This window comes from Mesoplodon bidens, assembly GCF_964165515.1.
Source record: "Mesoplodon bidens genome assembly, chromosome: 6".
Taxonomy (NCBI): Eukaryota; Metazoa; Chordata; class Mammalia; order Artiodactyla; family Ziphiidae; genus Mesoplodon; species Mesoplodon bidens.
Window position 1 is genome coordinate 79,854,332 of NC_138162.1, and position 1,153,433 is coordinate 81,007,764.

Genomic DNA, 1,153,433 nt, shown 5'->3' on the forward strand with positions numbered 1-1,153,433 from the left:
AAATGATGAATTCACCCCAGGTTTACACAACACGTCTCATAGCACACGTAAAAACTAGAGTGCACCATAACTCCCTGTTTTAGATATCAGATAAAATTGTCAGAAAACGTTGTTTCTGATGAAAAAGAAGAATATGTAAACATTTCCCCCACGATCACTGCTGACTCCCCTATTTGAGGTTTCTTCTCAACGATGAAAACTCGGTTCATTTTTCTGACCACGTAAAGGCCAAAATTAAGTTTTCAGGTAAATGGCATATTATGCATATAGTGGTTGAGGCCATTTTAGACCCCTGGATACGCGATCTTATAGTGGTGAGGCTACTGATATAAAAGATACAGTGTTGTGTTTTCATCCCTATACGTTCCATGTGCCTTCCTTCTCCAAAAGGGATGATTTTGCGCAGTCTCCTCTGAAATCATCGTGGTATCTTCCCTTAGCGCTCACTACTTATAGGGGTATGTTATTTTTCTTTTCACATTTCCGCTCCCTTTTCCTTTTACGTAGCTCTTGCACCTGTTAGTGGGGGTTCTGTAGGAACATGGGAAGGTAACCGACAGACCTTTTCCCCAAAGAATAAACGTTTCCAGAGCTAGTTACTGTTATGCACCCATTCAAATAAAACCCAACAGAGTCAAAGCCCTCGCCCTTCGTGGCATTATGGTACAGTAAGAAGAGGTTAATTAAAAGGATCGGAAATTTTGGAAAAGTTAATAGAGTTAAAATTGTTTGTTCTTTTTTAAATTAAAAAATATATATACTACCCTCCTTCTCCTTCAGCATCTGTTGTATATATTCTGCCCTCACATCTCTGCCATGATTTCATAGGGAAACGTGTATACTGTAAAATAAGCAGATTATAACGTGGTTCCAAACAGAATGTCTGCTTCTATCCTTAAAGCATGTATTTAACTTATTCATCCTCTGCGTTAGAAAATAAAAGTGCAGCTTATGTTCAAAAAGTACAATTCATACAAAGCAAGGTTTGAAAGTTCTGTACTTACAGTAACCTTTCAAAGGTGTGTCTTGATTAGTATAAATTCATACTGCTTACCCATTGGCTATAAGTAACTTTTTTGTTTTCAAGTCTTTAGATGACAGATCATGCTGGAGTCGATGTGCTCTTGCTTGCATAAAGACAGCTGTGCTATGGCGTTTCGTATCTCAAAAGGTAACGTGATTCAAGAGAGTGGTTTTGCTAAAGAAACTGAAGCACACTCGTCATTACATTGAAAGGTAAGAAAACAATTCTGAGAGACAGCAAGCAGAAAGGGCCCAGAATCACTGCGTGATGCTACAAGTCAACTCACCCAGTCAGACATATGTACACCAGTGTTGAATCTTTAAAATTCTACCCGAGTCTTGGCTTTAACCCCCTCCCCACACCTGCCACCCCTCCACCCACCCCCCCAAAAGAAAATTAAGGAGAGAGAGAAAAAAAAAAAAGCATTTGTCTTCCCTCCAACAGTCAGAGACGGTTCAGAGTTGCCTCTGCAAGGGGGACCAAGTGTTGACTTTGATCTTAGGCTACAATGTGCTTTTTAAAAACAACGCAGGGAGAGGAAAATTAGACTAGTGACCAAAGAACAGTGACTTCCTGTGCTGGCAGCGCACCTCTTCTGGGCCGTGGTTCCCACCTGTCTGTCTGTTCGCTGGGAGTAGTTTGTCCTTCCGGGTCCGTCCCTCCCTGGCTCGGGTGGGCAGCACCTCACAAAGGGTTGGCCAGCGCCTTTTTGGATCGCTTGATCATGCTGGGGTGGAACTCCGTGTGCCGCCGGGCGTGCTTGGTCAGGTGGTCGCTCCTCATGAAGCGCTTCTCACACAGCGGACAGCGGAACTGCTTCTCCCCAGTGTGGGTCCGGTAGTGGCGGGTCAGCTCATCGGAGCGAGAGAACTTTTTAAGGCAGTCTGGCCACGTGCAGGGAAAGGGCCGTTCACCTAAGAGAAGAGAATCAGGGATACAGGTTAAAGAACGTGTAACCGAAATTCTCCAGGCTGGTCCTGGTCAACCATCCCCATGACTCAGAAAATAACTCCTTTGTGTTCTGGGCTGAATTGTGTGTCCCCCCCATTCATAGGCTGAAGTCCTAACCCCCAGTACCTCAGAATGTGGCTGTATTTGGAGACAGGGTCTTTAAAGAGGTGACTAAGGTTACATGAGGTCATGTAATCTAATGACTGGTGTCTTTATAAGAGGAGGAGATTAGGTCACAGACTCGCAGAGGAAAGGCTGCGTGAAGATGCTGGGAGAAGATGGCCAGCTACAAGCCAGGGAGATGGGCCTCAGAAGAAACTGACTCTGCCAACATCTTAATCTTGGACTCCCAGTTTCCAGAACGGTGAGAAATTAATTTCTGTTGTTTAAGCCACCCAGTCTGTGGTACTTTGTCATGGCAGCCCTAACAAAGTAATACCATGAAGAAATTGCTGAGAATCATCTTCTCTAGGTAAATGAGCTTGCTATTTGTACCCAATGGATCCCCAACGGCCTTGGAAACTATATTTTCCAGTTTTTGTCTACGTGGTTGCTGGTTTCACGAGTTCTCTCCGAGGACTCAAAAACCTTAGCCCTTTGCTAAATGTCCTGGCATCGTACAGATGGAAGAGAACTGGGGCATCTAATCCAACCAACCTCCCACCAGAGGCAGGCATCTCCCCTTAAGCTCCTGACTGTTTGGCCACCCAACCTCTGCCTGAGCAATTCCGGTGGCAGAGCCCCTTACCTGCCAAGGAAGCCTGCTTGTTTCTGAGCATCCCTGTAATAAACACTCTTATTGATGTGAAACCTGCCTTCCTGCGAAGGCCATATTTTAAGTTATATTGTCTTAACACTAAAAATTAGTTTTTTCCCCTCTGCCACATAATAATCCCTTAACTATGTGAAGACTGCTATCATGCCATTCCCTAATCTTTTCTGGTCTAGTTGAAACAATCCCAGTTTCTTCCATATTTCTCATAAAAGAAGAACTCACATTATTCTAAAATAATAACAGAAGCGCAGGCACAGCACTAAGGGCTTCCCATGCATTATCTCACTGACTTCTTACAGGACGCCCCACGGAGGTGGCCCATTTCACAGATGAGGCTTAACACTTGTCAGGGTTTCCACATCCCTCCCAGTACGGTTGCTCTCCTCAGATTCATGCTATTGTCTCCCTGTCCCACTTAAAATGCAGCTAAGCCCTGCCCTCCAGACATGATCAGGCCAGCAATGGGGGCCTCCCAACCCCTGGATTGGCAGGGGTGAGTCTGTGTCCGTGTTTGTTGGGCAGGACACACACAAGCAGAAAGGCAGGAAGAGCTGCTTAAGATCAGAGCCTTGCTTGCTCTTCTTGTGAGTGACTGTCACCACCCCCCAGCTCTGAGCACCTGCCTGCCTACTCCTCACACCTTTCCAAGCACAGCCCAAAGCAGCTGCTTCACAGACTCAGGGCACAGACTCTGGTTTCCACAGAACTCTCCAGACACTCCTTAGGTAGGTGTGAGGAGTGAATTTTTTCTCACTCCCGTCCCCATCTTCCTGGAACCCAGAGAGAGGCTCAAAGGGCTGGGAGCTGCCCAGCGTGGTGCATCTGAGTCATCCAAAAATGATTCTTTTTCCCCAGCTTCTCCTAACCTGTGCCAGAGATGTGAAAATAAAGATAAGAACAACAAAATACCTCTATCACCTTCGTGACTAAGGTTTTATTTGCTGTTCTCTAAGCAGAGATATGGCCATCACGCCATGTACAACCTACCTGTTCTTATGGGAAACCTGATGTGGGCAAAACAAATTTGTATAAACAGATTCACTATACACAGGTCTAAGTATAAATATTTCCTCACTGAGCTCTAAGCTGAAAAGCTACAGCAGCAAAAGGCAATAGCAAGCCAGTGAATCCTGAGCCCTACCCAAGGTGGATGATGCACGAGGATACTCAAAGAGGGCCAAAAAGAGAGAGAGAGAGAGGGAAAAAAGAGCTTCAGACTGAACCCTCTGAAAAATCCAATGACACTGAGTTGAAAACTACACTTTTGCAACTTCTGTTGGATTAAAAACCATTTTTAACCAGTTCAGCAGAACTTTTGAGCAAAAGGCGAAATGCAGGTTATCATAACCCAACAAGGTTGAGCTTCCCTGGGCAAGGACCACGTCCCGTCTGACCTCCGTGCTACTTGTGGTGTCAAGCATTTAGTAAAGGCCTCAGCTCTGTGCGTGTGTGCGCGCTGAGTCTGCTCACACTCCGGGTCGCGCAGGTGAGCAAATCCTGCTCAGAAGTTCCCAGATCACAGGAATATTTCCTGGCTATTTCTGAATCAGACTGCAGCCAAGTCCTCACTAACCCAAATGAAGAATCTATGGGAGAAGTGTTCTTTAAACATGTTATGTTAAAAAACATAATGAATAGTTAGAATTCATAGCGTGATAAGTTGTTAAAAAAAAAAAACAGACCCAAAACCCGTGTCTGTTGTCCCTTTCCTGAAGCCCTCTCTCCACTGCTTGATGATTTGGTGGGGAGGAAAGCGATGACAAGAAGTTCCGTGTTTTCTCAACACTTGTTAGGACAGACACCCATCAGAGGTGGTTTCTTTGAAGGAGTGGTAATGTGGTTTAGTTATTCACTGGCACATGTTTCTTTCAAGCGAGTCATGAGGCGAGATTAATTTATGTGAACGAATCTGTGTCCACTGTGGGAAAAATGGGTCAGAAGACCACTCTACTGTGTGCTAAGACTGGAAAAGAAATAAGGCACCCCTTGTTTTAACAAGATGGAAGTGACACTGGAAAATCGTCATGAAACCGGAATCAGCTGCATGTACTGGAGATCTAGTAAGCATTTATGCTCATGACTTGCAAAGATGTCAAGTGTAATCAGGGTCCATTCCCATTGGATTCCCTTTCGGTCTAGCTTATGGCTACACTCTCTTCACTGCCCCTCATAGTTGTCATGTGATTGTTCTCATTGCTTCTAATCCAGGTGCTGTCATTGACCTAGCATCCTTTTCCCTGAGTGCTTCAGAGACGACAGGGCCACCCACAGAGCCCAGAGCAAATAAGAGCTAACAGTAGCCTTTGTTAGATTCATATAATGTGTATAATTCAAGCTTACAGTTTCCAAGCGTTTAAAAATAGATCTACTTGGAAGTGAGTTGCTGGTCTAAAAGCTCTAGGATCATTTTGATTTTTCTCAGATCCTTTGGAAAAGCATTAGGGGCTTTTGGTCAATGATCTAAATCAGGGGTTAGTAAACTATGGGTCATAGGTCAAATCTGCCCTGCTGGAATAAACACCATTCCTATACTTAGTTTTTACCAAATGGTTGGAAAAAACCGAACAGTAATATTTTGTGGCAGGAGAAAGTTATATGAAATTCAGGTTTTCATGTCCGCCTACAGAGTTGTATTGGAACACAATCATACTCATCATTGTTTATGTATTACCTATGGCTGCTTTTTCACTACGACAGCAGTGTTGAGTAGTGATAAGAGATAGTACGGACCACAAAAGTTAGAATATTTACTATCTGGTCCTTTATAGAAAGTTGGCTGACCCCTGATCTCAATCTGCAGGCCTGAATTTCTATCTAGTGTACACCAGAATTTGTAAATCCAAATGTCTTCAGGAGCCAGACACATAATAAAAGTGGGTGAAATGCCAAGTATATTAGACCATGGATCGTAGAGGAATCTGGGGCCAACTGGGGAGTGCTTTCCACAAATAAAGGCATTCAAATTCAACACTTGATGAAACACTGTGCCAGCCAAGCAGTGTGTATTCAGGGGACCTGGATTCTTCTTGGGGATGTGCAATTTGCAGCCCTTTGAAATCATCCACCTCTTTAACCCAGTGGAGAGTTTGCATACAACCTATACTATAGGATGCATTTCCACATGTTAGTTAATGATAGACACATATTAAGGTATCTAGAAAAACATACGTGTTTTGAACCTAAGAAAGTATGGAATGGGGAAATCATATGTAGAGAGGGAAGGGATTTTAAGGCTGAATGGGACCAGAGATGATGTGCAGAGTGGAAAAGAGAGGGTTTAGAAGGGCTGGGATTTGCCCTTCATCCTGCAGCTGGGGGGGAAATCAAGTCAGGCCCTTACTTTAGCTCAAGGCTAAGGCCCCCAAAAGGATGGTTAACCTTCTTTATACAGAACAAATCATATGGTAAAGCAACTATCCATTAAAGAATATTTAAACTTGTCTTTCATATTAATGAGAGAGTTACCATCCTCCTGGGGGAAAAAATAAATAAAAAAGAACAGACATGTACTCCTGCTTTATTTCTGGCCTTCACAGGAAAACACACCCAGAGGCAGTGACACAATAAAGTCTGCTTTACTGGAGCAGAGTTGGTAACAGCACAAGTTTCTGTGCATTCTCATTATTTATATACCACTTCCCTTCCCCTTCAGCAACAAGCTCAGCGCCTCTCACTGACAGACTCAGCTCTGAGTATAAAACATACTGGATCAAAACGGCTACTGAACACTGCATCAAACGTGTAAAAGGCTTTCTTTGCAGAGACAGGTCAGGCCTCCAGAACTCTCCTGGGTCTCCAGTGGGCTCAAGAGAAGTGGAGGGGGGCCTTCTGGCTATGCACTCCCTAACTTGATGGCTCATTGCTTTTAAGGAGCCTCCACCCTACCCGGTGATTAGTTGATGATGTCAAGTGAAGCTTATTCTTTTCGGTAAAGTCGCGAAATGAACAGTGGTGAGTTTTCCATATAGAGGGGGAATGAGGACAAGTATGGGGATTGCTAACTGGATATATCCAGCCCTGTCCAAGCTCCCCAGAGCTCAGTTGGACAGCCATTGCAGTCCTGGACTAGAGTCTCGACCCTTCCCCTCCCCGCTCTGATTCTCTCTCTTCCGCTCCCACAATTCCACAGAAGAGCCCCAAATGGGCTAAACTTAATTGGGTTTAAGAGGGTTAAAAATACCAACTCTGGGGCCTCCCTGGTGGCGCAGTGGTTGAGAGTCCGCCTGCCGATGCAGGGGATACGGGTTCGTGCCCCGGTCTGGGAGGATCCCATATGCCGCGGAGCGGCTGGGCCCGTGAGCCATGGCCGCTGGGCCTGCGCATCCGGAGCCTGTGCTCCGCAACGGGAGAGGCCACAACAGTGAGAGGCCCGCATACCGCAAAAAGAAAAAAAAAAAAAAAAAAAAAAAAAAATACCAACTCTGAAGCTTCCACTGCTTTGAGCAAAAGTAACACAATCTAGTAAAACAAATCTAAGGGAATTGGGCCTCCTTTTCAAAATAGAACTCTAAAAATGTCAATTAATAATCATAGCTTCACACAGATGTACAAAATCAAGGCTGTTTCTCGAGGAAAAATAGTGTTTTTCTTAATTACAAAAAAGCAACTAGGATTCCAGAGATAAAAGGATAATTTGATATTGGAAAATCATAATGATATTACACGTCATTTAATAGGTTAAATTCACCCCCACCCACACTCATATCTTGCCTTCATAAATGCAGAACAATATCTGATAAAATTCAACATCCATCCCTAATAAAAGCTTTTAGGAAAACAAAATAGTTCCTTAACAAGATAGAAAATATAGATTCAAACCTTTCCCCAGCAGGGTCAATAGTAAAATGAAGGCAGCATTCCCACAGAAGTCAAGCTCAAGGCAGGAATGGACTCCTGCCCCAATCATTATAGCTATTTAATGTTGTTCAGGAAATGCTAGTGAGTGCAATTAGATAACAAATTAAGAAGTAAATTGTGGGAAGGAGGAGGCAAAATAAGAATTACTTGCAACTGATACAAATTCCTATTTGGAAAGTCTAAGATAACAAAAATTAAAAATGCAGAGCAGAGATTGGCACAGCACTGTAAATCACCTATACTTCAATAAAAAATTGAAGAAAAAAATGCATTCATAGGTGTAAATATACAAAAGAGCAATGGTTTTCTTATATGCTAACCACAGTCAGTCAGGATAAGCCTACCAATAAAGTTCAGGACCTGCATGAAGAAAATGATACAACTACAATATGAAAGGAAATGAATAAATGGGACATTTCCCATGTCCCATTGATGGTAAGACCCAATGTTCTGAATATGGCAATTCTATACAAATTCATCTATGAAATTAACACACACCATAGAAATCCTTTTTTCTTGAACTTGACAAAATTATTTTAAAGTTCATTGGGAAGAATAAATACACTCAACTTGCCAAGAAAATTTTGGAATAGAACAATAATAAATGAGCACTTGCAATACCAGTTATTAAAATGTATGATTAAAGCTGCAAAAATTAAGACAGTCTGATACCAGCATAGGAAAAGACAAATCAGTGGAGCTGAGTCAAGTCTGAAGATAAACCCAAGACTACAGGGATGGGCATTTCCAATCAGTGAAGAAAAGAATGTTTAATTCAATAAATGGCATAGATATCTGGTAAAAAAAAAAAAAAAGTTAAATCTGGATCCCTACCCTTATACCTTACACTTAAATTCCAAATGGAATTTTTTACATTTACTGTACACGTAAATGTTAAAAATAAAACCATAAAGGTAAAAGAAAATATAGGTGAATATTTTTAGAATCCTGGAATAGGGAGAGACTTCCTAAACATGAAATCAAAGGCAGTATCCTATTTGAAGGATAGCTTTAAAATACTTAAAAATGTTAAAGTTCTGCATGGTAAGATACATATACATACACACACACACACACACACACACACACACACACACACATAAGTAAAAAAATTTAAGAACTAAAACAGTGAAGGAAATTGCAGCCTATGACAAAAGGTTAAAATCTGTGGTACAGAAAGGACACTAGCAAATCAAAATGAATAGCCCAACTTAATAAAATTGGGCAAGGATGCAAACAAGTAATCTATAAAATAAGAAATACTAACATCCAATTAATAAATATATGAAAATATAGTCAATGTCATAAGTAATCAAAACATGCCAATCAAGACACCAATGAAATACACATCAGGCTGGTAAAAGTGTTAAAAAGTATGCACATATGCCTATCATTGATGGTGGCATGAGGGAATAGGCATGGGTGGAAATTATAATTGTTCCAGGACCACCTGGCAATACATTTGTCCAGGAATTATTTGTGATAACAATTAGGGAGGAAAACAAAAACATACAAGGATACCAGCATTGTTTATAAAAGGTAAAGCTTGGTAACAACCTAAATGTCTAACAATAAAGAACTGGTTCAATACTTTAGTGTTCCATACAGTGGAATAATATGTGCCTGTTAAAAAGGTACTAGATTATTCTATACAGAAGATGTTAGCAATACACGGCCAAGTGAAAAGAGCAGTGCATGATCTGCTGTGTATGTGTGTGAACATCGAAGGAGAGGAAAAATCCTGGAAGAATATACGCAAAATATGAACAATAGTTATCTACAGGTGAGGGGATAACCTCTACTTCTTTTTGTAATTTTCCCCTACGTTTTCTGATTTTTTTAAGCAAGTACAAATTTCTTTTACAATGAGAAGTCAGAAAAGTCTAACATAAAACAAAGGTAACAATTGTTTTGATGCAATGAGTTCAAATTTTTCCACCAATGGGTTGATGAAGATCCTATGCCATTCGAGGGGTGGGTGGTTTACACTCTATTGAGAAATAGACTCCAGTGTCCAAGACCAAAGAAAGGCAAAGAACCCTTCTGCTTCCTTCTCAAATTGTTAGAAAGTGAGAAACTTTCAGAGTAAACGACATGTGTTTTCTCACTCCTCCCCCACCTCCTCCTCTCCTTTTTCCATATGTGAAAGGAAAATGGCCCGTGAGAAGAGACAGGAATCTCCCTTCAGATACCAAGTGACACAGGCAGTGATGGCAGGGCTGCCCCACCAAGGAGCAGGCTCCTTAGGAAGCAGGGGGAGAAAGAGGCACAGACACACAAAGCCCAGAGCCCAGTGCAGTGTTCCTGGTGGAGCACCAGCCCACACAGTGGCCGCAACCCAAAGCCATAGACACCCCACTGTCCATTATCATCGGTCTTCATTCCCCATGGGAAAGCAATGCTAACTTGCAGGTACAAAATGTGAGCTTTGCTTTACTGTTTTTCATTTCCACACCCAAGTGCAGAAGCACCCATACACTTGCATCGTCTGGGTACAGCCAATTCTACATTTCCCTGCATAAATCATTCCAAGTAATATCAAACTCAAAAATCAAGAAATTAAAAGCTTCCTGTTTGCCAGAAATATTGCTACTACCTACACAGGTAGATGTCCTAAAAAGATAAAAATTCTTGATAGCTTTAGAAGAATCCTGCCTGAATGCCATCCCTTCACATTACATTATGGTTTGCTCCTGGCCTCTCTCTCTAAATCCTTCTTGTGATTTGGTTTCCTTTTACAATTCATTTGTTGATACAACAGAGTCACTATAGCGTTTGGATGTGAGATTTTACTTCCTGGTCCCTGTGTTTATCTGTGGAAAGCAGCCTGTCTCCATACTTGAGGTTCTGAACTGGGAAGTGGGTGTCTGTAACGTCTGCCATGCAGTACTTCCTCACTGGAAGCTGGTGCCTAGCTATCTGGAAGCAAGCCTGTCCGAATATTGCTTGCACATTCCCAACCTCAACTGATCTGTGAGATGGCACGTGTGCCAGGACCTCAGAAATGAAGATGACAGACAATAGAGTCTTCACTCTTTAGGTTCTCAACCCAGCAAGAGATATATCATTATGCCTTGATGTCTCCATTACCTGGCCCCCAGCTCAGCAACTCTGAAATGGCAGAGAGGTGAGGTGACCTCCCCACGTCCACACAGCTAGGTCCAGGCCCAGATTAGCCAATTCCCATGACTGCATTCTTCCTCCCACCCCAACGTGTACTGCCTCTGCCCAGTTCTTTGTGGAAAAGAGAAGTAGTAAATAAATAACCTACTAGGCACTAAACATTGAACAGGGTATGTAAGCTTGATGGCAAAGCTATGCTGAGAACGTAGATTCTTTGAATCTTTGCATTCTGGGTTATTTTTATGACCACCTAATTCAAACCCGTCCTGTTTCAGATGAAGCTGACTCAGAGAGCCAATGACTCGCCCAAGGACATCCTTAGAACCAGTTTTCAAATTCTAGCTTCAGTTCTGAGCACAGAACAAGATTAGAGGTGAAAGCAGAACACAGGCCTTAACTAAATGTAGAGACAGCCTTTTTCTGTGTTTTTCTAATCCTTTTACTCCCAGGCCCTCCCTTCCAGATGCATTGCCTTGGGGAAGGAAGAGACAGTTTAAAACAAGTTGCTGCTAAGCTTGGGGTTTCAAAATAGAGTTTTAAAAATGTAAAGCAGACCCTGAAATCCTCAAATTCTCTTAATTTGCCAGAGCTTCATAGCAAGACCTGAGCTATAGGGAGAGAAATTGGAGGAGCTGTGTTTAGGGAACAGATGCAGAGGTCTGAGAAGTGCAAGCGTTCTGGACTCTCCTATTAGAAACAGTCTTGGGCAGTCCCAGAGGCGTGACCACTGCTGCCTGGCCCACTGCATGCCTGGAGCCTGTCTGAGCCTCTCTAGGGAAGTCGCCACACACACCAGGGCACCTGAGGAGTTGGGTAGCCACGCTGAGAAAAGGGTCTCAAGTGTTTGCCTAAGTTTCCACTCCTCCTTATGTCGCATGTGAGGACCAGGACCCAAGCTGGTCTATGGCACCTTGGGGGAGACCAGCAAGGTCAAAGGATGGCATGCAACATGGATAGCCCTTCCATGATGCCAGAAGAGATGAGGCTCTTGGCCACCATGCAGATCACTCCCAGGAGAAAGAAAGGCAAAAGGAGAGACAGAGAGAACTCTGATTTTGTGACTATGTACCCAAAAGAGAATAAAACTTAACACAAAAGAGACTGAGAGACCCCAAATTGCCAAGACAAAGTTTGTCCACCAACAGCAGAAATGGTGGGGAGGGCAGGGGGGGCTCAAGAGAACTCAGTTCTCTTTGGCTCGGAAAAGACAATGAGCAAACCAGGAAAACATGGGAGGCTGTTGTCTGGTTAGTGAATGCCTCCTCCACCTGCCACCCAGGTCACGGCACTCACAGTGACCCAGAGTGACTAGTGATGCTGCTCCAGCGTCAGGTTTCCAGCTGTTTCCCTCTGGGCTCAACCTCTGTACACTGCTGGCATGAGAGGAAGGCTTCTACTCACACATGACACACGCGCCATCATCACATCATTTTTCCAGCTTTTACAGAGTGAGCCACTAATTCATACAGTCTGGTGTTTGTCACCAAAGACCACGAAGAACGGCAGGGTTGAGCTGTCCAGCTCTTTCCAAACAGCCCCTGCCTGACTCCCTCAGCCCTCCTGGGGCAGGCGTTCCTGGACAGCGCTTTGAAGTTTGGGAGCAAGCAGGGCACTGAGAAAAAATGACTCAGGTCAGAGGTGCAGACTGTATCTCTTTCACACTGGGAACCCCCGCTTCGGTGGGTAATGCTCAAGCATCTTGTGGCTGGCCATGGGTATGAACTGCAACACCCAAGGGGGAAAGCAGCTGTTTGGATGTCATTCTGCTTATTTTCATTAAAACAGCAATGGTACAAAACTACTGTAGAATTATGACAGCATAGGGATTTAAGTCATTTTTATATGTTTTTTAAAGTTATTTTTAAGATCTAATTTTTGCCTCTTACGATTTATTGCGGTGTTTTTGTTGGGCATTACATACACCGAATAGATTTCTGAATCCCATTGGGAACCACCATATAAACAGCTCATCTCTGTAAAGACAAGGCCTCTCTCTATTAGCGCACAGGGTGACAAACGTTCATGTAAACACAATTCATTTCTCTGGGCATTAAAATAGTCAGATGACTGGAATTAAGACCAAGTGAACAGTGCCGCTGATCACATTGTTGCCGCTATACGTGTTCCATGTGAGGTTTTGGGTACTGGCTTCTAGAACATCCGCTGAGCAGGGCCTATGGGGCTGATCCTGACCATAAGAAATATGTGTTGAAATAATCTATCTTTTACAAAGACTATTTAGTATACAGCTATCTTATAGGTTGAGTTCAGAGCTCTTTCTCTTCAAAGGGGAGAAAAATGAGAGAAATTGTTGTCATACTAATCTGTCTCTCATTTTGTCAAACTCTGCCTTTGGTAATATCCTGTCTGTAGTTCTAAATGGGTGGATCGAATGAACAGCTGTTGGTTTTGCCTGTCTGGCACCTATTGCCTCTTTGGGGTAATAAACAGCACACCTTGAATTTCCTTTTGGAAACCATTCCTTCCTCACTCTGAGTTTACGTAATTCCAGGCAGGCGACCCCACACTCCAGGCCCAGAGGTTGGATGTGACCCAGCTGTGCCACAGTGACTGAGTTCAGGGACAGGCACAAAATTCTGTGTTCTGAAGCTTGAAGCCTGGGACTTTTGCTGGAATCACTAGGAAAGGGGAACTGTCTTTCCACAGGGCTTGCTGAATTGGCAGGATGGGAGTCCGAACTGCTGGCACCTATCTTACCACCGTTCGGAGACAGCCTGCCGGTGAATGAAGCCAAAGCAGAGGAGAGCAAGGCTGGGCCAGGGAGAGAGGAAGGCACTGACCACCTGTATCCAGAGATCCCTAACACCAGAGCTACCCCAAAGGTGGTGGAAACGGCAACCTATAACGTTCTCATTTTTTACTAAGCCAGTCCAAGTTTGGGTTCTGTTCCTTACAACCAAGAGGCTTGATTAAAACAGCTGTGGACCCACAACTGGGATCTTTTTCAGTTGGAAGGATGAAGGTTCTGGATAGCTACTGGAAAATACAGGATAGGTTTCGCCAGGTCCATGATTTCTGAAGGTATTCCTCACCAAGCTTCATAAAAACAAACCAGAAGCCAGAGCTAGAACCCAAGAGTAGAGACAATGGTGGCTCTGGGGCCAAATCCAAGAGAGGCATGCAAAACACAGGGTCTCTTACTACTGGCAAAAACCCAAGGAGTCCTCGTCAACAACCATTCATGGTGCAACTCCAAGCACCTAGAAACATACTAGGAAAACTTCAGAGTAACCTTGGACTAAGTTAACTAACTCCAATTCCTCCTACAAAATGAGAATAAGAGTACCCTCCTATCGCATAGGACTTCTGGGAGTTTAAATGTAACAATGCGTGTAAAGCATTTGGCTTGGAACTTGGAGTGTAATACATGCTGGATGCTTCATTATTATCACTATTAATAGCATTATTACTAGTATTAATAATTTATAATTATTATTACTATCAACACTATTATTATCCACAGCATTCACAGTACCTGCTGTCAACATCTAGCACACCTCTTTGCATGTAACAGTTACTCAATAACAAGTATTATTTAAATTAATGAGCTGCTGCTGGATTAATGTAGAACTGTAAACACAAATTCTAAGCACCTCAAGGGCTTCTGGCCAACACATGTAGATTATTTTTAATTGTAATACTTAGTATATGGAAACACTGTGCTAAATGCATTAAATACCTCATCTGAATTAAGTTTCATAAAAACTCTATGAATATATAATTACTGAACTCCATTTTACAGATGGGAAAACTGAGGCTCAGAGAGTTCTCATAATTAGAAAGTGGCAGAGGCAGGATTCAAACACAGGTCTGAGGGACCCCGAAGCCGGTGTTCTACTGGCTCTACCTACTGCCTCCCTGCTGAAGGTAGAGACCTCTCTGGAGACCCCTCATATTCAAGTTCCTTAGGGTGGGCTGGTTTCCTTCTCACAGGCCTTACTCTGCTTTTCTGACTGCCTCCATCTCATCAAAGCTGGCTCCCTGGAAGGGAGAGATGGTGAAATCTCCATCTCTTTGATGATAGAGGATCTGTAAGATTCCTTCCAGTTCTTAAGTGTCCATAATTCTCAGGCAGAATTTTTGCGCTTTTGTCTATTGCCTGCCTCACTGCCCCACTTCGGTTCAAGTCAGGTCCTCTGGGAGGCACTTTTGTAAAACAACGGAGACTCGCCATGGAAAAACGTTCATACTTTGTTTAATACAAAATACAGCTGCCTGCTTTTCAAATCCTTGTCATTAGTTTTGTATGACTTAAGCTCCCGTCTCTTTATTTCAATCTATTTAAATAAAGTCCTCACTTAAAAAAAAAAGGGGGGGGGGCTCAATCAGGGCTGAATTCCATTCTGCTGTTCAAATTTGCGATCATTTTCAATTTTGGTTAAAAAAAAAAATTCAAATGCCCAGTGGTCCTGGGCTTAGATGGTGAGCTTACTGGTTCTTGCAGCTCTAGAGCCTTTAGATTTCAGATCCAGATGTTCAATTCTCATCTCAAGCCTCGAAAGGCTGATAAACTGAGATTACAAGGGAAGCCTGCGGGTGCACCATTGTAAACATGGGCTTTAAGCACAAATAGAAAGGATGCCTTGGAAAATCCCACGCATGGAAAATCCCACGCATGAAAAATGGATGCCTCTCACTCCCTTAGTGGGAAAGGCATTCTCTATGAATAATAACGTTAGTCCTATTATTTGCTGAGGGGACTGTTTGAGGCTGGGATAAGACAAATGTCTACTCCTGGCCTTAATGCACCAAAAAGGTATTAAAGTTTCGGGAGGCCTCCAGGAAGGGAGGAGTAGGAAATCTCACAAGCAATGGCCTTGGACTGTTTCAGAGTGCTGCTCCCATAATAAAAGGGCAGAGGGCCCCCGGACTGACTCCACCTCTGCCCTTTCACTCCGTTAATTTGGTTAATGCAAAGCAGCTCTTTAAACCAAGGTTAAAACAAAACAAAAAAAATGTTAACCAGATTGAAAAATCCTCAGGAGACCATGGGGGAAAGGAATCCAAACCTAAGAACTGCAAAGAATTCACAGTGAAGGAACATCTCCATTTGGCTAAGCTGCGGCCTGGAGGACTTCAACTTCCAAGGACCCCATGTCCTCACTGTGCTGCTGAGGAAACTTCGCTCTGCCCAACAACGTTACGTGCCTGCCAAGGCAGAGAGCCAGACTTTGAACCCTGGCGGTGTGCTTCCAAACCCTCCAGAGCACCCCCAATGCTTCAATGGAACAATCCTCATCTATCTGAGAAGGTTAAAAAAAAAAAAAAAGCATTCACTTTTTTACGGACAAAATGATGGATGTGATGACCTCTCAAGGTCACTTCCAACCTCCAAATTCTATTCTTTTGATACTAACAACTGCTTACACCAAATGCTCTGAGTTGGGCTTAGGCCTGTGACTAACTTCCCAACAAAAAGTGGGGCAGAGCGAGACAGGACTGCTCGAAGACCACGGCAGAGGATCCCATGTCTTTCCCTTTTTAACTGTCTGTGGGCTTTCCTCCTTCCTTTGCCCCTCCTTTTTGCATGTGTTGCATAGAAACAGAAAGTGCCTTTGTACCAATTACTAGGCACTAATTTACACTCTTCAGTGGGCGCCGGGCTTGCTGGAGAAACATTAGGAAAAGGTGGGAGGGTCAGACGTGGGGGAGGATTCTAGCAGCAGAGGCCTGGAATGCTGCAAGCTCTTTCTCCAAGCCTGAGAACAGACAAGAGGAGGAAAGAAAATTTAAAAAGAAACTGGAAAAAATTTTTGGAAGTCAAGACTAACAAAATTGACAAAGCTGGTTTTTCTTTTTTTTTTTTTAATCAAGTATGCTCACGATCATAAAGCATTCAGAAATCAAAATAATGGTCAAGAAATCCGACTCTAACCAGGGCACGACATCAGGTTGTTTTAGGGGCTCCTGAACGCGTGAATACTGGGAAATCACCCACCCACTTTTCTTCTCAAGGAGCTTATTAAGGAAGACCATTGTCAGCCGCTTTCCCAATATGTCATATGATGTTTCTCCCTGGGAAGTTCAATCGGGGAATTTCCCACAGACGTTGCAGAATGACTAGTTCCTAGGATAAGCGTCAACAATTGAGCCAGGAATGTATATCTGACCCTTATGTTCAGTGTCTCAAGAACTGAGTTCCCTCAGGTTACATCTTTGCGTCTGAAGGTAATGGGGTGTTACCATCAAAACAGTACGCTATGGACTCTGGTACCTCCCTCCCTGACCCAGGTCCCGCTTGCATTCCTCCCCTCTCTCTTCTCACCACTCACAGATTTGAGAGGAAAATCACGGGAAACAATGGTTTCACTCTGTAATTCTACTCCACTTGTATTTTCTGTTGTGAGACAGTAATCCTGCCAGCAGCAGCAGTTCTTCTAAGGCAAGCCCGCTTTGTCTTGCTGGGGCAGCTAGGTGCAGGATGATGAAGACGGTGGGGGGGCAGCAGAGTGAGGAGGGAGCAACTGGTCCTTCCTACCTCCAGGACCAGAAATATGAGCTGTTAGGCCCCCTCACAGGCCTCAGTCCCCAGGGTGAGATTACAGCAGTGAGCTGGGGCTCAAGCAGCTGTGGGCCATCTTTCCTTGGAAGCAAGGGAGTCTCTAGCCTCTTGTCTGAAACCCAGAAGCAAACCCTGCAGGACGTCCTTGCAATTCTTAGACTTGTATCATCCTCCACAGCTAGAGCCCGTTTGCAGTCCTTTGCTCTCATTTTTCCCCCGACAGGATACATGAGCCTGGGTCTAGACAGTCTCACTGGGGATGGGGATGGGGGTGAAATCGCCCCCACAGGGCAAAGTTTGGCTCTTTGGCAGTTTATAAAAGTCTTAGCTATTACAATGGTTTGTGGCCTTATAATGGGGCACAGTACATAAGCAGCTCTACGGTATATCTGTGGTACTAAAATGTCACGGGAAGGACAATTATAGGGGAAAAAATGGCTGATCTCCTTAGGGGAGAGAAAGTGGAAGAAAAGGTGGCGAAACGAGGATCTATGCAGGCCCCACTCAGACCTAATTGTAATTACATCTTGGATGAAGCATGTCAGGCTATGAAATACCACTCTACATCACTTTGGGGAGCATTATGGAAAGAAGAATGGGGCAGGTGAGGTGGTTTCCTTAAGGATCAAGGCACAGGGCCTCCCTTCTACTCATGAAGAGAAGAGCAAGTGGGAAAGACTGGGCAGGGGCTAATTAATGGGCTGCCCAGAGGCCATTTCAACACCCTGCCCTGTCCCTCAACCGCTGCCTCCTGGGTAACGGAAGTGGGTCCTTCTCATACCTCTGATGGTACTAGACTCTCCTGAACCAAAAAGTTGACTCCAAAGCTTTTTGTAGCAATTAAGGAAGGAAGAGTTCATGAGGCACAGAGCAGGCCTGGCTCCTGTATAAGCAAACTTTTAAAACTTTAGTCTCAGGGAAGGAAATCCGCCTGAGTTAGAGCTAGCCAGTGATGGATGTGGCTAGAGAGGCCAGAAAATCTATTTCCTGTTTGGAGGATAACTTCCATGGTGGGAGCTACCCAGGTCCCCTCCACCAGATATTCTAGGTAGCCCAGAGAAATGTTCAAACAGGATAAAGAGAAACAGAAGCAGCCACTGTTGGCTGCTTTTGCAGCTCTTGTCTCTCCTTGTTTTTCATGAACTTCCTTCTGCCCTATTAAAAAAATACATTGTTTTAAAATTTTTCCCACAAAACTGGGGTGTGCTGATTGGGATTTAGGGCTTTCTGGTTTTCAGAATCCTGTAAGCAGTGCCCTAAGCTCAACCCACTGTCACCATTTGGGGACAGCTGATTTAAGTCCCTCCAAAAAGATAAAAAATTGCACCTGGCATGGAAGTTAAGGCCTAAGGTTTCTATCACTGCGATGGCAACCTAGCATGACTCTACATCAGCTGGTTCTGATGACTTTTGAGTTGGAATTTGGATGCAGTTGTTTACCTCTCCAAAAGCTACCCCCATGTGTGTATGTGTGTGTAGGTGTGCCTGTGTGCATGTGCAGCGTGACCACAAAGTTAGGAAACTTGGGATAATCCTTTTTTCTTTTTTCTTTTCGCCATCCTAGAGAGGCTGAGGGGACGTGGGAGAGGGTCTGGGGAGTCAGTGGGTTTGGGTGTGGGTTTGTGGAGGCCAATTTGGGGTGTGTGCTCAGAGGTGGGGGGCGGCGTGTGGATGTGGGGTGTGCCAAGATAAACTTAAAGTGGGTTGCATTTTCAAATAATAAGCTCAATATGTTTTCAGGCAAAGTACTCCAATGGGTCTAATACTTAATCAGAAACAATAAATACACTCTAAAGTGTCCAAAAGATCTGGAGACAGAAAAGCTCATATTCCTTGTACTTTTTTTCAGATTAACCATGGATCCACTGCTTAAATTTTAGAGGTACATCACCTGAGAAGATATCTTATCTAGAGGGTGAAGAAAAACAAACTGAACATAGTATTAGAAAATGTAAAGTACTGTACTACTTAAAAATAAGTTTCTTCTATGTTTCCTGATTTTAAGCTCTGCCCATTACACACAAACTATTATCTTTGCACAAGAATCCAAGTTCAGAGATAGTACCCTATCTTGTGGATTAAGAAACTGAGGCTCAAATAGAGAAGAGACTGCAAACTTAAATGCCAACAGAGACCATGTAAATGATTAAAATAAGGGACACTGCCTCATATAAAGAACGGTCAGTTCAAGCCAATTGTTGCTGGGCAGGAATTCAGACCCAGTATTGCCAGTTCATTAGATTTTTCCAGAGAAGCCAGAAATCTGGATTTGTGTGGAAATCCTGATTTTTCCATGTTAGTAACAAAATCTTTACAAACCCTGTGCTAGTCAAGCCAAACAAATTTGCAAAGCAAATTCAGCAGCAGACCTCCAGTTTACAAACTCTGACTTCAAGGAACTAGGTAAATATCTCACAACTGGGAAACGGTAGGACAAATCAGAACCCACCTCAGTCCACCTGAAAGGGGTCTTTTCTCTTAGGATACTCTAGAAATAACTGCACTGAACTAAACACAATTTTAAGTGGCTCAACTTCTAAAGCCACTGGTTCTGGGACTTCCCAGGTGGTCCAGCGGTTAAGACTCTGCGCTTCGATCCCTGGTCAGGAAAGTAAGATTCCCGCATGCCATGCAGCGTGGCCAAAACAAATAAATAAAGCCACTGGTTCTATAAAAGTGGCACCTGTATGAGGCTCTAGGAGGGGAGGGGCAAGCAGCAGGAGGGATTCTGGTTGGGCCACATTGTGCAGGGGGGGGTGTGGCTGGGATTTTAGTTCTTAAAGGCTTCACAAAATACAGACATTCCAATTGCTATCTCCTGGCCATCTTCTGGGTTTAATACCAGCAAAAAATAGAAAAATTAAAAAAAAATTTTAAATCAAGATGCTACCCCACCCTAAAGACAATCTAACTGGAAGCTGAATGGAAACTTCCAAGTGCATGAGGCCTCCTACAAGTCTCTTACTTAGAGTATCCCTTGCACACACCTTCTCTAGCAGGAGTACACTTCTGACAGTCTTTACAGAGGCTGAGGTTTTTGTCCAACCATGTCCTAGCATTACAGAGCCCCCAAACATAAATAAGACACCTGCAATTACCACATCACTAGTTTCAAAAGACTGACTGTAGCATATAAAATGGGATTAACACTTCACTTCGTTTCCCACTCTGGACTGCGTAAAAGGTTCTCCTGAAACAACTGAGCTGACTTGCCTCACGGAGAATTAAAGAGCAGCATGCATGCACGCACACATAAGCAGCCATTTCTATAAATGCCTGAGAAAATCACTCAGCAGAATGGTCCAGAATGCTTTTTGGAGTTGGACAGACTCAGGGAGCTCACAGAGGAGCTCCGCAGGCCTCTCCAACTGCACAACTGGGCAGCTCCCTGAAGGAGAAAGTGCCTTTGCTCAAGGTGGCAGTGGGTGTCCCTGTGAGCTGAACTCCCGGAAACATGGCTGACACAGCCAGGCCCGCCCAACAGCTGTTGGTGACTAACACCCTCTGGTTAATATACCCCTACTTCACCCTGGGAGCCACGCTAAAGGTCACATCCCCCAAGCCAGGCACATCAACCTTACAGACACAAACTTTAAAATGTGCTGTTTTATGGCAACCTAGATGACAACCGCAAACAGAACCTGATTTCGCATCAACCGTGAGGAGGAAATTCAGCTTTACTCCTGTGCCAGCAGCCACCTCCACGAGAAGCACTTTCCAAAGGAAATAAAATATGAGATGCAGTTACGTGGCCTCTTTTAAAAAAAAGCAAAACCTAACCAAACCAGCCAATGATCATTTTGAAACCACAGGCCCAGGGCCTCATCTTAAAAGTACCAACAATTACACCAAAAAACGACAATACTTTCCAAGTAACTCCAACAACCTCCTCTTAAACATGGTGTTATAGGACAGAGGGAAAGGAGTTCATGAGAGGACTAAGCACTGTGCTTCCTTATCAGAACAGCAGCTGTAAAGGAACCTTACTAAAGATGGGGAGACAGCATGGTCAAGTGTGAATGCTTTCCAACTTTTTCTGAATATGTTAAACAGAACCAACAAAATTGGCTGACCAAGGTTCCTGTAAGTCTCCAAAGCCCATTTTATACTGCAGATGTCTTACCAGCCACATGCATCTGATCAGCCCTGCCTTTGGCTCTCCCTGGGAGAGACCCTTCCACAGGGCCTCCAGAACATCCCAACGTTCATTATCAGCCTTGACCTCCGGCAAGAACCACACCCCCTCACTAACTGCTCTATTCAGGGTGGCGGGTGCGACCTAAATCACGTGGGAAAAAATCCACTCTGAAATCTCATTAAAAAGGCTAACTAGTTGTGAAGTTAACCAACCATCACTTGATCAAACTTCTCTGCTGCCTGAAGCAGTGTTATTTTAAACCTCTCTGGGGACTCTTGGCCAAATTTAAAATCACCTTGGCAAGCCCTGAAAAGTAGCAAGCATACAGCTAACCGAGCCCTTAGTCATCCCTAAAAGGTTCCATATAATGTGCGCCGCTTCTCTCCAGGTTTCGGCCACTTCGCGGCAATCCCACAAGAGAGTAAAATAAAAGATACGCCATTTGACTGTGCCCCCCAACCCCCGCCAGCGTCTGTCCAAGTGGGGTGGCCCCAGAGTCGCCGGGTGCGGGAGTCCTGGCGGGGGGGGGGGAAGGGGTGGCGGGGCGGGACAGGGGAGGGGCGGCACCACTCCCCATGAAGCCACGCATCGGCTGGCACTCGGCACTCACTCTGCCCGCCAGGTTAAGGCTCTCCGTGGCTTCTAGAGGCTGGGGACGATTAAGGAGTGAGCTTTCTGTCTCTAACCGGTTCAATCATTTTAAAGAGTTAAACAGCATCTCATCCTAAGTATTTGCACCCTTTCGGCCAAGCGTGGTGTCCTTTAACTCCCAGAAAGGCTGCCCGGCCAAAGGTTAACTAACCCGAGAGTTGGGTGGGAGAGAGAGACGCCGCTAACCTGTATGCACTCTGTAATGGGCTTTGAGATGGGAGGATTTTCCATAGACTTTCCCACAGCCACTGTAGGGGCACTTGTGCCTCTTTTCGGAGGCGTGTTTCCCCTTCGCAGCCACTCCAGGGTGGAGGAGGGAGAGCGGGCTGGGCGCGCTGCCAGGATCCTGTCTCTCCTCCGGGCTGTGGGAAGGACTCGACCCAGATTCGGTGGTCACGTCGCTGTCGGATCCCATATCCTCATCTGGACTCTCCAGGCTGTCGCTGCACACCGAGGGGGTCTGGATGGGTCGGTACTTGTTCAGGTCCAACAAGCTCTTGGCGATGGTGACCAGCGTGCAGTAATCCTTCCAGGTGTCCCCCGGGTCACCATGCTCCTTGGTCACCTCGCGCTCAGGTAGTCGCAGCCGCTCGGCGTCCGGAGCACCCCCATGCTCCGGCACCGCAGCGCGGTTCGAAATGGAAACCAGACACTGGGCAGCCACGAAGTCCATGTAGGCGGCCGCGGACATGGTGCGGGCGACAGCAGCCCCGGAGGCGCGGCCAAACTTGGCGGTGGCTGCGGAGGTTCGGCTCGCCGTGCCCTGGCCTCGGACGACGAGCGCGGCGCGGCGCGGCGCGGCGCAGCGGCCAAGGGGGCGGGGGCGCGGGGCGCTTCCGACTCGCAGGAGCGCCGAGGCGACCTCAGCCCCTCATCTTTACGTAACCGGCAGCGCCTCCGCACGCAGCATCCACGGCCCCGGGCTCCGCCGCGCTGCCGCCTCTCGCCGCCTCCGGTGCCCAGAGCCGGGCGCAATCCGCCCGACGGGCGCGCAGTCTGCTCCGAGCCGGCTCCCCTGGAAAGATGCCACACGTGGCGGTCGCAAGTTTATTCGACCGAAAACGCCCCGAGGCGCTGGGAAAGGAAACTGCAAGAGAGGTACACGCCCTCGGCTGCCTTTTCAGTCGAGCCAAAGCCCCAGGACATTCACCCAACCACCCGGACGTGGGTGGCAAGGGCCGGACCAAGCGCCAGGTCTAAGAGACACTTTTCCCCCAGTCCACTGACGGCTTCTGAGCCCCTGCTCTTGCCGGTCCGCACCGTTCCGGCATTCTCTCGCTCAGTAACAATTTCGCAGAATCCCATCACGTCACAATCCAAACCCCCTCCAATTGGCCAGTGGGGAGGGTGATTCAACTCTGTTTACTTTCTTCCCCTGCCAGTCAGAACAGCCTTTCGGTGGAGAGGTGCGTCTAGAACTGAGGCGTGCGGCCAATCCGACAGTCCTGTTTCGATGCCTCGTGCTACCTCTACAGCCTCGAACGCTGACATTTAAAAGGGTAACAGCCGGGGGGCTGGAAAGGAGCAGCCGCGCATCTTTGGGAGTGTCTCTCAATCCCTTGGCCGGTCCAGGCCTCTTGGGCACGTTCCAGCTTGCGGAGCTGTGGGATACACCTTCCCTACTCGGTTGCGTTCCTTCTTACGACAAAAGAGAACTTCAGTTTCATTTTCCAGCTCGCAAACAGTTAAGTGACTTCCTGCAAACGCTACAGTCCCAGCAACCAGCCTTCCAATCAAAAGTAAGTTGGTTGATGTCACTGACATTGGCTCAGCCAATCAGAAGGGCATTCCGAAGGCCAGCGCTGCACACTTGTAAACGCGAAGAGCTGTAGTGAAACTGAACACATCTTTGTACTTTGTGTTGCTGATGGTAAAATCGAGATATGTATGGGAGGGCAGTGGTGATAAATAAATGCAAAGTGAGTCAATAATTAAAACAACAACAACAACAACTAAATATGTCAGGCCAAGTTGCTCAAGAATAAACACAAATGAGAAAGCATCAATTCGTTTTTCCGTTTCGGGATGCAGCATACTTTGGGGCAGATTTTTAATAATTCTTCCACCCAATACATTAACTATGACTAATTCATCTCAAAAATGCAGAGCTGACAAAAGTTCTGTTTTAAAGCATAGTCCTTCTTCTGTCTGGCTAGTCTTACTTTGAAACGCTTCATCTTTTCTTTTGTGATACCTCAATTCCTCTCCTTCCCTCGTGCAATTTATTCTAAGGAAGCTGTTTTCGTTTTGTTTTGACGCTATTGTAACCTCCCTAAAATAAATGGAGACAAAAATCCCTGCATAACTTTTAAAACTTTAAAAACAACAACATTCTTAGCTCATTTTCTTTCCACAGACTCCCGTGGGATGTTAGGCGTGTATCCCTTCCCTCACTTAACAGATATGAAGACTGAGATGCAAGAAAGTGACTTGTGACAGAACTCCATTGAAAACATAAATCTGATTCCTGGCTCTTCGGGCTTCACAACTGAACTCTTTGGTTTTGTGAAATATTAACTCTGCTTAACAGATTCTTAAGAACTGGAACCAGCCAGAGATCCTTAGCCATTGAATATTGTGGTATTACTTGATCAACAATTAGTATGACTCTTAGGGTCTGATTAACTATGTTTGCCTCTCCCTCTGTAGGAATGATGGGGTTGTTTTCCATCTTGATAGCTGAGAAAATAATCTAGGGCCAATGTGTCTTCCAGGAGGTGTACTATCTGCAGAATTGATTAAAAATACATTTATTTTCCTAAGTGGGTGTGAGGGATACCTGTTTCTATGTGATGCAGATCCAGTGAGGTCTAACCATACCCCCACTGACTATTAGCCTTTGTTAAGGTTTGGGAAAGTTACATCAGGTTCCTGGTCTCTAAAGGAAGGGTCTCAAATTTACCCTTCTAGTTTGAAGTCTACTGTAGTTTATTTCGACTTTGCTTTTAAAGTGGTACAGAAAGATACTGCAGTAGGTGACTACACGGGAAAGGGAAGCTTAGAAAGGGGGTGCTGGTCAACTAAGAATATCATTGTCACCATCCTACTAAGGTAGGTGGTAGGTACATGTAAAGTGAAGCCATCTTAGAGTTCTTGTATTCCAATCCCCTTAATTTTAGAAAAGAATTCACTGAAGCCCAAGGGAGTCTGCCTACTTCATGATTTTTCTGGGACAAACTCTGTCCCCAAGGATACAAGACCAGTTAGAAATTTCACATTTGCTTGCCTCTTTAAGGTCCACCACAGATACCAGCAGGATCTCTCCAGGACTCCCATGAGCACAGCCTATACAGTCTCTCAGATTTGCATTGTGACTGGCCTTGCAGTGGGCAGCTTCAGATAGCAGAAAGCCCTAGAGTTAACATCGGGGTTATTCCAGAAAAGAGGAAAGTTTGTATCTTTCCTTGACGATTGTAATCCAGGAAGTTGAATAAGTCAATCATCATAGGTTTTTGTGTTTTTTGTTTTTTTTTCTATATAGACTTACTTCTTGCCCTCTTCTCTTTAACTCCCTTTAATTTAATTTTGTTTGGACTGGACATAAACCCTGAACTCTTCCAACTCATTCATTTCAGAGCTATACAAGAAAGTAATAAAATACAACTCAGATTTCATTTACATGAATTTCTCTCACACACTTAAAAACATAACTACTACTTGATTTAGAATATCTTTTTAAACCCAACAATTCTAGAACTGTAGACTGCTTTCTCCTTTTTCTCCTCTTCCATGTATTCACTCTCCAGATATTTATGTTTCTGTCAGTGAGTTAGCCATGGGGGAATACAGAAATGAAAAGACAGTCTGTCCTCAGTAAGGCTTATATTTTAAAAACAACTACAGATATACATAGATATAGATACCTCACAAGTAATAATTCCTACATCAGGATTTTTTCTTGTGTTTTCAACAATAGGATTTCCTTTCTGTACTAGAGTGCATATTATAATTAAAACCAATTAATGCTGTTTTGCCAGCATGTGGTTGTCCCAATTAAAATTCTGGCAAAACAAATTATCCCAGATCAATGTGAATCATTCCAAATTGCAATGAATAATTTATAGTAAAGTATATATTATGCCACATAAATATAAGAAGTCTGTTTTCCCCCAAGTTAATCTTTGTAAATACACATTTCAAATCCACACAAACCAACTGGGAGGAGCACGAGCATTCGAAGACTAGAACTGTGCTTACAAGTTTGTAAGTATGCATTTTCCTCCCTAATTTCTGCCTAAACCTTGGCTTTATTTTCCCAGTTCTCAAGAACAATGGCCTGTAGCAAGAACATCTAAGTCTGATTTTCTGTGCCTCCTAAAGTTTTTATTATCATTATCACCCCTCCTAAGAGGCAGTGCCTACAGTGAGCTGATTTTCAGTTTAGGCCAGCGAGGGGCAGGGAACTGGCCTCCTGGGCCTGAGAGTGGATGTGTGACCTTAGGCAACCTCTTAGAGCTATTTCCTTATCTGTGAATTAATGGGATTAGATTAATACATCTCTGTAGTCCCTTCCAAACTCCAAATACTCCAGGGGTCCTCCCTCCAACCAAAAAATTCTAGGCAAGATTTGGGTTCTTTAAACACCACCTCATCTGCTGTGCATTTACAAATGCAGCTCTTTAGGACAGTGAAGGTGAGAATACCTTAAATCAGTACTTAATTGGCTAGCAGGCACAAATATAAATTCGTCCCAAATCCCTTAAATCCTTTATTCCTTAATTTCTTGTTATAGTGACGCTTCTTTCTTTAAACTAGTTTGTGAGAAGCGCGTGGGGCGGGGGAGAGGTCACAGAATCCCACCCTTTTTCCTAGGCCAGTTTTCCACCCCAGCTCGTAGTGAGGTATTTCCAGGCACACGCAGACCATTCCCAGGCCCCTTCCCTGGAGGTTTTAATTCAAATGGAGCCAGCCCACGGCAACTCCCGGGGGGGTGGGGGGGAGCTAATAACCTGGAGCTTAATCTAAAATACACATTGCCCAGTCTCACCCTTGCCCAAGGCTCAGGGACTTTTAGGTTAAAATCGCACTCTGTAGGTAGTGGGTTCCAACGCTGGCTTTTCTCCCTCTTTCCTGCTGGGAGGCGTGGACGGTGCTGGGCAGAGCTGCCAGCCTCCCGGTTGGAAGGAAGGCGAACAGATGGCCCGCTGGGGGTAGGGGATCACGTGTCGGACCTCACTCTGGGCTGGATCCAGACTTCTTTCAGGACCCAGGTCCTTCGGCTTCATTGATTCCACCAAGGCATACAGGGCATATTGGGGGGCGGGGGTGCAGGAGGAGAAGCAGTGTTTATTTTAGTGAAAGCTGGGTAATTAGGGGAAGGTGGCAAGTTTGGGGAGGAGGCAAGAGGGGCTGAAGGGATCGGGGTTCCAACAATGGCGGTGTGCCTGGATTTGAAATGCAATCAGGTAAAGCCCTCCCTATCTGTTGAAATGCCCGTGGCCATAACGACAGTTAACACGCAGGTGCTGGAGAGGGAGGGGCGCCTCCGGCCCCGCGCGAAAACTTGCACGACGCCCTACTTTGCTCTCGCTCCACTTAGCAGCCTTGCGCAAAACTCCAGGCCTCTCCTTTGCCGAGCCGAAAGGCCACCCGTTCATGCATATGTAGGAGGATAAGTTTAGCTCTCAGCCCCGCGCGCTCAGAGGAGCCCCACGCCGCGCGCACGGTGAATCACCCGAGCTCGGGGGCGGGCGCTCGGCTGGGGCCGCAGACTGGCGGGCGGCGCAGCCACTCGGCGGCCGCGCGCCCCGGCCTGGCGTCGCCCTTTTAAAAAGTCTTCCGCGGGCGGCCGCCGCAGCAGCAGCCGGAGGAGGCGAGTTCATCTGAGGACAGTCCCAGTTCTCAGAAATCCCTTCCCTGCTGGAACATCAAGCTCCCTTTACTGCAGTTGAACAAACTGCCCTAGATTAGGGGATGAGGAACCCGCCCCAAACTCGTGCAAGAAGCTCCGGGCGCCCGCGCCCGCGTGAGCTAACCTTGAAATTAGCCCCTGCACCCGGTCGGGAAGGGGTGGGGGTGGGCGGAGGCTGCTCGTTGGCCCCTCGCGGCCCAAGCCCTAGGGTTTGCGCTCTTTGTGCGTACGGCCCCCGTTTCATAACTCTGGCGGGGTTGCATTAAAAAAAAATTCTCTGGGGGAAGACAGGTGTGTGGGGGGGACTGGGGGGAGGAGGCACCTTTTCCATCACCCACGCCCGCGAGGAAGAGGAAAACATGCCCTACGGTCCCCTTGGGAACACTGCGGAGTAGGGTGTCGGATGACATCAGCTTCTAAACATAGCCCGCACCGCACCCCAACTCTTGAGCGCCGCGAGCTGGGCTAGCGCGGGGGAGGGGGGAGAGCGGGGGAGGCGTGTGCTGCCGGCCGCCGGCGGGGTGGGGCGGGCCGGCTAGCCAGGCTGTGCGGGAGGAGATGACTTTGCAGGAATCGTGCTCACGGAGTTTGCAAGCAAGCCTTTCCCGCGGTGGTCGGGCCACTGGATGCTGGGGCCAGGGGGTTAGGAAACATTCGTGCCATTCTGCGCTCTCCCCTGCCCCACAAAAGCCACACGCACGCACACACGTAGCCCTTGGATCTAAGCTGCCTTTGTTTATATAAATCAACCCATCCCCCAGCTGTAGCCGTAGCGCCGGGCTGGGTCGGTCCGGGGACCCTCCGCGCCCTCCAGCCCCGCGCCGGCCTCCAGGCTAAGCCTGAGAGGGGGTCGGCGGGCCCTCCCGGTGAGTCAGATGGGCTGTGTTTCCTGTAGTTGTTGTGGAACAGTTTGTCCTTTTTAACCCCCCGCCCTCCTCCCCCCACCCCACCCCCGCTCGGTCTCCACCCCCTTGGTAAATATAGCGCTCACGTTTCATCATCTCTTTGTCCAACGAGCGCGAGACACCCCGGCCCGCGGCCCCCGCCGCCTCCCTCCTCCTCCCGGCTCGCGGTTACCTCACATAACCCCACGCGGGCAGGCGGCGGCAGCAGCCTGCCCCGCGGCCCCCGCCAGCCCTGCACCCCAGCGCTTCCCGCCGCAGTACACTCCAACCTCCCTCCCAGCCCCTCCCTTGCTTCCAATTCCCACTTAAGTTGTGTCCCCAGGCCCTCGTCCCACCCCCGACCCCCGATACCCCCGTGTCGTGGGGACCGGGTTGAGAAATGTGCATGTGTTGGAAGGGAGACCCCTTTTCCCAGCCCCAGGCGGCACCCCACGCCCAGGCCAGTACTGGATCTTCCACTCACCCATCCTCCCCCTTCCCAAGGCCGCCCCCTGTTCCCCTCCTGAGCGCAGGTGACAGCTGCTTAGACAGTGTCTGATTCACCGACAGCTGAACCAGCTACGAGTACTTGGGGGTGGGCGCTTCGTGAACCGTCTCCCTCCCACCCGGTCACCCCAGAGGGGGAGTGGGCTGGTGGGTCAGGAAAGGCGAGGTGGGTGGGTAACAACCGAGGAGCGCTTGCTTACTGTTCCCTCTCTCCCTTCCCCTCCCAGTTTCATTTCCACACATACAGCCACCCACCGGGGACCGGAGGCGGCTGGTGTTCTCTGAACGCAGGGAACTGGCTCTCTCTGTGGTCTTCTGTTTACTTCCCTCCTCCTCTCCCCCTCCCTCCTCCTCGCCCCCACCACCCCACGCCGCCTCCCGCCCCGAGCAGCTGGGAAACCTGCAGCAAAACACTGCAGTCATGAGACTTCCCTGGACTCGAGCTGCGGCCTGGGTTTGCCCTGCGTCCACTTGGGGCACTTTTTTTGTCGTGGAAAGGCTCTTGGGGCTCCCCATCCAGGAATGTGGCAGAGGCCTCCCTCCCTCTTCCTCTCCCCGCTTGGCACCAGGTATCGTCCTGTGGGGGCCCTGCCGGGCTGCCTTTTGGGCCAGGGCTCTGGGCCACTGCCATGAGTGGCCACCTGTTCAGGGACAGGTAGTGAGAGAGCTGACGGTGTGTAGGAATTCGGCATCCAGGATGCCGCAGAGCTGGCTTACTTGTTATCACAGGCTCTCCCGTTCATGACAGGGTGCCCAAAGTTCCTTGCTGACCAAGGTTTCAGGCAGATCCCTGAAACCTGCTCCCAGGGACACACCCTCCCCATAGGGAATCTGCCAAAACCTTCCCTTTCAAAGCTTGCTTCCCAGCGGGGAAGAATTCAAGCTCTCTCCCTAAGGAAGCTGAATGAACAAAGAGCTCTGAGGAGGCCATGAGGGCTGAGCTCTGGGTGCCGCCTGCCTGAAGTTCACCCCATTTAAAAACCGCCGCTTCACCACCGCTCTGCTCCACTACCATGGTTACCAGTTCCCTGGCCTTCCGCAGCACAAATGTTGCACAGAGGCAGAAACAAACGATGGCATTTTAAATGTTCTTTTAAATATCCAAAACACTGCCTTGGTATTTTGGTAGAAGAGAGAGTGAAAATCCTGACAGTTCCCTGGTTTCCTTCTGACCCTGTAACCCTGAATAAATCCCTCACCCTGGATGGCCTCTCAGAGCCAAAGGAGGGAAGGGAGCGTATTGAGATACTAGAGAGTAGAATTCAGAAGAGCAGGTCCACCTACACCCAGAGACTTAATACCCAAGTGAGACTAGTTCTCCCCTCTGCCCTCCAGCTGAAAACCCCCAGCTGCTCTGAAGTACCTGCCATAAGACCATACCAAGCCCTGCTTGTTGCTATGTTCTGCCACATCTCTCTCTTGTGCACCCCCCCACCCGCCATTCCCGGAGAGTCTAGCATCTGACAGCAGAGTTCCGCACCTCCACCTCATTCCTGCTGACATTTTCGGTGAATTTAGCATCCTTGTAGAATAATGACCCAACTGAAACCCTGGTATCTAAACTGCAACCATATCCCCTTCCACCCTACTGTCATGTGGGTACCCTGGACCTTTGCATCACCAAATAACAGCACCACCGCTGAACTTTTCATTTCAAGCATCCTGTTCCCTGATCAGCACGTCTTTCCCTTCCAGCTTATTTACTCTAATAACCCCATTTGAACGATTCTTTGCCCCCATTTTGACCTCTAATCTACTTTCCCACTGTTCTTCATTGCCCTATATTCTCATCTCTCTCCTACGCACATTAGATTTCATAGTCATCACTGTATCATCCCTTTGCATACACTCCTCACTTCCTTGTTCCTGGGACTACCTGCCAGGCAAAACCCTGATTCTGTCCAGCTTAACACGCTGGAAAAAAATAACAGTGTTAACTGTTGTCACTAAGTTTATGATCATAAATCTCAAGTGGGCTCTCAACACTGCCCTTCTGCATTTCCCTAGTCAGCTTACTTTCCCACACTCTGAAACGACTGCATTGCACCTCCTGTCCTCAAATATCAACACCTCTCCCCTTCCCCACTCTGAGCTGAAAACTTTACTTCTCATTTCACTGAGAAAAATAAAAGCAGTTTTACAAGAACTACCTCATCTTCCCACCCCATGGCTTCCATCCTACCTGCCTCTCTGCTCAACTCTGCCTTCCCTCCTGTCTCATGTATGTAGTGTCCCTGCTCTTACCTAAGGCAAGCCCTTCCATTTGGCACCATGGTCCCTTCCCCTCTTGACTATTTAATGACTGCTCCTGAAATTATCTCCTCATCTCCTGCTCATCAATTGTCCTCTCCTAAATAATTCACTTCAGCACAAAAACATGGTGTACCCCCTCCTGTCTTTGTATGTACACATATGTCCCTTTAGTCCCATATTCCCCTCTAATATTACTCTAATTTGCCATTTTTCCTTGGCTGCAAACACCTCAAAGTTGCCTGTATGCCCACACCTCCTATTGTCTCTTGATCTCATGGCAATCAGACTTTCACCCCCATCAGTTCACCAAGACCACTCTTGTCAAGGTCACAAATGACCTCCATCCTATGAAATCTATTGGACAGTTATTTCACTTCATCCACCTCGAAGCAAGGAAGACTAAGAAGAGTGGGCTGCAAAGTAAGAGGAAAACAGGAAAATATGGTATCCTAGAAGCCAAGAGAAATTGTTTCAAGGAAAAGAGTTTAATTAATTCCTTCTTAGTCTCCTTAGCTGGACTCTTTTTCAGCTCTTCTCCTGGCTCTCTAAGAATTGGGGTGCCCCAGGGCCCTATCCTTTGCCCTTTTCTACATCTATATTCACTCTCTTGGTGACTTAATCCACCCTGAAGGCATTAATACCTTCTATAGGCCAGTGGCTGCCAAATTTTTATCTTCAGTCCAGACCTCTCTCAAACATCACACTTGACTAACCATCTATTCCTCATCTCCACTTGAAGTTCTAACAGGCATCTCAAACTTAACATTTTAAAACTGAACTACTGAGTATAGCACAGGGAACTATATACTGAATATCTTATAATAAGCTATAATGGAAAATAATCTGAAAAAGTATAAATATATGTATAACTGAATCACTTTGCTGTACACTTGAAACTAACACAACATTGTAAGTTAACTATACTTCAATAAAAAGAAATAAAATTGAACCACTGATTATTTCCTCCCCAAAAGGCTCAATTCAAAGACCCCCCCCATCTTAGATAAAGGTACTCCTGTGATTCTGATTGCTCAGGCCAAAAACTAAGGAGTTATTCAGATTCCTCTCTTTAATCTATACCCCACAGCAGATCCATCAGGAACTCCTGTTAGCTGTATTTTCCAAATACAGCCAGAATCTAGCACTTCTGGTCACCTTCACTGCTATCACCTTCATCTCTTGTATAGATAACTTCAGTGATCTTCGGCTGGTCTTCCTGCTTCCACCCCTGCCCTGGTTCCTTTTCTCAACACAACTGCTAGAGAGCTCTTTTAAAAACACACAACAGGTCACATCTCTCCTCTGCTCAAAACTCCGCAGTGATTCCTGTCTTAGGGTGACTGCTGAAGTCCTCACCATGGGGACAGGGCCCATACCAGCCACCTGAAAGGTGGCTGTCTGACCTCCTCTCCCTCTTGCACCCCCTGCCTCATTCCGCTCCAGCCACCCTGCCCACCTTGCTCAGCTGGGAACTTTCCAGCCATATTCCTACCTTAAAACATTCGCAATGGCTCTCCCATCCACCTGGACCCTCTTCTCCAAGATCTCTGCCTGCCTCACTCCCTCACCTCCTCCAAGCCTTGGCACCAATGTCCCCTTCTAAGCAAGGTCTTCCCTGGCTGTCCTATTTGTAGTTGCAACTCCTGCAGTTGGCCTTTTTTACATTGTCTTCCCATGGCACTTATCATTCCCACATGCTACATACTTTGCTTATTTGTTGTTTATTATCTGTCTCCTACTAAATACAAGCTGTTTGTTCACTGATGTATTCTTAATGTCTAGAACAGGGACTGGCAGATAATAAGCTCTCAGTAAATTCTGCTGAATGTAAACAGGGGATAAACAGCTGTAATTTTGTTTGAACCTTGCTATATACCAGGCACTCCAAAAAACACTCTGTGTGGTCTTAGTACTCCTGGTTTATAGATGAGGAAATTAAGGTTAAGAGAGAATCAACGACAAATCCAGGCTCACACGGTGGCGAAGCTAGGATTTTAACTCAGTATTCTGAATCCAGAGCGCATGTTCTTTAGCACTCTATTATCATGCCCCTGTATATGTAGAAGCTGTAAGGCAACAGTGAGTTCTTTCAGCTGTGGTGAAGCACATTGTGACGTATACAGATGTCACCTGAGTGTGTGGCAGCAAGGTGGGTCACACAGGCTCCTTCCCTTACTCTAGATGCTCGTGCTGAAGAAAGGGTGAGGGTGATGGGCAAGGACATGGCCGTGTATTTAGCTTGCACTACAATATTTTGGCTACTTACGAAGATGCTGAGCATATTTGTAGAACAGAGGCAGCATGGTGCAATAGATTTGTTTCTTGTTCACCATATATTTTGAACAAAGACTGGCTGGAGTCTCTTAATTCAGGACCCAGGTTGCTGGAACAGCCACTATTTGGAACATTCAAGTCATAGTTTCTAATTACATCTCATTTGTCGCCATCTCATCCATAAAGGGAACAAGAAGCACAATCCTTCCATGTGCCCAGATGGCAGAGAGCTAGAAATAGTTGTTGGGCCTATGTCCAGTATTACTGACTATGCTTTTGTTGGACCAACCCTCTTAATAGATACCAACTATAACTCTGGATAAAATATAACTCCGGATAAAATTACCTGAGGCTCCTGAAGAGTGAACAAAAGCAGGCAGATAGTGGAAGGGAGTTACATTTGGAAGAAGGGAATGACATGAGGAGAATTTCCTGTTTATTATGGCTTTTAGCTTGCATGTAGGTCCTAATTTGTACCATGTACAATGGCTAAAATACTGACAGAAAGGCAATATCTTACTGGCTTAAAGAGCCAGGGGATAAGTTTTGGGGCACCCACAAATGCTGGTAAGTAAGGGAAGAAACTCCAGAAAAGAGAGCGCTAGAGAGGAGGAGCCCCAAATTCTAGCTATAAACTCTGCCCAAATCTCTAGCTGATCACTGAATCATACATGCATGCGACAGACTCCAAGCACCCCAGGTAAGAAGACACAAGTGACCTGAAATCTGAGCAGCCACTCACTGTAGGGGAAATGGAATTTTGCCGTTTGAGTTCAGCCAAGTTAACTGTTCACTTAAATGAAAAAAATCAACACTCTTTAGAGGAATATAACAGAATCCACAGTCTTTACAACCTGTTATCCACAGTATCCAGGGCATATTCCAAAGTTACTTGACATATCAAGAAACAGAAAAATATGACCCACTCACATCATAAAAGACAGTCAATGGACAACAACCCCTGGATAACTCAGATGTCGCATATTGCAGATATGGATTTTAAAGCAGCCATTATACTCATGCTCATAGGTGGAAAGAAAAATATGCTTGTAATAAATGGATAGGAGGTCTCAGTAGAGAAAATGAAACAAACAAAAAGAATCAAGTGGAAATTTAGAGAATTTAAAACAGCAGGTGGAAATGACAAGAGCCAGTGAACTTGATGATATCAATAGAAATTACCCAATCAGAAGACAGAGAGAAAAAAATGGGAAAAAAAGAGCCTCAGGGACCTGTGGGTCAATATCAGTATATCTAATACATGTGTAATTAGAGTCCCAGGAGAAGAGAGAGAGAGAATGGGACAGGCAATATATTGGAAGAAATAATAGTGAGATGTAAATTGACATTTTCAAAAAGGTCAGTGAACACTAAGCAGCATTAATACAAAGAAAACCGCACCTAAGCACATCATAGTCAAGCTCCTGAAACATAAACACAAAGAGGAAGTCATAAAAGCTGCCAGAAAAAAGTCATATTGTATATAGAGGAATAATGATTTGAATGCCACTGACTTCTCAACAGAAGCAATAAAGACTGGAATACAATGAATGACATCTTTGAGGTACTTAAAGAAAAAACTCCAGTCAAACCAGATTTCTATATCTAGTGAAAATATCCTTCAAGAATGAAGGCAAAATAAAGATAATTTCAGATGAAAGAAAACCAAGAGAATTTGCCACCAGCAGGTCAGCACTATAAGAAATGCTAAAGGAAGTTCTTTGGGATGAAGGAAAATGAACTCTGATAGACACTCAGCTCTTTAGGAAGGAATAAAGAGAATCAGAAATGGCAAATACGTGGGTAAATATGAAAGATTTAAAACATTTCTTTAAAATACATATTAACTATTTAAGGCAAAAATTATAACATTGTCTTGTGAAGTTCACCATAATGTATGTGTACTACATATAATAATTATAACACAAAAGATGGGGGAGGGTAAGTGAGGCTCTATGTTACAAGATTTTTAAATTTTATGTGAAGTGGTATAATATTAACTCTAAGTAGATATACTGATGTACAGGAAATTAATGACTACTATGGTATACCTTCCCAAAGAGTTCACAGTATGGTGGAAGAAGACATATGTCCAAAAAATGACAACATAGTGTGGTATGTGCAAACAAAACAGGCTGTACAAAGACAAAGACCTCTGGGATTCCAAGGAATCAGTAATTAGCCCTCCTTGGGGGGTAGATAAGTAAAGGCTTCATGGTAGAAGTTATATTTGAGCTGGGTTGTGAAGGATGATTAAAAGACGAGAGGAAGAAAGACATCCCACACCTGGCATAGATGTGAGGGCAAGATGGTGTAGAATGTGTTTGGGGCACCAAGAGTCATCTAATTCTTCCTCTGGGAGTGGTAGGAACTATGAACCTGTCAAGAAGGGCCTCAAAGAGAAAGATAACTGTAGGGTAAATATGGAGTATCAACTGAGGCAGAGAGAACCTGGAGGCAGGAAACTGAGAGGTGATTACTCAGAGAGATGGTCAGAAAATAGCATCAGCCAAGCTTAGTAGCCAACTGAAGGAGGAGTCCACAGTAAGCCCCAGGCTTATGAATGTGGGGACTGGTGCCATTAACTGAGATAGAAAAAAAAACACTGGAGGAGTGAACTTGAACATGGGGGCAGAGACTGGAGTAATTAACTTAGTTTTGACACTTTGAGTGTGATGAGCCTGAGGGCCATTGGGTGTCCACCCAATACCAATTCTTCCATTTCTTGGGAGATGGCAGAGTCTGGAAGATCTTCATGCATTCTCTGACCATGAGGGAAGCCAGCCACAGGGTGAGTTGGACAGGCAGAAGTCAGATCAGAGAGTTGGAAAGGAACTGGGGTCTTTGATCCAGTGAGTTAATGACTCAAATTGACCCTAAAGCTTATACAACATGCGAATTTTCACGGTACGTGAACAAATAAGTAGTCTATTTTATAAAGCCAGTTTTGTTATGGTGTTTGCAAAACAAAGAGCCTGACTGATCCGTTTAGACAGAGACGGCCAGTAGGCATTTGGAAAGATAGGACTGGATCTCAGAAGAGTCTTAGGGTTTAGAGAAGTCAATTATCCGTCTAGGTTGAGACTGGGTTATGGTAGTGGATGAGATTGTCCAGGGAGCAAATGTCAAGGGAAAAGAGAAAATGATGGTGTACATGCTGAAGTGGAGAACAGGAGAAAAGGTGTGTCTCAAGAGCCAGAGGGGGACTTCCCTGGTGGTGCAGTGGTTGAGAATCCACCTGCCGGTGCAGGGGACGTGGGTCCGATCCCTGGTCCAGGAAGACCCCACATGCCACGGAGCAACTAAGCCCGTGCGCCACAACTACTGAGCCTGCACTCTAGAGCCCACGAGCCACAACTACTGAAGCCCGCGCACCTGGAGCCCATGCTCCGCAACAAGAGAAGCTACTGCAATGAGAGGCCCGCACAAGGCAACGAAGAGTAGACCCTGCTCGCCTCAACTAGAGAGAAAGTCCGTGCACAGCAACGAAGACCCAATGCAGCCAAAAATAAAAATAAATTAAATAAAATAAAAATAAAAGAGCCAGAGGAAGAGAAGGTCCAGAGGAAGGGAGTTGTTGACCATGGTCAAATAGGATGAGGACTGGATTTAAAAATTAAGAGGTGATGGGGCAGTTTGGTGAGTCAGACACTTCACTTCCTAAACAAAACTACCCCTCCCCTCTCCTTTCTGGCAGAGATCCCTTGATCTCAGAAAAAGTAGGCCTATCTCTGCTCTGGAGGTGGGCATGCGACTCGGTTCTGACAACTGGGTGTAAGGAGGAGAAATTCTGTTCATTGAGCCATTCAGATCCCCTCACACAGTTGTGTGAGGGTAGGATGTTTAGATCTGTTATGATCACGAGAAGAAGGCCAAGAGGATATCTGAGACCAACCCAGAGCCCTGTCATTGGTTAAGTGCTGAACTGCTAGCAGTGACCTACTTCTGGGCCTGTTTATGAGGAGAAATCATAGTGTTTGTGTTTAAGCCACTGCCAGTTGGACGTTCTGTTATTTGCGGCCTAACAGACACATTTAGCAAGAAATGTTTCAATAGATTAGGGGCACATTAGTCAAACTCAAATGAGCTGAGGTGTGAACTATAGGTAAACACATATCATCAGAGCCTGTGGTGTGGTTTTGCAAGAAGTTGGAAGGTTAAGGGGAAAAGCAGATGTAGGGGTATATGGAGGGCAGGCAAGATGATCGGAACATTTTTTCTAGATTGCAAATACTTGAATACGTTTCATCGAGGAGGAGGAGGGAGTGGTTAGGCACAAATTTAAAATATATGAAGGAGGAGATCACCGATAAAACAGGGTACAGAGGGAAAAGTGTCTCAAGAGCCCAGAAGGAAAAAGTAAAGCTCTGTCTTCCTTTGATGCAGGAAGAAGACTGTGAGCCTGGTTGAAATGCGAAGTTTGGAGGTGGAGAGAGGAAAGCCCTGGGGAGTTCATGCCTGTTTTCTTTGTGAAGTAGAAACAAGGTAATCTGTGCAAGGGAGATGATGGGGAATGTGACAGAGGCCACGGGGAAAGGGGCAAGGGTTTGGAACACCTGTCATCAGAATAAGCCCCCTTATTGGTATCTCCTTGCACCGTACCTGGCAGGTTCCGTCTGCTGGAGGAATGGATTGACTCAATATGAGTAACAGGACCGTTAAACAGCAACAGCTGCCCAGCTGAGATGGTAAACCATGCGTTTGTGGGCCTTTCTTAATAACTTTTATTTCTTGTTACAAAACGAATAAATTTTCATTGTAAAAGAGTTTAAAAAAATACAGATAAACTCAAAGAAAAGAAATAAAAATTCATCATACCCCACAAACCCAGAGGTAACCGTGGTTAATATTTCAGTATATATTGGTTTTGTCCTCTTTATGCACAGCTATACATTAAAAAAATAAATAAAAGCGAGATCAGGCCGTACATATTTTTGTATAACCTGTTCTTCAGCTAACAAGTCAGCTGAACAATTTCAGCTAACAATTCTATGAATGTTTTCCACATTGTTTTACATTCTTCTACCTTATTATTTAAAAGAATTATCTTTTGAATAAGTAAGCATTCACATGGTTCAATTTAAAAAGTTTAAAGGGATATGTAATGAAAAATCTCTTCCCCAACCCTGTCCTTCAGCTACCTAGTTACCCTTTCCAGAAGCAACTAAGTTTTTTTTTTTCTTTTTAATCCCTCCGGAGATATTTTATATATATCCAAGAAATACACATATCTTGCCCACATTTTTACACAAATGGTTATATCATAGCAGTGTTCTGCATCTTGCTTTACAAACTTATTAATATATCTTGACGATCACTACAGATCAACACATACAGTTTCCTCACATCTAAGGACTGCCATAGAATTCTAATACAAATGTACCTTAACGAGTCCCCTGCTGCTCAGCATTTAGGTTACTTTGGGTCTTTTGGAATTTCAAAAAAGACTACTTTAAATAACCTTCTTCCACTTTGGAGCAATACACTTGAAGGATAAATTTCTTAGAGTGTAATTCTGGGTTAAAAGCTACGTGCATTTGTAATTTTGATAGATGTTAAACTGCTCTCCCTAGAGTTTGTACCATGTACATGTACAAACTCCATACCGCAATGTATAAAAGTATAAACTAGCAATGTATAAAAGTGCCTGTTTCTCCACATCTTCATCAATGAGTTTGTTAAAAAGCTGTTTGACCTTTGCCATTCTGATTGATAAAAATGATATTTCAGCCTTTAAATTTTCATTCTCTCTTTAGAGGTGAGGTTGAGAACTTTTTCATATGTTTGAGAGCTTTGGATGTTTCCTTTTTTAACCCATAGCTATTGTCCATTTTCTTTTGGACTGTAGGCTTTTTCCCTCTAGAGTCTTTTTATATTAGGATATTAGCCCTTTGTCTTTGGTATGAATCACAAATATTTTTGGCCAATTTGTCATTTGCCTTTTATCTTTGCTTATTGTGTTTTTGCTATGCAGAAGTGTTTTTTTGTTATTGTTGTTATATTTATCAGTTTCTTATACTTCTAGATGTTATTTCATAATTTGAAAGTCCTTCCCCATTCATATAGTAAAATAATTGTCCCAGGGCTTCCTCTAGAGCCCTTAGGATTTCATTGATCTATTTTAAATGTTGCTGTTTTTTTTTTTTCCGGTGTACTTTGTGAAGTATGTACCCAATTAAATTTTTTCCAAATGATATCTAGCTATTTCAATCCTATGTCTTGATTTTATTTTTTTAAAGATATAAAGTTTTTCTTCCTCTTTTTTGAGCTTCATACCTTTTATTTCTTTCTCTTACCTCACTGTACTTACTAAAACCTCTAGTAAAATGTTGGCTGAAGTAGGGGGAGTGAGCATCTCTGCCTTGTTCTTGATCTTACCTGAGAGCAAACAGGTAAAGGACCAGCTGGCTCTGTGTTGCCAAACTGCTCTCCACAAAGTTTATGACAATTTGAACTACTTTGCAGTATATGGAGTTGCCTAGGAAACCATAACCATTAAGTATGATGTTAGCTGTAGGTTGTAGATACACTTTATCAGATGGAGAAAGTACCCTTCTATTCCTAGTTTGTTGAGTTTTTATCATGAATTTTGAAAAGTGCTTTTTCTATATCTATGGTGATCGTGTGCTTTTTTTTTTGGCCTTTATTCTGTTAATGTGGTGAATTATATTAACTTATTTTTGAATGTTAAGTCAACAGCATTTCTGGAATAAACCACACTTGGTTATAATTTATTATCTTTTCATATATTGCTTGGTTCTATTTGCTAACACTTTGTTAAGGATTTTCATATTATTTTCATGAGGGATATTGATCAGTATCCCTCCTACTGATCTTTCCCTGTAATGTCCTTGCTATGTATTCATCTGAGATACCACTTTAGTCATATACTAAATTTCCATAAATGTTTGAGTCCATTTCTGGATTTTATGTTACATTTTGTTTCATTAATATTTGTCTTTCCTACCTCATTATCATTAATGGATGCATTGTTGGATATTTGGGAATTAGCTTTTTCCAGGGTTCTACTACTACAGACAATGCTGTAATAAAGAGTATTTTGGCTAGATCTTTTCCCACTCCATGATTATATACTTAGTATAAGTCCTTAGAGGTTGAATAGCTGGGTCAAGGGGTAGGTATAATTTTAAGAATTTAGCTACTTTTCAACCAGTGTCCCATCAGGAAAATAAAAATCATGGTAATTGTTTCAATCAGGGTACCTAATTTAAGGAATAATTATTATTGTTGGAAGGACTGAAGAAGCAAAAAAGGGAAGGTGAGATAACCCCTACATTAGTAACTGCAAGAAGCCACCACCAACACTAGGATTATAGGAGCAAACAGGAGGAAGTAGTGTTGCCAGAACCCAGGACACGCTCACTACGGACACTGATGAAGACTTGTACTTAACTGTTGAAACCACTCACGCTACTGCTAGAGTCACTGCAGGATGCGGGAACCACAGTCACCAACCACCACTGCAGCTGCTGGAACCAAGGGATGCTCCACTGCTTCTGGAGATGGAGCCAGAAGCAGAGGGGGATACAAATGCCTTCTTCCTTCCTGCCTTTCAGGTGCCCCTCCCACCCCACCAATGCCTCCCACTGACTGAACCTAATCAGAAGCAAGATGGCAAAGAAGTCTGGAAAAATAGTTTACAGAGTCCAGCTCCATGTGATACAGAGACACAAGGCCAAGCAAGGTCAGCTTCATGGCCATTCCAGATGCGCAGTTGCACAGGGCTTCATCCTCCGAAGAGCCCCATGCTGTCACTCTTTTGAAATTTGTTTTGAACAAACAGTCTAGCATTTTTGTTTTGCACTGACCCTGCAAATTATGGATTTGGTTCTGCAGAGCACAGCACTGATGGGCAAAAATGGAGCTGACAGCAAAGAGGAAAATGCCAGGATTGCTATGTGTTGCCAAACTGCTCTCCACAAGTTTATATCAATTTGAACCTAGTACTGTAAAGAGGTGTCTGGGAAACCAACCATGAATTAGTTACAGCGCTGATAGGCAAGTTCCTAAGGTTTCCCCTAAGCAGTTCCTAACAGTTCCAAAAGCAGAAAAGTTGTCGAACTAGTTCTCGGGCCTCTCAACTCAGAGAGTCAGATTAGTAACCCTCTTTGAGATTTGGTATGTAATTTCCCTACCTCACCCCTTTAAGGAGGAAACAGTTCTGACTGGGGAATGTGTTGACTGTGATAAAATTTATTATGTAATTGCTTTTGTATTTGCATATCTGGTCTATCATTACATTTACCTTTTATTGCTCTTCTTTCTATGTCTTGTTGGAGCAGAGAAAAGGGTGGGTCAGATACTCAGCAGCAGTTGGGGTTTTGTGAGGCTCAGCAGGCCGATCTCCAGATGCAGAGCCTCTGGACATGCTCCTGGACGCAGACAGCACTCTGCACATTGGCCCTGAATAACCCAGCAACAGTATGGGAATGGGGGAGGTGGTCAGAGAAGGGCCTTGAGATTTTGGTAGGGTGGTTACATTACAGCAATGACCAGAGCATGCCATGTCACTGAAGGTGACACTGAAGGTGGGCAGGTGATGTGGGGAGGAAGTAGAGGGACCTCACAAGGAGCTCAGAACCAATGCTCCAGCCCTTTAGGGACCAAGAAGAGGCCACTTTGGGATAAGACACTTTCAGATATACCCCCACTATAGTCTCCCCTCATCTGTAGGGGATACATTCCAAGATCCCAGTGGATGCCTGGAACTATGGATACTACTAGACACTATATATACTGTATTTTCCTGTGCATACATACCTATGATAAAGTTTAATTTATAAATTAGGCACAGTAAGAGATTAACAATAACTAACAAATCAAGAGAAAAATGATAACAATATACTCTAATAAAACGTATGTGAATGTGGCCTCTCTCTCTCTCAACCTATCTTACTATACAAATTTAATGCATTTTCCATCTGAACTAAGCACGTATCATGCACTGTGGCCGTAACTTTTGCAGTTTGAGGTGCAACAGCAAAACTAGTACAAATTTCTTTTTCCTTCTTCACAATTTCACGAATACAAGATTCATAGACCTTAGCAACCTCAGCAAATGATTTTTAAAAATCGTTTATTTAACTATTAAATCACAAACTTCCACCTTTTCACTTAAAGGAAGCACTTATGGCTTCTCTTTGGCATATCTGAATGGCCAGCATCACTACTCTTGTGTTTTGAGGCCATTATTAAGTAAAATAAGGGTGACTTGAACACATGCACTGAGATAACCACGTATGATAACCAAGATGGCAGGATACTCTGGACAAAGGCATGATTCATGAATCAGGTGGGATGGAACAGGACAGCACAAGATTTCATCATGCTACTCAGAATGGCACACAACTTAAAACTTATGAATTGTTTATTTCTGGAATTTTCCATTTAATATTTTTGGACCCCAGTTTACTGTGGGTAACTGAAACCATGAAAAGTGAAACCTTGGATAAGGGGGGACTACCGTACCTGCTACAGTTGTCTGAAATGTCCTCCTTAACAATCCATTTCCTGAGCTAGAGCATGGAGCCCATAAGTAAGTTTTTACAGTTACTCATAAAGGAAGCAAGTCATTCACTCATCATTCATTCATTTTTCAATAGATTGGGCCTCCATATATGCCAGCATGGGCACAAGGGATATAATGGTGAACAGAACACACATTACTACTGTCTTCCCAATCCTATGTTCTAGAAGTGTGTGGGGGGGGAGAGGGGGATAATCAACTGCAATACAGTGTAATTAATGCTATGACAAGAGGATTAAAGGGTGCTACAAAGAAAACATAATAGGGGTCCTTCACCTTGTCAGAGCATCAGAGAAGGACTGAGAGCTAAGTTGAGTAGGATTTAGGCAAGCAAGGAGGGGAACCGGGTGGAAGAACGTTTAGGAAGAAGGAATAGCAAGTATGAAGGTCCTGAAGTGAGAGATCAGGCTACATATAAGGAACTTAAAGTAGTGTAGCCTGAGAAGGCAGGGGTGAAGAGAGGTGAGGCTGGGAAGGAAGGCATAGGTCAGATCTTAAATGGCTGTGAATACCCATATGGCTTTTATCCTAAGGGCAATGGCAAGCCATTCAGGTCTCTATCCAGGAAAGAGACATAGACTTGTATTTTAGAAATACCACTCTGCCTGCAGTCTAAAGAATGAATCAAAAGGAACCAAGATTAGAGGAACGGAAATGAGAGTCCAGGGAACAGATGGAAGTAGCGTGGAATAGGACTGCGGCAAAGGAATGGAGAGAAGTAGGCGGATTCTGGATGCAGTTAGGATGAAAAATTGACAAGGCTTGGGAATCAGGTTTGGTGGAGAAGGGCAAAGGAGAGGGTAAGGATGTCTCCTAGGTTAACGGATTCAACAACTGTGGAAAGCAGATTTGTAGGTGAGGATAAAGAATTAGGTTTTGGGGGAGCTGACTCTGCAGTGTCTATGGGACAGTCCAGTGGACAAGCCTAGTAGACAGCTGGCTAATTATTAGCCACTAACTCCTTACCTTAAATTACTTTATTACAGATTAACAACCTAGTTAACTTAAAGTTCTAAAGGAATAGGATACAAGTACTTTTGTTCTGCTGAAGGAGAGAGGACTAAGTAAAAGCCCTGAACTATCTCCTACCTCAAATTCATAGGCCCTCCTAGAGTTCATCCTCCTACCTCTGGTTGACCTAAACTTTCTCCCTGAATCTTTAGAATAGCACTCTCTCATTGCTTTCCAAGTTGTCTGTTGACTCACCAGTGTCTTTTATCAGATTATGAGTTTGAGGCAGGATCTCTGTTCAATTCATCTTTGGATTTCCAATGGCTTATAGGGTGCCCTGAACAGGGTATACCCATCTCTCACTCAATGACTTTAATTTGGACTGAAAATTCTGCTACTATGTGAAAAGCTATTACATGAAAAAAAATCTCTATTCATTTTAATGGGAAAAATTGTGTTGTATCCCATCCCAAGATACCAAACAACTTTACAGATAAAGAAAAATGTATCACTTGAACAATGAAAATAAATTTAGTTAAGTAATAAACAGCTATTTGAAAGTTAAATCAATACAGTTTATACATAAAACAGTGTACTAAAGGCTTACTGTACTTCTTTTTCTTCTTTCTTGTTCAATTTTTCAACACTTTGGAGATTTTTGCACTTACACAGGGTTAAAAATAAAATTATAGCATAGAAAAATACCTCTAAGGCAAAATAAAAGTTAAACATGAGAGTGCTTCGAAATATATGGAAATAGTGCATGCACTCAACAGGTCAAAGAGTCATAGATGCTGCGACCTCTTCAGTCCTCTCATTGGGCCCATGTACACAAAACAAAATGTTTGCGGTTTATATAAACATGGCTCACAATTTAAATTAGTTCCAAATAATATTCCCTACAATAAACCTGTGTCAAGAAAATTGGTGAGTGGGTTTTTTGCTTGAAACCCCAGTGAAGAAATATTACTTCTTGTTCATTATTTATTTAGTTAGGTTTTGAGTGAAAACGTTGTTATATCAAAATAAAGTGGTATGACCCAGCAATCCGACGGCTGGGCATACACCCAGAGAAAACCATAATTCAAAAAGACACATGCGGGCTTCCCTGGTGGCGCAGTGGTTGAGAGTCCGCCTGCTGATACAGGGGACACGGGTTCATGCCCCGGTCCGGGAAGACCCCACATGCTGTGGAGCGGCTGGACCCGTGAGCCATGGCCGCTGAGCCTGCGCATCCGGAGCCTGTGCTCCTCAACGGGAGAGGCCACAACAGTGAGAGGCCCACGTACCGCAAAAAAAAAAAAAAAAAAGATACATGCACCCCAGTGTTCACTGCAGCACTATTTACAATAGTCAAGTCATGGAAGCAAACTAAATGCCCACTGACAGCCGAATGGATAAAGAAGATATGGTACATATATACAATGGAATATTACGTAGCCATAAAAAGGAACGAAACTGGGCCATTTGTAGAGACGTGGATGGACCTCAAGACTGTCATACAGAGTGAAGTAAGTCAGAAAGAGAAAAACAAATATCATATATTAATGCATATATGTGGAATCTAGAAAAATGGTACCGATGAACTGGTTTGCAAGGCAGAAATAGAGACACAGATGTAGAGAACAAACGTATGGACACCAAGGGGGAAAGTGGCGGGGAGTGGTGGTGGGATGAATTGGGAGACTGGGATTGACATATATACACTAATATGTATAAAATATATAACTAATGAGAACCTGCTGTATAAAAAATAAATTTAAAAAAGGAAAAAAAAAGTGGTATAACTTTTCAAAGGCTGGGATGGTGAAAAGTTGTTAATATGTAAAAGAAAACATGGAAGTTGAATGAATAAACGAATAACTGTAAGGCTCTCTGTCAGTAGGGACCCTTGTTGTATGAGAGAAACCTGAGAACACTGGGGAGCAGACGATGGTGGAGGAGGTGAAGGAATGCCCAGAGGAACATGCAGAATTCCAGCCACCATTTATTGACCATTTAGTACATGTTAGGTGTAGTGACAAGATGATCTCATTTGAGACTTCATTCTTCCATCTTGTCATTTTGTGGAAAGCTGTATACTGTTCAATCATCGGCCTTTTTCAGTAGTATAATTCCAATGAATCAAATATTTTCTAGGATAGTACGAATTTCAAATATTTTGTTCTATTGTCAGATCATGTGTTTCATACTTTGGAAAATATGTTGCTCACAGGGAGACTATAAAGACCTGGGACAGGGCAAAATAATTTTTTGGTGTGAATGAAAGAAAGGAAGGAAACAACTGTTGGCTGGTATACTTTGAGGTAGCATATTTAACTATGGGGTGTCCTTACTGCTATGCACACAGGTTTTTGTGTCTGTTTTAGAATTAACTAGAAATATTTGAAGTAAAGAAGACTAAACTCTCAGGCTTTAAACAATATCCTAACCACTGACTCTTAAGTCCTGGCCTCCTTGGTTACAAAGTTGGGAAAACAGGAATCTGAGGTGAATGAATAAGGAATGGAGGGTTCATTCCACCTTATATTTTACTTCATTCATTTATGATGATTCTTCTCCAGCTTTTCTACCAAAATATCCTAATAGGCCAGAAGAGTGAACCGCTGAGATTCTAAGGGCTTGCCACAAAGAAAAACAGCAATTTCTTTTCATTTCTTTGAAGACTGGTGTTTTATTATAACGACTCAGGAACTTTGTATTGATGCTACATATCTATATGTATTTTAATATAAAAATATAAAAGTTTTTTTTTTTCTTACCCAAACGTAATGGTAAAATTGTTCCCCCAGAGAGACTGGTTGTATAGTACTTATTCAGTGGCTTTATGTGTAGTTCCCACCGCCATCACTGCCACATGACCACATACTCCTAATTAGGGTGCATATCCTTATGAGTTCAAGGGTAAATTGATCTTTGGAGTTTTGTTTTAATAATTTAAACATGTGTTTACTTACCAACAGTATGTAAACTCTTTCTTTGACTGGAAACCTCAGGGAGGATCTCTCCACCAAACAAAGGGATCGTTAAGCAGTGGGGCACCTGGGGTAAACCCTGTGATGGCCACTATCACTTCTGATGTTGATCAGGAACACAATTACTGGCAAGTCTAAACAAATGCACCCACACACACACACACAAATTTAGGGAGAATATGTGGGACAACACCGAAAGTTGTGAGCCTCCAATCATTAAAAATTCTACAAATAAAAAATGTTGGAGAGGATGTGGAGAAAAGGGAACCCTCCTACACTGTTGGTGGGAATGTAAACTGGTACAGCCACTATGGTAAACAGTATAAGGTTCCTCAGAAAACTAAAAATAGGACTACCATATAACGCAGCAATCCCACTCCTGGGCATATATCCAGACAAAACTCTAATTCAAAAAGATACATGTACTTCTATGTTCATGGCAGCACTATTCACAATAGCCAAGACATGGAAACATCCTAAATGTCCATCGACAGATGAATGGATAAAGAATATGCGGTATATATATATATATACAATGGAATACTACTCAGACATAAAAAGGAATGAAATAATGCCATTTGCAGCAACATGGATGCAACTAGAGATTATCATACTAAGTGAAATAAGTCAGAAAGAGAAAGACAAATACCATATGATATCACTCATATGCAGAATCTAAAATATGACACGAACCTATCTACAAAACAGAAACAGACTCACAGACATAGAGAACAGACTTGTGGTTGCCAAGGGGGAGGGATGCAATGGGAGACTGGGGTTAGCTGATGCAAACCATTATATATAGGATGGATAAACAAGGTCCTACCATATAGCACAGAGAACTATATTCAATATCCTATGATAAACCACAATGAAAAAGAATATTGAAAAAAAGAATGTATGTAAATGTAGAACCGAATCACTTTGCTGTACAGCAGAAATTAGCACAACATTGTAAATCAACTATATTTTGATTACAAAAAATTTTTTTAAAAGAGCATATGGGATGGGGAAAAATAAAATAAAATTCACAAAAAGAAAGCTTCAGGCCTCCAAACACAGATTTTGAATCAACATTTGGAACAACATCCCTGTCCCTTCCATAAGGGTTAATTTTTTCCATGTAGACAAAGGCTTTTGTGTTTTGAGGCTTGGTATAAGAATTAGCTGGAGACTTCTGTAAAGACTGTATTGTAAGTTCATCCTCCAATCAGCATCTTTGCTCCAATGATACCGATGATAGATAAAAAATAAAATGAGAAAATAAAACTACATAGCCATGCTCAAAGGCAAGATAAACGTTTGTTGATCAGAAATGGAGCAGAAAGACAAATAGTGAGTAGGCCTGAAGCAGCAGGCCCTGGGTCCAAATCAGGCAGAAGCAGTGAAGAAAGTTTTTGCCTGAAGTGGGGCATTCAACACACTTAATTAGATATGAAGAAAGGCTCAAAATAAATATTGTACTTGAGAAAGTAAAGAGAAAATAACAGTAAATCCAAAGAAAGTAGAATCAAGAAAATAGTAATTATAAAACTGAAATTAAGTAAAATAGAAAACTAAGAAACAATAGAGTCTCAACAAAGCCCAAAACGGATTTTTTTTTTTTTTTTTGCCACACTGTGTGGCATGTAGGATCTTAGTTCCCTGACCAGGGATTGAACCCACGTCCCCTGCATTGGAAGGTGGAGTCTTAACCACTGGACTGCCAGGGAAGTAACCCAAAACTGACTTTTTGAAGAGTTTAATAAAATAGTCAAATTACTGGCAAGATTAATCAAGGGATAAAAGAGAAATGTATAAATAAACAGTATTGTGATGATAGCTATAGACACTTATAGATTTAAAAATTTACAGGTGATGAATATGAGCTAGGTTATGACACTGTATTTTAAAACTTAAATGGAATGGACAATATGCTGGAAAAATATAATGCACCAAAAAGTGAATCAGGAAGAATTATCAGTAACTATTTAAGATATTGGCTTAGTAATTTTAAAAATCTTCACTTAAATGACACTAAACCCAGAAAATTTTACAAACAAGTTTTACTAAATCTTTAAGAAACAGATAATTCCTCCTTGTACAAATGTTTTACAGAACATCAAAAGACAGAAAACTGACTACTTCATTTCTTAAAACCAGAAAAAATATCTTTAAACCTAATTTCAGAAATGACATACCATCCCATCTGCCACATTACCATTAGAAGTACATCACTAGGTCCAGCCCACACTAACGGAAGGCATTACACAAAGGTGTGAATACCAGGAGGTGAGGATTACTGGGGGCATCTTGGAGGCTGGCTACCACAATCAGAATATAGGAGAAAATGTACATAATTATTCTAATAAATGAAATGAAAACATTAGTTAAAATTTAAAGTATGTTCATGATAAAAGACTTAAATTAGGAATAGAAGGAAAAGTTTTTACATTAATATAAAGTACATTCCAAAAATCTGTAAGAAACATGATACTTAGTGGTGAAATTCTATAAGTAGCAGGTATACTTTCAACAGACTTACAGAAATCAAATCCTATAAATCATTAGTAATCAGCTAAGATATGTAACACTAAAAGATTCCATTCAAAATATCAAACAAAATTGTAAGGTACTTAAGGTTCAATATATGCACAAGACTGTTCTGGAGAAATATATAAAATGTTTCAAGAGACATAAAGGAAGATCTGAATAAAAGGAGAGATAAACTGGTTTCATGGATGGAATGACTAAATATTTTAAGGATACCAATTAGTCTAAATTATTCTATAACTTTAAGCTATTCCAAATAAAATCCCTGAGGTAGCTTTGAACAGTGTCAATTTAGCTAGGCAGGAACTTTTGTTACCCAGACTTATCTTCACTGAATGGTCCTAGGTTAGGATGAGCCATAGGAAAAGTTTGCGTGAAGATTGGAAGGTGGAGGTAAAGCAGTAGTAATTTTTTATGCTCTGAAGTTCTGTCTAGGGCCAGGCCCCATTGCAACTCATGAGGTAGCAGCTGCACCAAGTCTGTTGACAATTCTATGGTGAAGGGTGCCAGCTTATCCTGAAAATCATCTGTATCATGGAGGTTGGGGGCAATGAGAGAAAGACACAGGTTTGCCCTTGTGGTTTCCTAATTGTCTCTGCTCCGCCCTATTTTTCTTGTTTCCCTACTACTGGCCTTGCTGACTTCAGGTCCAACACCAGACACAGCCCTAAAAAAAATCCCTATTCTGTATCATTCATAGTGGTTGTGTGTTTCTGATCAATTCCTAATTAATGCAACTCTTAACTAATGCAGTCCCAAAGAGGCATTTCACAGAAATTGACAGGCTGATCTGAAAATTAATTTGGAAGATGAAGAGGCCAAGAACAAGCTAAGAGAATTTTGAAAACTTAAAGAAGGTGGGTGGGGGGAGACTTGCTCTAGCAGATATCAAGACTTACTATACAGCTATTTAATCAAAACAGTATGATACTGGTGGAGTAATAACGCAAAAAGACTAATAGAACAGAACCAAGAGACCATAAAGACACACAAACACACATGAAAACATAATATATGATAAAGGGGCATTACAAATCAATAGGGAAAATGAACTATTCAACATTGCTGCTGTGGCATTTGGATATCTTATATGAGAAAGAATTAAAATATATCTCTACATTCCATCATACTAAAAAAATACATTCTAGAATATCTAAAGCTCTAAATATAAAAAGCAAAACTTTAAAAAGAATTATAGCAGACTATCATTTAGGATAAGGAAGAACTTCTTAAAACAAAAATTACAGCCATAAATGAAAAATTAATAAACTTAACTATACTAAGAAAAAGAAGAAACTTAGTCTAAGTGATAAAAGACACCAAAAAAAACAGAGTTAAAATACAATTATATTTTGGGAGAAGACTTTGCATTATACACAACATACAAAAGATTAGCAAAAAAAAAAAAAAAAAAAAAAACCCCAAACCAAACAAAAAAAAACCCCAAAGGATTAGCATCCAGAATACACAAAGAACTCCCCTAAATACCTGAGAAAAAAACCTACTAACCAAAGAAAATGGAAAACAAGAAAAGAATAGACAGGAAATTCATAGAAGATGATGACTTGAAGAGGAAGATGCTCAGTCTCACCAGTCATCATAGAAATACAAAGTAAAATTAAAATGAGATATTATCTCATACCCATCAACGAAAATTAGAAGTCAACAATTATAGTGAGGGTGTGGAGAAAAAGGCAACCTCACACACTGTTGGTGAACATATATTGGGAGGACTGTTACAGGAATGATTTGGTTATATCTATGAAAGTTGGAGATATATATACTCTACCACCAAGCATATATCCTAGAGAAACTCTCACGAGGATTTTATTGCAGTGTTGCAGCAGCAAAAAATGAAAACCAAAAGTCTATTAAAAGAAAAATGAATTTAAAAATTGAGGGTTATTCAGATAAGGGAATAACATATAACAACTAACTGAATAAATTAGACCTGTAAGTAGCAATATAAATGAATCTCAAAAGCATAATGTTTAAATTTTAAAAAGCAAGTTTCAGGATCCTATGTACTGTCTTTTATGCAAATTTTTAAAACACCCTCAAACAATGCCAGCTACTGTTTATGGACGCATATATATGTAGTAAAAAAATAAATAAAAAGATAGATTTAAAGGGTAAACACGATTTTCCTGATTGTGGTTACTTCTCAGGAAACAGGATCAGAGAAGGGTCCAGATAAGTTTCCAAGTGTAGATGTAACATTTAGAATAAAGATTTAAAGCTAATACAGTAAAGTATTAATATTTATTAAGTCTGGGTGGTGGGTACTATGGCTTATATTATACTTTCCTGTGGTTTGAAATTTTTCATAATTAGAGAAAAACAAATACTAGTGGTGCTATGGACTGAATGTTTGTGTCCCCCCAGAATTCATATGTTGAAGCCTTACACTCACGTGTGATGGTATCTGGAGTTAGGAGTCTTGGGGGGTAATTAGGTCATGAGAGTGGAGCCCTCATGAATGTGATTAGTGCCCTTACAAGAAGAGAAACAACAGAGATGATCTATTTCTCTGTCAGGTAAGGATACAGAGAGAAGGCAGCCATCTGTGAACCAGCAAGAGGGCTCTCACCAGGAATCAAATTGGCCAGCAGGGCAACTTGATCTTGGACTTGCCAGCCTCTAGAACTGTGAGGAAAAAAAATGTCTGTTCTTTTCTTTAAACAGACTTTATTTTTATTTCTCAATTTTTTAAATTTTATTTATTTTTGGCTGCGTTGGGTCTTTGCTGCTGCACGCAGGCTTTCTCTAGTTGCAGTGAGCAGGGGCTACTCTTTGTTGCGGTGCGCGTGCTTCTCATTGCGGTGGCTTCTCTTGCTGCGAAGCATGGGCTCTAGGTGCGCGGGCTTCAGTAGCTGTGGTTCTCAAGTTCTAGAGTGCAGGCTCAGTAGTTGTGGCGCACAGGCTCAGTTGCTCCGCAGCACGTGGGATTTTCCCAGCCCAGGGATCGAACCTGTGTCCTCTGCACTGGCAGGCGGATTCTTAACCACTGCGCACCAGGGAAGTCCAAAATGTCTGTTCTTTAAGCCACCCAGTCAGTGGTATTTTGTTATGGCAGCCCGAGCTGACTCAGACAAATGGACACCTGTGATTCCCCTAGACCTGACTTCTCCCAGAGATGTAGGCTCTGCAGAGAACCTTGGCAGGTGGTCTGATTTTACATCCTGAGGACTTGCTCTGCACACCAGTCCAGAAGGCCTTCATGGGATCTCCCTGTAGCTTCCTTGGCCCAGGGCTGTGTTGCTATGGTCAGCACACAGGCTGACATGACTTTCCTCTCCTTGCAGCCAACAAAACCGCTATCACCTCCCATCTCTATTCCTACTGCCTCAGCTCAAAACAATCTGGAACAGAGAACTGTCTCCTTCTCCATCTACCATCTACCTGGCATGTGGATTCCTTGAAAGGTAGATATCTTATTCTCCCCTCTTTGCCTTTTCTTCTTCTCCCTTCTCTGTTTTTGCATTTGCTTCTCTAGTTTCCACACATGACCTTATTGTTTCACTGTGCGTCCACTTTGCTCTCTCTGGTCTGTCCCGGTGCTCCATTTTTTTTTGATCTGCTTCCTCTGTATTTCTGCCCATTTGTTCCCTCTGCAGTTTCCCAATACATGTATGTGAAGACTGGTGAGAGTTTCCCATCCACAAACCAATGGGAAAACCATAGGAATCTCTGAGAATGAGCATTACATGGACAGAAGCAGAAGATCACAATAAACTGCAAAACAACTTCAGCACTGTAGCATCTTAAAACCCCCAAGACAGTAGCCATTGAAATTCCATATATCTAAGTGACATTTTATTCAAGGCTTTCTTCCTTTTCTCTCTTTTTTTTTTTTCCTTTGGCCACACCGAGTGACATGTGGGACCTTAGTTCCCTGACCAGGGATTGAACTCATGCCCCGTGCAACGGAAGCACAGAGTCTTAACCCCTGGACCGCCAGGGAAGTCCCTCAAGGCTTTCTTAAGCTTTCAGTTCTATCCAAGGCATTCTACTGATCAGGCCTAAGTCCTTCCCTTCAGTTCATTAGATTAGTGGGAGTTGGGACAAAGATGGAGTAGAAGGCTAATACAGAGGTTCTCCCAGGGATCTACAATGATTATAGGAATCTTCTTTGGATCAGTAAGCAATGGTCTTCAGCCAGCTCTTAGTTTCTAGCTCCGTGAGTCCAGTGTTTGCAGTTGAAAGGTTTATGACTTTTGCCTTGGAGGTACCTTCCATACTGCAAGATCTATAATGGGGTTTTGGATTTGACTAGAGACTAAAAGAATCAACTGACCAGATAAAATTTTATCTTGGTGTAAGGCTGATTTCAATAAATTATAAATTGAAGTAGCCACAAGTAGGCCAACCATGCAGTCCAAGTTATATGAACAGTGGTTTAAGATGTCAGTATTCTCACAGTCATATTTCCATGCTGGATCTAATGGAAATTTTACTCAACACAGCCACTTAAGAGGGAATAGCATGTGGGTTATTTTAAAAAGACAGTCTGTCCTCCCTTAACACTTTTATCCTTTTGGTGTTTTATAAGCATCTCTGTCACCTGAAAAAGAGGCAAGCATTATCACTCTCATGTCGTGGATGAAGAAATGGTGCACAGACATTAATTGACTTTCACCTTGCAGGGCAATGGCTGAGTCATTCAGGGTCACAGGTCTCCTTTTTGCTGCTTATTCTATAGGACAGCATCACCTCGTGGTCAGTGAGTTAAAACTGCTGGGCTCTCCTACGGAGGCAGGCAGTCTGTTGGTGACCTTGAGCGACTTTCATTCTCTCTGGATGCTCATTTTCTTTCTAGAAGTCTGGACAACGAACCCATACTTCTGATTGTATCTTTCTTTTTCAAAATTAGGAGTGATGGATTGCCAGTAAATCAGAGGTAAGGGATTCCATATGACATTTAAGCACAGAACCTCCAGGTTGGAAAGGACCTAGAAAGGGCAGCTGTCAGGGTGGTCCTGAAATTTTGCCTTACAGGGGAATTAGTGAAGGAGTTTAAAAACAAACAAACAAAACAGATTCTTGAGCCCATCCTACTGAAATGGAAAATACCAATATGAGGACCAGAATTCTATATTTAAAAAATCACTCCAGGTAGTCTGGTGCAGGTTTAGAAACCATGGCTTAAGTGGAAGCCCTCCAAGTGCACAGGAGAGGGGACATGGTCTGCAGCTGCTGGGGGTCAATGTGCACTGTAAATAAATAAGCAGGGGATCAGAAATTCAACCCACTTAAAAGCAACTGAGCAGATGAAAAGATGGACTGGGCAGAGGTGTGGAAAACCCTGGAGTCTGTTTTTGCCAGTAAGTCCTCCAACTTAAGTACGGAAGGATGCTGAAAAGAGCCCCAAATGGAGTGAGGCTCAGCGTTGACTGGCTGTGTGATATGGGCAAGCCATTCCCCCTCTCTGTGCCTCAGTTTCCTATATGTAAAATGGGACCATGGACTTGTTGATCTCTAAGTTGCTCCTACGACATTTTGAGATTTACCTAATGTCCTTTTCGACGTGAACACGCTACAATTCTAAGTGTTGTCCAGTATCCTAATCTTTTAATATAATGCTTTGTGGACCCAGTGCTTGTCCCACTGTTTTCAAGTCCTGGGTGTCCCCGAGCAGCTGAATGAAAGCTGTGCTCAGCCTCTGAGTCAGTGCAATTGCCCATAGAACTCAAAGCATTCTAAGGCGGCTTTCTGCCACCTTAGGCTGGAAAATCAACCTCCAAGAAGGCAAGTTCCAGGGAAGGGAGGCAGAAGCCTAGACTGCAAAGGCATTTGGAAGAAAAGGTGGTTTGGTTTGTAGGAAGGTAAGTATCCTGCCACACACCTCTGCCTCAGGTGAGGGTAATTCTATCTGCTACTTGCTGATTCAGAAGGTGACCAGAGAAGGTTCCATCAACTGGCAAAGACTGAATGCTTTCCAGTGACCATGCTCATCTTACCCCTGGGTCATGGCTGCTCTTGGCAGGAAAAGTGTGTAATGGTTATAGTTGCTGGCACCAGTGTTAGCTGCTCAGGCCCAAGCTTGGCCAATGAGAGGCTTAGTAGAGAGAGACTTGCATTAGGAGAAGCATCTTGGTACGCCAGAAATGATCAAGTGTTCACCCTGACTGGAAAGGAACCAAAAGAGAACAGTTTAGGTAAGAGAGCCCAAGGCTGAGGAGGAGGCAAGTGCTAGGTTTTATAGGGTTTTTGTTAGAGTCAATTAAATTCAATGGAGAAAACATCTGTTGAGCACCTACTATGTGTCTCAAACTGTGCCAGGTTTCAGGAATTCAAAGAGAAACAAGGCAAGGTCCCTTTCTTTAGGTGTTTATAACCTTGTAGAGAAGTTCTCCAAAAGAACAGACACAACATATCATTCTAGTCGTGAAGCCATGGCAAGGGAGGAGCTTATAGGGTCTCAGGCAGCAGGAAACGAAGGCAGATAAGGTGACATCTGAGTAGGACTTTGCTTGGAGAAGGGAATGGACAGCCTTCTAGGCAGAGGAGACACAATTAGCAAAGGCAAGAAGGTACAGTGAGCAGGTTGGAGCTGCGGGAGCCCTAGGTACACTCAGGAAACAGGAGGGTGGAGAGGTACAGCTGTAGACCCAGCTAAGGAGCTGGGCTGTGTGTGAGGAGGGGGGCTTTAGCAGAGGGGGTCTCTTATCATAGTCATGTTTGTGTTTCAGAAATATTGTTCTGGAAGCAGTACAGAGGATGAGGGGGTGGAGGGCATGAACAGAACCTGAATACATATTAGGAGGTCAGGGAAGAAAGGCAGCAGTAGAGAGGCTGGGTCAATTTTGTACTGGGTCACAGAATGGATCTGGTAGCTGTCTGGATGTGGGCAGTGCATGAGAGGGATGCACAAAGGCTCGTTCTTGGTTTTCTGGCTTGGATAATGGGTTCTGGAGAAACCACTTCTCTCCCTCCTTCCTTCCCTCCCCTAAGTCTGTACCAGTTGGGTTGGGTGGGATCCCACTTTCTGCTTTTGTAACAATCATCTCATACAACTCAGAAGCAGGCAGTCGAGGGACACAGTTTAAGGTACAGAGAGTTCTTAGAGGCGCCCATAAGAAGAAAGTACTGGGCTTCCCTGGTGGCGCAGTGGTTGAGAGTCCGCCTGCCGATGCAGGAGACGCGGGTTCGTGCCCCGGTCCAGGAAGATCCCACATGCTGCGGAGCGGCTGGGCCAGTGAGCCATGGCCGCTGAGCCCGTGCGTCCGGAGCCTGTCCTCCGCAATGGGAGAGGCCCACGTACCGCAAAAAAAAAAAAAAAAGAAGAAGAAAGTACTTAAAAGTAAACTTTTGTAAACTGTTTTTAGGGACTGTGCATTATTTGGACTGTCTATTAATCTTGAAAACAAAATACATATATAATTGTGAAGCACTCTCACATACTAAGAAGCATACAAAATAGGAATGAAAACTCTGTGACTGATCACAAAGCAAATTTTGATGTGGCCATCATGCTGGGCAACACTGCCAGCACCCCAGCAGCCCCTTTCATGTCCTCTTATCCTGCCACCTACCACCCTTCCCCGCAAAAAGAAACACTCTCCTCATGAAGTACTTTAAAAAAAACCACACATTTGCAAATTAATATGACATAAAAGCAAATCTTATTTTCCCTTTTCCAATATAGGTTAATTTTTCTTCACCTTAGTCTGACTGACTTTAGGGGTCCTGAAACAGTTATTTGGTTCAATACCTACAGTAGTTGCAAAATTGTGATCTGGGCTGCCTGTTGCCCTGTGTCTATATAAGCTAAGCTGTGGTCTTGATCAATTAATCACCTCTGTAACTTTTTGTAGCTGATAACAGCTGTGAGTTTACAGAAAGTCCATTTATCTTGAGAGAGGCATTTGCTTCTGTGTAAACAGTGGTGAGCAGCAAACCATTTAAAGGGAGGAAGGAGAAAAGAAAAGAAGTCTGGAGTCCTAACATTTACTTATTTAGGTTCTGAATGTCTTTATAGGCTTGAGGAGCTGCTGTTTTGTTTTGTTTTTTAACAGGCTCTTAGAATTACCGGCTCCAGCCACCTCTGATACATACGACACTTTTGTTCATCGCAGAGGGAGTTTTGTATGGAGAGAGGGTCTACCTAGAGGGAAAGAGCAGACGGCACAGATCTTTGGTCCACTGGAGCAAGCCAGATCAGGAGAGGGTCAGGCAGCGGAGCAAGGCATTAGGAAGATTTGGAAAGACCCCAGAATTGGCAAGAAGGCAGCAGCCCCTACCCCCTCTGCCATCCTGAAGGCAGGCTGGGCCACCCTCTCCAAGTTCATGTCAAGGTTTACGAGGGTCAGTGTGTTTGTGCTGGCCTTGACATTTTCACAAATTGCTCTGTAGTTGTTTTTATTAGTTTTATTCCAGCTGTTGCTCCAGGGCCCTTCTGGCAACCAGGCCTTCCAGGCTGGCTTGGAATCACTTGTTAATTGACTAAAGTCATGAAAAGGTGCCATCTGCTTTGAACTCTTGCCTGTTCCAAGGCTGGACAAATCCCAGGCATGCACCATAGGAAAAGCCATGAGGCTCACACCTCCAAGTTTGCAGTGCCCAGCTCTGTCTGGTCAGGTGTTAAGTGCAGGGGTGAAGTGCGAGCCCAGGGTGACGGGTTTGAAGAGTAAACAGGCCCTGAGAATGTGTTTCCTCCTGGGTCCTAAGCGACACCAGGCTTGGGAGGAGATTTCACAGCATTCCTGTCAAAACCCTGCAGTTAATAGCATCATGATGTCCCAAATAAGCTCACAGATATCAGTTACTCCCTCTGTTTTCACTTCACGCCAACTCTCCACAGATGCGTCTCCACTTGGGAAAAACTTGGGAAGAGGCCTCAGTGAGATTTTTCCTGTGAAGCTATTAGTTTTATCCCACTTCAGAGAAAATAAGAAAAAGCTTAAGGAGGTTTAGAAGAAAGGCCACCTGATGTAAGTGATGTGTACTGCTGTTGAAATACTTTCTCATTTCATATTTATTATTTAAAAGTTATGGCAAGGGCAGCGTCAATGCACCAAAATATTTATTGGCTTTCGTGAAACATCCCCCAATAGCAGCATTTTTAAAAAGTGTTATATCAACTGTAGTATGAAATTGACTTCTATCTATCTCCTCCAGTACGATGTGTAACCAGACTATCTCTCCTTGATAAATTTTGATACTTTAAAATGGACCCAAGTTCAAGCGTACCTCTTAAAGTTATACCTTAAAGAAGGGGGTCCAGTGTGCTGTTATTTGTTGATTAGGAGAGATGAGTCACTAGTGGAAATCAGAAAATAGAATGTTCACTAAGGTTAGAAAGATTGCCTCAAAATGCACCATTAGTGCAGGGTGTGGCAGGTGGGGAGTAGTGACAGACGGAGGAAGAATGAACAGAGTTAGGACACATATCAACCAAATGCCATGTGTAGACCGTGTGTGGATCCTCATTTGGACAAACCAAGTGTAGACCCTGTGTGGATCCTCATTTGGACAAACCAAGTGTAAAACAAAACATGAGACAATTGGAGGAAATAAGACAGTGACTGGATATTTGATGACATTAAGGAATTCTTTAAAAAAAATTTTAGGCATGAGAATGGTATCATGATTATGTTAAATAAAAAGAGTTCTCAACTTCTCATCTTTTGGAGATATGTACTGAAGTGTATACAAATGAAATGATATGATGTCTGCAATTTGTTTTAAAAATAACCCAAAGGGTCAGGGTGAGGGTTAAGTGTATGGTGAAGTAAGGGAGGCAAGAGATGAAATGCAGTTGGCCTTGAGTTGATAATTGTTGAAGATGAGAGATGGATGCAAGAGTTATGGGTTTACTGTATTATTCTCTCTACTTCTTTATGTTGAACATTTCTAATATGCAAAGTTAAAAGTGAAAGAACTCAGTGGGCTCTTGGCCCTGTTAGCTTTCTTTGGTAGGGGAGGGAAAAGGTATTAAGGATTTCTTCTCTAATTGGGCATACAATTTTTACCTTTATTAAATTTAGAGTAAAGAAATCTCATTGGGGCTCTTCCTAATCTTATGATTCTTTGATGATATGATTCTGTGAGACTGTGATCAGCTGCTACACCGGTCATAGCCATCATCAGTGGTTGCTCCACACTAGGGCTGGTGGAGGCAGAAAAGGAAGGGATTACTTCCCACTGGGAAGCTGCTGGTTTTTTACTTACACAGAGTCAGGGACCTGGTCTGAATATTCATGATGGGGTGGGGAGATGTGAAACAACAGAATGTTATGCTTTGGGGCACTTATATAAACGTGGGTCAGGAGAGAAATTGCAGCTTGTGTAATAAAGTTCATTTTAAAGAAACACAATATCTTAGGCTCAAAAATAGTTTGTACCTTGTAGTGGATTTCCAATGCTATCACAACTGTATCAGTTACCCATGTCATGTAACAAATTCCACCAAAGTTTAGTGGATGAAAGCCACAAATGTTTATTATCTCACAGTTTCTGAGGAATCAGGAATCTGGGCCCCAGAAGACATGCTCTTGTCCCCTAACAGAGCTCAAGCAATGGCTGTTAAGATTGGGTCTATAAATCCCCCAGTCCTCTCATCTCTCAAGTGTTCTAGTTCTCTATTTTTTGGGTTCAGCAGTCTTTCTGAATGAGTCCACCCTATTTCTCTACTTCCTGTTTTCCTTTCAGGGGTCAGCGTGTAAGAACTTCTCTGCTTCTAGTCCCTGGTGGGGTATAAACATGGTAGTTACCGCTGGCCAGTCCCAAAGTCACTCTGTGCTTGTGGAGAGCTGGACAGACTGTGGCTTGATCTCTGGACATTCATTCATTCAATAAGCCCTCACTGGACACCTACTATGTGCCTATCTTCATGTTAGGTTTTGTAATAACAAAATGAATGAATGAGTAAATGGCCTCAAAAGTTTTGCTTATTGGAAAGCTATAAATAGCACCTGAGTTTCTGGACATGAACTTTTTGGCTCTCTGCCCTTCATACACAGTTAAACTGAGACTAAAGGAGAGAAAGGCCTTTATTCTTTTACCTGCTGTGTTGTTTTAAAATTTTACCAAATGTACAATGCTCAGAAGAAACCCAGATAGAAGGAAATCTATGGTGTCTAAAAATGTACAAATCCATCTCTCTAAGAACCATGGTCAGGTCAGCAGTCACACCTCCATCAAGGGTGGGATGCAGACTCTCAACCCTTTAACGTTTTTAAAGCCACCACATATTATTTTTTAGAATGGTTTTACCTACCCAGGAGTCATGCTCACGAGCCCTTCTTCAGAAGTTGTGCAGTCTTCCATGAGAGACATTTAATTTTAATTAACTGAATCAGCCGTTTACTTTGTTTTTCTAAACCCTCCACCACTCTCAGGCAATCTGAAGAAATCTCTTCCCAAAGGAAACCGTACTTTTGGACACTTCATGTAAGCGTTTTCCACTGCTGCATTCAGCAGGTCGGCGGGGGCAAATCTCAGGGGTTTGCTGAATGTCTGGCACAATGGGGTGCATCATAAATGCTCATAAATTCTTATTTGATACAAATCTCATTAGGGCTTGGACTGTGCCTGTGTCCCCCGTACCTAGCGCCTCATACCTTTTAGGCGCTCAACAAAAATGCTGAATGAACACATGAGTACATCTTACTGGGAACTAATGAGCTTTGTAAATCCAGAAGTCTGCTCTTAGGTCGACTCATTTGATTCCTCTCTAGCTCTGGACAATAAAATAAAGCAAGGCTATGTCTCTAGAGTCATTTTGCTTATGTTCTGCATCCTTTTTGGGAAGAGGGGGAAAAGGTGATCAGGCAGAGGCACTGCTTACCAACCACCAATCTGACCTGCTCCTCGCGCCCATCCTCTATCCTCGCAAAGTGCCTCTCCAGCCAAGTCACTGAAGTGAAAAACAAAAACAAAAAAGACCCCCTAGGTTTCATTGTTACTCCTTTCCCTCATGCAAGAGTGCCATGACTCAAAAGCCAGAGGAGTGGCCCAAGGGGCTGTAAACAAAGTGAAACTAGAAAGTTAGGAAAGAAGACGACTCTGGAAGAAAAGCACCGTTTCTGAGCCATTCTTGGGGACCTCCACTGTCACCTGAAGCCCGGCTCGTGTCTTGGCTCCTGCTGGGGACTGCTTACTCCCTGCTCATGATGCTCCTTCCATGTGGAGGGCCTTTGATTATGGCAACATCCCTGGCCTTTCCATACCCTTTTACTCATCCCTCTCAGGAGAGGCTAGGCGACGTAAGGGAATGATGAGTTGGAGGCAGCGAATTGGGTCCTGTGGCTCAGTTTCTCCCTATCCTTGGGACTGGCTGGCCGGCAGACAGCCCCCATTCTGCTCTGCTCCTGCGTCGTCTACATAGAGCGGCCTTCGCCTCGGCTGGGGTTTGTAATCACTCAGTGCTGCCTATGACTGGGTGAGTTAAGTCTGCCTAATTCTGGGATCCAGCATTAGAAAGCTCATTGTTACTGCACAGCCCAGACACATCTTCCCACCCAGCCTTTCTGAGTAATGTCTTAGTTTCGGCTGCTATAACCAATTATCATAGACATAAATATCAACATTTACTTCTCACAGTTCTGGCGGCTGGGAAGGTCCAAGATCATGGTCAGGTTCTGATGAGGGCCCTCTTCCTGGTTTGCAGGTGGCTGTCCTTTCTCTGTGTCCTCACATGGCATAGGACAGAGAGACGAAGCAAGCTCTACCATGTACCTTCTTATAAGGACACTAATCCTATCTTATATCCCACCCTCATAACCTAATTATCTCCCAAAGGCCCCGTCCCCAAATACCATCACATTGGGGATTAGGGTTTCAACATGTGAATTTTGGGGGCACATAGTCGGCCTATAGCAAGCAATAAAGATGGTATTTTCATCTCCATCTGCCTAACTCCTCTTTTTCTTGATTGGTTCCAAACTTGGGTGAGGAAGGGATTCCCTCAAATAACAACAGCTGAGGTCTAGTATTTGGGTGTAGGGGTGTTGATGTGGTTGAAAGGACCAGGGACAAGCAGACAGTGTTTCTTTGGTTCAGTCCTTAACCAGTTTGCATGGAACAAATCCCATATTCTTTCTTTGCGTGCCTGCATCCAAGACTGCTATAGCACATTCCTACAGTTGTCACTCCCTCCCCTACATGAGCTGTAACACTCCACTGCTGCTGTTTTGATGCAGCTGCTGCAGACATTTTTTCCCCAGCATCCACCATATGATAACATCATCAAAGAGAGGGGGGAACTGTAGGAACACAGAGCAGGAAGAATGGGCAGAAGCACTCCAAGGATAGCCCCCTAGGCATCCTTCTTTAAGGCAAACTGACTCTTCTTCAACAAAGCAGATACTTTGAGACTCATGTCTCATTAGGTTAAATTTTTCCAATAAAGCATCTTGGTTCTACATGCAAATAAAAATCTTCTGGAGCCAATCTCAATAGCTGAACGGGCCATGTCTGAATCTGACATATATATGCAATAATGCTATATAATATATATATAATAATATACAATAATGCTATATATACACATATATCTTAGGATTTAACACTACAGATGAATATACATATGCACAAAGAAATATGTGTGTACACATGCATTTGCCACATATAACAGAACAACTCTTCCCCAAGAGCCATTAAAATTCAAAGTCAGCAAAGGTAAGGAAGGGACTGTTTCCATATTTCTGCTGCCCTCCAGGTTAGCTCTTTGAATCAAGCCTCTCTCCCAAATTGGGATTTAATTTCCTTGGAAAGGGAGTATATGGAAGACAAGAAGTTAAGGAGCCAGGTCCTTTTCCTGACCACATCACTGGCTGTATGACCTGGAGCATCACCCTCCTGCTTCACTACCTGAATTTCACTGTGTAGTAAGTATGGTGGAGGCTGTGCTGTATTGGTTCCTTGAGCTCCAAATAGCCAATGATTTATAGGTAGCCAGAGGAAGACATGATTGGAGGGAGAAGGTGGTGAGGTTTAAAGAAATAGGAAATATGATAGTCCTCATTCACTGGAGAGCTATGTGTTATGCAATTGGCAAAGAACAGGGGTTCAGACATTCCAACTGAATGCACTGCCCATCTCATCAATCAGTGCAAGAATGATATAAGAAACTATGGTCAGTTTTGCACCCTTCAAAAGAAAGGCCTTTATAGGTGTGACAGCTGTAAACAGAATTAGTACTGGGTGGGGCGGGAGGGAGGGAGAGAGCGAGGAAAGGAGGGAGGGAGCGGGGTGTAGAGACAGTGTTGGGGAGGGAGAGAAAGGAGAAAATATGCTGTGTGTGTGTGTTTGGCAGTCTTTTGCATACTGTGAGGGACATAGTGGTGGACCAGCCATGGATCCATCCCAACTGCTTGCCCTCTCTGGCAAAGGAGGTCAGCTACAGGCTCAGGAGAAACTGCTCCCTAAGAGTGGGACAGGTAAGGTGCTATGGAATTTGATAAACGAGAACTGAAATAGAAAACTTTCTTTTTCAGTCAACAAGCAGCTACCAGTCAGATTCCTTCAGGGGAGGGCCCCATGTAATTCATGTTTGGTTCTCTCACTTTGCTTATGCCACAGAAGCATGATGAATATTTACTGCATGTACTGGCAGCACACATTACTTACAAAACATTGCACTTGAATTGTGGTTAGGCAGGGACATACTTAGAGAAGCTTTTGTGCTCATCACAACTCTGTGCTAGAAAGATCTGATTTGAGATGCTTAAACTGCGTTTCTTATGTATTTACCTTGATCCTTTGTGCTTTCTGTTTTCCAGTTCCTACTCATCCAAGCTTTCTCTTTCTCCAAAAACATTCAGATGGCTTAGTCTGATGGAACTGTGACTGTCTTACTGGAAACACAGCACTTTGCAGAGCTTGCTTTGTATAAGATTTCCTTTACTGTCTACCAGTGGCACGTGAGCATGAGGGCAATGACACCCACTTAAGGCCTTAAGGCTGGAAAGAACATTCTTAAAGTGGGAGAAGCAAAATGGCTCTAGGTTCCTGGTGCACATATTATGCTCCGAGCCATAGCTATTGCTGCTATTATTACTAATTAAAACTACTCATTTAATGTTCATGGCAAATCTCCAAGGTAGGAATTGTGACCTGTAATCTACAAAGGAAGGGACACCCAATTTGATGAAGGTTATATCACTAATAAAAGGCAGAGCCAGTATTCAGACCAGACTCAAAGATCTTTTCCTTTGCTGAATGAATGATTCAATGAATGGATGACTGGTGATATCACGACATGCACCAGCTGGACTTTCACTAGGAGTTGACCTGATTGTTGATGTTCTGCAATTCTTTTGGTTTCCCCCAAATGTTGGCATGATTCATTATCTAAATTCAAGGTAAGTTATCTGATGGGTCTAAGTCACGGTACTCTGGTAAGTTCACATGAAGTCGCTTTCTAACTAAGCATTTTAGTGCAAGAAGCACCATCAATCAACGAACAAATTTAACTCTTTGTATGTTGAGACCTAGGCGCCCACCAAGGTGAATTTATGGAAAGTTGGCATTCAGATACTCTCAAATGCTCATTTTCACTGTTCCTTTCCCCATTCTAACGTGGATAATATGTAGCAGCATTGAGTAAATTTAAGCTCTCCAGGCTCTCTCCTCACTCATGTGGAACGAATGAGCCCAAGGTGAGCACCCAGGAGGCCATGGGGAAGAAAGAAAGGACTGGGGTGGTTTATATCTTGGAAGTCAGTGTTTGAAAAATGAGCAGTAACTTATGACTTTTATTTAGAATTTCCTCATTCCTCCTCTTCTTGTTCTGTCGATTTTAAAGTCCTAGGTGTATTTTGTTGTTTTTCCTGCTAATACAGGCAGCTAAAATGTGTATCATCCAGGACTTACAGATGAAGCTCTGTGGGAGGTGTCATTACTGTCACTTACAGAGGTTCTAAGAGTCTCGGTGCCCAGTCTGGTCCACTGGCTCCAAGTTCAGGGCTTCTCTAGAGTCGCAGGGTGACCTCCTGGGAGCCTCTCCTCTCTTCCCTCCACCCCCACTTAGGGACTGTCACTGCTTTGGAGGAGAATTCTTTTTTTTTTAATTAATTAATTTATTTATTTTTGGCTGTGCTGGGTCTTCGTTTCTGTGCGAGGGCTTTCTCTAGTTGTGGCAAGCGGGGGCCACTCTTCATCGCGATGCACGGGCCTCTCACTGTCGCGGCCTCTCTTGTTGCGGAGCGCAGGCTCAGTAGTTGTGGCTCACGGGCCCAGGTGCTCCGCGGCATGTGGGATCTTCCCAGACCAGGGCTTGAACCCGTGTCCCCTGCATTGGCAGGCAGATTCTCAACCACTGCGCCACCAGGGAAGCCCTGGAGGAGAATTCTTATGTAGAGTTCCTAAAGCTTTGGATTTTCCAGACTATTCCACAGCCTCTCAGAGATCAGATCACAAGAGTTTGCCCTGAAACACACACAGTGATTTCTGTGCTAGATACTGACTTTTTGTATTTCCTGCTGGAGCTCTGTCTGGGTGGAGTTCTTTTTGGAAGCACCAGAGTTTTCCTGTCGGTGCAGTTGATTTTGAAAGCCTTAAATAAATTCTGTTGTGATGTGTTCAGAATCAGAACAACTCATCAACTATTTATTAAGCACCTACAATGAGCCTGCCACTGTTGTAGCAGCTGGGGATACACTGGTGACCTCAGCAGACCCTGCTTTCAAAGAGCTTTCAGTCGGGTCCAGGACACAGATTAGTAAACAGGCATTTGCCCTCCACGTGGTGAGTGCCATGAAGGACAAAGTCCAGGGTGCTGGAGGTAGGAGGTGCGGTGCAAATAGCAGGGGCTGCGAACCCAGCCTTGGGGGTGGCAGGGATGGGAGGGGCGGGGGACAGGGGGGTGCCAGAGGTTTCGCAGAGCCAGAGCTGGCTAAACTGTATCCTAAATATAAGAAATCAATTTTTATAGAATCTGTTCTCAATTATCTGCATGCAAATAGATGATTCCACGTGGTTGGCAAGAAAACTTTTTTCAAGCCTGCTTTTCAGTGGCTTGAGTATCTCAGCTCCCTCTAGGTACACCGCATGTTAACACAGAGGCACCAAACCTCACAAGGTAGAGGCACCCACTGAGAGAGAACCTGTCTGAAGGAAGGTTTGGGCCCAGGTGAAACACTGCATTTCCTGCTTGGAATGAGGAGAAGGGAGAAGGGAGGTCAGGCAGGGAAAGTGAAGTGCTTCCCAAGCTTCCAACAATTCAGGTCTTTATAGGGAACTTCATTATTTCATCTGAATTGTACTTTCAGGAGGTCAAGCAGGCACATCTCTATTCAAATACCAGATAGGCAACAAAACACATTCTAGAGCCACCAGATGTCAATGATTCGTGGATTATTCCCTTTTTAGATTCTCTGGGCCGTTGTTCCCCTCCATTGGTGCAAATAATAATGACCAACTTCTTGCCAAAAGAAAAAAATAGGGGGTGGGGATGGAGAACAGTACAAAGGCATCTGCATGTCTGGCCACATGGAGGTCCCTGAGACTGGTCTTGGATCTACTTCTGATCTCCTGGTCAGGCAATAAAACGCCTATTTGATTTTGAATAAACTTTACTAAGGTATAATTTACAAGCAGTAAAACACACCCATTTAAAGTATACCACTCTGTGCGTTTTGACAAATGTATACACTGGTGTAATCAAGACGTGGGACATTTTCAACTCCCAAAAGTTTCCTCACGCCTTTCTGCAGCTGCCCCAGCCCCTGCCCCAGGCAATCGCTGACCGGCTTTCTGTCACCACAGATTAATTTTGCCTGTTCTAGAATTTCCAACATATGAAATCATACCATATACATTCTTTTGCATCCGCTTTTTTTACCCAGGATAATGGTTCTGAGACTCATTCTTGTTAGTGTATCCACAGTTCATTCCTTTTTATTTAAAATGCTGCTTTTTGAAGTAGCAAACAATTGTTCAGTGTACCACTTAGGAAGATGAGCATAGCTAGGAAGTCCCTCTGGTATAAAAATTCTATCAACTTGCCCGGGAAACGCAGCCCTGAGAATTGCATCAGGCTGGTACAGATTACATTTAAGAAGGAGCCAGACACGTGAATTTCTGCGCACCAGGAGTCCAGAAGGACAGGGAGAGATGCAGCCTCAGTGAGTGATGGGACGTATTACAGAGGATGACAGGGCTATTTGTTCAGTTCTATTATGAGCTCAGCGAAATGTGACAATCCTGGGAAATATAAATATATACTGCTATATTTATACATGTGTTTGTCTCGGGAGACCTGGCGGGGAGTGGTGGGTGGTAGTGCTTCCTTCAGGATTGGAGTAGGCAGAGATAACTGGGCAGAGGAAGCCTGTTCCAGGCCACATCAACACCTAGTCAATAAACAAGACTTACAAGGAGAGTATTTACTGAGCACTTACTACGTGTCAGGCACTGCGCTCTGTTCCTTATATGCGTTGCTTCCTTTAACCTGTCCCTGTATCCTGTGTGGCAAAGGCTGCCGGTGCTCTGCCCGCATCCCTTCACATCCTTTCCCCGTATTCCTACACACTTAACACCACGTGCTATGCTCCCAGCAGCCAGCACACTGGCTCTGTGTTGGGGGACAGTCCTTGAGCTACTGGAGCCACTCTTGCTTCCCAGCCCGGAGAGAGAAGTGCCTAGGATTTTACTGGTAACGAAACAGTGCAGGGGGACAAGTGCCCCAGCTCCCAGTGGCACCTATCTTGTCTCCAGTTCTCCCCTCCGTGGCATTTTGCTTCCTTCTCAACCTTGCTTGGCCTCCTTCCCTTCATGTTCCCGTTCTTCAGCTTCTCTAGCAGTTTCCCCTGGGGACACTTCCCAATAAACCATGTTCACATGAGTCCTTATCTCAGGATCTGCTTTTGGGGACCCCAAACTTAGACTGTAAAACTTACTACCACTGTTTTACGAATGAAGAAACTGAGGCCGTCACATCCACACACACCATCCACACTCCTTTCCTTCTCTCCCTCCTTCCCCTCCCTCCCCTCCTCTCTTCCCCTTCTCTCTCTTTTCTCTCTTTCTTCTCTCTTCTCTCTTTTCTCTCTCTCTCTCTCTCTCTCTCTCTCTCTCTCTCTCTCTCGTAGCTATCTCCTACTTATCGTTGAGCTGAAGCCTTGAACTTCACTTTCTCAGGCAGCCTTCCTGACTCCCCAGTTTCGGTGAAGTTCCCTGCTTATGCTCTCAGAACCATCCTTTGTAGCACTTATCTTGATTCTCAGTTTACAATGATCTGTGTGATTATTTCACTAATGATCACCTCCCCTGCCAAACTGCTGGCTCCAGGTCAGGGGCCCTGTCTCTGGTGCTCTTAGTTTTATCTCCAGCACCCTAGCAGAGTTTCTAGAACATAATAATGGTCCAATAAATATTTACTGAATGAATGAATGAGTTGAAGTTCCTTTCTGCTCATCCTCCTAATGGGCCAGAAAAGCATAACGTATAACGTTAAGAGTGACGAAGGTCTCCTGCCCAATTCCGTTCTTCTGGGTACTGAGGAAAGAGCCATATCCAGAGCAAGGTGAGAGTACTTTGCTCTAGGCGACCAAAATTTAGCATCAACTGTAGAGCTAAATCTAGAGGTGGGCCTGGAAGGCTAGGTAGAATTTGAATGGATTATTCAGAGGAAATTTGAATACTATTTCAAAGAAATACAATGTCATTTAAAAACACACACATTCTTGGATCTCTGTACTTAACAAAAGTACAGTGAGTCCCGAGTTCTCATTAGGAAGCCGATAAGCATCTACTTCCTTCTACTCCAGCAGTGATGATTCCCCTGCTACATAAAATTTACAAACTGCTTTGGAAGCATTTATGGAGAAAGGTGCCATATGAATGTATGAGATTATTGAAATAATTGCTGATTTAGAGATTTCCCATGTGGATACTTAAAATATACCCAGGCACACACATACACTCACACCCCATACTCAGGGTGCTTTCTGCTCTGCTCAGCAGGGATAAATTCTTCTACCTGACAGGTGACTGTAAATCAAGACGTGTGTTCTAACAGTCACCAGCTCTCTGCTTCTGTGTGCTGCTGTCTCGGGCGATCCTTCACCTCCTGGGACATAGGACCTGAGGGATCTTGGCACTTCTCTGCACTGCACATGGGAAGGGGGTGCTTAGCGGCCAGGTAAATACTGGCATGCTGTACATGAGCAGAGAATATAAACAACTCAGGATATCCTTAGAAAAGTTCATCTCTGGATCCACCTTTTGTCTCACCAACAGGTAAGAAAATAGAAGGTCATGAGTTCCCCAGTTTTTTTTGCCAAATTAAAGCAAAATAGTTTTGCAACAATATAAAAGCTGGAAAGTATCTGAGAGTCAACAAATGCTGAAGAAATGGTTTTGACGGTAAACACATGTCCTTATTTCCACAGACACTGACAACTGGATTAGATAACTGGACTTGCTCCCTCTCCCCTTATCCCTCAAAATCCTACCCATCAACGTTTGCTCAGAGTACTGCCAATAAACCAGGCTGTTCTACACCTCAGTACCTTTGCACCTGCTGCTCTCTGTGACTGGAATGCTTTTCATTAATCCAGGTGGGCCGGGGACACTTTCTGATATTTCAACACCTGGCCCCAGATTAAAGGATCACCTTTAATCTCCTTTATGAAGCTCTTCTTGACAAACTCTCCCACAGCTAGGATTGGCACTTCATCCTGTACAAATGTGATTGCACATATCTATTTAACACAAACACGACTGGGCTCGCTTCAGTTCTGGCTCACACTCTGCACAGTTTGAGGCCACAATCAACATTTCATTGCTACTCAATTGCCCCCTTGTGGCCTCTCAAGTCACCTCCCAAAGTATTCTGAGTAATGTATATTTTACAGAAATGCTCACAAGGGAGAAAAGTGGAGGGCTTACACTGAACACCATACGATGAAACTTCATAAAAATCCCCACTAAAAATCTCCATCAGGGCTTCCCTGGTGGCGCAGTGGTTGAGAGTCCACCTGCCGATGCAGGGGACGCAGGCTCGTGCCCAGGTCTGGGAAGATCCCACATGCCACGGAGCGGCTGGGCCCGTGAGCCATGGCCGCTGAGCCTGCGCTCCGCAACGGGAGAGGCCACAGCAGTGAGAAGCCCGCGTACCACAAAAAAAAAAAAAAAAAAAAAAAGGCAATGGTAAAAAACCAAACACATTTCTTCTTCCACTAAAGACCTACAGGTGGGAATCAAGCCTTAACTACCTTTGCAATTCCTATGCAAAATATTTAAAATATTTGTGAGATGAAAGAATATAGCCATAGATTAAAATCCAGAAAGTTCCACGTAATCATGGTATTTCTCCTGTTTAAAGATTTTTTCATGGCTTCTCAAAGCAATGCTTTGGCCAACTGCCATTTCTCCCTGACTTGAGCACTCTGCCCCCAGCTGTGATGGGCCCTTTCCCCTCAAGCCCACCGCGCATATTTTCGCCTTCAGGCACTCACTCGGTGGTCTCTCCAGGCCTGGAATTACCTATGCAGTTCATGAGCGTGACTAGTGGTGCATTACCCTCACCCTATTGAAGGCCAAGGTGGATGCAACTGGTCTGCTCCTGTGGGTCCACCCAAGGCCTTCACTCTTCAAGGTTCAATGCAGGTCTTCACTTCCTAAGGATACTTCACTGAGGTCTCTGGTCCAGGCATAATTCTCTCTTGAGTCCTTAGGACATGTCTTGAATGCATCCGTGCCAATGGCACTTAATCTTTCAGGCTTTCATTGTTTGGAATTTGGGGCATGAAGCATTAAGGCCATTCCTCTTCCTAGAATGTGGTCATTAATAGGTCTATATACCAGATTTTTCAGGTTTTTCTCCATTTCCAGAATCGTGGTAGGTTTGTACTTATCTAACCTCTGAAGTTATGTGTGGCTGTTTAATTTGCTTTGGCCAAAGAAATATGAGCAGAACTGACATGAGCCCCTTTAGGGAAGAAGCTCTCAGAGGAAGCAGAAGTAAGAGCTGGTGACTGGTCTTCCCCCCGACACTGGTGGCTGGCAATGACTGAGATATCTAGTGGACTGTCCTGGAAATCTGATAGAGGACCCAGCTGATTCACAATGGGTATGTGGTGTAAGAACTATACTTTGACTGTGTTATGCCATTTCGATTCAGAGGTTGTTTGAATAATAACATAAATAAATATTAAATAATTGTGTCTTACTGCAGCACAATCTATCCTATCCAGACTATAAGTTCCCTGAAGGCAGCACTCATGCATAACTCACCTTTCTATCCCCCAGAGAGCACAGCACAATGCCCGATGCATGTTCAATAATTATTGCTGACTGATTATATACACTGAGATAAAGTACAATATCAGAGGTTGAAGAGTAGGACTTGGTGTCAGAACTTTGAGACTTCCGTCTCTGAAAAACCAAAATCAATGTACATGATGCTTCCAACAGTGTTCTTAAAAGATCCTTGCATACAGGGAGGCAGACTAGTATAATGAAAGGAACCTGGGCTTTCAAGCTGGACAAACCTGGGTTCAAGTGCGAGCTCTACCATATACTTGGCTGCATGACCTTGGGCCAATTATTTAAGCTCTTTGACTCTGGGATAATATCACTAACTACCACACAGGGTTATTATGGGGATTAAATGAGAGAACGTGTGTAAAGCACCTGGCATATAATAAATGGTCAACTAATGTCACTCTCTTAGGCTCTCCTCCCATCAAGTGTGTGTGGATGGGTATGAACTTGGAACCACTTCCCTTCATTTATTCTGAGATCTTGGTTACTTGCCTAAGTCCCTGGATTGATTTAGCTTGGTCTATCTCAGATCCTCAGGGTTTTGCTTTTGCTGTCCCATGCACACTCTGTCCTTTTCAGAAAGTCCATCTGCAACTGGCTGGAGTTGGCAGGAGCCCTTGGCAAAGGAGGTCCAATGGGGGGGAAGTGTTTTTGTGACAGGCTGCCTGCTGCGAAAATGTTAAACAGGACCCTTGGTGAGGTGGGTATAGTCAGGGAGGTGATCTCTGTGGGGGAGAGAGAATTCAAGACGTCATGGTACGCAGTTCCGGGGAAGCCCCACCTGGACCTGGGCCTGGCTCTAATGTCTGATGATTCTTCTACTGAGCCCTGGGATTGTTTCAGTGATGGCAGCAGGGAAGTCTGTGAAATGATCTGCAATGACTGACTCCTTCCCCACGCCGGGGCTTGCTGTGGTGCCCAAGGGCTTGTGTTTTCTTGAACTCCTGGCTCAGTGAGCCTTGTGTTTTCAGGTTTATGCACTGTACCTGACTGAGTCCTTGAGGCCACCCCCCTCCCCCGCATCCCCAAGTAGAAGCCGTGATGTGGCATGACCAACCACCCCACAGGTGCTTGTGTAACTTGTTGTTCAGAGTCTTGGCAGGAGCTCTGGTCCTGAAGGGAGAAAGGGTGTTTACATTCTGGAAGAGCAGTCTCGAGAAATGTCTTGCATCAAGGCTATTCCCGACCAATCCCCGCCCCCCAGCAGCTTTCTCTGTGGGATGGCTGTGACAGCCACAGAGGTGGTCTCAGACATGGAAGAAATGAGCCTGAACATGAAGGAAGGTCGGCTGTGAGGAAGCATCCATCAAGCCCCAGGGCGGCCACTGCCCTGTGTAAACTCCCTCCCTGGTCAGGGGAGGAAGCTTCCTGAGGACAAGTCTTCTGTTGGCCCAGTGCCCGCTGCAGTGCCTAAAACACAGAGCACAGTGCTGGGTACAGGTGCTCAACAGACACCCAGTAAGTTAATAAATTGTGAACTACGTGGGCAAGAAAACATTTGAGAGGAGACACTGGTGGAAGTTCTCAACTGACACCCCAGTGAACAGCTTTCTCTGAACAGTACTTAAATTAATAATAACAATGGTTACTATTTATTAAATACCTAGTCTATGCCAAGCAAAGGCATATACTGTTTCCTTAAATTCTAGAATAGTCAATAGTTCTACGGAACAGGGATTTCTCTCCCGGTTAACAGCTGAGGGAGGGCACAGCGGAGCCGACTCACAGGCACGAAGTCTGAGAATCTCGTCTGAGACCACGGAGACAGTAAGCCAGGATTCCAACCCCCTCACATGCACGGAAGCCCCCGCATTCCCACTTGCCCTTTCTCTACGCTTCTCCCCGCTACCCCTGCCCAGTTCCCCATCTCTGGGTCCTGCAGCATCTGCAGGAAAGGGTGACTTTAAATGAGGCATGGGGCAGCGATTCCACTCCCCTGCTGCGGGCAGTTGTGCATTCTCTTTGCTTCTTCCTCTAGCAAATAGGATTGACTCCAGCATGGAAGGAGCACTGGGTTAGCAGCCCCATTCCAGATGTCTGCTTTGTCATCCTGAAGAACACCCACCCATGTTCAGGGCCTTCTAGTACCTCAGTCCCTCAGCCCTCCTGGAGAACCCCCTCTCCTCCCCTCCCACCTTCCACTGCTGACACATACAGCTTCTCTTTTCTTCCTCCGCTGACTGGCTTCAAGGCCAGGTTTTCACTTCACGAGAAAAACCTTGCTACAGGTATTATTCTGTAGACAGTCCCTGGCACCAAATATGCACTCAATAAATATTTACTGACTTGCATGCTAAATTCTAGACAAAAGAAGAAAAGGCTTCGGATCCAGAAAGAAAACTGAAAAGCTGAGGGGGTGGAGGAGGAGGGGTGCAAACACCAACTTGACTCTTTCCTTTCCTCGCCTCCCTCCCCCTTAGTAGGGAAGCAGCCACGTTATTTAGTGTTAATGCTGTCATTTGATTACAGTAACATCCAAACAGATTGAAAAGCTCCAATCAATGCCAGAGCAGAAGTGCACACGCAGGGGGCTGTTTCCTTGGAAATGTTTCAGCTATAATAACTCTCCAAAGAGAAACATCCAAACAACTTTCCTGACCCTCTGGAGAGAAGAAATAACAATTGGACAGAAAGTCGTGTGTGTGTGTTTGGGGGGTGGGGGGCGCATGCGCGTGTGGCTGCACCTTCTGCGTGTCCTGTCCATGGGGTGCCTTTGACAGCCTGTCTATTCAAACGCTGGGGCCATAGGCTGGCGGCGCAGTGCCTGCCGCCGCGGTGGCTGAGATCACACTGTTGATTTTGTTTTACAGAGAGCAGCCCAGCCTGTTGTGAAGAGTACAGAATGTTCTCTTCTGTGAACTGAGCTTGAACTTTTCCAACCCACTTGTTTGAGGAATCATACAGACACAGAGGGGAAAAAACAGGGAAGACAACCCCCAAATTGTTGAAATCATTGTGTTCTCTCTGATTTTGGCCCTGATCATTTGCTTTTCACTGCTCGAAATTAAAAATCCCAAGCATTACAGTTCTCGGAAGAACAAAATGCCTGTGATGTCCTTTCTCTGAGTCTCCAGCTTCCACTTTGGAAAGGAACAAGTCTGTCACCATCTCTCCTAGATTTCTTTCTTTCTTTTTTTCCTCTTAGCCATTCAAGGGACAACAACAATAAAAGATATTTTCCTGTAGGGAAAGGAAAGGCCTCCTATGCCTGTGACTTCTTTCAGGTGTTCAGGCTATCAGGATGTTACAAACAGTGGTCCCGAATTTACTGTATGGCCTGAGAGAACTGATAGTAAGGGTTCGGAGTCATTTGCCTCCACACAAATCACCAACTTGAGACACAACCAATGCTAGGTAAGGGGGTCTGAAATTTCTCTTTGAAAACAATCTTTGCCTAGTCTTAGGGCCGAGCCTCAAATTTGGGGGCACATTGATAAATGGTTTAGGGGGTCTGCTTGGAGGATCTGAATGTGAGACCTCTATAGGATAGGCAGCAGTAGTTTTCCAACTTAATTTTTTTTTTTTTTTTTTTTTTTTTTGCGGTACGCCGCCCTCTCACTGTTGTGGCCTCTCCCCTTGCGGAGCACAGGCTCCGGACACGCAGGCTCAGCGGCCATGGCCCACGGGCCCAGCCGCTCCGCAGCATGTGGGATCTTCCCGGACCGGGGCACAAACCTGTGTCCCCTGCATCGGCAGGCGGACTCTCAACCACTGCGCCACCAGGGAAGCCCTCCAGCTTACTGTTTTTTAATAGCAGTAGATTCCTTTCTTTAATTAACCAAAACTCACTGGTAAAGCAGAAGAGTACAATTTTGTGAGAGCTGTGTGTTTGAGTCTTCTACTTATGTGTGCACATGTGATATTGGTCAAGTCATGCCATGTAAAACTCAGCTGGTGAAAGGGGCTTGTCTTGTGTACTTACAGAGTCATTCATAAGTGTCCAGTGCTACACTGCTATGCCAATGAAAGACGTTCTCTTGCACTCACAGCTCCACCACCTACCTCGTAGTTGAGGGGCTGCTGTCTTGTAGATCTTGCTCACTGCTCACTGCTGGCAACTGGGAGATTCCTACAAGAGTGTCTTTACTTCTGAAATGATTCTAGTTCCTGGAAGGTCCCTGTGATCTTTTTTTTTTTAAGTCAACATGCCATCAGAATTTTGGTTGATTAGTTCATACGTTCTATAAACTCCCATTGAATACTTGGTATGTTTAAGTTATTAGATGGGACTTAGGGGTTGGGAGATGGGTAAGATATGTTCACTGCCTTCAGAGAGTTTGTTGTCCACTGGGAGAGGCAGAAATACACACACACACACACACACACACGCGCACATAATACTGTATACATATGCAATACAAAGGAGGTTGATGTATATCCAACGGAAGGACAAGGCTATAAACTGTGAATGCAGAGTATCATGGGAACAAGATGAGGATTCTAATAGGTGGAAGTTGGGTCATGTGCAGTCTAGACAGCAAAAGAAAGAAATCATGGATCATCAAATAAGAAATGACGATAGGATACGGTTCACGATGGTGGAGTAGAAGGATGTGTGCTCACTCCCTCTTGCGAGAGCACCAGAATCACAACCAACTGCTGAACAATCATCGACAGGAACACAATGGAACTCACCAAAAAAGATACCCCACATCCAAAGACAAAGGAGAAGCTGCAATAAGAGGGTACGAGGGGCACAATCACAATAAAATCAAATCCCATAACCGGTGGGCGGGTGACGCAAAAATTGGAGAACAATTATACCACAGAAATCCACCCACTGGAGTGAAGGTTCTGAGCGCCATGCCAGGCTTCCTAACCTGGGGATCCGGCAACAGGAGGAGGAATTCCCAGAGAATCAGACTGTGAAGGCTAGTGGGATTTGACTGCAGGACTTCAACAGGACTGGGGGAAACAGAGACTCCACTCTTGGAGGGCACACACAAAGTAGTGTGTGAATCAGGACCCAAGAGGAAGGAGCAGTGACCCCACAGGAGACTGAACCAGACCTACCTGCTAGTGTTGGAGGCTCTCCTGCAGAGGCGGTGGGGGGGGGGTGGCTGTGGTCACCATGGGGACAAGGACACTGGCAGCAGAAGTTCTGGGAAGTACTCCTTGGTGTGAGCCCTCCAGGAGTCCGCCATTAGCCCCACCAAAGAGCCTGTAGGCTTCCAGTGCTGGGTCACCTCAGGCCAAACAGCCAACAGAGAGGGAACCCAGCCCCACCCATCAGCAGACAAGCGGATTAAAGTTTTACTGGGCTCTGACCACCAGAGCAACACCCAGCTCTACCCACTACCAGTCCCTCCCATCAGGAAGCTTGCACAAGCCTCTTAGATAGCCTCAACCACCAGAGGGCAGAAAGCAGAAGCAAGAAGAACTACAATTCTGCAGCCTGTGGAACGAAAACCACATTCACAGAAAAATAGACAAAATGAAAAAACAGAGGACTATGTACCAGATGAAGGAACAAGATAAAACCCCAGAAAAACAACTAAATGAAGTGAAGATACGCAACCTTCCAGAAAAAGAATTCAGAATAATGATAGTGAAGATGATCCAGGACCTTGGAAAAAGAATGGAGGCAAAGATCAAGAAGATGCAAGAAATGTTTAACAAAGACCTAGAAGAATTACAGAACAAACACCAAGAAGAATTTAAGAACAAACAAACAGAGATGAACAATACAATAACTGAAATGAAAAATACACAAGAAGTAATCAATAGCAAAATAACTGAGGCAGAAGAACGGATAAATGACCTGGAAGACAGAATGGTGGAAATCACTGCCACAGAACAGAATAAAGAAAAAAGAATGAAAAGAAATGAAGACAGCCTAAGAGACCTCTGGGACAACATTAAACGCAACAACATCCACATTACAGGGGTCCCAGAAGAAGAAGAAAGAAAGGACCCATGAAAATATTTGAAGAAATTATAGTTGAAAACTTCCCTAACATGGGAAAGGAAATAGCCACCCAAGTCCAGGAAGCACAGAGTCCCAGGCAGGATAAACCTAAGGATAAATATGCCAAGACACACAGTAATCAAATTGACAAAAATTAAAGGCAAAGAACAATTATTAAAAGCAACAAGGGAAAAATAGCAAATAACATACAAGGGAACTCCCATAAGGTTAACAGCTGATTTCTCAGTAGAAACTCTACAAGCCAGAAAGGAGTGGCATGATATATTTAAAGTGATGAAAGGGAAGAACTTAGAACCAAGATTACTCTACCTGGCAAGGATCTCATTCAGATTCAGAGGAGAAATCAAAAGCTTTACAGGGCCTCCCTGGTGGCGCAGTGGTTGAGAGTCCACCTGCCAATGCAGGGGACACGGGTTCGTGCCCCGGTCCGGGAGGATCCCACATGCCGCGGAGCAGCTGGGCCCGTGAGCCATGGCTGCTGAGCCTGTGCATCCGGAGCCTGTGCTCCGCAGTGGGAGAGGCCACAACAGTGAGCGGGCCACATACCGCAAAAAAAAAAAAAAAAAAAAAGCTTTACAGACAAGCAAAAGCTAAGAGAATTCAGCACCACCAAACCAGCTCTACAGCAAATGCTAAAGGAACTTCTCTAAGTGGGATACACAAGAGAAGAATAGGACCTACAAGAACAACCCAAAACAATTAAGAAAATGGTAATAGGAACATACCTATTGATAATTACCTTAAATGTGAATGGATTAAATGCTCCAACCAAAAGACACAGGCTGGCTGAATGGATACAAAAACAAGACCCATATATATGCTGTCTACAAGAGACCCACTTCAGACCTAGGGACCCATACAGACTGAAAATGAGGGGATGGAAAAAATATTCCGTGCAAATGGAAATCAAAAGAAAGCTGGAGTAGCAATACCCTTATCAGATAAAATGGACTTTAAAATAAAGAATGTCACAAGAGACTAGGAAGGTCACTACATAATGATCAAGGGATCAATCCAAGAAAAAGATATAACAATTATAAATATATATGCACCCAACACAGGAGCACCTCATTACATAGGCAAATGCTAACAGCTATAAAAGAGGAAATCGACAGTAACACAATAATAGTTGGGGACTTTAACACCTCACTTACACCAATGGACAGATCACCCAGACAGAAAATTAATAAGGAAACACAAGCTTTAAATGACACAATAGACCAGATAGATTTAATTGATATTTATAGGACATTCCATCTGAAAACAGATAACACTTTCTTCTCAAGTGCACACAGAACATTCTCCAGTATAGATCACACCTTGGGTCACAAATCAAGCTGTGGTAAATTTAAGAAAACTGAAATCATATCAACCATCTTTTTTTTTTGACCACAACATTATGAGATTAGAAATCAGTTACAGGGAAAAAAACATAAAAGCAACTCTGTGCCAAAAAAATAGACAACCTGGAAGAAATGGACAAGTTCTTAGAGAGGTATAACCTTCCAAGACTGAACCAGGAAGAAATAGAAAATATGAACAGAGCAATCACAAGTAATGAAATTGAAACTGTGATTAAAAATCTTCCAACAAACAGAAGTCCAGGACCAGACGGCTTCACAGGTGAATTATATCAAACATTTAGGGAAGAGCTAACACCCATCCTTCTCAAACTCTTCCAAAAAATTGCAGAGGAAGGAACACTCCCAAACTCATTCTACGAGGCCACCATCGCCCTGATACCGAAACCAGACAAAGGTACTACAAAAAAAGAAAATACAGACCGATATCACTGACAAAAACAGATGCAAAAATCCTCAACAAAATACTAGCAAAAAGAATTCAACAACACATTAAAAGTATCATACACCATGATCAAGTGGGATTTATCCCAGGGATGCAAAGATTCTTCACAATATGCAAATCAATCAATGTGATACACCATATTAACAAACTGAAGAAGAAAAACCATATGATCATCTCAATAGATGCAGAAAAAGCTTTTGACAAAATTCAACACCCATTTATGATAAAAACTCTCCAGAAAGTGGGCATAGAGGGAACCTACCTCAACATAAGAAAGGCCATATACGACAAACCCAAAGCAAACATCATTCTCAATGGTGAAAAAGAGAAAGCATTTCCTCTAAGATCAGGAACAAGATAAGGATGTCCACTCTCACCACTATTATTCAACATAGTTTTGGAAGTCCTAGCCATGGCAATCAGAGAAGAAAAAGAAATAAAAGGAAAACAAATTGGGAAAGAAAAAGTAAAACTGTCACTGTTTGCAGATGACATGATACTATATATAGAGAATCCTAAAGATGCCACCAGAAAACTACTAGAGCTAATCAGTGAATGTGGTAAAGTTGCAGGATACAAAATTAATGTACAGAAATCTCTTGCATTCCTCTACACTAATAACCAAAGATCAGAAAGAGAAATTAAGGAAACAATCCCATTCACCACTGCAACAAAAAGAATAAAATACCTAGGAATAAACCTACCTAAGGAGGTAAAAGACCTGTACTCAGAAAACTATAAGACACTGATGAAAGAAGTCAAAGAAGACACAAACAGATGGAGAGATATACCATGTTCTTGGATTGAAAGAATCAATATTGTGAAAATGACTATACTACCTGAAGCAATCTACAGATTCAATGCAATCCCTATCAACTTACCAATGGCATTTTTTACAGAACTAGAACAATGAATCTTTTTTTTTTTTCTTTGCGGTACACGGGCCTCTCACTGTTGTGGCCTCTCCTGTTGTGGAGCACAGGCTCCAGACGCGCAGGCTCAGTGGCCATGGCTCATGGGCCCAGCCACTCCGCGGCATGTGGGATCTTCCCAGACCAGGACACGAACCTGTGTCCCCTGCATTGGCAGGCAGACTCTCAACCACTGCGCCACTAGGGAAGCGCAGAACAAAGAATCTTAAAATTTGTATGGAGACACAAAAGACCCCAAATAGCCAAAGCAGTCTTGAGGGAAAAAAACGGAGCTGGAGGAATCAGACTCCCTGACTTCAGACTATACTACAAAGCTACAGTAATCAAGACAATATGGTACTGGCACAAAAACAGAAATATAGATCAATGGAACAGGATCGAAAGCCCAGAGATAAACCCACGCACCTATGGTCAAGTAATCTATGACAAAGGAGGCAAGAATATACAATGGAGAAAAGACAGTCTCTTAAGTAAGTGGTGCTGGGAAAACTGGACAGCTACACGTAAAAGAATGAAATTAGAACACTCCCTAACACCATACACAAAAATTAACTCCAAATGGATTAAGACCTAAATGTAAGACCGGACACTATAAAACTCTTAGAGGAAAACATAGGAAGAACACTCTTTGACATAAATCACAGCAAGATCTTTTTGACCCACCTCCTAGAGTAATGGAAATAAAAACAAAAATAAACAAATGGGACCTAATCAAACTTAAAAGCTTTTGCACAGCAAAGGAAACTATAAACAAGATAAAAAGACAACCCTCAGAATGGGAGAAAATATTTGCAAACGAATCAATGGACAAAGGATTAATCTCCAAAATATATAAACAGCTCATGCAGCTCAATATTAAAAAAAACAAACAACCCAATCAAAAAATGGGCAAAAGACCTAAATAGACATTTCTTCAAAGAAGACATACAGATGGCCAAGAGGCACAGGAAAAGCTGCTCAACATCACTAATTATTAGAGAAATGCAGAGCAAAACTACAATGAGGTATCACCTCACACCAGTTAGAATGGGCACCATCAGAAAATCTAACAATAAATGCTGGAGAGGGTGTGGAGAAAAGGGAACCCTCTTGCACTGTTGGTGGGGATGTAAACTGATACGGCCACTATGGAGCACAGAATATAGTTTCCTTAAAAAACTAAAAACAGAATTACCATATGACTCAGCAATTCCACTACCGGCATATACCCAGAGAAAACCATAATTCAAAAAGACACATGCACCCCAATGTTCACTGCAGCACTATTTACAATAGCCAGGTCATGGAAGCAACCTAAATGCTCATCGACAGATGAATGGATAAAGAAGATGTGGTACATATATACAATGGAATATTACTCAGCCATAAAAAGGAACGAAACTGGGTCATTTGTAGAGACGTGGATGGACCTAGAGACTGTCATACAGAGTGAAGTAATTCAGAAAGAGAAAAACAAATATCGTATACAATGCAAATATGTGGAATCTAGAAAAGTGGTACAGATGAACTGGTTTGCAAGGCAGAAATAGAGACACAGATGTAGAGAACAAACATATGGACACCAAAGGGGGAAAGTTGGGTGGGGGGTGGTGGTGGTGGTAGGATGAACTGGGAGATTCGGATTGACATATACATAATAATATGTATAAAATAGATAACTAATAAGATTCTGCTGTATAAAAAATTAATTAATTTTAAAAAAGAAACAAATCATGAAGAGAGATGGTCTTTGCGGTTAATAGAATTGTGTACGCTATTTGGGTAGTAATGAGTAGTTCTTACGGCTTGAGCAGTTATTGCTAGAGTATGTAGGAAGAAGCAAAAAAAAAAAAAAAAAAAAAAAGATTGAGCCTAGATTGGGGATGTCTACTTTTTCATCTCATGCCCACAGCTAGTCTTTCTTGCTGAATTTGTATGAAGCCTCAGAATCTTTCTCAATGCAATTCTCCAAAAAACCACCACTAATCAGCTGGGACTGGCACTTGAGATAAAACCATCTGTCATTCTTTGCCTGGGCCTTAAATCCTATCCTTACACATTTGCATTTTATTTTGTTGTTCTTGGGGAGTTATTGCATGTTTCTAAGAATCAACATGATATGAGTGAATGACATGATTCAACCTGAGTTTTTGTAAGGTAGCTGATGGCCATGGGAAGGATCCATGGGAAAGATGAGACTAGAAACCACGGGAGACCAGTAAGAAGACTACACAAATCATCTAGAATGGTGTGAGTGGGAGGGAAAAGTGGGTTGGACAGATGAGACACTGGGGAGGTAGAAGTGATAGGACTTGGTGATGATAGAGGAGGGAAAGAAGACTTGACAATACTGAGTTTTCTCATTTGGGTTACTGAGAGGCAAGAGGCTGCTACGGTCTGAATGTGTCCCCCCAGATCCATATGTTGAAATACTAGCTTTCAAAAATGATGGTGTTAGGAGATGGGGTCTTAAGTCATGAGGGTGGAGCCCTCATGAATGAGATTAGTGCCTTAGAAAAGTGACCACCACCAAGAGGGCTCCCTAGCCCTTTCCATCATGTGAGGATACAAGAAGTCTGAGACTTGCAAGAGGAGCCTCACCCAATCATGCTGGCACCATGACCTTGGACTTCCAGCCTCCAGAGCTGTGAGAAATATATTTCTGTTATTTATAAACTATCCAACCTGTGATATTTTGTTATAGCAGCCTGAACAGACTAAGACTAAGACAGGGTCCAAGAGAAGGAATACAGGAAGAGCTTTTTACTTTTTTTTTTTTTTAATAAAGGGAAGATGATACGCTATGCTTCAGATAGGTTGAATTTGAGGGATATGGGACATCTTATGGAGAGAACTCGAGCCATCATTTGGAAATACATGTCTGGAGTTAAGAGCTAAAGGAGTAATTCAGGATTCAGCCACATTAAAGGAACCACTGAAAGCCTTGGGAGTCGATGTTATCACCTAGAAAAAGAGCTATGCAGGTCATTTACAGACCTGTGGAAAAGAGGGCCTGATTATACCTTGAGAGATGCTTACGCCAGAGGAAAAGCATCCAAGAAATAACACAAGTTTTTTTTTTTTAATTCCATTAGTCTTTTTTTTTAAAAAACATCTTTATTGGAGTATAATTGCTTTACAATGGTGTGTTTAGTTTCTGCTGTATAACACAAGTTTTTCACAATATGGGGCACTATTCGTTTAATCTTCTACTCTTGTAACTGATTCTTCTTTAATACAGAAAAGTGACTTACCTGAATGTTACTTGTTTGGTGTCTGTCTGAGAATTAAAGAAAAAAGGTAGTTTTCTCTTGCATATCCTTTAAGGCAGTGTTTCTTACGCTACCGTTGGCTGATCATGTCCCACAATAAGAAATACATGTTACACATACATACTTAATTATGTAACTAAAACAAAGGGCTTTACGGAACAATATCTGCCTGAATCTTCTGCAATTAACACCATTTTCAATTTTATTCTATTCCATTAAAAAAAAAAAAAAAAAAGGCTGGTTGGGTCCCAGTAAGTTGATATCACAGCTGCTAATATGTGGCTAACTGCAGTGTGAAAGACATGGGGATTAAGGGGCTGTGGTTTCTAGAAATCCACTCTCCCTCTAGTGGTTGGCATCTTTCAGGAAAGAACAGAGCTTACTAGTCTCAGCTCAGCCTGAAGACCCCTGGAGAAAAGCTTAACTCCATCTCCAAAGGCCTCCCTTTCCTGTAGGGATTTTTAGCTTTGGGAGGAAGCCTAGGTGAGTTCTACCAGCAGTGTTGCTTGTTTTGTTCCCAGCTGCAAATACTACTATTACTACTGCTGCTGCTGCTGTTGCTAATAATAATAATGACATTTAAAAAATTAATTTATTTTATTTATTTATTTTTGGCTGTGTTGGGTCTTCGTTGCTGCATGCAGGCTTTCTCTAGTTGTGGCGAGCGGAGGCTACTCTTCCTTGTGGTGAGAGGGCTTCTCATTGCAGTGGCTTCTCTTGTTGCAGAGCATGGGCTCTAGGCACGTGAGCTTCCGTAGTTGTGGTAGGTGGGCTCAGTAGTTGTGGCTCGCGGGCTCTAGAGCGCGGGCTCAGTAGTTGTGGCACACAGGCTTAGTTGCTCTGTGGCATGTGGAATCCTCCCAGACCAGGGCTCGGACCCATGTCCCTTGCGTTGGCAGGCGGATTCTTAACCACTGTGCCACCAGGGAAGCCCAATAATGACATTCATTCATTCATTCATTCATTCATTTATTTGCAGTACGCGGGCCTCTCACTGCTGTGGCCTCTCCTGTTGCGGAGCACAGGCTCTGGACGCGCAGGCTCAGCGGCTATGGCTCACGGGCCCAGCCGCTCCGTGGCATGTGGGATCTTCCCAGACCGGGGCACGAACCCGCGTCACCTGCATCGGCAGGCGGACTCTCAACCACTGCGCCACCAGGGAAGCCCAATGACATTTATTGAGTCAGGCACTTTACATAACATTGTTAACACAATTCTCATAATAAGCCTCTGAGGAAACTACAATTATTACCTCCATTTTACAGATGAGAAATACTGAGGCTAAGGGAGATATGCCCCAGATATGCCCCTGATCATCCAGCCAGTGAATGGTGAAGCTGAGATCCAAACTCAGCTTGCAGAATAGCGAGTGACAGTAAGCTATATCTTCTTTGGTCTACCTGGGCCTCCAAGTCATTGCCATCAGTCCCTTGTGTGGCAGGTCTTGGTCTTTTCTCATGGCACTTGCTACTCCTTCTCTCAGTGGAGCCTCCATGCGTTTAAAAATTTCTTGAATATAATCAAATATCTGACATGCATTCAGGAAGTGGAGGAAGGAAAGGTAGCAAGAGAGAAAGAGGAAGGGTGGAGCAGGTTGATGAATGGACTTTTGAGGCTGGGTTGCAAACAGCTATCTGAAAGGGTAGAGGCCAGACCTTCATCACCTTTACCTGGTGACAGTGTCTGGACTAATTCTCCGCTTCCATCTTCACCTCTGACAATCCCTCCACCCTCCCCATCTCCACCAGGCTTATCTTTCCAAAGCAGCACTGTCATCCTGCTTCATGCTTCCTGCTGACACTGCCAACTCATCCTGTCCCAAACTGAATGCTTCCTCCCTCCCTTCAGTACTACCCTTCAATGCTAACCCTTCTCACCCCACCCTGTGTCTACTCTGCAGATGGTCATTCCAGACTTGCACCTGGCCCCACCCACTATTTCCCCACACAAAGCTCAGTCTGGCAAGTTGTCTCTCTGTCCCTGGATGCACGGGGCTTGTCTGATCTCAGTGGCTGTGCCCCCATTGTGCCCCTGCCTGGAATGCACCTCTACCCCTCCCCCTCTCTATACCTATCCATCCTTCAAAACCCAGTTCAGATCTTGCCTCTACCCCTGATCTCTTCTTTTATCTTTGCATCTTTGCTTTTGTATCATCCATTTAGGAACATCACTAAATACTGCAGACTATTTAAATGATTCATGTTTATACTGTTATCCAGATTCATTCATTTACTCATTTTAAAACTATTTATTATTGAATTGCCTATTAAGTTTCAGACACAGGAAATTCAATGACAATGAAGGTCAGAAGAGGTGTCATAACTCCAGCATCCACAAACAGGGCTAGCAGAGTATAAGTCCAGAGTTGCTGTTTTTGATACTCAGCTTCCATTCACCTTCTAGGAAAATACTCCAATTATCTTTTGGGCACCTGCTGAAGTATTGGTCCATGTTGGATGAACAGGGCTGACCTCTCCACCTTGAATGAGGAGTGGGCATATGACAGAGGCCAGTCCAGGCCAGTGAGAGAACTGCATTTCCCTGGTCATAGTTATTGATTCAGAGATGGTATGTAACTCTGGCTAGGCCAATGGAAATTAGCCCCAGGTTTTTGCTAGAACTATCCGAGGATGCTAAGCTGGTTGAACCTGAGACAGGAACTTCAGGCAATTATTACTGTCGCCACTTGTAGAGGGCCTGTCTGAAGATGAAGCCTACATGGAGGAAATCAGTGGAGGGATGGAAAGCGACGGATTCTGGATAACATCTCTGAGGTGTTTAGATCCAGCCATTACTGTACCTTAACATAATAAATTATCTCGTTTAGGTCGGTTTCTGTTAAGATTCTGTAATCTACAACTAAAAAGGTCTCCCTAATTAGCCTAGACTGATTCCCATTCCAGTTTAGGTTGGGTTGAGGGTCAGATCAAAGTGAATCTACTGATTTAGCAAGACTCTGGGTATAGAGGAGCACTGCCTTTTTCCTGTATAAATCCTTCCCTCATCCCAAGGCAAAAGAAATAAAAGCAATAATAAGCAAATGGGACCTAATCAAATGTAGAAGCTTTTTCACAGCAAAGGAAACCATCAACAAAATGAAAAAACAACCTACGGAATGGGAGAAAATATTTGCAAATGACATGACCAACAAGTGGTTAATATGCAAACTATACAAATGTCTCATACATACACACATACATACACAGGAATATTACTGAGCCATAAAAAAGAATGAAATACTGCCATTTGCAACAATGTGGATGGACCTAGAAGGTATATGCTTAGTAAAATAAGTCAGATAAAGACAAATACTCTATGTTATCACTTACATGTGGAATCTGAAAAATAAAACAAACGAATGTATATAACAAAACAGAAACAGCCTTACAGGTAAAGAGAACAAACTAGCAGTTACCAGCGGGGAGAGGGAAGGGGGGAGGGACAAGATTGGGGTATGGGATTAAGAGATACAAACTACTGTGTATAAAATAAATAAGCAACAAGGATATATTGTAGAGCACAGAGAAATATAGCCATTATTTTGTAATAACTTTAAATGGAGTATAATCTTAAAAAATTAAACACTATGCTGTATACCTGAAACTAATACAATACTGTAAATCAACTATACTTCAATTTTTAAAAAGCGAAAAAAAAAAAAAACCAAACAACTTTCCAAGTACTTATAATGTGCTGTAGTTTGTATGATCTGACCAGGTCCAGGAAAAACAAACAAACAAAAAAACCCGCTAAATCCAGTCTGTTTAAACAGGTTATCATTGCTTAGAATTTACTTTCTATATGCCATGGAATATGATTTTATAATAAAGAAATTTGGAAAAACTTTTTGTTTTTTTGAATTGTCATGGAGGGGGGACATCTTCACCTTGCCCGTTCCACAGGACTGCTGTGTAGCCTAAATGAGATTATGAAGCAGTGGCGGTGCGGGGAGCAGCGCTCTGTAAACCGGGATTTGCAACCTCACACACCTGTCTGGGGCTGGGGAAAGGCAGGTAAGTGCCGGCGAAGCGCAGGATACCAGGCAGCCAGGAGCACAGGCCTGGGCTGAGGCAGGAGTCCTTTCTCAAGGGAAACACTGACCCCACTCTGGCTGATTAATGACAAGTGAATCTGGTCTTAATGTTGCCACAACTTTGGAGGAGAATATACACATTAATATTTGTATGCAGAATCTCTCAGTGTTAAGAACAGAGTGCCAAAAAGCACACTTGAGGACCACATCATCATTTTATGAACTCTGAAACTGTACAGAAGTGGGAACCTGTTTAAAATCAGGTTTCTTGTTTTTTAGTAAATCACTCCATTTCTACAACTTACTTTTATTCCCATCATTTTATGGATTGACTCCTCTATAGGCTGCTTTGCCTATAGGGGAAGAAGCATTCTCTATTCTCACAGGCACTAGAAAACATATTAGTTTGTTCTTTGGGAGTTTCCTAAGCTTTAAGGAGTTGACATGCGAGGTGGGGAAGATGGCCTGGGAAAGAGTTCTGAGCTGGAAGGAATCGTACCCGCTGTATTAAGTGGTTTTCAGTAGTCTGGCAAACCTCTGAACCAAGCTGGCTGGGCCAGGGTCAGGGTCCCTGGGATGGGTCTTGAGGCAAAAGGGAGGAGGGGAGTGTCATGGAGGAACACGGGTCCTGCTCACAATGGCCCTGCTTGTGTCCGGTAAACAGTATCAAGAGAGGCACGAGGGGACTTCCCTGGTGGCGCAGTGGTTGAGAATCCGCCTGTCAATGCAGGGGACACGGGTTCAATCCCTGGTCAGGGAAGATCCCACATGCTGCCGAGCAACTAAGCCCGTGCGCCACAACTACTGAGCCTGCGCTCTAGAACCTGCGAACCACAACTACTGAAGCCCACGCTCCTAGAGCCCGTGCTCCGCAACAGGAGAAGCCACCGCAATGAGAAGGCCGCACACCGCAACAAAGATTAGCTCCTGCTCGCCACAACTAGAGAAAGCCTGCACACAGCAATGAAGACCCAATGCAACCAAAAATTAATTAATTAATTAATTTTAAAAAGAAAAGAGAGGCACCAGGTAGAGAGTATTTAAGGTCAAAGGTAGGAGGTCACTGAGAGGAGACTGGAGTTTTGTCACGGGAAAAGGAGGTGCTGAGAGTTAGATGTGAGTGAGACTCATTTGTCTTCATGCTTTTAGAAGCTGCTAGATTTTGAGATGAAATTTTGCCTGTGGAACCAGTTGGTATACCTATGGCTCCCTCATTCTTATGACTTTGGAGCATGCAGAGGGAAAGAAGAAAACCACTGTCTGGACATAAATGTCCTTAATAGAGCTCAGGAGTGATATGAGAAGCTATTAAAACATACAAATGTTAAGCTGATTTATACTGAACTGAATCACACCTTCTGAAGCTTGTTTTCCCACACTTTCTTTGAAAGTCTCCTTAGTTCCTTCCCATACTCATCACACAAGAATGCTTGTAAGCCCTCTCAAGTGTGGAGAAACAGCAGAACTCCTCAAACAAAAACCAAAGAAATATCAAAAGGTTATAAAAGCAATTTCTTCAAGCTTAAGACATCATATCATCATAATATCTAGAAATAAACAGAAATCAGGAAAGAGGATTTACTGTGGTTTAATCCCTTTGTAAAGCAAATGTATCAATAGCATGTGCAGTCTCACCTAAGTTTTTGTGTTTTGTGGATCTGATTTTGGGTTTGCTTAAGGTAGGACACACCTGTGTCCTATCAACACCTCTCCCCCAAAGTGAAGCGACTTTGCAATGAATGAACACGAGTAATTAGTTACCACCATCATCAAATTTCCTTTCCACACCATACTATGTGGGTTTTCTATTTTGTGTTTGGAGTCAAATAGAGGCATAGCACATTAGAGTAGAAAGGGACTGCTGATATCCTTCATTCTGTCCTCTTCAATTTGCAGACAAGGACACTGAGGCCCAAAGAGTTAGAGAGACATCCCAGGGTCACATGATCAAGTAGTGGCTATAATGACACTCTTGGTCTTACCCAACATCTAGTCCCTACTTCTTTTCAACAGAATTCCAGTTTGGCTACCTATCCTTCCCCAGTGTGACTCAGGGATCACCAATGTGACACCATTTCCAGATCCAGGGTAGATCCTGTTTAGTCTAAACCAGTCAATGCATGGCATGCTCCTGGCAACCACTACTGATCCGAGGGGAGTACATGACCTATGGTGGACCAGTAAGACTGAAGGAGAGAAATTATGTCCTTTGCTTGGGGGAGAAGACTCCTTCTCCTGCATGGAGCCTCCATTACCATTGAGAGGCAACTTTGCACCATCAGGGATCAATCTGATGCAGGTGTCCAAGCACAATTAGAGCACTGGCTCATTATACCACACAATTGCCTCACAATTACTACTAGTAGCTTAGGCTACTCTGTGGCATCTGGGCAAAAGGAATTCTTCCAACTTTTCCAGGCTGCTGAGTAGAGGTGGTGAGTAACCAAAGAATGGCACTGAGGGAATTTCTGTAGTTCAGTCTTTGGCCACTGCTGGTCCCCAGTGCTGTGAATGGCACTGCCTGCATTTGCATATGGCTAAAGGACAAAAGAGGAAGAAACTACCTGAACTAGCCAAGATATTTTAGTTGCAAGTGACAGATAATGCAATTCAAGCTGTCTAAATAATAAAAGAAATACATGGGCTTAAGTAAATAAAAAGGACCTTGGGCGTGTGACTCACCTACAGGTTCAAATGCTGCCACTAGGACCCTGCCTCTAGTCACTTTTTGGCTGTCCTATCACTCACATTGTCTTTATTTATTCCCACATTCCACACGGGAGTAAGACTGCAGCCAAAACCCCCAGGCACACCTTCTCGCCTGCTCAGGACCAACAGAAAAGAGGTGGGTCTCTCTCCAGTCTCTGGTGAGGCAAATGTCTTAAAAGCTGGAGTGCCCAGTGCGAGGTAGGAACCCTTCGCTCCTCAAGGAGAAGCTCCGGGTTTTGAGTTCCGTCCTGCGGCGGGTGCTAGGGGGTGGGGGGTGGGATTTATGGCGAGATTGTGTTTCAGCGTTTCCTACCTGCTTCCAGGCGAGTTTCCTCTCATTTGCCCGATGTGAAGGGGTCGCTCCGCCAGTGTTTAAGTTTTTCTCAGAGGAAATCCTTCCAAACTTCGAATTTGGTGGGTCCGCGACGAGTACACGTCCGCCCGCTTCACCATCTTAAACCCAACCCCTACGCAAATATATTCTTGACTCTCATTGGCTCTGGTTGGATCACATGTCCTTCCTGAACCAATCACTAGGGCGGTGCCCTGAAGAGCCGGACCTGAGCTAAAAGTCTCTCTCTGGATTGAAGAAAGTGGACTGAGAATGGCCGCAGATATCCCGGGGGGAAATTACTGTTCTGTTTACCCAGAAGACGTGCGAAAAGGTGCTCGCTGTCCAACTCAATACCTAGAAGCTTTTCTAAATGTGTAGATTTTTTGGGTTTATATTGTGCAAAGAGCGGAGAATTTCAAATCAGAAAACCGGAGATTTCAGTCCCGGCTCTCTGAGTCTTTCTGGTCTCCACAATTGTTAAATGGGAGAGAATACCTTTACCCAATTTGATCCCTGTGTTGTCCTGAGGCTTGAATGAGATCCTGTATCGGAAAGTACTTTTTTTTTTTTTTTTTGCGGTACGCGGGCCTCCCACTGTCGTGACCTCTCCCGTTGCGGAGCACAGGCTCCGGACGCGCAGGCTCAGCGGCCATGGCTCACGGGCCCAGCCACTCCACGGCATGTGGGATTTTCCCGAACCGGGGCACGAACCCGTGTCTCCTGCATCGGCAGGCGGACTCTCAACCACTGCGCCACCAGGGAAGCCCGAAAGTACTTTTAATAAATGTTAAGGGCTAAATCCAAATGAGGGGTTGTCGTTGTTATTACTATCATCATCTTTTCTGAATTTCTCCCACTCATGCTCTGATTATGATGCAATGCTCTTTCAGGCAAGGCGTGGAAAGGAAATGCATCATCAGCAACTAGAAAGAATTTGGCCAGGGTTGTTATAAGCATATATACAATCTCTGTGAGAATCAGAAATAGACCCTTCCCTCCAACTCTGAGTGGTGCAGTTTCCAGGGAACATGGCTTGGCAGGGGAATAGGATCTTCATGCAGAGAAAAAGCCACCCCTTCCTCTAGGTAGACACCTGTATGCTAGGTTGCACGGCTTGGTGAGGGGAAAGCACACTGGATTTTAACTGTCCCTGCCCCGTTGACAGAAGGGCAGGCAGGCAAGGGTGGAGGGTTGTTCTGTGCAGTGCACAACCTGCACAGCTGTACCCTGTGGACCTGACTTTGGTGATGAACCATTGAGGAGGTTGAACTCTGAAAGCCTAACTCCTCATTTTCCTGGCAAAGTTCACCTAACCTTCTAAGACCATTTATCAATTTCCCCTTTTCTGCACATTTTCACTTCATGCTGAATGCAGCAGTCTGTACTGTCTCTTAGTTAACTACCCACTAGCAATCCAGATTCTGCTGGTTTTGCAGATGCTCACCGCATCCCACTCCCAACTGCAAGGAAGAGAATCCTTCCTTTTAAACCGTCCTGATGAGTGATGTTGCAGAGGATAGCTAAGCCTTTAAAATGAGCACAGCACATTCTTTGCCCACAGTTGTCTGTTGCTGGAAAGTCAGATGCTGATTTCTCCGAATTGCTCAGGAAGATGGGATGCAAACACAGGCAGCTTCACCTAGATTGACCACCCCTGTTTGCTATTCTAAATTCTCCTGGTAACAGCAACTCCGGAAAGAAATTATTTGAACTAGATCCAGCCAGCCTCCAGGGAGCCAGGGAATGCAATATAGTAGCCTTTGTGTTACTATGAGTGAAGGTCTTCCTATTCTAAAAGATTATCTTTCTCTTGTATGAAAGATGAATAGTTAGAGCCAGCACGAGCTTGCAATGTTGTTGTGACCGTGTTGCCCCTTTCACTTCATCCTTGGTATCTTTTGGGGCACCTGAAATTACAGAAACTTTCCAACGCGATGTGAGCCAGGAGTAACCGGTCACCATGACATTGGTGGTGTGGTTTAGGTAAATTGGGTCTCAGTTTAAAGCATGCTCAGGTGTCTTTTGCCTAGAAATCACCTTTGCTTGACACTGCTGTTCTTCCCTCATCCCTCTTCTTCTTTACCCAGAAAATAGCCTGGTGCGCTATCTGCCATTTTCTCACTGTTTCCTTGCCTCTTTTACTTCCTCCTTCCTCCAAGTAGATGGTTTTTCCATTTGTCTCCCTCTCTCCACAGATCCATTCCCTGCTCCTCTTGGGCTCCTCTGCTCTGGGGGTTCTGGTTGGTTCACCCAATGGGAGGCATGGCAGGAAACTGGAGGGTGTGAGGGCTGTGGGATGAGGTGTGGGCTGCCTCTGACCCTCCATGGCAGCCTCATGAAGGCTCTGGTAGAGGCTGTGTTCCTCTGCAGCCCCAGTTCCTGGTGGGAGGGGTTCCTCCATGGCTCCAGTGTTACCACCCCCTCTCCTGCTCCTTCAGGCACAAGGATGGAAACAGCTTCCAGCAATCATGAGTCTCTGGGTGACTCATCTCTTTCTGGCTCCTTTAATCCTGCCTACACCTTGTAAAGTCCCTTCGTGAAATCCTTTAGAGTCCAACTTTTTTGAGTGTCCATCTGTTTCCTGCCAGGACACTAACTATACAGCCTTCATCCTCGCCACTCTTCCAGAAGAGCTCCCTGGCTGGTCACCAGGGACACGCAAAACAGGTACCCAAGAAAACCTCCCTGCTCTTCTTTTTAACCCCTCGTGCTCAGGTTATTTCTTCCTCTTTATCCTCTCCTCTCCTAGATGCTACGCTATCCTCCTTTCCTTCTACCTTTCCACTCATTCTCTGACAAGAATTACTCCAATTGTTTCTTAAGTGGTCCTCTAATTTCCATTCCATCCTGCCCTATCTGGAACACCACCCATTAAAAAATAATATTCCCAAAACCCCTGGAAACAATTTATGGAGCAGTCTCACTCAGGACGGAGAGGTTCTGGAGAGCTTCCATTTGCCCCTCTTTTTTTTTTTTTTATGGTACGCGGGCCTCTCCCTGTTGTGGCCTCTCCCTGTTGTGGCCTCTCCCGTTACGGAGCACAGGCTCCGGACGCGCAGGCTCAGCGGCCGTGGCTCACGGGCCCAGCCGCTCTGCGGCATGTGGGATCTTCCCGGACCGGGGCACGAACCCGCGTCCCCTGCATCAGCAGGCGGACTCCCAACCACTGCGCCACCAGGGAAGCCCCCATTTGCCCCTCTTGATCAATTCCTCCTTCTCCATCATGCTCTGAGTCCTGGGAGACAGACCTTTAGGGAGGTATCAAAGGGCTCCCTTGTCCTCTAGCCTTCCACTGGGCTCAGCCAGTTAAGAAGCACTGGCAAGGACTCTAAGGGCAGGAGGAAGATAAGGCTGGGGTATTCATCTCCTAGGCTGCCTCCCAGATGGCCGGAGGGTCGGCAGTGGCTACGTTTCTCTCACATAGACCACAGCCCCCTGCTGGGTAGCCCTTCCTACAGCCACACCTACTTTCTCACCTTTGGACCTCGGGATGCTAGCTAGCATCTCCCTACTACGGCTAGGCATAACTTGCCCACCACTGGGCAAGTGGTCCTGTCCTGTTAAACTCTCTGAAATTACCTCCATTTGAAGGTACCATGTGCTTCCTGCTGGGACCCTGACTGGTCCTGAGGTCCCAATCACTGGTGTCAGTCAAGTTCTGCAGACTTTCCCTCTCCTATCACTTAGGGAGCTCTTATTGTATCCTGGTCATTTCAATTTATCACCACTTAGGTCCAGTCTGGTTAGAAATTTAATCTCATCTCTGACTTAATTCTCATCTCTTCTCTTCCCCTCAGGAATAGGGACCTGAGGAGGAAGGCATGCCGCCTCTACCAGGCATCTCCTGTATGCAGGTGCTGGAGGAAGGATGAGGAAAAGGTACGGGTCTCTCTTTTCATAACCAGCTGCTGAGATAGTTTGGTCTTTCTGCTAGTGTCTCTGGCTAATGGAGGCTGTCTGTGGAGCAAGAGTTCACAGGCTGATTCTTGCAGGTTGGGCTAGGTTATGCTGTGGTAACACATCATTCCCAAATTTAGTAACTTAGATCATTAAAGGCTTACTTCTCTTTCATGCTACATGTCCACTGCAGGCCACGAGAAGCTCTGCTCACCGGATCACTTGGACTGAGGCTCATGGGACAGCCCTCATCTCCAACACTGTCAGAGCCTACGGAGGGAACAAGAGCTTGCAGAAGATCTTACACCAGGACTGAATCCGGAGGCCTGGAATGACTTCTAATTGCATCTCATTGGCCAGGACTGGTCATGTGGCCCCACCCAACCAGAATGGGAACAGGAAGTACAATCTTACCATGTGCCCCAAAGGAGTGCTCTGAACATTTGAACATTTGGGAGTAGCACTGATGATTACAACAGGGCACACATGTGAGTTCTTTAGAAGATTCAGCATGGCCTCCTTCTCTGGCCAGGAAGGTCAAACTCCTGGCTGAAGACCACTGTCCCTCCCCTCACATTACTGGAAGTATTACGTTCCATGACATCTTCCTTCTGGATCTCCTCTCCTCACAGGCAGCCCTGGGTGACTGACAAGATGGCTGAAGCCCAGCTACAGTTTTTTAAAGAAAAGTATTGTGGTTAAATATACAACATGAAATATGCCAATTTATTTTAAAGTATACAAATGAGTGATATTTAGTACATTCATAGTGTCGTGCAACCATCACCACTATCTAGTTCCCGAACCTTTTTTTTAAAGCATTTTTATTGGAGTATAATTGTTTTACAATGTTGTGTTAGTTTCTGTTGTGTAACAAAGTGAATCAGCTATATGTGTATATATATATCCCCATATCCCCTCCCTCTTGCATCTCCCTCCCTCCCACCCTCTCTATCCCACCCCTCTAAGTGGTCACAAAGCACCGAGCTGATCTCCCTGTGCTATGCGGCTGCTTCCCACTAGCTATCTATTTTACATTTGGTAGCGTATATATGTCCATGCCACTCTCTCACTTCGTCCCAGCTTCCCCTTCCCTCCTCCCCTGTGTCCTCAAGTCCATTCTCTACCTCTGCGTCTTTATTCCTGTCCTGCCCCTAGGTTCTTCAGAACCATTTTTTTTAGATTCCATATATATGTGTTAGCATACGGTATTTGTTTTTCTCTGACTTACTCTGTATGACAGACTCTAGGTCCATCCACCTCACTACAAATAACTCAATTTCATTTCTTTTTATGGCTGAGTAATATTCCATTGTATATATGTGCCACATCTTCTTTATCCATTCATCTGTTCATGGACACTTAGGTTGCTTCCATGTCCTGGCTATTGTAAATAGAGCTGCAATGAACATTGTGGTACATGACTCTTTTTGAATTATGGTTTTCTCAGGCTATATGCCCAGTAGTGGGATTGCTGGGTCATATGGTAGTTCTATTTGTAGTTTTTTAAGGAACCTCCATACTGTTCTCCATAGTGGCTGTATCAATTTACATTCCCACCAACAGTGCAAGAGGGTTCCCTTTTCTCCACACCCTCTCCAGCATTTATTGTTTGTAGATTTTTTGATGATGGTCATTCTGACTGGTGTGAGGTGATACCTCATTGTAGTTTTGATTTGCATTTCTCTAATTAGTGATGTTGAGCATCCTTTCGTGTGTTTGTTGGCAGTCTGTATATCTTCTTTGAAGAAATGTCTATTTTGGTCTTCTGCCCATTTTGGGGGTTGTTTTTTTCATATTGAGCTACATGAGCTGCCTGTATATTTTGGAGATGAATCCTTTGTCAGTTGCCTCGTTTACAAATATTTCCTCCCATTCTGAGGGTTGTCTTTTCGTCTTGTTTATGATTTCTTTTGCTGTGGTTCCCGAACCTTTCAATCACCCCAAAAGTAGACCCTGTACCCACTAAGCAGTTACTCCCTATTTCTCATATCCTCTAGTTCTTGGTAACCACTAATCTGCTTTCTATGAATTTGCCTATTCTGGGTATTTCACATACATGGAACCATACACTACGTGACCTTCTGTGTCTTAAGCACAGCTACTTTTCGAGGTGTCCTGGTGATCACGGGCAGCCCAGGCAGAACTGTGGTACCAAGTGGTGGCTGTGCAGGTGCCCCACAGCTGCCTTCTCTCTCCACCTGCTGTCACTCAGATTTCCTTCTCCCTGGCTCAGAGGGAGAGCAGCACCCTGCTGCCTAAGCAGGCAAAGGATGGCTGCCTCCCTGTCTTTCAAGTGCCTCAGTCTCTACGGAAATCCCTCCCAGACACCGGTGGGAGGTGGGGCGGGGAAGAAGGCGTGTCCCTGCAACATGGAGGAGGCAAAGCCACTGTGTCCCCACCCCTCCTGACCCCCACCCCCTCCCCAGTGGAAGTGCTTATACAGCTCTTCAAAGTGGGGGGGATTCGAGTGAAGCCACAGTTAATCAGCTGCAGAAGAGTGTGGTATCTGGCCCATTTTTTTCCTTTATTTTTCACAATATGTATTACTTAACTGCTGTTGTTTTCAGCTGTGGTCCGAGCTCCAATCCTGCTGCAACAAGAAAGGCCCTAGTTTGATATCTTCTTATACATCATTTTGATAATGTTCCTCTCGCTCTGAGAACTTCCATATCTCACTATTATGAATGGAGAAATTCCAAAGGCTTGTCTTGGCATTCGAGGATCTCTTTACCCCCCAACCCCTGCCCCTCTGCCCCAGTTATCCTCAATAGGATAAGTCAAAAAGCAGCCCCAGCCCAGAGTGTATTCCTCCTTGGCAATCTCCTCTGTGTGCTGTGCCCAGCTTTGTCTTTGTGTTTCTGGTTTAGTTTGTTTCAGTGGGAGGGACTGACTTGTGCCTTGGAGGAATTATTCCCAGCCCTGGAGAAATGCCTAGCCCACAGTTATGGCCACATCCCAGTGCAGTCTGACCTTTCTCAGGATGGCCTAGAGCCACCCTAGACCAGAAATTGCCCTTGGTCATGCAGGCACTTGGAAGTGGGCATGCCCGGTGCCTGCTGCCCCACAGCCTGCAGGGGCCGGGTGCACTCTGTCTCCTTTTAGGGTTCCAACTAGCCAACTAGGTCTCCCCACATCAGACCAGGCTGGCAGCATTCTGCGTTGAGGCACTCTGACTTTTGCAAATCCCTTGCTCCTCTAAAAGTGAAGGCAGAGGCTAGAGGCACAAGGTGTTTCAGGAAAGTTCGCCACACTCCAGGTTTCCGTAAGGCCTATGACTTGGCTTGCATCCAGGGGAGGGTGGCCCACTGCTCTCTGTTGTCTAAACATTATCTCTTCACTTCACTTCAATAATGCTAAACATTATTCCCCTTCACAAAGACTTCTCACCTAGACCTCTATGGCAGCTCTCCAAGAAGCGCTCTTCCTCTAAGTTCTCCCCTCCAATCCATTCTCTCTGCGGCTGCTAGATTCATTTTGCTAAAGCCTTGTCATATCTTGTTATTCCTCCACTCAAAAAGAATCGGTGGGGGCTTCCCTGGTGGCACAGTGGTTGGGAGTCCGCCTGCCGATGCAGGGGACGTGGGTTCGGGCCCTGGTCCGGGAAGATCCCACATGCCCATTAATGGACTAATGGACTAATTAGTCCATTAATGGACTAATGGAGCGGCTGGGCCCGTGAGCCGTGGCCGCTGGGCCTGCGCGTCTGGAGCCTGTGCTCCGCAACGGGAGAGGCCACAACAGTGAGAGGCCCGCGTACCGCAAAAAAAAAAAAAAAAAAAAAAAAAACCATCAGTGGTTCTTATTGCCTGTGGTATAAATAATTAGTTTGTGTAATCAAGGTATCCCATGCTTAACTCCAGAGGGTACAAACCCCATAAATTCTGCCACCCCTCCCTGAGTGCAGGCCTGGGAGCTGAGGAGAAGGAGGGACAGACAATATATCATATCCCAAACACCCTTTATATTTGGGACCCCCTCTTATCCTAGACTTTCCACCAGGCCCTCTAACAACAGTACTTACATGAACCGAAAAGGGGAAGTTCTAGATGAGATAAGAGTAAGCCGTTGATGGCTAGTTCTTGGCACACGTGCTATCACATTTCTCCTCCCCTACCCATAGCAGATGTGACTAATCCACATTTGCCCAGTGAGCCCAACGGAGGCCTCAAAAAACCTTTTCAACACTACTGTAGGCAGCGCCTACCAATCAACTGAACTTAGCAAGAGAGATGAAATCTGTTACCCCTACACCCAGCTCTTCCAGGGAGTGAAACTTTAAACCTTGTCAAGATGGATACAAAAGACATGGACAGGCCGCTAAAGTGGACCCACAAGGGGCCAGGGGCTCACTATTGTGGAATAATTGTATTATTTTGAGGTTTAACCATAGTTTTCCCCCTCGTTTCATTATGGCCCTAGTCCTTCCCTGAATTCAGGCTAATGACATTCTGCTTCCAGTCTCTTGGTGAATGAATGTCCCTGAAAGGCAGAGAGAGAGCTAAGAGTCTAAACAGACTTTTGAAACTCCTGGCAGAGATGGTACTTTGAGAAAAAAAAAAGAGAAAAGCTTAAGTTTTGGAGTTTCAAAAGCATGTGTCGTAAGGGACTCAGAGCACAGAGAATATATGATGAGTAGAAAAAAAGAATGAAAACAGGCAAAAAGGGAAAAGCTCTTCAAGAGTGGAAGTCAGAGTGGGGAGAAGAAATATGGGGAGAGGTGGGCCTTTGGGAAGGATTTCTGTGCCCTGCATGGCCTTGGGCCAAGTTTGGGGGAGAAATGATGGCACCCCAGGTAGTTTTGAGAAACTGAGGCACAGGGCATGAAGGTTGAGCCCAAGGAAGTGCCCAGCAGAGTATGGAATATGAAGGTCCTCAGACAAACCCTCTGAGTTTCTTGAAGCCCAGGATAGTGTGAGAACTGCAGCCTGGACCCTGTGCTTCTGAGAGTAGCATAGACGAGGTTCAGGGAGCCAGTGAGCAGGGGGGATCAGAACAATATGGCAGAAGACGGTGGGGGTGGGGACCCCTCTGTGATGCCAGCATGGTGGGTGATGACACGGAGGACCTGGCAACACCTTCCCCTGAAATCCTGGCAGCCCTAAAGGAATGGGGATCTCCAGGAATCCTGAACTTACTGAGATGAAAGTTCTGCCATTGAGCAGAGTGGGAGCTGAAAAGGGGAACTTAATCACAGAAAGGAGAGTTATTATACACTGTGGGCACAGTTTAGCTGCTATTTGTATGTGTTACACATAGAAAGCCTTTCCTCAAACAATGAGGAGGAGGTGACATCTTCTGGCTCTTGACTGTGGCCTGGGAAACATACCGGTGGTCTCTGGTAGGAAGCGACCAGCTCACGGCAAGGCTCACCCTGTATCCGTAGTACTGGCTGTGGATCTGGTCCTGCACTCCAGGAAGGAACGGCTGTACAGCCTTGGAGAAGATGCAGGGATGGGCAGCGGTGAGAGAAGCAGGAAAGTTGGCGGGGACAGTGCTGACTCCCAATACAGCTGTGTCGTTATGACCGTGGCCTGGAATGCACGGCGCTGATAGGAGATTTAATCAGAGTCGGCAAGGTGAGGATTTAATCCATGAGGGCCCCATGGATTGTTTGTGAACTCCTGGAGCACTGTAGATATATAAACCAGGCCGACTAAATAAGATCGGAGGGAAGGAAAGATTTTATGGCTCACAGAAGGTAGTATATTTCTGGGCCTGTTAGCCCTGTAAGAATAGGCAGGTTGGAAATATAAATATTTTAAAGAAGGGGTTAATTTAGGGCTTCTCAACCTTGGCATTATCGGCATTCTGAGTCAGGGAATTCTTTGTTGGGGGTGGGGATTCTTGTCCTGAGCACTGGAAGATGTTCAGCGGCATATCTGGCCTCTGCCCATCAGAGGACAGGAGCTCCTCCCTCCCCACCCCTGTTCTGAAAACCAGGAATGTGCTCAGATAGTGCCATATGTCTCCTAAGGTGCAAAACTTCCCCCAGTGGATTAGTGTAATGTTCTCCTCAAATGCAACATGGACTAGGGGGTCACACCAAAAAAGAGTGGGGTCTGTAGTCCAGTAAGTCTGGAAATGCTGAATGAAAACAAGCTAAACAGAGCATTTTATTGGTAGGGCTTCTCAGGCCTGCAATATGCTGTCAGATACATCAAATCTCCAAGAGGGAAGATGTGGCATTAGCGTGCATTCAATACATGCTGGGCATTGCTTTTAGGTACGTTCATGGGCTGTAAACACAGGGTTAATAACAACAAATGTGTCATTAGTGCTTTACAAGTGTTTGCTAAATAGATTTTGCATTTTCCTTATCACAATTTTCCAAGGTAGGTATAATTATCCTTTCTCAGAGGAGAGAGAATAGGGACTCTCTCGATTAAAGTATTTGCCCATGGCCACCCAGCCAAGAGATGGGGAGACTGGGGCTGGAACAGATTTAGATTCTCAGTTCCATATTCTTAACAGGGCTCTGTGCGGCCTCAGGGGCACGGCCCGGCGCTCCTGAAATGAATGTTTTGCCAGGGTCAAAGCACATCCTCACTCTTGGGGACACGGATTCCTTTATATTTACAGTTCTCCTGAGAGACATTGTTAGCTGCATCCACATTTACGTGGGCAAACGGGAGCTTGATGGAAAAATACTGGCTTATCTGTACGGTGAAGAAAGTTTCTTTTCATTACAATTCCTATGTAAAACTTTTTTCTCCTTTCTGAAAATGAGAATTATATAACTGTGTTGTTTTATTTTTCCTTGGTTGCCAGGAAGCTCAGATTCAAACTTTCCATCTTGTCTGGCAGTCTTGTGCCCTTTGCCTTTGCTTCTATTAATCATGTATTGTATGTACTTTTTTTTTTTTTTTTTGGCTGTGTTCGGTCTTCATTTCTGTGCGTGGGCTTTCTCTAGTTGCGGCGAGCGGGGGCCACTCTTCATCGCGGTGCGCAGGCCTCGCACTGTCATGGCTTCTCTTGTTGCGGAGCACAAGCTCCAGACGCACAGGCTCAGTAGTTGTGGCTCACAGGCCCAGTCGCTCCGTGGCATGTGGGATCCTCCCAGACCAGGGCTCGAACACGCGTCCCCTGCATTGGCAGGCAAACTCTCAACCGCTGCACCACCAGGGAAGCCCCTGTATGTACTTTTATATGGTATGTACACTGACTCAAAGGCTTTGTGGATAAGAAGGGATCTAATAATACATATAATTAATAAATGGAAACTTTTCAAAATATTCACCCCTTTAAAAAAAACCCACATTCTTTAAAAATGGTTCCATCTGATTTTATTTCCCAATTATATTGGAATGCCCATGTGTGGATTGCAGCTAGGAGTAGTTACACTTGAGTGAAAGATCAGTAGCCATCTATATGGGATGATTATAGTTTTAAAAAAAAAATCAAACTGATATTTGCATAGTGTTCTGGGTTTACAAAGCCTTTGCACAGACATTCTCTTATTTGATCTCATCGCCTGGCTTCTCCGAGAGCTGCAGCAGTACCATTAATGACTATCCTCATTTGACTGCTGATGAATAAACCCTGGCTCAAATATTTTAGGTGACTTATTTTTGCTTTCTAATGTTACTGGCCCGGACCAGCTAGTGGAAGAGTTTAGGAGTAGATCTGGGCCTTTTGCCTCCAAATGGGCTGTTGGTCTTGAGCAGGGGTGGCAAATCTGTGTTATGTGTAATCCACACATCCCTCCCTTCCCTCTGTCCCCCCACCCCAGACACACTCCAGGGGCCGAAAGGTGGCAGTTGCAGCCCCAGTTGATCTCAGCTCTCTTTTCCCATTGAGCTCAACCCTAACCAGAGTCCTCAGCACAGTGCCTCAAACATACCACCAGTGACATGATACAATACATCCCAGGACTAGACATTTTTTTAGAATTTTGTTAAACTCAAAAAATTCTCCAATTGTATGATTGTATACTAGATTAGAAACCTGAGATCATCAAACATGATGGATTTATCTGTAGCATCTGCATGGCAACTTTAAAAGTAGCAGTGTGTTAGTTGGCTTGGGCTGCCATAACAAAATACCATAGACTGGGTGGTTTAAACAACAGAAATTTACCTCTCACAGTTCTGGAGACTAGAAGGCCAAACTCTGGGTATTGGCCAACTTGGTTTCTGGTAAGGGCCCTCTTCCTGACTGGCTGACGGCCCAGATTCTCGCTGTTCTCACATGGTGTTTCCTTAGTGTGTGGGCATGGAGAGACAGAGAGATAGAGATTTCCCTTTTCCTTTTCTTATAACTCCACAGTCCTATTGGATTAGGACCCTAACTTTATCACCTCTTTTAAACTTATCACCTCCTAAAAGCCCTATCTCCAAGCACAGTCACATTGGGGGTTACGGCTTCAACATACGAACATAGGCAGACACAGTTTAGTCCATAGCAAGCAGATATGTCATTTAGGAGTAATTTTTATTCCCGAGGTTCATTCCAGTCTGGATGTGCTAACTTTTAAATCAGCCATTACTAATGGACTAAAAATAGCATAGCCAAACACCTAGAGCAAGTATTATACCTTAAAAAAAATCTGGTTGCTTCAGCTACATGGCACTGAATTCCCTTCTTAGCTGAGACTTGGAATCCTACACTCACAGTAACTGCAAGTCTTGCTCCGGGTCCAAGATCTTGACATAGGCCAACATTACAGGATAGTAGCTATAGAAGCTGTTTGGGAAGAAGGAAAAATGTCTTCTTAAAGGATGAGTCAGAACCCAGTTCTCTGTCCTCATGCGCTCCACAATGTCAGGGTTTTGGTTTAAAAACAAACCATTCATTTCTCCAAAGCCTTGCCTTGTGTCTGACTTGCAGAATAAATTAAGAGCAATTAAAATCAACATCCTCCTCATTGCATTGTATTGTTCATCATAAATTTGCTTCCTTTACTCTGTGGTCATAGATGATATAAGATCTCTATTATCATTGATGAAATCACAGCCTAGTGTTCTTCATCTAAGGATTGTTTGTTATTTAAGGCCACGTTTTTGTTCTTTTTGATCCCATTTTCTTAATTTCATATACATGTGCTAGAAAATGACCAAATGAAAAAGGAATTTTTGGACCATTGATTGGCAATCATGGATCATCCTGTTTCCAACCTTTCTCTCTCTCTCTCTCTCTCTCTCTCTCTCTCTCTCTCTCTCCCTCTAAGTGTAAGGGATCCTGAGCCTTGCACGATAAAGTCACAAATGGAACTAAATTATGCTGAGCAAAAATAACTTCTTTTACTGAGAATTTCCCAGGAGTTTTGATATTTTTGACTCTTACTCACTAAATATGGAAAACATTGAGACACCATGAGAAGCAGGGGAGCTGTTCTGCTTTTTTTAGTCCTTCTTTTAAGAAATCATTTCATCCCTTTAATGCTGTGGTCACAATATATCAGAAATCCCATCCCTGTAGAAAAGTCACAGCCCTTGGCATGGTCACAGTTTCTGGAGATGCTCTCTGAGCTTCCATTTTTATATAAAGAGTATATATTTTTATATATATTTTATACAAAGGATTTATATATTTTTATATAAAGAATATATATGAATTACAATTTATATTTTCTAATAGTCTGGGTGTTGTCCAACACATGGAAATGATAGAAATGGACATTTCACAGCAACTTTCATCTTTAAGGAATCAGGTCCCTTTAGACATAATCTCCTTTGTCTCCCATTCAACACAGGTTCAAAGTATTATCCAAATTCAGGGGGTGCATCAGTGGAAATATGGTAGCAAGTATATATATACTTGTGTATAAGGGCTAGGGAGGGAATTTTGTCCTTCCTTATGCTTGTGTAAGATGCTTCCTTATGAAAGAAAGACATGATCAGAAACTTCAGGGTTTATTTTGAGGATATGATTGTGGAAGTCAAGAAGAGGTGGAGCAATGTGAGCAGTTAGGTGGCTCAGCTTCACTGAAAATGGACACATTGTCAATAATCCTTAGGATTCATTAAGAGTTTCAGCAGTTTGACAGAGATGTCAATCCAAAAACAACCTAGTAACCTGCAATACTCCTGTTTCACGTCTTCCCCTGGTGCCATTTAATGCATTTCTCTATCCCTTGTGGTGCATGGTGCGTGCAAATTTATAGTTAGACACAGACATTTGGGTAGATTCTCCTCCTTACCCCTCTCCCCCGGCCCCCACTCTTCCTCCTCCTCCTTTTCTTGGCTAAGACTTCAGAATTGTTCTTGTATTTCTGTTTGGTTATCTCTCCCTTAGGGTTTGAGCCATTGATATCGATTGCCTGGATGCATCAATTCATTGGGGTTGCAAGATGGTAGCAGTCTAATTTTATCCTTCTTTACTGGCTGGAACACATCTATGAAGAGAAATTTTCCCACGTCAACTATTTGGTTGCCTTGCCATATAGCTCCTTTGGAAAGCAGAATAAATGCTTGATTCTTTCCTTCTATTTGTTATTTTTCAAGATAATGAGTTGGTTCATTAGCATCTTCCAAAAGTAATCAATGATGATGTTTAAAAAAAAGTTACTATGAAAATATAGATATAAACATATTTGTTGTGTTTTCAATCTCTTAGTATCTTTATTGATTGCCAAGTTCTCCCATTTTTGACCAATAGGCTGGTCCTGAGTCTTTGGTATGATCCCAGTGATCCTTGGGAAATTCCTTGCTTTCAGGTATGACAAAATGTTCTAGGCTCATCTTGTACACTTTTGGCTTCAGACCAGAATCAGCAATTTCTCTAAGTCAGCCTGGTTCCTTATAGTGGAAAATGATCTTTAGACTTTACCGTCAGGGGTGCCAGAGGAGTTCATTAACACTGGCCTGGTCATTGTTTCAAAGTTTTTTAAGAGACAGAGATAGGGAATTTTAATTTCTGTTTTAAAGACATATTATGAATTCAAAGTGAAATTTCAAATTTAAATTCAGTTCTACAGGGTTTTAATTTATCAGCCTTATGTCTGTATCTCCTTTCTCTCATGTTAAAAATTATGATTTCTAGGGCTTCCCCGGTGGCGCAGTGGTTGAGAGTCTGCCTGCCAATGCAGGGGACACGGGTTCATGCCCCGGTCTGGGAAGATCCCACATGCCGTGGAGCAGCTAGGCCCGTGAGCCATGGCCGCTGAGCCTGAGCATCCGGAGCCTGTGCTCCACAACGGGAGAGGCCACAACAGTGAGAGGCCCACGTACCGCAAAAAAAAAAAAAAAAAAAAAAAAAAAAAATTATGATTTCTAATGATACAATATAACTGCTAAATTGCTTTATTCTTGCCACTCTCAGTCTAAAAATAAAAATACCAACACCACAACCAATAATTTAATAACTAAAATAGGGTCTTTCTTTTTTTGCAGTTCTATATCATGAAATGATTTAGATTAGTTCATCTCTATGTGGTTCTGCCACCAACTAGACATATGGTTAGGTTTATTTGCTTTATTCTGCTTCTGACTTCTCAGGTTGTTTTTGTATTATATTAACTTTGTTGTAATTATGCAAAATAGTAAATAATTCCAAAGTTAAATCTATAAAACAAAGGTATATTCAAAGAAGTCTAGCCTTTTTCCTGTTCCCTCTACCTATTTCTTCCTCTGTCTATAGGTAACATTAAAAAATTGTTTTAATGTGGCACATATATACAATGGAATATTACTCAGCCATAAAAAGAAACGAAACTGAGCTATTTGTAATGAGGTGGATAGACCTAGAGTCTGTCATACAGAGTGAAGTTAGTCAGAAAGAGAAAGACAAATACCGTATGCTAACACATATATACGGAATTAAAAAAAAAAATGTCATGAAGAACCTAGGGGCAAAACGGGAACAAAGACACAGACCTACTTGAGAATGGACTTGTGGATATGGGGAGGGGGAAGGGTAAGCTGTGACAAAGCGAATGAGAGGCATGGACATATATACACTACCAAACGTAAGGTAGATAGATAGTGGGAAGCAGCCATAGAGCACAGGGAGATCAGCTCGGTGCTTTGTGACCGCCTGGAGCGGTGGGATGGGGAGGGTGGGAGGGAGGGAGATGCATGAGGGAAGGGATGTGGGAACAGATGTATATGTATGACTGATTCACTTTGTTATAAAGCAGAAACTAATTTAAAAAATTTAAAAAAAAATTGTTTTATTATTCCATTAAAAATTATAAGCAATGTGCATATATCTACTTATATCCTCCTACTTCTTAGATAAATGAAGTCTACCATACACACTCTTTCCCCTTCTTGTTTTTTTTTTGTATTTAACAATCTATCTTGAAGATTATCCTGAGTAGCATATAGAGATATTCCACATTCCTAAAAGGGCATATTTTTCACTGTATTCATGTACTAACCAAATCTTAACAGTCTTCAGGACCACACAGGAAAAAACAAGACCCTATTAGAAGAACCTTCCATACACAATTGCTGGAACTGTCAATTGTTATAACCACTTTGAAAGGCAATTTGACAAAATCCGGAACAGACAAAAGTGTTCTGGCTATAACTCAGCAATTCTCTTTCTAGAGAAACTTAGTGTTGTAGGTGTACAACATCGTTCGTACTAGTGTGAATAAAAAAAGAAAACCCTGGGGCTTCCCTGGTGGCGCAGTGGTTGAGAGTCCACCTGCCGATGCAGGGGACACGGGTTCGTGCCCTGGTCCGGGAAGATCCCACATGCCGCGGAGCGGCTAGGCCCGTGAGCCATGGCTGCTGGGCCTGCGTGTCCGGACCCTGTGCTCTGCAACGGGAGAGGCCACAACAGTGAGAGGCCCGCGTACCACACACAAAAAAGAAAACTCTAAATGTCCATCAAAAGGAGAAAGGCTAAATTAAATTATGATGTGTTTAAGTGATAGAAAACTATATAGCAATGAAAAGGAATGAACTAGTTCAATAACAACCATACAAAATCTATGGGATGCAGCAAAAGCAGTTCTTAGAGGGAAGTTCATAGTGATACAGGCCTTCCTCAAAAAACAAGAAAAACCTCAAATAAACAACCTAAACTACCACCTAAAAGAATTAGAAAAAGAAGAACAAGCAAAACCTAAAGTCAGAAAAAGGAAGGAAATAATAAAGATCAGAGAGGAAATAAATAAAATAGAGGTTAAGAAAACAATAGAAAAAAATCAATAAAACCAAGAGCTAGTTCTTTGAAAGGGTAAACAAAATTGACAGTCCTCTGGCCAGGCTCACCAAGAAGAAAAGAGAGAGGACCCAAATTAGGTCAATATATAACAACAAAGATTTCAAAAACATAATATTAAATTTAAAAAAACATTATAGAATGAATCCAGTAACATCATTTATGAAAAATTAAAATCTATAAAACAGTATTGTGTGTCATGTATGGCTACATAAATAGATAGTAACAGTATTAAAACATGAATAAAGGTCTTTTTTTTCCATGAAAGAAGGGAACAGAGAGTTGTACTTTGTAAATTGAAGTGGTTTTATAGTGTTTTTCTGTTTCTCTGCTTATTGCTCTACCTTGCCTTTCAGCTTTCCCCAATGATTTAGGATTGATTGATTGATATTTTCACTTTGACTCATCTGTGCCAATGGGTACCAAGAAAAAAGTATTGACCATGCTGGGCAGCAATGCACCCTGGGGGACCAGGGGGAGGAAACAATGGTAGCTGAAGTAAGAGAGAACCCCAAGGCCATAATTACTTGGTTACCTCTGCAACTTTCCAGAAGGAAGAATATTCTTGTATAAACATGTCAGATCTGTGAAAAGTACACCAAATCAGCTCCTGAAATTGTGAAATATCAGTTACAGTGTTATGTGTTCTATGACAGTGTAAAGTGCAAATTTTCATCATCATAGAAGACAAAAACAAAAACTGAGCCCTGGGCAATGTCAGGCAGGAGCCACAGTGTTTTGGGTTGGGGGAAACAGTCTTACACCATGAGAAATGAGATTCGGAGCTACAGGACACAAACTGGCAGCCCACAGACATTTTTTGTTGAAACGGATTTCGAAAAGAATTTGTTGAATTTTTATTGAAAAATACAAAAAAAATGTATTATTGAAAAATTTGTGAACATTTAAGTATTAGAGAAATAGGTGAGGGAGATTAAGAGGTACAAACTTCCAGTTGCAAAATAAATGAGTCATGGGGATGAAATGTACAGGGTGGGGAATATCATCAATAAGTATATAGTATCTTTGTATGGTGGCAGATGGTAACTAGACTTATCATGGTGATCATTTTGAAATATTATATAGAAATATCAAATCACTATGTTGTGTACCAGGAACTAACACAATGTTGTAGGTCAATCATACTTCAAAAACAAAGAAACAAGCTCATAGAAAAAGAGATCAAATTTGTGGTTACAAGAGGTAGGGGGTGAAAGAGGGAAGGGGGAATTGGATGAAGGTGGTCAGAAGGTACAAACTTACAGTTATAGGATAACTAAGTACTAGGAATGTAATGTACAACATGATAAACATAATTAATACTGTCGTATGTTATATATGAAAGCTGTTGAGTGTAAATCCTAAGAGGAAAAATTCATCACAAGGAAAAAATATTTTTTTCTATTTCTTTAGTTTTGTATCTATATGAGATGATGGGTGTTCACTAAACTTACTGTGATCATCATTTCATGATGTATGTAAGTCATATCATTATGCCATACACCTTAAACTTACACAGTGCTGTATGGCAATTATATCTCAATAAAACTGAAAGAAAAAAATGTATTATTCGAAAATGTATAAACATCTGTGTTGGAAGATTTCACATAAAAAAAATCCAGATTTCTAGAATTTCTTGAAAAGAGAGATTTGAGAGAAAAGGTTTGGTACCACGGGGCCCACGGTATAGTGAGGTGGAGAGCCGTTGCCTGGAGGTACTGCCCCCTTTAGGTGGAACATGTGCTCTCCTGCTAACCACAGTCCCCACCTGACATTTACGTTACCTGCCTGATTATCAGATTGGTAATGCCTAGTTTAGGGCAGTAGGTAATGGCATTTGTATTTTCCCCCAACACCTTTTCCTCCCTCTTAACATTTTAGTCATGTGTTTCCAAACTAAATTCAAATTGAAACTCAAGGGATGTACAAGACAGGGCAGCTAGGGCCTCACCATCCTTCCTTAGGTCTTTGTGTTTTTTTTTGGTGGGGCGCATTGGACAGTGTGATTCAATTAAAATTACGATTGGAAGGTCCTAGAAACCCTGCTTCCTCAGTGGCAGGAATATGACCTTAGAGCTCATTCTTGGTCCTGTGTGGCTGTGAAAGATGAGTAGGAATAGCAGAGTGCACCAGGCCGCCAAAAATAATTTTCACAATTCAGAATGCAGACCACTCTCTAATATTTATAACACCCACAGAAACAATTCCCAAAGAACTAAGTTAAATGAAGAATTCCTGCTCGTCTAGTGAGAAAATAGATTAGAATGCGTCCCAGACGCCGTCCATGACTATGGCATGGGGATGGGGTGGTGGGAGGGTGAGGGCTCCCCAGGTGGTCTCTGTCAGGAGAAAGGGAGGCCCAACAATAGGCTCGGATAGGTCATTCAATCAGGGGACTCATTTCTGCAGGGCAATCTCTCAGAAGATTTCCTATTCTATGCTGTGGGCGGAGGTGGGTTCAGACGAGTCAGTGCAGATTGAAAGACCCAGATGTGGTTGGACTTAGGTAGAACACATGTAACTATAGCTAGACTTTTTCCAAAAAGTGGTCACATGCATTATGTGAACCTAAGGATGTCGGGAAGAGATGATCCAAGGGATATCCACCAGCACCACCACGTTTCAAATTTCACTTTCTATCTCTGCTTCCTTGCCTGCCCTGTGACATCCCATCATTAGAGTCATTCTTTGTATCCAGGCACTATCCCTAGGCATATCTCTTCTTATATAAATATCTTTTGGAGAAGCTTTTAAAAAGCTTTAAAAAAATTTACTGTATGTGCCAGGCTGTTTCTTATGCATAAATTCATGCCCAAGGTTACATAGCTAGTAAGCGGTCACCAGGATTGGAGCTCCTCTAACTTCAAGTTTATTGCTCCATGCAGTGATTTTCGGTGTATGATACTGGGATATATGAGGGTCCTGGAGACTATTTCTGTTGATCTGTGTAATCAGAACTATTTTCTTTTTTTAAATTATACTTTTTAAAATTTTTATTTAATTAATTAATTTATTTTTTGTCTGCGTTGGGTCTTCGTTACTGCACGTGGGCTTTCTCTAGTCGCGGCGAGTGGGGGCTACTCTTCGCTGTGGTGCACGGGCTTCTCATTGCCATGCTTCTCTTGTTGAGGAGCATGGGCTCTAGGTGCGTGGGCTTCAGTAGTTGTGCCATGCCGGCTCAGTAGCTTTGGCTCACGGGCTCTAGAGCGCAGGCTCAGTAGTTGTGGCGCATGGGCTTAGTTGCTCCACAGCCATGTGGGATCTTCCTGGACCAGGGCTAGAACCCGTGTCCCCTGCATTGGCAGGCGGATTCTTAACCACTGTGGCACCAGGGAAGTCCCAGAACTATTTTCATAGTAATATTAAGACAGTATTTGCCTTTTTTACTCTCATTCTCTCATGATTATATGGTGTTTTCCAGAGGCTACATGATAGGTGATATCACAATGAATCAAATGCAGAAGCAGATTTGAGAATCCAGTTGCCTTCTCTTAAGCCAGACATTAAAGAGGTTTGCAAACATAAAACAATGTTGTTCTTGTTTTTTTTTTTTTTTTGGTTTTTTTTGCTTTGGAGCTTTTTGGAGTCCTCAATAATTTTGAAGAGCGTAAAGCATCCTGAGATCAAACTATCTGAGAACCACTGCTCTGTGGCATAGCTAGTTTGGTGCCTAGCCATCTTCATCAGAGTGTCGGCTGAATTCCTTTTTCCTGAGATAGAAGTTAAGAAAGGCACTGGGTGTGGGAGTGGGGTGGGGAGAAAGATGGTCTTTGTCCATGGAGGATGCAGACTTAGAAATGAGAAGATAGCATGAAGGTCTTCAGGAGAAGGAGTGGGCACAGAGAGGGGAGTCAGGAAGAACTAGGAACGAGACTCTGTCCTTGCGCAGGACTGATGGCTGGATACTGTGTTGTAGTAGCAGGAATCAAGACCTGGTTCAGAAGACTTGCTGGAGCAAAGCCACTTAGAAGTGGTGTGACCTGGGCAAATCACTTATCTTCACTGGGGCTTTACTTTCCTTGGCTGTTGGTTGAACTAAATCAGGATTTTCAACCCAGGATTACTATAGAATAATAGATAATAATATGTATAGCAGTAATTAAAGATAAAATAATAAAGTTGCAAAGTTTGTACACATTTACTTAATAAAAAAATGAAAGCAGATTTAGCACTGTCTCCTATCATAATGTCACTCAACTCCTTTGAGTTCTGACGTGCTTTCTTGAATGAGACTACTGCTGGCACAGAATGGCTAAGCCCAGGGAGCATAAGTCATCATAGCAGAGAAGAGAGGCAAAGAGCCATCGAAAGAGGATAGCTTAGTAAGTTTCTCTTTCAGCTCAAAGTCTCCAGAGGCTAAAACAGTGTTTGATGCCCATCCTGTTGACACATGTTCTTAAAGAACAGAAGAGGGACATACTTAGAAGGAGGGTCAAGAGTTATCAGGCTAACCAGCCACACAGACCTGGGATTATTTCTCAACTCTGTTATGTGATATTTGCATGTCCTTGAGCATGAGATATAATCTCTCTAAAAGGGGGATAGTAATGTCCACCTCCTAGGGCTGTGGTAGCTGTTCAATGTGAACATGTGTCAAACTGGCTGGCTCTGAGCCAGCACTCAGTAAACACCAGCCCTCTTCTATCAAAGTGGGCAAACAGAGAACTGAAAGACAGCACATGGAAAGTTTGTCTTTTTTGGGTGTCTCTTTTTTTTTTTTTTTTTTTTTTGCGGTACGCGGGCCTCTCACTGTTGTGGCCTTTCCCGTTGCGGAGCACAGGCTCCGGACGCGCAGGCTCAGCGGCCATGGCTCACGGGCCCAGCTGCTCCGCGGCATGTGGGATCCTCCCGGACCGGGGCACGAACCCGTGTCCCCTGCATCGGCAGGCGGACCCTCAACCACTGCGCCACCAGGGAAGCCCTTGGGTGTCTCTTGATGAGAGGGGGTGCTGCCTCAGAGGAGTGAGATTAGAGGACTCAGATGCTGAATAAGACGGGAAGCAATCTGGCAGTGCTGTATCCTGAAGCTGAGCAGGTATGGAGATGCCATGTTGGTGGCCTCTTCCTTCCTGGCGGCCACATGGGAGGTCTCCTCACTCATATCTGCTCCCCTGGGTCTCACTTCCTGGGAGACATCATGGATGAACCACAGCCAGCAAAGACTCTGCTCCCCATTTATCATCTCTGGCTTGCTTAGTGGAGCCATTTGCTTTCCAACAGGTGAGTTGGATGAAATGGATTACATATTGTCAAAATAGAAAGCAATGAGATGTGGTGGTCATTCTTTTGTGATGTGGAAGTGGGAAACATTTAAGCATTTCAACTTAGCTTCACAGCAAAGCTCAGGAAATAGATATCCATGACTCCAGGCCTCTCTACCATTTTACTTATTGACTTTAACAGAAAAAGTGCCTTATTCAGGTGTTTTTTAAAAAACGACGTTCTTGGCACAAAAGTATTTGGAGAAGATAAACACTGACTAAAACTAAACATCATTTTACAGTACTTTATATAAATAAATATGGTAGGCAGAGATCTGAGAAGTGGTCTGATCTGGGCCAGACATTTGAGGCTGTGCAGGGCCAGTGTTCAACAGTGACACCCTGTGACAACAAGAAGTCATGGCAGCGGCAGACTGATCAGACCTAATTCTCACCTCACTTGAATGTGAAAGTAGGACTGATCCTTTGGATTGAGTAATTCTGGAGGGAGGGAGGGTGCATTTTGCAATCCGCTATGTAATAATTGATTCAATCAAGGGCTGTATCAATGGTTACTAAAAACCATTAGGTGAAAAGTCGTTGGGGGAACAGCACATTTACGTGTTAGCTAAGTATCACCCCACAGGTTGCTCACGAATTGTGGAGGTAAAATATATCTTTACATTGGAGAGATCTGGTGGTCAAACTTAGCACTACTATTCCTAGCAGAAACACCTGGCATTATGCATTTCCTGGTGTGGTGTGAAAGTATGTAAGATACTTGTGAAGTATTCCTGCCATAAATGTTTAACCTGAATCTGATAAAGTCTTGAGACCAAGCTTTCAGTTTCCAGGAAATAACGGGGACAGAGGAGCATGAACAGGACAAAAGGAAATAATCATACAAATTTAGAGTGTGGGGCGTTCTGTAAGACAATTGGCCAGGACTCTTTAAAAAGTCATTGTCATGAAAAATTAGTGTTTGCTGGGGCCTTGCTCTAGGCTAAAAGGCTAAAGAGATTTGTCAACCAAATGTTATGATTTGGGGAATAAAGATTAGCCACATAAGTAATTTGGAAACAACTGGGGAAATTTGAATATGGACCAGATATTAGACGGCATTAAGGATTATTGCTAATTTTCTTAGGCATGATAATGGCATCGTGGTTATGGAGGAGAATATCAGTATTCTTAGGACATAAATTTTGAAGTGTGTGTAAGTAAAGTGTTTCAATTATTGCAACTTACTTTCATACAGTTTTGGAAAATAATATATACAGAGAGAAAGCACATGGAGCAAAAGGTCAATAATCATTGAACATAGGTAGAGGGTATGAAAGTCTTCATTGTCCTGTACTTTCAATGTTTCTGTATGTTTGAAAATTTTCATAGTTAAGAGTTAGAGGGAAAAAAGAGGGAGTGGGAGACTCAAGAGTTGTAACTTACGTCAGCTAACAAGATGTGAGGGTTCAAAGAGAGATGACAATAGTTGTACTGCATGTTTGTGCAACAGCAGCTCATACTGCTTTAAAAAATAATAGCAGACGAGCTTCCCTGGTGGCGCAGTGGTTGAGAGTCCGCCTGCCGATGCAGGGGACGCGGGTTAGTGCCCCGGTCCGGGAGGATCCCACTTGCCACGGAGCGGCTGGGCCCGTGAGCCATGGCCGCTGAGCCTGCACGTCTGGAGCCTGTGCTCCACAACGGTGGGGGCGGGGCACAACAGTGAGAGGCCCGCTTACCGCAAAAAAAAAAGTAGCAGACGAAGCCTGTTCACTTAGAATACCCGACAGAGAGGAAATGTAGTTATGTGTCAACCCCATAAAGTCACGATGAGAAAGGCTGGGTGCTTAGATAGGGGTGGCTTTCTCATCAGCAGACAGTTCTTCATGAGATGTTGGCAGGAAGCCTGATCTCAAGACATACCGGGGTAATTGAGGAGACTATTGGTTAACCCTCATTTGCAGGCAGAGCTTCCAGTTGGAGGGCTGGGGAATCTGTGGTTTGCCGGAGACTTGAAAGTGCACAGATGGCTCGCATTGCCTTCATCGGGAATAGATTGACTGACTTAATTTGCGATCTTTCTGTATCGACTTCAGTGCATTTGTTCAGCAGCTGTGGGGGAGGACGGGTGAGCGCCTGACGCTTGCATGACGGCTCATCCAGCTGTCAGCATGATTTCTTCTACAGACAGATGTTTCAAAATGACCCTGTGCTTTCTGCTTTGCCAGGCTCCATGGAGTCTCAGAACTTTAGAGCTGGAGAGACATTTGGTTCTTAACCCGGGTTTCAGAGAGTCTTCCCTTGGTGACTCTGGATGGCTTTCAGGGCTTCCAGGAGCCCCTTTAAACAGTCTCCCAAATCTAAGCTTTTTTCCCTAAGAAGGGTTCCTAGTTTTCAATAGATCCCATAAGTGGTTATAATTCAAGAAATTTAAAAGCCACTGATCTGGTCCAACTTCTAAGCCCCACATAACAGACAGAGAAATGGAGAGAACAAATTAGGAAAAGAAGCAGTTATTAAAATTTTTGGAATGTCTGTACACTTTATAGGACTGACCTGGTTTTCTCCCACTGCAGACTGAGCTAAAGGCCCGGTAAAATTGGTTGAATGAAATAGAGCCACTAGGGAGCTTTTGCTGTCAGCATAGAAACCCCAAATAGCAGAGACAAGTCTGGTCGAAAACCTTAAGAAGGCAACATAATTTAGGAGCAGCTCCTGCAGTCTCTGGAAGCCAGTCATGGGGGGAGACCAGTTAGGTTCTTTTGTGTGGATTACATTTGATCTCTGAGATAAAATATCATTAAGAAAGATCTCTGTCAACAAATTCCAACCCTCCACCCACGTCCTTTCCCACATGACCCCTCCACCCACTGTCTAAAAAAAAAATGTGGGTCCCTTGGCAGGACTGACACAAAAGAGGCAAAAGAGAGCTTGATTTTCTTTTTCTTATTTTGGCTGCACTGCCACGTGGCATGTGGGATCTTAGCCTCCTGACCAGGGATTGAACCCGTGCCCCTTGCAGTGGAAGGGCAGAGCCCTAACCACTGGACCACCAGGGAAGTCCCTCAGTTTTCTTTCTGAAACAGAGACAGCACTCTATTTGGTGAAGCACTGCTGTGCTTACCAAATAAGATAAGACAGAAAGTTTCTTAATTAAACACTGAGAAGGATAGGGGTGTGTGTTTGGGGGGGAATTATTGGAGAATAATTATAACTAAGAGCAATGCCATTTAAGTAATTTTTGAAAGGCTTCAAGCATCTGGGTCCTGGATAGAAGGGTCTCCTGGGTCCTGAGGCTGCCTCATCTCCCCATCTCAAGATCCTTAACTCAATCACATCTGCAAAGTCTCTTTTGCCATATTAGGTAATATGCATAGGTTCTGGGGATTAGTATGTGAGCATCTTTGAGAGACCACTATTTAGCCTACCACACGAGGAATTCAAAGACACTGATGTTTCTAGACCCCAAAGGTGGACTACAGTCACGTCCCAGGAAGAGTCTAGAATTTTTCTGTTTTCCATAATTGCTTCTGTCTCTGTATTCCTTGTTTCTTTCTCCTCAGACTGACTTCCTCTGCAGCTCAGCCATATGTAGGAACATGATGGTAGACAATTCCTGAGTCTGTAAGTTATGGTTTCACTAGCCAGAGACTGTCCCCACCCCTACCTCTATTCCAAGTTCCCAAGGAAAAAGCTCTGATTGGCACTCTTGGGTCAATGTCACCTTTCGCCAAAGATGTAGCCAAAACTGTGGTTGAGGGAAAGGGTACAGCTCTTCCACATTGTATAAAACAACTGCCAGCAAGGAGGTATCTCAAAGGATGCTCAGTTGGGCACGCAGTAAAAATTAATCCTCTGGAAAGGATGACTAGTTATTCACCAGGGAATTAAGTAAGAGGTTGACATTTCAAACAGAATGTGCCAGCACTTGGTCAAGTGTTTTTCAAATAGTATCCACGAAATGTTTCTGGAATTAGGAAGAGTTGTGAAATTTCTTCAAACTGTCTTTTTATCCAGGGGGTTTTATCTCCTTTTGCCTGGAATCCTGCAGTTCTTCTGACTGTATCTCTCCTTCCTCGGCCATGCCATATCTTTACATGTCACATTTTCGCCCAGAATTCTTCATTCACTTTCTTTTTTATCTCAGAATAAAGTCCAAACTCTAACCTGGCATTTATGTATAAAATGCCGAGTCACCTTTTCCCCATTTGGGACAGGAGAATAATAATGCCAAATTCACTGACGTACTGAGAAGATTAACTAAATATTAGGGATTGTTATCCTTTCCCACAAGTCTCCAGCATGAACCCTCTGCCCTTTCAGGTTGGCTGCCCAGGGCTCTCCCAGTGTGTCTTATGTGTTTTCATGGCTATGCGTTTGCTTTGCCTGGGACTCCAGCCTTAGAAATATCTGACCCTCACCTCCTATCTTTTCAGTCCTGCATATTACTTTGGGCCCTGCTAGGCTACCAATACTCATTCTTACCTCTTACTTCTAAGGACATCTCTCCTCTATTCTATGCAGAGTGTCAGAGTACATTATGTAGCCCAATAGCCCAATTTCCTGCCCAAATGTGAAAACCATCCACACGTTGCCTTCCTGGTGGCCATGTTGCTTCTACATGAACACTTTTAGTGTTGATGAGCTAAACTTGGGCCGCTCATCCCATTTTTTCAGCAGCTCTAAATAACTGCAATATGTAATTATCTTTTTAGTCACGACAGTCTTGCCTTTTTAATAAAATTTTCAGTTCTTCCAGAGGAACAAAGTACCAGCTGGAAAGGCATTGATTGTATTTGTGCCTACAATTCCATGACATTAGTAGTTAAACCATTGCTACCATTTTTCTTTTCTTTCACCTTCACCATTTCTTGGGGGGAGAGGACTTGCCATTACAGGGCTTGTGATTATTGTGACAACGCCTAGAGCAGAAACAAGGCAAAGAAAACCCTCTTGATTGATGTCTTTTTTTTTTTTTTTGGCCGCAGTGCACGGCATGTGGGATCTTACTTCCCGGACCAGGGATCGATCCCACTCCCCCTGCATTGGAAGCGTGGAGTCTTAACCACTGGACCGCCAGGGAAGTCCCTGGTTGATGTCTATTGATACTTAAACCAACTTCACTTAGGCCACTTTAGATTACTCTTAAACAGTATTTGAATTTTTGAAAAAAAAATTTCTACTGCAAAACTTTTACTCCTTTCTCTCCCTTTAGGTGTATTCTTACAGTCTTTTTACTATTTATATACAAATATATCCATATCTATACAGTTGGTCTAGTTTTTATAAAAATTGGGATTACACTCTATATGCTGCTTTGTATTTCCTTTTAAAAAGACTTAACAATATACCAATGACACTTTTTCATGTCAATGTACAAAGATTTAATTATTTTTAATGGCTCCGTGCGGTGGCACAATTGATCTATATTTTTCTATTGATCAACATATTTCCAATTGATTCTTGAATTCTGATCTCTTTACCTTAAAAGATATTAAAAAGATAGGTGTGTGTGATAGTGTGACCATCACACTCCTATTCACAAATTCACCCACCGTTAAGGGTTAAATTTTGCCACCCCAAAATTTATACTTTGAAATCTTAGCCTCTAGTACCTCAGAATTTGACCTTATTAGGGAATAGGGTCATTGTGGACACAATTAGTTGAGATAAGTTGGGGTAGGATGGGCCCCATACTGGTGTCCTTATAGAAAGGGAATATTTGAATACAGACCACAGGGAGAACATTATGTGAGGATGAAGGCAAAGATCAGGGAGATGCTTCTATAAGCCGAGGAATGCCAAAGATTGCCAGAAACTCACCAGAAGCAGGAGAGGGGCCTGGAACAGATTCTCCCTCACAGCCCTCAGAAGGAACCTATTCTGCCAATGCCAGATCTTGGACTTCCAGCCTCCAGGTCTAGATTCAATACATTTCGGTTCTTTAAGCCACCCAGTTTGTGCTGTTTCGTTACGGCAGTCCTAGCAGATTAATACAGTCTGTAAAAATAAAATTGTTTAGTGCCTGAGGTAAAGAATATTGGGGCAACAGTTCATGCTTTTGAGTGAAGGCCTTTCTAGGGTGTCTGCATTGTGTCATCACGTCTATCCGATGATACACTGTAAGATAATGACTGTGACACAGCCCAAGGTTTCCGGGAAATGGTTCATACTATAAAAAAGTAATGTGCTGTACGTTAGGGCAGAGGCCAAGTTAACGACCAGAGATCAGGCATGGTGAAAAGGAAATAATTACTGAGAACTTTCCACAGACAAGGGTGTGGTAACCCAGGTCTTTCTATGGTAAGCTGTCTTCTGGCTTTTAATCAAATTGGGTAATGTAAAAAAGGAAATGATGATATATTATCTCTAGAGAATTTAGTCTTTCTCTACCTCCATTAATACATCCTTCAAGGAAGCCCCATGTTGGTCTAAATCTGAGATTTTGGCAGCAAATGATGGTTGACCTGATTTTACAGGAAATCTGAGGGCACATGATTGAATATTGTATGTGTTACATAAACGTGCAGAAAGCCATGCCAGCCATTCCATTTTCAAAAGATTGACTAGACAGAGCCAGTGGGAAAAGTAAAGATAAAGGTGCTCACTGGGACAAAGCCTCATTCTCAACACCAGGGTCCATGCTGGAGATGCAGCCCGTGAAGCTGGGGCTGCTTAGAGGTTCTAACCAGGATGAAGCACTGTAACATTTGGGTGCTTATCAAATTAATGTCCCCCTTACCTTTAAAAACTGTGAATCACTATATTGTACACCTGTAGCTTATACAATATTGTACAGTAACTATGCTTCAATTAAAAAAAAATGTCCCCCTTATGTGGAATGTCCTCCTCCTATCGACTAGTTAAACTCCCCTTGTTCTTCAGGGCACATTCTGGTGTAGCCTACCCCATAGGGCCTTCCTTGCCCTGAGGCACAGAGCACTGTCACTCCTCTGAACCCATAGATTCTTACTTTTCATGGTCTATTTCTTAGGCGGCGAAATGGTAATTACAAAACTATATATGATTACACTTTATTACAGTTAAGATTTAAAACTCCACAGGGGTAGGGCCTTTGCCTGCTTTATTCACCTTGGCACACTACTGGGCACAGAGTAGGTGCTCAACAAATATTTTTTAAAATAAAAGATTGTACATATATATGTTCTGCAATTTCTTTTCCCACTATTATTTGAAGTGAAAATATTTGTGCTGGACAACAACACCCCTTCTCTGCTGGCTAGATATGACCCACAGACCACCAGTTGCAGCCTCTGCTCTACAAGTAATTTATGGAGCCCAAGGCAATTGTCTCTCTGTACCCCAACAATTCTTGGCATGAGAATGGTAGAGATCACATGGTGGCAAATAAATGCACAAGGAAGTCCAAGTCATGTTTTGAACTACTGAGTTGGTTTTTTTTTTATTGCAAAACATTTGTTACAGAAATTTCAGAAAGTTTCTCCCGTAGTATCTGCCAACCTTTGCTTTGAATTATATATCTAAATGAACAAGCTCAAAGTGCACTGTGAATCCAATAAGAGACCTTTAAAAAAGAACAATTCCTCTAAGGATTTATATATATTTATAATGTCGATAGATATGCAAACTACTGTCTATCTATACACAAAGAACGAAAAGATGTGCATATCTTTAAGAAACCCAACTGCAAAATTGTTTATAGGAGTTCATTTAAAAATGATATTTGAATAATTTTCCCCATTATAAACTACGGTTAGAACGTTTACAAATGAGAGTCTAAGTTCTGTGCTATGAAACGGCTATGATTACAGTATACTGCATGGACTGTTCTGCACAGCAGTAGCAGCAATAAAAACTCAGGTCAGACACTGTAGTGACAGGAAGCAGACAAGCCTCCATACAATGCTACGGTACTCTTCTTCTGAATCTCCCTCACAAAGATCCTGAGTTTAGGTCCAGAGTGATGCAGCTAGCAAATATACATGCACATATCATTTGGGAGAACACACAGAACCCTGAATAGGGTGAGTTTCTTTCCCTCCCGCCTCCATTTTCAGTGCATTTTGTGTATATACTCACTAAGTTGGAACCAAGAATATGATCCTGGTTGGCTCTGATCCAGAGGTCCCAAACTATTGCCTCTGGGACTGAAAGCTGCTGGCAGACACGTTTGTTTGGCTAGCACAGTGTTTGCACATCTGAATGTGAATGTCTTTGCAGCAGGACACAGGTTTCTCTCGTGCCCTACAAGCCCAACTTCTTCCTGTTGTCTTTTGCCAGCCCAGTCGACACATTCGTGTTCTGGATCCAGCCCCTCCATATATTTGACTTTGCAACCCCACAATCTAGATGCAGACGGCCAGTGCTGATGACATGTGAGAAGCTGGGGTGAAGATGTGAGGGTTGGGATTCAGACAGGCAAAGAACTGACGAGGCTGATGCAAACACCAGCCAAGTTAGGAGCATGTGGGGTAGAGCTGCGGGGAGGATGAAAAGTCAGTGGGAAGGTGAGGGCTGGACAAAGTCTGAATGTTTGTGACCACTGTTTCAGTTTACTGTGCCAGTGTCCAGCAGGTATTGAGGTAATAGGAGCAAGAGTCAACTGGTCTGGCAAAAAACACCTTGTGCTGGGCCAAGAGAAAGGAAGAAAGTTAAGGGGGTGAAGAAGGCTGTGCATCCAGGCACAGGGCTGAACACCCCTCTGTGTCCCACAGTTCTCAGCAGCCTGCCTGCTCCAGGGGAAGGCCTGGGTCAAGGTTGGCATTGATGCTCATCAGAAAGCCTAAGGCCTTTTGGCCACACATGTCTTTTTCACTTCCCAGCACACAACACTGTGTAAATAGGCAATGGCCTGAAGGTGTAATGGGGTCAGCAGACTAGGTAAGTTAGGGGAGGGAAAATTCACCTCACTCTTACCGCCCTCAGGATTACTTGGCCACCGAATTCCTCTCTTAGATGACAGGTAGCAACAGTCATGTCTTGATTGCATTAGCAGTGATCAGTGCAAGGAATTCATCAGAGAAAAGGTAACACAACTACATTCTCAAACAAATTACAAAAGAAAAGGAAAAAAAATCTTGTTTTCCTTAAATCAGAACCAACCCCTCCTTTGGTTGACTCCCATCTGAGAAAGAGACTGTGACAGGTAAAAAGAAGCGAAAGCTTAGGCCAGTGCAGGCTGAGAGAAAAGTTCTCTCTACTCGTTGAGAAGCCATCATTTATAAGATGTGTAAATAAGATGTGTAAATTGTGCACATTGGCCCCTCTCTTGTCCACATGTTGAATGGCTTTTAACAATGAAATGGTGATTTCCTTACAAGGCAAACTCTTCAGTGCTCAACCACACACCCAGTCACCCATCTCTCGCCCTCCCCTGGGCCAGGCTCACACAGAAGGTGAAAAAAGCCCCAAGGTAGGAGCGTGGTCATATGTTGTCCACTGGATTCATTCATACTGATATGTGGACTTCTACACTGTCGCGAATGGACTTCTCCCTCTCATCTCTGTTTTAGCAATTTGCACCTAATGGCCCTAAAGAATCAGAAACATGTCTTTCATATATCACAGATGCACCAACACCTAGACCTTGGTAAACCCAAGTGGTATTGGCTAGCTATATCCAGGTCTCGCATAGCTATATGCCCTGTGGTTAATACTTTAGTCCATATTATTTGTTCAGAGCTTAAAAAAATAATAAAAAATCCTTGGTTGCTTTTTTGTTTTTAATTTTAAAAAAACTGGACATAATCTCCAAACAGTGTAAGAAGCCCGACATTTTGAGTGAGCTCCTAACTGGTTTAAGTGTCACAGCAGGCAACAACAGTAAAATGTTAAGTGCCTTTAAAAAGTCAAAAGAAACGCATAAAGCAGTGCATGCATTCTGTTGCCACAAAATTAAGACTGGATTTGGAGCGGGATTACTTCATTTAAGTCACATTACTATTATTAAAGAATAGTGAGCTATAATGCAATATCTAGAACAAGGATATAACCACCTACACACTAGCATCACTTTATCTAGAAACAAACATATCAGTGTTACTACATGAATATATTTATAAAATACTGTACACTGCTTCCACGTTGGGTTAGCAGATGTAAACAAACAGCTAATTCAACTGGAACTTAAAATAGTATTTTCAGTTCATTTGTCATATAGTCTTTTGTATAACATGCCAGTTTGTCTTTCACAGAATCACAACTTGCCTACCACAGCTCGCAGGGCTGGTTAGAAGATGCACATCAGCTTATACGAATATTTTACAGTGGTCTATGGGAATGTGAAAAACATAAAGCAGATCAGGAACAAAAGTGCCCATTTCATGAGGATGCTAAATAACATGGAATTGGGAACATCATTAATCCTTGCAACATGTGCTTCTTTATTGAATGTTACAGATTTGTAAATGATTATAAAGCTGTCCTGTAACGTTCATTAATACAACCACATGCTACAACTATGCTGAGTTAAACACGGGTTACATATATGTTTACATGTGTTTTTTGTTTGTTTGTTTGTTTGTTTTTACCGTATGCGGGCCTCTCACTGCTGTGGCCTCTCCCGTTGCGGAGCACAGGCTCCGGATGCGCAGTCTCAGCGGCCATGGCTCACGGGCCCAGCCTCTCCGTGGCATGTGGGATCTTCCCAGACCGGGGCACGAACCCGTGTCCCCTGCATCGGCAGGTGGACTCTCAACCACTGCGCCACCAGGGAAGCCCTTTACATGTGTTTTATAATACAGCATTGCCCCACACACGTCGAATGGTATAGCCTATAGATATAGCATGATCGATGACTGGATAATATTTATTATCATTATAGAAGTTAAACAGCCCAAACATTCAGAAAGATTAGACTGTACAGCCTCAGAAAGTAGAATAAATGTGCTATCCAGTTATCTACCATAATATTATCTATAGAAACCATCTTTTAGAATACATTTGAAACATTCAGAAGAAACACATTTTGTGTTCCTGCAAGTACATTTTTCTCATTCAATTATTCTAATATATATATATTTTAAGGGGGAACTTTCAAAGTGCTATATAATATCCTAGACCTGGAAGCTTAGACTTAAAAAAAAATCCAGTTCTATAAAGTGCTGAATTCTGACCCCTAATACACCTTCTGGCTGAAGAAGTACTAGTTTGAGTACAAACTAGTCACAACAATTACACTCAAGCTTTCCAGCTTCACTGAAATCCATCAAGGAGGGAGTTTCTAAGTATAAGTATGAAGTATGTTGGTTAATCAGGAATTTCCATGGTCATTTTCATTAACCATCCTTACTTTTTTTTTTTCAAAAGGACTGAGTAATTTAGAACAAATCATTACATATAGTAGTATATAAAAATTGGCACCTTAGAAGCATATGATTAAACCAAAGCTATTTACTTCCTTGAGCGCTCTATGACTTTATTTACATTCCTCAATAACTTGCTGCTCACGGGCTGCTTAATTCACAGAGACAGGTAATTAACGTCCCCTCGATCAGGGACATGGTGAAATAAATGAGCTGGACACAAGCTGACTGTACAAGGCCACAGAATCAATGCCACATCTGTGTGCAGAACACCCAGAAATGGAAAGAAATGGATGGAAACGTAATACACATGTAAGTGCACAGGAAAGAAATGGCTCATGAAAGTTACACAGGTTGTGTTTAAAGTCACTTAAATTTGGCTTATATATTTCACACACTTCACAAAAGGTGTAAGAACTTCATTGTCATGCACAACAAAAGGACCAGGCAGTCACAAGGTCAGGGCTGTTAAATACTTTGTTTCCCAGGTTCTGCTCGGTTTTCTCCAGAAATCATGATGAATGGAAACACTCATGCTCATAATTTCTTTCCCCTACTTTCAATCTGGGCCAGAATGAGGCCCTGGAGGTGCTGTGATATCCTGCTCTGTGCTCAAAGAATAATGATTTCACCTCTTTCTTAGATTCCTCTACAGATTTAGAGAGGCTTCTGGCTTTGTAAATGTGCTCCATACGTAAAACCATCAAAGTGTTAGGATGTAAGTACATCAAACTAGCAAAAGCTAATCTAAGGAACAAAAATAACAAAATCTTGGTTCAAACTCTGGTGCTGAGACTTGGCCTTCCTGAGAGTCACAGAGAAATGGTCTTGAAATGTAAAGTGCCTATTACAACTGCACTGATATGAACAAGCATAGTTCCTCCTGCTCATTATCAATCAATATGGAACCATGGGTGCATGAACCCTTTAAGGTGTATTGCAACTTTGCATGTATGTACATTTTTTACTGGGAAGCGGGCCCAGAGCTTTCATTAGATCCTCATAGAGATTCGTGACTCAAGGAAGTTTAAGGGCAACTGATCTATTCTCAAATGTGTGTTTGCTGAGAGGGAAATAGCCAATATGGAGTTCAATAAAAATTTAAGTGTTTCTAGAGCAATTATATATGAGGGACTCTGGTGACTTATTTCTTATTCACTTAAATCCAAGGAGTGAAGAAGGAATTCTTTACATCATTATCACATCATTATCATCATTATCTCTACAACTGAAAAGCTTGTTCAGAAGGTTTTGGGTTTTGTTTAAATATTTAAAGGCTAGAGATTTTGTCCATGTACTTACTTGATTTCACATAATGAGACAATTTGGAGTTCATAACTACAGAGAAACAAAAGAGCCAGGTAGTATTTGGGGTCAGAGACATTAAGTCTTTTTCCTTAAAGATCTTTATTCGCTTTGAAATCAGTGATCTAAATAGGAATCCGAAGATTTGAGGGTCAAGATTTCTTTATCCCACTTTAAATCCAGATTCGGATCTAGAAATGTATGCCTATATTCTCGAGTCCGTAATACTATCTGGCTTAGACCGGCATGTCTATTCTGATTGTACTTGGCATAATCGTTTTGTGTAGGAGAAACCAGACTAAATGAGACATCATGACAGCAAGTGCTTCTGCACAAAAAGGGGCAGAGGGAAGGTAGTGAGTCATGTTCTAGTTTGGTACAAGGAAAAGCTGAAGTCATAGGGATTTTAAAAATTCATAATTTCAACATCTGTCAAAATTTAACATAATGAACTCTTTCAATGGAACTCCTTGGATATTAAAAAATCCTGGTTATATCTCAAGGTGGTAGAAAAGTCCAAGCCTTTTAAGAAAGCTCTATATGTCTGTTTATATACTATATATTAACATGTATCCCTGGGTAAATGCATATATATGTATATAAGCAGCATATACTACAGAACTCTTTACATGTTTATTTGTTTTCTATTTTAGTCTACTGTATCTTTTTTATAACTCTGTGTATATAAGAAAAATATTCATGGTATGCCTGCAACTGATGGCTTGGGTTGATACCAAACTCCCAGTCAATTCTAAGGTTATTTATGGTTTTGAAACTTCCTTAAAAAGTGCTTTGGAACATCCCATAAAAAAGATACCAGCCCTTGAAAAACTCCAATTAAATTTATGCTGAGCTCAGATTAAATGGCAAAACTCTAGGTATGAAAATATCCACATGTAACCAGATATTCATATACAAAATGCTCGTGTGATGAGTGGTGTGGAAAATTGGCAGTTACATCCCAGAGACTTTCAGAAGACATGGTAGACTCATACAAATGATGAAGGTCACACAGCAGCATCACACATGACACGGATGGTGAGAAGATACCAATATCCCATATGGCAGTTTTAGGTGAGTTCTGCCTATTATTTTTTTAAGTTCACTATTACATATGCAGTGAGTGGCTTCACTGATGACAGGTGAGATACAAAATAAATTTAAAAATATAAAATTATTTAATTACATTCATCCTGAGCTTGCTTGACTATACTTGAATGCCCACTGTTTATAATAAACCACTTGACATCTGTTTTTAACATTAATTCTTTCATTTTGATTGCAATACAAAAAGGCATTTCTTTTCCCTTTATTTTCTTCAAAAAAGATCAAAGTTGTGGCACAGCGAATATATACGAAATGAATAAATAAGAGACAGGTGAACTATGACTGTTACCTTGTTTTTTCTTTATAATGATCAATTACAGAAGTGTTGGCATGAGAAGGATGTGGGACGTTAGGTAGAACTGCTTGCTGCCGGCTTATACTGAATAAAAAGGATGCTCTTCATCAGTCACTAGTGATGGAGCCAATGTGAAAAGAAAACAGAATTGAAAGTTTAGAATATCTCATTTGTATGCTGGCTATTCTATTTTATTTTATTTTTGCAATTTAGCCCTGCATCCTAAAACTCTTGATAACGGTCAGAAATGGAAAGATGACTCCTGGCACGGACAGTGCTTGAAGCCCCGTTCATTCCCAGAACTCATGGCTTTCTGAAGTGCCTAGTGATACACATTCATCTCAACCCTTCTTCTCCCTCTTTCCCCTCCCTACCCATCAAGTGTGGACATGACTTAAATCCCATGTTTGGCACTGGGCCAGAACAAATGCTTTCTTGATCTCTGGCCCAGAAGTCACCTTTGAGTTAACACCTCCCAAGGCAATATTTGTTTTGCTCAGCTAAGAATAAGCAGGTAAGTTTCAAGGAAGGGGAACAGGTGAAGTTTGGGGAGAAATTTAGGGCTGGATTCTTGAGCCTCCTGCAAAGCTTATTGGAAGGTTTAGTTGTGTTTGCTTTCAAAGCTGTGGAAAGCGGATGTTCTGGAGAGGCTCCTCATGGACAGACTGTCCCCTCGGCCCTCTGGCCTGGAGGACTTACTCCTCTGGAAGGAATCTCTCAGGCTTGCTGCACTCCGCTGCCTGTCGAGCTTGTCGCTGATGGAGAAGCTCTTCCTGGCGTGTGCATGTGGCAAACGTGGCTCCTCTACTGAGTAGCTGCTGGCGCGCTCTAGCTTGGGAACTGTGACGTTGTTGGACAGGGTTCTGCCTGAATTATCACCCTCCTGGGGGCGCATTGCAATGGCGGCTCTTCGGCCCTTGGCCTCATTCTCCTCACTGTCAGAGCTGGGGTGACTCAGTTCTGCTTCTCGTTCGGGATGGCAGCATGATGAGTCCCCCGCTTTTCCTCCAAGACCTCCCGGGAAGGTGGCTCTGTCAGCAACCACTTGAGGGGCGTTGACACACCTTGTGTCAATACAGTCTGTAATACTCGTGTATTCTGCTGTTTTCACAGGCACCCCAATGTTGGCATAATAGCTCCGCAAGGGAGAAAACATAAAACTGTGAGATTTCACGATGGGGGCCTCTTCTAGAAGGAAGGGGGTGGTGGCTAGGTAGCGGCTACTTTTGGAACGCTCGATGGTGTGGTACATTGGAGGGTCAGTGTCCCACAGGTTGTGGCATTCCGGGTGGTGGGTACAGTCTGAAGACAAAGATTTAGTGTCCATGGAGGTGATGTCCTCGAAATCAATATTCCGGCTTGGAGGTCTGTCTGTGGGTGCAAGAGTTGCACAGGCACGGCTTGAAGGAGCTGTGGAAGGTACTGGAGCCACAAAGCTGGGCTCTCCCAGCCCAAGGATGTTCATGGAATTGTCCAGAGGGTCTGTATCACAGTGCAGCTCATCCATGGCAGAGACATAGATGTCTATACATGAAGAAGGTCTCCTGGAATCAGGAACAACGGCCAGGGTGTTTGCAGGGGCTGCAGGCGCTTTGGATTCTTTTGCTACAGAGTGGGAACTGGTAGCCCGGTGCAGGCTCAGGGACCTTTCTTTAAAAAGACTCTCCAACTTTTCTATCCCACCTTTGTCTTTCACACTGACTGAATAGAAAGAATGGCTTCGCATACGGGGCATTAGGGTTGGAGAAGTTGGGGACAAGGTCTCCTCACCTGCAGGATCTATACTCTCTTGGAGCTTGAAGGTGTTCCCCTCCTGGCTGTTGAAGCTGCTCTGGCGGACAATGTAGGCTGCGTCTGTGCAGTCTGAGGAGGTCCGCGAGCGGATTTTGTTGGACTCGGCCCGCTCCAGACCCGTCAGGCGCTCCAGGGCTGTAGCCGTGCGCCCGATGAGGTCCTCGAGCTGCGCCAGCCGGATGTCCATGGTCTGGAGCAAGGCCCTCGTGCAGTGTTGCCTCTCATTGACTTCCTCCAGCCGCATGGACATGTTCTCCACCCTGGGAGGGAAAAGAGAACCAGAGTCACTTGGGGCTGGTTTCTCTGTGGGAGGCTGGAGAGCACAGAAGGGATCAGAGTTGCGCCCGGACTCTGTGCCCTCGCTGTCCCACTGGAGGGAAACTAAGGGGAGTGGGGAGGAGAGGATGGCAGTGACCCTGTCACTGAGAATCACAGAATCTCCATCTTCTGGAGCTGGAAGAGGCTTTAGAGATTATTGAATCCAGCGGTTTTTAGCTACTAATCCCCTTTTCCCTCAGTGGAAATTAATGCTCAATCCCAATAAATGAACACCAAAATTGAGTAGTTCTTCTTGAAGTAAACTGGGCCAAAGTCCCACCTTTTCCCACCCTCCTGGCTTCGCTGTGGCTTGGGGCAGGGTTCAATGACCTAAATAAGTATTAGGGTGTTGGCTTATCAGTCACCAACAAAATGAGAATGTTACATTTGGATAACTTTACCCAGAATTTTGCAGTAGAATTGCAGAATGTAGCTATTCTTACTGCAGTGTACATTTAAATTTGTATTCTATGGACTGGGATTATGTTTATTTTGCGTTTATATAATAATCTTTTGCTGTTGTTGTTATTCAAAACAATCCTTTTAGAATGTAGTGCCTCCAAAGGAACTGGTAATAGTACTGTTACTGGGTCACCTGGAGCTGATCTAATTTAACCGAATCCTTTCATTAGTAAAGGAAAATCAAACATCAAGAAATTCAGCCAAGATTATATAGAGTAATTTATGGCAACTTACTCTGGAGTGGCTATCAATAAATAAATAGTCCTACTCCTCTCTCTCCATCTCTCTGGGTAGCTGATCACAGATGCTTTATATTGCAGTTATTTCTCCAGGTCTTGACCCTCCCCACTGGAAATTCTTAGGCGTGTGATCTGTCTCATATTCCTGTTCCCATTTCCATGTTGCCAGCCCAATACGGGCCAGGTGTCAATAAAGGCTCACTGAGTAGTCAATCACTGTGATGAACTTGATTTCAACTGTCTCATAGGTTGCCTGGTCACTTATTTATAAAGACAGAGACCACACATTTGAAATAAAATTGTGCCATATTTTCACCTGCTCAAGTTAACTTGGAAAGGACAAACCAAAGCTAAGTTTTGGTTTGAGCTCAAACTTTCACTTTTAGATGCCCAAAGGCAAATCTTTTGGAGAATCTAAATAAGATCCATTCACAACTTTTTTGGGGGAGGATAGAGATACTTTCCCAATACTTCCGATATGCACAGCTAATCACTTGACTGCTGACCCTTAAAAGGAACATGGTTGCATGCTTTACGAAGAGCGGTGGGCATCAGAGCTGGGTCCCTTCAGCTGGTGTAGTGGATGGTGGGTTGACAGTAGCAGTGCCTCTATCAGAGAAGACTATACATTTCAGTGCCAGAATGAAATGTGAGGCATGTGGCCCCCCTTGCTGAGGGACCTGAGGCCTTTTAAAAGCCTCCTCCTCCTCCTCTGCTGCTGCAGCCTTGGGGCCCATTTCTGCCTCTCTTAGCAACAACCTCCCAACTCACTCTACCTACTCTGCTCTTTTACCTCTCAGCTTCCTTTCACTGGTCCAAGGTTCTGGACCGCTCTCAAGAGCCCTGCTTTGGGAACATTTTTTTCTTTTTCTCCTTCCTGCTGCTCCATAGCCAATCCAGAGCCTCCCAGGGTCCAGGCACACTCTGCCATCGTGCCCAGGTGTACTTCCAGAAGACTTATAAATCGAGCAATTCTGTGTCTGGCAAACACAATGCTATTCATCCAGCTAACACAGATGATTCAGAAGGAAAATTCAACTTTCCTCTGTTTCACTTTGTTTTGTGGTATAAACATAGCCTGAGAAACAAATTACTTATAATAATAAGTTTGTGTGTCTTACAGACTTACAATTCACTTCTTCACCATCTAGCCTATGGAGTTTTCAAGTATTACAATTTCATTTTTTTTTTGTAATTCAATAAGCTTTGCGTAAGTGGACAAAAATACTTCCTTCATTAAAGTCAGAAGGACAGATGGTACATTTCTATAGAATGAGGAGTTTTGTTTGGGATACTCTAGGTACTGGGTCTACCTAGCTTTTTAGTGTTGGCAGAGTAACAAAAGGCAGGATAGTTTTCTTCCTCCCTCTCCTGCCCTTTCCTGGAGTCTGGTGGATACAAGGTCGGTATGGAAAGAGATAAAGATGCTCTCTGAGCATAACTGCATGCGATCATTGATTTGAGCATGGTGAGCTATCTCCCTGCACTGTGGGGACCCTCCCCTCCCTGCATCCCACCTCGCTTTAGCCCCAGGATCCAATACTGCAGAGAAAACTAGCAGGTGAGAGGCCAAGCTAAGGCACCAAGAGGCAATTGAAAACTAAGGACTTGGTTGTGGGGAATAAACGGAACCCAGAAACTAAGGAGCCCAAGGGGATGGGAGGAAGAGAGAGGGGGTACAAGGAAGAAGAGGGTCGTCCAGGAAAGCAAGGAGGTGCCCAGTGGAGCCTCAAGAGCAAAGATAAAGAAGCATGGCTCCAGGGGATGGAAGTAGGGGAGGAAAGCATGCTAGAACAGGGCCAAGGAGCTATTCTTCACCAAATCTTAATTCTCCTGTGGGCTCTGAGGTGCTTTGGAATGTAAGATTTGAATTTAAAAAAGAAAAAAAAAGGACTGTTTGATCCATTTCCTTTCAGAATTCTAGATGTGTTTAACCACCTAATTATATCATCAATTAGAGCACGGATATAACTGATAGGAGTTTAATGTAGGAGTTATAAAAGAATAAATGTTCCTAGAGTCAAGTTTACATATGCTTGTTCCATAAATAGAGTACTTCTCTTAATCTTTAAAAAAGAATCCTTGAAAAGTTATTTGCAAATGGGCACACATCACAGATAAAAATAGGTCTGAGGAACAAACCAAGAGTTTCGAGTCATGATTGTAGTTTCTAGGAGCTGACTCCGGTCAAATAAATCAGGAGATAAAATGGAGATAAGAATTATAAGAACTTAAGGATCAATAAGAATCCTTAAGGAGATAGATATGGGAAGTGACTAAGTAAGAAAAGGAAAAGGAACTGTGGAAAGGAAGATGTTGTATGAAGTAACACTTTATTTTTCATTCCCTCTTTCAAATCTCCAGACCTTGCATGGCTTATTTCAGAATAACTCACAAGGCAATCACAATAGGGACCCAACAGAACCCTGGAAAGCTGTGAGGTGGCTCCTGTTCCCGGGAGGCCAAGAAAGTGACAGCCAGGAGCCCATTAGAGAGGACTCAATAGGCTGGTGAAACAAACAAACACACAAAAACCAGGTAGTAAAACAACCAGCCTCTAACAGCCAATGTGATAAGGAAAAGGGCATTCAAAAGAAGATTCTGGTGGCACAGAAAATTTCAACTTCAATATGTAATTTCTTAAGGATTATTGTATTCCCTTCCAGAAATTCATCTTCTTTTCTGATAACCTCAAAATGTAGTTAAAGGAAATATGGTAAAAGGAAAAAGAGAACTGGCAGACCATGCCTGCTCTAAATTTCAAATATTCCCTGGAGTGCTAGCAGTAGAATGGATGTAGGATGAAGAGCAAAAAAATCCCAGAACACATGAATCCAACTGTGGGGACTCTTGCAGGGGGAAAAAGGGTATACTGACACAGGTTTTCAGATCCAAGGCAACGATGCAGACAGAGCAGCTAAAGCTAACTCTTGCTTATCCACAGACTGATACCTAATTTGTGAATTATTTAAGTCCTTTAGAGTCACCTACCCTTCCCTTTGGGCCAGTTATCCTTCTCACTAACTCTGGGACCAAAAAAAGGGAGAAAAGTTTAAACTTGGTTCTATCAATGGAGATATCAAAGATCAGTTTTAGAAAAAGTCATGGTGGCAAGTGGGTGAAGCTCATTTTTTTGGCTTACATTATTTTTGGATTATTTATAAATTTCATATATCCTAAGTTATTCCTCTCTGTTATGAAAAATTATAAGTTGTATATACTATTAATAGTCATTGTCTAATATTTTTTAGATCTAGGTGAAGTGAAAAAAGGGTATAGAGCCCATTGGTTTGGGAAAGATAATGTTAGATTAAAAGATGACAACAAGGAATAATGTATATCTCAGTTTGTTTAAATTGTTACTGTCAAGGAGAAAGTTCAAACTGAAACTTCTGACAGGTGGGGCCCTACGGGTGGGGTGATGGTGAGGATAAACTGGAAGCTTTAAGTTAGGGGTCTGAGAATCAAATGCCTATAGAAGGGTAGATCAAGTAAGTAGGTGAAGCAGGCAAGGCATAAGAGAACAGAGGCAAGGATTCTGTGTCAGCAGAGAGCACACCCAGTCCAAAGGCATTCGGAGTGAATTGTAACAATCATTGCAAGCTCAACACAACAGCCCTCTGTGGGCAGATGCTGCCCACGAGCAACCAGTTTTCAAATTCTGCTTTAAATGAGTTAAAGGAACCAGAACTTCCATCTCTGATCAACAGAAAATGTACGTGACCCTTAAAAACCAAAGGGAAGTAAAAAGAAATGCCAGGGACTTCCCTGGTGGCGCAGTGGTTAAGAATCCACCTGCCAATTCAGTGGACACGGGTTTGAGCCCTGGTCCGGGAAGATCCCACATGCTGTGGAACAACTAAGCCTGTGGGCCACAAGTACTGAGCCTGTGCTCTAGAGCCCACAGCCACAACTACTGAGACTGCGTGCCACAACTACTAAAGCCTGTGCGCCTAGAGCCCATGCTCCATAACAAGAGAAGCCACTGCAATGAGAAACCTGCGAACTGCAACGAAGAGTAGCCCCCTGCTCACAGCAACTAGAGAAAGCCTGCGTGCAGCAACGAAGACCCAACGTAGCCAAAATAAATTAATTAATTAACAAAAAAGAAAAGAAAAGTAATTCCAGGAGACTGCAGATAGGAAATGTTTTTTCCTGACATTCAACGTTCCTGGATTCTAGGAATTATGGGAGTTTGACATCAATTCTAGGCAGCATTACAGAATGCTTAGTCGTAGGTAATTAAGCAGATGGTATCTTTTGAGTACTTTAAAGAGATAGGATTAGTTAACACAGACTACATGGGCTCAATGTTAATCTTGCCTCTCTTTTGATAGTCTAGACTAATAGAGAGACACAGATGTACAATACTTTTGATGAAGTACATTGTGATTTTAGCAGGGAGGCTGACACACTGGAGTGACTAGAGAAATGTGGACACCCGGCTGGCTGATTAACCAATGGGCCGATGTCATCATGAGAGGTATTTTTTGGAGTCATGCAATATCTTAGCTCTGTCTTGGTTCACCTGATCTGTGCTGGTGACATTTTGGTGGATTATGTTGAAGGCATAGCAGGTATGCTTATCAAGCAAACAATTATATAAAAAGAATAGGATGAAAAATTAATAGACTGATGATAAAATCAGGATCCAAAGTTGTCCTTAAAGTGCTAGAATAATGAGCCAAAGGGGGAGCAAATTAAAGAAAAATTTCACAGCGATGAATGTTAAGTCTTGATTTTAGGTTAAAAACAAACATTTCACAAGAAGAGGTTTGAGGATATTTGAATTAGCTCACGTGAAAAAGCCCTGGTTTTAATTAATTGTAGTCACACTCTGAACCAAAGACATGACTTGGCTGCTATGATTGTAATGCAATCTCATAGCAAATAAAACGTATAGATCAAACAATAACTACCAGTTACTGAAAGCATAATATCTCATACATGTTATCTCAATAACTTTTAAGATTCTACAGTTAGGTATTAATACTTCATTTTACAGATGGGGACATAGGTTCAGAGGAGTTAAGTAACTTGTTCAAGGTCACACAGCTAGTTACTGCAGAATTAGTATTAAAATCTTTCCATTATACTGTGCTCTTTCTCTTGCAACATGAAAAGAACTGCTTGTTCTATTGTACTCTATGATTATTAGCCTAGCATATAGTAGGTGATAAAAACAGTAAATGAATGAATAAAGGAATTGAATCTAGGCTCTAACTAAAACACAGAATTAAGCTCCATTTAGAGACCACATTTAAAGGGTGACGTTGACAATTTAAAGTGCATACTGAGAAAGTGAGCAGGGTAGTGGGAGACCTGCTGTATGCATGGTAAGTGGTTAAAAGACCTTGGGGTATTTAGTTTAGAAAAGACAAAGCAAAGTGGGGAGATGATAGTGACCTTCACCTATGTAAAATACTTTCTCAGAGAGAAATGAATTTAATTTTTTTCTGTATTTATTCATAAGGCTGGTATCTAAGGCAATTTCTCCTCTTTCTAGGAGGTGCTCAAATAGAGGTTGAGTGTAACAACTATGCATTCTTTCAAACCAAAGTCCTTATATCCCCACCCCTAACCCAGGCCCTGCTCAGTACCTGCTTGTCAAAGTGCTGTTGGTCAGGTGTGTGGGAGAAACACTGCTTTGGGTACAAGTAATCTGTATTCACTGACCTCCCGAACTTATTCTGAATGTAAGGTGCCGAATTTTGTATGTTCCACAGTGAATAATTTTGCACCGTCCTCTCCTACTTTAACTTTTATCTTGTCCATCGTATTCTACTAGTGGTCCCCAAAGTGTGGTCCAGAACCAGCATCAGCATCACCTGGGAACTTGTTAGAAATGCAAATTTTCAGGCCCCACCTTAGACACAATGAATCAGAAACCCGGAGTGGGGACAGATGCCCAGCAACCTGTGTAGTAACAAGCCTTCCAGATGAGTTTCAGGCCTTCTAAAGTTTGACAACACTGAGTTAGATGTTTCTGGCTGTTCCTGCCTTGGGTGTAAACTGGAACTCAATGAGACTGTGTTTTTTGAGGACAGGGCCCTGCCTTATTGTCTGGTATACAGTAAAGGTCCAGTATGCATTTACTGAAACAGAACTGAACTAGTTAAAGGATGATGAGCACAGAATTTGATGGAACAAACTCCAAGGACTGGTTATCTTCAGCCAAGTCAAAAAATCCTCAGAAAAGAAGCCAGTCACCAATGTTGCTTAATAGCTTAGAAATTTGGTTATTTTAATATAATTATCACCAGCTAGATATTGTCTCAAATAAGTGAGGGCACTGGTTACAATCAATTAGCTCATTATATTCTGGAACTGTATTGCTTTAGATACATCATGGTTATTGCTATATAAAAATGGGAAAGTCAAGGATTTTTCAGGATAAAGTTCCTCCAAGGTGTTAATGATCTCCTGAATATTGTATTGAGCCCTATACATACCATTTGGTGACAAAAATATGATTTAATAATGATCCATTTAAATAGACAATTATGCAAGTATCTTTGTATTTCTAAAAAGATTCATGCAAATAGAACATGTATAAATAAATTATATTTTAAAGGTATTAGCAGGGGGAGAAGCATGGGGCTCACTATGTGAAAAAACCCTTTCCCCAAGTTTTTAGTAGAGTAAAGAACGAGCTCTTAATTTTTCTGATTTCAAATCTCTGTATTGAAGTTATCTAATATGAAGAGAAAATTATAAAATATTTTATATACTATATAGAATGTGCACAGTTAACTTATGTAAATTTAACATATGTATTCAAATGTGTGTTTATACATATTTATCTATTTATCACTCTCTATCCATCTATCTATCCATCGAGCTGGCTAGCTAATGTAAAACAGGTGATTTCACATACCACTCCACTTAGAAAGGACACGGCCTAGAGAATGTGTGAGATTGGTAACATGGACCCACTCTTCCCTTGGTTGATTCCCTTATGCACCTCATGGTGCTTCTATGGTGCTGAGTATAATCCTAGAGTTTAAAGATGTTATTTTTGGGCACATTTACAAATGCAAAACAAACCAAAACTACCACCACCACCAACAAAAGCAAAACCTCAAATAAACACAGAAGCAACAGAAGCAGAATGAGGCCCGGGTTTAAGTTCACTTCTCTGGCACCTGGGCTTGGCCGAGAACTCGTCCTGGTCCTCTAGGCCAATGTTACTCCAGGAGGTCAGCTAACGCCTGGGACACAGGGAGGGTGGGCCTGCACACTGTCCTGATTTCTGGGAATTGTTCATCTTGGTCATGCTCTGAAGGGTGGGGCTCTGTAACCACCCACAGAAGAATAGGGCCTTGGGGAAGAAGTCTCCTGGAAGCTTTTGTAGGTGTGGGGTGAGAGCCTCAGTTGGAGGTGCTATAGTTCCTTTATGCTTCCATCCAAAAGGAATTGGTGACAAGGTCACAGTTTACATGCCCTGGTGTCTGTACCTCTCATTCTAGTTCCCCAGAAAGAAAGACAAAGACTTCCTTGCATCTTAACACTCCTTCCCCTACTTTTCTTTCCTCCCAGGTCTGTGGTTTTCTGAATCCAAAAAGCATTTCAAAAGCCCCTGGACATATGCTTTGGAAATATGTCTGAGCAATGGACAATGTGTCCACAGGGCACAATTTTCTGGGAATCACATGGCTATATGTCCATTAATAAATAGCTTTTTCAAGGCCTCAGCATGAGAGAGATCTTTAGATTTGCAGCTCCTTCCTCTGTTTGCTGCAAAACTGTTTCACACCATATCATCATAAAATGCTCTATTTTGCAATGACAGATGTGTATAAAATCTGTGCATGGCTTTAAACTTTATTAATATTGGCTGAGTACCTATGGATACAATCACTCAATGGCATATGTGTATATACTCACTTATCTAGACTGCATTCTTTAAAGAAATAAAGGGCCAGGGACAGAAAAATGCCATTTGTGTAATTTCTACAGAGCCACTAGAGAAAATGTATGACATGGGTAAGCAGACAAAATGTCATTTCATGAAAACTAGAGGCAACTGACTCAAATCTTAGAAGTCTGAGTCATATATCACCTGAAGTCATCAGTATATCATCCTTTTCCCATTATTTATAATTTGCTTCTGCCATCTTTATATTGAAAGTGCTTAAAATTTAAAGTTACACTAATGCTTTGTAACACTCAGGGTGTTCTTTAGAAGAGTAGTTCCTAAATGCTGGGTTTTGAGTGCCAGACTGAAATGAAGTTTATATTAGTCTACAGCAAAATGGGGAAAATAAGAAAATATAAGTTCATTTGCATAAACTTAGATTTATTAACTTTAAAGGATTCTCTTCTCTTCATTCTGAGATTTTTTTCTTACAGCACTACTGGTCTACAAAACTATTTGGCCAATGAGATCTAAAATTATATAATAAGTAAGTAAAAAATCTGCCTTTATTTCTTTGCTTTTATCTTGTTCTATAAGAAGAAAAAAAAACAATTGAAAAAAAACTCTCAACCATTATTCTATCTAATTCACAATTCTCTTGCTATCGTTTATTCAGAAGGTACTGGGCACCCATATAAGCCAGGCACTAGGACCATCCTCACCTTTGGAGAAGATGCTCAGTGATCTACATGAAACACAAACTTGATGGAGAGCCTTGAGTTGGGTTGGGTCTCTCTTGGTTTATGTCTGGGTCAGAACTTTCCAGTTTCTGGTCTGAGCCAGCAACTCTTGCCCTTTCCTGGACTCAAAAATCTCTAGTGTCCAGGAAGGCGGCTGCTACTGCCTGCTGGAGAAGTCTAGGGTCTATAAGTCTGGGACTTTGATCTATAGACATTTCAGACAGCATTCTGTTCTCTCATAAGCTTGATGATTTCTTGAACAATAAAAATAAGCACAACAGGGTCTCTGTTTTTTTGTGGCCCTGCAAACAAAATCAATTGATAAGGCATGCCATGGTATAAAACATCCCCAGGAGGCATGTGCCCACGGGAACACACCTTTCTGAAGTCACTCGTATCCTCTCATCATTGGACGAGTTGAATCGGTCATCCTTTTCTCTGAAATATTCCTCTATGCACTGCTCTTCAAAATCATGTACTTTCTTGAGTTCATCATCAGTTATGAAGAGCTCTGTGGAAAAGAAATGAGAGACATGAGGCAGAGAAGTAAAAGCGATGGCACCTGACCTGTGGGTCTAATGACATTCCTAATCTAACTCAAGGTCAGGGAATGGGGCCCAGATTCTTCACTGAGTCTCAAACTAAATCCAAATCTGGTCAGGCAACTTGTGTCACTGTCCTCTTTCTCTGTGTTAGATTCATTATGGGTCTCTGAAGCTCACCTGAGTATACCTGGTTTACTGCAGAGACCAGTTAGAATTTTATATATTGTAAGGACAAGAATGTAGCTAAATAAAGGAAAGGGAAGCTATGCAGAGAATGGAGGTTTCTTAAAAACTCAACTTCTGGGCTGAGGAGTGTGGCAGACAGAAATTGTTCATTCACCTTACTAAAAGCCCTTTGCAACCCAATTTCCCTTTTCCCTCTTCCCACTACTGAGACTTGGAGAGCCAAATACACGTTTCCAGTGTCCCTTCAAGCTAGCAACAACCATGAGACCCAGTTTGGCTCAAGGAACAAAAAAAACCTGCTGCAGGAAAGGGTTGTGTATTGAGAAGAGATTTTGCTTTCCTGATAAACTATAAGTATGTGGCTGCTTCTTTCTACCTTTTTTCACCTTCACGCTTCTGCCCTGAACATGAACGTGATGACTGGAAGTGCAGCAGCTATTTTGCTACCATGAGACAAGACAGTGTGACAAGGAATAGCTGAGCCTAAAAACAGGACTTGGGGTCTTTGACTTCAGTGAGTCATTGTTGAGCTCTGGGCTATTTATTTACCTTTTTCACTTTTTGTTGTGTGAGAAAAGTAAAACCTTACGTATTTGTGTTACTGTTAGTCTGGTTTTCTGTTTATAGCTGGTAAACAAATTCAAAACTGATACAGTGGTAGAAAGAGCCCAGTGGAAATCTGAACCTTTTCTCCCCCTGAGCTTTCTACTTGCCTAAATGGGTGTTTCAAAGGGAAATAGTGAATTTTGGAATTCTTAACCCCTCTCCAACTTTCCAATTTTAATGTCTCAAAAGAAGTCAGGCATTGCTGTGTCAGAGAAGTTGTTAAAAGCTTCAGACTTAGAGAAGCAGTTGATTATTAAGTGGCTTTGGTTTCAAACTTCAGTTGCACTAGTGATCACCTGGAGGTAATTCTTGGCCCACAATCCTAGAGGCTCTGGTTCAGTAGATTTAGTGTAGGTGGTCTATTTGACACACTTTGAGAAACCACGGCAGGTTGCTTGTATGGGGGCTGGATTCCCAATGGTTCTTAACTGTGGGTGGTACCCAGGGGATATTTAGGAATCTGCAGGAGCTATTAGTATTCAATGTGTGGAGGCCGGATGTGCTAAATCTCCTGCAATATGTGGAACAATCCTATATAATGAAGAATTATTCCACCCCAATGTCAATCTAATCTCCTTCTAGAAACACTGGGCTAGAAGGTGGTTGGTGGAGGGTCTTTTTTTTTTGTCCTTGGAATCATGGAAAGCAGGACTGGTTTCCTCGTGAAGCCATATAGGCACAACCCTTAAGGCTTGGGAAATGTTTAAGACCTAAAAACATGATAGATCCAAAATTGACCATGGAAAATCAAACTTAGTCACCTACAACTCAACTCATGTCAGGATGCTTAAATTATATATACTGCAGCATTGGGAGCATACTAACATGGTTGATATATCTTGTGGTGGGATGTCTGTAAAGTAAGAAGCTTAGAACCTATGAGGGTGCTAAAACAGCCCTGCTGGAGCCTGGTTTTATCTCACTAGGAAAGGTGTGAGGCTAAGAGTGCTCTCTTTCAGCCTCTCCTGTCTTCCTTCCAGCACCATTTCTCATCATGCATACCCTCCCATCCCTCCCAAGTCTTCAGAGCTGTGGGCAGGAAGCAGGAGGACCCAGGTGCCCAGTGGTCATAGGTGACCACCTATACACGTGGTGGGGATTTCTGCTCTGTAGTTGTGGGGGGTTGTCACTCAAAGCTTACTCAGGCCATAGTCCCTTTCATCTGGGTCACTCTCGTGTTTTCTCCATCGGCAACACAGGTGCTGGAATATCATGGTCATGTGGCTGAATATGATCAGAGGTGGGGGCAGAACGGGCCTTTCATGGAAAGTCATGATGAGCTGATACCTCTGAAACTTCCACACTTGGTTGGATATTGATTTTACCTCAAAAAATGTATTGCTGAAATAGAGACCAGAGAGAATCAAGTGAGGAAAACCCCTGCTTTCTGGAGCGTCATGCCGCGCCCCTGCCTCAGTCTCCCTACTCCATTCCAAGGGCTCTGAAGAAGGACCCTCTTACTTAAAGACAGCGATGAGGAGGTTGACCAGCAGGATGTTTGCCACCAGGAGGTAGCAGGCCATGATGGCTGGCACGATCCAGTCTCCTGTCTTGCAGGGAGGCAGTTGGATTATTTTACCATCCTCTCGAGTCTCATTCTGTCCACAGGGAGCTGGAGGAAGCAGCACAGGCAAGATGTGAGAAATCGTGTGGTTCTGCGATTGAAATCACAGACTGAGTTGAAGGAGAGGTTTTTAGATGAAGGAAAAATACAGCCATCTCAAAACAAACAGAAAAAGGAATTCCAGAAAAGCCAAAACAAACGAAAGCTTCATGAATATCACTAGGGGCTGTCTCTGCTGAGGGGAGTTGGTTCTGCCAGTCTCCCAAGTTGTCATCTGACACGAAAGAGGTGGGTGGAGCCCCCTGATGGCTTGCCGAGTCCCTGGGGCACTTGGTGTCCCCCCAGGAAGCCTGGTGAAGGCTTTCCCAGGGAGTGCAGAAGGGGCAGAGTCTCACTGTCCATCAAGTTACTTTCAAAATGTGCGGTGGAGGCCAGAAGCCGACAGCTGTAAGAGCAGCAGCATCGAGGGGCTACTGACTCGGAATTAACACCGGGGCAGCTGTTAACTGCTTCAAGAAACAACCCAGGGACTCTGAGTTAAGGATTTGCTGTCTCAGTGTGGAAGGAACGAAACACAGCAGCACCTTGGGAAGTATTTAGGGGGACTGTTGCTCAGTGCTCCTGATGGATGGCATTTCATGGGGAGGGGCAATGAGGGGAGATGGGCCAGGACCCTGGAGCCTGTAGCCACCTGCTTTTTTTCCAGCAGCATTTCCATTCCAAAAATGTGCTTCCAGGGCACAGGGAACAAAACCCAACTGCACTGAATAACTGGGCAAATAGAGGAAAATAAAACATCTGACTGCACAGGGGACCATGTGGGGATCTTTAAAAACTGCCAATGCCCAGCTCCACCCCAGTCAATTGAACCAGAATCTTTGAGGGTGGCCCCGGCATCAACATTTCTTTCAAAATTTCCCAGGTAATTCTCAGGTGCCACTAACACGAGTCTACTGAACTAGAGTTAGGCTAGAAACATTATGTGATTTTTGACATGCTCTGAAGTCCAAAATACATCTTCTCAATTTATGAGGGTTTTAGTAATATCAGGACACCAAGACTCTGTTTTTAAGGCCAGAAAAAGATGGCCAAAGTGCTTCCTTTGGACCTGCCTGTAAGATGATCAGGTGTTGATGGACTCAGATGTTCTCAAGGAACCGGCATCTTTTTTGTTGTTGGCGGTTGTGGCACTATGCACCCAAGACAGCCCTGTAAGAGGCTCTGATCATTTCCTCCTTTGGAAGGAAAACCCAATGATAGAGCCCGCATTGGCTCCAGGATGAAGTCCAAACTCTGAGGGTAGCTAGCCTGGTGCCATCTCTTGCTACTTCCCACCTCTCCCTCTGAGCACAAACTGGACCAAGTTTCTTGCAGTTCCTAGAACTGTCATGCCCTCTCTTACTTCCTAATTTTTTTTATTTTTTTGCGGTACGCGGACCTCTCACTGTTGTGGCCTCTCCCGTTGCGGAGCACAGGCTCCAGACGCGCAGGCTCAGCGGCCATGGCTCACGGGCCCAGCCGCTCTGCGGCATATGGGATCCTCTCGGACCGGGGCACGAACCTGCGTCCCCTGCATCGGCAGGCGGACTCTCAACCACTGCGCCACCAGGGAAGCCCTACTTCCTGATTTTGAGCCATGCTGCTTCTTTCGCTTCCCAAAGGCCCCCTGACACCTTGCTCCCACTCCCATGCTTCACCTGGATGAATCCTATTCACTCTTCAGTGCTCACTTAGCTTTCAGCTAACTTTCTGCTCCTTTCCAGCTGGGACTGGGATAGGTATTGACAAAGATCCTCTGCTTGACCGAACTCCACTCAGGCTCTTCTGAGCTTTTTTGTGGCCTCAACTTGTGGACTTCCATGCTTGTCTCTGCATTTGTCCAATTTTAGCAAGAATCCTGCTAAGTACGTTTAGCCAGAATCCCCATCCTCAATTTCTAATCACCATCGATGTCGAATCAGTTTCATCATTCTCCACCATCCTCCATCAGAAGTCTGATCACACTGGTCTGTCTTCAGTAAGAATCCATTATGTCAGGTAAGCCAGAACCCCCCTTACTCCTGATGTTTCCTCTTAGTGATCTTCCATCCACTGACCCACACCCAGCTCATGGCTATAAATTTCCTTTTTAAAAAATTTCTTCACTCAGAGTCGAGCCCGATCTCTCTCTCCTATTACAGAACACCACTGCAGTAGCCCCCCTTGAACAAGGTCTTCCTTACCATTTTTACCAAATGTCATGAATAATTTTTTCTTTAACAAATAATTTTTTCTTTAGTAATTTTGTCTTCCATATAATCCCAGAACTCCCTTTGCTTGCCCCTTTGGGGGGTTTCTCAACACCGTATCACTGCTGCCAATTTACTGGTCTCTGTGTCCTACATAAGATTTCCAGTGGTAACATGTCTCTTCATGGTTTCCAATTACCTGGCTCAGTGCATACACACAGCACATCCACACATATCCACACAGGAAAACTGTTGAGTGAATAAAGATCATTAAACACAATTTGGTTGTTGTTGAGCACTAACATTCACCACAGCTCTGCAGGCCTACTCATGATGGACAGTTCTAGCTCTAAGCAGTTGCTGGCTCCTTCCTTAGGTTCTTCCCAGAAATCCTGCCCTTGGTCTGGCAAGAAGGCTTCTCATGCTCAACCAGATGCCTGGGTCTCTGACACCCACTTGGCTGCAGGCCTCATGGAATAGCTCACTTTGCTTTTCTCTACTCAGGAAGCTTGCCCAGCCACCCGACCCCCTTCCTCCTGACTTGACCTCCCTTGGGGCTGTCACTCCTGTGCTGCCCTTTTCTTTGGTTCCTGCTCAGATCTCTATGGGGAAGCCGACAAAGAGCAGGAGAAAGAACTGCTTGGGGTAGGGTACAAAGTGCACACAGTTTTTACAGATGTGATCCCTGATTTCCATTTAATGATGTCATTCTGAGATTTCTCTTTACATTGTGGGAGAACGTAAAATAAACTTGTGAGGGGCAGAGCTCATCCAGCTTCTGACCCCGTATTTAGTGAAGATGCAGACACTTCCTCCACTAGAGAAGAAACCTTCTTCCAGCCTAGAGAAAAACCCAGGGAGAATAGTAGGTGCTCGCTAGTTTCAAGTGGCCCATGCGCATTTCCATGGGTCTTCAGATACTGTCATTAACATGTCTCTAGATCTCTGCTTCATTCCCCTACTAGTTGGAAAATTGGACCACCTCATTACCTTTATACAAGATTTGATTTGATTTGATGTCATCATGACTGGCTCTGGGAACTCTCTGCCAGTTCTTTGGGTATTAATTTATTCCACCCTCCCCCACCTTTTTTTCATCCTGCCTTTATAGAAGTAGTATTACTTTAGTGGTTAGGAACATGCATTATAATCCGGCAGACCTGGGTTCAAATCCCGATTCCACCATTTTCAAATGATGCAACATTAGCTTACTCCATGAACTTCAGCCTCCCCATCTGTAAAATGGGGTAGTAATAGTATATATGGGGGGGGAGATTGTCAAGATCATTAAATGAGATAATGCATGGAGAGCACTTAGCTCAGTATCTAGCATACAGCACTTAATTAACATTAGTTGGTGTCATGATTGGTATTGTTATTTTGTAATTAATAGACTTGAAGCATCTCAAGGTGAGGGACTATGTCTTATTCCTCTTTATTTTACAATTACTAAGCATAGCACTTATTCTACAAACATTCATTGAGTGGTTATAATATGCTGGGTACAGGAGATGCTGGGGATTAAAGAGACAGTCCCTGTTGCTAAGGAACTCACAGTTTAGTAGGGGGCACAGAAAGGGAACAGAACATTGCATTTAATGGGTGATGTGAGCTCTGCTGGGGGCTCTGAAGAAGCACAGCAGAACTGCTGCAGTCCTTCTAGCCTGGGTCACACTGAGCAGGCTGGTAGACAGGATCAGCCTTGAGGACTACCATCTAGACTCTACAGCAACAAGTGCAGTATAAATGAATTAGATGATCCTTGTGATAATGATAATAAAAATGAATCAGTAAGAAACAGCCTTCATTTGGTAATATCAGCAAAGAGGCAGTGAACATTATATGCAGCAGTTAGTGCAAAGCATTGCTTTGTAATGGCTCCTAGCCATGTCCTTGCTCAGAGCATTTATCTGCACTAGAAAGTGCTATGACTCAAACTTACAGATGTCTACCCTGATGAAGATGAACTGGGTGCCTTAAAGCCCTGACAAGCAGATTTTAGGATAAGTTATCTGTTATAACTTATATAAGTTAGAGTACCAACCGGTATCTGGGGGTTCATATTCCCAGGGAAATACTCCAGGGCACACAGACCCAAGATGGCACACGGGTGGATGTTTAGGAACGTGTGGGCTGGTGGACGCCATTGCGCCTCCTCCTTCCCTGCTTTGGAACCTGACACGAGTGGTTTTTCTCCCAACCCTCTTGCAAGAAGTAAATGCACAGTCACTACCACCCTCATACCAAGTGACATGTTGTCACTTCCCTCTTTGTTGGTGACAGTCAGGCAGAGTGCATCTGGTGGATGTTTGGTGGTTCCACCTGCCTAGTATATACACTTCCCCTTCCTCTGCTAAGAGCATCCTGGTTTCCCTTTGTGGAACTGTCCCTCCCTACTCTCAGTCCATGAAGTTTGGGTGAAATGAGCTGCATGCAGTTCCATATTGAGGAAATTAATCAGTGAATTTTATCTCCTGATTGCAGTGATTAGTTCAGAGATGGACATGTGATCCTAGCCTGACCAATCAGAGCCAATGAGCATAAAGCTTGGGACTTTTGCTAGAACTCGTATTAAAGAGAAGTTCTTTTTACAATGCGATATAAGTCTACCAAGTGAAGAGAGCCTGCCCAGGAGTGACTCCATCACAGAGAAGAGAAACAGATTCCTGATTCAGCCATGCCTAAAACCAGAATTCTTCAGTTATATGAACCATAAATTTCCTTTTTTCCTTAAGTCAATTTGAATTGGGTTTCTATCATTTGCAGTGAGTCCTGGCTAATACAGTCACCCTTGCCTCCCTGTCCCCTGTCCACGGTCATTAAGGATGTTGATATTTTGTTTATACCAATCCTGAGAGCCTACATTTGGAGCCTTGGAGTAGCATGAAGAGATTGGAAGAGGCAACTGGCAATGTGAAATCTGACCTGACATCAAGGTTGAATCACAGTTTCAGTGTTTCAGGAGCCAGAGGCTCTGTTGCTCTTTTTCTTCCCCAAGCATAGAAGAACTTAAGGGGTCTACACTGCTCAAAGCTCAATTGTCCTCTGACTCAGAAACTAACGATACAGATTTCACTTATTATCAAGTCAGTAGGGTAAACACACTTGGGAAACTGGCCAAAGTTTCCAGCTACCCCCAAAGTGAAGAAAACCTTGCTCTAGAAGGTGATCATAGATAGATTAGGCCAAAGAAGCCCCGGTGGGGGTGTGTGTGTGTGCGGGTACAGAGTGTAAAGGCTACATCTATGCAATTATGGCCAAATGAGAAGGGATCAAACATTTGGAAATGCAGATTCTCTATGGTTTATCTACGTGGATCACAATGACACATCACAAGGCAGAAAGTTGGAAGTGCATTAACAAGTAGAAGTGAAATGGATGACTGGGCTCTAGAACAATGACAGGTTGTGCAGTTATAATCCAGCCAGATTATGCAGGTCAGAGTAAGAAAGTCCTCCCTTTTCTGTACATGTTCTGGAGAGCAGCCTTCCAATGGCTGGAATTCTTTTTATCATAAATAAATTTTTATAATAACTAAAATAAGGGTCAACAGAATCCCTCACTAGAACATAAGCTTCATGGGGAAAAGCGCTTTTGTCTGTTTTGTTCACTAAAGAAACAACAGCTATAACATTGCCTGGCACATGGCAGATGCTCAATAAATATTTGCCAAATGAATGCAGGCAGGAATATCACATACTGTACATTTGACCTGCAATGTCAGGCATTTCTGTAAGGGTTACATTCAATCAATTTCACTGGGTCAGTGTTTGTTTTCCTATTTAGTTCAAGATCTTAAGTGCCACCATGACCTGCTAATATCAGATGGTTCCTGTAAGAGCAAAAATCTGAAAGAGGGGAAAAAATAGATTCTTGATTATCTGTTTGTTTTTGCAATTAACTTGCAAAGGAACATGCCTGGCTTCGGTAAAGGCTATAGAAAATCTCCCTTCTGAATGCTGTTGCATAAATCTCCATGGCACACCAGACATAACACCCCATCTTAAACTCACGGCAGACATTTGGTAATCAATCATTACACTTTTCTGTCAGGTTGTAGCCTTGGAATCCTTTTTACGACAAAACTCCCCAAAGCACGACTCATCAACTGAAGTTGACACAAGAGATTGAAACTTTCTCTTAGTTCTTTCAAAAATGAGAACATTAGGTCTCGGTGAAAGATAATTTCTATACCTCTTTTCAGGATCCTCCTCATGCCCACATGGCCTGGCCTTTGCCCAACCTATACTACCTTGAAGTTGCCCAGGAACAAAAAAGGGTCAAATTAGACATCCTGCTTTTCTTAGACCCTGACTTTTTTTTTTTTTTTCCCCAATACGCGGGCCTATCACTGTTGTGGCCTCTCCCGTTGTGAAGCACAGGCTCCGGATGCGCAGGCTCAGCGGCCATGGCTCACGGGCCCAGCTGCTCCGCGGCATGTGGGATCCTCCCGGACCAGGGCACGAACCCGTGTCCCCTGCATCGGCAGGCGGACTCTCAACCACTGTGTCACCAGGAAAGCCCGACCCTGACATTTTTGATGAAGGGCCACCTACATATGTCCTGGGCTCCTGGACACTGCCCACTGCCCATTTTAAAAGATACGTTTTAAAATGGGTACTTCTGGGACTTTCCTGGTGGTGCAGTGGTTAAGAATCCGCCTACCAATGCAGGGGACACAGATTCAATCCCTGGTCCGGGAAGATCCCACATGCTGTGGGGCAACTAAGCCCATGAGCCACAACCACTGAGCCTGCACTCTAGAGCCCACGAGCCACAACAATTGAGCCCGTGTGCCACAACTACCGAAGCCCGTGTACCTAGAGCCCGCGCACCGCAATGAAGAGTAGCCCCAGCTTGCTGCAACTAGAGAAAGCCCACGCGCAGCAACAGAGACCCAACACAGCCAAAAAAACACAAAAAAACAAAACTAAATTAAAATGGATACTTCTAGTGGAACTGCTGATCCTAGTTTGTTATTTGGGATCCACTAAAGTGAAGGACAGTAGAGATTTGGAATAAACAACTGTGGAAAGCATAGCATGTGGCAGTCTCTGTGCTGTGTACTTTACATCAGCCATTGCACTTAAGCTTCCTTGCAACTCCATAACAAATGTATTATCCTTGCTTCATAGTTGTAGAAACATGCACCGAGGGGTGCAATGCCTTATCTGAGATCACACAATAAGGGAATATGCCAGAACCATTCATTCATCCATCCAAAAAATAATGAGTTCCTGCTACGTGCCAGTGGGAATTGGCTCTGGAGATGCACTTATGAATGAAGCAGAAATGGGTCCTCCTCCTCTCTGACTCCAAAGGCTGCATGTATGCCTCTCTATCTCATACAGCCTTTCCAATGTAATATTGCTAGTGACTACCTATCGCAAGCTTCAGTGTAAGGCCCTGTGCTATGAGCCTTACCTATATCACCTTATTTTAATCTTTATAATACTTTGACACGATCGATTTTATTGCCCCATTTAAAGGTGAAGAAGTGAGGTTCAGAAAATTTTAGTATCTCTGTCAGTATTTCAGAGACAGTAAGAACAGAATCAGGATGTCCATGCAAACCTGTTCAACTGTAAAGTATCTTTTCTCTGTGCCTCTGAAGAAAGAGCCAACATGGGGTTGAGGGGAATCTCAATTATGAACAAATGTAAAGACAGATTGATAGACATCTGAATTTTTCTTGTTTCCATCAACACAAATAAAGCCTGAGCTGTTCAGATCATGTACAAATATATGGAACACTAAAATTCGAAGTGTGGAGAAAGAAGTTTGATTCATATAATAGGTACCAGCTGTAGGCACCCACATCCCAAAGTTTAAGACACTTGCCCTTTTGATTTTATCCTATAAGGCATGGGGAAAAGAAACATTTGTTTACTTAATACACATATCATACTGTTTCCAAAAAGCATGAGAGATTAAAAATGAAACACCAATATATGATATAATGAGCATCATCTTTAAAAATATGAAGAAGAAGGATATTTCCAGAAGATCATCTCTTCCTCACCTGGCTGAAGAAATGTCTCAATAGCTTATTCCAAGTCACAGGCAATGGAATAAACAGCTTAGTTAAACATATGACTACATTTATCCTATTTTTTTTAAACAAAGGATTTTCAACTAAAAATCCATCCTGAAAAGATAAGGAGACAAAGAGGATTTCCCCATCTCATTTTGAAAATCCATACAGTTTGCCATGGAGGATTTAGAATGCCATTACACAGCTCCTATGGCTTACTCCAAGGAACCAGATTTAGATAGCTCTGGCCTTTTTCCTGACACACTGCTTTCCTTGGCAAGAGAACTGGAGATGCCTCCTTTTGTATGGCTATATCTATCTAGAAGCTCCTGATCTAAGAGTCTTGGATAACAGTACATCCAGGCAGAAGTCTTCTTTATGTAAGTAAGGGGATCTTTCTGTTTCTTTTAATAGGCTATAGTCAATGTCCTCTAGAAATGGAGGTCAGAAAGAACAGAGGTAATTGAATACCAGGTAAGCTCCAACTTTGTAGAGTCGAAAGCACCACCCACCAGCTCTTTTACTTCTTTTGTGGTTCATTTCTTTTCCCTTCCCCTATCCTAAGTGTTGGGCAAGATGCAAGTTGGTAGTGACATGGTACAAAGGCAACCATGAGAAAGGAGTAAGAGGTCTCAGTTCCTCCATTTGTGAATGGAGGGACCTGGATTATTGATATCCCCTACAGTGAACTGCCCACACAACTCAGGAAGTCCAAGATGATTGTGGGATGCAGGAACAGCTCACTAAGTAGCACTGAATTGGATAGTGAGAAAGTGATGACCTTTTCAAGCCTCTTTCCATCTTCCTGACTCCATCAGAGAGAATGCGTCAGTTTGAGGATAATATTTCTTTAACACTTCCTTCACATCTGCTAAACTTCACATCTGCTAAACTTTTAGTAAAGACTGGGCAGGCTGAAGGCTCAAGCATCTGGACAGAATTTCCTAACAATGCAGTGTTTTCATTCTGTTTATTTTATGCTCACTTTCTATTATATCAAATCACACTGATTTTTCAACTTACGGCCATGATGTAAAATTTTTTTTTTTCGGTACGCGGGCCTCTCACTGTTGTGGCCTCTCCCGTTGCGGAGCACAGGCTCTGGACGCGCAGGCCCAGTGGCCATGGCTCACGGGCCCAGCCGCTCCGCGGCACGTGGGATCTTCCCAGACCGGGGCACGAACCCATGTCCCCTGCATTGGCAGGCAGACTCCCAACCACTGCGCCACCAGGGAAGCCCAATGATGTAAAATTTAAAAAATAAATTAATTTAGGTTTTAAAATTGAGCCAATTTAACTAAAAACATTAAAGAGTGGACAGATGTTACAAAACAGTGAATGGTTTATGTGACTAACTAAAGGTTGGGAAACGCTAGATGATCTCTAAGCCCCATCTAGTCCAGACATTTTATTACTCTATGAATCTAAGAAGAGGAGCAGAAAACCAGAATAAGCCCCAGGCTGAATTGTCTATCCCAGGAGCTAACCGTAGGTCACCTATAAAAGCTGGATTCTTTTTATTCCCGTCAGAAAAGCAAACAAATACCTAGCCCCCACTGTGCAACAGAGAACCCAGCCACCACCAAGGGGGAAAAAACTCACCAATGACAGAGCCTCTAACTCTTCACAGGGTTAGGGTTACACATGCTCAGCTTTCAGCTATTTAGGAAACACAATTAAATTAATAAGCTTTGTTTTTTAATCTAGTGAATCAGAACGCAGGATGTGCAACTACTGAAGCCTGCATGCCTAGAGCCTGTGCTCTGCAACGAGAGAAGCCACCACAAGAAGAAGCCAGGCATCGCAACGAAGAGAAGCCCCCGCTCGCCGCAACTAGAAAAAGCCCGCGCGCGGTAACGAAGACCCAACGCAGCCGCTGCCCCCCCCAAAAAAGAAATACATACATACATATATATATATATATATGTATATATATATATATATATATATATATGAAGCAGGATGTTATAAGCCTAGGTATGTTGTGTGTGAACTGTGGGCGGGGGAGGGGGGAAGGGGAGAACATCCAGTTCCTTCTGTTATCTTGGTTCTGTATTTTAGTTATTCTTAATTTCTAGCTTTACTTAGAGACAAACATGTCATTTATTTGCTGTTATTTGAGAAGGATTCAAAATTCCAACCTTGGTAGTTCATTATTTGGGATCAGGAATTAGTATCAGTAAGATCCTATACAAATTTTGCCGGCAAAGGATGTGTACTAGCCTGTACTACTAGCCTGTTGTACATGTCAGTGAATTTGTTGCCATGATGCAGCAGATTGATTGCATTAATAGCTCCAATTTCTCTCTCTGTATCCAACCTCCTTTGCCATGTGAGTTGAGAGTTTCATTTCTTTCAATAAACAGGCAGGATCTATTTCCTTGCCCTTTGGTTCTGAGTTTAGCCATGTGAGTTTCTTTGGCAATGGGGATGTTAGCAAATGTGATCCATAGAGAAGCCTGGAAGAAACCTTGAGTGTTTTTGTTTCCACTCTTCCACTTCAGCCATCACCACGAGGAACATGCCTGAGCTAGTCTGCTGGAGGATGAGACACAGGAGCCTCTGCTCCCAGTCATTTCTGTTGTGGGAGCTAAGGTAGTTTTGGATCAGCTGACAGCCAGCTGACTCCCTGGCATATGCCCAAGCCCAGCCAAGACAGCAGAACCATCCAGGCAACCCACAGGCTCCTGAGCTCAATGAATGCTTACAGCGTTAAGCCACTGCCTTCTGGGGTGTGTGTCAAAGATACCTGATATACATGCTCCACTTCCCTTGCCCTGCTCACAGCTAGAAGAGGTAGCACTCTTCTAGGGCAACCTGTAGCCCTAGGTCTCACAGGTTAACAAACCCTTTCCTAATTTCTTCATCCTCCCCCCTCAATTCAGATCAAATCCCATCATTACCCAAGGAGGACCAAATCCATTGAATGACCAATGGCTAATCAGACTTAGTTTTTAGAAATTAAACTGAGATGCAGAGACTTTAGTTAGGTGATGGCAGGTACTTAATTGAAGATCATATAAAATCAGACCAAGTTAGGTCATTTAAAAGTAAAGCCAGGGACTTCCTTGGTGGCGCAGTGCTTAGGAGTCCGCCTGCCAATGCAGGGGACACAGGTTCAATCCCTGGTCTGGGAAGATCCCACATGCCACAGAGCAACTAAGCCCATGCGCCACAACTACTGAGCCTGCGCTCTAGAGCCCACAAACCACAACTACTGAGCCCACGTGCCACAATTACTGAAGCTCGCACATCCTAGAGCCCATGCGCTGAAACTACTGAGCCAACATGCTGCAACTACTGAAGCCCGCTTGCTCTAGGGCCTGCGTGCCACAACTACTGAGCCCGCATGCTGCAACTACTGAAGCCTGCACACCTGGAGCCTGTGCTCCACAACAAGAGAAGCCACCGCAAGGAGATGCCCGTGCACCACAACGAAGAGTAGCCCCCACTCGCTGCAACAAGAGAAAGCCTGCAGGCAGCAACAAAGATCCAACACTGCCAAGGAAAAAAAAAAAAGGAAAGCAAGCCGTCTGAGAGAGGAGAGGGGAAGGAAGGGAAGGAAAGCAGACAGAGAGCTAGAGAGCAAGAGAGAATGAGAGAGATGATTGATTGATTGAGCCTGGAAAGAAGAAGAAAGAAAAGCAGACGTATGGTCATGTCTTCAGATTCTGGCTTGCCAAAACAACTTCCAGCTTCATTTCTAGGCAGTTTATGTCATGCTTTGTTTCCTGTCTTTGAATGTTTTTGAGGTTTCCTCTTAGACACTTACAGTCAGTCTTTCTTTATTTAATCTAGTTTGAGTGGGTTTTGTTTTCTTGCAAGCAACGTTTGTCTAGTTGAGGGCACAGCCATTAAGACCTTAGAGAGAATCAGCTTCTCAGGCTGGTAGTTTCATCAGAGCAGGCCAAGATCCAGCAGGCTGGGAACTCATGGCAATTAGGGAGGGGGCCGGGATGGGGGAAAGGGGCCCAGGGAAGGGTCGGAAGGATGGGAATAAAAAGCATTTAACTTACAATTTTACTGAGGGCTCATCTCATTCCTTTTGGTATTTGCCTAAGCAAAATAGGATTAGATGAGTTTTTGTCTGCTTCAAACCAAAAACAAAAACATTCAGAGAAGTCAAATAAATGATTTACTCTCCCAGATTTTGTGCTATGTCCACTTCCACTGTAACTCTTGACTGTGACGTTCTTGTACCAACTCCTCATGTTGGAAGAATACACTCTCCAGAGCTACAAGGGCAGAAACAGGTGTCCCTTCCATCCCAGGTGCAGGGGGCGTGATTCCCTTCTCATTGCCTTAACCGGGAAAGGCTTCCCCTGTGGGTCCATTCTACCTGAGCCACCATGCCTCACGTTAAGGAACATGCTTCTTGCTTTTGTTTAAAAAGGGACTGCATAATTTTTCAGAAACCCATACATCTGTCCTGCCGGCTGTATGAAGAGGGAGGAGCCAGGGCCTTCTTCGAGAGGGAGTGTCTCATGGAAAGAAACTAGCAAGCTGACATCAGGGCTCTTTGCCCTGAGAAGGATCAGCCTAGCGAGCCAGGCTATGCATATCTCTGTGTGGAGGTAAATCAGGGAAACTAGGCTGGACCAGCTCCACGGAAATGATCCACAGCTACTGCCAGCTCCCATCGGATTGTGCCCCCGGGATTACAGGACATAAAGGGAAACAATCAATGTGGCCCCTAATATTCAGGAATGTGCTTGTAAGCAAACACAAGCTCCTGCTGACATTATTTACAAATCCCCCGGTAAGTGACAGATAACGCAGGAAATCCATATGTACTCAGAACTCACGCTCCTGGCTCAGTCTCCTGGCACACAGCCCTCTTGGGGTCTCTCCTCCCCTTACTGCCCCCTCCAGATCCCAGGCTCTGTTCTCCCCGCCCTCTCTCTTTTTGCTTTAAGGCCCCTCTGCCCACTTGTCTCTGTTTACTGCTAAAATGTGAGCTTTTCACACTTCAACTCCTGTTCTTCAAACAGCAAAGAATCTGGACCATAGTCAGTCCGTGCTCTACTTAAACCTCAAGTTCGTGTTCTACTTAAACCTTAAGCCTGCTATGGGCGGGCTCAGATTCCAGTCCCCATCACTTGCTGTCATGTTGTGAATAGGAGTCCAACTGTATGCAGAATATAAACATTATTATTATTATAACAAAAGACTGGGTGACAGTACACCCTCGTACAGTGGACTACCAACTTTTTTCTTTCTCAGAGCAATGCTAGCACATGTCAGTGAAAATAAAATAAACAAACACTTTTATCTTGAAAGATTTATCTGTTAAAAATAAGAAACTCAGATGCCAATCAAGTGGAGAAGCAGGGTGGGGGGAATAGAAAGGAGCAAGATGGGAAAGGCACTTCGTTGTTAATTGTGGTTTGAATATTTTAAATAATCTCCTTGTTGTACATTTCCCATCTTATTAAATCACTCTTTGAAGTCACTAGACACAAGCTACTAATCTTAGTGAGCTCAGTTTGAGTCCTAGACCTGACATTTGCCATTTATGCACGTCATAGAGTACGTCAATTAAAATGTCTAAGCCTGATAAAATAACAGTAATGTTAATAGAATATAGTAGTAATAGAAATAATATTAATAATGATGACGATACATGCCCAGTTTCCCTCATCATTCATTCAACAAGTATTTATGAACCCCCTACGATGTGCCAGACACTGTTCTAAGTGCTTGGGCTACACCAGTGAATGACGCATCAAAGATTCCTGCTCTTCTTCAGCCTGCACTGGGAGAGGTAGGTGGACAGAAAATAAACAGAAGCATCATAAATAAGTAAATTAAGTGGTGTGTTAGAAGGTGATAAGTGCTGTAGAAGAAAACAAAAGTAAGGCAGGGCAAGAAGGATCAGGCGGGCATGTGGGTGCCTGGGAACAGCAATGAGAAGGTGAGACGGGAACAGACTCCAGTCTTGGATGAGGGAGTTAACCAAGCAGCAATCTGGGGGAAAGGGTGTCTGAAGCTGCAGGCAGGTCTAAGGCAAAGGCCCTGGGGCAGAAGTGCTCCTGCTGTGTTCTGTGTCTGCCCTAATGCAGAGGAGAGCAGAGAAGAAAAAAGAGTGCTAAGAGGTGGAGGGAAGTCGAACTTCCTGTGGGGCCTATGGAAGGACCTCCCAGGATCCAGTCAGATAATAAGGCATTGCTATTTATTGTAATCCTTATTGGCTTTATTAAAGAAGCTGAGTAATTCCTCCTCATCCATTCCGGTTCCTGTTGGACGGTTTTTTGATTTACTCAGTAAGCCCTCTCTTCATTATTTCTGTTTTTCCCAATAGACCCCCGATGCCCTTAAATGAAATAGGGACCAACCCTCTGTCCCCAGGTGGTGAAATGAAAGCAGCTGAATCCTGGTCCTCCACAATCTGCAATGAATGGTAGCTCTCAGACTCCCTCTGCGTCCACCTACCATAAAGAGATGGAAGGCTGGGCTTCCCTGGTGGCGCAGAGGTTGAGTCTGCCTGCCGATGTAGGGGACGCAGGTTCGTGCCCCGGTCCGGGAGGATCCCACATGCCGCGGAGCGGCTGGGCCTGTGAGCCATGGCCACTGAGCCTGCGCGTCCGGAGCCTGTGCTCTGCAACGGGAGAGGCCACAGCCGTGAGAGGCCCGCGTACCGCAAAAAAAAAAAAAAAAAAAGAGAGAGATGGAAGGCTAATGTGAACAGGTGCCTGGGCTCATTCTTCCTCTCAGTCCTACCCACATCAACAGCTATCCTCCCTTTATCGGCCAAACAAGCAGCCTGCTGAGGGAAAGCTGATTTCTAATCTAATTTGAGCGAAATCAACTTTTATAAATAGAAGAAGTCCTCACAATATGAGGCTTGGGAGAGGGAACAAGGTTCTTACTAATGACTTCAGAGCACAATTCAGCTATTCTCATTGCTGCTAAGCTCCTCAGTGGTTGCTGCTTAGTGCAAACTATTTGCTGTACCTGGTGTGTCAAAGAACAATAAGCTTAGGGACAGGCAAAGCCCCTTTGTTCCTTAAGTATCCTAACCTTTCCCGAGGCAGGAAACCTAACCAAAGGCTGTAGTCAGCAGTAGTCTGAAAAACTTCTAGACAGTTTTATTCAACAGTGTGCCTACCCACCACAAAGTATATGCAGAGAAAGGGTGGATTTAAATTTTCATTTCTTTTCTTCATCAAGATAGGAAGGTTGTTACTTCTTTTTAAAGTGAAATAGATGGTTTATATAAAATCTGTATTTTTCTCCTGTACCTGGACAAAACTCACACATACAAAGATGTTGCTTTTTTCCACAAATGATAAACTGAGTTGACCATGTTGATTCATGTATTTGAAAATTGGATGGCTTCACTTTGTCACTGCACAAAGTACAAACTAGTGACATGTGAGAGCCGACATATATATACATACACACACACACACACACACTTTTTAAAAGTCTTTCCCAATTTTCATAAGCTTATGCCTCACGCAGCTCTACTCTAAGCAATGCTGTGCAGTGGCATTTCCTTTGGCCAAGTTGGTCTGAATAGACCTGTGGGAAAATCTGAAAACTAAACCAAAAAGCAGTATAAAATTGGCTAGTTTCTGGGTCCTACATAGAAAGGAAACAAGTTGGGCTTTTTCCACTGTATCCCTTGCCTAATTGTGAAACAAAGGCTGTTCTCTGGGCTCTGGTGGACCAGCTTGTGGGTTGCAAACTTGGGGAGTTTGTAAGTGAATGTTCTGTCTTCCTTTCTCCATATCTTATACAACTGTTTAGTAAAAAGAGGATGGTTAACATGCAGGCTCTGGGCTGCATGCTCAATGCTGACAGCAGGAGAGAGAGCAGAGAGAAAAGGAAGGAAAGCTAAAAGAAAGTTATGGGGTAAAATCCAGCCTGATTGCTAAGTTAGCTAACAAGATGTAAAGGAACAGTCTCCTATATTCATTTAATGTATGAGCTGGCTGCAATCAAATCCCAGTGCAAGATGCAATTCTACTTAAGATGACGTAAAACCAATGTCCAGTGGATTGTGATCATTGTTCCGTAGGGCCACAATAGGACATGTGAACTTGGACAGACATAAGGCAGATGGCCAGGTTTTTCACTACAACTTTGCAAAGAACAGGGTTGATATGGGTCTGATGAAACAAGTTTCAAACTCAAGTACAACAAGCATTTATAATTATAGAGCAAACAACTGTGGTTACAAACATCCTAGAGATGGGTGTATCAGATGCCTTCATATATATTAGCTCATTTGTCATGATAACAAACACATTTTTTAAAAGATTGTTAAGATTATGGAGGCTGATCATAAGAAAAAGTGGTGGAAACCCTGCAAGAAACACATTAGAATTACCCACCCATTCATTTATTTTTTTAAAATTTCATTTGACAATTAATTAATAAAACACTTACTATATTTTAGGCATTATTCTGCATGCTTTAGAACTTTCAGCTCATAAAAATATGAGAAAAAAGATAAGGTGGTGTCTTAGCTCAAACAGCCATAAAACAAAATACCATAAACTGGGTGTTTTATATAACAGACATTTCTCACAATTCTGGAGGCTAAGAAGTCCAAGATCAAACAGCCAGCTGATCTGGTTCCCCAGTTAGAGTCCTCAGCTTGGCTTCAGATGGCTACCTTCTCACTGTGTCCTCATAAGGCAGAGAGAGAGGAAGAAAGCTCTCTGCTGTCTCTTCTTATAAGGGTCCCACCCTTGTGATCTCATCTTATTACCTTCCAAAGGCCCCATCACAGTCACACTGCATGTTAGGGATTCAACACATGAATTTTGGGGGGACACAATTTAGTCCATAACAGGTAGATTCTATTACGTCCATTTTATAAGTGAGTAAACTGAGGCACAAATAGGCAAGTAACTTGCCCAATGACACACAGCTAGTAAGAGAAAGAGACCTCAGAGCCTGGATTCAAACTTAAGATTCCATCATCTTAACCACCGCATTGTGCTATTTCTCATGGTGAGGGAGTTGAAAGTTACATTAGAGTCATGAAGGTTTGAATGTCCAGACATCTGTATTTAGACTATCCTTGTGTTTCATTCTTTTGTCTGGATCAGTGGCTCTCAAGTGGTGATGTCCATAAGTAATACTCTTTCCATGTTATAAAGACTTTTGAGAGTAAGTTGGACCAGAAGTGATTTTTGGCCAACATGTTTACTTTAGAACCACATCTGTGTGGATAATACATTCAGTGTAAATGGAAAATGTATATTTATCACCACGAATATAATGAAAGAAATTTAAAAGCCCAGTTTTTAGTTTATTTATTGTACAGTGGTGCCTTTGAAAATGAGTAAACTAATATTCTTTGGAAGGGGTATGAATAATTCCAGGCCAGGAAATATCATTTAGAGTGCCCTGGGCAAGGCACTTCATCCCACAGGCTTGAAGACTCGATTTAAGCCCTTCTTGGGTCTCACTTATCCCAGCTAACTGTGTAAACAGTCTGTTTTTAACCCATGGAAACAGAGATTTCTCCATTTCACTAGAGTGTGTAGATGGGCCCAAGAATAAGCTGTTTGCTTAGGCATAGCTGTTTACACCCACCATGACTGATAGCTTCATTTAACATAGTAGTGTTGGGTTTGCAGTAGGATCTCTGTTGAGAAGAGGCTGAGGACCAAAATAGTGTACAATCAAGGAACAAAACCAAATCTTGTTTTGCTCTGTGTTATAAAGAATAGACTATTATTTCATATTACTAGGTGAGTGAAGGAATTGGCTATACTGATGGTTGCCATGGATATACACTGCTCCAGCTGGTCCCACATTACAACAGGAACCAGTGATGTCGAGTCGAGGACTATCAAATGAAGGGATTTGGCTTTACTAACTGGTGGAAGTCTGTGTGTCAGCATCTGAGACCAACAGAGATGTTCACAGTCATGTTTATGTGCTTCAAAATGCAAGAGAATTGCCACTGTTATGGCAGGTATACAGGGCCAAGTGGGAAGAGTGGTGCCAATAATACAGTCCTTGCAGTCTCTTTCATTTAATTAATTAAATGTTCATATGAATTAGTTAATAATTTTTTTTATACTTATGCCTTGTTTAGGCCTGGCTCTAGTCTAAGTTATATTTCCGCAGAACTGACCCAGAATATTGACCCACAAACAATGGTTCATGGGAGTTAATTTACTCTATTTTGAGATTTAAAGAGATAAAGTTAAGGATGTTTCCATAGTTTTGTAGATTTGGTGATCTGAATTATTTAATGCTCAAGATTTAAGTTACTTTAGATTCTTAGACTCTTTATTCGTGTAGAATCGTCTTGCTAGGCAATCCATAGCTAGCCTAACTTAAGATATTGTACATGTAAAAATAATAAAACTGCATTTTAAAATATTCTGGGGCTTCCCTGGTGGCGCAGTGGTTGGGAGTCCGCCTGCCGATGCAGGGGACACAGGTTCGTGCCCCGGTCTGGGAAGATCCCACATGCCGTGGAGCGGCCGGGCCCGTGAGCCATGGCTGTTGAGCCTGCGCGTCCGGAGCCTGTGCTCCACAACGGGAGAGGCCACAACAGTGAGAGGCCCGCGTACCGCAAAAAAAAAAAAAAAAAAAAAAAAAAAATATTCTGTAATTTAGATTTTTTTTTGCTAATTTGATTCATCTGATAGTTAAACTTAGTAGAGTTTTAGGTCATATTATTAAATGATACTTTAAAAAGTTAATTTGCTGAAGAGCAACATTTGGGTAGTTTTTTCTTCTCTGCCTAAGAGAATCTGGGTGTAAATTAAGTAGACTGAACATCGGGCCATTATGACATGACTACTAACTGTTCGATAGAGTAGATCCAAGCACCAAATGTCCACTGAATGGCCAGCCAATCATTTAAGAGTAGGAAGAAGCTAGCCAATTGCAAATAAAATACTTGATTCCAAATATCTCCAGCATAGAAACATCTGAAATACCTTCTGTAGTCCATTTTCCAGACTTTCACATTATGTTCCTCTCCTTCTGTTCCATTATCATTCATTCTCTCTTCGACTTCCTTATTTTTGAAGAGATTATGAGGTCAATTTTCTATTCCATCAGAATAACAATGTCATTCCTTTTGAGCTGGCCAGAAAATACAATGTCCCCTTCTTGTGTGTCCTTCCAATGCAAAGCCCCCAGCAGCTGTATTGAGGTTTGACAGGAAAAGCCTCTCCTCTCCAGATTATTGGGTGATTATCATACCTACCCTCAAGAGTATTGATGCAAAGATAAATGAGTTGTTGATACATGTAAGACTTTAGACAGTGCCAGGTACACAGTGTGCATTCAGTAAGTGCTGGCCATGTCTATAAGAGGCCCTCTATCTGGTAGTCTTCCAGTCTAGACTCCTGACCCAGCTGCCAGGGTTCAAAGTTCAGCTCTGCCTCTCAAAATAGCCATACACTTTAGGCAAGTTACTTATCAGGACAGACCACATGAACTTTCTGAGAGTAGATCATTTTTGACCTACAAAAATGGCAGCTTCACAGGGCTGAACCTAATATGAACATAATATTCTCTGTGCCTCAGTTTCCTTACCCATTAAAAATAGAGGCAATGGGCTTCCCTGGTGGCACAGTGGTTAAGAATCCGCCTGCCAATGCAGGGGACACGGGTTCAATCCCTGGTCTGGGAAGATCCCACATGCCACGGAGCAACTAATCCCATTTGCCACAACTACTGATCCTGCACTCTAGGGCCTCCAAGCCACAGCTACTGAAGCCCCACGTGCCACAACTACTGAAGCCCGCACGCCTAGAGCCCATGCTCTGCAACAAGAGAAGCCACCGCAATGAGAAGCCCGCGCACTGCAACGAAGAGTAGCCCCCGCTCACCCCAACTAGAGAAAGCCCGTGCGTAGCAACGAAGACCCAATGCAGCCATAAATTAATTAATTAATTAATTAATTTTAAAAAGAGGCAATAACCCTACCTCATAGGATTGTTATGGGGAAATACATGAGTAAGCATTCATAAAACACATGGGACAATGCCTGATTACAGAAAGTGCTATTTAAGTTTTTACTATTATTATTTTTATTACCCTCACATCTCATTACTGCTTGACACAAACTTTTCCCAAGAATAGCCTGCTTCTGTCAATCAGCCTTTCTGTCTTGCCTGCAATGCCCCTCTCCCTCCTTCAAAGCTTGGTCTCAATTCATGTGATCGACCCCCGCACTCTATTCCATTTCTGCCATGTCTCTTGGCATTTGTTTATTCACTAAGGACAAGTTATTTTACATCAGCTGACAGTGGTTCCCATGTTGTCTTTGTCTTCTTCATATATTGACCCTGGAGTGTGAGGGTCCAGGAAGGTTATGACATTTCTCCTGTTTTAACTGTACCTTTTCATGTGATGATTATTTTATATCTTTAGAAAAATTAAGTGATCTTTAAATGTGGGACCCCTAATGTCTTCCTATGTTTTTTAAAAAAAACTTAAAAAAACCCTTGAATAATGGACATCCACATGCCAAAAGAAATAAACATTGACCTAAATCGCACACCTTATGAAAAATTAATTCAAAATGGGTCATAGATCTAAATGTAAAATGTAAAACCATAAAACTTTTAGAAGAAAACACAGGAGAAAATCTCTGTGACCTTGGATTGGGCAAAGATGTCTTAGAAATGACACCAAAAGCACAACCCATAAAAGAAAAAAGACTGTTAAACTAACTTCATAAAATTTAGAACTCTTCTCTAAGAAAGACATTGGTAGGAGAATGGAAAGACTACCCACAGACTGGGAGAAAATATTTGCAGAGATATATCTGATAAAGGACCTGTGTCCAGAATATATAAAGAACTCTTAAAACTCAACAACAAGAGAGCAAACAAGTCAACTTAAAATGGGCAAAAATTTGAAGTCACTTCACCAAAGAAGACCTATGGGTGGCAAATAAGCACATGCAAAGACGTTCAACATCACTAGGCACTAGAGAAATGCAAATTAAGACTATAACAAGATATCACCACAAGCCTATCAGAATGGCCAAAATAAAAACAAAACAAAGAGGAAGAAGAACAACAAAAGTGACAATACCAAAGAGGATGTAGAACAATTGGAACTCTCATACATTGTTGGTGGGAATGTAAAATGGTACGATCACTGGGAAAACAGTTTGGCAGTCACTCAAAATGTTAAACACAAAATTACCACATGACCCAGAAATCTCGGTCCTAGGCATTTATCCCAGAGAAATAAAAATTTATGTTCACAAAAAAACTTACACACGAATATTTACAGCAGCGCTATTCATAACTGCCCCAAACTGGAAGCCACCAGAATATCCATCAACAGGTGAATAACCAAACTGTGATACATCTATACAATGGAATCCTATTCAGCAATAAAAAGGAATGAACTAATAATACAAATTATTGATATGCAACACCATGGTTTTACTTTCAAGGGCATTTTGCTGAGTGAAAACAGCCAGTCTCAAAAGGTTACATACTATACAACTCCATTTATGTGATATTCTGGAATATAGTTGTCAGGGATTGGGGTCAGGGGGAATCTGAGACAAAGGAGTTTCTTGGGGGTAATGGAATGACTCTGTATCCTCACTGTGGTGGTGGTTACAGAAATCTATGCATGTATTAAGACCCACAGACCTGTATACAATCACCACTACCAAAAGCCAATTTTATTTATTATATGCAGATTAAAAAAATATAGCTCTTTGCTTATTTTGATCCCTAGATCTACCTTAGTCAATAAAGCAGAAACCTGAAAAAAAAACTTGAATAATTTTAGGTTTATAGAAAAGTTGCAAAGGTAGTACAGAAAATTCCTGTGTACCCTTTACTCAGTATCCTTTAATGTTAAGGTCTTACAGAACTATTGTGCATTTGCTGAAATGAAGAAATTTATATACATTGGTATATTACTGTTAACTAAACTCCAGACTTGAGTCAATACTTTATCAGTTTTGCACTAATGTCCTTTTTCTCTTCCAGGACCCCATCCAGGATGCTACGTTGCATCTGGTCATCAAGTCTCCTTAGTCTCCTGGTTTGTGACAATTTCTCAGTCTTCCTTGTTTTTCATGAACTTGACAAAGTTTTGAGGAATACTGGTCAGGCGCCTTGAAGAATATCACTCAATTTGTGTTTGTCGTATTTTTTTCCCCTCATGATTAGACTGGGGTTATGAAATTTAGGGAAGAATACCACAAAGGTCAAATGTCTGTCTCATCATATTCTACTGAGGGTAAATGACACCCACATAACTTCTCACTGGTGGTGTCAACCTTGATACCTCCCTGGGTTATTTAACAAAGTAAAATTTTTACATAGAACTCTCGACATATTAAAGTTCCCAAGACACTCTTCAAAGATAGTAAGTAGCAAAATTCCTAAAATCATAGCATTTTGAATTACCAAACATGCTTGTTCAGTTGTTATCAATCTTATCAGACCCAACACCTCTTTTCTATAATAAGTAGTTTCTACTGCCTCCTTTACTGTTCTGAAATAAAATTTATTGATGGCATAATTTACCTGTATGCATAATCAGAAAAACCACAAAAATCAATATAATGTCCTAATTTTAAAATAAAGGGAAAATAAAAAGGCAAGTGATTTATAATAATAAATATTTCAATATATAAATGCTCAGGTCTGACTATTCCACAAGCCACAGTGAAGCGGTCAGATGCTTACACCTACATGAAGAATCTCCACGTATGAGAGAGACACAAATGTAGACTGACAGATGACTCAAGTATAATGGGCAGGATTGTCACTGGTGAGTTGATTTTCTAAAAGGGTGAACAACCCTTGGGAAAGTTCCAAAGCAAACAAAATACCACTGCCGTCAATCTTCATGGTGGTTTCACTCCTGGAAAAATTTACTGCTTATTAAAAACATGCAAAAATATTGTATCTTTAAATGTAAAACAGAGCTAGGCTCAGATAATCATAACCAGGTTTTTCACCTACATGAATGCCTGCAGGAACTCTGGACAGCTGTGTGGGACAGAGAACAATGCTTGATTGTGGGAGTGTCCTGTATATTGCAGGACAGGCGCCCTCCCTGGACTCCACCTACTGAATGCCAGTGGTTCCTCCCAATCAAGGAGGGCAAACAAAAACACTCCTCAAGGGGCTTCCCTGGTGGCACAGTGGTTGAGAGTCCACCTGCCGATTCAGGGGACACAGGTTCGTGCCCCGGTCTGGGAGAATCCCACATGCCGCAGAGCGGCTGGGCCCGTGAGCCATGGCCGCTGAGCCTGTGCGTCTGGAGCCTGTGCCCCACAACGGGAGAGGCCACCACAGTGAGAGGCCCGCGTACTGCAAAAAAAACAAAAACAAAAACAAAACAAAACAAAAACACTCCTCAAATTTCAAGATAAAATTTCCAAAATATGGAGGCCATGCTGCCCTGTCAAGACCACCACTCATCTAGTTTAAGTCCAATCAATTCAGTCCACAGCAAGGGGCTGGGTTCAGGTCCATGTAGCCAGCATAACTTAGCCTGAAATTCAGGTCTGTGCTCCTATTCTGCATGATCTGGTGCTTGTTGAGCCCTCAACAGTACCCATGGTAACCGTTGGATTGATGCTGATTGATTAAATCATGCAATTCATATCACATACACAAACACACACTTACATAAGTGTGCACACATATATACACCACCACAACCACCACTATCATTACTATAGCTAAATTCCTGTACCAAACCCTTCGAAGATTTTCCATTAAATGTAAGAGAAAACTCATATCCTTACACTGGCCTAGAAGGCCCTGGACAACCTGACCTTCATTTGCTCTTCAGTTTTTTTTCAAACTATATTTTCCTCTGCATGTTATGCTTCTACCATGCTGGTCTTCTCCTAGTTACTGACAAGAATTACCTCCTTCCTACCTCAGGGCCTTGGCACAGACTATTCCCCCTCCCTGGGTTCTTCTCCTGCTTGTTGCTTGGCAAACTCCTACTTATTCTGCATAGCTTAGCTCAAAAAGTCACTTCCTCAGAAAGCCTTTCCCCGAGTCTCCGTGTCTGATGTTCTCATATTACCTCTATTTCTTGAACACACACTTAACAGAGCTTGATTAAGTATCTGTGTGATTCTATGTTTGTTATCTGATGCCCCCACTCAGATTTTACTCATTACTGTACCCCCAGCACCCATCATAACACCTGGAACAGAGTAGGTTCTAAACATTTGCTGAATCCATGAATGGATGAGAAATTGTGTTAGCTGTCCAAAATGACTTTCAGGTTGGCTAGAAGGCAGACACAACAGGGCAAACAAGATTGTGGTTTTTCATTATGATCAGTAGCAACAGAACCTTGGTTCTATTTTGCTGTAAAGAGAAAGAGGCATACTATTATTTGAGACAGATTGTTTTGGCTTAACTGTTTCAATGGGCTTTGTTTGAAAAGAACACAGTGGAATAGAGGATGCTGGAAAGCACCTTGTTGTTTGGATGACTCAAGGCTCCTGCACCTATTTGGAGCTGGCTTCCCCGCTGGAAGGGAACAGAGGCTCAAGCAACAGATTTGCAAACTTTGGCTTTATAGGACTCAACCCTACAAGCAACCACACTTCATCCTTTCCCTGTTTACTACCAATAACACCTTATCTCTGATTAGTCTTTGGTATTGTGCCTTTTAAAGTGCAAATTTTGGGACTTCCCTGGTGGCACAGTGGTTAAGAATCCACCTGCCAATGCAGGGGACATGGGTTTGAGCCCTGGTCCAGGAAGATCCCACATGCCGCGCAGTAATTAAGTCCATGCGCCACAACTACTGAGCCTGTGCTCTAGAGCCCACAGGCCACAACTACTGAGCCTGCATGCCACAACTACTGAAGCCCATGCACCTAGAGCCCACGCTCTGCAACAAAGAGAAGCCACCGCAATGAGAAGCCCACACACCGCAACAAAGAGTAGCCCCCGCTCGTTTCAACTAGAGAAAGCCCGTGCGCAGCAACGAAGACCCAATGGAGCCAAAAATAAATAAGTAAATAAAGTGCAACCCAATGGAGCCAAAAATAAATAAGTAAATAAAGTGCAAATTTTCTTTCATTCTTTCCCAAACTTCCAGTCCTTTGGGTATCACTTTCATTAACTTGGCGCATGTGCACATCACCAGGGTTATTATTCATTAATGTTTTCTTTGAACACACCACACCTTGACATTCATTGATGCAGATTTTAGCTTCATCATAAACACTAATATGCATGAACTCCTGTATTTCTTGGGCTTATTATACTCATTGGGGAAAGACTGCTCTTTTTCTTAACAGTGTTCCTGGGGGGGAGGTTTACCAAGCCAGACCTCCTTACTGTCCTTAATTTGTTAGGAATACTGAAGCATAGAGAGGTTCACTAACTTGCTCAAGGTCACAGAGTTATCAGAGGTGACAGAACTGGGATTCAGAGTGCCTGGTTCTTGGTTCCATCATGGGCTGTCCCTCCTACAGTAACTCAAACCATTCTTAACTGAGTTCTACATGCATACCAGGCACTCATGTGTAAATGTGAACTGCTATGGGACGAATGATCACTCCCCAAAGCAAACTTTTCTGTAAGATTTTTTCCCCTGAGAATGTTATACCCAGTGCACAGTGCTGGTATCTCAGGGCTAACACTTTTAGCTGCCTCTTCCCAATTTGTAATCTTCTGACCCATCTGTGAACATGTCTCATTTACAAGTGCTGTATTCTTGTTTACATTACTAAGATGTTCAGTTTTGATGATGGATGCTATCTGAGATACTCAGAGCGACAGGTCAATCTCTTCTTTGGAGGTACAATGTGCTATTCGTGTGGGTGTCTAATTCATCCATGATGGGTGCTTCTGAGAGTGTCCAAAGTATCACCATCCCAGTGTCAAAGGAACCCTTCAGTGAGGCCAAAGGATGGCTCCAACAGTGGAGGCAGCTCCCTTCCTCATCCTGGAAGCCACCAGCTTCTGGAAGATTCCCTACCCTCCTATCAGCACATGGTGGCGTGCTGTTTCCTGAATGACTGCAGAGTTGCTGATCTGTTCTTAAATCCAGTCCCTAACTTAGAATTAAGCCACACAATTGAACCCAGGATTTCCAATATGGCATGTTATACCAACCTGAGCTGCTTTAGATCTTAAACTCTAGTCACACTGGCATTCTTTCTGATCCTAGTTTTAAGCACAACTAATAGATCATTTTTACCACATGGCTTTTGTCCTTGCTGTTCCCTCTGTCTGGAATGTTCTTTCTCCAGTTCTTGCCATGCTTATTTTCATCATTCATATTTCAATACAACCTTATCACTTCAAGGTCTTCCCCTGACCATTCTATGTAAAATTGTACCCTAATTCCTCACCCCAATGACTCCCTAGCCTACTACTTGGATTTATTCTCTTTATGGAACTTATTACTATCCCAAAGTATCTTATTTGTTTACTAATTGTCTACCACCCTCCTGCCCCCAGTAGACTATAACTCCCACTTAGGGAAAGATGAGGTCTCTCCTGTGTACCACCTTCTCTCCAGGGCCAAGTTGAGCACTTGATAAGCGGTTGCTAAGTAAATGAAGGCATAACTGTGGTCCAGTCACTGGAGCAAGGTGCAGGGGAGAAAGGAGGCCTGTGGAACCAGATGGAAGCAGCCTTCTGTTACAGTGTAGAAATGAGGGCACTGACTTAGCAGTTAGACAGGTCTGGGTTCCAATTCCGCCTCTGCAACCCTGGCTGTGTGCCGTAAGGAAGTTATTTAATCTCTGCTCTTTCTGTACATCAACAGTAAATCAGGATTAAGTGGGTTGCAGTATATCCTGTGCCTGGTCTGGTGCCAGCCACTGTAATAGGATCTCAACAAATGTTAATTGACTTCCCTTCACCTAGAAATGCCAGAAGAAACCCATGAAACTCATGACACAGCCTTTGTAACACACCTGACAGCTAATAAAGCACTCAGGCATCCTTATATTTAGTACAATCTGCTTAAGTGCAACTGCCGTATATTTTTCAAAAAGCAGTGATATTTTCGACATTTGGTTATCTTATGTAGACTCCCGACAGGTTGTATTAACTTAAATCCACTGAAAAGAATCTAGTCTTTTAGTGCCTGACCTGTTCGATGGCGATGTCCCCCACCCTGTATATTCAATTACTTGCCGTATAATAGAACCGCATGCGCCAGACACAGTTCCTCTGGTCGTTGAACACTATGTTCCTCAGGTGGCATCCGTGACTTTGAAGTACTTGTCAGCAACTGGCTTTCCTGCAACAGTACTGCAACCCCTTAGTTCACAGTGGCCTTTTACTTCTAAAGCCCTTGTTCAGAATATTCAAAAGGGCATGCCACACACTCTACTCCTTTGCTTCAAGGACTGTGATTTTGTAAAGCTGGATCCTGTGGTCTACTCAGGAGAGAGTCACTGGCTCCAGCACAATGTTTAAAAATGGTTTTGGATTTGGTCCAGTGGTGTTAAGTTGGTCAGTCGCTGTAACTATTGAGTCTGATCATGGGGAGTGTGGTTCTCCTTCCTGCTTCATCTCAGATGATGAGCTAGACTGATTGAACTGGTCAATTTCACAGGACTTCTGAGGTCACTGAAGCCACTTTCTCTGGTCACGCAGGATGATCCTTTCCTATTAAAAAATCACTGACATCTCTCAGATAAAAAGTTGGGAAGTGTTGAAGTTTGCTAGATTTTACCTGGATCAGCAAAATATGTGGTGAATTCTGAATGATAAGACCTCTGGGTTCTCCTCATTCTTCACTGCAATGGTAGCTGGATTTATTCCATCCAAAACTGGTCCCCAAGAACAGGTGATGGGACCTACTGGTGTTTGCTAAAAGTGGCTTGTCATGTTGACCATTCTGACACCATAATTGCATGATGTCCTAACTTGGTCTTTGGTCTGAAGATCAAATGAGTGAGCAGAGTGGAGAGAGATGTGAAACTGTAAGCAATGGCAGATGGGGGCCTAGAACACTGTTACTGGCATCAGGTTGTGAGGACATGGGATCTTTTCAGATCTGTCCTTTAGGACTTTGCAGATATTGACAGCAACTATCTTGTGCCATTTTTTTTTTTTGAGAAGCAACAATAAGTTGAATTTTGGATTCTAATAGACCAGGTTTTCTCAACCTCAGTACTACTGACATTTTGGGTTGGAAGATTTTTTTGCTTGGGAAGTTGTCCTATGTAGTAGCATCCCTGGCCTCTACCACTAGATGCCAGTAGCATCTTTCGAGTTGTGGCAAACAAAAATACTTCTAAGCAGTGCTAAATGTTCCCTGGGGGTGGGGCTGGGGGGGCAAAATTGCCCCCCGGTTGAGAACCAGTGAGGCAGACCTAACTATGGGAGATTCTGCGGTCACAAGAAAACTTCTTTGAAGGTATTCCAGCTTCTGTTGGCTTTCCCGGGGCTTTTTTAGACATTTGAGTTTCCTGGGAAATAGATTTTTAATGGACCTGAAGATAAATAAAGGATGAACTAAAGGAAACGGTGAGAGAGGGTGGTACCTGAATGCATGTGACTCCTCTCCTCTGTCTTCCTCTCTCTCTTTTACATCTGTCAGTCTCCTAGCAGGGAGAGACGGGGTGTAGGTGAGGAGAAACCTGGCTGAACTGGAGAAGCAGGAGTTGGGAACTCCAGCACCAGCAGCCTGAACTGGGGGGAGCCTGAGGCTTTTAGAACTTCAAGTAGTCCTGATATTTAAATTCAGGCATCAGCAATTTATTGCAGACAGCATAGAAGTTGGTTTTTGGAGGTAAGCCGGGCATCTGCCAGGGCCCTTGGCAAAACTGCAAGGTAGGCATAGCTGTTTCTGCCACCAGCTCTCTTTCCGCACCTTCCCCACACCCCGCCTCACTTTCCCTGCCCTCCAGGCACACAGTCGCCTCATGATGCCCTCTGGCTGCTCAAAGTCTGCCTCGCCCTCCGCTGGAGCCATCTGCTTCCTTCCTTACCTGCCCCCATTTTAACTTTCCTTCCCTGAATGCTGATTTCAGCTTTTTTGGAGGGTTAAGATGAAAGATTCAAATACTTCACACTAAGCGGAGAAGAGTCAGTAGGTTTAACCCATTCAGGGGATGTTTTGACTCTTAGAAACTTGCTATTTCTCTTTTAAAAGACATTTTGGAACAAAGGGCTCACCGAGCTTCCCTGAAATGAGCATCATGGTTGTATACTTTCCAGCCACAATATCCCCACTCGGCATTCACAACCTGCGAATTCCATAAACTACAGCCTTAACTTAGAAATGAGCTCCACACAAGGTAAGCTGTGCATTTCCCATAAGAAAAGATTCAAATTCCTTAGCCTGTCATACAAAGGCTTTACAATCTACCTTTCTAACCTCTTCTCCATTCATTCACTCAAATATGGTGAAAAAGATGGACACGAACCCCAGCCTTCACCCTCCCAAAATGCATGTAGTCCAGTGGGTGATACACATAAGAAACCAGAAAAAACCAATATGGTGCTATGTGTTAACCCAGGGTAGGTAAAGGAGGCTTGGGAGCACCTTGTAAGGGGGATTAACCCTAACTGACCGGTCCAGGGAGGAGGTCTCACTTCTCTGCTGTCTCCACATGCCTACACCTGGCATACCTTGTCACCTCTCTCTAGCTTTGTGCATGATGGTCCCTCTGTCTAGAATGCCCTCTTATGATCTGTCTGGGAAACTCTCAATACCCTTTATGATCCAGCTTAACTGTTACCTCCAGGAGAATTTTTCTGGCTGTACTTTGCCTTCTCTTGTTTTTCTGCTTCAACACGTCCCCCTCACTCCACCCACCTTCAAATAAAAGTATGTTCTTTCCTTTGAGCTAAGTCCTTATACATCACATCTATGGAAATATATATCATACTGATTTGTTTACTTGTCAATCATCCCTATTAAACATTTTTCAAAGCCAAGGCAATAACGTATGTTTCTTTTTAATCCCCAGCTCCTGGCACAGTGCCTGGCACACAGAAGCGCTCAGTAAATGTCACTGAATGAATGAATCCATTCTAACTAGAATCTAGAAAATGTGATAGCACCCTGTCTGTTTTATTCCTTTTTATATTACATTGTGAGATATATCATATATACAGAAGAGTCCATAAAACATATATGTCTAGGGCTTCCCTGTGGCGCAGTGGTTGAGAGTCCGCCTGCCGATGCATGGGACACGGGTTCGTGCCCCGGTCCGGGAAGATCCCACATGCTGCGGAGCGGCTGGGCCCGTGAGCCATGGCCGCTGAGCCTGCGTGTCCGGAGCCTGTGCTCCACAACAGGAGAGGCCACAACAGTGAGAGGCCTGCGTACCGCAAAAAAAAAAAAAAAAAAAAAAAAAAAAAAATATATATATATATATATATATATATGTCTAGTGTAAAATGAAAACCCATGTAACGACAACCCAGGTCAAGAAATAGCCCCTCGGGTTTTAACTCATCAGTGGATGTCATCTACTTGAACTGGGTGTGTCACCATGGCAAGGACTCAAAATTCTATACCTGATCTGAAGTTACTGGGGTCTTCTGCCAAGCGTGCCCTCATCTTGAACCTCAGGCCTGATACTCTAGACACCAAATATCTGGCTGAAGGCCAAGCGATTCAGTCAAATGTCACTTGCCAGACAAGAGTCTGAAATCTAGCAGCAGGAAGCTCTTCACTCCACTGGACAGTATCTTGTAAAAGATCTTGAGCACCTAACTTCCCCCTCCTCACAGAGGCTGCAGGCTTATTTGGATTCTTGTCACATTTGGGAAAACACAATTAACATGTGAATCTTGCTGGCCCTGTCTGTTAATAGTTAACCTGTGTGCAGGTCAGTCTATTTTTTGGTTGTTGTTGATACAGATCAGTTAAAATCTTGCCACGTTATCAGAAGGGATGTACTCTGCTCTGCTTTGAGTGGAAATCAGCCATCTGCCTCGTTGCCTTTGGTCAGAACACTGCGCCTGTGGAAAGGCCCGTAGTTACAGGATGCATGGCAACCACCTCCAGTGTGGCACAATGTGGAGGTGGCAGGGCTCTCTGTTTGGGTTGCATCCAGCCCCACTGCTGGGCTCACACAGCTCTCTCTTCCTTCCTCAGCTGCCCTCAACAACCAAATGCCTACCCTCCCTCCCTCCCTTCTTTCCTTCCTCCCTCCATCCCTCCTCCCTTCTCTCCCTCTCTTCCTTCCTCTCTTCTAGCTACCCCAACAATCAATCTCTGCACAGAGTGTAGAATGATGACTTGTTCAATAAATATTTCTTGAATGTGGCTGTAATTCTCTTCTTGAATACAAATTCAGCTAAACTGCAGGAAGTTATCAACTCTAGGATCCCATTTGAGTTCACTTTTCTGTGTGTGTGTGTGCATTTGAAGTATGAATCTATGATCACTACATTTAACTTAACCCAAATTTTAAATTCCTTTATAATAAACTTTTCATCCTCTCAATTGAAAATTTTCAAATTCCTTTATATGTATCATTGAAATCTTCTTTTTTTTAATTATGTAAAGCAGGTAACAACCTTACTTTCTTTCTATTCCTTACGTCAAGGGGTTTATTTCATGCACCAACTATTTTCTGAGCACCTACTTTGTGCCAGACAGTTTGAGATGCTGAGGTTACAGTAGGGAACAAGGCAGATGTGTTTCCAGCTCTCACAGAGCTGCTGTTCTGAAGGATTTTTATATACTAGAACTGAGCTGTCCCATAGGGTAGCAATTAGCAGTGTGCAGCCCTTTAAATTAAAACTTCAATTAATTAAAATTAAACAAAAATTCGTTTCTCATTCACACCGGCCACATTTCAAGGGCCCGCTAGCCACGTGTGACTAAAAGTGCAGGACTAGATCAGTTCCACCATCACAGAAGATTCTACTGGACAGGGCTATTCTAGAAGAACTTGCAAGACCTACTACCATTCTGAGACTTTAGGAAATCCCTGCAGCAACACCATGAGACGATTTATTATGATTCCTACACATTCCCTTTGAAACACAGAGATTACATCTAGCATGCCTGGCGCCAGTAAGTTTATTTTTATTGGGGGCATCCTGTTTTTACTTACAAGATGGTTAAATCAGTGTGGTGGGATAGCATTATGAAATACTCATTCACATTTCCTGCTTGTTTTGCAAGCAGGTAATGGCTCTGTATCAGGGAAGGAGGGCTTGCAAGGCACAACCCAGAGACAGCCTTTGAGTCTCTGGCTGATTTTGTGGTCCGGATGTACCAGCTCTCAGGACTTTCAAGCATTTGTAGAAGGGGTAACAGAGAGAGGAATTTGGGGAAGAGATGAAATTATGCTGGCAGGAGCAAGACTGGAGGGGAGAGGAAAGAAATGTGTGTCTGTGTATACGTGTGAGGGTGCTTGGGAGTGAACGCCAGCTTGCATGTGCTTTGTGGGCTCAGGCTGCGTGGTTTTCCTGGCAGTTCTTTTGGGGGTAGCAGGACCCCAGAGGGAGCAAGTGTTTAGGATCTGGGACTGTGGGGAGACCTCATAAGTCAGCTACACTTGGAGGGTCACACTGACAGGCATAATGGACATTTTGGCAGCAAACTGTGTGGACAGATTACTCAAAACTACAACCTGCTCCCACCCCCAACATTAACCCACCTCAGGGAAGGTAGAGAGGGCTGAGCCTGAGGTCATGATTTTCCTCCAGCATAAGGGGGTAGGTGTTCAAAAGAGAAATAAGCAGAATTATAATAAAACATAAAGTTGATTTTCTGGCAGCCTCTCCATCTGTGATCTGGGAGCCACACCCATTCCTCAGGCACCAGAGCAATTTGTCCCCAACACAATCTTGGAAACCTGAGCAATGGCCACTCTAGTCTGCCTCTGAGACCTAGATCTCATCAGCCTCATCTGGCCTCTTATGCTACTAGGGCTCCAGTCTCCAGCTGCCTCAAAACTCTGGAAAGGTTATTCCCACCATACCTTTCTTACCTATGATCCTCTATATCTGCAATGCAAACTCCTCTGGTTAACTATCCTGCCTTATGCTACCGTCCTCATATGATGTTGCGCTTTCTGCCCACTGAATTTTCCCACTTCTCCCTTTCCTCCCTTTCCCCAGAGCCTTCTGGAAAACCCTTACCACTGAACACAAACTCCTCTGCTTTCTTACACTTATCATAAGAACAATAGCTCATTTTCCTGGCTTAGCTAAACCCATTTTGTAGGAAGACACCGCCTCCCTGTAACCTTCTCAGATGGAAATCCCACATTTCTGCTCATCTGCCAGTGTGGTTCCCATAAGTAACATCTGCATTCTCGCTGATACTCTTTGCCTCTTCTAAACCACTGTCTTTCACTGTTGTGCAAAAAGCCCTTTCTCGTTTCGGTTTCAGGTCATCCTGCCCAAAGTCTTCCTGTCCACCCCCTCTCTTGTCACTATCATGGACACTTCGATGTCTGTAAGTGACAAACACAGAAGAACCTAGCTTCACGACGTGTGACCTTGATTCCAGCATATCCTAGAACCCGTTCTTATAGCCGCTCCTGGGCCTTATCATTAGCCTAAATCGTTGCACCTCTCCATTTTGAACGCCCGTTTGCCGTTCTCTGACCACAGCACGTTATCGTCACTGCTCTCAGGACCCTTAGTCCTCAGTGTCCTTGGTGTTCAGGTTAGAATTCTAGTCCTTTGATTATTCTTTTTTCCTCCTAGGTACTTACCAACATTGTACCTTTATTTTCTTCACCCTCCATCCTAGACCTTATAATGCACAACTTTAAGAACCCTTGCAAGCCTCTTCACAATCCCTAGGCCCCTTTCTTTCTGCTGTAATGGCACAACAAATCTTCAATCTTGACTTAATCCAACTATTTGTTTTTCCTGATCTGGGCTGCTGAGTCTTGACCGAGAAAACAGACAACCTAACTATGCAAAGAGGCAGCCCTAAGCAATTCTTTGATATGTATGGGTCAGTGACTTTTCTGAGGGGTGATTACAAAACAATACTCTTCTTTTCCAAGCCTCACTGCATTGACACCCCCGGCCCCATACATATACAACACTTCTCTCCCTCCCTTTTCCCTGGTAAATGCTTTGCCTTGCTACTCATTTACTCTTAAATCACTGTAATTGATTTTTGCAGTCCCCACTGAAATGCAAATTCTCTGGCCAAAGTCACCAGTGACTTTCTAAAGGTCAAACTGAATGGACTCTTTTAAATATTCACCTAGTTGCACCTGTCTCTTGCATTTGATACTGTTGACTCCTCCATTCTCAGTGTTCTGCTCTGGCCTTCTCTTCTCTCTCTACTTGTGCTCTCTGGAAAGCTCACCCACTCCCATGGCTTTGACTGGTGGTTATATTCTTGATCCCCAAATCTATATCTCCAGTCCAGCTTTTTCTACTTAGCTCCAGAGTTCTATATACAAAATAGTCTTCTTCATAATTTTTTTGGAATTCCAATGGAAACTTCAAGCTCCGTCCAAGCCCAAGTGGACAAGTCCCCTTCCCCCCACAGTTCCTCCTCCCTGCTCCTCTATCTCAGTAGATGACGGCACTGTTTAGACTGAGCCAGAAACCTTGGCGTGAACTTCATCTCCTCCATCTTAAATCCTCATCCACTTCCCGCGCTCCCACCTTCTGCACCATCTGACTTCTATCCAGGTCCTTCTGATTTTACCTTCCTGAAGTTTCATGCTGCCCATCTTTCCATCCCAACTGCTACTGCATTAGCTAATGTCCTCCCACCTTCCATCTCCATCCCTCTTATGGACCCTTTACATTTTGCTTGATAGCTCCAACTAAAACATATATCGTATCATGGTACTACCCTAAGCAGGGAGTATAACTCCGCTAAGATCTATACTCCTGCCTCTCTTCAGACCCATCTGTCCTGCTTCCTGCCTCCTGCCTCTCACCCTGCAGTCAGCCATATTAAACTACCTGCTGTGCCTGGAACTTTCCATGCTAAGTCTCGGTTTGGAATGTCATTCTTCTCCTTCACACCCCCCCTGCTCCCATCTGTCTAGCAAATATCTACTTAAATTTCAGGGCTCAGCTCAACCTTCCCACTCTTTGCAAGGCTTCACCTACTGTGCTCCTCCTTTCACCCCAGGAAGAACTGACTACTTGCTTTCTGGGGCTCCATCTCCACATATATGGACCACGTCAGTCTGCCTCTCCTGGACTGTAAATTCCTTGAAGACAATGTCTCTGTCACATGCATCTCTGTACCTCGATGCTCAGCTCATAGTAGGAACAAAATAAATATTCATTGACTGAGAAATGAACAAATTAAAAATGGAGCCTAACCTGTGAGCAAAGGCTAAAATCAGCATGATGACAGTGGAACAAATGTTGGTTATAATAGTGAAATGAATCATCACAACAGCCTGTCTGCAGATAGTTCTGCTGTTTGTAAGCCTGTTAACCCTCAGGTTGTATTAGTAAACAAGTTGGGTGGGGATTCTCTAGAGTGTAAGCTGACTTTCAGGGACAGAAAATGGGGGTGGTGCCTCATATTGGCTTGCTTCCTTAGCAATTTGCAAAAACAAAACCCAGCAAAACAATACCCCCTTTCCCAAAAGTTGGCACAGGCTCAAGTTTGTCTTTTCCAAAATACTTTCTTTCGTCAGGGAGCACTCCCCACGCCACAGCTGTCAGGCATAGTGTGCTCTGAATCCATTAGAGAAGGTCAGTCCTGAATACCAAACAGATGCAGAGCCCTGAGTTTCCAGAACTGGAGTCTATGGATTGAAATGCATAACAATAGTCATCTTCTCTGTTCTTGCTGTTCTAAGCTTCACCATAAGTAGGCATATTTTAGAGACCGGCCTTGAGCTATCCTAATTTCCACACCTGAAGTGAGCAACAAATGATTTGAGACAGAAAAGTAATACAGGAGAATGTCTGAGCTTTACGTGCCCATGCATGCTCCTTGTTTCCTGACAAAAACAACACTTTAAATCCAGTCAACATCACAGAGACAACAAGCTTATAGAGTTTTTGAACAGCAAAACTTCAGTACTAAATAAATAAATGAGCAAAACCAAATCAAACCAAACAACAACACAAATATCTCTCTTACTCCAGATAACCTATTAATTTCAGGCAGAAAGGCCCTAGGCAGTAAGGGAAATAAAATGTGACCCATACATTAAGTAGGTTGGATAGTTAATTTAGGGTGAGTAGAAACGGCTAAATAATAAGTTGCCATGGTAGAAAGTAAGTTTTGGACATTCTGCTTCCACATTACTAACCAAACTTGTGAAAATACTCAGAGAGAGAGAAAAAAGGACTAAATTTAGATGCTGATTTAATGTATTCAAGAGCATGATTCATTTTCCCCCTGCCCTGGTACAGCCTGGGGAATCTCTTGTGTATGGCAGGCAATGCAAGGATGCCCTGTAAATAAAGGGAAGTCTCATTCATTCAGAGGCTCGAGGAAGCTAGAGACACCCCACTTTCTCTGCCAACAGAGGTGAACTTCCAAGCACCTTACACACAAAAATGTAGAACCAGATTTCTCAGCTGGCGAAAACCCATCTAATTTTAGCTTTGCCCCCGCCTTGGCATGAATGTGCTGGAAATTTATTCTGCTGCTCCTCTACTCTTAAGTGGCTTTTTCCCCTCAGGCTGCAGTGGGATCCTGACCAGCTCTCAGAAGCCATGCAACATGGGTCATTTAATGAGATGCCCAGAAGGATATCATCCTTCTGGTAGCAATGCTTTTAGCAACCTGGAGCCCAAGTCCCCTCACAGTAGCCCACAGATTGGGTCTTAGAGAGCTAGTATATATAACATAAATACCTGAGATGATTTTGGGCTATTTGAAAAAAACAAAACCCAGAAACCCACCAATCAGACAATGACAGCAGGTTCAATTCCCATCCATTAATCAGGGTGTCAGGCAAAGTGTCTAGACGAGCAGATCATCACTGTTCCTTCCTGAGTATCATTATCTGCTGTTTCCAAACACATTCTTGCATTCACTTCTGCTCCCAACACCAAAGCAAGTGTTTTAGCCTCTAAAGATAATTGAGATTAAGGCTGGACTATCGTTTGTGTTAACCCAACTTGGCTTAGAGGTCAAAGTATATGTCATTTTGTAAATTTACATTCTTTTTTTTTCTTTTTTTCCTTTTGCTTTTAGTCTTTAAGCACATTTGGAAAGTAACCTTAGAAGTCTCATTCTAGCTTTTTTGGCCTTATTGATAGTCTCTGGGTTTAGGACTAACTACAAGAAAAAAATGGAATGTATATTAAAAATCTGTAGTTGGGTAACATTGCCTCCCAGAAGTGAGGGCATTAAAGCTGTTCTCCCTTCTGAGGTGTGAGACAGATGTTAATAACCCACACCGAGGGCCCCATTATACAGCCATATACACTCGTCTTAATTAAGAAAGATTATTTCTGGGCTTCCCTGGTGGCACAGTGGTTGCGAGTCCGCCTGCCGATGCAGGGGACGTGGGTTCGTGCCCCGGTCTGAGAAGATCCCACATGCCGCGGAGCAGCTGGGCCCGTGAGCCATGGCCGCTGAGCCTGCACATCCGGAGCCTGTGCTCCGCAACGGGAGAGGCCACAGCAGTGAGAAGCCCGTGTACCGCAAAAAAAAAAAAAAAAAAAAAAAAAGAAAGATTATTTCTGCAAACATGAAATGGGTATAACAATTTTGCAGCTAAAAACAAAAAGAGTTAGACATGGAGCGCGTGCATTACATTAGAAATGAGCTGCTCTGAGAAGGTGTGCGAGAATGAGCAGAACTTGGAGAGGTCCCCACTGGGCACATCCACAGGATGGGGTTGGTGGACCCTGGGCAGGGTTGTGGGTCCAGGTGGATATGAGATACAATCAGCCTGAACACATGCTTCACAAAGCAACCTGGACACGGCACAGAAAGGAGGCAAGACACCGCAGGGCAGCGTAAACGATATGTACCTTTCTCAAATAGCTCGGTACTTGGGTCTCCGGGGCAGTTCTGAATGTCCGGGCAGGGCCATCACCCAATCCCCCTTTGGCCCACTCAGTGCCATGGCATGAAAACCAAATCATTTAGAGGACAGGGATGTTCAATGACTTTGGCCAAGTATAATGACAGATTTGGGGGCAGCGTTCTATACCCATTTGAGAAAGGACAAATACTCTTTTAACACCCTAGACAGAAAACTGGCTGATTTAGCTTAGAACAGTGGTCACCATTGCAGCCAATTTCAGAATATCAAAAAGGAAGGTAAGTGGTCGGGGGAAGGGTGTCATGAAGGTTACATCCATCCAAGGCTGAGTTGGCTACATACTGGGATATGTGGGATATGGGGTAGCAATTCATTCTCACACACATAGAGCACCGCAGATCTAATTAACAATGTGGGAAATCTCTATTCATACTTCACTCACACAAAACACTGCACTTCCATCGCCAGGGTTTTTTCAAGTTCTAAACTACAATCAGCCCTTCTTTTAAAATAACAATAATAGAACCTCTGATTCAGCCAGAGGGTGGTGTTTGTTGCACTAGGCTGGGTTCATAGTACAACATCAATAAATGGCCACTTGTAGACGGACGGACAGAATCCCACTCATAAAGCACACCTACACCTCCCTCCTTCTCCCATCCCAAAATGTTGCACTGTCAAAAGACCCATGGGGGCTTAATTTCATTTGGGGAAAGAAAGGAAAGATAGAAAAAGTAAAATAATGTAAGTGGAAAAGCAATTTCTTGGGGAAAAATAGTACATTTAATCTCTGAGGAGAATGATCATAGGTGGGCTTTTTAAGTGCTGTTTTGCCTTTAGGGACCATTTGAAAGAAGGAATTCAAAAGAGTTTTCCCCAGTCCCTGGAAAGCTGTCTTGGTGAAGGCTGCACATTGTCAAAGATATTCCAACTGGGAGATGGAGTTAAAATTCTTGCTCAGTGAGATGGCTAAGTCTCATGAAATGAGTATTTGTTCCAATTAGGTGTTCCAAAAAAACTTCTTGCCTCAGATAACTCACTGTGAGAAGGAAAGAGTATTTGTTCAGAACCCATCATGGAAGGGAAAATGAGAGACTGGTGTGTTCTGTGGCCAGTGTACACATGTTCTTCACAGGCCTGTAGGACTCACACTTTTTGGTGATTTGTCCTTACTTTCCTGGTCTCAGTCCTACCTGGGACTGGCAGGGGTGGGGTGGGGGAGATGCTGACTAGTTTTTGCTCCTGTTCTTAATAAGCTATACTACCTAGTTATATAATCCTAATCCATGTCCATAGTCCAGAGCTCAGATGGCTGGCCTGTCAGCAAAAAATGTTAGAAAAATGTTAATTCAACAATGTTGGAAGGATGTTATTTCTAGAGCTAAACTCCTCAGGGAAAATGAGAAATGGTTGCTCCTGGGATTCAACTCCTCCACACTGAAAGATATTTCTTTCCTGATGCTTTCTTCCCAAATAATTTCCCAGTGCCTGGTGTGCCCTGACATTTGATCCAAATAAAATGCTGGAACAGACTCCTAGGACACAACTATCTTCAAACTCTATACAAGAAGGGTGTTTATTACAGAGAATCAGCATCTATTAGGGCATGAAACGTCGGGGGCCTGCTGGCACTCCCTCACCATGAATCACTTCATGATATAGATACTATTTTTTTTTCTGGCATTTACAAGCAAGCAACTCATTTTATAACCTAAGGCATTTTCCATACTTCCAGGCAATGAATACTAGCTTCTTTTGAGTCTCAATAGCACATAATTTAAGACAGTGGGAAAAGGAGCAGGAGAATAGTTTCCAGTGCAAGGAAAACACCATGCAGATGTTTGCCCTCTTGAATTCTGATGGCGAAACTGAGAATTGTTTATTTGTTCTGAAGTCAAACCCAAGGAATTTATTTTTTAAAGGCTGAGGGCTGGGGTAGGTTGGGGAGTAGTGACATAATATACTCCTAATATCGAAATATTCAACACATGGCCCTAGGATTTTGAATCCCCAAAGAATTTAGACCTTTTTAAATGGTTCATTCTTGATCAAATTTGGCACAACAGATGTCACAGAAAGGACATACCTGAAAAAAACACCTGAGGACTACTTTGCTAAAATTGTATATTCACCTTCTGTAATTGTTTTTTTTTCCTCCAAGATAGCAAGCTAGGAATCAGTCCTCTATCTTGAGCCATTTATTGAAAACAAACAAATGAACTTGGAAAAGATAAGACCCAAATGAAGTTAAATACCTGACTTTGGTGTATGAGAATCATAAACTTGCTTACGGTCTATCTGGTCTGCAAACACTTCCCCATAAATCATCCAATAGGGCATGTAGAAGATGTTCTTGGCCAATTTCCATGATGGCTCCTCGTTGGGAAACAGAATGGCTTGCCTGGCGACCCCAAAACTCATCAGCACCACCAGCATAATGATGACAAAGTACATCATGTCTATCATCTGGAAGGGTGGGGAAGCAGAGGGAGAAACAAAAGAAACCAGAATGACTGAGTATTCCTGTGGTGCTGACATTGATGGAAACCTTTGAAGGAGGTGCACTTTTGAGACTGCTGATAAGGGATGTTGACATAGGGAGCTGTGTTCAGGTAAGAGAACACTTGATCTATTGAAGCCAATGTCCATACAAGCTTGTCAGTAACTCAAAAATCATTTAAAAAAAACAGAAAGCACATGCACAGTGGAACCCCTTCATCTTCCATTGTTTTCTGTGGGACCTAGTCAAGACTAGGCATGAGAGTCATATAACACAGAGGCTTGAGTCTTTATATTAATGCAGTACTAACTTTTTTTCTGCTCCTGGGAAAGGCAAATGCCCTTGCTGGGTCTCTTTCTTCTTAGCAAAATTGGAATTGAGATAGTTGGACTATTTCAACAACTATTGCAATGCTGTAAATTCCCTAAATTCTGAAAGGCTTATGGAGAGCTGAAAAGCTCAAGAAAATAATCATTTGTTAACAAGCCTAGGACAACCCAAATATCCACCTTATACCATCTTATTCTTGTGGCCCCTACCTCATTGCATGGTATTCTATCACAAACCAGTCTCTCAGAGAACCACTTCTGTGCTTTCTTCTGCAGTGCATCCTATCAGTTATGGAGGGTGTTTTTGTAGGCATTAGAATCAGGTAGCCTAATGGCCCATTCCTGTGTTTGCTGCTGAAATGCTGGATTTTCATCTTGACGTGTTTATAAAATTCTCGACTCCATTCAAGTACAATGTTATCTCTTGTTCCTCTTTTTTCCTTTCTTTTTTGCTTGTTTTCATGATACATGTTATCTGGGATCTGTTTCTCACATGCCAAATTACTTTCCTTTGATCACCAAAAGTAGATGAGGATGTACTAACTATCATTTTGCCTGGCCAGAACCCACTGCCTCCTTCTTTCAGAAACAGTTCCCACCCATTTTGGCCCTAAAGGTAGGTGTCTTTTCCAGGCTGGGTTAATCATGGTACCTTGCTCTCTGGCAACAGTGACAGGAGGTAGGCATGTGACATAGACAAGCCAACCAGAATCCCTTCTTTGGATTTTTTTTTTTTAAAACTGAAGCAGGAGAGAGAAGCTCCCTTACTCTCTCTGTAATGATGTGAATTCAGTGTCTGAGGCTGAGTCTCCCACTAGTGACACTGACCAGAGTGAATGAAGCAGCTATTCCAGAGAGAAAGACTGTGCTGTGATGGTAGTTGGGGGCCTGGCTGCAGTAGCTTTTAAGCCCAGTTCCATCATGCCCTGCTGTAAACCAATTTACCCCTCCTGGGCTTAAGCTAGTTGGAGATTGGTTTCTATCCCTTACATAAAACCACCTAATACAAAAGACTATCTTCCCTTGGATACCAAATTTCCTGAAGGAATGTCCATCCACAAAGAAAGACTGATGATAATTTTATCAATGGTAATGAAGGCTTTAAATTAGTTTTAAAATTTTATTTTGCAAGAATACGTTTCAGTTATTGGAATTAAAACATTACAGCCTTCCTGTATGCCTTAGGACACTGGGGGCTCAATACATTTTAGGCCAATTAATCAACTTTCAAGGCAACTTAAAAATCTCTCAAGTATTGTCTGACTTTGAAACTAAATAAGAATCTCTCAAAATTTGATGTTCATTCGTATTTGTTCACTGTCCTTAAAAATATATGCTGGTTAATTATTCTTTTCACAACTTAGTGGCCTCAGAACTCTCTTAAGAGTGAGCAAGCCAGCTGTGCTGAAACAGTTTTATAGGGAATGTGGGTCTATTTCTCATCCTCTCTCTCATCTTATAAAATTCTTTCATCATTTATTTACAAGAAGTTCTATTAGTGAGAAAACACAAATGGGTCCTTCATGTTATATTTATTTAGACTGATGAAAAGGTGGGTGGGGAGAAGAAGGTGTGTACTTATGAGACTTAGGAACTAGTCTGACCCAAGAAAACTCAGCCAGTAAATACAGCAACTGTTCTAATCTAATTTCTCAGGACTGTTTTCATTCAGCTTGATTGTAGTATCTATTCAAAGGGTCAAAACAATCAAAGAAACATTGTTCCCAAACACTCAACTTCATACATTTCAAAGGAGTCTTAGCTTCCATACAAATACTGGTATCTGTTGGAGTGAACTGCAGAAACAGGACATTATTAGTGAGAACTGGGTCTGGCTACCTCTATTTATATTTTTAATTTATTTTTTAATTTTTTAATTTATTTATTTTTGGCTGTGTTGGGTCTTCGTTGCTGCGTGCGGGCTTATTCTAGTTGCGGTGAGCGGGGGCTACTCTTCGTTGCAGTGCGTGGGCTTCTCAGCGGTGGCTTCTCTTGTTGTGCAGCACAGACTCTAGGCAGGTGGGCTTCAGTAGCTGCGGCATGCGGGCTCAGTAGTTGTGGCTCACGGGCTTTAGAGCACAGGCTCAGTAGTTGTGGTGTGAGGGCTTAGTTGCTCCGCGGCATGTGGGATCTTCCCGGACCAGGGATCAAACCCGTGTCCCCTGCATTGGCAGGCGGATTCTCAACCACTGCGCCACCAGGGAAGCCCTGGTTACCTCTGTTTTTAAAGCTAAATTGTCCAATTTGTTCAATATGAAGAGAGCTGATTGTGTCTCATTCTTTCAAATATCCTTTGGTTGGTTTCTATAGAGGAGAGTATATACTGTAGCGGTTAAGTATGTGTCCTCAGGTGTCAGAATACCTGAGTTTTCACCTTGACTCTGGTAGTAAAAACAACTAGGTGATCTTGGGCACGTTGCTTGGTCTTGTTTATTTGTAAAGTGGGGATAATAATAATAATGCATATTATTTTTGTAAGGATTAAATGAGATAATGTGTGAAACACTTAATGTGGGTAGTTCTCAGTAAAAGTTTATTATTAGAATTGAAAGGAGGTCAGGCTGTGGAGTCAGATAGATAGGAGTCTGAATCCTTCCTTTGTTCCTTGCCTAGTTTCAGTTTGTTCAATTATGAAATGATACTAAAACCTATTTCATGGGGTTGTAATGATGACTGACATGTCTGACATGGTATTTGGCACATAGTAAATGAAACCTATTATTGTTGTTTTTTTTCCACATTATATAAGTGAGCTTAGTGCTAGGCTTAGAGACCCATTGAGAAGTGGAATATGAAGAAAAGGGGTTGGAATTCCACTAAGTGATTCTGGATCTGAAGATTAATTGGAATCATACTTGATCAGTATTGAGTCCAGGTACTTTAGCAGCCTGCAGTCCCTAGACCACAGGGTATAGTGAGTTACTTGGCTGTTTAGTACTTAACAGGGGCTCTCTAATATTGGGGGCTTTCGGTATAATCACATCTGGGCGTATTTTGTTAAGCTTCCATCCTGGCAGTCCATCCAGCTCACTGATAATTTCCATAGGCATAGTTTACCTACCTTCTGGATCAGTGACTCTATTACTGAACTAATTATCTTAAAAGCCCCATGAAAGCAAACAAAGCCCCCAAATATACTCATTTTCTACTTATGAATGACTTCATTAATCAGTCAAGAATAAGTTAGGGCTTCCCTGGTGGCGCAGTGGTTAAGGGTCCGCCTGCCAATGCAGGGGACACGGGTTCGAGCCCTGGCCCGGGCAGATCCCACATGCCGCGGAGCAACTAAGCCTGTGCGCCACAACTACTGAAGCCCGCACACCGTGCTCCGCAATAAGAGAAGCCATTGCAATGAGAAGCCCGCGCACCGCAACGAGTACCCAACGCAGCCAAAAATAAAAAATTAAAAAAAAAAGAATACATTAGAATGTAGAAAAACTTCAGTACAATCTCTCTTGCTCACTCCACGGTAAGGTTTCATTCTCATCAAAACCAGGGATAATTATGCCATTATTAAAAAGATAGATATGAATTTGAAAATAATCTTACTGCATTAGTGTGACTTTAGTTATTTCAAGTATTTAAATGTGACTCAACCTCTTAAAACTAATATATCTGGCTTGTTTGGGTCTTTCCCAATTTTATTTATTGAAATAAGATAAGGTAATGATCAATTACGAAAAACAACCAATCAGATAATGTATTCACCTAATGTACTGGTTCTCTACAGAGGGCAATTTGCTCCACAGGGGACATACAGCACTATCTGGAGATGTTTTTGTTGTTGTGTGTGTGTGTGTATGTGCGCACGTGCATGGTGCATGCGTGCACACGTGCGCTCATGCACACACGTTACTGGCACCCAGTGGGTAGAAGCCAGGGATGCTGCTAAACATCCTATGATGCACAGGACAGTCCCCGGCCCCCCAGCGAAGAATTATCTAGTCCAAAATAGCAATAGTGTCAAGAATGAGAAAACTTGGCTTAATTTTGCAGCTGTTATAGTTCTTCACTTTCATTGGGTCCATTTGAGAATACATTAGAGAATTTTACATTTGAGAATCTCATAGATGTCTGTCCCCTCTGTCCAGAAAATTCATACATCTACACATTTTTATACATAAATTGTGTGGAAAGCCAACAGATCCTCTCTCCTAAACCTCTTCTATAGACTAAGTGGAGACTCTGCTTTTAGATGTGGAAATTCTCACCATCATCTCAAATTCATTACTAAAGTACAAAGGTGATGTAAGAGGTAGTGTTATACAGTAAGATACACATTTGTTTCCTACTCAAAAACCCCCCAAATGAACTGGGATTCAGCTTTGGGTAAGTAACTCAAGCTTATCGAATTCAAGTTTTTCCACTCTAGAGTGGGCTTTGTGATATTTTCCCTAAACAATGCTGGTTTTATAAACACCAAGCTTTTGTACAAAAGGATTAGGAATAGAGCAGATAAGTATGCTCACCGATTTTCCCTTTTTCCATTGTACTTTAACAATGGTAACAGATATAATCTATCAACTACCTACTGTGAGCCAGACACTGTTGACCACTTAACCTGTGTTATTTCTAATTATCACCACAACCTGATGAGATATGCATTTATTATTACTACTTGGAAATGAGTAAACTGCATCTCAAAGAGGTTAAATAAATTGCTCAAGGTATTATAACCCTTTCCTTTTAGATTCAAAGTCTCCCTCTCTTCGTATGAGTTTGCCAGTGCTTTTGTAGGAAGAGTTTTTGTTATTTAAGACTCATTTTAGTAGAGTTACATACATACACACACACACAATAATAATAAATATTGATTTGCTGACTGAAAGGTAAGCAGTAATGATGTAAATAGTAAAACTTGAGTGAGAATGATGAAGGATATCTGTTGACCAACTGTTCAACTGTTTCAAGAGCTGATACAACGGGAGTGGAGTGGAGGACATTGGGAATGAGATTTTTCAGTAAGAGCTGTTTGCCACAGTAAAATGGATGTACTTGGCTTTTCCATATATGCCCTGTAAAGGTTAAGGGGACACACTTAGAAAAGTGGGGTAACTGATAAAAAGCACCCAGTTTCTGAGCATCAGACTCTGATTCTTCCTCTAGTAAGTTTGGAGAGGGGGCTGATTTACTTGTGCATTCCCAGGGTTACACCGATGCTGTCCTGTGAGGGCTCAGTCTTTATGGACAAAGTCTGGAAACTAGTGTATGGTCCAGGAATACCGGAACAAGTCCACAGCCGTATGTGGGGAAGCATATTAACTTGGCACTTGGGATTCTTTTTTTAAAAGAATAAGATAAGTAGGAGAATCATTCTGGAACCTAGTTTTCAACAGATATCATTCTCCAGTAATGTAACAAAGCACAAAATATATTGACAGAACTTAATGTTCAACTCAAACTCAACCTAACTCAACTCAAATAAACTATGTTTTTTTTCCCCTCTGTGTAGGGAAAGATATTTTTCTAGAACTTCATTAAGAAAAAAGGAATCTGTTAAAAATTTACAGTGAAGATCCATACCTTCTCCAATATAAAATGTAACTTCTGTGTGAATGCTTCCCTGACCAATCGTCTCTTTTCTATGCTCCTGAGGTATTTTATACACAACTCTGTTACAGCATTCTCACACTGTATGGTAATCACTTCTCTCTTTCTCTCATCATCTACCTCATTAAATGAGTGTCCTTATATACCCAACTCCTACCCAGGTGCCTGGCACAAAATAGATGATGTTTATAAATATTTGTCAGTAAGTGAATGAGTGAGTGATAGTTAATCCTCCAGTTATGTATTAATAATATACAGATGTAATCAAACATCCGAACACTCAAAAGGAATTAAAAAATAAAACACCCCCAGGGCCATCTCAGACACCGACAGCAGACCCAAATGAATTATTTCTCTCTTCCTATGATAACCACTCCTTCTCTGATAACTTGTAACATGGAATCAGAGGACCGTGCTTACCATTTTTCCAATCATCATTACATATGGGCCCAAATACTTGTTCACGCCGAAGATGTCTAAAAGACGAATGTACCAATAAATGATGTTCACACAATAGATGACCCTCCCGTCACTCCTGAAGGGCTGGTCTTGGAGACGAAGGATCATTCCAACAGAGAACAGAAGGATGGCTATGAGGTCTGTGACATTCCAGTACTCTTGCAGCCACACCTTTACTTTTTGTAGCAATTTCCCTGGCTCTGACATCAAAATCTAAAAGTAAGGAAAGAGAGTGGGGTTAGGTTTGATTTCTGTCTATATTTTCAGCCCAGTTGGAAAGTGCTAGGTCTGTTAGCTGACATCAGTAGCTTGTTCTGTCTACCTGTATCTACTCACCTTATCTACTCATCTGGATGGCCTAAGCTTAGCTCAGTTGTATATAAGCAACAAGTTTGATCCTTTGGGATGCCTTACAATTCTAAGACACGCATTAGGGTTTTGCTATAAAATTACTGATTCCTAATACCCTGCAAATCTCCAAAATCCTCCTTCATCTCAGTAAACGGTATCACCATACTGAGTTACTCAGGCCACTAACTTAGGAGGACTCCTTCATTCCTCTTTCATACCCATATCCTCTGCATGAACATGTCCTATTACCTATATTTCCAAATATGACCTAGTCCAACCACTTCTCACCACCTTCACTCTATCCTAAGATAGAGTCGCCACTCTATCCTAAGCCCCATTACATTGCCCAGATGATTGCAACAGCCTTCTAACTGGTATCCCTGCCACCACTGTTGCCCGACCAGCCTCAATGTATTCTCTGAGCAGCACACAGAAAGACCTTTAAAAGCCTAAGCCGTGAGCTGGGTGGTGATTACACAGTTGTATGGGTAGGTAAAAACTCATCAAGCTGTACCTTTATGAGTTGTTCATTTTCTTACTGGTGAATTATACCTCAATTCAAAAAAGAGAGAGACTTGAGAGACATATGAACAACAGCAAAACTAAAGCAAATTGTGATAACTGAATATTTAAGCCTTCTGATGGCTTCCATTATGAATACAGAAAGATCCAAACTCCTTACAGTGGCCTCATTTCACGTCCCACCATATTCTCCCCATTCACTACCCTGAGGCCTAGTGGTTTGCTCTTAAGCATAACAAATCCATTCTATACTCAGGGCATTTGCACTTGTTCCTTTTGTTGGGAATTTACTTCTCCCAGATTTTTACATGTCTGGGTTCTCCTTACACTCGAGGTCTCCACTCAAATTTCCCCTTCTTAGGAAGAACTTTCTTTTTTTTTTTTTTTTGTGGTACGCAGGCCTCTCACTGTTGTGGCCTCTCCCGCTGCAGAGCACAGGCTCCGGACGCGCAGGCTCAGTGGCCATGGCTCACGGGCCCAGCCGCTCCACGGTATATGGGATCCTCCCGGACCGGGGCACGAACCCGCGTCCCCTGCATCGGCAGGCGGACTCTCAACCACTGCGCCACCAGGGAAGCCCAGGAAGAACTTTCTTGACCACCTCCTTGCAGTGGTCTCCACAGGCCCAAGCCACTAATACATTATCCTACTCTATTTTTTGAAGATTTTTATCACTATATGGAAGTCGTCTGCATGCATGTATATGTGTGCATACATGTACGCATAAGAGTCTAGCTAGCTAGCTATCATCTATCCATGCATCCCTCTCAACATCCATCCATCTCTCCTCTCATCTATAACTAAACTTTGAGGACAGACCCTTTGTTTCCCAGGTCCTGCTACATAACAGACACTCAAGAAATATGTGTTGACTAATTGTTGCAGAGACACCTCATAGCAATTCCCCACTCCCTTGTATATCTTAACTGCTGGGTGGTACTCTGAATTATCTTAAATCTAGAGGGGCTTTTTGCTGCTCCACACTCTATGAAATGAACAGTTGGATAGTAGGAGTTGACACCCATTCTGCACCACAGGATGTGAGGAACCTGGTGAGGCTATACAGCAGGGCTACCTTCAGGAATCCCTTGTGTTTGTCTGAGACGTCCACCTCTTCCAGCCATGACCCACCCCTTTCCCGACTCAGGACCTCTCAAAGGAGAGGAGTGCAAAGGCTGGGGCCAGGTCTAATCTACAGCTATTTATTTGCATCCTCACGGTGCCTTTAATAGCTTGCCTTGGCCTGAAATATTAAGGAAGGGAGGTTTTAGTGAGTCAGGACTGGGGCTTGGAAGGCTGAGCAAGATACCGCCGGGAGCCGCGTGGTAGCCTCATTGCTAAACCCTAGCCCTTAGCATACATCGGAATCACCTGGAGGGCTGGTGAAAACACGGTTGCCTGGGCCCCAGTCCTGGAGTTTCTGCGTCAGTATGCCTGTGTGGGGCTTGAGGATTTACATTTCTAAAAGCTCCCAGGTCATGCTGGTGACCGCAGGTTGGGAGCCACTGTCCAACCCATGAGGAATTCCAGCAGCAGCTATTATCCTGATGGCTTCCCACCCAGGTTCCACCTTAACTAGGGGAAAGAACCTGTCTGTGCACAAGCGTACGTGCTGGGGTGGGGAATGCCTTAGAGTTTCTCTAACCCTTTGCCCACACTCGCCTAAGGTTTATAGTATATATGTATATGTATTTTAAATAAAGTATTTTTCTGAAATCTCAACATAAAAAGAGATAAAAGCAGAGTGGCTGGGGTGAGGCCTCTCTTAGGATCCCAGGGATCCGGGGAGCGTCTCAGTTTGCAACCTCGCAGGGAGTGGAAAGAGCCGTGGGCCTAGGGCCGGGTCAGTCAGGTTTAAGACCCAGCTCTCCTCTCTAGCTGTGGGATGCAGAAAAATTGCTCAATCCCTGGGTCTTGGTTCCCATACCTGTGCAGTGGAGATGTCTTCACAGCGGGCCACCTACCTCACGAGTAGCGGGGAGGAGGCCCCACGTGAGAAGCTGTCTACCCGCAGCCGGGGCAGTTAACACGAGATTACGGGATGACGGGGCTTGTTTGGCTGACTGCGCGCAGAAGTTAAGTGTGCCGGGAAGGGGCGGGCCCCGGGAGAATCCACAGAGCCCGCCTAGGTCCCCGGAGGCACGGAAGCCTACAGACTTTCCCGTTTTCAGGCGCCTACGTCTGAGGTCTGGAGGGCCCGCGTGCCGTGAGGAGGCACCAGGCGGGACGCTCGGCGCCTGAGCACGTCCTTAATGAACATGTCCTTAATGGGTTCAGGGACGTGGGGTGAGGGGCCAGGGCGCAACCTCATTGGGCCGAAGGGAAAGTCAGATACTTAGGCGGTCAGTGCCTCCCGCCCCACTGCTTCCTGGGAAACAATGACTCTTGGTTGACCCCCCGCTGACCCCAGGCTCCAAAGCCTGCTCTCCCCGCTGTTATATGCCGCCTCAGGAGAAATGGATAGCCAGCCTGGAGATTCCTGGCAGCCTGCCGGCTTGGCAGCCTCTTCCAGAACAGTCCGTGGAGTACAGACTGCTCCCTGTCTTCTTCCAGTCTAGTCCCTGGAGAGATTCCAGTCTCCCTGCTCAAGTCTCTCCCTTTTCTGCTTGTCCTGGGGAAGGAATAGGCATCTGGGCTTTAAATCACAAAGCCAGTGAGCTGGCGCTGCACAGCAACAGAGCCCTCAGCAGTTGCGGCCTCAGTTCTCAGAGAGCTACACAAAGACCAAAGCGAATTTATTACTGTTTTCAGTTTACAAATGGGAAATGCACAACAGTGGTCAGGAAGTGGAAGGCATTATGAATGGGAAAGCCTAAGAGTAGACAACTAGTTGGAATGAGGCAAAGGCAGCCACTTAAAAAAAAAAAAATCCAGTCCCTTATAAAATGGGACTCTCAGGATAGGGGCATGCTGGTTAGAATTTAAATATCCCCAAAGCAGTTAAAAAACCCAAGGAAGGGCTCTAAATATTTATACATGTTTGCTTTTTCAAAAAAAATGATCCCACTTTTTCTCTGGAGAACACTCTAGAGCTAAGCCCTAAGATAGTAAGGCCCTTTTAACCTGTCTTAGTAATGAAGGCAAGGGTGAATTTGTGGGTTTGTAGGAATCCTTTTTTTTATGGAGCTCAATATATTTTCCTACTCACTGTAGTACAGCAAGTAGGGTTGTTCCAGAGCTCTCGAGAATGCAGTGGACTTGACAGGGAGTAATTCTTCCAGAAGAACCTCTCCAGGTGATTGTAGTTCCAGGGGGAAATGCAGAGGAATCATCATACCAAGCCTGCCTCCCCTGTGGGCTTGGGAATGGGCTTTGGGAGCTTGTTGGGCAGGGTTGCAGAGCCCTCTGGTGGATTATTGCTTGACTACATTTATTCTAACGGCTCTTAATCTGATGACCCGAGGCTAGCTTTGACTTCAAGTCACAGGAGGGTGGCATTTTGATGGCTCCTTTTATGCGATGGCATTGGGGGGAGAAGAGAGGGACCCACATCCTCAACCTGAAGGACAAGAAATATGCTCAATTCACTTAGGGCTGGTAGAGAGGATGGCGCCCAGCAGGGACATAAATGTTGAGAAGGAATAAACCAGGGAATAAATTAATGAATGAAAGCGTAGTTCCTCCTAGAGCTGCTGAAATGCATTTGCAGAATCATAGGTATTGGTGGACTGTGTCCAAAGAGACACAGAGTAAGGGGTTGCAATGGGAGTTAGAAGTGGAAAATTTAAAGATTAAAAAAAACTTTCTTAAAGTAGAAAAAATTTTAAAGTCATGTTTATCAGGATGAGGAAAGAGAGGTGTAAACAGTGTTGAAGACAACTGGAGGGTTTCTTGGGGTAAGAGATAACTCTAGCAGAAAATAGACTAGATCCCAAGCATGCGTGGACTGACAACCCTATAAACACACTGAAGCCTCCCAGGTCTGTCAGCAGCCGTGGAAGCCAAGTCCTTTGTTTCTGTGACAGTGTTAGAGAAATAGTTTCTGGCTTAACTTGGATCCCGAGTGTTCCATGATCCCCTCTATCCACAGAGGTAACTAACCACTGTCTTTCTCCTCTGTTCTCTTTTATGAAAGCAGTTACCTCTCTCATCTTTTCTATTCCCAGGGTGAAAATATAGGAAATGACGATCCATTCCTGGGTGGAAGGCCAGCGCTCCATCTTCACTAACACGATATAGTTGAAGAGCATCAAGTATCCGATGTACGCCAGCTGTAAGGAAACACAATACAGTGCTCTGGCTGCAAAGACCTGGGAGCCCTGCCCTTGGGCCAGGCCACTGTGAGTCAGGACACAACAAGGTCAGCAAGCAAGACTAGGAATTCACGACGAAATGAACTTCTAGGCTCTAAACAATCAAAAGAATTTTAAAAGACTGTAATTTTGAAATAATTTGATATACAATCTTCCTTTTGATCCTTGCGTGTCTCTGCATCCCAGTACTTTGCTTGTACCTATGTGTCATGATGCACCATTTTGTTCTGCAATTCCCTGTTTCTCATATTTTCTTGGCTAAAAATGGAACCTCTTCTCTCAGGGGCTGCTCTTGCTCATGCATGAGCCTTGGGTCCTTGAACTAGGATAGCACAGTGAATTTTTGCCTAATGAATGCCAGGTAGATTAAATGTCTGTAAGAAGGAAAGGCAGACACATGCTATACGTGTAAATTGGTCAAACCGACATAAATAATAGCCTGGAATTTCTTGGAGCCCCACTTTAATTCTCTTCTATGTTAATGTCTTCTTTTTTTCTCCTATCTTAATGTGCTTGGTTTGGCGGTGCCCTGGGAAGGTTTTACCTCTTATTCCAGGCACTGCTTTCCTGCCCTATCCAAGCTGGGATATTCCTTCCTGGTTTCTGCTTCTTTGAACAAAACAAGAGAAGACAAGCAATTTATAGGAAAGAATGAGTCTGTGAGGCCAACTGCGGCTTGGAGTAAGGTTTAATCCTCACGAGGCACTAGCACTGCAGGTTGAGCCCTGATGGAACTAGCTGAGTTGCTGGATGTCCCAGGAAAACTCCTCAGGGTTCAGGTTTGGTGAATGTCACTGGACAACTCAGGTATGTCTAGATGAGTGGAGTATAGGAGGGCTAGTGAGGTTCTTACATAAGGGGCTGAGGAGCCTCTGGAGAAAAAAACTCATCCTAGGGGCAATGGCATAGAAGTTAAGCCTTTTCTAGGCAAGGCTTCAGGTCGAGTAAGGTACTTGCTGCTTTTAGGGGCCTCCGGGGCTGTGAACAGGAACTAAGAGTGAATTTATTGAAATCTGCACTCTTTGGAGCTTAGGTAGCAAAGAATAGGATATGCTGTGGGCAAAAGGATTGAGACCTTGAGAATTTTGGAGATACCGCATGATTCTGGAGCCCTGGAGGCAGCTTAGGAGGTGGAGAAAGATGCAGTCTGGCTGGGAGACAGGGGAACGGGCGGCCCTGCAGAACTAGAGAAACACTGCTTTCTCTACTAACGGACCTCTTTCCTTCCCTTTTTCTTTTTTCTTCCCCTTTTTTTCCTTTTTTCTTTTTCCCTTTTTCTCTCCCCTTTTCTCTTTTTCTTCCTTTTTCATCCTTTTATTTTCTTCTCTCCTTTTTCTTCCTGTTTTATTCCCTTTTCCTTTTTTCTTTTTATCCTCCCTTTATACCCTCCCCTTTTCCTCTTTCCCCTTTCCTTTTTTCTTCCTTTTTCTTCCCCCTTTTCTTTTTTCCTCCCTTTCCTTTTTTCTTTTTTTCTCCCCTTTTCCTTTTTATCCTCCCCCTTTTTTTCTTCTTTTTCTTATTTCTTCCCCCTTTTCCTTTTTTTCCCCCTTCCTTCTCATTTAAAAAATAAATGAATACATAGGTCCTTAATATGAGTCAAAGGTACTTTCTGAGACACTATTACATTGACGGATTTACAGCCACAGCGATATAACTTCTCATCTCTTGAAGGGTGGGCATATATCAGAGTTGAATGAGATCACGTATGAAAGTGAGAGGGCAGCTGCATAGATGCTGGAGGATCAACAGACCTCCTCCTCCTCCTGAGAGATTCACTTTGGTATACCACCCCCCACCCCGGGCCCAAGGACCACCATTTATAACCATGCCTCAGTTCCTACCCCACCCCCTTCGGGATCATTAGCATGTTGTGAAAAACTGCACCTGAAAAGAGTCTACTCAATGTGAAATCGTGTAGGATGGTGTTTAGGGTGTAATTTGTTTCATATGGTTCCTGTTTACCATTATACACTGGCATCCACTGTCTAGTCCCTGTGAGTTCTGTATTTTACAAAACACAAGGAAAGGACTTCAGTGGATAAACGGTGAAATATGCTCTTAGCCTCCTTCTGACCTGAAATCCTTCTCTCTTTCTAGTTGCTTCCTTCTCCTTGTTGGACCAAATTTCACTGCTTCCGGTGGGCCTTGTTAACTGCCCAGGTTTTGTCATTTTACCCAGTTCATTACAAAACATTCCAAAGCATTATCTTCTCTTGTCACAGGTAGGCCCAGTGACACACACACAATTCTTCCAGAACCTCTTCATTTTAGTACTTAAATAACTCCTTCAATCTGCCTCTCTCCTCTGAACACAGGTCTAATGTACTTGTTTGGCAGAAGGACTAGTGTTTGGTGGAAGGAATGTAGACGCAAAGTCAGTGAAACTTGGATTTAAATCCTGGCTCAAGTACATCCCAGCTGTATCTTTTTGTGTAAAATCACTTCGCCTGCCTGGGCCTCCCTTCTGTGAAATGGAGATGTTTGCTACCGACCCTGCAGAGCTTTCAGAAGGATGGGGGAGGGGAATATGCATCTACCTCCTGCTACAGTATAGAGGCCCAATGAATGGTGACTGATATTATTATACACCTCTTTTTTCAAGAAACTTCTATGCCTCTCGCCTCCTCTTACCTCAGTCCTTCCTTCCTTTTTACCCCCCTTAACTACTCATACCTCTCTTCTTTTTTAAATTGACCTCATTGCTTATGCCTCCTCCACGACCATCCTTTTTAGCTCCTGCCTATTTTTTAAATCAGTTACTCTACAATGCTTTTCTTTCCATAAACAAGCTACAGTATATTTTGGGACAACTCTCAAAATACAGACTTCCAAAAATAGGGCTTTAAACATGTTTCAGTGGTACAACAGAGGACTGGATGCTGCCTTGGAAGAAACCTTAGAACTCGCTAACATTCATGGGGCCTTGCTGCAGATAACCCTAACATGACATGCTTTAATGTATGTGTATGTGTGTGTGTGTGTCTGAATATATATTCACATATATACACACATATATATTCTGTAAGCTTTAACAAGCTGTGTGTAGAATGCCATAGCTTTGAAAAGAAACAGAACCTTGTGATTCTTAAGTTAGTGGGAATCCTATAAGAATGTGTATTTTATTTGCTTATATATTTTTATAAATTTACCATTAACCAAGGTGCATGACTCCTAAAGTATGAAATGCAAGCACCAAAGCCTGCTGAAGCTGCCTGGGGATCCCTGGTGGGGCCTGGCCATTCCTTGCTTCTTCCCAGGCCTTTTCCTACTGCCTCTAGAGCGTGGAAGGGCCCATCGTGTTATCAGAGGAAGGAGTCTATTCCTGCTGGAGAAGCCCAGAGCACACCCGGTGCCCTCTGACCTGGCACCACTTTGCATCTTGAATTGGCATCCTCTCCAGCTGGGCACTTGAAACAGGCCCTCACCACAAACTGGTCTGGGATCCAGTTGGATCCCTGCCTCCTTTCGTCTTGGAACAGAAGAGGACTCAACCTGCTCCTCTGGAAACTTGCTAAGATATGGAAGTGAGGTTATGTGGAAGTGAGGTGTGCCCTACCTTTCAGAACCCTGGGAGTGTAGAAGGGGATACTTTGGGAAATCAAGGTGGGAACTACTCTTACAGAAAAAAACACAACCAAAAGCAAATGGGCCCTTTGATCTAAAGCTGCATTTTATTGTTAAGCATCTCTGGGGACTTTAAAGACTGACACTCCGCATCTCCATTTACTTCTTTGAGACTTTGTCAATACATATGGATTTCTGAAAATCATTGTGCAAACACAATCAGACATGACTGGAGCATCCAGTCTGATGGGTTTGTGGAGGGTAACCCAGTCAGCCATGCAGAAGAGAGCTGGACACGTGGGCCCCACTTCTCAAAGGGACAGCCTCACAACCTGCAGTAGTATATGGTACAAGAAGAGCAGTATGCCCCAAGCTTCCCAGACCACAAGACTCACCTGGGAAGCTTGTTAAACACAAGCGCTCGGGCTCCTCCCTGGAGATTTCATTTAGCGGGTCTGTGATGGGGCCAGGAATTTACATTTCTAACACAATCCCTTATCATTATGGAAGTTTTGGAAATATCAGGCTGAAAACTCAGCCCTTTGTCTAGGGCAGTGGTTCTCATCCCTGGCTATTCATTACAACCACTTGGGAGCTTTGAAATATCCTGATGTCCTGGCTGTGCCCCAGAACAATGTCAACAGAATCTCCGGGAAAAGAACCCAGGCATCTTCTTAAGTAAACATATAGATTAAATAGAACTCAGGTTGTTTTTTTTTTTAAGCACTCCAGGTGATTCTAATGCATAGCCAAGGCTCAGAACCACTGGCAAGGCATCTGTGATTTAAAAACATTCTTGGCTAACAAATTGCCTCAGCTAAGTAAATGGGGACTAGAGGAATCAAGGAAGTAAAATTAATACTGAACTCAGACAAAGAAAAAAAGAGATGCCTTGGAAGGGTAAAAGATGCTAGTATTCTATTTGTAAAGGTGATAGATAATTCTTGATACTACTACTGGTTTCTTTCATGCTCCAGATCAGGAGTCTGTAAACATTTTCTGTAAAGGACCAGATAATTTTTAAGGCTTTGTGGGCCAGATGGTCTCTATCGCAAGTAATCAACTCAACGGTTGTAGCACAAAAGCACCCAGACTATAGGTAAATGAATGAGTTTGGCTGTATTCCAGTAAAAGTTTATTTATGGACACATCAATTACATGTGAATTTCATGTAATTTTCATGTGTCACAAATTAGTCTTCAGTAGATTTTATTTCAACTCTTTAAAAATGTAAAAAACATTCTTAGGGGCTTCCCTGGTGGCGCAGTGGTTGAGGGTCCGCCTGCCGACGCAGAGGTCACGGGTTCGTGCCCCGGTCCGGGAGGACCCCGCATGCCGCGGAGCGGCTGGGCCTGTGGGCCATGGCCGCTGGGCCTGCGCGTCCGGAGCCTGTGCTCCGCAACAGGAGAGGCCACAGCGGTGAGGGGCCCGTGTACCGCAAAACAAAACAAAACAAAACATTCTTAGCTCACGGGCCACAATAATGGGCAGTGGGCTGGGTCTGGCCTGTGAGCTGTAGTTTGCCACGCTCTGTCCTAGACAATTAAAGCAGTCTAATATAAGAGAAAGGTAGGTATTCAATAAATGATAGTTTATCATTGCTGCCTGGGTGGATGAATAAAACACTGCTCGTTGCTCTGCAATGGGACCAGCCTAGGAATAACAACAGTTACATTTATATTGTGCTTACCTGTTCCAGGCCCTGTTCTAAGTGCTTTACTTTTTTTTTTTTTTTTTGCGGTACGTGGGCCTCTCACTGTTGTGGCCTCTCCCTTTGCGGAGCACAGGCTCCGGACGTGCAGGCTCAGCGGCCATGGCTCACGGGCCCAGCCACTCCGCGGCATGTGGGATCTTCCCGGACCGGGGCACGAACCCGCGTCCCCTGCATCGGCAGGCGGACTCCCAACCACTGCGCCACCAGGGAAGCCCTGCTTTACATATTTTAACACATTTAATCTTTACCAAACCTTACAAAGTAAGTACTATTACTATCCCCATCTTAAGAAAACTGGGAACGTAGTGCTAAAGTAACTTGCTTAAGGTGACACAATAATAAAGAGGCCCAGACAGGATTTCTACTTAGGCTGTCTGACTCCAAAGTCCATGCTTGCCACCACTCCGTTGTTTTCTGCAAGGTAAAAATAGTGTATACCTGCATGCAATAGATAAATAGAAATGATTTCTGCATGCCTTAGTTATTCTTTTTTGAGGGGGGGAAGGATTTTTTTAATGTTAATAAATTTAAACTTTAAATTTAAATTTTTACTTCACTAAAAAGATCATATTTGTATTTTAATAATTTCCCATCCTCTTTGAAGACCAAACTTTAAAGTAGTGGTTTTCAACTTGTGGCAGTTTTACCCACAAGGAGACATCTGGCAATGTCTGGGGACATTTTGGTTGTCCTACTTGGGGCTGGAGACTGCTACTGGCATCTAGTGGACAGAGGCTGGGGATGCTGCTGCGCATGGACAGCCCTCCTCAACAAAGAATTATTCCGCCCCACATGTCAATCGTGCAGAGGCTGGGAAAGCCTGGCTTAAAGCCAGCGTTGAGTGTTAGCATACAGGACCACACAAAGAGGACCTCATCTGGTCATTTGCGTCATCTCGGCCTCAGACTCAGATTATCCTGTTGCTGACTCAAGTGACTGGTGTGGAGCTGGCTGTGAAAAACGCCAAAAATACAGATGCACTATCTTTCATCTGGCACAGCTCCACCGTTGGCTGGAGAGCAGCAGAGAAGACCTGGGTCAAAGCTCACCTTAAGCTTAAAATATCATGAAAAACAGGGGCAGACGGGCCATTTCTCCCATATGAGGAGGCTATTTCAGGGATAATCTTTTATCTCGTGGGCAGAAGATATTTGCAGGGTGTGCTTACTGGACAGTACTTGCTGTGATTGTAGGTTGCTTTGCATGTTTTTTGCTGCTTTGGTTTGCATGTTGTTTAACCGTGTCAGAGCAAGAAAGGTTGTTTGATGACATACCGGATTGGGAGTAATTACACACTTCTGATCCCCATCTTTAGTAGTTTTCCTTCTAACACTCTGCTCAGCCCTTACCCACCAAATGTCCCCCCAAACCCAGGACTGGTGTCTAAAATGGGCAACTCTGATCCATTGCTCATCCATCCAGAAAAGGGAAGCGTTTTGTAGAAGGACCTCTATTTCCCTTCTAGACTAGACTCATATTCATCTCACCTCTATTTCTGCTAGTTCTCACTTTTACCATTTCCTTTCTTTTCTGCAAGGAGGAGAAATGTAGAAGCTGTGGAAGCTGCCTCACAAACTCCACAAATCTTGCAAAGCTATAGGAAAAAGCAAGGTCATAGAGCCATTATTCCTGCCTGTATATAATGACTTGTAGACTTGTAGGTCTTTATATAATGACTTGTAGAAGAAACCACCCAGGTGTGTGAGAAACTGACACTGGCTCTTTGTGGCCTTTTCTTCTTTAATAAAAAGAGAAAAGGAAAGATGCTTACAGTGTAGAACCAGAACTTCACAATGGGTGCATTGTAGAATTCATAGATTTTTCTGCCCAGGGGGATTAACCGGTGTCTGCTCTGAACTTCCTCTTCATCCTTCTTCCTAGAGGACTCCCCGTTGTTTCGTCCCAACATTGCCTACAGTGGAAGAGAACCAATACCATCACAGCAGGGTTCTGCAGAACATGTTTCAACATGTATCTCATTTTATAGATGGGGAAAGTGTGTTCACAGAACCTAAGAGCTTTGTTCAGGGCCCCCAGAGATTTAGAGATTGTGCCTTCCCTAAGTGTGCATTTGCATTATACATAGAATCTATGTATCCTTTCCCTGGGATGGAAGGCCTTAGGGATATTTCTTGACCATTCTCTTCTCTTCCAGCCTGGAACCTCTGGAAGATGAGCTGTTGGAAGATACCCAGAGTTCTGAGAGACAGGAAGAGCGTAACCTGGAAAGGCCAGGAATCTATCATTCCTCCCAACCCCTCTCTCTCTTTATATATCGTGAAACAGGCAGGTCTGGGTTCTCTACTCATGCTAACGACTCTTAAGTCAAGGGTAAATTGGACTAGTAATACCGTATTTATCCAAAGGTGTTGAATATTCAAGAGGTTAAGTTATCTGTAGTGCCTGAACTTAGGAATGTCTACCCAACTCTTAGGCATATGTCTCAGTTCCCTGATTTCAAACCCTGTAAAGCCTGAATTACTGCTGGTGCTAGTTTGGTGATTCCTGGGCACACTGCCTTCCTCTGCATGGCAGAGTCAACCAGATGGGACTGGAAGTCAGGCCTGACCAGAAAAGGCCCTCATCTCCCAAGTTGTTGCAGATCTCCTTAAGAATTCACTATTTCCTCCTCATTTCTGACAGGAGAAGCGGCAACAACAATTAAACATCACAAAAAAGGCAGAACTTGAGAAAAACTGGACACAGAAAGGGACTGGGTCCTACCCTGGACACTTAGAATCTGTGGCACCTTGGGCAACTCTTTTAACCTCTCTGAGACTTAGTTTCTTTAGCTGTAAAACAAGGGTAGTCATAGCACCTGATAGAGGGTTGGTTTACAAATCAATCGGCATCTGGAACACAGTAAGTGCTCGGTAAAGATTAGCTGGTCTTTAAAGTGAACTAAGGCTTTCTCGGATACTCGTGACTGAAATGATCTAGTTGGGATCTCTCACAAGAAAAAAAAAAGTGTGATATTAGGCACCTATTACAGCAGAATTTCTTGGCTTTAACTCTTTCCATATTGTTCTAAGCAAGGTTAGTTCTACAATGTTTGGGAAATGAAATTTTTATTAAGTGTGAGAACAGGGTAAAACCTTATAACTACAGAAGACAGATAAGGATTTGGGAGAAAAAAAAGTATAGGAATATGGGTTTAAAGTTGCAGATATAATTACCAAAATAATTTACCTTGAAGCTGATAACAGAGACAACCACTAGATAATTCTGGTTTCAAACTACCTTACCCACAATATAGATTATTAGTTTCAACTATTTTTGTCATTGTCTCAAATATCTACTTTACTCAACTATGTAACAATCAACACATGATTTACCTGTAACCATAGGATTTCGGGAAAGGGTAACTTCCATTCCTTTATGGACTCTCTGGCTGGAAAAGTACCTTGAACTAATGAATAGGTAAGATTCCATACTATGGCCTATCTAAGAATTTATTTTGATCAGTGAGCTGAGTCAATCTTTGTGATGGATATAGCACACTAGACAGCAATAGGGTTCTATAAATATCGATCATCGACCTCAGGAAACTCTGAAGTTACATGATATTTCTCTTCTATAACTTATAATATATGTAACATAATTACCCTACTTCTATTCTGCTTATTTATATGCTCAATAATACAAGACCATTTGGGTACACAATTAGATGAGAGTAAAGGCAGCTTGGAGTGTTTTAGGCATCTTGGAGAATGGCATCTTGGGGTAACCTCTAGGGACGCTGGCTTTCCTAACAGAGTTGTAACAATGCCCTGGGTCTGTGGATGTGCTGAGGCTTTATTAGGAAAAATTCAAGACACTTACCTAGAAAGGCAGGTAAAACAAAGTGAAAAACAGAACAATCTATTTTGCCTTTATTGTTCAAAAATATTTCAAAGTGAGTGCATTTTTAAGAGGCTTGTCTTTCATGGTTTAAGTAAACCATTTTCGACATTTCATTAATTCCAGCTTAAGCAGCGTAACTTGCTGATTTTGTTGATTTCTTTTCCCAGTAGTCAAACATTTCCTTAGCCTACATTTCTTAAAGCAGATTGTAACAGGGTCAAATACAGACACTGACTGCACAATATGGATTTCAGAATCTTTGCTGGCTAGACACAGATGTCAAGTCTGGGAAAGATCCTTTGAGGTGAACTAAGCTATTAAAGGCTACTAAAGTGAAGCAAACTGAGGCTGCTATTTCATGTATAATTTTGGAAGGGCCAAGGGAAAATGTTCCATTCCAAGAGAGGATATATTGGTTTAACACAGAAGCTCAAATATCAATGCTATGAAGGGAGTGGAGTTGTCAACAAGCTGTATTCTCCAACCCTGTCTGGGGTGAGCTGAGACCAGTGGTCCAGCAGTAACAGAATTTGTCATTAGGGTCAAAGAAAGTGCCACCTTAAAAACAAGTGCTGTCAAAAAATAAAAATAAAAAAAATTTTAAAAATTAAAAAAAAAAAAGGAAAGGGCTTCCCTGGTGGTGCAGTGGTTGAGAGTCCGCCTGCCGATGCAGGGGACACGGGTTCGTGCCCCGGTCTGGGAAGATCCCGCGTGCTGCAGAGCGGCTGGGCCCGTAAGCCATGGCCGCTGGGCCTGTGCGGCCAGAGCCTGTGCTCTGCAACGGGAGAGGCCACGACAGTGAGAGGCCCGCGTACCGCAAAAAACAAAACAAAACAAGTGCTGTCCAACCCTGACTTTGCCAGCCCATGAGTCCTTTCTTTTCTTTCCTTCTCCCTGCTGTTTCAGCCTGTGGAGAATCAGCTCAGGCAGTAATGCTGTTGTGGTGTCTTCTACTTGGGTTCTCAGTAGACAACGGCAGGGGCTATTCTTTGGGAAGTAGACTTTGCTCTTAGTCCAGAGATGCATTTTATTTATTTATTTTTTTGCAGTACGCAGGCCTCTCACTGTTGTGGCCTCTCCCGTTGCGGAGCACAGGCTCCGGACGCATAGGCTCAGCGGCCATGGCTCACGGGCCCAGCCGCTCCATGGTATGTGGGATCTTCCCAGACCAGGGCACGAACCCGTGTCCCCTGCATCGGCAGGCAGACTCTCAACCACTGCGCCACCAGGAAAGCCCAGAGACGCATCTTTTATTGTGGCTTCTTGAAAGATCAGATCCTCAAAACTCTGGACTGAGCAGGAGAGGCAGCTGCCTCTTTCGTTATCTTCCTTGAGACTCAACCAGAAAGAATACTGCTTTTGCTTCTGGCTACCTTCCTAGGTTCCTTCTTCGAGCCTTCCTAGGATGTACACCAATGTCAAGGCCATGTCATACTTGACACAGGAGGCCCATGCATCCCTACTGGATTCTTTCTACTACGTGGTGGACCAAACCAGCTGAGCTCCTACATTTGAAGCTAGGAAGAAATTCTTTGCATCCCTTAGCTTTATCAGGTAAAAGCATGGCCAGTGGAGTCTGCATGCCTGGGTTCTAATCCCGGCTTTGCAACTAATTAGGTGGGTAACCTTGGACCATTTAACCACTCTTGAGTCTCAGCTTCCTCATCTATAAAATGGTATAACAATAGTACCTACCTTGTGGGCTTGTTGTGAGGATTCCATGAGTAACTGTACGGTTAAGCATTTAGCACCATTATAGCAATATTAGCAAACATTTACCACGTGCTAGGCACCAGTCTACATTAGTTACATGTACACTTGTTACATAGTTTACATGTACCTGTGAGCTAGTAATAATAATAATGTCATTATTCCCATGTTAGAGGTTAAGAAACTGTGCCCAAGGTCCCACAGTGAGTAGGTGACAGGGCAGGATTCTGGCTCCAGAGCGCACACTCTTTTCCCCTCTGCTGAAGCATTCAATAAAGATTTGGTATTACTACTACCAACGTTTCTGCTAATGATCAAAATATCATTTCCTATCCTTGAAGGGGTTCAGAGGCCAAAATTATGGTAAGTTCTTTAGGGAAGACAGTCATTTGATCCTGTCATAGAGGAAAGCAGACTTCTCCACTAATTTATATAAGGATCCTGAAACTGAAAGCAAACATAGGACTTGAACTCAGTGAGTCAAAAGCAGTGAATGATTAATCAATCCAAAGAGTGGCCCGATGCCTAGCCCCTGTTGTACTTGGGGCTGGGAATGTGCCTGCAAACAGATCTTTAGGAAGGACCTACTGAAGGAGATAGTGTTTATCTGGAGGAAAAACAATTCGCAGAGTGGTCCCACTTAGGATAATAATGCCAAGGCCTTCTGTCACCTGAGCAAAACCAATTTTTTTTTCCCCCTAACAGCTTCTTCTGGCTCGTCACGGTAATTGGTCAGGGTGGTGGGGAGGGTGGGGGGTATCCAGGAAGTCCTGTGGAGCTGTTGCCTTATGTCTCCAAAGCTCTGAAGCCTTGTTTGTCCCTTTAATAGCATGTGATGTTTTTAGACTTTGGATACAATCCAGTGGTAGTCATGCTGCTCCAGCAGGGGTTGCAGGAAGCTGTCCCATGCCCAGCTGCCCCATTCCCCCTACAGAACAAACCATCCATGCTCTATAATTATACCAGGAAGAGCTAATAAAAGCCTTCCATACAAACCCCAAAATTCAATTAGTGCTGTATTTGTGAGCCTGACCTCGAAGACAGATAAAGGCTTAGCTTCTGATCAGCACAACGGCTCCAGCTCCGTGGAACCAGCTGCTCACAAATCAGATTCCCTTTCCTTCTTCATGTGCTAAGACTGCCACATCACCTGTTGTTTATAAAGTATCGCCTGTTTGGAAAATGCAGGGTGTATTGCTTCTGAATTTCAATGGGTTGCTGAGTGCCACTTACCTGGCTGAAGGATTAGTCCCTTTAGTTATGTTATTTGTGCACAGAGAGGACACTTATTTTTTCTTGGCTGCACCATGCGGCATGTGGGACCTTAGTTCCCCGACCAGGGATCAAACCCGTGCCCCCTGCATTGGAAGCACAGAGTCTTAACCACTGGACCACCAGGGAAGTCCCTGAGAGGACACTTTTGTAATAACCTGGTCTCAATACTTAAATGAAAGTACCTGGTGGGAGGCTGACCTCAAGAGTTATTAAATCTTAAGCCATATCCACGGGAGAGGTGGATTAGGGGTTCTCCCCTCTGACAATAACTGAATAGTTTTTTCTTACTGTCAGTTCCATGTCCTCTTCGTCTTTTTCCTTCGTGGGCTTCTCTGGTTCTTCTTGCTCCTTCTCTTGGAGGTGAATTTCCTGGGCCTGAGTCATATAGGGCATGTCATCTTTGTTCTTGAACTCCAAGCTGAGAATTGAAGGAGGAAGTAGAATTCCCAGAACTACCTAAAGTAATAATAATGATAATAATAATAATCACATTTAAAGGATTAAGATAAGGGTGGTTGCTTAGAATCAGAGAGCCTGGGGGGTGGGGTCTGTGTGTGTGTGATGTGAGGGTGTATGAGTGTTGGGTGTGCCCACAGTGGGGACCTGCATATCTGAATAACTAAGAACATCCATGCTAAGAGGGTCACTTCTGCCCACATGACTGGGAACTGTTAACTCACAGTAGCTCAGTCTGATTTTGGAGAAACAAAGCATCTTAGCCAAATACATCTTATCCAATTAACACCTACTTTGTATGAGGGAAACAGAGAAAAAAGATTCTACCCAAGGCAAAAATGGGAAAAAATTCAGATTCCCATTTAGTCACTTGATGGCACTTTGTGAAATCAGTTCATACTTATGTCCACTGGCATTTATTTATTAATATGCCAAGTGGAATTGATTATGTGTCATCTGGTTATCTCTGTAAAAAATACTGTCCTAAGTTGACCTTGAGAAAGTCCATGTAGGAAAACGGTATTCATTTTAGAGCATCCCCCAGCATTTGCTACTATCCAACAGAAACACACACACACACACACACACACACACACACACACACGTGGGCTCTGTATCACTATGAGAATCCCTCAGCACAAATGCCCCAGGAGGCTCAGCACTGTATTTCTCTCATTATAAACCACATGCTTAAATCTCCACGTGATGACACTAAATTCACTGGCTTTTCTCATGAGAGGGCAATAATTTCATTCTCTATTTCCAGGGACCAAGTTTCTGAATGATAATACTGACATCTGATTTGTGTTCCCTAAATCTTCTCTCACCTCTTTCCTCAGTCCTAAAATGGTTCTGTGTACAAGGCTTCTGAATACAACCCTCCCTGAAGAAAGTATACCAAGGTGAGGGGCTAAGAGAGGCCATGAAGGATAAGTAAAAATGATCCTCAAGTAATGAGGCAGGGACAGTCTGTGCTCGAGTGCCCAGGGACTTGAGAGCAGCTAAGGGAAAGGGGAGAGTGGTGACCCTGACTCAGGGTGCCTGGCAGGCCTGGGAACGCTCAGGTGGCATGCCTGGCAGTCTTCAGGGGACATGACACCCTGTCCTCAGAGCTGAGAGCCAGGCTTGGCGTTGTCTGCAGTGTAGTGATGGAATGCCCATGACCCACTTCATGGAACCCTTCTATGATTCTGGGCCAAGAGCCCACAGAAAGGGTGGAGTGGGGGAGGGTTGCTGGTTCAATCAGGGTGGCCTCAGCAGATTGATCTGGTCTGGTGGCCCTTTTGTTTTGGGCTGACCTCAGAGTTACCTAGAGCAGGTAGTTCTAGGTAAGTATAAGCCTGGCTGGCTTCGGTTGTAACAGCCACAGACTCTAAACAGATAAAGCATTTTAAAACATTCTTTCCATCTTCCCTTCCCATTATTTTGTTCTTTTAACAAATTCTCTCAGTTTAATGTTTTCCTTGTAAAACACTGAAGAAAACAAAAAATCAAAAGCCACCTATTATCCTATTTCTTATACTTTCAACCCCAGGGATAACCACTACAAACAATTTACTGTGTATCCTTTCTATTTTTTTTTAAAATGAAGTTATACAAATAGAACTATACATGTACATGCTTTAAAAAAACCAAAGAAATGGACTCAGGCTCTACGTATTGGTCTGCAACTTGTTTTCCTTCAATGAAGAATAGATCAGGATTATCTAGCAACATCTTTACATATAAATCTCATTTTTATTTCATTAAAAAAATTTCTAAAGATAAGAGCCAATGTCTCTTTATGGTGCCAAGGAGGGGCCAAGGCGTTCAGGCTCGCATGGAGGTGAAAGGTTGCCTAAGTAAGTGTCTCCTGGTGCAGCATGGCTTGTGACAGAGCAGATGATACCTCCTATGGTACCTGTGTGTGACCATCACCTTTGGATCTTCTAAGAATATTACTGTCTAGGCATGCCATCTCTAGAGGCTCTGATTTAGCAGAACTTGGGGTAGGCCCTCGTCTCTGTATTCAAAAAAACAACCCATTATACAGAAGATTCTGATGCATAGTTGGGGCTTAGAACCACCCTCCCGAGTTAAGAGAATGCCCACTACCACTGCAGATTTGGCTTGGAAAGCTCCCACCAGCCCTCTGGCCCTCATAGCCAACAGGACCTTCTGGACTCACTGACCTTGAGGCCTGAGTTCTTGCGCATCCGGAGCCGGCCCATCCACATGTCCGTGAGCAACATCTGGCTGCATGTGTGTGCGATGAAGTCACGGTGCTTGGCAGCTACAGCGAGCTGCAGGCATGTGGCGTTGCTCCAGTTCTTCAGCTCATACGTCAGCAGTTTCATGGCCAGCTGCTCATCCTGCTTGTAGGACTGGTCCAGGAGCTCCACGGCCAGCTGGCCAAAGTCCCTGAATGAGAGAACGTGAGGAACTGTCTTTTGGCCATCTTGGAGACTTAGATGATGAAAGTGGGGACCCACTGGCCAAGCCACAAAGGGTGGTCGCTGAGTGGTCTAGTTGTTCCTTACGGGGTCTAGTCTGTTCATTCATTCATTCAGCCAACACCCATTAAGCATCTACTGTGTGCCAGATACCATGTTTAGAACTGGGGGCGTAAGTCAAATGAAGCACAATCCCTGCACTCAAGGCCCCCAGTTCAAGGCATATGGATGTGGAAGGCAGACCCAAAACTCAGAGTGCAGTATGTCTTCTTAAATGTGACAGACCTCAGTTCAGAGCTGGGCCTTGTCAACCACAAGTGTGTGATCTTGGACAGGTTACTTAAATTCTCCGAGTCTCATTTTCTTCAGGTGTAAAGTATGCATCATAAGGGACCTACCTCTTGAGGCAGTTGAGAGGATGAAATGAAATCCATGTATCTGTATGTACCTCTGTATCTAGCACTGTGCACTGTAAATGTTAACTGTTTGTGTCTGCCCTCTGTATGCACCATTGGGTTGATTCTGTCTCCCCTTGAAGTATTGGATAGCTCAAAAAACCTGTATCTGGGGACCACCTTCCCTTCTCCTCCCCTGACCACGCCATTTGCTAGGCTGTCCAACCTGGAGTTGTGGTTCAGCTCCTGGGAGATGTCATCAACCATGTCGTTCTCGGAAGCCTCGTGGGCCATGGCTTTGCAGAGCTTACAGGCCACCAGGGCCTTGGCCATGGCCTCCTCTCCGTGCTGCCAGAAGAACAGGGCCATCTTCTGCCGCTTCATCAGGACGGCCCACACCATCAGCTCATGAAAAGGGAAAGGGAAGTGGTTGATCTCAGGGTCATCCAAGTCAATGTCCACCTCTTCTTCACGCTTCTTGGTTGTCTTTCTTCCTCGCCTCAAGGGAACATCATCCTGTAATTTTAGGGAAAAAACATAGAGATGGAGTTAGAAATGAATCCATTCAACTCAGTAAATAGTTCTTGTATGTCTACTACTGGCCCAGCTCTGGGATAGATATAGAAAAAATGAACTATCTTTTCCTAGCTTCTATTCTAAAAGAACTCACAAGCCCCTGAATGCCTAACTTTAAAACAAGTTATAATAAATGTATAAGCACAGTCCTATGGGAACATGTCAGTGTTATACTTTAATTTTAGAACAGTATTTTTTAATGGGCTTTTTTTTTCTTAACTTTTGTCCATTCTTTTCCTCTACAAGTAGGGTTATTTGTACCTCACGATGGACAGCACTACCCTTTCCGCTGAAAGGACGAGGACATCCTATACTTGCCATTGGATATACGATAATAACCACATGAACAGAAGATGGGAGACAGATAATCTATCTTGAGTTTCTGAATACTTCATTAGATGCATTTGTGAAGAATTTCTGGTCTTTGGATCTGTTGCCATTTGTAAACACCCATGAATAGATTTCACTTACTGGAATTTATATGCTTTTTTGGTTTTCAAGTCAGTATTTCAAATAGGATTTATTTTTTTGTTTGCAATGCTAATATAACCCCATGATAGAAATTTCAAAGCTACTGTGACCTGCCCCCTCAACACTGGAAAAATTTTCACCTCCTTATTTTAGAATCATGTACTAAGCCCTACCACTGGAATGACCTTATATATATATATTTTGAAATGTGTAATAAAGAGAATAAACAATTGACACTAATAATTTGAGCAAACACTTACCTCCATTCCCAGCAGTTTCAAGGCTTTGGGCTGTTAAAAAAATGTTATGCACAAAGTTAGATCTTTCTTTATAGAGGTAAGAAAAGAATACTAATGTATCTTAAACAGGTAATAGAACAAATCTATTGTACCATAAGCATTTATTCATTTCACTAAATAAAACACCACAGGGGAAACTCTTTATAGAAATTCTAAGAGAATTAGGGATTTAGTGATTTTGGTGAATTACAGAAAATTAGGAAACTGGAGAGGCATAATGAGATTGCCCAAGGGTAGAGCCTGCAGGTTTATAATCTCTTTTGTGGGCCAAGATTTCTTCCATCATCCTAAAACCATCCCGCTAGACCGCCCTCTCCATGACATCAAGCACTTGAGTGAACAATGAGACATTCAATCAAACTACGAGATGTTTCCCGAACCTCTGAAAGACCTCTATTATCTGGAGACTTGGGATATTATTCAGAAATACTATATGTTGAGATGCTTCACGCTGGCTATCTCTCTTTGCTGCTGTCCAGCAGAGCAAGGGTGAGTGGGACCAGAGGGGCATGTGCTGACGGTAAAAGGCACTGAATGGCATGGCAAGTGTAAGCACACACAGTAGCACCACTGGTGACGCTGGGTATGTGAAAAACAGGCACAGACCAAGACGCAAGAGAAGGCAACTCAGCAAATTATAGAACAAAATGGAACTCATATAGATAAAAAGCTTTGGGGGTGTCCTCAATAATTTTTTATAAATAGATCCCAAGACCAAAAACCGTGAAAACTGATGAGGCAGATAATAAGATTTGAATTACTATTCTCTGATCATTAAGGTTCACTCCTTTTAAATGAGAAAAATTACTTTTTTAATATACAAAATGACTTATTTAGAAGTTGAGCATGTCATCGCAATTCATAGCATGCAGAAAAGCTAAAAAAGGTTCACTTTCAATGCCAGTTTCTGGTTTGAATTGGATCTAGTGAGGAAAAGAAAGAAGTGTAACACCCAGTATATTCCTCTTTTTCTTTTTTCTTGTTTAAACAGATTTGATGGCAGAGGGAAGAAGAGGCAGGGCAATTGCCTTGTCATCTGATCTCCCCCTTGGAGATGACAAAGCATCCACACTCCAAATCTACCACACACTAGTCCTCCCCAGAGTCCAGGAAATGGAATTTGTTGCCAGCCTCACCCTCTTGGGGCCAAAGAGATTGTGGTAGAGTGTCCGGAAGCGCTTGCGCGTGTAGTTGCAGCGATAAGCCCCTCCCATCAGGTACTCGATCACCAGGCCGATGTCTATCAGGCTGATTCTGTAGTCTGGGGGCAGGTTTCCCTATCAGGGAAGAACGGAACAAACAAACACATCCAAAAGACAGTGTGGTTTACTAGGGATTCTATTCCATGTGTTCTGTAACTATTTTAGAGTAAAATAATAATAATAATTAAAAAAGAAACATATGAATGTATTATTATTCTGGTTAATCAATTCACCTTAAAATAGATCCAACCGAAACCTGGATATTCTCGCTTGGAAAGAAGACATAAGTTAAATAAGAAGATGCAGTAATCGTCGGCAATAACAGAAAATCAAAATATTTATTCAAGTCTTCAGCTGGGGAGAAAAAAACACCAGTGTAGCAGAAAGAAACACAAGGCTTGACATGGCAAATTCTACCATTCCCAGCCACTAGGAACTATGTTCCCCAGATACTCCCCCTGGACCCCCTCGCTGCTCTGCCTCTGACCCAGGCCTGTTACTGTCCTCTTGCTGATCAGTTATTTCTTCACACTCACTAAATGAAGACTCCTTCCAGAAGGTGATTGTGATTACCAGGGACTGCATCAGGTGAAATATGCTGAGAGCTCAAATATCCTTTACACAAAACTTCTATTAAACTTTTTTTAAAATTGGCACCTTTTTTAAAGGAGAGCAGGATGGATGTCATGACAAAGTCCTTTATGAACATCCCCTGTGTTTAAAGAGAAAGAGGGGTGAAATAAGAGAAGTTTTATCAACTGAATATTTATTTTCTCAGAATTAAAGAGGTTTTTCATATTTTCTTTCAGAGAATAGTGCTTCTTAAGGACCTAGAGCTACGGTGTAAGTTTAATGTTGTACATATAGATGCAAAAACAAGAGTTTTTATTATTATCTGCTCATTACTGATTTCTACTTCAAAAGGGAGCTCTATAGGGTCTGAGGAAAATCCTTGTTTTTTTAGGTCAAGGAAGAATTAGTTCTGTTTGTGGGAAATTCTGAGCTCACAGTGAGTTCCAAGAGGTACAACTGATCAAGTCTCACTGTCTGGTTTAGTTCCCTGATGCAGAAGTGTGCTCTATACCATGAATGGCAGGGGTACCACACCGTGTTGGAAGCCTGGCACACTGCATTCTTAGATACATTTTGGAGAGGCCTGAGGGCTTTGTCCACTTTGGGGTTTGTCTTTAATGGAGGATCCGTCCAGGATGCTGTGTGAGATTCCTGCCACTTCACAGAAGTGGCTCATAATAGTGGTGGTTTTCCAACTTTGTGGCATCTGCTCCATCTGAGGAACTTGGTGACAATGCAAAGGTCTGGACCCTATCCTGCTTCGAGTATGAGACTCTATGCACTTTATGAGCTGTCCAGGTGATTCTGAGGTCTACCAGGTAAAGTTCAGGTGGGATTACACAGCAGAATTGGGAAATTCATAGTGTATGAAGATATCGTTATCGCTAGGAAATTAGCTTATGTAGTTTTATTAACTGAAGGTAGGTTTTCAGTTATCTGTATCAGCTTTCCTATGGTCAACAGCAATCACTTGAAAGGGATTCAGGATTACAGGTGGCCCACTGTATCCTGCCATCAAACCTATAACTTCATATTTTTAATTGTTTTATTTATCTTTGTATTCCTAATGCCTGGTGTATGGTAGGCATTCAAGATTTTTTTTTTTTGGTCAAAAATGTGAATAAGTAAAACACTGAAATTAATCAATGTACTTGGGATCAAGTCTCAGTTTGGGGTTCTTCAGTATTATGTTCTCAGTAACAACTAACTAGTTACAGTTTATGAGTCACTCCTGGGTGGGAAAGCCCCAGCTATCCTCAGGTTATCAAGAAAGACCAATTGTCTGACTTCTTTAAAAGGGAACTTAGAGAAAGATTTATTTTAAGGCAGGAACTTTTTATGTATTGTCCTTTCTATAAACATTAAACTGAATCTAAAAATAAAATACCTGTGCAACACTTTTTCTCCATTATTTTGGGCAGGTTAACAAGACTGTACTTTCTGTACTGTCTGGCTCTTACGGGACGGTTAGGCGAGGCTATTATTTCAGAGTAGAAGAGCCCCAGAGCTTCTCTGGGCACATCTGGGTCAGCCTCATCTCCTGTGCATTTGGTTCCTACATGGATGACCTCCAGAGGAGGCTCACCCCATCTGTGCTATTTTCCTTGGCACTGTGAAGCTGGCAGGGGAAAGAGCACTGGCTGCGAGTCAGTTGCTCTGGACTCTGTCCATCCTTCACAAATCATCCACTTTCGCTCAAGGCCTCAGTTTTCTTCCCAGTAAAAGGGGCTGAACTCCATGACCTTTATGGTCTGTAATGCTCAAGTACCAGGTTTCAGAAAAATCCCCAAAAGGTTTATTGTGATGCTACTGAACAACAATCATAGTGGGTCTATGAATTTGTGCCTATTTTTAGTCCTGTAACAATTTTCCAAATTTAAAACCTGGGTAATAGTGAGCCTAACACCTGTATATTTCCTTTTGAGAAACCTATGTGTGAACATCAGTTTGAATTCTAAGAACAAGAACCAATATTGCCTGAAGACCAATATTGAATGGCAATATTTATGCTTTTGAGGTCTCTGTAAGCGTGGGTTGTCAGCAAAGTGATAATAGTAAAATTCAAAATAAACAAAAATTTTAGAGGGGCAACACTTTTTGCAAATGTTCTGCAAACACTGGCAACACTGTTTTGCAAAATTTTATGCAAATTCATAAAGGGCTGATAGGCTTACATACTACCAAAGAAGGTGCTGGAATCTTCTTTTCCTAGAAATTTCTTATATAAAGCTTGATTATTTTGGAGTGATTTTTGTATGATCTTGTCTGAAGTAGGAGAAAAGATTCTGTGACCATTCTGGGTTACTGAGCTTTGAGTGATGGCCTGAAAGGAACTGGCCTGATTTCTGTTTGACTACAAGGGGGCGATGGTCACCTAATACAAGGCAATGAGGGTTCTCTCTCTGTACTTCAATTCATGCTCTGAAAACAGGCAATGTGGACATAGTTACTTCTAAGGTCCTGTTTCTAAAGGTCCAGTTGTTTGATCACTACCTGGAAGGCTGCTCTTCTTTCTATGCTGCCAGGTCACTGGGCAAAGACCCCTGTCCAGAGCTTCCAGAGTTGATGCAGTTTCTAATAATCTGTTGGAATTTGGTTAGTAGAGATGGAGGCTTAGAGAAAAGGGAAGGTAAAGGGTTAGACAGGGATGGGCTTGTGCTCATAACATCCACCTCCTTTAAAAAAAAGCAGAGAAAAATGCCTCCTCATATTCCACAGGTAATGTCCAAAAACCTCTGGAGGAGTCTTCCTGTGCTTGGCTCCTTTTCGAATAGGAAGTCAATATACTGGAGTAATATTCATTCTGCCTGCTGTTTCTGTTATTCCCTGCTCCCCTTTTTTGGTAATTACTTTGGTAACTGGTAAAGTCTGAACACTTATTTCCCATTTCATGCCTTAACAACATATAGCAAGCCACAGGATTCAAATAATTTGATCCACAGAGTAAAATAGAGAGGCTTGGATCCATGGGTAGGTAAATTTTACAACTTGAAAACATTGTCTCCTTTTTTTTCATGCCATGAGATACTACGCTGAGGCTAAATTTTAACCCATGCCATGCCTAAGGATGTCTTTTAATTAAAAGAATAACTTAAGTTCACTTATTAAATCTGCTCTTCTAAATGCACTCTGTTTTTCAGATGTCAGCTCATGATATCACTAACAGATTTCAGCTGTTTAGGAAACTTTTTTTTTCTTTGAAACTCGTAACAAGCCTTCAAAGAATACTGTTTCCTTCTGATGTATGCAAGGTATAAAATGATAGCTGGTTGTCAGATTTACCAAGGGAGAGTGGGGAAAAGACCAACCTGGTGAAAATTCATGGGAAAAGGGGACATTCCCTCAGTGTTTGGCATGGCAGTAGACTGGGCAACAAAACTTTTAAAAATTAAGAATGCTTTTGCAAATTTGCATGAATTCAGCAGATGGAGTTATGAAAATGTCCTTTCTTTCCCCAAAGTGTGTCCGAAATGCTTTTTCTTTAAAATTCGGCAAAGCTCTGGGTCTTGATTCCCATATAAATGAATTTTAAGTTATCATAATTTCACCACTACTCTTACATAATACTCAAATATCACCCTTCTTTGGTGGGGAGGGATAATTGAGGCAATCTGAAGTATTAGTACATTTAATTTAAGAAAGAAAAACTACTACTTTAAAACATACAGAGGCACAAATTGAGCAGACAGTTAGCTACTAAAATGGCAAGTTAGATTTCATGGAAAAGCGGACAGACTCAGGCCACTCTGGTTTAATATGAGAGCATTGGTACATCCAATGGATTTATGCACGAGAAAGGTTCAGGGAACTGGGTTGGCTGATATTTTAAATTTCTGATTGATACTAATTCTACCTCATTGCTCCTAGATTGCTCCCTTGATATAAATAATTTAAGATTTTGAAACTAGCTTGGAAGTAATTCTCCACATTCAGTTCTGTTGGTTTCAAAGGATAGTTGGACTTGGAGATATGCTGGTTAACTTAATGATGGTCTGATAATTCCTAAATGCATTCTCTGGGTTCATAAGTTATTTACATTTTATTTTACAGACATATTATCAAACACTACGTTTAAGGTCCCGAACTGTGTTTCTAATTTTTGAACAGCATTCATTTCATACTAGGGCTTATCACTTACTGATTAATTTTTGTCATAGATTAAATCAATTAATATGTACATAAAGTCTTAAAATCATAAAGCACAAAGCACATGCTAATTATTATGTTCCTTAATTTTGAAAACTGTTTAAACTGCCCAATATTTTCTTAGCATTTTAAACCTAGTTTTTGTAGATTTTGCATATCTTATTGGCATAAATTGATGGAAGTCATCTGGAACCATCTGAGGAAGATGTTTACCAATATTAATTTCTCTCTCATTCACTTCTTAAAAACACACAAACAGAAAAACCTCATTTTTAGCTACTTTCATCCATAAAACATAGACACTTAACAGCTCCTTTGGCTACCACTGTTATTCTTTCTTGCTCTCCAATAGTCAGACACTCGCCTTTATCATAGACATAAATGGAGTCTGCATTTCCTGCCCCTATTTCTTCCCAAGGGAAGAAACTAAACATAGGCTTTTGTTTCTCCCAACCATATTGGCAGTCTCTTTTCTCAAGAAAAAGGATAAATTTTTCCTAAGCCATTTCAGTACTATCCTGAGTGATTTGTTATTTTTTTCCCGTTACTAAATTAGTAAGTAAATGAATCCTTGTATAACTATATTCTTGCTCTGGTATTTGGATCACACTTGAAAGAAAAATAAAGCTGCTCCTAACTGATAGTCCTCCCAATTTCTTACCATCCTGTCCTGTCTCGTTAGTCTATATTATTTTTGAGGTATACCTTTAGCTAAGAAGTTAAAGAAAACTCTACCTTAAAAATACTCTACATGCCTTCCACTAAATATAAGCAAATGTAAGAGGCAGCTAACGGAACTTCAGAAAAAAGAAAATGATATGCAAAGCAGAGTCCTACGAGAAAGAGAACCTATTAGGAGGGATTTCAATCATTTATATTCATTAACATCTAACTGCAAAAACCTCTTTGAAAATCAGGCAAGACATTGAGAAACTTGGTGATGGAGGTAGATGAGTGACTTTATGAAGGCTTGGCCTGCCCAGTGGCTGGGACTATGGGACAAAGGCACACAGTTGTCTCTTCAGAAAGCCTCATAATTCCTTCAGTGACACAGACTAGATTAAGATGAGGGGGATATTTTACTTATTATTTTAGAAAAACTCAAAACATTTTGAGTTTTGAACATGAGCAACAAGTACCCTGGCAAAGAATGCATGCTGGGTGTGTACATCTAATCTTCTGAGATACTTCTGTTTAGTTTCCAGGCAATTTTATGCCAAGATTAATTAAACAAAATAGGAAGACTTGAGGAAAAGAGAAATGGGTTTGTTGAGGGCAGGTATGTTTATGGCTTGAAATGAGGCAGACCATGGAAAGGTGTGATCTTGGTAAAATATACAGATGGCATAGCATCTATTTCCCTTGCTTTGAAAGAACTACAGGCTTCACTCACTCACACGGATGAGAAATTTTTCAGTAAGGTTGTGCAGAGATGGGAGTAAAGTTCCCAAGGGCCTACAGAAGGAGGGTTTTTAGTACTCTTTACTCATTATCAGCAAAGGTCCAGCTGGTTAATAGGTACATTATAATCAGCCCCAGGGCCTTTCGAAGGAAACATTAGTAAGTGGCTACAGGACACCTAAAGGGTAGTTCTAGCCTATGACTTCCTATGAGATGAAGGAATGGCACTCTACTTTTTACCTCACTTTGTAGCTTTCTCCGAGTATGCCCTATGGACTTTGGCAAAGAATTGCTACCAACTGGTAGGTGGGTATATCTGTGTATGTGTGTGCGTGTGTAAATGTGTATGTGGTAGGGGAAGTGTCACCATTTATTTTACCCTTTAGTGTTAAAACATCACTTTCTGGGAACCCTGCCAAGGGTTCAGAACTGAAGCTACCTCGGAAAGAGGTTGTATGGGGCAGAACAAGCACTTGGTTAAGATTAAATGTAACCTCGCTTTGCCTCATTTTTCTCATCTATAAATGGGAATAACACTATATAGTAAAAAAAAATAAAATAATAACTCTACTTCATATATTTGTTGTGAAGATGAAATGAGCTACAACACATAGAAGGATTAGTGTCACATGCCTGGTCATCACTGAATCCTAGGTACCATTACTTATGATTATGATTATTAAAGGATGTGAGTTCTAATTCTAGCTCCTTACTAACCACTCAATACAGTTCTCACCTCCTTGTGTTTCAACCTCCTCATTTTTAAATTGGGCATACATCTACTAAATCCAAACCAACTGGCTTTTCCCCCCATCAAATTTGATGATGAATGTGAAAAAATACATTGGAGAAAATAAAGTGTTAGCAGAATGGAATGTATATATATGTTGTAGTCTCTGTTTCTCTGAGACTTTTTGAGCTACGCTTACTATTGCTCTGTGTCATGCTAGACATGGCAGTGATACACTGTATCAGGAGCTAGTAAATAAATATACCTTTCATGGTCAGTTGGAAAGCATGGAAACAAATTCCCCAAATAGTGAGGAGCACATGGAGAAATACAGGTAATGGCATAAATCCACACGGCATGGGGGGAAAGCCTAGGGTTCCACTACCCAAAAGCATTATGTCCAATGAAAGCATCTAAAACCATGGAGACTGGCGATAAAACCGCAGCTGCATCATAAGCAGAGATGTCAAAGTTAAAACACATACACGCACACTGTGTCCTGAAATGAGGGGGTCTGGCAGGGATAGGAATACTCTGGCAGCTCATGCAAAACAGGCACTTTCTAATCACAGGAAGCAGTCAAGACAGGGCCTCCGACCTGCAGTCGAGAGGGTTCTTACCTTTTTGACATCCCTGACCAAGTGGTACAATGTGTTTGAGGGCCCATGTCTCTGAAAACAATAAAGAAGAATCAAATGGTTTTGCTAGTCAGGGGCTCTCATTGGCAAGGCAACAAGGATCTGGAAGGAAGGGTTCTGGCTGGCGGAGGGGAAGTTCATTAATATGAACCTTGTTCTAGTTGCTCAGTTGTACCTGTCTTTTCTAAACAGAGTGGCAGGTTTTTGGATTGTGGCTCCTCAAGAAAAAGCACTTGAGGTTCTAGATTCAAACTTTACAAAGGAGGCCATCAACTCTGTTGACAGCTGGGCCAAAACATCATTCAAGAGGCTAGTTGTGCAGCAGGGGGAGACAAAAGGGCCAGTTTACTGCATTAGAACTACAATTTGGCACACTGCCAATCCAACTTGTTTATTACCCATAATGAATGAGAAACTGGCTAAAGGAGGGTTTGGCAGACTTTTTCTGTAAATAGCCAGATGGTTAATATCTTAGACTTTGTGGGCCATACAATCTTTTTTTTTTTTTTTTTTCTTTTTGCGGTATGCGGGCCTCTCACTGTTGTGGCCTCTCCCGTTGCGGAGCACAGGCTCCGGATGCGCAGGCCCAGCGGCCATGGCTCACGGGCCCAGCCGCTCCGCGGCATATGGGATCCTCCCAGACCGGGGCACGAACCCGTATCCCCTGCATCGGCAGGCGGACTCTCAACCACTGCGCCACCAGGGAGGCCCACCATACAATCTTCATCACAACTGTTCAACTCTGCCATTGTGCAAAAGATCCTTACCTTTGCTTAAGGTAAGAATAAAGTGAAGTAGTTTGCCATTCTCTTGTCTTTCAGGAACAGGAATATCAGATGAAACACAGGATGCCTAGTTAAATCTGAGTTCCAGACAGCCAATGAATAACTTCTTTTTTTGTTTTAATTTTCATTCATGTTATTAATTCTTAATGTTGAACTTTTTTGTCATATTGATGGCTTTTTTAATCTGTTTTAATTTTTGGCTGTGTTGGGTCTTTGTTGCTGTGTGCAGGCTTTCTCTAGTTGCAGTGAGCGGGGGCTACTCTTTGTTGCGGTGCACGGGCTTCTCATTGTCGCGGCTTCTTTTGTAGAGCATGGGCTCTAGGCGCACCGGCTTCAGTACTTGTGGCATGCGGGATCTAGAGTGCAGTCTCAGTAGTTGTGGTGCACGGGCTTAGCTGCTCCGCAGCATGTGGGATCTTCCTGGGCCAGGGATCAAACCCCTGTCCCCTGCATTGGCAGGCGGATTCTTAACCACTGCACCACCAGGGAAGCCCTGATGGCCTATTTTGTATTTCTTTTTAGTATTCATGTATTTTTTATGTATCAAATTAAAAGTTTTAAATGTAACTATATCTCTTAATCTTTTGATTTACAGCTTTTGCTTTTATGTTTCCTCATCGTTTTTAAATTAATATAATTGACATATATTAGTTCCAGGTGTACAACATAGTGATTCGATATTTGTATATATGGCAAAATGATCATTACAATAAGTCTATTTAATATCTGTCACCATACATAGTTCTTAGATTTTTTCCTTGTGATAAGGACCTTAAAGATCTACTCTCTTAGCAACTTTCAAATATGCAATATTATTAACTATAGTCACTGTGCTGTATATTACATCCTCATGACATTTATTTTATAAATAAATCTGGAATTTTGTACATTTTGACCAATAACAATGAATAATTTTGAGTATAAGTATGCCTTGTGCAATATTTGAGACATACTAAAAATTATTTGTTCTTTATCTGAAATTCAAGCCTAACTGGGAATTCTGTATTTTTGTTTGCTAAATCTGGTGACCGTATTGGAAGATCTTGAACAGTGATGGCAAATCCTTAAGCACTGTTGTAACACATTCAAGTATTCAAGACAATCCCTGTGTACCGCCTCAACTACTGGCCCCTTCAGGCGGACATACTCATCAGAACTCTTTTTCCACTGAGGGATGCAGTATTGTGTAGGGATTAAACATGCAAACTCTGGAGTCAGAATGCCTGGCTCCAAACCTGACCCTGCTGCTTACCAGCTGTGACCATGGGCAAGCTGCTTAACTGCGACTCAGTCTTACTATCTATAAAATGAGGATACTACTACCATTTATCTGGTAGGGCTGTTGTGAGGATTAAATGATGAAATGTTTATAAAACTATTAAAATAGTGCTTAGAAAATGTTAGCTATTCTTATCACTGAGGCCATTCACTGTTCCATAATCCTTTTCAACAGAGTACTCTAGGGAACATTGATTAGACTTGACTGGAGTGATGAAATCTATTGGCCTTTCTTGATCTATAACTTTCCTACTTACTTCTTTCCAGTCATTGGAATAAATCACTCTACTCCCTTGATTCTCTGATTTATATGAAGGTCATTCAACTCTGTGTTTTCATTTATTTATTTTACTGAAAACCCATTATTTTTTCCCCAGTTTTATTGAGAGAAAATTGACATGTAACATTGTGTAAGTTTAAGGTGTACAATGTGATGATTTGATGCTCATATATATTGTGAAATGTCTACCACAATAAGGTTAGTTAACATATCCTTCACCTCACTTAATAATCATTTTGTTGTTGTTATGGTGAGAACATTAAAGCTCTGATCTCATAGTAACTTGCAAGTATACAATATAGTACTGTTAACTACAGTCACAATGCTGTACATTAGATCCCTGAAACATATTCATCTTATAACTGAAAGTTTGTATCCTTTGGCCAACACCTCCCCATTTCCCCCACCCCTCGGCCCCAATGTTTTGGAGGAACCTCCATATTGTTTCCTATATTTTGTTCCCTTGTCTAATATTAGTTAACTGTATATACATGAGTTTATTGCTGGGCTCTCGATTCTGTTCCATTGGTCTATGTGTCTGTTTTTATGCTGATACCATACTATTTCGATTACTGTATCTTTGTGATATAGTTTGAAATCAAGAAGTGTGATGTCTCCACCTTTGTTCTTCTTTCTCATGATTTCTTTGGCTATTTAGGGTCTTTGGTGTTTCCATGCAAATTTTAGAAATTTTTTTTCTATTTCTATGAAAAATGCCATCAGAATTGCATTGAATCTATAGATGGTTTTGGGTGGCATGAACATTTTAACAATATTAACACTTCCAATTCATGAACATGAGATATCTTTCCATTTATTTGTGCCTTTTTCAATTTCTTTTATCAAAGTCATAGTTTTTGATATATAGATCTTTCACTCCTTTGGTTAAGTTTATTCCTAAGTATTTTATTGTTTTTGGTGCTGTTGTAAATGGAATTCTTTTATTTCTTTTTCAGATAGTTCATTGTTAGCATACATAAATGCAAATGATTTTTGTATGTTGCTTCTGTATACTGAAACTTACTGAATTTATTAGTTCTAATAGTTTTTTTGGTGGAGTCTTTTTTGGTGGAGTCTTTAGGATCTTCTGTATACAAGATGCTGTTATCAGCAAACAGAGACAATTTTCTTTCTTCCTTTTCAACTTGGATAAAAAATTTTTATTGCTTATTCTCCTTTTCTTTTTGGCCTAATTTCTCTAGCTACGACTTCCAGTACCATGTTGAATAGGAGTGGTAAGAGTGGGCACAATTTTCTTGTTCCTGATCTCAGAGGAAAAGCTTTCAATCTTTCACCATTGAGTATGATGTTATCTATGGGTTTGTCATATATGGCCTTTATTACATTGAGGTGTGTTGAGTTTTTACCATGAAAGGATGTTGAATTTTGTCAAATATATTTTCTGCATCCACTGAGATGATCATATGAGTTTTGTCTTTCATTCTATTAATGTGATGTATCACATTTATTAATTTGCATATGTTGAACCATCCTTGCATCTAGGAAGACTCCCACTTAATCATGGTATACCATCTTTTTAATGTGCTTCCATTTGGTTTGCTAGTATTTTGTTGAGAATTTTTGCATCTATATTCATCAGGAATATAGACCTGTAGTTTTCTTTTCTTGCAGTGTCCTTATCTGGCTTTGCTATTATGGTAATGCTGGCCTCCTAAAATAAGTTTGGGAACATTCCCTCCTCTTCAATTTTTTTTGAAGAATTGGAAAAGAATTGGAGTTAATTCTTTAAATGTTTGGTAGAATTCACCTGTGAAGCCATCTGGTCCTGGGCTTTTCTTTGTTGGGAGGTTTTTGATTCCTGATTCAATCTCCTTACTTGCTATTGGTCGACATGCAGCCTTGGCTGATGGAATGTACTCATATAGCTACAGGGTCTTGCAGTTCTAGGGTCTTGCATTTCCACAGCAGTGGCGATGTGTGTCAGGCCAGCAGTGTACAGGTGCACAGCCAGAGGTGCTAGCTTTCAGAGTGTGCACAGCAGTGGAGGTCAGCCATGGGGGTCTAGGCTGGGTTCTTGCAATCGTGTAGCCACAGAGGCCTGGGCTGCCTGCTGGTGTGGACCCCAGGTGCCAGCAGGGGTGAGGGGAGAGGGAGTGGTGAGGGGCTTGCGTGACTGGTGTCTATGAACGCAAATATCTGTAGAGCAAAAGCTAGTGAAATCTGCAGGGGTCTGTGGCAGCTGTGCTGGCTATTGGTTTCTTCACTGGTGAAAAATGCCAGAGTCCTCTGCAGAGCAGGTCCCTGGGAACCGTAGTTACTCAGCCTTTAGCCTGGCTGATAGTGTTCCTAGCTATCACAGTATGTCTCAGCTTTGCAGGTCTCGGGGCAGGGTGAAACTGAAGTGTGTCCTTTGTGCAGTGCCCTGAAAGGCTCACTGGCTCTCTCTTTTCCAGTGAGGGGAACTATTTTTAGCTGAGGAGCTTCCTCTTGGCACAGAGCTGTGCTGGCCTCAGGGGACAGGGTGATACAGACACAATGAAGCTGTTCTTCCTCTCCATTTTGTGTGGTTATTTTCAGATATTTTTTGTTCCACTGTTTTGCTGAAGTTTCTTAATTGAACTCCTGAGCTGTCCTAGAGCTGTCTTTGTCTGTGGATAGCTGTCTAATTGTTGATCTTTGTGGGGGCGGGGATAGAGGCTGGGTCTCCCACTCTGCCATTCTGGCCTATTATTACTGAAAGTCTTAGTATGCGGAACTAAGAAAAATCTTCACAGAAAACAGAAGCGTGGGGTCATTCTGCTAACTTGTTTTCTACTTCCAGCAGTGGGAATGTTACAGAGCCAGGGTGGCACCAGCTAATACCTATCACTGGCTGGGGACAGGTCAACAAGCTCCATCTCATTAGTGCTGTGGGTGGTGGGACAAAGAGGCACTGTGACAAATGAGGGGAAAAACAGTCTCTGAGAAAGAAGCTTTGGTTCAGTACTGGCTTCTTTCTTTACTTAGAAATTCTGTGATCTTGAATAAGACAATTCTCTTCTTGGCCTCAGTTTCCTCATCTGTAAAATGGGGGAAAACAATATCTACTCTTTAAACTTCACTGTATTTCAGGGAGTATCAACTCAGAGCTGATGTACTTAACTCACTGGATACTCTCAACAACTTCATAAACAGTTGGTTTTCTTTTGATTACTTTTTGGTATCCCTAGTGAATGAATTAATAAATCATTATAAAACAAAACAAAAAAAATCTTTCTGGGTAACTCCAAACAAGAGGTTTTTACATTTTATCCTATTATAGTGGAATGAATGAACTTCATAGATCTGAGGATAACAAGATGGTGCAGGATAGTTAATCAGCCTCCTTTGATGCTTGGAGTTAAATCAATCCTCCTCTGCTGATTGCCTCAAACACCCTCTGGGCTTACAGAATAAAGTGTGTTCTAATTTCCAGAGCCGTATGCTTTTGTGTAAGAACCTGAGAACATTACCTTTTGGTGATCACGTAACTTTCTGCTTCTTAGATGCTGACAACTGAGCAGTTAAAACAAGTGGATTCTTGGTGACTTGGTGTTTGTTGTCTATACAGGTCTAAGGGAGCATTTGTGGAAAATGATCCATGCATTTGGAGGGGAGGGCAGGGACTCACAGACATGTGGGGGGCAGGAGAAGGTAAAACAAACAAACAAAAAAAGTAGAGAAAATAAAATGTGCCTTAGCTTGGTCCTACCGTATTGTACAATTCCTCTAGTCTGGAGATGGTGAGAAAACGGTGCATGCTTACTCCATTCTCTATGAGTAATTTCACAAAATCCACTCTGTCCAGAACTAGGGCATCCAACATGGCTTGCTCCAGAGACCCCACCTGCAAATCAAGTCAGAGTTAGTCTGACCCAGGGTCTAAGGATATAGTTCTCTGGCATTCTCCTGAAGAGTTTAGAAGTGGATGCCTTTGACATCCGGTAAACCTTTAGCACCCCAAAGAACATGCTAGCAAGAGTTTCCCAACCCCACTTTTGGGACAGTCACACTCTCTCCTGTGTTTTGGGGCTTGTCTTTGCAAACAGAACACAAGGATCTCTAGTTCCAAAAGCTATTTCTTCCTCGAATCTCTTTTTTTGTTCTAGATTCTGAGAAGGTGCAAGGGTTTACAAGGCTTTCCCTCTTCCAACTCTCTGACCAAACTTCTACAAAACCAGTGAAGTGCCAAAGTGAGTACTTTACTGTCTTCATTGTCATCTTCCTTAGGCTCTAAATTGGACTCCTGGCTGACCTGAGAGGAGGGATCCTAGTAAACAGACCAGAAAGAAGGCTGCTCTTTTTTTTTTGGTTAAGTGATACTACCTTGTCTCCACCTCGCCCATTTCTACACGGAGGCCCAGTAACTATTTAGGTCATTTGGTCTCTTTACTAGGGTTTTGTTTAATTTCTTTCACAAAAATTTCCCAGTGTCCAGATTCCCTGACAAATCTCTCCACGCTAGCAATTCATTTGCACTAAATGAAGCCAGGGTTTCAATCCTAGGCAGAAGCTCTCTGGGGCAGAGGATGGGTTAAAAAAAGACCTGTACATGAAGGTGTTGTCCTGCAGTGATTCCAGGCACAGAAATCAAATCCCAGACTGTTGGCTGCCTCCTGGGCATACAAGCATACACCACCCAACGGCCAATTTTCCAAGTTTTATTTTTGGTAGAGCCAGTTGACGGAAACAAACCAACAGTTATATAAAGCTTTGGTTGCCTCTGTATTGTTCTTGGGTTCAGGGAGGACCTGTGCTCAGCCTCCAGGACCAGATGGCACCGGCACGTGGAAGCCTGCTAATTCTGTATCCTAAGGTGCGACCCAGCCCCACACCAGCATGAGGTGCCACCACATGGCAGCAGAAACCTCCGGAGCAACCAGACACAAACTGCTAACTCTGCTCCTTCCTTAGTCTTAATTAACACAATTTTCTTATATATATTTTTTCAGGCATATAAAAGAAATGGCATTAGTTGCAGCTAAACATTGCTATCAAAGGCCACTCAGACAGATGGAAATGTATGGAACATTTGGAGCTGTGCTTTGTCATATCTTCCACCAGATGACACTGTTTTCCTAAATATAAGAAAGGGAGCTGAGCATGAGGACAGCTACAAAGGAACGTTTCTACCCTAAAGAACAAGCAGCGGTTTCCTGAGCTGCTCTCAGAGATTCCTTAAACAAATACCCTTGCCCAAGCAAGCGGGCTTTTCAGGGGTGACGACATATACTCTACCGGCCACTGTTGCCCATAAATAAAGATCTGGCTGCGGGCGATGTCGACTCTGTTCCAGGCTAAAGCTAAGCTCAGTTGGTCTGGGGCCGAGGCATTGGCTCCTGTGTGTAGATAAGTAGGAGAGAAGAATGAGAGAGAGAAAACAGCACTCAGTTATTATACCAAGAAAACCCACTCCATCGCTCTCCCATCCACCCCCTCTTCCTGGAGAGCAGACTTGGTTGTACAGCAGGGGTTCTCATACTTGGCCCTATTGCCATTTTGAACAGGATAATTATCATGTCCTATATATTGCAGAATATTTAGCAGCATCTCAGGACCCAGTAGATGCCAACAGCACCTCCCCCACCAAGCCATGACAACCAAAAATATCTCCAGACATTGCCAAACGCCCCCAGGAGTGAAGGGAGACAATGTTAACCCGACTGCTGCTCTATAGCTTTGCTAGTCAAGGTGTGGTTCACAGGGCAGCAGCAGCAGCAGCATCACCTGGGCACTTATTAGAAAGGCAGAATCCCAGGCCCCACCCCAGACCTACTAAATCAGAATCTGTATTTCAACAAGATCCCAGGTGATTCCTGTACATGTTGAAGTTTGAGAAGCCTGCTCTACAACACATTTTGTTTCTGCTGGCCAATCACTGGTTTCAAGGCATCATTTGAATTATATATTGCATGGTGATGGTGCCCTTGTCAAGAAAGTGAGCCAGCTTTAACACTCTATTGAAAAAGAGTTAAGAAGATCTTTTAAGGGAGAGGCAAACAAGTGGCTGAGGTTTACTTTGATTTGTGAGTAGAAACCACTGAACAATTTTTCAGTTTCCCATTATTCTCCAGACTCTGTCGCTAGATCTGCACTGTCTACATGTGGCTATTTAAATCTAAACTAATTAAAATTAAATTAAAACTTTAATTCCTCACTCATAGTAGCCACATTTCAAGTGCTCAATAGTCGCACATGGCTGGTGGCCTTTGAATTGGACAGTGCAAGTACAGAACAGTTCCATCATCACAGAGATGGTTTACTGGGACAGAGCTGGTCTAAATCAATGTATCCTGTCCATAAATGCAACCTGCCAAGCAGCAGGATGTGAGATTGAGAATGAAGAGAAAAATGGGCTACAGTCAGAGGATCTGAGTCTGCCATTTCACTGCTGTGGCACTGGACCTCTCTAAGCCACTGTTTTATCATCTGTAAAATGGGGACAATAAAAGTTATCCTGTTTACCCAGCTGAGATGTGAGACTGAAATGGGATTATATAAATGAACTCACACGTGAACAGGGTTATTTCAATTCATCAATATCCTTGGTGTACTGAGCAAGAGACATCCCTAAATATTTGCCAGACTTCATGCTGCTGGATGTCCCACCACCAGGGGAGCAGGATAATGAGATGACACTCTTTCCTGCATCAGATGTTTTCGAATGGCAAAGTATTAGGCACATCCACATGTTATCATGTGTAATGTCCCAAATAATCCTGGGAATTTGGTCTTACTGTCTCCATTTGACAGATAATACTGAGGTCCAGAGAGGTTAAAGATCAAACAGCTACTAACAGAGGGTAAACAGAATAAGCATTCATTATGCCAGAGGTGAGATTCAGACTCAGTGAGTTTCCCCTTCATTTTGTCCCTGCTGATTCTGATGTTTGTGAAGGAAGGAGGGATAGAAAATGCTGATGCTGCCCATTCCTCTGGGTTCTTCATCAGTGGAAGCCCAAAGCAAGGAGCTGGGGATATGGCTGCTGTATCAGTGATTCCCAATCTCTGCTGTACACCAGAATCACCTGGGAAGCTTTTAAAATATCCCTGTGCCCTGGTTGCACCTCAAACCAATCGTATCAAGGTGTCTTGGGTGGCAAGCCAGGTGCAGATAGTTTTTAAGATCCCCAGGTGTTTTCAATGTGCAGCAGAGTTTGTGGACTACTGTGCCACATGTTTCTTTCCTCTGCTTACCCTTACCTCTTCTCTCTGGGCTTTGAGATAATGATGTGAAGAATTAGGTAAGTGAAGTGTTCTCTAGATGACCCCTTCTCAAATTTGAGCATGCATAAGAATAATCTGGAGAGCTTTTTAAAACACAGATTCTTGGGCCCCACCTCCAAAGATTCTGATTCAGTACATCTGGGGTGGGACCTGAGTCTCCGTATTTCTAACAAGCTCCCAGGCGATGCTGAGGCTGATGATCTAGGGCCACCCTTTGAATAACAAGGCCCTAGAGAGCTGCGGTGCTATGTTCCCTTCATAGGTCAAAGGGTCAAAGAGCATTTCTATTCTGGTGTCCAGATATTGATGGGTTCAGTATATATCACATATTTGTAGTAAATTAATTAGGAATTAAACTAATTGGAATGGTAAATATTCAGTTTACATAGGGATTTTTCCATTAAGAAAAGTATTTCTTGTCTCCTCAGATAACAGCAGGGACTGCAAGCTCATACCAGGGTAACTGACATACATAAGTGATAATAGGAACGTGTCAGAAGGTACTGTCAACATTTTGAAGGAGAATGAAAAGTGAAGGCTCAATGGAGCTGCATTTGGAAAGGTAGCACTTTATGCTAACTTCCAGCTAAGGAAGCTTAGCTGCCCTATTGGTCCTTGCTGACCTGCTGTAATGGTTTAATCATTCCCTTTGCCATTTGTATGCCATAAATTTATATGTCACCCAAGTCAATAGTAGCCACACAAATCTGAACAAGAACACATAGCAGAAAGCAGTCACTGAGGTCAACGTGAACTGCCTGAATGTAATTAGGTAAGTGTCAAATAAAAGCATGAAACTGATGAGTCTTGACTTTTCAAAAATTGAAAATATATCATTCAAGATTGGTGCTGGGTGACAGTTTGAATCAGTGGTTCTCAACTAGGGTAACCAACCATTCTAGTTTGCCTGGTATAGTCACAGTGTTAGTACTGAAATTTCTGAATCCTGGAAGACCCCTCAGTCCTGCACAAACCTGGATGGCTGGTCACCCTATTCTTAACTGTGGTTGAACACTGAAATTTCCTGGAGAGTTTAAAATATACTCATGCCTGGGATGTATCCTCAGAGATTCTGATTTAACTGGTCCTGAGCACTGCAGTTTTAAAAGTTTCTTAACAGCTTTTGAGAACGAGAGGTTCTTAACCTCATTTACACGTTAGAATTGTGAAGACAAGGTGAAGAACCTCAAGTCTAGATATTATATGGTCATACATTCACTCATTTATTTATTTATGTATGAATTCAAAGATATTGACCTCATGCCTTCTCATATGGCAGGCACTATGCCAGTATGAAGACCAAGGTGAATCAGACAAAATCCTTTGTCTTTTGAGAGCTTACATTCTAGAGGAGGAGAGAGGTCTGTAGTTAAATACACTATTTCATGCAATCATTCATTTATCTGCTCAACAGATATTTATTGAATACCTTCGGTGCCAGGAATTGTTTTAGCACTGAATGTCTGGTGGTGAACAAGGTCACTCTTTTCACATAGCTTACTACTTACTTCTACTAGTGGAGGAGTGACACTCAGAAAATAAATGAGTAAATGAATTAATAAACAGTATACTTTCAGAACGTGTAAGTGCTATGAAGGAGCAGTGTCATTCCCAGGATATAAATTTGAGTCATTCCAAATCAAAGTGGCAGCAACATTCTGGCAACCCATTTCATATGATCCCAGGACAAAAGTACTGTGCCAGTCAGCTGGAGTGATCTGCTGGCCAGGCTGCCCTCCTGAAACCAAGGCTGGACATGGAGCCATTGGATAACCTCATTAGCGCAAGTCTGGGAGTACTTTGGGGCATCTGGTTGATCCTGTGTGGGAAACAGAAGTTTCAAAAATGCCCTGAAGTATTGAAATGGGTCTGGGGTCTATGCAGGTCCTGGTGTCAGCTCAGTCCCTGCCCTCCCCATCATATGGTACTACAGCCCTAGCTGGTGCAGGATCCCAGGTGGCCATGGAGAAGGCCCTTGAAAGCACAGGTCTAAGGATGGTACTGATAATGATCAGGGTGGTGGAGCTGCTCTGTTAAAATGAGTGAACAGGAGACCCGCCCGAGAGTAACACTTGAACCAAGACCTAAATGATTAGAAAAAGCCATCATGTGAAGAACAGGGGGGAAAACATTTTGGGAAGAGGAAACATCAAGTGCAAAGGTCCTGACATAGAAATGAAAACAAGTAGGTATAAGACATTAAAATATGGTTTTATTATTTCCTCTTTCTGCAGGTAATCTTCCCTGCATAAGTAATGGCCACACTTGGTTTTAAGGGATTAGTTCACTAGACAAATGAGAGGAATAAAAGTGTTCTAGCAAAGGGAATTACGTATGCAAAGATTGGGGAGTTAAATAACTCAGTGAATTTGGAAAATTCATGGGAAGACACTGAAGATTCAATGCTTGGGGTATATTGTGAGTTAGAAGCAGAGAGAGATGAAGCTAGAATGGAAAGACTCATAAATGATGTGGAGGAGTTTTGTTTTATCCTGAAGTCATGGAGAAACCACTGGAGGACTCTGTCTCAGAAACAACGCAGTCAGATTTATGACTTAGGAAAATCACTAGAGCAGTGTGAAGGATGGATTGGAAGAGCAGTAGACTGGAGAAGCAGTTAGGAAAGTTTTGCAGCATTCTAGGAAAGGGATAATGAGAACCTGAAGAAGCAGCTTTGATGGAGGGATATTTAGAAAGCAAAATTGACAGCCTTGGGTAAGATTTAAAGTGGGGAGCGAGAGAGAAAGGGAAGTCAAATGTGATCCCCTGTCTCCAGCTTGGGAACCCAACTGAGATTGGCAATGCAAGATAAAACGAGCATTTGGGGGCAGAAAAATTTCATTCTTTAAGATGTTGAGCTTAAATGCCTGTGATATGTCCAGGTGGGAATGACCAGAGGCCACTAGATATTGAGGTCTGTGGCGGGGAGGGGTGAGGCCTGGAGATACAGATTTGGGAAACATTAGCATGAAGGTGACAAGAAGAAGAGAGCAGAAGATGGGCAACTAAATAACCAATACTTAAAAAGTATGAAAGTAAAGCAAATGTTTAGAAAGAAAGCACACACACACACACACACAAAAACAGAGAGACAGGAAGAGAACTGGAGATCATGGTGTCCTAAACTATGGAAAGAGAGGTTCTCAAGAAAGAGGGGATGGTCAATAGGGCAAATTCTGCAAAGAGAGCAAGTAAAAAGACTAGTCTTCCTTCTTCACAACTCTTCTCATTACTGAGCACCAGCTTATGCATCTATTAGTTTATTACTTATTTCCTTCACCAAAATGTAAACTGCAAGAGGTCAGGGACTGAGTCTTCTTTATTCACTGTTGTATTCTTAAGAGTCCAAAACAGTGCTTGGCACATAATAGGTGTTTAATAACTATTTGTTGAATGAATAAATGAACCTAAAAGTGTGCACTGGATTTGGCAATTAAGAAGCCCTTGATGGGGCTTCCCTGGTGGCGCAGAGGTTGAGAGTCCGCCTGCCGATGCAGGGAACGCGGGTTCGTGCCCCGGTCCGGGAAGATCCCACATGCCGCGGAGCGCCTGGGTCTGTGAGCCATGGCTGCTGAGTCTGCGCATCCGGAGCCTGTGCTCCGCAATGGGAGAGGCCACGGCGGTGAGAGGCCCGCGTACCACAAAAAAAAAGAAACAAAAAAAAACAAAACAAAGAAGTCCTTGATGAAATCAGTGTGTGCACTGTCAGCAGAGTACGGGAATGGAAGCATGTCTCCTAACTCTTCCCTCAAGGAAATTATGATCTAATAAGAATGGAGGTGGAATGGAATAAAAGGAGAGATATGACAAGTATACAAATCTCTGTATCAAAGAACAAAGTGGTAAGTTCTGTAAAAGCTATACAAATAAGTCTAGAGCACTTCCTGTCAGTTAAGTCAGAGCAATTTTAAGGAGGAAGTAGAATTTTCTGAGAGATGAGGAAGGATGAGGGAGACTTGAACAATGGAGTTTGTTGTAGGCTGAGTGATGCCCCCATCTCTCAAAGATGTCAACGTCCTGATCCTGGGAACCAGTGAAGCTGTTACTTTATATGGCAGAAAAATTTTGTTGCTGTAATTAAGATTTTGAAATGGGGAGATTGTCCTGGATTATCTGATGGGCCTTATGCAATGTAATCACAAGAGTCCTTAGAAGAGGAACATAGGGGGATCAAAGTAGTAGTAGGACATGTGAAAATGAAAGCAACAGGGTGGATTGATGCAAGGTAAGAGCCACAAGTCAAGGAATGTAGGCAGCCTCTGGAAGCTGAAAACGGCAAGGACATGATTCTCCTCTGAAGCCTCTAGAAGGAATATAACACTGCTAACACCTTAATTTTAGACTTCTGGCCTCCAGAATTATGAGTAAATTTTTGTTATTTTAAGCCACTAAGTTTGTGGTAATTTGTTATGGTACCAATTCTCAAACTTTAATGTGCATATGATTTACCCAGGGATCTTGTTTAAATGGTGATTCTGATTCAGTTGGTCTGGGGTGGGCTCCTAATTATGTTTCTCTAAACAGCAAGCATTAATTAGTTTTCTATTGCAATCATAATAAAATTAGTGCATGTACCCTTTCTCCTTTTCCTTTCCTCCACCATTCAATTTTAGAATATAAGATTGTATTTTTAGTGTTTTACTCTGTGCTGTCAAATACACTTATATTTCTTTTACTAATACTTGAATTGTGTCTCAAATTATGTTCCTTAGGCAAAAGGCATAGATATAATAATGGGCAAAAAGCCTACCAACTTTACCTTCACCCTTTTTCCTCCTGTTAATTTTTGTTGTTGTTATGTAAATGGCAAGTAACATTTACATTCTGTTCTGTTACTCAAATTCCCATTTTTATTTTTAATCTTAGTTCTATTAGATTCTAGTATCAATGCTCACAATTAGTGATTTTACCAACCAAGCATCTCTTGGTTGGTAGCTTGAATTCTCCGATAGTTTTTTTCAAGAAGAACTTAAGGGAACAATACTGCCAGAGTTCTAGACTGTTTTAAACTGTTTTGTTTTGCTTTTTCAGTAGTCATTGCAGTTGAATGACATTGGTTCAATATAAAATCTATTCCTCTATGGACTCCTGGCATTGAAAGTTATTGTAAGAAGGTCTGAGGCCAGCTTGATTTTCACCTCATAAAAGACTTGATTACTTTTTCTTGTGGCCCAAAGTATCTTTTATTTTTCTTTGACGTTCAGTAACTTTACTAAGATTTTAAGTGTGGGTGTTGAGGATTCTGAATCCATTTTTTTCCTAGCATAATGTGGCCCTTTCAATATCCAGGTCAAAGTTTTAAAATTTTTGAATAAAAAAATTCTTAAATTATATTTTTAAATTATGTAATTATATTTCAAAATATTTGTTCTGATCTGTTATTTTGGTCGTCTTCTTTGGAGTCACCAAGTATGTTTATGTTGGATCTCTTTTCTATCTTCTATGAATATTTTCCTCATTTCTATTCTTTGTGTCCTGCGCTGGGTTTTTCACAATGTGTATTTGATCTTGTACCATTTTCCATTTCTTCTGCAATTCTGTGATAATTTTATTTTTTCCCCCTTTACTTTATTCCTGAGTGCTATTCACATTTTATCTCCTCTTGCTGCCTCACCTACTCTTACGTGAGTTTTGGTATTCCAACTCTGAAGTATTTCTTCATAGATAAGTGCTTCATTGACATTTAATTTTTTAAAGTTCATGGTAAAGTATTTACTCATAATGTTCATCTGTTCCCTGGAAACATTTTTATAGAGTATTAGTCTTCTGTGAATACATTTTGCTCTTTTGTTATTTTTTTCTTAGAATAAATCTGTATGCTAATTCCTTTTTTATTGTTTATCATTTAGTGAGTTGGATTATAATGGGCCCAGGGTAGCATTCCAGGCCAGTTATTACTCACAGCTGGAAGGTTTTCTTCCCAGCTACCATGAAGGAAAACTCTCTCCTGCAAACATGGCTTATCTGAATAATTCCATATGTGGCTCACCTCCTCTACTTATATGTACTAAGTCAGGAACAGGAGGGTCTCCTGCCACCATCCAACTCCCTCTTGTTCTTGCACACGCTGTTCCAGACAAAGGAGAGAACTTTGTACCTTAGGGTGTTCCTCACATCTAGGAATTACATTTTTGTTGGTGCTTTCTGAGGACTGTCACTGCTGGTTTCTCTGTCCTCAGCTTTCACCCTTTCCTCCTACAGATGTCCCACATACACAAATATTTTGGAATTTTTCCTAGTTTACCAAAAATGGAGTTTGTTTGCTGTTGTCTTCCTTTTTCATTATTGATTTTTGAAGCTTTCTAGGAAGATAATGATAAATTTGTTGCCATGTCTATACTGGAAGTCCTGAAGGATTTTGTAGGTAGAAGAGTGTTTTGATCAGATCTTTGCACTAGTAGTATTCCTCTAACTGAAGCATAGAAGATGGACAGGAATATGTTCAACAAGAAGCAGGAAGATCCCTTAAGAGGCCATTGCAATAATTCAGATCAAAAGTCCTGAAGGCCTAATGATGCTGACTGAGCAAGGAGGGAAAAGAAGGGATAGACATAAAGGAAATTATGGTGGTAAAAATGCCCAGAATTAGCAAGAATTTGCTCGAACAAAGGGAGGAAGAACTTGATGAAGGCTCTGAACCTCGATAGCCAAAAGGATGGCTGTTATATGAACATAAATGGTAGAAATTAGCTTTTTGGGCAAAGAATTTATTTTCATTTATTTATATTTATTTTTATGATAATTAATTTGATTGAATTTGACTACCAAGGGAGTTATCCAGTAGGCAATTAGAAAAGGGAGCAGGGAGGGAAGCTAGGGTTGGAGGTGAGTCTGGAGGTTATTCATGCAGATGTGCTGTTTAAAGTTATGGTACTTTTAAAGTTTGACAGAGGCAGAGTGGAGAAGTAAGAGGGTTTAATGAAAGAAACAAAGGAGTAGTCAGAACGGCAGAATATTCAGTATCTCTGACACCAATGAAAAATAAAAATAATTGCCGTCATACACACAATTACATGCTAGGCATTTTACATGTATTATCTCATTTAATGCTCACAAAGATCTGTACAGTGAATATCTTTATGCCCAGTTTGCAGATCAGAAAACGGAGGCTCAGAGATTTTGTGAGTAGAATATGTAGCTAAGCTTTTTGAGATTTTCAGAACTATAGTACTTACTTTTTAAGGAATTAAGAGGGCTCCTGGAAGTTGTAAAAAATAAAGAGAAAGCAGAAAATGGCTGTCTTCCCCATATAAAGAACTTTAGAAAACATCTTGTGAACATGTATCTTCATGTCATGAAACGAACATATTTCCAACAAAATTGGAGAAGGCAGGGGCAGAACTGTGTTGAGTATTTGTCTACTCTTTCTTACCTTGATTCTGAAGGATCTCTACTCACTAAATGTTATTCATAGTACTTACTACTAAAATCATTTTTAACTTATTTTTTAAAATAGATTTTCTTACTTTGGGGGATCAGAAACAAGATGACCTTGTTATATTTATGATATGACAGTGAAAAAAGCTTTTTAAAGTATACTCAAATAGATTCTATTTTATTCAAATTTTTATCCCCAGTCCAAAACACTTTGTGAGCTCCTCTTATGGGTCAAGAACTATTGGTTGAACTAAACTGAACACAAGGTATTAACCCTCAAAAATTCCATCCCTCTTTCTTTAGGACATACCATATAAACCACCCAAGAAAATGAAGACATGATGCTGCTCAGCCTTTGGAATAATTTTGAATCTGTCAATGTCAGTATGAGCAGAAAACAAAACATTGTGTAACATGTTTTAAGCATTATTATAAGTCCTGTGTTAACAAATTGTGTGTCTGCTGCTCTGATTTTGAAACACGTATGTATATAGATAGAAAAGTTGGCATAAATTTTGTTAAATAAAGCAACTATAAAATTTAAGAAAAAGAAAAGAAAATAGAGGCTCAGAGAGGTGGATTAACTTGTAGAACTAGGCTTTAAATTGAGGCCTTCCCTCAAAATAAAAAAGAGTTGCAGTAAGAAGAGGATAAAGATGACATCATCAAGTCACTGAAAGCTGTGTGAATAAATTGGCTGGGATAGAATATGGAATGCAAGAATTTGCAGAGTAAGTAAGTCAAGAATTTAGAGTGAGTGGAGGGTGAGGAATGCTGGTAGAAAGGCAGGCTACCTTTCAGAGTTTGATGGTTAAGATGAGAAAAGTAGGATGCTTCCTTCAGCGTCCTGGTGGAGAGGAGCCAGGTCTTCTTAGGTGACAAGTACCCGGAGCATGTTTATAGCAGAAAGGAAAAAGCCACTGGTGAGGGAGGCATTGAAAATGTAAAAGGAAAGAGCAAGTGTGTGATGGTTGAGATCCTGGAGAATGGACGCTAGGGAGTAGTTGGTTTTAGCAAAGAGAGGTCTTCAGGGAGAGGAGGAAAAGCAATGAGGCTGAGTGAAGAAACATATTCATGAGAGGAAAAGAAGGGAGCTTAGATGAACCTAAATATTGTAAGTTAAGTAAGAGGGGATACCATCTGCTGGGAGTGAGAGGAAGTGGGGACTTGAAGAGAAGGAAGGAACATGGAAAATGTGTCTGAGGCTGAGGCTTAAAGAATGAAGCAGTTTTGGAGCACAGTTAGAGCCCACTTGAGGTAAGGCATCCCAAATACGTCATGGCACCAATGGGTACGTGTTGCAGGCAATATTTATTTAGGGACTTGAGCATCACTATTAGGGAAAGTTATGTTTTGTTTTGTTTTTTATTACCCTGAGGGTCACTAAACACTTCAATGGGTTGTAAATAGAGCTGTGGACTCTCTTTGGGAGAGTTTCCAAATAAAAATGTTGGGTGAGTCATTTGACCTGGAGAGTTTTAAGCATGGATAGTTGATGGACTGGGTGGTGGCGGGAGAGGGCAGGAGGTACTGACCTTGCAAGGTCTTAGTAGTGCATTGATTCTGTGATATATAGGATGATGCCGCACATCCCTATATTAATTGAGGAACATTTCTTCTTGCTGGGATCTTTGGGCCTTTCCTTGTCTTATCTAAAGAATCTTGTCTGGATTAAATATTCTTCCCAGGAATTCTATTCATTTCTATCAATTTACTTTACTGGTAAGTTTTGCAACTAAATGCAGTAAGTCAGTGAAAACCCATCCATCCATTCGTTTAAAGACTTCAGATTCTTTAACTACATGAAAACCACAAAGGTGGAAGGAAAGTAGTTGAAAGGCCCTGCCATGTGACTTGGTTGCTAGGAAACACCTTCAGTTATCTCTCAGAGCAGAGACATGACCTAGCCTTGTGAGCCTCTCTTAGGAATGCAGCTGCTATGCTGAGAAAAAACAAATTAAAGGCTTGAAACACACACACATATAAAGTATGTGAGGTCTGTGGATAATTATTCTTTGCTCTATTTTCTTGCCTTGAATGATAACTATCTCCTCTTGGTAAAAATAACTTCAGGTAGACTCCCAGGAGAAAGGTAAAAGGAATCAGGAAAAATTGGATTAACTTTAGCTGAAGAAATTCGGATTTGGCTTGTAAGAGAAAACCCAGACAGCTGAGTGAAAGAGCCCTTTGTGGGGAGATGGAGTTTTCTTTCTTGGTTTATCTTTAGTAAATAAGAAAGATAATAACAATTAATATTTCTTTCATGCTTAGCTTGTGCCAGGCACTGTTTCTAAGTGTTAACATATTGAATTCTCACAACAAGCTCTGAGGTGCCATTATCCTCATTTTACAGATGAGGAAACCGAGGCACAGAAACTTGTCCAAGGTGAGATGGCTAAGAGGTTCAGAGATGAGATTCAAACTCAGGCAATCTGGTTTTAAGAGCTGAACTTTTCTTTTTTCTGATTCATAGAAATTTAGAACATCATACCTACAACAAAAAGGGAAGTAGGCAAACAGGTTTTTGCTTCCTTTATCACAAAATAACCCACATTGCATTAATGAAGTAAGCCAGAATATTCTCTAATGCCCTATGATTAGGTCCAAAATTGATGGTAAAATGTTACTTAAAATTCACATTTCAGCTTCTTTAAGTATTATTATTGTTATTATTATTATTATTAGTCAAGCCATTTGGGCTTGAGGTTTTATTTATTTATTAAAAACATCTTCCCCCAGTTTTACTGAGATATAATTGACATAAAATGTTGTACTAGTTTTAGGTGTACAATATAAATTTTGTTAACATCTATGACCTCACATAGTTACAAATTTTTTACTTGTGATGAGAACTTTTAAGATCTATTCTATTAGCAACTTTCAGTCACCATGCTATACATTACCTCCCAAGAACTTACTTATAACTGGAAGTTTGTACCTTTTGACCACATTCACCCATTTCACCTACCCCCACCTCCCACTCCTTGCTGAAATTCTTGATGTCTTCATTTCACTGCCTCTAAGGGCTGACTTTAGAGAAGAGAGCTGGATCCCCAGCTGTTTTCATTTACTCAACAGATTTTTATTGAATTCCAATTCTCCATCAGCCTTTCTTTTAGGCCCTGGGGAAAACAAGGTTGAACCAAAGTTTCTACTCTCAAAGGAAAAAAAAAAATATATATATACATATATACACACACACACATATATATAAAATAAATATAAATATAAATAAAATAAATATATATGTAATCTCCTGAGTCCTCCTTTGGATTCTATTATTGAGTCTCTTATTTTGGATCGAGTCCTTAGAAGACTACCTAAGAGTCTATGCCAGTTTTTGAAGTGACCCAAAATGAATTCAGTGTTCTTCATTTCCTTTGGAACAGAAAAGATTGGTCCGAAATTGGGCTCCATCCACTCTACCCTACCAGCTCCATTCATTTCAATTATCCCACCTCTACTGCCACCCCTTCCTGATAGTCATAAATAGGAGTCCTCCATTTGAAAGTCTCATGCTGAAATGGAGCAGGACCCTATGGTCCTTTCCCCACCATGGCCACTGCCTGCCTTTTGTCTGTAGAAAAACTTTAGTCAAAGAATAAATTTAATCAGAGAAGTGATAAAACGCAGAAGCAAAGGAAAACAGTCAAACAGGACAAAATAATAAAAGTTTAGTCATTAAGGGACTTCCTTGGTGGCGCAGTGGTTAAGAATCCGCCTGCCAATGCAGGGGACACGGGTTCGAGCCCTGGTCTGGGAAGATCCCACATGCCGCGGAGCAACTAAGCCCATGTGCCACAACTACTGAGCCTGCGCTCTAGAGCCCGTGAGCCACAAATACTGAGCCCGCATGCCACAACTACTGAAGCCCACGTGCCTAGAGCCTGTGTTCCACAACAAAGACTAGCCACCGCAATGAGAAGCCTGCACGCCACCACAAAGAGTAGACACCGCTTGCCGCAACTAGAGAAAGCCCACACACAGCAACAAAGACCCAAAGTAGCCAAAAGTAAATAAATAAATTTATTAAAAAAAAAAGTTTAGTCATTAAGCAAAGTCAAGGACCTTTAGTTCCTCCCCAAGGGCTATAAAGAATATTCTGAGCCGTGTACTGTGAGCTGTTTTGTAGATATTGAAACCCCCACCAGGTGTAAGAAGTGAACTACATGATGACCAGACTGTAGCCATGATGTAAGTTGCCACAATTCTGAGAACTGGGCTTAAAGAAATGGAAACAAACTGACCAGGAACTGAAGACTAACTTTACTGAAAACATCAAGATGACACTGATCAGACCACAGCATGACCAACTTCAAGAGGACTGGCAGAGCTGACTGTGCTGTTTCTACATGTGGCCCCCTCCCTCCGCCCATAAGAACTCTTGCCCCCTGATTGTCAGTTGCAGGGAGCCGGCCTTTGGGCACGGCTCCACCCTGCCCCACAGTTGCTGGCCTCTGAAATAAAGCAAACTTCCTTTCCACATGCCTTGCCTCTTTATCGGCTTCAGAGGGACAAGCAGCCTGACCCCACTTTTGGTAACAATATTGTAAAAATGAATACTTACAGAACAGTGACTTAGGTGATATTTTTGTAAAAGGATTCTCTTTTGCAAAAGGGCTTATTCTTTCCTTAATTAGGAATTTACAAGTGTGTCTAAAGTATGATACAGTTCAAAAGATACAATTTACAAATACATTTTAAGGAAGGTACTGATTGGATAAAATGATGCACACCTGTACAGACAAAAGAAACCCTGTTTGGACATTCTTATATCCTGTTTATTTGGAGGCTCTGATTTTCAGTCTTAATAAGATTTTTTTAAAAGTATCTTCTTCTTACAGACTCACAGACTTGGAGAGCAAACTTGTGGTTGCCACAGGGGAAGGGCGGGGGGTATGGATGGTAGTTTGGCATTGACATGTACACACTACTATATTTAAAATAGGTTGCCAACGGGGACCTACTGTATAGCACAGGGAACGCTGCTCAATATTCTGTGATAACCTAAATAGGAAAACAATTTGAAAAAGAAAACAAACAAACAAGTATCTTCTTCTTGATTTTAAATTCCTCTGAAAAAATAATTGGCATACTATTTATTTTGGATTTCTCTAGGCTGTTTATTCAATATAATAGGCTTAGTATTCTGAACTGCAGAGGCGAATTTCAAATGCTGCCTCTATAATAAAACTTCCCCTGAACACAGCAGTCTCTTTCATTTGCACTTTTTTAGCATTTTGTTTACATTTTACATTGGGGTGTGTACTCTACCATATTTTAAGACTTTGAAGACTTCGCAGCACTTAAGATAATGCCTTATAGTAGGTATCCCAGCGATTAGGCTGTTTATCCCTGATATTACCTGGGGGGCTTGGAAATGTTACTTATCCTCCCAAGAGCGGAGTTTCTTCATGTAAAACAAGGTCAACAATATCTCCCTCAAGGGACTGAGGATTAAATAGAATAACAGATGAAAAAATTGTTTTGTTAAATTAAAGCACTGTGCAAATATTCTGAGTGTCTTACACGTTCCTGACAATAAATTTACCAGGTTAATAATAATATTTTAATCATTTTATCAGGTTAATAATGCCATTGCCATGAAGACACTCCTGGATGGAGAACAATTACCACACAGAATACCAACTGTATAGTGAAACAGTAATTCTCAGTAATTACTGAGAACAGTAATTCTCAGAATTAAGTACTGAGGTCCCTAAATTATCAAGGGCTTACATATATGTCAGAGTTGCCAATGGGTGTTAGGAGTGGTTTTACAAAAAAGGATCTTCCAGTCTCCTCACTGGAGGATGAAGACCCCAGGCACCAGCATTCTGGGAACCAAGTGGAGGGCAAAGGGTTGGGGTCTCAGCATCTGATATCTATTAATTTATTTAGCACCCCTATTGTCACTTCTATAGCCTAGCCCTCACCTTGCACCTGGTGTCTCCTGGTGCACATAATATGTTTTACCCTCTTCAGAGAATAAATTTTTGCTTTTTTTTTTTTTTTTTTTTGGCGGTATGCAGGCCTCTCACTGTTGTGGCCTCTCCCGCTGTGGAGCACAGGCTCCGGACGTGCAGGCCCAGCGGCCATGGCCCACGGGCCAAGCCGCTCCGCGGCATGTGGGATCTTCCCAGACCGGGGCACGAACCCGTGTCCCCTGCATCGGCAGGCGGACTCCCAACCACTGCGCCACCAGGGAAGCCCTAAATCTTTGCTTTTTGATTGACAGGGTTTTGGAGTGTAGGGGAGTCTAGGGGAGTGGACATGGCATTCTGGCTACTTCTTTAAAAAGGCTCTGTGTGCCCCACTTTTTCTGGGCCTTTTGAGCATTTTGAAGTGTAAGTCAGCTTGGTATCAGCTTAGTATGCAGTTTTCTTTGGCGTGTTATTTTCCATTCTTACATTGGCTTTTCATCTTCCAGGTCTAGAAATGGCTTACACCACTTCTGATCATATCCCTTTGGTTGAAGCACAGTCACATGGTCCCAACCTCTCTCGAAGGAAGGCTAGGATATTTAATCTTCAGTGTGCAAGAAGAGAAATCAGTGTGGTGAACACAAAGTATTGTTTCTGCTCCAATACAAAATATTGTTCTGCTCCAATGCTTTTAATAAATAACCATTTACTCTTGTTTTAGAGGGATTCAGTGGACACTAATAATAGTAGATCCACATATTCAGTGGGCCATATTTAACTAGGAATCTGTATTTTTTTTATACATCAAGGAAAGTTTAGCCACCATTTATTGTTCAGAACACGTTAAAAAATGGGGGTAGTCTTTAATATCTGATCCTGGCCATAGAGGCTTAGGATGCAGAGCAAGTGTTCTGGACTCAAATAACTTGAGTTCACGTCCAGACTCCATCAATTTCTAGCTGTGTGACCTTGGCCAAGGCAGCCTGCTTGTGCCTCAGTTTCCTCAAGTGTAAAATGGCTAATACTGATAGTACCTGCCCCACTGTAGTAGTGTGAGAATTAAATTAGTTAATGCTTGTACTATATTAAGTGCCATATTAGTTGTTATTGTTACATGTTTTACTATTGTTATCACTATTACTTTTGTTATTAATGTAAACTATTCATTTTGGAATCATGCTCTTACCAATCTGCATGGTTATGTAATTCAGAATATTCAATAACTGATTTAACTAATGGCTGATTCATTGCTCTCAGCCAAGTCAAGGAAGAAGAGGTATAATTCTACAGCACTGCTGGGCAGTCTGCAGTGATGATGTCTTCACAAGCTTCACAACTTTCCAGGTTAAACAGTGCTTAACTTTCCAGCACTGTTAAGTGCTTTACTTATATTATTAATTACAATTGTTACAATGACTGTAAGTGAGGTATGATAATTATCTCAATTTTACAGATTGGGAAACCAAGCTTCAATGAAGTAAAGCAATTTGTTCAATCAGGGAGTAGCGATGCTTTGAGTATGGCTGTAATTCTTACTATTATAAGGCCCTTTACTGGTGGTCTCACTGTGGTTAAGTACTATTCTGAGGGGTTGGGGTGGTAGTGGAGGATGGGGTGGATGGTGTCTAGTGGGGAAAGCCTGGGACGATTTGGTCTTCCCAGAGTCATTTTTTCCTAAGGGATAGACTTTGGTCTTGGGGAAAAAGTGTTAAGAATGTAATCTCCTTTAAAATTTTTGGCAGAAATAATCAAGTACAGACAATTAAAATTGAAAAGGTTATAATGATTATAGTAATAAATAACAATATATAGTAAATAACATTCATAAATTGCATACTTAGGTCTACCTGAAGTGAACTGCATGAGAATGCCTCGGGAGAATGTCTGAACCCTGATTAGTATTCATTTGACCTAGTTCCCATTTTTGTCTACTGAGTGAAGAATTTATTCCACTGGGGTGCCTGAGGTGCTTGCATGTGAGGTAAATCTGACACTCTTTGACCCTCAGTACTTCTTTTAACACAGCTGCAGAGACGTATACGTTTTTTAGTTGCTTTTGGTCTTCTCAGCACTCTTTCGTCCTCTACTTTCTGCCTACAGAACCTCTTTTTTGTGTTGTTGGGAATCTATAACTTTGAGACTCAGATGAAGCTGATCCCATCTTGTATTTCATGCTTATAGGGATTCTCCTATCTTATTTGCCACGGTGATGAATTCTGGGATGGGCACTGAACCAAGGCAAGCAAATCCAAATGCTCCCTGGGACTTCTCATTGTAAGTACGAGGAAAGATGGCTCTTTTGAATTGGGGTTTGCTCAGTGGATTGGATGTGAGCTTGGCATTACTGATCGCTGTTTTGCATAACAAGTGTACAGATTAACGTCTAGGAAATGGAGTATAGACCCTGATGACACCATTTGAGTCCTGCATGCTACTCTGCCTGAATTCATTTTACCCTCAGACTTCCTGGCTATGTGAACCATTTTATTTCTTTTTGTTTGAACTAGGTTGAACTGTGTTTCTGTCACATGTAACTAAAAAAATTCCTGGTTAAGTCAATATTTCACCAGAGGTCTAATCTTTAAAAATAAAACAAGTGTCAGACTATACTTTTTCTTCCATTACATTAGGTTAAATTGTGGGCATTCTAGTTTCATCATTAAGATATTGTGTGTGCAGCTAAGATCATCTGGCAGCTGAGGGCCCTGGTAAGTGTTCTGAGAGTTTTAAGGAAGTAGATGTCCTGATCTGTTATCACTCGGATACCCCTGGAGTCAAAGGGGCAAATGCCTGAAATTTCTGTGGCAGTGTAGAGCCAAGAAATCCTGGATGCCCCAAAGACTCATACATGTTTGTAAAGAAAACAATAGAAGTGAGGAGACCTGAGTTTAAGGCTTGGCTCTGCCACTGATTTGCCTAATGATCTTGAATGTCTTTTAGACTCTTTAGCCTCAATTTCCAAGTTTGTAAAATGCAAGGGAGTAGCAAGGTGCAAGAGGGTATTGTGGCTTCAGGGTGGCTTTGGGATGAAGTAATAATAAGAGGCCAGTAGCAGACATACGTCTGGGGGGCCCATGCTAAGGTTCTAATGCTCATGATCAATCTGCTCCGTGACATCTAAGTTAAAGATTTGGCTAAAGAGGTAAAATGAACCATCAGGAAACAAGTGCATTTGGGGGAGCCTGATTTACAGTCAAAGGACACAAGGAAGATTAAAAGTGGTCTCATACAGAGAAGGGCTTAACAATACTTTTGTTAAGAATCTACACTGTAAAAAATACTGGGTGAATTTCATCTCTACCTGAAATATTTCACTGTTCTCCCACAGTTTACCCCCTATGCCCTTTTAAACTTAAAATAAATATGCCACACATTTTGACTTTGGAGATATCTCTGGGACAAAATTTCATCTATTTCCATTGCATAATATTTAATAACTTTGCATTGTATATAAACGATGAAAGTGTCAACATGAATGTCTTTTTTGGCCTTAATAAAGCTATCTAAACAGTTCTGGTTTTAAAAAAACAGTATTAAAAAGAAAGCAATCATGCATGTGTTGTATTAAGCTGCCTACACACAGAAAAAAGGGTGGGAAAGATGGAACACATAATTAGAAATAATTTTTTAATTTTCAAAGCAGAGCCACAGTAAATTCCCATAAAACCTATTCATTAATCATCCAAGTTTAAGCAAAGACAGCTTCTCAGTAAACTTTCTAGGGTGTCAGTTACTTATGAAATGTATCTGGTGCAGAGAATTATTGGACAGAAACTACTTTAGAATATATGTCAAAATTTTTGTTTTATCAAGGATTAATTAAGCCATTTAAAAATGAGTTATTTAGCAATATTAATTGTGTATTGATATCAGTACTAGTTTGTGACAATAATTCTGCATTTTCTAGTTAATAGAGTTGGAGGGGCATGCATTCAGAAGTAGTTTAAAAACATTAGATTTTACCCACTTTTATTTCAAATTTAGGATTTTTTTTAAAGATACAGTTTTAAAGGAAAATGACTCTGAAAACAGTGATTTTCATTGTTTTGTATGATCTAATCTAATCAATAGCATTCTTACTAGAAATTTTTTCTAAAGTTAGAACATATTGACTATTTCTTTTGGCATTTGAATTTTTATTTTAAACTTTCTTCTTTATAGTTTGAACAAATTAACAAATACATATCTTAAAAAGAGTTCTTCCTCTGCTTAAGAATAGGTAAGTAATTAATTAGTTTATTAATTACTGATAGCATTAATTATGTCTGGAGAAGTGGACTATATAAAATAAAATGGTAATTATCTCTGAAATGATTGTATAAGTCCATAGGACATTTGATTTCCTACAAATTGTCTTCTGTTAGTTCTGTATTCATTACATGTCTTACTTAGATTCCCCAGTGGTATTTTTTTTTTCTTTTTTGCCGTACACGGGCCTCTCACCACTGTGGCCTCTCCCGTTGCGGAGCACAGGCTCCAGACGCACAGGCTCAGCGGCCATGGCTCACGGGCACAGCCGCTCCGCAGCATGTGGGATCTTCCCGGACCGGGGCACGAACCCGTGTCCCCTGCATCGGCAGGTGGACTCTCAACCACTGCGACCCCAGGGAAGCCCTACATTAGCCTTTTAATTCATATATTTTTATGATTCAGTGGACACGGATGAATTGTAGTACACCTAAATTTTATGAAATTGAGTCACACTGTAACAGGTCTATTATAGGGGAATTTAATAGCATTAAGAATGCCTTACAACAGAGGCCCTTATGTTATCAATAATTGGATGTGTCATGGTATCATTTGGAATTATATCCACTCTTAGGAGACATAAGGTTACTGTGTTAATCCATTTAAATTAGTTTTGCACTCTCTTGACGTAGAAACTCTTTACCTTTAAGCAAAGCTGTCAGGATGGCTAAATCAATGTCCTGGTGTCCTTCTGATCCCATCCGAAATACCGTAATCTGAAATTTGGGACAAGGTGACCATTAGCAATGCATTTTTTCTCTCAAGAGAAATTAAATCAATGAGACCATATTTGAACACAGACTATCTTAATATCTATAAGGTAGATTCTTAACCACAGGAAAAGCATGCATAGCAAGAATTCAATTAGAGGGGTCTGCAACTCATTAAGAGGGAGATGCCTCAGTAGCCTCCAAACAGAAACCAACTTAGATAATTCATTGATTATGGTTACAATCTCTGAAACCAGAGACCAAAGAAAATGTCCCCTTCTACCATTTCAGTTTTAGAATTAAAACTTTCCAGATTTGCAAATATGTGTAAGCCATAATTTAAACTATGAGTTGAAAAATTAAGTGTTTAAAAATAGCTAGTTAGTATGCCCTTCGGTAAGTGGCCCCACTATGTATGCATGTGTGTGTGCCCGTGTGTGTTTTTGTGTATATGCACGTGTGCAATATAGCCATCACTACACTCTCTCCTCAGCAAAAGTTATTCAAGGGTTTCAATATTGTGATGCCTCTAGATCCTTCAGTCCTCTCAATAACCTTAAACCTTCTTGAGAATGACTTAGCAGTATCCAGGTTGTAAGAATGAAAAAGCAGACAATAAAATAACATTTTTTCCTCTTAATTCTGGGAAGAAAAGTATTATCTGGGGATGAATGATGGGGAGGAGAGTACAGATGTAGCAGTGAAGGGTTAATACATGTTGGATTAATATGAAGTCCCCACATCATGCTTAATGATAATGAAGATTTTTTTTCCAAGTCAGATGGAAGCTACTTAAGGAAGCCAAAAGGTTATTTGAATATATACACTGGTTGAATTACTACTGTACTCAACTGCTTTAGACTTCAAGTTTCTTTATCTGTAAAATGGGAAAATAATAGGACTTCCCTGTTTCTAACCACATAGGAAGTAAACTTTGTAGGATTTGCTAATGTATAATTCTAAGTTTTGCCACCATGATGAAGAGAACAGGCACCTAGAATTACAGACTGTTAAACTGTCAATTGCCTTAGAAATCCTCTAGTTCACTATCCAGAGACAAACTAACTTGCTTATGGTCAATATCAAGTTAGAAGAACAGCTGTGACTGGAACCAAGAACAGAGATGAGAGGCAGTTCTCTGTTCTGAACTCAGATAGAAGTGCCTTAATTGGGAAGAAAACTTCAGGTCCACTGGAGAAAGAACCAAGGGGCAGAAGTGGAATTTTGGCTAAATCTTCAACTCTTTAAGCCAGGGCTGGCTAGGGTTTGAAAGGTATTACCGTGTGCTGAGCTGGTAGCAAGCTGCGGACTACCAGAGTAACAGCTCTCATTGTTTTAGAAGAATTCAGAAATTAGGCATCAAACAGAATTCCTTAAACATCTGATCTACTTGTTCTGCAGATGCCTAAATTTCACTGCCTAATTAGAGATCCCATTTGAGATGCAAATTCTTCCGAGGTAGCAAATAGATAAATTTACCCTGAAATATAAGATTATCAAGTTTTCTTAGGAACAGCTTTGAGGAGGGGAAAGGAAGGTTTACAGTGTGGAGCTGGATTTCAGGGTGGGGGTGGTGGAGATGCAGATATGTGTGCTGTTGTTTGTCCAGGAGCCTGAAAGAGCATTGTATTCTGGGGCTTCACAGATTTTCTGGAAAACTGGTGTGGAGGGGATGGCTGTCCACCTGTCTGTGGCACCCCATCCCCATGGTGTGCTTAGACCGAAGGACCTAAGGATCCTAGAAAGAGGGAGAGGAAGCACCAAAGGGAGGCTGGAGGATCCAAAGATGAAATTTATTTCATAATTTTCCCTTGAGTTGACCTGAGATATTATGTCTCCACTACTCTAAACTTTTTTTTTTTTTTTTTTGCGGTATGCGGGCCTCTCACTGCCGTGGCCTCTCCCGTTGTGGAGCACAGGCTTCGGACGCACAGGCTCAGCGGCCATGGCTCACGGGCCCAGCCGCTCCGTGGCATGTGGGATCTTCCCGGACAGGGGCATGAACCCGTGTCCCCTGCATCGGCAGGCGGACTCTCAACCACTATGCCACCAGGGAAGCCCTATTCTAAACTTTTTAATTTGAAATTAAAATGTAAAAATTATCAATTACTCAATTTATATGTCTTTCTCAGGAAACAAAGAGAAGTCAAAAAAGAAAACCAGAGTCGTCTTCTCCTATCACCCCTGGTGTTGGCAAAGATGCGGAAAACCAGGTGTTCTTATTCTTGGTGGGGATGTGAATCGAAATAATAGTTTTGGAGTATGATAGATTGATATAAAATTCCTTGGTTTTTATGTATTATTCTTTAACAGCAATTAGCAAAATATTATTTGCTAATATTTTATTTAGCATCTTTTCAACTATGTAAGTGAGGTTGGTACATGTCACCATTCTTGCCTAGTTTTGGTATTAGAGTTGCACTAACTTTTCAGTATGAATTGGGAATCTTTTAAAATTTACTTATGCCCTAGAATGGTTAGTGTAACAAAGGAATTCTCCTTCCGGCAGATTTAGTAGGATGAAGCATTTTTAGGGATAGATCACTGATCATCTTTATAAATTTTTCAACAGTTACTAATCAGTTTAGATTTTCTGCTTCTCCTGGACTAAATTTCATATATTCTCCTATGTAATTAAACATTTCATCTAGATTTTCAAATTTATTGGTATACAGTTATACACAGAATTCTCTTATTACTTTAAAAATCTTTTATGTATAGCATTATATGGCAGCTTTTTTGATTCCTCTTTTTCACTTCATCAAAATCATTGTCATATCCAAGAATCAGGTTTTCATTTCATTTTTTTATGATCATAACATACTTTATCTACTGTTCTTTTTTGATTTGTATTTTATTTTTTATATAGCACTTTATTAGTTATCTATTTTATACATATTAGTGTATACATGTCAATCCCAATCTCCCAGTTCATCCCCCCTCCCCCATCACTCTCCCCCCTTGGTGTCCATATGTTTGTTCTCTACATCTGTGTCTCTATTTCTGCCTTGCAAATCGGTTCATCTGTTCCATTTTTCTAGATTCCACATATATGCGTTAATGTAAGATATCTGTTTTTCTTTCTGACTTAACTTCACTCTGTATGACAGTCTCCAGGTCCATCCACGTTTCTACAAATGACCCAATTTCATTCCTTTTTATAGATGAGTAACATTCCATTGTATATATGTACCACAACTTGTTGATTCATTCATCTGTCGAGGGGCATTTAGGTTGCTTCTATGACCTGGCTATTTTAAATAGTGCTGCAATGAACATTGGGGTACATGTGTCTTTTTCGATTATAGTTTTCTCTGGGTCCAGTAGTGGGATTGCTGGGTCATATGGTAATTCTATTTTTAGTTCTTTTAAGGAAACTCCATACTGTTCTCCATAGTGGCTGAATCAATTTACATTCCCACCAACAGTGCAAGAGGGTTCCCTTTCCTCCACACCCTCTCCAGCATTTGTTTTTTGTAGATTTTCTGATGATGCTCATTCTAACCAGTGTGAGGTGATACCTCACTGTAGTTTTGATTTGCATTTCTCTAATAATTAGTGATGTTGAGCAGCTTTTCATGTGCCTCTTGGCCATCTGTATGTCTTCTTTGGAGAAATGTCTATTTAGGTCTTCTGCCCATGTTTTGATTGGGTTGTTTTTTTAATATTGAGCTGCATGAGCTGTTTATATATTTGGGAGATTACTCCTTTGTCCGTTGATTCATTTGCAAATATTGTCTCCCATTCTGAGGGTTGTCTTTTTGTCTTGTTTTTTCTTTTTCTTCTTCTTTTTAAAATTTATTATCTTTGGCTGCCTTGGGTCTTCATTGCTGTGAGCGGGCTTTCTCTAGTTGCAGCAAGGGGGTTTCCCTGCGCTGTAGTGCGCCGGCTTCTCATTGTGGTGGCTTCTATTGTTGCAAAGCATGGGCTCTAAGCATTTGGGCTCAGTAGTTGTGGCACGCAGGCTTCCATAGTTGTGGCTCGTGGGCTCTAGAACACAGGCTCAGTAGTTGTGGCACACAGGCTTAGTTGCTCCACAGCATTTGGGATCCTCCTGGATCAGGGCTCGAACCATGTCCCCTGCATTGGCAGGCAGATTCTTAACCACTACGCCACCAGGGAAGCCCTCGTCTTGTTTATAGTTTCCTTTGCTGTGCAAAAGCTTTTAAGTTTCATTAAGTCCCACTTGTTTATTTTTGTTTTTATTTCCACTACTCTAGGAGGTGGGTCAAAAAGGATCTTTCTGTGATATATGTCATAGAGTGTTCTGCCTATGTTTTCCTCTAAGAGTTTTATAGTGTCTGGCCTTACATTTAGGTCTTTAATCCATTTTGAGTGTATGTTTGTGTATGGTGTTAGGGAGTGTTCTAATTTCATTCTTTTACATGTAGCTGTCCAGTTTTCCCAGCACCACTTATTGAAGAGGCTGTCTTTTTGCCATTGTATATTCTTGTCTCCTTTATCAAAAATAAGGTGACCATATGTGCATGGGTTTATCTCTGGGCTTTCTATCCTGTTCCATTGATCTGTATTTCTGTTTTTGTGCCAGTACCATAGTGTCTTGATTACTGTAGCTTTGTAGTATAGTCTCAAGTCAGGGAGCCCGATTCCTCCAGCTCCATTTTTCTTTCTCAAGAATACATTGGCTATTCAGGGTCTTTTGTGTTTCCATACAAATTGTGAAAATTTTTGTTCTAGTTCCGTGAAAAATGCCATTGGTAGTTTCATAGGGTTTGCATTGAATCTGTAGATTGCTTTGGGTAGTACAGTTGTTTTCACAATGTTGATTCTTCCAATCCAAGAACATGGTATATCTCTCCATCTGTTTGTATCATCTTTAATTTCTTTCATCAGTGTCTTATCGTTTTCTGCATACAGGTCTTTTATCTCTTAGGTAGGTCTATTCCTAGGTATTTTTTTCTTTTTTGTTGGTAAATGGGAGTGTTTCCTTCATTTCACTTTCAGATTTTTCATCATTAGTGTATAGGAATGCAAGAGATGTCTGTGCATTAATTGTGTACCCTGCTGCTTTACCAGATTCATTGATTAGCTCTAGTAGTTTTCTGGTAGCATCTTTAGGATTCTCTATGTATAGTATCATGTCATCTTCAAACAGTGACAGTTTTACTTCTTCTTTTCCGATTTGGATTCCTTTTATTTCTCTTTCTTCTCTGACTGCTATGGCTAAAACTTGCAAAACTATGTTGAATAATATTGGTGAGAGTGGGCAACCTAGTCTTGTTCCTGATACTAGAGGAAATGATTTCAGTTTTTCACCATTGAGAACAATGTTGGCTGTGGGTTTGTCATATATGGCCTTTATTATGTTGCGGTAAGTTCCCTCTATGCCTGCTTCCTGGAGGGTTTTTATCTTAAATGGATGTTGAATTTTGTCGATAGCTTTTTCTGCATCTATTGAGGTGATCATATGGTTTTTATCCTTCAGTTTGTTAACATGGTGTATCACATTGATTGATTTGCATATATGGAAGAATCCTTGCATTCCTGGGATAAAAGCCACTTGATCGTGGGGTATGGTCCTTTTAATGCACTCTTGGATTCTGTTTGCTAGTAATTTGTTCAGGATTTTTGCATCTATGTTCATCAGTGATATCGGCCTGTAGTTTTCCTTCTCTGTAACATCTTTGGTTTTGATATCAGGGTGATGGTGGCCTCGTAGAATGAGTTTGGGAGTGTTCCTCCCTCTGCTATATTTTGGAAGAGATAGAGAAGGACAGGTGTTAGCTCTTCCCTAAATGTTTGATAGAATTTGCCTGTGAAGCAATCTGCTCCTGGGCTTTTGTTTGCTGGAAGATTCTGACTCACAGTTTTAATTTCAGTGCTTGTGACTGGTCTCTTTATATTTTCTATTTCTTCCTGGTTCACTCTCAGAAAGTTGTGCTTTTCTAAGATTGTGTCCATTTCTTCCATTTTATTAGCATATAGCTGTTTGTAGTAATCTCTCATGATCCTTTTTATTTCTGAAGTGTCAGTTGTTACTCCTTTTTCATTTCTAATTCTATTGATTTGAGTCTTCTCCCTTTTTTCTTGATGAGTCTGGCTAATGGTTTATCAATTTTGTTTATCTTCTCAAAGAACCAGCTTATAGTTTTATTGATCTTTCCTACTGTTTCCATTGGTGAAAGTGGGGTGTTAAAGTCCCCTACTATGATTGTGTTGCTGCCAATTTCCCCTTTTATGGCTGTCAGCATTTGCCTTATGTATCGAGGTGCTCCTATGTTGGCTGCATAAATATTTACAATTTTATATATTCTTCTTGGATTGATCCCTTGATAATTACGTAGTGTCCTTCTTTGTCTCTTGTAATAGTCTTTATTCTAAAATCTCTTTTTGTCTGAAATAAGAATTGCTACTCCAGCTTCCTTCTGATTTCCATTTGCATGGAATATCTTTCTCCATCCTCTCACTTTCAGTCTGTATGTGTCCCTAGGTCTGAAGTGGGTCTCTTGTACACAGCATATATATGGGTCTTGTTTTCTGACTCAGTCAGTCTGTGTCTTTTGGTTGGAGCATTTAATCCATTTACATTTAACGTAATTATCGATATGTATGTTCCTATTACAATTTTCTTAATTGTTTTGGGTTTGCTATTGTAAGTCTTTTCCTTCTCTTGTGTTTCCTGCCTAGAGAAGTTCCTTTAGCATTTGCTGTAAAGCTGGTTTGGTGGTGCTGAATTCTCTTAGCTTTTGCATGTCTGTTAAGGTTTTAATTTCTCTGTTGAATCTGAAAACATCCTTGTCCGGTAGACTAATCTTGGTTGTCGGTTTCTTCCTTTCATCAGTTTAAATATGTCCTGCCACTCCCTTCTGGCTTGCAGAGTTTATACTGAAAGATCAGCTGTTAATCCTATGGGGATTCCCTTGTATGTTATTTGTTATTTTTTCCTTGCTGCTTTAAACATTTTTTTCTTTGTATTTAATTTTTTTAAATGAATTTATTTTTGGCTGTGTTGGGTGTTCGTTTCTGTGTGAGGGCTTTCTCTAGTTGTGGTAAGTGGGGGCCACTCTTCATCGTGGTGCGCGGGCCTCTCACTATCACAGCCTCTCTCGTTGTGGAGCATAGGCTCCAGACGCGCAGGCTCAGTACTTGTGGCTCACGGGCCTAGGTGCTCCGTGGCATGTGGGATCTTCCCAGACCAGGGCTCGAACCCGTGTCCCCTGCATTAGCAGGCAGATTCTCAACCACTGCGCCACCAGGAAGCCCTGTATTTAATTTTTGATAGTTTGATTAATGTGTCTTGGCATGTTTCTCCTTGGATTTATCCTGTATGGGACTCCCTGTGCTTCCTGGACTTGATTAACTATTTCCATTCCCATATTAGGGAAGTTTTTAACTATAATCTCTTCAAATATTTTCTCAGTCCCTTTTTCTCTTCTTCTTCTGGGATCCCTATAATTTGAATGTTGGTGTGTTTAATGTTGTCCCTGAGGTCTCTGAGACTGTCCTCAATTCTTTTCATTCTTTTTTCTTTATTCTGCTCTGCAGCAGTTATTTCCACTATTTTATCTTTCAGGTCACTTATCCGTTCCTCTGCCTCAGTTATTCTGCTATTGATCCTTTCTAGGGAACTTTTTTATTTATTTATTTATTATTATTATTTTTTTTTTGCGGTACGCGGGCCTCTCACTGTTGTGGCCTCTCCCATTGTGGAGCACAGGCTCCAGACACACAGGCTCAGTGGCCATGGCTCAAGGGCCCAGCCGCTCCACGGCATGTGGGATCCTCCCGGACTGGGGCACGAACCCGTGTCCCCTGCATCGGCAGGCAGACTCCCAACCACTGCGCCACCAGGGAAGCCCTCTAGGGAACTTTTAATTTCATTTATTGTGTTGTTCATTATTGTTTGTTTGGTCTTTAGTTCTTCTAGGTCCCTGTTAAACCTTGTTTCTTGTATTTTCTCCATTCTATTTCCAAGATTTTGGATCATCTTTCCTATCATTACTCTGAATTCTTTTTCAGATAGACTGCCCATTTCCTCATTTCTTTGGTCTGGTGGGTTTTTACCTTGCTCCTTCATCTGCTGTGTGTTTCTCTGTCTTCTCATTTTGCTTAACTTACTGTGTTCGGGGTCTCCTTTTTGCAGGCTGCAGGTTCGCAGTTCCCCTGTTTTTGGTGTCTGCCCCCGGTGGCTAAGGTTGGTTCAGTGGGTTGTGTAGGCTTCCTGGTGGAGGGGACTAGTGCCTGTGTTCTGGTGGACGAGGCTGGATCTTGTCTTTCTGGTAGGCAGGACTGCGTCTGGTGGTGTGTTTTGGGGTGTCTGTGACCTTATTATGATTTTAGGCAACCTCTCTGCTAATGGGTGTGGTTGTGTTCCTGTCTTGCTAGTTGTTTGGTATAGGGTGTCCAGCACTCTAGCTTGCTGGTCACTGAGTGTAGCTGGGTCTTAGCATTGAAATGGAGTTCTCTGGGAGAGCTTTCGCTGTTTGATATTACATGGAGCCGGGAGGTCTCTGGTCGACCAATGTCCTGAACTCGGCTCTCCCACCTCAGAGGCACAGGCCTGACACCCGGCTGGAGCACCAAGACCCTGTCAGCCACACGGCTCAGAAGAGAAGGGAGAAAAAGAGAGAAAGAGAGAGAAAGAAAGAGAAAGAGAGGGAGAGAGAGAGGGAGAGCCTCTGGGAGGGCTCACAGCAAGGAGTACTTCCCGGAACTTCTGCTGCCAGGGTCTTTGTCCCTACGGTGAACCACAGCAACCCCCCGCCTCTGCAGGGGACCCTCCAACACTGGCAGATACATCAGAAATACATCTACACGTGGAACAACTCCTACAGAACACCTACTGAACGCTGGCAGAAGACCTCAGACCCCCCAAAAGGCAAGAAACTCCCCACGTACCTGGGTAGGGCAAAAGAGAAAAGAATAAACAGAGACAAAAGAATAGGGACAGGACCTGCACCAGTGGGAGGGAGCTGTAAAGGAGGAAAGGTTTCCACACACTAGGAAGCCCCTTCGCGGGTGGAGACTGTGGGTGGTGGAGGGGAGAAGCTTCGGAGCTGTGGAGGAGAGCGCAGCAACAGGGGTGCGGAAGGCGGTCGGCAGTCACTAGCCCGAGAGGCTTGTCTGCTCGCCCGCCAGGGCGGGCGGGGCTGGGAGCTGAGGCTCGGGCTTTGGAGGTCGGATCCCAGGGAGAGGACTGGGGTTGGCAGTGTGAGCACAGCCTGAAGGGGCTAGTGTGCCACGGCTAGCCGGGAGGGAGTCCGGGAAAAAGTCTGGACCTGCCGAAGAGGCAAGAGACCATTGTTTCAGGGTGCGCGAGGAGAGGGGATTCAGAGCACCGCCTAAATGAGCTCCAAAGATGGGCGCGAGCCGTGGCTATCAGCATGGACCCCACAGACGGGCATGAGACACTAAGGGTGCTGTTGCTGCCACCAAGAAGCCTGTGTGCGAGCACAGGTCACTATCCACACCTCCCTTCCGGGAGCCTGTGCAGCCCGCCACTGCCAGGGTCCTGGGATCCAGGGACAACTTCCCCGGGAGAATGCACGGTGCGCCTCATGCTGCTACAACGTCATGCCGGCCTCTGCCACCGCAGGCTCGCCCCACATCGTGCCCCTCGCTCCCCCTGGCCTGAGTGACCCAGAGCCCCCTAATCAGTGGCTCCTTTAACCCTGTCCTGTCTGAGCGAAGAACAGATGCCCTCCGGCGACCTACACGCAGAGGCGGGGCCAAATCCAAAGCTGAGCCCCGGGAGCTGTGGGAACAAAGAAGAGAAAGGGAAATCTCTACCAGCAGCCTCAGGAGCAGCAGATTAAATCTCCATAATCAACCTGATGTACCCTGCATCTATGGAATACCTGAATAGACAACGAATCATCCCAAATTGAGGAGGTGGACTTTCAGAGCAAGATTTATTATTTTTTTCCCTTTTCCTCTTTTTGTGAGTGTGTATGTGTATGCTTCTGTGTGACATTTTGTCTGTATAGCTTTGCTTTCACCATCTGTCCTAGGGTTCTATCCGTCCGTTTTTTCAATTTTTATTTTATTTATTTATTTATTTATTTACTTAAAAATTTTTCTTAATAATTATTTTTTATTTTAATAATTTCATTTTATTTTATCTTACTTTATTTTATTTTATCCTCTTTCTTTCTTTCTACTTTTTCTCCCTTTAATTCTGAGCCGTATGGATGAAAGGCTCTTGGTGCTGGAGCCAGGAGTCAGTGCTGTGCCTCTGAGGTGGGAGAGCCAACTTCAGGACACTGGTCCACAAGAGACCTCCCAGCTCCACATAATATCAAACAGCGAAAATCTCCCAGAGATCTCCATCTCAACACCAACACCCAGCTTCACTCAACGACCAGCAAGCTACAGTGCTGGACACCCTATGCCAAACAACTAGCAAGACAGGAACACAACTCCACCCATTAGCAGAGAGGCTGCCTAAAATCATAATAAGGCCACACACACCCCAAAACACACCACCAGACGTGGACCTGCCCACCAGAAAGACAAGATCCAGCCTCATCCACCAGAACACAGGCACTAGTCCCCTCCACCAGGAAGCCTACACAACCCACTGAACCAACTTTAGCCACGGGGGACAGACACCAAAAATAATGGGAACTACGAACCTGCAGCCTGTAAAAAGGAGACCCCCAAATACAGTAAGATAAGCAAAATGAGAAGACAGAGAAACACACAGCAGATGAAGGAGCAAGGTAAAAACCCACCAGACCTAACAAATGAAGAGGAAATAGGCAGTCTACCTGAAAAAGAATTCAGAATAATGATAGTAAAGATGATCCATAATCTTGGAAATAGAATACAGAAAATGCAAGAAACATTTAACAAGGACCTAGAAGAACCAAAGATGAAACAAGCAATGATGAACAACACAATAAATGAAGTTAAAAATACTCTAGAAGGGATCAATAGCAGAATAACTGAGACAGAAGAACGGATAAGTGACCTGGAAGATAAAATAATGGAAATAACTACTGCAGAGCAGAATAAAGAAAAAAGAATGAAAAGAACTGAGGACAGTCTCAGAGACCTCTGGGACAACATTAAACGCACCAACATTCGAATTATAGGGGTTCCAGAAGAAGAAGAGAAAAAGAAAGGGACTGAGAAAATATTTGAAGAGATTATAGTTGAAAACTTCCCCAATATGGGAAAGGAAATAGTTAATCAAGTCCAGGAAGCACAGACAGTCCCATACAGGATAAATCCAAGGAGAAACACGCCAAGACACATATTAATCAAACTGCCAAAAATTCAATACAAAGAAAACATAATAAAAGCAGCAAGGGAAAAACAACAAATAACACACAAGGGAATCCGCATAAGGTTAACAGCTGATCTTTCAGCAGAAACTCTGCAAGCCAGAGGGACTGGCAGGACATATTTAAAGTGATGAAGGAGAAAAACCTACAACCAAGATTACTCTACCTAGCAAGGATCTCATTCAGATTTGATGGAAAAATTAAAACCTTTACAGACAAGCAAAAGCTGAGAGAGGTCAGCACCACCAAACCAGCTTTACAACAAATGCTAAAGGAACTTCTCTAGGCAAGAAACACAAGAAGGAAAAGACCTATAATAACAAACACAAAACAATTAAGAAAATGGGAATAGGAACATACATAGCAATAATTACCTTAAATGTAAATGGATTAAATGCTCCCACCAGAAGACACAGACTGGCTGAATGCATACAAAAGCAAAACCCATATATATGCTGTCTACAAGAGACCCACTTCAGACCTAGAGACACATACAGACTGAAAGTGAGGGGATGAAAAAAGACATTCCATGCAAACAGAAACCAAAAGAAAGCTGGAGTAGCAATACTCATATCAGACAAAATAGACTTCAAAATAAAGACTATTAGAAGAGACAAAGAAGGACACTACATAACGATCAAGGGATCGATCCAAGAAGATATAACAATTGTAAATATTTATGCACCCAACATAGGAGCACCTCAATACATAAGGCAAATCCTAACAGCCATAAAAGGGGAAATCGACAGTAACACATTCATAGTAGGGGACTTTAACACCCCACTTTCACCAATGGACAGATCATCCAAAATGAAAATAAATAAGGAAACACAAACTTTAAATGATACATTAAACAAGATGGACTTAATTGATATTTATAGGACATTCCATCTGAAAACAACAGAATACACATTTTTCTCAAGCGCTCATGGAACATTCTCCAGGACAGACCATATCTTGGGTCACAAATCAAGCCTTGGTAAATTTAAGAAAATTGAAATTGTATCAAGTATCTTTTCCGACCACAGTGCTATGAGACTAGATATCAATTACAGGAAAAGATCTGTAAAAAATACAAACACACGGAGGCTAAACAATATACTACTTAATAACGCAGTGATCACTGAAGAAATCAAAGAGGAAATCAAAAAATACCTAGAAACAACTGACAATGGAGACATGACGACCCGAAACCTATGGTATGCAGCAAAAACAGTTATAAGAGGGAAGTTTATAGCAATACAATCCTACCTTAAGAAACAGGAAACATCTCGAATAAACAACCTAACCTTGCACCTAAAGCAATTAGAGAAAGAAGAACAAAAAAAACCTAAAGTTAGCAGAAGGAAAGAAATCATAAAGATCAGATTAGAAATAAATGAAAAAGAAATGAAGGAAACAATAGCAAAGATCAACAAAACTAAAAGCTGGTTCCTTGAGAAGATAAACAAAACTGATAAACCGTTAGCCAGACTCATCAAGAAAAAAAGGGAGAAGACTCAAATCAGTAGAATTAGAAATGAAAAAGGAGAAGTAACAAGTGACACTGCAGAAATACAAAAGATCATGAGAAATTACTACAAGCAACTCTATGCCAATAAAATGGACAACCTGGAAGAAATGGACAAATTCTTAGAAATGCACAACCTGCCAAGACTGAATCAGGAAGAAATAGAAAATATGAACAGACCAATCACAAGCACTGAAATTGAAACTGTGATTAAAAATATTCCAACAAAATAGAACTACCATATGACCCAGCAATCCCACTACTGGGCATATACCCTGAGAAAACCATAATTCAAAAAGAGTCATGTACCAAAATGTTCATAGCAGCCCTATTTACAATAGCCCGGAGATGGAAACAACCTAAGTGTCCATCATCGGATGAATGGATAAAGAAGATGTGGCACATATATACAATGGAATATTACTCAGCCATAAAAATAAGTGAAATTGAGCTATTTGTAATGAGGTGGATAGACCTAGAGTCTGTCATACAGAGTGAAGTATGTCAGAAAGAGAAAGACAAATACCATATGCTAACACATATATATGGAATTTAAGAAGAAAATAAATGTCATGAAGAACCTAGGGGTAAGACAGGAATAAAGACACAGAACTACTACAGAATGGACTTGAGAATATGGGGAGGGGGAAGGGTAAGCTGTGACAAAGCAAAAGAGCGGCATGGACATATATACACTACCAAACATAAGGTAGATAGCTAGCAGGAAGCAGCCGCATAGCACAGGGAGATCAGTTCGGTGCTTTGTGACTGCCTGGAGGGGTGAGATAGGGAGGGTGGGAGAGAGACTCAAGAGGGAGGGGATATGGGAATATATGTATATGTATAACTGATTCATTTTGTTATAAAGCAGAAACTAACACACCACTGTTAAGCAATTATACTCCAATAAAGATGTAAAAAAAAAAAATTCCAACAATCAAAAGCCCAGGACCAGATGGCTTCACAGGCGAATTCTATCAAACATTTAGAGAACAGCTAACACCTATCCTTCTCAAACTCTTCCAAAATATAGCAGAGGGAAGAACACTCCCAAACTCATTCTACGAGGCCACCATCACCCTGATACCAAAACCAGACAAGGATGTCACAAAAAAAGAAGACTACAGGCCAATATCGCTGATGAACATAGATGCAAAAATCCTCAGTGAAATACTAGCAAACAGAATCCAACAGCTCATTAAAAGGACTATACACCATGATCAAGTGGGGTTTATCCCAGGAATGCAAGGATTCTTCCATATATGCAAATCAATCAATGTGATACACCATATTAACAAACTGAAGGATAAAAACCATATGATCACCTCAATAGATGCAGAAAAAGCTTTCAACAAAATTCAACACCAGTTTATGATAAAAACTCTCCAGAAAGTAGGCACAGAGGGAACTTACCTCAACATACTAAAGGCCATATATGACAAATCCATAGCCAACATTGTTCTCAATGGTGAAAAACTGAAATCATTTCCTCTAGTATCAGGAACAAGACTAGGTTGCCCACTCTCACCAATATTATTCAACATAGTTTTGCAAGTTTTAGCCATAGCAGTCAGAGAAGAAAGAGAAATAAAAGGAATCCAAATCGGAAAAGAAGAAGTAAAACTGTCACTGTTTGAAGATGACATGATACTATACATAGAGAATCCTAAAGATGCTACCAGAAAACTACTAGAGCTAATCAATGAATCTGGTAAAGCAGCAGGGTACACAATTAATGCACAGACATCTCTTGCATTCCTATACACTAATGATGAAAAATCTGAAAGTGAAATGAAGGAAACACTCCCATTTACCAACAAAAAAGAAAAAAATACCTAGGAATAGACCTACCTAAGAGATAAAAGACCTGTATGCAGAAAACGATAAGACACTGATGAAAGAAATTAAAGATGATACAAACAGATGGAGAGATATACCATGTTCTTGGATTGGAAGAATCAACATTGTGAAAACAACTGTACTACCCAAAGCAATCTACAGATTCAATGCAAACCCTATGAAACTACCAATGGCATTTTTCACGGAACTAGAACAAAAATTTTCACAATTTGTATGGAAACACAAAAGACCCTGAATAGCCAATGTATTCTTGAGAAAGAAAAATGGAGCTGGAGGAATCGGGCTCCCTGACTTGAGACTATACTACAAAGCTACAGTAATCAAGACACTATGGTACTGGCACAAAAACAGAAATACAGATCAATGGAACAGGATAGAAAGCCCAGAGATAAACCCATGCACATATGGTCACCTTATTTTTGATAAAGGAGACAAGAATATACAATGGCAAAAAGACAGCCTCTTCAATAAGTGGTGCTGGGAAAACTGGACAGCTACATGTAAAAGAATGAAATTAGAACACTCCCTAACACCATACACAAACATACACTCAAAATGGATTAAAGACCTAAATGTAAGGCCAGACACTATAAAACTCTTAGAGGAAAACATAGGCAGAACACTCTATGACATATATCACAGAAAGATCCTTTTTGACCCACCTCCTAGAGTAGTGGAAATAAAAACAAAAATAAACAAGTGGGACTTAATGAAACTTAAAAGCTTTTGCACAGCAAAGGAAACCATAAACAAGATGAAAAGACAACCCTCAGAACGGGAGAAAATATTTGCAAATTAAGCAACTGACATAGGATTAATCTCCAAAATATAGAAGCAGCTCATGCAGCTCAATATCAAAAAAAGAAACCACCCAATCTATAAATGGGCAGAACACCTAAACAGACATTTCTCCAAAGAAGATATACAGACTGCCAACAAACACATGAAAGGATGCTCAACATCACTAATTATTAGAGAAATTCAAATCAAAACTAATTAGGGGGGCTTCCCTGGTGGCGCAGTGGTTGAGAGCCCGCCTGCCGATGCAGGGGACGCAGGTTTGTGACCCGGTCCGGGAAGATCCCACATGCTGCAGAGCGGTTAGGCCCGTGAGCCATGGCCACTGAGCCTGCACGTCCAGAGCCTGTGCTCTGCAACGGGAGAGGCCACAACAGTGAGAGGCCCATGTATCGCAAAAAAAAAAAAAAAAAACTTAATTACGTATTACCTCACACCAGTCAGAATGGCCATCATCAAAAAATCTACAAACAACAAGTGCTGGAGAGGGTGTGGAGAAAAGGGAACACTCTTGCACTGTTGGTGGGAATGTAAGTTGATACAGCCACTATGGAGAACAGTATGGAGGTTCCTTAAAAAATTAAAAATAGGACTACCATATGACCCAGCAATCCCACTCCAGGGCATATACCCTGAGAAAACCGTAATTCAAAAGGAGTCATGTACCACAATATTCACTGCAGCACTATTTACAATACCCAGGACATGGAAGCAACCTAAGTGTCCATGAACAGATGAATGGATAAAGAAGATGTGGCACATATATACTATGGAATATTACTCAGCTATAAAAAGAAACGAAATTGAGTTATTTGTAGTGAGGCAGATGGACCTAGAGTCTGTCATACAGAGTGAAGTAAGTCATAAAGAGAAAAACAAATATCGTTTGCTAACACATATATATGGAATCAATAAAAGAAAAATGGTTCTGATGAACCTAGGGGCAGGACAGGAATAACGATGCAGACCTAGAGAATGGACTTGAGGACACGCGGAGGGGGAAGGGCAAGCTGGGACGAAGTGAGAGAGTAGCACTGACATAGCTAGTGGAAGCAGCTGCATAATAGAGGGAGATCAGCTCAGCTTGGTGCTGTGTGACCACCTAGAGGGGTGGGATAGGGAGGGTGGGAGAGAGACACAAGAGGGAGGGGATATGGGGATATATGTATATGTACAGTTGATTCACTTTGTTATACAACAGAAACTAGCACAACACTGTAAAGCAATTATACTCCAATAAAGATATTAAATTTAAAAAAAGAAAAAAAATCAAATGATGTAAAATATGTATAAGCACTGTATAAATGTAGGTTATTGTTTTTCTTGCTACTCCTTTCTTTGAGGATAAATATTACATCCATCACCTGTTCTGAGGCAAATTGACAAAGACAGTTTTCTTGTCAAGACTAAAAATAAGACACAAGAGAGACTTGGTGTTGCCCAGGAGAACAAATATGGCTATTTAAGTTTGCACTTTCCGAGAAAGCTAATAAAATGAAATAAGTACTTAAAAAAAAATAAAAGTATTACATATTCATTTGGCTGGAGCACTGTAAAGGGAAGATAACTAGTGAAGGAAAGTTGGGGCCGAGTTGTGAACCATCTTCAGTGTTAAGGAATTTGGACATAATTCACTATGTACTAGGCCTTGTGCCAAGCACTTTATATATATTATCTTGTGAATCTTCACATCAACGCTGTGAGGCTCCGAGATTACATTAGTACCCAACAGCGCTTAGCTGGTAAATGGCAGAGTCAAGATTAGATCTCAGATCTGCTCAGCTCTAAAGGCTATGCTCTTAGCCTGCTAGGCTATCTTGCTGAAGTCAAATACTGTTGGATGCAAATTAATCTCAGGGTACAAACTGGAGGTGAGGCCCAGCTTCAGGGCTGTTGTAGCAGGTTTAAGGTGAAGTAACAAGGGCCTGGATTAGGATATGGCTGTGTGATGGAGAAGAGGCTCTGTGCTAGGAACATCAAGAAGAATCACAAGGTGGGTTGATTTTCAGGGGTCAAGAGACAGGAAGGAATCAAAGATGACTCTTAATTTTTCAGCCCTGGTGCTGAAAGCATGGGGCTGTTTTTAAGAGAAACGGAAAAGCCAGGAAAAGTGAAGAGTTTTCCATAACTTCTATTCTTTTTGACTCAGAAGTTGAGTATTGGCCCAGGGCAGCACACTACAAGGTAGGTGGTGATTTTAGACAGCGCTCTGCCGGGCAGTGAAATCAAAATGAGTAGAATCCCTGCTGCTCACACGCCCTCGAAATCTTCCCACTGGTAAGCAAAAAGATGAGCTCTTTGTTAAAATGCCTTTGACTACAGCTACACCAAAGCCCTGAGGAGATTCTAAAGAGTAGGGAAAGGGAAGGATTTGGCAAAACTTGAGGCTGTCAACAGCTTTTCAGGCTATAACTGCCACAGAGCAATGTGTATGTATGTGGACATACCCAGGACTGAGAAAACAGAAGCTCTCATCAAGTTGCTCTCTTTAGAGAGCAAAATTGGAGGCATGTTTTACTTACATCCTATCATGACAGTAAGGAGATATGTGCACGTGCACACACATACACACACACAGTGGTTCTGTGAGTCACATGACTTGGCAATATTAAATATGCTAACCGCCTCCCCAGAAAGCAACTCTGTACAATCTGAATGTGGTTCTCTTGGATGGAAGAATGTACCTTTCAACCAGCATCGCCTTTCCCACAAAGAACCCTCAGAAAAATGTTCAGCTTTACATTTACCACTTTCATCAAATGCTTGCATTTTTTACATATTCCTGTTACATTGATTGTACAGTTATATGATGATGTCTATCTTAGTTGGAGATATTAAAGAATGATGAATTGTTCTATAGAGGTGAATTTTCTAGTTAAGTATGGGTTACTGCTTGACACCAATTGAAAACAAGTTAGTTCTCTTGGATGGAAACTTTTCTAAAATGGAATAGACACATTTGTCTTCTTAGACAACATTAAATAAAATGAAAATCCATTTATTTTTGGTGTGACTTTGTGATGTTCTCATTGACTGTCAGGAAGGTAGGACTACTTCGTCCTATCGAAATGACCTCAGACGGTTCATGTTCAGAGTTCATGTATCTGCTATTTATTGGTTCCTCACTCTACAGTCTAACTCTTCTCAAACCATCCCTGAGGCATAAAGGGCAGGAGTACCAGACCAAAACTGAACAAAAGAGTGGCGGTTTCTGTGGCATTTAGTGCTTTTGACTGTATGGGATTTAGTGCCAGATTGTCTGATATTAATGACAGCATTCAAATAACTCTCTTTTTTCATTTCTTATTTCCTGGTTCTGCATAGTTGATGATTCTGTATAAGAGATCTTCAGATAAATTAGACATTGTCATACTTTTAGCAGGAAATTTTTCTAATTAATTTTATTTGAACTCTTTCTGCTAATCCCTACTAGGGAGTTAAGAATTGAACATGTCTAGCCTCTTAAGGAGAGCAGTTGCTAAGTGACATTAGCACATCTGCCTAAGGTAAGAATAGAAGAGAGCTCTTAATCATAATAATAGCAGCTGTAGTGTGCAAGCACTCCTCTGAACATTGTACCTGTACAACTCACTCATCTTCCCAATGACCCTCAGTATTATTATTCTTAATTTCCAGTAGAGATACCTGAAGCTTAGAAAGGTAAAGTAACTTATTCAAAGTCACATAGTTGGAATTCTCATGGTGTGTGCTCAAACACTACTGTTGAAGGCCTCCCTGCTCATTCTACTGGACGATTCATCAGAGTTCCCTGGATTTTATGGAGGGACAGAAAGAGAATGAATGGAAGCTGCACTGAAGTCAGAGGTAGTGTCCATATTTGATGTTGATGAAAGAGAGAGCGCTACTATTCAGTCCTGAACCTCCTCTCTGTTGCTTTGGCAAGAGCACTCACTGATTGTCAGCTATGCAAACAGATTTTTATCATTTATCATCAGCTCTTTTAGACTTTGCTTTTTAAATAGAGAATTTCCTAGATGCCCCAAAGTAGAAATAACATGGAATAAAGCAAGCTGCTAAAGAAAGTCAAGTTCCCAAAAATAGGCTTGATAGAATGGCATGGAAAGGCATTTATTTTTAGCTAGCAATTATAAAGCTACTGCATTAAACTGAAGTAACAGTGGTGCAAAGTAGAATGTAATTATTTTCTGTCCAGCACCTGTCTTTGAGTCTGTCACTTCGTTATTCATTTCTGGACATCACTGAGAAATATTTCTCTCCTTTTTAATCTCTTCCTTATCAGTCAGTTGCAGCAGAACATCCCTTAGCTTGAAAGTTATGTATGGAGAGATGCATGGGAACATTCAAGAAACATTCAAATGTTGAGTCCCTCTCTCATGCAAACACTGCATTTCTTTCAGTTATGTTTTTAGCCTCCCCTTCTGCTTTCTTCCTCATTCCTTCTCTCCTTTCCTTCCAAAAATATTAACTAGGAGCCTTTAAAGGGCCAGGCACTGTGCAGGGAGACACACACACACACACACACACACACACACACACACACACACACACACACACACACACACACACACACACACACACACACACACACACACACACACACACACACACACACACACACACACACACACACACACACACACACACACACACACACACACACACACACACACACACACACACACACACACACACACACTTTCTAGATAGAGATTTGTTTACACACTTTCTAGATAGAGATTTGTTTCTATGGGATAGGAACTGTAGCTAGGTGAAGCTCAGGTCAAAATTTATAACCTTAAAAACTGCATCATAAGAGTAATTTTATTAGTTAAAAAAGCAAATATAGTTCTTAGATGATAAGAAAAGTGCACCTGGGAGTTTTTCTGTTTAAAATAAGAAAAAATATAACATATTAGCAGCTAAATGAAGCTGAATTTAGATGTGTGAAAAAATTACCCAATTATGTACTACTCAGTGGGTCCCTGAAATGCTGAATAAAAAGGAAATTAGTGGGTTTATACCAGGTACAATGGATAATTCTAACCTCTTGAAAAGAAAGCAGGTTTTATTTTTATTCACGCTTCAGAAAAGAAAAACCTAGTTTTAACTAAGTAGTAGAGTGTGTTTGAGAGAATGACACCATTAGTGGCTCTCCATAATTATATCATCAATCTGAAAAAGCATGTAAGGCCAAGTTTACCCCATATACAGATACCATAATTCTAAGGGTCTAAGACTTGACAGAACTGTGGCAGCCCTAAAATAAATTGGGCAACAGGAAGAATTTTTTTTTCCAAAAGAAGAAATATCATGTGAATGACAAATCCTTTAGTTATTCAAGACAATATTTTATCAAGTATCTCACCATCTTTTAAAAAAAGCCACCAGAAACATGACCACCAAACTACCAGGAACTAATGAGGAAGACAGCCCACAGCCACCAGCATGCCGGATGTTGCAAAGGAGGGGTAGCTCAGGAATATTTCTCCAGGTTGCTTGGTTTTTTGAGTCTATCTGTCAGGCTAGTTCAATTCCTCCAAGAATTCCCAGATGTGACAGGCAGTCACCAGCCTTGCTGGGCATGACAAGTTCCATTTCAAGGAGTCCAGTGTGTATTTTCAAGTAGACTGGCTGTGGTTATGGGCCCAGTCAACTTCAGGTTTCAATTGCTTTTCAAGCACTGCCTCACTGAGCACACTCAGCAATCACAGAACCACCCAGACCAGTGTGACAAAGGCTGGCAGAGAACTGGAAAGTCCCTTAAAGGAAAAGCATATTTTAGCAGCTTTCTAAATCAAGCACCCTAAACATACCTTTTTACAGTGACTGATCCTATACTTTCTGATATGGACAAGGACAGGAGGCATTTCTGGAACTGGGATAAAATCCAGGGAGAAGACGTCCTCCTTGTCTTTGGTGACTTACTTATGCTGACTTGTGAGAGAATATTGGACATTCCTGCTCTCTAACTCAAATTTTTATTAGGCTTTACCTACAGTTTCTAAAATAGACAGGTTTTAAAAATTAACAAATGTTTTTACTCGGCATCAAACAAAAGAAGTTGAAAAATGGCATCCTACATTTTACACTCACACCAAGTACACATATTAAACACACACACTCACTATGCAAATGGAATTTTCCAGAACTGTCCCTATTTCAAATGTTCTGCCCAGTTTATAGCTCACATCCAAGGCCACCCTGTCTAGATTTTAGTTCTGAAAATATGGTTTCTGGACCCATATTATCCACTATTACGACTCCAAGAGAGAAAGTCAGATTTTGAGTCAACAGTTATTTTCTGAACACCTTCTTCAGATGCAAGGTTGGTGTTTTAATTCAATATCTAGTGAAATCAGAAAACTTTTATTACGAGGGATATGGCATATTATTTTTTCCTGGTTTTCCTTACCAGCACATAATGGACTTATTGCAACCCTCTTCAGTGAAAAACAAAATGCATAGAACCTTGCAGGAAAATGGATTTTTGTAAGTTTCAACATATAATAACACTTATTATTATATAACATCATTGTATTGTGACATTTGACAGTTATCATATAAATAACGTTATAGACAATGTAATATAATGATATACACCCACATAATATATTAGGCCACTTAACTGGCTCTGTGGCTTCAAGCAAGTCATCTAACTTTTACAAAACAACAACACTAACAATATCATCTTCATAGGTTGCTGTGGGAAAAGTGAATGAACACGTGTAAAGCAGTCAGAAAAGAACTTGGCATATTCTTGGAGAAACTGAACTGGCTTTACAGGTGAGCTAAAAAAACCAAACCAATGAAAAGGTAAGTGCTCAGTAAATGCTGTTGCTATTATTGTTATTATTATTGTTATTATTTAAAGTCCTAGTTTCCTCATCTGTAAACTGGATGGGTGGATTTAATCTTGACGATCCCTACAGTTTCTTTGTTTTGGTGACCTCTGTTAAAGTCCTTCAATTTTCTATGGAGGGGCCAATATCCTAAATCAGTGGATCAGGTTAACATTTAACACAAATGAAAATTTACCCTGAGGTATTAAGAGCTCACGGCAGCAAATGGAAGCGTAAGAATAACTGTTTTGTCTTGTCTTGCTCCATGCAAATAACTTCTGTTTTTTTATAATGTCAGAATGATGAAATGATAATAAGCAGGTAATTTCTCCTGGGGGCTTAAAAGCTTTGAATGCTTTGGGATCCAGAAGGAGAGAGGCCCAGCTCAGCTTTAACAGGGAGTAGAACAGCTTGGCAACTGGTTGTTTTAGCTCCCTGGAGGTTCGCTTGTGCTGATACGGTAATTTTATGTTATAAATCTGGGAGAATGTTTGGACAGGCTGATGACCAGTTGTTCCAACAACTGCTACTGTAAATCCTTCATTCCCCCAAATGGTTGCTCTCTTTCTCAAATATCTTCCTATGCAGTATAAATGCTAGTCATGGGGGCTATAAACTGCTTAAAATTAGGCTTTGAGCTAGTGAGTATGTCCTCTTTTGAAAAAGAGATTTTTTTACTTTACATTTCCCTGTATTTAGGCTCCACCAAAATCCAAGGGCTATATTTATTGCACCCAAATGCGTTAAAAAAAAAAGTATTAAAAAATCCTGGTGAGAGACAAAGCCATCAGGAAGGTACAATTTTTCTAGGGAACAATAGTCCAGAGAAGAAAAAAAAAATTGCTATTCATCAGTAGTTCGATTTCAATGGCATTTTACAAAATCAACCACTTCCGATCACACATAGATTTACTGGAAATACCCCTTGCAAAAACAAAAGGAAAAGAAAGACAAAAAGATAAATAGAGCATATTATATGAGAGAAAGAATGAAAGAGGATTCTCTTTGGTGGTTCGAACTGGTTTCTAACACTGTCCCTGATACAGCTTTCGTTGAACATAAAGAATATACTGCACAGTGACCCAAGACCTCTTCAATAATAGGTCACTGTTTTGTTAGTCAATAGCTGGTATGTAAGTAAGCTTGCTGGCTGTATTACACCCAGGAAACAGGAAGCTTACAAAGGAACTTTTACCAGGGCCAGCATTATGGCCACATTCATGGAGAATGCAAAATCAAACAAGGTAGGACTGGCAGGGGTACATCAGTGAAAGGCTGCATTCACCACAGATGTCAAGTACAAGCTGGGTCTTCATATTTCTTTTTGTCATGCCATTTCTTGTTATGCTGTGGCTCCTTCACATGGACTGTCTATTTAGGGGACAAAGGTTCTCTAGTAGGTTATATTCCATAATGTCTAAGAATCCATGACACTCACCAAGTCTGCAAATTGCCCAATAAACTGTTTGGACATTAAGTGAATTCAAATTAATTGTATTACATAAACTTCACGAGTGAAAAGGGACAAGTAGTAAAGGTCGTCTCTACATTATCCTCTGCTCAAATGCTGGAATATTCAGTACATGATCATAAACAGCATTCATGTGCAATTTTTATGCTTAGGAAGGGCTTTGTTAAGCAGAGGTGGGGTTGGCATGTTTCTTAATCCAAAGTTTTTTCAAGTGTTCTCAGCAGGGTCATAACACTGATTAACAGGATGACCCCAAAATTTATACTTGCCAAGGCAGAACCCCTACTGAAAGTAGTTTTGAGAATCATGGTGGAGAACCATGGTAGAAGAAGCTTTTAGTAGTACTGAGTCATGTATCCTTATAACCAGACACCTATCCTTTTCTAATAGCATGGCTGGGGGACTTAAGTGCACTATCCATAACTTTTCCCAATAAAACTCAACCTAATGTTTTCAGTGAGGAAATCTCACTGTGACATAATGAATAATTTAATCCTAAAAATGTATACTTATGAATGGTATGAAAAATGAAAATATTTTAATGTTAAATGAAAAATTTTACTTTAGAAATATATGCTTAATTACAACTGTATTTAAAACAAAATAAATCTAAAAATTGACACATAGAAAAAACATAGAAGGAAACAATAAAAGTCACAGGTGCTTGTGGGGCTGTGGGTGATAGTTTTCCTCCTTTCATTAAAAAACATATTTTCAATCAGCAGATATTACTTTCACAATGGAAGAAATAAACAAAATCAAAACTACATTAAAAATTAAGTTTAAGATGATTGTTCACTGAGAGATGTAAAATTAATTCGTAAAAAATAAAAGAATTTGAAATATGAAAAAGTCTTTCTTTGTAAATGAATCACAGAATAAAAGAAAAGCAGTGCCAGAGGGACCTAGAGATCATCTAGATTGTGTGTTCCATCTGATCAGGTCATTTCAAGGTGAGATTTTTAGGCTGGCGAGTTGAAAGTCTGTTCTTCTCGCATTAGAAGAGAGAAGAAGAAAAAACACAAGAGTTTTATTCAAACAAGTCTGGATTCAAATCTTAATGCTGTTCCATTGTCCCTTGGGCAAATTACTTAACCTCTCTCAACTTCAGAGAGGGAAGGTGACACTAATGTCAACTTCTTACTATGTCTTTCAGATTTAAATGAGAGGGAAATATATATACACGTATATAATTGCTTAATCATTAAAGCACCCTCAAAATGGCAGCTTTTAACATTATCATTATTATTTGACTTCTTTGATTCCTCAGTGGCCCCCAGGCCAGAAGTATTTTGATGCCATTTCTCTTGGGTTTAGAAGAGAATGAAGATAAGTACTGAAATTTCTGTCCTGTGTCTCTGGTACTGGATAGGATAAATATTTAAGGTCAGGAATATTTTTTTAATGGACAAGTTACTGTGATACCATCTCTTGATCTCCATTGTCCTCCAGCTTCTTCCCCACTTTTCCTTTTCCTTTATTTCAAAATTCCTCACACAGGGCTTCCCTGCTAGCACAGTGGTTGAGAGTCTGCCTGCCGATGCAGGGGATACGGGTTCGTGCCCCGGTCCGGGAAGATCCCACATGCCGCGGAGCGGCTGGGCCCGTGAGCCATGGCCGCTGAGCCTGCGCGTCCGGAGCCCGTGCTCCGCAACGGGAGAGGCCACAGTGGTGAGAGGCCCGTGTACCGCAAAAAAAAAAAAAAAAAAATCCTCATGCAGTTTCTACTCTGTATCATTCCTTGCAGTCTCATTCTCTCTTGAATGTACCCTATTCATAGGATTTTTGCCCACACCATCACCAAAACCATGCTCCTTAAGGCCACCAATGAACTCCATCTTGCTAAATCTGGTGGCAGACTTTTAATACTTATAGTACTTGATGCGTTAAATGCATAAGATAATACATTTATTATAATACATATTTCCATGTATTTATTTTGTCACCAGCAAAGCCCATTAGCAAGTCCCTGGAAATAAAAATAGAATCTGGGTAATAAAGTCTAACCTTTTTTTCCTTTGTGCTTAGTCTAGTGTCACTTGCTCACACGGTGCTGCCTGCAGAGGCCTTGCGCCTGGCCCTTCAGTCCAGAGTTCCTAGCGCCGAACGCCTGCGCTGACGCCTCAGCTGCGCGGGCTGTGCGCAGAGGCGCTGCGCCTGGCACTGCAATTCAAGATGGCGGCAGTGGGCTGTGTGCAGAGGCGCTGCGCCCGGCACTGCCATCTGGAGCCAGAACAGTACAGCCCCGCCCACCTACCAGAACTCCGCTCCCGCCCAGATGACGTGATCCCTATAAAGGAGCTCCGCCCACAGCCTGTCAAAAGACAAGACCGTGTACTCTAGAGCGTGAGCTCACACCTCTCCATTCTCTGATCAAAGAATAAAACTTTGCTTTGCTTCTGCACTGAACACGGTCTCGCTGTATTGGCTCAAATGACATTGGGCAGGAGGACCGTTGTTGGGGCCAGACTCGAAAGGGTCAGTACCAATTTCTTTACTATTTCTTCCCCACTGGAATGTAGGCTGAAATGAGGACAGGTACTGTTGTATCCCTAGCCCCTAGAATAGTGCCTGGCATGTGGCGAGCATACAATAAAGGTTTGTGGAATGAATGACTGCAAAAGTAGTCTGTTGAGCAAAAAACTATTGCAGGTAACAACAGACTGCCTTTCCCTGAAGGAGACCCTGAGGGGAATGTGAATATATGTTCCAAGCTGAAGTCCACCCCATGGATGCCATGAGCAGTTCCTGAGCACATTCTGGACTTCTGTTCAGGCTTATAATTTGTTGGCATGTGTAATGATTTGGCTTTAAGAGATGGATTTCCCACCTGGATTTTTCTGCAGTGAGCTTCAGTTGCAAATGCCCATGTTTATGTGTATATGATGTATGCTGTGCCTGGCATCTGCTCTGCTTCCTGCCCCTCCGTGTACCTGTGCCCACAGGGCATCTGGGAGCTGACTGGCATGTTACAAGGGTTAGAAATTCTCCTCTCTGAGCTCTCTGGTTTATCCTATTGGGGATGTGAAAGCTACCAAGTATTCCTAAGCTGGCAGAGTGACAGAATCAACCCACACAAGGAGATAAAACAGCTGTAGTGGAAATGGAGAGCTTCCGAGGACCAATGAAAGAGGAAGACAAAGAGCTTATGGCTCATGGATGGCAGATGGTTGAGGTCTGGTTAGGAATCGAGTTGTTGAGAAATATTTTGTCTTAGGCTGAGTTGGAACATGGGCATTTAAAGCTATGCATAGGCTAGTGACAGTCCTAGCAATCTCAAACTTTATCTATGTCAGGATTGGGGTCCTCTCCTCCAACACCCTGATCCGTTTTTTTTTTTTTTTTGTCCACAGAACTTGCAAGTTGGTTCTTGCAAGCCCTGAGTTTTGGGGATGCTGGTGGGGGTGTTATCTGGGCCCTGTACCCTTTCCCCAGAGCACTCAGCATCAGACATGGCAGATGTAGGCTTTGTTTGCTAATGTATTCAGCAAACATTTAAATGGAGCATCTACTTTGTATCTAAAAATGTGTGACTCGCTGGGCAAGATGGATATGCCTTCGTAGGGGCTAAAGTTGCAGAAAGACAAAAACACATGCAAACATAAATAAATGAGAGAACTGTCAAGTGTGATAAATGCTAATAGGAAACAAATAGCGGAATGAAAGGGGGAAATGCTTTATATAGGGTGTTCAGGGAAGGCTTCCTGGAGGAGGTGATGGTCAAGCTGAGAATGAAGAATAAGAAAGCACCAGCTACATGAAGACTGGAGGGAAAGGTTTCAGGCAAAAGGAAGGATATAAGCAAATGTCTTGAGACCAAAGAAGACACAGGGGTGTTTGAGGTACTGAAAGAAGACCAGAGTGGCTGGGATGAGAGAACAGTGCTAGAGCAAGGAGAGAAAAACAGGGTAAAAATATTGGTAGTCATTCCTCTGGAAAATCTCTTTTGAGAGTTGGCCACCTCCTGCCCCTAAAGGCTGTGTTGTAAGAGAGCTCTCCCTCTGGTTATCATTCTGTCCTCTACAAGTATGGAAACAAAACGATGCCATTTGGATGAAGTGCAGGTTTGCCCAAATGTTTGAATCATTAGTATTTGACTGTTTCTTAGTGTCGTTAGATGAGAGGATGGTGGGTTTTTGTTAATACTCTATGCTCTGCTGTTCTCCACAACAACCAAAACTGTCCCCCTATTAGCTCAATAACAGAAGTCCTCCAGCCCATTTCCTGGGGAAGCCCGGCAAAAGGACTCATACTCTAGACTTTGCATTCATGTAGCGCCTGCTGGAACCTGCTTGGTGGAATTTGTTTTTCCCCTGACTCAGGTCCCCTTGGAGGCCAACCACTGCCAGAAAAACTCAAACTCCATTTCTTGGGTCCCAAGTCAGCCTGCCTCTACCCAGAGGGCTGAGAGCTGTAATGCTCTTCCCCCTGGGTGGAGGCTGCCCTTCCTCCCACCTGGAACTTTATTTCACTCAGATCTGGAGGGTCTGTGTTCCCTGACCTTCAAAACCAGAGCAGTAGACTTTGAACAGGTGATGACAGTAAGGAGTGGTAGGAGGAACCCTGATCAGACCGCTTGCTAGCTGAGTGACCTCTAGTCACTCCAAGCAACTTTTTTGTCTGTAAACACAGGGATGGTATTATTTGCCTCTGCTGTACGGAAGATAAAATTGCAAAAAGCAACTGGCAAGCTAAGGATGAATTACTCCCTTTCTTCCCTCCTCTTCCACTTCCCTCCTTTCTTCCCTTCCCTCCACCAGTCGGCGATGCCTTGAGCCTCTTGTCTTTTATCACTGAATGGCTCGTTGCTGGCATGTGCAGACAGCCCATGATGTGGTGTGAGACCCCAACAGTCATTCTCACCACTGTTATTAGTCATGGCCGAGCGCATGGAGGAGGATGTGATCACAACATTTAAAATCAAGTCAGTTTGGGGCCAGTTTTACTTAATAATGCTCTTTCTCTGCCCAGCCCCCCACCAGGCCTGCTCTCATTGTATCAGGATACTTCATTTGCTGGTATCTTTTTTTGCGGTACGCAGGCCTCTCACTGTTGTGGCCTCTCCCGTTGCAGAGCACAGGCTCTGGATGCGCGGGCTCAGCGGCCATGGCTCACGGGCCCAGCCGCTCCGCAGCATGTGGGATCTTCCCGGACAGGGGCACGAACCTGTGTCCCCTGCATCGGCAGGCGGACTCTCAACCACTGCGCCACCAGGGAAGCCCCATTTGCTGGTATCTTTGAAAAAGGAGGAGTTTCACATAAGGCAACTTTTAATTTATTTCACAGGGGTGGGGTCCAGACATCAGCAGTTTTTAAAACTCCCCAGGTGATTCTAATGTGCAGCCAAGGTTGAGAATCACTATTAAGTGGTTTCTTAACACCCCAAGCCTCTATACTTCTGTGAACTATGTATCTATGTTTCTATGAATTAAAAACGAGAAGTAGGGTAAGGAAACTAATGTGGCTGCCATGGGCCAATGCTAAGGCCCACAAGGACAGGGGAAGTGTTAGTCACATCATTATGGAATGAAGGTGACAGACCAGCTCCAGAACAAGGCCTGAGCACTGGCCCTACAGTTGATAGCCATGTGCTGACAACAAACAGTAGAAGTGGGCTGAGAATAAAGAAAATACAGAGGCCAAATGAGAAGGAAAAAGAAAGGAAGTATTATTTAATGTAAAGGAGGAGATTAGTGGGTAAAATATTTAAATTCCCTTTAAGGAAGAAGACGGTCAAGTAAAAACCCAAAGATAAATGATAGAAATAATAGTAGTAGGAGTGCTCTTTATGCAGTGTATGTTTGTCTTCTGATTGGGAAAAATGTTCTCAGGTCAAGGTTTGGGTTTGGGGAAGGCAGATCATGAATTGGGAGAATGATATATTGGGCAACATGTGATCAACACCAGGCTAATGGCCCTGCCTGAAACCTTGGAATATGATGAATGTATTCATTTACTGAGCCTCACATCTAATAAGAAGCAGCATAAATACTAATATAGAAGGAAGTGTGGGTGAATAAGATCAAATGATAGAAAGTATTTTATACACATTGATTAGCACGGAAGAGAAAGCAGAAAGTATCTGGTTTCAGAACCTGGTTTACAAATAATCCATGCATATAAATAGCCTCTCTTTTATAGCTCCTTCCCATTTATTCCCCCCCCACCCCACAACCCTCCACTCCCCTCTTCCTCCTGCAAACACTGTGGGTCAAGAACAAAACTTACATGTTTGAGTAAAATTGTGGAATCAGCAGTAGAGGAAGTGTCTTACACTGTTGGTGGGAGTATAAATTGGTGCAGCCACTATGGAAAACATTATGGAGGGTCTTCAAAAAACTAAAAATAGAGTTGCCATTTGATCCAGCAATCCCACTCCTGGGCATATAGCTGGACAAAACTATAGTTTGAAAAGACATATGCACCCCTATGTTCATAGCAGCACTATTTACAATAGCCAAGACATGGAAGCAACCTAAGTGTCCATCAACAGATTAATGGATAAAGAAGATGTGGTATATATATATATATATATATATATATATATATATATATATACACACAATAGAATATTATTCAGCCATAAAAAAAGAATGAAATAATGCCATTTGAAGCAACATGGATGAACTTAGAGATTGTCATACTGAGTGAAGTTAAATCAGAAAGAGAAAGGCAAATACCATATGATATCACTTATATGTGGAATCTAAAATACGACACAAATGAACATATCTACGAAACAGATACAGACTCACAGACATAGAGAACAGACTTGTGGTTGCCAAGGAGGAGGTGGGGTGGGGAAGGGAAAGATTGGGAGTTTGGGGTTAGCAGGTGCAAATTAGTATACATACGATGGATAAACAATGAGGACCTACTGTATAGCACAGGGAACTATATGCTATATCCCATGATAAACCATAATGAAAAAGAATATGAAAAAGTATATAAACTGAGTCACTTTGCTGTACAGCAGAAATTAACACATTGTAAATCAACTATATTTCAATAAAAATTTTAAAACAGAGCTATGAAAAAAAAAGTGGAGGAAGGGAATAAGCTGGGAAACACCTATTTTGGAGAAGTGATTTTCAAACTTTAGTCCTATGATCTTTAGTTGAATGAACTATTACTGGAGAAGGGTTACAGAACTAAGATGAATTTAAAACAGAGAAAGGGTGGGCTGGTGTCTGTCATATTCAGCATGTTTTTTATCCTTGCCTTTACCCATCATGAAGATGCTGTAGGAAGCAGAATATGGAAATGGTTTGAATATGACAGTTGACATCAGAAGATTTCCAAAAAAGACTCAACATCCTACCTCTTCATTGCCCTTCCCACCTGTATTTCCCCCTTCATTTGTTATATTACCTTAAAGTCCCCTAATCAATAATTCCTTTGGTTCAATAAGTTTCCTCTATTGGAAGCTCAAGTATGTTACAGAGGTCAAAGAGCTATCACTCCTGCTGCTGGGATTCCAGGTTCCCAGACAAGATGCTCTGCAGGGAGGACTTGGAATTGTAGGAGGTGGGAGATGGGTAACAATGGAGGAACAAGATGGGGATGTCCCAAAGAAGGGAATGACAATCTTTTCCTCCTTTCCTACTACATTTCTTGGTTTCTTGTTCTCAGACTCTTTATAGCAAACCAGAATTTTGCTAAATTATTTACATTGCTTTATGAGAAAATGGATTCTGGGTTGTAAATAGATCCTTGGATCACAGCCCATTTATAAGCTGATGACTTCCTGAGATGCATGATTGACTGTTTTGCATGGAAGAAATTACATGTACAAACTCTTATTGAGAAATGTGGAGGTTCACACATTTAAAAATTGCTCAGAGTTTAAATGTTTATCCAAATGGGATATCTCTGAGGAACTAAAAGGAATGTGAGACAATGTTTATGGCTCCCATGATTCTAATTTGGTTGCTGCCATGGAGAGGTCTCTAATATAGTGGTTCTGAACTCTTTTGGGTTATTTGTACCTTGGGGAATCTGAGAATTGAATGCATTCATTCCATGAAAGGCATACCCACACACACAGAATCTTATGTATATTTTCAGGGGATTCGCAGAACTCCCTAGAGACTTCTAGTTGTTCTTAAACACTAGGCTAAGAATTGTTAGCCTATTGAATTCAGGGAAAACACTAGCCCATGTATTCCTATTTACAACAGAAAAATTCCTATTTGGGAATAGGCTGTAGGGTAGGGGTGAAGAATCCATCCTGGTGCTTGTAGAGCCTACTGCATTTAACATTTGAGAGAGGATTCAAGAGCTTGCACAAAATACAGAAAGATGTATAAGGTATAGTCTTTTTCCTTAAAGAAAATTAGGTATGGAGAGGCTAGAGTATAAGGGACAAGAGTAGTAGTACTGGTAGTTGTGACTGGAAAGGAGGACTAGATCTGGATCACGGAGGATCTTGAATGCTAGGTTAAGAAACTGCGACTTAATTCTGAAGGCCAGTATGTTCCAGCCTACAGTCATCCTTGTACAATCTTCATCTTTTTGCCATATCTATATCCCAACATGACAATTAGTTCTTTTTTAAAACTGATTCCCCTTTAAAACTTATATTTTTAAAGGCTTTATACTTATATTTTGCATTCTATTGTAATCATTTCAAATACATATGCAAAAAACTGTATCTCCTAAAATAAAAATATGAATTTGCATTCTACCTGAAATGATCTCATGCAATCATCAGTAGGTAGTCTTCACTTTGGGAAACACTAGAGAGTGCGATGAGGACTTCTGAGTGGGTGGGAGGTTATGTTATGAGAGATACTCTGTAAAAGAAATCCTTCAGCAGTTGAGTGTCAGTTGGAATGGAGAGCCTGGTGGTGGTGAGACCAAGCAGACACCAATGGTCTAGGTGAACATGGTGAGACCCTGGACCAGGGAGGCAGAGGGAAAATGCAGACTGGAGGTGAGATGGAGTCTTCCTAGAGTTGGAACTCAAACCAACTGTCATGTAAACCATTTAGTAAGTCAGCTCCTAAAGGAATAAAATAATATAATAATATGTTTATTTTTGTGCATTATTTATATTTAATTATTTATATTTTAATCCTTGCTATATTTTCCCTTTGCCTTAATCTACTAATATTTAATGAATATGGTTGAAAAAAGTCAGGAGCATTAAAATTCTATGCATTTTTATTGGTTATGAGAGAGAATGTGAGACCTGGATAGTGGGGTTGAAAATCAGATGGCCATTTTCTGTATACTTCTCTGGTCTTTCCCAATTTGTTTAATTTTTCTGGTTAGCTGAAAAACAGACATGATTCTTGCCCCATTGCTATGCAGCTCAAATGACACAAGGAGTGCAACAGACCTTTGTCTATTATAAAGTGTTATTATACATCATTAAATGAAAGGTGATATTATGATCAGCTGTCTTGGCAAGGAATTGTGTAAATGACATTTCCTTCAGATTTCTTTTTTATTTCAGTGAATATTTTGTGAGAAGACATAGGAGAGTTGATCTCTAATTGGGACTTCTAGTTAGTCTGATTAAGATATTATGCTGGAAAAGAATAATTTCACTTTGCTCTTGATGCAGAAATTTCAAGTGATTTGGACACTGTACTTACATTTTCCTTGTAAGAATATAATGGCTACAGGGGCAGAGGGCATTCCAGGAATATCAACCAACAATGTATTCTTTTTTTTTCCTTCCAGGACTCTAAAAATCTAATAAATATTTGTTCAGATTATTCTAGGAATAAAAGAGAAAATTGGCTCCTACTTTAAAGTCATTTTAACTTGGTCATACCTGATATTTTGAATATGGAATCAGCTGAAATATGGTGGAAAGAGCAGAGGACTTGCAGAAAGATGTTCTTGGTTCAAGTCTTGGGGTTGCCACTGACTAAGCTACATGACGTTGGGCCTGTCACTTAAGTCTCTGAATCTTGGTTTCTCTCTGTAAAATGGAGATTCTAATACTGACCTTAGCAAGGTTGATTGTAGTATCAAATAAGATGACAAGAAAATTGTCTTTGTTAAAGATAAAGTGCTATATAGACATCATCATCATTGTTACGATAAAAGTATTTATTGAATGCTTTACATATATTAGCTCATTTAATCCTTATAATTAACCCCATAACATAAATATTATTATTATTATTTTTTTTTTTCTTTTTGCGGTACGCGGGCCTCTCACTGCTGTGGCCTCTCCCACTGCGGAGCACAGGCTCCGGACGCGCAGGCCCAGCGGCCATGGCCCACGGGCCCAGCCGCTCCACGGCATGCGGGATCCTCTCAGACCGGGGAACGAACCCGTGTCCCCTGCATCGGCAGGCGGACTCTCAACCACTGCGCCACCAGGGAAGCCCTAAATATTATTATTATCTCAACTTTCTGGAGGAGAAAACTAAAGACATTAAATAACTTGCTAATGCCATGTATTAGATGACAGATCTGGGATTTGAAGCCAGGCAAACTGACTCCAAAGGCTTCATCATCCTTATTCCTAGAATAGTGATATTCTATCACCTAAAAGAGTTTCAGAACTTCCAAAAATTAATCAGTAACTCAGTGTGTTTTGAGAACAAATATGAAAACCTTTTTAATGGAACAATATTTCTCCTCTATCCTCTTTCCATCTCATTTAAGACGTTTGGATTTAAATTGTTACGATGATAGTCAAATGAACATAAAAGGAGCTAGGTACAATTATTCAGCACTGATCTCAAACAGTATTTCTATTTCTCCCCATACACTGTGTTAGAGAGAACTGTTTTCTAAACTTGATACGTGACTTTGACTCTCAGCCGTTTGGCCTAAAAAGCCTTTTTTCAGCTCTAAGAGGTTTTATTTCCTTCATGACCACATGCGATCTACTGCACTTGTTTGGCCATTGGTGTTAAACAGGGAAGGCGCAGGCTCACTCCTCTCCTATCACATGGGAGTTTACATATAAATATGTTTCCCCTTTTCTGTCCTCTATCCGTGGTGATGAGCAAGGAAGGAAGATGGAAGGTGAAGATGGATGACAAGCGACTCAAGTCAAACTGTGCCCCAGTGACAATTATAACTATCAATAGGACTAGGGAAAAAATAAGGGTAAGAGCAGGTATCTGTACCTGTACTCTGATTAGCATCTGTAGTGACTTGTCATATAACTGTAATGATAGCTGAGGTTACTGAGTATTTCCTAGGAGCCACAAACTGTGCCAACATTCTTGGCACAGGCTGAAACACTCAACTCTCCCAGCATCCCAGGGTGGTGGAGGGGTAACTGGGATCTTCAGGAATATCTCCTACATGATGCTAAGGTATCAATGCATCAAGGTACACTAACTGCTCCTGTCTATGGTATTAAGAGTCTTACAAACGTCTATTTTTCTAAGCAAGGAACATCTTGCACTTTGTGGTTCTTCCTCAGATACAGGATACCCATCTGCGAAAGGAGAAGAAACCTGTTTGTTTAGAAGTCATGTTTGCTTGGTTTTTATGAATCTATGAAATGACAAGTAGAGAGTTGTCTCTCGGTTTCCCAAATGTGGTTAGAGAGTTGTGATGGGACATCAGCATATGCTTTACATATGCCCTCATAAAAGTAATACATCTCCCTGCATTGGAAGGTAGCAGAGTTGGGCCTCCAAAGACTCACCTGTAAGGCACAGAAAACATCCCTCTGTTGCCTTCCCCAGTGTCTAGTGGATATTCATCAGCTCTGGAGCCTGGGACCATCAAGCAGAGGACAAGAAGCCATGTGAGTGATGTCTGGGTACTGCTTGGCCTTGAACTTGGTAGGGCATAGATAGGGCATGTGAAATCCTCGTGCCAGTTTTAATCTTTTGGTATTGTGATATTTGTCTCATTGTGGTTAGAAAAAAAAAGAATCAAAGCATAATCTGTACCAGTAAGGAAGAAGCTCTAAAGTGGCAGATCCTGGAACACATAGGTGTGTGTTCACCTATGTGTGTGTTCACACACATAGGAACACATATCACTCTCTTTTAAAGCTGAGGGCCCTGGGGCTCAATGGAAGTTTAGTCTCTTGAGCGCTGAAGCCAGAACTGGAATCCAGGTTTGTCTGCTTCTACAGCTTGCTCCTCATAACCACTGCATTGGGATACCTCCCATAGGTCCAGCAACTTAAGCAGATGGCCCTGAATCAAATCTACGTCCATAAACCAAATCTACGACGCCCTAAGGAGACATGCTGCTGTGTTAATGAAAATTTTAGGGCAATTTATGGATACTGAATATGTATCTTTCTGCCTTAATGTATATTCATCTGAATTCATTCATTCACTCACTCAACCATTAAACAAAGATTTATTGAGCATCTGCTACATATATGCTATGCTACTAAGTACAACTAGGGATGAGTGAGAATAACAAATTGGACAGAGATTCTGCTCTTAAGAGTTTACATGGGAAGTTAGAGATACACATAAATAACTTAAGGTATAAATGATAAGTACCACAAGAGAGTTACAAATAAAGGAGTGAGGTGTCTTCTAGGTGTGTGTGTGCACGTGTGCATGTACATGCATGTATTTGCATGTGTTTGGCACCTGGTTACGTCCAAAGAGAGGGTTCTAAACTTGAACAAATTCAGGGAAGTAGGAAATAAAAAAATGACTGCAAGAAGATTCGTTTGGTTAGTGTAAGGGGTCCATAAAAAAGTGATGGAACGTAAGACTGGAACTATAAGCAAAACGTTATACTTCATATTCAAATGATTGATGTGATTGGTTCTTTGCTCCAGCAAGAGTATCTGGCATTACTGTATAGCAGGGGTCAGCAAACCACAGCTTGTGGGTCAAATTTGGTCCATGGCCTGTTTTCCTGTGGACAGTAAGCTGAGAATGGTTTTTATTTTTTAAAGGGTTGTTTAAAAACAAATAAGCAAACAAACAGAAAAATTATATGACAGAACTGCACGTAATACACAAAACCTCACATATTTACCATCTGCCTCTTTACAGAAAAGTTTGCCAACCTCTGCAGTGTATAAAATGGATTGTTGGTGGGATACTGGATTAGGGGAAACCATGTTAATAGGGAAGAGTGACAGGAAAGGAAGAATAAGGGAATGTATGAGAGCATGGACTTTGGAAAGGAAGGAGCCTGGAGGAAGACAAGGCTTAATACATGTAATGTGGGAATTGTCTCAAAATGATAACTGAAGTCAGAATAATGAATGAAAGGGGAAAGAGCCAACAACTGGTCTTTGATAAACATCTTTTTATAGTGTGGGGAGGAAGAAGGGGAACTAGCAATAGAAAGATATATGAACTGTAAGAGAAATGGCAAGGAAACAGAGTCTAACATCATTGACTCCTCAGGAATGTAACTTGGAAGAGGGAAGAGGAGTTAACAGCATCAAATGCTACAGAGAAGTTACTGAAAAGGACACAAACCTGATGACCTAATATCTTTGCTTCAGTTTATTCCATTAGCACATTTCTATGTCCTTGGCTTTTCCTTGCCTTAAGGTGCCCTACCCAAGTGAGAATGTGATGATATTGAGATGCTATAGCTTCAGCTGCTAGGACATAATAGCGACCTATTCCTTAAATTTAGCTTCTCAGGTTGCACGTGTCCATCATTTTCAAAAGAAAGGTAGGTAGCAGGTCCCCTCCAATTCTCCCCAAACTACCTCTTCTCTATACCTGTAGACATCCTTGGTCGATTCTTGACATCTGATGTCTTTAAAAAATCAGTTTTGGGGCTTCCCTGGTGGCGCAGTGGTTGAGAGTCCGCCTGCCGATGCCGGGGACACGGGTTCGTGCCCCGGTCCGGGAGGATCCCACATGCCGCGGAGCGGCTGGGCCCGTGAGCCATGGCCGCTGGGCCTGCGCGTCCGGAGCCTGTGCTCCGCAGCGGGAGAGGCCACAACACTGAGAGGCCCGCGTACCGCAAAAAAAAAAAAAAAAAAAAAAAAAAAAAATCAGTTTATCTTCATTCCTGTACATCCTGAATTGACTAGAGATGAATAAAGAGATTGCCCAGTATGACTGAAGACCTAACTGAATTAGAACCAATGACTCAGCTTTGGGAGTGATGGCTTGGACTCTCAACTAGGAGCAGGACAAAGAAAACCACACTTTAAAATATGCTTCCACATGGATGATCTCAAGAATTTGATCTCAGACTAGCAAATTATGGAAAAGCTTGGCATTCAAGTTTGATATGAATAAAGTGATGGTGGTGGGGGGAGGGGAGGGTGACTGTATTTGGAGGTGGGAATGGAATTGAAAGTCTTGGATTTTAGAGCAGCATCAGTCTTGAGTGGAGACATGATCCTCAGGTGTGACTGGGAAGTGGTGGCCAGATGAACAGAACTGGCCCCTAGGAGGTCCAACGGCTGGGAGAGAAGGGTAGCAAATTAGAGGAGCCAGCAGTGTGTAAATGGAAGTAGTGAACTAGGAGCCAGGCGGGTGTCATCCTCCACCATGACTTGTTTAGGGCCACACGTACCATGGGGCTTACACTGCTGAGTCTGACCAGTACCCCATCACTACAGAGTGTCAGGAACAAAGGTACTGCCCAGCCTGGGACTGGTGGGTTGGAAGTGGTGATGGGGGGAGGCTTCTGCAGGAGCTCCAAGAGGCAGGAGGTAGCACTGTCCTCTGGAACTAAAAGGCTCTGTAGTTTGTACACATGCAATCAGCCTCAGGGTATGCTATGCCACTTTTCCTGTCCTGATGTTCTTTATGACCAGATCCCTCTTGAGAGGAAGGAGGTGGAGGGCCACTGATCCCTTACATTTGCCCCCAAATTACTATACTGGCTGGGGACAGTTTTTATTGCTTTACTTTTAATTTCTTCCTGAATAACAATGATGGAATTTAGCTCATGGCTTGGTTTCTAGGGGGATATATCTTCTCAGAAGGTGACAGGATTTCAGGTGTTTTGACCCAAGTTGGGAAGTAAGCAGAGGAGAAGTGAATTTCTTCAAGAACAATATGAAGTTAGTAGAAAGCACTCACACAAAGGGCCCATCAATGCATATTTTCCATAAGGTCACACAGCCCAGAGGCCTGGGTTTCACAAGCATCTATAGTGCAGATCTTTATGACACAGTTAATAGGATGCTGGGAGAAGAAAGATGTATGATCAGCTCTAGAACCAAATCCCTAAGTTGAACTTGGCAATGAATGGTTAGATTGACCTCAGGATATGACATCCCACTTCATTTGTAAAGGAAATCAGAAGAAACTTGAAGAGGAATCTTCCTTCACTATCGGTGGAAATGTAAACTAGTGCAGCCACCATGGAGAACAGTACGGAGGTTCCTTAAAAAACTAAAACTAGAGTTACCATATGATCTATCAATCCCACTCCTGGGCATACATACCCGGAAAAGACAAAAACACTAATTCAAAAAGAAACATGCACCCCAATGTTCATAGCAGCATTATTTATAATAGCCAAGACATGGAAGCAACCTAAGTGTCTATCAACAGATGAATGGATAAAAAAGATGTAGTGTATATATATATATATACACACACACAAACAATGGAATATTGCTCAGCCATAAAAAAAGAAAGAAATAATGCCATTTGCAGCAACACAGATGGACCTAGAGAATAACATACTAAGTGAAGTAGGTCAGACAGAGAAAGACCAATGTCATATGCTATCACTTATACATGGAATTTAAAAAAATGATACAAAGGAACTTATTTAAAAACAAAATAGACTCACAGACATAGAAAACAAACTTATGGTTACCAAAGAGGAAAGGGGAGGAGGGATAAATTAGCGATTTGGGACTAACAGATACCCACTACTATATATAAAATAGATAACCAACAAGGGCCTACTGTATAGCACAGGGAACTATATTCAATATCTTGTAATAACGTATAATGGAAAAGAATCTGAAAATTCTTTATATATATATATATAAAACTGAATCATTTTTCTGTACACCTGAAACATTGGAAATCAACTGTACTTCAATTAAAAAAAAGTTGCAAAGAAACCCTGTACCTAATACTTGATGGATTAAATCTCCAATGGGGGAATAAAAACTCTAGACTACCTAATTGAGAAAAGAAAAAAAAAAAGCAACTTGAAGGATGTAAAAGTGAAGAGGAGCTCCCTGTGCAGTGCTGTTGTGTGTGCTAAGCCAGGCAGCATGGAGAAGATACCTGGGCTCTGCAGCAGGACAGACCTAGTGTGGCTCTTCCTGGCTGTGCGCACATCTCCTCACCTCCCCAGCCTCAGTTCCCTCCCCTGTTTCTTTCAAAGGGAGAAAAATAATGCCTACCTCCTTCCACCTCCTTTCTAAAGCATCTAGTACTGTCCACACACATAGTCCTTCAAAAATGGAAATTATTTTAATTACATTTATGATTTTAAAGATCCTAATTTCTGTCCAGATGTGGATGGAAATCAGGACAATTTACTGCTTGTTAAGATCACATGTCCTTAGCCTAGAGCTAGGGATACCTCACGTTTCTTAGAATAAAATATCTTGCATGAAAATGCAGCTGACCTAAGCAACAAGATAATTATCAGACAGAAAGAATCCCAGGGAACAGCCCTGTAAAATACCCAGAAAAGTACATTCAGCCTCATTTGATTTTGTGACTTCTAACTGGTTCCTAGAATTTTGAGCCTGACTGCCTTTCTAGGAAACTTGCAGGACTGCTGAAATGCATAGTTCTGGTAAGCTTTCACAGTCATTGGCCTTACCATTGGAAAATCATTAATCCTCAGTTAGCAGAAAATCCCTGCTGCAAGCATGCAGAAGCTCAGTTTCATGCCCTCCTTGGGAGTGCAGGAAGCACATGGGCTGAAATGCTGTGAGCTAACTGCCTCCGAGATGGGAGGACGCCAAGGGCACTCTCAGGATTGACAGAGGTTCTGCTGGGACACCAGCAGTCATGACTGTGAACCCAGTCTGCACGTGGGCTTCTTTCTGCAGGGCGGCCAGACTACTTAGATTGGATACTCAAGTATTAGAGGTGTTGTCCCATTCTCCTCACCTCACTCCCCTCATCCCAAACCTAGAAGCTGCTGAAAGCCTTTTCACAAAGGCTGTATGATGCTTTCCAGAGTTGGATCTTGTTTATTTGAATCAAATCTTTTTTTTCTAAATATTTAGTTCCTTAAACTCAGAAATTGCCTCCTTCCCTCCCTCCTGGCAGCCTCAGTGAGCAGCTGTGCATGCCAGCCACCGTCACATACGTAGGGACACCATCATGAGCAAGACAGTTCCAGCCCAGGCCCAGGGAGCTATAGTCTATAGTGATTCATGACTCACAAGTCAAGTGAAACTCCAAACCTAACAGAGTATCAACTGAAGCATTTTCCAAGAGGAAACCCATGTTCTCTCATTGGGTTGAGGCAATCGGAGCATTGGGTTGAGGCAATCGGAGCATTCAGGTGAGCTTCAGTAGCAAGTGATGCTAGAACCCTGCTGCCCACACTTCATTAGATCCAGGCAGAAAAGTTTCTTAGCTACTGAAAGGAGGAAGCTACAGGGGCCAGTGGAGGCTGAGGATGGTTGTGAGCTTGGCCAGAAAGGAGAAACAGTGGGTGTATGACTCAAGAAAATGGTTAAACAGACAGAGGGAATGTGGGGAGGTCTCTGCCACCCACGGACACACTGTTACCTACCAATTCCTTCTTCTTCATGCACTCCATGAGGATGATGAACAGGTGCTGAGCTTGGGTTCGAGTGTATGTGAAAGTCTTCTGGATGGTCACCAATAGCTGGTCTCTCAAAGATTCGTTTATAAGTCTGCAGTGAAAAAATGTTGAAAGTGGGTTAACTCAGCTCCTATTTAGTACATATTTCTGATAAATATAGAACACGAGAAAGCATTATGAGGATTTACTTTAGATAGGAGTTATTTCTTCCCATATTTTTTTTCTATAGCAGTTATTTTGATTGTGATAATTTTTTTTAAAAAAGTACATTTAAAAATAAATCCATTTCAACATCTCAGTACCTAAATGAGTAAAGGAAGAAGATGGATTTAGTTCTTTTTTGGCTCTCTCTTTTTTCTTTTATATGGCATATGTCTAATGCCCTCTTGCTCAAGTGCTGTTATCAAAAAAATACCTTCAATTAATCCTTTGCATCTTGGTAAAAATTTACTATTAATATATTACTTATTTGAAGCAGATTTAAATTTCACCTTCATGTCTAACTGTGGAAAGTAAAATTTTGTCTCAGTAAGGGATTTCTGAGTATCAGTGAGGAGAAACAGGACTTATGTTTCCTCTTAAGATCATTCCGTGAAGGTAGTAGCTGATATGGCCCACAATTCAGGTCCTCACTATTTATGTTGAACTTTTGCTGTGTTGTTTGCCAACAAGAGTCTGACCCATAAAGAGGTATTACATTGACTACTTTATTTAAAGATAGTTTTCGTATTATAGAGGAGTGAATTAAAACAAGGAAGGTGCATCATATCAAGTTAAAGCTAAATTATCTCTTGCATATGGACGAATCACAATTAATTTTAACTCCTTTACCACTAGCCTGGTGAGAACTGGTCTATCTCTATCAGCCATCAAATAGCAGGAATGAAAATTCACTTTGTATTAATAGATACTATTCAAAATCAGGAAGATAAAACTTCTCTTAAGGACTAGTGACAAAATTATCATAATTTGCCTAGTACTTTACAGTTTACAAATTGCCTTCACATATGAAGCACCAACAACTCCTAGATAAAATAGTATACTATAATTATTATCTCATTTGGTGCCTACAGAAATTTGATAGACAAGAGATCTGTCCAATTCAAAAGGGAAGGATGTTTTAGCCAGGAAGAGCCAGACGCTTAAGGTCACTCAGAAAACAAGTGGCACAGTCAAAACCAGAACCTAGTTCTTCTGATTCCTTGTGCAGTGCTCTTTCCACTACACCACGCTGCCTCGTATTACACCTTGCAATACACCACTGCCTCTCTTCATCACTGTGGCTACTTGAGCAGGAAATTGTAAAATTTCCTTTATTTGTTTCTTAAAAGAAAGCAAGATGAGAGGCTTGAGAATGTCTTCATATCACTGACCTGCTGTGCCCCAGGATTGTGTGAAGATTCACCCAGACCCACGAGGCCAGATATTATGGTGGCCCTACTTTGAGGCAGGTGCACTCCCCATGACAGAATTATACCAAGGATCCTGGAATGTCACTCATCTTGATGGAGGATTGGGTTACCCTTTTGGCCCCCCCAGGAAGATTTATATCATGAGCATATACATTCAGAAAAAGAGAATGATCCAGATAAAGTTGAAAAATGATACCAAATCCTCTCAAGATTACTGAATGATTCTGTAGGACTCTGTACTCTTAGTTGTGAACCACTCTGAAACCATCCATTCATTCATTCATTCAACAATTGCTTAGTGATGTCTGTTTAGTGCCAGACACTGTGGTGCATGCCAGGGCTACAGGGATAGATGAGATATACACACTCACAGCCTTCAATGGACTTACACACCAGTGGAGTAGAAAGACAGGATCCAGCAATTCAACTATAATTTACAGTGGTCAAGAAGTAGAGAAGCTTGTGACAGCTGAATACAATCTAATCTAAGGGGTTCAGGGCAGACTTCTTTGAGGAAGTGCTCTTTTATCTGAGACTTGAAGAATGGAGGAGCATTAGCACTTGAAGGGGGTGGGATGGGGGTGGGGCAGGGGGCTAGGTAAGAGCATATTTGGCAAACAGAACAGCATGAATAGGACTAGTTTGGAGAAAATAAAGAAGGCCAGTATGGCTAGAGCACAGAGAGCAAAAGAAAGAATGGAACAAGATGAGGCTGCAGAAGGGGTAAGCAAGGGCAAGATCATGGGAAATTTTCAAGACGGTGTCAGAGATTTTGGATTTTATCCCCCAGGCAAGGAGAACCATTGAAGGATTTAAGTTGGAGAGTAACATGATTACATTTGCATTGCCAATTAATTTTCTGTAAGAGTCAAGACATGAGCACTCATACCTGGGCATGTGTCTTCTTGACAGTCTAGAGGTTTTTGAAATATCAAGTGTACATAAATGTTGTACATGATTAACAACAGAAAAGACTCTCCTGATTAGCCACTTGATAGATCCAATCACTCATCTGCAGGTGTTTAATTTTGACAACAACTCAAAATTTGTTTTCTACTGCCAAACATCTGTAATGAAATCCCAGTTCCCTGAGGTCATTAACTGTTTGAGGGATCTGTCGTCACTTGTACCCAGTCTGTCACTTTGTAAAAATTCAGAAATGATGTACAGCTTAGCTGATTGTGGGCTTCAGTGGCTAGGAGAGCTGAAAGACACTAAGCATCTTATACTTTTTAGTCCAATTTTGCAACTGACTGAAATAGTGGCTTTGGTTAAATCATTTAGCAACAAAAACCATGGATTCTACTTCTAGAAGTACAAGGTTGGTGTCTCTAGGTTGGTGTTTTCCAGAGTGTAGGAAAACTGTCACTGCTGGAGCTGAGATGAATTTAGGTGCAACAAAGGTGATTTGGTCCTTTCAAAGCATTAGGTTATACTCATTAAACATTAAATAACTGTTATTCCTGGTTTACTTCTTTTTCTGTCCTTCTGATTGCATGAAGAGGAAAATTTCATTTTTGATGCTTCTTTGCCTTTCACAGCTCACAAACACTTACAAAACCCCCCTTTTGACAGAGAAATGACAGGTTTTAGGTCCCATACTCTTTGCAGAGAGTTTAATAATATTGTTTTTAAAAAGATACTGTATAGTGGTTTGATGTGTTCATAGTGCAGCAGTGTTTATGACACACAATGGGCTTCACAGAGATAATCTTATTTGCTCTTCATAACAATCTGTGAGAAAAGCAGGTATTAATTCCATTTTGCAGAAGAGGAGACTGTGGCCCAAAGAGGTGAAGTGATGTGTGCAAAGTCACAAAGCTTGATCATCTCAGTGCTTCAGTTGGGTCTATTGAATTCAGCCTTCCTTCCACGGTGTTGCTTTTCCTGATTGTAATCTATAAATATGCCTTTCACTTTCCTACTCATCTGCACTGGAGGTAGACACTTGCGTGTATTTGTTGTAGGAAATTGCTTTTCCTTTTAGTTACATAGAAAACATCTGAAGGAAATCAGACACGTTTGGAGAAGATAAGGGTAAACTGGTAAATGAGGACAACGACAAAGGGCATTTAGTACCCTGAAGATAACATTTGCTTCTAATTTTCCACAAGTATTTTCTATGCTGACCTAGATGATTTCCATTTGGCACAAGTTCTTACTGTCTTCTCCACCGCACCTTTCTTATTTTGTGGCTATACTCCTTATGATACTGGAAGGCCTACTTTCTCGAAATTATTACTTTCCTAGCTCTTTGCATATTTTTTTCTGCACAACACTGGAATGACTTAAAAATCTTGACTGTTATATTTAATCGTGAGCAAAAAACAGAAATAAGCTCATTTTAGATTTCTTTTTATGGCACTAGAATAGTGACTGAAAGTTTCTTGACACCAAAACATGGTCATAGTATTATGTAAAATTTTAGTTTTAGAATTGGGTCTTTGACAAAGGGGTGCCTATTTATGGAAACTGTTAATTTGTGGTTCCATATGTACCAATGCTATTTTTGGTACACTTCAAATTAGAAGGTTTTCTGATAAGGAAGTGTAGTCATTGAAGTGAGGAAAATCTCTACACTACAGCATTTGTGTCTCCATTTAAATGCTGTACTTGTGATCTGAAGCTTTTCAGATGAGTCACAGAGTTATCTGAAATAGGTCAGCGTTCATCCAGTGCTCAGAGTAACCAAAACGTGCCACAGTTTGCTACTAATATTCTGTTCAAATACTGGCAATTCAACCCACATGTACATATTTTTCTCAAAATGAATTTATCTGCAATATCAGAGTTTTGTTCCTAGATTTAAAGATTGGAAAACGCATTCAGAATTCATTGGGACTCAAACAGCTAGGCTTAGGCTAATGGCTTTTGAGGAGAGGAGCCCTTCTTATGCCCCCACAGACACTCCCTCTTAACCTATTCAGATACAATGTGAGAAAATTTTACTTGTATAAATAAAAACAACTGTTAATAATACCACTGTTTGGTACTTACAAAACATCATTTCCCATGGAATCTCTAATGGTCTAAAAAAAAGAAATTTTATCATTTGCTTGAAACCAAAGCAAAGTACTAAGTACAACATTAGGGCACAGAAAGTTTACATGTCTAAGGTCAGAGACTGGTATTTTTCTTTTTTTCTCTTCCCTTTCTCCTTCTCTTTCTTCTTTAGTAAAAGTTACCAGTTCTTCCCAAATGGCTGAGGTCATAAGTAACAGCATGATTCCTCCCAGAGAGGCAGGAGAGCATCATGAATAAAACCATCATGGTCACCAGGGCCAGGATGTCTGGAGTTCAACTGTCACTTCTAGCTGTGTGATCTTGTGCAAATTACTTAGTATTTCCAAGTCATATTTTTTGTATATGTAAAATAGGAATTATAATAGTACTTATAGACTTGTGAATGTTAAATGGATTAATCTTTGCAAAATGCTTAGAAAAGTGCCTGACACACAGCAAGTCCTATGTAAACGTTTGCTATTATTAGAGCTCAGTCCTACAATGCTCCTTAGGAAAGCGTCACTGACCAGCCCTTCTTGTCAAGTAGCACAACCAGTGGCCAGGGCCTCTGTGGGTAATGCAGAGCTCTCCCCTGGGATCAACAGTGCTCTGCATACCTGGAGACCCCAGCGGTATAAGGACACTCCAATCCTTATACCACTGGGCTTGCCAGGTATGCAGTCGGAGAAATAACTTTCTGACTTCAGAGAGGTCAGAGATCACCATTCTTTCTTACATTTGAGACAGAGAGATACTTAGATTTGGAGGTTTAATTATAATGGAGCCTTGCAAACATCCCATGCAGGCAGCACCTAAACATTCATTCACTCATTCATTCAACAAACAATATTGTGCTTACTATGTGCCAGGCACTATGCTAGAGGTAGAGAGATGAACACTATTCAGCCCTAGCCTCAAGGAACTCACAGGATTGTGTGTCAACATATTCTGGTCATTTATTAACAGGTAACACACCCCAACCTTAGCAATGTAAAACAGTAGTTATTTATTGTGTTGATAATTTTGTGGGCCAAGAATTCAGGCAGAGGTGACTCATGCAAATGGTACCAACAGATCACTAATTGGTTTCTTCTCTATGTCCTCTACTATATTCCCCATGGTGTTGATTGAATGGTTCTCTTACAAGGCAAATAAGAGTCTATCATATCCTTCTTAAAACCCTGCAATAGCTTCCCATCACTAGCAAGATAACACCTCAACTTGCATATGGCATTTAAGGCTTATCACGGCCTCTCTCCCAGCTAGGCTCATCCCCTGCAACTCTCTCACACATATTCTATAAAATGCTATTATCGCCCAAACACACCAGACTCTTGCATGCTTCTATGCCCTTGAACTTGCTGTACCTGCTGCTTGCAATACTCTCTACATCTGATCCCGTCACTCAGGCTCATCATTCATAATTCAGCTCCAAGTCCACCTCCTGTGTGAAAGTCTCTGATTACTACTCTCTTGATGTTCCCATAGCACTGGATACATATTAATTACTACTATGATTATATTGTATGGGAATTATTTATTTACATGTGTGTCTCCCTCCAGTAGATTATGAACTCCTTGAAGGAGTGAATGCATCTTCACACTTCCTGTACCTAAGCTCTAGAAGAGTACATAGTTCATTGTTGGTTCTAGAAGCATATCTGTGGATTGACTGAGTGAAAGTGTAGCTGCCTACTCATTAGCTACTCTGTGGCAGATAACCAGGTGGTCTTCCCCATTCCCCTTTGCTCCTCATGCTGGGATGGACTTCAAACCTATTTGGGAGAATGAGAGAAGTGGCATAGGGTTTTGCCCCTCACCCCCCAACAATCTGATTTTCTTGATCGTTTTTCATTCAATCAGATCCATCTCTAAGAAATATTCTAGTTTTTCTTTAAACTCAAAGGGTATTTAGAAATGAATTGGCCACCAAACTCAATAATCTATATTTGGTTCTACTTCTGGAGACTGTTTTCCCCTTTTGAATTGCTTTGTAGCTCATCAGGAGGAGATGCATATTCACTGTGTCTCCCCCATAATGCTTAGGGCAATGTCTTGCCCATAAAAGTGCTCAATAACTGTTTAAAGACTTTTAAGGATTTCAGTGATATCAAGATAATTCCTTCACATAGATCTTGGTGTTTTTTTATCGAAGTAATTATATCACATAAAAATCAAACTCACTGTGATAAACTATAATGGAAAAGAATATGAAAAAGAATGATTATATATATATAACTAAATCACTTTGCAGTACAGTAGAAATTAAAACAAACTGTAAAGCAACTATACTACAATAAAATAAACTAAAATTAAAAAGATCAACTCAACATACATCTACATTTTTTCAACTAATTCCATGTCACACATAGAAGAGGTGAGGTCAGTTTTGCAATCTTCTATAGAAGATGGAATGTTATAATTAAAGCACTATGATATGGTGCCTTTGGCTGGAATCCAGTTCTTTCATTTACTAGTTGAGGGACCTGAGGCAGGTTATTCAATCTCTTTAAGCCTCCATCTCCTTATCTGTTGAAAGGGGGTAGAATGTCTTTGTAGGTTGATGTATTTGGAAAAAGATAAGGTATAGAAAGCACCTAGCACTGTTCTTGGTACATAGTAGGTGTTCAATAATAAGCAGTTTTTTCTTATTATGAAATACCCCAGGGGCTTTCGCACCTGCAGGGAATCCCAATGATGTGCCCAGCTCAGGGCTGAAGCAAGGTATTGAGTATGCAAATTAGCTGGAGGAGACCAATTCTATGGAGGAGGGAAAAACTGCAGCATTTCTATAAAAGTTGGACAGAGCAGGTCTGTGAATGGGATGGAAAAGGTTATAATTGTTTTTAATTAATTTTATCTTATTTTATTTATTTTTTTGGCTGTGTCAGGTCTTCGTTGTTGCGCGCGGGCTTTCCCTAGGTGTGGCAAGCAGGGGCTACTCTTCGTTGCGGTGTGTGGGCTTCTCATTGTGGTGGCTTCTCTTGTTGTGGAGCACGGGCTCTAGGCACGCAGGCTTCAGTAGCTGTGGCATGTGGGCTCAGTATTTGTGGCTTGCAGTTTCTAGAGCGCAGGCTCAGTAGTTGTGGCGCACAGGCTTAGTTGCTCCGTGGCAATGTGGGATCTTCCTGGACCAGGGCTCGAACCCGTGTCCCCTGCACTGGCAGGTGGATTCCTAACCACTGCGCTACCAGGGAAGCCCAAGGCTATAATTCAAAACCGCTTAGAAGGGTATCAATGAAGAGAGTTCATTAGCTCTTGTATTATGTTCATCAATGTCATGTAAAAACAAACAAGTGATGCTAAGATACCCTAAAACCACTACTCTAGATAATTTTATGTCATCTTGAAGTCAAACTGCTGTTAGTATCAGAACTGTTACTTGAGTATGACCTCCTCCTGAAGCTTATATTTTGATATTTCTAGAGTCTGTGTGTTCTAGGAAAAGTGCTAATCCGAAAATTCTATTGAGGAATTTGAAGTTCAGGATAAAGGAATGATACAACTTTAGAACAACCACTTTACAGATGAAGAATCTGAAGCCTGAACAGGTAAACTGACTTGCTAAAGATTACATAGCTGAAAGCATCAGAGCTGGGCTTAGAGAACAAGAGAATAAGAAGGAATAATCTTTGACAATGAATTATACTAACCTAAATACATAGGCTCACCTCAGTGTAGTAAAGTTAGTGATTCGTTTAAACGATTGGATACAAGAGGAGATTTCTTCTGTTTTATTCCTGAGACAGGGTGTTATATATCTTATATGTGAGAAGACTGAGTAATCTGATTTCAAGGATCCACTACTTTCTCAGAGTATAACTTAACTTAGCAGATGCCCCAAGTTCCTTTTAAAATTAATTAAAAGGCAAACAACAATTTTGCTCAACAATTAGAAGGCCTAATGTGATATTTCATGTTAAACTGCTTAGCTATAATTGACTGATGTTGATGTTTTTCAGGAAGCACTAGTTGGACAGAAAGTTGGGGAAGATGTGAATGGAATGTAGAAAAGTGACCAACTACTTTGCCCAAGTTTTACTGAGGATCAGCTCCAGGTACAAATGGCCTTTATTAGCTAAGACATGTTAGAAGTAGTACCTCTGATCTTGTTTGAGCATCTGGCCTAGAAAAGTTGTTCACCTGGGCTTTTCCTGAGGGTTTCCATCTAGCAATGTGAGGTAGTTAGAAGGATCTTAGAGAAGCTGCTTATAACTGGGCAAGATGCACATACCTTGATGGTACAGTCTGCTCTCTGGCAAATTTCACCTACCACTAACCATAGAGTGATGTGTCTTACATTCCTTTCTTTCTACTTACCTTCCTACCTACCTACCTATTATCTATCTACCTACCTACCTATCTAATATCTATCTACTTTTTAAAACCCACTCTACAATCCTGAGCCAGATATAGTAAAACAGAAGGCTTAGATACACATACAAAAGGAAACAGAAGGTAGGTGGTGAGGTAAGGTTGAGGGTGGTGCTAAGAGAGGCAGTTAACACCTATTGTATGACAAGCTTTGTGCTGTGCATCTTGTATTTGGCATTTCATTAAGAAAGACAGATTAATCTAAGAAAATTCTAACAAACTCTAACTCCTTGGATGCATGGACTACATGTTATATTACTTATGTACTCCTTCTCTCAGTGTTCATGGACGTGCTGTAGACAGAGACTTTTCCTCTACCTCCTTATCTTGATTCCCCTCACCCTTCTCCTTTTCCCCATAGTATATCACCTTCTAAAATGTTCTACAGGCTTATTTATTATGTATATTACTTATTATCTATCTAACTGTGCTAAAATTTAAAATGTAAGCTCCACAACAGAAGAAATGTTTGTCTATTTGGCTCACAGGTGTGTTTTTGCCCACATCTAGAATAGTGCCTGGAACATGGCAGGTGTCCAAAAATATTGAATGACTCAGTACATAATGTTGGTTGGATGAAAGAATGTAATTTAAAAATGAAGGCAACAATTTCTAATAACATTGGAAATCTGTCAGACATTCAAGGGTTCCTAGTGTGGTAGATAGAATCCCATTACAGAAATGCCAGAGCTGTGCGAGCTATTAGCCACATGTGGCGATTCAAATTTAAATTTTTTACAATTAAATAAAATCTAAAATTCAATTCCTTAGTCACTCTAGCCACAATTCAAGAGCTCAGTGCCTATCTGATTGGACGGCAGAGATACAGAACATATCCATCATCACAGAAAGTTCTATTGGATAGCGCTGCTCTTGAGGCAGAGGTGCCAAATCCTCAACCTTAGTCAGGGACTAGCAGGAAATTAAGGTGAGAAATCCTGAACAGCGTTGGCTGCATCTCTCCAATTCCTATTCTTCTCTTTGCCTTTGGTTATGAATGTGCCCAAGAGTAGAAATTGAATTGTTGCCAGAGGATATGGGGACTGCCACATGGCCAGGTAGCTTCTCTGCTGCCAAAACTGTGTAAGGAAAACACATCCTCTGATTTCATTCCAAGTGAAATCCCATCAGTGAATACTGCACATAGCCAGGCAAGAGGAATAATCAAACTTTTGTTGTTTTAGGCCCTGTATGAGAGACAGAATCAGAGCTGGACTGAGATGTGTAGGCTCCTTGGGCAGGCAAAAACACTGGCACCTCTTCAACTGACATGCTTTAAACGTTGGTCCAACATTTAATTCAAAGGAGAAGTTAACCAGCATATGAAACAAGAAGGAGAAGATGGAAGCTGGGTGCAGCTTCCTCTTTTGCTTGGAGTAACTCAGCTCTGGGGCAAGTAAACCTCCTGCAGTTGCTGGGGCCCATTTTCCTAGGAGGCAACATGGTGCAGCTGCTAAAAGCAGAGGTTCCAGCCCTAACCTTCCTAGGCAGACCACTCTCTAGCTGTGCGATACTGAACTTTCCTAACCTTTCTCTACTCAATTTCCTCATTTATAAAATTGAGATAATTATCATAGCTACCTCACAGCATTTATGAAATAAAGTGTCTAGATCAGGCTCTTGCATGTAGAAGCTTTAAAAAATAGTAATTTCAACTCCTCAAGTATGCTATTGGGGGGAGGGTCAGGGGTGTGGAGGAAAAGGGAGTGGTAAATATCACTTCTCTTTCAAAGTCATTTGTCAAAGTATTCCTTCTAACCCTATATCTTACTCTATGAGATGCTGGGGCAAATATAATTTTCTCTATTTTTGTGTGTATTCTGTGATGAATTAGTTCCTAGCTTTTTGAAAAAGTTATTCTTTTTTCTAATACATTATCCATTGGCGATTGCACTTTGTCCCTCAGTCCTGCTCCAAACAGCATCACCCCACAATAAAGAGCTTCTTGTTCCTCATACCCTATGCATTATGCTTGTGTGAAAAGGCTTATATCATCAGATAATTTAAAGACTGATGTGCTTCACAGTGTTGATAAAAAAAACCTGAGTATTTCCTAAGTATCTTTTAGGCAGATAAGGTTCTTATTTTTCCCCTGGTTTCATAATTCAATGTGCTGCTTGATGCGTGCCTGGTAGCGATATACGCAGGCTAGCTAAAAGATTTTGTTTTTATTCAAGAATAAGAATAGACATCCATGGTATTTTGACTATAAATTTCCTTCTTTGCATCATTGCTAATCTATCACAGTAATCTTTCCGGAGTCCAGATGTGGCCTCAGAATCACTCTCAACACATCATCCTAGGAAGCCACTACTGGTTGATTATTGTTGACACTCAAGATGAAGGGGCTTCCCTGGTGGCGCAGTGGTTGACAGTCCACCTGCCGATGCAGGGGACACTGGTTCGTGCTCCGGTACGGGAAGATCCCACGTGCTGCGGAGCAACTAGGCCCGTGACTGAGCCTGCACATCTGGAGCCTGTGCTCCGCAACAAGAGAGGCCGCGATAGTGAGAGGCCCGCGCACCGCGATGAAGAGTGGCCCCCACTTGCTAGAGAAAGCCCTCGCACAGAAATGAAGACCCAACACAGCCATAAATAATAAATAAATAAAAATTAAAAAAAAAAGATGAAAACTCGTCATCCCTCTACCAAAGATAATAAATCTCAAATATACTGTCAAATGGTGAAAACCAATAAGATCATAGGGTCAAAGAGCTCCAAATTTTAGGCCTGTCTCTAAGACACTGAACTGTGGTTTCCATGGAGTTAGAAGAACCGATTCTTTATTGCTTACTTAAGACCTTTAGGGGGTCACTGCTCATGGACGGACACTTCATTTACATTAAATAAACCCAGAAAACACAAGGAACATGTATATTAACTCTAGGATGGTTGTCCAACAATTAGGACAATAAAGGACAGGCCTTATTGAAACTGAATGGAGACTTTTCTAGTTTGTACTTTTCAGAAGTACAAACTTGAGTTAACCTTGGAGTCCTACTTTAATGCATCTTTAGTGTTTCTCTGGATGAAGAAGCTTTTGTAAGCAGGTAGTTACTGCTGTAAATAGTCTTCATAAATCCTGTGGCTCATAATCAACATCTGAGAATTGCATGCGAATCTGAGGGAAATCCATTAAGAACATCCCAAACATTATCTATTATTAATGATCACTGGGTGAGATGTTAATACACTGTATTTTTAGCAGCTGCAGGTTCTAATGTCAGCCAGGTTCATTCAGAATTCATTTCCCCTAAGGTAGAGGGATTAAATACCAGGAGAGTTTATTATCTGCACCTCACCCAGATAAGTTTTAAATGTATTTGTGGGTTTTTAAGCCCTCATGAGAGAGAAACTATGCACTGGACTTCAGAAAGAATTTCCTAGAAATTAAGTGGGTAAAGAAATGTACATGGACATCTCATGCTAAGGCAGAGAGGCCTATGGCAGCATGCTGTGCTTGGAGAGCAGTGCAGGGGGACAGTTCAGCTGGGTTTCGGGTAAATGGAAGCTTCATTGAGATGGTCCTAGAGAGACGCTGGGGCCAGAATGCAAAGGGTCTTGAGTTTAAGTAAATGAATGTGGACTTAACCTGTAGACTAATGGTCTTCAACTGGGTTCTACAAAGAAGCCCCTGGAATTTTGAGGATAAGCTCCAGAGCTGCTTCAGAACTGCTTTAGTGGGTGAGAACCAGGTGGAGAGGAGGCTAAGCCAGTGGTTCTCAAAGTATGGACCCTGGGCCAACAGTACCCATATCTCCTGGGTGCTCCTTTGAAATGCAAATCACCTGGCCCCAACCAGACTTACTGAATTAGAAAATCTGTGGTGGGGCCTGGCAATTCGTTTTAAGAAGCCCCCTGGGTAGTTTTTTTTTAATCTTTTTTGGCTGCACCAGGTCTTAGTTGCAGCACCAGGGATCTTCTGTGCGGCATGCTGGATCTTTTTTAGTTGTGGCATGCGGACTCTAAGAAGCCCTCTGGGTAATTCTGACGCAAGGTAAAAATTGAGAACCAGTGGTCTAGGCCTTCTATCCCAGCTTCAACAGAGTAAACCTGTGTCTTGTCTGTTTTATAAATGGCACTTGTACCAGAGGTTTCATTTGAGAAGGGGTCCAGGGGCTTTAAAGAAGTGAAAATCAATACTAGAGGCAAGTGGGAAATTGGGACTCTAAAATGGTTATCATTGCAATCGTCAAGTTAAAGGAAAGTGAGGTAATACCTTCTAATGCTGAAGTTAATGGGCCCAGTGACTGTCAGTGGCTTCTCAAACAGCTGAGAGCCATCATTCACAACCAACTAGCATTACTTCACTTTTAAGTACTATTGCTTTTCTCATCCTTTTTTCTTTCTCTTTTTAAATTGTTCATACCTTTTGAACTACTCAGAAAATAATTTTCAAGAGAAATAGGGAGGTGAGCTGGATAGCTTTAAGAAATCCATAGAAATAAAAATACTAACAGAGAAGTCTCCCAGTCCTGTCTAAATGCATATTTTTATGCTGTATGAAGAGCTATAGCTTGCTCTTCAAGGGAAGAATTTTCAAGTCTGACAGATGTTTGGAACCAAGAACAGCTGTGATAAAGAAAGAAATGAGGAGATTCATGCTAAATACACTTTTCAAGTCAACTGGGTTCCAAAGACAAAGTTTGGCAGAGAGTACAAAGTGCTTGTGGTAACAATGCAATGACTTGTGTGAGTAGAATGCACATGAGGCATAGAAAGTGAAGAAGCTGTTTTTGGAAACACCAGAGAAATATAAAGAGAAATTTAATTTTTATAAACTTTAAAAGAGCTTCTGCAGCCTCACAGATATAGAGAACAGACTTGTGGTTGCCAAGGGGGGGGGGGATGGGGGAGGGATGGACGGGGAGTTTGGGATTAGCAGATGCAAATTATTATATATAGGATGGATAAACAACAAGGTCCTACTGTATAGCACAGGGAACTATATTCAGTACCCTGTAATAAGCCATAATGGAGAAGAATATGAAAAAGAATGTATATACATATGTATAACCGAATCACTTTGCTGTACAGCAGAAATTAACACAACATTGTTAGTCAACTATACTTCAATGAAATAAATTTTTAAAAAGTTTCTGAAAGTGTGGTCCATGGACCACTCTTATTGGAATCATCTGGGGTTTTGGTTTCAAATACAGTTTCCTGCACCCCAGCCCAGCTACACTGAATCAGGATGCTTAGGGGACTTTTTCTTTCACTCACCAGGTGATTCTCAGGCATGTTGAAATGTGATAACCACATGCTTATTTTGAACGTTTTCTATATAACAAGTGGCCAAGAGTTAGCGAAGCAAATCTCAGGGGAACACAACTGGTACCTTTGAAGTCTGCACTTGCATTGATGGGCTATCTAAAAGTTCTGGGCAGTGGTTCCCTAAAAAGGATTTCTTTACAGTAATGGATTACCCAGCTCTGTGTTTTTCTCATGTTTGCTCTTTATGTTCAAGACCACATTTTCCCAACTTGGAGTTGAGCAATTCTAAAGTAAATTTAATCAGTGTAGAGAACTTATCGGCCAATTTATATCAATAAAAGTTTTCACCGGTACTTTCCTCCATGAACTATCTAGATTTTTTTTTTAAGTCAATGCTTCATTCTCCCCATGTTGGCACACATGGAGGGATCAAATAGCAAACTCTAAGGCAAAAATATTTATTTTATTTTGCACTTTCCTAAATAAATGAAGCTACTCTACCCTTGTGGAACTTGCATACAATGACATAAGTATCCATATAACTATATCTTTATATATTCCACAGAGGGAAAAATCGCAATAATACTCTCTTTATGAAACTTTCTCCATCTACTCCAACCTCTGCCTCTTTCTGCCTTTTAGAATTCAGTAACTAACATCTAGTTGAAAATTATTTTCTATTATATTAGTTCAAATGAGATTGTACCTCTCCAGGAAAGGCCTAAAACAAGCATTCAAAAAATACCTGGTGATTGATTGATTTGAAAAGTGAGGTTATCAGTCCTACTTTTAAGTTTTCACTTAAAATTTAAACACACACATACATACACATATTATCATTTATATATAAGTATATATACTTAATTATATAAAATTAAATTTTATAGTATTAAATTAATATATCAATTAATTTCATTACACTGAATTTGAGTATATATAAATTCAGTTTAATAATATCTATCTATACACACACACCACCACACAAAACACCATACTGTCTCATATAATTTGTCCCTTTACCAGCTTTCCTTCAATCCTATTCAGATTGATTCTTTTTTCTGCTATTGGTATCCTTCCTTCTCACTTGACATTCCCATTATGTCTAAATCATGCTGGAATACAAACCATCGAGATCAATTAACTTTCTTTCAGCAGATCTTACAGAGACAAATGATAGGCCTGTGGCATCCTTCAGCTTTAGCTGGAAATCTCTCGAGCAGCAGAAGGAAAGAGTGGCCACCACAAAGAATGATATGCCCTAGGGAATACAGTCTACACCTGGGGTTCTAAAATGACTAGTTTTCTGGTAACTTTCTCCTGTCCTTGGTCATTTTGATGTGTATTTGGAGAGAAACAAACTTGTCACATCTCTGGTAGGATACAGTTATATAATCTGAAGCCATGCAGCAAAATTTTCCTTCTTCATTTCTACTTTGTGTTCCATTTATGCCTTTATTTCAGCTAATCCAAAAATGCAGGGACCCTATTAAGCTCCCTTTAAACAGGCAAATCAGACTTTTATTTCAAATACAATATTTATCTCCCGTATTCAAGAGCAAGCCATTGCTCATTTATTCTTCACAATACCTGATGCAAATTCCACTGGCACATAAGGATGTGAAGTCTATTGGTGTTTGCCCCATTAATAACTTTCCAAGAGTTATGACTACTGAAAACTTTAAGGCTTTCTGTTACTACAAGTTCTGCTTCTTGCCTAGGGTTATCTAGAAGTGGTAAATCCGGATGATTATTTCTGGGACAAACTTGTCAAAATAAACATAAGCATTGATAATACAATTTGGATGAATGGGGGTAATCATCTCAGGACTCACATGCATTCAGATGCCTTTTTCATGCTGATGTGTTTCATCTGTGAGTCATCGCTCACAAACTGATAAATGAGGGGCTAGACCACATTTCTCTGCAATCTGAGACTTGGGTTGACAATTATCAAGCAAAGTAATCTCCAACTTCAACTCAGTAACCTACAGCTGGAAAGGTGCTCCTGCCTATGGGGAATGCTGGTCATCTTGGTTAGTCAACACAGCAAAAAGGGGAATCCTAGTATTTAACAACTGAGGTAATTGAATCTAATGCTACTTAGATAGCATTCATCTATTTATGTCTGCAGTGTTGAGTCATTTGTGATTCAGAAATAATATTTGATAATATTTCTAAAGCAATGAAATTAGGGAGGGAAAGTGACTTGTGACTCATTCTAAACTATGACAGATGAGAAATAGAAAATCCAGTATGTCAATAAGGAAAAAAACAAAGTTTAACCATTTCTTTCTGGTAGTATAGTCCACAGAACAGAGATGGGGAGAAAAGATAAAAATAAGAATTTAACTGCAATTGTCTCCTAGTCTATCCAAACCCATTTGCATTGGGAGAGATACAGTCTGACTTTTTCTACCTCACGTAATCTCATCTACAAAAGTTAATCAGTATTTCCAATGATAATTTGCTTCCAGAGCGATTCCCTTTCAAATTCATATTCTTGGAAGGTAGTTAATAACAGGGAATTTAAAGTCAAAATATCAAGTTCACAAAAGTTAAACTACAAAGTGTGTAAATTCTATTCACTCCTCTAGGATTATAAATTGAAGAGCTTTACAGCTGAATATAAAAATTTATAGTGCTTGGGCCTATACTATTTAACAACCTATAAATGAACTTAAAATTTAAAAAATCATATTTAAATTACCAAAGTAACTGAAAAATAAAAATAAGTGATTTCAAATCCTGATTCATGTTTAATAAACAGGGTATGTATGTTTCCTATGTTCAATAGTATATGTATGATCACACACATTTATTTATATAGATTTGTTTATATGAACATATAGTTATGTGTTTATATTTATTTGCAGTGAAACGTCTCAACTCTGTTGGACTTTGTTGAAAATCAAAGAAGAAATCCTTCTTGATGAATGAAGTCCAGGTGAGCCATTTTTTTCAGGAGCATATAATAAAGCACACTAATGATTTTTAAAATTGACTGCACATGTGTGGCTGGACAATTTCTTACCAAGGTAAATAAACATGATTAATTCTGGCAGTTATTCAGATGGCACACAGAAACATTCTGAATGCATTTTATCATGTTAAATTTATAACTGCTTTCCTGAAGCAGAGAGCATTTTAATCATAACTTTAAAATATATACATATATATTTAGACTGGCAAATATAATGCTCTTTTTAGTCTTCTAATTCTTAATAACCATTTCTAAATGTTTCTGAAAATTACTGAAGTTTTAATTTTAATAATTCCAAAGATATAAAATTATATCTTAACTCTATCTTCACACTAGTTACACGCATGAAAGGACATGGTATTTTTGACTCTTAATTTTGGAGTTGAAGTATGATGATCTGGGTGTGAGAAAGAAAAGAATCTACATGATGTAGAGTTGATCAGCTTGGATGTTGGTTTGTAACCAGAAATGCATTGATTTTACCTTTTTTTGAATATACAGAATAAAAAAATTAAATTATAACAGAAAGAGGAAACTGAAGGCAGCTTAAGTACACCTATATATTTAAAAGATAGTATCACTGAAGTACTAAATGAGAAACACTAGGGCACATACCACAAAACACATTTCAGTGAATTTTTATAATACACCAGAAATGGCCTGGGATCATGGGCTGTGTGGCCTTGGGAAAGCATTTAATTTCTCTGTGTATCTCTCCCCTAGGTTATATAGAGTCTTACCCAGCTCTAAAATGTATAACATTTCTCCTATATTAAAACAGAATCAGGAAAAGCAACTTATCAGAGATTTTAATATTTTTCAAGGTACCCAACCCGAGAAAATGACAAAAAACAAGCACTAGGTCCAGACTTTCATTGTATATAGACCTGGAAACCTGAAATGCTGAGGTTTCTCAAAACGAAATGTGCATTCTGAGCGCAAACTTGTATCTACTTTTTAGGGATACAGCAAAATAATTGCAAGCACTAAAAAGAAAAAAAAGCACCAAAGCTAAAAACTGTGTACATTCTCTAACCTATTTCTGAATAAAGAACCAATTGCTATATTTAAATCAATGAGAACTATGGCTAAAAGCAAAGCATAGTTGAGGATCTCGAACTCTTTTTGGTAACAGACATGTGGACACATAGGCAAATGTGACTGATATTCACTATTAAAGAAGAAGATAACAGTAACTTCACTGAATTTGCCAGTAAGCAAACTCCAACTTGGTGCGTACAAAAATTAGCTTTTTTTCTTTTAGTATCAAAAGCTTTAACAGGGCCTAAAGTCACTGTCAATATTTGCAATGTTAAGCTGAGAGTCTTATGTCTCCAACCGTCTTCCTTTCACATGTCTAAGTTCGTGTACTAACCAGGGAAGTGTGCTGTTTTAATGGCTCACCCAGAGTGTTGGGCTGCTGGCAAAGACAAGAGGAGGACTGGGGACAGAGAGGGTATTAAGCTGCCATACCGAGTCTATTTTAAGTCAGGCTGGGTGAGAGAGAGGTGGAGGAGGGAGTGGCCTGAGTAGGCAAGCTCACCTGTCATTACTATTATTATAATGATATGCTTGTCTACTTACAAGACTTGCTATGAACTCTTTGGGGGTAGGAATAGCTTGTTATTCTTTTTCATATCTTAGTGCTTGGCACCCAGTAGACACTTACTGTATATTTATGAAAGGAATGAATAAAAGACCCCCAACTCCTTCGGGGTTTCTTTCTCCCACTACTTTCATGTGTTAGGAGAACTGATTAGGTTACAAAGTTCCTTATTTAAAACTTCAATTGCTCCCTTGAGTTTTCTTCCTTAAAGTCATTCACACCTTCAGATGAATTACTCTGATCTAATCATCTGCATGAGCGCCTGCACTTCAGGATTCACTGAGGGGGATCTCAGATTTGGGGGAGAGGGCCATGAAAGGAAATCCTCCATGGGGTTGGGTACTTTGGACTGTTGAGAGCAGCATCAGGGGGTTGCTAGACCAAGGGAAGTGCGTGAGGGGTTCAAGAGCAGGTTACACAGGACAGAGTGGTTACCATTGCAGAGCATCTACTTTCCAAGCCAGTCTAGAGGGATCTGATGGGACAGGCCACCAAATGCTTTTGTAAACATTTAGCATTTGTACACACATGGCAGCTTGGGTAAGGTGGTGTTTGGAGGTCAAGCCTGGAAGCTGCACATCCTAGCTTCTCTCGAGTTACTAACCTGTACTGTATGGTCCAGGTTAGCTGTGCTTCATGTGTTAAAACCCAATTCCTGCTTCTCCTCAGTGGGAGGAGGACAAGAGAGAAGGAAAATGAAGAGAACAGAAAGGAGACCACATCCTATGACCCCTCCATCCCCCTAGTTCTCTTTTTTTTTTTTTTTTTTGCGGTACACGGGCCTCTCACTGCTGTGGCCTCTCCCGTTGCGGAGCACAGGCTCCGGACGCGCAGGCTCAGCGGCCATGGCTCACGGGCCCAAGCCACTCCACGGCATGTGGGATCTTCCCGGACCGGGGCACGAATCCGTGTCCCCTGCATTGGCAGGCGGACTCTCAACCACTGCACCACCAGGGGAGCCCAGCCCTAGTTCTCTTTATCATCAGTGTGGACTAGTAGAGCTGTCATGGAATTGCCCACTTCATACGACATGTAGAATATGTTTCCCTGCTCTTCCCCACCTCCCTCCCATGCCAAATGATTAATCAACTCACACCCTCTCTTCCAAGCTTGGAACACAAGCTTAGCACTCACAGGTCAACCCTGGGGCCTGGAAAATTACCTACCCGCCTTCTTCTGAATATTTATGCCCAAATGCCAGGATGTCGGATGCCCGTCCACTCCCATCACACACTACAACTGGCACAGGAGGGGTATCTCGAAGGTATTCCAAGACAATTGAGATCACATTGGGTCCTCCTTCCACAATGAGTGCCACCACTGGAACGCCTTGACCGATTCCTGCATTAAAAAAGGAAAAGAAAAGGGAAAAAAGAGAAAAGAACACAAAGCCAGCAAACCAAAGAAACAAAAAGAGAAACAAAAAGCACAAACTAAAATTACTGAGCATGGGGGAGGTAACAACATATGAAGGGCTAACATACAGAGCGAAAATGTACAGAAAACCCTTTAGCAGAATTTTCCCACTAGAGAGTCCATTCAACTCTGCCCCCTCCCCGCAACTCCCAGGGTGCTGGGGTTTTAAAGCGCTGATGACTATACCTCACAGGGGAGGCGTAGAGTGAGGAGGGTGGGAAAGGAATTGGTTAGTAGAAGAAGTGCTGGGCCAGCAGCCAAAAGACTGGAAGCTAAATGGGATCTTAAGCAAGTCTCATATGGATTCAAGGGTCAGTTTCCTATATGAAAAATGGGAAGTTAAAAAAATGCCACCTCCCTGAAGTCATCACAGTGCTAACAAAATGCCTAAATGGTTCTTTTTATTAAAGACTACCAAAATCAGCTGGGGGCATATTTTAACTTGTTGAATCAACTAGTGGCAAAATTAGGGGTCTATCTATTTCTGACCATAGGTGATAAGCTTGATTATGGATTCTTAACAGTAGAATAGTTATAATAAATTACTCAGGAGATATGGCATCTGCCCTCTGCCATTATTGTGTCCTTCACTACTGAGGAAGGTGCCAGGCACACGATGGGCAAACATTTTCTGAATTCAGTTGAACTAAGGGATTTCAGCTATTTATGCTGAGCCATAGACATTGCTATTTTCAAGTAAAAACTGCCCTAACATCAACACTTATGTATGTTCAATCTAACAGAGTAAACAGAAGTATTAAAAACAAATGTCCATGAGAGACATGAGAAAGAAATTAAATTAGTTTTCAAGTGACATCTCAAGTATCATCGTTCACTGAATAAGTTTTTTTGCTCAATTTGGTACCACATTGTATTTTCTCACTCTATCTTCTCAGAATAGTTAGGAAATTGGGCAGTGCCATAAAAATGAAAGGGTTTTATAAGGTACACAAAGCAGTTATCTTAAAAAATAGAGTCAAGATTCTGTACCACTTCTGTAAATATGAACTGAAAAAAGCCCTTAATCACCTCAGTTCTTCCTTCCTCTTCCCCCTTCTGTTATGGTTTTATCTTTTATCTAGAAACTGCTTCCCTATGAGAAATAACAGTTTGGTGTTTGATTTCTTGCTCCATTAATAAGAGATTTTATTAGACTTGTGTGACCTGTTTTACTTCTAAAGTATAAGTACATCAGTCTCCTAGGGCCTTATCTCTTATAAGTCAGTGTTTTTCATGGTTTGATTTTCATCTGTAAAGAATGGTCCAAAATGCCAGTTACACAAAAAGAGAGTGCTGTTTTAAATCTACATTTAAAAAATGTAAGAAAATAACAATTGTTGATTAAGGCAAGAAGCCAAGATTTTTTTTTTTTGTTCCCCAGAAGGAATTGGGAGAGAGAGATGACCTGTAGCCCCATCAGAGTTTTCTGAGAACAGGGAGTTTTTGAGAATTACTCCTTCAAATCCAAGGAGAGGGAAGTAAAAGGTCATGCTGTTCTCCTTTGACCTCTAATGACTCAGACAAAAGGCCACTTTAAAGCTCTGTTGGGGTGTCTATGAAGGAGACACTTTCCCACTGCTATTGTTTATGAGGATTAAGTAAGTTCCTGTTGAAAGGCACGTTAAAGATTAAGGGCTAACTTGAAATGTTAATACAGCACACTTCTTTCGGAGGAGAATTTTCTGACATAAAAAATACCCACCCCTATATGGATTTACGTTCTAATGTGCCTTGGAAAAGAGACTCTTTTCCAAGGCACATTGAAAGTTATTTTATAAAGTATTTTATGTTTAAAGTTTAAACATAAACTTAAATGTTTAAAGTGATTTTATAAGGTATTTCCAAAATACTATGCTATTTAGTTTTTCCCTTTGCTTTTGTTTAGCACATGTTCTCATATTGTTTCACGTCAAGGGACAATATGCTATACCTACTGTTTTATACCAAATGATATCATTTAGACTATTTCTAGGATCTTCTAAGAGAGGCCTTGGCCAAATTCTGATTCTTGAGCACTGATTCTATCAGTGGATCTTTACTCCTACTCACAGACCAACTGTGACCTACTCATGAAGGAAGAAGTCATAGAATGGATCTTCTAGAATGTTCCAGTGATCCAGAGTCTACCAGACAATAGGCAAGATGGCTGGAAAACTCTCCTCTCTTTGAGAGGAAACACAGGTGCAAAGGATCAATTTTCATAGGAAGATTTGAGAGCAATAAGCTGTCAGTTATATTTGTCAATAAATCAAATTGTTATAACCTCTAGAAATACAGAAGCATTTAGATGGTCAGATTTCCTACATTTGGAATGAAGCTGTAATTAACTGAAATGATGGAAAGAACTACATTAATTCAGATATATATTCCAGGGCTAAAAATTGGATGGAGTAAAGTATCAAAATATCATCTATTTTTTCATAAACTGAATATATCCAATATATCTATGCCTCCAAATTCTCTCCCATTTCCTTTAGTGATAATACATGGAAATTTGTTCTATAGACAATGAAAAACGCTTATAGCCTAAAACAAAAGCATTTTTGATTTTCTTAGTTATAGGTGGTAGAGAATCAGGCCGTGCCTAAAAATATGCTTTGTGTAAATTAAACTTGCCAATATATGGATATATGGTAACATTAAGCCTTTTTGTCAACACACACACACACACACACACACGTCACACATATTACCTTTTCTTCTGAGAAAAGAAAATGATATCAAATAATTGGTAATGACCTAAAGCAATGGTTCTTAGCCTATTTTTTGGAGACAAGAATCTTTGAAAAGTTTTGTGAATCTGATGAAAGCTAATGATCCTCTTCCCAGAAAAAAAAATGCTCATAAGGACAGTCACAAAAATGTTTCTATGCATTTCAAAAGTTCATGGATCCCTGAAGCCTATTCATAAAAATCTTGCTAATGGACCCTTACAAAGCCCCACCCTAAATTAAGAACATTGATATACAGTTGGTCCTCTGTATCTGTGGGTTCCACATCCACAAATTCAACCAGCTGTGAAGCGAAAATATTTGAAAAAAATTCCAGAAAGATCCAAAAAGCAAAACTTGAATTTGCCGGGCACTGGCAACTATTTACATAGCATTTATGTTGTATTAAGTATTATAAGTAATCTAGAGAAGATTTAAAGTATACAGGAGGATGTGTGTAGGCTACAATGCAAATACTGCACCACTTTATAGAAGGGACTTGAGCATCCGCAATTTTGGTATCTGTGGGGGTAGGGCTGGAACCAATCCCCCAAGGATACTGAGGGACCACTATATATGCAAAGAGCATCAGTTTATGTTCTTTTATGAAGCCCACTGAGGCCTCTGAGACAGGTTCTAGAATGGGTTTTCAAACAAAACTCTATGTCCAGGGAAATTATATCACATTATTACTACCCGGTTACAGTGACTGGCCAAAGTTTCCAAGGTGAAGCACTGTCTATAGGTTATTTCTCCTCCCATCCTTCACTCCTTTCTCTCTTCCTTGTTTTTCTTTATTTCTTCTGTTCACATTTTCTTTTCTAAATTACATTTTAGACGTAGGATATTAAAAAATGTCTCTAGAGAGAACCACAAATTTACAAATCTGTAGCATATGACATCATTAGTACAGAAAAAGCATTTAAAAAAACAAGAACGGTATATTCTTTATTAGTGAAATAAAGAAAACGTTTTGGGAATTCACTGCAGATCCAGCTGGATTCATAAGGACCACTACCATTTTCTTTATGCCCACAAAAAAATTAACATAAATTCCTTTGAAGAGCCTCACAAATGTAAGCCTTGCTCAGCTGAAACTACTGACCATTCACAAAAAGTAGTTTAGATTTATAGTTTTAAAAAAATATGACTTCTATTATCACCAAAACGTTCTCATTTTATCTAGGCCCCTCAGAGATCTTTTTGGTCAATACTTGTTCTTTTGGTTTTGGGGAAAGTAGGCTAATTCCTTAGTTGATTGCAATAATTTTTTATTTTCTACTATAACCAAAAACTTCTTAGAGATTTCCATTAGAATTTAATTTTAGAGCAACGCAGAGTTGCTTACTCAGGAAGAGGCAAGATGTTTGCCACACTTTTTAGTTTCTGTAATTTTGGAACTGGAAGCATTATAGCCTACAAAATTGTGAGCTTGAGTAATGGACTTAGCAACTACATTCTAGAGGATTCCAGGTTGACCTCGGGCTTTCAAATTATAAATTGAACCCCAGTTAATGGTTCTTTGCAGAAGATAACCTCTTAGACGTTTGTCCCATTTTGTTATGACCACTATGCAGTTAAGCCTGGGCTTCCAATAATTCAAATGTTGTCAAAATTGGCGTAAACAAAGATTGGGTTCGGTGGTGTAAAGAAGGAGGTGGCAGGGAGAGAAGAATGTCTTAAAATTCTGAAAGACCTTTTTCTTCTCTTTCTGCCGACGTGAGACTATAATGTAGGATCAGTTCAGCCACTTGTAAAAATATTTGGTGTATTGTAGTGAAATGCTTGGATAAATAGAATTTTGATCAAACCAAATTAATCCTTTGGTTTACTGTCAACATCATTATATATGATCTAAAATGCCAGTGGGCCTAAGGAATAATATTTTTGCTGTTGGAAAACGGTTTATATTTACATGGAGATGGAGCATAGAAGATTGATATTTAGCTAAATCTTAATGACCAAAGCCACAGATCATGTGATTATTACAGTACAGGTCATTTAGAAAGGAGGCTTCAAACTCTACGTGAGCGATGACTTCTTGAAGATCTTAATCACTTTGAGAATGAGTCTGGCAGTGATGGGCAGGCATTCCTGTTTACCAGCTAAAGCTGTTGAGCAATAACATGAGCACAGTTAACACACTGGCCTTGCCAGTTCTGGAATTATGTGATTCTTGATGATTTAGAAGTTTGTTTGGAGAATGCATATGCTTTGAAAGTGTGCATACAGTGAGAACTTGTCAATATATTTTATGTTGCAAAATTTTAAATTTATATTATTAAAATGCATATATTATTAAAAAGCACTGGGCTTCCCTGGTGGTGCAGTGGTTGAGAGTCTGCCTGCCGATGCAGGGGACGTGGGTTCATGCCCCGGTCCGGGAAGATCCCACATGCCGCGGAGCGGCTGGGCCCGTGAGCCATGGCCGCTGAGCCTGCGCGTCTGGAGCCTGTGCTCTGCAGTGGGAGAGGCCACAGCAGTGAGAGGCCCGCATAACGAAAAAAAAAAAAAAACACTGAACATGTCCCCTTTATCCCACTTCTCATTTGTATAGTCTGGTCTTTGATTCAATGGTTGACTCGACCAATAGATATACTGGTCACCATCTCCTGTTTCTGGACTAGAATGGGGCCATAAAAACTCACTAACCCCTTAAGATCTTGTATTTTACAAACAGAACTTTATACAGACCTGGGGGGCATTAACAATTACTGTAGTGATGGGAGGAGAAGCAGTCAAGCTATCTGCTTCATTTTAATGGGCACCAGTTTACTCTCTACTTGAGAAATAGTGGCGGAAGTTTGCATAATACCACGGCTTTTCACAAATAGTTTTAGAATTAGGTTCTTGCTCCCCTTAATGAATCTCTTCTATGGTCTGCAAATTGTGGGATGGATTTACGAAAATTAAATAAAGCTGGTAATCAGCTGTGTTTAACTGACAACACTCGATACTATTCTTATTTATTAAGTTTAAGGTGCTTCTTATAATTAGGAAGATTCCCAGAACGTGAATATTCAGGTACAACTGTAGAATATTACTGTATAGAAAGATAATATTTTAATATGCTTTTTTTTTGGCAAAAAGAAACGTGATTGGAAATCTTTGAGCTACTAAGGAACAGAGTGAGCCCAAGAAAATATCTAGGAATGACGTAAGAAAACAAAAATGCATCTCATTTTAACTAGAATGTCTCCTCAGTCTTCAATGGAAGCAGATGTTTTAGATATTGCCTTCATGTTTTAGAGACAGAATACATTATCTATTCAAGACAACAGAACTATTACTGGAATGTGCCTGATCCCACTTGGAAATGGGTAATAAACCCATTCATTTTAGCAAATCCTGATGATGTATTCAATTGGTAAATGCCAATCCCAGTTCAAACCAATTATGTATATCCTTACTACATTTTTTTGCTACTATAATTCTGCACCTAAATGGATGCTTAGAAAAGCATTTGGAAATATAAAATACTGCACAAATTATTAAGCAGTCAAAAGGAAACCACATGCAACAAGATGCTTCACTTTTAGACACTTTTGGTTTTCTGGTGGGGAAGAAATTCCTTGAAAGAGGGCTGGGGTCTTTCCCTGAGGCATAAATTTCCAACCCATTGGAGGACTAGGCAGGGGTAAAGATAATGCAAATTGCTTAAATGTCTTTTCCTATCATCACCAATCCCTATGGCAACTCCCTTGTCGATATTTAACTTAACAGACCCCATCCATACACAATCTTTCCATATTTAAAGCTAGTGCCAATATTCCAGAATAAACATACATGTATATTTTATCTTGGCAGTTAAAATCTCAGTAAATTTGGCTGAAGATATGAGGTTGTCAAGACGCTGAAGATATAGAGTTTGAATTCATGGAAACACATCTCTGAGACAATGATAAAAGACCGAAAACAGATGGTGCATAGCATTTCTTACCCTGGGGACTAAGAATGTTAAATCTACTAAATTAATATAGCCAATCCCCTTTTTTTCTGTTTGTTTCCAATGCATTTTTTTCCGTTGTTGAACCAATCTATTTTTCGCATTATCAGCGCTGCAGGTATTTTCTTAGGAATTCAGTACTAGGCCCCACCAGAGGACTATAATTTTGGACACTGACTTCTTGCTTTGCTTTCCCATGTAGCGACTGAAGGCCAAAGGCCAGAACTGGGGGAGTGGATGAGTGGATTGAATGTAAAAATCTTGAAAGCCAACCAAAGAGGTCACTGTGGCATGTGTACTGGCAACTCCCATCATGTCCTCTCTATCCACACTCGCCTGTCAGAGAACTGAACTGTCCGCAGCACAGAAGAGCAGCCTTACTTGGCATCTTTCAAAGCTGATTGGAATGGAGGTAGATTCCAGACCTGCAGTGGGCCAGATTTGCCTTCCTGCAATTTGAATGGAGACCTTGAACCCGAGGTGAGTAACTGGGAGGGACTGGGAGGGCATGAGTATTTGGGGAGTAAAGCCTCTATTAGTGATAGCTCTGATGGCACCATGTCAGGGTGAATAAACAAGCAAAGAAGTCTGTGTGCAGGAAGAAAAGAAGGGAACTGAGTGCATCACAGAGGAGAGATCACGTGGCCTGAGTGAGAGGGAGGGAAAGAGTGTGTGTGTTTGGGGGTGAGAGAGAGAGAGAGAGAGAGAGAGCGAGAGAGGGAGGGAGAGAGAGGAGAGAGAGAGGGAGAGGGAGAGAGGGATTTATTGCCTGGATTATTAGTGACTTTTCAGTTCAAGATACAGTCACTTGGCTGTAGTTTGTAGAGTCCCCTATAGATCAAAGGTAGTAAATTTTTTTCTGTAAGGGGTTATACAGTAAATATTTGGGGCTTTGTAGGACAATGGGCAAAATAGAGGACATCATGCAGGTACTTATATAGCAAGAGAGAAAACAAATTATACAGAATGTTTATAGATGAATTGCAAAACACAATTGAATACATTTTTTTTTTGTACTACAGGTCTACTAACGAGAAAAATGGAATTTTCAGATGGAGGCTGAAATTTGAATTTGATGTAGTTTTCATATGTCACAAAACTATTCTTTTATTTTCAAACATTTAAAAATGAGGGCTTCCCTGGTGGCGCAGTGGTTGAGAGTCCGCCTGCCGATGCAGGGGACACGGGTTCGTGCCCTGGTCCGGGAGGATCCCACATGCCGCGGAGCGGCTGGGCCCGTGAGCCATGGCCGCTGAGCCTGCGCGTCCGGAGCCTGTGCTCCGCAACAGGAGAGGCCACGACAGTGAGAGGCCCGCGTAACGCAAAAAAAAAAAAAAAAAAAAAGAAAAAAAAACATTCTTAGCCCATGAGCCATATGAAAACAGGGTGGGCCGTAGTTTGCAAACCTTCCTCTAAACACATTTCTCTTTATCAAAAATACTCCTTTATATATTTTGAGTGAGTTTCTCTTTATTGCCACCAAACATTCCCCTCCCCAGCCTCACCTCTGCTGACTCCTTAAGGAAGTCTTCGCCTGTCCTTAACAACATGGCAAGTCCTCAGATGCTCTTTTCTCAGTCTGAGGACCCTCACAGGGAGACAGTATTTGAGGGCTCTTTGTAAGAGAAAAATGGAGGATAGCAGAGATTTTTTTTTTTTTTTTGAGGTAGGGCTTTTCTTTTTTTAAATTTATTTTATTTGTTTTATTTTTGGCTGCACTAGGTCTTTGTTGCTGTGCGTGGGCTTTTCTCTAGTTGAGGTGAGTGGGGGCTACTCTTCGTTGCAGTGCACGGGCTTCTCATTGTGGTGGCTTCTCTTGTTGCAGAGCACGGGCTCTGGAGCGCAGGGTCAGTAGTTGTGGTACATGGGCTTAGTTGCTCCGCAGCATGTGGGATCTTCCGGGACCGGGAGTCGAACCCGTGTCCCCTGCATTGGCAGGCGGATTCTTAACCACTGCACCACCAGGGAAGCCCTGAGGTAGGGCTTTAAGAGGCAATATTCAGTTCTAAACTGGGTGTAAGCCTACCATCTACACAGTGTCAGGCAGGCCTTCATTTTGGAGCTTAACTGATGCTCATGTGGGAAACCTGGTTACCAGTCATGGTGAGCCGCTCTGCTTCTCTCAAAGAGAAGAGGACTCACTCATGGGGTCGATCAAGGAGCTTCACTCAGACAGTGGAAGGGATTCAGATGGTCTTCAGAGAGCTCTAAGCCCAAGAGCAGAGAGAGCAATCCGTCCTCTCTGAATACCCTTGGCTCCTGGAGAGTGGCACCCTCTTCTACAAGCCAGCCAGGCTGGGACATTTGCTTGCTCCCTCCCTGGCAATGTGGGCCCCAAGACTGGGGTTTTGCCTTGATTTCAGTGGACTTTTCTGGAAGCACTTCTTCATGCAACACCACGACCATCTCTGCCCTATACTCTGGAAGCCTGGACCTGTCTCACTCAGATGATGACTCTTTTCTTTAGATCATGGGCTGCCTGGCTGGAACTGGGCTGAACCTGTCCTGTCCTGATCTCTGACTCTGATTCCCAGTTCCATGACTGCCTCTACCTTCATTTGTCTGCTGCTTCCCATTGACCCCCACTTTCTAACTCAGCATGGGTCACTCTAGTCTACTTTACCTCCTTGCTACTGTAAACTTTGATAGCATGTCTAGACCTTGTACTACTAACATGGTAGCTGGAACTATGCACATCCTAGAAAGGCATAAATACATCTTGATATGAATTGATAAACCAACAATATATTTTAGAATTCTACACAGTGTCTAATACACAGAGTTGGCACACAATTCACAGCACTGTTTTGAGTAATGAGTTATTTGTCAAGTACTTAGAACAGAGTCTGGCACTTACTGAGAACTATATGGTTAAACAAATATAAAGATTCTTATATATATTTATTAGGTTTGTAAAAGGTTTCTATTTTAACTGTATAAATGATTCATGACGACAAATGCATTTTATGGATTTAAACCAAAAGTATGCTCCGACAAATAAATAATTTGAAACACACTTTTCCAAAGTTTGAATATTCTCTCATGCAGACCAGTAATATGCTTAGGAAGGCAAATTCCTTTATCTCCTATCCAAAACACTAAAACTTTCTGCTTTGGGGTAGGTAATCTTTTTGTCACTCCCCAGATGTCTTCTACCAAGGGGCCTCTCCTCAGTGCTTCAATCAGCTTAAGTCTTTTGAATTCTGTGGGCTGGACAAAGATGTAAATGCCAAATAACAAAACTCATAAGTTGACTCCAAGTATATTACGTGCTAGTAAACAAACTTAGCTTTTGACTTAATCAATGGAAAACAGTTATTCCCTCATGGCCAGACAGCTCTGATTAAAATGTTCTGCTGTTAACGTCTGTACGTTTCCAGGACATCCAAGCAACATTCCAGGTGAATCGTTTCAAGAAAGGGAATGGACAATTCCATGGGCTGTAAGGCAAGTATTACTCTCATAAAAGGAAAGAGCCAGCGTTTTTTTCTTTGGGGCCATTGTTTGCAGGCTGAATGTTTTAATGTAATTGATCTAAGTCTACAAGAAAACTCGCTCAAACAAAGCTACAGTCTTCTTAGTTTCTGCTCTGTTCAAAACCCACATCAAAAGGCATCCTTGCCTTCTCAAATGTAAGGTAATCAAAGTGATTCTAACTCATTTTACTTTATAATTCCTTGCCCACACTCCCCTATAAATGTGCCAGGATCTAGGTCCACAGCTCGTACAAGATCATTTGGCTTCTTGGCAGAATTAGTAAGCAGCAGAGCAGCCAGGGGAATTATGACTTGGAAAGACCTAGTCCACAGCGCAGGGCATGGCTGGGTAGGAGAGGTAAATGGTAAGAGAGAGGGAAATGTTGCTGGTAATGGCAAAATTGTATATTAATTTGCCCTTCCAAAATAATTAAAAAAAAAAATCTCTGCGTCATTTGAAGGAGATTGCTATTACTTCTCCCTGCACCAAATGCGAAAAGTTCTATTCTCTCTTTAAGGCACGTTCTTTTTGACTTACTCTTTCTGGAGAACTTATATGCATCCTGCAGTTCCCAGGCTCAAAGACAAGTCTTCCTTAGGCCCCTCCCTTTCACCCCCACCAGGCAGAATTAACTACTCTCACTTTTGTGTTCTTATAGCATGTACTTTTCTTAAAAGCCCATGCCAATGAATATACTTTATAAATTTGTCAATCAACTACTATGATATCAAGGAAAAAATTCTCATAGTACCTTACATATCTCTTGAAGTTTTCTCTCATTAAATTACATGTTTGGACATCTCTTTTCTCTGTAGGTAGGTTTATCTTTGTATTCCCAGCATATCATAGAGTGTTCTACATGTAGTAGTTGTTCACTAAAATCTGGGGTACAGAAGGAAGGCAGGATACTGAATCACCTCAAGTATATCCTGATTGCTCATAGGTTATATGACAATGTAATTATTTCTATAGAAATTTTCAAATGTTTTATGACATAAGCAATTTTCCCTTAATCAACTGACCTGAGATCCAGGGCACTTAGATCTGATTTAAATTCTCCTGAAATCAGGAATGATGCCAAATGCCCAGTTTCTACGCTCACTGGTTTTCCTGTGGACTACTGAGATTGCTTCCTAACTGATTTCTCTGCCTCTACAACAATCATCATATAACTGCTAGTTATCATCTGTAAATACAGTCCTCTGTAACAATATTTAGTGGGTTCCCATTGCTTATAGATAAAAGCCCAAATAATTTTGCATGACAGACAAGGCTCCCTATATTCTGGACCCAACCTTTATTCACAGCCTCATCTCTCTCGCCAGAACTTTCTGTTCATTCTGATTCTAGTCTCATCCAGACTATCTTCCTTATCCTCCATCTAGGACTATTTTTAAATTTCCCTTTAGCCATCCTGATTTTCAGAGAGGAGTATCTTTCCCTACTCTTGGTTTCATGAGGAGGAATTTTTCCTAAGCAGATCCTTGGGTTTTCTATGCTTTTACTCCTTGGTAGATTTGAGAAGAATAACTGATTTGCCCACTCAGTCTCGCTCTTCTTTCTCTTGGCATCTTCCTGCCTGCAGGAAGCCTGACATCTCCCAACTCCTCCAGGGCCCTATCCCGGCGGGTGTATGCGGTGGGGTAGGGAATGAAGGCTTACTGTGGAATTCTGCCTAATTCTGGGGAGTCAATAATCCCACTTGGTCAACAGTCTAAAAGCCATGTCTGCTAACTTGTCCCCCAACTAAAAATGATATTCTGAGTCCCATGAACTACTTCTTTCATTTCTCGAAGTGTTTAGAACTTGGAAGAGGAAAAGAGGTGCTATTTATTGCAGCCCCTCAGAAACCCTAACTCAATCTGCAAAGTCCAGTTCAAATGTTACTAATTCCTGAGGCCCTTCCTAACTCCCTCAGGCAGTATTAATTATTCATTCCTTTGTAGTCCCATTATTTGTTTACTTATTTTTCTACATATCCTTTGGCAGTTTTTAAATTCTGCCTTGCTTTAATGAAAGTTTCATCCACTACATTGTAAACTCTTTGGGACAGAAACACCCACACCCCTCTTAGACAACATTCTGGTTTCCATAGTGCCTCATACTTAGAAGGTAGTTCAAATAAATGCTTGTGAAGTAAAATTAGAAGGTACAATGCCTAGGGTCTATACCTTGGGACTAGCACAGCTGAAACAACATGAATAGATGGGTTGTTATAAGGGGACTAAGTATCATACCTCAATACTACTGATGCAAACTACTGAAAGTGGAGATGACAGCCATTTAAGTGGTTCCTGGTGTCCTTTTACAGGCCTTCACTACTGGTCTTAGTGGTGGTCAGAGACCAAGAAAAGAACACGCTGAATGACCTGGGTGGGTGCTCACACATTGCCTTGTCCATCTGGATTAAGTCTGCAAGAGTCCAGATTCTTAGGAACTTGAATAGCCAATTTCAGTTCAGCTGTCTTGTACTTTTAAATTGAAGCCTTATTATTTCTCAGAATTGGACCCAGCTGCAGTGACAACGTGTCCTGGACACTGGAAAGAAAGACGCGAACAAAGGTTTACACTCTTCCCCTTGCTGGAAGGCTGTCCGTGAAAGCTATTATTTCCTCCAGTTGAAATAAACAGGGAACTACATGACTGAAGTAGAAACCTAATTCTGTTCTCTCTGAGGTGATGGATATGTTTTAGTAGCTAACTTGCTGTAGGCCAGGAGTGACCTTCATTCACCACAAAGGTTACTGAAGTTATTAAAATAACTGACTGCCATTATCATGTATGAGACAAAGGAAGGGTGCTGATTATTTGGGAGCTAGTAATGGTATTTGATCCAATTTCTGCCCAGCAGTTGGGAAAAGCGATACATTTTTATTTGATTATCTGGCATCTTTTCCAAAAGATAATGTGTCCAATCTGATCAAATTTTCACTGTTACTAAATCCTCAGTGAGAAATATGATGACAATGTCATGGGAAACCTTCTTTCCTCTGGTGTCAAGTTTCCATGTGGAGGGCTCCATTAATGTGACACATCTAGCCCCTTGTCCTTCTCTTGTCTCTATATATAGAGTTGAGTAACCTGGTTGGTGGTGGCTAATGTCCATGTTTCTTGATTGAATAGGACTAGTCTACTAAAAGTCTCTCAGTGAGGAGGATTTAGCATCTTTTCTCATCTTCCTCTATGGACCAGTGCCAGTCAGTGATGTTAGTAAAACTGTTTCTGTAGACCCAAATTTCTCCTCTGGTTGGCTGTCTGAGGGCTGAGGTAAGCAGGCAAACCCATTTGGCCCTCACAATAAGTCATTATCTTCAACTACTTCATCATTAATAGAAGTGATATTTTGATCTCCATCTGCCTAACTCCAGTGTTCAACTCTCGGTCAGTTTGAATCTTGTCCTGTCAAGAGTGAGTTATAATTTACTGGACTTCCTCAAGCTCCAACACCATGAGTTACAATGCAGTCACTTCTGTTGCTGGTGTTCATTTTGCAGCAGCATCTAACAGACCTGAACCTCTGGTTCAAGTTTGTTAACGTGATCTTATTTTTTAGATGCAAATACGGCCTTTTCTGAAAGACAATTTTTTCTTAATGTCTTTACAGCTCCTTAAAAGGAAACAACAATTGCCACAGATTTTAAAAAAGCTTATTAAAAATGGAACCCAAACAAGGGGGCTTATGAATTCCTGGGTTGCAGTGAATGATTTCATGTAGTGAAGTCCACTCGGCCAACTGACTGAAGGCAGTTTCCTATTCCTGTAGGGAAAGTAGCGGCTACGAAGCACCCACCAGGTGCTGGGCACTCAGCCAGGCAAGTTGTATATGCTCACTTAATCTGCTCACCAACCCTATGATAGAGATATTATCATCCCCATTTTACAGTTAAATAAATTGAGGCACTGAGAGTAAATCACATATCTGAACAGGGTTTCAGAGACCTATTAGGAAATTCAGAGCCTGCACCCTGCAATCTACTCGCCTGTCTCTCACTAGGGTGACCAGGTGATTTATCATACAAAAACCAGGACATTCTTGCAAGTGAAGAGGTCATTAATAATTACTCTGGGATGACAAGGATCAATATAAACCAGAATTATTTAGTTTTGGACAAACCTGTACATATGATCACTCTAGCATCTCAAACTTGTTTCTAGCAGATTTTTAAAAATAGATGCCAATTCTGTATATTTAGAAAGGGGCCTGAGTTTGTTCACTGTTCCTTTGTTCACCTCTTCCTGGCTTAAAAAGGCTAAGACTCACTTGTTGCCCCTCCCTGATTCTTGAGATCCAGTTTCTAGCTCCATCTAAATAAATCACAGCTGTTTGTTATCAGAGATATTTCTTCCTCTAGCCACACAGAGGGATGAAGCACCAGGGAAGGATTAGATCATTAAGCAAAGGAAAATAGCAACAACAATACAACAGCACCTGCATAAATCCTGTAGGGGGAAAAGATCAATTTAAAGTTTTTCTCGTGTTCTAGCATATCCTTGATGGAGTTGGATATAAATAACTTCTACTTTTCTCTCTTATAAATAAATGTCTCATTACATTCTATCACTTAAGCACACTGGAGTGTTGTGAGGAGGAATCAGAGACAGTCAAGGCCCAGGGGCATGGGGGTGGTTAACCTCATTACCCTACTCTGTTGAGTTGGTGTGAAACAGCCACTTGAGTTATTCCTACTGCTGCCACCAAGAGTCACTTGACATCAGTAATCAGTGCTAATACTATCATTCTAGTAAATGGGTTATCCTAATGTTACATAGAAGAGTGTGGCACTCTAAGGACTGCTCTTAAAATCCTGATTCTAATGTGCAAAGAACTAGTTTGTGCATTGAAAATTATCACAAGAAGAGGTGTGTGGAAATGCCCATTTCCAGTTCTCAGCTCTTCTTACCAGTGTGTGCTCTAGTAGGATGGCTCTGAAGCCTAGCATGCTCCAGAATCACCTGGAGGATCAGCTAAAATACACACTGTTGGGCCCCAGCCTCAGAGCTTCTGATCAGTAGGTCTAGAATGGGACTTGAGAATGTGCATTTCTAACAAGTTCCCGGATGATGCTATTGTTGCTGGTCCACGGACCACACTCTGAGAACCAATGCCCTAGCATAAAGCTGTAGGGAGTGGAGACTTTTCACCTGTGAAAAGAAGTGAAATCTAAGACGTGCCCCCTGGAATAAATTAAGATGAAAGCCCATGGAGTAGGACTGAAATGTCCCTGTTATATTTCTAATAGTCTATTGAAGTCTGACTAGGAGTCAGCAAACTTTTTCTGTAAGAGGCCAGATAGTAAATATCTTCAGCTTTGCAGGCTAGATGATCTCTGCTGCAAGTTCTCAACTCTGCCACTGTAGCATGAACGCAGCCAGAGACATTGCATGGAAGATGGAGCGTGGAAACGGCTATATTCCAATAAAGCTTTATTTACAAAGGTGAATAACGCACTGGATTTGGCCCACAGGCCATAGTTTGCCAACCTCTGAGTCTAACCAATGTGATAAATATGATTCACATATTGCAACATCTGTTAGTATGTTGAGTCTAAGTATGCCTATGGTCAATGAGAAACCAACCAAGCTGGAAACCTGTGCCAGCCAAGCCCTGACACCTGTTTTAGCTGCACGTGATGGGTCAACTATTAACCGTACTAGAAGATATGCACCCTTCTTGCAATTCAACCCCTACAGCCATTTAAAAACCAATGGCTCACCACTTCATCCTAATTCAACAGGGGTTTCGCTGCACTGCTGGAAATTACGTAAATTTAATTTACTCTCTACTTGGTACTTTGCCTAAAAGTCAGTAATATCTTCCTGTGTAGCAGGATCATTGATTATCAGTTAATTCATATTTCGTTTTAAATTTGTTTTTTCTTCTCCTTATTTCCAAAAGGGCCCACTGGGTTGTCTTTTCTCACGGGAGGTTTACGCTGGTGGCCTGAAGATAAGCTCTCATGATGGTTTTTGTTAAAGAACTAAGCTCGCTGAGGCCCTGAATAGGAGGAAGACAAAGACAAATGTATTTGATGGGGAGAGGTGGAAGCGGATGAGATGGAGAGGAAATTATCCAACTCCTGGGACAGGCAGAAAGGACTCGCAACATCCCTGATGGTCAGTTCCAGGGTCTCTCCTTACTTGTCCCATCAACAGCATTTGACACAGTTGGCTATTCCTTCCTCTTGGAAATATGTTCTTTGCTTGGCTTCCAGAGAGCATTCTCCTCTGGTTTCCCTCTCACTTCACTAGCTGCTCCTTCTTTATCTCCTTTGCTGGTCTCTCCTCTGATAGAAGGACTGTCTCGAAGCTCAGTTCTTGGTCCTCTCCTGTCCTGTCCTCTCCTCACACGCTACCTTGGTGATCTCATCCACTCACATGGTTTCATATACTGTCGACACACAGACATCTTCCATATTTATAATTTGAGGCCAAATATCTCCATTGAACTTCAGCCTCACATAACCATGCCCCTCTTGACATCTCCACACATGCTATGAGGCCTCTCAAATCTGACATGTCCGAAGCTAAGCTCCTGATATGGTCTCATCCCTGCCATCCCCATCCCCACAGTCTTCTCCAGACTGGAAAATGGAAACTCCATTCTTCTACTGATCAGCCTCCAAAATCTGGAACCATACCCCATATCCAATTTGATGGTAAATCTTGCCTGGGCTACCTTCATATCATAGTTCACATATGACTACTTCTCACCTCCTCAACTGCTACCACCCCTAGTCTAGTCACCATCAGCTTTTGCCTGGATTGGTGCCATTTTCTCTTGACTGGCATCTCTGTTTTCATTCCTGCTCCCAGTTTGGACGACTCTCAACTCAGCAGGTACAGCGAGTCTATTGAAACATACAAGACCACTCATTCCTTTGCTCAAAACTCCACAAGCTCCCATATCCCACAGAGTGAACGTGAAAGTCAGAGGTCTTACAATCCTCCCTGGCCCTGGCCCTTGTTTCCTCTTTGGCCTCCTCCCCACTCCTCTCCTACTCTTCCTCCCACGTGGTCACACAGGCCTCCTGATGCTCCTCAAACATGCTGCCCACATTCCCACCTCAGTGCCTTTTTAATGTTGTTTCCTCTGCTGGAAATGGTCTCCAAAACATCACACAACTTGCTCCCTCATTTCCTCCAAGTCTTTACTCAGATGTCCCCTTTTCAGGGAGTCCTCCCCCTACTCTACTGAAAATTGCAGCCCCTTCCCTGCTTGCCTTTCTGCCTTCTTTGCTTTTTCTCTCTCCCCAGCACTTATCACTATGCAATACACTATGTATTTCACTTGTTTGTTCTCTGTCTCCTTCCACTCAAATGTAAACTCCTTAAGGGTGGGATTAGCACAGGCATCTGGTCTGAGGGGGCTGCTGTGAAGTGCACTTTGGGGTGCTGAGTCGGGGCTGCAGAGCCCTGGGCACAGGGATGCCAGCTGCAGCAAAGATACTGTTGGCTTTACTTGGCCAGGCAGCACCAGAGCCTTCCACCCTGGAGGGACCAAGCAGGCTTGGGCAGTTTTTTTTATCAGTGGTCACCTTGGCTGAGGGAGGTTAAAAGGCTCTTATTCAATTTTCCAGGTACACCATAAGCATGAGAGAGGCGGGTAGGGAGAGAGAGAGGACAGTGGGGAGGGGAGAGAAGAGAGGAGAGGAAAGAGGGAGAGAGGTGGCAGGAGAGGAGAGGAAGGGGGTGGAGAGAGAGAGAGAGAGAGAGAGGGGAAGAGAGGGGGGAGGGAGGGAGCGAAGGAGGGAGGAGGGGAGAGGACAAGGGTAGAGGAGAGAGGAATATGGGGAGAGAGGAGAGGAAGAGGGAGAGAAGAAGAATGAAAGAGAGAGGGAGGGAGAGGGAAGGAGGGAGGGGGAGGAAGGGAGAAAGAGAGAGAGAGAGAGACCGACCTAATAGATAAAGATTGAATTTACCAAAACTAGATGGAAAGGGGGCTTGGAATTGGATTTATTTGAATTAAGGAAAACTGTTATTATGTGACATTTCCTACATACCTAAGTTTATGAACAGTAATTCATACTCATAACAACGGTTCTTATTACTTGAATAATGGAAATAAATAAATCAATGGAACAAAACAAACCCTGCCCCACTCAAACCAAGAAAACAGGATAGAAAAATGGAAATACAAGGTGTAATGAACTTTTCACTTCTCCCCAAACTCCACCATGATTTCATAATAAATTCTGATGTGAACCAGAGTCAATATGCACTTCCTGTGTTCTCCCTTTGGGTGGACGAAATGCTGCTAATGAGGAAGGGTTCAGCTCAGATCTTTCTGATGACCAGAAAAGCTGACTCTTCAATCCTCAGTCCTCTGTTTTAGCAAAGGTGCACCTGTTTTTCCACCCTGCCTCGTTCCGCCAGGAATTGTCCACAAAACCCCACGTGGACCCAGAGACGTCAAGGCTCGTTAGCCAACAAGAACTGTTGATTCCTCTGCCTGGGATTTAGGACTTGAGTGTTTGCCTGCAGGGTTGCAGCATGTGGGACTCTGCGAGGCTTGTGAAATCTGGCCTCCTTGCAGAACAGGGACAGCCTGTTCAGTAAGGGTAAGAGCGCTTGTTGCTTCAGTGATGGATGCCAAAAAAAAAAAAAAAAAAAAAAACAACAACAAAAAAACCCCTGCATGCTTATTTGGCCAGTATTAGGGCATAACATCTCTATTTTTCTCCTATTTCTCAGGGCTTAATGATCTTAAGCTGCGGGTTCAAGTTAAAAGATTTTTATTCTGTTAAAACTTATGACAACTTTATTACTGACATTTTGGGAGAACGACTTCTAGTCATTTTCCTAGCGTATATGAAATATAGGCTTACATCCAGTAGTTTAAATGGCTTGAAATGATCCAAACAGTATTTTCAAAGGATGGGCAAATTATTTTAAATCCTGGGAAGGGGCTTTGAAGGGCCCTATGACAATTGCCCTGGCCTGACCCATCTCCAGTGAATTAAAATCTCAGCCCGCTATTTTAAAAGATCCCTAGAGAATGAGATACCTTATCGTCTCCAAATATAACCTACTGTAAAATTGTTGATTATAGCAGAAAAGTACTCAGTCAGCACAAGTTTTCCCATCTATTTTATGTTTGTCTAACTTTCTAAAGTTAGCTATGCATTTCTACTGAATGGTTGATCCTAATCTAGACTGAAAAGCAGCCACGGGCAATTATCACTTTAGATAAGTGCAGAAAAATCAATACTTATTTCTTTTTCTGTGTAAATGGAAATAATGAAGCCATGATGGCATTGGCTGCTACAAAAATGTATATCCTAGACTCTCTAAATCCACAAGATAGAAATGATTTGACAACAAGCACAAGTCAACAGAAATGCAGTCAAATTTCCAGAATAAACGTTTTTATGCCCATGACAGTTGGAAGTATGCCTGACGGTCTTTGCCTGTACACGTTCCTATTTATTTATCCTCCCTGAATCTATGTATTATTGTTTTATTATGTGTCCTTTCTATATAGCTTTTAGTTTCTAAGCTCTTCTATTACATTTTTACATCAGGTTGGAAACGAGAGTTAAAAATAAGGCCAGAAAACCAAATATTGATGTTTACAATAAAACTTTATTGAGCACCTACCTACTTGCATGTGCCAGGTGCTGTGCTAGATTTGCAGGATGACAAAAGTGGGTATGACTCAGGCTCTGCTCACATGGAGCTCACAATCTACAGGTGATGGGGAGGAGGCGCAGGCAGACAACCACTCTACAAAAGAGGCAATGCTACAACACAGGTTTATACAGAGTGCTGTGGGAACGGGGGTTATGTGGTGAATAACTGAGCCTAAGAGCGTGTGTATGTGTGTGTGTGTCTATGGTTTCTGATAGTATTTCAGAAAAAAGAAGATTTTCAAGCTGAGACTTAAGAGTGTAGGTTTTTGCCAATAAGTAGAGTTGGGAGAGGCTGGAATTTCAGCAAATGTCAAAATGGGACAAAAACACATCGAACAGGGCATGTCCTTTAAGAGAAACTGCAAGTAGCTTGGAATGGGTGGGACATAAGGTCCACAGGCATTAGGAAGGAGAGGAAAGCTAGAAAAACAACAAATGAGAAGATATGGAAGGTCTTCCAGTTAGTGAAACAAGGAAGAGTCTGAGTCCCACCAAGAAAGTTGCCATCAGAAGAACCTATTAGTTCTGACCAGCAACTGAGACCAAAATGCCAGTCAAACATTTGCAACCCAAATCTTTCTAATCTGAAAGATATCAGCATTCTTCCCTACGTGTAAAAGAACCTAAGTCTTATCAGAATGGTGGACAGTTACCTGTTTCAGACTCATTTGTTTACAGGAACTGTCCCAGTCCCTGAACAGAGAGTTCCAATGTGGAATGGGGTTCCTTCCTAAAAAAGAGAGAGCTCCTAGCTTGAATTGGAAAATAAGTCAGATAAACAAGACAGGCAAATACCAAGAAACAGGTTTCAATAAAATTTGTTCTACTCCTTCAATATCATTCTTTTGACTCTGTTATTTTCTTGATTGACAAGGTGACTTTTCATTAACAAGCGTGGCAAACAGTTCAGTGTCACAGCCAACTTCTGTCAAGCCACTTTATAAAATGAAGAGAGGGCAGATGTTTAAACTGTAACTGTCTTCTTCACACAACCTATCCTTTGAAGGGAAAATTCTTTAAAAGGCAGAGAAAACTTCAAACAACACATTCACTTGAGAGCATCTGGAAAATGGCAAGTTATCACAGTCCAAAGTTAACTGATCATGAATTTGGTATTTGTATTTTGGATGGTCTTCTACTTGATTGGTTGATTCTACCAGTAGTAAAAAGTCTGAATGATTAGGCTGAACACGTTACAGCATCCAAAGAAGACAACGAGATGTTCCTGATATACATGTAACCTGCCCAGAGGAAGTTTAACATCCTTTTCAGGTCACTTGATTTGAATCCAGGGCTGTCAGTCTCTGAGAATATAAATTCACTGTTTCTTACTTCCAGGGCTCCCTGGATGAAGTTCTGCTATGACCTTTAACTTACAGAGTTGTTATTTATCTCATGGAACAGTTATGAGCTCAATAATGGAAAACTTCATGTCATGGTTACCCCAATGCACTGGATGATGGTGCAATGATCAAAAAGATGCCAGTGATGACAATTGAACGTCCCTTTGCCTTCCCAGCCTCCTTCATATATTCTCAGGCATAGGATGACAAAGGGAAGTCCACGAGTCACATGAAGAAAGACTGTAGCCATGGGCACACGATCAGGAGCTCCTCTGTTTGTCTTCACCCCTACCGCCCATGCCACCACCCTGTCCTACTTCCTCCTCATCTCGTACCTGTGAATTCCTCTACCATTTGCCACTAACCACTGTCCTCCACCCAAAGTTCTGCTGATGATTATTCCCAGCTGAACCAATATTCAACCCGTGTATGACACAGAGTTTGTGTTCAAATAGTTGTTGAATGAAATAATGACCCCCAAACCCTCCAAGGTAACAAAATTTTAGTGGAGTGTCTTTTTGAATGAAATAATGAATGCTTCCTTATGTGGGGTGAAAAGAGCAAGGGTTTTGGAATCTTATCAGCCTAGGTTTGTACCTGTCTGTACCACTAACTGGATATAAAACAAGGGCTTAGCTACTCTGAGATGCCATTTCATCTACTATAAAGAAGGAAGATAATAATTCCTACTCTGAAGGGTTTTTGTGACTATTGAAGGAGACAGTATATATGAAAATGCTAGCACAGTGCCTGGAATATACTTGGACCTCAATAAATGCTCATTTCTCTCTTCTCTGTCTTATGTGGTATTATTAAGATGGTAAATAATAGGGAGTAATTAATCTCTGGTGTGGTTGGATGTCAGAAGAGATAAACAGCAGTCACAGGGAGGGATAGTGTTAGGAATTTGTAAAGGAAATGACTATTTCTACGGTTAATTTTCTTGGTTGGGGTTTAAGAGGAAATTCATGTTGTCCATTAATTATACTTACCAATTGGGTCTAATTGGCAACTACCCCAAAATGAATAAAACAAGTGGGAATCAAGAGAGAAAAATGGCAGGCATCCTGTCAAAAAAGAAAATCTTTGAAATTTCTACAACCCAATGGTTGGATACACATTTTATTAAAGCAGACCAATCTCCCAATTTATAAATTTACACGTGATGGCAACCCAACTGCATATTCAGACCTATGCAAAGCATCAAACAGCACTCTGTACCAGCTATGCCTTGTCTCATTGCTCCCTCAGATAAACGGGTCCTTAAAATCAACATTTCCTTTGCTGGAGGACATAGCCTTCATTATTCTGTTTCAGCCTAGATAACTGTTTTAGTGGTTAAAGGGTTAAATGAGTTAATCCATGTTAAGTGCTTGTAACAATGCTTGACACTTAGTAAATCCTCAAGAAATGTTTGTTTTTGTTATACTAATTATAACAATAACTATGTCTTCCAGGGCTGAATAAATACTGGATTCCTCCCTCTCTCCCTTTAAAAACATTTTTTTTTTCTTATTTCTAGAGATACATGTCTTATTCTCTGGTAATTAGCTACTTCTGACCTAAAAGAAGTACTTCTTCAGAGGCTAATGTACTTAACTTTTCTTTTTTTTTTTTTTTTTTTTTTGCAGTACGCGGGCCCTCTCACTGCTGTGGCCTCTCCCGTTGCGGAGCACAGGCTCCGGACACGCAGGCTCAGCGGCCATGGCTCACGGGCCCAGCTGCTCCACGGCATGTGGGATCCTCCCGGACCGGGGCACGAACCCATGTCCCCTGCATCGGCAGGCGGACTCTCAACCACTGCGCCACCAGGGAAGCCCAACTTTTCTTTTTAAAAGGGAATTGAAACCAATGCCAATGTGTCACTCAACATAGCTCATGTTATTTACTGAAGAGATCCCCACATTTCCCTCTCTTCTCTCATGGGCCAAGAAAATGACCAATTAGATAGATAGATAGATAGAACCATATATATCTATATCTATCTGTCACATATTATCTCTATCATATACCTCTTTCTATCTGTCTGTCTATCTATCTATCTACCTTTCTATCTATCTATCTTCCAAAAAAAAGTCGTCAAAGACATTTCATTATAACAGGTTTCCTACCAATTCTGGCTATTCTATCCCAAACTGGGAGAGAAATTTAATGGTAAATAATGTCTCTGGAGTTGTTATCTTACTAACAAGCTAGTTTTAGGCTAGATGACTCAGGCAGGATCTCATTTCAAATCTAGGCCTCAGGAGAATCTGCCTCTGCCCCTTTTGCTCCTTCCCTAAAATAGCATTTACAGAGGGGCCCAGATCCTTCCTTGAGTTAGGTCTTCTAGCCCTAGTGTCCTAGGATCAAGCCCGACTTCTAGAGCAGCCACAGCTTGGGGTGGTAGTTGTTGGCTGTTGGTTGGGCAGGGGATAGCTGGTTAGTGAGAGGCACAGTAGGGTCTCGCCCCATTTTTCATAAAACATCACTTGGTAATTCCTCAGTGCCCATAACTTGGCAGGGCTGCCTTTTCATAAGAAGGTACTCATTGGGGAAAACACAAAGCAATATCACTTGAAGCACAAAATGTAAGGGTTGGTTCTTCTGGATTATCGATAGTTTGCAAAATAACAAGCCAAGGAGGGTCTAGGTCCTGGCAGCCGAAGAGTGTGGTAGGTAACAGTCGTCAGCGCAAGGGTCATTTCGTCACTGGGAAGGGACAGCCCTTGCCCGCGGTGATGGTGGTTAGCAAGATGAACAAAGATGCGCAGATGAGAGCAGCAATTAACCAAAAGTTGATAGAAACTGGAGAAAGAGAATGCCTCAAAGAGTGGCTAAGAGCTAAATTAACTGAATGTGGCTGGAAGGATCAGTTGAAGGCACACTGTAAAGAGGTAATTAAAGAAAAAGGACTGGAACACATTACTACTGATGAGTTGGTGGCTGAAATCACACCAAAAGGCAGAGTCCTGGTACCTGACAGTGTAAAGAAGGAGTTCCTGCAAAGAATAAGAACATTCTTTGCTCAGCACGCCAGCCTTTAAGATTGAATTAGATTGTGTTGTTTTGTGGTTTTATTTCTGAAAGTAAAACTTGCCAGACTTCCCTGGTGGCGCAGTGGTTGGGAATCCGCCTGCCAACGCAGGGGACACGGGTTTGATCCCTGGTCAGGGAAGATCCTGCACGCCATGGAGCAGCTAGGCCCATGCTCCATAACTGCTGAGCCTGCGTGCCTAGAGCCCGCGCTCCGCAGCGGGAGAGGCCACCGCAATGAGAAGCCCACGCACCACAATGAAGTGTAGCCCCCATTTGCCACAACTAGAGAAAGCCTGCACGCAGCAACGAAGACCCAACCGGGGGGGGGGGCGGTAACTTGCCATAAATTAGGAATCGATTTCCCAAAATAAAATCCTTTTTTGTATGATGGTATACAGTTTTCAGTAATGATGCATACAATTGTATTGATTTTTTTCCCTAAATGTGTTATTTTAATAAATATCTCATGAATTAAAAAAAACAAGCCAAGAGTAACTACTGTACATTTTCCAGAAAGTTACTAATTAGCACCTTCCTGAGAACATAAATTCAGCTTGGGAGCACACACCTCCCCAGGCCACTCCACCACTTTGTGCAACAACTAGACAGCTTGTTAAATATTATGAGCAAAACCTCAAAGAGTTGATGACACAAACCCTCCTGGAAATTTACCACAAAAGTGTTTGTTTAAGGAACCAAGCACAAAATTGGCTTAGCTGCGTCTTTCCTGCAGACTGAACAGCACACTGGTATTTTTAGTTTCTCTATTTCCCCCCACAGTTACCAAGTCCTAATGAACAAAAGTTAAATGTCATTTTAGTGCAGCTCAACCAGATTTTTGCCGATTTGTTGCACGGCTAAAAATGGAAATGTCTGAACATCCAGTGTCTGTTGATTGTGATTCCAATTCTCTTGATACTTCCTTGCTTACCCTTCAAGATGCAGTGGAGAAAATGGTCTCAAGGGGAAAAACTGGAGAATAAAGGGCTAAGGATTTTGCATCAAATACGTTGCTATCCTAAGTGCCCTGCTTTTATTCCTTGCTCAGGTGCCTGGAGAACCTTTTGTTATTTGAGTTCCCCTGGTACTCTGTTAAACAGAATAAGAGAAGTACCTCCCAAACTAAGGCAATGACAACGCTGAGCAAAGAGTAGCAGTTAGGAGTTCGGAGTCGTGAGTTCAGGTAAAAGCTGTGCCAGTTAATTCACTGTATGAATTTAGGTAGGACACTTGATTGACCTTTTCCAAGTGGGCTTTCCTATCTGGAAAATGAAGGCAATGAACTAGGTGAAAAAAAAAAATATATATATATATATATATAATACCAATGATAATATATAGTTATAGATATATAGAATCCCATGAGTATGAATTGCTCTGCTTCTGCCCCATCTATATATCTATATCTATGTATATGCAATAATGTTCCATTTATCATATTACACTATATTCTACCTTTACATCATTCTATTAAGGAGGGTCAATAAAAGGGAAACAATGAAACATCTTCTTATCCTCATGATTTTTTTTTTTTTTTTTTTTTTTTTTTTTGCGGTATGCGGGCCTCTCACTGCTGTGGCCTCTCCCGTTGCGGAGCACAGGCTCCGGACGCGCAGGCTCAGCGGCCACGGCTCACGGGCCCAGCCGCTCCGCGGCATATGGGATCCTCCCAGACCAGGGCACGAACCCGTATCCCCTGCATCGGCAGGCGGACTCTCAACCACTGCGCCACCAGGGAGGCCCCTATCCTCATGATTTTGATGATCGTGTTTCCTAAAAAACAAACTAAGCCTAGTTCACATGTAGACCTTATTTAAATTTGCAGCTGAAATTCTGCTTATGAAGATAAGAAAAACAATTTAATGAAAGTAAAATAAATGTAATTAGACCACATGCTGTGCACTACCTTTCTAAATGTTGAAAGCTTTCACACACATGGCTTGCAATCCATTGCCCACATTCCACCTGTCAAAATCTTCCTGAGAATACCTTGACTACACCGCCCCCATGAACATTCCATCCAGAAATGCTTTCTGTCTGAATTCCTGTTGTAGTTCGTATCACTCAAGGGCATTTGACACTTGTTGCTGTTTAATGCAGCCCTTTGCATACTGAGAGCCTGTAGAGCACAACAGTTGAGGCATGGACGCAGGCAGATTTCTTGGGTCTGCCACTTTTTAGCAGTCTGACCTTGGGGGCTATTACTTGACCTCCTTTGTGCCTCAGTTTTCTTTTTGGCCAATGGGAATAATAATGGTACTCACGTCATAGGGTCGTTGTAAGGACTGAATCAATTATTCCTTGTAAAGTTTTAGAATAGCGCTCAATAGCTAGTTATTGTTAACTTATTTGTGAAACTCTAAGTTCTTCAAGTGCACATCTATGTCTTATTTATCTTGCCACCTCTATAGTGCTTTGCATATTGTAGGCACACAAGCAAATACTGGTGGAGTAACAGAAGAACTATCAAGGGGAAAATAACAGAGAGAGCGATCACTACTTATTTTAGATGACAGATATTTTGAGTTCTCATTCTTGCCATATTTTGAAAAGCTGATGAACTTTTGACATGTATTTTGGCTCCATACAAAGCATCTTAAGAGTACAGTGGAGTCAAGAATATAGTGGGAGCCATTTTTTCCAGTGTGAGCATCACAGGCAATACTCAACATGAAATGGCTGTTGAATGAGCGGTGTGTGAGCCTACTCCATCACAGGGAGTAGGATCCAGGGAGAGGGGAGCTGGACTTTGGGGTGCTCAAGAGCCTAATAAAAGGAAAATGAACAATTTAGCTCTACTGAATTGTGCTCATGGTAGAGGTATAGAAGCAGGGCATTTTCAGTAGCCCCATTATACTAGGCTATCTGGTTATGGCTAAGGATTGGGAATAAATTTAGGCTATTTTGTCATTTACCAACTCCAAACAGGGAAGATAATTTTGACTCTGATTTCAGCCACTATCAAATATAAGATTCAAACCTGTTATGCTGTCTTATTGTTTTATACACATCCTTTATATGAGTTGAGAATATTATTCTCCATGGCATGTCTTTAAAGCAGCCTCTTCCATTAGGTCTCCTGACTTGACTCTTTCCTTTTGTCTTAGATGAAGCAAAGAATTGCCAGCAGACTCAGTGAGCAAGAGAAATCAAGGTGTGTCAAACACAGCTGTGTTGGCTCCTTACCCACAGGTCAAGAATGATAAACATACACTTGTGGGAAGAAAGTACTGAACACGGATAGGCTGACTACTTCCAAAAAGTTTTCTTCCTTCATCCATCCTTCCTCCTCTCTCCCTCTCTCCATCCCTCCTTTTCTCTCTCCCTCCCTCCATCCCTCCTTTTCTCTCTCCCTCCCTCCTTTCCTTCCTTCCCTCCTTTTATAAAAGCTATAATTGGTCATTGTCAAAAAACAACACTGAGAGGTTTTTAAAAGGTATTAGTGGAAAATGTCAGTTCTCATCTTACTTCCCTTACCTCAAGTCTCATTCTCTAGAAGCTATAATTGTTCACCTGTGTCCTTTAAGATATTTTGTAAGCATATACGTACACACACACATAATTTAAAAAAACGTAAATGTGATCATAAACACACAGTTCTACTGTTGTACAATAGGCTTTAACTTAAGAAAAGGACATAAAAACTACCATTGGGTATCTTTCCATAGGAGCCCAAACAGAGCTATTCCATTACTCATAATAACTTCACAGTCTTTCACTGTATGTCTACATATAATTTAATTAGTCACTTACTGGTGAATCTTTGAATTATTTCCATTTTTATTACTATAAACAATATGGCAATAAATATGCATAAAATAAATCCCTAGAAGTAAAATTACAGGGCCAAAAGGTATGTGCATTTAAAATTTAATAGGGGTAGCCAAATTATCTTCCAGATAAGGTTGCCCATATTTGCACACCCTCCAGTACAGATTTCTATACACACTTATTGACACCAGATATTTTTAAACTTTGTTTTTTGTCAATTTGATAGGTTAAAAAAATTTCATTGTTGTCTTAGCTTTCATTTCTTTAATTTTGAGTGAAGTTAAGCATTTGTATTTTCTTCCCCAAGATTTTCCTGTTGATATACTTTGCCCATTTTCTTACAGGATTTTCCTTTAGGATTTGTAGATGCCCTTTGCTTATTATGTAAATGAATTCTTTGTCATGGTTGCAAATATTTTCTTTGCTTTCCCAATTGTTTTTTGAATTTATTTATACTATTTTCTAATGGGGTTTCTAAACATTGAATCTATTTTCTACAGAAACTTAGTTTGTCTGAATGGAAAAGTCACAATACCTCTGAGTTTGGTACTATAAAAAGATGAGGGAAAAAAATATATAGGCAAGGCAGAAACAAGGCCAAGAAACTGTTCTATTCAAAGAATACCCAGAGAGGAAAGGCAAGGTTTATTTTTAAAGTGCCGGCCTGTGGTTTCATTAAAACTGTACGGCAATAGATCCTCGTAGGCTTTATTCACTTAAGATAGAAAAGAAATCCCAACTGCTTTTAGCTCTATCTTTTTGGTTTTACTGAGGAACACAAGCTAAAATCAAAAGAAAAACTAACTAGGGTTGGACCAGTAATACACATGTATCTCAGTCTCTAAAACAAGGTGACCCAGCTCACCATTTGTTAAGAGAAGTTCTACTAATTAATCTTTTTATAACTGTCAGTGTCAGGAAATACTCTTAATTATATATTTATAGGCATTCAGAAGGTTTCAAGAGCCTTTCAGCTGTATCTTGCCAAATTATTAGTTATCACTTAGGGGTTATAAAACGTAGGAATGTCAAACTGGATAACTGGTATAAGAGAGCTTTAAATCCCTCACAAATGCATCTGCTTTCCAGGTCTCCTCAAACGTTTCCTCAACAGAGTCGGAGGATGCGCTGCTGCTTTTACTCTCTAAGATGGGTTTCTCGTCCTTTTTCCCTAACTGGGCCAAGGCCCAGTTACAACCTTTCCCCCTCAGGAAGGATTTGAGAGGCGAGCAATCTCCATTCTACTGCCTGTTACCAAGAGTACAGTCCTGGGTAGGTCACATGAGAATTATTTCCTAGGATTTATCTTTGAAAAATTAATATTAAGTACAATGTCACAGAAACACGGAACTGAATCTCTTCTATTTACTTTTAATATTTAGGTATTTAAAGGTTACAAATGATGTACAAGAAAATATGTGGCTATGGATCCATTATGGAATGTATACAAATTAAGCAGAGTACAGCCTATGCAATTACTTTGAGGCTAGGAGGATCTGTTTGAGTTAACCTAAAAAGTTAACTAAACCAGGATGTTCTAAAATAATGTATATAATTTTCGACAGCTAGTCTCAATCCCATTTCAAGGGGAAATTACAATTTCCAGAACCAGTGGAAGACTCTTCAACTACATATCACTAAGAAACACACATGTGAAGAGTGAAAGGGCGTGATATGAAGCATATGCTACAGGAGTTATTTATGGACAAAGCTACTCAATGAACACACTAGAACATGTAGCTGTATCTTATTTATGAATGGCAGGTATGTTTTACCTCATGTGCCAACTCCAGCCAATTCTTAATAAACATCTGTAGTGCTATGCTGGAAAGGTGTGGCAAAAAGTGCTGGCTGTACCCTAATACCTGTCTTCCTCCTTCATAGTGATAGAATTTTAGCTGTATGCCCAGGATAAAGACTACATTTTTGAATCCCCCTTTTGCTAGGTGTGAATATGTGACCAAATACTGGCACGTAGGATGTAAGCCAAAATCCTGTATATGACTTCCTCGTTGTGCCTTTAAGGGAACAAGTTATGACTTTTTCCTGATTCCTTCTGAGCAGAATGTAGATGTGATAGTGAGTTCCTGCAGACCATGAAAACAGGGATGTGCAGAGCAAAAGAAAGAAGAAATCTGAGTCCTCAACATTGTGAGGCTACCACAAAAGGCCTGGACTCATGTTCAGAATAACACATGCATAAGGAATAAACTCCTGTCTCATCGAGGCATCCATTGTTTTGAGTCATTGTTACAGCAGCAGAACCTGTGTCTTAATGAATGCAAAATGGTCCTGAGCTGTATCAAGGCTCAGTGGGAAAAGTGTCCTGCTAGGTCTGCAATGTCAACAGTGGGCAAGGGACCCGATGGTTCCATGCCAACTCTAACCTCTTACTGTATGGCTATCCAACTTACTCCAAAATGGAAAACTTTCCAAGGAAACTCTGATGTGACTCATACCTTGGACGTTCCCTTTGTCATATGCCTTCCTCTCTGTGCTATTGTTGACACTCAGGCTTGGTCTCTCTGTATTTGGTATAAATACAAAGAAATGAGACTTACTTAACAGTCATAATAAGAATAATAAATAATTAAATAATAAATAAATAAATAATTTATGTAGTATTTATGATACAAATTATTTATTTATATATAAATGACTACAATCCTTTAAAATAGCCTCCCAGGAAGCTACATGCTTATTTCAATAATGCTGCTGTTGCTAAAATATTTTTGGAATTTTTTTGAAACTGTAAATTCACACATTTCTTATAATAATATGACTGGGTCAAAATCACTAAAATTTGTATCATGCCAAACAGCAACTCTTTATTGAGCACATAATATGCATGACACTAACGCTAGTTTTGGTGTCAGAGAGGTTGGTAAATAGTAAGGATTTAATAGTAAGGATGTCAATAGTATTCTTTAGATAATCTATGTCAAATTTCCAGGGTAAGTTGGCTTCATAATTTAACAAGAGAAAAATACTAATACGTATAAGGGGTCTATTACAGTCCAGGGAAATGAGAGACATATACTAGAAATGAAATGTGACTTTTTAAAAAGCACTGCTTTATGGCATTTTACATCATGAATTTATTCATTCACTCAAGATTTATATTACTGCCCTGCTCCCCGATTTCCAACATAATTCTCAGTAATATATAGATTAAAAATTAGAGGTCTCTTTGTATTCAGTTTCAAACGCTTTATTCTCCTAGAACCTTGGTTTATTAAAATATTCCCTTGGCAATGAATTCTAGTTAGTAGGCTCTCCAGGGGCCTGCAGGTAAAGCAATCACATTTCTGGGCTTCTGTTTCTACCCCCAAATCAGCTAATAACTGTGGACTGTAGGATTTCTCTGAACATCAAGGACTCTGACAGTAGAGCCCCCAGCATTGAGCACATTTCTGGAGTCACTGAGCCTGAAACATAAAAAGCAGTGGTGCTAAGAGCAGGTGCTGCCGAAATGGAAATTCTGATTTACTTCTTGAGTCAGTTCTGCCTGTTAAGCAGGTCAGTGTGTCTCTTCAAATGAAAAACAGCTTCCTTACAGCCATTATGGCAGAAAGGTCAATTCAAGTCCATTTACAGTTTTCAAATAAGCTGAGAGCTCTAACACAGATGATGATTTTGGTCCTCACCCAGAAGAGAACTGATTCAGAGCAAATGAAGTTGGATATAAGGGAGAACTTCCCAACAGCAAGGGATGTTAGGATCTGAAGGACATGTCAGGGCTGACATCCAGCCTATGATGTGGATTGAGGACACTAAAATCTTCACAGGTTGTTCAATATTTTAAATCTCACTGCGGGCTCACGATTGCTGCTTTTTCTACACCTTTAGACTAGGACAGAGTATCTTGGAAGTGTGTGGCCCTGCCACATCAGGTGTGGGCTATTGGAAAGATTTGGGGAAAAAAAAAAGAAAAACAAAACTCAAGGAAACATAATCAGGGTAGTGTTTCCTAAAGGATGGATTGGCATTTGGTCCAGGCAATTCTTCATGTGAAACCATCCTGCACAAGGTAGAATATTAACATTCCCTCCTCCTCTCTGTGTCATTTGGGAGCACCAGAAATTGTGTCAACCAAACCCCTCTGATATTTTAAAATACCTCCTACGGGACACAGTGTCACCTTAGTTGAAAACTATCACAGCCATGTTTAAGAATTATCACCAAAAAATGGTGGTAATGGAACAAGGATACAGTCATGAGTATTTTTTCTGATTATGGAAATTTCACTGAAACAAAATGCTGTAAATTGATGAGTGTCACATCACAAAGATGATCTTTTAAAAATAAAATCTCCTGGAACCCATGAGACTTTATCACTCTATGGATTAGCCTGTTCATGGGACTCCTGTACCAAACTCAGTGGAAATCAGAAACATCTGTTCCCATCATAAAGCATAACTTATCAGGGATGACATCGGTGCTACTGGGTGACATTATTATTGTTATTATTTTTTGTTAGTTTGTGTGAGTAAGCACACAGTCATATATAAATAGGTGTACTGGCTTAGGGACTGCATAACAAAACATCTGTTCTTTTTTCCCAGAGAATTCTAAATAGCAATATTCTCAAATACCAAATTTGATTGTGTTTTATGAATTCTGTGATCATTTCTGCTACTTGTTTGCTTAGAACTGCCAAGCAGATTTTTTTTTTTTTTTTTTTTTTTTTTGCGGTACGCAGGCCTCTCACTGTTGTGGCCTCTCCCGTTGCAGAGCACAGGCTCCGGATGTGCAGGCTCAGCAGCCATGGCTCACGGGCCCAGCAGCTCCACAGCATGTGGGATCTTCCCGGACCGGGGCACGAACCCGTGTCCCCTGCATCGGCAGGCCGACTCTCAACCACTGTGCCACCAGGGAAGCCCCTGCCAAGCAGATTTTAATCTACTGCTTTAGAGAAAGTATTCTTTGTGGCTTCATTAGATGAGGCTATGCTCAAATGTCAGTTGTTACTCTGGGGCAAAGAAAATGCAGAGCATCAAATTCTCTTTCAAGAAAACCCTGACAGTGGCAAAAGCAATGGTTACAAAAATCGAAACCTACTCAGACATCCCCATTCATTAGTACTGCAGAATGGGTGTGTCTATAATGACTGCCGTGGGGACAGAGTCTCTTAGACTAGATTTAGTCTGACACAGATTTCACTTTATAGTATGAAGATGACAAAGTTGGAAAATTCTAGCCTCATAATGAAATTTCCTACAAACAAAGTTAATGTTCACAAATGAATTAAGATATATAATCCAAATAAAACTTTGCATTTAGCCAAACCTAAAATAAAATTCAGACACAACGGAGTCTAACACTTTCATCAATTAGAGCCCAAAACGAACTAGATTTCTGTCCTCTTCCTCCAATCTCCTTTTTAAACAAAATAGTAAATTATAAGAAGGAAATCTGATATTGGCCCAAATCTAAACTTGACATATAAATCTAATCTTATATATTCGGGACCAATTCACATTTAGCCCAAATTCTAATACCTCCACCAGAGTTCTCTGCAAACTTAACTGACATTCATAATGATTGCTCCAAGACACTAGAATAGCTTGACTCTCTAAAGAAATATGAAATTTTCTCCATTATATTCTTCACTCAAGCAAGAGGAACGACACGGTTTAGAATATATTTTCAACAATAATGAAAAAACATGAGTTTTCTGTTTATTGTTGCAAAGATCAAGACTTTAAATTAACTACTCTTTAAGAAGTAATGTTAATAGAGGCTTGATAATATGTTTCAGAATATAATTTTGAGTGTCATTTTTTTCTTTGGACCCTTTCTGTAACCCCAGAGATCCATGGCTTTTCCCTAACAAGCAGAGACAGGTTCGATTTGTGGTAAAGATATTCTGTCAGACATCCTATCAGTGTTTCTGAACTGCCACGTGCCAGAATCCTTTCATAGGTTGACTCATTTAATCACCACACTGTGAAAAATTATCATCCCTGGTTCACAGACACAGAAACAAAGTCTGAGAGAAATACGGTAATTTACCTAAAGTCACAGAGCCATGAAGATCTGAACCCCCAGGTCTCCCTGTTTCTCTCAGCTTATACTGCTGGAAATAGGCAAAGCCTTCCTTTTTCCCCAAAAGTTATATTCTTCCCTTCAAAAGCTTCAAAGAAAGCCACAATTGCTGGGGATTTTACTAATTTTCCTTTTTAAGAACTGCAAGGTAATATTTGTTTTAAATGTTTTTTGGCCATCTTAGTGTAGAATTTGGGACAAGAAAAAATGATTATCAAAATTTTAGATAAATTTTAACATGTGATAACATAGTTCTTAATTTTTATTTTTTTGAAAGAATTGTTAAAGGATACCTGGATCAGTATTTTCCATTATGTTGCTACTAAGTTAAGGAAATACTTTAAAAATCTACCTTGCGTGTGGCCCACACAAGTTAAAGAAATGCTTTGGTGCTGACATATTTATAGATGAAATGATACACTGTTTGGATTTCTTTCAAACTTACCGGGAGGAAGATGTAGGTGGTTATAAACATAGAGGAAACAAGATTGGCTATGGGCTGATAAATGTAGAGTCTGGGTGATAGTTACGGGGGTTATTATAGTATTCTCTAATTTTTTTGGAATTTTTTTAACAGCAAAAATATATGCAGAAAATATGCTTGGGATTTTATAGGTTCTCAGGTTACTTACACGTTACTTTCTGGAGCAGTCCCTTGGTATTCAGTCTTTCAGGTAACACGTGTTTATTGAACAGCTACTATGTTCCCAGCATTGTGCTAACTTGATTCAACTTATATGAATATGTAAACAACAATAAAATAAATATCAGGAACTGCTTATTATGAACCTTTACTTAAATGGTTTGAACTTAATATATGTAATGCTTGGCAATACTAACTAAAGGTGTGGGTCACCTTTGATAATTCTCTTAATCACTTCTCTGCACCTTATTCTGATCTTTTAGATGAATGATTTTATGTTCTCGTGAATGGGCACAGATGTGGGTGGGAAAGCACTGCTTTCATCCAGACGCTGACAATACTCCTGGGATATAGGTATAAAGAGTACATATAGCCTCACTCCCTTGCCTCTCTCTTCCTCTTTTCTACTTGCCTAGCAAAATCCCAATAGGCTCTCAACCTAAGTCTCTGCCTATTCGACTACTCAAGGTGAACATGCCTGGAAACAAACACACATCCCTGATGATTCATGCCACTGCAAATTTATGACCAAAAATATCAAGTGGGCAGTCCTACATTTCCCTAGTCAGCTCACTCTCCCAGGATCTACACTTGTTTTTTCTTTTTTCTCCCTAATCTTCTACACCTCTTCCCTTTCCACACTCTTAGCCAATGACCTCCTGTATTATTTTCTTCAGATATAGAAAGCATCTATAAAGAACTACCTGATCTACCCAGCAGCAAATGTTCCATCCCACCTACATCTGCGCACATAAACTCTGCCTTCCCTCCTGCTACCCAGGATGAAACTCTTCCTGTGCTACCTATGGCCACGTTCTTCATTTGTGCACTGAATCTCATCATCTCCCTCCTTCTCAAGGACTTTGTCTCAACTCCCCAGAGATTAGTCCTCAACTCCCTTTTTTGTAAAAACTTACTCCTTAGGGGCTCCCCCTAGCCCCATTCTTTGAAGAATACACTGGTGTCTGTAAGGATGACTGTTCAGCATCCTTGATGTGTCTATTTCTTCTCCTGAATGCTCAATTCAGTAGCAAGTTCTCTTGAGTTCTACCTTCAAAATGTATCTTAGGACCAATATCATATGATTCTACTTATGTGGGGTACCTAGAACAAATTCATAAAGACATGAAGTTGAATCATGGTTACCAGGGGCTGGAGGGAGGGAATAAAAGTGTTTAATGTGTATAGAGTTTCAGTTTGGAATGATGAAAAGTTCTGGGGATGGATAGTGGTGATCATTACATAACAATGTAAACATGCTTCATAGCACTGAACGGTACACTTAAAAATGGTTAAACTGATAAATTTTATGTTATATATATTTTACCACATTAAAAGAAAGATCAGTTAAGAAAATAGATATGTATAAATTTGAATCCAACCGCTTTTTACTACTTTTATTGCTGTCATCCTAATTCAAAACACTGTCATCTCTCACCTGCATTACGTCAATAGCCTACTGAAACACCTACCTGCTTTTAATCTTGCCCCCTGCGTCAGGTGGATCTCTACACACAACAGCAGAGTGATGTTTTAAACCACGAGGGAGATCCTATAACTTGCCAGATCAAAACTCTGTCAGAATAAAATTCAACTCTTTACAAAGGTTGTACTCTTCATCAAAGACCTGGGTCTTTGTTCCTGCTTCCACTCCCTCCAGAATGCTCTTTTCAGAGCTGGCTCCCTCACTTCATTCAGGTCTCTGCTTATACATTACACCATACCCAATCATCTAATCTAAACTATCCTCCCATCACACACATGTGCATGCATGCAGACATGTGTACCCATGACATATACATATATCCCTTCCTCTGCTTTATGTTTCTTAACAGCTCTCTTACTACATATATTTGCCTATTTACTTATTTACTTATTACTCTGCCCCTCTTGACGTAAGCTCCATGAATTATCTACTGCTGCTTTTCTAGACCTTAACCATGACTGGTACATAATAGGAGTTCAAGAAATATTTGTTTGCTAAAGGCGTGATGGGGATTGTTTGAGGCTTTGCATGTTAAATTTGAAGTTTAGAAAATTTCAGATGGGAGAGTGTTCCTAAGTGGCTCATGTCAGAACAAAGAACAGCAAAGAAGTCCTTCAGTAAACAATGACAACACTTCCGGAAGGACTGTTAAGAGCAGGAATGAGTGGAGGGAGGGGAGGGTTGAGATAATGGATGCCAGAGTGCTGAGAGAAGTCTAAGATGCTGGTGCTTATAATATTTTATTATTCATAATTGTCATGTTGATGAGAAAGGGCTTAAAGGTCTCTTGAAAATATTCTTCAGAAGATTATGCTATTTATGCAAGAAACAGACTTGTGGAAAGATTCCTATGGTATGCATGTCATCCCTAAGTGATGAAGAGGAATGGCACTTTAATGAGTAAAATGCTGAGTGTATTCAGACACCCCCAGGGTCGTGCTAAGCATAATAGGTGGTGACAGTATTATTATGGTATCTCCTGGTAGAGGGTCTAATTTCAGGAGGCTAAATTGGGGTTTCCCAAAATTGAGTTCCCCTGTTGTATTTTAGGTGTCTTAGACTTTTGAAGAGGGAAATTAAGAAGTAGGTGAGATTTTTAGAATTGCTATAGAATAAAATCTTATTTTAATAGAAAAATTATATTATCACTAATTATGATATAAAGAAAAAAAGTGTTCAGATTAGAACAGAGAGTTACATTAAAGGTCTATGTTCTTAGTTCTAAGAACTATGAACTAAGAACTATGTTCTTAGTTCTCCTGTTTCTTATTTTAACCAGGTCAACTTTTCCTCCTTTTTTCTCAGTCAGTCCTATTCTGGAGCCTTTCAGGTTCTCAGTGGGCACTTTGCTTTACTGCTAACTGAATGGAGATCTCAAGGTCCCGCTCTACTTCTGGAGCCTGGGGCCACTCCCTAAGCTCTGAGGCCCTCGCTGCTCCTTCCCTGCTTTGTGGGGTGAATGCAGTAAAAAGAGAAGTAGAACTAATGACTCCTGAGTCTGACTTGGAGGGCGACCTGCAATCTCCATTTGCCTGTGATGGAGGGGGCCCAGGGACATGGGACTTTCGATGGTAAATCTGAGAAAGTCCCTGGGAAACTGGGTCAAGTTGGTCACCCTCCCACTACCAAGTTCAAGGATAGAACTGGTAGAAGAGCTAAGGCATGGCATCATTCACTACAGCTTGTGGCAAATTCTTGGCCCTGAGCCTTATAACTTCCTGTGACCTCAGAGATCTCCTCTGGGCATCTTTAACCTTCTTCTTCTTATTTAATTATTTACACTGAATGGGAGTCTGTGGATTCCTATTAAGCCTCAAATACAGTCCCCAAAACAAAGAGGAAAATTGTGCTTATAAATTATGATGATTGCAGTGACTATTTGCCTCTCTCTGTCCCTATCCTGTTCCAGCTACTACCACTTAATCCAACCTAGGGGCTCAGCCTCTACCCCAGATCCAAGGCCTAATCCTGTTTGTGGACTCGGAACATTTTAGGAGTCTCAAGCCAGCTTCTCTGACCTGGTTCTTCAGCTTGGAACCTGGGTCTGTGTTTATCCCCTACTTTGTGCCCTAGACCCTTGACTGGGATTTCACTTGGCAATGTGTCTGCATGCCACTACCTGCCTTGATGGGCTCGCAAGGGTCCAGTGTCACACGAGTGGCATGAGGCATGTGCCTGGGGTCCTGGCTCCTCCAGCATCCCTGATGCCCTGACCACCAGCCTTGGCCTTCTCCTGGACTCTGTGCTGCTGGGCTCTGCTCCTCACGGAGGCCTCCCCTTCAGGGCAATCCCCACATATAGCAACTCTGTGAGCTTTGGAGACAGGTGCTTCCCCAGGCACAAAGGTTACAAAACAATGTCTCCTCTGGGATGACTAATTAGAAAAGAGTATCCTTTCCTTGGGCAGCCTATAAGGCACAGGGCTTGGCAGACAGAGCCCTGGCTGGGTTTTAACTCCTGCTGGCACCTGGGTGTTTAGCTGGGTGTTTAAACTTACACAACCGCACACCTAGCTCTCCTCCTAACACTAACAAATACCTGGCCCAGCTGCCACCAGGACCTGGCACAATGGCATGCTTTGTGTGTCTGGACAAATTTGGTCTCACTGTTGAGCACTGAACTTGACCCTGCATTTGCCCTTTGTCTACCCTGCTCCCATCTTCTTCAGCTTTCAGGTTACTCCTATTTAGGCTCATTCTTAACCTGCTGGTGTAAAAAAAAGTAATGCTATAGCCTATAAAAACCTAAATGGATAATATTAATGATATGAGTTTTGTCCTTCCTATCAAATATTATAATAAAATTCAATTTTAGTTTAACAAAACCTACCACCCATTGGCTATAGTGCTTTGTTACTTTGGATCTCTGCTGGTTTCTGGATGGATTTTCTAGTCTTTTCTGCTCTTTTTTTCCCCAAAGATGTTTACCTTTGGGTAATCCTGTGTTTTCTCTTTCCAAAGATAGTTGAAGATTCTTAGAAGAGAGTATTCTAATACAATGTTTACTTCAGGCCTACACCAAAATCTATTATTCCAGACTTCTCTGTGAAAAAGATGAAGGTATGAAACTTGACTGCTTAAACAGTAGTAGCTCCTAAAAGGTGGGACCAGAAAAGAGAGTACAGGAAAGAGAAGTTGTGGTCTGATCGGTTGGACATCCTAGCTCTGGGAGGAAGGTGGCGAGAGCAAGCAAAATCCATTTGGGACAGATGCAGAGAAAAGACTGGAGATGAGAAAAGCCATTTGGACAGGTTGAATCATATTACACTGAATTTTTTATTTATTTTTATTTTTTTTGCGGTATGTGGGCCTCTCACTGTTGTGGCCTCTCCCGCTGCGGAGCACAGGCTCCGGATGCGCAGGCTCAGCGGCCATGGCTCACGGGCCCAGCTGCTCCGCAGCATGTGGGATCTTCCCAGACCGGGGCACGAACCTGTGTCCCCTGCATCGGCAGGCGGACTCTCAACCACTGCGCCACCTGGGAAGCCCTACACTGAATTTTTGAAAGCTTATCAAGCCAAAGAAAATCTTTTGTTACTTGGAATTGCAGGCTTTGAAAGTTTAATCAATTAAATCCAAGTTTCCCTGATGGAACATACAATTACCAGAAAGCTTGAGCCTGCCGTGAAGCCATGTGTTACTTTGTGAAAACAAATTGAATTTTATTTTGTGAGGAAGGTTAGTAGATTATTTTCATACCTCTACCACATTTAAATGCAAGCCACTGAGTGTTCTGGGGAGCGTTGCTGTTTTTACAATGCTACCTTCTCATAGTTAAATGGGTACACAATAAATACTGCATAGAACACATAAGTACTTAAGAGATAATTTCAGTGTAACTATGGGCTAAGTATTATGTGGCACCCATAAATACAGACATATATCTAAATATATAGGTATCTAGAGACAGTGAATGAATACATACATAAAATTAAGAGACAGAATTAAAGTTTCATCAACATGGTTACACATTATGCTTTAGTTTAGACAATGTCAGTTCCCTTGAAATGCCTTCGCACAGCCAGATCTATGCTAAGATCAAAACCTGTTTTTTTTTCCTTTTTTTCTTTTCTTTAGCCACCAAAAATAGCTTAATAAATAGAAAAAAAAAATTCTACAGGGTGCTTTTCCTCCTTAGAGTATTGTGTAAAAGATGTAGAAAAAAGTTTGGAAAGAAAAGCTTATCTGCATTTATAAACCCCAGACAGGGTTGAATTTTTCACACATAATAAATGAGCTTGAGTCCACTAATTGTGTAAACACTTACTGAGCTTCCAATCATCCTCCTCTAGATGACTTCCTCTAATTCTAACCACTGGCCCAGTAGAAAATGATCTGTGTTCAAAATTTGCTCAAGTTTTCTCACTTTCAGCCTATTTGAAGGCTGAGTGGGAACAGTAGCCGACTTACTTGTGTTTATCTTCTGGAGTGAAATATGCTTTTCCAGTTGTCTCCTAAGTTTCACCTCTGCTCCATACTTTCCGGTGGTCCCATTGTCAGCCAGAATGAAGTGAGAATGCATGCTGTTGAGAACAGTGAGCTTGCTCATGGGATTGGACATGGTCTGATATGGCCGGACAACCTGGAGAATTTCAAAAGGAAGGGGCAGAAGTCAGAGAAAAGAGTGCAAAATATGAAAAGGAGAATCAGACAGACAGGAAAGAGAGAGAGAGAAGGGAAATCAATTCTTTGGTACAGTGAAAGGATAGTCTACATCCTCCTCCTAATACTGCTTTGGGTAGAAGCAAGATTTACAGTAAGTGTTCCATTAATTTTCTGGATTCATACAGAAATGAGAGTTTGTGCTTTCACTGTACTCAAAAACTGGCAAGTGAATGTTTCATTTTGAAGTTGATTGTTTATATGCTGATGAACCAAAAATAATTTTTAAGTTTGGCTATTTTGTTTCTTTCTTTCTCCTCTCCATCATGTCCATACATCTAATAGGCAGAGAAGAGCAACCATGATTCTGGAGTACAGTGGAGGGTGGGGAGCGGAGGGTGGAGAATGGGGTCAGGGGTGATCTCTGTCAAGCCCATTCAGCAATCTGAAGGTCTGTTATTTAAACAGACCTTAAGACACTTGAAGGTGTCTTATTAGACACCTTAAGTGGAAATGCTGAATGTAAAATAACTGTATTATGAGATAAATAAAAATCAGGCTCACAATGTTCATCTCTTGTCTTAAATTTTTGTTGTGTTATTTTAATTTCATGGTGAATCAGACTACCTGAAACAGAACAATTCTTAGTATGGTCTTTCAGACTTTTGATCTGAAAAGAAAAACAAAACCTATTGCGCGCCAGTTGTTTTATATACATTATCTATACTCCTTGCAACAATCCTGCAAGGTAGATGTTGTTATGTTTATTTTGTAGATGAAGGAACAGAGATGGAGATTAAGTAGGTTTTACAAGAGTTTACCACTCTCAGAACCAGAAATCACAGCCAGGTCTGCCTGATTCCAAAATCTATGCTTATTCATTCCCCTTTCCCAAACTGCTTAGACACAATGGAAACAAGATGATGTGTTGGAAATCTACTCCTAAAATACTTAGGCAGAAATTTCACTCAAGACTATGAAAAGGAACATTTAACCAACTCACTGTTACACGGTGTCCATACAGTTATCTCTGTACTGTAACACTGAAATTGACAAGACAGAAATAAATGCTAAGGGACTTTTATTTCTGTGCCTTTATGCAGTGTATACATTAACTATAGAGTTGAGATGTACTTGTTCATTTTAAGTATGTAATAACTCATCAGGCAAAGCTGTAGTAAGATTGAGTAGTTTGCTAAAGGAATTACAAAGTGATTCAGTAAAGACAGCGTCAGTAGAAAAGATCTCATAAAAGTCATATTTTACACCTTGATGCTGATTCAAAACCCCACATTTCTGTATGCCTGGCAAACAGAATCTACTCAATGAATAGTGAATGGATTAATTCAAAAGACTTGAGACAGACATGCTTTTATTAAAAGTTGAAAAATAAAAACCCCCTCTTATCTGAATTGTTTGGGAATTGATCTAATCTAAATTTAAAATGGGTAATTCTGAGCTTTTGAAATATCCTTCAGACCTTTTAATAAATGTCCCTATTTGTTAATATACCATTAATATACCATTAATTCACAGCTTATTCTAGATGGCTCTCATTTATAAAGGAAGCCTATAAAATTGTGATTATTGTTTCCAGTAATCACATGGAGCAGTGTTCAATTACCCCTTTGTCTAGATGAGTGAATGAGAGTCCCCCCTGAACTACAGAGAGAGTGGTTGGCTAACCCTATCCTGAGTTCTTTATCACTGGAAGAGTAGGTCGCTTGTGGTTAAAATTCCCATTTTGCTGTTACACATTTTTGATCATAAAACATTCATTCTATAACAGAGTGCAAGTTAATAAATATTAATGCTTTGTTGGAAAAGGCTTAGCAGAAAGACTTTCTCCTATTCTTAAAGTACCTCTGCACTGTACTTTTGGACAAAAGAAAAAGCTTTAGGTTACTGTTTTCTCTTTCCTAACGGCAGTTCCCCAAGGCTCCATGCCAAGAAGGAGGGAATCCCAAAGCAGTTCTGTGAGGGGCAGGGGACAGTGGATTTTCTAGAGGTTAAACTATTTGTGATGGAGAACTCCAGACACTTGTTCTAGATGAGACACGGGGCACGTTTTCTAATTCTTGGGAGCTTAAAGACCACCAGTGAAAGTGACATTTTCAAACAAATAAAGGAGTGAAAATGATTCTGGGTCAACCTGACTTAATCACCACAATCTGAGAATAAAAGAACATAATTAAATCATCTGACTATATTCTACATATCTGTTTCCCCCACCATAGGATTCTAAGGACATTGGTGCTTCAGCCTTCTGAGTTTTGACCTTCTTTTCTTGTGAAACATGGTGTACCAGCTCTTTGGGAATACTGTACATTTGAATTAATCATGATAAGAGGATCAAGTTTACAGTGTCACTCAGGAGTTTTAATTTCTTCATCTTACTGCTCCCCATTTCTTTGGATCTGATGTTAAAGTAAGTTAAAGGTAGTTATATTTTGGCAGGGATTTTTTTCTGCCAAATAATGGAGGATATAAATCCAAAAAATAAGTTAAATGTCCTAAATTATTTTCCAGTCATTGGAGGAAGGTATGTTGAATCCTGGAACAATCATGAACGTTTGAGGCATGGAAATCTCTTTGAATCCCAGTTCTGTCAATGGCTGTGTGAATCTGAGTCTCACATTTTTAGTTTGTAAAAGAGAAATGATAAAACCACTTACATCATAGGGGTTAGATGAGATTATATGTGCAAAGTACCTGGCACCATGCCTGGCTCCTAGTAGGCAATCTACAAATGTGAATTTCTTTTCAAGTCCTGCTTTATCTTAACAACTATAAACTGATTTTTCAGTTGCAAACTAGTGACCAAAATGAAACGATGGGAGACAAATCTGTCACTTTTGTTTTACACAGAGATTTAAATCAATCAATATGAGTAAAGAAAACAAATTTATCAGTTGCCAAAATATGCAAAGTGGGTTTTTTTGCATGTCCTCCTAGGTCATTTAAGACGGTGATATTGTGGAAATATTTGTTGATTAACTGCAAAGTTGGAAATAACTTCCCAAATACTTCAGAGGAATGCATTTTGGTCTAACGTGTCTACAAAATACACTTAATATTCTTCATAACAAACATACCAGCAGTCTATTTTTGTTCAAGTTACAATTTGCATATCTACAAAAGATTTGCTGATCTTCCTGTTAAGTTTTTCAAATAGAAAAAAATAATGCCTTTGTATCACATGAATACAAATGAATTTTTCCTTCTGACAAAATTTTAGAGGTAATGCAAAACTTTTATTGTTAAGAGCATAACATAAAAAGGACTTTCTTGGAAATGTGTGTATGTGTGTGTGTGTGTGTGTGTGTGCATGCACATGTGTGCATAGCAAGAACAATTGTGACCTGTAGGTATACAGATTACTCTAGCACGTTTCTCAGCCAGTGTTTCCTGGGAGAATCAAGCCCTAATGCTCTGCAGTATTCATTGTATGTAATGGATCACGTTCTCTCCTAAGAATATAGGATGGTCCATGTTATGTACCATCCTTGAGAGAATTAAGAGAGTCATTCAAATAATTTTCTGTGTTTTGTAGCTCAAATGAGGAATCTGGGTCAAGAAAGACTGAATTGTGTCTGACAGGCCTACATATCAAGTGATCTTTCATGATTGGTAACTACATTGGTATCTATACCTAGAAGGGAAATCTGCTTAGAAATGGATATTAGATACTTAGTATTTCACTCATTAATCTATTGTACACACTTTGTATTGGCTGATTGGTAAAGCTCTGGTTCTAAGGCCTCTGTGTACCTTGACTTTGCAACAAAGAGGGAATGTAATAGAAGCTGTTCAAGAAGTTAATGAGGTGGAGGGCCTTTATATAAGATATTTGTAGGGCCATTATCATTGCTAGGAGAGAACCGATCTAGAGATACTGTGGAGAAACTGAACATCGTTCGTGTGTTGGTACAGCGTGCTGCATTTATTTTACTTGGATGGGCTGAAATCAATCATTTGGGAGCTGATCTAGGACACCTGCTGGAGTTTTCCTAGCTATTTTCATGCACGTTCTGGTCTCACCCAGGAGTACTTACTAGGAAGTCAGGAGATGGGACTTCAAGTTCTAGTTCCCCTAATTACTTCTGTGAACTTGGGCAAGTCTTCAAATTTATTCATTCATTCGTTCACACACCCATTCAGAATTTCTCTAGGAAATGTATGTGATAAGTATTGGACTGGCTTGAGGAGACATATAATCTTGCATCTAAGTAATTCTCAAATAAATATTCAAAATATATTAATCGAAAGAAACTTTTTGGAGGGTGGTTTTCTCATCTGTAAGGTAGAGGATTTGACTATAAATTCTGAAGGCTTTCTACCTCTAAAATTGAGTCTGAACAGTCTGTATTAAAAAATACATTTGCCTTTTCCAAGTTAGCACAGAACAATGACCTTCTGTGTGTGCTGGCCACAAAAAAAGTAGTTCGCTCATATATTGGGGTCTCTTCCATTTTGTGGTGCTTTCCACAATGCAAGGGCAGTTTGGGTATCTGTGACTTCTTTCCTGAACAGAATTGAATTGAGTTAAATCAGGTTTCTGAGTCATCAATCACAGGCCTTCTGCAATCCCAGATGTTATTACCTGGTGAGGTGTGTGTCAACCTGCCCCAGGCAATACCAGGGTAGGGGATGTGTAGCCCAATGAGTCATTCTTTCCCTCCTAATAGCAGCATGATTATAATTTAGGCAGGAAGAAAATTAGCATTCTTTGACTACTTATTGTATGCCAGGCACTGTGACAGACACTTTTACATGGATTAATCCATTTCATGCTTATTTTAAAGACAAAACTATAGAGGCTCAGAGAAGTAAAGCATCTTGACAGGATCTGCCCCACTAACCTCACTGTTTCCTATAAATCGCATGTAGATCTTAAATTCCTTTACAGGGCAGGAGACATTTAGAGGAAAGACAGAGGACCCAGCCTGATTTTAAATTTATAAAGGATATTATGGTTGGTTTTGCTGCTGGATATTTTTGTCAGTGACTCAGCCGGGCATTAAAGTCCTGCTGACAGCTGATCAGATTCTTTCCAGATGAGTTCTCCAGAACTGTATAGTAGACAGAGGTCAGGAAAGGCACCAGCAGGCAGCAAAATGGGGTTTGTGCTTTGGAGAGAGACACACAAAAGGAGTGGCAAGGTACTCTTCAGATCAGGCATGCGTTTCTGGGAGGGATGAGGGTGTACTGCAGAGAAGTGGGAAACAACCTGTGTCTGAGGTAAAGAAACAAGGGGACTGAGAGAATGAAATAAAAAAAAAGAAAGGCACTGTGTATCCTCAAAATCATAGCAAGGCCTGAGCTAGAGGGAACAATGGCTTGTTGTTTCCTATTCAGGCAGCTCAGCTGCAAGTCTAGGTATGAAGCAGGGTCATATTGAAACCCAGATGCTGACTCTCAGCTCAGCAATCCAAACAAGAAACCAGCAAACCCAGGGATCCATCTCTAAAGAATGCCCAGATACTTTAGCCACGTAACTCCCACTAAAATCCACAGGAAAACAACTGCATCTTTTTGCAGCACTTTGAAAATGTGTTCTTCACCTCACGGGCTGCAGAGCTGCCCCGTCCACATTTCAGGCTTTCTGCTCGAATAGGCTCGCCTCCCTCTGCCCTGTCCTGAGCTGGACTGCGTACCATTCAGATACAGGGCCTACTGGTTGTGGGAAAAGGCCTTGAGTTCTGAAAGGGGTTACTTGCTTTAGAAATCACCATGTATCAGTGGGGTGATTTTAAAATTTGTTCAGAAATTCTTTGAAAATCTTCCCTAAGTCTGGCTGGATTCAGTGACAACTTCTAAGTAGAATAAAACAGAAGTGATGGTGTGTGGCTTCCAAAACTAGGTCATAAGAGGGTTTCTCTTCGCTCTCTCTTGGACCACCTACTCTGGGGGGAGCCAGTTGCCATGTTAATAAGGCAGCTTCCTGTAGAGATCCACATGGCGAAAACTCCTCCCAATAGCCGTGTGAGTGAGTCATCTTGGGAGAGGGTACTGTAACCCCATTCAATCCTTCAGATGATGCAGCCCCAACTGACATCCTGACTGTGACCTTACGAGAGACCCCAAGCCAGAACTACCCAGCTAAGCCACTCACAAATTCCTGATCCGCAGAAACGGTGAGATAATGAATGTTTAAAGTCGTTAAGTTTGGGGGTAATCTGTTATATGGTGATAGATAACTAATATAATGGTGCATTATTATTATCTTCTTTGAGACTTCAAAACGTATTCTCTTCCCTCTACTCTGGATTCACTGATGCATCATAATTTCATGACCTCCATCCTGCCCCACTCTGGTCCTCTAAGCTGCCTGGCATTCCATCCCTAGGCTCTGATCAGTCCTGGTTCCTGTTCTACAACTGGGGCTATGACTACTATCCTCCACGTTCCTCATACGCCTGACCCCAAACACTATTCTCCTCATTTGGCAGATGGTCTGACTCCTGTGTTTACACATTTGCCAGCCGGATGACCCAAGGCAGGTTATTTACCTTCTGGTCTCAGTGTCTCCATTTGTAAGTGGAAATTAATAATGATTGTAACTACCTCACTGGGTCATTTTTAGGGTTCAATGAGATATAAAACTCATGAAATGATCCACATATGAACTCAAAAAAATGATAGTTGCTCTTATATGGAGAAGTAATATTGCATAATAGGTAAGAATATGATCTGGGGAATTAGATGGCCTAGGTTTACATCCCAGCTACATAATTTATTAGTTATGTAACATTGGGCAAGTTACTTAATCTCACTGTGTTTCGTTTCACCATCAGTAAAATGGGAAGGATGATAGTGATACTAAAAATAGCAACTTCTGAGTGTCATTATGAGGATTAAATGACTATCTGTGTAAAGTGCTTGGATGGATGCCGATACTTATTAAACTCTACAATTGTGTTGATATTATCATTGTTGTTATTATTATTTCAGTGATAAATGATAAACCTCCAGCTAAATTTCAAAATCCTGCCATCAACTCTCTGCCTACATATTCTTTCCTCATCTCCTTCGGTTATAAGGGTACAGATGGTTAATCTCCCCTTTAGTTCTGGACCCCATCACCTCAGGGCCACTCTAGGACTTATTTCATTAATTATCTCCTCTCCATCCCTAGCTCCATTTCTACCATAAACATATAAACAAACTCAGGTCTCTCCCATCTTGAAGAAAAAATCCCTCAAATTATGGCTCCCTTTGGCTACTCATGTCCCTTCTCCTCATCCCAGACAAACCTCTAAAAGGTAGTTTCTACTTGCCATCTCTACTTCTTTTTTTTCCTCCTCAACCCACTGAAATATGGCTTGATCCTCCATCATGCTTCTGAAACAGCTCTAACCAGTGATACCAATGATGTCTGTCTTGATCAACTGGATGAACACTTCCAAGTCCTTCTCTTCCTTAAACTCTCAGTCGTACTTGGCATTGCCCTTCACTCAGTCCTTCTAAAACACACTCTTCCCTTGGCTTCTAAAACACGCCCTGGTTTTGCTCCTCCCTCTTAGTCCTTCCTCTGGTCTCCTTCGCAGGCTGCTTTTCCTCTGCTCAACCATTAAATATTGGTTATCACCAGGATCCGGGATATCATCAGGCCCTCCTTTTCATCACTCTACATACTCTGCTGTATGTAGTGATCCATCCACTGCAGTGGCTTTAATTATCATCTATATGCAGACACCTTCTGAATCTAAGTGGGTAAACAGATCTTTCTCACTGTCCTGCTGGACATTTTCACATAGATATTTCAAAGGAACTTTGAAATCAACATGTCCAAATCCAAACTCAACACTGTGTTTACTGAAACTGTATTACCCATGCCACTGAATGTGGCCCTGAACCTGAGTGTGGTCCAGGTTTAGCTAGCATTGGCTCCTTCATGACTGTAAAGACTTGGGTGGGTCTCCTTGTCTCAACTTCTCCTCTCGCATCCTCTGAATATATCTTATCTAACCTAGTCATAGAAGTCTAATAAACTCCACATATGAACACTCCTGGGATGTTTTCTGAGCTTACAGTATGAAGTCACATTTAGCTTGCATTTGAAGTAAATGAAAAATGTACTGAGTTGAAAACTACACTAGAATTATCAATTGCATTATTAAACGATTTTTCTTGGCTTAAAATATAAAAATGACATCAAAAGAACACTTGCCAATTAAATGTAACAACTCTTAAAGGTTATAAAATTCTGAGAATATATCTATAGCTTAGGGAAGACAGAAGATATTGAACATCAAGATAATTTAATAACCACATAAGATGATGCTTTGGAAATCCACCTTGTGTTTTCATCCCCAGGCTAAAATGAAAAGTGCTTTTTCTTGTGATCATGCCTAGATTTTTCATTTGGCATGTGTTTTGTTCATCTAAATTTGGGAAAAGACAAATCATAAAGGCTTCAGAAACTGTTCAGTTAATTGAAACAATTCTGGTCAGATTGTTTTCTAAAGCAAGAATCTAAGTCTGAAATGAGTCATATAAAAATCACAATTCATTGCAATTTTTCTTGACTTTACACTGGTGACACTTTCATAATCATCATTCCAGATCGAGAGTATTTAGGGACAAAGAAAAGGGCTCAGGTCACTCTCATTGAGTCTACTTTTGAGTTCAATTTACAGGCATAAGATATCTGCCAGTATCTCAACTAACAATAAAAACATAGTATCATTAAATATTTTCTTATATATCACTTGGCATACTATTGGGTTGGCCAAAAAGTTCGTTTGGGTTTTCCCATAAGATTTTATGGGAAAACCCGAATGAACTTTTTGGTCAACCCAATACTAGTTAAGAGTATGGGCTTTGGAGACAGTGGACCTTGGCTTAGTTTTTTTTTTTTTTTTTTTTTTTTTATGGAATAAAACATATCTCAGCAGGCTAATATATACAATCACAGAGAGCTTCCTCAAATAAGAGCTCAATAAATTACAATTACTATTATGATTATGCTCATTGAAGTTCTATAAAATAGAGCAAATGTTTTATAGTTAACTTAGAGATGAAGAAATCAAATCTTATAGAGTTTAAGTGACATGTCAAGGCCTTATGTTCATGCAAAGTATTATGTTAGTGGTTACCATCAAACAAAGAAAACAATTTAATCCCTATTTTTGAGGAGTTTTTAATTAAGTTGAGGAAAAAGACAGTTGTGGGAGAACTACAATCAGGAAAATGATATTGTGGGTGAAGTCAGGGAAGCCGTCTTGGTGGAAGGGAGCCTTGAGCTTAGTTTGATGGAAGTATAGGATTATGGGTTGCCATAGAAGAAGAGCAGTAGGTATAATATGGAGACATCACAGAGGTGGAGTTAACCTTAAGAGCTGAACAATATTCGTTTTCAGGTCTAATGGCAGGGCAAAAGATTGTTACTATCTCAGTATTCATAGCATTATTCTTCACCAAAGTCTGTTGTTTTTATCTATTAATTGAAAGATTTGGTTAAACAGAGTTGAAGGTATTTAAATTTAAAGAATCAAGGCTAGTTCTATCACTCAGTTGGGAGGATCATGCATCTTTCAAAGGGGTTACAGAAGAGCCTCTTCACATTCCACATTTCTTTGTCTCCATCCCCAACGTGTAGAGGCTTCACCATCCACCTCCCAACTTGAGCTGCTACATAAGAAAATAGTTTTATATTCAGATACTTGGTTAAAAAATCCCTCGACTATAGTTACTATAGTATGATCAAGCTCTGTAATATGAGTAGAGATTAAGTTGTGGTAAAGTTGTGAACCAGATAAAATTTATCATTATATTTTTTCCATGTTTATTTTCCCTGAAGCCTGAATTTCATCATGGCCAATCCATCTCCTCAATATTTATTGAGTACCTACTATGTGTGTGGCTCTAAGTTGAACTCAGAATCCAAAGATACATGCCTTATATCTTTAAAGTCTAGTTAAGAGATCGGACTTGAAGGGAAGTACATTTTTCAGAATATCTAGAAGCACACCCTAGGGCAAATTAATCTTTCTTCTTTATTTTTAGGGCTAGTATTTGCCTTTATGGTGCCATTCCAAAGGTATATTCAAATTCTAAGATGAATAGCAACTGTGATGTCTACGACTTCTATCAATAAAATAACTCTAGTAGTACTTGAATTTTCAGCTTCTAAAAGTGCTCATCTGAGAGCCAGCACCACAGAAATAAAATGATCTATATTTTCTATTGGTTTGGATATAAATCTACTGTAATAAAATATCTGGAATAAGATATAGGGCCTTTCTTTTATCCTTATTTTTTAATTTATTTCAAGTAAATTTCCTAGATTTCCCTTGACATTTATTTTGTGCCACTTCAATCTTATTCTGGAACATAGACATAGACTTGACCAAAAATGCAACAATCCTATTTTTTCAAATGATTGCATTTTGATAGAATTCTGAAGTGGTCAGGATTTTTAATAATATGTTGGTTGTTTTTCTCTGCTACCTGATGTCTGATCCTATAAGGTTTCCTTTTTGATGTTTATTACATGTGTGTTTGTTTATATAAAATGGAAGAAAAAGGATAGAAGGCATTAAATTAAGCTAACTATGAAAATTATTGTAACTACTTAAGAAGCTTACCAGACAACACTTCTGTTTTAATGAATTTTAGGGAGATTTTCACCAGTGACTACATATTTCATTCAAATACTTCTTTTTATGACAGCCTAACATCATATTCCTTTCAAATTATCATTTAAATTATACATTAGAATAATAAACTCATATTTAAATGTCCCTCAAACTATGTCATAAATCCTGTATACCAAAAACAGCACTTTTGGGAATTCCCTGGCAGTCCAGTGGTTAGGACTCTTCGCTTTCACTCCCGAGGGCCTGGGTTCAATCCCTGGACAGAGAACTAAGATCCCACAAGCCGCGCGGTGCAGCAAAATAAATAAATAAATAAACAGAAAAGAGGAAAGAATCTATAGGAAAGAGAAAATCACGATTGGAAAGTGAATCACCTAAATAGGTCAGTGCACAGATTAAAAAAAATTAAATTAAATTAATAAAACCTCACAGAAGACAGCACTTTTGCTCCAAATAATTTACAACTTGAAAAACAAACTCTTATTATATAAGAGCCTGAGAAGTCCTATGTGTATTCTGGTTTCCCAATTTTGGGGGAAAAACATGCCAGAGTGGTTGAAATTCAATAGATCTTGGTCAAAGATTTACTAAAAAATGAAAATACGATTATTTTTCCTGTGCTCTCTACAACCTGCCAATTTTACTTCCTTTTCTCGGTCTCTCCGCAAGTTCACTTGGATCTTTGTGAGCCATGGCTTGCCTTTATTAGACCCCTGTGAGCAGGGACAATGAATGTGCACATTTTATTGAACTTATAAGTGGCTTTTTCTGCCCCCTGAACTGGGATCAAGACTAGTTTTTCATTGGGAAGTCAGACAATGTAAGTAAGTCCCATTGGCATAGGCATATGAAAGTTCCTATTGGCATAGAACAGGTAAGACATTCAGGGAGAAAGAAAAGAAGAGTGAAAAAGAGGAGCACATGAGGAGGTGAAATAAGAGAAAAAAAGCTAGAATTGGAGGAAAATGAATTAGGGGTGATTCACCCAACCCAGCAAGGCAAGTAAATACAATATAAGTATTGTCTTTCCACAATCATACAGAATTAGAAGACAAACAAAATGACACAGAAAGGCAGTAGGCCAGCATTCTCTGCAAATGATTAGGCAACTGAGGTAATTATATGGTTACTCTATGTTGAATAAAGAAATAATCCGCCTTCATTTACTCATAGTTCATCTGCATGAGAAAGTTCCAAAACGGTTTCCCCCCACCCACAAAATTGAATAATAACAACTCAGGTTTACAAGAGAGATGCTGAAACTATGAACATTTAAAAATGACTTCTGAATCACCATGACATTTTAAATAGTTAATTCATTTGTTAATAAAATGAACTATTAGATGCTCTTGGTATGAGGGGGCATTTTAGCATATTCTAATTCTTTAAGAACTGTATTTGTTCTAGTTCGCAACTGATATATACTTAAAAGCCAACTTGCAATCTAAGGCAAATATTAACCCAAATATGTTCCATCAAAGACTAGTCCCAGATACTTTGAAAAAATCAGTATTACTTTTCCAGTCAGTTCTGCCAACATAACACTTTGGGAATTGCTGCTTGAGATATTCAATTTTTTTATGATACAAAACAGCAAGTACATTTTAGTTAAGAGAATATTACATTGATAAAACTATCTCATTCCTTATTCTACATATTCTGGATAAATTCGTGTTTCTACATGTAATTTGGTAGCATAGATATGGACATTTCTTATCACTTAAAATAAAGTTATTTATCACTTAAATAAAGTTCTGAAGGATTCAAACAGTGTTTATTTACTGCTTCTATTTCATGATCTTTGATTTTTAAATTCAAAGTATTTTGCATTGCATTTAAAAAAATTGCACATACTGTGTTGCACTGAAATAAGATGGTTTCATTATACTGCAACACAATAGAAGAAGCAGTTTAGGACCAGTTACTTCTCAACCTCTTTGATTAAAAAAAAAAAAAAAATTTTTTTTTTTTTTTTTTTTTTTTTGACTCAGACAGACTTCATGCTACTTAGAGAGAACTGTGAAGCACATTTATTACTCTATGGCAGGCCGTGATTGGGAATGGAGGATTGTATTGATCTGATATAGAGAAGCATTGATAAATAATTAATTGCTAAAATTATTGGGGACAAAAGAAATAAATAATGCATGGCAATCTGTGTACATAGTTTAACTCATACCAGTGGAATTTTGGAAAGTATTACATAGGGGAAAAAGTCTGGTTGTTAGCAGGAGAGAAAAACCCTAGAAGGGAGGTGGGGAATGACCTGTTTGTGGTTTTAAACAAATGAAAAAGAGACCCTGGAAATAAGACAGTGACTCAGAAAAAATAGGACCAAATTCTCTCTGGCAAAACTGTTGATTGATTGGTCAGTGTGTGGCCCCGGACATCAGAACAGGAAAGAGAGGTTAACAGTCTGCTGAGCTTGGTCAAGGGCTTCTGAGTAGTTCCAGAGCAGGAAATAAAGATCCCAACTGTGCCCACTCCTCACCCAAGCATTTAGCAAAAGAAAGACCAAACAGGGAAGCCACAAGTTTGAATGGAAAGAATGTCCCTCTGTAGCCTCCTGTCCTAGGTGAAGGGCACTCAAATAAAGAAGCTGGAGACCTGGGGTGAGGAAAGTCCTCATTTTATGTATCAGTCAATGAATTCATGTTGTTAATTAATCTTAACCTAACTGTGCCAAGAGCACTTGCAAAATTTGATGGGTGATAAAAGACCATTGCTTGATTCAAACCAAGAGGGTAGTTGATAAGTCTTACTTAGGACCTTTCCTCATCCTAAGAACTGACATGGAGTTCACATAGATAGATTCTGGAAAATAAACGGTCTCCCAGAACTATTCCTAACATCAGCTTCATTTCAGGAGGTGGGGACTAACAGAGTAATCCAGTATGCATAGTTTGAATTCTAATTTTATTTTACTCCTTTGATATCACCTCTATGAGAAGTCACATACAGGGAGCTCCCAGGACTTACATCTCTTCCAATCAGGTCCTCCTGGTTTTCCACAATTCCCCAAGGGGCGATACCTATGGTACATATCTTCCCTCGAGACTTAGATGCATGGTCCTTCAAGGCATCTCCAACATGACGAATAACACCTAAGAGGAAAAAGAGAAGTATTACTCTTGCCTTTTAAAGCAATTACTTTCCATTGATCTAACGGAAATTGTGGTAACTGTTTTTCCTAAGGTTAAATGCACTGAATATAAAGTTTTGACACATTTCTACACGAACTACACATGTTCAGGAGAGAACATAAACTTGCAGCTCTAATGCCAGATACATTTGCTGGACTTGTATATGAACTCTAGTAATACATTTCTTATCCTATCTCATATGAAAAAAAACACGTATACAATATCTATAAAAAGAATACATACAGGGACTTCCCTGGTGGTCCAGTGGTTAGGACTCTGCACTTCCACTGCAAGGGCCACGGGTTCGATCCCTGGTCAGGGAACTAAGATCCCACAAGCCGCGTGGCCAAAATAATAATAAAACTTCATTTAAAAAAAAAGAATAAATACGATACTTTAAACTTAGAGAATCTTTTCTTGTATTATAAGTATAATGATGTATTAGTATGACTAAGTACTAATACCATGACAATATCCTATAAAAAGCATCATAAATAATATTATATTAAATCTATACCACAGTCTGTGTATGAGTTAGGGTCAGCAAATAGAGTAATTACTTAGCTCAGATTTTGTTAATCTTGACTTCACCTTCTTATTTATGGGCACATAATGTGGAGACCCTGCTTGTAAAGAAAATGTTGACATATTCTGTGGAAAATTTATGTTAAAAATACATAAATACACCTTTTTAGACATCATTCTAATTATTTTCCTCTTCTGTCATAATGGCCTTCCCATCACCATGCCTTTCCTTACCATAGTTAAGAGTGAGAAAATTCAGTTTACAAGATTGTAGGGAACTACCTTTTATCTTTTAATAAACCATTTAAATAAGATATAATTTCTAATCTTTTAACTTCTCTCTCAAGTGATCATTTTTATAGAAGATATAAAATACATTCTCTAAGAAAAGATGCTTCCATTTATACTTTAAGGAAAATTCCACCCATTCTTCAAGGAAAAACTCACACAAGTTCCATCTCCTATATGAAAGCTTAGTTGGATTTGATTTTTTCTCCATTTGAACAGGGTTGCAGTTTGTATATTTTGAATAGTTCAATATGTCACTGAACATATTCTTCTTTGGTTCATAATCACATGCGAGGATGTCTCTGCTCAGAGTAAACTCATTGAAGGGAAGGTTGGAGATCAGTGTCTTACTCTCTTCAGGTGCCGGCACAGAGCGAGGGCTCAGGAACTGGGCACCACTGAACTAACAAGCACACAAAACACACCAGGCAATTTAATCACAGGAGACAACAGACATGTGTGAACAACTCAATTCTGAAATATTCATAAGATCAAACAGAAAGAGCCTCCTTTAAAAAAAAATCAAACAACAGAGTAGCGTAAATAGCCACTAGTCCATGCTGAGCTGTGCTGGGAGCGTTGGGAAGAATATCAATTTCACTTACTATCTCATCTATGGATCTTCTAAGAGAAAGTACTGATAAAGAAAGCCAAATACAAGAGTAAAGCTGTGAATATTAGTGTTAAGTTTTTTCCTATTTATATGCAAAACTCATTTGGGGTCCAGTCCTGGACAAGAAGGTTAGCTTCATGGTAGCCCCTCCCTCCATCTGCCACAATTCCGCCTTCACCTTTTACCCAAGCTGAGCGTTCAATCGAACACACTTTGAGTGTTGGATTGAGCACTATGCCTGGAGAGAGGCAGAGATGAATTCTTTGGTTTACAACATTTACGCTGTTAATTCTTCTTTTGATATTGGATGCATTTCACAAAAGAAAAACAATAAACAATTTTCCAAGTTCCCCCAAACAGAAGATGGGTAAGCATTTCTTTTAGAAACCTTTGAGTTGATCTCCACAGGAGATGCAGGTTATGCCAGGAAAGCAAAAGACTGAATAATTATAGGCAAATGATGCCTGTTAAACTGTGAGTGAAAGTTGGAGCTTAAAGCCTGAACAGCCACGAAAGAAAACTGCTCTGTAGATATTTGATCACCACAAAGTAAACAGTAAAGAGCCGGCTGAGCAGGTCATTTTAAGATCATGTCACTATACAGACTGAGTCAGGGTTTCACATGACAACGATGGGGAGGGCAATATGCAGATTTCGCTGTGTAAATGAACCTATATTGTTGTGAGCTGAATGTTCACAACTTCTAGGTATGGAGGAGAATTCTGAGCACAGGTCTCACTCAAACATCATCTAAACTACAAAAAAATGAATAAACAACATTGAGATAACATTTTATTTAAAACTAGTTGGTCCAGGGTTATGTTCAGCATGTCCCACTAACTTCAAATGTGTCCACATGTGCAGACTCTGAGTCTTGAAACAAGTCTGAATTAATTTACTGCAGCATTACCTGTCTCTTCCAATCGGCACTTCTGACTCAGGCTGGGGAAATACATCAAGACATTTACAGCATCCATTCCATTATCTGCTGCACATTCATAATGTTCTGCAGATAAGCACTTAACTCTAAGTGGGTTTCTAAGAATTGATTTGGCAGCTTGCCTGGATCACAATATAGAAACTCATTTGGCAGGTAGAAAAAACTGCTTGGCGTTCAGAGTGGGGTGTGTCTTCTGTCGGTGCAGAGTTGATTCAATGAAATACTTTAAATAATAAACACATGTTACTCCAGACTTTGCTGTCACCCCAGATGGAAAGGGCGCTCTGCAAACTCTAAAGCTATTTGCATCAAACTTAAAATCACTTAAAGAACAGAGTTTCCAATTTAGAGCAAAAGTTATTCCTTAAAAAATTACTGGATGCCTATTTGGCAAATTGAGGTATTGAAAATATCCTGTGAAATTCCACTAGTCGTGTTTATAAATTCTGTAGAATCAAGTATTAAATATCCCAGTCTGTTTCTTAAGTGTAAATAATTCTTCTTGGTTGAGAAATGACAGTACAGTTATCATTTAGGTAGAGGAAGGAGAGAGACTCAGTGAAAGGAGCAATAACCAGCAGGTGTGGACACACAGGTGTAGGGGATGAGGTGGGGGAACGTAAATATATTTAACCTCAGGAGAAAATGATCTTAGTCACAACATTCTCGTGGCCTTATGTTGTCCTTCTCTGTCCCACTTCCAATTACCTGTGTTAACACCTCCAGTGAATATCCATGCTCCAGTTGTCATGGCTGCTTTGATGAGACCTTTCCCAAAGACTTGCTTGAGTTTTGGCTGGAGTTCAAAGTTCTGTAGGCCCCCATGAACTGAGATGAGAAGCTTGGGAAGCTCCAACTGCCATTCCTTGGTCATCAGGTGTAGGAGGAGATCAGGTTTTGTATCGAAAGATACTCGTACGTACTAGAAGAAGGACGACCATTGATTAGGGAGACAGGGCAAGGCTGACTGTGGCTGCTTATCTTTACTGATTGCAATGATATGTATAGTTACTTGAAGAAAACGTCTTATAAAAACTAGATTTTTTAAAAGGGGCAAATCAATTGCTTTACCAAAAGAAGCTTCTAGACAAAGGGATTCATCATTTTAAAAGGTTTTCTTGAAATTCTGAATGACTACAAATTTTTAAATTATTTAACTTCTAAAATGCAGTGTAAACACAACTTTCCCTGGGATGGGTTCTTTGCTCAAAGGAAATCGTATTTATATTTTACCAACCTTAAAATTTGTGCAACAGTTCAAATGTTGCTAACATTTTCAATATAAATAATCCCTCTATACCAACTGGACCTAGATATGACTGTTTCTGTGACCCTATTATTTTGAGAGGTTTTGAAAAATTCTACAGTTCTACATAATGTAACAAGAATTTTAAAATATGGTAACAGCTGATTATATTTACTTAAATCTAAAAATAACTGCATACCAAATGTTTTCTTTATCTTTCAAAGAAAAGTGACAGAAGTCATTCCAATTATTTTTGTAGAATAGTTGAAAAAAAATTGAAGTGCATAGCAGATATCAAGGTATTACCAGGTGCAACTGGAAATAAAGTTATGATAAGTATATATAAATAAAATGCTATAAATACATATAATGATAAACATCTATATAACTATAACTATATATATATATATATATACACACACACATACTCATTTAGGTCTTTAATTATATAAACATTTCATTTCTAGCTGGAAACAACTGGAATACTGGGCAAATGCACTTGAAAGCCTTTTGAAATGTATTGCTGAGGTGGCATGAAAAGAGAGAATATTCAGATACCTAAACAAAGTGGAAGCTGGAATCTCAGGAGGTAAGGAAATACCAAAGCAAGCTTTGGCCTTGAGGCTTTCTCCTGAATCCTGGAAGACCATGAGCATCTGCTTTGGTAGGTTAATGCAGTATGGGGGTGCCTAAGGAGAGACCCCACATAAAGCTGGGATACTTCAAAGGGCTCCACTCTCAAGTGTAAGGAAGAAAAATAAATAAGGCTGATGGTCAGAAGAATAGAGCAAGGAAACTTGCCGGCCTCAACCTTGATTCTCAGCAGATGGGAAAAAAAAATTCTCCTCTGGTTATTTATAAACAAAAGTGGGTCCTCATACAGGTTCTGGTCCACATTCACACTCTCAGTGTGGTTTGAGAAACATCAGAGTATTTAATATAAGATGGTTCTGGTGGGGTAATGGCTCCAGATAACTCTCAGAAGTAAGTGCAAATTCTCTGTGGAGGAATACATCTTCAATCCAGGTCTCAAATAATTCCCATGGGAAAATAAGCATTTCATTGTAAAAAAATAAAATCACAAATTACAGAAGGAAGTAAAGTAACATGAATGAGAACCAAAAGACAACGGGTAGCAGAATAAGATCCTCAAAGATACTGAAATGCTCAGACAGAGAATATGAAACAGCTACATTTAATATGTTAAAAAACATAAATGAGAAAATTGAACATATGAATAAAGAACAAGTGATTATAAAAAATGCTCACATATATTTGAAAAAGAGTAAAAAAGAGAACTTCTAGAAATTAAAATATAATAATTTAAATGAAAAATACAGGGGATAAATGAAACTACAGATCAGATATGTTAACTATAGATCCAGAGAAATAAGCCAGATGCAGCCTAGAAAAATAGAGGAATTGAAAACATAGAAGAAAATTTGAGAATTTTAGAAGACGTAATCAGAATTCTGGATAGAAATAAAAGAGATAATGTGGAAGAGGCAATACTTGAAGAGATATTGGTTGGGAATTTCTCAGAATTACTAAAAGATACTAATTCTCAGATTCAAGAAGCTCAATGAATCCCAAGCAAGATAAACAAAAAGAAACCCCTCGCACAGATACCTCACAGAGAACACCAAAGGGTAGGGGAAAAGCCTTCAAAAGGAGCTAGAAAAAAAGACAGATTACCTACAAAGAAACAGTCATTAGACTGATGGCTTACTTTCAACAGCAACAATGGATGCCAGAACAGTGTCTTCGATTTGCAAAGAGAAATTATCTGTCAGTGTAGAATTCAGCAAAAATATCTTTCCAAAATGAGAGCATATTATAGGCATTTTTAGACTACCAAAACTGAGAATTTACTTCTAGCAGACTTCACTGAAGGAAATTTTAAGATATATGTAGCAGGTAGAAGTTAAAGTTACATGATCCCAGATGGATGATCTGAGATACAAGAAAGAATGGTAAACGAAGATATTAGCACATACAGGGTAAATCTTAAAAAGCACTGGTTGTAAAATATAAAATGATAATAGTGTCTAATATATGGTGGAAAGGGATAGAACTAAAGCACTGGATAATATAGCATATAAATTAGGGAGTAGTAATTAGAGTCAAAGCATTCTAAAGTCTATATATTATGTGGGAGAGAAAAGTTTTAATTTTGGAATTTGTGAAGTATTAATGTTGAAGTTGCATAATCACCAAAAGAACAGACTTGCATGTAATCATACAAACATATGCTTTTGGATGTATAAATAAAAAAGGTTATGCAGCAGATGACAATTCATTGTAATATTTTTTGGATTGGGGAGACCCCACTGTTGCAAAAACCTTAAAAATTATATGTTAATTCTTCTGTTAAAGTATATTTTAAATATATTTAGCAGAAATGTGAGGCACAAACATACAAAATATCAAAGTAGCTTGATAAATTAAGCTGCATAATCAAGAAATACAAAAGAGCTAAAGTTTCCCATATATATATACTAGAAATCCAAAGAAGTGTTAGAATCTAACAAGCTGGTTCTATATTGATTTAATCTACTCAGCAAAAACCAATTCTAGAATGGAAAGAGTAAAGGTTGGCAATTTTAGCTAAGTACATTATATCAAAAGAATTATATCACTTATTTTACATTGGTAGTGTATAAAATAAGTGATATAATGGCTAGTGGGAAGCAGTTGCATAGCACAGGGAGATCAGCTCAGTGTTTTGTGACCACCTAGAGGGGTGGAATAGGGAGGGTGGGAGGGAGACGCAAGAGGGAGGGGATATGGGGATATCTGTATACATATAGCTGATTCACTTTGTTATACAGCAGAAACTAAGACAACATTGTAAAGCAATTATACTCCAATAAAGATGTTAAAAAAAGAATTATATCACTTATATCAATAGAATTTAACTAGAGTTTACAATGTGGGAAACTGCATATTTTGTACACAAATTCTCATGTAGAGGGCAAGAACTTTCAGATATCTATCAGCAGAAATCTTCAACAACATGTGTTTTTGTGTCATGCAAGGAGCCCTGGGGCTGGAGAGACGGTACTGCAGTGGTGGAAGCAAACACAAGGGTTTCTTAAATAAAAGCTTTTAAAATTATCTATTGTTATATTTATTATCTCACTGAGTGACTGTTTATAAGAAAGCTATCTATATAATGAGCACTATAAAATAAAAGAATAAAATGTTTTCTGTGCCTGTACACTGAACTTATGCTACTTAAGTAGTTAAAATTTGGTAGCTTTACTAGATTAAATGTATACCATTTTGAATAATTCTAGAAAGGGATATTTAGTAAAATAAATTAGAACTGAGACTCACAAGGCTTCCAAACTATACAAACCAAGAATGTTCATTGTGGGAGATGCTAAGAAACTGCTTCTCAAATTATTCAGTAACTTCATTTCAGTATCACTTTCTTATTCCTTCAAAAAAACCCCAACTAAATAAGAATCCATATTCTTCTAAGGTGAGATATAAATTGCACTTCTAAATATAGAAAAACATCTAAAGTATAAAAATCCTTCTAAAATTAAAAAATCCTTCTAAAATCCCCTTGCAAGCCTAGATATTAGTTCCTAAAATTTCTGAAGAACTGTAAAGCTGTAGTCCCAATGATGAGAGAAGGCTTACATGAGAACAGTAAAATGTTTTGAAAAACAAGAAAAGTAGTGTGATTATGGCTTTTGGAACTTCAAGATGCCTCACTGAGCAACCCCACCTGCACGTTTCATTTAGCCAGGTAAATAATGTGAGATTCTGAGCCACAGGTAGTGTCTGGGGACAGACACACGTACATTACTAATTAACTCAATAAGAAGAGATATGGCAATTATACTAAATCACTACAGAGACTGTGTAATAATTTTAATATGTGTAACCTAGCTAAATAACATATTATGAGGACTTCCCTGTGATCTAGTGGGTAAGACTCCACACTCCCAATGCAGGGGGCCTGGGTTTGATCCCTGGTCGGGGAACTAGATCCCACACGCATGCTGCAACTAAGAGTTCACATGCCACAACTAAGAAGCCCGCATGCCGCAACTAAAGATCCCACGTGTTAGCAATGAAGATATTGCACACATCGCAACTAAGACCTGGCACAGCCAAAATAAAATTAAATAAATAAATAATAAATATTAAAAAATAACATATTATGGAGTTCAATTATTTATAGTAATTAGTAATAATAATCCTAGTGCATTTTTAGGAGTAAGTCTCACTTGGTAAATAATTCCCTTTAGGGCTTCTAAAGTTACAACTTACCAATAAGGAACCCAATTTACTGATCATGTAAGCAGTTCACTGGAAAGTGACCAACGAATCTAGTGAATATGTCAAAATTCCTTTTGAACTAGCTTCATCTTTTTCCTAGCTAGGAAACGAAGAAAAGCTTGCTGGTGATCATGAAACACTTGTTACTCAGTTAATAAGTGCTCCAGTGGGGGAATGAATGAATGACCTTAGATCACCTTGTCCCTGGTTCTCTGTCTTACAGACGAACAAACAGAGGTATTCAGTGTCTGGCCTGTGTAAGGTCATGTTGCTCATAGGCTCTCTATGCATACTTCTCTCTACTCTCAATTTCCTAACTACTGAGAAAAAACCCCAAACCTACAATCAAATCCCTTGTGTTCCAGGTACATACATACTGTGTGCTTTACATGCATCATTTCATGGACTCCTCCCAATTACGAGGTTGGTGGCATCCACATTTACAGGGGACAGGAAAGAACAGTAAGTTCAACAGCTATTAAGTGGTGATGACAGGATTCACACCCCAGGTCTGTCTGATTCCAGGTCCTTGCTCTTGACCTCAAAAACATAAATGCCTCCTCTCTCCTTACTTCTCCTTTTCCTTCACTTACAACCAAGCAGTCTGCGAGTCCTAACGATCCATTTCTCAAATGGTGCTCTCATCCAGGCCTTTCCTTCTATTGCTTCAGTTGTTATTTTAAGAATAAATAAGGGGCTTCCCTGGTGGCGCAGTGGTTGAGAGTCCGCCTGCCGATGCAGGGGACACGGGTTCATGCCCCGGTCCGGGAGGATCCCACATACCGCGGAGTGGCTAGGCCCGTGAGCCATGGCCGCTGAGCCTGTGCGTCCGGAGCCTGTGCTCCGCAACGGGAGAGGCCACAGCAGTGAGAGGCCCACGTACCGCCAAAAAAAAAAAAAAAAAAAAAGAATAAATAAGAATGCTCTTTACTAGGATGTCATTTTGGGTTGTGGCAACAGTCCTACTGGCTCCTCTAACCCTGTGTTCTCAATAAGACACCAACAGGCAGATTTCTTTCCCCAATTCCTTTTTGATCATATTATTTCTCAATTCAAATAGTTACATCATACAAAAACTCCCATTCTGCCTGTCATGGTCCCCACAGTTTGGCCTTACCCTACTCATTTAAGAGGCGTTTCCCCCCTTCTCTCTGTATTTGGCTAATGTTATTCCCCAAGTCCTAGAAAACCCAGTCCCTCCCCTTTCATCTACATAAATCATTCTTGTCTTTCAAAGGCTCTTACTGACTGCTTCTTGGAATGCAAGCTCATGTTGACTCAATATAACTCTCAGTCAAACCCGGTTTAATATATATTTTTTTCCGGTTGTTTCTTGTTTGTGTCAGTTTTATCTCCCTATTTGCAAGATCTCTGAGTGGAGGGATCATGTTTGGTCTGACCTTCGATTTTGGATAAGCCTTTCAGTACTGGCTATGATGTAGTTACAATCTTAGGAGTTTAGAATTATCTTAGCAATCATGGGAACTAGAAATACTCTATTTCAGTTCTTCTGCTTTCCAGATGACACTGAGACCCAGGGAAGGTGAGTGACTGGGAGTCAGAATTAGTTATCTAGTAATTAACCATTCACCTAACCCATTAATAAAGCTACTGTTACACTGGAAACTCTAGGTTGAGCTGTGCTTCTCAAACTTTAACATGCAAAACTCACCCAGGGGACCTCAAAAATGCAGGTTCTGATTCAGTAGGTGTGAGGTGGGACTTGAGGTTCTGCATTTCTAACTAGCTCCCCAGGGACCACAGGAGTAGCAAGGATTACAACTCTTCCCCAGAGCAAAGATTCTAAGTGGTGTGTCTAGCGTTTATCACTGGGCCCAAGGGAAGAAAGAACACTCAATATTTTACACGAAAATCAAAGAGAAGAATGGAGGAAATAATGGAATATTACTCAGGCCATGAGAAGTAGGAAAGTGCAGCCACTGATAAGCTACTCAATTTCACCTACCTAATTCTTTTTCACCAGGACTAATTCTTACACAAAGGAACACATGATTAATGACAGCCCACCCCTGATTATCCAGAAACTGATAAATAATAGAAATACTGGGTGTCCCTGTTCCTTTAATGTTGGCCATTATTTTAGATTTATTTTTTCCTTCCCTTGGAGAATAAAAGATTTTTTAAAAAAAGGAAGCATTTAAATGAATCAATTTGTTACTTTTTGTATGTTATTGTTTAGCAGCTCAAGGAAACAGTTTAGGGATAAGAGGATAATTAAAACTAAGGGATGAAATGACACTTTATGATTACCTGGAGATTTCAATTTTTAAATTATATTCTTATACCCATAAGAATCAGGTTATTCAGTAATTCTCCTAGTGCTTATAATATAACAGTTAACTCAGGTGCTGAATCAGCAGCTTCAAGGTCATAAATGGCTGTACCCAGAGCAATTAATCAATTCCTGCTCAAAGATCAATGTGATTTGAAATTAGGAGCTATTTTGGTTGTCAAGATAAGCAATTTTGACTGTCCACTTGTGAGCTCATTAATTGCCAAGGGATCACCTTACAAATAACAAGAAATCTTCCTAATGTGTATAGTAAATTTTGTTACCTGGGCAGTACTCTGATGTGGTGATGTGTGCTCCTATTTACAGGTTTCCCAATCACGTGTGGCATCACACTCTAGCATCAGTTACAGTACTGGCACTGTAAATCATTTGATCAGTTTGAGACCCTCTCTTGTGAAATAAGGGTGATCCTGACCACCACACAGAACACTAAAGATTAAATTCTGGGAAATGCCTGGAATGGCAGAAAAATCAGTATATGTAAATTGGATAAGAGTTACAAGCACTCACGTTATAAATGACTTCTGCATACAACAGGATCCAGATACCTCGCCGTTAGCTCTTTAATGTCCCCTTCAAAGCAGCCCTTTGTTTCTCAACTCTGAGCTATCTGAGGAGTGACCGGTGCAAGTTATAAAAAGTACCTGTCCAGACGGAAAATGTTACCTCGGTCTGGCTACCTATCCTATCCTTCTCCCTCATGCCCTTAGCTCCTTAATTTTAATTTCTAGAAATAAATTGAGCTCAAATGAGTTACCCATACCTGCACTGCCATCATTAGTGCCCCTGCCTGCCAGCAGAAAGCCTGTGTGATGAGCTAATGAGATTCAGAAGAGTATCTAAAGAATGTACTATATAAAACAGAAGTTAGCTCTACTTGAAATTGTACTATTTGATCTATTCTTAGGTGCTTTGGAGGCCAATGCATAAAAGCGTGATTTTCACAAAAACACGTACTTTGAATTCCAAACCACAAACTTACAAATGAAATATTGCAAGTGAGACTATAAGAGCAAACTAGAGCTTTTCTTTTGTTCGAATGGCAGAGGGCTTTGGTAGCTAAAACTCTGAGTTTTTGCTTTTTCCAGTTGCTAAATTTATTTTTGTTTAGCAGGTGATTTCACTGCAGTTTTCTCTAAAGCCACTCTAACCTGCTTCATCATTAGAAATGTTACTATTCACTTGTCAAAGCAGAATTCAACTTTACTATGGCCTCACTGCATTAAACTGGGTACAGAGGTGTCACAAACCAGACAGTATCCTCCCCTTTACAACACCCAGGGTGGGTGAAGGCTGGAAAGTGGAGAAGCAGCCATCACTACTTAGAATAGGCTGGGGTTGTTTAATTTAAAATAATAATAATAATCTTCCTTTGGTATTCTGATCTTCACTTGCTGTGGAGCAATTTGTCTCTGATAATTAATCTGTCACCTTTTCAACCCTAAATTTTTACTCACATCATTTTGCCCAGCATTTTTTTTTTTTTTTTTTTTTTTGCCGTACGCGGGCCTCTCACTGTTGTGGCCTCTCCCGTTGCGGAGCACAGGCTCCGGACACGCAGGCTCAGCGGCCATGGCTCACGGGCCCAGCCGCTCCGCGGCATATGGGATCCTCCCGGACCGGGGCACGAACCCGCGTCCCCTGCATTGGCAGGCGGACTCTCAACCACTGCACCACCAGGGAAGCCCCTAAATGAGTATTTTTCATTAAAGTTGTGGCCAAGGAGAGTATGTGGCATCAGACTGCTGAGACCATTTTGCTGATATCAGCTTTCCAAGTCCATGGAGCCGTTGGTTTTGCACCAAATGTTTAATGCTTACGGTGGTTTAATGTATGCAAAAGTTCTCTAGAAAGAAAATATGTGGAATGCAAATGTAAGGTGTCACTGTTATTGGATTCCCAGTTTGATGACCCACAAAACTTTGGGAGTGAAAATGCCATTGTAATTTATTCTATATCGTTTTTGTGGTTCTTCAATGTTAGATAACAGCTGCTTCCAGGTGATGGATGCTGATAAGCCAAAGCTAAAGGTTTAGAAATAATATAAAACTTCACTGAGCATATGACTAGTTGCAGGGGTACTCTATGAATTTTCTGCCAGAATTGCTTTTGTATAAAATTTTCTAGAACAAGATGAGTTTCTTGAGGAATGTTGGTTCTTCCTTCTCTATAGGTGTGTGATTGAGATCAGAAGTTTAAGTGATAATGATACATTCTAGTTTTATTCCCAGATTCAGAAAGGTTTTCCAAAGGTACTGCCTATCTAATGGTCTAGAGATTTCAAGGTGGAAACTGGAAAGCAACAGAGCAATTACAAAACCCCTCAAAAACCATACCATGCTATATAAAGCTTCTTAGTTAGCTATAGTCTAGTGATTAGCTATTTTGTTTTGTGAACTGGGATTTATTTAATGTATTTTGTGCATGTCAGTCAATGATTCCCAGATCAAATCTGCATAATGCAAAGAAAAATAATTTTTAAAAAATCAGATTTAATCCTAAAGCATTTTAAGAGTATAAGGTTGTAGATGTCATACAGCTGACAGCCTCCCCACCCCCCTGAGTATCTCTCCAGTTTTACCTACTCCCTCTCACACACTCTCTGGTAATGCTCAGAGAAGAAGGCTTACATCCTGGCTGACTCAACAGTTACAGCTCTAAGTGTGAAAATGAAGCACAGGGATAATTCTCTAAATTATACAAAAACTGTAATAAGGGGCTCAACCTGATCTAATAAGCTGAGTAAATAGCAAGGGAAAACCCAAAGAGCATTATGTGGGTGACTTGAGAAGTTTAAATACAAGTCCTTAATTAGGTTATACTTACCTGGTCTATAAGTCAGCTCAGCATTAACTGGAAGAGATGATTAGTAAGCAAATAAGAGTCTGTCTAATTAAGTCCAGCACTGCTTCCTTTTCTAAATAATTTAATAGACTCAGCCCCAGATAAAGAAGAGTCTTTGAGAAAGGACCCAACAATGTCTGCTGTTGGGCCATTTTGGTATTGCTCTCTCAGTCAGTTTTAAAAAGTTACCTGGAATCCAGTCTAGTTAAGAAAATGCCTAAACCAGAGCTTTAGTGTCTTAGTACCTTCTTCCTTGGTCCTCATGTTCTGGTTTTTATGAGGCATCTGCATGAACTTCCAGGTTGTTTAACAGCCCAGGAATGGATTTGGGGGGCATGAATTTTTTGGTAAGATGTGGCTTGGTATAGAGAAGAGAGAGGAATGAGAATCCTTCACTTACTGTCAGCTCTGAATGTCTTCGTTCTGTGTCACAACTTCTTTCTCCGTAAAGCGTGAGAGACGCTGGTTTCACTATCTCACTGGGGTTTGTCAAGTCTGAGAACTGAGGACAGAATACCACAGAGTCCGGGGAAGGGCTCAGAAAATGGCTCCATTAACCTAGGATATAATTTTACAGAGAGCTCTTCCTGCTCACAGCTTTTGAGTGTAATTAACCTCATCAAATACTAGTGATTTTATAATTCTATTGGAAAGTTTTCAAAACCCTTATAAAGAGTCCGAAATATAATAGTAATTAGCTTCCTTTCAAAACATCTATTATAGGCTGCACCAGGAATACATGACAGAGAAGAAACAGAACTGATGGAGAGTGCTAAGGATCCTGAGTTTGAGAACTATCTTTGTCAAATAATTGGGTGACTCTCAGAAAATAATTTAACCTCTCTGGGCTCGAGTTGCCTCATCTATAAAACAGGTAGAGAAATTGGGATTATTCAGTATTTTTTAGCCTGGCTGAACAACAGATTAACCGGGCTAACTTTTAAAACACTTTGGGGATTTCTCTGGTGGTGCAGTGCTTAAGCATCTGCCTGCCATGCAAGGGACACAGGTTCCAGCCCTGGTCTGGGAAGATCCCACATGCCGCGGAGCAACTAAGCCCGTGCACCACAACTACTGAGCCTGTGCTCTACAGCCTGTGAGCCACAACTACTGAGGCCGCACGCCACAACTACTGAAGCCTGTGCACCTAGAGCCCATGCTCTGCAACAAGAGAAGCCACCGCAACGAGAAGCCCACGCACCGCAAAGAACAGTAGCCCCCGCTCGCCGCAACTAGAGAAAGCCTGTGCACAACAACAAAGACCCAATGCAGCCAAAAATAAATAAATAAAATAAATAAATAAAACACTTTGGATGTCCAGGTTCTATATCAGATCAATGAAGGAGACTCTCTGGGAATGATTCCTGGGCATGGGCATTGGTAGTAGCCCCACAGGTTACTGTGAGCCTCCAAGTAGAGAACCATTGCATTGATCCCTCAAGGGTCTTTGGTGATCAAAGTCCTGTGACATCATGCTGTACTGTCTATGTGGTAACAGAGATACATATGTGAGATATGGTTCTCACATAGCCCACCACATTTTAATAATGAGTCCCTTTTTTCCAACTGTATCTTCTACCAAACTATGGCAGATTCTGCCTCAAATGGTGTCCAGACCACATCGGCATTTTGAAGATCCAAGTGCTTTATTTTGGGCTGTCTTGAGGGGAAAAGTTAATGTTATATCTTATTTTTTTAAAAATTAATGAAGGTCAAAGTTAATCTGCCCTCTAGAATTTTTTGACCACTTTGTTAAAAATCATTTCAACTTTCAAATATTCTTGTCAGGAGAAGGGGACCAAAGACATATTAAGTTAGTTGACCTGTTTCACTTCAGTCTTGGTGAATATTTAACCACGGCTTCCCCATCTAAAGACTGGTACTCTTTAACAGAGAGCAGTTGCTGATTTTTCCCTTTGATGAACTGCATGTCAGTTTGTTGGAGAGAACAAGATGTAAAGAAGTCACAGGTTGGCACAAAACAACTGTCCTGCTTGATAAAACAAGTCATCTGTCCTATGGATAACTCCACCCCTTTGTCTAGACAGGAGTATCAGAATAATTCAAGGCCAAGTATCCAAAGTGGACAAAATGCTCATTGTGCCTAGATGAACAGTGGGGACTCCCACTTGTTAAATACTGGGTTGTAATAAAAAAAAAGTGGTCCTCATTTGGCAGGTTAGACTCAGAAAGAAAGGTTTCCCCTTGAAGTGACTGCTCTGAGACCACCTAGGGCAGGCGAGACCTAACCTCAGTGCTGGCTTCATGGTCGTGCCACCAGCCCAGTCACACTGCTCAGAAGGGCAGTGTTCAGGGTTTAATGTTCTGCACTTGCTGTCTTGAAATTCTTGACAAATTTACCCTTGAATCCGTGTTTTGTAAGTGAAGGCTGATGGGACAGTGGGGCATGTGCAGAGGGCCTAGAGCCTCGCCTCACACGTCGTTCACAGTCGCACGTCCTACCTCCTGCTGCCTCGCCAGAATGGGATTTCATTCATACCCGCTCCTGCCTTTAGTGTCCCTGCCAGCCCTTCCTGGGGCAGCTGACAGGGCTGTGTTCCATCATTACCCTCCATCCCTGGCTGGGACCTGGGTGCAGGCAGGGGCAGGGTTAGGGTTGGGCATGTGGCCTGTAGCATTTGAGGGCAGGGTAAGGATGTAGCTGTCCTTGCCTTGGCCTGGCAGTGCCAAGGTGGGTTTTGTGAGCAACTTTGTGGGAAGCCTCCCCCACTGGATACTGAGCACTTCCCAGTGTGGAGATGGCAATCCATTGACGGGTTGGGGCTATAGTCATGGGAAAGGGGCATGGATTTCCCTACCCCTGCTGAGGGCCTACATTTTCATTTTATACTGGGCTCCACAAATCATGTAGCTGACCTTGCCTAACCTGACTGCCAACAGACAGCTCTGGGTAGCTCTGGGTTGGACAGAGCTATGTGGGGCCTGGGGAGGGCTGTCAAGGTTCAATGTCCTAATGTGTTCACTCTTCTGGAACAGAGTGAAAGATCTAGCTGTCTCTTCAAGTTTTTCCTCTACTGTTAGATACCATAATATACACATATCATACAGTAGCTGTATGACATAGGGCAAATTACTTAACTTTTCTGTGCCTTAGTATGTTATTCTGTCATGCAGGAATAATAATGCTAGTGTCATAAACATGAAATATACAAACATAGATAAGTACTTGGCACAGTGCTGGGCACATAGTAGATGTTTAATAAGTTTTAGTTGCCATTATTATTGAGACTGTCATTATTATTTGCTACAGACCCTGAAAACAGTTGCAAAAGTACTTTGATTGATACTTTGAAGGACACATGTTCTAGTAAATTTATTTGGAGATTCAATCTCCAGTGTTCTTAAAAATTTCAAATTCACTAGAAATTTTTAAGAGGGAAAAAATTTCAGGTAGAAGAAAATTGTATAATGAGAAGGAATCTTGGCTTTGTCCATCATAAAAGGCACAAATACCACACCCACAGTAGCCATCTAATTGTTGAAGTCTACAGTGAGTAAAGTAGAGAGGATACCAGGTAATAGCTCATTTTCCATTTTGCTAGAATAAGTGGATATAGGAGGTTGACTCAATGAGGAAGTCAAAGTGTATAATGTGGTGGTTTACAAGCCACATGTCTCCAGTCACTGATGGGCTGGTGTCCACAGTGGTAGCCTCCAATTAGTGACCGTCACTAACACCAGCGTATGCAGCCTGGTACTCCTGTGGAAATATGTTAACATATCTTTGGATTCCTAGGAAGTAAACAAAGTTGCTTCACTGCACCATTACTATGATTTTCATAAATATATTGAGCACTAGCTGTATACCAGTGATTTTATATTCTCTCTAATCCTTGTAACCATCTCATAAGGAAAACATGCCCACTTTATAAATAAGAAATCTTGAGGCTCAGCTAAGTTAATTGGTTTAACCAAGACTTTTTAACTAGGCAGAGAGAGTGAGTGTTTAGACACAGTTCTATATGACTTCAAGATTATGCATTTTATTTTAATTGATTGCAAAGCCTCTCCTGTAACTATAGTATGTGAACACTTAGTGGAAGTAATAACATAGCAAACATTAATTTAGCTTTAACACCAGGTACTCTTCTAAGTACTTAATATATATTGACTCACTTAATCCTTGCTACAGCCCTATAAAGCAGGAATTACTATCCTCAGTTTGCAGATGAGGAAACTGAGGCACTGGGAAGTTAAATAAACTGGGCCAGATTTTAAACCAGTAAGTGACAGGCCAGACTATAAACAAAGCAGTGTGGCTTCAGATTCGGGGCTTAAGAACTAGGTGAAGAAATCAGAACTTCTTGAATTATTTTAAAGGGTCAACTGAAAAATTATGATTTGACTTTCTAAAATAATATATCAAGATATGCACCCAAATGTATGTCCTTCGGAGTATTAATCAAAATATTTAAAAATTTTTCAAAGTCTGAAGCAAACAATAATGATGATAGTAGTACAAATAGCAGTTAAAATTAATTTTACATCTATTATGTGTCCTGGCACTGTGCCAGATGACTTACATATGCCATCTATTTAACATTTATAATGGTAGCATTATTATTCCTAGATAACAGAATAAATTACTGAGGCCCAGAGAATTTAACTGAGGTTTCTCATGTCACACAGCAAATATATGATGGTTCTGGGATAAACTTAGACTGTCTGCATCCAAAACCCACATTCTTCACTTCCAAACTAGTACTCCATTCTTTCAGAATTTTTAGTGGTGGAAAACTTTATCTTCTGAGAACAGACCTGATTTTTAAAAACTAGCAGAAGCCATTTGTGACAAAGCCCTAAGTTTTTTGAATTTCAGGTACTCGGGATTAACTTCTGATCAAAAACGTCATTTGAAGAAAATACAGAGTGCTTTTCTCTCGTGATCTATAAATTGTCTGAAAGCAGTCCCCAAAACACATTCTGTGCACTGGTGCATCACGGTAATTAGAATCTCCCTAGGTGATGACTTTGGAGGAATGCTCTACTTAAGACCAAATTTATGCTCTATATTTGACAGACACTGCATATTAATGAAGGAAATAACGGCTAGAAGTTTACCATATGCCTCTGGGCTTGTGGCATGATGCTTACAGGCATCATTCAAGCACCCTATGAAGTCACTGGGTATACTACTCTATAATGATTATTGACCGCTAAACCACTTCTTCATCTGCAGCACTTTTCTTACAGGGAGAACTTTCGTGACTTTTAATTAATGCACGGTTCCAGAGGATCCACACTGCATATGGTTCAATCTCATATTGTGAATGGGGACTGTACTGAATTGGGAACCCTTAAGGATCTTGTGTGGGCATATCCATCTGTTAAGTGGATGAGGAAGCTACCAAATCTTCATTTCCCTTGGTTCTGTCCAGGTCAAGACTACCTAACCCCTTGTTTGTTTTCCCCAGGCCTTTCTGGGGGTTACACATAGCATCCTCCTTTTCAGTATATTGCTCAGAATTAATTTTCTTAGGGAAGAACTGTGAGAATAGCTTGGTCAGCTATTCTTGGTGAAGAAAATACTGCAGTGGGAAGGGGGGGATGGGGGAAAGGGGAGAGGAGAGAAAAGAGACAAGAGAGGTGGCTTTATTGCACATTTTTAGACTGTAACTGGTGTGAAGTGACTTCTCCTGCGTTTTGCAGTATGATTCTCTAAGCAAAATTTCCTCTCCAAACTCAGAAAACTCCGTGGCATGCCTGAGAACAGTCACCTCCAACTGCTCCACCCTCAACTAACTAACTCTCTCTCAAAAGTTAGAAGCAAGCTTGTTGGAATACAGCATTTCTAGAATTTCCAAAAACACATGGTAGACTTTTCTCCTGGCAAAATCTGTCAGCCAAGTAGGGAGAGGTCCATGATGAAAGCTAAAATTTAGAAGCAACAACTCTTAGAAGTAAAATTTGTATACTTCCTAATGCCTCCTTTCCAAAAAAAAAAAAAAATGCTTTTCATATGGAGCTGTTCTATTGAGAACATTATTGAACGCAGCTGCTTGAAGAAAAAGCGCTCAATTTGGATGACAAGATCTCTGTTAGAACAGGGAAGGAAATAGTCTGGGATGATCATTTCTACCTTGAATTGAGAGAAATGCTAGTTACCAATAGAATGAAACAGAGACCTAAAGTTAAGATATTTTTTACCAAAGGAGTTAGAAAAACATGTCTCAATGGATGAGACCCAGAAAATAAAATAATGAACAGTGGATAACTGTAGAAAGCTACTTGTTATTATTATTAAAAACAAGAGCCACTGTGTCTGACCTCATACTAATCGTTTCAAAAATCCTGAGAGGAAGGTTTGCCCCATTTGACAGAGGAAGAGCAGAGATGCACAGGAGCAACACAGTTAGAGCAGGTCACCCAGCCAGGAACTGGCAAAGTTGGGATTCAGCCCAAAGACTAAATCTCCAGCTCTTCACCATTCCTTTGCAGGACTTGAGATAGAATTTGAGAAGTGTCGAATGGTTTCTGATTACCATGGCTTTGTTGGAATGGCCGCCTCCTTGGAACTCAATTGTCCCAAAAGCATCTGTGGGGCTGAGTTGAGTGTGCTTGCTGATGGACCACTTCTCAGACTGGATGTCATTTCGGGAGAGGCGAGTTTCATTTTTCTCATTCTGAAGAACTGAGATACTGGGAGTGAGGCCGACATGCTGGCCTATTAAACGCCCGCAGCAACACCTATAACATAAGAGGTCAAAGTGAACCCCTTGTATTAGCGACAACTGTAATACACACTGAAGGCAACCTGCTAGAGAAACCTACAAACCGTAGCAAGCCAGCGAGTCAGTTTTCAGGTGGAATCCATAATGTGGCCATACCTGGCAAATGGTGAACTCGGGATTTACTTGACATACATTTCTTTTCTTTTCTGGCCCCTCCACATTTTCCTCTAGCTGTATAGGCTGTAACATGCCTCCCATCCTTCTGCACCTACCCCCTTTCACACCTGCCACATTGCTCAGGATTGGAACGAAAAGAATGAATGCCATGTAGATTTTTCTACTTCTCACTCCTCCCATCTATCAAATCTTGCACGAAGGACACTGAACAGCTTTGAGGGAAGAATTTTAACAGGTACATTTAAATAAGGACTCTCAATCATATGTGAGTCACAACCTAACTTATCTTTTCCCAATTGACACTCTCTGTCATATATCCAATTCTGAGAATGAAGATCTACAGCTTAAGTGTTGTTGAAGAAACAATGAAAAAATTATTCACAAGGTATTTGAAAACAAAATTCGCCCCTCATGAAAATGTCCTTCATACTTTACTACTAGCACTGTTATGACTATTAGCAATAATACTGATACAGAGCTATTATTTATTAAATACTAACAATGTGACATTCATTTTATGGGTAAAATATTATAGTTCTGAAGGTTAGGTAATTTGTTCAAGGTTATACAGCTGGTCTATATGATTCCAGAGTCTATATTTTAAACTATTCCATTATACTGCCTTTTCATAAGGGCATTTCCAGATATTCATATGTTACTTTATCCCAAATGCTTCCCACCTTATATACTGTTGATCTTCAGGAAGGTAAGTAGAATATTAAAAATGTGATTGGATAGAAATCTGAAGGTCTGCAGTCTAATTAGTAATCTGCTAGGAGTATTTCCTTTAAAAGTTTCTTTTTCATTGTAGCAGAGCATTTCGGTAAAAAGTAAGCATTTTGATGAAATGCTGGAAAGGGAAAACCAGTAATCACACTAAACATATATATATATATATATATATATATATATATATATATATATCCCATTCATATATATATATCCCATTCCTATAGACAGTGATGAATTCCCTTCCCTATGGTGTAGCTTTTATTTTGTACAGGCTCTCAGACAATTAACTGCAAGTATGGCATATTACATGGTGCGTATATATGAGATTGCTTCAAAGATGTCCAGCAACAATTAAAAAATGATCTTTAACATTTGTTCTCTTGCAATGGATAGTGACTGCTATCATATTTTTGTTCCCATAATTGCTACTTCAAGTTCTTGCTACATTATAGAGAGAGCAAGATTACCTATGGGGGTCTTTGGTGCTGGGTATGATGTGAACACATTCTCTTTTATAAAACGCTCTTTCTATCCAGGACTTCTGAGCCTGAAAAAAAAGAAGAGGAAAGGTGAACACAACCTTTAAGTATTTTTGACTATAAAGCAAAATTTCATAATCACTTAAGAGACCAGTGTCTCATAAACTGAACTGAAATTGTGGTTACTTCACACATAAGCACTGCATATAACAAAATCAATTATTACCAGAATCTGCTGGTTAGGTTATTTAACATTATAATATGAGAGTTAAAGGAAATGACCATAATAAAAAATGTTAGTAATGAAACTATATATAAGTTCATAATGACTTCTGAAGAACAGAAAAATAATGCTATTTACAGAGAAAATGAAAGCCATAGAGCAGGATGTTTATAACCCTTTAGTTAACAAGTATTCAGTGGTAGGAAGAAATATATCTAAATAAGCCTACGATTTTCATGGCTGACACTTCCATTAGATTTTCCTTATAGAAAGAAAGAAAAATGGTGAGGAAATTACATAATTCGAGCCCTAATCCATCTAATCCATCACCATGCTTTTTCTAAAATCCAAATTAGCAATGCTTGAATATGGAGGGGAAGAAAGGAAATGGAAACCTAGGAAGATAAATGTCTTCATCACAGTCCAAAATTTCACAGGTAATGCCTTTGGAAGGAAGATACCACATTTTTTGGCATCCCACATGCCTTTCAGCAAACATGGCTTCTTAGAATGAACACTGTTGGGACTGTCCACCCAGAAGCCTGGTCACTGAGATTGGGCTCCCAGAAGGATAAAGGAAGTTTCAACAAACTGTACCATCTTTGTTCCAAAGCAGTGTCCATCCTTCATCCCTTAACCCCTTTTTTTAGCAGCATTTGAAACAGTAGAGGAGCCTCCTACGAAATCTAGTAAGCTACTCAGAAGATTCCTTCTCTAAGCGTGTGTTTAAGACAGATGTTGCTAGAGTAACGTGTAATGTTATATCTACAAGGTATCGTCTTCTCTCTAACCCAGCATCAGGACCAAATTCCTACTTTTAAAATATACAGGACCAAAGCGCAACTAAGCTGTTTACCTGGCCTGTCCCAATGACCAGTGTTAACTGTTACAAGCCCCTGCTTGTTGGCTGTAATTAATATTGACTCTGCCAGGGACCCAAATGTCTGTATAAGTTGTGCTAAGCTCTGGTTTGCCCTCAACCCCTTAATATTGCACCTGCCTCCTCTCTCACAGTGGAGTCTATGCGAGCATGTGGCACAGAAGGAAGTAGTTGTCTTATATTCATGACAAAGCACATTTTAAAAGTAGCAACGCGGGGGATGCTTGAGGGATACAAAGGACCTGCATCCTATTTCAGTCATGGTTACAATCAAGTTGCATAATTTCTGAGTGTATAAACATTGTGCATGTGAAAAGGAGCACCCACCCTGCCACAGAGATCCCTGGGTCCAGATGGCCCTCTGCACCCTCACACCACAAAACTAACATTTGCAGCCATTTGTCATCTGGGCATGGAAAAAGCCCCAGTGTATATTCTTAAAGATTTTTCTTCTCAAATACATAGGAAAAACTAGTGGGTACATCTTTGCAGCAGAAATGAGCTTAGCAGCATAGATAACCAGTCTTTATCTTCCTAAAAAGCCTGTAAGTTAAACTATTCATAGGCTGTGATTTTTCCTAGAAACTGAATACTTTCTTTGATAACATCTCTTGGCAGATAGATGGTAAAAATATTCCTCACTGGACATCTGAAACCAACTTTTCCTTCACCTTGGGGAGCAGAAAAGGGAGAGCATACTTTCCCTTTTTTTGTGGCCCACTATCTGGGAATTTCAGGGAGTGCTGATCAATACTCGTTGAGAGAAAGCAGGAATGGCAGTATCGTGGGTAGACAATGACGTTTGCAATTAGAAAAAGTTGTCGTGAATGGGATTCTGCAGCTTGGACAAAGTCGTATAATTTATCTGATCCTTGGTTTTCCTCATCTATAAAATGGGCACAAAAATAATGCCTGACACAGAGTTGTTATCATTACTTAGGTACCAAGTTTTCACTTCAAGAACAGGGACCAGTCCTAGGTTGGTCTGGTACTAGAAGTTCAGATAAAGGTTTAGATGAGATTACTATGAAACTGCTGTCACAGATCTGACCTAAATTGATTTCACTTTGCACTGGAGATGATATGCTCTCAGAAGGCCTGGCTGGCCACAAACAAGGTATACAGAAAAGTTATTTAACTTTCCTGAGCTTTTTCTATAACATGAGGGTACCATAGCTACTTTGGAGAGTTGTTGTATTAATCAAAGCAAATGATTCAGAGAAAGCACCTGGCACATAGTAGGCACTCAGTAGGTAATAACAATGCTTAACCTTTATTAAGGGTTCACCATGTACCTGGAATTGCGCTGTATACGTATTGTCTCCATGGAGCCACACAAGAACCCCGTGAGGGAAGTACTACTATTATGTCCATTTTACCAATGAAAAAACTGAGTCAGACATGCAGCAGATTAGAAGACAGAGTTTGAACGTGAGCAGTCTGACTCCAGAGTTCACACTCTTACCCACTCTGCTCAACTGCCTCTCCAAATTAGGTGTTATTGGTATTAAATACCCTAGATCTGGGCAGTGCCATCTGGGCTTGCCTGGGAGTGCCTTCTAGAGGCATGTCTGGGAACCAGTTCATACCTGCACCTTTCCCCTCCTTATTTCCCCCTTCCAGTCCCCACAAGTGGAGTAACGAACACTTTGCTCTCTGTTCTTCTCTCCTTGGGGTCAAGGATTGAGGTGGGATATTAGGCAGACATCAGAATATAAGAAAGACGTAAAAGAAGGGGGGGGATCATTATAACGGCTACCCCAAAGAAATGTAATCACACAGGACTCCCAACTTGAGAATCTGGGGGCCACAACAAATAGATTAGACTTTTCAAGGGCACCTCCATTATTTCTCTCACTCATGGATCCTGGTTTCAACTTGGAAGGCCCTGGAAGGTTTACACAGATGGTGTGTAATAAGAATGACTGCACATGGATTGCCAACTTGTTTGTTAGTCTTTAAGTAATCTGACTTGTGTGCAGTTTAGCAACTTAATTACCTTCTCAAAGGTGAAAAGCTACCTCACTGTCAGCAAAGGGATTGAGGATCAGTTTCTATTTCTTATTATTAGCAAACTAACAGCTTATCTTGCAAAGGCATAGAAAATTGGGAGGGGAGGAAAATGTAAAAAAATCTTTCCATCATTCATAATTGAGTTGGATTCTCTTTTTGAGAAGAAAAGCATAATACATAACAGTAAGAGTGCACGTATAGCACATGAATTAGGAATTCTACCAAATACCATGCACAATTTACTATGATTTATTGTGGGCTTTGCTTTATTGTGCTTTATTCAGTCTTCAGTGTGGATGGATATTAGATTTTTAAAATCATTTTCTTGGAGAAGGCATATTTGATGTATAATCATGATTTAACTTGTTCCCTAAACTAATTCCCTTTTCTTTTGTTCAAAGGCTTTGAACTACTCTGTGTGAAGCTTTATACTTGGTTGCAACATCCAACTAAGTTAGCACAGAATGGCTATCCTTATTGTTAGAAAGAATGAAACAGTTTTGACATGCCATATTTCTAGCTGACCCTTTAATTCTCTTCTAATGCAAAACTTCAGCAGCATGCCCTAAAATCTCTTCTTTCTAAACATGCTTTGGAGGGCTCATGTACTCTTAGAAAAGGTGGTTTCTATCAGCTCTTAGAAAATCACTTTCTAAAGGTAGAAGAGTCACATCACCATAACTGAGTTTGCGAAGGGCTATTTTCTTTCTTGTCTTTCTGCATTATCAGTCATGTGTGATGTGTAACAGGGAACTGTTTTCCAAAGGCTAATAATTAAAGGACATCTTATTCAAAACAAAAACGAGGACATTCACATTTCAAGAAAAGTATAATAATAACCCTCAAAGAATAAAGTACGTATGAATTTTTAAAGTCAAATGTACAGTCAATAAAGCATCAAAATAATTGGAACTGAAAAAAGAAAAATAAATTGTTTCATTTAACCAGGTTTCAACTCTTTTTCACAAAGACTCTGCTACAAACATTAGTCTCTCAAACTTCTTTGATTCTTCTTACCACCCACTCCCCATTAGCTACAGAATTAAGACCATCTCCAGGCAACAATGATTTACAAGTACTTACACAGAGTATGTATTAAATCTGTCTACAGAAAGTCTCAGAAACTGCTACTGCAATCTACCCTTTAGCAGGGCAACTTTAACAGGACACCAATCCAGTCCAGTAATTGCAAGATTAGAAAAAAAGAGTCCACTAACTTTATAGGAACAAATTACAAGCAAAACTTAACTACATCCCTCATTTTGAGACTCTCAGGTTTAAAAGGTACACTCTGCCCTAATCAGAACAAAACACCAAAGACCCCAAGGTACTGAATGCCTGCGTTCATTTTTACCTTTTGCTTTCCCTCCACATCTCCCTGGCATTCCCTGGGTCTTCCTCTAGATCCCCAGATCCAGTATTGGGAGGTTGAACAAGAAGAAAATGAGCTGAAATCATTTTACCTGAGCATTGACTCTGGGTGGTGGCAAAGGCAGTCCCACGAGCAGCTCTTGTTGCTTTCATTTTGCTGCGTCTGGGGCTGGTCATCCTGTTAATAATGCTCTTATGACCGCCCACTGGAAAAAAAGTCACTTGCCCGGCTCTTCCCCCAAGAGACGTTTCAAGTAAGCAATGAATTTGGGCAGATTAGCCCCTTGGAATGTGCTGCTTTGGGATTAGCCTCACTAAGAATCCCATGGACATTCCCTCGCAGCCCTCAAACACTGCTTGATTTGAACATCTAATCTGACGCCAGAAGAAAAACAAATCCCCGGAGAGATCGGATTTAACTGGCACAAATCCTGACAGGCTCTCCCCCCTTTTCTTTTTCCATTTTCAGAGAGAAGGCTTGTGAAAGTGTGATAAGGTGTTCTGAGTTCTGAAAAGTTCAACTTTGGAAAGCAAATCCTTCTAAAGAAACAGTATATTAATGCTCTGAGTGGTTTGAACACACAAGCGGCATTGTTCATTCCTTCCCAAAGGATGGAATGATAGCATTTCTTTAAAGAGGAACTGCTAAAAACTCTGAATGTTTCAAAAGGATAGCTGGGTCCCTGAATGTGAGCCCAAGGAGAATAAAGTTGGGGTCTGTCAGTAACCTTCCACAACTTCTGAGATGTCAATAAATAATAATAATAAAACTGATCACACTTATCCTGCAGCCCCTCCCCCACTACTGTAAATGTGTGACTAGAAACCTACACTCCCCTGATTCCCTATTAAAAAAAGATGAGCTGGGACTATTACAGCACATGGATGCAGGCTGAAAGCAGTGGCATTGTGATGTGTTTATCTGGGGCGGGTGGAGGGCAACTTAGAGGTTCTGGCTCACACAACACAAAAGGGCTCTTTCAAATATCTTCCAAGAATAAGTTTTTTAGATAATAGTAGTTCTTAGCTAGATAAGTGAACGAACTGGGGAAGAAGAGAGCTCAACTTTCAACAAGGCAATAATACTTTTAAAGAAGTGACTATGTGAACACTTCATCTCCAAAGGACTTATCTTTTCTTGCAGATGGAAGTCAGAGCTGAGAGGTGTGTGTATCATCAACTCTGTGGGCTGTGAACCTCTGAGGGCAGTGTCATTTTGAGCTTCATTTTCCCACAATCTCCTGTCAAAGCACATAGTATGTGTTATGTGGGCACTCCCTGACAGTCACAGTGGGAACTGGGTGACTTATTTCTAGCTTGGATCAGATCCATAGCCTTCTCCCTGCCTCTCTGCTGTTTCCAGGATGGATCTCTTTCAAACTCCACCATCTTCTGGCCTCTCACTTACCAAGGTTTCCCCGGAGACAAGGGGCAACAAACTACTTAGTGACTTTCACCTGAGGAAACTTTACAATAAGCAAAATGCAAATGAATCATCATTAGACTGAGCATTAGCATTAAACATGAGATGGAGAAGTCCCTTGGACAGTCTTCAGGAGTTGGCTGCAGAATAATATGTAGTGATGGCCTTAATAATGAGGATACCCATCCTTCTATGCAGCTGTAACACTCCTATGCATTTACTCTTAGGGAATCAGCAGAGATGTGAGCACACAAAGATGTTCACTGCAGCATTATTTATAATTCAGAAAAACTGGAAAAAAATGAAAATTAATGGGAGGCTAATTAAACTATAGTTCATGCTGTTTGATGACCACAATCAGGTTTCAGAGGACTATTTAATTACAAAGAGAAATATACATTTTCACATTGTTATGTGAGAAAAGCAGGACAAAACTGTAAGTAGAGAATAATTACAAATTTTAAATAGATACAGAGATGACTGGGAATATACTAAAGTGGAAACTGTAGCTAATTTTTATTTTCTTCCTTTTGCTTTTTTGTATTTTCCAAAGTTTCCTTCTGTAACCATATATTTAAAGTCATGAAACTATATTCTATGTGGTCAGAAGATTTCCAGATTTTTTTTCCAGCTGTTAAGCTCGACCTTATGATAATCGGAAGTCATTAGGAAAGAGTAGTTCAGGAAGTGACTTAGGAAGAGCTCAGTTAAAAGAGAGGGCTCAGTGGGTAATATTTGGAAAGGGACATTCTATAACGTACAGGGTGAGTTTCCTAGGGTATAAAGGTAGGAGGGAGAGAGAGAGAGAGAGAGAGGGAGGGAGGGAGGGAGGGAGGGAGGGAGGGAGGAGCAGGGAAGGGAACAGAGAAGAGGAAGAGGAGATGGAAGAAGACGGGGAGGGCTGGCTGACAGGCAGGCATCTGAGAGATACTGACCTAGTAGCTATAGATTGTCTGTGAGACTAAAATTGGTTATAGATAATCCTCCCAGTTTAAGAAATATTTGAAAAATCCTGCTTTCTCATCTTCCTTCTTCACTAGATACTACTTCAGTTCCTCATCTGACTTACTTTAAATCTTGAGTTCAATCAGATCTATACTGAGTCTTTTAAATATTGCCCATGTATTTTTTTTAGCCTTATTCTCTCTAGTCTTACTCATTTTTTGTTGCTGTTTTTCTTTTTGCTTATTTTTCCTTCCTGGAGAGAAATATTTGATAGGGAAAAGAATATGAGGCACGTTCTATGAACTTTACACCAAAGACAAAAATACTGTCACCAGAACCACGAGCATTCTATGTCTATGTGAACAAGGAAGGCTGAAGTAAAATCAGCACAGCATTTCTTTCATATGAGGTCACAGATGATCTTTAGGACTCTTTGATTTAAGAAGGTAATTAGTTCCAAAGAGACTTGTAGCTCTGGGCCACAATGTCCACACAGATCTTTTAAAAATCCTATGCATTACCCAACAATACAACTCCAACTCCTGACAGGATATATCACCATCTTGTTTCAGATGTAGTTTAGAAAGAATGTACTTTGATTACTAACAAGAGGAAGCCACAAGTGTAATGCGAACTGTGGTTATTCTTCACTCCTATCTTCATGTAATGGCAGATTACCTTATTCTTCCAATTCATCATTAAGGAAAAAAGATCACACTTGAATAGAATATACTAAAAAGTTCCCATTGGTACACAACTCAGTTTTAAAAAATGAAATCAGATTTTCTACAAGTAGAAACTAGACTTTGACATGGATGATTTGTATTCATTTTTATAAAGATGTCCAAAGCATTCCTTTCTGTGATGCCCACATTTAATAACAACAATGACAACAAGAACATGATATAGAGGAGAGGGGTCAGTAAACATTTTCTGTAAAGTGCCAGATGGTAAATAATTTAGGCTCTCTGTGGGTCACATGTCTCCGTCACAACATTCAACTCTGCTGTTGCAGCACAAAAGTGCTCTTAGGCCAGATATAAACAAATGAGCATTGCTGCATTCCAACAACACAGGCGGTGGGCTGGAACTGGTGTGTACTGGTCAGCCCTTGCTGTAGAGAAAGGGGGTATGTCTGATGGGGCAGCAGGGGAGGGGGGTGATGGTCCTAAAAACCAGGCTTCCATGGCACCACCACTAGCTTGTCTTGGCTCTTCCTTAAGCATGTCAGGCAAGTTCTCAGGTACTTTTGCTTCTGTTGTTCCTTCTACCTGGACAGCTCCATCCTCAGATTGTCCACAACTTGCTCCATCAGCACATTAGGAACACGGACAGGCTTGGACACCCCGTCTGAAGGCACACCTCTGTCATCATTCTCTAGTCTGTAACTCCCCCCTCTTTTCCTCACAGCTTTTCACATTACCTAGCATTATGCCATGTGTTCACATATTTATTTTTTGTCTATTTCCCCCACTAGAATGTAAGCTCCTGAGGGCAGTGATTTTATTTTGTTACTGCTGTCACCCCAGCACCTAGAACTGTGTTTGGGATGTGGTCAGCATACATAGGTGACTTAGGGACAACATTTGATTTACTTGTACATCAATTCCTCACCTGTAAGAGGATGACATCAGATGGACCTGTGTTTCCTAAAGGTGGTATCCAGATGCATTTTCCTTTTAACAGCTGGATTTATAATAATATATAATATTTAAGCAATGGCTAAACCTGTAATTTAATAAATATTATTGCTTGGTGACATACATTTTCTTTTGTGGAGTTATGAAAAAATGAATCCATCAAAAATATTTAATAAATCAGATTAAAAATGATTTGTAGATAATGATGGTACCACGTAAGCAAATGAAGTTTGGGAAACACAGGACCAATTCCTCTTAAATGTCCCTTTGGCTCCTTGTTTTTATTCTAATTCATGAAAATAAATGTATTGTGTTCTCTAATATTCAGAATTGCCCTTGAGCTATAAAGTAAAACAATGCCAGAGGAACATGACAAAGCCAGCTGCCTCTGGAGCATAATACCACCAACATGGTTTTCCTAAAACAGTCAATCAGGACACCCCCGGTCAATACCCTTCTTTGGCTCCCCAACCCCAACAAGATCAGATCAGTTCAGTATTTAAAACCTTTCAGGATCTGCCTCTGAAACTATCTGTTCAAATCTCTCAATCTCCCTTCAAATCTTTAAACACATTATGCTCCAGTACACTAGATTATTGATTCTTTCCCTAATGCACCATGCTGTGCCATACTCCTCAACCTTTGAATATGCTGTCCCATTTGCCTGGAATGCTAGGTTCCTCCTTCTGTACTTAGGAAACACCTGTTTGTTCTTCCTAACTCTGCACAAAATATTGTATTCTTTGACAAGCTTGGCTGGCCACTGCCAGACAAAATGAATCACCACAACTACTGATCCACTTCCATACCTTGCTCACACTTCCATTAGGAGAAAAGTCATATAATTTTATAATTATCTGTTTTCATTTCAAGATTTATAATCACCCACTGCCAATTTCTGCTGCAAACACACAGTACTCTGGGTCTATCATGGCGTAACTAGAGTTTCATAGCCTTGCCTAGGACACTCTCCTTCTTTTTCTATTTTTAACATTGTTTCTGCAGAAATATCAATTTCTCATTCCTAGTTAGTCATCTTTGGGGAATAATTCTTTGTGGGTTATTTATACTAAATTATTTTAATTACTATAATTAGTATATAAATTATTATACAAATTATTTGTACTAAAATCCTCCTTATAGCCTCTAAACTTAAATCATATACACCTTAACATAAAGTTAAATTAGATTACATTTTTATCACTAGATTCGCAAAAAATTCAATAAACTATGCTTTATAATTATAACTGAAACATCTTTTTTCAGTAGGTCATGCTGTGTAAATTACACTTGAATACAGGCAAAATTTTATATAGATGTACTATGAATATATACGAATGTTAACCTCATAGAATATTTGTAAACAATTTAAAAATATATTTCATGGGCCTCCCTGGTGGCGCAGTGGTTGAGAGTCCGCCTGCCGATGCAGGGGATACGGGTTCGTGCCCCGGTCTGGGAGGATCCCATATGCCGCGGAGCGGCTGGGCCCGTGAGCCATGGCCGCTGGGCCTGCGCATCCGGAGCCTGTGCTCCGCAACGGGAGAGGCCACAACAGTGAGAGGCCCGCATACCGCAAAAAGAAAAAAAAAAAAAAAAAAAAAAAAAAAAAAAAAATATATATATATATTTCATGTTTCTTTGGAAAATTTTTTCTTCATTATGAATCAGTTAATTATTGCTTGGCAATAATATATTACATTTATAAAGTATTCTACAGTTCACAAATGCTTTCAAACATAGTATTTTATGCAATACTCACAATAAATCTGTAAGGTAGGTATTATAAAATTCCATTATGCAAATTAAAAACTGGGGTCTACAGAGATTTAGTCTCATTCCTAAGTTGTGCATCAGCTATTGGCTTAGCCTGATAGAGCCAAAGCCCTTGTGCTTCCATAGGGTACAGAGAACCCTGCATCCTCTATATTCTATGACTAACCTTAGGAATGCTGAGTCATGTTTTTTTTCTTTGTGGTGGGATAGGTACATTTTAATCATTATGATCTTAATAAAAATATACATACTTCATCAAGCCTAAAAGACTGCTGAAAAATTGAAATGAGGACATAGGCTTCTATTTCAAAAGTATCCTAATTATGATCAAGGATTAGACATCTGTTTGAATATAATAGCTATTTCCATACATGGTGATATAAAAACTTAAAAGCTCCACACATACTTTTAGTGACTTCACTGCCTTCATTGACCAAAAAACATACCTACATTGGAGCCAGCTCTATAAAACCAGTGTACATCTTAAGAAGATACTAATAGGATAAACTTCACCCAGAGAAGGAGGAAATGAAAGACAAAATTATGTCTAACAAAATTATAAGACTGAGATTTGACATATTCAAGAGCTAGAAAGTTTAAAATGATGGGTCATTTGTTAGAAAGCAGCAACAGTGTGACAATGCCAGTGTACAGCAAGTCACCGGGAGGGCTTTCTATATTCCTGGAGGCTGCATACATGGGAAATACAACCTTGTTTTCTGTCAAGTAAATGAAGAGCTGGGGCAATGTAATGTCATCCTTTAAGTCCTTAATTCTGTTTAGCTTTCACAATTCATTCCCGCATCATTCTGATTTTGTCAGGAACCAATGAAATGTGATGAGTCATGAAACTGGAACATTCTGTGTTATGTTGAAACGGGGAGTTTATGTGACAAATGATATCACAGGTTCAGAAGCTGATTTTTATTTTGTTTGCCTCTTTTGCCCTGGAAGGATGAAGATGCTAAGAAGAAGGGGACAATGGATAAGTAGCTGCACTTTTATTTGTAATAGAGTTCTCATACGAGGATTAACTACTTAGGAAATCAATCTCTCTCTCTCTCATTTTATTATTTTAGTTTCTTTATCATCAGTCCTAATTACCTTCAAGTATTTTGGGTACAGAAGCAGACTCATCTTAATCAATGAGTGATTAGTTCAGTTCAAACTCTTTATCCTCACAAAGTACAGACTTAAATTTGGTGCAGGATTTTATTTCTGAAATACTGATTTTCTTTATCCATTCAAAGGCAGAGCCTAGTGGAAGCATGAATGATTAGTGGGTCCCAAGATATGCATCCTAGCCATGTCTTGTTGACACCTAGTCGTGTAAACTTGGGGGAGGACTTAATCTTGGTGATCTCATGGTCAACCCCAGCTCTCAGAGCTGAGGATTCTGGGAATCAGAACCTGACAGCTTTGTCATTAGTTCCTCATTAATGTGTACAAAATAGATGTAGAGGTTTTTTTTTTTTTTTTAAATAAGAGGGCATTTTTATTTTAATTTTTACAAATTCATGAAACCACTATTCTTTTGATAACAAACGAAAATGTAGCAGAGCACACAGTTTTGTGCTTACTGAGCACAAAGCACATAAGGAGATTTGAATTAGTAAGTAATCCCTGAAAGAATTCTCCCCAGACTCCAACCATTCTTAAGAATGCCCCTGGTTTAGCAATCTGGCACACGTGTCAAGCCCTAATTCTAGTTCAATAAGACTTCAAGTATTATTAAGACATTACTGCAATTAATTAATAACTTGACATTTCTATTTCTGCTATCGAGAGAGTTTTCAAGACTAGAACTTGGTGTTCTCTTACCCTGATTCCCAACCAAATAAATCAAATCTTGATGGTCATTCCGGTCAGAATATGCAGAGTCTGCCCACAATTTGTAATTTTTTTTAACCTAACAATCAAAACTTACTTAACTGGAGAAACTGAGGCCAAATCAATACCATTTTTATCATCAGAAGTAAGTTATAAGCAGATAGGTCCAGATGTAACTGTAAAGCTATTCCTATCTCTGGAAATGAAAAATTATTAGGTATTAAGGTAATGCAGCATAAATGTATTTCTGTCTGATAGTCATCTTTCTCTGTCAAATTACTAGATTGTTAGGTAGAAAATAAAGCCATCCACATAAATTCAGCCTCTGGTTATGTTGTACTAATGTGACAGTTTTAAAGTGGTTCAAGGTTATTAGCTTCCATATATTGTCAATGCCTTTCCTTACATACTCCCTACCAAAGCCTATATCTTTTTGATTTATTCTTACCTTAGTATGTTAATATAAAATATTTCTCTGATCCGGAGCCTGTGCTCCGCAATGGGAGAGGCCACAACAGTGAGAGGCCCGCGTACCGCAAAAAAAAAAAAAAAAAGTTCTCTGAAAGATTTTAGGTCCTGGAAGATACTAATACATTTATTAGCTTTCTTTAAATATATTAATTTAAATTTGATGCACATAGAAATGAACAAAAATTCAGAAGTAGGTGTAAAAAATGTTAGTAGGTAGTGCAAAAATATTTGGAAAGATTTAGTTTCCAAGTTGTATTCCATTGGATGGCAACGTGATATTTTCCTCCTGTTTTCTTACCACCTCACCCTTACTCTGATGTAGAGAATTCCATTCTTTGGATATTTGATGCCAAAATGAAATTCTGATAGCAAATTTCTTCTGAAGGAAGCTATATTAGTAAAGCTATTTTTAAAAATGGACTGTGCTGGCTTTCTAATTGGTCCCTTTAATTCATTCTCCACCCAGCAACAAGAGTGATCATTTTTTTCTTAATTAATAGACTTTATTTCTTAGAGAAGTTTTATGTTTAAAGAAAAATTGACCAGAAGTACAGAGTTCTCAAATATCCCCTCCCTCCACTTATCCCCATGGTTTCCCATATTATTTAATTCCTTGCACTGCTGTGCTACATTTGTTCCAAATGATGACCCGATACTGATATATTCCCATTAACTAAAATCCACAGTTTACATCAGGGTTCACTCCCTGTGTTGTACAGTTCTATGGTTTTGCCAAATGCATAATATCATGTATCCATCATAGCAGTATCATATAGAATAGTTTTACTGATGATCATTTAAAATGATGTATTAGCTCGTGGCATTCCATCTCCCTTACTCCAAATCACTCCGTGACTCCCAGAATAAAATCAAGATTCCTTGGCAGGCCTCAGAGGCCTTGCACAGTCACATCCCAACTAACTACCTCCAGCCATACCAGCCTTCTTTCAGATCTGCAACTTCTCCACATAAGAGATGGAAGAGTAAAAATATCATGACAGAATTTACTCTTTAATTTGAATACTACTTTTTGAGGGGATACAAATAACATTCATGTCCTGGGTGGAGGGGGTTGTGGATGATCTGATGTCTGCATTTCGAATGTAAATTTTCGTAACACAGATTTGTTTAATTTGATAATGTAGTTTATTTTAAGATTCCTGTTTGGCACATGAGAGATAAGTATGATAATGATTTTGGAAGTCATTAGTAAAGACGTTAATCACTGGAAAATCATGGAGCAGAGACCAAGTATCCTGATTCATCTATTAACTTAAACTTCAAACCCTAAGTTTGCAAGAGATCTTAGGTCCTTCCTCCAATATTTAGTAGAAAACTAAGTAAGTTCTTCTGGTGAATGACACCTTGTTTCTAGCTGGTGAGATAACTGCAAAGGAAAATCATAAATACACACACTCACATGAAATTCCTGACTCTGGGATGCAATCCCTTTCATTAGAATACTGTCTGTGACCAGTCATTAAAACTGCCACTACAGGTAGAGTCATAAAATATACTGTAATACTAACTGACTTTCACTCACACACACACACACAAAATAATAATATATTTCTTTTGTTCAAACAGGTATTTCTTTTCCCTTTTACTTTTTTCTTTGACATACTGATATGTATACTACTGTTAAATACTGCTCTACCTGAGGCCACAGTAGATGAAGAACAAGGATGAAATATGAGACTCACATTAACATACGTGTGTATGTGTTCTGTCTCTCTTCAGATCCTAATGTTAGTTATTTGAAAGTGAGTTATTATGAAAGTGGGCATGTATTTCTACAAATGTACAAACCTAATATTTCACAGGAGAGAACTAAGTAGAGAAAACACCTTCCTGTGTTTACAATTCTAACACAGAAGTCTTTAAACAATCATTAAGCATAAGATATAAACAGAAGCTTAGTCGTACAACTGCTAACTGTACTTCATTAAAGTTGATGCTACCTGGAGCTCTGACTCCAGCCATCACACGGAGAATTTGAAAATGGGCAATCAGAGTTGTATGCCCTTATTTTTAAATGAATTCTCACAAGCACTGAAGAATATCTGTTGAACACGAACCTTGTACAAAGTTCACTTAGTTGATGAGGTGGTACAAAACTTTACAAAGACCTCTTATCTGTTTTTAAGTTTATGCTGTGTTCTAGAGCAATGCTTCTCAAATGATTTGTGGTGAAGGACCATTTTTTAAAACTTTTTTCAATCCGTTACAAACTCATAGTTTTGTAAAATGCAATGAATTGATTATGCACTTGGATTTTGTGGCAGTGGCAAGTTGCTCTAAGTTTCCAAATGTTTACTCTCAATTTTGCTCATCTCTCATCATTCACAAACAGTTCATGGGCCAGCACCAGTTTGTGTACCATAAGGCACTACTCGATGAGCCGTCCATGGACCAGCAGCATCAGGGAACCTGTCAGAAATGCAGATTCTTAGGCCCCACCCCAGACCTATCGAATCTGCATCTGCATTTTAATAAGATCCACAGGGGAAAAGCACTGTTCTGCAGGGAAATCAATCAGACGAATGAAAGATTACAATAACATTTAATAAGAGCAATAAGAGCAAACAGGTTTATAGCCCTTACAGTAAGTATGCATACACTGGTCTAATTATTTTCATGTATCAACTAATCTGATCCTCATAACAAACCTGTGAAGTTAAGTGCTTTTATTATGCTCATTTTGCAGGTAAGGACACCAGACAGTAGAGTTTAACAGTCTAGTTCAATGTCACACAGCTAGGAAGCAGAATGTAGGAATGAGAATAGCTTCAGGTACATGAGAGAAGTTGAGACTGACTGACAGGGTGCTCAGATGTGGGAAGGGTCAACTTTGGACAGGACAGGTATTTGAGCTGGGTCTGGCACATATCTAGCATTCCTAGCATACAGTAGGCACTTAAATGATTTTGGTTGCATTTCGCTGAGTTACATAATTTTTGTCCTTCCCTATTTCCATAGTTTCAGGGAGGTGGTTTCAATTTAATTACCTGTTCTCATAACTCTACACTTTTTAAGATTCAGCTCAAATTTTTCTTTCTTCTATTTCCCCTGTTTCCAACTCTACAGTGAAAGTGTTTGTTTCCTTCCTTGAGCTTCCCTATACTTTGTTCTTTCCTGGCCCATTAACACCTTCTGTCCTGATTAATAGTGTGCAGCTAGCCTATGTCCTCAGGCTCATGTAGGGAAGGGACCACATCTATTTACGTTTTTACCTTCTTCTTTATTTCTTTATTTTTAACATCTTTATTGGAGTATAATTGCTTTACAACGGTGTGTTAGTTTCTGCTTTATCACAAAGTGAATCAGCTATACATATACATATGCTCCTGTATCTCTTCCCTCTTGCGTCTCCCTCCCTCCCACCCTCCCTATCCCACCCCTCCAGGCGGTCACAAACCACTGAGCTGATCTCCCTGTGCTATGCGGCTGCTTCCCACTAGCTATTTTACATTTGGTAGTGTATATATGCCCATGCCACTCTCTCACTTTGTCACAGCTTACCCCTCCCCCTCCCCATATCCTCAAGTCCATTCTCTAGTAAATCTGTGTCTTTATTCCCATCTTACCCCTAGGTTCTTCATGACCGTTTTTTTTTTTCTTAGATTCCATATATATGTGTTATCATACGGTATTTGTTTTTCTCTTTCTGACATATTCACTCTGTATGACAGACTCTAGATCCATCCACCTCAGTACAAATAACTCAATTTCGTTTCTTTTTATGGCTGAGTAATATTCCATGGTATATATGGGCCACATCTTCTTTATCCATTCATCTGATGATGGACACTTAGGTTGCTTCCATGTCCTGGCTATTGTAAATAGAGCTGCAATGAATATTTTGGTACATGACTCTTTTTGAATTATGGTTTCCTCAGGGTATATGCCCAGTAGTGGGATTGCTGGGTCGTATGGTAGTTCTATCTGTAGTTTTTTGAGGAACCTCCATACTGTTCTCCATAGTGGCTGTATCAATTTACATTCCCACCAACAGTTCAAGAGGGTTCCCTTTTCTCCACACCCTCTCCAGCACTTATTGTTTCTAGATTTTTTTGATGATGGCCATTCTGACCTGTGTGAGATGATATCTCATCGTAGCTTTGATTTGCATCTCTCTTCTTCTTGAACCCCAAGTGCCTGGTACCTCAATAAACCTTTGTTAAAATAATATAAAGTTACCAAGAAAATAGATCGTTCAGCTGTGGGTGGAACATTCTTTTAGATATTCATTGCTCTCTATTTTCCTAACACGTTCTGCACCAGAATCTTAACATGAACTGTCAAACCTTAAAATATTAGCAAAATATAACTGTCAGACTTAAAGCATTGCCACTGAGTCGACTGATTACACTGATCACATGCCCATACACATCGTGTTTGTGCACAGAAACACACACACACACTTCTTTTCTGTTGGAATCTGGTAGGCACACAGCAAGTTCTACTTTTACCAGTTCTATATTACAAACTTGCTGGAAAGCACTGAAAAGGGAGAAATATATAAAAATGTAATTCATCTCCACCCTTCCTTTTGCTGGCATTATAGCTTGTTTGTGCATTTTAAGGACAGTGGGTTCATAGATCATTCTTGAATGCTTGGACCTTCAAATTAATTTTCTGTAGTCTAAGGATAAAAATCTTAGAAAAGGGGCTTCCCTGGTGGCGCAGTGGTTGGGGGTCCGCCTGCCGATGCGGGGGACGCGGGTTCGTGACCCGGTCTGGGAGGATCCCACGTGCCGCGGAGTGGCTGGGCCCGTGAGCCATGGCCGCTGAGCCTGCGCGTCCGGAGCCTGTGCTCCGCAACGGGAGGGGCCCCGGCGGTGAGAGGCCCGCGTACCGCAAAAAAAAAAAAAAAAAAAAAAAAAATCTTAGAAAAGTTCTCGATTGTCAAATGCTATTTTGGGGGTATGCAGTCTTTTCTTAATGTCAGTAGATGTCATTATTTAAATTCAGCCATTTGTTAACAGTATAATTGCTCATCAATTATGTTTTACCACTGAATTTAGACATGTTATACCTCCCCTCTGCTCAAAAATTTTCAAGTCTTAGAAACTACAGGCTGATGGAGATGATCTGAAAAATAATTTTAGTCAGCATAATTCAAAATAATAGAGAGGATCAGAACTTTTACTACCTAGGTAGCTTTTATTTATTTATTTTATTTTATTTTTTATTTTTTTGCAGTACGCGGGCCTCTCACTGTTGTGGCCTCTCCCGTTGCGGAGCATAGGCTCCAGACGCACAGGCTCAGCGGCCATGGCTCACGGGCCCAGCCGCTCCGCATCATGTGGGATTTTCCCAGACCAGGGCACGAACCCGTGTCCCCTGCAACGGCAGGCGGACTCTCAACCACTGCGCCACCAGGGAAGCCCCTAGGTAGCTTTTAAATGACAGTCCTTGCTAGATTCTGTTTTATCCAGATAGAAAATTCTGCATTTTATACCTTAAAAAAATAAGACCATGCCAGCAGAATCCTAAATGGATAGATTTTAGTTGGCATTTGCGTGTGTGCGCCCTAGACAGGTTTAAATGATTAATTAGTCCATAAAATTTAGGACAAAACCCTGAAATGCTTTGTTCAGTTAATTTTATGGCTCCCTTTCCTTGTTCTTACATGCACAAATCCTACCCTCATCTGTACCGCACTGCTCATTATTTACATTTAAGACCTAACTGATGAGTTCCCTCATGGCACTGTTACTATCAACTTGAGCTTCTGTGCCAGACATCAATACAAATCACCTGGAGAATATCTATGTGAATCCTAAACCACTCAGTTAGCAATTCTGTTCTAACAGTCCTCCCTTACCTGGACTGCTTAGAAAAAGAAAGAGGAATGAAATGGTAGCCTGCTGGTGTTCCCTTCTATGACTGGGGACAAAGCATTCCATTGCCTCCGTTTCTCCTTTTGCAAACCTAAAGAATACTTCTCTTATTACCTCGCAAGGGACTGTGGTCTGGATTGATAACATGATGACAACCTTGGATTCTTTGAGTGTCATATGAAGACTTGTTACACAGAATGCTGGCTTGCTGTATGCAGAATAGAACATTCTTTTTAAGCTTTCTTTTTATGGTAATAGGTGGTTGAATTTAAGCAGTTCTAAATTACATTCTTGCTTGACTTATACCTAAATGTCAATTTTCTCTGGATTAAAAAAAGCACTATATGAATTCATGTGACAAAACACACACACACACACACACACACAACCAACTATTAGGAATTTTCTAAGATTTAAGTAACATGGAATTTGATTACACAGTGCATTCTGGGGCTCAGCCACATCAGGCTACAGATACCAGGCAGGCTGATTATGACTTAAGCATTGTTTCAATGTGATTTTGCACAGGATTTCATTTAATGCAGATTAGTAAGTTTATTAAGCTGTTGATAATTGAAGCCTCTTAGGTTCAGTAGGTACCATCCAGCGAGGTAGATTAGTGGGGTTTAATTTGTTGCTCTCAGATAGCAAACAAAGACTTAGCAGAATAATTACATTTCCTCTGTGGACTAATAAAAGGCGACATCACATTGGTGCTTTCAGCCATTTCTGCATTTCTGCAGTTTCTTTTAGAGCACTGCCTTTGGAGTTTCCCGCATCTCTCTCAAGTGACACCAAATCCCATCACCTGTGAATTATGTTACTCAGAAATTAAGGTTAGTTCCATGAAATGTAAGCCATGAATGGAAATATTTGCTTTAGAGCAAGCTGTGCTCTCTCTACCTTAGTCAGAACTTTTCCACTATTTCCTAAAATTTTCTGTCTATCCCCTTGTCCAGACTGTAAGTACCTCAAGGGTGGGGGCCGTGTCTCTCATCTGATTCCTGAGCAATTAGTACCATATCTGGCGTATCGAGGCACTCAGTCTGTTTGCCTAACAAACAATGAATTATCTTAAATAATCAAAAGTATGCTCTAAAAATAACATTATCACCAAGTTTTCGAGTTCTAGGAAGTTAGTCTTAGCCAGAGTATAAAGTTTCTGTGTTAGCCAAAAGACTAAGAGTCAACATATGAAAGAGATTGTACGAAAGAGTAAAATGATGATTTATTACCCAATAGATTCTTGGACACACAGAGCATTCGGCCTGTTAGTAGACTAAATAAATTAACTTAGTGTCTTGACGTGACCCAGTCCTCACTTTGGTTGATTTGGTTACATGCGTTTGGTGTCATCACAACATGAAGAGACAGAGGCCTCATTCCTCTGGGACTCCTAGGTCTGCCATATTTCTAACAGAGTCACAAACCAGACAGTGAAAAATGCTACGCTGTGTGGAGCTGATACAAATAACATTTCTTAACAGGAAATGCCAAAGCTGTTTGGAATGGTTAGAAATAAGTTTCTAGAAATAATCTTGGTATTCTTTCTCTTCCATTCCTGGATATTAGATTATTAGCAAGACTGCAGGTGTGGAGACTCAGGCCTTAGGAACCACTGCTGGTTTCTGTTTTCTCCATCGGCTTTACAGCTACTTTATTTTTTCAGAATGACACCTGAACTTCAAAGCTAGTGAGACATTTTGAGTATTCTGGAACACAGCACCTTCCTCAAAATTAGTTTTAAACTTAATCCCACTCCTATGTCTCCCACTTCATTCTACTGATCATATGAGGTCTACCTTGACTTACTGGTAAAGTTCTCCCTTGCAAGTGACTTTGCAAGGATGTTTGGCTGCAGGTCATGGCGACTGTTCCCAATGACTTCACAACATCATAAAGAGCAGAGAAGAATGAAACCTGATTCTGGTCCTTCATCTGAGTGAGTGGTGACTTTGTTTTAGACTGGGTACCGTTTAAACCATGGACCCATTCCTCAAGACAGCATCCCTAGACATATATGTTCACTATAACACTTAATATGATAGTGACAAACCTCAAAAGGATAGATATATAAGAGTGCTAAAGCATGGATTATAAAGAAGTACTCAAACCAGTGTGCTCCTACAGATCTCAGTTAGTGCCTGCCTGTCCATATGTAGGCCAAAAATGTTGTTTTTCTTTCATCTTCAATATTAAAATGGTTACACAAAAATTCACCAATTTTGATGTCTTTTTTAAAATGCACGCTGATATGACAGCTGTCACATACAAACTAACAAAATTGCTTCGAATGAAGTTAAAGATAGCTAAGTGCTACTAAAGCCATCTTATGGAAAAACACAAACGAACCTTTTGGCCAACCCGATAATTTTCGGCATTTGGGTAGTTGTTTTCTTGGCTATATTGAAAAACATATTTTGGGGATCTTAAGAAATCTAGGGACATGTATTTACAGTGAGATGCATCCCCTTTCAGTCTCCATCCTTTGCTGTTGTTCATAATGAAGAGCTTCCTAGGGTGTTTTCCTGTATTAGGGGTGGTTTACAATGATCCCTTGCAGGGACAACGCCCACATGCAAACTCTTTAATTTGCTTTTTTACAACTTATTTTGTACATTCTTTCTGTCTTACAAAAGTTGTGCTAATTCACTGAGGGTCCTTTGGAAAACAGTTACACAAAGAGAAGAAAATATACGTTACCTCTAATCTTGACTCCCACCCCCAGAGAACTCTGATAACATGTTGGCATATGTTCTTGGTGGAAAAGTATAGGATACCCCAGAAGCCTACAAGGCAAATGTCTGATTTCTCCCTGGGATACAGTGACCTGGTGAAAGCATGCAGAACTGAATTAACCATTCATCTGAGAATGTGCTGACCAGGCATGTGAGGGCAGAACTAGTGATGGCCCCAGCATGGGGCAGAGTGTGCATGTGGCATGTGGCAAAGGTGCTCCTTATTACAGGAGAGATGTGGCATTTTATACAAATACCCCAAATAGTTCCTGTATACAGAGGACATAGCTATGCCTTTGTTTTTGCAACATCCTAAATATGTGTGATTTATGTCCCTGCTTCACAGAGCTGGGGGACATGTATTTTGCTAATCTAAGTGATGAAAAAAACTAGGATAATCTTGGAGATAATTATAAGCATTCTGATGTATTAGAAAACAGGTTTAAGAATCAATGACTTGAAGTGGAAATCCTGCTAAAAATTATTCCAGGAGTTTGTGAAAAATGTACATTATGGTCCCTTGTTCATAGATTATGCATCTGTAGGTGATAGTGGGTCTCCAGCATCCCAATTTTTAAATAATAACCACAGTTAATTCCGTGAACTACTGTCTGAGCAACACTAAGATTTCCTCTCGGCCACTGGTTGGAATCTGAGTTTCTCGAAGTCGGCTATTTATGTTTATTTGCAAGATGCCAAACCCACTGCCACTGCCTTGGTTAGGTCCTCTCTCTCACTCCAACACCATGACTCTAGGTTTCCTAACAGGCCTCTCTGTTCCCCACTCCCTCACCCTCTTCCATCCATCACAGTGCTATAAGAAATATCTTCTTAAACCAGAATTCTTCAACCTCAGTACTGTTGACACATGGGGCTTAATAATTCTTTGCTGGGTGTGGGTACTGTCCTGTCCTTGTAGGATGTTTAGCAACATCTATGGGCTCTACTCACTAGAAACCAGTAACATCCCCAATCCCTGGTTGTAACAACCAAAACTGTCTCCAGTCATTGTCAAATATCCCTTTGGGGAAAAACAGACCGTGGTTGAAAACCACTGCTCTTAAACCTTAGGTCTCTTCTTCTATTGTCCAAATGTTTTACCATGGCATTCAAATACCTATGTGATCTGCCTCCAAAACATGTTTCCAGCCGTGCCGACTGCTAAACTACTCAATGATCCTTGCTCTCCACCAAACTAGGCCATTCTAGTTTACCCAATATCAAGAACCATTGATATTCACAACTCTGTACATTAGCTTCTGCTTTTTCTCAAGCCTTAAGCATCCTTTCCGTTTCTTGCTTGCTTTCCCAGGAAAACCTGACATCTTCAAAGCTTAGCTCAAAATCCACCTTCTCCAAAGTTTTCTTGATTTTCCTAATTATCTCCACTCCTTCCTTGTGTGTACTAGTTTTTTTTTTTTTTGCCTCTATCTAGAGCTTATTCATTCAGACTTGTCCCACAACCAATTTTTTGCCCATCTCTTTCCCTCTCAATTGCAAAGACCAGGATGTATTTCTTCCCAAGTCATTAGCACTGAGCACAGGGAAAGCACAAGTTGGCCCTTAATAACTGCGCAAATGAATAAAAGTGACATTTAAAGCACACCACAGAGAATAAAAAGTTTTTAAATCTATATGTTATAACTGACTCACCAAGAATGATGGAAACAAAATGAAATGTGTGTGCTATTGACCTACAGCATTGCATTTTTAGTCAGGATATTAGCCATCAACATTTTAGAATATTTAATTTGTAGTAAGCCCTTAACTAAAGTTAAAATCAGTAAGAAAAAGTGACCAAACTACTCATAAGCAGCCCCAAATTAAAACACAACCAGTCCCAAACCAACCCACGAGCAATGTTCGCTTTAGTGTTTTCCTGCTTTTAATAGATATTAATTATACCTCTAGTCACCTTTGAAAAGCACTGATTCAGTAGGTGCTACGTTAGCATCTTTGGTAGAATTATTACAAAGGGAACTTCCAAGAAGTTCTAGGTTTTAGAAATTACTCTATTAATGGATTGACAATCACAGTAATTTACAACAATTAGCTTGTCTCCATTCTCCCCTCATTGCCCTGTGTCCTTACTTTATGTTGTATAACAAATGCATCTAGTTGATCCTAAACATCCAGTCTCAGCCCAGATCTAAAGCGCCTATTTTGACCACCTTAGCTACCCTGAACTCAGAAGGAGGAGATGGGGACAACAGCTCAAGGGTGAAATGAGGACTACTGAGGAAGATGGTGGTGGTGGAGGTCCTTTGAGAGTTTTTCTTTTTACCTATAAGGTGTCTTTATTTATCACTAATAACTGGGAGAAGACAAAACCAAAACAGTTTTAAAGGAGAGTCATTCTTCTAAATGGAAATCTGTAATTGCATTCTGCCTAAGTTTACCAATATATACTACCTAACTTTTAAGCCATTTGGAGTTCTTTCATATCACCTATGCCCAACTGATCGGGCTCCTGCTTAGAAAGAAAGGGGTCTGAGGATATGAATTCAGGTGACTTAGTTTAGATTGTTCCAGGTCTTATTAAGTCCAAATTGCATCACATCTATACATAGTCTTCCTCCTAATTTCAACGTTGAAGTTACAAAAGGAAAATGGAAGATTATTTAAGTGTTGGGAAGATCTTCAAAGAGCTAATTATTCACTGTCTATACTGTTACTCATCTAAAGTGCTAATAAAACTTAGTGGGAAACAACGTAAGGAATATAAATATAAAAATGCTTTCTCTTCCATTTTTAGAGCATTTTAGAATATACAGTGATGCAAATCTAACAGGTATAATTTTATACTATACTATTCATGTCAGTATAAATGCCTTCTTTTTATGAATTATTACAGAAGAGAGTTTCCCTGAATATCTGAAATGACAAGAATAAACTTCTGGCAGGAAACTATAAGTTTCCCATTTCAGTAGTTATAATTCTTCTCATTTGTGTTACATGTGGGTGAGCGAGGCAGCTCATACAAATATCATATTTTATTGATATCTGGTTTTCTGTGTGTTTCAACATCTGTTTTTCAACTATCAATCCATTTATTCCTTATCACCAGACACTGGTTTGCTCCATTTTATCTATGCACATAAACACAACATATTTAACTCTCATATGCAAGAAGACTTACATTTGGGCAGAAGCACAGATATTGTAAGGGTCTATAAAGTACCGTGTTCCTTTCCCATAACCATCATATGATGAAAAATAATGTCAACAACTGTGCAACTGCAGTATGACAAGTGTGAATGCCCTAATTGGTCAACTGGACCAGAATGATGAGTTGTTATTTTTTTTTAAACCAATGTCACTTCTAATCTATTACAATGGTAATGAACAGCCAAGCAGCCTATTTCCCACGGATATCTTCAAAGCTCTACAGATTGCCATTTGAACCATTCTTTAATTGCATCTGGCACGGATTGTAGCATGCTCCATAGAACCAAGAAGGCATATTATTAACAAGATTCGGCTTTCCCCAAATCACTATAATGATGAGGCTTTATATCACTAAAGGAAGCTTAGCTTCAATCTTTACTATGAACTATTATAACCACTTAGCACATAGTAGTTGCCTGAAATCTTGAATTTTTATAACAATATTTTCATTTTTAAAAATTTCTTATTGGGCTAATAGGAGTTAAGAGAGTACGTTTTGCTTTTGTGTGTGTGTGTATGTGTGTGTGTGTGTGTGCAGTTTATCCAATCTTAGATGTAAAATTTTCTGGATAATTAAGATAAAACTGGAAATAACCAGATAGTATATATTCTCCAAAATTTTTCTCAGAAAATTTCTCTCTGATTAGGAGATTTTATTTTTGAATTTATTTTGCCATTGACAAATACATGTTTTGCTTTCAACTTTTGTTTATTGTCTTACCTCCACTGTTAATGTACATTGCATACCATTTAAAAAAATTCCTGTGATAACTGGAAGGACTGGATGTACCTTACCCTCCCCTTCTGAGGTTGTGACAATTCACTAACATTTTTGTCTAGCTACTCTGGCTCAGCAGAGACACTGACTTGACTCCTGGTCCTAGGATGAGAAGAGGAAGGAGATATGGTTCCCTTGGGCTGACCTTTGCTTAAGTTAAGGAGTGATGATGTCTGTTTTGGAATGGGGAGAGACTGAATCAATAGCTCTTCTGATCAAACATGGAAGACTGAATATATGCAGTTTTCCTGGTTCTTCTTAAACATTCTCCTACAATGACAACAATAACAAAGGGACAACAACAAAGGCATAGCCTATGAGGACAGGAGCATGGAGAAGGAACTGGGAACACATGAAGGATGTCAACAATATTTTTGGAAGCTTCAAAGTAGATGAGTGGTAACTGATTTAGCTGACGAAGGACTCTTCCAAGCTAAGGGACTGGAAAGGGTGGCATAAGTCAACAACAAAGAAGCTGATTCATTCTGCTGAACCTCAAACAGGTTTAGAAATAGAGACATTGGGGTATTTTTGAAGGCTGGGATGTGGGTGGGGTTGTGAGGCCAAGCCCACAGGGATAATTGGTTGAAAATATTTAAAAGAAGGACCCAAAGTTCCTCCTCCACTCCACAGAGCCAGGAAACTGCCCCTGTCCCACCCAGGCAGAAGACCAGAGGTTTACTCTTTTGAGAAGTTGAACCTCAGAGGATTGGGTTCTGGGGCAGAGCTGAAACAAGGCATGAGGCACCAGACTGAAAACAAAAATATTGAGTGAAAGTCTACAAACAGACCAGTGAGATCCCAGAAGTTCCTTACCTCTCTCAGCTACACATGGGCAGACTGGCTGAATATCCTCACCACCCTTCCTGATCACTCTTACTCCATTCTGTACCCACTTTTAGGCAGGACATTGGAGGACTTTCCTTTGCAAATACTAAAGAGCACCAAACAGAGACCTAATGATCTTGATATGGGGGGGGGGCTCTCCCAACAAAATATTGGGTACCCACTGAAAAGGCCATCAGTCAAAAAAATCCCACCTCAGTACAAATAATTTCCAATTTGCATTTTAGTGCCTCAGTGTTAAATATAATAACAGCCAAGGGTTACCAGGACTTGAAGAAAGCCTCTAATATGAAAGACAGAGACCATCGAAATCAACAAAGGAAACAGTGCTGAGAACAAGGGGAATGGGTATAAACAATAGTCTCAGAGAGATAAAGAAGCCCCATGCGTGAAAGGAGAGAGATTATAACAAAGGGCATTTCAAAAACATCAAGGGATTATTAGAAGCTAAAGATATGACAAAAAACCTTAAAAAAAACCCTAAATAGAAGTGCTGGAAGATAAAGGTAACGTTATTTCTTAGTAAACAGAACAAAGAGAAAACAGGAGAAAAAAATAAGACCAGAGAATCAGTAGTGAAGGTTTGCAGAAAAAAGAGAATAGAGAACACCAAAGGAAAAAATTATCAAAGATCAATATAAGAAAAGCTTCCAGAATTGCAGAACATAAATTTCCAAACTGAAGGAGCCACTGTGAATAAAGATGGACCTACACCATAGTATAACATTATAGAGTTTCCAAAGACTGAGAAAAAGAGAAGGTTCTATAAGCCTCCAGACAGGGGAAAATGGGTTTCATAAATAAGATCAAGAGTCTGAAATCTAGAAAGCAGTGGGGGTTACCTCAAAATTGTGAGCGAAAGTAATTCTTAATCAAGTGTAAGAACAGAATAAAGGAATTTTAGGATCTAAACTATCTCAAATTTTAATGTGCTATGCGCACCCTTTCTTAGAAAACTACTGGAAAATATGCTCCATAAATATGAGGAAACATGGTATGCAAGAAACAGGGAACCAAACATGGGATAGGAGCAGAGTGAAGTGAGAGGAGGATGGAAAAACCAAGGGCCAGGTTGACAAGACAGCTACACAGCACACACAGGACCAACCACTCCAGACTAGGGCAGAAGGACAGATGGAGAAAACTGGATCCAGACATTTTACAAAGCTGCTGAGGGTACTGGAGAACCTGGCTAGAAGTACAAAGAAAATCACACATATGAAAACAACAACAGAAACAAACAAACACAGATAACCTTAAATACTGTTCAGGAAACGAGGTTTAATAATCTTGCTTGTCTCTGCAGTGAACAAAGTTTGCATATTCATAAAAAACACTGAATATGGATTGAAAAAAAATTTATCAATGGTCTTTTGGGAGTAAGGGGGAAGAGGAAGTGTATGTTGGGGAAGGAGAGTAAAATAGCTAAATCCTATCTTTCAGGGTAAAAATATCTACTATGAAAAATAAAAAATGCAGACATATAAGCATGTTATTTACAAATGAAGATAAATATCAGGAAAAGATGCTAAAAGAGTGGAAAGTGAATGGGAAGCACGAATGTGGAGTGGGAAAGGGACTCAGTTTCTGGGTTAAAGATCTTGTAGTTCTATTTTATTTTTTAAGCTATGTAATAAAATTATGTAATAAGAATTAAATGAACAACTACAACAAAACTTGAGTAGGAGGTTGGATTGTTAGTTATCCTTCCATCTCCCCCAGGGTCGTTATTAAAACAAACCTGTATTATCTATTACAAGCCCCTGTGTTAGGCAGTCTCTTAGGCACTATTTCATTTAATGCTAATGACAACTCCATGAGGCAGGCATTTTTGTCCCCACATCCCAGATAAGAGAACTCAGGCTGAGTTCCAAAGGCTTGTCCAAGGTCAGAGGGCTAGCAAAGTCACACCCTACCATAAGCCTTTTTCACCTTGAGTTCCATGCTCTCATCATATTCTGAAGTTTCATTTAATTATATATGGAAGCTTGATTCTAAGAAATTGTTATGGACTGCATGTTTCTCCTAGCCTTCATAGCATTTCATAATAAAGTGGACATCTAGATGATAACTTTAATCCTTCTTTGGGGGAATTTATTTATAAAGGAAGAGGGGGGGAAAAAAGCAAGATGTGAGAGGATTCTTTATTTTCAGAATGTATTACCCACACTATTTTAACATCTTGTGCCTTAAACTTTGAAAGACTATATTTAGAAATTAATTTTTCATGGGAGTAGAGAATTTACTTTTTTAGCCAACAGGGTAGTATACACTATAAAAAGCAAAATGAATTAATAATATTTAATAACTTTCAGAGAAAGAAGCCACTATTATTGTCAGACATTAAGCTAGGCATCTATAAATCAGTGGAAATATCTAGAAATAGGGTAATTCACTTTTCTTCCTTTACATTAATGGGGTTAGGCTTTGAATTTTGAGATTAAAGATAAAGCCAATTTCTGATATTTGATTAATTTCTGGGGAATAGTCTTAGCTATTACTGAGACTGTGCCATTTTTTATTTTTTAAATAATTATCTTGAAAGAAATTCTATGGTTCAATTCAATTCTGGTTACTTCAATCCTTTATGCTTTTGAAATGAAAAAAAAAATCCCAAATTAATACACTGTTCCTTCTTCTTTAGATTCAAGCTTTGTATTGGCCTATTTGGCCTCAAAAAAGGGATCAAAAAATTAGCCTATCTGTAAACATTTATGAAAAACTATCATGTTCATGGATGGGAATCTATTCAAGGGATCTGTTAAACTTAGGGAATCTATTTCTGCATGTAGGTCAAGGGTTTCCAATTAAAGAGACTCTTCTAACTCTTAGTCAATACCAAGATGTAAGTGGTTAAAACTGGTAATTGTCATTCCAACCATAGTGTGTGGTGGAACAGAAAAAGAAGACAAGGGAACCCTCCTACACTGTTAGTGGGAATGTGAATTTGTGCAGCCACTATGGAAAACAGTATGGAGGTTCCTCAAAAAACTAAAAATAGAGTTGCCATTTGATCCAGCAATCCCACTCCTGGCATATATCCAGACAAAACTATAATTCAAAAAAGATACACACGCCCCTATGGTCATAGCAGCACTATTTACAATAGCCAAGACATGGAAATATCCTAAATGTCCACTGACAGATGAATGAATAAAGAAGATGTGGTACATATATACAATGGACTATTACTCAGCCATTAAAAGAATGAAATAATGCCATTTACAGCAACACAGGTGAACCTAGAGATTATCATAATAAGCGAAGTAAGTAGAAAGAGAAAGACAAATACCATATGATATCACTTATATGTGGAATCTAAAATACAATACAAATGAACATATCTATGAAACAGAAACAGACTCCCAGATATAGAGAACAGACTTGTGGTTGCCAAGGGGGAGAGGGGTGGGGGAGGGAAGGATTGGCAGTTTGGAATTAGCAGATGCAAACTATTATATATAGGATGGATAAACAACAAGGTCCTACTTTATAGCATAGGGAACTATATTCAATATTCCATGATAGGGCTTCCCTGGTGGCGCAGTGGTTGAGAGTCCACGTGCCGATGCAGGGGACGCAGGTTCGTGCCCTGGTCCGGGAAGATCCCACATGCCGCGGAGCGGCTGGGCCCGTGAGCCGTGGCCACTGAGCCTGAATGTCCGGAGCCTGTGCTCCGCAACGGGAGAGGCCACAACAGTGAGAGGCCCGTGAACCTCCCCCACCCAAAAAAAATTCCATGATAAATCACAATGGAAAAGAATATGAAAACGAATATATACATGTATAACTGAATCACTTTGCTGTACAGCAGAAATTAACACACTGTAAATCAACTATACTTCAATAAAATTTGAAAAAAAAATAACTCAAACGAAAAAGAATACTATAGTTTTCTTGTTCTGATGTTACCTTCACATATCTAGAAAAGTCACTTAATTACATGACTATATATGTTAATAAATAAAATTGAGAAAATACCACCCACTGCAACTACTTACAAGGTTATTAGTATGCTGCAACATGAGATGGCATTTTAAACAAACACAAAGCACCATCTCTGCACAACATATTCTGAAAAAGAGGCAACACTGATGATCTATTTCCCCAAAGGACAGTCTCCTTTACCAGATCGCTATTACAATATGTTGATGCAGATATTGCCTGGGATAGCAGTAACACATTTGCTAATGAAACTACTCCCCATAGGTCCTCCAAATTGGAAGGGCTGCATAACCATACCGTCGATATTTGCTTGCTGAAGTCACTTAGACCATACCAGCGGCTTGTCAAAGAGCTGGCTTTGTCACAAGGAACCTTGGTCAACTTTCCTAGCCCAAATTTTCTCATCCATAAAAAGGGATCCCTGTTTGCATCACAGGGTTTTTGTTAGGGTCAAATGAATAAAGAATATGAATGTGTCCTGTACAGGAAGCTCTTTTATAAATGGTAAGGTACCAGAGAAATATAAGTTATAATGATATGACTAATACAAATAATAATAGCACAGCATAAATATCAAGATGCCCCATGGTGACCACCAGCAGCTTATGGTATATTATGGATATTTTTAGTTGTACCTTGATAACTTTGGGATTAAAAGTACACCTCTTAGACGTGCAACAGTTAGGGCCCTATAAGCTTATTTACTGAAAAGGGACAAGTAATTCATGTAGCTGGAGTCACATTACTGTGCTAGCAAAGCCACCAGCACCACCCCAAATCCCACACGTGGTCAGATTAAAGGGCTAATGGTAATTAAAGACTGACACACAGTGAATAAGATTAATATTAGAAAAGGATTACATCAAAAAAGATTTACATCAAAGGATTCTTTCTTTTTTCTCCCCAAAAGGCCTGGGATATGAAAGAAGTCTTATGCAAAGCATTCTAAGCCTCTCAGTTATTTTAAAAGAAGCTGAAAAATATGACAAGGTAAGCACAATTTTTTTTCTACTGGAAAATACCAGAAGTTATAATGTGTGTAAGGCTTTATCTCACATATAGGAAACAGCACTATATTGGAGGGAAAATTGGGTCATGGCTGTCCAAGAACTTGGGAATCTTGTTTGGAACAGGTAGAGGAGAACACATACAGCAGACAGAATGAAAAAGTGTTCATAAGCCATCCCACCACATTTCAACACTGATATGTACTCCTTGTTGAGCTACAAAGATGTAAGTTTTCTTGTATGGTATCATGTGCAAATGAAGTGGATGCATGTCTATGTTTGCACGCTAACAGTCATCTAACTATGATGTAGAGCTTTAGAGCACACACACACGTCAATCAGGAATATGATCCAAAACCAAAATAAAAAATAAGATATGCAGAAAATTACCACAGAAAAAGTCTACTTTGCTTTACAATAGCTTAAAAGTTGGGAAGTAGCTTCATGATAGATAAGCACGTGTCTCTAATTTACAAGTGAAGAAAGAGTAGTTCTTCAGAATCACAGCACCAGAATGGGAAAGGAGTTTAGAGACCAAGGAGCTTGATAAGGTGCAGGGGCCCGGGATTTTCCTTGCAGAGTTGTTTTGAGGCTTAGACGCCATGTATGTGAAGGCACTTTGGTAACTGTTAAACAAACGAAAGGGAACACTTTCAGTGGCGCTGTCCAGTGACACTGTCAGCTAGGAGCAGCCAAGCTTAGGACCCAGCTGAGCTCTGCCCTGGGCTATGGGGCGAATGGATACCTGGGCAAGGGGGACCACGGGACATCAACTGGGCTTCCTGGGACTGCACCGCTTTGGTTTGCTATATTCAGTGTTTGCAACTCATGGAATATCTCTCTATAAATCAAGGTCTGTGCCTTTGGTACAAGAGCCAGGGATACTGTCATCACTTTTCATCCATTTATTTATTCAACAAATGTTCCTTGTGCACCTACCATGTACCACACACCATTTTAGGAACTCGGTTATATAGTATTGACCAAGAAAACGTTGAACATGAGAATAAAACACAAAGCTAGGTGCACTTGAGAATTCTGTAAAGAATAGAAAATGTGGTATTAGGCCTCTCCAGGGCCCTGACCTATATCTGTTTGGGCCGTCATATAGAATTGTGATAACATTACTAACATTTAAGTAAGAGTACTTGACATTTTGCTACATAAATGTTAGTAACATCATGTCAATACTACTTCCTACAACAGACCTTCTTGAGGGTCTATATCTTCGAGAAGCTTATATCTCAGGGCTACACCGGTTTAACAGGACCCATGAGAATCCTAAATGAGGAAAAGAGCACAGGTTTTAGAGTCACAGACAACATCAGTTTGAGTGCTGCCTCTACTGGGTGCTAGGGCCAGGCCTTGGAGAGAGCCTCATCTTTTCAGAGCCTTTATTTCCTCATGGAGCCCAGGGAAGATGATAAGAGTCCCCAGCTCTAAGGTGAACTGAACATCAGATGAGATATTAAAGTGTCAGGTGCTATATAAACATTAGTAGTATTATGACAATTCTGTATGCCAGTCCAAACACAGGCAGATGTGAGCTTTGCAGAGATCCAGTGCTGCATTTTGTTCTTTATGGAATTCTGAAGTGTACACCACTTTGAATTTTGTTCCTATGTTTAATGCTTATTAACTCTGCAAAAGGTTTTTAAAATCCGTAATATTTTCTACAACTGGGCAGGACCACCTGGCCCACTCTGAATAGGCCCCTCTATCTACTAAATAGCTTATGTGCCACGGAAAATCTAGAGGAACATATTAACTGCCCAAGCTATTTGAAATGAAACTACATAATTAATATCTGGATGGAATTCTAATTTTTCTTCTCTTTCACATCTGATATTTTAATTAGAATGATCTAATACTACAAGCTTATCAATTAGAGATGACTTATGATAACTCCCAGTGTTTATATAGAAAAATGGGTTACAGAAAATTCCCAGAATTTTTTAGGCAATTTTCTACTTAATATTATGTATGTATTATATACATGTTGTATATATCATACATATGACATGTGCTATATGTTATATATTCTAATATGTATTTTTATATAACATATGTGTTATATATATTCTAATATATATTTTATATATTTTTTAAAAACACTGTATTTGTGGATAAAATATGTCTAGGATAGTTTCAAAATAATATTAGGAAAGGAGAAAGTGGGTGGTGGAGTCATTGAAGCAAGATTGGCCATGAATTGGTAAGACTGAAGCTGGGTGATGGATAAATAGGGGCTTATTGAGTATAGTATAATCCTTTCTATGCTTCTGTGTATATTTAAATTGTGCTAACCTCTATATTTTTAGGAAAAACTCACCATTTTCAATGAATTTACCACACTACAAGCTATTTTGGGGGAATGTGCACTGAGGATATACTTTAAAGCCAGAGAAGAAACTTAGAAACTTAAATAATATTTATACCTTACAAAAAGAGACAGACCATAGACTAGCCCTCAAAATGCCCCAGAAACTAAAAGGGATCATCTTATAAGAAACACATCTGGAAGAGATAGCAAATTTGAGTAGAGACAGCAAAAGTATTAGATAACCCTAAGTGAAGAATGAGGGGATTATCCGGAGAGTGGCTCTGGTGAAATTTCATCACATAGGGAAAACATCCCCTCTTATAAAATGCATTACTGGTCAAATGGGTCAGACAGCAGGTGGCCTAAATGATCAAAAAGAAACTAAAAAAATTATAATTGATGAGTCACAAGAAAGATAATTAGAGATTAAGAATACTTTTGGAGAGAAAGATGAGATGAAGGTCAATACCCATAAAAAGAGATAGAGATTAGCACAGCAGCGTTTCATAAAAAGGTTTAGGGTTCAAAAAGTACAAACTTCCAGTTATAAGATAATTAAATACTATGGATGTAATATACAACAAGATGACTATAGCTAACTCACCTCGATGATACATAAGAAAGTTTTTATCCTGAATTCTAAGAGTTCTCATCCCAGAGAAAATTTTTTTCCTTTTTTTCTTTTATCTTTTCTTTTTATTTTAACTGTATCAGAAGATGGATGTTAGCTGAACCTATTGTGGTTATCATTTCATAATATATGTAAATCAAACCATTATGCTGTATGCCTTAAATTTATACTGTGATGTATGTCAATCAATTATTTCTCAATAAAACTGAAAAAAAAGATTTAGTTAAAAAAAAGGTTTAGAGTGTTATCTTTTGTTTTGTGCTTACCTCTATACTTTTGGGAAAAACTCCCCATTTTCAATGAATTTACCACACTACAATGTTTTTGCTGTGTAAGGTGTCTGCACAGTGGCAAATTTTAGGGATGTGCACTTCTATCTGCTTGTCATGCCTTGCTGGAGTAGGCTACACAGGATAGTTCTATAGCCTAGTGGAAAGTGGTGATTTAATCTTACAAATTTATTTAGCTAAATTGATCACTCAAAGGCTAAAACCCTTCACAATATACCGGGGTCTGGATGAATTTCCTACTTCAGCTACACATACTGATTACACTGATTAGATAGCTGCCATAGCTTCAATTTATTTTATTTTATTTATTTATTTTTTTAAAAGTTAAGGCAACAGACTCTTTATTTAATGTGGTTTTAAAATACATCAAAATCAAGTCCCTGGCTGTTGTGAATACCAAACAGAGACAAAAAAAGCTGTCAGCACAGCTTCAAACAAATCTGGACAGCCAGGCTGGGCCATAAGGGAAGCAGTTACAGGGACAGAAGGCAGCACCCTTCCCCCAGGCGGGTGCCTGCATGTCCCCTAGGATGACTTCCTCTGTGCTGTGCAAGGTGGGAGGGCTGGAGCAGCAGCTGGAGAACCAACTCAGCCGGCCTCGGCCCTCCCCCATAGACACCAGGGCAGCTCCACTGGCCTTTTGGTCAGCCCTCTGAAGGGCCACCAGGGTGGGGGTGGAGGAGGGGAAAAAACCATTTTTACAGACGTAACATTCTCTTATAGAAAGTGCCTGAGCGCAGCCCATGGTCCAAAAACCTCACGGAAAACAAATTTTTTTAAAAGTGCTGCTGACACCCCTCAGAATCTGGTGTACATGAAGCTCTCAGCTGGACAAGACCCTGAGCACAAGTTACTGTCAGCAGAGCCTCATCTGCTGTGGTCCCCTGGAGGAAAAGCTAGCAATCTAAGAAACCAACACAGCTCTTGGTCCTAAAACTGAGGTCATGGGCATGAGACCTGCCCCAGGGAGGAAGGAACTGGTCTTCACTCATGGATAGGCCACCTCTTCATCTGGCCCAGGACCCTGGCCAGTGTGGGCAGCACCCAGAAACCTGGGCTGACTTTGGAAAGCAGAGCAAGCAGAGCAGCTGTAGTGATCGGTTAAGATTTGGTCAATGAACAGAAGAATGGGATCCCCAATTATAGCCTAGCCTAGATGCCTAGAGACAGGCGGCTGGAGGTGAGAGCAGAGGTCCTACCCTGCACAGCTGGGGCCGCCTTGCTCACTGTAGATCCTCAGCAGCTAGACTTGGTTTCTGAGGGCTATAATTTCCCACACCACACTGGGCTCCAACAGTCCCCTCCCCACCAACACTATGGGCTTTAAGAGGTAGCTGAGATGGGGTAGGCAATCATGCGGGTCACTGCAGGCCTTCCTGCTCATTTTGAAGGGGGCAGGCAGAAACTTGTCTCTTCTCTGTACTTCCTTAGCTCAGCAAACCCCGTATGGGGTTGGCAGCTCTTATGTTCCTCAGCAGAGTAGTATCTCAGCCAGGGATGGCAAATAGGTCTCAACCTCATACTGGTTGCTGGGGGGAATCTTGAGAAATGAGGATATACCAGGGATTTAGCAGGAAATACTCCAAAGCAGATTAGTGGTACCTACCATGGGGGGAAGAGGGGAAATGCTGTGCCATTCACTTGCCATCTCTGGTCTAAGTCCTAACACAATTCAGGAGTACTTAACACTCTTCATGAACCTAATTATCTGAGGGATTTAAGTTAAGGGCTGAAAAGAGCGGGCTATTTGTGGAAGATGAAGTGACTTATAAGATAATGAATTAACTTCAAGAAAATACAGCAAGAAGCAAAAACTCAACCCTCCGATCCATCTTGGTCTGTGGCTCCCTCAGCTACACTGAAGCTGAGGCCCAGCTGGAGATGGGGTTATAGGACTCCAAACGCAGCATAGCCCTGCTTCCTGACCCAAGACTCATTCTGCTGTTCCAGAACATTGTTCTGTACAAAGATTGACTAATACACTGGCAAGTTTGCCACCAGCAGGACTTTCAGAGTATAGAGTAGCATGTATGAGGGGTGGGAGAGGGGGTAGAGAGGAAAACAGACACAACTATCTGCAGCCATTCTGTGAAGTTCTGGGGCTCAGTCAATGGCTGAGTCTCATTCTTATCCATTAGCTGTCGGACAAGAGCTGGGGGCTCCCACACAGGAAGAAGTGGGATGTCAAGGGGGACACATCACAGCTCTTACTACTTGGGCAACAAAATCATGGCAAACCTCAAAAGAATGCACATTGGTGGTGTGGGTGCAGGAAGCAGAAACAGACTCATGAAGCCAAAGGGACAGTTGGACCTGGGGGCCAGCAACTGCTGCATGGAGACAGTGGTGGTGGCATCAGCAGTGGCCTCCCAGGATTGTAAGCTTGTGACAAAGCCATCAGAAGCCCTTTCCTTTCTCTCACTATAAACAAACAATCTGACTTCATCAAGCAGGAAACCTGAGCACCAACATGGCAGAGGTGCCAGGTGGGGTGGTGAGGGGGTGGGGCACTGGAGGCCAGGAACCCAGGCACCACCACCATAGCACCCCTTCTTCCTCAGAAGATCCTCAAAACAAACATGGTCATGTGCAAAACCGAACAAAAACAATGCAGACAGAACAAAACCCAAAAACCTTCAGAAAGAATCCTTTTGGTGATCTCTTGTCAATCATTTGTGCAGGCTAGAGAGGCACCTGTGAATGATAAGGCTACTGCGAAGCATCATTGGCCTGGTCCTGGCACTACCGGAGCGCAGGGTAAGCTGAGGGGCTCCCTACCAGCACATCATCCCGCACAGAACATGCTCCAGGTCCCTTGTCCTAGGTAGGGAAGCAGTCTGATGGCTGGCTCTGAGTGCCTTGTCAATGCTCTGCCTGGCGACCCCTTTTCCGGGTTAAGAGAAGCAAAGGAGCTTCCAGGAGAGCTAGGAGAGCCAGAGCTGCCCAAGTCCTGCTAACAGGAGAACACAGTCATGGCCTGGGTGTGTCACCTGTCATGAGCCCTGAAGGTAGCAGGGAGGGAGGGGCTGAGCCTCAAATTGGGCAGGGAAACGCTCACATCACTTCTCCTGCCAGCTTACTGTGACGGCAGCCACAGACGACAACTCCGCTTTAAGACTCTTCAGCTCACAGAAGAGCCACTGACTTCATCTGTACACACCCCCACCTCCGATGCAAGCCCGTTTTACACTTACAGATATAAATGTATGAGGCCTTGCACATATGCCATATGTACTTAAAACTGACCCACAAAATCCAAAACTGCAAAGAGTCAGATGGCAGCCAGGTCACAGCACCCTGGGCCTCAGCGGCGGGAGCCTCACATGGGCCAGGCCTGGCTGGGCTGCTCGCTCCCTTCCCAGCTCCCTAGGCAGTGATGGAGGCGGGTTCCTGGGGCCCAGTTTGGCCTGATGCTTCCATGCTCGGTGCTCCGGGGCAGCAAGGAGCTTCTGTGACCCTTGGGGAGCTAGGTGCTTGGACCCTGGGCCCCTCGCCACCCTGTTCCTTGGAGGTATTGGCAGCCTCTGGCCTTCGCTCAGGGCCGCTGTCAGTGAGGGGAGCCTGGCCTCCAGCACTTAGGTCCTGCACCCTCTTGTTCAGGTCATTGCGCTCTGACTGCAGTGCCCGACACAGCTTCTCCAGCCGCTGTATTTTCACCTGCAGGCCCTCCAGCTCTTTGTTCCGGAGTGTTTTCTCCTCGGCCATCTCAAGCAAGGCCTTGTTGCTGCTCTCCCACCGGGACCGGTACATGGTGGTTTCTTTTTCCAGCTTCTTGATCTTCTTAGTCATCTTTTCCATCTCCTGTTTGAATGTGGTGAACACCTCACTGCTTTTGGAAAGAGTGTTCTGGAACTCTTCAAACTTCTCCGTGTATAGGGCAAGCTGCTGTTTCAGGTGGGTCTCCTGCTGCTTCATCAGCTCGCACATCCTCTGGGACTCCACAGCCTCTTTGAGGAGAAAATCCTTCTCCCGCTGGTGCCTCTCCTCTGCCTCCTTCAGCATCTCCTGGGCCTGCTGGAGCTTGGCATCCACCAGCTGCTGCTGTAGGTCCTTGTGTTTGAAGACTTTGTCAATGTGCTCCTCCCGTAGCTCGTACTGCTCAATCAGCTTCTTAAGCCTCTCAGCCAGCTCCACATTCTCCTGGCACAGCTTGGAATTGCGCTCATTGTGCTGTTCCATCTGCAGCTGGATGTCATTCAGTGTCACCTGGAAGTGCGAGGTCACCTCCTTGCGTTTCTCCTCCTCCTCCCGGGCCCGCTGCACGCCTTCTTCCTTGAGGGAGCGGTTGTGGCGCTGCAGCTCTCGGCACAGGCTCTCGAGCTTGCTGCGGGCCAGGACAGCCTTGCTGTGCTCGCCACGCAGGTGGTCCTTCTCCTGCACCAGCTGGCTCTGCTTCTTCTGCAGGAGCTTCATCTGCTTCTGGGAGTTCCGGTGCTCCTCCAGCAGCTCAGCATACTTCTTGCACAGAGCCGCGAGCTTCTCCTCTGGGGTACTCAGCGTGTTCAACGTCTGCATCAGTAACGTGATCTCCTTTCCCAGACCCTTGGCTTTCTTCTTCTCCTGTGGCCTTCGGTGGTCTCGGTCTACGACCTCGTCACTTGCCCGGCTCTCGTCTGTGCCCGGCTCCCCCTTGGAAGTCTCTTTCTCACCATTGACTACTGGGGTCTCTGGCTCGGGCTCCCCATTCCTCGAGGCGTAGGTCCAGGACTTCTCTGCATCTTCGGGTTCAGCAGGCTCACCCTGTGCCCCATCCTCGCCTGGGCCCCCCTGATTGTTGTCAACACGGTATGTACTGAGGATGTCTTCCAACTGGCGGCTCAGCTCCTCAGAGACATCCTGGAGGGCCCCAGACTGAGCAGTTTTGGCTTGTGCTCCCTCAGCCTTCCCTGGAGCCTGGATGGTGGAGCCTTCAGCTTCTGTCGCAGGAGCCGACTGGCTGGGCCGCCCCTGGGCTCCCTCGGGTCCAGCTTCCGGTTGCCCCGGGGTGTTTTTTGGGTTGGAAGTGTTGCCTGATTGCTTGGCAGCCCCATTCCTTTTGTCTTGGTTCTTCATTGTGGTTTGCAATGTTAGGTTAGGAGCAGATCCTCACCGCCGACACCCTGACGGCTTCGCCCGCTCTGCCCTCGTACCGGAAACCCTGGATAACTGCTGCCGGCAGAGACTCAATTTCTTTTATAAGATACAGTCACAGAAAATAAAGAACCAGATGCTAGAAGACAAAAGGACTCAGAAGTGAATGTGCATGAATTATTACACAAAAAGTACTAATCGATTTGTGAACAGATAGAGACAATGAGTACTTTCAATAACAAAAAACAATAAACAAAAAACCCCCCACAGAGCTGTTTAATCACTACTGATGTTCAGTGTGCAGTAAGATATTTGAACATTTATTAATAAAAGTCTAACATGTTCATTGTATGTCATTCTTGGATTGAATTAGGCAGATTTTAATTAACAGATTACCACTAACAAACAACAATGATGAGATTTGTAGGGACTAATGCCTAAATCAGGAGATTTATGTTTTATTAAAACCAATTCCTCTAGCTTACAATAGTGCTCTATGTGCCAGAGCAGTGTAAAGAACTTCCTAACACCAAAGAGCATTGTAGAGCTAAGCAGACCTTCTAATTTTTTTTGACAGGTGAAAAAACTGAGGTGCACAAGGGAGAGGGTCTAGTTCCAAACCTGATATCCACTGAATTTTTTTAAACAATTCCTTATGAAGGTGTTTTTGATTATATTGAACAGTTGCTCCAGAAAGCTCCAGCAACTCTTGGGGTTAAAAGCTCCAAAAAGTCTAGGCTGAGTTTTGAAGAGGAAATTATTTTCCCAGAGGTAAATTCCTAGAAAAGTTAGATAATCTGTAGGTAAATATGTCCAAATAGGAGAAGGAACTGATTATATTTAGTGAAGGGAAGACTCAGAGTATGTTAATGGTTTGTAAAATTAAACAATGGCTTCTAAAGACAATTCTCTTTATTACTGTGCACCAGCTCACTGGCCATTAATAGCATCTCCTATGAAGGTCAAGGAGAGTCAGATTGATCAATTACAGCAAGGCTGAAGCTGTCTAGGCAGTTGTCATTAAACCAGAGATAAATCAAGACAAAATAAAGCACCACTCCAATTTCTGGAGCTTTTCTAGCTCTGGGGATACCCCTCTTGAATAAGATCCCTGACAAGTGCTACGAATTGAGCAACTCATTAGAACAGTCTTTATTTTGGTATTGAAGGAACCCAAATTCTCACTCAACAGCTCCCAGTAAGTTTAAAAGTAAATATTTTTGAAAGATTTACTTGTTTTTTTCCTCTACTTCTACCAATTTGAAAGCAGCCTGAGGAGAACAGAAGCTTCTGATAGAATTTGGACTGACTTACTAGGAATGAAGGTGGTCCAAATGGCTTTGGGAAACGTGTGCCTAACTGGCAAGCTTGTTACCAATATGCAGCTTGGACAATAGAAATAAATGCACTATCCCTCTGTAGGAAACAGTCAGAGAAAGGAACAGAGCCAAGGCCAGTGCCTGTGTAAAGTGTTCAGAGAACCTGAAATTTGATGCTTCCAGAGAAAGGAGCAGGGCAGGGAAGACAAGAGCAAAGACAGAGACATCAGTGGTACTGGAACGGAAAGCAATAGGGCAACCAAAATTGAAAGAGGGAAAGAAAGAGGGAAAGAAAGATTTAATTTTAGAGCATAATACAAACTACCATCACTGAGTGTAAACCTGTTACCACATTTTGTTGTAGCCTTAAAAGATGACTTGTCATTCCTGGAGGTAATCTTACAGTTATTGTTTATTTATTAAAACAGGGTCTCTCAGGCAATCTGATCAGATTCTTCAACAGATCCTCATTGCCTACGGATTTGTGTCCAAACTTCTTATCATCTGAGCTCTCTTCCATCTCTTTCTTCCCTCACCTTCCACTCTGTCTCCACTTCACACCTCACACTTGAGCCACAGAACCACTTCCAAAACCCTAAACTGCGTATATTGGTTCATGTTCCTTGGTTTTTCTTGTATTATTTTGCTGTGTCTAAACTGCTTTTTGTCCCTTCCCCTGCCCCCTTATGAATCTACTGTCTTGCAAAACTCAACTATGCTATACAGTAGGTCCTTGTTGGGAACAACCTAGTTGGGAAAAAAAATTTGTAAAAGAATAGATACATGTAAATATGTAACTGAATCGCTTTGTTGTACACCTGAAACTAACACAACATTGTTAACCAACTATACTCCAATATAAAATAAAAAGTTTTAAAAAACTCAGCTGAATCATTATCTCATCTATGAAGCTTTTCCTTACCTATACCTCAGGGAGAACTGATCACACACTCTTTTGTGCCCCAATGCACCTTATAGATGCTTAGATCATAGTAAAGATTCCACTTTATGGCATTTGCTTAATTGTATGTTTATATCTACAAGACTGTGAACTTCTCTGGGTTAGGAACCCTCTTTGCTTTATCACTGTAGAAATAGTTCTTAGCATCCTGTGTGCATAGATAAGTCACTTAATGTTTGAAGAATATATGAATGAATGGATGAATCAACCAATCACTGGATAAACGTATAACTGAAGAGGCTGGTTTTAATTATACTACTGCAGCATGAAAATTGCTTTAAAATGTCTGCAAAGAATATAAAAACTACCACTGAATAAACTCTCATTATCCTTTTTTTTCTTGGACAGGAGAAATATTTCAGAGAATCTCAGGGGTGGAAGGACCCTTAACAATAAATTCATCAAAAAAGAAAAAATCAAGTTCCAATATGGAAATCATAACTTTAATGACACAGGTAAAATCAAACTTATTGGAGGTCAAGAAATAAATTTCTAGAAAATCAAATGATATAAGGTACAAGCGTGGGTCATGGTTCAAAGATTTCTTGCAGAGATTAAGAAAGTAAAAAGAAAAAAAAGAGTAGCGAACTTTGGAATTCAAGGGCACAAACAAGGAATAACAGAAGAAAATGGACACAAGCATTATAAAAATAGGTTATTAAAATTAAAAAGAGAAGCAAATTAAATACCTTACCTCAAAAAGCACATTCTATACATTATAGCAAAAAATCGGGAAGTATCCACAAATATCTTTTAGCAAGAATTTCTAGTCTTTTCCCACTATAAGTGGATTGTTCACTTGGATCAACCTTTATGCAAACACTCTTTTCATTTTTCTCCAAGTCAAAGTTACTATACAATCTGACAGGGCTTCTGATTCTGCTCTAAACTGTGGTCATGGTCATAGGCCTGATAATGAGTGAGAAGGGTCAATCTAGAGGAAGAATCTGTGTCTGGCCTCACAGGCAGGCAACCACGCTACTTTCATAAGGGAGGTTTCCCTTCTGGGCCAGAGACTCTATGAATACTTATGTCTTTGAAGTTTATAAAGAGCTTTTAAAATTACTTTCTATGATATTCTCAGGGAGAAGTAGAGGACAACTTTTCCCCCATTTGTGTTCAACAGAAATCACTGATTGGTTTGCCTTAACTGTCCTTTGTTTCAGTACTATTTACATACTTCCTTGTTCCACAAGGGACAGGATAGACTAAAATAAAAGTGGCATGAAAAAAGAAAGAAAAATAAGGGTGGAGACCTAAAATGTAACCAGGTATTAGGTAAAAATGCATAATATAATGACCTACACAATTGTTATGAGTGTGGATATAGTAACACAAATTAAAACCAAAGGAAACACCCTTGATCACTGAGCTCAAAGGGCACATTCATTAATGACCCCATAAGCATTTCCAGATACTACAGAGTCAGTCCTTAGAGAGAAAACCCCCTTGAGGCAGCTCCAAACACCATCAAGTAATATGAAGAGGAGGCATGTTTACTTTGTATGAATAAAATTATCAAGATGTAACATTCAGCTTTTTTTTTTCCTTAACAAGGTAGGTTAAAAAATTTGACTTCGGTTAGCAATATGGTAGATGTTGTGTCCATGGTGGTAAAACATTTTATGGAATTTGAAATATACTGTGAAAAGAACTACTTAGGAATTTTATTATATATCCAGAAATAAATTCAACAAATAAACTGAAAATAAAATTTAAGCATTAAAAATAAAAAAAATTAGTTGTTTATAATAGGAGAGGAGCAGCAATATGTGGAGCTGTGAGTAATTATTAGACTTTGATAAGTTAAAACATTTGAAGCATCAAAGGTTTAATGTTACTTAATGGCACAGAAGAACAAAAAGAAGGCGAGTTTTGTTTCTAAGTTATTAACTTCCAAGTTACTATTAATTAATGACTCCAGAGAACAATTTATAAGCAAGTTCATGAGAGCATATATTTGTAAATTTTAAACCAGCTGAGGATGTTCATCATCATAATTATGTTTCTATTAAATGTCATTTATTGTGCTTGTCGTAGAATTAGGAAAGGTGACATGGGCAGACACCCATAGCCACACAAAGCAGTCTTTATGTTCTGACATTCTTTTTTTTTTTGCCGTTCGCGGGCCTCTCACTGCTTTGGCCTCTCCCCTTGCGGAGCCCAGGCTCTGGATGCGCAGGCTCAGCGGCCATGGCTCAAGGGCCCAGCCGCTCCGCGGCATGTGGGATCTTCCCGGACCGGGGCACGAACCCGTGTCCCCTGCATTGGCAGGCGGACTCTCAACCACTGCGCCACCAGGGAAGCCCTGTTCTGACATTCTTGTTCTTTGGTGGTTAGGGGAGGAGTCACATAGAATGTGAGGGTCCACATTGAATATCTAGCCAGCAACACATAGCAATTTTTACGTAATTCTCCTTTACAAGGCCTGCTTCTCTCCAATATGTCCATAGCTAATGAGAAACCAAATTCACCCCACTGGCGAGCAAATAACACATAGCAAAGGCAGGATGAGAGAAGTTTCAGGAGCAAATAAGCAGAATCTTGCAAGGTTGGTCACGGCTCCAGCTCCAGTTCAGGCATGCCCCTTCATCTCAACATCCCTCACACTCTGCGAAGCTGTGGTTATGCTTGACCTCACTGCACTCAAGATCTGGGATGCCTCATTTCTTTTGTGCCTGATATTGTACATATTCAATAAATGCCGACGACTGAATGGGAACTGGTTAAGATCTACTTTGTTACTCTGTGGGCCACTTATTTTAATCTCGGGGAGCATAAGGGAGGGACACAGATTTCAAATTCTGCACAAGTCACAAATTCATTGCATCTGCATGAGACAAGTTACAGTTAGCTCAGTTCTTCTTCCAATCTTTCACCTATTATTTGAATAAGAATCATGTCAGCTGCTTTCTTCCTTCTTCCAGAGAAGTTACAATGAGCAAAACGCAGGCCATTCACTCGTTGATTCAGTTTTTGAGGACATTTTCAGCCCCAGGCACTATACTAGGTGCTGGGAGTTCGAGATGAATGAATGAACAAGTGAATAAATAAGTACCTGTGACTTGCACTAGTGATGTTTCAGGGGAAGAGAAAGTTGTTGGCTTGACTGTTATTAGAATAAGTCACAGAACCTTTTGAAAGAGCTCACGGTGTCATGGCACAAATAGCAGAGTGACATAACCTTGTTCCAGCCTCCAGTTTACAGTCTGGGCAGAGGTTGCCCAAGCACATAAGATGGCTGTAATACAAGCATAGTGTGTCCTGCTGTAAATGTAAAAGAGGAAAGGAAGTGGAGGGGGACGTGAAGATGTTATCCACGTAGCTGGCCAGGGGAAAATTACAGCCGGAACTCTTTCCCAGGAAGGAATTCAGAAACCAAATCCAGTACAAAGGAAAGATGACTCCGTGTTGGTTTGTACCTTACTGTCCTTTCCTGTGTTGAAACGTTAACATTTTCAGATATAATGGGTCCTTTTTCCAGGTCATGAAGCACAGACAATGTGCCGGAGGCCTGAACAAAGTTGGCGCATCAGCAGGGTTTTGCACTTAAAACAAAGATCTGAGCTTTCCTGGTTGTTTAAATGAGAGCTGGGGCATTAATACGCAGTGAAATGACTGACACATTTTGTGTGGGGATTAGCTCCATTATATGGAAGTGCCACGTTGGCACTCCTACACCAACATTCTGGACCTCGTAAAGTGTGAATGGAGGCTTCATCCACCTCCCCCAAAAGATAATTTCCCTTAAAGTACTCTGTTAAAAGTGTTCCTATTAAAAGGGTACTATTAAAAAAAGGGGGGGGGAATTTGGCAAAAAGAAAGAGATCACAATGAGGAATCAACATACTTTTTTCCTTAACGAGGGAACTGAAAGACATTTACTTTTTTTGTTGTTTATTTATCGTGAAGAAAATGAAAAAGCAAAATGGTGCATATAAAATACTAAAGAGTGATTTAAGGTAAACTCTACCTACAGAATATTGTTTATTAGCTAAAACTACTAGACAGTTAGGGCAAGGATCTATTATAGTTTGCCACAGTTTTGGTTGTATTGCTTGCAAACAGCAGGGTTCTTCATATATAAGAGGTACGTGATAAATGAATTTGTTTAAATATTGTTCAATTAAGAGTCCATTGTGTATACTCAAGAATAGCAAGGAGAACATGTTTTCTCTGAGACACAGAATTATGTAGGATTTGAAGTTATCATATATTTTCTTTTTTGCTTATTTTTGAAACTAATTAATAAAAATATAAAGAGTCTTCGCTTTTCTGGCAAACCTGACCATCCAAAACACAGTCCCAAGCCATAATAATATTTGTTGGCTGAATACATGTTTGATAAAAAAAAAAAAACTAAGAAAGTTTCCTGAAAAGTTACTTCTTTCTAATCAACGGAGTGCAAATTAGGTGCTCAAGGGCCCACCTTCTCTAATTTACTACTTAAACCAACAAGTGTAATACATATTGTGGTTTCCAAAAGCCCAGCAGATCAGAAACAGCCCAGGGAAGAATGTGAAGGAGGAAGAGGGGTAAGAAGGAAGGAACTCAGAGGCAGATAAGAAGTAATCTCAGAAAGCGGAGCAACCTGGGCCCATCTAGGGATGGGGTAAATGGCCAGTATATATTAATGGGCCTGGAGCAGCAATGCCTTTCAACACAAAATGTCACAAAATGACACAGCCCTCAAGGAAGGGTTAAATTGGGTTTCACATAGTCAGTTTGAAAACACATATTCACAGGGTAATCGAATAGAATATTTTCTCTTCAAAGGTGTTGAAATGAAGTTTTGCTAATTTAAAGACATTTTAAAAGAAGACTTAGAGGAGAGCTTTTAATTGACAATTGGCTTCTTCTGAGGTTAACAAAATTTGAAAGTAGCTTTTCTAAAACTTTTGCTTATATTCCAGAGTTTAAATTTTTCTTATGGCTGGGGAAGCTTTTCTTGTAATGATCCCTGAATCTCATAACATCTGCTTCATTCACAGTGTGGTTTAATGAAGAAGGTAAGCAAAAACTCAATTGTTTTGGTAGGTTTCAGGATATCCTGGGGAGGTGCTAATAATCCTGAAAAGCCATCTCAAGAGCATCGATAACAAATAGACATGGTTCCTGCCAATCACTAATTATCCATTTTCCTCCACTAGAATTTCTAAGTCTATAAAAATAATGTAGGTCATATTCTAGAGTAGTATTTTCAAATTTATGCCTTTCATAGCATTCTTCCCACAAGTTGTCTCTTAAAGTGGTTCTGAAGTTAAGTATGTTCAAGATTGCAGTACACTGTAATCTCCTTCTGGAGATGCCCAGTACACGTGGACATATTAAAGAGCATAAGTGCTGCAGTAAACAAGCTGTTTAACTTTGTTTAAATCAACATTTCCGAAACAAATTAGAAGTCCCTCTCCTCTTTGTTTACAGACCAGTAGCAACTCTTAATATCTTGCAGAAGGTACCAAAATGCCTGTGTTGGAATTTTCACTAAGTGTCATTAAAACCAGCTGAAGGGAATGGCCTCTATTTAACTGTAATTATACTATTTTCTCTCAATAAAGTATATTTAATTACTAGGAAGAGTAACATACTACTGTGCAAATAGACCAACAAGATTTCTAGCCATAAAAAGAAGCTACCACATTTTATAAATACCTGGACATTAAAAATGCAATGAATAAGCATTTGTCATCTCTGTGATTAATAAATATACGCAAGGGATGATCAATACCAAGACAAAGCATCCTCTACTTCCTGGACCTGGCTTCTGATAAAGGAATCATTTTTTGTTGGAGAATCCTCTGACTTCTCTCATCACAAACAAACTAACAATAACAGCTCACAGGAAGACAGAATACAATTGTGACTTTGTTCTTCCTTCATAACTTAAAGGATCTTTTTTTTCTAAATATTTATTTCTGTAATAATATTTAGGGGAAAAGGTCTTGTGAATCAGCAGCTCTTTCCTATTGTATACAAAGAATCCCAGGTAGTAGCCAGAGATTTTGGAGTTTACATCTATCACAGAAAAGAGATGAAGAGGTACAAAAGAAAAGAAAATCTTAAAATGGGAATGATACATAGTTTCATTTTCTGCCAGGAGCCTGTGAGGGGCCCAGCTGCATGATTCTTCACTTGGCCTGGGCTCTGAGGGGAGGGTGGAAATCAAAGGTGAAGAGGGCTGGTGACCTCTGGCAGGTGAAGCTAGTGCCATCCCTTTGTTAAATTTCAGGGAAGTAAATGCCAGAAGAGTTTGGGGGAGTTTCTGGAAGTTTGGGGAAGAATCCTCCAGGCTGAGAAACGGTTAGATGGGGATTTTATATATTCAGTTACAGTGGATAAGAACCTAACACTGTATTTCCCTTAGGAGCAATGATCCCATATTTGCTAATTCAGTGTTCCTGGTGACTTTACAGAAAATAATTACAGATAATGAGAATCAACAGATTAAATAATATTTAATTATTTAATACAGATAGGGAGAGTTTCACTTCAGTTTCACTTCAGGCAACACTCCCACCAAGAACCACTATATGAACTGGACAAAATATACATCAAGTTTTGAAGACATTGGAAAGCTGTGAAGGCAACAAGGACTTGTGGCGCCAAGGTCCAGGACAAAAGGGAAGTCCATAGAAGCAAGCACAACAATACTGAAAGAAATTAAAGACCTAAACAAATGGAGGGATACTCCATGTTCCTGGACTGGATGATCCAAACTTGTGGAAATGTTGAGTCTCCCCAAGCTGATTTGTATTCAATGTGATTTCAATTAAAATCCCAGGGCTCCAAATAGTCAAAACAAGCTTGAAGAAGAAGAAAATTTGGAGTATCCACACTAGCATATATGAACACTCATTATAAAGTTACAGTAATTAAGGCAATGTGGTACTGGCTCAAGCATAGACAAATAGACCAATGGAATAGAACAGAGGTCCAGACACAGACCCTCACATATGTTGACACTTAATATATGACCAACATGACACCTCAGAGAAGTACATAAAGGATAAATGATGCTGTGTTAACCACATATCCATATGGGAAAAAAAATACCCTGATCTCACATCATCAAATGACAATCTCAGCTGGATTATAGATAAAAATGTGAAATGTGAAATAAAGCTTTGAGAAGACAGTCAAGTACCTTTATATCTTTGGAGTAAGCAAAGATTTCTTAGAACATAGATCATAAACCACAAGCAAGAAAGAATGATTCATTATAATACACTGAAAATATGAACTTTTGTTAATCAAAAAACTCCATTATAAGAAGTCACGTAATGAAGAAGATATCTGTAATACACATAACCAATTAAGTTTACATATATAAACTCTTTTAAATCAATAATCCAGTTTCCCTAAAATCAACCCTGAGGGAAAAACAAGATAATGCTTTATTGGGGGGTTAAAAGTCCAGGGCAGCAAGAGTAAAGGAAAATAGGGAAGAGAGGCAGGGAAAAAGGGAAAGCAAATACCTAGCTATCCCACAGCCTTATAAGAAAACCTAGCTGATTGCTCAGTTTCCAGAGAGGACATAGAGAAATACCTAGAGTATATGGAAAGGAGGGAAGGAGAAGAATTTGCATGCTGGCTTCCTTCTAGCTCATGTCTTTCACTGTCAAATTTTTATATTTCCAGATTAATTCACTTGGCCTTTCTAAGGAACCCCTAGGGAGGTGGTGGGAGAAGGCAGATCCTCCATAGTTTGGTAGGGTTGGGATTGGGGACCAGAATTGCTGTAGCCCCAGGCAAGATGGGCATGAGGGAGGCCATGCAGAAGCCCAGCCCTTATTCTGGGGAAGCCTTAGGCAGCCTGTGGTGTTAAGAAAAAAAAGCAACAGCACTGGCAGCTTGGGCTGTCCACTGATCAAGTAGCTAAGGGCCCAAAAAGTTGGGGTTAGAAGGAGTGAACTGGGTGGAGGGCATATAAATTGGGTTCAATATACAATCTAATAGGAAAGTTGGCAAGGGACTTGATGAAGTCCTGTGAAGATATCCAAATGGCCAATAAATATTAATATATATTCAACCTCATTTTTCATTAGGAAAATGAAAATTAAAACCACAATGAAATACCAGTACATTCCCACCCTATGGCTAAAAGTAAAAAGGTGGACAATAATAGAGTGATGATGATGATGATATGAGAATGAAACCCTTGTATGCTGGGTGGAGTATAAATTGCTACAATTTTGAGTGTAAATTGATATAACTACTTGGAATTTCTACTAATGTTGAATATATGTATTCCCTATGACCCAGCTATTCCATTTCTAGGCTAATAGCAACAGAAATGCATACATATGGTCACTAAGGTATGTATAAATCAATGTATACAGTATCATTATTCATAATAGCCCTAAACTGGAAACAACCCCAATTTCTATTAATTATAGAACAGATAAATTAATTGTGGCATGCTGGCACTACAAAATACTATACAGCAGTGAAAAAGAATAAACTACTACTAAAGGGAAGATCCCACATGCCGCGGAGCGGCTGGGCCCATGAGCCATGGCCGCTGAGCCTGTGCGTCCAGAGCCTGTGCTCCGCAACAGGAGAGGCCACAACAGTGAGAGGCCCACGTACAACCAAAAAAAATAAAAATAAAGGAGTTGGCTTGGACTTGAGGAAACAGAATGATGTCTAACCAAAGAGAAGAGTTAGAATAGAGTCAGAATAGTCAAAGTGGATTCCTCCATGACTGTCTCAATCAGAAGTTGATGTCAGGACAATCTTTATGGCCAATATAGGCAGGAAAAGTCAAAGAGAGGAAGAGGAGGCAAATAAATATTTAAAAGGATTAATGCAATCTTCCCTGAGAATCATTGTATTAATTTTTAGTTTTCCAAGAACTTTTAAATTCTCACTTAGTATTTTTTATCCCAAATGTTAAAAGTTAAGAATGTTTTCTAGAGGTTAAACAGTTTCTCAAAGTTAAAACCACAAAACAACTCTTTCATGGGTAAAATATTATGTTTGGAAAAAACATTGGTACCTGTTAAAGAATTAAAAACAGCAATTCTAAGGTGTTCTACGAAATTCTAAATAGTTGCCTCAACAGGCTTAATAAAGCAAAGTAACCTCAAACAGCTAAAACAAATTGGAATTTCTTAGTCTAATTTCTCAGATAGAATAGATAGTGGGTGAAGAGAGTGAGGAGAGACCAGGGCAGCCCAGCAGAGTAAATGTAAAAACATGTTTGGGCTGCTTATCTGAAAATCAACAGAAGTATTTAGAAAATACTGCTCAGTGAAAGGAGCAGCTGATGGGAAGCCAAAACAAATGTGGACATTGCCCCCTATCAAGTGTTTGAGATTGCAAACTTGGAATGAAAGCCTGGAAAAAACAATAAATAATGGGAAGGAAAAACAAGCTGAAATGCAATGGGCACCAACTCTGCGGCAGTCACCCATTATATGCAAGGTATTTTAGGTTTGCCTTTCTCTGTCTCTCTTTCTGTCTGTTTCTCTCTCCCTCTCTCTCTCTCTCAATCTATTTTTCAGGTTTACAAAGTAATTGCAATAGCACACCACAGCTAGAGAGAAGCCCACGCACCACAACAAAGAGTCCGTGTGCCGCAACGAAAGATCCCGCATGCCTCAGCAAAGATCCCGTTACCGCAGCTAAGACCAGAAGCAGCCATAAATAAATAAATAAATAAATAAACAAATCTTTGGGAAAAAACAAAGTAATTGCAATACAATTGACATTGAATAAACTACACATATATGAAATGGGTTTTGACATATATATACAAGCATGACACCATTACCATAATTATGATAACATACACTTAACCATTCCCCAAAGTTTCCTTCTCTTCCTTTATAATCCATCCCATCCCAGGCAACCACTTATATACATGGGTATCCTGCTTATGAGACGGCGTCCTGTAAAATAAAAGCTGGATGGGCAACTTATAAATGTAGAGTAGGCATATGTTTACCCTCCCAATGGTGAAATTGCCAAACCCAAAACAAAATGGTAGAAAGAGCCATTTTTTTCCCTTTTCAAAATTTGTGAATGAGTCACTTCCACGTATTTGGTTTTGTTTTCCAGGCCTCTGTTTCTTAGACATGTTTCAGAGGTATGAACTATAAACTTCACCTGTACACAGAGGTGTCCCAATAGTCTTATTTGGTTTACGTAGAAATGATTTACTGTACTCTCTGAGGTCAAAAGTCTTTGGGGGTCAAAAGTCAGTGCTATAACTAGTACAGAGTATAGTGACCTCCTTTTCCCTGGATTGGTGAAGATCACCCCTGGATTTCACATTTTTCACATTACCACCACTGAGAGTGGGTTAGAGGGAGATATTAAGTAGGAAAAAAGGTCATCAAGTTCATGTACATTTATTTACAATATTCAAATTCAAAGGAGTAGAGGAAAATAGCCACTGCTAAAATTTCCATGATTTTCTATAGCAGAAAAAGACACAAATAACAAATAATCAATGATTTTAAAAAATGAATAGCTTAGTGTTATAGAGTATTAACTATTCTAAAGCAGGAGGCATAACTCTCTCAGACTTCAGACAATACTACAAAGCTACAGTGATCAAAACAGCATAGTACTAGCACAAAAACAGACATATGGATCAATGGAACAGAATACAGAGCCTGGAAATAAACCCACACACCTATGGTCAATTAATCTTCAACAAAGGAGGCAAGAATATACAATGGGAAAAAGACAGTCTCTTCAGCAAGTGGTGCTGGGAAAGTCGGACAGCCACATGTAAATCAATTTAATTATAATACACACTTTCACCATATAAAAAAAATAAACTCAAAATGGCTTAAAGACTTAAACATAAGACATGACACCATAAAATTCCTAGAACAGAGCTTAGGCAAAACATTCTCTGACATAAATTGTACAAATGTTTTCTTATGTCAGTCTCCCAAGGCAATAGGTATAAAAAGAAAAATAAACAAATGGGACCTAATAAAACTAACAAGCTTTTGCACAGCAAAGGAAACCATAAACAAAATGAAAAGACAACCTACAGAATGGGAGAAAATATTTGCAAATGATACAACTCACAAGGGCTTAATTTCCAAAATATACAAAGAGCTCATACAACTCAATAACAAAAGAACAACCCAATCGAAAAATGGGCAGCAGACCTAAATAGATATTTCTCCAAACAAGAAATACAAATGGGCAATAAGCACATGAAAAGATGTTCAATATCTCTAATTATTAGAGAAATATGAATCAAAACGACAATGAGGTACCACCTCACACCGGTCAGAATGGCCATCATTAAAAACTCTACAAATAATAAATGCTGGAAAGGATGTGGAGAAAATGGAACCCTCCTACACTGTTGGTGGGAATGTAAGTTGGTACAGTCACTATGTAAAACAGTATGGAGGCTCCTCAGAAAACTAAAAATAGAGCTACCATATGATTCAGCAATCCCACTCCTGGGCATATATTCAGACAAAACTCTAATGAAAAAAGATACATGCACCCCTATGTTCATAGCAGCACTATTTACAATAACCAAGACATGGAAACAACCTAAATGTCCATCAACAGATGAATTGATAAAGAACATGTGGTACATATATACAATGGAATATTCAGCCATAAAAAGAACGAAATAATGCCATTTGCAGCAACATGGATGCGACCAGAAATTATCATACTAAGTAAAGTAAGCCAGACAGGGAAAGACAAATACCATATGATATCACTTACATGTGCAATCTAACATGTGACACAAATGAACCTAGCTATGAAACAGAAGCAGACTCACGGACACAGAACAGGCTTGTGGTTGCCAAGAGGCAGAAGGCTGGGGGAGGGATGGAGTGGGAGGTTGGGGTTAGCAAATGTAACCTATTATATATAGAAAGGATAAACAAGGTCCTACTGTATAGCACAGGGAACTATATTCAATATCCTATGATAAACCATAATGGAAAACAATATTTAAAAAAGAATGTATACATATGTATAACTGAATCACTTTGCTGTACAGCAAAAATTAACACTTTGTAAATCAACTATACGTCAATAAACAAACAAACAAAGTTATTAACTGTTCTAGAGTAGAATCTGTGGTATCCAGTAGTACCAGCATAAAGACAACAGGCTGTTACTAGACCAATGGATGAATTAGGCTCTTTTAGGTTTAAATCTAATTTCCTAAGTCTCTGTGTTATTCTGAGCATCTAATTGTCTCTCCCAAATTTCCCAGGAGTAAAATATTGACTTGTCTATCAGTCTTAAAAACATAAAACATGTCGAGCTTACAAGTTCTTGCTTTCCTCTATGTGATGGCCAGCAACCACACCTAGACCCCAGTGCACCAACATGTTCTATTGCGCATGAGAAAGACCAGGTCAAAGAATAGAGAACTAAAGTTACAGATTTCTCACCATGTTCCCTGGGCAAAATAACTTAGATCACAGTCTTTAATGATGGCTGCTAAACACCATAATCTGTATCTCTTAGAGTCACTGGAGGTATAATGAGAAAAAAGCGGTGTCAAAATAAACTTCCTATAGAGACAGATGCTGAAGCAGAATAGACACGTGCAGTGTGGTGATGAAAGGGCATGGATCAAGCTGCGGTTACAACTAAATAATGACTGTGCTTTTAAAAGTGTGTAAGAATGACTTTACATGTTTCTTTGTAATTTTAAAAACATTTAGACACTCAAGAAAGGAAATGCCATTAGAATATATTTTAATGATTTCTAGTCTTGAAGAAAGTGGTACATCTACAAAACCACCTCTGTTTCAAGTTAAATGGGGCTTGCATTTGTTTTGAAATCTTCATTCCATTTTGTTGGAACCGACCACCACTACTGAAGCATTTAAGTGACTGTCACTTGCTTTGTTCTAGGACTTAGATGTGGATGAGCCTGTGATTCTTCCTTCTTGTATATGTTTTCATCCATCCCTCATCCCCAGAATAAAATAGAAACCCTTTATTTTAAAGACAGATCAGTGCAGTAAAACCCTTAGTCTTGAGCTAATGAAGGAGCACATTGGCTTGGGCACTGTACAAACATAAAATGATGCCATTTGGGGGATGCTCAGAGAGGAGCACCTACTGGATAAAGAGAAAATCAAATGTTTCGAGAGAAAAATCAGCTTTGGGTGTACAGATTATTCATTTGGGCAGTTTTGAGTTTAAAAAATAAATTTCTGAGGTCCCCACTTAAAAATTATGGTGACAAATATGTAATAATTGTTGTACAGTAAGATGATGCTCATGTTTTTCATATGAAGCAGATTTATATTGTTCTACCCAAATTAATGTAGCATTTTCTATAGAAAACCTAAAAACTGTATTATAGATTCAATCCACAATTTATTCAGTGTCTTTGTTCCTTTCCACTTCCATTGCTATTCATTAAATATGAGCCTTCATTGCCTCTTTCCTGGGTGGTTACAATAGTCTCTCAATGGAGCTGACAATAGTTTCTCAAGGGAGCTGTCTGTCTCTCCACTGCCTTCCCCTTTTCCAACTCATCCTATAACCTATCCTTCCAAAAGAGTAACTTTCCTAAAGCACCAGGTTATCACATTCTCAGTGAAAAATCCCTTAATAGCTACTCATCTGCTAAGAAACAAGTTCGAACTGCTCAGCATGGCAACCAAGGCTCTCCATCATCAGGGTGGAATCTGCTCTCCCAGCCTGACCAGTCACTTTTCTTCAGGAACCTGATGCCACAGTCAAACTGAGCCCTGCTCTAGAAACATGCCCGGCCTCGGCAAGTGACTTCACCATGGGACAAACCCTGTCGTGGCCTGGAAGGTCTCTTACCCTCCACCCAAACCTCAATATGTATGTTTGTTAGCTTCTTGAAGGCTAGCTCAAGTAGAATTATTTTCATCACTTTCCTCAGCCAGAATTAATCTTACACCTCTCTGCACTCCTGTGCCATTTTGTTCATTTCCCTATTATAGTACTTATATTCTACCTTATCTTTTATTTATGTATGTCCATGACTGATATTTAGTTGTAAAGGTCTAACTTGGTGTGCATTTGTCCATCAACTAATGCAGATATTTTTGTGTAAATGGGGTCAAAAGTACAGAACAGGCTCTCCCCAGGTTTGACTAAATTGACCTTCAAGAACACAGTTTGCTTTCTCTAATCTGTCACATCAAGTCCAAGGTTAAAAAACGAACTGACATAATAGACAAAGATATTTACTGTGGATAATAAATTATCCCATGTTCATCATTTGATGATTACTCAAGAAGGGTAAGGAGCATGTCTTTTTTATTACTTCGTTCCTAGTACCTGTTATAAGAGAATTCAATTCTTGTTGGTGAGAAATCAATAAACTTGGGATAAAAGCTTTTCTTCCCCATTGACTACAAGCTTCCTGAAGGCAAAAACTGTGCCCTGTTCTTATTTGTAGCCCTCACAATGCCTATGTGCCTTGTACATAGTAGGTGCTTACTAAAATTTTGTTTCATCATTTAGTGAGTGGGGTCAGGGCTTTGAAAAGTCTATTAGTTTTATGTGGTGGTAATGAAATAGGAATAATGGAAATAATGAAATGTGGTAATAGAATAGAAACAAAAAATAATGGAAAATGACAGACCATTTTAAAATGTCAATAATTTTGGAATTTTAAGTCTCCTCTATCAAACTTCTGGCCAAAACTCTAACAAGGAGCTAAAACAGCTGATTTTGGCTTCTCTATATTTTCCTAAAACTACATATTTGTTCATATCAAAAAAAGTGATGAAATACACCATTAAAAAAAATCTCTGAAGGTTAGGAGTAAAAAACATGAAACCTCCAATCTAAATAATCAGACATCTACCCTCAACAGTTTCATAAATAAGAGGAAATATTTATATTCCCAAATATAAAAAATGCCAGAGTATATTTATTTATACTGAATAAATAAGAAATGCTTACTATAACATCTTTACTTCTTATTCCATCCTGAACTGATGAAAATTTTGCTGTAGACCAATACTAGGGATTCATTTTTAGCAGACCCCTCAAATACAGGTTGCACACTTAGTTCAATATTCCTATTCTCTGTGGACAGAGAAGTGTTGCTGTAAGAGAAAAACAGGCATCAAACACAGATCCAAATCACCTTTTCTTAGTTCTTCCAAATGTTTGATTGCCTTCCCTACTGATTTTCTATTAACAAGTAGATTCATTTCTCTTACATCTGTGTCCTCATCATTCTTTGCCTATTTTATTATTAATTGAACGAATGATTATACTCTTCTATACAAGATGTTCTAGTCTGTCTCTTCCAGTTTTATCACAGTTCTCATTTTAAATCCTGTTTTCCACAATGCACTTAAATAAAATTTTATAATCTGCTTCTCTATTCTCTACCTCTAGATTAAAAGGTAGCAGGATATTAAAAGTGAGTACTTCCTGCCTCAGTTTTGCTGAGCTCTAAATGCTGAATTATAAATAATTGCCAACTTCCCTCACGTTGTATAGCAAAATGCTAGCTCATCAGTACAGCATTTGCAAAGAAGCAAGCTCCAGATTGGTACTGTCAGCAATTATCCAGGCCTCCCACTCTCACAATCTACGTAGGAGATCAATATTAAACAGTCCAAGAAACAAAATATTTGTGGGGAGGGTGTTGAGGTGCTTTGACAATTCTCCACTGGGAAAAGGAGGTTGCTTTTTCCTTAGCCAAGTGATAGATCCAAGTGGGTCAATGAGCAGCCCACTAGGAGAGTTTGGTAAGTGTCTCTTAGAAGGAAGGCTGGACAGAGAGTGACTGTTTCAAACACTAGTAGAGCAAAGGTCTTCTTGCTCTGTCTTTCTCTCTCTGGTTCTTCTCTCTTGCTTTCTCTGATGAAGCAAGCTGCCATGTTGTGAGTAGCCATGAGGTGAGACCCATATGGCAAGGAACTGAGTGTGGCCTTTGTGCAACAGTCAGCATGAAACTGAATCTTGCCAACAACTACTTGAAAGAGCTTGGATGAGGTTCCCTTCCCAATAAGGCTTTAAGATGAGACAGCAGCCCCAGCCAACACCTTGACTGTGGTTTTGTGGGAGACTCTGAGCCAGAGAAATCAGCTAAGTCATACCTGGATTCTGGAACCACAGAAACTGTGAGATAACAAGTGCTATTGTTTTAAACAACTAAGTTCCAAGATAATTTGTTACATAGCTGTAGATAACAAATACACTTGGGAACCAACTCTGGACCCCATGAATGGGATCTGGTCTGAGAGTGTCTTAAAAAGGTATCTCCTTGCAGAAGAGCATCTGGATTGATGAGTGAAACCCCCCAGGAGAGGGATGAACAGTGGAAGAATAAGATACTAGCAGGGAATCTTAAGTAGGCAGCCAGAGGAGGAAAGACACTGTCTGAAACAAAGGAGTTGGAGAAGACCTTGGTAAGTTGGGGTGGAGAGTATGCTCTAAAGAAACAGCAAAAGTATCCCATGAATGAAAAAGTCTGTATTGTCCAAGCATTATACCAGAGAGCACTGATGCCAAATTGCAACTGTACCAGCATGTAATTCCCTGGCCACCTGGGCTGGACTTTAATGGGTGCAGAAACAGCAGCTCAGGGACCAGAAAGCTAGGCAGGATAGGAGGGAAGAATCCTCTAACCATGTCCCTTTCCTGCTGCAGGTTTCCAGCAGGCCTGAGCTACTACATGGGAAAAATGTTCACTCCAAATAAGCTTTTAAGTTTTGATATTTGACCAGATGAAACTGGAATTATTTGATAATTTGCTTAGGGTGAATCCTTAAGTGCTTGAAAGTGACCACAGGACTTTTTATTACCATAAAATGACTGATGAGAAGATATGTATCCTGCCTGACACTTTGTCCATGGTGGGGACTAGAAGATGCATGAAGTGAGTTTACAGGAGGGTGTCTCAATCTTGGCACTGTTGATGGTTTGGGCAGAATAAGTCTTTGTTGTGTGTATGGGGGGCTGGGGAAAATATCCTGTGCAATGTGAGATGTTTAGTAGCATCCCTAACCTCCACCTACTAGATGTCAATAGCATCCCCCTTGTTGCGAGAGCCAATAATGACTGGAGACACTGTTAAATGTTCCCTGAGATGGGGTGGAGGATCATCCTTAGTTGAGCACCACTGGTTTAAAATAAAGTAGTAAAAAAATAATTTCTGTACTTCTACCTTGCTAAGTCCAGTTTGATCAATAAGCTGGTTATGGGAATCAGATGGAGAAAGCAGAGGGTAACTCACTGGCTCTCCAGGGCCTTGCCTAAAGGAAGTTCTTAGGAAGTGGATTTGCCATCTGACAAGAAGAACTCATAGAAGATACATGTCTATGCATGGATTGAAAAAATGTTTTCTGACATATAACTCTTAAAAACTAATCATCCTTTCCCCTTCGCATTAACTACATTCCTTTATAGTCAGTTCTTGGCAAAAGAGACTCAATTCTGAATACATACCATCTTTCCAAATCCTGTCCTCAATCACACACACATGTGTGATGCATCATGTTATTAAGGTTTGACTTGGACAATAAAATATTAGGCCTCAAAAAGAAGTTCAATTGGTGTGCTGACTGCACAGTTCTGCACATTTCCTAAAAATTACTGAACAGCCACTTAAAATGAATTAATTTAATGTTAGGTAAATTATACTTTGATAAAGCTGTTAAGAGGTTTAAATAGTAGGAAGTCAGCCCTTATATTTTTGCATGTCTGCAGGTCTTCTACAGATATTTATTCATTCTACTGTATTTGAAGATATGTAATACTTTGCCTTGATTACCACTTTTTCCACTAAATCATTGCTTTCAGAATTTATTACAACTCCTTGAACTTAGTTTGTGGCTAAACCCTCACACACTGATACTGCATTGCTGAGAAAATTTCATTTTAAAAAAATTGGAAAGGGAACCAGCCCGCTCATTTTTATTTGATTTCAGTTATTGCTGGGCTGCTAAGTGGTCTCAGGCTCGTTTTCTCTCCACATATTGAGTTTAGATCTCCAAAAGGTTATTTTTCAAAGGGAGATTTTGCAGGTAACCACCATGTTATATAGAAAGTAATATTTGGGGCCTGAGGAAAGAGAATCGACCCTGTGAACACATTCCACAAAAGCTCACCTTCTACAAGCTCAGCTGAAACAGTGCAAATGATCTGCTTGCCAAAGACCATGTCCACCAAGAATAAAAGTGATTGGTCGCATTATGGAAGATGGTGGAAGAGTAAGACGCGGAGATCACCTTCCTCCCCGCCCCCCGCCCAGATACATCAGAAATACATCTACTGGTGGAACAACTCCTACAGAACACCTACTGAATGCTGGCAGAAGACCTCAGACCTCCCAAAAGGCAAGAAAGTCCCACGTACCTGGGTAGGGCAAAAGAAAAAAGAATAAACAGAGACAAAAGAATAGGGACGGGACCTGCACCTGTGGGAGGGAGCCGTGAAGGAGGAAAGGTTTCCACACACTAGGAGCCCCTTCGTGGGCAGAGACTGCGGGTGGCGGAGGGGGAAAGCTTCGGAGCCACGGAGGAGAGCGCAACAACAGGGGTGCGGAGGGCAAAGCGGAGAGATTCCCACACAGAGGATCGGTGCGGACCAGCACTGACCAGCCCGAGAGGCTTGTCTGCTCGGCCACCGGGGCGGGCGGGGCTGGGAGCTAAGGCTCAGGCTTTGGTTGGAGCACAGGGAGAGGACTGGGGTTGGTGGCGTGAACACAGCCTGAAGGGGGCTAGTGCACCACGGCTAGCTGGGAGGGAGTCCAGGGAAAAGTCTGGACCTGCCGAAGAGGCAAGAGACTTTTTCTTACCTCTTTGTTTCCTGGTGCGCGAGGAGAGGGGATTAAGAGTGCTGCTTAAAGGAGCTCCAGAGACGGGCGCGAGCCGCGGCTAAAAGCACGGTCCCCAGAGATGGGCATGAGACGCTAAGGCTGCTGCTGCTGCCGCCAAGAAGCCTGTGTGCGAGCACAGGTCACTATCCACACCTCCCTTCCGGGAGCCTGTGCAGCCCGCCACTGCCAGAGTCCCGGGATCCAGGGACAACTTCCCCGTGACAACGCACTGCGCGCCTCAGGCTGGTGCAACGTCACGCCGGCCTCTGCCGCCGCAGGCTCGCCCCGCCTCCGTGCCCCTCCCTCCCCTGGGCCTGAGTGAGCCAGAGCCCCAGAATCAGCGGCTCCTTTAACCCCGTCCTGTCTGAGCGAAGAACAGATGCCCTCCAGCGACCTACACGCAGAGGCGGGGCCAAATCCAGAGCTGAGCCCCGGGAGCTGTGCGAACAAAGAAGAGAAAGGGAAATCGCTCCCAGCAGCCTCAGGAGCAGAGGATTAAATCTCCACAATCAACTTGATGTACCCTGCATCTGTGGAATACCTGAACAGAACAAATCATCCCAAATTGAGGAGGTGGGCTTTGGGAGCAAGATTTATGATTTCTTCCCCTTTTCCGCTTTTTGTGAGTGTGTATGTGTATGCTTCTGTGTGAGATTTTGTCTGTATAGCTTTGCTTTCACCATTTGTCCTAGGGTTCTATCTGTCTGTTTTCTTTTTTTTTTTTACTTAAAAAATTTTTTTCTTAATAATTATTTTTTATTTTAATAACTTTATTTTATCTTACTTTATTTTATTTTATTTTTTCTTTCTTCCTCTCTTCCTTCCTTTCTTTCTTTCTTTTCTTTCTTTCTTTCTACTTTTTCTCCCTTTTATTCTGAGCCATGTGGATGAAAGGCTCTTGGTGCTGGAGCCAGGAGTCAGTGCTGTGCCTCTGAGGTGGGAGAGCCAACTTCAGGACACTGGTCCACAAGAGACCTCCCAGCTCCACATAATATCAAACGGCGAAAATCTCCCAGAGATCTCCATCTCAAGACCAACACCCAGCTTCACTCAACGACCAGCAAGCTACAGTGCTGGACACCCTATGCCAAACAACTAGCAAGACAGGAACACAACTCCACCCATTAGCAGAGAGGCTGCCTAAAATCATAATAAGGCCACACACACCCCAAAACACACCACCAGACGTGGACCTGCCCACCAGAAAGACAAGATCCAGCCTCATCCACCAGAACACAGGCACTGGTCCCCTCCACCAGGAAGCTTACACAACCCACTGAACCAACTTTAGCCACTGGGGACAGACACCAAAAACAACGGGAACTACGAACCTGCAGCCTGCAAAAAGGAGAGCCCAAACACAGTAAGATAAGCAAAATGAGAAGACAGAAAAACACACAGCAGATGAAGGAGCAAGAAAAAACCCACCAGACCTAACAAATGAAGAGGAAATAGGCAGTCTACCTGAAAAAGAATTCAGAATAATGATAGTAAAGATGATCCAAAATCTTGGAAATAGAGAAAATGCAAGAAACATTTAACAAGGACCTAGAAGAACTAAAGATGAAACAAGCAATGATGAACAACACAATAAATGAAATTAAAAATACTCTAGAAGGGATCAATAGCAGAATAACTGAGGCAGAAGAACGGATAAGTGACCTGGAAGATAAAATAGTGGAAATAACTACTGCAGAGCAGAATAAAGAAAAAAGAATGAAAAGAACTGAGGACAGTCTCAGCAACCTCTGGGACAACATTAAACGTACCAACATTTGAATTATAGGGGTTCCAGAAGAAGAAGAGAAAAAGAAAGGGACTGAGAAAATATTTGAAGAGATTATAGTTGAAAACTTCCCTAATACAGGAAAGGAAATAGTTAATCAAGTCCAGGAAGCACAGACAGTCCCATACAGAATAAATCCAAGGAGAAACACGCCAAGACACATATTAATCAAACTGTCAAAAATTAAACACAAAGAAAACATATTAAAAGCAGCAAGGGAAAAACAACAAATAACACACAAGGGAATCCCCATCAGGTTAACAGCTGATCTTTCAGCAGAAACTCTGCAAGCCAGAAGGGACTGGCAGGACATATCTAAAGTGATGAAGGAGAAAAACGTACAACCAAGATTACTCTACCCAGCAAGGATCTCATTCAGATTTGATGGAGAAATTAAAACCTTTACAGACAAGCAAAAGCTGAGAGAGTTCAGCACCACCAAACCAGCTTTACAACAAATGCTAAAGGATCTTCTCTAGGCAAGAAACACGAGAGAAGGAAAAGACCTAAAATAACGAACCCAAAACAATTAAGAAAATGGGAATAGGAACATACATATCAATAATTACCTTAAATGTAAATGGACTAAATGCTCCCACCAAAAGACACAGAGTGGCTGAATGGATACAAAAACAAGACCCATATATATGCTGTCTACAAGAGACCCACTTCAGACCTAGAGACACATACAGACTGAAAGTAAGCAGATGGAAAAAGATATTCCATGCAAATGGAAACCAAAAAAAAGCTGGAGTAGCAATTCTCATATCAGACAAAATAGACTTTAAAGACTATGAGAAGAGACAAAGAAGGACACTACATAATGATCAAGGGATCGATCCAAGAAGAAGATATAACAATTGTAAATATTTATGCACCCAACATAGGAGCACCACAATACATAAGGCAAATACTAACAGCCATAAAAGGGGAAATCAACAGTAACACATTCATAGTAGGGGACTTTAACACCCCACTTTCACCAATGGACAGATCATCCAAAATGAAAATAAATAAGGAAACACAAGCTTTAAATGTTACATTAAACAAGATGGACTTAATTGATATTTATAGGACATTCCATCCAAAAACAACAGACTACACATTTTTCTCAAGTGCTCATGGAACATTCTCCAGGATAGATCATACCTTGGGTCACAAATCAAGCCTTGGTAAATTTAAGAAAATTGAAATTGTATCAAGTATCTTTACCGACCACAATGCTATGAGGCTAGATATCAATTACAGGAAAAGATCTGTAAAAAATACAAACACATGGAGGCTAAACAATACACTACTTACCAACGAAGTGATCACTGAAGAAATCAAAGAGGAAATTTAAAAATACCTAGAAACAAATGACAATGGAGACACAACAACCCAAAACCTATGGGATGCAGCAAAAGCAGTTCTAAGAGGGAAGTTTATAGCAATACAATCCTACCTTAAGAAACAGGAAACATCTCGAATAAACAACCTAACCTTGCACTGAAAGCAATTAGAGAAAGAAGAACAAAAAAACCCCAAAGTTAGCAGAAGGAAAGGAATCATAAAGATCAGATCAGAAATAAATGAAAAAGAAATGAAGGAAACGATAGCAAAGATCAATAAAACTAAAAGCTAGTTCTTTGAGAAGATAAACAAAATTGATAAACCATTAGCCAGACTCATCAAGAAAAAAAGGGAGAAGACTGAAATCAATAGAATTAGAAATGAAAAAGGGGAAGTAACAAGTGACACTGCAGAAATACAAAAGATCATAAGAGATTACTACAAGCAACTCTATGCCAATTAAATGGACAACCTGGAAGAAATGGACAAATTCTTAGAAATGCACAACCTGCCAAGACTGAATCAGGAAGAAATAGAAAATATGAACAGACCAATCACAAGCACTGAAATTGAAAGTGTGATAAAAAATCTTCCAACAAACAAAAGCCCAGGACCAGATGGCTTCACAGGCGAATTCTATCAAACATTTAGAGAAGAGCTAACACCTATCCTTCTCAAACTCTTCCAAAATATAGCAGAGGGAGGAACACTCCCAAACTCATTCTATGAGGCCACCATCACCCTGATACCAAAACCAGACAAGGATGTCACAAAGAAAGAAAACTACAGGCCAATATCACTGATGAACATAGATGCAAAAATGCTCAACAAAATACTAGCAAACAGAATCCAACAGCACATTTAGAGGATCATACACCATGATCAAGTGGGGTTTATTCCAGGAATGCAAGGATTCTTCAATATACGCAAATCAATCATTGTGATACACCATATTAACAAATTGAAGGAGAAAAACCACATGGTCATCTCAATAGTTGCAGAGAAAGCTTTTGACAAAATTCAAAACCCATTTATGATAAAAACCCTGGAGAAAGTAGGCGTAGAGGGAACTTTCCTCAACATAATAAAGGCCATATATGACAAACCTACAGCCAACATCGTCCTCAATGGTGAAAAACTGAAAGCATTTCCACTAAGATCAGAAACAAGACAAGGTTGCCCACTCTCACCACTCTTATTCAACATAGTTTTAGAAGTTTTAGCCACAGCACTCAGAGAAGAAAAGGAAATAAAAGGAATCCAAATTGGAAAGGAAGAAGTAAAGCTGTCACTGTTTGCAGATGACATGATACTATACATAGAGAATCCTAAAGATGCTACCAGTAAACTACTAGAGCTAATCAATGAATTTGGTAAAATAGCAGGATACAAAATTAATGCACAGAAATCTCTGGCATTCCTACATACTAATGATGAAAAATCTGAAAGTGAAATCAAGAAAACACTGCCATTTACCACTGCAACAAAAAGAATAAAATATCTAGGAATAAACCCACCTAAGGAGACAAAAGACCTGTATGCAGAAAATTATGAGACACTGATGAAAGAAATTAAAGATGATACAAATAGATGGAGAGATATACCATGTTCTTGGATTGGAAGAATCAACATTGTGAAAATGACTCTACTACCAAAGCAATCTACAGATTCAATGCAATCCCTATCAAACTAGCAATGGCATTTTTCACAGAACTAGAACAAAAAATTTCACAATTTGTATGGAAATACAAAAGACCCCGAATAGCCAAAGCAATCTTGAGAATGAAAAATGGAGCTGGAGGAATCAGGCTCCCTGACTTCAGACTATACTACAAAGCTACAGTAATCAAGACATTATGGTACTGGCACAAAAACAGAAATATAGATCAATGGAAGAGGATAGAAAGCCCAGAGATAAACCCACGCACATATGGTCACCTTATCTTTGATAAAGGTGGCAGGAATGTACACTGGAGAAAGGACAGCCTCTTCAGTAAGTGGTGCTGGGAAAACTGGACAGGTACATGTTAAAGTATGAGATTAGGGCTTCCTTGGTGGCGTAGTGGTTGAGAGTCCACCTGCCGATGCAGGGGACAAGGGTCTGTGCCCCAGTCCGGGAGGATCCCACATGCCATGGAGCGGCTAGGCCTGCGAGCCATGGCCGCTGAGCCTGTGCATCCGGAGCCTGTGCTCCGCAACAGGAGAGGCCACAACAGTGAGAGGCCTGCGTACCGCAAAAAAAAAAAAAAGTATGAGATTAGAACACTCCCTAACACCATACACAACAATAAACTCAAAGTGGATTAAAGACCTAAATGTAAGGCCAGACACTATCAAACTCTTAGAGGAAAACATAGGTAGAACACTCTATGAGATAAACCACAGCAAAATCCTTTTTGACCTCCCTCCTAGGGAAATGGAAATAAAAACAAAAATAAACACATGGGACCTAATGAAACTTCAAAGCTTTTACACAGCAAAGGAAACCATAAACAAGACCAAAAGACAACCCTCAGAATGGGAGAAAATATTTGCAAATGAAGCAACTGACAAAGGATTAATCTCCAAAATTTACAAGCAGCTCATGCAGCTCAATATCATAAAAACAAACAGCCCAATCCAAAAATGGGCAGAAGACCTTAATAGACATTTCTCCAAACAAGATATACAGAGTGCCAACAAACACATGAAAGAATGCTCAACATCATTAATCATTAGAGAAATGCAAACCAAAACTACAATGAGATATCATCTCACACCAGTCAGAATGGCCATCATCAAAAAATCTAGAAATAATAAATGGTGGAGAGGGTGTAGAGAAAAGGGAACACTCTTGCACTGCTGGTGGGAATGTGAATTGGTACAGCCACTATGGAAAACAGTATGGAGATTCCTTAAAAAACTACAAATAGAACCACCATATGACCCAGCAATCCCACTACTGGGCATATACCCTGAGAAAACCATAATTCAGAAAGAGTCATGTACCAAAATGTTCATCGCAGCTCTATTTACAATAGCCAGGAGGTGGAAACAACCTAAGTGTCCATCATCGGATGAATGGATAAAGAAGATGTGGCACATATATACAATGGAATATTACTCAGCCATAAAAAGAAACTAAATTGAGTTATTTCTACTCAGGTGGATGGACCTTGAGTCTGTCATACAGAGTGAAGTAAGTCAGAAAGAGAAAGACAAATACCGTATGCTAACACATATATATGGAATCTAAGAAAAAAAATGTCATGAAGAACCTAGGGGTAAGACAGGAATAAAGACACAGACCTACTAGAGAATGGACTTGAGGATATGGGGAGGGGGAAGGGTAAGCTGTGACAAAGTGAGAGAGTGGCATGGACATATATACACTACCAAACGTAAAACAGATAGCTAGTGGGAAGCAGCCGCATAGCACAGGGAGATCAACTCAGTGCTTTGTGACCACCTAGAGGGGTGGGATAGGGAGGGTGGGTGGGAGGGAGACGCAAGAGGGAAGAGATATGGGAACATATGTATATGTATAACTGATTCACTTTGTTATAAAGCAGAAACTAACATACCATTGTAAAGCAATTATACTGCAATAAAGATGAAAAAAAAAGTGATTGGTCTTTCTGACTTTGGCTTTCTAAATGGATTAGACAATTCAGCCTGTGATAATTTATGGTACCTATCCAGGAACAATTAACTGGAACCTAAAAATTTCTTGATTTATTAATCTGACAATTTGAGTAAACTAATTAATGAAAAAGAAGCCTGGAAAACCTGAAGGTACGTGTTATTAAGATAACGACGTGACTTCATTTTCATGGCATTTTAAACTTTTCAGTACATGTTCATATTTACTATGGCAATTATGCAGGTTTTGTCCGATTTTAAGATAATGGAAGGGATACAAAGAGCAGATGAATTCATCAGGATTACATCAGGAAAACACTAGCCAGGATTCAAGCATTTGCTTCCTGGTCTGCTCCAAGGGTTTCTTAAAACACATTTACTTTTTCTTATAACAAATTAATTCATGTTAATTATAGAAAAATATGTAAAATATAGAAAGTGCAAAGAAAAAAAAGTTACTCATCATCATCTGTCAGTGATGAGAACTCAGTCTCTTTTGCCAAGGAATGACTATAAAGTAATGTAGCTAGTACAAAGGGAAAAGGCCTAAGTTCCTAAAGGTCATATGTCAGAAAATCTTTTTTTTTCAATCTGTGCATAGATATGTATCTCCTATGAGTTCCTTTTGCCAGATGTCCAATCCACTTCCCAAGAACTTCCTTTAGGCAAAATCTTGGAGAGCCAGTGAGTTACTCTCCACTTCCTCCATTTGATTCCTATAACGAGTTTATTGATCTAACTGGGCTTAGTATATGTACAAGCACAGAAATAACTGTAATGTTTTTACTACTTGCCGTTAAACCAATGGTTCTCCACCAAGGGTGATTTTTGGCTCTCAGAGGACATTTGGCAATGTCTGAAGACATTTTTGGTTATATCTGGGGGAAGTTTTACTATCGCATCCAGTGGATAGAGGTCAGGGATGCTGCTAAATGTCCTCCAACATAGAGGACAGTCTCCCAAAATCCACAACAAAGAATTATATAGTCAACTATGTCAACAGTGTTGATGGTGTTAACAGAGATAACTGCTGTTGACATCTCACTGAGTGTCCGTCAATATCTTTTTTCCTCTCTTGATCCCTTTTCTTTTTCCTTCCAAAAATTATAATCACGCTGGTCATTCACATTCAAATCCCATATTTTTTTACTTATAATTAAATTATAAATATTTCCTCATATCATTATTCTTCAAAATGGGATGTTTAATGCTGCACACTGTTTTATCATGGGACTTACTCCTTACTGATATTCATCAGTTTGTATTTCCAGTATTTCAACATCATAAATAATGTTAGTACGAATGTTCTTGACCATAAATCTATTTCCACATCTCTAATGATCTTCTTTGGATGGATTCCTAGAAGCACAATTACTGAGTCAAACTAGATGAATGTTTTTAAAGCTCTTCCTCTTCTTGCCAAATTACTTTCCCAATTAACAGTCTCTCCAGCAGTGTATTAGAACACTCAACAGGCCTGCTCTGCTACTACTGCATCTTGCTGAATTAAAATTTGATATGCTATCACTAACACTTATATCTTATACTCTAATGTGACTTACAGGGTACAAAGCACTTTAACAACCATTCTTTCAGCTGACTAATGTGAGGTAGGAAGCTTAGGTACTACTACCCACACACCCCAAGACCCATATAAGGAACTCTTATTTTAAAGAAGTGATCTCCTCAAGGTTACATGGATTAAACAAAAACAAAACAACCAAAAAAACAAAAACAAAAAAGAAGATGAAGAAGGCTGAACCAGAACCAAAATCCTATTTTCACTCTGTGCTCTTTCCACTGAACCATAAAACGTCATTATCATTGAAATACCACAACTGCCAGTTCAAAACATGAATTATTTGAACATGGATATGCATACACTTGAGCCAGTCAGGGATTTTGGTCTTCAGATTCTCCAACACTTGGCTAACATGTGTTTCCCTACCTGCCCCCTTCCAGCAGATGGTGCTGTCTTTCCAACATTTAAATTTGCTACACGGCAAATTTATAACTTGACTGATTTGAGCAGGCCTGCTTAAGGCTGTTCAATGAAGTCTGCTTTGTGCACTGATATTCTTGAAATTGCTCACAGGTCCAAAACTGAACCTGAAAATGAGACAGCAGACTTCAAATACAAAACCAGTCTTTGCTCAGTATTGAAAGAAATGTGTTTTCGGGGGTACTGAGGGCAAATAAACGATGACTCACCACCTTATAGCAATGATGTATTAAACCAGATCTTTTTCCTAAAGACACATAGGTAAATGTTTTTGGGGAGGCAGTGGGAGTCAGAGGTGGGTCTTAAACAGGGTAGTTATAAAAAGATTATGAGTCATTATACAGACTATATTGTTTCTATTATAGCTTCACAGAAATGTTGGTGGAATATGGATTGGATGGCTGGGATATTAGCAGTGACTCATTTTCCAAAATAACTTAATGTTAAGATGGAAGAAGCAGCACAATATGTCCTTTTAGGCAGCACAATGGAGATAAATTTCTTGCTGGCAATACAGGTTAGAAGTTCTCTTCAACACAGTTAGGATTTGGAGGAGAACAGCACCTTTCCTGTTTACAGTGTGGAAGCAAGGCCAGTCTCATTTCTCTGAAAACAGCGTCAGTTTAGGTGAGGGATCAGTTTCAGTTAGGCATTTTATGATCCACTCATAACAAGAAAAGAAAAAGGCTTTGAAAAAAATGAAACAAAACAACCTCCCCGCACCTTTAAAAATCAATCTATAATCTGCATATCTCAAACAACTATTATTAATACACACAGAAAAGTCATCCTTCTTTCAAGGAGACCAAAAATGGTCCATAGGCTGCTGGTATAGAGACTGCCGACCAATAATATTGACAAGAGATCACCTATAATGGTTTCCTTCTCATATTTGTAACTTGACAAGAAATGGAAATAAATTACAAATGTGGGTTTGGGGGCTTGTGTGATCTTCAGAGTGAGGTGTCCCCAAGACCAAAGTGAGACAAAGCATTTGTAAAATATTTCAAGTCTAGCCCAAACTAATGTATTTGTTCATGAAGTTATCTGTATTTATTTGTAAAGGTTTGTGGTTATATAATTCAGAGATACTACTGTATGTACCATATTCTTTTGCAAAATCCCAAGATTACATGTGATTCCATAGAGAGACCCACCAGAAAATGAAAGGCAGGCTCTCCCAAAAGGCAGCATTTGAAAAGGAGGCAGGTAGACAGCAAAGGCAGAGCTATGTTTTAGATCTTAAAACACCCTGGAAAAAAAGCTACAACTTTTTCTTCATGTAGTACTGCTTCAAAGAAACATAGAGGCACTTTTTAACTCAACTCACATCCTGATCTGGGCCTTCAATAATAGAAGTTAACAACCAGAACCATTTTTCTATGACCTATTATTTTTAAGCAGCTTTTGAAATTTTTGTCATAATTTACTTAGTCTTCTGCACATCCGATGCTGTGTTGCTCCTAAACACACTATAACTGGTGGGAAATATCAGTCCCGAGTGTGCTTAGGGAAGGCATTTTAAGGACTAAATTTTCAAAGTTGTCAGCATCCTTGCAGATTTGAGATCGCAAATACACACACTGCAAGAACATATCAACGAAATCTTCCAACCAGAGGATACCTGTGTTGACAGCTCTCCCTACAGCAGGCATTGGATTTAATCGGAAATTTTCCAGCTTAAAGGTTAAGTGCTAACCTGAAAATGCACCATATCGAAGGAAATTACATTTCAGGTAACATGAAAATTTATTCTAGTATTCTCCACGACTGTCATAGTTGAAGGGCTCAGTCTTACTTATCAGGGTTTTATACTATAAGTTATTACTGACATACTGAAACATTTTCCTGTTCATCATCACTTTGTATCTGAATTTATTGTGCTCTAGGCTCTTTTCAAGGGATGTTGAGGGGGCCAAAGAAAAGTTCTCTTATTTGGAAGCTTGAGAAAGAATGTCTCCTTACATTTTATGGAAATTCAGATGTACTTCATGCTATTATGTTCTGCACATAAGAGGTGAAAATACATTAAGCTGCAGATAAGACATTATTGAATGCTCCCTGAATGATATTGGTAAATGCCATCCACAAAGTAACTGTCAGACAGTTCTGTAGGCCAACAAACAACATTTAATGAAATTCATAGCATGAGAAAAGGTAAAAGAATCTCAATGAAACTAGGAAAACCTTAAAGGCAACCAAATCTTCTGTTTTAATTTTGTAACTTAGAAAAGTACATTAAGGTTTTCTCATGGAGATAGAGAAAATATGTTTTATTATATACTTTCTTGGGCTGCCAGCTTCCAATGGTTGGTTTAATGATCTCTGCTATTCGCAAGGGCTTTTTGAATACTTTTCTCCTGTATTCTTCCTTTCAGTGTTTCTCCAAGGCTTGGGCACAGAGTCTGAGGTAACCCATTTTATATATAAAAGGGAGATCTGGCAATGTCACAGCACCTGACAGGACCTGCCAGCCAGAGGGCTTTAGGGCAAAACCCTAAAAGCAGGCACAATCAATTGGGTCTCTTGTCTCCTTTTGGGTATCGTCCATTCCCCCCTAATTTAGACTATTTTGTCTATTTTTAGCTTGGGAGCAGCTTTCTCACCTCCCACTAATTAATAGTTTCTAATAGCATTTAAATGCAGTATTTTTCTTTTTATGAAGAGCTTTCCTGAGACATCTCTTAATTCCAAGATAATGAATACACTGCTTGGAAGTGTAGAAACTATTTTGGAGCCTTTAATTCTTTCTGAGTTCTTATGACTTCAAACAAATTGCCCCCATTTTTGAAGGTCATCTGGATATTTAGCTGTTAAGGCAAAATCAGAAGAACATGAGCTTCGGGGTCAGAGAGATACAACTGGGATGAAATGCCATTTTTTGTAACTTACTAGGTATCTGACATTAGGAAGGAGCTTTGATATCTTGGAGCCTCCATTTCTTCAACTGTGAACTGCAGATAATGCTACCTGCAGGATTGCAGGCTGAAGCTCTATTAGAGATATTTGGACTTGTCTGAATAAACCAGGTCTCCTCACCCCTTTTTAAAAAATCACCTTCTCTCTTCAATTCTTACTAAAAGGGTGATCCTAGGAACAGCTGGATTTCATACAGGTGATCTTGACCCTCTGGCCAAAGTGAGAGAGCAATGTGGAAACCTGACACCAAGAGAATGCACCTAGGGATTAAGTACGGCCTATTACAGTGTCTTTCTTGAAAATTCAATCTAAAACACACACGCCAAATATAGTTGAGGCAATATGGAGCACTGGAACTCTGTGACACTGACTATCAAATGGGGTTGCCTCTCTATTTACTTCACTGGGTCTGGCACCTGAATATTTTTTCAGCTGGATCCAAAGGAAACAAGGCAAACCTGAGCCACGGATGACAGGAGGCTCTGAGAAACATGATCTCAGAGAGATGTGGGAGAACAAAGTAGGTATGTGGAAAGATGATGAAGCGAGGATCATGCAACCTCATGAGAGGCCTGGCTGACCTTTGCTCCTTGTTCTTGGGTATCTGAGAGGTTGCCCTGACAATTAACCATCCCCACAGAATCTAGCTTGAATGTGTTTCAGTAGCTTGCAACCAAGCTGTCCCTAAGAAAAGCCCTCAGTTCCTGTTCTGGCACAGCACAATATATGATAAAAATTACTATGATTCCTAGTTGGCCAGCCAACAATGGCTTCCTCCACATTCCAGGAAAGACCCAGCACACGTACAGGAAAAAAAGGATTCTACATCCTTGTGGTTTTTCCAGCCATATTCACAAATGGTAGAAAGTAGCCTCTTGGTTTACTTAGTTAATATCTGATAAGTTCCAAGAGTCTTCAAGCATTGCCTTCTTTTTTGCATCATCTCTTAAATATAATTCTTCCTCATACTTTTTCATGTCTTTGGAGCCTAAGCTATATGATAATAGTGTTTTACAAAATCATAGGTTCTGGATGGTCCTTGAAGACAGTTCTATCCAAAAGTGTATGTTCCACTGGGTCCTGGCTGAGTTTCTATGGCTGGCATTGATAATTGGAAAATCTATTGTTAATACGGTCAGGGAAAAATTGCTTCCTCCCACGGTTTTCTGGCACAGAGCCCTTATCTTACCAAGAGCTTCTCCAAGGGCTTGAACACGCTTAGAATTTTTTGTGTTTTGTTTTTTTTAGGACGCGCTTTTGCTGTCCTCCTCCCCAGCCCCTCGGTCTAGCCTTTCTTCCCTGTATACAATTAGAATTAGCCCTCAATATTTCAGCTCTTCAGTCTGTCTGGTACAAGAGAAATTGTGGAAACTTAAGTACCAACCACTGGGTGTACATATGATTTGCTCTTCACAACAATTTTTTGAGGTGTATATATATATATATATATATATATTTTTTTTTTTTTTTGCGGTACGCGGGCCTCTCACCGCTGTGGCCTCTCCTGTTGCAGAGCACAGGCTCAGTGGCCATGGCTCACGGGCCCAGCCGCTCCGCGGCATGTGGGATCTTCCCAGACTGGGGCACGAACCTGTGTCCCCTGCATCGGCAGGCGGACTCTCAACCACTGCGCCACCAGGGAAGCCCCTGAGGTAGATATTTTTATTCTCATTTTACCTGTGCAGCAACTGAGGCTTAGACAACATAAAAAGAGAAAGTACAGATTCTAAACATAGTAAACGATGGAGTTGGGATGCAGTATCCTTGGTTTTCCACAGTTTCTCTTTCTACATTTGTTTAAGGGTGGTGGGAGAAATGAAGAAACCCATAGGAGACAATGCAGGACAGGGGTGGGGTGAGAAAAAACAAATTAATAGATAGAAATATAGTCACATTTGTAAAGTACCTAGCATAATGCCTTACACTGAAAGCATACAGAAAATGGTAGCTATTTAGTATTATCTTTTTCAAAACTGTAGTTCAAGAATTTGTCCGTGTTGTCACTTAATGCAGATTATGTAAGTTCCTATGTGAGGGTTCAGCAGTGCCATGGAAATTGTTTCTCTGGGTGAATTTTTATACTTTCTTTTATCATCATTATGTTTTTCTTACAACTGTTTTTTGATTATTAAAAAATAACATGTATATGATTGACTTATTTCATTTATTTAAATCTTAACATTTAAGCCACAGTGTGTTAATACTTGAATCCACAATAAACAAACAGTTAAGGATAGAGCAGAGCAGCACACATTCTTATTAATGTTACATTAGGAGGTATTAAGGAATGAAATGCAGGATTATCAAGGAGCGATGAGGTCCTGTGACATAACTGCGTGGCTGTTTTCTTGTAATGAAATATGATTTCAACTCAATTAACTTAAATATCGAAAGTGGTTTCCATAAATACTTTGGCAAAAGCAAGAAAACTGTTCATTTTAAACAGTCATTAAAACCAAGACAAAATCTTGCCAATGTGTTTGGTCGAGATGTGGGAGTTGGGAGCAGGAAAAGCAGAATAAAGGAAACTAGCTGCAAGAGAAAGACACCATACACATTTATATGCATCATATGCAATAATCAAAGCAGAGAAAATGTAGATAACTTTGAATATTGAGGCTTCAATAACCATATGTTCCAAGCTCTGGATTGGATAAAGAAGCATAATACTCCCTTTGCCCCAAAAGTAATTTTTTTAATGTAAAGAATTGTTTCCTGCCTTTTATGAGTTTTATAAGGATAATAATAAGCAAGGCAGCTTTGGGAAGACAGTGTTCAGACTCTGAAGAAATTTATGTTCAATAGGGTTTCTGGTGTAATGATAATTATAGTAAGTGCATTTAAATGCATGTGTAAGTTATATATTTTAAGAATAATTAGAAATGCATTTGAAAAAACTGTAAGAGTAAATTTTAAAAACTCCTATTTTGTGAGTGCACTCAAGAAATATAAAAATGCAAAGGTTATGTAATTTTAAGACAGTGTATTCAGAATGCATTAAGAAAATGCACAAAGAAAACAAGTCCATAATTAAGAAATAAGAATGGCTTCATAAATGTGAGCTCTTGATGACTAAAACTGATTGGAGACAGAACCCAGAAAATAGAGCTATAACAACAATAAGAGCAATAACAACAATAAAATGAAGTTTGAAGAAAACATTTCATTTAGGGCTTCCCTGGTGGTGCAGTGGTTGAGAGTCTGCCTGCTGATGCAGGGGACACGGGTTCGTGCCCCGGTCCGGGAAGATCCCACATGCCGCGGAGCGGCTGGGCTCATGAGCCATGGCCGCTGAGCCTGCACGTCCGGAGCCTGTGCTCCGCAACGGGAGGGGCCACAACAGTGAGAGGCCCACGTGCCGCAACAACAACAACAACAAAACAAAAAAACCCATTTCATTTAAAGACATGAAAGGCAGGATTGATCACTATTTCACTCTTTTTGTTTTCTGTGCTATAGTTTTTTTTTTGCAGCATAGAGAATGATCAGAAAGAAATGGAAAAATGAGCTCTCTGAAGAAATATGTATTTTCTCCAAATGACAAACCTTTTAATATTTTCACCAATGCTTTTTAGATTCGTAAAAAAACTTTAAAATCAAATTTTTGTAATAAACCTTGAAGTCTGTCTATCCCATATATTTGGGAGTTTCTAGGATAATGAGCATAAAATTGAACATTCTACTTGATGCATAAACCTTTTTTTTTTAAAGCCTTTTAAAAATATTTATTTATTTATTTTTGGCTGCGTTGGGTCTTTGTTGCTGTGCGCGGGCTCTCTCTAGTTGTGGCGAGTGGGGGCCACTCTTTGTTGCGGTGCACAGGCCTCTCATTACGGTAGGCTTCCCCATTGCGAAGCACGGGCTCTAGGCACACGGGCTTCAGTAGTTGTGGCTTGCAGGCTCAGTAGTTGTGGCTCTCAGACTCTAGAGCACAGGCTCAGTAGTCGTGCTGCACAGGCTTAGTTGCTCCGCCGCATGTAGGATCTTCCTGGACCAGGACTTGAACCCATGTCCCCTGCATGGCAGGCAGATTCTTAACCACTGTGCCACCAGGGAAGCCTGCATAAACTCTTTTACTAAACTTAATTCCTAAAGTTACGGAAGCTACAAAACTGCATTCCCTGGCTTCCACTGCTGTACCAACATGCTGAATAATAAAAAAAACTTCCCCTGGCTGTCCAAAACATGTATTTGTCAAAATCTTTTTATAAGTGTACCAAAATCCTTGGAATACACAAAGCAGTATCAAGATGTACTGAGTCCCAGGTAGACTCAGGAATAAAAAAGAAGGCACAGTTGAAAAATCTACAATATGGAAGGATAATGAGAGGATTTGGCAAGAAAACATAATATTTGATGCTTCTAGGATTATGCCTGGGAAAATCAAAGAGCATTTCAGGTTTGCTTTATAAGCATAAGTGACAGTATTGGGGAAAAAAATAGGTGTTGGAATCAGCTAGACTTGGGTTCAAACCCCAGTTTTATCATAAGCAATTTATTTAGTCTTTCTTAGCTTCAGTTTCCTCATCACTAAATAGGAATAAAATATGATCTCATGGGCTTCCCTGGTGGTGCAGTGGTTGAGAGTCCACCTGCCGATGCAGGGGACACGGGTTCGTGCCCCAGTCCGGGAAGATCCCACATGCCGCAGAGTGGCTGGGCCCGTGAGCCATGGCCGCTGAGCCTGCGTGTTCGGAGCCTGTGCTCCACAACGGGAGAGGCCACAACAGTGAGAGGCCCGTGTACCGCAAAAAAAAAAAAAAAAAAAAAAAAAAAGATCTCATATGGTTGTGAAGATTAAAATAAACAATACATGAAATATATATGATGTATGCATTAGATGTACTTGCAATACATTTGTAATACATTAAGTGTAACTTGCAAAGTTATTATGATGGTGAATTTGGGCTATTTAACTACCCTAAGTATCAGTTTTCTCAACTTCTTCATCCAAAAAATGAGGTATTAATAATACCTACCACCATAGACTTGGAAGAATCAAATAGGATAATGCAGGTAAAATGACTACTACAATAAAATTCCTCTTTCCCTCAGAATAAATGTCAAATATCTTTGTTTCTTTTGCCCGTGTGTGTTTGTAAGGAGGAGGTGTGCTGCTGAAGTACATGGGAAATGTAATTTACATGTAACTAGTGGGAAATTTAACCTGAGGTTTTATGAATTGTGGCATACAATGACCAGAGAAAACAACTGGGTAATCATGGGCTTATATAAATTTTGTAGGAGAGACACTGGCAGTCTAGAAGACCTTTCCCAAGGTATCAAGTTCTCGGAAAATGAAATGCAAATCCTTACAAAATCCTTCATAGTTGGACCCCAATGTACTTCATCACCTCATCTTCCATCACTTCCCTATGCCCTACTTTGCAACTACACCACAGTCACCATCCCATCCCTTTCCACCCACTGCTTCTCTTATCTACCTCATTAACTCCCACCCACTCAATGCAAATATTCTTTTCTATGAAGATTTCCCCAATTCTCCAGGCAGATATCTTTTCTAGGCTTATAGAACACTGACATTTTGAACATATACCCATTTTAATACTTACTGGGTTGTATTTAATTAGTCTGTTAATTGATTTGCCTTCGCCACCAGACTTTGAGCATCTCAGGGGTAAAGGATTCAATCCATTTTTGGAACCACGTTAGTGCTTACTCCAGGCTAGGTACCATGGTGCTCAATAAATGTTAGATGAAGTAAAGAATCAATCCTGGGGATACTTATAATGGCAAGGCTGACTTGCACAATTATCTAACATATATATATATATATATATATATATATGAAAAAAATACCATCTAAACAGGAAGTTGTTTACACTTTACAGGTTGCCTGTAAATATACCTAAACTTTGGCCTGTGCATACTGAAAATGCATGATATTATCCATTACCATTTTGCACCTACTTTGCATCTTTCCCTCACCGATATGTGTCCTACATATTTGTCTGGGTCACTGGCCACTAGGAACTCTGACAAACTATATCTAATAGTCTGATTCCAAGAGTAGGTAGACACTTAAATGTTTTCTGAATGAGACTTAAACATAATCTTGTTTATATTTGAGAACTTTTTAAAAAGAAAAAGATTTTCCCCCCAAGCATGATAAATGCTCCACATCCTAGTATCTTTAGGTATGCTGTTCATTCAAATCAGTAACCCATTTCCAAATTTCATCTAGTGTGCTTCAAAGCTACAAAGATTAGGAAAAGGAGTATTAGCGGTCCAGTTATTGACAGAACAAAAGGCCTGCAAATACTTGTGCATTTACGCACTTCCCTTCTTTCAAAAGCTTTCTGATAATGCCAAAGACACCTGGCATTGCTTTAGCAATAGGATTAACTTTGGCTGCAAAAACATAGGAGAGAGAGCTTTCTTGGGGTGACTGCTCCATGGAAGTAACTTTATAATTTCCAGTCTTCAGCCTCCAAGGGTTTAAAACTTGATTGTATGGCATAAATGTACTGTAAATTCAATAAATGCAGTAAATGAGTAAGTAAATAAATGACTAACTGTACCAACCTTCAGATGTGAACAACAGTATTGCTTTGCTTTGATTCGATGTTTAGGAACTTCTAAAACAAAGCAAAACAAAAACTCACTCAACCCCATTCACTAAAATCTATATGAAGACCTCCAGCCACAGAATTTTCCACTGAGGGAGAGAATTATGTCCATCCTCTGTGAAATTTGGCAAAGAATGAAATTCTGTATTCTATAGCTCTTGACAGAATGTTTAATTAGTCCTTTGGAATCAGACAAGGAAATTCAGGTTGAATTGGTAGAAATGCGACACCTCAGCGGGAAAGCAACTGATATATTCAGAGACCACTAATGGGTTAGCGGAGGAGTGGAAATCAGAACTGGTAGTAGTGTGATTACTGCTAGGCTGCTGGGTGATTTGCCTAATGGTTCAGGTAAACTGAAAGCTACAACCTTTACCCCTCAAAAGTATTTGTGAGACTTCTGTATCAAACAAGTCTCCTCCTATGCTTAGAGTCTGTTGACTCAGTAAACAGATTTTCATTATGACTCAATGAGATACACAGTCCACCCTCATTAGCCAAGAGTTTCATGTCTGTGGATTCAACCAACTGCAAACTGGGTAGGTCGAATCTGTGGATGCAGAACAGGGGGATATAGGACCAGCAGACACAGAGGGCCAACTGTATTCATAGTACTACATAAGCCATTTTACATAGAAGACTTGAGCATCCACAGATTTTGGTACCAGTCTGTGGGGGTTGGCTTCTGGAACCAAACCACGGATACCGAGGGATGACTGTGCTCTTTGCTCAGGAGGAGAGTTGTTCTCATAGGTGAAGTAAACTAAGATCAACCTCATTTGTACTCAGCTCAGCTAACTCCAGGCTTTAGCACCTAAGAGGAAATTTAAGTAGGATTTCTGTGCCATAACTCACATCTGTCAAGATCTTCCAGCCTTTAGCTTCCCAGACCATACAAAAGATACATGGCTTATCACCAGTTTTTAATCTCTACTATCTCAAAAGCCTTCGGAAACAAATCAGCCTGTGGCATCAATTATCATACTTTTGTTCAATATTAACACAATGAGGAAATATGTCATGAGCTGAAAATAGTTTTAAAAGAATTAATGAACTTGTTTTTTTTATTAGTTTCTGCTTTATAATAATGAACTTGTTTTATTATACATTTTGATGAAACTTCACCACATGGCATGAGCTGATGAGATAACTTCATAATTATACATTTCAAAATGAAAAAGTTTTTAAAAGTGGTTAGTTAAAAGTGGATAGATAGGCATAGAAACAGGCACCAAGCTTGGAATCAGACTTAGGTTTCATGTTATTCTCTCGTTTCTCTTCTCAGCTTGGCCACAAACTATCATCTTCGGGCAAATCTGTTAGGTACCTCTCCCTCAGCGTAGCCATCTCTAAATGACAAGATTTATTGATGACTTTAAAATCAATCTTTTGAGGATCTAAATTGTAGGAACTATACTGGAATCAGTAAACATGGTAATTTTTTATATTATGTTATTCTGTAACATATTATGGAAAAACCCGGATGAACCTTTTGGCCAACACAATATCTAATTTCATTCTTGCTAAAATAACTTTGCAACATATTACAGACAGAAATGTCCAAATTTACTGAGACATTACAAATTTTCCTGTGAACAAAAAAACCAAACCAACCAAACAAAAGACTCTTAAAAAAATTCACTAACAGCATTCTTGAGTTAAAAGAAACTGAATACATAGCATAGTCCATTGACTCTTTTGTACAGAAACTTCACCAGAAAAGAAGCCTCAAAGTGTGACTGACTGAAAATGTGGCCATCCCTAAACCGAAATTTGAATGTTTACCAGGTGGACTGTGAAATCCTCCTTCAAAGTTTCTGGGGCAGGAGGGCTCCAGCTATTGTATCAGTGAGCCCTTGTCACTCTCACAGGTCCTGCAGAAATCAGCTGAGAGCCTAACTAGACTCTCAGACTAAAAGCTATCAATGTTTTGGGAGGGGGTTGCTTCTAAAGAACTCCCTTTACAATTTAATGAAGTTCAGAAATTTGACCTCTTAGTTAATTCTGAGGATTTGTTTTCGAATATGCTACTTTCCTATGAGAAACCTCTTCTATTATAATTTCTCAGTATATTCTGTCCAGTAAGTAGGCAGAAGTTGGAGACCACTTTCAGGACTTCTAAATGTTCTGGGGTGGGGAAGAGGACCTGGGGCTGCATCACTATAATGGTGTAAGGGAGGGCTGGGCAGAGGGGCTAAAGTGCTCTGTGATTTTTGTTGTGAGTTTTGAATTGATGGGTGAGGGTGCATCAAAAAATACAGAGATCTGGACAGATTCCAAAACACCAATTCAAACATGTGGTAACCATGTCATCCCCACTTCCTCAGGTTCTGTTCCCTTCTCAGTTTACTGAGCACTGCGCCCACTCTACTCAAGGCACCAATGACTCTCTGTTGCTAACTCCTGCATGCTTTATGGGAGTTACCTTCTATGAGCCCTCCTCACATCTGCCACTGCTAACCGCAGCTTCCTCCTGGGTGCTCTCTCTACCTTTGGTAAATATGTCTCCATTTAATCATGCTTTTCCTTCTATCTCTCTGCTGATTCTTTCTCATTCTTTGCAGATTACCTGTCCTCTGAACATTCTTTAAATAGTGATGCTGCCCATTTTCAACCCCTTCATATCATGAAATGTTGCCAATTATCAGTAATATTACTCCTTTCTCCCTCTACCAAGGTGTCTCAGCAGCTGAAATTCCACCATTAGACATTTGTTTCTTTATGGTTTACCTTGTGTAATGCAATAACTTATGCAAGAGATACCTTATTAAACTACTAATGGGTTAAAGTACACCTGCTTTTCAGAGCCATTCTCCTCTGTGTAAGGTGGAGGCATAACAAATAATGGCTATTTCAAAGCAACTAAGTAAGAAGGGGAAGAGAAGAGTGAAAGGGTGGCACAGAACACTAAAATGAGTTTTGTTTCCTTTACAGTTTTGTTACCAAAATTCTTACCAAAGTTATTGTCTTGATGACAGAACTTTTCAAAGTGAGCAAAAGTTTCCACCTCCTCCTGCTTTGCTAATTACCCAAGAGTCCCTGAAACTTCTCTCAGAACTTGATAGTACTTCCTCCCCTTTTCTCACATACGTTAATTATTCAGCAAGATTAATGAGTTATCACTCGATTTCAGCAGCAGAGCAAATATTAGCCAGCCCAATTGCTTAAAGAAATACAGGATCTGAAAAGCTGCAGAGAGATTTACTTTAATGCTTCAAGGAACAGTTTCTTAAGATAAATCAACAAATCCCTAATTGGGTTATAGTGATCAGACACACCCACAAGGGTTGATTTTGCCAGTGAAAGATTGGAAAGAGAAATTTCCTAAGATAAATCCAACTAAAATTTATATTGAGAGAGAGAACAGGAAATCTAAATGAGGGACAGCTCAATCATTTGAATTGAGTGGTGAATTATGAAACAGAGCTGCTATAACCTTTTCCAAGCACCTTTATTCACTCTTTCTATGGCCCTGGGGAGTCCCTTCTCCTCAATGTACCCATCTATTAAGTAAAATTAATTAATACTGCTAATGACATAAGATGTTGTTCCTTGAAGTGTGAAGGTGGCAGGGTCCTTTAGAATTCAGCTTGATGAGGCAGATTCTCCATTATAATTACAGTAAGCTGCTTTCTAGCTAAAGTTAAGAAGCTAAAGTGAGAAATCTAGATGATATCTCAGTATTTAAAACACACAACACAGGTTCTCAGTTGGGTGGTTTCAACCTTCCTATCATCAATTCAGAATTCCTGCAGGTGCTGGAACCCCTCCCTGTATGGACCTTTTGAAACTATTCTGGCCAGAATTTATCTGCCAGCTACTATTTTAAAAAGCATATAACGTGTTAACTTGTGTAAGACTCATTACAACCTTCTGAATTAGATACAAGTATTATCTTCGGTATATAGACAGGAAACTTAAGACACAAAAAGGTAAAATATTTTGCCTAAGTTCACCAACCTATGAAGTGACAAAGCTGGCATTTAAGCTTGTGTTTTTCATCATCAAGTTACATTATCTAAGTTTCTTTGAAACTTTGCTAGGATTCCATTGGAATATAAAAACAGCATGATTAGAGAATACTCGGTAGGGAATGGAGACAAGAAAGTGGCTCAATCTCAATCTCTTAGTTTTGGTGGTCCATCAATTCAAAATTTCTTGAATATCTACTATGTGCTAAGTGTGATGCTAGGCGGGGGGTGTTTCTTGCCCTTATGGGGTTTATGGTATGGTGGGGAAACAAAGACATATATAACAAAGGCGGTAAACAAAAATATATGAGTATACAATATAAATGGTGTGAAGGAAACAACTGTGAAGCAAATAGAAGACCAAGGCACAGACAGACCTGTTTCTATAAGGTGGCCAGGAACGGCTTCTCGGAGGAGGTGGCAGTGGAGCTAAGGCTGAAGGATGAGATAGCAATGAGAAGTTTGGGGATGGGGATGGAGAGTGGAGGGAAGGGAGTGTTTCATGCTGAAGGAGCATGTGTGCAAGGGTTTGAGGAGAGAAGTAGTTTGTATTTGAAAAAATGGAGTACAACCAGCATTGCTGTGTCTTAGTGAGGGACAAAATTAACTCTCTATTTAGAAATCATTGCAGCTTAAGTATTAATTAAGATTCTTCTTTAAAATAATAAATATTTTATGATTTCTAACAGTTTGCATATAAGAAGGCAAAAATGGAATGTGAAAATCATTGTGTAGGGTGGGGCAAAATGTGAAGAGGATATCAGTGTGGTATCTGCCCTGGGTGGATTTTGTTGATGCACAGGCTGATTCAGAAAGGCAAGGGGCACTTAATTAAAGGTGGCAAACTGTCAGCTTTCTATTTACACTGCAGAAGACCCAGAGGGAGTGAACTGTACCAAATGAACATCTGGATAAGATTTTGTTCCCTTGAATCTCAAGCACCTTCTGAGAACTCATTGGACTCTTTGGAAAATAGATCTGATTACTGTTTATCTTGACTCCACAATTCAGCAAGTAGTTTCTATCCCCAAATATTCAACGTGAAAAAGAAATTAACCAGTCTCTATCGGTTCCAAAAACAATCAGTAGAGGCCCTTATATTTTGTTCTAAACTTGTAAGTTTTTTCCTCTTAAATCTTACCACATACTGTTTTCAACTTCTCTGGATGCCATTTGATTTTTATCTGGGAGACAAATAAATCATGCAGCTCAGGTTTGGCAGGCACCAGCAGGAGCAACTGGCCAACCTTTAACTGAGATAGTTCCCAGCAACAGACTTTTGAAAAAGGAGAGACAATCTTCCTTCTTAAAAATCTACCCCAGGACCATTTTTTGACATTCTTTTTAGAGTTAAACTTGGGAATCTCACACAGGCTGTCATGTAGGTTTGTATACACACACACATACATACACAGACAAATGAATTAACCATTCAGGTTAGAGAGTCTCAGGCGATGGAGAGACTGGCAAACACATTTAGGCCAAAAAATGTACAGAAGTCCAATAGGAGAGGCAAAAGAAAATGGTGGCGGGCTTCCCTGGTGGTGCAGTAGTTGAGAGTCCGCCTGCCGATGCAGGGGACATGGGTTCGTGCCCTGGTCCGGGAAGGTGCCACATGCCGCGGAGCGGCTGGGCCCGTGAGCCATGGCCGCTGAGCCGCCATGTCCGAGGCCTGTGCTCTGCAAAGGGGGAGGCCACAACAGTGAGAGGCCCACGCACCACAAAAAAAGAAAAGAAAAGAAAAGAAAAGGGTGGCAAGATTCAGGAAGAAGAGGTGAGCATCTCGACCTTCAACAACCATATTGGCACAATGCACAGATTATTTACAAGTCAACTTTGGCTCTTGGAGATCAAAACCTTGTTGGAAAATTCACTGGGCAGGGATTCATTTTCTTCTTTATCAGTGATCATATCATTTTTTCCACCTTCTTCAGTAATAAAGACTGGTTCTAGGTAGCATATGCCTTCCTTGCCTTCTGTCTCCACTGGCATCCCACTTCAATTTCAGAAGCAATGATTTGGGATCAGACTGGGGTTGAGTCCTGGCTCCCATTTGGAGCTCCACCAATGGCTCCAGCATTGTCTTTGGGCAAATTATTGTACTAACCTCTGTAGATCATCTCTAATATGGATGGTTTTGACCAGTGTTTCTCAAATTTCAGTGGAGACCTAATGAAGAACACAGAGGTCAAACTAATTAAAGGAGAACAAAGCCTGGGCATTTGTATTTTCATCAAGTTCTCAGGTGATCCTCATATTCACCAAAGTTTGAGAACCACTGATTTTGGAGATTAAAGAGGAGCTAATGTAACAAGTACCTGGCCTACTATAAATGTTTTTTAACTAGGATCATGTGGTAAAATGGAAAGGAGTTTTTTGTCTTTGTGGAGTCCAAGATCTGAATCCCTGTGTGGGTTCTACTGCCTACTAACTGTGGGAGTTTTGCTGAGTCACTAACTTATGTGACCCATAGTGTCCTCATTTGTTAAACAGGGAATGATAGTGCCTGCATCAAGGGGTCATGAGTTGGATGAGACAAGGTGGCTCACAGGAGGTGACTGACAGATGTTGGCTGAAGAAGAAATCTCTTATCACATTTGGATTTCTTTACATATTTAGAAACTTCTAGACACAAAACTTACATGGCTTAACTCCATGAAAACTTTCTCAAGACTTAGATCACAAATACCATGAATGTAGAAATTGAAAGTATGACTGCCACTGCATTTACCCATGACACTCAGTAAAACCTCTGACACAAAATGCTTTGATTACATAACACATAGTTCCTGTATGGTTGGTTTCTTACACCCATTCAATAACCTGAGTTAACTTTCCCTAAAAGACTGAGGGAATATTTGTTTTAGTGGGTTAGGAGTTATTTTTATTGACTGTGTGCAAATCCTCTTATGACCAAAATCCTAGCTAATGGCAAACAAAGGTCATAGTTACTAAACTATGCTTCCAAGTTAAGCCATTTTTTCACTCCATTAAACTCAAAAAAAAAAAAAAAAACCTTACCATTTGGTTAAAAGATTTTGTATAGGCCTCAAAGTCTCTAAAAATGTCTGATACTGAATAATAATGTTATTGTGCAATGTTATTGAGTAATTACAATGGTGATGATGATTTTAAAGTAATTTTTTTCATTAAAAAATTGACTCCATAGAGTTATACAAGTAACAGAGAAGAAAGCGCAATCTGGCCTCTGCTCTAGTTGGCAGTACAGAAAAGGAAGCAGTTGGAGGGCTGGAGGTGGATGAATGAAAAGCAGAGAAGAGAAAACATGGAGCAGCATCATGAATGACCACTCTGCTTGAACAATCCTGCCTTCATTAAGCAAAAAAGGAAGCCACAAGCCTAAGTGAAAAGCGGCCTTGGAGCAAGGCGTGTGTTTCTCTAATGTACCTTTATTTTGTCTTCTGACTTCTGAGTTGGCTCCATCACTTTAGACCACAGAGCCCCCATCCCTCCTTCATTTCCACACTCTCACTTTCTCTTATTTTCTCATTCCTTTCCTTCCTTTTTCTCCTTCTCTTTCCCTTATCTCTTTTTTTCTTCAAGGAATGAGATCATAAGGGAAGGGTTATTCTAGATTCTCCCTGTAAAGACTTGCCCTTTTCCTTCTCCACAAACACCGCTCATACTTTAATGGGTAAAGGTGGATGATAATGTCTTTTGACACCACTTCAAATTCCTCCATATGGACAGCTTATACCAGCAGTAGATTAAGAGACACTTAGTAGAAAAATTATAACATAACTTCATATTTCCCTTCAGTCTTTCAAAGATTTCTTGATTAAAATGTTCAGGAAGACTACATTAAACCCTTGAACTTTAAACTTTTAACAATAATCTTTTGTGGTTTGCAAGGAAATGTTTATGCTCATTTATGTTTGGAAGGTTTTATCTTCTTCCATTGCATAGAGACAGATTACTCTGCTCATGGGGGAAAACCCCACAGAAAAGCCTCAATAAAAACTAGCTGAGGGATCAGAAATCAATGTAGGCATGTTCATGTTTTGTATTAAACTGAAAGCATCAACAGAAGCAAGTGCTGTCATTCTTTGGGCCTCATTTGTTTTTTGCTTTAAAAGGTATTACGCCTAATTAAAGTCTTTCTGCAGGTGAAGCACGGACAGAGGTACTTTTTTAAAAGCTCGCAGTGTATTCTAATGTGCAGCCAAAAACACAGTTTACAAGGAAGTGAGAAGGCCTAGGAGATTCTGCCTTGAATTTCCCAGGACAAAATAGAGTTCCTGCCCCAGCCTTGCTGGTCTCTTTCTATCTCACCATTCTGTTTTATTCCTTTTTCATAGCATAACTTACCATTTAAATTATCTTTATATACTTGTCTTGTGTGTTATTTGTGTACGATCACTCTCCTCTCTCAGGAATGTAAGATCTTGTGGACCCAGAACAATATTTGGTACAGGGTAGTTACTCTCTATATATTTGTCAAATAAATACATTTAAATACATTAAACATCAGCTTTCTCATCTTACAATGAGCAAAATACTACCTACCCAGCTAGACTGCTGTGATGATTCAGTGAAATCATGGCCACATAAACTAATGTGGAGAATGTAAAATGCCAAGAAATGTTATTCTTATTACTACACAACACTACCCAACCCAAAATGTTTCCCTGTATAGCTCCTGGCTTGAAATTTTCAACATTAGGTTCCTTTATTTGGCTGTGACTGACTATTGTTAAAATGTAAATTCCTTGTTTGGTGGAATAATATTAATTAGATGAGTTCTTATCACTTGTCAACCATTAGCAACCCTAAAATATAGAACAAGGTAATTCTGAATTAAATTTAAAATTGAGGGAGGTTCTGTACTATTCAGGCAGGGCAGCCCTTGTTAGTAAGAACTGGCTGGAGAGGTACAGAGGAAGAGAGAAGTGGAGCAGAGTGTTGAGGACACGGGGTCCAATGGGACCAGGAAAGGGAGAGAGAAGTATGTGAATAATAAACTCTGTTGACCCTGAACTAGGAAGATCTTGGGTCAACTCTGGTCAGAAAGGTGGAGCAGACATGCTTTTAGTTAACGTTAGTTAAACACCTTGTGAGCTAGACAAATGTCATATACCTTTGGCCCTCTTCAGAGGCTTCTGTGGCCGCAGATTCAACCAGTCATGGATTTGATCCTTGGTTGGTTGAATCCACGGATGTGGAGGCCAACTGTAAGGGACTTGGGCATCCATATATTTTGGTATCTGCAAGGGGTCACCCGCAAATACCAAGGAATGACTATATTACATCAAATGATATGTTACTTAATCCTTAGTGCAGCTTTTGATGTATTATTATGCTGACATTATAAAAGGGAAAATGGTAGTTCATAGATATTAAGTGCCTACGAAGGCAGAGCAGTGTAGTGGTAAGAACACTGAATTTGTAGAGAGGCAGGCAGAATCGGAAACCCAGCTCCAACATGGACCAGCCATGGGGTCTCCGGCAGGTTACATACATTTCCATGCATCAGCTTCCTCTTCTGTAAAACCGAGGTGATAATAATCATAATTATCTTCCAGGGTGATGATTAAATGCATCACTATTTATAAAGCTCTCAGAATACTGGCACAAGAGTGGGTACTAATCATATACAAGGATGCATAGCTAGTTATTGGGGGCACTAGAATTTCTAAAAGCTATTCAAATGTATGTATACCTTGACAGATTTTCCCACACTGCAAACACTCATGTAACCAGCATCCAAACCATGAAACAGATTACCAGCACCCAAAAGCTCTGCTCACGCTCCCCTCCAGCCATATCCCCACGCCCTTCATTACTGATTGTCTGACTTCTAACACACAGAAGAGTCTTTCTTGTTTTTGTAATTTATATAAAAGGAGTCATACAATGTATAACCTTTTGTATCTGGCCTCTTCTAAACTTTGTATCTGTTGTTATATGTGGATAAAAATCCTTTATTCTCATGGTTGTATGTTATTCTATCTGTAAATTTACCACAACTGATATATCCAATCTACTGCTGATCCACATTTGCGTAGTTCCTAAATTTAAGCTATTACCAATAGTACTGCTATAAACCTTTCAACAATGCTTTTTGGTGAACATGTATACACATTTTTATTTGGTATGTATCTACAAGTGGAATTTCTGGCTCATAAGTTATTAATATAGTCAGCTTTAGAATATAGCATAAAACAGAGATTAGCTGTAAATAAGTACTCCCCATGAGTAGAATATGGAAATTCTACTTTGTCTTCTTCATTGCAGCCATTCTGGAGGGGTAGAGTGGTATCTCACTGTGGATTTACATTGCATTTCCTTGATGACTAATGAAATTAAACAGCTATTTATTGGGTATTTGGATACCTTGTATAAAGCAACACCAAGATTTAAACTGAGGTTTTTCTAAGTCAAAAGCCTGTGCTCTCTCTTTTTTATTTTATAAATAACTATCCCCACCTTTCATTTTACAAATAACTGCCTCTCTCCAAAGCTTTTCAAAGAATTATAAGTTCCAATTTAGAAATCAAGGGCTTTCACTATTTTTATTCTGTATTCACTTTTTTTTTTTCTTTTGTAATTTAGAGAACTATCCTCTGGTAATGGAGGGGAGGAAGGGGGTCTTTTATAAAAGACTGTCTTGCACTTCCTTTTGTTTCCATTCAAAGTGGAATTAGAAAATTATCTTGGCTCTGCAGGCCTGCTCAGCGTTTGGAGCGGGGGAGGGGAAGACGGTAAGGAAGGATGACCTACTTCTGGAGGCTCCATGACATCGTTTTTAGTGACTGCAAGGTGTTTTCATGACATTTATGTTTGAAACTGAGCCAGGGGTGCATGGGGGGTAGGAAGATGGGGTGTATGTGTGAGAATAATGACAGTACAGCACGTCTGTGAGTATTTTGCAGGAGAATGCATGATTGCAGCTTGGGTTTTAAGTTTTACTTTCACTGTTATCACATACAGGTATACCTAAGTCTCTCATACTTCCTCCAAAGCCTTTTGTAGGGACAGTAAATAGGGAAAAATTACTATTATTAAGATATATCTCTTGTAAACACTTAAGTTGTTCCTGCTTTTCTTTATATTTGTGAGAGTGCACAGAAACACCACCAAACTCCTTAACACAACTTGATTTTATAAATAACAGTATAAGTAGTATCCAGGATACAGCTCCTACATATTTATTCTCACCCTCAAAAGCCTTTCTTGCCTTCAGATAGAACACTAAACTGCTCTTCATTGTCATAAAAGGGTTCCAGCTAATGAATATATCTTCTTGGCTTACGTTCAAATCACACACAGTTTTTCCTCTCCTGGATTTGAAAGAATCTTATTCCTTTAGAATCTTTCTCAAATATAAATTATTTAAAATATTTTTTTTATCTTGGGAAACACTAGAGAGGTACATTTTGAATCATTTGTGCCAATGTGAACATTGCAGAAAATAAAATATACTTTAACAGTTCCAACTGTATGCATTCCTTGTCTTTTTCTCTAATGAAACACTAAGCTTGAAAAATAAAGAGCCTTTTGACGACTGAAATACATTTTTTTAACATGCTTTCTGGTTTGGTTACGTTGATAAAAAACTGAAACTGTGACCAGTGGGCTGGGTTGCAGGTTAAAGATGAATGAATCTATTAACAATTGAAGAGACTGTCTCCAAAAATATGGCTTGGGTAGTTGAGAGACTATTAAACAAACATGACCCTGTTAGGAATTTACAAGGAGCAAAGAGTATTTCTGCTGCTCTCAGCAGTTGGTATTCCAGCCACTACTCATGGTAAGTGGCCAGCCCAAAAGATAATCCCTGCTTCCAATGAATTCACAACATGACATTGGACCAGGAGCCACTTTTGACACAGATTTCCCTGAACTACTTAAACCATCTGCCCTATTGCCAAGAGTGGTAACTAATGCAGGAAGATGCTTTTTTGCTTCAAAGGTATGATCGTATTATGTCCTTACTACAGACTGATCTACTGTGTTGCTGATTCTGGAATTTTTCTCTATGTTGTGGTTTTAGGGAAAGAAAGTGTAATGCCCTTAGCTTAAATGTTCATGACATCTACCTGACTCAGTAATTATACTCAAATTTATTTGTTCTTCAATTAGTATTTAAATATCTACCATAGGCTGAGCATGGAATCAAACCCTGGGCAAGCAGTGTTCTATAAAATAGACATGACCGGGCTTCCCTGGTGGCGCAGTGGTTGAGAGTCCGCCTGCTGATGCAGGGGACGCGGGTTTGTGCCCCGGTCCGGGAGGATCCCGCGTGTCACGGAGCGGCTGGGCCCGTGAGCCATGGCCGCTGAGCCTACGCGTCCGGAGCCTGTGGTCCGCAACGGGAGAGGGCACAACAGTGAGAGGCCCGCGTACCGCAAAAAAAAAAAAAGAACATATTATGATTTAACCAACTTAGCTTGTGGAAACAATGACTAGATATTGCATCTCAGGATTCATCCTTAGTAGATGCTTAATGAAGAATTATGTTTGAATAGGTGGAAAGAGGGAATGTCAACAAATAATGATGATAAACTTCTTGAGTAATTTTCAGTTCAATATAAGTAACTCTCTAAATTGGTGAACCATATGACCAAGGTAATCAAAAAAAAAAAAAAGAAAAAAGCACACTTGACAACATTCTATTATCCTGTAAATAATCAAATTATGGATTAGAGGAGTTTGGCATGAAATATATATTATGTATGTAAAAGATCAAAGAAAATATAGGTACAACATTAAGAAGAAAACTAAATCTTTTAAAATATAACACATTCTATTTTATTTTATTACATTGCTAGCTTCTCCTCACTAAATACACTCTGTAAATCAGGCATACTAAACCATTATGATCCTTCTAGAATTTGAGACATAGGACAGAATGTGAGTACTGTTGCTCACATACCCAAGGGCAGTGAAGCTCATTGATAATATTTCCATTATACAGTCTGTTCTTGAGTCTCTGCAGTAACTTCCAGGGATATACAGATTTTGCAGAGCTAAAGGAATGTCTTCTGGAAGGGCTGCTTGTTCTTTTCTGTTTCCTAATAGCACTCAACATGACAGATGTTTTGGTAATGAGGATGGAATTCTATTTAAACAAGCAAAACAACTAAGACACATTCAAAGAAGCTGTGACTTGTTTCACTGCACTTCAGCCTTCTAGAATTACTGATCAGTTGAACAAAGCTTTCCCCTAAACCTATGGGCTGACTCTGTGCTAAAAGTGGCTGCTCTAGGGCAGACCAAAATGTTCAAGGTCAGGAGGCTCCCTGGGATCCACAACCCAAGAAGCCTTGATTCTACCTCCAGAAAACAAATGCAATGCCCTGAAAAGAAAAGTATCATCTCCTAACCATCAATGAGCCCAAACTGCTTCCTTAAAAGATTTGCTCACAGTCTTTCAACTAAGATTCTAATATTTGATGAACTTGTGGCACTAATGAAAGCACACTTTTCTTTAGCAGCAAAGTTTTATTGCTCATCTTACAGCCTGAACCCATAGACAGGGGATGGTCTCACTCCTACAACTACAATTTGTTGAATTCTTAAATGGTGTTTTAGGACACATTTTTATATGTGGAATTCATAATACAGCTCTTAATAGGGACTTTGGTAATGAAGAGATTCTTGCTAGTGAGATGTCACGGAAATTAAACGAGCAATTTCTAGTAATTGGTCACATTACCTAAGCAGAAGACTCTTGACACTGGGATAAAGTTCATACAGAAAATGTACAATTATACAGTTCATTTCAGATACACTGATTGTTTTTGAGCACCTCTGATGTACCAATTTTCTGATAAGCACCAGGAGTTTGGAGATGAATAGGACATGGCCAATTTATGGAGGCACTTAAAGTCTGCTCTCCTGAAGGTTAAGTAGCAATTCATCTGAAAGATGAAGGGAGGGAGGGGAGTAGGGGAGATAGGAAGCTAGACAGAGGGGTTAGCAGATGACCATGAGTGTCAGAGGAAATGACAATAGCTTAGTCAGGCTGTAGTGGAGCTGCAGCCTGTGGGAGGTCACTGGAAGATGAGTCTGGATAGGCAAGGAGGAACCAGGTACTGAAAGTCCTAGTCAAGTCATGTGAGAAAATCTGAACTTTATCCAGAAAATAAGGGAGAGCCACTGAAGGAATTTTCAAGCAAAGAAGTGAAAAAGTTGAATTAAACTCAGCAAAGAAATGATAAACCATTCAAACCATTTTTCCTGCAACCATGCCAAGTACTAAAAAAAATGGTTTCTCTACTGACCCAAATAACAGAAATAACCTCAAAAATGGGTGCTTCTTTTCTGGTTAAAAGGATATATTGGCTAAAATTGAATACTGGTCCATAGCTCTGGGACCCCAAATGTTTCATGCTTCATTGCTGCTCAACAGAACTTCTATGGCACAAATAAAAGACAAGGTCTATGACAGACCCCCAAATATTCTCTTTTCTTTTCCCATGGTGGGGAGTTTGCCTGACAATGTTTCATGTAATGGTCACCCAGTTTCAAAGTGCTTTTGCTTCTCAAGGTCACCTAACCAGCTTAGGCTCTGATGAGAAGGCTGTCATCTTAGCATTTATGATTGGGGCAGGGTGTCCATAGATATTCTTCCAAAGTGAAACCTAGTTCAGAGTGAACCAATCAGCCCTCGAGAAGATTATTGCAGGTAATAATCTTCTTCTGGTCTCAAAAAAAAAAAAAAAAATCAAAGTAGGACACAATACCATTTCCAGAAAAATCTGTGACATTATCAAGCATTTTTAAATGTTTCATCATGGGTACATATATACTCTTTTCAGAAATCAGGAAATACATTTTTTGAAAATCCTGATTGTTAGGAAAATAGTTCTATATATGTAGTTTTTTTTCAACCCTGTTAGCTGCACAGGGTAGGCCTTGGGCCTAGAATACATTCTCACCAAAAATTAAAAAATCCTCAAAGCCTGTGCTGGACTTGAGAAAGAAGAGCACTTTCTCTGTTTCAGACTCAGTGTGAACTCCTTTGTTCTGCTTAAGTGTATATGTCATATGGCACCTGGTCAGCTCCACAGCTCTACCTGTCCCTTACAGGGAGGGGATGGGGTTTCTGTTCTGTGTCACAACTGGGGTGCATGTAGGCACCATGGGTGATGGATGCCCAACTACTGAAGCTGGTATTGCTCTGTCTCTTCTTTATTAAGTAAAACACTATTCCATCTAGTACTTGACATCATTGTGTTTTCCTTGGCAACTCTAATATCAAGATGCAGTAGGCAGAAGTGTCTCGACTTCTACTCCTGATAACAGGCAACATATGCCAGTTGCTCAACACTGATTATATGCTTAAATACTTAAAATTACTTTCTAGGCAATAAACATGGCATTATTCAATACAAAGTGAGATCACCACAGAATTTGGCCAAGAGTCCAAGAATCTAGGTCATAAATTGGCCATCACTCTTTACCAGGTTCCAAAGGAAATTTATGTACACATAACCACTGAACTCCAATGCAGAACTCTCCAGTGAGGTGGAAGAGGCCCTGGGTAGAACCACTAGGGCCTACACAAGGTGGATTGAAAAGACCACAAGCCGGAGTAGAGGGCACCACTGGGCCCAAGCCCAAATCTCAGCCACACCACTGCAAAGGCTCTCATCCAGGGCCAGCCCAAGAGCTCAAAGAGGAAGATGGAGGAAACATTTTCTGAAACACCTATAGTAGATTTAGTTTAGAGAAACTTCGGTAGGTCTTCTGAGACTGGGGCATCAGGAACATCCCTGAAGAAATAGCACCCCAAAAAGAAATACACAGAGAGGACCAGGCTTCTTCCAGGAGGAAATGGGCCACCTCTACCATGGTTACATGGGGACAAAGGTCAGAAGGGAGCAGAAGGAAACCAAAGAGAAAGAGACAACTAGCTACTTCTCCCTAGCATAATGTAAGGAAGTCCATGTATGGAGAGACTGTGACACTCCCTGGTCCCCCTTCCTTCTCTGCCCAGGACAGTGATATTCTCTCCATTACCCCTATAGCTCAATAACCAATAATATATCCTTGAGCATGTGCACCAGGCCTCTTCGGTGGAAGAGGAAAATGCCTTGATCCTGACCCAATTTGATTAAAGGATCAGTTGTCAGTGTGTAGACGGATGTGAGAAGGATAAGGGATTTCCAACTTCCTCCCACTAGAACCCCCCAATATCACAGTAACATCCTAGTTCCTTGTCTCTAACACTAATCTCTGTACTATGAACAACAGTGACTTGGGAGGGGGCAAGTCTTCCATTGGATGTGCACTTTTTATGTTGCTTTTTTTTTTTGAAAAGCTCTTATTAAATTAATGGTGCAACTCCTAATTGTTGGAAACTTAGAACTGTGGAAATAGTATAACATATGAGAGAATACAGAAATAGTCTAGTTTCTCACTCTCAAATAATTCTGATTTAACATTTGAGATCCTTGCTTTCTAACTCTAGTCTTTTCATGCAAGTGTTATTAAAGAAATGGCTTTGAAGAGCAGGAGTGTGTCAGCTTGTGTTGTCAACTGCACATCACTCCCATCCTTGGGGAGAAGCCTGGTACCCACACTTCCTGGGATCCCTCGCCCTCTAGGTTCCAATTTGAATTATGCCAGTGGGAATCCTTGCAGGAAAGCTGGAGCACAGAAGAGGAGAAGCCTGCATTCTCCAGCAGCAGCCAGGCAAACACTGACAGATGCCTAGAGCAGATTTTGCCTGGGGCTTATTACATGAGCAGTGGCAAGTCACTCGGGAATTGCCGGCTATTAAAGATTATCAGCAACAGCTTCTCTGTGTTTCCTGCACTTCTGGAGTTCCTGAAAACCAGCAGCATTCTCCCCCTGACCTTAGCTTCTGCAGCCCTTCCAACAGTTATATCAGCCTCTAATTCCCTATATTACATTCTTTTTTGCTTGAAGTAGAGTGATTGAAAACAAGTGACAATCACATTCTCCTTTTTCCTATGTAACACCCCTCTGCCTTTAGCTATCAAAAGTTTTTTAAACAGTTAGGGAGTAGTCTTTTTTTGGAGGCTGTTTCTGCATTGCAGAAGAGATTACAGGAAGAATAAGGAATATTCTTTGGCTTATTTAGTTCCCTTACCTCATCTAATTACCTTTATTTATATTTATACTTCATACTCCTGTCTTCAGATATCTTCACTATTCCACATGGCTACATAATTATAGTAGCAGTGGCAGTTAACATCTCTCTTGTTCTTAATACTTTTAAATTCATATTTATATATTTTATTTCACTTGATCTTCATGGTACTTTTATACCTACAATGGAATGGCATTATATCTTCCTAGTTAACAGGTGGGAAATTTGAAACCCAGAGAAGTGATTTATTTAAGGCCACACAGAAACTCAGGGATTATGCTAGAACCAGAATCCAAGATTTCTGACCACTACTATTCCAGGGTGTCTGAGAGTACTCTACTAGCTCACTAAGATGGTGACTCTGCATATATCTTTCATGATGGGTGAAAATTTCCTATAGAATGAGGCCCGTGAATTCTGAGTTACCATGTTTCTTTTCTGTGAATAGCCTTTGTCAATTCTTCGAGTCTCATTTTTCAAATTAATATAACAAGCTCAATGGGTAAATGCAAGATCATTGGGGGGGCAGCTCCATGATTATTAATTGGCATCTAATATATTTGGTATACTGGAAAAGTGTAACAATAGTGAGAGTGACAGTATATCATTATCTCTGACAACCTTTCAGTGGCCAGTGCCAATTAGTCAGTAGTCTAATATCTATTGAATGAGTTTTCATATCAGAGGCACTCCCAGGATTCTAATTGTACTATTTGGCAGTGTTACTTGAAGGGCATCCAACTGAGAATCAGAAAGAGATACATATTTGCTTACTCCAAGATAAGCTTTTCAGAATAAAAAGATAAAGAAATTAGGCAATATTGAGAATAGCATAGCACAGAATATACTTAACATATAAATAAATGCAGAATTTGGATAGCTTTTAGGATTTAATCTTATTTTTTAGTCACATGAACAAATATAGCCAAGACTCTACTTAGAGAAATGCACATTTTTCACCTCAGAAAGGTTTGTAATTAATTCAACATTTCTACTTAAGGACAGTAAATTTTAAATAGAAAAAAATAAGAAAAATAAATTTGTGGGCTTCCCTGGTGGCACAGTGGTTAAGAATCCGCCTGCCAATGCAGGGGACAAGGGTTCGAGCCCTGGTCTGGGAAGATCCCACATGCTGAGCAGCAACTAAGCCCGTGTGCCACAACTACTGCGCCTGTGCTCTAGAGCCACAAGCCACAACTACTGAGCCCGCATGCTGCAACTACTAAAGCCTGTGTGCCTGGAGCCCGTGCTCCACAACAAGAGAAGCCACCACAATGAGAAGCCCGTGCACCGCAAGGAAGAGTAGCCCTCATTCCCCACAACTAGGGAAAAGCCCGTGTGCAACAACAGAGACCCAACGCAGCAAAAAAAAAAAAAAAAAAAAAAAGCAACATATTAGCAAGGCAAATGGAATAGCTATAGCAAGCTTTTAATGCAAAGATGAAGATGTTGAAAATCTGTAAGAACTTAGCATTGACTAAAGATAGGGATGTATTGATATGTATATGCATTTATATGTATATCATATCTAAATGAATGAAAGTTTTAATGGTTTACTTCTTACATTAAAAATGCTTCTAACTTTTCAAGTTTTATTTTTAAACTGCACTTGTGTATAATTGCAATGACAACATCAATTTAAGAGCAGAACACCTGGCCTGTTTAGACCAGTAAGCACTTAGGAAGTACAGGAACACCTGGCTTCACAGATACTGTGTGTTTTACAAATTGAAGGCTTGTGGCAATGCTGCATTGAGTAAGTTTATCTGCACCATTTTTCCAACAGCACTAGTTCACTTTGTGTCTCTGTGTCACATTTGTTAATTCTTGCAATATTTCAGACTTTTTCATTATTATTATATTTGTTATGATGATCTGTGATCAGTGACTTTGATGTTACTGTTGTAACTGTTTTGGGGCATGGAAACCGCACAAATATGACAGCAACTTTAATCCATAAATGTTCAGTGTGTTCTGACTGCTCCACCAACTGGCTGTTTCCCCCGTCTATCCCCACTCCTTGGGCCTCTACTTCCTGAGATACTACTATTTTGAAATTAGGCCAATTAATAATACTACAATGGCCTCTAAGTGTACAAGTGAAAGGAAGAGTCACATGTCACTCACTTTAAATCAAAAGCTAGAAATGATTAAGCTTAGTGATCAAAAGCTGAGAGGCTGAAAGCTAGGTCTCTTGCGCCAAACACTTAGCCAAGTTGTGAAGGCAAAGGAAAAGTTCTTGGAGGAAATTATAAGTATTACTCCAGGAAACACACAGATGATAAGAAAGTGCAACAGCCTTACTGCTGATATGGAGAAAGTTTTGATGATCTGGGTAGAAGAGCAAACCAGCCACAGCCACATCATTCCCTGAAGCCAAAGCCTAATCCAGAGCAAGGCCCTAATCCTCTTCAATTCTATGAAGGCTGAGAGAAGTAAGGAAGCTACAGAAGAACAGTTTGGAGCTGGCAGAGGTTGGTTCATGAGATTTAAGGAAAGAAGCTATTTCCACAACACAAAAGTGCAACATGAAGCAGCAAGTGCTGATGCAGAAGCTCAAAGTTATCCAGAAGATCTGGCTAAGATCATTAATGAAGGTGGTTACACTAAACAAGATTGTTAATGTAGATGAAACAACCTTCTATTGGAAAAAGATGCCATCTAGGACTTTCATAGCTAAAGAGGAGAAGTCAATGCCTGGCTTCAACGCTTCAAAGGACAGGCTGAGTCTCTTGTTAGAGGCTAATGTAGCTGGTGACTTTAAGTTGAAATCAATGCTCATTTACCATTCAGAAAATCCTCATGGGCCCTTAAGAATTATGATCAATCTACCCTGCTTGTGCTCTACAAATGGAACAACAAAACCTGAATGACAGCACATTTGTTTACAACATGGTTTGCTGAACATTTTAAGCTCACTGTTGATATATACTGCTCAAAAAAAAAAAAACAGATTCCTGTCAAAATATTCCTGCCCGTTGACAATGCACCTGCTCACCCAAGAGCTCTGATGGAGATGTACAGTGAGATTAATGTTCTTTTCATGCCTGCTAACATCATGGAGTCATTTCAACTTTCAAGTCTTTTTATTTAAGAAATACTTTTTGTAAGGCTATAGCTGCCATAGATAGTGATTCCTCTGAGGGATCTGGGCAAAGTCTATTGGAAACCTCCTGGGATGCATTTACCATCCTAGAACATTTATGATTCATGGAAGAGATCAAAATATCAACATCAACAGGAGTTTGGAAGAAGTTGATTCCAACCCTTATGGATGCCTTGGAGGGGTTCAAGACTTCAGTGGAGAAAATAACTGAAGATGTGGTGGAAATAGCAAGAGAACTAGAATTAGAAGTGGAGCCTGAAGATGTGACTGAATTGCTGCAATCTCATGATAAAACTTTAACAGATGAGTAGATGCTTCTTGGATGAGCAACGAAAGTGGTTTCCTGAGATGGAATCTACTCCTGGAGAAGATGCTGTGAAGACTGTTGAAATGACAACAAAGTATTTAGAACAGTACATAAACTTCATTGATAAAACAGTGGCACGGTTTGAGAGGACCGATCCCAATTTTGAAAGAAGTTCTACTGTGGCTAAAAAGCTCTGTAGTATTTCAGGCTACAGAGAAATCATTTGCAGAAGGAAGGGTCCATCAATGTGGCAGACTTCACTGTTGTCTTATTTTAAGAAATTTCCACAGTCACTCCAGCCTTCGGCTACCACCACACCCTGATCGGTCAGGAGTCATCAACTTCACAGCAAGCCCCTCTATCAGCGAAAAAGATTACAACTTCCTAAAGGCTCTGATGATGGTTAGCATTTTTTAGGAATAAAATATTTTTTTAATTAAGGTATGTACATTTTTTTTAAGATATAATACTGTTGCACACAATAAAGTATAGTGTAAGCATAAGTTTAACATGCCCTGGGAAACCAAAAAATTCATGTGACTTGCTTTGTTGCAGTCATCCGGAACTGAACACACATCTCAGAGGTAGGCCTGAGTGTATTACCACTGCCCAAGGTGTTTACACTGTTGAGGTGGAAAGTCCTCTGGCAGGACTAAATTCAAACTCCAGCTTTGTCACTCAGTGGTTGTGGAACAATAATGTATTTGGGTAATTTCTTGCAAATCCTTAGTTTCCATATCTGTAAACTTCATATTTTGTTTTAAGATTAAATGAAATGAATATTTAAATTATTTAGCAGAGGCTCACAGTTCATCAATAAATACACCTCTCAGTTTCTCTAAATCCCACAATAATTCAAATACTTTGCCCAAAGTCTTCAAACCTAGCAGCTACCCTGCTCCCCCTTCCTCCAACTTCCCCAAACATCAACTGGTCCATGGTGTCCACATAAATATAATCAGTAAGAAGAGGCAGAACTTTTTCCATTTAGGAAACAGACTTTCCTCTACTATGGTATAAAAGTTCCCCTCTAGTTCTTCAGCGCTCTTGACAAGCTTTAGCCTCTGTAAAGGGATGTTACGTAAAAAAATGGTGGTTTGCTTTCTGAACCCATTTCCGTGGAGATATTCTCTGAGTGCACAGGGAAGAGGGTTTAACAACCAGAAAATTCGGAATACCATGTATGAGACACCTAACTAGACATGGAGCCTGCAACTTCCCAATGAAGGACAGAAAGGGACATTGGGTGGCAGGAGAGCACTGACTTGAGGTCACTTTCCCCTTGGGGTCTCTCCTGATTACCACAGTGGCTACCACCTAATGTTAGTGACTCCAAGGCCATAGTCCTCTTCTGTCTTATACCCCAAGCATGGGAAACGGGTTCAAAAAGGATAGGTTGCTACTGCTTTGTAGTTTGTTTGGTTTTGCTGTATGAGGTGAGGAACTCTTTAAAGGTGGCAAACACGTGCATGAATTCACTAGAGGTCATCGCTCTTGAAAATAATAACACTCCCATACTGAGTTTTTAAGTACAAATGCCTTATTATGTTGTGTAGTCATTATTTGTTTATGCAAATGTTTCTATCAATCTAGTATATCTCTAATACTCCAAACCCTGAGTCTTATAATTTCATGCAATATAACAATAATGATGATAATAATAATAAACACATCCCCGGACTTATCCTCCTTGGGACCCCATTCTGAAGTCTGAGTACTCTTGATGACTGAAGGGCAAGATGTTCTTGAATGAAGAAAATGGGAAGTATCACTTTTTTCTTTTTTAAAGGAAAAAGAACCAAATAAAAAAAGAGGCGTATTCAGTTAGCAGCCAAGGAATACATTGTCCTTAAAAAGCATCCCTCTGCCAAGTTTTTGGCTTCTGTTTGCTGTTGTTTAAAAGGTAAACACAATTAAGAAAGAAAACAGCAAGTGTTTAAAAGCAAAGCTGAATATTTATGTTTTCCCTCGGAGACTTCTGGGCTTATTTCTGAGGATCTTTCTTTGCTATTGAACATCGTAATAGTTAAAAGCCACCAAAATAACTCTGCTATACCATTCAGCCTTGGGAAGGGGGAACATGTTCACTTCATAACATCCATCCCTTTCAGATTGTGCTGTAATTCCTCAAAGTCTGAATACCAACATTATAATTTTCTCTCCCGTTGCTGAAAACACACCCTTTTGCTCCAAAAATTCCGTGTTATTAAGTCTTACTAGGAAGTTGGGTGCAGCTATCTGATACCATCTTAATTGCTTTACCCTAGATAAACAACTACACTGATGACAGGACCCCCAAATGAGTTAATAAACCATTTGGGCTTGCTCACTCCTGAATTATCTGAATTTGTTTGGCCAGAGAGGCAACTCCAGCCTTTGCCTGTATGTCAGTGAGAATTCTCCTAAAAATTTCTCGGGCTGCTGCAAGTATGCTAATTCATTTGATGCTTGGGATTTGGGGCTTTTTTTGTTTTTGCCTAATTTCAAACCCGTGTAGAGCCATAGTTACAGCTAATTCCAATAAAGCAGTGTCTGAACAAAAACTCACTGTGTGTGACAACTTATTTCAAGTTTTGGACAATATAGAGAGGGAAAACAATAGAGAGGCAAGTTAATGAATAGCATTTCAGCTCTGCTCTGAACACCATTCAGACTTCCTGTTAATCAGATCACTTCTCCTAGCTGCCACTATGTGACAGTCCCCGCCACCCCAGAAACAGTCTCTCTGGGAGATCACTGCAGCTTGTATAACAGCCCATCACAGACTACTTTTTAAAAGATCTTCTTAAAGTATGGAAACCCCCTTGGAACACCTGGATGGTTGTCTGGAGAGGTAACTCCCAGCTCTCTGAATGTCCCATATTTTGAAGTATAATGACAATTACTTAGAAACCAAAATCCTTGCATATCACCCGTGCTCTAGCAGGAATACTGGGAGGCAGGAAGAGGTGCATGTCTCCTCAGGTGGCTGCTTTCCCATGGCCAGGCAAATATCCATTTGGAACAAGCTTAGGCAGTGTTCACAAGTACAAGTGTAGGTGGACATGTGGGTGGTCTGTCACCCCACACATGACTGACACACAGACAGGCAAAGATGACACACCACATGCACACTGTCCAGTGATAGACTCACCACTCTCTGCACTGGTCTCCTTGTCTCTATGTTTTTCTAACCACTGCTCTGCCTTTTACTCTGTGCTTTGCTCATGCCACTTCCCAGATTGAAATGTTCAATTGTTTCATGTTGCACCAGGTAAACTTCAAATCCTATCACTTAAAACCTCCTCAGTATGGTGCTGAGCGAAATCTACAGAATAATGCCTCCCCCCCACCCACCACCCACAGATGTCCGGGTTTTCCCCCCAGATCCTGTGATCATGTTATCTGACCCGGCAAAAGAAACCTTGTATGTGTGATTCAGTTAGTGTAGAGATGATACACTTAGTGATAATCCTGGACAGTTCCAGAGGGCCTAACATAATCACAGGGCCCTTATAAAAGGAAGGCAGGAGGGTCAGAGTCAGAGAAGGAGATGTGATGACATAAACAGAAGTTGGAATAATATGCTCTGAAGATGGAGAAAGGGGCCAGGAGCCAAGGAAAAGCCAAGAAAACAGATTCTACCCTAGAGTCTACAGAAGGAATGCAGCTCTGCTGACACCCTGATTTTAGCCATAGACCTATTTTGGACTTCAGACCTGCAGACTTTTACGTAATACATTTGTGTTATTTGAAGCCACCAAGTTTGCGGTCATTTGTTACAGCAGCAATAGGAAACAAATGCACTCGACCTTCTACCCTCTCTCTTCTCGTCTTCCTGAATCCTTGAGTAAAGCCATGTTTATCAGCCAGAGTGTTTTACAGTCTGACTCTGCAGATCCTATTCATGTTCTAGGAGCACCTTCAATCCCACTGCTTGATGGACAGAATGGACTTGAGGACATGGAGAGGGGGAAGGGTAAACTGGGACGAAGTGAGAGAGTGGCATGGACATATACACACTACCAAACGTAAAACAGATAGCTAGTGGGAAGCAGCCACATAGCACAGGGAGATCAGCTCGGTCCTTTGTGACCACCTAGAGGGGTGGGATAGGGAGGGTAGGAGGGAGATGCAAGAGGGAGGGGATATGGGGATATATGTATATGTATAGCTGATTCACTTTGTTATAAAAGCAGAAACTAACACAACATTGAAAAGCAATTATACTCCAGTAAAGATGTTAAAAAAAAAATCCCACTGCTTTTCTGACCATGTGATTCCTGCTTTCTCTGAACATCTGTGGTAATTATTCTGAGACCACCTTAAATGTCCTATTACTCATAGGCACTATTAACATTTCTACTACTGCTTTGAACTAACATTTAACTTTCTGTGATTACATCTTTGCCCTCTTCCCCAACTGAATTTCAAGCACTCTGAGGATGGGGCTTATGTCATATAATTTTTTGTTTTACCCTCCTAGAATAGTATTGTGCACAAAAAAATACGAAATAAGTATTGGTTTGACATATTAAATAATGCTGTAAGAAGACTTATTACAAAACGTCTTACCAGCAACTTCACAGGATTAAACCTGGCAGTGGGTTTTTACAGGGGCTCTCTAAATTTCTGAAGTAGCATCACAAATGACTCTATAGGGCTGTGATTATTGGTCAATAATGGAAAATAAAGAAATAGGTAAAACTGTTATAAAGATAAAAAGAAGGAAATGGTAGTAGAACTAGAGAGGGCACTAAAATCCCCAAAAGCACTTTCCTAGATAACATGACATGCTCTAGTGCAGGAGTAACACAATAAACATAGATTTAGGCCTTAAATTTTAGGGTTTTTCATGAGGCATATGTGGCCTGTGTCTTCCAAACTCTGTTCACTGAGGACATTTCCTAGTAAGGTTAGAGGGGAGAGTGTAAAACACTTTATTATTTTTTCAACCAAATCTCTCCAATAAGTTGAAATCTACATGTGATAACTCTTCCGAAAGAAGTGCAGTAAAAATGACAGGATCTGTTTGTACCAGGGCCCCGCACATCAGCAGCTAGCCAACATTCTGGAGATGAACTGCCTAGGTTGAAATCCTAACTCCATCTCTTAGAGGCTGGGTAAACTTTCAAGTCTTTCTGGCTTCAGTACCTCATCTCTACAATGGGGATAATAGGAATACCTTCCTCATTTGGCTGTGGTGGGATTAGATGAGATAAAGTATGTGAAGTAATCAGTAGATGGCCTGGCACATAATGAGTCTTTAGGAAAAACTACTTACAACTATTGTTCTATCTGAAAACCTGCTTGGGTCACTTCTACAAGCTTCTGGTGCACAAACCAGTTGAGCTCGTTTGGAGACTAATGGAGAAGGAACAGCTACTCCACAGGAGGAAATGGCATCAGGAAAAGAAGAACTAACTGCCAAGATAAAGGTTCATGTTTTAAACTGTAGATCTCAAGGCAAGGTCAGGTCTATCAGATGCTTCCAAATCCATCCCATCCTTGTCACCAGCATTTCTGCATGTTCACCTGCTGCTTGTGAACAGGGAACTAGGGAGGATAAACCACTCCCCTTTTCTCCCAACTAGCTGGTAGCCATGTACTTTCCATGCTGCAAAATTCCAATATCATTATCGTAACCACAGTATAAGGTAGGTATGATTTCCCCCATTTTACAGATACAGAAATGTGCCTCTGTGAAAGAAACCAGACACCAAACAATACATATGATTTGATCCTATATATGCATAAAGTTTTAAAAAAGAAAGTACAACACTAAATTGTAGTGTAAGAAGTTAAAAGACTGGTTACTTTAGAGAGGAGAGAGGGGAAGTGACTGGAGGTGGTCTGAGAGGGGATTCTGATGGGCTGGCAATGGCCCACATCTTGGTTTGCCTGGCTACACAGATTTCTTTTGGAGATAATTCACTGAACTGTATATTGATATTCTGCACATTTTGTGTGTCAACTAAAAGGCTTACAAAAATGAGGTTCTGAGTGGTTAAATAATCTGTCTATGTCCACATGGAAAACGTGTGGAAGAGTACAGATTCACACCCTTGTTTCTCAGTGTGGGCACCAAAATCCACAGTCTTCCCCAAGGTCTGCTGCCCTTAAAGAGAGTGAATAAAATATGAGTCTTTTGCATCAATAGTAGGCCATGCTTTGGTCTAGAAAGTTTCTGTCCGGGGTCAGAAAGAAATGTTTTAAAGCAAGATTCTTTTGTTGCTTTTTAGCTAATGAGGGATAATTATGACATTTAAGATCCTGTTAACTTTATATTCTTTCCTTGGAAAATGTGTTTTCTCTGGCAGTGTCTTTTTTGGGTTAGAGACCTTTCTAACCTTTGTTTTAAATGTCACAAGTGCTTTACTGGCAAATCAGTGAGTACAAATCAATATAATACAGTGATTTCTCAAAGGAAGGTGAAATTTCTGTTCACCTAGACCTGTCATACTGAAGTATTCACCATCATTATTTTTAGTCTTATTATTTATCCCAATTATGATTTTATATATTTTTTTCTTGTTTTTTGGCTCTTCTGCTAGACCAAAACCTAGGATGTCAGAGTGTATACCTAGTACTTGGAACAAAGAATAGGCTCAAAGAAGAGGTTTTGAGTGAATGAATGAATGCTTAAATTAATGAATGAGTTAACAGAGAGGAGACAGAATAAAATAAGTTTAAAAACTATGAGGCATTCTGGTAAATGACAGAAGTGTGTTTCTTAAGTCAAGGCAACAATCTCATTATCATTGTTTTTTCCTTGTGGTTCCTAATTATTTTTTTGGTTTTTGTTTTTTAAATTGAAATACAGTTGACATACAATAATATTATGTTTGTTTCAGGTATACTACATAGTGATTTGACATTTACATACATTATGAAATGATCACCCTGATGAGTCTAATTACCATCTGTCCCCATATGATGTTATTTACATTATTATTGACCATATTCCTTATACATCCCTGTGGGTTATTTATTTTTTAACTAGAAGTTTGTACTTCTTAATCCCCTTCACTTATTTTGCCCAACCTCACTCTCCTCCTCTCTGGCAATCACCTCTTTGTTCTCTGTATGTAAGAGTCTGTTTTCATTTTGTTTTCTTTGTCTGTTTTTGTTTTTTAGGTTCCATGTATAATACATGAGATCCTGCACTGTCTTTCTCTGACGTATTTCATTTATTCACTTAGTACCCTCTAGATGCATCTATGTTGTTGCAAGTGGCAAGATTTCATTCTTTTTTTATGGCTGAGTAATATTCCAATATATATATATATGTATATACTTGCACATCTTCTTTATCCATTCATCTATCGAAGGGCACTTAAGCTGCTTCCATCTCTCTCATTCTGTTTTATTTACCCACATGACTAATCTGGAGAGCAAGTATTCTGTTCCAGTTACTGTGTAGTTACTACATTCCAGGCTCTGTACGTGCGGTGGGAATAATGTGGTTGAGGAACTCATAGATAAATTTCCAGTTATATTCTGAACTGATCTGTATTATTATAAATAACCACCAGTTTAAGTCAGAGCCACAGGTGTAATTGTTATCCTTGACTAATTTTCATAAATCATAATTTGAATTTGACTAATGGTATTATAATTAACCACAGGATTTCAAATAAATCACCCTTTGTGTTCCAAAGATTCTGCTTAGGTGGCTAGTTCTATTTTAGAGAAGCATGAGGATTTTCAAAATCAAACCTCTTCTCTTTCCTATTATATGAAGCCACAGAAATTTACATCAATCTTTATTTCTCTGCCTAATTTAATTTTCTCTCTGTAGACTGAGCACCACATTTAGCTTGTGGTTGTTCTTAAGTTAGTACAGTAAACTAGTGCCTGACACAATCTTTTTGTACCTACACCCCAGTGTGGCTGATCACTCGTTCATCCTCTCCTACCTAACTCCAGCTTCTCCAAGGACAGCTACAGTGCCACACTCTTAAGCTATCCTTTATTTTTTAAAATTCATAGTAGAAGCAGGTCATGGGCATTTTCCTTTAGCACAGATTACATTTCCATTGATGCATTAGTCAGAGGGCCAAAGGATGGTTCTCTTGCAAGAGCAGCACTGAGCATATTTAGGACATTTTAAACAGAGTAAACACTGTACTTTAATTTCACAACTTTAATAAAAGGGGTCCCCAATAATAAGTAAGGTGCTAAATTTCAATTAGGAATGTTGCACGTCATCATTTTTTTTTTAAAAAGTGATTCTGAATAGAGACTCACAAATTTCCACATAGCTGGGAAGTGTTACAAATTAAAAACAATCAAGGACTCACACAGGGAGAAGAGTCATTATTTTTTGCAGTTGTATTTTTAAAAAAAGATATATGAGAAATTTAAATGCAAATCCATGTCCAAATTTAGAAGACTCAAACTGAATATCTGTTTTTGGTAAATAAAATTTTTGTGATTGTGTACTCAGGATTGGATCACAAAGAAGAAAGCAAGAAAGAAAGCAAGAAAGTTAGTTTCCCCTTGTGAATTTCTTCCTGACTGGCTAATGAGGAACTGTTGCCTTTTGTTTTAAAACTGTGGCTTTCTCACTAATTTCAATCTATTCCTATTCAGCTCCATCAAATGCAGAACATTTTAATTCCGCATAATTCTAGTTTCTTAGAGACGACTCTGAAGCCCCAGTTCCTTGGGGACAATCACTGCTGAGACAGGGCAGAGAACAGAGGGATCCCTGTGGGCTAGAGGGGAGGGAGGCTTGGGAAGATTCTGTGAAAGAGAGAAACCTTGACCAGGATTTGAGCGCCTTGAATTTGGATGGTAAGACATAACCCTAAAATTTATTTTTATTTAAAAAATATTCAAGTGGGCAAAGCCCACAGGTAGAATGAGAAGCTAAAGTCAGACACATGTTCTGACCCAAACAAACTCTGTGTTTACTTTGTGAACTTATACTAGTTGTACAAAATAATGTGAGTGATCGTATCACTTTAAACCAGTATACAAACGACTTTCATTTATATCAGCATCTCTCACACTGTGTTCCATGGAAGTTAAGGATGTTAACAGATAAACTCTGAATAAAGAGGTTCTGTGGTCAAAATATTGTGGAAACCCCTGAGTTAAACAAGGGTCAACCATTTCTTTTTAACCTTAAATACTTCTCAGCATCATTACAATGTGGATGTACATTGAGAACCTATAAAAGAAAAATATAGTCAGGGTTTTTCAAATTTGTTTTAGCATAAAACCTCTTCTCTTGGGATATTTCAAGAGTCTAGTAGTTCCTAAAATGCACCATGGAAAATGCTGATCCACGTTATGTCATGTGAACTACATAGAAAACAAGTTGGTATCTTTATCCCTTAAATATCTACCTACAGCTGTATCTATATAAAGTTTCTTAGAATAGTGCTTGATAGATAGTGATGGTAACTATTACCACTACTACTATTATTACTATTCCAAGCTTGAATAGCTAGTATATAATAAGCTTAATTTGAAGCTAGGTCTGCAGGTCTCTACACTATACAGTAAAATCAGTATTCACGTGCTAAACCAGGGTCTCAGCTAAAGAGGCATCCTGAACAACAGAAAGAACATAAGCTCTAGCATCAGACAGAACTGTGTCTAATCCCAGTGGAAGAGATCTTTCACTGTGTAATTTGGGTTAAGTCAGATAAACTCTCCAGATCTCAATTTCCTCATCCATTATATGGAGATGTTAAGACCTGTATTTTTTCATTGAAAGGCTGTTATGAATATTAGAACTAATTTATGTAAAATGTCCCGATCACAGTGATTTTTACAAAATGGTAATCTTCACTAATGAAAACAAATGGTGTTGGTTAGGGTCACATTCAGGAAGAGATTGCTTAAGACCCAGTATCTTGAATCCAAATCCTGAGCATTTTTCATGCATCAAAGCTGCATCAGAATTCCTTTAAGCAAAAGGAAAATTAAGATTAATTCCTCCATTAAGCCCACAAAGGCTGCCGGTCACTCCTTCTATATGCCTGTGCTCATTTATTACCATTCAAGGTTTTCCAAAGAGAGCTTTAGTACAGCTGATAGGCTTTTTTTCCCTTGAGGGGTGGGTAGCAATTTCCTAACACTGCTTTAGTCTACTTCTTCCCTGCTACTCTCCTCTCTGTAGTGATTTCTTTCTCTTTTTTGAACTCACGTTATTATCCTGAGCAGCATTTGCTCATCATCTTATGTTCCAACTATATTCACTGCAGTAAGACTGAAGCTAAAAAGAAAGCTGGGAGGAAATGAGTCTACAGTGAATGCTTTTAAGCAGCAAAGCTGATCTGCCTGGCAAATCACTTACAAAACATGCACCGGCTAGAAAGAATGTTGGCACTTGGGAAGCATCCTCATCTTCATCCTCATCATCATTAGCCTTGCTGAGTAGTCTCAGCAAAAGAGAACACTGGAATAGTGGTTTATCACCTACAGATCTCATATTTCCATAATATGACATTCAGAATAAAAAAAAACCAAAACCAAAAATAGACAGTTTTTTCCTAACTCATTTGACAAGACTAAATAATCGATATAAAGCTATTTAGAGTTTTCTTCCCCCTCCATGTTATATACTTTTGATGCTGTGTTTGCTTATGGGATGCTGCCTCACCCTACCTGGGTATTATATTGTATATAATACATGACACACCTACCGTAATATGTTCTAAAATCTGAAAAATACCAAATTATAAAACATATCTGCCCCAAAGTATTGTGGATCTGTATAATCAAAACACTATAACTTTGTATATTTAAAAGTAGGTTTCCTTCCCCCTTCCACTGACCAATCTCTCCACAACCTAATCTCTCCCCCACTGTATTGAGCTGACCTATAAAGCCCTTTCTGCTACCTCAACTGTTGTCAACATGTTGGAATAGTTGAAGTTCGTCATCATAGTGTTCTTGGTCTCCCCTTTTGTGCCTTTCTTTTATTCATTTGGTGATTCTTATTTTTTGCTATTCAGGTATGTGGGCTCTCTACTCATTCCTAGGACCACTCTCCATCCATTACTCTACCAAAACTTGCTTAGAATAATGGTATGGAAAATGGTACCAGAATTTCCATTAGGGAGAAACCTTTTTGGGGGGTAGGGGGATACATTCTCGCCGAAAAGCAAGTGAGAAGCCATGAGGAACTCAAGTAAGGAAATGAAGAAGTTAAGCTGTGCTACATGAGAAAATGAGAGACATTTGTGTTTCGGTTCTCAAGAGCCTGGAGAGAAGTACAGGGGAGAGAGAGAAGAACTGAATAAAGAAAAAAACCACTTAGAAACTGCATCATACTGGGGACAATTAACAGTGAATACCCCTTGGCCAAAAAAACTCTGGAGGTTAGAGATGTCTAAAATGTGATTTTAGGTTGTTTGTCTGATATATGATGTGACTATTAAAATTTTTGTGAAGTATATTATTCTGGGGATGTTTTATAGCAGAGGAGTTTAGGGGTGTGTGTGTGTGTGTGTGTGTGTGCGTGTATGTGTGTGTGTAGAAATCAAGGAAGGGCCTGGTTTTCCTGTGTGCCAATATGAGAACAGAGACACTATGTACAGAAGTAGGAGCCTGAGGGTAGAGTTACCATAAAAGCATCAGTGCCACAGCACACAGAAAAATTAACTCAGTTAACTCAAAATTGACCTAAGACCTAAATGTAAGAACTCTTAGAAGAAAACACAGAGGTAAATCTTTGTGCCCCTGGATTAAGCAATGCTTTCTCAGATATCTATTTCAGATATTTAGATAACTAAAGCACAGGTGAGAAAAGAAACAATATATAATTTTGGGCTTCATCAAATTTAAAAACTTTTGTGCACCAAAGCACACCATCAAGACAGTGAAAAGACACCCAGAGAATGATAGAAAATATCTTCAAATCATACATCTGATAAGGAACTCGTATCCACAATATATAAAGAAACTTTACAACTCAATAATAAAGACAAATAATCCAATGAAAAATGGTAAAAGGACTTGATAGACACTTCTCTGAAGAAGATTTACTAATGACCAATAAATACATGAAAAAGTGCTCAACATCATTAGTCATTAGAGAAATACCCATCAAAACCACATTAAGATACCACTTCACAGCCACTAGGATGGCTATAATGAAAAAGGTGGACGATAACAATTGATGGCGAGGATGTGGAGAAATTGAAATCCACATACATTGTTGGTGGGAATGTAAAATAGTCCAGCTGCTTTGGAGGTAGTTCCTCAAAATGCTAAATAGAGTTAACCATATGACCCAACAATTCCTTTCCTAGGTATATGCCCAAGAGAATTGAAAATGTATGTTCACATAAAAAAAGTGTACATGGGTGTTCATACCAGTATTATTCATTATACAAAATGGAAACAACCCAAAGGCCCATCAATTGATGTGGTATACCATACAATGGAATTATTCAGCCATAAAAAGGAATGAAGGTGTGATACATGCTACAATATGGATGAATCTTGAAAACATTATGGTAAAGTGAAAAAGGCGAGACATAAAAAGCCACATATAATTCCATTTATATAAAATGTTCAGAATAGGCAAATCTACAGAGACAAAAAGCAGATTAGTGTTTGCCAGGGGTAGGATGAGGCGAAATGGGAACTGACTGCTAACTGGTACAGGGTTTCTTTTGGAAATGATGAAAATGTTCCGGATTTAAATAGTGGTGATGGATATACAACTCTGTGAATACACTAAAATCTATTTAACTGTACACTTTTAAAAGGTGAACTGGGACTTCCCTGGCGGTCCAGTGGTTAGGATGCCTTGCTTCCACTGGAGTAGGCATGGGATCGATCCTTGGTTGGGGAACTAATATCCTGCATGCCTCATGGTGTGGCCCAAAAAAGGAAAAGAAAAAAAAAACATGAACTTTTTGGTATGTGAATAATATCTCAACAAAGCTGTTATTTAAAAAGTGCTTTAGGAATTTTTTTTAGATTCTTGAAGAGGGCTTTGGACTTGTATCAGTGCAGAATTTTTTCCTACATCCCAAGGGACAAGAAACCCCAGATAGTATCTGGCTTATAGTAGTTGTAAGGTTTCACCTGGTAAGCATTATTCAGCTGGAGGCCCAGTGTGACCCACCACTATTATTATTTTCTGTGGAAGCTATGATATTGAAAGGATTGGGGGCATGGACTGAGGTTACATATGATCTGCCTTCTCACGTCCTCACTTTAAAAATCTAACCCCTACATAAGATGCCTCATCATTCATATAATGCCTTTGGTTTTTAAAGTACCTTGGTATTCATGCTTTCAATAATTATTATTTCCAATATAAAGATGAAACAATTGGGGCCTAAATGAGATTTTAAGTGACATAGATAGAAAGATGTGGACAGATTCCATACGTGGAATGTGAGTCTGCTGAATCATAGTCTAGTCCTCTTTACATCATAGTCTAGTCCTCTTTACATCTTACTGTGTACAATTATTTCTTAATTCAAAGGACTGACTTTATCACATCAATGACAGGTTGTGGGTGGTTAATACTAGCAGAGATCTTTTTTCCTTAGTCTTCTTATCATACTGACAAGGACACTGCTTACTTTGCTTATTTAAGCTCAGTTAGCCCAAGTGCAAGGAGGTCTCATTCATTTGTGAAAGCATTTAATTTCTAGTAAAAGTGACTCATTCTTATGTAGTCTTCCTACTGGTTTGAGTTTATATAAGATTTCAAACCTTATCAACTATACCTACATGAAAAGGTAGTAACTATCTGGCAACTAATATCCTCCATTTCATGAGACACTTTTTTTTTAAACCTTATCTAGGAATTTAGGTCATTCTCACTAAACTCAAATTTATAGCATCTTTAAGATAAGATATAAAAAGACCACACTCACAGGAGCTGCTTGTAAGCATTTCTTCCCAATTCCACATTGTGATACCAAATCAGCCATGGTTACACCATAGGAATTGGCCAATGATACAAATTAAGGTCTTAATCCCTTCCCCCAACCTGGTTGTTAAACATCATCCATCTGGTTATTAAACATTTATGGCACACCACTGGGTCAAAACTGTCTCCCATTGGAAAAATATCGAAAATTCAGACTAAAGTCACTGAAAAAAGGACTACCAACTGTAACAAAAACTTCACTGAATACAAATTTTAAGATAAAGTTCTTTAAATTGCATAGCCTAGAATTGGTCAATTTCAAAGCTGTGATAAAGTTCCTCACTAACAGACAGGGAATTTTATAAAGTAGTTGATGCCTAAAAGGACAACATTCTGAATAAGTTAGGTGAGTTACTATTCACACAATGCCTGGCGCATAGTAAGTGAAGTACACATATGCACTTCATAAGTAAAAAGGAATGATACTTACAAAGGCTATTAACTGCCCACCGACCACAGAAACCAGCAGGCTAATCCTGAAAAGTAATCCAGTCACCATGGTTTGAAAGCAAATTCTTTCTCTTTGTACAGCATGATAAATTTCCTGAAACATTTTCACAGGGTAATTTTTTTGATGGATATAACAATTTCCAGCTATAAATGAGAAAGGTTTTTTGTGTTTGTTTTTAATAGGAGAAACATGAAATTTACAAAGGTTAAGAAATGTACATAAAGACAAAAATTCAAAATTGATTACAGTTCCATGAGAATGAAAGACCATTAATTTCTTCAGGAAGCTAAAGATAACTTCTGCAAAGGAGTTGCTGAGTAGAGCCATCTTACAGTATCATGTTACTCCTATTTCAAAATGTATTTTAAGAGTAAGAGATAAGAGATGAATAAAGGATTCTTTAAAGGAAAAATAACTTGTTACTTGCACCACAGCCATTCCTAGGAAATACCTAGAGGAAAAACCTTTTTTGTACATCTACAATGTTACGAACACCTCTATGTGCCTTAGAGCACATACATAATACTACCCAGGGCCTTAAGCCAGAATGCATTTTGATTCATATCAGTAAAAAAATAAGTGTTTATATGTACACTTATCTAACATTGAATAGTCACAATTTCTAAAGAAGATTCTCTAATTAGTTGCAGTAGATAAGTACCACGTAAGGCCTTAGGCCCGGAGAACCTCTCAGGTTCAGCTCAAAGGTTAAAGATGTAAACTGCATGTTAGGATCACCTAGGAGCTTACTTCAGCTAGCCACCTGCATTGTCTTGGCCAGCATGGTACCATGGAAGGAACACACTCTCTGGAATCAGAGAGGCCAGAATCTGTTAGTTGAACAAACTTGGGCATGTTAGCTAACTTCTCTGTGCCCAGGGTCCTCATCTGTAAAAATGTACATAACTGGTACCTTGAAGACCATAGACCCAAATGAGCGAGCACAGTGCCTAGGACACATATTTTAGTGTCCCTTCTTTCCATCCCTGCTCTCTAATGCATGATCTCCATTCCCAGCCTTAGAATCCAAGGGGACTCTCATTTCACCGTATTCAATATGCACTTTCATTGCAATTACTTCGTGAGAATCAGTCTGCTTCCAGTGTAGAGAAGACAATCCACAGTGAAATTTCCTGGACAATAAGAGGAAGGCGAACACAGATACGCTCTTCACTCCTGGTGCAGAACAACTCTGCATGAGGCATTGTCAAGAAGGAGCAAGGTGAACTGAGTATTATGTCATGAGCTAAAACCTCAGGAAGTAAAGGGTTTGTCTACCGTGAGAGAAAACACAAAACAGGGAAGCTCAGCTTCTCCTGCCTAGGAGGTCACACAGCTAGTGATTTCTCCACCTGATTCGCCAACATCCACACCCAGGTGAATGTTCTCACGAGGCCAGGTCACTAGGCAGAATGCCCAAAGTACACACTGAAGTCAAGAGCTTCAAAAGCACCCCGGCCCATCTCAAGTACCACTTATCCAGAGAGCAGAGGTATTCTAAAGCATCGGGCCCAGCCACAAGCACCTGAACATAAAAGATTCTGGGCCCCAGCCCAGATCTTCTGAATCAGAGGGTTCCTGGAGATTCTTACGTATACTATAATTTGAGAACATCTTCTAAAAGCTCATTTCTTGGGAATTCCCTGGTGGTCCAGTGGTTAGGGCTCCACGCTTCCACTGCAGGGGTCACAGGTTCAATCTCTGGTAGGGGAACTAAGATCCTGCATGCTGTGTGGCATGGCCAAAAATCAATCAATCAATCAAAGCTCATTTCTTTGAAAGTGCTTATGTCTTTAAAAAGGAAGTCTGTGCACTGGTTAAGGGCAAAGAACCTGAGAACCAGATTGCCTGCATTTAATGCTTGGATCCTCACCTTAGTAGCTGTGTGACCTTGGGTAAGTCTCTTAACCACTCTATGCTTCAATTTTCTCTCTGTAAAAAGGTACAAATAATAGTTTTTACCTCACTGGATTATTGTGAGGATTAAATGAGATAATGCATCACTCTACTGGATTCTAGTAAGTCCTTTGTAAATAATAGTTATTAATAATAAAAATTCCTGCCTGAGAATGAAGAAACCTGGGTGCAGCCACAGATGGACAGTGGGCAAGTCTCTGAAAGATTCTTCTGAGTCATGATTTTCTTATTTGTGAATCACCATAATGTGATTCTCCTTTAATTCAGGGATTTTTTTTTTAAAGAGAAAGGCACAGCATTACTTTAAGTATGAAGGTCAAAAAAAAATTTTCTTTTCTTCCCATCTGCCCCTCAGCTACACCTGAGAGTATAACTTCAGAAAGGATGGATAACTGAATTTTATAACATGGAGAAAGTTAAACTGTTTCTGGTCAAAAAATATTTAACAAATGCATGTGACTAATGTGCACAGGTGAAATGAAAAATGTCTTGGATGCTTCTCAGGGCAGCTGCCTGCTTGGATATTTATGTCTAGTGACCAAAGCAAATGCAATTCAGCCCACTGAGTATAAGAAAAACCAGCCCCATGCATATTCCACAATGTGTCAGTATAGTGTATTTTACTCTTTTGTAGTCAGTTGAAATTGCTCAGAAAATCCCTTTACAGGTTTCTCCCTTCCCAAAACTTGTTTCTTTTTCCAGCAACAATCCTATTTATTTCATGCATCTACAAGAGATGCTTTTAATGCTTTAGAGACATCATCAGGATTCAAGTTATTTCCGATGCCATGGCTTGCATCATAAGTTCCTGAAACACTGCCTCCACGAGGAAATGCTGTAGTTCCCATCGTGGGGTAAGGCATTTAGCTTAGTGTTAATTTGCCATCAGCATAATTTAAACAACTGCATAAAACATAAATGGCATGAAATGGAAACACATTTGTTTTGGTGTCAGACGGCTCTGTTTTATATGAGGAAGTTTGTCTCCTGGCTACATGCTCACTGGGTGTCCTGCCAGTGTCCTCAACATAAAACCTCGAGGTTGGATGCCATCCATATTCCAGGGAAATGAACATAACTGTTCCAAAATGCCACACTCATACCTTTTCCGCAAATGCCAGAGAGAAACAAGTTAAAATGAGACTTTTTCCTCCCTAAGGAAGAAAGAAAATTGGAAGATTGAATGTTATTGCCCTGGTGGATATCTTGAGATGAGTCATCTTAAAGGAATACCTTTCAAGAGCAGAAAATAATTCCAACTAATACAACTACTGCTAAGATTAGGTGTGTAGTACTTCTTGAAACCAGTGATAGGTCAACATACCAAGTCCCCTTTGGGCCAAATGGCTGTTTTTTCTTTTTTTTTTTTTTTTTCCTGCGGTATGTGGGCCTCTCACTGTTGTGGCCTCTCCCGTTGCGGAGCACAGGCTCCGGATGCGCAGGCTCAGCGGCCATGGCTCACGGGCCCAGCCGCTCCGCGGCATATGGGATCCTCCCGGACCGGGGCACGAACCCGTATCCCCTGCATCGGCAGGCGGACTCTCAACCACTGCGCCACCAGGGAGGCCCCAAATGGCTGTTTTTTCAAGCCCACGCCTTTCACTTGGCTTTCCTTTTCTCCTGTTACACCTCTCCATTTGCCATTCCATTGCTCAGACTTGGGGAGATGTGGGTATGGTAATTTCATTCATCCATTTATCAAAAATGTATCATTTGCTAATGTGCCATGGATTTTCTACTCATGGTGAATGCAAAGATGAATATGACGTATTGTTAACCTTCTAATTTTAACCCCAGTCATCCTACTGCATTCTGAGGCATCTCTATGAAACATATGATAACCAGTAAAAATCGTCATCTTTTGTCAAAAGGATTGTCCCAGGTCTCTCTTATCTGCCTGGATTGGTGAAATCAAGGAAGCTAGCCTGTGCTAGCATGTGGAATTTTCTATTTCTCTTACTTTTGACATCTACTGATAGCACTTCAGTTGAAGCTGCTTTTTGCAAGAGACTTTCTCTCACATTTCACACTAACTCAGAACTCTTGGTCTGCCCCCCATAACCCTGCTCTCCTCTCAGACTTCCCTACCTCAGCTGATGGCTACTCCACTTTTCTGATTCCTTGGGCAAAAAACCTCGAAGTGGGTCCCTGACTCTTCTTCTCTTTCGCTCACACCTCATGTCCAATCTGTCAGGAAATCTCACTTGTCTCTACCTTCCAAACGTATCTAGAATCTGATCTCTGCTTCCGACCTCTCTGTTACCTCCCTGGCCCAAACTATCATCTTGAGCCCAGATTATGGCAGTAGTTTCCCATAAGTCTCCCTCCTTCTACCGTTGCCCTCCTACAGTCTATTTTCAACAAGGCAACCAGAGCATCAGTTTAAAATGCAAGTCAGATCACATCAGTCCTCTTCCCAAATGCCCATAATAGGTCACCACCACTGCAGTCAGAGTAAAAGCCAAGTCCTTAGGAAGACTGAGGCCCCTTTCCCTCTCTGACCTTACCTCCTACACCCGCCCCCCCCAACACACACAACCCCAAGCCCCTCTCCACTCCATTCTGTCATACCAGCAGCCTCTTTGCTGGCCCTGAACATGCCCGGTGTGCATTTGTACTGGCATTAGCGGTTCCTTCTGTTCATTTACCCGGAATGCTCTTCCCCCTGGTATCTGCATGGTTGACTCCCTCATCTCTTTTAAGTCTCTGCTGGAAAGTCATCTCCCTGAGGTCTTCCCTGACCACCCTGTCTAAATTTACAACCTTCCTCCCTTTCTCCTCTACCCAGTACAGCCCATCCTCCTTATCTGCTCCATGTTTTCTTTCTGCATCACACTCATCCCTTTCTTACATATTATGTAACTTATTTCTTATGTCTTTTGTTTAATATATGATAACCCCATGGTTGTGCCATGTAACTAGTTTTTGACAATAAGCTGGGAGCCGAAATGCAATGTGTCACTTTCAGGTTAGAGCATTTAATTGCCGATGTGAAACACTCTAGAACTCTCTTGCCTCTATATGGAGATCAGCAATGTTTGTGGATGGTGACTTTGGTCTTTGAGTTACTCCAATGAGCAGGACCTTCTCACCCCTTCAAACCATGATAAATATAAAGCATGAGCAAGAAATCAGCCTTTGTCATCTTAAGTCACTGAGATTTTGCAGTTGTTAGCTAGCACAGCATCACCCAAGCTACTCTGACTGATACATGAAAGATGGAGAAATTGCTTGCCTGATGTCACACAGCTAGGAAGTCCAGATATTCCTCTCTGGCACACATAACAAATTTCTGAAAGTGTATTGGAAACACAATGGTATGAAAGTCAAACAATATATCTGCATGCTTTATATTGAGATCCAGTTCCAAGGAAATAAAACATTTTACAAAACCCTAGATATGGCCTGTGCAGCTGCAGCCTTCTTCAGAATCCAACAACTAGTCAACAGGTGAAGACTTTGATAGACAACTAGGCTTATAAGTTATCAGCAGATGCTGGTTAGATCCAACCAGGCATTTTCCTTTTCCACTGGAAGGGAAACCACTTCAAGCAAATCCCTGATGAACTTCCTTACCAAGCTGCCTTCAGAGCTGAACTGATTATCCCAATGTTTCTCAAACTTCAGCATGGCTCAGAATTACCTGGAGGGCTCGTTAAAATACAAGCTGCTGGGCCCCACCCCCAGTGGGTTTGGGGTAGGCCTCAGAATTTGTATTTCTTACAAAATCGCAGATGATTCTGATGATACTGGTCCAGGGACTACACTTGAGAACTAGTGGATTTAACAATAAGCAACCCAACATCAACTCTTTCAAAAAAGAAAAAACAAACTATATTTATATTAGAGAAAGAATTTAGGGGGTGAGAATTTGATATTTCCAAATCAAATTAGTCATCATGGAAAAAGAACTTTCTTATACCTCTTTTATGGTTTTGAGTTGGGGTAATCATACACCCCCATTTGCTCAGGACATTCCTGGCTTGTGTCTGCTGTCCTGACATTTGTCAATAGCTCCTCCTTTCTCACAAGTGTCCAGGTTTGGGTGACAAGGTGTATGGCTATTCCATTTAGACTTATTTACATCTTTGATTTACATATGAGAAGAGGTTCTATAATGGTTCCAGGGTTTAGGGCCTCAGGGGTTTTAATCCCACCCAGGTCGCAGTGCTGTGGGGAGGAGAGGGCATAGGGATGTGAGTTAGGAGGATGTGTGGTCCTGGGGGAGGAAAGAGTTCCAGGTCCTCGTTCCTGACCTTAGGACCCCTTTTGGTTTTCATGGGGGTTGGGGAATATGGGTAGGGATGGAGGTGGGAGGGAGGATGTTGAGCCTGGGCTCTCTTCCTCTCCCCCTAACTGGCCAGCACCCTGCAAGAGTTAGGAATCAGCATTGCTCATTGATATATGTAACACAGAATCTGGTGCAAGAAAGGCTTTTGAGGTGCTGATGTATCATGTAGGAAAAAAAGATGCAAGAAAATGGAAGGTCTTAATAGTCCCCCTCCTCCCGACCCTTGTAATGGGAAGACAAACAGAATTAGTCTTCCTGCTAAATGGCCACTGCCATTTTACATTCCAGGCTGTCTCTGAATGAAGTCTTATAGAGGGCAAACGTGCTTTTTGCCAACCTTGTTAATACTCTTTTCTGAGGTCCATGTTGCTAGATTGGAGTATCTAATGATTAAAAAGGGTGAGTTCGCAGGGGCACATTTATTCCTCACATGAGGAGAGCCCCACAGGGACCACCCTCTTTCTGAGTCAGAGGGAAGGATTCCTTGATGTAAATTACCATGTGGGTGTGCTGGCCCAGGGAGGAGAATGAAGCATCCTCCCTCCACCTGCTTTTAACAGCACTAATTACTTACAGGCTTCTCCTACGCAGTTTTTCAGCAGAATAATTATGGTAGTAGGGAGAGCACTTTTTCAGCTAACCTGCCATCTAATGCCTACTTCTTGATAACTGCCAGTGTCCTTACTTGAAATAATTTATCTGAGTTGAGTTCTACAACTAAAAATGCACACAGCTGGCTACAGCTTTAATTTAATAGAAATGCTATAGAGTGTGAAAGATCTACACCTAATTGGCAAAGCCTCTCAATTTTCTGGGGTATAGATAACTTTACTCCAACCTTGTCCTGTAAAATCCAGAGGTTCCAGTACAGGCATACTTTGGAGATATTCTGGATTTGGTTCCAGACCACAGCAATGAAGTGAACATTGCAATAAAGCAAGTGAGATTTTTAGTTTTCCAGTGAATATAAAAGTTATGTTTATACTTTATATTGTAGTCTACTAAGTGTGCAATAGCACTATGTCTAAAAAGATAATGTACATACCTTAATTAAAAATACTTTATTGCTAAAAACCACTAACCATCATCTGAGCTTTCACTGAGTCATAGTAATAACATCAAAGATTACTGATCACAGATCACCATAACAAATATAATAATAATGAAAATGTTTGAAATATTGCAGGAATTTACCAAAACGTGACACAAAGACACAAAGTAAGCAAATGCTGTTGGAAAAATGGTGCCAAGAGACTTATTCGACAAGGACTGCCACAAACCTTCAATTTGAAAAAAAAAAAGCAGTATCTCTGAAGTGCAGTAAAGCCAAGTGTAATATAACGAGGAATACCTGTATTGCTATATCTGAGTCCCTGGTTTCAGGTAAACAGAAATTTAGGGGAGGGGGGAGGCAAACGGATACATAAAGAAAAATAGGCAGAAGACATCTGTCATTTCTGTATTAAAAGAAACAGCAGAAATTTACTGGTATTTATTAGGTACTGGCGTCACATAAATACTTTGCTTATTGTAAATACAGTTAAACTGACAATCCTTGCCTTATGGGAGTTTTATTCTAACAACGGATGACCTAAATTCAACTAACAGTCTTCACAACTGCCGCTACCCACACACACTGCCATAGACTGCTTGGGCTGCTATGACAAAATACAACAGACTGGGTGGTGTAAACAACAGACATTTTTTTTTTCACAGTTCTGAAGGACAAAAAGTCCAAGATCAAGGTTCAGGCAGGGTTCAGGTTCTAGTGAGGGTTCTTTTTCCTGGCTTGCAGACTGCCTCCTTCTTGCTGTGTCTTCACGGGGTAGCAGGGAGTGAGGGGTGCGGGATTGGTTGGGCAGAGGATGGGACGTCTCTCTTCCTCTTCTTATAAGGCCCAAATCCTATCAGATTAGGACCCCACCCACATGACCTCACTAAACCTTAATTACCTCCTAAGGACCCTATCTCTAATACAGTCCCATGGGGGCTAGGGTTTCAACATATGAATTGGTGGGGTAGGTAATTCAGTCCATAGCATGTGCACATGCTCAGGCACATACCGCACACTAAGCCAAGCGCTAATGCTGTGGTGAGGGCACCTGTCATTAAATATTTACACTGAGGGTAACCTTCTTAAATCAGACCTTGCAGTGTTCTCTGCCAGACTGCTGGAGGGAGGACAAGTCAGCGTGGCCTCTTTTCATTTAGCCAGGAAAGGCTTTATGGAGGAACTGGGATTTCTGGACATCTTTGGAGGGCAGAAAGAAAGATCTGAGTGATAACACAGGATAATAAGACCAGAGGGAGCAGTAGCCTGAGAGAGATCAGTGTTAGAAGGAAGAACGATATATGAAGGGGACAGTCTGGGAGAGTTTCCGTATTTTCCCTTTGCTTTTCTAAAGTGGTTTTAAGGTGGTTTTCCTTCATGTTCCTGAGGAGGGAAGCTAATCAATGTCAGCTATGTGTAGGTGTTCATTTTTCTTTCTCCCTCTGCTCACTTCTGTTGGCTACTCCCAGCGGTTCGAAGGCATCTGTTTCTAAGGCACCTGTTTCTGGTTCTAAGGCATCTGTTTCTTCTTTTGCTCCAGTCTCTATCAAGCTGACTGATTAACTCATCCCTCTACACACACTCATCTTGTTTCCATCTCCTTTACTTCCCACGCCCAATTTATTTGTTCAGTAGCATCCTGGCCCCTGCCAACACATACCCCCTTCAACTGCCTTACCTTGAGCTTCTCTCTAAAAAAAGTGGGCAAAAGTGATTAAAAATCAACTGAACTATTTTTTTTAATGTGGGAACTCAATCTTTGGGTACTTTGTGCTGTTTTTGCCTAAACTTCTAACTAGATGTTTCACCAGAGATAGGCACACTGCTGTGGCCTCTTCTCTCCTTTTTCCATCCTCCCGTATGTTTTAGGACTCAGGAAATGCATTCTATTAATTTGTTTTAAGAAATCTATCCCAGCAAAACAAAAAACAAAAAACAAAAACCCACAAGAAACAGAAAAGATAAATATGTGAGGTGATGGAAAAGGTGTGTTAATAAACTAGATGGTTGGAGGGGGAATCCTTTTAAAATGCATACATACATCAAATTATCACAATGTACACTTCAAATATCTTACAACTTTATCAGTCATACCTCAATAAAGGTGAAATTTTAAAAAACACAAAAAATAAATCTAAAGCAATTTCAATACACACATATGTGAGTGCACACACACATGCATGCACAGACAAGATGCCTCTTTCCTTGGGTGACTGGAAGCTCAAGAGTCAAATCAAATCAGTTGCTTCCTAATTAGCATAAGCTTTGATGAACCTACAATCTGTTTCACTTCTCTGCTCTCCCATCCCCACAGACCTGCTCACTTCTGCTGAGAAAGATGACAATGTGATTTGGTCCAGAGCAACAGGAGTCTTGATTTTAGGGTCCTAGTGAAGGAAAACAGTAGTTACCTCTTCTGCAGTTTTACAGTACAGAATGACTTGAAAATGGGAGAGTAAAAGCAACATTACAGCAATCTCACTGATTTAGGCCAGTGTCTCCAGAAAGTTTCCTAATAAATAATGAATACAATGTCTGGGAGTACATGATTAACCCATTAGCAAAGAATGTTTTATTGCCTGACTTGGAAAAGAGATAGAAGCTGTGTCATCTTGGGGAGGTGGGAGTTGTTAGGCAAGGTCTGAGAAAGTAAAGCTGGAAGAGAACCAGGAATTTCCTGATGATCACTTTCGCTGACATCACAATTTTGCCTGAGAAGATCCTGGGTTCTGGTCCTGACTCCATCATTTCCTAGTAGGGGGACCTCCAGCAAGTCACCTAGCCTCTATAAACCTTAGTTTCCTTGATTGTAAGATGGAGATAAGAATGCTATCTAAATTACATGGTTGTTGGGAGGATGGAGTGTGGAAATGTAGGCAAATATGTAGCACAGTGTCCGGCTTATTGTAAATACTCAATTAGTGCTAATAATTATTATTATGTGAGGATGATAGCATCTCTTCCCCCATTCCATTTGAAGCTCGTGCATCTAAGATGTGTAATACAAATTTCAAAAAAGTAATACAAAAGCACAGAAACATCCTAATCTTAGAAAATATTATCTTAATATTATTTCCAAACAAATTGGACTTCACCCAATAAAGCACTAAAAGTATTCTCAGGAGATTTATAAAACACTAGTTCCAAGAGGACATATGGTAAAGTGCCTTGATATACTGGTGTGACTCGAGCAAACCTTGCAAAGCTTCTTGTTCTTCCTGAAACCTTGGAAGACTGGGGCTATTTCACCATCTAAACCTCACCAATCCTCAGTTCTGGGTTATATACACTCTCCAGACTAATTTCACCTCACCCATCATGAATATTCTCTTTTTCCTCTCAGCCCAGCATGGAATCTTTCTGGTGATTATTTCCTCCAAGTCAGTTATACTGTACAACCTCACATTCTTGGATCAATTTACTGATGTGACAAAAAATCAAGATTATAAACTTCAAATGGGCCTTCAACTGTGCCTAGCATTTTCCCATCATTTCCCTGGTAAACTACCTCACCTAATTTCCACAGTGACTATTTGAAATATTTCCAATATCATTATATATTATTCAGAAAATCAAAGATTTCCAAAGGAACCCACTTGAAAATGACAAACCCACTGACCTAGTCAACAGCCCTCATCTTCTTTCCTGTTAGATTAAAGGAGTTCTTCCTTTTTATTGCCTTTGCCTAAGCTTTAATCTCTCTCCAGTCTCCTCAGGAACCTGACATATGACTATTCATTTTCCCCTTGCATACAATCAACCAATACCTTTCAAATGAATCCTTTTTGTCAGCATCTAAACACGCGCAAACCTTAGGTATTTTCAAGTAACCCTCTCTGATCCTCACATTCTACCTCAGCCCCCAGCACATTTTCATCCCCCCTCTTCACAGCCAAACTTGTTCAAAGTTCTTTAAACTTTTGGTCTTTCTTTCCTCATCTCTCTTTCTATTCAATCTCCACCAGTCTGGAATCCATGCTATCACAGTAGCATTTCTGCTAGGAGCACACTGACCTCCATGGTGCTAAATCCACGCAACTCTCAACAGCAATAGACGCTGCCGATCAACTCCTTCTGAAAGCTCTCTTCCCTTGACATCCATGACCTCATGGCCCTTGTTTTTCTCCTATCCCCTTCTCACCCTTTCATACTCTTCTGCAGGCTGATACTGCTTTTTCCAACCATTAGATGTGGGAGTTCCTCCAGGATCGGTTCTAATACCTCATATCTTCTCACTTTGTATATTTCTCTAGGCAACTTTATCCACCCTTCATAGCTTAGGCCCTTCAGACCAATAAATCTAAGTGCCTACTTAACACGTGTACTTTGATACTTCAAAAGCATCAAACACATCCTATCCAAGATTCATTTTCTTTCATTTCAGTACTTTCTCTCTCATTGAAAGATACCTCTGTGGAAATAAACAAAAAGATGACTCAAATGAGAGCAAGCAAAGACTATTTATTCACAAAAAGGGAGTCAGCCACCATCACCGGTGTTTGGCAGAGACTCAAAGCCAGGGAGAAGAGTGGGAATGCTTTACAGTCAAGAAAAAAGGGCTCCAGGTATGTCCTGATTGGAGGCTGCTGGCATGGGAAAGCTGGACGTGGGCTAACTAGAAGTGGGCCTCCTATGTGATTGGTTAGAGGTATATATCTGGATTCCTCCAGCTGGAGAAAATATAAATGGGAGGTTCACTTCCTGGGCTGGTTGTTGCAGATTATGGGTCAGAGTTCTATTTTATATATGGTCTAGCCATTGTCCATTTGTATATTAAGTCTCTCAACTCCCTCAGTCCGGTCTCATAAACCAGAAACTAAGGAGGCAATATAGCATGATAATAAGAATGTGAGCTCTGGAATCATACTGTGTTTATATTTCATAGGTCTACCACACATGAGCTCTGTAACTCTGGACAAGGTACTTAAATTTTGTTTTAATTTTCATTTACTTAACCTAAAAATTAGTAGAATGGGAGACTTATCTGACATAGACACAGTTATTGCCTACTCAACAGCCATTACCCACACTTTTCTGAAGTGTTAAAAACATTTAACTACTGGCTATGTTCTTGGTCCAATGATAACCAGGAATGGTGCATTATAAGTAACAGACCCTAAAAGTGAGAACTTGATTGAAGGAAGAAAGGAGATGGAGGGTGTTGAGAATTCCACTATTCTTAGATTGGAAGTTGATAAGCTTTGTCATTCAAGGTCAAAATGCTTGGTTTAGTTATTGCATTACTGCCTTGTAATGAAGATAATTTTACTAACAAGGCTGATAGTAATATAAGGAAAATTCAACCTACTCATATGTGTTAGCTACAGCCCCGCAGAATTGAGTATAGTATTTTAAGAGTCAAACTTGCTAAGAGAAGCTCTCTGTGCCAACAGCCTGAAATTAAAATTAACCAAGACTTCTATAATTTGAAGTCTTGCAGTGTTGGAATAATGGAATTCTCAAACCTGAATTAAATAGAGAGAGAGAGGTAGGATATACACTTGAGAAAACAGTGGGCCTGGCATCTTAATCATTCTCTGCTTGACAAAGGGGAAAAGACTGATGGCAAAAATAAGCTTAAAGGCGGTGTGTTCCCATATCACTGAAGATGCTATTCCATATTTTAACATTAAAATCAAAGCTCTGGGTTTAGCAGAGGAAATGTGCCAGTGACCAGAAGACAGATATTCTTAAGGATTATGTACAAGGAGACTGTTGGCGCTGGTTTTACAACATGGAGCTGCCTGTGGGGAAAAAAAACAGAATGGAAACCTAATAATTTTTTATTTCTGAGTACTACACTGCTAAATTTACCACGTGCTTGGCTAAAAATAATCTGTAATAAACCCTACAGTGATTTTGGGGCCCTATAACTCATACTTACAAGAAGAATAGTGCTAACAGAATTGGCTCAAAGGAAGGACATTCTACCCAATAAATGTCTCAGATGTCACTCAGAATGACAACAGGTAAGAAAGATCTTTCCTTAGGGCAGAACCAGAGATGACCAGAATGACTGACTGATCTCTACCAGCGAGTCCTGACCTTTCCTGTGTAACAGGATATAACTTATGCCATATTTCAGTGGGCGTGTTATTTCTCATTTTCCCTCTTTTTTTTAAATCTTTTTATTTATTTTTTTATTTTTTAACATCTTTATTGGAGTATAATTGTTTTACAATGGTGTGTTAGTTTCTACTGTATAACAAAGTGAATTAGCTATACATAAACATATATCCCTTTATCTCCTCCCTCTTGCGTCTCCCCCCCCCCACCCTCCCAAAGATGAACTAAATAAATGGGGAGATATTCAGGGAGAGGAAGACTCAGTATTTTCAAGATGTCAGTTTTTTCCAGCTTGATATATAAGTTTGATGTAATCCCAATAAAAATCTCAGCAAGTTAATATGTGGATCCTAAAGTTTATATGGAGAGGCAGAAGTCCCCGAATAGCCAACACAGTACTGAAGGAGAAAAACCAAGCTGGTAGACTGAAACTGCAGGACTCCAAGACTTACTACAAACAAGCAGGAATCAAGACAGTATAGTGTTGGCGAAAGAATAGACAAATAGATCAACGAAACAGAAGAGACAGCTCAGAAAGACCTACATAAACACTGTCAACTGATCTTTGACAAAGGAACAATGGCAATACAATACAGCAAAGACAGTCTTTTCAGCAAATGGTGCTAGAAAGACTGGACATCCAAATGCAAAAAAAATTGAATCCAGACACAGACCTTACAACTTTCACAAAATTAAATCAAATGGATCAAATACCTAAAGTAAAATGCAAAACTATAAAATGCTTAGAAGATAACACAGGAGAAAACTTAGATAACCTTGGTATGGTGATGGCTTTTTAGATTCAACACCAAAGGCACAGTTCATGAAAGAAATAATTGATAAGTACACTTAATTAAATACAAAACATATGCTCTGAAAAAGACACTATCAAAAGAATGAGAAGACAAGTCACAGACTGGGAGAAAATATCTGCAAAAAACACATCCTATAAAGGACAAAATATTCAAAGAATTCTTAAAACTCAACAATAAGAAAACAACCCGATTAGAAAATGGGCCAAAGACACCTCAACAAAGAAGATATATGGATGACAAATAAGCACATGAAAAGATGCTCTACATGATATATCATCAGGGAAATTCAAATTAAAACAACAATGAAATACCACAACACACCCAAAGTATGGCCAGAATCCAGAACACTGATAACAGCAAATACTGGTGATGGTGTGGAACAACAGGAACTCTCATCCATTGCTGGTCAGAATGCAAAACAGAAGCCACTAAGGAAGACAATCTGGCAGTTTCTCACAAAACTAAGTATGTTCTTACCATATGATCCAGTGATCATTCTCCTTGGTACTTACCCAAAGAAGTTGAAAACATGTCCACACACAAACCTGCACACAAATGTTTATAGCAACTTTATTCACAATTGTCAAAACTTGGAAGCAACCAAGATGACCTTTAGTAGGTGACCAGATAAACTGTGGTACATCACGTGATGGAATATTATTTAGTGATAAAGAGAAATGAGCCATCAAGCCATGAAAAGAATGGAGGAATCTTAAATACATATTACTAAGTGAAAGAAGCCAATCTGAAAAGGCTATATGCTGTGTGATTCCAACTATGTGACATCCTGGAAAAGGGAAAACTATGGAGACAGTAAAAAGATCAGTGGGTGCTGGGGACTGGGGGTGGAGGGATGAACAGGTGGAGTACAGAGGATTTTTAGAGCAGTGAACTACTCCACGTGATACTATAATGGTGGATTCATGTCATTTTACCAAAGCCACAGAATGTACAACACCAAGAGTGAATTGTCATGTAAACTATGACTTTCAGAGATTACAATGTGTCAATGTAGGTTCATCAATTGTAACAAATGTACCACTCTGGTAGAGAATGTTGATAATGGGGGAGGCTATGCATGAGTTGAGGGCCAGAGATATATGGGAAATCTCTGTACTTTTCTCTCAATTTTGCTGTGAACCTAACACTGCTCTAAAAAAAAAAAATGAATGAAATAATGCCATTTGCAGCAACATGGATGGACCTAGAGATTGTCATACTGAGTAAAGTAAGTCAGACAAATAGCATATGATATCGCTTATATGTGGAATTTTAAAAAAGGGTACAAATGAACTTATCTACAAAACAGAAATAAGGGGCTTCCCTGGTGGCGCAGTGGTTGAGAATCTGCCTGCCAATGCAGGGGACACGGGTTTGAGCCCTGGTCTGGTAAGATCCCACATGCCGCGGAGCAACTAGGCCCGTGCGCCACAACTACTGAGTCTGTGCTCTAGAGCCCACGAGCCACAACTGCTAAGCCCAAGTGCCACAACTACTGTGCTCTGCAACAAGAGAAGCCACCACAATGAGAAGCCCTGAGAAGCCTGCAAACTGCAACAAAGAGTAGCCCCTGCTCACCACAACTAGAGAAAGCACGCATGCAGCAACAAAAACCCAAAGCAGCCAGTAAATAAATAAATAAATAAATAAAGTGTCCAGCTGGATGGCTTTAAAAAAACAGAAATAGAGTTACAGATGTAGAAAATAAACTTATGGTTATGAGGGGATAAGGTGGGGGAGGGATAAATTGGGAGACTGGGATTGACATATACACACTACTACATATAAAATAGGTAACTAATAAGTACCTACTGTATAGCACAGAACTCAACTCAATACTCTGTAATGGACTATATGGGAAAACAATCTTAAAAAAGAGTGGATATATGTATATGTATAACTGATTCACTTTGCTGAACATCTGAAACTAACACAACATTGCAAATCAACTATACTCCAATAAAAATTTTTAAAAATAGTCTTTTTTAAAAAAAGTATACCTGAGCAAATAGAAAGATATACCATGTTCTTGGAAAGAAAGACTCAATATCAAAAAGATGTCAATTCTCAGAAGTCAGTTTATGCATGTAATAAAATTCTAACAAAAGTACCATTTGGCTTTTTCCTGGAGCCAGATAAGTCAGCTACAAAGTAATTTGGAAGAATTAGCAAGCAAAAGTTCCAAGAAAACTTAAAAAAAGTCAATGTTGGGAAGGGGAACAGGGGTGGCTAACATATTAAAATATTATATAAGCTTCTACAATTAAAATAGTATGCACTGGTACATGAAGACAGATACAAGCCAATAGAACAGGATAGAAAATTCACAAATAGATCCAAGTACACTTGATAATTTAGAATACGATAAAGACAACTTCTCAAATCAGTGATGTGAAATGAAATGATGGACTTTTTATCAAGTTGAGACAATTGAGTAGAAGTATGGAAAAAGACAAAATGGGGTGGGTTTCTCACACTGTACACCAAGATAGATTCCATCTAGAGTGTGTCAAAATAGGAAAAACATTTGCAAATTAAATTACAAACAGTTAAATCTGTAATCTATAAAAGCTTCCTCAAAATTTAGAAGAGACCAACAACCCAGTAGAAAAACAAGTAAATGACAGGACGAGGCAGCTCACAGAACAAATGGTCCCAAACATACTAAAAGATGTTCAGCCACACTTCTAACAAGATAGATGTAAAATTAAATATAATGTGATTCTACTTTTCATCTATCAGATTTTCAAAAATCTAAAGTCTGACAATAATCGTCACTGGCCAGGCCAACACAAAACAAACAGCCTTATATGTTGCTAGTGGGGAGGCAAAGAGGTACAGCATACACTATGGAGGGGATTTTGGTGTTTACTGCTGAAATTACACACGTATTTACCCTTTAACAGAGCAATCCATCTTCTGGGAATCTATTTTGAAGATACACAGGAAGAAATATGAAATGACATGTATGAACAGTTCACTCAATATAACACTACTTGTAATAGCAAAGACTAGAATGTATCTAAATGTCTATCAATGAGGAATTAGCTGAATAAATTCTAGTACAGCCATAAACTTAGTGCCATGTACCTCTAAAAAGGAGTGAGGAAGATCTTTTTACATTAGTGATCTTTGGGATATACTGTTAAGCAATAAAAATCTATGGGTAGGGCTTCCCTGGTGGTACAGTGGTTGAGAGTCCGCCTGCCGATGCAGGGGACGTGGGTTCATGCCCCGGTCAGGGAGGATCCCATGTGCCGCGGAGCGGCTGGGCCCATGAGCCATGGCTGCTGATCCTGTGCATCCGGAGCCCGTGCTCTGCGGCGGGAGAGGCCGCGGCAGTGAGAGGTCCGCGTACAGAAAAAAAAAAAAAAAAATCTATGGGTAGAACAGTGTGTATAGCATTCTATCTTTTGTAAGAAAAGAGGAAATAAATACATCTACATATTTGTTTTTATTTTCAGAAGGAAACCTGTGCGTCCGGAGCCTGTGCTCCGCAACGGGAGAGGCCACAATAGTGAGAGGCCCGCGTACCGCAAAAAAAAAAAAAAAAAAAAGAAGGGGGTTGTCAATGTAGCACTTTATTTCCTAAAAGATTCCTCGACTCTAAAGGTATAAATGTTTTAGTCCCTGGAGGCTACATAGCACAGTAGTATAGGGAATATGGACTTTAAAGTAAGACCTTGATTTGTACCCTGCTCCTGCTCCTGATGAGCTGCATGACCCTGGGGAGTTACCTCTGAGCCTCAGCATTTTTCCTATGCAATGGGGACAATGCAGGTTGTAAGGATTTGCCATTATTTGTGTAGAGGGCCTAACAGAGTACCTAGGAGGTGCTATTATGGTTGTTCTTCCTCTCTTCCGTATTACATCCTTCCTTTATTTAAAGTCTATTTCCAGGCAATCCTCAGAAAAATTTCCCCAAGTAGCTCCATTCATACTTCAACTCCTTGCATAGTTAGGATTCATGAGTCCCCCTCATAGGATTCTTATAATTGCTCCTTCAAAGCACAGTAATGTTCTGCAGCCCTTAGGTGCATAATAAATACTGGTTATGTGGTTATTGGCATCTCTCAAAACAACCTTATCTCATGCTTAAAACGCCCCTGATTTTGAAATTTCCCTTTGAAACTAGAAAAAGACTTCAGAAAGTGGCCTTTTGAAAACTGTTCTCTTATGACATCATACTTTATCTGTTATTGGCACTGGTATCCACACTGCCACTTTTTTTTTTTTTTTGGTATCAAACTGACATCTTAAAAATAAATGAAAATGACACTTAGAGTGAGTAGAGAGGAGACATGATGCAGTGTGAAACAGAAGCTTCCTTTTCTGTTTTTCCTGTTTTGACCTCCTGGATCAACTTTCCCTTAAAACATTACAAATAAAGCTCTTGTGCATATAACATATAATCTGCTTTGGCAGGCATAATAGCAATAATGTACTGGTGCATTTGAGGGGTCATTTTTCTTGCCTGATCCTTCTTATAAATTATGACTCAGACACCCGCTTTCTGCCCCAGATTCCAAAACAGTCAATTCAGGTAAGTCATGTCACCTTATTTGTAAAAGAAAAGAGGTTGCTGCTTGGAGATGCAAAACTCCGTAAGAACAGCATTTACTTAGTGACTTATAATTAATAAAGACTTCAGATAAGTTGTGTTTCCTGATCAGACATTTGTTTCCTACTTCCACATATTTTTGATGGTGTACAATGGAACTTCCTATATGTAGTAGGCTGAATAATGTCCCCTCTCCCTGCCCTCCCCCAGAAAAGATGTCCACGTCCAAATCCCTGGAACCTGGGAATCTACTACCTTACATGGTGAAAGGGACTTTATAGTGTTAAGAATCTTAAAATGGTGAGCTTATTTTGAATTATTTGGGTAAGCCAACATAAACACAAGGGTTCTTATAAGAGGGAGGCAAAAGGGTCAATGGAACAGAAGGTGACGTGACAACAAAAGCAGAAAATGGAGTGAGGAATCCACGGGGCAAAAAATGCCAACCCCCTCTAAAAGCTGGAAGAGGCAGGGAACAACATTCCATGGAGCCTCCAGAAGGAAAAGGCCTTGCCAACGTGTTGATTTTAGCTGCTTAAGATTCCGTTTGGAGTTCTGACTTCCCGAATTGTAAGAGAATATATTGTATTGTTTTAAGCCACTAAATTTGTGGTAATTTGCCGAAGCAACAATAGGAGGCTAATATGTCATCCACTGTCTCATTTACCTACAGATTATTTGGGGTCATGTGGAGCTTCCTGCACCTGTATCCTAGGTTCCAGCTTTCTGCTGTTGGGTTCTTTATCTCAGATTAAATACACTTTAAGATGCAGATGTAAACAATACCCAGCAGATGGTATGGAGTGCCAAAGAACAGATGGGAAAAAAGAAGAAAAAAGTAAAATGAAATGAGATCACGAAGGTCTAATTATGGCATTATTATCTATAGGGCTTAGGGACAGCTTACTGTGGCAGAGGCTGTTGGGGCCAATACCAGACATTCCTTAAGGTGAAAATGTCATCAGTAACCCTAATATCCAGAGCTGACTAATTTAAGACCTCTGCTGTCGAGTGTCTGGGAAAGAATTTTTTCTTAAAGAGAGATGGATGAAGAGAGGACCTTTCCTTCCCTCCCTTCCTGCTTGGTGTGCCTGATGTCCAGACATGTCATACTGAATTTCTGCAGCCAGTTTGGAACCATGAGGAAGAGGCCAAGAGAATTCTAAAGAGGGCAACCCAGTGCCCTTACAGCACTGAGCCTCTGAACCAGCCCTGGGGATGCACATTTCCAAACTTCTTTTTGTACAAGCAATGAAATGTCTGTATTTGTTTTCAATCAGGAATTTATTCTATTACTTTTGGTCAAAAGTATTATAACTAAAATGCTACTTAAAAAATGAAATTTGGCTTCTAAATCCATCTAAAGTACTTGCTAGTAATCTCAGCTCAAGAGTCAAGTGTTTTCTGAGAACTGACTTTTTCCAGTATTGGGCTCTAGTGGGTATAAAAGTGGGCCAGATATCCCTATACTCAAGGAACCTATAATCTAAGAGGGAAAGAGAAACATACTCTATTTGCAATATTATAATTTTATTACTTATATTTTAATAAATACCCAAAACCCAAAACTTGACTACACATTCATCTCAAGAGGAAGTTTGTTATGATTCAGAATCATCTGGTGCTTTGAGATGTTTTCCCCTTGAACTATCTAAGTCAAGTCAGACAATTTCCATGTGAGGTCAATATTATGATCCTATTTCACAGGTGAGGAAAGAGAGACCTACAGATGTATGGTGACTGGTCTGTAGTAGCAGCATTCACAAGTGAATTAACCAGATTTTGAAGCAGCACTATTTTTCTTCTACTATAATACTCTGCCTCTTTCTTTAACATTTGTGATTTCCCAAAAATGTAGGCAAATAGAATACAGGCAAATGTGCAAAAACAGATGTTTAATCTAGTGGAGCCTCTTCAGATCTCTGGTTTTAGAGCACAGGTCACATCAGTCTCTTATTATCTGTAGTTAACCTTCTAGGAGCATCATTTAGCCAATGATGGGTCAGTATATTCCAACAGAGATTTCTGGATGATGGAAATGTTCTATATTTCTGCTGCATCTTTCCAATACGGTAGCCTCTAGCCACATGTGGCTCTTGGGCATGTGAAATGCAACTAGTGTGACTGAGGAAATGGATTTTTAATTTTATTTAATTCTAATTAATTTACATTAAATTTATTGGACAGTACAGGAACAGATTACAGATCTCATTAATCTCTTTCAGGATGGATGGGTAAAGAAAATGTGGTATATATACAATGGAATCTTATTCAGCCATAAAAAAGAAGAAAATCCTGCCATTTGTGACAACATGGATGGACCTAGAGGGCATTATGCTAAGAGAAAAAAGTCATACAGAGAAAGATATATACTGTATGATCTCACTTATATGTGGAATTAAAAAAAAATCCACAGAGGTGGGGTGGGGGTGGGGAGGAGTGGGCAAAATGGGTGAAGGTGAAAGTTTAATGAAAAAAAGAAAAATGTAAGGGTTCGCAACCTTTGTTAATGTAAACCTAGAAAGAATTCCCAAGCACTCAGTTTCCTTATCAACAAAGCTGAGAAATACTATTTTAGCTTCCATAAAGCTGTTTCCAAAAGATGCTTATTTAAAACAGTGATGGGAATACATGTGGACACTTCCTTTTTATTTTTAAATTCTCAGCGCATCTCTTCTTCCTTCATCTGCCTCCTTTTCCTACTTTTTCAAATTTAGTTGCATTCAGCTTAAACATCACCATGTCTGTGAATCCCCCAGTCAGTGACAGATAGAAATCCAACTCCAAGAGCTTTAAAGCTTTAAAAAGTCCTACAAGAGAATAGTATCATATGTCCATTAAACTCCATCAGTGTAATCATATGGACTCAGCAAAATCAACACAACAACGATGACACAACAACAAAAGCAAAAAACAAAAACCAACATGTGTTTTTAAAACACAAAATGGCCCCCAAACTTAAGCCAAATACTTGAGCTAGTGCTTAACTGAAGAAAGTATGATCTGTTCTATCCCTTTATTTGGTTTCAAAGGTAATTTTGATTGTACGTAATTTTTGCATTTCCTGCTAAATTCTGAACACAGGCTCTGAGTAAGATGCAACTTTCATGTGCTATATTTGATGTAGATGGTAATTGTAATATACTCACTGTTTGGAAAATTCTGCTTAATTCTTCCATTTCTTGTGTCCTTTTCTAAGATCTCTAAAATCTATTACATTCCCCAATATTTTAAGAACCAATATTATTTCTGATGTGAAATGATCAATTTGTTGCCATAGAGATTATGACCAATGACTAATTCTGGTATTTTTGAAACCTGAAAGCCAGAGACAAGTATATGTGATACAATAACTGTCACTAATAAGTCAGAATATATATTCTCACATATATGGTTATATGTGCGTAAACACCCACATTCATTAGTTATGTGTTTTACAAGCAATGAAAATTCTTTGGGAAAAGAACATATGAAAACAAGATCAGAGAGGCTCTTGCTGCCATATTATTATCCTGAGGCTACAGTCATACATACAGAAGAATAAAATACTGTTAATCTACTAAATCTATCAGCTGGAACTTTCCATTAAGTAGTCCTTCTGCACATCAACCAAACAACAAAGATTAATTCTCTGTTGGTTCCTGAAATGTCTTCGGAGTGTTAAAAATTTTTAACATTATATTAAAATATTCCTATGTTTTAAATTATAAGTAAAATTTTATTTCATGGATAATTAATGACTCGTATGTTATGTAAATAACTAATTTAAAAACACTCCAACTATGGTATAGAACAGTGGTTCCCAAATGCCAGACCTGGGATTAGTAAATTTCATGACAATTTTATTATCATTCTATGGAGAAGTGTGAACTAAGAGATTATCTCTTATTCTGTATGTTCTTCTAAATTTTTCAGGGTTAAAATATCTGTTCTTCATGTAGGCAAGCTTGTGTTAGCCACTGAGATTCTTTGGAATCTCTGGGAAACACTGCTATAAAGCAAGATTTCTTGAATAGTAACTCCTAGACTATGATCTAGAGAATCAGAATATCTGGGAGGACGGTCTAGAAATTAACATGTTTAACCAGTTTTCCTTGATTCAAATACATCCTAATGTTTGAGAACCACTAGTATGGAGTAAAGTGTACAAACGTTGAATCCAAATACTCGAAAGTTTGAAATCCTGCCTTATCATTTACTAGCTGGGTGACCTAAGATACTTTTAAAGTCTGGCAGCCTTCATTGTCTCCCCTATAAAATGATTGGGCCTTTAGGAGAATGAAAACATTAATCAGTATAAAGTTTCCAACAGCACTTGGTCCAGAAAAGAAACCCAAGAAAATCAGTTCTCCACCATACCCTTGTACATGCTAGTTAAGTATTCACCATGCTACTTAAGTGTCCATTATATACTTTGCATATGTATTTTTGGATAGGCAGCATTTTAAGATGGTCCTCTCCAAATTCCCAACCACCAGTTATTCAGTTAAACACGAATCTAGGTATTTCTGTATAGGAATTTTGCTTATGTAATTAAAGTCCCAAATCAGTTGATCTTAAGATGGAAAGATTATTCTGGTGGGTCTGACTTGACTACATGAACCCTTTATAAACAGAGAGATTTTTCTTGCTGGTTGTCCCAAAGGAAGTCAGAGAGATGCACTTAGGCAGGCCTGGAAGAAGACCGACATCCATGTTGTGAACTGCCTATGGGGCCACATGGCAAGGACCTGAGAGTACCTGATGAGATCAGTCCCCAGCTGTCAACCTCAGTGCTATGACTGCAAGGAAATGAAATCTGAAACAACCTAAAGGAGCAAAGGGGGAGATCCTTCCCTAGAGGAGCCTCCAGAGGAGCATGCAGCTGGCCGACATGCTGCTATCATCTTTGCCATACCCTGAACAGAGAAGCCAGCCATGCTGTGCCAGACTTCTGACCTATAGAACTGAGATAATAAAGTGTTCTTTAAAATCTCTAAGTTTGTGATAATTTGTAAGGTGACAATAAATATATATATATAACAGAATTGTATTATTGTTTTTAAAAGTTAACATTATTTGAAGAACAAATTCCTCCTCTTGCCTTTTTCACCATACACCTATGCTTGTATCTGTAACAGAAATAAGTGACAGTTCTTATCTTCCGAGGGCCAAATAGAAGGAGAAACAACATATTCACTATTTTGACATATTACCAAGGACTACATAAATGCACATCTCTTTCACTCCATCTCCTTTAGTTTGTTATAAATGCCCTACAGTGAAATAACGTTCCCATCTTGCCCACAGGCTTAGCTAAGAATCTAGAAGTGACAGGAACTGAACTTTTAACTTGAAGAAACAGCAATTCCCAAAGGTTTACAACTGTGAAGAGCTTCCTTCCTTGTTATTGTATTTTCATTTTCTTAGTCCTTTTATATGGTTGGGGGAAGGGAATTGGTACTTTTGGCCTTCTGATCTGATCAAGAAGATCAAGATTTTGTTTTGAAAGTCTCGGGACTTCAGTAAGAATACGCAGCTTTATATGTTCTTCAAACTAAATCCCAATTGGTTTGGATTATTTAGACCAGGAACTTAGACATTCAACCAAACTCTACCTTCTAAAGTATTTCAAATAAATATAAATCATGTTTCCAATCTCAGTGAGGTCAGATCTAATAGGAGAATAATGATCTCTTTTCCCCTTTTTATGACCTGAAGCAAGTGTATATAGGAATTTCTACTTGTGTAGGAAACGTGTGCATTTCCCATGTAGACAATAATACACAACATTTATTAAGCAATTGTATGCCAGATCCTGTTGTGGGCACTCTAAGTGTATTAATTTAACTGTCATAACATCTCTTCTAGAAAGGTAGCATAAGTTCTAACATTATGCCTTTTGTACAATGCAGAAACTATATATAGAGTATTTAAATAATTTGCCCAAGATCATATAGCTAATAAGTGGAGAAGATTCAGACTATATGACAAAGCTACAGTAATCAAGACAGTATGGTACTGGCAAAAATACAGAAATATAGATCAATGGAACAGGATAGAAAGCCCAGAGATAAACCCACGCGCATATGGTCACCTTATTTTTGATCAAGGAGGCAAGAAAACACAATGGAGAAAAGACAGGCTCTTCAATAAGTGGTGCTGGGAAAACTGGACAGCTACAGGTAAGAGAATGAAATTAGAACACTCCCTAACACCATACACAACAATAAACTCAAAACGGATTAAAGACCTAAATGTAAGGCCAGACACTACAAAACTCTTAGAGGAAAACACAGGTAGAACACTCTATGACATAAATCACAGCAAGATCCTTTTTGACCCACCTCCTAGAGAAATGGAAATAAAAACAAAAATAAACAAATGGGACCTAATGAAACTTAAAAGCTTTTGCACAGCAAAGGAAACCACAAACAAGATGAAAAGACCACTCTCAGAATGGGAGAAAATATTTGCAAATGAAGCAACTGACAAAGGATTATCTCCAAAATATACAGCAGCTCATGCAGCTCGATATCAAGAAACAAACAACCCAATCCAAAAATGGATAGAAGACCTAAATAGACATTTCTCCAAAGAAGACATACAGACTGCCAACAAACACATGAAAGGATGCTCAACATCACTAATCATTAGAGAAATGCAAATCAAAACCACAATGAGGTATCACCTCACACCGGTCAGAATGGCCATCATCAAGAAATCTACAAACAATAAGTGCTGCAGAGGGTGTGGAGAAAAGGGAAACCTCTTGCACTCTTGGTGGGAATGTAAGTTGATACAGCCACTATGGAGAACAGTATGGAGGTTCCTTAAAAAACTATAAATAGAATTACCATATGATCCAGCAATACCACTACTGGGCATATACCCTGAGCAAACCATAATTCAAAAAGAGTCATGTACCACAATGTTCACTGCAGCTCTATTTACAATAGCCAGAACATGGAAGCACCTAAGTGTCCATCAACAGATGAATGGATAAAGAAGATATGGCACACATATACCATAGAATATTACTCAGCCATAAAAAGAAACAAAATTGAGTTATTTGTAGTGAGATGGATGGACCTAGAGTCTGTCATACAGAATGAAGTAAGTCAGAAAGAGAAAAACAAATACCATATGCTAACACATATACATGGAATCTAAAAGAAAAAAAATGGTTCTGATGAACCTAGGGGCAGGTAGGCATAAAGACACAGATGTAGAGAATGGACTTGAAGACACGGGGAGTTGGAAGGGTAAGCTGGGACGAAGTGAGAGAGTGGCATGGACATATATACACTACCAAATGTAAAACAGCTAGTAGGAAGCAGCTGCATAGCACAGGGAAGATCAGCCTGGTGCTTTGTGACCACCTAGAGGGGTGGGATAGGGAGGGTGGGAGGGAGATGCAAGAAGGAGGTGATATGGGGATATATGTATACATGTAGGTGATTCACTTTGTTATACAGCAGAAAATAGTACAACACTGTAACGCAATTACATTCCAATAAAGATGTTAAAAAAATAGAAAATAGCACTAGTACAACTTTATCTCTCTAGAAATACTGTGTCTCTGAAACTTACATATCTCAAAGTTAATATAAATTAAATCTTAAATAAGGTAAGGGGGAGCCTATTTATAAGGGACTTGTCATGTAGCATTTCTAATAGAAAAATTACCCTTTAAATGATCTATTTTGGAAGTGAATTTGTGCCACATCTGTTTTAAAGGAATTGCTCCCTTCAAGCTTCCTCATCTCTCACTGAACTATGGTAATATCTTTCTAACTGCTTTCCCTGTCTCATCACAAGCCTCACAACATTCACCCTTATTCTTTCTCACTCCCAAGTTTATTCTCCGTATCACCTACAATAGGGGCTCTATATCTGGACCCACAGATAGAATTCAGTGGTCCATAAACTTGGATAAAGTATTTTCATTTTCACTAATCTCAAACCGAAATTTAGCATTTCCTTCTACGATGAAAGGAGAAACAAATTTCAGTATTATTTGTAGTAGATGTGAGCTAGTCGCCAAACAAAACCACAGACATTTTCATATCTCACTACAGTTACAGCAAATATCCCCAATAGCATGTAAGTGCACCACCATTCAAAATTATCTTAGTTATTAGACCTCCTCCTAGATCTTATTATTTAGTGCATTTAATAAAGAAGCACATATATAGCTGTATTACAGATTTGTTTCTTTTTTATTTTGACCACTGTGTTTCAGTGTAATTGGTCTCCTTTGAAATTATATAGGTCTATTTAAAAAACACTGCTGAGAAGGGATCTCTAGGCTTTCCCAGACAGTTAAAACAGTCCATGGCACACATACAAGAATTAAGAACCTCTGCTCTGGAAGGATCTTTCTAACGTTTTCATAATGTTACTCCCTTAACTTAAACTTCTTCAGTGGCACCAAGCCATCTCCCTAATAGCGTCCAAATCCTTTGTGGTTCACAGAAGGCCTTCCATGATCTACATGTCTCCTTCCACTGCCTCGCTGCCTGCGTGTTGATCCTTGTACTCTGCTTTCTATCTGTTCCAAACTGTTTCAAGTTCCCAGATGCACTGAACCATCACAGTTCTCTTTTATCTCTGGGCACACTGTTCTCTCTGATAAAAAGTCTCTCCCTAATTGACTGCTGGTAAATTCAAGACCCAGCTCAAGGGTGAAAAATCAAGAGTTCAGTTTTGGATATGCCAAGTATAAAATACCTATTAGACGTCCAAGTGGAAATGTCATGTCTGGAATTCTAATGAAAGGTCAGAACTGCGAATGTGGGTTTGGGAGGCAGCAGCATAGAAATGGTCTTTGAAGCTGAGGGACTTGATGAAATCAACTGTGGCATGAGCCCAGACAGAAAAGAGAAAGTGCTCCAGGAGGGCTGGGTATGCTGACCAGCACCTGCACAGTGGTTATTCTCTTTAGATCAGGGTCACTTCTCTTTGGGGCAAAATGTACAAATTCCAAGGGCCCAACTATCAGTGACCCAAAGTTCACACCACAGAGGTGTACTCTGAGTTTTGCACTGAGCAAATGGCTACAGTCAGGGAGGGGAGAACCAACAGTTACTAGCTGTGTCACCCTGGAAGATTAGTAATAGCACCTCTATTTCACAGAGAATGTAACTGGGTCATACAGACCTGAGTTAAAATCCTGACTCCACTCTTTATTGGCTGTATAACCTTGGACAAGATACTTAATGTCTCCCAAATTTCATCAGTAAGTGAAGCTGTAAGGAGAATTAAGTAAAATAATGGATACAAGTCCAATGCCTAACATATAATAAATGCCCCAAATGCATTAGCTGTTGATAATGAAATACCTTGGTCAGTGTTACTAATCCCGTTACTGTGCCTAAGAAATTTACCCAGGTGTACGCAACTCCAAAGCTTGTGATCATTCCACTGTGCCATGCCACGACTCCTGTGCTTGAGAACTACCTGATTTTGGCTCTATCCCTTCTTTCTCTGTTTACTTCTCTAATGCTCCCTAAGAATAATTTTTTAATTTAATTCATTTTTTTAATTGGAAAGTGCTGCTTCCTGAAACTGGCTCTGCCTACTGCTCTCTGGCAGGAAGGAAGTATGTAATTTCACATGGCCTTTGTAAATGTGTACCCAGGGAAACCCAATGTTTCCCCTTTTCCTCCTCCCAGCCCACCTTACTCTCCAGGGGAACCTCACCAGCTTACTCAGCATGCAGGGCTTGCCAGCAAGGCATACAAGCACTGCTCTTTTCCCAAACTGCAGTGAAACATGTGGATTAGCTACATTCCTGCTGACTCTGCTTTCGTTGTGCATTCTATTTAATAAATCTTCAACCACTGTGGATATGAGAAACAAAAAAGATGGGAGACAGTTAATCTATCCCTGCAGATCAATTAGAAACATGGACCCAGTCTGGCATGATCATCTTCAAAACATCTTTTCTTGTTTTCTGCAGAGTGTGCTCTCCATCCCACTTTGTATTTGTACAGGTGATTCATTGGATCCAGGTGGATGCTCCTAATGAACCACCACCACCAAGGCAGGTACAGGGGACTCTTACAGAAATCAGAGCATGTAGGTTTCCATGATTCCTGCTTTCTCCTTTGTATGAGTGTAAATCTGTATGCGTGTTTGTGTGTAATCTCATCACATTTTTCTGTCTTACGGGTTTTTTTGTCCTTTTTTTTTGCGGTACGTGGACCTCTCACTGCTGTGGCCTCCCCCGCCGCGGAGCACAGGCTCTGGACACGCAGGCCCAGCAGCCATGGCTCACGGGCCCAGCCGCTCCGTGGCATGTGGGATCCTCCCAGACCGGGGCACGAACCCTCATCCCCTGCATCGGCAGGCAGACTCTCAACCACTGTGCCACCAGGGAAGCCCTGTCTTATGTTTGGTTGAAAGTTGGTCTAGGAGTCTTTATAGTGCAATACATGGGTGCTGACCATTTTTTAAAGTCATTTTCTAAGGTTAAGGAATCTACTTAACTCTCTTTGAACTGTCCTCATCAGGGTTTCCTAAAAGGAGTTACTAAAAAAAATACATTTAAATCAGCAGTTCAAGCAAATTTTCTCTAGATCAGGGCAGATGAAAAGTGGAAGAGAGATGGATCACTTACTGCTTTTAACTCTTAACTTTGCAAAAGTGTACAGGTTAGATTATTCCTTTTTTAAAAAAAATTCATCAACTTAATCTCCAAGCCCAACACGCTGGATCCATTTTTCTTTATATCTCATTTTGTTTTAGCATTTGTCATCCCTGCCCATCAAGTGTCCTTGTATCAATTAGGAAAGACATCTGCTAGGATTTCTGACGTTTTTCTTCCATTAGTGTGGCAGAATCTGCTAACAAACAGTGAGATGTTGTTTGCCTAGCCATTCATAATGCCACAACAAGAGCCATTTGTTTTAATTGGCTAGGTCAGAGGTTCCTAGCATCTTTCCAGAAGTGTGGGTAAGATGATGAATAAATGTAGCATTCCAGGCTCTTAAAAATTAATTGCTCAAAATAAAGCCCTGTAAAACCCAACTGCTGTCTGCTTCTACGCACACTGATTTACACACATGCATACTGCTGGACTCATTTACTTAATTGTTCTATCTTGGTGTCCCAACTTTGGTTCCTAACTGCCATAATTTTATGCAATTTCAGGAAGAAACTCTAATCTTGCCCCTTTTTCCTCTGTAATTTTCTGGATCCATTAGTTCTATGCATGTCTTTACCGCATCTTTGAAATTGGCTGGGGCTTGTTTACCCCAGTGGACTGAAAACTGCTTAAGGGCAACTACTGTCATAGTTACTTTTGTAATCACAGAATCTAGTGTCTTATACATTGAAGGTACTACAATATATTGTTGGATTAATGAAAGGCCCTTCTTAACTTTGGCAGATGAATGGCCAATGATACATTCTCCTTAGAAAAACTAAACACATATCCATAGAAACAGAACCCTGCCTACCATTTGAAGGGATTAAGAACTTTGATCTATAGACACAAACTCACCTTGCTCAGTCTATCTAGAGAGTGAAGTCCTAGGTGGTGAAACGCTTAGATCCAATACTGCTGAAAGTCACGGGGAATATGATAGAGGAATTCTGTCCTCTTGTTCCTTGCTCCACAGTGACACCAAAGAACTTGGGCCATATGTCTACTGTAAACAAATCCTGATGGTCCAACCAAGTGAACAAGATACCCAGGAGCATTCGTTATGTTGGCTTATGGACGACTGAGCAAACAGGGATGGTAAATATATGGTTCCACTTACATCTACATCCCATGGCCAGAGCACTCAGATTGTATGCAAGGCTAACAGTGAATCATTGGCCAAGTCACAATATTAAATCACACTAATTTCTCACATTTAGGTCAGCCCATTGGGTCATTCCTAGTGTACTAAATACTATCTGCTTTAATAGTTTATTTGGGATTTCCTTTTCTTTTCACCTTAACAGTAGCCTCAAGTTTTCTTTTGTTGGGTTGGGTAATTATCCAGTTAAACTGCCTCCAAAAGATTTAACATGTAGTACCTAGTATCTCAAAGTAATGAGAAATTTGGTTTAAATTTCTTCTCATGTTATTTGGTACCCATGACCAGGTAAATGGGAAGAACACTTTTTAGATCTAGGGAGTTGTGGGAAGGTTTGCCATTTCTTTTCATAAATGAGAGTAAACTTATAATCAGTCATAAATATATACCTTTACTGGGGGTTTATGACTCCTGTGTTTTTCTCCTGTGGGCCATATTAGGGTTTCTTCTGCCTTAATCTCTTTAATGCTCTATTGAGTATGGTTTGTTGTCTACACCTTAAGAAGGACTAGATGGACAACATATTTTCCAATTACAGAGCTCAAAACTGTTTTATACCTTCAGTAATATATATACCCTTTTCTTTTCTTTTTTTCTCCCCTGTGTCACATTTTTATACTCATTAACCTTAATGCTTTCTTTGGCTTCCTTCCACCTTTTCAAAATCTGATTCTTGCACAGTCTTTCCCAGACTATCATTTCCAATCTTTTTGGAATCTAGTCAATCAGAGTAGATTTTCACCTTCCCCTTAAGAAGGTAGGGTAGCTTCTTTTGAAGGCCACATCATTGATGTCTAGTTCCAGATGATCTTCAGAACACACACACTGTAGTTAATCTGACAGAATCTTCAGTGTTCAGGGTTCCTGGGTATCAATGTTAATTATAATCCACTGTGGATTTCTACTAGTTCTTTTTTTTTTTTTTTTTTGCATTTCTTGGATGAACTGTTGTGCCCTTTCTGATATGCTGTGTCTACCTCCTCTGAATTGAGAGTCTGTTATAAAGTCTCAACACTCCTCTAATACCCACTTACACAGCACCCAACAAGATCTCCCAAAGCCTCACAAAAGAATATCCCACAGCCCACACAATAACAAGAAATACCTTGCCCAGGAATTCAACCAAGATGGCGGAGTAGAAGGATATGTTCTCACTCCCTCTTGCGAGAACACCAGAATCACAACTAGCTGCTGGACAATCATCGATAAGAAGACACTGGAACTCACCAAAAAAGATAACCCACATCCAAAGACAAATGAGAGGCCACAATGAGATGGTAGGAGGGGCAAAATCACAGTAAAATCAAATCCCATAACTGCTGGGTGAGTGACTCACAGACTGGAGAACACTTATACCACAGAAGTTCACTCACTGGAGTGGAGGTTCTGAGCCCCACGTCAGGCTTCCCAACCTGGGGGTCCGGCAATGGGAGGAGGAATTCCTAGAGAATCAGATTTTGAAGGTTAGTGGGATTTGTATGCAGGACTTCGACAGGACTGGGGGAAACAGAGACTCCACTCTTGGAGGGCACACACAAAGTAGTGTGTGCATCGGGACCCAGCGGAAGGAGCAGTGACCCCAGGGGAGACTGAACCACATTTACCTGCTAGTGTTGGAGGGTCTCCTGCAGAGGCGGGAGGCAGCTGTGGCTCACTGTGGGGAGAAGGACACTGGCAGCAGAAGTTCTGGGAAGCACTCCTTGCCGTGAGCCCTCCCAGAGTCTGCCATTAGCCCCACCAAGAGCCCAGGTAGGCTTCAGAGTTGGGTTGCCTCAGGCCAGACAACCAACAGGGAGGGAACCCAGCCCCACCCATCAGCAGTCAAGCAGATCAAAGTTTTACTCAGCTCTACCCACCACCAGTCCCTCCCATCAGGAAACTTGCACAAGCCTCTTGGATAGCCTCATCCACCAGAGGGCAGACAGCAGAAGCAAGAAAAACTACAATCCTGCAGCCTGTGGGGAAAAAACCACATTCACAGAAAGACAGATAAGATGAAAAGGCAGAGGGCTATGTACCAGATGAAGGAACAAGATAAAACCCCAGAAAAACAATTCAATGAAGTGGAGATAGCCAACCTTCCAGAAAAAGAATTCAGGATAATGATAGTGAAGATGACCCAGGACCTCGGAAAAAGAATGGAGGCAAAGATCGAGAAGATGCAAGAAATGTTTAACAAAGACCTAGAAGAATTAAAGAACAAACAGAGATGAACAATACAATAACTGAAATGAAAAATACACTAGAAGGAATCAATAGCAGAATAACTGAGGCAGAAGAATGGATAAGTGACCTGGAAGACAGAATGGTGGAATTCACTGCTGTGGAACAGAATAAAGAAAAAAGAAGGAAAAGAAATGAAGACAGCCTAAGAGACCTCTGGGACAACATTAAATGCAACAACATTCGCATTATAGGGGTCGCAGAAGGAGAAGAGAGAGAGAAATGACCAGAGAAAATATCTGAAGGGATGTAGTCGAAAACTTCCCTAACATGGGAAAGGAAACAGCCACCCAAGTCCAGGAAACAGAGAGAGTCCCATACATAAACCAAAGGAGAAACACGCTGAGACACACAGTAATCAAACTGGCAAAAATTAAAGACAAAGAAAAATTACTGAAAGCAGCAAGGGAAAAATGACAAATAACATACAAGGGAACTCCCATTGGGTTAAGAGCAGATTTCTCAGCAGAAACTCTACAAGCCAGAAGGGAGTGGCATGATATACTTAAAGTGATGAAAGGGAAGAACCTACAACCAAGACTACTCTACCTGGCAAGGATCTCATTCACATTCGATGGAGAAATCGAAAGCTTCACAGACAAGAAAAAGTTAAGAGAATTCAGCACCACCAAACCAGCTCTACAACAAATGCTAAAGCAACTTCTCTAAGTGGGAAACACAAGAGAAGGAAAGGACCTACAAAAACAAACCCAAAACAATTAAGAAAATGGTCATAGGAAGATACATATCGATAATTACCTTAAACGTGAATGGATTAAATGCTCCAACCAAAAGACACAGGCTTGCTGAATGGATACAAAAACAAAACCCATATATATGCTGTCTACAAGAGACCCACTTCAGACCTAGGGTCACATACAGACTGAAAGTGAGGGGATGGAAAAAGATATTCCATGCAAATGGAAATCAAAAGAAAGCTGGAGTAGCTATACTCCTATCAGATAAAGTAGACTTTAAAATAAAGAATATTACAAGTGACATGGAAGGACACTACATAATGATCAAGGGATCAATCCAAGAAGAAGATATAACAATTATAAATATATATGCACCCAACAGAGGAGCACCTCAATACATAAGGCAACTGCTAACAGCTATAAAAGGGGAAATCGACAGTAACACAATAATAGTGGGGGACATTAACACCTCACTTACACCAATGGACAGATAATCCAAAATGAAAATAAATAAGGAAACAGAAGCTTTAAATGGAACAGCAGACCAGATAGATTTAATTGATATTTATACGACATTCCATCCAAAACCAGCAGATTACACTTTCTTCTCAAGTGCACATGGAACATTCTCCAGGATAAATCACATCTTGGGTCACAAATCAAGCCTCAGTAAAGTTAAGAAAACTAAAATCATATCAAGCATCTTTTCTGACAATACTATGGGATTAGAAATGAATTAAGGAGAAAAAACGTAAAAAACACAAATACATGGAGACTAAACAATACGTTATTAAATAACCAAGAGATCACTGTAGAAATCAAAGAGGAAATCAAAAAAATACCTAGAGACACATAACAATGAAAACACAACGATCCAAAACCTATGGGATGCAGCAAAAGCAGTTCTATGAGGAAAGTTTACAGCTATACAAGCCTACCTCAAGAAACAAGAAAAATCTCAAATAAACAATCTAACTTTACACCTAAAGTAACTAGAGAAAGAAAAACAAACAAAACCCAAAGTTAGCAGAAGGAAAGAAATCATAACAATCAGAGCAGAAATAAATGAAATAGAAACAAAGAAAACAATAACAAAGATCAATAAAACTAAAAGCTGGTTCTTTGAGAAGATAAACAAAATTGATAAACCATTAGCCAGACTCATCAAGAAAAAGAGGGAGAGGACTCAAATAAATAAAATGAGAAATTAAAAAGGAGAAGTTACAACAGACACCACAGAAATACAAAGCATCCTAAGAGACTACTACAAGCAACTCTATGCCAATAAAATGGACAACCTGGAAGAAATGGACAAATTCTTAGAAAGGTATAAACTTCCAAGACTGCACCAGGAAGAAATAGAAAACAGGAACAGACCAATCACAAGTAATGAAATTGAAACTGTGATTAAAAGTCTTCCAACAAACAAAAGTCCAGGACCAGATGGCTTCACAGGTGAATTCTATCAAACATTTAGAGAAGAGCTAATACCCATCCTTCTCAAACTCTTCCAAAAAATTGCAGAGGAAGGAACACTCCCAAACTCATTCTATGAGGCCACCATTACCCTGATACCAAAACCAGACAAAGATACTACAACAAAAGAAAATTACAGACCAATATCACTGATGAATATAGATGCAAAAATCCTCAACAGGGCTGCCCTGGTGGCGCAGTGGTTGAGAGTCCACCTGCCGATGCAGGGGACACGGGTTCGTGCCCCAGTCTGGGAAGATCCCACATGCCGCAGAGCGGCTGGGCCCGTGAGCCATGGCTGCTGAGCCTGCGCATCGGAGCCCATGCTCTGCAACGGGAGAGGCCACAACAGTGAGAGGCCCATGTACCACAAAAAAAAAAAAAAAAAAATCCTCAACAAAATACTAGCAAACAGAATCCAACAGCACATTAAAAGGATCAGACACCATGATCAAGTGGGATTTATCCCAGGGATGCAAGGATTCTTCAATATACGCAAATCAATCAATGTGATAAACCATATTAACAAATTGAAGAAGAAAAACCGTATGATCATCTCAATAGATGCAGAAAAAGGTTTTGACAAAATTCAACACCCATTTATGATAAAAACTCTCCAGAAAGTAGGCACAGAGGGAAACTACCTCAACAAAGGCCTAATAAAGGCCATATATGACAAACCCACAGCAAACATCATTCTCAATGGTGAAAAACTGAAACGATTTCCTCTAAGATCCTCTAAGATCAGGAACAAGACAAGGATGTCCACTCTCACCACTATTATTCAACATAGTTTTGGAAGTCCTAGCCATGGCAACCAGAGAAGAAAAAGAAATAAAAGGAATATAAATTGGAAAAGAAGAAGTAAAACTGTCACTGTTTGCAGATGACATGATACTATACATAGAGAATCCTAAAGATGCCACCAGAAAACTACTAGAGCTAATCAATGAATTTGGTAAAGTTGCAGGATACAAAATTAACGCACAGAAATCTCTTGCATTCCTATACACTAATGATGAAAAATCTGAAAGAGAAATTAAGGAAACACTCCCATTTACCACTGCAACGAAAAGAATAAAATACCTAGGAATAAACCTACCTAGGGAGACAAAAGACCTGTATGCAGAAAACTATAAGACACTGGTGAATGAAATTAAAGATGATCCCAACAGATGGAGAGATATACCATGTTCTTGGATTGGAAGAATCAATATTGTGAAAATGACTATATGACCCAAAGCAATCTACAGATTCAATGCAATCCCTATCAAATGCCCTACCAATGGCATTTTTTACAGAACTATAACAAAAAGTCTCAAAATTTGTATGGAGACACAAAAGACCCCAAATAGCCAAAGCAGTCTTGAGGGAAAAAAACAGAGCTGGAGGAATCAGACTCCCTGACTTCAAACTATACTTCAAAACTACAGTAGTCAAGACACTATGGTACTGGAACAAAAACAGAAACATAGATCAATGCAACAAGATAGAAAGCCCAGAGATAAACCCATGCACCTATGGTCAACTAATCTATGACAAAGGAGGCAAGGATATACAATGGAGAAAAGACAGTCTCTTCAATAAGTGGTGCTGGGAAAACTGTACAGCTACATGTAAAAGAATGAAATTAGAACACTCCCTAACACCATACACAAAAATAAACTCAAAATGGATTCGAGACCTAAATGTAAGACCAGATACTATAAAACTCTTAGAGGAAAACATAGGAAGAACACTCTTTGACATAAATCACAGCAAGATCCTTTTTGACCCCCCTCCTAGAGAAATGGAAATAAAAACAAAAATAAACAAATTGGACCTAATGAAACTTCAAAGCTTTTGCACAGCAAAGGAAACCATAAATAAGACAAAAAGACAACCCTCAGAATGAGAGAAAATATTTGCAAACGAATCAATGGACAAAGGATTCATCTCCAAAATATATAAACAGCTCATGCAGCTCAATATTAAAAAAACAAACAACCCAATCCAAAAATGGGCAGAAGACCTAAATAGACATTTCTCCAAAGAAGACATACAGATAGCCAAGAAGCACATGAAAAGCTGTTCAACATCACTAATTATTAGAGAAATGCAAACCAAAACTACAATGAGGTATCACCTCACACCAGTTAGAATGGGCATCATCAGAAAATCTACAAACAACAAATTCTGAAGAGGGTGTGGAGAAAAGGGAACCCTCTTGCACTCTTGGTGGGAATGTAAGTTGATACAGCCACTATGGAGAACAGTATGGAGGTTCCTTAAAAAGCTAAAAATAGAATTACCATATGATCCAGCAATCCCACTACTGGGCATATACCCAGAGAAAGCCATAATTCAAAAAGACACATGCACCCCAATGTTCACTGCAGCACTATTTACAATAGCCAGGTCATGGAAGCAACCTAAATGCCCATCAACAGACGAATGGATAAAGAAGTTGTGGCACATATATACAATGGAATATTACTCAGCCATTAAAAGGAACGATATTGGGTCATATGCTGAGACGTGGATGGATCTAGACACTGTCATACAGAGTGAAGTAAGTCGGAAAAACAAATATTGTATATTAACGCATATATGTGGAACATTGAAAAATGGTACAGATGAACCAGTTTGCAGGGCAGAAGTTGAGACACAGACGTAGAGAACAAACATATGGACACCAAGGGGGGAAAGCAGTGGGGGGTGGGGGTGGGGGTGTGATGAATTGGGCAATTGGGATTGACATGTATAAACTGATGTGTATAAAATGGATGACTAATAAGAACCTGCTGTATAAAAAAATAAATTAAATAAAATTCAAAAAATAAAAAAAGAAATACCTTTCCCATATGCCTTCAAGCTTGTTTCTATTGTTTTCAGGTTATCGCTGTTGCTGAAAAATTGTTTTTAATTTTATTCTCTATATTATCCTTCAATTCTATTTCTTAGTTTCAGTTTTTTACTTATCCTGATGTAACCACTTTTACTGAATTTTACTTGTATCATTATCACTAGTTTTTAGTTGTTTTCCAGTACGTGTTCTTTCACCACCAGCGACTTCTCCCACAAAAAGGATACATTACTTACTCTTAGAACTCAGATTACAACACCAACAGTTTCACTAGCGTGGTTTTAGAAGTCCTGGAACTGCATTTCCATTTGTTTTGCAATGATGGTCTTCACATCTTCTTTAAACTTTTACTTTCTACCCCTTTGTCCCCTGTAGTACTACACAGGGCACTCCTTATTTTCATACTTTCCAAAATTTTTTGTTCCATACTTGCTAGACATAAGGCACCATGATGGAAGGTAGGCACATTTACGAGACATGATGGTAGCAAAGCCCTTTATTTCTGCCTATTGACAGTCACTGGCTTGTGGCTCCTTGGCCACTTCCAATTTCACCTCAAGATGAGTTTTCCATTTTCCTTCAATTCCAGTTGCCTTTCAGATAAGGGAGCAAGCTGGCATGAAAGCACTCAGTAAAGATGAGTCAGAGTATCTGACTCTCCCACAGGGCCTCACTAGAAAGAAAGAATTATGAACGCATTGACCTGGTAATATGCTGTCTATCACACCTGAAGTAGATTGCATGTGTGCTTTCAATTGAATTGATTTTTCCAGCTGTGTGAATGGGGCAGTCTTTGGATGTTGACACTTCTTCATTTGGACTCCTTCCGGCAGTGGTTCATGCCAGAACTTAGCATCATACTTAGAATTTACCAGGACAGTGATCAGAAATAATAAGCAGAAGTGGTGATACTACCCTGGATGAAACCAGAAAAACTCTTCACTTCTTTTCAAAGGCAAAAGGGTAAAGAGTTAGGTAGGTAATATCAGGGGAAATGAAAGACTGGAAACCCCATTAATAATTATTCCTCTACAATAATGCTTCTTGGGTACCACATGTAGTATCATGGATTTGGCATACTTTAATTGCCTGTTATTTTCGTCAAGGTGGCATTTTAAGTTTTTGTTCCCTAACTGCAGAATGGATAAATACTGCATTTGACTCATATGTTGATCCAGGACTATTTTTATCTCTCCAGCACCTTCCAATATCACATCAGAGAGAGGGGCAACTCTCTCTGGGCAATCCTCCTACAGACGGTCTAAAATATCCATGCAGGACAGCATTCCTAGTGACTTTCAGGAGCATCTGAAACAATCCACAGTGTGGTTCAGCAGAAGTCACTTGGGGGAAATGTGTCCCTTTTCTGTGACTTCAGCATTCAGGCCGCACTTAAAGTTAAAGCCCTCTGCAAGGGAGGGGCGGGGCTGTGCCAAGCCTTTGGCTTCATATCTTGCGACAGCTTGGTGCTTTCCTGACCTCATCCTGAGAAAGCTGTCAGAGGCGGCCCCTGCAGAGACAGCTGGCCCAAGTTATGGCTTCTTTCAGGGCAGGGAATCCCTCTAGGACAGACAGGAAGCGATCTTTCAGCAAAATGTATTCCCATTGGGAGCAAGTAAATAGCTTACTTTTCAGTTCAAAGCAGTGAATTCAAGGCACATAAGTTAGTTTTGGCTCCATGTGACCCTAAAATCAAGTCAAATGGAATGAGTTTACAATTTAGAGCCTTAAGATTCTGTTTGGCTGAACACTGAGGTTAAAGTGTTGAATTCCATCTCATTGTAGTTACTATTTTTTCTTTAGCCATTTCCAAAGTACTGCTAAGTTTTAGAAATAAAATAAAGAAAGTGCTAAATTGATTTTCAGATCCATGACCGGGCTTTCCTGGTGTAAAAATAAACCCCCGAGCTGTGGTGCTTATATGAAAAATAAATTTTAAAGTGTATATATAAAACCCAAATAAAACTTTAATCTAGTTGGGATCCAGAGAAATTTAGATTTTGCTTTTTAATTTATTTGACTTTCCTCTTCCAGCTGTCAAACTTATCTAGTTTTATTACCTTTAGAGCTAATTAAACACAGTTCGCTGATTAAATCACATAATCACCTGCCATCATAAAGGAACGGAATCTTGCCCTTTACCTCATTAACCTAGACCCCTCACACAGTTCATGAGAAGCTGACAATAAAGTGCGTACCCGCTATTTAGTCCACAGGATTAACAACACCCTGAAAAGGGAGGTGGGCTGTTTCTCCAGTTCTTTTCATTAGTATGCACAGAATAAAAATCTTCACAGAATCAAGATAAATTATAATCATATTGCAATTTATCAGTCCTGCCACTTTCATAGCAGAAACTGATATTAGTCTGATAAGTTTTGTTCCTATAAATATAATTCTACCTAGAAAACAAACAAAATACCTTTTCTTATTAGAAGGGTCTCAACAAATTACATGCAGAATGCAAAGTAATGATTTGGCCTGCTGAATTTCCTCAGTTCTACCTAATTGCCTTCCACTCCAATAGATGAAACATTGGTGTAGAACATATTTGAATGGTGGTTGGTGGATGGGTGATTGAGTGAATTCTGATTATTGGTGCTGTTGGAACCCAAAGCCAGTTCTGAGCCACTCCAGTGCCAGGACCTGGGAGTCCAGACTGTGGTAGGTGGTGTGGTATGAGAACCCTTGGGTCTTCCCAAAAGCAATCCCAATGTGGGGGTTATGTCTATAACCAATTCAGCAGTCACTGTGCCTTTTGATTAATTTTATCAACCCTAGGATAACTAACACATAGAGATAAAGAAAAAATATATATACACACATGTAATTTTCCCTTAGATTTTTACATTTGTTTTTTCCATTAAGGTCATTTTAAGCTTAAACATATCTCAGCAAACCTAAGATTTCTGCTACCTCATAGTTCTAGTTTCAAAAGTTATGATATTCCTACTGATCTACATGATTCCGGAACAGGCATACTGAGTTACTTCTAAATGCCTTGGTGCCATACAATGTCCATTAAGGACAAAAAAGCCAGGAACAATAGAGACATTGTAAAAAATAAAACCAAACACTCTCCTCTTTTTTTGTCCTCCTATAAAAACAGCAAGTCCCTAACCCTGAAAAATTAGCCTTTTTGATGTAGAATCCAAAGCAAAACATCATTCTAATGAAAGGAGGACTGCACTGTTGATCCCCATGTGTCTAGGCAGCTATTTTGATTTCTAACCCAGGAGGGAGTATGAGACACATGGCATCTATTGTGTGTTGGTAGTAACTTGAAACTTATTTGCTTGTTTCCCCTTTGCTACTCAGTTGGCGGGGGCATATGTGAAAGAGATGGGAGCTGCTCAAGATAGTTCTGTATAACCCCAAGGAAGAAAGGAAACACCTTTGGAATGGCACACAGGCCACAGACCAGGTATTGGGTCTTGGGAGCCCCCTTGTGGTTGACAAGCTAATAGAGATGGAGGAATGAACAATGAAGGGGTGGGAGATGGAGGGTTGCAACCTCATTTCTTACATTCATCTTTTCCCCTTCCGTGCTCCAGGCATACTGACCTTCTCTTAGTTCCCAAATGCACCATTCCCCTCGTTTTTGTTCTTTGTACGTGCTGTTGCCTGTGCTTAGAATACTTTCATCTATCCCATTTGCCTAGTTAACTCTTATCACCCTTCAAAGTTCACCTTTGACATCAATTCAAGGAGGCATTCCCTGACTCCATGTACTAAGTCATTTTATGTACTATATGCCGTAAGCTATCATCAGTTGCTAGAAATACTTCTCTTCATTGAAACTGGAGCCAGTGGTTTTAGCTTTCAAACTTTAAAAAGGAATCTCAGTCTCCAGGAAACCATCTAATACAAGGGACTACATTTCTTTTTAATGAGAGATCTCAGAGAAAATGAAAGACCAACTTTTTAGACACACAACACAATTATTCTACACTGAGGTTTTCATTATAACTTCACCCATTGTGTTGATCGTTTTTCTGCTTTGACTCTTTTTCTCCTTCCATTATACATATCTATTCTCTACCACACCTCAGACACAACAGGCATTCAATGAAGGCTTATTTGGTTAGGATGACCAATTTATTACCATTTAACATTACTTAAATGTAAGCTCAAACTCCAATGAACTACAAAATAAGTAAATGGCATAGCTCTAATTTAAATTATTTTTTATCGTGGATATCCCTTTTGTCCCTCAACTTTTTACTTGAAAAATTTCAAGTCTGATTTTGAGTTGAAATAATAGTATAATGAGCACCTCTATACCTTCAGCTAGGTCCGTTCTCCACACATATCCTTTAGAATTACTTGAATGCAAGCTGCAGATATCATTACACTTCATCCCCAAACACTTCAGCATGTATCACTTAACAACAAGAACGTTTTCCTACATAACCACAATACCAATATCTCAACCAAGAAATTTAACATGGAAAAGTATGATTTAATATATAGTCTATATTCAAGTTTTCCAAAGATGTCTTTAATAATTGTTGTTGTTGGATCCAGGACTCATTAAAGGATTACTTAACAGCATTTGGTTGTCAAGTCCCTCTAGTCCCTCTTTTAATCTAGAATAAGTCTATTACCTTCGTATTTCTTTTTCTGGTTATTCATTATACTGACATTTTCAAAGAGTCCTAGGGTTAGTTATCTTAAATGATTTTTCCACAAACTGACTTGTCTGACTATAGTTTCAAGACTAGATTTAGTTTAAGTATTTTGAATCCTTTGAATCTTGCTTTTTTTTCCCACTTGACAGTATATCCTGGAAATCATTCCATAGCAGTTCAAGAACATTTTCCTCATTCTTTGTGTTTTCTTATGTTCAGAGTACTTCAGAGTACTATGAGAGTGTCCCCTTACCATTACACTCCGGAGTTTATCATTTGGGGTCTTTTACATTTGTTTTGTGTTTTCTATCAATTAAATCAGAGCTTTCCTTATGAAAATCTGCTAAGCAAAAAAGAAAGCCAATGAACCAGAGTAGTTTAGTTTAATTCAGTAGAGTTTTGGGTCTATTTTTGTTTTGAATGGAATATACATGTGTCACACTGAGGAGCAGGTTTTGGACAGTTCCCTACATACTTGCTTCAGAGTAATAATAATAAATCACGAGGGAGGTAAAGAAATTCTGATGACATTACCAAACGTGAGTATACTGCAGATCTCATCAACATCTCTTTTATAAACTGTGGTAAAATATACATAACATAAAATGTACCTTTTTAACCATTTTTAAGTGTACAGTTCAGTGGCATTAAGTACATTCACACTGTTCCACAACTATTACCAACATCCATCTCTAGAACTTTTATCACCCTCCCAAACTGACCTTGTACTATGTGACTAAAAGAAATATATAACTAGAAAAGAACCTAAAAATACATTTTTAGGATTAGTAAGTGAAATCATTTAGTTCATTGGCTAAAGGTCAATATACAAAAATCAATTTATTTCTATATTTCATCAACAGCTAAAAATGACAATTTTAAAAGTTTCTGTTTATATCAAAAATCTTCAAATACCTAGCAATAATTCTAACAAAAGAAGTAAAAGAAGTGTAAGTACCCAGAAAACTGAAAAAAATATATTGAGAGGAGGTTTCTCAAGAATTAAATAATTGGGGGGATATATATCAGATTCATGGGTTAGAATATTGATATTGTAAAGACGTCATATCTCTGCAAATTGATCTATAAACATCAAAATCCCAAGAGAATTTTTTAAAATGATAATCTGATTCTAGAATTTATATGGAAATTCAAAGGGCCAAGAAAAGCCACAACAATCATAAACTGGAAGGCTTACACAACCACATTTCAAGAATCAGTAAAAAGCTAAAGTGTGTGCTGGTACAAAGATAGGTAAATAGAACAATGTAACAGAATAGAGGGGCAGAAACAGACCCACACATCTATGGACACTTGATTATGACTAAGATTTCACTGCAGAACTTTGGGAAAAGGATGGCCTTTTAAAGAAGGAACCAAATTAGTGGATATTTATATGGGAAAAAATATATTTTGAATCCTACCTCACACCATACACAAAAATTAATTTCAGTAAGTCTAAATATGAAAGGTAAAACAATAAAGCTTCTAGATGAAAATATTATGCAATATTTCTATAAACTTGGGATAGGCAAATACGTTTTAAAAGGGGAAAAAAACACTAACCAAAACAGAAGAGATTAACTGGATAACATTACAATTTTTTTTGCTCATTTAGACAGTTTTTTAAAAAGTGAAAAGCCACAGAATAAACAAAAAGAGATTACCAGAATATTTAAAGAACTAGCCAAAAAATGTGAAAAACTATTCAACCTCATTATTCATTAGGAAAATGCAAATTAAAATCACAATGAGGTAAAAACATCTACTCACCAAACTGGGTAAAATTAAAATAACTGCCAAGACTAATCGCTAGTGAAGAAATTGATCAAGTAGAATTCTCATACATGTTAGTGAGATTATAAACTTAGAAATACTGTTTAGCAGTATTCATTATACTTGAAAACATTCATATTCTATAACACAGTAATTATACTCCTAACATATGCCCAACAGCAAGTTTGTATGTATATATTCAAAGACAGGTAAAAGAAGATTTAAAGCAGCATATCCACAATAGCCAAACTGGAAAAAAATGCCCAATCACAGCTGGAATAAAGACACTGTGGTATTTTACTACAAAAATTACTTTCCAGCAACAAAAATAAAAGAATTATTGCTGAATGCAACCACAAAGATGTCTCTCACAAACTTAATGTTAAGTAAAAGAAGCCAGACCAAAAGATTAATATTTTATCTCAATTTATATAAAATTCAAAATCAAATAAAACTAATACATATAGTGTTTGAAGTCAGGAAAATGACTGGAGAAGGACAAGTGATGACTGGGGTGGTGCAAACAAGGTTTTGGGGGTACTGCTAATGTTCTATTTATTGTGAAAATATATCAGGCTATACAGTTATAATCTTTGCTTTTAATGTATGCATATACTTCAATAAGAAAATTTATTCCAAAAAGACTGATAATATGCAACTCAAGGAATAATAAGAAATGCATCATTCAAGTGTGAAGTAATCTAAAAGGTGACTTAATTTTGACGATGGTGGGGAGAGTCTATTCAACTTGGTATTAGGAACATTTATAATGGGAATGGTCCATAGGGCTATTTGGCAGAGTAGAGAAATTTATGATTAAATACTTACAGTTTTAAAAAGCTAATAATATCTACTGATTTTCAACTTTTCAAATCAGACTACAAAGAAATAAGACAATCATCATTCATTACAAAACAGAATGAAAATGTTGAAAAGTTCAACAATGTATAAGACAATGCGAGGTGAAAGAGTTGGGGGAGCAGTACTGTCATCTATCAAAGAGGGAAGTCAAGAGAAGAAGGTTCAGGTATGTCTTTTTAAGGTACTCAAATGACCAGTGAACAAACTAAAACTAGTGGCTTAACAATAGCAAAAGGTAGGAGGGTGAGGGAGTGGGGATTGATTTAAGTGAGCTAAGACACTATATATTATAGCAAAAAGTAATGCAAAGCATCAAAAAGTTGATAAATCAAGAGGTAGCAATATATACTATTAAGAAATAAAGGGTAAGCCACCAAAGGAAACTAAAATGCAATTACTTCACAGATGCTGCCTCCAGGAGGTTGGAATAAGAATGTAAGTGTAGCATGGGCTGTTGTTCTTCATTATAAATTAACATCATAAATTAAATATTAAATAGTTAAAGCAAATTTGAAAAGGACTAAAGTGGGAGGAATCACTCTACCCAAAATCAAGTCTTACTATATGGCTACATTACACAAGACAATATGGTATTTGTAAAGGGATGTGCACGTAGATTAATGGAACTGAATAAAGAACCCAGAAATAGACCCCCACAAATACATCCAACTGATTTTTGACAAGGGTGCAAAACCAATTTATCAGAAAAGATAGCTTTCTCAAGAAATGATACTAGAGCAATTGGAATCCATAAGCAAAATAAATAGGTGAACCTCAACCTAAGCTCACACCCATATAAAAATTAACACAAAATAGATTATAAACTTAAATTGCAAAACATAAAACTATAAAAATTGTAGAAAAGAAAACTGAGAAAAACCACTGAGATCTAGGGCTAGGTAAAGAATTCTTAGTCTTGGGCTTCCCTGGTGGTGCAGTGGTTGGGAGTCCGCCTGCCGATGCAGGGGACACGGGTTCGTGCCCCGGTCCGGGAAGATCCCACATGCCACAGAGCGGCTGGGCCCGTGAGCCATGGCCGCTGAGCCTGCACGTTCGGAGCCTGTGCTCCGCAACAGGAGAGGCCACAACAGTGAGAGGCCCGCGTACCACAAAAAAAAAAAAAAAAAAAGAATTCTTAGTCTTGATACCAACAGCATGGATTCCTAAAAGGAAAAATTGATAATTTGGACCTTATCAAAATTTTAAAATTTTGTTCTTTGAAATACTCTTGCTGCATGATAAAAACACAAGCTACAGAATTGAAGAAAGTATCTGCAAACTACATATCCAGCAAAAGACTATTACTTAGAATACATGAAGATCTGCCAAAGCTCAACAGTAAAAAAAAAAAAAAAAACCAATTAGAAAATTAGCAAAAGAGATGGACGTTTTACAGAAGCAGAAATAAAGATGGCAAATAAGCACATAAAAGGTTGCTCAACATAATTAGACATCAGGAAAATGCAAATTAAAACCACAATGAGCTATAATTATACACCTATCAGAATCACAAAAATTAAAAATAGTAACAGTACTAGATGCTGGTGAGAATGGGGAGAAACCTGGCTCACTCATTTACTGCTACTGGGAATATAAAATGATAAGAGTCACTCTGGAAAACAATTTAGCAGTTTCTTGTAGAACTAAATAAGCATCAGCTACCATATAACCCAATAATACTCCTGGACATTTATCCTAGAGAAATAAAAACTTATGTTTACACAAAGATCTGTGTGTGAATGCTCAAAGCAGCCTTATTCATAACAGCCCAAAGTGGAAACAACCCAGATGTCCTTCAACAGGTGAACTGTCAAACCAACTGTGGAATACTACTCAGCAATAAAAAGGAACGATTTTTTGATACATGCAACAACTTGGAAGAGTTTCCAAGGTATTACACTAAGTGAAAGAAGCCAATCCCCCAAAATTACATATGGTAATTTCATTTATAATAAACATTTGGAAAGACAAAATTTAAGAAATGGAGGACAGGATAGTGGTTGCCAAGGTTTAGGAACTGGGAAGGGAAGGTACAGGAGGAAGATGGCATAGTTATAAAAAAGGCAACACAAAGGATCCTTGTGGTGATAGAACTCTTCCATATCTTGACTGTGGTTCAGACACATGAACAGACCCATGTGACAGAACTGTACGGAACTAATTATACACACACACACACACACACACACACACACAAATGAGTAAAGTAACACTTGGGAAATGTGAATAAGATTGGTGGATTGGATATGTCAATATCCTGGTTATGATATTATACTGTGGTTTTGCAAGATGTTACTATGGGCAGAAAACAGGTAAAGGATACACAGGATCTCTCTGTATTATTTCTTACAACTGTATGTAAATTTACATTTATCTCAAAACAAAAATGTTTAATTATTGAACACAAAAATATATCTCAGCTATAAACTCAAAGAAAGAATACAGATGTAATGGATGGACCTAGAGGGTATTATGCTAAGTGAAATAAGTCAGAGAAAGACAAATACCATATGATTTCACTTATATGTGGAATCTAAAAAATAAAACAAATGAACAAACATAACAAAACAGAAACAAAGATACAGAGAACAAACAAGTGGTTGCCAGAGGGGTGCGGGGCGGGGAAGAAATAGGTTTCTTTCCTGAGGGAGATTAAGAGATACAAACTTCCAGCTACAAAATAAATGAGTCATGGGTGTGAAATTTACAGTGTGGGGAACATAGTGGATAATTATGTAATGTCTTTGTATAGTGACAGATGGTAACTAGACTTATAGTGGTGATCATTTTGAAGTGTATAGAAATGCCACATCACTATGCTGTACACCAGGAACTAACATAATGTTGTAGGAAAATTATACTTCAAAAACAAACAAACAAATTCATAGAAAAAGAGATCAGAGTTGTGTTGGGGAGGGGAGGGGAACTGGATGAATGCCATCAAAAGGTAAAAACTGCCAGTACAGCACTGGACATGATAAACATGATTCACACTGCTGTAGGCTATACATAAAAGTTGTTAAGAGAACAAATCCTAAGAGTTCTCATCAGAAGAAAAACATTCTTTTCTATTTCTTTAATTTTGCATTTATATGAAATGATGTTCACTGAACTTACTTTGGTAATCATTTCACGATGTTATGTAAGTCAAACCATTATGCTGTACACCTTAACTTTACACAGTACTGTATGTCAATTATATCTCAATAAAACTGGAATAAAAACAAAAAACATACGTACACACGCACACACACAACACACACACACACAGGACAGAGGTGCAGAGTATCAAAAACTGAGCCGTTATCATTTTCTGGAAAAGAAAAAACAAACTGGATACAGGATATCAGAGAGGTAGAAGTAAGTACTGGTTAAGATTGAAACTGAGATTTTAAGGAGGAGGTAACAAGCTTCTACTTAACTAGGGATGAAAATCCAGGGCAAGTATCTCGTGGTGCCTTCTTGAACAGAATACACCCAAAATATACAGTAGAATATAACTGTTGAGTGTGAGCTCTAAACTTGACTGCCTGAGACCCAATATCAACTCTGTCAATTATTATAGCAGGATGACCCTGGGCAAGTTATTGAAACCTCTCTATGACTCAAGTTCCTTTTAATATATGAATCCTATAAGCCTATTATGAGGGCCAAATAAATTAATGTATATAAAAATCTTAGAAGAGTGCCTGGTATTCAGTCTTAGCTGATTGTATCATTACCTGATCATAGGGCAACATAAGCTATAATTTTCCTGTGTTTTTCTTATTACTTACTGTGTTTTGACACTTCTACTAACTGAGCTTATGCCACAGTAGCTGGGGAAATTGACACCTCTGCATCTCTGATTTCTAAAGTTGTTTGAAAGCAGGCCAGAGAAGCACAGTATTGTGTAGGTGGCTGCTTACCCATCCAAGTATAAACAATGTTACTTGGAGAGGGAAACCAGTTCAATACATCTCCCTCAAACCTGTCCCCCTTTTCCTGACTGATTTCCAATAATATCTTTGTTTTGTGAGTCCAGCCCAAATTAGAGATAATTCTGCGGTTTCTTCACCTTCTCAGCACCAAGCAACCTATTTATTCTCTGACGAAGTACAATGCATCACAAGTAATGAAACACTCATTCCCCAAAGAGAAACTGTAATCATCATTTTCCAGCCCTGCTGGTAAAATTTTTTCCTTATTTTGCAACCCTCTTGACTGATGAAGATTGGCAGGCAGTAATGATCTAGACTGAACTTGTTGGCTCTAAATCCCCTACAGATAGACTTGCTCTGAGTAGTGCAGAAGGAGCTGCTGAAGTAGCCCTGAAGTCTACAGGATGACAGCTGTGAGAATTCTGCTCTACGAGATCCTGAGCTTTACTGGCAAGAATACATGATGCATAGAAAAGGAATAAATATTTATGGGCATGAACTATATGAAGCTCATATTTTCTAATGAACCAGGATACGATCGTTTGCAGGGAAAATACCAAGTTGGTGGTATTGGCACATTTCTTCTTTAATAAGGACAAGCACTGACTTACCAGCCATCGCTGTTGGCATACCATACACAACATGCAGCCAGAGAAACAAAAACAACCACACAGTGGGAACACCAGAATACAGTCCAATTGTATGGCTCCTGTTAATGTCACTGAAGGGTATTTCGTCACATGCAGTGGTTGTCCTGTCAATAACTTCAGTAGTTTAAGCATGTGGGTTTATCATTTTAACATTCCCTTAATGAAATCCCATTGGAAAGCCACTATTCACACACTCAACTGTTTTCAGCCCCCCTTTTTTTGTTTATATTGATGAATACCGCCATTGGAGACTACCAGTTCCATATGTTTATTACTTGCAGTATATAGTGATTCTGTCATTTATTTTTATTCAAATTTTTGAATCAAATCCCTTTTAAGAGTTCTATGTTCAAGAATTTGGTTAACAGAGCCATCTCCATCTTGTTTATAATCTTCAAATTTTTACAGGCCTTGCATTTGCTCAGTCCTCACTTTCTCAAATCAAGGAACACATCCATCCGCTGATCATTTTAGTTACCACTCACTCAACTTCCTCCATATTCTTCATTCTTTTGTGGAAGTACAGGATCCAGAGATATACCTCTGACAAGAGTGTATAATGATAATTAGCACAGGATTTTTTTTTTTTCCTTCTGGAAATTTTCCTGAAGATTACCAGCTTTGCAAGGGTGGGGATGAGTGGGAAAGGGGAAGCATCTCTGGCTGCAGACACTACTACACTTTGGGAAACAGTCAACCACGGCTTCTAGATTTAACAGTCCTCTTTCTAGAACTATATTCTGCAAATTTACTACCCTTCCTTATGAAAGTACATCTGCCATGTCTTACTAGGCCTTCTTGAAATGATCCTTATTAATCTGGCAGCTCATCACCTGGATGACATTAGCATCATGTATAAATAGAAATATAAGAAATTTCCTCTTCTAGATCGTCTGGGATCACCCTTGTTTACTCTTCTCCTTCTATCGTTTAATCATTCCCTTTTGTTTGTTTTGAAGTTTCTTTCTTATCCAGTTCTTCCAAGTTCTATAATCATTTTTTAAGTATGAAAACTAATCAAAAGATATTTTTGGGGCTTCCCTGGTGGCGCAGTGGTTGAGAGTCTGCCTGCCAATGCAGGGGACACAGGTTCGTGCCCCGGTCCGGGAGGATCCCGCATGCCGTGGAGCGGCTGGGCCCGTGAGCCATGGCCGCTGAGCCTGTGCGTCCGGAGCCTGTGCTCCGCAACGGGAGAGGCCACAACAGTGAGAGGTCCGCACAATGAAAAAATAAATAAATAAATAAATAATTTAAAAAAAAGATATTTTTGAAGTCTAAGTACCAAGAAAGATACTTACGCTGTGTGTTGGCATATAATCCTAATGTTTGGAAGAGTAAAATAAATAGGTGAAAGATACAGTCGCATCATCAAAATAGTTTTTCGTGCATAAACTACATCTGTTTACAAAGAAAACCTATTATATTGAAATACTAAACACTAAATATTGTTGTTGAAAAATTAAAGCCAGAAATTCGTTATAAAAATATGCAAGCCCTTATTAATATACTAAATATCAAGATCTAGCAGTAGGTCTAATAACTTCGATAATTTCTAAATAGTGATGAATGTAATTATATTTTAAGATATCTATCGCAACTATAAAGTGACATGAAAATATCTGTGAGTTTCAGTGGTGACAAAGTCAGATATTGCTAACAGTACTGTGGTTTGTTGTCTACATTTATAATTGAAGAAACTGCTAAATTTTAGTCAGAGGTTAGTGAATATGAATATGTATATGTTTTTCTATACAAGTTCACAGACCTTATGAATTAAATCCTTGAACCCTTGGGAGTCTGAGGATTCTAGGTAAAGAACTCCCGACCTATAAAATGGCCATCATCAAAAAATCTACAACAATAAATGCTGGAGAGGGTGTGCAGAAAAGGGAACCCTCCTACACTGTTGGTGGGAATGTAAATTGTTGAGAACAGTATGGAGGTTCTTTAAAAAAATAAAAATAGAGCTACCATATGATCCAGCAATCCCACTCCTGGGCATATATCCGGAGAAAACCATAATCCGAAAAGATACATGCACCCCAATGTTCACTGCAGCACTGTTTACATTAGCCAGGACATGGAAGCAACCTAAATGTCCATCAACAGAGGAATGGATAAAGAAAATGTGGTACATACATACAATAGAATATTACTCAGCCATAAAAAGAACAAAATAATGCCATTTGCAACAACATGGATGCACCTAGAGATGGTCACATTGAGTGAAGTCAGACAGAGAAAGACAAATATCATATGATATCACTTACATGTGGAATCTAAAAAAAGGCTACTAATGAACTTATCTACAGAACAGAGATAGAGTTACAGATGTAAAAATAAACTTATGGTTACCAGGGGGTAAGGTGGGGGAGAGAGATAAACTGGAAGATTGGGATTGACATATACACACTACTACATATAAAATACATAACTAATAAGGACCTATTGTAGAGCACAGGGAACTCTACTCAATACTCTGTAATGGCCTATATGTGAAAAGAACCTAAAAAAGAATGGATATATGTATATATATAACAGATTCACTTTGCTGTACACCTGAAACACAACATTAAAAAAAAAAAACTCCTGACCTATAATAAGACCAAAATATTCTCATAAAGAGAGAGTGAAAAATAAAATGTTACCAGAAATTAGCTTAATAGTTATAAGAGGGATTTTTAACATGTTCTATGCATTCACAGATTTCTAGAGCCAAAGATATACAAAATTCAGTATGGAGTAAAAGCTACATACTGAAAGGTGACCAAAATATAAAATGACACCAAATTAAGATGTAAATAGTCATCAATAAAAAGTTCAAGATTTACCCATTCCAAATTCAATTACTATGTGAAGATATAATAAAGGAAGAGAAATACCATAATACAGTTTAGACAATCTAAGCTTATGACCAAAAAAAGGAAAATCAACACATTTTTCATGCATGTATGAAATGTTCAAATGTCAATAGATATTGATAATAAACAATAGTCAGACAGATAACTGGAATTCAGAAGAGAATATTTAGTAGGAAAATTAGAGTAGAATTAGGGCTATGACATTACTTTGGTGGGCTGCTTTTATCATTTGAGTCATGTACCAGGATACAGACTGAACTCTTAGCTAAAAGAAGCTACTCCAGGGGTTCAAAAGCCTGAAGTTACATGCTGAAGCTTTCTATAAAGACAAGAATGTCTGATTCATGCTCCCTTTCTACTGACTCACTTACCTATAAATAAAGTATAAAGTCTCTTAGCAAACACAAACAAATGTTAATGAACATTCACTGTGGTCACCTAAGGCTAAGGAGGTATAATTATTTTTAAATTTTTGATCATATTTTCTAAAGTTTGTTCAGTAAACATATTTTATAGTTAGGGAAAGTTATTAGAATTATCTAAAAATAATCTGCCATGGGACTTCCCCTGTGGTCCAATGGTAAAGAATCCACCTTCTAATGCAGGGGTCATGGGTTTGATTCCTGGTCAGGAAACTCAGATCCCACATGCTGCGGGGCAACTAAGCCCACGCATCACTACTACTGAGCTCGTGCACCTCAACCAGAGAGCCCGCGTGCCCCAAACTACAGAGCCCACGCGCTCTGAAGCCCACACGCCACAATTACAGAGCCCACGTGCCCTGGAGCCTGTGCGCCACAACTAGAGAGAGAAAACCCACACGCCACAACTAGAGAGAAGCCGGCGCACCCCAATGAAGAGCCCACACACTGCAACGAAAATGATCCCACATGCCTCAATAAAGATCTCGCGTGCTGCAACTAAGCCACAACACAGCCAAAAAAGTAATAAAAAATATATTAAAAAAGAATTTGCCATGATTTTGTTTTCAGAGGTAACAGAGATGCCTTCTTTGACAAGATGCATTCAATTTTCTTCTAATGACAGAAGCATAAATTTTAATGAAGCTTAGATGGCTAAAATGACACTCAGGTCTTCCTTGACCAATCGGGCTAAATGGCATTTTAAAAACACAAAACATTATTTTAGTAGAGACAAGATTATTCATTTTGGAATCTTGTGCAGCAATGCGAGCTTGGACATATAGGGTATATTAAGTTGTAATAGCAAATTCATGAATTCAATGCCCAGGATGTAGTCAGTGCTATTTGGTAGTTTTATCTGGGTTATAAAGACTGAATGAATCTGAAGCTATTTCTCCTAGAGATTTTAATTCTTGCATTTATTATGCTGATATTGACATGAAACATATGAAAAGAAATTACATAGGCACAGGGTATTTATTGATCACCGTAGAAATTATTTGAGTTAAAGTCTGAATTGCTGAACTCATTAAAATTTTTAATTTATTTCAGCATCTCTGTAGTCTTTCATAGATTACATTTGGGGGCTCCTACTGCGGCATGCTGAGAACTAAAATGCTGCAATCACACTAAGTCATATGGTCTCATTAAATGTCTGAAAAGTTTAACAAAAAATTTTAACATTATAATTCTCACTTTCAGATGGAAAAAAATACGACAGCTAACAAGAATTTAAATGAGAGATTTCATTTATTCTTTCAATTCACACATATACATTGAATGCCAAGCAAATTATTGTGTGCTAGAAATAGAAAGATGAGCACAACCAACACTGTCTCTGCCCTTTCAGAGCGTAAAATCAGATGGCCATAGTAGTAAGAGAGCAGAATTATGGTCAGCTTGATCTGAGTTTGAATATTGGTTCTCCCTCATATTTCTCTCTAAACTTTTCTAAGCTTCAATTTCTTCATTTATTAAAACAGGTTAGTGATAACTCCTTTGTCAAGTTTCTCTCAAGAATGAATGCAAGGGACTTCCCTGGTGGCGCAGTAGTTAAGAATCCGCCTGCCAATGCAGGGGACACAGGTTCAAGCCCTGGTCTGGGAAGATCCCACATGCCGCGGAGCAACTAAGCCCATGGGCCACCACTACTGAGCTTGCACTCTAGAGCCCATAAGGCACAACTACTGAAGCCCCTGTGCCACAACTACTGAAGCCCACGCGCCTAGAGCCCGTGCTCCGCAACAAGAGAAGCCACTGCAGTGAGAAGCCCGCCTACTGTAGCGAAGAGTAGCCCCCACTCGCCGCAACTAGAGGAAGCCTGCGGGCAGCAATGAAGACCCAACGCAGCCAAAAATTAATTAATTAATTAATTAATTAAAAAAATAATGAATGCAATACATATTAAATACCTAGTATATACTCAGCACATAGTGATACTTAAGAAAGTCAGATGCCTGGCACAAAGTAGATACTTTAAGAAAGCATACTCACTATTACTATCTTTGTGGCTGTTGTTGATATTTTTAGTCAGATTACAAAATACCATGCCAAGTTATAGTCCACTAGGGCCCTGAAACATTCAATTTCTGAGATTCTGAGACATTTACACACTCCCTTTTCATACGTAAACATCTTATCTTGAGGGTCAAGGCTGGAGACACTGGGCTAATCCTACCCTGAATATGTTTAGCCACTGATTCTTTCATAAAATATATTTCACGAACCATAATTTGAAAACCAATGAAATTTGACACTTCCTAAATATTAACCTAGACAGAAGCTATTGGGACCCATCCTTGATGTATTTACTAACACCAAGGTTTTTAAAAATAAATATCAGGTTATAAACCTACCATTAATTTCAACATATTACTGAAATACAGTCTGAATATTGCAGAAGTAAAACAAGCTAATAGGACAAGAGAAAAAAGAGAAGAGATTGCAGAAATGAGAGGTAGGATAAGAGGATAGTCATTCTAAGTCTCCATAAATGTAATAACATTTTAAGTAAATAAGGATGATGTAAAAGTGTGACCCATAGATTGAAACAACAATCACCTGTGTCCAATTAACCTCACATCTGAAAATGTGGCATTTATTTTTTTCTACCACAACACCAAGGGTTATGTGTATGAGTGTGTGTGTTTTAAATCTGTTTTATAGCAGTTTTTTGCCATGAAGATTCCTCCTGTTTGGTACATAGCTATTCATACCATCAACGGTTCTCGGTGTGTATCTATCTATTAACTTCCTCCCTCTCAGAAGCACTTTACTTATTTGGATTAAATGTAACCTTTCTTTTGGAATTATACTCTATTACTTCCTGGACTCCATTTAGCTATCTATTCATCACCGTTCCATTTATCTTGATTAAAACTCCCTGCTTTACTTAGTGCCAATTATTGATTCTAAGCAGAGTCAAACAATCAGATCCTATTTCCATCTGACTCTTTTGGCACCCGTCTGATACTCCATTCATGAGCCATCTCTCCATCTCAAGCAGGCTGGGGCTTGCAGTCTCTGAAGCAAGAGGGAACACAGGAAATAAGGAGAAGGGGTCCTAAACTGCTGGGAAGCCAAACAGACAGACACTGAGTTGTTCAAAGAAGCAGACTGTGGCTGGTCACTGGGAGGCTGACTTTAATATCTTCAAAGCCAGGACTCTGAAGCTGCTCTTTCTGGTTCTCATGGTGGCTATGCCCCAGCTCTGCTTGGAATAGCAGAGATCCAGTCAGCACTCAACTTGGCCAGTAAGTTTGGGTCATCAGCAAAATGACAGAAGGTTTGGTGAGGGCTTCATGCTGACAGATATCATTTATCAAGTAAATGTGTTTCACCAAAATGAGCTTATTCCCATGAAGTGGCAAGCCTCATTGTTCTGTTTAGTTGCCTGAAACATGGGAAAAGAAAGGCAAATACTTCATTCTTCCAGTTTAGATACTTTCACACTGGCTTTTGGGTCACACTGCTATGTATGATTCACAGGATTCAATATCTGAGATATTAAGAGTTAAATGGTATACTGGGGCCGAGTGTGCAGTGGTTTGTTTGAGCTGGTTTGCTTCAGTGTAAGAGGTGATTGTGCACATCTCTTCCTAACTGTGCTCAGTGACATCACCTTTGAAGGCTGAAATTGGCCATGATGGGAGAATTTATGCTGGAAATCAGCAATGCTACAAATCAGGGTATTTGTATCATTATTTTTTTCCAGAGAGCTTTGCATTGTTAAACATACATCAGCACACTACTCAGTGTGTGTCTGTGTATGTGTGTGCATGCACACATTCTGGAAATTTAGTTTCTGGAAAATTAGTCAAAATAACTTTAAATCTTCCTCTAGCTCACCCATGCGTTTAAAAATGGTCAGATATATGTTTTAGCAGCTACAAAATCTCTTAAAAGTTTCCTTGTGCTTATTCATTTTTTACAGTGGAAAGTTGGTAACAGTGGACTAATCTCAACCTGCTGATAATTCCAGCCCACTCTTTCCTTTAGTAGGACAACCCTTTTGTTGAAGTTAATTAGAATTATTCCAAAAGCTTTTGCAGTTGAGCTCATTTGCTTTTCTTCATTAGTAAAAACTTGGTTAACAAGCACTCAGCTAACTGCACCCATCAAGTAACCAGCAATTCAGAGAGTGCCAATTGATCAGGAAGAGAAAGATGAAACTACCAAAAAACAAATGAACATGAACTTTGAAATCTTTCCAGAAAATATTCTAACAACAACAACAACAACAAGCCAGAAACTACTTTTAGAGACTTAGCATATTTCAAGAACAGGCATTAGGAGACACAAATTTGCCAATTCATAAAACATAGTAGAAAAATTTACTCCTTCATCAAACTTTATGGGGGCCTGCTATAATTAGGATTTCTCAAAAAAAAAACTCCAGTATCAACCCTTGAAGAACTCATCATCTAGTTGGCAGCAGATCACAGATTATAATATTTATTAAATAGAGATAAGTAAGTATACAGGAGGTTTTATAAAGAAATCAGAAATCTATTCTAACTAAATTTATTGTATACCATGTTAAAACTCAACTTGGTGATGGAAATATTTTTAAAACAATTTTGGGATTTTTTTTTCAGTTTCTGTAAGAGAGAAGACAAAAATAACCACTAACCCTAATTTTATGATCTGGAAAGAGGTTTCAGACTGAATTTTTAAAGTCTCCATCTTCTAAGCAGTTAGATTTCCCTCTTTGCCACATTACCTTTTCACAACTATGGACATTAATTTCTTAACCCTCAGCTGACTGAAGAAGTCAGCTAAATACAATACCTTATTCCCTAACCAAATCAGCAACCTGAAGTGTAACTGTAATTGCTTCTTATCCAGATGACAGAAAGCAATTTCAGTGACTGCCTTACTTAATTAGGATGCATGAAGCAGGGACCTCCAGGTCACATCTCTGTAAATTATGCCTCTTCAATTTTCTTGAGAAAGCACTTATGTCTCAGGCACCCTGACATGGTTTTTACAAAGACCATATAAACTCAGTGCAACCAAATTTCACTTATTTGTGGGTATATTATCTACACTGCTTTGTGGCTTTTCCACAGACCCCAGTTCATTTAAATTACTTATTTTTCATTTGATGGGCATTAACTAAAAAGTTAACAGTACAAAGGCTTCACTACACATTTGCTGGCACACTATTTTTGAAGGAACAGGTGAATGCATGAGGGAACTCCCTCAATTTACTTTGCCTGAGGGGAACTCTTCGAAACAGAAGTTTTTGGCCCTATGCCCAGATAAAGAGAATTTTTGAAAGAAGGCTAAGTTTGCATTAGTTTGAAGTAGCTGCCTACCATTATGAAGCAACTTATAAGAATGGCAGCATGGGGAACTTGACAACTCCTTTGTGCCTTGGGGATGTCATTAGGTGGTTCAACAGGAGTTGAGGGACAAGAGACACTCAAATATTAGTGAAAACACACATTTCAAAATTAACACAGATTGATCATTTTTAAATTATGCAAAATTTAGGACAATCTAGTACAATATGATTATAAGCATTTATTAAGCATTGATGATGACAGAAAGCTATGATTGAGATACCAAGAAATATGAGACAGGGTTGCTATACTCAGCTCAGGACCAATGACAGCAGCAACAAGAGAAGCATCAGCAATAATGAAAAACTTTAAAAAGCGTCCCACGTGGAAAGGTATGCTACAAACTCTGTATTTATTTTTTTCTTAGGGGTGTTAATTGAGAATTAATTGTATCTTGATCATCCAGCCGTGTTCAAGTCTTATCATGATTATGTTCAACTTAAAATAGTGAGTAGAATGCAACACTTGGATACTTAGGTATGTAAGGCTAGCCTAGTTTAAACAATTAGTAGCTACCCCCTAAACCTCAGAGTAAGTTTTGGTATCATGGGAAATACTACATTTAAAGTTTGAATATGTAACACAAATCCAGTGTTTTGACTGGATTTAACTTTACTGGGTGAAATCCAAGTGTTTCCTAAAACTCAGTGGAGCCTCATGTGTTCATAAACATTTGTATGTATATACGTGATATGTGTGCATAAAATGTATGGCTTCAAGTGAGACAAGCTCATACATACGTGTGTGTGTGTGTGCGCACACGCAGAAGAGTGGCCCTTGCCCACTGACTCTGCATAACTTGTCCATTATGAAGTTATAAAACTGCACTTCTTGCTTATTCAAGTCTTCCCACCTTAGCTGACTGTATGGTTTACCTCATTTCTCAGCTAGCAGCCTGCAGAACATTGCTATGATGTGGCAGGCATATGCAGAAGCCTCTCAGTGAAATGGATCACCTGAGATCTAATCGGTAATGTACAGAGTCCACTACTTGTTTAATACAAGCCAGTCTGCTGTTCTTCCCTCCTGCCCACCCACACAGTTCCATCAAGCATGGATGCCACAGGAGAAACCTAATCAAGAAAAACCTGGATAACATCAGTCGTCCTAGAAAATGACATTTATGCATTCAAATAAATGGTGCAGCCTATCATTCTTGCTGCTAATGCTTTTACATGCTGTTTTGGTCTTTTTCAGTTAAAATATAGTAGTGCTTGCAGGTTACAAGGGAAAAGAAATCGATGAACTGATTTTAATGACCCTACTGAATTTTCAATAGTCTTAGACAGCTTAGTGAGATAAAAGCTGGAGTGACAGAGCATAAAGTGTTTTCAAACAGATTTGTATTGTTCAAGGCCGTGGGCTATTTTAGTCTTTGGGGAGTTGGAGGAGAAGTGGAGAAGTGCCTATCAGGCATTTGAGAACACTTATCCACTAACAATTGCAATTCTGGAGAATGACAGAGTTTGAAGAGATCTGAGATGCCTCCTGTCTTCAAGTTTAAATCCTTATTTTACTGATAAGGAATTAGAGGTTCAGAGAGGGGAAATAATATATTCAATGCTATGGAACAAGTGAGTAAAGGGGCATCTAAATTCATCTCTCCTGGCCTTAGGTCCAGGAAGTTTTTGCATTACAACATGCTTATTGTATAACCTGAATGAGAATTTTTCTTTCTTCCCCTCTCTGCCTTCCTCTCTCTCTCTCCCCTTCCCTCTTGTCTCTTTCTGACAATATTCCTCCCTCCTTTTCCTCTCTACCTCTTTCCTTGTCTTTTTCATTTCCCTCTTTCTCTTTCATCCACCCATCCATCCATCTATTTAACAATTATTTACTGAGCAGCTATTATATGTCAGGCATAGGGTTAGGGACTAGGGCTTCAGTTGCGTCACTGACCTCATGGAACTTATAGTCTAGTCGGGCACATGGACAGGTCAGGAAAAGCTTTCTGGTGAAGTCATATTCACACTGAGACCTAGGGATAGGAGACAGTCTGTCACAGAATGGGGGTATATAACATTCCAGGCAGAGGACATGGTCTGTGCTAATGTCCCACAGCAGAAAGCTGCCAGGAGAGGCCACTGGAGGATCTCAGCAGAAATGACACATCAGGCAATGGCAAAGAGTATTATATGACTGTCTTCCATGTCATGGGCCCAATTCCCAGCCCAACATTTCCTCTAAAATATTTTCACTTCTGTATAATTTTGAACTTTGCATTAATAAATCAGGAATAAACATTTTGAAGTAAACTTTAAAAAAAAAGAAATAGAGGAAAATGTGCCTTGCATCATGTTAAAACCCTGTCACTTCAACCATGCAACGTTGGTCTTTTTCTTACCCACACATCCCTGCACCCTTATGAAAGCCAGTGTTGTCAGGGTGCTATATGGATTGTGGACTCTGAAATCAAACAAATCATGGAATTTAATCCTGACTCTGAACTTTCTGGTGTTTTGGTCTTGAGCAAATCTTTCTATCTCTAAGTTACAGCTTTCTCATGTGCAGAATCAGAATTAAAAACTACCCTCCAGGAAGTATGGAACCAGGTGGTTATACATGTAAAGAGCCCAGCATAGTGCCAGGCATATTAAGTATTCAACAAATATTTAATAAATGGGTAAAAAGGTATGTAACATTTTAAAAGTAAAAGTCTTAAATCATAATATCAATAGATGCTCTTTAATAATATCAGCGATTTACAAAAATGTAAATCTATAGTCTCCAGCTAGATACTGCCAGGGATGAAAGAATGTGCTATTTCAAGAAAACATATTGGGTCTGGAAATGCCACATGTGGCCATAAAAGTAGAAAATATCAGTGAGCCTCTTTGGGCCCCAGGCATGGTCAACTCAATCTCAAGACTATTCTCATTAACACAAATGAACAAAGATAGGTTCTAATTCTCAGGATTTATGAGTAGGACTCACAAACACTGGAAACGAAATGAAGAGCACTTAACTCTGTGTCTCAGTTTTGTCTTCTGTAAATGGGGATAACACCTCAGAGAGTGGTTTTGGATTAAATGAGAATATATAGACTATTAGTATACCCTGTACCTGGGGCATAATAAGTGATCAGTAGATGTCATACTTTTTTATTCATGGTATACAAAGATCACATTTCAAAATACAATATTTGAAATGCTAATACTTGATAATTTTATTATAAGGGCAATAATTTAAAAAGTGTATAAACTTTTTTCTCTTCCAATACATCTCACAGGTACTATGAGAATTAATTTTTTGCTATAATTTTCAAGTAAGGAGAAAAGGGAGCAGGAGTCCCTATGCAGGAAAGAGAAAGCCTGTAGCTGTTACAAACAAGTCTTTAAAGGCTTCTAATCTTTCAGTCATTTACAAATAAGTTTATTGCTTGAGTAAAAGCAAAAGACAAAATTCTTTATGTCTTGAAGCAGAAACAAGTCCTGGTGGCCAGAGCTAGAATTCTTCATAAAAATAGTTTATCTCAAAGCACACAATATTTCTCAATATATTTTATAGATAAACATTAGTGGACAAAGCTTTCTCTATAACAGAAGCTTTGAAATGCATAGCTGTTCATCAGCCTGATATTACTTCCCAGACTTTCTCAGCAGTGCTATCCCCACGACATTAACAGTCACAGCTGGGTGTTAGGGATGTTTCCTCATGCTGTATAAAAAACATTATTTCAGGGTGGCATTCTGTAAACTAGAGGCATTCACATAGAGTAGCATCTCTCTGATTACATAATTTTTTAAAATTGCTTTTGATGTGGACTTTAAAAAGCCACCATTTGGCAGCCATCATGGTTATAACTGATTAAAAAGAGTCATCAGTGGATGCTAAAACAAGTAGTATAAACTTTGATTAGTAACAGGATATTTACATAATTGCAAAGCAAAGCAGAGGCAAACAGGAGAAACCTAGTAGGTACTGTCTTAACCTAGTGATGAAAATGAACATCACCAGCAATGAGAAACAGGCATCAGGTGCCTCCAGATATGATGCACAGGGAAGGACACAATGACACTTCTGTGACAAAAAAGTATAACCTGCATATAATCACAAGGAGATATCAGGTGAGATCAAAGATTGAGAGAGTCAGCAAAATAAGTGTCCTAAACTCTTCTAAGTGTCAAGGTCAGGAAAGACAAGGGAAGACTGAAGCACTTCACCAGGAAGAAGGAAAACTCTGGCAAAATCTGAATAAGGTATGTGGATTAGATAATGTTGTACTTGTGTTAATTTCCTGAATTAGATCATTGTCCTATTGTTATGAAAGAGAATGTCCTTGTTAGGGGAAAATACATTGAAGTATTCAAGGGTAAAGTATTTAAGTGTGCCACTACACACACACACACACACACACACATATACAGAATCTAATTTAACTCCTGCATCTTCTGTGAGATAGGCATTATTGTTCCCATTTTAGAGCTCAGAAAACTGAAGATCAAAAGTTAAGACAGGGCTTCCCTGGTGGCGCAGTGGTTGAGAGTCCACCTGCCGATGCAGGGGACACGGGCTCGTGCCCCGGTCCGGGAAGATCGCACATACCACGGAGTGGCTGGGCCCGTGAGCCATGGCCACTGAGCCTGCATGTCCGGAGCCTGTGCTCCGCAATGGGAGAGGCCACAACAGTGAGAGGCCCGCGTACCACACACACACACAAAAAAGTTAAGACAAATTTTTATTTGTCTGGCTTTGTCCTTTCCATTCTCACTTCCTAAAGTATATACCTTAGAATGTTGAAGTTGTTATTTGAAAAAAAGGGGGAGAGTATAATGGTCAAATATGTTTCAGATATATTGCATTAAATGAAATTAATCAACTCAGCCTCTACTGTGCTAATTTATGTCACTACTCTTCTGTGTTATGCATTATACAGCATTCCCCACATAATGTATACCAGGCCACTCAACAGCCACTTTAAAAAAATTGTTTGTAGCTATTTTATGTAATTTTGTTTAGTCTCCCGAAGATAGTATTTACTTGAAGAACTCGATGTACCTTACATTTCAGTTTCTTTTACATGTTAAGCATATAGTAGATATTCAATAAATATCCCATGATTACTGGCAGGGACACACTAAGCCTCTTATACTGTTTCTTTTCTTCTTACAGTATCTCGTGGTATTGAATTTTCATCCCTCCAATTTCCTCTATCTAAGCTAACATTTACATCCAAACTAAGTGACCTTTGGATGTCCTGAAGCTGACTTCTAATCATTAATGGAAGCTTCAGCCTTCTGACAGCCTGTGATTACATTTGTGTAACTCTTCATTCTCTTCTTACCCAGGTAAGAGTCAATTTTGCAAAGAGGAGAGTCCTTAAAAGGTTTTGAACAGGAGATGAAAAATTTAATTTAAATAAGCATTACATACCTGGCAGTTGGGAAAAATCAAAGGGCCATAAACAGCTCATCAGGAAGCACCATGGTGTTTTAAATTATAGGTAATAAAATCATAGCGTCATGAAGGAAACCACTACACAGACTTCGAAATGACTTTTCTGAACTGCCAGAGTTGCATTCTTATTTCTTGGGATTACACACGAGCATGACTGCATTTGGTCCAAAGCACAGGCTTTCTGCCAAGTTCTTGCAGTTTTCTGAGAAACAGAAAATTTGATATCTTTGCAAAACACATCTTGAGCTTTTAAGCACGTAAATGTAAGGATGCACACACTGTGGCATTTTCAAGGCTAAAGATGTCTGACATATTCTCCTTATCCTTTAATAGCTAAACTCTTTGCAGACAGCCTCAAACCTAGCTATCCCCCAACTTTGGTAGTTGAGGTGATTGTCACACAACTGGTATATTTTGGACATAAGATGGAATTCGGGGGCAGTTTCTGGCAAGAAGAGATGGAGGAGTTTAGAAGAGGTGACTACACGTAAGGCTACATTTAAGAAGTCTTTGCTACTAGAGCAAGGAGAAAGAAATGGCTATTGGTTAACTTCAGTGTATAGCTAGTCCCTGAGAACCTAATACATATAAGCTACCGTGCTGGGTGCTATGGGAGGAAAATTTAGTCCACAGTCTACTGCCCTTCCCCATCTTCTTTTCATAGGCAAGTATTCTGAACTTGCCTCCATTTGCCACATAGACATCTAGCTTCTCTTTTATTCCCTTATTCTCTTGCATCTGTTACAATCTTCCATCACTCTATTACAGTGATTCTCGACGTATGGTTCCTGGACTAGCACATCTGCACCCGCATCAGCTGGAAATCTGTTAGAAGTGGAAATTTCTGGCCTCACTGTAGATCTACAAAATCGAAATTTTGGCAGAGAGTGGTTAGGGAAGAGAACTGAACAGCTATCTCTGCTGTAACCAGCCCTTCAAGAGATTCCAACACACACCACAGTCAGAACACTGCCCTCTTGGAACCACTCTCTCAAAGTTCAGTAAGGACCTCTAATTCACCAAATCTAGGGGTCTTACCCTAGCCCTGATCCTTCTTTATCCCTGTACCATTTCACATCACTGCTTGAGACTTTCTCCTCCCTTGCTTTTTGTGGTTGTACTACCCTGACTAATTCTCTTTTTACCTCACACGATTCCTTTATCTCTTTCATTGACATTTTTCCCTATTATCTGGAGTCTTCCATAGTTACACCTTGCCTTTCACTTCATACTTCCTTCCATGAGAATCTGATGCATCGCTATGATCTCAATCATTCATTTTAGTCACAGGACTTTAAAAATTTTGTCTTTTATTCAATCTTAATAGAGTCTCCAAGTTTACCTTTCCAATTGCTTGATTAGAAATGCCATCTCTGTGTTCCATGGCTTCTTATAAGGAATACATCAAAACCCAAACACCCAGTCCTCACCACCCCCAAAAGCCCCTGCTCTTCAGCTTTCTTATTTCTCTCCCTAGACTCTGACAAGAAGGCTCAAAGACTCAGACTCATCCTTGTTTTTCAGTCACTCCACAACTGACTACTTGCCAAGTCTTGTTGAGTCTGTTTATATTATTTGCACTTCCATCAACTTCTCAGTAGACCCAGCCTCTAGTCATCTTTCACCTGAGTTTTTTTCTAGTAATTGCTACTAAGTTAATCTCAAGGTTTTGATTGTAACATTATAAAGACATTCGATGATTCTCTAATACTTGCCACTACCTCACATATAAAATCTTCATTCATTAGCTTGACACATGAGATTATCTACTACATTACTTAACTCCAAACTTCCTTTCCAGGCTTAGTTCATACTGCTCCCTGTTATAGTCTAGCCAAGTTGGGAGGCTCTCCATTAAAGAGTCTCTGAGCTTCATCACTATTTTGAATATTTCTGTAATTTTATTTTTTAATGCTTTCACTCAACCTAGAATACCATTTCAGCTATCCTCCATGTTTCTTTCTTAGGTAGCCCCCATTAGGACATCTTTCCTCTATTTTCACCTTCTTTATACCCTTCTTATCGCAGGTGACACATCTGTAAGTTATTATGATAATGTGTACAATGGCTTCTCTTCTTCGCTAGACTGTAAACTCCTTAAAGACAGGAACTGAGCTGGTCTCTACGTTTTTCTTTCTCACCTGAGTATCTGAGTACCTAGTGCACAATTTGTCACGCTACAGATGCTTAATAAATATTTTTGAATTGAATAAATTCTGCCTAAAATTTGCCCATGAGAGGATTGATGGGTCTTATAAAAGAAGCAACCAAAGAGGAAGGTGGAGGAACAGATGAGACATAAAGCAAGCAGACTAGAAGTCTTATGACCTAGAGAAACAAAGACTAGAGTATCCTCCAGCAGAGATCTAAGGAAGTAATGTGGATTTGTTTTCAATTGTGGAGAGTGCTAACTGCAGGCTAAGGGACTCTTAGGGAAGAATACTTGACAGGGGTGCTTCCCATAGAATTTAGCATACTTTGCACAACATTAGTTCTGAGTAATGAGTAATGTGGTCTGAGTAAAATGAGTAGCTGCTTGCTATTTAAATTGGGGGTTCTATGGTCAAATAATTGGAGAAAATCTGACACACAAAAATGAAAAGGATTCTTTATTGTACCACTTCTGAAATCTTTCATTTACTAATGTATGACTTTCCAGGAGAATCTGCAGCTTGTGGTATTTCCTGCACTTATGTGACCAGACATTCTTTTATCACAGAGTATCTTGTAAGAACAGCATTTCTGAGGAACTCATGTTGGGAAACACTACATGACTGACCCTCTGCAATTTGATATTTTGTGAGCTTTTAAATAAGAAACTGAAGGCAATTCTAACATTCCATACCTTAGAAATGGAAAAAATGAATTAGCTGGCCCATAAAATAGCAAAAAGGGCACTTCTCTTTCAAGCATCCAAATAATGTTATCTGCTCCACAGTCCCCTCTCCTGAGGATTTCTCAGACTATCAGTTATTTGTTGCCTGTTTCCAGCTCTATCCTCCACCAACCACCCCTCTTCCCTATTCCCACTTTGTGAAACATGGTTTTTTTTGGGGGGGGGGGAGGGATTTCTTAGCAATCCAAACAAGGTGGGAAAAAGAAAATTAACTACACATACAACTCTCAGACTCATAATTTAAAATAGGTTTACCATGACTTGAAAGTGTTGCTAGAGCAACATATATATCGAACAGATATTTTGCCTGGGGGCACAGAATAAAAAACTGATCAGAATGGAATAGAGTTAATATTCTATCTGGTCTTTGATATTTCATAGTTGTGGTCCATTTTTTTCCTAAATGCCATGACATTTACTTAAGAATGTTCAAAATAATACTTTAAATTAATAAGCACCAAATACCACATGACTTTCACACATATGCCAAAATAGGCTTACCCTTGTAATCCCTAAGAACTGCCCCTTGGAATATTTTAAAGGCCAAATGCAAGCTGCATTTGCAGTGTTTAAGGATAATGAATTCCTCAAAACTGTTCTTTTAGGGAAAGTGTGTGTGTGTGTGTGTGTGTGTGTGTGTGTGTAAAATCCATTTAATGAAATGCTTTTCCAATAAATGAAGAGGGTCCCAAATTAACCCAAGATAGAAGTTCATATGTGGATATCTTCTGGCAATTTAGAATCAAGATCATTAGAGATTAATAGGAATTACTATATACTGATTATACAGATGTATAAATATGGTATAATCTTTAATCATTCATGGACTTTCAATTATTTTTCTATTATTCCAGTTTTTGTTGGTTTTCTTCTAAACATTCAAATGTTCTAGCCTGAACTGATCATCAGGTAAAAACATTTTTTTTCCTAAAAGCCTTATGATATACTTTACCTGAGTGCCCCAGAATCAGGATCCATCATTAAGAACCTAGGCACAGCACAAATAATGTTGGAAAGAATTCAATCAGTAGCTTGATTTTGTGTAGGGACTGAAATCTTCTGATACAGAGGAGGCTGTCCCAAACTCCTGCAACTTTGGCTATCCTCTGGATAAGTCAACACCTTGCTCATCTGATTATTTCACTTGAAGAGTATCTGGAGAAGACAGGACCTGGTCTTCTGGTTCACCACATGCCAAAAACTCATTCTTTCATGATTAGTGAAAGCTGACAATGGCTATATCTGCCCCACAGACAAACTATACAACTGCAAGTTTACAGATATTCAATCACCAGAGAAAATCATTGCTTTCAAAATGCAAGCCTACTGGTTGCATTCCTCCAGAACAAAAGGGTGTCAAGGGCAGAGAATCTGACTTTCATTCACCAATGATTCACCAATGCTTTGTGGAGTGCCTGGAACACGGTTATATGCTTAATAAGTATTTGTTGAGTGAATAAATGATTCCGTATTTTCTACTCTTGCCATATCATCATTCAACTCTAGTATAGATATTTAATCTAATATGTTATTGACACTTTTTTTGAAAGGTGAGTAGTATTTTCATTACCCCATCCGCAACAGAGCCTAGACTGGTGTTCTGCTCATAACAGGTGCTCAGTATATTTGTTAAATGAAAGAATGGCTAAAACTATCTTTTAACTTTTTAGAGCATTTAGTTATTGAATTACCTAATTTTATGCCAAAGAACTAAGTAATTCCTCTAGTCTCAACTGCCCAGAAGGTCAGCTTCCATTTAGGGGCAGGCCTACTGGCCTCAGATCCTTATATCTTTGAGGACAGTTTACTCACTAGCCATCCATGAAGTGCCCAACCTTCCCCAAGCAGGAATGCTTGTCGGAGTGTGCTTTCAGCAACAATACTATGGTTCTCACCTACCATAAAATCAGGACAATTCCCTTTTGGTTCGGTTTCCTCTCCAGGTACTTTATGGCTCCAACAAGCAGGGAGAGCCTTGTCTTGCTCACCTCATTCAATTCTGTGACATGAATCTACCGTGTTTTAGGTATGGGTTAGAATCTGAGCCTTGCACTGGAGCAGGGATGGACAACTGCAGGCAGTCACACCCATGCACAGAAACTGGGTGACTGAAAAGCAGTGGCCAATTTTTGAGACAGCCACAGACAGCAAAAATCTCACTTTGATGCTGATGTGAGAGGAATGTCAAGACAGACTTCCATGGAGCATTAAGTAACGAAAGGGACTGAAAATCCCTCACTGCTAATGTGAAGGAGACATATGATTTTTCATCAGGACCCTGAGCTATGGCTCCATTCTGGCCCACGCTAGCCATTATGAGATGAAATCAGATGAAAATTACTCATTTCCTTCAAATCCATATTATTCAATGCCATTTTATAAAATAAAATAGCTTTGACATGATATTTTACTTCCAGGGAAATAACAATAAATGAGTCTTTCCCCAGAGCAGGCTGAAGACCCTCACTTTCTTCACCACATCTTTGCCGCACTAACATTTTTAGCACCATTCTTGCTGATGTGTCACAGTCGCTGTCAGTGACTCATCTCACTTATCCTTTTTATCACAAGGCGCACCCTGACTCCCTCTTTCCGAGGCTATGCTGACCTGCCTTAATGACTTGCTCCTCCTCCAGGCACATAGCTCCTGTCTTGTACCCAATGACAGCCACGTCAGCCAAAATACTCAGTCATAACCAGAGTTAAGTACTCATCTTTCAGGGCACGAGAAAACTCTGTAAAATAATGCTCTGGCATGTCCCAACCTGAAATGTGAGTTTTAGTTTCTAAAAACATCATTTTATATGCAGAAACCAAGTTAACCAACTTTTACTTGGTTCATGAGAGGAAAAAGGAAAGGGTGGCCCCAAGGAACCCAAGCCAGTAAGGAGGCATATGTGTTGCCTGGGTTTGAGGGAGGAGGGGAAGAAGTGGCCAAATGAGAGGGTCCTCGAAGCGACTGGCCCTTAGCCAGTTCTACTTTTCCTGGTCATTATAGGTAGATTGTATCTGCCCAGCTGGGCTGTCACTCTTTGAAGGCAGAGGTGGCACTGTGGTGTAATGGAAAAGAGGATAGGTTCTAGAGTTCCAACAGCCCAGGTTAAAAATCCCATTTCCCCCACTTTCCAGCTATGTGAGTCTGGGAAAATTATCTCACTCTCTGAGACTCAGTTCCCTTATCTGTGACCCAGGGGTTAATAATAACTTCCCTTCAGATCTCTGTACAACATTGTACCTAGAGTCAACAATAATGTATTGTACACTTAAAATCTGTTAAGCGAGTAGAGCTCATATACAATGGAATACTACTCAGCCATAAAAAGAGTGAAATAATGCCATTTGCAGCGTCATGGATGGACCTAGAGATTGTCATACTGAGTGAAGTCAGACAGAGAAAGACAAATATGTGACATCGCTTATATGTGGAATCCAAAAAAAATGGTACAAATGAACCTATTTACAACACAGAAATAGAGTCACAGATGTAGAAAACAAACATATGGTTACCAAGGAGGAAAGGGGGTGGAGGGATAAATTGGGAGATTGGGATCGACATATACACACTAATATATACAAAATAGATAACTAATAAGGACCTATTGTTTAGCACGGACTCTACTCAATACTCTGTAATGACCTATATGGGAATAGAATCTAAAAAAGAGTGGATATATGTATATGTATAGCTGATTCACTTTGCTGTACAGCAGAAACTAACACAACACTGTAAATCAACTATAGTCCAATAAAAATTAATTTTAAAAAAGAGGGTATACCTCTTGTTAAGTGTTCTTACCACAATATAAAATAAAAGCAAGCAAACAAAAAATCTCCATCCAGATTTTGTGAGGCTTAAATGGAATACTGTAAAGTAAAATAACGACTGGACTTGGAACACAGAAGGTGCTCAAGAGCCTTATTAAGTGTAGCCTATAATTATTAATTGTGCCTCCCTCAGTGTCATGCAAATACTAGGAAACAATGCATATAGGAAATTGTTATATGGGAATTGTGACATTTTCATTATTGTTTTGCTGGTGTAGAGCATGGTGCTTGGGACCTAGGAAGCTCTCAACTAATATTTAGGCACGTAAATTAGATTCATCAATTATTTTTTGTGAGACTCATGTAGGTCTCAGATACACCTTGGTAACAGATAAATTAAAAAATAAATAGAAAAAAGTACAATTTGTACCTTTCAGTAGGACAGGGATAAGGCACAATGTTGCTTACAGAAATGGAAGTGTTTCTCAGATGGGTCCTGAAGTTCCTGCCATGTCAGACAGCAAAAACTTGGCTTTCCATAATAAGATTTTCTTTGAACAAAGTATTATACTATAAAGAATCTACTAGGATGGTGATCTTAGCCTCTACTGCTTAACTGATTTGCATTCATTCAGCATGTCTTTGAGCATCCCTACTAAGACTCTAAAATGTGTTTAAGTGCTTTGCAGTTTACAAAATGCATTACTAAATTCATTATCTCATTTCAACATTGCTGTGAGGTTGATAACATCATTCTCCTCCATTATGAAGATCAGGAAGCTGGGAAGCCATGTATCCAAAGATACACAGGTAGTCAGTTATGGAGCTGACACCCGAGCACAAGTATTCTGATTCCCAAGCCTAGTGTCCCTCCCCCACCTGGGGGGAGCACACTGCCTCACCCACATACCTGCTCAGACTATACTACACAAAAGAAGAGAGAAAGGGAAATGGAGGATTGTTCAGTCTTACTCTGCATTCCAAATGTGCTCTGAATATTGAGGCCAATATGTTATTTGGCTGTTTCTTTTTACTGTCACCATGGATTACTGAAGACCACAGTTTGGGTGTTCATTTCAGTCTCATCATTATCTAGGGGATAGGAGGGGAAAATCCATTATCATTTAATTTCATCCTCATTAGTCTTCAGGTCTGGCATATCTTACCTGCTTCTGTACTATATCTCTTAATCAAACATATTCCTGGCATTGGAAGAACTGTATCAGAAGGAGAAGAAAAGCAGTCAGGGTGAAGGAGAAAGTTTAAAGGCAGTAGGTGGTTGGTTCTGTATCATGGGGGAGAGTGAAAACTTAGGGCACAACTTGGCTTCATGTTAAGGAACCATGTTTATATGTTCATGGTACATATTATTATCTCCATTTAATACTAGAGGAATGAGATAGGTTAAGAAACTTGGCCAAGGTCACACAGCTAGTAAATGGCAGATCAAGAATTCATACTCATTAATGCAAATCAAGCTAAATTAAATGTGTTGTATGTAGATCCCATATCTATTTCTTGGATGCCCACAGGGATGAATCTCAGAATAGCAATTGGGTTTTAGGTGCTAGATCATTCTCATTAGATGATAGCAGCTTCCTGAACTGCTGTGTTGAGAAAGGATTCTGAGGTCTTGATCCAAGTCAGGAAAGAGTGCCAGTTCAATCAGTTATGTCTACAAAGGGTGTACAAGCCAGAGTGAGGCCATGAGTGCTCCATGTTTCAGGACCTTCACTCTACTTATTGACAGCAGAAAATAACTAGTGCTCATCATAAGTATTTTACAGTAATTTTTAACTTTATAGGTCATACTGAAGGCTTGTTTCCACCTCTATTCACTAGCTGAGCCAAAACACATATAACCTTCTAAAAACACCTACAACTCCAGGTATCTAAGAGTTTGCTGCAAATGGCCAAGGTACCATCATTTGCTTCCTTCAGCGCACAAAGCAAAACTCAGTTTCACCAGATAAAATGAACTTCCCATAAGTTCATGTGAGGTAGTTATTTCTCTTTTTTACTGAAATGACCGTCAGAAGCTGTACTTTCATGGCAAAAAATCACACCATTACAAAAAATACAATAAGAGAACAATATTTACACCTATCCAAAGTGCATCTCAGTAACTCTCTTGGCATCAGCGATGCATCTGGAGTTTTATAACATAGAGCAAACTAACGTACCTTTTTTTATAGAACCATGCTATGAAAAAGAAAAAAAACTGAGCAGAGAGGGAAGAGGGAAGCTATCTTCCAGTCTAGCAGTAAATCTTGCAATTAAGCAACCTGGAAGGGACCTCAAGATCATCTATTTCCAATCCCTGCTGAAGAAGCGTCTCTTCAAAGCTTGAGCCACACTGACCTCTGCAGATGTCTGTGCAATGCTGGGCCTTTCAAGCTAACTCATCCTGCCTCATTATCCTCACAGTATACAGTGCTGTCCACTCATTTCCTTTCACATTCGTTTAAGTACCTCTTATATCACTCCAGAGATTCTGAAGGGAAAGTATCCCAGAAGTAAAAAGATTTATTGTTAAATACACACACACAGTTTGTGGCCCTGAGAATTTCAGGTCTTCTTTCAAGGTCACAGTGGCAGAAGGTGAGGGTCAACCTGCTGATTGTGTATGAAAACAAGATTATAAAAGAGGTGCAGATGCCACCTACAATTCCACTACCCAATTTTGAAAAATGTGTTATTCTTCAGTTCTTTTAGATTAGAGAGGTTATATGACAATTTGAAAATATTTGAAATTTGAAGTATGCAAAATTTTAATTTAAGTATCGAATCGCCTCTCAGTGACATGGACTTGGCAAAAGAAGCTTTGTTCTACTGTCTTCTCTGTCTCCACACCCTCCCCAGCCAGCAGCCCTCAGCAGGTGTGAGCCAGACCAAGCTGCATAATGGCTGAGACCCCTCCAGCAGGTCCCGCATGGGCTAGAAGTACAAAAATCATTACCAAACATCACAAAACAGAGTAAAGGATCCTCAGACAAGGGAGTGTAAGAGCCTCCAACCAACTCAGAGTCAGAGAGAACATGTGGGAGATTCACTGAATTTTAGAGCTGCAAGGGGCCTTAAAACAGTAGCATTAAGGCTTTAAATTCAGTTAGTCGGCTTAAACCCTAGCTCTGCTCATACTAGCTATGCTAGTATGTCATGGTAGCTGTTACTATCTCCACCAGCCCCTCTGCATTACAGATGAGGAACTTGGTCAAAGAGGTGAAGTCTTGCCCAAGACAACCTAGTAAGTTGAGTGGATGCTAAGCAAACAAAATGGTCCCTAGGAGGGCAGCAGCCTGATTTTGTTGACTGGCCAAGATGTTTCCCCGTGTGCAGAGTTCTGCATCTTCGGTTATTCAGGATGCCTGCTATGAAACTTTATTCCCTCTCAGAGGAGGCCACACATGAGCAATGTTCTTTTATAGGTATGAACTCATAAAGTTCACAGAATCTGTTTATTCTGCCCTTGAGGCAGACTGAGGTAGTTGTCAAGTGAAATGAAATTTAATTCAGCTCAGCTTTTGTTTATGTAAGTCCTTACAGTAGCACTGCATACCACTTTGTTTTTTACTTTTGTTTTATGCTTTATCTGAAATCATCTGTTCTGTCCACTCATTCAAACAGGTATTGAGTATCTGTTATGAGGCTAACACTATGCTAGATCTTATGAGCACCAAATATATATATATAAATACACACACACACACACACACACATATATATATATATATATACACACACACACACATATACATACATACATACAGTGGCATCTCTACGGTCCCTATAATAAAGGAACTTACAATTTTAACTAGTGGAGATGCTTCAGATGTACCGTAAAGGTCTGACTGGCAGATGTGAAGAAGCAGCATTTGGGGCAGAAGGCAGGCTTTGGAGTCAGGTAAACCCAGCTCCATCACTGCTAGTTATGTGACCTGGGGAAAGCCACTTAACCTCCTCAGCCCCACTTCCATCTTATAGAGTTACTGTGATGATTTAAAAGTACATATAAATCACTCCACACAATGCTTGGTAGATACTAAGCACCCGTATCTACAAATGTTTGCTACATGTGTAGTTTAAGTAGTGAGTTCAGAACAGATTTGGAGATTCCAGTTCATTTGAAACACAAGTTAGGAGGTAAGGTGATGTTTAGTTACATTGAAGCCAGAGATTAGGTTGAGCTTAAACCATTTTGGAGGCAGTCTGCTAACTAAATATTCACTTTTTCAAGTGCTGGGTTGAAGAGAGTCACATTTTAAGAAACTTAATCAGGTAAGTGGATGGATTGGAGAGGAAAGAGAATAAAGTCAAGGAGACTAGTTATAAACATAATAATCTTGTCAAGAGTTAGTGGGAACTTAAGGTAAAGTCAGTACAACAGACACATAAAAATAACAAGGAAGCAGTCTAAGGATAATTAGACACCATTGGAAATAGAGAATAAAATGGAGGAAATTACAGGTGTCTACGAGACTTCAAATATAGTGCTTAGAAAAGTATAGAGTATTCAGGGTGAGCAACAGAATCAAGAGGGGAAAGACAAAGGGTCCAATTCCCTACTTTTCAGCAAATATTGTTAAAGTCAGGGCTTGTGAGTAGCAGGAAAACATTCAGTACACATCCTTTCTTATATCCAAGTGGACCATTTTTCCAAAAAGGCAGCTTCAGATGAATCAGAATTCAAATGCATGCATGTCCAGGCGATATCACTTACTGCTTTGTGCTATCTGCTCTGACACCTATTATATAATCCCTAGCCTGGCTGCTTGCTCTCTTAAAGGAATGGATAATGTAGACAGAAGTCATAAGGATTCAGATCTTTATGCCAATTCCTTGAAGGCAATATTACATGTGCTGAAGCCACTACAGTTCAATGTGAGCAAGTTCTTCTGAGCTTGTGAATGAATGTTGATTTGAATGATTTGGTAGTAATCCAGAACAGCTTCTGTTCTTGACAGAGAGCATGAGTTGAAGGGGACCACACCTTCCTTTTTAGTTCTTCCTAATCCGACAGCTAAGAATCCACCCTCCTTTCTATATACCCTGTATACAAATAACCCTTAGAGCTTTACCTATCATGTATTGAGCGCCTGCTGTATGCCAGGCATTGTACAAAGCACTTTAGAACCATTATCTCCTGTTATCCCCTTAGCCTCCCTATCAGGGAATTATCATCCCCATTCTACACAGCAATAGACTGTGACCCAGATGGGCAAAATTGCCCAACGCCACTCCAGCAGCTAGTGGCAGAGCCATGATTCATATCAAACTTAAAGATATATTAAAATAACATGTTTGGGAGTAGAATTGGGACAAGAAAAATTGAAGAAGAATAAATTATATTCCAGTGTTTACAAAGTACTCATTAGCTGGGAAGGGAAATTAAGATACCAATTACAGTGTGCTGCCTCTTGTTGTAATCTTTTCATAATGTGCTGAAAGGATATCTGATTTTATTAATTTTAAAACTTCAGAGAAGGATGATTATTCAACTCCAATCTTTAGGAAACACTGCAAAGATACAGATAATTAGACACTCTTCATTGAAATGAAGATGAAGCTTGTGGTCTAGTCAGCAGGTCATACTGTGTGAATTCTCTTCTTCCAGGAGCAGTTAACAAACATGTGTATGGGCAGAGCTGTGTCTCCCCAAATTCACATGTTGAAGTCCTAACCCTCAGTATCACAGAACGTGACTATATGTGGAGATAGGGCCTTACAGAGGTACTTAAGGTACAGTGAGGTCATGAGGGAGGACCATAATCCAGTATGACTGGTGTCTTTACAAGAATAGGAAATTTGGGCACAGACAAGCACAAAGTGAAGACACAGGGAGAACATGGACATCTGCAAGCCAAGGAGAGAGGCCTCAGAAGAAACTAACCCTGCTGACACGTTGACCTCAGAATTATAGCCTCCAAAAGAGTGAGAAAATAAATTTCTGTGTTTAAGCCACCCAGTCCGTGGTACTTTGTTATAGCAACCCTAGCAAACTAATATAGTATCCTTGGGTTCATCCACACTCCATCCACACTTCATCCCTGGCCTCCCTTGTGAGGAAAAGCTTATTAGTGCATTGACTAAGATGGACAAAACAGTGACAAGGAAATGCTTGGGAGGCTTGGGAGTTTAGTGACAAAGTGTCCTATTTTAGGTTTCAACAAAATAGAGGAAGAGGATAAACGATTCAGTCTGTAGTGTTGTTTTCATTTTACTGTCTCCAGACACCCAGGTAATGGGCTCATGAGATCCCTGATGCAGAACTGGATCTCCATGCCCCTCTCACTGCTCCTCCGCTGGACCAGAGGGTCCACGTCACTTTCTCCCTTTCCTCTGAAGGGCCAGAGAGCTGTCAGTCCTTCCTCTCTGAACTTTTAACTGAAAAATCTTTCATGACACTTTCTATACCACTGAGTCTACTTCTGTACAGAGTCTAGCCTGGCCTCCCCTGACTGTGTCTTCATGTTCTACTTTTGTATCTGAAGCTAGTGTCAGATAATGAAGTGCTCTAAACAGTCAAGTGAACTACTACACTGATGCAGTCTCACAAGTTAAATAGTTTTCTGTCTTTATGTCTTATGCTAGATCTCTAGCCTTTGATCTCATCTTTCTGACAATTGTGCCATTTTCTTCTAACAGATCTAAAATACTAAAAGCAATAATTTCTATTTATGGAGTACCTATGATGAGCCTGGCACTTCGTATTATTAGCTCTAGTCCTCAAACCTATCCTAAAGGTTAAGTATTAACATTTCCATTTTATCGATGAGACACAAAAGACCATAAAGAGGCCATAATGGAACTGATATCAGAACAAAGGTCAGATAGTAAAGCCCAGACTTTACTCATTGGACATGTGTTTTCTAATTGTGGTCATTCTCATGTCACTATTGTAACTTTTACCATATCTACATACTATCGGTACTATTATCTATTGAACATTTTTCTTTAAATAGCCTCAAATTTTTACCTTAACGTTGTCTTAAGCAGTATGCAACAGCTATACTTTTATATAGCTCACTGAGACAACTATACTTTTAAAATAGGCATTAAAATGAATATAACCTTACAACACATTTCACAAGTATACTAAAATCAATAAGCACACAAGTCTAGAATAAAATATGATCATCCATGTACCACCTAAAATTATCTGTGAGTCACCAATAGTATGGGTATCATAGTCTGTGAAATACTGCACTACAAACTGATACTACTTATGAACAAAATAACCCAGGGCATAGCCCAGTGCAAGCCTTGATGTTTTTCCAGAAGCTACTATATACATGTTTTAAGCAAGCTCTGCAGCCACCTGGCAGTAGCTTCAAATCCAGAGCTCTGACTGATGGGTATTGCAGGCTACAATATTTTTGAAGTAACGTGCTCCACTCTCCTGTTTTCTCCTGCTGATTCGTCAGATGCTCAGTCTCTCTTAATATTTATATGGGAATTAGAAAACCAGCCAGGGCCAGAGGCAGCACAGCTGCCTAGATGTAGGAGGGCTGGCCTTGCAAGACTAACTGAGTGCACATAGTTCTCACAGAGGTCAGCCTCCTGACCTCCTTCACAGCCTCCTGACAGGAACAGTGAAGAGATGTCAGGAATGGAGAGCAGCTGGTCCACCTGATGGGTCTTGTGCCTGTTTCCAAAAATATCTCCCTCCCTGCCTGCCTCTGGAGCCTGCAGTTCTGCTGCAATAAATACATTGCTATGACTTTTTTTTCAAATTTCAAGAGTCATCTATTAGGCTATAAATAACCTATAGGAGAAATAACACTGTAAGTTACTATTAAATAGTGTTATGCTACTAGCTTCTGGGTGGCAGTTAGGGACATGTGAACAGAAGGGTTGGTTGGGAGAGGAGGGAAGGGTATGTTAAAGGCTACTGGAAACAAAGTAGGACTGTGTCAAAGAAAACTGTCTCCTTCCCTCCTCCAGGCTCCCTGACAGAATCCCTCCCTCCCCCCACTTCCTCTGATCTGGGGTTTTCCTTTGTTGTCAAGCACCCTCTTACCTGGACCAGGAGCTTCTGCAGCAGGGTCCATGCCTCCTGCTTGCAAAGGTAGCAGATATGTTTAGCACAAACAAGTCTGTGTGGTCTGGCTACTTTTTAAAAATTTAATAAAATCTTAGACCACATTACCACAAAAGTAGTTTCCAGATTGAGGGAGCTAACATTCTCCCGTGTTGGACTCTAGTCAGAGCGAATGTTTCATGCTCAGTTCTGGCATCATAGTTTAAGTATATCGTCTGTGATAGTTACTTTTGTGGCAACTTGGTTAGATGACAGTGCCCAGTTATTTCATCAGACGCTACTTAGGCATCACTGTGAAGGTATGTTATACATGTGGTTAACTTTAAGCAGCTCACCGTTGATAATGTAGGTGGGTGGGCCTCATCTAACCAAGTGAAGGCCTTCAGAGCAAAAACTGAGGTTTCCCAGGAAGAAGAGATTCTGCCTCCAGACTGCAGCATCAGCTGCTGCCTGAGCTTCCACAGCCTGCTGGGGCCTGCCCTACAGATTCTGGACTTGCCAGCACTGGCAACTGCATGGGCCAATTCCTTAAAATATATACATACTGGTTCTGCTTCTCTGAAGAACCCTGACTGATACACCACCCAAACGGAGCATGTGTGGGGAGGGAGGCAGCCAAGACTCCAAGCGATCTGGAAACCAGGAAGGTCTGGAAATGACAGTATGTGAGGAGAAGCTGAAGGCACTACAGATATTCAGTCTGGAAGAAGAAGGTCTAAGTGGGATCTGACAGCTGCCTTCATATATCTGAAGGTCCGAAATGCAGAAGAGAGATCAGCCGTGTTCTGTGTTGGCCCAGAATACAAAACTGGATCCTAAGGTTAGAAGTTACAGTGGGCAGACGGGCAATCAATAAACACAAGAACTGAACCATCTGACCTGGATCAGCTCCCAGGGACCAGCTTTCTAAAAGGACTGTGATACGTGGCAGGAGATGAAAAAAGATTCTTCTTGATTAGGTGAGAGGAGAGAGTATGACCTGGAGGCTCCTATCCAGCCTGACAGTTCCCTGATCAAAGCCATCATTTACTGAGTCCTCCCTGCGAGCCAGACACTGTGCTCAGCACTTAGATATCTGATTTCACAACGTCGTCCCCCCAACTTCTAAGGTGGGCTTAGTGCCCTCACTTTAAAGACAGGAAAAATAAGGCTCTTGGAAGCTCAGTAACTGGTCCAAAGTCATCCAGTAAGTAGATTTCAAAGCTAGGTTTCAAACCCAGGCCCACCTGACTCCCCAGACTCCCCTGGGAAGCCTCTGTGTAGAGGGCAACTCTCTGTGGAAACACTCTCCTTACCCTGTGATAGAAGGGCTCAAAATCTCATGCATGAGGCACAAGTCATTGTCTGTTCAATCCTTAGTACATGCACCCTAATTATATGTTTATCTGCCTTGAGTCCAATGTAGTGAATTCATCTGTGATGGGGACATGCTTTAGTTTTCAGAGCATTAAAAGTGAAAGAATTGTATTCCTTCATTAAACAAATGCTGGTTGATCACAGGTACTAGTCATCCAGGAATACAGCAACAAACAAGATAGACACGATCCCAGCCCCATCAGATACATACATCTACAGAGAAGGTAAATATTAAATTAAAATGTATTGATGGACCTCCCTGGTGGTACAGTGGTTAAGAATCCACCTGCCAATGCAGGGGACATGGGTTCAAGCTCTGGTCTGGGAAGATCCCACATGCCACGGACCAACTAAGCCCATGTGCCACAACTACCGAGTCTGCGCTCTAGAGCCCGTGAGCCACAACTACTGAGCCCACGAGCCACAACTACTGAAGCCCGTGAGCCTTCAGCCCGTGCTCTTCAACAAGAGAGGCCACCGCAATAAGAAGCCCACACACTGCAATGAAGAGTAGCTCCCGCTTACTGCAACTAGCAAAAGCCCCAGTGTAGCAACGAAGACCCAATGCAGCCAAAACTAAATTAGTTAATAAAATAAAAAAAAACTTACCATTTAAAAAAATGTATTGGTAAGTATTTAATTACAATTGTCATCAATGCTGAGAAGGAGAACAGAGTGCTCAGAGAGTGAGTAACAAGTGGGTCCTTATTTCACCTGGAGGGTCAGGGAAGACATCCCTCAATAAGTAATAGGCAGGGTAAGAGCTGAAGGATGTACAGTGCTCAGCCAGGTGCAGTGTATAGCAAGGCCCTGAAATAGGAAACCACTTGGAGCACTGAAGAACTGAAAGAAAGCCAGGGTGCCTGACTTATTAATAAAGAGGGCAGTGAAATCAGATGCAGCTAGAGAGGTGGACAGAAGCCACTTCATTCAAGGCCATGTAGAATATGTAATTTTCTCAATGAACAAATGAATGCATAAGGACAGAGATAACTTGGTGGCTTGGGACATCCTAATCACATAGTCCTCAATGCAGTTGCACATGGAGATTGGGTGGTATGTACAAACAGCACAGCAGAACTGAGACTGCTATGCCTAAAAGTCTTGTTTGCAAGGTTGACCCTTGGCTGGCAACAGGACACCTGGATATTGAGAAGATTCCCACCCTTCCCAGAACTGATGAGAGTGGCTCACTGTGTCTAAACCGTACAAACAATAAGGTTTTTGCTGAACACCTGCTTTCTTTCTGGGAGTCTGGAATTCTGGTGTGTGCTAGGCAGAGGGTGCCTCTACATGACTAGTCTGCAGTAAAAACCCTGGGCACTGAGAGTCTAATAAGCTTACATGGTAGACAGTATTTCACAAACATTTTCACAGCTACTGCTGGGGGGATTAAGCATGTCCTGTGTGACTCTACTGGGAGAAAGCACAGAAGCTTGTATTTAGTTTTCTTTAGACTTTACCCCATGCATCTCATCCTGTTGTTGATTTTGCTTTGTGTCCTTTCCCTGTAACACATGTTAGCCATGAGGATGACTGTATAAGGCTTTTGAGTGTTCCTAGTGAATCACCAAACCTAGTGGGGCAGGGGAGGGTGGTCTTGGGGACCCCTGATACAGGCCTTGTGACCTTGCTGACCCCAAAGCCTATAGTGACCATGTCATCAAAGCTTCCCCTCCAACCACTGAAGGGCTTACAAAGGTGGGTTAGAATGGGCAACTCTCACCTCTGCAGTTGCTTCATGACTCTAAGGTCTGGAAATGTCTACAGTGAGCCACAGCTGGGTAATGAAAATTTAAAGACATATACTAACTTCCAACAAAGATTAATAATAAATATTAAACAACCACCTGCAATCCCCAGTGCCACTGCCCTGCATTTGCCCAGGAACATGGCATCTTACCTTCGGGAGTTCAGAAAACCAATTTCATAATGCTCTATAGCTTTAATTTATCTGCCTTTATTAAAATGCAGGTTGTGCCAATGAGTGTAATAAGGTCATTTTCATTTTATATCTTTATATTAAGCCAGTCAACGTTACGGTCTGAATGGCCTCTTTCTCTTATACTTTCAATTTATTATTCAAAACCTAGGAAACTTAGTCGTTTCTTTATACTTTATATTCTGTTAATTGCAAGAACTATCAATACAAACACACTAGAAAACCACAAAGGCAAATTTTACAAAATATATGCCAACTTCACTATCTCCAGTGGAGCAATGCTTAAAACTGGATATTGCTTACTAAATACTTTTGTTTCTTTAAGTAAATGAAAATCCAATATACTTACTCTTCCATTCTCAGGAGAGGAAAACAGAAAATAAAGATAAGAACTGGCATGGAAGACAAATCTTGCTTTCTAAAGTAAACAACCAAACAACACTACTGGTCTTCTTTCTCTGGAATCCGGCCACCTTGCTCGCATTATCAAAGCAAGTATAAATTGCTATCACAGCACTTACTCTCCTCCCATGAACTTCCACTTGAAAGAGGCAGAAAGCTCTCAGACCAGACATCTCTGAGGAGCCTGGCATGCTATTCCTATGGAGATCTTCACTGATATGGATCCATAGAATGCCTTCACCTTTGCCGAGTACAGTTAGAATCCTTGTATGAAATCAACAAATATTTACTGGGCACCTACTTCATGCAAAACATGTGCTGTGTCCTGAAAGTGACATAGTCCTTGATATCTAGAAACCATCAGCCTTAGGTGTGTAATCACACATTGCAATACAATGAAACAACAGAAAGGCTATGTTGTTAAGTAAGAAATGCAGATTACTCTTACGAGTTCAGAAAGGAAAGAACCCTCTGAGGATGTAAACATCTTTACAGGAAGGATCTACACTGAAATATGAAGTCTGCTGGTACAGAACACTCCAAGGTGGGAGATCATTTCCGATGGAGTTGATAATGTGCATAGATGCACATTGAGGAGACAATGGGTAGACTAAGGTGGCTGAGGGGAGACTGTGTTTAAGGGGATAATGCACAATAAGGCTGGGTAGGCAGCTGGAGCCAGGCTGAGGACAGCCTAGAATGCAGTCTAAGAAGGCTGGCATTCCTCTTGCTGGTGAGGGAAGACCACCAAAGGTGTCTGTAGAGCAGAGTACTTCTGCTTTCAATGTGGCATTTGTGGATGCTTCATCTGGAGGTGTGGTATAAGAAAGACAAAACTGAAGAGAGGTATGAAAGAGGTTGTAACCTAAGTGTAGTTGAATGTGTTATAAATAAGCTACTCCTGCTAGACATTTCACCTCTAATTCACCTTGTTTAAAATTTGATTTATCATATATTTTTTTCAAGTAATCCCCTCATCCTAATATGCCTATATATTAATTCCAGTTTTTGAACAACTGCAGTATGCCACGCCCTACCCCAGGTACCTGAGACACAATCCCAGCCTGCAGAAATTTATGGGCTATAAAAGAATAACAATAAATCAAATTACACTAATAATTATTTTGTTACAATTATAATGAAGGCTATGATTTAGAATTTTAGCACATTGTATGAGTGTAGCATTAAAACCAACTTTTTAAAACTTCGTTGATGGGACCTCCATATCATGAAGTGTCTCCAGTGCTTATTGGCTGTGCTGTCATTTAGCCTCTCATATCCATTTCTTTTTTTCTGTTTCCCATGTTTGCAAACTAATTCGACCTCTTCTTATTTCAGTAGGCATGCTATGCTGCCCTTCCATTCCAGGCCTTTTCCAGATTTCTGTTTCAATGACTGGTAAGGCTTGTAAGCAATTGATAGATCAGATCTTAAATGATATTTTGCAGGTGACATTTGTATAAATCTCTGTAATAATGAACTGTACCATAGGAATGAGTTTTATTGTCAAAGGTAATAGTTGTTGAAGAATCTCAAAGTTAATGGATGAAGAAAACATGTTCAAGTAGGATTGTCAAGTAAGGGTGACTTTTCACGATAAATTACTGAAATTGCTTCTAACTGGCTTCAACTGCTTTCAACATTATATGTCTTTGAAGCCCTGTTCCCTCTTAAGTCTCCATAGCTTTGAAATCATTCTACACGCAAGTATAAAATTAATCCTTCTTAAACTACCACTTTGATGAATGAATGAATGAATGAATGAATGAGAGCTCTGACCCCTGGGAGATTTAGGAGACCATCAGTGCTGCTACTGATGGGCTGCTGCTGATTGGCTAAGTCTTAGGCCTCAATCACCAACACAGAATTCTGTGACTCCCATCGCTCACTCCACCTTTCTAAACAATAGGACCACTAACCTCTTCTAAATACTTTGAGAGAATATCATTAAGTGAATTCATTGAAAAAACATTAAAATATCTATTGCTGCTCATAGCAAAATATCACTTATCTAAAAAACACTTGTCTAATCGCCTCAATTACCTAAAGAAATCCTGGAACCAAGGAGATTAAGGAACGTCATCAAAATTCATACAACATGTCTGTGACTGGCACACTGGTAAGAGGAAGAAATGATATCTGGAAGTGGGATGGATAGTAAGCGAAGAGATCACAAATTCAAACGCAGACACACAAACTGACCCAGGAAGGCAGTCTGGGACTTATATGCAAGGGGAAACTGCTACATATGCACCAATACTTTCTGAGAATTATCAACTGCATGTACAGTGGTGACCCACTAGCCACCCAGAGTACAGTGCTTTGTTTCAAAAGGGAGAGAAATGTATCACATATTTGAGAAATGTTCCTCCCATGTGTTTAAAGTTAGAGAAAATAGCCTTAACACCTTAAAGTTATGAAACTCAGTCTTCTGAAAAAACTTACCGAACTGAAATATTTTATATCCTGATGACAATAATATCTAAGCAAGACTTGACTCTGTGAACTTTATTACTAAAATATTGGCAACCTTGCTTATGGTGCAGCTTGACACTTGAGAAATGTTAAGTTTCCTGAAAGACTAAGGTAGGGTCTGATTCTCATACCAATAGATACAAGTTTAAAGAAATGAATTCTGTGTAGGTTTTCCAAGGAATTATCCATTAACTTGAGACTTGAAACTGAAACAAACTCCATGACACAGACCTTCCCAGCCATAAATCTATTCTAAAAATGTTTTGTAAATGGGGTGTTGGCAGATAGGGTGCCATCTTTAAGCTGTGCTGACACTCTTTAGTGACAGCAAGGAACAGAGAGGGTCCCTGATGGCCTTATATGCAGAGCAGACCATATTTCATGCTGCTCTATCTATAATTAACCACTCTGAGTTTTGGCATAACAGACACACACTGATAGATCATTCCTGAATAGCACTGAAAGCTGTTGCATATTAAATTACTTTTTTTTTTAAAGGTGTGGAAATCAGGGCTGAACATCATTTATTCTTCAGACCACCTATTCCTATGTGGTTTATCCTAAAGCTTTCCCCCCTGCCAGTCTCTCCTGGCCCCTGTTCCCCCTTTTCATTTAATCTCACCATCATGTCCAGTCTTTGTTTACCTCTCTGTACACAAAAGTTAACTCCTACCATTCATCCATTCAAAGTGTTCTCTGGATAATGTTTAAAGGAAAACGGTTTCCTTTTAGGGGTTGGTGCTATGGTGCCATATTTCAACCCAGGAAAGCATTAGAGCAGTTCTGTCAGCCCTTGAAACTCCCACTGTACAAAAGCACTCTGAAGATAGACAAGAACACACCCCAGAGGCCCAAAACCTGACAGCAAATGTCTATAGAAGGATCCCTTTCAATGGTTTGAGACAAAAAAGGGGGCAATGAACTTCTGGGTTTCTTATACTGTGTACAGTATCTTTTAAATAATATTTATTTTCTTTTTGACTATCAAAGTGGCAGATATACTTCGTAGAAAACTGGGAAAACAGAAAAGCACCAAGCAAAAATAAGATTGCATACTGGAGAACTCAGAGATAACTACTGTGGACGTTTTAGTGTATAACCATCTTGTTGTTTATCACTGAAAGCATCTCAATGGTGTTTCTTCATTCTACGGCTCATGTTCAAGTGCAGAAGTTTGCGGGAACACAGCCAAGATTACCTTCTCTCATGTCTCATGAAAATGTGGATCTGTAAATGATTTGGTGCTCATTCTCCCAGTTGACATTAATCATCATTTCAAAGAAAGAAATGGCATAGCGTAATGATGAACATGGTTGTGGAACCAAACTGCTGGACTTTAAATCCTAGCAGAAAATTAATTTCTTTGTACTTTCTTTTCCTCATAAATAAAATGGGATGATAAGAACAACAACGTATTGAATTACTTTTTTTTTAAGGTGGGGAAAATCACAGCTGAACATCATTTATTCTTCTGACCACCTTTTCCTATGTGGCTTATCATAAAGCTTTCCCGCTGCCAGTCTTTCCTGGTCCCTGTCCCCCTTCTCATCTAAATCTCACCATCGTGTCCAGTCTTTGTTTCCCTCTCTGTACTCAAAAGTTAACTCCTACAATTCATCCATTCTTAGGGTTCTTTATGCAGTGATTATGAGACTCAAATGAGCTAATATGTAAAGTACTTAGAACAGTGGCTAGCACAAAGTACACCGTCAATTAGCATTTTCTATTACAAAGACTGCAAGTCCTGGCAATGGCATGTTCCTTGCCAAGGGCTCTTACTAAGCCACCTTCGTATACTATTTTCAAAGTCTTGGAGATATCAATCACCAGATATGAAGATTCCCATATTCTGGCCCCATCCCTGCCACAAATAATTATGTGACCTTGGAAAGTCACTGCAATTCTTTGCATCATTGTTTCATCATTGGTAAAATGAAGGTGCTAGGCTATATGGGTGGTCCTTAATCATTTTGAGAAGATCAGAAACTCCTTTGACACAGTACTTTATGATTTTGTGGGGTTTACTGACCTCTTGAAGTTAAAGGGTCCATTCTAGAGGCTCCATGTTAAGAATCCTCATGTTACATGACCTCTCATGGTCCTTCAAGCTCTGGCATTCTGTGGTGGTCAGTCCTACAGAAATGGTCACATTCTTATAATTCCTGACCGGACTATGGTGGAAACAAGAAAGAAGTGAAAGGTAAGTTCAGGAAGCAGTTCTTCCTCACTGAAGATTTCTCTGTGTTCTGTCTCACTGGAGATTCTAAGAGTTTCCTAATTAAATCCCTTGCACATACTTTCAATTCCTGGTGCACTCAGGATTTGGGACTCCAACAGCACCTATTTATATGCTAATTTGCTACAGAGAACTAAAGTCTTTCTCAATCCCAAAGGCACAAGAGGTATTCAGCCTCATGCTTTGCTGCACCCACTGGCACCTAAGGCAGCCTGTACAGCCAGGGTGCAAAGTGAGCTGGAGAACAAAGCCCAGAGGGAACCAGGTGGCAATGGGATCAGGGAATGCTTCTGACTACCAAGCATGATGCTGTACACAAATACTATGCACACCCAGGGACTATCTACAGCTGTGTGTTAGAGTGTGGCTCAGGGATCACTGCCGCAAACCATCTGGAGTATATGTTCAAATGAGTACTGCCGACCAGAACTTCTATGTTTCACTCTATGTGAACAGCCATGATGGAGTTGGGCTACCTGGGAGAGCTGTGTTCCAGAAACTTACCCCAGACATGCTCATGAGAACTTATGAGAGTGCTGCTCAAGAGTCTGCATTCTCAAAGGCGGCAAATGATTCTCTTGTACTCTGAAGTTGAGAAACTCTGGCATAGGAAAACGTACTTGTGAGCATGTGAAGGAAGGAGATTTTCTTAAGAATAGCCAATATTAGCTCGGTGCTTTGTGACCACCTGGAGGGGTGGGATAGGGAGGGTGGGAGGGAGGGAGACGCAAGAGGGAAGGGGTATGGGAGCAGATGTATATGTATGACTGATTCACTTTGTTATAAAGCAGAAACTAAAAAAAAAAAAAAAAAAAAAAAAAATAGCCAATATTTAAGAACTGTTACTATTGCTTCCACCGTGGTGATGTAATATGAATCCACCTACCAAACCCTGGAAGATAGAGATCACTGTGGAAGCACTGTAGAAGCTCCTAGAACCTTGGTTTTCTCTGAAAATCCAGATTAATAATGCCTACTGTAGAGCTGAGGATTTAACTAAACAATGCTCCGCAGATTGGTAAATAAACTCTGACAGATCCACAAAAAAGAAACGATGCAACTCTATGAAAGAATGATGAAGCTGTCTATGTACTCATATCAAAAGCTCTCTAAGATGTCTTATGTAAGAAAAACAAAGTACACCACAGTATATATAGTACGGTATATATCAGGTTGGCCAAAAGGTTCGTTCGGGTTTATGAACCTTTTAGCCAACCCAATATATACCTCTTATATAAGAGTGGCAGGGGAACATGTATTTGCATTTATATGTAAATGCATAAAGAGAGTAATAAGAATGGTTACTATAGGGCCTCACATGGTGGGGAGAGACAGGTAGGTAGGAACAGGAAGACCTGTTTACCAAAATTATTTTTTTTTAAAAAGCATGCCTCTTAGTCTCTTCCCCTAATATAAATTTATTCTAAGCAAAGAAAAGTAGATTTAAAGTCACCAGTCTAGTAACTTAATATGCTGAGTTATCATTTTTGTTTAATTTCGATTTTAATGAGTGTTGACCATACAATGATTATATTTCACTCTAACAGTTGCCAAAACTCTCATCACCCAAATCAACTTCCAAATTAAGATGAAACATATCGGGATGAAGTGTTATGATTAAAATGTATCAGTAATTTGCTCCTGAAATGGGAAGGGGTAATGTCCTAGATCAGCAGAAAACAAAATGGAGATGTCTGTAACCTATTGGTGAACTTATTCATGCAGTGGATTTCTGCACTGACTGTTATGCACTCTGTCTACTCCATCAGGTCATGAATGATGCATGGTGCTACAAGAAGTTCAGCCATACAGCTCTGCACTCAGAATGAAACAGAGAAGACTGTTAGAAAGCAGAGAAATATGCTTCACTTTGCTTTTAGCTTTGCACCAGCTTGTGGAACAAATCCATTGCAATTTCTGTAAGCTTTGTTCTCTAAACTCTCTTGGGCCAGATTTCTTATCAGATGTATTTTCTTTAAAAAAAAATCAAAGCAAAACAAAACCACAGCAAGATATTTTAGAAGGACAACGTTTGCAAAACTCTGAGTTGCCAGATATGCACTGTCAACTGATACCCATGCAAATAACAACATATTCACTTTTTTTTTTTTTTAATAATGAGGTTTGGAGAGGGAGAGAAGAAGAGATACCCAATTCTGAAATGATCTTTGCAGTGTAGTTACTGCCTTTTTATGATACAAATATAAATCTTCGTGTCTAGTTAATATGAACACAAATCTCATTTTTCCTGTCTCACATGCAGCATTCTTCATCCTGGGGAGGGGCTGGACACTTTTCCAACTTAGATGATGGGCCTGGGATATACAGACTTTTACATATGTCAAAACCATAACTGTTGCTTTACAAGATTTCTTTTCGGCTCTAAAGCTGACATAGCCCTATGTTGGCAAGGCTCCAGGGGAAAAAACTGAATGGGTAAGGTGAGGCGTCATCACAGAGGGCACTGGAATCTAGGTCAGCTTCAATAACAGAGACAGTGAGGAGGCTCAGGGGTTCTTTAGTCGGGGGTGATGAGTCAGAGACCACTGATTGTGCCCCAGTATATATTTTCTTTTCCTTCTTTTAGCATAGAACATCTATCCCCACAGTCACTTGGTTAGAGGGTTCTCTAGTTTTGTAGCTAGCTTTGTTGTATTAATTAGTCTGAGCCAATAAGATGTGAGTGGCAGTAACATGTGCCATTTCTGGGCTATCTCCTTGCCTTGGCCTACCTCTTTCCCACTTTCTTGGAAAGAGGCAACATTCAAAGCAATGTTTTGAGGATGGCAGAGCTGCTTGCTAGCCCTGGATTGCTACATGAGACAGAAATAAACTCTTCTGCTTGAGGCACTATGGTTTTGGGTCTTTGGGTTACAAAAGCACAGCCTGACCTCATATAGGAGAGTGTTTTCAGAAATTAGCTTAGCTAATGAGTAATCAAGAATGGGTAGGGTCACAAAGAATAAAGGATGAGAGGTTGTTAGAAGATTGTAGCCACAGGACTTCAATCATGACAATGAAATAAGCGATATTAAACTACCCAGGAAAACCTCTCTTCAAAAATTTACAACACAAGGGACTTCCCTGGTGGCTCAGTGGATAAGACTCCATGCTCCCAATGCAGGGGGCCCAGGTTCGATCTCTGGTAAGGAAACTAGATCCCACATGCATGCCACAACTAAGAGTTCACATGCCACAACTAAGGAGCCCATGTGCCACAACTAAGGAGACAGCGAACCACGACTAAGGAGCCCGCCTGCTGCAACTAAGACCCACTGCAACCAACTAAATAAATATTTTTTTTTAAAGTTTAAAAATTTACAACATGAATTGTAACCCAGACCGTACAACCACTGCAACTGATTCCTAATTAAGCAAGACTGAATTAACGCATTATAGCTATATCTTTATCCACAGACTCTGTGGTAGAGTGATTAGATATATAGAATAGGCTGTATCCATAAGAGAATGGGCTTTAGCACCATACAAACCAGGGTTTGAATCCAACTCTGTCACTCACTAAATGTAAGATGTTGGGACATACACTTAAGTCCTCTGAACCTGCAACGGAAGCGCGGATATTAATACCTGCTTGCAGCATGAGGATGCAGGCTAGAGCTTCTAGTAGATAACCTGGTTCATGCAGAGGGAATCAACAAATGTCAGGTGTACTTATCTTTCTTCTACTCCTTCAAAGGACATCACAGAGATCTCAGCGCCAGGAAAGCAAGAATGAAGGAGGCAAGAAGGAGTAGAAAGTGGGATTCCAATTTTTTTTTTTTTTGGCATTTGATCTCTTGATTAGGTGAGATTAATCTCTTAATAATGTAGTAATCTTAGGATTTTTGGTCCAGAATTATAAGACATAACTTCAGAGAGGAACTAATTGACACTAATGTCACAAAACATATCCCCGTCTGACTTGGGAGACCCAAACATTTCAGATCTAGTTTCCAGTAGTTTATGGAATGCCTTCATTGATGACAATGTCTACATTGGTTTTTTTTGTTTGTTTTGTTTTTTGTGGTACGCGGGCCTCTCACTGTTGTGGCCTCTCCCGCTGCGGAGCACAGGCTCCGGATGCGCAGGCTCAGCGGCCATGGCTCACAGGCCCAGCCGCTCCGCGGCACGTGGGATCTTCCCGGACCGGGGCACGAACCCATGTCCCCTGCATCAGCAGGCGGACTCTCAACCACTGTGCCACCAGGGAAGCCCTCTACATTGTTTGAGATTTCTCTATTTGCTGTTACAGCTGGTGAGTATCAAGGCCACATTTTGTTTTCAGGGTCACCTTCAGTTAATTTTCTCTTAAGTTCAGGTAGTTAAACCTATCATCATTTCTACAAAACATTTTATCTTATATTTGCCTATTTCTCTTCCACCTAGAGCATGTCTGTCCATCCATCGCTTCAACAGCTAATACTTACTGAAAAGTTACCATGTGCCAGACTCCCTTCTAAAGCACTGAACATATATTAACCCATTTAATCTTTACAGTAACCCTAGGAGTCGGGTATCATAATTACCCAATTCTACAGATGAGAAAAACAAATGACAGATGAATTCAGTTGTTTGCCTGAGATCGCACAGCTCTTGAGTGGCTGAGTCAAGACCTGGTCCCAGGCAGTCCTACTCCAGGGCTCATAAAGTTACACTGTCTCTTCAAGGATTCAGAATAACTTGCAAAAACTAAAACAAAACATAGTATAGGGCTTCCCTGGTGGCGCAATGGTTGAGAGTCCACCTGCCGATGCAGGGGACACAGGTTCGTGCCCCGGTCCGGGAGGATCCCACGTGCCGCGGAGCGGCTGGGCCCGTGAGCCATGGCCGCTGAGCCTGCGCGTCCGGAGCCTGTGCTCCACAACGGGAGAGGCCACAACAGTGAGAGGCCCGTGTACCGGAAAAAAACAAACAAACAAACAAACAAACATAGTATAATGCATAGAAACGAGAAAAAAGTAAAACTATGAACTGAAGACTAAAAAGGGAAATCAAAATAATAAAGATGAGAATGAAGGAGTGGAGGGAAGGTGAGGCTTAACAGTCAAAAATGTAGGCTTAATGCAAGATCCTGTATTTGAGCCAAACTTGTGCCTCTGAACTTCTTGTAGATCGAGACAAAAAGGAAGATTAAAAATATGACATGGTTCTCACTATATGGTAAAAGGAAGATTACAGTTTTCAAAAAGAAACATGCTGTATCTTACTATATCCTCAGCTCTGCATTTAATTTCCCGATTCCGAGCTTGAGAAAGTACAGATGTCTCATCAGTAATTAGCCTCTGACACTATCTAATTGCTTTAATTTTGCTGGCCAGAGATGCAGCTTCAACTAATGCCCATGTTCTAATATACCCATTTGTATTTTCTCGAATTCTATTTTAAAGTAAAATGTAATGTGTTTCCCTATTCCACTCCACCACTCATCAATGAACAATAAACCAATTTATTTGGAAAATCTTATTTCTTGTATCACATAATATTAAAGCAGAGAGCTTTGCTTTTCAAGCTGGCAGCTTACATATGGCAGGGGCTCCACGATGCACAAATTTAATATATTTAATATTTAAAAACCCATAAAAAATACTGCTGAGATAATGTTGAAAAAGGAATGCTGAATTTTATAGTGACACAAAGGCATTTATCATTATCTTGATTTCATTTCCCCAAGGAGCTGTTAAAAAGTTGGAAAGTCACTAATCCTAAAGAGAAAAATACGCTTCCAGCATACAAATCTACTCTAATTTAAACTTTCTTTGCTGTACCATTTTTCTTCTATGTAAAGAATACATCCTTTGATTCTATTAATTTGGAGCTTTTAAATAATAATAAATAACTTTAAGAACTACAACATGCTTTTTTTCTTCACCTAACAGGCTAGCAGCACCATGATTACTGTTAACAATATAATTCAATAGCCTGCAATTAATTCTATTTTAGTAACTACCAGAACAGGCAAGCTATATATAGTTAGCTCTTATTTAAGTTACTGTCCAAATATTATACAATATTTTTCTGCTTATGGGGCAAGCAGTCTGTGCAGCTGTTTCTTGCAGCATTTTAAACTCAATCAGAGTTTAAACATGTGAACAAGCCAGTTATTAGGGAGAGGATTTCCTGGTATTGATATTTATTAACTCCTGTTAATACAATATTCATCTTATGTTTTAAAGTAGATTAAGAATATGACTTTTGGTCACTTCACCATTAGAATTTGAGGCGTTAAGCATTTTAATATTTCTTGGCCGTTATGTCACTGGTAAACACTGGCAGCAGGCTCTGGTACCAGATTACCTGTGTCTGCTTCCCCTCCTTAGAAAGTTACTTTCCAGCCTCTCAATTCAGTTACTTCACATCTAAAATGCTGTTAATAAATGTTTCTACCTCACAGGGTTGTTGTAAGGATTAAAAGAGATGACACTTGTGAAGTACTCAGAATAGCATATAGACATGGAATAGTACATAGCATATTCTTTTTTTTTTTTTTTTTTTTTTGCGGTATGCGGGCCTCTCACTGTTGTGGCCTCTCCCGTTGCGGAGCACAGGCTCCGGATGCGCAGGCCCAGCGGCCATGGCTCACGGGCCCAGCCGCTCCGCGGCATATGGGATCCTCCCAGACCGGGGCACGAACCCGTATCCCCTGCATCGGCAGGCGGACTCTCAACCACTGCGCCACCAGGGAGGCCCGCATATTCTTAATAATTATTATTGTTGTCCTTATTACTAAATAAGTAGGGACCTGGCAAGTTCTGGATCCAATTCAGGAGTACATCATTATGGTTATTTAAGGATTACCATTACCTGGAAAAGGCTGACTTGAAATGACCCTAATTAAAGCAGGAAAAAACATTTTATTATAAATAATGAGGGTAAAGTTTGAATGGAACCTTACCCAGGAAAAATGACAATAAAATTTTGGCAAATTTTGATAAATTCATAAAAATTTTTAAAATAACATGTTATACGTCAAAAAACTAAATTATAATTGCACCCACTGTGTACTGTTGTACACAGTGAGTTAGGCTATTGTTTCTAAGAACAAGTGGCTCTACTGTAATTGTTCTTGTTTTCTGGGGGTTTTTTTGTTTGTTTTTGGTGGATGGGAATGTAGCTAACTTTCCTAACAAAATTACATGATACTTTGTAGCACCATAAGAGAGCCATTTTGGCAAAAATGTCTATCAATTTTTGCAGAGGTCTCTCTCAATATTTTGATGTTGAATAATTCACTTCTGAAAAACCTATCCTGTCTTCATCTTCAGATTTCTTTTCTACTTCACCTCTTGATTCAGATGACTCAATCAGATCACCATTTGTTTACAGCTCTGCACAAGATTCAAGCCATTCACAAGCCAACACTGCCTTCAAATAAATTACTCATATGAAAGGATTTCCAATGCACTTTGAAGCCAGTTTGCATTGCATTTTGTTCAGTGTTTAAACAGATAAGATGTCAAGTGGAGAGGGTGGTTTGAATGGGGGCTAATTTTATAAGTGGTCAGTTCATTTGTGAATATTTCTATATGTTCAACTGTGCTCCCCTGTGCAACCTTAATTCCCTTAGAGATTTGGATAATAAATGCTCAAAAAGCAACCACCTGCTCTCCCATACTACTTGATAGACTTAATTTAAATATACATCTGTTTTATTTTTTAAAATCTGTAAAACTTCCACATTATAAGTCAACCTCATAAAGCCATCTAGTGAGTGTCTTGTGGGTCATAAATAAACCATAAATAATATCTAGGCCATTTATTTAAATTTTGAAAAGAAGCAAATATTAAAACAAAATTTTTTTCTGCTTTAAGAAAAACTAGTTCTTTTGGCATAAGCTTTCTAACAAGATGTCTCAGAACAAAAATATTGTACACTATTTTTAATTGTAATGTTCATGTCAATGAAGAGTCTTCAGAGGTCATATTAACTAGCAAGAAGATAAGTTGTCCCTATAAATGAAAACAAACAGGGCAGAGATGGAAATCACTGGCACAACTTTAGCCTCAATACTTCATTTTGGTTTTTGTTTTATTGTTTAATTGATATATCACTTATATACAATAAAGTGCCAACTGTATACATTTGTGAAAGAAACTATCAAAACTAAAAAATGATTGGAATGCAGAGGGGTGGAGGAAAGATACATCTAGTGGTGTGCTGGCTTCTAACTGCTCAGGAGTGCTACTTGTTCCACTTTCAGGAACCTTGCAAGTGAGGTGTTTAACTGCTGTCAGCTTGAAATCAGCCATGGGAGAGTATTTACACCATGAAATTAGCACACACTACCAGTCGTGGATTCTGTTTTCTTTCCAGAGCCGGTTGTTAAACGTTCACTAGCACATCACAAAATCTTACAATAAGAACAATGGACTGGGCTTCCCTGGTGGCGCAGTGGTTGGGAGTCCGCCTGCCGATGCAAGGGACGGGGGTTCGTGCCCTGGTCCGGGAGGATCCCACATGCCGCGGAGCGGCTGGGCCCGTGAGCCATGGCTGCTGGGCCTGCGTGTTCGGAGCCTGTGCTCCACAACGAAAGAGGCCACAACGGTGAGAGGCCCGCATAAGAGGCCACAACAGTGAGAGGCCCACGTACCGCAAAAAAAAAAAAAAGGACTAATTTGCTACTGGGTCAAGCAGCCATTCTTAGGAAGAGGAAAAAAGCTTTTATGTATTCTCAGATGCTTGGACTGGGTGGGGAGTTCCCTGCATCAACCATCAGCTGGAGAAGGGACAGTTGCTCTACACATGGGAAAATCCTCTGGGAGTCACTGAAGATCATAGCTTTGCTGCTCTTAAGAGTTCTCCATCTGTTAGTACGATGATGAACAAAACACTCTCTCTCCTCATCTCAAAAACTTTTGACAGTACTAGCATCTTTTCTTACACCAGAAATCCAGGAGGAGAGGGGAGCTAAGTTGGGAGAGGAGAAACACTGGAGAGAGGTTACTGTTCCCTCTTCAACCTCATGCAAATTTAGACAAGGTTCTTAATACTTTCACTGTTGAGAATCGCCTGGAGACCTTTAAAAGATATCAATGCTTGAGTCCCATCCTGGAACCAGGGGATCACATCCAAGAACGGACCAGGCATTAGGTGCAGTGTCATTGAGAATCACTTACCAGAATCATTGAATAGAGTAAAAACCAGTATATGAACTCAAAGACAGCAGGGACCTATCTTGTTTACCATCCTGTCCCCAGGAACAAAGGATTCGTACCTTCCACTGCTCCAAAAAGAGGAGACTGCCCTTTTCTGAAATATAAATAAGCATTCCATACATTACAATCACTTGGCTTAAAGAAGTGTTTTTTACACCATCAACAGATTACATATAGTCTTTCTCCCCTTTCACCCAAGGCTATGAAGTCCAGCCCTGTAGTGGTTCTCAGCCCTGGCTAAATATCAGAATCACCTAGATACATTACGCACTTGGACAGAAAAACAGAAATTTCTTATCAAATCTCCGGTATTAGAGCCAGGAATGTGCATTTCTAAAATTTCCAAATGACTGTGAAGAACTTCCAGGTTTGAGAATCACTGGTTTAAAGGAAGCACTACCAAGCCCACCAGCCCTCTCAAAGACCAGCCAAGGCATGGGGGACAAACATCATAACCTCCTGGGCAGACTGTAGAATTGTGTGACTCCAAGCTTCATCACTCAACTATTCAGACACTCCTCAATTCCATTTCAGGACACCTCTTTCTCACGGAGATACACACACCCTACTTGAATTCATTTTTCTTTCTACTCTTTCTTCCAACTCTTTCCTTTTTTACCTCAGGAAAACCTTTCCCTCTGATTCATTTCCATGAATTACAAAACCAAGGGAGTGCAGAGGACAAAAAAGTAGAAATTAGGATGGATTGGCTAGCTCCGAAAACCCCTGAAAGTTTCCAGAGAAACAGCTGGTAGCTTTCAGAATCTCCACAGACCTTTTCATCTTCCTCTAACCAAACCTAGTAGTCTTCAAGTGCAGGCATTGATGGTAAGCTACTCATTTAAATTGACTCATTTTGTCTTTTGCTTAATTACCTGATCTTACCAGAATATTACTGCCTTCTTTAACCACATATGCACAATTTTTCTGCTACACTGTGAGTGAGACTGCTTTTATATGGTTTAGGAATTGAAACAATGTATGGCAATGTTTCTGTGAGGACAGGTCCTCTAAGCTCCAGATGGACTTAAAACCAACTTCTGGAATTCAACCCATGGTTAAACAGGGAGCAGCCCGTAAATCAGTTCTTCCTGAATTGTACATAAATGCTATAGGCTGAAGCAGAAAGATATTTGAGGTAGAAAAAAGTACTATAAACATGAGCCCTCTCCCCACCAACCCCACACCTATCTTAAACCTTTTCACCTGTGCTTCTCTAACACCTGTGTTTTCACCCACAACTGCCTACATTAGTGGACTGGGGACCCCGTCAAGGTAAGACAAGCATGCAGCCTTACTCACCTGTGCACACCTTCCTCCCCATGACCTCCAGCTCCTTCTCATCCACCTGACACTGCTCAGTACACAAAGGCACAAGTGTTTGATAAACTGAACTAAACTACTTATTGTTTTTAGATTCCATTTAAATTACTATTTCCTTTATGCTTTTAGTAGAATATATTAATTCAATTCATAGTCATCTATTTTGGTTTTATATCTGTCTTTTTCTATCCAATCACGGTTTTTCAAATGCTAACCAGTCACACAAACTTCTTAGAGTGTTTGGAAACACTTATCACAATTTTTAAGTGCATGTATCTTTTGAGCCAGCAACTCTACCTCTAGAAAATCACCTTATACATGTATGTACATATGTGAGCAAAAACATAGTCATGAGGTTTTTTACAGTGTTGTTTGTAATTGCAAATATCTAGAAAGCATCCTCTTTAGATGATTTGTTACATAAATTAAAATACATATTTGAAATGGAAATATATGTAGATGTTAAAAAATGAGATCTATTTGTGCTGATAGGTAATTATCTCCTAGATATAATTTTACATGGGAAAAAAAGCAAGATGCAGAATAATATGTAAAGTATCTTCTCAAGTGTATAAACACACACTTTTGTTTATATGTAGCAAATTTCTAGAAAGATACAGAAGGAATTCTTAACAGTAATTGCCTCTTGGGATGGAGAATTTGGAATTAATTATTGGTGATGAGATGTCACAATATTTTTCATAGCATGCTTTCTTGTACTCTTTAAAATTTTTGCCATAAGCTATATTACTTCTTCAATTAATAATTTTTAAAAACAGAAATCATCATAACTAAAAAGAGTTTTAAAGTATTTAGACTTACATGCATATATGTAGGTATAACATTTTGTTAAATAAAAGTTTGCAATGTTAAGATTACCAATAGGCTCTTCCCCTAATCATCTTGCTTTTTTAAATATATGTTGAGAGGATTTCTGCTGGCAGGGCCTAATGGAGGAGCCCGTTATGAAAGTTCATCAATAAGCCTAGAATTTCAGCTAAAATATTTTCCAATAGCACATCAAACTATAGCATAATAAATCCAGGAAGAAATCCAGAATAAGCACAGAAGCTAATACAAAGCAAATAGGTGGCAGAACTACCACCCTTTTTGCCCTGGCACCTGGGAAGCCACTACCAAAGGCCAAGGTACACTTTCCCACTGAGCCCCTGGGTCAACTTCAGAATCCTCAAGGTACTCACTGCCAGTTGAGTAGAATGAAAACCAGTTTTTCCACATCAGGCCTCAACAGTGTACCCTCACATCCACCTTGAACTCTTGGGGAGGCAGAGAGGAGAAGCCTCTATGCTGGCCTGGCTAGGGCTCTGTCTGTATAACCCAAATATCTCAAAGAAGAGGAAAGATTTTACTGTGTCCAGAGTTGGTGATGGGTTTGTGGGTGTTGTGTAGTGGTTTGATACTGTAGACAAAGAATGTTGCCTGCCATTCCGGTAAACAACCAATGTTACCTGTCATCAGCAGCCCACTATGGTGTGCCCTGAGGGTAATTCAGGATGGAGAGAACAGGATACCGGACCCAGATAGTTAAGATGCAAATCAAAGTAGTAATTTCAATGAGCCCAGACTCTTGCATCTTCCCATATACAGAAAAGCAATAAAATCATTAACTTGAAATGTCTGGGTTTTTGTGTGTGTTATCTTTTGATGTTCAACTATATGTTCTTTTTTCCAACAAAAACGCCTAAGTATCCTGTCTCATCCCTTACCTCTCTGGAACAGTCCCTCAGAGCTATCTGAAAGGCTGATTCTCTGGGCTATAGCCCTCAGCAAAGTACCCAAATAAAACATAACTCTCAACTTCTAAGCTGTGCATTTTTTTCAGTCGACAGTAGGATTTCAAATCCACTTGTTTTTTATGACAAAAAACTCTAGGCTCATTTTTTAAATGAAGTTTTTAAGAGTACAGTTGTTTTGGTCTAAAAATGAAGTTGTTTTTATAAGTTGTTTTGATATAAACGTGAAGTTGCATGTGGGGATGTTGTCATCCACACGTGTGGTTGCTGACGAGCACTCAGTAGCTCAGCTGCTGGGGGCGCCACTGGGGCTTATTAATAAGAACATACACAGAGGCCAGTATGGTGATGGGACATTTAGACTATAAATACTTAGAGTTTCTGAGGACCATCTGAGAGTCTTCCATCTGGGCAAGGCGGCTCTTTGCTGTTGCTGACCTAATAGCTCTGGGAAGACCTTGGGGCATTAGCTCCTGCCTTGGTAAAGTCTACTCTTTTACCAGCAGTGGTGAAAGCTGTGCAGCGGCCCCGTGAAGGAGATCATCTCCCCCAAACCAGCAACATCACTCCCTAGCAACGTGCTCCAACAACAGGGGACTTTCGTTTTTGCCAGCAGCTGGACATCAGCTGATGATTGACTAAGCTGCCTCCCCAGAGTACTAACTCATAAAAAGGTGCACCTCAACTAAATTTGGACTTTATTTCTGTCATCTCCCCTTGCCAGAAGAATAGTGTAATTATCATCGGTTTAGAGTATGCTACTTCTTTATTGGTTTGTTAAGAGACATTTTCCTGTATGCTATTGGCTTGTGAAATTATAATTTGTACACTGAATCTTTGTTAAACAAAATACTGGCAATACAATCTCAGTCTCTGAGTATAATTTGCCCTGAAACAAAACATTGGATAGAACACTTGAAAAATGCACAAGGTGAAAAAAGAATGTGCTCTCTGGGGAAGGAAAAGTTTATCATCTGTGGACACTGACAAGTTGGGGTTTGGTGTGAAGGAATGATTGAGAGGGTAGCACTCTGAACTGTTCCCTCAGGTTGGCTTCTGTCTCCAAAAACTTGTGCCAGATTTCGAGGGAAAGGTGCGCTGTGTTAAAGACCAGGTCGAATGAAAACTGTATCTCTGGAGGACTGTGACCTTAGGTAAGTCAAGGCACCTCCCCAGGCCTCACTGTTCTCTTTGGTAAAGTGCCTGGCTGGGACGGGATGATTTTGAAAGTCCCATTCAGTCTGCACATTCAGGACTGTACCATTTGGAGATAAGCTGGGAAGTAAATGGTTCTTTATTAAAAATGCATGAGAGTCTTCCCAATGGAGTGTAAAGCTTGCTTAGTAGTCAACAATGTTTCTCAGTGAGTCCAGTGGACGTGAAGACTCTCTGCCATCATAAAGTGGTACAAGTCATCTTTCTGTTGGGTTGCACAGGTTCGTCTATCCTCGAATGGACTCTCCATAGTGCCCTCATTATCCCCAGTGGTCCTCTGGTCACCTTGCGAGAGTTCATAAAGACACAGAGGAGATGCTTTACGCCCTCGAAGATCTGCAATCTAGTCATTGGGATGTGACAACAATACCTCAAAAGATGCTATATCACCCTAACAGTGGAAGGAGCAAGAGACAGCTTAGACGGGCTTCAGCCATATTCTTCATCAGCTCTGACCCCTAAGTCAAACCAAATTAATATGTATAAAGAGCCAGCTTCATGGGTCTGGTCTGCAGCCAGTGCTCTAAAGGGGGGCCTACCCTTGGGGGTTAACTCTGCGCTACCATCTTGAAATTCTTAGTACTTTTATTGTGAATTTGTGTTCTGTGAGGTCTGATGAGACAATGAAGGATGTGCTGGGCCTTCAGAGACTAGGCTCAACCATGGTCTCATCTCCCACTGCCTCCTTGGAGTGGACTCTTGGTCATTCCCAACCACAACCCTACTCAGCCACTGCCCTCTCCCCATCTCCCTCCTGCAGAGGCCCTAGGTGCATTCGCTTAGTGAGTTCCCCATGCCTGAGGGAGCACTATATTAAATAGCAAATAAAAACCACCATGACAGGTTGAGAGAGAGACCACAGAAGAAAGGGATAAACTTTTTCCTGCTTTTTGAGTAAAAGATCACACATTTTTATTTTGCACTAGACCTAGCAAGTTATGTAACTGGCCTTGTGTTTTCACAGTAGGCATGGAAGTCCCTAAAGTCCCTTCTCTCACAGGGTGGCTAAACCCCTTGTATATACACATTCTGGAGTCAATCCTGCACCTGCAAAGGATAAAACCAAGGACCAGGAGCAAGTGAGGGAAGAGACTAGAAATGCCAGGTGGTTGGAGACAAGACTGCCCCCCTTCCAGCGTGGCCCTCAGAAAGTCCAGGACACTTCCTATACTCTTACCCTTCTGGGCATGAAGCTAAACTGGTCTTTACCAAACAAAATCTACTCTGCCTTTAAGAGTATAGGGCTTCCCTGGTGGCGCAGTGGTTGAGAGTCCACCTGCCGATGTAGGGGACACGGGTTCATGCCCCGGTCCGGGAAGATTCCACATGCCATGGAGCGGCTGGGCCTGTGAGCCATGGCCGCTGAGCCTGTGCGTCTGGAGCCTGTGCCACAACAGTGAGAGGCCCGCGTACCGCAAAAAAAAAAAAAAAAAAAAATTCTTTTCAGGGCTTCCCTGGTGGCGCAGTGGTTGAGAGTCCGCCTGCCAATGCAGGGGACACGGGTTCATGCCCCGGTCTGGGAAGATCCCACATGCCACGGAGCAGCTGGGCCCATAAGCCATGGCCGCTGAGCCTGCGCGTCCGGAGCCTGTGCTCCACAACGGGAGAGGCCACAACAGTGAGAGGCCCGCGTACCGCAAAAAAAAAAAAAAAAAAAGAGTATAAAGAGGAACAGTGCCTATAAAGCATTAACAAACTACCTGGAAAGATAGGATATAATGTGCCAGAGAATGGTAATTAATAGTGAACAAGTAAGGCAATCTATAGAAGTAATTAGGAAGGCTGTGCCTGGATTCCACTCCTGCCTCATCTTTCACAGGCTGTGTGACTCCAGACAAGCTGACCTCTGTATTTCAGTGTTTTCATCTTTAAACATAGGATAATTAGAATAACTTCTCTAGTAACTGTTGGAAGGATTAAATGCTTAGAACAGTACTCAACACATAAAACTGCTTCACCAGTGTTAAATATAAGGGTTCAAACAAGGCAAGTTTTTGAGGGACTCAGGATAATCCAGGAAAGATTCGTAAGGTGCCAAGACAAAAGTCCTTTATTGAAAATTTGTATGGCATTGCTAAGAAAGAACCGTGAGCTTAACATAAGAACTTTTGTTAAGAAGGATCTTTGGTGGAATATCTAGATGAAAATGCCTTACGTCATTGTTATTTGAAAACACACACACAAACACACACACACAAACACACACACACACACACAGGAGCACTTAGAAATAAGAGACTTAGTTTAACTACATGCTTTGTAAGCTATTTCTGAAATGATTACCAATGGTTTTTCCAAACTCAGAGTCTTGATTTGGTATCAAGCAGTTCTAACAAAAGTGTAAACATCTGTCTTACATTCTGGCTCTTCCTTTAGCTGTACTACCACACTGACTTATTGGAGTTATAATTTCAGATGATTCTGAGTAAGATAACAACCACATCTGCCTACCCACCAATCTTTTAATTTTTCTCCTAGCAGAATCTTATGTCTGCACAGATGTAACAACATCAACAGATGTTTTAAAATAAATCCTATTGGAAAGAATGCAGAAAAAGTGCATCTATCAGGCTATGAATGTTTTACATGTAACAGACAGTGTTCCTGAAATACCAATATAGTTAACTGTGTGTTAACAGTTGTATACTCTCAACTAATCCCAGCGCCAATCTCAAGGATCACAGAAATATATCGAATATGCTAAGGAAAATTCCCTTGGTGTTTACTGATGATCATTTGGTTGCTTTGGATCTATGAATGCTCGCTCCTAATAGTATATGTACAGACTGCCAAATAGTTGATGTCGAAAATAAGTTAGGAAACCATTCAAATGATGCCAATTTTCCTGACATCGATGGAATGTTACCTTAATAACAAGGCTGCATAATTTTACTGTTCTATCATGTCTTCTCATGTAATACCTACCAAGACAAGGAACAAAGAGAGGATGACCATAGCGTATGTTAGAGCCATGTTCTAATTTCATTCCAGGTAATTAAAGAGAATCTTTGTTTGGTTTCAAGACATAAATCTCAGACATTGAATGATAGTTCACAAGGTACCTTAACTTCTCAGAACTTCCCTTTTATCCTGTATATAAAGAACAAAGTGAACTAGGTGCTCTATAAAATGCCTTCCAGCTCTAATGGTCTATGATTCTTAGTGGATTACGTGATCTTACATGGCCTGATACCTTGTCAAATCAAGGAAGAAAGAACAGGTTGTTACTGGAATTAAAATTATCTGTGTCAGGGAAAAGAAGTCAAAGGTTAATAATGTAACCATTGAGAGTGGGTTTAACAAGAAGAGTATCTCTGTGGTAGTAAAGGCAAGAAGAGTCATATAAAAACACAGTAAGGTACTAAATTTTACTTCTGTTTTACAAGATTTGGGGATAGCAGGAAGGAATCGAAAAGGCAGGAACAGGACAGATAACATCTTAGAAGACAATCTGAAAAAATTCTTTACATGAAGATTTCATACGGAGATGTCTAGCTTGTCCTGAATAGGGAAATCTTTCAAATAACTCTATGTATGTGTTCCAAAGAACAGCCTTCATTTGGATGATATGACAGGTACTGAATTTCATAGAATCCATCGAACACATAAAGGAGGTATGAGTGAATTCCAAGTAAATCCCTTAGAATATACATGGATTGAAGTGGCTGAGTGATTGTGTGAGACAGAAATAATTTCCTAAAACTGTAATCAATGTCATTTATTGTTACCACTTATTGAGTGTCAACCATGGATCAGAAACTACACTGGATGATTTACATATATCATCTCATCTAATACTTATAGAATTGCAGGGGGGCAATTTAATATCTTAAACAAATATTCAGAACGGTAAGCCACCTGTTTAAGGTCACAGGGCTGGTAGATAGGAGATTTAAACCCAAGCCTTACTGATTTAAAGCCCATGCTCTTTCCCATTCTGCATCCTGCATCTCTCTGAATCTTACTGGATGAGCCAATCTTAAGAGCTACGTATTCTGAAGTTGTAAACATCACAATGCTCTCTGCACACCGCACTTTTTTTGATGGATGGGAACGTATATAAAAAAAGTTAATGTAGTCCTGTTTTTAATGACTATGACTTTACATACTATGTGTTGTTTTTGGACTCAGCAGACTTGTACATTAAAGGGCATGCATGTGTATGTGTATATATGTACGTGTGAGTGTGTGTGTATATATATATATATATTGTTTTTTAAACCAACTTTCCTTCTAAGTGGTGGGGTACAATATATTAAACCAATCAATTAATTGCCGGGCATAGGATATTCAAATAATACTTTAGAAAAATTATCTTAGCAGTGGAATCTTGAAGTTGAGTGATGTGGGCCCAGTCTGTGGGGGAGAGAGTGATTCTACAGAGGAAGGAGATTTTTGAAGAGAGGGGAAGAAAATGAGCCAGTATTTGACTGAGGACCTACAATGTGCCAATGTTGTGCTAGGTGCTTCCTGAATATCTCCTTTGTTTCTCATGGGTAAGAAACAGGCTGACTGACTGTAGAATGGATAGTCATATGTAGTATACACTAATTTTAACAATGGACCACACAGTATATTTATAAAATGAAAACTGCTCTAAGAACCTATGATTGTACAAGGCATCACACAGGCAATCAATAATGAACAAGCAGTAACATGAAGGGATCTTGGCCACAAATGAGCAAATGTTCTGTGTCACCTACTTCTTGGTTTTAAAAAAGAAGAGATTCATTCTAATTTTTTTCCTCCTCTTCTCAGCAACCTTAAAAATGGGCAGAAAGTCTGGATTATCATAATGGACCACTGACACAAATTCATGGCTCAGAGTTTGGTGCTTCTCACCATTCAGTCGATGTGCTTTTCTCCACCTCAGACTGAGAATCTAAATTAAAGAGGTCAAAATGAAAAGACCTGGGAGTCATTATGCATATCCTGTCAGGATAAATGGGAGCTTCAGGCTCATGGAGGTAACACCTTCTTCTTCTAATTGGCCTGGTTCAGTGTAATATCTCATTGCAGTGCAACTTTTCTATGTGAATTAGCCTTCCTCTCCCCTTACAGAAACTGAAAATGGTGGCCCAAGGAAAGAATCCAGTAGACCACTTTGAGAGTACTCATAGGAAGCGAGTTCTCATAGGAAATGTCAGGAGTATCTTTTACAGTAATGCCAATTTAATATTCCAGGCAGTGTCAGAACTAGTTTAATGTGAGAGAGGTACAATTTCATGTACTTTCACAGTCCTAAGAATGAGTGCCTCCTATAAATGTACACCCTACTCACCTCACATGCTTTGCCCTGGTACCAGCACTTATTTGAGAAGAGGAGAGTAATGTCTGGGCATTTTATTTCCTTATGAAGATTATCAAGTTTCCTCCTACTTATAAATTCTCTGGCCACTGGCTTTGATGCCTCTGATTCTTGAAAACTTTTAAACATCACAGTTTGTCTCTTCTTTTCTTTGCCTTAAAAACTTTCATTTTCTCCCTGCTGCCTGGTAAATTAAAGCAAGATCCTCACCTCTTACCAAGAACTTTTGACCCAAATCTGACTTTCCAGTCTTATCTGATACCCCATCTTCACTCCTATATCCCATCTGTGCCAAAGAATAGCTTTTAACCTTGCTGCTTCCAGCCTTCTGACCAAGACATTTCTTCCTCTTGGAAGTTTCCTTCAGACTGCTTATACTGTACAATGTTTATATCATGAACTTCAAAGCTTGATTCAAATGCCCCTTCCTCAGAAAGGCCTTTTCAGATCCCACCCATAGCAATTAATTTTGTCCTTCCTTGCTCTACCCCTCTTTCTGTTCACAACATTGAGAGAGCATGTATCTCAGGGATCCTTTATAAAAAAACATTATTTACAGTTATATCTGTTCTGCAAATACCATTTAGACTCCTGGAGGGAAGTGTCCATTTTATTTGTCTCTGTACTCCCACAGAATCCAGCACATGGTGAGAACTCAATATATTTGCACTTCACTGCATGACTGGGTACATTCTTTAGTAAAATAAGTGTACATGGGGCCTCCCTGGTGGCGCAGTGGTTGAGAGTCCGCCTGCCGATGCAGGGGATACGGGTTCGTGCCCCGGTCTGGGAGGATCCCATATGCCGCGGAGCGGCTGGGCCCGTGAGCCATGGCCTCTGGGCCTGCGCGTCTGGAGCCTGTGCTCCGCAACGGGAGAGGCCACAACAGTGAGAGGCCCGCATACCGCAAAAAGAAAAAAAAAAAAAAAAAAAAAATAAGTGTACATGGATTAATAAGCTTTGGAAGAGAGCAAGCAAGCAAGTACAAGCTCATTTCCTTCTTTTAATCAGCAAAGTAGATTTTAAACATAGGCTGTTGCATGTTTAGGCCAATTCTACTGGGTATGAAGACTAGGAAAACACTTATAACTAATAAATGACTTCAGGGTGAGTACATGGACTAATTGTATTTTGAAAATTACAAACCGCATAAATACAAAGCAAATAAGTATTGGAAGCTCAAATATTTGAAAAGCTCAAAGAAATATAGACATGCTGTTCCTTTTTTTTAAATCGAGGTAACATTGGTTTCTAAGATTATCTAAGTTCCACGTGTACAACATTATATTTCAACTTCTGTATACACTACAGCATGTTCACCACTGAAGGTTTAGTTTTCATCCATCACCATAGGGTTGACGCCCTTTACCCATTTCACCTTTCCCCCACCTTGCCTCCCTGCTGGTAACCACTACTCTATTTTCTGTATCTATGTGTTTGTTTTTGTTTTATTTGTTTATTATATTTATGTTTATTATATTCTACATGTGAGTGAAATCATATGGTATTTGTCTTTCTCCACTTACTTCACTTAGCTTAATACCCTCAAGGTCTATCCAAGTTGCCACAAATGGCAAGATTTCATCTTTTTTTTCCATTATGTATATATATGCATGTATATCACATTTTCTTTAGGACACGATGTTCTTTGGATTTAAATGTTGCCAGAAAGCAATTGCACCTATGGCAGTAGATCTGCCTTAACATTTATACTGTTATTCATTCTTTAATCAAGAGGTTACTATGTGTCTCCATTATGCTTGAGATTGGACTAGTTGCTAGAAATAAAATAAGACCAAAACATGTTCTTCAGTAAGCTCCTGTCAACAATGAGATACAGTTATACCTATCAGGTTACAGTGACTCCATAGTCAATTGTGGAAGAAAAGTAGCTTGAGACAAGTGTTGGTGGAGAGAAGCATTTATGAACCCATGTTATACCGAAGACAGAACATTTGGTTATAGCTGGAAAGAGAAAATGGATTTCAGGATAGAAGCTGTTCAAACAGATTCTGAGTGGGACCTTTAGAAAGCAAGGGAGGAACTTCACCCTACGAAGTAAGAACAGAAATATATGGAATTCTGAATGGGTTTTATATACCCCAAAATCTATTATATCATATTTTAAAGACCGATATAAAATATCTTTGGAAGGCAACATAATATATAGATATAATCTAATTATAGCTTATTATACAAACTAAACTGTATATATATGGTTATCGAAATGTTTCCAAATATATCAACAATGTTTTCCTCTTGTTCTAGACTCAAGCTGACTACCATTACGTAATTTCAGAAAGTCCAAAATTTTCTGTGCTAACCAGAAAGCCAAGTGACACTTGTAGGTATAAGTAGAAGAATTTGCAAGGCGTAATGAGGTCTCCTCATTTTCACCTAGCCCAAGGTAACATAATTGGTATGTGGTTGTTGGCAAGGCACTAAATATCCACAACACCACTTCACACAACTTTCCTCTCTTTGAAAGATTCTTTATGCTCTTTTGATTTTGGAACTCACTCCATTCAAACTTGTTATTTGCACTAGTACACTGAGACCAGATGATAAGATTTGTAAGTAGAGAGGTGGAAAGAAAGTGGGAAGAAGGTGTAATGGAAACTTGAGGGGGAAGGAGACAGCTGCTGATATACTGTTCTCTCCTTTCTCTAGTTCATCCTTTCTGAAAAATAATCCCGGCACTATTTCAGCTGCCTTCCAGGGTAAAAGGCAACCTCAAATATCAAGGCAAGTTTATACATCACTGTAAGTGTGTATACGTGTGTGGATAATACACATATGCATTGGGCTTCCCTGGTGGCGCAGTGGTTGAGAGTCCGCCTGCCGATGCAGGGGACACGGGTTCGTGCCCCGGTCTGGGAAGATTCCACATGCCGCGGAGCGGCTGGGCCCGTGAGCCATGGCCGCTGAGCCTGCATGTCCGGAGCCTGTGCTCCGCAACAGGAGAGGCCACAACAGCGAGAGGCCCACGTACCGCAAAAAAAAAAAAAAAACATATGCATTGTATATATACATGTATACATATATAATGTATGTATGTATGGTTATATATGTTATATATACAAACATTTGCTTATAGGTATATATAGTTTCTATATAACTATAAAATGAAATGATTTTTTCAGAACGGTTTTATAACTCTAAACATGCTATACACGGATATAGCATACATGCAAGAATACATAAATACAGGGCTTCCCTGGTGGCACAGTGGTTGAGAATCTGCCTGCTAATGCAGGGGACGTGGGTTCAAGCCCTGGTCTGGGAGGATCCCACATGCCGCGGAGCAACTAGGCCCGTGAGCCGCAACTACTGAGCCTGCGCGTCTGGAGCCTGTGCTCCGCAACAAGAGAGGCCGCGATAGTGAGAGGCCCGCGCACCGTGATGAAGAGTGGCCCCCGCTCGCCACAACTAGAGAAAGCCCTCACACAGAAACAAAGACCCAACACAGCAAAAAAATAAAGAATACATAAATACAATACATACTTTTCTTAACATAGCATTTATAGCTCCATATAACTTGTACAGATCTACTTAGGGGTAGATAAAAGTAACAGTCTATGGCTATGTTATCTGTATCTTCCTTTATATTGATATGACCTGAAAATATTTCTGTCTAGCTAGAGACATCTAGATACTTAAGAGCCAGAAATATATTTATGATTTTTTTTGTTGTCAGATGCATAAAGTCATGTTTCAACAGTGATGTGAAAAAAAATAAAAAATAAGTGTAAAATTATGCCATAAAAATCATAGAATATTAGAATAAATGAGGTCTTGGAAGTCGTTTCATGTGCCTTCCACTTAATGCAGGAATTTATCCCCGTAATCACTGTCTTCAGCACTCTGTTGAAGATGATTAGGAACAGGAGCTCCCATCTCACCAGCCAGGCCATCTCAGGAGGTGTCCTGAGCATCTGCTGTGTGCAAGGCCAAATGGGGCACTCTAGAAAGGTTCATGGATAAAGCTGGCAAAGCACTCGTCCTCAAAGAACTTAAGGCTAAAGTCAAAGATAAGATCTCTACATTAATAAAGCACAGCACAAGGTCCTAAGGCAAGTGTTTTAGTGCTCTGGGAGTTACTGGAAGGAGATACCTCACTTGATGGCAGTGGTAAAGGCAATCAAGCAAGGTATTGTGGAATAAATGGCATTTTAAGCTTTCAAGGATGGGTTGTATTTAGACATGTAAAGAGAATGGAGAAGCAGTGTAGACAGAAGTAACAGAATATGCCAATGGGTAACTGCTAAGAAGTCTTACCTTATCTGCAAACTGTCTTTCTGAAACATCCAACAACCATTCTATGCAGGGTAAGTATAATTCCATATCTGCGAGCCAGTTCTCACAAGCAGAATGGTACAAGCTGAATGTGTATCCCCAAAATTCATATGTTAAAACACTAATCCCAACGTGAGAGTATTTGGAGATGATGGCGTCTTTGGGAGGTTATTAGGTCATGAGAGTGAAGCCGTCATGATGGGATCAGTGCCCTTATATGAAGAGACATGAGAGAGCTTGCTTCCTCTCTCTCTGCTCTCTACCATGTGAGGACACAGAGAAAGGACAGCCATCTGGGAACCAGGAAAAGGATCCTCACCAGAACTCTGCTGGCACCCTGACCTCAGACCTCTAGCCTTTAGAATTGTAAGAAATAAACATCTGTTATTTAGGTCTCCTAGTCTATGGTAATTTGTTATAACAGCCTGAACGAAGACAGAGGCAAAGTCATCATGTCCTTTTTCCTCGATATGAACCTTCTCATCCGCCAATTTCCAGAATCATCACCATCTTGGCCATCTTCTATACCATGCCTTCATGTTTAGGAAGGTCTCCTCTAAAATATGCTTCCCAGGCTGCTACACTGCTCTTCCTGTTTGCCCTGAGCAGTACAGAAAGCAGGCTTTTCTTGCTATGGGTTGTTTCTGTTAGAAGGGGTTGAAGGCACAGGTTAAGTTATTATGTCTCAAACTGCACCAAATTTTAGGGCTGGCTTCACTACACTCACTCTGTGATCTTAGACAAGTTATTTAACTTCGCCAAGCCTAAGCATCTTCATTTGTAAAATGAGGATACTTACCTACTTTATGGGATTCCTGAGAAGATTAAGTGAGGATTAAAAGTATTTAGCATAATGTCAGGCATGTAGTGTTAGGTACTGTTAGTATTACAGTACCTAACTGTGCAATGATTTTAAAAGCTCCAGTAAAACTTTCAAATTATTGATTTATATCTATATATAGTAGGAATTTTTTAACACTCCCTCACCTCTTTCTTTTAACAAGTCATAAAAATTTACTGTCCCTTTTTACTTTCTAAATAAATTTTTGCTTCATGGCTGTTGACCCTACCTTTTGACTCTGGCTTGATAAGAAACACCTTGAAATATCAAAACTTAAAAATGCTATGCTTGCCATTCCCTTGTAGACGGGACATCTCATTCTTTAGCATACTTGGCAGCTTTTATTACAAACCTTGTGTTGATTGTGGTAAAGGATAGATAAAGAAGGTCAATTTTCTCTTTGTGGCCTGTGTGACTGACATCTGTTGTTCCAGAATTCCTTTCACCCCACTTCTGGTAACTGAAACTCAAACTTCTGAGGAACCACCCCTCTCTCTGAGTCTCAGTCACTAGTCTTCAGCTGGAGAATCCACCCCAGTTCAGGGTTGGAGCGTGTAATGTAGGTGTAAGCTGGTCAGAGCATCACACTCCCCTCGCAACAATGGTTGGTTTGGATTTGCCATAGGGTCTGATCACAGCCTTTGAAACATGATCACATTAAGTCCAGAATTGTTGCCGCCATCTTGAGCCACAAGAGAATGGAAACAACCCAGAGTAAGTGTAATAAAAGATGGAACAAGGGAAACCAAATACTAGCAACGCTGTCTACATGAAGCCAAATAGCTCCTTGGATTTTCAGTTACAAGACCCAAAAAATTTACTTTGTGCTTTAAACTGGTTGGCATTGCATTTTCTGTGATTTTCAGCTCACAAAGAGCCACAACTGATACAAATGAAATCACTCGTTACATGTACTGCTAAAGAAAATCAAGGATATAAACCCTAGAAAAAGGCCAATTTCCAAGCATTTTCTAGTACTAGAAAGCCCCTGGGAAGAGGGAGTTTTGGCTAATGCAAACGGCAAGGATGTATCTGAGGGATAAAGAATTTTGTGTGGATTACCCAATTTTAAAATATCATAATAACCTTGATTTGTAGCTATCCAAGCATAAGCATGTATTATGTATATCTCTATACATCTATACCTCTGTATCTGTACCACTTAACCATCAATCACGTCTATCTGTAGATAAAGATACTATCACATCAGTTTAGTATTTTTCATTCTGACAGATGGTAAATCTCTTTTAGAGATCATGTCCTACTTATCTGCAAGGTTCTAGCCCAAAATTTGACACAGGTATTCAAAAAATGCTAAAATAAACTATCACATCACACAAATATGAAAAAGATCCCTGGACAAATGGACTGTTTTTGCAAATAGGAATCTATTTAGGTTAGGCCTAAATCATCTATATGGACAGAAGGAATGGCAGGGCTGCCAATGGCTGTGAAACTACAGCACCCCTTTAGCCCAGAGCACCATTCACATAGATTCACTGCACTGGGAATGGTGCCCCCTGGAGCTGTGCAGTGAAGCAACCTGAGCAAGCTTTTTAAATTATAGAAAATAAAATAACACTGATTATCTATCTTCACGATAAACATAAGGAGATAATGGATTTATTTAAATTTCAATGTGATTTCTCACAAATTTGTTCCCCTAATGGAACTAAGACTAACTTCTTCACTTACCAAGTATAGACTTTTCTGCTTTCCCTTAACATTTTATAAATTATAAAATAGACTCAATTTGAAATTTCAGGATCTGATTAGGAAGTTATCCACAAATAATGTCAGTATATTTCTTAAGACTGTAATACTGACTTAAGAATAACAAGGGCAAAATAAGTTTTCTACTTCTGCCCTGATTCTAAATTTCTGAATCTTTAACACCAATACAGAAGCATTTATTTGAATTGATAAAATCAATGTCCTTGGCTCCTTGAATGTTATTATAATGTATCTTTTACATTAAACGTTGTGATAAATTTAATATAAACATTAATTTATTTAAAAATATTTGGTTGCCTCCATTTGCCAAGCACTGTACTAGGTGCTAGGGATGCAAGAATGAAAAAAAAAAAATAGACAAGGTTCTTATTGTTGTATAAAGCATCTCTGACAGACATTTAAGACTGGAAAATTGCATCTTCTTCCAGGCCTGCATATTCTCATTTTATTAGCTTGACTGCTTCTCTACTTCTCTTCCATTTCTAAGTATTATGCTTTATTTTTTTAGAGAACCCATAGTATTTCATGGAAGAGACAGAAGAGCAAAGCAAGAGGAATATAATAGGAGGAAATCAGTTAGTAGTTAACAGCACAGACCAGGTTCAAACATCAGCTACCATTTCCTAGCAGCATGATATCTAATGCTCTAAGCTGTATGCAGAAAGAACGATCTTTTGTCACAGGTGTGCTGGGAAAATGAGAAAGATAAATGTATGAAAGGTAGTAAGCACCATGCCTGTCATACAGTAATTGTTCTGTGATACATTAGGTGTTGCTATCAAGGCACATTCTAAAAATCAAACTTTGCCTCTGGTTTAATTATATATATTGTTAAAGAAAAAAAAATCCATCCTCATAAAGAAGATGTGATATATATATATATATATACAATGGAATACTACTCAGCCATAAAAAGGAATGAAATAATGCCATTTGCAGCAACATGGATGAACCTAGAGATTATCACACTAAGTGAAGGAAAGTAGAAAGAGAAAGACAAACACCATATATCACTTATATGTGGAAACTAAAATATGACACAAATGAACTTATCTATGAAACAGAAGCAAACTCATAGGCATAGAGAAGAGACATGTTGTTTCCAAGGGGGAAGGGAGGTGGGGAAGGGATGGAGTGGGAGGTTGGGGTTAGGAGGTGCAAACTATTATATGTAGAATGGATAAACAACAAGGTCTTTCTGTATAGCACAGGGAACTATATTCAGTATCTGGTGATAAACCATAATGGAAAAGAATATAAAAAAGAATATGTGTGTGTGTGTGAGTGTACATATATATATATATATATATATATATATATATATATATATATATAACTGAACCACTTTGGTGTACACCAGAAATTAACGCAACACTGTAAATCAACTATATTTCAAAAAAAAAAAGAGAGAAAAATCCATCCTCAGAATAGAACATAGACTTGCAACTCAGTAATGTAACATTGATCTCAATGGATATAGTCAGGGTTTACAGGGAGGACCAGGAAAAGGACAGCCATAAAACTCTCAAGTTTCGGAAGTACTCACAGCTCCAGCCAGGAAGGTCCTAAGTTCTCTTAGCATACTTCATCCAAAACAACTACTCCATATTCAAAAGAGGAACTATATCATCCCTACAGATGAGAATCTACAAAATGGACTGTAATCCAAGCCCTGGGAAATGCCTTGGCTTTTATCTGGAGTAGGGCTCAAAGGACATATTACTTTTTCCTTTTTTGCTTCTTGGACTGAGTTTCTGATTACATTTGGCTGTTAAAATTCATGTGAACAAAAACTCTCCTATTTTCACTAACAAAAGATTTGCTTATTAAATGAGTACAGAAGGGGTCAAACTGACTCCATCATCGTGTATAAGAGATAGAACCATTTTCCAGATTCCCTTCTTTTTCTTCTCTCATAAAAGAACATGGAATTGGAGGGAGGTGTGATGTGGGGCACGAAGGGAGAACACTTTATTTATGTTCTTGGACTGTTTCTTATAAGTTCTTAACCACAAATTAAAACAAGCAGAAGACAAAAGTAACTCTCCCAATGCAGGAGAATGAGAATTTTCCATTTAAGTTTATTCTCTTCTAATAGTTATGAGGATATTTTCACTGCTCACTTAGACAGCTGCCAGAGATATGGAATGGACACCTGAGATTTTCATTAGCATAACTTCTCAAGGAATTACAATTCTCCTCTTCCATTTTCAGATAGATCAGTCATAAAAATTAAAGTGGGCCTATGTTTTTCTTTTCTGGAGACCACCATGGCTTTATCCAGTTAAGAGTTTTAAAAAAGGTATTTATCCAAGCAGGATAACTTTCCAAGATTAGCTTTCTTGATTCTGGAGGACCAAATCTGATTTTAAGTCAAGTTAATGTTTCAAAAATAAGTTCATTTGCTCCAATCTAAAAATAGATCGGTGGTTTGAAAAAAAATGTAAATTCCAAATAATGTTATAAATGCTATGCTTCTATCAGAATCAAAACATCAGAGTGTGGTAAACTCTTATTGCAATTGATTTTTAGATATAATTGCTTTTCTCTTTCTTTACTAAAAATTGATGGAACTACCCTGCTAGGATCTAAAGGAAGACAACAGTCATATCCATGGTCAAATTTCTAACTGAAAATCATTAGCAGAACCTCAGTCAGGAAACCTGTGAAAAAGCAAAGACTACATACTACATTACCTCTGGGCTCTATGGAACTCTTCCAGAGGTTAAGAGTGAAAACGGGACCCAGTAGATGAGAAGCTTGCAGGATCTCCCACTGATTGTTGGACCCCCCTGTGTGCACACACACCCGATTAAATAAAATGGAGAAGGAGTACAGGAACCCACAATGGCAGTGGCAGATTTTATTTACCTGGAGTGCTGCAATCATTATCTGTAAAAAGAACAGTCCTTCATAACTAAATGCTAAATTTCAAATCAGCTGGTGGTCAACTTAATTTGTTTCTGGAGTTTCTGTGAGTGAACTCTCTGGAACTATTAGAGAGGAAATACAAATTTAGAATTTAAACATAATCAGACTTTGTCTCTAGAAGAGAGGCTGGAGTAATGTTTGGTTATACCATCTGAGTCACCTCACTGATCACATATATCGTTTTGTCTCAAAACAGCTGGGACCTCAAAGAAGGAGATGGGAGTGGGGATGGGGGGTGGGGACCAACTCCTGTGACCTATTTGGCCAGAGCCCAGGGAACATTTGCAATTTCTATGTCCTTCCTGACTCTGGCAGCTTTTATGGTGTGCTGTCAAAAAGACTCCAAGCATGGATTTGCTTTACAATGTTTGGTTGTTCCTTTTTATAAAAGGCCTCCAAGCTCATTTAAAAATTTGAAAAACCCAGAAAATATATAAGAAAATATAAATTTTCTGTAATTCTGTCATATAGTAATATTATGAACACTTTCAGATATACATACATATACAACTGGCCAACACTTTTTGTACACACAGCCACATACGTATACAAATGTATACATGGTGTAAATGAGGGTATGTTTAATTTGTATGTCTGTATGGTATTTGTTTATACTTAGTATTATGGACACAAAATAAATTTATATATATATACTTTTTAGTTTCTTGGTTCCAAACTTTTCTGAGCTTAAAAAACACCACGGAGAACTTTCTGACTCTTCTAACGCTGTATTCTCTTTATTCTCAATGCCACCACTGAATATCTCCTAGAAGCAAATATACACCCCATAGGAAAATCAAATTTCCCATTATTCAAGCTTGTGTGCCTCTGCATTTTAGGGCCTAAAAGGAAAAGAGGTCAAAGTGTCCAAAGGTGCCATATATAAAGGAAATGATTATCCCAACATAACAGGTGACAAAATAACCATTTATGGTTTTGAAAGACATTACTGATAGATAAAATACTTCCAGCTTCATCCAAACCAACAGATGCTGGGGCCAAGGAGTATTCTGGATATACCAGCAGCTGCCAAGTATCACAGATGGCATGAAGTTAGAGATGAAGGGAAAGGAAGGGGCATATGATTAAATCAGTCCAGGAAGGGAAAGATGCAGAGAAGATAGCTCCTCAAACCATCCAGGACTCTCATGAGCATTCTTCTATAAAGAGGAAGAAAAGAAAATGCAAAAATTCACCCAATACCAGCATGGCCTCTTTGATTTGTGCTCAGGCCATGAGCGTTTCATTGTGTAATGATCGCTCTGTAGTCAACACTGGAATATCTGTAATATGTTTACTTAACTCCTATTAGCCCCTTTAATAGGGCCACGGATCATGCAGATGTCCTCACTCTACTAACACAATCCCAAACCAAAAAGTAATGAAAAAGAATAAAAGCAACAACTAAAACAACGGGGTAGAAATCAACAATCAACAGTTCTCAGTGAACCGAGTGGCAACTCAACACTAATTGATTTAGCGTGTAGGAGTTAAGGAAGTCTGTTTTCACATCATCAGTTAGCTAGCAACCGCTAAGGAGAGATAAAGGAGCAGATATATGTGGGGAAACAAACCAAGCAGGCTGCCTGGTTGTTCATACTGGTGTTTTCTGGTTTAATGCAATCACTCTCATATATACTCAGCTCACTCACACTTTTCATAATGCTAGTAAGTAATGGACATATGCAGTGGTGAATACCCCGTCACTCAAACTTTGTTACACAGATTCTTATGGCAGGTGATCCTGGGAACATTACTTAGGCTCTCTGGACCACAGATTAAAGGATAAAATTGAACCAGATGACCGGTTACATTCTTCTCAGCTCTAGAATTCTACATAATGCCTATTCCCCTGACCACAATGGCCTGGAAGTTATAAATGTATGGATATAATTTAGCTCAGTTCTCTGTCTCTAATGACAACCAAAGGATTTCTTTTTTTTTTTTCCCTCACTCAGAATATTTATTAGTCAGGAAAAAGGACCCAGGCTGCATCCCACCCCCCCTTTCCCAAGCTACCTCCCTGAATCAATGAACAGGATTCAAAGGAATCAGATGTCTCAAATAAGCCAAAATGTATCTGGGGAAGAACAGTAATTCATTTCCTAGACCTGACACTATAATTATATATGTTTGCCAGGGAGATAGGGGGGCCAGTGAGGGTGGTGGATGGATTAGATGAGGGGAAACAGGATGGGCCCTTCTTTGTCACAGTTTGGGCTCAGAGAACGGTTGGAATAAAGAGGTATTTAAAATAGAGAGATGAGAGGCAGGGGGTAAAGGAAGGTCAAGGGCTGAGTTCACCCATATCACATAGCATTATAGAAAGAACAGGGCAGCTACTTGAGTTCTCAGGCTGGAACAGGGAATTGAGGACTCTGTACCTGGAGAGAGGAGAATCCCAGGGCTTCTCTTTCAACCTACTGTGAAAGAGTAGCATTTTTAGATGCAAAAGCCCCCCCACTTACTTTCCCTTCAGAGAATTCAGAACAGTCTGAAGGCAAGAGGGTGTGGTGACAGACCTAAGCCCCCAGCCCAGGCTAAGTTTCTCCCCATTCATTCCCACAGGTGCTGCCCAAGAGAACTATAGAAATATAGAGTCCTAGGACTCTGTCCCTGCTCCCCAGGTCCAAGACAGGGAGTAGAGACAAGGCACGAAGACCCTGGGTACAAAAGTGAACTCAGTGTGGCCCTGTATAACATTATTTTGGGAGAGGAAAGAAGGTGCATGCCCCCAAAGGGACACCTTCCTTCACCTGGTAGGTAGCTGGGCCTTTGCTAGCAGCAGAAACCACAATGGAAGGGGTTCACAGAAATGATCTGCAGAACAGGCCTTACTCCAAGAAGTACAGAGAGAAAGCCTCAGCTGATATGGCACAGTCTTGGGTGGGATGGCAGATGGCAGTGGGCAGACCACTCCTGTAGGCGACACTCCTGCCTCAGCTCCCAGTGGTTCTGCTGACTCCAGATGTTCCCCCACGGCTGGGAATCAGGGAAGAAAGCATGTTGTGTTTCACATGATCAGACACTGTTCGCCATTGGCACCTGGTGGGCCCGAGAGATTGAGGGCATCCAGGTCAAAGTTGAGGCCAGGAGGCATCTCCCCAGCAAGCTCTTTTGGAGGATGGCCCAAATCCTGTAGCTGCTGCATGAGATCCAGCACCACCTCAAAACGAGCCTTTTGAGTGGCCTCACTATCTGTGGGGGTTTCTGCCTCAAATATTTTGCTCATGACACTGTGTTGTTCCTGATATTTTTCAAACTGCTCTGGAGGTAGATTCTCGGTGAGTCTGCAACCATTCTGGATACTTTTCTGTGATCTCCTTCAGTGACGGGTACAGCACATCCTTGGACAGGAGGTTCTGCATGATACTCTGCATGATGGGGAGGATGGTCCCTTCCCCGTCTCCTTCGTCCATGCCCAGCCCTTCCATGGCCTTGGTCAGCTCCTCTTCTGACATGCCAGAGTTCTGAAGGTCAGTGGCATTCTTGGCTAGTCCACTTAATGTCTCCTTTAGGCAAGAAGTGAATTCTTGTTGGGAAGTCGCATCACTGCCTACTCTCCCAGCAGCCTCTGAGAGCTTTTGGAACTGCTCTACCAGGTGGGGCTCTTCCTCAGCCAACTCCTTCATTGCTTTCTCAAACTCTGCAGTGGCTTGGGAAGCCAGCTCACTGTCAAACAGTTCCTGGAAAAACTTCTCTTGGGAGGTGAAGAGGGCATCTTTGGCAGTGTCTCCCGGCGATCTCTTCTGGGACCCCGAAGCATCAGGGGCTGTGGTGGTAGGACGGGGTGCTGGAGAGGGTTTGGCCTTATCGAAATCATCAAGAGCACTTTCCAGAAGCTCTTCTAATTCCCGGTCGGCTTCAGCCCCAACACCACCATCCTCCTCAGCCGCGGGCATCTTGCCACCTCCCCCAAAGGATTTCTAATCCTCCTCAAGTCTTATCCAAAGATGTCTTGGACTCCCCTGGAGATTGCAGTGGCCAGGTGAAACCTATGATGGTATCTCACAAGTGTCACCACCTCCAGACCTACCATTCAGGAAGTGATATCCATGCCTCCCTGGGCATCCCTACTTCCTTCTCTCCCAGAGCTGTCAGAGTGGTGCTGCTGCAGGCACCAGGCTGGGCTGCTCAGCTGAGGGGGGAAAGTGCTGTTCCCTATTCCTTAAGCCTCATGCCATGACACTGAAGCCAAAGCAATGTTAGCTGCTACTTCCAATATCTCAGGCACTTTATAGAAAAGAACTCTCCCATCTCCCCACTATATTTAATTCATAATCCCTGTCTCCTGAAATGCACAGGGTAGGTACAATGCTGTATACCACAACCAACCCTCCTCTCTCGTGTGGGGTCTTTTCAATGATCCAAGCGTATGTATGACTGTACCTCTAGATGAGTTCTTTCCTAAAAAGCCTGGGGCAAGCCCACTGTACCCATTACATACATGCCAGGATAGAAAATGCAACTTGGACTCCAGGAGATCCATGCTATATTTGTCTTATGACTCTAAGCTCCCTTTCCTTCATTCAACATCAAATAGTAATCATTAATACTTATTGAACATTTACTATGTGTAAAGCCTTAAGTAAGTGCTTTATGTGCATTACTTTATTTAATGTTAATAACAACCCTAGGAAGGAGGTATCATCTGTTTACTTTACAGATGAGGAAACTGAGGTTTAAAGAGATTAAGTAATTTATCCAAAGTTTCTAGTGACTGAGATGAGATTTGGACCCAAGCAATTCCTATGATATCCTGCATCCCTGTTGATGTATATTGAGCCTATTATGTGCTGGACAGTGCACTGTAGCCTCGTCCATTATTTTTAACACTGGAAGAAGTTTTATGTGCCTTTATTTTAGAAATTTTACCTGACATACCAGAGCCTCAGATCTTATTGGCCACACTTCAAGGGACTGGTATATTTCTATGTTTCATCATGTTTTATAAAAATTAATTCCTTTCTGACTTCCAATTCCTAAGTTTCATATCCTAAATTTTAACTTCTTTAACTTCTTTGATTAACACATCAGTTAACAAGCAGCCAACTGACTCCAAGAATCCAAGCATTTTGCTAGCCACTGAAGGAAATTCAAATCTTGAATATGAAGGAAATTCATATTCAAGTCTTCATGCTTAATGAATATATAATCCATAGAGCAAGATCCACATAAGCGTAAGAAAATAAGAAACCACTGGAAAATTAAAAGCAAAGGATATTCAAGACTCCAGCTTCACTCCCTTACCATCAGGAAGCAGTGACCTCTGGAGGCAGAGTCCCAAAGTTCAAGTCCTAGTTCAGCTACAACTGTTCCCTATGTCCAGATCACTATAAGGTTAAGTTTTGTTTCCTTAACTACAAATGACCAAAATACTACCCCCCACTACGCACAGTGTAGGCTTATGAGTAAGGATTAAATGAAATAATATATGTAAAGTACATAACATGACACCTGGCACACAGCGATCATTTCCTAAATCTTTACTACAATTATCTTAGATGATTAGATCTTTTAAGAGTTTCCAACTTCCTTTTATTCTCCATCAAAATTTTTGTACCTTGAGCCAATCCTTTTTTATGTCTTAGAAGATGAAGTGTCTTTACTCACCCATTGATTTATTCAACAAATATTTATTGTGTGTCCACTGTTAAGACTTCTCAGCTCCAAGGAAAACTCCTGGCCTCTGATACCGACTCGTCTTTTCTTCTTAAATCATGCTTGAATTCTAAATCTTTTCTTTTCTTGCTTTATGTCATGTTTCTAAAAGCTAAATATACCTTTCTTTTGGGACCATGTAACCACCTGAAGCCAACTCAATGTGTTTCCTCTCCTCCACTGCTTATCTTCTTGAAGTAGTATACCCACTGCCTCTACTTCCCACTTGTTCATTTACTAATCCATTCAGGAAACATACAAGCATCTGTGACTTCAGTGTAGGTGTTGTTCAATGAAACATGAACAAGGTATGGTCTCTGCTCTTGAGATGGTTGTGGGTATTTTGCTCCTTGAACACCCTGCCATAGATTCTGACTGAGTCACCCTGAACCCTCCAAATCGCTCAACCCAAGCGTCTTTTCTTAGTCCTCACTGACATCCTCCTTCCAAGGGTGCTGATGTAAGAAAACTGCTGAAGCAGTCTCAAACAATTGCTAAGACTGTTTCTAATGTCTGAAGGGAGGGCTGAATTGTGTGTGTATGTGTAACTGAGACAGATATAGAGGAGAAAAGTGGAGAACACAGGTAGCAAGGGATAAGTAATTCCCAAGGAATTAGTTCAAACTCAGTTAAGAAAATCTAAAAACTGGTGCAGGGCTATACTGTCAAAGATGAATATTGTAAAACACTTGTTCCATCAAAAGCAATTTGTATAGGAAATACAATTATTTTCTTCACGGTAATGAAGGTCCAAGACATTACTTTCTATGAGAGAGAGAAGACTGTAAATGCACTCTCTGCAGGCATTCTGACCCAGTTTAGTGACTAGTTTAATATCCAAAGGGTAGATGTGTCCTCTTCACTTTAGGAAGTTTGATGTTCAAAGACAATTTAGGTCACTAGCTCCTGTGGCAGCATTTCCCCTGTGAGAAAGGCACATTTAAGCACCCATCTCTTGTATTATTGATAACAAAACTCGTTAAAAGCCTGTGAAGCCCAACAGCTTTCTCTCTGGGCCTTTCATAAGAAGCAATTAAATCAAGACTCCAGCTTTCTTTTTAGGGGGATATGTGTGTGTTTTGAGCCAAAATCTGTGAAAGTGGAGTTCTAGTATAAATTTTTCTTTTCAAATGTATTTCAAGCATCCCCTCCATGCCAAAGCAAAATCAGAAATGACATTACTGATTTATTAAGCTTTTGGTTCATAACCTGAACATTTTTGTCTTGGTAGTGAGTGGAATGTGTCCTTTCAAAGGTAAAGCAAAACAAGCACCTTCCCTTCTGCTCCCAACTCTCATCCCATGAGGTAAGAGAACCACCTATCCTTGAGTCAACCACATTACTTCTATGCCGGTCTAGCTCTACTTCGGATTTCTCAGCGCTGGGAAATAATTTTTATTCATTACTGTATTCCTAGTGCCTAGTTCAGACTCTGTCACACAGCTGATTTCTGTGAATATTTGTTGAATACATTTTCCCCTAAGAACATTTTAGAAACAAGTTCAGATGTAAAATCCAAGCTACTGAACACTGCACATGAATACCTTCTCATTTCCTGCCCTAGTTCCTTCTGCAATGCCTCCTTTTCCCTCCAGCCCACTTTGCTCAGCTACACTGATCAACTTCAAATCACCACACATGCCATGCTCACTCACACTACGATGCTTTTCCATATATTATTTTCTCCACCCGGAATGTCCCTGCCCTCCTTAAAAGATGTTGAAATCAACTTTTAAGATTCATATGAGCCCAATATAACCCATTTTTGATGCCTTTTTCTTCAGGAAAAATTACTTATTTTGCACAGTGTTCTCTTTTAATACATGGAACATTTTTCTATTATATTTTTTATTAGAAAGCATTATGGTTAATTGTTCACGTGGATTTCTCCCGTAAGTTGTTCAGATCCTAGAATGTATAGAGTATGTCATTTTCATCTTCATATTGCTTACACTTAGCATGGAGCATGGAACATAGGAAATGCTCAACAATATTTACTGAATTGACTTGAAATTATGAGAACAGCACATATGCTTTGCCCCTTCTGACAACTAGGACATTTCTCCCCCTCCCAATATTTGTGTTTTAACAGAATTCTGAGGTATAACTAAAAAAATTTTAAAACTAGCCAAAGAAGATTTTAGTTTTAAGCAAAGATATTATTACCTCAAATCCTCTTTGATGTAAGAAGAATGTAAGTATGTAAAAAGGATAACAGCTTTGGTCATTTAAAAATACCTATCCCTAATAAATCACATGCTGAATTGCACTGTTTGAAGTTTTCTCAAACACTTGTATTATTTTTTCCATTGAATCTTGATTGTAACCAATGTAAATACGTCTATTAAATTTTATTACAAAATGAGAATTACTAAAAAGAAAAAGTGAAATAGGAACCTTAGAACAAACTGCTGAGTATCTTCTCTCTTATCACCTGAGTATCCTATGAAAACTAGTCTTTTAAGCTGCTGAGGTCAAAATATGGTTATTTGAGAAGGCTTCCAAATAAAGTGAGATTTCAGAAGTCAAAGTTGAATAAAAAATTATGAAATGCTGGCACAGTCATTTGTGTCACTGTAATCTTTGATATTTATTTACAGGGACCTCAAAACAAACTAAAAACAAAACCAAAAACAAAAGCCTGCCCCAAACACAAAGATCTTTCTAACTGCAGAGTCCTGGAAGCTGTTAAGTCTTCAAAAGCACCTGACATGGTCTAAATGTAACTGATTAAGGAACTAGATGTGATGGGCTGGGAAAATAGAGTACACTCAGAAAGATAGTCTTTTCTTCTCTTCAGCTCCATGAAATGTAACTATAATCACTATACAAGTTTGTATTTCCAGCACTCAGTATGACATCTGATGTGTAGGAGGCACCTGACAAGTTTGGTGGAAGCAGTGACTACATCACTCAACTAATGACATCCTATGCCCTCTTCCTGAAACGTGGACACTCTCCATCCAAACCAAGCTGCGTGGAATAACTATAGCTCAGAATAATCAGACCCATTTAGCAACTCTTCAAGGGTGACCATCACTACTAATTCTGAGACATCCCTAGTGGTACAGCCAACACTGTATGAAACTTCCTCATGTTGACTTCAGATGGGTAGATCTATAGCCTACCACATCCTGACTTTCCTTAAAAACCACAAACTAATTGGTTGTTATTTACAATTTGTAGCACTATGTTTCAAAACAGCAAAAACATACTGAGTGCCTCTCATATGCCAAGCACTATTCTCAGTACTTGAGAGTATACAACACAATGTGTATAATGTGTATGATTCATTTATTTCTTCCAACTACATTGCAAAGTAATTAATATTATAACTATCCCTGCTTTATTTAATGTCTTTTAATCATAAATTCCTTGCCTGAAAACTGGAGATAATAATACCTCATTAAAGATTAAATGACAAGATATAAATCATGCATCATGGTTTCTAGCCACAATAACTCAATAAAAATTAATTTTCCTCTCCTTTCCCTAGGTTTATCCATATGTTTTTTGCTATTGTTATTATTTTTTTAATATGTTTACATGTGAAATTTAACATCACATTACTCAGCAGGGAGATGAAAACTATGATGCAGTAAGATACAACTATACACCCAACAGAATGGCTAAACTTAAAAAAAAGACAGACAATGCTAATTTTGGTGAGAATATGCAGCAACTGAAACTCCCATATATTGTGTAAAAGGGAGTATAAAATGGTATGGCCATTTAAAAAAACTCTTTGGCAGTTTCTACTAAGGTCAAATATATGCCTACACTATAACCCAGCAACTCCAATCTTAGTATATAGCCAACACAAATGAGTGCATAGGTTCACAAGAATGTTTACAGCATCTTTATCCATAGGAACTCAAAGTGGGAAAGAACCCAAGTGTCCATTAACAAGAAAAAGGATAAACCAGTTATAGTTTTCATACAATGTGATATTACACAGAATGACAGACAAAACAAAATAGATGAATCTCAGAAACACTATGTTGAGTGGAAGAAAGCAGACACAAGAGTACACACTGTATGATTCCACTTATGCAAAATTCTAAGTCAGGCAAAACTAATATAGAATGATAAAACCTTGACAGTGGTTACCTTGGGTAGTGCTGGTTGTAATGGTATTAACTGGGAAAGAGCACCAAGAACTCTTTAGAGTGATGTAAACTAATATGCCTTGATAAGGGTAGTGCTCATACAGGTGATTACATTTCCAAAAAATTATTGAGCTTAGAATGAAAACTCATGAATTTTACTGGATGTAAGTTTACCTCAACTTTAGAAAGTCTTCTTGATGATGTTTAACTGTTCACTTGAGTAGTTCACCTGGTAGAGGCTTTTACAGGATGATGGAGGATGACTGAAATCCCAGAGAAGTCAGTTCAGATTTAAACAGTCTTGATGTCCAGAGTTCACCTGTTTGCTAAATGGGGACACATCTGAAGGCACACCTACTCCCTCTACTCAGTGATATGCCATTATTGACAACTACACAGCAAGCTCATTATCCCCTGTGCCTAACATTTTATAGCTGTCCAGAGCAAAAGAAAGATGTTCTGTGTCATAGCTTTTGTTTACTATAATTTTCATAAGGCCATTATCACTCTGGATGAAGACATTTTAGCATGTATAAAACAGGACAAAACATTTCTCCATGATGAGGCAAAGTGAGTTTGCCAGGGGCACAAAAAAAAGGAAGAAGGAGAAGAAAAATGAAGAGCTCTCCTACAGTGTAACACTCTTAATAGAGCATCCTGCAGCTGCTGAACAATTCCTACATTTAATGATTAATGAATCTGAGTTCGCCTCTGCATTTGCACAGCTGGGGGCAGTGGTACTATCTACAGAGCTTCTCTGAGGCAGAGGGTGAGGAGGTGGCAGCTTGCACTTCAATGTGAGCAGCCTAAACTGGGCAGACTGTCAAGTGAGTACGAGCTGTACACGCCAGAGCAATATAAATACACCCCACACCCACCACCAGAAGTAGTCCCTTAGCTACATGGCACTCTTTTTGGCCCATTTCTCTCCATGACAACCCCTTTACACTTGATACTTCAGCTTCCCTCATGAGAGTGCTCTCCATGGGGTATACTCTCCAGGATCGCCTTGCCTTTGTACATGCCACTCTATTTATCTGGAATATTCTTTCCACCTAACTTCCCATAGGTATCTCTTTCAATATTCAGTTCAGGAGTTACCTTTTCTAGTACCTTCCAGGCTATTATTTGGTGCCCCTTATCTATGTTCACCAATTATCAAACCACAGTATCCCTTCCAATTTGCTTGTCTGTCTCCCTAACTTCATTTTACCTCCTTTTGATGGGGAGCCTATTATTCTTCATCTCTGAATTTCTAATACCTTTGCGCATTTCTGACACATAGCAATAGATAATTGTAGAATGAATAAGAGTGTGAAGAATGAATAAATGAATGGGGAGAAAAGCTAATTTTATATTCCTGTTTTGATTTGTGAATTGCTTGCTGTACACCTAGAAACAAAACAATACTCACTTTGACAGCATTAAAAATCTATGAACTTTTCCCCTTCAAATGAACACTGAGGAAAATAGGAATATCCTGATTAAAACACTAATCTCTCAGACTGAATTCCTTTAGCATGGTTAATTTTTTAAAAACATAAAACTTTTCTCATATTTAGTTCACCATCACGTTACTACTTCTAAACAATGTGCTATTTTGCTTTTCTCAGGGATATACATTTGGGATGGTGCAATTTCATTCAGTGAGAAGAGCTGACAAACCCCATTAAAAGCTCCATAGGACCTTTCAGCAGTGGTGAAACCATGAAAAAATGGGAGAACTCAAGGAGGCATTTAAGGGACATTGGAGCCCATCATGCCATCTTGTAGTGGACTCTAAAAAGCATTTCTTCTTGATTCTAATGGAGGAGAGCCTACTATTTTCCCTGGTTCTCTAACCCCCTTCCTCAGAAATATTGTCTTTATAGTACACATAAAATCAGGTTCTATAATTGGGATCCATTTCCTCCTGTTACATATTAGTGAAAAGGTGCAGACTGTTTATCTGCACTTGCAGAATGAAATTTTAGTTTTGGATTACTTGCTGTAACTTTTGGGCCTGGATGACTTCCAGAAACATTAAGCTATTGTGTGTGTAGGGGATTCATGCTAATTGAATTAGTGAAGCGTTGTGCCTACTATCCTTGCTAAGAGAATCTGCCCCTGCCCAGATCACCTACTAGAAGAATGTGTCTAGGTGGCCATATTTATATCAGGTGATTCAATTTCCTTGACCAAAGATATGTAGGCAAGGATGGATATCTGACCAAACCTGAGTCAGGGAGATTCCTTAGGAGAATGGGAGAGACAAATTGGTAAGATGTAAGGAATGCAACAGCAAGATCATATAGAACTGCACACTGTGGCAAGTATGAGAGAAATATAGAGTGATAGAGGAAGCTAGTCTACAAAGAAAAATGGGAATACAGAATAGATGGGCTAAGAGAAGCCAAAATGAGAGATTCTAGGGCCCCATCACAGTGAAGCTTGGGTCCCTGTGTTGTCTGGATGTATTTCCATTCCAGTTGCTAGATACCCCAGAGATTAGCCTTAGAAGAAAATCTTTATTTAAGTTAGCATGAGTGGATTTCTGTTATTTGCAAGCAAAGTACAGTTGACCCTTGAACAATAATACAGAAGTTAGGGGCAATGACTCTCCACACAGTTGAAAATCCGCAAGTAACTTTAAAGCCAGCCGTCTATATCCACAGTTCCACATCTTTGAATTCAACCAACCTCTCAGATCATGTAGTACTGCAGTACATATTTACTGAAAAAAAAATCCACATATAAATGGACCTTCACAGTTCAAGTTCATGTTGTTACATCTAAAATAATAACTTTAACTGTAACAGTGATCTATGCAATGGCCAATTTTATGTGTCAACTTGTCTAGGCCACCGTGCTCTGATATTTGGCCGAACATTATTGTGGATATTTCTGTAAGGGTGTGTTTGGCTGAGACTTACATTTAAATCAGTGCTATTTGAGTAAAGCAGATTGCCCCCCATAATGTGAGTGGGCTTCATGTAGTTGGTTGAAGGCCTGAATAGAACAAAAGGTTGACCCTCCCCCAAACAGGACGGAATTCTCCAAAAGACTGACTTTGAAAATCATCGGCAATATCAGTGATTCCTGGTTCTACAGAAGACTGCCTTTGGACTAAAACTGCAGGCCTTTCCTGAGTCTCCAGCCTGCCAGTGTCCATCATCAGATTTTGGACTTGCCAAGCTTCCACAATCATGTAAGCCAATTCCTTAAAATAAATCTTTTTATTCACACACACACACACACACACACACACACGCTTCTGTTTCCTTGGAGAACCCTAACTAATACAACCTACAATAACTACAAAGTGTAATTAGCTGCATTTGAATAGTATGTATTACCTAAACCCAAATTATTACAAAAGACATCTTGAATTTTGTTCATTTGCACTGCACCATTTCTGTTTTATTAGGCTGGAAGGGAGGAACTCATATTAACTGAATACTGGCTATAGAGTATGCCAACACCAAACATATTAATTTATGAACATAAAGCAATATTTTTATTTAATTTATAATTAAGGAAATTAAAATTTGGAGAAGTTTTCCTATTTTGTCAATGATCATTTTGAGAATATGCCATTTAATTATTTTGGTAGCAAGTACCCAAATGATCCGCTTGTGTGTATTACCAATGCACAAGTAACGCTATCATCTAGCTGGGTTTCAGATGCAGAGAGAGTGAAGGTGGTGGGGATGGAGCAGATGTAAGAAGCGCACAACAGAGGGAATTCTGAGCTCGGGAACAGCAAAGTCCAATGATGTGGGTAACCTAGGTGGGTCAATTCTTCAGCTCGAAAGAGGGATAGCCGTGTTTTCTATACTTGTGTCACAGGGTTGCTCTGAAGTTCAGTTTGTTTGATGTAAAGTAAAGAACTCTGTAAACTGAAAAGGACTTTTTAATGTTGTTTTAATATCATTTCACTTGTAGTCTCTGTACCTTTCAAAATAGTTTGTGAATAATGACATCTTCTGAAGGACAGAGACATTCAGATTGCTGGAGATAGAAAACAAGCATTCCCTACTAACATTTACAAAATGTGAGCTACATCACGAGACAGTAAGTCTACTCCACACCGCTCTCCAGTGAGCATGAGATAACATTATTATAATAAATGATTTACTCTCAGCTCTTTCAAATATCAAACTAATTTTAAAATAAATAGGAGCATGAAATGGCTTTCTATTATTATGAATTAATCCAAGAATATTAGAGCTATAAGGGAACTTAACAATCATCTCATGATTGGTAAACTGCACTCCACAGGCCAACTACCACCTGCCCTCTGTTTGTGTATAGCCAATAAACTAACAATAGTTTTTACATTTAAAACTGGTTGAAAAAATGAAAATAAGAATAATACTTCATGACATGTGACAATTACATGAAATTCAAATTTCAATCTGTCTTAGTCTGTTCAGGCTGTTATAACAAAATACCACAGACTGGGCAGGTTATAAACAGCAGAAATTTATTGCCCACAATTCTGAAGGCTGGAAGCTCAAGATCAGGGTTCTACCGTGGTCAGGGTAGGGCCCTCTTCTAGGGCACAGACTTCTCTTTGCTGGAAGGGGATAGCGAGCTCTCTGGAGCCTCTTTTACAAGGCACCAATACCATTCATAAGGTTTCCACACTCATGTCTGAAGTACCTCCCGAATGCCCCACCTACTTATACCATCCCCTTTGGGGTTAGGATTTCAATATATGGACCTTCAGCACATGAACACTCAGACCATAGCACAGTGTTCGTAAGTAAGTTTAGCTGGAACACAACTACATTCATTTGTTATGTATTGTAGGTGGCTGCTTTCTCAAACTACAATGGCAAAGCTGAACAGTTGTGACAGACAGGATCCATGACCCACAAAGCCACTTCACCATCTGGCCTTTTATAGAAAAAGTTTGCCAACCCTTATCTAACCCAATCCTGTCATTCTATAGAGGAGAAAACTAAAGATAAAACTATTTACTCTAGGTAACTCAGCTAGGATATTAATTAATCAGAATTAGGGCTAAAACCTAGTATTTCTGTCCATGTGATCATGCTCAATTTAATGGTTAAAAATTAGCTTTAATTATACTCATCCTTAACTTATGTAGCCTCCTTGTGCTAATTACTAGGTTTATCTCAGAATCTTTGCTCACATAAGCTAACATTATACAAAAAATTCATCTTGATGAAGTAAAATATTTTCTTCATTTATTCATTGAAATGAATTTGATATTGTATTATTCTTAAATAGTTCTAAGTAGACGTTACTGTAGAATAAAATAATGGTAAAAATTAAATATTTTGCTTAACACATCAATCAATTGATTGATCTGCTTGTAATTCATAAAGCAGTAATATATGGAAATTCAAACACTTTCAGACAAACTGGCCACATTCAACTTTCTTACAAGAGATGACTGACAATAAGATGAGAAAATAATCCCTTAGCCTTTCTGTGTTTAGTGACTAGAACTTGACCAGCTAATTTCCCAAATGTAAATTGGGATGTAAATGTAAATGTAAATTTCAGTGTTTTATAAAATGAAAAAGGAAGTGTGTCTAAAGTTAAAGCATCCCTTTTACATCACTAGGATGTATCTGTTGGGTTTCCAGTGTAATCAATTACCTACCCTCCATCTTTAAGAGGAAATGTTTAAAAGCAGCGCTTCTCAACTGGGGATGATTTTGCCTTCAAAAGGAGATTTGACCATGTGTGCAGACATTTTTGGTTGTCACAATGGGATAAACTAAAACTTCTATTTTATACCAGCTATCCGTGATACCTGATATAATAAAATATTTCTATCCATGATACCTGATACAGTTGAATAACCTAATGCTAACAGAAAAACAAATCCTAAGCCACATTTGCCTTTAAATGAAAATGACAAAATACTTCAATATAATTATGTACATAATTATCTCTAGACATTAGCCAATGGCATATTTAAAGATTAAAGCAAGAATAGCCTGAGTTTAACAGTGTAGTTTTTCTTCTAATAGTACTTTCTCTAATTCACAGTGTAACCCAGCCAACATTATTGAAAGTAACATATTAAAGTCTCTTAGATCACTAAATTAAGCAATAGATGAAGTAATTTCAATCTCTCACTTTCACTTTCAGTAAATATTTTCAAAGCAGACATCTGGTGCTACCCACTTACAGTTTCTTCCTTGAGTACATATTTTATCTGCATCACTTTTACTGAGTAATAATTATTAGTTCAATTCCCTAACTAATCTTCCAATTCGGGGAACATATGAAGTATATCAACTCAAGCTCAAAGTATCCTTTAATTAGACAAAAATGCCAAGACCCTATAAAACCATTTGGTTCTTCTAAGCAGTGGCTTCAGAGCACTGCATCAAGAGCACAGTTATGCATGCTCTCTAACATTTACCTATTCATCTAGCACCCCAATTATCCTGTGCTCTCTGCTAAATGATGTACCCAGGAAATTGTCTAAGATATGGTTCCTAATTTTAAGAAGCTCTTCAGAATGAGGTGAAAGAGCTAATAATGCTACAACATGCTAAAAGCAAAGACAGAAATACTCACTGATTTTTATGAATTTTTTTATGAATAAAAGAAGAGCCTAATCTGGCTTTAGAGATTCAGGAAATTTTTCTTGAACTCATCCAACTCACTTGAGTTGAGTATTAAAATATGGGCAGGAGTCAGGTAGGAAAAGATGTGGTTCAGATTTTCCAGGCAATGGAAATAGCTTGTGCAAAAAGCCCAGCTAAAAGGAATTTCATGATATGAGAAAGGGAAAAACAAAGTATAAAGGCAGAGAAGTAAGCAGAGGACAGATCACAGAGGGTCTTATATATCAATCCAAGGAGCTTAGGATTTTATTCTACAAGAAATGTCAAACATGGCAGTATCCTGGTCTTACCTGCATTTTAAGTGGACCATTCTGGTGGCTCTGGAAAGGATCAATTTGAAGTAGACAGCTGTAGTATTTTGGGCCCAAGAGAAAGAGACTGGTCTTGGGAACTAGGAATAGACAGAAGCGGGTGGATCAGAGACATATTTATGAGAAAACGTGGCAGAGCTGTGGCTGATTATGTAATGGATGAGAGCAAACAAAGCAAAAGGCATAAGCCCAAGTTTTCCAGTTTGGACAACCTGGTGAATGGGTGATTCTAGCAATTGGGAGAAAACAGAGGAAAAGGAGCAGGTGTGAGGGAGCTTGCTTATTTCAGCAATGGCTGAATGATTAGGGAAGAAGTTAAGACTCAGTCAGACTTACAACAGGCAGTCTTAGACCACACTTTGAGAAACACTCCTTCCTTCCTTCCTTCCTTTCCTTCCTTCCTTCCATCTATCTATCTATCTTTCTATTTGTCTATCACTTATCTATCATCTAACTATCACCTATCTGTCTGTCTCTCTATATATTAAACTTTGAAATTCTTTAATTATTTGGGGGAAAAGAAGCAAAAGTTATTAATGCTATCCCTAAACCGCAAACTTCTATGCATGTGCCTCTGAAAATGGAAGTAGAGAAGAGCCAATGGCTGGAACAAAATTCCCAAATGCTTTAAACATAAATTTTATGTGAGACAAATGTAAAAATTAAATATCTCCCTCTTAGAGGTACCTGCCCCCACCTTACCCAAGCAATTATATCATTGTATCTTTCTCACATGCTCAGGAGCCGAGAAAATTTTGTTCAGCTCAATTTTCCACATTTAATATTTAATACCGGGCATCATTTAAAAAATTCAAATATAAAATAAATTTTAAGTTTGAACATGCTTTTTCAAATGAAAGCCCTGGATGTTCTATTCCTCACCCTCCCTGTCCAGAATCTCTTCCTTAGTTTCAGAAGGATGTAGGGTAGAGCAGACAGGGGGCAGTGGTGGGGGTATTATCTCTACTAATGTAGTCATCAGTTATGGCTGCTTTGGCCTTGGTCCCAAAGTTAACTGGCCACTGCTCAGCTGGTATTATCACAGACTACTGGAATCTAAGGGATATGCACTGAGTGACCACTGCAATTCCAAGTACCATCACAGGGAAGTTTAAAGGGGGCATAAGCAGGATGCTCCGGAATCTTGACGATGGACACTACCTCTGGGCGCTCTGGCTCACAATCATATCTCTATATAAATTCAGTAGGATAGAAAAATCTAGAATTGTATGTCATGTGCCTGAAGAACATCATGAAAATAATACACAGAGAAATCTCAAATAGATAAATGAAAAAGAAAAAGAATAGGGACAAACATTCCTTCACTTTATGATGTTATGTCATCTACAAACCAAGACGGGGCAGCTGAACTCAATTACTTCTCTATATAAATGATCTTTCATGATTAAAAATTTTGAAAACCTGTGAACTGTTCACTTAAAACCCTTTGCTCCCACTGTTAACTAACACATAATCTGTTATGCCCAGATGCCAGCAAAAGAGAGAGGGCATTTAATTGAGTTTCCCTCCAGCTCAGTTGAATCTACGGCAGTTTTTCTCAGTGTGCGGTCCTTCTAAGGGGTGTTCATACCAGAATCACTAAGAGAGCTTGTTAAAATGAAAGTTCCTGGGCCCACAACCTACCTACTGAGTCAGCACCCCCAAGGGGTGGACATGAATATCTGCTTTGCTCACAAGCTCCCCAAGTGATTCCTAAGCATTCTTAGCATATCACGTATCATTTACATGTTCCTTCACTCATTTATTTTTCAATAAACATTTACTGAATACTTTTTGTGAGCCACAGTCTTTAAAACTCTTTTTCATGTTAGCTAATGGAAATGGAGAAAGGATATGACCTAGTTGTCCGCCGATGAGCTTGGAGCCAGTTGAGATTATACCAACAGACTGAGAGAGGGGGAGGATGTAGAGCCACTGCTTGAGAGGCAGTGTTCCCGCCCCCCCGCCACGCCTCCCCACCTGCCCCCTGTAGGAAGTCATCTACAGGGAAGGCAGAACCCTTTTCCTTGACACAGACCTTGCCCCATTTTACTGTGACTCCACAAGTCATCCCAGAACCAGATGGTCCTGAGCTTGGACATCCCAGCTATGCCCTTCCTCATTCTGCAGTGACCATACACTTTCATTCTTTACTCCACAATAGTGGGCATCAGAAGACAGAGCTCTCCAGAGAGACAGGTTTCTAGTTGCCTCAGGAATTTCCTTCAGGCTGCCTGAGGAACATTTCACACAAAGGCAAATCACATGGTCACTGTTCAGCAGTCTGAGTTGAAGCTACCACTTGAAACACACCAGACAGATTTTGTCTCTCCTGGGTTTTAGTTTGGGCACGTTTTCTTTTCTTTTTCTTATTTTCCTAAAGGGAAGCTGAGGCTGGCATGCTGAGATGGAAAGACAGAAGTTTCTTTATTAGTAGCCCTTAAAATTTGCCTAACCACACACTGCATTTTCCTAAAAGCAATTTATTCTTCAAGTTTCCCATCTTTAAGGTGCTTAGTGGAATTGGTCCATAACAAGTTCCCTGACCTCACTTACCACCATTCATGAACATGTCTAGATATAATAGGTGTATGTTTCCTCTCTTCCTGTGGAAACTTAACGGCTACTCACCAGCATGGGTTTAGGAGTGCCTTGTCCTGGCTAAGGAAAAGCTCTGGTGTATTAATATTATTCTACCTGCCATGTAAAGATTCAGAATTTCAGATGTGAAAAGAAGACATTAAAAGTAATAAATTTAACACACAAATTGAAATGAATCTCAACATAATTGCTTTCTAAGAGTTTGAGAACAGCAAAGGGAAGTCAGTTTCTGGAATGCCTGGCATCAACTGTAGAAGACAGACCCAACTTATTTTGTCATCAGGATCTTGCTACACTTCAGGGACAATACAATGGACATTGGTTACCATGACATGAAATTACAGGAGTAGAAAACATTGGTACTTGGGCAGTATTTGTGATCTGGTAGCCTAACTTGATCACTGCTCTTTCAATTATTTCTCTTGTGTCATACCCAGTTCACCTTCATTTATCCCTCTTTGCATAATAACATAAAAGAGGGAAAGGAGGGAAAAAAATAAAATGAAACTCTGAGCTTTTTGACTGGATTTCAAAAAACTGGGAATTTACTATGCATTGTTTTATAGGAGCAAAAAAAAACAATCTAAGAAAACTAGAAGTGATATTTCTGATTGTATATTATTTAATCAAAGAGTTCTGCTATCAGGCATCCAATGGGGCTCTTACTCATCAATGACATGAAGTTACATTCCTTACTTTTGTCTCAGTCCCACTAGAATTAGTAACTGGCATACCCTTTCTAGCTCACCAAAGAACCACCAATCAAGAAGTTCTATCTTTCCTTCTCAGGACCTTTATTCTCAGACACTGGAACCACCACCACTGGGACCATCAGACAGTAAAGTAGGATATCTGAAGGTATCCTAAATTCTTTCTTCCACCACAACTAATCGATTTAACAAGTCCCTATTTATTTTACCTTCATTACTTTTGCCTTAGCCCTGGTCCTCATGAACTCTTCAGGCCTCTAATTTAATCTCTCAGCTTCCAATCCTACCATCTCCCATCCACTCTAGACACTACAGCCAAAGCAATCTATTTAATTAATAGCTGAATCTAGCAACCACTTCTCTGCTAAGAGCCCTTTAATGGCCCTCCCTCGTTTTCAGGATCATTGTCAACTGCCTTGCCTTAGCAGACAAGGCCCTTTATGATCTAAACTCTTGACTGTTCTAGTCCTTCCAGTTTAATGTTCAATCCACATTAACTACTTTTAGCCTCAATAGACTATGTTCTTCCATGCCCGCAGTGCATGGCAGCCTTCACCACAGGGAATCATAGCATTGAATCTAAGTCAAGACCTAAACTCTTCATTTTAAAGAGAAGGACACCAAGTTACAGAGAGGTTAAGTAATTTCCCAAGGTCACACAGGTGATTAGGAACATGAAGGAATTAGGACCCAGTGTTTAGGCCTAACTGTCCAAAGTATAATTTCGTTAATCTCTTTCTGACATTACTCAAAGTGGCAAAGTCATACTCTTTTCTTTGAAAATCATAAAATGATACAGACCATTTGGTCTTCATTAAGAAACTGGCTTAAACATGTGTATCCAAAGTCTGTTACAAGTGCAGAGTTTCCTTTTCCCCAAAACAATCCACTTTTCAGAAGCCCCTTTACTAAGTCTACCAAGACGTCAATACAAAGGAAGCTCTCTGCTCTAAAACTGATATTCAAATTCAACAGAAGTAACCAAAATAAAATCTCCCAAATAAAACAACGTCAGAGACACACCTTACAATGAATATAAAATATGCTAAGAACATTCTATCACTGAAATAAATTAGACTTTTGGAGATTAATAGTAAGATGAAATCTTGAAACATATAAGAATGAAGCAAATGACAACTGAAGAGAAACATTTTGGAAAGGGTCCCATTTGAAATGTATCCGTTTGAAAACAGCCTCTGACTTTTGGCTATCATGGTCATGTGCCTGTTCAAAAATTCATTTTCAAATGATATTTCTGAATGCAATCCCAAATTCAAAATGTGAGTTGGTTGGCATGTTCAAAATTTTCTCTGAGACGGACAAAACAACAAATGAGATGTTTTCAGAAGGAATAATAAGTATATTCTAACACTCATTGGGTTTAATTCATGCTTCAAATGCTGGCCTTTCTCTTCTAATTCTTTACTATCCCGTTTTCATTAGGAAATGGGAAATACAGGAAACAGGATTATGAAGCCATTTCTAAACATTAGCATGGTATTGAACTAAGTTAGCAAAGAAACACACATTTTCAAGGAAAGGATAGGGAGGGAAATTGGCTTGAGCCCAGTCTGTCAGAAACGGTGAGCGATCTGAGTTTAGTTAAATCTAATCATGCCATCATGTCCTAAACTGCATTTACTGACAAGTCAGGGCACTGGAAAGGGCATATCACACCAGAAAAAGCTTGAAAGAGGAACAAACATTACCTATTGAATAGGAGAACTGGGTTTATTCACTTACAATTTCAATAGACTCCAGAGAATCCATCCATTATACTAACACGGTTGTGGTAGTGTGGGGGACAGAATAAGAGACTGAGAGAGGAGGAGGAGTGGGAGAGAACCAGCAGAAAGTACGGAAAGAACAGTAGGATTGCTGTTATTAAATATTTAATTTATAGACTAAACCAGGAAGAACACTGAGCAACAGTTGCAAATGATTACTCAGAAACTTCCCTTCTACTCGAAATGTAAAAGCAGAGCAAGAATACACAGGGACTAGGAAAGCAAAGACAATGACAGCAACAATCCAGAGGGGAAAAAATTACATGGCATTCATATCCAGAATGTTGATAATACAATAACTCATATACAGAAGCAGCTTTTATTTCTTTCCAAATATTGCTGAACGAATTTGGTAGCACTTTTTTTTTCTAGTTTGAAATGTGCTCAATATCTGAAGTCTCCTAGGATAGGTATAATCTTTCAAAACATACAGATGTCATTTGGAAAGAAAGTTCTCAGGTAAAACAATCCTATCTTTCAGATATTGAGAGAATTGGAAGGATACTCATGAATGCACTTTATTAGAATGAATTGTTATAAAGCACCATGTTAATAAACCATGGTAAGACCGAGCTGTATGCCAACCATGGGTATTTGGTGTAGTATTGACAATGTCCGCTGGTATATAGCATGGATGGTACTTTCAGCTAAAAAAGATGAGAGCTCTTCTAAAAATAAGTAATATACCTCAAAGAGATACTTCTCTGCTGGTTTTGTGACTAGCAAATGATAAATAACATTTCCATTAAAAAAATGAGAGTATTAATGAATAATATATTGAAGGTGGTATACACACACCTGTTTAAAAAATCATTATGTAAGTTAAAAAGCATTACTTTGGGGTAAAGCCAATGAATGATTTAACTGAAAAATGCTTCTTATTGCACATGGAATTGCTAAAGTCAATTTTCTCAGTCATAGTTAGGTTTGACAAGACACTCTTCACCCCAGACCCTGGATTCAGGAGTAATTCTGGAAGAAAATTTACATTTGTTTGTTGGTTCCCTGGACTCATTCTTTTTCATGCCCTATCACACATGTAGTTCCAATATAGCAAAAGCCCTTATATCCAAGGAAACTTCTCTCCCACTCTCAAACCTGCTTTTCCTCCAAAATACTCTTCTAGGGAAGCAAACCACCATCATAACAACAATATGATAAGTGTTTGAACAGTATGTGAGGGTAGCCTTTGAGAAAGTTAATCTCAGTTTGTGCTGAACAGAATCAAGGAAACTCAGACAAGGTAATACTCCATTGTAAGAAGCCACTTAGCTGTACAGAACTAATTGTCTACATCAAATTTGACCCAACTAGAACACAGCCTCAGAAAAAAAAAATGTTGCAAGTGTAATTTATTTAGGGTTAACTTATTAATCCTCTATTGTGACACTGGACTCAAGGTCCAGTGGTCATTATATCACAGTATCATATTAATATGGAAAAGAGAATTAAAAACTTCACCTTGCCTTTTTAACTCCACATGGATGTGGGAGGAACCTCCAGAGATATGCACTTTTCCCAAATAAGTATTACCACATTCTCTTTTCTGAGGGAAAATAATACTTGTTTTCTGCACCTTTTAAATTTTACTTGTATTTCCTTCCCTACAAGGCAAGATGATGAAGATGAATTATTATGAAGTTGTGGGGAATTTCTCAGTATCTTTAATGTATTTGCTTCTAGAAAGATGAGTGCTGCAGACACCAGGTAGCATCCTAGCTCAGGTATAGTACCATTCTTTTGTGTAACTCAGCTAGAGAGAAAGCTTGAGGCATACACCCGGTATATATTTAACAATAATTTCCCACTACCGACTTCACTTAAGGGACTAAAATTATCATGCCTTAAAAAAAAAAAAAAGTCACCAGAAAAGTCACAATCTGATGAGGCTTGTTCTTTGTCTTTATCTGAGAGACCACCTAAGGACACAGGGCTTTTAAACTAATAAGGAGAATCCTTTGTTCTCCCAGGTTCCATTTAAAGGAAAACTGGGTCAAAAGGCTTCCCCAGGGAGGGAAAAGAATCCAGGAGCCAAACACAGGGGAATAAGAGATTTCACTCCCACCACTGTTCCCACCCTCCCAAAGAAGTTAATTAATTCTATTTTAGGGATTTTGGGGGTGGGGAGCACTCAGGCAGTCCATTCTATACCACCACAATCTCATTCTCAAATGTGGCTCAGACCATCCTCCCTCCCTGACACCATGGGGTGAGGGGCGTTTAGAACCTCTCTCCAGCCATGGGCAACAGGGCCAGTACTCCAAGACATCTATACTCCCCAAAAGGTGTGTCCCAGCCCAAGAGCAAAGTTGGGTATTTAGACCTGCAAAGCACAATGAGAGCCATTCAAAGCAGCAAGTTACAGTACCTTAAGAAGTCTGACAGATGGGAGAAAGGCTGCATGGCACAGCTTCCGGATGGTCCAGTTTAGGGGTCGAGGAGCATCAGTTTGATTCATGACCCCGTCCAAATTCCACCGGGAAAACCAGAAGCCGCAAACCTGAGCAGTGCCTAGAAAATAAACGGTCCCCCACAGCCCTGGCATCCCATGGTCATCTCCACACCTGAGAATTCCATCAGGGCAAAGGCTTCCTGCAACTTGGGAGACTAGTCAAGTGGCGTTGCCTGAGCCACTGAACCTTCTTAAGAAAGCCACCTCCCCTCTCCCTGCAGCCGTGCTCATGCATACCAAATGTGGCTGAATGGAGGCACACTGCCTGCTGCTTCGGGGAGGGGATGCACGGTTTTGAAGGAGAGGGACAGCCTGCACGGAACAGCCCGCGGTCGGAGTCAGAGCAGCCTGCTCAGAATGTGCGCTCCCTCTCCTACCCTCCTCCCAGTAAACGCAGGTCAGGCACTGGGGGAAAACCCTGGCCATTTGTTCTGCTCACTTGGTTTGGGGGGGAGCCAGGAAGAGAGCAAAAGGGAACATCAATAAAGCCAGAATGGGGAACTTGCACTTTCTGGTACAAAGCATCTCTGAGGGACTGGGAACTGACACAGGGGGGAGGGGCTAGGACACAGAAGGAGAAGGGAATGCCTCCGAATGATAAGATAAATACTTTTGATTTATGTGACACAATAAATTGAGAGCTACTGTAAAATGGATCTACAATAAAAGGGATCTCTGTCATGTTCTGGGTTTTTTATTAACTGTGATTGACAGTCCTCACCCTGATATATACATTATATAGATTAGAGGAGGCAGACGGCAGAGAGAGAAGCAAACTAACACACACAGGGGGGACTGTTGAGTTATTCCTTTCATAGAAAGCAGTGTAAACTAATGTATCTTTGGCTTACCTTTTAGATAACGGGGGTTATCCCATCCTGAAAAGCCACTTGATACTCCATCTGCAACAAAAGTTTAACTCTTAAGGTGCCACATGGAATGCTTTCTATAAAAGATGGAGTTTCCTGAATTGGGGATACCCACCCCTACCATTTCCTACGGGTAGCTTTAAGAGAGAGTTGCTGCGTTGGTGTGAATAGTCTTTAGGGCTCCGGTGGTGAGAAAGCATAAAGGAGAACTCTCCCAGTTGAAGGCAGTGAGGTGGGTGGGAAGAGGAAGTCTCAAGCCCCACGTAAACGCCCCCACCCTGAAGAATCAGACGTCAGTGAGTGCAGCTGACTGACAACTGCCCAGAAGAACCCTCACATCCTTAAAGCATTTCCACCTTATTCTTCCTCTTTATGTCCCTCCCTATGACTGTACTAATTTTCAATTTTTAATTAACTAGAAGTGAATGGTAAATCCCAGCTCCATGACTACTATGCATTCTGAAGCAGAAACGGGAGATGTGAGAGCAGATGTGATACACGGAGACGCTGCTGTAATTCAGAATTTGGAGCAACATGGAACCTCCCTGGAGTGTAATATACCTGACACACCACATTACAACTGTATTTCCCTCACAATGGTCCTGTGTTACAGATCTAAGAACACTAAGGATTTTTTTATAGAAAATCTAGTCCATGGGTAGAATCCAGACTACTGACTTGCGTTGTGTAATAAAATTCATGCATCTGATTTCCTTCTATTAACCAATATCACTTTATAGACCCCCCACACACACAGTTGGTTCACTATCTGCCACCATTCTATTTCCACCAAAGATTAAAGGCAGCTTAAAACAGTAACAGCTAATATGTCTGTGTCAAGAATTGTGCTAGGCACTCTAAATGCATTACGTAAGTTCACGTCAACAATAACTCTATGTAGTACATGCTACAGTCATATCCACATCTCACAGATTGAGCAACTGAGGTCTTTAGAAATTCGTTAATGAGTAATTAAGAATTAGTAATGACATAACTAATAAAACTGGGATTTAGACTGAAACCAGTCTACAAGACTATAAAGACAAGCTTTATCTTCTTTCCTATTTCTTTCATAGTTACGGCAGCCACAGCATTTAAGCTGCTGATTCAGTTTTCTGGTGATTTAACCCTACATAAGAGTTGAGCTAAAAGACCATGAAGAAAAAATGCTCAGCATTTGTTTCAAATTATTTCTTTGGTTTGATGTTGATATAGTAAATACCATGAATTCTAGAATCAGGCTGCATGGTTCAAACTCTAATTCTGACCCTGGCCTTGGGTAATTTACTGGCCTACTCTGTGCCTTAGAGTCCTCATCTATAAAATGGAGATAAAAATGAACCACACACCTAAGGCTGTGAAGACTAAGTCAGCTAAGAGAGCAGTAAAGCACTTAGAACAGTGCCTGGCGTATACTGAGTTTCTTATACCATGATTTATCTTCCAGGTACAAGCACTGATGCTGAGGTGGGAACCTGCTGATGATTCCCTTAAGCATGCACAAGTGTATACACTTTTAGTACCAGGTAATGAAGTCAAGCAGATTAAACCTGACAGCTTCTTATGAGTTACCATGAGATTAATAAATGGGGTAAAAAGAAAAGTGGGAAACTAAGACAGCAGTATGGATTTCCTCATGCTATACTGCAGAGTGGTATTCATCAGATTGCAAGATGTTGCCTTTGGTTAGGCTACCAGGCACCAACCTCCCTAAGTTATTAACTGCTATTAAGTGGTTGGTTAAAATGCTGAAACACTGCAGTTGCCTCTCCCCTGCCTCCTCTGTTCCTCACTGTTAAGGACCCCACAAAAAGGACAGCATCATTCTGAAAACACACAGCCTTTGATCCTCCTAGCCCCCTTAATTTTTACTGAATAACTTTGGTCAAAGAGAATAGTCTGGAACTCTGCGGAATGGAGAAGTACAAGAATGCACAGCCCTCTCTAATGGCCGTTAGAGGAGCGAGCACAAAACCTCTAGAGAATTGGAGATTACACGCAAAAGAAGTGAAGATCAAATTAGAATGACAGTGCATGAGAGGAGGTTTTTCTTCCATTGTTGGAATAGTTTGGGCCACAATTGTTTGCTATCACAACATCTGAAGCAGTTTTCAGGATCCCACCCTGCTTCAAGAAATGATATTTTCACATGGAATGATGTCTTCCTGGCTTTTAGAGAGGAGTCTAATGAGGAAAGAGCAGAGAGGAGCAAGCCCAGCCCCAGACGTCTGCACCTCATAAATCCAAAATGCTTGTTTACCAGTTTTATGAATGTGGATGTTTACAAAGCTACACAATAAATTCCAACAGACTTAAAAGCCTGACATGACCACATTAGCTTTCAGTATCCCCCAAAATAGCAAGCCCAGCACATCAAATCTCTGCTCTCTGAAGCCTGCCTTTGAACTAATTTTCTCCTATGCTATGTAAGCCCACTTCCCATTGATCATCTTTGTGTTTTACTTCCTGTCTTAATGATGCTAAATTTAAGAATTATGATTAAGATTTGAGCTGTCTCAATGCTGACGACGAGCCACAGTACAGACAGGCTGCCTGCCTTCCTTTTGAAAACTACATTCCCTCTCTTTAAAAAAATCATGGCATCCTCTACATAGCATTGCTCCACTTTGCACACTGTCTTCCCTTATATTTCTTAGATATACAAGGGGCTGATCCATGAAAACCTAAGAAAACAGAAAGGAAATGACACAGTATACGGGTGGTTCAGTGTTCCAAATCTGCCGCCTAAGATGTGTTTTTAAAAAAATGCTCCAATGTAATTTTTCACAATGTTGTTAAAACACGGAAATTCATAGGTATCTCACGTTAATTGAACAGATATTTCGAGGCTCTCACAGTGAATGTAGTGTACCTAGTTCAGAAGGACGATATTCAAGCATCCCAGTGAAATAGCAGAAACCAGTCCAGGGGTAAGCCTTTGCGAGATAACTTCATTTGCCTTAATATTTTGTAATTTCAATATCATCACCCTACTTGTTGTGTTTGATAATTCATCACTTTTATCAGAAAAACATTTGTGTTGTGAGCACTGGCAATTTATCATTTTTATCAAAAAAACATGCTTTTCCTCTTTCTTCGCTTTAACCGCACTCAAATAAAATTTTTAGAAATTTTAGATCCTTCAACAATATTTTCTAAGGTATTAAATCTCTTTATAGATTCCACTGATACAGAACAGTTCTTAATTTAGTTTCAAATATGTTTTCCAAATAGATTAAATAATTTTTTCTACACTTATTTTTCCCCTTTTGGTATATTTTATAGATAATAGATTCTAACATACATTAAAATCTATTAAAACCCATGACTTACTCAGTTAAGTAGCTTAAACAACATTTATGCTGTATAAAATTAAAAGGTCTCAAAATTATAATAGTTGTCTACTCCATTTCTCCCCAGCTCCTTGAGTGCTATCCCCACCTCTGCATGCAGTGGCAGGGAGTGGGTGTGTTTCTAAGGCATCCCATTCCATGGGTGGACAGCTCTAGTTGAGAGCAAGTTCTTCCTACAACTAAAATAAAATGTGTCTCCCTGGAACTTCCCAGTCAAGTTTCTCTTCCAGAGAATGTTCTCCAAAAGTATAAAGACAGGCAACAAGCTCCACTCAAACCTCTTCTCCATACTGGACATCTTGGACCTTTGATCCTTCTTCACATGATGGAGTATCATTATGTAAAAACCCTCCTCATGGTTATAGTCAATATTATGTCATAGGGCACTTTAAGTATAATGGTGTCTAATCCTCTTATGTCCCTTCAATTACTTCTCATAAAGTTCCTGCAGGGAGCTCTGAGGGCAAACTCACTAATAATTTAGTTTCTTTAAAAATTTTTCTTCATGAATTAATTAGTTTACTCAACATACAGTTTAATAACTGACTCCCTGTCTCTCCCTCTCTAAGTGAAGTGTGCCATATAGAACCTCTGTTACAAACCGACCTCCACTGTATCTGAAGCCTGAAATGCATGTAATTTCCTCTTTTGTGCCCCTGTAATGGAGGTAGTGATAAGCTCCGGCTAATGAGAAGCTATGTTATCTAGAAATGGGCAGGGATTGGTCTGTGTCTCCTTCTCCCTGTCTTTATTTGCTAGTTTTGCAGTCAGATTTAATTCAAACTCAAGTCTTACCTCTCACAGCTGTGTAGCCCTGGGCCGGTTAACCTCCCAGAGTTGTAGTTATGTTGTAAAATGGGTCCACAGCAGTTTCCACCTCAAGATGTTTGTGAAGATTAAAATCAATTGGCACAGTGCTTATATAGTAAACACACATTTAAGTGTAATTATGATGAATGATGATGATGACTGTTATCTCCTTCACTGAAATCACTGGCATAGTGCTTAAGAGCACAGGCCATACAGCCAATGGCCTGGATTTGAACCCCAGCTTTACCATTTCATGTAGCTTTGGGAAGTTTCTTAACCTTACCATGCTTTAGTTTTTTCATCTGTAACTTGAGGATAATACTACTAACTATGTCAAAGAATACTGTGAAGTTAATTAGCTAATATATGCAGAACCCTCAAAAGAGGAACCAGCACATGGTAAAAGCTGAAAAAATATTAGTAATTGATTATTAATAATATGAAGTCAAATGTACTGTCTTTCCCAAAGCTGCTGCTCTAGGAAAAGCAAAGCAAAACGCCTTCACTTCCTCCTTTGCTTGTTCCAGTAAGAGGATAAGCTTCAGAAAACACAGAAGAAAACCACACCTGCCTTTACTTACTGCTTTCCTCTCTGCAGCTGGGAGGGGATCGTATATTCCACTAACAGAGTACAAAGCTTTAATACATAAAATGTTTCAGTTGGAAAACATTAAGGTATATAAGCAGTTTCTGTTTCATCAAAAATAGAAATCACACACACACACACACACACACACACATATAACAAGTATTCAAAGGCCAAGAGCTAAAATACATCCTCATGCAAACTTTGAAACCCTAATACTTTCATTCACAAAGGGGACTGCTTTTTTGTACAATTCCAAAAATTTTAATGAGTCCATGGAGGCTTATTAAAACTATAGGAATTTGAGATGTGCATTTCTAAACCACTTAATATTTGCATTCTTTTAATACTTACAATGCTACTGATTATTGCAGATATCCTCTATTCTGAGCCTAGACGTCTCACATACACACACACACTCAACTGCACCACACACACAGAGAATATAGGTATTTTAGAGACTCCTCCATTATGAAAACCACAAATCTGGCCAACTTGGTACAAAACTTGTGAATGAATATCTTTTGGGAGGGGGATTTAAGCAGTGAATCTCAAATTACTGCTTGAATAAACTGTGTGAATTGGAGGGAAGCTCAATATTTCCTTGCTAACAGTGCAGCGTAAGTCTGATCTTTTGACTAAATGGATGCTCAAATAAGATACAAGTTCAAGCTCATGCCTCACGTATACCTTCTCAAACACCATCTGACTCCCACCCATGAGAGCAGAGAAACTGCCTAAGCTGCACACTCCACCTTGTGCATCTGGGCTTCTGACACTAATGGCTACCACTGTGTTGAACCATAAGGTCTGCTCACCTGGGAAACAGACATGCTGTGATCTGGAAAATCTTCAAAGCAGGAGATCTGCACAAAAGAGGATTTTAACAAAGAAAGCTAATGAAAACCATACTTGCTATCTACTCTTGTCAGCCTACCATAAAATGTATCACTGTTGATGTTTATTCTGAAATCACATCTTTAACAACTCTGAACCTTTCATTTTTATTTTAATTAACAATAGTGGTGGGGATTACATGATTCTAGTTTTTGAGGGATTGGTCCAGTTTTTGTTTTGTTTGTTTTGCTTTTCTTATGAGGCGGCATAAAATCAATGCAAACATGGATTTCGAAATCAGGAAGAACTGGGTTTGAATCCACATTAAGTCACTGGGCAATTTATACAACTTTTATGAATCCTCATCTTTAAAATAAACATACTAGTTAATTATAATAATGTTAAGATGATGATTGACAACTTTGAGCACTTATTATATGCTAAAGTGTGTTAATCCTTCTAAGTGCCTAGCTCATTTAGTTTTCACAACAAACCTATGAGATTTGTAGCATTATTATCTTCATTTTACAGATGGGGAAATAGTCTCAGAAAACCAAAGACTCAAAAAAGTTAAGAAACTTGCAGTAAGTCATAATAAAAGGAATTTTCACACACTGAGATACAGGGAACTCACTCTTATACATGAATTAATTTGAATTTTATGCTAACTAAAATAGCCTGTTTGTGGCCTATCAAACATACATTGTACATCTGCTTTAATGAAAGAAAAGGGCACATTGACCAGAAATAAAGAATGTCCAGATTAAAAATAAAGATAAAATGCCCCTCTTCCTAGAATGCCAATGCTGGTACTCCTCTGATGGTAGGGCTACCTTCCCAGGTGCCAAGGCCATACTGACTCACTGTGTACATGCTAGTCTGTTCTTCTTTTTTTGAAACCCTGAAGAAATGTAACCCCTGAAGAAATGTTTAATGTTCTTTGTTCTGACAAGATATAAAACTGTACTGAAAACCCTCCTTCTCTGGAGCGGTTTCTCAGAGTAATCTGGGAAGCGGGCTTCCAGGCTAGTCCTCAGTTTGGCTCAAATAAAACCCTTTTCTATTCTTATTACTGACTATTTATTATTTTTGTCAACAGTCACATGGGTAGTAAATGGACTTGAATCCAGGTCTATCTGATTCTAAAATCTGTGCATCTGGTTCTATAATCTGTGCTGTTCACACTACACCACTACAATTAAAAACAAAATGATTTATAGAAGTTTTTGGTTGCATTCCAAAAGGAAGGTAGTATTTGATCACTGACACAATCTGAAAACAGAAAAAGTAACTTGTGCATCTAACCTTAACGTAAGAATCCTGCAGAGCACAGGAGGACCAATGGTTCTCCCAATAGCTCTGGGTTTCTTCTTTTTTTTTTTAATTAATTAGTTTATTTTTATTTATTTATTTTTGGCTGCATTGGGTCTTCGTTGCTCCACATGGGCTATCTCTAGTTGTGGCAAGCAGGGGCTACTCTTCGTTGTGGTGCACGGGCTTCTCATGGTGGTGGCTTCTCTTGTTGTGGAGCACGGGCTCCAGGCATGAAGGCTTCAGTAGTTGTGGCACACGGGCTCAGTAGTTGTGGCTCATGGGCTCTAGAGTGCGGGCTCAGTAGTTGTGGTGCACGGGCTTAGCTGCTCCGCAGCATGTAGGATCTTCCCAGCTCTGGGTTTCTTATGTTCTTACTGCTAACATCCACATCCCTTCCCTACTCTCCTGTTCCATCTGGCTGGGGCAGCCTGTCCTGGGCTAGAAGCTCAGGTCTCTCTGGTGAGACAATGATTTCTCCTTATTCATTTGGTATGCCAATATTTTTAACACAAGGCCCGGGACACAGTATTTATTAAGTGGAAAAATGAATTTTTCTGAAGGATTCACATGATTCTTGCAAATGTGGGGTAAGTTCTCCATATACTGAATATATATACATATACATATATGAACTCATTTATTTCTCATTACTGTCCTACTTTTATCCCCACGTGCATTTTCTAGATGAGAAAATGGAGGCACAGAAAGGTTAAATTCTTATTCAAGTTCACACAGCAAGTTTCAGAGCCACGGTTTTAATTCAAATATAAACTCTTGAGATATTGCATAATGTTTTATAATATATAAATTAAAAATAAAATTATTTTTAAGGCAATAGAATTAGTTTCATATACTTTAGTTAGATAGCTCATAAAACCAGCAGTCTTTATGACTGAAAGACAATATTCTAGATACTAGAGTAAGAAGAAGTTTCAATTATACAAAAAATACACTTGGCCTGATAACTATCACAGTAAGTAAATACCAAAGGTATCTGTGTAATCATACAAAATTATGGTGATTATTCAAAGTTACTTGACCCTCCTATGAAATGTACAAAAGCATCTGGGGAGAAAACAAAATAATACCCAAACTTACTACTGACCTGAAGCTGTTAAACTAGAAAATTAGGTAGCAAAGAAAAATTTGACTTAACAATAGCTTCTAAATTGGCTAATAAATCAGATTCCGACTGCTGTTATTTTAAATCTAGCCAAAGCCACCCACAGGAGCCTAAACAATACATGTGCTGGCATGGGGTATCTGGCTGACTGCATGGGACCCCCAGGTGTTCCTGGGAAGCCTTCCCCAATAAGGAAGTGGAGGGATGATAACAGAGGAAAAAACTATAATGTCCTATAGTACCTGAAATTATCTCAAAGCGAAAATCTTAAATTATTATTTTAGAAAATAGGTAGATAGGGACTTCCCTGGTGGTGTAGTGGCTAAGAATCTGCCTGCAAATGCAGGGGACACGGGTTCGATCCCTGGTCCGGGAAGATCCCACATGCCATGGAGCAACTAAGCCCATGTGCTACAACTACTGAGCCTGCGCTCTAGAGCTCACGAGCCACAACTACTGAGCCCGTGCGCCACAACTACTGAAGCCCGCACGCCCTAGGGCCTGTGAACCACAACTACTGAGCCCACACATCACAACTACTGAAGCCCGTGCACTCCAGGGCCCACGTGCCGCAACTACTGAGCCCACGTGCTGCAACTACTGAAGCTCACGCACCTAGAGCCCGTTCTCCGCAACAAGATAAGCCACTGCAATGAGAAGCCTGTGCACCGCAATGAAGAGTAGCCCCCACTCACCGTAACTAGAGAAAGCCTTCACACAGCAAAGAAGTCCCAACACAGCCAAAAATAAATTAAAAATTTTTTTTAATAAATAAAAAAATAGTTACCATTAAAAAAAAGAAAATAGGTAGATACGGCTTTAATATGTGTAAGTTTTCTTTGCATCTTAATTAAATTCTTTGCAATTAAATGGTTGGTTACAGATCAGATGAGAGAATGATCAGTTCGATTTTATGAAAACAATCAGGATTAAAACAGATTAAGGCACCCCCATGAGTAAAACCATCCAGTTCTCCCCAGGCAGTTAGGATACAGCCCAAAGTCTTCATCTCAGTCTGATTTGATCCTGCTTATTAACTCTCCGGCTTCAACTATGGACCTTTCTGTATTTATCATGTGTCAGCCATATTGATTTTTTTTTTTAGTTCCTGTATTTCTTGTCACAGGGTATTTACACATAGTGTTTCTTCTTCTCCTCCTAATGCTCTTTTCTCCAGCTCTTCCCAAGATTAGCTCCTTCTCATGGTTCAGGTCTTGCATAAGTGTAGTCTCCCTGGAGATTCCTTTCTTGATTTCTCTAGCCTTACACTCCATCACCCATTGCAGTTTTTGCTTGAATTCTTTTTACTCTTATCAGAATTTGTAACTATTTAATGATTTGTTTATTTTTTGTCTTCGTCTCCTACTTGATTGTAATTTCTATTAGGACAATTACCAACTATATCCCAGGTCCTACAGAACATCTAGAACATGATGGAAACTCAATCAAAATTTGGTGACTGTAGAATGAATAAATAATGAATGAATGACCTAGACATGTTTGTTGTATCCCTTCTTTCAAGTTATTTAAAGTTATTTCATGGTGCTTATCTGCAAACTGGGTTGAACATTTTATTGGGTTTCACTGCCTTTTTGTTTCCCCAAATCTTAACTCCATTCCCTTGAAAAGTCTAAGAATTACTTATTAGATATCAAAAAAGTTAATAAAAGGAGTACATTCTTATACTCTAACCTGCTAGTAGAGACCAAGCTCTAAATGTAGAGGGATTTGGAAAAGAGAAAGAGGAAAGGGGCAAGTATAGATATCAGAACCTGAATCTGAAAATAACTCATGCTAGAGAATTCAATCATTTACCACTTGTGACAGTGTGGTCCATTCTCAAACATCTCCCACGATAGCAATTTATTAGGGCTTAACTTAATGTCAGAATATACCTTTACGAAGGCAGTCCTCTATTTCACATAAAGGCAAATCTCCTTTTGAAGGGGATAGGTACACTGACCTACACATCAGCAATAATAATCACACTCAATAATAATTAAGACAGAAATTGATACACATGCTTCACAAAGTGGTTTAACAAGCATATTCTAATTTGTTATCCATAATGATGCTGAAGTACAGGTAAGGAAAATGTTATTTTTAACCTCATCTTAGAGATGAGCAAACTGAGAATCAGAATGTGTAGATGACTTATCCAGACTCTCCAGCCTCAGTATTTCTTCTTTTCATTATGCCCCATCACCTCTTCACCCCTGGGTTAATTCTTGGGGTGAACCACATACTGAATATTCCTTCAAAATAAAATCCTTAGAACAAAAAAATGGCATATATAAGCAGCATGGATCTCAAAATGATATATGAAATTCTAGAGAGGACAAACAATAGTGACAGAAAGAGCAGAGACTCCCAGTAATTGTTTGAGGATAGAATTGACTGCAAAAGGACATGAGGAATTTTTTAGGGTGATGAAAATGTTCTATATCTTGAATGTAATGCCAGTTACTCAACTGCATATAATTGCTGTAATTCATCAAACCATAAAATTAGTGAATTTTTTGTATGTAACAAAGCTGGGGAAAATATATTTTTTCCCTATTATAAAAAAGAACTTTTCAATACAAATTTTTTTAATTCATAGGAGTATAAAAAATTAAAAATGCCTATAATTTCACTACCCATAAATAACTATTGATGTGACTTAAAAAATTTTATCAAGTATTTTAGGAATTATACTTTATATATAACTTAATATGATGATATCATAAATTGACCTCCATGTTATCAAATATTCTTAGAAATTATAATATTAAATTGGTATATAGAATTTTATTGTATTATATGCACTGCAAGTCATCAGCCTGGCTCCATTTTCACTGTAATAAATAATTCTATCTATGGATAACATACATTTTTGTGCACATCTCTGATCATTTCCTTAAGATACAATTAGGTTGAAGGATAACTGGTTCATAAGTGATGAATATTATTTTTTGTTCTTGATAGGTATTTTCCAAATTGTTATTCAGAAAAATGTACCATTTTACATGACCCTCAGCAATAGATAAAAATGTCGTTATTACTGAATCATTTACAAAACCAGGTATATCATTAATATACCATTAATATACCAAGTCGATCACAGAAAAAGAAATGTATTGTGCACTCAATGAGTAACTTAGAAAGCTCCATTTTTCCTGTTGCCAATTGTAATTCTTCTAGTAAATTTCTTCTTCTTTGTAATAGAGTTTTATTTTTCCTCTTAATCCATAACAACTCTTTTTATACTAAAGGTATTAACCCATCGTCAGATGAGTTGTTAGTATTTTTACAGTTTTCCACTTTTTTTTTTTTAAATATATTTTGGCTGTGCCGCGAGGCATGTGGGATCTTAGTTCCCTGATGAGGGGATGAACCCGCACCCCCCTGCAGTGGAAGCATGTAGTCTTAACCACTGGACAGCCAGGGAAGTCCCTCCACTTGTCTTTTAATTTTGTTTATGTTCTTTTTGTTAACTTATAAAAATTTTTTTAACATTTATACATTCAAATCTAGCAGTCATTTCCTTTGTAGCTCCCATCATACACGTTAAGCTAAAGGAAGGCCAGGCTCCAATAAATACTCATTTATATATTCTTATAGCTGTTCCATAGTCCGTTAGCATCTCAACACCATCTCTGGTCCATTCACCTTCCTTTGTGACCTCATTATTTTGCCTACTATTTATAAAAGTCTGTGTGTGTGTGTGCACGTGCACACACACATGCACGCCTGTCTCAAATTCTCTCTTTCTTTCTCATTATATTTAAGCTATTTGGACTAACATTTCTTTGGTGATACTTAACCAAACTGCAATCCTATATCACTCTTTTTATTAGAGGCCCATCCAAATGGTGTGATAACTGTGACTAAAGGGATCTTCTGTTCTATGATATAATCCACAATCTGTTCTAAATGAAGTTTATTGCTTCATATTTTCAAATAGTATTAAGGCTTCTTTTCTCTCCCACAATCATTATCTCCATTGAATAAAAGGATCCAAATGCCATGAAATCTCTGTCATCTCAGTCTCTGATAGATGCAATCCTGCAGATTCAATATGGCTATGATCTCTGCCACAAAAATGACTGGTAAAAGCAATGAGTAATTGAATGTACCTTATTGGCTGGCTACTGAATAAATGTAACATGGATTTCTGAGTTTGCCAGAACTTAAGCCACTTGAGACTTCCGAGGATCAGAGTCAATACCTTAAACTAAGGTCTCTGGACTAGTAGCCAGAAAATGGAGAACATCTGTTTCTAAGAGCTGTCAACTGGTAGCAAACCAGTTGGGGAAAAATTCAACTTGAAAACTCACTAGACCTTAACAACAGGAAGGATGGGCAAGAGGCAAAATGACAAAGAAAATCAACAAAAGGAACTCATCATAACACAACCTTATAAAAACATACTTAGCTAAATCCAAAATTTCTGGAATTATCAATTATGACAATTTTTAGTCTCTTTGAATTATGTGACTCCTTAAGCATTCATCTGTAAGGTCATCTTCTGTTGGCATCTTTCCCACACACTGGACAGCAAATTTTCAGTCACCCTTTAGCTCCCTATTTCCCTCTGCAACACAAACCTGCCATCTGTCATCTCCAGTTCTGATTGGGGTTAGAGAGGAGAGCGAGAAGCAGAAGCCACAGAGACGTGATTACGTAGAATGAGAGTAGTATGGAAGCCAAGGCAGCTGGATTCTTCTCCAGGCTGTACCACTAAGTAGGAGTGGGGAATTTCGTGGTGGCATCCCCCTCCTCTGGACTCAGGATAATGGTATAAAATAAGAGTGATGGTCATGAAAAGATGTTCAACATTGTTAACTATTAGAGAAATGCAAATAAAAATTACAATGAGGTACCACTTAGCACCAGTCAGAATGGCTATCATTAAAAAAATCTACAAAGAACAAATGCTGGAGAGGGTGTGGAGAAAAGCAAACCTTTCTGCATTGTTGGTGGGAATGTAAATTGGTGCAGCCATTATGGAAAACAGAATGAAAGCTCCGCAAAAAAAAACAAAAATAGAGTTGCCATATGATTCAGCAATCTCACTCCTGGGCACATACCTGGACAAAACTATAATTCAAAAAGGTGCACACACCACTATGTTCATAGCAGCACTATTTACAACAGCCAAGACATGGAAGCAACTTAAATGTCCATGAATGGATAAAGAAGATGTGGGGGCTTCCCTGGTGGCGCAGTGGTTGAGAGTCCGCCTGCTGATGCAGGGGACATGGGTTCGTGCCCCGGTCCGGGAGGATACCACATGCCGCGGAGCAGCTGGGCCCGTGAGCCATGGCCGCTGAGCCTGCGCGTCCGGAGCCTGTGCTCTGCAACGGGAGAGGCCACAACAGTGAGAGGACCGCGTACCGCAAAAAAAAAAAAAAAAAAAAAAAAAGAAGTGGTACATATATACAATGGAGCATTACTCAGCCATAAAAAAGAATGAAATAATGACATTTGCAGCTACAGGGATGGACCTAGAGATTATCATACTAAGTGAAGTAAGTCAGACAGAGAAAGACAAATACCATACAATATCACTTATATATGGAATCTAAAATATGACACAAATAAACTTATCTGTGAAACAGAAACAGACTCACAGACATAGAGAACAGACTTGTGGTTGCCAAGGGGGAGGGTGGATGGCAGAGGGATGGATTGGTGGTTTGGGATTAGCAGAATGTATAAACAGCAAGGTCCTACTATATAGCACAGGGAACTATATTCCATATCCTGTGATAAACCATAATGGAAAAGAATATGGAAAATAACGTATATACCTATGTATAACTGAATCACTTTGCTATACAGCAGAAATTAACAAAACATTGTAAATCAACCATACTTCAATAAAATAAAATTTAAAATATAATAAGAGTGATGTCGATGCTCTGCTGAGTTTTTTCCAGAGCTAACATTTTAGATTTTAATACTAATTCCTTCCTAGATAGTTTCCATCTATTTCATTGTGCCACAAATAAATCATTTTCAGCATTACCTATTTTGAATAAAAAGTGAATACTGCCTAACACTTACTATAGGGTCTGTGTAATAGGACAGCCTCACAAACTCACCCAGAGCCAACTGGCATCACAGATGTAACTGGAGAGTTTTATTCTACCGGAGTTTATGCTATGGAATATCTGGGCCAGATATACCTCAGCATATGCTCATCTTCAGGAAAAAAGAAAAACATCAACAAATTTTAGATGTCTTAATTTTTCTCAGTAAAATAGAGTAGAATTTTAAGGGCTGTTAACATAATACAAATACTACATATTGTTTGCTGAGGAATTACATAAATATCTATGCCTAGGTCTAGAATTTGTTTGGTGCCACACTTGTAGCCTAACCCTGAATTTAAGATTTTAGCAAATTTATGAAGACACCATTTAAAAGTGATGTAATTAACATTTACCAACTCACTGGACAGATTTGTTAATCTAACCACCCTCTGAATGTCTGCTATGTGCCCCGAACTATGCCAGGTGCTGAGGATATAAAACGATTAGTATACAGTCCACACAACGATGGAACACATAAGCACATTACTTGAGAAAACAAGCGGTTCACATAGCAATGGTAAGTACCAGACTAAACGCAAGACTGGACAGAGACAGCCTCCTAGACAAACTCAAGACATAAATTCTTTACGTAGTGGCTCAAGGGCTAATCATTTAAACCTTACTTTGGAGTAAGGTGAGTGTCACGTGGGGAATGATTTAAGATTGCTAGGCCCAGTCTCTCCTCTATTGCCCTGAGTTGTTCAGCTCTAACACCAAATATGGATACTCCATCTGGTAACGCAAAAGTGTCACAGGTAACTAGACTCATATACCTGAGAAGGGACTCAGATATGAGTTTGGGACTAGGACCACCTTGTGATTGGAATCTACTTCCTGGGGATTTTTATTCTTCAACCCTACTTACTTTTCAATCAAATCTTCCCAACCACATACCTTAGTCTCCTTAAAAGGAGCTCTAATAAATGTAATATCCTCCTCCTTGGGACATTTCCAGTGTTATGTATGTCTAAGGAAATCAAATGCCCATTACAGAACAGGGACCAGGCAGGTACTCCCAGGTTTGCTCCTTAATCCAGATCTAGACAGGGCTACACACAAAACGCTAAAGGGAACATCTGGGAGTGGCCTCTTAGTCTGGAGCACAGAGAGAAACGCAATTTCTGGAAGCAAAAGAGCTTGGCAAATTTAGCCACAGATATGAGAGTAAGATAGCACTCTGGTAAAGGCAAAGAAGTAAGAGGAACCATGGTACTTTCTGAATATAAGAAGTGTTGTATAGCACAACAATAGGCTGGGGGTGGATGGGGACAGTTTGAACTAAGATGTTTGAACTGTATCATTAAACTGGATGGGGTGGGAGAGGTTTTAAGGTTTTGTGATCAAGATTGTGTTTTAGAAAATGACTCTACTATCCGTAGAAAATAGATCAGAGTGGGGCAAAACAAGAGGAAGGAAAGCAAACCATGTCAATTATAGAAAATTATTAATTCTTCAGTTTTTAGTGGTTGATACCAAATTTTCCTTTAACTTCTAGACCCAAAGGTAAAATTTTCTTATAGAATGGAGGTAAACATAATGTTCCAAGCATGTGCTTCATAATGCAAAAAGTTATTTTTTATGTTGTGGCTTTTCCTTAAAACTTAATTTAAAAAACTACTGAAATTCACACAAAATAGACAAAGATATTACTTCAAAGAAATAAAGATGAAGTGCCCCAATTTTCACAGCTTCAGACTAAGGCAAAATTCTATTACATTTGATATAGCTTCTCCTCTGTTAAAAAAAATAAATGAGTATCAAATAAAAATCTAATAGTCTAACAAATATCAAGTGAATAGATGACCTTAAACACTTAAGTAAATACTTAAGACAAGCCTGTCTGAGCATAACACAGTAACATGAAGAAATGATAACTGAATTTTGAAGATTCATTAGTGGGATTACAGACAATATACATATTTGGCAACTGTGTCAACATAAACTTTGGTAAAATGGCTAAGCAATTCCAATTATTTTAATCCTTTTTTTAAAAAGATGGTTCTTATTTCTCTTTAATTTTCCACATGGAGGAGCACATGACTTTGAACTGTAATCCTCATCAGTTCCTTACTTTTGACATGTCACTGAAGGACTCATATGCAAAAGATTCAAGTTCTGCAAAATGTCCAAAAGGAAACTTCAGGCTTGGATGACACATTTCAAGTATTATTTTTAGAAAAGTAACCTTTTTACATCATTTAAACAGTTGAAAATCTATGTTCAAGGAACTTTTGCAATTAGAAATAGACAATGAAACTTTGGAAAAAGGAAGTATTAGAAATCAAGAAAAAATAAAAATGAAGCATGGCAACAAAAACCTCCTTTGTCAAACTCACACACCTGGTTCCACATCAAAGGTCTCTCTGATTTCCTTCTCCTCCCAGCTTTCTCTGTCTTAGTTTATATTTGTTTCCAGTCATCTGAGGAGAAAAACTAGTGCTTTTCTGTTCCCAGGCAGGTGATCCTGTGCTAACACTAAGGTTGCCTGAACTCAGGATACAGAGAATGATGCAATGCATAAATATTACTTTTAATTTGTTCCAGGGTTTTAAATGAAAAATTTGTCTTCCAATTGATTTTTTAGTACTTACATAAACTTCTTACTGGAAATCAGCATTTTCCAAGCATTCTCTCTTTATCTTTTATCTTTTTTTTTTCAGTTTACTTCATTTAAAAATAATAGAATGAACCACTGAACTGTATACTTCAAATGGGTGAATTTTATGGTATAAAAATTTTATCTTAATAAAACTTTTTTTATTAAAAAAGAAACAGAATACAGCATACAAACAATAATAGGTCTGGGTTTTAGTGCCATTTTCCCAATACTTCAACCATTTATTAAACGGAAATCACATCAGGTTTTCCTGGGGAGATACTCTCTCTCTTCTGATCCTTCAGTATATCTGTGACATATATTTCAAATAGTCATGTATGTTTCTGCTTGCTCCAATATAAAAATTGATTTTTAAAATGTGATTATTTGCTTTTCTACTTAGAAACATGAAAAATACTATTGTTCAAGGCTTCTGACTTTGCAAGTTATACTATTATATAACTTGTATCATATAAAAGACTAGTGATTAGTACATTGAAAGAAGTCTCCTAATTTGATAGCATAAAAACTGTGATGTAGATTTTATTATTTTCATCTTTCTGTCTCTTCTCTAGAGGTCATTTTTGTTTGTTTTGTTAACCTCTTTGGTATTTACTTGATTCCCTGAATACATGCTATTTAATCTTCCCCAAATGTCGTCCTCTCTTACTACAATTCATGTTGTAACTGAAATAAGCGATGTCCTCAAAGATTAAATTGATGAGAATAGCATATAAGATGAATTTCCCCATTAGCTAAACAGTCCACACAGAAATGGCTGTGGCAAGTTATTACCTCAAGAGGTTCTCTGCAATTAAAATTTTATTAGTTGTGAAGCTCCGAGGTAAAATTCAACCCTAATTCCTCAGGATATTAAAAATAATTAAAACAAAAGTTTCCACTCATCTTAACTGATATGTTAGAAAAACCACTGTTTACATTTCAGTCCTGAAAACAGGAAAAAATGACTTCTCTTAGTTGGCAATTTACACAAAACAGAGTAGGGGTGTGATAAAGAAAGGGTAGGTGTAGGGATAATACTAAGAGGAGAACAATAGTAATGTCTGAGTTTGTAAATAATTTATAAAAATAATTGTAAGTGGTAGAAAGGAGTCTATATTCCCTTGGAAAATCTTTACTAATACTGGATTTATTCTCTTCAATGCATTCCAGAGTAGTTATAATAGTAACTGTAATATGTATCAAATAAGTATTCAATAATAACAATAATAATAGTAATAATAACAACATCAAATCTGTGCCAGGCACGGTGCTAAGCAGTAATAATCCTTACAACAAAAGTGACATATACTCTTGGCTGGCAAGTCAGCTCCCATTCTTAACCACTTTCTTATTTGTCCTTCTGCTGGAAAGGCTAAGAAAAAGATACTTGTTTTCTAAGCCTCCCTCACCTTTAGTTCTAGTCAAAAAGGGAAAGAATTGATGTGTGTGTTAGGGGAAAGATTTCCCTTCGTGAGAAACAAGAAAGGCACCAAGTTCTCTTGCAGACCCTATGCCAAGCCACTTACTGTCCCTCTACTTGTTCCCTACTTTTGGGATGCTGTCATTTGAGAAGGGGAGGCCTGGAGCTATAACAATCATCTTGAAGCCATGAGTGAGAGGTCAGAAGACAGACAAACATGGCATCCAGGGCCCTCACATCCTGCCTGAGCTGTTGAGCCAAACTACAATCTACTACCTCTGAGACTTCTACTTATACTATATAATTAAGTGCCTTTAGTATTTAAGCAGCTAGTAAGTCTTCTGTTACTTGCAGCTTTCTGCTTTAGAATAAACAGCCCTATGAAGCAAATTATGGATGAAGAGACTGAAGGACAGAAAAGCTGACCTCCCCAAAGTCACACAGCTAGGAAGTGGCAGAGACATGATTTCAACCCAGGCACTTTGTCTCCAGTGTCTTAAATCCCTGCTCTACAACATCTTTCATTTCCAAAGGAAATTGCTTGGTGTTTGAAAACAGAGTTATTTCCCTTTCCTTCTTCATCCTCCTAATATTTTCCAATTCTACCTCTTTTAATCTCCTCTTCTTCCTCAATATGGCATCCTGACATCTACTCAAGTTTGGTCCTTTGTGCCACCCTAGAATAATGTTTGAAAGTATTTTAATGTTATGGTACCTTTAAAGCCAACAGGCACATAACTTTCCTCAATGACTGCTCTAAATTAGCATATTTTTCATTCTTTCATTCATCCATCCATCAATCCACCCAAACATTTACTGACCTTCCACTATGTGCCTGGCCCTGAGATACGAGTAACAGGACTAGTGTCTAACAGTTGAATCATACATGCACTTATACAAGAAAATACTGTATTTTAACATATTGTATAAACAGATTACAATGAAAAGCATAATAAAATAAATGTAAACAAGCTATGATTTTAGCAGAGGAATAAAGCAACTGACTCTGTCTGGGGTCATCTCAGGGGTTCAAGAGGGTGTGCTTGAGCTGGACTATATCATATTCAAATGTAATTAGTTTCTATGCTCAGGAGTATGCAGATTACACCCTTGATGTCGAACTCATTTGTCATGTGTTCAGTAATGTTTAAATGTAAAAATTATGCATATCCCATTTTTATCTTTTTATATTTACAAGATCCAAAATCAAGTACACTGAACATGATACACTTAACTTTGACAAGTAAAATTAAAATTTCCACAAAAACCTAAGAAAGCTAGACTATTAGCATGTTCTTAAGCTTCTGGTTCTTAATCGGCTACTTTCAATAATTTAATTAGTTGTATTAAAAGTACTATAATTTACCAATGCACTTAGCTTCAGACATCTTTATAAATAGCATCTAGTTGACTGGAATTCTGATATCCTCGCACATTTTACAAATACTTTGAGTACTTAATATAAACACAAAAAATACTAAAACTCGTATTTAAGATGGATTTTCATGTTCAAAATGATTGTAACAAACTGTGAACACCTAGTTTTTAATTTGGGGATGGATATAACTCTGCCTTTTGACCTCTGATTCTGATTCTATTCTTTTTCTGATGATTTCAAGTAGGTCTTTCTTCACTCATGTTTTAGTTCCAAGACATCCTTTTTTTCCATGCATTATTTATTGAGTTAAAGGGACTTTTCAAACACAAACATGGAATATTCTGAGTTAATGAGATTACATGGACAACATCTGACTGTCTGAATCTGCAATAAAACATGACAGTGTTTGAAGCATATCTGTGAGGTCTTGAACAATGGAATTAATAATATTACTACCACTTACAATAAATTTTTATTACATTTCATAGGCTGACTACATTTTTTATATACCACTTTCACTCATGTTTGTAATTCTGTTAGTTGCTCTCCTGCAAAATCCCAATTATGTTGGCATGACCTTTTGATTTCCCATGAAATGAAGCTGCTTCATCCACAATAACATCTTTAATACCCTGTTACTATACTTGTATTTTGATGGTTTCTGAAATTCCATTCACTGGGTCTGTAATACAGTCAAGGTCCTTATCTGTGAGGGATATCATCAAAAACACCAGTATATAATATCTGAATGTTTTCAAAACTGAGCAGGAAGGGTTTTGTTACCGCTGCAGGATTTCTATCTTAAGCTTTACCTTTGTTTTTTTTATATATATATATATATATATATATATATATATATATAAACACTTAATGTTGACTAGTGTCAAAACACTAAATTTGGAGTCCAAAGGGTAGAATTCTTTCTTTAATGTTTGTGACACTGGACCAGGAATCAATCTCTCTAGACCTCCAGTTTCCTATTTCTCAAGAGAAGAGCTTAAGCTTGGAAATTTCTTGACAGAGCATCTCTAAAATGCCTTTGGACATGGTTGCCATTTGTTCTGAAATGTCTTAAATATTTGAGGTTGAACTCCCTCCAAAACAAACCCTGGAACAAGAATTTGAGCCCAAGCAGTTTGTTTGGTAGTTATCCCAGGAAACAAAGGAAAGAAGGAATTGAAACCAGTTAGGGGAAAGACAATGAGGATGTTAAGTTACCACAGTGAGTACCTGGAGCTTCATTTCACTGGGATGCTTTGTATGATGTCGAACCTGTTTCCCAGAGTTATCCTACCCAAAGGCTGAGGGAGCCAGGACATTTGTACACCAATGCCTGTCAGTCATTGGTTGGGGGCTACTGAGAGGGAAGGGTTCTATTCACCAGCACTTCCAGACTGCCATGCAGGGCTCTAGAAGCCAGCATTATCAAGCAAAGAGATACAGATGTGAGGAATTTTATGTTGAGGCAAAGTGCACTGAAAATGGGTTGAAAGGACATAGGTGGACATAGGTGGAATCTACTACACCACTCCTTCCCATGCTCCTCTCCCAATCTACCTGGCAGACTTGTGATCATCCTCTGAACTAGCTCAAATGTTATATCATCTGTGCACAGCTTCCCTTGACTCCCGAGCTCTGTCGTACCACATACATCATTATAGGAATGATTGCACTGCATGCCTATCTCCACTAAACCCTAAGTTCTTTCTGTCTCTAGCTTAGTAGTCTACCTACATCTATTTGAGCAATGCTATTGGGTAAGCCTGTGGTTCTTTTGTAAAAATTCAGCATTCACCAAGCTGTCTCTTATCTCATTTCTGTGAGGAAACAGCATGAAGAAATTACTACAGTTGCTTATGCCAAATAGCCATCCCTGTTTGTAACGCAAATTATTTAGACATTGAAACAGTGGAACAGTTTATGCTGACATTTTAACGTTGTTATCAAATTCATAACACCAAAAACTTGGTGAGCCACGCTGGAAAATTCACCCAGCAGTAGCAGCTCCAACAAGCATATATTGAATGTCTACCTAATATGTTTAAGGCTCTGTGCTGCTTAAGACTTTTCCATTTTTCTATATATTTTATATGTATAATTTAACCTGAGATCAAATCAGATGTTTAAATTTTAATATTAAAATCAGATTATCAAAAAACACCAAGTTAATTTGAACACACTAACTTTAACAAAGGTAACATTCTCAGATTTATTTTTCACTGATAATCTATAAAAAAGAAGCTTGCCTTGCAATTTATATTAAAATTGTCTCTTCTGCCTATGTGAAGATGCATTTTTTACGCACTGTCAGATTCTGTTACTTTATATAAATAGTACACAATCTTCAAAGCAGTTTTGTATTTTTCCACTGGTAGAACCTTGTCCCATTAGCTGTTATATTAGTTAATAGAGCTGGCTTTTAAGAATATATATTCTAAACTTCTTTTCATATTTGTCAGTTATCAAACAAAATGTATATTTTCTCTGTTATGTTTCACCAAAATATCCCTTACTTTATGGCCAACCCTGTGGGGGAAAACAGTACAAAAATGAGTAAGAGTTCTAAATTTCATAAGGTTCATGATTTTTAAACTTCCGTGTACCTAGTACTACTGTACTGCTGTATGTACCTAATACTGTACTTCCGTGTACTGCTGTATGTCTTATCCAAGCAAGTTACTTCAACAAAGTTTCATCTGATCATTTTAATTTTAGTCTTACACAATCTTGGTCTACTCAAACAAACTAAAAAAACTCTTCCCAATTCTTTTTATCTAACTCTTTGCTCCTGGGCAACCTGACCTATACTGTTTCCACCTACCCATCCATTCATTCTCTTTCCCCTACTTTCTTAGGTATCAATGTGTTTTTTGGACTTCCCTGGTGGTCAAGTGGTTAAGATTCTGTGTTCCCAATGCAGGGGGCATGGGTTCGAATACTGGTCAGGGAACTAAGATCCTGCATGCCGCATGGCACGGCCAAAACAAACAAAAAAAACCCAAAATATAATTGTTTCAATGTGTTTTTTGCTTCTAGTCTGTTTTTAGTAATTGTTATTGTACCCTTAAAAGGCAAAGCACGGGGATTATTTGTTGACTTTTTTTAGGGTGAGCTAAGGTTTTATTTTTTTCCCCCTCTGGGTCAATTAAATTTCTATGAGCTCCCTAGTGAGCTGGTCTAACACATCATAATAAGCATTATTCTGAGGGTTATATATAGACCTGACTTGACATATCAGCCAGAGAAAGGAAAGGCAGCAAAAGTCAACCTAGACTGCTGATCAGTCATTTTGACACACAGTTTAAACTGTGCCCTTTGGCAATATAATGTCTTTAGAGAAAAAAAAAAAAATCGAAAGATAAACAAGGAGCAATATGCTTAATAAAATAACCTTAGGTAAAACGAAAATGAACCTCAATTACAGCAGCAGTTTTTTGGATTACACTACATTACATACTAAAAATAAACAGGTAGTCTTGTAATAAATGTATGAAGTAAGTTTCTTCATGTACGTATCCATGACAACCCACATTTACGTTTTTGAGTTTCAAATAGCTATGTTACCAGGAATATGTAAATTATTTAAAACACTGTAATAAGGTAAAATTATGTTTCCATAAACATCCATTAGCTAATAGTCCAGCAAAAAAACTTTACAGCAAATCAAAATTATGAAAAGTTTTGATTATCATTCTTAATGAGAAACTAGAAAAGCTGTTTAATATCATAATTATAATGAAGACCAAAGAGTCAAGGGTCACATATCCTTCAGACTACTGTGAAGTCAAAAAGGATATGAAAATATGACAAAATGTAAATGCTATCTTAGATACCAGATGGAACTCCATTTGGAAATCTGATAGGGTAACTTCCCTAGAGGTGATACACTCCAGAGGAGAATAACAATAGAAAAATGACTGAATGTGGGCATTCAGGCAAGGACTTCTGCTACTCTTTCCTTTTTCCAGTAAGAGATGTAGGTTCCTTTAGATATGGGACTTTGAGAATGGATTCTGGAATACTCTATAACTTAAGAAAGCACTAAATACCATGTCATGATTTTGTGTTTTCTCAGCCAACTTTGAGAGCCCTAGTAAACTGCTGTGAAGCCTGGAGGTGCCCTGCAGGAAAAACTGCATTTCTGGGAAAAGAAAATAGACATAATATGAAGAATGGACAGAACAAGCATTCCAAAGTCTATTTTTTCATGTAAAATCGTAATTTTAGTTTTGTAATCAAAAAGGAAAAGTATACTACTGTTAATATATTATTATGAGTAATATACCAAAAAAAGCATTGAAAGAAACATGGCTTAAAATATGGAACTTAGGGCTTCCCTGGTGGCACACTGGTAGAGAATCCGCCTGCCAATGCAGGGGACATGGGTTCGAGCCCTGGTCCGGGAAGATCCCACATGGCGTGGAGCAACTAAGGCCGTGTGCCACAACTACTGAGCCTGTGCTCTAGAGCCTGGGAGCCACAACTGCTGAGCCCATGTGCCACAACTACTGAAGCCTAAGCACCTGGAGCCCATGCTCTGCAACAAGAGAAGCCACCGCAATGAGAAGCCCTCGCACCACAACAAAGTGTAGCCCCCGCTCGCCACAACTAGAGAAAGCCTGCGTACAACAACAAAGACTCAATGCAGCCAAAATTAAATTAATTAATTAATTTTAAAAATATGAAATTTAAATTTCAGATTAAAATTTCCTAACAGAGGAAGAATTAATATTGTTAGAATGGCCATACTATCCAAAGCAAGCTAGATTTAATGTGATCCCTATCAAATTACTCATGACAGGAATTCCCTGGTGGTGCAGTGGTTGGGAATCTGCCTGCCAATGCAGGGGAAACAGATTCGAGCCCTGGTCCGGGAAGATCCCACATGTCCCAGAGCAACTAAGCCCGTGCGCTACAACTATTGAGCCTGCCCTCTGGAGCACCCAAGCCACAACTGCTGAAGTCCACACACCTAGAGCCTGTACTTTGCAACAAGAGAAAGCCACCACAATTAAGAGGCCCGTGCACTGCAACAAAGAGTGGCCCCTACTCGCCACAACTGGAGAAAGCCCACATACGGCAATGAAGACCCAATGCAGCCAAAAATAAATTAACTAATTTAAAAAAATTACCCAAGACATTTTTTACAGAACTAAAACAAATACTCCTAAAATTTATATGGAACCATTAAAGACCCAGAATTGCCAACGTAATCATAAGGAAAAAGAACAAATCAAGACACATAACCCGCCCAGACTTCAGACAATACTACAAAGCTACAGTAATGAAAAAGCATGATACTGGCACAAAACCAGACATATGGATCAATGGAACAGAATAGAGACCCCAGAAATAAACCCATACACCTATGGTCAATTAATCTTCGACAAAGGAGGCAAAAATATACAATGGGGAGAAAGCAGTCTCTTCAGCAAGTGGCGTTAGGAAATTTGGACAGCCATATGTAAATCAATGAAGTTAGATCATACCCTCACACCATACACAATAATAAACTCAAAATGGCTTTAAGACTTAAATATAAGACATGAAAAAAAAAAAAAAGACATGACACCATCAAACTCCTAGAAGAGAACACAGGCAAAACATCTTCTGACATAGGATACAATATTTTCAACAAGGAGATAACTCCATGATTTCTTGTTTAATACTCAATAGAGCTTAAAAACAAGAAATTCATTAGAGGATTCTCCTTATAAGACATTACAATGTTGCAGATAGAGCAAAAGTTTCCCTTGCCCACTCCAACATCCACCATATCCATTTTTATCAGTTTAGTCTATATCCTCAGAACTCCTTTTTCTTCATGTTTACAAAGAGAAGATGGAGAGAGGGTAAATGGATAGATGGATGAGTGAATAGGTAGATATATAGCCTCTTCTATAGATGTAGGTATAAAAATAACAGATTGATGAGTGGATATGTGGGTAAATGAATAGACACAGAAGTAGTTTATATATAGTTTAAAATAACTGAATCCTTTTATGTATGGTTGTATGTGTTTGCATCATGTTCCACTTGCTTATCAATACGTTGTAGTGCTCCTTAAAGTGTCAGGATATATTGATCCATCTTTTTTTTTTAATTCAATCTTTTTTTTTTGCTTATGTATTTTTTTATTAGTTTCTGCTTTATAACAAAGTGAATCAGTCATACATATACATCTGTTCCCACATCCCTTCCCTCTTGCGTCTCCCTCCCTCCCACCCTCCCGATCCATCTGTTTTTAAATGCTAAATAGTTCCACTGAGGTGGATGCATCATCATTCATCTATGGATGAATTTTTTTTCCTTTTTTCTTTTATAATTCTATGGACTTTTTTTCTTTTCTCTTTTACAATCTACACAATGATACAATAACAACCAACCCCAGGTCTTTCAAACTCAGCACCTGACTTATATATACCCTAGAGGACACTGCTGATTATAGGAAATGAGGCATCACCCATGTCCTTGGAACCTTGAAAGAACATGCTTTCTTTTGAAGATCTCAGCAGCTGGAAGCCTTGCATAATTTATTAATATTCCTTCATAATGAACAAACATTTGTTTCATTACTGTCTCATGCAACACTGTTCCTAATTCTCAGATAGAAAAACTGAGTAGACTTATTTCATGCCTTTAAGGAGTTCATAGTTTATTGAAAACAGTAATTGTGAGAGGAATATATATCACATACACATAATTATTGACAAATTATTATATGTCAGGCACTTTGCGAAGTCCTTTACCTATGTTACCTCATTTAATCTTCATAAGGACCCTTCACATCATTTCCATTTTACAGATGAGATTAAGAGCCTAATGTCACATAGTTAATAAGGCTCAGAGATGAAATTTGTCTCTAATCCCTCTGTCTACAAATCATAAGTTTATAAACATTTCATAAACTACACCTAGAATAAATGAAAATTTTAAAAATTTTCTTGTATTGAGTGAGAACTGATTAGAAAGTAAAGGTGCAGCAAGAAGGACATGCCACAGGCCTGACTTATTAATGATGGTCACAGGGAGGCCACAGACTTTGGGTAATGGATGTTGGATGCTTACGAATCCCCAAGGCCAGGAAATGCCAAACATGCCACAGAGCCCCCACTTAGTTCCATGTACTTCCCAAAGTTCCCATGGATTTGGTCTCTGTAGACAACTGCTTCCATGGATTCTTGGAATGTATGGGTGGTGTTTTATATATCTGTGTTTCTCCAATTCACAATGCTCAACAAACGTTTGTTGAATAAAATAAAGAATTAAAATATGTAACATACCTTTAGCTGTACCTTAGGAAACAGAAAAGCCTAGAAATTACTGTAAAGATTCACAGTGTATTGAAAGGCATGGGTTAATTTGCTCTTGCTTTAAAATCTTCATGTGTTAAAAATAGACCTTGGAACCTTTAGAACAGAAATTCCATACAGGAACTACTAAAATAGTAGTTCAGATTCTAAACAGGAGTTCAGATAACTATTTTTCTTTAAAACAAAATACACACCTGTCATTAAATACTCCCCCTGACCTCCACACACACACCCAGAACAATAAAAATTGTGCTGGCTGGTTAATGGAAAGCAAATTCGTCTGTTTTTCCTCATAATGGAACTTTTTCCCAGAGTTTCTCTGAAGTCCTAGGCCCATACTTGACAGAAACCCTCAAGAGGTCTGAATTGAGAATCACTCAGTGATTCTTTTCAACCAACCTCCAGTCTGAATGGAAATCAGGTTAAGATAGCATTTTGGAATTTAGCCTGTTTCAAGTGCTCTAATCATATAATTGACTGAAAAAATAACTTCGTTTGCTGCCAATCCTGCTGATTCAAGTTCTCAGAGACAGAAAATGCTGCCTCTGGACAAAGGTAGGTACACAACTCATATCTTAGACCAGCTGGAAAAAGTGACAACACTATAAACAGGGTCCTTACAAGCGGTACTCATTATGTGGCACTTTCTGACCAACATTTCATTTTCCAGGAATCTACAAATATGCTCCCTTTCCCTTCTACCTTGACAAAAATCTAGACAGGTCCAGAGTCACCTCATCAAGAAGCTTGCCTTAAAAAATTTAGTCCAACAATGTTCCCTTATCCTTCTCCCTACCATATTTCATTTGGTACTAAATTACCAATTCTCAAACAGAAATGACAGGGAGTGGTGGAATTGTCTAATGTTTAAAAATCTTCTCAAGTAAATATGACATTTGTACTCCCATTTGAGAAAAACTGTTATAGGCAGAAGTACCGTATTTTTCTTGAGTCCTTAGGATTTAAGTAATTTCACAGAACTAAACTTTTTAATCAGCTAAAATTACCAGATGTTTAAAATATTAGACTAATATAATTAATACTAATTAATATAATTAATCAGTAGAGGGATATTTATAAACAAATTTACATTTGCCTGAATTTTTATAAATAACATTGAAAGTAATTTACATTTTTCTTAACACCCTGGGACATGGTAATGTATATCATTATCACATGACATGCTACAATAATGTTTTTAGATACAACTGAGGTGTACTGGATGTTGTTTTGAAATGCTTTGCTATGGAGGGGATTTATTTTGGATTTTTATGATTTTTAAAAATCTCCTCTCTTGTCCTTCTGTCAACTGTCCACACGATTCTCCAGAGCAGAATATATAACTAGCACATAGTAGAGTGATGCCTGGGAAGATCTTAGCAAAAGCATGAACCAAGAATTTTACTCCCAACTAAGCAATCATTTGAGTATAAAGGACACAGAAAAACACTTCTGAACATATAAGAACTCAGAGATCATTGCTCCAAGAAAGCTTTCTTGATGGAGTTTGAAATTTCTTGAAAGTCAGAAGCTAAACTGCAGCTGAAGAAGAGGAAAATGGAGTAAGAACAGCAAATGCAGAGGCTACTGAAGCCATCTAATTCTAGGATAAAGAAAAAATGCAACCCTGTGGCCATTATGGTAATAGAAATATGAAATGTAAAAATAATATAACTACCAAAACTTAAACGAGAAAGAAGGGAGATGGTAGTGGATGTATGCTGATATTCTCTCTTTTTAGAGCTGGAGATTCAAAATGCATCATATACAGCTGATAAATCAAATAATAGAAAGAGAGGATATTCAAAGATATAATTTAAATTTCAGGACTAGTAAAAATGTAATCACCCAAAATTGTGAAGGGAAAGACAGGAGGGAAGGCAAGTGAGACAAAGTGAAAGTATACTAATTTAAAGACCACATACAGAAGAGGGCCAATAAATTGTCTAAAGAAATAGAAGGAGCACATATAGCACTAAATATAATGACAGAATTAGGCCAAACAAATTGGTCTTATATATAATTGTAAAAAGAATTTCCTTGTCTATTGAAAGATAGATATTCTTGAAAGCAAAACAGCTATATGTCGTACACAAGAGATATACTTAAAACAAGGTGATTAGGGATGGTTGAAAATGAAAGGGTGAGCAAAGGTATTCGAAGAAGTGTAAACAAAAGAGGTTTAAGGGTTTATGAACTAGTACCAAACAGATTAAATTCAGGGCCATAAACATTAAATAAAAACAAAGAAAGCATTCAATGATGGTGATAATGATTTCAACCAACTGAAGGTTTACAGCTATATCTGTGAATCAGATAACATTAAAATTCATAAAGCAAAGACTAGTGGAAACAAAGAGATATAGATGGAATCACATCAGTGATAGGGAATTTGAATTCCTCTTTCCCCCACTCACAAAAGAGCAAGTAGAACAGAAATAAACAAGGTCTTCTTATACCCAAGGAACAAAATTAACAAGGTAATTGATATAAATTTCTATAATCTTTAAACAAACAAAATAACTTCTTTTGAAGGAATAACAGAATAGCCACAAAAAAATTAACCAAGTATTAGGCCATTTAGAAAACCTAAATAAATCTCCCCAAAATATAATTAGTATAGATACATGTGAGTTAAAGAGGAAATAAATTAAAAATTGCACAATACTTAACAAACACAGATAATGAAATTTATCTTAAAAATGGCAAGAAATAGCTAAAGTCAGGTTTAAGAGAAAAATTTAGCCTTAAAATATTTATGTAATAATGAAAAATAAAATTACTGAATAATAATTATCCAGGTATTACACAAGAATTTTCAAACAGAAGAGGAAAACGAAACTGAGCAATACAAAAAAGAAAAAAAAACACAGTAAAGAGAGATGAAAACCAAATAATTAGAATACAGAAATATTGTAGAATTTAAAATACAAAAGATGAGTCTTTTTTAAAAATACAATTGAATAAATAAACACAAGCAAGGAAAAGTGGGAGATGGAGACACACACATACATATATACATGCACACGGTGAAAGGGGAAATAATCCCAACAGAGGAAACTAGAAGAAATAAGAGACTGCTATTATTTTCAGCAATTTGAAAATGAATTTGAAAATCTGTATAGAATATATGGTTAACTAGGAAAATATAATTTTACAAAATTGGAGCTAGAGTGGGTAAGAGATGAACAGGTAGAGCCCAGAGGATTTTAGGGCAGTGAAAATACTCTGTGGAATATTATAATGATGAATACATGTCATTATACATTTGTCCAAACCCACTGAAATGTACAGCACCAAGAACCCTAAGGTGAACTATGATGATGTTGTATCAATGTAGCTTCATCCTTGGTGAAAAAATGTACCATTCTGGTGAATGATCTTGTTAACAGGTGAGGCTATGTGTGTACGAGAGCAGAGTTTCTATACCATCCTCTCGATTTTATTGTAAAATTAAAACTGCTCTAAAAAAATAAAGGCTTTATAAAACCACTGACCTAAATAAGCAGAATATATAAGTATCCTAATTGGTGAAAATAAAATCGAGGAAACACTAGAAGAGTGATTCCTCTACCCCCTCTTATACCTTTAAGCACAAGTCTCAGATTTTCGCAGGAGAAAAAAGTCTATAAAGAGTAAATAGCTCCGATACCATATCAAATTTGAAAGTACAGATACCTCCAAAACTATTGAAACAGTTCCAAAGCATTAAAAAAGAAGAAAATCTTTTAATTTATATGAATTTAGTATGACATGGATGCCAAAATCCAATGAAATAGCCTCCCACTAAAATCACAAATGAATAACACTTAAGAAAATAGATGCACAAATCTTAAATACAACTGCAACATATTTTTTAGACCTATACCAAGCTGTTTATTTAATTCATGTGGAAAATAAATGTGTACAAAAGGAAATTTTTAGAAAAGAATTCTAATGAAGAAGAGGGGGTGGAATGAAAACTAGTTTTATTATAAATCTACTGCTACTAAAATATTGCAGTGGAAGAAAGAAAGAAAGAAAGATGGAACAGAACAGAGTCTAGACATAAAACCAAATAAATGTGGGACTTCAGTTTATGATGTAAGTGGCATGTAGGAGAACTAGATTAAAAATTGAGACAACTGGGAAGTCATTTGGGAAAAACTAAGGTTGGATATCTATCTCATAACAAAATAAATTCCAGATAAAACCCTACAAACAAATAAGAGAGAGAAAGAGAGTGAGTGAGGGGGGGAAGGGAGGGAGGGAGGGAAGGAGAGGGAGAGAGGGAGGGAGGGGGGAGGGAGAGAGAGAGAGAGAGAGAGAGAGGTTGTGTGTGTTGGGGGGGAGAATTTGCAACGAGAAGTCATCAAATTAAAGATTCATAAATTGAATAGGTAAAAAAGAATCTAAATTTTCTTCATGACAAAACATATAACTAAATTGCTTCAAGATAAATGCCAAATGAGGAAAAATAATATTTGCAACCCCTATTACAAAGGCATAGGTTTTCCAATATGGAAAGAGTTTCAACAAATCAGAAAAGAACAAGCTAAGATTTAAAAAAAGAACAGAAAATACACAGAGCATTTATAGAAAATGAAATATAAATAACTTCAAATGCTCTTATTTGTAACAAGAGCTGTGTAAATTAAACGTGTTCAGATACCATTTTTCACCCATCAGGATTGGTAAAGATCTAAAAGCTTGATGTGAAGAATTATGTATCTTCTCAAACCCCTGATGAAAGTGTAAATTAACACAACTTCTATGAAAGAAAATTTGGCTATCTTTAACAAAAATAAAAAATGCAATAAAATGTGCAATTTTACTGCTAGGTATTTATTCTGCAGAGTATTCACCCAAAAGCTCAATGACATGGACACAGACATTCTTTGCATCATTGTTTATAGCAGCAAAAGTTTGGAAACAGCATAAATTTCCATCCATAGGAGAATGGTTGACTACATTATATAAATTCAAAAAAAAGGAAGTTAGTATCCCTTAAAAAGTATAAGGCAATTCTATACACACTAATATGGAATGGGCGCCCGGTGGGAAAAAAAAAAGGTTGAAAACAACCATGCTTCCGTTATTACAAAATTATGTGTTAAACTCTCGTGTGAGCGTTCTGAGGTTTTTGCTTCAACTATCTACCATCAACAACTGAAAAATGTACATTATAAAAACCACTATGTGATATATCTGCCTTTCCTTTCAAAAGAGGTATAAGAACTATGGCTTGTTGGCTTCCCTGGTGGCAGAGTGGTTGAGAGTCCGCCTGCCGATGCAGGGAACACGGGTTCGTGCTACGGTCCGGGAAGATCCCACATGCCGCGGAGTGGCTAGGCCCGTGAGCCATGGCCGCTGAGCCTGTGCATCCGGAGCCTGTGCTCCGCAACGGGAGAGGCCACAGCAGTGAGAGGCCCGCGTACCACACACACACAAAAAAAGTTCTATTTTCCATTAAACTGGATCATTAATGTCCAATGAAAGTAATATAAATAAGTGAGAATTTTATTTTATGAATTCCAACCCATTATATTTCAGATGAACGGAAATACAGAGGGGAGAGCCAGCAGAATTAGATATAGTCTGTCCTCACAATGGAGTGATCACCACTGACTCTTCCTGGCCTTACTGCTGCCCAAGAAGGTTGAGGCCATCTGGGGAGTAGAACTGGTACTCAACTCTCCTTTATTAGCTCATCTGTCCTATTAGGACAGAGATGAGAGCTCTCAAAATGATAACAAGATCCCCAGTTAAGTAACTTTTAGATGACTGTATACATTCGTTTGAACTCTTCAAAGAGGACCTATTCCACATCAGGCACTTACTTGGTAGACTCAAAGAATAAAACAGTGCAATGACCTTACCCTGCAGAAAGTCTAGTAAAAGAGATATCAGGTTGATAAGAAAGTCAATATAATACTAAACTTAGAGACCTGAGAAAGAGCTCCTGTCACAATGGCCAATGACTACCATTGATGCAGTCATAGCAGCATTTTATTTCATGGAATCTGTATAACGCCCTTGTGAAGTTGACATTATCAGGGCGGTCACTGGCAATACTGAGCCCACAGAAAGTAGAACCATCAGATCATCTTGGTAATGTGCCTCAGGTGCAGGTATCAGTAACAATACTTGTCACATGGTAGCTTCCTGTTTTAATTACTCTTTCTTGCTAATTAGGTACTAAGCTCAGTGCATATGCTGTCAATATGCAAATGTTACATTATTTTAAATGACATCATTAGAATTTCAATTTTTAAAAGGTTTGTACTCCCTTAACATTGGTGCCTTGGGACACACCCTTCCTTGTTTAGTTCACTTCACTGTACTTTTATCTCAGGGTAATTTTACAGCTAAGCCAAAGGAGGGTCAGGGATATTCTGTCACTTGCCCTAGAGCCCTGGCTCATAAGCAGTAGTGAGACTTGTACCCTGTTAGACCTGACTGAAGTCTGTGCTTTTTCACTACGTTCCCACAGGAGTTGGAATTCTATACCGCTAAAATGGGACCCAACAAGTATAATAAGCACCTTCATTTTTTCTTGTAATTTAGCAACCTGATTTACTTGCACATAGTCAAATAGAATATCTTCTTTCAAATTCCTTTAATGTTTCACAATTTGAGGTTTATGTAGCCATTTTTCTGTAAGGCCAATGTTAAAAACACCAGGAATAAATTTAGTTTGGCACTGTGAGAGTGAACCTGAGGGAAGCTGCAATGGCAAAGTTCAAGTCTTAAACAGCAAAAACAAAAACAAAAAAAAACTTTGGAGCTTATTTTCCTTGAATTCTCCAAGTAAATGTTATTCTATTTTAGATAGATCCACAGAAAAACTTTAGCTTCAAATTGGCACTTCAAATGATTGCTTATGCCTTAGATCTCTTATCCAGTGATATTTTACATTTATATTATACATATATAATTATTAATATATTTAAAACATGTATTGTTAGCCTTTATAAGTACAAAGCAAAACACTTCTTCTCGAAAAAACACCAAAAGATATAAGAGCAAACCTTTTACTACATTTGCTAGAAAGGCAGAGCATGTAGCTACACTGCAATTACTGAGGGAAGACAGAGTTCCAGATTTACTTCTCCTATTTGGGCCCCAGTTTCCTTGATGTAAAATAAAGTGATTGAACTAAATGGTACGTAAGTCTTCTTCACATTTAAAGATTCTTAAGTCTATTGCTACTTTGCAAGCTAACAAACTTTAATCAGCAGCAGGTCAAAAGATACTTGCACGGGATGAAACCCAACTGACCTCCCTCCTTCAAAATATTCTAACTGAAGAAAACTTCCCCATCTCACATTAAGTACTAAGCCAATATCAATCAAGAAGTGATCTTTCTTTTGTATTACTCTAAGAACTTGCTTCAGTGGTTTCTAGGAACTGCCATCCTGAATAAGCAAAGGCCAAGAGTTATGAGGTATTTTAATTACTCCCTGTTATCCAAGTTCCCATTTTTAGAAACTCAACTTTCCTAAATATCAATAGTTTTATTTTATCCAAAGAATATTGTGCCAAGGTTATCAAAGAAAAGAATGACACAGTCTAGAATTCAAAATCAAGATTCCCTTCAAAATGGTACAGATGTACAGAACTATATCCAGTGTACTAATGACATACTTGAAAAGCATTACCTTAGACTTTTATTTTTGCTGGATAGTCTAAAAAACTAGACTTGCTATGTATCAGAGATGTCAATTTATTGTAAAACACAATTAATATTTTCCAGAAACATGGTTTTATCATCAAGAGTCACAATCCCAGCTACGAATGAAGGCTTTATCAAATCACCTTTATTTTAAACTGAATTCAGAATACCTCTACCTGTGTACCAGGTGTGTTCTTTTTCCAGTTATCTAGGAAGTAAGGTACACAGAATTTATGTTCAAAGTTGGGAGAGTCAGTTTAGCTTATAAACAGATGGACTAACCAAAAATCTATGCTAAATTTTCGCCGTTCATTCATTCATTCATTCAACAGACATTTATTGAGTACTTACTAGATGCCAGACTCCACTCCTTGTGCTAGGGATAGCCACATATTAAAACAAGACAGACAAGATCTCTGTTTACATTTTGCAAGGAAGCCAACAAAAAACAAATGAAAATAAGACAATTTCAGGAAATAAAAGTGTTTTAATGAAAACCTTTAAAAACAATGAGATAAAAAATCGGGGGAGGTACTTTGGGAGACACTCATAGACGGTCTCTCTAAAGGAACAACAGAGTGGAAACCTTAGTAAGAAACCATCCAGGCAAAGCTTCAAAGTATTGCAGGCCAACTGCAAAGACCCTGAGGCTAAAATGAGCTTGGCTCATCCTGAGATTTAACATTTGTAGTTAATACATCTGATTGTATATTTTATTTTAATTAATAGTTCAAATATAGTAAAAATTAAACGTGAAACAAACCTGAAGTATTTCCACTGAATGCTGCTGTCTTACAAGACACAGTCTGCCCTAAATAAATGCATCTATATCTCGGCTACACATTAACATCAATTATATAGAACTACCATATGACCCAGCAATCCCACTACTAGGCATATACCCTGAGAAAACCATAATTCAAAGAGACATGTACCAAAATGTTCATTGCAGCTCTATTCACAATAGCTCGGAGATGGAAACAACCCAAGTGTCCATCATCGGATGAATGGATAAAGAAGATGTGGCACATATATACAATGGAATATTACTCAGCCATAAAAAGAAACAAAACTGAGCTATTTGTAATGAGGTGGATAGACCTAGAGTCTGTCATACAGAGTGAAGTAAGTCAGAAGGAGAAAGACAAATACCGTATGCTAACACATATATATGGAATTTAAGAAAAAAAATGTCATGAAGAACTTAGGGGTAAAACAGGAATAGAGAGACAGACCTACTGGGGGTGGGCTTGGGGATATGGGGAGGGGGGGCTGTGACGGGGCGGGGGAGAGGCATGGACGTGTATACACGGCCGGGCGTGGGGTGGATGGATGGTGGGGGGTGTACGCGTGGCGCGGGGGGATCAGCTCGGTGCTTTGTGGCCGCCTGGAGGGGTGGGATGGGGAGGGTGGGAGGGAGGGAGACGCAGGAGGGAGGGGATGTGGGAACAGATGTATATGTATGACTGATTCACTTTGTTGTAAAGCAGAGACTAATAAAAAAAATAAAAATAAAAAATAAAAAAATAAAAAAAACATCAATTATAGGGCAATTTAAAAAAATACTAGTGTCCAGGTCTCACCCAAGACCAATTGAATCAGAATCTCAGGATGTTTTAAAATTGCCCAGATAATTCTAATACAAAATGAGAGTTGAAAGCCATTGTTCTAAGTTAATCTAGAAACTGCCATATTCTAGTAACCAGACTGTGTATTGAGATTCTTCTCCCTAGTGGTCAACCCTAGGCTGATGTTTGTTAGTTCAGGTACTTTGGGAGTTTGAGAAAGGCCATGGCGTCTGCTGGTTGAGGTCCTGAATTCTGCAGTCAGATCATTCCTGGTTTTAATACTGTCATCAGACGTGGGCAAGTCATTAAATTCTTAAGGCTTTGTTTCTTTATACAGGATATAAGTATACCACCAGCATATACATTGTTCATCAGCTTATCACTGCACCAGATACACAGTAACTGATCAGTATATACCAACTATGATTATTAATAATTAAATGATTAGCTTAGTCTTTTAATCTACTTTTTTTTTTAAAGCAAATCAAATTTCTTGCTCTCTTTTAAAGACTTAAATGAGAAGAACTGATTGTGCTTAGGTTGCTACCCATATAATCCCATATGATGTTACTAAATGCTTTTCAAGTTATGAGAAAGACAAAAATGTACTTATATTTCTATATTACTCATCACCGTACTTAGGAAAACTTGCTATAATAAGCATTCTTCAGGATTTTTAAGAGACTTGTAGACTTATTCTTAATATAGGATCAGGAAAATTTCACCCTGTTAAAAATTTGCAAACCCTTATGCAAGAATGCTAGATGTCACTTGTGAAAGCATTCCAAATTGCTTTGGAAAGAAAAATGATCACAGCTTGATGTCATAATAAGCATCTTCATGACAATCATTCTCCAAGACCAAATCACTTGAAAGTACTCTAAGTCATAACCCTTGTCACAAAGGGGCTTCCATGAAAATTGTGTCCAAGAATGTCAAAGTCCAGTATAATTTCCATAAAGCATATTTGCTCAAATATTTAAATGTTTGACTTCTGCCTGCTTCCCAAACACATGGATGAGTGAGGGCTTCCCTGACTGCAATAATCCACATTGGACACACACTTTCTTAGACTCCAGGTTTATTTTCCAAATATTAATAGAAGATGAATAATAGTATATTATAAACAAAAAGCATAACACCCACACAATGCTCAGGGAACATTTTGGTTTGCTGAGCTAACAAATGTTACAGTTCTGAAGGCAAAGAATATTTTGCCTAAACAAATAGCAAAGTATCACAAGTTAAAAATACCAGAAGCAAACTACCATAAGTGTGTCTATAATGCTATCTAAACATCTTTAAAAGCATTACTTTTTATTTCAAAAAGTTTTAAAGGCTATAGCTATTAATTTAAAAAAATGTTAGTTTCTACTACTTTCTATCCTACAGTCACCTACAGTATCCTACAGTATCATTTGCCCAACTCTTGCCTCTTTCATAGTCAGAGCAAGATAAAATTAAACCAAAGGCACCCTCTAAGGAATCTTATTACACTACAAAGATAATATCAATTAAAATCTATCAATTAAAATCTATTAAGTCAAATGTATTAATGGAATACTTATATAAGTCTATATGCATTCCATTAATACATTTTTTCAGAAACTTAAAACTCTAATCAAAGTTCAGTAATTGGCCAAGCTATTAGCTTACAAATGCTTTGCTACATCATTCTTGTTTTTAAGTATGACCAGGACACAAGAACTATAGATCTGTGATGGCCTAATATTTAAGCAACAATACTTGAGGGTAGATAGTAAGTAATAAAGAAATTGGGTTAAAGATATGTTATTTTAAGTTATTCTTTCATGGATAGGAGGAATCAAGTAGTCTAGTAAGAGAAGAACTAAGCTGAAGAGCACACAGATTGTTGAAACTGAAATAATTAAATTATTTCAAAAACTATGAGGACAGATTGTCAAAAAAATTTTGCATTTGGTACCACAGAACATTTGACTGGGTTAAATGAGGTTAACACAACTTGCCATGCAAGACTGGTCGTGAACTTTTCTAATTGAAACCTAATTATAATATTACACAGGGAGCAACATTACATGCAATCTTAAAGTTGTGACATAGCTTGGACTATTAATCCTTGATATAAAAATATGCTCTGCCAACCACACAAAGAAAAGGTCTTACTATATTCAACTAGCAAAAACGGAAAGCTTACTTAGTCCAAAATATGCCCTTATTCAATTCTGCCAACAACTCTGCATGAATCCTCACTTTATAGATCAGGAAATGAGAGCTCAAAACTACAGTAACTTACCGAAGTCATAGCATTCATAGAGGGAAGGTAGCATTTGAATCCAGGACTTTTAAATGCCTACTACCTAAATTAGTCTAGGATACCATATCGGGCAGAGATAAACACCCAGTAGCTACTACCCTATTAACAATTTATTCCTTCTCCGGACTCTAGCTACATATGGTTCAAAGGGAATTAAAAAGAAGATGACAATTCAATCATGTGGAAATTACAAAGGATTTGGGATCAGAGCAATATGAACTAATATTACAGCACCACAACAAATAGACTGTGTAACTTGGGCAAAATTATTTTACCTCTGTAAGCTTCAGGTAACTCGCTTGAAAATTTGACTAAAAATCTCTGTCTTACAGAGTCATTGTAAGGATAGGAAATAAAGTATAGTGCAAACAGTAGTGAACACAATGGGCCAGAGAGGGCCATTAACACAAAAACTATGTTTTTGTACATCCTTGCTGTAGATAGAGTCACGTGAAGAAATAAGGCTTGGCTACATCATCTCTGTTAATTAAAGAGGAAACCCAAATGTCATTATGTTGGATAAAACATATCAAGCATGCATACTTCAATATCTGGCCAAATAAAATACACATGTTTGTTTAAAAATCCTAATGAACCTAAAACCTATTAACATATTTTCTCTCCATCTTTCGTTTTTAAGAAACTTATTAACAGAATTTTCTTTTTTTTTTTTTCCTTTTTTTTTTGTCTGAGCTGCTTGGCATGCAGGATCTAAGTTCCCCAACCAAGGATGGAACCTGCGCTCCCCGCAGTGGAAGACCGGAGTTCTAACCACTAGACCGCCAGGGAAGTCCCAAGAAACTTATTTCATAACTACCGTCTTTCTTTCTAAAAATTCCCTTTGAATTTTTTTTTTTTTTTTTTTTTGCGGTACGCGAGCCTCTCACTGTTGTGGCCTCTCCCGTTGCGGAGCACAGGCTCCGGACGCGCAGGCTCAGCGGCCATGGCTCACGGGCCTAGCCGCTCCGCGGCATGTGGGACCCTCGTGGACCGAGGCACAAACCCGTGTCCCCTGCATCGGCAGGCGGACTCTCAACCACTGCGCCACCAGGGAAGCCCCCCTTTTAATATTTTTGAAGTCAAAACCTTTCCAATGAAAAATAACTCCTACCTGTTATATCGAAGGCAACACGGGAACGCCTCAGAGTCTGTTAAGCGTCTTTGCCGTAAATGTTTGCTGCAAGCACTTTGCCGCAAAACTAATTGGCCGTAAGGCAATTTTGCCGTGAAAGATACAATTGGTTGACAGCTTTTGGTTCAACAGTTTGGTTTCAACTGGTTGAAATGCATTAGCATTTCTTCCAGTTAGTGACGTTACTGATGGCTTTGTCCAGCTGACAGATGAGGATGATTTGCCTCAAGAGTTGGTTTCTTATTTTGAAACACACTACATTGGAGGAGAAAGAGGCCAGGGCCTCCAAGGTGCAGAGTTGAATGCACATTCCTACAGGACTTTGGAATGTCTGTCAGCGGACATGTGACAATATGCCAAGAACAAACAACAGTGTAGAAGGCTTTCACAATGCAATACAAAGCTCAGGTACAAATATACATCCTAGTATTTGGAAACTGATACCGCTCTTAATGAAAATTTTGGCAAAACAGAAAAAGTGTGATGCCAGATAAGGACATGAATCAACAAGCAAAAAAAAAAAAAAAATGCAGAAAATACTAGGAGAAAATACTTGGAAGACAAGTGCTTCGCTACAACCCACAAAATAAAATCAGTTATTTATGCAGAACTGCCATGAATCAACACATTTTAAATGTATTCAAATATTTTACATTTCAAAAGTTTTTTAATTTTGTTATTCATTTCTCATATTTCATTATGTCCTTTTAAATGTCCCTCTTTTATTTTTTGTTACTGTATCTTTTATGGAAAAACTGCCTTACAGCCAATTAGTTATGTGGTGAAAATATTTGCAGCAAAGATGCTTGCAGCGAAAGTACTTAGAACCATGTCAATCATGGGGGACATGTAACAATCTGAAGTACTGCTTCCTTACTATTTGAAGTCTAGCAAAATCATCTCCCTTCCAGAGATCTGTATGGTTGAGTCAAAAAATGTGAAATAAAATAGACTATGTTGATTCCATACACTGTGCTATGAATAGATGAATCACTACATCCCTTCCAGGGAACACTGCCTCCATGTTTTCTTTGAGATTCCAAAACTGTGGAACTGTTAGAGTGTTCAGGGAAAATATTGGCACAGGAAGCAAGAAAGGTCCTAAACCTTCGATTAGACCCTATAGGACACATCCCCACCTGCATCACACACCACTTTACCTGACTGTGTCTTCTACTTCTCTCCTCTGCACTCAGCTCCAGTTATACTGGTGTCCAAGTCATTCCTTGTACAAACCAAGCACACTTTGGCCTCATCGCTCTCTTCCTGGAGCATTCTCCCCTAAGATATCTGAATGTTTCTCTCCCTAATCCCTTTCCAGGCTTTGCTCAAAGGTCACTTTCTCAATGAATTATGCTTGGACCACCCAATTTAAAATGTTAACTTGCGTCCTATAAGGCACTACAATCCCCCTTACCCTGCTTTATTTTTTCTTTTCTTTTTAATCACATTATCACTTATAAAATCCTTTATAACTTTCCTATTATGATTATGGCTTATCATTTCTCTCTCTCCACTTGCACATAGTAAGTGCTCAAGGTTTGCTGAATGTGGAATGCAGAGCACGTTCTGCCACATATGGCATTTCCTTACCGTGCATCATGACACCTCTGTGCCAACCCAAGGAGACTATTCACCATTCTCCTTGCTCTCCCTAACTTCCATGTTTTCCCTCTGCACATATTTTAACTACAGTGGTCTCCGTACTTCACTTCCACTTGTCAGAATCCAACTGTCTTCAAAGCCTGCTCAAGCTCCACCTCCTCTGTGAAGTCTTCCCAGATTCCACTAGGGAGGATCAAATCCTCTTTTCTTCTTTCCCATTATAACTGGACCTTAGTTATAGCATTCACCACAGTTATTTGTGCATCTCTTTTTCAAGCTGTTCAAGAAGCTCTAGTCTTCTAAAAATTGTCTATATATTCCTCTTAGAGACTAGCATAGTGCCTGACCCATTATAGTCACTCAACTATATGTATGAGAGTGAACTGGCCATAACTTTCTGGTTTTGTTTTTTTACTAGACAAAATATTAGACATAAGTAAGCCTTATACTTTGTAGAGAAAGGTACTTAACTACGGCCAACTCAGTGCAAATAGGTTCAGTCTGCTGAAATATGAGATTTCCAACTTAGTGGCATTTTACTGAGCAAAGAGGCAACACTAGGAACTCAGTATTTCCCCCTTGATGCTTATGCAAAATTATATTTACCTTCCCCATAAAATAAATGGAAATTTTACTTTCTGGCTTGGAAGGCTTGGTTTTATAAATATCCTTCGATTTAGTTATCATGAGTTTTAATGCTTCTTTAGGAAGAAATCCCAACTGCTTTCATGGAATCCAAGTCCTTCTCCATCTCTTGGTTACCTCTGGTTTGGCCTCATCTTCTACCATGTCCTAACACAACATCCTTCACTCCAGCCATAATCAAACCTGATTTCAGAGCTAATCTGAGTTCCATGGATCCAGGAGAGTCAATGAAATCCTTTTAGAGCTCTATGACCCCCTGAACTTTTAACATTTGTGAGTATATGAGTATGTGCATTTTCCTTGAGAGAGGACTACAACAGATTCTCAAGGGGCCCACAATTCCAAGGAGAGGAAGAAACACTCACTCTAATTCCTGTTCCCTGCTGTATTATACCCTTAAATAAACCCTTGGCTTTGCAGAGAATATATTAGGGGCTTTGGTGGGTTGAAAATCCTCTAAATGTGGTAAAACTGAAAGGAAGAAGAGTTTCAAGGATGTAGACTCAAGAAACAGTCACTGAGAACTTGCTGAGTATCTGGTACCATGCTAAGGAGAAGGTGAATAGGAGAGCCTCTGATTACTCAGCCTCTAGGGGAAAGGGAGATTGTTTTAGAAAAAAGGCTTAGACTTTAAGAAAGATACTATATTCCAGGAAAATGATTCCAAAAGGACATTCTTAGTAATTTAATATGTTGCACAGAGATGAGTGAAATACCTAAAAGTTTGCTATATTCACATTACTGAGTGTATGCAGATGTCAGAAGATCTTTTAAAACAATATTATTAAAAGGAAGTAGCTGCATTGGGGATTAGAGCAAGATTAGTTCATAATAAAATATAATACTTCTGACTTTCTCATAACCTACAGGTCCCTTATCTACTGTATAATAATAACTGACAGTCATAACAATGAATAAAGGACAGAAAAACAATGTAGACTGAATCATTTGGACTACAATATTTTGTAGCATGTATTTTATTATATTCTTATTCAATAGAATGGGCATACTTTACATGGCATAACTAGCTTTACACAATATTAATGGAAATATGTAATTAGCAAGAATGCAACTGCCCTCCAAACATGCAAAAGAGTATTTTAAAATAGAAATAACATTACGTAAATGAAATTGTTCAGAGGAATCATTTGTATTTTTAAATAAGAAAAATTCTTCTGTTTTAATTTTCTTATTATATTTCACCCATTCATTAATATATTAATCATTTAATAAACAATTATTGATTACCTCCTATGTACTGAGCTAGGTTTGGGGGAGATAAAGTAAATAGGTTTGGACTTAGTGAAGACACAGAAAAGTAAACAGACTATTCCAGAAGGGTATGATAAGCATTAAGGCAGAGTTATGTGTGTATTCGAGGCTGTAGGAACACAAAGGAAGAGCATCTATGTTAAGCTGAGGGGTCAGAGAAGGTTTCCTTGGGGAGGTGATGCTTCACATGGGTCTTACAAACAGGTGCGAAACATTAAGGTACATGGCACATTTAGGAAATGCCATGTTTGCTATTGCTGGAGTGATGAATACATGTTAGAAGGCAAAAGAATAAATGTTAAGAGAGCTAAGCAGAGGCTAGGTTACAAGGTTTCATGTTACATGTTACCAGGTTACATGTTCATGCTAATAACTCTTTGTTCTAAAGGGAATGGACATCAATGACAAGGTTTACCCAGAGAAGTGATATGATCAGAACAGCACCTCAGAAGCTCCCTCCAAGGCCACAGTATGAAGGACAAATTGGAGGGAGGTAAGACTGGAAAGAAAATAATTATTCAGAAACAGTTGTAATGATTTGGGAGAGAAAAGATGCAGCTCTGCACTGAGGCAGGAGCAATGGTGATGAAAAAGAAAGACAGAGGGGGAAAAGGAGAGGGAGAAGCAAAGAGGGAGAGTGGTTGATGCTGACTTAGAAGGTGGAAATGGTAGGATCTGGTGACTGAATGGGATGACAGAGAAGGCTAGGTGGAGTGGGTAAACAGTGGTGCCATTTACCAGATGGGCAATGTCAAAGAGGAAAATTTGGATGATGATGAGTTTGAAGTGTTTGTGAAATAACCAAATTGAAATGAGTAAACAGTTGTTATGTGTCTAGAGACCAGTAGAGAGGCCAAAACAAGAGATAGAAATTTGGGGATGTTAAGTAGAGATGTATCAGTTGAAGTCATGGGCATGGATAAGCATGTTTAAGAATGTAAGGTAGGGACTTCCCTAGTGGTCCAGTGGTTAAGACTCTGTGCTCCCAATGCAGAGGGCCCAGGTTCGATCCCTGGTCAGGGAACTAGATCCCACATGCTGCAACTAAGAGCCCACATGCCGCAATTAAAGATCCCACATGCTGCAACTAAAAAAAAGATGACACCTGCTGCAACTAAAAAGATCTCACATGTCGCAATGAAGATCTCGCAAGCGGCAACAAAGATCCTGCATGCTGCAACTGAGGCCCAGTGTAGCCGGATAAGTAAGTAAGTAAATAAATATTTTTTAAAAATAGAATGTAAGGTAAGGTAACTAGAGGGTCAGAGCCTAAGTCCTGAAGAAACACATTATTAAAGGGAGTGGGTGGCTAAAGATAGATTTGTAAAGATGACACAAGTAACAGTTTATTTAAAAAGTAAATTTTTATTTATTAATAAAAGAGAAACCACAAATCCTGGAAAGATGGATTCTGGAAACGAAAGAAAAAGATTTTAAGTAGCAGAGAATGTTCAACATTGCAAAAATCAATAGGATTATCAGGAAATATAATGACAGAATTGTAGCTACTGGATTTGGCCATATGGAGGTTAATAGTCTCTGTGACCAGAGGAATCTCACCAGAGAATCCAAAATCCAGCACTAAGCTAACCATAACCGTAACTCTGACCCTAATCCTAACCCCATCAGTGTGTATCTACAATATAATATACATATTAAAAAGTCCAGGTTTATACTGTGAGCAAGACAGGTGCACAGACCACAGGTGATCACAGGAACTCTGAAAACAGGAGAGCCAGATGGCGCCAGAGTTTTCTGCTTCTGCCACTCCCAACAGACCTGCTCAGAGACTAGCTGAATGAAGGTTCAAAACAGTCAGGGTTCTTTCCATCAAGTCACAGAGGCCAACCAGCTTAAGCACAAAGCATGCTGGGATAGGTCATGGTATCAAAGGACAAGCTGAACAACCAGAAAGGCAGGAACCAGGGCAGCCTCAGGGCCAATATCCCAAAAGACATTCACCATTTTACCAGCTGACTGAATGGCCACTTCATTTAAGGCTGGATTGCTGAAAGTCAATCCACCAAATAACAAGTTCACTGAATCTACTTCTTTTTCCTCTTTTCAATTGGAGTGTAGTTGCTTTACAATGTTGTGTTAGTTTCTGCTGTACAACGAAGTGAATCAGCTATATGTATACATATATCCTCTCCCTCTTGGACCTCCCTCCCACCCTACCCTGCCATCCCACCCATCTAGGTCACCACAGAGCACCAAGCAGAGCTCCCAGCGCTACACAGCAGGTTCCCACCAGCTATCCGTTTTACACATGGCAGTGCACATACGTCAATCCCAATCTCTCTATTCATTCCCCCCTCCCCTCCCCACGTCCACACATCCATTCTCTACATCTGCATTCTCTATTCCTTCCCTGCAAATAGGTCCATCTGTACCATTTTTCTAGATTCCACATATATGACTTAATATATGATATTGTGTGGTACATATATACAATGGAATATTACTCAGCCATAAAAAAGGAACGAAACTGGGTCATTTGTAGAGACGTGGATGGACCCAGAGTCTGTCATACAGAGTGAAGTAAGTCAGAAAGGGAAATACTTGCTTCTTTTAACAATTTGAAATGGTTTACAGAAATGTGTATTGGATGGGGTAGAGATAAGAGCTTGTGAAAAATTTATGCCATGTTTTAGCTGACCAGTTTTCTTTCTTTTTCTCCATTAGAGCATTGTCCAGAGAGTTGAATTTGCCCGAGATACCCATTGTTAGAACTGCAGGGAGCTGGCCAGAGAAGCGGTAGAGGGCGAAGAATGCACAGCAGGAAGAGAGCAGAGAGGAGACTCAGTGCACCTCAGAGCTGGTGCAGTGGACAGACTGAGGGGAAAATGAGTGGGTGGAAAACAAGGGGCAGAGCTGGAGACAGAGGAGGAGAGGGAAGGGGATTATGACAGATATGGTCTGAAAAGCATCTGTTTAAATCTGGGAGAAGATCATCAGTGATTTTAAGGAGATGCAAGGTGAGAACAATGGACTTCATCGTTCTGAACTCTGATTTTTATTTTCTTGTCAACAAAGAGATACCAGATAGTGTCTGAAACTAGATAACCAATATGGTTTGAACTTTGTAAACTTACCTTTATAAACATATCTAATATATTCAGGGACAGTCACTCATTAAGTAACTATTCTGACTCATCTTTAGAAGGAATTGTTTTAATGTTCTCAATTCTTTCGGTACTAATTTTTTGCTTATATTTCACCTATAAAGTTTCATATTCACTGAGTTCAACAATAATTTATGAAGTTGCATGCATAAATAATAATCTGATTTTTCTCTTAAGTAATTCACTTAAATTAAAATTTAATATGTTCGTTCACATACTAAATCAGACTGAGCAAATTATCCCTGTTTCTAATTAACTTTACCAACACCTGTTCACAGGAAGGCCATATGCTTGTGATGAGGACAATCAGTATTGATAAACCTCAGAGCCAGGCTGCCTGGGTTCCAACCCCAGCTTCATCGCTTATCAGCTGTGTGACTTTTTGGCAAGTTACTTAACCACTCCATAACCTATTTTCACAAGCTAAATTGCAGCAATAACAATACCGACCTCATAGGGTTTGTGAGGATTAAATGCATAAATATATATAAATCTTTTAGAACAGTGCCTGACCTAAAAAGTGAGCACCATTTACTCTTTTTACTATTATTATTACCATTTTGCTATCAATTTTATTGTTAAAGTGGTAGTTGGAAGGGATGAAAAAGCTGCAATATATGGTTTCTGCCTCAAAGTAGCTTAAAATTCATGGAAGAGAGACTGTCACACACACACACACACACACACACACCCTAACAGCATGTTGAGAGGGACCTTTTATATTACAGGGAGGGCACAATATTGTACTAACAAGCCCCCCAGATATGTTCCTCTTCTCAGAGGCAGAAGCAGCTCCCAGAGCCCCCATTCACTAACTTTTTCTCTGTCCTCTATTCCCCCAAGTGCATAGATGAACGATCCTGAAGGTCAGCCTTAGACTTAATGGCTATGCACTCTTTGTGGTGAGAGGTTACTCATGCCTGTCCCAACCATAAGAGAAAGGCAAGAATAATATTTTGCTAAAGCCAAGCATGTCAGGGGAGGAGGAGACTCATGTACAGCAGTCGGTGAGGAAACCTGGCTGGCTGATTCCTGAGCTGGAGTTGAGAACAGTGAGAAAGTTCTCAGGCGAGGTCAACATCTACCCCCTGAAATGTAGGATAATAATAAATATAGAACCTGGTGCCCATTTCTGGGCTAGGGTTGTCCGAAAGCAGAAAGGTCTTCAGAGTCGTCTATTGTCAGCAAGTCTTAAAAGGACTAATCCATTACACTTGTGAAGAAAAATGGTGGGGCAGCCCCTTCTCAGTTCCCAGAGGCCATCAGAGGGGACAGAAGAAGCCTCCTATGACTCCTGTGGCCCCATATGAAGGAGCAAGGAAGACAGAGGAAGGGCAGAGACAGATGAGGAAGTACCAGAAGGAACTGGGAACATGGCCTTCTGGAAGGACTCAAGGGAAACTAGCTGTCTTTCTCTGCAGGAGTTGTCAGCAATAGAGGTCATCAAAAGGAGGAGGAACAAAGCCCTCACTCCCCCACCCCCACCCAAATGTAACATCTACGCGAAGACCATTCTCTGAGTAGATCACAGGTGGAATCAGAGCAGCTTAGTTACAGACAAGCTCTGCTTCCACTATTCCTCTCTCTCCCTATTTCAAGAGACTGGACCTTAAAAAGGAAGAGGTAATGAAGATCTAAAAGGCAGATCCTCCTACTCTCCAAAGTCCAAGTAGCCAAGATCACAATCTACAGCTGGGGGGAGGGAAGAAAACAATGAAATAAGATATGATATCGGAAGTTAAACAGGATTAGACTAATTATAAGCCAAAGTGACCAGAAAGTTATGGTGACTGGCCAAAATGGACTGGAAGGAAACAGGAAATTCAACAAACACAGTAGGTTGACAGCTGTGGCTAAAGAAATAAAAATATAATGTTTCCATGTTAGTATATTCTTTTTTTTTAATTAATTAATTTATTTTTGGCTGCATTGGGTCTTCATTGCTGAGTGCGGGTTTTCTCTAGTTGCGGTGAGTGGGGACTACTCTTCGTTGTGGTGCGTGGGCTTCTCATTGTCCTGGCTTCTCTTGTTGCGGAGCACTGGCTCTAAGCGCGCAGGCTTCAGTAGTTGTGGCGCACAGGCTTAGCTGCTCTGCAGCATGTGGGATCTTCCCCGGCCAGGGCTCGAACCCGTGTCCCCTGAATTGGCAGGCGGATTCTTAACCACTGTGCCACCAGGGAAGCCCTGTATATTCTTTTTTTTTTTTTTTTTTTTTTTTTTGCGGTATGCGGGCCTCTCACTGTTGTGGCCTCTCCCGTTGCGGAGCATAGGCTCCGGACACTCAGGCTCAGCGGCCATGGCTCACGGGCTCAGCCGCTCCGCGGCATGTGGGATCTTCCCGGACCGGGGCACGAACCCGTGTCCCTTCCATCGGCAGGCAGACTCTCAACCACTGCGCCATCAGGGAAGCTCCCTGTATGTTCTTTAAAACAGTGTTTTGAAGAATCAAAAGGACTCATGGACCATCAATGTATAGGCGCAAAAGTGAAACTTAAATATATCTTTCATCATAAAAAAGTAAATTTAGCCATACTATCAAGCATAAAATATTTGGAAATTGACTATTTAAGACAGCAACAATGTAAAATAATGTGTTGCACAGATTGAAAGCTCATACAAATGACTGGAATCATACACTGATTAATTTAAATTGATTAAAGGAATTATGGTGAATAACATGGAAATACCCCAGGTACTGTCCACATCACTTTAATCTCTTCTCATCATCTTGTTTGAGAAAAATGAGGTAAATTGCAGAAGGGATTCAAGAACTCCATTGAATATTCCAATATTATACCAAGTAAGTATCACAGTTGGTCTCTAAAATATAGTTGGTCCACATTTTTTCTATAAATGTTTTATGCTGTTTCAATAATTTTTTTTCAAGTTTCCCCTTTATATCAGAGAGATCATCATTTTACTCTCTTATGCCAAACTATATTTCTCAACCAATACATATGTACTAGGCTCTCTCAAATATCTGGCACCACAAGGAATAAAACAAATCTAAAATAAAAAGAAAAGCAAAAATAAAATTTATTTATTACAGCCATTATTTCAAAAATTTGAATCAAATGAAAGACATTATTTGGGCTAGTCAGTGGTTGTTATAAAGCCACTGACTAAAAGGCAGTAGAACAATATCCAGATAATTCTGAAAAAAGATGTATTCATTTCAGTCTGACCTACCTGGATGATTTCCTCATTTATTTATCTTACCTCCCTCATGTGTTTTTCCTCAAGAACACTGAGTATGGTATAAAGATGTTATCTTTTATTTAAAATTCATTGTTATTTTTCTCTGCTATCCCCATATTTTATTCTAGAACACAAGAGTGAACTTACCAGAATAATATCTCGTTTGTCCATAAAACCAATGAAAGAACCAATTATCTCCTGCCCCCCGCCAAAAAAATAAAACAAACAAAAAACAAAAAACATATACACACTTCTTTCTCTCGTGACACAGTTCATTTTGGGTTATTTATAGATATCACTTTTCCACATAGTGACAATACATTCCTAAATTCAATAGTCTTCTACTCCATGCAGAAGTTAATTTTGAACCTAATTAGCAGTTTTCAGAATTCTGAGAAGTATACGCTCATGGTTGAGGTTTCAATTAAAACTCCCTAGTAACTTCACCCCTTGCACAAGTTGAGTTGAGTAAGAGTTTTTTGGTTTTGGTTTTTTAATGTTTTCCCTGCTGAGCTATGAGATATTTACCCAAACTTTCCCAATAAGCTAATTATGGAGGGCATCATGACAGCATAATTTTTTTAAAACTCTAACAACATTCTAGCTGCACTCTGCAGAAGAAAAAATTGAGAAATTAGAAGGGGTAAGTGGAGGGCAGGATGTGGGAGAATGGAGGAAATAAAACAATACTTTTTATTAGGTACACGGTTATCGCACCAACAGCTGCATAATACCGTGACAAATAGACTGCTATGCAATTAATTTTGTTGAAGCTGAAAATAAGTGCACTATGACATACCTCATTTAGAGGAAAAAATATTGTTATCATCTTACAGAGAATACAAAAATAGATGGCCAAAAATGGTATTTTAATGGGCAAAGCAAACCAAATTAACAGCTACCACCCATCACTGTGTACTATTTATTGGTATTGTTTGTATGGCTTTGAAGCCACCAAGACACTTCTGCTTCCAAATGGCATACAGACTACAATGACTCTGAAAATAAAACTTATGTGCTGTCTTCCCTGTGGCCTAGTTTTCACTCATTTGGATTTCTAAGTATCCAGAGGGTAAATTAAGACAGATCCTACGCTATCTGTCCTCTCCCAATCCAGGCCCCATATTCCACTTGTGTGGAGAGGATGAGACAGCAGTGGGTATTACACAGTGATCTAGAGTTACAAGAGTTTAAGTCAGAGCCTTGCTTCACTGTTGTTTGCCACTTCAACATCTCCAACACCTTTCTTTAACCCTGACCTTCTTTCTACATGGATTCTCCTACGCCATTGGCAATGAGTTACTTCCTGGAATGTTGTTATTATTTTAATATCGTTCTTTTTATTTTTCAAGGGTCACAGAATATGTGTACGAGAACAAGGAAGTAACTTAAATGAGTGAAGGTGCCTGGTTAAAGTTCCACAAACACATTTTTTTTTTGCATTTGATATATAAAAATATGTGTCACTGGCACAAGGAAATAAGCTACTTCCACTTTTTGCATGAAATAAACTGCCCTCTCCAGTCATTTTTCATTTTCCTATAATTGACAAAACCAGGGATAGAAGGAAGTATTTCTCCACAATAAGAGAATACAGTGAAAGAGCAGAGATGCATTGGACCTCCACATTAGGGAGACAATAAGGAGTAGTGACGACTGTGGTCTATGGGGAGTGGAAATCAGTATAAATGAAGTAATTGCTACTAAGCCCCACTGATTTTTACCATGTTGTAAAGAAGATCATCTGTTGGATTTCAAAACAAGTTTTAAAGAAAACTTGTAAAGTTGAATTCTTATGTGAAATCTTCCAATTTCATTTGTTAAATAAAAAATAATTTTTCCAAGTAGTATGCTTTCTAAATAAAGCACATCTGCAGGTCAAAGTCCCCAGTTTGCAAGGCTTGCTCTTCATGTTCACCAATGGCTGGAAACAGGACCCCCCAGATCTCTTCTATGTAAGAGAAAATTGGAAACGCAGACTTGAAAGGGGAGAGTATGTAGGTGAATGTTGTTTATATGCAATAGACAAATGATGTGCAGAATGAGGCCACGCATACTGATCAAGGGTGGATTAGGAAAGTCACCTAAAACCTATTTCTAAAAATAAAAAAATATTTTTAACCTATTTAAGAGGCATGCACCCTAATCAGTTATTCTGTTAGACAAACAGATTTGATATCTAACTGATATTACTAAACCTATGGATTTTTCTTCTCTGCCTTCCTCCCCAATTGGGGAGGAAGGCAGAGAAGAAAAATATACAGTGATATAAAAATCTAATTTCAACCTTTATTGCTGAATTTCTAACTTTTGGTGGCAAGTGTGGAGGAGGATGGGAGAGATGCACAACAGAAGTAAGAGAGGGAAAGACCTGGAGGAGAAACTGGAGTTGGTAGAGTTTTGAGAAGATTCTCCAGTACTTGTTCCATAGAGTTAATGAGTTAGGGGAATAAGGTGATAACGGCCAATGAACAAGATTACAGCAGATAGAGAAAGGGATAGGGAATAGATGGGGTCAGAAGGGTACAAGGCTCTTAGAAAATGGAAACCCCGGTATTTTGGATCAGGAGTTAGAATCGGGGAGAAAGTCTGGACTGCTACACCTATGAGTCAGGATATGTAACAACAGTGTGAGTTAACCATAGGTCTTTAGAGACATCATTAAGGTATGAATTTTACAAAGAGGTTCCATTCAACTTCTTTCTTTCCTTTTCACTAATAAAATAAACCTTTACACTGTAATTACTATGGGTGGAGAATTAAGTTACAGTTTCTGTCTCTAAAATACTTACAATGTGTTAGGGGACAGAATCATAAATAGAAAGGAACAATAATGTAATAGTTGAGGCATAGGGTACTATGGCAGATGCACCCAAGGCTGCCGTGTACTGCTGCTCAGGCTGTGAGCTGCGTAAATCCGGGAGGTGTCGCTCACATAGACTGGAAGTAAATGGCGTCCCCTGGAACTGCATAATGTGGCAGCTTCTAAGATCAAAATGAGAATAGTTTGGCATCATAGAAGACTTTTTGGAGGAAGTTGCTTCTAGACTGAGTCTTAGAAGTATCAGAAGAATTTAGCTACACAGATACTTGTTGGGAGAGAGAGGGAGGGGAACAGGGATGACCTCATTCCTGTGAGATGAATGTGTTAAAAAAAAAAAAAAGACTACAAGTCCTTAAGAGTTTCATCATTGTTATGCTTAAAGGACATTTGCCACCAAATAACAAGTCATATCTTTAGTTGTGAGGTCTCAGAGAGGAACAATCAAAGCTTTCTCATTGTAGCCCAGATTTACTGAATGTGATGTACGTAAAAGAATAGCTAAGTAGGTTCTTCTCATTGAACTAAAATGGATTGAATCAGGGTGCAGCATAAGAAACACAAAAACTAAAGATGGTGTAAAGTTTCACAAAGACATCATACATGGAAAACAGAGGTATCTAAAGGGCAAAGGTATTTACAAAATATTAATACATGACAAAGCAGAAAGTCACATAGATGTGGGAAGGAAGGAACAGCTGGTAGACATGTTTTTTCTGCAAACCATGTCTTCCTCCTCTGAACACCTTTTGACTGGACCACCCACTTGTCAATGATACCCAATTGCTTTTATAATTGTTGTTCTCTCTCCATAACTAGACTTGTAAGTGTCTTGTCTCATAACTGCATTTTTCATAGTGCCTCAAGCATCAACCCGTGCCATGAATATATGTTGATGATGAATATGAATAGAAAACAATGGCATCACAACTGCTTTCTGCTACGTGAGTTGTAACACCACCATGCAGTCTTTAGGAGTGCCATCAGTGTGTAGTATTATATTTCTTCCCTCAAAAATTAAAATAAAATAAATTTGGAAATGAAAAGCCATTTGGAAAAAAATGTCAAAGGGGAAAGGCTTTGGAAAAAGATAACTGATTAACTTTTAGACAAGCTAAATGGAAGCAATCATAGGAAAATTAAGTTGGAATGTCCAGTAGGCCTTTGAAAATAGAGTTGTAATTCTAGAGAGAGATTTGTGTGGAGACATATCTTGGGGCATCATGAAAAGACAGTTGATAGTTGGAACTGGGGAACGCCAAGCAAAGAACCAGGAGGGAAAAGTATCAAGGATAAACTTTTTTTCTTTTTCCGATACGCGGGCCTCTCACTGTTGTGGCCTCTCCCATTGCAGAGCACAGGCTTCGGCCGCGCAGGCTCAGCGGCCATGGTTCATGGGCCCAGCCTCTCCGCGGCATGTGGGATCCTCCCAGACCGGGGCACGAACCCAGCCTCTCCGCGGCATGTGGGATCCTCCCAGACCGGGGCACGAACCCGTATCCCCTGCATCGGCAGGCGGATTCTCAACCACTGCGCCACCAGGGAAGCCCCAAGGATAAACTTTTAAAAAAATATATTTAAAGTCTGAAAGGTAAAAAGGAGCTATCAGGTAACCGGCGGAAAACAGGGCAGGACTATTTATTGGGCAGAATCTGGATAAAGCAAGTTTAGAAGTCAGAGTCCGAGAACTTTAAGAGATGCTGCTGATGAAGGTGATGTAGCCATTAGGTGAGGACCACACATTCTAACAGCTCAACAGAAGGAACAAAGCCATGTTTGAGTACTAAGATTAGAGAGCGAGGCCAAGAAAAACACATTTGGCTGTTTTGTTTTCAGATACTGAGGGCTAATCCTGCTTAAAAGAAGAAGAGGAGCAGCTGGGGCTACTGGAATTGAAAGAGAGACCGAGAGCCCTGAAGCAGTCATGAAGAGAATGGCAGGTGGGCCAAATACCATGGGGGCAGGGAGTTTAGGGAGAAGATGACTGGGAGGAAGGAAGAAACCCATGGAGGTAAACATGACCGAAGATGCAGAGCAGCTCCTGCCAGACTGTAATGATCTTAGCCATGAATTTGGAAGTGAGGGAAGGCAGGATTGGGATTCAAAGAAGAGAAAAAAGGTCACAAGTAGCCTCTGGGAGGGTAAGGTTAGGACTGCACAGAAGAGAAGTAAATGTCTTGCGGAGCTGCAATGATAGTCAAACTGCATTTGTGTGAACCTGTAATAGGCTCGGCCTGTATAATTCTATGCCTCTCTCCCATCAAGCCTGGCAGTTGAGGAGCAGAAGAGCAGAGAACATAAGCTGAAACAGTTGCAGGCATTATCAGTGCATTTGGGAAACAATGAGGCAGACCAAGGGAAATGTGGGTAGAAAAAACAAATCTCTAATATAAGGAAGACTACAGGTAAAAGAGAGGGAGGAGTGTGATGAGCTGGCAGGCAGCCAGTGATGTAGATGTGACGGGCAGGCTTGTCTCAGTGGCGGTAGGCTGTGAGGATGGTATAACAGGGAAAGAAAGAGGACCAAAAAGAGATCTTTGAAGCAAAGCAACACTCATTGTACTTAGTGTCTGGGCTGCTGCCAAGTAGCTGTGCTATCAAAGAAGGCATAAAGCCAGGTGATGGAGGAATCAAATGGCTTTTAACATAGAAATTGAAATCATCAAAAGGTAAAGGACACGGATAGGAGAGGCATTAAAAATCTAAGCCATGAGGAGAAATACTGGAAGGTATGAAAAGCAATCAGCACACTGAACACCCAAGTTTTCACACACATAGACAGGATTCAGCGTCATTCATGCATTAGGAAACCCAGCTATTGCCACACACAAATACTCAACTTAAAAAAGACCCAAACGATATTAAAAATATTCTTAAAGTTACTAAACCCAGACCCCAAATGTCACTGGGTTTTTAGACTTTTAGCTCTTGCCTCCTCTGCCTCTGGAACTAGCACACTAAGGTTTAGTTTTTAGTCATATGGAAGCACCACATAGGGTTATCCTAATTGAGTTTTATGAGGTTTTCATTTTTTGTTTGCCTTAAGTTCCTTAAGCTAACAGGGAGATTGTATTTTTGTACCACAATGGAAAGGACAGTTTGGAAAAAAATGCTTCTAACGAACCTGCCTTTGCTAACAGAAAATGTTTTATATTAAACCAAGATATGATCTTAAACTCAGTATAAGAATTATTCAGCTTGGTAATTTTTGGAATTCATTTTCCTCTAGATAAGATTTTTATCATATAGCCACACTGTAGAAAGAGTGCAATAAACCTACACATGGCAAATGTAGCAATGGATAGTATATGATTTACAGTGTATTATTGCATTTATATTGGTAAGACTTGCAAGGAGGAATTCTTATGCATGTGTTATACATATTTACAGCTTAAAATACAACAGAGTGGAGAATATTACAGAAAGTGGGTATGTAAATTCAATATGTTTTATTTTAGGTAGTATAAACATAATAATATGTTTCTCATAGTAGTTTAATATAAAAGCTTCTGTATAGAGTAGGTTACACACCCAGGCAATTTATAATGAAATGAAGAAAAAGAGATGGTAACTATGTGATGGGGGTAGAGGTGGTAACTAACCTATGATGGTAATCATTTTGCAACATTTACATGTATCAAATCAACATGTATACCTTAAGCTTACATAATGTTATGTGTCAATTATATGTCAATAATGCTGGAAATAAATAAAATCAAAAGGAGTGTAAAAACAAAATATAATTTCTCTCACTCTGTAAGACTGTAGGCACCTTTTCTTTTCAGACATTTTGTTACTGGTATTTAGAAGATAGTATTTAAAGAAATAATCACTTAAGAGTAGGCAAATTATAAGATGAAAATATGCATGAAGAGGAAATAGCAATTTTATAAGATTCATTCAGTTTCTAAGAATATTTCCTAATTAAATACAGACATAAATATTATAGCATCCATAACTATATCAGAGTCATCATCCCCTTGTCCTTGCTATTCCAAGCTGCTGTTAAAAATGCCTTCATCCTTCACTCTGAAATCCTGACAGGCAGAGGCTGCTTTCTTACTTCAAAGGAATTACTTCTAGGAAGTCAAGGTAATTAACCTATTTTATTCCCTCAGTGACACTGCAGCTGCCGTAGAGCCTGGATTCTAAAAATTAACTTTTGTTTAAAAATATTTTAAGAGGACAGTTTAAACTTTTATTAATAGAAATTTCATACATTAGAATGATGAGCTAGATAAAGGAGAACTTCCAGAAGATATTGAACCTTGATTTTCCTTAGTTCTTAATCCCAGCATTTCCCCTGCTTTCAAGGAATTGATAACCCAGTTTAGGAGAAAAAGCGAACACACTTGAAACAGAGAACAATTTGACGTGAAATGCAGTGTGCCAGCTAACCATGCATTGTTAGTGCCAAAGTGAGGGCCTGGACTGGACTAGTTAGACTGAGCCTAAAAGAAGTGATAGGGGGCTTCCCTGGTGGTGCAGTGGTAGAGAGTCCGCCTGCCGAGGCAGGGGACACAGGTTCGTGCCCCAGTCCGGGAAGATCCCACATGCTGCGGAGCGGCTGGGCCCGTGAGCCATGGCCGCTGAGCCTGCGCGTCCGGAGCCTGTGCTCCGCAACTGGAGAGGCCACAACAGTGAAAGGCCCGCGTGCCGCAAAACAAACAAACAAACAAAAAAAACACAAAAGAAGTGATAGGATGAGCCGATTATCAAGAGGGAGAGGGAAAGGCAGTAGGCATCACCATTCATGATTCTAAAGGGAGTTATTCGACATTAAACATTTATTTGTCCAGCAAAAGAGCAAACTGTACACCATATCCAAAGTTGCAGGCAAAGAGAGTGCCCCATATTCCTGTTTTTTGTTCTTGACGTTGCTTTGCTTTATTAAGAACCAAATCCCAATGCATATTATGTGAAATAAAATGGAGGATTTGCTAATTTTTGGTGAATTTGATCAGTTTAGGTAATTTTGAACAAGTCAGTTTTTAATGGCATCTACTTAGTAAATACTGAAACCATAAAACAAAATTGTCCTGAAGGAGGCAAGGCAGTAAGGAAACCAGACTCTACACTTTTTCCAAAGGGGTAGGATGCTGACTTAGCTGAAGACAGCTGTGATTTGTAGTGATCCAGAAGTGCTTTACTTGTCATACCAATTAAACATAACCAACAGATATTCCCATTTGGGGAATTTATTTTTCCATAAGCATCCTGTGTAAACAAAATTTTAAAATCATAATGAGACTTCCTAATCAAATCTGCCTCCCAGAATAGGAAGTAAATTTTAGTGGCTCACCTGGCAATAGCAGCAGGACTCACCATATGGCATTAATGTGTGTGGGATGCTGGTGTTCATCGTTGTAGGAAATTGCTTTGTTGGAACTACCATGTTGGAAATCATCTCTCTCTCAGTAGAATATAATAGATTTTACATTACACAATAGAAGGGGAGATTCTTATCATCCATCTTTCTTAGAAAGGGACATCATTTCCAATGTATTTCAAATTCAGTTCATCTGAACAGGAATTTAACCTGGATATAATTCTCTAAGGTGTGTGGGCCATGACCTGACCCCATTTCTATCAATAGAAAGAAACATATACTCTGTTAAGTACTACACTTAGTGAGAAATGTGAGTTGCAACACCTCACATGGGAATCCATAACAGACATTCTAAGGTCAGATTAATTTCTGAAAACATGTCCTATTGGATATAAAGGAAGGAGGCAGAGTGGCTATATGGTCCCCACTAAAACTAGTAGTGAGTGGCAGATGTCCTAGACCACGTGTTCTCTTTGTTGCCTAACGAATTCTGAAAATTTTTACCAAAAAGAAGAAAGCATAAATCCCTAGGAATTTCTCTCTTGTGTAAAGTAAGATTTGAACAATTTGACCCCAGTTAAAACTTCTAAATCCCAAGATTAGGCAGTTAGAGTAAATAAAAGACTAATAGTTCTTCTAAAGAGGCCTTTCATCTCCCCCCAGATTCTGGCATATTGGATTTTCTAATTATAGGATAAAAGTACTCTTTAAAGGTTTGGCCTTTCAGTCCTCTGTGAATTAAGCTGCTAGAATAGAAGCAAACAGTTCATAAAGACTCTAGTGTTTACTTCCATCATGCTAATTTAGTCACAGGGGGTTGACAAGACTGCCCTTACCTGAGGACCCAGATGCTTCAGAAATTGGATTCATTTCCATTAAAATTAATGTAATACGCCTTTTTTTTTAATACTCCTACTTTATAGAACAAGATCTTGTGATCTTCCTGAGAACAAAGGCATTATCCCAGTCATTCACCATTCAGACTATCTAAGGTTCTCTTTTAAATTGGATGGAAACTTATCTTGTATTACCACATCCCTCTACAACTTTGAACCCTATAAGTAAAAGCATGTAAGCATTTTTTCTACTCCAACTCCTGTTTTAATCAAAATACTTTTGTTATTTTTCAAAAGAATAATGGAGTCGGTAACTGCTATTTTCTTTTGATGCAGAAAAAGACCTAGCTCTTCAAACCACAAGATGACAAACAAGCCCTTAGGTCAACTTACTTTACTAAAAATAAAGCAGAGAATAGGAAATGCATAGCTTAAATAATAACTAAATGATAACAAGAATATATTGTGTTTATTAAACTTAGTATTAGACATTATGTGAAATACTATATGAAGTATTTTACAATCACTATCATGTTTAATCCTCCCTATGAGATAAATACTGTAACATTGCATTTCTACAGATGAGTTTTTCTTTCTGAAACTTACAAACGAGATGCCAAACTTACCATTGTCCTTTAGCAATAAGTGGTCATTTTTCACTTCTATGTTCTTGTATCTTGCCATACACACTCACTCACGTGGGATTGCTATAGCTGAACTAGCTGCTGAGGAATCCTTAGATATAACTTTTGCTCAAATGTCTGGCCCCAGGTAACAATTTAGAGATTATCTCACAGTGGTCAACATAAAGCACAGGTTTAAGATTACCCTCTCAGTGTCTCCTGAGGTGGTAACCTGCATCATAATCACCCAATGTGTTTGTAAAAGTACAAATTCCTGAGCCACTTCATACAGAACCAGAATCAATGGGGGCATGGAGATCTGCATGTTTGACAAGCCCCACAGGCCATTTTTAAGCACACTGAATGATGAAATCCACAACATCTACATGATTCATGCCCTGTACTCTCTTTTGCCTATCACCCTCAGCTTTCTTGTTTCTTTTATATATGGACCATATTTTACCAGACTCAGACAAGCATATAACAGGCACTTTGAGTGTGTGTTAAATAAACGTTCATTTGTTTTTCTTTCTACACCTAAATATAATTTGGTACTAAGATTTCAGAGATGATTAAGTTGAAGTCATAGCAGAGAATAGGAAAGAAAACAACTATTAGCGGGGCTGTGTGATAAATATTGCTAATCTATCAGGCCACACATAATAGTGATGTAAATACTTCCCGTCCCATTGAATTTCCCTCCTCAAAAGATAGTCACAGGAGGAAGAGTAGCTCTCCAGGATTCCAAGGCTTTGAAAGGAATCTGGATTCCTCTGAGTCTTTAAATATTTCTACATGGCCAAGTAAAATCTGATCATTTCTTTTTTTTAATTTATCTTAACATGGCAGGTAAACCTCAATGAAGAAAATGGTCCTAAATTTATACATATCTATCAAAAACATAAAGGAGTCAATTTGTCCTAAAAGATATTTTTAGCAACTCTGAATCTTATTTGATCAAATTAAACATAACAAAACACAATATAGTATAATGGCTTATTTATATGACCAAAAATGCTCATTACTGAAAATTTTTAAAACAAGCAGCTCATTCCATCAAGGAATCGAATGATTTTACTCATTCCTCAAGTGGGGTAAAAAAAGACATTCATTTATCTGGTGATATTACAGATAGAATGTACCTGGCAAGGCAATAAATAGGGAATTTAGTAAATAGAAGGATATATTATGAGATTATCCATCACTCGCCACTTGGGTGACCCAAAATCAAATAAGTATTCATGATCCAGGACCTATTAATGTGCACCTGAATTAGATCGGCACAGTCCACCAGCCCTGCAAGGTCAAGTCCAAGGCATTTACCTTGCTTTCTCATTCTCAGCACCACCTGTTCATCTCCTCCCAGATTCTTTAAGGATAATAAAAGTAGGCAAACAGAGAAGAAAAACTTCTCACTTGAATCAGATCTTTCTCTTGGAAGTTCTCCTCAGCTGGAGGCATTTCTCCCTTTTGCCAGCCAGCCCCTTTGAAAGTGCCTTTCCTCTTTTGCTCTTTAATTTCCTGTCTTATTACAATTATTGGCTCCTTCTCCAGCAACTACTCTGAAAACAGTCCTAGCCAAGCACAGTTGCATTGCATAATATTTTTCATTATATACCAACCTATTCTTTTCTAAGCTTTGCTTATCAATTTCATGCTAATTCCAGAATTTATATTTAATATGATTTATCTAGAGCACTTTCACATCAAAATACACACAGCTAGGAAAACCTTCCCCTCTAGAGTTTCTATCCTATCACTACAGCTAATAACACTGCTTACTGAACACACTAATAACATGAATGGTAGAAGTGGTACAATTTTCTCTTCTGTTCCTTAACAAGTATATCTATCACAGTGTAACCTATGGGGGCATTAGAAATAAAAAGTGTTGGGATGTTTCCACTATGCGGAATACAGGCTATGGAATAGAAGAAGAAAATACAATTAACAGCTTTCAGGCCTCACTCATACGCCCATTACTGTACACAGAGTAGATAATTCAACAGCAATTCAGTCAGGGCCCCACTGACAAATAGTGAGCAATAGTATCACAGCTCTGCCACATCTTGTCTTATACCCTTGTCAGGAATCGTCAGTTCCTACCATCAGCTCAGCCAAAATCACGATAGGTTTCCAGCTACACAGGTAGCCAGGTTTTTAAGATAACTCTTCAGGAGCAGTTTTTGGGGACCTTCTTCCAGATGTCCTCAGGGTGTGGACATCAGAGAAAAACACCTCTGACAATGAGGTATCTCGCTATTAACTAGGAATAATTGATCTCAAACATTCCACCTGGAAATGGATCAAAGGATAACTAATTGTAGCAGTCCATGCCAAGGCCTGGGATGGGGGCTCCAAGAGGACCACTCGGCCCAATGTTTATTCTTAGTAAGGGTCTCCAATCTAGACTCCTGGCTTTCTCTGTAAATGAAAGAAGTGTTAACTCTTTGAATGTAATCATTTAAACCATAGAACAGTTTTTGTGACCTGACTTGGCACTTTCTTCTCTTTTCAAAATTATTGAAGCCCTGAAAAACAGACGTGGGCTGGGCCTCTCCTGATATCTGCTTGTCCTCAGTTCATTCTATAATTGTTTTCTGCAATGATGCCAGCTGAGCAGATTCTGTATCTGCACTGAGCAGGCAGACAATCTTCTTGTTGTGAAGTGTTAACCTAGAACTAGCCTTGGGCGAAATCATGAAGAAGGCAAAGAATTCTCATAAGCAGCCTCAGTCTTAGCCTTTTTTCCTGTCTTGTTGACCCAATCTTTATCCTTATGCTTACTTCAGTCTCTGATCCATTAAAAAAAAATCACTAGTGCAAGTAAGGATCTGACACCAGCTTTTGCATGCTCATCCAATTAATTCCATGCATTGCTCATTCCTGAAGAATCTACACTTAGGTCCTATTTCTAATGAAGAAGTTTGTTTCATTCTCAGACGCACGCACAAAAAAAAGTGGAGAAAGTAGAAGACCGTCAACACACACACACACACAAACAGACACACAGAGATTACAACAGCAGTTATCAAGATACAGGATGACTGCCTTAAGATTTGTTGGTCTTTCATAACAAGTAGATATGAAAGTACACACACTGATGGCTAAACAAATGTTCAGAGAAACCAAGTGACTTTTCAAAGACTGTGCTCTCAAACGAACCACAGGGAACTTTTGGGGGTGGAAAACTTGCTGTGGGGAAGCTACAACTACAGGAATAAAAATTCATTGTACAACTGGTACATGTAAGGAAAGAGGAGACATTATGAAAGAAATCAATTCAGAGCAACCCTGGGTACAAAACTTAGAACAACCACAGCTGTTTCATTTCTACCCTTTACTTCCCTGCTTCTCACCACTGAAAGCATAATCCTATCCGACCTAAAGCAAAGATATTAACCTGTAGAAACTCCACAAGTATCTATATATTTTATGTGGAATGACCACCGCCAGCACCACCAACAAAAAACAGAAACAACAACAACAGCACAAAACCCAAAGAAGCTTGTTTTAGAAGTATAGATAGACCCTCTACGCTTCCTGCTAAGCTGTTTGGACCAGTGGGGAATAAACCCAATCACTGACATAGACCTGGCTTCTCTTACTCAGACACTAATTAGGACAGACTTCAGACAAAGGCTCTTGGGGAGTAACCTTCCGCCCTGCACAACTCACAGAGAGGGAATGCACGAGAATTCACATGTACCTCTGAAGCATCCATCATGTGCCAGGCTCCATCCTCCGTGTTTCATGTGTGGACTAATATGCCATTAGGTATTAGTCTAAATATTTTACAGATTAGGACACTGAGGCTCATAGAGATAAGGTAACTCATCCCTGGGATCACTAACCACTCTGGGTATCAGGAAAACTTTGCAGAGAAAACAGCACGTACATGTGAAAAGCATCACAATCTCGCATTCATGGAAAAATCATTCTAATTAAATGCTTTAGTTCCTAGGTTATTTACTACATTAACAACATTGCAGAGATTAACTAACCAATTAATTTAAACTATTTTCTAACTGCAAACTTAGAAAAATCTAAGTAATTATATTATAAAGGCCACCCAAGCCTCTACTTCTCCTTAAATTCATATCCTCTCTGTCTTTAGACTGTATGTTTTTTGAGGGCAAGTTCTATGCCTACCTTAACTTCCTATCTCCAAGGCATTTTGTTTGCAAATTATCCCTCAGAAAGGCAACTGATTAATGTCCAATGATGAACTATGTCTGACTGAGAGAATATATAAATGAATCATGGAAATATGTGGTCAGCCCAGACCAAGATTAGGAATGAGATCTATTAAAATTCTATAAAATTTTGTAATATTCCTAAATGGAAATATATTAAGGGCAGAATTTGCTATTAATTGGTATACTTAGCTCCTTTAAAAAATAACAGATTTGAATGTCTATAAAATCTTCAAGCCTTTCTCACATGTATTGCTGCTTGACTAATGTTTTGTATAAGAAGATGAGCTAGCAAAAGACTAACCATCTCATTCTATCTCAGCTGGGTCTATGAGCAAATATGAAAATGCCATAGGGTTTTAAACACATCTCATAAACATGTTTTCCCCTATCAGTTAAAAACTCTTCTTAAAAATCATCTGCAATAGTGCATAATACTTTATCATGTGAGCATATGTTCTGGGCCAATTTTAATTAATTAAAAGATAAGGTTGATTTATAATTACTAGTACCTTTGCATACCAATAATTAGCTCACTTAATTGTTAACAGAAGTTCTATAGAGCAGATAAAACAAGCCTTTGGCTATCTTTATAACAGTACTATTGTGCTCGGCAAATCTCTTCTCATAGATCAGATAAAGTTAAACTTTAGTTCAATTTAAGTTAAATTATTCCCTCATTTCTAATTAGTCAATCTACATGCAAGAGGTTATATGCTGGCATCACAATCTTTGTTTCCATATAGTTTGCCCCAACTGAGCTACCTTTCAACACACAGTATGAAGTTTCCTCTTCCCGCCAGGAAATTCCCAGTCACAACAGCAACAAATTCTTGCTCACCTCTTATTCCACCTCTTATTGTTCTAGGCCTACAGGCTAGAAGAAGGAAGGAAGGAGAAGAAGGAGAGATGTGCTCCCTTGGTCATCCTAACCAGGCATATATATACATTGTATACATATGTATACATTGTACCACTCACTCCAACAGGAAATTTCTGGGAGACTAGGGTATAAAGACTGGCATTAACGCAAGTGGGAAACACAGAATCTTAGGGAGAAAACCATAACAAAATCAAGTGATTTTTTTAAACCTAATGTTCATTTTTATTAAAAAAAAAAGCAACGGAGACTTCCGGGGAAGATGGCGGAAGAGTAAGATGCAGAGATCACCTTCCTCCCCACAGATACACCAGAAATACAACTACACGTGGAACAACTCCTACAGATCACCTACTGAACGCTGGCAGAAGACCTCAGACCTCCCAAAAGGCAAGAAACTCCCCCACGTACCTGGGTAGGGCAAAGCGGAGAGATTCCCTCACAGAGGACCAGTGCCAACCGGCACTCACCAGCCTGAGAGGCTTGTCTGCTCACCCGCTGGGGCGGGCGGGGCTGGGAGCTGAGGCTCGGGCTTCGGTCAGAGCGCAGGGAGAGGACTGGGGTTGGCGGCGTGAACACAGCCTGAAGGGGCTAATGCTCCACAGCTAGCCGGGAGGGAGTCCGGGAAAAAGTCTGGACCTGCTGAAGAGGCAAGAGACTTTTTCTTCCCTCTTTGTTTCCTGGTGCACGAGGAGAGGGGATTAAGAGCGCTGCTTAAAGGAGCTCCAGAGACGGGCGCGGGCCGCGGCTGAAAGCGCGGACCCCAGAGACGGGCGTGGGACACTGTGGCTGCTGCTGCCGCCGCCAAGAGGCCTGTGTGCGAGCGCAGGTCACTGTCCACGCTCCAATTCCAGGGAGCCTGTGCAGCCCGTCACTGCCGGGGTCCCGAGATCCAGGGACGGCTTCCGCGGGAGAGCGCACGGGGCGCCTCGGGCTGGTGCAATGTCACGCTGGCCTCAGCCGATGCAGGCTCGCCCCGCCTCCACACCCCTCCCTCCCCGCCGGCCTGAGTGAGCCAGAGTCTCCGAAGCGGTTGCTCCTTTAACCCTGTCCTGTCTGAGCAAAGAACAGATGCCCTCCAGCGACCTACACGGAGAGGCAGGGCCAAATCCAAAGCTGAGACCTGGGAGCTGTGAGAACAAAGAAGAGAAAGGGAAATCTCTCCCAGCAGCCTCAGAAGCTGCGGATTAAAGCTCCACAATCAACTTGATGTACCCTGCATCTGTGGAATACATGAATAGACAACGAATCATCCCAAATTGAGAAGCCAGGAGTCAGTGCTGTGCCTCTGAGGTGGGAGAGCCAACTTCAGGTCACTGGTCCACAAGAGACCTCCCAGCTCCACATAATATCAAACAAAGAAAATCTTCCAGAGATCTCCATCTCAACACCAGCACCCAGCTCCACTCAACGACCAGCAAGCTACAGTGCTGGACACCCTATGCCAACTAGCAAGACAGGAACACAATGCCACCCATTAGCAGAGAGGCTGCCTAAAACCATAAAAAGTCCCCAGACACCCCAAAACACACCACCAGACGTGGACCTGCCCACCAGAAAGACAAGATCCAGCCTCATCCACCAGAACACAAGCACTAGTCCCCTCCACCAGGAAGCCTACACAACCCACTGAACCAACCTTAGCCACTGGGGACAGACACCAAAAACAACGGGAACTATGAACCTGCAGCCTGCAAAAAGGAGACCCCAAACACAGTAAGATAAGCAAAATGAGAAGACAGAAAAACACACAGCAGATGAAGGAGCAAGATAAAAACCCACCAGACCTAACAAATGAAGAGGAAATAGGCAGTCTACCTGAAAAAGAATTCAGAATAATTGATAAAGATGATCCAAAATCTTGGAAATAGAATAGACAAAATGCAAGAAACAGTTAACAAGGACCTAGAAGAACTAAAGATTTATCAAGCAACGATTAGAAACACAATAAATGAAATTAAAAATACTCTAGATGGGATCAATAGCAGAATAACTGAGGCAGAAGAACGGATAAGTGACGTGGAAGATAAAATAGTGGAAATAACTACTGCAGAGCATAATAAAGAAAAAAGAATGAAAAGAACTGAGGACAGTCTCAGAGACCTCTGGGACAACATTAAATGCACCAACATTCAAATTATAGGGGTTCCAGAAGAAGAAGAGAAAAAGAAAGGGACTGAGAAAATATTTGAACAGATTATAGGTGAAAACTTCCCTAATATGGGAAAGGAAATAGTTAATCAAGTCCAGGAGGCACAGAGAGTCCCATACAGGATAAATCCAAGGAGAAATATGCCAAGACACATATTAATCAAACTGTCAAAAATTAAATACAAAGAAAACACATTAAAAGCAGCAAGGGAAAAACAACAAATAACACACAAGGGAATCCCCATAAGGTTAACAGCTGATCTTTCAGCAGAAACTCTGCAAGCCAGAAGGGACTGGCAGGACATATTTAAAGTGATGAAGGAGAAAAACCTGCAACCAAGATTACTCTACCCAGCAAGGATCACATTCAAATTTGATGGAGAAATTAAAACGTTTACAGACAAGCAAAAGCTGAGAGAGTTCAGCACCACCAAACCAGCTTTACAACAAATGCTAAAGGAACTTCTCTAGGCAAGAAACACAACAGAAGGAAAAGACCTACAATAAGGAACCCAAAACAATTAAGAAAATGGGAATAGGAACATACATATCAATAATTACCTTAAAGGTAAATGGACTAAATGCTCCCACCAGAAGACACAGATTGGCTGAATGGATACAAAAACAAGACCCATATATATGCTGTCTACAAGAGACCCACTTCAGACCTAGAGACACATACAGACTGAAAGTAAGCAGATGGAAAAAGATATTCCATGCAAATGGAAATCAAAAGAAAGCTGAAGTAGCAATTCTCATACCAGACAAAATAGACTTTAAAATAAAGACTACTAAAAGAGACAAAGAAGGACACTACATAATGATCAAGGGATCGATCCAAGAAGAAGATATAACAATTGTAAATATTTATGCACCCAACATAGGAGCACCTCAATACATAAGGCAAATACTAACAGCCATAAAAGGGGAAATCGACAGTAACACATTCATAGTAGGGGACTTTAACACCCCACTTTCACCAGTGGACAGATCATCCAAAATGAAAATAAATAAGGAAACACAAGCTTTAAATGTTACATTAAACAAGATGGACTTAATTGATATTTATAGGACATTCCATCCAAAAACAACACAATACACATTTTTCTCAAGTGCTCATGGAACATTCTCCAGGATAGATCCTATCTTGGGACACAAATCAAGCCTTGGTAAATTTAAGAAAACTGAAATTGTATCAAGTATCTTTTCCGACCACAATGCTATGAGACTAGATATCAATTACAGGAAAAGATCTGTAAAAAATACAAACACATGGAGGCTAAACATTACACTACTTAATAACGAAGTGATCACTGAAGAAATCAAAGAGGATATGAAAAAAATACCTAGAAACAAATGACAATGGAGACACGACGACCCAAAACCTATGGGATGCAGCAGAAGCAGTTCTTGCAGCAGAAGCAGTTCTAAGAGGGAAGTTTATAGCAATACAATCCCACCTTAAGAAACAGGAAACATCTCGAATAAACAACCTAACCTTGCACTGAAAGCAATTAGAGAAAGAAGAACAAAAACACCCCAAAGTTAGAAAAAGGAAAGAAATCATAAAGATCAGATCAGAAATAAATGAAAAAGAAATGAAGGAAACGATAGCAAAGATCAATAAAACTAAAAGCTGGTTCTTTGAGAAGATAAACAAAATTGATAAACCATTAGCCAGACTCATCAAGAAAAAAAGGGAGAAGACTCAAATCAATAGAATTAGAAATGAAAGTAACAACTGACACTGCAGAAATACAAAAGATCATGAGAGAGTACTACAAGCAACTCTATGCCAATAAAATGGACAACCTGGAAGAAATGGACAAATTCTTAGAAATGCACAACCTGCCAAGACTGAATCAGGAAGAAATAGAAAATATGAACAGACCAATCACAAGCACTGAAATTGAAAGTGTGATAAAAAATCTTCCAACAAACAAAAGCCCAGGACCAGATGGCTTCACAGGCGAATTCTATCAAACATTTAGAGAAGAGCTAACACCTATCCTTCTCAAACTCTTCCAAAATATAGCAGAGGCAGGAAAACTCCCAAACTCATTCTACGAGGCCACCATCACCTTGATACCAAAACCAGACAAGGATGTCACAAAGAAAGAAAACTACAGGCCAATATCACTGATGAACATAGATGCAAAAATCCTCAACAAAATACTAGCAAACAGAATCCAACAGCACATTAAAAGGATCATACACCATGATCAAGTGGGGTTTATTCCAGGAATGCAAGGATTCTTCAATATATGCAAACCAATCAACATGATACACCATATTAACAAATTGAAGGAGAAAAACCATATGATCATCTCAATAGATGCAGAAAAAGCTTTTGACAAAATTCAACACCCATTTATGATAAAAACCCTGCAGAAAGTAGGCATAGAGGGAACTTTCCTCAACATAATAAAGGCCATATATGACAAACCCACAGCCAACATCATCCTCAATGGTGAAAAACTGAAACCATTTCCACTAATATCAGGAACAAGACAAGGTTGCCCACTCTCACCATTCTTATTCAACATAGTTTTGGAAGTTTTAGCCACAGCAATCAGAGAAGAAAAGGAAATAAAAGGAATCCAAATTGGAAAAGAAGTAAAGCTGTCACTGTTTGCAGATGACATGATATTATACATAGAGAATCCTACAGATGCTACCAGAAAATTACTAGAGCTAATCAATGAATTTGGTAAAGTAGCAGGATACAAAATTAATGCACAGAAATCTCTGGCATTCCTATATACTAGTGATGAAAAATCTGAAAGTGAAATGAAGAAAACACTCCCATTTACCACTGCAACAAAAAGAATAAAATATCTAGGAATAAACCTACCTAAGGAGACAAAAGACCTGTATGCAGAAAATTATGAGACACTGATGAAAGAAATTAAAGATGATACAAATAGATGGAGAGATATACCATGTTCTTGGATTGGAAGAATCAACATTGTGAAAATGACTGTACTACCCAAAGCAATCTACAGATTCAATGCAATCCCTATCAAACTACCACTGGCATTTTCCACAGAACTAGAACAAAAAATTTCACAATTTGTATGGAAACACAAAAGACCCCAAATAGCCAAAGCAACATTGAGAACGAAAAACAGAGCTGGAGGAATCAGGCTCCCTGACTTCAGACTATACTACAAAGCTACAGTAATCAAGACAGTATGGTACTGGCACAAAAACAGAAAGATAGATCAATGGAACAGGATAGAAAGCCCAGAGATAAACCCACGCACATATGATCACCTTATCTTTGATAAAGGAGGCAGAAATGTACAGTGGAGAAAGGACAACCTCTTCAATAAGTGGTGCTTGGAAAACTAGACAGGGACATGTAAAAGTATGAGATTAGATCACTCCCTAACACCATACACAAAAATAAGCTCAAAATGGATTAAAGACCTAAATGTAAGGCCAGAAACTATCAAACTCTTAGAGGAAAACATAGGCAGAACACTCTATGACATAAATCACAGCAAGATCCTTTTTGACACACCTCGTAGAGAAATGGAAATTAAAAAAAAAATAAACAAATGGGACCTAATGAAACTTCAAAGCTTTTGCACAGCAAAGGAAACCATAAACAAGACCAAAAGACAACCCTCAGAATGGGAGAAAATATTTGCAAATGAAGCAACTGACAAAGGATTAATCTCCAAAATTTATAAGCAGCTCATGCAGCTCAATAACAAAAAAACAAACAACCCAATCCAAAAATGGGCAGAAGACCTAAATAGACATTTCTCCACAGAAGATACACAGACTGCCAACAAACACATGAAAGGATGCTCAACATCTTTAATCATTAGAGAAATGCAAATCAAAACTACAATGAGATATCATCTCATACCAGTCAGAATGGCCATCATCAAAAAATCTAGAAACAATAAATGCTGGAGAGGGGGTGGAGAAAAGGGAACACTCTTGCACTGCTGGTGCGAATGTGAATTAGTACAGCCACTATGGAGAACAGTATGGAGGTTCCTTAAAAAACTAAAAATAGAACTACCATATGACCCAGCAATCCCACTACTGGGCACATACCCTGAGAAAACCATAATTCAAAAAGAGTCATGTACCAAAATGTTCATAGCAGCCCTATTTACAATAGCCCGGAGATGGAAACAACCTAAGTGTCCATCATCGGATGAATGGATAAAGAAGATGTGGCACATATATACAATGGAATATTACTCAGCCATAAAAAGAAACGAAACTGAGCTATTTGTAATGAGGTGGATAGACCCAGGGTCTGTCTTACAGAGTGAATTAAGTCAGAAAGAGAAAGACAAATACCGTATGCTAACACATATATATGGAATTTAAGAAGAAAAAAAATGTCATGAAGAACCTAGGGGTAAGACAGGAATAAAGACACAGACCTACTTGAGAATGGGCTTGAGGATATGGGGAGGGGGAAGGGTAAGCTGTGACAAAGCGAAAGAGAGGCATGGACATATATACACTACCAAACGTAAGGTAGATAGCTAGTGGGAAGCAGCCGCATAGCACAGGGAGATCAGCTCGGTGCTTTGTGACCGCCTGGAGGGGTGGGATAGGGAGGGTGGAAGGGAGATGCAAGAGGGAGGGGATATGAGAACATATGTATATGTATAACTGATTCATTTTGTTATAAAGCGGAAACTAACACACCATTGTTAAGCAATTATACTCCAATAAAGATGTAAAAAAAAAAAACATTTGAGAAAATAATATCACCATTGTAAAGCAAGTATACTCCAATAAAGATGTTAAAAAATAAAAAAAGCAACATGCTCTTCATAAAGTTAGAATACTCAAACAATACAGAAGAATATTATGCAAAACTTTTTTCTATTATAAACCATTTCTTCTATTATAAACCACTGCAATCAATATCTGTATACAGCACCTTCCTTTGGACACAAGTGCAAGTATACCTATACAATAACTTTCTAGAAAAGGAAGTACTGAATAAAAGTTTTGCACCATTTTAATTTTAATGAGAAACCTCTAAAGCTATACCAGTTTACACTCCTGGCAGCACAGTGTGAGAGTGCACGTTCCCCCACATCCTTGCCCATACCAGGTATCATCAACATCTTCTTCTCTAATCTGATCAGGAGAAGGGAAGTTCTTAGTTTAAAACATCATTTTGACACAACAGCAGTGCCATCTATTGTTGACATGCATAGGCCAACCATGTCCCTAGATAGGTTTCTATACTGTAACAAGACTGTACAAGCAATTTCATATTTTCTCTTCTTGTTTAATCTTCTGGATGATACTTCTGATGTTACCATGTGATATTTATTATTATAACGCTGCATAGTAGAAACTCCTAATTGTAGACTTTGAAGTGCGCTGGGAGACAGGATCTTAAGAGAGCCCAGGAGCTAGGGGAAAAGTGCCTGTCTCTCAAACACCTACAGAACTGCTCTCAGCCCACCTCTGAGCATGGTCCGCAGACACCCCAGTATATTCTGTCATGACCCAGGAGCCACCATGCTACCTCACCTGCACATGAATCTATGTAGCTACTCACTAGCTTTGTGCCAGTGAGCAAGCTACTCAACATCCCTACACTTTGCTTTTTTCTTCTGTAAACTATAGATAATAAATGATACTTATCTCTTAAAATGTATGTTAAATTAAATAAATAATGTATACAAAGTAATAGGCACAGCACTTGGCATACAGTAAATGTATAAAATTGATATTTTTATATTACTGTGCTTTTTTTGCACACATGTCCACCAAGAAAAATAGGACCTATTTTACAAATTCAAGAAAGGAAGAGACTGATTGCTCTCTTCCTCAAAATTTGAGCATGTAATATCTAGAAGTGTTTTTTTTGTTGTTGTTGTTTTGGCTGCGCTACGTGGAATGTGGGATCTTACCCCGACCAGGGATCGAACCCATGACCCCTGCAGTGGAAGCACTGAGTCTTAACCACTGGACCACCAGGGAAGTCCCCTAGAAGTGGTTTCAAATCAATCTGTGCCAACACCATGCCAGTAACGATGCTTCCAAAAATCAGGTAATCAGCAATAGCCTCTCTCTGGTGTCCAGGATTTCTGGGATTCCTGGGGTGTCCTGGATTTTTGAATCTTTTATCTCCAAGAGTTTACACATCAACAGACATATATAGTGCTTCCACTCACATGCACTATTCATATAAAAATCCATCTGTGGCCCACAGTAACTGGGAAAGAATTTGCAAAATCAGCAGAGGATTTTTTTCTCCTCTTGACTGATTTTGGTGTCATTTTTATACACTTTAAGTTACAAATTGATTTTCCCAATGGCCATAAGGGATGTAAGAATTTGAAAGAGTAAATCTAACACCTTGCCCTTTGCCTTGACTTCTGTATTAAAGGTACATGGGCTTGGCGGTGTTGACAGTTCAGTACATAAAGCAGGAGCAGTAATCACATCATGTCATTTTGCACAGTTGCTCAGTATAAACAAGGCATCAGTGGTACTGAAATCCCGTTTGACGTGGGATCTACAAGTGATATCTAATATGCTGAACAAAGCAGCTCAGTCCAGCTTACCTCTAAAAGAACTTGCACAAATATCTAAGTACTAAGCATTCAGTTAATATGTGTTGAGTGAATGCCCGTCCTTTTCATATTCTCACCAATGAAGGTACTCCCACACACATCCGAGTATCAAACTGAAGAAGCTCTTTCCACAGAGATTTAATGGAATTAGCTCAATGACAACAATCCTCTTTGCACATCCAATTATTTTATTTAATGTATGAAATAGCTGAAAACATTCAAGTCTTCCAGACATCTGAGGCCTCTCTCTAAGAGGGGATGGGTAGGATAATGAAGGACTGGGTAAAGGGAATGTTCAACAGTTTATAAACTCCTACAGGTAATGTCATATGTTCCATACATTTATAACATGCACTTCCTTATGAAGTCTCCACATCTACCTAAACACAGAAGACCACAATATCATTTTTCTGGGACATCAAGCTTGAAAAAAAGCCACCCAGCCAGCCACCTTGCCCCTCTGATCTAGTCCACCTGTTATACACCGCAGTGATCATGATATCCCCTGGGCAAGACTCTCCACAACCTATAGAACATGCCCAAATGCCCACTGGCATTGAAACCCTTTCACAGATTGTCTCCTAACCAAGCTCCTGGATACATTTCTTACTATTCCGCTAAATATAAGCTTCAATCCAGGGAAGAGCAATTCTCATTTTCTGAGCTCTTATTACATACACACCCTGCACTGTTTAACAGCTGAGATAAATCTTCTCATTTATTCTTCTCATTTATTCCTTACAACTGCCCTGCGAGGGAGCCTTTTTCTTTTTCTTTTTTTTTATATTTAGAGATGAGGAAACTTAAGCCTAAAATGATAAGGTAACTTTACTAAGGCCATACAGAACAAAAATAACGTTGCCAGTGTTTGAATACTTATTCCAAGCCTTCTTAAACCTAAAGCTGTATTGAATAGGCCTGTAATTTCTGACTTCAACACTTGTCTCTATCCTCAGTGATAGCGTGGTGTTGGGTACATAGTAGTCACTCAATAGATTTTTGTTGAATAAATAAAACAAGATCCTGTGGGTTTTGTCTGTTTGTTTGTTTTTTGACTATGTTGGAAATGCCCATCCACCTACCTACAACCTTCAACCCCTTTCTCAAGTTCACATTCTTCCATAATGCTTTCCATGACTAGACTTAGCAGCTCACCTCAATCTCTCCTTAATTCATGGTCTATACTAGAAAATCATAATTAATACCCAAATTCCCTGTAACATTTATGTATTTGTTGTCCTTCTGTTTCACTTATTTTTATTCTCATGGTCTCATTAATTCTTAAACTTTGAATTCTTTACACCATTTAGCTTAATGTCTGGCACCCAGTGATAACTGATACAGGCATTCTCTGCGCTGGACTACTTGCCTGTAATACTATGAGATAAGAACTGTAAGTATTGCTGTTTTGACAATTTGGAGCACTTCTTTTTCAAATGTAAACATTGTATCCTTTGTTATGGACAAACTATTATTTTAACTTTAATCTGTATTTGTTTCCTTAAGAAACAACTGAATAGTAAATTTCTGAACCTACCACATCATCAAGGATCAGAGAAATGAAGTGTGAATTAGGCCGCTGGGAGCCTTGGCCTCAGGGTAATACAGTATCTGTGAGACATAGTACCTTTCCCTTTTCTCACCTGGAGAGCTGGTGAGAAGGTGCCTTTGACTGCTTTATTACCTCACATAGAAATGAATGCAACATTCTGATAGATTTGTTACTTTATTGTGCTGACTTTTCAGTAGTGGAATAAAAAAATTTTTTTAAGAAAAATGTATTTAATATACGGTAACATTTATTTCTAAGCTAAAGGAAGACACTATCTTAAATCTATTTTTTTAATCTTTATGTAAATATAGCAAAAGCACAAATTATTGAACAGAAATTCCAATGGGTATCATGGTGATTCTCTCCTTTTTAGAGCATTTCTAATGTTCTCTTCTTCCAAATCTAGGCTTCAGGGTGGGGATGGGGCTGAAATAAGGCATGAGGTTTCAGTCTCTGAAAGCAATTTGGCAGTTTAAGGTCCAGGCTAAAGGAGACTAGTAAATGAATGAAAGTTTCTTTAAAAGAATTTATAACAGATGGCCAATAGGCACATGAAAAGATTCTCAATATTGCTTATTATTAGAGAAATGCAAATCAAAACTACAAAGAGGTATCACCTCATACAAGTCAGAATGGCCATCATCAGAAAGTCTACAAACAAGAAATGCTGGGGAGGGTATGAAGAAAAAGAAATCCTCCTCCACTGTTGATGGGAATGTAAATTGATACAGCCACTATGGAGAACAGTATGGAGGTTCCTTAAATAACTAGAAATAGAGTTACCATATGATCCAGCAATCCCACTCCTTGGTATATATCTGGAGAAAACCATGGTTCGAAAGGATACATGCACCCCAATGTTCATCGCAGTGCTGTTTACAATGGCCAAGACATGGAAGCAACCTAAATGCCCATCGACAGATGAAGAGATAAAGAAGATGTGGTACATACATATGATGGAATAATACTCAGTCATTAAAAAGAATGAAATAATGCTATTTGCAGCAACATGGATGGACCTGGGGATTACCATACTAAGTGAAGTTAAGTCAAACAGAGAAAGACAAATACCATATGATATTGCCTATATGCAGAATCTAAAATAATGATACAAATGAACTTATTTACAAAACAGAAATAGACTCACAGACATAGAAAACAAACTTAGGGGAAAGGGGGGAGGATAAATTAGGAATTTGTTATTAACAGATACACATTACTATATATAAAAAAGATAACCAACAAGGACCTACTGTATAGCACAGGGAACTATATTCAATATCTTGTAATAACCTATAATAGAAAAGACTGTGAAAAAGAATAGATATATTTTACAAGTATAGGTGATGCTGAAATTGTTTCATTTTATTGAAGGGGTGATATTTTTTGTGATTTTTGTAACTTGGTAGTTGTAATTTTGTGATTTTTGTAACTGGTAGCTTGAATCAGGTTCCCCCCTCCCTCACTTTCTTTCTGCTAAATTAGAAAATTGAACTTACAATTACAGATCACTGAAATTTTTAGTAAGTGATTATTGGCTCAAATAGTTCAGGATTTCTCATGGGAAGGGGGTGAGAATGTTCCATGTATGGGAGGAAGAGTGAAATAGAGATATGGTGACCAAGAGGGTCAGTGGTGACAGAGACTATGTGCTCACTAAATCCTTCTCTTCTTCCTTAACAAACACACAGCTACACCATGTTTCCCAACCTCCCATTAGGTGTGGCCCTGTTGCTGAATACTAGCTAACAGAATTGGGCAAAAGAATGTATTCTACTTCCAAACCCTGTCAGTCCATGAAAACCCCCTTCAGGTGACTGGCTGGTTGGAGTGAATATGGCCCCCAAGGTGAGACTTGGTGTCAAACTGATGACAGTGAAATCACAAGACAGAGAGAGCCTGGGCCCTGAATTACTGTTTGGAGAAGAGGTACCCAACCAGGGACACCCTCACTGAACTCTGACACGTGTGAGAGAGAAACTCCTATTGTGCTAAACCAATAAATTTATCTGCCCCATCAGCAAGCTTTACCTTAACTAATATACATGCGTTAGAAAATATTTTTAGAGTAGCGCCAGTTGTATATGGATCATATTAAAAGTATACAGTTGGGGCTTCCCTGGTGGCGCAGTGGTTGAGAGGCCGCCTGCCGATGCAGGGGACACGGGTTCGTGCCCTGGTCCGGGAAGATCCCACATGCCGCGGAGTGGCTGGGCCCGTGAGCCATGGCCGCTGAGCCTGCGCATCCGGAGCCTGTGCTCCGCAATGGGAGAGGCCACAACAGTGAGAGGCCCGCGTACCGCAAAAAAAAAAAAAAAAAAAGTATACAGTTGGAAGTGTGAAGTTACTTAGAAAAAAAGAAAACACTTTGATTTCAATTAGTTCTGAGAACTCAGCTAGACTTGAAAAGGGGATCAAATGTTACCAAACTGTATACAACAACATCAAAAAAAAAACCCAAACAAACAAAAACCACCAAGAATAATCACCCTGAACCAATTTCTAAGTAGGTAATTCACTAGGAGTAATGACATGTATATTACCCATAGAAACTTTGACACCCTATCTCTTATTTCATTGAGTTAACTAAAAAGAAGCAATTTATAATAGGCACCGACTGTCACTTTAAAGACTACTATAAAAGATATATGCATTTAAAAAATTCCCACAGGGCTTCCCTGGTGGCGCAGTGGTTGAGGGTCCGCCTGCCGATGAAGGGCACACGGGTTCGTGCCCCGGTCCAGGGGGGTCCCACATGCCGTGGAGTGGCTGGGCCCGTGAGCCATGGCCGCTGAGCCTGGGCGTCTGGAGCCTGTGCTCCGCAGCGGGAGGGGCCGCAACGGTGAGAGGCCCGCGTACCACAAAAAAAAAAAAAAAAAAAAAATTCCCACAAAATAGTGTTCTGTATCTTATTTGCTCTACTTGTGGTGTATTTATTTGGCTTCCTAATTTCTTGATCTTTAATATATTTATTTTTTAACTGTTTTCTTTCTCTTCTTTTTTAATACTTCATTTCAGATAGTATTGAAATAACAGAAAGAAAAAGAAAAAAACATTACTTCATACTCACATCCTCAACTGCATTGTTGAAAATCTTTATCATCCTTTGGCTTGTTCATGTGCATATATGATATTTACATTTTTACCCTAGTATCACAGGTGGAGTTTTACAGTCTGCATTTTCTGTTTACAAATGTCATGTGTATTTCACCAGATTGCCTCCTTTTCCCCTGTATATTGACCTATCCTGCTGCTGTCACCTCACCCCACCTCCACCCCAAATCATCCCCAATATTTGGTTTCCTCATTGACACCTGGCAATTAAATTCCTGCTAAACCAAATAGTATCAGATGCATTAAGAGGGAGCTTTTCTCTTCTTTAAATTTTATTTAGTAATACTTACAAGACTTTTATATATTTCTAAAGAAAACTAAGATATGAACAGGGGCTTCAACCATTGTTTATGCATACATGTGGCACTGCACAGCACTCTTTGTTATGAGGCAGAATGGATCACAGGTTAGCTCCTTGTGTATACCTCACAAGAGAACTCGATTATTAACATTTTAAAAGGATCTTGTTATAGAGTTTTCCGGCACAGACTTCATAGGCAGATAGATATCCCAGGCTGTTATTTTTAACACTTTCTGACTTTTCCTTTGTGCTTGCTCTGAGTGTCTTTCTAGGTATAGCGTAGCAGGTACATATAAGCCTCACAGAGAAGACCGATGGGCCCAGGTACTCAGTTGGACAATGTAGAATTATGTGTCAGTTCTTGGTTGTAACACTTTAGCAAAGAATCATTTTTAAGCTCACACTGTGCAGCCAGACTGCTCAGATCTGAATGCCAACTATGCCACTGACAATGTCCCTTCCTCCTTTGTACCCTCATTTGTGAGATGAACCTAATGGTATAGCTGACCTCATAAATGTGTTGTGAGGGTTAAATTAGAAAATGGTATGTGAATAGCTTAAAACAGTGTCTGATACATAATAGGTATTAGAAAAATGTTCTCTAAGTAAGGACATTTAAATATTGAATTACACATTTCTTTTTGTAAAAGAGAAATCCCCAAATAGGCAAGTAATACTATGGTAGGCCCACTTATGAAAACAGTATCAATTATTTAAGGCCAAGTTACAAATTGGTGGCCTGCAGTTTGGCCCCCAGAAGTGTTTGGTTTAGCCAGTATAGATATATAGCTGGTTCTGCTTCTCGGTTGACACTGATACATACTCTCTGAGGAAGGTCTAGTTCCAGAGAAGCAGAAAGCTTTGGAGCAGGACAGAGCTGTTTAGAATGCTGGCTTCACCACTTTAGTGTCACTCTGGGCACATTTATTCACCTTTCTTGGCTTCATTCTCCCTTATCTGCAAATCTTTGAAAAATACCCCCTTACTGGACCATAGTGGCTCGTAATGCATATTCAATATTATTGTTACCCCCACCTTTCCCTTTTAACATGTTTCAGTAAGCTGCAGCCAAACCTACCATTCCTAATTTTGTACCAAAATGCAACAGACACAAATTCCAGTCTATGTGTTTATGTTCTCATGTGTTTATTCAGCCAAAATTACGTCTCAAAGTCTCAGTAGGGGCTGGGTAAAACTGAGTGCTAATGATACTAGAAAGGCAGAATAACCCTGGAGACAGATTGTCTGGTTTGAAATCCCAGCTCTGCTATCAAGTATATTAGCTGTGTGACCTTGGGCATGTTGCTTGACCTCTCTGTGTCCCAGTTTCCTCATCTGTAAAACAGCAATTATAGTTGTGTCTACCTCTGAGGGTTGCTGTGTGATTAAAGGAATTAATACACCTATGGTACTCTGGATAGTGCTTGGTACAGTGTGAAGAGCATTATGGAAGTATCAGCTAACATCAACTATCATCATCTTAAATGCAATTTGGTGCCACAGATAGCAGTAGAATTGTTACTAATACCATTTCAAAGATTTGAGTATAAAAGGAGGAAAAAGATTACCTCTATGAAAATACATATCAGTCTTTATTCTCAAAGCTTAAAAACAAAGCTACTCATTGAGTTCAAAATGAATTTAACTTGTTCTACTTTGCTTGAATTTATGAGTGCCCTGCCCAGGTTTTTCTTAGTGGGATAGACAGTGGTTGAGGAAGAATAGCGCTGGACAGGAGGGTGAGGAAGATGGAATGGCACCCATGTCAAGTTTGTTGGGCAAACACTTTTAAAATAAAATTATATGCAATGCTGTGTGAAACGTTAAAACACATTAGGGATTGTTTCAGGATAAAATAAAGCTATATTACTAATTATGCATTTTCTTAAAAGAATATGCTGATACATTTTGAACTATATACTATGTAGTTTGAATGATATCAGCTCAAGAAGTAAGTACTCATCCTTCTCAAATTCACATTTCATGTAGTATTAAAAGTGATTCATTCACGTGATATAACAAATACCTCTTGCCTAAGACTGCAAATGAACAAACTGAACCATGTCCTGGTAGTTTCCATGAGAAATGACAGGAATCCTTGTGTTTGCGCACTACGGTTTCAGTAAAAATAAGAGTGTGAAAGAGTTACCTCAGGGGAAGGAAACAGCAAATGAAGCCTTGGCTTCCATTCTAAGAACACTCTTTCAGGAACTTGAAAGGAAAATGGAGTGGTTTTTTTTTTGGGTTTTTTTTTTTGCGGTACGCGGGCCTCTCACTGTTGTGGCCTCTCCCATTGCAGAGCACAGGCTCCGGACGTGCAGGCTCAGCGGCCATGGCCCACGGGCCCAGCCACTCCGCGGCATGTGGGGTCCTCCCGGACCGGGGCACGAACCCGTGTCCCCTGCATCGGCAGGCAGACTCTCAACCACTGCGCCACCAGGGAAGCCCAGAACATGGAGTTTTAAGATGAAGGATACTGGACAGCTGGGGTAAAGAGAAAGCTTACCAAGTAAAATAAATGCAATAGTACCCCCTTACCCACTGTTTCACTTTCTGCATTTTCAGTTATCCATGGTCAACTGAGATCCAAAAATATTTAATGGAAAATTCCAGAAATAAACAATTCATAAGCTTTAAGTTGTGCACTGTTCTGAGTAGCAGTGCTGAAATCTTGCACAGTCACACTCCATCATGCCCGGGATGTGAAATCATCTCTTTGTCCAGCCTATCCCTCCCATTAGTCACTTAGTAGCCACCTCGGTTATCAGATCCATTGTCACAGCATCACAGTACCTGTGTTCAAGTCACCCTTCTTTCACTTAATAACAGCCCAAAGCACAAGAGTAGTGATGCTGGCAATTCGGATATGCCAAAGAGAAGCAGTAAAGTGCCTCCTTTAAGTGAAAAGATGGAAGTTCCTGATTTAATAAGGAAAGAAAAAAAAATCGTATGCTGAGGTTGCTAAGATCTAGGGTCAGAATGAATCTTCTGTCTGTGAAACTGTGCTAGTTTTGCTGTCACACCTCAAACTACAAGTTACAGCCACAGTGTGTGATAAGTGTTTAGTTAAGATGGAAAATGCATTAAATTTGTATGATAAGATATTCTGAGAGACAGAGAGAGAGATCACATTCACAAACTTCTATTACAGTATATTGTTATAATCGTTCTATTTTATTATTAGTTACTGCTGTTAATCCCTTACTGTGCCTGATTTATAAATTAAACTTTATCATCAGTATGTATGTATAGGAAAAAAACATTATATACAGTGTCTAAACAACATTGATTTGAACTGTGTAGGTCCTCTTATACTCATATTTTTTTTTCACTAAATACATACTATAGTACTACACAATCCACAGATCGTGTGGTTAACTGAATCTAAAGATGTGGAACCACTGATACGAAGGGCTGACAGCAAAGTTATGCAGGGATTTTTGACTGCTTGGGGGTTGGCATCCCTAACGCCCAGAGTGTTCAGGAGTCACCTGTATAGAGTTGGGTACTATGTGCAGTTTCAGGCATCCGCTGGGGGTCCTGGACCATATCCCCTGCAGATAAGGGGGAATTAATGTACACAAGTTTGCCAAAAGCCTTGTAGGGCAAAAATGGTTTATGTAGGTACCAAGAGGTTTCTCTAACTTACCTCAACGAATAATTCATGACCCCGAAGCTATCTCAAAGATGGCCTTACTGGGATGTTCTTCTTTTCAGCAGTTGAAATGGGTACAGAAGTTAAACAAGAAGACTTAAGAAGTAGCTACCAGTATAAAATAAAGTGTTGATCTTTTAAATCCATGCTGTATACCTGGAAACTGATTAGGAATGATAGTTTTCTTCCTTGAAATTTTATGGAATAAGCAGCTGATTTCTACTAAAATTTCTTTTTCTTAAGTAAAAGGATTAAGACACTATAAAGACATCTAACATGCTATTAACAATTACAGACCTACTTTCTGGAATAAATAATACATCTCTTATGTATCTTACCTCTTTTATTTATTTATTTATTTTTTTTGCGGTATGCGGGCCTCTCACTGTTGTGGCCTCTCCCGTTGCGGAGCACAGGCTCCAGATGCGCAGGCCCAGCGGCCATGGCTCACAGGCCCAGCCGCTCCGCGGCATATGGGATCCTCCCAGACCGGGGCACGAACCCGTATCCCCTGCATCGGCAGGCGGACTCTCAACCACTGCGCCACCAGGGAGGCCCTACCTCTTTTAAATAAAAAAAATATACTGAGATTCTTCAATAGTGTGCCCAATTAAGTCAAATCGGTCACTATTCCCTAAATTGATTTTTGGCATAAAAAGATAAAGAGATAAATGTGAAATATTCAACATATATTTTGTAATAAATATTACATACCATTTGGTTAATTATTCAGTGGGAAATTTGGCACTTTACAGTGTGGCACTATAAAATTTCCATACAGTAATGGATAGTATAATCACAGAAACTCCCTGAATCAGTTATTGTTCAAAATGAGAATGAACTTTAAAGTATTTTTAAATATGTCACAGAAAACCCGTTGGTCTATTTTAATGCCTTTCAACAGATCTTCATTGCCCTTTTGAAAAATATCAATATGAAAGAACAAAAAGAGTTGATGCACGTCAAGTGTTTTACATTTTCATCAGTTCTCCAATATAGCTTAAATTTTTATTTTTCCTTAACTGCTCCAAAATTATGCCAATCCATTCTTTGATAGGAATTGTTTCCTTATTACCAAAGCCTCCCTTTCTTAGTTGACCAATAGAGTAAGGCATCTTATATCAGAAGGGGTAAGGAGGAGGGAGGGCAGTTAACAAAACAGGAAAAAGCCAAAATTATTTCAGTTTTGTTCTTCCATTTCTAGCCCTGAAAAGGACAAAGAATGAGCTCCTGAAAAAAGAATTTTGGTGTTTTTCCAGAAAAACAGCGTAGACAGAACACATTTGTATTTTAAGCGAATTAATTTGATCTGGCATGCCTATCCAACCAGTAATTGACATTGACCTTCGCTGGAACTGACCACTGAATAATAGCACAAAATGATATTGCTGGGGTAAGGGGAAAGGTGAGAACACAATTTACTGTTGCAGTTTAAAATTTTCATTTTAAACAAAACATTCACAAAATATAGCAATAATTTAGGTATTAAAAAGTTTTGGAAACACTGAGTGAAATGCTAGACCTTGACTTTCATCCTTTACCCAAAACCTGGAATAAAAGTCAATAGAAAACATTACTGCAGTAGAAGATATACAAACATTTGGTGGTGGTGGTGCATGTGTTAAGAATAAATAGTTCAAATGCTTTATAAAGGCCTAATTTGGTTTGCATTCATTAACACTGACTGTGAGGTGAGTTTCCAAGAAAGAACCAAGAATTTTCTTGGGTCTTTGAAGTCAATCAAATTAAAGCACCCTATAATTAACATGAAAAAATTTTAATTATCTCATCAGAAATATTTACCATCATAGAAGTACATCTCATGGTCAAAATAACATCTCTAAATATTTTTATGATATCTGCTAAACTAGGCACTACAGTTCTCCCTTTATTGTCCTATTTTCCAAGGTAAAAATTGAAATGTCCAGGAAAATATAAACATAAATGCAACCCTCAGTGATTTAAAAGTTACTGTGAAGTTTTATTACATATCTTGCAAACCCTAGCAAACCTAAAATATGTCCAGTTGTGAAAATATCAAGACTTTTAGTAGTGGTCCCTGAAACTATTTTCTTGTGAAGAATTTAAATGCATATATCTTAGCCCATCCAGACATAATGTAAATCATGAAACTTCAATCCTTTCAATTATTCATATGCCATAGCTAGAAATTGAATTCTAGCTGATGTTAGAGTGGGAAAGAATAATTAGCAAATTGATGCCCCAATTCTATTTTGCATAATGGTTGCTAAAACTAACTGCTTGCTTTTTTAAGGAGTAAGCTTATAATTTCTCAATATTAGGAAGTGAACATTCACATTTTCATAATCAAAATTTATTCATTTCTTAAGTTTTAACTCTTGTCTAAGGGAGCCAGTTCCAAAAGTAATTTTTTGAGTTAAACCAAATCAAGGGAATTTAAACTGGAGAAACAGAGATAGAGTTAGGGACAGAGATAGAGGAGAAAGAGGGAGAGAGGAGAGAAAGAGAATTTGACGCTCTTGAACAAGAGAATCAAGAATACATTGTCTTCCTGTCAATCTCAAGAACACACTGTTTCCTCTAATATGAATATAAATCGACTGGACAAAAAGAAAAAAACTTTTTCAAAATAATCTCAAGCAAAACAATACCTGGTAGTGGAGCCCATCTTATTTGCTCCCCTACATCTACCAAATATGTACTGTTGGTGCACAAAGAACAATAGTGAGCTTGGCAAAAGTTGTGGGAGAGGCTAAGAACACCTGCTGATGGAGGAGGAGGGGAACTGTCCATGGTGGGGAGGCAAACTGCTGCCTACAGCACAGATCCAACTCACTGTCTGGTTTTGTATGCACATGAGATAAGAATAAGTTTTACATTCTAAAACGGTTGAAAAGAATCGAATAAAGAATACTTCACAACACAAACATTGCATGAAATTTAAATCTCAGTGCCCATCAATAAAGTTCTATAGGAGCACAGCCATGTAAATCTGTTAACATTTTGTCTCTGGCCGCTTTTGCACTACAATGGCAAAGTTTAACAGTTATGACCAAGATTGTGTGGTGCACAAATCCTAAAATATTTCCTAGCTGAGCCTTTACAGATAAAAGTTTGCCGACCACTAAACTAGATATTCACTTTATTTCTTTCTTTGGTTTATTACATTTAAGCTCAGAATAAATAACTATTATAAACATAAATTATAAACTCTTATAAACATAAAGGAATATGACACAGATGGGAAACATCAGTTCTTGAGGCTACTAGGAAGTGGGAGTGCATTCAAGAGATATTACAAAGATCTCCAACTTTTAAATTCTGACCAGAAGTCAAGAACGCCTCATTTTTTCTGATACCACAAACACACAATGGAACCTGTTTGCCACAGTAGAGCCTGGTGCAAATCTATATTTACTTTGAAAACTTAAGTCTTGTTAAAAAGGAGACAGCAGGCCCCAAATGGAGTCACCTATGCTAAATCCCACATCAGCAAACAAGGACTTAATATCTAACCTAACTGCAGTCCCTCCCATATGTAACATTTAACCCATCAACCTGGAATTACCCAGTCAGCACTAGTAAGGATAATCTGTTCCCCTTTGGAGGGTGACCTTCTCTGAAAGAATGCATTCCTTGCTAATAACTTCCTATTTTTCAACCTCTTTCCACCTTTAAAAACTTTTCCTTTTCTACAGTTTGGCCTCTTCATGACTGTCACAAGTCTATCATTGTTTACTTTATGACAGATTTTATTGTTATTTATCTGTCCACTGTTGCCAACACACACACACACACACACACACATGAAACCCTCAAAACTGTAAGCTCCATGAGGACAGGAAATATGCCTTATTCATGCTTAATATACAGACGCCTGACAAAAAGTTGTGGTTCATAAAGTATCTGCTGAACGACTAATATCCCTGAACATAGCTCATATTTTCATTAGAAAGCAACATTTTTTTAAAAACCTTACTTCTTAATGTATCTTAAGACAGTGAATTTGGCTTGCATTGGAGGAGACAATTGAAAAGTAGTCATTTCAAAAAAGCATGCCAATAAACCAACAGTGAAGACAAATACCATTGTTTCCTGGCATCTGTTTGTATTATTACAATAGGCATTCTCTGTCGCCTCCTCTGTGAAAGCCTCCAAAGTTAAGTTAGACTGGGGGTTCCGCTTTGCAATTCATTTTTGCCCAGGATCACGAGTTTAATGCTAGGATTCATGGAATTACAGAACTTTTTAACTCCTCTTATTTTTCAGCTTAAGAGATTCCTTCAAGAAGCAATCAGTTAATTTTTTTTTGCTTTGATCTTGTCTTAACTAAATGTATTATTGGACCACTACCAATGGATGCACTAAATTTTCTTGACATTCAAATAGTAGTCCAAAGCAAGACTACCATTAAGAAATTGGCAAAAAAAAGGAAAAAGAAATTGGCAAATTTAAGAGGCAGGTTTACTTAAGTGTGAAATAAAATTGAGTGGAATCTCTAAAGTACTCAGTTCCACTTTGGGAAAGAACTGAAGACTTTTGTTTGGTGGGTTTTTTTGTTTGTTTGTTTATTTTGCGGTACGCGGACCTCTCACTGTTGTGGCCTCTCCCGTTGCAGAGCACAGGCTCTGGATGCGCAGGCTCAGCAGCCATGGCTCATGGGCCCAGCCACTCCGCGGCATGTGGGATCTTCCCGGACTGGGGCACGAACCCACATCCTCTGCATCGGCAGGCAGACTCTCAACCACTGCGCCACCAGGGAAGCCTGGTGTTTGGTGGTTTTAATTGCATAAGGCATTTGCTCATGTACTGTTTAATAGAGTTTTCCATGGCTTTTCTTTTTTTATTTTTAATGTCAGGATGAACAGGCATTTCAGTGCAAAACAAAGGAAGTTAATATCACTAAGTAGCAGGGACACCTCAAAGTTATTTGCAACATACGGGAATGTCTACCCCTGGTGGGCTCACAGGATAGGAGAGTAGAAGCACATGTTATACTGAGGATGGATCAGAAGCTAATAGGCTGAAGCCAGCAGCGGTCTGCAAAAAAGGGTCCAGTGGGCATCTATCGTGAAAGTTAATAATTTGATTGCTTTAAGTGAGAACTTACACCTTGACTGTAACTGAAGCATAAAATTACTGACAGAATTTTGCTCTCAGCTAAGGGGACCTGTAAAAATTCTTGGTTGTTTAATAACAGATGTGATTTTATTAAAAGGTAATTACTACAAACAATTAACTTATAATACTAATCATTCTTCTACTCATTTGTGCACATCTTACAATGAGTTGATCTCACAGATACCTGTCAAACAGATTAAAATGGATTCAGAGGTATTTATGCTTATTTGTCTCATATTTGTCTAGTTCTTGGTGAGTTACGGTAAAGGAATCAAAGATTATAAATCACTTTCACATTGCAATTGCCTAAAAGGGCTAATCCAATTATTATACTTTAATCTACATAAAATAATAAATATAGCTCTTTTCTTTGGCACAAAGCTTGAAATTATGCTTGGGACCTTTGTGTTCACATTCCAGTACACAGGCCCATAATGACTTTTAGACACGTGTACAAGGAGAGAAAGGTAACTAATGTGTTAATTATTCTATAGGGCTGAATGGAAAGTGAAGAGCTAAGCAAAGATCATGTTTGCATTGAACCCAGTATACCTGGAATATTTAAATTTAGTTAGACCTCTTCCCTGTAAATTCTTTTAAAGAAATGATGAATCTCTATCTTACTAGGAGCTCAATACTTGTCTGTAGCATTGACTTGAATATCAGCTTTCTAGCCTTACCCCTCGGGGAAGAGCAAATACTTCCTCACTGACACCCAAGAAAATTTACTTCATGAAAATATTCAATAAGCACACCCTAGCCGTACTTTGTGAGATCAGCTTTGTGCATGCATATTCTTTGGGCCTCTCTTAGAACACTGTCTCTCCTATGGACTCTAGACAGTGTAACGGAGTTCATGGTCATACTTTTAGCAAAGACATGCCACACAACAGTCATCTTGTTACACTTTTGCAGGCACTAAAGAATGTGTGTGTCAAGGGTAGGGAGAGGAAACTGAGGAATGTTTCATATGTGTCCTCTATGATCAAGTAAAGAGTTAAGCAGAGCAGTCTTCTGCCCAGACACCTTCATCACTCCTCTCTGAAGTCAGAATTTATGTCCATGGTATTTTGTACATTATTATTCTTATAATATGCACAATACACATTTATTTACTAATGCCATTTAATAACATATCAGGCTAAGGATGAATGGAAAACTTGTGATATCTAAAGGTTTAAAGCAATGGTTTTGAAGTTTAGATTGAAATCTAGCTCTCTTAACTAAATCCAATGTTCTTTGGGCCAGATCATTCTGCTTCCCAAGCCAGACAGCTCACTTGGGAACGAAGCCAGCACATCTGGCATCAGAGGAACAGTGCTTTAAGCAGCAGTGTGTCCCGACCACAGTGTCCTCTCCAGGGCTCTTCTGCTGGACTGTACTTGACAGCAGCCCCTCTACCACCTAACTTATAACCCTGGAGCCACTAGGACCTGGAAAACGAGGAACCACTGTTTCCATCCAACCATTTCCTTTCCAAACTACAAATCAGTCCACTTGGATCACAGACTGTTGGAATTATTTATAAATAATTTTCTCCAATAAGAACAGGATGGCTTTGCATAACTGATTTTCATAATCTATTAACAACAAATTTTATATAAGGCAAAATAAGAGAAGAGATATGTGGTTATTTACATTTCATTTACATTTCTAACTTTCCCCATCCACATGATCCCAGTGTATCCAGGGAATTCTGGGAAGTGGAACAGGGCATGTGAATTGTCTGCTCATTCCTTGTCACTGCAAATATACATAGACTTAATAATAACGACAAAAAGAACACACTCATATAGTACTTCTTACATGTCAGCACTCTACAAATATTGACTCATTTAATCAAACAGTAACATAACCAATACCATGTATAAGGTAGATATACTTTTATAACCATTTCCAGATAAATAGATTGAAATGTAGTGTGGTTGAATAACTCACCTAAGGTCACCCAGCTAGTAAGCAGTAGGGCCAGGCTTTGCACCCAGACAATCTAGCTCCTGAGTCCCTGTTTATAACCACCAAGTTATACTGCTAAAGCTCTTCGTCATCTATGAAATTTGCCAAGGAGTATCACCAAGAGTGAATTTTAATTCCCAGCATAGATATTTCAGTGTTTCATTTGGCTACCTGATATGACCATTCTCTTTTGGTCCTTCTTATAGACATTTACCCATTCTCTCATTCATTAAACACACATTTGTTGAGCACATACTATACACAAGCGTTGTGCTTAGAGTTGGGGATACAAGGAGGGACAAGACTGTTTGCAATCTACTGGGAAAGGCAGGCCCATAATTCCAATACATGCTGCATAATCTGTTCAAAGTGCTATAGGAGCACAGAAGATGGTGACTGTTTGCCAAGGCAAGGAAACTTTTACAGAGTGAGTGATAATTTAATCGAGTCTAAAAGGATGAGAAACATTGACGGGTGGTTTCATGGCTATGTTATGACTTCACTCAAAACTTTCCAGGGACAACAGGCTGTATTTCTATTTCTTTGCAGTTGATTTATTTAAATGAACCAAGTCAAAAAAATGTTGGTAAGAGAGGTTTTTATTCATGGGTCTGAATTACCATTATTTAAGCACCTTCCAAAATATTTAGAGCATGCATACAGTGCCATCAACTTGACACAAAATAGCACACATCAGTGTATTCTCTAATCTCTAAAACTGCATACATATTCCTGATGTTCTTTATAGTTAGCTATAGTAGGGTTTGATGATACTCTGTGCTATTTAAATCTGTAGCTTAAGTTTTCAAGGGATACGTTAAGCCAGCCTAGTCATTCTTAAAATATTTATACCACTGACAGGGAAAAGTAGCTGCCATCCAAGAAACCAATAAAATTGTCCTGAATTGAGAAAAGAAACTGTTGTCATCTACTACTAACTGAGGATAACTAAAAATCACGTACTCTTGCACACTTACTTTTCCATCATGCTTCTTGACACAAGTATTTAAGCATATGCTACAAGATATCACATACATTTTTCCAATCTCAACAACTGTGTCTTAGATTCTGAAATATGTGAACAACATTAGTGTGGGAGTTGGGAACCAGGGAATCTTGGGTAAATTTAAGCAACTCAGATTGCCCAACAGAGGATGTGGGACAATGAACACACATCAGAGTCTTAAATTTCCATCTATGGGTGGCCTTCAAGGATCTATAAACTGCCTGATATTGTGTACAAAATTGTGTGTAAGTGCTCAAAGCTACATTTGTCCAGGACTGATTTTTATTAAAATCTTTGTATTTCCTTTCTCCACCTCCTCCAAAAGGTTAAAAACCATCAGGCTAACAGTTATCACTAGTGAGAAAGAAGGTGATATCAGGTCTCCATTGTTTCAGAATTCATTGCTTATTGTATATATTTTTGCCTGGTTCACTGTACAATAAAATGTACACATGAAGTTCCCTGTTTGAAAGCTTCTCCAGTATTGCTTTAAAAAAACAGAAAAAAAACAAAACAAAACTGAACACAAAAGGTAAACCATCGTTTAAGAAGAATCACTAATCTCACATTTGACACCAGCCACCGTATACCAAGGCCATGTCTAGACTATGCGAGATTAGAAAATCCTGCCCTGGGGATATTAAGAGAATAGACAGTAGATATCATTACTTCCTTCTTTGTCTACTGTCCTGAATATTATCATGTAGTGCTTTTTAATTTTGAGAAAGTCTGGTTTTGGTTTTTTTTTTTGGTACTCAGTTTACCAACTGACCTAAATAGGTAAGTTAAGGTAGAAAAACTGATCCCACACCACCTGCTCCCAATAGCCTTTAATTTATTAGCTAACTCAAGGGCCAACTGAAATTTTCTTAGTTTATGCCCTGTTCTGAGATTTCAACACAACTTCAAACATTTAGGACTGTCACAGGAAGCAGTACAACTTAGCAACAAAAGAATATGAGCTTTGGTCTCAGACAGCCCCCGTTCCTACCCCAGCTCTGCCTCTCACAAACTATGTTCCTTTGAACAACGCATTCGTTAGCCTTTCTCAGCCACTCTCTCCTTATAAAATGGTCTTAATAACATACTTCACAGGTTTTGAAGAGTAAATAAGATAATATGTGTTTGCACGCAAAAATCTGTGATTACCCATCAAAATCAAAAGGGGCTCCCAAGAGAAAGCTAACAAACTTATTGGCACCACCCTGTGCCCACACCACATCCTTCTGTGCTCCCACAGCACTGCTATCTGGCCATTTACTGAAAAAGTTGGTTGACCTCTGTCCTAGAGCAGGGCAACAGAAACACAGTGTAATTTTCAATTTTAAATGTTATATAATATAGGTATTATATAAACATACATAATTTTACATTTTTACTAGCCATATTAAAAAAGTAAAACAGATTTTAATGTTTTATTTAATCCAACATATTTTAAAGCATTCAACATTATTAGTGAGAGATTTTACTTTCTTTTGAACTAGCCACATGGCCAGTGCTCAGTAGCCACGTGTGGCTGCCATATTGCACAGTTCCACTCTAAAGGTCCACATGTGCCAGTGGCATCATGAGGATAAAAGTGGCTGTGTGATCAGACTTTGGCCAAGTCACTGATCTCAGCACAGGCAGATTACCTCAGAGAACCCCGTCAGGCAATGGGTAACTCGGGAGACTCTGTGAGATAAATCAGGGAACAAAAACCCGGTAAGATTAAAAGCGAGAAAGCTAGAATATGCCTGAGGGAAAAGGATGAAGGGACATAATAGCCCCAGAAGATGAAACTGTCCAGAGCTGCAACAAGTAAGTGTGTATGCACAGTTGCTTGCAGTTTAATAAAATGTCCACTTCCCTACCACTTAGGTTTGAAATAATTCTTACACTTGTTATATATCCTTAAAGGATCATTAGTTTCTGAAAGGAAAAAGCTATATTATATTCATCTTCTTATGTGATTATGGTACCCACCACAGTGCTTGGCCCTTAGTTTGTGCTTGAAATATATTAGTTGAAGCTGAAACTAAGCAGTATACTGTTGATAAATGGATAGTGAATAGAAAATTGTCTGCATGAATGACTTAAAATATAATAATGAACCAGTTTTCAGTGACTGATTACAGTTTCAATCTCCCCAGGATGCTTAGAGTTTAATAAGTATCAGAGTCCAAAAGCTAAAGAAATCAAGTTCCATTGACTAAAAGCAAACATTCTGTTAACTGAAGTCACCCTTTACTCTTTTGGTTGGTTGTTTTGGAAGGGGCAGTGGGGAGTCCTGACCATGAGTCACCCATATGTATTATTTCCAATAATTAAGACAGGCAATTATAGCAAAGTAACTTAATACAAAGGTGCTTCTAGACCAAGTCAGCCAATTTCTGTCCCAAATTTTGCACTCAACAAGTTGACTTGGTCAAGATTGCTCATGCTCTTACTCTGAGTAAATTAGGGGCCTGATCTGCATAGCTTTCAGGCAGTGAGATTCAAAACTGGACGTGAACTGAAGACAACCTAAGGGTACAGCCAAGCTTCCAAGATTTGGGGGATTGCAAATGCAGTTCTGTCATTTCTCAAGCCTCGTGTCTCTAAAGCACATATTTCTGTTTTGGCTTCTGTGTTGTCTTTCTTCCACATTTGAAAGGCAAACTTCAAACTGCTCATATCACAGGAAAGTATTTGTGGCAGAACAGGAGAAAATATTTATTGCTTTCCAGTTTTATTAGATTTCAGAGCCACAGTTTAACCAGTATTAGCTAAATGTCCCCAAGAGTGACACAGGGTAAAAAGCAGTGTTCTTCTAGGGAATATGGCAGCTACTTAACCTCTCCAGTGTGGAGGCGTTTTGATCAGGACAGTACAGACTATATCCATACATGTAATGGGTAAGTTAAATACATTAAGATAGAATAGGAACTATATTCATAACTGTGATGGTTAGGTGTCAACTTGACTGGGCTACTGGGCCACCTAGACATTTGGTCAAACATGATTCTGGGTGTATCTGTGAGTGTGTTTCTGGAAAAGATCAACATTTAAATCTGTAGGCCTGAATGGAACAGAACGAGAGTTCCTTCCACCTGACTACTTTCAGTCAGTGGGCTGCGGTAGGCTGAATAGTGTCCCACCAAAGGGACCCATGTCCTCATCCCCAGAACCTGTAAATATGTTACTCTACATGACAAAAGAAGCTCTGCAGGTGTGATGAAGTTAAGGATCTTGAGATGAGTAGATGAGCCTGGATTTTTCAAGTAGACCTAATGTTATCACAAGGGTCCTTATTAGAGGAAAGCAGGAGGGTCAGAGTCAGAGAAGGAGATGGGATGACAGAAGCGGAGAGGTAGAGAGTGTGAGAGAGAAAGAGGTAGAGAGTGAGATTAGAAGATGCTGTTACCTCTGTTTGAAGATGGAGGGTAGATCTGTGAGCCAAGAAACTGAGGCAGTTGCGAGAAGATAGAAAAGGCAAGGAAACAGATTCTCCTCTAGAGCCTCCAGAAGGAACATGACCCTGCCAACCTATTTTAGGATTTCTGGCCTCCAGAACTGGAAGAGAATAATGTGTGCTTTGTTAAGCCATTAAGTTGGTGGTCAAACAGCAGGGATAGGAAACTAATACATACATATTATATAAACACAATTACATTTGAATAATAGATTTAAAAATCAGGTATTATTTAAATGTTACATTTATATTAGTCCTTTCAAGGAGCTCAACTCAAAGTACTCCAAAGGCACTGTGCTCCACTGGAGACTTAAAAGATGTCTGTTAGCTATAAGCTACCATATTTTACAAATTAAAAATAAATAGCCTTAGAGAACAGGATTTCAAGCAAATGTTGATACCAAGTGGAGTGGATGCTAAGAAGGAAAAGAATACAGCAAATATAAAGAATCTGAGCTTCCAATCTAGAATAAGACTAGAACCAGCATTGTTTGTACTTCTTGCATGTGAGTCTGGCCTGTGCTAGGTATCTTGTTGCACTAGTATAGCAACCTGCCAAGATCACACTATTGATTAGTCAAGTGTGAAACCAGAGGTTAAAGTGAAGCTGATATGACTCCAATGTGCATGTTATCAATGCTCTACCATCCTGTTTCCCATGTACTCACCATGAGAAGATCGTCTGTTCATTTTCCTTACCCTGTCCATTCCCTGATGCATATTCTAATGCATTTATAAATTGGATTCAGTGTCAAGGTACCTATTCTTTAACTTGTGCCATCTCTCTTCTTGGCCCACAACTTAAGTCTGTGTCTCTTCTCCCTGCACTGTGTTGTCTTTGGCCCTCTGCTTTGGTGTGCTAACTCTCTAGCCCCCATTATCACACCACTCTGTTCGGGGAACATGGAGTTCACCTTGCTTCCGTGAGCAGACTCTATCAGCTGTCTGTCTTCAGCCTCTATCAAGGAGTGACCTGCCTCCAGCCCCAGACTCTGTCTGGGGTTACGTGTGTAAGTGCCATATGTAGCCCAGAAAAGGCAAGCCAGAGTCTTCATTTTACCATCCTGCTTTACTTTCCAACAGTATACATCATCCTTACCTAAAAGGGCATAGGACAACTGAATTAACAAACCTAGTAAACCTATAAAACCTAGATAAGAGAGGATATCCTTTCAAATCAAATCAAATTTATTTCTTTCTTTTAAAATTCAAAAGGAGCATGTCAAACCCACAGCCAACATCGATCTCAATGGGGAAAAACTGAAACCAGTTCTTCTAAGATCAGGAACAAGACAAGGTTGCCCACTCTCACCAATATTATTCAACATAGTTTTGGAAGTTTTAGCCATAGCAATCAGAGAAGAAAAAGAAATAAAAGGAATCCAAATTGGAAAAGAAGAAGTAAAGCTGTCACTGCTTGCAGATGACATGACAGTGTACATAGAGAATCCTAAAGATGCCACCAGAAAACTACTAGAGCTAATCAATGAATCTGGTAAAGCAGCAGGATACAAAATTAATGCACAGAAATCTCTGGCATTCCTGTACACTAATGATGGAAAATCTGAAAGTGAAGTCAAGGAAACACACCCATTTACCATTGCAACAAAAAGAATAAAATACCTAGGAATAAACCTACCTAAGGAGACAAAAGACCTGTAGGCAGAAAACTATAAGACACTGATGAAAGAAATTAAAGATGATACCAACTTTGGAGAGATATACCATGGTCTTGGGTTGGAAGAATCAACATGGTGAAAATGACTCTACTACCCAAAGCAATCTACAGATTCAATGCAATCCCTATCAAACTACCACTGGCATTTTTCACAGAACTAGAACAAAAAATTTCAAAATTTGTTTGGAAAAACAAAACACCCCGAATAGCCAAAGCAATCCTGAGAAAGAAAAACAGAGCTGGAGGAATCATGCTCCCTGACTTCAGACTATACTATAAAGCTACAATAACCAAGACAGTGTGGTACTGGCACAAAAACAGAAATATAGATCAATGGAACAGGATAGAAAGCCCAGAGATAAACCCACACACATATGGTCACCTTATTTTTGATAAAGGAGGCGAGAATATACAATGGAGAAAAGACAGCCTATTCAAATAAGTGGTGCTGGGAAAACTGGACAGCTCTATGTATAAGAATGAAATTAGAACACTCCCTAACACCATACACAAAAATAAACTCAAAATGGATTAAAGACCTAAATGTAAGGCCAGACACTATCAAACTCTTAGAGGAAAACATAGGCAGAACACTCTATGACATAAATCACGGCAAGATCCTTTTTGACCCACCTCCTAGGGAAATGGAAATTTAAAAAAATAAACTAATGGGACCTAATGAAGCTTAAAAGCTTTTGCACAGCAAAGGAAACCATAAACAAGACCAAAAGACAACCCTCAGAATGGGAGAAAATATTTGCAAATGAAGCAACTGCCAAAGGATTAATCACCAAAATTTACAAGCAGCTCATGCAGCTCAATATCAAAAACACAAACAACCCAATCAAAAAATGGGCAGAAGACCTCAATAGACATTTCTCCAAAGAAGATATACAGATTGCCAACAAACACATGAAAGGATGCTCAACATCACTAATCATTAGAGAAATGCAAATCAAAACTACAATGAGGTAACACCTCACACCAGTCAGAATGGCCATCATCAAAAAATCTACAAACAATAAATGCTGGAGAAGGTGTGGAGAAAAGGGAATACTCTTGAACTGTTGGTGGGAATGTGAATTGGTACAGCCACTATGGAGAATAGTATGGAGGTTCCTTAAAAAACTAAAAATAGAACTACCATATGACCTAGCAATCCCACTGCTGGGAATATTCCCTGAGAAAACCATAGTTCAAAAAGAGTCATGTACCACAATGTTCATTGCAGCACTATTGACAATAGCCAGGACATTGAAGCAACCTAAGTGTCCATCGCCAGATGAATGGATAAAGAAGATGTGGCACATATATACAATGGAATATTACTCAGCCATAAAAAGAAACGGAATTGAGTTATTTGTAGTGAGGTGGATGGTCCTAGAGTCTGTCATACAGAGTGAAGAAAGTCAGAAAGAGAAAAACAAATACCATATGCTAACACATATATATGGAATCTAAAGAAAAAAAAATGGTTCCGATGAACCTAGGGGCAGGAGAGGAATAAAGATACAGATGTAGAGAATGGACTTGAGGACATGGGGAGGGGGAAGTGTAAGCTGGGACGAAGTGAGAGAGTAACATTGACATATATACAGTACCAAATGTAAAATAGATAGCTAGTGGGAAGCAGCTGCATGGCACAGGGAGATCAGCTCCGTGCTTTGTGATGACCTATAGTGGTGGGATAAGGAGGGTGGGAGGGAGATGCAAGAGGGAGGGGATATAGGGATATACATATGCATATAGCTGATTCACTTTGTTATACAGCAGAAACTAACACAACACTGTAAAACAATTATACTCCAATAAAGATTTTTTAAAAAATTCAAAAGGAGCATTATCAATCCATATTAACTTTATCAGACTCCGTGCTTTCATTTTATAAAAGCAGCAATCACTTATAGCCAACAGACATCTCATTTGTCTCCAAATTACACTTTGATAATTAAGGTTGAGTTTCAATACCAAATACTCATATTTCAGTCAACATATCTGCTTTAATTATATGCAGATATCTTCATTTGCTCCTTTCTTGGTATAAGTAGTATATGCAAAAGTAAAAGGCATGTTAAAATGGGAGAGAGTTTTACTTTACTTTGCAAAGGCATCATTTATGCCATAAAAACAAAACCATCATCTTATACATCATCCCATGGGGAAGCAGCTTTGATAATTTTGGAAAAGCACTACGCAAATTCTAGGAAATTGCAGAAACAATTGCCACCTTCCAAATTAAACCAAACTCATGTGAACATGTGTTTTAAATTACAGGTAATACACTTTAGGTGTTATTATTAGCATTAGAAGGTCTTTCAGAGTTTGTAAGGACCCCAACTTTCAAGACCCTAGCCAAATGTTCAGTTAGGCCTTTTAAATGTCATTCTAGGCTTGGGATTTCTTTTGCAGTGAAGCTCAAAAGTCTTTTCCTTTAATTCAGACTGAATGAAACCCCACTGATCAACTCTGAGATTCACAAGAAGAAATATAGCTATCCTGGTGAGTCCTTGCCCCTTTAATTATTATACTAATTATCTATCATTATGTAATAAATTACCTTCAGATTTGCAGATATAAATAAAAAGAAGTAACTGGAAAAGTTTAGGAAGAGCAGTGGTATAGAAGCAAATAATCTTATTTCACTTAGTAAGAATCAAAAGAAAGGTACTATTCATTCCTCCTCAACTGCTATTCCCAATTCATCCCTAGAAGATTTTCTGGAGGTTTAAGTTATCACACTTCATGTCATAAGAGTAATCATATAATACACAATTCTATTGATTGTTCAATTGGAGGAAAATAAGCAGCACTCTTAATTCTGTTAAAACAAAGGCAGTGGCATTCAATTAGCTATGATGACTTTCATAATTTGAACTCTCCACATGTAAGACACCCTAGTCACAAACATTAATTAAGTCCCCTCAGGACAGAGGCAGGATAATATGTCTTATAGCAATTACCTAACTAGAATGCTGAATAATTGTTCACAATATGCCAATGTTTTTCTCCCTACAGCAAGTTTTGTGCAAAACTTTTCATACATTCTGAGCAAAAAAAAAAAATTCTGTACATAAAAGTTGCTAAATGTTCAAATAGTTTAATTCTGAGCTATACCAGAAATGGATACAATTAGGCTGTGTGGTTTTCACACTTCCTGATTCATGAACTTGACCTATCTAAAGTCTCCTTAGTATACTCATGAATCAAATATTCTTTGCTTTTCTCTGAATGAGGTGATGATAGTGTGAACATAGTTCTAGAGCATGTCCAATATGACTTGGACATTTGTCTAAATCATATCCTTTCAAAATACTTCCCTCTTGGGATTTTAGGTAGTCTTTCTTCATCCAGGTACACTGTTTCAGAAACCTGCTTCAATTTCCTACAGAGTGGCTGGGGGAGGAGGTATGGGTAGCAATAGAAAGCCCAAATTTTATACTTTTATTTATTAGGTGGTCTGGAAGATGAACTCCATTGTAAAGTCTTTAGGCACTTCTGATAGGATTTAATTCTTTAGGTTTTGATGCCATTTTCAATATAAAAATGAATCTCCCAAGCAAAAGATTAGAAGACTACCAAAAAGTGGTTGGCAGATCTTTCACCTTCATATTCCCCATTGGGGCAGGTGGGTTATACCTATCAAATTTCTAGTGGCTCATTACAATGAAAGGTTAGCAGAATGGGCTTCCCTGGTGGCGCAGTGGTTGAGAGTCCGCCTGCCGATGCAGGGGACACGGGTTCGTGCCCCGGTCCGGGAGGATCCCACATGCCGCGGAGCGGCTGGGTCCGTGAGCCATGCCCGCTGAGCCTGCGCGTCCGGAGCCTGTGCTCCGCAACGGGAGAGGCCACAACAGTGAGAGGCCCGCGTACCGCCAAAAAAAAAAAAAGGTTAGCAGAAATTCAACATGTTTTTCAAAGTAACACATTTTCTGCATTTCCATAATACATTTCTGTGAAAAATAAAAGCAGTAGCAGCATTATTATTAATATAACCATTTTCTCCTCAGTAAACCTACTTTTATTCCATCTCACATGGATCATGAACAATGTCTGCCAAAGATGATGCCCAGTATTTCAGGAAGTCAGTCTGGCTTCCTTCTCCATATATCATTCCCTAAAGTAGGTAAAATGACACCTATCTCTCCCTATCCAAGTGTTACACAATGATGTAAATTAAATTATCAGCTCAACCAAAGGAAAAACATTCAAAGTGAAACCAGGCTCTGATGTCCTCCTTTATTTTGTCCTCAGTTAATTCTGACCATCTTGCTCCTTTATTTCTCGGGTTTCAGTTCTTAAGTTCCCATGCTCCAATATCTACTGACTGTTTAAGAAAGCCCTCTTTCTGGAGTTATGATTAAATGAAGGTACCATGAACATAAAATTTGGCATTACACATCCTTATTCTTCAAGGGCCATTTACTCATAAACTCAATGTACCTCTAATCAGTAGAACTTTAAGCAATGAGAATATGTGAGATTGTCAAGAAAACTTAGGGAAAGGCGGATCTTCTTGGTGCTACTTAAATCACAACTCACAGTCATCTACTCTTCCTTGTAGAAGGGTATTGGGCTCTCTTTCTCCCTAGCACACCTCAAAAGTATTAACATTACTTTTGAAGAACACTTTTGAAAAACTACCAACCCTTGTTTTAAGAGATATTAATATTCTCTTTGACATGGCCCCCTACCAACTGTACAATGTGGTACAAAATATCTCAGATTAGAATATCCTAAAATATATATGATTGTATTGTGTCAAATGCACTTCTCTTCTTGAGATGGCCTTCCCTACCTCCTTCCCTTGAAGAAGGGAAAAAATGACAGAATTTTACAAATCTCGTGCTACAAATCCAATGTGGAATTTTTAACATTTCATGCAGTAAAATTTAACCATATTAATATGTTTTTATTTATAGCATTTTTCATACCAGAATGGCAGAATAGGTTTACTACCACTACTATTAGTATATTTTGAAAAGTTTCTCACAGATAAATATTTCAAAGTGCACAGCTCTTGCAATTCAAATATCTTCAGGGCACTTCTAAATCACTGAAATACTAAATTACAATCACTATAGTTCAATGTTCTATAGGAAAACATACAACCACTTTGATCCATGAATTTGTCATTCAAAAATCATCAAATAAATATTTTGAAGAAAATAAACTTCACTAAAAAGTAGCATAAATTTAAAACAAAATCACCTTTCTACATCAAAAGTCATGAATCAAAAGAGGGATTGCATTAGTTACAGGAAATATTTGCATGTTTCACTTGATATAAACTCAGAATATAATTCAACAGGAAATATAATACACTTATTCATTCTTAGAATGATAATATACTATGCATTTCTTAGAATAAGTTACTGATGGCCTGTTTTTTTCTTTTTAGTTAAACAGGAATGAGGAAATATGTTTTCATGCAATTTATCAACTCCAAGTCCTTAAATATGCCAAATATAAAAGTTATGCACTAAAACTATAATATCACCAAGATTCAGCCTCATGGATTGGGGTTTTCAAAGATTACTTTGCCTATTTAGATCTTTGTTAAAAGAGGGATTTCATTGTATTTAGAAAATGGAATTAATTAGGGCAGCCTGTAGAATTTATTCACACTTGCTATGTAAGAATTTATTTGCTTAAAAGGTTTCATTCTTTTGTCAAGGATTAGCTGAAGAGACCTGTATAGCATCTAAATATAGCTCAGAGGAATAATTCAGTGCATCTTGAAATTCATTACATAAATGTAAAGTTTTTTTCCCATTGGAACTGGATGAGCCTTACATATACCAATTTTTGCACCTGTTTCAAATTCCTTATTGGAAATTTATTTTGTAAATTTAAAAATAATTTTCTACATAGACACTGAATAATTATTTGGATTCTTTTAGGGAAATGTTAAGTTATTGTCATACTCTTCAAAATGACCATCAGGGGAAAAGAGATTGGCCAGATTACAAATTCCTGGAGGGCAAGAATTAGCTCATAGTCATCTTTTATCCCTGGCATCCCATTTACCGAGTAAGCAATAACAAGTGTTATCTTGAATGAGTGAACGAATAAATGCATTGTAAATCTAGCCATGATTTTTAGCCAGTGGGATGCATTATTTTTACCATACGGCTTTACCCATAAGTTTAACATCTTTTATCTAAGTCTACATTTACTCTAATATAGTTTCTGAAAGTGTCAATGTAAGTTTAAATGTTTGCATTAAACACCCAGAATTAAACAACAACAATAACAACAAATGTATTTTTTCATTAGTTCTACTTTGGAACCAAAAAGAAATTTGAAAAAAACAATTTCTTGTGCTTAATGCTTTTACAAAAACATTTTTAGTGTTTAAGATAGAGCTGGAGAAGGAATGCAGGAAAGAAAAAAGAAAGAGAAAGGACACAAGAGAGAGAGAGGGAGGGACGAATACCAACATTTTTGAGAAAAAGCAAAATAAAACAAAACAGAAGTCTGCAGTCCACCCATTGTAGGATTAGGTCTGCTACAAGGAATTCATAGTAGTATCTAGGTCATGCCAGGAGTAACACGTTAATTGAACGTTTTTGGTTCCTAGAAGGATACCAAATTTTCTGTGTTGAAAATTTCCTACAATGTAGATTCTGCTTTATATTATTAGTTGATCATTAGAACTTTTCTGAACATTGTGTCCTTGTTAAACTATTTCTTTTATTTCCAAAGATATAAAAAGCTTTAAAAATGCTCTAAGTTTCTTAGATTCCAAGAGAAATGCAAATGGAGGAAAATACCTCAAAATGATTGCTTTGTAAGATTTAAAGTTAATAGCAGAATACATTCCTTCACCTACATGCACAGTTCTTCAAACAGACCTTGAACCTCAGGCAATCACACGCTCACCAGTTCTCTTGTTTCACACCTTTAAATTTAAAATCCTCTTCAGTGGTAATGATGGTAAAGCTGCTAGAGCTCTTTCTGCTTATGCCCTCATAGCTCTTTTCACTGTAGTTCTGGTGGCCTTTTCTTAACCGTATCTAGCCAAATATTCAATTGGTTCAACACTTTAAAAATAATTCTGGTTTGAAGCCTGGGTTCATGTAAAAATGCTTTACAGAATATACTGGAATTCTATTATGCAATGTATGAATGCTTCATAAGCTTACTAATTTGATATGCTATGAAATCTAAACTCAACTGGCAAAAAAACTAGTTATAGAAATAAACATTATGTATGCAGACTCATTTTAAAAGTAAAGGTTTAAGAAATGGACTTTGTGCAAATTAGTGTTGATTTAAAATATTCTTAGGTGAAAATCCATCTCATGTGACTTTATTCAGGACATTCATTTCATTAGACATCTAGCAGCAATGCTGATTTCAACAGTGAGCACACAGAATCAGGATGACTCAGATATACATTGCTTTTGGAAGGAGACTTTAAAACAAAAGAATCTCTCACATTTGCATACGTGTCAACTTGGGAAATCACTGCCTCTCAACAGCTTTAAATAGTTTTTTTGTGGCAGACAGATGTGGAAAACAATATCTCAGGCATAAGTTTCCATTATCCTTCAGCAGCACAAGGTACTGGGCTATGTGCAGAGGGTGGCTGTGATACAGACTAGACGCCACAAAGAAATCGAGGCATCTCCAGCTTAGGTCACTAAATCCTCAGAGGCAGTTTGTTCACTGGCAAATGATCCACAGGATCCACAGGATGACTTTCAGCTCTAAAAGGCTGACCCTGTGAAATGATCAGTTAGCTGAGGAAGTGTATGATTCCCCATAGCCAAGTACCCTCTATAACTGTATAGCCCTGCTCTGAAAAGTCCAGGTCCTTAATGGGTTAAATAGAGAAAATGACCTATTCATTTAAGATTGACTTATGTTAACAGAACAACATTTCAATGAAGGAATTTAGATTTTGATGCAATTCCATTCCTGGGTATATATCCAAAAGAAATGAAAACGCTAATTTGAAAAGATATATGCACCCCAGTGTTCATAGCAGCACTATTCACAATAGCCAAGATGTGGAAGCAACCTAAATGTCCATCAGACAGATGAACGGATAAAGAAGATGTGATGTACACACACACACACACACACACACACACACACACACACAGATGAATATTACACAGCCATAAAAAAGAATGAAATTCTGCCATTTGCAGCAACATGGATGGACCTAGAGAATATTATGCTTAGTGAAGTAAGTCAAACAGAGAAAGACAAATGCTGTATGATATCACTTATATGTGGAATCTAAAAAATAATGCAAATGAATTTATATATGAAAACAGAAATAGACTCACAGATATAAAAAACAAACTTGTGGTTACCAGTGGGGAGAGGGAAGGGGGGCAGGGGCAAGACAGGGGGATGAAATTAAGAGATACAAACTACTGTATATAAAATAGATAAGCAACAAGGATATATTGTACAGCACAGGGAATCACAGCCATTATCTTGTAATAACTTTTATTTTCTGTAATAACTTTCAAAGGAATGTAAACTGTAAAAGCACTGAATCTCTATGCTGTACACCTGAAACTAATATTGTAAATCAACTATACTTCAATAAAAACAGAAATCAATTTAAGTTGGCTACCTAAAAATTTAATTCTACAGTATTCAATTCAGAACCTGACAAAGAAAGATAATTCTACATTATCATCATTGCTGTTATTTATTGCTCTTATTACTGATACTAATGTTGATGTTACTTTTTATAATTATTATTAGTTCTACTTCTATTACTATGGCCATTGTTATCATTACCACAACCACTCTTTGCCTGGGCCTTCTGTAATAGCCTCCCCACTAATTTTACTAGCTGTACTCTAATACTTTCATTATCCATCATTGCCTTCATCACTTTTATCATCCATTCTCCATATTGCAACCAGACTGAGCTTTCAAAAGTATGAATGAGGGCCTCCCTGGTGGCGCAGTGGTTGAGAGTCCGCCTGCCGATGCAGGGGATACGGGTTCGTGCCCCGGTCTGGGAGGATCCCATATGCCGCGGAGCGGCTGGGCCCGTGAGCCATGGCCGCTGGGCCTGCGCATCCGGAGCCTGTGCTCCGCAACGGGAGAGGCCACAACAGTGAGAGGCCCGCATACCGCAAAAAAAAGAAAAAAAAAAAAAAAAAAAAAAAAAAAGTATGAATGAGACCTGATTCAAAAAGACACAAACACCCCAATGTTCATTGCAGCACTATTTACAATAGCCAGGTCATGGAAGCAACCTAAATGCCCATCGACAGACAAATGGATAAAGAAGATGTGGTACATGTATACAATGGAATATTACTCAGCCGTAAAAAGGAATGAAATTGGGTCATTTGTAGAGACGTGGATGGATCTAGAGACTGTCATACAAAGTGAAGTAAGTCAGAAAGAGAAAAACAAACATCGTATATTAACACATATATGTAGAATCTAGAAAAATGGTACAGATGAACCGGTTTGCAGGGCAGAAATGGAGACACAGAGGTAGAGAACAAATGTATGGACACCAAGGGGGGAAAGTGGTGGGGGTAGGGGTGGTGGTGTGATGAATTAGGAGATTGGGATTGACATATATACACTAATATGTATAAAATGGATAACTAATAAGAACCTGCTGTATAAAAAATAAATAAAATAAAATTCAAAAAAAAATAAAAAAATAAAAAAATATGAATGAGACCTTATCACACCTCTGCTGAAAAGTCCTCCAGTAACTGCCCATCTGCTCAGTGTAAAATGCAAGCTGCTGATCCTGTTAAACATGAACTATCTTGTCCCTGTCTACCAATTTCATACCACACTAGCGTAGCTGGGGTACAGGGGAAGGCACAGCTCATTGTACACTGGCCCTCAATGCCCCCAATCTTACTGAACTAATTTGGGTCCCAGAGCCTTTGCACCTGCTGTCCCCACCACCTGGAACTCTCACGCCCCAGCCTTTGTGTGGAGCTTCCCGACAGCTCCTGTCATCTCCATTGGTCAACTGTCACCTCCTGATGGACTGCTTTCCCGGATGTCCAGTGCTGTGCTATCACTCTCTAGATTATCATCTCATCTTTTTATTGCTTTTGGCATAACTTGCAATTTTTCTGTTCAAGTTTTCACTGTCTCTAAGATGTAAACTTCATCTTAGGGCAGGAATCTTGTCTGTTTTCATGTAAAATTGTGCTTAATCCATTGTAAGTACTCAATAAAAATATTTTGAACAAACAAATGGAGGAATAAATTATTATTAATGGGAGCTTGTATTTACTGATCACTTACTAAGAACTGATGTGCTGTGATTACATTATCATAATTAATCTGCAGTGTCAGACTGTAAGGGAAGAAGTGTTAATTATCTCAGTTTTATAGCCTATAACATATGCAAGGCTTAGGGAGGAAGACAAATGGGGACCCAGACACTTTGAGTCCAAATACTCAAAAGTTATAAACCAAGCTAATAAACTGTTACATAAAATACGTTCTCTACTCTTATCTTGGCAATATAACATCATAAAACACATGAGATCAGGCTTGAATTTTTTAATTCCTCGGATTCCACACAAGGATGCAGAGATATAGGAAAAGATCATTCTGGACCCCCACCCCCCAGCCTACCTCCCTTATCTCCCACCCTAGGCCATGTCCCACACTGCGAGGGACCTTGTGTAGAGTCTGTGGACAGCCCAGCTCCCATGTCCAAGCTCAGTCCCCGCCCCATCAAATAGCTCTCCCTGGAGGATACTTTGTTCCTGTGGTCTACCCATGGGAAGACAGGTGAGGAGAGAGGCCTTTGCAGGACCTGGAAGTGGGTACAAGGTCATCTGCATAAAAGGCCTCAGGAATCCAGAAGCATGTTCCAAAAGTGGAGATACAGGCTCCAGGTAAGAACATCCTTTTGGTGGCATGAACTCTTCATCTTGTGAAGAAAGGTGTGGCCAGAGGAAAAGCAGAGCTTTCTAAAGCAGGGACCCTTTTCACCCGAGTCTAAAACTAAAACTAAGACTCAAAAGTTGGAGCCTTAAAAGAGTGAGTGGCAGTTTGATTTCAAATCCAGCCATTCTGATTCCAATACCCATGCTTTTAAGCACTCTGACAACCTTTTCAAATCACAGTTAACATAGAAAATGACAATGTTTGTAATGCATATTGGGGTAAATCATTCAAGGTACCCTAAGCCCTGTCATGCTGCCTTGAATGCTAAGAGGATCAGTATTTAGACATATCAAAGATCACTTGAGGCAAACCAGTGCATTGAACACTAGAAAGTTGAACACTGTGCTTTACTTTTCATTGTAAATGCCATGAAATTATAAAGATCACATCAAAATGTAAGCCAGACTATTTGAATAACAGGTAATTTCATTCCAGCAAATGTTACTGAGTTCTTGCTAAGTGCTAAGTGCTTCAGGCAGGGAAGTGAGAATAGCTACAAAGATAACTAAGATATAGCCACCATCTTCAAAAGATGTGTCATTCGTGGAGGAAAATGCAAATGTACTATTGGATACAATAAAAAGCAGGATAAGTGAAGTGATTTGATAGCACTATAAGAAATTTAGTTTAGGAGTACAGGGAATGATGGTTAATTCTCAACAAAGGATCAAGAGAAGGAGTTTATGAAACTCCAGATGGCGTTGGAAGTGGATCTTGAAAGGTAAGTAGGACTTCAGTAGTTCAGGTTGGTGGGGAGGACTTCCTGTGTTGCTAGAACAACATGAGCAGAGGCAGGACAATCAGAGTGACTGGTACATTGTGGGCAAGTCCAAGGTGGGTAGAATGAAGAATACTCTGGGAGAAGATGTTGGAAAAGTAGTTTTATGTCAGACTAAGCAAGAGTATGAATGAAATGTGAAGACATCTGAATTTTATCTTTAGACCACAGGGAGGCACTGATGAATTTTGTTGAGGCAAGGAGTAACGTAATTTTAATTGTTTTGAGAACACAGCTGAAGGAATTCGTAAGAAGAATAAATTAGTAGTGCCAAGGATGTGCAGATGAGCTGGGTTTTACACAGGGCAGTAGTGGTGGAAATGCAAAGAATTTGATAGAAGAATTATGGAGAAGTTGAATAAACTGGGATGAGTAATCACTTGATAAGGGGCTCCCAATAGGGGCTGACAATGATTGGGAAGTGTGTAGCCTGGACACCTAGAAGGATAGTGGCTAAAGGCTCGGGAGACAGGAATAAATGTTATCAAATACATGGGTTTGGAGTTTATGTTGAAAAAGAGGAGGGCTCAACTGCCCCAGAGAGGGAAAGAATGGAAAAGAGATTTACAGAAAAGAAGTGGTATGGATATCTCATGAAGTTAATATAGAATGGCTCGTATTTTCTCAGTGAAGCAGAATCCAAGATCATCAGTTGAGAAGGAAGGGATTAGAGTAGGGCTGGGGTTTTAAATAGTTATAAAACTTTTAAAATTATGGGACTTGAATGAGGGTTTGGGAAATGGATTGCTGAATAATTTGGATCCTTATTTGGTTGCCTAATGTACCCTTTACTTGATCCACTGATAGGTGGAGAAGTAAATTCAATAAAAGTTCTAACACTAAAATGGTTTTGCCAGAATGTTTTATGTTCTTCTCTAGAGTTTGTAGATACTTAAATGACTTTTTAAAAATTTTCCAAGTATTTATATTTTAGAAACAATTAGAAAAAAGGCATGTTTGTCATGTCTGCAAATAAGACTGATCATATTTTCGATTTGTGAATGGATGAAATCAATGAAAACGAGTAGAACAGTGAACAGAGAGTTGTGTACAAACTAAATAAAATTACTTAAGGTGCTTCCCCTTTACACTTTTTAGCATATGGTTCTGGAAAATGAGATGTTTCACCAAGCCCTTCAGTCTTGGGGATAATATAAAATGGATTGAGATTTTCAACTAAAAGGAAAAAAAGAAAAGTAAACAACGGCTTTAATGAAAAGCACCCAGAATTGAATTGGCCCTAGTTAATAGCCATTTATACAAATAACTGGTTTCACAAAATTAACTGACATTTGCCTACAATACTATCAATCTATTTTTAGGGAGTAAATAATAATGGGATTTATTTTGTCATCTCAAAATTGGCCCCTGTAAATCACACAGTTCTAATTTATCTACCCTAATATAAGGAAGATTTAATTGTAAGACACTTTAATTAGTGCTCTCTCTGTATTTGGTGGTTAGTTGCTACCATTTCAGCCTCTTCACGTTTTATGTGCATCCTGCAATTCTAGTGTACTGCAAAGCAAATATAGATCACCAAAAGGTTACCTCTCAGAATACTTAATAAAGATAAAAAATAGCAAAATAGAAACTCTATTTCAAATGCCAGACTACTGCACAACTCGATTAAAGGAACATAATCTGAGCTCCAAGAACCTAAAATTATTTCAGTACGAGACAACAGTGGCAGCAGGAAGGAATGAGTGATACCTGAGAGGAAGAATAGAATTTGGCACCTCATTGCATGTGGGGGTCAAAGTCCAAAGTGTCCAGCCCAGGTGACCTGGAGAAGGACTGGAATCACAGAGCTCAAGGAGTCAGGAAAGAAAAGAATCAAAAACACTATCGGAGGAAATAGGAAGGGAGGAGAGGTATTCCATACTTGAAAATGAGAGGGAAGGAGGAGAGACTCAGAAATGACAAAGAGAGGATCAACCTATGAGCTGACCTTTATTTTCTCAGGGGTACAAGGTAATCAGCCCAGTGTGAGGGAACAGCTGCTGTGGGAAACCGGCTAGTGGAACACAGCATAGATTCCCTTCTCCTGCCTGATCATTACTGATGGTCTAGAATCACCATTCCTGGCAGAAATATGAAATCCAACATTTATGAACTAAGGTTTAAAACAAGGAGGCCCAGAACCCCAAGTCTTCATTTTATGAATACTCTATTTTACTAGCTAGAGTTAAGGTTTTAAAGCTGATATAATAGCGAAATATTTGAGGGAATAAATAGGAGACCAGTTTTTCCTGAGCTGACAGCACAATCTCAAAGGCTAATGGCTCATCATTCCCAAAGGGTCCACGAGCCAAGAACATTACAACTACTGAGATTTTAAGCAAACTCTCCCTCTTATCTGATTACCGAATGTTTCCAAGCTCTCCCACACTTCCACCAAGTGAGAAAAAGGTAGGGCACCAGAAATTATTGGTTGTCTACCCTAAGCCCATCCACCCTTCTTGGCTGTTTTTCATTGGAAAATTCTCCCCTATGTGACTCAGTGGTAAACTAAATAGTCTGAGCCATCATGGAAATCAAATTGCTTTGCAGAGGAAATAGCAGGAATGGACTGGTTTAGAAAGGAGTATACATACAACAAGTTCTGGCCAATGAGACCAGAGGGAGTTGCCTGCAGGACCTCTGGGTATGGTTAAACATTATCTTTTTCTCTCTGGACATTCTGGTGTTTGAATGTGACTTCAGGAAAGATACAATCATCTATTAACCATGAGGGGACAAGCCAGAAGACAATGCTGACAGGTTGGGAATGCTAGAAGGGGAAGACAGAAAGGATATCTCTCAGGTTCTATGTTAACCAACCCAGGAAACATCACACCTCAGCCCTCTCTTCTATATGAGATAACACATTTTTCTTACATGTTACTTTAAGTTTTTGTTTGTTGTTAGTTGGAGCAAATCCCATCTTAACTGATTTAAAGGGGTGGGGCATAGGAGAAAGCTCCTATTCTCAGCTAATTACCAATGTCTCTCATTTTCTGATTGATTCTCCCATTCAGCAAAGGTACTTTTAAAATTATTATTATTATTATTTTTAAATTTATTTTTGGCTGCGTTGGGTCTTCGCTGCTTCGCGCGGGCTTTCTCTAGTTGCAGTGCGTGGGCTTCTCGTTGCAGTGGTTTCTCTTGTTCTGGAGCACTGGCTCTAGGTGCATAGGCTTCAGCAGTTGTGGCGCGCACGAGCTTAGTTGCTCTGCAGCATGTCGGATCTTCCTGGACCAGTGATCTAACCTGTGTCCCCTGCAGTGGCAGGCGGATTCCTAACCACTGCGCCACCAGGGAAGTCCCCAAGGCACTTTTAACAGAGCCCTGGTCTGTGTTATAATGCACATCCAATTACTGTTATACACTTACATAGCTCCCTAAGGTTGTCAACTTCCGTAAACACCAACATTTTGAAAGAGCCCTCAAGATCATAAATATAAGTTCTGTGGGGCTTCCCTGGTGGCGCAGTGGTTGAGAGTCCGCCTGCCGATGCAGGGGATGCAGGTTCGTGCCCCGGTCCGGGAGGATCCCACATGCCGCGGAGTGGCTGGGCCCGTGAGCCATGGCCGCTGAGCCTGCGCGTCCGGAGCCTGTGGTCCGCAACGGGAGAGGCCACAACAGTGAGAGGCCCGCGTGCCACAAAAAAAAAAAAAAAAAAAAAAAATATATATATATATATATATATATATATATATATATATATATATATATATATATAAGTTCTGTGAATTGTGGGAAAAAAGAGCTTATAGCACAAAGTACAAAGAAAAGCCATTTGAGGATACACAGATAAAATCTTCATGAGGGAAGAATATGAAAACAGATTTATTTCAAAGCAGATCAACTCTAATGAGCTTTAAGATGTTTATGATTTGCTTTTAAACAGTAGGCAACGAAAATAATGTTTCATGTGGAATATACTCTCTGACTTAAAAACAGCATTTGCAAAACTTGGTCATTTATTTGCAAACTGCTGGTTAATAGCTAAACTTATCTGAAGCATCGTTTTTTGGTTTTTTTTTTTAATAAATCTTTATTGGAGTATAATTGCTTCACAATACTGTGTTAGTTTTTGTTATATGTTGAAGTGAATCAGCCATATGCATACACACATCCCCATATCCCCTCCCTCTTGAGCCTCCCTCCCATCCTCCCTATCCCACCCCTCTAGGTCATCACAAAGCAACAAGCTGATCTCCCTGTGCTATGGGGCTGCTTCCCACCAGCTATCTATTTTATACTCGGTAGTGTGTATATGTCGATGCTACTCTCACTTCGCCCCAGCTTCTCCCTCCCACCCCGTGTCCCCAAGTCCATTCTCTATGTCTACATCTTTATTCCTGACCAGCAACTAGGTTCATCAGTACCATTTTTTTTTAGATTCCATACATATGTGTTAACATACGGTATTTGCTTTTCTCTTTCTGACTTACTTCACTTTGTATGACAGACTCTAGGTCCATCCACCTCACTACAAATAACTCAATTTCGTTTCTTTTTATGGCTGAGTAATATTCCATTGTATATATGTGCCACATCTTCTTTATTCATTTATCTGTCAATGGACATCTAGGTTGGTTCCATGTCCTGGCTATTGTAAACAGTGCTGCAGTGAACATTGTGGCACATGTCTCTTTCTGAATTATGGTTTTCTCTGGGTATATGTCCAGTAGTGGGATTGCTGGGTCATACAGCAGTTCTATTTTTAGTTTTTTAAGGAACCTCCATATTGTTTTCCATAGCAGTTGTATCAATTTACATTCCCAACAGTGCAGGAGGGTTCCTTTTTCTCCACACCCTTTCCAGCATTTATTACTTCTAGATTTTTTGATAATGGCCATTCTGACTGATGTGAGGTGATACCTCATTGTAGTTTTGATTTGCATTTCTCTAATAATCAGAGATGCTGAGCATCTTTTCATGTGCCTCTTGGCCATCTGTACGTCTCCTTGGTGAAATGTCTATTTAGGTCTTCTGCCCATTTTTTAATTGGATTGTTTGTTTTTTTAATACTGAGCTCCATGAGCTGTGTGTATATTTTGGAGATTAATCCTTTGTCTGTTGTTTCACTTGCAAATATTTTATCCATTCTGAGGGTTGTCTTTTTGTCTTTTTTTTGGTTTCCTTTGCTTTAAGTTTGATTAAGTCCCATCTGTTTATTTTTGTTTTTATTTTCATTACTCTAGGAGGTGGGTCAAAAAAGATCTTGCTGTGGTTTATGTCAAAGAGTGTTTTTCCTGTGTTTTCCTGTAAGAGTTGTATAGTGTCTGGTCTTACATTTAGGTCTTTAGTTTATTTTTGTGTAAGGTGTTAGGTAGTGTTCTAATAACATTCTTTTATACGTAGCTGTCCAGTTTTCCCAGCACCACTTATTGAAGAGGCTGTCTTTCCTCCATTGTATACTCCTGCCTCCTTTATCGTAAATTAGGTGACCATATGTGTGTGAGTTTATCTCTGGGCATTCTATCCTGTACCATTGATCTATATTTCTGTTTTTGTGTCAGTACCATCCTGTCTCGATTACTGTAGCTTTGTGGTATAGTTTGAAGTCGGGGAGCCTGATTCCTCCAACTCTGTTTTTCTTTCTCAAGACTGCATTGCCTTTTCGGGGTCTTTTGTGTTTCCATACGAATTGTAAAATTTTTTGTTCTAATTCTGTGAAGAATGACGTTGGTAGTTTGATAGGGATTGCATTGAATCTGTAGATTGCTTTGGGTAGTATAGTCATTTTTACAATATTGATTCTTCCAATCCAAGAACATGGTATATTTCTCCATATGTTTATATCATCTTTGATTTCTTTCATCAGTGTTTTATAGTTTTCTGAGTACAAGTCTTTCGCCTCCTTAGGCAGGTGTATTCCTAGGTATTTTATTCTTTTTGTTGCAATGGTAAATGGGAGTGGTTCCCTAATTCCTCTTTCTGATTTTCATTGTTGGTGTATAGGAATGCCAGAGATTTCTGTGCATTAACTTTGTATCCTGCAATCTTATGAAATTCATTGATTAGTTCTAGTAGCTTTCTGGTGGCATCTTTAGGATTTTCTATGTATAGTATCATGCCATCAGCGAACAGTGAAAGTTTTATTTCTTCTTTTCCAATTTCTATTCCTTTTATTTCTTTTTCTTCTCTGACTGCCGTGGCTAGGACTTCCAAAACTATGTTGAATAAGAGTGGCGAGAGTGGACATCCTTGTCTTGTTCCTGATCTTAGTGGAAATGCTTTCAGTTTTTCACCATTACGTATGACGCTTGCTTTGCATTTGTCATATATGGCCTTTATTATGTTGAGATAGGTTCCCTCTATGCCAATTTTCTGGACAGTTTTTATGATAAACGGGTGTTGAATTTTGTCAGAAGTTTTTCTGCATCTATTGAGATGATCATATGGTTTTTATTCCTTAATTTGTTAATGTGGTGTATCACATTGATTGATTTGCATATACTGAAGAATCCTCACATCCCTGGGAAAAATCCCACTTGCTCATGGTATATGATCCTTTTAATGTGTTGTTGGATTCAGTTTGCTAGTATTTTGTTCAGGATTTTTGCATCTATGTTCATCAGTGACATTGGTCTATAATTTTCTTTTTATGTGATATCTTTTTTTAAATGTGATATCTTTGTATTTTTGTGGTGTCAGTTGTGATTTCTCCTTTTTCGTTTCTAATTTTATTGATTTGTGTCCTCTCCCTTTTTTTCTTGATGAGTCTGGCTAAGGGTTTATCAATTTTGTTTATCTTCTCAAAGAACCAGGTTTTAGTTCTACTGATCGTTGCTATTGCTTTCTTCGTTTCTATTTCATTTATTTCTGCTCTTATCTTTATGATTTCTTTCCTTCTACTGACTTTGGGTTTTCTTTGTTCTCCTTTCTCTAGTTCTTTTAAGTGTAGGGTTAGATTGTTTATTTGAGATTTTTCTTGTTTCTTGAGGTGAGATTGAATTGCTATAAACTTCCCTCTTAGAACTGCTTTTGCTGAATCCCATAGGTTTGGGGTTGTTGTGTTTTTATTGTCATTTGTTTCTATGTATTTTTTATTTCTTCTTTGATTTCTTCAGTGATCTCTTGGTTATTTAGTAGTGTATTGTTTAGCCTCCACCTGTTTATATTCTTTACAGTTTTTTTCCTGTAATTGATATCTAGTCTCATAGCATTGTGGTCGGAAAAGATACTTGACATGATTTCAGTTTTCTCAAATTAACCAAGGCTTGATTTGTGTTCCAAGATGTGATCTATCCTGGAGAATGTTCCTTGTGCACTTGAGAAGAAGTGTATTCTGCCACTTTTGGTTGGAATATTCTATAAATATCAATTAAATCTATCTGGTCTATTGTGTCATTTAAAGCTTGTGTTTCCTTATTTATTTCCTGCTTGGATGATCTGTCCATTGGTGTAAGTGGGGTGTTAAAGTCCCCTACTATTATTGTGTTACTGTCGATTTCTTCTTTCATGGTTGTTAGCATTTGCCTTATGTGTTGAGGTGCTCCTATGTTGGGTGCATAAACATTTATAATTGTTGTATCTTCTTCTTTGATTGATTCTTTGATCATTATGTAGTGTCCCTCCTTATCTCTTGTAACAGTCTTCATTTTAAATTCTATTTTATCTATTATGAGTATTGCTACTCCAGCTTTCTTTTGATTTCCATTTGCATGGAGTATCTTTTTCCATCCCCTCACTTTCAGTCTGTATGTGTCCCTAGGTCTGAAGTGGGTCTCTTGTAGACAGCATATATATGGGTCTTGTTTTTGTATCCATTTAGCCAGTCTGTGTCTTTTAGTTGGGGCATTTAATCCACTTACATTCAAGGGTATTATCGATATGTATATTCCTATTACCATTTTCTTAATTGTTTCGGGTTTGTTTTTGTGTGTCTTTTTCTTCTATTGTGTTTCCTGCCTAGAGAAGTTTCTTTAGCATTTGTTGTAAAGCTGGTTGGTGGTGCTGAATTCTCTTAGCTTTTGCTTGTCTGAAAAGGTTTTGACTTCTCCATCAAATCTGAATGAGATCCTTGCTGGGTAGAGTAATCTTGGTTGTAGGTTTTTCTCTTTCATCACTTTATGTATCTCCTGACACTCCCTTTTGGCCTGCAAAGTTTCTGCTGAAAAATCAGCTGATAACCTTATGGGAATCCCTTTTCATGTTATTTTTTGCTTTTCCCTTGCTGCTTTTACTATTTTTTCTTTGAATTTAATTTTTGTTAGTTTGATTAATATGTGTCTTGGTGTGTTTCTCCTTGGATTTATCCTGTATGGGACTCTTTGCACTTCCTGGACTTAATTGACTATTTCCTTTCCCATATTAGGGAAGTTTTCAACTATAATCCCTTCAAATATTTTCTCAGTCCCTTTCTTTTTCTCTTCTTCTTCTGGGACTCCTATAATTCAAATGTTGGTGCATTTAGTGTTGTCCCAGAGGTCTCTGAGATTGTCCTCAATTCTTTTCATTCTTTTTTCTTTATTCTGCTCGAGAGTTATTTCCACCATCTTGTCTTCCAGCTCACTTATTCGATCTTCTACCTCAGTTATTCTGTTATTGATTCCTTCTAGTGCATTTTTCATTTCAGTTACTGTGTTATTCATCTGTTTGTTTGTTCTTTAGTTCTCTTCTAGATCTTTGTTAAACATTTCTTGTATTTTCTCAATCCATGCCTCCATTCTATTTCCGAGATTCTGGATCATCTTTACTATCATTACTCTGAATTCTTTTTCAGGTAGATTGCTTATTTTTTCTTCATTTATTTGGTCTTGTAGGCTTTTACCTTGCTCCTTCATCTGTGACACCTTTTTTTGCCGTCTCTTTTTTTTTTTTTTTTTTAATGAGTGGGATTGTGTTCCTGTCTTACTGGCTGTTTGGCCTGAGGCTTTCAACACTGGAGTTTGTAGGCTGTTGGGTAGAGCTGGGTCTTGGTGCTGAGATGAGGACCTCCATGAGAGCTCACTCCAATGGATATTCCCTGGGGTATGCGGTTCTCTGTTAGTCCAGTGTTTTGTACTCAGAGCTCCCATTGAAGGAGCTTCGGCCTGAGCCCTGGCTCAAGAACCAAGATCCCACAAGCCGTGTGGGGTAGCAAAAAAAAAAGAGAGCGAGAGAGACAATAACAAAGAAAAAAATAAAATTAGACCAGGAAATTAACAGATATGTTAGAAAGAATATAAAAATAAAAATATAGATGAGTCAACAACTGAAAGGTACAACAGTACCACCGTAGTAAAAAAGAGGAGGAGGGAGAAGAAAAAAAAGGGGGGGGGTAGAAAGGCCTTGGCTGTGGAAAGCAGGGCTTAAGCAAGGGTGAGGTTTGGGCAGTGGGCGGGGCCAATGCTCAGGACCCACAGGTCTGGAAAAGGCCCTGGGGGCTGTGGAGGGTGGGGCTTAGGCTCAAGGAACAGAAGGGGTCCAGGTGTGCCCCCCACCCCTGGTCTCAGAGGGTGGGGGACCTCACCTGGGAGTCCAGCAGGCTTCCTTAGCTCGAGTGGGTGGGGCAAATGCCCTCCTCTCCTCTCCTGTGGAGTATCTTTAAAATGCTTGAAAGAGTGACCCCTGAAAGTATGATATCCCAAAGCTTCACTTTACATAATGGCCTTATGAGAATTTTGGTTGACAAGTCAAATATGTTAACGAGAAAATATCCTGAGAGAAAAAATTACCAGCCCTTAAAAATACACACACACACACACACACGCACACACATACATACATACTTTAAAAGGTTAATTTGCCTGCAAACACTATAAAATCAAAGTCTAAATTACACTGGAATGCTGATGTGGTTCTATATTTTACCCTAATTTTTTTTTAATCAGGAATTTTTAATAGGCCAAAGAGGTGTAAATAGTCTATATTTTCCTATGAAGGGTAGAGCTTAAAGCTCCCTATATGGAATCATAATATTATAGTTCAACAACGTGATGCTATTGTACAAGCTAATCATAAAGCCTTTCAACAAAAACATCACTTGCTCACACACATTTTTTCCATTATAAACATGCGTGTGTGTGTGTGTGTATATACATACAATTTTCTCATAATATTTAAAGAATCCTATGCAGCTTTCTGTTGCCTTTAAAATACAAGAAAAAAATTCTTCTTTAAAGTACACTTTAAACAATTAGAGTGGAAATTTTTCACAATGAATATCATTCAAAGCAATGTCCTAAAGACCTTCTCTTTAGGGAACTGTATGCATGACTGGCATTGCAGGTGGGAGTCCATGTGATAGGGAAGAACTGCAGGAGGAAAGCTGTGCAGACAGGGAACACAAAAGGAATCAAGATGAGTGGGTCAAGAGTTCTTGAAAACAATGAAGAGATGCCATCAAGTGGCTGAAGAAAGAATTCTTTTTGAAGTGGGAAAGTTTTCCCATACACTGCCATCTGGTGGCCAATATTGAGAATCATTTTAGACTGACAAAACTATACAATGTGAATACCAGTCTTTCACGTAGTCCATAGTTTAAGGCTTGGTAACTCCCCACTGCCACTAACAGAGTAAACCCCATTACCAACACTTATTATTTAACTTAGAGTAATGACAGATTCATAAGGAATGTTAATAATGGATTATCAGCCGTAATTCTATGGGGGAGAGGGAGTATGTTTAAAATTATTACATCTGGTTTAATAAATGATGTTTAAGGAATTTTACCATAATAAATTCAAATTGAGAAGATGATTATATGTATTTAACCTTGAAGCTATACTTTTTTAAAAATTGACTCATCAAATGTTTACTTTTCCTTCCCATACCTATTGGCAAGCTACTGGTAGGATCATATGTTTTTGTTATTATTATTGCCCTTGTTTTCCTTTTTTGCTTTTTACCTGAACTAGACCTTGATTAATTCATTTCCATCTTTAAAAAAATATTTCTTTAAAATCTTCGTTGAACTGGGCACTGATCTAGGTAATGGTTATATGATGGTGAGCAAAACAGACATTTATCCTGCCCTTAAGCTTATAGGTAATCTAGTGTAGGGATAAACACTTGAAGAGATGTATTTGTCTATGCATTCAAAGTATACGTATTAAGTATACACTATTTCTTGTGCCTTCTTCAGGGATATATTAGTGAACAAAATAGACAAGGATCCTACTTTCATGTAATGCTTTGAAGTGTAATGGAAGAAGTGAACAAATGTTGTAAATAAGGACCTTTTCTAGGCAGTGACATTTAAGCTGTGATGTAAAACATGAGAAGGAGCCAACAGAGTGCCGTGTGGGAGTCAAGAGCAGAGGGACAGAATTGAAGGTGCATATGAAATGGTCCTAAGATAGGGGAAAAGGCAGAATAACTGGAAGGAAGAATGGAAGACAAGAGAGAGTATTCTTGCATTTTTAGAGAAAGTTTCCTGTTACTGTTTTGTTTGAAGAGAAAACTGAATTTGAGAACAATCTACTAAAACCATATCACAGCTTTCTACCAGCTTTATTAATACTAGAGGACGACACTTTTGACCTGCAAATATTCCTGATATATATTATTGTGCTCAGGAAATCAGAAAGACAAAGGGTTGATGCTCACTTTTCTTCACTAACCAGTTATAATTCTTCACTTTCTCATCTGAACTCCCCTATTACAGCACTAATCTTTCCTTCTGATGAATTAGCCTGGTTATTTAGTGCTCATCTTCCCTACAAGATGATAAGTGCTTGAGAGTAAACACTGTCTTCTTCATCGTTTACAGTCCCACAGTACTGTCCTTTATACTTGGTAGCTATACAATAAATACTTAACTAAATAAAATTTTACGTATAATACTAATTCATTGTAACATAGAAATTTAATTTTTAAAATTAGAACGTTTGCCTCCCCAAAGGAAAATTCAGATAGAAGCTAATAATAAATTTTGAGTTTCTTTATTCTGTTAGCTTTTCTAACCTAAAAGAAAAACCTTATTCTTTCACATATTCTAATTATAGTCAATGTAGGTAGAATACATGATTCTTCATTAACTCTACTGCTCAGCTCTTTAAACAAGGGAAACACAGTATTTTAGGGTAACAATAGTTTTTCCTGGGAATTTATGTGACATTCTGAGTTCAGTTCATTGTCTTTAAAGTGATGACACTGTTTGCCTGATGTTGACTTTGCTTATTTCACATTTCTCAAAATGATGAAAGTCTGTGATACCGACCACCTCCGTCACAATGACTCGCCACATCAACACAGAACAGTGCTGTGAAAGTCGCACACCAGGACCAACTTCTTCCAGCATAAAATTGTGCAATTTTTATTGGGAGCAGGTTCTTATAACTAAAATCAATGACTTTCCTGCATCTATGGGGCTAAGAGGGGCCTCACCTCCCAGGGACTGTATCTAACACAGGAGAAACAGCTCTGAAATAATCCAGAGATGCCTTTCATTACAGAACTTCCCTGAGTTTTTCACTCCGAACTTGGTTCTGCATTCTTTGAGCTTGCGTGGCACCATGGACTTACCTCTACAACACTACACTCGAACCCTATACAGTAATGATTTACTTCATATACCTGTCTTCCTTACCACAATGTAAGTCCAGAAGGGCAATTTCTTATTTATTTTTGTATCCCCAGGATCTGATTATTGTGAGATGTTCAACACATGTGTGATGGATAAAGAAAAGGGATTTCAGCACTAATAGAAAGTTTCCTGACTCAAAGGCAAGTTTTCACTTCATAGTAAGCAGGAAACAATACATTGTGCTTTAGGTCAGTAATTTTCAACCTGGGGCAATTTTGGCCTCCAGGGGACATCTGCCAATATCTGGAGATATTTTTAGTTGTCACAACTGGGCGGGCCAGGGGTTGTGTTACTGTCATCTAGTTGGTAGAGGACAGAAATGTTGCTAAACATTATGCAATGCACAGAACCGCCTACAACAAAGCATTATATGGTCCAAAATGTCAATAGTGTCAAGATTGAGACATCCTCCTTTAGATTAAGGTTTCAATTACTTTTCACACATACTAAAATGAAACAGCAGCCCCCAAATTTATCCTCCTAGAAGCTACTTTGGTTTTACCCAAAGTCTTATGATCTTTCAAAACAGTATTTTTAAGAGGTTGAACGCAAAAGCACTTTAGCATTCTGGCCTTGTATATCCTTAGATAGTTTGTAAAGCTTTATGTGTGGATGGTGCTAAAGTAAAATACAAAGTGGAGACTCAACTTGAAAATCCCCTGAGCAGACAAACCATTTAAGCCATGTAAGCAAAACTAAATCATAAGCAAAATTTAATTTAGGTAAACACTGGTAAATGTTTCTGGCAATCATAAAAGAAATTAAAGTCATCTTCTTTAAAGTATAAGATAAACACTTTTTTTTTTTTTTTTTTTTTTGTGGTACGCGGGCCTCTCACCGCTGTGGCCTCTCCCCTTGCGGAGCCCAGGCTCCAGACGCGCAGGCTCAGCGGCCATGGCTCACGGGCCCAGCCGCTCCGCGGCATGTGGGATCTTCCCGGACCGGGGCACGAACCCGTGTCCCCTGCATCGGCAGGCGGACTCTCAACCACTGCGCCACCAGGGAAGCCCAAGATAAACACTTTTAACCAATCTCCTTCCTTCTAGAAATCCCCACTGTAATAATCAATTTTTATAAAGGTTAACCAACTTCCTCATTTTCACTTTACAAGCCATTCTGTAAGCTTCACATCACTTTGGGGTTTGAAAGCTCCCAGTTCATGAACTCTTCTTATGTGCACAATAAATTATTAACAAATACTATTTTACTGATCTGGTTTTAACTTTTACTGTTGCTGGAGTTTTGACAATTCTAAGATCAAATCTCATGCAGCCTCTAAAGTGCAGAGGAGGTAAGGGCAAGGAGAAAAGATAAACTATCCCTCCTACATCTCCTTCAGATAAGGTTGGCTGAAGCTTCCCAAGTATCAAAAGAAAGCCCCTCCCTCCTTCGTAGATAGTCCTCATCCCAGCAAGGGCACATCCTGGTGGCTGATTTCAGTAGCCCTGGAGTTGTGCCCTTCCTTTAGCCAGCCCAACTGAGTCCACAAAAGGATTACGTCAAAGTCCTTACAGCTACCACCAATCCATCGCTGGGCCTGCTCTAAGCAAACACGACCGGAAGCTACTACTGTGACCATCTCTGTTCACGTCTGCCTTCCCATTGCCTCATCTCTCAGTTAACCTGCTTCCATAAACGGTAAAGTTTTCTGTTGTTTTTTAACAAAATTTTAAATGCTCACTTTAAAGAAAATGCTAAGTGGTGAGTCAATAATACATGGTCTTCTGTACTAGGAAACAAAAATGAATGAAAATTTAAGAAGAATGCTTTAGATTCATCTTGCAAAACTTTTACAAGATGGTGATCCACCATCACTCCCAATGGCTAGCCAAGCATTCGCCCACCCTGCCCCAACTTACAAACACCACCCGTCTCTTCCTAAATCATTCCTTGATACCCTCTCCATGTATCTCTGTAAAACATCAGTTAGTGTAAAAATTACTTAAAAGACATATGCTCTACACAAATGAAAGGTAAAGAGACAAAAAGCTTGACAATATGATTTTGCCTGCTGATCTTAAAGTCTACTTTGCTTTATTTCTCTAGTCTTATGTGAGTTGTATTTTTAAACATGACTAAAAACATACCTTTGCAACTTAGAAAAAGTAAATCTTTGGTTCTCGTGACCCTGGGCAAGTCTTTTACCCTGTTCCAGCATCATTTTCTTATGTGTAATAATATGGGTTCTATTTGCCCCTTTTAATTGTAAAAACTCTAATGTTATTATTCTGAGTAAATTTACTCTCTGAATATACTTTGTCCTGAGATAAAGCTGACTCTGCTATTTGCTTCTTACAGAGAGCTGTTGCCACAATTATCTTGATTTCAAAAATGAATGATTTGGGGCTTCCCTGGTGGCGCAGTGGTTGAGAGTCCGCATGCTGATGCAGGGGACACGGGTTCGTGCCCCAGTCCGGGAAGATCCCACATGCCGCGGAGCGGTTGGGCCCGTGAGCCATGGCCGCTGAGCCTGAGCATCCGGAGCCTGTGCTCCGCAACGGGAGAGGCCCGCGTACCACAAAAAAAAAAAAAAAAAAAGAATGATCTATAGAGCTAAGCAAGAGTGAGTGGTTAAATCAAAAGGGGGGAACCCTATTTATTGTTTCTCCTTTGATCTCTTTCCAAGATCTGAGATGTGACATATTCAATAATGATTCCAGCCTCTCTGAAGGCCATTCTGTTCTTTTCTCTTTTATTCAGAGATATGGTGATCAGGAAAGCAGAAAAAAAGTAGGAAGTAACCTTCAATGTTACAAATGCTCACCATTTGATTTGAGGACATCGTTGTTAGTAGACAAAGGAACTGGTATTCAGATGCTGTTTCTGCTGAAAATGTTTTCATATCTGAAGTTGCCATGTATTCATTAGCAAACACAGTCTTGCCTCTGTGATTTCATTAGAGTCTTAACTTGATTACACTGTATGTCTCTCCTCTGACAATAGGGTGTCCATTTACCTCTACAGAAGCACCATTCCTTTTCCTACTCAGCATCAATCATGGACCAGATGCCAGGACACAGGATCAAAGAATACTGACCACGAACCCCTAGTCTGGCACAGAAGGGGGACTATATACAAATATTTTATTTTTAATAAAACTTGATTAGAACTACAAGAGAGATAAGTACCAGCAAGTATGGAGGAGAAAGAGACTGACTGCTTGGGTCGGTCCAGGAACATTTACAAAGTAGGTGTCATTTGTACCCCATCCTTCATCTTGAAGGATAGAGGAATCATCCAGCAGACAAGGTAAGAGAAAATATTTCAGGTAGAGAGAGAGCAGTGCATGTAAGGCATGACAATATACAGGACATTGGGTCTAAATAAAGTTTGACAGGATCAGAACAAAAAGCGTCTGTGCAAGAACAGTAAATGGGGCTAAGGTGATACCAGGAGGCTGAACGTAGAAGTTCTTATAAGTTACGTTAAGGAATTTGTGCTTTATCTTACAGGTTAATGTGGATTGGAAGAGGCACATAAAATGGTATTTCACAAAGTGCATTCCGAAGGACATCAGCCCTCTCTGTACTATACCCCAGCCCCCCCAAAAAAAGTTTTTGGTCAGTACAGTTTAGGAAAAATTACATATTAAAACACCATTTTTGGGACTTCCCTGGTGGTCCAGTGGTTAAAACTCTGCACTTCCACTGCAGGAGGCATGGGTTTGATACCTGGTCAGGGAATTAAGATCCCACATGCCGCAAGGCCAAAACTTTTTTCTGAATTAAATTAAAATTAAAGATTAAAAAAAAACACCCTTTGGATATCATAATGTATAAATCCCAAAATCCCTGATAAGTCTTACGATGAAGAATCATGTTTCAACATGATTTAACCCAGAATTTCCCAAATGTAACATCTTTAACATCCTGCAGAATGAATATGTGCAGAGCAATATGGGAAGTGTCTGGTACTGTAATTAAATTTGCATTTTAGAAGAGTTGCTTTAAGGTCATCTTCTAAAGTAATTTATTAGACATTAGAGGAAGAAACAGGTAGGAAAGTGCTATAATGGTACACATGAAGACAACAAGTTCTTTAATAGGATAGCCAAAGATTTAGGGGAGAGACTTCTGAGAGTGTGGTAACTGACTGGATGGGAGGTGGGTACTGTATAAGTAAGACGAGGAGAAGATGGATCCTGTGTTATCAAACAGGGTAACTTAATACATGGTGGGGTCATCTGATAAAAGAGGGAAATAAGAGCAAGTTGGGAGCAAATAATGATTTTGTGCTGATGTGGTGAAAACCTTTATGCCATGGGCTCAATGGCTGGTCAATAATACCATGTGACAGTGATGACTAAAGTATTACATATGAAATATGTTTCATCATAATAGCAAAGGTATGGGTCTGACTGAGCTATTTGAGACATATTTTCTTTACATATTTATATATACAAACTTATCTAAATGGAGTTGACTTACACCAAGAGAAATTATTTATAGAAATCCTCAGGAAAATACTTTCATAAAACCTGTAATCACAAATGAATGCATTTGTACTAAGTCTGCACGTGAATGCTTGCTGATTTTTAAATCTGAGATAAGCAGAGTGCTGGTGAGTCTTCTGACAATATCATCTGACAGTCAATACTCCTCCATTCCAGTTAATATCCTAGTAACTGAGTGAACTGTTTTAATTTTCATCCAGAGGTCTTATGGCTTCACTTCTGAGAATGAAGTGGTATTTCTTTATAAGAGACATAAAATTGGGGGTAGGGTTATATGGTCACTATGTGTTAAATTGCTCTATGGAATGATATGCTTATACTCATTCAATAAGTATTTACACCTCGAGAACACATATCTGAAGATTTTCACCATCTAAAAGCATTAGGGCTTACGTTTTCCAAGAATGATATTTTATTTTATTAATACCGTAAGTGGTTTCTTATCAAATCAAAATTGGATGAATGGCTAAAATTATGGAAACAAACTTATAAGGCTTAAAACTTCATAATCACATTTTCTAAGTAAATTACACGGCACTCATTAATGTACCAAGTACTGCTGTCAGGTCTTTGCACGTACTGACTCATTTAATTCCTACCATAACAGTATCAAGCAGGCACTGTTATTAATCCTGCTCAGATGGTGAAACTGAAGTCAGGTAGGGTGTCCAAGTTCATACAGCAAAGTTGGGACTTGAACCCAGGCAAACTGGCTAAGAGTATGAGCTCTTGACCCCCTGGCCATCACTTATCTGTACTTGTCTAGCATTAACCTTTCAAGCAGGTGTCCCCACTGTTCCCATGAATTCTTTTTATTGTAGGAAATCTATCCATCTAGATTTTCTATCTAACCATGATCTGGATTTTTTACACTGAGAAAAAGTTTCCTCTTATTTCTTATTTTCTTATTCAAAAATAAATGACTTTCATGATAACGATAAATTGGTATTTACCTTGCAGAACTTTCACTTTGAATTTCTATCCCTTGAAGTAATGTTTTTATATTTTAATTAATTACATCAATACTTCTAAATATACCAACTCATTAAGATCTTTGTGTGATTGCTGACTGCCAGGTACCACAGTAATTGCATTACATGCATCATCATATTTAATCTTCCCAACATCCACAGATTATTTTACAGATGAGAAATCTGAGAATCAAAGGGGTAAAGAAATTTTCCCTGGTCTCAGCATCCAGAAAGCTGTCCTCTTAAAAAATTACAGACTAATAGCAGCACTATTTACAATAGTCAAAACATGGAAGCAACCCAAGTGCCTATAAACAGACGACTGGCTTAAGAAGATGTGGTGTATGTGTGTGTGTATGTATATAAAATGGAGTATTACTCAGCCATAAAAAAGAAATATGCCATTTGCAGCAAGGTGGATGGACCTAGAGAATATTAGGCTTAGTGGAATAAGTCATATAGAAAGACAAATACTACATGATATCACTTGTATGTGGAATCTAAAAATAATACAAATTAATCTATATACAAAACAGAAATTCACAGTCATAGAAAACAAACTTATGGTTACCAAAGGGGAGAGTGAGGGGGGGAAGAGACAAATTAGGAGTATGGGATTAACAGATACAAACTACTATATATAAAATAGACAATAAGCAACAAGGATTTACTGTGTAGCACAGAGAATTATATCTAACATCTTGTAATAACCTATAATGGAATATAATCTGCAAAGAAAAATGAATCGCTATGCTATACACGTGTACACGTGAATCACTATGCTGTATACAATACTGTAAACAAAATATACTGCAATTTTAAAGAATTACAGACTTCTTACTATTTTAGGGACCAAGGTGGCTTTGTAAACTTATTTCCTGGTGATACTTGTAGTTGGGTACCTGACCTCCTCAATTTTATTTTAAAACTACATTTGTAAGAACTTTAGTGGACTTAAGGAAAACAGGAAAAAACTAAAAATCACTATAATCCTACATTTCACACTGATTAGCATTGTCTTTTTTCTCTTCTTTCTAAAACTATTATAATATTGATTTCACTTAACATTATGTCATGTGTTTTTATAATTATCATTTTTAATGGCTACATCTTATTTCACTTAGTCGACATTATAACTTAGTTAACTTTCTTCCAAACATCTGGACTTAGTTTGTTCACAATTTAAAAATACTTTAAAAAAGTTACAGTAGCTGGAGGACCTTCAAGGTGGCGGAGGAGTAAGACATGGAGATCATCTTCCTCCCCACAGATACATCAAAAATACACCTACATGTGGAAAATTCCTACAGAACACCTACTGAAGGCTGGCAGAGACCTCAGACCTCCCAAAAGGCAAGAAACTCCCCACGTACCTGGGTAGGGCAAAAGAAAAAAGAACAAACAGAGACAAAAGAATAGGGACAGGACCTGCACCTCTGGGAGGGAGCTGTGAAGGAGGAAAGGTTTCCACACACTAGAAGCCCCTTCGCGGGCGGAGACTGCGGGTGGCGGAGGGGGGAAGCTCCGGGGTCACGAAGGAGAGCACAGCAACAGGGGACCGGAGGGCAAAGCGGAGAGATTCCCGCACAGAGAATTGGTGCCGACCGGCACTCACCAGCCCGAGAGGCTTGTCTGCTCACCCTCCGGGGCGGGCGGGGGCTGGGAGCCGAGGCTCGGGCTTCGGAGGTCAGATCCTAGGGAGAGGACTGGGGTTGGTGGTGTGAACACAGCCTGAAGGGGACAACTGCGCCACAGCTAGCCGGAAGGGACTCTGGGAGAAAGTGTGGAGCTGCTGAAGAGGCAGGAGGCCATGGTTTTGGGGTGCACGAGGAGATTCAGAGCACCGCCTAAACGAGCTTCAGAGACGGGTGCGAGCCGCGGCTATCAGCGCAGACCCCAGAGACGGGCATGAAATGCTAAGGCTGCTACTGCAGCCACCAAGAAGCCTGTGTGCAAGCACAGGTCACTATCCACACGCCCCCTCCTGTGCAGCCCGCCACTGCCAGGGTCCCGTGATCCAGGGACAACTTCCCCGGGAGAACACACGGTGTGCCTCAGCCTGGTGCAACATCACAGCGGGCTCTGCTGCTGCAGGCTCGCCCCACATTCCATACCCCCGCCCTCCCCCCGGCCTGAGTGAACCAGAGCCCCCGAATCAGCTGCTACTTTAACCCTGTCCTCTCTGGGCAAAGAACAGACACCAGAGGGCGACCTACACGCAGAGGTGGAGCCAAATCCAAAGCTGAACCCCGGGAGCTGTGCGAACAAAGAAGAGAGAGGGAGGGTCTGGGAGGAAGATGGCGGAAGAGTAAGACGCGGAGATCACCTTCCTCCCCACACATACATCAGAAATTCATCTACACGTGGAACAACTCCTACAGAACACCTACTGAACGCTGACAGAAGACCCCAGACCCCCCAGAAGGCAAGAAACTCCCCACATACCTGGGTAGGGCAAAAGAAAAAAAGAATAAACAGAGACAATAGGATAGGGACGGGACCTGCACCAGTGGGAGGGAGCCGTGAAGGAGGAAAGGTTTCCACACACTACAAGCCCCTTCGCAGGCGGAGACTGCAGGTGGCAGAGGGCGAAAGCTTCGGAGTAGCGGAGGAGAGCACAGCAACAGGGGTGTGGAGGGCAAAGCGGAGAGATTCCGGCACAGAGGATCGGTGCCCGCAGGCACACACCAGCCCAAGAGGCTTGTCTGCTTGGCCGGCCGCCGGGGCGGGCGGGGCTGGGAGCTGAGGCTCCGGTATCGGTTTTCAGTCGGAGCGCAGGGAGAGGACTGGGGCTGGCGGCAGGAAGAGAGCCTGAAGGGGTTAGTGCACCACGGCTAGCCCGGAGGGAGTCCGGGGAAAGGGTCTGGAGCTGCCGAAGAGGCAAGAGACTTTTTTCCCTTTTGTTTCCTGGTGCGCGGGGAGAGGGCATTAAGAGGGCTGCTTGGGGAAGCGCCGGAGACAGGCGCGAGCCGCGGCTAAAGGCGCGGACCCTGGAGACGGGCGTGGGACGCTGGGGCTGCTGCTGCCGCCGCCGCCGCAGGGCTTATGTGCGAGCGCGGGTCACTGTCCGCCCCGCCTTCCGGGGGGCCTGTGTCCCCTTCCCGGGGACGGCTTTCCCGGGAAAGCGCACAGAGCGCCTCGGGCTGCTGCAACGTCACGCCAGCCTCTGCCACCGCAGGCCTGCCCCACACTGCGCGCCCCTCCCTCCCCTCTGCCTGAGTGAGCCAGAGCCCCCGAATCAGCGGCTCCTTTAAACCCGTCCTGTCTGAGCGAAGAACGGACGCCCTCCGGCGACCTACGCGCAGAGGCGGGGCCAGGTCCAAGGCTGAGACCCGGGAGCTGTGAGAGCAGAGACAGGGAAATGTCTCTGTGCAGCCTCGGAGGCAGCGGATTAAAGCGCCACGGTCCATTTGATGTGCCCTGCGTCTGTGGAGTGCATAAATGGACAGCAAATCATCCCAAATTGAGGAAGTGGACTTTGAGGACAAGATTTAAGACTTTCCCCCCGTTTCCTCTTTTTACAACGAATTATTCCAAATTAAGGAGGTGGACTTAGAGAGCAAGATTTCAGACTTCTTGCCCGTTTCCTCTTTTTACAACGAATTATCCCAAATTGAGGAGGTGGATTTGGAGAGCAAGATTTTTGATTTTTCCCCCTGCTCTCTTTTTGTGAATGTGTATGTGTAATCTTCTGTGTAAGATTCTCTCTGTATAGCTTTGCTTCCACCATAAGTCCCAGGGTTCTATCTGTCCGTTTTTTTTTCAATAATTACTTTTTAATTTTAATAACGCTACTATATTTCATACTTTATTCTATTTCACTTTACCTACTCTTTCTTTTTTTCCTACCTTCCCTTCCTCCCTCCCTCCCTCCACTCCTCCTTTCCTTATTTCTTTTTCTTTCCTCCCTCCCTCCCTCCCACCCTTCTTCTTTCCACTTTTTCTTTCCTTCCTCCCTCCCTCCCGTCTTTCTTTCTTTCCTTCCTCCCTCCCTCCCTACCTTCTTCCATTCACTCTTCCTTTTGCTTTCATTCCTCCCTCCCTCCCTCCTTTCTTTCTTTCTTTCTTTCCATCCTTCCTCCCTCCCTCCCTCCTTTCTTTCTTTCTTCCTTCCGTCCTTCCCTTCTTCCTTTCTTTCCCTCTCTCTTTCTTTCTTCTACTAATTCTTCCTTTCTACTTTTTCTCCCTGTTATTCTGAGCCGGGTGGATGAAAGGCTCTTGGTGCTGCAGCCAGGAGTCAGTGCTGTGCCTCTGAAGTGGGAGAGCCAACTTCAGGACACGGGTCCACAAGAGACCTCCCAGCTCCACATAATATCAAGCAGCGAAAATCTCCCAGAGATCTCCATCTCAACACCAGCACCCAGCTTCAGTCAACGACCAGCAAGCTACAGTGCTGGTCACCCTATGCCAATCAACTAGCAAGGCAGGAACACAACCCCACCCATTAGCAGAGAGGCTACCTAAAAACATAATAAGGCCACAGGCACCCCAAAACACACCACCAGACGTGGACCTGTCCACCAGAAAGACAAGATCGAGCCTCAACCACCAGAACACAGGCATTAGTCACCCCCACCAGGAAGCCTACACAACCTACTAAAACAACCTTAGCCACTGGGGACAGACACCAAAAACAACGGGAACTACGAATCTGCAGCCTGCAAAAAGGAGACCCCAAACACAGTAACATAAGCAAAATGAGAAGACAGAAAAACACACAGCAGGTGAAGGAGCAAGATAAAAACCTACCAGACCTAACAAATGAAGAGGTAATAGGCAGTCTACCTGAAAAAGAATTCAGAATAATGATAGTAAAGCTGATCCAAGATTCTATTTCCAAGATCCAAAATCTTGGAAATAGAATAGACAAAATGCAAGAAACAGTTAACAATGACCTAGAAGAACTAAAGATGAATCAAGCATCGATTAAAAACACAATAAATGAAATGAAAAATACTCTAGATGGGATCAATAGCAGAATAGCTGAAGCAGAAGAACGGATAAGTGAGGTGGAAGATAAAATAGTGGAAATAACTGATGCAGAGCAAAATAAAGAAAAAAGAATGAAAAGAACAGAGGACAGTCTCAGAGACCTCTGGGACAACATTAAACGCACCAACATTCGAATTATAGGGGTTCCAGAAGAAGAAGAGAAAAAGAAAGGGACGGAGAAAATATTTGAAGAGATTATAGTTGAAAACTTCCCTAATATGGGAAAGGAAATAGTTAATCAAGTCCAGGAGGCACAGAGAGTCCCATACAGAATAAATCCAAGGAGAAATACGCCAAGACACATATTAATCAAACTGTCAAAAATTAAACACAAAGAAATCATATTAAAAGCAGCAAGGGAAAAACAACAAATAACACACAAGGGAATCCCCATCAGGTTAACAGCTGATCTCTCAGCAGAAACTCTACAAGCCACAAGGGAGTGGCAGGACATAATTAAAGTGATGAAGGAGAGAAACCTGCAACCAAGATTACTCTACCCAGCAAGAATCTCATTCAGATTTGATGGAGAAATTAAAACCTTTACAGACAAGCAAAAGCTGAGAGAGTTCAGCACCACCAAACCAGCTTTACAACAAATACTAAAGGAACTTCTCTAGGCAAGAAACACAACAGAAGGAATATACCTACAATAACGAACCCAAAGCAATTAAGGAAATGGGAATAGGAACATACATATCAATAATTACCTTAAATGTAAATGGACTAAATGCTCCCACCAAAAGACACAGATTGGGGCTTCCCTGGTGGCGCAGTGGTTGAGAGTCCGCCTGCCGATGCAGGGGATGCGGGTTCGTGCCCCGGTCTGGGAAGATCCCACATGACACGGAGCAGCTAGGCCCGTGAGCCATGGCCGCTGAGCCTGCGCGTCCGGAGCTTGTGCTCTGCAATGGGAGAGGCCACAACAGTGAGAGGCCCGCATACCGCAAAAAAAAAAAAAAAAAAAAAAAAAAAAGACACAGATTGGCTGAATGGATACAAAAACAAGACCCATATATATGCTGTCTACAAGAGACCCACTTCAGACCTAGAGACACATACAGATTGAAAGTAAGGGGATGGAAAAAGATATTCCATGCAAATGGAAATCAAAAGAAAGCTGGAGTAGCAATTCTTATATCAGACAAAATAGACCTTAAAATAAAGACTATTAAAAGAGACAAAGAAGGACACTATATAATGATAAAGGGATCGATCCAAGAGAAGATATAACAATTGTAAATATTTATGCACCCAACATAGGAGCACCTCAATACATAAGGAAAATACTAACAGCCATAAAAGGGGAAATCGACAGTAACACAATCATAGTAGGGGACTTTAACACCCCACCTTCACCAATGGACAGATCATCCAAAATGAAAATAAATAAGGAAACACAAGCTTTAAATGATACATTAAACAAGATGGACTTAGTTGATATTTATAGGACATTCCATCCAAAAACAACAGAATACACATTTTTCTCAAGTGCTCATGGAACATTCTCCAGGATAGATCATATATTGGGTCACAAATTAAGCCTTGGTAAATTTAAGAAAATTGAAATTGTATCAAGTATCTTTTCCGACCACAATGCTATAAGACTAGACATCAATTACAGGAAAAGATCTGTAAAAAATACAAACACATGGAGGCTAAACAATACACTACTCAATAACGAAGTGATCACTGAAGAAATCAAAGAGGAAATTAAAAAATACCTAGAAACAAATGACAGTGGAGACACGACGACCCAAAACCTATGGGACGCAGCAAAAGCAGTTCTAAGGGGGAAGTTTATAGCAATACAATCCCACCTTAAGAAACAGGAAACATCTCGAGTAAACAACCTGACCCTGCACCTAAAGCAATTAGAGAAAGAAGAACAAAAAACCCCCAAAGTTAGCAGAACGAAAGAAATCATAAAGATCAGATCAGAAATAAATGAAAAAGAAATGAAGGAAACGATAGCAAAGATCAACCAAACTAAAAGCTGGTTCTTTGAGAAGATAAACAAAATTGACAAACCATTAGCCAGACTCATCAAGAAAAAAAGGGAGAAGACTCAAATCAATAGAATTAGAAATGAAAAAGGAGAAGTAACAACTGACACTGCAGAAATACAAAAGATCATGAGAGATTACTACAAGCAACTCTATGCCAATAAAATGGACAACCTGGAAGAAATGGACAAATTCTTAGAAATGCACAACCTGCCAAGACTGACTCAGGAAGAAATAGAAAATATGAATAGACCAATCACAAGCACTGAAATTGAAACTGTGATTAAAAATCTTCCAACAAACAAAAGCCCAGGACCAGATGGCTTCACAGGCGAATTCTATCAAACATTTAGAGAAGAGCTAACACCCATCCTTCTCAAACTCTTCCAAAATATAGCAGAGGGAGGAACACTCCCAAACTCATTCTATGAGGCCACCATCACCCTGATACCAAAACCAGACAAGGATGTCACAAAGAAAGAAAACTACAGGCCAATATCACTGATGAACATAGATGCAAAAATGCTCAACAAAATACTAGCAAACAGAATCCAACAGCACATTAAAAGGATCATACACCATGATCAAGTGGGGTTTATTCCAGGAATGCAAGGATTCTTCAATATACGCAAATCAATCAATGTGATACACCATATTAACAAGTTGAAGGAGAAAAACCATATGATCATCTCAATAGATGCAGAGAAAGCTTTCGACAAAATTCAACACCCATTTATGATAAAAACCCTGCAGAAAGTAGGCATAGAGGGAACTTTCCTCAACATAATAAAGGCCGTATATGACAAACCCACAGCCAACATTGTCCTCAAAGGTGAAAAACTGAAACCATTTCCACTAAGATCAGGAACAAGACAAGGCTGCCCACTCTCACCACTCTTATTCAACCTAGTTTTGGAAGTTTTAGCCACACCAATCAGAGAAGAAAAGGAAATAATAGGAATCCAAATCGGAAAAGAAGAAGTAAAGCTGTCACTGTTTGCAGATGACATGATACTATACATAGAGAATCCTAAAGATGCTACCAGAAAACTACTAGAGCTAATCAATGAATTTGGTAAAGTAGCAGGATACAAAATTAATGCACAGAAATCTCTGGCATTCCTGTACACTAATGATGAAAAATCTGAAAATGAAATCAAGAAAACACTCCCATTTACCATTGCAACAAAAAGAATAAAATATCTAGGAATAACCCTACCTAAGGAGACCAAAGACCTGTATGCAGAAAATTATAAGACACTGATGAAAGAAATTAAAGATGATACAAATAGATGGAGAGATATAACATGTTCTTGGATTGGAAGAATCAACATTGTGAAAATGACTCTATTACCCAAAGCAATCTACAGATTCAATGCAATCCCTATCAAACTACCACTGGCATTTTTCACAGAACCAAAACAAAAAATTTCAAAATTTGTTTGGAAAAACAAAACACCCCGAATAGCCAAAGCAATCTTGAGAACGAAAAACGGAGCTGGAGGAATCAGGCTCCCTGACTTCAGACTATACTACAAAGCTACAGTAATCAAGACAGTGTGGTACTGGCATAAAAACAGAAAGATAGATCAATGGAACAGGATAGAAAGCCCAGAGATACACCCACGCACATATGGCCAACTTATCTTTGATAAAGGAGGCAGGAATGTACAGTGGAGAAAGGACAGCCTCTTCAATAAGTGGTGCTGGGAAAACTGGACAGGAACATGTAAAAGTATGAGATTAGATCATTCCCTAACACCATACACAAAAATAAGCTCAAAATGGATTAAAGGCCTAAATGTAAGTCCAGAAACTATCAAACTCTTAGAGGAAAACATAGGCAGAACACTCTATGACATAAATCACAGCAAGATCCTTTTGGACCCACCTCCTAGAGAAATGGAAATAAAAACAAAGATAAACAAATGGGACCTAATGAAACTTCAAAGCTTTTGCACAGCAAAGGAAACCATAAACAAGACCAAAAGACAACCCTCAGAATGGGAGAAAATATTTGCAAATGAAGCAACTGACAAAGGATTAATCTCCAAAATTTATAAACAGCTCATGCAGCTCAATAGCAAAAAAACAAACAACCCAATCCAAAAATGGGCAGAAGACTTAAATAGGCATTTCTCCAAAGAAGATATACAGACTGCCAACAAACACATGAAAGAATGCTCAACATCATTAATCATTAGAGAAATGCAAATCAAAACTACAATGAGATATCATCTCACACCAGTCAGAATGGCCATCATCAAGAAATCTAGAAACAATAAATGCTGGAGAGGGTGTGGAGAAAAAGGAACACTCTTGCACTGCTGGTGGGAATGTCAATTGGTACAGCCACTATGGAGAACAGTATGGAGGTTCCTTAAAAATCTAAAAATAGAACTGCCATATGACCCAGCAATCCCACTACTAGGCATATACCCTGAGAAAACCATAATTCAAAAAGAGACATGTACCAAAATGTTCATTGCAGCTCTATTCACAATAGCCCGGAGCTGGAAACAACCTAAGTGTCCATCATCGGATGAATGGATAAAGAAGATGTGGCACATATATACAATGGAATATTACTCAGCCATAAAAAGAAACGAAACTGAGCTATTTGTAATGAGGTGGATAGACCTAGAGTCTGTCATACAGAGTGAAGTAAGTCAGAAAGAGAAAGACAAATACCGTATGCTAACACATATATATGGAATTAAAAAAAAATGTCATGAAAGACCTAGGGGTAAAACGGGAATAAAGACACAGACCTACTTGAGAATGGACTTGAGGATATGGGGGGGGGGAAGGGTAAGCTGTGACAAAGCAAAAGAGAGACATGGACATATATACACTACCAAACGTAAGGCAGATAGCTAGTGGGAAGCAGCCGCATAGCACAGGGAGATCAGCTCGGTGCTTTGTGACCGACTGGAGGGGTGGGATGGGGAGGGTGGGAGGGAGGGAGATGCATGAGGGAAGGGATGTGGGAACAGATGTATATGTATGACTGATTCACTTTGTTGTAAAGCAGAAACTAATAAAATAAAAGAAAAAAAAAAAGAGAGAGGGAAATCTCTCCCAGATGCCTCAGGAGCAGCGGATTAAATCTCCACAATCAACCTGATGTACCCTGCATCTGTGGAATACATGAATAGACAACGAATCATCCCAAAATTGAGGTGGTGGATTTTGGGAGCAACTGTAGACTTGGGGTTTGCTGTATGCGACTGACTAGTTTCTGATTTATATGTTTATCTTAGTTTAGTTTTTAGCGCCTCTTATCATTGGTGGATATGTTTATTGGTTTGGTTGCTCTCTTTTTTTTATTACTTTTTAAATTTTTTATTTTAATAATATTTTTTTAATTTTTAATTTTAATTATTTTATTTTACTTTATTTTATTTTTCCTTCTTCTTTTTTGACCCTTTTGTTCTGAGCCGTGTGGCTGACAGGGTCTTGGTGCTCCAGCTGGGTGTCAGGTATGAGCCTCACAGGTGGGAGAGCCGAGGTCAGGAAATAGGACCACCAGAGACCTCCTGGCCCCACGTAATATCAATCAGTGAGACCTCTCCAAGAGATCTCTGTCTCAATGCTAACACCCAGCTCCACTCAATGACCAGCAAGCTCCAGTGCTGGACACCTTATGCCAAACAACTAGCAAGACAGGAACACAACACCACCCATTAGCAGAGAGGCTGCTTAAAATCATAATAAGGCCACACACACCCCAAAACACACCACCAGACATGGACCTGCCCACCAGAAAGACAAGATCCAGCCTCATCCACCAGAACACAGGCACTAGTCCCCTCCACCAGGAAGCCTACACAACCCACTGAACCAACCTTACCCACTGGGGCAGACACCAAAAACAATAGGAATTACAAACCTGCAGCCTGTGAAAAGGAGACCCCAAACACAGTAAGTTAAGCAAAATGAGAAGACAGAGAAATACGCAGCAGATGAAGGAGCAAGGTAAAAATCCACCAGACCAAACAAATGAACAGGAAATAGGCAGTCTACCTGAAAATGAATTCAGAGTTAATGATAGTAAAGATGATCCAAAATCTTGATAATAGAATGGAGAAAATACAAGAAATATTTAACAAGGACCTAGAAGAATTCAAGAGGAAACAAACAATGATGAACAACACAATAAATGAAATTTAAAATTCTCTAGAAGAAATCAATAGCAGAATATCTGGGGTAGAAGAACGGATAAGTGACCTGGAGAGGCTGGAAGATAAAATAGTAGAAATAACTACCATAGAGCAGAAAAAAGAAAAAAGAATGAAAAGAATTGAAGACAGTCTCAGAGACCTCTCGATAACATTAAAGGCACCAACATTTGAATTATAGGGGTCCCAGAAGACGAAAAGAAAGAGAAACGGACTGAGAAAATATTTGAAGAGATTATAGTTGAAAACTTCCCTAATATGGGAAAGGAAGTAGTCAATCAAGTCCAGGAAGCACAGAGTCCCATAAGGATAAATACAAGGAGAAACATGCCAAGACACATATTAATCAAACTATCAAAAATTAAATACAAAGAAAAAAAATATTAAAAGCAGCAAGGGAAAAACAACAAATAACATACAAGGGAATCCCCATAAGGTCAACAGCTGATCTTTCAGCAGACAATCTGCAAGCCAAAAGGGAGTGGCAGGACATATTTAAAGTGATGAAAGGGAAAAGCCTACAACCAAGATTACTCTACCCAGCAAGGGTCTCATTCAGATTTGATGGAGAAATTAAAAACTTTTCAGACAAGCAAAAGTTAAGAGAATTCAGCACCACCAAACCAGCTCTACAACAAATGCTAAAGGAACTTCTCTAGGCAGGAAACATAAGAGAAGGAAAAGGCCTACAAAAACAAACCCAAAACAATTAAGAAAATGGTACTAGGAACATACATATCGATAATTACCTTAAATATAAATGGACTGAATGCTCCAACCAAAAGACACAGACTGGCTGAATGGATACAAAAACAAGACCCCTATATATGCTGTCTTGTACAAGAGACCCACTTCAGACCTAGGGACACATACAGACTGAAAGTGAGGGGATGCAAAAAGATATTACATGCAAATGGAAATCAGAAGAAAGCTGAAGTAGCAATTCTCATATCAGACAAAATAGACTTTAAAATAAAGACTATTACAAGAGACAAAGAAGGACACTATATAATGATCAAGGGATCAATCCAAGAAGAAGACATAACAATTGTAAATATTTATGCACCCAACATAGGAGCACCTCAAAACATAAGGCAAATGCTAACAGCCATAAAAGAGGAAATCAACAGTAACACAATAATAGTATTGTGTTAAATAATAGTTTAAGTGGGAACTTAAACACCCCACTTTCACCAATGGACAGATCAACCAAAATGAAAATAAATAAGGAAACACAAGCTTTAAATGACACATTAAACAAGATTGACTTAATTGATAATTATAGGACATTACATCCAAAAACAGCATAATAAAATTTCTTCTCAAGTGCACAAGGAACATTCGCCAGGATAGATCATATCTTGGGTCACAAATCAAGGCTTGGTAAATTTAAGAAAAATAATATTGTAACAAGTATCTTTTCTGACCACAATGCTATGAGATTAGGTATCAATTACAGGAAAAAAACTGTAAAAAAATACAAACACATGGAGGCTAAACAATACGCTAATAAATAACCAAGAGATCACTGAAGAAATCAAAGGGTAAATCAAAAAATACCTAGAAACAAATGACAATGAATACACGATGACCCAAAACCTATGGGATGCAGCAAAAGCAGTTCTAAGAGGGAAGTTTATAGCAATACAATCCTACCTCAAGAAACAAGAAAAATCTCAAATAAACAACCTAACCTTACATATAAAGCAATTAGAGAAAGAAGAACAAAAAAAAACCCCAAAGTTAGCAGAAAGAAAGAAATCATAAAGATCAGATCAGAAATAAATGAAAAAGAAATAAAGGAAACAGTAGCAAAAATCAATAAAACTAAAAGCTGGTTCTTTGAGAAGATAAACAAAATTGATAAACCATTAGCCAGACTCATCAAGAAAAAAAGGAGAAGGTTCAAATCAACAGAATTAGAAGTGAAGAAGGAGAAGTAACAACTGGCACTGCAGAAATACAAAGGATCATGAGAGATTACTACAAGCAACTCTATGTCAATGAAGTGGACAACCTGGAAGAAAAGGACAAATTCTTAGAAAAGCACAGCCTTCTGAGACTGAACCAGGAAGAGACAGAAAATGTAAGCAGACCAATCACAAGCACTGAAATTGAAAATGTGATTAAAAATCTTCCAACAGACAAAAGCCCAGGACCAAATGGCTTCACAGGCTAATTCTATCAAATATTTAGAGAAGATCTAACACCTATCCTTCTCAAACTCTTCCAAAATATAGCAGAGGGAGGAACACTCCCAGTATCATTCTATGAGGCCACCATCACCCTGATACCAAAATCACAGAAAGATGTCACAAAAAAAGAAAACTACAGGCTAATATCACTGATGAACAGAGATGTGAAAATCCGCAACAAAATACCAGCAAATAGAATTCAGCAGCACATTAAAAGGATCATAAACCATGATTAAGTGGGGTCTATCCCAGGAATGCAAGGATTCTTCAATATATGCATATCAATCAATGTGATACACCGTATTAACAAATTGAAGGAGAAAAACCATATGATCATCTCAATAGATGCAGAAAAAGCTTTTGACAAAATTCAACACCCATTTATGATAAAAACTCTCCAGAAAGTAGGCATAGAGGGAAGCTACCTCAACATAATAAAGGCCATATATGACAAACTCACAGCCAACATCGTTATCAATGGAGCAACACTGAAACCATTTCCACTAAGATCAGGAACAAGACAAGGTTGCCCACTCTCACCAATATTATTCAACATAGCTTTGGAAGTTTTAGCCACAGCAATCAGAGATGAAAAAGAAATAAAAGGAATCCAAATCAGAAAAGAAGAAGTAAAACTGTCACTGTTTGCAAATGACATGACACTATACATACAGAATCCTGAAGATGCTACTAGAAAACTACTAGATCTAATCAATGAATTTTGTTAAGCAGCAGGATACAAAATTAATGCACAGAAATATCTTGCATTCCTATACGCTAATGGTGAAAAATCTGAAAGAGAAATTAAGGAAACACTCCCACTTACCACTGCAACAAAAAGAATAAAATACTTAGGAATAAACCTACCTAAGGAGACAAAAGACCTCTAGGCAGAAAAATATAAGACACCGATGAAAGAAATGAAAGATGATACAAACAGATGGAGAGATATACCATGTTCTTGGATTGGAAGAATCAGTATTGTGAAAATGACTGTACTACCCAAAGCAATCTACAGATTCCATGCAATCCCTATCAAACTACCAATGGCATTTTTCACAGAACTAGAACAAAAAATTTCACAATTTGTATAGAAACACAAAAGACCCTGAATAGCCAAAGCAATCTTGAAAAAGAAAAACGGAGCTGGAGGAATCAGGCTCCCAGACTTCAGACTATACTACAAAGCTACAGTAACCAAGACAGTATGGTACTAAATATAGACCAATGAACAGGATAGAAAGCCCAGAGATAAACCCACACACAAATGGTCACGTTATCTTTGTTAAAGAAGGCCAGAGTATACAATGGAGAAAAGACAGCCTCTTCAATAAGTGGTGCTGGGAAAACTGGACAGCTACATGTAAAAGAATGAAACTGGAACACTCCCTAACACCATACACAAAAATAAACTCAAAATGGATTAAAGACCCAAATGTAAGGCCAGACACTATAAAACTCTTAGAGGAAAACATAGGCAGAACACTTTATGACATAAATCACAGCAAGATCCTTTTGGACCCATCTCCTGGAGAAAGGGAAATAAAAACAAAAATAAACAAATGGAACCTAATTAAACTTAAGAGAACAGCAAAGGAAACCATAAACAAGATGAAAAGACAACCCTCAGAATGGGAGAAAATATTTGCAAATGAAGCAACTAACAAAGGATTCATCTCCAAAATATACAAGCAGCTCATACAGTTCAATATCAAAAAAACAACCCATTCCAAAAATGGGCAGAAGACCTAAATAGATATTTCTCCAAAGAAGATATACAGATTGCCAACAAACACATGAAAGGATGCTCAACATCACTAATCATTAGAGAAATGCAAATCAAAACTACAATGAGATATCATCTCACACCAGTCAGAATGGCCATCATCAAAAAATCTGCAAACAATAAATGCTGGAGAGGGTGTGGAGAAAAGGGAACCCTCTTGCACTGTTCGTGGGAATGTAAATTGGTACAGCCACTATGGAGAACAGTATGGAGGTTCCTTAAAAACTAAAAATGGAACTACCATATGACCCAACAAGCCCACTGCTTGGTATATACCCTGAGAAAACCATAATTCAAAAAGAGTCATGTACCACAATGTTCACTGCAGCAGTATTTACAGTAGCCAGAATATGGAAGCAACCTAAGTGTCCATCGACAGATGAATGGATAAAGATGTGGCACATATATACAATGGAATATTACTCAGCTATAAAAAGAAACAAAATTGTTATTTGTAGTGAGGTGGATGGATCTAGAGTCTGTCATACAGAGTGAAGTAAGTCAGAAAGAGAAAAACAAATACCGTATGCTAACACATATATATGGGATCTAAAAAAAAAAAAAAAAAAAGGTTCTGATGAACCTGGGGCAAGACAGGAATAAAGATGCAGACCTAGAGAATGGACTTGAAAATATGGGGAGGGGGAAGGGTAAGTTGGGACAAAGTGAGAGAGTGGCATGGATATATATACACTCTCAAATGTAAAATAGATAGCTAGTGGGAAGCAGCCACATAGCACAAGGAGATGAGCTGGTGCTTTATGCCAACCTAGAGGGGTGGGTTAGGGGGTGGGAGGGAGATGCAAGAGGGAGGGGATATGGGGATATATGTATACGTATAGCTGATTCACTTTGTTACACAGCAGAAACTAACACAACAATGTAAAGCAATTATACTCCAATAAAGATGTTTAAAAAATTTTTTTAATAAAAAATAAAAGTTACAGTAAACAAATCTATGCATTTTTTTCTTCTTTGGGGTTAATTCTATAAAAGTAAACTTTAAAAATGAGCAGGAGATGATGCAGTCAAAAGACTGTTTATTTTGCTTGAAATTTATTTCCAAGAGCATGAGAAAAAAAAGTCCCCAAAGAATAAGACAACTTCTGGGCCTACAACTATCATTTCATCTTTCAATTCTTTGAGCCATAATTCTCATGGCCCTTATCACAGATCTCCATGGCACTGTCAGTTAACATGTATGCCTATGATGACACATTCCTTAGGCTAAGTGATCTTGTCTTATTTACCTTCTCTAGACTCTTAGCACTTAGATTATTCTGCATAGAAGAGATAAGCAAAGCTGTGTGTTAATTCTGGCATAATCACAGTGAGTCCAGAAATACGGTGCCCATGAATATGTACAAGGGTGACAGAATCAGCCAAGGGAATAACCACCCCAGATCTCAACATGCAACCCTCTCCCCCTGTTCAAATTTGAACTAATCCCTAACTCCTTGTTCTGGCTCACACAATTAATGCCGTTACCTTTGATCCAACTGTTAAGATTCTGAAGTAACAGGAGAAGGGAAAGGAAACAAAAGTGACAAAGAAAAGGGTAAAGAGCTGAATAAGGAAACAACAGTGTGGGATGATATGCCGGTCTAGAGGGTAGAGAGGAGAACTCATATTGCTAAAAGTGGGCTTGACTTCCCTTACCTTCTCTACTGCCTGCCACCCCCAGGAAACAACAAACTGAATGCTGTTTCCACAGTCACATTAAGTGACCCAAAGGAAAGTCCCCAAATCAGCATAGGAATAGCCCTCTTCTTAGAAGAAAATAATAGATGAGGCTTACAGTAGATGAGGCTGTACCATGTGCAGTCTCTATGTGAGCTTTGCATTCACTTATTTGATCCTTACAAAACCCCTGTGAGGAGAGAACCACTATCGCCCATTTTGCAGATGTGGAAACCGAGGCTAGGAAAGTTTGGGTGACTTGTTCAAGGTTGCCCTTGAATGGAGCCTCAGTAAGAATCCAGACAAGTGTACTTCAGAGCTGTACACATATCCATCGTGCCTCTCTGCCTTTCCTTAAGCTTCATTTCTGCCTTCCTTTCTTCCCACATTATAGAAGTGTTCCATCCTCTAGCCTTTGTGTCCCAAAGCAGAGATTTCTATGGTAAGGCATATTTTGAAAATCCACTTAATTCCAAATTAAAAAAAAAAATTCTTAGAAGCATGTTGGTTGTGTGTGGGTGTATCATTTCTCATTAATACTAGAGAAAAGAATGTTTAAATCTTACCACAAGGTGTTTTAACAAAGAAATACATTTAATTTGGATGATAGCAAAGAAAGATATTTTTATAATATGCAACACCCACTCGGTTCTCTTAAATCCAAGTGTGGGATCTTTATTATTTCAATATGAATTAAGGGAAAAGATGAATTAGAACTTCTCTGACACAAAGAAAAAGGTTAATAAAGCCATTCTCATATGCTACTTACAAAATGTCTTTTTAAAATATAAAAAATTGTTTTGTAATTTTAAATTTTCTTTGAGCATAATGATACCGAGATGTCCTATGGTAGTCACATAGACTATCATTCCTGGGTTATCTTTCTGACATTAACTTCCTCATGCAGCTTACTAAACTTGTTTTCTCCCACATCCTTTAGAAGAGAGAATCATTTGGATAAGAGATGGAACTCTAAATTAGTAAGACTGATTTTTAAAAGCCTTCTTTGAAATGGGTGACATTTGGGGAACAATGCGTCACTCTATTCATATTTTATCCTGCTATTTTCTCTTTCTCTGCCTTTGTCCCTCCAGTAATTCCTTCTAGGAGTCCTCTCCTTTCTTTTATCTCTCTTTCTCTCCCTTCCTAACTCTCTCCATAAATGGCAGAATGAGCACAGAAGCATAAACAAAAATTGTTTTAGTGTGTTCTGTATTTTTATTAATGAACAAAATTTGAATCCTTTGAATATCATATCTTTCTCCCTCCCCCAAAAAAGTCATGTCAAAAGTAAATTTTAATTCCACATAACTCAAACTTTTAAAGAAAAGCAAGAAACCTAACTCTGTCCATCTTTTATGGCAAATTCATCCATGGAGAGTGCCCGAGGGGCTGTTCTACCCACCTGGAGCTTGATCTCTCCCCCCCATCCTGGCCTACCTGTCCTTCTCCCCATGTCCCATTCTCTTTGCCTGACTACCTTATCCTTTAAAATTCAACGTAACTGTCACCTCCTTAGGGCCTCCTAAGGGCCCCCACTAAGTTAACACCCTAACCACTATTACATGCTCTAACAACCCAGAATATTACTTTATGGTATTTATCAAAAGGATAGTAGACAAATTATTCATGTAATCATGTTTGTCTTCCCTTCTAGACTGGAAGCAACATGAGGGCAATATGCTTCTGTCTCATTTATCACTGTACCCAGCACAGTGAATTCGCATACGGAGAGCTCCATAGATGATTGCTGAATTCATGCATAAACACATACACAGACAAGTAAACAGATGATAATTTCCCTAAGGACTCTGTACTGCAGCTCCTTCCTGTCACTCCCCCAGGCATAGAGAAATTCACAAGTCCCAGGGAGGCTCCACACTCAGACTCTACTCATCATCTCTGCCATTCCTCCCTCAGAGGACCTAAAAGCCCACAGCCCGTATCCCACTTTAAATGCCAAGGCTCACTCTTTCTGTGTGATTGTTAATTATATTTACTTTTTAGAATGCCCAGAGATGAGAGGTGGCATTTGTTTACTGCCACGTAATCTAAATAAATGGACGTGACAGAAGATGAACTTGCGAGTATCATGTTTGATAATGTTCCCAGTGGGTGATAAAGGATGAGAACAATCATCACACAAATAATATGAACCTCTGATCTTCCTGACTGTTGCTACCAAAGCTTCTAGAGTGTATAAGAAAAGTCAGGAATTACTTTCCATCTCAGTGGATTTAAAATCTCTTGAGATCAGTCACCCTGAAGTTGTTCCTTTTCTTGAAGCTGTTACAAGATTCTGATGAGCAAAGGACACAGCAGCATATTTGCTTGATAACACTGAAATACTTTATATTGATTACTTAAAATGGTTTTGGGCTGACTGGTTAAGATAAATATTTATGAGCCTATGATATATCAGAGACTATGAATTGAATTACGTCATTAAGCAATTATGGTACTTAGAACTAAATGCTCTTCGCAGAGACCTGAATGTCCTAGCGTGGGTTTATGGTGGGAAGTGGAGATAGATCTGCTTATAGGGATCAGAGAAGGCTTCTCAGGGGAAGTGATATTTGTATTGAACTTTGAAAGAGAAATATAAATTCATGAGAGAAGTAAGGTTAGAGGACATTTCAGGCAGAGCAAACCACATGAACAAGGAGTGAAGACAGCCAAGTACATGGCATACTTATTGGTGACTAACAGCATAGGGTGTAGGGTGTGGGCACAGGTGGAGAGTGAACCAAGATATGGGTTTTCAGTTCTACAATGCAGGTACATTCCAACTGTTAGAAATATTTAAATACTAGAGACACACAAAATTTAGTAGATTTGTATTTGAGGAGCTGGTACATTATATGCAAGTCAAATGTTCCTGTTCTTAAGTAAAAAGAAGGAAAGGTAAGCAGTGAAGAGATAAGAATGTCACATCAAACCATTAGACCTGGAGCAAAGGTTAATTTTGTGTACATGATCAGGATCAGAGACTATGAACATTTTTATGTGCATGAAATACATTCTATTACTGTTGAAATGCTTTGAGGGGCATGGCAGGTAGTTAAGAGAAAAACTGAATACATCCCTCCTCCAAGTCAGTGAACCATGGCCAGAATCTCAGCACCCACACAGAGCAACAGAGCAGAACAGTCTCATTTAAAATAAAATGCTGCGTTTTCTCTGTAGAACCACCTTCTAAAGGGCAAGACATCACTGGCCAGTGAGCTGAGAGGGTGGGGCATGGTGTCAAGAGAAGAAAGAGCTATTCTTTTATGTCTGAAGTGAATTTTCTAAAAATGAGAATAATTTCCTGCCTTTTAACAGCACGAAAAAGAACTGGAGAAATCGGAGTAAATGACATTCTATCTGGCAAACAAAGGGGAAAACACCCAACTGCTTCAGCAGGAATTCAACCTGACCTTTGAAACATTTATAAAATACCTCAATAGTTATATTCCTGCCTGAAATTCCCTGTGGGTTTTGGTTCCTATAAATGGTCGGGGTCAAAAGTACAGCCTCCTTTTGATGACAGAATAGAGAGTTTGGGCTAATTCAGAGACGCTCACACTTTATGCTTAAATCTCTGGATCAGTTTTGTTCTATTACTCAACAGAGTTGAATAAATACACGTCACATCTTTGATGCGTTTGCACAGTATGACCATCAAGAGTCAAAGTCAAAAGTCTTAGTCAAACTCATTCTCTTTAGTATTACAATTTTTCATGTCCAATTCTGTTCTTCAAAGTGTACTTTTGTTCAACACATACTCAAGTGATTCGGTTATTCCTCTGCTTAAAACCTGCCAACAATTTCTCCCCACGTTCAGAATATATTCCAAACCCCTGTACGGTCCTATGTAATCTGGCCCTTTCTCTTTGGACTCACCTTATGCAACTCTCCCATTTACTCAATCCAGCCTTGTATCTATTCCTTGAAAATACCAAGTATTCCCTGCCTCAGTGTCATACGAACTGTTGTTCCTGCCAGCTGGGATGCCCTCCCCCTGAGCCTTCATCTAACAGATTTTTTCTAATTATTGTGGCCTGAGTTCAACTATCCCTTCCTGTGGTAACCAGCATCCAAAATGTCCCCCCACCCCACAAATGATCCTCACATCCTGGTAGTCACACCATTGTAGTAGTGTCCTCCAGCATTAAACTGTGTGACCAACAGCACAGAAGGTGGTATCATGCAACTTCCAAGGCTAAGCAATATACTGTTACTCTGCTTTGCCCTCTTGGATCATTTGTTTGGGGAAAATCAGTCAACATGTCACAAGAACACTCGTGTGCTCTTATGGAAGGATCCACGGGGTAAGGAACTGAGGCCTCCTGCCAACAGTAGTGGGAGTGAGTTACCTTGGAAGCAGATTCTCTAGCCCCAGTCAAGTTTTCAGATGGTTGCAATCTCCTAAGAGACCCTGAGATAGAACTACCCATTTTAGTCATCACTGAATTCCTGTCTAACAAAAATCATGTGATACAATAAATGTTTTTAAGCTGTTAGATGTGGGGTGATATGTTACACAGCAGTAATAACTATTATGTCTTCTCATATAGGTTTCCCCTGACATATAATCCAAGACTCTACACATTTTAAGACCCTGTCACATTTTATGAAATTACTCCATTTTATTTTCTTTCTTACACTTATCCATAGCTTACTGTCTTGTTCATTTTTATTTTGTTTAGTGTTTGTCTCCCCACCACTGGAATGCAAGCTTTTTTTTTTAGGGTGTTTTTTGCGGGGGGGCACGCTACACAGCATGAGGGATCTTAGTTCCCCAACTAGGGATCGAACCCACACCCCCTGCACTGGAAGCGGGAGTCTTAACCACTGGACCACCAGGGAAGTCCTGGAATGTAAGCTTCTTGAAGGCAGAAACTTTATCTGCCCGATTTACCAACGTTTATGCCAAGAATTGGGTCAACTAAAGTAGATGCTCCATAGATACCTGTGGAGAGAATAACTTAGCACTCTGTGAAAATTTGATTTCACTTTTTTCTCCAAGGCATATAAGAGGTTGGTGAGTTGAATCCTTCTCCCAACCTGTGTGGTGGCTCAGATTCCATCCAAGAGTGAGAAATATTTGAACCCAGCCAAGAAGAGGAACCAGGGGCTGTTATCCCTCGAGCAAAACTGCATGTTCTGAACTGCAGAAAGGGTAAAATTTTTTGTTTTGTCTTGTTTTGTGTGATAGCCACTATTTAGGCAAGATTTTAGGGCAGAGAATGTGGAGATCTAGTAGAAATGTACATGATGTAGAGAAGAAGGTTTTTTTAAAGCAAGAACCAACTGGGGAAAATGTTAGAGGACCAGAGTTAAGGTAGAAGAGATGATCATCAGAAAAAAAAAAAAAAAAAAAAGGAAAAAGAAAAATATGATGAGGTGGAAAACAATTCAAACAAATGTAATAGAGGTAATCTTTTGGCTGTCTTTAGACCTTCTGAAAGATTTGCACCCAAGTTGTCCAAAGCAGTTTCAAAGAACCAAGGCAGGGAAAACTGCTCTATATCCAGCCACTTTCTCTGTTAAATAAAACATACATTTTTAAAACTTCTACATAATATGTATACGGTTTAAGACTTCACCAGTAGGTAGTAGGTGTGGCATATACAATTCCATGACCAAAAATAGGGGTAAAAGATTTACACACATCCAGCATGCATGCACATGCAAATAGCATGTACTTTCATGTGGTTTTCCCCAAACTTTCAGTGGAGAAAACTAGATCTGTTTCTTGGCTTCATTTTAGAAAGCGCTTTCAGCCTCTCTGGTTTAGTCCTGCCATCTGTACAAAGTCACAGCCGCAGAAGGTGTCTGTTTAATCAGAGCTCTCAAAAATGAAGCAACGTTATACCCCCTCACACCCTCACATACTTGCAATGCATTCCTGTGTGTGTGACTTCCTAATCGTGCTACAGTGGGAAGTATAATGGCATTCGTGTACCTACAAAGACACAAACCATCCAGTGTGTCTAATTCCAATCAAAATTTTAAGAGCAAATAAAATACAGTTCTCCTAAATTTGATGTGGAGAGTATTTTCCGTGCAGTTAAGAGAGAAATTTTGCAGGGAGTGGAGCTATTTGAGTTTTGAATAAACATATTAACCCTATAATTTACAATAAGTGCTAGTAATAAAATGAGTCCCAGTTGACAAGTATAAAAAAGTATGAGTATTTTTCCCTTTTTCCTACCTAAGAACAAATTGACAAAGAATTTCCCTATATTCAAAATTATTAAGCCTATTTTAGTTCCAAAACTTAACTACTGAATTAAGAGAATCGCAGTTGGAAAGGGTCTCATATCTTTTGACTTAATATATTTTCTGGATTTCTCCACCACGGATGCAACTTAGCACCAGCTTATCATGGTCATGGGTAAAGGAAATGTAGATCATTCTTACAACAAGGAAAAGGGAGAGTGGGCTTCTGAGAGACCATGATAAGTGAGGAACACAAGTTCCACTTAAGAGGCAGAAGAAGAGTGTCTGGTTGTGGAAAAAAACAAAAAAGTTAAAAATAAAAGAATCACAAGGGGCTCCCAGATGGACCTGGTTTGATTTGGAAAATGACTAAACTGGCAAACACACCTCTCAATGGGAGGTGTCACTATTGTCTCCAGGAGCCCTAGAAACGAAGTCCCAAACACACTGAGTCATTTTTCCACTTGATGAACAGTAACAGAAGCTGTCTCCTTCAATCAAAAGACATGAGAGAAAGGGGTGAACAGGAGTGTGATGGGAGGAGGAAAAGGATAAAGATCTATTCATTCTCTATCCCTGGGGGGCCAAACTAGTGGCTCTCATCCGTTGTCTTATGAAGAACAGACCTGTACCACTTATCCCAGCCTTGTTTTGCCAGCTGGATCATCTGAGACATAATTTTGGGTAATAGAGGGAATACCTTTTAATTCAAAACTTAGAAAGCTAAGAGCTGTGCTTCAAAGGAATCTTGGCAAATGAACCCTGCAGGTAGTAAACGGAATGAGAGAGCATCCTATTCAAACAGTGCCTGGGTATGGAAGAGAAGTGTTTGATTTTTCTCTCTCTCTCTTTTTTAATTTTCAATGATGAAGACATCAAGAAAGTAGAAGTGGCATAGAAAGAAACTGACATTTCTAAAAGGTGATTACAATTTCACATAGCTAGATTCTAAACAATAACAAAAAATTTTTAAGTTAAAAATACAAAACCTTGTACATTGATGTAAGGGGTATAAAAATAATGAAAGTCTATTTGGCAATATAGTGCACAAAGCCCAAATAAGCCAATATGTACTAACCACTTATAGAGAAATATCAAGTATTTATGTACTTATGTATTAGCTCATTTATTAATTTACTAACTCATCCACGTATTTATTCATTCAATAAGTACTTAAGGAGCTTGGGATGTACAAAGATGAAACAGACTCAGAACTGTATAATCTGATGAAAAGATTAAATGCACCTGTATCCAGTAGACCAAGCTCACATGCCTGAATATAGTTTATTCCTCAAGTCTAACGCTGTGAAATTAGCCCATTTGTAATAGGAATCATACAAATTTAAAATTTCATATTATATATTTTATCATTTTATATGATCATCTATTATAGGGTTATAGTATTTATTCATAATTATGCTCTATGTAGAGAGAGCTCAGATGTACATTTCTAGGAAAGCAAAGAGCCAGGATCTAAAAAATTTACATAAATTTATAAGATAGAAATGATATTGAAGCATGTTTAATTCCCTAACAATAATTTTACATGACCAGAATCTTAAAGTTAAAAGGGAAAAATCGAAATCTGACTTGTTCTATGTCCCCCTTCACCATCAGAGACATGTTCAGTTCCATCTATACAGTCCTTCAACAGTGGTTACTAGAGCAAAGCCACAATCACTGCATTGTGGTATTGACAACAAACATGACAACACGTTATCAAAAGAAAGGAAGGATGGCCCTGCCATCTGACTTCTCACCACCAATCCTGTTTTCCCATCTTCTATTCCCTTTCATCTCTTATCACAGGAAGAGGAAGATAGCATTGGCAAGCCAAGTTGATATCAATAAATGATAACTTTATAAAGTATCACTATGCCTTGCATTTTTCCCTGTTAGCATTGTCATTAGGATGTCAGTAAAGTTATACATTAAGTTTACAATATCAAAAGGAAGACTTTATGTAATTCTGGGAACTTTACAATGTTTACTATTAATCTTGGGGGAGAACTCTTGGGGGAGATGATGAATCTCTAAAAAACATGTCAAGTTTCTGCATCTTTTTCACGTTTGTGCCCGGAGCAAAGCCTAGCTTACTCTGCCCAAGAGACATGTCCACTAGGCATGATGGAACATGTTTTCTAGGCCAACCAGCATTCCAGTTATAGCCTACACACTGTTCCCCAGATGCTCCTCCCTGAGTTAACCTGTGTGTCTCAAATCTAGTTCCTGACAATATAGGATACACCATCTCTTATCTCTGAGCAATTGTGTAAGAATAGCATATGCCCATGGATACAATCCACATATTTCTTCCTCTGTGACCAATGGTTTCTGTATAATGTTCATTCTCTCCTTCCCTGGAGCTGTAAATAAACTATCTCCCTTGTCCATATTCACCCAAGCAACAGGCTGCTCCTGTGACTCAGGGCGCTTTCACTGAGACAGGGGTGTGTCAACCAGAGGTGCTCCTAGATTCGCTATGCCTGGGGTTGACTTCTAAAGCCTCCAAGTGGATTTCAGGAGGATGAATGTCTACTACACAGAAAGCCTTCTTTATGTCAGGACCAGCACCATGTATTCTGTTTTTATTTGGGATGGAACTGAGTGGTTTTACTGAGTGAGACTTCAGAGTCTCTGGGGTTTTTTTTCTTTTTTTTAGAATGAGACAGCTGTGTAGTACAATTGTCCTGTTTTTTCTTTCCATCACTTAACACTTACCTAGTAAAGTACTGGTAAAAGAGCAACCAGGTCCCTCATATACTTATTGGGACAGTTAAATGGAACTGCAAGCACCCTGCCACCTTCCCTTCCTCCAGGAAATGCTGCTATGACTAGTTAATCTGTCACCCACTGTGTTGCTCTCTAAGAGGGAGAATTTTTGCAACGGAATTCCTTAAGAAATTGTCCACTGAGAGAGCTGGAAAATGCTCTGATGATATTTTCCTCACTGGAAAAAGTGTCATTTTCTTGAATCTATTCACTATGTAGTGGGAATGTACCTTAGTCTACAAACTTAGGTGTACAAGAAATAACAACATTTTATTTTTCTCTGATAGAAATTAATTTTTACTTTAAGGACCTAATATGCTTTGTGGCAGAAATATAAATTTAAGCTGGCATTCTCTCCTTTGCCTCCAGTGATTTATCTCAACTTAGGGGCCTACACAATATTAAGATCTAATGCAGACAGAGAGAGCCCATCTGATTCTCAATGCTGAAATACTGAAAGTATCTCTTGAGTTTGCAAAGAAAGGCAAAGATGCATGTTATCATCCCTTCTGTTTGCCCTTGTTCTTAAGTTCTTAGCCAACAGAGTAAGGCAAGGAAAAAATAAAGGCATAAGAATTAGAAAAGGAAAAACAAAATTATCTTTATTCACCATGATATGATAATGGTTGTAGGGGCTTCCCTGGTGGCACAGTGGTTGAGAGTCCACCTGCCGATGCAGGGGACACGGGTTTGTGCCCCGGTCTGGGAGGATCCCACATGCCGCGCAGCGGCTGGGCCCGTGAGCCATGGCCGCTGAGCCTGCACGTCCAGAGCCTGTGCTCCGCAACGGGAGAGGCCACGGCAGTGAGAGGCCCGCGTACCACAAAAAATAAATAAATAAATAAATAAAATAAGATAATGGTTGTAGACAATAAAAAAAAGATTCAAACAACAAATTACTGACTTTCAACACACTTAGCAAGATTATTGGATATAAAAATCAGTGCACACAAATTTAAATTTCTATTCACTGGCAACAAAATTTAGAAAATGACAACTTTAAAAAAAGTCACCACTTAGAGTAGCATAAAAAAGCACATGCAAAATCTCTATGGTGAAACTATAATATTTTACTGAAAGACATGAAAGAATTTAAAAAGTGGAAATACTATATTAACAGACTGGAATATTCAGTATTGCAAAAATATTATTTGATCAAAAATTTATCTATAAATTCAATTCCAATCAAAATCCCAACTCTGTGTGTGTGTGTGTGTGTGTGTTTTATATGTGATACTTGAAAAACTGATTCTAAAATATATAAGGAATTTCAAGGTTCCAATAATTGCTAATATACTAATGAAGAAGAGGAATAATATCATGGGACTTGACTACCAGATACTAAACTTTATTATAAAGCCATATTAATAAAGGTAGTCAAGTATTGGAACAGGGATTAACAAATAGAGCAACCAACCAAAATAGAGAGCCTAGAAATACAATGATGACTGCACAGTCAAAATATATGACTGAGATTATAATACAGATCAGTGGAGAAAGAATGAACTTTTTAAAATAAATTGTACTGGGACAACTGACTACATATGTGGGAAGAAAAAAAATCCCCTTCTAGACCACACAGATAAATCAATTCCTGATGAATTAATAAGCACTTAAAGGTAAAAGACAAGATTTTAGAAGCAATTTAGGAAAGATTTATTTTTTCTTTACCTTGGGAGATAGAAAATTATTCCTTGAACAAGGCACAGAATGGGCAAATTATGAAGGGAAAAATTGGTAAATGCAATTATATTTTTAGAAGAAATACAAAATTTAATTAATATAAAATATATATAAATATAAAAATAAAATAATGTAAATAAATAAATATACAAGCTATGAATTTGGATAAGACACTTAAAACACATAACCAAAGGGTTACTATGCAGTGTATATAAAGAACTCTATGAATTAATAAGACAAAGTCAAACAACAACAACACTCACATAATCAAAGGGTTACTATGCAGTGTATATAAAGAACTCTATTAATTAATAAGACAAAGTCAAACAACACTATTGAAAAATGGGTAAGAGGAATGAACATGAATTCAAAATAGAAGAAACAAATGGCCCCAAAGCATACTGAAAGATATTAACCTTTTCAGTAATCAAGGGAGTGTAAATTAAAAGCACAATGAGATACAATTCATGCCCACAAGGTTGGCAAAAATGTAAATGTAGGGCAATACTAAGTGTTGTCATGAATATACACAGAGGATTCTCATCCATTGAAACTAGGTATGATAATGAGTAAAACTACTTTGGAAAATCATGTAGGAAAGTTGAACTTGTTGCCTAGCCTATGATTCAGAAAATTCACTACTAGGTATTTATCCTGGAAAAAATTCTCACACATGTGCACCAGGAAATACATATATTTACAATTATGCTGCTTGAAATAGCAATAAAACTGGAAAACCCCTATGTGTTCCTCAAAAGAAAATGGAAAAATAGTTGTGATATATCTATACTATGAAATACTATGTTGCCATGAAAAAGAAAGAATGTAAGTTCCATTCATCAAATAAATAAATTTCAAAAATATAATGTTGAATGATAGAATCAAATCACCTAAAAATTCATGTGGTATGATTTTATTGTAATTACCTAAATTACAAAACCAGATAACTAAACAATATGTCAGAATTCCTAGAAAGGTTGTTTTCTAAAAGTTATCAAGAAAAGTAAGGGAATAATTAACACAATAGTATTCAGGATAATGACTCTCCCCACAAAGGCCTGCACAGAAAAAAGATGAGAGTAAAATGGAAATGGTAAATAAATTTCTTGCTTTGAGTAAAGTATATAGAGATATGCATTTCTTTATTGATTTAAACTTCATGTTTTCCTGTGCCTTTTCATATGTAGTCATTATTCCTCAATAACAATCTTTTTTTATTTTTGCCTTCTAAAAAGAGTTTATTTGTAAAGCAATTATACTACAATAAAGATGTGAAAAAAATTAATTAATTAAAATAAAATTAAAATAAATAAATAAAAAGAGTTTATGATGAACTATTTATTCTTGATGTAAAAGACAACATTTATGAGGGGAAAGTTTTGGAAAAGTTAGTGTGATAAATCAAAGTAGCATGACTGGATTTGGTGACTTTTTTTTTAACACAGGCTTGAAAAAGAAAGATGTGGTCAGCAAAGAATAGTACAAAGTGGTAAATTCTAAAGTCTATGAATGAGGTTAATGGCCTACAATATGTTTATGATCAGGTAAAATGCAGAGCATCTCCCCAAATAGAAAATGCCTACAGTCCAGTCTGAATATAATGATATGATTCTTCTAATTACATTTTTTCAACAAACATCTAGCCTATATTGAAGTAAAATGAAGAGTAAAATATTCAAATAGGAAAACACTTCATCACGGTGTAATACACATGCACATGAAATAGTTAAACATTGCACTCAACAGATGGGTTTTAGGAAAAGGATGTAGAGACAAGATCAAAGGCTAGAAATGTAAGGAAGGAGGTTATTTTGAAAATATAAAAAGGAAAATAAATTAGAAGGAAAGAAAAAGGAAGAGAGATCTAATTAGACAGAGTGTAGGATAACAATGCAATTCAGCACATTTTGTTCTCATGGTCCTATTATGTGTATCAGTGCTGCACTGAAAAGGCTACTTGCACGTATATCACGTAAGCTATAAAAATAACGACTCTATTCCTTGATCCGTGGGAAACTCCTGCTCAAGTAGTTTAATTCAGGTAAAATGAACATTAATTGGAAATTTATTATGAGGCAACCAGTATCTTAGATCCTAGGACTTGGAAGTAAACAAAATGTGGTCCCAGACTGGAGGTGGAGAAATCAACAATCCCAGTAAATGTGGTAAATTTCAGGGGAAAAGGATATACACGATCCCACCAAAGCACAGAACATTAGCACCAAACCAAGCTAAGGGGGTCAGAGGAGGCTTCCCAGAGGGGGCAACTCCTGAGCTGAAGCTAAACAGAGTTAAGGAAGGGTATGAACACCACTGTATTAGAACAAAAGCAAAAGGCACCAAATCAGATAAAAGCAGATGATGTTAGAAGAGAGTGTTTTTAATACACTAAGGAGTAATAAAGTACTTATTTTCAAAGAAACACAATTTTTAAAGGAGTATATAGGCTATTAGGCATGAGAAAAAAAGTACATATGAAACAGTATAATCTGGGGTGAGTACAAACTCTAAGTCATAAACTATTTAGGTTGAATCATTTGTAATTTCCACATTATTTTTTAACCATGTTTGAAATACAGAAACAGCAACAGCGTATGGTTCCTGATATAAAGAAATAGACAGATCTGACCAGAAATAAGAACCTGGAAACATATACGACAAGAGCGTTAATGATTACATACTAACATATCCATATGTGACATATATAGAAATCTTACTTATCAATAAGAAAAGTAAAGCCTCAAAAGAAAAATGGCTAAGAGACAAGAAGAAGCAATGCACAACAAGTAAACCTAGAGATAGTTCATCTCAATAGTAATCAAAGAAATGCAAGTTAAAACAGTAAGATGCTACTTTTTGGACATCAGATTGGCAAAGATTACACTTATTTCTCGATTTCTCTTCTCACTAAACTTATCCCGCTTCAGCACAAAAAACACCCAATGACCATTTCTGCGTATTATTTTCTTCCAGTTTCTCCAAATTGCTGAATACCCCATAGTGGAAATGAAAGGAAGTAACTTAGTTTCTTTAACAGATTGTCCTTTACCGCAAGTATTTCCTTTGCCCCAGCTACTAAGCCCAAAATGTTCACACAGGCAGAAGAGGGCAACCCCTTCCTGTGGAAGTATCAACAGCTGGAGTGTTACCCACTGGGTAAAAAATATACTACGGAAAAAAAAAAAACCCAAATATGGACAGTTACACAACAGATACCTGGAACTTTAGAAGAATATAGTATTTTTAAAGGAAAAACAAAATCTAGACTTAAAAGGAAAACTTTTTTTATCTAATTGAAAAAAATTAAAATTGTATATTTTTACCAAACGTGTGTTGGTGACTAGTGTCTCAGAAGGGTGTCAAGCCTCTGAGGAGGTCTGGTATGACACGGGAGACTGATGGGGACTCTGTGACATCCTAGGAAGAACAGCAGTGGGAACATTTGGAAGTATTGGTCTCCCCAATGCTCAGAAAACAATCTCTGAGAACGGAGTCTGGGTGGTGGGACTTAAGGTCGACAGGGAGAGGTGGTTCTGGGAGCAGTGCTGATTCATACTTTGCACCAATACCCATTACGGATGGAAATAACCCCCAAGTTCCTGAAAGAGGGGTGTGTAGGAAAAAGTAAATAATGGAGTCAAATAAGGCTTTACCATCAGGTTTGCTTTAAGAGACAGATTCAGGGCACTCAGTATTCCAATTCCAACTCAGTCCTGCAAAAGCTTTCGTGCAGATCCTTGAAGGCGCCAGATTTTACTCCCCTTGCCTAAGGGACCTTGTACGTGGTGTTCTCACGGCCTGAAAAGCAACCCTCCAACTTCCCCTCACACAAATACACAAACACATAAATTAAAAGGCTGATTCCTTTCCTTCTTCCAATCTCAGGATAAATGGTACACTTTCTAGGAGGAGTCCCCTGACCACCATGTCTTATTATTCTCTATTTCAGAAGTCTGTTTGCTTCCTTCGTAGAACCTACCCGATTCACTTGAGTGCTTACATGTTTATGTTGTTTGTTTCTCTTCCCCAATCCAGACAATAAGCTCCATTCAGGCAAGGACCATGTATGTCTTACCACTGTGCCCCCAAGCACCTGGCACAGTGCCTGACATATAATGTGTTCTCAATATAGATCTGCTGAAATGATCAGTGAATACACTGGGGGAAGAAGCACCACTACAGACAAAATCAGGACCTCAAAAGAGAAATTGAGAGGTGTATCAATATGATAAAGACCTATCCTGGCTTGTTGTAACCTTACCAGGTTAACCTACACCATAGACGAAGCCAAGAAGGCACCAGCAACTCAGGACACAAGGGGCAGAGGAGAGGCAAACTTCAGCAGGGACCAGAATGATAGAACCAGAATGACCTTTAAAAAGAGTACAAAAGCACCCTGAGGGGCTTCCCTGGTGGCGCAGTGGTTGAGAGTCTGCCTGCCAATGCAGGGGACACGGGTTCGAGCCCTGGTCTGGGAGGATCCCACATGCCATGGAGCAACTGGGCCCACGAGCCACAGCTACTGAGCCTGCACGTCTGGAGCCTGTGCTCCGCAATGAGAGGCCGTGACAGTGAGAGGCCTGCGCACCGCGATGAAGAGTGGGCCCCGCTCTCTGCAACTGGAGAAAGCCCTCGCACAGAAACGAAGACCCAACACAGCCAAAAAAAAAAAAAAAAAAAAAAAAGCTGACGCAGCCATAGATAAAATAAAATTTTAAAAAGCACCTTGAGAGTCTTAAAGGATCAGGAACAAACTTGGGTCCCCTTATCTCCAAAACACTCACCTCCACCTAGCAAGCATACTATCCATTATTTACCTATTTTATTTTCTAGAATAAGGCTCCAGGGGAATCCATTTCTCCATTGCTATCTCCCCACATAGATAACTGGTATGCACTCAAATATTTAATGATTGCATGAATTCTGCCACTGGGGGTTTAAAAAAAAGTCTTTTTTAATTGTCACTTTTGTTATCTACATCTCTTTGATTGTAGTTTTCTAAGCTGGGGAAGTGTGCTTTTCATATTATTCTAGAAATTGCTGGATCTATGAGCCATCATATTGTTCATATCCCGTTAAAGCCATTAAAAAGACAGGAAAACCACATTTAAGTGTACATGAACATTCTCAACCATAGTAAGGTACATCTAAATGTGAAAAGGGTAATAATACAGAGTTCCACTCACCCCAAGGGGTTGAGAGTGTGGTACTATTTTTAAAACAAGAGGTATGCCAAAGCACTACAAAGTCTGTGTGTATTTGTGTTTGAAGCCTCAAGTAGAGTTGTGATTTTTAGAAGTCTGTTGCTTGGAAACAACTGTTAGCACCATCTGTATAGGAATTCAAAATCAAAAGTAGCAGCCTGCTCTTTCTTGTTTGAGGCTCACCAGCAGGATAACTTAAAACCATTGGATCAGTGTTCTTATCTAAGGAATACTAACACCCTGTCCCACCCCCTGTGAAGTAACTCAGGTACTTCAGACTGAGCACAAGACTCAGTCTGATTATAAGGGTATAATCAGACTCTAAATGTGGCTGATGTGACCAGACACCTTTAGGTCAGTTTCAGGTGTTCTTATTCAAGGAGGCGGTGTGTGGTGTGTTGGACGGCCAGCACTGCCATCTGCCCTCAGCTGCTGAGAGTGTCTGTTCCCTCCCCCGGGGCACTGCCAGACGGCAGCCCTCCCACCCCACTGACCATTCCTTTGTAGTGTCACTTTCCAGCCACCTTTCCTCTTCTCTGGTGTTCCCTAAGCTTCCACATTCTGACCCCTCCACTTTTAGCCAGAATTCCTGTCTTAGAAATTGTATCTACTCCTATATATATATATTTTTAACATCTTTATTGGAGTATAATTGCTTTACAATGGTGTGTTAGTTTCTGCTTTATAACAAAGCGAATCAGCTATACAAATACATACATCTCCATATCTCCTCCCTCTTGCGTCTCCCTCCCTCCCACCCTCCCTATCCCACCCCTCTAGGTGGTCACAAAGCACCAAGCTGATCTCCCTGTGCTATGCGACTGCTTCCCACTAGCTACCTATTTTACGTTTGGTAGTGTATATATATATGTCCATGCCACTCTCTCACTTTGCCACAGCTTACCCTTCCCCCTCCCCATATCCTCAAGTCCATTCTCTAGTAGGTCTGTGTCTTTATTCCCGTCTTACCCCTAGGTACTTCATGACCTTTTTTTTTTTCTTAGATTCCATATATATGTGTTAGCATATGGTATTTGTTTTTCTCTTTCTGACTTACTTCACTCTGTATGACAGACTCTAGGTCCATCCACCTCGCTACAAATAACTCAATTTCGTTTCTTTTTATGGCTGAGTAATATTCCATTGTATATATGTGCCACATCTTCTTTATCCATTCATCCGATGATGGACACTTAGGTTGCTTCCATGTCCTGGCTATTCTAAATAGAGCTGCAATGAACATTGTGGTACATGACTCTTTTTGAATTATGATTTTTTCATACTCCTATATTTTTAAAGTTTAATTTTTAATGAGGTATCACTGGTTTATGACATTATCTAAGTTTCATGTGCATAACATTATGTTTCTACTTCTGTATACATTACAGAGTGCTCATCCCCCAAAATTTAGTTTTCATTTGTCACCATACAGCTGATCCCCTTTACCCATTTTGCCCTCTCCCACCCCACCCCTTTCCTTCTGGTAACCACTACTCTGTTCTCTGTATCTATGTGTTTGTTTTTGTTTGGTTTGCTCATTTATTTGGGAGTCTTGTTTGCTTTTTTACATTCCACATACGAGTGAAATCATACAGTATTTGTCTTTCTCCGTCTGACTTACTTCACCTTGGCGTAATACCCTCAAGGTCCATCCATGTTGTCACAGATGGCAAGGTTTCATCTTTTTTTATGGCTGTCTACTCCATTTTTAACTACCACCACTATTCAGAAGTTTAAGATTCCAAGCTGAGTGCACTTTCTAATACACCAACATCTATGTGAGTACAGTTATTGTCTTCCGAAGTTTGTGTTTTATAATCCAATCTGTATTCCTTCTTTTTTAATGCATTAATCTGTCACATACTCCAGCGGGTTCCTCAAAGTCTTCTGACAGGGAGATAATATATCAGGAAGCCAGACTGCCTGGGTATGAGCCCTGGTCTGCCACTTGCTAGCTAAATTGCCCTGGGCAATTTCTTTAACCTTTACGGCCCTTAGTTTTCTCATCTGCAGTACACCAGCCTCAATGGGTTGTTGTAAGGATAAAAGGGAAATAATACATGAGAAGCATAAGCACTATAGTAATACACAGACCAGTGCCTGATATATTAAAAACCAAACAAAAAGGCTAGCCATTATTACCTTAGATTTTAAATTGGAATACATTATCTTTGAGAAAATAAAATCAACTTATATTTCTATATAAAAATAGCTAGTAATTCATGTTAAAAGTCCAGGGTTTTTAATACTTCAGGTAGCTTGCCTCAATGTTTATGAAGATAGAGAAGTTCAATTTAAGTTTTTCTTTAAAATCAGCCATGCTTATGTGTGAAGAAAACATGAAGAACACAACTCCTGTCCTGTCTAATGGAAAAGGAGACTGGACGAGATGGCCTTACAAGTTCTTTTTGAGCTCTTGTCTCTCTGAATCTGATTCCAAAAAACTCTGTACTGTTTTATTAGCCTACGGTCCTTTTGAGTGGTGAGACTGCATATTTCTGGTGATAAAGAAGCACATTATATGCTTAAAACCCATTCACAAATTCAACTATTTGAAAAAGGAAACTTATCTATAAATCATTATCTAGGAGCTTTTTAGTATAGAAAATTCTGTGACTTAGTAACTTTACTTGGAACTTTAATTTTTAAGAAAGAGCTTGTAATTGAGCACAAAACCACAAATCTATATCCCCTTTAATTCAAGGAAACAGTCGAAACTGGATTGCTTATTTTGTTTCAGAAAATGGACTTTTTAAGGCTCTAGTTTGAGTGGGAAGTGTCTTTCGTTAATGTTTTTGCACTTCAAGACTGAATCAATCTTATTCCATTGTACTTGGCACTGGATCCCACTTTGCAGATCTTCAAGCCAATTTGCAAATTCCAACATTTCCGCTTGAGATTCATCTATTTCTAGAGTTACCAATGGATAAGCAAAGTTGAATATGCCGATCACTAAAATACTCTCCTCAGGTTAATGAAGGCAAAGTTATTTACTAACCTTTACTAACTTTGTACTTTACCATACTCAAGTAAGATTTTATAGGTTAAAGACTAATGTGTTATACATTACTTAGCACATACAGTTCTGAACTCAGCTAGGGAATAGAAGAATAAGCATTCTGAGAAATGCTATAAAAGGCTGGATTAACTAATTCTAAGAAAGAAAGAATTAAGTTAAGTCTGAATTGTGTATTGTACTTAAAAACTATATTATAATTTTGTCCAAACTTTTATAGACTAAAAAGCTGTAATTCCCAAACATTTAAAAAAGTATATTCTCCATAATTTCTATTTTATTTAAAATCAGCAAAAACAGAATCCAGTAAATCCAGAGGTGGATCTACCATGAATTTCATGAGGTTTAGGTGATAAGGGAGGAATCCTAGTTGTGTTTACATGTTTGCCGGTTTTTGTAAAACTTAAATAAGATATTTTGCATTTTTTTCTAAAAGGGGCCCTTAAATTGTACAAGCTTTAGGCCCCACTAACCCAAACCCAATCCTGCCTGGGTATGCATCATTTAGAAATAATCCTATTATTTCTAAATAATAGGATTATTATTAATAATAACCCTAGGATTATTATTATTATTAAACATAATTAATAATAAAACTATTTTTAATAATAATTATTAAAATAATTAGTAATAAAATTAATAATTATTATTATTTAAAATAATCCTATTTTTCCAGACTTGCAGTTCAAATTACCTGCATACTTACCATCACCCACTAGAGGGCGCCAGCTACATTATGTAAAAAGAGGCTCTGTGCCTCTTGTCTTTCTATTCTTTTTTGTGTACCCAGACAAGCAAGGAAACACTGAGTAAACAGTCTAACTCTCAGAGTTGAAAAAGGTGCCTATTAGCCCGTACTGCATACAGCTGCCATCAAGAGATTGATGTGGCAGAAATGTCTTGCTCTGTTCTGCAGCTGCCAACCCTGTCCTTGGCAAACTCAGAGTGAAGCAAGGCCCAGCATGCCCTTAAGTTTAACAAAGTTGAATGAAAGGCCATTTCATCCCAGGGCTACTTAGTCAAAATCAAATAATGCCAGTGCTGTTTGGTCCAAGTCTCTCAAGTGCTCAGACATCATACAAGGCTCTCTCTGCTGAGAACAAGCGCCAACACCACCAGTTTCTATGTACATTTAGCTCGCTCCTGCTGCTTTCTGTAGCCTAACTTCCCAGCTGGGGTTTGTACCAAATTTCAAAATCAAGTCTCACGGAGCAACGCCAACTAGACTCCCTTTGACAGTCACCCTGCAGGTGCAAATTACCATTATGTCCCATAATTTCAAAATAGTAAACATATCCATTTTACAAAAGCAGAAGATTGATAATGCCGCAGACAAAATTATTCATATTTGCTTGCAATTTTCCTTCAAATACTTATTTCTTCCAATGCAAAAAGCCATGCGACTGTCAGAAAAGAATGGCCCTATGTCAACACTTCTAGAGACCTATAAGCCAAAAGACCAAGGGCCCTGCATCTCTGAGAAGGTTATGAGAAGGTTTAACGATGTCCCCTAAGCTCCTAAGAATCCCCTTTCATAAGCTCCTCCTATGGTTAGGAAGGTGTGGTAACCACTGAAATGCTGTGTCATCAGATTAGAGATAGTTTAATAGCTTCACAATCAACTTGTTGATAAATCATGACTAACAGTTCAGGAAACTCATATTAGACAATAGTAATTCAAATTAAGCTAAGCCAAGGGAGGACATGTAATTTATTCAGATTTGTGATCTGTTTATTGCAAGAAGCCAGAATCTTGCTGTGATCTGCCCTTCACGTGCAAAGCTCACTTTTCAGAGGGAAAATCTCTTCCCAGAGAATCCAGACCTTAATACATTTAATCCTTAATCCCTTACTAATCAAACTAGTTTTTGTGGTCATTTGGGTTATGAGTGTGGAAGGCTGAGACAGGAAAAGAGACTTTCACTGGCATAGATAGCTTAAGCAAAGGGAATAGCAGCAAGTTTACAGGGAGAAGAAACAAAATGAAACAGAAGTCAATATGGTAAATCCTATTCAATTACACCTGGAATACTGTTAGTAAAAATCACATATTAAATGATCCAGCCCTGGTCAGCTTCTCAGATTTCATCTAGTACCAGTCTATGCGCCTTGTTTGTTATGTTCCAGCTACAATGGCCTTCTTCTTGTTTTTCAAAATGCCAACCTCTTTCCCCTGCCTGGATTGTTCTTCTCTCATATCCTCACATGCTTGGCTTCTCCTCATTGTTTAATTCAAAGCTCGAATATTACCTCTTACCAAGGCCTTCCCTCCACCTTAGCCAAAGTGATCCTTCCCATCCCACATCCATTACGACTGCATAGCACTTACCACTATTTATAATCCATTTTAATTTACTTGTTTATTTTCCAGTCTCTCTTAAGCAGATGTAAATTCCATGAGAACAGGGCCTTGTATCTCTTGTTCACTGACGTGCATACCCTAGGACCTAGAACTTTTCTTTTAGGTCCTTTTTTTTTTTAGGTGTTTAATGAATACCTGTTAAATGAGTGAATGAATGAATTAGGGATACGATTATTCTCAAAAACTTAATATATATTGAATAATTAACATAAGAAAACCATTTCAGGATACCCACCCTCTAGAGATTCACCACCTAATTTGAGAAATACAGTACTGAGAAAAACAATACCTGGATGCATTGAACAAATGTCAAGAGGAAGAATTATAGGCATTCAGGGAAGAGACAATGACTTGCCTTTCCTTCCTGAGTCTCAGAAATCTTGGAATATGCACCAATGTGCTTTCGTGGCTGCATATCAAACAGATTTTAAAACTGGAAGTCACTGTAGAGTTGGCACACAAACTCCACCTTATGTGGAGTATAGAAAAAACACTAACCTGGGTACAAAAATCTACATGTGCTCCTAGTAATAGACAAGATGTTTTTGAATGCTGATCAACCTCAGAAAAGTGGGAACATGACAAGTGTAGGTTCTCAATTTGGGGTATAGGCAGGAAGGCCTTCAAAATTTGGTTGCTGGATTTCAGTGCATAAAAAGGCTAAAATCTCAGAATCATAGAACATGTTGTCACTGACTCAGAAAAATTAGACTGGCCTATTAATACTTTACATTAATCACAAATGTATATCCAACTGAATAAACTATTTGATTTCTCAAGCAGCTATATGAGATAGACACATTTATTATTTTCATTAAATTCATTTAATAAATGAGGAAATGGTGGTTAGAGAGGTTAAGAAAGGCATCCAATGTCACCTGTATAATAAGAACTGGTATTTTAACTCTAGAAGTCAGCTCTGCAGGCAAGGTCACATTTCTGAGAAGTCCTCTGCCAATTTGCTTATTTACAGGTACTGCCAAGGATGGGTACCTATGGCCCTGAACTTAAACTTTCTAGCAGATAGAAGGCCTATGTTAACTGTCTGTTTTCTGTGACCAAGTCCAATCCTAAGTATTTGTTAAATTGGCTTATCCTTTGTTGGCTGGATGGAAACTTTATAAGATTTGCTATTTCCTGAAAGTGAAGGGTTTTTCCCCCCATCATTCCTCATTCTAAATGCCTGAAATTTTATCTAAATTATGACATCAAAAAAAGAGATACCTTGGGGACAGGAGAAGACATGTTAGCACAGGAACAACTTCTAAATCTACAATGCCAGCCATAGTATATGTTATTTTCTGTATGTAGAGCTAAAATTGTTTGATTATTAGCAAAATAAAAATCTATGATGCTATTTATCCATAGCTTTAAATTGTTTAACATATATTTGTATATGTTAAACACGTGTATATGCAGAAAGACACAAACACACAGACAATAAAAATAAAGTTCATCTGAATATAAAAAGCTCTCTAGTGAAAACTATGCACATTTACCTTCCAGTAGTATGGCAGGCTAGTTTTAAACATACACAGAGACATCTTTATAATACAGAACTAAAAATGATAAATTTTTGAAAATTAATTTCAATGCAGGGCTGAGTCGATGGAGAAATGCTGAGAATTCGTTGGAGGAGAGAAATGACAAGAAAGGATGAATTCAGAGAGCTAAAATAGCACTGAAGCCAGTGTTTACTCTGAGAGTATCAGCCAAACCATAGTTCCCCAGAGCCTGGTTTTTTGAAGATTGCATGACCAGAAAATAGGGGGGAAAAGCTTAAGGCCCAAGTAGATGGGAGGTCAGACAGAAGACCAGTGTACACATAGCTGGAATCTCTTAAGTGTTTGAGAGAAAAATAAAACCTCCTGCAGAGGGCAACAGTGGGTATCATCCCTTCATGCTCTTAACTATAGGTGGGAATGAGAGAAAAACTTTTCCTTGAGACTTTCTAATCCCACATCCTATTGTACAACCTGATTCGCTCAAGAATCCCTAATGTACACATTTACTTTAAAGAGGGACGGATGAGTAGTGTCTCTAACACCACACACAAAGCAAACTCAAATCCCCTCTAGAGGAACACACTGTAAAACCAGGCCTGAGAGAATTTCCACAGGTGAAGTTCCAAGGAACAGGAAGCTCATAAGAAAAAAGTTAACAAAACATGTAAGGCAGCAGTTGACTCAAATAGTCAGCAGAAAACACAAACTGCAGGGGCAGTCCTGTAAAACCCAGAAATATTTAGCATCTATAAATGCTTTCAGTGCAACAAATAGAAGATGACACTGAGAGTATCTCAAAGGAAAAAGAGACCTTCAAAAATTAACCACAGAGGGCTTCCTTTGTGGCGCAGTGGTTAAGAATCCACCTGCCAATGCAAGGGACACGGGTTCAAGCCCTGGTCAGGGAAGATCCCACATGCCGCGGAGCAACTAAGCCTGTGTGCCACAACTACTGAGTCTGCATTCTAGAGCCCATGTGCCATAACTACTGAAGCCCACACGCCTAGAGCCCATGCTCCACAACAAGAGAAGCCACCACAATGAGAAACCCGTGCACCACAATGAAGAATAGCCCCCACTCGCCGCAACTAGAGAAAGCCCGCGCACAGCAACAAAGACCCAACACAACCAAATAAATAAATTAACTAATTAATTAATTATTTAAAAAAAACAATTTACCACAGAGTTGTACAAAAGAAAGCAATAAAACTTCTAGAGATAAAAACCTATAATAGACATCAAAATCTTAATAAATGAGTTTAACAGAAGGTTGAGCAAAGCTGACAAAAAATTTGTGAAACTAAAAGATAAATCTAAAGAAATTACTCTAATGTAGCACTGAGGGGCAAAATATAAAAGAGGCTAAAAGGCTAGAGAATAGAATGAAAAACAGCAACACAGATCTATTCAAAGTTCACAAAAAAGAAGAAAGACGAAATGGGACAGAGGCAATATTTGAAGAGATAATAACTTAGTATTTCTAAGATAGTGATTTATATATTTAAGAAGTTCAAGATATCCCATGAATAAATAACAAGCGATACATCCTTAAATACGTCATAGTGAAATTTCAGAATACCATAAACAAAGAAAATAGATTTAAAATAAAAATCTACATTGAATGATGATTTTTACATGCAATAGTGGAAACCAGTAGTTGGAATAATACTTTCAAAATACTGACAGAGAAAAAGTCAACCAAGAATGTCCAGGGTGATGAGGGTGGAATAAAGATTTACAGACCAATCAATAGAAACAGTGTTTAGAATCAAGAGACTCTCTCTATAGGCCCTTCTAAAGCTTATATGTTAGAAAAAAAAAATGATCTCAAAAGGAATATATAAGATTCAAGAAATGATGAAGAAAGGATATTTGCAAACATATGTGTGACACTGTATATAATAATAATACACACCTTAAAAAAAAGGAAGAATCAAAATACTGATCCCTTTAAAAAATAAATTAATTAAGCTAGTGAAAAAAAATACATGCCTTATTTCTGGTGTTAAAAGAATCAAGATATAGATAAAAGCTAGGACAATTATACAAGTCAGAAAGAAAATACTAACTAAATCATTCTAAAATCCTTTTATATTTGGGTGGATAATAAAATATGGATTAACATTACACTCTGATAAGTTAAATATGCATTTAAAGTGTACTGACCTAAAAGAACAGACAAAGCATACATAAATTCTAAACTCAAGGAAGAGAATAATGGAATGAGAAAATAATTCTGGAAAAAAAAAGACAAGTGAAAAAATATATACAAACACAAATAATATGTGAGAAACGAAGACAAATACACCTGAAATATTCAACATAAATGAACTAAATCTCCAATTAATAAAAAATATCAGATGATTCAAAAAAGGTAAAATTTACATATGTGTTTACAAAGACATAAAAAGTTAAAAGAGGGCTTCCCTGGCGGCGCAGTGGTTGAGAGTCCGCCTGCCGATGCAGGGGACACGGGTTCGTGCCCCGGTCCGGGAAGATCCCACATGCCGCGGAGCGGCTGGGCCGGTGAGCCATAGCCACTGAGCCTGCACGTCCGGAGCCTGTGCTCCGCAACGGGAGAGGCCACAATAGTGAGAGGCCCGCGTACCGAAAAAAAAAAAAAAAAAAAAAAAAAAGTTAAAAGAAAAAAAGCAACAAAAGTTATATTAGTAAAATACTACTTGAACCAAGCTAATGCAACTTATTAGATTACTAATCATAATAGACTAAGGTAAAATCTTAGCAGAGGTAAAAGTTTGTCACTATCTATTGATAAGTTGTTTAACTTACCAAGAATATATAACAATTCCAAATTTCTATGAACCTCAAAAACACAAAAGGAAAAATATAAAAACAAGAAAATGACAAATCTGCCATGACAGTGGGAAGTTCTGATATACTTTACTTTATAACTGATACTATAAAGGAATATTAACAAAATTGGTAAAAACAGTAAAGACTTGAATAACATAATTAGAACCTTGATCTGATGGACAATCATTAATTGAAGAGTATATATTCTCGAGTTCACATGGGGCATTTAAGGAAAACTGATCACAATGTAGGACAAAGCAAATATCACCATATTTCAGAGGATCAATGTAATATAGATCATGTTCTCTTACTATAAACAAGGTAGAAACAAATAATAGAAGGGATAAAAAGAGGTGGAAGACAAAAAGAGCAAATAGAATAAGGAGGAGAAAGAAAAATAGAAATTAAAGAAACACACTTCTAAATAGCACATGTATAAAATAAAGCATAATGAAAATAAAGAAATGCTTAAAACTCAAAGATGAGAAAAATACAATGTATCAAAACTTATAAAGTACACTTAGAAGGAAAAGTATAAAATGCATATACGTACACATATACATGGTTAAAATAGGCTAAGGAATTTAAGAAGGTGTAAAAAAGGGAAGTCATTTTTTTAAAGCTGGCAGTAAAAAAAAAACAACATAATTAAAAGCAGAAATAGAAAGTAAAGAATGGAAAATAGAAAAAAAAAGATATAGTAGAAAGGATTAGAGAAGTCAAATTTTTTAGTTTTTAAAGGCTAAAAAAACTGAGTAATCTCAAGAAAAAGACAGATTTAAAAAAAAACAATTTTAGGACTAATAGAAACAATTTAAAAGATAAGAGGACATTATAAACAACAAAATACAATTAAATATGAAAACAAAGTAGAAAGGACAAAGTCTTAGAAATGTACAAATTATTAGTCCTGGTCAAGAAGAGCGAAAATTTGAATGCTAATAACACTTAAAAAAAAAAAAAAAAGACAGCTATAAAAAAAATCTTCTTTTCAAGAAAACATTATACGCAGAGCATTTTAAAAGCAAGTTCTACAAATCCTCAAGGAATCGATAATCTCATGTTTATTAATCTTAGGTAATAGAAAGCAAAGAAACAATCTCCAAATAATTTTATGAGTAACTTTTGACACTAAAACCAGACAAGCAAATAGGAAAGCAAAATACCAGGCCAATGCTAATTGTAGAAATAAAAGTATTCTAGAGATTATCATACTAAGTGAAGTTAGACAGAAAAAGATAAATATCATATGATATCACTTATATGTGGAGTCTAAAAAAAGTTGATACAAATGAACTTATTTACAAGACAAAAATAGACTCACAGACAGAAAACATGGTTACCAAAGGGGAAAGGGCGAAGAGGCATAAATTGGGAATTTGAGATTAACAGATACACACTACTACATAAAATAGATAAAACAAGGACCTACTGTATAGCACAGGGAACCATATTCAATATCTTGTAATAATCTATAATGGAAAAGAATATATACACACATATATATACACACAAACATATATATATATAAAACTGAATCACTTTGTTGTAAACCTTAATCATTGTAAATCAACTATACTTCAGTAAATAAATAAATAATAAAAGTATTTAAAATAGTATGACAAACACAGCATTGAACAGAAAAGCCCTAAATTTTTATGATCAGACTGTGTTTCTCTCAAGAATGTAAAGTTGGTTGAATTTTAGAAATCAGAAACGTACTTCATATTAACAGTTCAAAGTGAAAAAATCTACATATTCATCTTGATTAACTGGTAAAAGCATTCTATAAAATTCAGCATCCCTTCATAATAAATTGTTTAAAAACTAGAAATCAAAGAACTTTTTTATCTTGAAAAGTATACCTACAAAAAAATTCAAGCAAACATTTTATTCAGTGGTGAAATATCAAAATCATTCCTTTTGAATTTACATTTAAAAAATGCCCACTATCACTTCTATTCAACATTACCTTTGATTTTTGAATCAGTGGAATAAGTAAAAAAAAAAAACAAAAAAAAAACATACAAATGGTTTGTAAATGAAGAAATAAAACTTCTATTATTTCAGGATAACATCATTGTATATATAGAAAACTTAAGCATTTCCTAATTATCAAAATTAATAAAAGTATATTGCTTTTTAATAGAACAAATTAGAAAATACAATTTGAAAACACATCACTTACAAATCCAAAAGATGAGGTACCTAGAAATAATTTTAATATAAATATGTGCAAATTCTTTATGTAGAAAGTACAAACCTTTATTGAAAAACCCTAAAAGAGAGCTAAATAAATGGAGAGAGATGCTATTTTCATGGATAGAAATACCCAATGTTGTAAAGGTATCAACACCCTTCCCCAAATTGATCTACACTTTCAATGCAATTTCAATAAAAATCCCAATGGGATGTTTTATAGGACTTGACAGAATGATTCTAAATATCTTCATGTAGGAGTCAAGAAAATGATAAAAAAGGTTAGCCCTACCAGTTATTAAGACTTATTATAAAGCTAGAGCAATTTTAAAACTATGGCATTATCCCAGGGATAGACAAATAGGCCAACAAAATGAGAATGAGAGCTCAGAAACAGACTCATGCATAATTGGAGACTTGATATATGATAGAGGTGGTAATGCACATCTGTGGGAAACGGACACATTATTCAATAAATTATTCTGGAATAATTACAAATTCACATGAAAACACAAGATTCCTTCCTTGGAATTCATACAAAAATCTATTCAAGGACTTTAATGTGAAGAGTTAAACATTAAGGCTTTTTGAAAAAGGTAGGAGAATATATTAAATCAATATGGAGAATGTTTTATGTGCCAATTTTTAGAAAAGGAAAATACTGGTAAATTCAACGATATTAAAATTTTACACTTCTGTTTATCAAAAGGAATCATGAAATGACAATCCAAATAATTGGGAAAATGTGTTTGTTGTAAATATGACAAACAAAATAGTACTTAGAATATGTAAAAAGAACTCATAAATCAATAAGATAAATACAAAAAAAACCCCACAAATAAACATTTCTTAGAAGAGAAAATGGGAATGCCAAATAAATATATGTAAAGATGCTCAGTGTCTTTAGTAAGCAAAGAAATGCAAATTAAAGTCTCAAGGAGATACCATTTCACACCAGCCAAACGGGCAAAACTTGAAAGCCTGACAGTCTTCCAGACAATGTCCAGGAAGATAGAAAGCCCTGTGAATTTTTGTGTACCACTGGAGGGAAATGTAACTTGATATAATCACTTTGGAAAGCAAGTTGGTATTACACAGGAGAGCTGAATATGAGAATATCCTATGAAAGAGTCATCCAATTCTAGGTATAAACCTTAGAAAAACCCTTGCACACATGTACTAACAAGCATAAGAAATTGTCCACAGCAACACTGGTCATAATAGCAAATAACTGTAAACAGTTCAAATCAACAAGATGGGGGAGAAATAAATTGTGATTTATTCACACAATGGAATTCTGTACTAAAGTGAGCCTGACTGAATCACAGTTGTATTCATCAACATGGATGAATTTCAAACACATAACATAAAGTGAAAAAGCAAGTCACCAAACAATATATACAGTATGATTCCGTTTGTATGAAGTAAACAAAAATAGGCAGAACTAAACTTACATTGTTTAGGGATATAAAGGAAAGCAAAGAAATGATTATTACCAAATTCTGTAAATAGAGGCAGGCACACAGGGAATGTCAATGGTACTGATCATGTTCTATTTTTATAACCTGGATGGTGAATAGAGATGCTTATTTGTTATCGTTTAAACTATATATATATATATACACACACACACATATATATATATACATATATGTGTATATATGTATATAAATGCTCATGTTACACACGTTTGTACATATGATGTATCTCAATACTTTTCATTGTGTACAATTTGATCAGTAACATAGGTACCTGAATATGAATCTTGCTAGTTCAGAGTTCAGTATGCAAATAACATGAAGCTCAGTAGGGCAGAATACAGATTAGGTATGGAAAATGATAAATAATTATGGTCAGCACTTTCAGCTTGGAAATAAAAAATTTTAATTACATTAGGATTTAAAGTAGACTGAGTATAACACTATAGAATGAGAACTCATTCCAAATGTTGGATCGTAGAAGAGGTGAAAAAATATAGATGATTAGCTATATCTTAAACATTTTAAATGATTACAGGATAATGAATTAATTCCATCATGGGTTCAAATCTGTTCTTGTGGTTTCCTTCCTCTTTAAAAAGAATTATTTGTATGGAATATGAAAATATATATAATGTCTCTTAAAACTTAAATGCTAAATATATTTTACCATAGAAGTTGGGTGACATAGTGAGAGACATCCTGGACCAAAGGAAGGCCCAAAGATGGAGGCTCCAGACCTGACTCTACTTCTTTGCACCCTCCAGATATTAGGGGGAAGGGGAGTCTCTTGAGCCTCTTTCTCAGTACCTTTGAGGGGATAGAACAGGAAAATGAGGAAGTGGCATAAAAAAATACTAAGGAATACTAAGGACAGATACTAAGCAGCTTCCATCTGCTAAGTACTGAATTCAGCTGCTTTATGTGTAGTTTCTCTTTTAACCTTCAAAACAAGCTTGCAAGATGGGTACCATTAGACCCTCAAGCAAAACTTCATTCAGTCATTAAATATATAACTTAAATGGAAATAATAAAATTTATTCTAAATGCCCATGAACAAGACTTGCATGATCTCTACTCCCGTACAGCTTTACTTTCTGGTTGAAGGATGGAAAAATAAACACATAAACAAATTTAAAAATTCAGATAGAGTGTGTTGGGGGCTACTACAGTGATGGCGGATTGTCTTTCTGAGAAGGTAACATTGGACTCAGACCAGAATAGAGAGAAAGAACCAGGCTTATAAAAATCTGTGGAACGAATACTGTAGGCAAAAAGAACATCAAATACAAAAGACCAAGGTAAGAACAAACTTTCTGTGTTTTGCCAGGATGTCCAAAGCACTGTGAATGAAGGGGATGAGATTATGGAGGCAGCTAGGGACTTTGAAGATCATGGTTAGATGTCTGGATTTTATTCTAATGCAATGGGGCCCTAGGCAAATTATTTGATGTAAGTTTTAAATAAGCACTCTAGTTGCTACTGATAAAGGGACCATGGGGGACCACAAATCATTAGATGGTTATTGCAGGATTCCAGGGAAGAGATGGTGGTGGTTTGCACTGTGATAATATTAATAAATATCTCAAAAGAACAGGTTTTAAGATATAATTTGAAGGATATTTTGAAGGTAGAGGACAAAGAACTTACTAATTGGCCTCCTAAGTTTGGGGCCTGCACTGCTGACTGAAGGCTAATGCCATTTACTGAGATGGCAAACACTATGGAGAGGAGAAATTTTAAGAAGATAAAAATTTAACAATGCGTGAACCTGAGATGAGACTCTTTCCATTCCTTCTCAATATCTCCAGGAGAGAAGTCTGCAGGCTCCCTTAGCAGTCATTACTATCATCATAGTAGTAGTAACGTTTGTTGAAAACTTATTATGTACCAGGCCCTGCTCCTGGTCTGAGCCCTACAATGTAGGTACTATCATCATGTCCATTTAACTGATGATAGAAAATGAAGCACTGAGCTTCTTAACTTGTCCCAGTTCTCAAGGTGAGGAAGTGGCAGAGGCAAGGCTTGAATTTTGAATCCAAGCAGTCTGGTTCCATTATCTTTATTCTGGACCACTTGACTGCAACAATTTCATGGTTTACTTAGCACGCCCAGAATGTAATTGACCCTCATATATAATAAAAGGTGAAAGGCATAGCTCAGCAGACTTAGAGAGCTGGCTACCAACTCATCTGATCTCAAATTATTTTTTGGAAACATAGCATTGAAATGTTAACAGTTGGGATTTAGAAATACTCTAGTCCAGAGTGGTCAGTCCATGGTATGTCAATGAACTGTGTCACCAAAAAAGTTCTTTTAAGACAGTGAGTCAAATAAACCTATCTTTACTGAAGGATACTTTTGAGTCTTTAATATAAAAATGTGTATTATGAATCTCTAAGAGGAATATAGGATGTATTATATGCTGAACTTATTTGATCTAGAATAAGGATTTGTTTAGTTTTGTTGCTTGTTTTGCATGATATCAGGAAATATAATCCGTAGACCCAGCTGGATCAATCCAACAGATCAGGAAACTCATGCGCTGAGCTAAGTGACCTTTCTAAGCCCCAGGGGTAGAATATGAGTTTATGGCCCTGTGGACAATAAATTTGATCCTCCACATTATGATGTAACAAGAAAGGACTTTAGAAATAATCTGATGAAATATTTTTTTCTTACTTAGATGAGGAAATCAGGGTTCACAGTTTTAAGTTTGTTCAGCAGCAGTAATGCTTAGTATGGTACTTCACTAATCCTGACACCATCATCTACTCCTTTTTGTTTTCGTTTTGTTTCTCTCAATACTAGGAATTCAAAGCCTAAACAGATGCCCTATCTCTGCTTGGCCAGGGCCCAAGACCAAACTGCAGGTAGCAACACAGGAAAGACCTTCTAATGTCACCTCTACGATCTTTCTACCCTTCCCTCTAGCTCAAAACAGGCCTCCTTCAGGGTACTTGCGTCACTAAAGCAAGGTGTTTCCACCTGCAGAATAAATATGAGTATTTTTATAGAACCCTCCCTTTTAAGGAAAAAAAGACACAGAAGCAAAAAAGCAATATGGGAATAAGAACCAATTCAAATTATAGCCCACACTGTCCTACTTTTCTAGGTAAGGCAAACAACTCAGTATTTTATTCTTCCCATTTTCCCAAATGTAATACCAGATAAATCTTTGTCCAAAGATAAGTAAAAAATAAAAAGACACTATTGGATTTGATTTCTTAATGTCCTCCTTGAACTTAGAAAACTTGTTTCTACTCATGACTGGTACTTCGTAATGCACACCTTCTGAAGGATGAAAACCACTGATTTTGCTTGCAGAGTAGAGGAAAGGCTGATGAGACAGACCCAAAATATCTGACTTCAAGTTTTCACATTGCCACTAACTAGCTGAACTACCTTAAGCAAGTTAACCAACACTAGGACTCTTAAGACTATTAGGGCTCTCAGATTCTAAGTCTGTAACTGTTTTGACTGAGATGATGTTAATTTTAAGAGCAAATATCATTGTGCTTAATTTAATCACCAAAACCTCACTGCATACTTACCATGTGCCAGGCACTGTGCTAAGTGCCAGTACATGTTAATTTAATTTCAACAACTCTCTTAACATATATTAGGTACTAATATTATCCCAACCTTATAGATAAGGAATTTGAAACCTAGAAATGTAAGCATGAATGGTACTACTTCTTCATTTTAAGGTCAGAAAACTGATTTTGAAGGACTGTGCCTGCCATACCTTGCCATGGAGTTTGAATTTTAATTTCTGACCAGACATTTGAAAAGTTTTTTGGTTTGCAGCACTCTTAGTGTCAGTACATTTTTTCATTGAGACTCTAGGCCAAAAGAGATAAATAACAGTTCTCTTTAAGTAGTTATGTCTAAAAAAGCGCAATCAATATTTATGTCCTAAAACTCAGTAACCATTTGAAAACATAATACACATAAATTAAAAAGAAAATTAACATTTTTATTTCATCCTTAAGTAGCCACATTACTTACCAATGGGACATTCTTGCTTGGGCACTGCACATCTTCACAGATTTTGGAATCAGATTGAACACTGCCACCTTTTTTGTTTTACATTGTTTTTTAACACAATGCTTGTTTTCATCACAGCAATCACTGAAAACTCAGCTTTGTAAAATATGACATCATCAAAAGGAATGGAGCCAATCTAATGTTGAAACTGAACTACCTCGAGCTATTACAGAGGGTGTTTAAGGGACAGATTGCTTTGTTTCCCCCAAATATTTAAAATATCCCATGTGAGTTAACTGCCATGCCTGGGGTGCTCTAGCACACAGTTTGGGAACCACAGCTATAGTCAATGAGGAACCATGGAAAGATGTGAAGCAGGAGAATGACATGATTCTGATGTACTCTCTAAAAAGATCACCCTGGCAGCTGGCTGGAGAAAGGATGGAGATGCCAAGACTGGAGACAAAGAGAATAGTTCAGATATGGCTTCAGTATTCAAGGAGTAAATTCTGGGTGATATTAAACCACAGAAAATCTCTGCAACAGCCTCTTTAATGAGACTATTATATTAGAGAAAATTTTTTTAAAATCATTCATAAAAATACACTATCAGAGTGTAAATAAGGATAAGTGGTAGAGGGAAACAAAGAGGATGTGCGCTGAGGTTATTTCACTGTATCCTTGTGTAACATGCATTATTGGGCTTCCCTAGTGATGCAGTGGTTAAGAATCCACCTGCCAGTGCAGGGGACATGGGTTCAAGCCCTGGTCCAGGAAGATCCCACATGCCACGGAGCAACTAAGCCCAAGCACCACAACTACTGAGCCTGTGCTCTAGAGCCCGCAAGCCACAACTACTGAGTCCGTGTGCTACAACTACTGAAACCTGCGTGCCTAGAGCCTTTGCTCCACAACAAGAGAAGCCACCGCAATGAGAAGCTTGTGCATCGCAATGAAGAGTACCCCCAATCACCGCAACTAGAGAAAGCCCATGCGCAGCAACGAAGACCCAAGGCAGCCAAAAATAAATAAATAAATTTATTTTTTTAAAATGCATTATTGGGCTTCCCTGGTGGCACAGTGGTTGAGAGTCCGCCTGCTGATGCAGAGGACACGGGTTCGTGCCCCGGTCCAGGAAGATCCCATATGCTGCGGAGCGGCTAGGCCTGTGAGCCATGGCCGCTGAGCCTGCGCGTCCGGAGCCTGTGCTCCGCAATGGGAGAGGCCACAACAGTGAGAGGCCCATGTACCGCAAAAAAAACAAAAAACTAAAACAAAAAAATGCATTATTTTCACTGATATAAGACAGTCCTATTACACAGTACTGGTTGACAGGTATTGCAACAGAGGGTTGGAGTACATGAAAAATACAAAATAAAGAGTTTTTATAAATACACCATTGTTATATAACATGTTAACTTTGGGGGAAGCTAGATGGATGGTATATGGAAATTCTTTATACTATTTTTATGACTTGTCTATGAATCTAAAACTATACCAAAATAAAAGTGCAAAAAGTGAAAGAGTAAAACAGATATAAAAAGATGATAGGAAAGGAAGGAAATGGGAAGGAAAGAGAAGAATTACAAAGTAGGGGAAATAAGGGAGAGAAAAGAGAAAAAGAAGAAGGAAGCAAAAAAGGAAGGAAGGACTACAGTAATGGAGAAATTATTTCAATTTGCCAACTGTAACATAATTCAAGTATTAGTTTTAGTGTAAAATGTGCCTCTCAGTTCTCAGAAAAAAAACCAACAACACATTCCACCTAGAAAGTTCTTGGAGCTGTGACTAAGACTGCATGCTTTCCCTTAAAATGGTATTGAACACGTTTATAAACATAAAAACTGAAAAAAAATTGTGAAAAAATATAACTATTAAGGAGCAAACTCTAGATAAGTGGGCAAAGATCATCTGAATTCAAAGAGATATGTCACACTGCAATGTAAAGGAGAGGGAAAATGGGATAAAAATCCCCAAGAAGGGCACATTTATATGGGAGAGATTTGTGGTAGAGGTCATTCTAGGAAAGTCTAATAAAATTAGCTAGGCACAAACAGAATCCAACAGCACATTAAAAGGATCATACCCTATGATCAAGAGGGGTTTAACCCAGGAATGCAAGGATTCTTCAATATATGCAAATTGATCAATGTGATAAACCATATTAACAAACTGAAGGAGAAAAACCATATGATCATCTCAATAGATGCAGAAAAAGCTTTCAACAAAATTCAACACCCATTTATGATAAAGACCCTCTAGAAAGTAAGCACAGAGGGAACTTACCTCAACATAATAAGGGCCATATATGACAAACCCAGAGCCAACATCATTCTCAATGGTGAAAAACTGAAACCATTACCTCTAAGATCAGGAACAAGACAAGGTTGTCCACTCTCACCAATATTATTCAACATAGTTTTGGAAGTTTTAGCCACAGCAATCAGAGAAGAAAAAGAAATAAAAGGAATCCAAATTGGAAAAGAAGAAGTAAAGCTGTCACTGTTTGCAGATGACATGACAGTGTACATAGAGAATCCTAAAGATGCTACCAGAAAATTACTAGAGCTAATCAATGAATTTGGTAGAGTAGCAGGATACAAAATTAATGCACAGAAATCTCTTGCATTCCTATACACTAATGATGAAACATCTGAAAGAGAAATTAAGGACACACTCCCATTCACCATTGCAACAAAAAGAATAAAATACCTAGGAATAAACCTACCTAGGGAGACAAAAGACCTGTATGCAGAAAATTATAAGACACTGATGAAAGAAATTAAAGATGATACCAACAGATGGAGAGATATACCATGGTCTTGGGTTGGAAGAATCAACATTGTGAAAATGACTCTACTACCCAAAGCAATCTACAGATTCAATGCAATCCCTATCAAACTACCACTGGCATTTTCCACAGAACTAGAACAAAAAATTGCACAATTTGTATGGAAACACAAAGGACCCCGAATAGCCAAAGCAATCTTGAGAAAGAAAAACAGAGCTGAAGGAATTATGCTCCCTGACTTCAGACTATACTATAAAGCTACAATAACCAAGACAGTGTGGTACTGGCACAAAAACAGAAATATAGATCAATGGAACAGGATAAAAGCCCAGAGATAAACCCACACACATATGGTCACCTTATTTTTGATAAAGGAGGCGAGAATATACAATGGAGAAAAGACAGCCTCTTCAAATAAGTGGTGCTGGGAAAACTGGACAGCTCTATGTATAAGAATGAAATTAGAACACTCCCTAACACCATACACAAAAATAAACTCAAAATGGATTAAAGGGGCTTCCCTGGTGGCGCAGTGGTTGAGAGTCCGCCTGCTGATGCAGGGGACACGGGTTTGTGCCCCGGCTGGGAAGATCCCACATGCCTCGGAGCAGCTAGGCCCATGAGCCATGGCCGTTGAGCCTGCACGTCCAGAGCCTGTGCTCCGCAATGGGAGAGGCCCCAACACAGTGAGAGGCCCGCGTACTGCAAAAAAAAAAAAAAAAAAAAAAGGATTAAAGACCTAAATGTAAGGCCAGACACTATCAAACTCTTAGAGGAAAACATAGGCAGAACACTCTATAACATAAATCACAGCAAGATCCTTTTTGACCCACCTCCTAGAGAAATGGAAATTAAAAAAAAAAAGAACAAAAGGGACCTAATGAAATTTAAAAGCTTTTACACAGCAAAGGAAACCATAAACAAGACAAAAAGACAACGCTCAGAATGGGAGAAAATATTTGCAAATGAAGCAACTGCCAAAGGCTTAATCACTAAAATTTACAAGCAACTCATACAGCTCAATATCAAAAAAACAAACAACCCAATCCAAAAATGGGCAGAAGACCTAAATAGACATTTTTCCAAAGAAGATTGCCAACAAACACATGAAAGGATGCTCAACATCACTAATCATTAGAGAAATGCAAATCAAAACTACAATGAGGTAACACCTCACACCAGTCAGAATGGCCATCATCAAAAAATCTATAAACAGTAAATGCTGGAGAGGGTGTGGAGAAAAGGGAACCCTTTTGTACTGCTGGTGGGAATGTAAATTGATACAGCCACTATGGAGAACAGTATGGAGGTTCCTTAAAAAACTAAAAATAGAACTACCATACAACCCAGCAATCCCACTACTGGGCATATACCCTGAGAAAACCATAATTCAAAAAGAGTCATGTACCACAATGTTCATTGCAGCTCTATTTACAAAAGCCAGGACATGGAAGGAACCTATGTGCCCATCGACAGATGAATGGATAAAGAAGATGTGGCACATATATACAATGGAATATTACTCAGCCATAAAGAGAAACGAAATTGAGTTATTTGTAGTGAGGTGGATGGACCTGGAGTCTGTCATACAGAGTGAAGTAAGTCAGAAAGAGAAAAACAAATACCATATGCTAACACATATATATGGAATCTAAAAACAAAAAACAAAAAAAGGTTCTGAAAAACCCAGGGGCAGGACAGGAATAAGGATGCAGACGTAGAGAAAAGACTTGAGGACATGGGGAGGGGGAAGGGTAAGCTGAGACTAAGTGAGAGAGTGGCATGGCCATGTATACACTACCAAATGTAAAATAGATAGCTAGTGGGAAGCAGTCACATAGTACAGGGAGATCAGCTCAGTGCTTTGTAAACACCTACAGGGGTGGGATAGGCAGGGTGGGAGGTAGACAAAAGAGAGAGGAGATATGGGGATATATGTATATGTATAGCTGATTCACTTTGTTTAAAGCAGAAACTAACACACCATTGTAAAGGAATTATACTCCAATAAAGATGTTAAAAAAAGTAGCTAGGCCAATGTTTCATCTGCCTCTATGTGCTATTTCCCATATATAAAGAGAAAATGGAATTTCTAATTGAAAATTTTCTCTTCCTGTGCTTGGAGCAATAAAGAAACAAGACATCACTGGCACTGTCCCTCATTTCATGGTTCTTAAAGATAAAAAGCACTCTATAATGAAATATTTTTATAGTGAAATATTTTTAATCGTAAGACAATCAAAGTAAAAGTAACTTAAATATTAACTTTATAAAAATTTAATTTAAATATATTCTCACTGGTGGTCAAAATATTTTCAAAATGCATGAAGCTGCAAGCTGGTTTTAATGGTACTATTTAATGCCTGCCTATTAATGAGATAGCAAATTATTTAATTGGATTATTTTTCCATTTAGTTGTAAAATATATGCATTTTTTAGCTTACATAAGGTATCTTAGTGACTTCCTAAGGATCCTATTTTGCCAAAATGTAGAATGAAGGTTTAAGTGTTAGGACCTACACACTTAACCACAATTCACATATTCAACACTTTCAACTCATTACAGTTAAGTCAGAATGACTGTATGAATGATGAATACAGCAAGGCCTTTTACAATACATGTTTGTTTTTAAAGATCATATTGATTTAAACAGAATTCTAAGTCATAAATTTTCTCCCACTTCCTGATTTAGAATCCTTAACTGAAGGTCATTCATTAGTAAGAAAAGCCCTGACAGTTTTTTCCAAGTTGTGTAATTCCTAGATGATATAGTTCAAAGATCTTTTCCTTATGAAATGAAAAAAAAAAAGCCAATGATGTCCCCAAAAGATATATAGGATTTTGGAGCTTAGAAGGACACGAGCTAATGACTCATGTTCTCAGAATCAGATTGGACCCTCAATCAAGTCTAAGTAGTACTTTGAAATTCACTTTAAAGTAATTAATACATATTGAATAGCTAATATGTGCTAAACTCCATGCTACTACACTGAGGCTCCTTTTAACCATGATCTCATTGCATTACCATCAAATGAATATGTATAGGGCACTTCTTACATATACAACATTTAAAATATACACACACACACAGTATACCTGCTCCCAGGAACTATCTCAGGGTAACATGTGCCAAAAACCTTTAAATTTAGTGTAGACATCTGATTACATGTAAGAGATCACATCTTTGTTTTCTGAGTGAGTGGTATAGTACACCTTGCCCATAGGCACCCAAGTAATGTTTGGGACTTGCATGTGATGATGAGTAATTTTTCACTTTATGGATAGGACAAAGCATGAAATGGGAAATCCTTCTATTTCTAAAATAATTCCCAGGAGGGGAAATAACGCTTTATATGTTATATTGATTACTGTTATTCCCAGCCCCCAAGAGTCACTGAATTTGTGCCAAACTATGTGTCCAACTGTTCTCACAATCACTTACACCCAGTTTCAAAGTCATAAACTGAATCAATAAATAAGAGTTAGAGTAAATGTTTATACTTTATGTGAAAACCACGTTTAAAGATTTGACTAAAAACTCTCAACAAAGTTGGTATACAGGGAACATACCTCAACATAATAAAGACCATGTATGACAAACCCACAGCTAACATCATACTAACAGTTAAAAGCTGAAAGCTTTTCCTCTAAGATCAGGAACAAGACAAGGATGCCCACTCTCATTGCTTCTATTTAATACTGTATAGGAAGTCCTAGCCACAGCAATCAGACAAGAAAAAGAAAAGCCATCCAAATTGGAAGGGAAAAAGTAAAACTGTCACTATTTGCAGATGACATGATACTATACATAGAAAATCCTAAAGACTCTACAAAAGAACTATCAGAACTAATAAATAAATTTAGTAAAGTTGCAGGATACCAGATTAGTATACAGAAATCTGTTGTAATTTTATACACTAAAAATGAACTATCAGAAAGAGAAATCAAGAAAACAATCACATTGAAAAGAATAAAATACCTAGGAATAACTTTAACCAAGTAGGTGAAAGACATGTACTCTGAAAACTATAAGAAGTTAAAGAAGGAAACTGAAGATAATACCAATAAACGGAATGATATCCCATGTTCATTGATTAGAAGAATTAATATTTTTAAATGTCCATACTCTACAAAGAAATCTACAGATTTAATGCAATCCCTATCAAAATACTCATGACATTTTTCAGGGAACTGGAACAGATAATTCTAAAATTTGTATGGAACCATAAAAGACCCCAAATAGCCAAAGCAATCTTGAGAAATAAGAACAAAGCTGGAGATATCATGTGCCCTGGCTTCAGACTATACTACAAAGCTACAGGAATCAAAGCAGCATGGTACTGGCACAAAGACAGACACATAGAGCATTGAGACAGAATAGAGAGCCCAAAACTAAACCCATGCTCATATGGTCATTTAATTTATGACAAAGGAGACAAGGATATACAATGGGGAAAAGACGGTCTCTGCAATAATTGGTGTTGGGAAAAACAGACAGCTACATGTAAAGAATCAAATTAGAACATTTTTTCACACCATACAAAAATAAACTCAAATGGATTAAAGACCTAAGTGCAAGACCTGAAACCATAAAGCTCCTGGAAGAAAACATAGGCAGTACTCTTTGACATTGGTTTTAGCAATATTTTTTTGGATCTGTCTCCTCAGGCAAGGGAAACAAAAGCAAAAGTAAACAAAAGGGTCCCAATCAAACTTAAAAGCTTTTGCATAGTGATGGAAACAAAACAACAAAACATCAACAAAACAAAACAAAACAAAAAGGCAGCCTACTGAATGGGAGAAGATATTTGCAAATGATATGTCAGATAAGGGGTTAATATCTAAAATATATAAAGAACTAATACAGGGCTTCCCTGGTGGCGCAGTGGTTGAGAGTCCGCCTGCCGATGTAGGGGACACGGGTTCGTGCCCCGGTCCAGGAAGATCCCACATGCCGCGGAGCGGCTGGACCCGTGAGCCATGGCCGCTGAGACTGCGCGTCCGTAGCCTGTGCTCCGCAACGGGAGAGGCCACAACAGTGAGAGGCCCGCGTACCGAAAAAAAAAAAAAAGAACTAATACAATTCAACATCAAAGGAAACAAACCACCTGATTTAAAAATGGTTAGAGGACCTGAATAGGCATTTTTCCAAAGAAGACATACAGATAGCCAACAGGCTCATGAAAAGATGCTCAACATCACTAATAATCAGGAAATGCAAATCAAAACCCCAATGATATATCACCTCATGCCTGTAATAATGGCTATTATCAAACAGACAACAAATAACAAGTGTTGGTGAGGATGTGGAGAAAAGAGAACCCTCATGCACTGTTGGTGGGAATGTAAATTGGTACAGTCACTGTGGAAAACAGTATGGAGGTTCCTCAGAAAATTAAAAACAGAACTAACATGATCCAGCAATTCTACTCTGTGTATTCAGCCAAAGAAAATGAAAACGCTAAATCAAAAAAAGTATGCACCCCAATGTTCATAGCAGTATTATTTATAAAAGCCAAGATATGGAAGCAACTGAAGTGTCCATCAACAGATGAATGGATAAAGAATATGTGGTATATGTATGTATGTATATATATATATATATATATATATATATATACACACACACACACACACACACACACACACACACAATGGAATACTACTCAGGTCTAAAAAAGAATAAAATTTTGACATTTGCAACAACAATGGGTGGACCTAGAAAGTATTCGGCTAAGTGAAATAAGTGAGAGAAAGACAAATACTATATGTTATCACTTATATGTGGAATCTAAGGAATAAAACAAATGAACAAATATAACAAAACAGAAACAGACTCACAGATATAGAGAACAGACTGGTTAGTGCCAGAGGAGAGAGGGGTGGGGAGAGGGTAAAATGGGTAAGGGGGACTAAGAGGTACAAACTACTAGGCACAAAATAGATGAGTTACAGGGATATAATGTAGAGCAGAGGGAATATAGCCAATATGTCATAATAACTTTATATGGAGTATAATCTATAAAAATATTTAATTACTATGTCATACACCTGAAACTAATATAATATTGTAAGTCAACTACACTTCAATTTTAAACAGTTCTTAATCATTTTATAATTATACGATTAACTTTTTTCTGTGAATGACTATCTTTTAAAAATATTACCTTATTCAAATGTCACCTACTGCTTATCTAATAGAGAGGAAGATTATAAAAGCTGATTTTAGTGTTGGCAATGGGTTGTAGGGAAGAGACCTAGTCTTTAATTCCAGCTTGGCTATGTGCCAGTTGCTTCATTATAAAATGCTTCTTTTACTATAAGAACTACCTACCTAATAGAGACTAAGTAAAACATCATATACATATGAGCTATTAGTGTAGTACCTGGCATACAGTAGATGCTTCATAAATATTAATTCCCTTTATGTTTCTGTGGAAACATGGCTTTGCCCTCAAGGGGTCTTCTCAATAGTTGTAAAATCTGATCAGTTATTCTCCCTACCAATTCTGCGTTGAATGAACCTTATTAAAATGGCTTGTGGGGACTTCCCTGGTGGCGCAGTGGTTGAGAGTCCGCCTGCTGATGCAGGGGACACGGGTTCGTGCCCTGGTCCGGGAAGATCCCACATGCCGCGGAACAGCTAGGCCTGTGCACCACAACTACTGAGGCCCGTGTGTCTGGAACCCGTGCTCCACAACAAGAGAAGCCACTGCCAAGAGAAGCCCACGCACTGCAAGGAAGAGTAGCCCCTGCTCGCCACAACTGGAGAAAGCCCGTGCACAGCAACGAAGACCCAATGCAGCCAGAGAATAAATAAATAAAACAAATAAATTTATAGAAAAGAAATGGCTTGTGTGTTTCTGCCCTTCTTTACTATGAACCATTAGAGATAACTGCTGTAGCTTTGGAATAATGGAGCAAACTCCAAATACACATTTATTTTTGTTTTATATATATAATTTAGTGTCACAATCAACTCCTACATAGTAGGTTTTTAAATTGCTTTCTATGTAACTGTAGTTTTAAAAACCTACACAGTTAAAAAATAAACCATAGTTGTTTAAATCACACAGTGAGAATAAGGGTCGTTGCAGATACTTCTTAATATGTCTGGGATCACAGAAATTTGCCAATAAATATTAGTAAATATTTTATGCATCCTCATTACATACTATTTTATGATCAAATTGAAAAGCCAACAGACTATTTGAGTAAATAGGGCTATCTAATTGATATGAAAGTCCAACACTCACCAGAATAGTCTCTGAAACAATACTGGACAAAATCATTATGTAAGATCTGCAGCACATAAGCTTATTTGAAGTAGTAATATCAAATAATTCTGAAATGTTATTTGATATAATTTCATTTATTTAATTATTGCTAACCCTTAGTCTGTGCTCCCTGAAGCTGAGGTATCGGTTGGTTCAGGAGAAAGGCAGAATCCAGCAGAGAAAATAAAATGATACTCTACTTTTGAATTCCAAAAAGGGCTCTTAATGTCCATTTTAAAGATGACACTTGCAAGAGCCAGGAATTGTTGCAAGGATGCATTCAGAGGACCAATGAGTCAAAGCTGGAAGATTCGACACAGAGATAAATAAGGTCAACTGCAGAATACGGAAACAAATTTTTTTTTTCTTTACCAAAAAAAGGTTTTTTAAAAAGCCCTTTACAAGCTGTATTGCAGAATGAAGAGACTGTAAAATGAGAAGTCTAGCATTAAGATACTGCCTGTGTCCCTGAGAAACCCTGGCTGGGGTGAAGATGAGGGTCCAAGAGGAAACTGTATAAACTACAGATAGATTGAAGGGGAAGTTAGAGAGGGATTGTGCCCTGGCTCATATCTGGGGCTCTGAGAGGAGAATACCTGGTGGCCACAGTGAAGTTAAAGTAGACGCTTACAGAGTTACTGAACTTTGAGGCCTGATTCTATCACAGACTCCAGGGACACTAGCAGTGGTGCTGACCACTACTCAGAGGTGAATAAACCTGGTTACCTCACCCACAGTGGCCAGAAGGAGACTGAGGACATCCTGAACACTCCACCCATTCCATCTCACTACTATAAGGTTCGATAAGCTTTCCCCTCTTTCTCAAGACAAGGAAACAGAAAGGGGATGGTAGGAAACAATCCAGGACCCACTGTCTTATCTAAAGACAAAATTGTATAAAGGAAGAAAACAAATTACTTTGAAAAAGTAAAAGTTTATTTTCCCCCACCATCAGCAGAAATGGGAGCTCATGATCAAATTGAGTTCAATTACAGAAAACAAAGTCAAGTTTCTGTACATGTACATCCTATGGTGTAAATCCCAATAGATGACAGTGCTTTCCTAGGGGTTAACTTTTGAACACGGGCAGAAGAGAGAAGCAGAAATGTTCAAATAAGAATATCTAGAGAAGGAGAAGGTTGGCAAGAAGCCCAGTGGATACATATAAAAGATGTGGGGACTGTCCTCATCCAGGGGTCTTAATCCCATGTGTTTTTTGGCATATCACTATTAAGTTTTTAGCTCAGCAGTGAGAAGAGATGAGCTCCTTGAGGGAAGAGAGGAGAGGAATGGTCACCCTATAGAAGAAAGCTCAACCCTTACCTAGAGTTAGGCAAAATTAAATCTAAGAGCCTAGCTTGTTTCACTAGCTTATTAAAATAAAAAGAGACAGAAATTTTTTTATCAAGACTTAAAGAGAAAAGGTAGAAGATAATGATTTTTATATTATTTTAAATGGGTTTTTAACAGAAATACTGAAGGAAAGCAAAATTATGCTTTATGGTCATTATACTACAATGATTATTCAAGGGTTGTTTTTGTGCATTATAAAAACAAGCAAACAAAATGCTCACAGACCTATACAAAAACACACACATTAAAACACCTGTAAAGACTGAGACACACACATTTTGGGAACCAGTATAGAAAATTCCTAACTTGAAGAAACTGAACACATAATTGATGCAACAAGTTGAGCTTAATGGACTTAAAATAAAATATACATTTACATAATGATATTATATAGTTATATAATATCATAACCTTGTTAAATTAACATATCAAGATAAGAATAATTAGAGTTCTCCAGGTGTGGTTTTGATTTTGGTTTTGTTTTTTCACATGGACTTTATTTCTTCCAAACTAGTGCTGACTTTGAAAAACTACAGTAGCCTGCTTGGTGCACCCACCTCACTCAATGGAGGGTAAAGTTCCAAAACCCTTTTTGTTCAGGGAAATGAGAAGTCTGTATTGTAAGTACTGGTTTAAGCTGTAAATAAGCACAGTCTCACAAGGCATCAGCCATATGATCATTAGAATGAAGATCTACAAACTTCAAAGAAATCCGCCCTAGCTTTTATTGTGAAGGTAATCCTTTAATTAAATCAAGTTCCATTTTTAATTAAGCCTAAATGAATTATTGCCAAGAATCCACATTAAAAAGAGTGCCTAATAGACATATCACGCCACCATGTAAAAATGAAAGACAGTACTAAAAACTAGGTCAACAATCATATTTGCACAAGTTATTTTTTTAGAGCAGGACTCTGACCTGCAATGTTCTCCATTGACACATTTTAATATTTTAGAATAAAGTACAAAAGTAATGTAGACATGTGGTGAATTCATGTGTAGACACAATGGAGTTACATATGATTTGTTTGATTTGGTTCTGTGGCTTGGGTGAATATCCAGTTTTGATCATGGCATCCTCTCCCCACAAAGAGGATTCCAAGAGCTTCTTAGACCCCATCAACACCACAAAAAACAGCTCCCACTTATAGAGCACTTTTTAGCAGGCACTATGCTGGGGACTTGGGCCTCCTTATAGCTGATCTTGCAATAGCCTTGTGAGACAGGGATTATTCCTACCATTCTACAGATAAGAAAACTAAGGCTGGGAGTGACCAAATAATTTGCCCAACCTACTCTGCTAGTAATACTAATAAAGATATGTCTGTGAAGGCCTTGCTCTTCTTATCACACTAGCAAGAGAGGCATGAACATTTGGTACAGTGAGAAAGCCAATGTACATACCTGTTTTAAAAGGTATAATTATGATTAAAATACATTCAGAATTCTGCAGGATCAGGTCAAGAACCAAGATTTGGAAACTCCTAAGGTTCACTAGGTTTGAAGATGCTCTTTAGACATTTTTGGTAAAAATAACCTTTCCAGGAATGGCGAGCCTCATAAAATGATGACTGAATTTATCATACCAGGGGAGTATAATGCAGAAAACTGCCCATAAAGATCTAATTTATTTTAGGCCTGCTTATGCTGTGGTTGCTATTTTTCTTCAATTTAAGGGTCTGGTAAATAAAATTAAAGGAAAATATAATGAAAAATATCAGCAAAGATAGAGCTCTTTGAAGCTCACTGATACAGCTAGAAGCGACTAAAGTGCCATATTTGATACAAATATAGTTTTGTTTAACAAAATTAAATTGCCATATAATTTAATGGGCTCCAATGTAACTAAGAGCACAACCCCCCAAAATACTTTAGTCTGGAAAAAAAAAAAAAGGTTCACAGTGGATTTGAGAGTTATTATTTAGCCTGCTAGGGAAGCCGAGGTTAATGAAGTAGCTAACAGCTGAGCTCAGAGAAAAGGCAACCTCTGCCCAGAGCAGCCATGCTATCTAGAGTTGTACACTGTAATCATCAAAGCAGTGGTCTTCAAAGTATGGTTCCAAAACCAGTAGCATCAGCATCCCCAGGGAACCTGTTGGAAATGTAAATTCTTAGGCCCCCAACCCAGACTTACTCAATCATAAATTCTAGCAGTGGGACCCAGCAATCTCCAACAGGCTTTGCAGGTGATGTTGATGCAGGCCAAAATTTGAGAACCACTAACCTAGGGAGATTTGAAAATATAATAAGACCAGGCTCCACACGTGGAGCATCAGATTTAATTAGTCTGGGGTGGGAGTTGGGGGTCCAAGCATTCAGCCTCTCACCTCGAAGCTGCCTAGGATTTTTTGATGTCTCAGCCACAGCTGAGAATCACTGGGCCTGTTTCTTTTAAGATTTGTTCCAAATGGTAGCCTTCTCAGAAAATAATACAGAAAAAGTATCTGGCTGAACTGAATATACTGATGCTTTCCCTTTCTCAGTAATTCTGACCTCCAGAGAGTTCAATTACTAGGTCCATGCCTGACAAATGGCAGCTCCAGTAACTAACATCAATAATAACAAGGAAATCATAAGCAGCTTCCAGGATGGGCCTCATGATTCAACTGTCTTAGAAGATAACACCAGATACACAAAGACAAGGAAAAGACAGACACCACACTTTCAACCAGACAATCCAAGAACCCGTATTTGGACTATATGAGGTACGGGCTCTGGGGGTTCCCCAGTCACCATCCCCGTCAACATGCCAGGAAGTTTGGAAGTGCAGAAACAGCTTCCATTGCTTGCCACAGAAAACTTAAAGGATAAGGATCTCAAGTGGCTCCTACAACTGTCAATTAATAGAACCTGAAGATCAGTGCTAGCCCTATGAAGAAATACTTCATAATATTTATTCAACATTTGTATTTTATTTTATTCAAAGGAGAACTCTAACACACACACCAAAAGAACATCATTTCCCACTATCAGAGACAAAGGTACAAAAACAGGTTAGTGGGAAAATGAGAATTAAAGATCCTAGACCTAAGGATCCAAAATGTCGTTCCCAGACCAGCAGCAATCAACACCAGCAGGGAACTTGTTTGAAATGCTAATTCTTAGGTCCCATTCCACACCTACTGATCAAAAGCTCTGGGGGTGGGCCTGGCAATCTGTGTTTTAACAAATCATCCCAGATGATTCGGATGTGCACTGAAGTTTGAGAACCACTGCTCTCCAGATATAACATCAATCTTTGGTCTAGCCAGCCAAAGGAGAACATATTTTTCTCCCCAAATTCTCTCCAAGAACCAACTTGGTGAAAAGGCCATATGGCAGATTATGTGAGCTGTTTAGATCATGGTGGTAACAAGAGGAAGACAAGATTTCCATATCAACAAGCCACAGGATGAGTCAACAGTGCAAAGATCTGTTCCAGCGCCTCAGACTTGACTGATGTTAGTTCCTACATCTTCCCCACTAAGCCCTGCCAGAGTCTATAGAATATGCCCTGCCCCTGGCAAGAGCTGATTTAATGTTACTATAGAGTCACTCATTATCAAATCTCTTTGGCCAGTAGTCTAAATCTGACCACGTGCCTTAAGTCTAGTGCCTTGACCTTATTTTTGAGACAAGGCATCTTTTGTAACTCAATCTGGACCCTGCTCATTTATAGCCAATAACAGATTCTTTCTGAAATGATGCAATAAGGTCAACTGGTTATGCAGCCTCAATAGATTTGCCTTAGACCAAAACATATGAACTGCCACCCTGCTGGCCAGATTTAGTCTGTGAGCAGAAAAAGCCCACAGATGTGTTCTTTGGCTTGCAATGTTGATGTACACTGAGTTTTTTTTTCTTAATTGAATTGCCAATATATAAATACTGAGTGACTTCATACACAAATCTGAATCTCTGTCTTCTGAAATATCTGAAAAATATGACAATGATTGGATCTACATTCCTGCATGGTAACCAAAGGCCAAGGTTGAAGAGCAGCTGCCATGGTATAGCCTACAAATGTTGATTGTCTTTTATTATCACCCTAGTGCTAGGTTTTCATACAATAAAGTAAAAAGTGAAATATTTCTTGTGCTGAGCTCTATCAAAATTGGCCAAACCAAAGATAGGCCCAAGCCAAAAACAGACCCAAATGTATTTTAATAAAAACACATGAAAACATTTTTTTTTTTTTGGCAGGGTGGTGGGTAGAAGAACAAAGCATTCCTATACATTTAATATGTAAGCAAATTGTTTGCTTTGGAAAAATACTACTGAAGACACAATTATGAAAAAAAAAACCTGGTCAGCTTTACTCATTTGCACTACCTATCAGGACCCCATAGATATTTCATAAAACAGGGGTTGCAAATAAACATAACTGTCTTAAACCACTGACATTTTATTAAGGCACTGCTTCTCAGCCTTGGCTGCATATTGATATCCCTTGTGGAGATTTAAAAATAATGATGCCTGGGTCCACCTCCAGAGATTCCATTTTAATTGCTCTGTCATGGCCTGGGTGTCAGGATTTCTTAAGCACTCTAAGGTGACGCTCATGTGCAGTCAGGCTTGAGACTCATTCTACAGAAAACGTGAGACAGACATAGAATATGAGCTCTCAGACTAGGTTTTAGAAATTCCAAAGAGCTAGTGTTCTGCTTTCTCTCTTTCTTTAGATCATGGTGCCTATTCTTCACAGCTGTATCATCTTATTACGAGGATTTACCTTATTTATGTATGCCAGAATTATTTCTTTTGGAAATTTCTTTATGCAATCATGGCTTATTCTGATCAGAATGTTTCTTTGCAATTTTCTCTAACTGTAAGGAGAACATCCAAGAAAAGTGCCTCATGTATACTAGATATTCCCATTCTGCATTTCAAGTTGATAGTTTGATCCTCTTGTAGGGCTTTATGGTTGCCATTAATAAAAAGGATGTTTGATTGTCATGCATATACATAATTGTTTTAAGTGCATTATCTCTTAAGCAAAAATGCACAGGGGCCTTGCTTTGTTACTTGCTATAACCATAAACATATTTGGTCCGTTATAGTTTAGAAGGTGGAAAGAAACATTTTGGTTACTGAGATCTTATCATAATCCTGCAGTCTAAATTCTGGACTGAACTGGAAATCCATGCAGATCTGTTAACTTTCCAGTTACATGACTGGACCATCTCTCCTTTCTTACAAGTTCTTGCTAGACTCAACAGCCATGACTTCTGTTGGCCTCCAGGGCCTACATTTGTAACTGGCACCACTCGGCAGCGAAAACCCTACCTGAATTGAATGAGGAACATCCATATGAACACTTTTTTTCATTTTTTGCTCTTAGTTTCATATTTTTATAAGTAATAAACCGACATAGTCAATATGGAAAGTTTCCCTTTTTCTCTCAATTTAAAGTTTATTCTTTTTATATTACAAAATCCAATTTGGCAAACAGAGTGGGATATATATATATAAGCACTATTCTACTATCTATTAAGTTTTCTCTATATTTCTTTTCAAATACAGAGATAGTTAAAAAAACTTCAAGTATCTGTTCAAGGATATTTTGATATTCTCTATATTGTATCATTGTCACTGTCCATAAAAGACTCCCTTGACATTACAATGAAACATAATTTAACAATTCATATGTTGTTCACTATTTAGTTTGCTACCAATATTCTTACTAGAATAAATGGTGCTGTGCTAAACATTTCATGCAGCTTTAAGCCTAATGATTTTGGCTTTATCATCATTTAGATTAATCTGGGATGCCAGAGTGGGATTACTGGGCCAAAGGCTATGAACACTTCTGTGAATATTGATAATTTTTGAAGTTAGTCTTATGTGGACTGGTTGCTGCAGTACATGGGACCAGTGGTTTCATGGTAACCTCACCAGGAGAAACCATTTTCTTCTTTTTTTTTTTTTAATTTCTTTTAGCTTTGTTCTTTTAATTTTTCCTAATATAATAATGCTTTGATATTTCTCTGTTTTCATGTTTATTTATCAATATAACCCCTCTTTTATGAATCTTATGTTAGACCTGGCCCTTTATCTACTTGATTAAATACTTTTCTCACCAAATTACATATTTACATAATACATTTATTTTATAAATACATTATATATTTATATATTACTAATATAAATATATTGTCTTTTGAAAAATTCTATTTGCTCTTAACATTTTTCAAGTATTGTACTTAGTTACCTAATTATTTTGGTTCCTTAGGGTGCCTACCTTTTTAAAAAAGTTATTTAATTAAATTTGTTAATTTTTTTCCTTTTAAACTTCTTCTGGCACTTTTAAATTCAGATTATTTTTTCAACTAAGAGCTCAATTTTATTATTTTTTCTTATTTATGTATTTATTATAATTTAATTCTTTGGAAATATTGTAGTAAATTGTACAAAATGTGCATCTAACTAAATTTGTCACCCAAACTGACCATTTATTTAAAACTGTTTTTATCTAAAACTTTTACTCATATTTTAATAATTAAATGCTTAAGGTTTATGTAAGCCTCAATATACTTTAATGTCCTTGCCTCTCAAAATCAATAAAAATAATTTATACTTAGTCTATATGAAAGTACGATAACTGAGAAATATTTATCTCAGAAAAAAAAGATTACTTGTTTTTACACATTGTCACCATCTGAGCATAGAGAATTATTTGAGATTTTCTCAGCATGAATCCAAGAGAACCGAGGGGAAGATTAATAAGGTTGTTTAGACATATAATTTAAACACCGATTTGTGATTACTACATTTATCTGGTCTTACTAGCAATTCAGGCAGAATGTATGGTTGTCATAACTATTTAATGATCAGTTATTTCATTAAAATGCCTCTCCTAAAGGTAGTACTTAACACCCTTAAATTAAAGAACCTAGTCACTTTATTCTCTGAGGCCAGTTGGAGATTAGGTAGGACTTGTTCTGGCTCAGAATAAAAATTATTTTACACTTCAGCAAAGTAATGGGGGGCTTTGACATAAACAGTACTGCTGTGCTCTGTAACTGAAGCTCAAAGACAGACCATGAAACCACAGAAGCAGAAAAACAAGGTAAACTTTCAATGAAAAGATATACAGACCAATGGGCTTCAGACCGATTTTCCCTGTCTTTAGGAACATAAGATTATGAAGCCAATTCTAATGAACTGAGATCTTGTACTGGTATTAAATTATATACTTCCCTAAATATCTCTTTCAAGTTTACCAGATACTATTTTGTTCTAGCGTCAAGTGACATCATAATATAAGATTGACAGGCACTCTTGTCTGGTCAATATTTGAAGATCCTGCTACATGTTCCAAAGCATCACAGAAGTCACCTTATGAAACAGAACTTAGTATGAGAGAGAGAAACATCTACATCTGAAACTCACTTTTAATTTTTTAATGGGCATTGAATAACATAGCTTCTTCAGATTACGTATCCTTTTCAAAAGAACTCACAACAAACATTCTAGGCTATTGCCCATTTCCTTACAGCTAGAATTTTAGGACATCTAGACTTTTTGAGGTGAGTTTAATAAGTATTCCACTTTTGTGTTATATATTTGTTTCATAAACAGTTAATACAAACAGGCTCAAAGTAATAATAAACATTTTTCATATTTTTTCCAGAAAGATACCAATGTAATATTTTCATTTTCAATGAATGCAAAATAGACATTTCCCAGCACAAATGGTTAAAGACAAATTCATTTTAATTACTTAGTAGACACAAAGTATTCCAGCCATCACTGTAAACACATATCACTCAAAAATAAAGTATGCTTGGCAAGATCTGCCAAACTTCATTTTTCGAATGCTGGATCTGTCATTATTTTCTTGATTTTACAACTCTGTAATTCTGAAATAATGTACAAAGGAATAACAAACACACTGTATTTAATAATACTTCAGGGAAAAACACAACTTGAATATTTAATTCATTGTTTTGATTTTCTTAGAATGACATTCTTCCTACAACCTTTATACTGACATGTTAATTTGCAACTAAAATATACATTCATTTTCATCAAAATATCATGAAAATATCATGGCAGAGTTGACAAATATTACAGCAAAAAATTCCCTCAGCATAATTTTTTACTTTCTGAAGGTGACTTATGGAATTTAAAATTGAATGAAGGATTTCTTTTTTTTTTTTTTTTTTCGGTACACGGGCCTCTCACTGTTGTGGCCTCTCCCGTTGTGGAGCACAGGCTCCGGATGCACAGGCTCAGCGGCCATGGCTCACGGGCCCAGCCGTTCCGCGGCATGTGGGATCTTCCCAGACCGGGGCACGAACCCGCGTCCCCTGCATCGGCAGGCGAACTCTCAACCACTGCGCCACCAGGGAAGCCCGAATGAAGGATTTCTATCATTCAGCCCATAAACCAAATTATGAAAGAACTTTATAATGGAGAACAGAACTTTAAAAAGAATTTCTTTCATAAAAGAAAGAGTATACCATATATTAAGGTAGATAGCAAAAATGCTATTCTACTGATATTTTTAACTATCAATATAAAATTAAAATTCAGATCATAGGTATAATCTATCACTCAATATGCTACAGGGAAAGAAGGAAAAGCCAAAATAATAAGGTAGAACCCTAAATCAAAGTATGGCAATCTCTGTAATTAATGGAGGTAAGAATCAACATACAATAGCTGGAATTCATTGCAAACTATACCATTATTTTCAGATAGTTTATTTTTTAGAGGAAGATCTGTCTCCAAGAGTCAGCAGAACTAACTCATAGTAAAATTAAACAAATGAGAAACATACTGTAATCTTGGAAATAGAAACCAACATTTCATGAAGGATGATTTCATGACAGTATGTTTCAGTAACCTTATACAATCTAGAGAAAGGAGTAGTAGGTTAAAAAAAATTTAAGGAAATTTCTGAGCAACATCTCTTATTATAATAGAAAAATTCCTAGAGGGGCAAAGGGCAAAGTATCAGGCTCCTCTAGCTGGAAAGAAATATCTATTAATATTCAATTCCCATTGGTCTAATTTCATAGCCTCCAAGAAAGTTTCCTATCTATAGTTTGGCCACTAGAGTACATCTACTCACCCAAAGGGAGTGAGTGTCTTGTATAACTGATCCAGTTATTGTACTAAATGTAGCTCCCACTGTAAACTAATGAGTGGGCATTAAGACTTATAAATCAGTCTCTTGTGACTTTGGCTAATACAAATCAATCTTTCAGGCTGTACCACCTCCAGCTGAACAGACATGCTCTGAGATTTCAAGCACAGAACAATATTTTGAATAACTTTCTTTACCAAAATGTTGGCACCAAGGAAGGCTAAATAAACCTGAAACAGCTTGATGTGTTTATCTTTATCACAGAGCCAGTCAAATAAGAGGTGAAATAAGAGATACAAATTTCAAAATTTTAAGAAATTATAATAAATCATTGAAACATTTTCTAATCTGATATTGATTTAACTTCTCAATCTGTTCCTCAATTGAGTTTTATTCTTCAATATAAATTTCTACTAAAAATTAGAAAAATTACTCTAGAACTGTGGTGAGCAGAAACCACAATGTTATACTTCTTCTTTCTTCATCTTTTTTTCCTTACATACTTTTTGGAGAGTGACTTTAAAGAAAACACACACACACACAAAAAAGAAAATATAATGTCATTCTGATAATTATTTCATGTCTATCCTTGCACAAATGAGTAGTTTCAAACTTGTATACAAATACGTATAGTGAAACCAAATTGTCACTAGGAAAAAGTATTTTTCTGTAAATTCATTTTTTCAACACAATTTAAGCTCTTTAGGATATTAGAACTAATTTTAGCATTAGAGAAACATGTTCTATAAGAACAATTATGTTTTAGAAAATATGTATCACAGTCAAGTAAAAAAAAAAAATCTCTAGGGCTTCCCTGGTGGTGCAGTGGTTCAGAGTTCGCCTGCTGATGCAGGGGACATGGGTTCGTGCCACGGTCTGGGAAGACCCCACATCCCACATGCCGTGGAGCGGCTGGGCCCGTGAGCCATGGCCGCTGAGCCTGCACGTCCGGAGCCTGTGCTCCGCAACGGGAGAGGCCACAACAGTGAGAAGCCCGCGTACCGCAAAAAAACAAAAACAAAAACCTCTAATACCTTCTTTTAGTTTTCAAAGTAGTATCTCTTCAAGACACTGTGGTATTAGTGAAAGAATAGACAAATCGACCCGTGGAAGAGAATAGAGAGCCCAGAAATAGACTTGCATAAATACAGTCAACTGGTCTTTGCCAAGAGGAAAGGCAATACAATGCAGAAAAGATAGTCTCTTCAGAAAATGGTGCTGCAACAATTGGACATCCACATGCAATAAAATGTATCTAGACACAGACCTTATACCTTACACAAAAATTAATTCAATGTGGATCATAGACCTAAATGTAAAATGCAAAACCATAAAGCACCTAGAAAATAACATAGGAGAGAATCTAGATGACCTTAAGTACAGCGATGATCTTTTAGATACAACATCAAAGGCACAACCCATGAAAGAAATAACTGATAAGGGCTTCATAAAAACTTCTGTTATGTGAAAGCCACTGCTAAGAGAATGAGAAGACAAGCTACAAACTGGGAGAAAATATTTGCAAAAGACATATCTGATCAAAGGCCATTATCCAAAATACACAAAAAACTCTTAAAAGTCAACAATAAGAAAACAAACAATCCAATTAAACATGGGCCAAAGGTCTGGACACCTCATCAAAGAAGATACAGCGATGACAAAAAGCTTATTGAAAAGATGCACCAAGTCATATGTCAATAAAGAACTTCAAGTTAAAACGCACTTAACAGAATGGCCAAAATCCAACACATGGACAACACCAAATGCTGATGAGGATGTGGAGCAACAGGAACCCTCATTCACTGTTAGTGAGAATGCAAAATGATACAGTCACTTAGGAAGACAGTTTGTTGGTTTCTTATAAAACCAAATATAGTCTTACCATATGATCCAGTGATCATGCTCCATGGAATTTACCTAGAAGATTTGAAAACTTACATCTACACAAAAACCTGCACACATTTATAGCAGCTTTTTTTAAAATTACCAAAACTTAGAAGCAACCAAGATGACTTTCAGTAGGTGAACAAACAAAAAAACTGTGGTCCATCCAGACAATGGAATATTATTCAGCGCCAAGAAGAAACAAGCTATCAAATGATGAAAAGACATGGAACAACCTTAAGTGCACATTACTAAGTGGAAAAACTAATGTGAAAAGGCTACATGCTGTATGATTTCAATTATGTAACATTCTGTAAAAGGCAAAGCTATGGAGACAGTAAAAAGGTCAGTGTTTGCCAGGGGTTAAAGAAAGGGAGCAATGAATAGGCAGAGCACAGAGGATTTTTAGGGCAGTGAAACTCTTCTCTGCATACAATAATGGTAGATACAAATAATTATATACATATACAACACCCAGATTGAACCCTAATGTAAACTAGGGACTCTGGGTAATAATGTTGTGTCAATGTAGGTTTATCGATTGTAACAAATGTACCACTCTGGTGTGGGATGATGATGGTGGGGAGAGGGAGGTTGTATCTATGTGGGGGAAAGAGGTATAAAGAAATATGGGAACTCTCTGTACTTCCTGTTCAATTTTGTTGTGAGCCTAAAACTGCTCTGACAAAGTCTATTTAAAAGAAATAAAACACTAAGAATTTAAAAAGTAATATATTTATGAATTTACATAATCTAACTCATTGCTTACTGATGTTAATCCCTAAATATAGTACTTTAATAGCTTTAAAAAGGATGAACTGACACCTGATAGCTGGTTTCCAAATTTCTACATGACCTGTGTGGTTCTTTAGACAGAGCTAATATTATATCAAAGGAAATTACAAAAAGTAGAACATAGCAAATGTATTAACATACTATTCATATTTTACTTCAAAATTATATAATTGACTTATGATTGTTTCTACAAACATTTTAATGTCTAAAACATGTGCCTTATATGATTCTTGACATGCCTTTTCTTGATTCAGTATAGTTGAAAAATTGTTGCACAACTTTGCTTATTATTTTTTCCTATTGCTAAAATAACATGATAATTAGGTGTACAGTCACCATCTGATTTCTACTGGCTTTAATCTAAACAGAAGGATCACTGAATCAATTAACTTGCAGTAATATTAAGTCTCATCTGGCCAGGAAGATCTTTTGTTTCCTCACTGGTCACTTGAGAATACTCATAAAATCTTCTGCTTTTTTTTCTCATCATGGAAGCTTATTTGTTTTTCTGCTTATAAGTGTTGGAAAAAATACAATGAAGCAGAAAAAAAACCCCAGCAATAAACCAGAATTCCCCAGGCAAACATTGTTAACATTTTAGCAGTTATGTTTAGAATTTTATGCAATTTCATAATTAAGAAAAATCATATCCCCAACTTTCCATCTTGTTTTTAAAATATTACTGTAAAGGTTTTTTGTTGTATCACTATTAATTCTTTATAAACATCAGTGTTAAAGACTAAGGACATCACATCGAGGTACAATCATTTTCTTGTTGCTGGGCATTATGATGTAATCAACACCTTTTCACAGTAAAGCCTGCCTATATTTTAAGTTCCCCCATAGGAGCTTTTCTAAATGATACCATACTGGCCTTAAAGATAAAATGTATCTGTGATAAATACACCATGAACACAATTATATTATTTTTTATCACATACAAAGATCACATAGATCTGCATCCTTTTCATCAAACATTTTCCACATATTCCTGCCTTCCTTACTCCACAACACTTCAGAGGTTTTTATCCCCTTTCAGTAGCCTGTGTGATAATTCCTTTTATTCTCTAGTTTCAACTTCAGTCCACATTATTGAAGTTCTTTTAAAATAAGGAAAAATGATTTGGGCCCCACATTCTATCCTGTTAACCCCTGATGAGTATAACGAAGGGAGCAACAGACAGGGAAGCAGGAGTCCTCCGAGAAATCTCATGTGAGTCAATAAGACAGGAAGATTTGAGCTGAAGTATAACCATGCCCTGTCACCATGCAGAGAGCATGGCTGACTTCATAGTCCATCTGTTCCTGGAGAAGATTCATAACTTGGAAGTGAGGCCTTCGGTTAAAGGAGTAGATGGCTCACACAACTATAACAAGAATGGCTCCTTGACTTGAAGGCTTTTCTGATTTGGGGCCCTGAGATACTTTGGGGAATCCTGTAAACCTGTCAGTGTCACCGGTTTTGAGGGAGCTGCCTTTCTTTTCGGTACACAGTGCCTTCTATTTAAGGAGAGGAATCAGAAAAATGGGTCTCAAGGTTCAGGAAGGAAGCACAGAGACAATTAGAAGAATAAACCTTTGGACTCAAGTGTACGTGAAGTCAAGTGTACGTGCGTTCAAGTCAGGCTTTATTGCCTAGGGTATGTTTGACAAAATTCTTGGCCACTGTAAGTTCCATTTCTCTTTCTTGGATAATTAACTAAAGTTGTGGCAATGCGTGTAAAGCATGAAGCAGTGTACCTAGTACACAGTTGGTGCTAAGAAGCATTCATTCCCTTCCCTGCCTCCAGATGGCCTCCGCTTCACTCAATCTTTCCCATTTCTCCTCCAAGGCTCAAGGAAGAGTGAAATCAAGCAAAGTCTGGATTCTTTCTAGGTGTCTAGCCCACTCCAGGAGGTGGAATAAGAGAATTATACAAGTAAATATGGTGTTAATTTACAACTACATAGAGTTAACTTTAAAAAACAGACCAAATAATTCTATTGCACAGTTCAGCTATTTGTTATATGTAAAAGATCAGAGAGCATTTTTTAAATGTTCTACATATTTAAAGCTGAGGAATTTCCCATGACACACAAAATTATCTTCCCACTCTGTCTGGATCTCTGCTTTACTCACCTGTCACTGATTTTATAGCTTGAGCTCTAAATTTCAAACTACAATTAATTTTAAGACCAACAAATCCAGCTATATTTACAGCTATCTATTAGATTCAATTGAATATTAATTTTATCCAGCCCATTTATTAAAATCAATTTTAAAAAAGAAAAATACAGTTTAAAAGGATTCTGTAAGGAATTAAAGGTATTTAATCAACTAAAACAAAAAGAAGTGTTTTTAAAAGATTATCCAGCAGTGTTTTTAAAAGATTCCTGAAGTATAATCTGCCTTTCCTTATCAACTGAGTTTTGTGAAAACTGGAATTTTTTTTGTTTTGCTAATTTAAAAGCTAGAACTAATCTTGCACTCCTATTGATGTTCACATATCAGTTTTATCTATTTAAGTAAAAAACATCTTCTACACGTTTAATCTTCTTTATCTTTAATACATCCTAAGCAAGAAACTCTAGGTTTAAAAATGGTATTGACCTAGCTTTTCTTTTACACTAATAATTGTCAACTCATTCTCATAAATGTTTGCTACAAAACTTCAAGTACCTAAGTGATGGCGTTGTATCTGCTACCAGATTAAAAAACAGATGACAGAACAGGCCCATTCGTGTAATTAGCTTATTTAAATATTGACTGAACAAAGAGGATTGCTTTTTACGTGCAAAGTGTGGCAACTCCTAACTCGAAGTGCTATCCTGATGCCTGATTTTCTTTCTGTTGATAATTTTTTTCGTTTGTTGACTCTTCTGTTGAAGAAGACCACACCAACAGATACTCTCCAAAACATATCCATTAATTCAATCTCTCCCTGCCCTTGTTTTAGTCCCTAACTGTTCTAGAATTTCACCCATATGGGAGGCAGAATAATGGCCTCCCAAAGATGTCTATGTCCTGATCCTTGAAACCTGTGACTACGCTACTTTTAGTTGCAAAGGTACAGTTCTCCGTCTCGAAAAACTTATATAACTGTGCTTTGACTTCTAATGGGTAGAATAGTTCTTGGAGCTTTCTGAGGGGCTGTTCCCGGGTTATAATCTTCAATTTGGCTCAAATAAAATTTTCTATTTCTTTCTTAGATTGACTGATTAATTTTTCATCGACAGAGCTGTTATGGTAAGAAAAGGTGTTAACATGTCTTCGAGCACCAGTTTATTATCACATGTCATCTTTGAAGGCTACTGGCATATGTGTGATCTTTTTTCCCCACATATATACTTGTTAAATCCTCATAAAAATCTTGTGAGGAAAGTGTCCCCCCATTTCATAGGTGAGGACATTGAGGCTCAGAGAGAGCAAATGTCAAGTCTAGAATCACAGAAATTTTAAGTTATAAAACCAAGAGTTGAAGAAACCATCACATAACTTCAAATACATCTTTGCCCGTATGTGAGAGAGGACAAGACACATTTTTGAAGAACTGCCTTTCACATAACAGGTAATTAAGTTTGTTAATGAATGAAAGAATTGCTTAGGCAGAAAGATCATGGCAATAACCAAGTCAACAAAGCTGCAACTTCTCCCTTCCTTGTTCTCAAAAATGCCAGCCATATTCTCATATTATCTCTCTCTCTCTCTCACACACACATGCATGCAGACACACATGCACACAGTGATCCAGATGCTGCCACATACTTCATTAAATGGGCATGGTAACTTGATGATTTTCCTTGGGGATTTTATTTCTCTCACTCTGCTTATATTTTTAATTGCTAATCATAACCAAATTCACCTAGGGATTTTACACATTTGTGGCCAGCTTGGGCAGAATCTAAGACTATCATTTCAGAAGATATTTCTACTATAGCAGAAGTCCATTCTAAAGATCAGATTCCAGCCATATGATAAATATTGCATGGTACTTGACTTATATATTTCCTTCAGTTCAATAGTACTTGCCCCTATGAGAAAATATCTTTACTTCTCAGGTTTTAAAGTGTTAAAATATGGTCATTGTATTTTATTACCATAATATTGTTGTTCAAGTATTTGGTAACTGTGGGCAAGAGCACATGTAGTAATTGAACCAACAAATTGAGGCTATCAAACAAAATATTCTGCATTCCTAAGAATGACATTTATTGATAACAGGTCAGAAGGAATCATGGAACATCCAACTAGAGAAGAACCAAGAAACCATTTTATACAACGTTTCCATTTTAGATGAGGAAACGAAAGCTTTCCCAGGTGACCGGCAGGTTGGTAATGCTTACTGGGTGCTCTTTACATTGCAATTATTTCTTTAGCTGACTATGAGCTTGGGACTATGCATTTCACTCATTTTGTATCCATAGCACCCAACAACTTACTTGGCTCAGCATGAGTGTGCTATTAAGTATTGTTTGAATGAGTCAAGAATCTGTAAAATGTAACTTAAACTCCTCAAGCATGAGTTATAGCAAAGGCAAATAAGGAGATGATTGCTGTTTTAATGCAATTTTTACCATGGTTGACGCTGTCACAGTGTGTTCCTGATTGGCTGGCAAAGCAGCCCAAGTACACTCTTTTGTGACAGGGAAGATCAACAGGAGAAATAGACAACTGGAGCTTTCCCAAACCCAGAAATATCTTCACATCCTTAGTAACTCTGAGCCCTGGTAATGGATGAGGGTCCCTTCTCATGACCTCCTCTGACCCAGCAGACGTGAAACAGGTCTAGTGTCCCTGGTGTGGCTCCCAAGTCCTGGTCCTCCTGAGGGCACACAGTAGGAAAACAAGCTATCCACAACTCTCTCACTCCAGGTGCCCAACACACTGATGATGAATTCACCTGGCATGATGACATCAAGACTGCCTCTCTAGATAAGGCTGCATGGCCAAACCAATTGTGTGCGCTATTGGCAGAGCATCTACTACTATGGAAAACTCTCCTCAGTTACAGATCCAAGATTTTACGCTTAGACTAGGACCTGCTGTTTGTAGTTATGTTACTACTTCATTTTCCTTGGACCACAGCATTTGCTTTCTTGTGGTACTGAGGCTGGAGGTCTCAGCTTTTATTAAGGGGATGCTGAAGATTTGATATCAAGTTGGGATTCTGTTTAAACGTTACAAGGGTCAAAAGATCATTGAAAAAGAGGTGAGTGTGGAGAGCAATGGACAACCATCCAACGGTAGTACTTCTGGGGATGTCTAAGCACCTTGCATGCTAGAACAAGCTAACTGATCAGCCACACCATACACTCTGCCTCCCCAGCTAATGTTGCCTCCAGCAGAGATGTACTGGCTTTCCAGGGATACAGAAGGATTTTTATCCGCAATAAGAGTCACATTTACAGCTTCTGAGACAAAATTCACCAGATAAATATGAAATATGATACTAACACTATAACCAAATGGAAGAGTGCAGAACAAGTCACCCACTGGCTTCTAAACCAAAAGCTATAAATCAGTGTTTCAAAAGGTTTAAATAATGTAGCCTGGTTTTTAATTCTGTGTATCTTAAAGAAAACACACACTGTTCCTAGGTTCCCCTCAACTCTTCTTTTATCTCTCCAACAACCTCTAAATTCCGATCAGAAGTTAGCTTTGATTTGGAAACAATCTGCACCTACTAACATCTTCCTAAGAGGTTCTACCAATGTTTTAAAAATGTTGTAATGTATTAATCATTATCTCTTCCCTGCTTCCAAAAAGGATGTAAGGGGAATCAGTTCATGCGTGTCAGCTACGTGTGGTATCTAACATTAAGTAGCACAATGGGAATGCAGCCCTTCAAGGAGCAGTCCTCCTGTCTGAAGCTGTGCTGGCTGCTCTACAGCACTGCTGAGGTGGATTCATTTGGGAGTTATGACGAGTCTCTGAATATCAAAAAGAGTGGGAATGACTACAGATGGCATTAGCCAAGGAAAAGATATGCTTTGCTGAGTAAAAACTACCTAAGTGACCAGAATGAAGAGGCCAAAGGGTCCTCAATCCCCTATCTATATTCTGGCTTCTCTTTCATCTTTGCTACCTCTCTGGAAGCCCAACTTGTCAGGTTTGTGAGTAGGGTGTCTGACTAGGACACCTCATATTTCATCCTGATCTTCTCCTCACCTCTATCAGGCCATGGGGTAATCAAATGATCAAGAGCTCAACGTGTGACTGAGATGGAGTTTCTCTGAAATTCTGAGCCAAGAGGAAAAATCTTTTTAACTAATTTACTAATACTCAAGAACTAATTGACCACAAGAGTCTAAAGATTGCCAGTAACTACTACTGTCTGGGTGACTGCAATTAGGTTTCATGCAAGCAGGTTTTGAATTCCTCTACAATTGCTATTGGGGCAGAATATGATCAAATAATTGAGAGGTTCAAGTTTAATTCCAGGAGAATTTGAAAGATTACTAAAAGAAAATGAAAAATAGGTATGAATCAAATATCCATGTCCAAGCAATTAATGTTAAATTCCCACCCAGTACTTCTTTGACAAACATGAATCATTGTTACAAACTGAGAATTGCTACTAGTAAAAATATTCAGGCAGTCCACAAAAATATCCATTTTTTACTCTGTCTCCCAATTCTGAAGAAAACCTTGGTGGAAAGGAGTCCAGGATACTGATTTCTATTGCTAGATCTATTCCTAGCCCTGTAACCTAGGACAAGTCATTTAAGATCTTTTGATATATTTCCTCATCTTTCCAATGTGCACAGCAATACCTGTTACAACATTAGCTTATCATGAAAAATTCATATCTATGATAATGTATATAAAGCTGCTTTCAAAATGCAAAAGATTATTCAGCTGATTTGTTATTTTTATTATGTCTCATGCATTGCATTATAGCACAGATCTCATTTATATTTTAACGCTACCTTGAATGCTGTCAGACTAAGAAATGCATCCCTATCGCCATGCCCCAGAGGCCAAGACCTTTCATACTCACATATGGACAACTCTAAATGCCAGCAAAGTGTAACTATCAATAGTTTGAACACAGCAGGTTTCAAAACTCAGCTCTGGTGCATATGGGCAAGGCATTAACCTCTCTGATCCTCAGTTTCCTCGTATGTAAAAGAGAGGTGACAACAGAGCTGTTATGAGGATAAAACAGGTTAAGGCAAGAGAAGTACCTAACACTACTGAATTAAAGTTAGCCACTATTTGTTATCTTGGGCTTTACAGCATCCATGACTAGTATCAACAGCAAGAACCCCCAGAAATGTGATAAAGTTATTCTTAATTTCTACTGCCTTGATTGTTCGCCCTTATTTCATGTATGTTTATCTCATCTCTTAAGTTAGCATCTGGAGAAACATGACTGGGTCTTATTTTCTATATTTTGTACAGCATCTAATGTGAGTTAAAGCATACAGTAGTCAGAATAAAAAAGTTTTAATTATCTGATGATTCTTCAATATGTCAATTGGCCAAGAAGAGTTGGGTACAGAGTCTCCCAAAGCCATATAGCTGAGCTGAGCCTTGGGGATACAGCAAAGGGCTCAAAGTGGCCAAGGAGATACAATTTCAACTCCAGAAGCTTTACTTTATATGCTTTATAACTTGGAGATCTGAATGAAATTGAAATTGGGTAAAAGGGGGAGAATTAAAGAGGAGTTGAAAACCATTGCCATGGGTGATTAAAATGATATGCCACCTTAAAGACAAATCAATACACACCTTAGAGATCCTGCATCAAACCACCTATCTCTAAATACTAGAGTGATCTTCACCTATACTCTTCCTGCATTCTGAGGAAAAGAGATATATGCACGACCCCAGAATTTGGGGGATACTGTCTCCCTGTATAAAAAGGTAAAAATGTGTTTTATAGTCCTGAATTTTTTAAAGGAGCATTGCTGAGCACCTACTATGTGCTGATGATCCAATAACTCAAACACAAGTATTCATAAACCTTTATACAAATATAGAAAACTTTTTGGAAGCATCATATTCTGAGTTTTAATTTGAAGGAGTTGTTGGAGGTAAGCTGGCACACCAGGAAAAAATAGTGAGAAAAAAAGACCCATATTTAGAAAGACAATAGAAGAAAGCTAACCCTTCACAAATCATAGCCTGGTAGGAGCTGTAGCACAGTTCCCAACATAGCACCCAAAAATACATTCTTTATGCACAGTCCTAGTGCATCCTTCATGCAGGCAACTCACATCTGTCAGACCACAAACAGGAACATCTCACTAATGTTGGCTAATCAGAGCAATAATTGTAGTCTGGATTTCTGAAAAACTAAATTGCAGAATTTTTTAATGTTATGTAGTTTAATTACTTAAGGACACACAGTAACTCAATTAGGCTAACAAAAGGTTTTTAGTTCAGTGTGGGACCTGCTTTAATGAGAGAAAATTGTTTTTTATAGTCATTGTATTAATTCATACATAAATGGCATTCCCAAAATTCAGAATCTTATACTAATTAGTTGCACTAATAGGATAATGAGCAATATTTACTGAATACCAGTCACTTACCAGGTATTATATTACTAATGATCACAACCATCCCTGAAATCTTAGAATTTATTATTGCCAATATTTTTGTAATACTGGGAAATTCTCAATATGGTGTAATAGAAAGAGCCCAGAATACATTTCTGATTTCTCCATCTCAGAGAAGCAGGAACAAAGGTGACGGGTATCTCGAAAGCTAACACTGAGGCATGTGCTAAAGGCTGCAGTGGATACAAGGATGTGGAGGAGAAGTGTGAGAAGAAAACCATCCCAACAACTGTCCATCCAAATAGGCGAATTTATAAAATTTCTTATAAAAACAAACATTATATTCAGATTGAAAAAGGGAAATCTGAGAATAGGATTCCGCCTGTATTAGAAGTATTGATTGATGAGATAATAACACGCCTATTTGAACACCAGAGTACCAGCAAGTCTTCAACTTTAATAGGTGGGCTTCTAAAATTTCAACTCTAAGCTAGCATTTAGAACATACTTTACTGTAGCAAAGGATTATAAATGGCAGTTGGATTCCCAAATCCATGTACAAATGCCTGTCATTAATTATCTGCCATTTCAGATAGAACTCGAGAGTTTCAACCAGGAGGCTGCTAATACCCCCAGTTCTAGTGGTGGCCTCCTCCTGAGGGGCTTTTTATGAGTGTCAGGAGGGGTTTAGCATGAAAGATGGGATGAGGCAAATTCTTTTGGGTATCAGGTTCCTTAACCACATGGCACATCTATAGATAATACAATAAATCCATTTCCATATTGGAGTGGTAAATGGGGTGAAATAAAAGCAAATACTATGCAACAGAAATGCATCAAAAAAAGTTATATTGTGAACTCTTAAAATATCTATGTTTAAAAGCACAATAAACTTTTCATTAATGTTCGGATAAACTAGCCACATATTTATTTTGATGCATAAGTAATAAATATCCTTGAAGAATGTAGACTTATAATAAATATGATTAACTAACATTTGATTTGCTAACATTGTTACTACACATAGCTGCCACAATTCTCTACTAAATTCTACCCGGAGAGGGGATAAATACCTAAGAGGAATCTCAGGAGATCTAAGCATACATTTTATGTTTCTTATCATTAAAGTGATATCCTAAAAATAGTAATAAGTAAACATTGTAAATAAAATAAGTATTTAGATAGGTTACTGTGTAGACATAATGTTTATAAAATAAACTGCAGATCAGGGAATAGCAAATTCTGGTTAATTGAATATGGTAGTCAGGTAACATAATAATACATCTGGGTAACTGATAATCTCTTCAAGGTGTAAACTATACTATGAATATTAAATCTTGGAGATTAAAAAAGACACTTCAGAAGCTTGCTGCACCTCCGAGTTTGTATTTTAAATATGCCGCTCCACTATATCTTTTATTCTAAATGGCTATTTTATGATTTTGTTTAGGAATAATACAGCTTTTACTGGAAATATCTCTTGCTAAAGTTTCTTTAACCTAAAAGAAAATTATTCCAGATCAGTAGCTTTGAATGTTATTTGTTTATGCTTTTTAGTAGTGAAACTCTTTGCTCAAGTGAATTCTTACACAGTACTGCAATTGAGCTAAAAGTGGCATTTTATTAACATAAGTTCATGTTTTAAAAAATTTACTTATAAAGTCAATGAGAATACATTGATACATTGATCTGATAAACCCAAAAATGTGAAATCAGAGTATTAAAGTTACAGTGTTATATCAACTTCATCATCAATTTATTAATATATTTCATTTTAGTTGCACAATTTCAGGAAGAACTTGCTTCATACCATTCTACCTAAATGCTTCATACCACTGAGCATTCATGCAGAATTTCATAGAACTTTAAAAAAAAAATCAGTGCAGTGTCACAAGCTTCTAATTAATAACACATTTAGAATACTTTAAAATGTATGTGCAAATGAAGCTTTGCTGGTTTCTAAGTGTGACAACTTTTACTAAACACCTCTAGTAGGTTTACTTAAACAGTTTTTAAATTATTGAAATATCTGTATTAATAAAGTTTAATTCAAAATTTGGAGAATACCTAAAGAACTTCTGAAAAACTAAGTGGTATATTTTAAACAACTAGTCTATATTAAATCTGGTCCTTTTCAAATCTACTATTCTGACTTCATGTGGTTATTTTGTCTCCACAGAGCAGAGAAGGGAAGAATTTAGAACTGTGGAAAACATCTCTACAAAAAAGATTGTGATTCCTGTTTAACGTCATTTTTGTCACTAACTCAACTGCATGTAGAATCCCAGCAGGGAACATAAAAAGGTTAAGGGGACTGGACGAGGTCAGCTCTGGACCAGAGAGTTCATGACCCACTCATAAGGAGCCGGTCGTGACTCAGCTCTAACACATGCCTGTATTGTGAAAACTCACGAACAGATAGCAATGGATGACTTTTAAAAGAGCTCATGACAGCATTCATTCCCTTGGGTAATGTCCTCCCTTTGAGCGTGGGCTGGACCTAGTGACTTGTGTCCAATGGGAAAAAAAAACACAGCAAAAGTGTCCGGATGGCATTTCCAAGATTAGGTTACAAAAGACTGTGACTTTAGTCCTGCTGGTACTCTCTCTGTCTCTTCTCATTTTTGTTCTGACGAAGCAAACTGCCGTGTGATGAGCTGCCCTATGGAGATGCCCACATGAAAAGGAACCGAGGGAGGCCTTAAACCTACATCCCCTGAGGAGCTGAATGCTTCCAACCACCTTGGCAGTGAGCTTGGATGATCCTCCCAGTGGAATCTTAACAATGGCTGCAATCTGAGTACACACCTTGAGTACAGCTTCGTGAGAGGCCCTGAGCCAGAGGGGCCAGTCAAGCTGCACTTGGATTCCTGACCCACAGAAACTGACATAACAGTGTTGTGTTAAGTGGTAGACAGCTAATGCAGAGTGTCACCAGATTTTCCAATTTTTCCAAAGTAGCTGGAAATTCAGATTCATGTGTGTGAAATCTCCTAACTTTTAAAATTTGAAAACCAATTCATTTAATAGATAAACATGTAGCCACATCTGAATGCTAAAGGAGATTACAAATTTCCAGTTTCTGATACACTAACAAAGGAAATGCCAGAGATGATGACCAAAAGTGCACACGCATTGATAAGCATGGGAATGAGGATAAAGTCCTCTAAAATAATAAACTATTTCTTCTTCCAGTTATGAAGTATAACATGACAACAGAGATGATATATTAAAAGGTAAGAAGTTCCTGTTTCAAGGATGTATGATAATCAGTAATAAAAGTAGAAGAAAAAATCATAACTAACTGAGCAATTCACCAGAGACCTTAAGTCAATCAAAGCTCTAATATTAAATCTGCTTAAAATTTGGCTCATGGGTTTCTACCGAATGGTAATAAGCAAGCAGCAAAGTAAACCCAAGGGATTATTTATTCCTTTTAAAATTTAAAAACCTATACTATGGTTAATACACATGAGTTCCTAACTGTTAGGAAAAAGAGGCTAATTTCTAATATAGAAATGTACTCAGGGATATAAGTCATACTAAAATATTTTAAGACAGAATGTTTCTATAAATTTGTGCCACAGAATTACCATAGCATCATCTGCTTTCATATGGATGATGGCTAATCCCATTTTACTCACTTTCAACATTTCATCTATCACTTCTATGAGCATGAATCCCAAATATGCATTTCATCCCTGGCCAGATCCTTAAACTACAATCCTTTATCTCAAATTGTATTTTCTCTTAGCTATTCTATTTCTTATTCAACACTCATTTTTCTTCTCAAATTGCCTCCCCATTGCACTGCTCCACCATAGCCATTTTCATCCAGTTACCAAGTCAAATTAGATAATCTTTATTTTATTTCTTTAATCTAATTATCTTAAACATTACTGCCTTTATATTTCTACAAGAATGACAGCGGGTTCAAACCCTCACCAACTAACACCCTAATTACTATGTCATTTTCCTCTATTCATCTTTTTCTTTCCAACTGTTCACCCTTTTATTAATTTATACTATACATACATACCAATGTCGAACTCTTTAAAATGTCACTGAATAAAATATCAATTGTTGATGATAATACAATAGAATTTTGCCCCACATTACAAAATGCAATCACAACTGAAATTTTAACCACCCACCATAACAGGATGAAATGAACTATAAGATATTAGGAAGGAGATTAGGGATAACCAAAAATTATGGATAACAGCAACTATAATCAATTTTAGTGACATGAAAGCATATTAATAAGTTTGTAGACATGAGTCATAGTCATGGCTCACTGGGGACTTGTAGTTAGCTCTCCTTTTTGGCAAGGTTTGCTATTTAGCATAGATTATCACAGATTTCAGTGAACCTAAACCCTCCCCTAAAACCCTGGGTAGAAGCTTGGCAAATCAAACTCTTTTAGATTATATTTTATTTATATCAGAAGACCACTTTTACAAAACCAACATTAAGGAAATAATGCTTTATAAAATGAGTAGCCATTCTTAAACTTAACAACTAGTAGTTAAATTCTCAAATACTGAGTACTCTTAAAGTAGAACACACCTTTTATAATCTTCCCATTATATGACTCATACCAACACTTTATAACTTGATGAAGCTGCATATGAAAGTATCTCCTCACCATTGACATGAAACAATTCTGAAGACAATTGCCAAAATTAAATTCACCACTTTTCCATTTGAAATAATGAGAAAGAAATCATAAGTTAGTCTGTATTATGCTCTAGGACCAATAAACTGGGTTACTTGAAAGAACAAGCAAATAACCATTTTTTAAATGAGTTTCTCTCTAAAGACATACCATATACTTTCCAAATCTTCACATTAAATTTATAAACATGAGGAACATCTGGGAAAGGTCTATTATCAAGTAGAAGCTAACAAATATAACATTCGTAAACTAGTTTGGGGTTGCAGTAGAAAATATCTTTAACCCTTTTAGAAGTGGCAAGATATGGTACTCTTTGACTTCAGATTCTGCATATAAACAACATAAAATCAAGAGAGGGGTTTACCAAAGTCAGGCAAATTATCATGGGTTCAGTGAGACTGATCAGTACAGGAGAAAACAGTCAAGGTAGTTACTCCTCAAAACTACCAATCAATTCATTAAAAACAGCCAAACTTAGTTGCAGCATGCAGACTTCTTAGTTGTGACATGTGGGCTTCTTAGTTGCGACATGTGGGCTTCTTAGTTGCAGCAAGCAAACTCTTAGTTGTGGCATGCATGCAGGATCTAGTTCCCCGACCAGGGACCACAGGCCGCAACTAAGACCCAGCGCAGCCAAAATGTAAATAAATAAATAATTAAAACAACAACAACAACAAAAAAACAGCCGAACTGTTGGCTTATTACCACACTCCAAGAAGACTACTCCTGGCAATCTAGCTTTGAAAAATGACCAGAAAATAATAAAACTCAGTTCTCACACCTAGGAAGTACTAATAAAGTACGTAGGGAAGTGTGGTAAAATGGAACAAGCACACACTGTGGAGTTAGTTCCACTGGGATTAACCTTGGTTCTGTACTTCTGGATTCAAGTAATGGCAGAGTAATTTATCAGACTATATTGTATCCTGCCAATAACGATAAAAAAAACTAAGTAAAATATTTTTAACGTGTTTGGAGGTACTGGAAAGTGACTGAAAAATAGATAGGAACTGGACAGAACCCATCCCTTGAGAAAAGAAATGACACTGAATGAGATCCACATGAATACAGCTTTTCCTCTGTAAGCACAGTCCATTCTTTCCAGAGCAAGGTCTAGAACTCAAGCAGAAAACGGTAATCTTAATGAAGTGAGGAGTCCAATGTCAGAGTTTGGGGTTGCCAGAAAAACTATAAATCAAGGAGGAAGCTCCCTGAGAGGAGGGAGCTAAAATGTAGGGAGTCCCAAAATCTGCATAAAATTTTCTCTCAAAAAAAAAATTTTTTTCTCTCAAGATGTTTGGGTGACTTCTAACTGCACTGCACAAGATTAAAGGCAAGACCCCGAAGAGCCCAAGGGAAAAAAAAAAAACACAGAATACTGAAAGAACTACTATACTAAGTCAGAGGGCCTTAGTAAACACCTCAGCCATTCCACTGAAGGTCTCAGTTTACCTGAGGAGTATAAATCATATTGCATGACTAAGACGTTCCTTAGATTAAGGGAAAAAACTGATATAGGGCCACTCCAACAAAACCTGAAACCAAGCCTCCAGAAAATAAAGGTGATCTGCCAGTAATGTAAGGGCTTGCGAGAACAACCCTCAACACTCTTCAGAGGGATATGACAGAGCCCAAATCTCTTCAGTGTGTCATATGTAATGCCCTGTATATTATCAGAGAAAAAAATGTGACTCCTGGTCAAGAGAAAAAAGGTCAATACAAACAGATCCACTGACAAGGCAGACTTTGGAATTAACATACAAGAATTAGAAACAAAAAAGAACATTGGATCAATGTTAAACTCCAAGAAAAGATGAATTTATGAGTAAAGAGATGGGGATTTCATGAGAGAGATGAAAACTATAAAAGAAACTAATGGAAATCATAGAACTGAAAAAAAAGCACTGTCTGAAATAAAATATTTAATTGGTAGCCAAAAAGCCTTTGAAAATATTCAACAGTTATTTCTAATAAAACCCTTGATGAAGAATGGATGGATACTTTCTTACACACACACACACACACACACACACACACACACACACACACATCCCTACCTCAGTCTTGGAGTCAGCATTTTACTTGATGAGGAAACAGCATAAACATTCCCATTAAGATCAATAACAGAGCAAGGATTCTAATACCCACTATTTCCAAAACTATTTAACATTGTACTGGATGTATTAACTAATGCAATGAGACAAGAGAAAAGAAGAGATAAAACTATATTTGTAAGTAACATACCACTATACCAAGAAACACCTAGAGAATCAATGTTAAGACTAACTCAAATTATAAAAGAATTAGACAAGGTAGCAGATACAAAATTAGCAAGCAAAAATCAATATCCTTTATATAACAAATAACAAGTTAGAAGATAAAATGGAAGAGAAAACAATTCACAGTAGCAACAATAAAGATAAATATTCGGAAATGAACTTAGCCTGTTAACTTCAAAACCTTTATGAAGTAAATTATAAAAACACCCATAAAACATATAAACAGAGACTTGTGTAAATGGAAAACATCCCTTTTATTGGTTTTAAAGTCTTTTTGATCACAATAAAAATCTTTTTTTCCTGGAGCTAGATAAGTTGACACTACAGTTTAAGTGGAAAAAATAGATATGCAATAAAAACTGGGAAAACAGTGGAAAAAAAGAGCTCTGAGGAAAATCTAGCTCTACCTGATATTTAGGCGTACTACAAAGCCTCCAAAATTAAAGCAGTGTGTGTACTGGTGCATGAACAGACAAACCAATAAAACAGAACAGAAAGCCTTGAGATAGACCTAACAACTTATGGAAATTTAGCATATTATAAAGGTCGCATCTCAAACCACTGGGGCAAAACATACTCAAGTAAATAGTATTGGGATTATTGTATAGCCATTTGGAAAAAGGTAACAATGGGTCTACTGAATCAATTCCTCATACCACATACTAGAAAAAAATCCAAACATAAGTGATCTAAACTTTAAAAATAAAACTGCCAATATTAGAAGGGGAAAAATGAGTGAATTCTTATGTAACCTAAGTGTAAGAAAAGTTCTCAAACTACAACTCAAAAATCTATATTCAATAAAATTATAGATTGATAACCTTGACTACTATATACAAATAAAATGATTTACATGGCAAAAAATACCATATTAAGAGAATGAAAAAGGCTGCCGACAGACTGGGAGAAAATACTTACAACTCACATTTTTGACAAAGAACATATATCCAAAACATATAAAGAACTCTCAAAATTCAATAATAAGAAAAGAAAGCAATTTTAAAAATGGGATTTTATTTTGTTCACTTGGGTTTCTCCTTCAAGTGCATGAAGTTACCACCTCTGTCATCTAACCTACAAATCATCTGCCAAAATTTATGTCACCCAAATTTAACAAACATTTATATCACCCAAATTTAACACGTGCTATCTTTACTCATACAGCAGAAAGGATGTGTCTTCTGGTGAGACCATTTGAAACATCAATGATAACTGATATTGAAGATATTTTGGGGAGAGGATGATAGATATCAATATGGCCTAATCACCATATGGAGCTATCTCCATACTCAGGAAACAAATATTTCTAAAATTTTCTGAATTGGGAATAGCTAAAAACAGGCTTTTTAAAATTTAGAATTCAAGACTGAAAAGACCCAGAGTGTGACAGCATCTGATTGGGTGACCATTTCTTACAATAAATAATTCTTTTAAGGTGAATCTGCTGGGAAATCCTGAAGAAGCTGATATGAAAATATTTTCCTGTAGATATCTACCAATTTACTGGCCTCTAACAAATTCACTGGACCTAGAAAATATTAAGTTAGGGAGTACAACCAGAGCTTCAGCTTTATTATGGCTCACCGGCTCCTCTCCATTCAGAAAGTCATCATTAGTTCCAATTGTAAGCTTAGGCACACAATGTTCAAGCTGTAATTAGATTCACACAAATTTAGTTATTGCAATGTTGTCTGTTTTTCTTTAATCTTCCTGAAAAATGGCTGTATACCTTAGATGATCATTGAAAAAATGGAGGAAGGAGGCAGCTATAAATAGCAAAGATTGAATAATTTAAGTTATAGGTATAATTAGTCATGAACTTGATAGGTTGTTTCCAATTTAAATGCCTATCAATAGGAGAATAATTAAATCATGGTCTTTTTAGATTGTGAAATACTATAAAGCAATGAAAATGAATGAAGTAGTGATACACACCAATAGTGATAGATCTTCAAAGTGTAATGTTGGGCTAAAAAAAAAAAGTTGTGGAAAGATATGTACAGGAAGCTATGATTTTAAAAATGTTTTAAAATGTCGAAATTACTATATATTTTTAGGGTCATACACTTACATAGAAAAATATTTTTAAATGCCCTAGATGTTATCATTTACTATGTAAGGGTATAACTATAAAATATGTAGTAATTTGGACATTTTAAAACATTATTTAAATTGAACACCAACTGAAACTGAACACCAAGTTCAATAAGAAGTGTTATGGGAGGGGTTGGGTGATAAAAAGAAGGGAGAAGGAAGTGAAATCAGGAAGATTTTTAAAGTGAATAGGATACATATAGGTGTTCATTATATTATTTTTACCCTTTTATATATTAGAAAAGTTCCATAATACGAAAGGAAAAAATCAGTAAGTTTTTTAAAGAAAACTGACTTAAGAACTTCTCCCGTGAATACTTTGAAAGTGACTCAAATACAGTATAACTTCAGAGATTTTTTTCACTAGATTACATAATGAATCTTTTTCCTAGAAAGAATAGCATAAAGATGTCACTGAGACAACCAAAACTGATGGTCCCATTTCTATTCCTTTACAGTTTTTTGTTGATAAGAATGGGATAAGCTATCACAGCATTTGGCCTGTGACATTAATGCAAAATATCTACAAATGTTGTCACAGAACTAACAGACACTTGCCACATGGTTCACATGTGAGAGAGGGCACCTAAATGAACACCACTCATCATGTGACTTAACTCTGCCACAAGTCTTTGAGAATGAAATACTTCCCCAAATACAGTTTTTCAAACAAGAAGAAAAAAGGTCCTCTCATGTCGCTTCAGCAACTCCTTGAACTTATGCCCTCTGGCTGGTCCAAGCCACTCCCAGAATGCCCTCAGAAGGTCCAGCCTTTCTCTGTCTCAAACATGACCCAAATCCACCCAGAGCAGGAAGGTACCTTGGAGGTTGTAGTCTCTGGCATCCAACCAGGTTCTTTACCTGCCCTTTTCCAAAATGATTCAGAACCTCCAGGAAGGACCTTAGAATATGTGGGGTTCCTGAAGCCAAAAACCTAAAACTCAGGGTTCACAAACCAGCCTGACATTCAAACCACTCTGTTCACAATATAAATGTCCAGGCCCATACCTGCCCAATCAGAATCTCAAGTGAACTTAAGCTGCTACGTCAGCACCTGTCCAAAGTTTAAGGGCTAGCTCTAGATTCTTCTCACTTGTTCTCTCTGCTACAAACACTTTTCTCTCTTTACCTTCTTTCTTCTCCCTTCACTGGTGTGCATCCTTCAACGTACAACTTGAATGTTACTTCCCGGATGATCTCCCTATGCACACACACACACACACACACACACACACACACAAACACACGTTCTTAACTGTACCTGGTCCCATATCAGCACTTCTTGCACTGTATTCTAAGTGCTGTCTAACTCTGTGTGTTCCTCTACTATACTGAAAGTACTGTGACGGCAGGAACTGGGCTCCCCTTGATCACAATTATATCTTTAGTGTCTAGAACAGTGACTGGCATTCAGCAAGTGCACAGTAGATGAATGTTTAGTAAATAAGCGAATGCATATATTTAAGTGAAGACCAAGGGCATTATGAAACCCTGGCTTTTCCCCCTGACCTAATGTCTATGTATTTATCCATGGCAGGGATTATGATAAAGGAGCAAGGTACAAAGCCTCAACACTAGCTGTGTCATTTCGGGCAACTTCTGTAGTTCCATCTCCTTTTCTAGGACTGTATGCAGATTAATTGCAGAGAAAACAGAACAGTGTTTGTCAATAAGTATTTATTTTTACACTCAATAAATGTATTACTTTTTCCTATGTTCGCTGTATGCAGTTCTGATACCAAACCTGAGATACCCCTCCTTTACAAACATTTGGCAGTTTTAGGAAAGAAAGCTTTCCCCCAATGTTGAGGACTGGCTCTTTGCCGTGAATCATTGACCACATATATTGATGAACAGAAAGATGCAAATGCCCTTAATCATAGTACTTCCTAGCTAGAAAGGAATTTAGGAAATACCTGTTTCAATTTTAAAGAAAATGAGTGATTTGCCTAAGCCATAAATGATTGGTGACAAAACTTGGCCTAGAACCCAGCTCTTCTGTCTCCCAGTCTTTCCACTCCATCTCCTGGCCTCACATTTTGATTAACTGCTGACCTCCTTAAGATCTAGGCCACTCACCACAGGCCATAGCTATAGCCCTTCTGTTATTTCCACATGCTTCACCCTCTCTACTTCTGAAATACTGTGTCATTTTTTGCTGACATTTGAGATTTTCATGCATGAAAGTTCTCATCACCACCAATTCCTAGCCCCCAAAACTGGGAGACTGGCAATTGGGAAATACACAGTCAAGCTGTAGAAGGCCATAGAGGAGGGTTCAGGAAGATTCATCCTATAATAAGAGATGGCCCTAGATAAAGGTTGTTTTCAGATGCCCCCATCTCAATGACTGTATCATGCCACTTGGCAGATCCTAAGCAAACTCCCTGCATCCCAACCACCCACATACTGGTTAGGTACACAGTATTCTTGTGATGTTGCTACCACTTTGATTTATGGACTCAGTGTCATCCTTTACACTAAACTCATGACCCAAACCCCATGGAACTGACTCATGGATACTTTAAACAAGCTCCTGATGGCGCCTCCTTCTTAACCCCAAAGGCATTTATTTCTATGCATTTCCCACAGCTTACTTATCCAAATATAATTCATTTTTAAACTGCAGAATTTAAACACAAAGCAATTTTATTTTAAAAGATACCTGAGTATTAATTAATGAAAAGATACAGCTTGTCAACTTTTCAATTAATCCTGAATTTTTTTATCATTAGTTTATACAGTCATTGTTTGTAATTAAACTGTGTTCTCTGTAGTAAATCCTCAACCTTGAGACATCCCTGGCACCAAAATGTCTTATCTTACTTATTCCTAATTTATCTTCTGTTATAATCACCACCAAGAGAATACACATATCCTACACAAAACGCTCCAGTTAGGTAAAAGACTTCGTTTTTATTTCTGCCCCTATGCTCACAAAAGCCCTGATTCACTTCCTTCCATGAGGTGGCAGAGATAGGTAGAAATGCAGAGGCATCAAACTACTGAGACTATAAATAATATCTTTGTGTTCTTTTCCCAAATAGTATCCCTCTGCTATTCATACATTCTTAGCAGGTCAGGCTATTTGGTTAACATCCATAGTCAAGTCTTAGTTCTTTGAGCTGCTAATCTTTCTTAAACTCCTAGCAATTTCTGAAAAGAAGTGTCTCCTCTTCAAATTTCAAAGAGCAGTGCAGCCATCACTAGTGCCCTTTGCCATATATTTCCGTGTCTCTTCCTTTCTAACCTCATGGTCTAATTGTACTTCATGGCCCTTGTTGAGGGTTGAATTTATCCTCCCAAAAGATATGTCCAAATCCCAACCCCTAGTACCTGTGAATGTGACTATTTGGAAAAAGCATCTTCACAGAAGTAATACTGGATTAGGGTGGGCACTGATCCACTGACTACTGTTCTTATAAGAAAAGGGAAATTTAGACACAGATTCTGGACCCACACAGGGAAGAATCCCATGTGAAGACAGAGGCAGAGATTAGAGTGATGTTTCTACAAGCGAAGAAGATTGTTGGGGACCACCAAAAGCTAGGAGAGAAGCATGGAGCAGATTCTTACTCAGACCTTCAGAAGAAACCAATCCTACCAACACCTGGATTTCAGACTTCTAGCCTAGATCTGTGAGAGTAAACTGCTCTTTCTTTAAGCCACCTAGTTTGTAGTAATTATTATGGCAGCCGTAGGAAACTAATATGGCCCTTTTATGGCTATTTGGAGCTATGTGACTATTTTTCTCCAATAAGCTATAAGGAGAAGTACATGTATTACTTACAGGAAAAGCAATTTACTGCTGATGTGAGACCCTCCAGAATCTCTCATTCCCTCATACATGGGTCCCTAAAATCCTACAATGGACATGGACACACAGCATGAGCTAAACAAAACCTTTGTCTCTGCAAACCACTTATAGTTAGGATATTTTTATCATAGCATAATGCAGTCTATCCTGGTTTTCCTAGGGGCTACACTTTTTTTAAGCCTTTGAAAGGAGAGAATACACTGAAAAAAAATTAAGATTTTTAATGGAGAGCTAACACATTAAAGCCCAAATGATCTAAACTATGGCACTCAGAAAAAGCACACTTTAGGAAAAACAAAATCTGCCAGTTAGTAGCTCATTAGGCATCAATTTGTTCTCACTCCTGGAGAAAACCCCTAATTGTGAAATTTCAGGCAATAACCAACAGGTGGGTCTCTCTGCCACACATGAAATCATGCCAAGTAAGTGACTACCCATTCAGCCAATGAAAACAGCTACACTGACTGGCCCAGAAGATCATGTACTTTTAACTGAACTCTTTTCATGGGAGGTCTGTGACCCAGGAAATTCAGAGGTTAATGTGTCTATACTATAGGATAGTAGCATAGAGAGTGATTAGGAAGATGTACTTGAATTCAAATCTCAGGTTCTTTCCACCTTTATGGGCATGTTACTTCACTTGGCTAGACCTCAGTTTTCACAGCTATAGAATGGGATAACAATTTCATTAGGTTGCTGTGAGAATTAAATGAGATAATCCATGGGAACTGCTTGAGTCAGTGTCCAGCACATAGCAGATTCTCAGTCGATGCTTGAGAGTCTCAATTTTTACTTATGAACAATGTAACTTTTTGACATAGCACAAAACCCAGAGACTTTCTACCACTTTGTTTATTATGCATATTTATTTCTTAATCTTTCTTACTCCTTCTGTATCCCAACCCTGAGCCCCAAGGAGAGAGGCTAGTGGAAGGGCAGGAACCACATGATTGGACCAAATGGAGACAAGAAAATTCTTCCAGAGCAGTTGGCAAACCATGTTGTTGATGGCACCCGTGAAAAACAAAACAGTGAACAGGGACAACAGGATGTATATGAACAGAGAGCCCACCCTCCAGCATACCACTGCACTTAGGGTTACCACAATGCTAGGTTTGCTATGGGAGGAAACTGTTTTGTTTTGTTTTTGTGGTACACGGGCCTCTCACCGCTGTGGCCTCTCCCGTTGCGGACCACAGGCTCCGGACGCACAGGCTCAGTGGCCATGGCTTATGGGCCCAGCCGCTCTGCGTCACGTGGGATCCCCCTGGACCAGGGCACGAACCCGCGCCCCCCGCATCGGCAGGCGGACCCCCAACCACTGTGCCACCAGGGAAGCCCAGGAAATTGTTTTTAAAAAATGAACACACTACTCAGTTAAAATTGATTTCTTTGACTCATTGTCAAACATCGCAAGCTTTACTTCTTGCTGCATTACCAATATTTTCTGTGTAGTCTGTTATTTCTAAAGAAGCAAATGTACATGTAAAGATACAACTTCATGTCATTTATCTTCAAACCAAAATGTAATATTTCCTAAAAAGAATGTTCACATTCTTCAAGTGCCACTTGCTCAAACAGTGAGAGATGTGTAACATGACAATGAACCACGCTCAGGAGTTCCAAATGCGAAGCTAAGCAGACACGTTTTACTGTACTGACATTCATAACAACTCTATCACTCACAAAGACAGCACTACTGTGCGCTCACTTTGGCTTGAATTTGCATCCATCAACATTTTCTGGCCTAGTCTCTAACAACAGCATGCATTTGCCAGATGTTTTGTTGGAACTGGGAACACTGTCTGTATTGTGATGTCACACACCAAAACTGACTGACCTTCTCTGAAATACAAATCATGCCCTCAGTTCACTGGAACTAGGCTCAAAGCAGGCTTAACTGCTTCATACTCAAGTGATATGCTATCTTTGAAAGAAAAAAAATTTTTTTAATCATTATGAAGAGATCCAGAGTCAAATAACTATTCAGTTCTAAAGCTTTTCCCATGAACCTGTGATGAAGGAAAGTGATTCCAAAAGCATTTGGAAAGCAATTTGAAAGATAATACTCTGTTGCAAACAAATTTCAGTTTATCAAAATGGGCTAGATTACTCACTCCACATTTCTGTCCCAGATCCTAATGCAACAAGGGCCTTGGGAAGTAGGAAAAAGTGTAGAAACAAATGAATACAGTGGAGGTAAAAATATTTGTTGTATTTTAAGAGAATAAAATACTTCCTCAACAGAACCTAATTACTGCAGGCATTTTATCTTCAATAAACTAGATAAATTTGGGCTCAAATCTCACTTTTGGCAAAACAGTCTGAAAGTTCAGTAATTACCAGAACATCCATTTAACTTGTTATCAAACATTATCATTCCCAACAGTGTTTGTTTTTATTGTTTTCTCTTTTTCTTCTTCTTTATGTAAACAATTCACTCATTGGTAGGGATTAATGAGGTCAAGGTTATAGGCTCAATCCCCACATGGATCTGTTAACTCTACATCACTTTCAAGAGCACAGACACTTAAGCCTAAAACAATCTTTTAGAAAATGTGCATTATCTGTCCGGCAGGGCCAAGTGAGATGCACAGCTAGACGAACACAACCCACCACCAGTAAGGCAAAACAACTAAAGGAGGCATATACACTATTGATACTATGTATACAATAGGTAACTAATGAGAACCTACTGTATAGCAAAGGGAACTCTGCTCAATGCTCTGTGGTGACCTAAATAGGAAGGAAATCCAAAAAAGAGGGGATATATGTATACATATAGCTGATTCATTTTGCTGTACAGTAGAAACTAACATAACATTGTAAGTCAACTATATTCCAATAAAAATTAATTTAAAAAAACTAAAGGAGTCTACCCTATAGATTGTGGGTTAGAATATACTCCAGAATGAAGGGCTCCAAGCATCCCTATTTGCTCAAACTTTCTGTTCTCTTCAGATTAAATGGACCATATACCGAAATGTTTTACAATCTACTGACAATCCCTCTAATTACAAGATACTTCAAATTTCAGATCCTAAATGTAAAGGTACTGAAAATAGAAAATAGGGTGTGGTCAGAAGACCAGAAAGAACAGATAACAAAGCAAGGTGAATGGGGAAGTCAGCAGAAGTTTTAAAACTGAGATGTGACATCTGCTTCTACCAAGTATCTGATCATAGGGGAAGGAAATAAAACTGACAGATCTAGAACTTTTTTCATGGAAGAACAAAGTTTTTAATACAGAGATAAAACAATTTTTCAAAGAGGAGTAAACGCAGAAGACTTTCCCTATCATATGTGAAGTCATATAACAAATACACAGAATTTACAAGAGCACAGTTCTGGAACAATAACAGATAAAGAGAACAAGGAAATATAGTAGAGAATACAGAAAAAGAAGCATTTACACAGGAACTTAGAATGTGTTAATCTGGAAAGAATGAAATATTTAGTAAATTTTGTTGGGGAAATTAGGTCTATATATAGAAGAACATAAAATTAGATGAATACTACATATCAAATTCAAAAGTTAAATCCAAATAGACCAAAGATATAAATGTGGAAGGGGAAAAAATCATAAAAACTACTAGAAGAAAATATAGGAGAATATATTTGTGACTTTGGTGTCACAAAGACTTCTTCAAGCAGACCTGTAATGCACAGGTCATTAAGAAGAACATTTATAGGTTAAGTTTTATGGAAATTGCATAACTTTGGGAATTATCATGGCTTGTAACACACAGATGCTACTGCTAAAGGAATGTACAGATATAGCCTGTAATTCCCAAACTTTTTGCCAGCAGCAGTTATACCTCAGGCCTTTTAAATTTTTCTAAAAATAATTTATGACCTTTATACATCAAAATAAATTTAAATCACTCTATTGACCATTTGTTTAAGAATTCAGTCATATTTCTTTTTGATGATATGGTGCCTCATTGAGCCTTGAAACGAAGGCTAGGTGTCATTTACCTAAATGTTAAGAACTGGGGTTAGGGGAGGATTAATTATATCAATTATCCTATTCTACCCAAAGAAAGAGAATTAGGGGATAACAATCAATATGCAGAAGAAAGAGGAGGCTTAGAGCTTGAATGTGAGGCAATAAATCTGTTAGAATTTAAACAATCCACTTGGTGAAGAGTCAAGAAATGGTTAGTAAGGAAAAAGGGAAACATGCCTGCTTTGTGAGCTATATCTGTGATCAAGTGTAGCTGCACACATGAAGAAAGGAAACCTTGACAGAAAATTCTGAAATGCACCTAAGTAAATGCTATTATTCTAAGATATAAATAATTTTAAACCCACTGCATTAACTTGTCAATTTAATTGCTGGAAACAAATTTTATGGTTAACCTCCCATAGTTCTTATTATGCCAATATTTAAATTTTTAACTTGTATATTCTTAATAATTTTCTCTTTTGGTGCATATTTCCATCCTGGAGTTTCACATTAAGAAGAAAATTTCATTATTTTCAGGACTCAGGCTAATAGAAGGGGCACACAGGGAGTATTTCTTGGTTCCTAAGCAAGAGTGTCAAGATGGCTCATGAGGGGCTTCCCTGGTGGCGCAGTGGTTGAGAGTCCGCCTGCCGATGCAGGGGTCCGCCTGTGTACCCCAAATAAATAAATAAATAAATAAATAAAATTTTAACATCTTTCATGAGCCATCTTTTTTTTTTTTTTTTGTGGTACGCGGGTCTCTCACTGTTGTGGCCTCTCCTGTTGCGGAGCACAGGCTCCAGACATGCAGGCCCAGCGGCCATGGCTCACGGGCCCAGCCGCTCCGTGGCACATGGGATCTTCCCGGACGGGGGCACGAACCCGTGTCCCCTGCATCGGCAGGCGGACTCTCAACCACTGTGCCACCAGGGAAGCCCGATGTTAAAATTTTAAATTAAGCACCACCGTCGATTTTGGTCGCAACACAAATGCCTTTGATGTCTTAATGGTTTTAATCCACTTCAGAACTCTTCATGGCTATTTCTACCCATGGATTCTTCCATAGAAGCCTTTGCAATTTAGGGCCTTGGAGACCCAACTTAATGTCCTTAACACTTATATTTAATAGCTCACACTAAGGAGGGAAACCACCCTTACTCTGTATGAAGCCTTTAATAGGGAAACAAACCTAACTTTCGATTCTGAAGGCCTTTGTTTTACTTTTTAAATTCAAACATCTCATCAGTTGGCATATTTTCTAGGCACACTATAAGAAAATGCTTTTGTTGTTAAAAGCAAATTCTTAATTTCCATGTTGTCAATTTCTGGCTGCTTTAATTCATTTCTTTGGCTGGTTACTACGTCTCTCGCGTTCTGATATATTCTTGATGAGTCAGTACTAGAAATATGCTAAATTTCTTCTTATTTCCTACTTTCTTCTCCCATAGGAGAGCTATCTTTTAGAAATAAAAAAAAAGTACTTAAAATGTGGTAATGATATTTTAAGAAGTCCATTTTCCTTCCCTCTAAATCCAATTTTATATTGACTGACTTAGGGCATCTCAGCTGGGCAGCTCAAAGATTGATCCCAAGGAAAAAAGCTGCTCAGATTTTGAAAGAAGCCAGCACTCTGTGTTACCATCAGACAAATCACAATTGAGGATCTTACCTAACATACCAATGACTGAACAAGTACGGAGATACAACTGTCCCCTTGCCTCCAAAAGAAGTTCCCTGGAGACAGGTTGAACCACAGGGATATAAAATCTGTTTGCCATCCATGTTTCACTTTTTAGGATAAAGGTTAAGAACTTCAGTAAGAAATGCAGAACTAGAGGTGCAGCATAGCAGAGTGATCACAAATAAAGGCTTTGGAGCTCAATATGGAGACGATAGGGCATGATGCTTATAATAATGGTTTCTGAAACCAAACCACCTATATTCTGATTCTGCGTGTTACATCCTACCTGTGTGACCTGGAGTTTAAGATACTTCAACTCTCTGTGACTCAATTTCCCCAACAATAAAATGCGGAAAATAAAGAGTAGCTATCTGTAAAGTTGCTGTATAAATTCAAATAGAATGATCTACATAGAATACTACTACAAGATAAGATGCATGAGAGCAGGGATTTGGGACTTTACTTATTGCTACATTCCAGCAGCTAGAACAGTACCTGGCACTTAGTAGGAATTCAATACAAATTTATTAAATAAAGGAGAAAGAATGAACAATGTTGGTGGAAAAGTAGCTGACACATAGCTAGAATAATTGTTGGTTGTTATTTTCATCAGTATTGTTCTTATCACATTTGTCCTAATCTTAACTTTCTAGCTGTGTAATCATAAGGTAGTTATTTAACCTGTAATTTCCCACTGGATTTTAGAAAGCACTATGAGATAGCAGTAGATGTCCTGGCCTAAGAGTCAGGGATCAGGAGTCCAGTTCTAACTCAACCACATACAATTATTCAACTTGGACAAGTCTCTACCATTTTGGTAATCAATGAACTGATAGAATGGTATGATAAATATCATAGTTTTGCTATTAACATTTCTGGGTACAGAGATCACAAGAGCTCAAACAATGAATAAAAATGTTATGAATTTCAAAATGGTATCTTAATTTCACTGAAATCAGCTTTAAAATAAATTAGAATTTCACCATAAATTGTTGGATTAGGTATTATAGTTGGATGTAAAAGGGTAACAAAAGCTCATTCAATTTCTAAATTTCTAAGGTATTCTAATCTAAATTGAAAACCAAAGTCAAAACACTTTAAAAAAAAAAAAAGAAAGCTGCTCTCACAAACTTGCATTCTAGTAGATGATTCACTAATAAGATAGTTTCATATACCAACTGAGAGACTGTATGATTGCACAGCGTCATCATAACATCATCTCTTTGGAATCAGACAACACAGCCTAGTTGTAGTTTTCTGTACATTCAGAGTTTTTCTAATTTAGAAGAATTTCTTATTTAGAAGATTCAATAGCCAGAGCCCAGCACAACATCGTTTTATCACAACACTTAACTGTAGCAGTGGAGTTTGTAGAAAAATGCTCCAGAAAAATAGTCAGGAAGAAAGCAAATTGCCAACATGTTTAAAATTGTGGAAGCTAGAGGATAGATATGTGAGGAGTAATTATATTATCTTCTTTTGGGTATATTAGAAATTTTTCATAATAATTTTTAAAAAATTAGACATTGATAAATCTTAACTCTAATGTAACTTTGAAATGAGCCTTGCATTTCCAAAAACTGATAAATATATGAAAATGTCCCTATGATGTTTTGAAAGATCACAGAATAATAAATTTAACTCTCCATCAAAGATCTTCAGGAAGATGAAAGGGACAAGTTAGAGACAGAGGAAACAAAAGGGACAGGAAAAATTTATCCAAAAACACTACCTCCCTGAGATGGAAATACTTATGGCAGGAATTGGTTCATGTGCGGTCCTTGTGGTTGACCATACCAAAATTGTTGATTAGACAGTGGTAGCTATAGAAGTTTTACATACGAGGGGCTCAGGTATAGCAAGCTAGCTGGAAAAGAGATTAAGTTTTTCTCTTGCATATGTGTTTGCACCCAAGCTCACTCTTTTGACCAGATTGCTTACTTATTGGTGGTTATTCCTATGGCACTGCCACAGCGATGGAGAAATTCTGGTATGTAAAAATGGCTTTCTTTGTTTCTAGTGCCTACGAATTATTCTTTATGAAATTCTTCCAATTTTTTTCAAAGTCTACACTACTCTACAACTTCTACCCAAAAGCTGACACTAATTAAACTGGATTTATTGTTGAGTTGAAAGACTAGTCATTTCTCCCTAATCAGTTTCAAATATATTTGAAAAATAAAACCTTTTCATTGTTTTTTTCCCTGCAGTCCAATGGAAGCAAGTGTGCAAAAAGTCATGAAAGAGATTACAGAATCACAGCATGTTCAAGTTGAAGCTTTTTCATTTTGCCGGCAAAAGATCCAAGGTTCAGCTAGGAGGCGATTTGCTTCAAGATCATCACACCTTACTTAATGCCACATTGGGATGGGGCCTTAGACAAACTCCCCTAGTGCTCTTCACCGCATGAATGACGCCCATGGATAAGGACACACATGTATATATGGGTGGCTGGAGAAACTTCAGGCAAGGTTCCTCCATCCCCCCGTCTAGGCCTGTTCACAGCCTGAACATCTTTCATTGCAGAGAATGCTTCTTAAAGGTTGCCTTGTTCAGGAATAAAGAATTACAAACCCAGTTCCCCTGGGAGGAGATGTGCCCATAGCCATTAACAGTCAGCCCAGAACAAAGGATACTGACCTTGGGAAGGGCAGGGTCCAGTGAATAGGAAGTCAAAAGTGCTCACTTCAGGGCTTTCTTCAGAACAGCAAGAAGAGTTGTGGAACAGGAAGCCGTGACTGGATCCAAGAAAAACTGTCAACTTGACTATTTCCCCTGCGGCTGGCCCTGAAGGGCTTTACTCTTATCTATTTAAAGCAAATTTCAGCAAGGGTAGCCCTTGTACTCACACATTCTAAAAATACGAGTTGAAATTAAAGTTTCAAACTACCAACATCCAGAATGATCCTCTCTCTTTAATATTACTGCCTGTCTCTATGACTACAGATAAACCTCCTGAACATAATGGATAACAATTCTTGAAACTTAATTAAATACATTTTAACATAATAAATTAGATCTAAAGTTTCAAATTAAACAGTACCTGTATCTACTAAAGCTGAATGACTTGGGAACACAGATTATGGCTCTAGTTAACAACTGCTTAAAATTTAGGCCAGAATTTATAAAGATAATAATAATAACCATCTTAGGAATTAAGCTTAGTATGCATGGGTTTGGGAAAACACACTGGCATTTCATTGGAATTGCTTAAGGTCATAAAGAGCAATTCTTTCATTTAAAACAAGCACACTGAAAAAGCAAAATCTTCTTCAGAACAATACTTTGAAAACAAGAAGCCTTGCCAGTACTACGACTGAGAAACCAGAAATGTTGATTTTATTCATTTTACTACCTGTACTACTTACTCCTGAGGGGTCATTCTGATAAAATTTTCATATGGCAAAATTTCTGCATGTGGGTTCTGCTAGAACTTAAATAACTACTGAAAAGTTATATCAAGGGAAACAGTCAGCTAAATAAGAGGATACCTGCCATCACTCCCAGGTTAATAACACCATTCTACCATCCTTTCCTGGTATGATCATGGAATAACTAATTTTGTCTTAAGTCCTGTCTATACTAGATATATAAGCAGTCCACCAGCCAAGAGACCTGGAGGTGTGCTTTTTATTTTTATGTTACAAACCAAATTGAGATTATAGTTACCATTAATTGAGCCCTTGCTCTATGCTAAGCATCTAGTATATGCTTACATTATCTTAACTGACCCAGAAATTACTATCAGATGGCTGTTATTATTATAATAATTATTACTGTAGAGATGGGGAAAGAGAGGGTTGGTGATATTTACTTGTACAAGCTAGTATGTAGCAGGGCCAGAACTAGAACACAGTCAGGGTAACTCTGAAATCTTGGTCCCCAGCCACTATAGTGACTGCTTCTCATGCAGATGCCCATACATATTGCTTAAATGTAATGTGCCATGAAAATGCTCTCCACAGAATTTGGATTAAGAGCTTGTTAAATAAATACTCTTAATTCCATCAAGTTCATCTATTTTTAAATTAAAGGAATAAAAAACAGAACTCCAAAGTTGTGCTCCAGAAAACCACATAGCAATGGCAACTCCAAATGTTGGCATAGGTTCTTAAGTCCAATAAGAACATATAAAATTCACTGTGTTTGTAAAGCTAACTTCATTTGTATTCACTACTAACTGAAGAAAATTTCAATGATCATCACCATCTTTCCTGGCTTGGGTAATTTTATCCTGAAAAAAAGGTGCCCATGCCATGTCATGAATAAGAGACCAAAAATGGTCACTCAAATCAAATGCCTTTCAGTTGACTAATTTGCTCACCCTATTTGCAAATGTTTAATGTGATAGATTGCTTTGAGTCCTGAATCAGTAACAAAAATGATACCATTTAGACAAGAGCTACTGTATGCTGATACTTTATACCTCATTATTTCATCCAAACAAACCCTAGGTAGAGAAGGGAAAACTGAGGGTTGGCATAGTTAACTAATGTGTCCAGGGACACACAATTAATAAACAGCAGAGGTGCGGTTTGAACCCAAGACCCCATCATTTTAATGTCATTCCATTTTCATGTCACCACACTGCCCCATATGGTTTCATTATCTGTTTTATTTTTTCAACTCAATGAGTTGCTTTTCATTTGAAACAACTCTTCTGTCCCTAGCCATCTTCATAAAATACATTTGTCAGAACTAGAAGCTCATAAGCATAAAAAGTAAAAATGTATTTTTGTAAAAATCTCTTTTTCTAAGCTAACTCATTCTCACCCATCACTTCTCAGCCTACAACATACCTCCTCTGGGAATTCTTTCCTGATCCCTGAACAGGAGGACCCTGACACATGTTCCCATAGCTCCCATGCACTGCCAGAATACATCACACTAGAATTAAGTGCTACTCTAAGTGAGAGTAGACCCTGAACATGGCTTAGACCCCACTGTGTGCCCAGGCCTAGCACGTACAATAATATACAAAAATATTTATGAAATAAGTGGATGAAATAATATGCTAAGCTTGTGGTATTGAAGTTCATTTGAATCTTGAAAACTGTTTATTTGTTAATGCCAACCAGGAAAAATAATAGGACTGGAAAAAAGATTTAGTGCTATCTCGTAGTAGGACAGTAAGACATCTTTATGCAAAACATAAATAAATAAGAAGCAGAGCACATGGAATATGACCAAGAAAAAATAAAGTATTGGGCTCTCATAAACAAAGAGAACATTGTCCATTCCTGGGGCAGCCTTAATATTTCTGTTCACCACTATTAGAATATATCAATTCCAAAAACAAAATTGAAAACTAATTCCTTAATCACTTAAGGAAACTTGAGCACTCAAAGATATGAGACACATGCAGTCATCATTTATCTTTGCCTAATTAAATGGGATATTTTTCTGAACATTTTCAGCCACTAATTGGTCGGGGTAAAACGTGTGTGGTGGGCAGATTACCTTAACACAGCTGCCTTTGGCAGTGTCAGTGCAAAAGGGAGAGAGTCATTAGAAGAAGCTTGGCTAATTTGTTTATCGCAGAACTGACTGCTTATTCCAAATGACTATAAAAAATTATAAATCCTCTTAGAGTTTAACGTGAGGTTCAGAGCTAAACTGGGACAAAGAAATGATTTTAAAATCTTCACAAATCCTAGGAGAGGGGAGGTGGTAAGGATCCTATGGATGAGACAATAAAAGAATATTTATACCTAGAGCTTGAGAGTAGTGTGTGTGTCTCATTAAATAAAATGTCTTTTATCATCCTGGGTGACTGAAGTTACTGACCCAGGGTACTAAAAGTGATGACAGAGAAGGATACAATTAAGAAAACCACGAACTGTGAATCACTAAAGATTTACTCAGACACAGGAATACATCCCTCTTCTTTTTAACTGAATAATCACATGAATGTTCATAAACATTTGCCTGGGGGAAAATAATCTATTTTTCAGAAAAGAAATAGAATAATAAGATACAATCTTGTTTCTTACTAGAATCTGCTCATTTTAACAATGTAGACCTACTGACAAAAAAAGAAAGACCTGGTATTAGTGACATCAGGTCAGAAAGGAAAAAGAAAAGAAAAAGAAAAGGTACAGAAGGAAATAAGCTAACTGATAGGGGATTTAAGAGAAGAAGAGCTGATTACTCCTTGAGGTCACTGCAGACAACAGGCAAAGACCCCTCTTCCCACTCCATTCCATGACCCTGGGTCCCTGGAATAAATGAGCAAATGGAGTCTACCACAAACGTCCCACCACTGGTTCCTAATGAATTGCTTTTTTTATATTAAATCACATAATAGCATGTTTTTTTTAACGTTTTTATTGGAGTATAATTGCTTTACAATGGTGTTAGCTTCTGCTTTATAACAAAGTGAATCAGTTATACATATACATATATCCCCAAATCTCTTCCTTCTTGCGTCTCCCTCCCTCCCACCCTCCCTATCCCACCCTTCTAGCTGGTCACAAAGCACCAAGCTGATTTCCTTGTGCTATGCGACTGCTTCCCACTAGCTATCTATTTTATCTTTGGTAGTGTATATATGTCCATATATACACTACCACTCTCTCACTTCGTCCCAGCTTACCCTTCACCCTCCCCGTGTTCTCAAGTCCATTCTCTAGTAGGTCTGCGTCTTTATTCCCATCTTGCCCCTAGGTTCTTCATAACCTTTTTTTTTTTAGATTCCATATATATATGTGAGCATACAGTATTTGTTTTTCTCTTTCTGATTTACTTCACTCTGTATGACAGACTCTAGCTCCATCCACCTCACTACAAATAACTCAATTTTGTTTCTTTTTATGGCTGAGTAATATTCCATTGTATATACGTGCCACATCTTCTTTATCCATTCACCTGTTGATGGACAATTAGGTTGTTTCCATGTCCTGGCTATTGTAAATAGAGCTGCAATGAACATTTTGGTACATGACTCTTTCTGAATTATGGTTTTCTCAGGGTATATGCCCAGGAGTGGGCCTACTGGGTCGTATGGTAGTTCTATTTTTAGTTTTTTAAGGAACTTCCATACTGTTCTCCATAGTGGCTGTATCAATTTACATTCCCACCAACAGTGTATGAGGGTTCCCTTTTCTCCACACCCTCTCCAGCATTTACTGTTTGTAGATTTTTTGATGATGGCCATTCTAACTGGTGTGAGATGACATCTCATAGTAGTTTTGATTTGCATTTCTCTAGTGATTAATGATGTTGAGCATTCTTTCATGTGTTTGTTGGCAATCTGTATATCTTCTTTGGAGAAATGTCTGTTTGGCTCTTCTGCCCATTTTTTAATTGGGTTGTTTGTTTTTTTGATATTGAGCTGCATGAGCTACTTGTAAATTTTGGAGATTAATCCTTTGGCAGTTGTTTCATTGCAAATATCTTCTCCCATTCTGAGGGGTGTCTTGTCATCTTGTTTATGGTGTCCTTTGCTGTGCAAAAGCTTTTAAGCTTCATTAGGTCCCATTTGTTTATTTTTGTTTTTATTTCCATTTCTCTAGGAGATGGGTCAAAAGATCTTGCTGTGATTTATGTCATAGAGTGTTCTGCCTATGTTTTCCTCTAAGAGTTTGATAGTGTCTGGCCTTACATTTAGGTCTTTAATCCATTTTGAGTTTATCTTTGTGCATGGTGTTAGGGAGTGTTCTAATTTCATTCTTTTACATGTAGCTGTCCAGTTTTCCCAGCACCACTTATTGAAGAGGCTGTCTTTTCTCCATTGCATATTCTTGCCTCCTTTATCAAAGATAAGGTGACCGTATGTGCATGGGTTTCTCTGGGCTTTCTATCCTGTTCCATTGGTCTATATTTCTGTTTTTGTGCCAGTACCATACTGTCTTGATTACTGTAGCTTTGTAGTATAGTCTGAAGTCCGGGAGCCCGATTCCTCCAGCTCTGTTTTTCTTTCTTGAGAAATAGCATGGTTTTCAGTTTTGTTTTCCTACTAAGCAAACCCCAGACCCCATGTAGAGGCCATAGGGATATTTTTCTATTTTCAATGTCCAGGTGACATATTGATCTTCATATTATTCCTCTCACCCTGTAATGTTACTTTTCACTTCATTTCACTCAAGACATCACTTTAGAGTCTAAAATTCCCCCAATAGAAACATGAACTGAGCTAGCTATATGGGTAGAATTGATAACAACCTAAAGCATTATGATTTTAGGGATTCTGAATGGTGTGACTTAACAAAGAGCTGTCTCTTGAACAGCTAGAGGCATTTGCCATTTATTTAGTTAGGATCCCTCGTTGGTATGTGGGGGTGGGAAAAGTTGCACCATGATGTAAATAAGACATGAAGGATTTGGGCCCAAACAAGCCTAGATTCACACCCATTTCCATGCACTTTCTAAGTGTGTGACGTTGAGCTCATTTTTCTAAGCCCAGTTTTTTTCAACTGTGGAAATGGGGATAATGTCCAACTTCATTCAACAAATATGCATGTAATACCTATTGTTATAAATACAGGGAAATGGTAGCAAACAAAACAAAGGTCATACCCTCTTGGGACTACTATTTTAGTTGATGTGACAGAATATTAACAAACATATGATCAGTATTGGATATAACACCAATGTGATAAATGATATAAAACATAATGAAATAGAAAAGGGGGATAAAGGGTGCCATGCTATCTAAAATCTTTTGGAAGGTCTTTTGGAGGTTACACTGGAACTATAATGTGACTAAAGTTAGGTGAAGGCTGTTAAAAGAGCTTTCCAAAGATTAACCATTATACAAATTTTTACAAATAAAGGAACTAGTACAGTCAACGCTTAGCACCTAGTAAGCACTCAAACACAGTAGGTGTCATAATAAAACTATAAGTTTATTTCTTTTCTATTAAGGCCCATGTTATTAAAATACACAAGTGTGATTACTTGTACAAAAGCATGCACAAGCACCTTATCATGGACAGCTTTATCCTCTTACTGTTTCCTTGCAAAACAGGAGAAACGGAGTTAGAGAACCTAAAGGAATGACACTTTGTGATGGTACCAGGGAGAAGAGCAGGGAGGTGGATGGGGCTTGAGACACACACTGGCCGACGAAGGGAAGGGCCATGTTAGGCTCAGCAGCCCAGCAGACAGCCTGGAGTCTCGTGTAACAAGCATGAAGAGAGGCTGAGGTGGTGTGGGGAGGAGAGAAGGAAATATGGGGTCCACACCTGAGCCCACCTCTGTGACCAACTTGCTTAGGACTTGACCTTATAGAGTCACTGTAATTCTCTTTGTATTTTAAGGGCACAGGGCCAGGTGCTGTCTTAAAATATTATCTCCAAGAGAGCATTCTTGTACTAATAATTTATTCCATAGGGCAGTGGGTCATGAGAAGAAGAGTTTCTTTCTAATGCAGATTAGATTACTCTCTAGTAGAAATAATTTGGCAGTGGTGAATCTGCACATTCAGAAATTTAAAAGATCATTACAAATTCAAATAGACTTCTTATAGATGAGATTCCACCAACTGAAAGAAATGGAAGATTTTTATAAGGCGAATGAACCTATTTAATTGACTGTTTCAAAGTGCCAGGCAGACAGAGGGCATTAACTTGTATATGATGAATAGAATTAATAAGGGATTTCATGCAGATTTTTTTAGAACTCTCTTGTTCTAACAAGATAGATGATAAACAAAATAAAGTGATCATAAGAAAAACATTCAGTGCAATCTCAGAATCAAATTTTCTTCCTTAAAACAATAGTTTGAAAAATCTGGGGATATTAGCAATGCTTTACCCCAGGCTAAGAGCACAATTCGAAAAGGGTGTATATAAACACTGAAAAGAGCCTACACACAGTAAAGCATTTTGGAACATGTTGCATAATAACAGCTGACCCCTCTGGAGTGTTTGCCTCTGTTCGAGGTGCTAGGGATAAGGCCATTAATCCTCAGAAGAACTCAATGATGAAGATTTTATTTTCATCTCCATTTGGAAGATAGGGAAATGGAGGTGTTTTGAAGTTCAACAAGCTGTCTATCGTTTACACAATAAAAGTTTATAACATTTTGTGACGTTTTGATCAGAGACAGGCATGTAGCAGAAAAACAGTAATAGGAGGAGAAAGAAGACCTGAGCTCTAGTTACAGTTTCACTACTCTCCCCCAGCCTGTTTTTTCATCCAAAAAGATCTAGTGCAGGTACAAACTCACCAAAACCATTAAATATAAGGATAAAGGCAAAAGTGCTCTGTAAACAGATGAGAAGAGACATGAGGAATTAGCAATTTCTCCATGTTGCTAAGTTACTGGCAGAATACCCATGGGGAATTTGTCACATCTCCTGAGGAATATGTGCTATTAGTGTCTGCCCAGGTCCTGGGCAAATGTTCAGTTACTCTTAGGATGGTCTGAGGTTGCTTTTTTGCCATCCTGCTAATAGATTTGTCTCTCCTACTTTGAATGTCTTAAATACCTGGTCTTTCTACTTGCTGTCATAGTATCTTCCTCTGAGTGTGTGTGTGTTAGGTTAACTGACTAAAGAACTATCAGTAACCAGGGACGGATCTGCATCATTAAAGAGAGGACCAAGATTTTAGATGTGCCACTGTGACCTTAAAGTAATTTTCCTTGGTAAAATGTGATGAAGACTCCCAACAGCGCTATTCCCTCTGATTGTGAGTACAACTGTAGAAGCTGATTTAGACCTTCTGATTACTTGTTTGACAGCTACAGAGTTTATCCATTAGCTCAGGGGAGCTACTGCTACCTTGAAACTTTTACTGACAAACTGAGGATTAGAATAATCCTCAGTCACCTAGCCAAACTCCAGGCCTGAACTCCCATGTGAGCCCTAGTGACAGCAAGGAAATTTTTATCCCAAAGTCTTATCCCAAGGCCTATAGGAAAAAAGTTCCATCATTGGATTTTTTTTTTTTTTTGGTACCTAAGGAGTAAAGCAGTGCCCCAACCAGTAGATGGAAAACCCTGACAACAAGGACCCTGTCTATCTTGTTTAATTGTGTTTGCCCAGTGGGGAGCAGAAGGCCTACATTTAGTGATGTGGTCTGGAAAATGTTTATTAAATTAATAAATGAATAGACCTGCAATAAAATGTGTATGTATATCTAGGGGAAGGGTCCTTTGCATCTACACTATACAGAGCTCCTAAAAGTGCATAAGTTGAGTCTAAAAAAAAAAAAAAAAAAAGGAAAAAGGAGGAAAGAAGGCAAAGAAATATTATAGCTAGAGTCCCATATGTACTCTGGGGTAATTAATAATACATGAATATTTTTATTATCTATGCCATGACTTTTTCAAATAAAGTTTAGAGACACAAATCATAGGAATTCCTACAACTCTCAATTGTCCTAAGTTCTGTGTGTCCTGGTGTTTCCTGCTTAATAGCATTAATCAAATCACATAATGTTGTAATCTACTATAATGGGAAGCATGAGTATTTTACACTGCATATCACAGACATGATGTGCATCTTTAGCAAGAGGTGCCACAAAATATACACATATGTGGCCTTGTGTACTTTAAACCACACTGTTGGTTTAACTGACTCACCTATTTTTTCTTCTTCTTTTCACTTTCACTTTCATTTTCTCTTTGAAAAGAATTTCAGTAGCTAAATTTGCTGGTTGATTTGTTGCCTTGCTAGTTCATTGGCTATCTAGATAATGCCTGCTTGCAGTAGTCACAGGAATACAATCTAATGGCAGCCAGAGAATAAAAACCTATATAACCATATTTATAACCATATTCTCATGTAAATAAAGGTTTTAAAATTTCATATTTGTAGACTTCAGGTAGTATTTACTAATCCACTGTGCTTTAAAAAAGGGAAATAAGGTCAGACAAAAATTTTTTTTACCCATTAATTCCTAGGATCTTAAAGCTAGAAGAAAATTTAAAGTTAAAAGAGGTTTAAGAATCACAAGTTCAACTAACTGAAGCCATTTCATCATGAAGAAACCAACTTACTACAACACAACAAAGTAAAATCATAGTTGGTCACCTCAAGAAGAGCTTTGGAAAAAGTAACACAGTATGAGGATTATAAGGTCCCACCTCCCACTTTCATACATGCTAAATACAAGCTAAAGTGTTTTATTTCACAGAAGCCTTCTCTTATTTTAATGGAATCTCTAATTTTTTAAAGAAATTTCCTCCTTCCCCCCCCAAAAAAAAACCCACTGAGCCTACAGTACAATCTGCATAGACATATCAGTAAGTCCCTTTAACAATGTATAACAAAAAGTTGCAATAATTTCAAGCTAAGAGAAAAGAAGGCATAATTATCAAATTCTAAAGACGTTCGGTTTGGTAATACAGTACAAATAAACATCACATTTTTAAAAATAAAAAGGATTTTCATTTACTCAAATAGCAACTTTTAAAATTCCCGTATACTTTATTATCTCATATACCTAGAGTATTGCTTTGGGAACATTCACAAATTCCTCACCAGGAACTGGAAAATGTACTACATACAGCTGTTATAGGAATATCCATATACCTGTTTTTAGAGTCTTATCACTTTACCCTGTTGTAGGGATCCTCTGATTTTTCTTCCTAACAATGATGTTACTCTTCATTGTAGGCATTGTATACTTTAGGTCAAAATATATAATATGATACTAGATTTTGAGTCAAGATTTCAGATTACCTTTTTTTTTTTTTTTTTTTTTTTTGCGGTACGCGGGCCTCTCACTGTTGTGGCCTCTCCCCTTGCGGAGCACAGGCTCCAGATGCGCAGGCTCAGCGGCCATGGCTCACGGGCCCAGCCGCTCCGCGGCATATGGGATCCTCCCGGACCGGGGCACGAACCCGTATCCCCTGCATCGGCAGGCGGACTCTCAACCACTGCGCCACCAGGGAGGCCCTCAGATTACCTTTAAGATTTTTCTTACTATTGAAATGCTACTGCCTCATAAAAATTGTTAAACTATCCTTTGATATGTAGAAATATAAGATCATGACTCACCAATTACTGTTATTATTGCTCTTCTAAAGCATTTAATATAACTTTCGACACTCTTTTTGGGCCAAAAGTTTCACTTAATTAGTAAAATTTAAATAGCACTTTAAAGATGACATATTAATTTTAATCTATGTTTTTCTAAATGTCATAGCATTGAAATAAAGTTTCTTTCTGATCCCTTATAAATTAAATTTCATTAGTACCCTAAGCAGAGCTCCAAATACCCACCAATTTCAATATGAGGCTAAAATGAGCTTAATCTTCCATTATTCTATATTAGTATTAAGGTTCTAAAACAACAAATCAAAATAGGTAATGCTTAATATGTGGTATTATTTATAATACCTTTGTTGTATAATCGTCTCTAGCTTTAATATAACTGCATGGAATAATTTTAGTGATTTACTGTTCTGAAATGTTCTTTCACACCTAAGTTTAGGCAATAAAATGCTTTGGCTCTGGTTCATGAAAAGAATGAAATATTTTCTATATGATCCATAACAAAACAACTAGATAAATACTAAAACAAGCAAGCTAGACAATTTGTAATAATGGACTTCTGTTGAACCCACTCAGTTTTGCAGAATAAAATATTAAGTGAAAATGAAATGTATGACGAGCAGAAATTCCCCCCCCAAAAAAGGTCAATAAAGAAATCACAACAGAAATTTAAAAATTGGTAAACTGAATAATAAAAATAGGACATACCAAAACATGTAGGATATAGAAAAAGCCATGCTTACTGGGGATATAGTCTTAAAAATATATATATTACCAAAATAGCTAAAAATCAATAAACTATCCATCTTAACTTAGAAAAAGAAATACAAATTAAATCCTTTAAAAAGGTAAAAGGAAAAAAATAATGAAAATGAAAGCAGAGAACACAGATGAATGAAATGAAGATAAACATATAAAAAGAGAAATTAAATTTGTTTTTCTGAAAAATCTAATAAGATTTCTAATAATGCTGATCAAAAGACAAAGAGGGAAAATACTAATTCTAATACCAGGAATTTAAAAAGGGATAATACTCTATACATTTAAAAAATAAGAGGCTATTATGATCTTTATGCCAATACACTTTTAAATATAAATAAAAGGACACATTTATTTAAAAAAATCAAAACTTAGAGAAACTAAATGAAGACAGACAATATACTAGTGCTACATCTAGAGTAGGCTAGTGGGGGATTTCTGACTTGCTGATAATGGTCTTGACTGGGGTTATGGTTACACAAATGTGTTCTTTGTGAATATTTAATCAGTTTCTACACCTATAATTTGTTGTTTGTTCACGTATATTATACTGCGATAAAACATTTCTTTAAAAAAATTACATAACTAGATACTTCCTGACAAGAGTGCAATCTCTTTCCCCAAACTCATAGATAGTAATTTCTAACACTGAGTGGTGAGGGGGTGGGAGTTATAGTAAAAAAATCTGAATTAAACTAAATGAAGTCTGGAAAAAATAAACTTTTATATTTCATTTTCATTTAGGATTATGGGAGATCAGACAAAATATAACAGAATTCTAAGGCCAACTCTTGCAACTTTGAGAAAACAACTTTCCCCTCCAAGTAATTTACATGAAACTCCTTAATAGAGTAAGATTTAAAATCTACAACACTGTTTCATAATTATCAGTAAATGGCTACATAAGCAATTTTCCAAAAGTTCTATATTTGTAGCATGTTTTAAATGATGTCTTAACTTTACTCATTTCTTGTCAGTATAGTAGGAATATAAATGTTCTATTTTACCCAAGTTAAGATTAAATAGGAAAATGCATATAGAACTAGTAAAACAGTGCCTGCCACATAGTAAGGGCTCAATAATTGCTTGCTATTTTATCATCATCATTTTCACCTTTATCATTAGAATCATAACTCCTTTTTTCCATATTTAAATGCATATATCCAGGTTCTAGTCATCAAAAATAGGTAATATGATTTACATTCAGTGCTATTCGAATTTAATGACATGCTAAGAAAACCTAAAATTTTGAAATTCTGTGTTTCTATTCACAAAGGCACAGTGAATCATGGACTGAAAATTTATATATCTGCTTAATATTTAAGTTAAATTTGAAAGTGTTTCCTATTTTCAATGCTATTTATGAAATGTAATCTTCATCTATATCACTGCAATTAAGATTCTCTCAAAGAATGGAATTTAAAATTCAAAAGACTATAAAAATTGCATAATAGCTACCAATTATCATGTATCTACTATTTGCTATGAAAGTGTTTCTCTGAGTACTACACAACTGAAAAATGGCTCAAAAATTAAGGAAATTACACAAATGCGAACAACTGATACATGAAAGAAATGAGTTTCAAACCACTTTTTGGAGATGCCAAGTCATATTTTTATTTCCACCCTGCTATACTGCCTTGTATGGATAAAATATTTAAATATAATAGCCATTTATTGGAAATTCCTATTAACCAAAGATATTTTGGTAACAGATTATTATAATAAACCTGAGCTACATGGGCATTAAAACATTCTAATTATTCTTTAACCTCAGAGATGGAGTATTAACCACTAACCAAAGATAACCACTTGAGTCATTTGACAAGAAGGAAATAATCATATGGAGGTTCTCATCTAAGTTTCTTTAGACCAAATCTCAAGTTTAAGCTTAATATGAAATATTGGTTCCATTGAATTGCTCGTATTCAGTAGTCAAAATTTTGATGTGACCCTGACCAGAACCAGCTCATCATAAGGTAGATCTATAATAAATCACCATGCCCATTACTTTTCATCTTCTGTTAAAGAGTTTCTATTTTTGATACATTATCCTTCTATAAGAGGGGTTAGTCTATATCTTTTTTATGTAAAGTTTTTATTTAAGTATAACATACATATAGAAAAGCACACATATATACAGAAAAGTATACAAATCATTAGAGTATAAGGTTTATTTCTAAGTAAACACACCAACATAACCAATATTTATGTGAACAACACCTAGATTTAAAAACAGAACATTACTAGTCTCCCATTGATTACTTTTGCCTGTTTGCATTGTATCAGACCATTTATATAACATCACATACTATTTTGTACCTGGCTTCCTTCACTCAACATTTTGTTTGTGAGACACAGCTACTGGGTTGGTCAAAAAGTGCCTTCAGTTTTTAAGTAAAAATAAAAGACACATTTTTCATTTTCACCAAGAACTTTATTGAACAACGTATTCACCCTTTTGTTCCACTACCTTCTGCCATTTTTCAGGCAACTGCATAACTCCATCTTCCCAAAACTTTTTACCTTTTTGAGCAAAGAACTGTTCCAGATGCCTTTTACAGTCTTCCAGGGAATTGAAATTTTTTCCATTAAGAGAATTTTGTAAAGACCGAAATAAATGGAAATACAAAGGTGCAATGTCTGGTGAGTACGGCGGATGAATCAGAACTTCCCATCCAAGCTGTAACAGTTTTTGCCTGGTCATCAAAGAAATATGCGGTCTTGTGTTATCCTGATGGAAGATTATGCATTTTCTGTTGACTAATTCTGGACATTTTTTGTTCGAGTGCTGCTTTTAGTTGGTCTAATTGGGAGCAGTACTTGTTGGAATTAATCGTTTGGTTTTCTGGAAAGACCTCATAATACAGGACTCCCTTCCAATCCCACCACATACACAACATCACCTTCTCTGCATGAAGACCGGCCATTGGTGTGGTTGGTGGTGCTTCATTTTGCTTGTCCCACGATCTCTTCCATTCCACATTATTGTACAGTATCCACTTTTCATCACCCATCACAATTTTAAAAACGGAACGTTTTCATTACATTTCAGTAGAGAATTGCATGCAAAAATATGGTCAAGAAGGTTTTTTCACTGAACTTATGTGGAACCCAAACATCAAAGCAATTAACATAACCAAGCTGGTGTAAATGATTTTCAACACTTGATTTGGATATTTTGAGTATGTTGGCTATCTCCCATGGTATAACGTTGATTGTTCTCAATTTGATAGCGATCAACTTCAAATGGTCTACCCGACCGTGGAACATTGTCCAGTGAGAAATCTCTAGTACGAAACTTCACAAACCACTTTTGACATGTTTGATCAGTCACAGCACCTTCTCCATATACTGCACAAATCTTTTCTTGTGTTTCAGTTGCATTTTTACCTTTCTTGAAATAATAAAGCATAATATGCTGAAAATGTTGCTTTTCTTCTTCCATCTTCAACATTAAAATGGCTACACAAAAATTCACCAATTTCAATGTCTTTTTTTAAATGCACGCTGATATGACAGCTGTCACATACAATCTAACAAAATTATTTCGAATGAAATTAAAGACAACTAAGTGCTACTAGAGCCATCTTATGGAAAAAAACCGAATGAACCTTTTGGCCAACCCAATATGTCGTCCATGTAGCTGTAGCCCATTTTTTTTCATTGCTATATAATATTCAACTGTATGAAATTAGAATATATTTATCCATTCTATTATTAATCGACATTTGGATTGTCAAGTGACACTATTCAAAAAATAAAGAGCAAGCTTCAGAGCGGGCGAACATATTTGCCATACACATGTCTAAATGACTCATATCCAGAGTATATGAATAACTCAAATCAAAAATAAAAAGATAACCTTATAGAAATATAAACAAAAGATTTGAAACAGGTACTTCTAAAAATATGCAAATAGTCAATAAACATGTCAAAAGGACTTATAGTTTCACTAAGCATCAGGGTGATACAAATTAAAACATAATAAGATACTACTATACACAGACTGAAATGGCTAAAGTGGAAAAAAACTGAAAATACCAAGTACTGGCAAGAAAATAGAACAATTAGAATTTAGGTACACTGCTGATACAACCACTTTGTAAACTGGTGTAACTACTTTAAAAAACTATTTAGCAAAAATGTTCACAGTAGCACCATCTGTAATATTCCTTATTTAATAATGCTACAATTAGAGCCATACACGGCACTGAAAACCTTTGCCATAATTTTCTTGATTTGGGCAAAATGGAAATGCTATTCAGTCCAACACTTACTGAATACCTAATAAGTCATAGACATTGTACCAGGTTCTGAGGATAAGACTCCAACTTAGTTCTTCCCTCATATTTTCATGCTGAGATGCTTCCTCTTGCTGCCCTTTGGAACCTGTGGGGGATGTTTCTATGTTGTTACTATTCAAATTATCAAAACATTAGACTATAACTTTAACGATGCCCTTTTGAGTGAATATCTTCAAATACCATCTATGTAAAATTTTAACAAGTTGTTTGTTAAAAAATTCCCTTTGCTAGAACCTAAGCAGGTCCACCTTTGCTTTAGATACTATTATAGCATTAGATATTACTGAATAATAATATACAGTGTGTACAACTATCGCTGAAACAGTCAATGGTGTAATTTAGATATATCTTTGTTCTTAAAAGTCTAATGATAGTAAAATTAGAATTGCTATGTGATATGAGTGTGAAGATATTAATATTAAAGGAGCATAAATTTTAAGTAGCAAAAATAATTGTTGTCTTATTTTTTAAATTCCATTTTAGGTATAGTATTGCATCACAGAAATTTACAACTACTTGGGGTGACTTAAAGAACATGGAAATAAGACCATGTTTCTCTTTCTTTATCATATAATACTTAAATAATATTTTGACTTTTTAATTTTTTTCAAAATGTTGGAGTTTTGTTTTGTTTTTTAATCACTAAGCACATTCTTTCTTTTTCTTTTTTTTAATTGGAGTAAAATTGCTTTACAATGTTATGTTAGTTTCTGCTGTACAATGAAGTGAATAAGCTATATGTATACCTATATCCCCTCCCTCTTGGACCTCCCTCCCACCCCACCCCACCATCCCATCCATCTAGGTCATCACAGAGCACCGAGCTGAGCTCCCTGTGCTATACTGCAGGTCCCCACTAGTTATTTTACACATGGTAGTGTATTTATGTCAAACCTAATCTCCTGATTCATCCCACCCTCCACTTCCCCACCTTGCCCACATGCCCATTCTCTATGCCTACATCTCTATTCCTGCCCTGCAAATAGGTTCATCTGTACCATTTTTCTAGATTCCATATATATGTGTTAATATATGATATTCGTTTTTCTCTTTCTGGATTACTTCACTCTGTATGACAGACTCTAAGTCCATCCACATCTTTACAAATGATGCAATTTTGTTCCTTATTATGGCTGAGTAATATTACATTGTATATATGTACCACATCTTTTTTTTTTAACATCTTTATTGGAGTATAACTGCTTTACAATGGTGTGTTAGTTTCTGCTTTATAACTAAGTGAATCAGTTATACATATACATATATCCCCATATCTCTTCCCTCTTGCATCTCCCTCCCTCCCACCCTCCCTATCCCACCCGTCTAGGTGGTCACAAAGCACCGAGCTGATCTCCCTGTGCTATGCGGCTGCTTCCCACTAGCTATCTATTTTACATTTGGTAGTATATATAAGTTCATGCCACTCTCTCACTTCGTCCCAGCTTACCCTTCCCCCTCCCCATGTCCTCAAGTCCATTCTCTACGTTTGCGTCTTTATTCCTGTCCTGCCCCTAGGTTCTTCAGAACTTTTTTTTTTAGATTCCATATAAGTACCACATCTTCTTGATCCATTCATCTATCATTGGACATTTAGGTTGCTTCCATGTCCTGGCTATTGTAAATAGTGCTGCAATGAACGTTGGGGTACATGTGTCTTTTTGAATTATGGTTTTCTCAGGGCATATGCCCAGTAGTGGGACTGCTGGGTCATATGGTAGTTCTATTTTTAGTTTAAGGAACCTCCATACTGGTCTCCATAGTGGCTGTATCAATTAGATAAATGTAAAATATCAAGTGGCATATTTATGAGAATATAAATGATATAAATGCTTAATCATATCTTTATGGCATGACAGAACAGATCTTCATTATTCAAGCAGGTCTTATGCAAATATAAAGAGCATTATTTGGAATAACATTTTAAATATTATCAATTTTTCTAAGACAAGATAATGATTGCCCAGGTTTGTAGAAGCAATGCATTACTTTTCACTGCTTTCACAATCCTTCAACATAGTCAATTTATTAATATGTGTAGATTCAAGAAGTACAAATCTTGATTTAAAAGGTTAGTGTCCAACACTCCCAAAATTAGAAGGGACTGTCATTTTTCCTCAATGTGCAGTGGTCTTCTTGGTTATTTGCCTAGGGAGATTCTTATTTCTAGGAAAAGACAGGGCTATAAAATGTCATTGATGTTCTTTGTGCTTCATACAGTAAGTCCTTGGCCATTCCAATCCCAAAGGATAATACATACAAGGCAGAAGAAGAATATATGAAATAGCATGTAAACACTTTAAATCTTGTCCTATGTTATGAGAAATTATGCATGCTTGTGATTTTGTAATATTATCAACTAGAAGACAAAGAATCCCAACTCTCAGCACCACAATTAAGAATGGAAAAGTTCATACTTTATTTCATCTTTGTCAATCATTTCATTGCCTAAGGAGGGAGGCAGGTCATTTTGACCCTGGAGAAGCAGTAACCAACTTCAGTTCACAGGGCTGAACCATGGATCAACCTCCCTAAAGCACCCCCTTCTAAGAAAGACAATTCTTCCCAGGGAAAGAACCTTCATCAGCAAAGAGCTGAGAAACCAGTACTGTATGGCCAATATCTGGTTATTATTATTGAACATTCTATTACATAAAAAATAAGTGACTTGGGGTTTCCCTGGTGGCGCAGTGGTTGAGAGTCCGCCTGCCGATGCAGGGGACAAGGGTTCGTGCCCCGGTCTGGGAAGATCCCACATGCCGCGGAGCGGCTAGGCCTGTGAGCCATGGCTGCTGGGCCTGCGCGTCCAGAGCCTGTGCTCCGCAACGGGAGAGGCCACAGCAGTGAGAAGCCCACGTAATGCAAAAAAAAAAAAAAGTGACTTTACTAAAAAAAAAAAAAATCCATTCTTCTTGAGTTTTGTCTCTTGGATTTCTAAATCTTTCACTCACTATATCATAAATAAAACCTACTTAGTAACTTAGGGCCTGACAGGGAGAATGCACTCCCCTGATCTGTGGCCAAGATGACTCTGAAGCACTCAACATCTCAACTCAGAACTGCTTAAAACTTACGAGGGAAGAAGTTATGCATCTTGCCCCTAGGTACAAGGGAATAGAAGACTGAAGAATGAAAAGCTGGAACTATCTTGTAACCCACTGGAAAGACATTACACACACAGGTTTAGATAAGCAGAGTCAGGTCAGTCCCCAGGTTGAAATAAGGACCAACCATGACTAAAGAAATGTAAGACATAATCACGGCCCTTAAGCCTCATGCATATGGAATGATACCAGATGACCTCAGACAGCATAAAATAGTGTTGCATTATGTGGTAGAGACTAGAACACTCAGCCATCAATAAACACTAGAGGATAGAAAAAACTTTTTAGAAGAATGAAAGTTGGAATTAAATCTTAAAGAGCTAGTAACAGTCAGATGCGGGAACAGAGAAGATGATCATCCCAGACATAAGGATGAATATTATCAAAACCACAGAGGTAGAAGAGAGCAGGTGAGTACATCCCCGAAGAAAACAGAGTAGGAAGAAATAGGAGTCCCATAAGTATGATCAAGTCAGAACCTGGCCATTTCAATGACTAGGTAAGGCCCCATGTGTTATTTAGTACTCTCAGTGATTAAGTGGGACTCTAGGCAACTGCCAAGTTCAAAGTTGAAAAAATATTTGTGGCTGAATTGAAAAATATATGGCACTAAAGTATTATTATTATTGAATGTTTAATATTTGTCAGCATACAAGTGCTCAGGACAACATAATGATGTAGCCACTATTAACCACAACTTACAGGTAAGGAAACCGAGGCTCACAGAAACAAGCAAATTCATTCTAACAAGCAAATTAAAATGTGAAAGTGGGTATTGTCTATTTCAGAGCCCATACAACTCATTATGTTACATGGTTTTCTCTAATATTGGGATGGCTTTAGTTCTGGGACAGAGGGATTATTAAATATTCTAAGTTCCTCGTCCTTCCTATTTGTCCCCAACACCTAGAGAAGAGGCTGGGTTCAGTAAATGCTGAGTGATTCTACAGTTTTTGAGCGCCTCCTCTCTACTTAGACCTGACCTCACAGTGCTGACAGATCCCACGGGAGAGAGGAGAAAATAAACAATCGCAGTGTTCTGTGACGCATGCCACGGTTGATTGAATAAATGAATGGATGGATAAATAAATGCATGCCCTTTAACACAATTAAGTATTTGAAACTGGTTTTGGTTAAGAACATTGCTTTAGTGTCTGACTTTATTTTGAATCCCACTTCTGTCATTTATTACCTACGCAGCCTTGTGTAAGTAATTTCTCAAAACTCCAGTTTATTCATCCATAAAATGAGGATCATAAGACCTAGGAGTTACAGGGTCCCTATTCAGGTTAAGTGAAGTCATGTATGTAAAGCACTCAGTGCAGTATCTGACACTGAGTAAGCACTCAATAAACTGCTGTCATTCTGGTGTTAGAAGTGGTGGTGTCCTGTGGTCTAAAGTCTAGACAGACCTGCGTTTCCATGCCACTAGGCACAAGCACTAACAAGTTTGAACATGAAGAAATGTCTACCTTTCTTACTGTTCATGAATGTATACAATTACCACATTGGTCAGTGAATTCAAGAAAACCAATTCATAGTTTCTATAGACTTGGAACTCGAAATACTTGTGTAAGTTTACAAGAAGCTAAGTATGTATAACTCATGGAGCCAATCTAAAGATTCAGTTATTAAACTGAGTCCTTGAAAGGAACGACTTGTTTCACCTAGGGGGAAATGAGTTATGGACTAGAAAAGTCAATGAGAATTTTAGTTAATTAAACTTTTGAAATGGTTGCTTCTCTAACCCTCCATAAAAACCTGACTGAGTGCGCTTAACTGATAAATAAAAGGACAGGCTCCACTTCATTTATAGGGTTTACTGTGCAGCAGCTGCATGTGAAAAACCTTTCCATTTATTATTTTCTTCTAAGTTCACATTTTACAGATAAGGAAACTGAGGCGCTAATGTTAAAAATCCAAACCACTCTACAAGAAAATGGTAAAACGAAGATGTGAATTTGTGTTTTTGTTCTTTTTACTCTAAGTACCGTGGTATTTAGAATTGAATTTAAACAGTAAGAGAGGGGGGAGAAATCCACATATAAGACTATATAAGGGAGAACTAATAGAAAATGTTTGCCTTCCATAGACCCAGCAAAAGCACCAGATGAACCCTGAAATGAGTGATATCCTGATTTTTCTTGTTTGAAAATCTTTAAAAAAAAAACACCTCAAAACAGTTATAGAACTTTTATGTCTGTAAAGCCATAGTTTTTGCAGTTTATCCCACATTGCTTTTAATGTCCTTTAGTCTCTTGAATACACATTTTTCTTTCTCAATTAAATCTTTAGCTCTTTAAAGGCCAGAGCAATGTTTTATACTTCCTTTTTCACCTTTACTCAGAAATGACCATATGCATTTTATTTATCAATTCGCTGAGAGTTGATATTACATATTGTCTCAAAGTAGAGAACAAATATGAAAATAGTGTCTGATAATCCTTTTCAGTCCTACAGTACTGATCTTTAAAAAAGGGGGCTTTAGCTTACTTTGTATAAACCCCCAATAATATTGTATATTATATATGGATGCTGGATAAATGACTATCAACAATGATGAAATAGAACTCATTTTAAAAAGACATTCATCAATATTCTGTATTACTATTCAGTTTTGCTTTTTTAAAAAACAGAGCATAAAAAGATTTCTCTAACATTTTACATCAATATTTACACTATTAACCCAAACTACTACACATACACATATGTTATGTGATATTTTTAAATCAAGCTAATTTTTATTCTTGACACTTTTAAATGTCTCACTTCTGGTAGTGCTGGGTATCTTGTATTTGCCCCTCCAGATTCATTTTCCACCCTTCTTTTCCCTGTTCTGTGCCCTTGGCAATTGACCTTCAGAGACTATTTGCTTCTTTGACTTCTGTTGGGATCGGCCGATGGGAAACACCAATGAGAGATTAAGAAGAGTGGAAAATGTGGTAGGGGTGTTTACTCTCAGCTCCTGCTCTGTTAGGCTGCTCCAAGTTAGTTATCTGTGTCCCTCTACAAAAGTGCAGCAGCTCCTCTCTCCAAGTTCTGGGATTGCCTTCTTGTCCTGGTTAGCCTAAATGCTTCTAGCTAGTACCAGCCCAGAAAATACTATCCCTTTTTCCTCAACCCTGTTTACAGTTTCATAAATTTTACATTTCCTCACTAATACAAACAAATCAATCTTACCAAGTAGGTCTCAAAAAATGATTACACAAGCATCTGCCCATGAAATGAAAACAAAATGTGTTCACCAAGTGTTTTAAACCTTAGGCATAAAGCCAGTGTTTATTTCTATGGTTGAATCGATCCTTAACTAACACTATGTATATGAGTCCTCAATTATGCACACAACGCACTAACCGCACGGTCTGTTTCCCTAGTGCTTACATTAGAGATTTCAAAATGCAGCAATAAGGAAAATTTGCCAAGAGCTCTTAGAAATTGAAGCATAAGAAATTGAGTAGTAATTAGTCTTGAACATTCTTTTATTCTATGACTGCTGTAATAAATCCTGTCTTTCTGATACAACAGGAGTAAAGCTTTAACATATCATGCATTCTGGCTGTTGATTTATGTTCAGAAACATAAGTTAAATAACTCTAGTTATTTTCACATTTGGAGGCACTGCTCTCTGAAATAAATATTGAAATTTAAAAGTAAATACATTTGAAAAATCTGTACTCTTTGGGTTCTTTATCTCAGACATGCTGCCAAAGGAGTTATTTGTAAGTCAGTAACCCCTTTTGTAACACAAATATTCAAGAATGTTACTTTTTCAAATATTGGAACAAATGGAATTCCTTATTTTGACTATGTATTTTTTAGGGAAATAATAGAAAAAAATATTGATTTGGCAAGGATTTTCTTCTAAGATAACCCAACAGGCTTTTAAAACAAAATCTCATGAGCATACATTTCCCCATTCACAGTGCTGTCGTCATGGAGACCAATCTCTGGCACATTTGATGGTGTAGTCTACCCATCTTTTTAGCCCGAAAATTCCGTTGTTGCCATGGAAACTGCCAGTCACTAGCCTTTCTATTCCTTGACTCTCCCATAGATACCACTGAATTTTCCGCTATGATTTTCTTAGGCTTTAGCAGTCTTAGGGCTTTCTGGCAATGCCAGAAAGAAAAAAAAAAACAACAAAAAGAAAACAAAGAGAAAAAACTGTTGGTATCTTGTACCTAAATGTAACAAGTTCAGTCATTGAATGCTGTGCAATGAACACAGTATGAGCAAGAATTCATTTTAATACAATCCCAGGTGAGCCTTAAAACTGCTCAGGAGCTCTCAATATTGTTAAATAAAAGATTTATAATGTCATTTAAGAAGAATCAACAGTTATAAAAGGCATTAATTCTTCAGTTAATAAAAATCTCTCAAATAATGGAAAAGAAAAGTTAATATAATAGACTTTGAAGTCTAACTCCTGTGGCAAAATGTAACCGAGAAATTATAAAATTTTGAATCTCTTGAGATAATGGGGACACAGTTATCTCCCATTCCATTCCGAGAGTGAAACTAAACTCTTCCTTTGATAAAAGGAAAGACAAAGAAAATATCTAAAAACTTTGAGCAGCACACGGAGAGCCCTAAATTTGGATAATGGAAGTTTGTCCTTGAAGTCCCAGAGAATGGTTCCAGAATATAAGGAGGGAGAATATTATCTCTACATTTGTCTCTTCAGTATTCTCAAAGTATCAATCTAGAAAAATCAATTTTTCTGAAAAAGGAGTTATTTCTTTAATAACTATTTAGGAAAAAAAACAATTTGAATATATATGAAACATAGTACCCAACATGATCTATATGCATAGATCTAAAGGTGGCAACTCAGAGGGTAAATTGGATTTATAGAGTTTATTAACTAGCCTGGCATATTCTTTATTTAAACTAGAAGCTTACATTTAAAAATCAGGAGTTGACACAAAGATTCAGATTTCCAGCTTCTCTTAAAATACTGGAATATCTGAAAACTCGGAGTCTGCACTTCTGCATGGCTACTATTCAGTTTGCCACAATCCCTGCCATTCCCAATCACTTTACAACCAAACTGTGATGCTCAAGTTAAATGACTAGCCCTATCTACAATAAAAACGTACTAGTCACTACACTGACATTCACAGATTATGTAATTTTTAAGTAATTCTTAGAATATATAGGCATATAAATCAGTAAGAAATGGTGGTTGGTTGGACTACCACCACTTGGAACTTACAAGGGAAAGAGTGGAACTAAGAATGACTGAGATTTCTGGGTTGGTGGGGATAAAGGGGAAGAGTGGTACACTACTACCTAAAATAGAGAATACAGGAAGAGGATACATTCAGAGGGGCAGAGGTAGCAGAATTAATGAGCATAAATCTAGAATCATTGGCTTTATAGTACCTGTGCAATATCGAGGTTCAGATATATCAGGTAGCAAATTGGATATTGGGAGTGTGTGTATATATAGCTAACCTTTATTAATTTTCATGCTGCTAGTAATGGTAATCCCTAGAAAATTATACTACATAATATTGTTCATTGTGATACTATCACTCAATATATACTTGGCCTGTAGCTTAAGCCATGGATAAGGACTCAGTTTATAGGAATAACTTAAATATTTTAAAACCTGGGAACTTACAGAATTTCTGAAGAAAATGACAATAGAAAATTTATAGAAAACATTCTATAAATTCAGTTTGATTCTTAGTTGACCATGTGGCTTGACTGACAGACATATACACAAAGTAAAAACATTTACTTTTCTAGAAAGAGCACCATTTCTCCAGTGGCACTGAGAGCACACAGCTGAATAACAATCAGAATACTGGAAAATATACTTGTAGGCTGCTTCTCCCAGAGAGAGCATTTACTCAACTGATGGTTCCTACACTCATTAAGGTTACCTTACACATCAGAATGATGGAGGAGGAGGTCATCAAGAGGCTGTGACTACTGGTTGACCCATGAGCTGGACTCTGGCAATCGAGGTCCAGAATGTCGAGGTTCCCATGCTAGCAGCCATTTCAAGGACATAGCCTCTTGAAGGAATAAGGTGTTGTTGAGACCATCTGGGTTGAATATATGACTGAACTCAGTTAAGAAGCTTCCTAAACAGCTTCAGCAACCACTGAATTGTAGACCACCAGACACCAAAGAGCTGACAGTTGCCAAACATGATGCTAAACATGATTCTGAATTCTAAGTCTTCATGGTCACCTGAAATCAGATATTAGAACCTAATATTTGATTGATAACAAATTATCTGTGGGGGATATCTATCAGGGAAGGACCCAGTGTGGGCAGATCCAAAGATATGTAGAAGTGACAGGGTTCTAAATACCATCTTTATTTTTTACCAATAACCATGGTATTTTACATCCATAACTTGAGTCTATGAAGAGGGTTCTTAAACTACAAGGAAATAGGACAGACTTTGAATCCTTATGAAAAGTAATGTTAGTGCCACAACTTTCCAAGTTAAATATCTGATAACTATATATATCACTTTTAGTATAGTTGGAAAAATAGGGAAAAGAAAAAGGTAGCATTCTTTAGAAACATTAATTTTTATTGTTTTCATTAAATATTACTTGTGTCTTATTAAAATATGTATAATATTACAAAATATGAGAAGTGAAATAATTTAGATAAGGCATAACAATGCCTGACACATAGTAGTCAAGACTACCTACCAGGGCTTCCCTGGTGGCGCAGTGGTTGGGAGTCCGCCTGCCGATGCAGGGGACACGGGTTCATGCCCTGGTCCGGGAAGATCCCACATGCCGCGGAGCGGTTAGGCCCGTGGGCCATGGCCTCTGGGCCTGCGCGTCCGGAGCCTGTGCTCCGCAATGGGAGAGGCCACAACAGTGAGAGGCCCGCATACCGCAAAAAAAAAAAAAAAAGACTACCTACCAGTAGCTACTTCTACTACAAAAGTTTTCTAAAAACCAAAGCACTGTCTCCAGAGATAACCACTACTAGCACTGAAATGTACATGCAGGCACACACAGATACAAACACATATAACTCTTCTCTCATTGGATAAAAATAAGATCATACTTTAGACACTAGGTTGTAAAATGTTTTTCCACTCAATCCTACATTGTAAACATATTTTCCATATATATAACATACACATATATATTCACCTATATTCTCCAAAAACTTTTCCATTGCCAAATAATATTTTTTGGACAGCTCCAGTTTTAAGAAGTTGAAGGATTCTTTTCCTTTCTTCAAAGAAGCCACAGAAATCAAGGGCTCATTAGTCAGAGATTTCTGTGCCACTGTCTGGAAGATTTTAGCAGCACCCATCTTACATAGCTAGACGAGAAAAAGAAGACCCACCTTCTACATGAAGAACCAGGAGGGGAAAACCTTGCCTGTGGGCTTGTTTTGTCATACTTTTAATTTTTACAAGCTTACACAGAAACACCCATAGGTACACAAAATTTAGAGGAATGAAAAAAGTCAAAGTGCATCATCTTTTTTCAAGAAAAGTATAAAATCTGGCTATTTAATTACATCTGTCTGAGAGAATCAAATTAAGTCTGGGCTATGAGAAAGACTTAAAATAAAAATTGAACAAATGAGAAGGAAAGCTTGCCACAAATCCCTCCCCCAAAATTTCTGAGATAAAACCTTAGAGTACATACATGGCACTTGCTATATTATCTTGGCCTCATAATATGGGATGTGTGTAGGAAAGCCAATGGCAGTATGAAAAATCCCTTAAGGAACATGTAAGTCATTTGCCGCTGAAGCAGAAATTAATCCATGCTCCTGCCCGATCTACCTATTTCAGCCTAGAGAATAGCTGACACAGTATATTAGGGTCTACAGGCACATTTTACTAGCCTCTAGATTCTCTACATATACCAGTCAAGGGAGACTTTATCTTCAAAGCAAAGTCATTTAAAACTTAAGAACAAAAGAAGAATTTTTGTCTTTAATTTCCCTAATGTGGCTTCAGCTCCCCAGGAGAGATTACTCTTAACAGTTTGAGGAAATGCACATTTGCAGTCCAGAGCCCAAGGATCAACAGTCTACTGTTTTTCAGAGAAATCAAAATGAGAATTCTGGGGACTTGAACTGCTGTGAATAGGTTTGGTCACTTGAAAAGTCTTATCGTGCTGTAAGAACTATAGCAAAGCAACAGCTTCTTAGAGCAAAAAAGGAGAACAAAATGTTATGTGATAAAAATAAGAGATAATCTCAATCCTATATAAAATTCAAACAACCCATCTAGAAGACTTAATATTTTAGACAAGACAGCATTGACTATATATACACACACATATATACATATATACGCACACAGATAGACATGTATACACACATACATACATTCATCTACATTCTCCATATGAGATGGATAAATAGATCTCACTGGCACATAGAAGAGAACAAGAGGTAAAACTATTAGGAGCCCATTTATTTAAAGGAAGAAAGGAAATGAGAGGGAGAAAGGAATGAGTGTACTGGAGAAAGGAATGAGTGTACTATGTCGAGAGTATTAAGTTTCCTTTGTTTATGTGCATAACAAACAACTAAATAACTCTCTTCATCTCAAATCAACAATTGAACTTGGCTGTTGTCATCTGAGCAGCACTTATATTTCTAGGAGTTGTCTAAATTTCAGCTTCAGTCACTTGCATATCTTTAAATTCTGACCATTCTAAATGCAGAACACAATCATTGGTTTGGCTAAAGATAGGACTCCCCTTTCTACCAGCTCCATAAATAAGAATCAGTAGTATTCTTTCAGACACAGTTTAAGCTGGCAAATTACCTTGAGGTGACCACCTAACAGACTCTTCCTCCATCCTGATTGTACATGCGCCACTTTAGATCTAGACATTCACTAATTAGATGTCAGTCAGTCGTTGATTCTGCAAACATTCACTGAACCCTATCCTACTATGGACCAGATACCATGCTTGGCCCTGTAGTGATGGTGGTAAATTAAACTGACATGGTCACTGTATTGGAGATTTAAATCTAGTGAAGGAGGAGATAATAAACACTGAAGTACATGGTTGCTTTTCACTGCAGGTGTGGTTACATGCTACAAGGGAGAAAGCACAGAGTCCTGGGAGAACTGTCCTCATGAGTATGGGGAAAACTATAGTTCAAGCAAAGATTAAAAGATAACCTCGAGTTGGCTAGAACAGAGGGAACAGCAGTATGATGAAGAGGTAAAAGGTGTTGAATACAAGACCAGAGAGATTAGGCAGATCCAAATGAATAACATATGAATAAATAAAAAAGCAAACATTCCCCATAGCCTTGATAACTACAAATTACCCTCATTTATCATCAACATACTCCCTAAGACCATGCCTGCCTGAAGATCAAAAGGAAGGAAACCAACATGAGCATCTATTACACGCTAGGCACCATCCTTGGCCTCTTGATGTATATTATCTTATTTGATCCTCCCAACAAACCTGTGAGGGGTATTATTACCATTATTTCTATTTTATATAGTAGAAAACTGAGGTTAAAAAGATGAAGTGACTTGTTCAGAACCAGAAATCAAGTTCAGATAACTGATTCTACAATAATACAAAAGCAACTACATCTATCTACCTCTTTATTTCTTGAGGAAAAAAAATTTATACATAGGTAAAATATATAAAGTGATTCTCCAAAGATATTACCTTTTCTCAAAACTTTTCTTATTATAAGTATAGGTTAATAATGGGTATTAATCATATACTTAGATTAAAATGACTTTTTAAAATTCTAATTCATGAATATAATGGTCAAGCTTTATTAAATTTTAGTGGAATTTTTCCACATGAAGGATGCTAAATAAATGAACTACTCATACAATTAAAAAATTCATTTTAGGAAGTTTCATAAGTTTGCAAATTTAAAAATCAAATTTGATTTTTCTTACGTTGAACTGTTTGAAATTGTTAATATTCAACCATTTGGACCAACACAAATAACAATTTCATATGGTTCAACCTAATATTTGTTGCACTCATGCTGAATGTAAGGCATTCTTGTGGCATGAAGAACTTGTAAAACATTTCTAGCTCCTACATACCCGGTGCTGAAGATACTGGGTATAATAGTTAAACATCTTTGCAAATTTAATCATTAAATCCATAGACATTTTAAAGGAGTACCTAATTTCCAACTGAAGGAGATAAAACAGTAAGTTCAGAGAAGGAAGAGAATTTAAAGATAGAAGTCATTTCCATGGGCTAGAGTGATTTGGAAAATCATTAAAGAAAAAATCAGTAGGATTTGAACAAGTTCATAGGGATTGCAAACTCAAATGCTGACAAGGGCCTGGGTGGGAACTAAAAGGAAAAGCCTTTTTAAAAAAATATTACGAGAGAATTTAGGGGAACTGCAGTGAATGAGGGCATAGGTGCCCCACATTCAGGCATTCAAATTTAATTTGAAAACAAACATTGTACCTGCTAAACAAGACATATCTTCAGAAGTGAGTCAGGACCTGTAACTGATAGTCTGAACTTTGGTTATGGAGAAAATGGGAAGCAGCCTACTAACAGAAACACAAAGGCAAAGACATGAAGACAGGGAAATCAAGGCATTTGTCAGAGGACAAAGTATAGGCCAATTTCGTTAGAACAAAGGGTGCATTTAAGGACATGAAAGGAGTTAAGTTAACCAGAAAGAAGGTTGAGCCAAGGTCTGGAAGGCCCTCAAATGCAAGACTAAGTTTAAACTACAACTTGAATTTCCCCAAATGTGCCTTGGCTCAGCGTCAGTCTTTATGCTTATTCTCCCTGTTTTCCAAACCTATTGCCCCACTTCTCCCTCATCTCTATCCCATTCATTCTTTCAGTTCTGGCTTTAACAAGTCTTCCTTACTTCTCTCAGTTGGAGAGAAAACATCATCACTCTCCTCTCAAATTCACTGTAACTTTCTACCTCTCAAAATTTAGAGCACCTTCTATCTAGCATTATAGTTAACTATGCACATCTTGGTTTTCCTACTGAACAATTTCTTGAGTGACTTACAGCATGGAGAAAGGCATTTAAGACATGTTAGTTGAATAATTATTCACTTGAAAGCACTTTACCCTCTAGGAAATGGGAAAACCATTAAGCGTTTTAGAGTACATGTGTAATGTGGTCAAAGTAATACTCTAGAACATGATTTGGTAGGAATATAGAATACAGAAAGGAAACCAATCTAGGACATAAATTATTGTCCTGGATTAGGCCAGTAGTAGTCAGGATCAAAAGGAGGAAGTGATTTGTTTTCTAGGAGGAATTAGGATACCATAGTTCTAAACGGCCAGTGAGATGAAGATGTCAAAGATGACCGGGAAGTTGAGTCTGGGGGGATTGAAATAATATAGCAGTAAGAAAAGGAGAGACCAATTCAAGCCAAGAGAGTGAGATAAATGAATTAACTTTTAAATCTGTTAACGTTTCTATGGCAATAAAACAGCCAAGGGGAAGCACAGAGTTAACTTTGAGAACACCACTTTCTAGGTATTTCTATAGATACTGAATAGTATAATATGGGGTGAAATGCTCCACGTATTGAGAAAACAGTATCCATTTTCATTCTTGTGTCCCAGAATTTGGCCTAGGTTGAAAATAAAACAGATGAGATTGTGATGGAGCAAGGAATGAAAAAGGAGATGCTGGTAAGCGCTACTTAAGGGTGCTTGTGGGGGAGAGTTGCAATAGAGCTTAATTTAAGGATGCAATATCAAACAGAAGGAATAAAAACACCTGAAGGAAAAGTGGGAAGTCACCAACAAAAATCTGGATACTTCCCAATTCTGCAGCAAATCAACAGTGCTCAGAGAAAAAGCCTTATCTCTAGACTCTTTGGAAATGTGGACTTCAGTTCTTCCTACGTTAACAACTTAGAGACTCTTCATATCCCTTCCAACACTACACAGCCAGTTCCATCAATAAACAGGTTCTGGTACAACGGCCTGGAATAAGCGAACTAGATGGCCTCAGGGTTGAGAACAGTTGGCAATAGCATACCACACAGCACACTCATGTCATTAAGTTCCAGTGAGACCACCAAGTGACAGACATCTCAACACTGGCATTCTTTCTTCCCCTGACATTTCCCGCATTTGAGAGAAAGTTTATGCTGAAAAATAGGAGTTTGTAATCCAAGATCTATATTTCCTTAAAGGATCCACAGAGAGTCTTCAGGTGGTCTAGAAATTTTCTCAGCATATACATATATGCCTTTTTTTGAGGGGAGATCCACTGACTTCCTTAGGCCCTCAAAGAGATGTAGGATGCAAGAAATTAAGTACCATTGCTAAAAGATAAGAAAATAAAATAAAATCAATGACACCTACTTGCCAGGATTCATTTAACATGAGAGGTTTCATAGAACTGATAATAGACAAAATGTACTATAAATGACTCAATCATTCATATTAAATATTCTATTGATGCATGACAAATATGCTTATGAAGAGTTCAATATATATGTAAAATACTTTCCTCAGAACTTTAAGTGGAAAAAAAGCAGGAAACTACATTGTATGTATGAACCATAGAAAACATTGAGAAAATATCCCTCATTATTGAGGTTATAATTTTTAGTTTTTTCTTCCCCACAATGTTTGGTGTCCTCTAAATTTTCTTAAATAAGCATGTATTGTTTTATCCTTTTTAGACTTAATCTGTATATGTATACATAATTTATAAAGATACATGGAGAGTACAGGCTTCCAGAATTAAATGTGAAGATATTTTCCCTGTGTAGGTATATAAGTCAGCCAAAAATGACCAGTCCCAAATTTTTCTGGAGACTCACCAATTTCAGAAAATTATATTTTGTTGGTGCCTATGTTGTCCTCACACATCCCAGTCTTTTTAATTATGTATGATCTACCTATCTCACACATGATTTTCTCTAACCTACAAAAAGGTTTCTCCTGGATGACTGAAAAACTCATTTTGAAATAACTTCAAGAGAAAAATCCAACCTATCCTTTAAAAATACTCAAGTCTACACCTTCTAAAATATGTTACAGTGTGAATAAATAAACCTCTACTTCCTGTTACTTGGCATCATTAACTATGCCTGGGAAAGCCAAAATCAGGACCATCCATAAGAGGATGGCATGTTCCACAGTGGTTCCCAACCAAGGGCAGCACAACACCCATGCAAGTGTTTTGGACCTGTGTAGGGTATTTTGATTACACTGTAACTGGAATAGTGCTGTCATTTAGTACCCAAGGACCAGGGAGGGGTGCTAAATATCCTGCAATGACCAGAGCAGTCCCTCATGATGAAGAGCCGTACTGCCGAAATGCCAACAGCACTTCTACTGAGAAACACTGAGCCTTTGTCTGTGTTCTTCCCATACACTCTTATTCTCCTATGGGGCTCAAGTCCAAATCCATCTTCTCTATGAAACTTCCCCCAAACACTTCATCGCATCCCTTCTCTGTATCTCCATCTCTTGCACTCAGTTTGGTACTTAATTATGGTTTTTTATATAAGGATTAACAACTTCATATATAAATGCTTTGCATTCCTCAACAGAACCTTGAGGTCCTGAGTGTGTGGTCACCTAGGAAAATTCTGAGTACTATCATCTAGGAAATGCTAAGCTCTATGTCAACAAATCAGAATAGGTTACATAGAAAGAGGTCAGATATTGCAAAAACTTCCGACTTTCTAGGGAGAGGTATTTTTAAAGAAACAAACACATGTTGAGCTGAACTGTTAACCTTAACTTAGTATAACTGACAATAGCATTACTGTGCTCAGGCAATATTGGTACCACAGTAGATGATCAAACATTAACTATTTCCCTTTCTGATTTTTCTAGCTGCTAGAAAATTAATGAAAGCTTACTTCAACATTTGGATTAGACATCTTGACTAAGGTCTTAAACTCTAAGTTAGTTCATTCTTTATCATTATGATCAAAAGAACTTATTAGGTTCATGTGCTGGACAAGCTTCATACCAATTAAAATTCACCTAAGGTTTTTTTAGTAGAGGGTCAAGGAGAGAGAGCCTTGAAGCAAAAGATGGGAACAAAGAAGAAATTGCATGTTTTGGAAAAGACACAGTTGGAGGGAAAAGTAATGCCCCTCCTTAACCTGTAAAGATTTAGTGGGAGAAATGGAATTACAGAATTAATGTAAAATTTTAGAAGCTGACAGTCTGAAAGCAGGGGGAACAATTTCCACTGGGTGTGAATTTGGGGAATGAACAAGGGTAAGAGTGGGAACCAAAAAAAAAAAAAAATCAAGTGAAGAAAATGTTCAGGAAAACCACCTAGAAAAGCTAAAATGGAAATAAAAAAAGAAAATAGGAAAAGTTAACAAAAGTAAGAGGATTACGTTGAAGAAAAAGTTTGGTAATTTGGTCTTAATTCCATGACCAGTGGAAAACAACTCCTAGAGCCATAAAATGGATTCAAGCAGGCTGGTAATAGAAATAACTTTGCAAATTGTTTTCTGCTCTGGCTCATGATATTTAGAATTTATCACAGACTATTTAGCAGATATACTTTTCCTATATTTAACTTTATAAATTGTTTTTAAGAACTATTGTTTAAAAAGATACTCTTGATGTACACGTTTATACATCAGTAATGATTATGGTTATCAAAGCACAGTTTTATTTAACAACCTTTAAGAGTCCAGAGAGTGACACAGTTTGGTCTTAAACAGCTGTAAAACAATCATAATTTACAGAAACTTTGATTTAGTTTTCATTTAAAGCAATAGGTTTGTTGCTATGGGACAGAATACTTTAAAGTCAGAGGGCCAGTTTTATATGTGAGTTATCCTATTATGCCCTTACACTTGGGAAATTCCAATCATAGGAGTATCAGCTCAGAAGATAGATGTTTAAGAACCATGTCTATGAAATTAAAATTAATCTTTGGAACAAAATCCTTCTGTAAGAAAAAGAATACAACATATACAGTTGAATAAAAACATATACAAGCTTTGTTTTGCCAATGTTTATATCTAATTATGTTAATTAGGCAGGAAAAATAGTCTCATATCACAAATAAAATAGAAGCTGTGTCTCCAATGTAGAAAATTCAATAACATTCATGTAGTACAATAAGGTATTTCTAAATAAAATAGTACAGTTGGTAACCAGGATAAAACCATGCCCGTCCAATGATGAAATGTCTCAATTTAGAGAAGGACCACTTTTTTTTTTTTTTTTTTTTTTTTTGCGGTACGCGGGCCTCTCACTGTTGTGGCCTCTCCCGTTGCGGAGCACAGGCTCCGGACGCACAGGCCCAGCGGCCATGGCTCACGGGCCCAGCCGCTCCGCGGCATGTGGGATCTTCCCGGACCGGGGCACGAACCCGTGTCCCCTGCATCGGCAGGCGGACCCTCAACCACTGCGCCACCAGGGAAGCCCAAGAAGGACCACTTTTGAAGCTACTATTATTTCCTTTACAGCCAGAACAGTATAGCCTTTATCTGGAGGATATTGGCCAGGGATAATAGGTTTTGTTTATAAGGCATATATTTTCTAATACTATTCTACTGTCTGTTTTTTAAGACCTTTAAGTATAACCACTCTTCTATTTTTGCTTCTCCTTTTTACTCTAAGGTATAGTCTTTCTGAATCAAATAATCTTATAAACCATATCTTAATAACTGTGATTCCTGATACCCTAAGGTCTGTTGATTATTACATATAACATCACAATGAATGTTTGTTAGATTAAACCTAAAAAACGCAAACTTCACAGAGGAAGAGTTGGGGCTTACCCTCTGTCCCCCATAGTTCTCTGATACCTTTCCTCAGAAGCACAAGGAATGACAAAGAGTTAAATCCCTGGCATTAAACATCTGCCTAGGGGCTTCCCTGGTGGAGCAGTGGTTAAGAATCCACCTGCCAATGCAGGGGGACACAGGTTCAAGCCCTGGTCCAGGAAGATCCCACATGCAGTGGAGCAACTAAGGCCGTGTGCCACAACTATGCAGCCTGCGCCCTAGAGCCCGTAAGCCACAACTACTGAGCCCATGTACCACAACTACTGAAGCTGACGCACCTAGAGCCTGTGCTCCGCAACAAGAGAAGCCACCGCAATGAGAAGCTTGCGCACTGCAACAGAAGAGTAGCCCCCGCTCGCCGCAACTAGCAAAAGCCCGCACACAGCAACAAAGACCCAACAAGCCAAAATTAATTTTAAAAAAAAATCTGCCCACCTAAATCAGAGGAGTCTGAAATGAAATTGTGGATGAGGATTATACAATTTGAAATGCAACCTGAACTCATGAGTCTAATACTACAATGCATTTTCAGAACTCATTTTTACATCGTAAAGAAAAAGACTGAAAAAGATGGGGAACCTATATGATATACTCCAGAATATTAAGTCCATCAAACCTCATCAACTCCACATTAGAGATTCTTTAAATTGGCAAAAATTGCTTTCAAATGTAGGTCTGAACATTGCCTGATAAATAGAATGGATTCTTTAGTAAGACAAACTCCCATCCAAACAGGTTAGATTTTCAATCAAAACATGCATGCTCCCAGAAACTTTATCCAGTTTATCCAACATAGACTCTGCCCATTTATTTACTCAGCAATCATGTATGAAGTGCATCACCTGTGTCAGGCACTGGCATAGGACTGTTGAGTTGACCAACACTGGTCTGTGTCGTGATAAGCTTCATGACACATCTATTTAATTACACTTGATACTCTCATATAGTATTAATTTTTCTTTACAAGTTCAAGGATCTCTCCTTTGAAAAGGTTTTCTTTAGGCCAGAGTACTGTTGAGGGAAAAGCTTTAGGATAACAGTAAAAAGGCATGTTCTGGTCCCAGCTGCATCTGTTAGTCCATTACCCTGAGCAAGCAGTTTAGCTTTTTGAGTCTCTCTTCATATATAAAATAAGGCTCATACATGGCCCTATTCTCCAAGAAGGTTGTTACAATGAGTAAATAAGGTGCTATGTGTACAGATCTTTGACTTAAGATGGGGTTACATCCCAATAAACTCATCATAAATTGAAAATAAAATTTAAAAAAAGCATTAAATACACTTACCTACTGAACATCACACCTTGGCCTGGCCTACCTTAAACGCACTCAGAACACTTAAATTAGGCTACAGTTGGGCAAAAATCATCCAACACAAAGCTCATTTTATAATAAACTGTTGACTATCGAAAGTAATCTAGCGAATACTATACTGAAAGGGAAAAACTGAATTTTTTTTATAGTAATGAATCTTTATTTATTTTATTTTTGGCTGCGTTGGGTCTTCGTTGCTACGCGCAGACTTCTCATTGCGGTGGCTTCTCTTTTTGTGGAACACGGGCTCTAGGCATGCAGGCTTCAGTAGTTGTGGCACACAGACTCAGCAGTCATGGCACACGGGCTTAGTTGCTCCGTGGCATGTGGGATCTTCCAGGACCAGGGATCGAACCTGAAGTGTCCCTGCACTGACAGGCAGATTCTTAACCACTGGGCCACCAGGGAAATCCCTGAATGGTTCTAAATATCAGTTGTTGACCTCATGATAGCATTGGCTAACTGGAAGCTGCATTGTACCTCAGACTGCTAGCCTGAAAAAAAGATCGAAATCCAAAATCTGAAGTACGGTTTCTACTCAATGCGTATCACTTTCTCACTACAGTAAAGTCAAAAAACTGTAAGTCAAACCATCATAAGCCAGGGACTGTCTGTACTTTGAGTCTGTAAATCACTATACAAATGTAAAGTGAGAAATGTGAGGAACGGCCTCATAAAAGAAAGGCCACGGGCTTCCCTGGTGGCGTAGTGGTTGAGAGTACGCCTGCCGATGCAGGGGACACGGGTTCGTGCCCTGGTCTGGGAAGATCCCACGTGCCACGGAGCGGCTGGGCCCGTGAGCCATAGCCGCTGAGCCTGTGCGTCCGGAGCCTGTGCTCCGCAACGGGAGAGGCCACGACAGTGATAGGCCCGCGTACCGCAAAAAAAAAAAAAGAAAAAAGAAAGGCCACATGGCATGAATAGGCAACTGATAATATAATCCATAAATGTTAGGAAACTGTTCAATTTCATAAATAAGAGAAATGAAGGCTTTAAAATTCTCCTTTTATTCATTAAACAGAAAGAGAACAATCTCAAAAGTGATAATATTTATCAAGAGCATTAACAATACCCATAATTTGCCTTTAAATAGAAGAATTTTGGCCATATGCTTTGCCTCAATTCTAAAACAATAATATTTACCATTTAAGAAAACCCAAATATGTACAGAAACATCTGTGTTCAAGAAGCTTCATAGCAGCAATTTTATAAGGAAAAATATAGCAACAACCTAAATGCACAAAAACAGGGGATGTTAAAATAATATAGTATAATTGTAAGAAGGAATATAATGAAGCCATTAACCATCAGGACTTCGAAGACTATTTAATGTGGAAATAAGCAGAGGGGATTGTCCTTGTCAACACCCAGCATACAGCTGAGAATTTTCAAAGCACTGGGAGCTGAGTGGAGAGTAAACAGACAAACTCCCTGCTTCAAGGAGCTCAGAGTCGAAATGGAAATAACTAGATAAATTGTAGATTTCATATGGTCACAGTGATTGTAGCTATGTTATGTATTATATGTATTCAAATAAGGCTACAAGGAAATCTAAAGTGAGAACAATGTTATCTTCAGATAATTAGAAAACAGGTGTTAATGTTACTCCTATACTTTATTTGCCAGAGGCCTTAACAAGAAAAAAGACAAACTTTATAAAAATACATTCAAAGAAGGGGTTTCTAATTTTCATTAAAAAAAAAAGATCACATATTCATTAAGAATCAATGATATAGCCACTAACCTCTGCTTTCAAGGAACTTAGAGTTCCATTTAATTCAAACAAATAGACATAGAGTAGGATAAAGATGAGAAAAGGATATCAGAGTAGGCTGGGGTAGTTAGGGGATGTGGGGAACTGGAGGGGTTCAGAGAGCACCCAGGATACATACGAGCAGACAGAGAAAAGGCAAGCAAATGGGGGACATGGTTTTGGCAGGCCTAAGGGACAGCAAATAATTCATCTGTTGGGAATAGTGGGGTTTTTTTAAAAAAAACACTTTATTTATTATATCTTCTACATATAAATATTGTATTATTTAAGGGATATAACAATGTTTTGATATATGTATACATTGTGCAAAGATCACAATCAAGCTAAATAACTTATTACCTCTACATAGTTACAATTGTGTTGTGTTCCAGTATACAATACAGTACTGTTAACTATTTTCACCATGCTGTACACTAGATCTCCAGAACTCATTCCTCTTGTATAACTTTGTACCTTATTTTCTCTTTTCCCCGCCAGCCCTGGCAACTACCATTCTACCCTCTACTTCTATGAGTTGGACAAGAGATATCTGCACTCCATGTTCACTGCAGCATTATTCACAATAGCTGAGATATAAAAATAGTGCTTTAAGTTAGGTGAAAGAGAAAATTGAGGGTTGGACAGACAGGATGGAGCTAGATTTTAGCAGTCTTAAGAGTTGAAGAGTTTGCTCTTGATGATGTGCATAGCAAGGATTCACTGAATATTCTGGAACAGATAATGATATCCTGAAAGCAGAAGTAACACACAGGGTGGTTAGAGAGTAATCAGAGAATGGGAAATGAGCTGTAAGGCTGAAGTGCTAAAGAGATGAACTTGAGTGATGACAACTCTAATGGGGAGGAAGGCAAAGCCCCTGTTTGTCATTTCAAAACAGTCTTTGAGGGCTTCCCTGGTGGCGCAGTGGTTGGGAGTCCGCCTGCCGGTGCAGGGGACGTGGGTTCGTGCCCCGGTCTGGTAGGATCCCACATTCTGCGGAGCAGCTGGGCCCGTGAGCCATGGCCGCTGAGCCTGCGCGTCCGGAGCCTGTGCTCCGCAGTGGGAGAGGCCACAACAGTGAGAGGCCCACGTACCGCAAAAAAAAAAAAAAAGTCTTTGAAAAGATTGACACAGCCTAAGATTCCTTAGGCTAAGTCAAAATAAAGCTTAGACTCAAATCTGACCACAGACAATTGAATAACTGAAGAATTATTTCAAGTAAATGATTTATCCAGCTGAAGAGCCATTAGGAAGAGGCAAAAATCGAAATTTCAAGTTAATATTATCTCCTCAGATCACTCTCATGGGTTACTAGGAGAAAGAGTTCTAAAAGGGCACACCATTCATGATCAATATGTAAGCAATAAATTTATGGCTAGCCTACATACCAGAATTGTTTCTGCCACCTTTTAGCCAGCAAGGTTGAAATGGAGAAATGAACATTCAAACAAATTGTCATCAACTGCTTATCACAAATTAGAATCAGCATGCAAGTCTACATAGCCTGGCACTTTGCTGCTTACATATGCCAAAATAAATTTAAATCCAAAGCTATTTTAGATATTGGATTCATTTTTATGTATCAAGATAACTTAATGAAAGTTTGACAAGATGCCACAAAACCTTGCTGCTTCAGTAGTCAACAATAAGAAATGTACACAATCTCCTGAAACTGGAGAAGAGATGATAGAAATTCATCAAATTTAAGATATCTGGTTTGCCATCTTCTCCAGATAATTCTTCTCTGATAATTTTGGTAACCCCTATCTTTAACCTCCTCCCTACGCAGCTATGTTGAAGATGCCCTAAGGGCTTGTATGGATATATCAAAGGTCCATGGTATTTCTTCTACCTACTTCAATAATCTTATAGGACAGGTACTTCCAAAGCATTCAATCAACACTCCCTTTCCAAATTTTTCCCCACATCATTAAATTTAAAATTGCTCTTAACTGAATCATCCCATCACTAAGAAATGAACAAACAGTTTTTATTAAATTGTTTCACTTCAATGGCCTCTGAAAGTTGTACTCTTTTATAGGGAAAATACTTTAAAGCAAACAGAAAGGAGTGGTATATGCCGATTTCATGTTATCTATGAGACAGAGAGGCCACGCCTTTTGAAAGTATGAGCCATGCTGATTTGGCCTCAATTTGAACCTTACATTAATCTTATCAGGTTAGGCCAGATTTTTTAAAGAGCAAATGAATCACAAAGTCAGTGCACAGCATCTTGTTAATGAGATTCATCCATTTCCACAAGAAACATTAATGAGACTTCTCTGCCCTTGGAAAGGTATAAAAAGCCAGAAAAGACAAGATATAATCCCTGCTCTCACATTTCTCAGTCTTATGAGAGACAGAGAAACAAATAATTTCCTGAGGGTAAAGAATGCTTGATTACAGGTAGCATGAGTGGGTAAAGGCTCATCTAAAAGAGCACCCACCTCAGACTGGGAGCTTCCAGAGAACTTTCCAGAAAGGGGGTTGGCAAAATATGCCTGCAAGTAAAACCAGCTCACTTGTTTTTGTGAGAAAGCTTTATTGGAACATAGCCTCAATTATTCCTTCGATTACTGTCATGGTTGCTTTCATGGTACAATGGCAGCATTAAGTAATTGCTATGGATACCACATACCACACCCTATAATAGGCCCTGTCTGGCCCTTTGCAAAAAACAAAAACAAAAAAACTTGCCAACTCTTGTTCTAGAGAAAGAGGCAATGGAGGATTTGGAGATAGGATTTGGCCATCCTGGAAGGGAACCACGTGCAAAGATAGCAGAGTGACAAAAAAATTGGTTGTTTCAAAGGAAACTGCTTGTGACTCAGAGTAGCTAGAACACAGAGTGTGCTTGGGGAGTGGGGAGGAATGTGGCTAGAGGGATAACCATGGACCAGATTACAAAGCACTTCATGCGTAGGTAGTTGAAAAAGATATTAATAATGACTACCATTTTTTAGTGTTTGCTTTTTGCCAGGTACTACTCTACTAATCCTTTCACATTCATTATCTCATTTAAGTTTCACAACAGTCCTGTGAAGTAAAACTATAACCTTCATTTGATAAGTGAGTAAATGAATGCAGAGAGAACAGAAGTGAGGTTACATAGCTAATGAATGACAGAGGAGAGGTCTGAACCCAGGCGGTATAATTCCTATGCTCTATACCACTAGTAAGGCAAGTATGAAGCTGTTATCACCACAAAGTCTTCGGGAGATGCCATCCAAAGAGGTAGGACTTATGGAACCCCACAGACTCCTATAGGATAAAGGACATGTGCATTTTCCTAATGAGAATTAGGAACCCACAGGAATAAGACTTAAAGGAATTTAGAGGACGTCAACAAGTTGGTGCTTCCTAATGACCAACTGGGAATATTTCTCCTTTCAAAATCCTGAAAATGCAGGGTATATGAAATTCTGACATAGAGAAGCAGAGTAAGCTAATGAAAAGAGCAGAGTTTTAGAAATGTCCAGTTTTTGTTCAACTAGTAAACCTCTTATAAGTTCAATTACACAGAAAACTAGATATCAGAGTTTCAGCATCCTCATATATAAAATTAGGACCATAATACACACATCCCAGGGTGACTGTGAGAATGACAGAAACATCTGATATCTAAGATATCTAGACAGAAACATCTAAGTGTGCAGCACCATGCCTAACACAAAGTAGTAGCTCAATAATGCTAGTTTTTGTTACTGGATTTTTAAGGATAAAAGAGTGTCCAACACATAAGAAATAAACAGGTGTTCAATGATTGTTTGTTACATTAACAGACTTTCATTAGGAAATAAATTTAGCTAATATCAACCTTAATCAGATGCATTCCACTTGAACAACATAGCATACCATGGGAATATTCTGAATTTGAAATTATTCCAGCTGCCTTTCTCTTACCCATCTTTCATCACTCCCTTTCCTACCATTCGATTACTCACCAATTTCTTTCAAAGCTACCTTATGAAATCTTAAATCTCTCCTCCCTTTCTTGTCCTTATGTCAGGTAGATCCTGGTCATCTCTTGACTGGACTGGTGCTATCACCTTCTGAAGGTTTTAGCTGTGTCAGTCTCTTCCTCTCCTCCAGCCTGTTCTCGAAACTGACCAATGGAGGTCTTAAAATGATGCCACTGGTCGTCTTAGAACCTCCAATGGCTCCTCGTTGTATGGAGACTGAATTCTGAACTTTTTCACACAATCCCCAAGATGCATCCTTACCTGGCTCCCATCTAACTACCCTGCCTCAATTTCTGCCACCTCCCCACAAAACAGATTCATCGGCCCTTGTCTCATTCAACACCTAGAAAATCTTTCTAGGCCTAAACCAAATATCTCTGTGCTTTGTAAGGCCCTCCAACTTATCCAGGCAGCTTACCCCTCCAGCTCTTGCAGTACTTTGTACATATCTACATGTTGGTATTCCTGTATTGCACTACAATTAACATGCACGGGTCATACCTAAACTGTGGGTACCTCTAAATTGGAGGTTTCTTTTCATTTGACTTCATACCCTCCACACTTGGTATATTTACCTAATTACTAGTAAATATCTATCGACTGGCAAATGTAGTGATAATTACTCCTTGTCTTACTGTCTCCATAGATTCTACCATCATATAAAAACAACTTCATTCTGAGTCTATTAGAATTTAGCACTTCCTTACCATATGTATGGCCCTGTCCTGTGCCCAGTGGAATATACAAAGTCAAAAAGAAATAGGATATTTCCTCCTGTGCTAAATTCTAGGAATTTAGGAAAGGGCACAAATAATCATTAGACATTGGGTTTAGATTAGGTAGAGACACAAACCAGCTGCCCACATCCTCCCAATTCCCAGAGGTAGTTCAACAGTAGTAGATAATTGGTAGGTTTTCTTTCCATGTAAACAAGATCTTACCCTGAAACTTCAACCATAAACATGGATTTTTTTCCTGCTTGTCAATGTTATACAAATAGATTTGTGTCTTTTCCTTTTGGAAAATGAGAGGAGGACAAAAGTAAGCTTAAACCACTCTAACCACCATAAGTTCAGAGAGTTCTGTTGGAAAAATTTTGTTTGCTTTGTACATACTGAGATCTAATTATAATTGCTTTATGACAAAAATGTCATTTTATGCATTTCATCTCCTTCTGATGATTCCTTTTTTCACAGTGCTATGCAAAATTATCAACTCTATTTGTCTTTATTCTCTGTACCAGGCATGCTTCAAAGAACAGTAATTAATAGTTGGCAGATGACAACTAATACATATTCAAGATGAAAATATATTTTAAAGGATGCCAAAGGCTAAGAAAACATCTCTGTACCTATTCTTCATTGCCTCACACCTAAGTGCATAAATACTCAAAAGGTAACAGAGAAAAACAAGAAAAATAAAGCCTTCCATTACTGAATACAGTGTCATTATTTTAAAACAATAAGAAGTTGGTAAATAGCTCCCTTTATAAAAAAAAGATCCAACCTTGTCTATTTTGTTTACTGTAGTATTCCTAGCACCTAGCACAATGCCTGGGATATAGGCAGTGCTTACTCTTTGTTGAATTAAAGAGATGAATGTAGAGCATGGAAGAAGGCACACAATATGGCCTCTGTCTACAGAGATACAGTTTGTAGAAAAGAAAAATGTAAGTAAAAGTAGACCAAAATTTTCCTCAAGGAATGAGGACATTCAGATATATTAGAGAGGGGTAACTTCAAGGGAAGAAAACATCAGAGAATTAACTTAAACATTTCCAACATCAGCATTTAGCTAGAGCCTGCCTTCCTAAATAAGAAAACCATTTACATCAATTTACCAAGAGAAAAATACAACACACACCACACATAAATACACAAACACAGGAAGCAAAAATTAGTTTCGTTTTGTTTTGACATAGAGAAAATGGAAATTCTGTCCATGGAAAAAATGTAGTTGAAACTTCTCCAGATATTTAGAGTGACCTGAAATCAACCCAACCCAAATGTCTGTTTTGTTCCACCGCCTTTGTTACAGTCATGTCATTTGTGTCACTGCCTTTAAGGACCATAACAAACAGTTTCCATTGGATTAGGGGACTTTGTTTCGAGGTATTTAGTCCTCTTTAAAAATGGAAATAATGGGGCTTCCCTGGTGGCGCAGTGGTTGAGAGTCTGCCTGCTGATGCAGGGGACACGGGTTCGTGCCCTGGTCCGGGAAGATCCCACATGCCGCTGAGCGGCTGGGCCCATGAGCGATGGCCGCTGAGCCTGCGCGTCCGGAGCCTGTGCTCCACAACGGGAGAGGCCACAACAGTGAGAGGCCCACGTACAGCTTAAAAGAAAAAAATGGAAATAATGGTATTGATTGAGGGATCAAGGACTGAACTCAAAGACAACAAAGTGGTCTGGAGTTTCAGAACTCAGACTTCAGGGCTGCAGGTTTGGAGTAATGATTAGGTTTGATGTGGGGAATTTGAGGGCCAGTTTGGAAGTTGCAAAGAAGCTCTGATCCACACTGAAGGAAAAACTTTTGTTGGTCATATGCATTGAATATGGCCTACTTATTAATTTGTATGAGTGTGGTCATGGCTTAAATTCATCAAACTGGCTATTATCTCCTATATGGTTTATATCTAGTTCAGACCTGAAATCAGTAATTCATATTGTTAAACATTTAGTATGTGTCAGTCCTAAGTGCTTCTTACAGTTCGTCTAACTTAACTTTTAAAAGTATGAGATAATTTCTATTATCATCCCTTTTTTATAGATGAGAAGAAAATAGACTTTGGTAGCTGAGATTAAATAATTTTCTCAAGGTCATAAAATTAGTAAGTAGTCACAATGTGATTTGTATGCATATGGGCAGGCCCCCAAACTACACCCTTAACAAGCCTCTCAGCCTTGTACAGGCTCTTTATATTTGCTCAGGGGATGAATGAATAGTGCATACTCTTCACTGGCTTGTATACTGTCTACTCAGTTTTCACTCTTCTGTACTTCACCACACCCCATCGATGGACACTATTCTAAAAATGGCTTCCCAAGAATGACCCTTTGCTTTGTAATATTCATAAGGCTAAACTGAAATATAACCTTTTAATTGTGTTGTGTAAAAATAAAATTTAATTTGTCCTATTGTACTGCAATTGTTGTAGCTCCATTCTTTATGTATAGGGCAGCTCTGACCTCTCACAGAGAAGCAGCATGTTCTGTGGGCTACAAAGCTAAAAGATACTGTTAAAATGAAAAAAAATATTATACCATTTGAGGGAAGATGTCAGCATCTAAGTGAAACCATGGAAATGAAATTTTAATATGATGGATTTTTTTCTACATCAATGCCTTATTACAAGAATCACTTCATCATAACAGTAGGCTGTTATCATTTTATGTTGTGAAACAAACTTGATATTGCCACTCTTAACAGCTTATTCACTGATTACCTTTTTACTTCCTTTCCCAAAGTGAAAAAAAATAGAAGTGGGATATGGTGAACTAGCTTTAAAAAACTGAAATGCCATTATTCTCTTGAACAGATACTTTTAAAAGTCCTACTCTATCAGATGGTCTGTATACAGCAATCACATTTTCTGAATCAAAAATTTAGCATGTAATAAACACATTGGTTAACAACAGGACTGAATATTTTAAATTAATACTATCAGTGAAATTCTCAGGTTCACAATACACGGCACAGTATCACATAGGTCTTGTGCTCAAAATCTTTACTACTGTAATGGAGACACAGGACACTAACTCATAAGGCAGAGAAAACCTAAGATTCTTCTGATTATTGTAAATGACAACAGACAGTGTCTCATACAACAGAAACAGTCTTTTTTGGGGTAAATAAGTAATATATTTAAACTACTAAATGTGTAGGAAAGACCATATGTGCTTTGAAATGACAGGAAAAAGAGCGATGTAATCAGCATAGCAAGCTTCATTTTTTAGGTCTTTGCAGTAGCCTGAATAATGACATTCAAAGATATGAGGTCCCAGGTAATCTCTGGAACCTGTAAATATTACCTCATTTGAAAAAAGGGTCTTTGCAGATGTGATTCTGGATTATCTGAGTGGGCCCTAAATGAAGTCACAAGTCTGTCTAGGTCAGAGGGAAATCTGACCTAGACAGAAGAGAACATGGCCATGGAAGCAAGGATTGGAGTGATATGGCCACAAGCCAAGGAATGCCTAGAGCCACCAGAACCTGGAAAAGACAAGGAACAGATGCTCCTCTAAAGACTTTGCAGGGAATATAGCCCTGTTGACACCTTGATTTCAGCTAGTGATACTAATTTCAGATTTCTGGTCGCCAGAACTACAAGAAAATTAATTTCTGTTGTCTTTGTTATATTAGCCACAAGAAACTGATACAGTCGTAATTAAGTTTCAATATGATATAATTATCTAATTATTATTCTTCAAATACATATAAAAAAATTTTTTTTTACTTATCTAGACCTGTTGAAGATAACCTAATAAGAAAAACTCTTTTTCCTAAATTATAAATAGAAGTATTAAGGGTGCTACCAAAATATGCTTTTAAGGAGGTAAACCCTCAAGTTTCAGAACTATTTAAAAAATGCAGACTTAAATTATAAACCTCCACTGCTATGTATGGCCATTAAACTCTTAATGTGGAAGTTGATTGACTCCAGCTTACAAAATGCTTCACCTACTTTCTACTGCTGCCTCACTGGGAGAGTTTTCTATACCCTGCCTCTCCCAAATGGGTATCCAAGAGACTCTTTGTGAGGTTCTCACCTATAATAGCCTCTCTAGATTTATAGTGCATGGATTTTTTAAAAATATAAGCACTAAAAATGAAATCGTGTTAGAAAAGTAAAAATTTAAAGGAATTGTGAGGAGACTGTTTCCTGAAAAACTTACTTTGATATTGCATTAAAAGAACAGATGGTAGAACACTGAATTTCTATTATTACCTGAGGCCTCAGTAAAACATTTAATAATCCTGTTATAATATCCCAATGATTTTTTTTTTGGTAAGGTATTACTTTCTATTAGTTGACAGGAAGGCTGAGTATCACCATACCAATACATGAGTTTTTAATATGCTTTTATTTCACAAAGAAAGAACCTGATCATTTTACCTACAGAATCAAAGTATTGCTTGGGATTTGTTTGGCACCTGTTAAAAGATACAAGTCCATGGAGACGATTTCATAACATATAACTTAAAGCAGTTGTTTAACAAAGCAGGGGAGAAATGAACACATGGTTTCTTACAATTTTAATAAAACATAATAAAATATTGAGTTAAGTATGTTAAAATTATCATTTTTATATTTGGTAAATCAGTTTGGATTGGTTGACAATTTATTACCACCTAGCATAAATTTTTTTTGCTGTTGCTGTTTTAACATTTTTCCCCCAAACTAGTAGCACAAGCTACTTCAAGATATGAGGACTTGTCTAACTCTTATTCCATAATAAAAGATTATTTAATAGTGGAAAATATATTTGGTTTCTTGGATAATTTCCCCATCCTATATCATTGTAAATAGATGGGAATTTTTATTTAAAATTCTCAAAAAAGCACTATACTTTTAAAAATATAAAAGTTAAGTGCCTTGTGATGTTTCCATTTTAATTAGTCATATGTCAAATTGGCTTGTAAAACAAAAAGACAGTATCCACCTACATTTTGCCAGTGTTATTGAGGTATAACTTACATACAATAAAATGCACTCATTTTAAAAGTACATGTCAATGAGTTTTAACAAAATTATACACCTGGGAAACTACCACCATGAGATACAAAACATTTCTATCACCCCCAAAAGCTTCCTTGTGCCCCTTCCCAAACACCTTAACTCCCACCCCTAGGCACTCCCTGCTCTGCTCTAGATTTTTTTTTTCTGGAATCTCACATAAGTGAGAGCATACGATATGTACTCTTCTGTTCTCTCCTTCTTTCACTCAACATATTTTTAGGATTTAACCATGCAATTTTATATATCAGTTCATTTCTTTTTATTGCTGAATATTCTATTATATGGATATACCACAATTTGTTTATTAATTCACCTATTAGTGGGCATTTGGGGGTGTCTCCAGTTTAAGGCTCTTACAAATAAAGCTGCTATGAACATTCAAGTGATAGTCTTTGGGTGGTAATATTTTTGTAGGGAAGACAGCGAAATACGGTAAGTGTATGTTTAATTTTATGAGAAACTGTCAAACTGTTTTCTGAAGTGTTGTATCTGTTTATATTCTCAGTAACAAATATGGGAGTTTCACTTGCTTTACATCCTTACCAAAATTGGGTATTGTCAATCTTAATTTAGTCATTCTGTTTAGTGTGTAGTTGTATCTCATTGCGGTTTTAATTTACATTTTCCGGATAAACTAGTGATAATAAGCGTCTTTTCGTGTGTTTATTGGCCATTTCTATATCTTCCTTTGTGAAGTCCCTGTTCAAATCTTTCAGAGAATAGTCCATTTGTTGAAAGATATCTACCCACACTAACACAATGCCCACCCCATAAACACTCAATAGTGACTGAATAAATGACTTGGTATTCCAAAGTATTACCTCATAATCCTATGACATTAATGTCCTAATCTAAGTTAGTGGATAAAGAATCTACAGGAAACAGGTATTAGAAACACATGTGAGAGGGCATAAAAGAAGTAAAGTGCCAACAAAATGGAAATATTAAAGAACACAGCATGCTGGGTTCTTTTATCTCACATAGACATGTAAACAAGAAGTACTCTAAGAAAGTGACTTCATAGTTTAGGAGGAGACATGATTACTTCGAAATCCAAATATCAAACAGTTTCACACGCATCTTTATCTAACTATTGACTCACCTCAACCTTGAGGTAAGATTTTTTTATTTTCTCTTCAAAACACATTATTTGCCTGCACTAGATGAACCATTTCTCTTTATCATGCTCTCTTACTGTCAGCAAAGGGCCTGAAGAAAAAAAAAATTTAAGTTTCTAAAAAGACTAAAAACTCTTCTTTGGTGAGAAGGGCATATGGAAAGGGGGAAAAAGAATGGGAATAAACATTAAAGTAATTGGAAATCTTTTTTTAAAATGATAAGCAATTGTTTTAATTAGCTTTAATAATATGCTTTAAAAGAACCAATATTTGATGGAACATCATGAGGGAATATTTGAGTCCAAGCAATGATTTCTACCACACCAACACTGGGAATGATCTTGTGTTGGTTTTGAGGTGGCAAGCAACAGAAGGAGATTCCAGCAAACTCAAACTAAAGGGAATTTATTGAAAGGATATCAAGGACTCCCAGAGTCTCCAGGAGGCTTCAGAACCTGGAAAAGAGGAAGCAAGGCCACTTCAGATTGAGGAAGCTGGAAGCTCTGCAGTGCTCTCAGCAGGAACAGTCAAATCAAGACATGCCTCTGCTGAGATGGAGTAACCTCAGCCTCTAGCAATCTCATTGTTCATGCTCCAAAAAGGGAGCCTCTAACCGCCTGTGCTTTAGGTCTCATACCTGCCCCCACGACCAGGTATTGGTGGGCCACCCACTACAGCCCTAGGTGACTGTATCTAGGGGGAAAGAGTATTCATGTGTTGTTAGGAAAGAGAAAAAGGTCCTGAGCATTCAGGAACTAATCAATCTCCACTAATGACCTCAGGCAAGTTAAATATCTCAATCTATAAAACTCTGAGAATGGCCCCTCCTCCCCAACTGAAAGGTTCCTAAAAGGCTCTAATAATACAATATATGTACATAAGTGCTTAGGAAACCATAGGCACCTAGCAAATGTTAACATTTCATTACAATGATGTGAACTTAAAGAGGACATATGAAAACACATAGCAGTGGATGTAAACCTAAGGTAAATAAAACTAAATAGCTATCATAAAATGTGAAACCTTAGAGCTATTATGGGTTTTGCTCATCTTAATATAGCACCTACTTCCTAGGGCAATTTTTCTTCCAAAATAACTTATAGAACTCATAATAGAAAAGGCCTTATTGACAGGATTTAATACAGTACAATAATTATTTATGGTAGTAGTAATGTGTGGATATTTGTATTATAAAAAGACTTTGAATTTAAAAATTTCTCCCAAAGGACCAAGAAATCCAATGACAGTTTAGATAACACTGAGAAATGTCCAATGTATATACCAGTGGTGTTTTTGTTTGTTTTATGTTGGTAGGCTTCTCTTCGCCTGAGGAATAATTTATTTCTGAGCATGTTGAAAAATCAGTCAGGTATCAAGTCAGTTAATTTATTTTGGCCATAAATCTTGAATTCTCTTAATTTTCATAATTGGATAATAGCAGAAGAGATCAAAACATTTGCAATAAAAATTTATAACCAGAAATACATGTCACAAAACGTGTTTCCTTAAAAGTTCTAATATAACAATGTGAAGGTAGTTAATGTCATTGAACTGTACACTTAAAAGTGACAAAATGATAAATTTTATGTTATATATTTTACCACAATAAAAAAGTAAAAATACATTAAAAAGTTGATATAAAAAATCTCATTTTGGCTTATTTCTTTTCCATAATATGTGAGACTAATGGTTTCTGTTCTATAATGAAGGTCAGAATAAGGATAACAAATGCTCATACCTTGGTTCAGATACATATTTAAGGTATAATTCTGATACTCACCAAACATTAAAGCTCCTAAGGTTCAATGAAATCCAACAAAACTATTCTTTTAAATCAAATTATGAATTGTTATTAATGGTCAACCAATCACTGCGACTTCCCACAACTACTCCACGCTTCCAATGCAGGGGGCATGGGTTCAATCCCTGGTAGGGAAACTAAGATCCCCCATGCCATGTGGCACAGCCAAAAAATAAAATTAAAAAAAAAATAGTCAACCAATCACAGTCCAATTGGTCATACATTCTTACATTTAAAATGTTCTGCTACATGGAAAGATGCTCAACATCACTAATTATTAGAAATGCAAATCAAAACTACAATGAGGTATCACCTCATAACAGTAAGAATGGCCATCATCCAAAAGTCTACAAACAATAAATGCTGGAGAGGATGTGGAGAAAAGGGAACCCTCCTACACTGTTGGTGGGGATGTAAATTGGTACAACCACTATGGAGAACAGTATGGAGGTTCCTTAAACTAAAAATAGAACTACCATATGATCCAGCAATTCCACTCCTGGGCGTATATACAAAGAAAACCATAATTCGAAAAGATACATGCACCCTAATGTTCATTGCAGCACTATTTACAATAGCCAAGACATGGAAGCAACCTAAATGTCCATTGATAGAGGAATGGATAAAGATGTGGTACATACATAAAATGGAATGTTACTCAGCCATTAAAAAGAATGAAATAATGCCATTTGCAGCAACATGGATGGACCTAGAGATTACCATACTAAGTGAAGACAGAGAAAGACAAATATCATATTATATCACTTATATGTGGAATCTAAAAAGATGGTACAAATTAACCTATTTACAAAACAGAAATACAGAGTCACAGATGTAGAAAACAAACTTATAGTTACCTAGGGGGAAAGAGGGGGGAAGGATAAATTGGGAGACTGGGATTGACATATACACACTACAATGTATAAAACAGAAAACTAATAAGGACCTACTGTATAGCATAGCGAACTCTACTCAGTACTCTGTAATGAACTTTATGGGAATAGAATCTAATAACGATTGGATATATGTATTGGGTTGGCCAAAAACTTCGTTCAGGTTTTTCTGTAACAGCCTACAGCAAAACACAAATGAACTTTCTGGCCAACCCGATATAACTGATTCACTTCGCTGTACAGCAGAAACTAACACAATATTGTAAATCAACTATACTCCAATAAAAATTTTTTAAAAAGTAGGACTTCCCTGGTGGTGCAGTGGTTAAAAATCTGCCTGCCAATGCAGGGGACACGGGTTTTAACCCTGGTCTGGGAAGATCCCACATGCTGCAGAACAACTAAGCCCCCGCGCCACGACTACTGAGCCCGCGCACCACAACTACTGAAGCCTGTGTGCCTAGAGCCCATGCTCCGCAACAAGAGAAGCCACCGCAATGAGAAGCCCACGCACCACAATAAAGAGCAGCCCCTGCTCGCCGCAACTAGAGAAAGCCCACACACAGCAATGAAGACCCAACACAGCCAAAAATAAAATAAATTTATTTTTTAAAAAAGTAGATAACCAACAAGGAGCTACTGTATAACAGGGAACTCTACTCAATATTCTATAATAACCTCTATGGGAAAAGAATGTGAAAAAGAATGGATATATGTGTATGTATAACTGAGTCACTTTGCTGTACACCTGAAACTGACACAACATTGTAAATTAACTATACTCTAATATAAAATAAAAATTAAATTAAAAGAATAAAATAAAGTGTTCTGCTGCATACCATTTTAAATAAGTTTTTATAGTTTCCATATTTAAAATCTTCATAAACATTAGCTACCATCTTTGTCTTACATTACTCTGAGCCATAATGAGGAGAGAACCTGCAGGAATCTGAGACATCACCAGGTGGGGGGTGTGGGTGGGAAGTCTGGTAAGGAGGGGACTGGAAATGGAGAGAATTAGAGAGGTGAATGAAGAAAAACCAAGGACAGGAATGCTACACGGACTTGCTCTATTGCCCACTTCCTCCTGTAAAGGGCCGCTGAATTAACTGAACAAATGTGTCTTATATAAACCCCTTTTTCTTTCAGGATGATGTTTAGAGCAAATATGTCAAGCACAGACTCTGAAGGGAGTACTGGAGCAAATATCACAGAGGTATGATAATACGACTACTAACTTAGGAAGGAACCATGACCATTCTGACATCACACTAAAAGGAAAATATGAAAAAAAGGAATCAGTATCTCAGATGCTGAAGGAAAACGTGGCAGATTATCTACACACTTATAAATAGACACTCACAGCAAGCAATGCCATCTGTATGTATTATTTAAGGCAACGGTTTTCCATCCTTTTGACTTGGGTCACCTTCTGCCTATGAGACCCCTCAATCTGCATTCACTACTGGACCCAGTGGCAAAAGTTATGACTGCTTGACCACACGCCTACTTCCCCAAGGAATCCCAACAGACATTTTATGAAAACCTGGGATTTCACCAAGTAGTTTGAAAAAAAAAAATCACTGTTTCCTTATACTTTAGGTAACATAATTTCAAGATTTTTCTAGTAGCATATCTCCAAAGGCTTCAAGGGAGCTAAAAACATTTCCATCATCACTGAAATTAAAAAGGGAGTCCAAATGAGACACATTGGCTGAACCCATGTCATATTGCTATGCTTGGCTTCTTACAGTTAGCTTTTGAAGATTATTCAGCTGATAAAATACATTAATTTTCCAGTATCTCCGAATCTTTGAGACAACTACATATTATAGCAACTCGTAAGTTTTTGTTCAGTGGAGATTTAAGAATAATTTTTAGACCTTTGGATTTATCAGCTCACCCCACATACCCAGTGATATGGGTAACCTTTGAAGTGCCCCCCACATTCATTACCCACATCAATATGCAATATCTACAAAGCAAAAACTGCTCTAATTCCTATCCCAGTAAACTGAACAAATGAATTCTATGACAATCCTCTATATAGCTGATTAAGAGTTTTGTTCAGTTCCTAGCACTTTCATTTCAGCCTCTCATCACTTGCTCACCAAAGCAAAAAACCTGGAGCAAAACTCCATTCCCTGCTGTGAGCAAGTCACTTTCATTACCATTAAATTTACTTCTCCTGTTCATAGCAGATTTTCACTCTTTGACAGACAACTTTAAACTAACATTATACGAAATAAACAGGAAAGATCCAGTAAGGATCGTCATAAAACTCTTACTATAGGATTTTTAAATTTTTTTATTTATTATATATATATATATATATTTTACAAACTACCCTTTAAAAACCAATCAGAATTTGCCATTTTGTTTTCAAGATTCATCCTTTCAGACTATTTGGGAATGTGACCAGAATACAGAAGCAAACACTGCATCTAAGCAATAAACAAACCTGGTATTTTTGAGTAACCATTCCTTTGTTCTCTAAGGAGTCATTTATTGTCACCATTCTCTACAAAACAGTCTTCCAGAACTAAAGGCTGGCACCATAAAAGTAGTTTAAGTTTGTTTTCTCTCAATATTTTATGCTCATTACTGAGCTTTTGTGAATAGAAAACAGTATCATGTTCTTCTAGAAATAAAAACAATGTTTTCATTTTTAATGTTTTGTTTTTTATATCTTTGGCTATGGAATTTAAGAAGTATATATTTGAAAAAATCTCAAAGGATAATTCAGGATGTTAACATTATACAGCAATGACAGCCTTGCTTAAGCCATTGAATAATATTTTTCTGCTATTTCTGACAGTTTTTCTTCCTAAATCTTAGCCTCAGCCCCCAATTTCTTAACCCAGAGAAACAATGTTTTTTTTCTGATGAGGCTAAAATTATTAAAATGTCAACCAAGACTTCATGTAATTAACCTGCTTCCTTCATCAGCTTTTCTTCCAAATCCAGTAATGTTTCCACCTTGTCTGGGACAAGGTGACAGAAAGGGCTGAATGAAGTCGGGCTGGCTGAGCTTCTGGACCTTGAGTGCTCCCAGTGAGAGTAAATACAGCTCAACGGTTTTCCAGCTTTCCGGGGTCTGCCTTTTGGTTTCCACCCAGAGCTCATATCATTTGCATTCTTAAGGAGGCCTTATAGACCACCATCAACTTTACAACATCATAAGGTTTCTTATAGATAATTCAATACACAGTCTTCCGTGAAGAAATCTCATTTTTTTACTGTTTTTTACCCCAATTCAGCAACCCTAGGCCTGATGTGCATTTGCGCTCCTTCCTATACTGTTCAGAAACAGTCATTTTGTGCCTTATGGCAAACCATCTACCAATTCTTAAGATAGCTGGTTCAAATTTCCATTTTTTTCCCACTACAACATTTTAGAAAACTCATCTGGATGACACTTAAGCCAAGATACTGTGCAAGGGGTCAGGTAAATTAGGCATGTTCTCTTCCTCTGGGAGCTGACAAGCCAAGGAGAGAAATAAATATACAAAACTGGTTAAATAATCCAAATACAAGCAATATCATAAGGCAGGACATAGTTCAAATGTTAGGTTTACCCTGCTGGCCACTTATTCTCAGTGAGTCACTCTGCTTTTTTGCATAATTTTATAGATCCCCTCAGCCTTCTCTATGACTTTGTGTTTAACAAGCATCCCTTCTCTCCATCATTATTCTTTCCCTCTATGTGGTATCATTCCTGTCAGCACACAAACATGCCCTGGTATCATTCATCCTAAAAGAAAAAAGAAAAGTACCTTGACTGCACATGCCCTCTTAAATGCCCACCCCCTTTTTTCCCACTCCTTTGTACATTAAACTTCTCAAAATATTGAGTATACACCCTGTCTCCACTACTTCACACCTCATTCCTCAGCCTACTCCAATCTGGCTCTTGTCCCCATTACTGTAACAAAACTGCTCTTAGCAAATTCACAAGAATCTAAATTGCCAAATACAATGGGCGCTTTGGTATCCTCATTTTCCTTGACCAATCTCTGCAGCATTCAACCCTCTTGGTCACTTCTCCCTTCCTGAAAGATCTTCTCTTGGCCTCTGTAACATAAGAGGTTATATACATCTCTGGTTGTTCTGTTGCCTTGGATGGTCCCTCTACTAAATAGATCCACAGGGGTCTTTTCTGGACTCCCTTATCTATGTACTGTCATGCTACTCATCATTCATTCCCAGGGCTTTAATATTGATACCATCTATAAACAGATAACACCTGGATTATCTCTAATACTGGTCTCTCCTCTAAACTCCAGTCACATATATTCAACTAACCAACTTGATACCCTCAGCTCAAAATCAGCATGTTCGAAACTGGACTTCTCACTCTCCTCCAAAGCCTGTTTTCCTCCAGTTCTTCATGATTTCTGTGAATATTACCATCCACCCAGTTGCCCAAGCCCAAAACCTGGGATCCATTCTTGATTCATCTGGCTCTCTTCACACTCACACAAATACCAACTGCAAATTCAATTGCTCCTACCACCAGAATACATTAGAAAGAAAATCAATTTCTTCCTCCCTCCACTGTCACAAACCTAGTCCATGCCATTATCATTTCTCACTGGGTTTTGCACAATAGCCTCTCACTTCCTTTTCTGTCCCTCTTCCAACTATTGTATGCAAAGCATCTGATATATTTTAGCAATATCCATCAGCACACATCATTTCTGTACTTAAAAGTCTTCAATGGTTTCCCATCACGCTTAGAATAAAATCCAGACTTCTGACTCTCACCCACAAAGGGCTACGTTCTGGTCCTATGTTCCTCCCCAATTTCATCTCTACCACTCTCTACCTCATTCTCTAGTAGGCTTACTGGTCTTCTGTTAGTTCCTGAAACACACCAAAGTCTTTCCTGCTTAAGAAGCTTTGCACGTGTTGCTCTCTCCAACTTCTCTTCCCCTAACTAGATTTTCCTCACCTGTAGATTGTAGCAGTTGCAACGCCACCTCTTCAGAGAGGCTTTCCCTGGCCTCCCTCCAAGGCCATACCTCTTGTGCCAGTTATTTTCTTCCATTGCACTTTGCATTTCATAATTATGTTTTCATCTACTTCTTTACTGGCTGTGTCTCCCACTAGACTGTGACCTGCACAAACACCAGCACCTAGGACGCTGCCTAGCACTTTATAAGCAGTCAACAAACCTTTAATGAATTTGTCAGTTTTATAAGAATATGAGAAATGACACACCCATCCTGGTGAGATCAATAATCTCTCCAGCCCTACCAACTCTTTTTTTTATATAGAATTTTTAAAAATTGTCTGCCCTATACCATGTGCTGCCATAGAGAGTTTCATCTATTCCCTAACTTGTTTTTCTCAATGGATTTTCAAAGTAGGGATTATTCAACAAACTGTACATATCAAGAAACTGAGGAGCAAAAGTATATCACTCAAAATGACACAGTGTCAGAGATGGAATTCAAATCTAGCTCTAACTCCAAACCTCTTGAAGCCCCTTTGACTCTATATCCAGAGCTGGCTTCACGGACCGGGTTAGTCTCACAGGGTCTCACGCTTCGTTTAATGCTTTCCTGTTGCAGTCTTGAAATCTTAGTAATTTCTGAACATGGGCCTCACATTTTCGTTTTGCACTGGGTTCCACAAATTATGCAGCTGCTCCTGCCTGTACCACAGATTTTGTGAAGAGATTCCTAAATTTATTTCTACTAGCTTGGCATTTTCTTACTGGGAAGAATTTAGGATCTAAGTACACTGAGTGATTTACCACGGTATTCACAGTTGTAAGACATTTACTAGCATTAAAGAAAAGAAATTCCCAGACCTACTGCCAAAGGTAATTCACTATTTTGTTTTCTGTGTCTTTAAAAATGATTGCTAATCTCCTTTTCACGTCTGTCATTAAATCTGATCTTATCCTTGGAAAAAAAGATTTCCTTTGCACATCCACTTTTTCCAATTCCATGAAACTAGATTGTTTTAGAAGTTCTTAGTCTTTGGTTTATAAATTATATTTTCCTTGTTAAGCCATTATTCACAAAATTACTAAAACCACAAACAACTGAATTGGTTGAATATACCTTAGAGCAATAATGTTGCCTTACTCACCATAATTTTCTATTTTTAAGGTCACTGATTCTATCCCATACCATGAAGTCTTCCAGATCCCATTAATGAAAGTCATATTGCTTACCTGTCCGGCTGTCACCCACATCCTACTCTGAAGTTCTTTTAAGTCGTGGCTCCAAAAGTGCAATGTCCAGACAAGCAGCGGCCATTACATCTGGGAGCTTGTTCAAAATGCAAATTCTCAGACCACGCCTCAGGTCTATTTATTTAGAAACACCGGAAGTTAAGGCCCATTGGAAGTTAAAGCCCACCGGAAGGTGGTTTAACAAGCCCTCCAGGTGATTCTGATATGTGCTAATATTGAGACGCACCATCACAGGTAATACTTATAAAAATAGTAGTATCCAAATATGGGTTATCATCTAAATCACATGAGGATCTCATCAAATTATAGTTTTTCCAGCCTTGTCACAGAGATGGAAACTCCACAGGCAAGGTGTGGCCAGTTTAGCAGTCTATAGTTTCAAACAGTTCGCAGGTGATCCTAATGGCCAGCAGATTTGGGAACACTTCTCCAATGCTGTGGCTATTTACAATCAGTTACACATTTCAATGAACTGCTTTCCTATTTCACAGTTAAGTTCCTTCACAATTCCTGGATAGATTTTTTGTTTGTTTGTTTGTTTGTTTTAAATCTCACTGATGTATCTCTACAGAGCTTTTGACAAATTTAATCTAAAACTACTTGTTCTGATGCTTCTGGCATGTTTCAGCAGCCAATTTACAAGAGAAACAAGCCTAAAACTCTTGCTCAGTGAAAAACACAAAACAGAGACACACACACAAAAACAAAAGCAATAATGAAAACAAATTTATACTGTCTCATGGCTTCTTTTAACCCTTGAGCACATATTTAATACATTATAATCATCCAATTGCCCCAGGTTTCAATAATTGGCTTCTTCATTTAATATAAAGATTATTTTTTAAAAAAGAAAAAATAATATAAAGAATATTTTGAAGCAGATTTAATGAGCTCTTTATTGAGGACAACTATGTGCACAGTACTGTACCTCACTGGCTAATCACCTTTTCACCCTAGCCAAAAGCCAGAGGAAAACTGAGATGAGAAAATACTTTGACTTATGTGTATCTTCACCATCCTCCCCAACTGATTCTGCCCAAACTTCCTTTTATATTCTTCAGAAGGATAAGAGTAAACTTTGTTTCTGATAGGTCATCTGTCAGTCTTTGTTACATACTTCAGGAAAGTGATGGGAGAAGATTTTTTAAAGAATTTTTTAAATTGCTCCACATTTTCTTTCAATCTCACCATTTTTTAAGAGTACAGAATACAGAGCCAGGCATCCTGATTTCAAACCTAAATTCCATGGCATTGGGCAAGTTACTGTATATCTCTGTGCCTTGGTTTCCTCTTCCATAAAATGGGTTGTTATATGGAGGAAATTATTCAATACATGTAAGTCTCACAGAACAGTTTCTGGCACATGAAGTTCAACACGTGTAACTGTTATTAACATTCCCATGTCAGTGCTCTTTTCATTTTAATCTGCTCTTTGTAGTTTGAATCTGCAAGCCCACATTTATGTGTAGGTAGAGCCCAAGCCCATGTCATCGTGTCTCCAACAAAACATCTTGCTGTCCTATTCTTGATTTTCTACAATAATTACAGTCCATACTATAAAGTCTCAAATTGTTTTCAATTTCCTTTGTCATTCTCTAGTGCTACACATCTTCCCAATTCATGGTGTGAGAGGAACGTGTGGACATCAGTTTGGAGTCAGATAGACCTGGGTTCAAATCAGATTTTATCTCCTTCCCCTTTCATCCTGGCTCATTCTGCTCCAGCATCTTTGGCTGAACACATAAGACATTCCTCTGCCTCAGGACACTTGTACCTGCTGTTCCCTCTGCCTGGAATGTTCTTCCCCAGGTATCTCCATGGCTTGTTTCCTCACTTCATCTTGACATCTGCCTAAAGAGCACCTATCAGAGAGGCTTCCCCTCTAGCTAAAATAGCACCCTCACTCATTCTTTACCTCCTGGCCTTGTTTTATTTTTTCCTCATAGTACTTATAATTACTAGACATTTTATTACATATTTACTGCTTGTTTGTGTATCTTCTGTAAGCCCTCACTAGAATATAAGCTCCAGGAGGGATGCTTACCTAATCAGGTTGTTGCGTGGACTGAATGAGATAGCATGTATAAAATACAAAGCCTTCATAAATATTAAAAAAAACCTAATGAAGTGCTGAGCATACAGCAAATGTTGATTTTTCACCCTTTCTTCATGATAACAAGTAAAGAGGGTGAGCACATTGCCTCTCTTGTATCTCTTACCACCACCGTCATCCCCCACAATCAGTATCCCAGAGACCTGAGAAGAATGGATGGAAACTTCAATTTTATGGTCATTATTTAGATTTACAGCAAATGTCAGCATATCCTAATTAGATTTTAAACACCCTTGGTTGTGAAAATATAGGCATATACTTCTTACACGCACACAGAGTAAGATTAAATAAGAATGCTTGTGAAAAGGGTTCTTTTGATTGTTTTTTTCCTAGTTAATCAACAACTCATTTTCTTTCACCCATTTTTATTGAACATCTCTCTTCCTGATCTTAACGCAGCTTCTTGCCTTAGTAAGTAGGAAGCACGGAACACAAACCCATCTTTCTCTTATGTCTGAGTACAACACCTTGGCTCAGGGTCATTATTATGGACACCAATTCCATTTGCTGTAAGATATTAACGATACAGTATATTGGCCTGACTCTACTCTGACCTCAAGACAAACCAAGGTAATTACTTTCTCAAATTAAACTCCCAGGAAAGGTTCTTATTTATCTCTTATTTGTCACATTTTTCTAACACACACACACACACACACACACAGAACCTATTTAACAAGGGTTCTATACTCAAGTTTCACTTGAAATTATAGTTTTCTAAATCTGGTTCTGTTTGACATCACAAAAAATGAAATAACCAGAGTTTATTTAAAACTTGAAAGAGGGCTTCCCTGGTGGCACAGTGGTTGAGAGTCCGCCTGCCAATGCAGGGGACATGGGTTCGTGTCCCTGTCCGGGAAGATCCCACATGCCACGGAGCGGCTGGTCCCGTGAGCCATGGCCGCTGAGCCTGTGCATCTGGAGCCTGTGCTCCGCAACAGGAGAGGCCACAACAGTGAGAGGCCCGTGTACCGCAAAAAAAAAAAAAAAAAAAAAAAACCCACAAAAAAACTTGAAAGAATAAGTAAATGATTCAACATATTTAGAAAAATAAAGAAAATAAAGTATCACAATCATGTAAATGCAACTATATTGCCCTATTCTCACCCAACAACAGAAAGAGAAGTAGCAGCAGTAACAAGTTACCATGTTTTTGTTTTTCCATTCAATAGTTTATTCCTGGGACTAAGCTTGTTGGCAGGACTGTTGACAATACAGTTTAATTGCTTTCATTACTCAGTGCTGCTCTTAGTCTCACTACCCATAGTGACCTTTAAGCCACCTCCAAGAACAAATCGCCTTTGTGAGGGAAGAGACATACATAAACTTTGTTTATGCTTTTTAAATCATCTTATCCCTAACTCACAAGTCAGCAGAGTATTGAAAAAAAATTAAATGGATGGTTGTGTTTGAATTCTATCTCTACCATTTCCCAGTTACCCTGGCAAGAACTGACTTGACTTCTTTGAAATTCTGTTTCTTCATCTGTGCTTTGGGCATGCAAATCAATCCTACATCAGAATAATGTACAGAAGATTACATAGGAGATCACTGAAAGTGCCTGGTATTTAAAAATACCAAAATAATGTTTACTTTTCTTCCTTTCTTCACCCTTTTTCTGTCCAAGGTATGAAACACCTAAGTCCTGAGCATTTTCACTATGTTCTCTCATTTACTCCACATACAAGTACTGAGTTTCCACAACATGCCAGGCACTGTGCAAAATGTGGGGCTACACTGGTAAATAAAACACAAACCTCATCCTAAAGGAGATCCTAAACCAAAGGACTAAATTATACTCTAGGTACACTTAAGGTTATATTTGACAATCAGACATTTTCCCCAGGAAGAAGAAATAATGCCCAGCTATCCAAAGGTTTTACAATGTGTAGGATTCACAAACTATGCAGTAATACAATATCCTGTGAATTACCTCACTGCCCAGATCAATGCAGGACCGTGATGTTATCATACCAGCTTAGTCGTCTATCTCCATCAGTGGACCCAAAGGCACCAGTTATACAAGGTACAGTATAGTCACACATTATTTTTCCCTCCCCTCCCCTAAGGGTACTTAATGGGTAATGAGACAAAAGTAGGACTTAGCCATTATTTATCACTGGTTCTTTCTGCATTCATTTATCAAAGTCTATTCACCTGGAGTATGTGATTTTCATAACATGAATTAAGCTCTTGTTTTAGTTACTGTTACCACTGCATTCTATAGTTACAGCCGATAACGTGATGCACCTTTTAAACAATGAGCTCTTTTTGTAGCTGTAATCCAAATCATTCCCACTTTGTCCTAGGCTCTAGTAATTTGAATCATTATTGTTTATCTTTTAAAGAAAACTAATTTCATTTAGTGCTAGGGTATCTAATACTTTTAAATACTAAAAAACCCATATTCCCACAAAATGGCTGCCAACAACTCAGAAAAAAGGAAAGCAATTTTAAACTTTATCTTTTTGTTAAAAATGTGTCTTTACATGGGAGGTCAACTTTGTGGTATAAAGTCCAAACAAATGGAAATAGATCTTATTCTGAAACTGGAACCCACACTGGACAATGGGCTGGTGACAAATGTCTGTCAGGTCCAATTCTGCTACTTCCCCTCAATAATTCCTGAAGGTTTTATTTTATGACAGACTTTATAAAGTCAAGAAAAAGGGAGTAAAACGGAGTTTACTCACCAATATTACCTTAAACCTAATCACAAATATAAGTTGTAATAATTAATAGTAACAATAATACATAGCTATAACCACAGGAAAACCCTTAGTTAGGAATGATAGAAGGAAATGTTTTTATCTTGAGTCAAGGTCCAGATCTTTTGTCTTCATCTTGGTCCTTTTGCCTTTTATAGTGATCATATAACAATATATAAATGTATCAAATTAACATGTATACCTTAAATGTACCCAAGGTTATAGTCAAATATATTTCAATAAAAAAAGAAATAGGAACATTTTTAAAAAGAGAGACTCAATTTCTCACCCTATCTGACCTTAGCATTTTGAAGACTCTATCTATTGCTATGTCCTCACTTGGTGCTAATTATTCATCCTTTCTTTTCTATTAACAGTGATTTATAATAATTATCTATTGTTACAATGATTATTGAATAAAGGAGACAAGCACTTATATGAATAATCAGATGTACTCAAATAACGGGAAAAAACATTAAGAGCCCTATTTAAAAAGTAGTTGTAATTCAAAATTGCAAGTTAAGCGTTATTTTCATTCATTAAAAAAATCAATAAAATATTTACAAACTAGTAATAATTGCTTTTTGAAACATCTACATAGAAAAAATTTTGCCATTTTCAGCAACCTGGATGGACTTGGAGGGTATTATGCTAACTGAAATGTCAGACATAAAGATAAATACTGTATGATATCGCTTATATGTGGAATCTAAAAAATACAACAAACTAGTAAATATAACTAACATAAAAGAAGCAGACTCAGAGATCTAGAGAACAAACTAGTGGTTATGGGGGGGAGGCTGGGAGGGTGGAATACAGGGGTAGGGGAGTGGGAGGTACAAACTACCGGGTATTAGACAGGCTCAAGAATGTATTGTACAACATGGGGAATATAGCCAATATTCTGTAATAACTGTGAGTGGAAAGTAACCTTTAAAAATTGTATAAAAGTTTAGGGCTTTGCTGGTGGTGCAGTGATTGGGAGTCCGCCTGCCAATGCAGGGGACACAGGTTCGTGCCCCGGTCCGGGAAGGTCCCACATGCCACGGAGTGGCTGGGCCCATGAGCCATGGCCGCTGGGCCTGCGCGTCCAGAGCCTGTGCTCCGCAACGGGAGAGGCCACAGCAGTGAGAGGCCCGCGTACCGCAGGAAAAAAAAAAACTGTATAAAAGTTTAAAAAAATTTTTTAAAGAAAATACTAATTAAAGATATCCCCAAAATCATTTTACCTGTACAGCTTCAAGTCTGTGGATCAAAAACTGAAAGTTCCACCATGGGTCCAATCAACTGATTTTCTCAACCATTTGACAAGTCTTACCAAGCTCTTTAGCAGACTAATAATATAATTAAGGCAATTTTAATATACTTATGAGTAATAGTCATAATATATCATTTATGTATAATTGCTAACTCTATACCTAATATGTTACAGTAAATATATCATGTTATATGCCAAATTATAGTTTCATCCCTCCCACCAATCACAAGTAAGTCTTCCAGAAGTCTTTTTCACATTTCTTTCTCCTGTAGCATTTGAGGCTTTATCTTGTACAGAGTGGGTGCTCATTAAAATGTATGTCAAAACAAAACATTCATATCCCCAAATCTACTGAATATCCACTGGTAGGAAAGGTAATTTCCACTTCTACAGTTTTCACTGTGAATTCAACATTAAGAAAACAAAAGAGTTATGCAGGATGAATAAGGTCTGGAAATCTAATGTGCAGCATGGTGACTATAGTTAACAATACTGTATTATGTACTTGAAATTTGCTAAGAGAGTAGATCTTAAATGTTCACACCACAAAAACAGAAAGGTAACTATGTGAAGTAACTAGCTTGATTGTGGTCATCATTTCACAATGTATACTATATCAAAACATCATGTTACATACTTTAAATATATATAATGTTTGTCAAAAGAGAGGATCAGAGAAAGCACTGTGATGATAGAAGCAGGGGTCAATGACAGACAACTTTGCTGCCTTTGATGTGAAAGAGAAAGGAGCCAGGAGCCAAGGAATGTTGGTATCTGCTAGAAGCTGGAAAGGGCAAGGAAATGGATTCTCCCCTTGAGACTACAGAGAGGAACACAGCCCTGTCAATACCTTGATTTTGGTCTAGAGAAACCCATATCAGACTTCCAAACTACAGAACTGTAAGATAATATAAATTCATGTCGCTTTAAGCCACTAAGTTTGTAGTAATTTTTGTTGTTGTTTGTTTGTTTTGTTTTTTTGTTTTTGTTTTTTTGCGATACGCGGGCCTCTCACTGTTGTGGCCTCTCCCGTTGCGGAGCACATGCTCCGGATGCGCAGGCTCAGTGGCCATGGCTCATGGGCCCAGCCGCTCTGTGGCAATGTGGGATCCTCCTGGACCGGGGCACAAACCCGTGTCCCCTGCATCTGCAGGCCAACTTTCAACCACCGCGCCACCAGGGAAGCCCTGTAGTAATTTTTTATGGCAGCAGCAGAAACCTAACACAATGCCCAGGGTTTTTTTAAATACTGAGAGCAAAAGCCTTAATACAGAAATAGTCTGACAATATGCTTTTACATATTCCATTTCTTAATGACAGTTTAATCGGCCTCCATAATAAAGGGCCAAATATTTTCTGATGGTTAATCGAACACAGTGACCCAATTAAAATCTAAGGCTTGACAGTAAACTAAGAGATCAATGCCACCACATAGCTCCTGTTATTATTATTAGCTCAGCTTTTTAAAAACTGTCTCTCCCAAATATTTATCTTGACTTTATGGTATGAATTATAACTCAAAGTAAGCAAATCATTGATGCAGTGGTTCCTATTTATAAAATTTCAGCTAATAAATGAAAAAGGAAAGATAGAATTGTATATTATCATTTTGCAATGCCCTAATAAAGCAATGGATCTTAGTCAGGGATCAACAAACTCCAGCTAAGGGCCAGATCCAGTCTGTGGCCTGTTTTTTTCTTAGCCTGTGAGCTAAGAATGATTTTTTACATTCTTAAATGGTTAAAAAAATTAAAAGAAGAATAATATTTCATGACATGTAAAAAATTATATGAAATTCAAATTTCAGTGTTTATTTATAAAGTTGCATGGGAACTCAGCCATGTCCACTTATTTATATAATGTCTATGGCTCCTTTGGGGCTATAATAGCAGGGTTGAGTAGTTCTAAGAGACCTTATGGTGCACAAAACCTAAAATGTTCACTATTTGGATTTTACATAAAATGTCTGCCAACACCTGCTCTAGACAATGATCATCAATGGTAGCTAATACCTTAAATGAGAGGCAACCAGAATATCTATGCAGTATCCTCGCCAAAAAAATCAAAACCGATCAAGGCTCCTGATCAAACTACCAGTTCATAGGAAATACAACGGACAGAGGAACATGTAAGATTAACACCATTGGGATGTATTCTGCAAAATATATAATGTAGTAAACTCTACAGGACAAATAAATTTCTTTGAAAAATAATTTTCAACAGAAAAATAGGAGACCTGGACAGGAAAGTTATAGACTGAAAAACACAAATAACTGTAATGTGTAAATTACAGCTGTATTCTGATTCAAACAAACCGTGAGTAGAAAACAGAATTATGAGATCATTAAGGAAATGTGATCCCAATTTAATATATGTGGGTATAAGGAAATTATTAATTTGTTTAAACTTCATAATGGTATTGCAGTTTTGTTTTGATAAGGGGTCCTTATTTTTCAGATACTTTTTAGAAGAAGTAATATGATATCTGGAATTTGCAAATAATCTAGTGAAGAGGGAAAAAACAGGAAATAGGGGTATACAAATGAAATACGATTTGTCATGTTTTGATAATTGTTGAAGCTGGATTATGGGTAAATGTGGTTATTACACTATTTCGTCTAGTGTTGTATATGTTTGGATTTTCCTTAATAAAGGTATTTTAAAAAGCATTCTTTCCCCAAAATCTTGAGGTTCATGAAGATAACAATTTTATAATCATAAATTTATTTCAAAACATAAAGAACCCAATAGTAAAAATACCAAAAGCAAAGAGTATCCTGTATTTCAATATGGTACAGATTTCACATTTTATTTCTAAAAATGTCAATAAATTTACCTTCAGTAAAAACATAGAATAATGGACATTTCAAGGACTAGAATCAACTGTGGAAAACAATCATCTTGGAGAAGACAAGCTGACTTTATTTTCCGAAGCACTTTCAAAACCAGAAGCCCAATACAAATGATCATTAGCCTTATATTACCTCTTGTCTGTAACCAACATTTTAATTTCAAAAGAATTAAAGATTATAAACACTTCCCCATCAAACAAAGGCAACTTCTTATATTTGTTGTAAGACCTCTGATTAATACCAAGAGTTAGGTAACATCCATTTAACAAGTGGCTCTCGCAGACACTGAAATAGCTACACACATCAATACACTTAACATTCACAATTCATCCTGGAGACAGGTATTCCCATCCTCATTTTACGATAAAGGACTGAGACACAGAAAGATAAAGCTGCAAAACCAGTTAATGACCTGAGCCAGACTAGAAATCAAGTCTGTCTGATCTGAATGTCAATCCAGGATTAAAGAAGGCCAGCACCATTCCCCTTCAACTCCTTGCAAATTTTGGATCTGTTCAGAGATCAGGAGCTGGACAACCTTGACCTTTCTCTAGGGAAGAAGCCCTGGTCCTTATATCTTCCAAAGAGCAAGGTCAGTTCCTGAGTTTATATCCTGTTTTTGCAAGTTAAGGACCAAAGAGACAAGTACAAAGATTTTCACTGAATATAGTTTGTAATAGCCGAAAAAAATAAAGAAATAAACTAAAATTTTGCCAGTAGAGAAATGACTAAATTACCTATGGTACAAACATACTGATATAATATGCAACATCTACTTCTAACTTCTTGATATACCTCAAAAAATACAATGTTGAATGAAAAAAAGCAAATTGCAAAAGAATATGTACTATACCTTCACGTAAAAAATTTTAAACATACAGAACCATGCTATTTACACGTAGTTATGAATAAATAAATATGTAGTAGAGATTTTTTAAAATAAACCTATATGAGAAGAATGAACCTCAAGTACAGAATAATTCTTACCTTTGGGAAAGGAATCAAGGGAATGGTAAGCGGATATTTTAGCTGTGTCAGTAGCAGTTTACTCTTAAAAAGATATAAAGGATATATGGCAAATTGTTAACCTTGGTTTAATGTGTATTATGAGTATGTGAGTTCTTTTCATAGTATTTTCTATTTTTGCCTATTTGGGCCAATTTAAATTTTAAATAAAAATAAATACAATAGGGCTTCCCTGGTGGCGCAGTGGTTGAGAGTCCGCCTGCCGATGCAGGGGACACGGGTTCGTGCCCCGGTCCGGGAAGATCCCACATGCCGCGGAGCAGCTGGGCCCGTGAGCCATGGCCACTGGGCCTGTACGTCCGGAGCCTGTGTTCCGCAACGGGAGAGTCCACGGCAGTGAGAGGCCCATGTACCGCAAAAAAAATAAAAATAAAAAATACAATAATTACTTTTTCTTTATTAGGAAAAAAAAAAGAACACAAGTGAATCTTAAACAGTGGGAAAGGAAGAAGGAATCCTCCTGATAGAACTGGGGAGAAAACTGAGAGAGGCCTGGGTTCCAATCTAGATCTGCTTGCTTCCAAAGCCACCATACTGTTCTCTAAAATCAATTCAGATTGTCCATAGAACTTTCCAAGTAGAGATGAACTGCATTCAAATTGAGCCTGTTGGAAACACTTACCCAAAAGAGTTGTCCCTCCTAATCTCACCATTATAAAGTTCATTCCCAAGGAAGTCCTAGAAAAATCAACGCTTGTGGAGGACAAAACCTACTGATTATCACTGTGAATGTGTTCCATTTTGTGTGACTATTTTGTGGTTAAAGTTCTGGTATTCTACAGAGGCATTTTATTTATTTATTTATTTATTTATTTATTTATTTATTTATTTTTGTAGTACGTGGGCCTCTCACTGTTGCAGCCTCTCCTGTAGCAGAGCACAGGCTCCGGACGCGCAGGCTCAGCGGCCATGGCTCACGGGCCCAGCCGCTCCGTAGCATGTGGGATCTTCCCAGACCAGGGCACGAACCCGTGTCCCCTGTATCGGCAGGCGGACTCTCAACCACTGTGCCACCAGGGAAGCCCAAAAGGCATTTTAAATAAATATACAATCCCATGACATTGTATGCAGGGATTGGCAGCTTGCCATGTCAACTCAACTAAAATAACCATCCTCAGGAAAACTGAAGTACTGATTCCCACCTTGTTGAGATCTGAGGAATTTCCCACATCACTTGAGGTATATGGTGAGATCAAAGAATTCAGGTACTTAGAGAGGTCAAAGATACAAAGTAGCATTTCAGCAATCTATTAATTATTAACAAACAATAGTTTCCCAGAAATACATATATTTGCATGATAATTTTGAATTATTCACTAACACTATAGACTAAATATGTACTAAGTAAAACCTGCAAAATAATCAACAATCGGGTCCAATTTCCACCAGGCAAGTCCCTAAGACAAAGAGGGTAGAGCCAGGATTGAACATGAAGGAAAACAGATCTTTAACCCTCCCATTAAACAAATCCCAACTCCTCCGAATGTATAAACTAGTTTCATCGCTTTTCTCTCTTCCTACTTGTTTAAACCCTCCTTCTCTAATAGGTTCTTCACCCAGCAAATAGAAAGCTCAAATTTCTCTCATCTTGAAAAAAAAAGAAAAATTCCCTATATTTCTTTTTTCCTTCATAGCTAAGAACCTAAAATCTACCTCACATTAATCAACAAGCACCATTTTACAATTAATTGGTCACTTTATTCATTGAACAAATATTTGAGTGCTTACTATACACCAGGCACTATTCAAGGCATCTGGATAAATCAGTGAACAAAACAAAGATCCCCACTTTTGCTTACAGTCTAGCTGAAGTCAGGCAATAGATAATAAATTCTGTGATGCCTGGCACATACTGAGTACTACCTATGTGTTTTGCCTTGTTGCTGTCATCGCTGTTACTTCTCTGTCTCATCTGCTGTGCAGTCAGGCATCGACCCTCATGAGTCTGTTAAAATGACTGAGAAAGGAATTATTGCCCTCTTTCCAAACTGCCAAAGCCAAGCAACTCTTTTTCTTCCTCATCTTTTGAGAATCAGGCACCTAGTCTAGGATGCTTCTTATCTAAATTTTCCATCACCATCCATTAAGAGGCACTGACTACTTTAATCTTTGCTCTACTGTATTCTGACCATGAAGCTAGTCTATGTATAACCCTGTCTTGTTGCTTTGCATATCATGTCTTGTGTTAAACCATTAGTTCTATTGAGGAAATTATTCAGTACCTACCATGGTGCCTAACACTTCCTAAGTACTCAATGAATGTTAGAGGAATAAAAGTTTCTTTAAACATTGTTCTCTATAATCCTTTCATATTTGCTCTACCAGCCCCACATTTGGCTTTGCAAATGAAAGAAACAAAAAGTAAAGCCAATGCACAGACCAGCATAGCTGGTCAGAACAAATGAATATGTTTTGCTACTATTTATAAATGACTTTTAATGATTCAATTCTTTTTCAAGATCTCAATAAATAATGGCAGAAGAAACTGCTGTAATATATTTGGGAATAACTGAAAACATGTTTAAAACCATCCCCATACAAGGATATTTTTCCTCCTCGAAACTTAAAATATTTGAATTACTCACCTGACACCTAATACCATGGCCCTCAAATTAAAGATGAAACTAAATTAAATTAAATTTTTAATTCACTGTGATTGATGAGAAAAAGCTTGTTAGTTATATTAATTACTAGATAAAGAATTCAGAAATGCTTAAACAAAATAGACGATTATCAGAAAATGGCTTTTTTCCCCATCAAAAAATCACAACAAGAAAATACAGCCATATTCCTAAGTGATACAACATTGCCCCTTTTTTTATTTTTTCAACACAGGGAGTAAAAGGCAGTAGACAAAAATCAACCTGTCAAGAAATGGTTTATTCAGTAATGGACTAGCACTACAGGGGATTTGTTCTGCTTTCACCAGCAAGCCCTTTGTGTAACAAGAACAAACTATTAGGGGTTTAATGACACTGCAATAGCATATTAGACACTGAAAAAGGAAATGAGGATTCTTTTCACCAAGTTGCTGTTGTTTCTACGGCCACCATGGGATCTACCATTCACACAATCCTCAAATGGGCAATCGGTTGGGAAATGAGTTTTTCTGACTTTAGCCCTGCCTTTGACTCAGCTTTCTCTCATTTATTTTAAGATCTTGAAGAACCCAGCTTTTGGCAGGAACAACTGGAAGTCACTTGCTCCAAAAGAGAGAAGTCAGCCTCGGAAACGGAACCAGGTTTGTTCATGGAATCCCCCCTGAGCACACAGCATCTCAAACAGCTGTGGGAGGAGTGAATGTGGTACCAGCTGAACGGGTCTCATCTACTTCGCAGGACTGCTGTTTCATAGACTCAATGCTGCTTCTATACACTCTTAGCTGCCCTCTTGTCTGCACAAGGTGTGATGTTCTGTGGTGGGCACCTGCTGATGAGGGTAATTACAGCATTAGTGGAAGCAAGCATGACATCTAAGATTGAAAAACAACTCCATCATTTGACTCCCTCAGAACTGCTTCTTTTTCTTTTGCAAGAGGTTACTCAGAGATTAAATTAATTCTGCATCTATTTGAAAACAAGCCTTTAAACAGTTGTATAAATGGACTAGAGGAGGAAATCGCCTTTCAAAATTAAAAGTACTATTTATTATATGCGCAGGTGAACATTTGATATTGTAACACCAGACGGCACTTGCTGACTCAGCTTTCAATAGATTTCCATATATTTCTGTGTGGGGGAATTAAAACAAATAATAGGAATAACAAGAACAATACTTCAAGGAGAAATATGAAATCCAGATCTTATAGAATGGAGGCAAAGAAGTTTTAAATTACTTTTATGCTTATTAACCAATTCAACAGAGACATTACATAAAACATTAATATCCAGGAACTTCATTTCATATCCAAAATTCAAATATATAACTTTCATATTAATTTAACTGTAAAGTTGATATAAAATTCCTTTACATTTGCTAAAAAAAAAACCCAGGGCTTCCCTGGTGGCGTAGTTGTTGAGAATATGCCTGCTAATGCAGGGGACACGGGTTTGAGCCCTGGTCTGGGAGGATCCCACATGCTGCAGAGCAACTAGGCCTGTGAGCCACAACTACTGAGCCTGCGCATCTGGAACCTGTGCTCTGCAATGGGAGAGGCCGCGATAGTGAGAGGCCCGCGCACCGCGATGAAGAGTGGACCCCGCTTGCCACAACTAGAGAAAGCCCTTGCACAGAAATGAAGACCCAACACAGCAAAAATAAATTAATTAATTAATAAACCCCTACCCCCAACATCTTAAAAAAAGAAACAGTATTTTTAGATTTAAAAAAATAATCCATGATGCACTTTCAGAGAGGAACAAATTCCAAGGAATGAATATGATTAAATCGTACTTCACTCTATCAGAATTTTATGGTTTGGGGTATATTTTGAGTACTGTAGATTACTGGATTAAAGCTTTCATTGTCAACCATGAAGTTTAAAAATAAGTGGAGAGGAGAGTGTTTCTTGAATTAGAAAAATGAAAAAAAAAAATTTTCAAATCAGCAAGGATTGATTTGTCAGACACACCCAGAACTGTGGCCCAGAAATTGAAAACATGCCCTTTAAATGCCACTGTTAGGACTCAGAACAATTGCCTGTTCCTCCAGCTACTGCACAGGGTAGTGCTGCTTCTGCAGAATAGAAGCAGACCTCAGAGAGCTGGGGCAAGGGTGGCACACACTGTCCTAATGTAGGCCTGCCGTACTCTGTAAAGACTATCAGAAGACCATTTTCTGAGTACCAAAGGGATTGCCAGGAATGTGACTTTTTGATTTCTAATAGCAGCATTAAAATCATGGGACCAGCCCAGCCTCTAAGATATTTCTAAGAAAACCCCAACATATTTAGTGATAGGTAGGAAATCTAATTGCCAAGGTTGATTCAAACACACCTCCTCTATACTTCACACACAAAATCATCATGACTCAAATCACAGAAGAAAAGTACTTCTGGATAACCAAGAATATGGCAGACCTCTCTTTGCTGAAGAAAATCTCCCCCATTATCCATGATGTATGTCTGCTTTGTTGTTAGTGAAAATGAAAAATAATGCAATCATTCCCATTGGGGACAGAGTCATAGGCTGTATCATTCCCTGGGAATAACTTTAACTGGAAGTGATTTCAAGACTCTAACTAAAGCAGAGAAGAGAGTAACAAAGCCCACGTTATTAAAACAACTATATAATCATTTTACATTCTCAAAAGAAAGAAGACAGAAAGATGTTAGAAAGCTTCCATGTTTTATTAGCTAATTTTTTCCACATTTATCTATTTTGTCTTCAAAGAAAAGAGTAAAATCCTTATACGATTTTTATCAGGATGGATGCCACAATATTTCTGAGTACAACACAAAATGAATAAGATCCAAAGCCACATCACAGAATATCTTATTTATTCATAAGAATAAATAAAAAGCAGTATTAATCAAATTAACTGCTTTAATCTCTTCCTAATATCTATAATTTAAGCTATTTTTTACATGAAATACAGTGAAAGTTGAAAATAGCACCAGCTCACTTTAAGAGGGAGTAAAACATCTTACCTTAAAGATTAAAAACTTTTATAAGCATATCTGTTGCAAACATTATTATTGCTTCCCTCCTGTTTGCATAAATAAGTTGGATGTCTTACTTACAAATGAAGTAGAAAGTCTTTGTTATGAATTAATGGAATCAAGCCTTGGTTAAAAACCATCAGTCCAGCTCCAACACTTACAAAACCTCATTATATTTGTTTTAAAAATTCTGATAATTAGAATCACGGCTAGGAGCACTTATTAGATTTTTTTAGAACAAAATCAATATCAAACTTGCCATGCAATGTGAGAATAAGCACAGGCTTTTGCCATAACTGGTTTTTAGCTGAATTACTAATGTTGCAATTAACAAGTACTACAGAGAAATATAGCACCATCATCACCCTTAGTAAACAGGAGACATGGTTACTTTTCCAGATGTCTTCTGGTTGTCATGGTATCTATTATGTCCTCTTTCTCTCACATTTTTATTCTAGCTAACAGACCTGCAAGCTATTTAATCTAACTTACAGTTTTATGAAGATTTTATATGTTCCTGATATAGACTCTGAATGTACCTGTTGAACAAAATCAAATAAGTTACTTAAACTGATATTTAGACTTTATATTAAAAAGGGGATAAAATTAATCTTAGTTCACATAATTGATAGAAACTAAAATCAATCAATTTTATATGTTCTACATAATTTATTTCAGAAAAAACCTATTTTCAGAATATTTTCCTTTTTAAAATATTTTCAAGTCTACATTTCTAGAAAAATAATATTTCAATGGCTGAAATAAAATTAATTGCATTTTAAGTGTTCTATATCCATATTTTTATAAAAAATCTACCCCTTCAACACACTAAATATTAAAATATTTCAAATAAATATCTAATAACATTTTCTGCTAGTAGTTTTTGTGAACAAGCAAACAAAATAAACACAAATACCAAAAAATGGTATGCATTTATATTTTACTCTTTTGAAGGAATATTTTAGACATCCTGCTTTTTAGGGATTAATTTTTGCCCTGCAATGATGACCTTTCAAAAACAGAACAGGGTAACATTATTCGTGCTATACAATGTTTATGTACCATCCTTTTAAAACAAAATGAATTCAATTTCTCTTCACTATACAATCTCTGCTGTCAACTCCTCTGGATGTAAAACATAAATACACACACGCTGATGTTCTCAGTGATGTCTTGGAAGTTAAAGTGGTGTACCCTTCTTCCCTAGGAGCAACAGGAGGGCTCTGCACTCTCTTCTAGAGCAGAGTTCTCTCCCTCTAGGCTGAAGGAAAACATAATATTTAAATACTAAAAACGCAAATGCGGCTAAAGTTTTTATCAACTGTACTTCTCTACACACATAGGATGCCTATATTAATTTCGCTTGAGTGCTTTTACTGCACTAATTAGACACTGAAAAGGAGCTGGCACAGGGGAAAAGTGTTTTCTGAACGCTGTATATGTTAACAGTCGGATTATAAACACCTGGGATATTCTTGCTATCTTCTGCGTGTAAATGACTCTGCAAACAACTAAACGCACCTATTAACATAGTGGGGGTGCGCGATGGAAAAGAGCAAGTGTTAAGAGTAAAAATATGGCATGCCCTTCCTATTCCGCCCTCATTCAGCGGATGCCTAGTACATTTGAACACGCTGCACAGGCAGACCCTCGGGACATATGCGAGTCACAACAACACACTCGACAACATCTCCCACGCCCCGTTAATTGCAAAACTCTAATGATCTGACAGTGAGCCCTCGCCTCTCAAACATGTTTTCCATTTTTTGCAGAGACACCAGAGATGTCAGGAGACCCTCCCCTAGCTGAGGAAAGGAAAGTCGTTCCTTCTTGCCCCTCCTCACAGCCCCCAACACTTTCATTAGAAGCGGCTCCACAAGTTCCTGGCTTGAGCCTCTAAGGAGGCAAGTTCAGCACCATGGAAAGGGCTCGAGTCGCGCGCAGAGGGGAAAGACACCAGGGGCTCTCCCCCAGCCACTCACCGGCGTCTGCTGCGACGGGAATCCCGAGCGCTTGGTGGATCCCTGCTTGGAACTTAACCTTTTCCACGACTCGGCAAACCTGCCCCGGCTGGCGCTCCGGCTGCGCCTGCGGCTCTCCGCGCTGTCCTCGCGGTCCGAGCAGCCCCGCTCCATTTCGGCCGCGTCTCTCCACTTCTTCCCCATGCTAAGTTCGCCTCGCTCGGCCGGGCAACACCCCGGCGCCGAGCGCTCTCGCTCGCTCCTCAAGCCGCCGGGTCGCACTCCCGCTTGCGCGTAGCTCACTGTTGGCGCCGCCTTTTTGCCACCGCCGGCTCCGGCCACAGCCCTGCTGCACTCCGTTACCGCCGCCGCTGCCACCAGGCTGCGCTTGAGCCAGCGACTGGCCAAACTAGGGGCTGGGGCTGCGAGCGCCACCTGCGCCCGAGACAGCTTCCTTTTGCGCCCCCCAAACTGCTCTCCACCCGCGGCCGCCGCCTTCCCTGGGGGGAGGGGGGGCACGGCCCACACCTGGGGCTACTGATGCGCCGCTGGGTAGCTACCTCCAGTCCCCCAGGCCTGGAGATCAACCTCACCCCACCACGAGCTGCAGGTGCAAGCCTGGGTTACCCACACTGGGTGGGTGGAAACTCCAGTTGGCTTGGAGAAAGACTGGAAACGTATAACTTTGTTCTTCCTTTTCTCTTTCTTCACCTTCTCCCCTGTGCAGCAACAACTGTCTCCCAAGTATCCCTGGGGAAAGTAAAGCTTCGTCTCCTTGTCAGACGCCACGCTAATTCCTTCTCACGCTTGGTCAGACTAACCCACTTGTTCTCAAACTTGACTGCACACTGAAGTTTACCTAAGGAAAAAAATTTTTTTAATGCTGATATTCCTCAGACTCTAATTTAATTGACCTGGCTGTAGCCTGGGAATCAGGATAGTTAAAAGCTCCCTGGGTGATTCTTGCTGTTCTAACCGCAATTAAGAGCCTTCAAGGACCTGCGCTATAGGGACAGGGCAGAGGAGGATCCTTGGAAGGGATAAAGGGTTGATACTTCTTAAATCAACACACTTCTCTCTCCAAGGTAGGAATGGGTATTCAGTTTACCCTTTCACTCCTGGGGCAAGGGTGGTACAGCCGTTAAGCAGTGAGGATGATATTTGAGCTTCTGTTTGTTGTACATTCTTTGACACCTCCACCTCCGCCTGTGTTCACGCGTCTGCCTTCTGCTCATCAGAAGGAAAGCCGGCAGTCTCTCATCAGTTTTGTGTTAGTTATTTTACCAGATTGAGCTGTCCTCGTATTCAGAAATGTCCTTGATCAGATGAGAGAAGGCCGTAGGGGGCATCATAAGTTTACAAAAACTGAAACAATGACCTTACTCATTACTAAAGGGAAGGAGACCTAAACTCGCTCCTAGTTGAAAAGGGCTGTCTGGTTGCTTAACTGTTGCAATGGCAACAGATGTATTTTCATTGCTTTCTGAAATCGAGCATTCTCCCTCCTACTTGAGTAATTCCAGGTCTTCCCAGGAGGAAAAGGTGAAAAGGGAATAAGAGGGAAGGAGAGAGAGTGAGAAATGCTGTGGGAAAATTGGTGCTGTGGTGCCAGTTATGAAAAGCATAATTTGATTTGTCAGTGGTCAGTCTGATTAAGCAGAGGTTTTGGAATTGGCTAGTTCACAGGAATGGAATACAGAGCCCTAATATCCCACAGCTGTGCACCTGTATGTAGTGTTACATTAATATTAATCTTGTCATTTTAAGCAAAGGGACTCACAGAGCATACTTTCTACCTTTTTAAACAATCCTGTGTCCAGAAATCACACACCCATATTAAACAAAATGAGACTCTAAACAATGTTTGCAACACACAATGCCATTTAATGAGAAACCCGCAGGCTCCATTCTGCGTTTTCACACTTCCTATCTAGGTTCATGGATTTGAAATTATTAGTGACATTTCATGGAAATATAATAATTCAGCCCAGATTCCTCCCCCTGACAAAAATAAATCAAAATGATTATGCATAGTTTACAAATTAGACAAGTATGAGAACTAAATACCAATTAGGGAGTAGAATAAAAGTCAATAAATTATGATAAAGTAAATATTTACCTTTTCCTTTAGTTGTCAATGAAGGGAAATATAAGTGAGAACTCCCTAGAAGATGAAAAGCCTGTGTGCCAACTTGGATGACTTGAAAGTTCATTCTTTAGGTGTAATGATAAAATCCCTGAAAAGGAGCTACGAGGGGCCTTCACGGATATATCAAGGCACATAAAATCCAAGAATGCTCACCTCACAGAGCCACAAGCCCCTGGCTCACCTGCACCTGCCTATTAAGGGGAAAATAACCCTGCTATCAATCAATGGTATCTGTCACGAACAATGGTACCAGCACATCCATGAGCACTCAGAGCAACTGATGAGTTTTTTAAACACACTTAGAAAAATTTAGTGATGAGTTTTGACTGCATATGTCATTTTTTTTAGCTGTTTGGTCTGAAAATGAGCTTTCAATTGCCCTTATCTTAGAGCAACATTTTTAAAGCCTTGTTTGAAGACCATCTCTGCATTTCTTTTTGCACTTGACAAGGACCAAAAATGTCTGGGAACTGTACAAGAGGCTAAATTAGACATGATTATAAGCAAGCAGAAAATCGACCCCTTCCTCTTCTGATGTTCATTTGTCTTTTTTCAAGTTCCCTAATAGCCAGGAACTGGAAAACTAGGTTAAATGTCTATCATATTTCTCACAAACTTAGCAGAGCATAGCAGCATCAAAACTAAGAACACGGGCTTCCCTGGTAGCACAGTGGTTGGGAGTCCGCCTGCCGATGCAGGGCACACGGGTTTGTGCCCCAGTCTGGGAGGATCCCACATGCCGCGGAGCGGCTGGGCCCATGAGCCATGGCTGCTGAGCCTGCGCGTCCGGAGCCTGTGCTCCGCAACGGGAGGGGCCACAGCAGTGAGAGGCCCGTGTACCCCAAAAAAAACAAAAACAAAAACTAAGAACACGTTTAAAATCACCAGCATTGAATTCTGGGAGCAGGCTTAGAAGCCATTTCCAGAGCACCTTAACTTTCCCGGAAGAGTCACCACAATTACAAAGGTGGATGTTAATACATTAAAAAGGTAAACGGGAAGTATGACATAAACCTTTTTATCCTCCATTGTTTCTTGGCATTAAAGAATGTGAATATAAATAAAGATTAAGGCAAAATCACTTATATTGTTAAATAATAGATTTTCTACATAAAATTTAAAAAGTTTTATGCATGAATCAATCAAAATATAATATTGTGAAGTGTTCTGGAAAGTGAACTTCAAGTAGGACTCAAAAAAATTTTTTCAAGAAAATATTAGATGCCAAAGGTCCTCTGTTAGCCCTAGGTACTCTATGAACACACATGGTCCTACTAGCCTGTTGAGTCTATTATGAGTCTATAATCAGAAGAAACTCTCTCCAAATCCCATTTGCTCTGGGTCACATGGCCATGCACTGTACTGCAGGAGAGTTAACAGTAAATATATTTTCCTTTGGTTATTTCTAGTACGTGTAAACCCACAGGCATGCCCTGGGACTAACTAGATCAAGCAAAGTGTGAGAAGGGAGAGTAAACATAGAGAAAGTGACGAAAACTACAAAGCCATGTTTGATCCACAATTTCTCCTCACAAAATAAGAGAATATGAACCATATTTCATCAGTTTTAACACTCAATTTTTTACATTTTAACCTCTCTGAAATTGGGATGCTTTTTATAATAGATGGTATCTCAAATTCAGACTAATACATTTTACTGAATCATAGAGATTTAGAGTGAGATAGACACTTAGAGGTCTGTCCTTAGAAACCCAACAAGCTATCATTCATCCTCTGCCTAAACATTCAGTCTGCAGCATTAGATAGCTTCTTTCTCATAAGCAGGACATTTCTTTACTAAACAATTTTAAGCATTAGAAGCTCATCCTTATAAACTAAGCTGAAACCCATGCCTTCTACCCTTATTTCAAATTCTAGAGTCACCCTAATTTAACATATGTTCTTTTCCTCATGATAGTCATCAGGTCCTTGAAGATGGCCTTTACAAGCTTTCTAACTTTTATCTTCTCTTAAGCTAAACAATGTCTGGTTCCTTTTGTCACATCCTCACACACATGGAGGAGCAAAGTCAGAACTGGCATTCTAGCATACTAAGAAATTTGAAAATGGTGAGTGTGAAATGAATTTGGGGGCAACTGCTTTGTGAATTCACTAAAAGCTTAATCACTATGACCAGACTCACAGTGAAGTGGGATTAGTCAATACCCATGAAGCAGGAGATAGGATGTGTTTAGTTATGATTAGATTCCCTTCAGTAGATATGAGGGCTGATTTTCACACAAGCCAAACAAATGTGAGAGTTGACACAATTACTCCTGTAATTCGAGCAAAAAGATCTCCCAAAGCCCACGACTGTTAATGAAGAAAAGGAGCAGTAGGGTTATCCTGGTTATATAAGTTTGCCATCTATGTGGATGAAATTCTCTGGGGATCCCCTCCTGAAAACAATGTCATATCTTTCCTGAAATGCCAGCTGATACAGCTGGTACACACCCAAGTCCTCCCTGCAGGAGTCATTGCAGGTCAGAGAATCTAGCTGCCTATCTGCACTGTTTCTTTTCTTTCCTTCCTTCCTCCCTCCCTCCCTTCCTTCCTTTCTTCTTTCTCCTCTCTCTCTCTTCCACTCTCCTTTCCGCCTTCCTTCTTTCCTATTTTTAATTTTTCTGTAGACCATTCCCTCAACATAAAACAAACAAAATCCTCCAATTGCCCACTAAACACATTATGATTTGTAGAAATTTTTAGTATAAACCTTCTTTATCTTTCATTGATGTATGTGCATAAAAACACTTTTCTCTCTTTTTAAATCTACACGGTCTTTTAAAATTAAAAGATCATGACTAAAGTAAGTTGTATAAGAATTATAAAAATAAATTAATAGAATTGAAAATAATTTAATGATTAAAACTGGGGAAAAAGGGAGAGAGAACAAAAAAAGGAAAGCGTTAAGTGAAATAAATTCTTATCTATTATAAAATAATGTCTAAAATTTTTAAATATTAATATAATACTAGCAACAGAATGGCTAAAATTCTGTAGATAGAAAATTTAAGCAGACAAAAAATACCAAGTGTTGCCAAGGATGTGGAGCAACTGGAACCCTCACGCTGCTGGTGGGAGTATATGGTACAACTATTTTGGAGAACTATTTTGCACTGTCTACTAAAGCTGATGATATACATACTATGACCCTGCGATTCTACTACAAGGTATATACCCAACAGAAATGCATGCACACGATCAATAAAATACTGAAAAAACAGTCATAGCAGCACTATTTGTAAAAGTCCCAAACTAGAAACACACAAATGCCATCAGCATAAATATGGATATATAAGTTTTTGAATAGTATACAGTAATAAGAATAAATGAATCACTGTTACATGCAAAACCATGGATAAAGCAATAAGAATAATGTAGTGTAGATAACTGTAAAAATAAGAATAATAAAGTAGAAAAAATACAAAAGTTCGCTACCACCAGATTGCTCTACAGTTATCATTAATATCTCTATTTTAAAGAAATGAAACTGGAAATTAGATGCTACGTGATGGATGTGGTTTCTGTAAAGAGGTAAATCAGAGGTTCAATGACTAGTACCACTGTCAAAGAAAAAACTGTATCCTTATATCAAAAACAGTAAATAAATATAATGTTTTAAGTTAAAATACGTTGTTTAAGCTTAACTGACTTTTCAACTGATACGCGATTCAGCTATCCCCAGGAGGAACTGGTCTTGCTGACAGTCAAAGAAATTGGTTGCTACCCATCTAGAAGGGACACATGTTTTCTCAAACTGCTTTTCTGACATCATGGATACCTGAACTTTTGTAATTCCACTATTTTTCTTCTTTAAAAATGCCACTCCTTCTTCAAGGAGTAATCCTTTAAATTTTATCACTCATTAGCACCTTTCTAAAGTCAAGATTTTTTTAGGTGTGTAGCAAGAACTCCAGGAGACTGGGAGAGAAGGATATACAACACAGATGTGGTAAGGTGAGGTACAGAATGCAGCACCTGGAGGTTTCTAAAGGGAAACTATTGTTTCCTTCCTCCTCCTGCGTTAGACCACTAAAACAGAAGGCAATCATTTCTTCTAAAGTCCAGTTATTTGTTTGTCCAGTATAAAGAGCAGGAAAACATCAAAGGTCATCTTCAAAACGAACACAGGGTCTAATCACTAGAGGAAGACTTTATTTTTTCTCCTTTTTAATTTTTAAGAAAGAATGAATATCTAAAAGCACCACACAGGTCAATAAAACTATTCAGTAATGTCTTAAACAGTTAGGTCCAGCACTTAAACACGTTTAGTTTCCTAAATGTAAGTGTATTAAATGGCTTTATGAAACTAAAATTTTAAACTGTCCACTTGAATAATTTTGTGCAATTTTGTCCTTTTCTGCAGAAGGACAAGTAGTAATGTCATCTACTCCAATACAAAACAGAGTGAAAAGGGAACATGTAAGTGACCATGCAAAACTCCCATATTTCTTAAAGTCACAATTTCTATTCGCACTGGAAAAGAATTATTCAAATGTGATTTCTGAATCTGAGCATATTAACTAGAATCCTATTAAGCATTTTTCACTACTCAAAACAGAACAAATTTGTGCATTTTCCACCCCCCCCCCAAAGTATAAAGGTGAATGAAGTGAAAGCTATTAGTTAAACAAGAAACAGCAGCTTAGTTACCTTTTCATCTTTGATGTATTTCAAAGTTAATTTCCTCCAACTCATGCAAAATCATATGGGGGCTTGAGAAGAGTCTGAAGGCAGAGGCTCAAGGAACTAACTAAAACTCTCAAGTGCTTCACATTCTCCTTTGACTTCCACAAAAGAAACAAAGCCAACAAGATGCTAAAAATGAGACAAGCTATTGTCATTAACACAATGTATTCCATTACAAATTATCTTTGCCTGGTGAATGGGCTCCTAAGAGGTTCAGTAGATACTCCAATGCCTACTATAACACTTGAGACTAAAAGATGGTTTGTATTAAATTGGGTTAAAAGAAATACATGTACCAAATTATGTAGGGTTATGCCATTTAGCTGAAAAGAAAGTTGGTCTGAATGGCTGAAAGGTATGAATTATGTTGCAACAATGAAAGAACTTACATGTCCAGTTTGGTGGCTTGAAAACAAAATTCATCAGTGTTGCAACTACAATAAGATGTAAAGCAATGCCAAACTGGTTAAAATAAAAACTTAACCAAAATGAGAATGCAAATGGGAAAGTCATAGTGCTGTAAATGCTTCTTTTCTGTTAAGGCTTTATTGACAAATGTTTCTTTTACCTAAAGGTGAACACTTAAGTGATTTTTAAGATCTCTAACAACATGATGCCTCAGTATTTGTTCACTGGTTAGTTAGCTTCACTTCTTACTTTCTACCAGTATTTTTCAACCAGACCTAACGTGGAGTCATGGCAAACACATGAAGCACTCCTGTTCATTACTTCCATCATGCCCACTAATACAGATTCTGTTGGATGCTACAAACCGTTCACCTGAGTGAAGAACTTTGCAAGATGGTCGAGAGTTTCTAGCCAGCTTTTCTATGCATGTATAGAAATCTACGTATCTGTCATGACCACATTCTTTCCAAATTACTTTATGAGGTAAAGTAAACACACTGATTAAGATCATGGTAGTAATTTTAGTTTCAAGTGTCAACAATTTATTCATGTAGTATTCAAAAGTGTCCCTAAAAGTCCAAGTAGGATACGAGAAACTAAAACATTAATAACAATCCTATTAAAATGGTTAACATTTATTAAGCACTTACTATGTGCCAGGCTTCATCTCTCTCTGTGGATTAATTCATTTAATTCTCACAGTAACTCCATTTTACATATGAAGAAACTGAGGCAAAAGAGGCTAAACAAATCGCTTAAGGTTATATAACTAGAGAGTAAGTGGCAGACACTAGACTTGAACCCAGGGAGTCTGGCTCCAGAGCCCATCCACTTTCCCACTATGTAACTATGTGTAAGAAAGCAGATAGAGGGAGGAAGTAATTATAACTGCCTGATAGAGACTGTTTTCTTTGTGCCAAGCACCGTGCTGAGTGTCTTGAATGAGATCACTAATCTTCTCAGTAACCCTAGAAAGTAGGAAATATTATTTTCATTTTGCAAATGAGAAAAAAAGAGACTTACACAGGACAATAATAACATGGCACAAATTATTCAATTTTTAAGTGGCAGCATTGAGATTAACCTCAAGTTAGCCTGACTTCTTCACAGTAACAGCAACAATAACAATAATACAGCTCTACAACAAATGCTAAAGGAACTTCTCTAAGTGGGAAACACAAGAGAAGAAAAGGACTTACAAAAACAAAACCATAACAATTCAAGAAATGGTAATAGGAACATACATATCAATAATTACCTTAAACGTGAAGGGATTAAATGCTACAACCAAAAGACACAGGATCACTGAATGGACACAAAAACAGAACCCATGCTGTATACATGCTGTCTATAAGAGACCCACTTCAGACCTAGGGACACATACAGACTGAAAATGAGGGGATAGAAAAAGATATTCCATGCAAACAGAAATCAAAAGAAACCTGGAGCAGCAATACTCATATCAGATAAAATAGACCTTAAAATAAACAATGTTACAAGAGACAAGGAAGGTCACTACATAATGATCAAGGGATCAATCCAAGAAGAAGACATAACAATTATAAATATATATGCACCCAACATAGGAGCACTTCAATACATAAGGCAACTGCTAACAGCTATAAAAGAGGAGATTGACAGTAACACAATAATAGTGGGGGACTTTAACACCTCACTTACACATATAGACATATCATCCAAACAGAAAATTAATAAGGAAACACAAGCTTTAAATGACACAATAGACCAGATAGTTTTAATTGATATTTATAGCACATTCCATAAAAAAACAGTAGCTAAAACTTTCAAGTGCACGCAGAACATTCTCCAGGATATATCACATTGTGGGTCACAAATCAAGCCTCAGTAAATTTAAGAAAATTGAAATCATATCACCTTTTCAGACCACAGCACTACGAGATTAGAAATTAATTACAGGGAAAAAAACGTAAAAAGCACAAACACATGGAAGCTAAACAATACATTACTAAATAACCAAGAGATCACTGAAGAAATCAAAGAGGAAATCAGAAAATACCTAGAGACAAATTACTACGAAAACACGATGATCCAAAATCTATGGGATGCAACAAAAGCAGTTCTAAGAGGGAAGTTTATAGCAATACAAGCCTACCAAGCCTACAAGAAACAATAAAAATCTCAAATAAACAATCTAACCTTACACCTAAAGGAACTAGAGAAACAAGCACAAACAAAACCCAAAGTTAGTAGAAAGAAAGAAATCATAAAAATCAGAGCAGAAATAAATGAAATAGAAACAAAGAAAACAATAGCAAAGATCAATAAAACTAAAAGCTGGTTCTTTCAAAAGATAAAGAAAATTGATAAACCTTTAGCCAGACTCATCAAAAAAAAAGAGGGAGAGGACTCAAATCAATAAAATTAGAAATGAAAAAGGAGAAGTTACAACGGACACCGCAGAAATACAAAGCATCCTAAGAGACTACTACAAGCAACTCTATGTCAGTAAAATGGACAACCTGGAAAAAATGGACAAATTCTTAGAAAGCTATAACCTTCCAAGACTGAACCAGGAAGAAATAGAACATATGAACAGACCAATCACAAGTAATGAAATTGAAACTGTGATTAAAAATCTTCCAACAAACAAAAGTCAGGATGAGGTGGTTTCACAGATGAATTCTATTAAACATTTAGAGAAGAGCTAACACCCATCCTTCTCAAACTCCTCCAAAATATTGCAGAGGAATGAACACTCCCAAACTCAGTCTATGAGGCCACCATCACCCTGATACCAAAACCAGACAAAGATACTACAACAAAAGAAAATGACAGACCAGTATCACTGATGAATATAGATGCAAAAATCCTCAACAAAATACTAGCAAACAGAATCCAAAAACACATTTAAAGGATCATACACCACGATCAAGTGATATTTATCCCAGGGATGCAAGGATTCTTCAATATATGCAAATCAATCAATGTGATACACCATATTAACAAGTTGAAGAAAAACCGTATGATCATCTCAATAGATGCAGAAAAAGCTATTGACAAAATTCAACACCCATTTATGATAAAAACTCTCCAGAAAGCGGGCATAGAGCAAACCTACCTCAACATAATAAAGGCCATATATGACAAACCCACAACAAACATCATTCTGAATGGTGAAAAACTGAAAGCATTTCCTCTAAGATCAGGAACAAGACAAGGATGTCCACTCTCACCACTATTATTCAACATAGTTTTCGAAGTCCTAGCCATGGCAATCAGACAATAAAAAGAAATAAAAGGAATACAAATTGGAAAAGAAGTAAAACTGTCATTGTTTGCAGATGACATGATACTATACATAGAGAATCCTAAAGATGCCACCAGAAAACTACTAGAGCTAATCAATGAATTTGGTAAAGTTGCAGGATACAAAATTAGTGCACAGAAATCTCTTGCATTCCTATACACTAATGATGAAAAATCTGAAAGAGAAATTAAGGAAACACTCCCATTCACCATTGCAACAAAAAGAATAAAATACCTAGGAATAAACCTACCTAAGGAGGTCAAAGACCTGTACTCAGAAAACTATAAGACACTGATGAAAGAAATTAAAGATGATACCAACAGATGGAGAGATATACCATGTTCTTGGATTGGAGGAATCAATATTGTGAAAATGACTATACTACCTGAAGCAATCTACAGATTCAATGCAATCCCTATCAAATTACCAGTAGCATTTTTTACAGAACTAGAACAAAAAATCTTAAAATTTGTTTGGAGACACAAAAGACTCCGAATAGCCAAGGCAGTCTTGAGGGGAAAAATGGAGCTGGAGGAATCACTAATTATTAGAGAAATGGAAATCAAAACTACAATGAGGTATCACCTCACACCAGTTAGAATGGGCATCATCAGAAAATCTACAAACAACAAATGCTGGAGAGGGTGTGGAGAAAAGGGAAACCTCTTGTACTGTTGGTGGGAATATAAATTGATACAGCCACTATGGAGAACAGTATGGAGGCTTCTTAAAAAACTAAAAATAGAATTACCATATGACCCAGCAATCCCACTACTGGGCATATACCTAGAGAAAACCATAATTCAAAAAGACACATGCACCCCAATGTTCATCGCAGCACTATTTACAATAGCCAGGTCATGGAAGCAGCCTAAATGCCCATTGACAGACAAATGGATAAAGAAGATGTGGTACATATATACAATGGAATATTACTCAGCCATAAAAAGGAACGAAATTGGGTCATTTGTAGAGACGTGCATGAATCTACAGACTGTCATACAGAGTGAAGTATGTTAGAAAGAGAAAAATAAATATCACACATTAACACATATATGTGGAACCTAGAAAAATGGTACAGGTGAACGAGTTTGCAGGGCAGAAGTAGAGACACAGATGTAGAGAACAAACATATGGACACCAAGGGGGAAAGTGGTGGGGGGGGGTGGTGGGGGTGGTGGTGTGATGAATTGGGATTGACATGTATACACTGATGTGTATAAAATGGATGACTAATAACCTGCTGTATAAAAAAAATAAAATTCAAAAAAAATTATGAGGCACAGAAAATAGTACAATTCAGGAGTCCTGGCATTTGCTAGAGAGATAAGGAACTTGGGCCAATTATCCTGCACATTCTCCCTTCCCCTCTACTTTGATATCAGAATGCTGAAAAAAATCCAGCTAAAACAAATTTAAAACATGAAAAGAAGTAAAAAACTGATGATGTTTACCCCACCACATTGTCTTGGTTGTGGTGGAGGCAAGGAAATTATGGGTTGAGGTACAATAAGAGCCTTCAGTTATTTTAAAAAATAATCATCGGTGGGTAAAGCTGCCACCTCCCCACCAACTGCCTCCATGACTCATGGCCCATTCCCCATCAGCCCTGGGGAGCAAGTATGGGGGTGGCTGGGTGATAGACCTTATGTAGGATTAAGTTGTTAGCTTACAAGTTTGGCTAGAAATCCAGCTGGTGGGAAGTGTTTCCCGAAGCACTGAAATGCCTGATAATGTCATCCTGGATTAGGCCAAAATCAAACAGCAGATAAAGTAGCAGAAACTTATACAAATAAGCATATTATCATCATTATCATTCATAACCCCTAGCACCATCACTGCTGTTGTACTGGAAATGAGAAATCAAGAACTGGGTGGCTTTTCTCCATTAAATAAATTGCCAGCCTTTGCCTTACAGCAGTTTCAATATGTATATTTACATCTGTTGCAACTATTTTCCTCCATACTCTCACAGGGCTATTGGGAAATTTTTAAATTGATTATGTAAGCAAAAAAGGGAAACAATATACAGGTGCCAAACATTATTTTAAAATGTGGAGATTGGTTCAAGACTGGAGAGTAGAAGGACGTGCGCTCACTCCCTCTTGCGAGAGCACCGGAATCACAACTAGCTGCTGAACAGTCATCAACAGTAAGACACTGGAACTCACCAAAAAAGGTACCCCACATCCAAAGACAAAGGAGAAGCAGCAGTGAAACAGTGGAAGGGGCACAATCACAATAAAATCCAATCCCATAACCGCTGGGTGGGTGACTCACAAACTGGAGAAGAATTCACCCCCTGGAGTGAAGTTCACCCCCTGGAGTGAAGGTTCTGAGCCCCACGTCAGGCTTCCCATTCTGGGGGTCCAGCAACGGGAGGAGGAATTCCCAGAGAATCAGATTTTGAAGGCTAGTGGGATTTGTTTGCAGGACTTCAACAGCACTGAGGGAAATAGAGTCTCCACTCTTGGAGGGCACACACAAAGTAGTGTGCACATCGGGACCCAGGGGGAAGGAGCAGTGACCCCATAGAGACTGAACCAGACCTACCTGCTAGTGTTGGAGGGTCTGCTGCGGAGGTGGGGGGTGGCTATGTCTCACCGTGAAGACAAGGACACTGACAGCAGAAGTTCTGGGAAGTACTGTTTGGTGTGAGCCCTCCCGGAGTCATCCATTAGCCCCACCAAAGAGACTGTAGCTTCCAGTGCTGGGTCGCCTCAGGCCAAACAGCCAACCAGGAGGGAACTCAGCCCCACCCATCAGCGGGCAAGCAGATTAAAGTTTTACTGAGCTCTACCCAACAGAGCAACACCCAGCACTACCCACCACCAGTCCCTCCCATCAGGAAATGTGCACAGGCCTCTTAGATAGCCTCATCCACCAGAGGGCAGAAAGCAGAAGCAATAAGAACTAAAATCCTGCAGCCTGTGGAATGAAAACTGCATTCACAGAAAGAAAAAATGAAAAAGCAGAGGACTGTGTACCAGATGAAGGAACAATAAAACCCCAGAAAAACAATAAAATGAAGTGGAGATAGGCAACCTTCCAGAAAAAGAGTTCAGAATAATAATAGTGAAGATGATCCAGGACCTCGGAAAAAGAATGCAGGCAAAGATTGAGAAGGCGCAAGAAATGTTGAACAAAGACCTAGAAGAATTAAAGAACAAGCAGAGATGAACAACACAATAACTAAAATGAAAAATACCCTAGCAGGAATCAGTAGCAGAATAACTGAGGCAGAAGAACAGATAATTGACCTGAAAGACAGAATGGTGGAATTCATTGCCATGGAACAGAATAAAGAAAAAGAATGAAAAGAAATGAAGACAGCCTAAGAGACCTCTGGCACAACATTAAATGCACCAACATTCGCATTATAGGGGTACCAGAAGGAGAAGAGAGAGAGAAAGGACATGAGAAAATATTTGAAGAAAGTATAGTTAAAAACTTCCCTGTGTGTCCTCGGAAAGTTGCTGAGGCTCTCCAAACTGCAGTTTCTTACTCTTTAATACAGATGAGAGGATGAGATTAAGTGTGTGCTCAGCTGTGCTTTGCACTGTGCCTTATTACATAGGAAATACTCCATAAATATTAGTTGTTTACTATTGTTATTGTTTTTTTTAATTTTTCAATTTTATTTTTTTATATAGCAGGTTCTTATTAGTTATCCATTTTATACATATTAGTGTATACATGTTAATCCCAATCTCCCAATTCATCCCACCACCACCACTGCCCCCGCCACTTTCCCCCTTTGGTGTCCATACGTTTGTTCTCTACATCTGTGTCTCAATTTCTGCCCTGCAAACCGGTTCATCTGTACCATTTTTATAGGTTCCACATATATGTGTTAATACATGATATTTGTTTTTCCCTTCTGACTTACTTCACTCTGCATGACAGTCTCTAGATCCATCCACATCTCTACAAATGACCCAATTTCGTTCCTTTTTATGGTTGAATAATATTCCATTGTATATATGTACCACATCTTCTTTATCCATTTGTCTGTCGATGGGCATTTAGGCTGCTTCCATGACCTGGCTATTGTAAATAGTGCTGCGATGAACATTGGGGTGCATGTGTCTTTTTGAATTATGGTTTTCTCTAGGTATATGCCCAGTAGTGGGATTGCTGGGTCATATGGTAATTCTATTTTTAGTTTTTTAAGAAGCCTCCATACTGTTCTCCATAGTGGCTGTATCAATTTATATTCCCACCAACAGTACAAGAGGTTTCCCTTTTCTCCACACCCTCTCCAGCATTTGTTGTTTGTAGATTTTCTGATGATGCCCATTCTAACTGGTGTGAGGTGATACCTCATTGTAGTTTTGATTTCCATTTCTCTAATAATTAGTGATTCCTCCAGCTCCATTTTTTCCCCTCAAGACTGCTTTGGCTATTCGGAGTCTTTTGTGTCTCCAAACAAATTTTAAGATTTTTTGTTCTAGTTCTGTAAAAAATGCTACTGGTAATTTGATAGGGATTGCATTGAATCTGTAGATTGCTTCAGGTAGTATAGTCATTTTCACAATATTGATTCCTCCAATCCAAGAACATGGTATATCTCTCCATCTGTTGGTATCATCTTTAATTTCTTTCATCAGTGTCTTATAGTTTTCTGAGTACAGGTCTTTGACCTCCTTAGGTAGGTTTATTCCTAGGTATTTTATTCTTTTTGTTGCAATGGTGAATGGGAGTGTTTCTTTAATTTCTCTTTCAGATTTTTCATCATTAGTGTATAGGAATGCAAGAGATTTCTGTGCACTAATTTTGTATCCTGCAACTTTACCAAATTCATTGATTAGCTCTAGTAGTTTTCTGGTGGCATCTTTAGGATTCTCTATGTATAGTATCATGTCATCTGCAAACAATGACAGTTTTACTTCTTTTCCAATTTGTATTCCTTTTATTTCTTTTTATTGTCTGATTGCCATGGCTAGGACTTCGAAAACTATGTTGAATAATAGTGGTGAGAGTGGACATCCTTGTCTTGTTCCTGATCTTAGAGGAAATGCTTTCAGTTTTTCACCATTCAGAATGATGTTTGTTGTGGGTTTGTCATATATGGCCTTTATTATGTTGAGGTAGGTTTGCTCTATGCCCGCTTTCTGGAGAGTTTTTATCATAAATGGGTGTTGAATTTTGTCAATAGCTTTTTCTGCATCTATTGAGATGATCATACGGTTTTTCTTCAACTTGTTAATATGGTGTATCACATTGATTGATTTGCATATATTGAAGAATCCTTGCATCCCTGGGATAAATATCACTTGATCGTGGTGTATGATCCTTTAAATGTGTTTTTGGATTCTGTTTGCTAGTATTTTGTTGAGGATTTTTGCATCTATATTCATCAGTGATACTGGTCTGTCATTTTCTTTTGTTGTAGTATCTTTGTCTGGTTTTGGTATCAGGGTGATGGTGGCCTCATAGACTGAGTTTGGGAGTGTTCATTCCTCTGCAATATTTTGGAGGAGTTTGAGAAGGATGGGTGTTAGCTCTTCTCTAAATGTTTAATAGAATTCATCTGTGAAACCACCTCATCCTGACTTTTGTTTGTTGGAAGATTTTTAATCACAGTTTCAATTTCATTACTTGTGATTGGTCTGTTCATATGTTCTATTTCTTCCTGGTTCAGTCTTGGAAGGTTATAGCTTTCTAAGAATTTGTCCATTTTTTCCAGGTTGTCCATTTTACTGACATAGAGTTGCTTGTAGTAGTCTCTTAGGATGCTTTGTATTTCTGCGGTGTCCGTTGTAACTTCTCCTTTTTCATTTCTAATTTTATTGATTTGAGTCCTCTCCCTCTTTTTCTTGATGAGTCTGGCTAATGGTTTATCAATTTTGTTTATCTTCTCAAAGAACCAGCTTTTAGTTTTATTGATCTTCGCTATTGCTTTCTTTGTTTCTATTTATTTCTGCTCTGATCTTTATGATTTCTTTCCTTCTGTTAACTGCGTTTTGTTTGTTCTTTCTCTACTTCCTTTGGGTGTAAGGTTAGATTGTTTATTTGAGATTTTTCTTGTTTCTTGAGGTAGGCTTGTATAGCTATAAACTTCCCTCTTAGAACTGCTTTGCTGCATCCCATAGGTTTTATTTATTTATTTATTTATTTATTTATTTATTTATTTTTGTGGTACGCGGGCCTCTCACTGCTGCGGCCTCTCCCGCTGCAGAGCACAGGCTCCGGACGCGCAGGCTCAGCGGCTATGGCTCACGGGCCCAGCCGCTTCATGGCATGTGGGATTTTCCTGGACCAGGGCACGAACCCCCGTCCCCTGCATCAGCAGGCGGACTCTCAACCACCGCGCCACCAGGGAAGCCCTATCCCATAGGTTTTAGATCGTCGTGTTTCCATTACCATTTGTCTCTAGGTATTTTCTGATTTCCTCTTTGACTTCTTCAGTGATCTCTTGGTTATTTAGTAATGTATTGTTTAGCCTCCATGTGTTCGTGTTTTTTACGTTTTTTTCCCTGTAATTGATTTCTAATCTCATAGCGTTGTGGTCAGAAAAGATGCTTCATATGATTTCAATTTTCTTAAATTTACCAAGGCTTGATTTGTGACCCAAGATGTGATATATCCTGGAGAATGTTCCATGTGCACTTGAGAAGAAAGTGTAATCTTCTGTTTTTGGATGGAATGTCCTATAAATATCAATTAAATCTAGTCTCTCTAGTCTCTCACACACACGTTCACCATAGGTGTTTCTCTAGTTTTTGAATCATCATTACTTTTTAAGCTTTATTTCTAAATATTTGTAGATTTACAGGAAGTTTCCAATATACTACAGTGTTTCCATGTATTCTCTTCCCAGCTTCCATCAATGGTTACATCTTATATAACTAAAGCACAGTATCTATGTCAGGAAATTGACATCGGTGAAATGTACATCATTCTATGTCATTTGACTACATGTGTAGATTCCTGAAACTACCATATGAATCAAGATACAGAACTACCCAGCACCAAAAAAACCTACTGGTGTCAACCACAGTGAAAACACCTTCCTTTAAATTCCTTTTCCTCTTCCATTTATAATAGAATTGCCTTAAATGTTTCCTCTACACATACTGTGATCCACATCAGACAGTGTTTTACGCTTTGCTTAGATCATCCAACACAATTTGGAAAACTCAAGAGTGAAAGGAAAGTCTATTTACCCACATTTTGGCTCTTTCTATGATGGTTCTTCCTGATGTTCCAAGATATCCTTCCTCTTTCAAAAACTTCTTTTAGATCTTCCTTTAGGATAGGTCTGCTGGTGAAAATTGTTTCAATTTTCCTTTGTCTCATAATGTCTTCATTCCTGACAGAAATTTTTGTGTGATATAGAATTCAGGATTGAAAATTCTTTTCTTTCAGCACTTGAAAATGTTGTACCACTCCTGTCCTCCATGGTTTCTGATGATAATCTAATGCAATTTGTGTTATTTCAAAGATGTTGCTTCAAAGGTGAAACGATATATTTTTTTGTCTTTAGTTTTCTGAAGTTAATTATGATGTGTGAATCATGAATAAACCTGATGAATTTCTTCGGGTTTATCCTGTTAGAGGTTTGTTCAACTTTTTAAAACAGCTTTATTGAGATATAATTCACATACCATAAAATTCACCCATTTGAAGTGTAAAAGGAATGATTTTTAATGTATTCACAGACTTGTGCAACTTTCACCACAATCTAAGTTTAGAATAATTTCATCACCTCAGAAAGGAACCCCAGGCCCATTAGCAGTCACTCCCCATCCTGCTTCTCCTTCCCCAGCCCAGGCAACCATTAAACTACTTTCTGTCTCTATAGATGTGCCTTTTCTGGACATTTCACATAAACAGAATTATAAAATACGCAGTCTTTTGTGCTTGGCTTCTTTCCCTTAGCATAATACTTTCAAGGTTCATCCCTATTGTAGCATATACCAATACTTCATTTCTTTTTATTGCCAAAAGGTATTCATTGTATAGATATACCACAAATTATTTAGCCATTCATCAGCACATGGACATTTGGTTTGTTACCATTTGGGGGCTAGTATGAGTAAGGCTGCTAGGAATGATTGTGTACAATTTTTTGTTTGCATGTAGTTTCCATTTCTCTTGGGTAGTGAAATTTCTGGGTCATATAATAACTCTACGTCCTATATTTTGAGGAACTGATAAGTGGTTTTTCTAAACATCAGTTCCATTTTACATTCCCACCACCAATGTATAAAGGTACCAATTTCTCCAAATCCGTGTCAACACCTGTTATTATCTTTTTTTTTTTTTTTATCATAGCTATCCTGAAGGGAGCTAAGTGGCATCTCATAGTGATCTGGAATTACATTTCCTTGATGACTAATGATGTTGAGGATTTTTACATGTGGTTATTGTATATCTTCTTTAAAGAAATGTTTATTCTAATACTTTGTCCACTGATTATTGATTTTTGTGTATTTTTACAATTGAGTCGTAAGAGTTATTTATATATTTTAGATAAAGGTCTCTGTTCAGATATATGGTTTGTAAATACTTTCTCCCACTGTATGGGTTGTCTTTGTGATTGTATCCTTTGAAGAATAAAAAATTAATTATGATGAAGTTCAATTTATGTATTTTTCTTTGTTCGCTTGTGCTTTGGTGCAGTAACTCAAAAAACTATTGTCTAATTCAAGGCCATGAAGATTACCCTTATGTTTTCATCTAAGAGTTTAATAGTTCTTACATTTAGTTTGATGATACATTTTGAGTTAACTTGTGTGGTGTAAGAAAGAAATCCGAACTTCATGTTTTTGCATGTGGATATACAGTTGTCCTAGCACCATTTATTGAAAAGATGATTCTTTCTCACATTGAATTTTCTTGATAACTGTTGTGAAAAATCAATTGATCAAAACTGTAAGGGTTTGCTTGTGGACTCTCAATTCTATTCCATTGTTCTTTCAGTCTATTCTCATGCACTATCGAACTATCTTAATTACTGTCACTTTGTAATGAGTTTTTCAATAGAGAAATATGAATCCTCCAACTCTGTTCTTTCTTAAGGTTATTTTGGCTATTCAGGGTCCCTTGCAATTCCACACAAATTTTAAGGTCAGCTTTTCCACTTCTGGAAAAAAAAAAATACCACTGGGATTTTGCTGGAGACTGCATCAAGTCTGTATACCAATTTGAGAATATTACTACCCTAAAAATATCCTAATAAGACTACTAATCCATGAATGTGAGATTTCTATTTATTTAGATCTTTAATTTCTTTCAACAATGTTTTAGAATTTTCAGTGTACAAGTTTTTTATGTAGCTGGCTAAATTTATTCCTAAGTACTTGCTTCTTTTTGATGCTATTTTAAATGTAATTGTTTTAATAATTTCATTTTTTGATTGTTCATTGCTAGTATATAAAAATATAATTGATTTTTGTATATTGATCTTATAGCCTGTAACCTTACAGAACGTATTTATCAGTTTTAATAGATATTTAACTGGATTCCTTAGAACTTTCTATATACAAGATTATGTTATCTGCAAATAGAGATTGTTTTTCTGCTTCCTTTCCAATCTGGATGATTTTTATTTCATTTTCTTGCCTAACTGCCCTGATTAGAACCTCCAGTACAATGTTTAATAGTAGTGGTAAGAGAGGACATCCTTTTATTTTATTTATTTATTTATTTTTTGCGGTACACGGGCCTCTCACTGTTGTGGCCTCTCCCGTTGCGGAGCACAGGCTCCGGATGCACAGGCTCAGTGGCCATGGCTCACGGGCCTAGCCGCTCCACGGTATGTGGGATCTTCCCGGACCGGGGCACGAACTCGTGGTCCCCTGCATCGGCAGGCAGACTCTCAACCACTGCGCCACCAAGGAAGCCACAACATCCTTTTATTTTTCCTGATATTAAGGGGAAAGCATCCAGTCTTTCACCATTAAGTATGCTGTTAGCTGTGGGTTTTTTGTAGATGCCCTTTATCATATTAAGGAAATTTCCATTTATTCCTAGTTTGTTGAGTGTTTTTAATCACAAAAGGGTACTAGATTTGGCCAGGTGCTTTTTCAGCAACTATTGAGATCATCATATGTTTTTAAAACTTTATTCTATTGATATGGTGTGTTACATTAGTGACTTTCAGGTACTGAACTAACCTCACATTTCTGAGATAAATCGCATTTAAACATGGTGTACAACCTTTTTAAAATGACTTATGGATTCACTTTGCTATTTTGTCAAGGATTTTTGCATCTGTATTCATAAAAGATATTGGTCTGTAGTTTTCTGCTCTCATGATAATCTGTATCTGGTTTTGGTATCAGAATAGTATCTATCTCATAGAACAAGTTGGGAAATATTCTATTTCTTGGAAGAGTTTCTAAAGAATTGGTATTAATTCTCCTTTAAATGTATGGGAGAATTCACCAATGAAGCCATCTGAGCCTGGGCGCTCCTTTGTGGGATTTTTAAAAATTATTAATTTAATTTCTTTTCTTGTTAAAGATCTATTCAGATTTTCTATTTCTTTTGAGTTCATTTCCATAGTTTTTGTCTTTCTAAGAATTTATCATTTCATCTAAGGTATCTAATTTGTTGGTATATAGTTGTTCACAGTATTCCCCTGAAATCCTTTTTTACTTCTGTAAGGTCAGAAGTGATGTTCCTTCTTTCATTTCTGATTTTAACAATGTGAGTCTTATCTACTCTTTTTCTTGGTCAGTCTAACGAAAAGCTTGATAATTTTGTTGATATTTCCAAAGAATCAACTTTTAGTTTTACTGATTTCTGTCTACTGTTCTTCTACTCTCTATTTCATTAATATCCATGCTAATATTTATTATTTTCTTCCTTCTTCTTACTTTCAATTCAGTTTTCTCTTGTTCCAGTGTCTGAAGGTGGAGGATTAGGTTATCAATTGGAATCTTCTTTTTTTTTTATTGAAGAATAACTGACTTACAATATTATATTAGTTTCCAGTGTATAACACAGTGATTCAATATTTTTATACAAGATAATCACCGTAATAAGTTTAGTTACCATTTGCCACAAAAGTTACTACAATGTTATTGACAATATTCCTTATTCTGTACATTACATCCTCTTGACTTATTTTATACCTGGGAGTTTGTACCGCCTAATCTTCTTCACCCAGTTTGCCTATGTCCCCACCCCCCTTCCCTCTGGCAACTACCAGTTTGTTCTCCATATCTATGAGTCTGTTTCTGCATTGTTATGCTTATTCATTTGTTTTTTAGATTCCACGTATAAGTGAAATTGTACAGTATTTCTCTGTCTGACTTATTTCACTTAGCATAATGCCCTTGAGGACCATCCATGTTGTCATAAATGGCAATATTTCATTCTTTTTTATAGCTGAGTAAAGCTACCATATCTTGGCTTCTATAAATAATGCTGAAATGAACGTGGAGGTGCATATATCTTTTTGAATTAATATTTTCATTTTCTTTGGATAAATATCCAGAAGTAGAATTTCTGGGTCATATGGTAGTTCTATTTTTAGTTCTTTGAGGAACCTGCATACTGCCTCCATACGCCCTCCACAGTGGCAACATAAATTTATATTTCCACCAACAATGCACAAGGGTTCCCTTTTCTCCACATCCTCACCAACACTTGTTATTTCTTGTTTTTCATAATAGCCATTTTAACAGGTGTGAGGTTATATCTCATTGTGGTTTTGATCTGCATTTCCCTGATGATTAGTGATGTTGAGCATCTTTTCATGTACATGTTGGGAAAATGTAAATTCAGGTCTTCTGCCCGTTTTTTTTTTTTTTTTTTTCGGTACGCGGGCCTCTCACTGTTGTGGTCTCTCCCATTGCGGAGCACAGACTCCGGACGTGCAGGCTCAGCGGCCATGGCTCATGGGCCCAGCCGCTCCGTGCGCATGTGGGATCCTCCCGGACCAGGGCACGAACCCGTGTCCCCTGCATCGGCAGGCAGACTCTCAACCACTGCGCCACCAGGGAAGCCCCATTCTGCCCATTTGTAATCAGGTTGTGTGGCTTTTTTCGATGTTGAGTTGTATGAGTTCTTTGTATATTTTGGACATTTAGCCCCTTACCAAATATATGATTTGCAAATATTTTCTCCCATTCAGTAGGTTGCCTTTTTGTTTCATTGACAGTTTCCTTCACTGTGCAAAAGCTTTTTAGTTTGATGTAGTTCCATTTTTAATTTTTGCTTTTGTTTTCCTTGACTGAGGAGATCTAAAAATATATATATATATATTTTGCTAAGCTCAAAGAGCTTACTGCTTACAGACAAGCCTTTTGCCAAATTTGGGAAGTTTTCTGCCATTATTTATTTGAATACTTTTTTACCTCCACCTTCCTTCCCCTCTCTTCTGGGACTCTGATGACATGAATGTTAGCTTAGTTATTTTATTCTCATTGGTTCTCAAGGGTCTATTTTTTTTTTCAGTCTATTTTGGCTCTGTGGTTCAGATTAGGGAATTTTTTTTTGCTACTTTCAGGTTTCCTGGTTATTTCTTCCATCCCTTCTATTCCGCCATTGAACCCATCTAATGAGCTTTTAATTTTGGTTATTGTCTTCTCAGTTCTAAAATTTCCACTGGTTCCTATTTATATCTTCAATTTCTTTGTTGAGACTTTTTATTTTTTCACTTGTTTCAAGAATATTCATAATTGTTTATTGAAGCATGTTTATAATATCTGCCTTGTCAGATAATTCCAACACCTATGTCATACTGAAGTTTCTGTCTGTTGATTGCCTTTTCTCATTCAAATTGTGATTTTCCTTTCTCTTGGTATGATGTGATTTTCAATTGTATAATTGTATGTCAGTTGTTTTTATATAAATCTGTTTTAGCAAGCCTCCTCTAACTCAACGCAGGTTGGGGAAAGGGGGCTCTAACTCACTACTTCCAAATGGGAGTGAAAATCCAAGTTCCCCATTCACTCTCCCCAAGGCAGGGATGAAAGTCTTGACTCCTAATTAGTCTTTCACAGGTGGAGGGGATGAGGGGAACCTCATTACAGATGGATGAGGCTGGAGGTCTAGGCTCCCCACTCAGCCTTTGCTGACAAGAGTGGAAGTGGGATTATTATGTTTTTTTCCCATGGTAATTGGATAAAGTAGAGTGGCCATTGTCTAAAAGTTTTCTGTCTCAGTAGGCTGCCCTTTTCTGGTCCTTTGGTTAGAAACAGGAAGCTTTCCTTGGGGCTTTTTTTGTCTGCTCACAGTGACATTTTCAGTGCTTCTCCAGCACTCAGTCCAAGATATATGAGGCAAAAAGATAACCCACATTGCCATGTTGTTCCTCAGGTCTCCAGGACCATAGCCAACCTGTCTTCTCTCTCCACTTTCAGAGTCTTCTGTTTGTTTTATATTTAACGTCCTGGGCTTTTAGCTGTACTTAGTGGGAGGAATAGGGGAAAGTACGTCTACTCCATCTTGGTCCAGAACTGGAAGCCCATTGTTACTTTTTGAGATTTGCATACAGCTAGCTGTCCACTAGTAGAGTAAAAATTTTCTTCATCTGGATAAACTTACTGTTTCAGCTCCTATTAGTCAAGGAAGAAATAATGGCTCTGGTGTCCCCTACTTTGGGAATCTTCATTTTAATAAGGAACTCGCAAGGACTGAAAATAAAGCAACACCTAAGTGAATTCTCTTCTAAGAGTATAATTTTAGGTGCTCTTTCTAGCCAACAGAGGAGATTACTTGTTCACACTAAATAGCCACAAAACACTGTAACTCATTCAAATTCAGTCCTCGATCTTGGCATGTAGAAATTAAAATAGAGTCTCATGAACTGTTCCAGGTGTGGATTACGTTTTAAAAAAACTTTTTTTCAAATTTATTTAAACTAAAAAAACAAAACAAAACCAATACACCATTTACTCCACCTCCACACCCTCTGCCTCTGGCAACCACCAATCTGTTCTCTGTATCTATGAAATTTGGATATATATGTAAAATAGATAATATTAAATATATAACACATATATTTAAATTTCACATATAAGAGAGATCATACAGTATTTGTCTTTCTCTGATTTGTTTCACTTAGCATAATGCCCTCAAGGTCCATTCATGTTCTCACAAATGGCCACATATAGTTCTTTTTTATGGCTGAATAATATTGCATTATATATACATGCCACATCTTCTTTATCCATTTAACCACTGATAGACACTTACGCTGTTTCCATATCTTGGCTATTGTAAATAATGCTGCAATGAACGTTGGGGGTGCATGCATCTTTTTGAGTTAGTGTTTTTGTTTTCTTTGGATAAATACCCAGGGTTGGAATTGCTGGGCCATATGGTAGTTTTATTTTTAATTTTTTGAGGAACCTCCATACTATTTTCCATAGTGGCTGCATGAACTTACATTCCCACCAACAGTGTACAAGGGTTTCCTCTTCTCTACCTCCTTGTCAACATTTGTTATTTCTAGTCTTTTTGATAACAGCTATTCTAATAGATGTGAGGTGATAGTTCATTGTGGTTTTGGTCTGCATTTTCCTGTTGATTAATGATATAAAGCATATTTTCATATACTTGCTGGCCATATGTATGTCTTCTTTGGGAAAATGTCTAACTAGATCTTCTGCCAATTTTTAAATCAGAAAGTTTAGGTTTTGGTATTGAGTTGTAGGAGTTCTTTATATATTTTGGATATTAGTCCCTTATCAGATATATGATTTGCAGATATCTTCTCCCATTCAGTAGGTTGCATTTTCATTGCATTCCTTTGCTGTGCAGAAGGTTTTTAGTTTCATGTAGTCCCACTTGTTTATTTTTGCTTTTGTTGCCTTTGTTTTTGGTATCAGATTCAAAAACTCTTCACCAAGACCTATGTCAAAGAGATTGTGTTTTCTTCTAGGAGTTTTACGATTTCAGGTCTTATGTTCAGTCTCTAATCCATTTTGATTTAATATTCATGTATGGTGTAACACAGCAGTCCAGTTTCATTCTTCTGCATGTGGCTGTCCAATTTTCCCAACACTATTTACTGAAGAGAATCTCTTTTCCTCATAGTATATTCTTGGCTCCTTTGTGGCAAATTAATTGACCATAAATGAGTGGGCTTACTTCTGGACTCTCTGTTCTGTTCCATTGATCTATGTGTCTGTTTTTATGCCAATACCATACTGTTTTAATTACAACAGCTTTGTAATATAGTTTGAAATCAGGGCCCATGATGCCTCCAGCTTTGTTCTTCTTTCTTAAGATTGTTTTGGCTATTCAAGGTCTTTATGGTTCCATACAAATGTTAGGATTGTTTGTTCTATTTCTGTGAAAAATGTCGTTGGAATTTTGGTAAGGATTTCATTGAATCTGTAGATTTCTTTGGGTAGTATGGACATTTTAACATTATTAATTCTTCCAATTTTTTTTTTTTTTGGCTGTGTTGGGTCTTCGTTTCTGTGCGAGGGCTTTCTCTAGTTGTGGCAAGCAGGGGCCACTCTTCATCGCAGAGCATGGGCCTCTCACTATCGCAGCCTCTCTTGTTGCAGAGCACAGGCTCCAGACGCGCAGGCTCAGTAGTTGTGGCTCACAGGCCTAGCTGCTCCGCGGCATGTGGGATCTTCCCAGACCAGGGCTCAAACCCACGTACCCTGCATTAGCAGGCAGATTCTCAACCACTGCACCACCAGGGAAGCCCAATTCTTCCAACTCATGAGCATGGAATATCTTTCCATTTATTTGTGTCTTCTTCAATTTCTTTCATTAATGTCTTGTAGTTTTCAATATACAGGTCTTTCACCTCTTTGGTTAAATTTAATCCTAGGTATTTTATTCTTTTTAATGCAATTGTAAATGGGATTGCTTTATTTTTTCAGATAGTTTGTTATTAGCATATAGAAATGCAATAAATTCTTGTGTACTGATTTTGTATTCTGCAACTTTGCTGAATTTGTTTATTAGTTCTAACAGTTTTTTCATGGAGTCTTTAGGGTTTTCTATATCTGATATCATGTCATCCATAGTGAAAGTTTTACTTCTTCCTTTCCAATCTGAATTTTTATTTCTTTATATTGCCTAATTGATCTAGCTAGGACTTCCAATGTTATGTTGAATAAAATTGGCAAGAGTAGCCATCCTTGTCTTGTTCCTGATCTTAGAAGAAAAGCTTTTAGCTTTTCACCATTGAATATGATGTTACCTGTAGACCTGTCATATATGGTCTTTATTATTTTGAGATATATTCACCTATACCCATTTTATTGAGAGGTTTTTTTTATCATAAATGGGTGTTGAATCTTGTCAAATTTTTTTCTGCATCTATTGAGATAATAATTTTTATCCTTCATTTTGATAATGTGGTATATTACATTGACTGAGTTGTGGACATTGAACCATTCTTGCATCTCTAGAATAAATCCCATTTGATCATGGTGTATGATTCTTTTAATGGATTGCTGGTATTTTGTTAAGGATTTTTGTTCATCCCTATGTTCACCAGGGATATTGCCTGTAATTTTCTTTGTTTTTGTTTTTGTTATCAGGATAATTCTGGCCTCATAAAATGAGTTTGGAAGAGTTCCCTCCTATTCTGTTTTTTGAAAGAGTTTGATAAAGATTGGTATTCATTCTTCTTTGAATGTTTGGTAGAATCCACCAGTGAAGTGATACAGTCCTAGTCTTTCACTTTTTGAGAGAGTTTTGGTCACTGATTCAATCTCCTTACTAGTAATTGGTCTGTTCAGATGTTCTATTTCATCATGACTCAGTTTTGGTAGGTTGTATGTTTCTAGAAATTTATCCATTTCTTTTGGTTTTCCAATTTGTTAGTATTTAATTGTTTATAGTTGTCTCTAATGATCCTTTGTATTTCTTTGATATCTGTTGTACCATCTCTTTCATTTCTGATTTTATTGATTTGAGTTCTCTTTTTTCCTTCATGAGTTTAGCTGAAGATTTGTTGATTTTATCTTTTCAAAGAACCAGCTTTTTAGTTTTACTGATCTTTTCCATTGTCTTTTTAGTCTCAATTTCATTTATTTCTGCTCTAATCTTTGTTATTTCTTTCCTTCTACTAACTTGGGTTTCATTTGTTCTTCTTCTAGTTCCTTGAGGTGTAAAGTTAGATTGTTTACTTGAGGCTTTTCCTGTTTCTTCAATAAGGTGTTTATCATTATGAACTCCCCTCTTAGAACTGTTTTTTGCTGCATCCCATAAATTTTGATATGTTTCATTTCTATTTTCATTTGGTCATAAGGTATTTTTCAATTTCTCCTTTGATATCTTTTTTGACTCATTTGTTATTTAGTATCATGTTGTTTAACCTCCACGTATTTGTGAATTTTCCAGTTTTTTCATGTCATTAATTTCTAGTTTCATACCATTGTGGTTGGGAAAGAAGCATGATATGATTTAAATCCTCTTAAGTTTACCTAGATTTGTTTTGTGGCCTCACATACGATCTATCTTAGAAAATGTTCCATGCACACTTATTAAGAATGTGTATTCTGTTGCTTTTGGATGTAATGTTCTACAAATATCTATTAAGTCTTCAATCTTGACAGTTAGAAATTAAAATACAATCTCATAAACTGATCCAGCTATGGATTACATTTTTATTTCTAGATGGGAGAAGGACTTTAGGACCATAATCAGAGGTGAAAGAAAAGCTATGATTGGCAATGATTTTGACAAAGTTTATTCCTTTCACTGCTTCTATGACCAGGAGAAACTGATGACAGTATTCATTTCACATCTTCCAAACTCCAAAGGACCTCTTTCATCTATGCCTTTAATAACATAATTTCTGCTAGGGCCACTGGATAATAGCTGAACTTTTGATCATGTATACCATGTCTACAGGTGACTATTCCAACTCTTATCTGTGTTTGTGCATACAGGTTGTTGTCCCAGAGGTAAAGACATAACAGGAATATTACAAAGGACAGGAAGAGGATATGGCCATCAACCTAGTTAAAATGAAGACAAGTAGTTTACCTGAGAATCTTACTCCAAGAGTAAACAAAGGAAATTTCATTTTTATGCATGCTCTGAGGACGTAATCAACTTTATGAGGTGAAATGTAATATCTTCCAACCTCATAACCATATACAAACCCCCAGAAGACTGCAAACACAAACTTACCCTTTTTTAGTGTGAAAGAAGATGAGAAATATAAGAAGGGAAAGTGAAAGAACATAAATAGAACCACAGGAAAAGATTATGGATAAAGTCTGTTCTTGAAACAACAGTCTGCTTTAAAACTTCTCGTATTCTCCTTCGTTTATTCGTGTTATTTTTCCTAAAATGAGATAAGCATCTTTTAATTCCAAAAGTGTATCTTGTGAATTCTGCAAATAATTGTTACCATGGAGCTCTAAGTATCCCACAGCAAGCTAATATGTTCTTGGGACTAATGCTATTTTGGCATTTAAGGTGCTTACTACTGAAATAGAGAAACCTGGAAGGAAAAAAGCCTGCCTCAATTCTAAATGATTCCCTTTTAAATACATTCGTGTTCCTACTGGATCTGCAGAACTGTGTTAAAAGAAAGACTCATAGATAAGAAAAAAAATTTTTTTAATAATTTCTTTTTTTAAATTTATTTATGTTTGGCTGCATCGGGTCTTCGTTGCTGTGCACGGGCTTTCTCTAGTTGCGACGAGCGGGGACTACTCTACATTGTGGTGCACGGGCTTCTCATTGCGGTGGCTTCCCTTGTTGCAGAGCACAGGCTCTAGACGCATGGGCTTCAGTAGTTGTGGCACGTGGGCTCAGTAGTTGTGGCTCACCAGCTCTAGAGCGCAGGCTCAGTAGTTGTGGTGTACGGGCTTAGTTGCTCCATGGCATGTGGGATCTTCCCGGACCAGGGATCGAACCCGTGTGCCCTGCATTGGCAGGCGGATTCTTAACCACTGCACCACCAGGGAAGTCCCATGATTTCTTTTTTATAGCATTTATTTAGATGTATGCCATGCAAACCTGAGTGTGCTAAAATAAAACAGACATATAACTAAAGAGATAAGTAGTAAGAGAACTTTCCATTGTGCAATTTGTTGCTGAAAGTCTCAAGAAAAAAAAATGTAACAGAACATACTGAATTTAAATTGCCTATAACACCTTTCATATGAAGTTTTTATTTTTTATTTATTTATTTTTTTTTTGCGGTATGTGGGCCTCTCATTGTTGTGGTCTCTCCCGTTGCGAAGCACAGGCTCCGGACGCGCAGGCCCAGCAGCCATGGCTCACGGGCCCAGCCGCTCCGCGGCATGCGGGATCCTCCCGGACCGGGGCACGAACCCGTGTCCCCTGCATCGGCAGGCGGACTCTCAACCACTGCGCCACCAGGGAAGCCCCATCTGAAGTTTTTAAAGCATGTTACAAATTTATCTATCCCACAAATAATCATGGGTAGGAAGAGAAATGACAAAAATAGATGTAGATCCAGGATGTTTGCCCTTTTCCCATTATATTATCATTTCTTGGTTGACACAGCAGTAATCTGATCAACCTCAAGAAAAAAAATTCCCCAAAAGACTGTCATGCTGAAGTGTAAAAGATGACGACAGCTATTTTATAATGGAAACTTGAGGGCAAAGAACATATAAATTTTTTAAGGAGCTCTCAGAAAGTTAACTACTTAACCAAACTTCTCCGTACTTTTATTATTCCTATTGTTACTGATAATGTTGTTGCTTTAAATTGTAATACCTTGCTCTACAGTTTAAAAAGAATTCTCAAATACATTTTTACTTAATCCTGAGAACAATCTTATGTGCTATGTGGGCAGGTATTACCTTCATTAGATGGATGGAAAAACTAGAGTTTAAAGGAGTTGTATCCCTTGCCTAGAAGCACATACCTAACAGTAAGTGAGAAAACAATTTTAAACTACTCAGTAGAACGTAATTGTTGTGTACATAGGTTCGGGAATCAGGCTGCCTGAGTTCAATCCTCAACTCTGCCACTTGATAAGTCAACTACGATAAGTTACTGAATATCTCAGTACCTCAGTTTCCTCATATAAAAAGTAAGTATAATGAGAGAGATAATGAAAGGATTGTTATTAAGGTTAAATTTAAAGTATATAAAGCAGTATGTAGCATATGGCAAATACTCAAAGAAGTTAGCTCCTTTTATTTTCTAGTAACTCATTTTTGCTCTACATTTTTTTAGCCTTCATGCCTGTGGTGTCACAAATCCCTTCTAAAGGGCACAGTCCTACTTACCCATAGCCCCAGCACTGGGAATCCATTGATGGATGATGGATTAGACAACGATAAAGGCATTTGACATAAATACAGCAAGTCCACTGTACACAGATGAGTTGGGCCAATCTTATTCTCAGGCAATTTGTATTCTGGAAATGGTGAACAAATTAAGTAGTCTGAAGATAGGCCAATTTTTTTTTTTAATGTCATGAAGGGGAGAAGTAGAGCTGGAATTATGAGGGATAAAGGCACCATGAGATAGAAGGAAAGAGTTTGGGCTTATCTTCTTGGTTCCTAACTTCTCATCTCCATTCTATTTAAAGTTTTAAAATACTCTCCAATATGGTTTTCCAAAAGCATGTGGGTCAAGTGTGGCCCTCATCTCAGTCCTTTTAAGACATGTGAGGCCAGTTACTCTTTTTAGTAGTGTCTATGTCTTCCTAAGTCTACTCCACTCAGCTCTCTCATCTACTGACTTCATTGTTTCCATTTTACTTACTGTATGCCTTTTACTTCTGAATCATAATTTCTGTCACTTCATAACTCCCATCTTGTCTCATAAGCACCAAAAACTTTGTCTTATTAACCATTCAATTATTGAAGTAATGAATGAATAAATTATTATGTATGTTTATTCAGAGCACCCCACTCTTATGAACACCAAAGGCAGTGCTTGTGTGGTCTGATAACAGGAATATTGAGAAGGATCCCCTATCCTTCCTCCCGTGACCCCTCCACCTGGGAGAATAATTTTTGTCTTCTACAAAGTTATAAGGTGCTTTCCTGAGAGCAGATTTTGAAAACTGAATGGCATTAGAGATCCAAAGAAGACGACGCAGTGTGGAGAAGAGAGCTACTGGAAGAAAAGATAAACTGAAGGCCCTTCAAGTCACCATATACTTGCTGATAGTTCTCCTCCATCATGTGTTGCTAAGTGAGTAAACTGTCTTCCATTCAGCTCTGTGTGTCCGATTTTTTAGTTTTTGGTTGTTAGGTCAGAAACGTGTTATTACTTTGTAGCAAATAATTTAGCAAGGAATAATTCTGGTTTTAGAAGTTCAGTGTTATAGAGCAATAGTTATAGAGAAAAATCTACTTTGGCAATTTAAAGGCTCTGCAGTAAGTATTCATTAAAATTTTCCTATCCAAAATATTTGCTTTTGCATGAGAAATGAACCACTCAAGTGCAGGGGTCTCTACAGGGAATCAGGGAAGTCAAGTCAGGCAGTGTGGATTATATATTATGAATTATTTGTCATTTCATTTATTCATGTATTGAATACCTACCATAAGCAGGTCAACATGCTAGCTGCTTAATTACTAGGAATGGCATGAAGAGAATGTCCCCACTGCCAGCCTATAAGATTCTTGAAACCAGAATTTGTATATTGTATCCCCAGGACCTAGCACAGTGCCTGTTGGAGGGCTGGAATTCTTTATATATTTTCTGAAAAGAAGGAGGTTGTAATAAAGGCAGACCACACTCCTGAGAATTATATGAACTACACAGCCCATCATTTTATTCAGAATGGTAGAAAGAGGAGAATCTTACCAAGTCCATTTGGTTGACAAGGCTAATTTTCCTATAAGCTGTATCTTTTACTGCTACCCCAATCTCCATCAGAGTGTGCAGAGGTAGCCTCTGAGCACTGGCCACCCATCATTCTTAGCCCAGAGAGGATTGCCATCTTCTTGATAACTGCCCTGAATGAATATTCTGAAGGCTCATTTTCTATACTGGTGCTTTCAAAAGTAATGTTTAAGTTTACCATTTTAAAAGAAGAATATTTGCAAGCCCAGATGAGGCTTTTTCTGCAGATGCAATGAGCCACTTGGATGAATATTATATGTGAATTCAGCTAACTGTTCAAAGAAAATCACTCCCTGAAGAATCAAGCTAAGTTGATCTTCCAGCCATCCTTCATGTAGATGAGCCGTATGTGGCTTTTCCTTGCCCCTGTTTACTTTTTAAGCCTATACAACTGAACAATTCCCAAATTAGTGTGTTTCTTAAAAAAGAATGGTCAGGTCTAGGGAGCAGCTCATGTACTGAAGCTAATAAATTAGTGCTCTGTTTAAGTAGTGCACTCATTCTTTACATCAGAGATATGAAATGATAAAATGAAAATGATGGATATTTTTAACATTTTTAATAATAAATTTTGATAAGATGGTTTAAAATCCTCTCCCTAGGGGCTTCCCTGGTGGCGCAATGGTTGCGAATCTGCCTGCTAATGCAGGGGACACGGGTTCGAGCCCTGGTCTGGGAGGATCCCACATGCCACGGAGCAACTAGGCCCGTGAGCCACAACTACTGAGCCTGCGCGTCTGGAGCCTGTGCTCCGCAACAAGAGAGGCCGTGACAGTGAGAGGCTCACGCACCGCGATGAAGAGTGGCCCCTGCTCGCCACAACTAGAGAAAGCCCTCACACAGAAACGAAGACCCAATACAGCCAAAAATAAATTAATTAATTAATTAACTCCTACCCCCAACATCTAAAAAAAAAAAAAAATCCTCTCCCTAAGTAAGTACTGACTAAATAAATGAGGCATTGACTCAACAACTCAGTACACAGACAGGATATCAAACAATGATCTAGAAAACTACAAATGGATTATAAAAATTGTGCCATCATCACTTTCTAAGTCTACACGATTTCTTACTAATAACCTTAAAATATTTATAAATTTGGTTAAAGATTATTTCCCTGACTTCTATTCTATCATTACCATTGTTAAGTCTCTTGTCCGGTCTATTGTAATAACTCCCTGATTACATCTACATATATACACCCACACACATGCATGCTTTCTATCCAGTCATATTTCAGTAATTGACTATACCATGACCCATTTTCACAATTTAGAAACTTGCAAGTCATCTTTGACGCCTCCCTTTTCTCCATCCCATATATCCTATCAATCCCCGAATCCTGACAATCTCATCCATCTGCTTTAATCTATCCCCACCTGACTGGATTATTACCATAGCCTCTGAATAGATCTCCTTACTTCCATTTTTAGTCCCTTCCAACCCACTCTGCTCACTAAAGCAAGATTAAAGCTTCTAAAATGAAAATCTGATCATACAGTTTCTCTGCTTGAAACCCATGATGACGCCCTTTTCACCTTTTGATGAAGTTAAAATTTTTAACATGCCTATAATGTGTTTCTGCCTACTCCTCCATATTACTCCTTTACACTCTCTCCTTTTTCATTCTATACTCCAGCTATATTGAATGTTTTCTGGGTCCTGGTGGGCTCAGTGAATGGTATTGGTCACTTCTGGTTATCTGTACATGTCATTCCCTTGCCTACAACACTCTTTGCCCTCTTATTTGCCCTGGTAATGCCTATACATCCCTCAAGTCTCAGCTGAAATGTAAGTCCTCTAGTAAGTCTCTGATATTTTCCCTGACCTCAGATAAGGTTATTCTCCCTGACCTCAGATAAGGTTATTCTCCCTTGTCATGGGTTCTGTGTCTCCTTCCACTGTACGTATTTCATTGAGTTGTATTTCCTTGTTTAATTAGCTGTATCTTTGCCAGGTTACAAGCTTTGAAGAGCAGAGGCATCTTCCATCTCTCTTTCCATTTTAACCCCTTCATCAAACACATAGCAGGCACTTAATAAATAATGTTACATAAATGAACACATGCCTGCCAGAATAGCTCTCCCAGAGTACAGCTTTCCCTTCAACAAAAGCATTTTAGCAGATTCAGAAGAAATTTCCAATAGATTTACCTAGGCTATTGCCTTTATGCCACCTCATATACTGTGTTTCTAGAAAATTCTACGTTCCCCACACCTAACCTTCACTTTTCTGCTTATTTCCTTTTCTCATGTTGAAATACTAGTCCTGAGAATCTCTAGCTGTTAAGTCCTATCCATCATTCAGCAGCTAACCAAGGACTATTCACATTTTCAATGATTATTATTTCCTCCTCCTACAAGTTCAATCTCTTGTCACTCTATGCAAGACTAACTCTCTCTTCTATGACACTTAGTGTATTTTTGATAATATATGCCACATTCTGCTTTGCAGTGTAGTTAATTGTCTGTACATTTGCTATAGTAATAAACTGTAAGTTCCCTGTAGGATATTTTTTTTTCTGTACACCTGTCTTCTCTAACAAATGAGATCCTTAGAGAAGGAACGATGCCTCTTTCATTCATATCCTCTAAATAGCTAGTATAGTGCCTGGGGCATTGTATAGGTAGTGGGAGAGTAGAAAGTGAAGGCATTTCAGAGTCAGACATATTTGGATATTTGATATTGATCATGTTACTTAATATATGTCAACCTTGGTTTTCTCATTTGTAAAATGGGGATTAAAGGGCTGCTGTGAGTTAAATGAAGTAATATTTCTAAATGCTTTATCATTTAATAAATATTAAGAATTTATTATGCATCATTAATTTGTTCAACAAATATTAATAAAGCACCTACCACGTGGCAGGCACTGCTGTGGGTGCTTGAGTGGCATCATTGAACAAAAGAGACAAAGATCTCCACACTTGTGAAGCTTACATTCTAATGGGAGAAAAGACAATAAACATAATAAATCAGTAAATTTCATGGTATATTAAATGGTGATAAATGCCATAGGAAAAACAGCACAAAGGAGAGGAGAAGGAGTTCAGAAATGCTAGGGATGAGTGGGAGTCATTATAACAATAAATAGGGCAGCCAAGATAGACCTTACTGAGAAGGTAATAAAAACAAATTTGAGCAAAGACTCAAAGACGTGAAGAAGGTGAGTGAGAGAGTGAGCTATGTGGATATATGGAGAAATAGTATTCCAGGCAAAGTGAACGAACAGCCAATATAAAGGCCTACATGCAAACATGATGAGTATATTGCAGGAAGAGCCAGTGATTGTGTGGACATGGCAAAGCAAGGAGGAGAGGAACAAGACATGAGGCCAGAGAGGCAACGAGAAGTCACCTCTTACAGGGTTTTGCAGTCCACTGTAAGAACTTTGGCTTTTACTCAAAATAGTGTTGAACCGAAGAGTCACATGGCCTGATTTATATTTTCGCAGGACCCCTTTGGCTACTATGTTGAAAACAGACAGTAGGGGACAGGAGTGGTAGCGTGGATATGAGACAATTGGCCATAACTCAAGAGAGATTAGACAGAGTATGCTGAATCAGGGTGGTAGGAGTGAAAGTGGCCAGAGTCTGGATATAGGTTAAAGACACAGGTAAAGCATTTCTAACAGATTGGATGAGGGGTATGGGAGAAAGAAAGAAGTCAAAGATGACCTACTACTTTTTTACTTGAACGTCTGGAAGGATTTGTTCAGCATTAGTTGAGATGGGAATACTGAAAGTAGAGTAGGTTAGGGGAGATTAAAAGTTCAATTTCAACATGTTAAGTCTGAGATGTCTTTTAGACATCTGTATGGAGGTGTTCAGTGGCTATATGAGTCTGAAGTTAGGAACAGTTGTCTGGGCTGAAAATACAGATTTAGAATTGTGGGCATATAATGGTATTTAAAGCCACAAGCCACGGGAATGATATGGTGGCAAATGAAAAGCTTCTGCAGGTGGGAAGCTTATAGTCTAGGGATGGAACATAGTAACTACTCACAAAATATCTGTCCTTTTCCCCAAACAGTGCTACTCAGTGTATGCTTTGTAGAGCATTAGCATTAGCACTCCCTGGGGACATTGTTAAAAATATAGATTTCTGGGCCTCATTCCTAATCCAATGAATTAGAAATTCTGGGGATGGCTCCTGAAAACACTTTACATAAGCCTTTCAGGTGATACTTCCATGTGATATTTGAGAACTACCCTAATGGGACCTTAAATATTTATTGAACTCATTCACATTTTTAGGTTTTAATTTCTATTTAATGACAATGTGACACTCATCGGCTCAATGTGATTTCATTTCTAATCATAATTGTGAGGCTGAATTTCAATCCATATCTTACATATTAGTGCTAATATTTCCAAGCTGTTGAGTATCACATTGTGAAAGCTCAAATGATGGATGGCAGGGAAAAAACCTAAGTGGTTCCCTGATCCTAACTTCCTCTGCTAGCATGGGGGGAAAACACCGGCATTATACAGTGTACCAGCAAGAGGGAAGAGAATCAGGGTTCTGTTTTTTGTTTTTCTTTTCCTTGTTTTCTTTGTCCTGGGCTCTCCATGGGAGGCAAGGCCAAATGATTTCTCAGAGGTCCCCCCAGTTATATCATTCCATGATTTCCTCCCCTGAGGCTTCTACAAGGAGCACTGTGGAAAGCATCACCTACAGCCAAGGGTGATCACTCACACAAGCACACATTTTCAATTTCCAGCCCAGGGCATTCAGACACAGTCTGCAGTTAAGTGGGCAATCCCAGGGGCTTCATGCAGCCACCACCAGACACAAATAGCCTGGCCACAGCCTGTTGCTGGCCCTTCAAAGAAAATGCTAAGTATTTTTCCAAGAAGTCTGTGAATATGTGAGCCAGGAGGACAGAACAAGAGAGTAGAGGATCAGAGGTACTTTGAACTGAAGTTGATTATGCTTTACCAAAGAGTTTGTGTTAATGCAACCAGCATCTCAGTGTCCCTACCTTGCCAAGCTCTATTCAGCTCAAAGAGTGAAAAATTTCATCTTCAGCATTAGTTCCAACTTAATTCACATCTGATCAGGAATAAGTTTTGCTCCTCCAGGAAGTGAACCCTGGTTACCTACAGGTCCACAGAATTGCAAGCTTCCCTTACCCTCTTTTTACTTTGCCCCAATTTATGATGGGATTCTGGTATAATTAGCATCCCCATTCCCTCAAAGGACAAGAATCCTGTCTCCAAAGCCAGTTGGTACGGATGGGATAGGGAAAGGAAGGATAGAGCCAAGCCTGCCATGCTGCCTATCTTTTGTCCCAGCCTTCTCTCCTGGAAGGTTAGACCTCATCCTCAATACCTCTGGCTGATGGCTAGAAGCCTCTGCTGTATTTGCCAATCCCCTGGAACCACAGTGTTTCACTCATCAGCTTTGATCATCACTCCCTTGCTGAAAATGACTCTATTATGTCCCACTAAAACAACAGTTCTAAACTAGGGAGTACATCAGAATCACCTGGAATGCTTGTGAAAACACAGGTTACTAGGCCCCACCCCCAGCGTTTCTGACTTACTAGGTATGAGAAGAGCTTGAGGGGCTGCACTTTGAGCAAGATGCCAGTGACTTCAGTCTGAGGACACATTTTGAGAACATCTGCATAGAGAACTAGATCACTTAAATCTGGAAAGAAGCCTATGTGTAGCTTGTGTTTGAGGGCATAGATAGATAATTAATAAAGTTAATATTTATTGAGGGCATTGTGCTAAATACTTGACACTTCTCACTTACCTCACAACCGCCCTATAAATTGAGTATTGTTGTTATTAATAATACAATATTAATGTTCCCATATTACTTGGGAATTTTGGCTTATCAAGTTCATATACACAGTAGATGGTGGAGTTTGGTCCTGACTCCCCAGATGTCATTTTTTTGGTAACAACTACATGTATTTCCCTATATGTTGTACTTCTGCTACTCTCTGCTGGTCAATGCTACAGTCAGGAGCCAAGGCATGCCCCCCAATTCTGCTCACTCACCAGTTCCTTCCCTCCTCCACCACCAGTGCTGTCAAGGTCTCAACATGCCTCAAAGACAGACTCACCCAAGTTATGACCATGCTCTGTTCCTCAGGATTTCCACATCAACAAAATAATCAATAAACATGCTCACAATGCAAATCATTTAATTTAGTTACCACACATTAAACCGCTGAATGAACCAATATAACTTAGTATTAGCCATAGCTGTATGAATGTAGTAACTGCTCCATTGACAGACCTCTGGCATACTGCCTATCTTTGGGGTACATGGTATAGTTCAGCAGCTGGAAGCATAGACATTCCTCATCTTGACTGCCCAGTTCCTTTGAGTGTTGAACACACAGCCCTATCCACTGTAAGCTACATGTATTTAAACCTACCAAAATATAATAGCAAATTAAAGGACAGAGGCTGCTAGGGAGGCACCCAGGAGGAGAGGAGGGAATCTCCAGGTCAAGCAAAACATGATGGAGGGGGGAGGCAACCATGTCATTCTTCAAAGGAGTCTATCATAATGAAAGTGCATATTAAGGATCTGAGATGAAATTATTATAGTTTGAGCCCAAATAGATTTAAATATGGTGAAATTGTCAACCTGTACTTTTTGAGGACAGAATCTGTGTTTGAGTCACCTCTCCCTCTACAATCTTGAATTATGTTTGCACGGACAAGTAAAAATCTAGTGAGTGAAGAAGGGAAGGGAAGAAAATGAAAGGGAAGGGAAGGAAAGAGAAGAAAAAAGAGAGAGAAAAAAAGAAAATGGAAGACAGAAAGGATATTGTGGTAGCTATTGGCAAGATTTTCATTAAATCACCAAAGTAAAAAACACACTTCTTCTCCAAAATTACCTTGACACCAAAACCAGGTAAGGACACCACAAAAAAAGAAAATTACAGGCCAATATCCCTAATGAACATAGTTACAAAAATCTGTAACAAAATATTAGCAAACCAAATTCAACAATACATTAAAAAGATTGATCATACAGTACGATCAAGTGGCATTTATTCCAGAGATGTAAAGATGTTTCAAAATCTGTAAATCAATCAATGTGATACATCACATTCACAAAATGAAGGATAAAATCATGTGGTCATCTCAATAGATGCAGAAAAAGTATTTAACAAAATTCAACAGCCATTTATGATAAAATTTCTCAAAAAGTGGATATAGAAGGAACATGCCTCAACACAATATAGGCCCCATAGGACAAGACCACAGCTAACATTATACTCAATGATGAAAAGCTGAAAGCTTTTCTTCTAAGATCAGACAAGACAGCAATGCCCACTTTTATTCAACATAGTATTGGAAGTCCTAGCCAGAGCAATAAGACAAGAAAAAGAAATAAAAATCATTCAGATTGGAAAGGAAGAAGTAAAACTACCATTATTTGCAGATGACATGATTTTACATACAAAAAACTAAAAAGACTCCACCAAAAAACTTTTGAACTAATAAACAATTTCAGTAAAGTTTCACAACACAAAATCAATATACAAAAATGTGTCACATTTCTGTACAACTAATAACAAACTACCTGAGAGGGAAATTTTTTTAATTCCATTTACAAGTGCATCAAAAAGAATAAAATACCTAGGAATAAATTTAATCAAGGAGGTAAAAGGCTTGTACTCTGAAAACTATAAGAAAATGAAGAAGGAAACTGAAGATAATACAAATAAATGAAAAAATATTCTGTATTCATGAATTGGAAGAATTTATATTGTTAAAGTGTCCATACTACCCAAAGCGATCTACAGATTCAGTGCAATCCCTATCAAAATTCCACATTCATTTTTCAGAGAAACAGAGCAAACAATCCTAAGATTTGTATGGAACCACAAAAGACCCTGAATAGCCAAAGCAATCTTGTGAAAGAACAAAGTTGGTGGTATCATGCTCCCTGATTTCAAACTATATTACAAAGCTATTATAATTAAAACAGTATGGCATTGGCATAAAAACAGACACGTAGCTCAATGGAACAGAATAGGAGCTCAGAAATAAACCCATGCATATATGGTCAACTAAGTTACAACAAAGGAGCCAAGAATATACAACAGGAAAAGGAAAGTCTCTTCAATAAATGGTTTTGGAAAACTGAATAGCCAAATGCAGGAGAGAATGAAACTAGACCACTATCTTACACCATTCACAAAAATTAACTCAAAGTGGATTAAGGGCTTGTATGTAAGATCTGAAACCATAATAGTCCTAGAAGAAAGCATAGGCAGTAAACTCCTTGACACAGGTCTTGGCAATGATTTTTTGAATCTGACTCTAAAAGAAAAAGCAACAAGTGCAAAAATAAATAAGTGAGACTACATCAAACTGAAAAGCTCCTGCACAGCAAAGGAGATCTTCAAAAAAATGAAAAGTCAACCTACTCAATGGGAGAAAATATTTGCAAATCATATATCTGATAAGGGGCTAATACCCAAAATATACAGCTGGTCCCCAACTTACAATGGTTCAACTTACAATTTTTCATTTTTATGATGGTGTGAAAGCAATATGCATTCAGTAGAAACCATACTTTTAATTTTGAATTTTTATCTTTTCCCAAGCTAGCAATATGTGGTATGATATTCTCTCATGATGCATGGCCAGTTAGCCATGCAATCACAAAGGTAAACAACTGATACAGTTACAACCATTGTGAATGCATGCAATCATTCTGCTTTTTACATTCAGTACAGTATTCAATAATTTACATGAGATATTCAACACTATTATAAAACAGGCTTTGTGTTAGATGATTTTGCCCAACTATAGGCTATTGTAAGTGTTCTGAGCACATTTAAGGTAGGCTAGGCTAAGGTATGATGATCAGTAGGTTAGGTGTATCAAATGCATTTTCAACTTACAATATTTTCACCTTACCATGGGTTTATCAGACGTAACCCTATCATAAGTCGAGGTAGAGCTGTATAAATATTTATATATATATACATATATATACGAATATATATATACATATATATGTATATATATATAATGGAACATTAGTCATAGAGAAGAAGGAAATCTTGCCATTTGTGACAACATGGATGGATCTCAAGGGCATTATGATAAGTGAAATAAGTCAGACAGTGCAAGACAAATACTGTATGATTTCACTTATATATGAAATCTGAAAAACAAATGAAATGAAACTCATAGATACAGACAGCAGATTGGTGGTTGCCAGAGGGGAGAGGGGGAGGGAGGGTGGGCAAAATGGGTGAAGAGGGTCAGGAGGTACAAACTTCCAGTTATAAAATAAATACACATGGAGATGTAATGTACAGCATGGCGACTATAATCAATAAGATGATACTGCACATTTGAAAGTTGCTGAGAGTAAATCTTAAAAGTTCTCATCACAAGACAAAAAATATTGTAACTTTGTATCATGATAGATGGTAACTAGACTTATTGTGGTGATCATTTCACAATGTATACAAATATCAAATCATTATGTTGTATACATGAAACTAATGCAATGTTATATGTCGATTATATTTCAATAAAAATGTAAACAAAAGAAAACACAACACTGCCTCTTTTAAACCATCCTGTCTCCTTTTTGCCTATGCTGATTATGTCTCTCCTTTTCAAGATTTATACTGTAAAAAAGGTTTTCTTTCCTCTAATACACCTAACCAACTTCTATTTCAGTCAATTAGATTAAAGTTGTATATTCAGAGCCTGTCTTCATCACTTTTAACAAAAAATAGATACTATTCATCTCTGGATACATTGTAAAGCACGTCTTTTACCCTTGCCATCTCTCAGCAGCCTACCACTGCTCTCTACTTTTCTATCATTGCAATCCCTGAAAAATGTTCATTACATAGAATACGAGGTATAGGTCAATGTAGTTCTCCAGAAAGAGAAGCAAAGAAAAAGAAACCTTACTCCTTGTTAAATGCTTGTTAGTGTGAAAGCACAATAGATTTGGTGAGTTCTTTGGTTTTGTTTTGTTTTTTAATAAACCGGAGGTAAGGTCAGCCTACGCTGGATGTGAATTTGTTTTCTGACCAAGTAATGTCACTCTAAATAGGAACATTAATTTATTTGCACTTATCAGGGTGAGAGGGTGGGGACAGGTGTATCACCTAAAAGTAATGATCAGGAGGAACTTCTATGAAAAAGTTAATACAGGCAATCCTGCATTATAACTTTGTCAGAAATAAAACTTCAGGAATTTTGTGTCACATGTGAATGGAGAAAATTGCATTATAATGTAACTCACTTCTTGTTTTATTTATACCTAACACAACAAATGGCTCCCCTGAGGATGGTGAACCAGAGCAACAGCATCACTGGGGAACTTGTTAGAAATGCAGATTCTCAGAGCTCACCTCATACCTACCAGATCAGAAACTCTGGGGAGGAGGAGACTCAGCACTCTGTGTTTTACCAAACCCTCCGAGCCATCCTGATTCATCCTAAAGTTTAAGAAGCACTGCTTAATGAGTTCTACTTTTATAAAGAATGAAGTATCAGTCAACCTTAATGTCAGTTAATTAGGTGTGTGCGGCTTTATCTGTCTGGCTAGTGTTAGCAGCTCTGTTGATTCTTAATAAAGGATGTAGAGACCAGGAGGTGATCTAGCTAGAAAGCTCTGTGATGGAGCCAAGGCCACTGAGTTCAACAATATGACCGGCCACCAGATGGCTGTTTCAGCCTTCCAACTTCATCTGACAACATCCATGACCCAGGACTGAGGAACTCTAAGAAACATCTTCATGTGTGGGCTGACTGCCAGCCACCTGGTTTTGATTTTGCCATGGAATAAAAATGAAGCAATTAGCTTCCTGTTGCTAAATGGACTTCTCCTGATGCTTCTTACCCATGTATTTTTCCCCTGTTGAGCCTTGCTGTGATGAATTTGGAGTTTTATTGTCCCACCCTGCATTCCACATTCTTAATAAATACAAAGGTGGCTCTGTTGGAAGGATCTGAAGCTACAAACACCACACCACCCGATATCTGTCCAACAATGAGCTGCCCAGATCTAATATCACAGCCCACAAAACTCACAAAAATAAATCTCTCTCAAGTTCTTTTCCATTTATTTTAGATACTTCTTCCAGATACTAATTATTTCTAATCTGTTTTATTTGTGTTATGATAAAGAAATCATTCTTGCTGAAGAAGAGACTGATATTTATTTCTTCAATAAGATAGAGGATTGGGAAAATATGGATACAGGCTTTTTACTTCTTTATATCTATTTCTCTACTTTTAACCATAACATGCAGAAGTAAAAATATTATCAACATACCACTGTGGGGATAACTTGTAAAAATATTAATTCCATAAAATATTACCCTTGGTCCTCAAATATGCATTGACTTCATCCACCTCTGGAATTTTCAGACATACCTCTTTTTCCCAACTTTTTTACTCTTAGATTCTGACCCTTCCTGCCTTTGCAGCATATTTCAATGCAAAGTCATAACTCTAAAATGATAAAAATAAGTTTCGTGCTTGACTATAAAATCAGCCTCAGTATTTCAGTCATAGCTCCTATGTATACATATCTATGTCTTTGTATAGCAATATTCTCCAAGTAAATCATGTTTCCATTAGTTTCTATGGAGTGTGTGTGTGTGTATGAGGATACTTCCCCAAACAGGCAGCCCTATGATGTCCCAATTCAAGCACTTTTCACAAGGGCTAAAAGTAATAACAACATAGCCCTACTCTTCTACTCTTGAAGAATTCATGTCATCGGCACATTCAGGTACAAGAGGACTCTGTCCTGAGAAAACTGGGCAGCTAATTTTCTGAGATTGTGGTGCTGGGAATCATCTATAATCAAAACATTTGATTAAACTAATGCCTAAATGAATTAAGAATATGTGAATGAAGTGATGAGTAAATGGAATACTGGCAGCTGAATTTGTTGCTATGGGCAGAGGCCTCCCAGGACAGTATCTTGAAATAGTTTGAGTATTTTCTTGCATTTCTAACAGTGCTGTCCTGCTTCATAATACCTACTCACAGTGCTCCCAGGGTTGGCTGCTCAGAACCCTCGCTCTCTCCTAAACCCCTGCCCCCTTCTGCTGCAGTGTCTTTCAATGGGCAGCCTTCCTAAGAGTAAACACAAGCGTAAGGTAATGTATAAAGTTCAAGATATTCTATGAAACCTAATCCAGACCAAGCCTGACTCCTGCCTCTGAGCCATGGGATGCCAAGGATCAGTCAGGTATGAAAGAATATCTTCTTCACCAGGACATTTAGGAGAAAGTTACTTTCAAAGAAGAAATTCCCTTCACCTTAGTTGATGGGTACAAAATGGAAACAACTGAGAGGAAGTGAAGGCAGGGAATAAAAATGCCTCCATTCTGCCATGGGAGAGATTAAAAGACTAAAATGATGGGGAGAAAAGTGTGAGAATGAATTATGTTACCTTGGAGGCCAAAGACAAATAGCCTACCAGAAAGGTACTTAGAATTTGGCTACAGAAAACCAAATAAAACAATATTAAAATAGATTCCCATAAAAATCTTTTGATTTCATTTTTGTTCTTGGTGTATAATCCAGTATTTACATGTTATAAAAACACGTGTATTAAAAGGTTCAAAATTAAGAGGTTCTGAATTATCAATTCCTTGAAACAGAAGAACAATTTCCTTTCAAGTTTAAAGTAATACAGTAAAATCTACAACCCACCAGAAATACCTTATTAATATCAAATGTCATGTTACCGAATATTCACTTGGAGATGCTGTTCCTTTTAAAATCTTTCAGATGAGAAAAGGACAGAAACCCAGACTTAGAGAGAAACTGAAAATGAAGATTTTTGTTCCGAAGTAGCAGAGTTGACACTCTTGATGATGGTGGCCTTTTGACTTCAACAGATCATAATAAAGTCCTGTCACCTTTACCCCATCTTCATAACTCTGCTCAAGTCAGTGAGCAAAGAAATCATGTAAAACGTGCATGAGAAATAAGCTGAGAGCATCAGCTGTGACATTTATCTGGACCCCTCCAGGGATTTTTGTCATGGCTTTCTCCACCTAATCTTAACACAGGCCTAATGATCCTAAGAAGAGAGGCTCTAGGCAAGTTGTGACTTTTAAATTAATCCACTTACAGGCAGAGAAGTTCCTATAAAATATTATTACTGTTTTCATTTCTGGTTCCCAGTGAAAAATAATGCAAGACTGGTTTTCTCTGCACAGTCTTCCAAAACATGCAAGACGTAAGAACTTTCACATGTTCTAGACTATGAATTCTTGAAATACATACTTATAAATACCTATATATTATGTAGACAACATGGAAATGCGGGGAGAACATTGTTGGAGACCGAAATACTGGGTCTGGGTACCAGCTCCAGCGCTGTATGATGGGAGTGAATCTTTGACTTCTCTGAGCTTTAGTTTTCAGATTTATACAAATGCTTCCCATTCCCACTTGGCTTGGTTGTCACAAGGCTCTAATAGTGAAGAACAACCTGTGAAATCACTTCATACCCTATAGAATGTATAGAAATTACAGTATTACTATGCTTACTTCTCACTTGTGTTCATGTTTTGTACATGTAAGAGTGTCAGGATTTTTTATAGTACTTGTGTCTCTTTGACGTATGTCTTTTGTTGTTGGTTAAACCTTATTTAAGATCCTCACATTAGAATATATGATCAATTAATCAAACCCTTTGGTAAATCCTTTATAAAGCATTTGCTTGTTTTTAAATCTAGTTTTTCTCACAGTCTGCTTAATGCAGGATACTCTAAGATTTATTATTAAAGCAGGTTTCCTCAACCTCAGCACTACTGACATTTTGGGCTAGATCATTCTTTGTTGTAGGGACTGTCCTGTGCATTGTACAATGTTCAACAGCATCCCTGGCTTCTACCCAGTAGATGCCAGTAGCAACCCTAACCCGCACATATGCAAACACACACCCAGTTGTGACAACTGAAAACATCTCCAGACATCGACAAAGGGCACACCTGGGAAGCAACACTGCCCCTGTTTGAGAACCACAGCTCTGGAAGCAGAGTATGTAGAGAAAGGAGGGGAAAAGATTTGAAGAGGATTTAGGAATCCTGGATTCTAATCCAACCCCAGCCCTGCCTCTGGCTCTGCAAGCTTGAGCAATTTACTAACTTTTCTGAGCATGTTTCCACATCTGCATGAAGCAGTTGGACAGATAACCTTTAAGAGACCTCCCAGCTCCAATGTTCTATAGCTTTTGTGTATTAATTTACTGATTTTCTCCATGAATAGATTTGTCTTTTCAAGAAACTGAGACTTTATGTCTTTTATGTTACAAGAAGGACAGCTTCAATGTTATTAATGTATACTTCATAAAGGCTTTTTATTTGGCTGGCATAATTATGTTTCCACAATTCCATGTTTGTGTTCCACAGTTCCTACAGCTGGCACTTCATCTAATCCACTGCATTTCTAAGAAAAGAGGAGGAACCCATATAAGTAGACCTGGAAGGAGAGTGATCTCTAGGTAACTATATACTTCTTGCCTTGTTATTAATTGTGCTTCCTTTTATCTAAAACATCCATTTGTTGCTAGCTGTGACTCAAACTTCTAAAGAAAAGATTATATTCTGCATCACTTTGAACCAATTCTTTTCTCCAAAAGAAAATACCAAAACAAACAAACAACTTTGCTGGTTGACTTCAGGGGCAATATGAAAAAGGTCTGACATTTTTTTTCCCACTCAAAGATAATGCTCAAAAATGAGAGACACGTAGTCCCCACCTTAAAGTATTAAGACTTTATGAATTACCCCACAAGGAATCTCCCACAATGATCCTACTTCAATGACAATAAAACCCTTCTCCAGTTTGACCTCAGAATCTGCTGTTAATGGGGTCTCGGTCCTTCTTTCCCTTCTCTAAGCTTGTCCCTCATTGCCACAGCCCCATTCTCTGCAGGAACACTACCCCAGTAAGAATTAGAAGGCCACGGAGTGATAAACCTCCAGTCCAAGGAACCTGTGGTGAGTTAGGATTGAGAGTCCTGGGCTCTGGATAATACAGAGATCCAAGGATATGTGAAAGGGTGGTTAGGGTTGATTTGGTCTGGGCTACACTGTGGGTTCCATCATGTCTGATGAAGGGACTTAAGAACCTAACTTCTATTTACATCATTTTGTCCATGAGTATAGTTATTCAAAGTTCTAAACTACCTACTGATATTAGAATTTTAAAAATCTATGAAGATTTAAATAAGAATGGAATTGATCAAATAATAATAGGATTTACATTTTTTAATTCATAAATAAAAATTGGGCTTTAGCCTACAAATAAGTTTGGAAGATGTTTGTGTAAGCACAAAGATCTTCTACTTTCAAAATAGCTTCTAAAAATATACCACTGGTATATATTAAAAAAACAAGAAAAAGAAAATGCATTCCTCCCATTTCCCCTCCATGAAAAGCTAATGTTATTTTCCTTTCTAAAGTGTAATTGAAATGTTCTCAAGACCAGTCACTTCATTGGACATTTTCCTTTTACAGTTAAGACCATTCCCTCAGATTAATCTTGAGAAAACTTGGCTTATTTTCATGTGCAATGACAATTACACCTTATTGTGCTTTTGAGATGTACTTTATGAAGCAAAGAGGCCACAGTGACTGTCCATTTTGAAATGGAATAACAATTCCATTTTGCCCAGGTTTTACCAGATTATTAGGCATTGTGTCTACCATGAATCATTACCACAAACTTTGCCATATTAGGTAGGGACCAGTGACTGGAAGGCCCTCTAACGATGTCCCCTCCCTGATGTTCTGGATAAAATCCACTCCAGACCTGTGACTCCTCCCAGTGGAATCAAGCTTTACTACTCACAAATAATATAAGGGTCACCTGGGGGGAAAAATTCATTCTAGGTTCTCACTGGCATCTGCTGTGACCTGCAGTCCTGCACTCTCCTCTTCATGTTTCAGTTGTTAATTATGATCTCCTCTGGCCCCTTTAAATATATCAGCACTACATGTGTGAATTTTAGCAAAAGCATCCCTAACATTAAAGGGTTTCCCTTGTTTCTAGATTATGTCTCTTATGCTAATATGAGCAGATCACATGGCACCTCACAAAGAAAATAAAGACAATTTCATTTCATTCCACCGCAGTGTGGTAGGCAAGAATAGCCCTAGGTAAAATTATGAGATAGATAAATATCTTTAATTCCTGCTACCCTTCCACACCTATGTTCCTTTTGTAAGCGATTCCTGCCTTTAGCATCTCAGGGTTCTCAGTTAATCCTGGTCCTTCTGCTACGAAGAAGCTGATTAATGTACTCATATTGAATCATCCTGTATATTTTAGGATACAACCACAGTTGAAAGTTTTAAATACAAAGGAATGAATTGGTAATGGTGGAATTTCAACTCTAAACTACGTATTACTTGAGGAGATTTAGATTTCACCATCTAGACTGCACCTCCACATAAGTGTAGCAATGGTTTTAAGATGCAGGCAGGCTTCCCAAACAGGATCTAAGGCAGCTTTCAAGATTTCTTCTCATCCTACTAAATTCAGTAGCCAGAAACAGTCAGGAGCCTGTGTCAGTCTCATTCCTCCCTGTCCAGACCTAAAAGCTGAGTGGGATCTGAGAATGATGGGAAGGGTGGTATAATTCTGTCTCGTATCATGTTTTCAACTGCAAAAACTCCATACTGCAGTCCTCCTTAGATAGAGTTGGACAATCCTGGGAACAACCATCATATGACTAAAGGGCCTCCTGGAGAAGACAGCATGTGTACAGGACTCTACTAGCTGGAAGAACATGATTCCGTGGCAGGAGAGAAGATGGCTGTAACTGTTACCAATGATGGGATGAGTGAGGAAAGGTGTGAGAGTTAGGGGAAAATACCTTTTATGCTGATCTTCAGCTTTCAAACAGTAGAAGATCGGGGCATTTCGGGGCAGCTGGATGCCTTCTACACCCAGATTATACTAACACATACCTCATCTTTCAAGAGCAGGGAGACAATAATGGAGTGGGGGACTGGACCATTCCTTCCTACCAATGAAGAAAGCCACTGAGGACATGACCTTCCCCAGTACTCAGTGTCCTTCTATGCCAGGGCAATGCCAGGGCAAGTTTTGCTAAGTCAGGGTATTTCTTCCTCATTTTAGTAACAGAAAACTGACTGTAGAACTGACTGTATCTTCCTATTGTTTTGGCTGACCAGAGAATTTAAACCAAGTTGTTAGTTTAATCATACCAAGTAACCAAGATTTTATACATTTTTTATTTGTACTATTTTCTCTCAATCTTGACTTCTTACTCAAATTGTTTTTAAATCTTCCTTACTTTTTATTGTTTGCTTGCTTATAATATGTTATTTTTAAATCTATCTTTATCTTAAGCTATTTCTACTTCAAGCCTTTTGTGTAATAAACCAGGGGATACATCCTGACACCAAGATGGTAGGACATGTCACCCTGTATCTATGTAAGACAGTTCTGCTCTTTATTACAAAGGTCCAATGACGTCTATATCAAAGCGTGAGCTCATGACCACCTTAAAAAGAATCCCCTGTGGGATTTACTTTAAATGCTGATTTTCAGTCTCATTCAAGATATACTGAATCAGAAACTCTAAGGTGGGTCCTGGGGATCTAAAGTTTTAATAAGCAGCCTTGAATATACTTATTATCATTCAAGTTAGAGAACCAATGATATGAGGGAAAAATATCTTTCTCTACTGCATGCGTAGTATGTCACAGACAAAAGTTAAAGAACGTTAGTATTAGGGACATGAATTTGAATTTGGAGGACTGGTTGTGCCTTACATTGCTTTACCATCCAAGTATCATGGGATTCCTTAATATAAGTTTAATTCGATCTCCAGCTTCTACAAATTCTGTATCCCAACTAGCATTAAGATATTCATAAGGATGCAAGGGTTAGTTGAATGTTTCAACAACTTATAAAATTGAAATGACTCATTTTGTAACCTGTCAGTGAAGAGTACCTGTATGTTTACAAAAAATTCAAGAGATCACAATGTTCCTGGCCAGAGTATAACCCTTTCCACTGTTGGCAGGTATAGATCATCTGCCAATGTTCTGCCTATCTCCAAAAGCATTTCTCCCTAGGGAACCATGCCCATGCTTCATTTGCATGATGCCACATCAAATTAGTTCCAATGGTGGTGATGGTCTGGTACCATTATTTGCAAACCAAGTGGTTTTTGCTCACCTGTTTTATAAAGACAATGAATTTCTGAAATTAGAATTAACAGACTGGGACACCCTACCAAAAACTGAATATTTATACTAATTATGTCTTTATTTTCATTTGGAGTTTAGGTAACATGAGTGAGAAAATGTTTATTTGCTCCCAAATAGAGACACAAACACTAATTAAAGAGGAAAGGGTGAAATGTTATTTCAGTCAAAGGCTGATGTAGTCTAATAACATTTAGGGCATTTGTAGCCAATGGAAATATCTCAGACTAAGAATGCTATTATTTTAAAATCATTTAATGCTCTTATCTGCCGACCATTCATTCATTTGCACTGTTATCACCAACTTGATGATCCCATTCAAAGCCAGCTGAATCTGTGGCTTGCACATTATGCCAGAAAATTCATTGTAATCCAGTAGGCTAAACTTATTCATACTGCTAGATCATCACGTATGTTAAAAGTCAAACCTTAAGTGAAATGGCAGACTAGAGTCTGTTACTTCATGAGTCTCCTCTATAAGCTATCAAGGTCAATTTCAGGCTTTCCTCAAGCAGCAGAGTGGAATGCGGTAACTGGGTAAAATTTGATGTGCTAAATGGAATTCATTGGACCCTTAATTTATCCAAATTTATTTATGTGAACTTATCAGCCTCTTCACAGACTGAATGGTGAGAAATAACTGCAATGTCTGCTAAAGGTATCCTACTTGGGAAAAAAAATTCTGTGCTCTGTCCCTCTCCACTCCTACTTGTGCAATTTCTATTCTTCCACTCTATTAATTTTACTCACTTTCTTGGGAATTTGGCTTCAGAAAATTCAGCATACAGGTTGGCCTAACGAAGAATAATTGCACTAAAAACTAATATTTGGGCCTCCAAATGAAGACAAATGCAGCTAATCTGAGCCCAACACACAGTGAAAGCCAAGCTCAATCAGACTTACTGCTTGAAACAGTTACCCAGCCAAGTTCTTGATCATATGACTCCCAGCTAACTCACAGATGTGAGAATTAATGAAAGCTTTTAGGTTTTAGCATTCAGGTTTATTACACAGCAATAGCTGACTGATACAGAGATCTTCTATGAAGTATGGCAATTTGCCTAACAGTAGACTTCCCAATAGACATGATGGCATTTGGCTTCAACCAGCATCATCTGTTAATTCACAATATATGATGGCCAGAGGGAAAAGGAGTTTGCTGAACATGTAAGGACCCTCCCTGGACCAAATGGTTTGAGTCATATCTGGCTGAGATGCAAGCAATGGTCCCCAGACTTTAATAATGGCTATAATTAAATATCCAAGAACATGTGAAAATTTTGTCATCACTGAGTTATCACTATAAAGATAGGAAAATATCTCACAATAGGCAGTGTAATCACTTAACCTCACTGGGTCACTTTTTTTCAACTTCAAAATGAGATCAACAATAATACCTACCTTAGAGGATTGTTATGAAACACATTTCATGAAAAGTTAAACATACAACTACTATATAACCTAGTCATTCCACTTTTAGGTGTTTATCCAAGAAAAATGAAAATATATATCCATACAAACATTTGTACATGAAAGTTCATAGCTACTTTCTTTGTAAAAGCCAAAAACTGGAAGCAACCCACGTGCTTTATTCATCAACAGATGAATAAAGAAATTATATTACATCATACAATAGAATATTACTTAGCAATGAAAAAGAATGACATACAACAACACAGATAAATCTCAAAGTAATTATGCTAGATGAAAGAAGCCAGACCAACAAAGTACATATTGTATGATTGCATGTATATAAAGCTCTATAAAATGCACTAATCATAGTGACAGAAAGCAGATCAATGGTTGCATGGGGATAGGGCTGGGGGAAGGGCTGAGAGGAGGAGTGTGAAAAAGGTATTACAAAAGGACAGGAGGAAACTTAACTGCTAATAGGAAAATGTGATGGTAAATTTGGTAAAATGGTAAATTTTGCCTACTTAGAATGGCCAGGACTAGTGCTTCTCAGTCTTTAACAGTGCACACAAGTCACTTGGGTATCTTCTTAAAATGCAGATTCTGATTCAGTAGACCTGTGGTGGGGCTGCCCACACTGCTATCAAGGTGGGTGGGTGGACAGATGGATGGATGCCCATGCTGCTATCAGGGGATCCGAGCTGGAGTAGCAAGGCTCTAGAACCACTTCTCAATGTGGTTGTCTATTATATTCACCTGTGGAGTTTCAAAAAAAAAAAATCACTGATGCCTGAAGATTCTGATTTAACTGATTTGGGGTGATTCCAGGGAATTGGTATTTTTTTCAAAAGCTTCCCAGGTAATTCTAATATGCAGCTGAAGTAAAAAACCACTGGCTTAGTCTGTGATTGAAGCTGTACAGGTGGCATCTCCATGAGCTAAACTGTGTGCAAAAGAGGCACATGTCACTTTCCTAAGAGGTTAATAGCCCTGATAATTATAATAACAGTATGCTTGAAACAACAGACTATTGTTTACAAAACCAAATCTGGCTCATATCTATTAGGTATTCCTATAATGCCACCCAACTCCATGGTTTCAAAGGAATTTTTCTTCATAGCTACCCCAGGGAACTCCATAGCACAGCATGACTGTTTTCCTTCCTCTTTCTTCCCCTTTACACACTCCCAGAGCCCCCTGTTGTCTCACCATCCTAAGGGCTCCCTGTTGTGGCCTCGTATCAGTGCCAAGCTGATCATTTATCCCAATATTCCCTCTTCAAATAAAATGAACATTTCTAGCACATCAGCTGACAGGAATTGTTCTGTGTATCAATCAGAATTCAGTCAGAAAAACTGCAGTCACTCCACATTTTCCAAATTGGGAAATAGAGACATACATATCCAACAGAAGTGTTGAGAGAACAAAGGAGTAGGAAAGCTGCCACCAATGAGCTCAACCTATGGCCCTTTTGTTGGAAAGTTGCTGTGAATCTCAAAAACGTCTGAAATGCTCCCACCAGCTTTCTCAGCCTTTGCCATGAAGTGGGTGGTTCTCAAGGAATTACCTAGAAGCTGCTTGGAACTGCTTGTTTGGGTACACATCTGTCCACTGCTGCATAAGGAAAAGAATGGTCTCTCCTTCTCCTCTTCTTTCTAACCTCCCACAAGTGGCTTTCATTGGCAGACCCTAACTAAGATCCCTATGACAAAGGGGATTCTGGAAAACACGGTTCCTTGCATTTAGAAGTGGTGGGGATACTGACTTAGTAACATATAATGCAGCACATGCTGAATATTTTCCATCTGTGTCCTCAGATCCAAGGTCCATGCTTATCTACTTACCCTAAGCCCTTGGAGGCTCCCTTGTCTCTGGTTACTGGTTGGTCTTGGCTAATTGGAACTACCAGAAAAAGTAGGAAGACAGCAAAGCCAGGGAACGACTTGCCCAGGATCCCTCCCTGTCAAGTTGTCACAGGTTGGATGTGTCCCTCTCCAGGAGGTCACAGCTCCTGTCAGAAGGCTGCCTCTATACAGCAACTTTGGGTAACAGGTAAATGCTTCCTCCCATTGCTCCTTCAGTCAAAGGAAGGTAAGACACTTTTTGGTTTCCTTAAGCCCTAGCCACACTTTTTCCTTTTATTAAATGCTCCTCAGTTACTCCACATGTTTCTTGCTAGGTCTCTGACTCACAGATTAAAGGCTAGAAAAATGAATGAGGAAGGAAAGAAATAGGTGGAGTGAGGGGGTCTTTCCCAATTTAAGAGGAGGGGCATCAAAATACCCTTCCAGGGGGCTTCCCTGGTGGCGCAGTGGTTGAGAGTCCGCCTGCCGATGCAGGGGACGCGGGTTCGTGCCCCAGTCCGGGAGGATCCCACATGCCACGGAGCGGCTGGGCCTGTGAGCCATGGCCACTGAGCCTACGCATCCGGAGCCTGTGCTCTGCAACGGGAGAGGCCACAGCAGTGAGAGGCCCGCGTACCGCAAAAGAAAAAAAACACCCTTCCATCAGAGATAAAGGCATCAAGATTGGACATGCCAACTCTTAAGTGACAGCAACAAATTTCTCTAGGAGAGAGTGTTCATTGCTTATTTTTGTTTTGGTTTTCCATCTTATCAAAAAAAAACAACAAAAAAAATGGTTTAAAAAAAAAAAGAACCGTGACTTATGCTTCCAAATTTAAGTAGCAATATTCATGTTTCAGCTTCTATCAGATTTCTGACAGTTAATAATTCATGTATTCCTCAGTTTCATCAGGACTGCATTGTGATATGGGAGCAAAATAATCTGGGGTATGCAGAAGCTTATACAAAGTATAACAAATTATTAATTTTACATAATTTGATTAAATGACACTTTAAACATCATTTCCGGTCATATGTATAACATGGAATTTTACACATTGAAAACATTCAACAAATGGGTATTAGAAAAATTAATATGAGTCAATGTATTAGTAAAAGAATGATGTCCATAACTGTAATGGCTCCAAAGTACGAGATATTGTGTTCTCTTCTGAATAATCGAAGAAGGGTCAAACATAACATATGTTCCACTAATCAAGATATTTATTGTCAGAGCATCTTACTTTCTAACCATGGCTATTACAGAGAAATTGCTATATACAGAATTTTGTAGTAATGAACAAAATATAATTGGGGGCAGAAAAATCAGATGAATAGTAGTACTGACAAATAAAAAATACCTCATATTTACAAAATGTCTTTTTTTTGTTGACCTGAATCATCACCCTTGTTATAGGAAGCAAACTGACTTAGACATATGATGATGTTAAAAACCCTATTTCAGCATATTCTCTGGAACATTTACCATCTCTAACTCCAGTGCAGAGAAGTCGTCTGCCCTGACTTATGGGCTCATTAGAAACCAGCTGTAATGCCTCCAGAGTTGAATCCCTTTGATTCATTATTCAGTATTGGTATATTTTGGTATAAAGAATCATATGCATTTGAAACCTCTCTTTGAAATGAAAAATACCCAGAGTTCTTACAAGTGTTCAGCCATCTATTCAAATGTGTGCCCTTCTTAAGAGATTTAAAAGTAACCTATGTAAATGAAAAATAATCTTTTTTAGATTTTTTTTCTCTTTGGATTATGTTTTGTTAGCAAGATCCTTGGATACTGAGTTTGTTACTGGTCTTTAGCATACTCTGTTCCAACTACTTAACTCAAAAAGAACAGCCTCGGGCTTCCCTGGTGGTGCAGTGGTTGCAAGTCCACCTGCCGATGCAGGGGACACGGGTTCGTGCCCCGGTCCAGGAAGATCCCACATGCCGCAGAGCAGCTGGGCCCGTGAGCCATGGCTGCTGAGCCTGCACGTCCGGAGCCTGTGCTCCACAACAGGAGAGGCCACAACAGTGAGAGGCCCGTGTACGGTAAAAAAAAAAAAAAAAAAAAAAAAACTGGTAAACTAGACCACAGAAGTTCTATAACATGGAAATAATATTGCTACCATATTTTTCAATGGATTAAAGTAGTAAGTCAAATAGGGCCTGGGAGTCAATTAACATCAAGTGTCAATATGTAAACACTGTTATAGGCCAAAATAGGAAAATAGGCAATGCAGTCTTGCTTTCAACAAATAGATACTTGCTTTCATGAAAATATTTTTTTCTTTAAATAATATACACATTGACAATAACTTTGACTCACTCACTATCATTAAGATATATATTTGGAATAGCCAAAGATAGATAATTTTATAGGTGATCAAATAATCATTTTGTAGATAAGCACAAGGGAAAAAAATAAATCAACCCAAGGAGCCAAGGCTTGATTATTATTTATTATTTTTCCTCTTGGTATTGAAAATTTTAATTAAAAAGAAATTCTATTTGGTTATCTGAAAATGAGTGATATTCATGTCCAAGGAAATATATACTAGTAAACAACTCATTAGTCATACTTAAATGTGACTAAAAGAAGGCATAGGGTAGGAGTGGACACTTGAAAGAAGAAAACAGAAATGAGCTTCCTGATTTTTAAAGCCTTTAGTTTAAGGGCAGGTCCCTTCCATCATCATGCTGAGAGAAACCTGCAGTTTTACTGGCTTGATAAAGAGAGAGATTTCAGGGCAACCACAGTAGCTGGAAAGTGAGGAGAGACGTTCCAGAAAGAAGAGAACCAGAAAAGTGATAGCCCCAAATTTGGTATAAAAACTCTGCCCAAATCTCTCACCGACCTATAAAATTCTAATAATCTGGGAAGACTCCAAGCAGCTCAGCTAAAGCTAATAAAACTAACCTGAGACTTAGCTTCTGCCCACACAGGGGAAGTTGAGTTGAAAATATGAGTTCAGTCCATTTAAATGTCTGCTAGAACAAAATGGAAAAAGAATAAACAAACAAAAAACACTGCAGAGAAACATAATAAAATGTAAAGTCTCTGTAACATACAACCACAATTTGCTGGATACAATCCATAATCACTAGATTTATGAAGAATCCAAAAAGTACGGCCCATATTCAAGGGAAAAGGTAATCACTAAAGACAGATCTCCAAATAATCCAGATATCTGAATTAGCAGAAAGGGTTTTGAAAACAGCTCTTCTAACTATCCTCAAAAACTAAAATCTACCAATCAAGACAATAAACTATCAAATAAAATTTGTTTATCTCCTCTCTTGAGAAAAATACCTTTGCTGTGATTTGAAAGACCAGATTCAGGTTTAGAATTCTTGAACTCCTTCAAGTTTTAGTCCAGAATGCAATAGCCAACCCCTGGAGAGCATGGCAACACCCTGGCAGCATTCTTGCAGTCTCCTTCTCGTCACCCTCAATTTCATCCCACACCTCAAGGTGCCCCATCTCCCTACTGTGTACACACCAGCTTATGAGTCCACTTGGGGTTTGCACACCATGGATAGTCCATGCTCAGGAGGATACACTGGGGATAAATCTAAGCAAGTTTGGGAAGCTGGCTGGGGACTTTGAATGCAGAGAATTCCAAGGCCCTGAGTACCCAGTCTGTAGTGTAGAAGAGGTTACAGGCTCTGGGTGAGCATGTCCCCTTTGCTCCTCAGGCTCTTGCCTCTTAGGAAAGGACACAGCCAAAGGAGCATAAGAAGAGATCCTTTTAAGGGTAAGATGAAGGGCAGGGGCCCATGGGCCCAGGCTGAAAAGTGGTACTGGTCATAGAAGACCTTGGGCATTGGATTAAGACAGAAAAGTTTACAGCTCTGGACTTTCTACTTGATAGTTACATGACCTTGAGCAATTAATTTAATCTCTACAACTCCACATCCAAAAAACGGGAATAATAAACACCCAAGTGCTTTGCAAATATTAAATAAGATCATGTTCTCTGTGCACAAAATAAACTTTCAGTTAATTTTGGCTACTATCATTGTTTTTGTTTTTCTCACGGTTATTGCTATTACAATTTATTATTATATTTCCATAGATCTGTACAAGTTACATATCTGAATGGTTTTAAAGTACAAGCTGTTAATTTATAAGACCTATATAACATCTTTTTTTAATTTAAGAACTACTGTGGTATTTGAACTGAAAGTGAGCCTTTCAAATTTTTCTTAGCTACCAGATAATGAATAATGCACAAGTTCTTGCAATCATCCATAATGAATGAGAATGCTTACATCCACTGAATGTCTATTAAATGCCAGGCTTTGGGCATAAACCTCTAGACAGGAATTTCCCCCATCTTACAGATAAGCAAACTGAGGTTCAGAGAGGTTTAACATACCCATGGTCCCACTGTTAATAAGTAGGCATACTGAGATTCAAATCAAGCAGCCCCCATGATTTTTGATTCAAGTCATTTGAAAATTGCTACCTGTTGTTAGAAATGCCCTCTATCACACACACAATTTAAGGAAAGTAAAGCTATTCTGTTTTCAGATCCTTTCAGGTCATGCTCTCAAGTTCACAGAGCATGAGTAAATAATTTCCTTTTATACATTATGTGAAGATATTAATTACCTTTAAATGCACAGCATAACTCTATTTCTTCCTATGTGCACATGGATAAGGTCCAAAGACAATCTTCAGAAATCAGCAAATCATGAAAAGAGGAGTGATGTCATCAAAATGGTGACACAGTTTGTTCCTGACTTCGATCTCTCTCACAGAAGGTCAACTAGCAACTCTTCACAGGCAAGGCACCACTGTGGGGACTTCCCTGGTGGCGCAGTGGTTAAGACTCCGCACTCCCAATACAGGGGGCCCAGGTTTGATCCCTGGTCTAGGAACTAGATCCCACATGCATGCCACAACTAAGGAGCCCATGAGCTGCAACTAAGGAGCCCACCTGCCTCAACTAAGACATAAATAAATAGATTAGATAGCTAGATAGCTAGATAGATAAGACACCAGTGTGAAAATCCCAGAACCTGGGGGCCCCTGGACCACAAAGATGGAGAAGGACTGCATTAGAAAGGTAAGAGGAGTGCACTTTGACTGCACCACCTCTGTCCCAGACTAGCACAGTGCCATAGGAGTGAAACCTCACCTCAACCCTGGCCTAAGGTCTCTCTAGTGGGGAAAGAGAGCCCAAAGTGGACAACCAGGTTCCCCTCCTGGGGTGCTTCCCAGGAGGCCCTTTCAGGACTCACCTCACAGGGAACACTAGGGGAATCTGTGGAGCTCAACACTGGTGATCAGATAGAGACCGAGAAGGGGCCAAAGCTTACAACAACTAGCGCTCAGACTATGATGGACAACCTTCCTGCTTGCAGTGGTGCCAAAGGAGACTTCCCAGCCAGTGATTCTGCCCATCTGCAGAGTTGAGCTGGTGGCCCTCTCTGGTCAGGGAGTTCAGTTGGCAGTTCTGCCTGACTTGGATCCCCAGCCAATGAGCTGTACCAGCTACCCAGCAGCCAGCAGCCCTGCCCAACCGTTGAGAGTAACCTCTGGTGTCACACAATCAGCAAGCCTGAACAGTGGTGCTGACTAGCCTTGGAACCCAGCCTACAAACCCGATCCAGCAGCAGAACCCAGCCTATGGCCATGCCTGATTGCTGTGCACAGCCTGTGGCTTTGCCAGGCAGGTAGGCCAGACAGTGAACCCACCCAGTTGCAGAGCATAGCCTGAAGTCCCACTCAACCAGGGTGCGCAGACACTGACCCAGCCTGACCACAGAGCCATCTCCAGCCCTACCCAACTGGAGGGTAGAGTCAGAGGCCCTACCCAACCAGAGAGCCCAGCCAGCAACATTTCCCAATAGTGGAGCACAGCCTGTGGCCCTGCCTGATCACACAGAGTACAGCCTGAGGCCCTGTCTGACTGAGAAGCTTGGCCTGTGACCCTGCCTGAACACTGAGTCCAGCCAGCAGCACCATCTAGTTGAGGAGCACAGCCTGATGCCCCAGTTGACCAGGAGTAATTATGGGGCATATCCTGCAGTCCTGCCAAACTGCAGAATCCAAAGAGTGGCAGCGCCCTGCTAGGAAACACTGCCTGACCAGAAGTGATTGCAGAGCCCAGCTAGTGGCTCCATCTGACCATAGAACACAGTCAGCAGCCCCATTGAACTAGGGAATCCATCAGCATCTACTTGAATAGGCCCAACCAACCACAAAGCAGAGCCAGTGGCAACCCCCACTGACCACCAAGCATGAGCAGTGACCTTACCCAACTAGAAACCCTGATAGCAAGCCCTGCCTACCCATGAACACTATAAGCTGACCCATCTAGTACACCAAACTGAGCTGACTGGTGAAGGTCTTTCCCTGATGAAGTGAGCCTGCAAGTTCTAAAAATACTCAAGAATACTCAACAGAGAATACTATACCTGGAAAAGCTGTCCTTCCAGTATGAAGGAGAAATAAACACTTTCTCAAACAAACAAAAACTGAGGGAATTAATCACCACTAAACAAGCCTTACAAGAAATGCTAAAGGGAGATCTTCAAGCTGAAATGAAAAGATAATTAACATGGTAAAAACATATGCATGTGTAAAACTCACCAGTAAAGGTAAATATGTAGTGAAAGTCACATTCTCTAATATTGTAATAATGGTGAATGAATCACAATTCTAGTTTAAAAGTTAAAAAACAAACATGTTAAAAACAACTATATATTATTTATTGGATACACAATATAAATTTTAAAAATATTGTAACATCAAACCTTAAATGTGAGGGGGGAGAGAAGAAAAAATATTGTTTCTGTATGCTATCAAAGTTAAGTCATTATCAACTTAAAACAGCATGTTATAAATATAAAATATTTTATGTAAGTTTCATGATAACCACAAAGGAAAAATCTGTAGTAAATACATAAAAGATTATGATAAAGAAATCAAAGCATACTACCCCCAAAGTCATCAAATCATAAAGGAAGACAGCAAGAGAAGAAGCAAGGAACAAAGGATCAGAAAACAATGAAAATGGCAATAGCAAGTTCTTACCTATCAATAATTACTTTAAATGTAAATCAATTAAATTCTCTAATCAAAAGACACAAAATGGCTGAAAAGGTTTTTTTTTATTTAAAAATTAAAAAACAAGATCCAATGATTTGCTGCCTACAAGAGACTTTAGCTTTAAGGATACACATAGGCTGAGAGTGAAGGGATGGAAAATGATATTTCAAGCAAGTGGTAACCAAAAGACAGCAGGGGTGGCCATGCTTATATCAGAAAAAAATAGACTTTAAGCTAAAAATGGTCACAAGAGTCAAAAAAAGTCATAATATAATGATAAAGGGATCAATTTAGCAAGAAGATACAATAATTGTAAATACGTATGCACTCAACATCAGAGCATCTACATATATAAAGCTATTACTAACAACTAAGAGGAGAACTAAATAGCAATACCACAGTAATTGGAGACTTTGATACCCCACTCTCAACAATGGACAGATCATCCAGACAGAATCAATAAGGGAACAGCAGATCTGAACAACACTATACCAAATGGGCTTAACAGACATACAAAGAACATCCAACAGCAGCAGAATACATACCCTTCTCATGAGTGCATGAAACATGTTCTAGGATAGATCATATGTTAGGCCACAAAACAAGTATCAACAAATTCAAAAAGATAAAAATTATATCAAGTATCTGTTTTGACCACATGGTATGAAACTAAAAATCTATTAACAAAAAGAAAGCTGGAAAATACACAAAGGCATGGAAATTAAACAACATTCCTGAACAACCAATGATCAAGAAGAAACCAAAAGGGAAACTTTAAAAATCTTAACAAGATAAACAAACAAAAATGGAACAGAGCATAACAAAACTTATGGAATACAGCAAAAGCAGTTCCAAGAGGAAAGTTTATAGCTATAAACACATACATCAAGAAAAAAGAAAGACCTCAAATAAAAAACCTGACATTATATCTCAAGGAATTAATAAAAGAACAAAGTAAGTCCAAAATTAGCAGAAATAAGGAAATAAAAAAGATTAGAGCAGAAATGAGTGGACTAGAGAATAGGAAAAAAATAGAAAAGATTAACAAAATTAAAAATTGGTTCTTTGAAAAGATAAACAAAATTAACAAATCTTAGGTAGACTAACCACGAGAAAAAGAGAGAGGGCCCAAAAGAGGAGACATTATAATTTACACCACACAAATACAAATGATCATAAGAGACTACTATGAACAATTATGCAGCAACAAATTAGACAACCTAGAAGAAATGGATACTTTCTTAGAAACCTACAAGCTACCAAGACTGAATCATGAAGAAAAAGAAAATCTGAACAGATCAATAACAAGCAAGGAGATCGAATCAGTATCAAAAAAACTCCCAACAACAACAAAAAAAGCCCAGAACCAGATGGTTTCACTGGTGAATTCTACTAAATACTTTAAAAAGACTTAACACCAATTCTTCTCAAACACTTCCAAAACACTGAAGAGAAGGGAACACTCCCAAACTCATTTAGAAGGCCAGAATTGCTCTGATACCAAAGCTAGATAAGGACAGTACAAGAAAAGAAAACAAGCCAATATCCCTGATAAATACAGATGCAAATTTTCTCAACAAAATGAACAATAAATGCTGGAGAGGGTGTGGAGAAAAGGGAACCCTCCTATACTGTTTGTGGGAATGTAAATTGGTACAGCCACTATGGAGAACAGTATGAAGGTTCCTTAAAAAACTAAAAATAGAACTACCATATAATCCAGCAATTCCACTCCTGGGCGTATATCTGGAGAAAACCATGGTTCAAAAGTATACATGCACCCCAATGTTAATTACTGTGCTGTTTACAATAGCCAAGACATTGAAGCAACCTAAATGCCCATCAACAGATGAATGGATAAAGAAGATGTGATACATATATACAATGGAAAAAGAATGAAATAATGCTATTTGCAGCAACATGGATGGACCTGGAGATTATCATACTAAGTGAAGTAAGACAGAGAAAGATAAATATCATATGATATCATTTATATGCACAATCTAAAAAAAATGATACAAATGAACTTATTTACAAAACAGACTCACAGATGTAGAGAACAAACTTATGGTTACTGGAGGGGAAGGGTGAGGAAGAAGGATAGATTGGGAGTTTGGGATTGACATGTACACACTGCTATATTTAAAACAGATAACCAACAAGGACCTACTATATAGTACAGGGAACTCTACTCAATATTCTGTAATAACCTAAATGGGAAAAGAATTTGAAAAAGAATAGATACATGTATGAGTATATGTATAACTGAATCACTCTGCTGTACACCTGAAACTAAGACAACATTGTTAATCAACTATACTCCAATATAAAATTAAAATTTTAAAATAAATAAATTTGAATAAAATAAGCTACAAGGATATATTATACAGCACAGGAAATATAGCCAATATTTTATAATAACTGTAAGTGGAATATAACCTTTAAAAATTGTAAATCATTATATTGTACATCTGTAACATACAATATTGTACATCAACTATATTTCAATAAAATAAATAAATAAAAATAAATAAATAAATAAATGATACATCACATTAACAAAATGAAAGATAAAAATCACATGATCATCTCAATAGAAGCAGAAAAAGTGTTTGACCAAATTCAACACCCTTTCATGATAAAAGCTCTCAACAAATTGGTTATAGAAAGAACATCCCCAACATAATAAAGACCATATACAACAAGCCCACAGCTAACATCATACTCAATGGTGAAACTCTGTAAAATTTTCCTGTAAGATTAGGAACAAGACAAGAATGCCACTTTCACGACTCCTATTCAACATAGTACTGAAAGTACTAGCCAGAGCAATCAGGCAAGAAAAGGAAATAAAGGCATCCAAATCATAAAGGAAGAACTAAAATGGTCTCTGTTTGCAGAAGACATGATCTTATATATAAAAAACCCTAAAGACCCCACCAAAAAACTGTTAGAACTAATCAGTTCTGTAAAGTTGCAGGATACAAAATCAACATACAATAATCAGTAGTGTTTCTATATAATAATAACAAACTATCTGAAATAGAAATAAAGAAAATTCCATTCACAATATCATCAAAAATAATAAAATACTTAAGAATAAATTTAACCAAAGAGGTGAAAGATCTGTATAGTGAAAACTATGATACTGATGAAAGAAACTGAGGATTCAAATAAATGGAAAGACATCCCAAGTTCATGGATTGAAATAATTAATAATGTTAAAATATCCATATTACCCAAAGGCATCCTTAGGTTCAATGCAATCCCTATCAAATTTTTAAGAGCATTTTTCACAGAAACAGAAATGACAATCCTAAAATTTGTATGGAACAACAAAAGGCCCTGAATAGCCAAAGCAATCCTAAGAAAGAAGAACAAAGTTAGAGGCATCCCACTTCCTGACTTCAAACTAAACTACAAAGCTATAGTCATAAAAAACAGATAGTCCATAGATCAATAGAACGGAATCAAGAGCCCAGAAATAAACCCATTCATATACAGTCAACTAATATTTGACTAGGGATCCAATAATACTCAGTGGGGAAAAGATACTCTGTTCACTTAATGTTGAAATTGGGATTGGTGTTGGGAAATATGGATATTTGCAGCAGTGAAGAGAGGAAAGGTCCAGAACACTCCAAAGTTCTAACTGTCCAGAAGTACAGAGTACACTCAGGGCCTGCATTAAACTCCCCTTTATTTATCTGCCTCACTCTGTCTCTAAAACACAATAGGCACCATATCACATCTATTATTCTTATGACTTGTCTGTTACATGCAGTCTAACAATTTAATACAGCTGGTCCTGTTTGTTTCTTTTTTGGTTTTTGGTTTGCACATCTTGCTAGTCTAACTAGAATACAGGCCTCCTATTGACCCAAACCGCCCTTGTATCATGCATGGTTTCTTCGTATGCCCACTGAATAGTGGAGCTAACAGTCAAAAAATCCAACTGAGAACAGCACTTAGCCAAATAAGAAATCAAAAGCAACTCCATCTGGGGACTTCCCCAGTGGTCCAATCCCTGGTCAGGGAGCTAAAAGCCCACATGCCTCAGGGCCAAAAAACCAAAACATAAAACAGAAGCAATATTGTAACAAATTCAACAAACACTTTAAAAATGGTCCACAATAAAAAAATAAATAAATAATGTAAAAAAAGCAACTCCATCTGATCTACTTTCCTATGCCTCTTGGCTTCCTGATTTTCTCAGAATTCTATGTTTACTCAATTCCTTGCTTACTTATTTATATCCTTTCTCTCCCACCAGATTTTATGCTCTAGGAAGAAAGAGATAGGTCTATTTTGTTCACCACTGTTTTCTCAGAATATAACAGAGTGACCTAGTTCAAAGTGAGCACTGATCACATATTTGTTGAATTAAGAGAATGGATGGATAAAAGGGCTCTGATGTCATTTTCTGTATGCAAATTTCTGAATTCCCTAAGCCCAACAATAGGGGCGTACTAGAAGGAATGTGATCTCTCATTCAGCCAGCTGTGATTGTGGCTTATGGGAATTTTTCAGATGCAAGGGTATTTAAGAACTATTTTGGGGGTTATAGGGAATGAGAAAGAGTGGGCTGGGATAATGACCTGACAGTTGGGCACCAGTATATTCAACAGAGACCTTACTTCAAACTACGCATTTACTAAACCACTTGTGCTGAAATTTGGCTTGTGAGGCCTTGAGTGAATTTTTTCTTCTTCCTACATTTTCTTAAACTTGTTTAATGCATGTGCTTTTTGAACTGGAGAAAAAAAGTCATAATTGTTCAGAGTATTACTGAGCACCTACTACATGCCCAGTTCGGTGACAGGCAGAATTGGGAAGACAAAGAAAGTAAGACACATGGCTCCTGCCAAAAAGGAACTCACAATTTAGTTCTAGCCTTAGAATGGTCCAAGGCTATATTTAGTTGTTTGTATTGCTGAGATCTCTGCAGGGCTTTCTCCTCTTTTTATATCAGCATTGGTCTAAAATTCATTCAAACTCTGTTTGGTAGTGTAGAAGCTGCAGAACCCAGGCAAACAGCCAAGAAGTCTCTCATATTTGCAAAACTGAAAGGCAGACTACTCAGATTTGTAAAGAAAATCTGGAGCATATTATTTGCAGATCCTAGGAGCAAAGAGAATTCTTGAAAAGAGATTATGATGATTAATGTTTTTTTTAAAGATATGACTGCTTTCTGGTTTAAAAAATGTTCTCTGAGTGATATCCTCATTTCTCAAGTGAAACTTCATGTTAATTCATATTGAATTGGCAGCTTTAAAATCCACGGCTCATTTGATAAGAAAGCTGTTCCATCTGTAGCAGCTCTGTCTTTGAGTAGCAGAAACCCAAGGGTTTCTAAGGAGTGACAGGATAATACATTGTTACTTGGAGAGAAGGAGATACAGTTGGAGAAAGAGCAGTGCAGCCATGACAGTGAGCTTTCTGCTTGCCAGTGGTGAGTGAAAAATTAGATGCCAGCAACCTTAAACTGTTGTTATTATAGGGGACAGGATGCTTCTCCTGCAGCTGCAAACTAATGTTTCAGAAGGCTACATTGCTTTGATTGGATAATAACTGTTAAAAATAGAAAGATGTGAAATATATCATAAATGATGACAAAAACAGCTATGAAGAATCCTACAGAGTTGAGAGGTGATGTTGACATAGCAGTTTACATCTTTTGAAGTTGGTAAATAAGAGTCTTCTTTCTGTGAAAAAAAATCTATCTACAAAGGTAGGACAGTAGGAAATGTAGGCTTTTCTTTCCTTAGCAATGGAAGAAGTCTGTTTTATACAACTCTCCCTGCGGGTCCTCAAGGAAGCTGAGCAGAGGTAGGACTGTGATGTAGGTGAAGAATGAAGGACACTGAGAAATGGAATATCCCTGACCCTACACATCCGCTAGAATGTGTTAAGCCAGTTTTTCCTTTTATTCTTGAAACTAACTATGACAGTACTATTTGAATCCAAATATTTGTAGACTCCAGTGATGGAAATGAGCAATTTAATTGAAATACCTTTAAACAACAGAAGCATAAGTGCATGTGTGTCTAAAGGATGTTTTCATCATATGATAGCACATTATGACAGAAAGCCACGTCCTTATCACAGAGGAGGAATCAGGCCTTCTTTTTTTTAAAAAATATTGACATATGTCGTGAATTTTTAAATTTATTTATCTATTTATTTATGGCTGTGTTGGGTCTTCGTTTCTGTGTGAGGGCTTTCTCTAGTTGTGGCAAGCGGGGGGCACTCTTCATCGCGGTGTGTGGGCCTCTCACTATCGCGGCCTCTCCCGTTGCGGAGCACAGGCTCCAGACACGCAGGCTCAGTAACTGTGGCTCACAGGCCCAGTCGCCCGGCGGCACGTGGGATCCTCCCAGACCAGGGCCCGAACCTGTGTCCCCTGCACTGGCAGGCAGACTCTCAACCACTGCGCCACCAGGGAAGCCCAAGGCCTTCTTGTTTGCAATGACAACAGGACCCATCTGTGGGTCAAAAACAGAATCAGGACATTTAGGTATACTTGTGGAAGACCTTTACATCTGGCATACCAAGAATTCAATCTATTTTGATTCTCCTAAGGCTGTTAAAAATGCAGGTTTTCATAAGCATTAACAGCTAAAGCTCAAACATTACAGCCAACTTCAGTTAAAATAAGTAGTAATTAAAATAAATTATTTTATTTAATAAGATTAAAAAAAAGAATGAAATTTTGCCATTTGCAGCAACATGGATGGACTTGGAAGGCATTATGCTAAGTGGAATAAGTCAGACAGAGAAAGACAAATATTGTATGATATCACTTATATGTAGAATCTAAAAAATACAATCAACAGGGCCTCCCTGGTGGCGCAGTGGTTGAGAGTCCGCCTGCCGATGCAGGGGATACGGGTTCGTGCCCCGGTCTGGGAGGATCCCATATGCCGCGGAGCGGCTGGGCCCGTGAGCCATGGCCGCTGGGCCTGCGCGTCCGGAGCCTGTGCTCCGCAACGGGAGAGGCCACAACAGTGAGAGGCCCGCATACCGCAAAAAGAAAAAAAAAAAAAAAAAAAAAAAAAAAAAAAAATACAATCAACTAGTGAATATAACAAAAAAGAAGCAGAGGGCTTCCCTGGTGGCGCAGTGGTTGAGAGTCCGCCTGCCGATGCAGGGGACACGGGTTCGTGCCCCGGTTCGGGAAGATCCCACATGCTGTGGAGCAGCTGGGCCCGTGAGCCATGGCCGCTGAGCCTGGCGTCCGGAGCCTGTGCTCCACAAGGGGAGAGGCCACAACAGTGAGAGGCCCACATACAGCCAAAAAAAAAAAAAAAAAAAGAAGCAGACTCACAGATATAGAGAACAAATTAGTGGTTACCAATGGAGAGAGGAGAAGGAGGAGGGGCAAGATAGTGGTAGGGGATTAAGAGGTACAAACTATTAGGTATTATAAAGTAAGCTATAAGGATATATTGTACAACATGGGAATATAGTCAATATTTAATAATAACTATAAATGAAGTATAATCTTTAAAAATTGTGAACCACTATATTCTACATCTGTAACATATAATATTGTACAGCAACTATATACTTCAATAAAAATAATAATAAAATAAAATAAAGACCTATTTAAACTGTAAAAAAAATTTTTTTTATTAAAAGCCATGTTAGATACATTAAGCCTGTAAACAGAATTGTGGCTTTCTTTCTTGCTTTTGTCTCATAAAATGTGAGGACAATAGTTAATGACAGAAAGGATTCACCTAAAACATATTCTCTTCATTTTTAAAGTATTAGACTCACAATAAGAGACAAGGAAGGATTGTTTTTGTTTTGTTGCTGTTGTTCAGTTGCTTAGTGTTTTGATTTAGTTTAATTTGAAAAGCGGTTAAGAGGAGAAAATTTAAATGAGTTTTGGATCCCTAAAAATATATGAATGTTGCCTTGTTTGGTTGGTATAGGGAGAACCTCTGATCCCCCTAATCCCAAGAAATAAATTAGCACTTGTCAAAACAAAAATGAAGGCCTTCCTACCCCCAGAGTATTTGACCACACAGCCTCCCTCAGCACTTGTTTCTAGAAATGATATACCTATTTTCATGCCTGCAAATCTCTACTGAGAGACCCAGTCCAAATAATTCAGATATTCAAATGTCAGCTCTTGGGGGACATGAAAGGAACTGTTTTCAGTTTCAGTTTCCACTGCACATTTGTCCTCCACTCAACCTTTTTGAGATCAGTAGGCAGTCTGCAGGGTACAATCAGAAATGAAAACCCATCCAGAACATGGAGAGATGCATGTTGGACCAAGGAAACAGCACTGGGAATATCTACTGGATTCTCCAGCATTTAGCATGTGTAATTTTTCAGTAAGGAATGTGCATTAGGGAATGTGGAAGGCCATAATTTCTCTACACTCCCTCTTTTTTTAAACCATAAGCAGAGTTCTCTTTGACTGAGTTCAGAGGGGCTTCAAGAACAGAGGCTATAGGAGGCCAATGTTGGCTCCAAATTCTAACCATAAGGATTGTCCAACATTTGCATTCACTCAGCCTCACTTGAAATCTCTGGTTCTGGAAAGAAAAAGAACTTGACAATCTGGTTAACATCTGGTTTTCTGGCAGCAACTTAAAACTTTGCTGCAGCTCCCAGTTTTAAGACATTGTGGAACTCCCTGTAGATAGTGCCTGATCTTGGAAAGTTTAATGAAGCAGATGGCTCTCTTAAATAGAAAAATCTAACTGCAGGAGGCAAACACCCAACAAGCTCCCTCAAAGGAGCAATTGTTCTATTCTCCAACACCCACTCTGCCAACACCATAGGAAATCACTTTACAACTTGTTACCAACTTTTTAAAAAATGAAATAATATTTAAAGACCAAAGTAGTCGATTACAGCCTTTTATCTCATTTCTCAATCTCTTGGTTATCAGCATCTTCTATACTTTTTCTTAAAGAAATTCAAATTTCTTCCTTATCTAGAGTCTTCCCCATCCAGGATAAAGATTTTATTTAATATTATTTTCCTTCAAAACAAGGGAGCACCCATTTAAACTTCTGTTCCTCAGAACCACCTTCTATTCTAAGGTTTTGTATTATTTCAATCAATTATTTTCATTAATACATCAACAACTCCCTCATGGCTTAGGATGCACACATCAGGAAGTGCCTCACAATAAGATGCTGTGTAGTAAATAAGTGCCTCTCTGTTCACAACTCCTTCTAGAACCTCAAAGGAACAACTTAGCAACAGTGACTAATACCTTAAATCAACCACAAATACTCTGAACACCATATTTTTCTCCTGTACGGGGGAGAAGACATATGCCTTCCCACTTGGCATAAGAATGAAATTCTAGTACCTACAGCATAAGAAAAACTACCTGTAGTCCCTTAGAATGTCAGCTTCCGGTTGTTTCAATATTTACTGAGAACCTACGTGGCAGAATTGTGCTTATTGCTGGGCATACAAATAGTGAATGAGAAAACATGGATCCTGCCTCACACAGCTTATAGTCTAATGATTTCCCAATCCCTCAACCACATTCTGCTGTGAAAATATGATAGATGAAGCATACATGTGTCACACACTGCCGGAGGTGAGTTCAAAATTATAGGCAATTCTCACTGTGCTATCCCAAACTCCACCTATTTTCTTCCCACTAAGGAAAGTTGAAATGCAAATGAATAAGACTGACATCTTTATAAACATAACTTTGAATGTACTCTTAAATTTTAAAAGGGCTTCATAAACATTGGATCTTTATGACTAATAATGAATTACTGGCAACAAATAATTTACCCCTCACAAATTATGATGGGATTCCAGGGTATCTATATTGGGCTTGAGAACCACAGCTCTAGTTACTACTTCTTTAAAACTATTTAAAAGACACTGGTCTACAGGGTGTGTTTGAAATCAGCTACCCAATATTGAAATGTGCAACAAACAAGGATAGATTTTATTTTGCATTTGTCTCTTCAATGCATTTGTGTTTTTATATTATCTTCTGACACTCAGAAGACAGAAGAAGAAAAAACATAATGGAAAAAATTATCTGGGAGGAAAAGTTGACATTTAAACATATTGCCCAATAGGCAGGTAGAGTTATGCATCTGCACAATTCACAATGAAGTTCTACATGAGCAGCTGAGAAAAAAGAAATAAATATGGAGCTGGAGATCTGATAAAAATACATCCTCATTTCAATGCTTTATGCTTGCAATGGGTGGTTCAAATCACAGCTCCTTGTAGGTTATATAAAGCCTTACCCCATGAGTGAAAATATTTCTGATTAGAACACTCCCCAGGTTACCTACTGTGTTCTGTTTATTCAGCTTATTTCAAACATTTGCAGGGGAGGGGGCACAACATTTACACAGAGAAAAAGGACAAAAGCTGTGACGTGGACTTCTGGCTTGACTTGGCAAATTGGAACAGGCCCATGGATATAATACCCAGATATTAAAGTTCATAGACACTGAATTTGTCTCTTTCAACCAAGTAGGGTGATTAATCACTGCTAAGATTTTTGACATTTGGTCCTGGACTAGTTGACCTTTGCTGGAACTTAATACGTGTTTCAAAAGGTCCCCACATAAGGGGATTAAAAAATAAGTAAACTAGTGGCTTATATATGCTATCCAGAGTGATGGGTACCTAGAAAATGTCCTTTATCAACCTCTGAGCAGCCAGAGACTTTATCAATCATTCCATTTGAAAAGGAGCATTCTCTCCCACAATAGAAGTAGGACAGATTTCATAAATAGTCTTTGGGCATTTAAAAGAAAAGGTTTCGTACACAAGAGCTGTCATCTGTTTTTCTTTCAAAAGGAGAATATAAGTGGGAAAACATGCGGGGGATATGGTTTATACAACATCTGTTCCCTCTGAGTCTCTCTGAGGCCACAGAAAATTATCCAAGAATATTGGATACCAAAGGGAAAACAAAATTGGTGACCTCACACAACCCAAAATAAAGACAGAACATGTACAAAATAGTATCTGTAGGAAAAATTAATTTGAAGCCTATGTTCTTTTTGGCAGGGCCATAGACATGAACGATAGCACAGGAAAAAATTACTCAGAACTATATAAATGAACTTCACTGTATACAGCTTTAAAAAAAGTTCCAACAGTTGTAAAACAAAACAAAAAGCAATTCAAAAATTGTCCAAGACCGCAGTCCCCAATCATCAAGTCTGCCCAAAGAGAAAAGGCCAATATGGAAACATTGTGTGGGTTAGATTACAGGACCTTCCTTTTGGAATATCTCCTCAATACCTATTCGACACTCAGGGAACATTTACTATTTGCTCCTAAATACAGTTTTCTGAAGTTAAGCTCTCTGATGAGTTGTCCTATTAAACTACCTAGAAACATATCTGTACACAGATGACAGAGAGGACCTTTTAAATTTACCGAGATGTATTTTGTTATCTTTGTATGTCACACTTCACACAAGAGAGGAAACTGAAAACAGATTCTACTTAACAGAACCTTTCTTTGGATAAAATGAGCTCATCCATTTGGAAGCTCTGATCGAGGTGAAAACAGGAAGTGACGCCCTTTAAAATACCTTAGATATGATTATAAATAACAGTGATCTGAGAGGGTCAGAAAAGAGAAGTTTTCCTAATCAATAAGTAACTTTAGAAATTATGATCCTAACAAGGTTCCAATGTGATTTTTTATGCCAGTGTTCTACCCAGCAGAGACCTTCCCTGGAACCTAAAACTGCTATGAAATGGTGGAAACTAATGGGGTGAATATTTTTAATTACATAATTTTTTTCTTTTTACAACCCCTCAGCTCTCCTTTCTATTGGAATTAGAACATAGAGAAATACAAGGCACCTGTGCAGAGGTAGTTTAGAGACAAATTGTGAATTGTCACTGTCCGAACACTTATTTTTGTTGTATATAATTTTTCTTTAACACTCCACTCTCTACAGTCAGAAAGACATCCTCTTTCCCTAACTCCCTACATTTACCAAAAGGTAAGTGCTCTAATGACCCCCTATTGATGGCTTTCTGCTATATGAACTTTATAAACTACTCAATCCAACTCAATCCATGCACTGACAGCAAATGGACTTTGTCCCAAGGTCCTATTCTAATTAATTGGTAATGCTTCCTGTAGCATGTAATGGCAAAGATTCTAAGGCCCAATCGAGATTCAGTGGCAAAGAATACCACGGTTGATTTGCAGGAGTAGAGGATGGTTACCATATATGCCATGCATTTGTCATCCTTATGCAAACGTTACTCCTCCCAGATGCTACAATTCTATAGCTTTCTTTTAACATAGTTTCACCAGACAAGTTCTTTATCCAAAAGCATAATTCTGAAAGGAGAGAGCTCAGTCCTGTAGCTACTTGACGGAGGAGAATATATGGGGTGGACTCAACTTTGCAGAACTTCTCAGTTCACCTTACATAGAAAGCAACTGCAATGAGTTAAGAAACAAGGAAGTATAGGGCTTCCCTGGTGAAACGGTGGTTAAGAATCCGCCTGCCAATGTAGGGGACACAGGTTTGAGCCCTGGTCCGGGAAGATCCCACATGCCACGGAGCAACTAAGCCTGTGCACCACAACTACTGAGCCTGTGCTCTAGAGCCCGCGAGCCACAACTACTGAGCCCACGTGCCACAACTACTGAAGCCGACAGGCCTAGAGCCTATGCTCCGCAACAAGAGAAGCCACCTCAATGAGAAGCCCGCACGCTGCAACGAAGACTAGCCCCCACTCGCCTCAACTAGAGAAGGCCCGCGCCCGGCAACGAAGACCCAACGCAGGCAAAAATAAAATAAATAAATTTATTTTTTTTAAAAAAAGGAAGTATAAAAGGCACACTTCTTATATGTTTGTTTTAAATAATAGTTCTCTTCTGCTAATGGAGGCCTGAAAGGAAACCAACAACAGTCTAGGCAGCGTTGTAATGTGGTAGGAGACAGCCGTGTTGACCTTACATATGCATAAAGGCAGGAGGAGATGAAGGTTTGGAGTACAAGATATAGTCTAGTGCCAATAAAAACATGGATACATAAAACAGCACTTCTCTTTATATAAAAGTATTTTTAAAGGTGAGATGACTATGCCCTTTGTAAATGGGGCCTCTCTAATAAAACAAAGATAGAGTCAGACCAAATCATTGCCATGAGTTTAGAAGTAAATGGACTCAGAACCAAGGAACAGCCAGTTTGCCTCAGAACTGTGTAGTGCTTTCAGAAGGGAGGGGGCCTTCCTACTTCCTCCACCTCCCCTCCATCCCCTATTCCCTGTAATAAAAAGCATTTATAAAGACAAGTGGAAATGTGGATTCGCTGCCTGTTGTAAACTTTAAATGGCCTTGGCTCACTTCTAGTATGTCCTAGAATATTCTAGATAGTCTAGAAGATGTTCCAGCCAATCTCTCTCAGTAGCTGCAAGTTTTTCTTTTGGCTAAGGACGATTTTTAACCACTTAACATATATCCAGCTCTTCTTCCAGGTTCTATGGCTAAACTTTCCTCTCCCCCATATCCCATAATCAGTATTTCTCTCCTTCTATATTATGTTGTCTCTAATAAAAAATGAGAGTCAGGCTAAAATTACTCTGGTATCCTTCATCCATTCTACTGGATATTTGAAGACCATCAGATTTCTTATAGGCTAGAGACCCCCTTCTAAAGCTTAGGGTAGGGAAGGTTAACAGACTTGAGAAGCACCCCATGTTCCTCTTTCTTGATCCTTTTTCTTTTAAACTTCATAAAAACTTACATGGAAACTGATAAGACAAAGCCCTTCCAACGTGTCAGAGCTAGGATGTTTTCTTTCCTGTTACTGTGAAAATGTACACCCATCCTTATCCTAGAAGATCCTTAAGAATAATTCTAATCATGGTCTCAGGCTCAGGGATTGAGAAAGTATTTTTGGTTAGGTGGGCCCTTCTGTAATATCAGATTACTCCAAAAGGAAGGTGTTTTCTCCACCATCTCTGAGATCAGCCCATCGTTAAATATTTTCAGAACTTTACAGTGGAAGACAGTGAGCCTCAGCAGAGTCAGGAAATTCAAAAAGGATCTCAAAAAATGTGACCCAGTACTGTTTTTTTAAGGACAGCCATTCAGACAGAAATCTAAATGCTCTGGTAAACTGATGCTGCATATGTGTCACACTGAAAGGAAGACAGGCAGAATTCAATTGCTATTCACCAAAATCCTCTCATGAGATAAATGTAAAAGGGGTCTATTCAAGTAGGGAAAGGCAAGAGACGGTTTTTTTAGAAAAAGATCAAACACCTTTCTATGACTTAAAAATCCCTCATGACCTTGTCACTCTCTGCCTTTATCTCCCTATCTGCCAACACTCTCCCATATACATCACACACAGGATTCTAATGGTTCTGTTCTCTAAAGACTCTGAATCTTTGCAGATTCTGTTCCTCTTCTTTGGGCAGCTCCTACTTCCAGCTAACTGCCAGTCATTCAAGGACCAAGGAGCACATTCACAGGGAAACCTTCCTGACCTTCTTTTCTTTTCAGGCCTGGCCTTTGTACATGCATCCCTAGTGCTCTCTAGTAATTTGGAGAGTATTGAGTGTCTTTTCTCACCAAACTTAAAATCTTGATGGTAGGAAGCATTCATTTTTTTCTTTCCAGCCATAACCCACAACTAAGCACCTAAGAGACCTGAAATAATATTTATTGAGGAAAAATAGTGTAACTATTTAACAGACGAAAGAATGAATGTTTAAGTAAGTAGCTTAATCCAAAGGACAAAATAATGGAAGATGTTTTTACGGCAAGTTGGGCTGCAATGCAGAGAAGTGGCATCAGGAAACTAGTATTGGATTTAATTATATATAAGGAGTTTGCAGGAAGACAACCTAGTTCCTGGCAGAGCTGGGGCATTAAACAGGGCTTCAGTCAAAAAATGACATGGCAGAAACTGGAGTCCTCAGTAACCAGAGAAGGGGAGTAAAAAGAAGTTGATCATTAAGTTAGAAGTGGTCAGATTGTTGTCACCCTACAGAACAGGACAAGGAGTCAGTCATAGTGAACCCAATAATAAGCAGTCATAGCAGGAACTCAATAAATGGAGAATTAGGCTACCAAGTTTGGAGTGACACCAAGAGCAAGACTGACTTGATGCTGTACTGGTAAATTATGCACGGTGGGCTCCCTATGTGACCCTCACCTTTCTAAGATTAAAAGGAGGGCTGCCCTCTAGAGCCTGAAGTGGAACTGCAGTCAGAAATGTACACCAACCACGCTCAACCTCCTAGGACTGAGGGATTTAAAAGGACAAAGAGTCAAGAAGGCATTAACGCTTTTATCATTGTTTATTTTATAAATATCTGCCATACCCATTCCTACTAGCCCAGAATACTATTAGTGCTTTTATTTCTTTTCTAGTGGATATTCATCATCATAATCCCATTTTGGAAACGGTTCTTCCTCTACCTCAAAGAGCCTTGCTTCCACCAGAATGAAGGTGAACATGTGACCCAGACTGGGCAATCAGATTACATCATCCCTCTAGGCAAAGTGGTTATTCAAAGATGGGCACCAAATCCAGGTAAGGCTGACCAGAGTTTCTCTATTAGATTTTGCTGAAATTCCTAGCAGAAAGAATAATGTAAGCCTAGATCAGTCAGTGGCCAGCCATCTTTGCCTCTTCATGGAAAGAGTCTTCTTAAACATGAAGCTAACACAGAGAAAACCAGAGTTGAGACAGACCAATTCTCATTGGCATCAATTGTACCCCAGCATCCAGTTGTGCCTCAATCTTGGATTACTATATTTACTTACATAATAAAATACTTTATTTTTGCTTAAAATAAGCTGTTTTGTCTAGTAGGTCTGTGTCTTTATTCCTGTCTTACCCCTAGGTTCTTCGTGACATTTTTTTTCTTAAATTCCATATATATGTGTTAGCATACAGTATTTGTCTTTCTCTTTCTGACTTACTTCACTCTGTATGACAGACTCTAGGTCTATCCACCTCATTACAAATAGCTCAATTTCGTTTCTTTTTATGGCTGAGTAATATTCCATTGTATATATGTGCCACATCTTATCCATTCATCACAGACCTACTAGAGAGTGGACTTGAGGATATGGGGAGGGGAAAGGGTAAGCTGTGACAAAGCGAGAGAGAGGCATGGACATATATACACTACCAAACGTAAAACAGATAGCTAGTGGGAAGCAGCCGCATAGCACAGGGAGATCAGCTCGGTGCTTTGTGACCACCTAGAGGGTTGGGATAGGGAGGGTGGGAGGGAGGGAGATGCAAGAGGGAAGAGATATGGGAACATATGTATATGTATAACTGATTTACTTTGTTATAAAGCAGATACTAACACACCATTGTGGAGCAATTATACTCCAATAAAGATGTAAAAAAAAAAAAAGCTGTTTTGAGTTCTTGTTACCTGCTACGAGAAAACAAAAACAAAAACACTTATTGAACTTTCTCCAATAAAATAACATGCAAAACATCTAGCAGTGTCTGGCCCAGAAGAGCCCTCATATTAGTTCCCTTTCCCCCATTCACAAAATCCTCATGCCCACTTTTCTTCCTTCAGCTTAGGGTATCCTTTTATCAACAGTGTATCTGTGTTCAGAACTCTCTTGTACATGAAAAACAAATATTTTTAGAAAAGAATTCTCAGCTCTCTCAAGGAATTTGTATTTTCTTAGATGATGAAGATCTCCATAGTCAGAGTTTACCCCAGGCATCTCGATTTCATGAGGAAAAGATAAGAAACTGATTATTCTCCTGGAACAAAATGTTCCTTCAACATTTTTATCAATACTAGGCACACATTTTCCTTTAACCTTTCAAATGTTTCAGGTATTTGTTTCACCGAAAAAGGGATAATTTTCTTGTTCAGATTATTTTGGGGGTTGCTGTCTGAAGCAAATGAGTTAAGATAAGAACTCTAAAATGTAATCATATCTTCAGATCCAAGATTTAGTAACAATTAATAGACTCAGGTGGAAAAGATTTTTATTAATGTATTCCATAGTCTAGTCTTCATTTTTAAGATAAGTTTACTATATACAAGTAAATATATAGCCACTAGAAAAGCTGGATTTGTTTATACTGCTAAGTAAAATATAAGACTATAAATAGAATAAGCTAAATCACAATACTAACCCAATATTTGGGAAGTCACTACCACATGGTCTTTTACTTCTTAAAATATGACCTTTTTATAAATAAGGATAATATTTCTTCTGACAGGAAATTCTCTTATAAAGAAAAAAAATCAGAGCAAAATTAGAGCAGGACAAAGAACTCTGGTAAGTGCCACAGAAAGAAAAAGAAATCTATAAACAGTTTTAAAATAATAATACAAGAGAATTGTAATACTAGATACATAATACCAGGAATGTCACATGATCCTTTACAAATAAACCATACAATAATAATGTAGTGATAGTGTTAGCTAACACATATTATTAATATATGTCAGGCACTGTTTTGAGAACTTTACATAAATAAATTCATTTTATCCTCACAATAGCTCTATGGGATAGGTACTTTTGTTATTCTCATTCACAGATGAGGAAACTAAGGCACAGAGAAGTTAAATAACTTTCCCAAGGTCACACAGATAATTGGTGTCAGAGCTAATGTTTGAAACTAGAGTAAGAATGTAAACTGAAACTTTAGAAAGGGAGAAATCTCCATAGGTCTGAGTAGTTTAAGAGACACAATGGAGGGGAAGAACACGAGACAGTCCTCAAAGGATAAACAGGATATGGCAAGAAGGCATTAGAAAATGCCATGGGGAAGGAAAAGTGCATTGCATGCTTAGAGAACAGTGATTTGACCAGGTTGCCTGGAACAACAGCATCACAAGATCACAAGCAATGGGAGGGCAGGGACCAACCACTCCTTACTAGTCCATGGCACATGGTAGATGCCTACTAAATATTTTTGAATGAATGAATGAATAATACTAGATGCAGGGAAGTAATTGGCATGAAGGCAAAAGGTTAAATTAGGGTCAGATTTTAGAATCTCTTTGAAGGAAGTCTAGCCTAGCAGTTACATTCATAGTCTCTGGCATCAGGTAGATCAGCTTCAAATCCCAGCTCTACCATTTATGCACTGTGTGACCTTCAGACTATTACTCAAACTCTCTGAGCTTCTCTTTCCTTCTCTATAAAAGGGGGACAATGGTATCTACCATATAGGATTATTGTGAGGAATAAATAGAACAATGTACAATCATAGCCCTTAGTATCTGGTAAATAGTGAATAAATTGTAGCTACTTTTGATTGGTAGGCTAAGTAGTTTACCTATCAACTATTGGTAAAATGAGTCATTGAGCCACTGAAGGGGTGTAAATGATGAAGCAGGCACTCAAAAGAGATTAATCTGAAGAGGCAGAATGAAGTGGAGGGGGGACACACGGGAACAGAGACTGCTTGTTATTACCAGAGTCCAATGAAGTAAGTGTCTGAATCTAGTCAGTGGCAGCAGAAATAGAAAGAAAAACTGGAACAAAACTCATGGTTAAAACAATTTTATGTAACTTCCCCTGCTGTGTATTGAACTAACATTCTCGTTTATTAAGTTAGGACTTCCATGAGAAATATATGTTAAAAACTCATTGTAACCATTAATATTAAGTGCTAAATTGATAGCAAAAAAGAAAAGATAGGTAAAAATCAACAAAGGAGAAATCCTACACAAATATTAATATCTAATGTGCCAACCTACCTTTTCCATTTGTAGACTCATCTATTTCAGTCAAATTACACTACTTGTACCCAATCCTTCACCTTTTGATAGCATGCAAAATTGTGGCAGTTGTTTACCTTCTAATGGTGTATGTATTATTTTAGAAGGTTTTATGGACTTTTGTGAAAAATTACTAGTTTGGGAGCTGAAGAAAAATTTTTGAAGCCTGACACCGTGGGTTAAATCTGTGCCAGTGGGTTAAATCTGTGCCAGAGTACATTTTAATTATAATGCAGTTAGTTTTAGTTTAGTTACTTTAGTTTTACTTTAGTTTAGTTTTAGTTTAGTTTAGTTTTACCTACGGTAGCAGTGTCGTCATAATTAGCTCTGTCAAATGTTCAAAAATAATTTTTGTAAATTACTCATTTGTTTTCATCTTGCATATAGAGACATTCTTTAATTAGGCATGAGTCAACTATCTGTTTGACAGGCTAATTTGCTGATATGAGTAGAGTTTATACAAGAAGCAGAGTGTAACCCTGGAAGATGCTTTTTATAAACCTTCCAGCCTTGCAGGAATGCTCTTGAGTGTTGCCTTCTTCAGCATGAACCCCATTTCCACATGTGGTGAACTACTGTTGTCAAAGTCAAACAGAATAATATATATGGGAGGGTGCCATTTCTAACTAAGAATCTACAAAAATATAAGCCACTTTTTGTAGATTTTATTGTCAAATACCAAAGGTACATTAGCATTGCTGACCTGATCAGAGAGAACTTACTTTTTCAGAATTTTTCAGAAGCATCCAGAGATACAGACTAAGAATTGGGTTAAGAATTCCTATTTGCCCAAAAATAAGCTTGCCTCTATGTTTATGTAATTACAATGTTCATGACTATGATAACCCCTTTGTACAGGTGAGTAAGCCACCACAAAAAGCAGCCCCACCTGGCCCTCCGTATCCTTTCTTGTTCCAAAGCAGCAGGCCCTTTTCTTGAACCTATTCTTTTATGTTTCCTTACCTTCAAGTTCCCAGAACTGGACAAAACTCACCAGTTTCATTTTTTCTAGTTTGAGTTTAAGAATTGCAAAGAAGACTAAATGGATCATTCCCATGATAATTTTCTTTCCTCTGTAAACCTGATTTTATTCTTCTGTGCATTGACCAGTAAGACTGATGTCCAATTTCCTCAAGAAATTTTTCAATCACCTTCCTTTCTGTTCATCTCTATCATTGTATTAAGATTCACTGAAGAACAAAATAAGACAAAACGGTAATCTTTTAGGTACAAGGAAAAATTTGCCAATCTAATAAAGATCTAATTAGATTGACAACCATGGCTTGGGTATAAATTCTAATATTCTATGAATAGAAACTTATCTCATGGCCTCATCCAAAGCCTTCATGTTGCACCAAATATTAAAGCAATTTACTTTCCTACTGTTAAGAAAAAATGCCATCACAAAAAAAAAAAAAAAAGAGAAAGGAAAGAAATGTACTTCATAGTTACCAAATAGGAAATAAAGGGGGGAAAGTGTATATGCTTTGGAATAAATTGCCCTTACCAAGTTTCCTAGAAATAAGTATACTCGAGCCCTGACAAATCCAAGCACAAATGAAGTGTCTGGACCAGGACATTTGAGTTGCCTGACTGGACAAGACAGTGGGGTCTTCCTTTCAGATACCTTCTCTACCATGGGATTTCTTCATATGAAGAGACACTGGGCCCACAGTGGGTCCACATGTGTGGAACAGGAAGGTTGCATTTGAAAATACATGACAGCCATTGTGGATGACACAGCAACTGTGAGGCAGGAGGCCAGGACAGTGAACATCATGAAGCTTCAATGTAAACACTTCAAGTGGTCTTCAAAGATTATTGCTAAAAAAAATCATAAAAACTACGTACCATCTATACTTTTAAGTTAATATTTAAACATCGTTGTATGTTTAATAGTTGCTACAGGTGTAATTCATGGCGTATATTAAAATGCATATGACTTAAATATTTGTTTTTTCAAAACCTTAGAACTGAAGATTTAGCTCATTTGATTTAGAGAAAATATCTGTCATATTAACCTGATAGGTAATGTCGGTCCTCGTTGTCAAATCCATCAGCCAAATCAGATTTATTTTTCATCCTAAAAAGCCAGCTTTCATTTTCATTTTAAATAAGTGTATTACTACACAAGCCTGTGACAACCAGGTCACTTCTGAATTCCTATTCTAAGATAGAGAGTGAGAGGGAGAAGCCACAGGGACTCGCCATGAGTTTACTGCATGAATGACGTAAGGTGCCACTGCCTCACCACCTATTTCTTACTGAAAACGTCTTTGCCTTACTCTAACTACTTATTCCCTATGGAGTTATGGATTCTCAACTGTCCCTTCGTTTGGCATCCAGAAATCTACCCAACTTAGGGTCATTCACCACAATAAGAATCAGCATGGGGAAGAGGTTTGCCTTCCTTTCATAAAATGAGAGAAGTGTAATGTGACCATACAATGCAGTTTTATCCAAAATAACCCCAGTTCACACTTGCTGCCTCACCATAATTATTAAAATAGTTCCCTCATTCACTCTCAGAAGTGTTCCAATTTGAATGATAATTACATGGTAACCCAAGAAAGGGCAATCGTGGAGGATAGGATTGTAGAAACCCGACAAACCTCAGGCCCACCGGTATTGGGGGAAGTACATATGAATGTTAAGAGTCTGGGACATCTTCATGCTCCCCCAGTCTGTGTGAACCCCCATGTGAAGACAGCTACCTTGGAACACTGTTTTACCTGACCAGAACTTTTGCTCTGAAATTTTTCTACACCAGACCTAAAATTATAAACAAAATACAACTGTAACCCAAGCCAATGCCAAGGCCCATTATTTACTGAGAATCACTTGGAAGTCACTCTGTTGTTATCCCTGAGATGAAATAACACCCAAAGTCTTTTGCCAGAACCCAAGGATGACAGAGTCACTCAAGACCCAAATACCTCCTACTCAATAATGCTATCCATAATGGCTATGTAGGCACTCCCTGCACATTTGTTTTTCAACTGTTTCTAGGCAGAGTCCACTGCCAAAATCCACATGGATCCACCTCCCCAGAGATCAAGGCTCCTCACAGGCACACACTGCAGGAGCATAAGTCTTCTGTGTGTAGAGAGAACATTCAGCATCTGTAAGCACTGGTGTCAAAATGGAGGCAGGCAGAAAAGAAACGCTGAGGAGGAGTCCAAACCAATGTTAGCGTATCTTGGTTTCGAGTTTCTTCATCTTTGCCACAGAGAAAATGGGCCCCCAGATGAGATGATGATACTAGAAAAGCAACTTCCTATCCAGAATGGTCTTCCATGACCCTACAAGCCATCACAACTTACACATGCATTGCCACAGGCCACACGCTCACCCCAGCACATCCATTCTGCCTGTGACCAGAGAGTGATCAACAATTCAGAACACACACCTCCTCCCAACACACAAAAACACAAGCACACACTGTTATAGAGGGGGGTGCTGTGGTATTGTCAAAGAACACCATCAAGCTGGAATCCCAGAGAAGCAGAAATGTGCTCTGGCCGTGCCCCTGGCTGGCTGGGTATCTTTGGGAGACTGAGTTAGCCTCTCGGACTATCAGTTCCTCCATCAGTGGCAGAGGTGTAGTCATGACCATTTTGGAGGGTGTTGTGTGGTATCCATGAAGTAGTTTGTAGGCAAGTACTCTGCAGTCTGAGCAAGACAGCATAATTCCAAAGAGTTTTCTTAATCATGCAGATGTGACTCCTTCTGGCTCCATCAGAGCATGTCTCCTGCCTTTGATGAGTGGTGGACAGTCACTGGTTGGTTAGTGACCTCTTTGTTCGTTGAAATATGTTTTGGAAAAGCTCTAACTCAAATAGGATGGACTTAAGAATGTTATGCAATGGGCTAATTTGCAAAAGCCACCATGAGGCTCCTCACTGAATGTACAGATTTGAGGGCCCTGTAAGAAGTTCCTGGGATACCCCTGACCTATTACTTTTGACTTTAGTTATGGGCTTTGGTATTGGAGACATTTTGTGGGAGATACTCTGCTAGAACAATGTCTTACTATAAGGAAATTCTGCATCATAATAAATATAATACCCCAGAACAGATACAAAAATCCCCAGGCCCTACCTTAGAACTTCTGATTCTAAAAACATAAAAAGGAGAGTAGTAATCTGTATTTACAGTGTATTTACAGACACTGCTATTCCTAACAACAGGCAAATTGGACATACATTGCCCTAGGGAATGGCAAATTAAAATAGTCACACTGAAACCTGTACTTCAGGTGGGTGACTAAAATTGGCTAATGTAAAATAGCAGAACATGAAAGAGAAAAGTCAAGTCACCAACTGGTCCTCAATGAAAGGTCTGAGGTCATCTATCATAGTTAACTAGGAATGAGATAGAGAAGCATCAGGAATGGCTGTCCAGTTAATGCTTCCTCTAACAGCAACTGCATGGATCACTCTGGTGTGGTATTGAATTAAAAAAAAAAACACTTCAAACAAATATTCATCATAACAATATTTCATGAGCTCCAAATGTTGCTTGAGAAGAGGAGGTAACATATACTAGGCCAACAGGTACAGCTGTCCAAGTTATATATACACTGCACAATTTAAGGGTTGCCATTCACCTTGATAATGGTAGAATGAAATCCCTCATACAATCCCTAGAGTTATATGGTGCAAAATTTGTACAAGCCTACTTAGTAACCCTGCATGAAGTGGGGGAGTACCATGAAACCCACACATTTCTAGAACCTGAAGACAAAAGTGTCACGCTTATTTTGCACTGACTAATTTTTATGTAGAATATTTAAAATATCATTTTTTAATTTGTAAATTTGCTTTCAAACTGATACTTCAAAGCTACGGGATATCAATAACAGAAGGAAATAAAATTGAAAAAAATTCTTAAACAATGTACCTGCTACTTGAAGAGTGAACTAAAAGGAAATTTAGAATCTGAATTACCTAGTTGAAGACAGCATTGGTTGGAGAAAGGTGTCTAGATGTTGACCAGATAGGAAAGCTACAGACGTAAGAATCGTTGGTGGTGTCTGGCACATAGTGGGGGCTCCATCCATTCATTCAAGTGTTTATGTTCTCAATAAACTGGTTTTTGAGCATATATTTTGTGTTCCTGGCTTTCCTCTCTGATGCACTGCAGATCCTCATCCTTTGCCAGAAGCATGCACAGAATACCTTCAGCCTTTACTCAAACCCTTAAGCCTCCCCTCCTACTCTCAGCTTTATGGACAGCCTTCCTATCTATTCCAGTTTCAAAGGCAGGACCCCAAATAAAGCATTATGGAACCACTTGAAGCCTAAAAGAAATAAAGATAAACTCCAAAGAAGGAATACTAGTTACATTATAAAAATGCAACAACCACACAGGCGTAGCCATCATAAGCAGAAGCCTATGAAATTTTAGTAGGTTGATTCTTCACAGCTATTTGCAAGACTATATTGTAGTATTATAGCACATTTTCCCATCTGCTCTTAGCATCACAGTGTGAAAGCCTACATAACCACAAGGCAGAGCCCCTAGATATAATCAAAGTTAAATTTGAGCTCAAAGAAAAAAAGGCCACAGTAACTGATTTTACATTAGAAAGAAGTCTTAAATGAAAATTGTCTGCTGATAATTCTTGGCAGACTCTGATTTTGTGCATGCATTTATACAATTATACAGCCTCTGATTATTAATGAAAAAATTTGTTTTACATGAAAATATCATTATGCCTTCCTGTTAGTTTAAAATGGTGATTCTATTTAGGGTTGAACAAATATTTCAAAATATCATATTTCAAAATGCCTTTAATCTAACTCTACATAGTTTATTCATTGAACTACCAAAGACCTGATTCTATGTCATTGTTATCAATATCTACATTAGGAAGTCTATGGAATTTTGAAATCAGAAAATGACAGTCTGTCATCAATATTTAGAACCACTACAGAGAGAGCTGTGAAGCCTGGGATATATTTAAGATCAGGGTTGGGAGCAATGAAAAGAAGATTGGGAATGACCAAGAAACAGAAGACAGAATCCCTGACAAATATATGTGAAATCTAGCTATAGACCCAGACCACCAAGTCATGAAGCAGCACATCTGCAGTACAATCATAACTACTAGTATTCATTAATGTCATACAGAAGAGAGGTGTGGCTCTAAGGTGTAAACAGCAACAACAGGGAGCAGCAGGCACTGCTTACATGTGGTAACTGACAATCTTAACTCACAATGTATAGTTGAGGAAACAAAAGCTCAGAAAGCCAAGTATCAATATGTAAATATGGCTGCTAAAATTTTAACCAAGTCTGCCCGACTTCACTGCTTATGCTCTGTCCACTAGACAATACTACCTACCCTAAAGATGAGTGAATTGTAACCAGGTATTAAAGGAATTAATGCACAGGCAGAGCCAACAGAAGGTAGAAGAACAGACAAATTGGTTTGTGTGATACAGAAGTTTGGGGGAGGTAGGCTGCCGCAGCTGATTGGCAGGGGTTGTTACTGCAATCAAGCAGAGAGCACTGGGTAACAGTTACAGCTGCCCTGCTTATCACAGTCTTCACATACTCGCTCAATGTCTATTCACAGCCCTGCTGGGCATGAAATCCACAGCCTTGGCTGTACACTTGTAATCGCCTGGAAAGGAAAACTTTTTAAAACTATAAATGCCTGAGCAAAACACCCAAGAATTCTCAATAAATCCAGCTGGGATGAATCCCAGGTATTGATGTGATTTTTAAAAATTGTTCAGGTGATCCAAGGTGAATCCCAGGTATTGATGTGATTTTTAAAAATTGTTCAGGTGATTCTGATACACATCCAAGGCTGAGACACACTGACCTCAGCATAACGTTTTTAAACTATGGTTCAAAACACTGGTGTTCAAAAGAAGGGATAGGATAGCTTTCAACCCAATTTTTTTTTTCCAATTTTCAAAGGGAAGCAATGGGATAATGAGTAAAACATTACTAAGTCAATCTCTCATGAGTTTTCTTCACCCTTTGGTTGCTGCTACCACTTGTTTATAATATAATCTCATATGAGATTATGTGTGATTGAGCTCCAAAGATATGTTTAATAATTCTAAGTTTGTTTTATTGTTATTATGCTGTGCCACAAAGAACTCTCCAGTGTTCAGGTCCTCAGCCACCTGAATAAGTTTGGGAGCCAGCACTGCATCACCTTGCAGGTGGGAGGAGGCTATGAGGAGGCTAAATTGTGGAAATGGTTGGGGGGATGGTCTGTACACAAAAGACAAAGGAGAAGGATACAAAACTGAACTAGTATACCTTACAACTCTCAGGAAATCACTACGAATATCAGAAGTTCAGAGTGCCATTTGGTTGCTCACCTCTCAAAAGAGATTTTTCCACAAAATGCCTAAATGGCACCACTCAATTCACCAAGAGTTGTCAGGTCTTTCATAAGGGAATTCTCATAATGAGGTGAATGAAAAAGAGAATAGAATTGTGTGATTTTATGGCTCGATGGCTAAAGATTGATGCAAAAACCCACACTTAAAAGGATATATTTTGCTTCTGCTCATACTACCTTTACGTCAATTCTAGGAAACTCAGTTTCTGTAAGCATATGCCAAAGCAATAATTTTATCTGTAGCTTCTGACGGTATGTCTGACTGATTAGAAGCTTCATTCTCAATGCTAAAAATAATGTAGATGGGAAAGGGCACTAAAAGTAGTAACAGCCACAAAGGCTAAGGAAAGAAATAAGGAGAGAAACCACAGAGTTACTCGTTTCTTGCTAAAATATTACACATTTTTCTTTTTGCCTTTAGAACATCGGCCTGCTTTTGTGGTTCTGTGTGCTTCATCTCATTGACTTAATAAATATAGAAAGTATTGGCCCAATGACTGACAGGGAACTGACATCTCTTTTTTTTTCTTTCCTCTGAAGCTTGATAAATGTCACATGCAATGCTTTGACCATATTATACTCACTTATCTTTCAATAAAGATATTTCTCAGTATTCTGTGCTCTACATTAATTAGAAATGTCTCATAAGTGAAGGAGATTCTTCCAATTAAAGGACTGTTTTCTAGCTTCCACTACCAGAGATCTCTATGATCTTTTTAACCATATGCTTCATACAGTAGCTTTTGAGAAAAAGTAAAATGATATTTCCCATCACTTCTCTATTGTGCTGTTTAGCATTTACCATTTTATAAAAGTCCCTACCTCAACTTGAACAGAAATTAAACTTGCAATTTTAATATACCTCCATTAGGCAAGGCTGCCTCCATCATATAATTCAAATCACATGGTAAAGTGGCCTACCACAAATATGGAAGACTCTAGTCAGATCTCCCTCATAAAAGGACAGGTTTTTTTACTTGTTAAAATATAAAATTTGGCAAATTAAAGCAAAAATTTTTATTAAATGAGCATCATTTTAAAATCGGTATTAGAAAGCAATTTTTAAAGAAGTTTAATCATCAGAAAAATGTAAATGAAAACCACAATGAGCTATCACCCCACACTTGTCAGAATGGCTATCATCAAAAAGTCTACAAATAATAAATGTTGGCAAGGATGTGGAGAAAAGGGAACCCTAGTACACTGTTGGTGGGAATGTAAATTGGTGCAGCCACTATGGAAAACAGAATGGAGATTCCTCAAAAAACTAAAAATAGAACTACCATATGATTCAACAATTCTACTCCTGGGTATACATCCAAAGAAAAAGAAAACACTAACTTGAAAAGATACACGCACCCCAATGTACACAGCAGCATTATTTACAATACCCAAGATATGGAAGCAACCTAACTGTCCATCAACAGATGAATGGATAAAGAAGATGTGGTATATAAATACAGTGGAATATTACTCAGCCATTAAAAAAATGAAATTCTGCCTTTGCAACAATATGGATGAACCTAGAGAGTTAATGAAATAGGTCAAACAAGGTAAATAATGTATGTTATCACTTATATGTGGAATTAAAAAAATAAAATGAATGAATATAGCAAAACTGCAAAACTGAAATAGACTTACAGATATAAAGAGCAAACTAGTGGTCACCAGTGGGGAGAGGGAAGAGGGAGGGGCAAGACAGGGGTACAGGATTAAAAGGTACAAACTACTATACATAAAATAAATAAGCTACAAGGATATATTGTACAGCACAGGGAATATTGGCAATATATTATAATAACTTTAAATGGAGTATAATTTATAAAAATATTGAATCACTATGTTGTACACCTGAAACTAATATAATATTGTACATCAACTATACTTCAATACAAAAATAAAATGAAATACAGTTTTTTAAATAAAGAAGTTTAATATGCTTCTCATTGGTACATAAGGTTTCCTTTAACCACATATACTCTGAGCTTTTCTTAGCTTGTAGTGAAATGCTCTTCCAGGAAGTTGGTCCTAAATGTTCAGTGAGGTTTAAATCAGTTGACCTCAAGCTGCCTCTCACTCTCAGCCAAGTTTCTCTTCAATGAGCAGTTAAAAGTCTAAGCGCTTCACCTAGGTTACATACTTAAAATGTAAAACCTTACTTACCTTTCCCCTGTTTGTGAATTGTTTTTTTATTTATTTCCTTTCTAGGTATTGAAGAAAAAATGGCCATGAGGTAAATAATTAAAGAGAACCCAACCAACCCCCTCAATATCACCAGCTTTCCTGAAAAGGATACATAATATTGTTAGCAGCCACATCCACCGTCTATTCGACTTTTCAAAAATCTCAAACTATCTTTTATAATAGCTGTACTTCTGTGACATCCTTTCCCATTTGCAAAAGCTGCAACTCGACACCCTTCAACATAATTTCCAAAGTTTTTGCTTAAAGGCTTATATGCATGTTAAACAGCATTGTTACAGGCTTTTTATCAAAGCCCCAAATGGTTTCACTGCTACTTCTATAGTATTTACAGACAGGAAGAAAGTGAGAAAATCAATATATCCAAAGCCACAGACTAAAGTCAAACTAAACCCAGAGAAAAAATCACCTAAAAAATACCTTTGTCCAAGGTCAGTTGTCAAGAGGATTAACAATAATCATGTTATACAAATGTTTCTTGAACACATAGTATCTATAAGCAGCTCTAGGGTTATCTGTTCTGGCATACTTTCCAGAACCTCCCCACGTCAAGTTTAGAACTCTGACTACCTTCTCTCCTAACATGTGTGTGCCAAATGGTATTTATCATATCATACTGTTATTGTGGGGTTACTAACAGTTGTGAGCTACTTGATGTTAGGAACCCTAAAATCATAACAATTTGCTTTCTCTGCCCTCCCAGAATACTATTAAATAGTTTCCTTTGCAAATCACTCACTTCTCTACATACATATGACTTAATTCATACAGTTTATTTTATCCATAAATATACATATTTTTAAGTCTCAAATCAGCAGAATTTAATAGCTTATGACTCTCCTCCTAGCTATTATTTATCTTAGTTTATTGTTTTCAGTAGCATACCAAGATGACATGTGATACGTTCACTTGTGAGTGTCAATATATTTAACCATTCTTTTGCCTTGTGCACAACCAAAATTTTAGTTGAAAAACATCAACATAGGTACAAATGATTGAATTTTATATTATTAGATTTTATCACTGACTTATTTACATATAAATATTTCTTTGCTATAAATTATCAGCTCTTGGTCAAGATCTTCCCCACAATCTGGAAATCATTTAGACCTCTTAGCTCAACTTCAAAAGCACAATGCTTTGGGCTTCCCTGGTGGCACAGTGGTTGAGAGTCCGCCTGCCGATGTAGGGGACGCGGGTTCGTGCCCCGGTCCGGGAAGATCCCACATGCCGCGGAGCAGCTGGGCCCGTGAGCCATAGCTGCTGAGCCTGCGCGTCTGGAGCCTGTGCTCCGCAACAGGAGAGGCCACAACAGTGAGAGGCCCGCATACCGCAAAAAAAATTTTTTTAATTAAAAAAAAAACAGCACAATGCTTTGAATTGCCTTTGTTAATGATGACAATAATGACAATGACCAACAATAATATTGAAGAACTGATGACCTCTTATTTTCTAAACTCAGGAAATGTCCTAAAAATTTTCCTCCATAGCTATTATACCTACATTCATCATTTAGTATTATTAGACCAGTCATACTACATATCAGTTCTGCATTAACATGGGTGCACTGGATAAACTAAACTCCTAGACAGTCGAATCTTAGCCATCCAGGTTAATTTCTTCCACATGAAACTCTTTGTAAAATACCAAGTGAAAAAACTCTACTGCATGAAGGTGAGGAGTGGGAGGAAGGTGTATTTCATCTCCTTTCAAAGTATCTGAAGCACAAAGTGATGACTCCTGAAACACCTAAAGCAATGATACTCAAAGTTTACCTGGAGATGCCTGTTGAAAGGGCATCCTAGGGCCTTACCCGCAGCAATTATTATTTTGCTCCCACTTTGATAAGCACTGATAGAGACAAGCTGCAGAATGAGATTGGAGCAGGAGGGGATCTACATAAGTTACAAACTAAATCAGCCACCTTAAAAAAAGTGTCCATTGAGAGATGAATGGATAAAGATGTGGCACATATATACAATGGAATATTACTCAGCCATAAAAAGAAACGAAATTGAGTTATTTGTAGTGAGGTGGATGGACCTAGAGTCTGTCATACAGAGTGAAGTAAGCCAGAAAGAGAAAAACAAATACTGTATGCTAACACATATATATGGAATCTAAAAAAAAAAAAAAATGGTTCTGAAGAACCTAGGGGCAGGACAGGAATAAAGGCACAGATGTAGAGAATGGACTTGAGGACACGGGGAGGGGAAGGGTAAGCTGGGACAAAGTGAGAGAGTGGCATGGACTTACATATACACTACCAAATGTAAAATAGATAGCTAGTGGGAAGCAGTCACGTAGCACAGGGAGATCAGCTCGGTTCTTTGTGGCCACCTAGAGGGGTGGGATAGGGAGGGTGGCAGGGAGACGCAAGAGTGAGGAGATATGGGGATATATGTATATGTATAGCTGATTCACTTTGTTATAAAGCAGAAACTAACACACCATTGTAAAGCAATTATACTCCAATTCACCTTGTTATAAAGCAGAAAGTAACACACCATTGTAAAGCAATTATACTCCAATAAAGATGTTAAAAATAAATAAATAAAATAAACAATGTCCTACTTGGGAAGCTGCCTGAGAATTAAAAAAAAAAAAAGTGAAAGGATGGCTCAATCCCACAATCAATTTTAACTTTCCTATTTGGTATAAATTCTATAAAAGGTAAGGTCATGACAGACAAATGACGAGAAATGAAAATCTGGTCTGGATAAAACAGTAGCCATGGTTTGGCAGATTATGCAACACCACCCAACAGGGCTTGCTGTAAATCAATAATCTCAAAGGGGTTTTCTCTTCAAATGCCACCAGATCAAACGGCACTCAGAAAATAGTTTGCCTGTGAAATTTTAGCCTCTCTGCAACAATGCTGATTTCCACATTTGCCAAACTGTCAATTTAAAACTGGCAAGGTCTCCCAAAGTTTACAGAAAAGGTTTTATTAATGAATTTTAGCACACATCAACTGCATCCAAAGAAACTAACAGAAACGGAATTGACCTACAAAAAATACAGGAATGAGAAAATAATTTGGACATTTTCCCACAAAATTCCCAACTCAAATCTATACATAATCCAAGGTTCTACACGATTCATATCCTTTTAAGTATGCAAGTCAGGAACTTTTCTCCAGTTCTTTGGAAACTTATTAAAAGAAAAAGATATCCTTGGTGTATGTTTATTTTCTGTGTACTAAAACAAAACTACATTGTTATTTTAGCAACTGTGATTGAAAGAACAACTTAAATCAGTTCCTATTCTATTCGCTTCCTGAATCATCATCACTTTCAAATATCTGTTCTTTGGATAGCTACGTATCTGAAAATTTTGCTTTCAAGGAGATGCTTAGGGAACTTTGAGGTAAAGAAGCAGCACACCCAGACACTCGTGTCTACAAGGAGTGAATATGCTATGGGAACAATTGTGTACTAGTGCTCAGGTCACACAGATTCCTAGCTTTCCACACCTACTCCAGGCCACTGTCAACAACCCAGTCTCTCAAAACTACAATGAGATACCACCTAACCCTGGTCAGAATGGCCATCATCAAAAAGTCTACAAATAACAAATGCTGGAGAGGGTGTGGAGAAAAGGGAACCCTCCTACATTGTTGGTGGGAATGTAAATTGGTACAACCGCTATGGAGAACAGTATGGAGGTTCCTCAAAAAACTAAGAATAGAGTTGAATATGATTCAGCAATCCTACTCCTGGGCATATATCCGGACAAAACTATAATTCAAAAAGATACATGCGGGTTTCCCTGGTGGCGCAGTGGTTGAGAGTCCGCCTGCCGATGCAGGGGACATGGGTTCGTGCCCCGGTCCGGGAGGATCCCACATGCCGCGGAGCGGCTGGGCCCGTGAGCCATGGCCGCTGAGCCTGCGCGTCCGGAGCCTGTTCTCCACAACGGGAGAGGCCGCAGCAGTGAGAGGCCCGCATAGCGCAAAAAAAAAAAAAAAAAAAAAAAAAAAAGATACATGCACCCCTATGATCACAGCATCTCTATTCACAACAGCCAAAACATGGAAACAACCTAAATATCCATCAACAGATCAATGGATAAAGAAGATGTGGTATATATATATATACCATATTATATATATATATATATATATATATATATATATATATATATACACACCATATTTTATATATATATATATATATATATATATATATATATAATGGAATACTACTCAGCCATAGAGAAGAATGAAATAATGCCATTTGCAACAATATGGATGGACCTAGAGATTATCATACTAAGTGAAGTAAGTCAGGAAGAGAAGGACAAATACCATATGATATCTCTTATATGTGGAATCTAAAATATGACACAAACAAACTTATCTACAAAACAGAAACAGACTCAAAGACATAGAGAACAGACTTGTGGTTGCTCAGGGGAAGGGGAAGTGGAGGAAGAATGGACTGGGAGTTTGGGGTTAGTGGATCCAAGCTATTGTATAGAGAATGGGCAAACAACAAGGTCCTACTGTATAGCACAGAGAACTATAGTCAATATCCTGTAATAAACCTAATGGAAAAGAATATAAAAAAGAATGTATATATATGTATAACCTAATCACTTTGCTGTATAGTGGAAATTAACACAATACTGTAAATCAACTATACATTAATAAAATAATTTTTTTAAAAAAACTCATCCTCCTAATGCTTTAAAAAAAAATTAAGGCAACTACTCCCATTAGGCTCAAATAGTTACAGTATTTAGCCAAAGATGCTCAAGCTATTTGTTATGTTTATGTGATTTTTTTTTTTTTTTTTTTTTTGCGGTACGGTGGCCTCTCATTGTTGTGGCCTCTCCCGTTACAGAGCACAGGCTCCGGATGCACAGCCTCAGCGGCCATGGCTCACGGGCCCAGCCGCTCCGCAGCATGTGGGATCTTCCCGGACCGGGGAACGAACCTGTGTCCCCTGCATCAGCAGGTGGACTCGCAACCACTGTGCCACCAGGGAAGCCCTGTTTATGTGATTTTAACTTCACATAGAAATCTAAATTGAGAACAAAGCCTCAATGGTAGTGACCATGGCCAAATATTCGAAATGGGTTTATACTATTTCTTTTGTTTTAGAAATTATGGAATCTCTAGTAGGAAAAATTTCATGGCAAACTGCTTCACTGATTTACCTAAAAATGAAACTTCAGGTTGCAATGCAGAGGCCTGTTATAAATTGTCTGAGGTTTACGAGTGTGCATAGTTTAAACATATAATTTAATAACTTACTTAAGTTTTCATCTCCTACCTGTGTGAAAATTTTCCCCATCATCTGATCCAGGACAAACATCACATCTCCTATTCCGCACTCAACACAATTTTCTATATTCGGGGTGGCTGATTTAACATGAAGTCAATTTCCTAAACAGAGTTTTGTTCCTTAAACATCTAACGCCCCTGATGACGATGCATTCCTTTTTTCCTCTAAATTTTAAGAGAGAGAGTTTAAGGATGATTTTACTTTTCTAAGACTACTTAAATCCAAAGAGAAAAGGCAAATTTATTGCAAAACCAAAGAGAAGTAAAGCCCTAGGTTTTTTATTGTGTTTTCACAATTAAAATACCGTGGAGATAAATCTTGAGAGTCCCCAATGACAACAAGCTGAAATGGCATTAGATATGGAATACCACCTTAATATGCAAAGATATTTCCTTAGTTGTCAGTTGTAAGAAGTAGTTATTAATCTAAGAGCACCAAGATAAAACTAGTCAGCTTGTAAGCCTAATGTGTGTGTGTGAAATCTTTACCCAAATCCAAATTAAGTTACTTTCAAATATATCCTCCCCCCAAATTAGCTTTTGTTTGCAGATTCTAAGAGCCATTTAAAATACTATTAAATTCTAATTTATAGGGTATGTATCAAATAAAAAATATAACTATCAGAAATTAGCACAAAAATAAATTCTGATTTGATATTTTTAAATATCCCAACAACTTGTGTATTTATACAAAAAAAGTGTCAAATCTACTTGTTTCATTAGTTTTCCTGTAATGGTTTGCTCTATTACGTATACATTTCACATTTAACTTAATATTCTCTGAAGACAAAGCTTTTGTATTGTCTTTGACCTTTTAAAGTATGCACATATACACACAAACACATGCAGAAATTTTTATTCACTAAGACAAAGTATTGGGTATGTCATATAAAATACTCTTAAGAGTCATAATTACTCACATAATGACCTGTCATATACTTTTTTAAAAAATATGTAATGAGTGAGATCACCAATGACAGGGAGAGAAAAGGGCTACACGGAAAAGCCTTTAAGACTAAAAATTATTTTAAATTACTGGGACAGGCACAATAATGTAGAGAATGCCTTCAGCTCATCTTCCAATGATTTAAAAACTGCTGATGCCTCAAAGAAATATTCAGAACAATATTGTGCTTGGAGGGGGTTTTATTTTATTTTTCATTTTGTACTGCATCCATCTGGAACAAATCTCCCTGGGTGTGTTACATCTTGAAAACACAATTAAAAACATTAATCAGATCTGGCCCACCAGATCACATAACCTTGGTTGCCCAGCACTCTCTGACATTCTCTAACTAGAGCAAGGGGGAAAATTGTTGAGATTATAAGAGTTGTTTCAGGTGTGGTTTTTGGTATGGCTATTCCAGGAAGGAAGAAAATCTCGGTGACTAAGCAATCCTTGTCTCTTTACCACAATACCTAATCAACCTGTGTGTGATAATCTAAAAGGTGACTGTCACTGAGACTTCAATTCAAAAGGAAAATAGAACTATTGACATCTTCTCATTAGATACCTTCACTAAGTAAGAAAAAGCAAATAAAAGGAGAGGCAAGAAAGACCCCAATTATATGTTGGCATACAAATGAATACAAAACTTATTTTAGTTGTTTTTCTCTTCTTAGTTAAGGATAATTTTTTTGTTTATTATCAATAAATATTATATACAGATTATTTTTAAGTCAAACAAAAATCACTCATAATCCCATGATCTCAGCATCCAGAGGATAGCCAGATTATCTTCCTTCTGGTATTTTTAAAATATATCTGTTATCTAACAGAATTGCACTCAATTTCAATTAAAAAGAATTCAGCCAGGTGTTTGCCAACAGACAAGGAGGCAAGGAGACTTTCCCTTGACCTCACTCTTGGTCAGCTGGGCTCTGGTCACATTCCTTTCTCAGTTTTGCTGCTGGGACGTAGACTGATTCGCACAGCTCCCATCCCAATTTCCAGGGTCTAGTCACAGTTGCATCATGGTTCTGCTGGCCTTGGTATTTCTCCTACCTACACAGCCTGGATTTCTGATGCTCTAAAGATAAGGCCACCACTAGGACATGCAAGGTCTTTGTATGAAACACAACACACACACAAGCACAACTACACAATTTCAAAAAGGCACTGTTCCTTTTTGAGACAGCCTCCATCTGCCCTGTTCATTTGGGGCACAAACTGCACTGCCCAGCTCAGGCAGCCCTGGCTGAAGAGATAGAGTAACACCCTCAACTCCATAAGAACTGCTCCTGGGCTTCTCCCAGTCTCTCAGCCTGCCTGCAAAGCTTTACTGAGTGATGTAGGCCACCACCAACATTGTTAATGTTCCATCCTCTTTCTCCACAGTTGTTTATGTGGTCTACCACCTCTGACAATTTTAGAAAGAGAAATACTAATATTTGGGAGAGGCAAGGACGGAGTACTTTGGCTTCCTCAAAAGCAGCACCCAGTAAAAAGATGGAAACCCAGTTCCCTGTTTGGTATAGACAGTGAGGTTGTAAATTAAGAGTCAAACACAAGAAAAAGTATAAAGTGGATTTCTTCCTATTTTCTGGTCACACTGAACCTTGTGTTACAGATATTTTCTAGCCCAGTGAAATTTCTCCCAGATCCTAGCAATAGGTTGACTGTCAGTAGTGGTCTTTGGAAGTATAATTAATTCATCTTTTAAAATGCCTTCCTAAGAATTTTAGTGTAAGGTAGGAAACTGTTGTGTCAGGGACTGCTAGCCAAATGTTAATTTAAGCTAGTAGCTAATAATTAATATTTTAAAATCCATCATCCCCTGCTGATTTTATAAGCCACCTAAAACCATAGACCTCATCTGACACTACTATTGCTATATTAGAGGTAGTAGTATCAGAAGTACCTTGAGAATTTTAATAAAGACAAATATCCCTCTTGCTTGCAAATATACAAGTGGGAGGAGAAGTGTTCTAAATTATTTGTAAAGGAGACTCTTTGCAAGGTGCTCCCTTGATGTATTAATGGCATATTAAGTCTTTTAAATGAATCTTTGTAGAACTCAATCAATATATTAGCTATAATAATAGGTGTTTCCAATGCTTATCACTAAAATTAAAATGAAGGTGTTGAAATCACTCAAAGAACCTCTTTTATCCATTTCCAAATGAAACATTCCATTTTGAGAAGTGAAAACACATTTGTAGAATAGGGAAGAGCCAGTGTTTTCAATACTGCATTGTACCAAGGAAATCCTGCCATATCCACTTACTATAAAATGAACCTTTAAATGTCAGCAAATGAATATTTTAAAGAATTATGGCTTATCCATTTAACAGACTATCATGTATTAACTTAAAAACAGCCAAGAGTGCTTAAAAATAATTAATGTTTTATGGGAAAAATCAAAATATAGTTTATGACTCCACTTTTTAAATTATACATGCTTTATAATAATAAATACACCATAATATTTAATAGTTCTCTCTGCCTATTGAGACTGACTGGTTTTTATAATTGTTTCTGTACTTTTCTACATCTTCTAATTTAACTACAATGAACGTGTACCATGTTTAAAATTTTTTTCCAAAAGTAACATGTATTTTACTTTGAATTAAAAGACATCTTGATGAAGTTTCCAACTCCAAAGTACCTTGTGAAATACATACTCCAGTCAATATCTAATGAAATTAACTAGAGGCTTTATTTTACAAATTAGATGGCTTTACTTTATAAATGTAAATTAAAAGACGAAAACTTAAACATATACCATTGGGTACTGAAATAAGAAAAAGGGTAGCATTTTACATAGAAGGCCAAAGATGGACAATCACAGTTTCTTTCCAACAGTCAAATCATATTCCAATTACCAAATTAAAATGTTTGTGAATTACTCTTCAAATTTGAGGAGAAACAAATAAAATGGCTTTTTGATGAATAGCTATAAACTGTTTTTAAAGTTTCATTTCCGGAAATTCTATACACATAGCTGAAAAACTAGAGTTTCTCTTGCAATTAGATGTGTACATATATTCACTTGCCTTCTGTTGGAGAACCAACCAATGCTATAGCTCAGCAATTTTACAAGACCTTGAAAGTATACCTGAATGAGGATCTCATTTGTAATTCCCCTCGTAAGCTGCCTGGTATGAATATGAAATGAAAAACCTACCTTTGGGGGATCCTGTCCTCAAACTTACCTTTTATGGAGCTAACGTCTTAGAGGCTAAGAAAATGAAAATCAGGTCAACGGAAGAAAAAAATACATCAAGGAGGTTAGGACTTATTGGAGGAAGACATCAATATCCATGGTCAACTGTGATTTAGAATTATGATGATGACAGTCAGGAGTGTTTGATGTTTAACCTTTATACATTATTTAATTCAAGAGCTTCTTCCCCACTCACTTCCTCCTTCCCCCTCCTCAGCAAGCCCCTTAAAGCTGTCAAAGGAAGATTCAAACTTGACCAAAATGGCGAATTATTAAATAGTTTTCAATTAAATTTGTGGATTAAAATGATTTCAGGTGGAAATTAATTTTTAGATATATTATTTTAACCAGAAAACAAAGTTAACTGAAAGCAACTAATTAGTTTAGAGAATAGAAAAACTCAGAATAATCAAGATAGATTTTTTTCATGCTTACAAACATCATCAACAACAACCAAAATGTACCATAGAACACATTTGCCATGTTAGTTCTATCCCTTTAGCATATTTAAAAATTTTCTGATGCAAAACAGAGAAATGAGAGGGATCAAGAAGCCATTTAAAGCATGTCAAATTAAAGAAAAATAACTTTAAAGTACAAACCATTTACAAACCAGCCATTTCCCAATTCTGGTCAAAATAAAATTAAAATTGCAACTTAAAAAATATAATGTTTATGATTTTTGTGTTCAGAAAATTGGAATATTCAATACTATCACTTATTTTTTCTATTGCAATCTACAGTAAGTAATTTTACATTCTTTTACAAATAAATAGAAATTTTAAGAAAATTAACAACTGCTAAGGTACTGATAGAAATAACAATTAACCATTTTTTTGCCCCAATCGCTGGAATCTAAGCTATTTAAAATATTGCAACGTACATTGAAAAGAATATGCCAGTTATTTTCCCTATGCAATGTCTTTATATTTTAAGACATAACTTCAAATTTGGAAACAGATTAATCTTCATCTCACACCAAGTACTGAAATTACTGAATGCTTTGTAACATATCTTTGTTTCTCGCTATGAAATTGACAATTAATAGGCAATCAATCGTATCACCTTATCATTCTATTAAATAAATATTTTCAACTATGCCCTTGACTCCTACCACCCGAAACAGAAATACAACCTCAGGGCTCACTGCACTAACACATTCTCCACAGGATCATCAATGATGACACTTAATGAGCTTTATAAAGAACTTTTCACAATTCAGACAAGTTTAATAGACCTAATCCTCTTCTGCAACTTCCTTCTAAAGTTTTCTAACAAATCTCCATCAAGGATCAAGCCAGGAAGAACACTTTGGTGTCCTAAATTTAAAAGGCTCCTTTGATCTCCTACACCACTTAGCAGCTGCATTTCTGTACACTTAAAAGAAACACGAAACTCACCAGATTCGTTTGTTTGTTTTTCATTTGGGCAACCTTCAAACAGAGGAAACTACAGTGACTCCAGCTGTCTCCTCATATCCTTCTGCCAAATCCAGGAGGTGCGACAGGTGCGGGCGAGCGCAGCCGGTGTGCGGAGCAGGACTGAGGGGTCAGGAGCCGCCGGGGCGGGGCGGGGCAGGGGGGAAAGCCCAGGCAGGAGCCTGCCACAGGTTGGGGCAGCGATTGGCTTTGGGCGGCTCTGTCTTCTAGCTTTGCCTCCAGTGGTGTGGTGAGTTAGCAAATGACGGCTAACTCCTGTGCTCCGAGGGCTGACTCCTACAGAAAGCCCCAGTACTCCTGTGTCCACTGTGGAGCTGAATCAATGCAAAGAGGAAAAGCTGGATTAATCAAACATTCCTTCATGCGGTCACACCAAAGGCCACCTACAACAAAGGAAATCATTTCTTCGTTTCCTAATGGGATGATAATGACTCCTGCCCTCACCTTACACTGTCTGTGTAGTGCACTGATTATTAATACTCCCACAAAACGTTTTCTGACCCAGGTCCTATTTATAGCAGAAGTCTCCTTTGCTTACAGCGCCTTGTGGGATCAGGGGAATATACCATTTACCCTGCAGAGCTGGGGCTTTGCCTCCGGAAGGCTCATCTCTTACGCTAAATATAAATATGAACCATGATGCTTCATATTAATAACAAGTGCAATAAAACGAATGGTGGCTGCATCCTTGTTCACTTTTCTCTTTTATGCATGAGTGACTGCACAGATTAAGATGAACCTGATGAACCACCAGCATCCTGATGCTGATGAGGTGCTACCTTCTGATTTAAGAGTCTCACTTGGGGAATGTACGCAGTTCTCTCCAGAGATGCTAAAAGTTTGTTGTTTTCCTATGTTGTGCAATGCTCCAGAAACAGAGACAAGGGCTCACATCTAATCCAACTTTCACATTCCTGAAATGTTTCAGAAAATAAAATTCTCATTTCCTTTTTTGTGACTTTAGCTATGTTTTGCTTCTCAATTTTACAATGAAATTTCTGAAAAGTAATGATGATCATCATACAATTTTTTAAGCACCTTTCTCAAATTAGACCTCTTCTTGCCTTCTTAAATCAAAATCCGAGGGTGCTGATTTTAATGGACTTTATTGGAGGCGGGGGGGGGGAGGATGATAATGACAAAACTAAATAAATGAAGCAAGTGGGCCAGATTAAAATATATGATGATAATATGCAGTATATTTGGTATGGGTAGAAATCCTATAGCAAATTAATGTCAACATTAGCCAGGAGGTGTTAGTATCAAGACCTTAAAGAGATCTTGAACAGGCCATCAAGTCACATATGAGGTCACTGAAGCCCCCAAAGGTTGTGTGACTTGCTTGATGCCCCATAGCAAGTTCACTTGTTCATGAGGAATGAACCCAGGTATCCTATGTTCCAGAGCTGCGTTCTTTCCATAACATCGTGGTTTGTACTTGTTAAGTATTGTATTCATTTTCTTTTGTTGCATAAGAAGTTACCACAAAGGTAATGGCTTAAAACAACAGACATTTCTTATCTCATACAAGTTTCTATGGGTCTGGAGTCCACGCAATGCCTAGCTGGATCCTCTGTCCAGAGTCTCAGAGGTGTCAGCCAGCCTGCATTTCTTTTTGGAGCTCAGGTTTTTCTTCCAAGTGCATGTGGTTGTTGGCAGAATTTATCTCCTTGTGGTTGCAGAACTGAAGACCCTATTTTTCTTGATTAACTGTCAGCTGGGGACCACTCTTAGCAACTAGAGGCCACCCACAGCTGTGGCCCTCTCACAACTTGGTAACTTACTCCTCCATATGGACCAGCAAGAGAATCTCTCCCCAGTCCATTAAGACAGAGTTTAACGTAATGTAATGCAATCATGCGACTGACTATCCCATCACCTTCGCCATAATCTATTGGCTAGAACCAAGTCCCAAGTTTTGCCTCCATTCAAGGGGATAGGATTATGCAAGGCCATAACTCATAGGGGGTGATCTTAGAATCTTGCCTACCACAAGCATAATTTAAGTAAAAGCACCGACATATACGTGCAATAGTCCTGCCACTTCCTATTAGCTACTGTTACAAGACTAGTTGCATCAAGGATTTCTGTTCATTGTTTGCGCCTTCGCCTTAGTCTGCTCAGGCTGCTGTAACAAAATACCACATACTGGGCGACTTAAACAACAACGGTTTATTTCTCACAGTTCTGGAGGCTGGGAAGTCCAAGATCAAGGTGCCAGCAGATTCAGTGTCTGGTGAGGGCCCTTTTCCTGGCTTCTAGCTGTACTCTCACATGGTAGAGAGAGAATGCTTCTGTCTCTTCCTCTTTTTATAAGAGCATTAATTACAACATGAGGGCCCCACTCTCATGACCTAATCTAACTCAAATTACCTCTCAAAAACCCCACCTCCAAACGCTATCACATTGGAGGTTAGGGATTCAACATATGAATTTTGGGAGGACACAAACACTCAGCCTGTATCAACCTTACAGTTTGGTTCTTTTTCTGTTTCTTTCACCGTAGTAGCCTGAAGCTGTGAGGTCTTTTTATTTTTGTCAGTTGTCTTATTTCTTTAGCTTACAGGCTGAGAAAATCTTGATCGTGGACTATCTTAAGGATCAGCCTATTCTACTTGAAACAGGAGGCATCTAATAGGGCTGAGTCTTCTTTTGATGCCATGCATTTGGGAGGTACCCAAATGATTTCACAAATGGATAGCATTTAGCCAAGCAGAGATTGGGAAAAAATAAATGGTATGTTGACAACCAGAGGAGAAATTTTCACTATTTGGTATGAGCAGCTTTACAGACATCCATGGCTAGGACTTGGATGAGTGTTGAGTTTTTGGAAGGAGCTAGGAAAACACTTGCTTAGCAGCATTTGTGATATAATAGAAAGAAAAAAAATGGAATTTGAGATCTGGATTAAGGTCACAACTAGCTCTATGACTTTTGGCAAGTCAATGAAGACCTCTGATTCCTTCTTCCACATACTGTATATAAATACAGGGATAATAATATCTTTTCAGGCTACTGATGAGAAGTAGATGAGAATATGAATGAGAAAACAGCATCTTAGCAATCACTTAGCATAAGGAGAATAAATTCACTTTGGGATAAGATCAGAATTTGGTTTAGGTTATGCTGGCCACAGGCCAGGGTTGATATGTTATTTGATTGAGTCAGATTTGTAGAATCTAAAAGTTATACATATATAAGGTATTACATATTATTTAAATTTATTTGGTGTGTTATAAATTACAAAATTCATTCAAGCTTAGTATAAGAATTAAAACAATGCATAATAAAAGGATAAAGATGTAATCCCATCCTTGTTCCATTCCCACCTCCTAAAATATGCAATATTAAGACTAGTATGTTACTTTTCCATGCCTATTCCCTTGCCCATGTTTGTGTATAAATATATACATATATGTGTAGAAACATATACACACAAATATAAGTGATTATTTACTTGTTTTAACAAAAACAGAATCATATTATTCAAACACTCTGTAAATTAAAACTTGACAGAGTATCATGGGCCATTCATATAAGGCAGTATACATAAAACTACATTTATCCTCTTTCCCCCTAATTTCTGTATGTGAATTTGTGTGTGTTTATTTGGATACTGCACATCTACTTTTTAGTCTAGATATTTTTATCCTTGCTTTCCATCTATCATCTTTCCTTTGCCCCCAACCCTAGCACCACCCCTCCAGGTAACCCATGTTAAAATTTACTGTGTATCTCTCTAATCATATATACACACATACACCCAGTCACTTACATGGGAGAGTCATTATTGTTTTTTAAGAATTAGATTGTATTATACATATTTCTCCAAATCTTTATTTGCTTAGTCAACAGTATTTCCTAGAAATCCTTCCAAGATGACTGATACAGCTATAGGTCATTCCTTTTAATAGATGCATAACTTTTCATGCTGTGGGTTTGTCATAATTTACTTAACTATTATGAACAATATAACAATAAATATTCTTATTTATATTTCCTTTTGTAGTTGACATTTTATTTCCATGGAATACATTTCTATAAGGGGAATTGCTAAGACAACAGATATGTATATTTTTCTTTAATTTTAGTAGGCCTTGCCACGTCTCTTTCCAAAAGGATGTCACAAATCCTATCATCAGCACATGAATGTACTCTTTTATGTGTGTGTCCCCCAAGACAGGACTTTACATTTCCATGTTTGTTTAATTTTATCAGTCTAAGGTCAGTAAATTGATATATCAACTTTTCATGCATTTACTGAGCACATACTTTTTCCATATATCTACTAGTTTATTTGTCTTAACCAAGTTTTAAGTGGTGTGTGTATAATTATGGATATAAACCCTTTGTCTTTTGTATTACTAATACTTCTTCTAAATGTATCATTTATTACTTTGATTATGCTATCACATATCATTAACTGTTAAGTTTTATTTATTTATTTATTTATGGCTGCGTTGGGTCTTCGTCGATGGGTGCTGGCATTCTTTGTTGCAGCGAGCAGGGGCTACTCTTCGTTGCAGCGCGCGGGCTTTCTCATTGCGGTGGCTTCTCTTGTTGCAGAGCACGGGCTCTAGGCACGTGGGCTTCAGCAACTTTGGCTCACAGGCTCTAAAGCGCAGGCTCAGTAGTTGTGGCACACAGACTTAGCTGCTCCGTGGCACGTGGGATCTTCCCAGACCAGGGCTCGGACCCGTGCCCCCTGCACTGGCAGGCAGATTCTTAATCACTGCACCACCAGGGAAGCCCACATATCATAACTGTTTTTAACTTTAAATAAATATAACTACATTTTTCTTTTATAGCTCTGAGTTTCTAGTCTTGATTATGCATTTCTCTCCCACTGCTCTATGTAGTCTAGGTTTTCTTGCAAAATTTTTTTTTCAAGACATATAGGTTGGGCTCCAATGTTTACAGTAATCAGGTGAACTACTTTTTAGATCAAATTTGGAATATTTTTTTCAAGGGAAGTTAAAGTAATTAACTGTGGCCCAAAATATCTCAATACAATATTTTTTTTCAAATAGATTTATACTTTGCCAAGGTTTTTTATTATTTTAATTTTTATTGGAGTATAATTGATTCACAATGCTGTGTTAGTTTCAGGTATAAGCAAAGTGAAACAGTTATACTATACATATATCTACTCTTTTTTTAGATTATTTTCCCTATAGGCCATTACAGAGTATGGAATATTAGTTATCTATTTCACATATAGTAGTGTGTATATGTCAATCCTAATCTCCCAATTTATCCCTCCCTCCACTTACCCCCAGTAACCATGTTTGTTTTCTACATCTGTGACTCTGTTTCTGTTTTGTAAATAAGCTCATTTGTACCCTGTTTTAGATTCCACACATAAGCGATATCATATGATATTTGTCTTTCTCTGTCTGATTTAGTTCACTCAATGACAATCTCTAGGTTCAGCCATGTTGCTGCCAATGGCATTATTTTGTTCTTTTTTATGGCTGAGTAATATTCCATTGTATATATGTATCACAGCTTCTTTATCCATTCCTCTGTTGATGGACATTTAGGTTACTTCCATGCCCTGGCTATTGTAAACAGTGCTGCAATGAACATTGTGGTACATGTATCTTTTCGAATTATGGTTTTCTCTGGGTATATGCTCAGGAGTAGGATTGCTGGGTCATATGGTAGTTCTATTTTCAGTTTTTTAAGGAACCTCCATATTGTTCTCCGTAGTGCCGGTGTCAATTTACATTCCCACCAACAGTGCAAGAGGGTTCCCTTTTCTCCACATCCTCTCCAGCATTTATTGTTTGTAGATTTTTTGATGATGGCCATTTTAACCAGTGTGAGGTGATACCTCATTGTAGTTCTGATTTGCATTTCTCTAATAATTAGTGATGCTGAGAATCTTTTCATGTGCTTTTTGGCCATCTGTATGTCTTCTTTGGAGAAATGTCTATTTAGATCTTCTGCCCATTTTTTGATTTGGGTTGCTTGTTTTTATGATATTGAGCTGCATGAGCTGTTTGTATATTTTAGAGATTAATTTCTTGTTAGTTGCTTCGTTTGCAAATATTTTCCCCCATTCTGAGGGTTGTCTTTTTGTTTTATTTATGGTTTCCTTTGCTATGCAAAACTTTTAAGTATAATTAGATTCCATTTGTTTGTTTTTATTTTCATTATTCTAGGAGGTGGATCGAAAAACAACTTGCTGCAATTTATGCCAAAAAGTGTTCTGCCTATGTTTTCCTCTAAGAGTTTTATAGTGTCTGGCCTTAAATTTAGGTCTTTAATCCATTTGGAGTTTATTTTTGTGTATGGTGTTAGGGAGTGTTCTAATTTCATTCTTTTACATGTGGCTGTCTAGTTTTCCCAGCACCACTTATTGAGGGGACTTTGTTTGTTTGTATGAATATTTGCATTCCCATCTTTAATCATCGTAGAGACCTAGCTTCTGATTTCTAAATTCATTCTGATTACTAGGACAAATTCCTAAAACCAAACATTCAGTGTTGGACTGATTCATTTTTCTCCTTTCTACAAGCCTGACAGAAATCTTACAGTTCTGATTGTCTGATGTTTTACCCTCATTTTCAATATATTCAAAACAGTCATTTCTAAAACTCTTTCATTTGGTTTAAGTGATTAAAGTGTAATTCAAAGTTTTTCTTTCCATCATATCATGGCATAAAAATAATAACTGCTTTCATTTATTCATTGCACAGAAGGATAATGTATTGAGATATTAAAATGGGCTTTGTTCTTGCTGCAGCAGAACACAAGAGGTGCCCCACAGAAAGTAGAAATATTCTGATATCAGTCTCCCTTCCTGGCTTTTATTCTTAAAATGTGAACTTCCTGAGATTATGTTGGGTTGGCCCAGAGGAGGATGGGGGGTGGAGGAGAAGGAGCATCACTGGGTGAGGAAGGGGAGACACAGATTCATCTGCCGGGCTGTGGGTTTAGTGAGATTGGACCCTACCCCCTGCCTCCCATGTAGGGAATCTGGGCTGGAAGCTCCCAAGTTCTAGTGTCAGTCAACAAAGTCCCCAAGCCCAGACGTAGCACAGAGTCATGTGAAATGGCCATTTGAGAGTGGCATGAACTTCCAAATATTTTAGCAATTAAGGGCCTCCATTTTCTTTACCCTAGGCAAACAGAAGGAAATCCATGACTAAAGTTGGAGTTTGAACAAATCTGACCGAAGAAAAAAGCTCCGAAGAGATTAATACCGGCTTAAAAAATAATACTGTGGCCCTTATTTATACTTTTTAATTTCTTGAGGTATGCCAAGTTCTTCACATAAATGAAGTCTTCTTTAAAGGTGATAACCCTGTATGGTACTCTTTTTCTCCAGATGAAGAAATTTATATTAGTTCATCCAATATCACATTGCTGGTGCATGGCTGAATTATAGTCAAAACCCAGATTTAAAGTGTGGACTTTTAACCATTTTTCTCTACTGCTTCAAGATGACATACATAAAAGCATTTTGTAAACTATAAAGCTTTATATAAATATAACACAAATGCAATATAAATTTTAACTACAAATGTAGTAGGATATTTTTTATATTAAATTTCCTTCCCTACCTGCCCTTATCCACCTCTCTTCTATGAACTTGTTATCCTTTCCACCAGTAAAGCTGAGCCATGAACACAAGGTTAACTTCCCTGGATAAAGGGAGGACAGATACCTCCTATAACAAAGAAGTCATTGCTTGGCTTTGAGTTTCAAATAAAATGTTTTTATACCCAGAGGAAAAATAATCCTCCAAAAGCCAAAATGCTTTTGATTAGTGAGAGCTAGGCACTAAAGTGAAAGGAGGTTATATTTTGAATTGCAAAAAAGACCAAGTTTAGAGGACTGAGCTCAAAGAGTTTGCAAAATTAGGTCATAAAGTAGAGAAGGAAGAGAAGGATTTAATTGATGTGAGACCGGGGTGGGTCACTGAGACAAATTTCCAACACCCTATTCTCTGAGCCTTAGCTGCAGGGAGTGTGAAATAATAGGACCCCCAAGGAGGCTTGGCAGAATAACAAAGAAAGTCAGCTGGGCCCAGCTTTCCAGGGAATATCCTGGAAAGAGTATAAGCTGCCTCAAGGGAGCTTGGCATTCAGCCTGCCAATGCAAGGACATGGTGCTTAGGTGATAAAAATAGCACCTGTGGATTGGCCCAGGGGAGCCTGAAGGATGCACACATTCTGAGGTGGTGCAGAGAAGGCAGCCAAAGTTTTCTGGGCTTTGTAGAGGCCAGGATGTCTTGTGAACCAGAAGAGACCCAAGTTTGAGATAAGGAAGCTACAAAATGTAAGATCCTCAAGATCACAAGCATGGCAGAACCTGGACATCATCAAGGCTTCCAGGTGATGCTCAGTAACCCAGGCAGGTGCCAAACAGGATAACCATGGCCAGACAGGACTGCAGTGGGATCCAGGGGTCAGAAGATGGCGGCAAAGCAGATGCTCCCCTCCTCATAAGAAACAGCACTCAAACCACCCAAAGATAGACCACCCTCTCCATGAAAAAGAAAAGCTTTCTTTCCTCAGAGAGACTGAGTTAACATGGAAGAGACTAAGTTGTAAACGGAAAATTGCTGAGTGACCTTTAAAAGCCAATTAAGGGCACAACAGTCCACTGTAAATCAAGTGTCACTTGATTTATATCATTAAATATCACTTGATATTTGCATCATAATGTGAATATTCAGATCTGACTAAACTACATTTCCTATTAAATAACCATTTCCTGTTGTAGTGTCTTTGAGGACTATAACAGAAGATACTCTGTCACCAATGGAAGCATCCACCTTTGGCTCACTGTAATGAAAGCTGTAACCTCTCTTTTGCAATCTAATTCCAAAACAGTTAATCATTCCTTAAATATATATTGAGTGCCTATGTGCCAGGCTCTGTAGTCATACTGAAGATACAGTGGTGACAAGACAGAAATGATTGCTTCCCTCATGGAGCTTACAAACCAGCAGGAAGAAATACATAAAGATGCTTAGCGGTCCAATGTGGTAACTGTTACAATGGGAGGGCGCCAGCACCTATGAAAAAGCATGAACAGGCCAGTTTGAGCACAGGATAGGTGTAAGGCAGTAAGGGAGCTCTTGGCTGAGCCTTAGAGGGAAAATCAGTCCGAGAGGAGGTGATATGGGGGTGTGGGTGGGGGGACTGCTCTGGCAGTAAGAACAGCAGGTGCAAGAGCCGGAACTATATGCGAACATGTGATACTCAGTTTGGCTAGAACATATCTATGTGTCCAGATTTTTCTTTCTTTTAAATGGCATATTTGCAGATGAATCACTAAAATCTTAAAGCTCCACTCTCCAGGATCCATAAATGTTACCTTGAGTTTCTTAGGCAAGGCTTCTCCTATTCTCTTGACATTATTCCAACTGCACAGTCCTCAAAGCCCAACCTTGAGTTCAGTCATTCTAAGATCAAAATGGGATAATGGAGGGCAGGAAGTTAGCTGTCAAGACATTAAAGAATCGACCTCCCCAGGTATGCTCTATAAATATGGACATGGTGAATAATAATATAAATAATGCCTGCCGTCAGAGGTTCCAAAATGTTCTCAATTCATGGAGTCCTTAATGTCTTCGGAATTTTTTCACGGCTCCTCTAGGCAGAGATATATCTAAAAATTCCACTTACTAAAGTAGTTAGGACACAGAAACTGCCAAGATATCAGAAAGGAATGTAGCACAATCTCATGTTGAATCTGTGAACTACCTTGAGCTAGTATCGCATGTGGTGTCCAACAGATACCAAGTATTGCTGTGTTAACCTCAAAATATTTAAAATATCCTGCAATGTCTCTGTGAGTTTGCCGCAGCACTCTGCGATACCTTGCTGCAGATCTAACACAACACATATGTGCCTCAGATCCACAGCTTGCCTTTCTCCAGCTCTGCTCAGTCTTTCAGAAGAGCTGACTTCTTTTTTTTTTTTTTTTTTAACAGTACACGGGCCTCTCACTGTTGTGGCCTCTCCCATTGCGGAGCACAGGCTCCGGACGCACGGGCTCAGCGGCCATGGCTCACGGGACCAGCCGCTCCACGGCATGTGGGATCCTCCCGGACCAGGGCACGAACCCACATCCCCTGCATCAGCAGGCGGACTCTCAACCACTGCGCCACCAGGGAAGCCCGAGCTGACTTCTTTAGGTGCCCTTATCAACTGACTGACAGCAAGGGAGATTGGACTGTCTGCTTTGGAGTGGGACAGAGTGGGGAAGAAGCAGGTTATTCTCCCATTCCCTCTATGCTCCTGTAGCAGAGAGTTTGGTAGCAAGAGAGTCTTCTCCACAACCCCACCTCTGACCAGACAGCTTACTGTGGTCCTAGCTCCTGTCAGGTGGAAGCTGGTCCACCAGGCTCTTGTGAGACTGCCCCCTCCCTCTGTCTTCCAGACTAGCAGTATGTGGTAGGTAGCTTCTAAAACAGCCTCCAATGATGTTCACTGCTATGGGTTGAATTGTGTCCCCCACAAAAAAGATGTATTGAACTCCTAACCCTCAGAGCCTGTGGATGTGACCTTATTTGAAGATAAGGTTTTGCAGATATAGTCAAGTTGAGATCATTAGGGTGGACCCTAATCCAATACAGCGATAACTGAAATACGCTGGAATAAATAAAGAGTACTAGAATTGATAAATACGTATGATAAGAACAAAAGGCTATATGAGGAATTCCCTGGCGGTCCAGTGCTTAGGACTCCAAGCTTCCACTGCAGGGGGCATGGGTTCAATCCCTGGTCGGGGAACTAAGATCCCACAAGCTGCATGGTGCAGCCAAAAAAAAAAAAAAAGAAAAGAAAAGGCTAAATATATTTTTTATTTTCCTCTCAATTTATTTTAAAAACATAAGATTATATAAAGCAGTAATAATAGCACTGCATTATAGGGATTAATGTATAACACATATGACAATATTAGTACAATGGCTTTGTTGGAACAAAGTTTCTACATTTTACCAGTATTGAGTCAGTATTAACCTGAGTAGACTGTGTAGAAGTTCAGATGCATGTTGTAATCCCTAGAGTAACAACTAAGAATATAACTCAAAAAATTTTTTAATTAATAGAGAAGTTGCAATGGTACACAAAAAGCTTTGTTTAACACAAAATAAGACATTAAAGAGAAACAAGAAAACAAAGCAACATGAGACATATGCAAAACAAATAGCAAAATGGAAGATGTAAATCCAAATATATCAATAATTACATTAAATGTGAATGAACTAAATACTTTAATCAAAAGACAGAGATTGTCAGACAGGACAAAAACCAAGATCCAATGAGATGCTGTCTACAGGAGACAAACTTTACATTCAAATCCACAAGCAGGTTGAAAATAAAAGGATGAAAAAAAGATACACCATACAAGTAGTAACTTTAGAGAGCTGGAGTGACTATATGAATATCAGACTAACTAGACATTAAAACAATAAATATTACTAAAGCCAAAGAGGAACATTTAATAATGATAAAAGAGTCAATACATCAGGAAGATATAAATGTATATACACACCTAAAAACACATAGTAATGAAAGAAAGAAACAAGTATATAAATTTCAAGGTAGCCTCACTTACTGATTCCTTACATTTTCTGCTGAGTTCAAGGACTAAATTAATACAGTTTTGTTTTGTTTTGTTTTGTTTTGTTTTTTGCAGTACGCGGGCCTCTCACTGCTGTGGCCTCTCCCGTTGTGGAGCACAGGCTCCGGACGTGCAGGCTCAGCGGCCATGGCTCACGGGCCCAGCCGCTCCACAGCACGTGGGATCTTCCCGGACCAGGGCGCGAACCCATGTCCCCTGCATCGGCTGGTGGACTCTCACCCACTGCGCCACCAGGGAAGCCCTTAATACAGTTTTGAAATATAGATTCACAGGGAGTTACACAGATAGTACAGAGACATTTTGTGTACTCTTCACCTAGTTCCCCCATTGGTTAGATCTTACACAATTATAGTACAATATCAAAACCAGGAAATTGACATTGGTATAATGTGTGTTTATAATTCTGTGCCGTTTCATCACATGACTAGAACTGTGTAACCACTGCCACAATCAAAATACAAGACTATTCCACCACCACAAGTATCCCCCTCATGCTACCCATTAAGGCCATACCTACTCCCTTCTCCCCACCAACCCTAACCCCTAACAACCATCAACTGGTTCTCCACCTTTATAATTTTGTCACTTTAAGAATTTTATATGAATAAAATCATACAGTGTGAGAAATTTTGAGATTGGCTTTCTTTTATTCAGCATGAGATACTTCCAAGTTGTTGTATCACTAGCTTGCTCCTTTTTCATTGAGTAATATTCATGGTATAGATATATCAGAGTTTGTTTAATGATTCATGTATTGTAAGACATTTTGTTTCCAGTTTGGGGCTATTACAAATAAATCTACTATGAACCACTGCATACAATTTTTTTCTGAGGACAAAAATTTCCATTTAACTGGAAAAATATGCAGTAATGTGATTACTGGATTATATAGTAAGGGTATATTTCATTTTTTTAAGAAACTACCAAACTATTTCCAGAATGGCTATACCATATTACATTCTCAACAGTGATTTAGAGTCCAGTTTGTTAGTATCCTTGCCAGCATTTGGTGTTCTTACAATTTTTTATTTCAGCTGTTCTAATGGGTATGGAGTAATACCTCATTGTGGTCTTAATGTTCACTTCCTTAACGGCAAGGGATGTTTTACATCTTTTCATGTGCTATTTGCCACTTGTTTATCCTCTTAGGTGAAATGACTCTTCATGGTTTTTGCCCACATTCTAATCAAATTTCTTATTTTCTATTACTGCTGAATTTTGAGAGTCCATTACAAATTCTAGATATGACTCCCTTATCAGATATGTAGTTTGCAAATATTTTAATGTAAAATATAAAACCATAAAACTTTTGAAAGAAAACATGAGAGAAAATCTCTGGAAGCTAGGGATTGATCAAGAGCTCTTGGACATACCAAAAAGCACCATTTGCTTTGTGACCACCTAGAGGGTGGGATAGGGAGGAGATATGGGGATGTATGTATATGGATAGCTGGTTCACTTTGTTATACAGCAGAAACTAACACACCATTGTAAAGCAGTTATACTCTAATAAAGATGTTCAAAAAAATTTTTAAGCACCATTAATAAAAGGAAAAAAATCAATAAATTTTCATCAAAATTTTTAAATGTTGCTTTGTGAAAGACCCTGTTAAGAGAAATGTTAAGAAAATGGAATGGGAATGTTGTGAGAAGCAGGTATGAAATACCACGTGCTGCATACATTTAAGTTTATGATCTATTTTGAGTTAATTTTTGTATAACATATAAGATTTAGGTTGATTTTTTTTTGCCTATTGACATCCAGTTGTTCTAACAATAGAAAAGACTACCATTCCTCCACCTAAGTGCTTTTGTACACTTGTTAAAAATCAGTTGAGCATACTTTTGTTTGGGTGTATTTCTGGGTTCTCTGTTCCATTCCATTGGTCTAAGTATCTATCCCTCTGCCAACCACACAGTCGTGATTACCATAGTTTTATAATGTCTTGAAATAAAGTAGGATGATTCCCCCCATTTTGTTCTTATTTTTCAAAATTTTTTAGCTATTTTAGTTCCTTTGCCTCTCCATATAAAACTTAGAATGATCTTGTCTATTTCTATAAAATACCTTGCCAGTTAATACAGTTCTAGGGGCTAGAATACAGCCCCTTGTACAGTTAATACAGTTCATTAAGTGCATATAGGATTCATCCAGAGCTCTTTCTGCCTAAGTAGTCATGCCTATGTGACCCCATATCCAACTGTTTGAATCTGGAGTGAACACCTGACTCAGAGGTAAACCCTATATTGACTGACTGTAACTTAAAGCCTAGAACAAAAAGCGAAAATCTGGCCAATTGGGATCATCTTCTTGGTATTTGAATTGGGAAATAAAAATGCTGCGGTCAGCTGCAGAAGTTGAAGAGAAAAAAAAATGAAGGACAGTGTGAGATGGAGTTGGCATGCTGCAAGCCAAAACCATGGACAAGACAATCTTTTTTTTTTTTTTTCTTCTTTTTTTTTTTTTGCGGTACTCGGGCCTCTCACCGTTGCATCCTCTCCCGTTGCGGAGCACAGGCTCCGGACGCACAGGCCCAGCGGCCATGGCTCACGGGCCCAGCCACTCCGCGGCATGTGGGATCCTCCCAGACCGGGGCACAAACCCGTGTCCCCTGCATCGGCAGGCAGACTCTCAACCACTACACCACCAGGGAAGCCCGAGACAATCTTACAGTAAAGAAGAATGACAAAACTCTGAGTAAGCAAAAAAGTCACTTTAAGGAAAGTGAGAAGAAAAAAAGAACAGGACTGATGTGACAAGCAAGGATGAGATACCAGATGACGTAAATTGAATGCTGTACCCCCAAAAGATATGTTTAAATATTAACTCCTGGTACCTCTGAACGTGACCTTATTTGGGAATAGGGTCTTTGCAGATGTAATCAAGTTAAGTTAAAGCCATACTGGATTAGAGTGGGTCCTAATCCGGTTTGGTGATTTTATATAAGAAGAGGTAAATCTGGTTTTTTGTTTGTTTGTTTAATTTTATTTATTTCTGGCTGCGTTGGGTTTTTGTTGCTGCATGCGGGCTTTCTCTAGCTGCGGCGAGTGGGGGCTACTCTTCGTTGCGGTGCGTGGGCTTCTCATTGCGGTGGCTTCTCTTGTTGTGGAGCCAGGGATCTAGGCGTGTGGGCTTCAGTAGTTGCGGCATGCGGGCTTCAGTAGTTGTGGTGCATAAGCTCAGTAGTTGTGGCTCGTGGGCTCTAGAGAGCAGGCTCAGTAGTTGTGGTGCACTGGCTTAGTTGCTCTGCAGCATGTGGGATCTTCCCGGAACAGGATCAAACCTGTTTCCCCTGCATTGGCAGGCAGATTCTTAACCACTGCGCCACCAGGGAAGTCCCAGGCCAGTACACTTTAAAGCAGGGCTGGTAAATTACAGCCTATGGGCCGAATTTGGCCATAACCTGTTTTTATATGACCCTCACACCTAGGTACAGTCTTTACATTTTTAAATGTCTACCAAAAAAAAGTAAGAAGAAGAATGTTTTGAGACACATGAAATTATGTGAAATTCACATTTCAGTGCCCATAAATAAAATCCTATGGGAACACAGCCACACTTATTCATTTACATATTGTCTATGGATGCTTTTACGCTCTAATGGCAGAGTTAAGTAGTTGTGATAGAGACCATAGGACCCACAAAGCCAAAAATATTCACCATCTGGCCCTTTATAGAAAGTTGGCCTAGTATTATTTTAGAGAATTCAGTTAGATGGTAAGTTTGCTTGATTTTAATCTTTACATTATGAGGGTTTTACCCATCCATATTTTGGTTGAATAGGAGTAGTTGCAGGAGGAACTCATTCCAGTAGACTAATCTATAACATGTGGTTCCAAGTTACAGCCATGCCTGCCATTATATGTGTATTTGCACCTTGAACAAAAACTCAGTCCCCCTAAGAGCTAAAAAGTTTATTTTACAGTGATTTGTCTTAAATCTACTGTGTATACAAATTACTATTTCGCCTGTTATCATGTTTTCTTCTTTTTTAAAATGGTATAAAAGAGCATGGCTTATTTTGATATATCTCACATACAATCACGTTATCAAACAAAACTGCCCCACTGACCGTTTTTGTGACATAATTGTATCATTGCTTTTGAAATACAACTACAACATCTTCCCAGGACACAACAGACCTTCAGAACAAAGACAGATGTAGATGTAGATCACAAGGTGAATTAGTAGAAAAGGTACAGTAAATCATTAATATTTTAAAATATATGCCCATGTTTAAGCTTCCATATCTTCCTTCCAAAAACCAAATATTTTCACCATATTTAATATGACAGCCTCGTACTTTAAAAATCTGACTGTATATAATTAAGAAAATCATTCCACTATTCTTGCCCCTCAATATGATGAAGTTTTCATATAATATTCATTCTTACTTGTGTTTTCTTCTTATAGACTCCTTTTATTACCAATCAACTTTGGTATTTCCCACAAGCTTTCTTTTTCTTCCTCTAAAGCTCAAATAACAGTAAACATTAATGATAATTGTTGCTCCTGGCACCATTTGCCTAATTCAAAACAAATACCCAGTTGTACTTTTAAAATTCAGGCCCCCAAACAAAAACTACTGAAAGAGTTTCAGAACTCTTTATTGATGAAAAAAATTTCACATGCTCCTGGGGGACTATAATATTGAGCCAGATACCCAGTCCCCTTATACTTGAATCCCAAATATCCAAACTATCAAATTATAGAAATGAAAAGCTATATATGGTTTTTACTATGTATGGCTATATATGGCTCTTACTCGTTATTTACTTGGCTACAGTTGAGAGAGATTTCTTTTATTTCAATTTACCATGAGCATTTCTTCTTAAAATAAGAAAATGAAATTTAATGGAACTAAATTTGGCACAGCTCCTAGCATATAATAGGCACACGATATATATTTTTTGAATGAGCAAAAGTAATTGTAAAAAATTATTATTTAGTAGTGTTTTATCTCTCCAAAGCATTTTTCCATTTTCACACTTACCTATCCCTGAGAGATACACAGGTAGGTTTTCTCAAAGATTACACAGGTAGATACCTCAAAAAATATACCTGCCAGACCTCTGTCAAAGCCCCATAGGGCTGTTTCATTAGACACAGTCTGGTGAATATTAGAAGCTACAATTTCAAGTGTCCGGCAAAAGAGTAGGCTCGAATGTGTCAATTACCTAAGCAGGAAAAGGAATTGGACCTTCTGGAAGAGGTCTGGCTTCATGAAGCTACTAAATGCCCCGAAGTACCATTTTTATTCTAGGGAAACTAAATAAACATATTAATGCAACAGATGGCAAGTTAGCAAGTAATATAACAAGTCTCCTCAGTAACTAATCTTGAGCCGGTATCAGGAATAGAGGTGGCCATGATTACCTACCCCTGATTTCACACACATCGCCCCCCTTCTTAGAGAAGAATCTGCCACCTAAATCCCTGGAAAGTGCAGCCCTATGTATAAAGGCATCTTGTTTCACTGGCCATAGACGATTGGTTTAAGGATGGATATCTGACTCAAAATGGATTGTTCATATTCATTCAAACATGAGGAACTGTGACACTGAGTATAGTGAGCATTCGGTTTTGGCTTTTTGGGCTGCCCAGAATCTAAATACCCTTCTTGGGTTTGAGGAATTTCCCACCTTATGAGACATGGTGGAAGGGATAGCCTTCTTTCTACTATAGAGCCTGAAAGTTCCTGATACTTGCTTTCCCAGACTCCTGTGCAGCCAAGGAAGTGGCACATGACCTAGGCTTGACCGATCAGAAGTACCTGCCCTGGATTTTGAATTGGAAGCTAGTGATGCACAGTTGTAGGGACACTAGAGAATCTTACTTCAAGGGGGACAGGATGGGCAGCAGTAGAAGTAGCAATACAGTTAAGTCCCCTACATACAAACATTCAAGTTGCAACTTTCAAAGATGCGAACCTGCCCCTGTATGCCAGCTGCTGTACTGTACTACTGTACTTTTCAAGGTACTGTACTGCAAGATTAAAAATGTTTTATTTTTTGTGTTTGTTTTTTATGTATTATTTGTGTGAAAAGTATTATAAACCTATTACAGTACAGCACCATAGAGCCTATTGTGTTAGTTGGGTACCTAGGCTAACTTTGTTGGACTTAAGAACACGCTCTCGGAACGGAACTCGCTCATATGCAGGGGACTAACTGTATTGAATCCAGTGCCCCCAGGGTCAGTGGTCTAAGCACTAGTCAGGTCTAGTACTTGGCAACAGTATTGTCCTCACAGGACCTGCTCTGTGGCTCTGGTTCTGGCTATGACATCCCCTGTTTCCTGCCCATTTGCCAACAGTTTCCAACAATTCTGTGAGCTCCCTAGTATCCCCCAGTAAATTCTTTTTCTGCTTAAATTAGCCATGGTGGTTTCTGATGCTTACAATTAAGAAGAGTGACTGATAATACAGAGTCCAGGTCAGCTGGCTGCCAACATGAGACTATAAAATAGGGAAATTTGAGAGCTGAAGCTGCCGTTTGGAGACGGCCATGATAGGCTATGCCAGCAGCAGGAGACAGTCTTACAGATGCTCCAAGAAAAGCAGACAGCAAATACAATGACGTTCCAGAAAGAAAAGTAAGACAGAGAAAGAGAGTTTGCACCCTGACAATATTTCCAAATCCCCGTCCCATAAGAACAGGCCACATTTCATTTCCTACCTGTGGACTGCCTTGAAATCCCATTATACCCTTAAAATGAATCCTTCATTTTTTTTTAAGCTGATTCACTTTACTCAGTTTTATTCCTTGCAAACAAATGTACCCTGATTGAGTTAGCCAGATAAGGAGTAGATCATAATTATCTAGGAATATGGAAAATAGCACAACTGGGACATGGAGGAACTTAGGGGACAAACCATAAGAGGAATCTCTCTCCCTTTCTACTCACAGTAGTTAGTGATGACTCTACCTTCAATTCAGGGGGTGCTGCAAACATCATGTGCATGCATTGTTGTACTCAAACTTATGAATTAGCAGGTTATGTATACTACTCGGTATACATGAAAATCACTAGGTCATGGCTATATACTGCCCAAAACAAGAGAAAGATTTAACTAAAATGTTAACTATAAATTGAGGGCTGAGAAAGCTTCTCTTAAAACAAAAACCATTATAACATCACGTAAGAACCATCTGTCAAGATAGGCCCTGAATTACAGAGAAGATTGTGGCAAGGCCTGCTGACAGATGGAGAATCAGATCCACCCTGGGAGGAATGTGGACAGCTGGCTCCTAGAGCCCAGGCTTCTGGCCATCCCTCACACATCACGACTACATTATGACTACTCCCAAACATGGACAAAAACCTTGAGAAAGCCACCCAAGATGGGCTGACTGCAGCTTAGAATCCTATGGGAGACAATACCACAGTCCACTCACTGCCTGAACCAGAAAGTGTTCAATTCTGTCCTATCCCAGGGAGAGTGTCAGAAACCAAAGACAGGTAATCTGCTCTCCCCCCTTCTACCGTCTGCCCTTTTCTGCCTTCTGATCTTTTATTCATTTTCCAGGTTAACTAACTTGGGAAATGATGAAAACCCTCTAGAGAAGCCACGTTGCTCTCGTTCTCAGAGTGTTCCTAAGAGACTTTAAGCAAAGTTGCCTCCTATCAAGGAAAGCTAAAGAATGATCATTCCAGTTTTGAAAAGCAAAGCAAAAATACCAGTGTTGTGGGAAATTCATAAGAATGACAGTGACAAGACCTAAAGCCTGAGAAAACCACAGATCTCTATAAGTCAGTTTTTTCTCACTGGTAAAAATCTGTAAAATACTTCCAATTTGGAGATTCTGGGAATCCAAGATTAACTGTTGAAACTTTGGAAAATCTCATAATGTCTCTGTACAACTAACATAAAAATAGCTCTGTTTACCTCAATGGTTTGCTGCAAGAATCAAATGAATAAGGGTGAGAGTGGTTTCAAAGATGTGTAGTACTAAACAGTCACAAAGCATTATCATTACAGGGGTAGGGCTAATATTTGTAGACATAGTTACCACTATTGATATCTTTATCAAATTATCAGAATCTAGGACCTGATCTTTGTAGATCATAATTAAATGCTTCCATTTACGTAATGCACTTAGAACCAGTGTTCTATGGTAAGTACTCTCTAAGCATGAACTATTTTATTAGGATGATGATTACCAGGAGTAGTAGTGGTGATGGTTACCTTAATTCTTATCATTATTTGAAAATAATGAAGTAATGGGATGGAGTCTTTGGCTTTATGGTACTATATAACTTTCTTATAATAGTAACTCAAGTGTTTGGGAATTATCAATCCCCTAATGCTGTCAGCTGTGATTACCTTTACTGGCATTTTATACCCAAGAGGGCACTGTCTCACTACCGCCTTGAGACCCAGATTCAACACAAGCTGCTGCCAACAGACCAACAACTACTGTTACATTTGGTTAAGACCCCTTCTCAAAGTTTACTTTTACATCAGCCTCTCCTAACAGCCCCAAGGTCATATATTTCTTTTAAATTAAAATGAAAGAAAGTTTTCTTTGCAGAATTTCACGGCAGCTCTAAGGCATCACTAAACCCAACTGGGGGAATCACTGCCTAATAATTAAGTAATATTGAAGACAGTCAAAAAGCTTTCTCATGTCATCCTAGAAAGTCTCAAAGCATAGTCTACGTACGTAACAGGTGATAAATTTTATACTCCATCATAGCCACAAAACTAACCCATATCACAGCCTGCTACAGCAAAAGGTCACTTCATGGGTGTCCCAGGGCCCAGCCACTGAAACAAGCCCAAAGTTAGTTTCACCTGATGGTAATACTAGCATTCAACTGTCACCCTCTCCTTACATTAGCATGCTGTGATTATTCCCAGCAGTGGAGCTGGGCCTCCATGGTAACGCTCTTCAGGGAGCTGGGGAAGCTCTTTAATTATTAAAATGAATAATTCTTACCAACACATTTAATTGGGAAATATTACATGTTAAAGGGGCACTAATGGAACAGCTCTGAGAATCGAGCAGTATGACAGAGGATGCTTTTTGATGTGAATTTTAGCAATATTCTCCTTATCCCATCACACCATGCATTATTTAGTTGCTTTAAAAAAAATCTATCATTTCATTTCTAAGTGGAGATGGAATTATTGAACCCGCAAAAGCAAAGCTTTGAATTACTCCCATGTGTTTGAACCATTACCAACCCACAAAAATCAGACTCAGTGAAGCATCATGTTATCTGACTCTAGGAAATCAACCAAACAATACTGTGAACATTACATCAGCCAGTTAATAGAGAGTCAGGTTAGCTTTACAGAAGGATAGCTGTAGTATTTCCTTTCTTGACAAAAAAAAATTCAGATATTGAAAGTATTCATCTAACGTCACCATGGAAATCTTAAGCACTTTGCCATATTTATACACTGTCATCTCAATGTGTACTTCTCTGTGTATTATGTATTCTCAGAGAAATGAGACTCACCCCAGAGAGAGATAGAACTCAATCTTATTATTAACTTGTCACATGAAAAGATAGATAATTTAAGCCTTCTGACATGTTTCCCTCAATGTTCTTTATAAAGAAAGTTTTCATCATTGAAGAAGAAAAGAAAAATACAGGACGAGAATTCTCATTCAATCTCTTCATTTTGAGTAGATCACAAAGCTGTTTCTATGAGGGAGAAAATGATAAAAGATAATAACACTGGAAAACTAAAGAATGGAAGGCAAACATATTTATCCACTGGCAAGAAGCTGTGTAATCAACAGAAATTTCACCTTTCAACTTGTAAGCATATTGTCTGGAAGTAGGATGTTGCTGATACTAGGTTTAAGGATTCCAAGAATTAATTTTTTTTTTAAGCTAAAAGAAGCTACTTCGGTTCGGGGACCCTATTTAGAGCTTTTTGTCCATTCAGTTTAATTAATGTAAGATTTCATAAGCTTTGAGTGATGATAAATATCTCACATGCTGCCTACAAGAAAGATGATGCTATACATCTTCCTAAAACTCCAAGGGTCACTGGCACACCACCCTTGGGCCCTCAGAGAGCTAGAAAGATCTCAGGGGAGAATAGTGAGAGCGGCTGTTAGTGTTCCCCTGACCTTGGCTGGTTCTCCTGTCCACCTCCTGCCCACCAGTACACATCTGTGGGTCCTGGGATTCTTGCTCCTCATCTCCATTCTCATCCCACACCAGTTTGCTCCCGATGAATTTCCACTTAGCAATTAAAAAGCATGACCCAATGCACTCTTCAGATGATACAAGTATCAAATTACATGCTGTCTCCAAATTCCCTAGCCAGATTTCCAGATTCTCTAGCTTTCTAAACCACCCTTCTTGCTTCACTGTCTCTGTCAGGCTGCCTGGTCCCCTACGCTGGAGGAAAATCAAAGAGCTGCTTGACTGGAAAGGGGTAATTACTATCAGTGACACTTCCATTAGGAAGTTTCCTACTGAGCTGTTCTCATCTTAATACCAAATACTCATATTAATGTCCCTCCCCAACTCAGCTCCCTACACTAATTTTTAAAATTAAAATTCTAATGATTTATAATGAATGACTGCTCACTGTCAGGCTGTAAAACCAATGACTCAAGGGCACGTAAATGACATGTGTGTCTAACCACCTAGACTTTCATGTGCCTCATCTTAACTGTTTGGTCCATATCACACCTCACTGTTCGATATACATCATATGATAGCCTTCAGCAGTTGTCAGTTGTTTAATAGTACATGCAGCATAGGATACATGTAAGCAAATAGAACGGTGGTTTCAAACTTGCTTTAGCAGCAACCCTACTTTCAGATGAAATCTTACATTAAATAAGTATAAAGGCATTATTTATTAACATAAATTCATTAGCATAAATTTGATGTATAAGTTCATATACATAACAATTTTATTAAGTCAGTAAGTTTATTTTAATGAAAAGGAAAAAAAGCAGAAATCAGGGCTTAAATGAGAATTAGGTTATACATTAACCTCAACATTCAATTTATCTGCATAATTTTTTTGCTTCTTTGCATAGATAAACTATTTCTGATAGTTTGCTTTGTGTTCTAAAGCTATTCTTCAATTCGACAGAAATGGCAGTGGTTTCATTCCAAGGCCTACAGGGCATCAAGATAACCTGGCACTCTAAGTTGCTTTTTAAGTGGTCCTTAATGTATTAAAATTTGGTATATAACACACATGAGTTATTTCATGTGGCTTGTTTACGTGTTATTTTATTATAGTTTTAATAGTTGAACTATATTTTTAAATGAAATCTGGAGCACACATTTAAGGAATCACTAAAACACGGCCATGGGACACTAGGGCTCTGTAGAACACAGTTTGAAAACACCACTGACACAAATTTGATCGATGTTTACGAAGAAACAAGTAACTAAAGAGATAAGGAAAAGGTTAACTTGGAGAAGGCTGTGGCAGTTACTAATGGTAACCTCTTAACTCCCTCAGCACTTTCTTGTATTCCTATCCCAGTGCTGATTCCATTTCTCCTTGCATTGCAAGAAGTTGAGCATGTCTGTCCCCTCCAGGAGATTACACGCAACTGAAGGTAGAGGACTGCTGATATGGACTGGATTGTGTCGCTTTAAAATTCGTACATTGAATCCTGAACCCCCATGTGACTATATTTGAGATAAGGCCTTTAAGAAGGTAATTAAAGTTAAATGAGGTCATAAGGGTGGGGCCTTAATCCAATAAGGCTAGTGTCCTTATAAGAAGAGGAAGAGACACCAGATATCTCTCTCTCCCTCTCTTTCCTCTTCTCTCTTTCTCTTTTTCTTTCTTTCTCTCTGTGTACTTGCAGAGGACAGGTCATGTGAGGCTACAGCTATAAGTCAGCCATCTACAACCCAGGAAGAAAGGCTTCCCAAGAAACAAATATTGCTAGCACCTTGATCTTTGAATTTCAGCCTCCATAAGTTTGGGAAAATAAATTTCTGTTGTTTAAGCCATCCAGCCTGTGGTATTGTGACATGGCAGCCCAAGCAGACTAACACAATCATGAAACAAACATCCAGAAAAAATATTGTTAAAATGAACACAATAAAGGAAATGTCCTTTCTATCATCATGAAGTCATCTAAATTTGATATGCTACAAAATGCTCAGTAGGATCACTCCGTAAGGACTGTCTATATTCTTCTGCCTGAATAAAAGTCAAGCTTTTGGCATTCAGGATTTAAAGCATGGGTGTCCATGGATTTGAAGGAATCCCAGCTTTATCTAATAGTTCTTTGTCCCCAGAGCTCATAGTACAGGGTTTTGTACATACTTTTAAGCAAGTTACATGTTAAATTGGGAAAAGACATCTTAGACTTTTTGAAACTAATCCATTTAGTTTTTACATCATTGCTTATCCTAGTTTCTTTATCTTTATTCTTAATATTCTTCTAGTAAGAACCTGCTGTATAGCATAGAGAACTCCAGTCCGTTGTAGAGGAGAAACTAATACAACATTGTAAAACAACTATACCCCAATTAGGAAAAAAAAAAGAATTTGAACCCAGACCCCATACTATTTTTTTTAATAAATTTATTTATTTTTGGCTGCGTTGGGTCCTCATTGCTGCACGCAGGCTTTCTCTAGTTGCAGCAATTAGGGGTTGCTCTTCGTTGCGGTGCACGGGCTTCTCATTGCGGTGGCTTCTCTTGTTGCAGAGCACAGGCTCCAGGCGCGCAGGCTTCAGTAGTTGTGGAACGCAGGCTCAGTAGTTGTGGCACACAGGCTTAGCTGTTCCATGGCATATGAGATCTTCCCAGACCAGGGCTTGAACCCGTGTACCCTGCATTGGCAGGTGGATTCTTAACCGCTGTGCCACCAGGGAAGTCCTCTCCATACACATTTTGAGGATGATGAGATTTCTTCTTTGGATGCTACTCTAGGTGATTCTTCAAAGCTCCGCCCTTCCTCTGAGTCTGCCGGCTGCAACTGCCTCTCCCTTATTCTGCAAGGCTTCTTTCTAGACCTTGTGTATGTGAATTATCTCTACTCAACCATAGTCCAGGGATGGTCTGCCTGGGCTTGGTATTGTCAGTGGGGAGGCTGTACACAATGACTCATGGTCCTGCTCTCTAGCCACTCCTGCCCAGCCTCAGTCCAGTCCCTGATTTCACACTAGCAAGCATAAAGGAGCAATATTTGGTATTATCTGCTCTGGGCTTTTTAGTTTCCCTTTTCAGACTGCAGTCAGGCCCTCCAGGTTTATGTCTTGGGGTAGGACAACCACAGGAGAACAACAAAGAAGAGTCCTGTCTCAGCTCTCTCCGTAAGGAGATCTAAAGCTCTCAGCACAGGAAATACATTGATAGAGTTGCTTCTGAGTCTCAAAAACTGGGTTTTAAGGACCAAGAAGCAAAGTTTATCTTATAAATAATAGGTGACTTAAAAGCCAGTTCTCAGGCTCAAGTTTGATTAAAAGAACAAAGTAAAAGTAAGAAAGTTAAGCCCTGCTAAGTGTCCCCTACAAGTGCCCACCTGTCTTGGGACAGATCTCAGTAGAGGGACAGTAAACTCCCAGAATACAGTGGGGCTTCAAAAGCAGAAAGGACCCTAAAGCTGTACCCCAAGACTCTTACACAAGTCTGTGGTGGTATGAGAGAACTAAAATTTTCCTATATTCCCAAAAGGATGTCAAAGTGGTTAAAAAAGGCTTGCAGACTGAGCAGCTCCTTGCAAACAGAAACAAGTGTACCCTGAATGTCCTGACACTAAGACATTCACTGAATGACACTGAAGGTCAGTGGGCACAGATGTGAAAGACCAAAGTCCAAATGGGATGAGTTAAATCTCCTATCAATCAAAGGGACAGCTGCCAATGCCAGGGGACAGGACTTCCCCCCCACCCCACCACAGTAAGCCCCTGGATTTAAGCCCCTGGAACTGAGAAAAGAAGAGAGAAAATAAACTCGACTTTGTGGTGTTGGGGGTCAGGGAGAGGTTTGAAGACCAGAATGGTCTGGATTGAAACCTGAAATAACTGAAATTAGCAAAAAATGACGGAGATTAAGTGTTCTGTCATTAGGCAGACACATCTTCTAATAAAGACAAGACGTGTTACAGAAAAACTTAAGAGTTATTTGCACACCTAGTTAAAGATTCAAACTCCCTCATCAGTTTTGGGGGTGGGTCTAGATCTGTGTGGTACAAGGATATCTTCCTGTTATCCCCATATTATGCTCTCTGATATATATATACACCAGTATTTCTGGTACTATACCAGAAATAGTACATGAACTCCCAACATACAAGGCTAAGTTCTTTCCCTCTGACCCACACCCATGCCACCAAACAGACAGACTAGCAGTACTATATGAAAGGCCCTGCCAGCATACACTGTACCTCTTTAGAGGCCAGGCTCTGCCTAAATAGAGAGAGACATGGCACAAAGTGGGCTTAGGAGGGCTGCTTCTAGCCCACTAAGCACTTTTTCTTTGCAAATTAGAAAAAAGATGCCTGCTATGCCAGGTACTCTTGTGCAGTAAACAACCTGCCCAACTGTACACAGTGGCCCTTGGTTGGAAAGTGAGATATTTAATCTATTTTCTTCACAAACAAGAGCTAGAAGGAGAGATGCTCACTTACTGGTTGTATCAGCCCTGGCACTACAAATAAGGAGCAAATATGGAGGAAACACGTTATGTTTTCCTGCCTTTTTGTCAGATGGTCTTTATTTTATGAAGTAGCATCATAGTAGAACATGCTAATTTTTTTAATTCAATTAACCCATCTGCAAATGTCTTTTAATTAACATCAATTCCTGGCCAGATACTGGGTTTAGTTGTTCTTGATAAATGCAGATGTTTTGGCCACAGAAACCCTATGTAGATGGCATTCAGACTCAATGTATCCCTTACCTCTCTCCACAGAGCTTCTAGCTCCTAAGCTAAGTCAGCAGAGACAAATAGAGAGGATAAATTACCACTGTGCTCTCCCACAGTCCTTCCAGTGTTTTGCAGATGCTGTATGTACTGATTCTTAAAGCTGTTTTTAGTATTTTCTGGAGGTCCAGCATGCATGTAAAATAGCCCCAAGTGGCCATCCCTAAGCAAATTATGTAAATTCGCCTAGCCTCAGATTGCTCATAATCAAAATGGGGCTTATAATATCCACCCTGTAAGATTTTGTGAGATTTTGTGACCTGGCACGTGTGAGAACATTTAGTACAATGCCTGGCACAGTGAATGTGTATGTACCTTAGTGTCATGAGCCTGTGATTACGATGAGGTCACACTGCCAATGAGAATGCAAATTTCCCTGGCACATGCCACATCTGTATCATGCCGGAGCTACAGATCCATTTCAGAGATGTGTGTAATTGTGGGAAATCCTGGAGGTGTCCTTGTGATTATATTTAGCATTCATATAATTTCCATCAGGGATTCCTCACTTACGCCTGCTACTTGCAGAGTCCCTTAAGGGCTGGACCTCCCCACAGCCTCTATTGTAGATTCCACCGGAATTGTATTGGTATCAGTGCTCCTGAAACAACAAGCCATCATGGGCCAAAGTAAGCACTGTATTCCTGCTGCCTACTGAGCAAAAGAAGGCCATCCTATCACCAGTTTCATTGTACCCCTTCTTCACAAAGCAACTCCTACAGTTTGCAGGGACACCAACTGCCCTTGTTTTCTCAGAACTATCCTAGGATTGGCTTTGAAAACCCCACATCCCCTGGAAACCCTCAGTCCCAGGCAAACTGGAACCATCAGTCATCCTAAGTTTCAGACATCAGACCCATGAAGCCCTCAAGGAAACAGACACCATTCTCTCTTCTCCAACCTCCTCCTGCCCCAGCTCCATCCCATCTATGTTTGCTCCTAATAAACAAACATAAACCAGTATTAGTTTCCTATTAATGCCTAACAAGTTACCATGAGCTTAGTGGTATAAAACAATACGCATTCATTATCTCATTGTTTCTGTAGATCAGGAATCTGAGTGTCTCCCTTGGGATCTCTGCTCAGGGTCTTCTGTAGTGGAAATCAAGGCATCAGCCAGTCTGAGTTCTCATATGAAGGCTCTGGGGGAAAATCCACTTGTAAGCTCATTCAGGTTGTTAGCAAAATTCAGTTCTTTGTGGTTACAGGACTGAGGTCTCCATTTCCTTGCTGGTTGTCAGTTGAAAGCCACTCTCAGCTCCTAGAAGCCACCTGTATTCCTTGCCATGTGGCCCCGTCCATATTAAAAGCCCCCAACAGGAATCTCCCTTGCATCAAACCCCTCACACTTCCAATCTCTTCATGGAGAACCTAGTCCCTTCCAAGGGCTCATGTGAATAAGTGGGGTCCACCCAGAATTTCCCTTTCTCAAAGTCAACTGAGACATGTAACTCATATAACATATAACTCAATCATGGAGTAATATCCCATCATATTTAAAGGTTTCATCCACTCTCAGGGAAAGGAGGTTATACGAGGGTGTCACTGGGGTTCATCTTAGGATTCTGCCCACCACACCTCCTTTCCCCAAGTATATCAGAAGTTGCAAAGAGATGCTGGATGAGAGCAAGGCCCCAGCAACTCACCAGATACATCCAGACAGTCTCATTTGAGGTTCTTAAGATCAACCAATGTCTTTGATACATTCATGTATTCCTCAGGCCCTCCATGAGGATTTGAATGAATACTTATTGAAGGTCTATTATGAGCTTGGCACTGTGTCAAGTGCTGGAGATCCATGATGAACAAGAGATATATGATCCTTGCCCTTGTCTAGTGGGGAAAAATTAATCAACTAAACATAAAATGTGAAATTGTGTGTTTGACCAGTGTGAAAAATGTGAGGTATTTAGTGCTATGAGATCCTATAAAAGGAGGACTTTACCCCATCCAGATAAAAGAGTAGGGACATCGATTGCTGGCTGCCCACCAAAATCCACTCTCAGTTTCTATCACAGAAGAAGGCACAGGGCTATCCAACTGCACTGCATTCCCCAGCTTTTTATCACCGTTAGGGGTGGCAATGTGACAAAGTTCTCCAATGAGTACAAGTCAGTGGTGCCACTTTCAGGCCTGGGCCATTAAACTCATTCTCGTTCCTACAAGTGACAAAAGCATGACCCAGAACAACCACAAGTCATGTGTTGAGGATGGCAGAGCCACAGTCAGCCTAAGTCCTTGAATGACTGCATGGAGAGAATCTACCCCCACAACCTGATCACTACCACTGTCACCATTAAAACCACTCTGGACTGTTATGTGGGAAGGAAAAAAACGTCCCTTTTTTTGAGCCGTTACTTTTAGGTCTATTGTTTTAGCAGTTTAGCTTTCCCCTAGTAATACAGAACTACATGCTGCAGGTAAAATAAAACATAACACTTTCTTATCTTACTTTCATATAAAGTGTCTCTGAAAGGCTTTCACATCTAGTAGGAGATTTAATTCTCTCAATAACCCTGTAAGACAAGTAACAGGACATCTATTACTATACCACCTGCCAGATGAGGCAGATGAATTAGTGACTTAGAGAGGCTCCCATACCTCATTAGTCACTTCTGGGATCTCTGCCACTGGCTCACCATTTGGATGTGGACAAGTCATCCCTTTCTTTCTTCATTTGTAGGATATGGTTATTCCTGTTTTCCCAACTCAGAGGAAAAAATTCCATGTGCCTTGTCTATAAAATACTCTAGCAGAAAAACAACACAAATATGATACTCAGTTCCATAAGTTAGGTATGCAGGAGAGATATTGACAATTCCTTCTTAATTATTTACTCTTCAATATCTTGGGTCCAGTGGAAACAAATTGCTATGCAAAACTATAGGCTACTAAGTTACTCTTGGTCTTTGATCCCTAAATTTTAACATCTGAGGTAATTGCATCCTTGGTCTGATTTTTGGTGGAGTCCTTTTGATTTCATTTACCTACCTGTACACATTATCAGAAAATATACCTTTCAAAATCTTTCATTCACTCATGTTCACAAAAATTTACGAGCATTTACTGTGCAAAAGTCACTGTACTAGGCAATGGGTATCCAATAGTAAAAACTGCAGGCACAGTCCCTGCCCTCAAGAAGATTAGTCTAATGAAGATAGAAGATAAGAAACCAGAAAAGATGCAATTTTATATAATTAAAAATAGTTGTAGATGCAAAAAAGGAACTGAGCAATAAAGATGATGAGAACTGAAACTGAGTCTACTGAACAAGCCAAGGTTAGGATTATTCACAAAAGTATTATTTCCAAGCTGCTAAGATAGCCTATTTTTGGCTCCTGGACGCTTGAGTAGTTTTGCTTTGCTTCTAGGAAGTTTAGAGCTACAGTACATTTGGTACATTGCTATAGTAAATGGCCAAACTAGGGTTCCTAATTCAGGTATTTTTCTACTCCTTTTAAATTGTTTCTGCTTTATTTCCTTTTTCTGGTGGGAAAGGATAGAAGGAAAGAGGGAGGGAGGGAGGGAGGGAGGGAGAGAGTGAAGAAGAAAGGAAGGAAGGAAGGAAGGGAACACTGTTATAAGTGAGAATCTTCCTCTTTTGCACCCAACATTCTGATCACCTGTCCTCAGGCCCTGACTGGGCGACTAGATGTGATCTGGGCACTGAACCAAACTGAGAGATACTTCTGTTCAAGGTCAAGGATGCCCCAGAATTATTATAATTTGAGAAAACTATGTCCTTGCCCTGAAAGCTAAAGTAGAAATAGTGGCCCTGCTACCACAGTTCTGCTTCCACAAAACCTGCTCTATGTCCCCAAACAAGATGGCAGAGGAGTTGGTAAAATCTGAGGGCCAGGATGAGGAGGGAAATAATTTTAGCAAAGGAAAAGAGAACATTTATTGAGTGTTTATTACATGTTTATTGTATGTTCTAAGTGTTTTCATGACCATTCTGTCTTTAAATCCTTACAACCTTACGGGTCCACAGTCTTCTCTGAGCATCCCCCGAGACTGCACCTCCCGGCCCAGAAAAGTTAGGGTCTAATGCCATGCTTCTCCCATAAACTTCCCTGAATCTCTAAACCCAAAAGGCAGAGGTAAGCCCCCCATATAGCTAGCCTGGTCATTTTACACACACCAATTCCCACATTTAATTAATGAAAAGCTTACCAGAAATTAGGCTGAAATTTTTGCCAGATCATAGGCTCAGAGCCATATGGCAATGAGAATAAAACCATAGGGCTACACATTTTAATCCCAATCTTTGTTTCAATCTCCTGCTCATGCAATTTTTTAAGCCAGAAGATATGGCTTTGATGTCCCTGGCTCCCTACACATCTACGAGACACACCAGCATAGAGGTGAAACCTTGAGGGAACTCAGACCCAAAACATTTAACAATAGAACATATGGCTTTCCTGAAGCAGAGTGGCACTGTGACATGTGTCATTACAAACTTAACAGGCTGTAATCTGCTACAGCTGCTATAGAACAGCCTGTCTCTCTTGGCTTTTGACATCCTCTGTTCATGAATTAACTATTCAGGGGGATTTAGGTATGGAAACCTGACAGCTTCTGAAGTGAAAGAGGCTTCTTAAGGAAAACTAAAAAGCATATGCAGATGCTGGGCTCAGTGCTCATTATATTTAGCTATTTTGTTGGTTACTAAAACAGTCATTTCTTTATCAGTCATAGAAACATCAGCATATCTATACTGAAGGATCACAACTTTGTATACACAGTTTTGGGGGGAAATGATACTTTTTTGTCTGGGGAGGAATCTCCAGATGTACAGCTAGGAAAAGCATAGGTCCTCAGCAGTTATATGCTTCTCCCCACCACCACCATCACATCACTACCACCACCCCCTTCACCTCTCACCAAGGTCTGTTTTAGATGCTTTCAGGTGCTCCTGTAACAATGGCCCATCATCGTATTTTCACTCTGTTGTAACTCCCTCTTTACTTGCCACTACCCTTGCTAATATGGAAGGTCAGTGAAGACAGAAGTCACATTAATATTGCTGACCACTGTATTCCCAACACCTCTCACAGAACCTGACATATAACAGGCCCTCCATGAGGATTTGTTGAATGGAAAATAAATTCCTTCTCCTCTTACAGCAGATTTCTTCTTTCCTTTTGCACACTTTCCCCAGCCTTGGTGTGTGCTTCCTGGCCTCAGACTTTACTGTCCCCAGTTGGTACCTCACAAATGAATTTTGTCAAAATCCATATTTGCTTCATACATGCGTTAACTGCAAAAGAAGCACACTTACAATGCACGTGCAATAGAAGAGTGGGTTTGTTCATCACAGTCTGGGTGGAAGGAAGATTCATCTGTCCTTGAGGCCATAGAGAAACAGCAATATTTTAGAATCAGCTAACATCTTAAAACATTATTGTTCCAAGGACTTTTTCCTCTGCCTAAATCACACTGCTAAATTCCGTCTCCATATGACTTTTTCTAAGTTTTATTTTATGATATAAAAGTAGCTACTGCTCATTGTTAAGATAGAAGAAAAAAGATACAAAAAGTGAAAACAAGAAGAATACTGAAACCTCCCCTGGTGCCAATGTCCACACGGGCACTATTAGTATGTTTCCCTCTGACTTTTTACTCTGTTCTTTCATGGTACAGTTATATAATGTAATAACTGTCCCTTAAATATTGTGGGTTTTTCCTAGGATTCTGTCATCTTTTCCCTCTTTTCTCATTTTATATACTGTCCCTGTCTTCTCTATTTACTACCAAGGCTTCAGATACCCTACTTGTTATTTAAATGCACTCAGAATTGAGTTGAACTGAACTGAATTGAATTGCCACTCTCCCCTCCTTCTCTTTAAGACCTAGCCAATGGAGTATGCATACAGAGATCACTGGCCAAATAAAACTTGCTGTTTACTATGGCATTAGCAAAGCAGAGCTCTAGTGAAAGCTAGAATGGGAAATACAGCTCAGGCTCAAGGTCATAGTGAGATCCACTGCTTCCCAGCCTTGAGACCTAAGACTCAGCTATGCCTGGAGTCAGTGAGCAATAAAGGCCAGCACTGCACAGCAACCCCACATCCACTTACATATCTACTCACATGGATGAGAATCAGAGAGAGGCCTGCCTCATCAGCCCCAACACAGATGAACAAAGAGATGGCCACAGACAGAGCAAGCTCAACTTGAAAGCTTTTTTCTGAGCTTACCTAAGTTTGCAGTCCCCCACCTGACAACCAGTCTGACCCATGAGGGAAGATCAGAGAAAGGGAATAACCATACTTCACACAACGGGAAAGTCCCTGACAATCTAACCTGCCAGCAGCAAGGATGCAGAAAGCAAATGAAAGAAGAGGACATGCCATTGATAACATTCACCACTAACACAGTGGCTCAGCCCACAGTAAAATGCAGTCCATTAACTTCAAATTCTGAGCTACTAATGAACATTTTCTCCCTCCCTTAGTGAGGAGTAAACAAAGGGATGTAAGAAGAGACAAAGCACCCTCCCTAGTACTTCCTCAAATAGTCCAATTATCTATGGGCTACAGCTACAGTAAACAGAGAACAGTGCTTCCCAAAATGTGCCTGGCACATAGTAAATACTCCATAGATATTTGCTGACTAAATAAATAAATGACTCCTGCATCTGCATCTGCATCTCCAGTCCAGATCCTTGTCATGAACCCCAGACCTACATATGTCCACTTCCCCCCAGCCTTCCTTCCTATAGCCATCCCATCTTAGTAAATGGAACCATTATTCAAGTCATCATCTTTCAACTCTGCATAACTCTCTCTCTCTCCATTAAGCATGGATCACCTGAAAAAGAAATTAATTTTGTTACCCAGTAGTTAGTCATATGCTCGCTTGTTCGCTCGCTCGCTCTCTCTCTCTCTCTCTCTCTCTCTCTCTCTCTCTCTCTCTCGTCCCCACTCCCTTTTCCTCTGTCTAGAGAGAGAATACTACCTAGTAGTCAGTCTCTCTCTCTCACTGTCTCTTTCATGTTTCTAAGGACAAGCAGGCAAAAAGAAATTTGGCTTATTCAAAGGAATTTATCTATATTTTTGGTGTCCAAGAAACATTCCTTGAAGACAACAAAGGTTGAGCTCACTTCTTATTGCCTTCACTGTATTCCCTTACTTGATGGGTAATTTGCCTGCAAACTTTCCTCTTCATATCTTATGAATTATCTTTGTCAGATATTTAATTCAAGTATATAAAATTCTTTTTTATGAAGACCCCAGCCAAAAAAAAAAACCTCCTTAGATGTTGTTTCTTACATACACTGCATTTCTTAAGCAAACTGAAATTACTCTGCAACTGTTTCTAGTATTAAACTGGTTAAAATCATCTCCCATTGCCTTATTATTCCACGTATTTTTTTCTTGGCTTTAAAATATTGGAAATCATCATTAACTACTGAACTATCAATCAAGAAAAAGCACTATTTTCTCTGTGATATGAAACTTTCAAAGGAATGTTAATAACTCTTTTTTATACAATATAAAAACATCTCATTTCCTCTACAAATCCTCTGAAAATAGCCAAAACTCAAAGTATCAACATGAAACACCCATATCAACACCAATATCTTCATCATACTTTATATACATATTTTTTAATTTGCCAACCAGTGCTCATCTTAGCAAGAGTCTGGATAACTAACTCAGTTACAGAACATCTTGTAGTTCACTGGTTTGATTTTGCTAGAAGTGACTCACAAATGTGTAGCATGACAAGGAATTCAAATAAAACATTTAGGTATGGTATCAAACAGTGCTTGAACTGAAAGAAAACAGGTATGAAACCAAGGCCTGACTGTAAAAATAAATTAACAAATGAAATGTGTAGAGAATGTAGAAACAAAATGTTGGCCCTACTATAAGACTACTGTGGAAGGGGACATAACATTCATGTATTTATTCTTGATTATTAGAGAAGAATACGATTTCTGCCCAGGAAGGACCTCAGAATATTCCTCCACAGGCTCACAGCAATACTGCCCTGCATTTTATTTTAACTAGAATATTTGAATAACCAAAAATATTCCATCCATCTACATTATGGAAATTAATAATTTTTACTCTATAAACTAGTTCTTTGCATTTTCAGGCATTATCCCTCTTTTTTTATTATCTGGCCTACATAAAACTATTAAAGTAATTCTTTTCAGGACTGGGTATTTTTTCTGAAGAAAGTATCTGTAATGACTTCTTTTTACCTCATGAATTTATTCAAATTAAATATAGGCAGGCAGGGTCATCTCTGGAATATGAAATGCTTGAAAAGTTCATATTCTATGGAGTTAGAGATCTGTCTTCCAGTTGTGAATCTACCACTTCTCAGCTGGGTGACCTTGAGTAAGTCCTGTTTTCTGACCTGCAATTTTTTCAGTTGCAAAATAGAGATGATGATAATATCTACCTCATAAAATTTTGGTGAAAATTTAATAAAATTATAAATGTAATGAGGCAAACACAGCTCCGAGCACATGTAGACATCCAATAAATGTTATTTTCAAAGAAAATACAGGTGAATAATTTTACATCTTTAAATGAGGAATGCCTTTCCATGCTTAGTGCAAAGTCAGAAACCATGAATGAAAATATTGAAATTTTATTAGTTCATATTATTAATGTAAATATTAATTATGAAAACAATTAATTATGTTTTATTTTCATAAAACATAAAGATTTTTTAGTAACAAAAAGATTTCAATCAAGGCTATAAGAAAACACCTAGAGAAAAATGTTTGCGACATATGTACCAGGAAAAGGGTAAATATGCATAGTGCATCAAGTTCTTATAAATCAGCACAAAACAGAAAGAAAAATGGGTAAAGAATATGAATAGGCATCAAAAAAATAGGGCCAATAAACATATGAACAGATGTTCAGCCTCACTGGTAATCAAAGAAAGGCAAATAAAACAACAGATTGGCTATAATTTAAAAGATGGGCAAAACCCAGTGCTTGTGTTTAGGCAGTAGGCTTCTCTCATACATGTCTGGTATGTTGATTGACTGAATCTTTTTGAAGAGCTCTTTGGTGATATGTATCAAAATTTAAAGGACTATCCTTTGTTTTTTGGGTTTTTTTTGGATATGCTATATAGGTATTATTTCCACAATCAGACCCAAAAGAGAAGCTATTTTCATTTTGTAAAATTAAAATACAGTTGACCTTTGAACGACGCAGGGGTTAGGGGCACTGACCCCCCCCCAGTCAAAAATCCATGTATAACTTTACAGTCAGCCCTCTTTATCCACAGTTCCTTATCCATGCATTCAACCAACCACAGATTGTGTAGTACTGTAGTACACACTTATTGAAAAAAATCCACATATAAGTGAACCCGAGCATCTCAAACCCAAGTTATTCAAGGGTCAGCTGTAGTTTCTTCCCTTCTTCTCAGGATTGTTATGAGAATGAAATTATATTCTCTTCTAAATAAGGTCTCAGACAGTCTTACAGGGAGTGGTCATAGCAGTAATGACTACTGACATCCATGTAGTACCTCATGGATTGCAAACTACTGCCACTTATCTTAATTCTCACAACTGCTGGACGTAAAGATAGCTGAAACTACCACTGCTCCATTATGAATAGTTAGGAGCCTTGAGACCCTTTTTATCCCCAAGTGGCATCAGGCATTGCCCCACAGACTGTTGAAAAGTGGAAAGGGGGGGCTTCCCTGGTGGCGCAGTGGTAGAGAGCCCGCCTGCCGATGCAGGGGATACGGGTTCGTGCCCCGGTCCGGGAAGATCCCACGTGCTGCGGAGCGGCTGGGCCCGTGAGCCATGGCCGCTGAGCCTGCGCGTCCGGAGCCTGTGCTCCGCAACGGGAGAGGCCACAACAGTGAGAGGCCCGCGTACCGCAAAAAAAAAAAAAAAAAGAGAAGTGGAAAGGGGGCCAAAATTCTGGATCCTGGAACCATCTTCTCCACTGGCCACCCCCTAAGGGGTGCTCAACTGCCAGTAAATTAGTATCTGCACAGCATTTTCAGGCCCTTTTGCCTATGATTCCTTTGCCTACTGCAATAAATTACATAAAAGAGACTGCTTGCCATCTGTTGACTATTAAAGAGACTCTCTCCTCATTGTAAGTTTGTGACATTAGTCGTTTTTTTTCAAGCTCCTTTTCAGACCTGTCCATGGAATGTACAGATTGCCCCTTCTCCCCATAAGGCCCAAATTTTACACTCTTATCTATGACCACATCAGAAATTGTGATGCACAAAACTATGATTGGGCGAACTGCCCTGTAGTGATCCCAGACCCCAAATTCATAAAACATCTACCCCTGCCCCCACATTCCCTCACTCCCTTCACCTTCCCACCCCTGCCACCGTACCAACCCCCCAACCTCCCCCATCACACTTGCCAGGCCACCTTCCTATATTAGGTACCCAACATCATTATCCTCTTTCCCTCAAACAACATTTTTTAAGAAAGAATCAGAGAAAAAAATTCACAAGGCTTCTGAAACTCATTCGCCATAGGATAAATGATGCTAACAGCTATAGCATTTCATAACCATGGAATCAAAAGGTGAAATAATAAGGTCACTATAAGTAGGATTTCACAGTATTCAAATATTGGAAAAATATTAAGGCAAGAAGCTGTTTTCTGACATCACATTAATAATGGTGGTGCTGACAGGAATAAAGACGCAGACATAGAGAATGGACTTGAGGACACAGGGAGGGGGAAGGGTAAGCTGGGACAAAGTGAGAAAATGGCATGGACATATATACACTACCAAATGTAAAATAGATAGCTAGTGGGAAGCAGCCACATAGCACAAGGAGATCAGCTCCGTGCTTTGTGACCACCTAGAGGGGTGGGAGGGAGGGAGACGCAAGAGGGAGGGGATATGGGGATATATGTATATGTATAGCTTGTTCACTTTGTTATAAAGCAGAAACTAACACACCATTGTAAAGCAATTATACTCCAGTAAAGATGTTTAAAAAATAATAATAATGGTGGTACTGATAAACATATGTCCAGAGCACCTGGGCCCAGATTTAAACAGATACAGGTACCTGAATACTGTTTATCAGTATGTCCTGAAGGTTAGGAAATTTTTCTGAAACACATTATAAACTTCTATGTGGGACCTTAAACCTCACTAGCAATTGTTTGACTGTTACGGCTGATATGACCATAAAGTTTACCTAGAATATTCTGGAAAGCCTTAAGAGACTTAGAGTTTTTTTTTAGAGGCTTAGAAAAGAAGATGCCAGGTGGCCAAGATGGTGGAGTAGGAAGACCCTGAGCTCACTTCCTCCCACAAGCACACCAAAATTACAACTATTTCAGAGCAACTATCTATGAGAACAACCTGAAGGTTAGCAGGAAATTTTTCTACAACTAAAATGTCTACAATTTGCAGGACATTTTTCTACATATAAAGAAGGAACCACAGTAAGACTGGCAGGAGGGGCAGAGATGCAGTATAGTCAACACTCGCACCCCTAGGTAAGTGACACACAAATGGGAAGATAATCACGATTGAAAATGTTCTCCCCAAGGAACAAGGGGTTTGAGCCCCACACTGGGGTCCCCAACCTAGAGGTCCTGCACCAGGAAGATAAGCCTCCAGAATGGCTGGCCCTGCATACAGGAGAGCCACAAGAAACACAGACTCAGCTCTTAAAAGGCACATGCAAAATCTCACAGGCTCTGAGTCCCAGCACAAAGACTGGGACTTTGAAAGGAGCCTGGTTCAGATCCACTTGCTGATCTTGGAGAGCCTCCCAGAGAGGCAGAAGGCACCTGTGACTCTGCTGGGGACACAGACACTTGCAGCAGCCATTTGAGGGAGCTTATTCTACCATGAGGACACTGGTGCTGACAAGGGCCAATTTGGATTCTTCCCTCTAGCTTATTCATGCTGGAGGATTACCCATCCACCACTAGGCTAGCACCAGGTCTAGGACCCCTCAGGCCATGCAGCCAGCCAAACCCACCAGTGGGCTGGCAGCCACAACATGAGGCAGGGCCTGGCAGCCAACTGGGCTGGGGGTTAGCCCTGCCTAACAGTGCACCCAGAGTATTCAGCCCTGCCACAACAAAAGGGTTCATGAAGCCCACAAAGGGGACACCCCTAAAGCATAAAGCTCTGTTGACTAGAGGGGAGTGTGTTGCTGGGCCCCATAGGATGTTTTGTACACAGTGTCACCTCTCCAACAATCAGAAAATGTAACTGATCTACCTAACACATAGAAATAAAATAGAGAGACATAAAGAACAAAGTGATGGTTATCACTGGTGAGAGAGAAGGGGAGAGGGGTAGGGATTAAGAGGTACAAACTATTATTATGTATAAAATAAACAAGCTATAAGGATATATTGTACAGTACAGGGAATATAGCCAATATTTTATAATAACTAAAAAATAAAATAAAATAAACAGAGAATAAGGCAAAATGAGGAGACAGAGATATATGTCTCGAAAGAAGAAACAAGGTAAAATCGCAAGAGAACTAAGTAAGTGAAATGGAAATAAGCAATCTACCCAATAAAGAGTTCAAGGTAATGATCATAAATATGCTCAATGAACTCACAAGAATGGATGAACACAGTGAGAAATTTAACAAAGAATTACAAAATATAAAGAACAACTGAACAGTGATGAAGAATACAATAATTGAAATGAAAAATACACTAGAAGGAATCAACAATAGGCTATATGAGGGAATTCCCTGGCAGTCCAGTGGTTATGACTCCATGCTTCCACTGCAGGGGACCCGGCTTCAATCCCTAGTAAGGGAACTAAGATCTTGCAAGCCGTGTGGCCAAAAAAAAAAATAGACTAAATGATACAGACAAACAGATCAGTGAACTAGAAGACAGAGTAGTAGAAATCACACAAGCTGAGCAGAAAGAAGAAAACAAGAATCTTTCTAAATGAGGATAGTTTAAGATTTTAAGATTTCTGGGACAATATCAAACATCCTAATATTTACATTATAGTGGTCCCAGAAGAAAAGAGAGAGAAATGGGTAGAGAACTAATTTAAAGATGATAAAAACTTCCCTGATCTGGAAAAAGAAACAGACATCCAGGTCCAGGAAGCACAGAGAGTCCAAAACAAGATCAATCCAAAGAGGCCCACAACAAGACATATTATAATTAAAATGGTGAAAATTAAAGATAAAAGAATCTTAAAAGCAGCAAGAGAAAAGTAACAAGTTCTTCACAAGGGAACTACCATGAGGCCATCAGCTGACTTTTTAGCAGAAATTTTGCAGGCCAGAAGGTAGTGGCACAATATACTCAAAGTAATGAAAGGAAAAAAAACCTACAGCCAAGAATACTCCACCCAGCAAGGCTATCATTCAGATTTGAAGGAGGAATAAAGAATCTTACAGACAAGCAAAAGCTAAAAGAATTCAGCACCACTAAACTGGCTTTACAAGAAATGTTAAAGGGACTTCTCTAAGCAGAAAAGAAATGACCACAACTACAATTATGAAAATTACGAAAGAAAAAAATCTCAATGGTAAAGGCAAATATACAGTAAAGACAGCAGATCAACAACTTATAAAGCTAGTAGGAAGGTTAAAAGACAAAAGTAGTAAACTCATCTATATCCATAATATCCACATACATTCATAAATATATATCTTGTTACATATGAACCTCATGGTAACCACAAACCAAAAACCTATGATAGATACAGACACACAATAGAGACAGGAATCCAAAAATAACACTAAAAATCATCATCAAATTACAAGAGAGCAAAAGAAGAAGAAAGGAACAAAGAAGAACTACCAAAACAACCTGAAAACAATTCACAAAATAGCAATAAGTACATACTTATCAATAATTACTTTAAATGTAAATGGACTAAATACTCCAATCAAAAGACACAGAGTGGCTGAATGGATAAAAAAACAAGGCCCATATGTGTAATGCCTGCAAGAGTGTCACTTCAGATCTAAGGACAGGCACAGACTGAAAGTGAGAGGTTGGAAAAACACATTCCATGCAAATGGAAATGAAAAGAAGACTGGGGCACCAATATTTATATCAGACAAAATAGACTTTAAAACAAAGACTGTAACAAGAGACAAAGAAAGACACTACATAATGATCAAGGGATCAATCCAATAAGAAGTCATAACAATTATAAATACATACGCACCCAACATAGGGGCATCTAAATACATAAAGCAAATATTAACATGAATAAGTGAGAAATTGACAGTAACACAATAATAGTAAAGGACTTTAACACCTCACTGACATCAATGAACAGATAATCAACACAGAAAATCAATAAAGAAACACTGGCCTTAAATAACACATTAGATGAGATGGAGATATATATATGTATGTATACGTATACGTATGGAATGTGTACATACATTCCAGCCACAAGCAGCAGAAAGCACATTCTTTTCAAGTACACACAGGACATTCTCCAGAATATGCTAGGCCACAAAACAAGCCTTAGTAAATTTCAGAAAATTTAAATCATATCAAGCATCTTTTCCAACCACAAGGCTATGAAACTAGAAATCAACCACAAGAAAAACAGCAAAAAACACAAACACGTGGAGGCTAAACAATGTGCTACTAAACAAACAATGGGTCACTGAAAAATTAAAGAGGAAATGAAAAAATAACTGGAAGGACTGCAGTGTCATTAGCCCCACTTACGTACACAGCCCGCCTGAGCTGAGGTGTTGGCAGCATCCATTCCGCACTAGGAACTCCAGTTGAAGGAGCCAGATGTGAGGTCTCTGCACATGGCCCTCTGTGAGCAAGTGAAACCCAACTAAGCAAAAGGAAAAAAAAAGAAAAAAAGCCATCTCAAGCTGTGACTATTTTCAAGGCTACTGTTTTTCTCTGTGGAACACTGCCTTTGGGGCAAAACAAGGAAGAAGCAGATGATTCTAATGTGCAGCACAGAAGGAAAGCCACTGCAGGCCAGCTTCTCCAACTCTGAAGGCACTCCAGCTGTGTGGCTGACAGGGTCTTACTGCTCCGACCCGATGACAGGCCTAAGCCTCTGAGGTGGGAGAGCTAAGTTCAGGACATTGGACCACCAGAGACCTCCTGGCTCCACGGAATATGAATCAGCAAGAGCATTTCCAGAGACCTCCATCTCAACGCTAAGACCAACTCCACTCAATGACCAGCAAGCTCCAGTGCTGGAAACCCCATGCCAAACAACTAGCAAGAAGGGAACACAACCACACCCATCAGCGGAGAGGCTGCCTAAAATCATACTAAGTTCACAGACACCCCAAGACATACCACCAGATGTGGTTCAGCCCACCAGAAAGAAAGGATCCAGCTCCACTCACCAGAACACAGGCACCAGTCCCCTCCACCAGGAAGCTTACACAGCCCACTGAACCAACCTTACCCACTGGGGGCAGACACCAAAAACAATGGGAACTATGAACCTGCAGCCTGCGAAAAAGAGACCCCAAACGTAGTAAGTTAAACAAAATGAGAAGATAGAGAAATACGCAGCAGATGAAGGAGCAAGGTAAAAACCCACCAGACCAAACAAAGGAAGAGGAAATAGGCAGTCTATCTGAAAACTAATTAGGAGTAATGACAGTAAAGATGATCCAAAATCTTGGAAACAGAATGGAGAAAATATAAGAAACATTTAACAAGGACCTAGAAGAACTAAAGAGCAAACAAACAATGATGAACAACACAATAAATGAAATTTAAAATTCTCTAGAAAGAATCAATAGCAGAATAACTGAGGCAGAATAACGGATAAGTGATCTGGAAGATAAAATAGTGGAAATAACTACCACAGAGCAGAATAAAGAAAAAAGAATGAAAAGAATTGAGGACGGTCTCAGGGACCTCTGGGACAACATTAAACGTCCCAACATTCGAATTATAGGGGTCCCAGAAGAAGAAGAGAAAAAGAAAAGGGCTGAGAAAATATTTGAACAGATTATAGTTGAAAACTTCCCTAGTATGGGCAAAGAAATAGTCAAGTCCAGGAAGTGCAGAGAATCCCATACAGGATAAATCCAAGGAGAAACATGCCAAGACACAAATTAATCAAGCTATCAAAAATTAAATACAAAGAAAAACAATTAAAAGCAGCAAGGGAAAAGCAACAAATAACATACAAGGGAATCCCCATAACATTAACAGCTGATCTTTCAGCAGAAACTCTGCAAGCCAGAAGGGAGTGGCAGGATATATTTAAAGCGATGAAAGGAAAAAACTACAATGAAGATTACTCTACCCAGCAAGGATCTCATTCAGATTGGACAGAGAAATTAAAACGTTTACAGACAAACAAAAGTTAAGAGAATTCAGCACCACCAAACCAGCTTTAAAACAAATGCTAAAGGAACTTCTCTAGGCAGGAAACACAAGAGAAGGAAAAGACCTACAAAAACAAACCCAAAATAATTAAGAAAATGGTACTAGGAACATACACATTGATAATTACCTTAAATGTAAATGGATTAAATGCTCCACCCAAAAGACACAGACCGGCTGAATGGATACCAAAACAGGACCCCTATATATGCTGTCTAAAGAGACCCACTTCAGACCTAGAGACACATACAGACTGAAAGCCAGGGGATGGAAAAAGATATTCCATGCAAATGGAAACCAAAAGAAAGCTGGAGTAGCAATTTTTATATCAGACAAAAAAGACTTTAAAATAAAGACTATTACAAGAGACAAAGGACACTACATAATGATCAAGGGATCAATCCAAGAAGAAGATATAACAACTATAAATATTTATGCACCTAACATAACAGCACCTCAATACATAAAGCAAATGTTAACAGCCAAAAAAGGGGAAATTGACAGTAACACAATAATAGTAGGGGACCTTAACACCCCACTTTCACCAATGGACAGATCAACCAAAATGAAAATAAATAAGGAAACACAAGTTTTAAATGATACACTAAATGAGATGGACTTAATTGATATTTATACGACATTCCATCCAAAAATAACAGAATACACTTCCTTCTCAAGGGCTCATGGAACATTCTCCAGGACAGATCATATCTTGGGTCACAAATCAAGCCTTGGTAAATTTAAGACAACTGAAATCATATTAAGTATTTTTTCTGACCACAACACTATGAGACTAGATAGAAATTACAGGAAAAACTGTAAAAAGTACAAACACATGGAGGCAAAACAGTACGCTACTAAATAACCAAGAGATCCCTGAAGGAATCAAAGAGGAAATCAAAAAATATGTAGAAAAAAATGACAATGGGGCTTCCCTGATGGCGCAGTGGTTGAGAGTCCGCCTCCCAATGCAGAGGACACGGGTTCGTGCACTGGTCCGGGAAGATCCCACACGCCGTGGAGCGGCTAGGCCCGTGAGCCATGGCTGCTGAGCCTGTGCGTCCGGAGCCTGTGGTCCGCAAAGGGAGAGGCCATAACAGTGAGAGGCCTGCGTACCACAAAATGAAAACACGATGGCCCAAAACCTATGGGACGCAGCAAAAGCAGTTCTAAGAGGGAAGTATATAGCAATACAATCCTACCTCAGGAAACAAGAAAAATCTCAAATAAACAACCTAACCTTACACCTAAAGCAATTAGAGAAAGAAGAACAGCAAAAAAAAAACAAAAACCCAAAGTTAGCAGAAGGAAAGAAATCATAAACATCAGATCAGAAATAAATGAAAAAGAAATGAAGGAAGCAATAGCAAAGATCAATAAAACTAAAAGCTGGTTCTTTGAGAAGAAAAACAAAATTGATAAACCATTAGCCAGACTCATCAAGAAAAAAAGGGAGAAGACTCAAATCTACAGAATAAGAAATGAAAAAGGAGAACCAACAACTGACACTACAGAAATACAAAGGATCATGAGAGCTTACTACAAGCAACTATATGCCAATAAAATACAAAACCTGGAAGAAATGGACAAATTCTTAGAAAAGCACAACCTTCCGAGACTGAACCAGGAAAAAATAGAAAATATAAGCAGGTCAATCAGAAGCATTGAAATTGAGACTGTGATTAAAAATCTTCCAACAAACAAAAGCCCAGGGCCAGGTAGCTTCACAGGGCAATTCTATCAAACATTTGAAGAAGAACTAACACCTATCCTTCTCAAACTCTTCCAAAATATAGCAGAGGGAGGACCATTCCCAAAGTCATTCTACGAGGCCACGATCACACTGATACCAAAACCAGACAAAGATGTCACAAAGAAAGAAAACTACAGCTCAATATCATTAATGAACATAAATGCAAAAATCCTCAACAAAATACTAGCAAACAGAATCCAACAGCACATTAAAAGGATCATACATCATGATCAAGTGGGGTTTAACCCAGGAAAGCAAAGATTCAATATATGCAAATCAATCAATGTGATATACCATATTAACAAACTGAAGGAGAAAAACCGTATGGTCATCTCAATAGATGCAGGAAAAGCTTTTGACAAAATTCAACACCCATTTATGGTAAAAACTCTCCAGAAAGTAGGCACAGAGGGAACCTACCTCAGCATAATAAAGGCTATATATAACAAACCCATAACCAACATCATTCTCAATGGTAAAAAACTGAAACCACTTCCTCTAAGATCAGGAACAAGACAGGGTTGCCCACTCTCACCACTATTATTCAACATAGTTTTGAAAGTTTTAGCCACAGCAAAGACAAAAAAGAAATAAAAGGAATCCAAATCGGGAAAGAAGAAGTAAAACTGTCACTGTTTGCAGATGACATGATACTATACATAGAGAATCCTAAAGATGCTACCAGAAAACTACTAAAGCTAATCAATGAATTTGGTAAAGTAGCAGGATACAAAATTAATGCACAGAAATCTCTTGCATTCCTATACACTAATGATGAAAAATCTGAAAGTGATATTAAGAAAACACTCCCATTTACCATTGCAACAAAAAGAATAAAATATCTAGAAATAAACCTACCTAAGGAGATAAAAGACCTGTATGCAGAAAATTATAAGACACTGATGAAAGAAATTAAAGATGATACAAACAGATGGAGAGATGTACCATGTTCTTAGATTGGCAGAATCAACACTGTGAAAATGACTATACTACCCAAAGCAATCTACAGATTCAATGCAATCCCTATCAAACTACCAATGGCATTTTTCACAGAACTAGAACAAAAAATTTCACAATTTATATGGAAATAGGAAAGACCCCAAATAGCCAAAGCAATCTTGAGAAAGAAAAATGGAGCTGGAGGAATCAGGCTCCCTGACTTCAGACTATACTACAAAACTACAGTAATCAAGACAGTATGGTATTGGCACAAAAATAAAAATATAGATCAATGGAACAGGATAGAAAGCCCATAGATAAACCCATGCACATATGGTCTTGGTCAGTCTATCTTTGATAAAGGAGGCAAGAGTATACAATGGAGAAAAGACAGCCTCTTCAATAAGTGGTGCTCAGAAAACTGGACAGGTACGTGTAAAAGAATGAAATTAGAACACTCCCTAACACCATACACAAAAATAAACTCAAAATGGATTAAAGACCTAAATGTAAGGCCAGACACTATCAAACTCTTAGAGGAAAACATAGGCAAAACACTCCATGACATAGATCCAGCAAGATCCTTTTTGACCCACCTCCTAGAGAAATGTAAATAAAAACAAAAATAAACAAATGGGACCTAATGCAACTTAAAAGCTTTTGCACAGCAAAGGAAACCATAAACAAAATGAAAAGACACCCCTCAGAATGGGAGAAAATATTTGCAAACAAAGCACCTGATAAAGGATTAATCTCCAAAATATACAAGCAGCTCATGCAGCTCAATATCAAAAAAAACCAAACAACCCAATCCAGAAATGGGCAGAAGACCTAAACAGACATTTCTCCAAAGAAGATATACAGACTGCCAACAAACACATGAAAGGATGCTCAACAACACAAATCGTTAGAGAAATGCAAATCAAAACTACAATGAGGTATCACCTCACACCAGTCAGAATGGCCATCACCAAAAAATATACAAACAGTAAATGCTGGAGAGGGTGTGGAGAAAAAGGAACCCTCTTACACTGTTGGTGGAATGTAAATTGATACAGCCACTATGGAGAACAGTATGGAGATTCCTTAAAAAACTAAAAATAGAACTAGCATACGATCCAGCAATACCACTACTGGGCGTATACCCTGAGAAAACCATAATTCAAAAAGAGTCATGTACCACAATGTTCACTGCAGCACTATTTACAATAGCCAGGACATGGAAGCAACCTAAGTGTCCATCGAAAGATGAATGGTTAAAGAAGATGTGGCACATATATACAATGGAATATTACTCAGCCATAAAAAGAAACAAAATTGAGTTATTTGTACTGAGGTGGATGGACCTAGAGTCTGTCATACAGAGTGAAGTAAGTCAGAAAGAAACACCATATGCTAACACATATATATGGAATCTAAAAAAAAAAAAAAAAAAAAAAGGTTCTGAAGAACCTAGTGGCAGGACAGGAATAAAGACACAGATGTAGAAAATGGACTTGAGGACACAGGGAGGGGGAAGGGTAAGCTGGGACAAAGTGAGAGAGTGGCATGGACAAATATACACTACCAAATGTAAAGCAGATAGCTAGTGGGAAGCACCCACATAGCACAGGGAGATCAGCTTGTGCTTTGTGACCACCTAGAGGGGTGGGGTAGGGAGGCTGGGAGGGAGACGCAAGAGGGAGGGGATATGGGGATATATGTACATGTATAGCTGATTCACTTTGTTATACAGCAGCAACTAACACAACAATGTAAAGCAGTTATACTCTAATAAAGATGTTAAAAAAATTACCTGGAGGCTAATGAAAATGGAAACATAATGATCCAAAAATCTATGGGGTGCAGCAAAAGCAGTTCTAAGAGGGAAGTTTATAGCAATACGAGCTTATCTCAGGAAACACGAAAAATACCAAATAAACAACCAAACCTTACACCTAAAGGAACTAGAAAGAAGAACAAACAAAACCCAAAATTAGTAGAGGAAAGAAATAATACAGAAAATAGCAGAAATAAAATAGAGACTAAAAAAGAATAGAAATGATCAGTGAAACTAAAAGCTAGTTCCTTAGAAAGATAAATAAAACTGATAAACATATAGCCAGACTCATTAAAAAAAGAGAGGATCCAAAAAATAATATCAGGGGCTTCCCTGGTGGCGCAGTGGTTGAGAATCTGCCTGCTAATGCAGGGGACACAGGTTCGAGCCCTGGTCTGGGAGGATCCCACATGCCACAGAGCAACTAGGCCTGTGAGCCACAACTACTGAGCCTGCACACCTGGAGCCTGTGCTCTGCAACAAGAGAGGCCGTGAGAGTGAGAGGTCCATGCACCACAATGAAGAGTGGCCCCCGCTTGCCACAACTAGAGAAAGCCCTCGCACAGAAATGAAGACCCAACACAGCAAAAATAAGTAAATTAATTTAAAAAAATAACAATAATATCAGAAATACAAAAAGGAGAAGTTACAACTGACACCACGGAAATAATAAAGATCATGAGAGATTATTATTAACAATTATATGTCAATACAGTGGACAACCTAGAAGAAATGGATATGTTTTTAGGAATGTACAATATCCCTAAACTAAATCAGGATGAAATAGAAAATATAAACAGATGAATTACTAGTAATGAAATTGAATCAGTAATTTAAAAAAAAAAACCTCCCAAGAAACAACAGTCCAGAACCAGACAGCTGCACAGGTGAATTCTGCCAAACATTTAAAGAACAGTTAACACCTATACTTCTCAAACTATTCCAAAAAATTGAAGAGAAAGGATTGTTTCTGAACTCATTCTATGAGGTCAGCATCACGCTGATACCAAAACAAGACAAAGACACCACACAAAAAAGAAAACTACAGGCCTATATCACTGATGAACATAGAAGCAAAAATCCTTAACAAAATATTAGCAAACTGAATTCAGCAATACCTTAAAAGGATCATACCATGATCAACTGGGATTTAGCCCACAGATGCAAGGATTTTTCAATATCCACAAATCAATCAATATGATATACCACATTAACAAATTAAAGGATAAAAATCACATGATAATCTCAAGAGAAGCAGAAAACGTTTCTGACTAAATTCAACATCCATTTATGATAAAAAAAAAACCTCTCAACAAAGCGGGTATAGAGGGACTATACCTCAACACAATAAAGACCATACATGACAAACCTACAGTCAACATCATACTCAATGTTAAAAAGCTAAAAGCATTTCCTCTAAGATCAGGAACAAGATAAGGATGCCCACTCTAACCACTTTTATTCAGCATAATATTGGAATTCCTAGCCAAGAGCAATCGGAAAAGAAAAAGAAATAAAAGGAATCCAAATTGGAAAGGAAGAAGTAAAACTGCCACTGTTTGCAGATGACATGATACTACATACATAGACTATCCTAAAGATACCACCAAAAACTATTAGAATTAATAAATTAATTCAGTAAAGTTGCAGGATACAACATTAATATACAGAAATATGTTGCATTTCCATACACTAACAACGAACTATCTGAAAGAGAAATGGAGTTTACAACTCCATCAAAAAGAATAAAATACCTAATAATAAATCTAACCACGTAGGTAAAAGATCTTTACACTGAAAACTATAAGACACTGATAAAAATAACTGAAGATGACACAAACAAATAGAAAGATACACTGTGCTTATGCACTGGAAGAATTAATATTGTTAAAATGACCATACTACCCAAGGCAACGTACAGATTCAATGCAACCACTATCAAAATACCAATGGCATTTTTCACAGAACTAGAACAAATAACTCTAAAATTTGTATGGAAACACAAAAGACCACAAATAGCCAAAACAATCTTGAGAAAGAAGAGAAAAACTGGAGGTATCAGGACTTCCCTGGTGGTCCAGTGGTTAAGACTACACACTTCCAATGAAGGGGGGGCGTAGATTCAATCGCTGGTCAGGGAACTAAGATCCCACATGCCACATGGTGTGGTAAAAAAATAACCCAAAAAACAAACAACAACAACAAAAAAGGGAGGTATCATGATGCCTGACTTCAGACTATACTAAAAAGCTACAGTTATCAAAACAGTATGGAGACTTCACTGGTGGTCCAGTGGTTGAGAGTTCACCTTTCAGTGTGGGGGGTGTGGGTTTGATCCCTTGCTGGGGAGTTAAGATCCCACATGTCTCACAGACAAAAAACCAAAAGATAAAACAGAAGCAGTATTGTAACAAATTCAATAAAGACTTTAAAAAAAATGGTCCACATCAAAAAAAATCTAAAAAACAAACAAACATAAACGGTATGGAACTGACACAAAACCAGACACATAGATCAATGGGACTGAATAGAGAGCCCAGAAATGAACCCACACTTATATGGACAATTAATCTACAACAAAGGAGGCAAGAACATACAGTGGGTAAAAGACAGCCTCTTCAATAAGTGGTGTTGGGAAAACTGTACAACTACATGCAAAAGAATCACACTAGACTACTTTCTCACAACATATACAAAAGTAAATTCAAAATTGACTAAAGACTTAAATGTAAGATCTGAAACCATAAAACTCCTAAAAGAAAATATAGGTAGTATGCTCTTTGACATGCATCTTGGTAATATTTTTTTGGAATGTCTCCTCAGGCAAGGGAAAGAAAAACAAAAACAAATGGGACTAGATCAAACTAAAAAGGTTTTGCACAGCAAAGGAAACTATCAACAAAATGAAAAGGCAACCTACTGAATGGGAGAAGATACTTGCAAATGACATATCTGATAAGAGGGTAATATCCAAAATACATGAAAAACTCAGACAACTCAACATCAAAAAACAAACAACCCAATTAAAAATGGGTAGAAGATCTGAATGAACACTTTTCCAAAGAAGACATACAGATGGCCAACAGGCACATGAAACAATGCTCAACACTGCTAATCATCAATGAAATGCAAATCAAAACCACAATGAGATATTACCTCACACCTCTCAGAATAGTTATTATCAAAACGACGACAAATTACAAGTGTTGGTGAGCATGTGGAGAAAAGGGAACCCTTGTGCATGTTGGTGGGAATGTAAGTTGGTACAGCCTCTACGGAAAATAATATACAAGTTTCTCAAAAAATTAAAAATGAAACTAGTATGTGATCCAGTAATTCCACTTCTGGGTATTTTTTCAAAAAAAAAGAAAAAAAGAAAAAAAAACACTAATTTGAAAAGGTATATGAGTCCCTATGTTCACTGCAGCATTATTTACAATAGCCAAAATATGGAAGCAACTTAAGTTCCATTGATAGATGAATGGATAAAGAAAATGTGGTGTAGGGCTTCCCTGGTGGCGCAGTGGTTGAGAGTCTGCCTGCCGATGCAGGGGACACGGGTTCGTGCCCTGGTCCGGGAAGATCCCACATGCCGCGGAGCGGCTGGGCCCGTGAGCCATGGCCGCTGAGCCTGCGTGTCCGGAGCCTGTGCTCCGCAATGGGAAAGGCCACAACAGTGAGAGGCCCGCTTACCGCAAAAAAAAAAAAAAAAAAAAAGAAGATGTGGTATATATACACATACAATGGAATATTACTCAGCCATTAAAAAAATTAAATCTTGCTATTTGTAACAACATGGATGGAACTAGAGGGTATTATGCTAAGTGAAATAAGTCAGACAGAGGAAGGCAAATACCATTATTATTTCACTTACATGTGGAATTTAAAAAACAAAAGAAATGAGAAAACATAAAATTGAAACAGACTCATGGATACAGAGAACAAACTAGTGGTTGCCAGAGGGGATGGGAGTGGGGGGATGAGGGAAATAGGTGAGGGAGATTAAGAGGTATTAACATCCAGTTATAAAGTAAGTCACAAACATGTAATGTACAGCATAGGGAATGTTGTCAATAATATTATAATAACTTTGTACAGTGACAAATGGTAACAAGACTTTTTGTAGTAATCATTTTGTAATGTATAAAAGTATTGAATCACTAAGCTGTACACCTAAAACTAATATAGTATTGTAAGTCAATTACACTGCAATAAAAAATAACTACAATATTAAAAAGGAATTTAAAACTGAAAATAATATGCTACAGTATAGAGGTAGCAATTTTTTGGCCTGAAATAAATCATAGCAACTACTATGAACTCTATTACAAAAGAGGTCTATTAATTAAATCTTTTATTTTCTATATCAACAAAGGAAGGTCAAACCTATAGTCGAACAGCGGTCATTAGAATGACAATACAGATTTATATTTGAGGAGACAGAAAGCTGTTTATGACATTATTTTTTAACTAGGTTACAAAAGAGTATGACTAGTATAGCACCATTTTGTAAATGTACATAATAGGGTTTTACTTTTGAGGAGGAAGAATTAAACCAATGTATTTTCATTCTCAATAATCCATAGTTCCAAGTTATCCTATGGTTCCAATGTCAAGATCTCTGTTGGATGGCCTCAGAGAGGTTCTGCCATAGTGCAGAGAGGACACTGCTTCCAACAGTAGGAATCTATCCTGCGGCTGCCCCTTCCAGAATTGTGGTTAAAGAAAGAATAAGGGAAATAAGGTAGAGGATGCTGTTTGCCCAAGCATCCTTTCTCAGGGCTGATGGCTCAGAGTTGAGGAGGTAGGAGCCCACCTGGGACATTAGGTGAAGAGAATGTCTAAGGCAGAGGGAATTTTGCCCTGCTTCCCTTAAGCAACCCTGAATTGTCACTCGGTTTTTCTCTGTACTTAACAGGCATCACAAGGAAGTAAACACACTGCTGGAAAATTAAAAAGATATATAGTCCCCATTGTATCCCCATATCATTCACACAAAAATAAACACAGTTGTGTGTGAGGTTGGGGAAGGGGACCCGGGGGGGCGGCGGGAATGATATCTCTTGCCTAGTAAGATGACAGAAGTAGGAGGTAGATAAATAATGTGGCATGTGACTTAGAGCAGGCATTCTTCCATCCTGATCTGGCGCAAACCTTTCTCCCTCATGGTAAGTGCAGGCTCCATCTTGCTTTCAAGCCCGGGCCACTATGGGCCACTAGAAACTGAACAGTTCTCCAAACTAGACAATAAACCAACCACTGCTTTCAATTACTCATTAAAAATGCACTGCTAAGTAGAAAGAGTATGTTCAGTGACCGACCCAAAGAAGAATCTTCCCTAAGGAAATTCTGATTAGGATTTTCTAACAGCACAGCCAAAGAGAAGTTCTAGGCAAAGCAGGCTGTGACTAGCAAAAAAAAAAAAAAAAGGAGGAGGAAAATCTCATGGTTTGGGTTTCAAAACTGTCTATGTGCCATTTAATACAATAACATGTTGCCAAAAGCAGTCAGGCTATGGAAATCATGACCTGTAATCATTAAAAACAGATTATGTCTTCTCCGTTCTCAACAAATTTAAATTTAGGACAGATGACGTGACTAGCCTCATCCCAGCCAAGTTAGAGAGGTTTTGCCTTTCCCCTCTCATTACTCCTAGAGTATGATTTTCTAAGAACTAAAATCTTTACAAATGTAATTGATCCAACCAATCAGAGTTGCCAACTGGTTCTGAGCCGAAGGCCATGTCCAGGGAGTTCCATAAACTTTGTGTAGTGCCAAATACATGATTCTGGTCTCTAAACTTTCACAGTATGCTTTGACAATGGCAAGAAAAAGGGAAAATTGTTATTCTAGTTAAAGCAATTGTTCAATGGAGCCCGAGGCTTGTGGAAGAACGATGACTAGATGGAAAAACATAGATTCTGACTTCTTGGGTATGACATGGACCAAGGCACTATATGGGGCACAACAAACAGCTTTCAAGGCATTCTGCCTGCTGAGCAAATGGAACAAAGCTATAGAACCATGAAGCTGGGAGTCAAGACTCATAAATTAATTCTGGTATCATATTTGATTCACTCCTGCCAAGTTTTGCTAAACATCACCATCCAATACCACATAAATGTTTGGAAATGCTTTAATTAATATGTCCTGTGACTATATATTTTGCCCTTTTTTTGGAAACGCCAAAAGAGCTTAGTCACCAATATTGTTGGAAAGGAACAAAAGTTGGAATGCTAAAACAGAAAATACTTCAAATATCACTGTGTGGCTGTTTTAAGCCAAGCTTGGTCTTCTATGTTTTGTCCAAGTTAATATTAAATGCAGTTTCTTTTTTCTGAGCACATGGTCTAATGGGGAGGCAATCTTAAAAAGAAGTATTAATTGAGAACCATGGAGCAATGTAGTACCATGCCTACCTTGCAAAGTAAAAATAGGCAAATGAGATTTAGCACGTGCCTTTGGGAATGTGCGATTCCTATATTCAAGTTAAATGTATTTAGCATATAAGATAGCACAAGAGAGCCATAATCTCTGACTTCACAGGGCACACAGAACAGTGGAAATGACTGATAATTAAACAAGCTATTACAAAGCACCGTTATATGTGTCATGCAAGAGGAAGACAGGGATGGTGTGGGAGCACAAATGGGCACCTAACAGGAAAAGTCAGAAAAGGCTTTCTAGAAGAAGCTGAAGCCTGAACAATAAACAGCCTTTTTGAGATAAAACAGGAATACTCCCAGTTTTAGAGAAGATTACACTGATGAGGGTAGGTGTTTGTGGCTTGTTATTATTCATTCACCAATTCTGCAAATATTTATTGAATGCACACTGCATTTCAGGTGTACAGTAAAAGAGATTCCCTTCTTAATTTTATTATAATAGTAGTAATAGTAGTAGTATCGAAGATAACTATCTAATAAGTTATAGATCATGTGTTTTTTAATTTTGTCTTTCATTCAACAAACACTAGGTTGAATGCCCAGGACAGATAGCTAACATTCCTCAGATTGTTGATATAAAAGGAAGTCAAAATCAGGCAAAGCCTCTGCCTACATCTGAAGTCAGTTCAACTGGCTAGATATTTATTCATTGTACTTCAATCCTTTGTGCTACTGAAGCATGGTGATTTTAAAATACAGTTAGGAAGTTCTGTCAGGGATCTATTATTCTACTCACTCCATTCATATAGAATACTAACTGTGTAACATAATATTAATAATTTTGTGGGGTCTAAACTATATATAGTATTAAAATATATAGAAACAGTAACATAAATGGGAATGGAGACAACAATGTGTTAGTAAATGTTTGACAAGTTCTCAAAAAAACTAAAACATCCTACTTTGACTATTTTCAGTTCCTGTGGCATAAATACTCCCACCACAGCCAATTTCAAGCTACCAATGTTTCAACAGTTGGCTTGCAAAATTTCGGAAAATTTATCAGTCAGCCTTCAGGGGCTGGTTTGAGCCAGCTCCAGCACACCACGGGATGAAGGTAAGCGGTATAAACTCTCCTAAGTTTCTTGCATTGTCCTGGATGTTTTAAAAGTAACAATTTATATTAGGCTCTAATAAATAATGATATATAATGTCATTTCTAGGTAACTCAAAAAAAGAGTAGAGGAATGTATTAATAATAAGCAAGTAGAGAGGAAATGGAATAATAAGAAATATTTAATTAGTCAAGAGACTGCAAGAAAGGGAAGAAAGATAAATGTAAAAACAGGTTGGACAAACAAAAAACTAATAATAAGATTGAAGACCTAAACCAAAATATATCAGTAATTGTATTAATTATAAATGGACTACATACTCCAATTAAATGTCAGAGATGTGAGGATAGATATAATCCAAAATCCAATGATACGCTACTTAACAACAAACACACTTTAAAGGTAAAAATTTAGAATGGGACTTCCGGGTAAGATGGCGGAAGAGTAAGACGCGGAGATCACCGTCCTCCCCACGGATACACCAGAAATACAGCTACACGTGGAACAACTCCTACAGAACACCTACTGAACGCTGGCAGAAGACCCCAGACCTCCCAAAAGGCAAGAAACTCCCCCACATACCTGGGTAGGGCGGAGCGGAGAGATTCCCGCGCGGAGGGTCGGTGCCGGGCGGCGCTCACCGGCCCGAGAGGCTTGTCTGCTCGCCCCGGCGGCGCTGGAAGCTGAGGCTCGGGCTTCGGTCGGAGCGCGGGGAGAGGACTGGGGCTGGCGGCGAGAACTCAGCCGGAAGGGGGCTAATGAGCCACAGCTAGCCGGCAGGGAGTCCGGGAAAACTCTGGAGCTGCCGAAGAGGCAAGAGACTTTTTCTTCCCTCTTGGTTTCCTGGTGCGCGAGGAGAGGGGATTAAGAGCGCTGCTTAAAGGGGCTCCACAGACGGGCGCGAGTCACGACTGAAAGCGCGGAGCTCAGTGACGGGCGTGAGACGCTGGGGCTGCTGCTGCCGCCGCCAAGAAGCCTGTGTGCGAGCGCAGGTCACTGTCCACACCGCCCTTCCGGGAGCCTGTGCAGCCCGCCACTGCCGGGGTCCCGGGATCCAGGGGCGGCTTCCCTGGGAGAACGCACGGCGCGCATCGGGCTGGTGCAACGTCACGCCGACCTCTGCCGCTGCAGGCTCACCCCGCACTCCGTCCCCCTCCCTCCCGCCCGGCCTGAGTGAGCCAGAGTCCCCGAAGAGGCTGCTCCTTTAACCCTGTCCTGTCTGAGCGAAGAACAGACGCCCTCCGGCGACCTACAGGCAGAGGCGGGGCCAAATCCAAAGCTGAGACCCAGGAGCTGTGAGAACAAAGAAGAGAAAGGGAAACCTCTCCCAGCAGCCTCAGAAGCAGCGGATTAAAGCTCCACAATCAACTTGATGTACCCTGCATCTGTGGAGTACATGAATGGACAACAAATCATCCCAAATTGAGAAGCCAGGAGTCAGTGCTGTGCCTCTGAGGTGGGAGAGCCAACTTCAGGACGCTGGTCCACAGGAGACCTCCCAGCTCCACATAATATCAAATGGCGAAAATCTTCCAGAGATCTCCATCTCAACACCAGCACCCACCTTCACTCAATGACCAGCAAGCTACAGTGCTGGACACCCTATGCCAAACAACTAGCAAGACAGGAACACAACGCCACCCATTAGCAGAGAGGTGGCCTAAAATCATAAAAAGTCCGCAGACACCCCAAAACACACCACCAGACGTGGACCTGACCACCAGAAAGACAAGATCCAGCCTCACCCACCAGAACACAGGCACTAGTCCCCTCCACCAGGAAGCCTACACAACCCACTAAAGCAACCTTAGCCACTGGGGACAGACACCAAAAACAACGGGAACTACGAACCTGCAGCCTGCAAAAAGGAGACCCCAAACACAGTAACATAAGCAAAATGAGGAGACAGAAAAACACACAGCAGGAGAAGGAGCAAGATAAAAACCCACCAGACCTAACAAATGAAGAGTTAATAGGCAGTCTACCTGAAAAACAATTCAGAATAATGATGGTAAAGATGATCCAAGATTCTATTTCCCAGATCCAAAATCTTGGAAATAGAATAGACAAAATGCAAGAAACAGTTAACAAGGACCTAGCAGAACTAAAGATGAATCAAACATCGATTAAAAACACAATACATGAAATAAAAAATACTCTAGATGGGATCAATAGCAGAATAACTGAGGCAGAAGAACGGATAAGTGAGGTGGAAGATAAAATAGTGGAAATAACTGATGCAGAGCAAAATAAAGAAAAAAGAATGAAAAGAACAGAGGACAGTCTCAGAGACCTCTGGGACAATATTAAACGCACCAACATTCGAATTATAGGGGTTCCAGAAGAAGAAGAGAAAAAGAAAGGGACGGAGAAAATATTTGAAGAGATTATAGTTGAAAACTTCCCTAATATGGGAAAGGAAATAGTTAATCAAGTCCAGGAGGCACAGAGAGTCCCATACAGAATAAATCCAAGGAGAAATACGCCAAGACACATATTAATCAAACTGTCAAAAATTAAACACAAAGAAATCCTATTAAAAGCAGCAAGGCAAAAACAAGAAATAACACACAAGGGAATCCCCATCAGGATAACAGCTGATCTCTCAGCAGAAACTCTACAACCCAGAAGGGAGTGGCAGGACATAATTAAAGTGATGAAGGAGAAAAACCTGCAACCAAGATTACTCTACCCAGCAAGGATCTCATTCAGATTTGATGGAGAAATTAAAACCTTTACAGACAAGCAAAAGCTGAGAGAGTTCAGCACCACCAAACCAGCTTTACAACAAATGCTAAAGGAACTTCTCTAGGCAAGAAACACAACAGAAGGAAAAGACCTACAATAACGAACCCAAAACAATTAAGAAAATGGGAATAGGAACATACATATCGATAATTACCTTAAATGTAAATGGACTAAATGCTCCCACCAAAAGACACAGATTGGCTGAATGGATACAAAAACAAGACCCATCTATATGCTGTCTACAAGAGACCCACTTCAGACCTAGAGACACATACAGACTGAAAGTAAGGGGATGGAAAAAGATATTCCATGCAAATGGAAACCAAAAGAAAGCTGGAGTAGCAATTCTCATATCAGACAAAAGAGACTTTAAAATAAAGACTACTAGAAGAGACAAAGAAGGACACTACATAATGATCAAGGGATCGATCCAAGAAGAAGATATAACAATTGTAAATATTTATGCACCAAACATAGGAGCACCTCAATACATAAGGCAAATACTAACAGCCATAAAAGGAGAAATCGACAGTAACACAATCATAGTAGGGGACTTTAACACCCCACTTTCACCAATGGACAGATCATCCAAAATGAAAATAAATAAGGAAACACAAGCTTTAAATGATACATTAAACAAGATGGACTTAATTGATATTTATAGGACATTCCATCCAAAAACAACAGAATACACATTTTTTTCAAGTGCTCATGGAACATTCTCCAGGATAGATCATATCTTGGGTCACAAATCAAGCCTTGGTAAATTTAAGAAAATTGAAATTGTATCAAGTAGCTTTTCTGACCACAATGCTATGAGACTAGATATCAATTACAGGAAAAGAGCTGTAAAAAATACAAACACATGGAGGCTAAACAATACACTACTTAATAACAACGTGATCACTGAAGAAATCAAAGGGGAAATTAAAAAATACCTAGAAACAAATGACAATGGAGACACGACGACCCAAAACCTATGGGATGCAGCAAAAGCAGTTCTAAGAGGGAAGTTCATAGCAATACAATCCCACCTTAAGAAACAGGAAACATCTCGAATAAACAACCTAACCTTGCACCTAAAGCAATTAGAGAAAGAAGAACAAAAACATCCCAAAGTTAGCAGAAGGAAAGAAATCATAAAAATCAGATCAGAAATAAATGAAAAAGAAATGAAGGAAACGATAGCAAAGATCAATAAAACTAAAAGCTGGTTCTTTGAGAAGATAAACAAAATTGATAAACCATTAGCCAGACTCATCAAGAAAAAAAGGGAGAAGACTCAAATCAATAGAATTAGAAATGAAAAAGGAGAAGTAACAACTGACACTGCAGAAATACAAAAGATCATGAGAGATTACTACAAGCAACTCTATGCCAATAAAACGGACAACCTGGAAGAAATGGACAAATTCTTAGAAATGCACAACCTGCCAAGACTGAATCAGGAAGAAATAGAAAATATGAACAGACCAATCACAAGCACTGAAATTGAAACTGTGATAAAAAATCTTCCAACAAACAAAAGCCCAGGACCAGATGGCTTCACAGGTGAATTCTATCAAGCATTTAGAGAAGAGCTAACACCTATCCTTCTCAAACTCTTCCAAAATATAGCAGAGGGAGGAACACTCCCAAACTCATTCTACGAGGCCACCATCACCTTGATACCAAAACCAGACAAGGACGTCACAAAGAAAGAAAACTACAGGCCAATATCACTGATGAACATAGATGCAAAAATCCTCAACAAAATACTAGCAAACAGAATCCAACAGCACATTAAAAGGATCATACACCATGATCAAGTGGGGTTTATTCCAGGAATGCAAGGATTCTTCAATATACGCAAATCAATCAATGTGATACACCATATTAACAAATTGAAGGAGAAAAACCATATGATCATCTCAATAGATGCAGAGAAAGCCTTCGACAAAATTCAACACCCATTTATGATAAAAACCCTGCAGAAAGTAGGCATAGAGGGAACTTTCCTCAACATAATAAAGTCCATATTTGACAAACCCACAGCCAGCATCGTCCTCAATGGTGAAAAACTGAAACCATTTCCACTAAGATCAGGAACAAGACAAGGTTGCCCACTCTCACCACTCTTATTCAACATAGTTTTGGAAGTTTTAGCCACAGCAATCAGAGAAGAAAAGGAAATAAAAGGAATCCAAATCGGAAAAGAAGAAGTAAAGCTGTCACTGTTTGCAGATGACATGATACTATACATAGAGAATCCTAAAGATGCTACCAGAAAACTACTAGAGCTAATCAATGAATTTGGTAAAGTAGCAGGATACAAAATTAATGCACAGAAATCTCTGGCATTCCTATATACTAATGATGAAAAATCTGAAAGTGAAATCAAGGAAACACTCCCATTTACCATTGCAACAAAAAGAATAAAATATCTAGGAATAAACCTACCTAAGGAGACAAAAGACCTGTATGCAGAAAATTATAAGACACTCATGAAAGAAATTAAAGATGATACAAATAGATGGAGAGATGTACCATGTTCTTGGATTGGAAGAATCAACATTGTGAAAATGACTCTACTACCCAAAGCAATCTACAGATTCAATGCAATCCCTATCAAACTACCACTGGCATTTTTCACAGAACTAGAGCAAAAAATTTCACAATTTGTATGGAAACACAAAAGACCCCGAATAGCCAAAGCAATCTTGAGAACGAAAAATGGAGCTGGAGGAACCAGGCTCCCTGACTTCAGACTATACTACAAAGCTACAGTAATCAAGACAGTATGGTACTGGCACAAAAACAGAAAGATAGATCAATGGAACAGGATAGAAAGCCCAGAGATAAACCCACGGACATATGGTCACCTTATCTTTGATAAAGGAGGCAGGAATGTACAGTGGAGAAAGGACAGTCTCTTCAATAAGTGGTGCTGGGAAAACTGGATAGGGACATGTAAAAGTATGAGATTAAATCACTCGCTAACACCATACACAAAAATAAGCTCAAAATGGATTAAAGACCTAAATGTAAGGCCCCAAACTATCAAACTCTTAGAGGAAAACATAGGCAGAACACTCTATGACATAAATCACAGCAAGATCCTTTTTGACCCACCTCCTAGAGAAATGGAAATAAAGACAAAAATAAACACATGGGACCTAATGAAACTTAAAAGCTTTTGCACAGCAAAGGAAACCATAAACAAGACCAAAAGACAACCCTCAGAATGGGAGAAAATAGTTGCAAATGAAGCAACTGACAAAGGATTAATCTCCAAAATTTATAAGCAGCTCATACAGCTCAATAACAAAAAAACAAACAACCCAATCCAAAAATGGGCAGAAGACCTAAATAGACATTTCTCCACAGAAGATATACAGACTGCCAACAAACACATGAAAGGATGCTCAACATCTTTACTCATTAGAGAAATGCAAACCAAAACTACAATGAGATATCATCTCACACCAGTCAGAATGACCATCATCAAAAAATCTAGAGACAATAAATGCTGGAGAGGATGTGGAAAAAAAGGAACACTCTTGCACTGCTAGTGGGAATGTGAACTGGTACAGCCACTATGGAGAACGGTATGGAGGTTCCTTAAAAAACTACAAATGGAACTACCATATGACCCAGCAATCCCACTACTGGGCATATACCCTGAGAAAACCATAATTCAAAAAGAGACATGTACCAAAATGTTCATAGCAGCCCTATTTACAATAGCCCGGAGATGGAAACAACCTAAGTGTCCATCATCAGATGAATGGGTAAAGAAGATGTGGCACATATATACAATGGAATATTACTCAGCCATAAAAAGAAATGAAATAGAGCTATTTGTAATGAGGTGGATGGACCTAGAGTCTGTCATACAGAGTGAAGTAAGTCAAAAAGAGAAAGACAAATACTGTATGCTGACACATATATATGGAATTTAAGAAAAAAAAAATGTCATGAAGAACATAGGGGTAAGACAGGAAAAAAGACACAGACCTACTAGAGAATGGACTTGAGGATATGGGGAGGGGGAAGGGTAAGCTGTGACAAAGTGAAAGAGCGGCATGGACATATATACACTACCAAACGTAAGGTAGATAGCTAGTGGGAAGCAGCCGCATAGCACAGGGAGATCAGCTCGATGCTTTGTGACCGCCTGGAGGGGTGGGATAGGGAGGGTGGGAGGGAGACGCAAAAGGGAGTGGATATGGGAACATATGTATATGTATAACTGATTAAATTTGTTATAAAGCAAAAAAAAAAAGATGTGGTACATATATACAGTGGAATATTACTCAGCAATAAAAATAAATAAAATAATGCCATTTGCAGCAAAAAAAAAAAAATTTAGAATGAATAAAACTAAAATAATGGAAAATATATGCCATAGAAATACCAACTAATAAAAGCTCATTTGCCTATACTAATATCACATGAAGTAAATTCTAAGGCAACAAAGTTACTAGAGATAAAGAGGGACATTTCACAATAATAATGGGTAAATTATAAAATATAAAAATTAATGGGTTATTTTTATAGGAAAATATAAAAATTTTTAACTCATATTCAACAATTGAAAAAATTGATGAAATTGGGACTTCCCTGCTGGCACAGTGGTTAAGAATCCGCCTGCCAGTGCAGGGGACATGGGTTCGAGCCCTGGTCTGGGAAGATCCCACATGCCGCAGAGCAACTAAGCCCGTGCGCCACAACTACTGAGCCTGAGCTCCAGAGCCTGCGAGCCACAACTCCTGAAGCCAGGGCGCCTAGAGCCTGTGCTCTGCAACAAGAGAAGCCACCACAATGAGAAGCCCGTGCACCGCAACGAAGAGTAGCCCCCGCTCACCACAACTAGAGAAAGCCCACACACAGCAATGAAGACCCAATGCAGTCAAAAATAAATAAATTTAAAAAATTTTTTGATGAAATTAATAGGAGCAGTAGACAAATCCACAATTATAGTTGAAGATTTCAACTATAATTGTGGATTATAAGATTTCATTTCTCAGTAATTGAGAGTATTTATTCTCTTCAAGTGTACATGGAACATATACAAAAAACTGACTATATGCTGGGCCATAAAGCCAGTTTCAACAAATTTTTAAATGACTGAAGTCATACGGAGAACAGTCTCTGACCACAGCTGAAATCAAAAGATAGCAAGAAAACTCTAAATATTTGAAAATTAAGCAATATATTTCTAAATAACCTATGAGTTGAAGAGGAAATCACAGTGAAAGCTAGAAATATTTTAACTGAATGATAGCAAAAATATAACACACCAAAACTTGTGATTTTCTGCTAAAGTAGTCTGTATAGAGAAATGTAGTACCTTAGAAAAGAAGGCTGAAAATCAATGACCTAAAAATATATCTCTAGAAGTTAGAAAAAGAAGAGCTAATTACACCCAAAGAGAGAATAAGAAAATGATAAAAACACAAAGAATAATTAATGAAGCAGAAAGCAAATTATTCAGTAAAAGAAAATTAACAAAGCCAAAAGTTGTTTTGTTTTAAAAAGACAAATAATTGACTAATTCCTAGTAACTCTTACCAAGAAAAAATAGAAAGGCACAAATTATCCTTACTAGAAATAAAAAGAGGACATCATAGATTTAACAAACTTATTTTTAAAGGATGATGTTATAAACTATCTTATGCTAATTAATTTGAAAATGTAGGTGAAATGGACAAAAACCTGGAAAAACACAACTTACCAAAACTAACACAAGAAAATATAGAAAATCTGAATAGTCCTATATCCATTAAAGAAATTGAACAAAACCTTTCCACAAAGAAACCTGTAGTTTCAGCTAGCTTCATCTGTGATCCTCCAAATACCTAAAGAAATAAGATTACTTAATATTATTTATTTTCAGATAATAGAAATGAAAGAATACCTCTAATTCATTGATAAAGTCAGTACAACCTGATCTCAAAATCTGACAAGTACATTATAAGAAAGAAAATTACAGGCTAAAGTTTCTTATAAAGAGATCCAACATACTTTTAAATTTTTAGAAAATCAAATCAGCAGTATGTGAAAACTGTGATACATCCTAATCAAGTAGCATTTATTTCAGGAACGTGTAAATGATTTAACATTCTAAAATCAGTCTAAGGGCTTCCCTGGTGGCGCAGTGGTTAAGAATCCACCTGCCAATGCAGGGGACAAGGGTTCGAACCCTGGTCCGGGAAGATCCCACATGCCACGGAGCAACTAAGCCCATGCGCCACAACTACTGAGCCTGCGCTCTAGAGCCCGCAAGCCACAACTACTGAGCCCGTGTGCCACAACTACTGAAGCCCACGCGCCTAGAGCCTGTGCTCCACAAGAAGAGAAGCCACCGCAATGAGAAGCCCGCGCACCGCAATGAAGAGTAGCCCCCATTCGCCGCAACCAAGGAAAGCCCGCACACAGCAACGAAGACCCAAAGCAGCCAAAAATAAAAATAAAATTTAAAAAATAAGTAAATAAATAAATAAAATCAGTCTAAGAAATTCTTCGTATTAACAAGAGGAAAACCATGAAAAACTCAATAGATGCAAAAAAATCACTTGATAAAATTAAAAATTCATTTATGAAAACATAATGCTGTTAGCAAAACTGGAACAGAAGGGAACTTCCTTAATCTTACAACAAGTATCTACCTAAAAGCTACAGAGCAAATATTTAGAAGATTAATCTAAGAGGTCAATATTTGAATATTAGGAGTTCTCAAAAAAGAGAACAGGAATTAAAAAGGAAGAAAATATTTAGGAGACAATAAAGGTGCTATCATAGAACTAAAGTAAGAACAGTCAAAAAAGAGAAACTACTCTAGAAATTTCAAACAGAGATTTTTTTTCTGTCCATTTATTAGAAGAAAAAATTGCCTTGAAGAAAAGACTATGTGAAATCTTCTAGCTCATATTTGCAGAGAATCTGGACCAAAGACTAGAAAATTTTCATTTGCAAAATCTTGGAGCCTTAGAATTATCCATCTCACATTAAGCCTTGCTCTCCAAGGAAATGGAAGCAAACACCTCTGCTTTAAGGTACTGGAGTTTTTGCAACCATACTCAGCCTACCTACCCCTTTTATAAGAATCTCCCTTAGGAACTGAAAGAAGTCTTAAATCACTGACATAGTAAAACCATAAACACACATTATCTCAGGAGGAACTCCTTCATCAAAAATGACCATGTTAGTAAATACAGAAAAATATTTTATGAAACTCACAAAAATACAGAGAAATTATTTTAAAAAAAACAATAAGGTATGCTCATTCCCTACAGCCCCTTAATTAAGAGATAGATGTATTTGGCCTGAATAGTGTTTTTAGAAATAGAAATTTCACATAATTTTCTCTTGATAACATTGGGTTTCTCTTGAAAGACTTGAGAATCTAGCAATATTTGCCTGTTTTCACAAGGCAACAACTGGCTGGTGTTGAGAAGCAGCTACCCCTTTAAAATGCTAATGTGCCACAGCTGCAACCCCTCCCTATTGTCTTACCCATGGCCCACTTCTATCATTTACATGACTTGGCTGGTACCCCTGGGCAGGTAAGTTTGTGACCTATGTCCTACATCTATGCTACTCAAAATGAAGTCCACAGACAAGCAGAATCAGTGATACCTAGAAGTATGAGATAAATGTAAATTCTCAAGCCCTACTACAGACCTACTGAATCAGAATCTCTGAGAATGGGGTCCAGGAATCTGTGTCTTAACATAGTCTCTTATTCATATTTATGTCCTACGTGAAACTCTATGTCAGCAGTTGCTTTTAGAACTTACTTAGCTACCAGAAAGCTCAGACACTACGTTTGTGGATCTTTCCTAAGGTAACTGTATGGTCCACACACCTCTATTCTATTCCCCCTTATCACCCACTGCCCCCTTGCTTTTTACCTCCTATTGAAACTTATTGTTTTCTGGGCACCAACATTCTGGGGCTTTTTTTTATATCGAAATTTTATTGATATTTGTTTCTTTTATTGTATATATTTCTTTTTTTTTTTTTTTTTTTTTTTTGTGGTAAGCGGGCCTCTCACTGTTGTGGCCTCTCCCGTTGTGGAGTACAGGCTCCGGACGCACAGGCTCAGCGGCCATGGCTCACGGGCCCAGCCGCTCCGCGGCATGTGGGATCTTCCCGGACCGGGGCACAAACCCGTGTCCCCTGCATCGGCAGGCAGACTCTCAACCACTGCGCCACCAGGGAAGACCCTATTGTATATATTTCTTGAAAGCAATCTGAAATCCATTATATAGTGAAATGAAGGTATAAATAGATAAACTGGTTCTGAAGTTTGACTGCCTTGGTTTAAATCTTTGCTCTTCCACGTACTGGCCATGTGACCATAGATGAATCACTTAATGATTCTGAGCTTTCATAATCTCTTAAATGAGAGTAATATTTGTACTTCATAGGATAGGGCTGTTTTTAGTTATATCAGATCATTCATGAAAAGCAAGTAGCATGCTACCAGCAAGCAGCATACGTCAGTTGCATATAACAGAAACTCTATGCAGGAATTACCAAATAAGAATTTACTGTCCCTCAAAAAATATCAACTTGAGGTGGTCCAAGGCAATATCTCCACAGTGTCATTGGTTGTCCCAAGTTACTTCTTTTTCTCTGCTCTGCCAGCCTCAGTGAGTGGGGCCCTCAACCTCATTGTCTCCCTGTGGCCTCAAGATGTAACTCTACCTCTATCCTCATCTGAACCTTCTGATCAAAACGCAGAACAAGGAAGTGACAAGAAAAAAGAGGAAGCAGCACTATTATGAAAGGAAAACTTTTCCAGAAATCACCCAAGACATCTACTTTCTTTTCCTTGGTCAGAGCTGTATCACATCACCACTTCTAGCTGCAAGAATGCTAGTTTTTAGCAGGGCACATTAGGACTTTGTCAGGAAAATGGGAGAAAAGATATTGTGTTGAGGGACTTCCCTGGTGGCGCAGTGGTTGAGAATCCGCCTGTTAATGCAGAGGACACGGGTTTGATCTCTGGTCCAGGAAGATCCCACATGCCGCAGAGCAACTAAGCCCGTGCGCCACAACTACTGAGCCTGCGCTCTAGAGCCCGCGAGCCACAACTACTGAGCCCACATGCTGCAACTACTGAAGCCCGCGCGCCTAGAGCCCGTGCTCCACAACAAGAGAAGCCACCGCAATGAGAAGCCTGTGCACCACAACGAAGAGTAGCCGCTGCTCGCCACAACTAGAGAAAGCCTGCACGCAGCAGCAAAGACCCAATGCAGCCAAAAAAGAAAAAAAGAAAAAAAAAGATATTGTGTTGATAACCAGCATTCTCTGTCATATAAAGGTTCAATATGTTAATTATTTTATTTACAAACACACAAAACTAAGAGATCAATTATATACACCTGAAAAAGCTCTCCAGCTGAATGTTCCTATGCAGTCTTACATTGTTCAGGATACTTATAAAATCACCAGTAATAATAATAATAGCTACTAGGTATGTCCAGGCACTAAAATATTTTTATACATTGTTACATTTAATCCTGACAATATTTTTATAGACAGCTATTCATACTTATACCCATTATACTGATGTGGAAACCCATGTTTCAAAAAGATAATAACTTGCCCAAACTTAGATAGGCAGTAAATGGAATAGTCAGAATTTGGACTCAAGTCAGACTCAATTCAAAAACCTCTGTTCTAAATTCCTCTTTCTAAAGGTCATTTCTTTTCCTTCCAAAAAGAATATTTACTATTTCTTAACAAAGTGAGCCAGACCATCATTACCCCCTGAGCAGTTTTTTGCCCAAACATTTCTCTCCTAGGCAGAATACATTTCTCTTTAAAATATGGTCCACAGTTCCTCCTCACTGCCTGAACAATGTTCCTGAGTAGGTGTGGGTTTTTTCGTGTTTCTTTTTCAGGAGTTGAAACATACAGTCACCCCTTAGCTCTTGGCCTTAGCCAAAGACCACGTCACTCCTATTAGAGACACTGAAGCTCTCAGAGATGCATTTTAATAGTATTTTTGCAGAAATATTGTAGACCTTTTTTCAACCCTCAGACCTAAGAAGAATGTGAGAAAATGGCATGTGGGAGGACAAGAGCCCCTTGCAGTTTATTTGAGAAGACAAATTGCTTTTTCACAGAAGATGAAAGATTACCAGAAAACAGCATTCACTGCTAAACACACTTCAATGTTAGGATGGTTCAAAAGGAATTGGCATACCATTGGAAAAACAAATTCCAGAAGGACCACAGAGGGAGACAAGTGGCTACAGCCTGTCAACCTGTGCTATGATTTTCTCCTTGCTGTGAAAGCAATAACAAAGTCCTGAGCTATTCAACTAGATCTTAGAGAACTGAGAAACATACATAGGCTTGAAAAAAGAAAAAGAGCTAGAGTTTCAACCTAGTTTTCCTCTCCGATAGCCAGTTTTCCCTTAAGAATCCTTACAAAGGATGGCTTATCCTTATAGTCAGCAAATGAGGCATTCAGGTCCAATAACATACTTCTAATGGGCAGCTCCTTAAAATAGCAGGATGATACTTTTGTGTGTCTCTCATAGAATGAAGTTAGAATAATGAATTGTTTCCCCACAGAGACTCAGTTAATAACTCTAGATTATATTCCCCAAATAGAGGGTCTTTCTGAGTATTTAAACTGGGTAACAAAAGACCAGACTGACAATCTTACATATTTAAGTCTTCACAATTATTTTTCATTAGACTTCATGGAAGCTGCAGAAGATACTACAGATTGGTACACTCAACACCCACCTCAGGTTCTTTCTAGTATGCCCCTTCATGTGCTAAAAAGCTAATATCTACATCAGCCAGGTTCTCTTGTAGAAATTTACAAGATTCTCTTATAGAAATATATTTCAAAGACTTAAAATACATAACAAATTTTTGGTATCAATTTTAAATACAGTTTTATTTAAGGCATTGCATTTTCCACTTATAAAACAGTGCTTATAAAGTGCAATGTTATTTCCTTTCCCAGTGCACATTTTCCATATTCAAGTATCAAGAATGCCCCATTATTTACTATAGCAGCTGAAATTTAAAACTGCCATGGAATTTGCTACAAATTTGGGTCCTTCAATGTTTTGTGTGGAACAATGCTAAATCTATGCTCAGGCTGGCTTATTCAGCCTCTTCAATGGTGGGCCTAGAGGAGGCATCACCAGATGGAGAAGCTCCACCACCAGAGAAACCCCCAGCCATTCCTCCTAGCATGCCTCCTGCACTCTGGTACAGCTTGGTAATGATGGGGTTGCAGACTTTTTCCAGCTCTTTCTGCTGATGTTCAAATTCCTCCTTCTCTGCAGTCTAGTTCTTATCAAGCCAGCTGATGATTTCGCACTTGTCAAGAATTTTCTATTTGTCCTTATTGTTGATCATGCCTTGAAATTTTTCACCTTCAACAGTTGCTTTCATGTTGAATACATAGGATTCAAGCGAATTCTTGGAAGACACCTTGTCCTGCTTCTTGTAGAAGAAAATGTTACAACATTCTCTTGTAGAAATACCTTTTAGAGACTTGTAATGCATAACCAATGGTAGGTGGCAGCCCCAAAGGGAGATCAGAACTTTTGACAAGAAGAGGAATTTGGCTTTCCTGCAGTAACTGTGGCTGAGGTTCTACTCTCATGCCACTGCTGTCATAAATGTCAAGGAGCATGCAACAGCAACAGGAAAGTTTCCATTAAAACAATCCCAAGGTGGTTTAGAGTTTCTCTACACTTATGTTTTTCCTGATTGTACAGTATATCCAAACTTAGCTCCCTGGCCCTCCTACAAATTTGGCATGTTACATAATGCTCTAAAATTAATCACTTTCTGTATAAACAACTTAAAGTAGATTCTGTTGTCTGAAACTAATAATACTGGTCCATATGGGAATTTGTACCAGGAATGCTTACAAAAAATGGATCCTTTAAGGAAATGGGAATTTAATGTTGGTTATTGTGTTAGCGTGCTTCCGTTGCCATAATAAAATACCAAAAACTGGGTGTTTAAACAACAGATTTATTTTCTCCAAGTTCTAGAATTTGGAAGGTCCAAGATCAAGGTGCCAGCCAATTTGGTTCCTTGGTGAAGGCCCTCTTCCTGGCTTGCAGAGAGCTTCTGTCTCATCGTGTCCTCACATGGCAGAGAGAGAGAGCGAGAGAGAAAGATCTGGTCCCTCTTCTTATAAGAACACTAGTCCCATCATGGCAACTCCACCCTCATGACCTCATCTAAAACTAATTACGGTCCAAAAACCCCACCTCCAAATACCATGCACATTGGGATTAGGGCTTCAACACATGAGTTTGTTTGTTTGTTTGTTTGGGAGGGAGGGAGGGAATATAAACATTCAGTCCATATCAGTTATCTATTCTAATTAGGTGTGAAGTCAGTCAGTGCTGGTTAGCATTAGAGGTTGGGGCACTAATTATCTAATGAGTTTCCATGGAATTCAGGGTCAAATTGTCACTATGGTCCCCATGAATGAAGAAACTACTAAAGGCTTTCATGGGCCAGGTTACTGCTATGAAAAGCTATTCTGAAGAACATCATGCATACAATGATCGTGTTGGAAGTAGGCTAGCTATTTCTAGCTGTGCTGGAGAGCTTTAACAGAGAAAATGACATGCTTGGGCTTTTAAATTCTTGGCCAAAGGCACAGTCAGAGAAACATGACTTCCCTAATATGGACATTATCTCTTGCAGCTGCTGGGCAGATGTAGCCCAGAACCTGCAAGGTCTGATCCTATTGATTGCTAAATTATAATGTAAGGTCAATTCCAACCTCACTCAAAAGCCTTATATGAGAGTTAGGGCACTAATTTGCAAAGAGTAAGACCTCAAAAATAGAAAGAGGGAAATGGGGGGAATTTGGAAGACTTCAGGTTACCCATTCTCTTAAACCCCACTGAGCCTCTCTTATCAGCAAAAGTAGCCTTTACTTCACTGTTTGATAAGACTTCTGCTGCCTCACTTGAAGACTTTATCATGTTACTTTAAAAAGAGTTGTCTGAAGTCAGGGAGCATGATTCCTTCAGCTCCATCTTCTTTTTCAAGACTATTTTGGCTATTCAGGGTCTTTTGAGTTTCCAAACAAATTTTAAAATTTTGTTCTCTGTACTACAAAGCTACAGTAATCAAAAGAATATGGTACTGCCACAGAAACAGACATATAGATCAATGAAACAGAATAGAAAACCCAGAAATAAACCCACACACTTACGATCAATCTACACTTAATCTACAACAAAGGAGGCAAGAATATACAATGGAGAAAAGACAGTCTTTTCAAATAAGTGGTGCTGGGAAAACTGGACAGCTACACGTAAAATAATGAAATTAGAAATTCTCTATCACCATGTACAAAAATAAACTCAAAATGGATTAAAGACCTAAAGTTCAAACCCATGTCATTCAAGGGTCAATTGTAGTTGTAGGGCAAGGAATTCTGCCAACTGACTCTTGGAGGGCTCACGCCAAGGAGTACTTCCAGAACTTCTGCTGCCAGTGTCCTTGTCCCACGGTGAGCCACAGGAGACCCTCCAACACTAGCAGACATGTGTATGACATAATCTTGGTGCTCCAGCCTGGTGTCAGGCCTGAGCCTCTGAGGTGGGAGAGCCGAGTTCAGGACACTGGACCACCAGAGACCTCCTGGCCCCATGTAATATTAATCAGCAAGAGCTCTCCCAGAGATCTCCATCTCAACGCTAAGACCCAGCTCCACCCAACGGCCAGCAAGCTACAGTGCTGGACATGCCATGCCGAACAACTAGCGAGACAGGAACACAACCCCACCCATTAGCAGAGAGGCTGCCTAAAATCATAATAAGCTCACAGACACCCCAAAACACACCACCGGACGCAGCCCTGCCCTCCAGAGACACAAGATCCGGCCCCACCCACCAGAACACAGACACCAGTCCCCTCCACCATGAAGCCTACACAAGCCACTGAACCAACCTCACCCACCCGGGCAGACAACAAAACCAACGTGAACTATGAACCTGCAGCCTGCAAAAACGAGACTCCAAACAAAGTAAGTTAAACAAAATGAGAATACAGAGAAATATACCGCAGATGAAGGAGCAAGGTAAAAACCTACCAGACCAAACAAATGAAGAGGAAACAGGCTGTCTACCTGAAAAAGATTTCAGAGTAATGATAGTAAAGATGATCCAAAATCTTGGAAACAGAATGGAGAAAATACAAGAAATGTTTAACAAAGACTTAGAAGAACTAAACAGCAAACAAACAATGATGAACAACACAATAAATGAAATCTAAAGTTCTCTAGAAGGAATCAATAGCAGAATAACGGAGGCAGAAGAACGGATAAGTGACCTGGAAGATAAAATAGTGGAAATAACTACCACAGAGCAGAATAAAGAAAAAAGAATGAAAAAAACTGAGGACAGTCTCAGAGACTTCTAGGATAACATTAAACGCACGAACATTAGAATTATAGGGGACCCAGAAGACGAAGAGAAAAAGAAAGGGTCTGAGAAAATATTTTAAGAGATTATAGTTAAAAACTTCCCTAATATGGGAAAGGAAACAGTCAATCAAGTCCAGGAAGCGCAGAGAGTCCCATACAGGATAAATCCAAGGAGAAACATGCCAAGACATATATTAATCAAGCTATCAAAAATTAGATACAAAGAACAAATATTAAAAGCAGCAAGGGAAAAGCAGTAAGTAACACACAAGGGACTCCTCATAAGGTTAACAGCTGATCTTTCAGCAGAAACTCTGCAAGCCAGAAGGGAGTGGCAGGACATATTTAAAGTGATGAAAGGGAAAAACCTACAACCAAGTTTACTCTACCCAGCAAGGACCTCATTCAGATTCAACTGAGGAATTAAAACCTTTATGGACAAGAAAAAGTTAGAACTCAGCACCACCAAACCAGCTGTACAACAAATGCTGAAGGAACTTCTCTAGGCAGGAAACACAAGAGAAGGAAAAGACCTACAAAAACAAACCCAAAACAATTAAGAAAATGGGAATCGGAACATACATATTGATAATTACCTTAAATGTAAATGGATTAACTGCTTCAACCAAAAGACACAGACTGGCTGAATGGATACGAAAACAGGACCCCTATATATGCTGCCTACAAGAGACCCACTTCAGACCTAGGGACACATACAGACTGAAAGTCAGGGGATGGAAAAAGATATTTCATGCAAATGGAAACCAAAAGAAAGCTGGAGTAGCAATTCTCATATCAGACAAAAGAGACTTTAAAATAAAGACTATTACAAGAGACAAAGAAGGACATTACATAATGATCAAGGGATCAATCCTAGAAGAAGATATTACAATTGTAAATATTTATGCACCGAGCACAGGAGTACCTCAATACTTAAGGCAAATGCTAACAGCCATAAAAGGGGAAATAGACAGTAACACAATAATAGTAGGGAACTTTAACACCCCACTTTCACCAATGGACAGATCATACAAAATGAAAATAAATAAGGAAATACAAGCTTTAAATGACACATTTAACAACATGGACTTGATTGATATTTATAGGACATTCCATCCAAAAACAACAGAATACACTTTCTTCTCGAGTGCTCATGGAACACTCTCCAGGATAGATCATATCTTGGGTCACAAATCAAGCCTTGGTAAATTTAAGATAACTGAAATTGTATCAAGTATCCTTTCCAACCACAGGCTATAAGACTAGATATCAATTACAGGATAGAACTGTAATAAATACAAACACATGGAAGCTAAACAATATGCTACTAAATAACCAAGAGATCCCTGAAGAAATCAAAGGGGAAATTAAAAAATACGTAGAAACAAATGATAATGAAAACATGACAAGCCAAAACCTATGGGAGGCAACAAAAGCAGTTCTAAGAGACGGAAGTTTATAGCAATACAATCCTACCTCAAGAAACAAGAAAAATATCAAATAAACAACCTAATCTTACACCTATAGCAATAAGAAAAAGAAGAACAAAAAAAAACCCCAAAGTTAGCAGAAGGAAAGAAATCATAAAGATCAGAAATAAATGAAAAAGAAATAAAGGAAACAACAGCGAAGATCAATAAAACTAAAAGCTGCTTCGCTGAGAAGATAAACAAAATTGATAAACCATTAGCCAGATTCATCAAGAAAAAAAGGGAGAAGACTCAAATCAACAAAATACGAAATGAAAAAGGAAAACTAACAACTGACACTGCAGAAATACAAAGGATCATGAGAGCTTATTACAAGCAACTATATGCCAATAAAATGGACAACCTGGAAGAAATGGACAAATTCTTAGAAAAGCACAACCTTCTGAGACTGAACCAGGAAGAAATAGAAAATATAATCAGGTCAATCACAGGCACTGAAATTGAAACTGTGAATAAAAATCTTCCAACAAACAAAAGCCCAGGACCAGATGGCTTCACAGGCGAATTCTATCAAACATTTAGAGAAGAGCTAACACCTATCCTTCTCAAACTCTTCCAAAATATAGCAGAGTGAGAAACACTCCCAAACTCATTCTACAAGGCCACCATCACCCTGACACCAAAGCCAGACAAAGATGTCACAAAAAAAGAAAACTACAGGCCAATATCATTGATGAACATAGATGCAAAAATCTCAACAAATAACTAGCAAACAGAATCCAACAGTACATTAAAAGAATCATACACCATGATCAAGTGGGGTTTATCCCAGGAATGCAAGGATTCTTCAATATATGTAAATCAATCAATGTGATATACCATATTAACAAATTGAAGGATAAAAGTCATATGATAATCTCAGTAGATGCAGAAAAAGCTTCTGACAAAATTCAACACCCATTTATGATAAAAAACTCTCCAGAAAGTAAGCATAGAGGGAACCTACCTCAACATAATAAAGGCCATATATGACAAACCCACAGCCAACATCATTCTCAATGGTGAAAAACTGAAACCATTTCCTCTAAGATCAGGAACAAGACAAGGTTGCCCACTCTCACCATTATTATTCAACATAGTTTTGGAAGTTTTAGCCACAGCAATCAGAGAAGAAAAAGAAATAAAAGGATTCCAAATTGGAAAAAAGGAAGTAAAACTGTCACTGTTTGCAGATGACATGATACTATACACAGAGAATCCTAAAGATGCTACCAGAAAACTACTAGAGCTAATCAATGAATCTGGTAAAGTAGCAGGATAACAAAATTAATGCACAGAAATCTCTTGCATTTCTAAACACTAAAGACAAAAAATCTGAAAGAGAAATTAAGGAAACACTCCCATTTACCATTGCAACAAAAAGAATAAAATTCCTAGGAATAAACCTACCTACGGAGACAAAAGACCTGTATGCAGAAAACTATAAGACACTGATGAAAGAAATTAAAGACGATACAAACAGATGGAGAGGTATACCATGTTCTTGGATTGGAAGAATCAACACTGTGAAAATGACTATACTACCCAAAGCAATCTAGAGATTCAATGCAATCCCTATCAAACTACCATTTGGCATTTTTCACAGAACTAGTACAAAAAAATTTCACAATTGTATTGAAACACAAAAGACCCTGAAAAGCCCAAGCAATCCTGGGAAAGATAAACAGAGCTGGAGGAATCAGGCTCCCTAACTTCAGACTATACTATAAAGCTACATTAATGAAGACAGTATGGTACTGACACAAAGACAGAAATATAGATCAGTGGAACAGGATAGAAAGCCCAGAGATAAACCCACACACATATGGTCACCTTATCTTTGATAAAGGAGGCAAGAATATACAATGGAGAAAAGACAGCCTCTTCAATAAGTGGTGCTCGGAAAACTGGACAGCTACACGTAACGGAATGAAATTAGAACACTCCCTAACACCATACACAAAAATAAACTCAAAACGGATTAAAGACCTAAATGTAAGGCCAGACACTATAAAACTATTAGAGGAAAACGTAGGCAGAACACTCTATGACATAAATCACAGCAAGATCCTTTTTGACTCACCTCTTAGAGAAATGGCAATAAAAACAAAAATAAACAAATGGGACCTAATGAAACTTCAAAGCTTTTGCACAGCAAAGGAAACCATAAACAAGACGAAAGGACAACCCTCAGAATGGGAGAAAATATTTGCAAATGAAGTAATAAACAAAGAATTAATCTCCAAAATATACAAGCAGTTCATGCAGCTCAGTATCAAAAAAACAAACAACCCAATCCAGAAATGGGCAGAAGACCTAAACAGACATTTCTCCAAAGAAGATATACAGACTGCCAACAAACATGAAAGGATGCTCAACATCACTAATTATTAGAGAAATGCAAATCAAAACTACAATGAGGTATTACCTCATACCAGTCAGAATGGCCATCATCAAAAAATCTACAAACAATAAATCGTGGAGAGAATGTGGAGAAAAGGGAACCCTCTTGCACTGTTGATGGGAATGTAAATTGTTACAGCCACTGTGGAGAACAGTATGGAGGTTCCTTAAAAAACTAAAAATAGAATTACCATATGACCCAGCAATCCCACTACTGGGCATATACCCTGAGAAAACCATAACTTAAAAAGAGTCATGTACCACAATGTTCATTGCAGCACTATTTACAATAGCCAGGACATGGAAGCAACCTAAGTGTCCATCAACAGATGAATGGATAAAGAAGATGTGGCACATATATACAATGGAATATTACTCAAGCATAAAAAGAAATGAAACTGAGTTATTTGTACTGAGGTGGATGGGACTAGAGTCTGTCATACAGAGTGAAGTAAGTCAGAAAGAGAAAAACAAATACCGTATGCTAACACATATATGCAATCTAAAAAAAATGGTTTTGATGAACCTAGGGGCAGCTAGGGGCAGGATAGGAATAAAGACGCAGATGTAGAGAATGGACCTGAGGACATGGGGAGGCGGAAGGGTAAGCTGGGACGAAGTGAGAGAGTAGCACTGATATATATACACTACCAAATGTAAAATAGATAGCTAGTGAGAAGCAGCTACATCGCACAGGGAGACCAGCTCGGTGCTCTGTGACCACCTAGAGGGGTGGGATAGGGAGGGTGGGAGGGAGACGCAGAGGGAGGGGATATGGGGATATATGTATACATATAGCTGATTCACTTTGTCATACAGCAGAAACTAATACAACATTGTAAAGCAATTATACTCCAATAAAGATGTTAAAAAAAAAAGAGCCAAAAAAAAAAACCCACAAGCAAAGAATTCTGCCAATTGGCCTGTATGAACCAACAAATTCAAAGATGCTTAAAATATCTATCATAAACCAGGATGTTTTGTGGTAATTGAAGCAAGTTTAAAAAGAAGGATCACAGTGTAAGCTTTTTGAATTTGGGAAAAAAACATGAACTTTTTAGCAAATTCCTATTTTCCTTCTAAAATAAAATTTCTGACTTGGTCCTGGACCCTGAGAACATGGACAATGAAACACAAAGTAACCATAAGATCTGAAATACATATGATAAATTGGGGTTATTGATCCACCAAGCCATAAACTTGAGTGTGCCCAGCAGCACCTCATAATCAATGACGTTTTATATTTAATATCAGGCTCAAGTATGTTATGAAAGCACAAATAAGTTGCATGAGCATATATTTTTATATAAATACTTCTAATATGCCTACTTCTCCTATACTGCCACATATATGACCTGGTGGGAAGCTGCCTTTCAGAAGTTTATCAAAGAGGGGAAAAAAATATATTAGCTTGACTCACAAATGGTCTTGTTCAATATACTGGCATCAGCCATAAATGGACTACCGCATAATTACAGCCTTAATCAGGCCTGGCCCTAAGGACAGCAGATGGAAAATGCCTAGAGGACAAATGCCTGGGGACTCAGATCTACAATAATTCACAGAAGGTTGTGGCTAATGGTTTGTCTGGATGGTCATGGACTTAAATTGATGACTAGGTATCAGGAAATAAGTATATGTATATTTTCAGAATGAACCAAGTATTATTACATATATATATACACCAATACTCATCCAAAATCCCCTCCTTATAGCATTGAACAATAATTATGTGGACAAGATGACTTACTCTGTGGACGTCAGTTGACATCTTTATCCAGACACTTTTCAATAGGCTCATCTATCAAGTAACAATAGTGGCAAGAATGGAAAGCATGCACTGGTATAACACCACCAAGGTTTATCTGGCTAATACCATTGATGACAATCCAAAATTCCAATCACAGAAACCAGCTGCTAGCACCATACCTCTGGGAGATCGGCCAGGCACCTGGTGCAGTGGAGGAAGTAATTTGTCTTCTCTGAAATAGACATTTATCCTGGATATGGATTTGCCTTCCCTGCCACCCATGCTTATGCCAACATCACCACCCTTGGACTCTCTCATTAAAGGAGACCACAAAATATTGCTTCTGACTAATGAATTCAATCTTATAGCGAAAGAACTAAAGCAATGGGTGCCACTCACAGGAGTCACTGATCTTATGATGTCCTCCATCACTCAAAAGCAATTGATTTTATTAAATAGTGGAATTGCCTACTAAAGAGTCATAACATTAGCTGGGAGTTTGGGTTGCTCTCCTACAGTTTGTTCTAAACAAGTAAATAATATATGGCACTGTTTCACCCATAGCCAAAATATATGGGCTGCCATCATAATGTAACATAGTAACATAGACTGGGTGGCTTAAACAACAGAAATTTTCTTGTATTGCTGGAGGTTAGAAGTCTGAGATCAAGGTGTTGGCAGGGTTGGTTCCTTCTGAGGGCCATGAGAAAAGGATCTGTTACAGATCTCTATCACTGACTTGTAGATGGCTGTCTTATCCCCGTGTCATCACATCATCTTCCTTCTATATGTGACTGTGTCCAAATTTCCTCTTCTTATAAGGATACCCATCATCTTGGATTAATGCACCCCTTAATGAATTCATTTTAACTTGATTTCGTCTGTAAAGATCCTCTTTCCAAATACAGTCACGTTCTGAGGTACTAGGGGTTAGGATTTCAACATATAAATGTTTGAGGGGACACAATTCAGCCCATAACAAGGGTTAGAGGGATAAAAGTTAGAATGGAATTTCTCAACATTACCTCTAATAAACTGACAAAATTTTTGTTTTCCATTCTTGTGTCTTTGGGCTCAGTTTGTGTAGCGATCTTAGCACCTCAGGGAAGGACAACTTTTGATGGCAAATAGTTCCACTGATCAAGAAGGTAAGAATGCTACCTGATCATTTTGAGCTCCTCAGTCTCCGCAATGTGTTGGAGAAAGGGCTGGGGGATTACTTTGTTGGTTGAGGTAACAGACCCTAATAATCAAAAGGGAAGAAGGTTGTTTCTCTACAACGTAAACAGAGAAGCACATGTCTAGAAGCCAATGATTCCTTTGGATCCTCCTAGTACTGCCATGTTCAGTAGTAACAGTCAATGAGCAACTGCAACAACTGCATAGAGACAGGAACACTGAGGCGCAGACCCTTAAAAATGAAAGCATGGGTTATTCTGCCGGGGTATTATACCCTCACTGAGGGTAAAAGAATGGGAAGTGAGAAAAAGAAATTGTTAATGTGTTGTAGAAATGATGACCATAGCATACACTCATATTGCTCAAATATGTTAACTAAGCTTTTCTTTTTAAAAAATTTCCCTTTCCCCTTTTATTTCATATGTGGTGCATTCATGGTAATTACTTTAACAATTTAGTTAGGGGATATCAAAACTGGATTACAATTGGCTAGAATAGGGGTCAGCAAACTTTTTCTGTCAAGGCTCCAACAGTGAATATTTTAGGCTCTTCAAGTCATACTATATCAACAGCAATTACTCAACTCGGCTATTGGAGCACAAAAGCAGCCACAGACAATATTTAAACAAATGAGTATGGCTGTGTTCCAATAAAATTTTATTTACAAAAAAAAATGAGGGCTTCCCTGGTGGCGCAGTGGTTGAGAGTCCGCCTGCCGATGCAGGGGACATGGGTTCGTGCCCCGGTCCGGGAAGATCCCACGTGCCGCGGAGCGCTGGGCCCATGACCCATGGCCGCTGGGCCTGCGCGTCCGGAGCCTGTGCTCCGCAGCGGGAGAGGCTACGGCACTGAGAGGCCTGCGTACCGCAAAAAAAAAAAAGAGTGGTGGCTGAATTTAACCTGGAAGCTGTAGTTTGCCAAATTCTGAACTAAAGGATAAATGTACATCAAAATATTTGCATTAGGGACTTCCCTGGTGGTGCAGTGGTTAAGAATCCGCCTGTCAATGCGGAGGTGACAGTTTCGATCCCTGGTCAGGGAAGATCCCGCATGCTGCAGAGCAACTAAGCCCATGTGCCACAATTAATGAGCCTGCACTCTAGAGCCCACGAGCCACAACTACTGAGCCTGTGTGCCACAACTACTGAAGTCTGTGCACCTAGAGCCCGTGCTCCACAACAAGAGAAGCCACTGCAATGAGAAGCCCATGCACCGCAACGAATAGTAGCCCCCGCTCACTGCAACTAGAGAAAGCCCGCACGCAGCAACGAAGACCAAATGCAAAAAAGATTAATTAGTTAATTTTTTAAAAGCTATTAAAAAAGATGTTTGCATTAAACTGGTGAGACTTTGATTCCCCCCTTTGGGATGAGGGTAAGAAACAGTTGCATTACGTTTTTCAAGAAAGTGTTTTTGTTGCCATTATTGTTTTGAAGTTCAATTATAGGTCTTTGTGGACCTAGCCAAAGAGGTAGACTGTGGAAGGTATTACAAACTTGCTCACTAAATTCCTAATGCCAAACCCTTTATCATGCTTTTCTGTATAACAGAGGGTGGAAAGCTAACACTTCATTTCTATGCATCCCTTTTACCTGGGGCTTTACATGTGACCTAAGTTCTACCAAGAAGACACTTCATTCAAGATCTGAGAGTAGAAATGAATAAAGGTAAGTACACAGTACTCAAGGAGATTAGATATTCAGACAAGCACAGCAGCAGGACTGTTTGGTTCTCTTAGGGCTAAAATGGTGAAGATTTTACTGTGTGGTCCCAGAATCACTGGAGTTGAGCAGAAAGCAGCAATGGAGGAAAACTGTACTAAAATAGTTTTTGGCAGGATCGGAGGTTTCTTTAGACTGCATTCTTTCCAACTGTTAGCATCCAAGGTTACTTTACTGCCTTCCAGGAAAGAAGAATACTAAAAAATAACAGTTATTATATGAATCTCTCCTCTTCTGAATCAGAACTCTGTTTTAATACTTTTTTATTTCCCAGAAATTTGTATAATGACACACATAGTTGGTATATATTAAATTGTAGTGAATTGAAATTAGTGCCCCATTTTTTATTTTTTTATTTTTTCATTTTTATATTTTTGGAGTACGCTGGCCTCTCACTGTTGTGACCTCTCCCGTTGCGGAGCACAGGCTCCGGATGCGCAGGCTCAGCGGCCGTGGCTCACGGGCCCAGCCGCTCTGCGGCATGTGGGATCTTCCTGGACCGGGGCACGAACCCGTGTCCCCTGCATCGGCAGGCGGACTCTCAACCACTGCGCTACCAGGGAAGCCCTAGTGCCTCATTATTATCCTAAATAGAAGGGATTCTTGCCTGAAGCATATAGGGCTGGAGAACGCTGTAGTGGTATGCCAACTTTCTTCTCCCCATACCAACCAACTTCTGGGACTTTGGCAAGGGACACTAATGACACAAAAACTTTTGAAATAAGGCTCAAAAGTGGAAGGCACAGATTTTGTTAGGTTAAAACTCCACCTTTCACAAACAAAACAGATCTCTAGAGGTAGCAATGGATATCCACACAACAGCACAGAGCCTGATACATAGTAGGCCCTCAGTAACTATTTCTTGAATGAATGAATGAATGAATGAATGGATAGATGAATGAATGACTACCCTGTGCCAGGAATATTGCTAAACACTTTACCTTAATTATCTCATTCAATCCTCACAACAAACCTATGAGTTATGTCCCTATTTTTAATCCCCATTTTGCAAATAAGGAAGCTGAAGAGCAGAAATATAATAACTTGCCAAGGTTTACATACATAGGGAGTGACAGAGCTGAGATCAAAGTCTGGTAACTTTCCACTACACCATATTGCTATTACTATGTATTTCAATTAGCATCTTCAGATAAATTTTTATTACCCTTCACATGAAAGTGAAGAATAGGCACTTCAAGACAAGCAAACAATCACAAACATCATCTTATAACATGTGAAGGCTGCTACAGATGGAAAAAAACACAGTATCAGGGTCAGACTTGAGACTGTTTTCACACTTTTATGGTAGGAGGCAAAACCTGGGTATTGCAGAAAGCAAACTTTGCACTGTTTGAACTTTAGAAATAGCTCAATAAATCCTACTGTATACACTGAACTTCTATAACACCATAATTTAAGAGTGGTCATTTTAGGCTTTTGCAAAAAAAAAAAAAGTCACTAAATAAAAAGCTATAAACAGATGAGTGTTTTCCATAGAATTTTGCTTTTCTGGGAAATTATCTTCACAAATTCCATCATCTGGATTACTTACTTGTAAATTAACTTTTATTTATGGATATGTATATATTCAGACAGGATTTTATGTAAATGCATAAATCTAGGATGTTTTTGTTGTTGTTTGACTTTTTCAAGCTTTTATCTTCCCTCTATACATATCAGCCCTTGTTCCCACCCCAAGGGAATTCACTGTTAAAACTTAGTCCATATCCTTTCATATATTATTTATGCTCACATAATTCTACTTAATCATATACATATTTATACATACACATCTATACATCATAATGACAAGTTTGGGGGGCATTGTTTTACAAGAGGGAGTGCACATTATTTATGCTTTTTTCCAAGCTGCTTTTCTCCCTCAGCTTCTCATGGAAATCCCTCCAAGTCGACTGGGATTGCTCTAATTCATTCGTACATAGTGAAGTAAGTCAGAAAGAGAAAAACAAATACCATATGCTAACACATATATATGAAATCTAAAAAAGAAAAAAAATGGTTCTGAAGAACCTAGGGGCAGGATGGAATAAAGATGCAGACGTAGAGAATGGACTTGAGGACACGGGGAGAGGAAGGGGAAGAGAGAGTGGCACTGACATATATACACTACCAAACGTAAAATAGATAGCTAGTGGGAAGCAGCCGCATAGCACAAGGAGATCAGCTCGGTGCTTTGTGACCACCTAGAGGGGTGGGATAGGGAGGGTGGGAGGGAGACCCAAGAAGGAGGGGATATGGGGATATAGGTATACATACAGCTGATTCACTTTGTTATACAGCAGCAACTAACACATCATTGTAAAGCAGTTATACTCCAATAAAGATGTTTAAAAAATAATAATAGAAAAATAAAATTAAATGGCTGCATCGTATTCCACGGTCTGCATATATTGTATAATGTATTCAGTCCCACTCCTATTGATAAGAAATATTCTTTTCCTACTGGCCACTAGAGAGCACCAGTGAAGCAGTGTCAAGTTCGGCAGTCTAGTTTGGGGTGGAGATTTGGGGAGAGATTTGTTATTAAATTTGCCTCTTTATTCTCACTGTCCTGATCAAGGTTTTATTCATCCTCAGCTCAGGGAGGGAACCCAGAATTCTCTGGCTGTCTCCAAGTAGTATCTTACCATTCCACCCCAGGGGATGTAACAAATTCACCAGGATTCTTTTTCAGATTCCCTACAATTGTTCACAGGCCCAGAGCGAAAACACTCTGCAGAAATACTATAATCAGCATAACCAACAAAAATAGCCACTATCACTGTTGTCACTGCAATTACTACAATTTATGGAAAGCAAAAAATTGGCAATAATCAGGCTAAGACCTTGACACGTTATCTCACTTTATCTTCACAGCAATCCTATGAAGTAAGCACAACTGTTATCCCATTACACAGATGAAGGGTGGGTATAGAGATAACACACACACATATCCAGACCCTTCAGAGAACCCAGGGATTTTCCTCATGCCTGTGTATCAGCTCTGTCACTGGGTGGCCCCTCCTGGATCTCTGTCTTCAACTGCTGGCACCAACCATCTCAAACCAAATCTAATCCAAATTACCTACAGTTTTCCAAAGACTGCAGCATTCCTTTGAATTTGCATTTGCTATTACTGCTGTCCTGTAAGCCTTCCTCAGCTTCACAAGGGGCATCACCGGACCCCAGTCAACCCCTTATCTTCAATGCAAACTTCTCCTAAAAAGGAGCCAGACTTCATTTTGCCCTGTCTGGGGAGCTTCCCCAAGTAGACTTTAAAAGGCTCCTTGTACCTCAAGATAATGGAAAAAGTTACTTACCTAATTCCTCTTCTAGAAAGAAAGTTCTAAAGCTGAGTTTTACTGTTCTTAGTAACCCTGTGCCTGGCACATTGGCTGGCACGTAGCAGATGTTCAGTATATGTTCATAAATGAATAAATGACTAAATGAATGATCTGTAATGGTTCTCTCTTAAAAAACTAGAGTCAAGCCCAATTCTTAGCAGCATAAAATAAATAAATAAAAGCCAATAGACTTGGGTCACTTCCTTTCAGGGAGGATTTCTGTGACAAATCCATTTACCAAGCCAATCAGTATCAAATAAAGAGCCCCTAGCTTTTGTTCTGCAGCTGAGCTTGCAGTGCTTCTTTGCCTGTGGATCTAGACAGTTAAAACTGAAGAAAGAAAGAGTGTGTCAGGCTATTCACATAAGCCGAGGGTCTACTATTAGTTACTGCTGAGAGATAAGGTGAAATTTTTATTAGAACAGAAGTACTTCAAGCTCCAGAATTACAAAGCAGTTGTTGGGAGTGGGGGGCAGACAGAAAATTCATCTTTCATCAGAAAAATTTGTGGTCAAAGTGGGTATTATTTTTCTCTTAAGAACACATGCAGAAACTGGCTTGGTTGCTCTATTTCCTCTTGCAAAAGACTTACCAGTCCTCCTGGGGAAAGAAATGAAGACCTAGCAATGTGAAAGTCACTGGGACCGCTATTAGAAATGTTCCTTTTCATCCTTTTCACCCAATATTTTTTTTTTTTTTTTTTTTTTTTTTTTGTGGTACGCGGGCCTCTCACTGTTGTGGCCTCTCCCGTTGTGGAGCACAGGCTCTGGACACGCAGGCTCAGCAGCCATGGCTCATGGGCCCAGCCGCTCCGCGGCATGTGGGATCTTCCCAGACCGGGGCACGAACCAGTGTCCCCTGCATCGGCAGGTGGACTCTCAACCACTGCGCCACCAGGGAAGCCCTTTTCACCCAATTATTACATCTATTGACCAGGGGCAGTGCTCTTTGCTGCCCAATAATACAACCTTCTCTGGCAGCTCATTCTAATGAGAAACTGGCTTATTGCAGGATTCTTTATCCAGGAATACAGTTGGGAAGTTACAGTCTAAGTTGAACTTGCAGCCACAAATGCATACATTCAGAAGTATTACAAGGAGACGTTTAGAGTTTTTTGCATGTTTCAAGTCAAATCAAGTAGAAATACATATACAGTATTTTTCCTTTTTGTACCTCCAAATTTTAAATGCATTTTTAATATCACAGAATCAGAGATGTGGAATAGGAGCTCTAAACATAATCTGCCCCCCACACGCAAAACTCTACTTAACTCATTAATGGAAGCAAACCACCCACCCTTTCCTCAGGAATATCTCAAAGGGACATCATACACTGGTGCATCCTGCTATCTCTTGGCACAATTTGCTACCTTGAGGTTCAAATACCATTGTCTTCATTTCCTCTATAGCTCAAGTAGGAGCTTATCTTTTCCACTGCTTTCATTTCCTCTTCTGCTCAAGTAGAAGCTTTGTTTTTTTCATCGCCTCCAGAGTCACTGTGGGCTTTTAGACTGTAGAGAGAGCTGTCTATAGACAGGCCCCTTGTACACTTTGTGCTGTTTTATGTCTCTGTGTCTTTGTATATACTGTGCCATCTGCCTGGAAATCCTCTCTTTACTTATGATTCACCCTCTCCCACATTAAGCGCTCCTACTGAACTTGCAAGACCCAGGTCCTTTGTGAAGAGCCTCCTCATATGCATGTTATGCCGCTCCCCAGTCTAGGATATTAATTACTAGTTCTGATGCTGAAAACTTGGCCTCTGTGCACCAGTGCTGAATCGAATCTCGGAGACAGAGTTTTGGGTGAAGTAGAAAAGAACAGCTTTTATTGCTTTGCCAGGCAAAGGGGGACACAGCAGGCTCCTGCCCTCAAAAACTGTGTGTCCCCAACCCGGGAGGATTTGGTGAGGAATTTTATAGCAGTGGTTCAAGGGCAGGATTGCTGAGAAGGATTAGGGTGTGTGCAGGGCTTGCACTCCTTTAATCCAGCTTCAGGGAGTCTCTTGAAGAGCTTCTCTGGTTCCTTTAATCGGAAATTAAGAATGCTAACATCTTCCATTTTGGGGGGGGGGGGGTTAGTTCTGTAAGAGTTCAAAGATATTGTTATGTGTATCCCTTGAGGTGGAACCAGGACCCTGCCCCAAGGCTGCACTATTGTTTCTTGGCTGCTCCTCTCTTGTCTCTGCATCCCCTCCCTTCCCTGATTAGCAACTGTTTGAACCTGCCCTTTTGGGACTCAGGGAAGGTCATGGAGGTTGGAGTCTATTCCCTACAAATAAGAAACGAAGGACACAGAAAGGCTTCTGTGCCCAGGAGCCCCACAGGGTCCTGCTCAATTTCAGTTCCTGGGTGCTACCAACAGCTCTTCTAAAACTGTGCTATTCAAAATGTGGTCCTTAGACCAGTGGGAATAGCATCACTTGGGAGATTATTAAAACCAAGACTTCATAGGCCCCACTTCTGACCTACTGAATCATTATATCTAGAGGTGGGCACTGGGAATCTGGGTTTCGACAAGCTTGCTTAAATTTAAGAAGCACTATTCTACAGTAGTTTAATCTCAGATAAACTTTGGCAATTGTGAATTTAATATTCTTGATTGACCAGAAGAAGGTCCATGACATGGAATTATCATTTTACTGAACAAAATTGGAACAGTAGCCTGTGGAGGTCATTTAGTGAAAAGGAATCTATAAGGCTCTACGTCTCACTGAAATTGTTGCTCTTCACTCTCGATTACTAACATATTTGGGGGGTGGGGGGATTACATGGCAAATTTGGAAAGCCACAGATACCTCTCTTGAGAATTCCAAGGGTCAACACTTTTGCCCTTTTGACATTATATTGGGATTATTCCTTTGCACGTTTGTATATTGGGATTATTCTTTTGCACGTTTGTCTCATTTCAGCCATAAAGTCTAGATCCATCTCTCATTCATTTCAGAATGAATATGCACAGGCCCTGACACATATATAACATTTAAGACATTAATTAAAACAGTGAATGAATGAATGTCCTCATGAAGCATTTCTTTCTGAAACTTCACTGCCTATTTTGGAAAACACAGCCGCCAAACTCAGTTTTGGTTTGGTGGCTGCAAATAGTTTTGGCTTATGCTACTGTTTTTCAAACTGAGGTCCCTGGACTGACCAGCTGCATCAGCATATGGGATGTATATCCTGTGCAGATTACTAGACCCACCCTATAAATACTGTATCTGAATCTCCAGTTTGTGGGATCTAAAATCCCAGGTGATTCTTACGTAGACAAAGTTAGAGAACGAATGGATTATGTGGCTACCCTAACTTGTAGCACTCTAATATTGGTCACTAACCATGAAATAAGGAAAACACATCCCTAACCAGAAGGTTCATTATCTAAATTCAGCATATGAGGAGTCCTAATGGGATAGGGAAGAAAGCAAGAATCCCACAGAGAAACTTCATTATGCAAAGATTCCAAACAGTCCCATGAGTTCCACTGTATGTTTGGATTGAAATCCAAACCTTTGTCAACAGTTGCTTTGGGAAGTGGGAAAAGAGTTTAAGAAGTTTCTTTTGCTAAGCCACCTCTTACGTTAAAAAAAAAAAAAAACAGTGAAATATACTCCCACGAATTCAAATCAAGGAAGGAAAACAAGTGGAGGAAGTAGAGGAATTGTTTTTAAAAAAAGAAAGAAAAGAAAAAGAACTAAACATAGAGTTATATATTCTTCCCAAGCCCCCTTTCTCAAAAGAGTCTGATGCACAGGCCCAATAAATACCAATTTACCATGGTATGATTTCAAGGGGTTGAAAACTCGATACCTGTGCCCTGAGAGCTCTGGAGATGTGTTTTCCTGTTCTGTAATTTGAGATAATACCTAAAACATAAATATCCTGAAAAATAATACACTGTCTTAAATTCAAAATAGAATATAGGAAGATAGTCGTGAGAGAGTATAGTTTGTTTTTTTTTTTTTTTTTGCAGTACGCGGGCCTCTCACTGTTGTGGCTTCTCCCGTTGCAGAGCACAGGCTCCGGACACGCAGGCTCAGCGGCCATGGCTCATGGGCCCAGCCGCTCCGCGGCATGTGGGATCTTCCCGGACCGGGGCACGAACCTGTGTCCCCTGCATTGGCAGGCGGACTCTCAACCACTGCGCCACCAGGGAAGCCCGAGAGTATAGTTTTTTAATCTCCCTGAATCACCCCATAAAAACAGAGCCAAACCAAAAAGCCACAGACAATATCTATAAGTTAAGGAATAAATTATTCTCATGAACCCAAAATAGGAATAAGTGCGAACAAGTCACAGACCCATATACTATCAGCATCTATACAGGAAGAAGCCAAGGAAAGTAAGGAGGCATCTATTCTCATGAATGCAAAATGGGAATAAGTGCAAACAAGTCACAGACCCATATAGTATCAGCATCTATACCGGAAGAAGCCAAGGAAAGTAAGGAGGCATCTAACAGATCTGAGAACAAAATAACTCCAAAATTGCCAACATATATTGACTGGAAAGCATGTGTAGCCAATTTGAGGACTGTAGCTGAATTGGAACGGGTGTTTGCAGGTAACTGCGCTGGGATGGCAGTAAGAGTTTAAGAGGCTGGATTAATCTGAGACTTACAAACTGTGGAAATGAATTTGCCAAAGTGTTCTTCCAGAGCAAAGCTCTACACGAGGAAGAAACTGCTGGGAAAAGAACCTAAACTGACCAAGAGAGGGAAGAAAAGAGCAGGTCCAAAGAAAGTGGAGATGAGGAACAAAACCAGGAGGTATCCAAAAGTATGAGACCATGTTTCTGAACAAAAACAATAATTAACAGAAAGACAGAACTCCACAGCAATGGAGCTAGAAAAGTTATCCTAACTCATCCCTTCTTACTAAAAGTTGAGGCAAACTAATCTCATGTAAAAAAATAAGCAACAGAAAAGAATCACAGTTGAATTCTATACAATATTTTTATAAGAAATAGAAAATTAGGTGCAAGAAAACATCCCTATAGATAATTAAAGCACTCCAGAAAAATGACCACAGAACAGACGAAAGCTGTAACTTAATATTTTTCAAATTAACTAATGGAAATTTTTAAATGATAACTTATATGAAATAACAGCATAAATCAGAATTAGAAAAACTCAGAAATTCAGTGATAGAACTAAGGACAAAATAAGAAATTTTTTTTAAAAATCATTTCAAAATATAACATGAATCACATCACAAAAGATATCCAAATGGCCAATAATAATATGAAAAAAAGCTCAGTGTCATTCGTCATCAGAGAGGCAAATTTAAACCACGAGATATCCCTACATACCCATTAGAATGCTTAAAATTGAAAAGACTGATAATATCAAGTTCTAGCAAGGAGGTAGAGCAACTGGAACTCTTATACACTGCTGGTGGGAATGTAAACTGTTACAGCTGCTTTAGAAAACTGTTTGACAATTTCTAATACAGGTAAAAATGCATCTGCCCTATGATCCAACAATTTGGATCCTAGACATTTTCTAAGATAAATGAATGCATATGTTCTCTCAAAGGTTGATATAAGAATGTTCATCAGGGCTTCCCTGGTGGCGCACTGGTTGAGAGTCTGCCTGCTGATGCAGGGGACAGGGGTTCGTGCCCCGGTCCGGAAAGATCCCACATGCCGCGGAGCGGCTGGGCCCGTGAGCCATAGCCACTGAGCCTGCTTGTCCAGAGCCTATGCTCCACAACGGGAGAGGCCACAACAGTGTGAGGCCTGCGTACCACAAAAAAAAAAAAAAAAAAAAAAGAATGTTCATCACAGCTATAATTTATAACAGCCAAAATCTGGAAACAACACAATGTCTATCAACAGAAGAAAGAATAAATTATGGTGTATATATATATGTATGAACTGCTGATGTACACTACAATAGATATTCTATTGGATATTTTGGATACATTGGATTTTTTAATGCATTTCAAAAAACATCACCTTGAACGAAAGAAGTCAAACATGAGAATCATACTATTATGGTTCCATTGATTTGAAATTCAAGAACAGGCAAAAGCAATCTGTGGCAACAGAAGTCAGAAAAATGGTTAGCTCTTTTTGGAAGTAATAATGGTTAGCTCTTTTTGGAAGTAAGGGTTTTTACTGGAAAGACGCATGAGGAAACTTTTTGGAATGATAGAAATGTTCTACATCTTGATCTGATTGATAAGTTACACAGGTGTAAACATATGTGAGTCAGGGGACCACAAGACCACTCTCAGTTCAGTGATTTGCCAGGAGGACTCGGAGGACTCAGCATAAAGTTAGACTCATGCCTGTCATTTATCACAGAAAAAAAAGATGAAAAGTAAAAGCAGAGAAAAAGCACATGAAGCAAAGTTCAGAGTAAAACAGGAGCAAGCTTCTAAGAGTCCTCTCCCCGTAATGTCACACAGGATGTTCATTCCTGCAGCAATGAACTATGAAATTCATTTCATAGGCTATGTTGTCGCCCAGGGAAACCCATTAGAGACTCAGTGCCAGGGTTTTTACTGGGAGCTGGTCACAGAGGCAGCTTCTGCAGAGCATGTACCAAAACTTCAGACTCCCAGAAAAAAAGTCAAGTGTTCAGCATAAATCTTATTGTTTGCATACACACAGAGTGAACCATTCTCATCAGGGAAACAACACAAACCCTCCTGAAACTGAAGTTCCTAGGTGCCAGATGAGGGCCAACCTTACAAGCAGGGCTTTCTAAGGATAGAATTCAGGCCTACTATGTTAACTCTTTACTGCACAATATGTAGGAAAAAACCGCCAAGCTGTACATTTAAGATTTTGGCGTTTTACTGCATGTAGATTATGTATCAATTTTCTTAATTTAAAAATATAGATAATATGAATGAGGGGTCCACAGATTCTCTTCTATGAGCAGGTTGTCATGAGTAGTTAAAGTAGTTAAAGTTAGACCACAGCAACTTTTGAGGCCTTCAAACAGGGTGAAGTAAAGAGGCACAACCTCCCCCAACTTGTTACAGCTCAACCCTCTATGGGGCATAATGAGTAGTTCCTGTTCCTGTTCTTAAGCTGTACAATGTTAACAGAAAGAACATGGACTTTAGCATCAGACCAAACTGGTTTTAAAATCTGTCTCCATCATTTGCTACCTGGGAGATAACAGTCAAGATAGTTCACTTCTCTGACCTCCAGTCTCTTCATCAGCAAGATGACAATTTCATATTTATCACGGAAACGTTTTAAGGATTAAATTAAACAGCACACGCAGCTAGCACTCAGAAAACATCAAGTTCCTTACAATAAGAGCTAAACCTCTAGAAGATAAGATATATATATATATATATATGAAAAATTATAAGAGAAAAATGGGTAAGAGCCATGAGGGCTGTTCAAAGGTTCAACATCTACAGGAGGCCAGATGGAGAAGTTCCTGATGGCCTGAAATAGAACTTTATGAAAAAGGCAGAATCTGAACCGGTGGTTAGATATTTGGTAGGATTTCAAGATTCAGAGATGAAGAGGAGGGCATTTTAGGACCAAGGAAGGGTACATTCAAATTAGCAAGTTGGATTTGTCTTGGGCTTTTGCCATCTCAAAATTTGCTGAAAGAACTAGTATTTATTTTATTTACCTACATGACTTGCCATGACCAGGCCATTATGGGTATCAAATAATGCCATGCTGAATGGGGTGACACAGTGGGATCTTCCAGTCTGGATCTAAGGCAGATGCTACTTTTTGCCTCTTGACACATAGCAACATGGAGCATGAGTATGACCTCAAGAAGGAACACTATTGAATCTACAAAGCAAAATGATGTCTTCTAGAGAAACATCAAATACGTGCACAACTGTCCCTTTGTTTGTTTACAGTCCGGTCAGACTCTACTTTTTTTTTTTTTTTTTTTCATTTACTCAATAGATATTTATTGAGTGTGTAGTCGGTGCTAGGCATTGTGTTACACCCCAAGGATGAAATATATGGGTCCCAGCCCCAAGAACTTCACAGACTGGTCAGAAAAGCTACATGCAAATGCATGGATTTCACTACAGAACAGTAGGAGCTTTAGATGAGAGATGAACAAAGGACTTCAGGATCACACATGATAGGACTGAGCCCTAGTTTGATGCATCTGGTTTCTACTTTGACAATATACTCACTGCTGACTGTTAAACTGAAGAATGGATATGATAAGCTAGCTCTTTTCCAAAACAGGGCAAATGAAAAAAACACTGGGCTCTAGGTAAGGTCAGAGTGCCCTCTGCTGAAACAGAAAGCTGGAATTAGAAGACAAACTATTCTGAGTTGGTCTATGTAAAAACACTCTCCATACCCTTTTATTTGAAGAAATGAATAAATACCTTCCTCTCCTAACAATAATCCATCCTGAGCCTTGTTGGATTCTTATGTTTATTGAGTTGGGAGACAATAAAAGAGAACCAAACAACATCAAACAGTTCTGAACATCCCAATGGCAAAAACACAGGCAAACAGGAATATAAAAACTTTCCAGGTTGACTGGTGGGTTATCAAAATCCAAGGTATGTTAGCCTAAGGTGTTTTCACAGAATGACCACAACACTGGAGGCCCAATTCCTGGCAAGCTACCATGTGTTTTCATTCTCCCCACCCCAACACAAACAAACAAAAAAATGTTTACATGAATAAAAAGAAATTCAGCCAGGAAAGACATGAAGGAAACTTAACTTCAAATTACTAAGTGAAAGAAGCCAAGGTGAAAAGGCTACATACCATTTTACATTCTGAAAAAGGTAAAATCATGGAGACAGTAAAAAGGTCAGTGGTTGCCAGGGGTTGGGGGAGAGGGAGAGATGAATAGGTGGAACACAGAGAACTTTTAGGGCAGTGAACACTACTCTGTGTGACATTATAATGATGGATACATTTGTCCAAACCCATAGAATGTACAACACCAATAGTGAACCCTAGAGTAAACTACAGACTCTGGGAGATAATGATGTGTCAATGTAGGTTCACTGACTGTAACAAATGTACCACTCTGGCGCACAGGATGTTGATAGTCAGGGAGGAGGCTACGTAGCAGTGGGCCTAGGGGTATGTACATGGGAACTCTGTGCTTTCTGCTAAATTTTGTTGTGAATATTGCTCTAAAAGAAAATCTATTAAAAAATTAATTCTGGCTAAATTCATTCTTAAAGACAGGTCTCAGAAGGCAAAAGAGATAATCTGTCTTGCCATATAAAGGGGCAGTAGACAGGGAGAGAGGATGTGTGTGTGTGATGGAATGTATGGTAGTATGAGCTTCGAAGCAAGCCACCTTACTTCGTTCCTCTTGCCCAACCTCCCTACAAAGCAGCAAGTCCCAGAGATAATGACCATCATTACATGTGGTTTAAATTCCAACTCATTTAGTAGAAATGGAAGCATTCGCTCCAAAGTCACAAGGATTATAATCTTAACTTTTATTTTTAACATACATCTAAAACTGTAGAACTCAAACCAACATTCAGATTAAAATGTGACACCAAAAGAAAAGTGACTTGTTTAAGGACCCACCTCCAACAACCTGGGAGTGCCTGGGAGGCCCCAGTGATTGGCATGTGCTAAGTATACAACATCCATGTAACAGAAAAGAAGGGGCAATCCTGTGCCTTATAAAAGTAGAAGATCTACAATAAGTGACTCTTCAGCAAATGAGTTACCTTACAGCAGCAACAGGGGCTACTAAATGTCAATATCTTTCCTTTGGGTTGGATTATTTGGTCTGAAGTTCTTTTTCTACCCTGAATTAACTTGCTAAAGTGGATCTCATATTTTGAAAGTGTAATTAATAAATCTTCAAAAATATCCCAGGAGGAGCTCTATAGTCATTTACTTAACTGGCATTTAGAGTAAAGTAATTAACAGTTCTAGAAATTTTCGTAGCCTCTTTAATTATGTTGTGAGACTAAATATTTCGTCACTCCTGCATGATTAACATGCTACAGCACATGAAAAGGTAAGGGGGTGGGGAGGTCTCTTTGGACAGGTGTTGAATACCTTACTTGCAATAAACATCTCCAGCCAGTCTGGATATCTGGTTGAGATTTTGTAGTGCTGAAAATCTAGAATTCAATTTGCTACATGTAATAGAAACTCCTTCCATGGAAAAAAAAAACAAAAACAAACTCTTCTTTATTCAAAGTAATTTGCAATCTCTTAAAATCCACTCACAACCCTGACCCAGCACCTTGGGAAAAAAGTCTCCACAATGCCTGTTGTTGAAAACCCTAGGAATTTCTTGGCTTTGCAAAATGGTAACTTAATGCAGTTCAAGCAAGGTTATTCCAGTTCTGTCTCCCTCATTTCAATCCACTGATGAGCTCTGGCTTTATAATTAAAGTGATCCCTTACAATACTTCAGCTTCATTAGTCAATGCTGTCATCTATTCCATAGCCTGTGGATTCAACAATACGTATGAAGACGTGTTAAGAGGTGTGGGGAAGAAAGGCAGCAGGGAGTTTGTGTTTACTGCATACAATGTTCTTCTCCTGTGGAAATGGGGTTTTGTGACTGTTCTTTTCATATAGTTCATTAGACAGCTTGCTCCACTGCAAATGACTGCTACCAATAAACACCCTTACTTTCATTTATGAGACCCAACCATTTCCAGAGATAAAGATGGCTTAGATTTCAGCACAATGTAAAACATATTCCAAGACATTTCTTGAATGGAGTCAGGATATTTAAAGAAAACCTAACAGACAGACCTTAGGTAAGATGGCTCTTCCTCTTTTATTTTTTGCCATCCTCAAATGCAGAACAAGCCCACCTCCAGAAATCAAGAAGGAGCCTTGACATAACGTCAGCCTCTTCTTCTATCTCAAGGGTGACAGGCTGCCCCACAGGATGAAAGGCTAGAAGCTGACATTTAGATCCTGATTGTGTCTTTCCCAATCCTTTCTGAACTTGGCCTATGGGCAGTTTCATTTGCAATATAAGCCAAAAAGTACTTCTCAGGATGATTTCCTTCTCCATTGAAACAGATCCCAAAAGGAAACGTTAACTCTGACTCTTCCCTCAATTATTCATATTCAGCATTTCATTTCCTACCATCACTAACACCCATCTCATTAAACGGGAACTGTTCTCAGTTACGGCTGTTACAAAAATTTTATGTTCCATTCTTTCATCTATTTCTCCTTATAACAAATTTTCTCTTTAGAGCTAAAATATCAGATTCAATCTGCTAAAGCCCTTATTATTTTTTTAAATAATTGAAACATGAATTAATTGCCTGTGAAAAACATGTTCAATCCAGAAAAACGCATCCCTGTAATTGGAACCTTTTGAAATGGAAAGTCATATGGGAAATATACAATATGGGAACAGTTTAAGTGGGTTTCTCTAAGTCGGTACCAGATGAGCTTCCCGTAGTCTTTAGCTTTAAAACAAAATGAAACCTTTACTCAGTCCTTGGCTGAGTAAAGGAGGACTTGTGGTGGTGGGCTTTGTATATATATTAGATTGGGAACATATGTTTTTAAGGAGAAGAACCCTGACACAGTGAAACCTTTTCACATGACAAAGGAAGGAAATCGATCTGAGTGTCTTGTCTGTAGCATGCCATTTGCTGTGATCAGTCTCTCACCCAACCCTGATCTCTGGTGTCCCTGTTTGTATTGGAGCCATTTCCTGAGTGATAGTACATTCCTGTTTGACACACCATGCCTGGGAAAAGGCAGTATCACTTACCCCCACCCAGCAAGCACAAGCTGTAAGACGTCATCAACCCTCTCTGTTTCCGTTGCTGGGCGTGGGTTATTCTGCAGGGTTTGCATCTTTCTCTATTTACTTCCTGCTCAGTTAAGGGAAAACTATAGAAGTGTCCAAAACTTGGTTTCAAAATGAATTGACAAAGCTCAGAAAAGGAAGGTGAGAAGGAGGAAATATATTTCAAGGTTCGAGATTTTATAATCAGAATTTTTAAGCCTATAGAATTTATCTCTTCCTTGCTACTCAAATATGATCCGTGGACCAGCAACATCAGAATCACATGGCTGCTTATTACAAATGCAAAACCTTCCAGACCCCACCGAAGACCTGCTAAACCAGAATCTGCCTTTTAACAAGATACTCAAGTAATTCATGTGTATGCTAAAGTTTGAGATGCATTGATCTAGTTCAACCCTTTTATTTACAGATAAAGAAACTGAGTCTCAAGTAAGTAGCTTGTGCCAAACCACACAGATGTACATCAGAGTGGCTAGGACTAAAACCTTAATATGAATGTTCCGTCTAGTCTATTTTCATTGTTTATGAAAAGAAGACATGCAGCTCAAATACCCAGGGACAACATTCCTTCAAACTGGTCATCATCTTTCAACCCACAGGCCAAACCAATTTCTCCTTACCCATCAGAGCCCCCTCACTTCTCTCCTTATCCATCTCAGATTTCACTACAATCTTTCTCCTGTAAACTCCTGGACCTTCCTAGGACCCTTGTCTCAAAGTACCCACCTTGAGTGAGTTCAACCACCCACTTGCCCCATTCCTGCACCCAAATAGCTGAACAAAGCTAGGGAAAAATCATTCAGCTTTATAGATTGCTATCACTTTACATTTATAATCAGCAACATCAACTGAGCCTCAACAGTGCCCATTAATCTTATTGTTTTTCTCTAGTAGTAGCTTTTCTATTTCATACCTTTTCAATTTCCTCAAACTCCCATACCCATTCTCAAGTGATGACTTGTCTCCAACTTCCCTGAGATAATAAAAGTAATTAGCTATCAAACCCCTCAACTTCCTATCACTGATTCTAAATATACATACCATCCTGCATCTACCTGCACCCACCTTCTCCTTTTTCCCCCTTTTACAATAAATCACCTACCTCCTAATAAAGGCCAGTTCCAAATGGGCTGTGAAACTCATTAACTCTCCTCTTCTCTGGAAGGGACCTTGATCCACAGATCATCTCGTTAAATATGCCACAGGCACACATCCTTGCTTCTAAATCCATTTCATCTACATTCAGATATATTCTAGTACCTCTCTTGTTAAACAATAAGCAAACTAGCAAAGTTTTAGAGAAAACCTCCCTGGTTTCATTCTATTTCAATTCTCACCTTCGTAGTTAGCTTCTTGGGACAGCATGTTCTCTACACATGTAGTATGTACTTTTTCATCTCCCATTCATTATTTTTCAGAATGACTTCATTTTCCATGATTTTTTTTTATGTGAGCAACAGGGGAAAAGAATGAAAGAATAAAGAAAAAATCATCAGAACTCTCACAACCCCAAAATAATCATCTCTTTTCTCTTTATAACATTTTTTCTATTACTATATACCAACAAGAGGGTGGATAGATAGGGGGAAAAGAATGTAAAATAGAATTGTATTCTAAATGCTGTTTTTTAAGTAAAATTTAATTGTTCTTGAATTTAACAGAAGAAATGTTTAGACTGAATGAACTGAAAAGACTGATTCTATACTTTGAACAATAAGGAAGTTATTAGCCTTTTATAATTCCCTTCACATTCTTAGTTTTATGAGTTATATTGTGGTTTTAATGTTGTCAAGATTTTTAATACTTAAAATTTGTTTTGTAATTATAATCCTCCAAGTGTTTACCCTTAGTTTTCTATTTAAATGTACTTGATCCTCAACACTAATCATTTTTACCATAGGTTTTCCATTCCTGAGTATATTCAACAAATATATTTGAGGCATCTAGACACTGTGGAGATAAGACTGAAAAACAGGTAAGATTCTTACACTCATGGAGCTTACCTTCTAAAGGAGGAGAGAAAAAATAAAACACGTAAGAAGAAAGCCCAAGATAGTTTTCAGATTGTGTGTGACTGATGCTACGTACATAAGGACACATGATAAATAAGTGGGGAAAAGGCTATTTTAGCCAAGAAAGACCTCTCTTTAGATGTGACATGTGAGCTGAGTCCTTGAATGATTAAAAAAAGTCAGTCAGAAAACTTCTTTAAGGGGAAACATTCGGCATAGAAATAACAGAAGATGCCTCAGGCAAAAATAAGTGTAGCATGTTTGAGTACCAGAAAGAAGGCCAATGTGGCTAGAGTTTACTGGAGATTAGGAGAGGAGAGTATATGGTTGGAGAAGTAGACAGAGTCATTTCACACAGGGAATTTTAGGCCGACATATGAGACTGAGACTTCATTCAAAATATAATGTAAAGACTTTAGAAGGTATAAGCAAGAGGAGGAGAGAAGGACATGAACTAGTTTACATTTTTAGAAGACCAAATTTTGATTCCTGTGTAGAGAATGAATTGAAAGAGATGGTGGAGTGAAAAAGTAGAATTAGGAAGTCCAGTTAGGAGATTACTGTAGTAATCCAGGCAAGAGATGATGATGGCTTGGACTAGAGCAATAACAGCGAAGACAAAGAAGAGTAGTAGATGTGGGATACACGTTACAAGCAGAGAAGAAGGGACTTCCTAGTGAGATGGAATTCGTGGTGGAGGAATGAGAAAACTGGAACCAAGGACAAATTCTAGTGTGTGTTTGCTCGTTTGGCTGGTTGGTTGGTTTTGTTTTACTCGAGCAACAAGTTAAAATTAGTGCCACTTTTTTTTTTTTTAGCATCTTTATTGGAGTATAATTGCTTTACAATGTTGTGTTAGTTTCTGCTGTATAACAAAGTGAATCAGCTATACGTATACATATATCCCCATATTCCCTCCCTCTTGCGTCTCCCTCCCACCCTCCCTATCCCACCCCTCTAGGTGGTCACAAAGCACTGAGCTGATCTCCCTGTGCTATGCGGTTGCTTCCCACTAGCCATCTATTTTACATTTGGTAGTGTCTATATGTCAATAGTGCCACTTATTGAGAGGGGGGAAAGGCTGGAGAAGTAATAGGTTGGATTGGGAACAGGAGATTAGGAATGTCTCATTTGATATATCTATTAGAAATCCAGTAGACAGAGCTATTGATATCTAGTCTATAGAGTTCAGCGGAGAGAGAAATTTAGGAATAGTCAACATATGGATGGAAGAGGGGGAAATCACCTGTCATTGCTCCCACTGATTATCCCAAATAACAAAGTTTCAATTAAATTTTACATCACAACTCACTGAAGAGCAGCCTCACTTAAAGCTTCAGTGCATCCAGCCAAAGGAACTGCCTTTAATGTGCTCTTTGTAGGGCTAGATCCCTATGGATGATAGATCCAGGGAGTAACAGAGGGTTATAATTAGTGAGAGGATTCTAAAGAGGGATTTCCCCCCCAAGGGGGAAATCACCTTGGGTAGACAGTGGTCCTTAGTCCTCAACTCTGCAACAAAACCACCTGAGATGCTTTAAGAAATACTTGTGCCCAGTTCCCTACCCCCAAATAAATCAGCATATGTGAGGATGAGATGTTGCATCAGTGTAGGTAGAGAAGTGGACCCAGGACCAAGCCTTTGAATACACTCACATCTGAAGTGGAAGGAGGAGAATCTAGTAAAGAAGACAGAGAGAGTAGCAGGGAGGGATGAGGAGAACTAGCAAAGCCCTAGAACAGAAAGTGTTTCATGAAGGATGGAGAGGCCACTCTGCTGCTGAGACACTGAGAAAGATAAGGACTATGTAAATATCAAGGAGGAAGTCAAGTCACCATCTGTTTGCTTTTATCAGTCATGTAAAGAGAAAACATCAGCTAAGAGAGTGCAGAAAGAGAGGGATACTGAAGGTTGGAGGAGAGAGTGTGTAAAGGTTATTTTGAAGAATCAGAGAGTAAAAAGAACACACAAGAAAAGCCAGGAAGTATCAAGTGCTCTTTTGAAAATTATGAGCACAAATTTATAGTGGGACTAGTCATTCCATTTGTATTAGTAATTGCAACACCATTCAAGTGCTCAAAGTAAAAGATAGTTGGGTTTAATCATGCAGGGTTTTTGTTTTGAGTTTTAATTTTTGTTTGTTTATTCATTTTGCCAAATGAATATAATGAAGGGAGAAGAGGGGAAAGGGAGTTAAACTCCTGGTTTCCCAGGGGCTGACTGCGGCAACAGACCATAAAATCAAAGCTTTCAATATGTGAAATCTTTTGCTCTAAACCAAGCACCATCCATAACACAAGGGCTGTCATTCCAGTGGGAATTTGCCAAAAAACAAATTAAAAAGCGTTATTCAGATTTTCCAGGAATGTGTTTTTAAGTAAATCTAAGCTGGATAAAGAGGAAATAAGGCTAGACAGCTTGACAAATAATGAAAAGTGGTAGGATCAATGGACTGGGGATCCCAATGAGGTAGAATTCGTAGAGTGTGAACACAAGCATGAGAAGAGGACCAGTGGTGGTGAGACGCTTTGTTCTAATTGCTTTCAACTCTTGCATTTTTCCTCTGTGCTCACTATGACTTCCTCCAGCTTTTTCTCTGTGTAAATAATTTGATTTTCAGTTGTGTGTACTCTGTTCTTTGTTGTCTCTAATTTCTGTATAAGTTTGGTAATGACATTGTTTCGGTTCTTAACTTGTTCCCTTAGCTCTGAAATCTTCCGCACTTCAGGCTGTTGTTTTGTACCATTCTATCCTTGAATTCTTATTTCTTATAACCCTGTTCTTAATAAGGAATTCCTATTCATAATTCTTTTATGATCCACACCACTCACAGAAATATGGACTGAACTATTCATCTGTGTTTTGCCCAGTATGTTCCCACTTCCTTCCCTCCTTCACCCTCTTCTTTCCTTCCTTTTCTTCTAGTCTGCCTTTTCCTTCCATCCCCCATCCCTTGCTCTTTCCTGCTCTTCCTCCTTCCCCTTCCTTCCCTCCCTCCTCTCTTCCTTTCTTCCCCTTTCCTTCTTTCTTTCCCTATTATCAATCTATCTAACACTGCAGATTTTTTTTTTTTTTTTTACACAAGCTTAAGGTAGACAACTCTAACCAAACCTCTCTTTGCTCTGATAGAACACAAGTCAATTCTTGGTGACACTATTTGCAGCTCATCTGAACCTGCATGGTTTTCTCCTCTGAGCTACAGGTTAAAGAGTGATTATTGTATTAGATTCATTTTCTATAGTCTGTGGTGCAAGGGGAAGGGGGAAGCTCTGCTGGGGCTCTGGGCAAGAGCCCAGAACTCATGGGCTATTGAGTGAGTTCTATTTCTTCAGAGATTCTCTTAATATCTTATCTGAGAATTCACATCACATAGTTGTGGGTGCTATTCCTCTAAAAATATTCCCATGGGTCAAGGGTGCCCAGAGTCTTCAGATTATTGCTCAATTTATTTGAAGCCCTGGAAAATGTAAAGCTCTGGAAGCCCTTCTTTTCTCTACTGAAACCCTATAATGATAGTTAAGGGTTTCTCTTGACTTTTTCCAAAGCTGTCTACTGCTTAGCCTAGCCATACTAGAATCTTCTGATTTTCTTTGGCTACCAGGTCTTCACAGTTAGAGTGAGACTGTAACTATTTCCTTGTTTGATTGCTGCTGGTGAACTTACTGCTGGTTTCAACTATATTTGCTGTTTGAGAGACAGATTTTTGTGATCCTCTTTCACACTACAGTCTAACCAGGGAGCACCAAAAATGAAGTGTCTGTCTTCATGGAGCTCACATTCTAGTGGAGGGAGACAAGCATTAAATAAGTACGTGAACAGGAAAGTTTCCTAATATTTCAACAGAAATAAAATGCAGAGAAAATAGCATCTCTTTAGAATCCTCTCACTAATTTTAACCTCTGTTACTCCCTGGATCTATCATCCATAGGGATCTAGCCCTACAAAGAGCACATTAAAGGCAGTTCCTTTGGCTGGATGCACTGAAGCTTTAAGTGAGGCTGCTCTTCAGTGAGTTGTGATGTAAAATTTAATTGAAACTTTGTTATTTGGGATAATCAACGGGAGCTATGACAGGTCAGACACACTAAACCAGTTCTGTAAACTGGCTCTCCACAGGTGGAGGGAGCCCTCACTCACAGTGTTTGCAAATTCCTGTGATAAAAGTACTTAACACCATGCAATTTCAAACTACTAACAACTTAATAATCAGCTTGGAAAGTCCTGAATATGTAACAATGGGCTCTTGAGAGCCAATACAAAACAGGAAAAGGCAAACCTTTCAACCTGTGATCACGTCGGCTGCTGCTCCCCAACCCAAGCTCCAGTCCTTATTTTCCGAGTGGCCTTGAACAAGTTATTTAGTCTTGTTCAAAGTCTCCATACTTTCATCTTTATTAAAGGATCAATGATATTTAACTGATGGGAATTTGTGAAGGTTAAATCAGATAATGTTTAGTCCATAAAATCTTCCTAATTCATCAAGCACATACACCGGGGGTCTACTGTGAGCTGAGCTCTGAACCAGACATTCTGAGAAGCCTCATAACAACTGAAGACAGGTTTCTGCACTCAATCTCTATATAACTCAGTGGCAAGGGTGCATTTGCTTCTCGTGGGCCCTCTTTCTCATACACATAAATATCCAGTTTAAGCCACCTGAATGTCCAGTGGTAGAAACTCAGCTTTTAGTGCTGACTTCCTTGGGGACTTTGGACAAGTTATTCTGGCTCTTGGCCCCACCACTTCCCCATGTGGAAGGGGAAGCTCATTCTCAGCACTCATACCCGCAGACCTCACAGAGAAACTTTCCATGGTAGGTGGTATTAAGTAAAAATGTTTACCTCCCTCCATAGCCTCTGGTCCATTATTATATGTGACCTTATGAATTCTTTTCCTCAAAGACTCCCTAATAGGGAAATCTGCAAAAGGCAACCAAGAGGACAGGAGGGAAATGTGTCTTGGCTGTTGTGGCCCAATGGAGGACAAGCCCTGTCTGTGCATTACCTAGAGAGCCAAGCTCTGTCCCTCGAGGCAATAAACCTCCTTCCTGGAAGGCAGAAAGCACTAGGTTTGGATCCAGCAGATCTGGCTTTTAAAAAGGGCTTGGTTTTTCTCATCAGTAACCTGGGCATAATAATTATATAGACTTCATAGTGTTATATAAACATTAATTGAGAGCATGAATGTAAAATACTCAGTATAATACCGGGCGCCCCTAATGCTCATAAATGTTAGCTAAAATTATTAAGATTAAGTGTAGCTTCTTATTATTAAGGATATCTTTCCAGTCTTTGAGAAGTTCTGCCTATGACTTTCTTAAAACATGTGCCCTTAAGTAAATTTCAAACTTGCAGTTTCAGGACTTGTTTCACTATGTTGCTACTTTTTAATTTATCCAAAAAAATATTCCATGACCCTTTATGCCATTTTGCCTGATAGGAATTTTTCTGTCTTTCCTTTACATGTCAGTTTTTTTGTTTGTTTGTTTGGTTTTTTTGCGGTACGTGGGCCTGTCACTGTTGTGGCCTCTCCCGTTGCGGAGCACAGGCTCCAGACGCACAGGCTCAGCGGCCACGGCTCACGGGCCCAGCCGCTCTGCGGCATGTGGGATCTTCCCGGACCGGGGCATGAACCCGCGTCCCCTGCATCGGCAGGCAGACTCTCAACCACTGCGCCACCAGGGAAGCCCTACATGTCAGTTTTGACTGTTTAAAAAACCCTATTCAAGATTTATGTGTTCAACATTCATTTCTAGTTTTGAGAAATCTTTTTATCTTACTTCTATTACTTCCCTGTTTTCTTTAGTTTTATAATGAAGACTGGAAAGCAACCAGCACCATGACGGCCATGGGGAAAGTTCTTTGGGAAGGCTGGATCCATTTATTCATTCCATACACATCTCTCGAGTACATGTCTTATGCCTATGTGCGAGGAACAACCCTAGGATCTGAGGCCAAAGAGAACAAAAAACATAGTCACTGGCTTAGGGACCCCAGAGATTAAGTAGAGATACAGACAGGCCAACTGGTAATGAATGTATGGTGTGATAAATGTTAGATCCAAAAATTCTATGATGCTACAGAGCCTGTGGGTCAGAGTAAGCTAAATTGGGAAAGGAAGAGACAGGGAAGAATTTTTGCAGTTTGAAAGTAATAACTAGATGACTGAGCTATAGTCAGTTAAGAAAGGGGACAAAGAAGTTCCAGGCAGAGGAAACAACATATGCATAAGCACCAAAACATGAGAGAGACTGGTTCGCTCAGGGAACCATATGTAGCTCGTTTGTTGGAAATTAGGAACAAGGAGAGGAAATTCCAGAGATGATGCCTCTCCCATGAGCCAGATCAACCAGTTTATACTGCATCCTGATGTCCATGGGGAGTGATCAAAGGACCTTAATCAGAGGAGAGAAGAGGCCAGCTTTGTGCTTTGAGAGGTCACTGTGGTAGTGATAAGGAAAAGACTGAAAGACAAATCTTTAAGTCTTTAAAGAGAAAAAAGCCTGAAGACGGAGAGACCTGTTAGTAGGAGAATGCAACAGGCAGAGAATAAGGAGGTTGTCTAAGCTAAGGCAACAGCAATGGAATTCAGAGAAGTAGCTGTAAGAGATATGAAGTAGCAAAATCAGTAACTCTTGGTGACCAAACAGACATAGTAGAATGAACTCTTAAATGCTTGGCTTAGGCATCTAGACAGATTATAGTGGCATTCACTGATAGGAAGCATTAGAGGAAGGATATATTTAAGGAGTTAAAAAAATTATCCATTTTAAGTGTCTTAGGTTGAATTGTCTGTAAAATGTCCAGACCAGACAGAAGTGTTTAAGAATGGTACAGTAAACATTTCTCAATATATATGTGTATCAGATCATCACACTGTAGACCTTAAACTTACACAATGTTACATGTCAATGATATCTCAGTAAAGCTGTGGGGGGAATAAGGGTATGCAATGTATCTAGCTTGGAGTTTAAGAGACAGATCTAGGCAGGATACAGCTGGTAGTCAAGGACACAGACATATACAGAGAGTGAGTAGAATGAGAAGAGAATAAAGGGCTAAGGAAGGAGGACTGGGGAACACAACATCAAAAAAGAAGAGAGGTGAAAAGAAAAAGCCAAAGAGATAGGCAGGAAATAAGAAGAGTTGGAAACCACATTAATACTCAAGTTTTAAGACTCAGTTCAGGTACCACCTTCTCCAGAAAGGCCTTCTCTCGGTCTCTCTGAAACTGAGCAGGACCCTGTGGGGCTCCTGGGCACAGAAGCTTTTCTGTGTCCCCAGTTTCTTGTTTGTAGGGAACAGACTCCAACCTCCATGAACTTCCCTGAGTCCCAAAAGGGTAGGTTCAAACAGTTGCTAATCAGGGAAGGGAGGGGATGCAGAGACGAGAGGAGCAGCCAAGAAACAATAGTGCAGCCTTGGGGCAGGGTCCTGGTTCCACCTCAAGGGATACACATAACAACATTTTAAGTTCTTTATAGAACTCAACCCCCCCAATGGACAATATAGCATTCTACATTCCAGAGAAGGCCACCTGAGGCCAGATTAAAGGAACCACAGAAGCTTATCAAGAGATTACCTGAGACCAGATTAAAGGAGTGCAGGCCATGCACACACCCTAATCTTAGCAGCAACCCGGCCCTTGAACTACTGGTATAAAATGTCCTCACCAAATCCTCCCGGGATGGAACACACAGTTTTTGAGGGCAGGAGCCTGCTGTGTCTCCCTTTGCCCAGCAAAGCGATAAAGCTATTCTTTTCTATACTTCACCCAAAACTCTGTCTCTAAGATTCAATTTGGCACCAGTGCACAGAGGCCATGTTTTCAGCATCATCTCCCCACCTCAGCACACTAACTTCTTTTCCTTTTTGCTTTTAAGCAGAGTCATAGCCCAGAACCCATGACATTCTAATGAAGCAGCATTTACCTGTCTCCCCCCACCCAAGCTCCAGCCTCTGAAGCTCTCAAGGGCAGGTCCAGGTCCTACTCATCTCCACATCTCTAGCAACCAGGGTGGCTTCTGGCACATTGTATCTGGTCCATCAATAAATGCATGTTCAACACAATTGAAGTCAAGGGCAGAAAGACGTTCAAATAAGAGGAAATAATCAACTCTACGAACTACTTCCAAGAAGCCAACTCAAAACATTATACTTACAAAGAAGACATCAGTTGGCAAATTCTTGGCGAGAGAACTTAGTGGACTAAGAGGGGCAGCAACCAAACAACCATGGAAGTGGGTTGAGACAGCAGGGAAAGGAAAAGTAGAGCTCTCCTTCAAGAAGTTTGACAGTGAAGCATTATGTTACCTCACGTAATAGATGGTCAGGAAAGGATTTTCACCATAATGGCTCTTCACTTAGCAATAAAGTCTTCAAAAATGAATTGAAGTTGTTGAGGGAGGAGTAGACATAGTGGAAATGAGACGATCAAGGGGGATTTTATTTTTAAGTTAGAAGACAGTTAAGCATAATTACATACCAAAAGGAAACAAAAACACATAGGAGAGAATAAAGACACAGGAGCCAGAGGCACCTATGATAAAGTGACATTCTGAGAAAGTAAAAGGAAAGGAGGTCCAGAACACGGATGGATGAATTAAAGTAGAAGAAAGGCCATTGTTCTCACAGAAACTACGGGGAATAGAGAGAATAAAGACTTCGGATTCAGATCTGTGGGTCAGGAGAAAGATGGGGAGAAGCTCAGGGAGGAATGCCTACTGACCTCTTTTTCCCTGATTAAATGCTGGAAGGTATCAACTGCTGAGAGTTTGGGTGCTGCTGAGGAAGGCTGGATACTGGTGAAGGTTTGGGTAGTTACTGTAGACAAGCCAGAGGTTGCTAATTGGAAATATGCAGAAACATTACTGGACATTTGTATGTAAAAGATACTGTCGGCTTGAAGCTGCTAACAGCTGACTACTACCTATGGGCTCCTGTTGCTGGAGTTCTTCATGTTTTCACAGCATCTATATGAATAAAAGAGTTCATTTTGGGGGATGGGGGGAATGAGGAATAATCTTCTGTGTGTAACTGGTTTATAATAATTATGTATATGAGGGAAAGAACACATTTTTTCACATATTTTTTACCTATGTTCTATAACCTAAATAAAAATGCATGACAGATTATCTTTTTAAAATCCAAGTATCCAAATATCCAAGTACTTACCACCTATATTGAACAAAAGTTATTTTTGCCATATTTTCACCATTTGTTTTAAGAAATAAACATGACGTGGTGGTTACCAGGGGCTGGGGAATGGGGGAAATGGGGAGATACTGGTCAAAGGGTAAAAACTTCCAGTTATAAGATTAACAAGTTCTGGGGATCTAATATACAGCATGGTGATTACAGCTAATAATACTGTATTATACACTTGAAAGTTACTAAGAGAATAGATCTTAAATGGTTCCATCATAAAAAAAAAGGTAATTATGTGACAGGATGCAGGTGTTAGCTAATGCTAAGGTGGTAATCATTTTGCAAAATATAAGTCAAATCAACATACACATGTACACCTTAAACTTACACAACGTTATATGTCAACTATATCTCAATAAAGCTAAAAACGAAAGTAAGAAATATGACAGATATCATTGAAGACTCTTGGTACCTCTCACTTCCTCTCTCCCCAGAAATCACCAGATTCTTTGACTACCCTCCATGTTTTCATAATTTATCACCATGGCATGTTATCTATAAGTAATATTGATATTTACTTGATACCACGGTTTCTGGTAAAAAAAACATTATATGGAATACATATGGCACTGTTTTCAATGTTTTGTTTAAATAAGTGTCATCTTACTGTACATATTCACCAATTTGCTTTTTTCACTTTACTTTTTGTTTTTCAGATTTACCATGTTAATACATCTAACTGGAAAATTAGATTCAGCATTACAGTTTTAAGTTAATGTTAGAAGCACTAATTTACCTTACTTGAAAAAAATCTTTTTGCAGGGAGGAAGGTTTTATTTACACTTTCCTAATTTAACTGAGCAGTTTTTTTTTTGTTTGTTTGTTTTTTTTTTGTGGTACGCGGGCCTCTCACTGTTGTGGCCTCTCCCGTCGCGGAGCACAGGCTCTGGACGTGCAGACTCAGCAGCCGTGGCTCACAGGCCCAGCCGCTCCGCGGCATGTGGGATCCTCCCAGACCGGGGCACGAACCCGTGTGCCCTGCATCGGCAGGCAGACTCTCAACCACTGCGCCACCAGGGAAGCCCAACTGAGCAGTTTTTATATACTGGTTGTATTAATTAAAACAAGAACAGAATGACTAACATAGTTTATTTCTTTCAGTAATAAATGTAATTCTCTATTACTATTTGAACAAATGTAGTTTCTTAAACAGACACTGTCTCAAGTTTACAAGTCAACAGTCTTTGGACAGTAACTATTAAGTAAACTTTTGCATATTATAGGAAAGTTCTTTGCCCTTTTAAGTAAACAGACTTATGTAGAGACAATTCTATGATAACAAAATACAAAAAAAGTATAGATTAATTTTAAAATATTATTACTGGAATGTAAATATTATTCAGCCTTCTGTGTTATCATTCTAATCTTCACAAAGAATAATGGCTAACCCAGTGCTTTGGATTCTCAAAATCACTTACGTCAATACATTTCATTGAAGTTTCTTAGTTATCACTGAAACATTATAGTTTCTACTGTAGTATTAACTGATGCTGATTCAAGGTATTTGGGGTTAATAATGTTGTATAATATATAACATTAAAGAATCAGTAGGTAGAATTTATCTCCGCATAGTACCAGTTAATTCTAATTCTTTGGAGTACTCCATTTTATGAAGATCCTACATTTTTATCACTCTCTAGTGAAAGAATTAGGTTATTTCCAGCTTTTCATTATCACAAGCAATGCTTCCAGAACATTTATGCACACACCTCTGTACACACATACATGCAAGAGTTCCTCTGGGTTCCTCGTAAGCAGAACTGCTGGGTCACAGAGAATGTGCATCTTTACTTTGATATAACATGAGGATTATATCCTTACTAAATACAGTCAAATTGTTCTCTTAAGGATTGTATCAATGCACTCTCTCACCACCTATGTGTGAGACTTCTGTCTTGTTTCTTCACTTTCCCCATTCACATTTAGAATTATGAGACTTTTAAGTTTTCACCTATCTGTTAGGTATGAATCCATGTCTTAATTTTGTATTCCCTGATTAGTGGTGAGACTAAGCACTTTTCATATGCTTACTTGGGCATACTGCTTTACTTTTTTGTGAACTGCCTTCATATCCTTTGCAAATGTTCTCAGGTTTTGTCTTTTTGTTTTAGATGTTTGCAAAAATTCTTAATATAGTATGGACATAAATTCTTTTTCAGTTCTATGTGTTGCAAAGACTGTCTGTCTATGGGTTTAGCTCTACCATTTTAACTTTTGCTTACCAATCTCTTTTTCCTTCTTATTCTCTTATGTTTTCTCCTAGCCTGCCTTCTGTTGTACTGTACAGTAATTTTTTAACCTATGGTTTTAAAGTTATACATAGTTTCTATTCTATTATTGGTCACCCTTAATTTTTTGATCTACAGAGTCAGCTACAATATTTTTCTAATCAAGTCTGGAGGACTGGTTCTAAAAGTGTGGACCCCAGGCCAGCAGCATAGGAATCCTCTGGTAATTATTGGAAATGCAAATTCTCAGGTCTCACAGACCTAATGAATCAGAAACTCTGGGGATGGGACCTACAACCTGTGTGCACCAAGCGATTCTGATAGATGCCACAGTTTGAGAAACACTAGCCAAGAATTACTTAACATCTCTATGCACTTCCTAAACAACCAAAGTCTTCTTTTTCTACCCAATGAAAAGACCTTGACTCCCACTTCTGCCTCCACCCTCTTTCTTGGTATTCTTATCTAGAATTTTGAGAGAGTGTGTGTGTGTGTGTGTGAACAATGTCAATGGTTAATTAAACATAACAGCACTTTAAGAATAACAGTTTCTCTCATTTTTTGCATCTTGATCCTTGCATATGTGTTCATGGTTCTTTCACTGAGGATCTTAAGTGGTAAATTTTTCTAATGATGTCTGAAACTGTCTTTATAAGGTCCTTATTTTTGAGTCATAGTTTAACTGGATTTAGAATTCAATGTTTGCAGTTATTTGCTATCAGCACCTTGAAAACATCTGTTTAATCTGGCATCTGTTGCAGATGAAGAGTCTGTTGTTCATCTGTGGGTATTCATTAACAGGAATTCTGTTTTTCTCTCTTGTGGCTTTTAAGACCTTTCTCTTTATGCTTGGAGTTCTGCAATATTACCATCTTGGATGTACATGTGAACTTATTTCTATTTTTCCTTTTCATTATTCTTTGTGCTCTTTAAAATGTGAAGATTTGTGAATTTCTTTAAACTCTGAAATGCCTTCACTCTCCTTTGAATATTTTTTTCACCATCCCTTTTTGCTTTTGAACTTCCTGTTGGATGTATGCTGACACCTCTCAATCTACATCTTCCAGGTCTCTTCCCTGCTTTTCCATATTTTTTCTCTTATTCTCTTTGTGCTGCATTCTTGTGGAATTGCTAATACAACTGTCCAGAGCACTATATTTTCTTCAACTGTGTCAGTCTAGAATATATTGTGTCTCTTATTCCACTGCCTACATGTGTCATGTATAAGATTTTTATTTCATATGCATCTTTTTGTTTCATTTCTGCCTGTATGAAAGTTTTTCTTTCATTTACTACTCTGATGATCCTAAACACATGTATCTAAAGACTTTTTCATATTAATCTATTATTTTAATTGTACCTAAAATGAATGTCTCAAATTGTTGGCTGTCCTTCTAAGACTAGATTTCTTCATAACTTTTAGAGTTTGTAGTTCAAGCTCATTTTGGTAAAATGTCTTTTTTTCCCTTCCTTTCCAGTCATTCCCAGGTATAGTAGCAAACAGCAACTGCTTCTCTTCCCCTATGTCTTTGATGGTATTGCAGATATTAAAGATTTGCCATTGTGTGGGGCTTGTCTCATTTTCAGGTTGTGAATGTGTACAAAGTATCTTTCTTTCCTGGGCACTAAGTTCACAGAAGTGACAGCCCTAAGGAGCTCTCCAGCCTCCTTTCTGAACCAGGAGAACCCCACTCAAGGCTCTAGTTTGAAGAAGCTTCTGCCTGCTTTCAGACATACCGCTCAGCATGGTCTAGCACTAACCCCCAATGATAGCTTTGTTGTTCTGTTGTGCTTCTGGTACAGGGAAATGTTATTCTTTTTTATTAGTATATCTATTACTTTCATTTTCTCTTTTTAAACTGCTATATGTTTCAACCAAAGGTGGAACTTCAAAAAGTAAATTTATAATGCCTCCTTGACACACAAGATCTGACAAGGAATCTGCTTTGTTATCTTTTAAAGACCCAGGAAAGTATACAGAATGATGTGGACTTAAAGTCTCTGGTCCAGCATGTAAAGAGTTTGAAAGTTGCCACACCATCCTAACAAGTAAATGCTAAAATAAAATTAAAACTGACAATTCTTCTTATATTTATCAGAGAAGTGAGGTCACAAGGCAAACCACTGCCCCCGAACTGGAGAGACAGACAGGTAGATACAAAGAAATCACAACTTAACCAGAGCAAAAACCCCAAAGGAACCAATACCAGGGTAGGAAAACCTAAGCTGTAATTGAAAAATTGCTGGAGGCTCAGTCTGGACAAGTCTGAGAGTTAAACCTCCAAGGGCACCCAGTCATCAGGAGGGCCTGACACTTCTGTGAGTTCTACCTACCAGGTTCTCACAGTGAATATTGGAGAAAAATTCTCTCATGCTTCTAGGGAGGGGAAAGGGAGCCATTCTGAAATACTCTATTCTTTTCTTAACAAGGCTGCCCTCAAGAGAAACTATTTGACCAGAGCCTAACAAATTGGGAGAAGGGAAATATCCAACTCCAGCCTACTCTGGCTGTCCTGTCCCACCTATGGGGTAGAGTTGGAGAACTGAGAAGCACTTGTGAAGTTCACAGTCCAGAGGCACAAGCTCACTAAAAGACTGAGACTTGGGCTTCCCTGGTGGCGCAGTGGTTGAGAGTCCGCCTGCCGATGCGGGGGACATGGGTTTCTGCCCCGGTCCGGGAGGATCCCACATGCCATGGAGCGGCTGGGCCAGTGAGCTATGGCCGCTGAGCCTGCGCGTCCAGAGCCTGTGCTCCACAACGGGAGAGGCCACAACAGTGAGAGGTCCGCGTACCGAAAAAAAAAAAAAGACTGAGACTTAATCATGGGACTATAAAACACTTCCCCTTCCCCCAACACTTTACCACTGTATCACTAAAGTCCTATTTCCTGGAGTTTCCTTTACCCAATACATCATGACTGACTTTCAACAACAACAAAAAAAGCACAAAGCATACTAAAAGGCAAAAATCAGTTTGAAGAGCAAGCATCAGAACCAGACTCAGATATGGCAGGAATGAGACCTATAATTAGACTCATTATTATGAGACCAGGAATTTTTTTTAAATTATGATTAATATACTAAGGACTCTAATGGAAAAAACTGACAACATGCAAGAATAGATGAGTAACGTAAGCAGAGAGAGTTGATTCTAAGGAAGAATCAAAAATAAATGCTAGGGCCTCCCTGGTGGCGCAGTGGTTGAGAGTCCGCCTGCCGATGCAGGGGATACAGGTTCGTGCCCCGGTCTGGGAGGATCCCACATGCCGCGGAGCTGCTGGGCCCGTGAGCCATGGCCGCTGGGCCTGCGCGTCCGGAGCCTGTGCTCTGCAGCGGGGGAGGCCACAGCAGTGAGAGGCCCGCGTACCGCAAAAAAAAAAAATAAATAAATAAAATAAAATAAATGCTAGCAATCATAAACACTGTAACAGAAATGGAGAATGCCTCCAATAAGCTCATTAGTTGACTGGACATGGCTGAGGAAAAAAAATCTCTGAGCTTGAGCATATGTCAATAGGAACTTCAAAATCTGAAGCAAAGAGAATAAAGACCGGAAAAAAAAAATAATATCCAAGGACTGCAGAACAACTACAAAAAGTGACACAAGTGGAATGGGAATATCAGAAGCAGAATAATGTATAATAATCAAGTTTGCATCTATATGACCAATCAAATTTCATCTTCTAAGCAGTTCTCTAGGAAGATAAGACAAGTACTCTCACTGTAATTCTTTGTGAAATTTCTTCATAACTAAGTTATAAGCCACCCAAGAAAAGCATACTTGAAGTCACATCTCATGCAGCAGGGACCAATATAGAAACTGTAAAGACCATAAGTGTAAAGTAGTTTTCACAAGGTGTAAACAAGTGTCGGCAAATGCTCAGCATACACACCATGGCTGACCTAGGTAATTAATTGCTGTACTCTTCCCCACTGTGCCTTGGCAGTACCTCATGACCATTCTCAATGCAATGCACTGGGCAGTCACTTCCAATTTCCTGGAGTTAGCATGCAAAATGAATTCTGTTCACCAACATTTCTTAAGGTGTTTATGGGCAACTTCCTTCTATAAAACATTAATTGGTGAGAATAATAAGGTCAAATGAATTTTAAAATACTGAATCAAAATTACACAAGTTTTTTTTGGTCAGACTTAACACTATACATTATAAATTTCTATTTTCTGAACTTCCTAAACCAGGAACAGCTCACAGAATTAGTGTTCCCTGAAACATACTTTGAGAAATAGGGCTCCAGGAATATTCATGGACACACTGTTTAGGGGAAGGTAGAAAAGTTTAGCGGTAGAGAAGGGATCGGCAAATTTTCTCTGTAAAATGCCAGATAGTAAATATTTGGGACTTCGCAGGCCAGATGGTCTCTGTCACAACCACTCACCTCTGCTGTAGTAGCAAAAAAGCAGCCATGCTCAACACTGACTGTAGCTGTATTCCAATAAAACTTCATTTCGAAAAAGAGGCCTTTGGCTATAGTTTGCCAACCCCTACTATAGAGGAAAATGAAGATGCTTTGCCACAAAACATTCCTTCATTCAACAAATACTAACTGAGTGCCTACCATGTGTGTTCTAGGTCCATAAATACTGTTGGATGCCATAGTGTTTAGGGCACAAAGACTACAGAGTCCTGGAACGTTCATAGTTTACATTTACATGTGGTTTTTCACTTGATTTTTTTTTTTAATCAGTATATTTAGTATCACCATTGCACAGAGGAAGACACTGAGAACTTCTTTTGGTGGCTGAGCCAGAGATGGCATCTAGGAATGGTAGATGCATAGGCATACCCTCAGTATGGCATTTCTAAGTCACTTATGCTTCCTGTGTCAACTTGACATTGCCCCCAACTTATAGTGTAAGTCCTGCAACTACTGAACCACAATAAAAACATGAAATATTAATTAGCTTTTTCCTTAGGCAGTAGAAATCAATCCAACCCTGCAGTGTTTTATGTTCCAGGATGGGACAGATTCTTGAACTGCTCAAAGAAACTGATTGTATCTTTTTCCACATCCAACTCACTACTCCTCTAACTGAATTCAAAACCTAGCCAGAAGCAAGGAAAGATAGAGGCACCCTCTGTTTTTTTCAATATTTTGTTTTGAAATCCTGATAGAAAAGCTTTATTTAGATATGGCTAGCCTGCAGAACTTTCCAAACAAAGGCTTCACAGCTTGGTTCTTTTCCAGGTTCTGTTGACTCCTGTAAATCAAGTTAACTTCAGGCGTGTTTGGGCTTTGTTCAAATCACCAGCAGCCTCCACGTCCATGCCTGTTTCCCATGCCAGCTGTTTGGACTACAGCATTCAAAAATATCTGCTTTCCCCCGTTACACTCTGCCCTTCCTAAGAAAAGAGAACCCAAGAAGATTCAAGCATTTAGCATCTGACAACTACAGAAGCAAGGAAAAGGA

The 1,153,433-nt window shown here is 39.4% G+C and overlaps 5 protein-coding genes across 25 annotated transcripts; 1 reads left to right on the forward strand and 4 right to left on the reverse strand.

Moving 5' to 3' along the window:
* Positions 1-1,401: 1,401 nt before the first annotated feature.
* On the reverse strand, positions 1,402-22,839 carry KLF9 (KLF transcription factor 9). Its single transcript, XM_081238335.1, has 2 exons — positions 22,229-22,839; positions 1,402-1,938 (listed from the first exon to the last, which is right to left on the reverse strand). The coding sequence occupies exons 1-2, from the start codon at positions 22,731-22,733 to the stop codon at positions 1,709-1,711; spliced, it is 735 nt and encodes a 244-aa protein (XP_081094461.1). The 5' UTR covers positions 22,734-22,839; the 3' UTR covers positions 1,402-1,708.
* Positions 22,840-127,684: 104,845 nt separating this feature from the next.
* On the reverse strand, positions 127,685-939,172 carry TRPM3 (transient receptor potential cation channel subfamily M member 3; the record flags this gene model as incomplete). 21 transcript variants are annotated; one of them, XM_081236461.1, is made up of 27 exons in its annotated part: positions 127,685-129,285; positions 139,021-139,153; positions 141,121-141,320; positions 141,441-141,591; positions 181,933-182,107; positions 188,441-188,692; positions 193,435-193,563; positions 200,655-200,795; positions 206,000-206,163; positions 208,335-208,567; positions 209,221-209,510; positions 210,302-210,331; positions 211,477-211,617; positions 211,776-211,811; positions 219,013-219,063; positions 225,065-225,199; positions 226,591-226,691; positions 246,772-246,844; positions 288,155-288,278; positions 307,946-308,120; positions 330,294-330,368; positions 348,677-348,848; positions 362,452-362,576; positions 365,690-365,903; positions 382,185-382,389; positions 383,750-383,829; positions 938,990-939,172. In XM_081236461.1, the coding sequence occupies 27 exons, from the start codon at positions 939,170-939,172 to the stop codon at positions 127,833-127,835; spliced, it is 5,241 nt and encodes a 1,746-aa protein (XP_081092587.1). In that variant the 3' UTR covers positions 127,685-127,832. The 21 variants fall into 21 exon arrangements, with proteins under 21 accessions (XP_081092587.1, XP_081092593.1, XP_081092595.1 ...); XM_081236467.1 differs by lacking the exon at positions 938,990-939,172 and adding an exon at positions 636,506-636,682; XM_081236469.1 differs by lacking the exon at positions 330,294-330,368.
* LOC308618512 (transcription and mRNA export factor ENY2-like) lies at positions 331,893-332,376 on the forward strand. Its single transcript, XM_081236471.1, has one exon. The coding sequence runs from the start codon at positions 332,022-332,024 to the stop codon at positions 332,325-332,327; it is 306 nt and encodes a 101-aa protein (XP_081092597.1). The 5' UTR covers positions 331,893-332,021; the 3' UTR covers positions 332,328-332,376.
* On the reverse strand, positions 418,230-423,059 carry LOC308618659 (alpha-taxilin-like). Its single transcript, XM_081236822.1, has one exon. It carries the CDS (start codon positions 422,955-422,957, stop codon positions 421,272-421,274), a length of 1,686 nt encoding a protein of 561 aa, XP_081092948.1. The 5' UTR covers positions 422,958-423,059; the 3' UTR covers positions 418,230-421,271.
* Positions 614,315-616,267, reverse strand: LOC308619046 (peroxisomal biogenesis factor 19-like). The gene is given in 2 exon segments (XM_081237537.1): positions 614,315-615,637; positions 615,639-616,267. Coding segments are annotated over 2 exon segments (888 nt in total). The 5' UTR covers positions 616,265-616,267; the 3' UTR covers positions 614,315-615,375.
* Positions 939,173-1,153,433: the final 214,261 nt, after the last annotated feature.

Bases quoted from the DNA above. Each gene is read 5' to 3' on its own strand.
- KLF9 (XM_081238335.1), bottom strand. From the start codon at position 22,733: ATGTCCGCGGCCGCCTACATGGACTTCGTGGCTGCCCAGTGTCTGGTT. The intron at 1,939-22,228 runs GTTAGCGGCGTC...CTCTTCTCTTAG, and splicing joins CCATTACAGAGTGCATACAG to GTGAACGGCCCTTTCCCTGC.
- LOC308618512 (XM_081236471.1), top strand. From the start codon at position 332,022: ATGGTGGTTAGCAAGATGAACAAAGATGCGCAGATGAGAGCAGCAATT.
- LOC308618659 (XM_081236822.1), bottom strand. From the start codon at position 422,957: ATGAAGAACCAAGACAAAAGGAATGGGGCTGCCAAGCAATCAGGCAAC.